General features: G+C 43.5%; 1 protein-coding gene across 2 annotated transcripts; it reads left to right on the forward strand.

Annotated features, from left to right (window-relative positions):
• The first annotated feature begins 154,652 nt into the window (after positions 1–154,652).
• On the forward strand, positions 154,653–797,800 carry PTH1R (parathyroid hormone 1 receptor). Of its 2 annotated transcripts, XM_078662472.1 has the most exons (14): positions 154,653–156,331; positions 327,182–327,259; positions 494,905–495,010; positions 621,862–621,972; positions 625,657–625,775; positions 677,065–677,159; positions 693,454–693,640; positions 696,510–696,663; positions 713,793–713,853; positions 714,819–714,885; positions 759,137–759,231; positions 785,181–785,322; positions 788,465–788,506; positions 794,142–797,800. In XM_078662472.1, exons 1-14 carry the CDS (start codon positions 156,257–156,259, stop codon positions 794,502–794,504), a joined length of 1,695 nt encoding a protein of 564 aa, XP_078518598.1. In that variant the 5' UTR covers positions 154,653–156,256; the 3' UTR covers positions 794,505–797,800. The 2 variants fall into 2 exon arrangements, with proteins under 2 accessions (XP_078518598.1, XP_078518599.1); XM_078662473.1 differs by lacking the exon at positions 327,182–327,259.
• The last annotated feature ends 355,633 nt before the right edge of the window (positions 797,801–1,153,433 follow it).

Below are 1,153,433 nucleotides of genomic sequence, written 5' to 3' on the forward strand. Positions count from 1 at the left end.
CAGCTCTCTCTTCATGTGAACCGCATCAAGTGTTGTGTATGTGTGTTCGGCAAAGCAATATAAAACCCGCCTCATGCCCAGAATTGGCAGAAGCTGCACTTATGTTATGAGTATGAAGTCGTGGAGATCAGACCTCATAACAATTCTGTATCGTGTTGTTCTTGAAACTTCAGCACTCGCTGTACAGATATAGTTTAACAAGTAAAGCAGATAGTAGAGCAATAACATATTATTGTCATGTAAATCACGATGAACTATTAGGTTGAAAGCTAAAGCAACAACTAAGTGTCGTGTGCAGAAGTTGCAAAAAAGGAAAAAATGGCGTTTAAACCGGTAATGAGTCCATGCTAACTTAACACGGTGTAAAGATATCCAGGACCTAGATGACACCTCCCCATGATCCGGAAACGAACTGAATAAGATAATAGAAGTGCCATCTCATGAGAGCAGATTGCAAGTTTATATGAGGACGGTCCGCAAGGTAAAACATTAAAAACTAGGAAAATTTAATGCTAAAGAAAAATAAAACAGCCAAGTACTTTATCGAGTCTTAAGCCAATAGGCAAGCTAAATAATAAAAACTTGACAAATAAGTCAATGAATTGTCAATGAAATGCTAGTACTCAGCATATCAAACATGAAAAAGGTCTATGACATAACTGTGTATGCAAAATAAGCTGCAACAGCCTCCAATAGGAAGTCACCGTCTTCATCCGAAAAGAGTTCAGCCATCCAATTTAAAAGCGGAAAAGAACATACGTGCTCTCCCAGCACCGGATCCTCTATCAACATCAGAGGACAGCTCGGTGGGTTTTCAAGAAAGCTCTGTTCCAAGAAAGACTGTGTTGCTGCCAGTAAATTCCAGGGACCAATTAGTCCATGCATCAATGCCACAGCCATAATCCTTTCGCCAGGACAAACCAACTCGTGAGTAATGATAGGAGTCATCAGCTGATTAAAGTCGACGTCAGGAGAAACCGGTCCGCAGAGACACAAATCAATGGCCCAATCGAAATCACAGGTCAGGCACTGAAATACAGGCTGGACACAGGTGAAGTAGGAGAATCGAAAAGATAATCCATATGCCGTGCTTAATATCGCCAACGGCATTGTGCCATAATATTCTAGCATGCGATTGCGGAACAGTGTCAGCAGCTGCAGGGCGGGAGCTTGCACAGGAGGGACATCCATATTTAAAAATGTAAAAAAGCACAAGAGCGTCCGCTGGTAATGCAAGTAAAAATGGGAATCCACGAAGCAGAGTGGAAAAAATAGAATGAAAGAAAGCAGGGATGACTCCAAAGATTTTCTCAAATGAAGTCACGAGACCACTGGTAACAACTTTAAAAAAGTGCGCCAGGCCCTTAGTGGAGGACGCGTTAGAGATAGTCCGAACCATCTTGCTGAAATGGAAAGGCGAATCTGTATTTAAAAGGGTCTGCACCTCTGTACGGGTGTTCGCTATGTGAAGCACGAAAGTTTCACGGGCCGAAGTCAAGGCCACCTCTCTCTGAGACAAAAGAGCTCTTATTCTTGTCATGCCGTTGAAATGTGCTCCCAAGGTTGGTATTTGTGGCCAGATTGAAAACTCCCTATGTTCATGTGTGGGAGGAAATAGAACATTTCTGCAGCAAATAACCCGTTCATTTACTGTTACGATAAAAGGAATACTTTTAATTAACCCAGAACAATCTTCATTATTGAGCATCAAATAACTACCATTTTCCAAGAACTTGAACGTGGGGATGATAGCAGGAACTGGTGTGCCTTGCAACACGCAAGCCATATTTGGTCGGTGTTTGTTGCATGAACCGTGTAACTGTATGTGCCTACACATTAGTGAATGATCTGGCGTCTCAGTGCATTCCTCTCCATTCAGATAAACTTCTTGATCATCTTTGAAAATCTGTATGTGTATGGAAGCGACCAGACCTCATGAAGAAAACCACTACCTAAAGGTTAATAACGACCTATTGGTATATATTTCATACAATTTGAAAACTTATATAAAGCAAAAGGCAGCGTTATTAAACCGTGGATAAGGCACGTTGCCAAAGCAGTCAACCTTTTGGATTTATACTGGAAATGTTAAAGGAAGAATTACGGAGTAGGGCCTGTAAATCTTTAATGGACAACGAGTAAAATTACTCCAACTATCATATTCCTCTAACTCCGGGATAGTAGGGGTGTTTAATTTTTTAGAAGTAGCCAATCCAAAGCATTTGGTCTGGGAAATTGTTTCATTCACAAACAACATATGATTTGGGATGAGATATGCACGGTGGAAAGCCTCAGTGCCTTGTACCTGCCAGGTTCGTGAACCCCAAACTGATGTAGATCCTGGATATTTTTACTCTGTGTTAAGTTAGCATGGGCTCATTACTGGTTTAAACGCCATTTTTCCTTTTTTGTAACTTCTGCACACGACACTTAGTTGTTGCTTTAGCTTTCAGCCTACCTGCGTCAAGATCTATGCCTGCTTCAAGCAGGCGCAGGGTTTTGATGTAGCTTTGTCCTATCTGATTGTAAATGCGGCACACCGTGGGTGGCAGAGCAGCGGTGCACGTTAACTGGTGCATCCCTGGGGATGTGCTAGTTAATATAAATCTGCCCCTTTACATTTAATTATGTGCAGGGGACACAGAGTAGGTGAGGTTTATCCAAGGTTAAGAAGAGATGAGTCCTGTTCAGTGAAAAATTGGAGATAGGCTTCAGTATATTATATACTTAAGTAGTGTGTTAAGTTTTTGATGACTGTTATTAATTTACTATTGGGTAATAGTGGTTAATAACATTTTTTATTATATTTTACCACAGATTCAACTGCAGATTATTTCAAGATTTTAGGATGCCAAGCAAAGAAAGAGTGAGAAAGGCTGCAAAACGTCAAAGACAGCAGGGAAATAATAGTGAATGGAAGGATTTTACAACATACTTGATGGTAGAAAATTGTTTTGATTTGGGATTGGATCAACGTGTGTGTACTTATTGTTGTAACAAATTAAATCAAAACCAGATGCCTGCTAGAGCAGTTCATAATAATCTGGAATTGGTTGAGATTCCTTCTGAATTGAAGGATTTAAATACTTAAGGATTTAAATACTTATGAATCTATTTTGATTCAAAGTATCCATCCCTTTCAGGCTATTGTAAGAATGGAGCCAAAGACAGGGAAATTGCCTCCATCAGATTTACAGAGAGGATTAAAGGGAAGAGTTGTTTATTTGCCTCTAGATTTGAAGAAAAACATTAACACAATTGGAGTAGAAAAAGTGGAAGAGGAACCTCTTGTTATCTTAGTTAATGGGGTTCCGACAAAGAATAAGAAAATATGGCAAGATTTAGTAGATGTTAGGAAAGTCAAAAGGGCAACATTGTATTTGAAAAAATATAATAAATACTATAAAAATGTATATGTTGCAGAAGAGGAAGTAAGTGAGGAAGAGGATAGCGATTTGTGTGCTGGTCAAATTGAGAAAGTAGAACCCTGTACTAGTGAAGAAATATATGAACATTATAGTGTTCATCCTTTGCATTCCAAGGAAGTCATGGGGAATGCTATTGAGTTGTTTCAAATGAAACAAGCGAAAGGGAGTCCCATTAGTGTTTGGGAGGAAAGTTTGGAAGCTCGGTGTTTCCCACAGCTTTTTCCAACAGGTCAGGGAGGAAGATATGATGAGCGACCTCATCAAATTCCTGCTTCTGAATACCGGACTTTGCGATTGTATGCAGGAGATCCTAGGTTTCGACAATGCATTCCTTATTTGTTTCATCTCCTGTTTGAAAGCGATCTGTCTGGACTGTCATATGCAGTGAACCACATCTTGAAAAGTGGTATACACATGCAAAACATCTCGGCAAGTGACTTTATGGATAAAGTCAATGTCCAAGACAGTATTTTGGATTCTCACCTGATTAATCTCATGGCGTGTCAGCGTGGTACTAATGAGTACTGGTACCGTCGTCATGGTGATTTAAAATGTATGCTGAGGAACTTAGGAACTCCCACATGGTTCCTCACTTTGAGCTGTGCTGAGTATGGCTGGGAAGACTTACTTGAATTTCTACGAGAGGCAAATGCTAACGTAGAAAACATCGAATTCAAGACACCCGGAGAACTGTGCTCTTTGGATCCAGTCAATGTATGTAGGTACTTCAATCATAGATTTGAAGGTATGATGTCTTTCATCATGAATAAGAAGAATCCACCTCTTGGAGAGGTGTTGGATTTCTTCTGGAGGAAGGAGTACCAAGCAAGAGGTGCTCCTCATATACATATGTTGCTGTGGATCAAGGATGCACCTAAATTTGGAACGGATGCAGAAGACTCAGTGATGAGTTTCATAGAACAGTATTCTACGTGTGCTGTTCCAAACGCAAAGGAGAAAAAAAGCCTAAGAGAAAAAGTTCTACGTTTCCAAAGCCATCGATGTGGAAAGTACTGTCGTCGTAAATTCCGGAACAAAGACAAGTTCTACACCAAATGTCGTTTCGGCTTTCCACGACCGGTGATTTCTAAAGGAAGAGTGAACAGTTTGATGTCTTCGCTGCGACATAATGTGATGAAGAAATCACCTAAAAACACATACAATTTGAAGAGGAACGAAGAGTCTAAGTACATCAACGACTACAACCCGGTGATTTTGTCCATGTGGAATGCTAACATGGATATACAGTTTGTGGCTGATAACTGTATGGCTGTGGCTCGGTATGTGACATCTTACATCACCAAAAAAGAGAAGACAGAATTGAAGGATATGTGGGAGGACATTTCCCATGAAAAGAGCCTCAGCAAGAAGTTGTACAGTTTCAGTCTGAAGATGTTGTCGCATCGAGAAATCGGAGCTAACGAATGTTCTGACCGGTTGTCTTCAGGAAGTCTCTATGCCAAGTCCAGGAGTATCGTTTGGGCGAGTGTTGGTCTTGCTGCAACGCGTAATCGAGTTCTGAAACCTGTGCGGGAAATTTAGTATTTGGCGGAAAAGGAGCCAAACAGTACCGACCTTTTGAAGAGCAACATGTTGGATACATATTATCCAAATTGAAGCAGTCACCTCGAGAATGTTTGTCTGTATGAGGTTCTGCAAAATTACATATTCAAGAGGAACATCAAAGAAGATACTGAGAAAGGAGTGTATGCTGTAATAGGAAGTGAGGGATGTCTGGTCAAGCAAAGAAAATGCCACTTGATAAACCATCGAAAATTGAGTGGCGAATCTCCTGAAAAAAAGGAGTTTTTCCATTTAGCACTTTTGCAACTTTTTAAGCCTTGGCGTGCAGAAGAGGAACTGCTTGGAGATTTCCTTTGTTACGAAGACTCATTCAATGCTGCCAAGGAGACCATAGAATGTCCTGCTTTTCCCAAATATGTAGAAATGTTGAATTTGGAAATTGAGCAGGAAGCAACGATTGCAGCCGAGATTGCCAGAGACAGTTCTCAGGACAGTCAGAGTTCTGCTTCATTGAGTCAGGATCCACTAGGAGGACCTCTTATCGAAAATGAAGCTGCCACTGCTATGAATGAAGTGGAAAGAGCCATGGCACATGCTCAGGAGGATGCGGTTAACTTAGAAGAGTTGGAAAGACAACTCAACGTTGAGCAGAGGAAAATATATGACGAACTTACCATGCAAATTGATCATGGATTAGGTCATGACAAGAAAGAGTGCTCATGTACGTCGTTGAAGCCTGTCCGACTGTACGTGAGTGGAGAAGCGGGAACTGGAAAAAGTTTCCTTATTAAAGCAATTTCATGTTATTTGCAGGAAAGGACAGAGTCATCGCTGTCTTGTGTTGTCACCGCTCCAACTGGACTGGCAGCACATAACATTAAAGGGATTACTTTGCATCGTTTACTGATGCTGCCAGTGGAGCATGACAACAAATTAGAATATCACAAGCTATCTGGAGATGCTTGTTTTGAAGTTTCAAGAGTCTTGAGGAAAATGAAACTTCTTATCATTGACGAAGTAAGCATGGTTTCCAATGTCATGCTTGCCTTTGTGCATTTGAGAATGCAAGAAGTTCTCAAAACAGAGTATGATGTGTTATTTGGTGGCAAACACATCATTGTTTTCGGAGATCTTCTGCAGCTGACACCAGTGAAAGGGCAACCTGTGTTCAAAATGCTCACGCATGAAGATACCAGGAAGTGCTTAGGGAGCATTGGCAACGTCAATATATGGTTAAACTTCAATTATGCTGAACTGCATGAAAATATGCGTCAGGCAAAGGATGAAGTTTACAAGACTATTCTACAAGATGTTAGAATTGGAAAAGTGACCGAGCATGGGAAAGAAGCTTTACATGCACGATTACTGACAAATTTATATCCAGACGAAGATGTTGTGCCTGAGAATATTTTTCAGAAAGTTACTGAGAAAAAATCTGGAATATGTTTGATGCCAACTCTTGCAGAATGTGCCAAATTCAACAACAAAATGTTGCATTTAGAAAAGCAAGAGATTGTGAAACTGGAAGCTATTGACAGAGTAGAGCATATGGGATCAACAATTATTTTGTCTGAGAATCTAAAAACAAAATTGGATTCATTAGAGAAGAGTATATCTAAAACTGCGGGTTTTGAAAAGACTCTGAATGTGTGCTTCAACTGCCGTATAATTTTAAGAAGGAATTTACATGTTGAAAGAGGTCTGGTAAATGGATCAATGGGTAATGTTGTTGATTTTGTGAAATACAGAAATAGAGATGGAATTGAATTTTTAAAAATTAAATTTGATGGCATTGAGGAAGTACAGCTAATTGCTCGTTGTTCTGCTAGATTTTTGCTTGTAAAAGACTTATATGTTCGTCGTAAGCAGTTTCCTGTTTGCTTGGCATATGCGGTGACAATCCATAAATCGCAAGGTTTAAGTGTAGACTGTGCATTGGTGAATATTTGCAGTTCTGTGTTCAAGGAGGGTATGGCATATGTGGCATTGTCACGAGTTAGGACTTTATCGGGATTGTACTTGATTGAGTGTGATGTCACAAACATTTGTGCGGATCTAGATTGTGTTAAGGAATACAATAGGTTGAGAAGAGAGTATGCGCCACATTTGCCTCAGTATCCTTTGTTTGAGAAACGTGTGGTAGGCCGGAAACGAAGAAATGTGACCAATACTGGGGAGGTTGTAGCAAAAAGACGAAAAGTCGATGAACCTGAAATTATAAGCAGAAACAAAAAGGATTCTGTTGAAGATGTTGTTGGTTTTCAATTTGAAAACAGTTCTGGTGTCAACTGCTATGCTAATGTAGTGGTTAATGTTTTGTTTTCTCTAGAAAATGTAAAAGAAGAGATTGTGGTCAATTCTGATCAAAGATTTTGCAGTTTGTTAAATTCTGTGTAAGAGAAATGTAGCACTGATAGAACAAACATAGAAAGTGTGTCTGAAATTCGAAATCTGTTAGACAGATGTTCAGGCCAAACACAATTCTCTCAAAATAGTCAGCAAGATTGTCAGGAGTTTTTAATGTATATGCTTGATGTATTGCATGATGAAGGTGTAGATGTAGATCACCTGTTTGGGCTTTCTTATCAATGGCAGCATGACTGCGAGAACTGTAGGGTATCAAGTACTACTAGTGTAGACTCAGAAAGATTTATATATTTAACTTTGCCAGACAGTAAATCAGTCTCTTTTAATAAGCTAGTAAAAGCAGCTGATCACAACATGGAGTGTAGCCAATGTAAATCTGAAATGATGTCCACATTATTTATACGAACATATGGCCAGTATGTCATTTTAATGTTCCAACTATGTAGGCCTGATGGAACAAAATTGACAACTTTAATTAAAAATTGTGTGGCTTCACAGTTGTCAATATCAGGAAGGACTTTTGTAACTGTAGCAATTATATATCATGATGGTCCTTCAATAACATCAGGACATTATACAGCTTATTTAAAGTGTAGAAATGGCTGGTCATTCTGCAATGATTCTGTTTTAATTTTCCCAAAAAAATTGCCATATGACCTTAAAAACTCTTACCTGGTGTTTTTAAAACCAAAATTTTAGGGAAAGAATCTCGGGATGTGCTCTGAGGAATTTCAAGAAGTTCTCATGGCTCCTACACTATTTGGCCTTGAGGATAAGTGTAGTACAGAGACATAACTTCTTACCATAACACTGGACGTCATGGAGAAATACGTGCACTTTGAATGAGTTCAGAAAAACTATTTCTTTTTATAAGCTAATTGAAGCAGCCAATCAAAACATGGAGTAGAGGGAATGTAAGTCTGCAATGCTGTCTACTGTTTTACATTGCTTTGTGATTAAAAGTGATGTAGAGAATTAAATAATTGTACTAGTCATAAAGGTAGTGTAAGTCTGCTTCATAGTAAGCAGTATCAGTGTGATAGGAAATGTAGAACATGATTGAGCAAGAAGGGGAAGATATTACTAGTCCAGGATTGTGTAAATGATCTTCAACATTTTAATTCTGAAAGTTGCGGAAATGCGAAAAGACGGGATTGGCTTACAAGAAATCCAAGAGTTATAAATGGGTCTGACAAGATTTGGCCTTGTGGAAACTTGTGGTAGAGAGCAAGAAGTCATTTATTGTATGTAACATGTTTTTGAAAACGATGGAGGTTTTCTTTCAGAAAGTGGCGGGTTGAAAGTAATAACAGCACAACAGAGTGTAAGCTGTTCATAGGACATCCTTGGCCGTCATGGAAAGTAAGTTAACTTTAAGGAGTTCTGAATTCTGATTTGTTATGTTGTATGGGTTTTTTAAACACAATCATTTTGATTGTGTTTTTTTTTCCCCGCTGTTATATGATGAATACCTTCAAGTCACTGTTTTTAGTGAAATTTGATACATTCTGAGAACAGCAAAAATAAACCATTTAACATGTATAATTAATTCTGTTCTGTTTGCATTTATGATGTACATGTAGAACTGTGTAGGAGGCATGGAGAAGGTGAGGCTTCTGTAAGTGTCAAAGTTGTTGCATACAGTGAACACATTCACACATCGGTCCACTCTTCCTTGGATGTGGTGGAGGTGGTGGGGAAGCACCAGCTGAAGCTACTAAAGAAGCCATTGCTCACTGGTAACAAAGGGTCTTTCTCTCACAATGATGAAAGTCAGAGTGAGGAAAGAAAGAGGGATTTTCATCATTTGGGAAGAACAATAGTTCTCAACCAATGAAAAGTGTTCATTTTAGATTATATGACGTAGTCTTACATCATTAGGAAACCAAAAGTGAAATGAACCAATGAAAAGTGTTATTACCAAGTCACATGACCTGCTGTGTTTACGTTACACGCTTTGCAGGGCCTCCCGGTTTGCTTCCAGAAACCTGTGCTTTGCGACTCGGTAAGCGTACCAGTTCGCTAACGTAGTACGTCATATGACGTATCACGCGACAACGCGAAACGTCATGTGGACGGGAGGCGTCACGATGTTGTTTTCTAACGCGGCAGTTGCGGTAAAGAAACGTTTACCGGCTCGCGGTCTATTTCGCGGCATCAAGGTCAGCTAACGGGAAGCTTCCCGATTCGCGAAGCAGGAACGAAGAAAAAAAAATAAAAAAATAAAAAAGTTATTAATAAACATATAAAATATATTTTGGGATTTAAAGAAGAATACATTTTACAGCTACAGATATTTGCTATTAAAAAACCATTGAAATTCACTGAAAAAACCATAGGTTATAGATTATATATAGTTAGGAATTAGCATTTACAAAACCTTGAAAATTCACTGAAAAAACCATAGGTTATAGACCATATATAGTTAGGAATTAGCATTTAAAAAACCTTATTTTACTCACACAAAACCATTGAAATTCCATATATAGTTAGTTGCACTAACTAAATCCTTCGTCTAGACACTTATATATCCACTCATTCTTCAATATGTAAGACATATTTAAACTTTACAGAAACAAAAAATCACTGGATGTTGTTATCAGTGATGTCATTTGAGATGTCATCAGTGATGTCATCAGTGATGTCACTGACCATGTCATGAATGATGTAATATGTGACATCATCAGCAGTGGATTGCGGGTGCGCGATATATAGTTAGTGCAACTAACTATATATGGAATTTCAATGGTTTTGTATGAGTAAAATAAGGTTTTTTAAATGCTAATTCCTAACTATATATGGTCTATAACCTATGGTTTTTTCAGTGAATATATATATATATTCACTGAAAAAACCATAGGTTTCACACCAGTTATAGTTAGCTGAAAGTTTTACTCGCATAAAACCATTGAAATTCCCACGTTATAGTTAGTTGGACTCACTATAACTTGCGCGTGCAATGCACTGCTGATGACGTCACATATTACATCACTCATGACATGGTCAGTGACATCACTAATGACATCACTGATGACACCATCCAGTGAATGTCTGTCTTTCTGAAAAATAAATATGTGTTATATATGTATATGTAAAAGTTGATGGAAGAATAAATGTTAAAATAAGTGTTTACATGGATTTTTTTTAAATTGATTGGTTAACTGGCTTATTAAGTGTATCTTAGTGAATACATATATTAGTGAGTAATGTTTAAATATTTAAATATATGTATTAGTGTTTCACTTTGTATATAAGTGGCTGCATGGGTTGGTGAGTAGCTACATGTGTATGTATATGGGTTATTAGATGTTTTTCTTAGTATCAGTATGAGTGTTTGTATGGTTTAGTGGGGGTATTACTTAGCACATAGATGCATGAATGACTGACTCTCTCTTTGTATGTGTTTTGAAGACAGCATATGTGCAGGACTGTATGGGTGGATGAGTGTGTATATGTGTGTGTTAGTGAGTGAATGACTGTCTCACTAGTTTCTTTATCAGTAACTACATATGTTTTTATCTAGTATATGTGAATATTGATGTATATAAGTGAGTATATGTGAGAGTGAGGGATTGTAAGAGTTCCTGTTTAAATTAGTATGTGTTTCTATAAGTGATTATTTAAGAGAATAAGTATGTGTAAGTATCCTTAGAAGTAAAGTGGTAGTGTGTGTATAGCTGTATATGCAAATAAATGGGTGTTTAATAGTTTATTTGCATGTGTGAGTATATGTGAGAGTATCTTTTGGGTGACTGTTGGTGTCTAACAAGATGTATAGGTGTATCACTACATATGATGAGTGAGTATATGTATGAGTAACTATATAGAACTGTTGATGAATGAGTGGATGTGTATATAGATGGTGGAATTATTGAATTGGTTGTTGTAACTGGTATGGGTATCTCCATTTTTTTGAAAATTTTAGTTTCTATTTTTGAATATGTGTTTCAAGGGTTACATTACAGTGAAAGGAGGTCTGTCACTCTGTCACAAGGATGGTGTCATCAGTGATGTCATGAGTGATGTCACTGACCATGTCATGAGTGATGTAATAAGTGACGTCATCAGCAGTGCATTGCACGCGCACGTTATAGTGAGTCCAACTAACTATAACGTGGGAATTTCAATGGTTTTATGCGAGTAAAACTTCCAGCTAACTATAACTGGTGTGAAACCTATGTTTTTTTCAGTGAATTTAATAGGTTTTTTTTAAATGCTAATTCCTAACTATAACTGGTGTGAAACCTATGGTTTTTTCAGTGAATTTCATATGTTATTTAATAGCAAATCTCTATAGGTATGAAAAGTAATATTTTTTATAACAAATTTTATATTGTATAATTATGTCATAGTTTTTTGGGTTTTTTTGCCCCGGAGCGCTCCCGGGGCGCGTACCGGTGAACGCACGGGTAAGCTCAATGTTACGGCGCGCCCCGGGGCGCGTACCGGTGAGCGTCCCGTTAGCGCTATTCCCGCGAACGAAAACAACATCGTGACGTTTTGCGTAACTGCGTGATGCGTCATATGACGCACTGCGTAAGCGCACCCGGAAGCACGTGAGCGCATACGATTGCGCAACGTCCTGACGCGCTTACGCTACGCGCCCCCGGGCGCGAGCCCCGGGGCGCATAGCGTAAGCGCGTCGGGTCATGTGATCTGAAAATAACACTTTTCATTGGTGCAGAACAGTTTTGGTTTCCAAATGATGAAAGCCCTGGTCATGTGACTTGAAAATAACACTTTTCATTGGTTCAGAAGACTTTTGTTTTCCAAATGATGAAAGCCCCCACCTTTTTTCTCATTTTCACTTTGTTATTTGAGTGAGGAAGACCTGATTTTTCCTTACAGAGATGGCTACAGTCATATCAGCAGCTGGAGCATCTGCCCCACCACCACCACCATCAAAAAGACCACCAGAAGATTACATTGGTGGTCAAGAAGAAGAGGAGGAGGATGATGAAGTGGAGGAACAGAGAAGGCAGTTCCTGCCTGAAGATAATCCCCCCTACAAACCAAAAGAGCACTTTATATGTGAGTTCTACAAAATCCCAAGGGGTTTCAAAAAAGTCAACGCTGCGAAGGTGACTTGTCTGATTTGTGGTGCTGTGCTGTCCAGGGGGAACCCTAACAAAAAGTATTCCTTTGGGAATCACACTATGATTCGCCACATGATGCGTTTGCACCCAAACAACTATTCTGCTGCAGAGGTAAGGGACCTCTGCAGTAACCTACCCCCATCAACATCCAGACCCTCAACATCCAAACAACCCACTCCATCGGGTCCAGAGGCAAGAGAGACGATGCCTACCATTCAACCCAAGTTTGCCGATTTTAAAATCGTGTGCAAATATTGTGGAAAGACACTTTGCTATGGTGAGCAAAGTATAGAACTTATCATCTGTGCTGGTGATAACCATAAGTGCCCGAAAAAACCCTAATTTTTCCAGTTTTTTTTTTGCTCCAGTTGAGCCATTTACCCTAATTTTTCCCTGTTTTTTTTTATCCCCATAAAAAATACAAAAAAAATATAAAACTGTTCTGAAAAGCCAAAAAAAGTAAAAAATGTTAAAAAAAGCAATAAAAAAATATAAAACAATAAAAAAACAGTTCTTTTTAGAACTAACTTTAAATTATAAAAATAAACCTATATTTTTAAAGAATCTCTGTCAATCTTTTTTCTGCAGAGTACGCGTACCGGTACGTGCACCGGGGCACGCACCGAGGCGCGCTCCAAAAAAATAAAAAAATAAATGAAGGAGTGAGCATGAGGGAAGAACACAGAGAGAGTAATGTTAAGAGAAAGAGAGCTAGAGGGAGCAACACAGAGGGATTGTTTATTACATAGTAAAAAACAGAGAAGGTGTAATAGGGTAAAAGTGAGAAAAGTAAAAAGAATAAGGGAGCGAAAGAAGGGAAGAGAGAGGAAGAAGACTAAAGTAGAGGTACTGGGAGAATGTGAGTGGGTGTTGAAAGTAAAAGGAAGGACAGTAAATAATGGGGAATGAGGGGTAGTGACGGACCCGGAATAAATGAACAACGGTGAGGGAGGGTGAGAAAAGAGCAGTGAGTGTAAGTAAAGAGGGGTGAAAGAGGGTGGATAAAACTGAATTAGGGTAAGATATGGGGAGTGACAGAGAGAAAGGACAGAGAGAGTAAAGGAAACAGTGACTGAAAGAGTCTGAGTGAAACAGCAAAAAAAGGTAAGTAAGGCAGTGTGGGTGACTTATAGGGAGTCAGTGGGTGTAGGTGGGGGTGTGGGGGTGTAAGGTGTGTGTGTGGGTGTGGGTGTGTGGGGTGTTTGGGTTTGGGTGGAGGTGTGGGTGTGGGTGTGTGAGATATGTGTGGGGGTGTGTTGGTGTGGGGGTATGTGTGTGGAGTGTGTGTGTGTGTGGGGGGGATGTGTGTGTGTGTGTGTGTGTGTGTGAGGAGTGTGTGTGTGGGTGTGTGTGTGTGTGTGAGGTGTGTGTGTTGTGTGTGTGTGGGGTGTATGTCAGAGGTGTCTGTGTGTGTTGGGGGGGAGGTGTGTGTGTAGGAGTGAAGTAAATGATTAAGGGAAAGAGAATGAGTGAGGGAGCAAAGGAAAGGAACATAGGGTAAGGGAAGTAAAGAATGGGGACTGAAAGAAGTTGAATGTGGAAGGGGAAATAGGGAAAGGGGAGTAAACATGGAGAATAAGAATAAGTGAGGGAAGCAGAGTAAAGAAACAGGAGTGACGTAGGTTGAGAAAATAGCAGTGAGGTTAAAGCAAAGGGTGATGACAAACTACATTTTTTTAGTCACACTTACCATATAATAAATGTAACTTTAATTACATTTTTTACTACACTTTGTATCTGTGAAAGAGAGAAGAAAAAATAACTTATAATTAGTAAAATATGTATTTTAAAATAAAAGATACAAATGTAGAGGTTAAAAATCATAACAGTGTATTTAGAAATAAAGTAAGAGTGAAGGACATAGAAAGGGAAATAAAGTAAGGTAGAAGGACAAAAAGAGGGAAAAAGAAATAGAAGGAGAGCAAATTACTAAGAGTAAGAGATATAGATTCACTGACAGAGAGGAAGAGAAGAAGAGAAAAATTAACTGAAGGTAAGAAAGATACTAAAGGAATGTGAGTTAGCAAAACTAAATCAGGAAACAGGAGTAAGTAAAAAGATAATGACTGAGAGGGAAACGAGTCTAATTAAGGATGCATTTAGAAGAATGAGGAATGGAAGATAACTGAGAGTAAGTAAAGGAGAGTTATAGAGTGAAGGGATGAAGGAAGAGAGGATAATATAGAAGGATTAAGGGAGAAGGAGTGAGGAAGTTAGTAGACAGAGGGACTAAGGGAAAGACTGAGTGAAGTGGAGTACAATGAGTGAGGAAAGGAAAATGACTAAGGGAGCAAAAGAAGGAAAGAGAGGAGAAGAGGACTAAAGTAGTGGTACTGAGAGAAAGTGATTTGGTGATGAAAGTAAAGAGAAGTACACTGAAAGATAGGAAATTAGGGGTAGTAATGGAACCGGACTAAAAGAAATGGGATGAAGAACGATAAGAGAGGAGCAGTGAAGTTGTTGTAAGGGAACTGATAGAAGCTACATAAACACAAGTGAACATAACACAAGGAAAGTGAGGGACTGAGGACATAGAGGTAGTGAACAGAAAATAGAGAGAAGAGGTCAAAAGAAAGGAGCAAACAAAGATAAGCGAGGGAGAGTGGGTGATTTATAGTGATAGAGTGTGACAATACTGCTGAGTGAGTAAAGAGGAATTACTAAAAGAGCAAAGGAGGAAAAGACGGAAAAGGGAAGTAAAGCAGAGAGACTGAAAGCTGAATAGTTATGTAAGGGAGAGAGGGGATGCAGACAGTTGAAATGAGAATGAGGGGTTGTGAAAGAAGTGGAGTAAAGGAACGGGGGTGAAAGAGAGTGAGAGAACATTATAAGTGAGTAAAAAGAGCTGAAAGAGGGGTGGAAAAAGGAAAGTGAGTGTGAGACAATGGGAATACAATTTAAATTACACAATACAAACTATAGAATAACTTGTACAACATGTTACATAGTTTATTTTTGCTGTTCTCAGAATATATTGGATTTCACTTAAAACAGTGAGTTCAAATTGCTCATCATATGACAGCGGGAAAAAAAAACACAATCTAAAAGATTGCGTTTTAAAAAAACCCTTATACACTTAAAAATCACAAATGTACACTAATCTTTCATTCACTTACTTTTCCTTTAGGCCAAATAGTATATCATAAAGGTCCTTTTCGTTGAAAAGTATTCTGCTGTTCACTAAAAAATCCATTTCATCGACTTTCTAGAAGAAAAGCTCCAAGAACATCTGAAATATTTTCATTATTTTCATATACTCCTTTTTTTCAGTCATAACTCTTTGCTCATTCCTTCAGTTTTCCTTAAGGCCAAATAGTGTCAGATGTATGAGTATATTTTCAAATTACTTAAAAGAAACTCTGAAATTACCGTTTTCCCGATGTTCTGAAAGAAAGGCTCATACAACATTTTCACAATATTTAAATATTTATAATTCTATCTCTGACTCACTCATGTTCATCATTTTGCATGATACTGATATCACTTACTATGAGATCCACTTACAGTACCTATATGACAACTCAATTTTTTATATTATCTTGATCACTTTTACTCAGAATATAATTTTAAACAGTAAACTAACTTTTATTAACTGCTCCCGTCTTCATAGGCCAATTACCTTTACTTAAATTTTGGTTCTAAAAACACTAGGTAAGAATTTTTTAAGTCAAAAGGCAAACTTTGTTTGAAAGTCAAATGAGTATCATTACAGTTAGTCCAACCTTTTCGACATTTTAAATAAATTGTATAATGCCCTGATGTTGTTGAAGGACCGTCATGATAAATAATAGCTACAGTTGCAAAAGTTCTTCCTGAAATTGATAACTGAGAAGCCACAAAATTTTTAATAGAAGTTGTCAATTTAGTTCCATCAGGTCTACATCGTTGGAACATTAAAATGACATACTGACCATAATTTTGTATAAATAATGTGGACAGCATTGCAGACTTACATTGGGTACATATCATATTGTGATCAGCTGCTTTAACTAGATTATTAAAAGACACTGATTTGCAGTCTGGTAAAGTCAAATATATAAATCTTTCAGTGTCTATTCTAGTACTACTTGATAAACTACAGTTGTCGCAGTCATGCTGCCATTGATAAGAAAGGCTAAAAAGATTTTTTATATCTACTCCTTCATCTTCCAATACATCAAACATATACATTAAAAATTCCTGACAATCCTGCTGAATATTCTGTGAAAATTGATTTTGCCCAGAACATATGTCTAAAAGATTTCGAATTTCTGAAACACTTTCTATTTTTGCTCTATCACTGTTACATTTCTCAAACACAGAATTCAATAAACAGCAGAATGTTTGATCTCGATTTTCAACAATCTGTTCTTGTAGATTTTGAAGAAAAAAAACAACATTAACCACTACATTAGCATAGCAGTTGACACCAGAACTGTTTTCAAATTGAAATCCAACAACATCTTCAACAGAATCCTTTTTCTTTCTGCTTACAATTACAGTTTCATCTATTTTTTGTCTTTTTGCTACTACCTCACTGCAATTATTCTCATTTCTTCTTTTTCGGCCTACCACACGTTTTTCAAACAGAGGATATTGAGGCAAATGTGGAGCATACTCTCTTCTTAACCTATTGTATTCTTTAACACAATCTAGATCTGCACAAATCTTTGTCTAATCACACTCAACCAAGTACAATCCTGATAAAGTTCTGACTCGTGATAATGCCACATATGCCATACCTTCTTTAAACACAGAAGTTCCAGTGTTCACCAGAGCACTATCTACACTTAAACCTTGAGATTTATGAATTGTCACCGCATATGCCAGACAAATAGGAAACTGTTTTCGGCGAACATATAAGTCTTTCACAAGCAAAAATCTAGCTGAACAACGACAAATTTGTTGTATTTCGTCAATGCCATCAAATTTAATTTTTAAAATTTCAATTCCATCTCAATTTCTGTAATTCACAAAATCAACAACATGACCCATTGCTCCATTTACCAGACCTCTTTCAACATTTAAATTCCTTCTCAAAATGATACGACAATTTAAACACACATTCAGAGTCTTTTCAAAACCAGCAGTTTTAGATATACTCTTCTCTAATGAATCCAATTTTGATTTCAAATTTTCAGACAAAATAATTGTTGCTCCCATATGCTCTATTTTATCTATAGCTTCCAGTTTCACAATCTCTTCATTTTCTAACTTTAACATTTTGTTGTTGAAGATGGAACATTCTTTCACAGTTGGCATCAAACATATCCCAGATTTGTTCTCAGTAATTTTCTTAAAAATATTCTCTGGAAGAATATTTTCATCTGGATATAAGTTTGAAATTAATCGTGCATGTAAAGCTTCCTTCCCATGCTCACTTAGTTTTCCGATTCTTACATCTTGTAGAATATTTTTATAATCTTCATCCTTTGCCTGTCGCATATTTTGAAGCAGTTCTGCATATTTGAAGTTTAACCATATATTAACGTTTCCAATGCTTCCTAGGCACTTCCTGGTATCTTCATGCGTGAGCATTTTAAACACAGGTTGTCCTTTCACTGGAGTCAACTGCAGTAGATCTCCAAAAATAATAATGTGTTTTCCTCCGGATAAGACATCATATTCTGTTCTAAGAATTTCTTGCATTCTCAAATGCACAAAAGCAAGCATTAGATTTGAGACCATGCTTACTTCATCAATGATAAGAAGTTTCATTTTCTTCAGGATTCTCGAAACTTCAGAACAAGCATCTCCAGATAGCTTGTGGTATTGCAATTTATTATCATGCTCAACTGGTAGCATCAGTAAACGATGTAAAGTAATCCCTTTAATGTTATGTGCTGCCAGCCCAGTTGGAGCGGTAACAACACAAGACAGCGGTGATTCAGGCTTTTCTGCAGATAAGTTGCAATTGCTTTAATCAGAAAACTTTTTCCAGTTCCCGCTTCTCCACTCATGTACAGTCGGACAGGCTTAAATGATGTACATGAGCACTCTTTTTTCTCATGACTGAATCTATGTTGAACCTGTTCTGTGACTTCGTCATATATCTGTTTCTGCTCAATGTTTAGTTGTTTCACCAAATCTTCTAAGTTAATTACATCCTCTTCAGCTTGTTCCATAGCTCTTTCCACCTCATCCATGGCAGTGGCAGCCTCATTTTGAATAATTGGTCCTCCTAGTGGATCCTGACTCAATGAAATAGAACTCTGACAGTCTTGAGAACTGTCTCTCGCAATCTCTGCAGCAATTGTTGCTTCTTGCTCTATTTCTTCGTTCAACATTTGCAGATAATTTGGAAAAACAGGACATTCTATGGTATCCTTCGTTGCATTAAAAGAGTCTTCGTAACAGAGAAAATCTCCAAGTAGTTCCTCTTCTGTACGCCATGGTTTAAAGAGTTGCAAAAGAGCCAAATAGTAAAATTCCCTTTTGTCTGAATTTTCGCAACTCAATTTTCGATGATTAATCAAATGACCTTTTCTCTGTTTCACTAGACATCCTTCATATCCAATGACAGCATATATTCCATTATTGATATCTTCTCCGATGTTCCTCTTATAAATATATCTTTGCAGAACTTCATAGAGACAAGCGTTCTCAAGGTAAGGACTTCTATTTGGATAGTATGTATCCAACATGTTTGTCTTCAAAATATCTGTACTTTCTGGTTCTTTCTCCGCCAAATACTCTATTTCTTGTATAGATTTCAAAACTCGGTTTCGTGTTGCAGCAAGACCTAGACTCACCCAAATGATGGTTCTAGATTTGGCATATAGACTTGCTGATGACAATCGATCAGAACATTCATATGCTCCAATTTCTCGATGTGACAACATCTTTAGACTGTAACTGTATAATTTCTTGCTTAGACTCTTTTCATGTGAAATGTCCTCCCACATTTCCTTCAGTTCTGTCTTTTCTTTTTTTGTGATGTAAGACGTCACATATCGAGCCACAGCAATAGAGTTGTCAGCAACGAATTGAATATCCATGTTAGCATTGCACATGGACAAAATCACTGGGTTGTAGTCGTTGATGTACTTGGACTCTTAGTTTCTTTTTAAATTGTATGTATTTTTGGGTGATTTCCTCGTCACAGTATGTCGCAGAGAAGACATCAAATTATTTACTCTTCCTTTAGAAATCACTGCTCGTGGAAACCCGAAACTACATTTTGTGTAGAACTTGTCCTTGTTTCTGAATTTTCGACGACAGTACTTTCCACAACGATGGGATTGAAAGCGTAAAACTTGTTGCCTTAAACTGTTTTCTTCAGTAGTTTTCGGAACAGCACATGTTGAATACTCTTCAATGAAGCTCATCACTGTCTCATCCGAATCTGTTTCAAATTTGGGTGCATCTTTAATCCACAACAACATATGTATGTGAGGAGCACCTCTCGCTTGGTACTCCTTTCTCCAAAAGAAATCCAAAACCTCTCCAAGGGGAGGATTTTTTTTGTTGGTAATGAAAGACATCATAGCTTCAAATCTATGATTAAAATATCTGCATACATTCACTGGATCCAAAGACCACAGTTCTCCAGGTGTTTTGAATTCTATATTTTATATATTTGCATTTGCCTCGCGTATAAATTGAAGTAAGTCGTCCCATGCATACTCGGCACAGCTAAGAGTGAGGAACCATGTAGGAGTTCCTAAGTTTCTTAGCATACATTTCAATTCCCCATGACGACGGTACCAATACTCGTTTGTACCACGCTGACATGCCAGGAGATTGATTAGATGAGATTCCAAAATATTATCTTGCAGATTAACTTTCTCCATAAAATCCCTCGCCGAAACATTTTGTAGATGTGCTCCACTTTTCAGTATATGATTTACTGCATAAGAAAGCCCAGACAAGTCACTTTCATACAGTAGATGAAACAAATATGGGATGCATTGACGAAACCTTGGATCTTCAGCATATAATCTTAAAGTCCGGTATTCAGATGCTGGAATTTGAAGTGGTCGATCGTCATATCGTCCACCTCGACCTGTTGGAAATAGCTGTGGAAAACAACGAGCTTCCAAACTTTCTTCCCATACACTAATGGGACTTCCTTTTGCTGATTTCATTTGAAACAAGTCAATTGCATTTACCATTACTTCTTTGGAATGCAAAGGATGAACAGTATAATGTTCATATATTTCTTCACTTGTAGACACATCAACTTTTTCAATTTGGCCAGCTGAACAATCACTGTCTTCATCTGCAGCTGTTTCCTCTGCTCCAACACATACATGTTTGTAGTACTCATTGTTTTTGACCAAATACAACGTTGCCTTTTTGACTTTCCTAACATCCACTAAATCTTGCCAGATTTTCTTATTCTTTGTCGGAACCCCATTAACTAGAATAACCAGAGGTTCCTCTTCCACTTTCTCTATGCCAATTGTATCAATATTTTTCTTGAAATCTAGAGGCAAATAAACAACTCTTCCCTTTAATCCTCTCTGTAAATCTGAAGGAGGCAATTTCCCTATCTTAGGCTCCATGCGAACAATTGCCTGAAAAGGATGGACACATTGAATCAAAATAGACTCATATGTATTTAAATCCATCAATTCAGGAGGAATGTCTACCAACTCAAGATTATTATGAACAGCTCAAGCAGGCATTCTGTTTTGATTTAATTTATTATAACAATATTTACAAATACGCTGATCAGAACTCAAATCAAAAGAATTCTCCACCCACAAATAAGTTGCAAAATCCTTCCACTCATAATTATTTATCTTTTCACTTTTTACATATAAATCAACTAATCTAGTTTGATGCTTATAATGAGTTCGTCGACAACACACACAAGTAAAATTAGGCCTTTCACTTGATTTTACCTTAAACCTGGTAATTTCCTGGTCAAACTTTTCTGTACTTGAAATCTGTACATTGTCTTCCACATTACCTTGTATTACTGTGTCAATTTCTACACTGTCCTCTTTTTCACAAAAATAACAAATCTCAATTTCTTCACAAATCTTCTTCACATCTAATTCAGTTCCATGCAAAAGAGCACTACTTAACTGTTTAAGCTTAAGTGCTGGACTTTTTGCATAATACAACCTTCTCACTAATTTCCTCATTTTGTTATGATGCACTGCTAACATCCTAAAATGATGAAAAACACTCTGACAGACTTTTCTAGAAAGACAAGCCAGTGAATGCCCTTGCAAACCTGTGTTTTCTCTCACTCTGCAAGGATCTAACTCTTGCAGCATCTTCATTTTCTGTTTTAGACTTTTCTTACTATATGTACGTAAGAAATTACGAAGCACATCGTTTGAATCCTGTCGCACACTACAAATACTACTACACTTCCAAGTGTACACTGGACCCTCAGTACGTCTCCTAAAACTTCATCAGCTAACACCTCTTCTGCTTCTCTAGGCACAAGTTTCTCTTTTTCAATCGGACAACCGTCTTTCACCTCATATGCTCGACCACTGGTGTCAACTGCATACACCAAATCATTCTCCTGGAAGTAACTCTCCTCATGAAAAAATGGCTCACAACTTGAACTATGCATCCATTCTCCAGAAAAAACTTTACAAAAATTAGTCCGATTAATTACTCTTTTGCATCTACTCTTTGATTTGAAAACATCAATTGTCTTGTTAAGTGTCCTAATTCTATTGATTACTAAAATAAATAATTTTTTCTTAACTTCAAAAGCCTGATCAACAATCTTCTCCACACTTTTCTTTTTCTTATAAAAAGCAGCTCTCTGTTTACCTTTTTTTATAATGTTTTAACAAATTTAAAACCACCCTATTGCGAAACATACGTTTACGAATGTCCCTAAATTGATTTTGCCTTCTATTCCTATACATATTATTGTCTCCTGCTGCATTAGTAACATTTTTTGGGGATCTCTCCTTCCTCTTCAAAATTGCTCTTTCCTTCTGTACATTCACATGTATATTCTCATTTTTTTTGGATCTACATATGTTCCGAAAAAAGACTTAGTTGTCTTACCAGGAGCTTTTCTCGCGTTTTTTGAAGTATTTGTTGCAGGAGACTGCTTTAATTCCGTTGCTGTTTTTGATTTTTTCCGCTTAGCATCTTTCCGTCTCCACTGCCTTGAGGGCATATTTCCTTACTATTGAAATCTTGATTTCAATCTGTGGTAAGCAAATAAAAAAAAGACTCATTATAGACCACTATTACCAAACAACAAAGCAATGATAATAAGCAAACAATATAAACACTATAATGCTTATACATATGACCTTATCTCTGTTTTTTAAATGTTCCATTAAAAAAATATTTTGGACACATGAATTGGTTTTACATTATTGACAAGGATTAGATAGTATCTGCATAATTAAAAAAATATATTTGCACATTTCACAATCATATCACCAGTGTTTCCTCAAATTAGTAAACAGATTGTACACATGAGGTAAGGCCTGTCCTGGGGAGCATAGGTGGTGAGACCGGTGTCTAAGAGTGCACTGGATTGGACTTCATGAAGCCTATCCCCCACTGCACTCTTAGACACAGCCCTCACCTCCTTTCCACCCATGGACAGACCTCTCTTCCACTACACTCTTCAACAGAGGCATCACCTCCTATGCACCCCTGGACAATCCTCACCTCATCTGCAACCCTGAATAGACCTCAACTCATCTGCACCATTAGACAGGCCTCAGTTCATCTACACCCCTGGACACGCCTCATCTCATCTTCACCCTGTTTCCATCAATTATACTCAATGTATTGAGGCCAGTCCAAGGGGCACAGATTAGATAATGCTTGTCTAAAGGTCAGAGGAGGTAAGTCCTCTCCATTGCACTCATGGACACAGGCCTCAACTCCTTTGCGCCCCTGGACATGCCTCACCTTATCTGCACAATCCACTTTCTAATTTGAGGAAACACAGGTAACATACATTTCCTCTCTCTTGCAAACATTCCTACCAAGCATTACCAAAAAAATGACACAAACCAACAGCAAAGAAGCTCAGTGTCCTTCCTAATCTAAGGTAACACAGGTGACATGATTGTAAAAGGTTCAAATATTTGTATGTAATCATGCACACACTATTTATTCCTTCTCAAAACTGTAAAAGCCATTAATTTGCCCCAAAATCGTTTTTTGAATAACATTTTAGAAACAGAGCACAGGTCCTATGTACAAGCATTCCATTTCAGTACTGAAAAACTCACTATTTTACAAAATACATTTCCTCTCTCTTGCAAACATTCCTACCAAGCATTACCAAAAAAATGACACAAACCAACAGCAAAAAAGCTCAGTCTGCTTCCTAATCTGAGGTAACACAGGTGACATGATTGTGAAAGGTTCAAATATTTTTATGTAATCATGCACACACTATTTATTCCTTCTCAAAAATGTAAAAGCCATTGATTTGCCCCAAAATCGTTTTTTGAATAACATTTTAGACACAGAGCACAGGTCCTATGTACAAGCATTTAATTTCAGTTCTGAAAACTCACTATTTTACAAAATACATTTCCTCTCTATTGCAAACATTCCTACCAAGCATTATCCAAAAACATGACACAAACCAACAGCAGGTCCTATGTACAAGCATTCAATTTCACTACTGAAACCCATTGATTTGCCCTAAAATCGTTTTTTAAATAACATTTTATAAACAGAGCGCAGGTCCTATGTACAAGCATTCAATTTCACTAATGAGTCTGTGGCCCATTTTTTCTTTGCTTGTCCTGCCTACAAGGCCGCTAGTAAAATTTGGATAAAACCAATCTGTAAGGAGCTGGGCCTCAGGTGCCATAAGATGGCTTTACGTGTCTTGACTACCGACACGTTTTCCCTGATGGTAGTATGCGGGTTAGCAAAGTTTTTGGGCAGCGCTTGGCAGACTCGTTTATGGCTGTTAAAAGCGACCCCCCCTTAAAAAAAATTGGCAGTTGACTGATATAGGTTTTATACTTATATAAGATTTTCTATGAGATTTTCTACGTGTTTTATTGTACATATATATATTTTTTATCTGTATCTTAAATGGTCTATCTACGCTTGTACGTACAATGGATTGATGGAATTTTAATCACGATTGTACAGGGATGTACAGACTTTTATGATAAAATGTTTTTATCGAATAAAGTACATTCATCATCATCATCAATTTCACTACTAAAACCTCACTATTTTACAAAATACAAATCCTCTATCTTGCAAATATTGATACTATGCATTTTCAAAAAGCATCACACAAACCAACAGCAAAGATGCTCAATGTGCTTCCTAATCTGAACTCTCTATCTATATTGAATGAATTTTAACTCACCTTTACAAATGCTTTGGGAGATTGAGAACAGTGTCAGATACACACACCAATATTTCTTTAGCAGAGCAAAAGGTATGTACTCCAGGCACTGCAACCATGAATGGCACAGAAAACTTCTAATTCTACACACATATCCCTCATGTTAACCAATTAAAACTCTTCCCTCTCTATTTTCAAACGAACACCCTTCCCCCCCTCAGCCCTTTCTACCTGTTACCATAGCAACTCCCTCCACACTGAGCTCTCAGGGTTAAAAGTTTATTCTACAATGTTGCAAATGAACTCAGCAAGGATGTTTGACCTCTCAATACACCAGCTTATCAGGTGCAATCTTTCTTTAAATGACTTTTTCTTAACCATTCAAATTACTTCTTTCACAGAACAGAACCATGCACCCTAACTTTCAGTTTTCAACTATCTGAATCCACCAATCATTGCTTGTGATTCAAGAGCACTGAAACTCCACATTTTTTTTGGGCAAACTCCTACTGTTCCAACTGCCATTTCATTCCTACACTTCATCTGACTGCACCAGAACCTCCTCTCACCATGTACTCTGTTTGGATTATTGGACATAGCTACATTCGCTGGGCTCAAAGGTATGCAGCTATCAGAAATGTTCACAACCTTGATTTACCAAATGTGCACATAAAGTGGATTGGCCAAAGAGGATTGAGATGTCATCAATTGATACCATTGGTGAAAACCTTTTACCATCTGCCACACCCTGACCTCATAATTTTGCACTGTGGTGGAAATGACCTAGGCACTTTGACTGGGGTAGGTCTGGAGATGCTTTTAAAGGACACCTTTGGGCAATTGATGACACTTTTTCCACAAACTACCTTGGTATATTCCAATATATGCCAAAGACAGAAATGGAAGTGGTCCAACCAATTTTGTCCACAATTTGAGAAAGCACGGAAAGATGTGAATAAATCTGTTTCTGCTTACATGAGAGACTATGGAATGGGTTCAATATACAACAATAACTTGCGTTACAACATGCAAGATATCTACAGAGGAGATGGTGTGCACTTCTCAGATGAGGGGAATAGAATATTCCTCCTGAATTTAAGACTGTGCATTGGAACCTACTTGTAGGTACCTAAATCAGCCACAGAACCCAAAAGCTCTTTTCAAGGCTACCTACCTCTGATCACTCAAAATGATTATTTTACTCTAACTTTTTTCACTAATTTTCACCAAAGTACGCTCCCCGGTACGCTCCCCGGTGCGCATAAATATATATTTTTTTGGCCTATATGGGCCTCCTTAGCCCCCCTCAGAAAACCTAGGGGGTCAGGGGGTGCCTACCGTGCCCCATTATACCCATTCCCAACGTTGTTTGTCCTCCATCTTGTGTCTCAAATCTACCGAAACACAAGATGGAGGACTCCCGTTGCGCTGCCGGTACGCGTACGGGGGCGCGCACCGGGAAGCGCTCCCCAAAAATTTTTAACGTTAATTTACATAAAAACCACTGGAGACACTTTCACCAAATATAGAATAGGCCCTACTACATACCAGTCCCTAGCATTTTCCCAAATGTGGTGGAATTCCATTGAGCCATTTGAGCTGTAGCACTGTCTAAATATCCTGATGTAAATTACATGACAAAAACACATTTGAAGTGTTAGAATTTACAACCAATTAAAATGTTTCTTTCATTTTCTACTTTTTTTTCCTGACATTTGATTGGTTATGTACATGAATATAAATGAAAAATGAGAGGGAAACACGGCCATTTTGACTACAACTACCTGAGGTAGATCTTTAAAGAATTTTCTCCATTTATCTTCATCACCTTTTAATAAGGTAAGTTGTTAATTTGTAAGGGGCACTTTAAGTTAATTTGTAAAAACTTTTTCTGATAGTTATTTTCTATCCCTCTGTTATAGTTATAGATTGCGATAGGCTTCTCTGTTATAGTTATAGATTGAGTTATGCTTCTCTGGTATAATTAAATGAAATTACTTAGGCTTCTTCACATACACTTTATTGATATTTCTACTTCCTGCCTGATACCATACACTGCCCAAAGATAACTTCACTGTTAAAAACTCAGAAGTACCTGTCTAAACTTAAACCCAACACTACCCTAACTCTACTAATATATTTATTTTTAATGCAATTTACAGCAAGAAAATGGAAGGAGAAGCAAATAAAAATAATATTTCTTTCGAAATTCTTCTGGAGAACAATCCTGAGGAACACTTTGACTTTATGGATCAGTCTCTGGACAAAGAGTTAGTTAATTGTGTGGAAGAAATGGAATCATGGACTGAAAATGAGGACATTCCTGACAATATAATGTTGGAAGTTCTTTTAAATTTTGAAAAATCACAGCAATACATTTTTATTTAATAATTAAAAATTGTTCGAGACATTATTCATTTTTATATGTAATTCATGAAATAGTACCAAAATGATTATAATATAAAGTGAGACTTATAGTATACTGTGCAACTTTTTGGTGTTACATAGTAATTTTGCTCATAGTTACTTCCTTTCTCCCACTATATTATCTCCAATGTGTATTTGACATCTCTTTTTCATCTCCTGCCTCCATGTTGATTCTGCTTTCCTGACAGACTAAGGTAGGGATTCCATATACCACAATAACTTCTGTAACTACATGCAAATTATCTACAGAGAAGAAGGTGTACATTGAATTTAAGACTCTGTATTGGTACCTACATGCTGGTACTTAAATCACCCACACAACACAACAACTCTATACAAAGCTACCCTACCTCTAAGCACTTTAAATTATTATTTTACTGTTTCGCTGGGTTTTCCACATGGTACGCTCCCCAGGACGCTCCCCGGTGCGCGTACCGGCCGCTCCCCCCGCGAAAATGGTTTTTTTTTTTATTTGGCCCGTGGGGCCCTTTTATGGCCCTCACATCAAACCTAGGGGGTCAGGGAGTCTACCCTGCCCCCTTATGATCATTTCCCCCTTTGTTTTTGCCACCTCTTGTGTCTCGATCCTACCGAGACACAAGATGGCGGCCGCTCCTGACTCTTTGGAATGTTGACAGACACCCAAGCGCCAATCAGCTTTCCGCGCGCGAACTCGCGTTACTCGCATTACGCGCAGGGTGCGCTCCCCGGTGCGCCTACCGGGCGCGCCTATAGATATATATATTTTTTTTAACCTAAATTACTCAAAATCCTCTGGAGCACATATCTTGAGACATAGCAAAGGCACATCGGGCTACCAGTCCCTACAATTTTGCCAAGTTTGGTGGGAATCCATTCAGCCGTTCGGGCTAAAAGTGAGTCCAACCGCCCTATGGAAATTAACATGGGGAAAACACGTTTTGGGACCCCCTTTTACCTCGGCCCCCGCTTCACGAATCCCCCCCAAACTTTCAGGGAAGGAGCGGAACTGGCCACCTACTTTGAGAAATTCGCGAAGATTAGTCCACCGGCGCCAACGGTATTCCCAATAGAATGTTGCGGATTTACTATGGAAACTAGGTCCTAACTATAACTACCTACTGGCGACCGCCAGTAGGTAATATATAGATATATATATATATATATATATATATATATATATATATATATATATATATATATATATATATATATATATATATATAATATATATATATATATATATATATTCACTGAAAAAAACATAGGTTTCACACCAGTTATAGTTAGCTGGAAATTGTACTCGCATAAAACCATTGAAATTCCCACGTTATAGTTAGTTGGACTGACTATAACTTGCACGTCTGCAATGCACTGCTGATGACGTCACATATTACATCACTCATGACAGTGTTTTTTTAAAAAAAATGATTGGTTAACTGGCTTATTAAGTGTATCTTAGTGAATACATATATTAGCGAGTAATGTTTAAATATTTAAATATATGCATGAGTGATGTAATATGTGACGTCATCAGCAGTGCATTGCAGACGTGCAAGTTATAGTGAGTCCAACTAACTATAACGTGGGAATTTCAATGGTTTTATGCGACTAAAATTTCCAGCTAACTATAACTGGTGTGAAACCTATGGTTTTTTCAGTGAATTTCAAAGGTTTTTTAAATGCTAATTCCTAACTATAACTGGTGTGTAACCTATGTTTTTTTCAGTGAATATATATATATATATAAAATTTCTATGGCAAAATGAAACCCCTCATTTTGTTCCTTTGCAAATTAAATGTATTAAATGTTACCACTTTATTCCAATCAGGATGACTTCAGGTGTGCCATACTTTTGTCATAAGTAAGACTGTTAGCGTTCTAGTTGTTCTTTAGAACACTCTGGGACATTCTGTCATTGGGCTATAGTTGGGCTACATCTGGCTGATATTTGGGGTACATTTGGGCTATTTTGTCTTTGGTGGCCATCTTGGGAGACTGCATATCAGAATTTTTTTAATGAAATATAAGAGGATTTGAGAAGTAGCTCAAAATGTGCCCTAATTTTTCTTTCTTTAGCACTAATCATATTTTCTATGGCAAAATGAACCCCCTCATTTTGTTCCTTTGCAAATTAAATGTTTTAAGTGTTAACACTTTATTCCAATCAAGATGACTTCAGGTGTGCCATACTTTTGTCATAAGTAAGACTGTTAGCGCTCTAGTTGTTCTTTAGAACACTCTGGGACATTCTGTCATTGGGCTATAGTTGGGCTACATCTGGCTGATATTTGGGCTACATTTGTTTTTTTGTCTCTGGTGGCCATCTTTGGGCTACATTGGGCTACATTGTGCTACATTGGGCTACATTGGGCTACATTTGGGATCTAACATATATATATAGCCCAATGTAGCCCAAAATATATTTTTTCAAAGTAAATTTTCGTAAAAACCACTGGAGCATATATATATTGAGACATAGCAAAGGCACATCGGGGTACCAGTCCATACAATTTTGCCAAGTTTGGTGGAAATCCATTCAGCCGTTCGGGCTAAAAGTGAGTCCAACCGCCCTATGGAAATTAACATGGGGAAAACACGTTTTGGGACCCCCCTTTTATCTCGGCCCCTGCTTGACGGATCCCCCCGAAACTTTCAGGGAAGGAGCGGAGCGCAGAGAGGCAAAGTTAAGGAAAACTACAGACAGATCCCTCATTCGGCGCCAAAGTTATTCCCAATAGAATGTTGCGGATTTCCTATGGAAAACGATCCTAACTATAACTACCTACTGGCGACCGCCAGTAGGTAATATATATATATATATATATACATATTATATAATTATATATATATATATATATATATATATATATATATATATATATATATATATATTCACTGAAAAAACCATAGGTTATAGACCATATATAGTTAGGAATTAGCATTTACAAAACCTTGAAAATTCACTGAAAAAACCATAGGTTATAGACCATATATCGTTAGGAATTAGCATTTAAAAAACCTTATTTTACCCACACAAAACCATTGAAATTCCATATATAGTTAGTTGCACTAACTATATATCGCGCACCCGCAATCCACTGCTGATGATGTCACATATTACATCATTCATGACATGGTCAGTGACATCACTGATGACATCACTGATGACATCTCAAATGACATCACTGATGACATGACTGATAACAACATCCAGTGATTTTTTGTTTCTGTACAGTTTAAATATGTCTTACATATTGAAGAATGAGTGGATGTGTAAGTGTCTGGACGAAGGATTTAGTAGGTGCATGACTGACTGTATGAGTGAGTGATTAAATGTGTCTCACTGAGTGCATGGGTTAGTGACTAAACTGTCTTAATTTGTGCATCATTATGTCTGTTGTTCTGTAAACTGCTGCATGTGTTGATCAGTAGCTATATGAGTAACTATATGGGTTATTGATTGATTGCCCAAGTATTTGTATGGGAGACTGAGTGTGTGTGTGGCTGGCTGGGAGGTGTGTGACTCTGTGCAGATCAATGTGTACTTGTATCAATGATTGTATAAGAAGGTAAGTATGTGTTAGTATATGGTTGAAAATGTAAGGTGCTCTATGTTTAACTGTATAGACAAGAAAATGGAAGTGTCATTGATTCTTTACAGGACTGACTAGGTGTGTGAGTAACTCCATGGATGAGTGGCAGAATGTGAGTGTCTGTATAGGTGTATGAGTGCATATGATAGTGTTGTAAAGATGAGTGATTGTATGTATGAATGATTGTATGGGTGAATGAGTGAAGGTGTGTGTAGACGTAGGAATCAGTGAGTGCGTATGTAGTAACTAGTATTGGTGTGTCAATGGTTTCAAAAATTATACTCTGTATTTAACACTGAGTGAAACAGAGGTTATATTAAAATGTGAGGAGATGCATTGTATTGTCACATGAATGATATCATCAGTGATGTGGTCATTGATGTCAAATGAGATGTCATCAGTGATGTCATCAGTGATGTCATTTGAGATGTCATCAGTGATGTCATCAGTGATGTCACTGACCATGTCATGAATGATGTAATATGTGACATCATCAGCAGTGGATTGCGGGTGCGCGATATATAGTTAGTGCAACTAACTATATATGGAATTTCAATGGTTTTGTGTGGGTAAAATAAGGTTTTTTAAATGCTAATTCCTAACGATATATGGTCTATAACCTATGGTTTTTTCAGTGAATTTTCAAGGTTTTGTAAATGCTAATTCCTAACTATATATGGTCTATAACCTATGGTTTTTTCAGTGAATTTCAATGGTTTTTTAATAGCAAATATCATAAGCTGTCGAATGTCAAGTACGTGGTAAGTAAAAACATTTTCGTGTTTATGCACACTGATCTGCTTTGAATGCTGCCCCCCCCCTCATTTCTATTAGGAGTACTCTCTCTTTGCAGATAGTGAAAGGTAGTTAACGCAGGCCTTTGCCCCGTTGTAATACGTCGTGCCTGCTTCTCTCTCCATTTGATTGATTGTTATCCAAGCATTTACTGTTTTAGAATTGGTTCTCTTTGGTTCATTCTCTATTTACAAACAAACACAGAGTCGCAATACTCTGTTTAGTCTTTGCAGATAACGAAAAATCGTGTAAAAAAACAAAAGGAATCGAGCAAAATCAGTAGGCCACTAATGGGATCTCTTTTTGACCTCGCTAAAATAGAAACATTAAGAACAACCCCTCATGACAAATACGAAACTAGTGAGATGAACTGAACTCCACACCATGATGGCTGCAATACAGCTCGGCTCCGCCACCCACCCCGCCCAAAATAACGATAAAGAGCAGCTGCCATGATTGCTCGCGGAATGGCCACGACGGAGCTACGAAATGGTGGTGCTCTCATGCTAACGCCAGCTTCAGTCTGAAACATCCAGAAACACTGTAGACTACCAATTCGATCAGTTCCGGTAGCGCCCCAATGTAACCCGGTAGAGAAGAACTAGCCCTCCCTTCTTTGACTGATGGTTCTTGTTGCCTGTCCCTTCTGTTGTCATTTAACAGAAATATTTAGCCTGCTGAAAGGGGTTGTGTTCCGACCGCTGGTTGGTGGAGACATTTTGACTATATTCTGGACCTGCGTTGTCGCGTAATGCGTCATATGACGCGCCGCGTTAGTGCATCCGGAAGTCATCCGGGGCGCGACGCGCAGCGCGTAACGTAAGCATAACAGGTCATGTGACTTGTTAATAAAACTTTTCATTGGTTCATTTTACTTTTCTTATTCTAATGATGAAAGGCTTGGTCATATGACCTAAAAATTACGCTTTTTATTACTTCCGAACATTATTTTTTCTTAAATATATGTTATAATGTTCCAGGCTAATGTACTTTCCCGGAAAATTTACAACTGTCCTGCAAGTAAAATATATTCTTTTTTCGAGAAAAAGGGCGTTTCTTCGTCCCATGACGGAGCCGTTGAGCAAAAGAGGGTCGACCTGCTGTCTTAGTCGCCGATACGCCTGAATATGAGATTCTTATCGATCACTTTATGTTGCAGGAGTAGAAAACACAACAGCCCTTGACCATTTATCTTTACTGCGTTCCTGCGTATTATACCTTTTACCCTTCATGTGATTGGTCTGCTTTATTTCACTTGCCTTTTAATGATTCTAAAACAGTGACTATTATTAAAAACTTTACCAATGTATATACTACTACCATGTTTTCTTTTAAAAACCTTTATTGTGAAAATTTCATTATACAAATACGAGCCTATAACCACGTGGGCCGGCCACGGAGCAAACTGTAATCGTATATGATGAGTAGACATTTACACTGTAGAGGAACGTAACGGGCGGGCCATTAGGTTGCAAGAACTAAGGTGTCTAACAGTTGCGGAATCGGTGGACGTACATTTTATAATTAAAATACGACAGGGCCAGTTACAATAAAATTATCTAGATATACATTTGCGGGCAAGTACCATGCGTGACGTTAATTCGAACTTTGAATAGTACAGTAATCAATAACACATCAGAACTTAATATCAATAGGGATGTCGAAATACTCAATCAATTCTCGTCCCCGCCCGCCATGTGCTTCAAAACTGCATACGTATCTCGTGATTTCAAGGTTCTGCAACCAGTACACAACAAGGAGTTACGAGTCCCATTTATTCCGGCGCCATTTTGGGCGAGGACGGGCAGGTCCAGGATATAGTCAAAATGTCTCTACCAACCATCGACTATGATGATGTTCATATGCTGTATTTATAGAGTAACACTCATCTGTCCACATGAAATTAATTTGCCACAATCTAAACATGTCATTTTAATCTTTGCAAAGTTCTTCTAAATATTTGGGACCGTTTCCCTTGCCTCTGATGCTGTCAGTGCCACTTCTTTGATGAATGTACTGGCAGGTCGGGGGTTCTCCTCCAAATCTCTCTTTTATGCAGCACTATAATTAATTGGTGCCACCTCTCCATATGACGATGCATGGTATAGTTACCATAACTATATTTTTTTTCGGTTCCTCTGGAGAGTACATCGTGGCAGATGAAGCGTATAACGTACCGGGCATTTACCTTTTTTTGCATGTAGAGGAAAGGAAAAAAAAATCGAGCGTCCGAGTTCTAAGGTGTCCCAGGGCCATTTTAGTGGACCAGGCCCAAATCCAAAGAACAGGCCGCCATTTTGAGAGTCCTGTTGCAGCCGCCTGTCGCTGTAGCATCAAGAGAGGCCAAAACTCAGCTGAATGGCAACTGAAACGGTAAAGGGGCGCCCCACTACAGCAGACGAGCCTCCACCTAGGAAGGCCCGTTCACGCCGCCTCCCCCCCCCCCCTTCGGGCACCCCACGCCGTTATTCGGAGCAGTATTGTAGGATGGCCACACCAGTGCAGCAACTTGCTAGACACCACCTCGGTGGTAACCGAATCTCAGCGCCTTGTGGTGTCTTCTATTCAGAAAACATTGTTGTGCTGCCTTCGACCTATTCGCCGCAAGTGCGCACGCAACTCAGCTGCATAGCTTGCTAGACACCACCTCGGTGCTAACCGAATCTCAGCGCCTTGTGGTGTCTTCTATTCCAAAAATATTGTTGCGCTGCCTTTGGCCCCATTCGCACATCGGTCCGCTACTGCCGCCATCTCACAGGCCAACGGGCGCCCCACGCCGACTTTCAGCATTGTAGGATGGCCACACCAGTGCACCTTACTAGACACCACCTCGGTGCCATCCGGATCTTGGCATCTCAGCGCCTTGTGGTGTCTTCTATTCAGAAAATATTGTTGCGCTGCCTTTGGCCCCATTCGCACATCGGTCCGCTACTGACGCCATCTCACAGGCTAATGGGGCGCCCCACGCCGAGTTTCAGCATTGTAGGATGGCCACACCAGTACAGCAACTTGCTAGACATCACCTCGGTGCCATCCGGATCTTGGCATCTCAGCGCCTTGTGGTGTCTTCTAGTCAGAAAATATTGTTGCGCTGCCTTTGGCCCCATTCGCACATCGGTCCGCTACTGACACCATCTCACAGGCCAACAGGGCGCCCCACGCCGACTTTTACCATTGTAGGATGGCCACACCAGTGCCACAACTTGCTAGACACGACCTCGGTGCCATCCGGATGTTGGCATCTCAGCGCCTTGTGGTGTCTTCTATTCCGAAAATATTGTTGCACTGCCTTTGGCCCCATTCGCACATCGGTCCGCTACTGACGCCATCTCACAGGCCAACGGGGCGTCCCACGCCGACTTTCAACATTGTAGGATGGCCACACCAATGCGGCAACTTACTAGACACCACCTCGGTGCCATCCGGATCTTGGCGCGTTGTGCTGCCTTCGGCCTATTCGCACATCGGTCCGCTACTGACGCGAACTCACAGGCCAACGGGGCGCCCCACGCCGACTTTCAGCATTGTAGGATGGCCACACCAGTGCTGCAACTTGCTGGACACCACCTCGGTGCCATCCGGATCTTGGCGCGTTGTGTTGCCTTCGGCCTATTCGCATATCGGTCCGCTACTGACGCCGCCTCACGTGCCAACGTATTTTCTCCGCATTTTATACCCTATGCCGCATAACAGGTCATGTGACTTGTTTATAAAACTTTTCATTGGTTCATTTTACTTTTGGTTTCCTAATGATGGAGACTTGATCATATGACCTAAAAATAACACTTTTCATTGGATGAAAACTTTTTTTTTTCCCAAACGATGAAAGCCCCACCTTGTTTCTGGATGTTTCAGACTGAAGCTGGCGTCAGCATGAAAGCACCACCATCTCGTGGCTCCGTCGTGGTCATTCCGCGAGCAATCATGGCAGCCGCTCCCCACCAGAAGCCTGCAGGAGTCGGGGGCCCCCAAAACTTTTGTTGAATCCTCAAGGCGGAGGGGACGCTTTCGAGAATGGGGTCCAAGACCTAGCAGACAGTCGTCCGATTTCCAAGGTGTCCCAGGGCCATTTCAGTGGACCAGGCCCAAAAAGAAAAGAGCCTGCCGCCATTTTGAGAGTCCTGTGGCAGCCGCCTATCGCTGCACCGCAAGAGTGGGCGCAACTCAGCTGAATTGCGGCTTTTGACACAGTGGACCAAAAGCGGACGGAATGGCAACTGAAACGGTAAAGGGGCGCCCCACTACAACAGACGACACTCCACCTGGAGAGGCCCGTTCACGCCGCCTCCCCCCCCCCGGGGCGCCCCACGCCGTTATTCGGAGCAGCATTGTAGGATACCAAAACCAGTGCGGCAACTTACTGGACATCACCTTGGTGCCATCGTTCTGCTGCCTTGGAACTATTCGCACAACAGTTTGCTACTGATGACCCACCCCCCGCGACGCCCCACGCCGGATGCCGAAATCAGTGCGCCACCCAGGCAACATCACCTGGGTGCCGTCCAGAAATCTGGACGTTGTGCTGCGTTGGGACTATTCGCACAGCCGACCGCTACTTCGTTGTTTTTCCCTAAAAATGTTTATATGTTTTTACTGTTTTTGTTTTGTTGTATATATTTATAAGTTATTAAAGTTTTATAATCTTACTACTTTGTTGGAGTGCTATATATTTTTAATGTGACACATAATTGTAAAAACTTTGATGTACAAAGAGTCATCCCTGGAATCTTCCGCTTCAGGCTCGGTCCCCTCCCCAATCACAATACAGGATGGTTTTCAGATAGTAGGAACGCGTGTGCTGTGACGGATCTCATCGAGTGTGGGCCTTGATCTACTATAACTCCTTTGAAGAGGGGTGATTCTTTACAGCTGGGGCCATAAACTACATCTGCAGGGCTAGCTGATAGCCTGGACAATCGGACACAGAGGAAGAGGAGTGTCAGAGGGTGCGGTAGTGAATAGGGCGAAAGGGAGGTGTCGGGCGGGCACAGGGTGTGATTCTCAGGGAAGAGCAGCGCAGATGGGGGGAGGTTTATTACCCATGCATAAGACAGAGAGCGGGGGTGACCAGTGCCTGGGGGAGATGCTTGCGAGGGTGGGGAGCCATGCTAAGGATCGACAGCGTGCAGAGAGTGGGTCTGGTCAAGTCATCTAAAATGGCTGCCGTGCACGACAAAAGTGTGGCATTTGAAAAAAGGCAAGATGGCGCAGACAATGTTTTTCAACACTTCCTGATTTCCTTCGAATCGAACGTTAACAGACGTTGGGGCATATTACCAAAGTTAAGCGATATTTATCCCTAACGATGCTTAGCAACGAATTTTTTACCGCTAAGCATCGTCAGAAATTATCGCAGATAAACCTTGCTATTATCAAGGTTTATCGCAAATGCCATAAAAAACGACCGCAATGCATTAATATCGCTGAAAACTCAGCGATATTCATGCATTACCAAGCTAATGCTCTTAGCCATGTTATCCACCTCCCATTGGATAACATGGCTAAGAACTGCTCAGGGCAGGTGGTAGCTTTTGGAGATATTCGCGCTTAGCGCGAATATCTCCAAAAGTTGGTAATAGGAGATAGCGATGTTAGCGACTGTTTCAAGTCGCTAACATCTTGGCATGCCCACTTTGCATGTCATTAGTGATAAATATCACTGACATGCAAAGTGGGGCCCAAGATGGTCGCTATCTCCTACTAGCGGTCGCTAACTGGTGTTAGCAACAGCTAGGTAATACAGAGATAATTTTATCTCCGCGAAGCGGAGCGCTGTTACAGATATATATCTTTTTTTGAACGTTAATTTCTCAAAATCCACTGAAGCACATATATTGAGACCTAGCAAAGGCACATCGAGCTACCAGTCCCTACAATTTTGCCAAGTTTCGTGCAAATCCATTCAGCCGTTCGATTATTATTATTATTTTTTTTGTTTGCCCCGCGGGGCCCTTTTAAAACCTCCACATCAAACCTAGGGGGTCAGGGAGGATCTACTATGCCCCCTTATGGTCATTTGCCCCTTCGCTTTGGCCTCCTCTTGTCTCTCGATCCTACCGAGAGACAAGATGGCGGCCGCTACAGACTGTTTGGAATGTTTACAGACGCCGGAGAACCAATCAGCTTCGCAAAGCTCCGTTACGCGAAAAGTACGCGAAGCGGAGCGCTGTTACAGATATATATCTTTTTTTGAACGTTAATTTCTCAAAATCCACTGGAGCACATATATTGAGACCTAGCAAAGGCACATCGGGCTACCAGTCCCTACAATTTTGCCAAGTTTCGTGCAAATCCATTCAGCCGTTCGATTATTATTATTTTATTTTTTTTGCCCCGCGGGGCCCTTTTAAAACCTCCACATCAAACCTAGAGGGTCAGGGAGGATCTACTATGCCCCCTTATGGTCATTTGCCCCTTCGCTTTGGCCTCCTCTTGTCTCTCGATCCTACCGAGAGACAAGATGGCGGCCGCTACGGACTGTTTGGAATGTTTACAGACGCCGGAGAACCAATCAGCTTCGCTTCACAAAGCTCCGTAACGCGTAAAGTCCGCGAACCGGAGCGCTGCCTGGTCCGCTGTTACAGATATATATCTTTTTTTGAACGTTAATTTCTCAAAATCCACTGGAGCACATATATTGAGACCGAGCAAAGGCACATCGGGCTACCAGTCCCTACAATTTTGCCAAGTTTCGTGCAAATCCATTCAGCCGTTCGGGCTAAAAGTGAGGCCAACCGCCCTATGGAAAACTCAATGTTAAAAACACGTTTTGGGACCCCCCTTTTTTCTCGGCCCCCCCTTGACGAACCCCCCCCAAATTTTCAGGGGCTGCTCAGAAACAAAATGTTCCATTTTCCTGAAAATTTCAGCCAATTCTGTCCACAAACGCCAAAGTTATTAGACATAGCATTTTCAAAAATCCCATAGAGAAAAAATCCTAACTATATATACCTACTAGTAGGTAATATATATATATATATATATATATATATATATATATATATATTAAAACAATCCATCCCGTGTTCTCCCACCAGATTGGTGCAGACAGAGGGTATTGCTCTCTTCTTGACGTTTATTTCGTTATTTCTTTCGCCAAATGTTTCACATGACATGTTTAGGGCATCACTTGCAGCCTTGATCAATCAATAGATGCACAGAAATGCTTCTGCTTTTATTTTTATCACATCATCATGGAAAGTAACAAAATACTACTAACCAATATCAGAAATAGACTATTCCGCATTTGTGTAGCTTTGTGAAATCATATTAAGCCGTAGCAATATTACATTCATTGACATAACCAATTATAATGCTTTATACATGATCAATGTTTACATTATCTGATTAAAACTGTGCCCAAGTTGGCAAATTAATTTCGATGTTGTACAATTCTCAATATTGATGCTGTATACTATATATGTCCTATGACATGGATACCACAATACAATGGTGCTCAAGTGGGACTATAAACAGAAACAGGATGAAGACAGGAATAGCAGTTCCCTACCTCAATATAATATTTAAAACTAGTGAGAGACCTATATTGAGAACACAGCAACCCAACCAATTCAATTAATTGATTTTACAAACATGTGTATAACTCTTCATCAGTGTGGAAGCCATTTGGTGACCTTGAATAAAGGTTCAAAATATATTTTTGTATCAAGCTGCCTCGATGCTTTTCCACTGTGTCCTCCTCTATTTTTACAAGGTATTACAACAATGACAAAATATCCAATTGCATCACTTCATGATTGTGGTATTCAACACAATGGCTGGCCACTCTATAAGTTTGATCGATGTTACCAATTGCCCGCATATGTTGTAATATGTGCTTAGGAACTTGCAGCATAGTGCTGCCTACATATCGCAGATTACAACGGTGTGTTAGGACATATATCGCAAACTATTGATGGAGCAAGGATTCGCACATAAAGCGCCTTGCTTGTATTCATGAACTTCAAATAACAGTAATTAATTAACCAATATGTTTGTCTTATTAATTTGTCCCTTTCTCCGACATATTGGGTGTCCGAGTGAAGCTTGCCTATGGGTTTACTAATCCTTAAACGCTTGCAACCTAAGATGGCTGCTGCTACGCTGGAATTTCTACTGCGCATGCGTTGGTCATACCCATGTGACGTGACGTACTCGCAGTTCTGGAGGGAACCTGTTCGCATCTGCACATTAGAGCTAAAATGGCTGCTTTGTGTTCTCACATGCGAAAAGCTTGCAGTGCTGTTTTTGCTATGCTGTTCGTTCCGCATTAACCCTAATGCTATAGCTTATTATACAGTAATGGGTATAGAGTAGAGGTTCATGGTATACAGTGTATTCATTTTTTTCTGTATTCTAAAACTTTTTCTTTTCCATTTCATGGTACATTACGAAACATGGCCTGCTGTCCTTTGCTGTACTCCATTTTGCTTGAAACTGAGTATGCGCGAGAACCGCGAGACTCCACAGCAATGACCTTTGGAACTTTGCCAGATGGCAGCCCCAGCCAAGATGCGCCTGGGAAGAAAGTCCTCACCTAGTCGAAGAAGCAGAACTGTACCAAACAAAATAAATTGTATACAATATTTAATTCACCATTGTTATGTATAAGGCTTATGTCATTTGAACCCAAAATTTGATGGGTGGGTATGAAAATTCTAATGAGGGGCTTGAGAAAGCGCAAATCCTAGGTGGTGTGATGACCTGTCCATTCCTTGTGTCCAATCGAAATTGGGGATCCTTACACTTGCAACATTTGGGGGGTGGTACACTGACCTGAAAACAGTATAACTAGCCTAGGTTTAGCTAGACAATTTTCCCGACTTGTCTGAATAGCTGACCTGTCACTGACCCAACGCACTCAATAGCTGATCGAGAACAGAGGTGCTGCGGAGCACTCTGTCAGACAGACTTACAGACCCAATCGGGGTTTTGAGAACCTTAAGTGCTGGCGAAGCACTTTGCTGGGGAATTCGATAACCCAATCGGGGTTTTGACTGATAGCTGCAGAGAGGGTGTAGCGCAGGCATTGCAACTGAACTGCGGGTGCTGGTCTCAACTTTGGTGGTCCGGTTCTGATCCAAATCTGGTTTTCCTGTCCTGTTTCCATTCTGCACCTGCTGGCCTACTGGCAACTGCTTTCCTTGGGGTTTTTCCTTCCGTCCTTAACTGACCCGTGGCCAGGGTTGATCTCCACACCGTTCTAGGTAAATATAAATCTGTGAGGGAAACCCACTTGCGTCCTTTCCTTTCCTTTCTTGAAATAGTTAAAGTCTTAATTGCACATTGTTCCTTTCTCTTACCCTCCCTGTTCTGACAAATAATAAAGTCAAGTCAAGTCAAAGAGGCTTTATTCGAGTAATTCTCATAAAAGCACATACATACATAAATTTAAAACAGCATTAAATAGGTACCTCATTCAAATAGCAATCAATTACAAGGCTTTATGAAAAACAAGATTACAATTTTTTTCAAATAGTTAAAATGTACACAATTACTCAAATGGATGCAATAAAACAATCCCTATATAGGTGGCCTCACAGCTATAGCTCGCTGCCTAATAGACCATGCCCATCCCAGATATTTAGCTGTTGCTATAGCTAATGGCAAACAAGTGCTAGTGCAGATAATTCTCAGAGCTACTGAGCTACTAGAGGTGCCTAAATTTTTACAGACCGGTGTTAACCAGATTCGCCTTGGAACGACATAGGCCCTACAAGAAAATAGGAAATGCCCAATGGTTTCCTTTGGAGTACCACAAACGGGGCAGTTAGTGTTAAATGCACCTCTCCACCTGCCTGTTAGGGACCTAATAGGGAGAGCTCCTGCCCTGAATGAAAAAAAAGCTTCCTGTCCCCTGGCTTGGTTATGGAGTCCCAATAAAGTTCTAGACTAGGGGAGATTTTAGCTTCCAAAAAACGACCAGTCATGGACTCGCCATCAGTTTTTCTCCAGTCCCGCTTGGCCACATAATCCCAATATAGCTCCTTTATTGTTTTTTTACTAGGGAACAGGACACCTGACGGGTTTTCCCAAAGGGATTGGAGACCAAGCACACATAACATGGTTCTAAGATCTTTTAGCCATTTTATCCTGTGGAACACATCAGCTTCAATCGTTGCTAGAAACCCCTCGGCATAATGTTTAAGCTCCGGAGTATTCCAGAGCCGCCTCCAATATAAAATCGGGCGAAGCCTCGCCAAGTCGCCTACAGCCTTCCTACCCAAATCATATCTAAGGGGAAGCAATGGGGTTCTTTTGGGAAGACCAGTGATTGCCCAGAAAAACTTATTTTCGGACTTCTGCATTGAATGGAGCTTCCCAAAACCCCACAGCTCAGCTCCATATAATGCTGAGCCAAGGGCTTTTGCTTCGTATACCTGAAGTGCTGGCTTGATTGGTTTAGACTTTGATTTTCTGTGCTCTACCCCAAGGGCTCCAGCTATTTGTCTGTGCCTTAATACCGCAAGATCAATATGCTGCAACCACCTTAAATGATTAGTAACATAGATACCAAGATAAGTAAAAGCTTTAACTACCTCTAAAGGCCGATGATTCATGAACACCTTAGAACGAAAACTACGATGGGGGTTAAAAATCATTAACTTGGTTTTAGCCACATTGACTTCCAAACCATGCTCCCCACAAAATTCATCAAAAATACAGAGAGCACGTTGCAGGCCACTCGGGGTCTTTGATGAAATCAGGGTGTCATCTGCAAACATTAAAATCGGAACCTTAATGCCCGCCAACGAGGGTGCATGTACATTAACGGACAACATTCTTGCTACTACGCCGAGAATGAATAATGAAAAAAGCAAGGGGGCCATCGCAAACCCTTGCCGAACACCCCACTCCACCGGGAAATCGGCGGTGACCTCACCCTGCCTACCCCACTGGATCAACCTCATAACCATAGTCAATAATTCCTCCGGAAGTCCCAGGCTCCACAGTACCGACCACAGCTTAGTCCTGGGGACCAGGTCGAAGGCAGCCCGCAGATCAACAAAAGCTGCATACAGGCTGCCCTCACCTAGCACCACAGTTCGCCACCGTAGTAAAGTAAAGCGGAACACCTGATCCACCGTACTAGTGGACTTCCGAAACCCGGCTTGATAGGGGGATAGAGCATTATGCTCATCAACCCAGTCCATAAGCTTGTTCACCACCATCCTCCCCACCACCTTTTGAATGGTAGCAATCAAGCTTATGGGTCTGTAGTTACCTGGCAAACCCCGATCTCCTTTCTTGTATACGGGAATAATAATTGCACCCTTCCAAGATGACGGTACCAGTTCTCCCTGGGCAACAGCATTAACAAAAAGAAAAATATATTTAGCCCAGCGCTCCCTATCATGGATAAAAAGGTCCGCCGGGACCCCATCCAAGCCAGGTGCTCTGCCCCTAGACACTGCACTTAGAGCCAACAATACCTCTTTGTAACTAAAATAGTTATCTTTGGGATACACAGCCGTAAACCCATCCATCTCACTGCCAGGCAAAGTTTCGGCATACTGTGTCTTAAAATAATTAATTGACCCAATCCTCCTCCGGGACATTATTATCGGGGCAGTCAGGTACACCACCTCTACCCCATTTAACAATGCTCCAGAAAAGCCTGGAATCTTTGTTCTTACATGCTTCCCTTAGCTCACACCAATGCAGCCCATCCCACATTTTCTTTGCTGTGGCTATACTATCTTTGTAGTTCTTTCTGGCACTACGGATGGCCACCTGTTCCGTGCTCTTATTGGCAGTACCCAGAGCTAGCCTGGCGTTCCTACACTGCACATTTTACCACTTCATAGGCTTTGTATATACCCTGTTGGTTTTCCTAACTGGTTTCCGAAAGTGGGACTTAATAACAGAAAAAGATTATCATGAATAGCTGTTACTTCATTTGACCCTGGCATAACTGTATTAGCCTGCTCCAGGGCATTTATGGCCCTGTCCACCTCTATATTTATACTAGCCATAGACTGTTGGTTAGCTAAAACACATGGCCATTTTAGCCAACGCATGTCGTGAGTAGGGACAGGCAAGGGGACACCATCCCACTCTACAGTTGGGTTCCCTTTTGAGGGTGTCCACCATTTATGCACTACGCACAGAGGATCGTGGTCACGTTCGGGCCTCCGCTTGACTTCCATGTCACAGACTAGCTTCCATAGTTTCAGGCTACAAAGAACATAATCTATCCTGCTCCTATTACGTCCATTGTCAAAGGTACAAGCCCCCCCCTGTCACTCTTTGTTCTCCCATTTAGAGCCCTGAGGCCCCTTTCAAGACAAATGGCATTAAGGCAAATAATGTCCACAGACCAACGTTTGACAGGGTCTAAATCAATTTTTGGAACTCCCCACTGCCTATCCTCTTCCGCCCCAGCAAGATCATCACAAATATCCAGGGGCTCGACCGTACGATTTAACTTCCCGGCAATTAGGATATTATTATCCCGGGCATGGGTGTCAAGTAGGGTAATCAAAGCCGCTAAAACTTCTGACTTCCCTCCCTTATTACCCCTAGCATATACATTATATATATCGAGACGTCCTAATAAATAATAAAGTCTTATTATTAGCATGTTCCATTTCTTCCCATCCTTTAAGTCAATTGCGAATACTGTTCATGAAATATAGATGTTCCCTTTCTTTACCCCCCCTTTAGCCGAATTAAAGTAGTTGCTCTGAATTATTTAGCGTGTTCCATTTCCTACCTTTCCTATGGCTACATGGTTATTTCAAAATTTCGTCATTACAAATCAAGTTCTTTTTCCTTATCCACCTTTCTAGCGGTACTCAAACTGTGATTTTTTTTAGCATGATCCCTATTTTTCCAGTCCTTTAGAAACACCACATAAAGTCTAAATTCTGAAAGTTTCTTATTAGCATGTCCCTGTTTTACCTTCCCTTTAGATTTCTAAATGGTTGGCATCATATATTTCTTACATGGTTATACACTTTTCATGATTTTGGTTATCGATAGTTTGCTTGCTGTAAACCTTATGCTTTCTAACCTTGAAGAAGACTAGACAAAGGTTTTCAAAACTTCCCGAGTCTGTGGTTATTATAAAGAGTGCAAATGTTATAAATGTTATTTTAGACTGCTTATCTTTTCAGCTAGCTCCCTGATCCATCGTGGTCATCGGTGCAAAAGGACAGGAATTGGTAAGTCCAAGGTATAGGAATTAGGTAGGATTTAATTGCTGGTAGTAGAGTGTAGGTTACCCGATTAAATGAGTATGGTGAATTGAATTTATGGGCCCAAGTGTGCATATGGTAAATTTATAGTTGTGTGACCTGCGCGCTCTATCAGTAATTTTCTGGTAGCAGAGGATGTTTAACAATTAAGGGCCCCATTTATTTTAAATGGCTTTCATGAAAGGGGGTAGCATATTCTGTGCTGTTTACTCCTATTTTGCGTGCCCGACATTTAGAATAGTTTCGGAATTCTTTCTTGGTGGAGAAACAGTTTTTGGATTCACTGTTTATGGATGACTCTTTACGAGGGCATCTCTCATAGAGTAAGCCCTGCAATACTTAATTAAGGAACTTCTCAGCGCTTTTGAACCAATGACTGGGTCTGATTTGATAATGTGCCAGTACTTAGAATTAGTGCCCTTAGTTCTTTGACCTGATCACTGTATGGAGTAATCAGTCTGATTTCACCATTGCCCAAAATTCTTTGCTTTCCTAGGAAAAATAAATACAACCCTCTTTTATTATTGACCACAGCACGTGTTTGCTCCAATATTTTCATGTTCTACCCTCTTTGACTTAATCTCTCTATCATGTCAGTCTGACATGCTACAATATCAGTGTTGATACTACAATTTCGCTTCGCCTGGAGCATTTTAACACACAAAATGCTGGCTTTCAAATGTTGGGGATGGAAACTTGATTGGTACAGTATTGTATTCCATATAGTCTCCTACCTTTACAATTTTGTCTCTATCTTACTGTTTCTGATGAACAGTACCAAGTATCAGAAAATTTGCACTCAACCTGCTAAACTCACTTGTGAACTGCAAGTTCCATTTTTTCCCACAAATCTCACAGCACTCTCTTTTGAACCCCTCAGCAGCACAAACAGATCATTGATAAAATGTAATTGTGGAGCACCTGTTCTTCCCTTCAGCCCATGTGAATAGCTGTCTATTACCGGGCCACACAACGGACAAAACATTTATAGTTGAACATGAAGTTATTTTCTCACATATTGCATCACTCATGACATGATCATGACATGATCAGTGACATCACTTATGACATCACTGATGATATCTCAAATGACAGCACTGATGACACCTCAAATGACAATGACATCTCAAATGACATCACTGATGACACCTCAAATGACATCACTGATGACATCATTGACATTATTCAGCGAGTGTGAGTATTTTCTAAATCTTTCTGAGTTGTACACATATACACTAAGGCAAGTGGCTGTGGGAGTTTCTATATGGGTGAGTAGACGGTACATACAAGAGTGAGTGGGTATCAGAGAGACTGGGTATGTCAGTGGGTGTATGAGTGAGGGTATGGTATGACAGTGGCTGTAAATAGTAAATGAGAGAGTGCATAAGTGGCTGAATGGTTGACTGAGCAGGTACATAAATATCTGTATGGGTGAGTGATAAGGTACATAAGTGACTATATGGTGCTTGAATGGGTGTGTAAGTGGGTGTATACTTGAGTGATTGGGTATGTGAGAAGTTGTATGGGTAAGTGAATGGGTGTGTGAGTGGCTGTATTTGTGAGCAAGTGAGTGTGAGAGCGGTTGTATGGGAAAGTATGTACTTGTCTCTGTGACTGCATAGAAGAGTGAGTAGATGTGTTAGTATATCTATGAGCAATTGAGTGGAAGTATGAGTAACTGTATTAGTGAATAAGTGGATGTGGGAGTGACAGTATGAGTGAGTGCGTAGGTATTGGAGCATATGTATAGGTGACTGAATATGAGAATAGTTGTTTGGATGTATGAATGGGTGTGTAAGTCTCCAGTCCCAGGATGCCTGTTTTGATCCAGGGAGGACCTGGCTTGGCAGTTTGGACTGGTCTGTTCCCATGAGGCATGAGGTCAAAACTGATTGGCATATGTCTAGGTTAAAACTGGGGTGGCATGGTGAGCAAAACAACAATAGATTTAACGCAGATCTATTAACTGGGGTGAATGTTTGATTTGCTCTGCATTCCGTCAATCATCTTTATGCCTTTTGTTTTCTCAACCTAAGTGTGCCAGATATATCCAGACTTGGGTCCCGGGCTCACTATGCCACTGGATTCAAACTAGCCTGGCTGATGAGGGCTGATGCCCTGAAACCTGTCCCAGGATGCATGTTTCTGGGCCAAGGAGGACCTAGCTTGGAAACTTGGCCTGGACTGTTCCCATGAGGCACAGGGTCAAGAGTGATTTGTACATGGCTGGGTCTACACTGGGGTGGCATGGTGATAAAAATAACAATGGATTTAACCCATATCTATGGACTGGGGTAAATGTTTGATTTGCTCTGCGTTCTGTGTGTTTTTTGTTTTCTCCCCCGGTGTCAAAGCAAGTGTGCTCATCTTTGAGCAAGCAAGAGCAAAAAGCTCTTGCTTGCTCAAAGAGGAGCACAGTTTGCTATGGCTTGGTGGGTGCAGTTAAGCTCCCGCCAAGCCATAGGAAATGCCTAAGTTCTGGGGTGGATACCCCAGAACATACAGGAGCCGGCTCTCGGGTGGCTTTCCCCAGAGCCATGTATGATTCCTGGAGGGGGGCCGCACTGCCGCCAGCGTGGTTTCATTTAGCCTCGGCAGATGGGAGGGCCAGTGTTCCACAACTACCCCCCCCATTAAGTTATTTGAGCCCCAGGCAAGTGGAGGTCCCTGGGCCTGCGGGGGTGCCGTGCAGGCACCCCATATTACTACATTAATTGCCTCGGGGAGGTGGCAGCCCCCAGGGCTGGGGAGTCTGCACTGCCCCCAATAATAAAAGTTAAAACCCAGGGGAGCTGGGGGTCCCCGGGGATTTAGGTGGCTGTGCAGCCCCTTCTTTTATTTTGGATAGAACCAAGGGGGGGTTGCGGTCCCCGGAGCTGTGGGGGTGCACGCAGTTCCCTGCATTATTTAAGTTTGAAGCCTATGGGAAGTTGCAGCCCCCAGGGCTGCTGGGGAGTCCGCACAGCCCCCACTTTCATTTTGCTTAAAGCTCTGGGGAGGTGGCAGTCCCCGGACCCCCTGCATTATTTAAGTTTGTATCCCTAGGGAGGTAGTGGCCCCTAGGGCTGCAGGGGGATATGCACAGCCCTCCTGCTTTCATTACCCATAAAGCCCCAGCGAGGTGTGATCTGCAGGGCGGGGTTCCCAACTAACTTCCTCTATTATATAATTTATGCCTCTGGGAGGTGGCATTTCCGGGTATGTGGGGGATGCTTGGCCCCTACATTACTATTTTAATTGCCCCAGGGAGCTGGCATTCCACAGGGCTGGGGTTAGTCTGTGTGGCGCTCCTATTAATGAAAGTTAAATCCCTGGGGAGGTGGTGGACCCTGGGGCTGCTGGGGCCACATGGCCCCCACTTTTATTTTATTTTGGATAAAGCCCTTGGAGAGGGGGCTGCAGGGGAGGTCGTATAGGATACCTTGAGCTGGCCAAGGGACTGCCACCTCCCTGGGGGCTCAGGAAATATAATACAGGGGGTCTGATGCAGACCCCGGCCCTCAGAACCAATCTCTGGGGCTAAAGTGAAGATTGGAGGGGGCCCCACTCCTGTAACCAAAGATGGCCCTTGGGACCGTCACCTCTCAGGGCCGGCTCATACTATGTTACGGTGTAATCACTCCTGGGGCTAGGAAGAAGCTTTACTGTCCCTGCCAAGCCATAATAAACTGTGCTCCGCTTTGAGCTAGTGAGAGCATTTTGCTCTTTCTTGCTCAAAAGCGGAGTACGATTGCTTCGACACAGAGGGAGCTGCATGTTAGCAGCTCCTTCTGTGTTAAAGGAGTGCCGGGTCTCACAGGAAGTGTAGAGCCAGCAGGGAATGTGGGGGCCTGGAGGCTCCTTCTGTGTTACTCAACATTTGCAATGGGTGCCCTGGGTTTGGACCAATACAAGCCATGGGGGATGGGGTTGCTTGGGCTAAAATCAGCCCAGGAGGGGTGCCGCGTGGCCTCCTTTTTTTAAAGATGGGTCCTGGGAGATGGCTTCCACAGGGCTGAACAGGGATTTGGGGCATCACTCCTCAGCAGACTCCTAGCTGGAATCCATGGCACAGGGAGCCCGGGACCCATGTCTGGGCATACCTGGCACACTTAGGGCTAGTAAACGAAAGACACATATATGATGGACGGAGTGCAAAGCAAATCCAACATTCACCCCTAGTCAATAGATGTGGGTTAAATCCATCTTTTGTTGCTCACCATGCCATCCCAGTTTAGACCCAGCCATAAGCAAGCTTTCTTGACCCTGTGTCTCATGGTAAAAGTCCAGTCCGAACTGCCAAGCCAGGTCCTCCCTGGACCGGAAACAAGCATCCTGTGTCCGGTTTTAAGGCATCAGCCCTCATCAACCAGGCTAGTTTAAATCCAGTAGCACAGTGAGTCTGGGACCCAAGTCTGGGCATACCCAACGTACTTAGGGCAAGAAACCAAAAGATACACAGATGATGGACGGAATGCCGAGAAAATAAAACATTCTCCCCCCGTCAATAGAGCTGTGTTAAACCCTTCGTTCTTTTGCTCACCATGCCACCCCAGTTTAGCCCTAGACATATGCCAATCAGTCTTGACCCCGTGCCTCATGGGAACAGTCCAGTCCAAACTGCCAAGCCAGGTCCTCCCTGGACCGTAACCAAGCATCCTGGTACTGGATTTGGGGCAATTTAAGTATGAGGAACAAGGAGCTTTCTTGGCAGGTCCAGCACACACACACTGTATCAGAGTAACTTAGAATTATAGAAAAGTGCAGTTCCTTTGACACAAATAGCATTTTACTGGTTAGTAAAGACAGTGAAATATGCTCCAATAGGAGCAAGTGCCCTCACACATCCCGAAAGGTGTCATGCTTCATCATCTGGGCATGCTCCTCATCAGGCCAGCGAAAATATTACAGGGGCAACCCGCTTAACCCATAGGCCTCCGGGTATAGAGAACAATCAAAAACACAAAAAATGTAGCCTACAGAATAGTTATCTGTCCATCTAATTTTCTAAGAATGGATACCATAAATTATCCATTCCATGAAGAGTCGTTTTTTACCGGATTTAATCTAAAAAGTTATAAATAAGGAGAATCTCCAATTTAATCAGCCATTTCAACAAACTAAATCTACATCTATATGGTTTAAATATTTCTTTTTATTAAACCATATTTTATCTTAAAGTACTGTTATCTCACATTTAACATTACTATATACACTTTATTCATATATATACATACAAATACATTTACATTTATATACACGTTATTTCGAACCCTATTTTTCCGGTTCTTTTGCCCTATTTATTTTTAACCAAGGATGTTTATCTGCAGTAAATTCCAAAGTATTCCTTATTTACAGATAACCAAAACAAACCCAAAATCCAAAAGATTGTCACCAGGTTAGAAACTTTTAACCTATCTCTCTCTAGCACTCTTAATTAAGCCTTATTTCATCGACTAAGTCAAACGAATTTTTGTTTGAGTTAGTGTCTTCAAACAACAGTGTTGAGGCGTTTCAGCCTCTTATCAATCCAGGCCTCATCAGGACTTAATGGGAAAACCAAATTCATACGTAAAAAAACAGACATCTAAATTACATTCTATATACAAACAACATTTTAAGGGGTAATATTCTGCAGTTCTGTGTACATATATGGTTACAAGCCTAGTGTACCCTAATTCCTGTGGTATTTCTCAAGGTACATGGCATCAAAAGTATTTTTTAATAGTGAACACCCAACGTGTCTACAAACACATCTAATTATAAACCCACAGATATACGTGCCCGCCCTTCTCTATACACACCTACATGCAATTACCACCCCCTCAACGTGACCAGTTAGACAAGGGGAGGAATACTTACATCCAAATTCATGTATGACATGCGAGTCGAGCGCCAATCTCTTCCGGCAGTTTCTTTAATTTGGACTACAGTAAAAACCAGTCCATACATTAAACCATCACTGAGCCGAAATTCACTAGCAAGAGGGGCTCAAAATTATATACATAAGGCACAGTCTGGCTTACCTTACAGTGAAAGCCGCCACATTAAGCATCCTAACTGTCCAAACCATCCATTTCATGTACTCCTAGGGCCGAAAAACAGGCTCCATCATAATCGAGGCAACCATTTACAGCTTTTACATTACACACCTAGCACCAAAAGTGTCCCAAAGTTAAAAGGCCAATTACCTTAGGGAAAAATCTTTCAACGGATAAGGGGAAAACCTATCCGTTTGTAGCCACCGAAACCCGCCGGTCGGAAACTCTGCAACTAAGTACACAGCCGCCGCGTTGCTTCCGCCTGAAACAAAAACAACGGACTCTCTCCACTAAAAGGCACACAGTTCTCGCGTAGTTACATGCGCTTGCGAGCATGGAAATAGAAAAAAGGGGCACTTCATACCCAGATATCAACGTCAGCCGACGTAGCCACCCTGCAAAGTCCAAAAGCGCAATCTATTCCTCTTTGAAAGGCCATTCATCGTTTCGTAGGTGTATACCGCATTCTAAGTATTTCAAAGCCCAACACTAACAAAATAATCCAATAACTCATCACTAAAGTGCAAACTTAAAACAAAACCAAAATTAAACCATAACTAATGTGTAAACTAAAAGAAAAACAATAATTAAATAGATAGAAAAAACACCTTAAACCCCCGTGTGATGCCACACCTTTCACATTCTATTGGTTAATTCAGCGCCTATTGCAAGATGAGCCCACGAAGAGGACTTTAAATACCTATATATAACAAATAGATAAGGGCTGACACTTATATATATATATATATATCACGTTCTCTCTAGTGTCATCACATGCTGTAGATCCAAGACTATTGTAATTTTATTCTCATTCCAACAAGGCCCACATTTCATCCCTATCGTTCAGACCTGTTCTTGCTGTGTGATATTTCTCTATTAGTCTTGCCTCCAAATGGTTAAGTCTGGTTTCTGCCTCTATTCTATTGGTGTTCGTTACAGTACATAATACAGACCATTCCATATCAGTTTCTGTGTGGTTGCATCTTTGATAATGCAGTACCAACGGAGCCCCGGTACGGTAATATTGCATCTCACTCTAGATTTATGTTGCAATATTCGTTTTTTGACAGCTTTCAATGTCTGCCCTATATACAACTTATTGCATGGGCATTTTATACAATATATGATGGACTTAGTATTACAATTGGAAAATGTTCTCTGTTGGTGATTTTTCCCATTGATCTCAATTTCTTTTTAATCTTTTGTAGAGGCACATGCCAGACAATTCTGACATCAATAATGTCCGATTACAGGTGGCAATTTTAGCAGGTCTCTAGTGTCTCGTTTCGGGGGCAATTGTGTCGTTGTTGCTTTTACCAATAGGTTTCGAATACTTTTACCTTTTTTAAAGACAAATAACGGTTTAGGTATATCCAAGTTGGCAATCTATTTCCAATTGTTAAGGACAAGCTTGAAATCAATTTCTCTTTTAATTTCTCTGCATGATGGAAGTAGTCATACTAACAACTAAATGACCCTCAAGCGACAAACAAAAAATCAACTTTGGACGTTTATGTCCAACATGATGAGGGTCATTTAGTTGTTAGTCTATACACCAAATCCACTGACAAAAACACACTGCTACACTTTACCAGCTGCCATCCGCGGTCACTTAAAGAAAACCTTCCTAATGTTCAGTTCCTCCGTGTGAGGATGAACTGTAGCTCTAAGAATGACTACTTCCATCTTGCAGAGAAATTAAAAGATAAATTGATTTCAAGAGGGTACCCTAAAAGAATAGTGAAGGTAGCCTTAAAAAGGGCGTGGTACATGCCACGAGAGACACTGCTAACACCTAAAACACACGAAAAAACTACACCACTTTCGTGTGTTTTAACATACGACCCAAGAGCAAATAAGGTAAAAAAGCTTATCCTTAACAATTGGAAATTGATTGTCAACTTGGATATACCTAAACCGTTATTTGCCTTTAAAAAAGGTAAAAGTATTCAAACCCTATTGGTAAAAGCAACAACGACAAAATTGCCCCCGAAACGAGACACTAGAGACCTGCTAAAATTGCCACCTGTAATAGGACATTATAGATGTCAGAATTGTCTGGCATGCGCCTCTACAAAAGATTCAAAAGAAATTGAGATCAATGGGAAAATTCACCAACAGAGAACATTTTCCAAATGTAATACTAAGTCCACCATATATTGTATAAAAGCCAAGACGCCCACGGGTAAATGTAGCGCTCTATAAATACTAAAAATAAATAAATAAATAAATAAATAAAATGCCCATGCAATAAGTTGTGTATAGGGCAGACAGTGCAAGCTGTCATTAAACGCATATTGCAACATAAATCTAGAGTGAGATGCAATATTACCGGGGCTCCGTTGGTACTGCATTATCAAAGATGCAACCACACAGAAACTGATATGGAATGGTCTGTATTATGTACTGTAACGAACACCAATAGAGTAGAGGCAGAAACCAGACTTAACCGTTTGGAGGCAAGACTAATAGAGAAATATCACACAGCAAGAACAGGTCTGAACGATAGGGATGAAATGTGGGCCTTGTTGGAATGAGAATAAAATTACAATACTCTTGGATCTACAGCATGTGATGACACTAGAGAGAAAGTGATATATATAAGTGTTAGCCCTTATGTATTTGTTTTATATAGGTATTTAAAGTCCTCTTCGTGGGCTCATCTTGCAATAGGCGCTGAATTAACCAATAGAATGTGAAAGGTGTGGCATGACACGGGGTTTTAAGGTGTTTTTTCTATCTATTTAATTATTGTTTTTCTTTTAGTTTACACATTAGTTATGGTTTAATTTTTGTTTTGATTTAAGTTTGCACTTTAGTGATGATTTATTGGATTATTTTGTTAGTGTTCGGCTTTGAAATAATTAGAATGCGGTATACACCTACGAAACGATGAATGGCCTTTCAAAGAGGAATAGATTGCGCTTTTGGACTTTGCAGGGTGGCTACGTCGGCTGACGTTGATATCTGGGTATGAAGTGCCCCTTTTTTCTATTTCCATGCTGGAAAGCGCATGTAACTACGCGAGAACTGTCTGCCTTTTAGTGTAGAGAGTCCGTTGTTTTTGTTTAACGCGGAAGCAACGCGGCGGCTGTGTACTTAGTTGCAGAGTTTCCGACCGGCGGGTTTCGGTGGCTACAAACGGATAGGTTTTCCCCTTTTCCGTTGAAAGATTTCTCCATAAGGTAATTGGCCTTTTAACTTTGGGACACTGTTGGTGCTAGGTGTGTATTGTAAAAGCTGTAAATGGTTGCCTCGATTATGATGGAGCCTGTTTTTCGGCCCTAGGAGTATATGAAATGGACGGTTTGGACCACTAGGATGCTTAATGTGGTGGCTTTCACTGTAAGGTAAGTCAGACTGTGCCTTATGTATATAATTTTGAGCCCCTCTTGCTAGTGAAGTTCGGCTCAGTGATGGTTTAATGTATGGACTGGTTTTTATTGTAGTCCAAATTAAAGAACCTGCCGGAAGAGATTGGCGCTCGACTCGCATGTCATACATAAATTTAGATGTATGTATTCCTCCCCTTGCCTAACTGGTCACATTGAGGGGGTGGTAATTGCATGTAGGTGTGTATAGAGAAGGGCAGGCACATATATCTGTGGGTTTATAATTAGATGTGTTTGTAGACACGTTGGGTGTTCACTATTAAAAATACTTTTGATGCCACGTACCTTGAGAAATACCACAGGGATTAGGGTACAGTAGGCTTGTAACCATATATGTACACAGAACTGCAGAATATTACCCCTTAAAATGTTGTTTGTATATAGAATGTAATTTAGATGTCTGTTTTTTTAGGTATGAATTTGATTTGCCCATTAAGTCCTGATGAGGCCTGGATTGATAAGAGGCTGAAACGCGTCGACACTGTTGTTTGAAGACACCAACTCAAACAAAAATTTGTTTGACTTAGTCGATGAAATAAGGCTTAATTAAGAGTGCTAGAGAGAGATAGGTTAAAAGTTTCTAACCTGGTGACACTCTTTTGGATTTTGGGTTTGTTTTGGTTATCTGTAAATAAGGAATATTTTTTAATGTACTGCAGATAAACATCCTTGGTTAAAAATAAATAGGGCAAAAGAACCGGAAAAATAGGTTTCGAAATAACGTGTATATAAATGTAAATGTATTTGTATGTATATATATGTATAAAGTGTGTATAGTAATGTTAAATGGGAGATAACAGTACTTTAAGATAAAATATGGTTTAATAAAAAGAAATATTTAAACCATATAGATGTAGATTTAGTTTGTTGAAATGGCTGATTAAATTGGAGATTCTCCTTATTTATAACTTTTTGGATTAAATCCGGTAAAAAACGACTCATCATGGAATGGATCATTTATGGTATCCATTCTTAGGAAATTAGATGGACAGACAACTATTCCGTAGGCCTCATCGGGCCAGCAGCTGCAATACCCAAGGGGCACCCACGAAGGGGCTCTTTGCTGGAAATCTTTTGAATGAGCCGTTTGATGAAATGTGAGGTGTGAGTTGTGTGTAGTGTTGTGAAAGTGACTTAAAATATTAATAGTGATGCTTGGTTTGATTACATTTTTACTAGTGAAGCTCACTAACCTAATTAAAAAACTATTGATGCTCATCTGGGATACAATGGTCCTAGGAGCAGTCATGATTATATTTTTATAAATGTAAGGTCAACATGTTTCTTGCCTCTCATAGACCAGATGGGTCTGTCTGCAATTCATCAGGACCAGAGAAAGCTAACCTACACTACTGCGTTACTAGTTCAAGGTGTATTGTGGTAACCCAAGTAATCAGTCACAACATTATAATACACAAAGCATGATGCTACCTTAGCAAGAGAACAATGGAATTAGCCCAGATCTATTGACTGCGGGTGAATTTTTGATTTGCTCTACATTCCATCCATCATTTCGGTGTCTTTGTTTTCTCACCCTAAATGCGTCGGGTATGCCCAGTCATGGGTCCCGGGCTCGCTGTGCCACTGGATTCAAGCTAGCCTGGTTAATGAGGGGTGATGCCCTGAAACCGGTCCTAGGGTGATTGTTTCAGGTACAGGGAAGGCCTGGCTTGGCAGTTGGGGCTGGACTGTTCCTATGAGGCACAGGGTCAAGACTGATTTGTATATGGCTGGGTCTGAACTGAGGTGGCGAAGTGAGCTAATGAACAATGATGGTTTCAACCCAGATCTGTGACCGGGGTTGAGTGCCTGAAAAGTTTCAGCACTCGTCTATCATTTCTTTGTGTTTGCTTTGTTTGCACTAAGTTGGCAGGGTATGCCCAGACATGGGTCCCTTGCTCACTTTGCCACTGGATTCCATCTCACCTGGCTAGTGAGGTGTGTTACACCGGGTGTGCCCAGACATGGGTCCCGGACCCACTGTGACACTGGATTCAAGCTAGCCAGATTAATGAGGGGAGATGCCCCGAAACCACTCTCAGGATGCTTGTTTCCAGCTCATGGAAGACTTGGCTTGGCTGGACGGTCAGGACTGTTACCATGAGGCACAGGGTCAAGACGATTTGCATAATGCTGTGTCTGAACTGGGGTGGCGAATGAGCTAAAGTACGTTGAGGATTGCAACCCAGATCTATATATAAACACCACAACCTGCACATAAAATTGACATTAAACTATTCATAACACAAATACCATAATTCATTATCAAATAAATAAAGAATATTATTTAAAAATAATCAATAATGTCTTATATATAAATTACTTTCCACCCTTTACACTGATATACCCACAACCAGCTACAGCACTGAAAATCACAAAATTAATTAATTAAAATGTATTAACAACTACAAATTTAACAAATATATTAAAGAACAAACAATAATCTTACATAAAATGTACATCATATGCATTTAAACATAGTAATAATGAAAAATCAACATTATAAACAACTATATTTTTGTAAACTATATAATTAACGCTGAAACCGGGCTGTCTGTTGCCAGCAAAGTAATACTGCTGCCTGATCCTCCTGCTGGGGTGGGACTCGGTCCCCTAGCTTGCACCTGCCACAGGGAGAGGCCACAAAGCCATAAAGCCAGCTTGAGACTCCCTCGGCGCGAGACGCCGAACATGGGCTGTGTGCAGCCCGCAACCTAACATTCCTGCCTGATCCTCCTGCTGGGGTGGGACTCTGTCCCCCAGTTTGCACCTATGACACGGAGAGGCTGCAAAGCTGTAAAGCTGACGTGAGACTCCAGAGTTCAGCTATATCAAGAAAAGGGTAAAAAAACTTGAATTAAGAAATAAACCCCATGTATCACCAAAGCCAAGTGGAAACACTGCCACTACATCTTTAGCTTGTCCCTCAAATAGTAAGGGACACACTGTAGGGGATAAAACCTGTGGGTGAACCGAGTCAAATGCCACTATAGTACCAGTTTTAGAAGCCCACAGTGATACTGTTTCTAAACCAGTATTGCTTTATAGAAATATATCCAGTTTTTTACCGCTACCTATTGGTTACCAACGTCAGAAGGGAATAGAGATAGAACAAACATACTACCTACACTTAATTCTCATAACTTAATGTGCTCCCGAGATGTATGAATAATCAAAGGAAACTAGCCCGAAAAAAGGAAGCATCAAAATGTGTGTTTCTCAAATGAAAGAAATTCTTTTTTTTATGATATCCCTCACCCATCAACCTAGTTGGGGCATGCTTCATCATCAGGCCCCACCCAGTGGCACCGAGCATGCTCCGGGTGTGCTACAATGCCTGTTTACATTGGAGCGGGTATTGGTAAGTGAGTGTGCAGTGATAGTGTGTGAGTATAAGTAAAGAACTGTCGTAGGGACCTACTATTTATTGATGGGCACTTGATAGTATTAAAAGCAAGGTGGCGGATATGCGTGGAGTTAACTATGGTATCCCACAACCATTGTGGTCAACATGTTTCAGCCAGGCCTTGATGGTGATCTGGCATTTTTCAGGACTTTATGTGTGAAAAGTGATTAAAGTGTGGTCAATAAAATATATGTGACCCGGTATGTGATGCACTTGCTAAGGTGCGATATGGGTAAGAGGGGAATTCCCTCTATGGCTTTATACTCTAGTAATTGTCAGAGAAAAACCTCATGAGTTTCCGTCAGGGGCTTCCGGTTTATAGTCACACTTTCGTTAAAGCTCGGGACCCGCATCTAGACCTACTTGGCTGCATCAGATCTCCATTGGTGTAATACATCTTCAGCCTGAATCATGTCCATACGTGATAATCCTGAAAGATGTTCCAAAACTTGTGTCTCAGGGAAAAGAGTATTGGCAAGATCTTAAAAGTAAGGTAGTTCATTGGATGTCAGAGAGTATCTGTGCACCTACACAGCAAAATAATAACAGTCAGGATGGTAAGCTGGGTGGGCTAATCTTTCAAACTCTGTAACAGCGATTGTGTTGTTGTAAATTTAAAAAACCCATCAATTTTTAAAATGCTTTCAAATTATCTCACCTTAAGACACAGACACCAAAATTGAAAAGACGAAAAGATCAAGGTGGTACCCTTGGGATATTTTTACAAACAAGATAAAATACTGGAAATGCCCTCAACCACTCCTCAATCCACACTCAAGAACCCCAAGCTAATTTTTTGCTCATACTGACAGGTTTGCCCCCTTATACAATCTTGATGAAGAGGAATGAGAGTGAAGGGGAGATGAAATATCTCCCAGATCAGCTGGGGATGGGGAATACAAGTCTATTTTCACAAACCCTTGAGAGAGGCCCAAATGCACCTTTTTTGGGAGTGAAACTCACCTTTAATTAGAGTATATACATATAGGGACTTCGACGGTGTAAAATCTTTAGTGACTAAAACCTGGAATGTGACCAGGACCTCAAATAAGTTAAACAATGAGGAATGGACAGAACTAATAGGTAAGGACCAAATACTGTTTCTACAAGAGACCTGGCAGACACAGCCTTTTACTGTAGATGGGTTTTACACTTTAGCAACCCTGGCCCTTCCATCTGCACCTGGCTGAGACAAGGGAGGTTTTGCTTAAATAATTTCAACCTCAGTTATTGAAAAAATTGTAAAATTCAACTTGCCCTCCCTCTTTTTTCAACTAGTATCTCTACAGAAAATAACATACCAAATATTAGTGCTAGTAAACTTCCACAACAATGCGTTTAATGAACAAAAGCACAAACCTGTAGTAGATTTGGAGACAGAATAGAATGCTTTCTTTCAGGACTCCGAAAAGGATCATACAATAATTTGGGGAGGGGATTTTAATATACAACAATGTCATCCATTCCAGGCCAAGGCCTGTGGTATTACTGATGTTAAAGGAAATCTATTGTACCACTCCCCACATAGTAACCATGGAAATTGTTTGACTGAATTATTATATAAATACAATTTGGAGTTGCTGGTACAAGATTGGTCGGGAGAAAGGATTCCATTTCCCATTTTTCTAAGGAATACTTGTAGTTCTTATGTTGACCATATGATAGTTTCTGCATATGTAATAGTCTTAATTAATCCCCTTTCTATAGATACAGCCCTTCTTAGTTATCATTTGCCATTATCATTTGAATTGAAAGTCTAATATAAAATATCGTAACTCCACCACCTACTCTAATTATTAGGTGGCAACCAGAAATTGTATTAGCCTCAATTGGGCTAGCGTTGTTACAACTGTTGTTCTGTGTGACGTCATGATTAAAAATATGGGCAACTTGATGACGTGTACTAACACAGAGGCACCTCCAGGGGCTACTGCGGAGGCCTTTACTAGCATAATGTCAAGTATTGCAATGAACCTGAAAAGGACAGGCACTGGAGCTCACAAGAAAATCTAGGAGTGGGTTGATATTTTATGTTCAACTGCAACTCGTAAATTAAGAGAGGCCCTACAGTCAGTTCCTAGAGATTACAAGGAAATAAGAGAATTAAGAATTCAATATAAATTAGCAATAAAGAAGAGGAAGGCACACTTGCAGGAGGAAGATTGGGCTAAATTAGATCAAGGCAGATACTAAAGACACAATCCTTACGGGGAAATTAATAAATTCAACTATTTTGAAGGATTGCCAGGACCCAAAGGTTGACATGGTTTATACATTTTGGGTATATTTTTAACCAAGTAGTTCTCAATAGAACGGATCGCAGCCACGAATATTTTAAGGTACCTTTAAAACCAGTCAATCTGGAGGAGGTCAAATTGACTGTAGATAAAACGGCAGATGCCAAGGCTCTAGGGTTGGATGTCATACCAGTGGTTGTCTTTAAATCCAATACATTTTTATAGTCTCCTAAACATACTGTAGTTTTTAATGTTTTAGCACAGGGAGAAATTCTCCACACTTTGCCCAAGAGTATTATCATTCCAATCTTCAAAAAAGGTGACAGAAACAAACCAAAATGTTATCTCTTTTAGAGTCATCTGAAAAAATCATGTCTGTAATTATCTTAGATAGACCAGAAGACTGAGCAACAGAGAATAACATACTCACAGACACTCAAAATGGTTTTAGAAAGGATAAAGGAACACCCAAACAATGTGTTAATTCCTTTTGATCAATAAATATACTGAGGCAAAATATGGGTACATTTACCTATGTGTTGCTGATGTAAGCATTGCTTTTGACCTTGTCCACCACGCTATATTATGGAAGTCCCTTATGGAGTTCGGGGCCCCAGTAGTCACCTATCTCAAATGTATGGAAGGCTGACTTCACAAGTGAGATGTGGATTGAGAAAGGAATGTATGATCACCTTTAAGGTTACTAGAAGCATAAGACAGGGGTGTATCCTAGCGCATGTTCTCTTCTCAATATATATCAATGGTGCAGTAATGCACTACAACAGCTAGAAGCAGATGTCCCCAGAGTAGGCCTGCACAAGACCCATGTGCTCCTGTATGCAGATTATGTGGTCCTGATATCAAGATCTGCAATGGTTTGCAGCTCTTGATCGAGGGATTTGCATCGCACATGGAGAAAAGGGATCTAAGGCTTAATTTATTTCAAACATAAATTCTGGTCTTTGGGAGGGGTAATACCCTAAAAAAAAAAGGTTGCACTATATGAGGGGTGTTACATTGGTTGAAGTACAGAGTTTCTGTTACCTTGGGATTACATTTTCTAATACTAGCACATGGTACCTACACATTAGAAATTAGTAAAGCAGTTAGAATTATTAAGGCACTGAATAGATTCTCTAAAAAAGAACAGGAAATAAGCTGATAAGAGAACTAATTAAACTATATCGGAGCAAATGTATTCCTACTGCTTTATATGGGGAAGGCGTATGGGGTATGGCAGAGAGTACTGTCCTCCAAACTCAGGAAAATCAGTTCTTATGTAAGATGTTGGCTGTCCCATCATGCATAGTTCATAAAGAGTTGGATATGCCATTCATGAAAGATTTGATTGATTGGAGCTCCATTACTTGCTGGTACAATAAATGGAGTAAGATAAGCTCAAAATTTGAAAAGAACGTAATACTTGATTGTTTAAATCTCGATCAGTACCATAAGATCCTTTGGCTAAGCCATATGAATTGATTGCTCACCGAATCATTTGAAGAAGTAACTATTACTAACCCAGCAAGCATCCTGCATTTTAGTAAGAGGAAGTTAAAATTGTTTTTTTTTAATAATCATAGGAGGATCATGAGGGAGAATAGTGTGAATAGTACATTTTCTGTGACAAGATATATGTCTGTTCAATCTCAGCCGGGTCTACCCAAGTATTTATCTTCATTGAAAAATACCCACCAGAGATTCTATCTGACGTCTATGTGATTGGGCATATTCCCATTTCATATGAGATGTCATCAGTGACATCACTGACCATGTCATGAGTGATGTGATAAGTGAGGTCATAAGCAGTAAATTGAGGGGGTGTAAGTTATAGTTTTTCAAGTCACGATAACTGCTGAATTTTGCTGGTTTTGTATAAGTGAAATCTGAGCCTAAGTGTAACATCCCTGTAGGCTTTGTTTTTTTCAATGAACTTCTAAGGTTTTTTAATTCTATTTTATAACTATAACAACCATGTAACCTTTGCATTTTAAGTGAATTTCTAAGGTTTTCCAAATTCTATTTCCTAACTATAACGTCCCAGTAATCTTTTGTTTTTTTAAATGAATGTGTATGGTTTTTTGACTCGTAGTTGTGTTTGCAAAGTGATGAAGAACGGGGGCGTGCCTCAGAACAGCTCTCAGAATCCTGCTATATTAGACTTACAGACTTACTGGAAGTAACAGTAGGACATCTGGGCCCCCAAGAACCCTCAGCATCCAAGAGGACTTTATCCCCTAACCAATAGTGCTCAAGGAGGCACACCTACGGAGTGGCCTCTGAATACCTCTGATCAATTCCACTATGTTTTACTTACTACAGGTAACAGGAGGGCTTGTTGGCACAAGGACACCCTAGAGAAAAGGGTACTTCATCCTCCAACCAGCAGTACACCTGGAGGTGCATTTGCAGAGTGGTGGAGAAAAGGGGCGTGGCCTCTGAATTCTTCTGTGTAATCATCCTGTGTGGGACTTGCTGGAGGTAACAAGATGGCTTGTTGGCCCCCAAGGACCCTCAGCATCCAAGGGGACTTCATTCCCCAACTAGCAGTGAGGCAGTAGGCGTGCTTGCAGAGGTAACAGGTAGGCTAGTTGCCCCATAGGACCCTCTGCAGCCAAGGGGACTTCATCCCCTAACAAGTTGTGCGCCAGGAGTCATGTTTACAGAGTAATATTGAAAGGGGGAGCCTCCGGCAACTTGCTGGTTGTTTTTTTTAAACTTTGTTTGTATTAGGGAAGGGGGCCTTGTGACCCCCCTTCCTAGGCCATTTCTAGCCCTGTGGAACCCATCCCCCGAGGTCAGGCCTTTTTTTGCATGGGGGAGGGGCTCACATGGCCCCTATTCCCAGGCTATTGGCTGAAGGGACCCGATCCCCGTGCCCTACATTTAAAAAATTGTTTTTTACCTGAAAGGGATGGGGCTGAGCAACACCCACCTTTGTCCCAGGGGCCTGCACTCTTATTTTTATTTTTTATTATTTAAACATTTTAAAGGGAAAGGGGCTGTCTGGCCCCCCTCCTGGGCTGATTTTGGCCCCAGGGATCCCATTCCATGGGCCAGGTCTCTAATGTGGTTGCACTGGTCACACCCCGGGCACCCACTCACCACAGATGACTCAATGTGTGAGTGACTGTGTGGGCATATGAGTTGATAGTCAGTGGCTGTATTAGTGAGCGAGTGGATATATGAGTGGCTGTATGGGTGAGTGAGTGGATATGGATCTATGAATTAGTGAGTGGTTGTGTAAGTCCTGTATGTATGTGTGAATTACTTTGAGAATGGTAGTGTGGTAGTTGGAGTGGGTGTAGGAAAGGTTATATGGGGGTGTGAGTGGGTGTGTCAGAGAGTCTGTTGATGAGGTCATCAGTGATGTCATCAGAGATGTCATCAGTGATATCAATGACCATGTCATAAGTGATTTAATATGTGATGTCATAAGCAGTGTATTGCGGAGGCCAAAGTTATTGTTATCGCACGGCTGAATTTTACTGGTTTTGTACGAGTGATACCTGAGCCTAACTATAACATTTCTGCAACCTTTGCTTTTTTTGTGAAAAGAAATATAAAACAATATATATAAATATAATTTGAAGAAGCAAACAGACATTTGAGTAACAACACCTGGTGAAATTATCCAACCTTAAGGAAGTAGCCTCTGCCTCTGCCGGCAAGGAACTCAAAAAGCAATTGAACCATGTTAGAAATGGGGGTCTCTAGTTGGCAGAGGTAGGTACCACTGTCCAAATAGGGACCCTTGCTTCCAGTCAGGGTAAGGAGGAAACCCTCTGAGATAACGCCTGCTCACCCTCTAGGTAGCTTGGCACGAGCAGTCTAGGCTAACCAGAGGCAATGTTTAAAGTATTTGTACCAACACGCACAGTAACACAGTGAAAACACCACAAACTGACTCCACAACAGTTTAGAAAAATAAAAGTATTTAATCTAAACTACACAAGAGCAAAATGACAAAAATCCATCATACACAGTTCAAGAATATGGTTTCAAAAGAGTTCTTAAGGTTGCGATAAAATAATCCACAGTTGCGTGAAAAGTTCACAGTTGCGTCACGTTTAGCTCACAGTACCTTTAGTTGCGACAAAGTTCCAAAATCAGAAGCTGGTGCGGTGGAAAACAAGTGATGCGTTGCTCCTGTGACCCTGGGGAGGCGTTTGCGACAGCCCCGCTGCAGCAGCGGGCGTGTTGCGACGAATCAGGTCTGTATGGGGAGGAAGGCCACTTGTCTGGATTCCGGTGCGTAGGTTCCGTAGGAAGTTTGTTCTCGCAAAGGTACGATGCGACGATCTTTGGAGTTGTGACGATCTCCGGGGCAACGATGCGCGTACCAGCGGTGATCTTCTCTCTCGCAACTCCTCGATGCGATGGCTTCGGCGATGACTCTCGCAGCAACGTTATGCGATCCGCAAGCAGGCGGGGCGGTGATCTCACCCAGCGACGACAGGCTCTGCGACGACACTCGCAGCGATGTTAGACTTCCCGCACCGATCGGGTGCATTATGCAAATGAAGGATGTGATGGCTCTGACAGTGGCAACAGGCGCTGCGACGAGCTCGACCTTCGTAGCGGCGGGAATTTCCTCGCACTGTCAGCGATGCGCTCCGCAGCGAGTGATGCGATAACTTTTCTGTAGCAAAGTCTCTCAAGCTTAGTTTCCAGCTTCCCAACACAGGTACAACTTCCAGAGGCACCACACATGGGCCAAGCACTCCAGGAAGGACAGAACTCTCTCATTAGAGCTCAGGGGAAGCTGGGGGTGAAGTCCTTTTGCTCCTGGGACTTCAGAACAGGGAGCCAGTTCTTCTCAGACCCTTGGAGATTCCTTCAAGCAAGGGGACACAGCACAAAGCAAAGTCATTCCCCTCTCCTTGGCAGCAAAGCAACAGCAGGGCAATCCAGCAGAGCAACAGCTGGACAATCTTCCTTCTTCAGTTTCAGCTTTCCCCTTGGCAGAGGTTCCTACTTGATTCCAGGATGATCTAATTTTCTGTAGTCAGGGGTCCTGTACTTATACCCCTAAAAATCTCTGTTCCCTTTGTGCAGAAGGGCTCTGAGCCCGGTCTGAACCAGTTCTGGGTGTTCCTTGAGCACTTTTTTTTCCTGGCCTCTCCCTTCCTTTCAGAGAGAGGGGCAGGGTTGTCAGCCACCCAGCAGGAGGTGGAGCCAGCATTGTGGAGGGAAAGCACAGCCCTGGAGCACTTTGTTGACATGATTCCTTCTCTCCTTTCACAGTGCAGGGCAGAGACATCAGACGTACCACAGGGGGTGGAGCCAGCACTGTGGGGGGCGGGCACAGTCCTATTCAGGCCCAGGTGCTACCACATCCCATCACTAAAGTTGCAAATGTAGTCATTCAGCCTAGGGCTGACTCAGCCAGCCTCCTGGGGAATCCCCAGTCCCTGTCACTCTCAAACCAGACAGTCAATACACAAACAGGCCAAGGCACACAGGAAGGTTAGACAAGAGAACAGCAACTTTCTAAAAGTGCTGTTCTCAAACACAGGATTTAAAAACAATCTTTCCTAAAAGATGTGTTATTAAATTCTGAGTTCAGGGATACTAGACTCATATGTCCTATCTTGCTTCTATGGGAAGATATGCTGGTAGCCACTTTAGCCAGCATCCCCCATGATAGCCTATGAAGCAAGATAGCCTTACAGCAGTGAAAAACGAAAATGGCTGTAATTCACTACCAGAGAATGTCACCTGCACAAGTACATGCTCTACCTTTCACATACACTGCACCCTGCCCAGGGGGGTATCCTGGGCCTTCCATAGGGGTGACCAATGTGCACAAAAAGGTAAGGGTTAGGTCCGGTCAGTGGGGACACTGACCTGGCGGACATGGCAGTTCACAGACTGCACACAGGCACTGCGGTGGCAGGCCTGAGACACCTTTTTAGGGCTACTCATGTGGGTGGCACAATCAGTGCTGTAGGCCCACTAGTATCATTTGTCATCACCAGCCCTGGCACACCCAGTGCACTTTACTAGGGACTTCATGGTAATACAAATATGTCAATCATGTATATCCAATCATAATAACAATTTACATAGAGAGCATATGCACTTTAGCACTGATCAGCAGTGGTAAAGTGCCCAGAGTCCTATTGCCAACAGGCACGGGTCAGGAAAAATAAGGGAGGAAGAAGCAAAAAGCTTGAGGATGACCCTGCAAGAAGGGCCAGTTCCAACAAACCTGTTCAGGTCTGAGGGCATACTTATTGTTCTCTGAAATGACCCCCCAGTACTCCTGGTGCTATACTTCCTTCCCAAGGTACATAAAGGCATTTCACGTGTCCCTGGACGCCCCATCATCTCAGCCCGCAAAAGCCTCTGTGAGAACATGTCCAAATATGTAGACTTTTTTCTCCAGGAATTTGTCACTCAACTACCCTCATACCTTAAAGACACCAGTGATTTCTAGCTCAAGATCAAGGACATCCCATGGTCACATGATTACATTCTTCTTTCAATGGACGTTACCTCTCTATTCACGAGTATCTGTCACACTGATGGCCTGTTTGCATGTAAACACTTTCTCAGCAAGTGACCCATTCAATGCTACAGACACAATGACTTGATACTCTTTATGGTAGAGTGGTGTCTACACAATAACTTCTTCATGTTTGACAAATCTGTTTTACAGCAGCTCAGAGGTGTGGCCATGGGAGACTGTTTCTCCCCCAGCTATGCATGTCTTCATTTGTGCTGGTGGGAGGAGCAGGTTCTCAGGGTTACAAATGCTGATGCCTGGAACAAATACATTGTAGCGTGGCTATGTTACATTGACTACGTGTTCCTTATTTGGAATGGTACCATTGATAGTGCTTTGTCTTTCATTTCTGCTCTTAATTCTAATGATCTCAATCTTGATCAATGCCAACATCAATGCCACCTCTGTTGAATTTCTTGATGTTAATGTTTATATCACCAATGGCACACTACACTCCAAACTCCACAGGAAACCCACTGTAGGCAACTGAATGAATGAATGAATACAATCTTGTATAGTGCATGGCTACCCGGAGGCATCCCAGCGCTTTTAGACCTAACATCAGGGACAGTACCATTCAGTGAAACAGGACTGTCTTCAGCCGTTTCCTGAAGGCAAGATGGTTAGCTTCAAGCCTGATGTTCTCGGGGAGTTGGTTCCAGAATTTAGCTGCATGGAGGGAGAGCTGGCGACCACCCATGCGTGACCTCTTCACCCTCGACACTACCAGCAATTTAATATGGTTAGATCTCAGAGTTCTGGAAGATTGATGGCGGCGAAACAGAAGACGAAGGATGGCCGGGCCATTATTTGTTATAGATTTATGGGCCATACACATGGTTTTGAACAAAATCCTTTCTTGTATCGGGAGCCAATGAAGAGACTTCAAAGCAGCCTTCGCAGAGCTGCGTCTAGGTACGTCCAAGAGTAGACGAGCTGCACAATTCTGGACAGATTGCAGTATTTTAATGGAGCCTGCAGGGGCACCTAGATAGACCGCATTTGCGTAGTCCAGTCGGGATAGAATAAGGGACTGGACTAGCAAGCGTCTGGCCTCGAATGGAAGAAGGACCAGAACCTTCCCGAGGAGCCTGAGCAGACCATAACAGGTCACGGCAACTTTTCTGGCCTGAACTAGAAATCCCAACGTGGAGTCAAGCCAGACCCCCAAACTCTTAATTTGGTTCTTGGGGGTAGGGGGGGGGGGGGGAACCAAGACATTTCGGCCACCAAGGATCAAGGTTGATGGGGGCCTTGTAACCCAGTAGCATGATGTCGGTTTTTGAACCGTTAAGCTTAAGAAAAGATGCGTCCATCCAGTCCAAAACCTTGGTAACACAGGGAGTCAGATTATTAATCCCAGAGTCCGAAGCGTCAGCCCTGGCCAGGGAGACGACCAACTGCGTATCGTCGGCGTAAGGTGACTCCACCTTACATGCCACCAGTTTCCATCCTAGACATGTTATTGCTAGCATCCCCTATGGAGAAATGTCCCAGCTATGGAGAATCTGCAGCTCTTCCAGTGACAACGCAATATGTCGGAGCGAGGCGCAACAAAGAATCAGGGCACGTGGGTGCTCAGAACACACCATAGTCACAGCCACAAACAGAGCCAACTCAATACCTAGGCAGGAACTCCTGACTGGCAGATTAGATACAAATCCTAACAATATTGATGCCCGGGTAGTACCCAACAATGAGGGGGTAGTCAGCAGTCTGTGAAGTTGTCATTAAATACCAGGACAACTACTTAGAAGACCATAGGAACTTTATTAGGTTCGAGATAACCTAACGACCTCAGCCACCGCAAACCTCAACGGAGGCAGCTTCGCTCTAACCCCCGGCGCTCGCCTTGGAACGTTGGTCGCGGTGACATTCTAAGTGATGTCACCGCGAGCAGCACCATTACATGCGGAGACGCCGGGGGGCATAAAGGTGGGAGATACCACACATCCCCCTCCCCTGCGGAATAGAACATGAGAATTTAACAGAGGAACAATAATGTAGCACAGAATCACATCATCACATATTGTTCAAAATATCTGGGGGGTCTGGTCACTCTCCGGCTGGGCCTACCACCTGGGTGGGTGACCGGCAACAACTTCTTGGTGTTTGAACCTTTGCTCCCCACCGCGTTGCCTACGACCTCCTCTCCACTACAGGAATCCTGCCCAGGTGTGTGAAACCTCACTACTCTCCCCAGGTTCCAGATCTTCCCCTCCTGAGTCTTCACAGCATTCCTGAACAATTTAGTGATCTTTGTGGGACTACTATATTCAGACCAACATGCTTTACCAGTGGGGGTCCTGATCTTAATGTCATCCCCTACCTTAAACCCGGCCTCCCTAGTAGAGTTGAGCCTGTCGTATCTTTCTTTTCTTCCCACCATAGCTCCAACTTGTTTCATCAAACTTTTCGTTTCCTTGGAGTGATCTGACCATCCCTTGTTCCACCCCATCCACCCTGGGGATAGCTTGGTGTTCGGTATCCTTGCTCGGAGCAACTCGAATGGGGTGACACCTGTTGTTTGGTGCGGGGTAAACCTGTACGCTTCTACCCGCCTCCATACTTCTTCCTTCCAGCTTATGCCACTGGCCTTGGCTAATTGGATACTCTCCTTGAGGGTTTTGTTGAAACGCTCGACCATGCCATTGGTCTCGGGGTGATACAGAGCACAACGTTTGTGTGTGATGCCTCTCTCCCCAAGGAAGTCTTCCATCTCTTTTGAACATAATTGCACCCCATTGTCCGTGAGTAGGCTGCTGGGTAATCCTTCCCTGACAAACAACTCCTGCAGGAAACCAATGACGACCTTAGTCGTGACTTCGCGCACTAACTTCACTTCCGGCCATCTAGAGTACATATCCATGAGCACCAGAATGTACGGTGTGCGCACTTCTCCAGTTAACGGGCCCACAATGTCCAGCACCAACTCCTCCCAGGGTCCTGATGGTGGCGGCCTGCACACCATTGGAGGCGTCAATTGCTTCAAGACTTTGTCGCTGTTGCTGCACGGGATGCAGTCTCTTATTTTCCTCTCAATTGCAAGGTCCATGCTTGGCCACCAATAGTTCTCTCTGAGCCTTTGTTTTGTCTTGGTGATGCCCATGTGTCCTTCGTGAGCCATCTCAACAAGGCTCTCTCTCACAGACGCGGGTGGTATAAGTCTCGTCCTTCTGAACAGGCATTCGTCGACTATGGACAGCTCGTCTTTGACAACCCAGTATGGCCGCAGAGCTTCCTCCCGTTTGTCTTCGTGCTTCCACCTGTCTTTTATTCTTATGCACACCTTCTCCAAGATTTCATCTTCCTTCAGTGCATTCTTCCATGTTTCTTCTCCTAAAGCTCTCTGGATAGCGCAGACATTTTCCATCTGATGTTCATCCACTTGGTCATCCGCCTCGTCATGCGTTTCCCTTACCTCTTTTCCATTCACGAGTCTTGACAAGCAGTCTGCTGCAAAGTTACGCGTTCCTGGGACGTACTCGATATTGAAGGTGTATTCTTGGAGACCGACCACCCATCGCCTGATCCTGCTGGAGATGGCATCCAGGCCCTTCTTGCTGAAAACTTCTACCAACGGCTTGTGGTCAGTACGAAGAGTGAACTGTGTGCCCCACAGGAAGTCTCTGAATTTTCCCAGTGCCCAGGATACAGCCAGAGCTTCCTTTTCGATCACCGAGTAGTTGTTTTCGGACTTCTGGAGTGATCTTTAGGCAAAAGCTATTGTTTCTTCTCCGTCTTTGCCTACTTGAGAGAGAACTGCTCCCAGCCCTTTTGCGCTTGCGTCGGTGGTGACTACTGTCGCACGGTTGGGTATGTAGGACTTTAGGCTGGGGGCTTCAGCAAGTGCCCTCCTTACATCTTCAAACTCTCTCTGACACTCCTGACTCCAGTTGAACTCTGTCTCCTTTTTTAGTAGCATTCTGATGGCGTATGTCCTTCCAGCAAGGTTCCGTATGAATTTCCCATAGAATTCCAGCATTCCCATGAATGACTTGATTTCGTCCTTGCTTGTGGGAGGTGCCAAGTTTACAATGGTGTTCTGGAGCTCGGTTTTGGGACAGATTCCTTCAGCTGTCACCTTGTGTCCCAAAAAGTCTAGTTCTGCACAGCCAAAAACACACTTCTCTCTTTTCACTGTTAGTCCTTGCGACCGGAACCTTCCCAGCACGCGTCTCAGCCTCTCATCATGCTCTTTATGGTTTTTTGCAAATACAAGCACATCGTCCTGGTAACACATGACGCCAAGGATGTTTTTCAGGATATTTCCCATGAGCCTCTGAAACACGGCAGCCGCAGATACCAACCCGAAAGGCATCCTTTTGAATTTGTACGCGCCCATGGGTGTCACAAACGCCGTGAGCTCTTGTGACTCTTCGTGTAGTTTGATCTGAAAGTAAGCTGAGGTGAGGTCGAGTGTAGAGAACACCTTTGCTCCCTCCAGCATGCTCATCATCTGGGTGATGTTCTGTAGAGGAAATCGGTTGACCACGACCTCTTTATTCAACGCTCTCAGATCGATGCAGAGCCGAACCGACCCATCCTTTTTCTTTGCGGCCACGATGGGTACTAACCATTCCGTCGCTTCCACCGGTTCGATGACTCCTGCTTTGCACAGTTTCTCTAGTTCTGACTTTACCTCTTCCTGGATGGCAATGGGGAGTTTTCTGACCTTGGCCACAACTGGCTTTGCATTCTCCTTCAATTTTATCTTGTGACAGTAGTTCTTCAAACATCCTAGCTCTTCACTGACTACTTCTTTGAACTCCGTTATCATTTCTTCATTTTGTTCCTGTATCTCCTGTATCAAAATCTGCAGATTACTATTGGGATTGAGATAGACCCCCAACTCCTTCTGTGCCTGCCAACCCAAAATGTTATCCCCGACCTTGGACACATACACCTTGGACACTGTCGTCCTGTTCCTGTATTCGATTTTGTCCCAAAAGTAACCTTTCATTGAGATAGGACGACCCGCATACCCACCAGGCCTCACATCCATTTTCTTCAGGATTATCCTCCCCCTGGACACACGGGAGAATTCCCTTGCACTAATGATGGTTATCCTAGAACAGGAATCAAATAAAGCTTCTAACTCAGTATTCCCCACTTTTATGGTGTCTTTGGGGCTGCAGACCTGACCTTCATCAACCTGCACTACAATTTCTTCACACGTGGTGTCATTGAGGCCTCGGACCTGACTTCCGTTCACTTGCACTACAATTTCATCACATACCACGTTCGTCCTGTCTCTACCCTGTCTACCAACCCCTTGGCCACTCTTACAAAACTGCCTGAAATGACCTTTCTTTCCGCACTTGTTGCACGTAAACCTGAGGGCAGGGCACCCTTTGTCATTGGCTAAATGCCCCTGCTTACCACATCTATAGCAGGTGCCTTTGAATGGTCCTCCCACTTTGCTCTCCTGCTGCTCCCTTGCCACTGCCTTCTGGCCTTTGATCACAGACACGGTATCACACTCGGACACAACTTCACTCACATTGGGATTTTCTTCGCTTCTTTTCTCCCCAGTGTCTTGTTTTATTTCTTTGATGCACTGTAACATGTGCTCAACCTGTTTTGCTATAATTAACACCTCCCTCAAGGGTGGGTCATCCTTGAGCCACAACTCCTCACGTACACGCTCCATTCTGCAAGCTAATACAAATTGGTCCCTGATCCTTTCTTCACTTGCACCACCAAACTTGCATGTCGCAGCTAGTTTCCTTAATTCAGAGACAAAATCTTCAATGGTTTCCCCCTCCTTCTGTGCCCTTTTCCCAAAATGATACCTCTCCATTATGGTGCTCAACTTAGGGAGATAGTGTAAATCCAATTTCTTCAGACTTACCTCTAGCTCATTAAGACCCCTTGCTTCCTGCGTCCCTAGATCTGGGAGGTGATCTAGGACTTCTACCCCTTCTGCTCCTAGGTAATACGCTAATAATGCTACCTTCCTTTCTAGTCCAAGGTTTGGCCCACACACAGTAGCATAATTTAGAAATACTTTCTTCCACTTCTTCCATTGAATAGAAGGGTCCCCGGGGTTGGTCAGGAAAAAGGGTGGAGGCGTCACACTCTGCATGGTACAGCGCCACTGGGAATTGGGCCACAAGAAACCAGAATTAAATTAAGATTGCTTGTGTAAAGTTTCCCAATGGGACACAGTGTTATTCTCAAACCCCTAGTATATCACAGTATAAAATCAACTAACCCTCTACTTCTATATTTGCATTAGGGAGCATTTAACACATTCGTAATCCCAGTGGCGAGCACGCCAGTTCCAGAAATATCAAACTGTACACTAGAAGATAGCTTTTCCTATTATAATGCACAGTGTGAACCCAAAACATCAGTGAAGGGCCCGCAGTGCGATGTATAGTCTCGCCAAGGGTGTCCAACACAGACAACCTCTCTCTGGCAGAATGTCACAGGCTAGTGAGGAGAGCCCAAACAACTTCCAATGGTTGCACAACGACAGGGATTCACGAAGCCCAAATGTCAATACACATTTCCAAAATGGGGAAAATGTAAGAGTTTTCCTTCCTTCTGTACAATACTGCAGAGGGAGAGTGCTGCTTACACTTCCAGTCACTTCTACTAGTACGTCAATATGAGGTGAAGACCAAATGAAATTCGTCCTGGCACGCAGTCAGCTTCTTGACGTAGACAATGCAACCGCTGCTTTAGAAAACGAGGATAGTCAGGCAACGTTGCGCCGTACAGTCACTCATCCAAGTGAAATCAGCTTTCCGACGTTGGCGCTACACTGCGCATGAGTTGGACATAATTGTATCCTATTTTGTGTCTGCTCGCTCCGCTCCCGTGACTGACTGTCACGAGCTCTCCTCGGAATCCTCTCGTGTGAATTGGCACAACACGCCTGACTCATACGTGTAAGCCGGTGACAAATGCCGGTATGGGAGCGATCACAGCTTGCGCTCCACTTCAAAGTCCGTCAGTCACTCGATTCAGCAACCGCTTCACACGCCTTTGAAACCCCAGCCACAAGTTCACCACATCTAATGCGTTCCTCGTGGGTCTGAAACACAGCACACAGGTACAGCAGGCGGGCGTTACCTTATTACTTGCTTGACCATGGACGGATACTTTCCAATCCTCCAACCCGCTCTTGCTTCACCTTATGAACCAATCCGGCACAGCAGTCTGCCAAAAGTCCGCAGACTTCAATTCTCGACTCAGCTGTCACTCCTCATAGCGATACTTCCACCGCAGCGTGCTCCGCCTCAGGAGCGTACGAATACTTCTTACTCAGACAGCTGCCCCTTCCGTCTTCACGTGCGTGTTGAGGTCGTAGGTTCAAACATACCCTCGTCGCCAGTGTGAAGTTGTCATTAAATACCAGGACGACTACTTAGAAGACCATAGGAACTTTATTAGGTTCGAGATAACCTAACGACCTCAGCCACCGCAAACCTCAACAGAGGCAGCTTCGCTCTAACCCCCGGCGCTCGCCTTGGAACGTTGGTCGCGGTGACATTCTAAGTGATGTCACCGCGAGCAGCACCATTACATGCGGAGACGCCGGGGGGCATAAAGGTGGGAGATACCACACAGTCTCCTCATCATAACCTACAACAAGGAGGAGCGAGTCATTAGATCGATCATCAATAAACACTGGAAGATCATTTTACCTGACCCGACCCTAGGGGTAATGGTAGTGCAACACCCTACCATTACATATAGACATGCCTTTTCCATGCATGATACTCTGCTCAGGAGAAGCCCCGAAGTCATCTCCAGAACCATTTGGCTAACTGACATTAAAGGGTTTTTCAAATGCAGTAAATTTGGGATTAATACCACCCAGGTCAATGCCACCTTTCAGAAGGAACCCTTCACCATCAAAAGCCATCTAATATGTAGAACAGACTTAGCAGTGTACGTACTACCGTGCGACTGCGGTCTGAGGTATGTGGGTAGCACCAAACTCCAGGTCGACCTACGCATCCTACACCATTTGCGAGCCATTTTGTCATTGACTGTGTATCCCCACTTAGACGAGGTGGCAACCGCAAAAAACAGCTTAAGCGACTGTAAACACGCTACATTTTGGAGCTCAACACTAAATCACCTGCCAGTCTGAACATCAGTAAGCACTTAATAACTACCTATAGAGCCACTGCTCGTTAGTTGTGTCCGCCTTTTGATGTTATTTGTATACCTATTCTGATTACTATTATACACTGTATATCTCTGTAACTCATTTATTTTATTTGCTTTCTTCCATATTTAACTTGCTAGTCGGCCATTCGAATATTGTGTTCTTTCCCGGGCAGTAGGAACTAATACCCTGTATTTTGCATGTATATCTATATTTTACATGTATATCTAGTTGACCTTCTTCCCATGTCCGGACTTTTGGCTGACATCTACTTTGAGCCCATTGTTTCCTCTTCCTAAGCTCATGTTCTACAGATATATACTCATATCACACCCACTTTCACCATTTTTGTATTTTAGTGACATTTGTGAAGCACAAATGGATTTAACTAGTTCTGGCTGGAATCAGTTTGTTATTTAGCATTGTATTTCTGTGACGATCTTCTCTTGGACTCACTTCTGTGTCCATGTATTTCTATTCATTTTAACTCCTTTATCACAAGCGCCACTTGGTGTCATTTGTTGCACACGGCAAACACGTTACTCGCCAATTTGTCACTTCAGTTTTGGTTTGCCACTTTAATTCTATGTCAGGACCGAAGGCTCCGATTATGCTTTTCTTCCTTCGCTTTATTCTCTATGCTCAAACCACAGCAGCCAGAAAAGCAACAAAGATGTATTTTCTTTTACAAATCAAGAAAAAAACATCATTTAGTCATAACAAAACAAACACAGTATAGTCCCAAGAACATCAACTCCCATCAATCCATGGGGAAACATCATAATATAGTCCTTCTACATTGTCCATGCACTCCTCTGAAAGGTCCTCCATCTTGTGAAGCCTTCCTCTTTCTTCGCTGCTGCGCAGCCAGTTAAGTGCTGTTTTTTCTTGCTGTGATAAAATGTGCTTGTATGCCCTATTAATGATGTTCGTTTTATGCGGGCCGTTTTCGTAAAGGAATCGCTTTTATTTGTGGATTGATTGCCAGGTTGTTTTTCTTGCAGATTCCCTTTGTTTGTTTGTTTAACCGCGGGAGCGCTTTCGCTCCTTTCGCGGCTGGCCCACATTTGCGGCGGAGTGTATTTCCCGCCAGGGGGCGCCAGCGCGTCTCGTTGTTTCTCCCAGCGCGAGAGTCTCCTCAGAGGAGACCGCGCTGAGGGAGCCGAGTACGCCGGAGCCTGTCCCCCTGCCGCCACACTGTGAACGCCCTGAGGGGTCTGTATTCCCCGCACATTAGTGCTTGACGCCCCGCTGGGGCCGTAATTGCACGGAGACTGCAGCTCCGGAATCACCTGCGGGCAGGGAAAGCTAGGTCCCGAGGAGTACCCTTAGCGCGCCAGGTGGCGGCTGGCCTTGTCCAACGTGAGGGCCTGCGCGCTTGGGGGTATAATCTGATTACCCACAGCGGTCCATCCGCAATTTAACCCTTGCAGCTCGTGTGACCTGCCCAAAAGTTAACAGGCCTGTTGGTCTGCAGCCAGCCAGCATTGCAACACTCTCTGGTGGTCAGGGGTATAAACAAGCACTGCTACCTGCAGTTAGTTTGAGGGGAGCTTGGCTCTGCTGAGGTTGTCTCCTGGTGTGTATTGGTAGTGATGGAGCAAGGGGAGTATTATGAGGAGGAATCCACCCAGTATTTACCCCTAGACGATGACTTCTTTGAAGCTGTGGATAGCTCTATTTACCGGTGTGTAAATGAAGTGGTAGGCCCTATGGAGGAGCGTCTGGCTAATCGCATCGTGGCAGAGTGCGCAAAAATTGCGCAGGCCGGATCAAGTGCGATTCCCCCCGCTCCGACGCCCCAGTCAGAAGAGGGGGCGCCCCCTCCTAAGAAACGGTGTGCGGAGGGTGGCGCTGAGGGGGCGCAGGGGGTGGATAAGGACGCCTTTGAGCGCTTGAAAAGTGCCTTCTTGGCGAAGTCCGGGCCACTTCCTGCTGACCCCCCGGCGCTACCGGACCCGACGCTGTCCACGGCTCCCCCCTCCCCATCTCATGATGGGGGTTCCCAGACGGACAGCGACGGTGAGGGGTCTTCACGTTCTTGGCGTCCTTCAAGTTCCGCGGGCACGTTGCCTCAGGATGAGTCAGGCATGCTGGACCCGGATGAAATTATGCATCCGCGCTCCGCTGCCTGGGCACCTGGGGACAAGGTGGCCAAGTTCGTGGCGGGTCGCCTACGGAAGCCCCTTGAACAGGAAGCACGTAGTTGTCTCCGAGCGGAGTGTCCCCGTCCCACACTAGCAGGGAAGGTAGCCCTTACGCCCGAGTTAGATTCAAAGATGGCGACCTTCCTGGCCAAATATGTAAAGGACCCGAGGAAAGGCATTGATAGGTCCTGGCGTTCATGCCAGGACAAGCTCCTGGACGCCATTGGTCCGATGACAAAAATCTTGGACATGGCAGAGGAGGTGAAGGTCACGGGCGATCCCATTTCCCCCGAGGTACTGTCCAATTGGGCGCAGAGGGCTATCATATTTATGGGAAACGCCAACTGCGCACTCTCAACCGAACGTCGGCGGTCTCTGCTTATAAAGCTGGACCCTAAATTAGGCGACTTGGCATCCTCGGAAGCAGGCGCCGTGGCTCAGGGAGGCCTGTTCGGTGAACCCTTTGTTAAGGAGTTGGGGAAGTTTGTGGCCACCTTCACGTCATTGGACAAAGCCCAGTCTACTATAAAAAGGGTGTTTCAAACGCGTTTCTCCCAAGGGGCCGGTCGCGGTAGGGGCCGCGCGCCCGGCCGTGGAGGCCAACAATCTGGCAACAGGGGACAAGGCTCCAGTCGAGGACAATATAATTCCTCGACGAACTTCAACACCTTCTACCCTACCCGAGGGCAGCGGTTCCACGGACGCGGCGGCTTCAAGAACAACGCAGTCCGGGGACAAACAGGCGGTAAGTGTCATGCCTGCGGAGCAGGTTTCTATAGGGGGTCGTTTAGCGGCCTTTCAGGACGTTTGGGCTCAGCTTACGTCAGATGCTTGGGTCTTGCAGACGGTGAGGGGGTTTCACATAGAATTCTACGACCAGCCTTTTCAGGCAGAACCCCCTCGACCCATCTCCTTTTCAGTTCCCGACGCCCAGCTGATCGACGAGGAGGTGTCCGCTCTTCTAGAGAAAGGAGCCATCTGTCGATCAGCTCGGCATCCCAACGGTTTCCTCAGCAACGTCTTTTTAGTGGAAAAGACAGACGGAGGTCGGCGTCCGGTAATCAACCTGAGAGAGTTCAATGGTTGGTTGGTTTACCGACACTTCAAAATGGAGGGCATACACCTCCTTCGGGATGTCCTCCTGCCGCACGATTGGATGGTCCGGTTGGACCTCAAAGATGCGTACTTGGTGGTTCCGGTCCATCCTCCCCATCGACGTTTTCTCCAGTTTCTTTGGCGGGGTCAGGTGTACGAATTTGTCGCCCTTCCTTTCGGTCTCTCTTCAGCACCTTGGTGCTTCACAAAGGTGCTTCACCCGGTGGTCGAGTTTTTGAGAGGTCAGGGGATAAGAATGATTGTGTACCTGGACGACATCCTTCTCATGGCACAGTGCCCGCAGAGGCTGACGGCTCAGTTGCAACAGACGGTGTCCCTCTTGGAGAGTCTGGGATTTGTCATCAACGGGTCAAAGTCGATCCTATGCCCGACTCAGAGTCTGATTTTTCTCGGTTTCGTCGTCGACTCCGTTCAGGCTTCCTTGAGTCTTCCGGCTCCCAAGATAGCCAAAATCCGTCACATCCTGAGACAGACCATCTCCAGGCCCCGGACCTCCCTTCGGCAGATTGCCCGAGTGGTGGGTCTCCTATCGTCCTCCATTCAGGCGATCTTCCCAGGCCCGTTGCATTATCGGGCCTTGCAGAGGTTGAAGGCTCACCATCTCAGGAAAGGGTTGACTTACGATCAGGTGGTGCCTCTGTCAGAGGAGGCGAAGGAGGAGATGGCTTGGTGGTTGTCACACATGGAGGCCTGGAACGGACGGGCGATTTTCGGTTCTACTCCGGATTTGGTCATAGAATCGGATGCCAGCCGGTCAGGATGGGGAGCCCGTTGCGGGGAATTCTCCACAGGCGGCGTTTGGTCATTAGAAGAGCAGGGGCTGCATATCAATTGCCTAGAGCTTTTGGCGGGTTCATTCGCCGTGCGCTGCTGGACCAGGCAGCAAGCGAGTTCATGCGTTCTGCTGAAAATGGACAACGTATCAGCGGTGCGCTATGTCAATCGCCTGGGGGGCCCGAGGTCTCGGGCTTTGGCGGACCTCGCCAAGGACTTCTGGGAATATTGTCTGGCGCACCAGGTCTCGGTGACGGCAGAATATCTCCCAGGCCAAGCCAATCAAGTGGCAGATTGGCACTCGAGGCATCTAAGGGATTCCAGTCTGTGGAAGCTGGACGTTCTGGTATTCAGGTGGCTGGACAGTCACTGGGGTCCATTTTCGGTGGACCTCTTTGCGTCCCGTCTCGATCATCAGCTCCCTCGCTTCTTCAGCTGGAGACCCGACCCCCTGGCGGAAGCTACGGATGCTTTCCTTCAGGACTGGAGTCAGGAGAAGGGTTATGCCTTTCCTCCGTTCTCGATGGTGGTGAGATTGGCAGCCCGGGTACGGCTTCTAGGGGCAGAGGTGGTGGTGGTGACGCCGTTTTGGAGGTCGCAAGTGTGGTTTCCGGTTCTTCTGGAACTTTCTTGGGATTTTCCAATCCTACTCCCCCCGCTTCCTCATCTCCTGCTGAATCCGGACGGGGAGCAGCATCACCTCATTCGCCAAGGCTCTCTCCGCCTCATGGCATGGAGGCTTTCGGGAGACGCTGGGCGCTCCCAGGCCTTTCGGGATCGGCTCAGTGCTTCTTATCAAAGGCCTGGGCAGACAGTACGTCGAAGCGGTATCGGTCCGCTTCGACCAAGTGGTTTCGTTGGTGTCTTCAACGGGACTTGGATCCCGTGGTCGCGGGTGTTGTTCCCTTACTAAATTTCCTGGCGGATCTGGCTGCAGAGGGTCGGGCCTACCGCTCCATTAATGCGATCCGTTCAGCAATATCAGCCGCTCATTGTCCGGTTGACGGAGCCCCGATCGGGGAGCATCCATTTGTCTGCCGTCTTTTGCGGGGTATCCGCCTGTCGCTGCCCCCAGAACCTCGATATTCTGTCCTTTGGGACGTTAATTTGGTCTTAAATCTGTTTTTATCTTGGCAACCGAATAGGTATCTTTCTTTGAAGGAGCTTTCGGCTAAGCTAGCCATGCTGTTGTGTCTCGTCTCCTGCCGCAGGGTCTCTGACGTCCGGGCTTTGGACGTTACGGCACGGGTTTTTTCCCCCGAAGGGGTTATTTTCACGGTAGGTCGCCGTACTAAGTCAGATTCTCGGACAATTTCATACCCGGCCTTTGCAGATGTGCCCAAGCTGTGTGTGGTGGACTGCCTGAAGTCCTACGAGGATATGACCATGGAATTCCTCCGCCCGCCGGGCGAACGACAACTTCTTATTGCTTTACGGAAACCACACAAAGCTGTCTCTTCGCCCACTATAGCCCGATGGGTGAGGTGGGTCATGCAAGAGGCTGGTATTGACACAAAACAGTTTGGGGCGCATTCGGCTAGAGGCGCGATGGCTTCGAAGGCTTTCTCTCTGGGAGCTCGATTGGAAGACCTTATGCGCGCAGCGGATTGGTCTTCTGATTCCACCTTTAAGAGGTTTTATTTTAAACCGGTGGTGGATGTGGCACGGTTGGTGGTAAGTAAGCTTTGAACTAGCATAATCGGAGCTTCCGGTCCTGACATAGAATCGAAATTTGCCTAGCATAGTAACGGTAAGTTTCAATTCTATTAAGGACGCGGAGGTGAGGATTATCCCTCCCGTGCACGGTTAGTGCGAACCCACCCGTATGGCTGTAAGTAACCTGTTTTCTTCAATGTTGCTTGGTGTTTGGAGTGCACTGACGTGGCTAGTAAGTGTCAAGATGACTCGACCTTGGACGGATTAACTCCTTGTGTTTTCATTATGTTTCAGGACATGATGGTGCAAAACAGGACCAATAGGATTCAGGCGTGACTTGCGCGAAGAAAGAGGAAGGCTTCACAAGATGGAGGACCTTTCAGAGGAGTGCATGGACAATGTAGAAGGACTATATTATGATGTTTCCCCATGGATTGATGGGAGTTGATGTTCTTGGGACTATACTGTGTTTGTTTTGTTATGACTAAATGATGTTTTTTTCTTGATTTGTAAAAGAAAATACATCTTTGTTGCTTTTCTGGCTGCTGTGGTTTGAGCATAGAGAATAAAGCGAAGGAAGAAAAGCATAATCCTCGCCTCCGCGTCCTTAGTAGAATTGAAACTTACCGTTACTATGCTAGGCAAATTTCGATTCACCTAATTCTTTTTTTATTCTTTCACTTGTTCTCACCACTTTCTTTGCACACTCAATCTGACCGGTACCCTGAACCGACAGTCATGACATGCATTTGTATGTTCGAGATTTTAGTCCACTTTGTTTTATGTTTCAAGGCTTCATTTAATTATTGTGTTCCTTCATTGCACCACGGGGAGTTCATAACATTCTCCCAGATGTTCTGTCTTCATCTTAGGGCTATGCTGGCATTAACATTCTCGGGTAATCATTGTGTATCATCCAAACTAATGATTTATTTGTAACCCTTATGTGATTTCATTATTTTTACATTTATGTACTAAGATTATTGGAGCCGCATTCTTGCTTCGGATGACATCCGTATATTTACCCCTGTTGAAGCAACTTGTACTGGTGACCTATGATTACACCTCTTGTTTGAAGTCTGTTCATTATGTCTTTGAATACTCACTCTGTCTACCATGTGTAACTTGCATGTGACCGTCAGGGATCCAGTTAGAACTCACAGTGGGGGTTCAGAAAAAAATGAAAAAATGAAAAAAATGCAGAGAATGTTAACATAGTAGAAAGACATCAATAATTTAGATCAGGGGCTAGGCAAGTTAAAGGTGGATTCCCCAAGAGTAGGTACCCGACCCGTCCCAGTGCTGCTGTACGCAGACGACGCGGTACTTCTAGCCCGCACCCCCAAGGGACTTCAGCGTCTGATAGACGGGTTTGTTAGTTTTATGGATACCCTAGATCTATCGGCCAACCTGACCAAGTCCTATGTCATGTTGGCTGGAACTAAATCCTGCAAGAAGTTCTCCTATAAAATAGGCACACATAAAATAGGGCAGGTACAAACCTTTTCTTATCTTGGCGTGCTATTTGATAGGCTCTTAAATTTTAAAACATTAATTGAAGAGCGATGTACTACGCTAGTGGCCTCGATCGGCGCTATAATGAACTACGGGCGCAGGGTGGGTCGGTGGTCTCCAGAGCAAATAATGAATTTGTACAGCTCAATATGTTGCTCAAAAGTGATTTACGGATCCGAGGTTTGGGGTTTTGTAAATGCCCGTCAATTACAGTTGGAGGAAAATATATATTTGAGAAAGGTGCTCAAAACTCCACAAAGCACACCGCTCCTTATTGTTCACGAGGAACTGGGTAGGGCATACATTGAGGATTTGGCAATGGTCAGACCCCTTATGGCTTGGCTAAAGATTTGGACCAACACGGAGGCAGACTTGAGCAGACAAGTCATTAGAGATTGCCAGGATAGGGATAAAGGAATGAGTATCCCATGGTTAAAGTATGTGAAGACTTCCCTTGAAGGAATTGGTCATAAGGATCGCTTCATAAAACCAATGGAAATTATTCCTCAAGATAAACTCAGAGTTAAGAGAAACTTTTTGGATCAGGTAGCCTCACGTAGAGCAGTAATGGAAGGATACAAACTCACAGTCTGCACCCACAGTATGGTCAAGACAGGTGAGGCTATGGAACCTTAACTCGCTCTTATGTTTAATGCGCAGGACAGATTTTTAATTACCCTTTTTAGGCTCAACCTTTTACATCACCTCCTGGCAGATACGCCAGGTTTTACTTTAACTGTTGAGCAGAAGGGTGCCTGCGGCTGCGACAATCGGTCTCCGCAGGACACCCTTCATTTTGTATAACTATGTCCATTTTATGTATTACCCAGGCGCAGTTTTTTAGTAGGTATTTTAGAACAGGCCATGTTTAGACATGCTAAGGTCACCCTTTTAATTTTGCAAAGGGCCAATGATCCACTTACATTTTCTTGTATTATGAATTTTATTAAGGTTGCTTTAAGGTTAAGGAATACAAGAGGGTTGTGCTGAATGAATGTCCCATCAATTATCCCTATTTAACCTTGTAGCGGGCAGGCGATATTCATGAATTGTACTTTAATTGTTTTTTAAATGTATAAATATGTACTTTTATGGTGTTTTTTTAAATACCGAATAAAGGATTATTGATTGATTGATTGATTGATTGAAAAACTTTGAGACTTACATAAGCTGAAACGTACCTGCAGTGCGCTATATGATCAAGGCTGTAGTCCGGCGGCCGAAACGCCTCATTTGGACTTTGTGATATTATATTGAAAGTCTCTGCCCGTATGTTCCTCCAGCATGACTGAACCTTGGGATTTCGATTCTTGACATATATATACATATTACCTACTGGCGGTCGCCAGTAGGTAGTTATAATTAGGATCAATTTTTCCATAGGAAATGCATTTTTGTTTTTTGCCAATAACTTTGACGCCATATGATGAATCTTCACAAAAGTTTCAAAAAAACTCCCCTTTTTGGTTCAGCTGCTATGTTGACAGTTTAGTGGACATCCGTCAAAAGGGGGTCGAGAAATAAGGACGGTACCAAAATGAATTTGCCCCATGTTAAGTCTAAGGGTATTTTATTTTAACATGACTACAGCCAGGACCACTGAACGGAATTGCACCAAATTTGACAGAAACCTAGATGAAGGGTCAAAAATTGCACTTTTTGTGATTTGGTATAAATCTGTTAATTAGTGTCAGAGATAATCAAATGAAAATATATATATATTTGGTAGCCCAAAAACCTACTGCAATGCTACTGCAATTTGATTGGTTACCAACACTTCAACAGGAATTGCTGTCAGCCATCTTGGGACCAAAGTACTTGATTGCACCCGTTGAAATGCATTGTCATGAATGGCAGGCTTTGAGGGTCACAAATAGGAGAACTTATAAACGGTGTTAACAGATTTTAGCTACAAAATATATCATTTGTTGATGGCATCATACTAATTTTAAGAATAGTGATGTGTTCTAAGGTGATTTTGCATTTTGAAAAATACTTCTGCAGTGATTTCATGAATCATGAATCCTGTTTGAGGGAAAACTGTCTCCTCATGATTTTCCAATGGAGGTATGAAAGGTGCTCTGGAATCTAAAATGCAGAGTCCATTTTCAGTAAAGTCACATTATCTTTCTCAGCCATGTGAAAATGAAGAATGACATTCTCAGTAAATCATTTTCTTGCAACAGGAGCAGCCTGTCAGTTGATTCCCTTGTGTTTTACTGCAGCCTGACAAAGTGTTCTAAAGAACAAATAGAGCGCTAACAGTGTTACTTATGACAAAACAATGGCACATTTGAAGCCATGTTGATTGAATCGAACTGATAGAACTTAGGACATTTAATTTAGTAAGGAAAAAAATTAGGGGTTCCGTGTGTCGTAGAAATGATGGTTAATGCTGTAGAAAGACAAATTAAGACACAGTTGAAGTGAGTTCTCAAATATCTTCCTCTTCTATTTCATTAAAATATTCTGACATGCAGACTGAAAAATGCACTTTCAACACCAGCAGCAGATTGCCAGTTACCTCCCTAGTTATCAGCAGCTTTACTATAGTGTCCTAATGAGCAACTTGACTGCTAACATTCTGGATTTATGGAAAGTGTGGCACATCAGAACGCAATCTTGATAGAATGGAAGTAGAAAGCTGAAAGTATTTCTACTGAGGATACTGCAGTAAATGAGGAATTAGGGAGCTACATAACTGATAAGTCTCTGAAGATGGCCACTAGAGGAAAATAGCACAAATATAGCACAAATATCACCCAAATGTAGCCCAAGTATTGCCCAATGTCAGAAGTGTGCAAAACACATAACATTTGGAGGTTTATTTTGCAGTATTATATAGTGCAGACTTGACCTGGAAGTATTGTAGTGTATTACATGAGCAAGGACACATTAATTGTGTTTTTAGGCATGGGGTAATTGAGTGATTTTTTCAGAATCAGAGGATGTTGATCTGACACCGAAACTCAAACCTGGCTCCCCTGTTGCAAAATCTACAGCTCTGGCCATAACAACACATCCTCTCCTTTAACTGTAAAAAATAATCAAGTGATCAACTATAAAAAAAAACATAAAGATAGCAATTTTTTTTTAAAGTGCTATGGGTATTTGGGAACTCAGAAAATATGTTCTAATGTTAGTTGTTTAGAGCACTAACTATAATTTCTGTGGGAATAAGACCCTCTCATGGAGGATGGTGCAGAGGCAATACGTTGACAACGCTGGGCAGGTGGGCGGAGCAGTGGCAGCACAAGGGACCATGGAGGGCAGAGGAAAGGGGGGCAAGGGCAGCAAATCAACCATGCAGTATAGGTAAAAGAGGCTGTGGCAACAGGAAAGACCAATGAGGGCAGAAGGAAGAGGCAGTGGCAGTACAACCATACATGCTAACATACCCAATTCAGATAGGAGACTTCCAATGTTTTTAAGCCCAAAAGGGCTTTATTTTATCTGTCACCTGCCTAAAAGCTCCTCTTTTTATTGTGAGTCAATGCGGAAAATTAATTCCAAAGGTTTTATTTTTCAAAATCTCCCTCTTACCAAGTTCTGAATGTTGGCAAATAAAGTACATTGGATCAAAGAGGGTAGGAGGACTGGGGTAGGCATTTGCACTTGGATAAAAGACGACAGGAGGAAGATGTACAGGTGCACCAAACTGACCTTGGAGAGCAGGCATCATGGGTTTTAGCAGTACAATACACCACTCAGGGAAAGTGGGATGGCAGTGAAGCACAACGGACCACGGAAAGTAATAAGGAGGGGGCAGGGCCATGCACATTGACAAGAGAGAGCAGAGGGGACAAAGCAAGGTCAGCAAGCTGACCATTCCGAACAGACAGGAGGGACAGTTGCAGCATAACGAACCATGAAGGGCATTAGGGAGTGGTCAGGAGCACAACAAAGGACCAGACAAGAAAAGAGTGAGAGGATAGGGATCTGCACATGGAAAACAGAGGCCTAGGACAGGAGCAGCACACCATAGAAGGTAAGAATGAGACTATAATGGCATATACACAGACATTGGAAGAAAGGTGGGAGGGCTCAGGGGAGCAAACTGACTACACATGGCAGGTGGGCCTGGATGTGGCAGCACAGAAGGCCATGCACGGCAAGCAGGAAGGTTAGTGGTAGCACAACGTCCATGGTGAGCAAGAGCGAGGGGACAGGGCATGCACAAAGGACTGTGGAGGAAGAAGGGAGGGCAAGGTGGTGAGCACCAATAAAAGAGGGCAGTAAAAGGGTCTTCACAACAGAACGCGCAGGGCAGGCAGGAGAAGCAGTTACAGCAAATCAGAGCATGGAGGGTAGAAGGGAGTGGCAGCAAAATGGACCACAAAGGACAGGAGAGAGGGGATGGGGCATGAAATTTGGACAGGTAGGGTGGAGGTGGCTTGGACAGGCGGCAGCTATCTGACCATGTTAGGCAGGGGCAAGGGGCAGCGTCAGCTCAACAGAACACTCAGAGTAGATAGGAGTGTGGCAAGTTCATGCAATATGGTGGGCAGAAAGGATGAAGCAGGAGCATGCACACAGACATCGGAGGGAAAGTGGATGGAGAGTAGGGGTAGCAAGCTAAGCACAGAGGCTAAGCAGAAGGGCAATAATGAGGCATAGAACTGGGCAACAGAAGACAGGAGAAGTGGGCAGGGACAGCAAGCTTAATGGAGGGCAGTAGCAGCACATCGGATCATGCTTGTGCATAGACTCCGACAACAGTGGCTAGAGAGGAGGCAGATGGGGCAGCAATCTAACTGGTTAGGGCAGTGGCAGAACAATAGCCACAAATTGCTGTAATGAGGGAGCAGGGTCATGGACTTGGACAATGGATGGCAAGGAGAAGGGGGTGCAGTGCAGCATGCTTGGGTGGGGGAAGCACAATGCCAGGCCAGTCCCTGTGTTTTACCCTCCACTATGCATTGAGATGGACATCTTACTTAACATTAAATAAAAAACTTAGAAACTCACTTAAAAAAATAAAGGTTACAGGGTTGTTATACATAGGAAATAGAATTTAAAAAACTTAGAAATTCACTGAAATAAAACAAAGGTTACAGGAACTTTATAGTTAGGCTCAGACATCACTCATACAAAACCAGTGAACTTCAGCAGTTATAGTTACCTGAGCTAACTATAATTTATGCCTCCGCAATGCAATGCTTATTAACTCACATGTTAGGTCACTCATGATATGATCAGTGACATTACTCATGACATCACTGATTACATCTCAATTTACATCACTGGTGGCATCATCCAGTGATTGTTAGTGTTTTCTAAACGTTTATGATTTTTAAACATATATACTAAGGTACTACAGAAGTACCACATATTCCCAGATAAACAAATTTGGTTTCCTATACCATCTCAAAAACTACTGAGTGAATTTACACGAAGAAAGAAAAAGCGTGATCTCTGGAACAGAATCTAACTTTTCCCCAAATGGTATTTCATTTTGTCCAGTGGTTCGGGCTGCAGCAGTGTCTAAAGACAATAATTAATTAACATGGGAAAAACACTTTTTTGAACTCTGCCTTATTCTATGTCCCTGAAACTTTCCATGCACAGCTAGAACCACCTGCACACAATTTTGGGGGAAATGTTGTGAAGATTCGTCAACCGGCACAAAAGATACAGGCACGTCAAACAACACTAACAATTCCCTTGCCATCAAATAGACCATACCCCCCTACCCCTACATTTTCCCTTTCCAAGCAAAAACACATGGCCACCCTAAATCCTAAAAATTCTGTTGCCACCTAAAACCCCAAAAAATCCCTAGCCACCTAAAGACTCATAGCCACCCTAAACTCTCAAAATGCCCTTGCCACCCAAAAAAACCATACAATGCTAAATCCTAAAAATATATTTGCCACCCTAACCCAAAGCAAGTCGCTTACCACCCAAAAACCCATTCCTATCCTAACCTTAAAGTAAAAACTCCCTTGCCACCTGAAAACCCAAACCCAACCTAAACCCTAAAAATTCACTTGCCACCCAAAAACCCATATCCACCCTAAACCCCCCAAAAATACCTTACCACCCAAAAACTCATAACCACCAAAAACCATAAAATTTCCCTTGCCCCCCAAAAAACCATATCCACGCTGAACCTTAAAAATGTCCATGCTACGGAAAAAAACATACACACCCAAAGCCGAAAAATCCCATGCCACCAAAAAACCCAAACCCACCATAAATGCTGAAAATTCACTTGCCAACCAAAAACCATACCCACCCTAAGCCTTAAAAAATCCTGTAACACCCCAAAACATATACCCACCCTATTCCCTAAAAATTCCCTTGCCTCCTAAAAGCCCATACCCACCCTAAACCCTAAAAATTACTTTGTCACCCAAAACCCATACCCACCCTAAACCCTTAAAAATACCTTACCACCCAAATACCCACACCCACCCTAAATATTCCCTTGCTACGCAAAAACCCATTCCCATCCTAAATGCAAAGAAATTCCTTACCACCTAAAACCCCATACCCACCCTAATCACTAAAAAATCCCTTGTCACAGAATAACAAACACCCACACTAAATGCTGAAAATTCCCTTGCCTCAAAAACCCATACAATCTATAAACCCTAAAAATGTATTACCACCCAAAAACCCATACCCACCCGAAACCCTCAAAGTTCCCTTCACACCCAAAACCCATACCCACCCAAAAATCTTGTAAATACCCTACTATCCAAAAACCCATGCCTACCCTAAACCCTAAAAACTCCCTTACCACCCAAAAATCCATACCCACCCTAAACATTAAAAAAGTCATTAACACTCAATAACCCATGCATGCCCACCCTAAATCCTAAAAAAAATGCATTGCCCCCCAAAAACCCATCCCCATCCTAAACCCTAATCTAAATATCTATATAGCCAGCAGGCACCACTTGACGAATCTTCATGAAATCTTCAAAAAATGTGATCATTTTGGTTTAGCAGCTGTGTTGAAAGTCATGGGGTGATCAGATAAGTGGTTGCTGAGAACAAAGGGGGTTCCAAACACATTTTCACCATGTTAAGCTCATGGGGATTAATCAGTTATTGAAGATGAGTACAGATCAAATCAATGACGTAATGACACCAAATTTGGCAGAAAGCTAAATGTTGGTCGAGAAAGCATGCTTTTGTGATTTGGGGTAATCTGTTCAGTAGTTGCAGGGATATTTAGGTTTCAAAACTATAGATATCTGGTAATCCTAAAATCTACTGTAAGGCTACTGAAATTTGGTTGGCTGTCAGCACTTCAATCAGGAAGTGCTGGCAGTCATCTTGGGAATCGGATGAATCAAGACCCAGATAAAATAAAATGAAAAGGAAAGGGGTGGGGTAGAAACATCCTGAATGCCTAGGCATTTTGGAGTGGTCCCACTGAGACCCAGCAGGGCCAAAAATACATATATATTTTTTAAAACTTTTCAATGGGATTTCCGGATCTGGGCAAATGTTTTTTTAAAAAATAAGAAGCACGGGCTCCCGTATTTTGTTTATTATTGGGGGCATTTATTTATAATGAGGGGGGCACCCAGGTTCTCCCCTCCTGGGGAGTGGGGTGCCTGTGTGCCCCCGCCAATCCCCCCCTCCATTTCCCCACCATCTCCCCGGGTGTATAGTTTTAGATGTGTGGGGCTCCACGACCCCTATGTTCTGGGTATTTCCACTACCCTGGGGCTTCATCTATAAACAAAATGTGTCGGGGCAGTATGGAACTCCCAGCCCCGGAGTCCACCATTTCCCCAGGACTTTGAATTTACATAATGTGAGGGACCACCATCTCCCTGGGGATTCATCTATAAACAAAGTGGGGGGCCACACGGACCCCCCACAGCCCTGGGGGTTGCCACCTCCCCAGGAGCTTTCATGTTACATAATGCAGGGGGTGGCAAGGACCCCCCTGCAGCCCCAGGGACCGCCACCTCCCCAATGCTTTAACCAAAAACAATGTGGGGCAACGTGGCCCCTTCGTAGCTTGGGTACCATCAAATCCTGGAGCTAATTCACACAATGGAGGAGGCGTGGCCTCCAAAAACCTCTAAGCAATCTTGTTGGCTGGAATTTACTGGAGGTAACAGGAGGAGTTGTATGCCCCCAAAGACATCCTTGTGGGCCAACTACTCCTCCTGTTACCTTCAGTAAGTCCCACACTGCGGGATTGCTGAGAGATCTTTGTGTCCCGCCTCCTTTCTCTACCACTCTGCAAACACCCCTCCTGGTGCACTACTTCTGGGGGATGAAGTCCCCTTGGCTGCTGAGGGTCCTTTGGGGCCAATAAGCCCTTCTAGTACTTTCTGTAAGTCCTGCACAGTGGAATTCCTGAGAGCTGGTCAGAGGCCTCGGCTACCATTCTCCAGCACTCTGCAAACACCATTACTACTTAGAAAAAAAATAGATACTAACTAAAAAAATAAAGGTTACAGGGACATTATAGTTAGGAGTTAGCATTTAAAACATCCTTAGAAATTCACTGAAAAATAAAGATTAAAGGGATGTTATAGTTCGGCTCATGTTCCACTCAAACAAAACTAGTGAAATTCAGCAGTCGCACCCCTGCAATTTACTCCTTATGACCTCACATATTATATCACTCATGACATGGTCAGTGACATCACTGACGACATCACTGATGACATCATCCACAAAATCACTAATGCATCCATTCACACCCCCATAAAACCTTTTATATATTCACTCCCACACAACCATTCACAAGCCCATTCACAGATCCATACCAGTACTTACTCACTGATACATAGAGCTACACACACACACATCCACTCACTCACCCATATAGCCACTCATACACCCACTCATTCACTAATACACCCACTAACATAGTCACACATAAACCCATACAGCCACCCACACGCTACATCAGTCACCCATAGAGCTATTCACACATATACTCCCTGACCCATACAGTCAATCACACAGTCACTTACTCACCCATACAGCTACACACATGCCCACTTACTCACTCATACAGATAATAGCACGTACTCACTCACCTATACAGTCACTGACACAGCACACACTCACCCATACAGCCACTCTCAAATTCCCTCACTCACCCATAGTCACTAATAAACTCCATCACTCACCTATACCGCTTTTCACATACCCAGAAACTCACCCATAAACTACTGATGCATCCACTCACCTACACAGTGAAGGAGCAGCGTCAGCAGGAGTTGGTCCCGGATTTGGTGCAGGAATTGTTGGGCCTTCGAAGTCACAAGCACTGCAGATTGAACTTCTTGAAGTTGAAGTCAGGAGTGCTGGCAGGCGTTTTGGTTGCATTGTGAAGCAGAGGAGTGCAATGTGCAGTGCCCTCAGCTCGCGGTGCATGCAGCAGCTCAGTGACCGTCATGCAGCAGAGTTGGTGAGACCAGGGCTGCAGTGCTAAGTGGGGCGGTGCTCGTTGTTGTGCTGACAGGCCATGGTGCAGGCAGCAGCATCGTCATTGCTGAAGAGTCAAGGATGCGACGCAAGATGGGGCAATGTGATGTGTGGGCCCACACATCGCGGTGCAGGCAGCAACGTCAGTTGACGAAATGGAGTCGATGGTGCTGGCATCAGTGGGCCAAGGCTGTGGTGTGGGACAGGATGGCACGTCATGTAATTTACAAGCAGTGCCCTCACACCATGGTGCAGGCAGCGGCGTCAGTGTCAGCTTGGAACGGCATCGTCTTTAAGACCAGTGCTGCAGAGCCAAGCATGACAGTGCTCTGTGTTCTCCACGAGCGGTGTCCAAAGTTCACAGTGCAGGCAACAGCATCGATGACAACATCATGTAGTCATTGTCAGGGATACCAGGGTGGCGGTGTGAAGTAAGGCAGTTTATAGTGCAATGCCCACAGGTCATGGTGGAAGCAGCCGCTCGGTGGTGGCATTGGACGGCATTGTTAGTGAGACCAGGGCTGAGATGCAAAGTGCGGTGGTGCCTTCCGTCATGTCTTCAGGTCATGGACCTAGCAGCAGCGTTATTGAACGTGTTGAGTTGCCTTTTTTTCTCTGTAGCAGCTGAAACATCCAGTTCCAGAAGTCAGTACCTAGGAGATGTTGAAGTCTTTGATTACCCTGAGACTTCTCACAGGAACCAAGCTCAACATCAAGCCCTTGGAGATACTTAGAATTAACCCAGGGCAAAGCACTACGCTACGCTCGCATAGTTTGCGAAGTTTCCGCTATGTCGCACTATGTGAATTGCACGTAGCACAGTGCAAACATGCGTAGCGTAGTACCGCGATCATTTTTTGCTTGCTCGCGAACCTCAATGTCAAGTTGGCGACCACGAGCAAGCAAAATGAAATCACGGCGAGACTTTTTCCTCGTTCGCGATCGGCAAGATCAAGTTGCCGATCGCGAAGGTGGAAAATAAACCTCCCGGTGAGATTCTCAACGCGAAGAGATCAGGTTTCTCATTGCGAGTGGTCGCGTATGCTCGCGACCGCTCGCAATAAGAAACTACCAGTCTGCGTTGAGAAAGTTGCAGCTCTAGTAAAAATCTACTCAAGCGGCAGAAAACTACAGCTCGCACTGTGCAAGATGCCGTTTTCAATGATTGCACAGTGCCGGATGCTGTGCAATCATTGAAAACGGCATCTTGTACAGTGCGAACAGGCTACTACACAGTTCGCGTTGTGCTACGCGTAGCTCGCGTAGTGCGAAGTACACTTTGCGTAGCTTCGTGTAGAGCTACTTCGCGAGCTATGCCCAGCCCTACTTAGAATGCAGAATGAACAGTCCAGTCCTTTCCCTGCCCAAGACAGAAGCAGCAAATGCAGGCCAACCCAACAAACCACAACAGAAAAGGGGCAGTACTCATCCTGGCAGCTCTTCCAGCTCTTCTTCCTGGCAGGTTGCTTAGTCCAGCGGTAATCTAAAGTTTTGGGGTCAGGGTCCTAATATTTATGCCACATTTCCCTTTGAAGTTAGCACAAATAAACTTACACAAGCATACATGATCCAGTTTTGCCTGTCTCAGACCAGGCTCACACCAGGTGGTGGAAACAGCATTGTGGAAGACAGGCACAGTCCAATCAGGTGCAAGCAACCTGCCACTACTCTAAATGCAGAGTGGTCACACCTCAACCCCCCTGGTATTTGTCTTGTGTGAATGTACAAACCAGCCCCTGTGAGTCTAAAACCCAGACAGCGAGTACACAAATAGCAGAGGCATACAGAATGGTTAAGCAAGAAAATGCCCACCTTCTAAAAGTGGCCTATCCAAACACACAACATAAAAATCATCTTTACTAAAAGATGTATCTTTAAAGTCTGAGTTTAGGAAGCCTAAACTCCACTTCTCCATCTTGTCCAAATGGAAAGTTATGCTTCTACATTGTTACTAAGCAACTCCCATGTTAGCCTATGGGTCATATAGCCTTGCAATAGTGAAAAACGAAAGACACAGTCTTCCACTACTAGGACATGTAAAACACACCAGTACATGTTCTACTTTCACATGCACTGCACCCTGCCCATTGGGGGTACCTCTGTCCTACCTGAGGGGTGCCTTACATGTAAGAAAAGGAAATATTTGGACCTGTCAAGTAGATGCACTTGCCATGTTGACATGGCAGTCTGAGGCACATTTGAAAGGGTGCCTGTGTAGGTGGCACAATCAGTGATGCAGGCCCACTAACAGCATTTGATTTACAGGCTCTGGGCGCACCCTGTACTAGGGGCTTAGTAGTAAATCAAAAAAGCCAATCATGTAAATACCAATCCATTACCACAATTTACATGGAGAGCATATGCACTTTAGCACTGAATAGCACTAGTGAAGTACCCAGAGTGCTAAAACCAACAGAAACAGAGTAAAAAAACAGGAGGCCATAAAGCTAAATGTCTGGGGTAAACCTGCTGAGAAAGTGAAGTCTAGCAGTCTTTTCAGCAAAATATGTACACAAAGATATTTGTGAGACTGCCTTAGCCCTACTCCATGTTCTTCTAAATGACAACCTTACAGTCCTTAAGGCAGACTCCTGCCTCGCTATTCTGCTTAGTAGTATTGTGTTTTTATCCAGGAGCCTAAACCAATATTCCTATTTTATGCCCTTGTCCGGTTATAATCAATAATATCCATACAAGGGCATAATAATCCTATCCATATTCAGTCGTAGCACATGCTGTCACATTAAGCAAGGCTACTTCCCCGGCCCCCTAGAAAGCAAAACGAGTTCTCTAAACAAACCAAACCTCCAGCAACCTGGGAAAGCCCCTTGCTTTTGTTTTGATTTCATCCTAGAACTCCTGTAAAGCACTGTAAGAACGGCCAGTTCTTAGTGACATCTTTATTGACGTCTTATGTCCAACCTTACGTCAAACCCGGCACCTTTCAGGTATAAATATACCAACGTTGCCTTAAGCAAATACACGGTGGTGGTTTTGGAGCAGAGCAGCTATCTACTTGCCCGAGAGCCCAGCTGATGCGAGAGCCCACGGACGCTGCCCCTCCTCTTTGACGCACTGAGAGAGACACTGTCTTTTCTCCTGCCGAGAAATCCAGCTCTGGTGTTTCCAGATACCTTCGCGGGTTACTGGGATATCGAGTCCTGAGAGAGAGATGCAAGACCTCCTGCTTTCTAATACCCAGGTACGGAGCTGACTAAAACCTTACAGAGAATTCTTGACTCAGATTCTTGGCAAAACCAACTTAACTTAAACTGCTACTTACTTACTCCTACCCACGTATTAGGCTTAGGTCAGGTACACAGGGGTAGGCGTATTTAGCAGCACCAGTTGAGTACGTTAGTCAATGTATGTAAGTATGTATATATTTTATCTATTTTAAAGTATCATATGGCTAAGAAACCATATCAATGCTTTTACAGTATTATTTCTTAATCCTCCTTTTACTGTACGCACTTTACTTTACTATGAGTATTGCAATTGTGGCAATTCATTTCTCTTCTATGAGGAAGAAGACTGCTCAATAAATAACACCTTTTATTGAAAACGCCCGTCTCTCTTTTCTCTGCACTCTGGTGAAACTAAGTATGCACACTTGACGGAGTGAAATAGCTGTCTATTGTTTTCACACGACTCTAGAGATACACTCTTATTCTGAGGGAGCTAAGTTGTCTGTTATATGGTTGTCAGAAGCTAATCCCTTCTTGTCTATCCAGGGAGGTTAAACTCCTCCTCGTTTATTCGAGAAAGTTTCTAGTGACCTCTGAGCTAGCTGCCAAAAACTTAAGTCTAATATAGTCAGTAGAGACCTAGTCTAACTCAGTCCTACGTCTACACTGCTGAATATATTATTCCAATGCGCAGAGCCTATTGGGAATATAGGAACTACACTACATGGCGCCCAGCGTTTGGTAAGGCGATAAATCTAACGCAAGAAGTTAGAGTAACTCAGTCGTGCTTTTTCACACAGACCCTTTTCCCGTAAATACTCCAAAAGACGTCTGGAGTGGGTAAAAGATTAAAATCCGCCGGAACTTAGTAGGAAGAGATTCCTATGTATAGTTTTTGGTATAGTCACCGTTGAAGGAGACAGTGGTCCAAACTATTGTGCACCTAATCTTTGTTTCCTTGAAACTTGATCTGCAACAAAAACCTTTCTGTCAGTAAGATGTCAGAAAGTGAAGACGAAAGGGAGGCATCTAGCGGATGACACAAGTCTCCAAGAAAATGACCCGAGTGTTATACTCATTCCGGTCAACATAAGGAAAACTATAACTCTTAAACTTATAGAAAAGGGACTAACACCAAGAGGTGGAATAGTCGTATTCGTAATTGAGGCCCATGAATATCGCCAGACAGGGGTATTCTATTCATGGATAAACTTTCCAGCAGCAAACGCTGTCACACACGACTACCACTATTACAAAATAGAGGAACCTCCGGATGAATACACTCCTTTCGAGGAGGTTGAAATCCCATTAAAATACCAAGAGCACCTGCTCTGGTTTAAAGGCGCCCTAAAACATAATAATCACATCACCAGGCTCGGTCCACTAGGTAGACCAGGAGCAACGTGGCCGCTTCTAGCCAGCTACACACCACATCCAGACATCTAAAAAATGTCAAGCGAAGAACTCCTAGTTAAAATAAAAGAATTAACAAAGGCATATAGAGAGTTAGTTCAATTGGCAACGGAGGATATAACTTACCTCCAGAAATTGAAAGAAACAGATATAGCAGACCAACCAATTGAACTTGCCAGAATCATAGAAAAATCCTATGAAGAACTAGGAAGAGATAGTTTGGGTGGGAAACCAGTAAAACCCCAACTAACTGAAAATCCTGAAAAGATATTTATTAAAAATAATCTAAACACTCCAAAAAAGAGCTGGGATGGAAATAAGCAATCCACTCCCAAAGAAAAAAGATTCCAGTCCAGAGGAAGGTCTCCTCGGTGGAGAGAAAGATCTCCGGACCAAGGACACAAGTCTCCCCAGAGGGAGCCCTCTGAGAAAAAATACAACCTTAGAGATAGGGATAAATTAAGAAAGCCTGATAGATATCAAGATATTGATACACGTCCCTCTCGATCTTTTCAGACTTCCTCGCAGAAATCGGAAAGAAGAGGACGGTCAGAACACAGGGAAGAGCACGTCAAGTCCAAAGACAAGGAACCTGCTCATCAAAGTAAAAAATTACAATTTCCAAAAAAGAAGGTAGCCAGTATTAAAGTAATCAAACATGCCGAGGATACTGAGGACACAACTGAAAAACGGAGACTGGGCCCAGAAAATGCTAGACAGCGCAGCAGAAGTGACAATAGCTCGCAAGATCCTGATGAATCATCTGGAGACAGTGGACACAAATGAATACATTCAGATGGAAACTGCAGATACCAGAGTTAGCAAACCTCATAAAATATATGAAATAACATTACGTATAGAGGGAGATAAGACTAGGAGAGTAAGGGGTCTATTTTGGGATAACCTTTCCAAAGGCTATGACATCCTTTTAGCTGAGAAAGACTGGCCCCCAGAGTTTGTCAGGGAGTGCCCACATGGCGAAGAAATGATTATGCCTGCCTTCTCAAATCATATTCCAATACATAAAAAATATACATATGCAAGAAAATGGGCGGTAGCCCAAGCTCCTGCATTATATAAAAATCATGTAGGATGGGATGAGGACTCTCCTCCTCACAAAATCCAGTTAAAATGTCAACCAACTGCACAAAGACAGTACCCAATTAAACAAGAAGGTAAAAAGCAAGTCAGGGAGATCTTAGATCAACTTGAATACCAAGGGGTGATTGAAACATGCTCCTCTCAAATGAACAATCCTTTGTTTCCTGTCTCCAAGCCAGACGATTCATATTGTCTAGTTTTGGACTACAGACACCTTAATTCATGTTGCAAGACATTTGCAGTGCAAAACTCACACAGTCCAGCACTAATGAATAACATCGTGCGTAAAAATACAAGACGACATTAGATATCTCTAATGGATTCTTTTGTCAAAACATAGCACCTGAAAGCAGGTATTTGACCGCTTTCTCAATAATGGGGTCACAAAAAAAAAATTCTGTCGACTCCCACAGGGATTCAAGAATAGCCCAGGATTATTCTCAGCAAGGGTAACAGAGTTACTACAAATATATGATGATGAGGCATTATCTTTGTCGATGACATCTATCTCACAGATGATGACTTGGAGACTCACCTGAAAAGAGTAAACACCATAATACTTGGGTTTGCTGCAGAGGGTTACAAATTCAACTTTAAAAAGTCACGAATTGCCCATCTAACAGTCCTATTTTTAGGATATGAATTATCAAGTGAAGGCAAAAGCCTAGCGGACAATTTCTTAGAAAAATGCGCTGTACTCCAAGCACCAAAAACGCTGAAGAACTTACAATCAATATTAGGGTTTCCTGAATTTCGGAAGAACTTACATTCTAAATTATGCAGAGAGGGTTAAACCTCTCTATGAACTAATAAAACCTGATTTTAAACCAATCAATTGGACTCAAAAACACACAGAAATTTTGAGATCATTGCAAACAGACATGTTAGCTAAAACAAAATTGCAAACTTGCGATAACACACGCAACCTTGTAATCCGAGTCATCCCAGGAAGATGCGGATTCACGTACCTGACCTCTAATGAGGGAGAAACGGTACCAATAGCTTACAAATCACATTTGTACACACAAGCTGAAAAATCATTCAGTCTTGTTGAAAATATTGTAAATGCGGTTCAAACAGCTGTAGCAAAAGAAAAAGCCCAAGCCGAAGGCAAAAGGATAACTGTTTTAACAGCAGAATCAGCCTTTGAGTCATTAACAAGCCCACGCAATTTAACTACTGTGGCATTAGATCCAAAATGGATACAATGGGAAAATTCTCTTGCTACAGAAAAAGTGAAATACTATTTTGACCCGAAAATGAAAAAACTGAAAGATCTAGCCTATGAAAAAGAATATCCTCTGCCAATCGAAATTCTGACCCTACAACAGTACGCCTGTGTAACATATACAGACGGATATGCACAACCCTCAGTTTGGGGAAAGCAAGCTTACAATGCTACATGCGAGGTTGTTAAATGCCGGTGGCACGGAGGTAAATTGAGACCACTGGTAGCAATGTCTCAATCTGTAAAAGACAATTCAGGTCAACAAACTGAATTAATAGCTTTAAAAATGGCGCTCGATATTGCCGATCGCGAATTCCCGACACTAATAGTGTGCGATTCGCATTCCTGCGTCAAGTCTTACAATAATGACTTGCAGAACTGGGTTCAAAACGGTTACAAAGATGACACAGGTGCCACAATCAAGCAAAAAACGCTTTGGGAACAAGCAGTTCTTTTACAGAAAGAACTACAAAAGACTCACGTGAATTTGAATTTCCCGCCGCTGCCTCCCTGCGGCCCCGCCCCCCTGTGATTCCATTCGCCGCCCCGCTCCCACCACCCAGCTGCTCCTCCCTCCCGGCTCCTTACTTATGACACCCCCAGAGCGACCGCGCAGCGGGAGCGCCGATTGAGCGCCGAAGGTGCTCCAAAGGTAAGCCCGTCTGCGCCCGTCCGCGCCTGGCCCGCGCCCAGCGCCAGGACCCCTGGCCCTCCCCGCCAAGGCAAGACGACCCGACTGACCTACGACGCCGCCACTCTCAACGCACTCAATGCCGGCCGGACCCACGCCTGCTGCCGAGCTACCCCGAAACGCACCCACGGACCCTTCACCTGCTGCACCTGCAAGTTCACCTGCCTCCGAACCAGCCCCGCACCCGCCAAGACAAACACCAGCAGCAACCACCTCAAGTGCATCCTGATCAACACCCGCTCCGTCCACAGACACGCCGTGGAACTCTGGAACCTCCTCGACGCTACATCACCGGACGTCGCCTTCCTCACGGAAACCTGGATGAACGCCTCCTCTGCACCCGACATCGCCATCGCCATCCCGGACGGGTACAAGATCATCAGGAGGGACCGCATCAACCAGACCGGAGGTGGCATCGCCATCGTCCACAGGAACACCATCCGCATCACGACCGACGCCAACGACTCCTTCGCCGCCGCCAAACATCTCCACTTCCAGATTCACACCGACCCTAAGACGACCCTCAGAGGCACCCTCGTCTACAGACCCCCGGGACCACGCACACAATTCAGCGAAGACATCACAGACTTCATCAGCCCGCACGCCCTCCCCTCCACTGACTACATCCTCCTCGGGGACCTCAAATTCCACCTGGAGAACAACAAGGACCGCAACACCACCGCCCTGCTGGAAAACCTCGCCAACCTCGGACTCAAGCAACTGGTCAACACCCCCACCCACTACGCCGGCCACACGCTTGATCCCGTCTTCTCTTCCAGCAAGTACATCACCTTCAGCCACGCCACCGGACTCCACTGGACCGACCACAGCTGCGTCCACTTCAGCTTCAAAAGATCCACGACCCACCACCACCCGCAACAGGTACCTCACAGGAATTGGAGCAAGATCACCGCAGACCAGCTCACCACCTCCCTCAGCCAGAGCCCACCCGCCAACACAACGGACCCCAACGAAGCAGCCCGCAACTTCACACAGTGGCTGACCGCCTGCGCCGACGACCTCGCGCCACTAAAGAACCCTCCGAGCAGACCCAGAAGAAGAAGGCATCCTGGTTCACCGACGACCTCAAGGACTCCAAGAAGACCTGCCGCACCCTCGAGAAAGCCTGGCTCCTCGACCGGACCACCGACAACATGACCGCCCTCAAACATGCTACCCGCAAGCACCACCAGCTCATCCGCACCACCAAGAAGAAATCCCTGAAGGAACGACTGGACAACAACGCCCACGACAGCAAACAGCTCTTCACTATCGTCAAGGAGTTCTCCAACCCCAGCACCGGCACCAACGACATCACTCCGTCACAAGACCTCTGCGACTCCCTCGCCTCGTTCTTCCACCGCAAGATCGCCGACATCCACAACAGCTTCGGCGCCCCACCCACGCACCCAACCATCGAACCAACGCCCCCCACCGCCACCCTTCGCACCTGGACCACGGTGACCACCGAAGACACAGCCCGCACGATGAACACCATCCACTCCGGATCACCGACCAACCCCTGCCCACACCACGTCTTCAACAAGGCCGACTCCACCATCGCACCCCAACTCCGGAACATCATCAACGCCTCCTTCAACACCGCCACCTTCCCGGAGAGCTGGAAGCACGCCGAGATCAGCGCCCTCCTGAAGAAACCTACAGCGGACCCCACCGATCTCAAAAACTTCCGCCCCATCTCGCTCCTCCCTTTTCCTGCTAAAGTCATCGAGAAGATCGTCAACAGACAGCTGACCGCCTTCCTCGAGACGAACGGATCCCTCGACCCCTCGCAGTCCGGCTTCAGAGCCAACCACAGCACCGAGACCGCCCTCATCGCAGCCACCGACGACATCCGGACCCTGCTCGACAAGGGGGAAACAGTGGCCCTCATCCTCCTGGACCTCTCCGCTGCGTTCGACACGGTCTGCCACCGCACCCTAGTCCAGCGCCTCAGCAACATCGGTATCCAAGAGAAGGCACTGGAGTGGATCATCTCGTTCCTCGCCGGAAGAACACAAAGAGTCCGCCTCCCCCTGTTTCGCTCCGAGGCCACCGAAGTCATCTGCGGCGTCCCGCAAGGATTTTCACTCAGCCCCACCCTCTTCAACATCTACATGAAACCTCTCGCAGCCATCGCACACCAGCACAACCTCAACATCATCTCTTACGCCGACGACACCCAGCTGATCCTCTCCCTCACCAGAGACCCCGACACCGCCAGAACCTGCCTACACGAAGGGATGAAAGACGTCGCCGAGTGGATGAAGGACAGCCGCCTGAAACTGAACTCGGACAAGACGGAAGTCCTCATCCTGGGATCTTCGCCCTCCGCCTGGTACGACTCCTGGTGGCCCCCAGCCCTGGGCACCGCACCCAAGCCAACCGACCACGCACGCAACCTGGGCTTCATCCTGGACCCCTCCCTCTCGATGACCAGACAAGTCAACGCCGTCTCCTCATCGTGCTTCAACACCCTGCGTATGCTTCGCAAGATCTTCCGCTGGATCCCGACCGAGACCAGGAAGACTGTCACCCAGGCACTCGTCACCAGCCGACTGGACTGCGGAAACGCCCTCTACGCCGGAACCACAGCCAAGCTACAGAAAAGACTCCAGCGCATCCAGAACGCCTCCGCCCGACTCATCCTGGATGTCCCCCGACGCAGCCACATCTCCAGCCACCTGAGGAACCTGCACTGGCTCCCCGTCGACAAGAGGATCACGTTCCGGCTCCTCACCCACGCACACAAGTCTCTCCACGACCTGGGCCCCAAGTACCTCAACGACCGCCTGACCTTCTACATGCCCACCGGCCAGCTACGGTCCACCAGCCTCGCCCTCGCAGCCGTACCACGCATCCGAAGAGCCACCGCCGGAGGAAGATCCTTCTCTTACCTGGCTGCCAAGACTTGGAACTCCCTCCCCATCCACCTTCGGCTGACCCAGGACCATCTCGCCTTCAGGAAACAACTCAAGACCTGGCTGTTCGAGCAGTAGCATACCCCTCCCCCCAAGCGCCTTGAGACCCTCCCGGGTGAGTAGTGCGCTATACAAATGGCATGATTGATTGATTGATTGAGTGATACGTACACTGAGTCATCAGCGTGATGGCGTTCACGTTGCAGGGAATTCATTGGCTGACACAGCCACAGCAGAAGCAGCTCAACCGGCTTCCGTAGCCACAAAAAAGCGTTCAGATAAATACATAGACGGGGAAACGATGCTGGCAGTAAAAACGTCATCAAAAGGCGACTGTGCAGCACTACCCGTGAACTATCCACTCAATTATACATACATAATAGATGCAAACTCCGTTCTTTTTGCTCGAATCCCTGGAGTGGGGGATAGAGTAATTCCAAACACGAACAGGAGAATCTTCTTGATTCAAGAAGCACACATGGGTGAGGGTCTAAGACACCAGACGATCAAGGAATCTCTGAAAGAATTACAATCAGAATACTGGTGGCCAGGGATGAGCTTGCAACAACACAAATTTGCAATGAGCTGTCCAAACTGCAACAGAGATCGCAGTGGCGAACCGGCCGGAGTAGTGCCAAGACCCCAATTAGAGCGCATAAGGCGATCTATACGCATGATCAAACAGGAAAAATGTGTCCCCATGTATATTATTTAAGACTAGAGTCACTAAAAATGTAGACCCCAGCGCTCGGCTGACGCCAGAACTGTTATAAAAGATTTGCGAGTCTATATGGGCACATACGCAATTGGCATGCTACATTCTGACCAGGGTCCTGCTTTTAGCTCTCGAGCTTATAAGGAGGCCATGACCAGCATGGGCATTGCATTGCGGTACTCTTGTCCCTTCCATCCTGAGGGAAATGGGTTTGTGGAAAGAAAAAAACCGAGACATAAAGCAATCTATAATGGCGAGGGTATTAGGTTCGGGTGATGGGTGGGTCCAACATTTCACAAGTGTCCAATGTAGTCTTAACAATCTGCCAAGAAATTCTCTGAAAGGTTTCAGTCCGTACGAACTATTGTTCGGGGCTAGAATGCATATTCAGGACTTAGATAGTCAGACTTCAGTGGTAGAAGAAAAATGCTTTGATATCAAAGATCGTTTGGCTATTTTACAGGACTTAAATGAAACAAGAAAAGACCTGAGCAACGTAAAGCTAAAACAGCAGCCAACAGCCACTGAAGATAAACCACCTGTTCCAGCAAGGCCTGTCTGGATTCCAAAAATTGGGGATCTGGTCAGAGAGAAGATCGCGGTGAAGAAGGAATTTGGGCCTTCTTACAGAAAAGCAGTACCTGTCTTAGCTGTCAGCGGAACAAGATCAGTTGTATTACCGCCCCTTGCTGGTAAAAAGGAGAACCGAGTTGTATCCATCGACCTGGTAAAACCACAAGCATGTGGCCAATAATAAGTAGTAGGCCCAGTGGACTCCCAAGATGTAGCAGAACACCAAAACTTGCTACAATACAGGAGGTTCAAACTGAGAGACTAATCACATTTGATAAACCTACAGTGAATAAAAAAGGACTATGCAACATTGCCATGGAACTTGTACCTCTTGAAACCCAAATTGCAACAGTTCGTCAAGAAACACCTGTCTACAACGATGTAGCCTCAGACTATGCTAATGAAACAAAGAAAATTCCAAAAGCAGATAAAAATTCGGAAGCGATACCAACAATTGACAGAACTGCATCTGGCTACTTCATCAATTTTGATGACTTTTCTGAGGATCCAAGCGAACCTGAAGAAACGCCAACAACAAAAAACTTTTAAAGACAAAGTAACAGAACTCTTTCATCAACTCAAAGAAACCTATCTGATTTCTCCATGGATTGAATTTTGGGTTGTGTTAGGTGTACTTTTCCTCCTGCTTTGGCTCATCATGGTTATTTGTTTGGGAAAATTCATTGAGGGAAAATACAGTACAATGGACACAGCAAGTCAGAACATCAACTTGGTCCTAAAGCCACACAAGTCATCTCACATCGAGAAAAGAGAACTATCATCAGTGAATGTCACAGCCAATCCAATACCCGGTGGGGTAGCATGGGACAAAACGGATTACGAAATCTATGGCCCGGTCAAGCTCTTGAAATATCCACATCAGTTAAAAATTTCATTAAGTGACTTCATAAAACCTAGTACATTCTCGGATGATTAGGACTTTGAAAGTATTAATGATATGATGTCAGATTTGGTTATGTCAGCAAGATTTATAGAACATGATTACTTACAGGGTTCATCGAATTATGAAGAAATGTACTGCTACAATCACTTTGCACATCATTACTTGCATAAATCTGCTCAGCCTAGAAATGTTTTTAATTATAATCAATGGGAACATTGTGCAACTCCACCAAAAGGCAGTTCGAAAACATTTTTCGGGAAAATCCCGTACTTCTCAGGATTTAACATTAGTGATGCAGAAACGTTTTATTTCAAACTGTTAAATAAGACAGGGGTAAAAACAATGCTGACTAATACTAAATTCATCTATTCAGAAACATTTTATGAAAAAATGATTACATTTGATTTTGATTTCTGGAAAAACAACATTGAAACAAAAACCATCTGGGGTACAAAAGATTGGCAGGTCCAAGGTTTAGAAGCATTATTTAGAGCCTGCATGATCCCAGAACAAAATATATTCTTGAATGACACAATTCAACAGACAACCTGTCTTGGCCTAGCCAAAATTAAAGACTTAAACAAACCGTCTATTCCAAAGCCAAAACCTGACAGTAATAGCACTACAGATGTTGAGATAGACGTATCACATATTTTTAACCAAAACAGAACACATCCTGATTGGAAAAAATGGTTGATCTGGCCCACAGACACAAATCACTGTCAAGATAGATTCCTGAACAAAATACAGGGGTTCAAATTGACCATGCCAGACCCTAGATACTCCCAGAGACAACATCCAGGGATAGTTACAACATACAGTGTAGGAAAACTCTGTATCGAATGGTTACAGAAATCCACACTGGCAGAAATTAAGCAACACTTGACTTTACTTAAAGACGGTGCTGACTTGCGTGATTTCATAATGGGACCACGCAAACAGCGTAAAAAACGTTTCATAGCTGCCGGTATATACGCAGCTTACAATGAAGCTTGGAAAGAAACGCAAATTGAAACAGCAGAAAAAATACGGGAAATTGACCGTATTAATTTGGAAAAATCACTTTCTGTTGTGGACAATGGGTTAATGACTCTGTCCTCCAGAATATATTCACTGGACAGTATTGTATATCTGCTATTGATATAATAGAGCAGGACTTACTAATGTTACAACACGGTCAGTTCCAATTACGTTCTATTGTACAGCTTGGCTGGACGTTGCAAAATCTGCGTTCAGGCTACGTGCCCTGGCGTTTAATCAACACAACGTCATTATTCTCTATCTTTAACCTTACTGATACACAAATCAGTTTGGCACAAAAAGGGGCAGACTATACGATTCTGAGCATTGAAAAACTTGAGAGATTACCATTGACAATGTCAGAAAGACCTGTCATTGAATGGATAATACATGGAATAATAACAATTCCGATAACAACTTTCCAATTTAAATAATGTCAAGAGTATATACCAGCGGGCCAGTATGAAAGGTTGGGTAAAGGTTACATTAAGTCATCATGGAAATTGCCTTACACACACACATGTTATAGTGAAAAGAAACAGAATGTATTTCTTAGTGGAAAAAATTGTAAACAATCACTAAGCGGAATACTTCTGTGTCAAAGTATTGACCTGCATGGGGCCTGTGAGGGGACTTCAAATAACCTTTCATGTCACCAGCACGGCCCACCTGCAACACAAATAGAGCCATTCTTTAGACGACTTTCTAACGGGAGTTATATTCTAATATTGGACCACAGCTGTTGTGGCATGGTGCCAGGAAAAGCTTATCTTGTGAGCGTTAGTTCCATGGTCACTTGCTGTATGCAAGTATTATATCCAAACAGCACTCCAGACACGGAGGCAAAAATTTGGCCTTTTTTGAATATCTCTTCTATTCGAATTGATACTTTAAGCAGAATGAAGTCTGTTCTTTTACAGACAACTGTGCCCTTGACGTCATCAAAAGAAACGTATGATCTGCAAGTTGCAAGGACAACGGCGGAGATACATACCCTTTTATCATCAAATTGCCCAGTGCATTTCGCAGAAATGCTAAGCCAAATTCTAAATATGTCTGATACCAGTGGTATCCCACATGTATTTAAGACAATTTTTTCGGGACTGTTAACACCCTTCGAAACAGTTCTGGGCATTTTTCCTAATTTTGTCCATTCTGTCTTCGGCGGCCTACCACTTCTGTTGGGACTTGCAGCAGGCATTTTATTTTTGATCCTTTTGCTTCGATATGGCAAGCCAAGTCACAGACAAGACTCCAGCAACGATGGAAGAAACGATCCTAGCTATACGCTATCGGGACCGCATAACTAAAGTCCTTGGATTAGCCCGGCTAAGAGATCTGAATATGACCTGGTTTCTTTCATTCAGACCCATCTGGCAGAATTGCATCTTACCTGTGCTTCATTGTATGCTATGCGGAGAAGAATGCGTGTTGGACGTCTGTCCTACACTACCATCAGCAGTACCATTGGATACAGATACTTTGCTAAGTCCTGTAACGGCTCATGCATCGTGTTGTCCCCAGCGGTTACCCATCCTGATGACGGCATTCATTGAGACTTCGCCACTACGATAAGTTGGTAGTGAAGTACGAGAGGAAAGCAACATCACCCAGGTACGACCTTCTGTGAGCATTGCTGATCCTGACATCGACGATAGCAATCATGCTCGAGACTGCTCAGTTGCGGCATTTTCGAACTTAATCGAACTTTCACCTGAAGCCGTAGACACCTTTTTTGCGAGTCTGTCTGGAATGATGTTCTCCCCTGAACAAAAAGAATAACTTTTAAGCAAACGAGCACACATCGTTCCCTGAACTCTGAATTCGGCCTTCAGCTTTGATAAACAAAAGCTACTGAAAATATTTGGAACTATTTTTTCCCACTGAAAGCAAACTTATTTTTTCTTCAATTCCAAAATATTTACCCTTTTTCCGGCACATGTACTCTGCTTAAAGTAAAAACTATTCTTAGAGAACAGAGCTTCTATTTTTAGGAACTCTAGAGACAATATATTACCTAAGCCTCTAGCACATTTACAGCGACTGTATTTATATGTGATGGAATGGTCTCGACCTTCTTCTCTGTATTAAGAGCCATTTCATGTGTAAATTTCGCAAATTGTTCAGCTAATCATATATATGCATCGTTTTAACTGAATGATTACACTGCTTGAAAAGCGTACAGTACCAATATCATTTTCATGTATTTCGCATACACCATTTCAAATGCAAAAAGAAAAAAATTATTTTAGGATGGGTTGGAATACACATGCACCTTTAAATGTTTACTATTGCTTAGTTTTAGTAATGATGGACATTAGATCGTGGAGTGGGTATTGTGTTTTTATCCAGGAGCCTAAACCAATATTCCTATTTTATGCCCTTGTCCGGTTATAATTAATAATATCCATACAACGGCATAATAATCATATCCATATTCAGTCGTAGCACATGCTGTCACATTAAGCAAGGCTACTTCCCCTGCCCCCTAGAAAGCACAAGTTCTCTAAACAAACCAAACCTCCAGCAACCTGGGAAATCCCCCTTGCTTTTGTTTTGATTTCATCCTAGAACTCCTGTAAAGCACTGTAAGAACGGCCAGTTCTTAGTGACATCTTTATTGACGTCTTATGTCCAACCTACGTCAAACCCGGCACCTTTCAGGTATAAATATACCAACCTTGCCTTAAGCAAATACACGGTGGTGATTTTGGAGCAGAGCAGCTATCTACTTGCCCGAGAGCCCAGCTGATGCGAGAGCCCACGGACGCTGCCCCTCCTCTTTGACGCACTGAGAGAGACGCTGTCTTTTCTCCTGCCGAGAAATCCAGCTCCGGTGTTTCCAGATACCTTCGCGGGTTACTGGCATATCGAGTCCTGAGAGAGAGATGCAAGACCTCCTGCTTTCTAATACCCAGGTACGGAGCTGGCTAAAACCTTAGAGAGAATTCTTGACTCAGATTCTTGGCAAAACAAACTTAACTTAAACTGATACTTACTTACTCCTTCCCACGTATTAGGCTTAGGTCAGGTATACCGGGGTAGGCGTATTTAGAAGCACCAGTTGAGTATGTTAGTCAATGTATATAAGTATGTATATATTTTATCTATTTTAAAGTATCATATGGCTAAGAAACCATATCAATGCTTTTACAGTATTATTTCTTAATCCTCCTTTTACTGTACGCACTTTACTTTACTATGAGTATTGCAATTGTGGCAATTCATTTCTCTTGTATGAGGAAGAAGACTGCTCAATAAATAACACCTTTTATTGAAAACGCCCGTCTGTCTTTTCTCTGCACTCTGGTGAAACTAAGTATGCACACTTGACTGAGTGAAATAGCTGTCTATTGTTTTCACACGACTCTAGAGATACACTCTTATTCTGAGGGAGCAAAGTTGTCATGTTATATGGTTGTCAGAAGCTAATCCCTTCTTGTCTATCCAGGGAGGTTAAACTCCTCCTCGTTTATTCGAGAAAGTTTCTAGGGACCTCTGAGCTAGCTGGCAAAAACTTACGTCTAATATAGTCAGTAGAGACCTAGTCGAACTCAGTCCTACGTCTACACTGCTGAATATATTATTCCAATGCGCAGAGCCTATTGGGAATATAGGAACTACACTACAGTAGTTTGGGCAAAATGTATTAAATCCTTCCTAATAAATGTGCAGTTCAAATTCACTATTGATCGCATCTAGGATAAATGTAGTCAGTCTGTTTAGTGGCAATGTGATTTCAAAGCTCAGTCCATCACAACTTTCAGTTCAAGGAGTCCCAATTGAATGCAAATGGTTATAGCAAAATATCAAAAATTCTCTCTAACTGTCATTGGCAGCAAGATGTGTACATTCAGGTGATGATTACCTTTGACAGGGGACTCTTGCTCTCTTTGAGGTCTTCACAGCTGGCCCTTCCTCATCATTGTCACTTTGGCCAGATGCTTCGGTATCTTCTGGGATAGTGTATAGCACATGCACTTCAAGCAAACTGTGTCTCCCTCTCACATGCCCTCTAGGCTACTAGTCTCCAGGCACTACTTGCATAACTGCTGCACTAGGCTCTTCACCAAGTTCTGAATCTGGCACAGTCAACACCACAGGATGAGATCATTTGGTAACAACTTCAATGGTTGACTCCCTTAGAACCCCCCCAGGATGAACAAGTAGAATCCCAGCATCTTGCTGGTCCCCAACAGCTTGACTGACCTGTTCCCTGTGTCTCACTGTAACGACAACCACTCAAGGGGCAGGTGCTGTCATATCATCAATGGGACAAGGGACTCTAGGAGTATTTGCGGTATGCACCCACTTGGGGAGACCTCACACATCACAGCTGTTGTAGTGACCAAGATAACTTGGTAGGGGCCTCACCACCGAAGTTCCCAGCATGGCTTGCACATGTGTTTCTTCACCATAACCCAGTCTCCAGGACTGAGGTCATAGTACTGCTCTTGTTGTGGTGGGGCTAGAGCCTCTCTGACCTGATGAAAGATAGATTGCACAACATCAGCTAGGCCTTTGCAGTAATCAAGAACCATGTCATCTGTAAGGTACATAAGCAGATTTGCAGGCACACCTGGTAGTCTCACTGCTCCTCCCATGATTATCTCATGGGGACACAATCCTGTCCTCCTATCCGGAGTACTGAGTAGGCTCATCAACACAAGAGGCAAAGCATCAGGCCACTTCAACAATGTCGAGACACACACTTTAGCCAACCTGTACTGCAAATTCCCATTGACCTGCTCCACAATACCAGAAGCCTCTGGTTGATAACTGCAATGTACCCTCTGTTCAACTTTTAATGCGGCACACAACATCTTAAGGACGTCATTATTAAAATGAGTCCCTCGGCCTGTCTCCAGAGAACTCGGGAACCCGAATCATAGTATTAACTTCCTCAACAACAACTTAGTCACTGTGAGAGTGTCTCTTCTCCTAGTCAGGTAAACTTCGACCCAACACAAGAAGATGCACACAATCACCATGACATATCTCAGCCCATTACGCACAGGCATCTCGATAAAGTCCAATTGCAGCTTGTTGAAGGGACCACCTGATCTCCCTATTTGACTTAATGTTATTGCTGTTCTCCTGCCTACTTTCTGCTTCGGACAGATAACACATCTGTAACACAACCCTTCAGCCATCAGCCTGAACCTGGGGTTAAACAAGGTTTGCCTGAATGATCACACCAGGGTATCTCCACCGACATGTGCAGGTCCATGATAATGTCTAGGCCTTGGAGGCAACAAACTATCTGGCTACACAGGTCTTCTGTCTTCTGAAACTCAGATGTCATCCACATCTCTTTTGACACAACCAGCTCTAACCCAGCTTTACAGTTCTGCTTTGGACACCTTCTCCTATAGCATCTTAACTTCCTCCCACGTATCAACTGTGGTTAACAACAGACTGTAATTTGTCTCATCTGTTCTTTCACTTTGGTACTCCTCATTGAAGGAAGAAGCATTTAGAACATAATATCTGGCTGTTTCATCCACATACCTGTTTCCCACAATTATATAATTGGTTCCATTGTGGTGTGCTGGCACTTTACGATTGCAATCTGAGCAGGTAGCTGTAATGCTTTCATCAAGTTATGTACACTCACCCCATTGGGGATTGGGGACCTCGAAGAGGTCATAAATCTGCGTTGTGACCACAACTGTCTAAATTCATGAACAACACCAAAGCCATTCTGACTATCAGTGAAAATGGTCACATTCAGCTGGTCTGAAACACAGCATGCTCTAGGAAGAGCAATCAATTCAGCCACTGTGCAGAAAATACTCCTTGAAGCCACGAGTATTCCACACTTGAGACTGTGCAAACTACATAGGCAGCTCTCAGGCTTCTTTCATGGTCTCGTAAGCAGGAACCATTAACAAGCATTACATAATCTGATTCCTGTAGTGGCACACCTGGTATGTCAAGTCTTGGCTTGGTGCACAGTTCAGTAACATGGAGATAGTCATGTTCAACCTCCCTTTCCACTACATCAATCCCAGGCCATTACCAGGTACAGACAAAAGAGTAGCAGGATTGTGGGTAGTGCATCACTTCAAAGTGATATTCTATGCAGCAAATATGGCTTGCTCATATGGGTTAACTGTACTTCTACAGAAAGGGGAACAACAACAGTCAGGATGACCCATAACAATGATCTCACACTGCTTGATGCTCACACATGTGGAAGCCCTAGCTTTAAGACAACCAGACAAAGCAGCAGCACCGGGTCAAGTGTAGCTGAAATATATGCAATGGGTCTACAAGCGTTCTCGTTCATATGGGTTATCACTGAGAGAGTGCAGCCCTCTCTCTCACTGCAAAACAAAGCAAAACATTTATTGTAATTAGGCATTTCCAGTGCTGGGACAAGACAGAGAATTTCTTTCAGCTCTGAGAAGGCATGCATGTAAATGTCATCCCTTGATACCGGATCTGACACATCCCTGTGTGTCAGTCTCTATAAAGGCTTGACCTCTAGGACAAATTTGGGGATCCACTGTTAATAGTAGTCCACAATTCCCAAGAACATCCTGACTTCTTTCTGAGCACTAATAAATTACATGAATTCTGCCACCATTTAAACAGAAATAAGAGCAACATTAAGTCCAAGTATCAACACAATACACAATGACTGGGTTTTTTGGATGTCGAACTTTACATAGAGAAGGACAAGATACACAGCAAAGTGTACCGCAAGCCAAGCTCCTGCAATGCATTACTTCATTCTAGCAGCTGCCATTCCAAACACTTGATCAATGCCATTCCATATTGAGAGTTGGTACGTGCACAACGTAATTGCAGTCATGGGCTGGAGTTTCAGAACTGCGTAACTGATATGAACTCCAGATTCATTAATAGAGGTTATATTAAGAACACACTAATGAAAGCTAACCAAAGAATATCCAAGAAACAGAGAACAGACACATTGAAGGACAAAGGGAGAAAACAAGACAACACAAACAAGATACGCATGGTGACTGTTGCAATAGCTCAAAAACACTGACACAAATCATGGGTAAACATTGGCACATCCTCCAGGTTGATACAAGTTGTGAAGGATTCATCTGAAATAAACCTGATTTCACCATTCGTAAGTGAATTTCTCTAAGAAATGTATTGATTTCCAGCTACCGGACTCACACCCCACAACCACATTGGTTGCAGGAACACACACAAGGCTTTTTTTAAATGTGGCCATTGTGTTACTTGCAAATGGGCTGCAGACAAAAAGAAGGAGTTTGACGGGACCAATAAACAGAGATTTGAGATTACATCAAACATCAACCACAACACTAAATATGTGATATACGCAATTTTATTTAAGTGTAATTTAAGATATGAAGGCATTAAAATAAGGGCTCTCCGGAATGGAATAAACAAACATATGAGAGCTGTCATACAGAATGACAATAGATGCCCCATAGCCGCACACATTGTAAATTGTGACAAACAAGGGGCACACAGATCTTTCACCTTCAACAGTATGGAGCACATACCTTTAAACCCTTGTGGAGGAAACAGGTAACTCACCCCAAGAAGAAAGGAAGCTATGTGGATATTACGGTTGAGATGTGTTGAAATGGGTCTTAACACAGATCATGAGCTTCAGTATTTTCTGGGTGAATAGTAGTGTCTAACAAATAAATAAAACGTATGTCTGTGCTAAAAGATTGTTGTTGGACTTGGCCCTTTTGGCCGGTTCACCCCTAAACTTTTTGCCTTTTCTGTGACCTGATACTGGTAGTTTTTGGCCTCTGCGCACTTTAGCACTGTGGCCCAGTGTAAAGTGCGTGCGCGCCCTGAGTGCGTGTGGTGAGATTGGCCTGCCCTCCCATAGGAATGCATTGGGGATTCCCTGATGGATGTGTGTCAGTGGTAAATCCTGATATGAGAGGTGTAGCCTGGTCAAGACTGGTATGTGTGAAATGGTATGAATAAATGCTGCGCAATGGTGAATGGTGTGTGCAGATTTATTATGGTTATTTTAGAAATGCCACTTTTAGAAGTTGGCATTTCTCTGTGCTATGTGTCTGCCTGCCTGATGTGAATTGCATGTCTGGCTTGTGAGTGACACGGACTGGTGAGGTGTGGGTGGCTCCGGGAGGGGTGGGATGAGCCAGCACTAGTCTGAATGGGATACCTACATTTTAAGTAGTGGGCGGAGAAGTACCTGGCCCCTGAATAGGAGTGTGCCTGCCCTAGTGAATGCTGGTTCCGCCCCCCTGTGGTGTGTCTGATGACGAGCCCCCACCTAACAAAGAGGAAAGAGGAGCCTGGTAAACAGAGTGCTCCAAAACCAGTGGCATCTGGTTTCCCAAGCCCTGTACTCTACAGACAAAGGAAAAAGTGGTATAAATGAAGGGGATGTGACCCCATGAAAATGTTGTGCTGTTCCTGACTTGAGGGGGGCCTGCTGCAGCTACTGGGCTCCAGGAGGAAATGCCACGGGGGACTGCCTCCCTGCTGGAGGGCCCTGTGAGCTGGACTACCTGGGCCCAGCCCTTTACCCCCCTTCCTCCTAAAGGGCCTAGTCTGGACTTTTTATCCCTGAAGAGGCGCTTTACTTATTTTTGGCAGAGCGCTTGACTTTTGCCCATGTGAGCACTCTATTTCTGCCCAAGACGACTGCTGATGGCCTGTAGCGCGAAGCTGCCTTATGTGGGATTCCCCTTCCTTGGCATGGGGAAATCGGAAGCCCACCCCGCATTATTGCCGCCGTCAGTAGTTCATTTACGAGCAGGTGCCCACCCCGCTAATTCATGCTGGAAACCGAGCAGGAGCCAACACCGCATCTGTACCTTGGAGGCGGGTGCCCACCCCGCATTTGTGCTAATTCTCGGGTGCCAACCCCACATTATCGCCACTTAAATCATGGGAGCCCACCCAGTGTACTTATATTTTATTGTTGTTAGGAGTGTGCCTGCCCTAGTGAATGCTGGTTCCGCCCCCCTGTGGTGTGTCTGATGACGAGCCCCCACCTAACAAAGAGGAAAGAGGAGCCTGGTAAACAGAGTGCTCCAAAACCAGTGGCATCTGGTTTCCCAAGCCCTGTACTCTACAGACAAAGGAAAAAGTGGTATAAATGAAGGGGATGTGACCCCATGAAAATGTTGTGCTGTTCCTGACTTGAGGGGGGCCTGCTGCAGCTACTGGGCTCCAGGAGGAACTACCACTGGGGACTGCCTCCCTGCTGGAGGGCCCTGTGAGCTGGACTACCTGGGCCCAGCCCTTTACCCCCCTTCCTCCTAAAGGGCCTAGTCTGGACTTTTTATCCCTGAAGAGGCGCTTTACTTATTTTTGGCAGAGCGCTTGACTTTTGCCCATGTGAGCACTCTATTTCTGCCCAAGACGACTGCTGATGGCCTGTAGCGCGAAGCTGCCTTATGTGGGATTCCCCTTCCTTGGCATGGGGAAATCGGGAGCCCACCCCGCATTATTGCCGCCGTCAGTAGTTCATTTACGAGCGGGTGCCCACCCCGCTAATTCATGCTGGAAACCGAGCAGGAGCCAACCCCGCATCTGTACCTTGGAGGCGGGTGCCCACCCCGCATTTGTGCTAATTCTCGGGTGCCAAACCCACATTATCGCCACTTAAATCATGGGAGCCCACCCAGTGTACTTATATTTCATTGTTGTTTAACCGGAGTGGGAGCCCACCCCGCTGGTTCATGTCCCTGCCTGAAAGCCGCTGTGCTGCCCCTGGCGACCCGGAAGACAGGCAGGAGCCAGTGCCTGACTCTGGGCAGGGCCTGATGAGCTCGACTTCTGCTTCCCCCTGCCTGGGGGAACCTTGCAGTGCCTCCGGGGTTTCCTGGTAAAGTCCCGGTCCCAAGAAGGGGGACCGGGCGAAGAGAGACCGGCCGTACTGCCCTTGTGGAGGGGCTCCTGTAAGGTGAGGAGAGCCCCGCGAGCGTCTATTGGCCAACCAGAGATCCCATTTCTAAAAATTTTGATTTTTAAAAATTGATGTTAAAAAATATGTGACTGAAGGATGTTCTCTGCCACTGCTGTTTTGATACATGTCACTTCAACTATGTAATGTAATGAATACTTGAGGATTTGTACAGACCGACTGTCTGCACTTATAAAGAGGCTGGGTATCTGCACATGTCTTGGTAAACATACACCATATTTTTAAGTCACCCATGACATAAAAACACATAAATGGAAAAATAATATACTGAAATTAGCTTTGATATTGTCGGGCACACTACATTATAGTGTCAAATAATTTGAAGAATAACTGGGAGGATTAACATCCATTGAAATGCATACTGGGTTTTAATCACAGCACTTACTGGTGGCCATTGAAAGTGTTACAGGTGCATTGTCCCATGTACGTCTCCTTCCCTGTCCACCTTGATTTGAACACATATCAGCAGAAACAGATTTAATGGTAATAAAAACTGGTATCATGTATAAGGCATCCTGGTAATGTATGGATTTTTTCCATTACAACTTATGGAATGCCATCCTGTTCATATATGTGCCTACTGTAAATTATGTTCATGTATTATCTCATGTTCTTTAACTGTGGCTTTATCATGCTGTAAGTAATAGAATAATGTGTAGGTATTCTGTGCAAACTCTGGGCCTGAAAGACAGTTGGGCCACACCCAGGACCACACCCAGCAATCCCTGGGCCTGAAAGACAGTTGGAAGCCACACCCGGTTTGCCACAGAACTATATTTCTTGGACAGAAGAAACACACTTAATTTCGAGTGTTACGGCGAGTTTTACTGTAGTATCCAGAAACTATTGACATTTATAAAACAAAGACTAAAATAGAAGGTTGTGCCTTTTTAAAAGTGTGAAAATAGTTATTGCAAAGTGAAGTTCGCCTTAAGAATCACAACAGCACAGATGTGGTTTTGACTACTATTATTTTGTATGCAGTATTTTGTTCCTTTATCGCAGAAGGTTATTTTTGCAGCATTTAAACTTCTGTGGACTCAGGGCATTTGATCCTAAGCTGGGCATAAAACGATTCAGGTACCTATGCTGATGAACATAACTAAATGCTATCATGATTGTTAAACTTATTTGAAAGTATGGTAATGATTGTATTGTTTACTGCAGATAGCATATCGGCATGTAGATTGCTAGATCAACCCAAAATTCTGTTGAAACCTACGTAGTCTGTAGGAAAGAATTATTTGAGACTTTTGGTTACAAGTTTATGATAACTGTAAGAAGATACTGCCTCACAGATATACACATTGTTTATTTTCTGGTATTTTGTACTTAGGAGTCTAGTAGAAAACTCAAACCACTATCCAGTTACATTCCAGTTTATTGTATCCTGTGAATACTCAAGCTCACAGAAGCCCTGGTCCCCCTAAAAGAAGACCGCTGGAATCTTCTTGTTTCTCTTCTCTTGTCATCCCAACCCCTTTTCCCCCATGAGACTACCGGATTGATCCTAAGTTGTTTCTTGGTAACATGCTGCTAGTTTCTAGAGGGATTGGGGACCTGTCGTCTCATCGCTCACATTGTCATCAAGGTCAAACAATCTGGAGCACAGGTGAGTGCCTCGTAACAGGAGGCCATGCTAACCAATTGCTTCATCTTGATAACAATTCAGTATGAAAGTCCAGATCAACAGCGCAGTTAGCAGACGTCATTAGAAAATTACAAGAAGAAATGCAGCAAACAGGAAAATCATACAATGAGAGAGGGCTCATTAAAGAGCAGAGCAAGCTTCACACAATGGAGAGAACCCGAAGAGACTGACCCTCGCTCATTCATAGCGCCAACTAGATTTGGTCAAAGTCCTGTAGCAGCAACAGGTTTTAGTCCTCAACGTCCCGATCAAAATGTCCAGGTAACAGTGGTTACACCATGTCCAGTTCCCCTGGCTAACCCTGAGCATTTTTTAGGTGATACTTCCCAGTTTGCTTCATTCATGAGTCAGTGTCAGTTGCATTTCTAATGTAAGCTGCAGGTTTTCTGAAAAAATAGTGTTTATTATTTCTTACCTAGGTGGTGTAGCAGCAAATTAATAGAAAATGATTACCCCTTTTTACACAACTACACTCGTTTTAAAAATGTCATGTACCACCTCTTTGCACGTCATACGTTCATTCAAGCTAGTGACAACAAACTTTTACATCTGAGACAGGATTCTAAGGACCTCATTACTTCCATGACCACATTTAATCACCTCTTATCTGAAACACATTGGCACACAGAGAAACATATTTCTCTTTCTTATAGAGGTCTAAGAGATGATCAAAAAAGACTCTTTAGTCCATATTGTAAACTCACCTGATGATTACTCTGAATTCTTGGATTTGGTGGTAAAGCTAGATCACAGACTTGGAGAAAGAAAACACGACAAACCCCGATCTGACACTAGACTCATTTCAATCAAGCCTGAGAAAAAACATGTTGACGACAAATCAGAACCCATGCAAATAGGAGGTGTTGAAGGCCCATTGACTGCAGAAGAGTAAGATAGATGAAGAAAAGGAAATCTGTGCCTTTATTGTGGCAAGGCAGGGCACTTTGCTTGAGAGTGCCCAATGAAGCCCAAAAAGAAAAAAAACGATAGCTAGTTTACTTCCAAATTCCCTTGAGTCGGAAAACTAAATGTCTCAAAGGAAGTAGAGATCGCTCCTTTGGGAAGTGATGACTTCAAGATCTCTTAATATGCTACAATCACCATTAATCATGTCCCTCACCATATGACTATACCACTTACTGTTATTATTTCTGACCCAAAAAGGTATATTTTGTCTATTTTAATTGATTCTGGTGCGACAGGGAACTTTTTTTACATAGCCCTGGCCAAACAAATTGCCATCCAGTCCATTCCAAAAGCAGAACCAGAGCCTGTAAGGGTAGTTAATGGCACTGCCTTGTCCTCAGGTTTGATTTGTTTCCATACCTGCCTTTGATACTTGTAGGAGAAAATAGTCATACTGAGCAAATCACGTTTGACCTTATTGACACCCCTGCATTTGGAGACATTCTGGGAATTCCTTGGTTAGAATTGCACAATCCAAAGATTGATTGGGTCCAAAGGACTGTAACTTTGGATTCTGCTTTCTGTAGAACACACTGTTATAAAGAGACATAAGACCCCATCCATCCAATATATTTTGCTTCCACGCAGGAACAAATTACTACTCTACCAGAACAGTATAGAGACTTCTCTGCAGTATTCGACCCAGTTCAGGCCACGCAATTGCCACCCCACAGGGTGTATGATTGCAGAATAGATGTAGTGCCAGGGGCAGTTATGCCTTGTAGTCGGATATACGCCCTGACAGACCCTGAGACACAATATCTTTAAAAATATTTAGATGAATTGTTGAAACTAGTTATTATTAGACACTCCACATCACCTGTCTCATCACCATTCTTTTTTTTTCATTGCAAAAAAATCTGGGGATCTCCGTTCATGTATTGATTACCGCACAGTACATAAGGTTACGATAAAAAATCGTTATCCTTTGTCCCTGATCCCTGTATTGTTAAACCAAGTTAAGGGGTCCACATTTATACTAAATTGGACTTGCGGAGGGCCTATCACCTCATCCACGTCAAACAAGGCGACGAGTGGAAAACCGCCTTCCACACAAAGGAGCCGATTATGATGGCGGACGGACCTGAGTCCGTCCGCCACCATAGAGGAGGAGGGACCGTCCGCAGGGGCAGCGGCGGTCCCTCCGTGCAAATTAGGATGTGACCGCCACCCTGGTGGTCACATCCTGTATTTTTATCATTGCGGCGGGTGCTGCTTGAAGCAGCACCCGCCGCAATGATAAAAATTTAAGTTGTGCATTTGCATGCACAAAGTGGCAGGCACCTCGCGGTGCCTGCCGCTTTGTGCAGGAAAATGCACCCCCCACCCCCCTTCACCCCTGGGGGCCCGCAACGGGCCCCCAAACAAACATCCGTATGCCTTTACACGGCGGAAATGCCGCCGTGTAAAGGCATCTTTCTACAGACATCCTAATATGGCTGGCGGTGTCTGATAGACACCGCCAGCCATGTTAAAGCTTTTCCGCCGCGGTCGGAAGGCGACCGCGGCGGAAAAGCTGCGGACTGAAAAGCGATCCCCCAGCCATCCTAATCTGGCGGGGGGTCTTTTTCAGTCCGCAGCGGTTTTCCCGCCATCGTAATCAGGCCCAAAATCTGGACTTTTCGAGTACACTGTAATGCCGTTCGGATTGTGTAATGCTTAGGCGGCATTCCAATAATTTATTAACGAAATGCTACATGATTTTCTGGATGTCTGCGCCATCGTCTATATAGATGATATTTTAATTTACTCTAAAAATTAAGAAGATCACATCCAACATGAGTGTGCCATCCTACAAAGACTGCACGAACATTCTCTATATGCTAAATTAGAAAAATGCATATTTCACACCAACACAGTAGAATTTTTAGGTTATTTATTGTCCCCTGAAGGGATCACTATGGATCCAAGAAAGGTAGACTCTATTCTTAATTGGCCATCCCCTAAATCAATAAAAGTTATTCAACGAGTATTGGGTTTTGCAAACTTTTACAGACGGTTTGTTGCCAAATTTTCTGAAATTGTCTCACCTATAACCCATTTATTGAAAAAAGGAAAAACCTTTTGCTGGATGGAAAATGCTGAAACTGCTTTTAAAAAATTAAAATAAGCATTCACCTCAGCCCCTATTCTGTGTCATCGAGATCCTGATCATCCATTCTTTGTTGAAGCGGATGCTTCTCAGACTGCTTTGGGAGGAGTTCTGTTACCAAAGAATCCTAACACAGGACACCTCCATCCAAAGGCCTACTACTCCAGAAAATTATTACAGGCAGAGCAAAACTATAAGATAGCAGAGTGCGAACTGTTAGCTATTAGGGCTGTTTTCACTGAATGGAGACATCATCTTCTAGGGGCCATACATACGATAACCATCTTCACAGATCATACGAATCTCCAATTATTTATTTGTATTTATTTATTTATTTTTGCAATTAGTTCAGCGCGCAAATACCCGGAGGTGTCTCGGCGCTTTAAAGATCAGAAACTGCACAAACCAGGCATCTATTGTGCAAACAGCCACGTCTTAAGTTGTTTCCTAAAACTGAGTAGCGTGGGGCAGATCTTAATACACAGGGGGAGTGAGTTCAACAGTCTTGCTGTGGCCACTATAAAGCGTCTGTCACCACAATTGGCCTTTTTTGTGGGAGGGACGTTCAAGAGGTGGGCTGAAGATGAACGGAGAGTACTTCGTGCCTCTAAAGGTCTAAATGCTGATTTGAGGAACTGAGGTCCAGTATTGTTAATGGCTTTATATGCTATGCATAAAGCCTTAAACTTTGTACGACTTCTCACTGGAAGCCAGTGCAGTTTACGGATGAAAGGGGAGATGGAGTTATGTTTTGGAATGTTGAGCACAACCCTGGCCGCAGCGTTCTGCACCAACTGGAGCTTATTGAGCACCTTTGCCTGAGCATTAAGAAGAAGGGTGTTACAATAATCTGTTCGTGAAAACACAAGGGAAGTGATAAGGGTCTTTGCCGCCGAGGTGGGTATATAAGGTAGAATTTTTTGATTTTCCTCAAGGTGAAAAAAGATGAGGAGACAACATTATTTACATGATGGTTGAAGAGAAGCCGATCATCGAAGATGACTCCAAGGTTTCTTACCTTTTTGACGGGTATGGGCAGGGGGCCTAGTTCACTTGGCCACCACTGAGGGGACCAACAGGGCTCTAGTTTGCCAAAAAGCATAATCTCGGTCTTGTTGGAATTCAATTTGAGACAGTTGGCCGTTATCCAGGAGCTGATGGCCAACATTCCCTCCCGGAAATTGGCGGCCACCCTGTCTCCCTCCCGGTGTATTGAGAGGACTAACTGAGTATCATCAGCGTAGGTTGTGAGGCTGATGTCATATTCCTTTATCACCCTCGCTAAGTCCGATACATAGATGTTAAAAAGAGTAGGACTTAGCGAGGAGCCCTGTGGAACACCACAGAAAAGGGAAAGGGGAAGTGAATAAAAAGAACCCAGTTTAACAGTTTGAGACCGGTTATGTAAGAAGGATGCAATCAGGGCCTTGGCTTTGTGTTTCACCCCCATGGCTGCGACACGGTCGGTCAAGATGTTGTGATCGACCGTGTCGAAAGCAGCTGACAAGTCCTCTGTAAAAGCCCTAACTCCCAGCAGATGAGATGGCTACTATTCTTTAGTGAGTTTGATTTTATTATGACCTATCGTCCTGGTAAACAACAATTGCTATCTGACACACTGTCCAGAATTAGTGAAAAAGAAAATAAAGAAGATTCCACCATGGCAGCTATCATCATACCCAAAAATAAGATAGTTGCCCTGACTCAGGTTGATTTGTTCTTTCAAGACATTAGGACAGCATCTCAAACAATTGATACACAAAAATGGTTACAAAACACCAGGAATTCCAAAACAAATGGCTATCTATTTCATAAGAATAAGTTGTTTATTCCATTAAAAGAATTGAGACAACAAATCATTGCCTGGCAGCATGTTTCAGGTTTAGCAGGACATCCAGGTTCCCACAAGATGTTGGAGTTATGCGCAAGAAACTTTTGGTGGGAAAACATTCAAGATGATGTCCGCAAATTTGTCAAATCATGTCCAACCTCTGCACGAATTAAAACCCAACATATTGCACCTACGGGTTTGCTACATCCCTTATTCATTCCTCCGGTACCCTGGCACACTATTTGAGTGGATTTTGTCATTGACCTACCCAAAGTAAACAAATGTACAACCATCCTGGTAATTGTAGACTTACTATCCAAAATAAATAATTTCATTCCACTTACTAAATTGCCCACAGTCGTGGAATTTAGTACCATTTTCTTAAATCACGTGGTAAGGTTGTATGGTCTGTCCAGTAAAATTATATACGATCGAGGCCCCCAGTTTAACTCCAAATTCTGGAAAACCCTGTGTACTAGGTATTGATGTGCCATTAAGTTTCGCTTTCCATCCACAAACCGATGGACAGATTGAAAAAGTTAATAAGTACTTGGAGAAAAGTTTACATTGTTTAACATCTACTCTGACTTCAAGTTGGGAAGAAGCCCTCCCGTTAGCAGTGTTTGCATACAATATTAGTATTCATTTTGCACTAGGGTGTACACCATTTTATTTTTTAACCGGTCAGCATCCACGGTCCCTTCTTACCCTATCCTTGCCATGCACAATTACTCTACCATCGGTCTCAGAGAGTCTCGCTCAACTACATACCATGCAGGAGAAAGCTAAATTATGTCTTGCTAAGCATAAAATACAGGCCAAAGTACAAGCAGATAAACAGAGGTCAACCGAGTCTGTGTAAAAAGTAGGAGACCTAGTCTGGTTGTCAACGTGAAGTATACAGTTAGAAGTCCTAGAAAATTGCAGCCCAGATTTATTGGACCATTTGCAGAGAAACAGGTTATAAACCCAGACACCATAAAATTACAGTTACCAGATGATCTCACAATTCATCCCACTTTTTATGTGTCCCTAGTGAAACAATACCATCCCTTAACAAGGAAAGATACCCCTCCACCTTCAATTATCATAAATAATCATCCAGAATTTGAGATTCGGTGTATCCTTGATTCAAAAAGAATACAGGGAAAGTTACATTATCTTCTTGATTGGAATGGTTATGATGCCTCTGAATGATCATGGGAACCCGCTTCTCACCATTAATCAGACGGTTTCATGCCCTCTATCCTGATAAAACCACATCCAGTTATGTGGCCTTTGCGGGGGGGAACTGTTACAGCACATGTCCCATGCACGTCTTCTTCTCTCTCCACCTAGATTTTAACACATAACAGCAGAAACAGATTTAATGGTAATATAACACTGGTATCTTGTATAAGGCATCCTGGTAATGTATGGAGTTCTTCCATTACAACTCATGGAATGCCATCCTGTTCATATATGTGTTTACTGTAAAATATTTTCATGTATTATGTCATGTTCTTTATCTGTGGCACCATCATGCCGTAAGTAATAGAATTATGTGTATTTATTATGTGCAAACCCTGTGCCTGAAAGACAGTTGGGCCACACTCAGGACCACACCCAGCAATCCCTGTGCCTGAAAAGACAGTGGAAAGCCACACCCGGTTTGCCACAAACCCTGGGCCTGAAAGACAGTTGGGCCACCCCCAGGACCACGGCCAGCACCTGCTTAGGAGCCTCTTTAAACCGCTTCCCTTCACTATGCAGGGCTTGGCCTCATTGCTACAACACACTTACCTGGCTCCAGCTTTTCCGATCGGCGTCTTCTGCTTGACAGCCTTGCATCAGCAATTTCCTGGCTTCCTGGTTCCAGGCTGAGTCTCCGGTCCGACTTCTTCTTCCATGTCGTGTTCCCTAAAAAAGAAGCGCACAGAGAAAACATGCTTTAAGGTATTTTTTGGAAGATAACTATCCCACGGTGAGTCTTCTTACATTAGAACTTGGAACTTTTGCTTTAGAACTTGGAACATTGCCCTTTAAACTGCACATATTATTAGAACTATATTTCTTGGACAGAAGGACCACACTTCATTTCGAGGGTTACGGAAGGTTTTACTGTAGTATCCAGAAACTATTGACATTTATAAAACAAAGACTAAAATAGAAGGTTGTGCCTTTTTAAGAGTGTGAAAATAGTTAGTGCAAAGTGAAGTTAGCCTTAAGAATCACAACAGCACAGATGTGGTTTTGACTACTATTATTTTGTATGCAGTATTTTGTGCCTTTATGGCAGAAGGTTGTTTTTGCAGCATTTGAACTTCCGTGGACTCAAGGCATCTGATCTTAAGCTGGGCAGATAAGGATTCAGGTACCTATGCTGATGAACATAACTAAATGCTATCATGATTGTTAAACACATTTGAAAGTATGTTAATGATTGTATTGTTTATTGCAGATAGCATAAATCGACAAGTAGATTATTAGATCAATCCAAAATTCTGTTGAATCCTATATAATCTGTAGGTATGAATAATTTGAGACTTTTGGTTACAAGTTTATGATAACTGTAAGAAGATACTGCCTCATCGATATACACAATGTTTATCTTCTGTGTTTTGTACTTAGGAGTCTAGTAGAAAACTCAAGCCACTATCCAGTTACATTCCTGTTTATTGTATCCTGTGAATATTCAAGCCCACATAAGCCCTGGTCCCCCTAAAAGAAGACCGCTGGAATCTTCTTGTTTCTCTACTCTTGTCATCCCAACCCTTTTTTCCCCTTGAGACTACTGGATTTATCCTACGTTATATCTTGATGTCACTCTGCTAGTTTCTAGAAGGATTGGGGACCTGTTGTGTCATCGTTCACATCGTCATCAAGGTGAAACAATCTGGAGCACACATGAGTGCCGCGTAACACAAAGATGGTGACTATAGTTGTGGAAAAGCAAATAGACATGGTCAGCATTATGAAGACAATACAAATGGCCTCTTTTTCCGTTAGCAGCTGTGGCCTGAAAATTATGGATTATATCAGAGGATAGACATGTATAGTCAACATTACCAAACATGGTTTTCGGGTGATAAGGAATAGAGAAACTAATCGCAACACTGTTTCAAAATGGCAACCATGGATATAGAGACGTTACATGGTTGGTTTACTTTCTTTTTATTGCCATGCTCCTTCCCATAAAAAAGGCTGAGTCACTGGGGGGAACTGTCATAGCAAGCATATTTGCTGGGATGACAGAAGACTGCACGAGCAAACCCTCAGGTAAGATTTCTGAACTTCCCTTGCAGATTGGGGAGGTTAAAAGGTTAGATAGGCATACATATAGGACTTAGCCCTGACAAATTCAATCTAATTAAAATTTTCAGAAGGCGGTAAAAAGGATGACAACAAATAATAAGGGATAATACTGATATGATTGGGAGACAAAAACTAACAAAGACAAGTAACTATTTAGGGAAACTGGGACAGAATTAGAACCGGTTAAAAAGTAGGCGCATGGCCCGCACAGACAGAACAATACAGTATGCTAGTAGGATTTACATAACAAATTATTGCCCGTTGACTGACAAAAACTTAGCCTGTATTTTTTATATATTTCAGATAACACTAACCATACCAATAAAACATGTCTACTAAATGATTTTAGGGGGTCACATGTCAACAAATATTAGGTTGCACGAAAGGTTGATTGATATTACTCAGACAAATCACATAGGCAAGCAATTGATCTCATCAAAGGAGCATGTTTCCAAGACAAATGTAAAACACAAAAAATAAAAAGATAAATGAAAACTAATGTATGAAGCGAATAGAAATCAATTCAAATGTCTAAACTAAGCCGGCTGTTCGATAAATATGACATAGATAAAAACAATTGAAGATAAGATCAACCAAATAACAAGAATGTTGCAATAATTAGGATTATAACTTTCTTTAATCCCAGCAATAGTTTCAGGCACCAGATTATACTGTGAATTCTCTGATACTCAGCATTAGGTTTCACTGTATGCAGACAGGTTCAACACCTTTAATGAGACCTATGTCTTTCCCTGACAGTTCCAGACTCCGGGTCGCACAGTGTCTCTCAACTCTGGGTGCAGATCATCCTTTGTCAACATGGGGTACAATCTAACATCTGAACTCTGGTATGCAAGATGAAAACAATGTCTTCATCATGAGTCTGAAACTTGATCTAATTCGGGGTACAGTAAATAGAGTAATTCAGTTTGCACAAAGATCGACCCAAGTAATCTTACAGACCTTGAATTAAACACCACAAATCTATGATTCTCCCCAAAGGACCACATTTTAACAGGTACTGCTTCAGTGACAGGGCCGACCAAATGTTTATTTACAACATCTACAACTTGGATTCCTCTTCCCAGAGGGGTAGGTTGTGAACCTTAGCTGTTCTTACAGTACAGCTGGCAGCACCAGCATTGATCAAGAATGATACAGGGTGACCATTCACTGCACCATCCACAAACGTATCACTTTGCGCCAAGCATGCAATCCTCCTCCCCTCTGAAGCACCGTAATTGCAACGGGTCTGAGCTGTAATCCTCTTGTGCTTGTATCATATGGTACTATTGAGATGTACCCTGATTGGCGAAAGGATTGGTGTTTACATTGATAATCTTATTTGCGGGAAATCTCGAAGCATGTTCATTCAAATGTGTCAAAGGGGCTTGTGGAGCTTACATCACCTGAGCTTTGGACATGTTGAAATGTTTTACTCTTTGCCTGTTAACTTGTGGCATCTGAAACTTATTATTACATTGAGATTGCACAGATTCCCCAATCTGAAACTAATTCCTATTCTCCATGTTACCAGCCTTGAGATGACATTCCCACTTCCAGTGCCACAATTTGCAACAAATGTGGCAAGGATATGGCTCCTTCAAAGTCTCCACATTGATCCCTGTACTTGTATCTTATCAGAAAACCCCGACCCTTACCTTGTTGTTTAATTTCATTTCCTCCTTGCAGCACAGGAACTCCCTGTTAATACACTCCCCATATGGGAGCAGCATTCTCTATAAACTGCTGATTCGGACCTCTTTGTGCAGCTTTCATCTGTACTACAATTAACTTCTCTTCATTTTCTTGCGTTTCAGCACCAATTCATCACTGCAATATTTAGCATACCTCAAGTTCTCATCAAATTGCTTATTCTGTCAACAAATCAGATGCTTTTGAATCATAATGCTAATCTCAGATTTAAATTCCTGCACAAACCTGAACATAAAGTGTCCGAACTCTTTGGCTCCAATAGTCTTTGTACCACTATACTATTTAAACACTTGCAGCAGTCTCTCATAATAAGAATGTATTGTTTATTTGGACTCTTGTGTTGTCTTGTAAATCTTGAGCCAACCAGTATCCTTAGGAGATACCTTTGATTTTAAAAATGTAATCACCTGATGATACTTTTTCATCACCACTTTGATATGGGATGTCTTATCGGCTCCCTGTTGGGCCACTCTACAGCTATTTTGCATTTAACCCACAAGTCACCTGAAAATAACGATTTCAAACAGGGTATTCAAATCTATTCACAAAACCTTTGAGATCTTCACAAACTGGTCAATCTGTTGGTAGCATTCCACTCGGTTTTCTCTCAATTTCGGAAAATAATTTGTGAATGATGCAAAGTCAGTTCTGCTCCAATGTACATGGACATAACCCACAACAGGCACTTCTCTCATTGGAAGCATGTGCACATCTTCATCCTCCTCCTCTGTTGCAGACAGAGGCAGCTCTAATCTGACTTTCTTTGGTACTTTGTTCTTTGACCACCTGTTTTCCCACCTATCCAGCTCACTCCATTTTCAGACATAGCCAATTAATTCCATAATCTGTGATTTCTTTCCTGGTGGTCTCATATTAGTGACATCCCAGTCATTAAAGCTCAAACTATAACTCTTCTGGAAGGCATTGTATTTCTGTAAGTCAATTTCATATCTGTGAGTCACATTCAGATAACCTTTCATGAGGTTATCTAGCATGTCTAGTAATATACTTACACGTAAACAAAAGCTCATCATCCCAATAGGCATTTAATTGGGACAAGTCAAGATTTCCAAGTATCATTTCGTCTAATTCTAGTTTTAGTTTCTCCACATCTATTGTCTTTTCCCTCTCTGGGACTTGAATATTCCTTTCTCTCAGTCCAGAATTCCCATTACCAGCTGAGGTGTCTATACCTTTGAACCGATCATCAATTTCTTGAGCAGAAAGACCAGGTTGTTCTACTGTGGTATTAAGGATTATCTCCCTGCTAAAAGAACCACAAGGTGCATTAGGTAGTAAGTTAAACAAGCATTTGCAATGCAATAGGTCTCGCATTTGTAAGAGTTAGAGCTATTGGCATTCTAAATGACGATGTATTTTGCCCTGGTGTTTTGGTTTTGAGTGGAGTGAATGTATGTGGTGTGGAGTTCAATTGTGTAGGTTGGATTAGAATTCTTAGTATTGGAATTGTGTGGTGTGGAGATTCATGGTGTGCAGTGGAATTGTGTGGTTATAATTATGTGGTATTGAGTATACTGGAATTTAATTTTGTGGACTTTGAATGTGTATCAGGGAGTGTAATTATGTGGAATGGTATTTTGAGCTGTAGAGTGGTATGTAGTGGAGTTTTATTATGTGGTGTGCTATTGAATTTTGTGGCATGTTGTTGAGTTTTGTGGGGTGGATTGGATATATTTAGCGTGTTGTGTAAGTGTGCTTTTGAGTTGAATTGTGTTTTTTGTTGTCGAGTTATGTGGTGTGAATGCAAATGTGGAGGATGGAAGTGTGTGGTGTTGAGTGAACTTATGCAGATTGGAATTATTTGGCATGGTGTGGAGTGTATTTTTGTGGATTGTGTTGACAAATTTAAAAATGATGAAACATAATTACAAAGAATGGTGGCCATTAAATGCGTGCAAATTCAAACATGTTGTTTCCAGCAGAAAATTTCGGAACCGCACAAACGTCTCTTCAATTTCACACTCAAGCAGTGATGAGCTACAAACAAAACATACACATTCAACATGAGCAGGGAAAAAAGAAAATAGTTGCAAGACCAAACACTTCAACACACCAATGGAAATGTATCAACATTGTGCAATGTAGTGGCTCTAAAGGTATGAAATGAGCAAATTTTTTAAACCTGGTACGAGTAAGTCAGCAAGAAGAACCAACAGAGGAGGTCTGCTTTGTGAAAGAAAGAAGATATATCAAAAATAACATCAAGCTAATAAAATGAGGTAGAGATGGCGTGGGAAGGATACAGAGGATGAATCAAAATGTAGAAAACAAGGGGAAAGGTAATCTTATTTTAGAGGTGTAAAACTGGAAGGAGTGGGCATGCATTGTGTGCTGTATTGCTGACAGATGAAGACGAGCTTCAAAGGGAAGCCAAATGAAGACAAACAAGCTGAAAGTGACCAGCACAGAGTTTACAAGAAAGAGCAAGCAAAGGAAGCTTGTCAGCTCTCCGGTTTTTACTCACCCTTGATCTGCTAGTTACTGCCATTAGGCGGTCTACTGTTATGAAGGTCATGACACTTTTTGGCATTGAAAAGCTTTTGTGAACGCAGATGATATCCTGTTCACTTTCACTTTGTCAAATCTATCTTCCTCGATGCCATGTCTAATGCCAATTATAGCTGAATATGGTACAAAATAAGCAGCAGTAACATCGAGATTGGAACTGTTCCTGCTTCTTAAATTGGTAAGTAGGTAGAGACCTGAGCTCAGGAGAGAGCAGCTCTTGATCCCTGGTACTCAGAAATCCTTAGAAAGGAAAAGTCCTTGTGCAGGGTTCTAGAGAGGAGATGGCGGAAAACAAAGGAGGATTCAGAGAAATTATTGTATCGGAAATCACACAGAGCCTACCTAAATAACTGTAACACAGCAGGAAGGACATATCTGGGTACACGTATAGCAGAGGCCAAGAACTCCTCTAGAGAACTCTATAGGATCCTGAAGGAATTCACAAATCCTAAGATGGGCAATGAGGCACCCCCTCCCACTCAAGACCTATGGGAAGATCTAGCCAAGTACTTTACTAATAAAATCGATCTGATTTATCAGTCTTTTGACGTGACGTTACATGATCAAGTAGAAGAATCGCCACCAGGAGATCGGCCGCAGGAAGTGGTTCTGTCTTGTGGGTTGGATTCCTTCACTAATGTAACAAGAGAGCAAGTAGATTCCCTACTAAGCCGTGTTAAAGCAGGCTCGCCTTTAGACCCGGCACCCCCGGCGATGGCAACTCTTAGCACGGTCCTAGCGGACGCCCTTCTCAAGATGAAGAACAGCACAGGGATGGCAGTAAGGGATTACGTGTTGCACAACCTACATATACACCTAGGTACAACTAAATTCCTGTATAGAAGTTGCCCACCTCCTGAGTCCACTACCACAGGACTAGAACTAAATAAATACAGAACAAGCAAATGGAAAATCAACCTAAAAAAATAATGAATGGAATATATCAAAGCAACAAATTGCAACACATGTCCTTCAACAATGTGAAAAAAAAGTCCAGTTTTAATGAGTCTTCTTGATATGATGACAAAGTAAACATCCAGTGTTGACAATATAAGATGACCAGCGAAAAAGCCAAGAAACAGCCAACGCGTTTCGCCCATTACGGGTTTCCTCAGGGCAGAATTGATTGGTGTAGATTGCGGTCTTGCTATTTTAGACCTGTGCTGATATGATAAGCCAGCAACTAAGCTTGTTATTAGATGTATCCTATGTGAATAACAATAAGATGAACAGAGAATGGAGAACGAAATTAGGACAGGATCAGGATCCAATGACTGGAGTTAAAAAAACACTATACTATCTGTTTAGATCTTTAATTTCCTTTCGAAACGTGTGTAATCATGCAAAAAAGGTGTATGTAAAGGTATACCACACCCCAATAAGTCCTCTGTTATAAGGTAGTCCCCATTTCATCCGATGAGTCTTAACTCTCGCTTGTAGTCAATCGTAATTTGCCCTTGTCAAGATATATAACATCTCATTGGAGACGGCCATTTTCCCGAATAAATGGAAAAGTGGTCGGGTAAAGCCACTCATAAAGAAGGCGGCAGCAGACCCGAATGCTTTACAGAACTATAGGCCAATCTCGCTCCTCCCCTGTTGCTCGAAGGTCCTGGAAACTTTGGTGACCCAGCAGTTTTCCAACTACCTGGAACAACACAGGCTTCTAGACCCCTCGCAGTCTGGATTCCGTGCATCACATAGCACGGAGGCTGCGCTGCTTGAGGTGGCAGACACCATAAGGATGACTCTGGATAGAGGGACCCCAGTAATCCAGGTTCTCCTTGGTCTGTCAGCTGCGTTTGATACCATCTCGCATAGGATGCTGCTAGACAGACTGAGGGGGATTGGGGTGAAGGGGAGGGCTCTTAAGTGGATCCAAAGATTTCTTAACGGTCATACCCAGAGCATCCAGCGGGACATATTTGTATCAGAGAACACAGGGGTAGATAGGGGTGTGCCGCAGGGATCTATGCTCAGTCCGACCCTGTTCAACGTGTATGTGACACCATTGGCTGATATCATCAGGGGCCATGGCTATCAGATCATCTCTTATGCGGACGACACACAGCTAATTGTCCCCATTGGGAAGGACATTACTTCCACTCAACTGATGTTCAGAAGCTGCATATCTTGCATTGCCACCTGGATGAGGAGGAATTTTTTACAGCTTAACTCATCAAAAAACGAAATCCTGCTGTTTGGGAAGGCTGAAGCCATCTGGTCTCCGGAGTGGTGGTCCACTCAGATGGGCGAGGCCCCTTTACCTAGGAGGTGCACGAAGAACTTGGGATTTAAGATAGACGACAAACTATCCATGGAGGAACAGGTTAAAACGGTATCAGGCACATGTTTTGGCACCATGAGGATGCTTAGGAAGGTCTTTCCCTGGATCCCTCTGCCTGCGAGGTAGATCCTTATCCAGTCGCTCCTGGTGAGTCGGCTGGACTATGGAAACTCGCTACTGGTGGGAGCAAGGGAAGACCTCCTATCACGACTCCAGGTAGTACAGAACACGGCTGCCCGCCTTGCCCTTAACAAGCCGGCAAGGACACCATCAGCCCCTATGTTATACCAGTTACACTGGCTCCCGGTGAGGAAAAGAACTATCTTTAAGATGCTTTATGTGGTCTTCAGATCATTACAGGGGAAAGTCCCGGCCTACCTTCGAGACAAACTTAGGTGGTATCAGCCGGCCCGACAATTGAGATCCAGTAATACCAACCTTCTGTGCACCTAGAAAATTCGGAGGGCACATAATGGCGGCAGAGCCTTCTCCTACCTGGCGGCGAACCACTGGAATAGGCTGCCACAGAACATCAGATCCTGCAGTAAGCTAACCAACTTTAAGAGACTTTTAAAGACATGGCTCTTTTAAACATGCTTCTCCATTTATCTCCCTCTTGTATAGCGCCGAGAAATCCTCTCTGGGATGATTCGTTTTGCGCTCTATAAATCCACAAAGTAAAGTAATGTATAGCTTGGCCGAGGGCAAAGAAAGGCTTATCTGTGTTGTGTTTTTAAAAAAGATGTTAAAAACTTAACAGATGGCCTGAAGGCTGCAGACGGACAGTAGACATCATACCTGCAGATGATGCAGTGCCATGTTGTTTAAGTGTTTATACTAACGTTACACACAACAAAGGCCTTTCTATATGTTAGTTTGTGTATCAAGTGAGTGATGCAAACAAAAGTCCAAGGAAACAGTGCTTTCTGAACTCTACCAAGACAATTTATCTTATGTGAAGCAATATGGGCTTGATCATTTTAAGGTTCCTTCCAACCAGCCTTGGAAGTAATTGTAAAATTCCCTGAAACTTTTCAATAAATATTGTGGCTGAAATGTGGTTGCGGCAGCTGTAATGTAAAAGAAGAGGGAGAGCAGCATATAGAGTAGATGTAGATTGGTGAGGAACAACTGAGGATAGGGAGGGGTACACGGACACAGAAACACAAACCCACATCCACTGTCACAACGTGACAGCAGTGATGGGTGGGAAAACTAGTATTCAACTTTGCTGGATGGTGGCGAACATATTTGGAGTGGCAGAGGGAACAGGATGCCTCCTGTCTCTAAAAGGTCCCCACTTAATATGCACAAGAATCCACCCTACAACCAATGTGACCAGTCTCCGTTATTCAACAAACCTAACAGTGACTGGTACCAACCTACGGTAGCAAATGCACTCTACACCAAAAGCAGACAGTCCACTGCAGTAACATCCGCCTCAATACAAAATACCAGCAGATGGCAGCGGACCTACTACAGAAATGACACATGAAACAAACCATGCCTACAGCCAGGAAAGCCAGCTTACTGCATTTAAGAATGTGTAAAGAGATTGGTAGAGTAGACGGCATACTGCACTGAAAGGTCCCTACATTCCTAGGTTTCCACTACATAAATACGAAGAATTACATAGATACAGAAAAGTTGGTTAACTAAAGTTAGTGAATATCCAGATAGCGAGCCATCATTCCTCAAAACGTGCTCAAGTTTTTTGGTAATCAGGCTGGTTTGCATAGCAAAGATTTACTTTTAAAGTAAGAAAGCACATTCACAAAACAAGCTATGGTCGAGGTGCACACCTTTCTTCCTTAAGAAACTTTCACGTAATGCGTTGTGCTGGACAAAACACTGCTTCAACAAGCGGCAGTGAAAGCGATCACATAAGTGAAAGCGATCGCTATTGCAAAACAAACAAGCCCGCGAGTGGTGCACGTGCGCCACTGCGAGACATGTGGTTTCAATTATCGCGCCCGTGTCTGGGCACGGTAATTGAAACCACATGGCAGCAGTGCGGTTAACCGACACCAATAGGCCATGGGAGGAGAAATGCATCCGCCTTTAGCCAATTGCGTGCTGTCTTTGATAAAAAGTCGCATGCAAAGGCCAATAGCCTGGGCCAAAAGGAAAAGCACACGCATGAGCGTGTGCGATTCCTAGGTCCGTTTTGAAACCCTCTACAAGAGGTCTCTCGCTGCACAAGCAGTGATGCGCACTTCAACGCTAGGTGCGAGACCTAAAATTAACATGTCCGAACTTGGTGAACCCATAGAATTTCTATCTCGGGAGTCATTTTATTAACACTTAGGAGCATACTTGTTTTTGGACATAAAAAGAGTGGCAATATTTTGGAAAACCTTCCAGTTGGGTCAACCCCTGTCCGATTTAATTTAGAGTCTGTACTTGCAGCATATGGGGTATTCCCTTGTGTTGGAACCAGAGGAATTTGAGGGAACGATCTTCTTTTCGAGCCCACAGGATTGCTACCTGAGGCACTCATCCCAGTAGAAACAATCAAAGCATGTGTAGTATTTTCTGCCAATCCATGTTTATGCAAGCGAACTACAGGATCAATTGTAAAGGGAGCAGTCAGTGCATCTGGGGCATTTAGGACAGGTAAATTAGAGGGACTGACATCCTTGAACACGTTCCCAATGTATTAGAACTTGCATCTACTGCCGCAGTAGGCACATCAAAATTCCCACCAGTATGGGTATTACTCACACCTTCAGCTTGGGTCACATTGTATGGATGAAGGTGGACGGTTTAATAATAATAATTTATCAATTCTTCACCTGAATCAGTATCACTATCATCAGCTGCATTCTCCATAACCTCTGTCTCTTTCTTCCTTTTCTTATCCTTTCATTTACCTTTTCCTTCTTCCTCACTCAGTCAGTCAGTCATATATCTTTTATTCGGTTTCCATAATTTTTTAGGAACCATAAAAAGTACAATACATTAAACAATATATACAATTCGGACGGCAGAAAGAATTGTACCAAGAACAGAATCTGTGTAAAAAGGATACATTTTAAAAATTATTTAAAAGCAAGGAAAAATTGTCAGGCGGAGTATTGATAAAGTGCAAGTGCATTAAAAGACAAATTAATCATAGTTACACCTATATTTTATGCATGTTTTGAGGAAAACAGCTACACATTTAGCAATAAATTTAGAGTCTAAATATTGCAAAGCAAGAAAAGTGGGACGACAAGATCTCAAACCCATAGATGACAATAAGGGGATAATCCAGCGCTTTCGAGGCAATTTATAAAAACTGCAAAAAAGCGTAACACGAATTGTGGATTGTTCCGAGGTATCATCACATGGGCACTTAATAATAGATTTTGACCAATCTTGCTTTTTCGGAAAGGAAACAATACGAAAGAATATATTAAAACGAAACCGAGTCAGGAGATATTTTTCATATGCATTCAGATGGTATTTCAGGTAAGGTTGGATACCCAAGGCAGATTGTGCACTTAGAATCTGGATATTGGAGGTCTTTGTGATTTCTTGAGATATACGAAGTTCCCTCAAATGTGATGAGCATAGGATTTTTAAATGTTTCCTTGACGTGCTTAGTAAGGTTGAGGGCTCAAAGAAATACATGGTCTTGTTTATATCCTTAAAAAAGTTACTCACATAGGCTAGCCAAGGAATTTTTTCCAATTGGCCAGGCCCAGGCAATCCAGAATAAGTGAGCAAGTCAAATTACACTGCTCTGTGGTCCAAACTCGGTGCCATAGGAGAATGGGCTGGACTTTGATAGTAATATAGTCCATGCCCAACTCATTATGGCTACCGTAGGTTGGAGCACTTTTTGGAATTGCCAGCATGTACCTAATAAAACCATTCTCTACCACCTGTAAAGTTTCTACAGCAGCATAGCCCCAAACCCCTGCGCCGTAAACTGCCACACTGTGGCATTTGGCATAATATATTGTTAGAAGTTCTTCGGAGGGAGGCTTTCCACGTTTTCGTGCGAAGGTTATCAGGGCAGTTGTCGCAGATAGAAACATTAGTTTCCTACTGCACATGGCCTGCTTCCAGGACATTTTGCTGTCAAATAAAATACCTAGGTAAGGGTACGTAGTGGTGCATTCCATCTTGTCTTTTATGATAAGGATCGGTTTAGGTTTCTTTACCCGCTTGCCAATGTGCATTACAAAGGTCTTTTTAATGTTGACTGTTAGGTCCAGGGATGACATAAACTTGCCGTAATTATTGAGAAGGTGCTGCAGCTGATTTGGGGTTCTTGCCATGATCACAGAATCATCCGCGTACAATAATACGGGAATAGGGCGGTGGGCAATTGTTGGTAGGTCCTGGCTCCCTGCCAACATGGTCAACTCAAGGCCGTTGGTGTAAAGGTTAAAGAGGAAGGGAGCCAGGACGCAGCCCTGTCTAACTCCCCTAGTGACGGCGAAAGATGGAGTAAGTTCACCGTTTACCCCGTATCTCACTCTTGCCGTAGCGTCAGAGTAGAGTTCACGTAGAAATGTGACCAAGGGCGGGTCAACACCCAATTCGGCAAGAATCGACCACAGTTTGGAATGGGACACGCAGTCGAACACTGCAGACAAGTCTACATACACTAGATGCAGATTATCATTCTTAGTCCCAACGTATTTACCAATAAAAAGGGAGAGATTCAACGCCTGCTCTACAGTTCCCAATCCCTCCCGAAACCCGTATTGCAAGTCGGTCAAGATGTTGTTATCAGCGGCCCAATCCTGCAGGCGCTCAAGGACCAGCTGACCGGCCACTTTGCAAAGGGATTCTAGGAGGGATATGGGTCTGTAGCATACAGGATTATTACGGTCTCCCTATTGAAAAATGGGGAGCAAGGTTGAAGTAGACCAAGAGTCAATTAACCCCATAGATGTAACGGCTTCGAAAACACGGGTCAGAATTGGTGACCATAGTTCCTGGTTATGAATAAAAACATCTAACGGTACCCCGTCAGGTTTGGAGGCTGACAGGGCAGTAATGATTTCGTTATGCCCAAATGATAACTGGATGGTGTAAGTGCTAGTGGAATGGGGGACAACTTCTCTGGGATTCCCGCTGTCAGATTGTGATGGAATATCTGCACAGAAGATTTTCGAGAAATGGTTAACCCAGCTCTCTGCAGTTACTGCCACTTCTAATCTAGGTGCTGAGCTTTAGTCAGAGAGAAAGGGGGATTTGACTACTCGCCAGAAAGCTGAGGAGTCCTTGGTTCGACAGCTCTCATGGAGCTGTTCCCAAAAGTCCTTTTTAATTTCCCGTCTGCAATTCTTAATGGCCAAATTATATTCTTTCCTTAGTTTTCGGACTACAAGAGGATCTCTTATAGGATTGCGTAGGGCCTCCTTTAAGAGAGATAGGGCCCTACGACATTGTGGGTTAAACCAGCCATTGGCCTGTGACTTATTAGAGTTAGACTTGCGGAAAAGTTCATCTCCAATTATTTTAGTGATCTCAGCAAAACTGGTTAGACTCAATTCCTTTGGGGACTCTAAATCTAAACATCTTTCCAATAAGGGAAGAGTTCTTTTTATTATATTAGTGGATAGTACAATTGGGTCTCCTTTCGACCATTTAACTGAGTAACCGTTCAATTTAGCCAAGGTCAAGGCTTGTTGATTAAGCAAGCTAGGAATACTAGGTTGTTGGAAGGTACTCTGAACTGTGACAGTAAGACTGTTGGGATAGTGATCACTGGTGATATCCGTTCCCGTAGCAAAGTTTGACAGGTGTGCTCGCATGTTATCTGTACATAATATAAAGTCTATGACACTCGATAGACGCCTCCCATGGAATGTAGGGGAGAAAGCCATAGGAGGGACTACCAGTTCATTTGCAAAACCCAAATCTAAGGTGAAAAGATGTTCATTTAAACAATTCCCGGGGTTAGAATGCAAATAATGAGCTAGGGGGCACCCGCATTCATCAGTAATACCACACTTAGCATTATCGTAATTATGACACAAAGCAATATTAAAATCACCGCCCCATATCACGTTAAGAGAAGATACAGAGTATCTAGACCGTTGCACTAATAAAATTACTGATATTTCATTTAAAACATTTACAGAATCAGGAGGAGACAAATTATTATAGAAGTTAACCAGGAGATACAAAGACCCTTTCTTCGCCGTTATTCTAAGAATTTGATAATTCTCAGCTGTCTTTACTACAAATATTTCTTGTAAAGGGAGGTCATTGGATAGATAGATAATTAGACCTCCTTTAGGTCTACCAGAGGGACAAGAATGAGCGCTTGAATAAAATGTCTTGTAACCCTGCAAATGGATAGGAGAGAGCAACCAAGTCTCCTGGAGACATACTATATTATGTTTACGAATAGTTTTGAGCTAGGAATGTTGGTCGAATTTGGTGCGTAACCCTGCTACATTCCAATAGATCATGTTCAGGGTTATAAAACGAGTTGGTTCACTGGGGGGGGGGGGGGAATGAGGGACTTGAGAGACTTTGGTTACAGGAGAAAGGAGCGGGAAGAAAGGGTTGTGTGAAGATTTAGGGGAACCATCTGCCACTGGGCATCGGTCCAGATTCTGGGAATTAGAGAAGCTATGGAAAGGGTTGTAGGAAAGAGCTTCCAAAATAAGGACGTCTACATTCTCAATGCCCATGGTAATTGGAGTTACAAGATCCATATGAATCTTGTTGGGGTTATCTGCAAGTCAGTCTACCCCCTCTAAGGTCGAGAGAGCCACAAAACGATTCGAGGATACAGTCTAGCTCCCTCGATCATGTCAGTTCTCTGTGTTTTCTATTCTGTAGCCCATCTAGCATCCACACAAAGGCGTATGGCTTTCTTGAACCTTCCTGAATTCTCTCTCTCTCTCTCTCTCTAAGGTGGACTGTATGTTCCCAATCATTAAATATTTCATATTCCATATGTCTAGAAGGCAGTTTCATATCATACAGCGTCCTCAAATATTCACTGACTCTCAAATTAAATGTGCCATAATGTGGAATCATCATAAAACCATCTTTCTCAGTGATTTTATGCCATCGTTCAAGCCAAATACACATATGAAGACCCACATGTATTGCCATATGATGACCTGGTGTACCTTCAGATGGTGCCTCTTCCCCCTTTCTAACAGGTACAGTTACGTCTCCCCTCATTAGACTTTTTACTGCTTTCGAGAATTTCATTTTCAATCAAAATATGAACAATTCACAAATTATTTTGCATTTAAAGCAGGAAATGATATTTCACTCACGATTCTCTGATCAGCATCCCAACCAATACCTGTGCAGCTCTCTCTGATGTATCCAACCAATAACAGCATGGCTTTACACCAACCAACCAAAATCAGAGCAGCACTCTGTGATATCGATCTTATTCCTTGTAGCAGCTCACCCTCCTTTACAATTTCCAGAAATGCGTTCTGTCAGCAATTTATACATAAGACAAATGCAAGCAATTACAACAGCTAACTTTGTCTGCTACTCTAAAGAAATTAAAGTACTCAACCATCATCCAAGAAATGGTCCTGAGCAACACTCTCCGAATTACTCTGACATTTACTTCAAAAGAAACCTCGACCAGCGGAGTCGATACAGTTCTTCTGTGCACTGAGATTTTCTATAACAGCCATACCTCACAATCACACAAAGAAAAAGTCCCTATCTCAGTAGTGCTGTTGATGACGTCTCAGGACTAGCACCACAAAACAGCAGACAACTTCACCAAGCATCTTCTACACTGATAGCTTATATGTTTATCCTGGGATCCTAGGCCACATCAGACATGATAACTAGGGATGGGCGGCAAATTCCGTTCTACTCATGGAAGTTGCGAAATTACGGCATTTCCGCGAGGAACGTGAACCGTGAACATTTCAAAACTTCCGTGATCTGCGGCGGAACGGTATTTGGGGGCATGATGAGGTATTAATTAAACCTCAACAGAAAGCACTTACAGATTATAAATAAAACAGGAGCCCGAGTAGAAGCTTAAATTCAGTAACGCATTTATCAGTCCCAAAAAATCGTGAGCTCGGTCAAGGCTGGGCAGGTTTGCTTTCTCCACATATCTACAGTCAGTAATTAGCTGCAATCCTTGATGGAGGTCTTCATGAGTTAGTCGAGCCCAATCCCCATGTAGTTCCTGTGACTATGAGGCTGCTTTTTCCTCATCTGCTGCTCTGATCGGCCTCTGACCGTTTATAAACAAGAGGCATGTGAATTTGCATTGAAGCCCCACCCATTTGGAAACGCACCACACACACTATAGGTATGCAATGTCTTCTCGCCATTTCCTCACTATGATAGACAGCTCACTCAAGGGACGTCGGCGCCATTCGGTGCAGTGACAAAGTTATAGTCACACATGGTCACTGGAGACAACTCTTCTGTCCCTTTACGCAGATGTAGTGTAGGAAAAGCACTATACATTTACCCAACAAGGTAGCACTTACTGATTAGCCAGTAGAAAGTACTCCAGCTGAGTAGAGAAATTGCACAAAACGGTGGCATCTTCTTGGATAAATATGCAGAGCAGGATTCTTTCTGGCACAATGCTCATATGCCCCTGAAAGTGACCCTGCATAGGTTACAACGGGCCCAGCAAAATCTCAGCGAGCAGGCGAAATTCCGGATGCTAGCAGAGATTTCTTGCTGTTTCGCAGAATTTTGCATAGGGCAACTCCGCAAATTCTGCCCACTCCTAATGATAACCACGTCAACCTATCTACATTAAATGCTACGTTCATACAACAACCTATAACATCTCCGCAGAACACCACACAATCACTGCAAAACACTGGAAGCTAAGCATAAGCAATTGCAATGAGCAACCCATTTTAAATACTCACTCCTCTGCTGCTGCTACTTGTTTCAGGATCGCTGGTACTCCATCAATCCTTCAGGCGAACCATGTACCTGAACCTCAGCATACTAATACATATTAACACAATGGCAAAAAATGCCCATTTTTATTTAAGCTACCTCAGAACACTAAAACCTTTCAGAAATAACTCAGACCTTTAAACAGCAGTCCAGGCATTAGTAATCTTGAGGATCGAGTACGGTTGTTCAACCCTAGCCGATCTTCCCAAGATTTCAACAGCACCACTAAAAACCTTTCTTAATGCAGCCACAAGACTCATAACGGGCTCATCTGAAAGCAATCAACTGGCTGCTTTACAAAGCAAGAACACAAATAAAATGGCATGCATCACTCATAAAGCGATACTCTACAAAACACCAATGTACCTAGCCCAGAAAATCACACTATCAGGTGGATGCCGCGTTTCCCGGAGTCACAGAGACCTACTACTGAATCCAGGCCTCTTCCGAAAGAAAAGAACTCATGACCAAACTTTCTCTGGGGCAGCACCAAGAATTTAGACTGCTCTCCCCCTAACATTAGAAAGATGTTCTCCATTTCTGCCTTCAAAAATGAAGTGAAAGTCTTTTTTATGCACAAATTCCTTCCATAATTACATCAGCCTTGACTTTATCAGAAGACCTTCTTGTTCAGACACTTGCAACTACACATTGCCCATTAACCTCATGTGTATTCTTAATTATATGAATGTTATAGCTCAAATGTTTCCTCTCAAACTATTTTACAATTAGTTTGGACCTAGTACCATAACTGTATCTAGCAACTGGATGTACACTGATTATTTTTACAAAATTTGCATGGCATTTGTTTTGTGCTAAGTTTAAAGATATGTAAATATAAAGCTCTCTGATACCCTACGTAGGGTTATGTTCGCGCTATATAAAACACCAAATAAATAAATAATTAATTCATAAATGTACCTTAGGGGTTTGGACTGGGCTTGGGTAATTTCTGAATGGGACACCCTAACTCCCTCAACTCAGCAACAAACTATCCCACTATGCTACCAGTTGACGCAGTACTGGGACAGCCCCCTTACCATTATTATTATGAGGACCTTTCTCACCAACTGAAAAGTAGAGGGAGTTAGCATTAAATTAAACAATCTCATTAACAGTGCAATCCATTTGGCTACACAATAAGGACCAGGAAAAAGTGACTATAGTTAAGAAGGCTTATTGCAAGTTAGCAGTGAAGTTAAGATATATAAATCTCAATATCATGTGTGGACTATGGTGTTTTATTTAGGTGCAGATAAGACGTCCATACATTGTTTGCAAATTGTTCAGAACACTGTGGCTAGGCCCCTGTACCACTTACCTAAATATGTTTCAGTCTTACATTTGCTTAAGGAACTTCATGGGCTTAAGGTTGCCAAACGTAATGATTGTAAAGCACTATGCTATATGTTTAAGGTCAAATTTGGCCCGGGACCACGTTACATCCAGAAACTGTTATCTCCTTATCAGCCCACTTGGCTGTTAAGATCTTCAACTGAAGCTCTGTTCAGCGTTCCTAGGTTTTGCTTAACCCATAAGAAAGGTGATTCATTTGCCTATCTGGGTCATAAGCTCTGGAGATCTTTGCCGGACACTCTAAGGAACTGTGAGTCATTTGTTACTTTTTGCGAGATGTTGAAGACTTGGCTATTTTGGGTCAGCACTGTGGTATAGTAGATCTGTGACTGCTCTGCACTGGGAAACCCTTCAAGTAGCTGTGTGCGTTAAAGGTTGCTAATAATAATAATAAAGATGCAGAACAACATCTGGGTAACTCAACCTCCTAAAAGATGTTCAGGCATACCAGAATGAGGTAGACAGAAAGTTCAGTTACAGCGATACAAAAAATCAATAAAAGAATTGATGCTCAGAGAAGAGTTTCTGGTTCTCATTTACATGGGTGATGTCTAGAACCATCTGGATTAAGTACGATCTAAAGGAGATGGTGAGGTCTGGAATCATCTGGATTAAGTACAAACTAAAGGAGAAGGTTTGAAGCCTGATATAGTCTAGGTAAATGCCGAAAAATTGGAAAATGTGGTTGTGTGTGAAAGGGTCCTGGAAAAGGGTCCGCATTTCTGAAGCTTGATTGTATCTTCTTGGGACAGGGAAATGACTGCTAGCCTCAGCCACACTCAGCAAGAGTCAAAGGGGAAGCAGAGAGGTCTACACCTCTCAAAGTTCAAAAGAAAGTGTCTTAACCTTGGACAATGTAGACTCCAGTTATTTTCACCAGAACCTCCTTAGTAACACACGCTGGCCTTTCCATTCTCAGGTTGTGGGCTGAAACATTAACGATTTCTCCCAGGCCATACATGAGGATGGTATCGTCCTTGGTCACCTGTGAGTCTTTGCAACAGTGCTGAAAAGAAACTTTCTGTTTAACGCTTTGACTCTCTCTGTTTCTTACACAAAGGAAACAATTTTTAAAACCTATGTTTTGTGTGTTTGTCCAAATTAGATGAAATTTGAGAGTGAAATGCAGCTGCTATGTTTATTTTTTACACCATAAGTGAAAGAAATGAGTAGCCGCATTTAGAACCAAGACATATTATGATTTGGTAACATTTTTGGGGCTGGGATTCATTGCTTGCGTTTTAACTGATTTAAACTGAGGTTTTTTTATCTTTGAATTTTATGCTGGATGTCCTTATATTTAAAAAGAAGAATTTTTGGATAGTATGTTGAACAATGTCAAAAATTCACCCCAGTACAGGGATCTGGGCCTAAATACATTGTTTTGTTTTGGCTCCCCATGCCTTTCCAGTTTTAACCCAGCCATATGCAAATCAGTCTTGTCCCTGCTCCCTATGGTAACAGGTCATCATCCAGGCTAGCTTGAATCCAGTGCACCCGAAATCATTCTCCTCCATCTTGTGTGTTGCAGCCTACCTGTGTCCCAGATTGCAGTGAGCAGAGTCCAGGAAGTGGTAAGGAGACAAACTAGTGCTGTCACTTCCCAAAACAAAAGTTGTTTAAAAAACGATTTTCCCCTTCAGTGATTACTGTCTTTGCCTGTGGTTGCTACAGTTTAAAATTGTAGTTTAACCTGCCTGAGATTGGATATTTTATCACCTGTTTTGTGTTTTAAACTTGTGGTTTTCCCTGCCCATGATTGCTTCCATTTAATGTGTTGAATTGTGGGATTTGCACTTCAACCTCTGTAGTTTATCCCTCTCATTCCTAGTAACAATTCAGTTTTCCCTCCAAATTTCTCCTTTGCTCTGTGCTAAGACCTGTATGTTAAAACAGTGCACCCCGGCCACCATTTTGTGTTCACAAGCCAGTGAAACCAGCCCCCTGCCTCCCACCCCCCCAGCAACAGGGATATTCTACATCAGAGGGTGCTTCTGTGAGCTGTTTAAACTGTGCTTACTAGGGCCTGTGCACTTCGTTTTTTGGCCAGCAGAGGGAGTAAAGTTTTATTCAAACAGTATTGTTAGATTTCAAATTAGTGAGGCATTTACCTGCAGAAGTCTAAAGTGTGGATTGAGCCTGCCTGTCTCCAAGGAAATTCTGAACAGGAGAAGCAGCTTCCAACTCCCCGGCCAGCAAACCTTGTCTGAGGTCGCTGGGACCTTATATGGTCTGCTAGTGATTGGGTCATGTGTACACTGATTGGTGATTGTATCTTGTGCTTCTATTGTATTAGGGTTAGTGTCCTGATTGGTTAGGTATTTGAGGGTTCTGATTGGTTTCTGAGTCTGTGATTCAATCAATGTAGGGTTGGGACTAGGGATAGGGTTAGGATTTCTATTGGAAGTAGGGACTAGGGCTTCCGATGTTATTGGTTGTTGGGAATAGAGTGGTACCATGGCTAGGGTTAGACCTTTAATTGGAAGTAGCAATTAGGTCTTCTGGTGTGATTGGTTGCTTGAGTAGTTGTGGGACTAAGAGTAGGGTTATGCTTTCTATTGGAAGTAGGGACTATGACTTCCTGTGCCATTGGCTGCTTGGACTTGGGTTGTCTGTTTGAGCCTGTTCGAGACTGGTCGGGTCCAGGGCCAGAAATGCTGCCCATTTTCCCATTTAGCAATACCCAGCCCACATCATCCACATACACAAACAGAGCAACACACTCACACCAAATGAACACCATGCACAATACTATGCAAAGATTAATGTACCAGCATGCACTACAAACCCAACCAAACCACATCTACACACCCTACTATCCCAACTACCACACATATCCACCATCACCTACAAACAGTGCTCAACTCTATCCTATACCACTAACCAATACATTCGTCACTAACACAACGTCAATCAACACCATACATAACTACATACCATTCAGACACACTCTCCCTGCTGTAATTACACCCAACAGACCACCTTTTATCATTAACAAACATATAATCATCCTTCCATCAGTTGTCCAACAAACACCCTCCTCTCCCTTCTATCATAATGACATTAACGAACAACACACACACTGCACACCATCACACTTTGTAACTCTTGCAACAAACCAGTCTAAGATAAACACTCTCACCTCTACTTCATTCCCTCCTACACACAACATACAGTCTACTCATAAACACAACACCACCCCCTCTACGTCACAACCTCCTCTCACAAACAATACTATACAACCAAATCCATTGCATGAAACATATAACATCAGCACCCCTTTTCACTACTCCTCAAAAGCAAAACATATCACACACACCAGCACAAGATCTTCAAAGCGCAACACCTCATAATACTTACCATCATGAAATACAAACAAATACCCACCTTTCAAACCACTCAAAGGAATAAACTCCAATGCCAAGCTTTCCCTCTTCCACCACACCTAACAAAGATACAGCAATACTGCAACTCTCTTCTAAACACCTCTCATCCATTGGACAATTTAGAACATTACTACATGACCCACATGCTGCACCAACTCCCCTGACTCATACACCTTCCGCCTTAAACACACTCAAAAAATATAAGCAACATTCCACACCTCACAACTTTGCTTCCCCATGTCTACTTCACAACAATGTTACACCACAAAAGTAACACAGCACTCCAACTCACTCTCAAACACCATCTCCAACACATACACACACACAGACCCATCAAAATGCCTTCTTAGCATGCTGGATGAGGAACACGATACAGAACAGCTACACAATTGCTATCCTAATACAACTAATACCAGCACTAAAAAAACACACCTGCTACAAACCCGCACATTACTGATCACTCTTCTACAAAAAAAGTCCCACTATCACCAAAGGCCACTCACTAAACTGTCTACTAATAAATGCTCGATCCCTCTCTCAAAACAAGCATCACATCTACGACCTTCTCACCGATGCAAAACCAGACATACTATTCATAACTGAATCGTGGTTGGGAGAGGATATGGCTCCAGTCCTGCATGAAGCCAATCCTCTAGGCTATCAAACAATCACCAAAAAGTGTATTGCCAAAAAAGGAGGTGGCCTAGCTGTTGTATCCAGGCAAACAATACATATCACTAAAATTGACAACATCTCCATAAAGAATTGTGAGGCTCTTCTAACAAGATGCAATCCTATACCATCTTCTTCCTGTAAAGGAGCAGGGAGCTCCTTTACAGACCTCCACCTAGCAAGGCAACATTCCCAGACACACTTCTAGACACAGTTTCAAACCTGATAACAGTACACTCCAACCTATGCGTTCCGGGTGACCTTAACATTTAGTTTGATAAACCCAATATGACCCATCCAAAAACAATATTCACTGGCCTAGACTCATTGAACCTGCATCAGATTGTCCACAATCCGACACACACTGCTGGACATATCCTAGGTGTAATTTTTGCTAATACTGAACTAGTTACCTTTCAGACTATAACTCCAGTCACATGGTCAGACCACCACTTGCTTGCTTTCCAACATAAAACAACACTAAGCGACTCACCTAAAACTACCGCACATCCATCAACCTATCGGCCATGGAACAAACTCAATTTGGAACACTCAGAAACACAACTAACATCCTGTACAAATCTGGAAAGCATATATTCTGTTCAAAATCTATATGAGTGACTACAGGAAGCTTTTGACACCCTGATACCACTCAAAAACACACAACAGAACAAAAGAAAAGAAGTGCCTTGGAGAAACATAGAAATAAAAGATATAAAACAACAAATTAGAAAGCTGCAACGTACCTGGCTCAAAACAAACGCCAAACAAGACAAACTTCACCTACAGAAAATTAACAGATTATACAAGTCGGCTATCAAAAAAGCTAAGAATAGGGACTATTCAGACAGAATACAAAATGCTAAATGTGCAAATAAAGAATTCTATAAACTACTCAATGAATTTCGGAAACCAAATTGCCTAGAAGGAACTCATCCTGTTGCTCAAGATTTCACAGACAAACTGGCAAATCATTACACGGACAAAGCAGACATGTTGGACTCGTACTTAAAACAGAAACAAAGCACCAGCATTAACCCTTGTACAAAACAACAATCCAAGAATGCTCTAATTAAGCCTCTCCGTTCCTTCCAACACATCTCACACGATGAATTTATCGACCTGGTCAAAGCAAGCAGGCCTGCCGGCAGCCCTTATGACCCCTGTCCCCACAAACTTTCAAGACAATTCTTTTAACAACCTCTGCTGCCATTCCAGTAAGAAGAATCATCAATGATTCCTTACCTACTGGAATATTTCCAGAAGAACTTCAAAAGTCATACATACTCCCTTTACTGAAGAAAACAAACTTGGACCCGCCGAAACCTGACAACTACAGACCCATTACAAATGGACCTTTCCTGGGCAAACTGACAGAAAGAGCAGCGTTCACCCAGATGTCACAATTCATTGAAGAGAATGACTTACTTTTAGACTTCCAAACAGAATTCTGTCCGGGTAGAGGCACTGAATCTGCCCTCCTTGCCATCTGGGATGACCTGAAGAATACAGTTGACCGCAACGGTGTTGCTGCGCTACTCCTCTTGGACCTCTCAGCTGCCTTTGACACGGTTGACCATGACACTCTGAAACAAAGACTCTATGAAGCCAGCATAGAGGGAACTGCTCTAGACTGGATCGCGTCCTACCTTCCAAACAGAACTAATGTCATCTATACCCCACCTTTCTCATCCAAACCGTACTCCACAAAAGCAGGGGTCCCTCAAGGTTCTATCATCTCGCCCATGCTTTTCAACATCTACATGAAGTCATTACCTGTACTGATCAATAAATTTCACCTCAAGGGCTATGACTATGCAGATGACACACAAATACTCCTTCAACTGGAATGCACCAAAGACATTGGAAAATCACCAACTTTCAGCTGTCTAAAAGCCTTGGATCAGTGGATGACTTGGAGCCATCTCAAATTGAATGCTTCAAAAAGTAAAATACTCATGTGTGGTGATTGAAAATATTACAACCCTCTTTCCGCATGGCCTAATGAACTGGGATGACTGCCTAAAGTATTGAAGGAAGTAAGAAACATCGGAATGACCATGGATTCCAAGCTGTCGATGAATGCCCAAGTGGATAAACTAGCAAGATCAAGCTTTGTCACTATAAAAACACTGCAACTAATTTGCCCTCATTTGGGTTTTCCACACAAGGTCCAAGCTACCATCTCCCTTGTTCAGTCCAAACTCAATTACGCCAATAGCCTCTACCACAGATCACTTCTAACGACCATGAAAAGACTACAACGGATTCAGAACTCGGCTGCCAGACTACTCTTGCATATCAAACCGCGAGACCATATCTCCCCTGCTTTGAAAGCCCTGCATTGGTTACCGGTTGCCAGAAGATTCACGTTCAAGCTGCTTTGTATCACCCACAAAGCAATACATGGAATGGGACCACTCTTCATCAGGAATAAAATCACCGAACACATTCAACAAAGGAACCTCCGCTCTAAAGGAGCATCTCGCCTCAAAATCCCACCATACAAGAAAAAAAACATGGGTGGCACACCCTTCTCTGTTCAAGCAGCCAAACTATGGAACTCTTTACCCCCCCCCCCCAACGTAAGGTCCACCAACAACCACCTTATCTTCAGAAAACTACTCAAGATTTGGCTCTTCCCCACATAAGCACCATACGCAAACAGAAATTTACAGCATATCCCTCCGTATATAAGCATTTGTTTTCACTATAGATATGTACCTATCTTTGTGTATTACTTTGTATAAACATGTAAACTAATTATGTTGAGAGAAAATAATAATAATAATAATAATAATAATAAATAAATAAAAATCATCTTTGGTCTACATGTATATACTTCCATTGTGCATCTATGTACCTTCCATGTACTTGGATCTGTGTGTCTGTTACTTTTCTCCTGAAAAAGCATATCCAATGCACTACCCTTTTTCTCATCCTGTGTCTCTTATCAATATATTTAATCTACATATACTTACCTCCTTTATGTATCTATATACTTTCAATGTACTTATGGATCTATATTTTTATTACTTTCTTCTAATTTAGCATGTTATGTTAGGTTGTTTTCTATAGCGCATGGCTACCCCAGCAACGAGGCGTCCCAGCGCTCACGGACATGCATGACTGAGTGGCTGCGAGGCTGCATGTGGAGAGGGAATGTAGTGCCTGCCTCCACAGCATGGCAGGTTAGATTGATGAAAATAGCCAGGTTTTAATTAGCTTGCGGAAACACTGATGGTGCGTAGTGGATTGTGCTTGTTTAGGGATAGAATTCCAAAGTAGAGGAGCCTTGTGCTTAAATGATCGTCCTCTACTCCTTCGTACCCTCGTAGTACAGGCCAGGTAGCGATCTGCAGAGCGAAGATCGCGCGTCGGGGTATAAAAGGTGCAAAGTCCCTTCAGGATACGAGGGCCCTGTCCGTGTAAAATTTTGTGAACTACACATAGGGTCTTAAATAGGATTCTCTGTTTTACAGGGAGCCAGTGCAACCAAACAAGAGCCTGTGATGCGGAGCAGTGTTTTGGCAGGGTGAGCAGAGTGTGTGCTGCAGCATTCTGAGCCCTCTGAAGTCTTTTGATGACAGTCAGATTGAAGCCCAGAAAGAGAACGTTACAGTAGTCCAGATGGGAGAGGACCATAGACTGGACTATTGTCTGCCGGGTAGGAGGTTCAAAAAATCCCAGGATGGGTCTGAGGGCGCGAAGGCGCCCATAGCAGGTACCTGCCACTTTTTTTTTGCGTGGGAGTTCAAGGCCAAGTCAGTGTCCAGCATGACTCCTAGATTTTTTACTTCCTGCTTCGGGGTCGGAGAGTGGCCTAGTGTGGAGGGCCACCAGTGCTCGGCCCACTTCTGTGGGTTCCGACCGACTATGAGCACCTCTGATTTAGAAGCATTCATTTGTAGGCAATTATCAGATAGCCAGTTGGCGATGGCCATAAGATCTTCACCAAATTTAACTTGTTCAGACTCAGCGTTGTTGGAGAAAGTAAAAATAAGCTGAGTGTCGTCAGCATAAGAAGTTAATTTGATGTCCCGTTCTCTTGCTAGTATGGCCAGGGTCTGACGTACACATTGAACAGCGTGGGGCTGAGCGCTGAACCTTGAGGGACCCCACAGCTGAGAGGATGTCTGCTGGATGAGTACGGAGTGGCATGCACCTGGAAGGATCGGTCAGATAGAAATGACACGAACCAGTCCAGGGCGCCGCCCCCTACTCCGATCTCCCCAAGACGTTTAAGCAAAATCCTGTGGGAGACCGTGTCGAAGGCCGCACTCAAATCCAGCAGAATAAGGGCGGAGGTGTTGCCCAGATCTTGTGCCATCCTCAGCTGTTCGGTAACTGCCAGGAGGGCCGACTCTGTACTATGATTGGCTCTAAAGCCATTTTGAGACTCGGCCAGAATGTCATTTGTTTCCAAGTACCTGGTCAAGGCAGTATTCACGTAAGATTCCGTGACCTTGGCCAGATACGGCAGCAGGGAGATAGGCCTGTAGCTATCCGGCTTTAAGGGGTCCAAAGTAGATTTTTTTAACAAAGGGACCACTTTAGCATGCTTCCAGGAGCTGGGCACAGTGGCTGATTGGAGAGATTGATTAATCAGCTCGCGACCCTCCAACAGAATGGGGTCGCGATGAAGACGGAACATCTCGGGTTTGACCGGGTCATCCGGGGAGCCAGACTTCACTTTAGTGGCAAGAAGCTCCAGCTCAGCCAGGGATAGGGGGGGGAAGGTAAGAAGGGAGTAAGATAAGGCGGTTAAGACTGTGTCTTCAGGGAAGGGCGTAGTCGGGGCATTGGAGTTTAAGGTGTTGTAGATACCATTAACCTTTCCTACGAAAAAGCAAGCTAGCTCTTCACATTGAGAATTGGATCCTATTACGCTTTCAGTGGCCTCAGGGGCTTTAGACAAATCCTTTACCAAGGAAAAGATGGTTTTTGAACGATTGGTACTCGAGTTAATCAAATTGGTGTAGTAGATGGCTTTAGCTTTTTTTTATCTGCTTGTAATACAATTTGGTAGCAGATCTATAGCTAGCTTTTGCTATAGGATCATATGAGCGTCTCCATTTGCGCTCAAGAATTTTACATTGTTTTTTCCCACTGGCCAATTCTTCCGAATACCACGGTTGAGCCTGGTCACGATAGGGCCTTGACAGTTTATTGGGAATAAAATGATCCAAGGCATCAGTGATCCATTTCCTATAGTCTTTATCAGCCTCCCCCAGATTGCTAGCCCAATTAGGCCGTGAAAGTTTAAGTCTGGATTCGAATAGAGTACCATCAAGTTTGTGCCAGGGACGTCTTAAGAGGGGGGGGAGAGGCTTAGACCTGGAGCCAGCTGGAATCGCTCTGGAAATATGAATAAGGTGATGGTCGGACCAGATGGGTGGGAGGGGAGGGTGTGCAATGATGTCTTGAATGTTAGAAAATACGGGATCCAACAAATGTTCTGCAGAGTGCGAGGGTCCCCAAACCAGCTGAATTAGTTGGCACGCCTCCAGGTCGCCTAAAAAATTCAATATGGCAGGGGAGTCAAGACACTCAAGATGAAGATTTAAATCGCCCAGGACACTAAAGTTGGCTGATTGCAGTGTTAGAGTGGAGATAGTCGCGGCCAGAGAGTCTTGAAAAGTGGCAGCTGGACCAGGGGGGTGATATATTAGGAGACCTGTAAGGGTAAAGTTGTCCGAAACCCTAACCTTAAATAGGACACTTTCACAATCCGCTATATTAGCCGGGAACAGGGTGCAGGCCAGACTCGATTTAAAAGTAATAGCCAGTCCTCCACCCCTCCCCTTCATCCTGTTCTGGGCCCGAACAGAGTAACCTGGGGGTAGGGCTAAGGCTAAAGTGGAGCCAGACTCGTCAGTCAACCACGTCTCAGTAAGATATAATATGTCAGGATTATGACCCAGGAGGAGTTCAGAGATATCTTCATGGTGTTTAACCATAGACCTGCAGTTTAAACTAAAAATCTTAAGATTTTCCGTTTTTTGAAATGTGCAGCTAGGAGTCAGAGAAGTCGTAGAGGCCTCAGTGGCTTTATGACCGCAGTGCTTGCACCATAGGCTGAGAGTGCCCGGATGCCATAGATGGGGCATGCAGGTACTATTCCTGCGGAGGGCCAATAGCTCCCCCCGCGTGTATGTGGCCATTATTGCGCTATCAAGCAGAGCTCCTAGCGCCTAGCGACAAACCAGCGCGGACGGGCGCAGACGGGCTCGCCTTTGGTGACCCGCCGGCTACCCACCGCGCGGGAAAAACGCCGAGATCCCTAAATAGGCACCGACCCCGCCTCTGGCGATGTGGACACCCTCAGGGGGCGGGCCCAGGTCGTGAACGCCCTCCACTGCAAATGGCACTTGCCGCGGTGGAACGAGGCGCCGACCGGAAGGACAACAGGTAAGGGCACAGAAGTTTAAATGCACGATTCACAATAGTTTTAAAAGCACGATTTTAAAAACATAAGTATTGCCAGACAACACACTTCACTGGCAGCACCTCAGCGCCTAGTAATCAAGCGCGTCCGCTGCGCGGGAAAATGCCGAGATCCCTAAATAGGCACCAACCCCGCCTCTGGCGATGTGGACACCCTCAGAGGGCGGGCCCAGGTCATGAACGCCCTCCACTGCAAGCGGCACTTGCCGCGGTAGAACGAGGCGCCGACCGGAAGGACAACAGGTAAGGGCACAGAAGTTTAAATGCACGATTCACAATAGTTTTAAAAGCACTATTTCTAAAAACATAAGTTTTGCCAGACAACACACTTCACCGGCAGCACCTCAGCGCCTAGTAATCAAGCGCGTCCGCTGCGCGGGAAAATGCTGAGATCCCTAAATAGGCACCGACCCTGCCTCTGGCGATGTGGACACCCTCAGGGGGCGGGCCCAGGTCGTGAACGCCCTCCACTGCAAAGGGCACTTGCCGCGGTGGAACGAGCGCCGACCGGAAGGGTCTATTTTTATTACTTTCTTCTAATTTAGCATATCCAATGCATTAACCTATTTCTCAGCCTATACTTCACTCAATATATCTTCTAGCCCAACCTTCTGACTCATCTCAAATTTCTTTCTACTACTCTTTCCAATGCACTACCCTATCTCTCATCCTATACATCTATCAATATATCCTCTACATCCACTGTCTCATTTATCCAAAACCCCAGACCACTACTAGGATCACCAAAATAACCCTTTCTAGACTCTCTCCTACTCTACCCCTCCTTGCATCATCTGACACCTCTTTTTACTATACCGATCCCCTAAAACAAACCTTTCTAAACTTTTCCCTCTGACTCCCCCCCTCCAAAACTCATTTTTACTCATCCAAAAGCCTCCTTCTACTGCTAAGACGTTAAAAAAATCCTTCACTCTTTTATCTCTCCACTATCCTTTAAAATCAAGATTAACAGACTAACATGTTCACTTCTCAAATCCCATATTCAACTATACTAATTCACCACTAATCCTTTATTCGGTTCCAGAGTAGCATGCTACTCGTCAATAAAGAGTCTCAACTCCCCATCAGGGTTACAAGTGCTATATAAATGCAAATCTTTTTCCTTTTCTACCCCTTCCCAACCCTTCTCAATCCAAATAATTGAATAACATATCCACCACTAAAATTACTCTCATGTTTCACCATACTAATTCAACACTAATCCTGATGGGTTCTAGAGTAGCGTGCTACTTGCACTTCAAAACCACATCAGGGGTAGCTAGCGCTATATAAATACAAACCTCTTTCCCTCTTCTATCCTGCCACCTACCCTTCTCTACCCAAATAACTAAATAACATATCCACTGCTCAAATTACTTCATATTTTACTATACTAATTTTCAACACTAATCCTTTATGGCTTCCAGAGTGGTGTGCTACTCGCCAGAAAAGCGCTTCAACACCCATCAGGGATAACAAGTGCTCTATGAATGCAAACCTTTCTTCCCCTTTTACCCCTCCGCTATCCTTCTCACTCCAAATAACTGACTAAATATCCACCGCTGAAATTACTTCATATTTCACCATATTAATTCACCACTTATCCTTTATGGGCTTCCTGAATAGCATGCGTCAACAAGTGCTATATAAATACAAATCGTTATCCTCCTCTATCGTTCTGCTATCATTCCAAATCCAATTAACTGACTAACCTATCCTCCACTTAAAATGTACTTGCATGTTTCACTACACTAATTCAACACTAATCCTCTATGGGTCCCGGAGTAGCGTGATACTAGCCGAAAAAGCGCTTTGACGCCTCGTATGGGGTAGTAAGCGCTATATAAATGCAATTACAATACAATACAATACAGTGAGCCTGGGACCCACGTCTGGGCATATCCGGCGCATTTAGGACGGTAAAGCAAAAGACCCCTAAGTGCACCAGTTATGCCCATATGTCAGTTCCGGGTTCACTGTGCCACTCGATTCAAGCTAGCCTGACTGATGAGGGTTGATGCCCCGAAACCGGTACCAGGATGCTTGTTTCCGTTCCACGGAGGACCGGCCTGGCAGTTTGGTCTGGACTGACTGTTCTCATGAGGCACAGAGTCAAGACGGATTTGCATACGGCTGGGTCTAAATTGGGGTGGCTACGTGAGCTAAAGAACGATGGATTTATTCCAGATCTCTTCACAGGGGGTGAATGTTTGATTTCCTCTGCATTCCGTCCACCATCTGTGTGTCTTTCGGATGTTCTTATATGGTTTAGTATGCACATAAACGGGAAAAATGTAATGATGATGATGAACTTTAATATTGTCTTCTGTGTTGGAATTTTGGAATCTGACAGGCAGTCTCAGAGCAGAAAGTGTGCACTCGCGCCTGCAATGTTCATGGCCATACAGCATCTATATTGAAAGGCCTCGCATTATCAAGCGGCTCTTATATGTAGTGTCATTCACTAAATATTGGCGGGACTCTACTTGGCACCGCGGTGGTTACTTTCAGCGAAGCCGTTTTAGCAGTTGCCAGCCCATGCGGTATTCTCTCCTGGTGTGTGTGGTTTGCTATAAACGTACTCCACCCAAACCAAATAAAAACACCCACTGCTGAATTGTACAAAAGGGGACATACTTTGTATGAGCTGGAAAAAACAGCCCAGTCATTTGCAGATGCCAGAGACGGCAACACTGCAATTTTCCAGCCGAGACTCAATGTATCATTAGGAGAGTTGAGGTCTGAGCAAGCAGCAGCGGGAGGGGCAGCGGTGGTGGTGGGTAAACATGGATTTCAGTGACTGGAGGTCACGTGCCCCGCAGCGACCGACCAATAGGATCCTGACCAGGCTGCCTTATACCTGCCTCTCTCCTCCGAGCCACACACATCCACTCAGACCTAGAGAGAGAGAGAGAAAGTGAGCGAGAGAGGGGGAGCCCAGAGCATCAGCAGCGAGAGTTTCTGACAGGAAACCCTCCTCTGCCTACGCTCCACAGAGGGTGCCTTTTCATAAAGCAGCTGAAGGCACCCATTCAGGACTGCGCTGTGCGCACCAAAACACGAGGAAACCTGCTCAGACCGAGCAAGCTGCAGCAGTCGTTGCCCTCTCTGCCCTGCTGCCGTCCTATTTATTTTGTCATCTTTTTTCTCTTGTATTTTATGTGAGCTGCAGCCTGCACATTTCTGTCGCGAAAAAGTGCATTTATTTTGTACATTCCTAGGTTACGTCCCAGCAAAGTTTGCCAACACTGTCCAAGGAAGCAAACTAACTTCCAGGAGGAAAAGAAGCAAAAAAACGGGCGCAGTGGAGTATTTCGTCATCGTTGCAACTTCAAAACCAATCGTTGTTTCCAAAGGAACGCACGCGTGGACTTTGCTTTTTTTTTAAAAAAACAAACACGCCAGGCCTTGCAGCGGGGATGATGCCCTTATGACTCTGTGAAGGAATATAACAGGCAACCTAGCTGGGACGCAGACTGCGTGAATCAGTAGAGCTGGTGAACTCAATAAAGCTGAGCTGCAGAACTGGTCCTTCTGCTGGGATTGGCTGGTTCCAGGGTGTCCTGTATCTTTACACATCACTTCTCCCATCCCGGAAAGACTTAACATTCCAGCATATGTACAGAAGCAACAACTTTCCAGATCTAGCGTCATAAGTCGACATGTTTCGGTCTAAACCAAACTTGCATGATGCAGATGCTCTTACGCTGGCTGTGGCATGCTGTTGTTGAGGTGCATCTCAGAAACCCAAGAAAAGCCAGTCCTGATGCGAATGCTCTCTGAACTTCCTTCAGCATTTACCCAGGCTTGCACCCTCATCAACTGACTCTCAAACTTCGACGGCTCCGGTGTGTCTTTGTTTCCTCCACCATCCTGGCTCATTGTGGATCTGCGCCCCAAAACCTTCATCTGAGACAACTTGCGCGCTAGACTCTCGCAAGACACATCCTGCGCTGATGTTTGGGAAAGGAGGTCTGCGTGTGGAACTGGTGGCTGACTACTGCTAAAAACCCCAGTTCCACATCATGCTTCATTCATCTTAAAATTCGCGCAACTATCTCCAAGTCCGAGCAACTAAACGTTATGTGAACAACCCTCCATCTCTTCTCTGCGGCATTTTGTGAAGTTTTGTACACCCGACAGCCTTGTTAAAAAAAAAACAGGAAACTTAGTAAGAGTTTTCGACATATGGATGTGATTTTGCTTCTCAGACGGGCGGCTAAACTTGAACAAGGGGGGCATGCAGCCGAGCACAGTCCAGTTTGCCGCTAATTAATTGTATCCGAGACCTCCTTGTTGTCGTTCGGGTTTTGCCGTTGGTGAAAAGGCAAACTGGGTCCCAGAAATGAGAAAAAGAGGCAAGGGCTCGAGCTCCTTGTCCCACAGCCTGCCCGGCTCGCGGGCGCCTTAGAAGCGCGAGCGCAGACGACGTTGCGTGACTGTTCGGCCGAAGACGCCCCGTTCCTCGCGCGCGCCTGGATGCCGGTGTAGTCCCCTGGATATGGGCGCTTCTCTGGTCTCTCACAGCCTGCGGTTGATGCTCTTGTGTTCCGTCTTCAGCCCTCTCCATGCTATGGTGAGTCAACTCTCATTTCCTTTCCTCGTAGTTGCCCCGCGTTGCCCTGGGTCGGCTAGGCTGCATGCGTGTTTATTTTGGTCGTTTGTGCCTTGCTGTGTAGCGTGAGAGGCGCACGCGACTCGTGCGCAGTTGAGTATTCATTAACTCTGTGAATTAATTAGTTAATTTTGCACCGCTCCGCTTTTTTGTAAATGAAGCGCCTTGAAGACGTGTCTTTTCTGGAGTGAATGCAAAGAGCCTTAAATACATACATTGAGTTTGCTTTAATGAATGTGGTGTGCCTGCTTTGCAGTATATCCACATACAATGCCGTCCACGCTCAGGGTCCTAGTGCCACGAAGCGCCTGCTTACTTTGAGCTAGCTACATCATGGTATGTGGATGTAGGTTTTGATTTGATGCGTGGAGGCAGCATCCGTGGTGGCGTCATTGATCTGGTTGCCTGCGTTCTTTGTGGGTTAGCCGTGGTGGGCAATACCTAACATAACCTGGCCAGTGTTTGAAATGGAAATATAGAAATGCAGAGGTTCACTATCTCAGAGTACCTGTTTACTCCTGAGAAGTTCAAGTACTTTCCCGTTAAATGTATGGCACAAGTGGTGAGAAGTGCAGGTACTATTCCTTCCAAATTTAAAATAAAAAGTGCGGACACTCACAGCCCCTGAAAATGTACAGCACTAAACCTAGCACCAGAAAGTAATTTAACTTTCCTTTGTGCTTTTTGCAACTACGTTCCGTCTGCATGCTGTTGTCCAGGTAGTAGCGAAGCTGGGGCAAGGATTTGGTGCCATTGATAAAATGACATGTTGAGACCCCATCTCCAACATAGTTGATGCTTCTGTTAGCAGTAAGTCGCCCCTCAACTGTGAGACTGTAGGTTGCTACCTAGCATAGCCTCTATGTAGAATCTTCCCTGACAGAGCACCAGATATGAGAATGTTAGACTATTGCATTAGTTTTAAAAAGACATTGTTCATCAGATTTTTGACTGGTTTTCCAAGGGTCGCGGCAAACAGAACCAAGGACATAACATGCTCTGACATCTCTTTCTAAAAGGATTTTCTCGTTGGCTTTCTACTCTTCCAAGTTTACACAGAAGCATGCCTTCAGCACATGGCGGGCAAGAATTTTACACACTGGAGAATAGGGAAATATTTAACCCTGTCATTTCCACCGTATGCCATGTGAGGCAATGCATGCTGAATTTGAGTATGAAAGAATAAATACACCTGACAATTCTGGCTCCCATCACCCTTCCAAGGTAACTCTGTGCTTTAAATGAGCAGGTGCTGTTGATTGTAAGTGCCTGCTCTTATGTGGAATCGAGAGTATATGATATGAATATGTATAAAGCGCACACAAGCCCTTTGCATACGGGGCAAAACTTTCAAGGGAGGATACTCGTACTTTTCATCAGCAGCACAATTATTTGAATATGATGGTGTAAGCACTTTGTACTTGGAGAGCAATGCTTGTAATAGGAAGGTACAAACCTTCTTAGCAGGGGTGTGTAACTTCAATGGGGACATTTTAGTCACTTCTCTGTAAAGGTGCATTGAGATCAGTGTGAGATTACTGGGACTTTTTAGTAGAGGTACAGTGATTACCGCTCATGTACTTGCACGTTTTAGTAGAGTGGCTGTAGCTTTCAGTGGGAAGGTCTCTGCACTTCTCATTAGCTGTGCAATACTTTCAATAGCAGTGTTTTGACACTTCTCAGTAGGAATACCACCTTTCAGGGGGCTTGTATTGCTTTTAATTGAAAAGTGTAAGCACTTCACTAGAGAACTTTCATTCATGAGGTATCTGCACTACTCAGTAGGTGTGCAATGCTTATTGGAATGCCTCACTAAGAGTGTTAAGCTTTCAATGGGAGGACATTAATTAAAATGGGGGTGTCTCTCTACTTCGCAGTAGGTTTGGGATGATTTTAAACGGAAGGTATCAGCACTTTGATATTTTCAATGGGATGATATCTGCACTTCCTAGTACGTGTGCAACACTTTTAAAATAAGTGTACTGGTGCTTATTAGTAGATCTGCTATTACTTCCAATTGGAAGATTTCTTCAACTCTCAGTCGGTGTGCAATGATTTTAATTGAGGTGTATATTGGCACTTTTCAGTGAGAGCAGAACACTTTCAATGGAGTGTATCAACACTTGTCTGTAGGACTGCAATAATTTAAATAGGGGGCGTATCTCCCTTTCTCATTCGCTTTGTGATAATATTTCATTTGGAAGGTATCAGAGCTTTGCAGTATCGGTGTGGTATTCTCAATGAAGAGTGCCTGCACTTCTCAGTACCTGTGCAATGCTTTCAAAGTGAGTGTACTGGCATTTCTAAGCAGAGCTGCTGTGCTGTTACACTCAATGGATGATTGTGCAATTCTCAGTAAGTGTGCAATGCTTGTAATGGGCGTGTGTTAGCACTTCTCAGTAAGAGTGTGACACTTTCAGTGGGAGCATATCTGCAGTATGCAGGAGAGGTGTGATATTTTCACTGAGAGAGAGTATCTGCACTTCTCAGTAGGTGTACAATGCTTTTAATAGACATGTGTTGGCACTTCTCAGTAAGAGTGTGACACTTTTAGTGGGAGCTTATCTGCGGTATGCAGAAGAAATATGATATTTTCACCGAGCGAGTATCTGCACTTCTCAGTAGGTGTACAATGCTTTTAATAGACATGTGTTGGCACTTCTCAGTAAGAGTGTGACACTTTTAATGGGAGCGTATCTGTGGTATGCAGAAGAGGTGTGATATTTGCACTGAGACAGTATCTGCACTTCTCAGTAGGTGTATGATGCTTTTACTAGACCTGTGTTTGCACTTCTCAGTAAGAGTGTGACACTTTCAGTGAGAGTGTGTCTGCAGTATGCAGAAGAGGTTTGATATTTTTCACTGAGAGAGTAGCTGCACTTCTCAGTAGGTGTACGATGCTTTTAATAGGCATGCATTGGCACTTCTCAGTAAGAGTGTGACACTTTCAGTGGGAGAGTGTCTGCAGTATTCAGAAGAGGTTTGATATTTTCACTGAGAGAGTAGCTGCACTTCTCAGTAGGTGTGCAATGCTTTTAATGGGCATGTGTTGGCACTTCTCAGTAAGAGTGTGACACTTTTAATGGAAGCGTATCTGCATTTGTCAGTTGGAGTGCAATAACTGTAATGGGAGTGCATCTGCATTGCTCAATAGGCGTGTGATGCTTTAATGAGAGCGTATCTGCGGTTTGCAGAAGTGGTGTGATATTTTCACTGAGAGTATCTGCACTTCTCAGTAGGCACACAATGCTTTTAATAGGCGTGTGTTGGCACTTCTCAGTAAGAATGTGACACTCTCAATGGGAGAGTACTGCTTCAGTATGCAGAAGAGGTGCGATATTTTCACTGAGAGAGTATCTGCACTTCTCAGTAGGTGTGCAATGCTTTTAATAGGCAGGGGTTGGCACTTTTCTTCAGAGATTGCCAATTTTAGTAGGAGTGGAATACCTTTGATGGGAAGGCGCCTCCACTCTTTACAAGGTGAACAGCATCTTCAAAGTGAGTGTATTTGCACTTCTCTCTAGAGGTGCTGTTACTTTTAAAGCGAGGGTGCCCGCACTTCTCAGGAGTTGTACTCTACTTTCAAAAGGGGGGGTCGCACTTTAAAGCAGAAAGCAGCTAGTTAACCTATTGGGAACGTGCGTTTGTATCTTTATTCCAGCAGAGAGTGTATGGTTAGTCATAGCCTAAAGAGAAGCATTGCTCTGCACATGGTAATGTGATAATTAGAGAATTGCCTCTAGAGAAAGGCTGCATGAAAGTTTACAGTTACAGCGCGTAGTCTTGCTTTGTAGCTTTACACAAATCAACAGATTAATCGCTGGAAAAGTATCCTTGAGCACACACAATAGAATCTGCTTGCATACATAACAATAATGTCTCGAGATCCTCTTCGAGCGGCAGGCGCGTTATATAAAGCACTTACAGCACATCAAAGTATAATAGATGTAAAATGACGCATGCCTCACAGAGGACACGTCGGCCTTGCACAGTGGCCAACGGCCTTGAAACACGCCAGTGCACCTAACCGATCCCAGCTGGCTCCGTATGTCACCCCACTCGCCCAGCCAAAGCTTTTACTAGTCCTGGGCCAGAGAGAGCGTGGCTCTCCCTGAGTCTAGGTAGCCAAAATAGAATGTGTTGATATTTTGAGCACTCGTCTGCAGGACCCACGGTCCGCTCCTGTCACATTCCACAAGGGAGGTCTTTCAGTGGGTTAAACCTCCACCCAGCCTGCGCCCTGCATGCTCCTGCGTCGTTTCCCAAAGCCCAGACCTTAGTTCACATTTTCACCGAGGAGGGGCCTGGAACTGGCTGCTTCTAAAACTGTACTTCTGTAAAACTATGCATGGGTGTGTTTGCTTACTCATCAATTTACGTCTCAGATTGGGAAGTTTGAAACTGTCACGGATAGCTACCTGAAAGTCTCAGTATATGATGATGAAGGCTGGAAACACGTGGCGCGTTGCTACCGTAGAATTATGTATGTGTGTTTGCATGCATGTATGTGTGTTTGTGTAATATGTGTATGTGTGTAGAGTGCTGTCTGAGATATGGATCGATGTATCAGTTCTACATGGCACTTCTTAAACCTGCTCTGTAAAGTAGCCAACTGCTGATAGTGTTATGTTGTGGCTGTGTGGGTTCAGATGCACACATCTGTGGGATATGGAATACCACACGCACTATGGATACATTGTTCTTGTATCTGCTGGTGAGAGCTATACTGGGACAGTAGGCAGGGAGAGTAGGGAATTTGAGATGCTAGGGCAGACCTGACAGATTGGGGGCTTTCGGACAGACCATGTAAGGGTTTGGTGGTGGATGGGCAGATGGTGCGAAGGGCTCTGAGGTAAAAGACAGGCGGTGTGATGGGTACATCCAGCCACGTAACAACCCAGTAATGGGTGATTTAGAGCCCACTGAGAGGCAACATGAAGAGTTGTGAGCAAATGGACACGCCATACGAAGGGCTCTATCACAAAAGTAGTGTGAGGAGGCAGGGGTGCATGTACATACAGGCATGCGATGATCAAAGAGTACTTGGAGACACTGCGCGAGGTGTTGGAGAGATGCACGGACAATTTGAGTAGTGCATATGGTCAGACGTGCAGAGCTGTGTTTCATTGACCCAGAATGTGCGGGGCATGAGGCTCCAAGGGCACAACATGACGAGGTTGTGGCTCATAAATGCGGTTTAAATTGCTTGTGGATGGTGGGCGGTGAGTGTGAGAAACGTGGCACGAGCATACACCCGTATGAGCCGAGTTGCATTTACCAAGAATGTGCATAACTGTGTACGTGCACAGACAATATGAGGAGCTTGAAGCACATGCACTGTGAGGAGCTTGAGACACATTCAGAGCTTGCATGCGGAGCTAGGTGTGCATGAACCGTGTGAAGAGCTTGCAACACACACACTGTCAGCACGAGGAGCTGGGTACACATGAATTATGCAAAGAGCTTGCAACACATGCACTGCCAGCGTGAGGAGCTAGGTGCACATGAATCATGTGAAGAGTTTGCAACACATGCACTGCTAGCGTGAGGAGCTAGGTGCGCATGAACTGTAAGAGGAGCGTGCAACGTGTGCACATCCAGCATGAAGAGTTAGGTACACATGAACCATGTGAACAGCTTGAGACACATGCACAGCCAGCATGAAGAGTTAGGTGTGCATGAACCTTGTGAAAAGCTTGAGACATGCGCGCTGCCAATGTGAGAAACTGGGAGCTCATGAACTGTAAGAGGAGCGTGCGACATGTGCACAGCCAGCATGAAGAGTTAGGTGCACATGAATCATGTGAAGAGCTTGCAACACATGCACTGCTAGCGTGAGGAGCTAGGTGCGCATGAACTGTAAGAGGAGCGTGCGACATGTGCACCGGCAGCATGAAGAGTTAGGTGCACATGAATCATGTGAAGAGCTTGAAACACATGCACTGCTAGCGTGAGGAGCTAGGTGCGCATGAACTGTAAGCGGAGAGTACGACATGTGCACAGCCAGCATGAAGAGTTAGGTACACATGAACCTTGTGAAAAGCTTGAGACATGCGCGCTGCCAATGTGAGGAACTGGGTGCTCATGAAGTGTAAGAGGAGCGTGCGACATGTGCAAAGCCAGCATGAAGAATTAGGTGCACATGAACCATCTGCAGAGCTTGAGAAACATGCACAGTCAGTGTGAGGAGCTAGGTGCACATGAACCATGTGCAGAGCTTGAGAAACATGCACAGTCAGTCTGAAGAGCTAGGTACACATGAACCATGTGAAGAGCTTGAGACACATGCATAGCTAGCATGATGAGCTAGGTGCCCATGAATCGTGTGAAGAGCTTGAGCCACACGTTTGTAGCCTTATGGCTGGATCAGTCAACCTCGACTCTGGGGAGCCGGGTTCGAGTCTCGGCAGGGATGGTCAACATCCTTTGATTCTGGGCAAATCACGTAATCTCCCCGTGCCTAACAAAACAAATAAAATGCATGTGTTCATCTGTAATGCAACTGATGCTCATGTAAAGCTCTCACATACATTTGGGTTAAGTTCACGCTATATAAAGCTCCGGGTAAAAAAGAAGAGAGGAGCTAGGTGCACATGAACCAGGTGATGGGCTTGCACACATGTGCAGCCAGGGTGAGGAGATAGATGCACATGAACCATGCGAAGAGCTTGATACGCAGGCACAGTAAGCGTGAGGGGCTAGGTGCACGTGAACCGTGTGAAGAAAGCGAGAGACATGCACAGTCAGCATGAGTAGCTAGGTGCACATCAACCATGTGAATAGCTTGATACACAGGCACAGCCAGCATGAGGAGCTAGATGCATATGAACCATGTGAAGGGCTTGAGACACATGCAAAGTCAGTGTGAGGAACTAGAAGCACTTGAACCGTGTGAAGAGCTTCAACACTTGCACGGTCAGCGTGAGGAGCTAGATGCACATGAACCATGTGAAGATCTTTATATGCATTTACAGCCAGCATGAGAAGCTAGATGCACGTGAACCGTGTGTAGAGCTTGAGTCACATGCACACCAGCATGAGGAGCTAGGGGCACGTGAACCGTGTAAAGAGCGTGAGAGACATGCACAGTCAGCATGAGGAGCTAGGTGCACATGAACCATGTGAAAATCTTGAGACACTTGTACATCCAGCATGAGTAGCTAGGGGCACATGAATCATGTGAAGAGCTTAAGTCGCCTTCACAGCCAGCATGAGGAGAAAGGTGCACATGAACCATGTGAAGAGCTCGCAACACATGCACTGCCATTGTGAGAAGCTATGAGCACATGAAGCATGGGATGAGTTTGAAACATGTGCACAGCCAACGTGAGCAGCTAGGTGCACATGAGCCGTGTGAAGAGCTTAAGATGCATGCACCGTCGCAGTGAGGAGGTAGATGCACATGAACCATGTGAAGAGCTCGCAACCCATGCGCTGTCAGTGTGAGGAGCTACGTGGCACATGTAGCATGGGAAGAGTTTGAAACATGTGCACAGACAACGTGAGCAGCTAGGTGCACATGATCCGCGTGAAGAGCTTAAGACGCGTGCACCGTCAGAGTGAGGAGCTAGGTGCACATGAACCATTGGCAGAGCTTGAGACACATGCACAGCCAGCGTGAGGAGGTGGGTGCACATGAACCATTTGAAGAACTTGAGACACGTGCTCAAACTGTGAAAAAATTGGGGTATATGGACAGGAAGTTAAAGCAATGTGAAGCACTAGCAACAACTAGAATATGGTGGGTAGAAGGAGTGAAAAGCTTGTGGCAGGTGGACAAAGTGAAATTCTTGAGGTATTTTGACAGACTGTGTGAAGTTTGAAAGCAGGGTACACGGACAGGGAGACTGAGGAGCTTTGATTTCACGGAGACAATGTCAACTACTTGAGGTACGTGGACTTTGTATGACGTTTGAGGCACCTAGACAGTGAGGTGATCAAAGCTCATTTAGACATCGTGGCTAAGGGCCGATGAACAGACAGTGTGAGAAGCATGTGGGTCTTGGAGAAACTGAATTTCTTGAGGCACATTGACAGGCAGGGTGTGGGGATTTAGGCACATTCACAGTTTAGGGGGCTTTGGTGCCAGGGACAGAGCGCAAACATTTCTGGCACAGGTGCTATGTCTGGCATTTGAGGCACTCTCACCAAACGCCCTGTGGAGCTGGGGGGAAATGAACAGAGTATGGCATGTGCTTATGGCACATGGGCTTACTAGGAAGGGCTTTGGGACACTGCTGGACTGCACAGTGAGCCCGGTTTTCACTGTAGATCACTATTCCATAAAGATATTCTGCTTTCCTCATCCTTGGGTGCTCAAGGTAAAGCACCTGCAAGATCTGCATTCAAGATGTGTTCTTGGAGAAAACGATCTTGTTTATGTGACATTTTTACCTTCTATGTGACACAATGAGTTGACACAAACTACTGTTAATAGCACAGTATGAAACAAGCATTAGCAAAGCCAATAGGTCTGGCATCAGCTGCTTTGTTTTCTCATTGTTTTTGCAAACATTTAGCAGGGGGGTTGGGGGGGCACCAGGCCACTGCTAACATAAAATAACCCAGCTAAAATCTAAAATATTTCTTGGTCTCAAAAAGCAGGCGTTTAGGGAACTGTTCCGTGTAAAAGAGCAAAATGCTTTGTCCCACAATGAAGGTAGACACTGGATGAAGTGGATTGATCCATTTCCCCATACTGATTGATGTAGTGGGAGGAAGCACATTTGATTGACACAACAACAGGCCCATGGATGAAGAGGATTGGCTGAAACCTCGTTTAAGTAAATACATTATTCACATCATTTTAGTAAAATCAAAAGGTCTTGGCTAGCATCATGCATAAAACTATTACATGTAAGATTAATGAAAAATTGGATAATTTCGCAATGTGAAATCCTTGACTTATTCTGACCCAGCATTCTCAACCAAGAACACAGTTATACACTTGGGTAATTTTGGAACTAAACTGGACACTCGTGATTAAACGTTTATTTCCATCTGGTTTTTAATTGGGACATTCAGAATTATTTGGATGTCCGAAACAGATGTGAAAAGGAAGAGCTGGGTTATATATATATATATATATATATATATATATATATATATATATATATATATATATATATATATATATATATATAATACGTCGTCACCACCAACTGCTTTCCCGCACAAAAAATGACGATGAGCAGACCCAAAGTTTCTGGTGCAAACTTTAAAGTGCTTTTATTTTGCCCAGCATGTCCGCCATTATATATATATATGTTATGCTTGCTCTAGTTGTAAAAGATAATAGAGCCAGTGCCCAAATGCCGTGGTGGTGAAGAAAGTTGTAATCGAGGGAACAGGTCCAATGAAGTATGTCTAGTGTGTAAGCTACATGCATTTTTTCTTCAGGACAAGGGTATTGCTATCTTGAGCTCTGGTGTCAAACTTTGCTGAAACCTTGAGATATTTTGCTTTTCAGTTCTTTTTTTGATAAACTGGACTTTCATCTCTGCAAATGTAATACCACTGCCTTAGTTTATAATTTATAGGTGGCTTATAAATGCAAAATGACTCTGACATCAAACAGATTAAGTGCATCTAGTATGCCTGTTAGGTATAGGGAGAGCCACTAGAATTATGTGGCAATGGAGTACAAAATCATGTGATAGGGTAAACTGAATAATGGTATACTCTGCGGGAAAAATAATAAAGTTGCTATTATTACAAAAATACATTTAAATGGAAAATACAAATTTAAATTAATTTAAAATAATAATAATTCTATAACAAAAAAAATGTTAAAGCAGAGTAGCTAATCAAGTGAATTTTTAATAAATAATTAATAAATGAATACAAAATATATAAAATACATTTATAATTATCTTTAAAATTCCTTTTAAACAGCCCCAAGCTCACAATAATTTTATACATAACTAATATTTAGTCATTTGTTTTTAAATATAATTGGCTTTAATAATTTTAATTACTTTTAGTATTTTTATTAATGTTTACAAGTTTTATTTATTTCAAACTAAGATAAAAGAGTAAACCATTAATTAAATAATTCATTTCAATTGTCAGCACTGGCACAAATGACAGTCCACCACATCATGGCGCTATTTGTCAAATTTTTAGATAAGCACAAAAACAGTATTTAATATATATGAATATTGATTAAAAATGAATAGCATCTGCCCTTCACACCAATATTATAGTTTTGGGTGGTCTGGAATAGTTGAATTGTCGCACTTCTAGCAGTGCGATGGTTAGTATTTGTATTTGTTCTGTCATTGGCAGCACTGGCAGGGGCAATGAGTGGTGCAGGCTGCAGTGGTCTAATAAGAAGGGCCCTGGCACTTATTATACTTTTTTTTATTAAGCACTGATGAATAGTATTTTGTAGTACTTGAGTAGTAGTATGTAATACTATTAAATGTGCAGCTAAATCCAGTTTGTAAATAACCCATCTACATTAATATAAATATGGGTCAGCATAAGAGATAAAAGTGTTTGTCTAAGATCACACCAGACATCAAAAGGGAGAAGCCAATCTTTGCAGCTCTGAAGACTGTGCCTAATCTAGTCGAGGAATGCCTCAACCACATATTGTCAGCCTGGAACATTGTCAATGCAAACCAAGTAATCAAAGGGAGCAGAAACATTCCACAGATGCATAAACAGAGACCAAAGCGCTCTGGTTCTTTTTTTGTATGAAATACATCAGATCATTGTGCGGTTTTTTCCCCCTTCATTTTCCGAGCTCCCTTGCAAATGTCAGCAAATGATTGAGTTACAGTTGCAATTCAACAAAAATGATTTAAGTTTCTGTATGTTGGGTATCTTGGTCTTGGGCAGTAGCACCAATATACCAACACTGAGGTAGAACAATTTTCGTACGCACTCGTTCAGCAATTGCCATGTGTTCTAGGGATGATAGTCTGTCTTGTCTCGATTTTTAAAATTACACAGAGTGTGCTTATGAGAACAGAAAAAAACTAGATTTGTAGGGAAAAAAAGGGGATTCCATTTGCTACTTGAGCCTGACCTGAGAAAACCTCAAATCTCTGATCATGTTGTGCCATATAAATGTACTCTGGGCCATATTTATGGCCAAGTCTAGCAGCGCAGCAAGCCACCTTGTTGCTCTCCACTGTGTGACAGGGAAGGGCAGGAATGCGCAGTATTGGAGTCATTTTGTGTATTCCTGCCTTTTCCCCTGCGCTGCCGTCATTTTGGCACCCTAGTACCAGGGCTGAAAGTGGGCAGGATCTCGATGGTGCGGTGCTGAGCACCTACAGTTTTTTAAAGGGGGGCTCGAAACAGGTCTCTATCGGGCTCTGTTTTGTGCCCTGGCACAGGCAGCCCGTTTTTTTCCGGACTGCTGTGACAGCAGGTACATCGATGTGCGCGTGCTCACACTACTCACTTCTCACTAGTGGAGAAGTTACAGCATGGCGTCATGCCAGGTGAGTGTTGTAGGGGAGGGGAAATCCTTTAAAGAGAGTCATTTTCTCTCTGGATTTCCCTTCTCTTTTTGAAACGCAGGAGTGGCAAGTGCGTGTTGGAGTCACCAGGGCTTTAAGTGGAAGCTTTTTCAACATTGTATACAAGCCATAGTTGCTGCTTATTTATTTTATGCAACTAACAACCATTGACAAAGCCAATAGTACTGACTTGTTGTTGGTATGATGCATTTGTTTTATCATATATCTGGATGCAATGACAGAAAAAGCAAAATACAAGTCGGTCGGTACACTATGCTAAGCACAGATTTTTAGCTTACGTGTTTTTAAGCCACGCCCTTAATTCCATTGGCCGTGCCCCTTTGAGAGACCCCCGCCCAGTTTTTTATCCCACTTAAAGCCCGGCCTAGCACCATGGTGCACGGATGCCGGCATTGTAAGGAGGATTTTTTGTGTGCAGGAAATGGCATCTTCCTGCACAAAAACAAATCCATTGGGCTTTTTTCTCTTTCTATGTGTGCTGCAGAATGCAGCAGACATAGAAAGATGAAAAAACGGGGAAAAAGAAACACATTTCTCCTTGTAATGCTTCACCTGGTGAGGCGTAGTTTTTTGGCGCATTCCCAGGTCTACCACTTGTGGTAAATCTGTGAATGCATCAAAATCCATGGATGCTGCGTGGGAACACCCACGCAATGCACATGGAAATGCCTCCCTGGCACTTTGATTTGTGCTGCGTTGCATTACTCGAGATTTATGAAGCCACTTAGGTCATGCAAGAGGGATGCAGAGGGCCTGGTAAATATTTTCCTCAGTATTTTTTATAGTGATTCTATTTATTGCATTTCAGTAACTAAATTTTAGCAGTTGAAAAAAATGCTCAGGTGAAGGCCATTCTTCCTTTTCTCGCATACCTAGCACACCCATTGTTGCTTGGAAGGTTTGTAAACATTGGTACCCACGTGTAGAAGGTTTGATGGAACCGTATTCCTATTAGTGACAATCAATTCAAAAGCGGGATAAGATAGCTACTAGCGAAGATGGTATATTTATTCTACTTAGGGAAAAACCTAGATGGAAAGCGCTCTAGGTAGGTACTGTAGACATTCCTGCGCCTGAGACAGTGACGTCATCTGCTGTGTGCCTGATGTGGAAAACCACTTTAAAGTGTAACATTGAAACGAGACACGCACACCAACACTTAAACCTCTAGCAGGGGGAATTCTGCCAATGACGTCATGTAAGCGGAACCTGAACCTGACTCAAAGCGTGTCTGAGAGGGACAGCTAATGGCTTCCTTTCTGCACAGCGTTACCTTCCCCTAACACAATCCCGAGTTGCAATGTAATTGTTGGTAGCTCAGTGGGCTGGTAACAGGTTATAGTTGCTGTTTTTACTGTGCAGGTCGGAGATCGGACCTCCAGCACGACCGACAAACCTTATCTTTTGTGTGACCCTGATAAAAGGAGTACCATTGAGGTGGATAAAATAGACGAGTTGTTAATCGTGAGTCACAGTTCTGCCTGAATTGTCTGTTACACACATTGTCACTGTTGTGAAAAAGGAAGGTGATATCTGCGCAGTTAGGGACACGACCTTACGGATTCCGAGAGCTCCAGCAGTATTAGCAGCACAATCTGGGCACGCCTGTCAAAGAAAAGAAGGCTCCGTTGGTTAATGTGCCTGCCGCAAAGTACTGACTGCAGAGCTCAGATCTGAATCCCCGAAAAACTCAGCATTCTAGAGCATTCTGTGTTGACAGAGCGGACCGTATTAAGCTGGGCAAACGAAACGCTGGATTTATTTTAAAGAATGTGGTGCTTGCAAAACGTCCGGAGCAAGCGCTAGACAAAACAAATACATAAATAAATAAATAGACCACAGATTTCTCCGACGTGAACCCAGTGGGTGTTTAGCTCCCTTAAATTGGCTCAAACCATCTGGCCTTTCTACTTGAAGTAGACACACTGTTGAGCCAGATGTTAATGTTCTCCAAACCGGGTTGCTAGCGATAGAACAACTACATTCTGAAATAAATGAGCCCTCACAATGTCCTAATTCTATATATAGTGCTTAGAATAACACTCATTGCTCCATATTTCCTGCTGGCGGTCAAACTGAGGTACAGATAGATGGATATGATGAAAGGGGGAGCCAAGATTGGAACAAACGTTTTCTGGGCGGACATATGACAGCTTCGATACAATTAAATATTTAATTGAGTCGGTTTCCTTGTAAGCCTGGCCCTCCTAGTTGTCGCTCTCCTAAACCTTGGCTCTGTCTGCAGTTTCTATCAATAAAGTGCTGCAGCTTTGCAACTAAAACACATAACCCGCATCCGTAGCAAACAATGTAAAATGTGCTAAATTGGGCCCAGTGCGCTTTTTTTTTACAGGACATAAGTGACCAAGAAATCAATTATTTTACATTGGTTGTTGGTCAGGCTGATGTTCTCAGTGAAGAGGAGGGGGAGTGTTTTTCTTCTGCATGAGACCTGACATTATCAGTCGTGTGATGTTCCCATATCTCTGCCTGCTAAACATCTTCATGAAAATGGCTCCTTAGGGAGGCTCTGCTTCCAGCTTGACCATCCTAGCATTCTTCCCATGATGCTTTTGGATTAAGGTCTATGCAGAACTATAAATAAAACTAAAATGATTAATGGAAGATGTCTGTTCAATTCCTTGCCTAAGAAACCACATGAATGTTTGGATGTGTTTCTTTTTATGATTACACCGAGCCAAGGTTCTGTAATGCTTCATTAGAGATAAGTCAATATATGGCAAGGTCGTAAAACCGAGATCCCTTCCAGGATCAGCCATGTTTTTTTCTAGTGTTAAGAATTTAAGCCAAATCGCAAGCTTACAAAGACCTTTTCTGACTGAGGGCTTCTTGAAATATAGGTTCCTTCACTGCACTGCGCGGCTTCTGGCACCCGTTTTACGCTTCTGGTTCTCCATGTTGAACTGCATGAGTGAGTACAAATGCAACAAGAAACAACGTTTGCTTTTCATGTAGCACTCACTGTGCATCAAAGTAGGTATTTCCAATTTCAGAGGAGGCGTAGCCAATGTTGTCATCCAATGAAGGGGCTTGTCGTGTTCCTCAGGGGCTGCTTGTGCAACACTTGAACAGCTTCCTCATTCAGGAAGGCAAGCCTGCCATCTCACACGGTGCCACAGGGTTACCCGTGGTGCCATGCCTTATCACACGGCCACATGGTAAATAGGCGCAGTCGCACATTGAGCTCGAAAACCTTAAATAGAAGGGGTTTCCAGCTCAGGTGTAATTGCTCTGTGCATCTGTACTCCAATTAAAACTTCTTAGAACTTGGAAAGTGGCACCAGATGTGATCCTTAGTGCTGTGGGGGAGGGGAGGTAGCTGCAGCTGTTTAGGCAGAGTAGGGGATCCAAAGTCCCATTCTCCATGGCCCCACCCACTACTGAAGCCACTGCCCCTTCTCTCTGTGCAGTGAGTTTGGCTGGTTTGGTCATTCACGTACATTTGTTACTCTATAAGTATTTTCTGCATGAAGTCCAGAAGGCAAACTTTTCTTAGCTGTTTTAAATCCCTGGCTCTTTAATCAACGCAATGTAAAAACGCGTCGTTTAGTGGTGTGTAAATTATTTCCAATTGTCCCTTTTCCATTTGGGAGTTGGACATGCTAGGCTGATATTATGCTCAGAATTTCCCTTGCTTGCCATTCTATTATGTCATTTTATATAGTTAAACTGCTGCTTGGCTGTAGTGACCTTGTTTATGAAATGAGTCCTCCTTCTAGGGTATCCTCCTTATCTTCCACATCCCCAAGTTTTCCCAGTGACTGCCTTCTAATGCGAGTGTCCGTATATCCAAGTGCCCATTTCTTACAGACCCAATGTCTGTATTATTCGGTCAGTGTTTCCTATCTTATTGTCAGTGCCTTTTTATTAGGTCTGGGTAAAATTTCTTTTATGTGGGTGTTGTTTCATATAATTTTAGTAATTTTGCATTATGCTTGTTACACGAAAGCCCGAAAAGTATGCTATCACGGCATGTTGCACAATTATGTACCTTTCAGGGCAAAAATTATCACAAGTGCGGGAAGAAGGCGAACAACCAGATGCGAGTGGCTGCTGTTAGTGGCACTTGTAGTTTGTGGGCTGTTTTTTGTTGTTGCGCAAAATGTATCTTTGCATCAGTTTTTGTGCTAAAACATAGTGGCAGTTAATGGTATTGCATTTCAAGACATGACACATAATTTTTTTTTCAGATATGTTGTGTAATTAAGAAAAACAAAATTGTAAAAATGTCACTCACTCCTTATGTATCAGAGTGTCACGTTGCTCCAGTCAACTGAAGTCGTAATTCAGTGTCACTGTTTCCGGTGTCACTGTTAGTATCTCCTTGTACCAGTCTCATGTGCCTCTCAGTGTCTTCGTTTTTTCTGACTTGAGTGTCTTTGCTGTCCCAGTGTACATGTGTCCCTGTCTCGACAGTCAATTTTTCTGTGCAACCAAAAGTGTGTCTATGTGTTATTGCGTTCCTGGTCCCAGCAGAACTCTCCTAGTTCAGTGCCTTTCCTGTCCCAGTGCCACAGTCTTCCTGTCGATTGCTTGAATGTTTTGTATCTCTCTGTACATATGTGCATGTCTCTTTGTCCCACTGTTTTCCTGGCCAAGTGTCCATACTTCTCTGTAGACGAGGCAGTGTCTTATATGTCAAAGGGCCCAGGTCTCATTGTTCCAGTGTACTTTTCCCCAGAGTGTATGCATCACATAAGGGGATGTGGAGTTTCACCGCACTCCACATCCCCTTGTAAGCACTAATCTTGCAATGCCTCAGAATGTGCTCTGACCAGGAAGACTGGTGCTGTTCTTTGCCAGCAGGAGAAAGGTTCTTGCATTCTCACTTCGGCGAGGATCAGGGACTTCATCTCTTAGGAATGAACAAAACACTCTGTACTTTAACATGTGAATACCAGGGAATTACTGTTTGGGTGCATGCCGCGAAATACCACTGACGCCTCACTTATTTCACTAGTTTACTCATGCAGTTCGATTGCATGTATGTATGCATGTATGTATGTATGTATGTATGTATGTATGTATGCATGTGGTATTTCTATAGGACAAAACCTAGCCGAAAGGCAGCAGAGCCCTGTATATGGTCAAAAACCTGAATGAAGTCAATGAGTTAGGCGAGTGGAAGCCTGGTTGTGGATGGTTAATGAATTGTGATGAAGTGTTCTTTGAAGAGGTGAGTCTTCTACTCTTTCTTAAATTGGAGCAGTGTTGAGATCATACTGATAATTACAAGGATGCTGTCACTGATCCTCCGGGCAAAGATGGAAAAAGCCTGCCGCCTTTGTCTTACACTTCTTGGTCTGTAGTCAGATTGTGTCCTGGCTGTGTGTGTGCCAAGGTTCCCAGGCGATCATGAGCTTGTCTGCAAGACAAGCGGGGTGCTGCTCATGATAGCTTTGTTAATGAACCTGCTGGTTATGAATCTGGGGTGAGCCTGCAAGGGTAGCCAATGGAGTTCCATTACAATGGGGGTAGTGTGTAATATTGCTTCAGGTTCTGGATGAGACTTGGTGCAGCATTTTGGATGACCCTAAGGTGTGCTGGTTTGGATTCTGAGAGGTCGTAAAGTAGGACATCCAGATACAAGAGCTGGTACAGCAGTTCTGAAGTCACTGTCTGGCTTGCCTTTCATTAGAAGAGAGCAGGTACCAATCTTTCTTTGATTTTTTTTTGCAATTTGGTCCTTGAAAGTGAGGCTGGTGTGCAAGGTGAATTTAAGTCAATTGACAGTAGGTGAAAGCCCTTATGCAGAGGCGTTTCCTGCAGGAATCTAGAAATCAGAATTTTAACTGTTTGTACAATGTTTAATGCCTGAATCCAAGAGGAGGTTATCTCTTGGGCCTGGTCACACAATGATCACCCCATTCCTATGTCTGGGCTCCAGTAGAAGATCTACCAATGTTTAATTTTCTAAGTTGTCATAAATAAACAATTTAAACAAACATCAATGGACCTGTTTAATTAATGTCACTATAACGTACTCCTCTGTCCAAATTGAACATAAAAAACGTACATATGTTAACCAGGCAAATCATCACACAATTATTTTTAGTTCATCAAAATCTCCCTGGATATTTCACCATTCGTGGGCTTGGGTACTGACAAGCGAACTATCTTCAAATTAAATGGAGAAAAGGACACAACAAAGGTGACAAGAAACTTAATCTATGTGGTTATGTGACTCCAGAATCAGTCTCCTGTGAGAGGGGCAAAGTCTGTATATATTTTCACGTGGCGTTTCCTCTGAATTAATGAACCTACTGAGAGACTTCAGTCAGCTTCAAGATATCATTTGCCAGTGTCTCTTGATGTTATCCTGGGTCTTACCTCTCAATCCAGTTCTTCACTAGGAGTATGGGTGGTTCTTCCAGGTTGGGACTGAGATTCTTCCCATGCTAGTCTTAGAAAGGGCACTGTGAAGTCATTTAAATAAATAGTAATCTGTGTTCTTCAATATAGGATGGCTTCAGATGGCCGGCAGAGGCACAGGTAAGAGTGGTGGGGCGGGGCACGTCAGGTTTAGAAGCCGACAGACGATGGAATGGATATTATTTATTTATTTATTTAATTATGCCTATTCCGTTGTCTGTCGACTTCCCCGCCCCACTGCCCCACTGTATTTACCTGTGCCGGCCGCTGCTGTTCGGAAGTAAATTGGCAGGACAACAGCTCTACGAACCCTGCTCCTTGCCTTCCCAGTCTTCAAGTGCCACACTCACTCAAACCTGTCACAAAGGCCCCAGCCTCCAACTGTGACATTAAAGGCACTGGTGTGCACGGCTGAGGTCACGCGGCCATTACACCTGCAGCACTGGAAGGTTAGCTTCTGAAAACAGAGCCCACATTTACTGTCACATCGAAGATGACTGCCCTCATATTTAATGAAGCCGAAGTAATTTAATCAAGATCTGAAATTGACCCGGATGACACATTTAAGGAATGCACAGACAGCTGTGTTAGTCTTTTTCAGATGTATTCCCCTGTTCTCATAAGTGTAGAGTCATAATATGAACATATTCACGCAGGCTACATACCTTGTTTCCTGTCACAATGTACGTGTTTCTCTGTTGCAGTGTCAATGCCTCCCTGGCTAGTACCTATGCCTTCCTGCCACACTGTTTTATTCTCTCCCATTATGCATCCCAGTGATAGATCATATCCTCGTTCCAGTCCATATCTCTTGGTCCTTTTGTCTGTGTCTCATTTTCATAGATTGCCCTGTCCCAGTGTCCATGTGTTTCATATACCAGTGTCCCTTTCTACCAGGATCATAGATTATTTCTCCACCAATGGCAATGTCTCCTTGTGTCAGCATTGCTCCTCTCCCGCTGTACATGTGCCCTGTGACATGTCAGTGTTTCCATACCCATTGTGTTAAGATCTACCTGTCCTAGTGCCAGGGTGAGATCATGATTTGGGAACTTTCAAAGGAAAGTGCCTACAAATTATGGCAGCTTGGTGAAAGAATTGAGTGAAAGCAGATGGCAGCATGACTGCGATGTTCTTGTGTAGTGAGATAGGTAAGGTGATGGTATTACAGCTGTGTTAGGAGGAAACCTAGTGAGGGAGGAGTAAGTAGAGTATCTGCCCTAGCACCTACTAGAGCCTACACATGTCAATCATGGCTTGTCAAGTACTGTCTACACCAGTGTTTTAATCCCTTTGACCAAACACACAGATGAAGATGTCCTTAAAGTCGTGGTTAAGTTGAGAGGCCCTGTCACATGGACTAAGTCATGTACCCTTTGAGGGAAAAACTGAAACAAGTGGGGACTTGTGTGAGAGGCGGGGGGATGTGCCAAAAAATCCCATGCCACACTCCTCTAGGTGCAATCGGGGTTTGGAAACTACATTTGGGCCATGAGTTTTTGAAAAAAAGGAGCAGGCACATTAATGAACAGTCATGTCTGGGAGCAGGAAGGCAGCGTGCTAGTGGTTTCCTCCCCTGCAAGGCAGAGGAAGATATTGACATTTTTGGGCTGTGAGCAGCAGAGCAAAGCACTGCTGTTGTTCCAGCATGTCTGTTCAGTCGTTTGTAAGGCTCAATAATTTAAGTGAACAGTAGGCTCAGTTTGCCATTTTTAAAAAGCTGGTACGTCACAGCACAATTGTCCGAAACATCTGGGACCAGGGAACGTAAAAAGAAACTGTCATCAAACCTTTTGTGGGAGACTTTACTGGCGCCATTCAGAAATTAAAAAGTCAGCAAATGCAATTTCCGAAAGCTTAGCGACTTGGAAATACTTAATGCTCTGTTCAATAATTTAAACAACTAGGGAGTATTGAATGCATATTATAAATAGATTAGCCAACTTGTCCAAAGGTGGACAGATCTATCAGGGAATCAGGCTGTGGCATAGTAAAAAAAACCTCAAAACAATTCTAACCTACTTAATTGTGTTGTTTAGGTCAAAACGTACTGTTTTGATCCGATGGACCTCATTTTAATAAACCAAGCATCATCAACGCCAATATGTCTAGTGGTGGCTGCCAAACGTTTGGATTTGCTAATGGTTTCTTTTGTAATTTGTTTTGTGCAACTCTGTTTTAAAAAACATTTTAATTCATCAATCAGTCTTGTTTATATTTCTTACATCAAAAACACACATTGGGCCACTTGTCCCTGGCCCTACATTATTCTACGTAGGTGAGCAAGAGTAGGTCATCGCTTACTGTGAGGTTAACCAATGGCCTTAGAGGACTGGCCCATTGCCTTATAGTGTATTCTGTAGAACAATGAGTCCCATCATCCATTGCTCTGTTCTACAGAATACACAATGGGCCAATGAGCCAGTTCTCTAAGGCCATTGGTTAACTTCACAGTGAGTGATGTCATCCTGCTCTTGCACACTTGTCTAACACCACTCCTGTGTATAGTGGTTAATTTGTGAAGGAATTGTTATCTGGCTTTCTCTTGCTCCTTCTTTTACCTCTGTGTTCTTTCATTCTTTTGCTCTTGGAAAAAGTATAATGAGGAAAAATAAGTGCCGAAAATGAGTGCTGATGGCCCCCACTGGCAACCACCAGATTAGATTAAACAATACCAATGTAAATGAGATCTTTCTTCTATGGTTATATCTGTGTACGTGTAAACCATAGATATATCCTGCTCTGGTAGGCATTTATTTCCCTTGACTCTGAATTCAGTGGTATAATGCATAACACTAGATTGTTTAATACACCCAAATCTGGTTAATATTTTAAAATGCCATTGCAGTTTCTTCTTGAAAGCATCGATGTAGTGTCCCTGAGTACTGGGGGTCAAATTTATCTTTATTTCAAGCAATGCAGCAAAACACTTTGCTGCGCTGCACTGCTTGAAAGGGAAAGGGCAGAAATGTGCCACATCTATCAAGATATGGCACATTCCTGCTCTCCATCTATGCAGGCACAAAAACTGCTGCCTAGCACCAATGCAGGCACCCTTGCACCATGATGCAATGGTGCCTCAGTTGCAGACAGGAAGGGACATATTCCTGCTCAAAAGCAATCCTATGACACTATTTCCTCTTCCTACATGTGCTGCTGAATGCCGTTCATGTGGAAACAGTAGTGGTCAGTGGCAGTAGTGCTGCCGGGCTGGTGACGTGGGGCGGCGGGAGGGGGAGTTTGGGGAGTAGTAATGCGATGCAGTGCGCGCAACGAAATTTGTTTTCTTTACTTTCATGTTTACTTACCTGTATTTGGCTGTATTCTGTATACCCACCACCCTGCCCCTCCACCTCCCAACATCACCGCCCGGCAGCACTCCTACCACCGACCGCTACTGTGTGGAAAGATGAAACTGCAAGAAGAAATAAAGATATTTCTTCTTGTTATTCGCCCACCCGGGAAGGCAAAGCATTTTAACGCATTCCCAGGTCTACCAGTCTAGTAAATCTGGGAACGCTTCGGAATACATGGGTGGATGCATTGGACGCCTCCCTGGGGTTGAGTAACGCAAAGCAGTGATTGCACTGCCTTGTGTTACTCCAGATTTACCAAGCCACGCACAGCCATGCAAGGTGGCCTTAAATGGCTTGGGAAATCTCATTATAGGTTTTGCTTCGCCCTGCACCCCCTTGCGTGGTGCAAGGGTGATGCAAAACCTTGATAAATATACCCCTGGTTTTTAGATGACAAACATTAAAATACAAGGAGATGTATCAGATGGGAAGAACTACAAAATACCTTGGAGGATAGTGAAATCCCTTGATGTCTGTAAACTCAGCAGGAAATTGAAAATAAAAGCTGGATGGGAGGAAAACACCAGTGGTAGGAAACAGTGCCGGGTGAAGCCAGGAAAACAAAGAGCAGTAAAAGAATATAAATAAATGGGGCAAAACAATACCAAGTGAATACTGAATATGTGGAAAACCCATAGGGGTATAATTTTAGAAAAAAAACACTGGTAAGGGAATCCTAAATACTGTATGGTAGGGGAGCGAAACAGATAGGGACAGGTGAACACTTCTAGAAGCAGCCATCTTGAGACAGGAATGGTCAGAAGCAAACTTGATGGGTCTACAGAGCTACTGGAACAGAATCAATTGAAAACATTTGTGGCTACTAAGAAACCGGATTAGAGTAGTACAGAGTGCTAGAAAGTAGATGAAAGGGGTCAGCTAAGCACTGTACAGGGGAGAGAGAAACGCACAGCAATGACAAAACGCAGCATGAAGACTTATTTGTACATTATTCACAATGTTATGAATTTTATGAAGAGGAAAGGGAATGAAGAATTGGCCACGTTAGTCCGAAGGGGGTGAGAGTAGAGAGGGGACAAGAAGGGGGGCTGACATGCTATTGAAAAATATGTAGGGATAAAGAGTACATATTAAGGGACAGCTAAACACCAGATGGAGCGAGTAGAGAAAGACAAAAAGACTAAGAATACAAATGAAGACGGGCTACTTTAATAATCAATGTCAAACAGAGTATAAAGCACCGCAGTCGTTAAAAAGCGGACTGGGGGTTGTCTGCTAAACTACAGATGGGACACGGAAACACAGATGGGAAAAGGACTAGACACTGTTCATTGAAGATGACAAAAAATACATAAATGCTGCTGTGTTTGCACGATGATAGGATTATTAAACACATGGGACGAGAGAGGGCGAAACTCCCCCCATGCGGGCAGGTTTACACTTCTCCAAAGAGCAGGAACAGTTTTTATTAGATATTGGTGTCAGGTCCTAAATAGAAAGAAAAAGACCACTGAGATTGACCATACTGTAAATCAGCACATTCCATATTAATAATGAATCTATATGAGTTATTGTGATATTTGAGTCCTTAACCCCTGAGCTCGCACCTTATTGACTTATTACCACTTGCGATATGTCTTTACTGCAGAACTCACAATATTACCATTTTGATGGTTTTGAATCTGAGACATAGAAAGGTTCGGGGTCTTCCCCCAGAGGGCCTCGCTGCTTCTTGCTGTGTGTCGTCCGTCCCTCTTACCCTTTTATAGATCGCTCTTGATGTGTTTGCCCTTCACAAAGCCTTTCACCTTTTATCCCCCACGGGGCCATCCGTCCCAGCTCCTCTGCTGATAATTTCTGACTAAGCGAGGCCTCGCTGTGCCCTCCCAGGGGGCCGACAATTGCCTTCCTCAGCGGTGTATTTATTGTGCTTCTGTTTTATGTACTTGTAATCCATTAACGTCGGAAATGAGATTTCCACATAAGTGCAGTTTCCTCCCTTCCTAGCCTTCAGATATGCCATCCCATTTGTTTTTATAAACTGGGATGATGATCTGTCTTTGCAGGTCTAATCAGTGGAAAATTAGAAAGGCAATTATTAATCTTGTTTAATACTATGCTATTATTACGAGGCCTTGCCATTTTTCTAGGCCTTTTGTCAACCAAAGAAGCTAGGAACAAAAGTAGTGCAAGCCTAAAGGGTTTTATTTAAAATATTTATAGTACTATTTCAAATAATTCAAACTTTTAACCACCGATCAGAGAGCATATTTAAATTTCCAACTGTGCTTGCCCGGGGCGTGGCTGCATTCATTCAGTGGAACTGCTCTCATACAGCGGGACTGCTCTTGTTCAGCGGGACTGCTCCCGTACAGCGTGACTGCTCTCATTCAGCTGTACTGCTCTCGTTCAGCGGGACTGCTTTTGAACAGCGTGGCTGCTCTAGTTCATCGGGACTGCTTTCGTACATCGTGGCTGCTTTCGTACATCGTGGCTGCTCTCGTTCAGCGGGACTGCTCTCGTTCAGCGGGACTGCTCTTGTACAGCGTGACTACCCTCGTTCAACTGGATTGCTCTCGTTCAGCGGGACTGCTCTTGTACAGCATGGCTGCTCTCGTTCAGCGGGACGGCTCTCGTTCATCCGGACTGCTCTTGTACAGCATGACTGCTCTTGTTCATGGGGACTGCTCTCGGACAGCGTGACTGCTCTTGTTCATTGGGACTGCTCTCATACAGCGTGACTGCTCTCGTTCAGTGGACTACTCTAGTTCTGCGGGACTTCTCTCATGCAGCAGGACTGTGCTAGGTGGGTGGGCATGTTCCTCTGCAGCACTTAACAATCAGGTGCACAAGGCTCCCTCCAGGAATACAGAGCAGCCACCAGGATTCACAGGGTTAGATGATCATGTTTTACACAGTGAAAGACTTTCACAATGATCCTCCTTGTTAGGACCTTCTGTCATTGCTGTGATAGAACCTTATGAGTCCAGTCTCCACCAGAAATCAATTTAAATGGAAACCCGGTGAGACATTATGTGAGAAACTCAACTTTTTGTCCTTATAAGGTTGATGAAATGTGTGCTACTGAGTTGGTAATAATAACTTATCTACAGTGCTGCTAAACTGCAAAAGTTTGGCAACAGCCACTATGTGGAAAAAAACGCAAGTACAAATGCTTGCATTATTGGAAGGGTTATTACACCTTTGCTTAAATCAGTCCTACGGGCAGGTATCTTTCCTAAAAACTGGAAGAAGGCCTCGGTGCTTCCTCTCTTAAAGAAGCAATCCCTTGACCCTAAGGACGTCAATAGCTACCGTCCCATTTCCAGGCTCCCCTTACCGGCCAAAATTCTGGAGAAAGAGATGAACGTTCAAATAACATTCATCTCTGTCAATAACTCCTTGGACCCATCACAATATGGGTTTAGAGCCTTTCTAAGCACGGAACTGGTGTTAATGAAATCAACCGAGGAAATCAGAGAAGCCGTGGATAGGGGAGGAAATGCCATCTTAATCCTCCTTGACCTATTCGCGGCCTTTGATACAGTTCACCACAAGGTTCTGTTGAATAGGCTCTTGGATATTTGGGTGAGGGGTGTTGCCTGGAAACTGTTACATTCCTTATTATCTGATAGAGTTCAGATGGTGGATTTAGATGGGAACATCTCAGAACCTTTTTCACTCCCCTGCGGAGTGCCACAAGGCTCGGTTTTGAGCCCTACGCTTTTTAACATCTATGTGGCACCCCCGGCAAGTGTCACCCAGTCCTTTGGTTTCCAGCTCACCTCCCACGCTGATGACACACAAATTGTGTTGTTGCTGACGGAGGGAGTGGAAAGGGAGGCAGGGGCGAGGTTCCACTACTTTATGAGCACGATTTCTACCTGGATGTCGTCCAATTGCTTAAAACTCAACTCAGCCAAAACTGAGGTGCTGCAATTTGGAAATAATCCCCGAATCTGGACTCCTTACTGGTGGCCGGAGGACCTGGGATCTTGCCCAATACTATCACGGAAAGCTAAGAATTTGGGAGTTCTGGTGGACAACAAACTTTCCATGGGGGACCAACTCACTCAGGTAACCTCAGCATGCTTCATGGTCCTTAGAATTATTTAAAAAATCAAATTCCTTCTCTCAGCAGATAACCTAAGGATGGTCATCACTGCTCTCATTATGTCCCGTCCGGACTATTGCAACGGTCTCTATCTCAATGTTCAGAAACAACATATGAACAAGTTGCAATTGGTCCAGAATGCGGCAGCAAGAATGCTGATGGGAACCCCTAGGTTTGTTTCGATTAAAGAAGAACTCAAGAAACTGCATTGGCTCCCAGTCCCACTTAGATCGCGCTTTAAGGCACCATGTGTTGTCTTTAAGGCTGTTAATGGGGTTGGCCGGAGTTTCTTCAATCTAGGCTCACATGGTATGTTCCTAGTAGAATTCTGCGTTCCTCTGGATCTAAACTAGTCCAAACCTCCACCTTCAAGAAAATGAATTGGGGAGGTAGAAGTTTTCTCTACTGCGCCTCCAAAGCCTGAAATGAACTTCCCTTCCATCTTGGAAATGCGCCAAACCTTGCCTCCTTTCGCAAGGATCTGAATACATATTTTTTCTCTCTTTAACTGGCTATCGCTCACCAGGTAATCAGTACTTAGCGCCAGGACACCCCAGGGTAACAGTGCGCTTTATAAGTACAATTAACATAACATAACATATAAGTAGATTTTTCATTAAAAATAGGTGTAGGCAAATGGCATCAGGTTTTCCTTTTTCATAAAGAATCTCCTTACATTTCAGATGTTGCTTAAAGTGTAGGTGGCAACTGCACACACAACCCAGCCAAGGCTCTCATTCCCCCACCTCTAACAAAGGTTAGCCTTGGTTCTTGTGGAAGAACTGGCGATTGGACGAGTATACCACATATTGGAATGACTGGAAATGAGTAATTTGCCTTTGGAGTCATTAAGCCACCCTTCTTTCACCTAATCATCTTCTTATTCATTCATCACCATTGAGAATGAATGAAGCGAAGAGGGATTGAGCATAGAAGCGTGGAAACTGTGTAATTTGTGATTAAAGATGACTATTAAATTCTGACTGGCACACTATATCAAAGTGATCCTGGTTTGGATGGCCCAAGGCCAGACTAGCATTTCGCCATCTTGGTAATACATTGATTTAATTTGTGCCAGTGGTTGCAGGTGGTGGTCACCAGCACTCATTTTGGGGGGCTGAGGCTTATTTTACCATCAGACTTTGACCATGAACAAGATGGAGAGAGTCAGAAAGGAGAGAAAGAAAGAGTAAGCGAAAAATATGAAAACAATGACAGGAGGAGAAAGCAGGGATCAAAACAATATGCAAGAGTCACATAAATAAAGGGCAGAGTAGTGGACAAATGAAGCAGAAGGTGGAATCAAGAATAGTCTGGTGTGAAATAAGGAATCCTGTTTTGGAAGTGCCAGCGGTAGGTGTCTCAGAAAACTATTGAAGCCCACAAATAATGCAATGAACTGAAAGGAAAATTTGTAGGGTCACAGTTGGAAAATGACTTTTTCCAACTGGCATTTCATACTCATTTTGTTTTGAATGTATATTTTCTTGATCTAACCATCCAAACTGTCTATTGAGTCCGAAGCATTTTAATTGGGGTGTACCTCATTAAAACTTTATAACGTCGAGGGTGATAGGTCAGGAAGTGAAGAGATTTTGGTGGGGATGGGAACTGGTAATATGAATGTTTAGCCTAATGAGGTTCTGGTGGGGTGACAGGCAGGGGGTCTTACAGTTGTGGTTTCCAAGCCACGTTGAGAAACGTTCCCTTGCAAACAGCTAAGAGCTCTGAATGTACCATGCCCAATTTAATATTGATGAATAGTTTTTTTTAATGGAAATAAGGATATAATATTGCTTTCTCATTTTAGATTTTGGAACATTCTGTTTAGTTAGGCTTAATACCCATCAACATATGGTTAATCTACTTTCCCTCGCTCATACATTGCATGCTTTCCTCGGTGGTTTATTATTATCGGTGAAACATAACAGGCCTGTTTACAACATGCATTTCGCATTATGTTTAACAGTACTACAATAGTACTACCAATGCGATAAAAAATGCTATTCATATACCCAGGTGCAGAGGTCTCCGCCTCTCCTATTTTTTATGTGCAGAGAGCTCATTTTAGTAGTAGGTGTGGGCGAGAAGGGAAATAGCTGGTAAATTGGGAATACTTACTACTAAAAGGTTTTAGGAGAAGGAAGGAGGGTTAAGTAAGACCTAGTCAGAGGTTTGGGGGACATGTTCCCATCCACAATAAAGCTACCCTTTTTCTAATCACAAACTGCACTTCTATAGTTACTAAAGCCAAAACAGACCCAAAATCATTGCAAATGAACACCAACTCAGAGCTCGAGTAAGTATAGCACCACCAATGCACCTCCCATGGCCACTCACAGCTACTGCAACACCATCCTATAGAAAATAATGGAGGTAGAGAAAAAAAATAAAACTCCATCGGAAATAATGTTAAAATACATTATTTTAACTTCCAAAAAATTATATACATTTATTTTAAATCTAAAAAGTACCATTTAGATCATAAACACATAATATTACATTCAATTATATTTAAATAACATTATTTCAATTTAAAAATAAACATTTATTTTGAAAAAAACTAGTTAAATAATTTAACTTAATTCTAAAATTGAATGTTACTTACTTTTAAAACATAATAAATAAATATAAATATTTTACTCTGTGTGTGTTATTTTTTGATAAAATTTTAAAAAAGATTTTTTATTTAATTTAACGATTAATTGCATTTGTAACTAATAGTGTAGTATTTGTTTAAATTAGTCTACATTTAAAATATATTCGCCATATTAATTTGCATTCAATTTCAACGTACACATTTTTTCAATATTTTTTCTTTAACTTTATGTAAAATGTTCAAAATCTCCCTATTCTTGCCCATAGAAAGATCTCCGCCCCAGCCAAGTGTGTGGAGCATCAAACATGGCCATAATGTCACTATTAGTAGTAAGTGTAAGGTCCTATTTATTATTTTTAATGACTTCCACCACTGTGTCAGGAGGTTGGGACATGCAAGTTTACACTTTTGAGTAAAACACTCGTAAATGGGGAAAAGTTGTACAGTTATTTAAAAATGTAAGAGTAAACTTACATGTATAGATTTGTTCACATGTACATTTACCTTTGTGAACACACTTTACATTTTGGTGCTTTGAAGGTAAGACATGACAACATTTTATTTTTTAATCTCAGGAAAATGTTCATTACATGCTTGTTCCATAAATATGACAGGCAGTTTCACTTCCTGGTTCATTGCTGACAAAGCAGTTCTAATATGCTTTTGACATCTCAACAGAAAGTAGCTTGTAGAACATGTTGATGTTCATAAAACTAAACCTAGTTAACTTTCTCCTTGTATATTTTTCAATGGGCAGAAGTCTGCCTCCTCTCCTGACCTTCTAGTTTGTGAAGTTAGATGAAGGAGGAGCCTTTCTGTGAACAAGTACTGGGAGGTATTAATTAAAACCTTTATTTTGCTTAGTCACCTGCCATATGTAATCAACACATTCATACATAGAAATCACATACATATACACCCATAAAGGGGTTTTTAGTTGATTTTAACTATTGGTCTATTCAACATCTATTCAAATGTTGCTTCTGCCCACTGTGGCATACAAAATTGGGCAATGTGTCAGACTACTTCAGCAACTGGCTTTGTTACACTGTGAGTGATGACATTTTTCCTGATCAAATTTATAAATCTACCTAAAAGCAGTCCACTTTAATGCCAGGGTTTGTGATCCTCTATTTTACTTTTCCAATGCTTTTGACTGTTATTTTTATGTACTTTTATTTTAGTCCTAGACTATTGATTTAAGTTGCAGTTTTCAGTATGCCAATGAGAATCTTATTTCTCCTGATGTGCATTAAAATGTAAAAAGGAGTTTCAATCATTTTATAATTACATCTTCTGTACATAAAGCACTCATATTTTTCTATTTAAATGATATGCAATGATTAATTTGTTTTTATATTTTATTATTTGAAGCATAATGCTACATCAATGAGATAGTGGCATGATTTCTTTTGTCTTCCTTTTTTATTTCTGTGACATATGCTTGCATTAATAAGTAAATAAATAAATACATAAATAAATAACCACCATGTTGACTTGTCACAGTCAGATCTATCAGGTTTTGCCAATGCTTGTTTTGTTTAGTCAGCAGTTTCCTTTAACCAGAAGCTAAATAATGGCGAAGGAGCAGTTTTACATTGTCTTATAATCATAATTTAAAAACACCTGTAGCTACTCCCCCTAAATGTTAGATTATTTTGGAATGAGTAAAAAAATGTTCGCACCAACCAAGAATATTAAACAGAAGTGATTGTACAGCTTTATTTTTCCAACACCTACATTTTCTTGGCGATTTGCTTACCTAAAGGTCATAATATAAAAAGGGGTGGTGCCAATAAACACTAGTATCAATATATATCGTTTTTCGGTTACATTTAAAACCATGAAAGCATACATCTGGATCATGGAAACAATACATAAAAACAATGCTTCCATAAAAGAGTACATATTTAAGCAGCATCATTATTCTTCGTGTGGGCTCCTGCTAGTAATTTTAACACTTAACCTCATGGCTGCTATTGATATTCCTCTCCTGTGCTGGACAATAATAGGAATGGGTGTGGTCATGACGAGCTATGACGAGCTCAGCTCGTCATGAGCACACGAGCACCGTGCATCATGACGAGCTGAGCTCGTCATGAGCACGGAAGGGGTTAAGAATCCTACAAAATTTAAAAGAATGAATTCATCAGGTAACATCTGCAAAACAGGAGTGCTGGGTAAACTTGTGAAAAGCCTCTAACTTTGAATAATGGAATAATAAATGTTCTCCTGGATACAGTATAAAATTTACAAAAACATGATGAAATGCATTGTGTCCTTCAGAGACCTATTGTCACTGCCCCAGGGACCCAGGGAATTAATGTCATGGCATCCTCTAGGGTGGGCTAAAGACAGATGCAATAGATTGCATTTAAATTTTGTATGCAAAAATTTTACCCTATTGTGTTTCAACAGTGCTAAATAGGGCTCTACGTCCAGGGTGCTGGTTAACATTACACACTTTCTAACAGAGGGTTACAACAATTCAGACTTCTCTCTTAACAATAAGATCCATTTAAGGAAGTGATCCTTCACCCATTTGTAGTCCGCTTTGTGTATACCCTCTGGTTTACAAAATAACTCCACCCTTTCCATTCTCTGGAATGAAATTCATAATATACCTACTCAGGTGAGTTCCTCCTTGGTCCATACCCTAATTCTGCCCAATAAGGGCTATCTAATCACTAAGATGCTTGACTCTCAGCGGGAAACAACCTTTACAACGCAACTTTTACAACGCATTACCATTACAACGAAACTTTTACAACGCAAAAACCATTACAACGCATGTATTTACAACGCATGTTTTTACAACGCAAGTACCTTTACAACGCATACCATTACAACGTAAGTATTGGTAAGTATATAATGATATTTAAAATGTTATATGTTTGGGTTTTTTTAAGGGGTATTTTTAGGGTTCAGGGTCAGTTTTCAGTTTTTGGGTAAAGGGGTATTTTTAGGGTTCAGGGTCAGTTTTAAGTTTTTGGGTAAAGGGGTATTTTTAGGGTTCAGGGTCAGTTTTCAGGTTTTGGGTAAAGGGGTATTTTTAGGGTTCAGGGTCAGTTTTCAGTTTTTGGGTAAAGGTTTTTTTTTAGGGTTCAGGGTCAGTTTTCAGTTTTTGGGTAAAGGGGTATTTTTAGGGTTCAGCGTCAGTTTTGGGTTTTTGGGTAAAGGGGTATTTTTAGGGTTCAGGGTCAGTTTTGGGTTTTTGGGTAAAAGGGTATTTTTAGGGTTCAGGGTCAGTTTGGGGTTTTTGGGTAAAGGGGTATTTTTAGGGCTCAGGGTCAGTTTTGGGTTTTTGGGTAAAAGGGTATTTTTAGGGTTCAGGGTCAGTTTTGGGTTTTTGGGTAAAGGGGTATTTTTAGGGTTCAGGGTCAGTTTTGGGTTTTTGGGTAAAAGGGTATTTTTAGGGTTCAGGGTCAGTTTTAGGTTTTTGGGTAAAGGGGTATTTTTAGGGTTCAGGGTCAGTTTGGGGTTTTTGGGTAAAGGGGTATTTTTAGGGTTCAGGGTCAGTTTTGGGTTTTTGGGTAAAAGGGTATTTTTAGGGTTCAGGGTCAGTTTTGGGTTTTTGGGTAAAGGGGTATTTTTAGGGTTCAGGGTCAGTTTTGGGTTTTTGGGTAAAAGGGTATTTTTAGGGTTCAGGGTCAGTTTGGGGTTTTTGGGTAAAGAGGTATTTTTAGGGTTCAGGGTCAGTTTTGGGTTTTTGGGGTACAGGGGTATTTTTAGGGTTCAGGGTCAGTTTTGGGTTTTTGGGGTACAGGGGTACAGGGTAAAAATAAAATTAAATTAAATTTAAATTAAATTATTTACATTAAATTTAAATTAAATTAAATTAAATTATATTATATTAATTTCAAATAATAAAAAAAAAATAATATATACTTACCAATACTTACGTTGTAATGGTATGCGTTGTAAAGGTACCTGCGTTGTAAAAACATGCGTTGTAAATACATGCGTTGTAATAGTTTTTGCGTTGTAAAAATTTCGTTGTAATGGTATGCGTTGTAAAAGTATGAGTTGTAACGTCATACATCCCTCTCAGCTCCTCATGCAGGCAAAAGTTTGATATACTTTGAGGGACACAAAACACACTCTATGATTTTTTTCTATGTTATGGAGTTCATTTATGGTCACATACCCCATATATCACCACCTTAGGATTCTTTTAAGATGCACTTGGCCTTATAAATCTTGGCTAGCGCCTTGAGTGGTCTACTCCCCAGTCTTGTTGCAAACCTAAGTGCGGCTTCATTGGTCCTAATGAGTTCCTCTTTCTATGCCTAAATTTGGGATTTCTAGCAATAAACAACAGTAAAGAAGTTGCACCTGTGGCACTCATATATCTGCTGGTTATATATCTATGGTCCATTATAAGTCTAACGGTCTACGGACTCCATGACAACCAGGGCAGTCTGGGCAGTCTGGCCACTCTGGTACCACAACAACTGCCGTAGATCAGAGATCCCTGATGGTGGCACAATGGTCTTGAGGCCACAATATGCCTGGCGGGACCGCCGCAGGTGAGCAAGCCATAAAAACCGTGGTAGAGAGGAAACAAAGGGGGCCCTACAGGTCCCTTGTTGCCTCAGGGTTATGGGGTGCATGCATGGGGGCCACATGTTGTGCCCCCCGGTGTGCATGCCCCCAGTACCTACACGACATGGACTGCAGCAGTCCGTGCCGGGCAGGCACTAATTTTGACATTCCCATTGCAGTGCCTATTTCAAAGGCACTGCCATAGGAACACCAAAGAACTGCCCACCAGACAGGAGAAAACTCCTAATCTGGCGATGCAGCATTAGCTCAGACCACTTACAGAGATATTTCAAACAGTATACAATTTACCATTATTTCATACTGATCGTCAGTCTTTGAAGGCTCCTGAACATCACCTGTTCATCAGTCATTGTTTGCTCAATCCATGAAGCAACTGTTAATTTTCCTCTCCTCCGTGACTGCTGGTTTGACACAAAAAATCAGCTTGTTCAAGCTTTTGGATCAATTGAGAATAACTAGCTTGCTGTACATCCGGAACAATATCATCTTTTAATCAGCCTATACAGCCATTCCTCACTAGCTCAACTGTTCTCTCTGCCCCACTGCACTTTTAATCTATCACCTAGGGCGTTATTGATCTTCATAAAGACTGAAAAATAAAAAAAATAAAAGTAAAATATATGTCAGAAAGATGTTTATACCGCAATATAATATTTAATCTGTGGAACAAACAAAAAGTTATATGCATAAAAGCAAATGGAAACGTTCTCTGTGGATAATTAGCATTTATAAATGTTTCCCTGTAGGAGTTCTCCTGAAAATCTAATACTGTTGCTTACTTACAGTAATCCTCTTTAGGTACTCCATGAATTTCCAAAAAATCAGAAGATTTACAGGAGATTTTCAGTATTACTTTGAGATTAGCCTATTCTGAGTGTTCAAATACGAAAAGACAATTTAATTTTCACAATTTATCATTTTCTTTTTCGAGGTCCTGGATTACAGAGTTATATACATTTTATAGACTCTTCAAAAGGTGTTCAAGAAAGAAGGAACCATTACGAATAGCGAAAGCCAAACTGTTGATTTGTTTTCAGGTAATTTTCATCTGGTCTTAGACAAAATACTCATATCAGAATTATGAGTCCCAATGCAGACACTGTACGCCCGCTACTTTCCCCAGTAAACTTGGACAAGTTAAACCTGCCGATTTTTACTGGGGCAGGGAGGCTGTTGGGGGATTATAACTAAATAGAAAGACACACAGATTTTAAGTGTGGAAAACACCCATATTGTTATGTTGTACCTCAATTCTTGGCTAAATTCATTAGAGGTGATTCATGTCTCACTTGGTAAATTCTGAACACCTCGGTGTTGTATTTTATCATATAGGGGATCGGTGCGCTAGTTATCCAGCGCTTAGTCTAAGGGAGGCAAGGTACTGCAAAGCTTTTAATGCATCAAAATATATAATAATTTATATCTAAAGCATCCAGTTCAGAGATGGTAATGTTCACTGCTTGTTGTGTGATCCTTTGAAGGGATGTCTGGCAATAGATAAGTGGCAATGCTTATTTAGAATTACTGCTCCCCAGAGCCATATAGACTTTCAGAAACAGTTATTGATTGAAAGCTTGAAATAATTATTTTCCCAGGGCTGTTGGACATTATAGTGTGATATTGAATCAAATAATCTTATTGATGTCTTTGAGATGTATTTTCAATTTTTAAGAACACGAAATAGAACCGAGAACTGTGGTGAGTTACTAAATGTCTAGCGACTGAAGAATGGCTGCGAAATCATTTTTACTAGTAAATAAACCGTGAAGAAAGATAAATACAACTTTTGTTTCAAGTGTGTGATATAAAGATAGAATCGATACGAAATGTATGAATGTACAAACTATCAAAGGCCCTGGACTTCTCAAAGGCCTGCCTTATTGACAGGAATGTGACAGTATTTGTGAGTTTCGAATAAGGGGGCATATTAACAAGCGGCAGCGATAATTATCGCTGACCGCTTTTAGCGCGAGAAAATCTATCGCCCGATATTGCTGGCGATAATCTCCATGTTAGCGTTGTACTAACAACGCTTAACGCCATGGAGATAAAAATCTCAGCAATAGCGGGGATTATCGCCGTTTTCAATGGAATATCGCTGGTTTTCAAGCGATATTCCATTGAAAATGGCGACAACCTTGTTAATAGGGCAGGGTAATCTTAGCCATGTAATCCACCTCCCATTGGATTACATGGCTAAGTCAGGTCACAAGCAGGCTTTAGGAAAGTAGCGTTAACTGTGGTTAGCGCTACTTTTCCTAACGCTCTGCTTGTTAGCGTGCAGCTTGATAATAGGAGAAATGTCGATAATTTCATCGCTAATATGCACCATGGTATGTTGTTCAGCGGCTTCCAAGGCCAGCATTTACTCCTCACACATGTAATCTGAGGGCCTGATTAGGAGTGGGCTGGTTAATTCAGAGGCCCTTGCTCACCTTCTGAATCTCTGCCTGCCGATCAGAGACTAATTTTGTGGCTAGAACATCTCATGCTAATGGGTCTTCTTTTTTGAATGAAGCTAATTTCTCTACGCCGTAGGTATTTTTGAAAGATTTGGGTAGTCCTTTAAGACGCCAATTTTCAGACAGACCATCTGACTGCAACAGAAGAGACAGTCTTGGCTCAGTTGACATATTGTGGGAATTATTATCAATCTGCTAGCCGGCAACCCTACTATCTGATTTCATATGCTCCCCTCGCTAACTTTTTTCGGAAAGTGCTCTGATGCAATTTCCGGCCTGTGCTATTGCAATAAAAAAACAAGTAATGAAAAACATTTAATCGCAGAAGGATCAACGTATGAGTTGGCCCTGCCCAGTTTGAACATATGACCTTCAGATACCCATACATATGTAAAAAAGCAGTGGGTGGCAAATACTCTAAGGTAGTCAGTTCTCTTGTCTATTTTGTTGCTGGAGATCTAGCTGAGGAGTTCATTCTCACAAATCTGATGTAACTAACAATTTCACTGAGCAGCATTGAGATGTTAAACATCTGTCACATAATGGCCTATGTACACAGAGACATTATAGTTATTGTTGGCTTTATAAATTAAATAAAATCCAATAATACTATGCACAACAAAAACAACTGAACATCTCAGCGAGTTCCTAGTGGTGACTTTGTCACAATAAATGACTGCCTTCAACAATTAAGAAGCAGTCTCACCTTAGGGGTGGCACAGAATGCATATTTTTATTCTCATGAAATTTCTGGGCTTTAAAAGTAGGGGCTTATTTATGTGCGCTGTGTGTCACTTAATTTTTGCATGATGTAAAGTGGTACATGCGTGATGACGGGCTCTCATAAAGTTTTATAATGCTCCACAAAGCTACTCTGCATGGCTTTGAGTGATCTCATAAATCATGAAGAAGGCAACACAGCGCAAATCGCTACGTCGCCTTACTTTGCACCTGGGAGATGTTCCATGGGTATTGGGGTAGGTTTTCCAATGCAACACCCATGGAATTTGACACTGTCCCAGATTTTCAAAGTCATGTAAACCTTGATCATCGTCAAATCCATACACCTCCCAAGGTGAGGCGTAACAAGCAGAAATATGTTCGCTTCTCCTTGTTTTTCTTTCATTCTATGCATAGAAAGAGGAAAACTCCCCGTAGAATTGTTTTGTGTCATCTGTATAGCACAATAATCTGTGTTTATGCAAGGTAATGTGCACGTAAAAAACACTTATGCATTAACCTATTTAGTGTAGAGTCCTACACATTTGAAAATGGTTAGTGCTTGTTTTGAAGCAGACACCAAAAATGACCCTTCTAGTGAACGCCAGGGCAGTTGCAGACATATAGAGCATGACGTAGTCTGTGCTTAATTTGAGCCAGTGTTTACCGTTGGGACAATCATTTTTGGGTACCAGGACTAATTTTTCATCTGCAGATTTTGATCCAGAGATAGAGAGAAGGCAGAAAGAATGAATGAAAAATTGAGCCTGAAAAGCATTGACAAAGGGAGAAAGCAGGGATGAAAAAGATCCTGGAAGAGTGTGACAGGGGGACAGAAGTGTACAGTGGTGGATTAAAAAAGCATGAGGTGGAATCAAGACTAGACAGCCTTGGTATTATTTGGCAACCCCAAAATGTGGGTGCGCGAGAGGTGGCTTTTCAGAAAATGTTGGGCTCCCAAAAAGGCACTGGTGGTAGCGCCCAGCCTTACTGTGGTGCACAATTGTCTTTGTTAGCCGGGTGTTTGCTGCAGTGAAGGTAGGAAACTATAGCAAAGGAGTATGTGAACTTCCAAAATGTTTTGCACCACCCATATGACTAAAACTTTGCCATGTGGTGGCGGGTTTCCACAAACTCAGTATCTTTCCAGTTGTGACCCCATATCTCTCTGATGTGTTATAGCACAAGGCCTCTTGGCAGGAAAAAAGAAATTCTTAATGGACAGTATGAAGGCTGCTATGAATCTCCATCCTTTCTTGTGAAAGCAATAGGAGTGTCTTCAACCACCTGCGATTAAATTGGGCAATTTAATATCAAAGTGTGTTGATTGTCTTTTATTTATTGAAACAATAAAGACATTTCCTTTTGCATTTGCAGATGGATCTCTTGAAAATTATTGCAAACACGAGAACCATAAAAAAGAATGTGTACTAACTGTACCGGAGCTTTTATGTAAGGCTTAAACGCCATAAAAACATAATTTCAAGACTGTTAATTTACAGCTAATTTAAAGTCTGTTATTAGAAATGTAGCAATGTCTGAGACATGTAGATTCCAAAATCTGCACGGGTGTCAGGCATTTGGAGAGCCCCGTCTTTTTGAGCCTTTCATTAGTAATAAATTCTTCGGCAAATACTTGTGATAACACAAGTGCTGCTGATAAGACGTGTTCTTATCTACTCCTTTCATCCTCTACAGTTAAAAGCCACACAAATCCCTGGCATGAGCACAACAATGCAAGTTGAGAGTGATTATGGCTCTGAGGATGGCCGAAGAACATTCTCGTTGGTGGATTGTGATAATATGCTTGCATTTCTAGACAAAAGTCACATTAGGAAAACGTTGAATTTCTTCAGAATTGATGCTGGAAATATGTTTAGTATAGACAAGCTACGCAGCGATTTTAAAAAACAATCCTTATCATTTACAATTGTCTACTTTGCACACTGTTCTTCTTGGCTCCCGCCTCGGTCCCCGCAGCTGATTGCTGTTTGAGAGGAGGGCGTGGAGACCAAACACTAGCACGCGCAGGGCACTTCCGGCTATAGAGGGGGCGGAGCTATCCCTCCGCCTCACACGTTATTTAAACCGATGTGCCAGCGTGCGGGCAGCGAACGTGCGCAGCGGGTGCCACTGGCACGCTGAAGGTGCGCCTAAGGCAAGCCCGTCTGTGCCCATCCGCGCCCGGCCGGGACCAGGGGCCAGGACCCCCGCCTCCTTCAGCGCGGACTTCAGAAACCCGCCAACCTACTCCAGAAACGCACTCATTGAGTTCAACAGACACACCTCAAACAACCAGGCAACATGTATCAAAGCCTCACCTGGATACATCAAACAACCATTCACCTGTTTAAATTGTTAATGGTGTAGCTTAGAACACATAGGACTTACGTCCAAAACAGGGGAAAATTATCTTTGAACCAAATGCCTATACTTTAACGCCAGATCCCTACCTAAGCACTCTGTTGAGATCTGGGACATTATTAACGAAAGTAACCCGGACCTAGTTTTTATAACTGAAACTTTGCTAGACGAGAACAATAGTCCTGACATAGCCAATGCACTTTCCCTAAACTATAAAATAGTCAGACAAGATAGGCAAGGGAAAAGCAGAGGGGGACTAGCCATAATATTTAAGCACAACTTGAACTGCCTCCTCATTACAACAGCCCAGCTTGGTGAGCATGAACTACTAGCATTCCAAGTATCGAAAGGCAATCACATCCTACTAGGGGGAGCAGTTATCTACAATCCCCCTGGCCACCATGCCGATTTCAGTGCGAAACTACTCACACAACTATTCCCCGCCTCCCTCAAATATAAAAACTTCCTGGTGATTGGTGATTTTAATATCCACTTTGAGAAACCAGATAACTCAGCGGCCACATACCTAAATAATGACATGCAAATTCTTCAACTCAAACAGTGGATCCAAGACCCTACACACACGCAGGCCACACATTAGATCTTCTGTTTTCCAACATTGAAACTATTTTGATTGAGGAGATTCAACCGGTGACATGGATGGACCACTTTCTATTCTTTTTTTAATTTGCCCAGCCCGCACTACCCACTAGACCCTCCCTACCCACACCCGAATTTTACAGACCCTGGAAGCTTGTCACCCCAGAAACATTCCAACTACACTGGCCAACAAATAGCAACCCAGAATATCTAAGACTCTCCATACCAGTGGCGCTCTGAATCTCGAAACAGAGATCGCCCATTCCATAAATCTATGTGCCCCAAAAATCAAATCCAAAACTACAAAACGAACTATCTCTGAAAAATGGTACACCACAGAAACAAAACATTAAAAAATAAATGTAAAACTAGGGAACATACCTGGAGAATGTCTCATATAGATGGTGACAAGCTAGTCTATAAAACCGCCCTTAAAACCTACAACTATGCCATAAAAATGCAAAAAAAACAGACTTTGCACAAAGAATAAATGAAAAGGGCAACTCAACTAAAGAGGTATACAAAATCATAAAAAAACTATGCAAACCTAGCTGCATATCTCAAACGTTGCTCTCTTCAATAGAAAACTGTTAAATGATTAGTAACTTCTTCACAGACAAAGTAGAGAAAACCTACCTAACATTTAACCAAAACATCCCAGTGGCTCCCACTAGCACAGGAGATTCAGATACTTCCCCTAACAATCACGACAAACTAAATAGCTTCACCCCAATTTCAGAAGCAGAAGTTGCAAGCGCCATGAATGAAGTCAAGTCTGGATCCCCCCTTGACCCCTGCCCACATTTTATCTTCAGACAGATCATACCCACCCTCACTTCAGCTATTACGCAACTTATTAATAACTCCTTAGAAGCAGCAATCTTCCCTGAGACATGAAAGCAAGCCATAGTAACCCCACTATTAAAAAAAGCAGGCACAGATGTGACGAACCCGGTCAAGTATAGACCTATTTCTCAACTACCTTATCTCTCCAAAGTATTGGAGAAGCTGATCAACAGACAGTTGTCCAAATATCTAGAGGATAACAATCTATTAGACCCCTCCCAAACAGGATTCAGGGCCATCAACAGCACAGAAGCTACATTGCTGGCTGTCACAGACAATATCAGAAACTCCCTGGACCAAGGCAAAGCTGTGGCCCTGATCCTGTTGGACCTGTCAGCGTTTGACACAGTCTCCCACCACCTCCTCCTAGAAAATTTACATGAGAAAGGGATAAACGGAAAAGCCCTAGAACGGCTTAGTACCTTCCTGTGCAATAGAACCCAAACTATACAGCTAGGAGCCTTCTCATCTAAACCCAAACATCTGAAATGCTGTGTCCCATAGAGAGCATCCCTCAGCCCCACACTGTTTAATGCCTACATCTCACCTTTGGCACAAATCAGGAAAAAATGGGGCTTCGGTGTATGCCCCTATGCGGATGACACGCAACTAACAATCACCATTGGGAAGGAGCATGAAAACACCAAAATGAAACTTAACAACTGTCTTACTGAAATGGCTAACTGGATGGCAGACCACTGCCTAAAACTATACACAGAGAAAACTGAGAGCCTGCTCTTCGGGGAAGCCAAACATATCTGGGACATTTCCTGGAGGCCGTCCTCCTTTGGAGACGCCCCTGCATCCAACCACTATGCCAAAAATCTGAGCGTTACCATTGATGACAAACTATCTATTCAGGCACACATACAAACTCTATGTGGGAAAAGTTTTGCTACACTGAAACTCCTAAAAAGGCTGTTCCCATGGATCCCGCTGGAAAGCAGGAAAACAGTCACACAAGCCCTGCTAGTCAGCAGGTTGGACTACAGCAATGCCCTCTTTGTGGGCATGCCAGATTATCTATTCAAACGACTGCAGGTGGTGCAGAATGCCGCAGCAAAACTAGTGTGCAATAAAGACAAACATAGCTCAGCAAAAAACTGCTTAAAGCAACTGCACTGGTTGCCCATGCGTCAAAGAGCCTGCTTCAAGCTCCTTGGACATGCCCACAGGACACTCCACGACACAGGCCCCATAATACTCCAGAACAAAATCTGCTTCTACACTCCCACCAGATCACTAAGATCACAACACCTCGCTCTGGGGGAAACCAAAAAGATAAACAAATCTAGAACGGGAGGCCGTATCTTCTCATACCTGGCAGCACGGCACTGGAACAAGCTTCCAATCGAACTCAGGCTGACCAAAGACTACACTGTCTTCAGGAGAAAACTTAAAACACATCTTTTCCCCAAAGACTGATTTCTGATCCATCAACCTCGCTGACTATACTCATTACCGCAATCCTTAGCGCCGTGATATCCCCTGGGATGAATGTTGCGCTCTATAAATAAATGAATAAATATAGATGGTGAATTTAGGGATGGAAAACCTACTCAGCCTGAACTGTAGCTTCACTAAAGTGTCATGTTGGTTTGTGCCATATTCTCACACTCACAAAAGTTAGCTCTACGTTGAATCACTTGGTGAATTTATTGCAGATTCTCACTGAGCAATTCGGCCATGGAGGTTTTTTGCTTAATTGCTGGCTCGTTGACCCATTTCTCTGAAACGTTTTCCGACATGCACAGTATTTTTCCACTTTCAACTAATACTGTTCAATTACATAATGTGTATTTATAAAGCACACATTCACCCTTTGGTCTCTGTGCGCAGTCATAACAGAGGTGTATTGTGAGTTGTAACTCAACTCAATCTCAGGAGGATGAATGGCTGAGTGGAACTGCCAGGATTCAAACGTGTGACAATGAGATCAAATGCAGTTATGGGGATGATGCCTTAGGCCACTGAGCCACCAGACCAGAGCATCACATTGTGTAAAATAAAATGTAAAATACATTATGTATAATTTCAGGAATAATTTTCAAGCACAGCTAACTACTAGCAAACCCTTTTGATATCTAAGAATATTCTAGGTGCCCAGTACATAAAGATTTTTTGCTGTGAGTAGGTGTGACTTATTCTTGGACTGCTTCTGACTTACTCCTAAGTTCCAAGAGTAAGAACGGTACAGTTCTGACCTAGTTTTGGAATGCACGAGTAAGCCAGGAGCACTCCAAAAGAAGGTTGCAACATATTCTTCATGACTCCTGAATAAGGGGCAGATCTGTGCCACATTTTCAGAGTAACTGCTGATTTTGCAAGTTATCCCAATTTTGATGGATATTTGTATTGAGTGAATATCCTCAAAAATTGACATGGACCCATGCCAACTAACTAACTATCTATCTATCTATCTATCTATCTATCTATCTATCTATCTATCTATCTATCTATCTATCTATCTATCTATCTATCTATCTATCTATCTATCTATCTATCTATCTATCTATCTATTTATCTATCTATCTATCCATCCATCCACCCATCCATCCATCCATTTATCCATCCAATCGATCGATTGATGCTTGCCTGCCTGCCTGTCTTTCTATCATCTGGATGAGTGGCAAAGCAAGTCTTTAACACTTTCGCCACGGGGCTAATTCCCCCGCTGCACTGGTGGGAGGGGTGGCGCTGTGCTCATGACGAGCTGAGCTCGTCATGACCATGCCCGTTTCTCAGAACGCTCAGCACAGCGGGGGAATTAGCCCCACGTGTGAGCGCCGCGTATCATGACGAGCTCAGCTCGTCATGAGCACAGCGCCACCGCGCCTCATGACGAGCTGAGGTCGTCATGAGCACGGAAGGAGCTAAGAACAGTTTACCATCCCTTCTGAAGTCAGCCGCGGTCGGTAGGGGAGTACCTGCCGGGGCGGTGACGTGGGGAGGGGGAGGGGCAGGGTGGGGGTTAGTTCTTGGTCAGGGCAAGGTTAAACCTTTCACACATGATTCAATCTTTGCATAGAATAAACATTTGTATACTTTACAAAGACGGAACACTTTGGATCAGAGATACATCTGCTCTGAGTATCTTATCTATTGCGTTGTAAGTACTGAGTGCGTTTTGTCAAGGGTTCTGCAGAACTGGCTTTCTGTTGCCCTATAGAACATATGATCAGCAGCGACTCTGCACTCACAGTGTTTCTGCAAAAATAAGGATTTGTCACATCGACCACAAATCCGACATGTGTTGCATAATTTTCAGATTCCAATAAAAATATTTCCTGCTTAATGGGATTGAAAGTTGGTAAAAAAAAACTACATGTTGCACTGCACAGCGGTAGAACACATTTAAAGGTTAATTTAACAGCTTTTAGTTCCTGATTGCTACACTCATGTGTTAAACAGCTACAGTGCTGTGAAATAATTGCTCGGGCTGTATTAATGTGAATTAAATTGAATAAATAGCGAAATCATACTGCAGCATGAGGTGCCACATTAAACTGCATAATTTGCCTTTTTTACAGCGTCTTTTCGTCAACCCGGTGGCATTACCTGGCCCTCTGCTGGCGAATAATTCCAGGGGTTCGGCTATTTTACTTCCTGGTAATAGCATGTGAAACGGGGAACTCGACATATAATAGCAAACTGAAATGTGATGTGAGTGACACGTGAGGGGGGTATCTTTACATGTAAACATATAGCTTCGGACTTATTCAGCATAGGCAGTTGTAGCTTGCATCCTTCTCAAGCCTACTACCGGTGGTGCCTTTCGCGTCAGTGGCAATTTGGGGATAGGGGTTCTGTAAATTGCACGCTCTGTCAAGAACTGAATATAAAGATCATCTGTCAGCTCTGTGGCCACCAGCTGACCTTTCACCTTTGACCCTGAAAAACGGCAGGAGTATCTGATGGTCTTGGGGCAGCTCATTAACTTAAACTAATTGGTTAAAACAAAATATCTTTACACTTTCCGATAAGACAGCAGGGGCGTTAAATGGACAATTTAACCAACCAAATGGCTGCCTCTTCAAGGGCACGTAGTTAAATTACCGAGACATTAAATTATAGGCAATTCAGCTTACAAATTTATTTTTCTTGGGACTTCAAGTTTTCTTACTTGGTTATGAAAAGAACCAAGCATATATTTTAGTGTGAATGCCAATTTATGTCTACTAGTTAGAACAGGAAGTATATTGTCACTGCTTTTGCTATACATCCGTGACACTTTTTGTTCGCGCTTCATCTTTTTTAATTCCTACATTTAGCCAATGTGTCACATAATCTGAAGTAGTTAGTGTTTCTCGATTTCATAGAGTAGATGAACAACGTCACCAAGAAGACAAGAAGAATGATGGTGTCTGGGTTCATGGGAAAAAGGTTATTTGCAAGACTGCCACCATTTTGTTTTGATTCATGTATTTAGTGATTTCCATTTGTACAGTAAGGTATACAAATGGTTAGTGTTAGTACTTGAGTTATTTTTTGGCTCTCACGGCCATAACATTGTGTGCCTAAAAAAGTGTGCCTAAAAATTGGAATTCATTATATTTTTGGGGAAATCATATTGCTTTCATGCTTTTATTTTTCCAGTCAATAACTTTACTGCCTCAGAAAAGAACGAAAAGTTTTCAAAGAGGCACAAAAGGGGATCGTCCTATTACATTATCTGTTTCCCAGGTTGGAAGACATTGCGTACAGATTGGCAGATGGGGGACGTTTGGCAAAAAAGGGGATGTATCCCATTCGCTATTGGAAGGGCGAGATTTTGATCGATACCTTATCACTATTGATCCAAACCTCGATCTGGTCGACTGAACCTTTGTTGCCTGTCTTTGAGGAAGAAAGTGCATCTCTTACCAAGCTAGCGCACCCCATAAAGGACTCCGCTCCCAAAGATCACAAACAACTTCTAGCTTTCAAAAGTTTATTGTAAGCTTAGGATAAGCTGCAAATACAGGCATCTCAGAATGAGATTCACGAGATACACAGGTCCAACTACATACATGTGCTCTCTGAAAGCCCTCAGACGAGCAACGGAAATTACTAACACAAGTTCTAAGAATAATAAAGCTATCAGCATTGACGCATATTGAGATCTCTCCTTCATTTAAGTTGGAGGAAAAACGCACAGGTTAGGCTGTCCCTACCCTGCTCTAGATGGTATCCCTACTTAACCAAATCCCAACCTAACAAAAGGTGTCAGCAGTGAATGACCCCCAAGGGAAGTCACTCACTCTTAGTCTCTTGGTGAAAACCTATAGTTCTCCAGTCATGACCCCTCTCTGCCTACCCATCCGCTCTCTAAAGGGTCCTCAGGTATCTGCTCTAACTCCACCCAGGGGTGCTGTCCCTAATACAAAACAGTCAACAACATTTGAGACGCCCCTCGTGAGACGCCCCTCACGTGGTGTAGCTTCTGGCTTTTTCCATGCTGCTTTGTATTGGGCCTCATACGTTGGAGTTGACCTTGCTTCTCAGACTCTTCTCCGGCCCGCTGATACCCCTTAAACATTCCGGAACCCTCCTCCATGTCTGGGCCGTCTACTGAACAGACCTCTATTCATATTATTTATAATTGGATTCCCCCTTTTCTCTTGCAGACAGACATCTGCAGCCAAGATCCCAACTCTCATAGACTTCCAAAAAGGTTCGCAACATTTCTTGGCCCAGACATGTACGTGTAAACCAACGTTAAAACATTTCAGGCCTACAATATTTCTCATAATGATTATAGCATTCAACTTCTTCATTAATTAAAGCATGTTAATACTCTTATTCTATTATTCAGTAAACACATCTATAAATCATGGCCCATTAATGCAATGACCAAAACATTAGTACAATCTATGTCGTGAAAAGAAACACCTTCCCCTTCCCTTCTAGCTCTGGCCCTGAGGCCTACCACATTCTGCGTTTAACCACATGCCATCTTACATTTTAACAGCTACACGACATGGATTCAGGAATAATCACATCTAATAAAATCATATAGTGTCACACATTTCTGTATTAGTTCCACTTCTACTTAAATCTCTACATTAGCTATACATTCAGAATATAATTGCAGATACTATTAGCACTCATGGCATTTCTCCTCATGATTTGTGCTTACTACAGGTAAGTGTGATGCACTCATACATTTAGGTCAGTTTGCGCTCTCTCAGTTCCCCCCTTTGATGACCTCTCGGGGTCATCACTAACATTTAAACTGCAGTTATTGCTAGCATAACTTGTCTCTGCGCTTCCAGAGCCCTCAGACTCCTGTACTGATTATCTTGTATGGCAGCCAATCTCTGCAGCTGCTCTCTTTGGGCCCTTTCTGACCTTTTTGCTCTGTACCATTTGAATACCCTCACCAACCCCCACAATACGATCCCACAGATCAATATTATGATGATAGGTTTTAGTATATACCACACAAAGCTTTTGCCTAAGGTGGAAATCCACCCTCCAACTTCACTCATTCCGTGGCCCACCTTTTCCCAGACATTTTCTCTACTCAAGTCTTCGATCTCCTTGTGAATATCAGTTATGTTCCTAATAACCTTCTCAAGGGGCTTTGAATTGTCTGGAATGTAAGTACAACATTCCTGGACCTTCAAAGCCTTACAGACTCCGCCCTCTTTTGCTAGTAGGACGTCTAACGCAAGACGGTTCTGAAGAACCATAGCCCTTATCGATTGCATCTCTCCTTCTACCAGCATTAAGGACTGAGCAGTGCTGGCAGACAACCTGTCGACGACTGTTGCCAGTCGTCTAATTTTAACATCATTAAGGATTAGTCCCAAAAGAGGGAACATAGCTCCAAAGACATCTCCAACCATTTCTGCATCTCCTACATCTCTCCTTCCCCTCGATGATGTCTTGCCCTCAATGATCTCTAAGTCTTGTGCATGATATATTTTGGGGAAGACAATTGCTAGGTAACATGATCCATACCAGTTGTCAGGTAGTCTCACGTAGGCATTTCTTCCACATACAAAATACACATTTGGAATCACTTGCATTCCCTTCAGGAAATCTTTAGTATAGTACTCTATATTGAAAGCATGTTCACAGTCAACTTCTCCCACGTATACATTTTCATAATACGTTTTGGCTCGGTGAAGACATAGCTTTCCTCTCTGCGTCTTATCTAAAGCTATTGGACCACTACTACCCTTTCTCTTGTGTGCCTTCTCTTCCTCGGTCCAATCTGTTTTCCATTGTCCTGATTTTTTCAAAATCTTTTGTCTCCTGTAACGATCATCCACCTGCCCTATGAACTTCTTCTCGACTTCTGACACTTTGCATGTCAGGTTATTTCTACGGGCATGTGAAGTATCTAAGGTAATCCAAGGAATGAAGAACTTGGCCAATCTGTCTTCACTCTTCCAGTAGTCCCATTTGTTCATCTGCTTATAATTTGGGACTTCTGGCAACACTGAATCATAGTTGGAGAAATAGTATTCAAAACTATCTCTCTCATAAAATATACTAAGCAATAAGCTACATGTAATGCCATATGTCAGCGGGAGGTGATGATATCTAATGCCTTCATCTACAGACGCCGGCAACTGCATGCAGACGTAACAGTCCTTAACCTCCATGGCATCCACGTATTCATATAAGAGTTTAGCATAAGCATTTGACCTAAAGTCTCCTTGGGACTCATCTACGTGTAACCTGCGGGCTTCTGCAGCTAATAACGCTTTCTCTTGAGTGTTTTCCCTTTTCTCACCAGCAACAGTGGGTGTAAGCGTTTCTACAGATTTCACATCAGTTACCTTCGCTTCTTCCTCATGTCCCTTTACATAAGAAATTGTTACCACTAAAGCTATCAATATTATCACTCCTACTATTAGTGTACCTATTATACATTTAGCTCTGCGGTTCTGGGTGCCGGCTTCCATTTCGTCAGACAATATGGCTCTCTCTTATCTTAGCAAAAAGTTCTTTTCTTCTCGTTCCTTTACAGTCTCTTTTTAATCCTTTTGTCTTTAGAATCCACACAACTGGAAGCTGACAACCTTCTTCGCAAAAGTCCTTTAACAGTTCAATAAAGACAACCCTAGCCCTTCTCCATCCACTCAAGGGAAGTTCCCTAATATTCTCTGCTTCCTGGGCGCTAGGTAATCTTCTTTTTCTGCTCGCTTTATTTACAAAGTCCTTTAAGCATCTACTATCAGGTTTGTGCCTGCAGCTTCGATAGCAAAGTTCAGTATTTCCAAACGAAGATTGTGCTCTTCATGGGCTGTTATCGTTGTACCAAAGTCGGGGAATTGCAATTCTGAGAGAAACATATGTTTAACTTGCTGAGGCGGGGAGGTCTGGGGAGCATGAATGTTAGTGACCCTTCTTGTTCGACTCCGGGTACCAACAGTCGTATTTCCACGGTGACGATGGGCTCAGAACTGGACACCACCACCGCTCGGATCCTCCCTGTCTCCTGTTTCACAGACATTTGTCGCCAGATATGACCACTCAGGGGTGGAGTATCTTCTGCTAGGCACACGCACTCTTCTTGACCTTCTTCGGTCCGGTGCTTCAGCGCCCTGAACACCTTCTTCCGGGTCTGAGTCTTCTGATATCGGAGGAAGGGTTATCTCTGGAGTTGACCTCAAGCTAGAGCTCCTTCTTTGCGGCCAATTAGCTTCTCCACGTGCCCTTCTACTCCTTCTCCTTCTTGTCTGTTCTCGCTCTCTGTCAGACCTGTCAGTGTCTGACTCGTACTCCCAGCTACTTTCTCCTTCTGTAGCGTCGTCTGTTTCGCTGTTGTACTGACCGTCCTCAGCTTGGTCAGACTCGTTCCCTGCTTCCGCTGGCACCTCTACAGCTTGGCTAGCCCCCTCTATGGCTTCTCGGTCCTCTGTTGGACGTCTATCCGAGAGAGGAGCTGTTTCTTCCAGAGGTGCTGGAACCCTTCGCGTATGTGACGCGTGGATCCAATTGGGCAGGCCTCCCACCTTCACAGCCGTGTTCGTGATCAGGATGATCTGGAAGGGCCCACGCCAACGAACATCCAGGCAGCTTCTTCTCACATGTTTTTTCACCAGGACCCAGTCCCCAGGGTACAGGTCATGGCACGGGCCCTGGCACGATGGAACCTCGGCAGCCTGCACCTGAAGGGACACAGAACGAATGGCGTCAGACAGCCCCTTACAATAGTCCAGGATCATATCATCTGTGATATTTAACAGTGCAGTAGTTGGGACAGATGGCAGCCTCATTGCTCTCCCCATTAACACCTCATGTGGTGACAACCCCGTTCTTCTGTCTGGAGTACTACGAAGGCTCATGAGGACCAATGGCAGGGCGTCAGGCCAACTCAGGGTCGTTGAGGAACACACTTTTGCAATTCTGGCTTTGATCGTGCCATTGATCTGCTCCACAATTCCTGAGGCTTCTGGTCGGTAACTGCAATGCAATTTCTGATCTATGTTCAGAGCCGCACAAATCATCTTCACAAGCTCGCTGTTGAAATGCGTTCCCCTATCTGATTCCAAAAAGGCCGGCACCCCGAAGCGCGGAATGAGTTCCCTAAGCAGTAACTTGGCCACTGTGAGGGTGTCGCACCTACGTGTAGGGTATGCCTCAACCCATCTGGAGAATACACAAACAACCACCAGGACATAGCGGAGGCGGTTGCACCTCGGCATTTCAATGAAATCTATCTGCATTCGATTGAATGGACCTCCAGACCTTCCTATGTGACTCAGTGCAACTGGTGTTCTTTTTCCTACGTTCAGCTGCTGACAGGTCACACAACGCTGGCACACTGCTTCTGCTGCTATTCTAAACTTAGGATTGTACCAGGTCTGTCTAAACACTCTCAGCATAGCATCTCTCCCTAAGTGTACGGGACCATGTATGAGTCTGGCCATTGGACTCACCATCTCATTGGGCAACACTGCTCTGCCGTCTGCTGAGACCCAAAAATGGGACTCACCCATTACACATCCTGCCTTTTCCCATGTTTCTTTTTCAAAATCAGGAGCATTTTCTTGCATGTTTGACAGTTCATCCCAAGTATCAACAGTTTCCAATATCATGGCTAATTCAGTCCTTACATTTATTCCACCCACTTCCACCTCTGTGAAAGAGTACCCTTGCTCCGCGCAATACCGCGCAACTTCATCAGCATATCTATTGCCTTTCGAAACGAAGTCCTCATTTCTGGTATGTGCGGTGCACTTTACAACTGCGATACCTGCTGGGCATTGCAACGCCTCTAACAACAGGCGCACAAACTCTCCATTGCGAATGGGAGAGCCTGAAGAGGTCATGAACCCTCTTTGAGACCATAACTGCCCGTAATCATGAACCACCCCATAACCATATTGGCTGTCGGTGTATATGGTGACTCGAATTTGATTGCTTGCCAAGCAAGCACGTGTCAAGGCAATAATCTCGGCTACCTGAGCGGAGTGTACTCCTTCCAGGCACCCAGCTTCCACAACTCCAGTAATTGTACAAACAGCATAAGCTGCTCTCAACTGCCCAACTTCGTCTCTTACACATGAGCCATCGACAAAGAAAATTTCGTCTGGGTCGGTCAGTGGCTCATCTACGATGTCGGGTCTGGGTTTGGTGCATAGTTCAGTCACATCGAGGCAGTCATGGTCTGTACATTCATCATCATCCTCGATATCATTTGGGAGTGGCATCAAGGTGGCAGGGTTCAAAACAGAGCATCTCCTGAGGGTCACATTCTCTGCAGCAAGAATAACTTGCTCATAGCGCGTGAGCCTGCTGTTGGTCAGATGCTGTGTTTTGGTCCTGGTCATCAACAGTTCAACAGAATGGGGCACGCACACCTCTAACGGGTGCCCCATGACGATATTTTCACATCTTTCAATGCTGACACCCGTTGCAGCAACGGATTTGAGACATCCGGGCAACGCTGCGGCTACTGGGTCTAAAGTAGCCGAGAAATAAGCAACTGGTCTGCGGGCATTCCCATGGATTTGGACTAACACAGACAACGCGCAACCTTCTCTCTCACAACAGTAAAGCAAAAATGGTTTATTGTAATCAGGCATTCCCAATGCCGGAGCACGACACAGGTCCTCTCGCAGCTGTAGGAATGCCATCAAACAGTCTTTGTCCCATGGTACCGGATCGCTCACCTCCTTGTGCGTCAGTTTTTGCAAGGGCTTTGCTTTCAGTGAAAAGTTCGCGATCCACTGTCGGCAATAACCCACCATCCCTAGGAACATCCTGACCTCTCTCTGTGTCTTAGGCGCATTCATTTTCATGATCGCCTCTATCCTGTCTGGTGACACCTTTCGTTTGCCTTTCTCTATTCTGTGTCCCAAGTACTGCACTTCTGTCAGGCAGTACTGCAATTTTCCCGGGGACACCTTGTGCCCATTGGCAGCTAGGTGATTTAACAAAGCAATGGAGTCCTCCCTGCAAGCTTCTTCTGTTTCTGACGCCACGAGGAGGTCGTCTATGTACTGGACCAGAACTGACTTCTGGGGCAGCACTAGACTTTCAAGATTTTTCTTCAAAAGCTGGTTAAAGATCGATGGGCTCTCTGTATACCCCTGAGGAATGCGACACCATGTTAGGACGCGACCTTCCAGCTTAAATGCGAAAAGAAAATGGCTTTCTTCGTCCAGAGGGATCGAAAAGAAAGCCTGACAAAGATCGATCACAGTGAACCACTCAGCTTGGAATGGAATCTGAAACAGTATCACTGATGGATTCGGCACCACTGGACAACACGAAACGACTATGTTATTAATCTTTCGGAGGTCCTGCACTATCCGAAATTTCCCATTTGGTTTCTGCAGACCCATAATCGGGGAGTTGCATGGACTACCCACGATTTCTTTCAGTATTCCCTGTTTAATCATGGACTCGATCACGGGTTTTATGCCTGCAATCGTTTCTGGAGTCAATTTATATTGGGGTGTTCTTGGGAACTCAGCATGCGGTTTCACTACAATTTTCACTGGGTCCACCCCTTTGACCAATCCTATCTCTTCCCCAGTGAAATCCCATACTTCTGGTGCCACTGTCTCTCTCAAGTCCCAGGGGAGCTCATCTACTGTCAAAGTAGGGTACAGCTCCACGCATATTCTTGAGTTTGCAACTTTGAAGTCTGCGTCATCATCATTGGTCAATACCTCCACTCCCTGAGGTGTACAGTATATAGTACAATTCAATTTACACAACAGGTCTCTCCCTAGCAGACACACAGGACTTGAATCGCAAACCACAAACTGGTGCTCATCGCTGTACTTCCCTATTTTCACCTGTACCGGTTCTGTCAATTGGCTGGTTATTCTCCTGTTTGCGACCCCCACCACTTGTATGGTCTCTCCAGACATGGGCAGGTCTGGAACTGCAGCTGATCTGATCGTGGACCTAGTGGCTCCTGTGTCCACCAGAAATGTCGTGGGGCACCCTGCTACTTCTGCTTCGACATAGGGTCCCCTCTGGTCCACCTCCAAGGCTGCCCCGAGGGTGCAGTCTTCTCTTTCCACTCTCTGTCCGGTTAATGGGTCCACATAATAGCACTCTTCTCCTTCTACAAACAGGGGCATCTGTCTATAGGTCTTACCCATAGTCCCTACTCGAGGAGGTTGCGGGAACTGGGCTCGGGGAGGAGCCCCCCCCCCTTTGAGCACCTTTCCCTGGTATGGCGTCACCCCTCTTGTAGGCGCGCTCTGGACCTCTTCCTCCTCTATCTCTTGTTCTCCTATCTCTACATTGTAGGGACACTCGCGTTTCCAATGCCCCACCTCGTTACACTGGTGGCACCTAGTCGTTTTCTTCAAGGCAGCTATGTCTAATCTGGGTCTAAAGGTGGAACTCTCCTCATTGCCCTTGTTCTGACTGTACTGCTTCTTTCCTCCTGTACCTATTCCTTGCTGCTGTTGCTGCTGTCCCCCCTTTCCTGCTGCCTGCATCTGTACCACCATCAACTTTTCTTTTAGTTTCTTAGCCTTGGAGTCTATCTCATCACAGCAGTACCTGGCATACCTCAGTATTTCGTCTAGGGGTTTATTTTGCCAACAAATCGAGTGTTGCTGAATCATTAAACTAATATCCGGTCTCAGTCCCAGGACGAACTTGGACACGAATTGCCCTATGTCTTTTGGATCCATTACATCCAAGCCGCTATACTGTTTAAACGCCTTCAGCAATCTCTCATAATATTCGTGAACTGTCTCTTTGGGTTCCTGTCTGGTTCGGTCTATTCTGACCCAATCTATGTCTTGCATTGGCACTTTCTCTTTCAGCCAAGTCATCACTCTCTCGAATTTTGCCATCACAATCTCGGACGGCCCATTAGTCTTAGCATCTCTCTCCGGCTCCGTTGTGGGCCACTCAGCGCTAACCTTGCATGCTGTCCACAGATCTCCTGGTACTACAATGTCGAACAGCGTGTTCAGATCTATCTATAGGACCTTTGAGATTTTTACAAATCTCTCGACTTGCTTGTACCACTCCACTGGGTTTTCCCGCAATTTGGGGAAGGAGGTGGTAAAAGCAGCTAAATCTCCCCTACTCCAAGGGACATGTACATAATTCCCATTTGCGACTTCACGCAAAGGGTATGCTTCTATTCCCTGCAGCCTTCCTGGTGTTGTACCAAGCGTGCTTCTCCTGACGGTCCCTTTCTTGGACCACCTCTCTTCCCACTTATCTAGTGCCCTCCATGTCCTTATTCCAGTGATCAGTTCCCTTATGTGCGTTTTCAGCCCGATCGTTCTCCTCTCATCTAGGTCTCGATCTGTGTAATGTAGCCTGTGGTTACCCTGTAATGCTTTGGTTCATGACAAGTCCACCATATATTTGCCTGCTAGTTCGACTAACTTCTCATGGATTGCTCTCGCTTTTCGAGTGATGTCCTTTGCCATATACAGTATTTCATCCTGCTCATACATTTCTATTCTTTCTAAAGGCAGGGTACCATCTATCATGTCATCCAGGTCTGACCTTAAGCTGGCGACATCGAGTCTCTTAGCTTTTATCTCAGCTCGCAATATGTCTTTCGAAGGGGGCTCACTGGTCTCCCTACCATCCCAACTCCGAGCTCTACGTTTGGGCTCGGGAGAGTTAATGAGTGCTCTCCCTTGCTCCCATCTCTCCAGGTCCCATGCTCGGCCATCCGATCTTGGAAGGTGATGGAACACGGGCCTGTTACCCCCACTCTTGCTCTGCCCACTCTCTTCTTCTTCTCTCCTTTCACCGTACGCCTCTCTGTTATTTTCCCTCTGGTCGCTACTCTCCCTTTGCCTAGTATCGCTCAGTATCCGATACCATCCTTCCTGGTTCCCCATATTCCCTGGGCTGCGCTCATTTCCGTCATCACAGGGACTATGATGCGACCTCTCACAACTCCCATTCAGTTCTCTGGTGCCGGGCACACAGTGTGGACACTTAAAGCTGTTTCTGTACTCTTGCGCTCTCCTCTCCCCTTCACTGAGTATTGGGCGCGCCACCCCTCCACTCCCGGGGCCCCCGTTTTCCAGGTCTGTTCTATCCCCACTCCGGGCCCAATGGGTGACTCCCCTACTATCTCTCTCTCTCCCGTCCCACTCCGGGTTGCTCTCCCCAGCCCCGCAGTGAGTCCGAGCTCTGCTGTCCTGACTTTCCCTTTCAGCTTCTGCAGCTATGATGCTCTTGTGAGCCTCCACTGCCTCATCCCACTTCTTCATGTACTCATTTAGCTCTTGAAAGGATTTTCGTCCAGATCCCCTCAGATCCACTGGCCATCTAGGGCCCCCAGGATCCCCTCCTGGGTCCCCTGCTGTGTGCATCGGGGTGCTCCACTCTCTTGGTATCGGCATCTGACTTGGGGAATTAATCGTATCGTTCCTCCTTGCCGTCCCTGCTCTTTCTCTGTCCTTCCGTACCCGTTCTTCCCCTCTTGCTCTTTCTTGGTCATATATCGATATTATAGGACCTATGGTAACAGGTACCTGTAGGGCATCTGGTAATGCGTAGGATGTGGCGCTCTCCGTTTCCGGCGCTCTTTGTACCACAAACCTCCCGACTACCTGTTGCACCTGACTAGGCTGGGACAGCTCTTTCTTTGCCTCAGGATCCCACTCTGAACTGGGAAGCGGTCCATGCTCCCCTGCATTGCCCCCCTTTTCTCTTTCACTATGCTCGACCTCCCCCCCTGCTCTATTATACGGGGGTGGCCTGTCTGTCAATAATCTGTTTATCAGGCTGTCCTCTGTTTCGCTCTCATCATCTTCTTCTAGGGGGCTTTTATTTCCGGGCACCTCTAACACCGGGTACAGTTTATTTACTTCCATGTTATGCACTCTCCATCTTTTAGCATCCGCATCCCACCTGGCATCCTGCACTGCCCTTACCGATCGTTTCACCCTTTCTTGTCGTCTGTTCATATTCTTTTCATGCGCTGCCCTAATCCATGCATCAAGAGCTTCAAACTGGGTCGGTCTAGGCAAGGGTCTCATTGAGGTCATGACTGATTTTAATCGATGTAACACCTCTAATCTGAACGTCCCGTACTTCGGGAACGTCAGTTCCTCATTTCCTTCCGTAATCTTACTCCACTCTGATATCCAAAGGATCGTATGCAACCCAACATTCACTGCCATGTAACGAGCCGGCGTACCCTCCGGCGGGGCTTCTTCCCCTTCTTCCGATCCCCGCTTCCCTTTTTTAAACACCGCTCTCAGCCATTTAAAACACTTCATAATTATACGCACAATATCCAGCCTCGCTACTCTGTTTACTTCCTGATGACAATCCACCAATCCTAACGCGGCTTTGCTAACTTGGCCTATCGCAGCGCGGTCTTTCTCCGGTCGGCCAATCACGTCGCGACACTTTCTGACGTCTTTGCTAGCTGGCCTATCACAGCGCGGTCTTTCTCCTGTCGGCCAATCACGTCGCGACACTTCCTGACGTCACTTTTCTCCGCTTCGCAGCAGCGCCCCTCCTTTCTCAACTCGTCTCCCGGTCATGCATGCGTCCCATTCATACACCGAAAAATGACTACTTCCGACCAAGCGGTCACTTCCCTCGACTGTACGTCCACAGTCTATATGTAATTGTCAACACAACTGACGAAATGTCTATCGTCTCTCTGATAGGTTGCTTACACACACAGTAACCTCCGACCAGCGTCCGTTACTCACGCACTCACTCTTACGTTCCCCCTATCTCGGTCTTTCGGGTGATCAATGGTACCTCATGACCCCCTTCACTCCAGTTGACAATTACTCTGGGTGTCCGATACACCCGAACCACTTAAGCTCTCCTTGAACTTAAGATTTCCACCGGTTGCGCGCGCTCACAACCTGTTCCACAGTCACTCTACAGACATTCAACTCCGCCAGACATTACAACATAGATACAATACAAAACACCGCAATCTAACACGCATAACCCTTTATACTCACTCTCGACCGATACTGCTGCTTTTTCTGTCTCACGTCATCCGGATCTTCTTCAGCGGGCGGTTCTTCCGATCATCGATTTCTAGGGGCCTTGGGGTAAGCTAACCTGGCCTAGGTCACTGTCCTCAAGAAGGCAACCATCCTCTATAGCTACCAACTGGAAGGGCGAGATTTTGATCGATACCTTATCACTATTGATCCAAACCTCGATCTGGTCGACTGAACCTTTGTTGCCTGTCTTTGAGGAAGAAAGTGCATCTCTTACCAAGCTAGCGCACCCCATAAAGGACTCCGCTCCCAAAGATCACAAACAACTTCTAGCTTTCAAAAGTTTATTGTAAGCTTAGGATAAGCTGCAAATACAGGCATCTCAGAATGAGATTCACGAGATACACAGGTCCAACTACATACATGTGCTCTCTGAAAGCCCTCAGACGAGCAACGGAAATTACTAACACAAGTTCTAAGAATAATAAAGCTATCAGCATTGACGCATATTGAGATCTCTCCTTCATTTAAGTTGGAGGAAAAACGCACAGGTTAGGCTGTCCCTACCCTGCTCTAGATGGTATCCCTACTTAACCAAATCCCAACCTAACAAAAGGTGTCAGCAGTGAATGACCCCCAAGGGAAGTCACTCACTCTTAGTCTCTTGGTGAAAACCTATAGTTCTCCAGTCATGACCCCTCTCTGCCTACCCATCCGCTCTCTAAAGGGTCCTCAGGTATCTGCTCTAACTCCACCCAGGGGTGCTGTCCCTAATACAAAACAGTCAACAACATTTGAGACGCCCCTCGTGAGACGCCCCTCACGTGGTGTAGCTTCTGGCTTTTTCCATGCTGCTTTGTATTGGGCCTCATACGTTGGAGTTGACCTTGCTTCTCAGACTCTTCTCCGGCCCGCTGATACCCCTTAAACATTCCGGAACCCTCCTCCATGTCTGGGCCGTCTACTGAACAGACCTCTATTCATATTATTTATAATTGGATTCCCCCTTTTCTCTTGCAGACAGACATCTGCAGCCAAGATCCCAACTCTCATAGACTTCCAAAAAGGTTCGCAACATTTCTTGGCCCAGACATGTACGTGTAAACCAACGTTAAAACATTTCAGGCCTACAATATTTCTCATAATGATTATAGCATTCAACTTCTTCATTAATTAAAGCATGTTAATACTCTTATTCTATTATTCAGTAAACACATCTATAAATCATGGCCCATTAATGCAATGACCAAAACATTAGTACAATCTATGTCGTGAAAAGAAACACCTTCCCCTTCCCTTCTAGCTCTGGCCCTGAGGCCTACCACATTCTGCGTTTAACCACATGCCATCTTACATTTTAACAGCTACACGACATGGATTCAGGAATAATCACATCTAATAAAATCATATAGTGTCACACATTTCTGTATTAGTTCCACTTCTACTTAAATCTCTACATTAGCTATACATTCAGAATATAATTGCAGATACTATTAGCACTCATGGCATTTCTCCTCATGATTTGTGCTTACTACAGGTAAGTGTGATGCACTCATACATTTAGGTCAGTTTGCGCTCTCTCACTATCCTCAGAGTTCCCTCTTTCCATTTAGAGATGGAGGGGTTTCTAACAGCAGAGGATCAGCTGGCTCTGCAAACGGTAACCCTTGACCTGACAACCCAGTCACAGGTAGGCCCACCAGGTCACAGTATTGGTTGACTCGCCTCTTTTTGGGTGGGTTGATCGTAGCTCATTTTACCTGCCTTGTTCCAAAAAATGAGCAGAGAAAGTTGGCGAAAGGAACACTGGAGATCTTCAAAAGAATACACAGGCTGTCAGAGAGTTTAGGAATACTTCCTAGAATATACATCTGAAAGTCATATTTTGATCACAGGGCTAGCTATGGACTCATAGTTTAGCATTTTGTTTGGTTTATGGCAGGGACACCCACAGGATGATCTACTCTAGTCTGTCTAATACAGTAACCTGAGAAATCATGTTAAACTACCTCAACCGTCTTATTTTAGAAATTTGAAGGTCAAATGAACTTCCAAGAAAGAAGCAAAAAAACAAAAAAATACTGAGAAAGAGCTTCCATGGAGCCTGTTCAGAAAATGTGTAGAATAGAAGAATAGAGTTCACTGCATCACAGAACAATTGTTTTGCAGTTTTATATAGCATAACATTAGCCCAAAGGCATTAGAGCACCTTACATGAGCACCGGGTTACATTACAAAGGGTTAGATTTTATTTATTTTAGAGATCGTGTGATTTGTCCAGAATTACTGGGTGTTGACCAGATGCTGGGACTCAAACCTGGTTTCCCAGTTCCTGGTTTCCCAGTTGCACAGATAGCCGTTCGGCCACATCCCCTCTCAAATGATGGGGTGTGTCTGCGGAAAGAAGGTCAGTGAGGCAACCATGGAATTCTTACTCACTCACATTTTCACACAAACAGCACCTAATGTCACCCACTGACCTGTTGCTGCCAGCAGCCATTCAGTGGTTTTCATTGCTTGAAGGTGTCATTCCATAAAGTGGGCTATGTATGTGTGCCTTCAACTCAGCTTAATTATACAGATGACCCCATATATCAATACAAGAAAATACAATACTACACTGGCATCAACAGTAGAAACTTCCCTCACACAAAAGGTATAGCCTGGGCAGGAAGATTCTGTATCATTCACAAGAGTTATTTTGTGGGTGGCAGGAGTGTTGTGGTAGGCAGCAGCACAAGGGGTTACTTGCTCCGGTTATGTTGCTTGTCCCGGTTGTCTGATACAGCGGAGAGATGCCAAAGCAGGAAATTGGTGTGAGTCTTGTGCAGAGCACTCCCATTGCAATGTCAGTACATCATGAAGCTTGGATGCTTTTGAAGAAATGTGATGATCAGGAGCTGAGAAGACTGCAGGAAAAGTCATTCGTCACACTCTTACAGCCAGGGTGGGGCTCAACATTAACTCATATCACAGACGCTGTTTCAGTTGGGCCACCCCGTTCTTTAGACCTTGACCAGCAGCACTGGCTCATACCTGAGTTTGCACGAGAGGGGCGTCAAGGAGGATCTACAGAGATTTGCCTGGGGCTTCCACACAAGGAACATGCAGTGGTAGCAGCACAGAGAAACGTTGGTCCTGTCAGGGAACTGTGTTGCTCAGGAGGGGACAGGGGTTGGAGGAGGCAGTGCTCGGGATGCCGACAAGCCCTATGCATCTTATAACAGTAAATTGCCCACACATTGAGTTGTGAGGTGGGGTCCAGTCAGACTGGAGTCAAAGGTCTTTGTTGAGAAGAGTCTACTGACCATTTTGTTAATATAGGTCCCTGTATTCCTGGGTGTCCCTGTCCGTCAGACCCATGATATCACTGGTGCATGCCCACCTTTCTCCCATAAAGAGTACGTTAACAAAAGAGACAAAGCCTGTCCAGATCAACCACGTAGCCCACAATACCTCAATAAACACTGCTCCCCTAGATGTTGTGTAAGCTCTCTTTTTGATACTCAAAGCTCACAGTCATTGCTGCCATTCGTCCAATTACCGAAGTGTGCTGGTCTGAATGTCCGTTCCAGCCAAAGTCCTTGAAAAACAACAGGCCAGTTAGGAAGAACAGAGTGCCGTTGTTCTAGTCAGGATGCAGTGCTTCTAAGTCAACAATAGCAAAGCAGGCATTACATGAAGGACATGACTGTGCTTCACTGCTCTTCACTGTGCATGCATTGCAAAGGAAGCACTCTTTAGGCAAAGGAGAGATATGTGTTGGATCCAGCTACTGACAGAGTCGTCCGCTGCTTGACAGATGTATTATGGTCATTTTCTACTGCTGGTGCTCAGCCGCGGCCCTTGCAGGTAAGAGAGGTGGGCTCTGGGGCCAGGTTGGGGGGGGGGGGATTCAAAGATGACCAGGAGGGAAAAATAAATAAATAATGAATTCCCCCCCCCGATGTCATCTGTCGGAATCCCCCTACCCACCTGACCCCTCGGCTCTTACCTGCACAGGCCGCGGCTGTTGGTGCTAAAGAGTAACTACAACGTCACATAACCAGTGAAACATCCTGGATGACACTGTGCTAAAATACTGAACTACATGCTGGTAATAGAATTGCCCTTTTCAGCCGCAGAAGCATTTCTCTGTGAGAGATCCCTGAATGTTCCATTGGGTTGATTAATTTATCATATCTAATACACAATAGGAGCTCAGAGGGAAAAGGAAAGGGTCGCCCTCCACTCAGAAACTGTCATACAACAAAAGACCCAGTCCTCAGGCGTCAAAACATGCCAGTGACTCCAAGATGGGGCAGTTAATAAATACTGCTATCCATCATTCTCTTATACATTTTATAAGGAGATATTGCACTGCACTCCCGCCCACGTTAAAAAAAAAAAAAGTCCCGCCTGTTCACCTTGACAGCACCACCGAACAACAACAATAGTGACCTAAATATGTTAGTCACACGTGTCCACACAGTCGTGTTGGACTAAATTCTCCTGAGAAAAAATGTGTGAGAGACAAGTGACACCTCACGGAAACACCACCAACGGGGTAACTGGTATGAAATTTCCAGACAGGCCCCTGTCTCATCATCGGTCGTCACTTGCCTCTCAAAGAAAAAGAAGAAAGGAAAGGAGTGTCCACAATAAACAACAAAAATTATGACAAACAGTGGATAGCAGTAATATCTGCTGGTGACAAACACATAACATTGCAAAATGCGATGCAGTGCGCGCTACGAAATTCGTTTTATTATTTAAATTGTTTACTTACCTGTAATTATCCATGTGCCGGTTTTTAGCCCTCTCCACCCTGCCCCTCCCCCTCCCCGCCTCCCTGCCCCACCGTTACTCCATCCACGGCCCGCGGCTGCGTGTGACTAACATATTTAGGTCACTATTGTTGTTGTTCGGTGGTGCTGTCAAGGTGAACAGGCGGGACTTTTTTTTTTTAACGTGGGCGGGAGTGCAGTGCAATATCTCCTTATAAAATGTATAAGAGAATGATGGATAGCAGTATATATTAACTGCCCCATCTTGGAGTCACTGGCATGTTTTGACGCCTGAGGACTGGGTCTTTTGTTGTATGAGTGATTAATTTATCATGCCTGCCATCCAATGTCTTGAAATATGTGCCACAAATATTCACAATAATTATCTATAAACAAAATTACCCTATGCATGAAATAGCGCAGTTCATTTGATGTTCTATGCACGATAGATTTTACCTCAGAAATTGCTGTACACATTGTAAATGAAATCCTATATGCATGGAAAAAATATATATATTTGACGTCAATCTGCAAATGAACTGTAAATAAAAATACCCCTTGCAAGAAATGTTCATATGTAATAAATGTTTTTGCACATATGCTGGCCGCATAAATGAAATCTACTGTGCATCTTTCAACTGCAAATGAAATGCAGCAGGGTATTAAGTAATCTATTTATTATCATAAAATCACCCTAAAAAGACAATGTCCGTGAATTGACCCAATGATGAACTCACCCCATACTCCTGTGCATAATGTGCATAAATGAAACTGTACATTAAACAATTTAGCCATAAAAAGTGTTCCCACCCACAACGATACTCCTGATCATCTGCTGATGTAGGTTAATAGCATGTGCCATTGCAAGTGCCCATTGCCCTCCCTGGGAAAACGTTATCTCAAACATACTCATGAATTTTCATAGCAACATGTGGGTGGGTATTCATGGCATAATACCCCACAGACAGTAAAATGCTTGCACTGTCACAATGATTGTAATTCTTGAAAGCTTTTGGGGACTCAGAGCATGTATGAATCCCTGATAAAATGCAGGCCTTGGCATAATAGTTTACCTATTTTCAACGTGTAGGCATCGTGCAAACTCTGGCATGATGGTGGCAATTCCTGCTATATTTGGGACACCCATCGTATAATGGTGCCTATCTTTGGATTGATGCTTGTATTGACAGAATGGAGGTCTTTCTTGACATATTGTGCCCCCCCACCATAGTACAGTGTTTTCATACCCTTGGCATAATCGTGGGCCTGGTACAATTGTGGTAATTCTTGCCATATTGTGGGTATTCTTACCACACTGATGGCTCTGGCAGTATGGTGGTACCTTTTGCCATACTATGGCCATCTACTGGACAATGTTGATAATTCTTGACATATTGTTATGGAGGTAATTCAAGACATATTACGAACATGCATGGCCTCGTGGTGTCCACCCTAGCATAATTCTGTCATTTCATTATGGTGGTAATTCCTCCAGTTTGCGAATAGCCACTATGGTACTGATGCACATATATAAATAATTTAGAATTAATTAAAGTTTATGAAGGCTTAGAAAAGAGGGAACAAATATAAATGCCAAGCCAACAGTGTGTCCAAAGCCCGAGAGAGAATGACTTTGCCATGGCCCGTGTTTTGGAGAGTGTTGGGCAGGTAAGTTCAGTGAGGTAGGGCGTGGGGGGGGGGGGGGTCGAGAGATGATGGAATAGGGAACATTAAATAAATAAATAAATTCTATTCCGTCAGTTGCCGACATTCCCCCTGCCCCGCCCCACTGTTTTTACCTGCACAGACAGCTGCTGGGGTTGAGTTAGACAAAATCTACTTCACTTGTAAATTCTTGTGTATATACTTCTACTAGTTATAAAACCCAATAGTAAACAAAAAGGTATTTCTTACTCGATAGCAACGCTATTGTTTTGGTTACTAGGAGTTGGAAAAATTACTAAACCTTGAGATATTTCCCATGATTTTATCTTTCACTTTTTTTTTCGTTCCCCGAGCAGTTTTTTTTCTAGGGTCGGATCTGCCTATCTCCCTGTGCTATTTTGTTCAATCTTTTTCATTCTTTCTGGGAGTTGACTGACTCTTCTCTTGGTCATGAAACTCTTAAAGGTTACTGGTCCTGTCACGAATGAATGTGAGATCCCTGTAGACCAGGCCAGGAGCATAATGCAGGCCCCTGCAGCACAGGGGCCCCCAAATCCTTTAAGGGGCTCCCAGCCCTGCAAGTGCACCCATTCAACTCAATGTCAATGAATATCTATGAGATATGGGAGCCTCTGGGGCCTCTCATCACATTCTGAGGTGGAAGCCCATCTTTGTGTGCTCTGCTTTTTGCCAGAGCAAGTGGTATTGGGTCCATCCATGCCATCCGAAGCATCAACATGTGCCTGTAGTCTGAAGGCTAGAGGTCTTGTGGAGCACGTAGTTTAAAGTATTTAGGGGTTCCTAGCTGGACTGGATGTTCTCCCATTGTGTCTGCTTGTAACTGCTTTGGATCACTTTATAACCCTGTCATTTAATCAATCTGATTATTGATAATATGTCCTTGACTTTTACCTGTTTTTGTAATCAGCCTCCACTTTTGAATAAAAGTCCTGAAAGTAATAGAAGCATAGTATCCCATCACCCAATGTCACTCTCTAGGCCTTGGAATCCCCTGCTATGGACAGCCGCAGTCCCTACCATATGGAAGAAATAATACCTCTTCACTAGGTGCCCATTGCGGCCCTCTGCAGTGGTACTGCCCGGACGAAGATGAAGCACTCTAGTGTGAGGAAATCATAACACTGACCTCGCAAGTATATTGCAAGTTTAAGGATCCATCACAGTGGCCGTCTGTTGTAGCAGCAGCTTACGCATTGCCTTTTTCGTGAGTTGGGCCCCTAAGTTTCCCAGCAGGGTTGGCCTCGTTCCCAAGGCATGCTTGTGAACAGTTTCTATTTTTCCAATGAGTACATCTCCTCCCGGAGCCAAACGAGCCCTGTCTCGCCACATCTAAGTGTCCCGACCAAACAGCACTGACCATAGCAGCCATATGTATAAAATATAGACTCGAACCACAACATCAGTCAGTGCTGCGGCATCTGAAACGCTGTCAGTTACCCCCGGTTTGGTAGCTCAGTCAGTTAAACAGGAGCAGAACTAAAATGCCACCCATGGCAAACCCCAAGCGCGTATGATTGCTCATTGGGTTAAGTGTCTACGCAGAAATTCATGAGTAAGGTGCTACCTTTCCACCTCTCTTGTTAATGCAGTGTTTCTTTTTGAATACAGGGATACAAAAAAAATATTTTTAGTCTTGGGACGAATGTCAACCATTTGGGCAGTTTATCTGTGCCAGAAAAATGTTTGTAATAGATCAAGTTCAGAGTCTGAAGAGTGTACTTTACAAATCATAAAACAATCACCCTCATATATATGTCTTCAAGTGTTTCTGATATTGTTATTATTTTCCGTAGCAGACGTTGTATATTGAAACCATTAAAACTGAAAATGACACATGGTGGGATAGTGTACATACCTAAATTATATGTAACAGTGATATTGCAAGTTACGGAGCAGTTCCAGGATCATAAGGAGGCAAGAGGCTGAATGCTGATGTATTTTAATAACCACATGGATTGTCAAAAATAAAGATTGATACAACGAAGACACCGAGCGAGCTTCTTTATTGACGAAATACCTTCCTGGGAGTGCACCACTCCATTTTCCTCACGGCTCTGCTTCGTGAGGTTGCATGGCTGCTGTGCTTCGATCCTCTAAAGAGACACACTCTGCTGTGTCCACTGGCTATGTCCTCCCATGGATGCGGTCTAGAAAGTGAGAAATGACATCTGCAGGGCGGGGCACACATTCAGAGGCGCTGTGAGGCATGGGCAAAGTGGGAATTGCCCATGCCTCTACCATTAAAGGGATCCCACCCCTCCCCCACCCCTTAGAATGTGATATTTTACCTTTCTCTATCTCACCTCTATTTTTCGATCTCAGCCTTTCCCTCTCCACTGTCATCTTGAGGATTTCTGGAACCCTGGTAAGACATATATCAGCTGTATTTGGACGAATTTATTTCTCAAATATACAATTTGATATTTGTGGCCATTGTGTGGTCTTCAAATAGGTAATTTAGGGCCCGATGTAGGTCGCCAATTACCGGTCGGTAACGGCCGATTTCGGCCGTTACCAACCGGTATTTGGGAATTCACATGTAGGTAGGCTAAATTTACAGAATCAGTATATTTACCGATTCGGTAAATTTACCGATTCTGTAAAATACCGAATCGGTAAATTTACCGAATTGGTAACTACAGATGTAGGTGGCACTGAAAACCGTGCCACAGGCCATTACCGATTCGTTATTTACCATGTAATACTATTACATGGCAAAGAACGAATTCCAGTGTACATGCACATCTGTGCATGTACACCTGTGCCATGTGGCAAACAGACATGCCCTATGGGCATGTCTGTGTGTCACATGGCACACAAGCCAGTAACAGGGGTGCAACAGGGTGTCAAAGTGACACCCTGTCCCCCTTGTAAAATCGGTCATTTTACCGATTCGGTAATTACCGAATCGGTATTTGCTATTGAATCCTATGGGCTTCAAGGCCCATAGGAATCAATGGCAAATACCGATTCGGTAATTACCGAATCAGTAATTACCAAATCTTACAGATTCGGTATTTTTACCGAATTTTTTACCTACATAGCAATTACCGAATAGTAAATACCGAATCGGTAAAATTCGGTATTTACCATTCGTTAATTTGCTATTACCTACATCTAGGCCAAAGTTCTCAAAGTTGTAACGAACAGATGGCAGCAACAAATGTCGGGTCCTGGGCCCCAAAAATCCTTAACTCAACCCTATACCCATTAGCCAGCACTTCTCTACTCACTTGTAATAAGTTGTTACATTCTAGTGTCAATAGAACTTTCTTACTATATGTACGTTCTCTAATAAGAAAATGTGCACATCATTAAACAGAGAGATTACCATCTCCAACAACTTGTAATAAATTATCAGGAACAAAGGTAGATTTCTAATTATAAATGAGAACTTTTGAACTGCATGCCTTTTTATTAAGAATCAGCTTGTGATAAATGCACACTTTAAATAATCCAGTTCTGTTTTTTTAAATGAAGCTTTCTGGAGCAAATCTGTGTTTTGGGTAAATTTTACAGAACATCAATTCCAAACTAATTTTTCGTGCAGCTACCAACAACCGAGATAAATTATACAAATGACTATCGTAGAAACATTAAAGATCTTTTCACATATTTTTTTTTTTTGCTATTTGAATGATTAGGTGGAATTCTTAATCAATTGCTCTTTGCATTAGACGTTTGTGCGAAAAACTTTCATTTTTATGCTATTTCACAGATATGAAAAGCTTGCCCAAGTACCATTTTTTTCCAAATCTGGAACTGTGCTTGACACAAGTGTTCATCACACCCTGTTACCTCTCTACTCATAGCAAGCTTTAGAGGACAAGTTGAGCTTTCACAGATAGAGTAAACACAGAGTGGAAAGAATAAATTTGCTTCAGATCAATCTGGGAGACATGTCAGACAGGACCCATGACTCACAGGTATGTGTGAAGGAGCCACACAAGGAATGCATAGGGTTTGCTGCAGCGATGGGCTGGTCAGTCATGACCTGCTGTTTTTTGGATGCCGTCCAAGCTGAGTTTATCCCGCTTCCATGTCTGAATGTCTGGGTCGCAGTCAAGCCAACTAACAGCCAGAACGGCGAGAAGCTGTGATCAAATGAGGCCTATCTATCAATCTGCTCCTCGTGTTTGGTCTTTTCATACCCTTGAGGGATGAGTGCGAAGCACACACCCTTCACACAAAACGGCTCTGGAAAATGCTGTTGTGCTGGTCCTGCTGTTCCTTTAAGGAAGACCTGTACAGTTTTAAGGTCTGTTTAGGGGCATATTTAGATTCTGTGCTTTCCTCACGTAATAAACCAAATTCATAAATACTAATTTTATATATATATATATATATACACACACACAGACACACATAAACACGAGGACATTGGGTCCGCTTCTTCATCAATTTGCCTGCTCAGCTGTCACTCACATGTTAATTGTGCCCGCAACAACATACAGCTTGAGACAAAGGCTCAGCCCACTTCAGCGATTGGCTCCCTTGCCCCGTGAGTGACTATTTTCCCATCACATCTGAACTTCTAAAAGAAATTTCCCTTCAGTGTCACAGCTGTTAAGCCAATACCTTGCTTTGCCAATGTTTTTTTTCTTTCCATTTGTCATCTTATTCTTGTAGTCAATCTTGTAAAATTAAACTATGTCTTCAGGTTACACTATTCTAAAGCCAATAGCACTTTTCTTTGCATCAATTAGAATATAATTTTCCTGTGATGTGCACTAAACCAAAAAGAGTTTCTTTGCCTGTCCAAGAACCAAACAAGCTAATACGATTATATGCATAGAGGTCCATTTTTTTAATGTAACATTTCATTGCCAACATATGGCCAGAAAGTTCAGGCATGATGGGGTTTTTTTTCTTTTTCCTTTTCTGCTTTATTATATCTGCTTGAAATACAAAAAAAGTTCCAGTATCACCAGCTGTCAAAGGACAGAACTATTGGCTTTGTCAGTCCTAACTTTAAAAACCAGTGGAAAATCTATGGAAAATCCTAATACCAAATCAGTGTCGTTTCGGTATTAGGAAAGTGCTTGTAAATCCCTGTCTAGAATAGCAATATGCCCATACACGTTCTGTGTGTGCCAATCTGACTTACGGCATGCATGTCTGGCAGGCTAGCTCACTGTGTCTGCTCATGTCATAAAATTAGGGGTAAACTGTGGTGGAGTGGACGTGTGCAACTAAATGTGGCCTGCCAGCATAATTTCGGTTGTGATGCGCAGTAACTTAGCATCACCACCAACCCCCATTTACTGCAGCCAGCATGGTTGCTTATATGGAATGGCGATCTGTGTGGTTGTCTGTGCGCCTACCATCCTGTCTTTCTGCCTTTCGATCGAGTGCATTTGTGTGTTTAATTGGATTCCCATTACATGTTGGCATTGTGATTGATTTGGGGTTGTGCATAATTTAACATAACAGTAGAGCTCAAATTGTTATTGATGGTTGTGGCTCAGAGACAATTTCTGGCTACTTTAAACAGAAAATAAGTTGACCGCATGTCTACCATGCGTCTGCTCCATTAAGATTGTCTCTCATTTAATAGGCCAGACTCCTAGAGTATCTGATTCTTACAATGTAATAAACCAATCAGGGAAGCGCAGCCGCATACGTTTTGAAATAGCATTAGGTCTTCAGCAGAGGGCTTACTTTACCGTGTGTCCAGGCCAGAACACAGCGAGTAAAGTTGTTTAACCTGCAAGTGAATCAAAGGGGAGCAGCTAAGGTAAGGGGTGGCTCGAGGACATGCGGCACAGGATGTATCCGAACCGAGAACTTCCCGGCTCATAATTTTTCACAAGTTTTATTTAAAAATAATTTGTAATATTTCCTGGGGCATTTCCAAATATTTATATTAGGGTGAAGTTGGAGGTATGAGGCTGAATGTACTACAGAGCAAAAGTAACGCGACGGGGAATGTTCATGAAAATATGTATTTATATCACATGTGTTAAATAGAACCAACATGTTTCTCTGGGTGATGTGGCTGGCCGGCTCACATCACATTTCTTTCATTATTACATACGTTTGCATAGTACAAAAATACTGCCTTCTGGCTGCTTCGGAATTATTTGAGACACTGTAAACTAAAAACAACTATAGAAAATTTTGAAAAACTCAGATGGTTACAGAGAGACAGTGCGCCCCAACCTTGAAGTGTAAAGCAAAGCAACAGGGATTATAGGATTGTGGGACAACCGCACTTTCCGATTATTGATTGATGTACTACACTTGCTACTTAATCTACAGTCTGCTCCATAATTTGAAGATTTCCAGAAGCAAATCATTTATAGGTCAACGGACGAAAGTCTTTCTGCATAATTTTGTCAATGCTGCCGCATAATTTGGCCCTCCGTTTCTGTTAAATTCCAGTGGCCTTGTATACAAACAAGGAGATGAGACAATGGCTACCATAATGGTGTATTTGAATACATATCTGCTATGCCCATCTTTAAAGAAATCAGCCGAAGAAAATATCATCAAATCGATACAAACTGGCCATTTTCTACCATTTTAGTGAGTTTAAAGGTTCTATTTCGCCTTCATTCCTGCTAAAGCCTGGAATAAATATGTGTGTAGATTCCGGGGCTGGAATCGCCTTTTTGACCAGTATTTCTACACATATTCATTATATTATGAATAAATCCCCATTGAAAGGGGAATAACGGTGGACACCCAGATTTGCTGGGCAGTATTCTCTTGTCTGCGGAACACACACACTTAGACCACCTGCTCAGAGCAGGTGACAAGTATTTGTGAAGGTCTGGAATAGTGGGTGGGCAGAGAATTTGGAGAGTGAAGGAAAGAAGGTTTGCTCACCCTATGTCTTACCCGAATATCTAGCGAAAGCCACCATGTGGATCCTGGCTAAAATGGAGCTTTTCCCCCAACTTTATAGTCACTGTGAATGTGGATGGCTCCCATCCACAGCGCAATATAGGTAGTTAATATGATTGCAGTTGTAACAAACTACCAGGCACTTCATCGGATATGTTAGCAGTGGCGGTCACCGCCTATCTAGGATCGTAGGGTGAAGGGGAGGGGTGGAGTTGGGTAATAAAATAAAACATTTTAAAAATATTTACCTGCTGCTTCGCTCCCTCTGACTCTCCCGGCAGCCTCTCAAGGCACAGGCTCCCCACCCAATCCAGATGCATCTCTCTTAGCATGAGAGCAACCGAAGGATTGGTCTGAGTGGCCTCGTTTGCTGCTCAACCAGTGCCTTGGAGCCTGCAGCTTTTCTCCAACCTGACTGTGTAACACAGATAGGTTGAAGAAACATAAGTGTGCATGCCTGTTTGGCTAACCTAAGATGGCTGGCCAAAGGGTCATGCACACTTATAATTACACACTACTCCTCCTGTCATGCCTGGCCCACCCTATACTTATTGAGCAGCTCAGACATTATTACATAAAATGATAATAGCATTATTTTATTCTCATTTTGTTTATCATCCTCTGGCTCTGGGTGGTTGGGTGACACTTTTACGCCATTAAAGAGACACTGCTCCTGTATGTTGGTAGTTGATGAGAGTAGGAATGATTATTACACCTACCTGGTGTAGATGGAGAGACAGGAAGTCAACCTCTTTACCGCTGTGTCATCAATGTCCAATCAAGCATTGATGCGGTAGAAGAGGATGGGAACTCCGCATAGACGATCACCACGTCTTAACATGGTCACACTCAGTAACTACCACAGAGAGTTTTTCACTCCACTCTTTGAACCTCTCCAGGGACTGAAAAAAGCACCTACGGGAGTTGATATTCGATAGCCTATTTAAATCTTCTTTAAAAATATATTGTCTGATGCTCCCCTTTGATGACAAAAACTACATAGGTATCAAAAAAGAATCTTGGTGAAATGGAAATCCACACCAAAAAATTAAAATGTTGCCATCATGGCACTTATTAAATTAAAAACCTGCCAACATTGATCAGTAGTAAGAAAATGTTTGAATTGGAAAACAAACTGGAAGACTCATGCATCCTGGCTACTCCAACAATGGAATCAGGGTCTGCTCCACAGACTTATTGTTCAGTTGAGCCCTTGTTAAAAGTAAAGTTATAGCTGTCATCAAGGATACTGGGGTAGCAACATATAAGAAGCACATAGACAGAGAATTATCAGTTCTAAAATGCCATAACTACTCATGTTAGATGGGGCTGACAGCTATCTGAGTCTGTGCTGACTCTCTAAGAGCTGAATAGATATTAACCAGATGCCTGGACGAGCTTTTTATTGATTGACTTTCGTCTATGTCTATAGTCGAAGGTTTTCTATTGTTTTTGTTTTGGTCTCTGATTTAAGAACTGTTCTTGAGACTTCAATGACAACTGGTGCAGCCAATTTGAAATATGTTCTAGCACCGCCTCAAGACACAGAGTGAACAAACGCATACCTTTCTGAATGCCTTCTGGCATACTCTATGATATCGCGGCTGCCTTGTCTATTATGTAATTCCTTAAATTCATAAAATGTTAATTCAATAACAGCTTCATTGTTTTGCTCAAGGCAGAATCCCCAAGGTAGTCAGAGAGGCGGACTGTTTACAACCCAAGCTTCTCTTGATTGTAGGGATGGAGTCGAGCCTGGAGGGCGCAGCCGCAGTGCCAGCGGTACACTGTGGCAGGGATTTTGCCTATTAGAGTGATTGAGAGATCGCTGTCAGACAACAACGATCTGGTGAACCTCCAGTGTGGGGGCTCAGAGTGTGCCAAGGCACAAACACGGAAGGCGATCTTCACTTCACACCTAGCAGGTGAACTGGGTAAATAAAATATAAGCGTAGTTTTTTTCACAAATCCTCCGCTGATGATGAGGAATTTTTTGGGAACTGAATACCAAGACTGTCCAGTTTTGATTCCAACCCATTATTAGGTCGCACCTGGGCAGCGCATGCGCTGGTCTGCGAGCCATGTTGTTTTGGAGTATGGTCTTAAAGTCCCGCCCACACACCGCCCATATTTTTCATTGGCTTTTGTCCTTATCCACTGTAAACTGTGGCTGTTCATTGGTGAAAAGCCTTAATAGTCCCACCTTAGTACTGCCTTGTCGCATTTTGTAACATCTCATGGCGACACCCCCTTTTTAAGTGTTGTTGCTCAGGAGGCTTTAAGTACAGCCTCAGAGCACTATTTTGTTTAATTGTTTTAACATGCTTGCTAAAGCAGGTCTTTACGGCTTCCCTGGCATCAGCAGCGATGATGTTTCTAAAAGCACCCCAAAGCTGTGGGAAAAAGCCCTATTACAAAAGAGCCACGCGATAAATTAATGCGCAAAAGCCTAGTGCGACATAAACAGCCCTACAGCAGCCCAAGCGTGTGAGCGTTCTCTGAGGACACTTATAATTTAATGCTGGAAGTGCACCTTATCTTAAATGAGCCTAGTCTAAGGAAAGGGGTGCTGCCACAATTAAAGTAAAAGTGCAGCATGGGGAGCTTTTACAAAAAAAAAAGCACCCAATACCGTGCTTTCACTTTAATGGCAGCTGCTCCCCTTTCTTTAGACACAGGTGGTCTAAGGAAAAGGGGCGTGGCCGACATTAAATTTAAAGCGTTGCATGGGCATTTTTACAAAAAATACATTTGCAATACAATAGGTGTTTCATTTACGAAACTCGTAAAGGCGAGACCTATTGCATTGCAAATACTTGTATTTCTTCCACCACCCTTCACTTTTGAGGACTGCTTTTCATTGCTGCATTCTCTTTTGTCACTATTTAGCTATCTTTCTCCCCCCTTTGTGTCTCTGTATTCTGCCTTTCTCTTGTGCTCTGGGTCAAAATATGATGATGAAAAATACGTTAAAGTCCCAAAAATGAGTGCCAGAGCCCAGCACCTCCAGCCACAGGCACAAATTAAACACTGGTTCTATTTTAATTTTTAAGAGTCTAGTTTGAAATGTATGGAAATCAATGGTACAACTAGATTTCTCTCAAGAGATAATACTTGTGACTTTTGGTGTAAGTAGTCCCAGTGTGTGATGCCTTGTGGGAATAAAGTTCCTGAACTCTTGGTATATGTGCCACAGTCATTTGCATACTGAACATTGTTATACTTTGGAACACTAGGAGCAGAAGATTCGAAAATGACGGCAACTCTAAGAGCAATATTGTGTTAAGCTAACTACCATGCAGTTGCCAACACACCCCCTGTGAACACCCTGCATCTCAGTTTTATTAACCTTACATAGTACAATTGACTCCGACTACAGGTGCCATAGGGTACAGGACTAATCATGGATTACTGACTTTTAAAGACAATCAGATTTTGTAATGAGCTCTAAAACATCCATATGGACTAAACACATATCTGCTTTTGTTCTTTTTGAATATGCTGAAGTGAAAGTTAATAGACAAAAAAAGGATAAAGGACAAAGGTGATATTTGCAATTGTCAAATGCCCCATAAAACAGTAAAGTGTATTTAAATCTTGATTGTTGTCCAGCTGGCTGCATTATAACATTTTGAACTAATTATTTGGCCCCTAAAAGCATTTGGTGACCACAGGTTGTTGCAGGGTTTGTATCTGCATAGGGTCTTACTAAACTCCAGAAAATTCAAGTGGTGGGAAATAAAAGAAGCCGCGGTTGCCCCGCATTGGCTCCAGTTTATATTGATATATCGCTTACCAAAACCTATACTTTCCCCATTCACAAGGATCCCTTCCTGACTGTTGCTTTCTCTGCATATCCAATGTCACCTATTCTTAGCCATTGTCATCTATTCTCATTCAGTGCTGTCTTTTCCTATCTACAGCTCCCTCTCGTAATCCAATATCATATCTCCCAAAGCCATCTCATCTCTCACAATGTAATGTCTTCTAGCCAGATATTCCACTATCTCTCTCAACCCACTCCCATCACTTTTGGTTCACTGCTGTATTTAGCCAAATAATGTTGCCACTCAACATGCACTGAATTGTCTCTCCCTCCCCTTTTGTGTTCTTCTGTCATATTTTCCCTACCAGGGCTGTATGTGTATTTCCATGAACACCATCCAAGGCTCTGCTTTATCTACTTATTTAGTGATCTGTGGCTACATGCGTTTCCATCTCTCCATATGCACTGCCATCTCTCCCTGCAATCTACCATTTCTCCTCATGTACTGCTGCTTAATTCCATTCACATGCTTCTCTATCCACCCCCTACCTTCTATTTGTTCCAGAGAATCTGTCTTTATCCACTTCAGGTTCATGCCCTTTGTGTCTTTCCAATGCTATCTTTTCCATTTCTTGATATTCCTCACTATCGCCTGCTTTGTCTCTACAATGGCTTCCAAGTCTCCCATTCCCAGATGTGTAAAGTTATCCAGTAGTGGCTGCTACCGGGGAGTAGTGGTGAGGCGGGCGGGGGACTGGGGGAATGTTAAAAAAAGAAAAGAGGAAAAAATAAAGAAAAAAACACTTACCTTCCTGGCGGCTGGCTCTCCTGCGTCCTCTTCTCTCACGTCCATGACACGACTCAAGTAGGAACAGGAAGCACCCAGGCCAAACACAATGCTGCAATGCGGCGTTGTCAGTGGTCTGAGTGCCATGGTGCTTGTATGGGGAAAGGGAGGCTGAGCATGTTCCTCACCAGGCTGTGTAACGCAGCCTGGTGAGGAACATGCAAAGCGCACATGGCTGTTTGGCCGGCGCAAAAGCCGGCCAAGCAGTCATGCACACCTTAGAGTGTGCTCTTCACTCCACCCCCTGCTCTGCGGCCAGCACCTTCAAAGCACACAACAATAGTGAAAAATAAAATGATAATACCATTTTATTTTTCTTGTGAGGTGACCCTCCTCTGGAGGAGCCGCCGCTGAAGCTATCCTTGAAGTGACTCCAGTCTTCTGCTAGACAACCATCCATCTTCATAGCACCACATCCATTTCAGTTTTTCTGTCTCCTACCATTTAGCTCATATCGCTTTGTATCATATCCTGTGTCTCAAAATTCTCTGCTATTCCACCTTGTCCACAGCAGGGACATGCAATCCAAAGACATCTCTCCATCCACTCCCTTCTCTACCAATGAGTTCCCATATGTTTTTTTGAACACCATCTATACTAATATTCTGAACCCTCACTGTCATATTGCCCCACTAATGCAGTTCTTCCCATACACTGCTGCCTCCCCCATTGACTGCTGAGTCTGTCCACCTTTTGTGGATTCCCCACATTCCACACAACTCCTGCTGTTTTTCTCACCAATTCCTGTTGACACTGCCCGCCTCTGCTTTCTCCCACCCTAGATATATAATCACATACAAACTAGGCATGGGCGGAGTTGACAAATCTCCCCTACGTGGAACTCTACGGAGTGACCCGAAAACCACTACATGGAGTCCCGCAAGCAGAACAGTGCGCTACATCGCACTGTTTGTGCTGATTTTTAGCACCAGGTGTTTGTACCCTGCTGTAAAATCAGTGTGAATGGCACCCTGTGCAGCACAAGAGGACTCTGTTTCTCTCTGTCACTCGAGTAGATGTTCTACTCAAATAGCAGTTTACTCAATGCAAACGGAAGGTTTCTTAACACGAGCGGTCGCAACCATCAGCGACCACACACTTAGAGAAATCTCACTGGGCAGTGGTCTGGAGTAAGATTTTCCTTGCTTGTGCTCACCAACTTAACATTTGCGAGCACAAGCGAGGGAAAAACTCTGCTCTGCTCCACAAAGCAGAGTTTTTTGGAACTCTGCATGCACCCCGAGGTTGGAGTGCGGAGTGGGATGACAGTGGAAACAGAAAAGAGAGAAGTCAGAGGGCAGCAGGTGGCGAGGGAGGAGAGATGAAGGCAAGTTAGAAAGAACAGTGAGGGTAGGTGTGTGCAAGAGGAGAAGGAAGGGAGTGAGGGCGTAGACAGCGAGAGAAGTTAGAGTGAGAAAATAGTCAGAGAAAAAGAGTTGTTGTATGAGTTGAGATAGCCGTTGAGGTTTGTGGGTGATTCATTCAAATTCAAGAGCATTAGAACAGTAAATGTTCAGCCAGTTGTTACATTACAGTCATTGCATTATCTTAATGTAGGGTGATACATTATAGTGGAGAACACTGATGCATTAAAATTTGACCTGTTAGTGCGTTATCGAATTAATTTTCTCTCCCAGGAGCTGTAACCCACTCAGTGACCTTAGCAGGATACTCTGTGATGCATGCTTTGTTCTATTAGTGATGAACATGGATCCTGAACAATCTGCTTGTTATAAAAGGCAACGCACGTGAAAAAATGCTTAACCCTTCGACGCTGATGACGAGCTGGGCTCGTCATGAGGTAGCCTCCTCGCACGCTCATGACGAGCCCAGCTCGTCATGAAACATGGGAATCAACAAATCTCAGCACAGGAGGGGAATACCATCAGCATTGATGTGGTTAAAGATAACTGAATAAAGCTGGTGAGTGGAACAACTAAGCTTCATTAGATTCTACCGCAACGGAAGCATATTTCTACCCTGAATCCATCATCCTTTTCTATTTCAGCATACTATAGCTGAAAGGAGTTTTATTTTTTTATTTTAACAACACAAACAGTATACAGAAAAAAACAGTGTCCTACCTTTTGAACTATCTCGCTAGCTCTCTGAATCTTCAAAATGCACTTCAGCAGATATTAGTCAAATGTGCTCACACTTGAGCTTCTTCAGAACGTCCCAGGGCTCTCTAAAATGATAAATTACAAGTTGCCAGTTGAACCCTAATGCCTTGGTAGCCCATGGTACCAGCCCCTTTGGAAATACAAGATCCGTGGTAAATTCTCAGACCTGGTGGATTTCACCTGGAGACTGCAGCTGCTGCAAGTAGTCCAAATCTCTGGCTCAAATACCTGGGGTAAATGAGGAATTACATGGGATCTGGCCCGGAATGCCTTATTCTTCAGGTAATCCTTCATTTCTAAGAGGACCTCGAAGAGAGCACTTGTAATCCCCAGGGAATTTCCCTACACCGGAGTTATAGATACCTTCATTATGGTGAGGTGGACTTGTTCAGTAGGTGCCCAGTGCCCTTGAAATGAGGTCCTAGTTGTTCTGTAACTAAAATCTATGCAAATGAGCTTTGTGGCGGCTAATGTAACTCCAACTGCAGTAGGTAATCCTAAGGATCAGGTCATATTTTAGTAATCTACGTTTTTAATTTATCTGGAAAAAAATATCTGTTGAATGTGAAGGATAAAAGGTGCAATAGTCCAGAAACAAATGAAAGAGTTGGAAAAAAACAGATGACCCACCGAGATATCAAATGGAGTTTAATATCCATGAGCATGAACAGCGCGATGCTGAATTATCCAGGTATCACCGCTGTTGAAATTCAAGACATCTGGTATAGGATAGCACTGTCTAGGATCATCTTTGGTTTTGGTCCACTCTCCGAGGCTCCATTATTTGTCAGTGCAACCTGACATGCCTCCTTCCCAGTGACATTTCAGCTCCTGGGGCTGTGAAAAGGATTGTCATCACCATACTAATTATGCAATTCCAAAAGCTCTGGCCACCACACGACACACGGCCCTGATGACTGGAGAAATCTAAAACACACTGGAGATATCGAAATTCCATTTAGTGCTGTCCAGGGCAAATAATTTCTCCAAGGGAACCTATGTTGACATTGCAGATGGTAGCCTGGCAGGCCTGTTCATTAATTAAGATAATAAAGTGTTTGCTTTTCCTGTGTAAACTCTGACAGCACCAATTAAGCCTCTGGCAACATTGATGTGTCCAAATCACTAATGTTAGCGCCTCTGCTGCACGCTTAACTTAAATAAATAATTTGAGAATATCCGTCTCTGTTGACACACTTTAGAATAAACCATTGTTTATAAATAGTCTCCTTTCTTTGGTTAGTTTAATTAATGGGATACATTCGCAAGGACTCAACGTTCAATTACTTTATTTTTAAGACTTACTTTCCCTTAATCAGTTTAATTAGAAACGTAACTATTGATGAACCAGTTCAAAATATAGTGGTACATTTCCTATTTATACAATTCTATTGCGTAATTGAGAATAAAACAGTGCATCTGGTACCGGAGTTAGCAGCACAGCAGTATTTTTTTTGTTTACAGGGACTAGACGCTACCTAGGTACTGCATCGAGCAGATCTAAGTTCTAATCCTATCTTTTCCTCCTAAGCAAGTTGGGTATATCCAGAAAATCACATTATCTCCCTTCGTTTCTTGTGTCTTAGTTAATGGTATCAGGAACGACTATAAAAATACCAACCCTCAATAGTAAACTTCCATAAAAGAAACAACACATTTACAAATCACTCAGGAGGTTTAGGTAAAGTCAAGGCTTTAATGAATATTAAAAGATTAACCAAACTTTACATCTATGCCTGTGTGTTGGCACTCATCTGGACAACTGCTCCTGGCAGACTTGTCTTCACGCCATCGAGTGACAAAATATTGTCCTGCCGTTATATTGTGTCCTGAATACTGACTAACACAATATTGTACATATAAATAAGGATAGATAGATAGATAGATAGATAGATAGATAGATAGATAGATAGATAGATAGATAGATAGATAGATAGATTGATAGATAGATAGATATACTAAACCTATCTATACTAACCTCTGCGACATTGTGATACTCAATATTCTAGGCTCTGTATTATGGCAGCGCGATATTTAAAATAAGCTATTGTGGTAGTTGTTCCCCTGTTTAGGTCAAAGGTAAAAGGAACCCAACTGCTGTTTGCTCTTCTACTCTAATGCTAGGGTCCTGTGGAATATTCTATTACGTACATGATACCAGCTCCTATCTTCTGTTTATGACGCAAATATACACTCTCATATTAAAGTCCCCAAGTGCCATTTCTGGGATAGCATAGGGTTGCATAAGAATCTTGAAGGTGATAATGTTTAAGGCAGTTCCCTTCTCACCTCAATGAAGCAGATTAGGAGAGAGCAGCTTACCAATGCAGAAGCATTTGTGGCTCTCTAAGTGCAAGCATGTACGAGGGTTAAGGCCTACGCGCACTTTGATATGGAATTGGGTCTAGGGCACTAATAAGGCAATCTTGGCTCTAAAAAAAAGAATTGGCAGAATACATTTGAGATTAACTGGCTTGGTGAACACATTAAGGACTATAATGCCAATGAGAAAGTTTAAATTAATTGCCATGAACATATATTTTTGCGATATAAAATGTAATCCTATTTATAAAGATACCACTAATTGACAGTACTACTAAATAAAAATAAAATATTGGAATGTTCCAACGCATTGAAGGAACACTGTATTACAATAACATGCTGAGTGTCACAGAGCTAGAATACCGTTGTTTATGGTTTTTCCTAATTTTTATGATGATGTTACTCTGGCACATTTTACCATTTTGACACATTCACAGGTTTGCTATTCTTAGTAAAACTGGGAATGCACCAAACTCCATTGGTGGATGCGTGAGAGCACCCACACTCCACCGATGGAACGCCTTCCCAATGCAGACTAGCCTAGGCAGACATCTGCGCTGCCTCTGGTTACCTAAGCCACACAGAGACATGCAAGGTGGAGTCGGTTTGCTTACTAAATCTCACTTAATAGCTTGAATTGCCTTACTTTGTGTGATGCGAGGGCAACACAAGTTATTAGTAAATCTGGGCCCCCGTTTTCTGCTAGTGAATTTGAATGATCATGATGATGGCCTCACTCTGAAAACTTTGAATAAGGATGACTTTTGAGGGGAAGGATTGATTCTTTTTTTTGTTTATATTTTATTATATATTATATATACATATATATATGTAGTGCTCTCTGTGTAGTAAAGTTAGATCTTAGAACTATTGATCAAGTTATGTTTTGTCACTGCAGTTTCAATGAAACACCTTGTGCCCCCTTGTGCCTCCAATGCCGTGTCTGCCCATAGTGAACATCACACAATATACCTGCGGAAAAGAACATGTACCATGCAGATCACTGAACTGTATGCTATATGGATAGATCCTTTGTGACTTGCAGTTCATAAGTTACAATCCTAATAGAGCACAGTGACCTGTGAACTGTCATCAAAGTGCTGCATGCAAACAGCATGGTACAGATAAAAACATTATGTTTTTTTCCTAATCTTTCATTAACCTAATATTGCTAAACGGTTTGTTTGGGTAGGAATGCATTCTTATTAGTTAAGTGTATTCCAATTAGTACAACCAACGCCAACCACTATGGTGTGATTTAAATCCTGGGTTTGTGATTCTCCATACCAAAACCTCCTAAAATAAACTGCCTGTTAGCATGGATGCCACGTGATTCCTATACCTGGTAAACCTCATTGTCTTATGTAACATTTCTTATACACTGATTCACACATGCATGATTCATTCTTTCTGTATATTGTGTATGTGATGTAAAGTGCTCTGATACCCTACACTGGTATGAGTAGCACTATAAAACAAATGAAATGCTTGTGAGAGAGGGGCTCTGGAGAGATAAGGGCACTGTTGGAGGGTGGTAGTGAGGAAATCCGTGGAAATGGAGGTCATGGGAGGGAGGTGCCAAATAAGATTGTCCCACTGAGCACAACCAGAGCAAGGTCTGGCCTTGCTTATTAGGTACAGATGACAGCTCCAAAAATTAAGGAGCTGACTCCTTCATTAATGTTGCTCCAATTGGAAATGAGTGCACCTGCAGCGAATACGTTTGACTGTGGCTTCTTGACAAAAGTATTTCTATTTAGCATTTCTAATTTTCTTAAACCAGTAAATTTGACAAGTGGATTTAGTGGCAGCTGCAGAGGCTATGTGTAATCTGTGGGTAAGATCATTGATTTAATAGCAATAGTTCTTATTGGTCCTCCAGTTTCAAAGAAGTAAAAACAAAGAGCAAAACGGAGTTGAGCAAGGAAAGTACTTCTTAGGAGGTCTTAGAAAAAGCTCCAAGACAAATTCAGTTTGTGGTGTATGCCATGTTTATTTTATTAACTTTTCTTGCCGCTCACATACTACAATCATAATTGTCTCATGGAGCAGGCTGCTTGCTTGCGGCAATATACATGCAAAATACATAGCAGTGTTCAGAAAATGGGTGCATAGAAAATACAGTTTTGAAAGAAGGAGGAGGCTAGGCAATGAACTTGATTGGTAATCAGAAAAAAAGACAGAGCAAAAATCCTTTTATACCCGATACAGAACCAGGCTACAGAAAAGAACAGAAGAAATGGTTCCATGGGTTTTAGTTCACACAGCAGTAAAGGACTAATCCAGTCAATGAACACTTGTTGTTGATGTACCTAATGAGCACATAAAACAAGCAAAGCCTTTATTAATGAATAACCCTTTGGTTATTGTTATGGTTTACAATTGTGCACATAGCACAGTGCTCATAGGTGCAGCTGCGCTGTTGTGATCCTAATACATACTGAGGTAGTCAGGAAACACTGCAAAACCACTGACTCATCACAAAAATAGACTAATCTTGGTTTGAGGTGTGACATAAACATCCAGAAATTCTTATTGGCCGGATTATGAAATCAAGCCAAGTTTTTTTAGCGTTTCCTATGAGAATAGGCAGTGGACTGCTGCCTTCTTCCCCTGAAACTTTCTGAACTATTCACAAAGAGAAACTGGTCCCTAGGGGACCTTTCCCTTTTGCAAATATCTTACCATTCCAACTTGGGAGTCTATAAATTATCAAAGGTTTGTGATCAGAATTCAGATACTTAGGTTGCCAGTTGCAATTTGTAAGGGATGCCAACAATGCACCACTTTCAAATTGAAATTCGGCAGCCATTCGGAGTATAATTCTAATAGACATTAAAAGAAGTATAATTTTAATAGACATTAAAAGTTTACTGCCTACTAAAATGGGATTCGTACATAGGAAAAAACTATTTAGTGGTTGGAAACACGTCAATTTTGTGAAGCGAAGCATTATGACTACAAAATAGGTTGGTTCATGTAGCTCACCGTACTTCATTCAACTAATATTTAGTGGTCATTCGCTTTATCATAGCTTCATGTATTTTCATCACATAACACTCCATATTTTCAATGCCCATAATAATCAGAAAGTTTATTTTTGATGGTGTATTGTATTTTCATGGTAATTTGATTGTCATCATTCTTTCACACTATTTAGTTTTCCCAAAAAGATTTCTAATTCTATAATGTAATTATATGGCTGTATCATGAGGTTAATGTGTAAGAAAAGACCACAAAATAATGAAGAGGAATTGAATCACTACAATTGTAAGTTTACCATAAGCAGAAGCCTCTTCTAAAAAAAAAAAAAGATGAAGAGGTGAATATATGAAGCCTTGACAATGTGGTTGACAGCGAAAAACTTTGCAGGTTCAAGCCTGAAATGGAAAATTTGTTGGCAAAAACAACCGAAACATTCAGGATATTGAACAACTGAAAGAAATGATGAATATATGGATACCACCTCTATTCAATAATCGCATGAAAAAGGTTTTTATATAGAAATCTATAGAGAAATGTATGACTTTAAGAAAGTCATTATTTGTTTGTCAGTAATATTTGTTTGTGGATGCCTCCTCAACTATATTGTGTAGGTAGATACTGTAATACTAATGGACAACTGGTAAAAGAGAATGCACTTATGTTAAATAGCGCCTTGCCATTCTCTTCAATCCTGCAAATGAGATAACTAGAGGTATGAGACATCTCCACTTCCAAACTGAGCATTCGCCTCACATTCGCTACATGTTCATGCCAGTGTGGATGATGTCATGTGAATTGTGCATGTGTCATACTATGTGCAATGTTGGTACTAGGAGAGAACATATGGAAGGCAGTGTAGGAAAGCCATCCTGCTCTTAGTGTGGTGTCCTGTTCCTTCCTGGTAACTAAATTCTGAATTGAGAAGACTAACTTCTTTTAAACATGCATGTGTGCTGCACGCATCATTCATGAGCCCTAGGACTACAAGGTCTACATGCTGAGATTCTGTAATCATGGCATTTTATTTGTCAGTTAGCACCGTTGTTGGCCAAGATTTTTCTTAGGAACATGTATGCTCATAACAAAGTGTTACATGTTGGAATAGGGACTGTTTATGGATACTTGCGAAATTGCTTGTCCAAGGCGAAACATTGATATGAACATGCTCAGGTTATGTCAAGAGAAGAGGATGTATTTACATCTGTGTATGTCAACCCTATAATCTCACCGTACATTATATGAATAGTTCCAGAAGCTGCTGTTGTTTAATGACAATGGACCACCAAATTTGTTGTCAATTGGCATGATTTAAGACATACGAAACACAACACATGCCTTGCACCCTATTCCATAGTCCTCTCCATTTCCAGCAAGGTGAGAGGAAGATTGCTGTTGCCAGCATCTTGTGACGATCGCTTTTTTCCTTGGACTCCGGTGACCCAAAGGAATTACAGGAAAGGGATGCACTACAACACCTTTACTCAACCTTACAGTCCTCGAAGAGAGAGGTACTAGGCAAGCCTTTGCATTCCCCACACAGAGCTCCACAGGACAGGCAGAAAAGATAGAGACAGGTGTAGTGGTACCATGTCCAGTCATCATGTCCGGCCGCCTCGCTGAACAGGGAGTTGCAAGGGAAGCAGAGGGATTGTGGCCATGATCAGCTTGTTTTCTGGTAACTCTCTGGCAGCAGAAACACACAGAGATGGAGGTGGGAGTGTGCAGATTGAGGTGTGGGTGTTTGGCAGGAGAGCAAATATAGCTATGTGTGGCAGGGAGGGAGAACCTCTGTGAAGTGGGAGGAGATGGCAGTAAGAAAGGTATACATCAAGGGTAACAGAGATCACAGAAACCAATAGGCAAAATATGCATTGAACAACATGCATGGATAAAGGTGGAGACCATATAGGGTGGGTGGGTGTGTGTGATGGGCTGGTCATATTTCTTGACTGTCATTTTCTATGAATACCTTGAATACTATAGTAGAGGACGCTGTTACCCTACTGTTGCGTCTGGTGCTGCAATGAAGTTCCCGACGAGAGGACTGAATAAAAACTGGGGATTTTTCTTTTTTTTTTAATGAAAAGCAGTATGATTTTTGAAAAGTCCCAAGACAGATGGAAGAGAGTTCCAGGAGTAAACAGTCATAAATGAAAACAACTGCCTCTATTTCCAACTTTTTAATCTTAACGATCTGAAGGATATTAGCCATGTAAAATGCACAGACCAGGAAGGTAGGTAATGACTAAAACAAGGAGGAGAACCTTAGGTCCTTGCTTGTAAACTTTTGGCAAAACATGCATTAAGTCTTAAAGGTAGAGGGCCCTGTTCAGCAAAGGAAATGCAAAAGTACAGACAGACATTTACATCTCTGCAGGAAAATACCTTTACCGTTTATTGCGATTTGCAAGCTTTCCTAGTAGCACAAAAGGCATGGGGCTCCAGGGCTACTACTGGGTAAGCCATATGATTAATACCAATGCTCTTTTTAGGGCTCGGGCCTACGTCACACTGCGTAGCAGTGTGGGCGGAGCCCAAGAGTCCTTTTGTTAGAGTCTCCGAAAAGCTACCTAACAAATTCCTGGCTGCTCGTGATTTTTCGTCCTTTTTTTTGCCAGCTGCATTCCGATTGGCCTTCTCGTGCGTGTGTTTTCGGAAGAGAGCACGCAATAGGCCATAGGTGGTACAGTAGCTCCGCCTATTGCATATTCCGTGCGGTCACGCGCACCAGAAGGCCATGTGTTTTGAATTATCGCGGCTTGACAGCCGAGATAATTTAAAACATATGTTAGCAGTGGCGCGCGCGCTCGCACCACTGCTCGTCAGAAGCAGCCCCCTGTCTCGGTTATGAGTGGAACATTCTTGGACAGCCCCGTCCCACCCTGCAGTCGGTGTGGGAGTCAGCGCAAGCCGTGGGCAGCAGTGCAGGGGGGCGGCAGTCGGAGAGGAGCAGCTCGCGCCAGTGTCAGTGTCACCTGCCTCCATCGCAAAGCAACCCTGGCTGAAGGAGGCGCATTCTCTGGTAAGTACCTGCTTTTTTACGAAGAATGCTCATGTATTTTTTCTCTGAAAATAAGCGTTAATCCAGCGAATTTCTTTTTTCCAACTTTTCCTGCGTGAGTGTGGGGCTGGGAATGTGTCATGATATGCGTTGGATTCATTTAGGACTGGTGCACCGATCATATTCCTCTGCCACGCCCTGATCAGTGCCACATGCAGATGCCAGCTCCATACTCCACACTGCCTGCTTCCGCGAGTCAGCCGCTTCCAAAGTTCCTTTTGCTGTTCACTGAAACAGCCAACTCCACATTTGCATTTCAAGTACCCATACCACATCCCACCACCCTGTCCAAAGCAACAATAACGTACATTCTACTGCGAAATTGACATTGCGCTACATCACTGAGTTGAACTCCTCTAGGCGCTAGGGTGCCAACAGTTGACCCACAGCCGGGGGTCTACGGAAAGAGGCGCCATACTGTTTGGGGCTCAGACACAGCCAATTCCCTTACCTGTAACCCCTGGTTTGCAGCGTGTTATCTGTGGTTCTCGTTCCAGGTACTGCACTTACCGGATAAGCGCCTCGGCGGAGAGCGCGAGGCAGAGCAGGGTGATGAGGACGCAGGGGTTCATGGTCGGTGTGATCGGCTCCCAGTGTCTCTGAGCCCAACAGGGAAGTGCACAGAGGCCTCGTTACACTCTGAAGAGCCCTGTCACATGGCCTTCAGGGCGGGGGCGTCTCAGAAAGACACCGGGGCTGCGGGTTGGATCAAAGTAGCGGTTCCAGACGGGTGGGGAAGGCTTTTCCCCTTCAAGTTTCAATGGCTGAAGCGTGCGGGGGTGCCTGGGTAAGATAGCTCGTCGGGTCAGTGTACCCGCTGCAAAGATCTGTGTGTAACATGCTAACATTACAGTTGTAGGCTTGCTTCGCGGAGTCGCTCAGCCTTTCATCCTTTCACTGTTAACAAAAGGAGTACTGTGTGGAATAAAACCCACTATTAAAGAAACAATTCGTCTGGCAACGTGCTGTAGAAATGGGTCATTATTATTATTGCCGAATGCTCAGCTCCTGAGTTATGCACTGTATTAATCACTTCAATTCAGCTCTTTCCCATGCAGTGACCATTCAGAAACGCTGCACGAGGCATCTACAAGCAGTGATAGGGATGGGCTACGGGAGAGGTGCAGCCACGACACCCCTTGTGCTGGACCATTTGTCAAAAGATGCTTTGCAAACATGGTTTACCACTTTCTACGATGTGGGCCCTTTGTCTATTGAGGAATCTATCTATCATCTATCTATCTATCTATCTATCTATCTATCTATCTATCTATCTATCTATCTATCTATCTATCTATCTATCAGAGTGAGCGCAGAGTGAGTGTGAGTGCAGAGTGAGTGCATGTGCAGAGTGAGTGCAGAGTGAGTGCAGAGTGCAGAGTGAGTGCATAGTGCAGAGTTAGTGCGAGTGCAGAGTGAGTGTGAGTGCAGAGTGAGTGTGAGTGCAGAGCGAGTGCAGAGTGAGTGCAGAGTGAGTGTGAGTGCAGAGTGAGTGCAGAGTGAGTTTGAGTGCAGAGTGAGTGTGAGTGCAGAGTGAGTGCATGTGCAGAGTGAGTACAGAGTGAGTGCAGAGTGCAGAGTGCAGAGTGAGTGTGAGTGCAGAGTGAGTGCAGAGTGAGTGTGAGTGCAGAGTGAGTTCAAGTGCAGAGTGAGAATGACTGCAGAGTGAGTGCAGAGTGAGTGCGAGTGCAGAGTGAGAGTGACTGCAGAGTGAGTGCAGAGTGAGTGCGAGTGCAGAGTGAAAGTTACTGCAGAGTGAGTGCAGATTGAGTGTGAGTGCAGAGTGAGTGTGAGTGCAGAGTGAGTGTGAGTGCAGAGTGAGTGTGAGTGCAGAGTGAGTGTGGAGTGAGTGCAGAGTGCAGTGAGTGCATAGTGCAGAGTGAGTGCAGAGTGCAAAGTGAGTGCATAGTGCAGAGTGAGTGCAGAGTGAGTGCAGAGTGAGTGTGAGTGCAGAGTGAGTGTGAGTGCAGAGTGAGTGCATAGTGCAGAGTGAGTGCATAGTGAGTGTGAGTGCAGAGTGAGTGTGAGTGCAGTGAGTGTGAGTGCAGAGTGAGTGTGACTGAAGAGTGACTGCAGAGTGACTGCAGAGTGACTACAGAGTGAGTGTGAGTGCAGAGTGAGTGTGAGTGCAGAGTGAGTGTGAGTGCAGAGCGAGTGCAGAGTGAGTGCAGAGCGAGTGCGAGTGCAGAGTGAGTGCGAGTGCAGAGTGAGAATGACTGCAGAGTGAGTACAGAGTGAGTGCAAGTGCAGAGTGAGAGTGACTGCAGAGTGCGTGCAGAGTGAGTGTGAGTACAGAGTGAGAGTGACTGCAGAGTGAGTGCAGAGTGAGTGTGAGTGCAGAGTGAGTGTGAGTGTAGAGTCAGTGTGAGTGCAGAGTGAGTGTGAGTGCAGAGTGAGTGCAGAGTGAGTGTGAGTGCAGAGTGAGTGCATCGTGCAGAGTGAGTGCATAGTGCAGAGTGAGTGCATAGTGCAGAGTGAGTGCATAGTGAGTGCAGAGTGAGTGAGTGCATAGTGCAGAGTGAGTGCATATTGCAGAGTAAGTGCATAGTGCAGAGTGAGTGCAGAGTGCAGAGTGAGTGAGTGCAGAGTGAGTGTAGAGTGCAGAGTGAGTGTGAGTGCAGAGTGAGTGTGAGTGAGTGTGAGTGCAGAGTGCAAAGTGAGTGCAGAGTGCAAAGTGAGTGCAGAGTGAGTGTGAGTGCAGAGTGAGTGTGACTGCAGAATGAGTGTGAGTGCAGAGTGAGTGTGAGTGCAGAGTGCAAAGTGAGTGCAGAGTGCAAAGTGAGTGCAGAGTGCAGAGTGAGTGCGATTGCAGAGTGAGTGTGAGTGCAGAGTGAGTGTGAGTGCAGAGTGAGTGTGAGTGCAGAGTGCAAAGTGAGTGCAGAGTGCAGAGTGAGTGCAGAGTGAGTGCAGAGTGAGTGTAGAGTGCAGAGTGAGTGTAGAGTGCAGAGTGAGTGTATTGTGAGTGCAGAGTGAGTGTGAGTGCAGAGTGAGTGTGAGTGCAGAGTGAGTGTGAGTGCAGAGTGAGTGCAGAGTGAGTGCGAGTGCAGAGTGAGAGTGACTGCAGCTTGAGTGCAGAGTGAGTGCGAGTGCAGAGTGAGAGTGACTGCAGAGTAACTGCAGAGTGAGTGCGAGTGCAGAGTGAGAGTAACTGCAGAGTGACTGCAGAGTGAGAGAGACTGCAGAGTGAGAGTGACTGCAGAGTGACTGCAGAGTGAGAGGGACTGCAGTGTGCGAGTGTGCAGGGTGAACAGTGTGTGATTGTGCAGGGTGAACAGTGTGTGAGTGTGCAGGGTGAACAGTGTGTGAGTGTGAAGGGGGAACAGTGTGTGAGTGTGCAGGATGAACAGTGTGTGAGTGTGCAGGGGGAACAGTGCGTGAGTGTGCAGGGTGAACAGTGTGTGAGTGTGTAGGGGCAGTGTGTGAGTGTGCAGGGTACGAACACTCGAACTAAGTCCACCACACACACATACATAAGACCACACACATAAGACCACACACATAAGATCACACGCACACCACACACACACACACCACACACACACACCACACACACACCACACACACACCACATACACACACCACATACACACACCACACACACACATCACTCTCTCACCACCACACACTCACCACCACACACTCATCACCACACACTCACTACCACACACTCACCACCACACACTCACTACCACACACTCACCACCACACACTCACCACCACACCACAACCACACACACACACCAGCAGCCATCAGTGCACGCTTTCACCAGGCACAAACACTACCAGCCATCAGTGCACGCTTTCACCGGGCACAAACACCACCAGCCGTCAGTGCAGGCTTCCACCAGGCACACAACACCTAACGACAGTGCACGCTTTTACCAAACACACACACACCACCAGCCATCAGTGCACACTTTCACCAGGCACACACAATACCAGCCATCAGTGCATGCTTTCACCAGGCGCACTCACCACCAGCCGTCAGCGCACGCTTTCACCAGGCACACACACCACCAGCCGTCAGTGCACGCTTTCACCAGGCACACACACCACCAGCAGTCTGTGCATGCTTCCACCAGGCACACAACACTTAACGACAGTGCATGCTTTTACCAAACACACACACACCACCAGCCATCAGTGCACACTTTCACCAGGCACACACAACACCAGCCGTCAGTGCATGCTTTCACCAGGCGCACTCACCACCAGCCGTCAGTGCACGCTTTCACCAGGCACACACACCACCAGCTGTCTGTGCATGCTTTTACCAGGCACACACACCACCAGCCGTCAGTGCACGCTTCCACCAGGCACACACACCTCCAGCCGGTAGTGCACGCTTCCACCAAGCACACACCACCAGCCATCAGTGAACAATTTCTACAGGCACACACACCTCCAGCCATCAGTGCAGACATCAATTGGTAACGCATCCGCAATTAACTATTGTAGCAATCGCAGTATGGTGCACTTTACTTTTAAACATATTTATCTAAAGCGCAGCATGCCACCATTGCCACAATTCCAATCCAACCCACATAATTCCACTACACACCACATGCATACACTCCATAACACATGGCTAAAAGACATTGCCATTTACAATGCCCTTAGCTCTAACTCAAATAAATCCGGGACCTATTGCATTTCCAATGCTTGTTTCCACTGTGTGGAGTTGGTTCCACACAGGGGGAATGGTGTCTCCTGTACAAACTCACATATTTCCTTTGTGAGCAAATAGCAATACATTTTTCCCTCCGGAGAAAGCTTTTGTTCGCCCGCCGCTCCCAAACAAATCTGGGGGTGGTTTGTTCCCCCTCTCATTCAGGATTAGAAATACACCAATGTTTGGCTGGGGCACATTTCGTACAATTTCCAGGGTGAAATGAGGTCACAAAGAAGTTTTGGAATGCCCACAGGTGCACATTTTTTGGAAGCATTCGCCGACTTCCAAGGCAAACTTAACCTTGGCAAAGGCAAACTTTGGAATACCCACTTCCCACAACTTGAGAGGAATTTACTACTGCTCGGTGGAGAAATCGATGTAGTAAATGGATTGATGCAACCACAAATCCCTTTATGAATTCTTGGCAGGCATGACATTGGTATTTTCAGGCAAACCACTGAATTTGCCTTTGTGACTAGGCTCCAAATTGGTTTGCAACTGTAAAACTAGTGTAAAGCTGCTAGTCAGACTTACACAATATTAGAATAAGCGTTATGAATTATTTGAAATCGCTTTTTAAGATTTGCAGGAAGGCCTTACTAAAGTGAGTTGCACCAACCAATGCAGGATTTAACAACGTATGATTGCTATGTTCTTCATGTACTCCCTTTCACTGGATTGACGTGGTTACAAATAGCATGTATGCCAAACTGATACCACATATCTGCAAACGGCACCGAGAAATTCCATCCGCTATTAACACCACTGTCCGAAGTTGAAGAATGTGTGGTATGTTCTGAATCATAACTTGAGCTCCTGTCTAACAATTCATTTCCTGCACGTAGGTGGCGCCAAACAACTGGCCATTTTTTGCTACATGAAATTGACAGAATGTGTGTGTGTGTGTTTTTAGGCCTTCCTTTGACACTTCACGAAGTTTAAGGTTTGCGGGTCTTGATATAATGCATTCAGTAGTACACTGAAGAACAGTCATTGTTGCTACTGCAGACTTTGTCATGCATTCGCAGAAGAAAGCTACAAATGATGTTTTGTGGGCTGGAAGTGGACACTTTCAAATGAGCAAAGGGACTGGATCTTGGTCTAAAGTGGTAAGAAATCTATATCTACATCACAGAAATCCCTTATTAGCACATTTAATGGTGGTGGGAGAGTGTCTCTCAATCAATTCACACTTCATACAGCACTCAAATGATCAAGGGCTTTTAGCACCCCCTCCCCCTAAACCCATATGTACTCGTTCAAAAAGTGACCTATATTGTGGGGTTACAGAAAGCAGTGCTGCTCTCTTGAATATACTCATTCACTCAGTGCCCTACGTTGTCAAGGCAGAAATCCATCTGTCCTTTTAATAGGTTAGATCTGTAAGCGATTGATGAAGTATGAAGACCCAAAAAGTGACCTATATTGTGGGGTTACAAAAGCAGTGATGCTCCCTTAAACATACTCATTCATTCAGGGCCAGATGTAGGTAATTCATATTTACCGACTCTTAAATACCAAATTTTACCGATTCGGTATTTAAGAGTCGGTAAATATGAAGGGGGGAGATGTAGGTATTACAGACTCTGTAAATACCGAATCGTTAAGATTCGGTATTTACCGAATCTGTAAATACCGAATCGGTATTGCCCATTGATTCCTATGGGCCTTAAAGCCCATAGGAATCAATGGGCAATACCGATTCTGTAATTACAGAATCGGTAAATACCGAATTTTGCAAGGGTGCAGGGGGTGTCACTTTGAACCCCTCTGGCACCCCAAACATAGGCATGTGCGCCATGTGGCACACAGACATGCCCTAAGGGCATGTCTGTCTGTCACATGGCTAGGTGTGCATGCACACATGTGCATGCACACCTGAATTTGGTATTTTAACACCCAATTGGATTGGGTGGTAAAATACCGAATTTGTAGGGCCTTTGGGACTCAGAAGAGTCCCACCTACATCTGGGAATTACCAAATCGGTAAAAATACCGATTCGGTATTTTACAGATTCTGTACATTTACCGATTCGGTAAATTTACAGAATCTGTAAAATCTGGCCCCCTACATCTCAAGATGCCAAATACCGGTCGGAAACGGCCGAATTCGGCCGTTTCCGACCGGTATTTGCCACCTACATCGGGCCCTCAGTGCCTTACCTTGTCAAGGCAGAAACCCATCTGTCCTTTTAGTAGGGTAGATCTGTAAGCGATAGATGAAGTATGAAGTCCCAGCGTCTTTATTTGCAAAGAATTCTGTAATTCTGGTCAAGGCACTTTTTCTTCCTGCACCTCTCTTCTTAAAAGTAACTGTTGGGTGTGTTCAGCTTATTGTCTCAGCGTTCATATACTTACATAGAGTTTAAAAAAATGTAGGTCAAAGTCAGAAACAGCCTACTTTAACAAAATAATGCCTTTGCTTCACTTATCTACCAAACGTGGGCGAATTTAGAAAGATGCTAGGACAGCATCGCAAAACTACAGTTATATAATAGATTATTTTATTATATTTTTAGATGGTACTGTAATGTAAATGACATCGTTTCACAGTCAGCGGCTTGGACAAGCCAATTGGGGGGGAAGTTCCATGCTCAAATAAAGTTAAATTTTTACGGACTTGTGGGGCAAGAAAAGATTAAAAAAGGGGACAGTAGCCTTTGACTTTTAAAATTCTGACCTTGCCATCCTCAAACATGTAAGAGCAACATCTAGAGACTGGCTTGTTTGTTGAGAGTTCACTAGCCCTGCCACAAGTAAAAGTAGAATAGTGTCATGCTACTGAATGCGCTGCGATGCAAATGGCTGACTATGCGCTACTTAACTGTAAATAACAACAGCAATAACAATAACATAACATGATATTACCACAGTTTTTACTTTTGGAGAAATTGACGACACAACATTCAAAATGGATTATTCATAATCAATTTAGTACGTTGACATGTCTGGCTTTCTTTTAAGCCTTCTGCTCCTCTGAACACTGTTTTTTATTATACCTTGTTTATCAAGAGGTTATCTAGTAAAAACGCTACTGATATCACTTTCTTCAGTTATTAGAGTTGATCACCTAAGGCATAGGCCTCAAAAGCAAATACATCATAAGCAAATATATTAAAAGTGCTCACAACAACAACAGTGTTGGAACAACAAGCCAACACTTTATGAAGGATTCATAGGGTAATAGTTGCTACCAAATTATTATATCTACCAGCAGTAATATGGTTTCCTACATCCATGAAGTCAGGTGAGGCAGGGAACTTTGCATTTCAAAATAAAATGCAAAGTTCCCAAACTTCGAACGAGTTGGCATAGCTTGCCTACACACGACATTTCTCGCGTCCTTATGTAAGGCCCAACCTGGGTCTGTCATTTGCTTTCATGGAATTGCGTTTCCAGCTGGTATCCACTGAATTACAATAGCCTGTGATTGGCTTTGCTTTATCTGCTACCAGTTCTGTTCTGGAACTTCTGTCCATTGGGAAAAAAGATGAAGGGCAGACAGTCAAATAGTTAAGCATCCATTGGCCAAAAGGAATAGATCTCACCTTTGTGAGAGCTACTGTTTTTTTCTGTGTCCTTTAGTCATGTTGTACGCAGTGTGGTTGCTGTGCAACATGGCTAAAAGTTTGAAAAAAAGCACTATGTGTCTTTTTTAGGTCTCGTGACCTATCAATGCGCGCAAGCGCATTGAGGGAGCGAGAATTCAAGTGCTGAAAACAATCGTGAAACCAAGGGTTTCGTTCGTGCGGTTTTCTTTAAGTTCACGTGAATCACGTGAGCAAACAAGCACGCGCATTCACGGCCGCACAGCACATCAAAGGGCTTCGCCCAGTGTGCGCTCTGCGGCTTCTCCTCCCCTAACAAGCTGGCATTCACGGCCACACAGCACATCGAAGGGCTTCGCCCAGCGTGCGCTCTGTGGCTTCTCCTTCCCTAACACGCTATCTCAGCTCTCCTGCCCCCATCCGGCTTCCCTCCGGCCACTCTCTAATTACCAACAGCCACCCAATCGCCCTACTACAGCAAGAAGGATGCACTGCATTCTACGAGACCTACTGGCAACACCAGTGCTTGTTTGTATTGGCAGGTGTATGTGGGCAATATGGACAATAGGAGGAGCGATGGAAGGGAACAGGTGATGGGATAGTAAAAACAAACAGTATGACGCAGTCTGCACTGGACGTGACATAACACTTTTTAGGTCTTGCCTACGCAGCGCGCATGCTCTGCATAGGCAAAAATACCTTTTCTGATTGCTTTGGCTTTTCAGCCAAAAACGTGCACGTGTCCATTGCCATCAATGGCATCGCATGCACGTGAGGCGATCTACTTGTGGGAGCGCGGGCTGCCATAGGCAGCATTTATCGCTCCCGCAAGTGCAGGCTCCCCTCCTCCCCCCTGCTGCCACGCCTCCCCCTGCCGCCGCGCGAGATTGTTGAGCGTTCTTATCATCAAGAGCACACAAGTGCCCGGATGAAGGAAGTGAGTATGTGTAATTGGTGGCACAGCAGGGCGCTGCTTACTGTTTCGGAGAAGTATCTTCATTCCGTGTGATCTTTGGCAGACCTTTCTCGCTGTGCCGCTACAGTGGATGTTGCTTCCATGGTACTTGTTTCCAAATTGTATCAGATAAGAGCTTCCTCTAGTGCATCATAACCATTTGCCTCATGTGTATACAGTGTTTTATATTGGCATACAATTATTGTATAAGTAAATACATCATTTGTTGGATTTGCTGCAAAACAAAAAATACTAATCATGGAAATTATGGCTGACTCTAAAACGTTTCAATATTGTAATACATGCCTGTGGCCCTTTAAAGTGTGCTTGTAAACTCTTTTCCTGTTTTTTTAAAATCATAATAAGCACCTTTTACCCCAAACTGCCTCAATATTACCCTTCCCCACCCTCCAGGTTTCTTGGGAGATAATCTCACCTCAAATCTCCTGCAGAGGAGTATGTGCAGTCAGTTCACACACTTGCTGTGATTTCTGGCAAGCATTACATGTTTTCTGAGATGCTTTAGGTTCCCATTCAAAAGCAGTTTCGGATTTCGGATAGTAGAAGGAAACCATTCGGATGTTGCATAATCGAACTTAGGATCAGGAAACCATCGAAGGTGCACGAGAACACAGAAGCAAGCATACTACTGGCCCCCCCCCCCCCATGACAGAGATGGACAGTGGACCTCTGGAGCCAGCTAAAATCCCAAGTCAGTAAAATCTACTAGTAAAAAAAAAATCACACTAATTCTCATGATGTCGCAACTGTAATCGGAAATAAACTTGGAAAAGAGGGTGGCTTTGGAAAACAAACAGTCACTATGGATTCCTGTCACAGAATATTTTGAATTTACAGGAAGAAGCAGTGTGAACAGGTCCTCTTCCCCCTTAAGTTACTGTAGGATAGCACTGCATGTCTTTAATAATAATAATAATAATACAAATAGTAAAAAGAGCACAGCACTTTCTAAATTATACACATGCCGCAAACACGTCTTTATATCACTCAGTTCTGTATTTCAACTGAATAGCTTCAGTGTCACAGAATTTCTATAAAACCGGCCAATACTCCGACTCAAAACGTATATCAACCAGGCCACGTTTTTAAAATACAAAAGAGTATCCCCTAGAAAGGATAGCTACTTTTTCCACATAGGTGGGGAAAACGAAAATATTTTAAAGAAAGCAGTAGCACTGAGCACAGGCAAAATGAGGAACAAACACCAGAAGGCACCATGTTTGCCAGCAATGCATTTAGTAAATTGCAACAGTAGCATGTGAACATGTACTGCTTCCTCCAACCCACATAAGGGAACACTGTGAACTCATGTCTAGCTTTTAGTCCTTGCCAGTTTCTTGATAGGACACAAATCCGCAGCATTTCCCTTTTTCCAAGGACACATAATAAGCATTGGAATAGCCAATAGGTCTCGCCTTTGGGACCTTATAAGTGTTTAGCCATGCAACAGTTATTGTTGCACTAAGGATATTGTGCTGCATAACTAAATACTTATAAGGTCCCAAAAGCGAGACCTATTGGCTTTGCCAATGCTTGTTTTCTAGTGGTGGGTAGCAGGGCAAACACTGACAACAGGAGGGTGGGAGGTTTATAAGAAACATGGACAAGAGAGGGTGTGAGGGTTATTTGGAACACAGACAATGGAGGGTGGGTGAGTTATAAGCAACATGGACAATAGGGGGCTGGGAGTGCTGTTTGCAACACAGACAATGAAGGGTGGGTGGCAACATGGTAAGCAACATGGACAATAGAGGGCTGGGAGGGTTGTTTGCAACACAGACAATGAAGCAGTAGGGGTCAGTGGTGAGAGTGCTGCCGGGCGATGATGTGGGGCAGGGGAGGGGCCGGGTGGGGGGGTAGTAAACTACGGAATACGGCCAAATGCAGGTATGTAAACATATAAATTAATAAAATGAATTTCGTTGCGGGTGCTGCATCTAATTTGGCGATAAAGTGCGCACTACAAAATTAGTTTTATTTATGTATATGTTTACTTACCTGTATTTGGCCATATTGCGTAGTTTACTACCCCCCACCCTGCCCCGCCCCACGTCACTACCCAGCAGCACTCTAACCACTCACCGCTACTGCAATGAAGGGTGGGTGGGTTATAGACAAAATGGGCAATACACGGCTAGGAGAGTTATAAACAACATAGACAATGGGAGCAGGAGGAATAGAAGCAACAAGGACTACAGGGAGGTGGGTGGGAAGAAGCAACACAACGGATGGGTAGGGGGAGTTAAAAGGAACATGGACAACAGGGAGGTTGTAGGGAAGAAGTAACATAGACAATGGTGCGTGGGAGGGAAGACACAACAAAACGGGAAGAAAAAGAAAAATAGTACCTCAATCACAGCAAAGCAGCAGCAGGACACTAATCAAAATGAACTAATCAGCACTTGGTCAATGTTGCAAGCAAGAGAAGAGGAAGTTAAACTGACACATGCTGGCCAATTAAGAGGTAGCAAATAAAGAGTGACAGTGAAGGCAATGAATGGTATGCAATGGATGGGCTCCAAGTCCCTTAAAGTAAACATTATCTTTTGCAAGTCTTAGGTGAGACCTAAAAATGAAGTCGTTGTTGAGTGGTGGAATCTCTGCTCTGCGAATCATCACAAATACTTTTTTTGATCTTATTTCCTGTAATACTTCAACAGCTACATGGTTCACAAACTGGCATAGTAAAACTAAAACAAAGTTAAGAAGGCCAGGCATTTATTAGTTTGTCCACCCCTAATTACAGTGCTACAAAAACATAATACTGTGGTCCCAATAATAAAAGTAGGCCATTACTATAAATTGGGAGACATCTTTATGAAATTATTGTCAATCTGATATTCTGGAAATGGAGTTTATTTTATAGAGCTGGAGATCAACTGGGAGTTGGGTTGTACTGCAATATAAATAGATAGACTGATTGTAGCTAAAGTTATGTGAATTTCCAAAGGGACTCGTATCTTCCGTGCAGAAACTAATTTCAGCTCTGGCAAAAATGTTCAAACCAGACTAACACTTTCATAAAACAGCACAAGAATGGGAAATGGGGGCATTGTTGGGTCATAGCAGTCCTGCTGGCTGTGAAAGCAGTCCCTTCGCCTGTAACCCACCAAAAAAATGCAACAGTGGCACAATGGCCAGTCCTGCTCTCGCATTTTTCATTCTTTGTGCTTGATGGGGAGATATGTGGCCTGGCTAATTTTCAGAATTTTTTTACTCAAATGTCTCACTTTGAGTCCTAACTACACAACTTGATCCATTGCAAGCCATTTCGCAATTTAAAACAAGTTATGTAACTTGAGATACAGAAAACATGTAAACTGTAGGCATGATTGATGGTAATTTGGACACCCGATGGAGTATTACTATTCACCACAGATTGAACGGACCAGTTTTTGTGTATAGACAAATATAGTGTCTGTTTTTGTCTCTCCCTGGTATGTTTTAACGTTGCTTTTATTTTATCTCTTATGATTGTTTTTAATTTATTGTTTTAAATTGCATGAAGTATGATGCGCCATACTTTGAAAACTACAATTGTGAGATGTTTTCTTATTTTAAAATTATTTTAACCTAATGAATGGTATGTCTAATGTAATTAACATTTTGAAATATAATTGCATACATTGTAATATCTTAAAAAAAATATTTAGAATTGACAATGTCCTATTAAAAACCTGTGTCTTTGAAAGATTGTCTTGGTATTGGTTTTGAAATAGAAGTTTACAGACCAATGGTGATTGAGGAGTGAGTGCAAGTTGTGTTTGTGGATTGACTACTTCCCAATTAGAGATTGAACCTTGTTTTGGTACCAGTGACCAGTCCCCGTTTTTTGTAGGGCCCTCTCTAGTTATTTAGGGGTTATTAGGATGGTGGGTGGGCCCCCCTAGCAGTGCTGGGACTGGCCGCAGGATGTGCGGCAGTACCGCACCGCTAATTAGGATGCGACCGCCACCCTGGTGGTTGCATTCCGCATCTTTGACATGGTGACATTGCCATGCACAACGTGGCAGGCACCGTGCGGTGCCTGCCATTTTGTGCATGGCAATACCCCCCAAGTGCAGCCTGCCATGGAAAGGCCTTAGAAGCCACACATCATAATATGGATGGCAATGCCTGCTAGGCACTGCCACCATATTGTGGCCCAGCTCCGCCCGGCCGGCAATCGTAACGATTGCCGACTGACTGAAAAGCGACGGACGCACTTTGCGTCCATCGTGATACCCCGCCCTTATAATATGGCGGGGGGATAAATAAGGTCACGATGGAGGGCAGATCGGCACCGCCAGGCCGACGGTGGCGATCCGCCCGCCATCGTAATCAGCGCCTTAGTGTCTTAAAGAACCAGGAACAGTAGGCCACACAGACACCTGCGCTGTCAGGAGAGAATAAGACATGCATAATTATTGTACCCAATAGACAATTTTTGCCAGATGTTAAATGAGATGAGAAAGAGAGATTGAGAAAGAAGAAAGGCGAGATAAAGGAAGGTCGAGAAAAAGGTGTTAAAGAGGAAAGGCACTGAGAGATTGAGAGTGAGAATAATTAACCAGGAGGGGAGGAAAGAGGGGTGATGAAAGAGGAATGGATTAGTAGATTAAACAATGAGCAAGTGAGGGGAGTTAGGAAACTCTATTGATAGAGATTAATAAAACTGAGGATACAGTGGAAAGGTAACCTGAGAGAGAGAGAGAGAGAGTATCAGAAGGATAATGCTAGCGAAAGAGAGGCTGAAAAGGTGAAAAGGCATAAGTATAAGTTTAAGAATAGATGTAGAAAAGAAGACTGTGAGCAATGAAAGAGTAGAAGGGCTGACGGGAAAAGAGCGAAGGTAAAGTGAGCGAGAAAAATGAGAAAATATCAAATAACTGTGGTCCCTAGCCTCTCACACAGACATGACAAGGAACATATAATTCAAATTGAAGGCATTTGGTCTTCTTTTCTGCCACAGGCAGCCCGCCCTCTTTAACCCCTTGGCTGCGGGGCACATTCCCCCGCTGTGCTGGGGGACAGGGGGTGTGCACAGCGCCCCGGTGCTCATGACGAGGTCAGCTCGTCATGAGCTCCGGCGCTCCGGTGCTCATGACGAGCTGAGCTCGTCATGGTCACGCTCGTTCCCATGGAACGTTCAGCACAGCAGGGGAATCAGCCCAGCATGCGAGCGTTCCACGGAATGGGCGAGGTCATGACGAGCTCAGTTCGTCATGATCACCGGAGCGCCGTAGCTCATGACGAGCTGAGCTCGTCATGAGAACCCAAGGGGTTAACGTTCTTGGTCGCAGGGCTGTTTATCTTCCCCCCACACCTCCTTCTCCTCCCTTTTATCCAAACAGATCCCAGGTTGTTTGGTCATCAACCAATTGCCTACTTGTTTCTTGGGCTTTCGAATGTTTCTGAACTGACGTCACTGCTCGACTTTCGGCCCCCATTGATCCCATTTTGTATCAGATATGTCTTATCTGTATAATTTGCTTATATTTGTGCATACACAGTTTGTAATCTAAACATGGTGGTTTTAAGTAGACCATTCATAAATATTGTTTAAAAAAGAAAATAGGACCTAGAGAACAGAGAAGAGAGGTAAAGAAAGAGGTAGAGTGAAAGAGAAAGTAAGTAATATCAAGGAAAATGTGATAGATAATAATGAAATAACTAAGCTAGAGAAGAAGCAAACACAGAGTCAGCAACTGGTCTCATATGCAACAGAGGGAGTAGATTTGAAACAAGTACATTGGTGTCAACTGCAAAATCTGATTCATTACCACTGCTCAGGCGTGGAGCCATTACGCACAAGGTCCCATTTCTCTCACTCACCTGCAAGCATATGTGTGAAATTACACTTCCCACCAGATCACACATAACAAATGGATGTGAAGACTGCTCCATAAGTGTAGGAGTTATGAATGAAACACTTCATTGATTCTCGCCAAAGCAGATCTCTACCTTGGTAACATTTTTCAGGTCCCGGTATTTGGATTTTAAGTGCCATCAGCCATTATTGAGAAAATAAGGCAATGTATCACAGGACACACATTTTCATCGATTTTTATTGCATACTTGTTTATTGCAATGTATGGAATATTGTTTTCTATTTGAAGTAAAAAGATATCTTTTAACAAAAATTATGCGCTCGAGTCGATTTTGTCATGTCCATATTGACTTGTAAGGGCAGCAATGTGGAATTTGGGAATTGGGGTAAATACGATAAACCAAAAAATGGGGTGTCCCCACGGGTTCCTTACTCTCACCACAGATTTAGTTTTTATAACAAATGTTTTTTTTTTTTTTTGCAAGCATTGGAAAAAATAAGGTTTTTTCTCAATTGTAAACAAAGCATTTCACGTTCATTTCCTTCGTTGTAAACTGGCTACACCCTTATAAGCACACGTTTTTAAAGGAACCCCTTAGACTTAGAAACAGAACCTTTAATCCTATTCAAGTACATAATAATGAAGATGGTACAGTGCTTTGTGCTTAACATAAAGTGTATCTCTATAGAGGCTTCCTAAATGCATGAATTATATACATATTTTTAAATTGAAAAAGACGAAAATGTAAACTTACTTTAACTTTGTGCTTCAGTGCAAGAAGTATTGATGTGTGAGTTAACTGCCATCTTCAGCCCAGTCTGTGTTCTTTACTCATCAGATTTTCCCAAGGAATAATTCCCAGATCCTCTGAATTGTTTTATTTAGGACCGCCCTTGCAAACAAACATTTTTGAATCCTTGCTTTCAGGTACACTGGGTTTCATGTACCATCTGTATTTTACAACGATATTAAAAAGTCTCCGTGAAGTATTATTTCAATTAATAGCTTTTTGCATGAAAGTGAAAATGTGATACTTTGGTGGTAAAACGATTATTATACATACATTAGGAGTTCCATATTTATGTAAACTTTGTTTTTTTTCATTGGGTTTAGATGATTTAGTCACTGATTTTGGCATCTGCACAAATATGTTTCTGTGTCATTTCATCAGTTTCCCACCGTTCCGGCATCAAAGAAAATGTTTACACGGCAGGTCATTGGTAAATAAATAAAAACACTGGTTGGCTGGTGCAGGGTTCAGGATGTCAATGTTGTGCAGCCATTCAAATGTCATTATCTTGTAATGTCAGGTGCTCAGGCAACAATGTCCATTTAGCAAGTCACATATCAACACCAGGTCTCAATGGAGGCACCTGTATGACCTGGGCCCATCCAATAATGTGGGACCATGACACCTTTGCACCTATGCATAGTACCATATACACCTTGCTTAGCATCTGCCACTGCACAGCTGGAGAAGTAGGAAGGCTGGAATTTGACTGTCTAGAAATTGGTAACTTCATCTTATTCATTTTGACTTGGTCAACAGAGCTCCTGCCTATGTGATACACCAAACCCCAATGCGACTCACCAAGGTTCTGCACCTCAATTTCCCAGTCAAGAAATATATAAATTGTCCGTCCAATCTCGTCCGGGGTATGCCGCACGAATACCCCACTGGATACCAGATGAGAGAATTCAAGAATGGAAGGGCGGTGCACCAGAATGGAGTCAAAAGTTCTAAAGGATAGTCCAAAATTAATCTTTATTATGTCTTCAAATTAAAATCTTTTGTGGACATCAGCCAACGCGTTTCGTTCCCGGAGGAACTTCGTCAGGGCAAAAAGCGTCTAAGTCTGGTATCCCGCAAACAATTTTCAACAGACAGTAGTTTCCTCAATAACTGATATTCAACAATAATTTCATGTATTCGATTGTTAGATTTCACAAAAACTTCCACACGTCTCAATTTCCCGCAGTTTCACAATTATGTCTTTTTCTACAAGTGGTAAGATACCAGAACCTTAAAAGTAAAAAGGGTAATCACATCTAGATAGTGAGAATTCCAGGCATCAAAATAAGAGCCCAAAATAAAGTGCTCGTGTATGTAGACGTCACGACCAATCATCCTGCATTCCGACCATCGGTACACCATTGCCATACAGTATGGCAATGGTGTACCAATGGTTCTGGTATCTTACCACTTGTAGAAACAGACATAATTGTGAAACTGCGGGAAATTGAGACGTGTGGAAGTTTTTGTGAAATCTAACAATCAAATACATGAAATTATTGTTGAAATGCTCCTGCCCATGTTTGTTGGTGGTGTAAAGGGGACATGTTGACCGTATTGGTGTTATGGTAAGCACTTACAGATGAGGTATAGAAGAGACAGAGAAATATTCTAAAACATTTAAATTTAAATATGTGTAAGTCAAGGGAAAAATTCTCCAAACTTAGGCCAGCTTTCTCACTTGGCTAGTAAGACTGTCTCAGTTGCACACGCGCTTTTACAAGTGAATTGGCGTTCCAACTTGTGCCCAACCTCACAACTCTGAGTCTCTTAGTGCAGAACAAGGGCAACGTGCAGTATTGCAGTGATATTCACCATTCTAGCCTACGTAACTCATGATGGACAGATACAACTTCACAGGAGAAAAACTGCACCTTGCACTCTCGGTGTCTCCCTGAGCAGTATTGCACACCCAGATACCTGCCAACTCAGAAGGAAGGCATTATAGGTGAAGTCCAGTTGAATGGTTCTTTTCACACAGGTATTACCCCAGTTTCACAAACGGACACAAAACTATGTGAAATGCAAATACTGGAAATTATGCGAGTTTTACCATGTAGTTGAGATTCCATGCGGACTTAATTTTTTGTCACTTCATGTTTTCTGTAATTTTCAGTGTGTGAGGATCTTCACTTGTGGTTAAATTCCATCTAACTTACCTAGATTATTACAGAACGTCAGTTCTATTTGGCAAACGTGACCAAAGAGGCAGCATCTTGAACCATTTGAAGTCACCTAGAAGAGGGATGCAAATCATATCAATTAGCAAGCAAGGAAATAGACAATGGGGATCAAGTACAGTTTGAAAACGTCTTTTACCCGTAGATGTTTGTACCTTCAGCCTTACGAGGGATGTGCTGTACTTTGTGTGAAGACCACCAAAGTAGTGGGCTTATCAAAAGGTAGTCTGTTGTATTTGAGTTAATCCTTAGTAGCTCACACACTAGTACGTTAATGTGATGTGGTTTAAGTGAGGGAGGCAGTTGAGTCGACTTAAGTTGTATATGACTGGTTAGAATTTGTTTTCGTTCTTGATGAGGCTGGTTGCTTCATGCATAACTCTTTGACTGGCACTCAAAAGGTGATTATTGAGGTGGGTATTGCCACCATCACTGTAGCACCAGAGCAGAAAGTGCCTTGATAGTAGAAAGCTGTTTAGGGTTGGAATGGTTTGATTTTGTAGAAGACGCTGAATTGGTGCCATGTTGTCATCGGGGACATGTTTTTAGATGATCTAGAATGAGAAGTTTATGTACATTCAAAAGACAATGCACTTAGTGCATCAGTAAGCAGCGAGAAGAGATGAGGATGTGTATCCATGTTTGAATGATCGAGTGAAGTAGGGTGCCATTAAATAGCACAAACTCCATTTTGGTCTATCTAAGATTTTGACAGTGGTTGGTTTGAATAAAAACTCTGAAGTTCACAGTAATAATGGCTTAAAACATTGAAATATAGTTGCATGGCATTGATTTATGTTTGGTATGAGATAACTTTTTGGGGAAAAATGTCCAGGAGTTCAATTTATCAGTAGCATTGTCAGTGCCACTACTGGGCCCCGTTAGATACCACATACAGAAGGATGAGGTGGGAATCTAGAGGAGCCAATTTGTACAACATTGATTCTGAGAGAAAAGTCCTAAAGCAGACCGGGACATAGTTGTAGATTTGTGTAATGTTTCTCTCTCTGTACTGCAAATAATACTGAAGCAGTTAGTGGTTGCCAGTATGATCTTGGTTTTTGGTGTCTATGTGTCTCAGTGGAATGATCTTTAAAGATCAGTCAGCGCCTTGGACCAATGGTGGATACAAGGCAGTAAGAGTGTGAACAGGAACCTATGTTTGATACTAAATGAAGTACACTTTGTTCACAAGAATCATCCACAGAAATCATTGTTTAACATGTTAAGATCCTTATAGTACTCATACATCTACAGAGGTCTAAGAAGTCAAGTCAACACATGAAATCAATCAATAAATGATGTCTAAGCATTCTCCTCAGTAAACACGTTCACTATTGCCTTGCTTGTCTCAATCATCCTGGACATTCTTAAAACTTACAGTAACAACCAAGGACCCAGTGGCAAGATAGGGCCCTATGGCACCATGGCCCCACTACTGTCCAGTTTGATAGTAAAAGCCAAAGATATTTGGGCCAGTGGGCCCTTACCAGGACTGGACTAAAAACAAAATGCCTGGAAAAAAATTCTTAAATGGTATCTTGGGCTTCAATGAGTAGGCAACCTGGAACGGACTCCAGCAGAAATGTACATTTAGCATAAAGATGTTGCCTACCTCTTTAAATGGAAAGATTTTGTAGCAACTTCGTACTTGCCATGCATTCTCCTCTTACATATATGCCCTCTGCGGTTCAGCCAGACTGACTGTGATGTAATAGGTATGCTGGTGAGTGCATGGTTTGAGAGAGTGTCAGTTGAATGCATGGGCTGAGCAGCAAGGATGCTGATCCCGGTGGGGCTTTGCTTCAGACTTACGTTACCTATAACCTGAGCCTCTTATCCTAAAGAAGAAACCTGATCCTGTTTCACATTACTATTGGCTAACCTGCATTTTTATTTACCACAGATTTCTCTATTCTCCTCTGAGCAGATAAACTAATTTGCATCCCACACCTCAGCTAGAAACCTCATAAGACTTTAAACTCTGGCAGGCATTGCATGCGGGAGGAGATGTGATAGGTGAGGAATTGTACCAAAGGCCTGTTCTATGGCCTAGTTTACTGCTAGTGATGTGGGTGGCCCAGGGATAAAATGCAGTACCTGCCTTGTCTCTCAAGACATGCTTACTTGGAAAGAGCTGGGAGTCCTTCAAGTACGTGGCTGCTAGCTTCCCTGGTAGGGTTCAATATATAGGTTACATTGCTCATTACTTTCAACATATCAGTTATGCTCTCTGAAGAGGAAGATTATATTTAAATGGAGATGTGCCTCAGAATCACGATGAAGCCCTGAAACAGGCAATTTTCTACAGCCTTGCTTTGCCGACCTTGATAAATCTGCTGCTTAGGCAGAATTATGTTAGAAAAATAAAATCTACATTTCCCATGACACCATGTTTAATGGACGACAGCGCTAAACTCTTAATGCGGCCCGCTTGCCCTTACATCACGAAATCAAATTGGTTAAAACCCCGGAAACATTCATGCAGTAGCTCACAGCGTCGGCAAGGCTGAAACACACGCCGTTTGTTTCAGACACAAGCCACTGCCATGTCCACAACTCCGCGGCCCTGCCCAGCCCCAATGTTGATGGAAGGTTTGTGGTGAACGAGGCACCCCCAAGAAAGGTTGCCGCATTCATGCTAAGTTGACCTTTATCGGTAATTGGTCTTGGTAACATTCAGGCCTGACAAATTCTTCAGTGTTTTTCTTTTTCATTCTATCCTAAATTTAAGTTGCAGACTGCCGCAGGGATTTCTGTCGTACAACTAGCCCACCGGCAGAAACCTCTGTCCTGATGAAAAAAAAAATTAAAAAGCCTTACAAACCCATTCAGCACAGTTTAGGGGGAGTCCCAGTGGTCGAGCGCGAGGGAGGGAAATCTGGCCGCGCTCCAAAGAAACAGAAACCTCATTTGACTAAAAACAAATACGGGAGGTTGTTTTTGGCTGAATTCCAGTCAAGTAAGGCAAAATAGCAAAGAGTGCAGGCTCCCCTCGAGCTAACCTTTAAAAGCATTTTCCAATAATAGAGCGCTTCAGCTTTTGAAAAAAATTGCCCAGGCAGAAAATAAAGCTGTTTATAGATGTTTGACTTATAAAACGAGATCGTTATCCATCTCGCTGTTAAATATCAGCTCATTAAGCTGTATAAATAGGGAGGTGTGAATTCCTTGATGCCCTGCCGTTTCGCTCAATCTTTCAAGGCCCAAAGGCTAATGATGGGACTAAAATGTGACAGGATGGTCTTTGTGAAAGTGTTGTCTCCAGTGGGGCTGAGCACTGGCGTAGCAAGGATGCCGAGGGCCCTCGTGGAAGGGAAGAGTGGCGCAAGACAATTATGCTTGGAGTCCACCGGGCCCTGGTGTCACTCTGCCTGCTGCACTCTTGGTAGACACGCCCCTGGTGCTGAGCGTTATGCGATGGGGCAATGGTTGCTATCTGGAAGTTTGGGCTGGACTGTTCCCAAGGGGAGCAGGGTCAAGACTGATTTGCATATGGTTAGGTCCAAATTAGGATGACGTGGTTAGAAAAAAAAACGATGGATTAAACCAGATTTGTGCCTGGGGCTGAATGTTTGATTTGTTCAACATTCCGCCCATCGTCTGGTCTTTTTGCATTTGTCACCCTAAGAGGGAAGGGTATGCCAAGCCATGGGTCCTCTGCTCATTGTCCCACAGGATTCAAACTAACATAGGCTGAGGAGGGGTGCTACCCAAAAATGGTCCCATGATGCTTGTTTCCAGGCCAGGGATGACCTGGCCAGGCAATTTGGGCTGAAGTGTTCCCATGGGGAGCAGGGTCAAGACTGATTTCCATATCGCTAGGCCAAAACTGGGGTGGCATTTTTGTGAGCAAAAAAATGATGGATTAAACCCAATCTGTGACTGAGGGTGAATTTTTGATTTTTTCAGCATTCTGTCGATTATCCGTTCTTTTTGCTCTGGGAGGGGCCAAGCGGCATTCTGAAAGCCTCCTGAGCAGGGGCAGTGCATGCAAGTGACTTCTAAGAAGATGAGCAGTTAGCAGCCCTCTGGCTTCTATTCCTGGATCTTGGCATGACTGAAGGATGATAACAATGACCCTGCACACATATAGCAGTGATGTACTTGAAGGGGAACTCCCCCCCAAAAAGCCCAAGACATCGACTATTTTGCCGACTTTTCTCGTGTAACTTTCTTTTTATGTAAGAGGTCCCTGTGATGAGATACTGTTAATGTGTTATTGAGTGTGACCTTTGGCTAACATGTTGGTCACCAGGGCCGGACTGGCCATAGCAGGCACCGGGCATTTCCCCAGTGGGCCACCAGTGTGGGGGTCAGTTTTGTGCCCCTGTGGGCCATTTTTTTTAATGGGGGCCAGTTTTGCAATATCAGCCCTGTGTAACAAAATCGGACGAAACCAGCTCTGGCAAATACCTCGGCCGCACCCTCCCCCCGCTCCTCTCCCCGGCCGAGCAGTTTGAGAGGGCCAGTTTCAGTTACCAGTCCGGCCCTGTTGGTCACCATGTGATTCACACTTTATCCTGGATGACCTTTTTTAATGCATTGACAGAAAGGAACACCCAGGTGAAGTGGGTTAAGAATCGAATGTCATGAGAGTGAATGCACTGTCATCTAGAAGCCAAACCTTGATTATTTGGGACTAAATTAAGCAGAATCTTCAAGTTAGGGATAATCCCTGTTCTCAGGCCATACCAAAATAGTGCAGTTTTGTGCCTTCTACAGGCCGTAACACTGTTTTGGCCATAGGACAGGTGGTCTCTGCCCAAAGAAAAAATTCTTTAGGTTGTAAAGAGAACAGTACAGACCTAAACAACTTGGGTGAAATTTAGATGAACGCTACACTGTAAAGCAGTAACATTCAGTACCAGCCCTGGTTTAATGCTTGAACTGACATAGGCCATGTCATTTTTATAACATCATTACTGCTGTCAGAGGCCTCAGCTTAAAACACTGGAGTAACTTGTTTGTCTCCATCCAAGAATTCATGCATTCATTCTTTCAGCTGTATATACCATTGTACATTCTCTTAGTCATCCATGTTCTCACTCATTACGTTTCCATGTGCTTAATCTTCACTCATTCGTTCATCCATCCATTCATTTCTTCCTGCAATGATTCACAAATTGTCACAATCATCATTACGCTCAGCTAGCCACAGATGCGCTGATGGAAACTTACCAATCAATAAAGAATCACTTTCACTTATAAAATCACCACAACTTTTGGTTTTTGTAATGTTTGTTTGAGCATCGAGATTGAAATTTAGAATTCTTGAATGTACTGAAAACACCATGCATCTTCTGAGAAAATGACGAGTTGATCACGGTGCATAATAGCAATGTGCAAACAAGGCCCTTCAAGAAAATAGAAAATCCAGGGTTTGACTGCTGTGGTGGCCTCACTCCATGGTTGTGACTTTGGTGAGTGATTTCTTTCCTTTTAGGAATACGGTCAGATTGGTTTAAATCAGTGTCCTCCAAGACATGCAGCATGAGTAAAGTGCTGTGAAACGAATGCATAACTTCAAGGAATTGCTATACCATTAAGCTTGAAAAACAGAGAAGGGTAAGCAGACAAATTAATTGGTAGAGCCGAGCCAAGGGTCCGGTTTAGCTGTAAGAGCCCGTGGACGAGTCAAGCCATGAGAGGGCTTAGTATGTAAATTGTTCAGCAAACTCTTACAAAAATATGTTAGTCCCTTCATTACATCACAACAAAATGTCACTGCTTTGACAACAATGCCATTACTGAGCTTAGAGGAAACCTACTTGCACTCTACAAGTGGTCCAGATTATTATTAAATATGGAGCAATATTATAGTCTATTAAATCAAACACAAAACATGATTTTGTGGCACCCACATCCCAAACTCATGTATTTTAAGATGCTCTCCAGTGCATTGAGGAACAAAAAGGAGGTTCAGTACACAGTCAATTAAATATTTGGCTAGGAGCATACAATACAGTCAAGTCGAAAGCAGGACTAGGTGCCAGGTTATCTGGTTTCACATTGTGCTGTTGAGCCAATGGTAGGGCAGCTCTTCCGCTCTCCAGTTTACATCATAGTTTGGTGTATATTTATAATTATTTGTGCATGGTGGCAGCAGCCTCGTGAAATCTCAAATCTCGACTCGAGGGTCCAAGAAGAACTCAAACAGACCAATACCCATGCCTATGACTCAAGCCGTCTGTGATCCCCCCTCCTCTGCTGGAAAGAATAGCATCTTTTGATGATGCCTCCAGGTTGAATATGTTGCATTCCAATAAAAGTAGTTGAAGGAACCAAAGAAGATAGTCAATCACGTCAGTCTTACTGTGTCCACAGGTTTGCGTGCCTCTTCCTGAGTCTGAACCCTCACCCCTCAAGCAAATAGCAGAATGACTGGGCGCAGAAGTATGTTTTGTAGAACCTGTTTCAAAATAGAACCAGGAAAAAATTCTGACATTTATTCATATAGGTTTATTATGTCTGTATTTTGTGCAAATTCCTTTCTTTTTTTGAATCGTTAAAGAATTCTTGGGAGTACTCCATGGGGCTGTGACTGTTGCTGACATTTTTGCCAAATCAAAAGGTACATGTATATTTCCACATACAGAAATTGAAGAATATGTGCTCTAAGCATTTTTTGTATCACCACTGGAAAACAATATTCCTGTTCATAAACGCCTTTGAATACACTTCCAGCTAAATGTGGGTGTTCCCTCATATTTCCGTGCAAAAATTGATTTGCATCTGCCCTTGATATGAGTAAATATTCAAAGTTTTTATTGTTTCACCTTCTCTCCTCAACTCGAACACTCAGGGGTCCTCCTCATAAATTTACCACCTGTTCATACCGAGTGGTAAATGTATGCTTTACACCCCACAAAATTGTGAACTCTGTGTGGTTTTATGATGGGAAACCTCGGCCCATAGGGTGATTCCCTATTCCTTGGGGTTTAACTTGTAATTAGAGGTAACTGGGGCAGACTGCATGCATTTATCACTCCCCATGCACCATTCAATTAGTAATCAAGGCCTTTGTATTGTTTAAGCATGAGAAAAACTGCTTTAAAAAAATACAAATTATGAACAACAGGGGCTGAATGAGAAAGTAGACAAATGGAAGTTGAGGTGAAGAACCAGTATGTTGCCTGAGCGAACGTGAAACTGGTATTGATCACGAAGAGGAGAGTGGTAAGAGTGCTGTGTCACTAATACAATGTACCAGTCCAGTACATTGAAAAACCTAAAATGATTAAAACAGGCTGAAAAACTGCTGTTACTTCTGACTCTGTCTGATTACAGGATATGGTTTCAGAGAAGCCGTGTTGGTCAGTCAGTTACGCAAATTAAGCACCTGTCACACAGACTGGCCGTGAAACGTTTAGTGGGCTAGCAGGGCCAACTCAGCTTGGCTCAACTCGGTTGGGGACCAATGAAATCGGGAATAGCATCACCTGTTAGTGAACGTATGAAAGCAGGAGAATTCTAGTATGAAAACTATAAGAAATGTAGATGATTTTGACATCTGTTTTCTCAGTATTCAGGATGTGTGAAATTCGCGTAATGTTCTTTTGCGTAGAAATGCTAAATGTCTGCAAATTTGCACGAATTTACAATCAATTACGCAAAATGCAAATCCATCATTTGGAGCTCTTTTTTAATGCAAAATTCGTCCTGCAATCAATTGTTGATGTGAGAATGCATTTTACACTTGTGTTCCGTTGTTCCCATGCATTTGCTGTATATTTTTACCATGAATGGCGAGTAAATATGTGAAGTGGCGTAATGGAGTCATTTTGAGAACTTTGCTTAACAAGTGTTACTCGACTTTAAGCAAATTATGCCAGCGTAATTTAAAGTTTGCCGTCGCCTACTCAGTATATGAGCAATCTGGACAGACAGCATGTTCAAAAGTAAAAATCCTGCCACCAGAATGCCTCTAAAAGGAGAGACGTGTGTGATATCATTATTGTGGTACATTAATTGCCTATTCAAGACTGTTGGCACATAGTGGAGGAGGTAGCCCAGAATGAATGACCACCAGGAAATACGATGCGCTTCTATACCTACTACTTTTCTAATTTAAAGAACATGTTTTCCGCAACGGCTCCTCTGCTATGGCCGAGGAACGCCCCCAGCACCTTCAGAAACGTGAAAAATAAAACCATAATAAAATGTGTTTACCACTCATTTTATTATCAGTTTTGTTTTCTTCTATGTGACTGTGTGCCGAATCTTGGGGGTGAGGCCAGGGGTGTGACAGTACTGTAGGGGGAGTGGTGGGCACTGTTATCAGTGCACAGGACAGGTTGGCCACCCGTCTCGGAACGGCCAAACTGCTATGCGCACTGAAGCTCTTTCCAACCCGAGCTGCGTTGCTGGGTTGGAGAGAACAGGCACAGGCTCCCAGTCTGTCTCGGAGTGCAAATTCACAGTGCTCAGGCCAATCCTGAAACTGCTCTCATACATGACAGCAGCTTCAAAATTGGCCACAGAGCAGTCTGGGAGCCTGTGCCTCCATGCAGTGGCGAGGAGTAGAACAGCACGGTGCTGGAGGGCAGCACATAAGTTCTTTTTTTTTCTCCCTCGTCCCCCCACCCCACCTCTTTTCCCTGACAGGAGCCATTCCTGTGTGTGTGTTGTGTTTCTACTATGTTTGCTGGTAATTTTGCAGAGTATATGACGCAAGAAATTGGAGAATGCGTTGGAACCAAAACGGTGGAGCAGTGGCGTAACGAAACTTAAGGGGGCCCCTATGCAAAGTACCTGGAGGGGGCCCCCACATTCCAGACCCAGTCTGGAGCTCACACTGCAACACTGTGCTGGAGTGGACTCCCTGGAGCTCAGAGGCGCCCGCACTGTGGGGGCTGAAGGGGCTATTGTTACGCCACTGCGTTTCAACATCCACGTGTTGTGGGCAGAGATCCCAGTCCGCTTCCTCTATAAGGAGCCCATTTATTCCAGATTTTTGGGTCACCCCTTGGCCATATAGACTGGCCTTTCCAGATTCATGGAATAATGAACACCCCTCTTCCAATGCTCCAATGAAGGAGGGCCAATATCTGTCCAGTTTTGAGCAAAGTCCATCTTTGCAACCAAGAGACCAATCAGTAATAGTCTGAGTTTGTAACGGTTTCTATCTAGATCAATAGAAATTAGGGAACTTGGGATGCAGCCAGCCCAACACCTCTTCAAACCTTCGGGAACCACCCCACAACCCCAGACCCTATGTATAAAATCCCCATGTGTTGCTATGCGGTAAACTTATCAGACCCATTTCCCACTATTTCTGTTGCGTAAGGTATGTACAATGAAAGTAATTTAGTTGGATGATCCTAAAATGTGAAACGAAGACAGATTCCCAGTGAGGCACATGCCTCCCTCCAATCGCTTTCGAAGAGTGTACCTAAATCTCTCTCCCTCCCCTCATGGAGGTGGGGAAAACTGTCAAGAAAGTTATTCACTAATGTTCTATAGATTTGCAAGAATTTATGCATCTGGCGCTCTTCTGTTGGGAGTTTAGCTTCTAAAGGGCCAAAGTTATGGAGGTCTTCATGTCGCCCCTAATCATGGACGCCAATTCCCCGACATGCCATGGGTAGCGGAAGTGACATCACATGCCCTTTCACCTTCACTTCCACTTCCACATACATGCTTCCACATACAAACACATTCACAAATAAACGCGCTCTGCTTACACAAACACATTCAATAATACACACTCTCTTTCATAAATGCACACAACATGCATTTAAAAGAATGTTTTTTTACTTACTTCAGCTGTCATGTAACTGCTATTTGTAATCCATTTTCTATAACCCTAATAGTTAATTATGCAATATTATTCACCATTAGTAAAATAAAAAAACTGAAAGAAAACAAGGAGAGTTGAGACCCAACCAACGTCCATAAAGATGAGCTGCCCTAGCACTCCTGGGACTGATTTTGCCACCTCTGAGGCCTGGGGTGTACAAAGGCAGTGCCAGGGGTCGCAAGGGTCAAGCCAGTGGTGAGAGCAGCAACCCCTGGTGATCCACAAATGGCGTTGATGCTCCTAATCTAGAGCAACAGCGCATGTCACAAATGTAAGTATTTTAAAAATTAGGAGCAATGTAGTTCAAATTCTTACTGAAGTGTTGCAAAGGACTTTAATAATGTTCTGGCTATGGCAACACCAGTTCGGAGATCCCTATGGTGTCCCATCATCAGAACCCCCAAAGTTCCGTCACTTGTCGGAGACAGTCTCTGGTCCATAAAGGTGCTTCTTTAGTAAGGTAATGTTTTGACCCAGGGCTTTGGTTGTATTGTACTATGTTTGAAGCCCACTTAGTAGCAGGTGAAAGAGAAGGAAAAGAAATCCCTCCATATACGAGATGCCGCAGCAGTGTTTCCTGCCTGGCCCATTTTCTGATGTATAAGGCGGGTTTTCTGGTATCATACCATCACTTAGTTATTATCATGAATTGTGCGACCATGTAGTATGAAGTGATATCAGGTGAATTAATGCCCTGAGGCCGCACTATTCTAAAAGAATCCTTCTACATAGTACAATGATGTCTCCGAAGAGCAATACTCAATGTGTCTGTGGAGGGGGAAGGGCTTGTAGGGTTTTGTAACATCATTCTACTCTGGTTATGATGAAAGACAAACATATTTCACATTTTTTCCCAATCTGATTGTGCTAAGTGATGGCTTTGAAAATCGACTTAAACATCGCCCAGCCTCATGGATGGGGTATTGGACAGATCCCCCAGGATATAGTGGCATGGATTAGCAAATTTAGTGGCACAAATATGGAAATTTAGCAGCATTTTTGCAGCACCTTTTTTTACTCATAATCATTCATTTTCAGCCTTAAATCAATGAAAACTGTTTTAGCAGAGTATTCCACTTAGAAATAGGCAGCCTGAAATATGGAACAGAGGAAGCAGCACACAGGTGAAGGCTGTTATCCCTAGGAAAGGCAATCCTCCATTTGCTTCAGTGTAGGTTATGAGAAGCCCTGTAGGCAACATGGCCAGCTGCATAGTCTTGCTATTCCTAGCTCTCAGTGGCATTAGAACCAATGTGAACTTATAATACCTCTGGCTGGCAACTTCACCTCCTTCCTGGCCTATCTTCCCAGGGCCGCATTTATTGGAAAAGCACAAACTCCTGCTCTCTTCTAACCATTGTAAGGCCCTCTTCCTATCCCTGGGACTGCATCACTGAGTTGAACTTATAGCATGCCCAGTATCTGGCTCTGGTCCAAGGGGTCAGTGATAATTCTCCTACCATTTGCCCAACTCCACCAAGTGCCACCATTCTGCCCTTAAGGGTGTCATCTCCTTCTTCGCCAGAAGGTAAAGTATATGGAATTTTACCCACTAAAAACGATAGTTTCAGCTGCCACTTTTTCTTCACCCCCTGAACATGGCGTGCTCAAAATTCAACATTTCTAAACAGGCAAACCTTCATCAACTCCCTCAACAGCCCTACATGAACCAGGCAGTCCCCAGACTGAAAATGAATAGCTTGCACGACAGACATGTTGTCTGAACAGAAAGTTTACTCTTCTTTTAGCTAATGTCTTGGGCCACAGTTGGAGCAACAAGATCTTAGGAAGCATTTCCAGAACAGTAATCTTTTTGGTAAGTCCATGCTCTCTGCATGAGTTAAGCCATTTTGCTGCTCACCACCTCTATTCAATATGGCACCAAAACCTCTCCCAGATGCATCATTATAGAGCTGAACCTGCTGACCGTTGCACCATGGAGTACAGCACATCAATGTGCCACTGAAACCCTGCAGAAAGGACAGCCACATTTGTAAATCAGCCGGTTACTGAGCCTTTGCTACCTCTTTAGTCACCCTAGCAGAAATCCTTCAAGCTGGTATAATCCTTGCTGCAAAATTCAGTCTGTCTAGCAAGCTCTGAATGGCGGCTAGTGTTACTTTGCTCTTCCTCATGACATGAAACCACCTCGGGAATTGCTCTGCCTCAGTGCCCATTCCAGAAAACACACGAAGGATGCAAACAGGGAATGTGACACTGTCCAGTACTAAAGGGGTGTTATAATCTTTTCCCTGCATTCCTTCCATTTCGCGGGCACTTTTGTAAAAATCGCAGAATTTTTACGAAGTGCAGATTTTGCAGCAAATCGTGAAATCGCAAAATCCTGGAGGGTCTGATTGGAGCTCATATCCAGTAATGCCAAGCCGAGACAAATCAGGCTTCTGAGAAGGCCATGAATGCGTACTTCAAGTTTTTTAAAGAGGGGTAAGACTCTTTTCACAAAAGTAGCACCCTTTAAGGTCACACACTGAACCTGGAGAAAGGACATAAACTGGCAGTGCGTTTCACAGTTGTTACAGGTGATTCAGAATGGGGGTGTGAAGTGGGGATGAGAGAGTGTCTGAGAAGCTCAGATAGGAGTGTTTCTGTCACTAACTGAACCCCTAGCAGACCTTTCCCTTTTTGTTCACCCACAAGTTACCATCATCTTGATGGCAGTGTAATGCACTAGAATGCTTTTCCCCTACAGTTGGGTCTTTATTTCATTGGGAAAATATCTGTATTGAGTCTGATGGCTATTTTTCAGGTTTCTGGCCAATATTTAGGTTTTACATCTCATGCAGGAAAAGGACAGGCCCGGGACTTCAATCGTCTTGTTCCTGTGACATAATTCACAGGACCAATGTCTACACTGATTGGAGAAGCCTAGTGTAGCAAAAGTGCTGCTTAGATTAGATGTATTTTTATTCAAAATACCTACCTGCACTGTACTCCCCGATATCAACCACACTGAGATAACAAAAATATCTATAGGCTTATTTTAAAGCACTAATTTTGACTCACAAGTGAGTTGAACACCTAAACTGAGTAGGAATAGAAATGATTCATTTAAGTGGTATAAATATTTATCTATTTACTGGTAAGCCAGCCACACTCTACTTCTGGACCTGTGATATACCGGATGACACACAACTTCTGATCACGATCGAGACAGACCCTGGTGACACCAAAGTCAGATTTACCAACTGTATGACATCAGTCAATGACTGGATGGCAAACAATCACCTGCTACTGAATGCCAGTAAAACGGAGTTCCTCCTCTTTGGTAACGCGCACAAAGTCTGGGCCAACGACTGGTGTCCATCGGTCCAAAGCCCATGTCCCCCCCTAAAAACTCTGCACGCAATTTAGGATTCATCATTGATGACAAACTCTCTATGGCTGAACACATTAACACCACTGTGCGCACCAGCTTTGGCATCCTGAGAATCCTTAAAAAAAATGTACGTGGATTCCGCTTTCTTCTCGGATGCCCCTTGTTCAAGGCCTTATCATTAGCCATCTAGATTATGGCAATGCACTACTCGCAGGTACCAACAAGGAATACCTGTCTAAACTTCAGGTGTTGCAGAACAAGGCAGCCAGAGTGGTTCTCAATCTTCCTCCATGTTCTCATTCAGCTCCCTCTCTGAGGGCCCTACACTGGCTGCCCATGAAAAAAAGGATAATTTTCAAAACTTGCTGTATAATTCATAAAACTCTTAATGGCAATGGACCCATGTACCTAGCAAACAAACTAAGAAAGTACGTACCAGCCCGACTCCTCCGCTCTTCTAGCAAACTACTCTTGACTGTAGCCAAAGTGCGCAGTTAGAACTGGGGACAAAGCATTCTCCAAACTCGGTCTTGAAACTTGGAACTCTCTTCCTATTCCGCTACGCGATGAACGCAACCACAAATGTTTTGAAAACTTGGCTTTTCCGGCACGACTGAGTCATCTACTGCAGCCCTCCCGCGCTCGCTGGTGCTGTGAGACCTACGGGTGATACACGCGCCTAACAAATACCAAATTAAATGAAATGAAATATCAGGGGAATGCTGGATTGTGTTATGCACATTGAAATTACACTTTTAGACAGCAGTTTTTACACAATCTTAATGCTTAAGTAAAACACAAAAAGCAATTGAAAAGATGCATATCTGAACCTGGTTGAGGTGCTACTGCTACCAATCACCAGGGTCATAGTTCTCTCTAAAATATCGTATACTCATCTTAAGGGAGCCTTGCAAAACAATGAAGAGAAAAATGTAAATATATGGCTTCACTGAATTTCTATTTCACTTAAAAAAAGTTCTTAAATTATGCTACTTGGAGAATAGTAATGCGAAACCCTATGAAATGATGTGTGTTTAGTACAACAGCTAGCCGCTTAAGTGCAAATGTTCTAAAATGAGGCGCTCCCCATTGACAGCCATGATAATGCCTGATGTCTACATGTCTATTAAGGAAAGCGGAATATGGCTGAATTGCTGAGATTCCGGACAAGTCCCTTAAGCCACCATTCTCCCTGCACCTCAGATCCCTTTGTTGAAAAGAAATGCTTTCAAACCGCAAGATGGCAGACTAGTAGCTGTTCACACGCATTTAAAATCACATATTTGGTATTCATATTTTAAAGGCATTATGAGCCAGCTATATAAAAGTTTTTACTGGTTGAAAACCACCCATTTCACAAACCAGAGGGCTTGTGACTGGTAAAAACATTTTTCTAATTTTCTAAACCCACTTAGCGGTTCAGAAATGTTTTTAGGAATGATTACAGATTTGGAATTTTAAAGAGGCGGGTCTCAGGCATCCGTTCCAAACAGCGAATCAGTAACCTAGGTATAGTTTCCAACACTAATTCTGGTCAAACCACTGACAAGTTACTGACTCCTAAGTCACAGTAACTGATTTGAAAAAGAAAATGGGTCATCCTCTGTGGATCCTTGTACCCTTTGCGAATCATGGTGGCAGTAGGCAGAGGTCCAGGCCCACTCTCACTGAATCCTTCCAAAATTGAACAACATACTTTTTTTAAAGCAGCCCCAATTCTTAAAGAAACTTGGGCTGCTTTGAAAAAAGATCAATTTTAAACTTCTTTCACAGGGTTGGAGGTTAAATGTTGTTATGCGGGTGTAGTATCACATAATTTTAGTAATTTTATGTTATTCTTGTTATTCGAAATTCCCAAAATTATGCTATTACTCAATGGTACGTAATTACATGCAGTTTGCGAGAAAATTTGGTGCAGACGCATGGGAACTATGAGAGCCACAAGAATGTGAGTCCCTGCTGTTTGCAGCACTTGCATTTTTCGCACAATTTTTTAGCACCAAATATGTAATTTTGCCCAAAACGGAAATGAAGACAAATTTCATACTAAAATATAGCTCGAAATGCCAGTTTTGCATTTCGAGTAATCTTTCCTAAATTTCTCGTAATTAAACATAAGCAAATGAAGTAAGTTTCGCACACCTCTAACTGTATGCTTTCCCTCGCAGGCCACCATAACTGTGAAGGTAGCCAAACCAAGGGAATCCTAATTTGCATTCTGCCTACTGAATATTAATTAGGCTTGTCAGTTCAGTTCAGTTCATGAAGCTTTATTCGGTCATTAAGAATAGTAACCATAAAAGCAGAACAACATGCAACAAGATAAAAATACAAGCAATAATTAAAAGATCAAACTTTTCCTAAAAGTCATGGATTTACAAATAAAACTGGCAATATAAAAACATATGTCGGGGCGGTCCAAGTTGTACAACAAACACATTGCATCCTCCACATTAAAAACACCATACTTGAGAAATATTGGTTTTAAAAAGGATATCCTAACGTTCTTGAACAGGGTGCAAATGAGCATAAAGTGCACTGTGCTTTGTTTCGAATGCCCATCGCAGGGGCAGGGGCCAACCGGATGCTTTTTTGGATGTGGGAATGCCACCAGTACATGAGCAGTTCCAACTCCTAGTCTAGTCAGTACAAATCTATGTGCAGGCCTAGTTACCATGCTCAGGTAATTCTGGAATCTCTCAGTAACAATATATTTGTTATAAGTATTAACAGTAACGAGAGAATTACTCACAGCTGAGCGTTTATGGGTTCTGTAAGACTTAAAAGAGTTTTTCATGTCTTGTTTGGCAAGACCTCTAGGGGGACAGTGATCTAGCAACCAATTAATACCAAAGATGCTTTTGTAACAATCTATAACATATTTAAGCCATGGTATCTGCAAACAATTGTCTAGTCCAAGGCAGTCCCTAATTACAAGTTGATTGAACTCAGTCTCTTCCTTGAGCCAAATGGCTCGGTAAAGCAACAAAGGCCTAAGTGAAGCAAGTTCACTCAGGTAAGAGACCCCAACCTCTTTGTGAATCAACTCTGTAGGGGCAGATTTAGGGAGGCACAATAATTTCTTAAGGAAGTTATTTTCTTCTGTCTGCAAACGCTCAATATTGCAGTAACCCCAGAGCCCCGCCCCATAAAGGGCAATGGATATACTACGTGCCTTGTAGATTTCCATCATATCCTTGATTCGCCTATCCCCCAGCTTAGACGCGAATTTAAAAATGCCATAAGAACTTTTACTCATTTTAGGTCGAACATTCGTTAGTTCTTGCCCCCAGCTGCCATCACTAGTGAAAGTTACCCCCAGGTTGCAGAAACTATTCACATGCTGAACTTTATCCCCATCTATAAAAAAGGAATGGCTTTTGCCCGCATTTGTTCCACAGGTCATTGTATTGTTTTTTTGTCTTATTGATCAGCAGTCTCCTGCTCCCAATAAATTTGGTGAACTTGTCCATCAGACGCTGCAGACCAACAGGTGTCCGTGACAGGAGCACCGCGTCGTCTGCATACAGCAGAACTGGGACACTGTCCCCGGCAACCTGTGGAACATCAGCCTTAACAGTCATTAGGGCGGCTTCAACCCCATTAACAAAAAGGGTGAACAACAGGGGCGCAAGGACGCACCCTTGCCTAATTCCCCGTTTCACATTAAAATTACTAGTGCACTCCCCGCTAGTACCATACCGGACACATGTTTGTAACTTGCTATATAGTCTGGCAAGGAAAACAATAATTTCTTTCGGGGCACCCATGTCTAGCAAAACTGACCACAGAAGTGAATGATTAACTAAATCGAAAGCACTGCTTAGGTCAGCAAAGCAAAGATAAATATTACCGGGCTTAGCTCTAGTGTACTTGCCAATCAATAATTCTAGATTCAGGCACGGATCTAGGGTCCCTCTTCCCTTCCTGAACCCATATTGAGAATTGGCAAGAATCCCGTTCTCATCTGCCCACACTTCTAATCTGGAAAGCAGTACTCTGCTCATGATTTTTACTGATGAATCGAGCAGGCTAATCGGCCGGTAGTTACAGGCTAGTGCTTTGTCCCCTTTTTTATAAATAGGGACAATAATAGAGTCACCCCAGGTCGGTGGAATCATGGTGGTTACCGCAGCATTGAGTGCCAAGGTAAGTATTGGTCCCCAAAGCTGCGGTTGAGCCCTGTATACATCTATCGGGACTCCATCTGGCCCCTGAGCCTTCCCCCCTTTACTGGTTTTAATACTAATCTCCACCTCCCCCAGAGAGATGTCAAGAGGCACCACGGGCCATAGCATATGCTCATTGGACGACAGAGTGTTATTTTGAAAGATCGCCGAGAAATGGTTCACCCAGTCCTCACTGCCCACATTAGATGAAAGATGGGGGATTTTATCGTCTTGAAGGAAAGGGGAGTTAGGCTTGTCATTCTGTTAGCTCCTCTGATTCCTTATTTTTCAAATAGATATATTAGTGCTTAGGTCGGATCACAAAATAAGCATCACACTTTTAGGAGCAGGTTATTTGAGGAGGGAGAGTTTCCCTGCTGCTGGCCAGTAGTGCTTCAGTATGGCTAACATGAGAGTTGATTTCCACGCCTTAGAAGCACATCGGTCTGGACGTCACCCACACAGCAGTAACAGACTCTACTGACAGGATACCTCAAGTTGACTAGCAAACAGGTGATAAAAGTGATTGGCTTCAGGTAGAATAAAAGAAACTATGCACAGCCAGTGCTGGTTAGTAGTGCTTGACCACAGGCGCGAGTAGAATGGATTAAATCCGTGCAGAGAGGCACATTTCAGCACCTTGGCGAGCTAAAACTGCCCCTGAACTAACCTATTATTTTATCTTTGAAACTGTGGCTGCCCAATGACTTAAGTCTACCCAAGTATGTCACCAAACATTGCACGATAAACATGTTTTTTTACATGCTTGAAAAGTGAAAGGGGTCAAATCATCCACCAGACACTTGTGAGCGAGATCAGTCTACCTGGGTTACTGCTATCTCTGGGGCCCCCAACCCCATCCTTTTTTCCGGGCCTGGTGCTCTGACTAAAGAAAAACATAATAACTTGTTACTTTGTTCCTCTTCAGTCAGCGCGAGGAGCTCAGAGCAAGCTCACACTGCAGGCTGCAGCTGCCTTAGAGCAAACCTTTCACAGCTCTACCAAAGAACTCAGGGGGCCGGGGGCCCCCTTCACCCACTGAAGATCTGGGGGCCCCCTGCACCGCGGGGGCTGCGGGTGTGTTTGTTACACCCCTGCAATGGAGATCATCACTACACAGAACTTGTGACAAAGTTGCGCCACTTTTATTTCTATGTATTTTTGAGGCTCAGCAACAGCACGTATTTAAATCTGGACAACCCCTGCATTTAAAACCGCACAAAATCCTTTTCTCAGAAGTAGAAAAGCACGGCACGGTCGAGTGCAAAAGGAAGCGGAAAGAAAACAGTCAAGTATAAACTTTATTGTATGCCTGTACCGGCCTCCGCGTGAGGCCCACCTAGGCCTCTCAGTGAGCAACGCTCCCATCTGGCTCTCATCAGGAGACCCTCGTCATACACCGCCGTGGGTGCTGGAAGGGTTTATGTGAATTCATTTCCCTATTGTCATTTCCATATGTTCTGCACAAGCTTTGCAGCAATCTACAAACTTCTGCGCTCTGAGGGAAGGCTGAGGAACCCCCTCCCGCACAGATCATTCTCTGTATGTCAACACTATAGGCCTGAGTCACAAAGATTTTGCTGTGGCTTGTTCTTGCGGGAGTACACTTCTCCTGGCTTAATATTGGAACTCAGTAATAAGACAGGAGTGCTACAGGAGTAAGTCACACATACTATCCCCAACCCCCCGCCCATCCCAGCCCGCCACTGACAGGTTTTCTACGAGATCGGTTTAGTCAAAAGACTTAACACATCTTTAAAAGTACCAAGATAGACACTAGTGACAGTTGTGCAACCCATGACTAGCCAAGTTCCTTAGATGATAAATTAGTTTTTTTGTCATAAAGCAAAACAATTGACTCTAAACAGTTATTGGCAATAATGCATTGATGATTAGTCTACCTAGTAATTAGCATAATTTGAAGAGATGCAATACCCTTTGTAATTCTTCTTAGATCGACAAGGTAGCCTTCACAAGTACTGAGTAACCAACCATACATAAGGTTCAAGTTTGTCCCATTGTGCACCATCCTGCACTGGCTAGAGTGCAGCAGTAAACAAGCACTGATGAGCCAGTGGGTCTGGTACTGGCTGCCAGGCTTTCAGCTTGTTTTGTTTGTGATGGCTTTTGCAAAACTTTATTTTTTAAGAAGGTTTAGGGCCCTCAACAATCACAAAAAAAAGGGCTGAAAGCAAAAATATATTTTTTAGCCCAAAAATCACACATTGCCATAGTAGTCCATGACACTTAAGGGAACTATTTTGAGTGTGGTTGCTATGCTTTCTAAAGGGCAGAATGCCATCACTCACAGTGAAGTGTGTTAACGGCAGAAGTGTGCTGACATTGTCAAATGCTTCTGGGAGTGGAAGAAAAATGTGAAAGGCATAATAACAGACCAATGGATGAGGAGGTTTGACTGAAAGTCTATTTAAGTATGTTTATTATACATATATTTTTAATAAAATCAATAGGTCTTGGTTAACACCATATCTGAAAGTGGAGTGCAGGTCCAAACTCCGACTATGCAATTCTCTTCATGAGATCCCCCTGATCCACTGAGAATAGGTACAGAGGGACATTACAATATTGTGTGCAATCAATAATTGGCCATGGCTCCACTGAGGGTCTTATGGGTCTCATTTACCGTCCAGGGTTCCCTTACATAGACACTGACATGTGCGTCCTTTCTTTCAGACACAATTCAACTTGCCTATGGAGGACATCTAGAGATTTCCCCCCAAGGAAGTGGACTGTGTGACTGCTTCCTCTTTGAGTGGTCCATGGGGGTTCCTTGGGGGATCCCTTAGCACTCTCCCAATGGGTACTGTCAAATAGGACACTAGCTTTGCCTTGCCTTTAAGAAGGCACACGACTAGTACTTTCCCCTGTGGCCATTGTGGGTGTGCATCTGTATCTCTGATTTTCTGTAGGCAAAAAGACAAACCTGTTCCCTCATTTTTTTGGTCCACAATCCATGCCAAAGAGGAAACACTCACCCTATATAGTGTAGAATCAAATCAGGCCCTACAAAGTGCGATGGATATGCCAAGATGTAGTTCCTATGCTCAGAGTGCCAATAAAAGCAAGCAGCACACAAATGTCGGTGCCCAAATAGGCCAAAACTGGTCTTGGGTGCTTGTGTTCCAGGTCAAAGAGGACCTGGCTAGGCAATTTGGGTAGGACCGTTCCTATTGCAGCAAGACCAAGGCTGATTTGTACATGACTGGATCACATCTGAGGTGGCATGGTGGGCAAAAAAACAATGCACTGGGCACAAGCCTTAGTAATTACCAGTGTCTGAGATTAATTCAAGCATGCCATATATCCATGTTTGTATTTTTTACTGTGATGCCCTAAGTGTGACTGATATGCCCAGATATGGGTCCTGTGCTCACTTTACCACTGGATCTAGGCTGCACCTGACTGAAGAGGGCCGATTGGGCGGAAACCGGTCTTGGGTTGCTTGTGTTCTAATTTAGAGAGGACCTAGCTTGTCAGTTCAGATTGGGCTGTTCTTATTGGAACAGGACCAAGACTGGCTTGCTTATGCCTGGGTCTCATGTTAGGCGGCATGCTGAGCAAAAAACGATGAACTGTGATGTGACCCAAATAATTACCAGTGGTTGAGATTAATTCAAGCATTCCATCCATCACTTTTTGTATTTTTCATTATGCCCTCCTAAGTTTGACAGTTATGCACAAATGGTTATGTACCCTGTTGCGCTGGAACCAAGTGGCCCCCTAACTAAGAGCCAACTAATGCCGAAATCGGTCTTGGGTTGCTTTTAGTCAGTGTTTTTTTTTTAGTTTTTTTTTTTAAATAATGGTGAGGGCTCAGCAGCTCTTCCAGGTACACAGTTTATAAAGTTGCTTCCATTAAATAACTCTCCATGGAAAGCTGGCATAGAATATATGTCCCCTGAATGCTTTGATATCTCATTGATGTGCAAAAAGAGACATTTTCTGAGTGATATTGAATCTCTCTAATGCTTGGTCTATCATAACTCTATCTTAAACTCAAAAAAGCCTAGTTTAGTCCCATGGTTCGTGAAGGATCTATTACGGAACTGTTTCTGTATTGCGAACATGTAGGACATTTGAGGATCTATTCGTTTTACCTACAATTTGTAGGCGGTAGCAAAAAATGTCACCTTCAAGTGAGAAATTGAGACCTGTTTTGTTCATTATAGTCTTCCAGGTTCCTGGTTTACTGGTTTGCCATCTATCATAGATAAGCAAGCCTTCCAATTCTTGCACTTGTACTGCTGATTAGTCAGCTTCTAAGCACTTCCGGTGCTGTAGAATGATGAAACTGATGCACGGGAGGTCATGTGATTTGCCCCTGGTGCCTACAGTTTGAAAGAGTGAGAAATACAGGATTATAAGCCGGATTTTCTATATCAAAGATTCTTAAATTAACCACTAGATCACAAGAAGGGTTGGATTGGGATTAAAAATCGGCTCTGGCATGCTAAAAAAAAAAGTGGCCCACGGTTGCATATTTCCTTTCTGCAAACCACTGCTTCTGCTAAATTTTATTTAAAAAAAGGAGGGGGGAGGGGTTAAAAAAACACGCGGATTGGTTTACACTGGTGGAACACACCTGAAAACAAGTGAGGCCACTTTTGCTCAGGCCCTCTGGAGCGCTCAATATGCATATATTAATGGGCCCGCCCAACGAGGAAAAGGGAGTGACACCCTTGCTGTTGATAAAAGGGAGGCAATGGACGATCATCTACCTCCAGAAATGCCATTTAGGCACCCACTGTGCCGCTGGCGGCATCGAACAACGCAGAAACCGCCCAAATCGCCCCCCCCCCAGGCTGCTCAAAAAAGCAGGTCACAGCAGGAATTCGGATACCGAACCCTCATTGTCCGAGTGCCCGCATTACCAATCCAACGCTGACACAAGCAGAGGAGAGCAACGTGAACATTATATTTCCATTAACCATGACTTATCAACGTCAGCGCCTCTTCAGGGTAGTACGTGCTATAATACAATGTACTTTGCAGAAAGACAAGCATCTTTGGTTCCATAAATGGGCTGCGTAGAGTGCGTAAGTACGTGGCAATCAAGTGGCCTCTCCTGTTAGGAAGGTCCACGATCCTGAAAGGCTGGTAAGGGTGGAGTGGAGTCAGTCACAATCAGCTTGGCTCTGGATACAATCGTCGTTACCATGGCTACGTAGAGACTTCTGGCCTGCGGACTGGGGCGAGCATGGTCGTATGGTCCTGACCCTTTAATTGTAGGTAGTTGGGAAGCGGCCGAGCTTCCCCGCAGGCACCGCCTGTCCGCTGTTTTAAATAGCAAGGTCATTCCTTCTTCCTATCTTTAAAATAAACCTCCGACCTCTGACCCCTGCGCTGTCAGCACTTCCTCGCTCCAGAAAATAGCAAGATAATAGTTGTGGTGATGGGGTCAGGGCCTTGGCACTTGGGGCATTGGGATACAATGACTGGACAGACACTCTGAGATTGGGTTGCCGGGAAGACCACGAGCGATCTTCCCCGGGGTTTATTATACCCTCGGGTCGTGCCCGCCCTGAGGGGTGAAGTGGATGCATGGATATTGATACATTGTATGGTAGAGCCCGCCTGGCTCTCTACATCCCTCCTTCATTTCAGTCTGCTTCATCACCAGTTCTTGGTCTTCAGGGGGAGGTACACACAAAGTCCCGTAACTTGTGGCTTGGGCCAGGGTTTGGCCGAAGGTTGTATCTTTGGCTTCGGCCCTTTGGTGATTGAGTGTCCCCAGCCGGGGACACCTCTTCTTGCGCTCCGCAGGTCGGGGAAATGTCGGCCAAGGCGCCCGGCAACGGCAATGGATCTTGGTTTCTCCTCTGGTCTTCGACCGACATTGGATCATCAGATCCTCTCACCGATGACGAGGCTGTTGGAGACAGACCGGCTTGTCGTGGCCCGACCTCTTCTTCCTCGCCCTGGTCATCTGTTCCTCCCCTTGCTGGTTTAAAGCATGACACATTTCGCGTGACTCTTTGTTCGCCTTTCTTGACGGTCACCATGGTTCCTTTGATCCTTTCAACGGTCCACAAGTCTGGTTCATAGGGGGTCCTATACTTCCATCCGGGGTGTCGGTCATGGACCACTACGGTGTCACCTTCCTGTAGATTTGATGTCTTCGCACGTCTGGCCGCACTGGCCTTCTGGTTAGTTACATCTCTTCTGGACTGAATGGCATCCCCATCTCGCTCAGGTGGTGTCCACGTGCTTGCGGACGGGATGATGTCCCTGGGGGCCCTTTTGAACAGTAAATGGGCCGGGGCACACTTGGTTGTGCTGTGGGGCGTTTGTCGGTAGGCTCCCAGGAACCGGTCTAGGGCTGATTCCGGATCTTCTCCTTGACTTACGGCAATCCTCAGGGCTCTATTAATGGTCCTCATAAGTCTCTCAACCTCTCCATTGGCCTGCGGCCACAAGGGGGTGATTTTCCGATGCTTGATTTGGAGGGCGTCCAAGTAGGCTTGGAAGTCTCGGCCTTGAAAGGGAGGACCGTTGTCCGTTTTAATTTCCACCGGCAATCCCATGGTCGCGAAGATCTTGTCTAGATTCCGTTTAACATGGGGAAAAGCCGTGGAGGGGATCACCTCCACCACCGGGAACTTGGAGAAAGAGTCCACTAGAACCAGGGTATGGCGACCATCCGGGAAACTCCCGAAGTCCAGGCTTAGGTTGGTCCAGGGCAGCGTCGGGGAGGGCTCCGTTATAACGGGGGCCGGGGCGGGATCTCCTCCGGTGATTAGACACGCGTGGCAGGCTCTCACCATCTCTTCTACTTTGAGGTCCATCGCCGGGAACCAGACTCGGCATCGCAGCCTGGCCTTTGTTTTGGCCATTCCCTGATGCCCAACGTGAGCGAGGGACAGAATCCTGGGATGGAGGTTTTCCGGTATCACAATTAGATGCCCTCGTAGAACCACATCTTCATCCCCGATGCTCAGTTCATTCTTGATCTGCCATATCTGCTGGCGGGCATGACTGACTTCCGGCCTGAGTCCATGTATTCCATCCAGGAAATGTGCCCATTGGTTTCCCCTGAGTGCGTGCTTGACTCGGCATAGTGTTTCGTCTCTTTCCGTTGCTTCCCCAATTTCTTTCAGAGTCATTGTCTCTGGACACGCGTTTTCTGAGATCAAGCGCACAAAAGCGTCTGCATCTTGACTTTCCTCAAGTCTAGTGGCTGGTTTGGTGCAGTCTGGGTGTCTTGACAGATAGTCCGCCGGGTTGTTGACCCCCGGGCGGAAGATGACTTTGAAGTTATAGCCCTGTAGCTGGACGGCCCACCTTTCGATCCTTGGAGGGGCCAGCCTCGCTGATCCTGCAAAGAGGGGCACAAGGGGCTTGTGGTCCGTTATCACCCGGAATTCCTGGCCGCATAGGTACAAGTGAAAATGTTGACACGCCCATTTGATGGCCAGGGCTTCTCTTTCGATCTGTGCATAGCGGGTCTCGGTGTCCGATAGAGCCTTGCTGGCGTACGCCACCGGTTTCCAGACATCAGCTCCGTATTCTTGAAGGAGCACCGCTCCCAGGCCCACCGGGCTCGCGTCGACCACTAGTTCAGTCTTCCTCTTTGGCTGGAAATACGCCATCACAGTGGTGTCCAGGAGGCTGTTCTTGATAGCTTGGAATGCCACGTTCGCCGCCACGGTCCAGTCCCACTTTTGATCATGGCGGGTGAGTAGCCTCAGTGGCTCGGCCAGGTCTGCAAGGTTGGGGATGAACCTCCCGCAATACGTTGCCATCCCGAGGAAACTCCTGACTTCTGTGGGGTTTTGCGGGGTGCTGGCAGCCCGGATGGCTTCGGCCTTCCTGGGGTCAACCTTCAGGCCTTCTCGGGTGAAGATGTAGCCGAAGAAGTCCACCGAGTCCTGGTAGAAAGCACATTTGGATTTGTGGAGTGTCAGGCCTTGTTCTGATAGCCTTTTGAGGGTCGCTCTCAGGTGTACGTGGTGTTCTTCAAGCGATCCAGAGTACACCAGGATGTCGTCACTCAAGTTGATGACCCCACTCAGTCCGGATAGCACCTCTCTGATCGCATTCTGAAATACTTCGGCTGCCGAGGACACTCCGAAGCTTAGTCGTTTATACCTCCTTAGCCCGACGTGTGTGGAGAAGGTTGTAATGTAGCGGCTGTCTGGCTCAAGCTCCAGCTGGTGGTAACCTGCATTTAAATCGAGTTTGGAGAACCATTTGGCACCGTTGAGGTCCGCTATGATGTCATCCATGGTAGGGGTGATATGCCTTTCCCTCCTCACCGCTACATTTGGCAGACGCATGTCCACACACAGCCGTATCGCACCAGGTTGCTTGGGCTTGGGCGCCACGACGAGTGGAGAGACCCACGGTGTGGGCCCGGTCACCTTCTCGATTACACCGAGTTCTTCAAGCTTCCTCAGCTCCTCCTCCACCTGCGGCCGCAGGTTGAACGGGACACGCCGGTGCCTTAGGGCTGTCGGTCGCACAGACTTGTCTATGTGTAGTTTGAACTTCTTGTTCTTGAGTTTCCCTAGTCCTCGGAACAGTTCTGGAAACTCCTCCATCAAGAACTCTGCATGTGATTGGTGCACCTGATTAGCGAAAAAAACTAATCCGAGGTCCTCGGCGGTGTGGCAGCTTAGTAGCGTGCCTTTCTTTCCTTCCGTGACGTGGAACTTAGCTACCGTGGAGTATTCCCCTTGTCTGATTGTTGTCGTGATCACTCCGCGCAGCGGCATGGGCTCCGTTCCTCCATACGTGTATATTCTCGCTTGGGACGGTACCAGTTCGGGCCTCGGCATCATTTGGTTGTACTGCTCCGAGTCCATAACATTTACGGATGCCCCCGTGTCTATGAGTGCTTGTACTGTCGTGCCATCCACCTTGACTGAACACATCGGTGGGGGTCTTCTCCTCGTGGACGCTGCGGATGCTCTGCCCACGTATGAGACGACGTAGACTTCATCGTCCTCATCATCCTCGTACCACTGAGGCCGTTCTTGAGCATGGCTGTCTGGTGGCGGGTTGGCATCTTCTTCAAGTGACATATGATGCACTCTCCTCTGTATGTTTCTCGGCCTTGACCCTGCTGGCCTGTATTTTCCGCCTCGGCATACCTTTGCGAAGTGGTTCATTCTGCCGCATTTGGAGCACGTGCGCCCTTTTGCTGCACACACTGCGGTGGCGGAGTGGGCCTCCCCACAGTACCCGCACAGATTCCTTGTCGTTGGCACCTGATGCGGCCGACTCGCCGCAGGTTTCCGGTGGATTGCTTCCACTCTCTCCGCTTTTATCTGCACTGGTTTGGTTTGTGCGGGGGTAGCTACCGGGGTGTATAGCGCCGCCTCCATCTCTTCAGCCCTCACGTCTGACAGCTCATGCGACCTTGCGAGGATCAGGATCTCATCGAGCGAAATCCCTGGTTGGCGCAGGATTAGTTTCCTGAGCAGCTTAGAACGGCACCCCACAATGATTTGATCCCGAATTTCCTCACGCGGGTCTGTGAACGGGCAGGTGTTCGCCAGCCGGCGTAGCCGTGCGTAGAACATGTCTACCGACTCGGAGCCCGTTTGCCACGCCCGTTTGAATTTAAACTTTTCGAAATCATTGTTTAGCTGGGGGTCAAAGTGTTTGTTTAGCGCGGCCACCGCGGCCTCGTAGTCGCCGTCACCTCCTGTGTTGGGGAGCGTCTCAAAAAGCTCGTCTATCTCTGCTCCACCGTATAGGATCAAAAGGGACCTCTTGACCTCGCCATCTGTCTCCCGGGTGCCCTTGAAATAATGATTCAGCCTGCGGACCCACGCCTTCCATCTCACCGCCGCAGTGGCCGGGTCAGACGCTTCACTGAACGGCGGCAACGGCGCCGCTCCTGCATGGGTATGATGGCCAGTCTGCGGGCCTGGTGTTGCAGCTGGGGCCTGTGCTGGGATGGGTCCTGCTTGGACAGGTGGTGGAGGCTGTGCAGCCTGTGCTAGAGCATCATCCTGCAACACTGGGGCTCCCTCATTCTGGGACATGGTGCGTCCTTTATTTATTTCCAACTATGAATTGAATTATTTATTTATTTATTTTTATTTTAAAACCCAGTATGCTGATAGGAGCTTTATTTCAGTATGCTGATAGGAGCTTATTTGTAAATTGCGACACCCATTGGGGCTCAGTGTGCACCTTGTGAGGGAGTTGACAAGCACGGTCGCGCTCCTCAGACAAAATCACGTGCAGACGAAGGTGCGTGCAGTACCACTGGCAGCCACTGGGGGCCGCCACACGCACGATCTCGTTCTTCGCGCTCTCCGCGCAGGGCCCAGGGCAGCTGACAGGAAGAGAGACTCCAGAGGAGAGCGTTGCCTGAGGGAGAGGCTCAGGAGTCTGTTGAGCGTCTTAATACAGCGGGAAGCACATGAGGCGGGAGAGCGTCGCCTGAGGGAGAGACTCCTGAGGGAGCTTGGCGAGCGTCGTCTGACGCACTCACTGGAGCAAGGTGCGCATGAGGCGGGAGAGCGTCGCCTGACGCACTCACAGGTGCGAGGTGTCCAAAAGGCGGGTCGGAGGCGTGACACGGAGCCTCACCGACCTCAGCAGCCGGATTCTCGGTCCGGCGTATGCCTCGACACAGGCAGCCGTCGCCCGGACAACCAACAAGGTAACCAAGAGGCGCTCGCAGGGGGGGCAATGATCGCGCACTCACCCTGGGCGCTCCGTGGTCCCGGCCCTGCCAGCTGAAAGCGCTTCCGACGGGAAGGCGCGTGGGCAGGCCGCGGACCGGAGCAGAGCGGGAGCGGGCACCGTGATAAGACGCCACTCCTAGACGTATCCAGCACTCGTCGCCAATGTGGTGATGGGGTCAGGGCCTTGGCACTTGGGGCATTGGGATACAATGACTGGACAGACACTCTGAGATTGGGTTGCCGGGAAGACCACGAGCGATCTTCCCCGGGGTTTATTATACCCTCGGGTCGTGCCCGCCCTGAGGGGTGAAGTGGATGCATGGATATTGATACATTGTATGGTAGAGCCCGCCTGGCTCTCTACAATAGTGTCGGTTATGTGCAAGGAGCCACGTGACCTTCCTCAGCCGTTTCACATGTGACAGCAATCATCGACAAATGATGTAAATCACTGACAGAACACGAGTGCGAGACCTCCACTTGGGAGTGAAAGACTTACAAGAATCGTGAACGGATGAATGGCGGAAGAACACCCCTTAACATTACTTGTTTCAGAACTAACTAGTTAAATCTATAAGAAAAATGTACCAAGTATTGGTAAAGCCAAGACATGAAGTCGGCAAATTCCGAGACCAGCACCCTGATTATGAGTTTGCACAAGGGTCGGAATTACCAGTTGGTGTTTAACTCACCCAGTGTTCCCTGCGCGCGTTAAATGTCTCACTTTCGATATATTCCGGCATGTCGGAAATGCTGATTTTGGTGGGGAACGCAACAACACCCACATGTTGTTCACCGGGGCTTAAAGTGGGATGAAAAAAACTGGGGGGGGGGGGGGGACTCTAAAAGGTGCGTGTCTGGTTTTATTAAGGGTGTGTCTTAAAAACAGGTACACTAAAAAATCAGTAATTAGCATAGTGTGCCGCCCCACTGGTGAATGTGTTGCTTCTGTGGTTGCATCCTGATATAATACAACAAGTAGCATTTCACCTAGAACAAGCCAGGACTATTGGCTTTGCCAGTAGTTGCATAAAATAATTAAGCAACAACTTTGGCTTCGTTGTATATATATCATTGAAAATACTTCCGTTCTGAAATTATGAGGCTGTGAAAGAACTATAACGAGTCTGTTTGAAGTTATATCAAAGGCTGTGAAGGATGGCACTGCTGCAGCGTTAAGATGTTTTTGTTTTCACCTTCAGGGTGAGGGGCAAAAAAGGAAAGCCCGATAGGACCTGCTTTTTAGAACCACCGGTGCTGAGCACAGGCAGGACCCGGCTCATTTAAAGCCCTGTTTTTCCTATAGACTCGTGATTGGTGTTATTTATCGCATCTGAGTAACACTGAACCTCGCAGAACCGTATAACCGTTACTTATGAGGTGCGATACATACCCCCTTGATTCCGAGGAATTCGAACCAGGGCCTATATTTAGTTAATAATGAAAGCCAACATGAAAATGTGTAAAACTCGACGGATAAACGTATGGCCTCAATAATGAATGGTTGAGTCAATGAATAAAGTCAGTACTAAATGGACGAGAGAGATACTGACGAGAACAATGCACGTATTGTCATATGAGTGGAAGAATGAAGTGCCGAGTGGCTGAGTTATGTACGAAATAGAATAATGATACTGAATAAAAGCGGGAAATGAAAATAAACAGATGAATGGATGAATGAAATGGACGAGTAAATACCGAGTGAGCTTCGGGATGTCCACAGTGCAGAAAACAGAATAGAACAGCGGAGGTCATGATACATTAATACCTGGGTTATTAATACATGAAATTGCAGACTTTAGCATTGACAGGCTAAATAGATGAATGAATCTCAGTCTAATTTTTCACGAGGGATAATTACTGAATTAATTAATGTAAAGCTGAATGAGTAATTGGCGCACCACACAGCTGAGTGAACCCAAACGAATAGTGGAGTAAGGAGTACATTAATAAACTGTTGATTGACGGTAGACCGGCAAATGCTAATTTAATTGAGCAGATACATTGAATGTTGAATAAAGGCGTGCAATTATGATCAGATCAATTACATTGCAGAAAGTCAGATGCATGAGAGGACCATTGGAAATATGGACGAATGAATGCACGCTATATAAACACATGGATGGAACACTGCAGGAGTTATTGATAGTGTAGCAGTGCCGCTAATTGATCTATTATGTCGTTGTTGGTGCAGGGGTTAAAAGTCAACATGGATAGCGAAGAAGATTTATTTGAGTTTGATGGCAGACATGTTGGAAATTCAGAATCTCTGCATGAATACTTGAATCACATTTACATCTCAGAGTACCAGAAATGTCTTTTGGTGCCCTCAAAACAGACAATCCCAGTAAAGAGGAAGAGGGCTGTGTTCGCCCCTTTAAAGTTAGAGTTGAGGCATGATGTAGGGGGTGAGAGAGGCAAATCACGTAATCACAAATCACTCAATCTCCCCGTGCCTACCAAAAAAAAAAAAAAAGTGTCCTTGTGTAACGTAACTGGTGCTCATGGAAAGCGCTCCAATACCTTCGGGTCGAGTTTGCGCTATATAAATCTGCAACAAAAAAAATGGTTCAAGGAAAGTGTTACATTGGTTGACTCTCTAATGACTTCTATCATCTTCGACTCCAGGCTCGCTTGGAGTCTGGTCTCGCCTCTCCCATCTCCCAGGCCAGACTACGCATGGTTTCTGCAATACCTTACATTCTAATTTTCCAAAGTGCTGCTCATTACGCTTAAGTGCGTGTCCTTCACCAAGTGCTCTGTGAGACTGCACAGGCCCAACTCAAACCCTCGTTAGAAGTGCATCTGGTTTGATTAGACTTTCAACGATTGGCAACGCGGAACGGGTCACGTGCGTCCACTCAGCACTAGAAACAAACACAGAAACGGAAATACAGAAGAAAGTAGAAGTCTCAGACACCCCCCCCCCACCCACCCTCCTATATTCAGTCATGTAAGGGGAAGGAGACCAACAATTTGTGCATGCGATTTCTCGCAAAGAATCACAGTCTGAAAAATAGTATCCGTGCGCTGGGACCACTTTCAATATGTGTTTATTTTTAACTTTCAAGTCCACGCCAAGCGCGGATCAACCCCAGAGCCTGAAAGTATGCCGCGCGCCTCGGACCAGCGGCATTTCCTGATTGTCCAAAGGATAATGCCCTAGAAAGCTCCAATATTTTCTTTAATATGGAAAGGAATTCAGTGGTTCCGAGGTCCTGGCTCTGTAATTAACGTCCCCTTGTCTAATTAAGCAGTGATTTATGTTTTTTGTAAGATGTCAGTCTTATTTCTGAATGCTCGGAACCCTCTGCCGCCATTTGTTTGCAATTCAGAAAAGTACCGGTTTGGGATGTGTAGCCCGGCCAGCCTCCCTCGCCGGCGCACTAAGTGATTCCAGAACGTGAGGGAAGCCTCGAGCTGGGTTCAATATAATCATCACATCCGCAGGACTACGATTGGCTACAGCGCTTACCATCTGTGGCTGATCCTGGAATGTATGTGCCCCACCCCACCTTTCACCACCTCGAAGCACACTCACGCTCTCCAATCACCACACACACATACTGTTCCTTGATACACATGCATACCTCCACACACGCAAAACCACATCCCTCGCCCCACACACAGGCACACACATATGTGGTTGTACGCACAATGGCACTTACGCACTTCTTCTCCACTTACCCACACATATATTAACACACGCCCCCAGCACTCTCCACACCAACACACACACAAGCACACACACTGTGCCTTGTTACACATACACACACAGCCGCCACCCCCATCCATGCAAGACCACATCTCTCACCCCACACACATGCACACACATACCTGGTTGTACGCACAATGGCACTTACGCACCTCTCCCCCACTCACCCACATATATATTAACACATGCCCCCAGCACTCTCAACACCAACACACAAACACACACATGTCATTTGCCTGCCCCTCACCCAACATCACACATATAGATTTGGTCTAATGTTTATCAGTATCACCACCCTCCAATAAGTGTTAGAAAAAGTACACTTCTCATGAAATCATAATTTCTGTATCAACTATCGGATGGAGGTGGCGAGGTGCACAATCCATATTGTAGAGCTCAAGTGTCAGACTAATTGTTTGACCACAAAAAGTTACTTCGAGTGAGAGTATTGAATATGCACTCATTGCTAAATTGTTCTGTGGACCGTATTCGTTGCTGTTATGTGTGTAGTCTTGTTGTACAGAAGGGTATCCATAGCCTCTGCAATCACATCATTGCCTCACTGTCATAGAGACGGGCCGGTGCAAATGAGACGAAGACTTTGCCTTCATGATGCTGTTTGTCATTTAAGTATGAACATGAGCAACAATGCCCTAAAGGACACTGCTGGATGTGTGCCACATGAGAAATGAGGCACATTCAATTGAGTACACTTTTGGAAGGAACACAGTTGGTTCACATGTCGCACATGCTTGAAGGGTGGGATTCTGACCCCTTCCAAAAGCAGTTGCCATGAAGTTAGCATCTTCACATGAGCAGCCAACTACTCTTACCGGGCAATCAGGTCCCCTTTTAATGTTATGTGCTATCTGCATGCAACCAAAGAGAAGTGGGTCGCCTGCTGCACCATGTTCGGTCGTGGCACACTCTTCTGCACATGAACATAATGTGTCACATTTGCTGTCTTTTTAAAATACCTCATCTACTCAAACTGCATTATGCTGCTGACGTATAGGTGCAAGCATGTTGCATTGATCTTTGTGTATGCAAATTTATGGTGCCTCTCTGTGAGGGGCTGATTAATACTATGGGGAGAGGATTTAGCCTAACAGCTAGGGCGGTCAACCTCAAATCTGGGGAGCCTGGTGTGTGTCTCGGCAACGTTGCTCAACAGCCTGTGATCCTTGGCAAATCATTTCATCTCCCCGTGCCTAACAAAAATGAATGTGTCCTCATGTAACGCAACTGGTGCTCATGTAAAGTGCTCTGATACCTGATTTCGGGCCAAGTTTGCGCTATATAAAACTTCAAGAAAAAAAAATACTATGAATTGGAATCCTACTTGAAATGCAGAGGTCCTTATAGACTACAACAGCAGCACTCACTTCACCAAATATGATGTCTTTGCATACCAACTAGGGCACAAAGTTACATAGAAGTCATGCAACTTAAAACACCAATTTTAGTTGCTGCACTGTGTAGCCTAAAAGGAAGAGCAGAGCAGTGCCATATCTACTAAAATGTGGTGATATTCTGTTCTCTTCCTGCACTGCCGCACTTGTGGCTTCTGTGAGCCAATGCAGACACCATTTGTTATAGTTCAAGGGTGTCTGCACCGTGGGAAGCCTAGGTTTTGTGCAGGAAGGGGTCTCTTCCAGTACAAAAACTGTGCTTTAAGGTGTTTCCCACTTTGAATGTGTGTTGCACAATGTAGCAAACATGCAAAGCGAGAAAAACAAGAAGAAATGAAAATATTTCCATCGGTACACCCGTGTTCAGGAGGTACGTGATTTTTGTGCAAATCCCTTTCTGCATTTCTTTGTAGATAGGCGTTTGCATCACAAATCCATGAGTGTTTGCACGGGAGCTCCCATGCGTACCCATGGAATGCCTCTTTGACTCAAAGTAACTCCTGGTAGCCCGTTGCACACCTAGACATTACTTTGGAATGCAATTCCACGCAAAGCGGGATTTGCTTTGGGTTGTAAATTCCACCCTCAAAGGTTTGCGTCACATTTGTGGTAAAAACAAACCCAACGAAAATTGTTTGTATATCTGGGTCGCATTTTGAATGCAAGGAATATACTTGCTTTTCATTATTAAAATACATAATGATTAGTATTATAAACTACTTATAATTCAGTTTGCCTAAAATGATTTATTTACTATTATTTACCCAATTGAATTATCCGTATTGTCCATGTTCTTTGTGCACTCGTGTGTGCGGCAACTCCTAACGGAAAGAACATTTCTATTGATACAGACACTGTAAACCTATTGCTTGTTGCAGTCTTTTACTTTTTCATGTCAATTTCCGCCTTCGAAAGCCTTTGGCGATGGAGGTATGAGAAAATCAGCAGTTCTTCTCACTAGTCATGTCTTAACAACATATAGTTCAGTTTTAGAGGCAACTGGTGCTGAATAATCAAAATAGAGCTCACATTGACGTGCTCAAAAAGGGTGTTAGAAACGTCCTCTCTTCAAATCAGTGGGAAAAGCTTACACCCCCTGTGTACAAGAATTATGCTGTGATTACTCCCCAGAGTATGACAGTTATACTGTGATTACTCCTGATAGTTCGAGAGGTACACTGTGATTACTCTCCAGAGTACCAGAGTACAAGAGGTATGATTTGATTACTCCCCTGAGTCAGAGAGGTATGCTGTTATTATTTCAAAAAGAACGTGAGAGATATTGTGCTTACTCCCCAGATTACGAGAGGTAAACTGTGATTACTCCTGAGAGTTCGAGTGGTACTCTGTGATTGCTCCCTAGAGTACAAGAGGTATAATTTGATTACTCCCCAGAGTAAGAGAGTAATACTGTAATGACTCCCCAGATTATGAGAGCTATACTGTGATTACTTCCCAGAGTACGAGAGGGATATTGTGATTACTCCCCAGAGTACAAGAGGTATACTGTGATTACCCCCTAGAGTACGAGTGGTATAATGTGATCTTTCCGCAGAGTACAAGAGGTATACTTTGATTACTCCACAGCGTAAGAGAGGTATACTGTAATTACTTCCCAGATTACGAGAGGTATATTGTGATTACTCCCCAGAGTACAATAGGTACACTGTGATTCCTCCTTAGAGTACAAGAGGTATAATTTGATTACACCCCAGAATAAGAGAGGTATACTGTCATTACTCCACAGATTACGAGAGGTATACCTCGATTACTCCCCAGAGTACAAGAGGTATACTGTGATTCCTCCTCAGAGTACAAGAGGTATAATTTGATTACTCTCTAGAGTAAGAGAGGTATACTGTAATTACTCCCCAGATTACGGGAGGAATAATGTGATTACTCCCCAGAGTACAAGGGATGTACTGTGATCACTTCTCAGAGTACAAGAGGTATACTGTGATTCTTCCTCAGAGTACAAGATGTATCATTTGATTACTCCCCAGAGTAAGAGATGTATACTGTAATTACTCCCCAAATTATGGGAGGAATACTGTGATTACTCCCCAGAGTACAAGGGATGTACTGTTATTACTTCCCAGAGTACGAGAGGGATACTGTGATTACTCTTCAGAGTACAAGGGATGTACTGTGATCACTTCCCATTGTACAAGAGGTATAATGTGATTCAGAACTCATGTTCAAAGCTGATAGTTTTCTCTGCTGAGACTACAGCAGTTTTCAAACGAGTTAAAAACTATAATGAAGTAAAAAGCAATTGACAAATATATCGATGGCTAATCATTAATACTGAAAATTGGGGACGATTGTGCGCAACAAAAGGAAGACACAACATTTGATGCATTAACATATATTGCAGTCGCATGAGATTAATGGCTATATTAAGTTTAATAACTCGCCACCATACATACAAATGACATATTCGACAATTTATGTTAGTTTAAAGCACTGCTCGTGCCAAAAAAGAAACACCCCCTGCCCAGGCACCCTCACATCATGATAAAACAGGATTCCTGTTTTCATGGTGGGTGGGACCAGGATGTGCATGGCCACTATACAGAATGCGCATTTCACTATGTGTCTTTTTTTTTTTATTTCAAATCATATTTTATTTATTAACAATAACAGAGATGATAGCGGCAAGAAAGCATCAAAAGAATTACAGTCATGTTACCAAAGTACCGCAACCAGACATGGGTTATTACACAAAACAATACGTATACAGTAAAGGAAAATAAAGTACCATCCTTGCATTCTCATATTTGTACATAGTTCCGTAGAGCCCTCTGTCCAAATCAAGTCATATCACACCATGTATGTTTCATCATTCCTGCTTCACGATTCTAAGGTTGTCAAGCCCGTGAGCCCAAGATATAGCCATTACAGTTCACGCAACATGCAGCACATAATTCACTGAGAACAGACCTCATCGTTTGGAACTTCAAGGTGGGTCAAAGATGAAGGAGGCTCGGTCCAATGAAGACCATAATTTTTTGTTGGTGACCTGCCATGGTGATGAGTGTAACGCGGGGTTGTCAGTGCCCCTAATGCAGGACAGCCATTCCCTCCAGGCATTGAAGGAGACCTCACCCGTCGATTTCCAATTGCACAGGATCACCTTACATGCTAAAGTTAGTAGGAGATCCAGGAGCTGGCGGTCATGGTCACCTTTTAGTGATGGATCTAATGCCCCTAGGAGAATGTAGATGAATTCCCTCGTAGGATGTATGTGGAGCGTGTGTCCAATGTAGTCAAAGATTTTTCAGTCCCTTGGTGAATTATATGGCATGTATGCTCCCCATGACCTTCACGGAGGACTTTTTACATAGAATTGAAAAACTGATCTCGGATTTCCTGTGGAAAGGGAAGAAGCCGAGAATTGCCATGAAAAAATTGCAACTTCCAAAGCTTAAAGGGGGATTAGGATTGCCAAATTTCAGGAATTACCAGACCGCCTTTCTCTGTAAGCAAGGAGCCTCCTGGTTTATCGAGGACCCTGTCTACACGCCCTTATGGATCAATATTGAAAAATCCATTAGAGGCAAAGCCCCGCTGTCTGCAGTCCTAACAATGGACCTCTCACATCTCACAAACTCTAAATACATCATGCTCAATACCAAGAGAGCCCTCCTGCGGTTAGATCGCGTTCATGCCAATGGTCAACGAATCCACAATTCCTCCTCTGCGTCCTTATGGCGTAACCCGTCCATTAAAATTAGTGGATCACCTGTCGTATGGGACCACTGGTCCGATAAAGGTCTTAATGTGGTCTCTGATCTATACGAAAATAATATGCCATTGCCATTCTCGACTCTACAGGCTAGATACTCCCTGTTACCGATCGACTTTTATGCCTTTTTAAAGCTAAAATCAGCCTTATCCACTAAAACATTCAAACTAGTGAAGCCTTGGCTAAAAGCTATGCTACCCCACTTTCAATCCTCTGGACATTTTGTCTCTAAAATATATAAACTACTCGCGCCAACGGCCAGCAAATCAATGAAGCGCAATGAGTTGAAATGGGAATCAGAAACAAACAACACTTTCACTATGTGTCTTTACTGCAGAGCCTAGACAGTAGAAAACAGGGCCTGATTGCAAGTGGCTCGTTATTTTGCAATCAGATGTTTGCGCGGGAATTGCAATTATATTTGGTAGGGATGATTATTGCACTCGGTAATTACTGGGTGCGATAAAGTTCACGCCCTTTATTAAAATTCAGCAGAGAAAATACCAGGATGTAACGGGGAAAATGCCAACTACTGGGATATGGGAATTCTATTCCGATAAACAACAACATCTATCTGTTAGTCCTCAAAAAATCAGATTAGGGGATAATTAGCACCCTTGATATGCACATCTGTCATTTATGGAGTTAAATAACTATTGCAACCGACATGGGGTGCTCGTAATCAGGCCCAGGGCGTGGCTTGCATCACACGTATTTCAGCAGGCAGACTCAGCAGTTCTAATGATAACAGCATGCTTGCCAGAATGAGAATATTATTTGTTATTAATTTACGCCTCTGAATCAACTAGTAGATACAAGTGTTCTGAATCTTTTACTTGACAGTATGGATAATAATATATATATCAGCTGCTCACAAAGTTGTCAATTTCCGAGGGCAATTAAAATAGGGGAATTCACTCCCAAAAATGGGGTGGGAAGGGAAGAAAATGGCAGATGTAGGTTTAACATTTGTTTAGGGTCAATGCAGGTATTACATGGGAATCTGCAGGATCCCGATCCAGTGTCCATAGGTGGTGAACTGATCAATTTCATTGGGACACCTAGTGCCACAGCACTGTGCACATACAGCAGGCTGTGGCGATGCAACAGCAGCCAGGCACACCCACAAGTGAATCATGTAATTACTATGAATATGGTTTCTGATTCAGAATTGAATCTGTGAACCACCATCCTGGGCACAGTGGCCTCCATCTCCACCGGGTGTCAATTCGGCCTGGGTGAAATTTAAATTAAGCTAGTGCAATGTGCATCATTTCAGGAAGTTTGCATTCTGTGAAATTCCTGAAATTATGCCATTATGCAAACACATGTAATTTAGCAGCATGTGCAGTAAAAAAAAATGTACAGTGAAGCACGCTATTTGTGGTCAAAAGTTACCACAAATTCACGAGACCAACTGGACGAGAGTGGCTGTTGTTTTCAGGGCTTTTGTTAAATGGGTCCTTGTGCCAAAATTCGATCCAATAACACATTTCACATTGAATTACAGTGAAAACGGATGGATTTGAATTTTGTTTAATTATGCGTTATTTTGCCAGTGTTTGCATAATTATGTAAAAGAAAACAATGCGGATGTCACACTCCCTACTGTCAATGTCATTACCAGAGATGCTTTCTTGGGTTGATAGTGAAGTCCATGAGCATAGAGTCAGGTGTGTGTGTGTTCCTCTTTCACCTCGAACCACAAGAAAATGAATCATACATGCATTGCTCCTTCAACCTTTGAAGTGTTCGGTTTGACCATTCCTTATGCCATGTTCCAATGGCCAACAGGGCAGTGGAATTCCAAGATTGAATTCAGCCCACGTTAATACAATATTAATGGTTCATTAACTAGCTAATAAAGATCAACATGTCGTTTTTTTTCCAAACCTCTGCTTCCCACCCTTTATAGGGTCAAGCCTGTGAATACATGCACTAGAACATATGTCTCGCTTGCAAGATACTATTAAATACAAAAAGAGCTTGGAGCCCGCCCGTTGCTTACCGTTTGTTGATTTCACCTCACTCTTCTGTCTAGCCTCCACCTCGGAAGAAACATTGCTTCTGATGCTTCCTGTGGAGCAGGGACCAAGTACAGATTCATTAAAGTTAATCCATGACCTTTCACTGCTCCCAAAGTGATTGAGGTACTATTTCTTCCACCTCCCACTCCCTCTGACTACTACTCACTTTAAGGGGCTTGCACTTTTTTTTCTTGATTTCTCTTATTGTCCAGCTTGGAATTTGCCTCTTATGCAGTCGGGAATGCAGATATAGGACAATGGGGTACATTCCAACCAAGATTACAAAATGGAATATAAAAGTACATCACATAGCTTTCCATAGGCTTTCGGATATCATTCAAAAGACTAGAATTCATTATGGCTCTCTGGCCCGAGTGAACAATGAAAAACAATCATAACAAATCAGTCAGAACAAACATTTTAAGAAGGAAAAACACACTTAAAAAGCCACTATCACTGCTTGGACAGAAAACAACCAAAAATGACAGGTTGCTGATAAGTAATATTCACCTGTAAGAAATTCTCATCCATCTCAACTTCAAGGTAAGCATATAACTATTGTTCATTTCTCCACATTTGCAGACCTAGACTTACCCTGCGATTACATGGTTTAAGCCTTTGTAGTGAATGTGAAATTACTGACATGCAATATAAGGCATGCAATTTATTGGTGTTATCCCATATAGCGCATTGTTTCCATTTGCATGGCCTCACGGAGCTCTCAGCAGCTCAGCAGTACCTTACCACAAGTGCTAGGCATTAGCACTGATCAGCATCACGGTAGCTGAGTATATTTTTGATGGGTCTGCTTAACGATAAGTATATTGAGGGAGAGCTCAGTCGTGATTCCCTATAGATTAATGGCGGATGCCAATGGGCATTGTTGTATTTGAGTTTACGTTGAGTCTTCTTTGTGGTGTGTAATTTGTGTCTCATTTTTTATGTTGTGCTTTGCTTTTAACAAATATTCTGTTACCACCAATCTGGCTGGAACATTCTTTAGTGTGTGGCATCGTAGGGTGATTGCTAGTGCTTTTTATATCTGAGTGTGCTGCAGCGGCGGCCGGCACAGGTAAGTGTGGTGAGGCGGGGCGGGGCGGGGCGGGGCGGGGCAGGGCAGGGTGCGGCTGGGGGGAAGTTGACAGACAACGGAATATGTATTGTTTATTTATTTAATTATACCTATTCCGTCGTCTGTCGGCATCTACCCCCTCCCACCCCAACCCCGCCCCTGCGCTTACATGTGCCAGCCGCTCCTGGTGTGCTGGCATGTGTGAGGAGTGTGTTGTACTGTTGGGCAGCTTCACTTCAGCAACCGGATTACTTCATTGTTGTAATGTGTAGGTGAGAATATGAGCAGATCTATATAGTGTTCTCTTGTCTTTGTAAAGGAGGATTATGGAGGAGCTGGGTTGCACCATTGGGGTGTATCCATCTGCCATATGTCTTTGGTGCATTTTTAACATGTGCAGATCAGCATCCTTCCAACGTGTTCGATAATCACAGAGTGGTATGCCTTCAGAATTTGTTCGGGGCACATGGAGGTGGATGCTGTTGAACCATGTACATTTTACTCCAAGATTTCTGGGACAGCTGCAAGATGGATTGGTAAATCAAGTGGCAATTGCATCATTTCATGTGTGTGCCCATATGTGGTGACTTAAGAGTGCACATATGTATCACACAGTCACACGCCTATGAAATGACATGGCAAGTCATAGGACCTTTTTGTAACAAAGTGCATGCTGGACTGCATCATTACACACCCTTGGCAAAGCCAATAGGTCGAAAGGTGAGACCTATTGGCTTTGCCAAGGATTGTTACTCTGAGACGATATTTTTCACTTGTTTGTGCTTTTGATAGGCTGCTTGGATGTTCACAACACCAAATGTCACAAATCATTACTTTGATGAGAAAGAGCCAAGGAGGAACCATTCTAATGGTCCGCTGTGTATTGTTGTGTGCACTTATAACCTTTATTTATAGGGAAAGTCATTTAAGTTATGAGCAAAAATACCTGACATGCCAGAAAGTCTTTTTTATGTTTGATATAGAAAATAAAGAAAATCGAATATGTGATTAGAGCTTGCCATATACACGCTCACATGTCCCAGCTGTTCCTCTTTTGTCAGTCCTCACCCTCCAGTCTATATATTAACAACAGTAAAAGTATTTTATTCGTTTTGTCTTATTGAAAATACATTTGGCCTAATGTTGGAAAACACCTGTTTCTATGACTGGAGAGTGGAGCAGGGGAGCAAGCAAAATCAATCCGACCTCTAAACTCAAGAAAGAGCTTTCATTATTACCACAGTCAAAGGTATTTATTTTGACATTGAAGCCTACAGAAACGAACTCTAATCCCAGCCTTGACAGGTGGCCAAAAACCATGTGAAACATAAAGATGAGGATTATACGAGTAATTTTGGTTTTTTTCTGTAAAACATGTAAAACATAAAACATAATACGTGTTCTGCAATAAACAAGACTGCAGTTGTTATACTCACATGCCGACATTTGTATCAGAAGAAGTTACAAAATTCAAGAGTTTGTGAAGAGTCTGGTAGGCGACTGATCAAGTAGACAGAACAGATTTAATTTAAAAATTCTTTTGTCAGTTTCTTTTAGAGTAAGATTTTTTAAATTAACTTATTTGTGCAGGAAGGCCTCTGGTAGATTGTCACTGACTTAGCCACGTCTTGGCACTGCCCAGGAGCATTACTGTTAATAATGTAGCTGGTGCAGTGGAACCGGGGCCTAGGGGATAGAGGGCAGATGCACACCAGCTATAGTTTTTCACTTCCTAATCTGGGGATGAGGGAACCATTTTCTTTGCGTGCGCTGGAGCCCAAGGCAGCCCTGCTGCTCCCCTGGCTCTGCACACTGAAGCTGCTGCTTTAACACCCAAGTTTTTAGTTCACCAAGTTTAATTTGTTTAGTTTGTTCAGCATTCGGTCATCCGAATTTTGCCTACAAAATCGAAAATTGAGAATAAGCATCAAAAGTAAGTGACTTTATAACTCACTAGATGTGTCACATTGTAAATATGTCACATAGTGGTGCATTGTTTGCGCCGCCGCTGCGTCACAAAAGTGACGCAACTGTGGCGTAAAAGTGTCACAAGGGGCTTGTAAATCTTCCCCTGTGGATCTGCACATACATGTGTGTGTAAAATGGAAGGAGTAGCCAACTTCCTCCTTATTTGAACTTTCTGATTGTTTTTCAAAGGCAAATAGATTCTTCTCTTGAAGAGAAGCTCTTTCTCCTGTGATTGTCTTCATTTAGTGACCTATATGGTCAGTAAGCCGGGGGATATTTTGTTACGGCAGTGAAATCTCGAGTAATTTCTGGCATTACGCATTATGGTTGTTATTCGAAGTGCTTGATATTATGTCATTATGCCTCGTCACGTAATTGAGACTTAGTTTGGGTAAAAATTAAACCTTGCCCAGACCTACCATTGGTCAGCAATCCCTTTTTTTAAACCCCTTGCACTTCATTATTCCTTCTCTCTGTATGAAAACGTCCCTCTTGGTCGGTTACCTGAGTGAATTTGTTTCCATTTCTGGCACCGCTTAGAATAGAGACGCAGTCTGGTGCACTATCATCTGGAGACATAACAGACCTGGGGGAGATTCTCAAGCAGTTTGCTCTTGGTTAGCGTTACAAAAGTGACGCTACCAGCACAAAATGTTTTGCCCTGATTCATTTTCCAGTGCAAAACTTGTTTTACTCTGGAAAGCACCCACACGTAACACAATGCAGAGCGAAACACTTCTGTGCATTACTTTGTGTCAAGGGAGTGTTACATCAGTGGTACATGGGCATTCCCATTCAGCCACCCATGCTTTTTGATGCTAAACCCTATCCACTAACATTGGTAGATAGGGTTTAGGGCAAAAATTGAATGCTGCTGAACAGCAGGCGTTAAAAGGAGAAATGTTTGAATTTCTCCTTTCTTTGCATGTGTGTTGCACTGTGCAGCACACATACAAAGTAGGAAAAGGATGTTCACTTGTCTAGCCATAGTATTTTGGTTACCCTTCCTGTACAAATCCTTTGGTAGACATAGGCACACACCCTAGCACTATGGTGGTAAGGTGTATGCCTGACGCATGGCAGCTGAAATCAGCACCGGCGCTGGGGAGAGGGGAGGAGAGTGCCATATCTCTGTGAATATGGTGCTGTCCTGCTCTCTCACTCTCATGCAGCACAACGCAGCACAGTATATTTGCTGCTGCACTGCATTCCGTGACACCTTTAAGAATCTGAACTCTGGTTTCTGATTTGCCTTCTCCACATGAACAAACTGTTTGATTCTGGGCACTTTATTTCCCATTGAATCAGTTGTATTATATTCCCAAACTAGGAGCACTCAGATGGAATAAAAAGATACAAATGAAAACTGAACATTCTGTGCATTCTGTTTCCTTCTGTGACTTTGTAGATTTGGCGTTTGTTATCTGTACTAACATTTGCTTTGCCTCTCCCCCACTGCTCCTACCTGGCGGTTTGCGAAATAATGGCTCCCATCTCTTTGATAGGCTCTGAATCATTTCTCAGCTGGCACTCAGTTTCCAGCGAGAAAGGGACGAGCTAGAAGGAATAAAGGCAATGTGTTATCTGATGGTGATTGGTAGATGTAGCACGGTTTACTGTTTTTTTTGCCGTTCATTGATTTGTGGCAATGAGTGACCCCAGGAACATTGGTACAACAGAGGAGAACCAACACATACTTTTTACACCCAACCAGTAGAGATGAAAAATACATTAGGTAACCCGCTCAAGCACCCCGAGCCAATTTTAAGGCATGCACAAGCAGATATTTGTTACTTTATGCCATGAAATTCAATTTAGTATGTTCTATCCCCCCTGTTGTACTGAAATATAATCCGGGTTAGGATTTAAAAAAAGAAGCAATTAGAAGATAAGCAAATAAATTGTATGTATCCTAGATTTAAAACTTTTACATTGACTTGAAAACTTTGGGAAACAAAAATATATTAGCAGAAGCCTGCCAAAGTCCAATCTAAAAACCGAGATCCTTAGAGTTGAAGTTTGTAGATTAATAATAAAAGCAGCAGACAATACACTGCAAAATACTTGGAGCCTGATTTAGAGTGTGGTGGGCAGAGTATTCCATCACAAAGATGACAGAGTATTCTGTCTGTCAAACCCTAGGCCTGCCGCCTTATTTGGAGATAGGCGGTCCTTAACTTTTTGTCTTAGGAGCACACATTGGCAACGTCGATAGAAACATTCCTCCTTCAGACCGATAGAGTAGAGGTTGTCGGAGGAAGGACATTACACTGCCTGACCTATTTAGGTGGACAATGTAATGTGTTTTTTCTGTACGTCACCACTATGAAAAGCCTGGACGCGACAGAAAAAAACATTAGTTAACCCTACACCCTAGGAGAAAACTCACAGGTTGTAAGGGTAATTCGTGTTTTTGTTTATTTAGAAACAAACACCCACTTCAGGAGTTTCTGAAAAACAAAAACTTTGAAAAGCTTTAGTAAACGGCTGTGTTAACTGATGGCGGCAGTCCACCAAACTTATTTGTACATTGAAAGGGACCACCCAGATAGAGGATCTTTGACATGTACAAGCATGACATGCTGATCTGGCCGTCACCTCTAAATTTGACGGTTGGTAGTCTATCACGATGGCGGGAGACATGGCGAAGGTACTATATTCTGTCACACCGAAAGAGTACCACCTGTCACATCATAGACCATGCCCTTAATTCCTTGTTTAGAGTTTGGCAGACAAGATACTCCATGTTGGATGTCCCGTTCTCCATATTACAAATGCATTATAGCCTGTGACACTTGTAATATAGCAGGCAGGATATCCGTCATCTGTTGACTGAGTATCTCATCCGCCAAACTCTAAATAAAGCCCTAAAGCGTTATGTCAAATAATTACATTTTGAAAGGTATTTTGCAGAAAGCAAAAGTATTTTTGGGAGACTCAGAATTTCCCACATCAAATACTTCTTTAAGGATTTTTTAATATCTGAGAGAACTAGAGCATATTTTGATTTGTTACAAGCCCTTTAGCTGCCAAAGATGCTGGTCCTGTGTCTATAATGTGGTGTATTGGTTCTTCTGTTGACCATGCATGCATATGGCCTGAATTCTATTCCCAATTTTTCTGCTTTACTGAGCTATGTAATACTGGGCAATTCACTTTGCGTTTTAGTCGGTTAGTCTGTAAGTTCAATTGACTCCAAAAAACAAATTCTAGTTGTTATATTGTTGACTCTGTTGGCATTATGCTCGAATTCTTTCCCCTTTTTTCCTACTTAAGTAAACTGGATGCCATCGACTGCAATGCCAGCATACAGTGATAAGTACAGAACAGGAGGCATATTTCAACAGTACTTATCAATTACTGTTCTTGAGTGTTACTAATAATAATATGAACATTTATTTATATCTCTGTAATCCAAAGCACTTTGGGTAGAGCATTTCTATGTACAATTATTATTACCCAATTGAATCAGGCAGGATTGTCCATATGCTTTTACAACAGAAATATGTATTTGTTGAGAAGTATGTCAGATGGTAAAACAATATTGGATTAACAAGATCAAGAAGCAGCTCTATTGATCAGGGATAATTGTATTAACTACTGTCCTACCAGAAGCAATTCTGGTATTATTGTTCATATCTTTGTTCATATCTAACTACAAAGGGCCTCATTTATGAGGTTTTGACGTAGGGCAGCGCTGCAAGGAATCTTGCTGTGCTGCCCTACATCAAAACAAAAGGGCAGGAATGTGCTGTATCTCTGTGATATGGTGCATTCCAGTCCTTTTCCTCAGTGCCGACACACAATGGGCTGCCATGCGGCAACACAAGCAACCTTGCGCCATGGTGCTAGGGTGCTTGCATTGCGGTCTGATTGATTTTGTGCAGGAAGAGATAGCTTTCTGCACAAAATCAATCAATTCAGGTGATTTTCTCTTTCTATGTGTGTTGCAAAATGCAGCACACATAGAAAAAGGAAAAAAAGAGGAGAAATTAAAACTTTTCTCCTTGTTGAGCCTCCCTAATGCCACCCCGGGGGTAGCTTTAGATTCTGACGCATTTACAGGTTTACAATTTCTCGTAATCTGGAAATGCCTCAGATTCCATGGGTGTTGCGTGGGAACACCCCCAGCAACACCCATGGAACGCCCCTTTCATGCAGTGCTCTGCATAAAAGGGGCACATATTTACAAGGCCACTAAAAGACACATAAAGTGGCTTTACGTGGCCTTGTAAATATGCTGGGGCACATTGCGCCACCAGAACTTCCGGGGCAGCAAGGGGCATCATAAATGAGTCTCTAAAATCCCATCTCCTCACAGATGAGAACAGCACTCCAGGGAAAACAATTGCCTGATTTATTAAAAGCCGAAAAACTAAATGCGTTTTGGCTGCTACGTACGGCCTTGTTCACGATACAGATGCCATATTCATTACTGCATTTAAATAAAATGGTTCATAGTCATAAATGAAGGACTCATTTTCACATAAACAAGTGGGTTACATCTACTAATGTCTACAATAACACCAAAAAAGGAAACCATTCCAGTTTAGTGGAGTGGTGTGGCTCACTGGTTAGAGGCGGCAGACCCGTAAGCATAGAACGGCCCGGGACCAGGGTTCAATTCCTGACGCGGCAGGGTCGTGGACCAGGGTCAAAACGGACTCGATAATTCTCGCCTTGGTGCCTACTCTAACCAGGGAACACACTCGGCAACTCTGGGCATTAAGCTTGCCTCATCTCTACAACGGCCCCCCACAGACGCCGGGGATGCCTGGTTTCACCTTGGAGACACCCAGAAAGGGACCATCTCACAGGGAAAACCAGGACGGGTTCCCCAGCGGTCTTCAGCGCCTAGATACTCCTTGGAGTCGTAGTGCGCTTTACAAGTACACCCACATTTACATTTACATTCCATAACAATCCATACAGATAATATTAGAGAAAAGCACTGTATCCTATTCATGCATTCTCAATATACACTTAATATTTAATTTTACATTTTAATCAGCCTGGCATGATAGACCACAACATGATTAAACTACCATATTGAGGAGTGTCATTTTGTAATATACATGTTTGTTTCTAAGTTATTTCATAGTCTATCAGTGTATTATTGATCGCAATGCATATTTGATTGAAACACATATAAATGATGCACAGATTATTTATTAACAGACAATTAATTGTTTCAAGGTCAAGGATTGTAATTTCATTATTAATTCTCCAAAATCATATATTAGGACTGTCCACTTCAGTGTTTAATTTGTCGATATCCCTTATTGGTTGATGTAATGCCCTATCAAATCACCACATTTAGCCCCTGTGGGCAACATAATCGTTGTCTAAACATATTTAAACATCGCAGTCACATTCTGCTACCCCTTTTACATATACTCCAGTTAGAATATAAAGGACAAAAGATGTTAGTGATGGCCCATTACAAAGTGGCTTACTGCCGCTCATGTTTTTATCACTTAAAACAAAACAGGAGCTCTCTGCCCCTCCTTGAGATCACTTAAGGCCTCCCTCCCAGTGGGGCCCGTCCCCCAGTTTGAAGACCTCTGCTTTAAAGGCATCAGTTGTTCAGCTTACATGCTAGCAGCCTTAAACATAGTACGGATATATTATTCATCAATATTAAGACCATATAGTTCCAGACTTTCCATATCCAGAATAAGTTTGGTTTCTGGTTGTCTCAAATCCGGTTCCCTATCTCCTCCTCCTACATTCTTGGGTACTTGTGCTAAAACACTATACCTGTGCTGTGACTCATCTCCATGATGTAATTTACTAAAATACCTGGCTACTGGGTAGCTAAAATCTTCATTTTTAATTGCTCTCAAATGTTGTAAAATTCTGTTGTGTACAGACAATGTTGTACTGCTGATGTATGTCTTTGGGCAGGGGCATACTAATTTATATACCACAATTGTGCTTCTGCAAGTCAAATTACCTTTAATCTTAATATTTATTTTAATGATGTTCTGACCATGGTGATGTTCACTCCATTGTGACATGCTTTACATTTATTGCATTTATTAAACCCCTACCTCAGGGAAATCCAGGTCAACTTTTTCTCACCACTTCATTTGTCACTTTTCCCTAAGTGATCTCACATTGACTGAGCACGTCTATACCAGACAGGGGCTCTCCTAGGAATATCATTGCCAATTACATGTGTCACTCCTAATGAGATGCCAATTCTTGTTAGGGGCAGCCCTTACTCTAAATTGTTCACAATTATATATTCTGTGATAAATCTGAGTATCTTTCTTTCTTTCTTTTAGCGGTAAAGAATACTGCTTCTCTTGAGTACTGTGTTACTCTTTTGGGGGCTGCAGTAAACATGTTTTCACTGTGCTCTCTTGCCCTGAACCTAGTTGTAATTTGCCTTTCTATTTCACTATATTCCTCATCTAAACTACAGGCTCTTGTTGCACTGTAGAGTTTCCCATAAGTTATACTCCGAATGATTGGTGCCGGTTGGAAGCTATGAGCATGGGCAAATTCACAGAGCTGGGACCAATTGAGGCGCCCTTTGATGTTCCCCTCTCCTGCTGGTAAATTTCTCCATTAAATACAAAGATATTTCTTGTCAAACACCATTCTATTATTTTCAAGAGCATTTTATTGTGCTCACATAGCTTAACAGATGTAGCTCTCAGAAAATATTGCATTGCTCTCAAGCCATCCATATGTCTGAATCTTGTGTACAGTGATGTAGCATCAAGTGCCATTAGCAGCATATCATTTTCCCAAACTATAGTAAACAAATTCTCCAAAAAAGTCTGCAATATCCGTTATATAAGACAGTAGAGTGGCTGCTAATGGATTCAAGAAAATAATCTACATATCTCAAAACATTCTGAAATAATCTTCTTTGGGCAATGAGTATAGGGTGACTAGGTGAGTTAATGGCACTCTTATGCAGTTTTGGGATTAAGTACAGAATGGATAATTTTGGATGGCCGTGCTCGAGAAATCTCTTTTCATCCCAACTCAATAGACCCTGGTCTTTCCAATCATTCAATTCTTTACCAAAATCTTACTCTACCTCGCTGTATTCCTTCATAGTAATCTTTCTATAACATTGAGGATCACACAACTGCTCTTATGCCTCTTTCAAGTAAATACCCTTAGGCCACAGCATTTCCACCTTTATTTAAACCTCCAATCACAATGTTTGAGATTTCACCTTACGCGTAGTTTCTGTATATTCTGCACATTGTTTACTATACTTCTGCTTCTTCCTCATAGACATACTCTGGATGGTTCTGAACTCTTTACTCATATTCTCTGAAAAGGTATCAGTAGTGTCACTTGGGGTCTGTAGAACATACCTACATTTAGATCTACACTTAGTGCCTCCTTCATCACATGTATTCAGTGCTGATAATTCAGTCTGCAAAACCTCATATATAATTTGTATATCCTTATCAAATTCCATTTCCAATTCAAATAGATTTAAAAAAAAATCAACATCTGAAACAAGTACATTTGTTCCATTACCAGTATGTGTAGGTCCTGTTGGACCTGTGTCTACATACTCTCTCGCTTTATGCACTTTCCTAAGTTTCAGTTTTCTGATAAACTTATAAAGATCCACCCTACTTTGGGTATAGTCAAAATTGGATTCCCGACAATAGGACAGGCCCAGAGAGAGAATTTGTGCTCCTGCCTCTCTAAGGGTTTCTTTAGTTAAGTTCAATACAGTTCTTACATCAGTAATTACTTCTTGCTGTTTCACGTTATACTCCCACTCAGTTATCTTCGGTTTCCTTTTTCCTTGTCCTCCCCTTCTCGGTTTGCTCCTTCTTTTACCTTGGCATAGCTTCTCCTTGGTCTGTTGTTAGTTCCTTGGCCCAACCTTAAACAATGAAATGAATCTTCCATTGTGGTATGCAATGTTATTCCAGATGCCCTACCTCCTTGATCATCTGGCTCTATTTCTGATCTTGAGTTCAAACTCATGTCACTGACTGATAGATCTTGATTTGCTTTAATAAAATTTCACTTCTCTGTCATCTGATGGAGTCAAATCTCTTGGCAAATGTACAAATCGGTCCTTTATCATAATCCAATCAATCTCTTTGGAATTAAACAGCTTTTTTAAATTTGTTATCCTCTTCATATTTGCCAAGTTTCTCCTTAATGTCATTCATTTAATGATTCTGTCTTTATTTACATCTTTGTCAATTACTTGATTCAGTTCTTTTTTTTTTTTTTACGAAGCAGATCCACCCTCTAAATATCTGTATAAATATCTGTATATTTGATTATTATTTCACCATACGGAGACAGCTTGTCTCCTTCTGGCCATTCCTTGAGCAGATCAGGGAGGGGATGTTCATAACTTCGTAAAATCATTATGATCAAGACTCTTCCTATCGTACCCGCTTCCACAAACTTTTTATGCGGGGCACTTTCCCATTTTAAGAAATCTTGCTTAGGTAGTCTTTCCAACTTCTGAAGATTCTTCCTCAGCATCCCACCTTTATTTAAAACACCCACAACTCCATTTTCATTTCTTGGGGCACCAATTTCTCTTGTATCACTAAAATGTTTCATTGCTGCTTGATCTCTGGGTGCACAATTCTCTTCAGCCATGATTTACAGTTATTGTTCATATTTGCCCCCACTGTGTGTTAGGACTCCCACATGGGTCCATGATCACAGTCCAACTCCCACTCCTCATATTTATTTAAAAACTTACACAGGGGAGTTGCCATGAAGTTGCAAGTCGTCCGACTCGTAGCCTGCAGTCCTTAACCTTCAGTAATCCTCGTTTAAATATTAATGCAGATTTGTCTGCATAAGTCCACCTTTAGCGTGCCTTCCAAAGTGTTGCAAGATTCTGACCTCTGTTGATATGCTTGATTTCAATGTGCAGTGGTAATGTAGCGAACAGATTTCAATGTAAGGTGCCAAAGTCATGTTAAGTAAATGTGGATTGGTTGGTGGTTTTTGAACCACGAGGGAGCATGAAGTAGAACTCATGCCATCACAGAGGAAACAAGGCTGGCTTACAGTCTGCTACACTGAGTGGAATGCCTACAATGACCGGACAACATTTTAAGCCCAACATCCTGAGTGAGGCAGAAGCAAGGTTGTGAGAGAGTTCTAGCAGGCTGTGTGGTGTGGCAGCTGCTTCAGAAAATATGAAGTAACGTTACAAACTTAGGGCCCAGCAACTACAACAGTGGTTCATTACCTTTTGTAAGCAAATCACTTGTAAAACTAGAGCTAACCCAAACACCCATCTGTAAGAAATTACTACCCCAACTTGAAAAGTCTTCACAGTAGTCCATTACACATTTAAATCGGACTCAGAAAGTTTCTCTTAATCCTTAAGTGGGGGCGACCCCTTCCCTTACCCAGGTAAATTCCTCATTATTTAGATCTCTCCAGCCTGCAGGGTCTTCCCATTCATGAACAACATACTCTAGACATGGAGGCTGGAATGAAAGGCAGATTCGCCAGTGTGGTCCCAACTGAAGTGTGTGGCAGTGGCAGCTGCCACTCTGTAGGATTAAAAAGGCTTGTCACTTTCATGAAACATCTAGAACAGTATCATTACTCTGGGAGGGACCAAAAAGTACGTAGAGAAAAATTAGTGGCAACCCATTTCTTTGCAAAGATCTTCTAAGATAATTGGCAGAGCCCTATTAAAAGGCTTTTGGATGCTTTCCATAAAAAATGGTGAATAATAGGTACAGCTAGCAAATTCCTGTGGTAGAATTATTCAATATATCACTTAGTTCTCTTAGAGAGCACCCACTCACTCCCTGTGTTATCAGGGTGATTTCCCATATTGGGTAGGAGGGGATCAATGGTGGGTAGGATAAATACTCTCTTTGCAACAATGACAATAAAACCTGTCAAGCACCACCATCAACTGAGGCCTATCCTTTCCTCAAGAACTAAAGTAGCAGAGCATCCATCCTACGAGTGAACCATGTTTGGCTATGGAGTTGCTTCAGGGACATCAAGAGCATGCTCTTTCCCTCTTCAGGATTGACTATTTTTTTTATTGGGGGAGAGGGGGTGAATAAATCAATGACACTGTAGTAGTACCCTATTGGACTGATAAGAAAACAATGGGGGAAAATCATTGGGCTTTTGGCCTGGCTCTAACTCCATTAGGAAATATTCCTGTGGGTGGTGTGCAGACCCATCGGTATAACAGTGTGACATCCAACATTCCTCTTTGTTATGTCAGTCCTCCTGAGGCTACTCAGCCATATTCACTATTGTAATTCTTCATGGCGAGGCTGTTGTAGCAAACGTAGCATACAGCAGAGGCCATTATTCTCTCAGTCACAGAACGCTGTCACAACAGATGTGGCACCAACACGGTCCCTACCATGTATGGAAAGTAATTAAAATGAGTATGAACTGCTGTCAGTTACTAATGTAGACAGCTGCCTGTTGTACTAGTGACATTCCATTTTCTCTCTTGGCAGCTTCCTTGCACTTTCCTCTTACTGAACCTGGTGTTGCTTTAGATTATTCATTCACTGTGTTACCTTGGTTTGTAAATATACATTCAGGGCCCTATTTTTCAAGGATGTCATTTATCGAACACAATGTTGCGCAAATCGCTGCGTTGTGTTACTCTGCCATGGGAAGACATTCCATGGGAGTTCTCACATAACTCCCATTGAATTTGATGCATTCCTGTATTTGTCATCACTGGCAGACCTGGCAATGCACCAAAAGATACGCCTTCCCTGGGGAGGCATAACAAGGAGATATCTTCATTTCTCCTTGTTACGTCCTCTTTCTATGTGTGGTACTTTCTGCAGCACACTTAGAAAGAAGAAAATGTCTCAGGGGATTGTTTTTATGCAGGAATGTGCTCCTTCCTGCACAAAAACATTCCTGCATGCAACACAGGCACCCTTGCATCATGTTGCAAGGGTGCCTGGTTGGCGCTAAGCAGCACATTGTGTGCCAGCGCTGGGAAAAGGCAGAAAAGTGCTGTATTGTGATAAATATGACACATTCCTGACCTTTCCCTGTAACACAGCCCAGCTCATCAAGGTCACCTGCTGTGCTGAGCGATATTACTTATTGTTATTTATCTTCCTCTGTTGGGGAAGGCTCTGTGAAAATTATGACTCTTGTGTGGAATACTGAGATAATGGTAAACTACATTCCCTTGCCACTGGTCAACATTTATAATTTCTCATGTCTGTTTGTTCTGATTTCACAAAACATCTATCTAAGCTTCCTGTCACTTCTGTTTTCTGAGCACACATATGCGTCCTTTAACAGATATTTGCCTGATGGTTGAAGAAGAGGGTTAGAAATTGGGTCTCTAATTGGGAGAGGTTCGCACCCTGTCCTAAGATGGACCACAATCCTAGTCAGGGTGAGTCAGATACACAACTTAAGTTAACTTGTGTTCCCACTCTGGTAGCTTGGCCCTGAGAACCTAAGAGGCAATGTACAAAGTATTTCTGCAGCACTTAAATAACAGTAACACAGTGAAAACACAACAAAAAGACTTTTCATTTAGCATTCTGTTCATCATTTGCTGTTGCACTTTTTGCCATAATGGGATGGGTATGCCCAGAAGTGGGTCTCTTTCTCACTGTGCCACTGGATTCAAGCTAGCCTGGCTGATGAGGAGTGTTACCCCAAAGCAGGTCCAAGGGAGCTTGTTTCCTGTCCAGGGAGGACCCGGCTTGGCAGTTCGAGTTGGACTGTTCCCATGACGAAGAGGGTTAAAGCTGATTTGCATATGGCTGAGTCCAAACTTGGGTGGCGTAGTGAGCAAAAGAACAATGGATTTAACCCAGATCTCTTGACTGGGGATGAATGTTTGATTCATTCAGCATTCTATCCATCATTTGTTGCCACAGCAACATTCTAAAAGTGGAATTTTGGGACTTACATTTTAAAATCCGAATTCACCATGAGTTGTGATTTTAAATTGTGAGTCCAGAGACCCCAGACTCCAAATCTCTATTTTGTACCAGTTGGAAATTACACTTTCAAGGTGTTTAAAGGCAATCCCAATGTTAACCTATTGGAAAGCTTGGCATTGCAGTAGTAAAAAATATGGATTCAGAAGTTTTTCACTACCAGGACATATGAAGCTCAAAAGTACACATCCTATTGTGTAAATGCACTGCACCCTGCACATAGGGCTGCTTAGGGTCTAACTTAGGGATGACTGCAATGAAATAAAAGGGAAAGTTTAGACCTGGCAAGTAGTTTAACTTGCCAGCTCAAAGAAGCAGTTTAAAACTGCACACGCAGGTTCTGCGGTGGTAATCTGAGACATGTTTAAAGGCCTCCTGAAGTGGGTGGCATAATCAATACTGCAGACCTACTAGTAGCATTTTAATTTACAGGCCTTGGGAAAATATAGTGTACTTTACTAGGGACTTATAAGTACATTAAATATGCCAATTGTGGTTAAGCCAATGTTACCATGACTTGAGTACAGCACATATGCAGTTTAGCACTAGTTAGAAGTGGGAAAGGTGCCTAGAGTCCTAAAGACAGCAAAAAATGAAGTCAGCAAAACAGGAGGTCAGAAGGCAAAAAGTCAGGGGAAACCACGCCAAGAATACAGGTCTAACAAGTATTCCCCCAGTTGAAGTTGGGGAGATCTGCCCAACCCCTTGGAATTTCTCTTCATTAAGGCAGAAGAACCTGGAGAGATCATCAACACTGGCGTGGTCTGTGCCAGGACAGTGTTCCACCATTATGTCCATTCCATGTGGAGAAATGAACTACCTCAATAGTTTGATATTATAACCCCACAACTGCATTAACCAACTGAGGGGCCTGTGGTCTGTCTGAACCCGGAAGTGAGTGCTAAACAGGTATGCCATAGGTTCTTCAGCACCCAGACCACAGCAAAGGCTTCCCTTTCAATTGCACCCCACCTCTCTTCCCTGGGAAGTAGCCTCCAACTGATGAAGGCTACAGGCTAATCCAGGCCCTCTTCATTTCACTGTGAGGGCACGGCCCCTACGCCATGCTCGGAGGCGTCCGTCTGCACAAAAAACCCTTGGAAGAAATTGGGGGCCTTGATCATGTGTGCCATGCACATGGCTTGCTTCAGGGCGTCAAAAGCTTTCTGGCACTCCTGTGTCCAGATCACCCAACATGGCGGCTTCTTGGAAGTCAACTCTGCCATTGGGGGCTACAATGGTTCCATATCCCTTGATGAGTCGCCTATCCAGTAGGACCTAAACAGCCTCTCACTTCTGTCTGGGTCTTGGGGGTTCCCAAGCCGGAATTGTGTCAATTGTGAGCTGAAAGGATTGCACCTGGCCACCCCTACTTAGTGTCCCAAGTAGACAACAGGACCCTGCTCTAACTGGCAATTACAGGACTTGATAGACAGGGCCACGCTTTGCAGAGCCTGAAGCACTTCCTGGAGGTGGTTCAAATGGTCCTCTCAACTAGCACTAAAGACTGCAATGTCATCTAGGTAGGTGGCACTGAAGTTCTTAAATCCAGTCAGGACCGGATTGACCCTTAACTGGAAGGTAGCAGGGGCATTCATTAAAGCAAAAGGCATGACTCGGAAGTGCCCTTCAGGTGTTGAGAACGTTGACCTCTCTTTAGCCCCCTCAATCAAGGCAATCTGCTAGTACTCAGATGTTAAGTCAAATATGCTGAGGAATTTGGCAGCTCCAAGCAGAATGATGAGCTCATCAGCTCTGGGGATAGAGTGTGCGTTAGTCCCAGTGACTACATTGAGCCCACAACAGGCCACACAGAACCTAAGTTCAGGTGTGACACCTGGAGGGGCAGCCTTAGGAACCAACACAACTGGGTCGGACTAAGGGGTTTGAGGACTTACTAACCACTAACACCAGCATCTTGGAGACCTCCTCCTTAATTCTGGCTCACCTTATCAGGCAACCTGTAAATGTTGGTCTTCACAGCTGTGCTGTCTCCAGTACTAATATCATGGGTACACCTTGCAGTGAGTCCTAGGGTAAGGGAGAACAAAGAGGCAAACTGCCCCAGCAATTTGCGGCAGTCTCTTTGTTGATCTAGGGTCAGTGTAGAGGAGAGGCTGACACCCTTCACTGACCCATCCTGTTCCTTGGAAGATAGAGGTCAGGTAGAGGTTCACTCTCCTCTATCACCTCATCATCAGTAACCAGGAACAAGCTAATCTCAGACCTCTCAAGGTGGGGCTTGACGCAGTGCCCATGCAGGAACTTCAAAGAGTTCCCAGGAGTCTTGAGGTCCATCAAGTAGGTGACATCATTCTTGCATTCCCTCACCTCATAAGGCCCAGTCCAATGGTCTTGTAGGGCCTGAGGCTCCACTGGCTCTATTAACCACACTTTTTTACCAGGCTGAAACTCAACCAGAGGGGCATTCCGGTTGTACCATTTTTCATGTCCTCTTGGCTAGCTTGCAGTTCTTCGTATGTGAGCTTCCAGAAGCGGGATCTTTAGTTGCAGAATACCAGCATGTAGCTAATTACATCCTGGGGTGGCTTTTTGGGAGCTTGATCTCAGCCTTCCTTAACCAACCTGAGAGGTTCTCTCACAGGGTGTCGATGTAGAAGTTAGAAGGGCTGGAGCCAACCCCCTTCTGTGGCACCTCCCTGAAGGTGAACAAAAGACATAGCAGAAGGACGTCCCACTTACACCTCATGGGTTCGGGAAGACCCATATTAATGCCTTTAAGGGTACTGATGAACCTTTCAACCAACCCATTGGTTTGGGAGTGGTAAGGAGTGTTGAACTTATAGGTCACCCTAACTCCTTCCATATGACTTTCATGTAGTTGGACATGAAGTTAGTACCCTGGTCAGACACCACCTCCTTGAGGAAACCCACACGGGGAAATATCCCCATCAGTGCTCTGGTCACAACTGCCCTGCCTCTGTCCTCAGAGGGATAGTGTCCAGGTAGTGGGTAGCGTGGCCCACCAAGACCAGAACAAATCTGTTGCACATGGCTGTCTTGGGATCCAGCTGCCCCACAATGCTGATGCCAACCCATTCAAGAGTGGTGCTAATGACAGAGAGAGGGTCCAGGGGGCCTTGCACTTCCCCTCTGGCTTGCCTGGCAGGTAGGACAGGACCTACAGCACGCGTCTTAGGCCTTCCTTATTTGAAGCTAATCTAGTTGAAGTGGGTGACAAGCCTGTCAAAGGCATAGAATGGGGTGGCGTAGAGTGGAGTGAAGTGGCATTGAGTGGAGTAGACTAGAGTGGTGTGGAGTGGAGAGGCATAGAGTGACATAGAGTGGAGTGACGGAGAGTCATAGAGTGGCGGTGCGTAGAATGGCATAGAGGGGATTAGAGTGGCTTGTAGTGGAGTATGCATGGATTGGGAGTGCCCTGTCATTACAGACAACACATTTTCACTTTAAATGCCTGTTACATTTGCAAAGACATGCATTTTTACTGATAAAGCTTTTTAGCACTCAAACAATGCATGGAAATGTAATCACCTAGGGCCAGATGTAGGTAAATACTATTTACAGATTCTTAAATACCGAATTTTACTGATTCGGTATTTAAGAATAGGTAAATAGTATGTAGGTAATTTTTCGCTAAATTTTACCGAATCGGTAAAATTCGGTATTTACCGATTCGGTATTTACCGAATCGGTAATTCCCATTCGCCCATAGGAATTAATGGGAATTACCGAATCGGTAAATACCGATTCGGTAAAATGGGGAACACATTCAAGGGTGGCATGGTGTCGCATTGACACCCTGTTGCACCCCTGAATAGTGCATTGGTGCACATGTGGCAAACAGACATGCCCTAAGGGCATGTATGTCTGGCACATCGCAGTGTTGGAAAAGCAAAATATTGCTGTTTCAAAGGTTTTCGTTATTTACCACCAACTTGTAGTTGGAGGTAAATAAGGAATCCTTAACTGAGGAATGCACTCACTTGAGTGCCCTCTACATTACGGATTTGGTAATTTAACGAATCTGTATGTTGAGAATTCGGTAATTTACCGATTCCTTAAGTTACCGATTCGGTAAAATACCGAATCCTACAAAAAGGCCACCTACATTCCAAATTCCAAATACCGGTCGGTAACGGCCGAAATTCGCTAATTTCGGCCGTTACCGACCGGTATTGGGCGACCTACATCTGGCCACTAGTGTTTTAATTTGTATTGATTGAATTACACATTTTTTTCCAACACAATTCACAATTACAAAATAAAGTGCTTCAATTGTGCTTTCACAATTCTGATATCATCTGAAATATTTGCACAGTTTATTTACAGACATTTAATTTTTGTTGTGTGCTAGAAGTCCCAGGTTGTCAGATAAATCCTCTCACTTTGAAGTCAGAGAAAGAAAAGTCAACACCATTCTCCCTCATAAGACAGAACCTGACATTTTACCTCTGTCTTTGAATGTGCAGCAAATGAAAAAAATGTAAAGGCCTGTTTACAGAAAGTGAGCCCTCATGGAAGAATACTGTTAGTAGGCTATGCTCAACGGGAGGGACAAAAACAAACTGAACAGCCTAAAACAACTTAAGGCAGCAAATAGAAATCAAGCAAATGTAGGTTAAAAACCAAAAAGCCAATGGTAAGTGATAAGCACAATGCATTTTTAGATCAGCTTTCAGAATGTCCCTGAGAAGCCTTCAGCAATCAGACAGCTGTGCAGTCTGGTAGATTTAGACCTCAAAGGAAAAGAGTGACAAAATGAGAAGGGAAGTATGAAAAATATCCTGGAAGCGTTAGATAAAGAAGTGTAGACTGGTGGAAGAAAGAGGTAAAGCTGTGGAATCGGGGAACATCCTTTACAACGCAACTTTTACAACGAAGTACCTTTACGACGCAACCATTACAACGTAACTTTTACAACGACTTGCGCTGGGGGGCGCTCTAGGATAGGGGAATAGTTTCCAACACCTTCCCTACTATCCACGGGGACTGGAGTTGGAATAGTAAATTAAACTATTCACTATCCAGCGCCCCCCAACGCAAGTCGTTGTAACGACTTGCGTTGTAAAACTTGCGTCGTAAAGGCATGCGTTGTAATAGCATGCGTTGTAACGTCATACATCCGTGGAATCAATAGGCATTCTTTGTATCTGCCTATCCCGACATTTGGCATAAATGGCTGTTGACTCTCAAGGAAAATGTGAGGTAATTGCATCAACTTTTTTGCATGTATTTATTAATTCATTAATTTAATTTGCAACTGAAGTACTGTATCTCATTTACTATCAACCTCAGCTCCTGTCGGAGCCAGCTGAGAATCAAGAACAAAACTTTAAGGGCACCTGTTCTTCCTTCCAGGCTACCACCTCTGCAGTCGTGAAGAGCAGAGGGTCACGTTATCACCCTTCATAACTCTCCACACTGCCTTAATGTCAACTCTAATTAATTTCATCAGTAATTATTGCTCACACTCTTCGGAGTTGAAACCTTGCGACCATGGGGATGTTTCCAATGGCGATTGCGCTGTATCACTTCCACTAGTACTCAGATTCTCGTCAAAATGATCTCTCATCCAAACATGATCCCCTCCGGTTAGAAACAATAGGAAATCCGCAGGATGAAATAGCTGTTTCTGCCGCAGCCGCCTGCATGCAGGGGCATCCTCACAGGAGTTTGGTTTCAGCTTTCAAAACTGTCTTTCACGCTGCAGGCCACTGCGCGCGCTGCTAAGTTGTATTTCTATTTTCGCAGCCATGCCTGGGCGGACCAGAGGGATGCTGCACGAGCCGTGTCAGGTTGATTTTCCGGCTGTTTGCCCGCCACTTTGTTCACTGGCATCTTTCCCAGGCACAGACATTCTACAGTTTTTATGGAACAATTCGCAATATAAAACCAATCTGTACAACATAGATGGGTGTTTCTGAATTTTTGATCAGAAGTGTCTGAAAGACTGACACGTACCGAGATGTTTTTAAAAATTATTTGGTACACTGCTTAAAATTAGTATTGGCAACTTATGAAGATCTTACAATTTATATCTCTACTTATGCAGTGCTTAGAATTAATATCTGCACCTTTGCAGTGCTTAAAATGCATATATGCCGTTATTCATGAAATTCTATGCCTTCTTAATAATGATGAATGTGCTTAACTATCAAATCGGTGTTCATACAACCCCTGAAAGGAAACATTTTCTTCTGCATCTTACATATTGATGTGAGGGAGCAAGGGATATGTTAGGATACGGCAGAACAGCATTAAAAGTTAATGCACAAACTATGACCCAAAAGTGAAAATATAATATGCATCATCGCTCTGAAACTCTGCAACATATGCCTCTTGTGTGTCTTCCTAAGATAAATATTCCAGTCTGTAAATTTCCTGCTCCTGAAGTTTCAGTTGAGTCTTTTTCATAGGTTTTAACTCAAGCTCAGCGGATCATGTAATCTTTCTGAGATGTCTGTTTTGGTATTTCTATAGTGCAGGCCTATCCAAAAGGTATTGGAGTGCTGTAAAACATCAACAATATCAAAAAGTCAACAAGTGATAGGAGCGGTAGCTGGCGTGTAGATCGTTAATGCATTGTGATTCAGTGTTCTTTAACCCCTCCCCTGCTGGTGACGGAACCACTCCGTCACCAGCTGCGGTCGCGCTGTGCTGATGACGGAGCGGTTCCGTCACGGCCCGCTCGGCATGCCTGCGCAGCGCGGATTCCGCGCCTGCGCTGAGCGTTCCATTGAGCGGGTGGGCCGCGACGGAACCGCTCTGTCATGAGCACAGCGCAACCAGGGCTGGTGACAGAGCGGTTCCGTCACCAGCATGCGCCCGCCGCGGGCTGCCCCGCCCCATTAGCAATGCGGCGGAATAGCCGCCGTAGTGAAGGGGTTAAAGAGGTGACTTTTCAATCCAGGTCTGGTGATGTACAGTCAGTGTCAGAGGAGTCTGAAGTCTGAAACAGAGTTGACTTTCAAGTAGAGTTGAGTAGCATTGGTGTATTGACAAATCTTAATGCTGTTATCTGCGAGTAGAGTACCAAGTAGCTCCATGTAGAGCTTGAAGATGACAGGGTGAGTTATGGAATTCTGTGACACTCTGCAGGCCATAGGATCATTAGGGAATTGACGTGCCCATGTGAACCAAATTGTATTGGCTGGAAAGGTAAGAGGAGAATTAGTAAAGGACATTGCCTTTGAATCCCTTTCAAGACTCCAGAGTTCGTATGAAGGTGGGATGGTCAACTGTGACAAATGCAGCTGAGAGGTCCAGCAATATCAGGATGCTGGGGTCATCACTATCTGTGGTTAGGACAGCATCTGAAGCCAGACTGACAGTCGTGAAGGAAATGTTTAGCATTATTGTGATTTTGGGTTTGAAGTAAGGGCCAGATGTATGAACAGTTTTTGCATGCGCAAACAGGTTTACAACCCGTTTGCGCATGCAAAAACCTACATGGTCAATGTACAAACACTATTTTGCGACTCGCAAAAAATTGCGACTTGCGAAATAGTGTTTTGCGACTCGCTATTAGGAAGGGGCGTTCCCTTCCTAATAGCGAGTCCTAAGCCATGTATGAATGTTTTTTGAGTGCAATTGCGGTCGCAAAACACTTGCAAATAACCAGCCTCTTCAAGCGGGTGGTAATGGAGTCGTTAATGGGAAGGGGTCCCCAGAGGACCCCTTCCCCTTTGTGACTGGCTCTAAAAATATTTTTACGGGCAGATGGCGGTCCCAGGGACCACTACATGCCCTTAAAAAATGAAACCAGAAAGTTTCATAAAAAAAAAAAATGCCGTCTGTTTTCTTTTATGGGAAACGGGCTGCATTTTAAAAAAAAACACTGCTTTATTTAAAAGGAGTCCCAGACATGGTGGTCTGCTGAGCCCAGCAGGCCATCATCCCTGGGAGGGCCAATCATTCCCAATGGGCTCGCAAATTGCGAGTGGCTCATTACTAATCATGAACCTCGCAATGTGCGGCCCCATTGGGAATCACAAACAGTGTCGGAGACACTGTTGTACATTGGATTTAGTGCCTCATAATTTGCGATTCACAATTTGTCGCAAATTGAAAAGCGCTAAATCCAGTGGTCGTACATCTGGCCCATAGACTGCTTTTCCAACGATCTTGGTGATGATTAGTAAGTGAGTGATGTGTCGGTAGTTGACCAGGTCATTAGAGTCTACTGTAAGTTGATTTAGGAGTGGGAGGATCTGGCCTGTCTTGATAGCTTCTGGGAAGATTCCTTTAGTGCAGAGACATCAACAATTGTGAGTAGGGGTGAGTGACATTCACAGAGAGAGTGTTTGATGCTGGGTGAGAGTAATTCTTCATCTTTATAAAAAGTGGCTCTGAGGGAGTTGAGTATGTCAGCGAAATCTGCGAGAGCTATGGCTTGGAAGAATGATCATTGTGGAATTCTATGACAAGGGGCGGGTATAAGAGATGAAGCAGGCTTCATGTTGTTGATGTGATGTTGGATCTTCATGTTTTTTCACTGAAAAGGAGATTCATGGAGTTTCACTTTATGAAGAGTGAGGAATATGTGTGTCTAGCAGGGATTAATGCAGTTCCTAATTGGCTTAAGTCTGCTGCTTCTGTTGGCGGCTTCATTGATGATGTTGATGTTGCTTTGGGTAATTTGATAAGCTGTCTGAATATTGCATGGATAGATGATAAACAGAGTCTTCTGGGAATATTGCCACCTATTATTTACACTGCTTTAAAGAATGTAAACCAGTGTCAGTAAGAACTATATAAACACCATCTAATTTTGTAATCCTTCAACTTTATAGGAGAATTCATCTCTTCGCGACTCCCTTCAAATCTAAAGGCAACATTAAATCCATTACTCACATATAGCCACATCACTCAACAAACTAAAGGACCACACACTCAATCTACCCATTACTTGACTGTTCAGTGAATAACATCATCAGCAAATAAATTGTAGTTTCTAATTTCATAACAGAACAACAACCCATTTGTAAACATATATACTTGTGGCAGCAAAGAGGACATACTATGCTACCTATGACTGTGTGCAGTTAATTAATTATATTATTAATTTACTTACTTTGCATTACTGTCATTTTACAGTGTCCCAAAGGGAGAATCTACATAAAAGATGATAATAAATTCTAAATTGGATGTATAAATAAATGCATATGATTTTGAAACACCGCTGCACTGTGTGTATCTCCCAAATCCAACAGCTAAGCATGCACCAGTGTAATCTTGGACCTACAACCTGTGCATATTACACACTGGCTGGACTCTGGGAAGCTTGGTGATACTTAGTTAATATTAAATCTCACAAACTTGTAACATCTAAATACAGAAAGTCTATAAGCAAATATTTAAACATCTTCAATTGCTACTGGGATACCTAATACATTTATAATATAGTGATACAGTGATATAGATATGTCCTTAGCCATAATGGTTAGGGAGATATGACATTAAGGGTCTTATTACAATGCCAGTCGGACGAACGTCCGACCACCATCGCAGTTTGAGTGGGACCGCCGGACAAGTAACAGATGTCCAACCGACCAGATTAGGATGTGACCACTGTGTAGGCAGTCGGAAACATCCCATTTTCTGTTGTGGCTTGTGCTGCAGCCTGGAAAAGAGCAGTTGCACAAGCTGCAAAAGGAAAAGGGATGTTTTAAACAACCATGGACCATGTGCCAGGCACCATGTGGTGCCTGGCACACGGTCCATGTATGTTTGGGGGCACCACATGTACCCCCAGGCCACATCGTGGAGACCTCCAGGGCCCTGCTAGGCACCCCCAAAGTCCATTTCTGACTGCCTTTTCATGGCAGTGAGACCACCATGAAAAGGCTGTATGAAGCTGCCATCCTAATCCCTATGGCGGTGCCTCCACATGCATTGCCTCCACTGTAGGGATTAGGCTCCAACTGCAGCCCTGATGGGTTCCTTGAGCCTGTTGGAGGGAGTGGTCTTTCCCCCCACTTGCTGCGCTGTTGCTGCCGGTATCATAATCTGGTGGTCAGACCATCATGAGTCATGACCCCTGTACATGCTCAACAATGGTAATAAACAGCATATTGCACTCTGGTTATCTACATGTATACTTCCTCACTTTCTCTCTCTCTCTCTCTCTCTCTCTCTCTCTCTCTCTCTCTCTCTCTCTATATATATATATATATATATATATATATATATATATATATGTATATATATATTTTCTCTCCCGCTCTCTATTTATATATGTATATTTTCACACAAAAAAAAGGTTACGGAGACGTTATAGTCCGGCTCAGGTTTCCCTTGTACAAAACCAGAGAAATTCAGCAATTATAGTTAGCTGAGTTAACTATAACTTGCGCCCCCGCAATGCACTACTTATGATTTCACATATTACATCACTCATGATATGGTCAGTGACAGCACTGATGACATCTCAAATGACATCACTGATGACATAATCCACAGAATTTCTGACACACCCACTCACACTCAAATATAACCTTTCATACACCCACTCCAACTTCAACACTACCTTTCTCAAAACCATTGACACACCCATACCAGTACTTACACATCCACTCACTGATTCTTAGGTCTACAAACACATCCACTCAGTCACCCATACAGCTACTGTTAACTTAGAGGCAAAGTGTAAAGGATGTATGCAGCACTTCAAAATGTAATCATGTGAAAACACACCAAAGGAAAACCCCCACACCTATTTAGAGCAATGGTGTAAAATGTAATACATTATTAAACACCAAAACAACAAAATTCAATTAGTAGAACTGGAGATATGCAATTTGAAAGATTTAAGTAGAAATATTGCATAAACGCACAATGCCCCAACCGTGGTTATCTGTTTGCACTTGTCAGGGACAAAGTCACAAGTTCAGGCCGACCATGATATAGCGTGGGCCCGCTACAGGGATCCAGTTAGGCCCACTGAACAAAGTAATTTATATAATGGTGCACTGTCTGTGTGGCATTGCTTTGCAAGGTTTCGAGTAGTTCAGCGTTGGTTCTGAGGAAGCTGTGTGGCGAGGCTTTGCAGAGCTTTCCATCGCTCTGTGTCAGGTCCGGTGAGCTGTGTGACATTACTTTGCAGGGCTTTGCATCACTTTGTGTCAGTTTAGCCTGTAGCTATGCAGCAAGGCTTTGTGGGTTTTGAGTCTCTCAACTTTGACTCCTTTGAGGCTGGCAGCTCTGCGGCAAAACTTTGCAGGCCTTCACGTCGCTTTGCATTGGTTCCATTGGGGACCACAGCTGGGCTGGTAAAACACCTTTAGGCCTACTTCCAAGGTTCCAGGCCTGGGGTGGCACTACTTGGGAGAACAGAACTCACAGCTGGCAGAGTCCAGGTGATGGGTTCAAGGCTGTTGGTGCCTTTTCTGTTCCTGAGGATCTGATCAGGTTGCCAGCCAACTCGCCCTTGGAGTCACTCTGGTGATCCTGGGTTCAATATACTAGTCCAGTCTCTTCTCTCAGGTATCAAGGCAGCAGGCAGCAGGGCAACAGGATAACAGAGTAGCAGTTTTTCCTGCAGAGCAGCAAAGCAGTATTTCTGAGTCTTCCACAGGACTTGAGGTGTAATGAAGGTTTGGGTTTGAGGGTCCAATATATACACCTGGTGCCCACTATGATGTAGGAATAGATTCTGAAGGTTACTACCCTCAGAGGTGCTTGGAATTTCCTTCCTCCCTGCCCTGGCCCCAGCTTGTCTGGGGTCATAAAAGACTAGTGTCAAACCCTTTGTGAGTGTGCTCAGGCGGAGCCTTTGTGATGTGCAATTGAGGTAGGTGACAGCTCCTCCCCCTCATCAACTCGGAGTGGGCCATCCTGCCAACACATAGCTTCCCTTTGTCTCACTGTCTAGGAGAATACATAAAAACCACATGCCAGTTGCACTTTGTCATGGGGTCCAGTAAACAGGCTGCAGGCACCAAATAGTTGGGACCGGAAAATGCCAAATTTCTAAAAGAGGTATTTTGAGAATGTATCTTAAAATCCATATTTTCCATTAAAAAGGGCATTAAATGACAAGTCTTTAGACACCAAACTCGACATTCCTATCTTCTCTCAAGTTACCACTTATGAAATATAAAAAGTTAACCCTATGCTATCCTATGGGAAAGGTAGGCCTTTCAATAGTGAAAAATTAATTTAACTGTTTTTCTCTGCCAGTACACGTAAAAGTTAAAAGTACATATCCAACCTTTTAAATACACTGCACCTTGCCCTATGAGCTGTTTAGGGCCTACCCAGGAGTGACATATGTATGAAAAAGGAAGGTTTAGGACTGGCAAAACATTTATTTTGCCAGGTCAAAATGGCAGTTTAAACCTGCACACACAGATTGTAATGGCAGATGTAGAACATGTTTTAAAGGGCTACTTAGGTGTGTGGCACAATCAGTGCTTCAGGTCTACTTGTAACATTTCATTTACCGGTCCTGGTTATAAGTTGCACCAGTTTACTAGGGACCTGCAAGTAAATTAAATGTACCAATTGGTTGTAAGTTAATTTCAACATGTTTAAAGGAGAGAGCACAAGTACTTTAGCACTGGTTAGCAGTGGTAAAGAGCGAAGAAGTCCCAAATCCCCGAATGGAGTTGAACAGGATACAGATTGAAGTGTGTATTTGTAGAGCAATATTCTTGGGAAAAACAGAGATGATCTAGAGATTATTAACATATATAAAAAGTTGAAGAAAATTTAAGAGTAGGCAGAGTAGAGAGAAGTAATCATTTATGTGGGGATAGGAAACACGTCCAGAGAAATGCAGGCATTTAATGATGCACGCAGAGTAGTTATTGATCTATAGGCTGTGTTAAGCTTGACACAGTCCATGAAAATACCTAAAATGTGGGCAATAACCTTAGGTATGCCCCGGCAATAAAAACATCACAGGGAGAGAGTCTTGATAAGCAAGAGTTTGCAGGGACTTGTGGAAATAAGATAGGCTTGAACATGTAACAAGTGGATGAGAGACAATCAGATGATGACAGGAGATATGGAGAGAGAATCAAGTAAGACTATTGTCTGACATATCAAGCAGGAGGTTTAATTGAGGTAGAGTGAGACATAGAGATGGAGTAGTAGAAGAAAGCAACTGATGTTGACGGAGAAGTGACAGGGAAAGAGATGGGGGTGTGCAGGTTGCAATAGAACTGGTGAAATAAGCACATGAGAGAAGAATTAAGGTGGCAATGCAAAGCGGTGTGAAACAAAAAAACAAGCATGGAAGAGATGGGAGTGAGGAGCAGGAAGGTAGAGTGAGAAAGATCAACAATACAGTATGGTGAGAAATCTAGAGTGGGCAAAGTACAGAAATTGTCAGAGGTAGACAGAATATGGCATGACGACTGCGTTGGGAGAGAGAGTCAGTCACAGTGGAAGACCAATGAAAAAAAGTTATTAATTGGGTAAAAGACAAAATATATGCCAGAAAAACAGATGTGATTTTAGAATAGAAGAGAAAACACTCTTGATATATCCAACCTGAAGTTTTTTTATTTTTTGTAGAAGACGACAGGTACATATTGGTAGGAGAAAGAGGGCAGATGGAAGGTGAAGTGCATATTTGAAAATACCAATTTTCATTCAAATGAAATGGTTATATCTGATACATTTTCTACATAAAATACTTACTATATACACTAAAGAAAATAGTAACCAAAGGTCCAAATGCAATTGTGGTTTGCAAGTGTTTCTGTCTCAGAGAATCCACTCCAAGGATTTTCACTAGAACCTAGTTCAGACTCTTATAAATGGATAAGAACTTTGCTGATATATCTACAATTGCTACAGCTTTGTCCTCGAAGAGAGACTAACAAAAATCCTTGGTCTTCGCAAATGCCTGTGCTGTGATTCCACATCAAACTTCTCATGAAGGGAACTGTCAGTGGTTCCAGACAAAATCAATTGTCATTTGAACTGCACATGCATTAATCTCAGCTCTAAGCATTAGTTATTTTAATACAGAGTGCAAGATCGGTTACAATGCAACATCACTAACTAATTCTACAGGAGGATCCAGCAAGGCAGTAATGGACAGGGCGGATTCCAAGTTAGAAGATGTTACACCCACATGACGAGGTGGTGAATCCAGCCAACTTCCACACGAGAGCTTGTGCGCTGGGAGGTCCCCAGCACTTGCCTCATTCTTCGCAGTGGCCCTTCCTGTCCACCCTGGCAAGGCTCTCCTTTCCACCACTTTCTTCTGCCAGCTCCTGTCCTTTGGCTCCCTACCCATTTTCAAATAATAAGTGCACTCTTTTTGGTTTACTAAAGTAGCATCCCCACTGTTAGAACTCCAGGACATATCACCACTTTACAGTATTTCACAATAGCCAGCTTGCTGTTATTTATGTGATGGTTCAGAGTGCCATCACACATGCTGTACAATTCCTACCTATGTCTGCATCACCAAAAATACAGATTAACTAGTAATAATAACAACAATCACGCAAAAACTAACAACAGCAGCAACAACAACAACAATAATAATAATGTCAAAGTTGTACAAGCATAAACAATAATAGTTATAACAGTAGCAATTGTACTAACAGCATTATGAACATTAATTAAAAAATGTTCTCCACTCTTTGTTCTGATGGCATGAGTGCCTTATGAAGGGATAACCAACCTATATTCAAACTCTTTCCCTGAGCCACTTACCTTGTCAAAAAATCAGAACGTGACATATTTTTTGAAGTGGTGATGGCTAACAGAGAGGTGTTTTTTCCATTTTTTGCAGAAAAAGTTTGCTGTGCTTGAAGCACAGCCAGTGGGACATCGAAATACTTCCAAGCACAGCCATCCCATTGAAGTATATGTGAGTAATGGATGTACAAGGAAATTCTATATGTTCTTGAAAGAAAAGCACCTATAAATTTGCCTATATCACTGTAATCTGCATAATATTTTATGAACTATCAAAACTTTTCAATAACTATCTAAATAAAGTACATGTTTCCGAGCAAGGTTATTTTGATGTGGCCAAAATGCGTTGTGAGCCTTTCTTGACATTAAACAACTCTGCACTGCTGGATACACATCATGAGCACTGCTTATTCTTTAATATCAGGGAGGTAGGGGTGTAACATTAGCCCCAGCGGTGTGTTCAGGGGGCAGAGCTCCAGGGGGCCCCCTCTGTACAGTACACTGAGTCTTGGACCAAAGTGGTAGGTGGTGGCCCGGGGTGGGGAGCCACCATGTACTTTGCAGGGGGGCATGTATATATATTCTCGCTCCAAATCCACCAAAAAATGCTGAGCTTTTGTTGCTCTAGTAACCCGGAAACAAAGACAGGTTATTCTCCTCCCTCGTGAGTGCTGTCTCTTCTTTGGAAGTTTGGAGCTACACATATATATGTGTATATATATATACACACACAACACATCAATATATATATATTCACTGAAGAAAACAAAGGTTAAAGCAACATTATAGTCTGGTGAATTTGTAAGTGTGAACATTAACATTTTGAACTACAAAAAACACAGAAATTCTCCAGTTATTGTTAGCAGCGCTATCTATAACTTGTGTCCCCGCCATGCACTGCTTAGGACCTCATATATGACATCACTCATGACATGTTCTATGACTTTATTTATGACATCACTCATGACATCTCAAACAACATAACTGATGACATCACTGATGACATCACTGACAACTATCATTATTAGTTGAATGAACAATTATTTATCCCAAAGAGGTGGTGGAATGCCATTGTTGTTGTGTGATGGGTTTATTATTTCCATGCTGACTGATGAATAATTTTGCGTATACGGCTGAGTGTGCGACACAGGTTTGGATTAGTAGAATTTGATAGTATCGTTGTTTAAACCCCCATAGGTAGCATGTTTTTATCTGTACTTTATAACCAACATGTGGTGTCTTTAATATTTGGTTTTTGGATTATTTTACCATGCACTAATTACAACTTAAGGTTCTCCCGATGAACAGAAGTATGCGGTATGAAATAGTAACCATTTTGGCATGAATTGATTGTTTTGGTAACTCACTTGTGCAGGAAATATGCAACTAATAATGCATTTCCATATATTTAATTGAGACACAACAATGAGACTCGGAAGGTATGGCATCCCTATCACTGACCCATTCTGAGATAATATAGGAAGAGCATTGTAATGCAGTAGTTTCTTCATGTTTATGCATTGTCGCTCATTTAAAAGACATCATTTCCTCCATTAATTGTATAAAAGGTGTATTGCACATTTCAACAATTTGTCACCGATTCACATTTTGGAGAAACAAATTAGCATAATGTCACTTATAGGATGGTTTTATATTCACTATACAACATGTAGATTTTAGTTGGATATCAGTAACATTTTGATCTGCTGTGAGGTATTACCTTCATGACACTTACTGGTAGTATTTCCTTCATGCGTATGAACTCCCACACATTTGAGCTGTCAATTAACAATGTGATAAGCATTTTATATTTATATTATGCATTATAATTTGCAATTACTATACAACACTGGGTGAATGTTGAAATAAATTTTTGTGCTTATGGTATAGATCTGACACCATTATGCTGTAAGTATGTCATCTATGTCTATGAACTAATGTGTTTATTTTTATGTCTGTGTGGCGCACAACTTTAACTTGACAAGAGCTACAGGATAGCACAAACATGTTGTGTTCTGACAAACAAATAAACAGTTGTGTGCAAAATTGGTGGGCTGCATCTCTCTTCCATATGGAAATTGGAGATTTACTTCTATCTATCTATCTATCTATCTATCTATCTATCTATCTATCTATCTATCTATCTATCTATCTATCTATCTATCTATCTATCTATCTATCTATCTATCTATCTATCTATCTATCTATCTATCTATCTATCTATCTATCTATCTATCTATCTATCTATCTATCTCTCTATATATATATACATATATGGCATATATGTACACGTGTATAAATATGTATATGTGTATCTATCTATCTATCTATCTCTCTCTCTCTCTCGCTCTATATATGTATATATAGACATATATATATATATATATGCTACCTATTGGCAGTCGCCAGTAGGTAGTTATAGATAGGAACTAGTTTCCATAGGAAAAGCTTCTTTTGTTTTGCTAATAAAACTGGTGTTGTTTGATAAATCTTCATGGAATTTTCTAAACCAGATTGCCAGTTATGTCAGCTGCTGTCTGGAAAGTTTTGGGGTGATCCGTCAAGCAGGGACTTAGAAAAGTGGGGTCCCAAATGCACTTTCCCATGGTATTTCCCATAGCGATTTAAGACACAATTACAGCCTGAACCGCTGAATAGAATTACACCAAATTTGGCAGAAAGCTAGATCTTGTTCCAGAAGGAGTACCTTTTGTAATTTGGTGTAAATCTGTAGTTTTGGAGTTAATTAAAGCAAAAATATTTATGCAGATCTGGAGATGCTGATCTGCAGCGTATCCTCTGCAGACCGGGGCGAATTCATGGATCCACGCACCAACAGCAATGCGATGATTGGCTGGCTGCAACCTGAGAGTAAAGTTGTGGCTGCCATTTTCTGCATCAAGACATGATCCCCGGGGGAGGGATAAAATGCAAAACTGATAGAAGGGGTCAGGGTAAAGGCACCATGACCCCAGCACTGATGGAGAAGCCTGTGACATACCCCTAATAGGTAAGAAAATGTCCAAAAATGTTTTGTTAGCATGCAAGGCTCTGTGGATCAATTGGATCTACCCGGATCCTTGCAGATTCGGGTGAATTCAGGTGGATTTGCGGACCTTTGCCTAAAAAAAAAAAACACATGCACTGATTCACAGACCCAATACTGGGTGTGGTAAATGCCTCCCATACCTATGGTTGCCCATGAAAATGAGGAAAACATGCTGAAATGGTGCCTTTGGCACCAAATTCAGTGGGATGGTATTTACTCCGATTCCTAGAATCCCAATCTTTGAGCAGGAGTTTGCGCAATGACTGGAGTTTACCCCCGCCCCGATTGCCCTTTCACCCTGCCCCCAATTCACATGTAGTCAGGACTATTGTGTCTTGGTTAACCTTTAACACATTGTAACCAGGGGTTTGCCATTAATCTGCGATTTCCCAAGTGGAATTTCTGTATGCATATATGGTAAATTGTGTAAAGAAATGCAGACATTTGTAGCGCATATACACCTGGTGGAATGCTTAGTGCTGCAGAATGGGAACTCCTTCAGCACCATTCTAAAAGTCACATGAATCTCAACAAGGCAGGCAAACTCAGATAGGTAGTTACATTAAAAAAAAGTAGGCCACAAAGGCTGTCTCACTACTAGCCTCTTTGACTGAAAAATTAGAAAAGTAAAGAATTTCGGATTTCCTAATCACAACTTGTGAGATTGATTCATAAGGTAGGAAAACTCAAATTCAGTAAATCATTTAAAATAGTAAAAGTGACTCAGTTGTGTAGGCATTGTGCTTTACTTTGGGTTATTAAATTCAACTTATTGTGATGCAATTCTGTCCCTCCTGGCTCTGAGATGTACAAATAAACGCCACATTTTCCCTTTTGTCAAAGACCAAAAAAATGTCAATCTGTAGGCATTAAAAGAGTAAGTGATTTATTTACATATTCATAACATTCAAAGCCAATTGCTAAACAGAGAACATTTTAAAGGCGATGAAATCACATAATAATAACAGACTAAATTACCAAGTTTTTGGTGAACTGAACCTTGATTATTCATATAAGGGTGTACCCCTACCCAATGCAACACAAATCCCATGGCTGAGATACATAAAGCATACATGTGTGACCCTAGGAAGACCAGAACTATGGCTAGATCCAGGAAACGCATGCAGTAGGATCCCACGTAAACTTCTTTCGAGGGATTTCTACGAGCTAAAGCTACTGGCCTCAATGGGGAATATACGGGAGGGGTCCCCTACAACCTTGTTTATTGAATCTAAAGATTAATACTATTTAGAGCATGTTCTAGATGGTATAACTCCCGTTTTGACCAGAAAACGAATTTATGCAGTGGTGTTATGGCACACTCCCCATCAGGGCATTTACCAAACGCTGGGCCCAGTCCCCGACTAGAGAACAGTGCCCATCATGCTCATACCACCAGGAAAACGACTTGCATATTATATTTTTCTGTAACGCCTATCAAAGATCAAGGAAATATTGGCTTGTTCCCCTCCTTAAAAACCTCGGATTCAGTCACTACCTCTCAGCCTATAGAATTTTAAAGACAGACCTATCACCCCCGATTGTGTTTGCGGTGGCAAAATTTCTAACAGCAATGTGGCACACTCGCACCCGCTACATGAAGTCTGAGACAGAATCGGGATAAATGAAATGTATTGATGATTTTAAATGTAACATACTGCAATTGATTTTAACTGGTTTATTGCAATGTTTCTCAATCCTTGTCCTATTTGGTATTATTTTAAATCGATTGTATACTCTCTTTATTTCTTTTATGATCCAAATAGATCAAAATAAAGATTGAAATGAATGATTATTCATGTAAGGGTGTTTAATGATTCCCTCTACTGGGGCTAAACGCTCAATCCTGCAGACAGGTCCCAGACTTGTGTGAATTTAAAGTGTGTTGTCTTCCTTCCAGCATATTCCTCAAGGATTGACTCAATTTGTTAATATTATTTACTAATTAATATAGCATTTTTTTGGTTAGTGCGTAAAGAATTCTTGTAATGGTTTTAGCTAGAAAGATAGGGACCCCTTTCTCTTGGGATACCTTTGAAAAGTCATTATATTGGCAAATAGTTGTTAAGGGAAATAACCCAGTCCCTGCCATCCATATATCACAGAGTTAAAAAGGCACTCTGTCCCATGTAATCCCTGTGCTATTTGGTTTGCTACTGCAGGAATAAAGTTTAACTAGTAATTGAAAATCGATCAACATCTTTCTTAGACACAGCAGGATTAGGATGGAAATAACGGATCAAGCAGCCGAGATTAACTAGTGATTTGCTAGAGTTTAGGACATTCTATGAAAGCCTATAATGGCAGGGGAAACTGAAGACTGAAGTTCCTTATATTAAACTAAAATTTTAACTTATACATTGCGAGAGCCACAAAGAAAAAGAAAAGCATTTCAGAATGTTAATGAATATTTTCATTTGTGTACATACTAGTGCGATTATGTGTATAGTTTCAGTGCTAGATCACTGTGGGAACTTGCAAATATATGATGAAGCAGAGGTTCACAAATAAGTGGGTGCCTAATATTCCCAATTACAAAGGAAGGCGAAAATACACATACATAATGGATTTTATGTCCCTATTTCTGCATTCACAAAAAGTGAGTTAGTGCTCTTTGTTTCCATGATTTGCACAAGGTGTAATTCACAAAAGAAAAAACAAACAATTCACCAAGCATAATCCTGTAATGGGTCCAAAACTTAAACTGCACCCACAAAGGTGTTCAAACTGTGATGGGGGAAAGGTGTATATCAAATCTTAGGAATCCAAAGCTTTCGACATTTTGGAAAGAGTTCAAAGTATGAGGTTGGAATTATTTTGCTTATTTGCCATGCCATCAGAAAAAAAAGGAAATCACGCACCATCGTGCTGATTATTCAGGTCTTTCAGAGCAATGCATTCGCTGTCAACTTTACTCTGTTGAACCATCTTGTTGTGCCTAAGAGACTTGATATTCGGTCGAGAGCCCTTTCCAACCATGGGTCAGGCTCACTGCAAGACCATGTGAACATTAAGATCTCTATCTATATATGTATCTTATTTGACTTTTGTTATTGTATTTTATGTTATGTACAGTTTTATAGCACAAAATCTCCCATGAGCGTGGTCTCATCACAATGTCGAATATCAGTAGTGCCCTTCACACAAATCACAGGTTTGTTTTTGAGATTTCTGTCTGAATTATGCTGTGATGAGGTGCTTTGGGTTATGTTCTGGTGGATTATATCCACCTGTATAACTTTTTGCTTAGAAGTTGTGTATTTTTTCATATGCATACTTATCCTCTGTGGTCAATATTTGATGGTTGGGTGGCAAATCCCTGTTAATGGAGGTCTTAGTAAATGTTATTGGTGCCAGACAAGAGAGATTGTTGTCTCATCATGTACATCAGTAATATGTTTGTTGTCTAATGGATAGAGATAGTAGGGGGGAGCCATTGAGTGCATGGTCTGTGCTTGTTGTGTGTGAGACAGCATATACTAGTTGTTATATCAAATGTGCTTGTTTTTGTTAATCTGGTATCTCTGTAGACGCTGGTGCTGTCAATGTGTCCATGTTGTGTAATTAAGTGAGTTGGCTGTGGTTGGGGGCAGTGATTTTATTTGATAGCCAAGAACAGCTGCTGTGATGCATAGGGTGGGGTGGGTGGATTTAGGGAGAGGAACGTTTAATTGGTGTGGGAGAGTCTGATTGTTTCTGAGGTTGATGCTCAAGGGAGGACATCAAGTAAATGTAATATGCAGTTTTGGCCAAGTGGAGTGCTGTACTCAATGCGTTGAAGGGGTTTTCATGGGTAAAAGATTTAGCCAATCTTTGCAGATGGGTTCTTATTTATATCATGAGTTTCTAGAAAGCTGGTGATATCCACAGTTGAGGAAGGGGTTACAGAAATTGTATGTGTAAATGATATAGTAAGAGATAAATGTTGAGAGCGGTAGACCACTGAAATGGTGGAACAAGGTGTCGTTCATATGCAGAGAAAGAGTAAAATGTAAATGGTTTGGGTAGCCGTTATAGTCCTTCATTTGTATTTTCTGCTGGAAATGGGATTGCATGCAGTGGGTGTGCTAAATAGTGGTATGTATATTACCATTCAATTTAGTGAATGAGTATAGGAATCTAGGAGACTAAAGTTGGAGTAATGTGTTTGATGGTGGGAGATGAGGCCTATCCCTAATAATGTTTAATGTCCTTTTTGTGAAGTGAGGTTGGGCGTTGAGTTTGATTGCTTGCCACAAATTTTATGATTGAGTGGCAATTATGTTGTGTTTTCGTGTCACTGTAGGGGTTTATTTATGTATGTGGTCAGAGAGATTTACCATTTCCAGGATGATCACTGTGGTTTTTTGAATGCAGAATGCCAAGTGGTTGAAGTAATTCTGTCTGATTTTGCAACATTGAGTAGCCTAGGAGCTGAGGAAGATTTAGGTACACTTCAGTCTAATGTATTACGTTGTGCTCGTGATGTGCAAACCTCCTGGTGGTTAGAAGGAGTTGAGATTTAGAACTACAGGCCTGTTGTGCTGTTTTCTGTCTAATTTGTACTTATCAGTATTTTTTGTGAGGTAGTGAAAATGTCTGCTGATTATGCCAAGGTGGTAATATTGTCAGGAATGTGAAATCTCGTAAAATTTGCATATTTTGTGTCCCCCTGTTTCACGTAAGTTTTCAACCACAGGTGACTACTTCAGCAGAAAATGTCTTGGGGTAAGGGGTGGGGGGGGAGAAACAATACATTCATGAGAAATGTTCTTTGCTAATCAGTCTCTGGTCGGTATGTCGAAAGCCATGCCTTTACATTCAATTTTCAGAAAAGAAAAAGGACAACTATTTATCAAAATATTTTTCTGATATTTTTTTTCCAATTTCGCTCACTACTGGAGGCGATATTTTACTTGATTGCAGGGAATTTTTTGTTAGCCTTGTTCAGACTTTATTATTAATATTTGTCTACATTGTACTCATGCCGTTTCGTACTGCAAAGCGTTTTGCAGCTAGCATGTGCATTTCAGCTGAGGTGCTGGCAGTATTCTAGTAATCACTAGCGCCTTTTAATGATGTTGTAGGATAGGTGTAGGGTTGTGTGTGGCCTGATGACAACGGTAGCAGAAAAATTGCAAAGCCCTTGTATGTAAATGCTTAAAAACAATGCTTTGTATGTGTTGGTTGCAAATTTTGGAAAGGTGATTTAAAGTGCTTTTACCTTTATGTATAACAGGTATGTCTTTGGGATTCAGGTGGCTATGGTGGGCTGTAGAGTACAAATCTCAAAATCTATTAGCATTCATGTTTATTTTAAATTGAACTTTGATTAATGTACATGTATATGTACATATAATACGAATCAAGTGTGGTATTTTGCCAAAGAAATGTAATAGTATATGAATCACGCAATGCAGGCTTAGTCAAAAATACTACAAAACATTAGAATACGCAGTAAAATTATTTGCCACATGATATCTGTAAGAAATAGTGCTACTTTTGAGGGAGGTGAAACCCTAATCAAGCAGCAACCACAATGCTTGTCAGGGTAAGACTCAAGCAAACCACAAATTAACCTCATCTCAAACCGTTGATAGCTTGGCACAGAACAGTCAGACGTAACTTAGAGGCACTGTGAAAAGTATTTATGCAGCACTTCAAACATTACTAAAGTGAAAATACATAACAAATCCCACAACAATTCTGAAAAATAGAGACATTTTAAATAAATAAAATAATACCAAAATGACATAAATGTAATCAGTAGACCCAGGCATATGTAATTTAAAAAGTGTCAGTAAAAATAGTTGTGAGGTCCTGCACCGAGGATGGGTCAGACAGCCGGGGCAATGCATTGGTCCCAAGTAGCGGGGAAGCTTCGATGCAAGGTTCTTCATCGTCATCGATGATCCTGTTGATGAGGGATTGCGATACAAAGTCCTGCATCGAGGATGTGGTGCTCAGTCGTGGTGATGCATCGGTTCCGAAGAGCTGTGAGGCTGCGAGGCGAGAACCTGCGTCATTGTCGAGGCTGCAGTTGACAAGGGATTTACAATTTTAGAGCTTGCATTGGGAAAGCTTTGTACAGGCGGAGTTTAAGAAGTGGGTTGCTGGGTCAATGCAGAGTCCTTGTAATGATTCACACAGCAAAGGCGATGCACCAGTTCTGCTGGAGATGTTCTATGGGGAAGATGCATTGGTTTTTCAGGATCCACAGAGGTGCTGGCAGAGGACCTTCAGGACCACTTCCAAGGGTCCAAAATTGGGGTAGGAGCATATGGCAGGGTTAGGACTCACAGATTGCAGAGTCCAGGTGCTGGGTTCAAGGTTGTTGGTGTCTTCTGTCCCTGACATTCTAGTCAGGATGCCAGTCAGCTAGCCCTTGGAGGCACTCTTGGGTCTTGGGTTCAACAGATGCAGGTCCTCCTCAACTCGGCAAGTAGACATTCAGTCAGCACAGCCAGGGCAGCAGTCTCTTCAAAGCAGCAATTCAGCAGAGTGGCAGCCCTTTCAGCACCACAGCAATTCTCCTTCCTGGCAGCGTATCCACAAGTATCCACAAGTCCAGAAGTGCACTGAAGAGGTGGTGTCCGGGGTCTAAGGTGTATACCTGAGCTTTCTTTTGAAGCAGGAGAAGCTTTTAGAGGTTTCCCTTTGCAGTCCACAGGCATCCTACCTTCCCTGCCCTGGCTCCAGACTCCAGGGTTATGCATCCCTTTGTGTGTGAGTAGGACACAGCCTGTTCAAGTGAGGGTAGGGCTGTGCCAGCTCCAGCCTACCATTCTTACAGTGATCGCCTATACAGGCACACCTAAGCTCTCTATTGTGTGTGGCTGTCTAAGAGGAATACCCAAAGCTCAACTGTCAGCTAAGCCCAGCTATGTGACCCAGGGACAGGCTGCAGGTACTAAAGGGATAAGGCAGGAAATTGCCAACATTCTAAAATTGCCATTTTCAAAATTGTAATGTAAAATCTGCCTTCGCCATGAGAGAGTATTTTTCATTACAATTCCAAACACAGCAAACATGAATTGCTCACCTGCTCCCATTTGGAAATTATCACTTAAATATAATAAGGGAAGCCAAATGTTATGCTATGGGAGAGGTAGACCATACTAAAGTGAAAAACAAATGTACGAGTTTTGCACTATCAGGGCATGTAAAACATAAAAGTATATGTCCAACTTCTTAAATACACTACATCCTGTCCTCTGGGCTGTCCAGGGCCTACCCTAGGGCTGACATATATATGTATTAAAAATAAGTTTTGGGCCTGGCAAAGGATTTATTGTGCCAGGTCAGCTTGGCAGTTAAAAACTGCAAACACTTGCTGCAATGGTGCTACTTAAGTGGGTGGCACAGTCAGTGCTTCAGGCCCACTAATAGAATTTAATTTATAGACGCTGGACACAGGTTGTATCACCTTACTAAGGACTCACAAGTTAAATTAAATTAAATGTGCCAATTGGGTATAAGTCTATTCTACCATGTTTTACAGAGAGAGCGCAAGCACTCTCTAGTTAACAGTGGTAAAGTGTGCAGAGTCCTAAAGCCAGCGAAAATGAAGTCAGCAAAGAAGGAAGGTCGAAGGCAAAGAGTCAGTGCAAAAACTTCTTCAAGGATGACAGCGCTAGAGATATAATTCTTTTTTACCACTAGCTGAAAGGCGACCATTCTTGAGAACAACAGATACTTCCTGTATTTGTCACAGATAATTAAGAATCTCGGAGTTGAACATGCAGTCACATCTGCACGCAGTATTTAACCATTTGAATAGTGATTATAACCATACGGTCCCTGGCACCAGGGGTATGCATTTGATATTTTGATACTATTGGATTTTATATGGACACATTGTGTCACCATATGGTCTATTGTCTGAATGGCCATGACCCACTAAGCTTTCAACAGCTTAAATATTCTAACTAAACAATCTCTTAACTTATGATCATAGGGCCATTCTAAAGTAAAAGAAACAGCTTATTTTTATTTCCCAATTTGCGTGTAAGATACACATGCATTTTTAGGGGCAAAATTGACACATGCAATTATGCAAAACTGGAAATCGTCATTTAGTGCTGCATACGTGGGTAAAGGGTTCTTATGCCCATTTTGGATGGTTGTATGATGGAACAACGAGTTCCTAAACACCACCTACCTAAACAATGCTGTCTTTACAACCACCACGTCTTAACCACAAATTGCTTTACCACGCATTTCTTTACCACGATTTTTCATGGTAAAAGCATGCTTGGTAAAAGCCTATCCGTGGCTAAGTTCACCAACCCCTCCCCCCTTCTCCTCAGTCCAAATTACACCCCCAACCTCCTAGATGCTATGCCAACCCCCTCCCACCCCTAAAAACTAACCTGAACCCCTCTCACCCCCTAAAAACTAACACATACCTCCACCCCTTAAAAACTTACAGAATCCCCCCCTTAAAACTAACACTAACCCACCCCCCACGCCCTGAACCCCTCTTATCGGTCCTGTTCCTGTCTGACACTCCTCTCAACTCCTCCCATTCCAAAAATTAGACCAACTTAGCCTTAACCACGCACATGCGTGGTTAAGGCTAAGTCATTGTTCGGGCAAGTCATTGTTTGGCATGTGTGACTCCGGAACTCGTTGTTCCTGAGTTGTTGTTCAAGATGTTTCCCATTTTGGACTCAAGGATGCATTTGCACTAAAACTAGCACAAAAAAAACAAGTTATGCGTTCAACAGTCATGTGAATTCTGGCCATTTGTTTTTGTTCCCGTGCTCCTCTGCAAACTCTTTGCCACAAATGCAGAATATTTATGGCACATTGCATAGTCGAGTAATTTTGGGAATTTTGCAAAACCAGTGTACTTCGAAATTCGCAAAATTAGGTGAGGTTACTCCGACATAACAGGAATTTTGCCTGCACCTTTTTTCATTAAGCTAGCCCTAGTTGTTATCTACGTGACCCATACTGTGGTAAGTACATTTATTACAACAGATCCAGCATTATTAAAATATTTGGGGGGTTAGGGTGCATATAAAACCCACTTTTAGTCTTTTACCCCAGGCATGTTAGTTTGACTATGCAGTATTTCCTGAGCCATTCCATAGCATGGATTTCAGGAGGTTTCGATCAATTCCACAGATTCGTTTCATGCACGACATTGTAGCATGACAGAATTATACCAAACACCATCAAATGTAAATTAATAGTATCATTTACAGTCCCAAATGTCTCAACACTTCTTTATAGTGGGTCACTATCTAGCTGCAGTTTGTATTCCTTTTTGTCAGAATAACACTCGTGCCCTAGTACATACGAAACTTTAAAAACTGATTAAACATTAATCAGCCTTTCTGCCAGCTATGTGCTTACATTAGAGATGGATGTAACTCGTGTAATATGTTATAGCTTTATTACACTTAATTACTACAAATTGTAAAATATTCTGCATAATTATGCAAGAAGAGCAATTCAGCATTTTGTTCTAATTTCTTAGCACAAAAATGCCCCCTGGAGTCCAAAATCGATCCGAGGAAAATAGTACTAAATGCAAAACAACACGAACAGCAGGGATAGCTGTAAATTAGTTGTTTCTATGTATATTTTCCAACCAAATTGCTCATAATTACATGAACATGTGTATTTGCCTAATTATTGGTAATTCTGAGCAAAGAGTAATGTGGAATTACCAAAATTATTCCGATTAGTCTGGTGTAATTCAAATTAGTCCTTGGCATAGCTTAAAAGCCTATGAAAGAGGAATGTTGCGATATCCCTCTTTTATGTTTAGGGTTATAGTTTTCAGACCCACTCCATTCTGCTGGGATTGCAGGAACTCTCACATGGATATCATAGCACAGTGAAATTGCACCTGTTTCTGTAAAGAACAAAGGACACATTTATGATAGTAGCAAACACAACAGTGATGGACAGAATGTGGATCAATGTCACACATTCACCCCAGTCCAAAGATCTGGGCCCAAATCCATCGTTTTTCCACTCCACACCACCCTGGGTTAGACAATGGCGATATGCAAATCAGCGCTGACCCTGTGCCCCATGGGAACAGTCCAGTCCGAACTACAAAAGCCATGTCCTTCCCAGAACGGAAACAAGCATCCGAGGACCGGCCCGGTTTCGAGGTAACACCTCTCATCAGCCCGGCTAGCTTGATTCCAGTGGTGTGGAGTGCCTGGGACTCACGTCTGAGCATCCCCAGTACACTTAGAGCGGTAATTGCAAACACAACAGTGATGGACAGAATGTGGATGAATGTCACACATTCACCCCAGTCCAAGGATCTGGGCCCAAATCCATCGTTTTTCCACTCCACACCACCCTGGGTTAGACAATGGCGATATGCAAATCAGCGCTGACCCTGTGCCCCATGGGAACAGTCCAGTCCGAACTACAAAAGCCATGTCCTTCCCAGAACGGAAACAAGCATCCGAGGACCGGCCCGGTTTCGAGGTAACACCTCTCATCAGCCCGGCTAGCTTGATTCCAGTGGTGTGGAGTGCCTGGGACTCACGTCTGAGCATCCCCAGTACACTTAGAGCGGTAATTGCAAACACAACAGTGATGGACAGAATGTGGATCAATGCTTGTTTCCGTTCTGGGAAGGGCATGGCTTTCGTAGTTCGGACTGGACTGTTCCCATGGGGCACAGGGTCAGCGCTGATTTGCATTCTCTAACCCAGGGTGGTGTGGAGTGGAAAAACGATGGATTTGGGCCCGATCTTTGGACTGGGGTGAATGTGTGACATTGATCCACATTCTGTCCATCATTGTTGTGTTTACATTTATGATAGTAAGCACAATTTACAATGTCACCCCCAATGCAGAAGAAGGTGGAGGAGCGTCGGGCCACTGCTATTTAAGAAGAGCACAAAATAAAAAAGAAAATGATGATAACAGGACTTTATTTTAATAAAAATAAATTCTATGCAGCACTCTGAGCCATGTGGGGGCTGGGCTCCATGACGCCAAGTAGAACGAAGAGTGGTTTGCACTCTTCTAGTGCTCATGACAGTTTGGCTGACCCTCTGGGACTGGCCAAACCGCCATGCGCACTTGGCAGGCTCTTCATAGGGCTGTGTTGCACAGCCTCGTGGACAACATCCCCAGCCTCTCCAGGCACTGCCTGAGCATCCAGACAGAATGCTCCGACCAATAAGGATGCTACTTCTACAGCGTCGTGATTGGTTGGGAGAGCGCATAAGCCTGAGTGCTTCCGGTGCTGTAACAGACCTAAAGAAGACGGAGGGGGGTGGGGGGGGCGTCGGCACAGAGGAGAAGGAAAAGGTAAGGTTATTTTTTTATTATTATTTTTTTATCAATTTCCACACAAACCCCCCCCCCCCCCCCAACACCACCCCTGTTCCAAGGCAGCCGCCCTGGACTCAAAACATCAAAGTTGATTGTTTGTAATCTAATCAGTACTGCAGTATATATGTTACATTTCTACCAGACTTTAAAAATTACGATGATTTTTCTGTATGTGATTCCTTAACCCCTCCCATGCTCATGACGAGCTCACGGTTTCCGTGTGCTCATGACGAGCTGAGCTTGTCAAAGACGTTAGAACGCTCCACGCGGGGATAATTCCCCTGCTGTGCTGAAAGTTCGATGAAAACGGGTGTGGCCGTGACGAGCTCAGCTCATCATGACGAGCGGGCGCTGTGCGTGCCCACCCTCCCCCAGCACAGCAGGGGAATATGCCCCGCAGTGATGGGGTTAAGCCTGTTGATGTTTTTTTCCAAATTACTTATTATTAGAACGGTTCAGACCACATACATTATTTATTTTCTCAACCATTAGTTCATTTTCCAGATTAATCTTTCTCTTGAATATGTGAGATAAAACCTCATCGAAAACTTCTTCATGTGTGTTTCTAGGATTTGTTATGATCGCAATAAATACTTTAGAATAAAAATGCAACCAAGTAAAGGTTTCTATACAGCACTTCTCTTCTACTCGTGGCTTTAAACGTGCCTCGAGTAAGGCTGATTGAAGCCACAAGAATTTTTTAAGTCTCATCTACAGACAGTTTTTGCTGTGTTATGATAAGTTCCAAGATATACAGAGTGTTTTTGGGGTCAACCCACACTCATGATCGGATGGATTTGCTGTCTGTCTGGCTTCTCTGCTCCTCATTCAATGGCTTTCCACGTATGCTTGTGTCGGTCCTGTCCAGAAGCATTTTGGTCTTTCGTTGTAGTGACTGGATGAGTTGTGTCCTTCTTCTACTGCTCCCTTTTGGGTACATATTTTATTTTGTTTTAGCACTCAATGGGAATGTATGTTTCCTCGCTCTCTCCCACAGGAGCATTTTTTGATTGGGCAGCGATGCACCTTGTAGGGGGTGTGTGCACATATGTGGTTGAGATTGTGGCGTGTTTGCAGATAGCCTGCATTAAGTGGAAAGCCTATTCTAGTACAGTTTGCCTCTGAATACACTGTTCAAAGCAGGCGGCATGCTTTTCACAGAATTATGGCATTGGCTCCACAGCTGACAATGATTGTGTTTTACTGCATTCATAAACAGAAACTCGATCAATTACTCCTCGCAATATCATTTCCTTTGTTGATCGATTTCCCCTGCTTCTGAGCCTTGTGTTGCATAAGGTTTTTCAAAACTGTACATTCATTGATATTCTTGTTAATTAATTGTAAAGACTGTCGATCAATACTATCTAATGACTACCAGCCATCTTGATTTACAGTCTGTAGCAACTGATTTAAAGTGCACGTAATGCGTGGCAGTATAAAGAGGTAAATGGAAAAATAAATGGATTGTTGTTAATTTTGAACAGGTGGAAGACTGAGATAGACTAACCGTACGGGTCTGCATGAGACTACACATTGTTCCTCATTATAAGTGCCATATTAATTCTTCTGATAGCACTGGCCATCTGGAGTTACCGATACCAGGGGGCAGAGTTTTAGGGGGATCAGAAGTTATGAGCCTGAGGGCCCCTATTGAAATAAGGAATTACTGGAGTAATCAGTAAGTCTAGCTTGATTCCTTTCACAGGGAACCTTAATATCCAAGTATGAAATTTTACAACATATAAAATTCGCACAGAGATAGGATGCCACGGATATGGTACATAAAATTCACTGGCGCAGCATGCCAAGCATACCCTGGAGAATATTTGTGTATAGAAAAATTCAGAAAAAATACACTTAAGGGGAGCTAAAATCCTCAGTCAGTCTATTCTTCTAATGGCTTTTTTCGTAAATAGGGCCCCTCTTGTGCAGGGAAATCTGCTACAAAGTATATTCAGATGTAACTTCAACCCTGTCCAATGTACATGTGTATACTAAATGGATAAAAAAATCAAATTAGGGATTTTGAGAAATTGCATTGTTGGTTGAGTGGGCTGTTAACCCTGCTCAAGCAACAGTCACAATCCTTGTCAGGATAAGCCACAAAAGTCACTAAATTAACCAGTGCTTAACCATATGGTAGGTTGGCATAAAAGCTGTCAGGCTTAACTTAGAGGTCCTGTGTAATGTATTTATGCAGCACACAAACAGTAATATAGTGAAAACACGGCACAACAAAAAGCCCACACCAATTTAGATAGAGTACATTTTAATAAATGATTTGAGACCAAAATGACAAACATCCTATAAGTAGAACCGGAGTTATGAATTTTTTTAAGTTTAAGTAAAAAAAATAGCTGCTAAAAGATTAAAGCTTCAAGCACAGACATGTACTCATTTGAGACCCGGTCAAAATCGAAAAATTTGGCTGACAGCAATGGAGCGCGAGTCAGATACAAAACTGATTAAGCCCAGTTGGCCTTTACCTTTGGACATAGAAGAAATTTAAAGAAAAAGTCTCTGAGAAAGTAGAGTTTCAAAAAGGCAGGCTGCAGGTAGTGTCTTCATCATCGGGGAGGCGTTGGACAGTCACGGTGAAGATTTCAATGTTGAGATTAAGGGCCCGATTACGATGGGGGCAGGAAGAGCTCCGATCATTGGTCAGAGCCATTTGCCTGCATCGTAATCACCAATTTGGATTCCCTTCCGACAGAGCCATTTCGATGGGCTCAGTCGGAAGGGAATCTGAATTAGTCTTCCGAATGGCTTATGATGGGCTCGGAGAACCCGTCCTCCATTTGGAAGGCCCACAGAAATCCCCTGCCGGCTCTTTCCGGCCGAGGGATTATGATGGCAATTTGCCACTGCCTTTTTGTGCCAGCTTTTTAGGCACAAAGAGGAATGGGGAAACTGACTTGAGGGCCCCAGCAGGTCCACCAGGGGTGCAAGGCCGCCGAATGGTGGCGCCTGCTGATCCCTGCACCAGGTGGCAGCCATCTTGAGGTGCATGCCATGGGTTGCAGGGATGAAATGCAACCCTGCTCTTTGCTATGAGAGCATGCATTCCATTCGGAAAGCATGCTTTCTTAGCAAAGTTTAGGATGCGATTGAACAGGTTTCGGTCGCATTCTAATTCCTGGGCTGGAACTGACAACTGGAGGTCAACAGATGAAACAGGGCTCAAGCAGCAGGGCAGGCCTTTGAGGGTTCAAGGCAGCTGTCAGGAAGCAAAACAGTCCTTCCAGGTGATACACTGCAGGCCATAGCATCAAGCGGTCCTCTGAGATTCCTTTCTCAGGTACAAAAAGTGAACTGAAGAGTGGGTCTGAGGGACCTATATTTATACCTTGTACCTTTTTTAAAGTAGGATACATGTCTAGAGAATTACCTTTGAAGTTTCTAAAGTTTCCTGCTCCCCCTTGCCCTGGCTCCAAATGGACTGCAGGAACAATGCAGTGGTGACAAGTCCTTTGTGTGGATGCAGGTCACAGCCTACTCAGTTGTAAATGAGGCTATGCCCAGCTCACCCCCATCCTGTCAGTGATGGCCATCCAGGCACAACTAAACCCTCTGTTGTGTCTGGAAGGAATAAATACAGTCCAACTGCTAACTACGCTAGTCCTGTGACCAACCAAATAGGGCAGGAAAATGAGAACTTTCTAAAAGTGACAATTTCAAAATTGTAACTTAAAATCAAACTTTACCATTAAAGAGGATTTTAGATTTCAATTTCTCAGACACAGAAAATGAAATGTTTACCAATTTCCAATCAAAAGGTATCACTTATTAAATGTAATAAGCCAAACCAATGTTATCCTATGGGAGAGGTAGGCCTTACGGTGGATAAAAATGAATTAATGAGTTTTTCACAACCAGGACATGTCAAACTTAAAAGCATATGTCCAACATGCCCAATGGGCTACCTTCAGTGTAACTTAGGAGTGACATATATAAAAAGTGGGAGGTTGAGGCTTCGCAAGGGAGGTATTATGCCAATTTGATTGATAGTTTAACACTGCATTCAGGATGCAACGACAGACCTGGAACATGTTTTAAGGGAATATTTAAGTGGACGGAACAATAAGTGCTGCAATCCCATCAGTAAAAGAAACTATTAATGTATGGAATGCTGAACAATGCAAACATTCACCCCAGTCACAAAGATCTGGATGTAATCCATCATTCTTTTGATCACCACTCCAGCCCAGTTTGGACCCAGTCATATGCATATCAGTCTTGACTCTGTTCCTGATGGAAACAGTCCAGCCCATACTGCTAAGCCAGGTCCTCCCTGGACCGGAAACAAGCATCCTGGCATCAGTTTCAGCGCATCACATTTCATCCACCAGGCTAGCTTGAATCCAGTGGCGCAGTGAGCATGGGACCCCCATCTGGGCATACTCTTCCCACTTAGGGCGACAAAAGCAAAGGGACAAATTATGGACAGAATGCTCAACAATGCAAACATTCACAAAGATCTGGGTTTAAGCCATTGTTCTTTTGCTCACGTGCCACCCTAGTTTGTAGCCAGTCATATGCAAATCAGTCTTGACCCTGTCCCTCATGGGCACAGTCAAGCCGGAGCTACCAAGCCAGTTCCTCCCTGGAGCGGAAACAAGCCTCCTGGGACATCTGGGTATCATTAGAATCCACAGGATGTTTGAAAAAAGGACGGACATTTGGCATGGATACCAGTTACTAACCTGTGGTTAGCAAAGCTAACTATAACTTGCTCCCCCACCATGTACTGCTTAGAACCTCACATATTATATCACTCATGACATGTTCTATACATGAGGTAAGACATCCCTGATCATATCTCAAATTATATCTTTGATGACATCACTGATTATATCACTGATTACATTATATAATGAGTGTGTTTGTTTGTTGAATCGTTTACATTGGAATGGGTAACTAACATATTACTGCTCTACCTAATTTTGTACAGCCTGTGTCCAGCTAATGGGTGTATGTTTAATAAACACGTCATATATCATAGGTCTGTAGAGGTTTTGAACATGTTAGAAATCTTTGTATTGAAATGTAACTCTGCATGCAGATGACAGTTGATGACTTGTGTCCTGTATACTTCACACACCTTTTTTGGTTCTGCACAAAATGTTTCCAACAGAGCACAGATTCTACTTAGTAGATACTAAGTATTGTAAGCAGCCTAGAGTTATTAAACAGAATGTTTGTACTGTGTCAATTTCAACATAATAGAAGACTGTGTGAACCAGGTACTAACCCATGTTTCTGTATTTGTTTTAGCTTCAAAAGATAGGCTATCAGTAAAGTTTTCACCACAGTATGAAGGCTACACAAAGTATGACCTTTAGCATCTTCACACCATGTATATTTTTAACGAATGGTGTCCCTTTGGACAAGTTTAACATATATTGAAAATTGTTCCTAATGGACACTTTCGAACTGGCACCAATATGAATTGCCTTGCTGGCTTTTGTCTGGTTTAATAGTATATTAGACAACAGAGAATGACATAATTTCAGTATTTTTATGCGGTAGTCACAGCACGGTCAAACCATACCTAACCTGAATGGAAAGAGAGGTTGTGCTGACACAGCAAGAAATAACACTTGTAGAGCATCATTAAACACATTGATATGCCAAAGAAGACAGAGTAATACTGATATCAGTCAATCATTTCTGAAGCCTGATATGGGCAAGAGTCAGAGAGGCCTACTGTTAAAAAGCAATTTCTAATGTGATTGAATTTTCTAGTGATGGGTTGTTATGTCATCAGAGCGTGCAACTCTAATTCTGAAGCACACTACATTATAATATTGCAAAATCAAATCACAAAGCTTTATTCGAGTTGCATACTCATAAAAGCATAACATACATATTAAAACAATACAATTAATAATTTACTTACATTTTGGCAAAATACATTTCATAAATCAGTTATGCACGCTTTGTAAAAAACAGTAGAGATAACACACTATAAAACAATTATTAGATCAAATTAATGGAAAGTGCTTTCCGCCTAATGGACCAGGCCCACCCTAGATATTTAGCTATGCCCATGACGATAGGATCCTCTGTGGTGGTGCAGATGATTCTAAGTGCCTCAACAGCACTATTTGTGCCAAGGTTTTTGCAAACTGGGACTAACCAAACCCTTCTTGGTGTGACGTAGGCATTACAAGCAAATAGGAAGTGACCCACACTTTCGTTGGCTGCACCGCATGCTGGGCAGCACAGGGTGTTCATACTCTTCCACCTGCCTGTTAGATATCTCAGGGGGAGGGAGCCAGATCTTAACTGGAAAAACAATTTCCTGTCCATTGGGACAGTAATACTATCCCAATACTCTTCTAACACTGGACACATTTTGATCTCCAGAAAGCGACCACCCATTGAGTCAGATTTAACCCCCCTCCATAGCCTACCATCTATCCAGTCCCAATATAAGGTTTTAAGTATACTTTTGCTTGGGAAAACTTCCCCCGCTGGGTTGTTCCATAAGTTGGAAAGACCCAGTTCGGCTAGCACGACCCTTAAGCTTTTCAACCATGGTATTTTATGGAAGGTGTCTAATTTAATAACTGCTAGAAAACCATCCACATAGTGCCTAATCTCAGGAGTGGGCCAAAGTCGTCTCCAATATAGGATGGGACGCAATCGGGCTCGATCACTAACAGTTCTTCTCCCAAGATCGATACTAAGGGGGATTAGTGGGGTACTCTGGGGAAGTCCCGTGATTCCCCTGAGAAACCTGTTCTCTGCTATCTGTAAGGAGGCTAGCTTCTCATGGCCCCACAGCTCTGCCCCATATAGAGCCGAGCCTAATGCTTTAGCATCATATACAGCAAGGGCAGGTTTTATGGGCTTCGTTTTAGATTTCTTATGCTCCGCCCGTAGAGCCCCCGAAATTTGAAGGTGTTTCAGAACTGCTTTTTCTATGTGACGGGACCAACCCTGTTTGGTAGCTATTTGTACTCCTAAATAGGTGAACTCACTAACTACCTCAAGCACGATGTTATTCATGTGTATCCTAGGGCGAGGTTTACATCCTCGGGAAAAAACCATCAACTTGGTCTTGCCTACATTTACTTCAAGACCATGTTCCAAGCAGAACTCGTCAAAAATATCCAAGGCACGGTGTAGCCCAGCGGGAGTCTTAGACATAATTAACGTATCGTCAGCGAACATCAGGATCGGAACCCTGAGGCCCGCTAACGAAGGAGCATCCACACTGGCATCCTAGATCCTGCCAACTATCCCATTAATATATAATGTAAAAAGCAAGGGTGCCATTGCACAACCCTGGCGAACCCCTCGTTCTACCGGGAAATCAATAGAAGATTGGCCATCCAACCCCCACTGGACTTTGGCAAAATTGCTCTCGTGCAACCTCATTATTATTGTGAGCAATTCTGCTGGAATGCCTATCTTATTTAAAACCGACCAAAGCTTGCATCTGGGGACTAAGTCAAATGCAGCCCGTAAGTCGACGAAGGCGACATACAGGCTGCCCCTACCAAGAAATACCGTGCCCCACCGCAACATAGTAAATCGGAACACCTGGTCAACAGTGCTGGTGGCCCTCCGAAAGCCTGCCTGGAAAGGGGAAAGAGAGTTAGTTTCGTCCACCCATTCCATAAGTCTGTTTGCCACCATCTTACCAATCACTTTTTGGATAGTGGCAATCAAGCTTATTGGCCTATAATTAGCAGGAAGGGATCGATCTCCTTTTTTATATATCGGTATAATTATGGCTCCCTTCCATTGGTCTGGGACTATCGCGCCTTTTGCAATGGCGTTCCCCAACAGGAACACGTACCTAACCCACCTTTTTTTATCGTGTTTAAAAACATCCAAAGGTATCCCATCTATACCCGGGGCCCTACCCCCTTGTGCAGAATCTATTGCAAGTTCAACATCTTTAGCGGAAAAGAGATTATCTCTAGAAAATACAACCGGAATTACTTCCCCCACCACCTTCTCATTTGTCTCTGCATATTGGGGCCTAAAATAGTTCACCCAAGCAGACTCTGGGACGTTATTGTCTGGTTTGCTTGGGATGCCCCCTCTACCCCACTTCACTATCTTCCAAAAAAGCCTCGAGTCCTTGGCTCCAGAGGCCTCCTTTAAATCAGCCCAAAACTTTTCGTCATATATTTTTTTTGCCGTAGTAATACTTAGGTTATATTGCTTCCTTGCTGCCCTAATTGCTGCCCTGTCCTTATTTCTAATGGCGTTACCCAAGGTTAATCTAGCTGCTCTACACTGTTGGTTAAACCACCTAGCTGGTTGAGGTGGAGCTGAGACATTTCCCCTTGATGCTCTCATAAAATGTGGTCTCAAAAGAGCAAAGAGATTATTGTGTATATCAGTGATTGCCCTAGATCCAGGGACTGTAGAACTTACTAGTTCCATGGCGGCAAGAGCATTATCTACCTCAGAACTAATGTAGTCCATAGAGGCTTCGTTTATCAAAACACGTGGCCACTTTAATCTACGCATATCGTTTGAGATATCAGGGGGCATACCATCACTTGCCCTCGGATCAGAATGGTCAGACTTCCACCATGTGTGAGACACACAGAGGGGGTTGTGATCACTTTCTATTCTGTCCTTAATTTCCATGTCACAAACCCACTGCCAGAGATTAAGACTACAAATAACATAGTCTATCCTGCTTCTGTTGTGTCCATTATCGAATGTGCACACTCCCTCCCTATCTCCCTTTGTTCTCCCATTAAGAGCCCTCATGCCATGTTCCAAACACAAGGTATTTAGGAGGAGTATATCCTTTGTCCAGCATTTAACAGGGGCTAAATTCAAAGGAGGCACTCCCCAAAGATTATCTTCCTCCTGCCCCAAGGGATCTTCAGTACTCTCTAGGGGTTCAAAGGTTCTATTTAAATCCCCAGCTATTATTACTTGGTTTCCGAGGGACTTGGTTTGCAAAAAGGAAGACAGGGCCTCTAAAGTAGTGGAGCTCCCGGTACTGGATCCTCTAGCATAGACGTTATACAAATCTATCGCCCCCCACTTTTCAGAGGTGATTCGCAACATTAAAATGTCTTTACAACCCAAATCACACATTTTCATTGTGATATCCAAACTCTGCCTAATCCAAACTGTGAGGCCTCCCATGGGTCTGCCCCTGGGACCTCTACTTGCTGGGATTGAGAAGTTTAAGTAACCTGGAAAATAGATAGGGTCACAAGCCCATGTCTCCTGAAAGAAACACAGATTATACCCATTGATAAAATCAATCCAAGGTTGTAATGTCGACTTGCTCCCCAGTCCTGCAACGTTCCAGGATAAGAAACTCCCCACCAAAGGTCCATCCTTGGATAACGTTCTCACAGAGGTGGATATAGGAATGATCACAGGGCCATCATCGCACTCTCCCCTGTTATAGTCATTGTCCCGAATATTTTGCTCAACATCTAGAGAGTCATTAATACTTAATGCAGGTGGTTCCATTGTCCCCAGTTCTTGCCCTAGCTCCCCAATCGTTGCTACATTCGTTACAATCTCTGGACCAACATTTGCTTCATTTGGGACAACACTAATGTTTTGTGCAGGTACATCCAAGTTCTGACCTAAATTCCAGCAAAATGTACCCCCCCAACTACCCCAAAAATCAAGCATTGGTCAGCAACCCCAACCTAAACATTGCATGCCTTCCAAAGGATTAAAAGGTGGGCCATAGGTTTGCCATTGCAGTGGGGTAATAGATGGAGCAACCCCAACCACAGAAAAACTGTTGGAGCAACTTGGGTTCCTAGGCACACCTACTTGGGCACAAATTTGCCTTGGATAGAAAAACGTGAGATCCACGATGACAATTCCACCACTGCTTGTTCCCCATCCCTGCCTCGTTATCCAACCAGCCACCCTGGGATCTTGGAAGTTAATAACAATACAATCACCCCCCAAATGTTTGGGAGTATATCCAATCCAGTCAGTCCTTCTTACCCCTATTATTAACCCATCCACTTCCCCTGGTAGTGGTCTATTTACCCTTAACCAGTGCATTACCTTGTTTTTAAGCATCTGGAAGGTTTCTCTCTGGCCAACTAAAAGGGGTGGTACATTCGTAAGTACCGCAACGTAGGGATAGGAATCCGGGGTAAGATTCATAGGAGGTGTCTTATAAGATGGCTTCGCTGGGAGGGGGAGAGGTTGTATAGTAACTGGGGCATTTAAACGAGATATAGGGTTGTTTGATGTTGACTGGGTATTAATGCGAGGAACATTACTTGACCTAGGATCTTTATTAACCACAGCTCCAACATTATGGTGGGGTTTAAGAATGTTTGAAGGAGGCTGTAGATTAGTAGGAACAGACGTACCACCTTGCAAACATTCCAAGATTTTACCCTTGGGCTCCTGATCTGAGTCATTATTAGTTTTTCCCCCTGAACTGATTACCGGGCAGGATAACACTGTGAGATTAGTCGATTGGCTTGGTCCCTTTTTCTTGGACCCATTTACAGTGCTAGCTATAGGAGATTTTATTTCTACAATAGACACGTTTTTCTCCTTTCCAACCCTTTCCTGGCATCTATTACTCTCATTTGACCTAAGTTGGGATTTTATTAAGGACTTTGTAGAGAAAAAATTGTCAAGGGTGGCCTGTTCTAAATGGTCCAAACGACTAATTACCTTGCTAACTTTATCCTCTATGGGTGCCAGAAGGGACCTTAATAATTTTTTCAGCTCGGGTATCAGTGGGTGTACCAGGGGGGCATCCAGACCCTTCCCCTGGGGGTCATTGGTTATGACACTTGCACTCACTACAGGAACAATTCCCTCCGTATTTGAAAGGACACTAGTTTCGCTAATCTCACTATTTTCCTTTCGTAGGGACAAGGTATATTTTGCGACTTTCCTGACTTTAGTTGGGGGTTTAGAGGAATAACATTTCCTTGGAGCGGTATTCCTTTTTCTTTTCGCGCCTGATTTTAGGGTAAGCGCGCTGGCGGGCACACTGATTTCAACTATACACTTTGAAGAGTCAATAAGATTTACAGGGTAGGTTATGGGCGAAGTAGAAATCTCCGTTCCCAAGGTTATAGGAGATACATTAAGTACTTCGGACACAACAGGCAGAATTGTAGACGACAAGGGGGTAACCAGTGCCGGGAAAGCTGGTGGTAAACGTTTATCCACAGAATTCTTAAGAATCTCAATTGACAGCCTGCGCTCTGCACGTTTCTCTGCTAGAATTATTTATTTATCAATATCCTGAGTAACACGATTAAAGAACTTGTCTAAAGGGCCAAGGATGGTTACTCCACCGTCAGCCTGGGCAGGAACCAGACTTGCACTATTTTGTGTTACGGACATTATTAGCAACCCTCTACAGCAATATCACAATACAATGAAGAAACACAAATATAAAATAAATCGGTACTGTCACAACTGTTTACGGGGATAATTTACTTGACCCAACACATCAGTGGGGTGGCCCAGCCCGGCCTCCTCCGGCCCCGGACGGCGACAGATGGTCCCGCCCTTGTCCCGTGCTTCTCCCGGCGCTTTCCCGCGCGCTTCCGCGCAGCGGGACACGTCTGCTACTGATATACAATCCAATTAAAAAAGAGGAGGAGCTGCAGGGAGAGCGTCCCAGGTGGTGGCGGTTGGGGGTTGCTGGCGCTCCTGGGACTTGTAGTCCTGCGCCGCAACACGCTCGCAGCCCTGCAGAGTCGACCTCCCACAAGGTGCCCCACACAAAGCGGGACCCGCGCAGCGGGTTCCGCGAGCAGCAGGGGTGAAGGAAAAGATAAAACCAGCAGTCCAGGGTCCCAGCTCGAGGCAAAAGCAGTTATCAGAGTAATCCGACTTGCAGCCAACAGAGACTGCTTTTAACTTTGATGTTTGCTGGGAGGAGCTGCAGGGAGAGCGTCCCAGGTGGTGGCGGTTGGGGGTTGCTGGTGCTCCTGGGACTTGTAGTCCTGCGCCGCAACACGCTCGCAGCCCTGCAGAGTCGACCTCCCACAAGGTGCCCCACACGAAGCGGGACCCGCGCAGGCAGTAGGTGTGAAGGAAAAGATAAAACCAGCAGTCCAGGGTCCCAGCTCGAGGCAAAAGAGTAATGCATTTTACGGGGCTTCAAACCTGCGCTGCTCAGCTATGATATCATGGAACAGGGGACACAGGGAAGATTGTGGATAATCAGACTTTAAGACCCAGCATAAATCACATTGCAGTTCCAAGTAAAAAAATGGAACATTCAAGTGCTATTGTTTTAAAGATTGTGTTTTACTTTGTATGTGTGTATGTGGCATTTGTATCAGCGTAGCTAGGTTTTGAGAGTGGAAGTGGACCATTACCATGCTGCTATGCCGTTCAGGTGTGTCTTCAGCTTTTTCCTAACATAGAATAGGGTTAGAGAAGTCTGGTTTGAGTTCGAAACTGAGATATTGTGCCAAGATTCATACTAATTTAAAATAGTTTCCGGCAGTGCCTAACTTGTAAATGAATAAGTGCTGGTGCCCAGGACTCTGACTAGAAGCCCACATTTGGTGCAATTGTCGCAATGCCGAATATCTAGGCTGCATCTTCCTAAATCCACCTCATGCCTCTCTAATCCACTTCCAGACACTCCGTACCCTTTTATCTCACTCTTGCAGTTTCCTGCTTTCTCCCTTTCTGATGGTTTTTCTGCCTTTCTCTTCCTCCATCTTTCCGATTGATGTTTTTTCCCTTTATTGTTCTTGTAAATGTCTGATAAAGAAATATAAGTTCTAGTCACCAAAACTGAGTGCTGGTGGCCCCCATCAGCACACACTGGCTCATTAAGTGTTGTTTCAGGCAAAGCACTAGAGTATGCTAGACACATTTCTGGTCATTCAATGCCAGATATGGACAGTAGAGATGTGTTGGGGTGGCTGCCATGTTGCTTACACATGAACATATATTATTAAAGACTGCCACAAGACATGATGTTGCAGTGAGTGATACCGTGCATTGGTCCTGTCAATTAATCTCTGTGGATTTACCTCTTTTATTCATACACGTGGAGTGGAGGGAAGGAGGAAGATTACAGTGCTTAATCAGTGTCTGAGGTTAGAGGGGATGGATGCAATCACTTTTTAATAATACATTAGAATTTAACCCATAACATGAGAGAAAGGTAGAAAGGTATGAAATGGTGGAAGGAGAAGGAAAAGAAATACAGGAAACCTGTGACAAAGAGAGAAAGCAGGGTTCTAAAAGGACATGTAGGGTGAGATAAAGATACAGGAAGGGAAGGGTGGGGTGGGTAGGATAGAGTAGAGGGAGAAAGAGGGGTGAAGTGGAATCAAGAATAGGTAGCCATGGTACTCACCCAACTCCAAATCACCCCACTCCAGTCCACCCCACCCCACTCCAATCCAATCCACCCCTCTCCAATCCACCCCACACCACTCCACTCCATTACACCCCACTCCAGTCTCCCCACCCCAATCCAATCCACCTCACACCAATCTAACCCACCCCACTCCAATCCACCCCACCCCACTCCAATCCAATCTACTCCACTCCAATCCACTGCATGACAATCCCACTCCACCATACTCCATTTCACCCCACTCCATTCCACCCTACTCCACTCCAATCCACCCCACCCCACCCCACTGCAGTCCACCCCATCAAGTCCACCCCACTCCAATCCACCCAGCTCCAATGCAGTCCATTCCACCTCACTCTACTCCAACCCACCCCACTCTACCGCACCGCAGTTCAGTCCACTCCACTGAATCCAATCCGTCCAGCCCACCACACTCCAATCCAGCCCACTCCAATCCAATCCACCCCCTCTAGTCCAGACCAATTCACCACCTCCACTCCACTCTAATTCGCCCTACTCCAAACCAGCCTACTCTAATCCAATCCACCCCACCCCAATACAATCCAGCCCAGCCTAAACCAATCTATTCCGGACCACTCCAATCTAATCCATCCCAACCAGACCACCCAGTCCAATCCACCCCATTACACTAAATCCAACCCAATCTACCCCAATCCAATCCACTCCTATCCAATCCAATCCAATCCAGTCCACTACCTCTATTCACTCCAGCCCACTCTATCCTATTCCACCCCATGCCACTCTATGCCACTCCCCTCTACTCCACTCCACTTTATGACACTGCACTGTACGACTCTCTCTGCCACTGACCACTGAACTCTACTCCCATCTACTCTACTCTACCGCACTCTACTTCCCCTACTTCACTCTACGACACTCTACTCCAACACATCCAGTCTATGACACTCTACTACCCCTACTCCACTCTATGACACTCCACATCACTAAGTTTTAACCATGCTGAACATCAGCCACACTGTTGTACAACATGGCAAACCACATTGCCGAAGGAAATAGCTCTTGTATAAGTGATACCGATTGGCTGTGCTAGTAATTGTTAATGTTAGGTTCAGTTAACAGTAAGCAAGAGCAAAACGACTTTGGATATGAAATGAGTGAAGATCTCAAATCTTATGGACCTCTGCTTGACTTAATTATGACACAATATTTCTAGAATTTCAGCGCTTCTGGAAAATAAGTAAGGAACTGGGTGAAGATATCCATGTTATAGAAAAGCCTTGCACCTCAAGGCTCTCTCAGATCAGACACATTACATTCATTCTGTGTGTTTGATTTTACCATCCAACCAAAGGTGACAACCAGATGAAAGATAATTATTTCAAATCATAGATTTCATTTGTTGTCATTGCGTTTTATTTATTCATTGTTCAGTTATGTACTTATAGAAATAGGAGTGGTTTTAAAAATTGTACAATTTATTGTTAATTTATTAAGCCGTCTTTACCTGTCCTCTTTGAAATGTACGACTGTTTACAAATCACGAGTATGACATCCATGTACTTATAATGGTAATTATAGACCAGTAAGGACCTTAGCATTCGAGAGCCAAAGCAACACACATTTGAATATCTATTGGTTATATTTGTGCAGTCATAGATGTACTCCGCACTGATCAGAAAAATACAAAAGCACAATATGTTCTACAATACAAAGCGCTGCACCATGGTAGACATGTTTATACATTAGTTTATTCACAAGTAACTTATTTTGAAACCAGTGAGTTTTTGTGAAGGGTGGTGCAAATAAAGGTACTGAAAAAGAAAATGGGAGATGCAAAGTATAAAACTAAATGTGCAAATATCATCCTCTTTGTCCTTTCATTATAAACGGTGTGTATTTCTGCAAATAGTGTTCCACACCTCTAAAAGATTTACTCCAAAATATTGTACAAAAGGACGGTTAACGCATTATCTGTAGTCCACTATGATTCTTTTTCTACATTTTATAATTGAGGAAATATTAAGTGTATGGAGAAAACAGAAACAGAAATGTGATGTGTTTCGAATGATCCTTCTTCCTGTAAGTCTCCAGCAGGCCTTACTGCAGTTGCAGGAGCACTTAGTTTTCCTTGAAAGTTTTTGCCACTTTATAAAAGAATGCTGATCGTTAAATTGATGACCGGGTTGGAGAAGAAACAGGAATTCTTACCCCAGTCTATAAACAATTGCTAGAACCAACAACTTTAAATAATATTGCTTTATTACGGGTGCTCCTTCTGCCAGGGGCGGCTCGTCTGCTAAGGCGGAGGAACATCGCCCCACCGCTCCTTGAGCAGTGCAAAAAATAAAAATAAAATGATATTAACAAGACGTTATTATCATTTTATTTTTCTCTGTGACTCAAAGCCAGGTTAGGGAAGGGCATGGCTGGGCTTGCCTCCGTCAGAGGGATGAGGAGGGGTGTGCACTCTCTAAGTGCGAATGACGGTTTGCCCGGACCTCTTGGGCAGGTCAACCCGTCATGTGCTCTTAGCATGTTCTCCACCTGGCTGTGTTGCACAGCCCAGTGGAAAAAATGCCCAGGCTCCCAGGAATTAACTGAGCGGCCAAACAGGCCACTAAGACCAATCACAACACTGCTCATGCAGCATAGTCATTGGCTGAGACAGTCTAGGAGCCTGGGTGCTTCCGGAGCTGCCAGTGCCATGACCGAGGCCGAAGGAGAGGCGGCGGCATTGAAAAGTACGTTTATTTATTTATTTTCATCCCCCTGCCTCACCACTCCCGGTCCGAGGAAGCTGCCACTACCTTATGCCCACAAGTGAAGATGCCGCAATTTAAAAAATAAATTTGGACGCTATCCTATGAAGGGCTACAGTATGATATAATATGGCATGGCACAGGGCCTTGTTTTAAATGTTGGAAGTATATGCATAATTTTCCACTAAATCATTGACTAAACCAGCACTTTGTATAGCCTCTGGCAGTGCAGCATCATACCTACATCAAAGTGTTAATAGATCAGTTCATAAGAACTCATAAAACCACAATGTTCTTTTTCAGTTTTTGAAATGTGCGTAAACAACTTCCACAGCACCACCTGTCTCTGCGTTTGTAACACAGAAATCTACTTTTCCGACAGAATAGAGAAAATTCACTTGCAGAATAAGGCCTTACCTTATTAAAGCTGTGACCCGTGCTCACCGCTGACTTTATTCACTCACTCGAAAATAAGTATTTCTTGGAAAACAATCATTGGCAGTATCAAAAAAGGATCAGCTGGTATTACCAGTAAAGACTTTGCAGGTCAGTGTCTGCATGTGATGCCGCGTCGTTGCCCTATCTATGAATGTAATAATATCCTCACAAAAGTGTGAAATATCAAAATCACGCAGGCTATGCACGGAGGGCAGGCTGGTTGAAACATCAGAAAAAAATGAGAAAGAAAATTGTGGCAGAAAACTATATATGCTAATAACTGATAGAATCAAATTGAGCTGAGTGATTACGCTTGTATAATATTACATTAAGGTTATTAATATCAGTCTATACTTTTATTGAATCCAGGACATCATCTACTAGTATATTGTCACCTCCACTTCTAATTAATCCTATTAACTACTGATTTCGTATTTACACATACCTGTACATACCTTTCAATGGTTGGTTAGATCATTGTTGTACGCGTTGTGATGTAAACAGGACAATCTGGAATTATGTAATCCTGTGGCATTTTCCACATAATTATTGATTAGCCGCATTTGCAATGTAATCCAACATCTGCTGCATAATCCGAAGATTTCTAAACGGATTGAAAATTACTGAAAATGCAACAATGCATGCTATCGCACAATGTAAAGCCCTTTACAAACATTGACTGGTCACTTTTAAATTGTTTTTTGCTGTGTTTGGATGTTAATCTGGAACTAATAAGGTGAAACCTTTGCACAGACAGTGTTAACGTGTGAACGGATTACAAAATATTGAAGTAATACTATAAAAAATGTGCATCATTTTCCAGCATAATTGTGTTTTGTTGCCATATAATTTAGTCAACCCTGCTACATAATTTGATTCTCTATTGCCGCATAATACCACTGGCGCTGTATATAAGTGCCTTGCGATATAATACACACTCTGTAGTGGGGCAATGGAGAATTATCAGCAGAATAAATATTGTTCATTTACTCCTGCTGATATCACCCTCTTTCTTGGCACTTTTTGCCTGGATATATTCCAACTGGATTTCACTGGAGGAATGTGTATGAATTAACTTGACGGTGCGTTACTACCACATATCTCGTACTCCAAGACTGATTTGCATGTGGCTGGCTTATGCTTGAGGTGGTATGGTGAGCAAACAAAATGATGGGTTGGGCCTCAGATTAATTCAAGCATTCTATCTATCACTTTTTTTGTGTTCCTCAAATGATCACATATTGTTCAACAATAGGGTCTAATTAGCGCTTTTCATACGGGGTAATTTATCATAAATGTGTCATCCTGCCTATTACAAGTGCTATAGGCTATAATGCACTTTTTATAGGTAGACATGGCCACATTTTTAATTCAGCAGGTATCATTTGCATACAATTGGGAGATTCATGTTACAATTGTTATGTGAAATTCCAGAAATTATGCTATATTGCCAGTCGCACAATCGCAGCCCAATTCATGGTAAAAATGTAGTACAGAAGAACAGAAACAATGTGATGAGGTAACACAGAGAGACACTAACTGCTCTACATTTAGCTTTTCATTTAAAGACATCACTAAGCACTTCTTTTTCTCACTGTGATGTGTTTCTGCGTCTTGTTTGGTACAGTGGCTACGTATTAAACACCTATTGGGGGCTTGGTCCTTCACTTTCTTCAGCTTTAGGGCGACACCTGGTGTTGCACCCAATTACGGATAAAAGGTCAGGAAAAGGTTTGTTTAGCAGGATATGGGAGTACTCAAGTTGTCAAAATTTATTTTGCATGGATCACAGTAAATCTTAACATCACTCCTGAAAAAATAGGACCCCCTGCTTAGTTGTTGTCCTAAAGAAGTAACCACACACATTTATAGCTAAAGATTTAGCTAGCTAGACAGTTAGATAACACAGGTGTCCCGATGCACTAGTAGGGAGTAATGTTTAAATTGATGTTCACAACCACTTGCTTCAGACCCGTGTTAATCTGATTATCGGTCTTGTGAGCAAAAGTGTTAAAAGAGTATTTCGCTTGCATTAACTTATAACTTCATATGTGTTGATATCAGTGGCACCAGAGTTGACATAAGGCACAGCTGATTCACCAACCCATCCTGGTTAAACACTTCCTTCTTCTAATATTTTGTAGTCCTTGTTGTTGTAAAATGATGTCTTTTCTCCAGTAGTTCTTTAGACATGGAAGGGGTTTACCTCTATGGTGGTAATGCTTCTGCCTACATCTCACGCATTGAGACTGTATCCTTATTTTCCGCGTGGCACTGTATGGTTGCTACGGCAATGTGCACATGTTCTCCAGGCTGGCTAAGGTATATAAGTGCTATGCACCTGTTCTCACTTTCCAAAAAGATCCTGACAGAGGTAACCCCTATCAGAATACCCATCCTGTCCAGATTTTGCAACAGATTCATCAGCAGCCAACCCCAGTGGGCCTATTCCAGAGAATTCACCAAATTTCCTAAGAACTCTTACTAACTGATGATGGAACTAATAGTATCCTCCCTAGGAAGCATCCAGTAGTGCTAGCTTGATGATTTTTACCCTGGCATTGTAATGGGGACCACATATCTGTAGTTCACAAAGGCAGTGATGGGAGCAGATAATAAACACAGCTTTAATATTTCTTTGTGGTTTCTCCAGTGTCCTCTCCTTGCCCTTCCAATAGGCTCAGATCAGCAAAAAGAAAGTTGGCGAGGTACAAATGTTACGTACTTGTTTAAAGGTGTGATGTCAATTGGGGGTCAACGAATACATTAATTCACTCCCACACCGCTCTAGACAATTTGGTGAATTAACGTCCATGTTGTCAGAACTTCACCTAGTAGCTACCTGTTTCCAGAGATGCCATGAAACCCAATTATCATTCACACTTTGGGTTTAGGAGTCTCCACGATCCCCTGGCTGACCCTACCCCATCCAGGACCCCTTAGGGATCTTCCTAGGGTGCATTGCATATTGGGAAATCTATCCTTAATTTGCAGTTATCATTTTACACATTTGCACTTACTCTATTGGATGCCTCTACGTTGTATGGAATTTTGAGACACATTACTCATATCCTACATGTGATATGGCAAGGTGTGTGTTCTATGATTTGTTGTGGACTTTGCAGCCCCAGTCAGCTCAGTTTTTGTAAAAAAGCTACATTCTGAAGTTTTAAAAACACTAATTTCCAGTTCCTAGCTGCTGAAGGAGCATTAAGCAGTCAATTCGTTCATTGTATTGTATTACTTCAGTAGTCAATTGTGAGTGACAAGCTGCAATGAATATTCATAGTCTGCAGGTGTTTCTTCACAGCAAACAGCATGGTAAAAATTGATTCTAATGAATCTGATAATGTGCAATTTATCAAAATTTGTTTTGAACCAGCTAGAGGGAGGCTCTTCCTCCCTGTCGGCTGTGTGGGCAGCATGCTGTCAAACTGTCATGCATAATTTCCTTCTTGGGGCAAACAACCTGATGTGAAAGAAAGAAGTACAGTTCAACTCATTATTCCAAAGAACTAATTAATACTGAGAGACTTGCTTAAAAAGTGCATTCAGAGCACCCTGAATACTGTTATGAACCCTTGGTGTTATTTTATTGGTAAGGTGTATGTTACTTTCCTTCTCCATGCTAAAGGAGCAACATCCTCACTGTTTTTCTCTCTCAGCCCAGGTGCAGTTTAGCTTGCTATGCACCAACTTCCATATCCTTAGATCATAATGCAAAGGTGAGTGTGTTCTGACAGGCATAGGTTTTGTACTGAACTAGTTTCCTTCCAGTAAAAGTAAAATATGTATTAACGTAGTATAATATTTTTCCAACTCTGTATGCATGCTGTACAGCACACACGTTGGGAAAGTGTTGGGACTTTTAAATCATGCTCCAGTAGTATGACTACCTTGACGAGGTTTATAGTTCCTACAGATCCGAGTTTACTATGTTAGTAGATAGGAATATGTGCAAAGTAGACACATTCTTTTCTTGGAAAGTACATCCCAACACAAATCTTTTCTGGCAAAAAACCTGCTGCAAAAGTTTAGCACATTTTTCTCAATGTTTTCATATGTCTGTCAGTTTTTGTGTAAGTAAGCTGGGCTTCATTTACACCTGGTACATGCTCAACCTCAGCCCTTCTCAAGAGGGTTTGAGTTTGTGTTGGGTAGCACAACCGGTGCTTTCTTTGTGAAGCTGGCAGCTGTTGGTGGGTGCCAGCACTCATTTTTGAGGACCAGGACTTATTTTTCTTCCTCAAATTTAGACTAGGAGCAGGAGAAAAAGGAAGAAAAGAGAGAAAGAAACAGAAACAGTAACAAAGGGAGAAAGTAGTGATGAAAAGAACCTGCATAGCTGGGAAAAGAGCAAGTGTAGGGTGGTAGAAGGAAGAGGCAAGCTGTGGAACCAGCACTGTGCAACCTCGGTATTGGGCAGCCTCTGCATTTGACATTGTGGGGCATATGTACAAGCCCCTTTCGCCACCACACATCACTTTTTCAAAGTCTGTGCTGGCGATAGCGGCTTAGCCTTATTTACAAGGCAGCGTTAAGCCACTTAATATGGCTTAACATTGCCTTGTAAATAAGGCCCCTGTTCACGTTACGGTTAGCGTGAAAGGGGTGGGCAGTGGGCGTAGCGGTGTGCGTTCCACCGCAACACACATTGATTTTGACGCTGCACCCTATGTACAAGGGCAGCGTAAATAGGAGGCAACACCAAAATTAAGACCAGGGAAAACCTGGGACACCTTCCTACACATAAACAATCCTCCCCTGCATGCAGACACCCTTGCACTATGTTGGCTTCCTATGTTAGCGCTACACTGCTAAGTGTTGCGTCACCGCAGGGGGAAACGCATGGCTGCACCATATCCTTGTAAATATAGTGCAGGCTTGCTTTTCTGAAGTGGCAGAGTGAGGAGTTAAGCCATGATGGCTAACGCCTCACTTCACCACTTCCTCTTTTATATGCCTCTGTGTGTCATCAGTGGGCTCCTATGAAAATCGTTTTTTACAAACTAAGCACTGGCTTCCATTTGTGTGCTGCTCACCCTCAGCCTTTCTTAAGAGTATCACAGTGTATGCTCCAAAATGTTTCTAAAAATGCCTTCTTTTAAGAGGTACTCTATGTATGAGCTTCATTTCAATATAGTGTTTCAAGTTATACCATGCAAGCTGTTTGTTGGCTTGCCATGAGGTGTTTTCAGGCTTGTCATAAACCAGAAGGCTTACATTCCCTTCAGGAAATGCAATCCTCATGTAACTCTCATCTTATAGATACCAATCACTTTTCCCAGCATGATGCCATCATTATCTTCAGTTTGAGAGCTGGCAGTTCTAGATTGCTCTGTGTAAGTCTGCAGGAAGCCCTTATGAGTTATCTTAAAATGATCAGTTGTATAATTTAATCTAAAAAATGGTATTGATTTTCCAGGAAAACATGGAACAGTGAGACATACAGAACCAAAGGTATGAAAGGAGGGCACTTTTCTGGTGAGAAAATGTAAAGCAACGAAATTAATATTTCAGGAAAAAGTATGCACATTTTTGTGAAACTATTTTGGTGATCTCTTGTGTGAAAGCTAAACACAAGGGCATATCTTGTGTTCGAAAGTTACAGGAGATACAGGCAAGGGGAACGGATTGAGGAGAAAATATGTCCTGCAAGCAATGTTCTGCTTAAACCAATCTGCAGTGGGAAAACATGTTCAAAAATATCTCTCAAAATTCCGTGAAATTCACTTAGCCCTAAACTTGCAAACTATGTGGTCGAAATACACATTTCACATGACCATGGTATACTGTGCATGAACCATATCAGGATCATGGTAAGTGATCTTGTGTGCTATAACTGTCAAAAGCTGAAAAAGAGTAATTTGCGCACAGACAATCCACATATGTATATGACAATTATTTGAATACCTAAAAGCCATATTTACAGTCAGAAATTGTGATATGTTTATTTTTTAATTTATTTGCACTTGAGCAGAGAAAGATAAGAAAGAGAAAGTTAAAAATATTTCATTTTTACCTTAAAAATCATGAGTCTTCCACATACATAAGGTGAGATGAGATGTGTATTGCTGTTCTTCCCAAATGGCCCTGAAATTTTCTCTACATGGCCGATTTTGAAGGCTTTTCCACAGGTTAACAGACTTCAACTGGAATAGGGATTGTCAGGCGGTATTAAAGCTTCCCTATAGTATGATTATGGCATGTACCAGTAACTCAGATGAAACTGCATCTTAAGCCACAATGTTTGAGTGTGAGCCTTCTTGATCTGGATTTGTTAAAGGCACCTCATCACAAGACAGGTTTGCGGTGAACCAAGCTAAGACAAAGATACTCATGATATCTGTACTAAAACATTCTCAATTCCATAGCTGTGTCCTCCTATGGAACTTCCTATGTAACTTGATGGGCTCTCCTTGCCAATTTGTACCATATTGAAACCAAGCTGCACCATTTATGAAGTCATCACAACCATCACCCCCTCTCATCTTTAACACAAGATCAATGTTTCTGGCGGTTCTCAGCATACTGCAGCCAGGACACCATCAGATGTCTGACTAAGGGCTTGATTTATAATTTGACGAATTAGTTACTCCATCCCAAAAGTGATGGATAGTCCATTCACTTTATTACAAGTGCATTATATCCTAAAGTAGTTGTAATATGGGAGATGGGATATCGGCCATATTTGTGATGGAATACTTATCTGCCAAACTCTAATACAGGCCCTTAGTACCCATCTGCCAAACTCTAAAACAGGCCCTAAGAAAAGTAAGACAAAAAACAAGGCAGCAGACCTTTTTCATCTCTGAGCCCAGGATCTGGAACAACAATCCCTCTTTTAAAGAACATTATATCGCAATGCCATAACCCTCCTCAACACAGCTACCTATCCTATCACTTGCTGACTTGCTGTTTATCTTTGACCATGCACAGCACTCTGCTGCCTTTTGGCTAGGTTTGCTCTATAGAAAGACCATGTACATACATACATGAAAATGTTTAAGCCAACAAAGGTGTCTAACACTAGCGTTGCCCTGCCCAATAAATAATGGTTTGGGAAAAAATAACATTTGCATATGCACTTGGTGATCCAAATACAAATTTACAATAGCAGTGTCATCATGATAGACTTACAAATAAAGATTTTAATTCAATGCAGCATTAAAACTCTTTGTGTTGTCGCAGAACTATTAGTTTGGAGTTGACAACATATGTGAAAAACCAAATTGAAGATCGTTTTCTTTATTGTATGAGCTCTTGTTCACAAATCAGGTTTTCGTATGCAGAGAAGGAGCCGATCACTAAAAAATATTGGGTTCCGTAACGACTTTTTATGGGTATGTAACTCACACTATACATTAACTTGGGAATACTGGGGAATCTGCCACTTTTCTGGTAAGGTATATTGACATGGACACAGAATCTTTTACTTTCCTATTATATCCAGTGATCTAGGAGAACAGACCTTTTTTTCTTGTCTGGGTCTCTCTGCCAATTTAATGCCAATAGGCTTTTGCAGTGAGATCTAATTAACAGTATGTCCGTCTCACTACCAGAACACTTCAAAGTGTGAATCTCCAAGTTGATCTTTCTATGCATATGGCACAACTTAAGGAGTCCGCCAAAATGTGGAGGGGGCACTCTTCTTTCTGATATTAACATAATTTTTTTATCATCACAGCTATGATGTTTGAGAACTTGTAAGGGGTGCTCTTAAGGGGGAGCATACCATGTCTTCTGACCAGTGCTCCTAGAGTTGCAGGTTTTTTCACATAATCAGGTGCTTGGATCGCTAGTTGAGCATTGTCACTTGCGTAATGAGATTTTGGCGCAGTACAGAAGAGAATCCATGCTGTTGAGGGCCTCTACAAGCCATCTAAGACAATCAACTAAACAAAATCTGTCACCTCAGTCTTTATCAGAGATCTCTGACAAAAGTCTTAGCTCAACTCTGTGTAAATTCGATGCCTAGCCAGTATTCTCGCATTCACATTTGAATTTTGCTGTCCCGGCCTGCTCTGGGAAACTGCCAGTGGTGGTTCCTTGTGATGGGTGGAGGGGCTGCGCCCCAGCCGTTTTGCAGGCCTTATGAATAATAATTGCAAAAACCAATTCATCCATATTTTCAATATATTGAAGTGACTTTGCCTTTCTAGAGTGACGCTCCCGAAACAAACGTAAGACAGTTAGGTTGGTTTTTTTTTTCTGGGGCACATGCGCAGTGCATGTGCCAGCTATGCCTTTGAGTTTTCAGTGGTCCTCAGGCTGACATGGTGCCCGCCCCGGCCTACAATACTTCGGCTCCCAGAGGACCGCCGAGTATTGACGTGATGCAGCATCGTGTTTTTGAGCAGCCCAGGGCATCTGCAGTATCAACCCTGTACTTTCCAAGCTGCTTGTCAACTATTTCAAGCTGCCTATCACCACACCTCCCTTACTCAAGTCGTCAAAGGGTGACGAGTTTGGTAAGGGGGGAGTTACAGCCAGGGGGCCTTACATCAGAGAGTCAACCCATGACACTGTGAGGGCGGGTCACGTGGTGCATGCTCTAAACAGAATAGAGAAGATCGATCCCATCGGACTGCCATATTCGCCATAGCGCTCCGGCCATCACAAATTGAGCAATCACGCTCCTTTCCTGGCAAATCCATACAAACCTGATGGAAGCCCTGGACTTGATGTGAAAGAAAACACATCTATCAGCGTTTACTCATCAGTATTCCTGAACCTACGATGAAACCAACATTAATGCGATAATAGGCATTGTGTTAATAACTGTTGTACAAAACAATAATGTTGATAATTCTTGTCCTGATGATGATGTCACAAATGTAAAAAGGCATCGAAACGTCGTCGACTAAAAAACCCCATATGCAATATGATAATGCTATATTATTTGATGCAATTGTATGGTTATGTTTAAGAGATTGAGTCTGTAGCACTGACCACAAGTATACAGACAGATTTTCGCTTTGCCCTTTTGGCCATTTCTTTGTTGATTTGTCTTGATTGTTGTGGGTCACGGCTGTGCCCACTTGTTATCTTTTTTGGTTCTTAAAATTCACTTTATCAACCAGAACATTTAAAATAAATTTTCTTGTCCGGCTGGACAAAAGACATACTACTTATCAGGTGTATGATTAATGATTTTTGTATGTTATCTTGTCCACATGTAGGGACCACTGTTTTTTGTAAACTAAACAGAATACACTGAGCATGCTTTCTGCTCCTCGTGTATTCTGCTTACAGCAATTCAGTTAGAGAATATGTGAGCAACTGCTAACATGAGGAAAAGCAGAGACTTCAGGTGTGCTTGACCTCCGCTTTGGAAACCAGCCAGGCAAAGTTGTTTGGGTAAGTCATCTTTGCCTTGCTATAGAATAGTCAACTGCATATATGCCCTACACTAGACATTCTTGTGGCCCGCAGTTTGTGGCAACATTTGAAGAAACACTGCAATTCCCAATTTAAAGGCAAATGAGTGGTAACACCGGGTTACCGATTTATGGAATTTATAGAGAAGCTGTCCATGAGGTCAAAGAGTGTGTCACTTAATACCACAGGATGTCTATGAGTGTGTTCATACAAAAAGGCAACGAGCTAAATACTTTACGGTCTTAATAACAATCACACCCTCACCATGTGTGTGCTAGCCTGCTTGTAATGTGTTTGGTATGTCTCAGAGTGTGCAAAGCCCTATGTGAACGCAACTGCAATACAAAGTAAAACACAGGCACGAGAGAAGCAGTGTCTTCTGGCCACTACCTGTCTGTGTGCACATCCTATTCATGTGAAATAAGAAGAAATGTAAAACTTCCCGCCCAGAAATGCTAAACACCAGCAACTCATTTTCGTGGGCTTTTCTGAGGTCTCTGGGTGCCTTCCCTCCTCGACTCCCTCATTAAATCCAGGGAGAGCCCCTTCCCTAATTAAAAGAGAGATCCCAGTAGTGACTTCACTGAATGGTCACCACTATTCTCAGTTACCCACCCATCTAGAATAAAATAAAAGTTATAAATATGAATTGCTAACTGAAAGATTAAAGTAACCATCTGGAAACAGAAAGTCTTTGGAGCAGGAACAATTTCCGACTTCAAAGTGGGCTCTTTGTGCAGTGCATTTGTCCCATGTATTCCCACTCCCCCACCACCATTGACCCCAGGCTAGTGTACTCTTGTCCTTCTCACCCCTCTATCTGAAGAATCTACCCCTTAGTTGTAATTTCAGTTCTTCCTCTCCTCCTCTCCCTCACTTCAGCTGTTGAGGGTGAAGGCAGTGCAAGTTTCTCATGTGTCTGTCAGTGGGTCAGGAAGGTGTCTAAAATGCTTGGCCTCGCTGCAGGGTGCACTGAACAATGGTCGCGAATTCCAGTTGCAGTTGTGATTCTGTGCAAATATATGTGAAGGAGGTACACAGTTGTCAAAATTTTGTAAAGGCAAAAGTAAAAGATGTTGTGCTTACAGCTGAGTGGGTCCATGGAGTGTTTAGGGGATGGGAAGTGAAGGAGATGCAAGGAAGGGCATTCACGAGATGTAGGAAGAAATAGGGCACCAACATTGCACCAAAATACCCCATTTTAAAAAATGTTTTTTGGCGGAAGAACCCCCGTACTCCATAAGCGTTAGGCTTGTTTGATTCGCTCATGCCCAAAAATAGATGCATTGCCCTTACGCCTCACCATTTTCAAATTCCACCAGCCACCACTTGAAACTGCACCTTTTCACAGTGTTTTCCTCTTACATAGTCCTCTGTTCCAGTTGCATCTGTAAACAGCAAACTCCTCTGGTTACTTTACATTTCGAATTGAAGTGAAGTCCACATTCTGACTTAATGACAGCATGGATGCCACTTCTCAAATCTAAGATGGAGGCTGTCAAGGAACCCTTAGGCTTCATCATTTTTCATTGCTTGTTACCCTTACACACCTAATAGTGAAAATGTGAGGAAGGTGCTGTTGGACTGAAATACTTTGATGCATTAATGTAATTTACATTTTTGATAAGCATGTGGACAATTTAATAAGGTAACATAACACAATAATCAGCATTTCATTCATTTCTTGACCGATCTTTCTCATGAGACCTAATTTAGTTTTAATGCACACCTTTCATTTCCGAATGAATTAAATTAATTTGTATTCACCCTAAAGTCGTTCCAATCAGAGAGCCTCAGGTATCAAGTTCGAAAGGCACAGCAAAGGCCTAAATCAGATACAAGAGTAGAAGGTGTGAAGAGGGCTGAGATGAGCAGTTGGTAAAGACTGAGTTCTGGGGCAGAGCTACAAAAGGTAAACTCCACTGATTTGACCAGGAGAGTGACGTGCATAATTTCATTGAAACTGTAAATGGTTTCCCTGTGCCAGAAGTGTCACTCTTAATGTGTTTTGACTAGGGTAGAAATCGAACTTTCACGATCAATGTGTCTTTCCTTTTTGTTACCGGTTATACTACTAAGGAAGCAGCAAACCTAGATCGACTGTGACCCATAAGAGTGTGCAAAGCACAATTACAGCTCGTGGTAATTGATTCCAAAGCTACTTATAAAAATAAACGAGCCTACATCGATAATATAATTAGCACTTAACCTCCTCCGGTCCATGCCAGCTTTTATTCCTGAGAAGAAAATGTACACAGAGCTGTTCTCCGTGAGGCACTGGTCATAACTATTGCAGAATATTCAATCTATTCCTCCTGAACAGATGACAGATGATTTACAGAAAGCTAAAAATTGAGCTGTTAAATGAATCTCTTTGTAAAAATTGGACCCTCCACGTGGCGGGTCACTTTATTGTGTAATTTTCTGTAACACATTGTCCTCCCTACAAAACCTTTTCCACCTGATGAACTTGTAGGTTTGGCTAACTATGGCATATACTGCGAAGCAGGCGAAATGGATCAAAACAACAGGGGCAGCTCCTCGGCAATGGCGGAGGAGCACCGCCCCACTGGCTCAGAGCCAGCAAGTGAAAAATAAAACAATATCTTAGTATCATTGAATTTTTCGTTTGCTGGCTTTGAACCAGATTGTGCGGGAGTGGAGGGGCCAGGGCATGGGGGGGGGGAGGAGTAGTGCTACTCTGCATTGCCCATAACACTATGTGGTGAACGGGCCCGGCTATCAACAGATCCCTCATCATCACCTATCGCCCTAAGAAGGACCTGCGATCGGCTAGTCTCAATCTTGCAGTCATTCTCAAAATCAAGAGGACAAGAAGCGGAGGAAGATCTTTTTACTATAATGTGGCAAAACTTTGGAACACATTACCCCCACACCTTCGTGTTGAACCCCATCGCTTTCCATTTTGTAAACTTATAAAAACCTTATTTCAACAATCAGCCTTTTAACTCTACCCATTTTCTCTGTTCAGTCGCTAGCGCTGGTATGCCCGAGGGCAGCTATGCGCTCTACAAATGCTGAATAATAATAATAATAATAACGTGCACTTTTAAGTGCGCATGTGTGCTTGGCCGGCCACCTCAGGCTGACCAAAACACACATGCGTACTTACGTTTGAAGAAACCTCACAGACTCCCTGACCTGAGCAGAGCATCTTCTCAGCCTGCTCAGGCCAATCCCCGCGCTGCTTTCATATGAGAGCAGAGCAGGGATAGGATGGGAGTCTGGCGCTTTCTCAGGAACTCCAGGAACTGCAGCAGAGGAGCGCAAGGCGAACTGCAGCACCAGGTAAGTATTTATTTTGATCACCCCCCGCCACGTGCTTCCCGCTGGCCCCCTCTCCATGCTTCCCGCTGACCCCTCTCCCCCCTCCTGCATCCACAGACATACCCAGACACACCGCTCCCCGATATTTTATTGTGTTGGCCGCCACTGCAAAACAAAGGCACTCCAATATTAATACTATAATTATTCATTGTTGAGAGGGATCCCACTATCAAATTTGCAGGAATGCTCCCTGTCTTGTTCTCTATTTTATTACATTTAAAAATGTAAAGATCATTTCTTGCACTGCAGGAGGCTGGTTAGATTCACCTGATAGTGACACATATTGACTTTTCTGTTTTGGACCTGATCCCATATTTTGAAGGAAGAGGCGAAACCCGCAGTAATCCAATCATTTTCCGCTTTGCTTTGTTTTGAAGTTGAGAAGTGCTGGAGATGCTTTGCAGACTGTAATTCCAATCCCTCCCGAGGGGATCCCCATGCTTGCGGGGAGGCGCGGCTGTTTGTTTTTACTTCCCGTGCCAAGTTCACAGAGCTCGGATTACAGGCCCTAATCACTTCCAGGTCTGCACTGATACACACAGGAGACAACTTGCCATTCCAGATTGAGTCATGAGCTCTATCATCCTGCAGAATGCTGTTACCGATCATTAGCGGGATAATGCAGGGAGGATGAACATTAAGAGACAATAATAGGATTCTGAGCTATAGATTTCAAAGCCACAGGCCTTTTTATGACCACAGCATTTTCCATTATCATTATCATTATACATTCAGTGTCCATTTCTTTTTAATAAATAGGCTTGTTGTCATCTTAGAGCTCTGTAATGATGTGCCTTCGATTGGTTCAACATGTGACCTACCCATCCTCTTCCTCACGATTGAGACACTTGCATGTTGATGGCAGAAAAGGACCGTAGGCAAGGCGGATCTCCCCATTAGCTGCCCACTGTACCCCCACAGTCAGTCATTGCTTTGAATTATGAATTCCTTCCTGTGTACACCCTGGGACACATTCATGCATATTACCCAATATTACCCAACAAATGAGTAATACTGCGATTACACACACAGAGGAGTCAACACATAATTTACCCATCACCAGCCAGTGCTTAATTTGTGCCTTTTGTTGCAGGTAATGTGCGCCAGCATTTATTTTTGGGATCTGGATACTTCATTATCATCTAATAGCTTTATTTAGAGTTTGGCAGGCAAGACACTCTGTCAAAATGAGGTGGCTATCCTGTCTACTGTATGTAGAGTATGATTGACTGTAATGCAATTGTAATGAGGTGGTAGGGACATCTGCTATGTTTTTGACAGAGTATAATGTCGACCAAACTCCAAAAATAAGGAGTAGGGCCAACCAAAGAACCGGGCAACAGGTCGACCCCCGGAGCGCATGGCAGTAATTGAATCAATGTAAAGTAATTACATTTTACTTCATGTTAAAAAAACATAGAAATTCACTGAAAGAAACAAAGGTTACAGGGACTTTATAGTCAGGAAATGGAATAGAAAAACATAGAGATTCACTTTAAAAACCAAAGGTTACAGAAACGTTATAATTTGCTTCAAGTTTTACACACAAAACCATAGAAATTCAGCTGTTATAGTTAGAGTTATTTCAAATAACTAGGGGCCAATTTTATGAATCTGGCGGTCTATGACCCCCAGACTTGTGGTGGTGCACCAGCGGCAGTCCTGCGGCTGCCGTATTTCAATGCTGACATTTGGACTGCCATGAAAAGACTGGCGGTGGGGAAACAAAGGGGACCATTACAGGGCCCCCATGTCCCTGCCGCCATGGGAAAGCATTCAGGGGGCTCAACATGTACCCCCCTGTTTGCATGCACCCCAAGTTCCAGCACAGCATGGAGTTCACAGTTCATGCCCGTGCTGGAACTGCTTTTGCGTTCACATTGTGGTGTCTGTTTTCAGGGCACCACCGTGGGAACGGAAAAGAAAAGCCAGCCAGACACAAGATGAACTCGTAATCAACCGGACGGAACATGCACATCACACAACCATATACATATATGCATTGATATCTATATATCTATATTTATATATCTAGTATATTTTTATCTCTCTCTCTATATTATCTATTGGTGATAGCCAGTAGGTAGTTATAGATAGGACTAATTTTTTCCATAGATGAAGCGTTTTTTGTCTTGCTAATAACGTTGATGCTGTTTGACGAATCTTCATGTTTTCGAAATGAGTGTCTCAGTTACTCTAGCTGCTGTTTGTAAAGTTTCGAGGTGAGAAGTGAAGTGGGGGACCAAGAAAAGGGGTGTCCCAAAAAATGTTGTTTCCCCATGCAAAGTCCATAGGGTTTTTCCATTTTTTTAACACAAATACAGCCAAACCGCTGAACTTATACCTAATGTGGCAGAAAGGGAGATCTAGTCCAGAAAGCAACCTTTTCGTAATTTGGTGTAAATCAGTTCAGTAGTTTGGGAATTATTAAAGAAAGAAATGTATAGATATCTAGGAACGCGTAACCTTCACGTATCCACCCACGCGGGTTCTCGGGTACCCACAGCTCCGGGGGTAAGGCAAAGCCCTAATTGGATGGCCGCAACCTGAAAGGAAATTTGTGGCATCCATTTTGTTTGTCACTTGGCCTGGGGAGAGAAATATAACGTGTCAAAACAGATAAGGGGTCAGGACACAGGCATCCTGACCCAAAAGGACACTTAGAGGGGTCCTTGAGGGACCCCTAATGGGCAAGAAATTGCCCCAAAAATAGTTTGGGGTATGAATCGAGGATCTGCGGTTACCCGTGGGGAAGGGTACTCCTGGATACGTAGCACATTGGGAAAAAAAACCTCACCCATTTACACACAATACCCCCACTGCGCATGACAAAAGGCTGTGGCAGCATGGGGTTGAATGCATGTGGGGTGGTTGACCAAAGGGCCTGACCAAAGACGAAGACCTGCAGCCAACCCCCGCCATGCATGGCCAAAGGCTGTGAGCGCGAGGGTTGTATTAACGTACTGTAGTTATGTATTACTTTATGCTAAAAAAAAATCAACACTTATAGTTACACTTATCTGAAGAAACAATAACTTGTGCTGTTAGGTAACTTTAAGCCGTGAGTTATAGTTTCTCAACATAAGTATAACTATGAGTATAACTATAACTGCTGACTTTCTATAGTTTTGTGTGGGTAAAATTACAACCTAACTGTAATGTAATGTCCCTGTTACCTTTGTTTTTTTAAGTGAATATAAATATATATATATCTTTGTGGAGAAGTGTGGCTCACTGGTTAGAGGAGGCAGACCTGAAAGCAGAGGTCAGCCCGGGACCAGGGTTCAATTCCCGGCTCCGCGGGGGCTTGAGTCCTAAAATGTCCATGGACTCGACAATTCTCGCTCCGGTGCCTACTCGATTCACGGGTTCACACTCTGCGACTCTGGGCAATAGCTTGCTTAATCTCCACAACGGCCCCTCGTGGCGGGATGCCTGGCTTTCACCTTGCGGATACCCTGCCGGGGTTATCTCACAGGGGAATACCAGGACGGGTTCCCTAAGCAAGCGCTTAGAAACCGCTCGGTGATTTGCGCTATATAAATTCCTGTACATTTACATTTACTTTAGTAAAATCAAAAGTTCTCGGCTCATGCCAGACCTAAGCCCTTTCTCCCCTCTCACCATCACAGCAAGATGAAGATGTATTTTTGTAGATTAGGTGCCCTATGGTGTATAGCACCTTAAGTAATTAAGTAATTGTCTACATTGCACAGAATGTTGGTCGGCCTTATCTTGAACTCTCTTCCCAAATGTCAGGGGATGATTACCTTTCCCTTTATAATATTAGTGTAGGAGAAAATGAAATACACTGCAAGAAAAACGTGTGTTCAAGCAAATCTCTCGGGATTATTTGCAGAACAGTGATGTCTTACTTTGCTAGAATATCAAGCTGACACTCTGCTTTTGCTTCAAGCACAAATAACTGCAGACTAGATTCTTAAAAATATCTTCCAAAACATTTTTGTCTTCCTATGTGAGCAAAGCAGGACATACTTGTGCCTCCCGCTCAAAAGGCTGTTTGTTCTGTGTGCTTTATTTTAAGAACTGACAGCAAACTTTAAAGTCATAAATGACTGCGATCTGTGTGGGCTTTCATTTTTTCACGAAAAATAGCCCCAATATTTACTTTTCTGTGGTACTCTGTGATTTGATGGAAAACCAAACTCCACTGTATCTTAAAAAGCGTCCATCTTAAGTTAGAAAACAGCCTCCCTACTGAGTCTTCTTAGAAATCCACACTCCGATTTCATGAGGCGGTGTATTTTTGGAAAAGAAAATATGTTGTGTTTGGTATGTTTGGCTCCTCCCTGTAATTTTTAGCATAGAAACAGCATTTTTCGTTATTCAGAAATTCGTGCAGTAAACAAATAAGTTAATTCACGAAGAAAATTTGTTTTAGAAATTCCTGAAGCCCCTGTTGTCATTTGTTCCTTATACCAACCAGAAAAGAAGGAAGATTATATTCTATTTTTTTGCGGGCTCAGAAAAGACTGTGAGCGTTCGAGACCACAAAGACCCGAAAGTAATTTAAAAAAATCTCCCAAAATGGGTCATCTGTGGTCTCCAACGTCTTTGACATGTTCATATTTGAACTTGGGGGCCGATTAAGATGGCGGGCGGACTTTCGTGGTGCAAGCGGGACCGACCGCCATAGGTGCGGCGGTCCCGCACGACAAATTAGGATGCGTCCGCCACACTGGCGGGTACATCCTGTATGTTTACATTGTGGCGGGTGGCAGCACCCGCCACAATGTAAAAACACATGTTGTCCATTTGAATGTACAACGTGGCAGGAACCGTGCGGTGTCTGCCACCTTGTACATGCAAATGTAGGGGGGTACCATAGGTACCCCCACGTGCAGCACCTCACCGCCCACCCCCCTGGGGGCCCGCAACGGGCCCCCAAAGGCATTTTCCACCTGTCTTTTTGCGGCGGAAACTCTGCCGCAAAAGACAGGCATTCTAATACCCACAGCGGTGCCTGCACGGCACCGCCTCCATTAACCCCCTGTACCTAGTCCCGCAAGGTGGCCGGAACAGGTCCGCCTTGCGGGACCACGGCGGACAGTCTTTCCGTCTGCCTCAGTACCTTTTCCCTTCCCATCGCCATCCTGATATGGCGGTGGGAATTTTAAGGTCGATGGCGGTGAATCCGCGACCGCCGGGCCGGCGGGCCTCACCGCCAGCCCGGCGGTCACGGATTCACCGCCATCGTAAATGGCCCCTTGGTTTGCTGTCCCCAAATGTAGAAATGCGAACCTAAAATTCACACAACACTTTTTTGACTCAATACAGAACTTTACAACATTTCTGGTAATCAGTTTCTTGTCTAACCTGAGGCAAGTTATCCATTTTGACGGGTTCAGTTGTATTTTTTTCCAAGTTGTCTGTGGTGGGATATAGTGCCATATAAACGTTTTTAGTTATTTCCCTCATGTGGATTCCCCATTCTGGGATCAATTGTGCTCAAATGTATCATCCGCTCTGAACACAAGCTAAATGGAAATGGGGTCGTACCGGGTGTGGGAGAGGTCTCAGGGAGAAAGGCTGCCTGTGGGTACTAATGGGAGCGGGGTTACCTTGTTCTCCCCATGTGTTAGGAGAAGTTGGGCAATGCTTGCCGTGCTATACTTGTTCCCACAGTTCCTAGCTGATGCTCACCAAATTTTACTGGCTGGTTTTTCGAGCAGATAAAAGCAGGCCTGGTGTTCCCGTGCGCTGTAAATTCATATGCAGGAACACAAGGGTACCTTTGATCAGGCAAGGTGGCATTTCATGTGTAGAGAGTACTCTGCCTGTCTCATAAGTGGACCCTATGCTTCACATGTTTTAGTTTTAGTTTTAGTTGGGTAAGTAGCAATAACGTATGAGGATGATTTATGACCCCGGCCCCAAGAAGGTGTCCAGGGGAGTAGCACATGTATGACATAGGTCATGAGTAATAAAACTGCGGCCAACAATGACCACCAAATACAATGACTGTTGGCTGTATTTAGTAATGCAAATGCATAAGTATGGTACCTTTCCTGGAATGGGCACGTGCAGGCGTTATTTCTGTTGACCTGCAACACTATCCCGAAATTGATGCATTCATAGGAGCTACAACAATGCCCTTCTACCCGGAGTTGCAGAACGTGCTAGCATCCCAGTGCTGACACATCTGCTAACCACACATAAAGACCTCTCTACTAAATTACACTGCTTGAATCTATATATTGAGACACTGTATGTAATCTTGAAAATTAATTTGACCCAACGTGATTTATTAAGATGTCTAGGCAAAATCCCTTCGATTAAGATACTTCACCCCATTGTGTCTAATGCTGTTATCAGCATAACCTGCAGGTTCTCAGGTTTAAATTCCAGTGGGAGCAAATGCACATTTTATATACTTTTGATGTAAATAAAATATGATAGGTACCATTGTGTTTATTAATAACGCTAGGTGCTAACTGCCTTAAAATTAATCATTTTGTATATGTTATGCATCAGTGCTGTGTATTGTATTAGCACTTGTATAGCACATTTCTGCCACTTGTGTGTGTTGCATCGATGTGGTCTATTTTGCCTACCCAACCAAGGTGATTTCCTAATTCTTACTAGAATAATGTCATGAGGCTATAATAATTGTTACAAGACCTCACAATTTGTTATCCTGTGGCTCGGGCTTATAACTCAGGTTTGGGGCCTTTAACAGCAGTTGGTGCCCTCCGAAGCAGACAATAGTGCTTGAATATAGAAAGAGATATGTGAAGTCCTTCGAACCTATGCACCCATGCTTGTTGTATGAACAAAGCAGGCAATGAATTGGTGAGCTGAGCACATGCTACAGAAACAGTGGCGTGTCAGGTGGTACCCGGTGCGTAACATTTCTTGTCTCCCCCGGCTTGACAAAATGGCAAAAATATGTGTTTATAACACATATTTTTGCCATTTTGTCGCTCCCCTCAGTGATGACACCCAGGGTAGCCCACACCCACTGCACCCCCTTCCTACGCCACTGTACAGAAACTGAATAACCTGCAAGTTACAGGGTCTTGTGCTTGTGCAAGTACAGTATATAAGGCTGTTGAGGGACTGCTGCAATGAACTGCAAGTTTCAACCTCCAATGCCGGCAAGACTGCTTAGTGTGTTAACAAACCCTGTACATGAGAGAGAGTAGTGAGTGTGTGTGTGTATGTGTGTGTGCGTGCATGCATGTGTGCATGTGTGTGTAACATATTTTTTCTACCTTATGCTACGCCTTTGATATACAGACAACCTTTCAATAGGAGTATCTCAAATGTGAACTGATGTAGGAAACACAGTATGATGTGCCTGCAGTCAGGTTTGAAACCACATTTTATGAATCTCAATTGTACGAGAGGGGTTGTATCTTGCCATTAGGAGCAGGGCTACACATCGTAGGGTGGTGTGAGTTTTCACACTAAACATTTCCGTTACGATACACATATTTATAGGTTAATGAACTGGGACATATAGCAATCCCCGAACCACATCAAATTAGTTACATGCCATAGTTTGGATTGAAGCCAAAGTCTGTAGGTGCCCTTGTACATCCCAAATGACTTCATCCTCGTATGCTAATTATAAACATTTAGAATTAAACTTAAGGTACGGCACGTGAGCTTGTGATTAATTAACAAGCCATTTGTTCCCCAACTCCACTTTTGTGATTGTGCAAAATGGCTCGAAGTAATGCATACTAAATACTATCTAAAGCAGATAGTGTTTCATGTTGGAAAGGTTCACTTTTCTCTTTCGAAAGAACTCTTTGTTCTGCTTTACACCACATTGCTCAAATGGGGCGTTATTGGCGATGGGTGAAAACAACTATGGGGCATATTACCAAGCAATAGCGATAATTATCGCTATTGCTTGGTTAGAGACAAAGGGGCATATTACCAACCAATAGAGATAATTTTTGTCTCTAACTTGTTTAGAGACAAAACTTATCGCCGCACATCGGCGATTTTTATCGCAGATAAACCTTGGTATTACCAAGGTTTATCGCAAATGCGATAAAAAACGGCCGCAATGCATGAATATCGCTGAAAAGTCTGCGATATTCAAGCATTACCGAGCTAATGCTCTTAGCCATGTTATCCACCTCCCATTGTATAACATAGCTAAGAACTGCTCAGGGCAGGTGTTAGCTTTTGGAGATATTCGCGCTAAGCGCGAATATCTCCAAAAGTTGGTAATAGGAGATAGCGATGTTAGCGACTGTTTCCAGTCGCTAACATCTTGGCACGCCCACTTTGCATGTCATTAGTGATAAATATTACTGACATGCAAAGTGGGGCCCAAGATGGTCGCTATCTCCTACTAGCTGTCGCTAACTGGTGTTAGCGACAGCTAGATAATAGGGAGATAATTTTATCTTCGCTTTCTTGGCTTTTAAAGCCAAAAAAGCGGAGATAAACCCCCTTGATAATATGCCCCTATAGGTTTTGTTTCAAAGCCTGGCTTATTAAGGTAGTAACAAGATTGGGCTTTACGTCATAAACTAACACCTACATGAAGCAGGAAAAATAGGGTGAAATGTGTTCATTTTTCCAAAAACTGATACATTGCATGGGTGCTGTAGTGAACAGCACATACCAAAGGGTGGAATTCTTCAGAATTTGTCTAGGCATAGGGATTTGTAGCTAAATGGTATGCTTTCAAAATCTGTGCTAAACAGCACACACTCACCTCTGCACCATTGTGTGCACCTTGTGTAGATGCCGGTGCAGGGGATAACACCAGCAGCAGGTCAATCTTAGGAGATGTAGCTCTGAGCTGAGTTTTCCCCATTGCATAACACAGTACAGCAAATATGGATGCTGTGCTCTGTTGCATGAACAATGATTAAATCTGGACCTTAGCGTGCACAGCAGGCAGGGGTACTATTGCCAACTGCAGTTGTTTAGATGCCCATCTCAAAATGCTCTTTATTTTTAAAGTAGATATCTTTGGACTAATTTTCCAATGAAGAAACCTAGCTCACATGCATGATTGAGGCTTTGGGTCACTATGGTTCTATATTGTTGAATCATATGTTTTGTATATCTTTTACATGGCGATAGCATGTACATTTTTTACATGCTCCGGAGAGTTCCAGACACTAGCAGGCAAATAATGGCACAGAAACTCCATACTTTGAAATGGTGCTGAAGAGAGCCATCCTCATTTATTCGTTTGTCACATTTTGTTAGTTTGTAAAGTGCTTATGCCAATATGTGAGCATTGCAAGCGCATACCTGTCTAGGAAAATCAGACTTTTCCACAGCGTAAAGCTCTCTCAGCTTAATGCACTACAACACTCTGCCTCCTAAGTCGCCCCCATCTGCAAAGTTGTAATAGCTAGTTTGAACCTAGCGATTCACAACAAGAGCAGTTCTGAAATTCTCAACACTAAGAAATGGAGCATGAAGTTTGTTTTTTCACACCTCGCATTAATTTTTCTTCACAGCTCCCTGCGTGAACCCATTACAGCAGAGTTCAGTGGCTGGGACCTCTCCATGACAGAAAAAAACAGCCACAAGCGTGATATCTCAGATCTTTTCACATATCCAGAGGAAAAATACTTCTGATTGACACATATTAAAACACAAACTTACACACACAAGCAAACCTATACAAATGACTATACACTTGTTGCTAATATAACAGAAAAAAAACATATAAAAATGGGGCGCAAGTTTTGTTAGGTTACTGAACTACCTTCTTAATTTTAGAGGATTTTCAGTTTTCAAACGTTAGTTCTTATCTCATTTTAACACCTAATTATAACCTATTGTTAGCGTATTTTATTAACATATTACCACACCCAGCTCAAACAGTACATTAACTTTTTTTTCAGTAATTTTTTTTTAATATTAAAATCTGAGCATATGGCCAACCCCTTTGAGCAACCTATGGTCAACTCCCTTAACCTGTGGCCAATGCCCCTGGTCTTCAGTCGTGAGCAGTGGGGGAGTTGGCACCAGAGCGTTGCCTATATAAAGGATTGTGCTTAATCCCTCTGACCTCCCAATCCCTAGCTGCCTATGGCCTCTGGTCATACCCTGTGCCCAACCCACCCGGGAGCTCATGAAGTAAATGGCCTTCAACTGTGCACAGCAGGGTTTGGCCTCCGGACAGGAACTGCACCCAATTACCCTAATCAGTATATCCTGCCAAACCACACTGGGAACTGTGGAGTGCCTGCACAATGACGGTTGGCCACAGGGTCTGGACTATGACTAGACCATTGTATTTTTTTATATGGTTTTTCGGTATCACAGAGGTGGTCTAACTAACTGGCCGATTAGGATTGCGGTGAATCCGCATCCTCTGGGCCGGCGGAAGCCACCGCCGGCCCGGAGGATGCGGATTCACCGCTGCGGTGCCTTCAAAGACCCCCGCCAGATTAGGATGGCTGGGGGGTCATCGGCGGACGGGAAGATCGTCCGCCGCTTTTCCGCCGTGGTCGCCTTCCGACCATGGTGGATAAGCTCTAATATGGTGGCGGTGTCTATCAGACACCGCCAGCCATATTAGGATGGGGCAGAAAAATGCTTTTCCGCGGCAGCTTTTCCGCTGTGGAAAAGCATGTGGTCTTTGGGGGCCCGTTGCGAGCCCCCAGGGTGTTGGGTGTGGGGGGTGCACATGGGGGGTACCTATGGTACCCCCCTGCTTTGGCATGCACAGGGTGGCAGGCACCACGCGGTGCCTGCCAAGTTGTGCTTGCCAAGGCTACACATGCATATTTTACATTGCGGCGGGTGCTGCTTAAAGCAGCACCCGCCGCAATGTATAATATATGGGATGTGACCGCCATGGTAGCGGTCACATCCTAATTCGCACGGAGGGACCACCGCTGCCCCTGCGGGCGGTCCCTCCACCTCGGTGGTAGCGGACGGATCCTAATAGCCGCCTAAGTACTGTGGTATTGGGTGCTGGTACCACATCACCAGTGATCTGAAATAATGTTTTTTTTATTTTATTGAGTAAACGGAGGGTCCCTTGTGCCCCCCACATAGCCCTGGGGGGGTGGGTTTGCCCAGCCTGCCACCCTTATGTGTCACTCTTGAAAATTGTTTTGACCTGAGTGCTGAGTTCCTGAGTTCTTTAATGACAGCAGCAACATTTTCTTTGGTGTTGCGGCCAGCCAATTAGAAAATTTTGAAATGGCAGTACCTGTGTTGGTACCACCACAGTAAGAAAATGACTGACAAGAGTAAAAGCTTCTTAGGCCAATCAGAGGGGCCTATTTTAAAATGTTTTGGTGCAATGTAAGAATACTGGAACTTCCATGGTAGCAAACATCCAGATATCAAAAACTTTTTCTGAAAGTTGACCCGTTCACTTTCAACCTGCACCCCTCATTAAATTGTAATTTCTTGAAAATGGCTGAATGGATTTACACCAAATCTGGTGTGAATCTGTTCAATTTCTTCTATATTGGATAGCAAAGTTCTAAGAGAGGTAAAATAGGAAATCACTTCATTACATTAATGTATATTCAAATCCTTCCAAAGAGGCAGAAGTGGGAAGAATGAATAGACATATGTAAGGCTCTAACCACAGTCCCTAATTTCACTTACAAAGACTTAAAAAAGGAAGAGCAGCATGATATAGTTCTAAGGGAGTTAAAATGGAAAATTGTACTTTTGGAACTCCTCCCCCTCCTCCAAAAGCTCCTGCTTGAGGGAGCAGCACAAAAACTTTCCATGGAGGAGAATAAAAGGATGAACTTTTTGGTAGAATTTTGTGGTGATAGATTAAACGGTGCCAAAGTTATTATTGGAAGACAAAAATTTCTTTTCTATGAAATCATTGACCTTATTATACTTTTACACAGCCACTGTTTAATAGATATGGATACATTGTAATATACTACTTATTGCCATTGTTGAGTGTGAGGAGAGGCTCCAAGTCCGGAGATTTTAGTCCTCAAATGAGTCATGATTACCTTCCACACACTCAACAAGGGTAATGAACAGCATTTTACACATTCAACTTTGTATGTATGGTTTATGTCGTGGCATTCTTTTATGTGTGTTTTGAAAAATGTATTTAATCAAAAACAAGTGCCAATGTGGTAAATTCATGTTTTCTAATCCATTCTCCTCCCTTTTAATGGTTTTATTTCTTTCCGAGACTATAAGGGGAAGATTTACATGCCCCTTTTGCCTTCTTGTGCTGCCATTGCATCTTTTTGTTTGTCACAACAGCAGCGCAAACAATGCGGCCTACTTACAACGTGACGCATCTTGGGATATGCATCATGTTGTAAAGCCCTGGGTCACATTATACCTGCGTCAGGTATAATGTACGCAGGGTAGACGTTCTCACGCAGGAAGGCATGGTAAAAGTGATGCAGTGAAATCTACAAGATTTCACTGCGCCTCTTTTAGGACGCCACTGCGTCAAAACCTTACACCTGCTTGAAGCAGGCGTAAGGAGTGACACAGTACGTATAGGCCTCAAAATACATTGCTGGAGTTGCGTAAAACTTGTGACACAATTCCAGAAATGCGTGACTTTTTGGCCAACAGATGCGTCAGAATTTCGGATGCATCTATTAATGCGTGCGCAATGGCGTACAGTATTGTACATATATCGCATCCATGGTAGCGGAAGGCCATTTTACGCTGGTGCAAGGAAACCGATGTATCTATGCAGATGCATCAGTTCCTTGTAAATCTGCCCCAAAGTTTTTATTTGTTCTAACTAAATTTATGGCCACTATTTCTTGAAAGAAAAATTGATCAACTAATAAGTACAAATAAACAAAGCGTTCTCTGTGAGGGGATAGAACTTCCGTTGTGTGATTTTGAGCCACGCTTTACGATAATTACAAAACACAGAACGTTTTGTTCCATAATCATTTGCGTGACTGAATCCATGCACTACGCATGGGTTATATATTTAGTTGCAGTTACAATAAAAAATACACCACTCGTTTATCCCTTTAAAGCAATAATAGAATCAATCTTGCTCAAATCCAGACTGGTTGCCAAACCTCAGCAATGCTTGTAGTTGTATTTTAAGAAACATTATCCATTCCAGAATCTGTATTGAAGCCAAGACTCCCATTTTCTGGCACCTATTCTTGGAGGAAAGCAAAACCTGCTTTTTCCCATTCTTTTCTCTAACAAAGATTCACTGGTCCAGATTAAGCTAAATATTCCCACCCTGTAGAAAACACTGCTTGTCGTCCAATGGGCATTTGTTCAAAGGCTCTAGGCATTCATAATGCGTGCACTTTGTCAAGGCTGAGAAATACATTCAGAGTGTTTCATGATGAGGGATGGCTGTTGTCAGAAACTTGTTCTAAGTTTAGAAAGTGGATACAACGTATATCTTCGTCAAAACTCTCGTGTTAAAATCCTATTGTGGCATGCCACACTTTGTAGTACTATGCTCTCTGTATTCATTTCTCTTGATTATAAAAGAAAAATGTTTTTTAAGAAATTATCATTAAATATATTTTTTTGTTTGATGTCATACAATCAGAAGTGCCTTCAAAATCCCAAATTCACTGGGCTATTTTTATACCTGTTAATAATTTTTCTCAGTTTATTGGTCTGACATAATTCCAGTGAATTTTTGATTACAGGCGTTGGGAAGTTTAGAGTAAAATGCGCTTATATGTGATATAAAAATACATAGAACATAATGTATATTAAAGTTAATTTGTGTCTCTTGGGCCATGTTTTGAATGCGGCTGCAATATTGTAAAACTGGTGGGGCACATCAAACATTAAATCAAACCGTTGAAAAATAAACTTGCCTTTTCTGCAGCACACGTTCAGCTCAGCTGCAAATACTCACGAAGTTCATCCTGCCTCGCGCTGCTTCCTTGCTTGATAATAGCATCTATTCAAGCAATACTCTCCTGCTGCTTAAAATGCCAAACAGGATAAGAGCAGTGCTAGGATTGGCCGCAGCAGGCAAACGCAGCGTTCCATCGGAGACCTATGAGGCTGTGCCAGGCATGCCAGATACGCCACAGTGATAACACCGGCCAACCTGACATGCGCAGTTCAGATGACACAGCTTCAGGTCGTCCGAATGAACTGCTGTGATGCAGTGGGGAGGTCAAGGGGTCAGCGCCTCAACATCCGAACCGCCCCTGGCCTACTTTTGACAAGGAAAATATCATAGGCCAGTGATGGACGGATCACACAGCTTTGCTTATTGACTACAAATGCATGAGCTGGATTGGGACTTAGTGACGTCAGAGCTTAGCACATGGTTATACTTATTTATTTCACCTCTATATCGCGGCTTTCTTGGCTTTTTTGCATGCAGAAGTTTGGATGTCTTCTTTAAACTCTGCTCTTGAAACCTGGCTTTTCTCATATTTGTTAAGCTGCCGCCCTGGTCAGTTTAAAAAAATTGACCAATGCAGGGTTTGTGAAACTGTATACCTTCCACTTCCTGAGCCAGAGGGTCGTATTCCGCTACCATCAGTCATTGCCTGAGATGAAACATACAGTTTCAGTTAAAGCTACCACTGATGTCATCTTCAAACCACATTGTAATGCCTTTATAACACGGAAACAAACTTTTCTGCCTGTTTTCTGTTTTGGATTTTCGAGAATTCCTAGGGGCCATGTGATCTGAGAGGATATATTCTGGTCAAATGTAATATTTACCTTTAGGTCGTTCTATTTTTGTTTGCCCCTAAATGTGCATCAAACGGCACTCGTCCAGTGCTTCAAACGAGTCGTTTCCTAAGTTAATCACCTCCCAGCAGCGGCCTGATATAGACAAAAACATAACAATAACATGTTTATTATCTAACACCCCTAAAGGAATGTGAGAGAGATGTATGGGGTCATGACGACTATATTCCATGTTTGTCTCCCTTCAACATTGAAATTGTTCGGCATGAGAGAAAAACGTCTTTATTTTACATCTGCCACAGATGCTGCAGTAGCGACATTCATGTTAAACTGTCTGTGGATAAGATATCTGGAAACACAACAGTCACAAATCTATATGAATATTTCCCACATACATTTATTAGGGGAAAGAATGTGGGTCAATTTCTCATTCTGCCCTTAGTCATTCTTTTATCATGTTGTCTTTTATATTTCTGCATAAAGCAAAAATAGTAATAGTAAAATGAAATGTTCGTATGTTGGTGAAACCTACAGGTGTCCAAGCGCTACAATGGATCTTATTCTCAGCATGCTGAATAGTAGTTTAGCTGTAGACTTTGAAATGATGATAGGTTGAATCCACCCTTTGAGAGTTACACCTGTAAACAGCGGTTGTATGTTCTTACAACACATTCCGTTGCAACGCATGCCTTTACCACGCATGCGTTACAACGGAATGGTATTTCAACGCATAAGCTTTTCCTCGAATTCGTCCGTGGTGACGTCGTACATCGTTAAGAGGAAGCAGAAGTTTCTTTCCGTTTCCTCTTAAATGACGCCGATTGCCTGCACATCCTGACGCGACTTCAGGTGAGTTTTTTGGGGGGGAGAGACCCCCCCACCCCCTTTTTAAATTTGAACCTTTACCACATATGCCTTTACTACATACCTCATAGTAAAGGTATGCGTGGTAAAGGCTTTCGTGGTAACCACGCATGTGTTGTAATGCATGCGTGGTTAATGTATTCGTGGAAACGGTCGCTTTGTAGTGGCCGTTTCCTGTAAACAGCGCTGTCTTAGCAGCATTATAGGCCCCCGGGCAAAGCAGTGCACTGGGCCCTGCCTACACAACCACTCACAGGAATAGAAATGTTTAACGGAAAATTAGTGTTACATTCTGATCTGCATGGGGCCACTATACTTGTGGGGTCCCCGAGCAACTGGCCAGCTTGCCTATCCATTAAGATGGCACTGCCTGTAACAAGCATGGTACACAGAGATCTCAATTTATTAACCCACTCAGCTATCTTAAGACATGCAAAATTAAAGCATCTCACTTTAGGATTACTCCTGTTTTAAGTCAAAGCATTTTTTACACAAAAGAAAGACGCTCGTGCAAGCAAATGGTTTTCACAAGCAATTCAGGTTATTCAAGGTGAGATTTTAATACTTCGACACATTAGCCCTCAACGAAAACATTCACGCTGCTGGGCTCTCTAGCAGGGTGTTCTCAAAATCTAGGTACAGAAATTGTACATTTATACCCTCAAGCGTGTCACGCCTCGCGCCACTTTATGGTTTAATATATCACCTGCCCATAGCCTCTAACTAATAAAATAGGTTTTCTCAGGCAGGTTCAGGCAAACAGGTGGAAATGGTTTGGTCGGCTGACACGAGCAGGAACACTTTCTTCGCGCGCAGGAAACAGGTGATGTATTCAGGGCCGACGCTAGAATTTCCCAGCCCTTGGTAAAGTGTTATTTTCCAGCTGGTTCTCAAGGACACAGCAGCTTTTCCCAGGGATTCAAGTGGGATGAAAGACCTAGGGGGTCTCTCAAAGGGGTGTGGCCGTTATCATTAAGGGCGTGGCTTAAACAACTTAAAATTAAAGTCAGTGCTTAGCATAGTGTGCCACCCGACTGGTATTTTGCTGCTTCTGTCATTGCATCCACATATATACTTCAACAAGTAACATTACAAACACATCAAGGCAGTACTATTGGCTATTGGCCTTGTCAATGGCTGTTATTTATGTAAGATTAAAAAAGCAACAACTTTGACTTTGTTGTATATAATATTGAAAATGCTTTAGTTCTAAACTGATGAGACTGTGAAAGAACAATACTGAGTCTCTTTGAAGTAACATAAAAAGGCAGAGAAGGGTGGTATTGCTGCAGAGTTACAATTTTTGTTTTTCACCGAGGGTGAGTGCAAAAATGGAGAGCCCAATAGGGACCCGTTCCTGCACCTGCTTTTTTTTATCTGCTGGTGCTGAGCACTGGCAAGTCCAGGCCCACTTAAAGCCCTGCCTTTCCCTTTTGCATCAGCATAGTTATGCCCTTTTTTGATTTATTCATTTAAAGTAAAATTAGAAATAACTACTCATTTTGTATAGTGGAATCATGAATAAAATTTAAAGTTTGGTACAAAATATCACTGTGAAGTTTGGAAAATATTTACCTTTTACTACCCCCAACATTGAGCACATGCTCCAGAGAGGAAGTTACAGAACTGAGTGGGCGACAATTGCAGGCACAAAGAATACTTTTTGGTAGAATACTTCATAACAATTGGCTTTATTGGCATGGGGTTGTCCAGTGATGAAGCATGACACCTGGTAGTCTTGTGAGGACATCCCCTCAACTCAGCGGCGGGTGACACATGTAAGCAGGGCGGGTTGCAGAAGTCGGTCGATGATGGAATAGGATATATAAATAAATAAATAAATAATATCTATTCCGTCGTCTTTCGACTTCACCCCCGCCGCACCCGCCACATCACCCCCGCATTTACCAGTGCCGGCTGCCGCTACCTCAACTTCTTTTGTATGTCAACGAGTGATTACACAAACGGGAAGAAGCTGATAGAGTATTCTGGGGTGGGGGGTGCTTTCACAGTTGACTCCAGTGGCTTTCTTGTACCACATTTGCCATATAATCTGCAAGCTAATTTCCAAAATTTGCGTATTTCACTGAAAAGTGTTGTTTCTAGCAGAAATGGATGTAAGTAATAGTGCTAGAGAAATGCCCCACATTTTACATTTTTGCCACATAATTAAGATAACCTTGCTGAATAATTTGATCCTGGTTATATGCACACGAGTGGACTCACAGTTTAATGTGCGGCAGTCCTGCAGATTTTGTGATGCATTTTAGGAAAAGCATTGATTGCATCAGCTGTGTAACATAATGTCCTCTATAATCCGCTCGATGTTTAATGTGAAACTGAAAGAAGGCTAACTCTAATGAAGCTTATTTCTACTCTGTGATAGAGGATCTTCTCTACTCTGACTAGTCTGCATTGAAGCACATTCCTTGCTCACATTTTGAAGCAACCTGATCTCCATTTTTTCAAAGTCTATTAAAACCTGATTATATCCATATTCACAAATTATACTAACTCCTGCTTGTTCTTAGCTATGTTATCAATAATGCCAAAAAAAACACTGTGCATATTTTGCACTTGACAAAATAAGGTCTAGACAAAATAGAAATAATATTGAATTGCACACAGTTTGTATGTACGGAAACATGTATACAACCCTTGCCCAGATTTACTCCTTTTGATAACCTTAATAAACCATTTAAAGCTACCACAATGACCCCAAATACGAAATTAGCTCAACTTCTACAGACATCATCATATAAAATGTTTACATTATTGATAAAACCCTCAAGTAAAAATAAAAATTGGCAGCTATCAGGTAAATGAAACCCGACCTTCACTGATTTTGGTTTAGCCTATAAAGAGGGAGAGATAGATTATGATTTTGGTATTAAATACCTATCAAGGCAGGCAAATATCAGCATGGGGAGATTTTGTACAACATATTGTGAGAAATGGATACCTAGAGGAAAAGGCAGAGTCAGTCCTCAAAGATCTCTCCATAACATGCCAGACCTTGCTCTAAACTTATATGTCTAACATATTTTGGCTCTATTGGGTATCTGCCCTTTGACTGATATGGCAAATTTATAATCATGACTAAGAAGATGCTATTAGGTGTGTAAATTCTCCCTGTGTTGCCACAAGAAGATGTTTGAAATCTTGTAGGTTGGAGCCTGCATGACTGGTATTTGCAGATGTACATATGTCTCAATTCACTCTCATTTTGCCAGTGCCACTTTCTTTGGACTTAGCTTCACCCTGCGGAGCATCAAAATTCCTGTCATAGACTCCAATTGGCTCACCAGCCTTGAAAACATTGCTCACCATCCCAAAAATATTTATCCTGCATTGATTTCAATTGGAACACCACCCGAAACTAGGCAATGTCACCGTCCTCAGAGACTAAAAAGGCTGAACCTGGATTCTGTCAGGGGAGGCCACTTTAGTGGTCAGTGGCAACAAACTATTTTGTTGTTACTGCAAGTGGGTATCTTCATGACAGAGGGATACCCAATCATTTATTTGACCCGACCCAACATCGTCGTTCCAGTTGGTTACACTTTTGTGCGCCACAATATCTGTCAAGCTTTCCTCTTGCTCTTGACAACATTGCCGTTAGCTTAGCTGAGATTATAAATTCTGATGCCCTCCCTGCTTGCAGCAATGCCGCAAGGGCAATCATTTTAACATTTTACAGGTAGAAGGGGCAGAGCTATTTTAGACACAGATAATATTTCAATCCACATTGTACCTCTACACAGAAATGGGGTGACCTAGGAATTGAACTATTGTCCTTATATACCACTTTAGCATATTCTTTTATATTTTTAAGCTAGAAAATACAGGTATTACTGTTGCAAAACTCAACATTACTCATGTTATCATTCAGCGGGAAACCCTCACAAATCAAGCATGCTTATATTCCAGTCTGTGTCCTTGTTCTAAATTTTTGCAGTTAATGTATTATCTATCTGACCTCACTACCCAGCTAAAAAATAGCCTGTCATAGAGCAGCTAATTAATTGGACTAAAAATAACCAAGATTCTGTCGTGTGAAGTGTTTATGGTGCACAGATGAAGAAGCTGTTATGATCTTCCTCCACTTGGATTGTAATGCATAAAAAGATCAGTCGAAAGCCACAAGGCCACCAACTGTTTGCTACACCTGGCACTTCAACTCAAGTGCACTTTACAACTGATGGATCTCATCAGTTTTTGTACTTAGTAAATAGAGCCATCAAGGAACTTCCAGACTCTTTCAACATTGTGAGCCATTAACTTGATTTATATCACTGGAGAAAGCAGAAATGTGAAAATAAAGATCTCCTATCCGTGTTTTGCATGCCTGCAAATTGTCTTGAAGAATTTTAGAAATGCTGAAAGTTTTACTGCAGGCTGTGCAAATTATTCAATTCCTAACTTTCTTAGTCAACAAACGCTTTGGTCGATTGTACTACTTAATATCGACATGAAGAATATTGACTTGTGAGGATATTGAGGACGAAATATCGAAGGGCAAAATATCAAAATATAAGTGCATATAGGGAAGTGTAAATTTACTGTTCTTAATATCACACCTGTGTACCTAGAAGAAAGATGCACCGCGTAGGTAGATACATGTGAAGATAGGTATAGATAATCTAGACTTATATTCTTGTCATTATTTTTTCGCGAACTTTTGTCCTATATATTTTGTAACTTTGATACTTGGCTTTTGAAATTTATTATGCACACCCTTTGATCCACAGGAAATTTTCATTCAGCAATTTGAGTGAAAGTATCAATTACAATAGTGTTAATAAAAAGTATTATCAAATATACTTCAATTTTGTAGCAATCCTCTCACTGAGCAACTGGCCAGCACCATTTTGCTCTCTGATGATCTCCTTGCATTTATCTGGGAGTTTTCATAGTGTGTCTGACTAGGGCTTAATTTGTGCCTGTGGTGGGCACCACCAATCATTCTTAGGGGCTGGGACTTATTTTCTATAATCAGACTTAGTGCCAGAGCAATAGAGAAAAAGATGGAAAGGGTGAAATAAGGAAAAAAGAAGAAAAAGTTAGGGAAATAGTAATAAAGGTAGAAAGCAGGAATGAAAGGGAACCTACAAGAATGACATCAAGTGACCACAAGTGTAGGTTGTTGGAAAAATAGGTGTGTGATAGAATCAAGACTAGGCACATATGCTATTTTGCAACCTTGACATCAGGTAATACTGACAGTGGGCTCATGAGAAATGCTTTGAACCCCTTCACTTGTCTTACAATGTACTCGAAGAGTGTTCATATTTTCTACCACAGTTACTCAATTTTGGGTATTAGAGTTAGAAGAAGCAGCAAGTGATTTCTTTGAGATACAAACAATGTTTATCAATCAAACCCTGGCAGCTACATCACCGGTAAAGCTCAAACTTGAGGAAGAGTTTCTGCTATAACTAAGAATTAAAGAGTAGCCACTTCCTTGTTCCATCTCACAGTTCCCTGTGTATCTTCAAGGAGATTCATCTCTCCCTTGCATTCTACCTTCTGCATGCTTGCCGGATGCATTCACCTCTTGTTCATATCCGCTAGATGCCTCAGTAACAAGGACTTTCTCTGCCTCCCACACAAAGGGTTTTCACTTTCTCTGCCTCAAGGAGAAGGGGTTGCCACCGCAATACACTTTCACTCACGAATATTCATGGCAAGATCCAGCAGTCACGACTATCACCATCACAAATGAGGTTCACAGCTGATTTGGCCTAAACACGTTTTTCTGCCAGATGTTTTTCATGAATTACCTTTTTTGTACCCCCACGAACCTTAAAAGCAACTTAAAGGGGCATAGAGCAGTTAAAAATAGTTCAATAAATGACCGAAGGGAGCAGAATGCCATCAACATTCAAGCACACCTGTTCTTTTCTTCTCTATGGCAAGTGTCTTCAGCCTCTGAAGTAAAATGGACTCTGGAAAGACAGAGCGTCAAAACAGCAAAACAGCACAACATAACATATGCAAGTTACGTGCAGATCACAGGGACAACGTTTCCAAGTTATGCACTTTTCTGCCATTTCCAGGCGCATAGAATTCTTTTCCTTATGCATAAACATTTTACTACGAATCAAACCAACGGAATCTCGTTACACAGTCAGCAGAAGTATGCTGATCTTTATGCACTACTTTCGTTTAAATGCATTGATTTCAAGAGTTTTAAAGCATACGTGTACTTTATTTTCCAGAAAAGTTGGAGAGCTTGATTACATATTGAAGGTTTCTACATGTCCAAATATTAGTGCATAATAGTCAGTGCTTAACGTAATCATGCACCTGGTGTTAGGACTTTCTAACTGATATGTTGTGGTGCTGAAAGGCTAGGCAATTATGCAGGCATAATATGATTGTGTTGATCAAAGTAAGCTAGTGTTGTATCCCAGTATTCTGCTGCTACTGCCACTGATTGACTGGGTTGCTGATTACCAGAGTTTCTTAGCGTTGATTCCACTTCATGCTTCTTTCTCCCACCACCCAACACTTCCTATCTTCTTTGTCACTACTGCAGGTTCCAACTTCAAACTTTCTTTCCCTCTTTCAGCACCGACTGTGGCACTGGTGGCGCTCGGCACAACAATTTTAGTTGGAGCCGTCCTCCCAGAGGGCACCACGCTAGAGGAGGTGGGGTGTCGTTTTTTCATGCACTTTGAAATCACAGGCCATTGGGACTACCAAAAACATATGCTTTTAAAGTGCATGTACAAATGGCACTCCATGGGCTCAGCACTCGATGTGGTGGCTGCGCCCCAAAGCCGCTCTGCCCCCCTCATCACAGTTTATCTACATTTTTTCCATCGTCTGCCTCTTACATTCTTACTTTGCGATTGCAAATCTGATGATTAAAAATAAATATCAGATCTCAAAATTGAGTCCTGTTGCTCATCACCTGAACAAACTGGTAGGAACTATGCACAAGCTATTCCACAACAGGGCCATTTCTGGGGGATATTTCTGGTTTGCATCTGCTTACTACTGACTTCTCTGTGATGCAAGAGAGTGTTGCTGGTCAACAGTCTGAGCAATCTGGTTTAATTTGTAGGCTGTGCAAGAAGTCCTGGCTTTTCTTTGTTTGCATGTGCTGTATTGGGCTGAGCTGAGCCACTTAGGGGGAGGAGCTCAGGTCTGTGAGCCTATCTATGTCACAAGATAGTACAGATCAAACATTCAGGACTAACATTTCAAGAATACTGTAAAACAAGAACAAAGAATGACGATAATACCCTGCTTTTTTCAAAGCATGTTTTGGAGAAATATTAGTCTCCAGACTGTCTAAGGGAGCTCAAAATCAATAATCTTACCAAGCATACAGACGTCTTTGGAAAATGACATTCATTGTTGTTTTCTGGTCTCCAGCTGGTTTCAAACTACCACCAGTAGCAGCAGAAATGACAACAAAGGCATGGGGATATGCCATGGAGATGATCACAAAAGAGACCTCTCCTTTGCCCATATTTAATGATTTAGCAATTACAGTAGAGCACATATTTTGGCATGTTGTGGGTAAGAATTAGGAAATAAATTAGCTATGCTCCCATTCTGCCACACTTGTGGTTCTCGCCTTTATGTAGAGTTGGAAGAAGTGGAGAGATTCTGATGGTGGATCCTCTGATGGCTCTGCTGTAGAAAACCCCAGGTTAGTCAGCAAGTCTGCACCAGAGTCAAAAAGTCATGTTGAGAGTCATTCTACTATATTTTAGGCAGGGTGATGATCAGTACTTTGCCTGCCAGGGGCTGCCAGTTGAGGCTTTCCAAGTTAATTTCTGAAACCCACAAAAGGCCAGATTTATCAATCATTTACGCAACACAGTAAGACATATTGCTGTGCTGCATGAGAAGTATATTTACCAATATATAGTGCATTCCTGCTCACTGCTTGCCCCGCCGCACACTCTGCTGCCTAGAGCCAAAGGAGGCACCAATGCTCCATGGTGCATGGGTGCAGCATTTTAGGCAGGGTTGTTTTTGTGTAGGAAGGCAATCCTCTGAGGCTTTTGCCTCTTTCTAAGTATGTTTCAGAATTCAGTAAACTTACAAAGAGAACAAAACTAGGAGAAATAAAGATATTTCTCCTTCTTGCACCTCCCCTGGGAAGGAGTAGCATTTTGACTTATTCCCAGGTTTACCAGTCTAGGTAAATCTGGGAACATGACAAAATACATGGATGGATGCATGGGAACACTCACATTTCACCCATAGAATGACTTCTGAGGGCAGAGCAACTCAAAGAAGTGACTTGCGCTGCCTTGCATTACTCCAGATCTACCGAGCAATGTAGGGCCACACACGGTGGCCTTGCGTTGATAGGTAAATCTGAATTTAGTATTGTGTTGCCCTAATAACAACATGTGTGAGGACAGGCAACATAAATTCGGCCAAAAATCTTTGCTGAGCATGTGCATTGAACATGGCTCCTGTTTGGCAGAGCTACATTGCCTTCACTGGACCTGCTGCCTGGGTGACTTCACTAAAGACAGAGAGATCCCTGCCTGGAAAGCAGCGGTGATGGCTATGTCCTACCAAATGGCCTAGAGGATCATACACCCTCATGTCGCCTAAAATATGTTGTTGTTCTGCTTGATTCTTTAAAAAATATTGCCACATGAAATGTTAACATGCTTAGTTAAGATCCACCAGTGTTGTTGTTATTTTCACATTTTGTGACAACATAACCTCAATGGAGTTATAATTAGCATTAGACAAACTCAAATGTATTGATCTATTGTCACCTTGTAGAGAGCACTCTGGATCCCACTAAGGTTGGACTACATATGGCAGGGGCCCAGTCTTGAGATTTGCCTGCATTGGAACAATACTGTTACATGGTGGTATCCACATTTCTAGTGTCACAATCATCACAACACACTCATAGTTCTTTCTGCAATTGTCAAATTATAAACCCTGTGCAACCAACTTATTAAACCAGAGTAGGTAAAAAGAAATTCCAAACTTCCACCATGCACACCATGTGTTTAATTTACCCTCTGAATGTATCTTTTTGCACATGAAACTCAAGGACCCAGGCAGAATGTTGAAGGCCTTCAGATGCCTATTTGTTGCAGGTTTTAGGCACTCTACCGTGGGCACGTTAGTGGCAGCGTAAAAAGCCTCCTCCTGGTTGAGTGCTAGGACCAGCATGCTGCATAAATGCTAGGGTTAATCAAGGTAGCTATTGAATGGCCGAAAAAGGCCAATTTTATTCCGGCAGCTGGAGACAGGCCAATGATGTGCGTATTTCATCTTTCCTCTAGACATCCAATGTGGGAGATGAAAGATCACTCGGTCATGGCCTGGCACTGTAATCTCTCTGTGTTAGAAATAGGGGTGTCTAATTGTCAGAGGAATGCACCTTTGTCCAAGTAGGGACCCATGATTCTAGTCAGAGTAAAGGGGATTCACACTATAGATAACCCTTGCTCACACCCTTGGTAGCTTGGCACAAACAAACTGGCTTATCCCAAAGACAATGTGTAAAGTATTTGAACTGTAAACACACAGTAACACTGTGAAAACACCACAAATAGACACCACACCAGTTTTTTAAAATAAGGCATCTTTATCTATATCAAACAAGACCAAAACAACAAAAATCCAACATACATATATCAAAATAGCACTTAAAAACAGTTACTTGCAGAAATAGCACTTGTGGAAACAAATACCTCCACCTGGGGCTATTACAACATCTGCACATGCATAAATCCAAAGTATGGCGCCAACCGTGAGGTGCACAGCATCTGGCATGGAGTCACGTGGTCCTCAAACAACAGTGCCATGGAAAACTAAAGTCTATGGACGATGCACAGTGTCGTGCAGGTGAGGCATTGACGCCAAGGTCGAGGCTGGTTCCCTGGTTGCCACGGGGCGGCGAGGTATCATGTCCGCGAGGAGGCAACTTGTTGATTCAGGACAGGGAAAGCTGGCAGAGTTGGCAGTGAGGCGTTGGTTCCGGTAAGGTGGTGAGAAGTCGAAGAGTTTGTAAAGTCACCCTCGTCGGTTATCGGCTCCACGATAACAGGATACTGGAGCTGGCAGTGATGGCGTCGGAAAAAGCACTGGTATCGGGGAGGCCGATAAAAGCAGGCATCATCAGGCATCGAAGAGCGTCAGAGCTGTGGTGCAGGCAAGGCGGTGCATTGTGCACTTCACGAGCGGTGCCCCTGGCATCGGTACAGGTTGTGGTGTCACTTACGGCATCGCTGATGGCATCTGAGTTGTTTTTCTTGCTTTCTTTCAGTTTCTTACAGCTCCCAACTGTAGAAATAACCTCCAGAGCCCCAAAACTGGAATAGGCAACTCTTGGCAGGTCATAACTCACTTTGCCAATTAGGTATTTGCTATTACATCACAAGTAGTGTGCTAAAGAAAACACTTAAAAGCTGCACATGCCATACATCATAAAAGCAACATCACTGCACATAATCAGCAATTCCTGAAAGTAATACTTTGTGCTCTCGCCAGGATAAGGCCTATTTCCTAACATTAGGGCCTGAGGCTGCCGTTAGGTGATGCATGGGGAATCACCAGATAAACATGGGGCACCAAATCACTACTTGGTAGTTTACTGTGCAAACCTGACAGGGCAAACAGCAGCCCAACCTGTGCCACTGGGATAAGGCATGAAAATGCACCAGTGACATTCATGGGTTAGCACATGTCACCGTAAGCGCAGGTATCACAAAATACCCCCAGAAGAATATATATAGTGCAGCGCATCTGCACATCAACTAGGGATTGTACGGTAATGCAATAAGGATCCCGAGTGCAGCAGCACCTGTGCACCTAACCAGGAATACAGCAAATTCTCACTGGCAATCAGTGGCCTCCGTCGAGGTTCCACCCCGCCACCAAAATCCAGCAACAATGCCCCAGGTATGTCTAAGGATGGGGGCATACACATATCTCCAAATCCAGCAGGGAGACCCCATTCTCCAGCAAATCCATGGGTTAGCAGGGGCTGAGGCTACCCCCCACAGTCACAAAAAATGCCCCTTTATTAAATCAATCTGGGGACCGGATAGTATAATAGGATGAGCTGGCCTGCGGGAATCAAGGAAAATGCGGGCTGTTCTGATACATAGAGGTGTTCCTGCCAGTCACCAGGACCGATGGCGTTGCAGCATGTCCAGTGCCCTTTGTGGCTGCGCGGACTGCTGGATCAATGCCGAAGTGGTCAACCTCGCCTTCAGCCTCAGCGTTGGGCTAACCATGGGCCTGAACACTACCAGCCCCTCCAGGCGCCAGAGGGAACCTCCCCCAGATGGCTTGATGCAGAGCTAGGTCTCCTCTCTCCGGCCTTCCTCAGACAAGGGGGTTCCCACTGATAGTCTCCTGAAACAACCTCTTTTGAGGTGGGAGGCAGCAGTTTGGAACCCACAAGGCTCTGGTTTCCTCCGGTGGTTGGGCAAAGTAGAGAAACTCCCGGCTGTGGGGTCCTCACTGCTGCTGAGCCTTGCTTGGCAGCCCGGGGCCACATAGTAGAGCTCCGGCTGCAGATAACCACAGAAAAGATGTGGAAACATGGTAGGGAGAGGGAGTGTACTTCTTCCACTTCAGCTCTCCCTCCCTTTGCTCAGTTTTACAGCTGGCATGTGCCGCCGGGCAACAAAAAGCACTCCTCACGTGCCTTCACTTAAAAAGTTGAAGAATAGTCCTTCCCCAGCCCTCAGCCAGGAACTGCAGGCCGTCCCATCCCCACACTAATCAGGGGCAGTGGTCCTCACACAGCTCGTCATCTCTCCCACAAAGCAGGTTACTTTTAGACCCCACAAGTGTCTTTCCTGAAGTCTTTGGTATCCCTGATACTTCCAACAGGAGACCAGCACACACAAGTCCTTGGAGATTCTCCACAAGCAGGATATCACAGCAGGGCAAAAACACTCTGTCCTTTTCCTCCACCACAGACAGCAGCAGCAACTGCAAGCTAACCCACCACTCACTCAGAAAAGGCAGTGCTCCTCACACAGTCCTTCCACTCTTCTTCTTAGCAAGGTCCTCTTGTTCCTTGAAATAATCTAAAGTCCTGGGGTTTAAAGTGCAATACTTATATCCCAAAATATAATTGTTTTCTTTGTGGCAAGTGTCTCTGAACCCAGTCCAGACCAGTCCTGCCCTCCCTGCTTCCCTGATGCACCCTTACCACAAGGAGTGGAGACAGCGCATTGTGAGAAAGGAGACACAGCCTATTCAGATGCAAGCTAAACTCCTCCCACTACTGTAACTGCAGACCAAGTCTATTCAGCCCAGTGATGAGTCAACCAGGCATGGCAGGGCACACCTCAAACCCCAGTGACTGTCTAGAGTGAATGCACATATCCAGCTCCTGTCACTCAAACACCAGACGCTGAATACACAAACAGCCAGGGGCGCACAGAATGGTAAAGTAAGAAAATGCCCTTTTTTGAAAAGTGGCATTTTCAATCACAGAATTTAAAAAACACCTTTACAGAGGGGTGTGTTAATAAATTCTGTGTTCAGAGAGCCTGAACTCAATTTTCTGTCTTCTCCCCATGGAAAGCTACACATGTAAAATGTTCCAGCACATCCCCAATGATAAGCCTATGGGACAGACAGCCTTTCGATAGTGAAAAACAAAATACACAATATTTCACTATCAGGACATGTAACACACCAGTACACATCCTACCTTTCACATACACTGCACTCCGCCCATTGGAGTACTGTGGGCCTACCTTAGGGGTGCCTTACATGTAAGGAAAGGAAAGGTTTGGTGCCTGGCAAGTGGGTGCCCTTGCCAGGGCGACATTTTAGGTTAAAACTGCATGCAGATACTGCAGTGGCAGGTCTGAGATACCGTTTTAGGGCTACTCATATGGTTGGCACAATCAGTGCTGCAAGCCACTAGTAGCATTTGATTTACAGGACCTTAATAGTAAATTAAATATGCCAATCATAGTAACAATTTACACAGAGAGATTATGCACTTAAGCACTAATTAGCTGTGGCAAAGTACCCTGAGTGCTAAATCCAACGAAAACAGGTACGGAAAAATAGGAAAAAGAAGCAAAGGTTTTGGGGCTAACCTTACAACAAGGGTCATTTCCAACACTCCGTTATACATGAATCACAAGAAGCTCCATTTTCCATTAGACTTCGGAGTTGCATTTGCTCTTCCCATCTTTGATGACAGCAGTTGCTATATTAAAGTCACTATTTAATTCAAATTCTATTGCGCTTAGAAAATATCCACATTTATACTTTACTGTCCTGCTCTTTGAGACTGTTAACTTTAGGTGTCAATACACAACATTTTTATATATTGAAGAATGGGAAAAAAATTGATTCATTTTCTGTTTTTCATTAGAAAAAAATAAAACTTCGGATTGTACTAAAACTGTGAAATACAGAGTTTGTCAAATAAATATATTTATATATCGCTGTCAATCTTTGTACTTAAAGTGACAGCATTTGGAAACATAGTTGGCACGGAAAGCCTGCTAAAACATTGATATCTGTGTTATTTGATTGCATTTGTATGCAGCATTTTTACCACGTGGACAGTGGTGTAGCTAGGCGGTGGGGGGATGTCCACCCTGGGCGGCATGAGTTTTGAGAGCAGCCGGTCTTAATTGCGGCTGTGTGGGGCAGCCGTTGCAGACTCGCCAGCACCCCAAAATTTCATGCGGCGTCAGGCGTCAAACGCAGTGACCACCACAGGCAGCACAAGTTCTAGCTACGCCAATGCACCAGGATGGTCTGTGCTCTCCTCCAAAAGAAAAAAAAAACTAAACTTTGCTTTTCATTGATTGGATGCTGCACCTTCCGTTTAATCAAGTCTCAGATTAAATCTGCATGTTGCAGCTGTGCAATTTAGTTGTTGATTTATGCACTCCATAAACACATCTTTGGGAATTCTGAAGAGACTGATTGAGGAAATCTTAAGTACATGAAGTGAGAAGAGACCAGGGGTCTCCTTCTAAAGCATGCCAATGCAAACCCGATGGGGCTGGTAATACAAGTTACCTGCCCCAGAATTACTACAAGACCCTCTGGGACACTGCGGGACTGGTGTTTTTCACATAGATCTCACCTGCTGAAAGTGAGAAAAATTATTGGTATCCGGTATTTGTAATCTCTGCTACACGTGCACTTAGCAGACCCTCACATCTGCACTTACATTTCATTGAGTTATGTTCTTACAAAGCTGCATGAAGCATTGAGATTTTTGGAAATGACGTGCATGAATATTTCATTATCTGGACAATACATTTATAAGAATTTGTATGTAGGTGGCAGTACAAATACTTTGTCCCATTAGCATTCAGAATATTAGATACATGTGTTTGATATGAAAATTATATTAGTTTTCCACAAGATCTTTTTAAATGTAGCATTTTTTCCAGCCACCCTGATGGCCGAAAGCATCATACTGGCGTACTAGTGGCATAGGGCCACATGTATGAAAATATCATTTTGCGATTTTTAAGAAATTACTATTTGGTGATCGCAAAATGGGATGTAACAAAACAGACAGGAAAAAGCGATTCCCTAATGGGGCTCATGGCCTATTGGTGAGAATGGTCTTGCATTACCTAAATTGTGTTTACCTAATTGGTAATCACAAATTAGGTAATGCAAAGGCAAAGGTCACCCCTAACTAAAAAAAGCTGCTCATGTAAGGCACACACATCCCCTAGGGGCATGTGTCCGCTACATGGCACTTTGAAAAATGATGTTCCGTGCATTTTGCAACGTTTGCACATGGTTACGGTAACAGAATTTCCTAAATACACAGTTCCCATTTAGGAAAGGCTTCTTACATGTGCATTAGGGATTTGCTATTTGTGATTCCCTGCCTAAATTGTGAATGCCAAAACCTTTAATACAGAAGGAAAGGTCCTTTTGTAGTCGCGAACAGCCACATTTTGGGATGCGCACCTTTGCAAGCTGAAAATAGTTTCATACCTCTGGCACATAATGTGCGCTATGCAATGGCAACAACAGAGCATAGCAGGAATTGAACCCTCATGAAAATCTGAAGGTCACAGCCATAGACTACAAACAAAGCAATTCTGCTTAGGTATTGGGACTTAATTTTAGTTTGTTTATGGCCATCCACTTGTTAATAGCTGTGAGACAGGTGACTAGTGGCTTGGACCTCGTTTAGAGTTTGGTGTATGGGTATCTGTCATAAATGGGATGGATATCACATCCGCCTTATTTCAAGTACATTACTGACTATGGAACTTGTAATAAGGTAGACGGAATATCCGACACTTTCGTGACAAAGTAGCCCGCCCATCAAAGTCTAGTAGTGTACCTTTTAGACAAATATCTCAATTATGCCTGTATAGGTTCAAAGACATAAAATAAAAGTAAGAAAAGTCTAGAAGCTTGAGGCACCGTACAGATCACTTCAGAGAAAGGGGACATGCTGGATGTATGTAAAGAGCTGATATGTGAAATGTCAAAAAATTACTTTTGCAGTCTAGAGCTGTCCTCCGTGTTCCGACTTAGGCAACAGGGTCGAATATACATTTCCTTTAACATGCAGCTGATATTTTGTTTCCAATATTTTGGTTGGATGTTATGAAAAAGACAATATTTTTTCCGTATAATATCCCTGCAGACAGCTTCACTGACAAGCCAGTATGAAAAGAAAACTACCAATGTGGACAACTACATCTGGGGGTATTAATTATCATTCTGAGTGATATTCCCATCGTGCACAATGCTATTTTTCCACTGCACATTATGATATTTTATCACAATCTTTGTTTTGCTTGCCATGAAGCTAAAGTTAGTTTGTGTGGTATCTCCATGTCTATGCCATTCATTCTCACCTTTGTTTTATGCTCCCTGCTGCTCAGCCAGTGTGGAGAAATAGAATGCTGAGGTCTGCCTATGTGAGTGAATGTGAGTGGGAGTGCATGGACTGAGCAGCAAGGATGCTCCTCCCAATGGGGCTTCCTTCTGCCATCTACTACCATGTAACACGAGAATCTTATCCATCCTGAATATACTGCTGGCTACCCTGCAACTTCATTTACCGCAGTTTGCATTCTCTTTTGTGAGGAAAAATGTGTTTCCCAAGAAAGACTTCTCTGTTGACTCACTGCTCATAAAAATGCTGAAGGCAACCTCCAAAGGCTTATCCACGAGCTTATCTGGAACTCCCATCAGTTGAGTCGGAGTGCAACATTCTGACCAGGCAGAGCAGATGTTGCCTGCGCATGCTGTGATTGCTTGATTAGCTATTACTGTTCATGCAACAAAGGGCATTTGCCGCCTGATGCTATCAACTGTACACTAAACAGCACGAGGTGACCTCTGCAATGCCCTTTCAAATAATCCTGTATGTAAGCACAGATAAGAGAGACTGGTATCCCTCCCATGTGTATGGAGTTCCCTGCGCTATAAGCAGCAGCTTTGCTCGAAGCTTGAGGTTCATTTTTACTGTTATTCTCGGATTCGAGAATTGTATTAAGATATTTCAGATAATGGTATATTTTACAGGCTTCCATGCATAGCATGTTGGCAGTGAATGGTGCATAACTTTGCAAGGTGCTGCAATTTGGGGAATTTTGTATCAGAAGCATAACACAAAATTACAGACATTATGCAAGATTAGCCCAGCATAACTGAAAATCTTCATATCATGGCATAACAAACAAGCAATCAAATGATATAGACAAGAAAGTCTACCAATAGAAAGTAATGGTTGGCCTAAATCACCCTGTAAGTACCGGAATAGTCCACAATAGGTATTTAAAAACTGGCAGCTTAAACCTATTTGCTGGTGAGACTTAAAAAAGCAGCTGCCTCAGAATATAGGTAGAGCAAAACAAGAATAGGAAAAAGCTATTTCTAATTTAGGGGGCTAATATAGAGCCCAGAATTAGGCATGAATTACATTTGTATTAAACTTGCGAAACTTGTGAAATCTTTGTACATTGTGATAAGAAAAATTCACAAACTTGTGCTTCATACAGTTCTACATCAGTTTTGTGCATGAGAGACTGGTTCAAGCAGAACATGCCTCACCAAAAAACATTAGCTTCTCAAACCAATATCCTGTCAGTATCTCATTGACTTGTTTTTGCATTGTATGGTTTTCAATTACAATGTCATACAAGATACCTTCAAACTATGTTTTGTTTCATTTGAGTCATTGCATATTATTTTTATGACATTTTGTGAAATTTAACAGAACAAGTATGCAATTTTGCACACCACCTGCTCAGAATTATGGAATGACAAAAGCAGGTTTAGCTATAGACTGGAAAAGAAAAGACCAATCCTTGAGTAGATCTTTAGTAAAGGTTTTGTTGTATATATCACAGACTAATCCAAAATAAGACAGAAATAGATGAAGATGTGAATTTACAACTCTGCACGTGTAGCAAAACCACAGGAACACAACCAATGGCAATGCTGATTGTTCTTGCTTAATTTTACATAAAAGCAAGACCAAATGGCATTGCCAAAAAGCTCTTGAGGCGGACCAAACAGTGAAAGGGGGAAAAGCTAAAAATAAGAGGAAGGCAACTGAAATTGTCACGAAAGCCATTCGATCTTGAGCAAGGATTTACTCTGTTGAATAATATATAGAATGTTGTGTCTCAAGCGGTACAAAAGGGGGTGGTGATGGACGGAGCATCTGAACCAATCAAACACTCACACCCAGTCAAAAGATCTGGGTTTAATCCATCACCGTTCTTTAGCCCACTCTGCCACCCCAGTTCAGACATGGCTATATGCAAATCAGTCTGACCCTGTGCCTCATGGGAACAGTCCAGCCCGAACTGCCAAGCCATGCCTTCCCTGGACCGGAAACAAGCTTCCGAGGACCGGTTTCTGGCATATTTGTGTCTCAAGAGACAGGTGAAGCTGAAGCTTGCTGTAGCCATTGCAAAACTGCCATATTTTCATCTCCATAAGAAATTTAGCAATACTGATTGGTTAGTGTTGGACTTTTCCCTTTCTGTCGGGTCATTCCTAAACATTTCTCCTTCACCATACTGTTTTCTCAACCAGTTTTGTTGGCTTTTAGGACTCTGCATTGTTTACTACTGCTAATCATTACTAAAGTGCTTGTGCTCTCTCCTTAGAACATGGCTTATACCCAATTGGCATATTTAATTTACTTGTAAGTCCCCAGTAAGGTGGCACTACCTGTGCCCAGGAGGTTTAAATTAAACGCTTCTAGTAGGCCTCCCGCACTGTTTTTGCTGCCAACTTAAGTAGCACTTTAAACATGTTACAGCCGTGTGATTGTAGCCAGTGCTTGCAGTTTTCATGTCAATCTGAGAACAAAACTTTTACCAGGCCCAAAACCCCTAGAGTAGATCCTGGGCAGCCCAGAAGGCACTGTGGAGTATATTAAAAAATAAGCCATGTACTTTTAAGTTTTACATGTCCTGGTAGCATGAAACTTATTTCTCACTACTGTGAGGCCTACCTCTCCCACAGAATAACCTTTTAGTTACCTTATTACATTTAATAAGCTTCCATTTATGAATGGGAGAAGCTCACTAGTTTATGTTTGGTGTCTTTGGAATTGTAAGGAAAAATCCTATCTTATGATGAAATTACAATTTTGAAAGTGACACTTATTAGAAAGCTGGTGTTTTCCTGCCTTAGCCATTTGGTGCCCACAGGCTTTCTCTGAGTCACATGCCTATGTGTAGTTGACAGTTGGGCTTTGTGTATTCCTCCCAGACAGCCATACAATAAGGGGCATTACTGGCTGGATGGGAGAGAGTAATATGGCTCAGCCCCACATACACTTGAATAGACTGTGTCCTGCATACACACAAAGGGCTGTATATCCTTCTAGTTAGTGTGGTACCAGGGCCAGGAAGTCAGGGTGCAGGTGCACATCAAAGGCCTGCCTTTAGAAACGTCTTCCCACTTCAAATGCACAACTGGGTATAAATACTGGACAATATCATAGGGAGGGGTGTCATCTTGCCCTAAACCAATTGCACAACTCAGTGGGCGCCTTGCTGGCATTCATCATTGCTTAACATTCATCAATATCTTCCGTCTATTCTATCTCATTTGCTCTTTTTCACATCCTTTTGATCTTTAATGGCCCACAAGTGGACTAAAGTGCATTTTTCCAAGTTTCTAATGTTCAAAATGCGTCCATCCGGACCTCTATACATGAACACAACTGAAGGGAATGATTTGTCAGAGGCAGTGTTTATTCATAAAAACCCCAATGCATTTCGGGCTAAAATCGCCCTTCGTCAGTGTTCACTGTAAGCAATAGAACGATAATCTCCTTTAGTATCATGGTTTTACATTTTGCATTTTGCGTTATTCATCATCATATCAAAGTAACAACTAATCACATTCCCACTTCACATTATGTTCTGCTCTTTTTTCTTCCTCTCGCTATGTTTCCATACAAAATCATGTATTATGCTCAAGGATCTCTTAGCTGTACATTGTTACACACATTTATTGTAGATAGCAGAAGAGCTATGTAGGATTGAAACTGCTCTGCTCTTAAAGCATTGGCAGAGGCATTTGTGAATGTTTCCGCCAAAATGTCCCCATTTTCTTTCCCTGACAAATAAGGGTTTCCCAAAGATCACTCATCAACCAAAGAGAGTTTATGCAGAGGTTGTTCATAGACAAGCTCACTAGCTTCATTGTCAACAGAGATAAATAAGTTGCAAGCTAGGAATCAAGTGCATTCAGTAAAGTATCATAGGCTGAAATTCAGTAGGCGAGTCCACGAAGAGCAGATACTTCCAGAGACACTACTTGAGAATGGAAAATGCACTGCGGAGTCAGATGAAGTACAGTCTGAGGATTCAGTGATTTTCTTCTAGAGGACTGTGATATGTTGGTGAACTGAAATGTTAATCTTGAAACTAAAGGTATCAATATACATGAAGGGTTCTCTACATAATGGCAGGTGGCTTAAGTCAGTTTTTTTCCTTTGCTGACAGACAGCTGTAAATATAAAGGATGAGGGGGTCTCACTAAGCATTAGACTGTGGCACTGTTTACGACTGGAATTTTCATTTGATTTGAAGGCACTTGATTTGTCTTTCCAAAGTGTAACAAGTATGTGGTATCCCAACTATGGAGTAATGGGCACTTTGGTCAATAAGGAGATAACGACTTCACCTTGGGCCAGATCATTATAGTGCAGTGCCTCGATTATGTTTGCCCCGCCACTTTCAGAATAACTAGAGTATTAATAGAAGGGTTTTAGTATTGCGTTCTGCTGACCCATCAGAATGAGAGGCAGGTGAAATGGTGGGTTACACATGAGTGGCCCGTGCAGGTAAGAGCGGTTGGGCAGGGTGGTGGGGGGTGACAGATGGCAATGACGTAAAGTTAAATTTGAAAATAGAAAACCACTTACCTTGCAATCACCGCATTGTCGAGTCGGTGATCCGGAGAGAACAATGTAAGTGGTTTTATTTTTTGTCTAAATGTACCTTAACCTCGTTGTTGTCTGTCGATGACCCCCCACCCTGTCCCACTGCTCCTACCTGCATGGGCCACCCCTGGGTTTTCATTAACTCTATATGTCAAACAAGATGTGAGGAACAAGAAACTGGAAGAAGGAGAAGGGCCAGGTCACAGGCAGTTGTTTTCAGCTGAAGAAGAAGTGGTTGGTGACAGGCAGTTGTTTGTAGATGAAGAAGGGGCAGGTCACAGGCAGTTGTTTACAGCTGAAGAGGAAGGGGTTGGTGACAGGCAGTTGTTTGTAGATGAGGAAGGGGCATGTCACATGCACTTGTTTGCAGCTGAAGAAGAAGGGGCAGGTGACAGGCAGTTGTTTGTAGCTGAAGAGGAAGGGGTTGGTCACAGGCTGTGACTTGTAGCTGTAGGAGATGGGGTAGTTCTATGAAAACTGAAGAGCTATCGAGGAAAAACCGGGTCACAGGCAAGCAATAATGAGAAGGGAAAAGAAGGGTGCTGCTCACAGGCAATTGACAGAGTGGTTGGGAGGACAGCACACAAAGTAAGCTGTACAGGTCATGACGTGAACGTGGGCAGAAGAAATGGGAGGGAGGCTACTAATCCCTCTGTCTGTCCAGTTCACATCATACCTATGCACTGCACCTTGAATGTTGCATTGTAGATGCATTGATGTTACCGGCATCAGAATTGATTTCTCCAAGTGACCATGAAACAAGTATAACATTGTGGAAGTTTGATTGGGTGAGACGCGAAACAGTAGTCCGTTAAGCTCCAAAGCGCCAACCCTCTTGCCCAAGTAGCCCTGTTTGTTTAGAAAGGGATTGAGATGAGATTGCTTCCACACATTTTCCTCCCCTCTTACTCATAAATATTTTCTTTGCAGGTTTCACTTATTCCTGAATTCCACTTAATAAGTCAAACCAACTCATGAGTAGCAGCTTGTGAACAGAGCCCGTGTCATTTGCGGAATGGATAACCCATAAAGGGGTTATTCTTTTGACTGCTCTAAATGTGGCTACAATATAACATTTTCCAGAAAATGCTTAATCTGTATGGACCATATTTAATGAGCTTCTATGTTAAAGGATGCATTTCGAATTTGAAAATCAGATATAACAATAAAAGTTGGAAAAACAAACGAGGTTTTACCACCTCTAACATTCACAAAGATGTGAAAGACGCCCAATCGCCCACAGAAATGTTTTAGAATAAAACGTAGATACAATGACTAAAAGCATCTCTACTTCTACTGTATTTCAAAATGCATGCAGCTAGAACAGTAAATATGGTTCAGGAGGGGAATATTGCAAATACCTAGTGGTATTTTATGTCACCATTACTTGTAATTCTGAGATCATGAGTTAGCAGGTGGAAGGCCGACATTACCTCATTCATCCCACGCACTCGCTTTCTTTGAGTAGTTAGCTTAAAAAAAGGTATGAATGTCATATGATAAAAGTTTGGCAAATATAAGGAGTAGTGCCAGGCATCAAGTAACATGCCCTGCTTCTAAAGATAGGATCAAAAATGTAATGAACAATGATGTTTTTTAGCATTGTTTTCAATCTGGAAGCTCCATATTTTTATGTCATTTTCAGCTATTGCTGCTTTTCAAGAAGTGGAATCTGAAACAAGCCGCGTGTGTTGCATAAAACACATTATTAAATGTGTTCATGACAGGTTAAAAAAATATGAACAACTGGGCACTAATAGAGCACATGTGTTTTACTCTTTATTTCCCACTGGCAGGTTCTATTTCTGCTTCAGGAACTGAAGAGGTCACGTTGCCCGAATGAGTCTGAAAGCTTCCAGACGTTGCTCTGCCAGTGTACAGTACACCTCTCTCACAGTGTGAGTCCTGGCTCTCCTCCTCTCCCGGCTGCTCCTCGAAAGTGTGAACTAAGGATGGGCTGGGGCTGCACTTCAGGACTTCCAAGCTGTGAGAACACGGCCGGACTGGGAACCTAAAGCAGCCCTGGCAATTTGGCGCACCAGCCACAGAGGGATGTATGTCGTTACAACGCATGCTTTTTCCACGCATGCCTTTACAACGCAGGTTTTACATCGCAAGTCGTTACAACGACTTGCATTGGGGGGCGCTGGATAGTGAATAGTTTAATTTACTATTCCAACTCCAGACCCCGTGGATAGTAGGGAAGGTTTTGGATAGTAAATTAAACTATTCCCTATCCTACAGCGCCCTCCAGCGCAAGTCGTTGTAACGACTTGCGTTGTAATACCTGCGCTGTAAAGGTACTGCGTGGAAAAAGTTTCGTTGTAAAGGATGTTTCCCGCCACAGAGGGCGGGAGGGGGGGTGGGAGGAGAGATGCGTAGCTATGCAAAGCTGCTTTTGGTACTGGGGGCCGACATTGCAGTGCCACTGCAAAACCAGCCCTCAGTGACAAAACCAGCCCCAGCTGCTAAAAAACCAGCCCTCACCCTTCCCACCTACCGTGGAAAAACGCCGGATGCCCGCTACGGCCAGTCCGGCCCTGTATGAGAAGGTGTATGATTCAACTGATTACTGATAGGTTTGCAAATGCGTGTGCCTAGGGCTCTTTTCTAATTGGTATGATCTTGATCAATTTTTAGTATGCAAGCGTTACTGTGCGTAGAGTCCACTTATTGTCAGCCGCGGCCCGTGGAGGGAGTTTGGTGGGGCAGGGAGGCGGTGCAGGGGAGGGGCCGGGTGGAGGGTGGTAAACAACTCCTCCCTGTCCCACCGAACTCCCTCCAAGGGCCGCGGCTGCTTATTTTGCTTCTTGTAGCTCAAGTAAAAAGGGGGAAACTTACAGAGAGGCACAATTGGACAAAAGATTACATTTTGATGCTACAACATTGCTAGGCTTTTGATTTACAGCAATATATGCCATTAGAATAAATGTTTTGCTCAGCCCTAAACACTGTGTACTGGACAGGCAACACACTGCGGCTCATTCGCTAAAAAGCCAGAGATTACAATGCAGCAACCAAAGTTGCTGTGCTTTGTTGCGTGAGAGGGAAGGAGCCAGACAGCGACATCTACAAAGTTATGGCCCTGCTGCTCTCTTCTCAAGTGCCGGCATCTAATTAGGCTATCTTGCAGCATACACACACTTTGCACCTAAGGGAAAATGTTTGAGTGTGATGTCTAGCATAGGTTTGTACTGCCCGGTTTCCCACTTTTTATCTGTGCTCTATAGTGAAGCACACATGCGTACAGAATTGACTACTGTAACTCTCTCCTGGCTAGACTGCCCCAAGATCCATCTCACCCTTCTGAAATCAATCTTATGCTTGGCAGCATATTTGATTTATTGGACCAGATGGAGTGCCCACATGTCACCTCTGCTGACCACTCTCCAATGGATGCCCATTGAAGCCAGGGCCAACAAGCCCCCTGTATCACCCATAAACGTATATACTTCCACTTCCCGATACCTGACCGATAAACTTAACCTATCTAGAGGTACTAGAACACAGCAAAATGCCAAAGCATTGCTGCTAGAACATCTAAACTTCAAAAAGAAATAACTCATAGCTCAATCTTTTTCAGGTAATACTATCAGAATGTAGAACTCTTTACCTCTGAACCTATGCCCCATCAGCTCCCTGGAGATCTTCGAAATGGAGCTGAAAGCCCTTCTCCTTCAAAGACATTTCAATGAATAACTTATTTGATAACTTTTCCCTCATGAACCTGCTTTCTCACCTCTATTGTTTAGCCTCTGACTATTGCCCTGACCATTTAAGTGCTCTGCATTTATTTCATTAGACGATCTCGGTTGGCAACCTGAACTTTACCACTCTTACACAATTTATCTTACTTTCTCCCTGGATCATCTGTAATCTGTGACCTGGGTATGAACTACTGATTTTTAAAACTACCTCCAAAATTAACAAACATTGGTCATCGTGGACCTTCTATAAAGACGTTATAACAGCGCACCCAGAAAGGCTGGGGGTCTGGACCAGAACCCACTTTGCAGATGCCTTACGACATCTCTGATGGTATGCTACAAAATAGTACTACTTTGCATTACTTTTAGGCAACTTTTTAGTCTATAAACTGTTTTGCGCTAGAAAGTAAGTCGTTTATCAAGACTTTGCACTTTTTGTGAATCCTTAATAAATCTACCCCAATGTTTGCAATTTTGAATCCAAAATTAAATGACACACAATAGATAATAGCAAGAGTGTAGACCAGAGATCCTCAGTGCCAAACAAATCTTTGTAATTTCACTGCAATCAAATACACTTACACCAGCACTTTCATTAACATAATAAGTTCCAGACACCTACAACTCGTATATTTGTGTGACAAAAGACAGGAATGGAAAATGTTAAGTTGTGCGGATATAGTAAGGGGTGACGTCCCCCCAACATTTAGAGCTTTGTGAATGTGCGCTACTTTTAGGGCAGACCATAATCCTATATCACCCTGAGTCAGGAAAGAGGGTTATTCCTTAAATTATTAGGTTCATTAATCCAAGAATCAGCTTTTCCTAAACAGATCCTACATTTTCAAATATATGTCATAATAATAACTGTTAAATATGTATTTTGTCAGACATTGGTACCCATTTATTGTAAACTGAAAAGTAAAAACATTGTAGGTGTATGACGTTTTCCAGCTTTTTGTAACTTTTTCAAGTTTTGTGAAGTTTAGAACCAACAAAGCTTTTGAAAATGGACCACTATGCCTTTCCTTGGTAGTAGTGGGAAATTTCACACAGCCACTCAGGTCAACGTGTGGATTGGCAACGCCTGGCAACAACCCCATGTTTCTCTGAGCCTCCATACCCTTGGCAAAAAGCTGAGCCCTCTTCCTTCCAACTCCTGCATTCATGATTTAGCTTCCTGGTAATTGCCCTGCACTGTCCCTTCCCGGAGCTGGTGCCTCGCTCACCAACAATACACTGCACTGTCCCCTAGCACCTTTTACCTGGTGATTAAGTAGAGAGTTGCAGCTATTGCATTCAGCAGCAGGATGCCCATTGCCCACCCATTAAACATCCAGCAAAATATATAATCACTGCAGATGGCTGGGCACATAAGTCTTCCTAACTTCAGAGTGATGTTGATAACTTTGTCCAACCTTAACAAAAAAAACTGTATTTTTCCATTGTATTTCAATTTTCAGTAGAAGGGTAAATAATAAAAAAAATTAGAAGTGAAACTCGAATTATAGGACACATTAAAAATATTACTAAATGGCAAACATGGACCTCATGTGAAATGCATGTAAAGAGTGACTGACAAAGAGATTTGACCTCCTGTGTCTTTGGAAAGGTAGCACGGTGTAAAATTATGTAATGCTTTCCTTAACTGAAAGCTGAGCATGGTAGAGACAGAAATCTGTGGCAGGATATCCAAACACTAGATCTTTAAAGGGAATATTTTTAATCATAAGTTTTTTTTTATATATATTGTCCTTCTCTTAGGCAACTGAGGTTGCCACTACAGCGGTGTTAGCCAGGAACGAGAAAACATCCTTAGCTAAGAAAATGGTCTAAATAACTCACAATAAGCTCCAGAACTGGAACCGTGTTTCAGATATATATTTTGTACTAAATAAATCAGAGAAAACGAGATTCACTAGCATCCCTCGAATATTTTATTACACAATTCTCCAGAAATAATAATTGTTCTACATTTTTAACAATAATATCTCAAAAGGGTATATCAGAAATGAATTTTTAAAAAGTCTAGTAGAAAAAAATATTTTTACATTAAGGCATACAATACAAATATCTACCAATACCACTCTTTCACTTGCTATACATCAAAAGCTCCTTAAAGAGAGATTCCTCTCGGTTGAGTAATCTCTTATTCGATTACCTATTCCACTGCTGTGTGCTTCAGTCTCCAGCCTCCTCTCCAAAATAGCCCATTATCACAGCCTTCCTCAGAATGTCAATAGTTAGTTTGGTTGTCTGTGTTTTTGTCTCACATTTTGATTCAATAGATGCACCTGTGAACATCTAATTATATCGATCAATTAGAAGTGATTTCTTGTCAATCAATCAATCAATTAGTCAAATCATTCGGCATAATGTACAAAAAAATTACATTTTACCTAAATAGTCTCTTATTTATGGTCTGAGTATGAACATTACTTGATTCCGATTCCTTTAACAATAGAGTTGCTTTATTCCCAACCTGTTATAAATACATAGCTGGAAAAATGTTAAAGTTCTGATTATGATTCTTTCTTAATATCATTCTGAAAATGTGCACTATCTATAATCAAATAAACTGGACATACTACGTACAGTGAAACAAAGTATATTATCATACTGCTTTACATATTTATCAAGATTTAAATCCAAAACAAGAGCCTCATCACAATTTGCCCTTGTTCTCCATCAGACAAGGACAAATTGTTGTTCCCTAGATCTGGAGCACTTCTTGAATATTTGAGCCTAAATAAGCTTGTGTTTAAAGTCAATCCCATTTTAGATAAGGCCAAATAAAACTAGTAAAAAGAAATAAAGCACATCTCATTAGATGTGTGAATGCTTCTTGAATCAAGGTTGCTCAGAAAAGAGTTAAAGCGCACAATAACCATGTAACAACAGGACACTGGAGATATGAGACTGGCATTGCCTGTCTCTGTTTTCAATCACTGGCTCGAGATAGAAAGGCTGTTAATATTGAAATCCCTATAATGAATACAATGCTAAGAGGCAAACCCTTATTGTTTCCCGTTAGCTTGTATCTGAAGTGCTTTCATTAAGATGAATATTTTCATGGAGGATCCTGAATTGGCCACCTGCACTATGTTAAGTTCCGTAGTTATGCACTGACTCAGTTTCCTTCAAGTAAATGCCTTTTTTTCTCTTACAACAACAGGCAAAGGAATAAGGTCCATGTCATACGTTAAGCTCCTTCAGCAATGCCGGTCCTCTTCATTCTCCGCGTTCTTTCTTTAGATTGCTTTCCATTACATGGACATCATTCCTTTGCCATAGAAAAGAGAAAGGGAAAGACAATAGGACACAACACATCTCACCCTTAAAATGACAAGAATAATATGAAAATCAAAACAAAAGATTAATAAACTTCACTTTAACAATAAGAAAAAGAAATGAGATATAAATCATGCAATTTTATCATATCTAACTAACGCAAAAGTAGCAAAAAAGTAACCAAAATATGTACGTAGTAGGCAGAAAAGGAAGCTCTATGCATAGGTTACACAAGTATTATCCCACAACATAATCTTTGAAATAAGTTAGACTCTTCCTAGTGTGAACCCGCACACAACGCCCATCAGTTGAACTTGGAGTGTACACATCAGGTCCGGGCTTATCCATTTGCTCCGCCACCTTCACTTTGACTGGTGGCGAGCTTTTGACCAGGTATGAGATGTTCCACATCTCACCATTTTCCAACACATCCACATGGTTTTTGACACCAATCACCTGGAAAGGTCCCAAGAACTTAAATTGACCTTTTGAAATCCACCGTGGTCGTTTCTCATATACTCTGTCATGCACACGCCAATTCCTGTGCATAGCCCCATGCTTGACATCAGAAAGGTTTTTGTATTTTCTTTGATAATCAGCCACCTTCTCCTTCCTACAATCCAACCACATTGGATTGAGTTTAGATCCAGCCATGCACCCTTTCGAACACTGGATTTGCTCAATTATGCACAGACCCAGTTTCCTTTAAGATAATGCCTTTATTTCTCCAACAACATCAGGCAAAGGAAGGAGGTCCATGTCATCCATTAAGCTACTCCAGCAACGCCTGTCCTCTTCATTCTCCGCGTTCTTTCCTTAGTTTCCATTCCATGACATGGACAGCATGCCTTGCCATAGAGAAAAATAGGAAAAGAAACTAAGCCACAACACACTCCTGTTACTTGAGTTGAGCCAAAGGGATATTTTAAGAAAAAGCAAGTAGCAAAAGGAGTCAAAAACTTTCTAAGTATTTGGTGTTTTGAATGTCTTTCAAAAACCCTCAGTTGTTTGCTTCTTAGCGTGTCTTCGGTTTGGCTTCGGGACTAAAACTTAAAGCAACGGTTGCACTAAGCACCTCATCTAACAAATGACTTCCCTTTTTTGTAATGCAAATAATAATATTTCATTAATACAGTTATACATCATTGAGTATTTACTGCAAAACTATGAATGATTTTCACACTTTTAACTATGAAGTTGCATGAAATACCCATTCAAAAAGATAGCTGATGCATGGGGGACTCAAGTAAGAACTAGGATCTACCAAGCTCAGTTTCTGCATAAAGCCAATTATCTTCAAAGCATTGGACTGGTTTAATTGAAACTCATTAGGCTTTAAACTTTGTAAGCAGTATGGAAAGTGCTACATAAATACATATAACATAAAATACAATTTCAGTAACTTAGAAACATTTTCAGCATTTAAAGTGACTAAACATCTGTATCTGCACTCTATTCCGTCTAATTCCCCATGTACTTTTGGGTGTGCCACATGATGCAGCTTCTTTTTATAGGTTTCTTTGTAGGATTTGCTGATGACTAGCAGTGGGATTTATTGTTGATCCATTAGATGTCATCACATTTTGACTGCTTGTGTTTTCCTATGTTCGTTTAATGATGAAGTGGACTAATTTCAGTTACTGCAAGTGATATCAATTATTTAAGTATGAGAATGCACCAGTGCTTACTTTGTGAAAAACATATGTGCCATGGCCCTTGTCAGAAGGCCATCGCAATTTGCACCATACATGGCCACTGTACTTACACAACTAGTAGCCATCACACTGCTACAAGTGTGCTAACTCAGATTGTTCAAGGCCACCAAAGCTTTAACCTCATCGATGCTGGTGACGGAACCACTCCGTCACCAGCCACGGACGCGCTGTGCTAGTGATGGAGAGGTTTCGTCACGGCCCGGCCGCCGCGCCTGCGCGGTGCTGATTTCATGCCTGCGTGGCGCGTTCTATTGAGCGGGCGGGGCCGTGACGGAACCACTCCGTCACGAGCATGGCGGCGCCGCGCGACCCCTCCTCCCCCTAGCGCTGCGGCAGAATTACCGCCCGCAGCCCAGGGCTTAAGAATGGTTTGGGTGGCAGGTATTAGTTCTTTTTAATGTATATTGAAGTAACAAACTGTTTTTCTGCTAATCTTTAAATTACACAAACAGCACCATCATGTGGCAACATTTATAAGTGCAGATTCCAGCAATTAAGTCTCGCTGCTGACAATTAAGTGCTGGTGCTGAGCACTGGAAAACGCTGGCTCAAATTAAGCACTGGAATGCTCACAGATGAGATGCACTGCACTGTGCAGTGAATGTCCTTCCTGGTCTCACAGTCGTCATGATCACATGCTCACGTTCAGATGAAGGATGAGGGTATGTTTCTCCTTAAAACATTAATCTACACGTTCAGCCCCTGAATTGGCGCCCAACAAGCTCAATGCTGAAATGTTACCATGTTTGCTTTTCACTGCGTCTTGAATGCCTGCCATAAAAGTTTCACAAAAGGGACAGTGTTGTTTCTAAAAATGAATCCTATAAACAAGGCGGCATATGGACTGCCCTTGGAGACTTGGGGCTTACTTTAGTGGTTGGGAGATCAGCCAATGAAATTGAAAGACCAGAAAACCAGAAAACATTATCATAATTATCCCAGGCTCTCCTCTGGGGATGGAAAGTCCAATGAATGCCATTTTACAGGCTCTGGATATAATCTGCAGCTAGGCCCCCTGAGCTTGGCTGCTCTTCTAATATTCTGCTCTTGGATCGAAATATTACAAGATCCATACAAAAAAACAGTTGGCACGAGCTGTCAGATGACGACTGCCTGAAAACCCTCTAAAACAACAGCAGATGTCATGCTGTGAGGGAGAGTGAACTGCTCGCGGAATGTTAATGCGCATGGCACATATGTGAGTGGCATAGCTTACAAGCAATATAGTCTTCACCCAATGAGCTACCAGGGCCCTGCTTACCTCTCTTGTATGGCAGATACTTTAAATCTGTGGAAACACAAATGATGTAGTTCTCTGATTCGCTGCCATCTTGAAGCATGACATTTAATTTGAAATGCAGAGAAGGCATTCTACATTGATAGGGCAAACAGCAAATTACATTTTAAAGTCCTTGGTGGTAGCAGGCATTAGAACACAGTGCTGCAAGTAAATACAGATGTAGGTAATTAAGTAAAGGTATATCTGTTTCAGTACAATGCTACACTGTTGATGTACAGTGTTAGTGAGTACAGTGTTGTTACTAGAATAGAATATAATGCACCTTAGTGGTATATCGTCAGTGCCATTGAAATGATGTGGCATTCAAGGACTATGTTATGCAGCACATTTGACTATATTATTGCAGCAAGAAAAGACAAATTGTGTTGCATAAAATGGAACATAAGCCATCCCTAGTATTTCACAATTTGGTCAATCACACACATGCGAATATTGTCTGAGAAATAGCTCACTGTCATTAATACCAGATTAACATCTAAGTACAACAATCAGTAAATAAAAAGTGAAGCTGCTGAAGGTAGGTTTCTAGTTCGGTCAAAGTGTGCTGCCAGTTTCTGCAAGTACTTTGGGCCTTTGCCAGAGTATGCTTTACACATCATGTTATAGATTTGCAAATTGATCCCTGGATCTGCCAGGAGTCAGTGGGGTGATTAAATGGCAGGGATGGTGGCACTTACAAAGCTTCAGATGCAATTCTGCTGCTCGGCTCCTAATATTTGCAACCTAGCAAAGAGTTTGCTTGTAAGATCATTGTAGATGATGTTGCAGTGGTAAAGATGTCCTATTACGTATGGTAATCTTCATTACTCCGGGTCCCGTAGTCCTCGACACCTTCATACTAAACAAGTGGAGATGACCATCTCCCGACAGAAAAAAACAACAAGAGGCATGCTGGGACACTAATACTGCCCCTCCCCCCGGGAGTACATAAGCAGTACTTACCCAGCAGACCTCCTGTACTAACAAGCCCAGACAGGAAGGCCGGCCGCCCGGGAGGGAGGGAGGGGCGTATGAAGGTGTCGAGGACTACGGGACCCGGAGTAATGAAGATTACCATACGTAATAGGACATTACCCCCAGGTCCCTACGTCCTCGACACCTTCATACTAAACAAGTGGAGAATACCAAAGCAGAAACCCGGCCTTCCGCACGCACAAGCACACCCAGGAAACCACAGCAAAAGCAGCCACCCAAGGGAGCACCGAGAAGGAGGAAAGGAAGACCGCAGGAAGCATCCAGCCCGCAACCCAGAACAGGACAGCAGGGACAAGGGCCAGAGAGAAAGAAAACCCAGGGCACCAAAAGAAAGGAGGCCGCCAACCCGAGCAACCGGCAACCGGGACCCGGACCAGAACACCAAGACCAGCCAAAACAACCCACCGGAGAAGACCGCCCAGGCCAAAACCAGCAGGAAGGTGCACAGGGCCAGGCAGACCCACCAGGAAGACGAGACAACCTGGAAGAAAGCCAAAGAAGAAAGGCCTACAGAGAGTAGGCACAAGCACCCAGCCCAAAAAAAGGAAGGAGAAGCACAGGCCAGAAACACGGCCAAACCCGAGCACAAGAGACCCGAGGAGGAAACCCCTCCGAGGAGGCCCAGGAAGCAACAAGCACCCAGGAGCCGAACAGGACCGAGAACCCGACCCAAAAGACAGGGACAGGGAGAACCCCAGAACCCAGCCGAAAGCCCACCAAACAAGGAGAGGCCAACAAGACCGGAAACCAGCAACAAAGAAAACCCAACCAGGACGGGAACAGAGAAACCGGCCACAAGCCCAGAAAACCCCAACCCCAAAGTGAGGGAACACAAGGCAGGAGGGGAGCACAGAGCAAACGGGAAACCCCAGCATCCGCTCACCGAGGCACAGAGGGCAGCACAAAGAAGGAGCCCAAAGGACACAGGACCGCCCGGGAACCCAGGCCAGGCAAGCAGAAAGGGCAGGAGCAGCGGGAAAAAGAAAGCCAAGGGAGCACAGCACCCAGACCAAAACCACAAGGCCCCAACCCAGCAATGCGGTAGAGGTGCCAAGTAAACCGCAAAAAAGAGGCCAACAACCCCAACAGAAACGGGAAGCCAGGACCAGAACCAAGCAACCCGACCACGCAGGAGGAACAGCAGGCCCAAGCAAACCCAGAAGGGGAGCAGAGGACCAGGCAGCAGGAAACCACAGGCACGAGCACCCCAGAACAGCACCCCAACCAGAGAGGGAGGGGCACCCAAACAGACCCACACAGGGAACAAAGCCCGGGAAGCAAGGGAGGAAGGAGGGAGCCAGGAAGAACCCGGAAAAGGCCGGCAACAAACCCCCAGCGCAGGCCAAAGAGGGACAGCACAGCCTGAAAACCCAGGAGGCACAGCCCGAGGCCACACACAACCAGCAAGAAGCCGGCAGAACCGGAGCCACAGAACCCCACACAGGCCCACAACACCGGGAAAACAAGCCCGGAAGAGAACCAACAGCAGGAGAAGGCCCAGAAGGAACCACCAGGAAGCGGCCCCAACGCAGAACACCCCGCCAGGACCCAAAGGGAAACCAGCAAGGAAGCAGAGCCCAAAAAGGAGCCCAGCAAGCAGGAGCGTCACGCCCCAGCCAAAACCTCAGCCAGGCACCCACCAAGGGAACCAGACGAGACCAGAACAACCCAGGGAGCAAACACCCCCACGAGCAGAAGGACCAAGAAGCCAACTGCACCCAGCAGCCCCAGGAGGCCAGGCAGGCACCAACCCGGCCCGACCAGGCAAACCCACCGAGAAGACAGTGGAGCACGGGGACATCACACCACACCTGGGAACAGGTGGCATAACAGGGCACGGCAGCAGCCAGGAACAATCCAGGCAGGCACCAAAGACAGAAACAGGAGAGGCGGCCAGGAAACCCCAGAAGCAAACCAAAGGAAAGCACGAGGAGAGCCAGAGCAGAAGCAACCACGCCAGGCACACAGGAGGCCCCGGGACAAACACCAGAAGTCCCAGGCCGGAGCAAATGGAAGCCCACATCACCAGGAAGACCCAGACGGGCGCCCAAGCAGCCACCAAACAGGCCAGACCCAGCAAAACAGCAGGGAACAGATGAGAACAGGCGCAGGCAGGGCGGAACAGAACAGAACAGCCAAACCCAAGGCAGCAAAAGCCACCCAAGCGCAGGCAGAGGGGACAAAGCACCCCAAAGAGCCCTCCGGCAGGACCGGCAAGCATCCAAGGACACGAACCAGGTGCAGGCCAAACGCCGACCAACCCAACAGAAGCCAGGAAGCGGAGGCGAAGAACCAGAGCACACCACCGAAGCAAGGCCACCACAGCCAGCCCGCCGGGGAGACAAGGCCCCCAACAGAGAAGGCAGGCGCCGAAGAAGCCACCCAAACAGACGAGCAGCAGAGGGCAAGACCAACCAGGACCCAACAGACACCCACGCACTGCGCGGGGGGGGCAACAGAGCACACAGAAGCACCCGCCACCGTGCACCCACAGGAAGCAGGCAGCGCGGGCACCGGAGGCAGCCAGCAACACCAACCAAAAAGATGGGGGAACGAAGCATAGCGCCGAACGCATGCACCCCAAGGAGGAGGACCCGCACAAACCACGGCACTCCCAGGCGACCAAGACGCCGGAACAAGTCACAGCCAGAAGGACAGCCAGCCCCCACAACCAGGGCCAGCCCAGGAGACACCCAGAAGAAGAAAAAGGGGGCGAAACAGCCAGAGCGGGGACCAACAGCACAGCAAGGCCCGGACCGGCACATGGAAAAAAAACATCACCGACCCAGAAAGGGGCGCAGGTGCACGAGCAGCCAAAGACAACCCCGAACATCTACAGACAGGCGACGGACAGGGAAAGGAACACGGCACTCCAGCACCCGAGACCAACAGCCCCGAAACCCCCCGGGAGCCCGCCAAAGGAACAGCATCCCAGGGACGCCAGCCCCAAGAAACCCAACCAGCCGAGTGCGAAAAGGCCAGGGCCGAGAAGGGACAGCGAGGGCTCCAGCCATGAGCGAGGGTGAGAGCGACCAGCAGAACCAACCAGCAACAGCACACCATGCCCAGGAGGGAGCCGGGGGCCCGCCCGGAAGGCGAAAAGCGGCCAAAGGAAACGAAGAGCACGGGGCAGGGCAACACAGAAAAGCCGCCCAGGATGCAAAGAAACGAACACCACGAATGGGAAAGTGGAGCTGAACAACAGAAGGAAACTGAAACCCAACATAATGGCAACCACCAACGAACCAAAATGCAAGACGTCACACCTCGAGCACATGAAATAAGCACAAGGAGGGTCGGACACGCACCTCGAGGAAGAAGCAAAGACTTCCAAGCAAGGGCTGACCGTACACAGAGAGGAACCCCCACAGGAAGCGAAAAGGTACAAGAAAACCAACCAGCCGACCCAGGTGAGGCATGAACACATAACTTCTGCATGGCCCGGGGCAAGCACCGCAGCAGAAGCACCGCACACCAAGCCGAAAGCGCCACCGGAGCCCACTGCCAACACAAAACAGAGGACCCCAGAAAACTCCAACCACAGAACCGGAGCCCAAAGCCCGAGCCCCAAACAGCAGCCCAACAGCAGCGAGCCATCAACAGAAGGGGCAAACCAGAGCCTCAGGACAGGACAGACGACATCCAGCCAAGGCAGGGGAGCTGCCGGAACCCCCAGCAGCAGCCGCAGAAGGACAGCTCCGGCCCCGGCACCGAGACAACCTGGGATCCGAGCAGGGAGGGGCCGCAGAGGCAGGGAGCAGCCGGAACTCGCAGCAGCAGCTGCAGAAAGCACAGCGCCGGCCCCGGCACCGAGACTACCAGGGAACAGTAGCAGGGAGGGGCTGCAGAGGCAGGGGAGCAGCCGGAACTCGCAGCAGCAGCAGCAGAAAGCACAGCGCCGGCCTCGGCACCTGAGACAGCCAGGGAACTGCAGCAGGGAGGGGCCGCAGAGGCAGGGGAGCTTTGCCAGAACACACAGCAGCAGCCACAGCGCCGGCCCCGGCACCAAGGCAGCCCGGGAAGTACAGCACTGAAACGGAGGAAGCACTCGCCCAGCCCATTCCAAACAGCACAGAGCAAGGCAACAGATCACCGGCACACCAGTCACAGGGGAAAATGCCAAAAACAGTGCCCACACCCAGGCTGGATACCAGATGCACAGAAAACGAAGAAGCATGGCAAAATTTTAGCAAAGGCCAAGGAACCCGAAAACGGGACTTACCCGGGGCGGGGGCCAACCCCTGGAACAAGGCCCCCACACCACCGACCGCCCAGCATCCAGCAGGAGCCCATCCAGCGAGGCACGGCTCCCCGGCCAGGCTCGGGAAGCCGAGCCCGCGACCCGGAAGCAACATCGGGAACTCCAGCACCAGCCACAAAGGGCCGGAAAGTGCATCATCCAGCACACAGCAAAGCCGGGAACTTCGTCATCCTTCCAAAACCGGCACCAAGCAGAGACCGACTCCCAGCAAGCCAGGCAGGCCAGGAGGCAGTCCAGAGAACCCCGCGCCCAAACAGCCAGGCAGCTGGGCGTGGGGAGAAGAGAAGCATCGCCACTCGAGCCCAGCAGGAGCAGCATCAGCACACCATCAACTCTGTCGACAGACAGAAAAAAAGAACAGGAGGTCTGCTGGGTAAGTACTGCTTATGTACTCCCGGGGGGAGGGGCAGTATTAGTGTCCCAGCAGGCCTCTTGTTGTTTTTTTCTGTCGGGAGATGGTCATCTCCACTTGTTTAGTATGAAGGTGTCGAGGACGTAGGGACCTGGGGGTAATGAACTCTGATGTCCACTGTTGCTAGTAGTGGAAGGGTTTTTAGAGTAAGGGAATAGGTTGGCATTGGTCAACTGTGTTGACAGAGGATGAGGAAGAGCGTTGACTTATAAAGTGCTCCTTGTTTCTTACTTTTGATGAGGTAGACAAAGCTGGGTTCTAAAGTCTGAGCGCCTGTTGAAGGGTAAGGAGTCGGGTTCTTTGCAATAGCAAAATATTGGTTTGGGCGTCTTCCGTGCAGATTAAACTCACTTTCATACAATAAAACAGATGGTCCAGGTGTGAAGTGAAGTTGGCTTTGTTGCTTGGTAGTTTCTCAGGCCGGGAGAGGAATTGTGTGTCCTAAGTATGTTTGGGCATCCACCTGGTACAGCTGAAGAAATGGTGCCATGGGCCACAAGCATAATTTACAGTAAGTAGGTGAGGGATTATCAGTGTGGTATCCTGCCTGATGTTGAGTTGGTGAACGGTTCAACCAGTACCAGCACCAGATTTAAAAAGCTATCCTGAAACCCCCCCCAGACTACTAAATTGCTGTCACGCAGTTTTTTGCTCCCCAGTGTAATGTGCGTTTTAGATGCAACTTGTCATTGAAAGAAAAGACAGACTAGCCTCTGTGCAACTGCCCGTGGCTCTAAATGCCATTGGTTCTGAAAGGATGGCGAGGAACAGTTAGTATGAGGCCTACCTGGCATGAGAATTAATCTCCCAAACAACTGAGAGAATTCCAGATGCATCACCCTCTTTTTCTCGGATTGGAAGAGTTCCCAGTAGGTCATTCAATCAGTGCACATGCTGCGCCTTAAGATTTATACATGATTATTTCTGAACTATTTAGTACTCTGTGGGTTATTTAGCTAATGTCAGGCACAGCAAAACCAGATCAAGGTTCACCCATGAAAATCCTTACTTCGATGTGGGTGACAGCAATATCTATTTAATATCTATTTTTCAAAAGCCAGGCGAAAAACATGTGTGTTGTAACTCCTCAATAGTTTTCAGTGTTAGAATTTTACACCATAGCCGTCAAATAAATTATACTTTCCTAAAAGTCATGCAATCTGCAGTTTATTAAGATGGGGGGTAAGTGATCTGGACACAGGAAAAACAGTGCCTTTCAGAGAAACAAACGTCTAGTGACCTGTCAAAGCCGTAATGAGGGGGAAACCCCCCCTGAGATGACCGAGCGCGCCCAGGGCACGTCTGCCTGCGAGGCCCCCGGCCAAGGGTCAGCTGGGCGCGCGGAGAGAATAATGATATCTCTCACGTCAGCATCAGATGTACCCTTAGCACTCTGCCAGAGGTTTTTGGCTGACATTTTACCCTGTTTGATTACCCGATTTCGTTAATGTTTAAACTACTTTGTACTTTACAGCGGGTTCATTCAACGAGCTCAGAGAATAGATTTCGTCATCTACCTCGTCATGGATTTCTCTATTTTATTTAAAAATAAAAGTGAATTTAGAAATCATGGCTCGTGTCAGTCAGTGCCCCAGTTAGGCTAGAAGGCCACCTTGACGTTCCTGTGGAATATGCGCCCCCTTGTGGTATGACACGATATATTAGATGTTCCTTTTTAAATGAATAATAGTGTCTCGCTCATAAATGTGGGACATATTTGCCTTGTAGTTAAAACACTTGACAGTAATGGCAGTGGCAATCGCCTCATGCAATATTTGTTTAGGCCTATTAGAAAATGCATGTTGAATACCTTTGTGCCTTAAAAGGGAAATAGAAAACCAACAGAATCGTGCGGGCGGACTTCAACATTGTGTTGAGTATAAGAAGAAGCTACTACTTGAAAGATAATGAATGGCCTTACTACAAACAAGATGACAAGGTGTTTTTACAAATAGTAACCAATGGTATTGCCCAAGGAGGCATAGCTGAAATCCCTATTTCACGTTGCCTCAGCTATGTTACTAAATTATGTGCAGGGAAACACAACTGTTGTCCTATGAGTCTGTCAGGAGAGATTTAATTTCCATGTTTATTGCAACATTTTATCTAGAATAATAGAAACGCGTAAACTATCATATTCATCTGAGGTAGAGGGCTGGTCCAATTTATCACTGAGGATTGAGCCTAGATTAGAACATGAGCATCATTTCTCTCTCAAAAACAAGAGTATTCTTGTGGCACATAACAGTCAGAGCGGCCTTTGGCAGCACACTGAGTGCTAAGAGTGAACCTCACTTCCAGGAACAGTTTGCTCGGAACCCTTAGTGGATGTAACCACCCACCAGAGAAGGGCCTAATGAAGGATGTTAATAGATGCAAAGCGCCTTTATCTTTATCTTTGTTTACAAGAGCCTGTGCGCAGCCTCTTTGGCTCTGTTGGGTCTGAGTCGGCCATTTTGGCTGTATGGATGACATTATATCTGGTGCAAAATAGGCAAAGAAGGAGAGTTTTAGCTTTCAAGTGTTTAGGTCGGCTCCAATATAAAACACCTGTTTAAAGCTTCAGCTTGGCTCAAATTCACCAGTCAGAGAGAAATGTCTTCTAAGTTTGTTTTCCCCTCACTTTTCTCGTGCTACACTAGTCATACTTTTTAGCGTTGACCAAATTAGAGGGTTAAGTTGGATCTTGTTTCCTCACCATACCAACCACCTTCCCTAGAAAAGAGTTATTGGCAGTGATCAAACAGTAACTGGTGAGTCAGCACAAATTCATTGTATGAATCTATTGCATATTGAGAGGGACCACTAGACAATACTAGACTGCCATGCTATTAAAGTATATAAAAAAGTGATGGATGGAATGCTTGAGTTAATGTTAGCTTCTGGAAATTAATTGGCCGTATCCCAGTCCATTGTTGTTTTGCACACCATGCCACCTCAGTTTGGGTACCGCAATGCACAAATTAGCCTTCACACCTGCTCCAATAGGAACAGTCCGACCTGAACTGCCATGCCAGGACCTTCCGGAACCAGAGCACTAGCGACCCTAGACTGTTTTTTTTTCTTATTAGGGCTCATCAGTTAGGTATATCTTGGTTCCATAAGCAGTGTGTGCACGGTACCCACATCTGGGCATACCCATCCCACTTAGGGCGTCGCACTCAAGAAGACCAAAAAAGTGATGGATTGAATACTTGAACTAATCTCAGCTCTTAGCGGCACCATGAAGTTGCCTTGATCAGCTTAAAGAAAGCTCGACATAATTATGGAATATTTGTGATCTAAAAATGTCACTTTGTCTTCCTAACAAAGAATGAACTGGCATCAGACCTCGCCTTTATTCTCAGTTCTTACCGGCGTCTCCTCATTAAAGAGGAGAGTAGCCTATTGAGGCAAGTAGAGCTGAAAGACTGTCTCATGAGAGCCAACACATTTTCGACAGCCCTAGCTGTATTCCAAATCACTACTTCCAATTTAGAGTTACTGAGCCTAAATTAGGGCATCGCCACAAAAACAGCCCCGCAGCTGGTAATGGCATACCATCTACCAGCCTGTGACACTGTGCCTGATCACTCATTCACATCTTATAGATTTTATGCTGGAAAGCATTAAAGGTGAACATTTCACTCTTATTATTGGTAATGAGATTAGCCTTTTACAGGGTAGCACCTTCGCTAGATGTAAACTTTCCTCTTTGTGATTTTTGGTTGTCGATTTTCTGTTGATTCACATCTATTGCTGGAGAAACATAAGATATTAGTAGTTCTGAAAAGAACACAGGGGCATATTAACAAGGGCCTTATCGCCGCTTTAGCGGGAATTTTTCCAGCTAAAGCGGCGATAATTTTATCGCCCTATTACCTTACCTAGCTGTCGCTAACACCAGTTAGCGACAGCTAGTAGGAGATAGCGATCATCTCGGGGCCCACTTTGCATGTCAGCGATATATATCGCTAATGACATGCAAAGTGGGCGTGCCAAGATGTTAGCGATAGTCGCTAATATCGCTATCTCCTATTACCTACTTTTGGAAATAATCGCGCTAAGCTAACGCCTGCCCAGAGCAGTTCTTAGCCATGTTATCCATTGGTAGGTGGATAACATGGCTAAGAGCATTAGCTCGGTAATGCATGAATATCGCTGACTTTACAGCGACATTCATGCATTTCGGCCGATTTTTATCGCTTAGGAGATAAACCTTGATAATTGCAAGGTTTCTAAGCGATTAAAATAGGCGAAGCACGGCGATAAAATTATTGCCTCTAACCAAGCTGAGCGATAATTATCGCTTATTCTTCGTAATATGCCCCGCATTTTTATACTTTCTACCACCGGGGATAAAAAAAGCTCCTCCCTGAGAAAATGTATTGCACAGTAATACAAGTTCTGGTCCTTGTCAGAAATAGACTTGGAAAATGCTCTGTGGGGTGCGCGGTTCATTACTTGACCGGTGCATTTAATCACATATCCCCGGTTCTTTGGAAATTATATGGACTTCCACTGAAGCGGGAATAACGCGTGTCTGACATTCAAGGACGCTGAGTTATCTTGCTGAGACACTGGTCGTTACAGGCGAGTGAAGCCTGCGGATTGTACAACACCAGGTCACAGCGACAGACCTTTGGCGTAGCAGCTTTAAATGCTGCAATAACCTTTGTATACCTCGGGCCAGAAAATCTCAGCTCTTAATACGAGACAATGTAACATTTTACCAAACTTCTCTTTGCGGGTTTCCTCATAATTTAGATGACTTTTTGTTTCCTGTGTTAATTATTGATACTGTGTTGTAAAGCAGTCTGGCGCCTGTCTAGTAATGTTTCTGTAATATTTATGAATTAATCAGTCAAACGCAGGGACCTATAATTCTATTTTTGCAATTTGTGTTCTTGATGACATCAGTATAGGGGGAATTAAAGGTGCTTCCTGGATAACTGTGGCTGCTAGACAGGCCTGCTGAATAGACAAAAAGGTTGAACTTTGATTATCTGTAATCCCATGTGGACAAATCCGTTTGGTTTCTAAAACCTAAAGGGAATCCTGCAAACCCTTTTCATGAGATCTCTAAAATGTAAATTGACGAGAGAGAAATGCGTCTTAAGCAAACATCACACCGCCCCAAACGCCTCAGGCCATTCTGTCAGAGATTGGAGTCAGCGTTCTTCCAGTGGACACAATCGACTAAACCGGAAGTTGTGGATAGGGGGCGTCACTGGTGCTGCAGTTCTGGGACCAACAGGTGGGAGGTGGACCCAACCTTTCCCCTACCACCTGAGCTAGATTACAAGTCACCCTTGCTGAATGATTTAAACAAAGACCTTGCCTGGGGTTGGGCCTCTGTTTGCTCTTGGAGGGGTGAGGTGCTGTGGGGGAATTAGGAAGGAGAGGATAGAAAGCAAGCGGGAAATGCAGAGGATAGGGGAAAGGAAAGAAAGACATGGGAAGGATGAAAGGAGGCAAAAGTGTGAAAGGACAGGAGTAGGCGATAAAGATGGACTAAAGGGGAAAAGACAAGAAATGTACATGTGTGGAGATGTCAGAGATGGAACAGGAGGAAGGAGACTGAATATAAAGAGAGCAGATGTATCTGCCAAGATAAACATTTGAAAAAAAAGAGGAATGAGCTAGACACGATAAGAAAATGAAGGGGGAAATTGGAGGTCACAAGGGTAGAATATAGATGGAAAAGAGAGGATACAGGGGAATTGGTGGAGAGGAAAGAAGAAGATAAAGAGACGAGAGGGTTTAAGTGGAGGGAGGAGAGACAAAGGGAGAGATAGCGAGAAAGAAAAGAAGGATGAGTGAGGGAACAGGAGAGAAAGATAAACAGGAGGGAGTAGAGCGGAAATGGGGTCAAGTAAGGATGTAGAAGAGAGGAGGATAAGGCCAGGGTGTAGAGAAGGAAAGGTACTCTGAGTCTTGTATATCCCACTAGTGCAACAGAGGCTGTGACCAGGGGGACCAAGGGTGTTGGGGCCAACTTCACCCCCAACTAGAGCTGCTTTTATTACTGAACCAGGGTGCAGGCAGACTCTTTTCCTTTCTCATACCCAAGGAAACCCTTGCTAAGCCACTCGTGTGGGATTTGAAATTGATAAATAAGGTTCCACAGTCAATAGTCTGGGGGAATGGTCATGTGAATACTCATTCCTAAGAGTGACAGGGCTGAATCACACAGAGTGAGCACTATAATTGTTAATTTAAAAAATAGTTTATAACACAATTTTAGGGTGACTGGTGTCTTAAATAGTTTAGGAGCGGGTGTATGTTATCTTCTTAGACAGTGGTAAATACTTGTTTGTCCCTGGAACTCTGTAGAAATGTTCTGCTGTTTACTGGAAATATAGCACAATTGTTTACAATAACAATTGTTACTGCTGAAGAAAATACAAAGCACATTACATTACAATACCATAACACAAAGCAAATCAACAATGAAAAAAGCATAACCAGTCACAATATTACCACACTACAACACAAAAGTCGACACAAATTAACTCAACAAAACGACAACTTTGTGATGTTGTGTTTAGGTGAAGTTAATTATTATGTTGTGAATGTTGCATTGCTTTGTGGTATTGTTGTGTTGCTGTGCTGTTGGGTTGTGTTTTTGTGCTGTCCTTATGTTTTGATTATGCTTAGTTTTGTGGAATTTTTGGTGCATTTTATTGTGCTACCAGTTGTTGTGTTATTATTGCTTTGTTGGTTTGTAAAGTTCTTCTCTTTAACCAGTATGGTGGTGGTGTGCTACTGTAATATGGTGTTGTGGTATAGTTGTTCTTCAACCTCAGTGTGTCTGCTTAAATATGCACAAACACACTGTCACGAATGACCACCTGCAGAAACGTGCTTTCATGTTATGCTGGTAACGTTTACCACCACAAAGAACATGCAATACTGCCAGGCAAAAGTTTTTTAACTCTGACCTCTTTCTGGTAAAAAAGAAGACCTGGGGGCATATTACCAAGCAATAGCGATAATTATCGCTATGCATGGTTAGCGGCTATAATTATATCGCCGCGCTCCAACGATTTTTACCACTGAGATACCTTGATATTATCAAGGTTTATCTCAAAAGCGGTAAAAATCCTGCGAAATGCATGAATATCGCTGAAAAATCTGCGATATTCATGCATTATCGTAACAATGCTCTTAGCCATGTTATCCACCTACTATTGGATAACATGGCTAAGAACTGCTCTGGGCAGGCGTTAGCTTTTGGAGATAATCGCGCTTAGCGCGATTATTTCCAAAAGTAGGTAACAGTCGCTAACATCTTGGCACGCTCACTTTGCATGTCATTAGCGATAATTATCGCTGACATGCAAAGTGGGCCCCAAGATGATCGCTATCTCCTAATAGCTGTCGCTAACTGGTGTTAGCGACAGCTAGCTAATAGGGCGATAAAATTATCGCCCTTTAGCGGGAAAAATTCCCGCTAAAGCGGCGATAAGGCCCTTGGTAATATGCCCCCTGGTTTGTTGTCATTTACTACACTTGACTGCCCTGTGTGTAAGGGCCGCACTACCAGATTTCTTGCTAAAAACTGTAAACAGCTGTAAGTGACAGCAGAACACTCTGGACAGGGATGCTGAGGTAGGAACAAATAGAAACTGTCTCCATTACTCACTTTTCATGTTTTTCTTGCACTGACTTTAGGGGTGGGGGCGCACTAACATCAGGGCCGGAGAGGCCTTTTATCCCATCCAGCATTTCCCCTGTGGGTGGCGCCATTAGAGTTCAGTTTTGAATGTCCAGGGCCACTCCTGTTTGCTCTGTTGCTTTCCCCAGCTTCCTGCAGTTAATTGCAACAGACACAGAGAGATTTCAAGCGAAATAGAAAGAGAGTGGAGAATGAAGAGGTAGAGATAACTATCAGAGATTCAGAATCGAGTTGCGTTTTCAGGAGCATTGTTTTTGTGCTGAGAGGGGTACCGTGGTGCGCAAATACAATCCCCGAGGCTCTTTCCTCTTTGTATGTGTGCTGCAGTTATAGAAAGAGGAAAAACGAGGAAAAAATAAATATATTTCTCCTCGTTATGTCTCACCTGTGGAGGTGGAGGTTTTTGACACATTCCCAGGGTCACCACTTCTGATAAATCTGGAAATGCGTCAAAACCCATGGCAAAATCTAAGGGTTATGCATGGGAACACCCACACAACACCCATGGAAACGTCTCCTTGGCACAGAGAAAAGAAACACAGTGATTTTTGATGCATAGCATTGCTCGAGATCTATGAAGAAACTCAGGGCAACGCAAGGTAACCTAGAGTGGCTTCATAAATCTAATTTTGAAGCTTGCGTCGCTCTTGCACCACGTTAAATGGTGCAGGAGTTGCGCAATCGGGGTCATAAATATGCCCCCAGTGTCTGAAAGTTCAAGCAAGACCCTGATTAAGAGTAAATTATTGGGGCCGACTCATGGAAGGGGAATGATAGGTGACCAGTCACAATTATACTGTGCCTGCTTTATATATGTAGTACTTGTTTGAATTTTCTGAAAATTAGAAGTAACAGGGTGGGGGGTTGGGGGGGGACTGGGGAGGGTGTGAAGTAAACTTTTTACTTTCATCAGTCTCCCAAAATGTTATTGTGACTGATGCTCTGCATTAAAAATCTGGTCGAGCACTCTACAATTAGAGCACAGAGAGGAGGAAACCATTGGCATAGGGATCAACAGTGCAGCAGGTGCAGTGCACAGGGCCTATAGGTGTCAGGAGCCCTCTGCATCCCAATTATGCCTAACTTTCAGTCTCGCACTTTGTACAGGTGTCTTTTCGCACAACAGGGTCCTTGGCACACTTGTACACTAACGAGAGAAACATTTCGTTTAGTATAAACGTGCTGCAAAAGCCTGAAAAGATGGTTACTGTGACATGCGTTTCAAGTCTAAAATAGATAGGCCCCTGAGTCAAAGCTTGCCTCTTCTGATTGGCTCTGGTCCATGAAGGGAGACACGGCGGAGAACTCGGACACATATGTGCGTAATTCCAGCTAAACAAATAAAACAAAACATGGCCCAATGGATGACCACAGCTCATTGAAGGCATTTGTTCTCCTAATCCGTAGCCACTTATGGTTTAAAAAAAAAAAGAACAGCAAATGCATATCACATGCTGGGTCAAACCACAAATTAAAAATCTATCGTGGTAATCAATTGTCTGCTCTAATTCTCCTTAATCGAGAGGTGCTTGTTTCATTTCCGGATCTGTGACACAGATACGTGTTTTCCCTGCGGCGTTTGTACGAAAAAAAAAAGTCACTGTCCGTGCCTCTGTGGTGCAGAGAGAGTAATCTCGCTGCAAAATAGGGTCACTGTAAAGAAGAATGTCTTGCAAAGCCAGAGGGCCAAAATTAGGCTGCGTGGCAGTTCAAAATTTAAAAATAAAAAAGATAGTGAAGAGAACATTTTACAAATAAAATAGTCATATAAACAGCTAATGGGATTTGGTCCAACGTAATTTTATGCTCTTGTAATTTGTAATTGACTTCACATTGTTAAGCAAACTCAGCAAGCTGTAATATAACAAATATTGTTTTCAAAGAACAAATTAGCAATTGCAACCGTCGGCAGATCAGATTTAAGGCACATACCTATACTATGTATGTGGAGGTGTTCCGGAGTTCAGATAAATGAATAAAGCATGTCATTGCACCTAACCATTGATGTATTTGGCAAATATGGACTGCAGAACAATTGTACAGAGCTAAAGCTGTATCAACAGAACTATATGCAGAAACAATAAATCAGAAATAGCTTAGTTACGTGTTCAATAATTTATGACTGCAAGTCTCAGAACACTTCGCAAGAGGGTTTGGATATGTAAGGAGGAATTAATAAATTATTCTATTTATAAAGCACATCGCATTGCCAAAGACTCTATGACTCTAAGTTTAAAGAGCAAATGTAAAACAAATGCTACCTAGTTAAATAAATGTGTTTTCAGAACTTCGCAGAAAGTTTGAACTCCGCGGACTCAAGACCTGGCTGTTCCAATAGACTCACATCACACTAGCACCTGGATACCCTTCGGGGCGATTAGCGCACTATACAAAACTCTAATTGACTGATTGAAAATCCTTCGAAGGTCATTATGAGGCTTCAATCTCTAGCTGATGAAAATGCCACTAATCATATTGCAAAATATCTGAAAAGGGTGGTCAGAACAAGGTAATCGATGCAAGGTCCAATCCTTGTTGAAACTAACTAATTTGTATGATGATTTTGTTACGACCGAGCATGCGGCTAATACTTTGTAATCTTTCTGTTATTTCATACCTATGGTAACTGTAATGGATTTTAATCAGTTTTTAGCTTGATACATTTTTAAATCAGGAATGCTTATTTTTAAAGGTTGAATGATACTTTTTTGTGCTTTTATGATTTAATACTTAAACCGAATAAAGCAAATATTGATTGATTGCTTTTTAAATAATACACACCACAAGGCTGAATAGGTTGTGTAAACAGCTTGTGTAGCAATAACCAACAGCTCAATCCACAGAGGAAAAGGGATTAGTCGTTTTTCCCATTTGGTAGCTGGGCATGAGCAACAAGGCAAACCTCGGAGAAAGATTTTCTAGAACTAAGTCTAACACCCTAAGCATTCCAAAAGTAGTATAAGATCTGAAGAACTGACAATGGCCTCACCAGTTTTAAGAAAAAGATTATAATTTAGTAAGAAACATATATAGGGCAAATATGAAGAAAAACTTTCAAAGCCACAAAAGGTTATGAGACTATGATACCAAGGCATTCATTTAGTTGTTCACTTCATCACTGCCATCTCCTAGGCAAACAATGAAAAAAACATTAAGTGAGGAGGAAAGTTGAGGGCCATAGTACACCAAGAAAGAAACAAACAAACACAGAGAGAAAGAAAGAAAGAAAGAAAGAAAGAAAGAAAGAAAGAAAGAAAGAAAGAAAGAAAGAAAGAAAGAAAGAAAGAAAGAAAAACAGACACATGGCGGTTGAAGCAGAAGTGTGAGGAACACCTCCATTAAAACATGAATAAAATATGACAGGAGATATAATAGGGTCACAACAAGGAGGTGGATGTGGAACTAATCCTAGCTTAATTTCCAAATGCTGCCAGCTCCGTTCTGTTGTCTATGACTACTGCTATTCCAAAAACTTAATGAAGAGGGCTAGGGAATGAAGACAGGCAGGCAGAGAAAGAGAATACACTAAGGATGAGAGAAGTAACAAAATGGTGGCCTACCACTGTGAACCCCTAAATAAAAAAAAACAAAAAAAACAGGCATGCAGAAAAATAAACAATGAGCATCTCCAGAGTGGAAGAGGAAACTATGCATTTTGTATGTCATATTGACCTTGAGACAATCAATGCAAAGTACTAACTTGGGATTTCCCTCCTTCTTCACCCAGGGAATGCATGAAACCTCCAGTATCAAAACATTTTTTTATCAAATATGGAACTTGGAAGACACCACTCCACCATAAATAGGAACAAGGAACAAGGAACAAGGAAACTTCAGCCAATGGGTGTTTAGAGGTTGGGTCGAAATTAGTTACCTTTGTGTGTACTGTTTCCCTTTGCTGTAACATAAATCCTTTAACCAGATGTTAAGGGACACTGTACACTCGGTAGAAAGGTTGCATATATCTCCCAAAAGGAATAGTACAAATATACTGAGTTTTAAAAATGTTGTACAGATATTCTGACAAACCTAATGGTTTAAATAGAAAAATACCTGGGAATATTCACGACGGCAGGACATTTTTTCTCGCTCAATATTGCTTATTTCATCAATCACAAGAGGAGGAAAGCATGAATCAACAAAGTAATGGTTGTGAATGAGACATCAACAGATCACACATAGATTTAAGTAATAGGCACTCAAACATTGAGCTTTCTTACCTGCCCTATGACAGAAACATAACATATGGCCTGATATGGCATTGGACAGCTATTTACTCCATCACAACTATGACAGCTATCCCATTCACCTTATTACAGGTGCATTAGATCCAATGGCATTTCAATAAGCGGATGGGATATCCATCAGGTTTGTGACAGTATGACCTGTACGCAAAACCCTAAAAGGAAATTATGATGAGTCAGGGAATAAGTAGCTGAATATAGCCTTTAGTAAAAACAATATTTGAGTTCTTCTTTTCTCCTTTGTCTAGATCACTTGAGGGTAAAATCAAGTGAGCAAAGCCCTTCCAGTTTCTTCCTTTTTAGTCATAGTGATCAAGAGTAAAATAAAGGCTTTCAGATTCATCCAGTCAAGAAGGGATGTCAGCTATTTTACCCGCCATGATTGCTAGCATGCATAATCATTACAAGCTGCCACATTCACAGGAGCTCCTCATGTGTTTTTGAAATCCCCCCTTAGCTGTATCTATTTAACCTCCTAGAAGTGCACAGGTGAAGCACCTTTGGTGATTTTATCTGTCTACAGAGGTATCAGGCCTGTACGAGTTAAGTGGGATAATGTATGCGTTTTTACGCTCTTACTCGACTAAAAAGAGAAGGTGCGCAAAGGTTTTAAAAACTTTTTACGATTTATAAATTATCAAAGGTTACTGAGTGTCTAAAAAAAAGAATAGAATAAAATGGTTGTATGTTAGAATATCATAAGCAAAAATATTGTATGACAGAAACATATTTTTCGGACTATCGTTTTCTAGAAATAGCATCCTATTGGGTAATGAGTGTCAATGTTTTTCTGTGAATAAAAACTGGTACAAGCTTATTTAGGTCAGATAACGTTTCGATACAACATTCTGGAACCGAATTCAATAATATCCTGAAAATATCTGGTTGGCAGAGACAAATGGCTCAAAAAACAACTTTTGAGGGTTAATTCATCCAAATGCACATATAATATCAGGGACAAAGGCAATTTGAAACTATTTTACTACAAAGTGAGATTAGGGTGAATAGGGCTTATTTCTCTGTTTGCACAAGCAAATATCATCAGGTCCTCCCCTTTGGTACACGCCCATGCATATCAAGATGTTAGAAGTAATTATGAACACAAATGACTGCAAATAAAATATGTGCATGTCATTCACCATTATTGTGCTCCCATGTTTGAATGAAGCACTGGTAATATGGGTGTAAATAATTTGCAGCTGCATTTTGCACAGAGGTTTATATCGCCCAATTGCTGGGAGAAAGTGGCAGTCTCTGCAACCTCAATACACAAAGGGGCATATTGCCAAGGGCCTTATTGCCGATTTTCCCGCTAAAGCGGCGATAATTTTATTGCCCTATTACCTAGCTGTCGCTAACACCAGGTAGCGACAGCTAATAGGCGATAGCGGGCATTTAGGGGCCCACTTTGCATGTCAGCGATAATTATCGCTAATGACATGCAAAGTAGGCGTGCCAAGATGTTAGCGACTGGAAACAGTCGCTAACATCGCTATCCCCTATTACCAACTTTTGGAAATAATCGCGCTAAGCGCGATTATCTCCAAAAGCTAATGCCTGCCCAGAGAAGTTCTTAGCCATGTTATCCAATGGTAGGTGGATAACATGGCTAAGAGCATTTTGCTCGGTAATGCATGAATATCGCTGACTTTTCAGCGATATTCATGCATTTCTGCCGATTTTTATCGCTTAGGAGATAAACCTTGATAATATCAAGGCTCCTAAGCGATAAAAATAGGCGAAGCTCGGCGATATTATTTTGGCCGCTAACCAAGCTTAGCGATAATTATCGCTATAGCTTGGTAATATGCCCCAAAGTTTGTACATTTGGCATAATTCTGCATGCGGAAAGCAAATTTCACGCACCCTGCCAACAGGAAACACAAACACTACAATGTAATGATTTATTTTTTGACACTAGCAATAAAATAATTCTTTTTATCTAGCACTTTTGCTCAAAAGCACTTTACATAATTCATTGCTGCATGCATTTCTTGTCACCGAATCTAACTTCATACTCAATATATTGATCTTAGATAGAAACACAGAGTTTACCAAGTTGGTATCTTAACGTGTGAGCTGCAGGACACATTTAGATCTCCGCAATGAGTACTTAACACAGATGTTCAATGAAGATTGTGTGGCCAGAGAGCATTTACCGTCGTCTTTTATGTGTCATGGAGGCTAAAAAGGACTTAATGTAGGCTTCCCTGCTAGCTGATCTTTATTTGACCCAGAAACAAAAAAGGACTGCACTGAAGGCAAGGTTGCTTTCTATATGCATAGACTTTCGTTTCTAAAGTGGTTGTGGCTTAAATCTGCTTGCACTGCATCCTTTAGCAAATTAAACCCAAAAGATTGGACTTGCCTTCGTTTCTTAGGAATTGTTTCTCACCCTTGTCCACACTATGGCACCCCTCCACCTGCTTTCTTTAATTCCCTTCTAAGAATATATTTTAGAGGAATGTAGTGATTAGACAAGACCCTTCTCGGAAGTTCGAGGATCATGTTAACTTTTAAGAACATTCCATTCAGTGTGGGAAACGAGATAATGATGTGCACCATGGACGCAGCTGTTTCCCAGATTGGAAGTATCCCTGTTTCTGGATCCTCTTCATGGAATGGCAGGGGCGAAAAATATCTCTGAGTGAACTTTGGCAGCTCTATGCTTTCCAGGAGACAAAGCATTGCTGGAAGGATGAATGCTACTCCCCCTCTAAAGCCTTCTTTCAAAAACTCTAGTAGGGCATGCTACTAGTGGCGGCCGGCACAGGTAAACGCGGTGAGGCAGGGCGGGGGCGTGGTGGAGTAGGAGGGTTTAAGTCGACAGACGATGAAATAGGTATAATGAAATAAACAAATAATACCTATTCGTCGTCTTTCGACTCCCCCCCCCCCGCCCTCCGCGCCCTACCCCACTGTGCTTACCTGTGTCGGCATCAGCTGCATGCTACATTCATAAATAGTGCGACGAGTGCACCAGTGGATACAGTGAGTGGTGCTGAATGTGGACTTATCAGCTGTATTCAATTTTGCTTGTGCTCCCATTTTATAAATGAATCCATTTGTTTTAAAAATAATGTACACTAATACGAAATTTCAGATTCTTTTTAGCTTGGAGGGAATCCAACAATTCCTGGCTTCTAAATAGTGAAGCCAAGTCGCCTGCAGACCAGAAATCTAACTCCATACATAAATTACACCAATTTTACACATTTTTACACCGGTGCAAGTTTTCACTATCATTTGCACCAGGAGTAGTATTACAGATAATGTTCCTGGCTACAACATGTGTTTGAACCTGTTTCTTGTGCCCCTGTGGCTCTGTGATTTTATAAAATGTGCCACAGTACTTTGTGTGACTCTTCCTATAAAAAGGGATTGCACCAGCACACATTTTGCACCAGCACAATCAGAAAGAGACATTCCTTTTTGTGCATGGTGATTTGGCCCGGTGCAAATGAGGTAACTCTTTTCCATTGTGCCTGGACCGTACTACAGAGCAAGGCACAATGGTAAAGAAGATGTCAAAAGGTGTACTGTGTGCTACATATGAGGGGAGAATCACAGTCAGTGTGTCTCCCAAGGTTGCCCTTAACAAGGGTGGAAAGGTAATTCAATGAACCCCCGGGCATCTTTCTCTTTAAACAAAGGCCAGTTGGCCTCTAGTTAAACACAAAACTGTTTTTTTTCAACCACAACCCTGTGTTTCACTATTGCACTCTCCTTAGCTCAGCTACAAGGATATGGCGCAGCGGCAAATTTTGCATGCCAACCTGCATCATTTAAAAAGCACAAGCTTTTGCCATATTTACAACAACATGGCACACTGCTGTGTTTTCCCTTGCGCTGGTGCTAAGAATATCTGCCTAGCGCCAACACAGACACCCTTGCGCAATAATGCAAGGGCACCTGCGTTGCAAGGATGAATGTTTATGTGGACAAAGGTGTCCCTTCCTGCATATAAACAATGAATAATGACGATTTGCTTTTTTATTGTGCACTGCATTCTACAGCACATATCGAAGTAGCAAATCGAAATTATTTAACAATTCTTTTTGTGCAGGAAAGGACACCTTCCTGCACGTAAACAATCATATATGGCGTTTTGTTCTTCCGATGTGGCTACATATTACAGCACACATAGAAAAAGTAAAAATGAGGAGAAACTTAAGTGTTTCTCCTTGTTGCGCCAATCTAATTGCTGTTTCTTGTTGGTGTTCGTTTTTGGTGCTGCCACAGATTTACACATCCTTGTAAATCTGGGGCAGTGTCAAAAAGCAATGGGTATTGTGGTGGCACGCCCACAGCAACACCCGTGGTAACATATTTACAAAGTGACCTTAAGTCATGCAAAGTGGCTGAATGCCGCTTTGTAATACAAAAAGGATTGGATACTAACAGGCTAACGGGCGCTCTACAGCATGTTAATAGGGTAATAACAAAAACAGAATATCTCGTTGGTGCTTCAAGAAGATGGATGTGTATCCAACATCCAGAAAAGTCCCGCAGATGCGGAAGCAAAAAGAACCAATTGTCCTCTGAGCACACTATTATTAATAAATTCTTAAGTTGTAACACCAATCGTAAGGTAAATGTCTCCTGTAAGGTTATTCCGGATAAGTAATCAAAATCTTTTCCAAAATATGGATGAACTTTGATATCTTGATTGGAAGAGATTTTGATTACTTATCCGGAATAACCTTACAAGAGACATTTACCTTACGATTGGTGTTACAACTTAAGAATTTATTAATAATAGTGTGCTCAGAGGACAATTGGTTCCGCTTTGTAATATGGTGCAGGGCATTATGCCCCTGGAACATTGAAAAAAGTGACGTTAAGGTTTGTGCGATCTCGTGTATACGCTCCTAACTGTCATAGTTGGCACATGCACTGCAGACTGCACATATTTTAGTATAGCTAGGTGCACTGTCCCTGGCACAAATAATTAACGGTGCATCGTATATCACTATGGGACAGTGTGTTAAATTTTTAATTAGGGCCCAGGTGACCCTTTAAAATTACACTTACACTGACATAACATTGCAAAAATTATGTTTTTGAATTGCTCAGTGAATGTAAATGCTACTTTCTCACAAATTTGTGGTTACTCCACAGATCTGCAGTATTTCATTCAGAGACTATCATTGCCTTGGCAATTCCTCCTTTCTAAGGGGAGCCTCATGGCCCCTCTTTTAATTCCAGACCCCCCCCCCCCTTCAGAGTTACTCATGCTCCTGGTCTCAGTAACTTAGGGGGCAGAGTTACCATGGATAATATGGGGTTCTAATAATGAGTTCTTTATTTTTAAAAAAAGTAAATAGCCCCAAAGGCGCAGGTGTACCCCTACTAACTGGAGAGAGGTCCTAAGCTTTAAATAGTTTAGAAAACAAAAATCATATGCCAGGAATACTGTTAATTATTGTTCCTTTGATTCGTTTGCATCTGTTTGCACTATAATTGTGTGTGGATTTTCCACAAAGCAGAAAACCCATTGGGTAGAGTCTGTACACAATTCATTTTGTTCTTTTTTACTTATCACATTTTCATTGGATTTGTTTTCATTCTACAACACTGACTGCAAAAATTAAGTATTTCATTCACTTTCCCATATTTACTTCAACTTTTATGCGAAGACCATTGGGGGGGTCATTTCGCACTGCAAGCAAGTGAGGGGAAAGGCAATGCAAAAGTTTATGGGTCGCATGTAAGATGGGAGTTGGGTATTCACGCCATACACCTTGCTCACTTCCTTGAAACTCTGCTGGGACAACCTCCCTGGGATCAACCCTGAGCAGAAGTTTTGCTCAATCAAATTCTTCTGCACTGATATCTTGGCCTGATTCTTTACCTCTGCCATGTATTTACTCTGCCATATTTTGTGTCTTTGTTTTTTCCCTTTTTACCATATCTACTGATAGAAATCAATAATTGTGCTCAGCTGAGACCCCGACAGTCACAAAGTGCAGGATAAATAAAACAATTTATTCTGGCTTTTCCCTCAGTTTGACTGTTACCTCCCCATTCAGGTAACTAGGAGAACATTCAGCCTCATTACCCAGCAGGCATAGAGAAAGAACATAGTGCATCTAAGCTCCAGAAGAGGGCACTGCTGAGCTACACCTTCAGCCTACCTGGAGACCGAGGGTAACAGTGCATAGCTACATATCTGCAAATGCTTACATAGTAAATCTGTAAAGATGGAATGTGCAGAGCTGCGAACAATAAAAATTAGGTCAAAATCATTGAGCTACGCGGTTGCCTTAGGGGTTACGTTCATTAAAATTGTGTGCTGTTTTTTTCTTCATTTGATAGTCATGAAATTGAGTCTTCTAGCAATGTAATGTCCATCCAATTTAACATTGCCCGGGGCGTCCATCTTACTATGTGCCGCCTCTGACCTGTTCTGCTTCAGACAATCTGATTTTAGAGCGACACTATATCAGTGCCCGTAGCAGCCGTTGCCACCATCTTTATCGCCAAACGCAACTGACAAGTTCAGCAGTATGTAGATCTTGACAAACTCAGGAGTCATTGGCAGTTAAGGCTTTTTTCGAATCCCAGTCTTGTGTCTTCAGATGTTTGCTCATGCTTTTGGTACGTCAATATCATAATTCCACAGAAGCCTAATATGTTGTAAACTTTTTACACTATTGTATGGCAAATGCATGTTCTCAGATTGATTTCTAACTCTTAGGACAAACATTGCAATGCAAGCTAAGTGATTTTTGCTTCTTCAAACTCTAACATTTCTTATTTTCCTGGAATGGGTTCCAATCTAGGTTTGGGAAAATCGGCCTTATTCCATTGTGTCAAAATGTATATATTTCCCTGATTAATATTGCCCTGAAGGTAATAGGATTGGAGACAAATAAGATGGCGCCTAGGGTGATATTCCTCTTGATAAATACTTTTTGATGAGACTCAAGTATCAAGTAGGTACCAAACACAGCCTGAATCCATATTTCTGTAGAAGGCAGTTTGCCCTCTCTCCTACTCACTCCCCTTCTCTATACTTCCTATAAACATGATATCAGGGCATATAACCACCTCTTTAACATAGATTTCATATGGGTAGAATCTGGCTTACTTGAACCAAGACCTATTTTTAGTTCTGGCTTGATAGATCAGTGTTTTTTCACAGCTTTTCTTAAAATAAATATACAGTGTTCTTCAAAGGAGCACGCCTCTCTCATCTTGTGCTATTGGCTGATTGGTGTATCACTCCAACTCCTTGGAAGTGCTTCCATTGCACATGTGTTATCACTACTCTTCTAACAAGCATTTGTAAAACCAATACTTCTAGCTTAAACCTGCTAACACAAATAAAAACCGGCATGTGTAAAAGTGTTAGTACATAAAAGCCAGACCTATTGGTTTTCACAATTCCTGCCTTTTCCTGCAGACAAAATCAATTGCTTGGAAACGGGACATCCTTTGATGTTTACCGGAGCAATATGTTGCCACTGAGAGTTGGCTATTCTTGATTAAATTAAAAAAAAAAATACCCTTGTAATGGCACCTTAGTGAACAGTAAATAGGCATTCAAGGTATTTCGCTGCCAAGCCTTTATGAAATAGTGGGGCTGTAAGAGACGGATGGCTGCAAGTTGCTGTTTTTAAAATATACAGAGCTTTACCACGGAATTGTGAAAATATAATTAAAGTCTCAAACTAAACAGGCCGGCACTCAAATTCAGTCGCAGACGAATGTTTTAAATATTTTTCTTTCTTTCATTTTATTCTTGTCATAACAGTTGCTGACATTTTACCCGTCGATATGTACCTATATTTTAAGTATATTATCATCACATGCATTTACGGCATCAGAGGTCGTTTTCTGACCAATGGTGCACGAATAATAATAAGGGGAATAGAAATGCGGATTTGTTAATTTAGACCCCAAAATTCTAGTGAATAGACAAAGTTTTCTTTTCAACACTGTGATGTTATATTTTGGGATTATGCTTTTGAATTTACAATGTGATATTTGAATTGCCGAATAGCTGTGTTTTGTAATTCACTGCACATTGTGTCTTCTCATCCTCCTACCCCAGAGGCACATACTCATCAAAATAACTTTGTCCATGTGACATCCAAGTCATATAAAATCGCCAGATGTTTATTCTCCCGAATTCTTTCCCAGTGGAGTAGGCTAAGTTATTCCGCAGATGCAATAATAAAAGGCCTCAGTAGAACTCAGACTGGCCGTATCTGTACTATTCACCACCCCATCTTATATTTGCTGAAAATAAAGGAAAATTGCTGCACACTTGTAATGTCTTTCTGATGCCAATAGTCAGATTTAAGTATAAATCCACAAGGCCGAACTGAAATTTCCTAGAAGCACTTGTTTAAGTTTTTTTGAGTAATTAAAATAAGGATTATGTGTTTTTGTGGGGAATAAATACTTTCCGGCCATTGAATATAACATTCGCTTCAATTACTTTTCCACTTCAAAAGAAATTGAGCTCTCCATTAAATCACAGGTCATTGTCTTAGCGACATTTTTAAATGTGCATACATTGGCCCCATTCCATACCTCCCCTTTTATCCTCCTATAGCCTCTGACTTCTTTCACTGTCAGCTATATGCCTGCTCGCCTCCCTCCTCTATACATTTTCTGAATTTATGCAACTACCTATGTTTTTACCTTTACCCCACACTTGCCTTTTGCAGCTTGTTTGTTTCCTTATTTTGCCTTTTTTCCTTCACCCCACCCCATAAATGTGACGGCAACTCTTGGAAGCTTACACAAAAACTGCTTGAGTTGCCCCACTGTGAAATGGGAAATAAATGTTGTGTTTCCAGATCCATATCCCAACCGCGGCCACTGCAGACAATAGCGGAGGGGCCAGGTGGCGGTGGTGATCTCAAGAGACGGCCACAAGGGAAAATTAAATAAATATTTATTTTTCCCTCATGATCGTCTTTTGAAATCCCCCCCCATCCCTGCCCCACCTCCTCACCGCTCTTACATCCAGCGGCTGTCATATCCGCGTGTGGCTGGGATCAGGAGCTGAGTTACTACCTGAAATCCTGTTGTCCTCTACTTGACATGGCTCTATGTTTAGTTGGAGGTGACTCCCTGCTTTACTGGTACTGTTTGCTTAGGTACAATGTGGGTGCAAGTTAAATGCTGGTGCACTTTCTACATGCAGGTTTATGTTCTGAGAGCATCAGCCTTTTCAGTATTCATGCAGATTTATTGTCTAGCTACCTAGATCTCCCTATATATATAACTATACATTCTATCTCTGTACGTGCAGATTTGTCAATTTCCAGCTCTGAAATTGAACAGGTTTACTTTTACAGGAAAAATGTAAAGCTTTAGTTATTTTTGAGGAAGGAAAACTCATGATAAAAAATTGGGGAGCAGATTTACAAGCCCCTTGCAACACTTTTGCGCTGCCCTTGCATCACGTTTGTGGCGCAGTGGCGGCGTAAAAAATGTGGCCTATTTACAATGTGACGCATCGAGGGAGATGCGTCACGTTGTATAGCCATGCAACACATTTTACCTGTATCAGGTATAATGTATGCCGGGTGGGCTTTCCCACGCAGGAAAGCTTCGCAAAAGTGACGCACTGAAATCTACAAGATTTCAGTGTGTCACTTCTAGGACGCCACTGCGTCAAAAGCTTACGCTTGCTTGAAGAAGGCATAAGGAGTGATGCAGTGTAGTGGGAATAGGCCTCAAAATGCATTGCCGTAGTTGCATCGTGCTTGCAACACGACTCCAGCAATGTGTGACTTTTGCCCCAACAGATGTGTCAGAATTTCTGACGCATCTGTCAATCCTTGTTCCATGGTGTGCCGTATTGTAAATACAGCACATCCATGGTGGCGCAAGGGTTTCTCAGGGTGGCGCAGGGAAAGTGACGCATTTCTACAGATGCAGCACTATCTTGTAAATCTGCCCCCAGGTGCATAAATATTTTCATACTGAAGTTATATTCAGACCGTTTTTCATCAACAAAAATGTTCTTTTAAATCTGCATAAAAAAAAGAAAACTTTACATAGTAACTGTAAATCAAAGCACTGTGATTAAAACCGGACAAACACTAAGGGCTAGATGTAGGTGATAGACATTTAGCGATTCGAAAATACCGAATTTTACAGATTCGGTATTTTCGAATCGGTAAATGCTATGCAGATAATTTTTCGGTAAAAAATACCGAATCGGCCCATAGGAATGAATGTCAATTACCGAATCGCTAATCACCGATTCGGTAAAATTGGGAAAAAGTCAAGGGTGGCAGGGTGTCACTTTGACACCCTGTTGCACCCATGATTAGTGCTTGTGTGCACATGTGGCACACATACATCCCCTAAGGGCATGTATGTCTGTCACATGGCACAGGTGTAAATGCACAGATTTTCATTTACATAGGAATTCGTTATTTACCACCAACTAATAGTTGGTGGTAAATAACGAATCCGTAAAGCCCAGAAGCACTCTTTGAAGGGCTTCCTACATTTCATTTACCGATTCGGTGAATACCGAATCGATAAATGATGATTCAGTAAATACCGAATCGGTAAATACCGATTCGTTATTTACCGAATTGGTAAATGTGCCTCCTACATAGGAAAAGTCTATTACAGGTCGGTAACGGCCGATTTCGGCCGTTACCGACCAGTAATAGCCTTCCTACATCTGGCGCTAAGAGGGGAGGCAGTCAGGGTTCAGACAAAGAGCACAAACTGAATAGAAGCCTGGTATGGTACCTGTGTACCTTCTTACACCCACCTTGGAATTAATTTTTTTTATTTAAATGCCCCTTATTGTTTCGTAAAGCATGCTTTTTTTCATTTCTTCTTTCTTCATAGCATTCTTTCCTTTCTTCTTTCCTAATCCTCACTTCCTTCTTTCTAATTTACTTGCAGTTTTTAATTCCTTCCGTGTTCCCTTCTTCTTTTTCCTCCTATTATATATATTAATTTTCTTTTTTCGTTCCTTTTGTGTCTTTTGTTACTTTCACACTGTTAATTTAGCAAACCTCATATAACTTGTATTAATAATGTTTGCTCTTATCCACCCGTTGCATTCTTAACTTTCTGCTTCATGTTAGTACGAACAAGAGGAGAATAACTCATCATGGAAGATGTCTGTATTTTCTTGAAATATTTCTGTGTATCTTAAAATAATCCACATATCCTGTTCCTTTTTGAAGGTTGTTGGGCCCTAGAAGCAAAAAAGAAAGATGACATTCACCATTCCAGGGATTGTCAAACTGTGAAAAGATAGTTATAGCAGAATCGAAATTGACAGTTACTGTCATAAAAGACTTGCTGTGCTGCTTCAAAGTCACTTTAACTGACACACATATAAAAAAGCCATTTACCAAGGCCCAGGAAACTTTTCTTGAAATTGTGCAATATTTACCAAGCACCTTTTCAGTGATGTTTCACATTGACATCCTGATAAACAAACATTGGGTAAGCATACATTTTCTGTGTCTCTTCTGATGTGTGGCATATCCAACTAGTAAAAATCTTAAACTACATGTATCATAAGTGCCACGCTGTTCTCCTGCTGTTGCCCCATTCCTGATAAATATCACTTGCCACTTTCCTAAAAGAAGATAATGTCACAGCAGTCAATCATTTTAAAGGTAAGCCCAAGTACTTTTTCCACTGCTTAGTAGACACCATGCGAATCATAAATATTGCTGTTTGTGACTTAGCAACAGATAGTATGAGCTTGCCTATGGATTGTTCTTGTATAGTGGATAGGATATGGATTCGCTACACCAGCAAAGAGGTACAAACGTGGACAGTGAGAGATCCTAATACTAAATGAATCGAGATTTTTTTTGTAGTTCTTCTGTGATCATCATCTTCAGGGTAGTGGTACTATCCCATTATTTATCTAAGTGCATTCACTGACCACTTCCAGAAGATCAACACAGTCTCCTATTCCCGCTTCCTCACACTGTGCATGCTTTGAAAAATCTTCAAATACCTCCCAGTCCCTAACAGACACAGTGACTCAAGCCCTCATCACCAGCCACTCGGACTATGGCAATGCTCTCTATGCAGGATGTTAGAAATGAGTTCTCTAGTTGGCAGAGGTAGGTACCTTTGTCCAAATAGGGACCCTTGTTTCTAGTCAGGGTAAGGGGGTGCACACTTTAGATAACCCCTGCTTACCCTCTTGGTAGCTTGGCACAAGCAGACAGACTTATCCCAAAGGCAATGTGTGAAGTATTTGTACTCAGAACACACAGTAATACAGTGATAATACTACAAATGAACACTACACCAGTTTAGAATAATATAGTATCTTTATCCAAACTCAACAAGATCAAAAGTACAAAAATACAACATACATGTAATAAGAATGACTTTTCAAAGGTTTCAACAACTGGGTCGATAGAAAATTATGGATGTGTGATTTCTCACAAAGCACCTGTAGATGCGTCAAAATTTACAACGCCAAACAGTTGCAGAGAAGGGAAGCATCAAGAAACAAAGAGATGCGTAAGTTCTTTAGACCTTGCGGTAGGTAGAGTTCTACTGCATGCAGGAGAAGTGATGCGTACAATCCTGTCTGTAGGGGGAAGTGATGCATCGACTCTAAGACGGTGCATGGGGAAAACTTGTTGCACAGGTGCGATGTGTGGAAATCCGGGATGTGTCGGTGATCGCTGCGGCGGCCTCGTGCAGCGATGCGTTGGTTACTTCAGCCGCGATCCCTCAATGCGTGTGTTCTTGCAGCCATGATAGGTACTGCATCGGCTCTGCATTGGCGAGGTGATGCGTGGAGATTCTTCTTGCATGGTGGTGCTGTATCAGAAAAACAGCTGCAAGAAGAGTGATGTGTCGATTTCTTCAGTTCTTTAGGTTTCTTCCAGCTCACAACAGCAGGAACAACCTCCAGAGACCCACAACTGGAATAGGCACTTCCTGGCAGGTCAGAACTCTCAGCAACATAATTCAAGGGAGCTAGGAGTGAAGTATTTGTGTCCCTGAAATTTCAAAACATGAGGCCAGATCACACAGGCCCTTGGAGATTCTTCTACAAGCAGGTTCACAGCAACGTTCCAGTCTTTGTCCTTTCCTTGGCAGAAATATCAACTGCAGGCCAATCCCACACAGCCAAGGGGCAGAATGCCTCCTCTCAGCACTTCAGCTCTTCTCATTGGTAAAGGGTACTCTTGAGTCCAGAAGTGATTTAATATATTTGGGGTTTCAGGTCTACGACTTATATCCCAATGTGTCTTTATTCTCTTTGTGCAAGGGTCTCTGAGTCCAGTCCAAACTAGCTCTGTCCTCACTGGTGCAGTATGACCACTGGGCTGCAGACAGCATTGAGCAAGGGAGACATGCCCTATTCATGCACAAGGAAACCCCCCTTCCACTACTCTAAATTCATCCAAGGTCTATTCAGCTCAACTCTGAGTCCTCCAGGAAGGGCCAGGCACACCTCAACCCCACCAGTGGTTGTCTACAGTGAATGCACATCCCGACCCTCTGTCACTCCAAAACCATACAGTCAAAACACAAACAGGCAGAGGCACACAGAATGGTTAGAGAAGAAAAAACCTACTTTCTAAAAGTGGCATTTCCGAACACACAATTTAAAAACCCTCTTTACTAAAAGATGTGTTATTAAATTCTGAGTTCAGAGAGCCTAAACTTTATTTCTATGTCTTGGCCCAATGGGAAGTTATATTTGTAAGATGCTACACAGTATTTCCCATTCTATCTTATGGAACAGATAGCCTTTCAATAGTGAGTAACGAAATGTGCAATATTTCACTATCAGAACATGTCACACACACCAGCAAATGTCCTACCTTTCACATACTCTGTACTCCCCCCAGGGGGGTAACTTGGGCCTACCATAGGGGTGCCTTACATGTAAGAAAAGGGAAGGTGAGGGCCTGGCTAGTGGGTGCACTTGCCAGGGTGACATGGAAGTTAACAAACAGAGCACAGACAATGTACATGTCATACCTTTTAAATGCACTGCACTATGCCCATGGGGCTGCCTTACATGTAGTAAAAGGGAGGGGTTGGGCCTGGCAAGAGGGTGCACTTGGCAGTTTAAAATGGCCCACACAGACACTGCAGTGGAAAGTCTGAGATACCTTTTCAGGGCTACTCATGTGGGTGACACCATCAGTGCTGCAGGCCTACTAATAGCATTTGATTTGCCGGCCCTGGCACACTCAGTTCACTTTACTAGGGGCTTACCAGTAAATCAAATATACCAAACATGGATAACCAATCATGATAACAATTCACACAGAGAGCATATGCACTTCAGCACTGATTAGCAGTGGAAAAGTGTCCAGTCCATTAGCCAACAACAAGAAGTCAGGGAAACATAGGAGGAAGAAGCAAAAAGTTTGGGGATAACCGTGCAAAAAGGGCCAAGACAAACACCCCCCATCTGCCGAAGAAACAGTAGAGGATGCTCCTTATCCTACCTCACTGCAAAGCCCATCTCTGGACTTCACCCTCTCTTCAGGAGTTCAGAAGAGGACTCAAGACCTGGCTATTCAATTGAGGTCACCCGCAGGCGATTAACCACACTTTACAAAATCCTGTTTGATTGATTGATTGAAAGTCCTTAAATCATTAGGCAAAATTATTTAATCATCTACTGCAACTTCTCCTAAGCCATTGCAGATTCTTTTTTCTGAGCCACAACTTTTATAAATAATGTCTCAAATCATGGACAACTTGCCACAAGTGTCTGTTTAGAACGATTACAAACACAGCTGGATCTCTGAGGCAATGGGTAATTCTCCTATATACATTTGGCTGTGTATTGCCCTGGTTTGTCTAATAACACCCTGACATTATCCACCTACCTTCTAACAGGGACTCTATTAATTTTTGACCATGCCAACAACCATTGATTAATAGCTAGGACCCCAACCACTCCTCTCTTTTTGACTCTTTTTTCAATTGCCCCGCCTCATGCCTCTGCTTATTTTCACACCATGAAGTCACTTAGCCTTTTCTCCATCACCATTGGTGTGCAACAGTGCCATGGGCCCTAATGCCAGTGGAAAAATGGACCTCATTCTTTATCTTTGGATGGAAAAAGACAGCTATACTTTGGAGACTATGCATCCCTTACACATTTGGGCTCTAGTGCAATTGCACATTCTGCACCAGTGATGGCTACACTTCTTGCCCCCCATGCTCTATCTACTTTTTTAGGTTTCCATCAATGTGTTAAAGTTTCCAAAAATGAAGAACTTGGTGGTTATTACATATGCCTCTCTTTTGCAGCACTTAAGGGTTGTTATTAAATGCATTGCTTGATACACCGCATCTGCTGCTACCTTACCTTATGGAGCACATTCAGATTTTAGGAGTGATGTGTTGCTGTTAGGGAAAACTACCTGTTACTTGCATCCTTCAAAACAGCAAAGTTGGTGTAGTGTTTAGTGGGGGAAGAAGGAGGCCACCTATCCACAAAAACAACCCAATTTCAGGTTGTCACTGTGTAGTAGACGTGTGTGCTTGACTTTTCTGTACAAACCACCACTGCAATTAGTGCGCACTTCCATGGGTTTTTTTCCTGGCCCCACTTGCAGTGCTCTCCAGGGCCTGTATCACCAAAGCTATGTCTATAAGTATCTACACATATTTAATATAAAGGGCATGTGAGATGACATTCTTTAAGTCTTGCGTTTGGCTGGTCCTCAATGTAAGCCACTGTTATTCATGATTAAGTTATCAGTGTGAAGACATGCAAGTAGATACTTACAAGTCCCAACAAGGGATGTGTCAATCTCAGAAACTGGTCCTGGTGAAGGCTTGGACCCTTTTTGGTGATAAAGGCTGAAACATGTTGACCATATGCAAGTGTTGACCTTAAGCAAGTGATGCTAAGGACAATTTACACATCCTAACAACATCACCACGGGCCAGATGTAGGAGAGCAAATACCGGTCGGTAACGGCCGAATTCGGCCGTTACCAACCGGTATTTGGTGTTTGACATGTAGGGGCCATCATTTTACTGAATCGGTAAATTTACTGAATCGGTAAATTTACCGATTCTGTAAAATACCGAATTGGTAATTTTACCGATTCGGTAAATCCATATGTAGGTGACACTCCTAAGAGTGCCACAGGCCCTTAAGAGTCGGTATTTTACCACCCAATCCAATTGGGTGGTAAAATACCGAATTCAGGTGTGCATGCAAATCTGTGCATGCACACCTGTGCCATGTGACACACAGACATGCCCTTAGGGCATGCATGTGTGCCACATGTTACACATGCCTGTATTCGGGGTGCTAGAGGGTGTCAAAGTGACACCCCCTGCACCCTTGCAGGATTCGGTAAATACCGAATCGGTATTGCCCATTGATTCCTATGGGCTTCAAGGCCCATAGGAATCAATGGGCAATACCGATTCGGTATTTACCGAATACCGAATGTTACCGATTCGGTAAATGAAAATTAAAATTTACCTTCATCTCCCACCTTCTAATTTACCGATTCATAAATACAGAATCGGTAAAATTTGGTATTTATGAATCGGTAAATTAGAATTACCTACATCTGGCCCCACATCTCTTTTTAGTTTTACCCATATAAACCGCACTTATATTAAATGTCAATTTTTAGATATAAAAAGTAATTTTAACTTTTTCACTATACGTATTCCACCAGTACTTTCCCCCGAGAGGAGGGGGTAGTCACCTAGGGATCAAAAATCTAGTTGCGAAATTCAATGATGATGCCATCTGATAATACACCATAGTGGTGACCACTTAACACCACCAGTGGGCAATATTAGTTGAGGGTTTTGGGTAGATAACTGGTACATGAACACACTAATATATCATAAAGTTCACACTCTTTTGATTAGGGTATGCTCCTCACTTACCCCATCTTTCTCACATTTACTTGCAATCTCTGCTAATGTCTCCTGTTTTTTTTACTTCATTACTGGCACTGTAGGAATGATGGATATCACCTGATCAGCCAGCAGTGCTATTATAACAGATGCCTTCCTTCTTGCTCAGTACTATTCTCATGTGCAGTCTCTACTTATGTACCCTTAGTACACCCTTCTCATATAGTCAATTGCTAACTCCCGGTGAGGTAGAGATTAGTAGTGAAGAGTCTGTGGTTTTGCAGAAATAAGGAATATAGCTAATCAAGATTAGGATGCTCCTCATATTGTCATGTGCTGTCTTCTGGTAAGATGCAGATTAGCTGTGGTGTCTATGGTTTTTCAGAAATCAGGAAATTAGCCAATCAAGTCCTGGAACTCCCTGGATGCTACGAATACTACTGTGTTGAGTCCAGTTTCATGTGTAGTTATGTTGGTAGATCCCTGACATTGTGTGACTCTGTGGTTTAAAGACATTCCTCTTATGTATAACTGCACAGAAGCTCAGAATGTTGATGATGGCTGCTGGAAGTTAAAAGGATTGAAGGGCTTCCCTAACACCCTAAAGTGGTCAAACCTTTCACCTCCAGGCCACGTCAGACTGGTAGCCTTGCTTTAAGACAAGCCATGAATGCACACCCTGCTGCCAATTAATGCAGAAATATGGGACATGCCAGTGCCAACAGTGATGGGGCTGTCACAATAATTGCTTCAGTGGTGTTCTAAGCTTCATAAAGACAGTATGATCTAAATAATTTGGAGATCTCACCTACCAGGCTCTATTGGTATCGCGGCCCAGACGTTTATATGATTCATTATCATTTCTCCTTAGATATCCAACTAGCTTTTGAGCTCTTCTTGGTTATATGATTCTAGATATCCTGAAAATGTTGCTTTTTGCAAAACAATAAATATTCATGAAATAAAGTTTGTTAAATATTTAGTTATTTGCATATGCATCTTCCCTGGTGTGCGCTTAGCCTAAACCTTGGTTCTGCTAATTGTGGAAGAAAAGGAAATCGCGGGCAGCGGCAGGTAAAGCTGTTCTTATAGGATCATACACTTCGGCCAAGTAGGGAAGCCAGGAATGGAACTCAGTTATTTTTGCAAAGCAGTGAACAACTTAGAGCCCGGTTAAGTAAGTCACATCACCGACTGAGAAGGACTTACCCCCCACTTGGTAGTGACTTAGTGGCTGCTGAATCGTCAGGAGTCCGGCATGGGAACCTCATTTTCCCATTGCAAATAGCATGAGCTGTGTGTATTCTTGCCTACCTATACATTATATCCAATGGGACATCAGTGAGCTACAGCTATGCTTCACAGTTGTTGTGTCTGTAAATGCAAGTGTACAGCCAGCCAAGCAGTGAAGAAGTGCATCGCTTAATCTGGGCACTGAATGAGCAAAAGCATGACAAAACAAATTCATCCTGAAGCCTTTCCCAGAAACATTTATGGCTTCACAGAGGAGAGTGCCATTTTGGTTTTAAAGGGACATAAAAATGTGTAGTTGGCATATATTGTAAATAAAGTCTCATGTTTTCTTTTTCTCTGTGAATCTTCTCTTATTGGGCGTTTAACTTCTGCAAAGGACTTGGTTAACTCCCCTTTCGGAGTAGGGAAAAGAATGGTTAACACCAAACCTTGGTGAGGTCGCAGAGTAATGGATTTCTCCATAGGGTACATCTGTTTTCTCTATGAAGAAAGAGAAATATGCACACCAGGCTGCCTTTCAACAGTGTGCAATTGTACACTATATGCAAAAATGCCTTGGGGAATGGTGCATCAGAAAAATTTGACATCCCATTCCCAGAAGCTCTCCTGGAAGCCAGAGCCTTGCGCAACTTTTCAGACATGTTAGCGGAAAAGTTTCTGAATTGCAAAACAAGTGTATAACCCTATTCAAGTGTGGATGTAAATCTTTGCACATACTGTTCCAGATTTTAATCAATTGGGCCCTTAGGAAGGAGTTTGTGAATGATTGCAAAGTCATAGGTTGCGTTGACTTGTGGATGGGACATCCAGTGGCATAACACAAAATGATGGAGCCCCCTGCAGAATGTGATGAAGTGCCCCTGTGTCTTCCCTAACTCACAGATATGCATTTGACTTTTATTTGAATAAAGGGTTACTAAAGTGGTGTGGACCCTTAAGGTTTGGGGACGCACCTGCGCCGAAGGGGCCTGTATTATTCCCTTGTGTGCATCCTGTTCAACAAAATGTGTGGATTATGGCAAATAGTCAGATAGCTGGCACTGGCAACACATTTACTTGAATAGCGTTCTGTAATGTGTTGACTTTGGACATAGGAATATGTGAGTGGAGGGCAGGGGAAAAATTGGTGCATTATTTCTAGGCACACATAAATCAAACATTTTTTCTAAGCAAGTCAGAGTAGAAACCTGGTGAAGATTCTCCCAGGTAGGAGCATCTCATGTTATGTTATTAAATGATTTCTTATTGTTATGTTAAAAGGATTTATATCAGACATCAATCAATCAATCAATCAAGGATGCAAATCACTAGCGAGGGTCTTAAGGCGCTGGAGTTGCTGCTTGTTTTGTGGTGATCTGTTCAATCAAACATCCGGGTAATTCCTGGCTTTGACCACCTGGTGAGAGAAGGAGCGTCCTCCGCTGTTACTTTGGCAGACCTGGGGAGTGTCTGCGAGGAAGAGGAAGGCCGATCATAGGAATCTGGTAGACTGGTGGAAGGTCAAGCGTTTGTTGATGTAGGCTGGTCCTTCATTGTGCACAGCTTTGTATGCCCCAAATGGGGCTTCCCAGGGAGAAAGTCTTAAGGTGTTTGTGGTAAGTCAATAAGTTAGTACTGGAGTGAAGGTGAAGAGGGAGATTATTCCAAAATTGGGCCGTAGAAAATGGAAGTAACAGTCACTGTCTTGCCAGTTTGAAGCTTGTTGTAATAACGAAATTACAAACAGATCTGTAGGTCTTGTAGAGCAATAAGTCTACAGGAAATATTTGAGGAGGGGAGGTCCAGTGTTGTTCAAGGCTCGATGAGTGACACTAAGGGGCATACTTACCATTATTTCACAAAGCACAGCTACCACCTTACTGTGCTGCATTGTGTGAAAGGGAAGGAAGGTGCAACATTTAGCATGATTCTGTGCATTCCTGTCCTTTTCTTGCATTCGGACAGAATGTGCTGCCCTGCGCCGTGTTGTATGACAGAGGCAAGAATTGCTAAACCACGTGTGCCTATACAACGCTGCCCGAACTATGCATGCATCTTAACAATGCATTTCGTTACCATGCATGCCTTTACCATTTTGTGGAAAAGGCATGACTGGTACAGGGATATGTGTGGTAATGCTCACACACCAGCCCCCCCTGCCTTGAACCCTAAAAACAACCCCAATGCAGAGTCCTAAAAATAACACTGACCCCACCTGAGCTCCAAAAACTACATCAACCCCCCTCAGCCCTCAAAACAATCCCAACCCCATCACTGAGCCCTAAAAACTACCCCAACCCCCCTGAGCCCTAACAACAACTTGACCACCAGCTCTAAAAACAACCACAACCCCCCTGAGTTGTAAAAATAACTCTGACCCCGAGATCTTAAAACATCCCCCCTGAGCCCTCAAAACAACGGAGACCCTCTGAGCCTTGAAAGCAACCTGACCCCTCCGAGCCCTAAGAACTACCCCCACCCCCCTGAAACCCAGCCACAGCCCCACTTGCCAGACCACGTCCCAGAGTTCCAGCTCCCCAGCCTTCATTTTCCTATACCCACTCATCGGTGCATCTAGATCAAGCACTGCCGTAACCTCGCATATGCGTGGTTCTGCTTGTGGGGAAATGGTACACGTGGCTCAGCCCGCATTGTAAAGGTAATTTCCCCTTGCACTAAACACCCTTGCACAATGGTGCAAGGGTGCCTGCATTGCAGACAGGATTGTGTTTGAGTGGAAGGGGCACGTTCCTGCACAAAAACAATCGTCTGAGCATTTTCTTCTTTCTATTTGTGCTGCAGATAGCAGCACACATAAAAAAGGGAGCAACAAAGAGAAAGATATTTCTCCTATTTGCACCTCCCCTTGAGAGGTGTAGCATTTTGACACTCTCTCAGGTCTACCTGTAATGGTAAATCTGGGAATGCGCCAAAATCCATGGGTGGATGAGTGGGAACGTTGATGCTCTACCCATTGAAAGCCTTCTTGGGGCAGAGTGACAGAGATTTAGCTGCGTTGAGTTACTCTAAATTTATCACGACATCTAGGGCCATGTAAGGTGACCTTGGGTGGCTTGATAAATCTTACTTAAGAAGTTGGGCCACCTTTGCACCCCCTTGCAGGGCATAAGGGCAACACAACTCATTGATAAATATGCTCAAAGCATCTTAAACTGAATACATTACTCTATAGGAAGCCAAAGAAAACTCTTCAGCTGAATGGATATCGAATGAGATTTAGGAAGATGTCCAAGTAATCTAGGTGCAGCATTTTGGATATTTCGAAGTCTCCCCCAGGAGACCTTGATAATGCCAAGGTACATTATTTTGCCACACACCCAGCGAAAAATAATAAGAGCCTGAATAATCGTCCACTGGATGCGAAATTCCAAACAATATTCTTGAGTTTTACAAACATTCCAAAACAGAAGGCCCTCAGTGTCTTAATTTGTGGGTCAAATGATAAAATACTGCCTATCCAGAAACCTGAACTCCTCACCACCTGCTTCAGGGTAGGAGGCTTTCCAAGCACAGGCCACCAATGAAGGCCACACAACTGGCGTTGTTTATGCAATATTTAAAACTCAGTTTACTCGCGTTTAGCTTAAGGCAGTTAAGGCTGATTAATTCTGCCACTAGGTCATACAGTTCCTGAACTGGCATGGACCCCTGTCATTTGAGGATGTTAATGATAAATTCAATTGAATATTGGTACTATATGAGATCAAAGTCAGCTCATAGGATTCACCAGTGTCTGCAAATGGATCAACATGAATGTTGACTATTTTTGGGGCTCAAGGAAGATCCTTGAGGTGTCCCAAAGCCTACCTGACATTTTGTGGAGGAAAATGGGGCTGATATCACTTGAAAGTAAATCCCTTCCTATAAATGAATTAACCAGGGTAGCACTTTGTCTCAGATCCCAAGGCTCCCAGTTTTTTTATTGAATGCTGCACTGAGATGAAATTGTGTTAGGACGGCATAGCCTCCTTTAGCAAAATTTTTCCTGAAGCTGCATAGTTACTTGAAGCAACATTGACTCAGTTCGGTGAGAGGGCTGAAAACCTGTTTGAGAGGAATGGAGTAATTGATGTCACTGCAAATATTCAGACAGCTGTCTATCAATGGATTTTTCAAGCACTGTTACCAGTGTTGGCTGGAGTGAAATGTGATGATGATTTTCAAGCATTCTGTGGTAAGAGATATTGTTTCAGTGGAGGTAAATCTGCTGTATGTTTCTGACCGGAAGGGACTACCGGGGTGGGGTTGGAGGGATTGAGAAGATCATAAAAAATGAGACATATTACTGGCAGTACTTGCTGTTTTAAGTATTCTGGGTAATGCCAGGTCTGTCTTGGAGCCTGATTTTATAGTAGTGGCTGGTGAAATTTTAAACTGGTGAGGCAGAAACTACTGACACGTTTGAAAAATATAATGAATTAAGGGATGAAAATGGATAACATTAAGGAGCAAAGCTGTAACCAAGCACCTCTTCTGTAATAATGGTCAGTAGAGGTAAAGGTGCCTCAAAAGACCTCGTTACACCAGCAGTGCTGTTCCCTTCACGTTGTAATCAATATTAAAACACCAAAGCTGATTAGGCCTGCCCTCCTCAACCCCACCCCTTCCGTGCCATCAGAAGCAAATCGGCATGGCCAGTTCAGAGCATCCCTCTTGATTCCCCAGTGCCAGGAATGGCCAGCGTTCCTCTGACACTGCAGGGACTGCCGGCAGCGGGGCTTGGAGAGGCCAGGCCACAGCGAGAAGAGGCCGTCCGCCTAAGGAGGCACAAGACAGTGCGGCGGCCATCATTTATCCGCTCCTGCCTCTACTTCATGGCTTTCTTAACCCCTCCCATTCTGGTGACGGAACCGCTCCGTCACCAGCCACGGACCCGCTGTGCTGATGACAGAGCTGTTCCATCACGGCCCGCTAGGCGCGCCTGCGTGGCGCGGATTCCACGCCTGCGTTGGACGTTCTGTTCAGCGGGTGGGGCTGTAACGGAACCGCTCCATCATCAGCACAGCGCACCCGAGGCTCGTGACGGAGCGGTTCCGTCACGAGCATGGGAGCGCTGTGCGGCCCCCCACCCCACTAGCGCTGCGGCGGAATTGCTGCCGCAGCGAAGGGGTTAATTCATCTCCTGCTACTATTAATGTAGTTAATGTTGATATTATACTGAAAAAAGTGCTGTAAATATTATAGCGGCCTAGTCTTGGATAAAGGAGAGACCGGCACCTGGTCAAGCAGCAGCAGACTTCAATTATTTCCTTAAGAATGGTGAGATTCTGTAATTAGCCCAGACCAGGTGGATTAAGGTAATCGAAGCACTATCCACACAACATGTAAAAGTTTTTTTTACTGACACTGCACAACACCTTGATCTTTGAGTTTTTGCTTTTGTTCACGTTCCTTCCTACATCCTCAGTAGAAAAGCATGACTTCCTCAGCTCCCTCTGCCTTATTGGAATGAGCGTTGTCATCATGGAAACAACTCGACAAATTAATATAAACTAATAGACTGGTTCACTTTGTTCGCACTTAACCTCTTCATCTGTTATGTGAATAAAAGCACTCTCTCAACTAATAAAAATAGTAATGTAGAGCACAAACGCAATCGGGAAACATCTTTGGGTACTACCAGTTTAAATGGTGGGAGAAGGGGATAATTTCAGCTGAGGTTTTTCTCACAGTCGTAAGAGGGTGCTTTTAACACATTTTGAGTTCTGATTAGTCAAAAACGATTCTGCACTAGTGGCTAAATAAAACGTACTCAGCCCCCAAAGGTGTGCTGTCACTGGGAATCAGCAACATGCCTCGTCCTGAGCTGCAATCCCCGTTGTTATGACTCTTACCACTCTTACCTTCTTCCAAAACATGCGAGTCCTCCTAGTATACTGTGTCTACCCGCACTCTTCCCCGTAAGACAGTCTCCTTACGGCTCCTCTTCCCTCACAGCTCACCGTGATAGCCTAGCAGCATCTGTCAACCAATCCAGACGCTGCTCCCTTGCTCTTACACAGCATGAGAGCAGCACCAGAATTTGCTTGTGCAGACAAACTTGCTGTTCATTAGGAGAATGGGGGTTTGTGGCTTTGAGCAACCACACTCACTAATGTACAGTAGAGAGAAGCCTTGAGTGCTCATGTTGCCCTGGTGGGAGAAAGGCAGCCGTCCAACCCGACATGCACAGTTTGAGGGCCTTGATGCCATATGCCACCATTGTCTATCAAATTGTTTAAGCCCCACCTCCTCTCGGAGCCGCTAACCGGAACTGGCCCGGCCCGTGGCTGAAGGCTGACTGCCGCAGGAGTGATTTTAAACTTGGAAAAGTTTCATGTTATTTATATTTCACCTATTCACATGTAATAGGGGGCCAAGATATTAGTGAGTCAACGCCGCAACATCCTGAGGCAGGGACCGCATCATGTAAGCACAAGACTTCGAAAGGATTCTAAATTCAGTCAATTAGAATATGGCAGGTTTCACTGAGTGCACATTCACTAGCACGGTGGCATACACTAAACAACGGCTGTACTAAGCTCTTTCTGAGAGAAACTGGCATAAAAAGTAGCCACTGTCTTTAATATGAGAGTCAACTGGCATGTTATGTGTGTATTCTGATACGTCAGGAGAATTATTTCATGCTTTTAATGTTTGAAAAAAGGCATATATAAGGCTCATGATGACTTATAATGTCCATTCTGCCAGGAGTTAAGCTGAAGACAAAGGGCCACATGTATGTAGCTTTTTCATGTAGCAAAGGGCCCAATTCACAGAATAGGCCCACTTGCGATGAGAAAAAAGCATTTTTTTAACAGCAAAAGCCCATTTTGCGATTCAGTAACGTATTACAGAGTCACAAAATGGGTTTGTGATTCAGTTGTAGGAAGGAGCATATTAAGGGTGTCCCTTCCTAATAGTGAGTTCCTGCACAAAAACAATCTTGCTTACAAGACAGGCTCTCTTGCACTATGATGCAAGGGTGTTTGTGTTGGTGCTAGGCAGCACAGTGTGCACCACCGCTGGGAAATGACAGGAATGTGCATCTCATTGTTAGGTACTGCACATTCCCTATCATTGTTAGGTACTGCACTTTCACTATCATGCAACACAACACAACACAGCAAGGGGACTTGCTGAGCTGCTCTGTGTGATTATCTGTTAAATATGCCCCTATGTATATACACTATCCATCCGTGAACTCTAAACTCCTTATTATCCCTATACACTATCTTTTCCTGAACCTAACAAAAATTCATTACTGACCCTATGCTCTAACCTTCCCTGAACCCTAAAAACTCCTTACTTCCCCTATACAGCACCTACTCCAGAGCCCCACACATTCCTCTCTACCCCAATACATCATCCTTCCCTCACCACTGATACTCCTTGCTACCCCTATAAACTACCCTTCTCACAACTATTAAAAGTACTTACTATTCCTGTTCACCACCCTCCATTAATCCTAAAAAATCCTTACTATCCCTATACAGCACCCATGCGTAAGGCCAAAAAACTCTTTACTACGGCTACATGCTACCCAAACCTGAGCTCTAAAAACACCTTATTACTCCTGAATGCAATCTATAGCTGTGCCCTAAAACCATTAATACCCTATATAGCACCACACTTGCCAGCCCTTAAACCATTAACTGTGTTGGAAATGTAATGCAACATAACTCACGTCATTGTAACTTACCTAATTGTAGCGGTGTAAGAAATTAGGTTATCGGATGAGAGGGTTGGATGCCCCACTTAGGCAACAAACACAAACCTTGTCAGGGTGAACCACAAAAGTAATTACTAAATTAACCTCTGTTTAACCATCTGGTAGCTTGACATGAAAGCAATGTGTGAAAAATGTATGCAGCACTCACACAGTAATAAGTTGCAACCACAAACCTTCAAAACTAATTTAGAAAAGTAGAGTAATCTTAATAAATAAAACAATACCATACCAGCATGACAAAAATCCAATCAGTTGAACCAGAGATCTTGATTTTTTTTTGTTGTTCAAATGGAGTCAAGAAGTGCCAAATGTGTGTATCTGATCACACTGGACCAGGACGAAGTCACATGTTTAGGTCAACTGCTATGGAGCATAGGCCATTCACAGGACCAAATATAATACGCTGGGATTTGTAACTTATGTACTTGATGTGACGTCTGTGCGGCGTTGCTTTATAAGGGTTCGAGTTACTCATCGTTGGTTCCAATGAAGCTTTCAGCTGTGTGGCTTTGCTTTGCGCTGCTTTGCTTTGCTCAGCGTTGGAGCTATTGAAAGTTGCAGCTAGGTGGTAAGGGTTTGCAGGGCTTCACTCGACTCAGCACTGGTTCCAATGAGGCTTTCAGCTGGGTGGCGATGATTTGTGGGGCTTCGTGATAATCAGCGTTGTTTCTGATGAAGCTGTCAGATAGAGTTTGCGTGGCTTTCTGCCACTCAGCATTGGTTCCAATGAAGCTTTAAGCTGGGTTATGAGGCTTTGCGGGGCTGTGAGACGCTTCATGCCGGATATGATAGAACCTTCAATTAGATAAGTAAGAGTGCTTTCTGATGCCTTCCTACAGTCGAGGACTAGGGGGACACCTATTGGGGATCAGAACTCAGTTCAGCAGAGGTCAGCAACAGGGCTCTGTCAGTTCCAGGCAGATCCAGTTGCAGCAGTTCAGCTGGGTAACTGTAGAGAGGCCTCTGCAAGCTTGTTGTGTCCCTGTAGCTCTCACAAGAGGTCAGCCAATTGACCGTTGGAGACACTCTGGGTAGCCTGTGAACAAGGCAAGCAGGTCTAATCCTTTTTCAAACAGCAAGGTATCCTGCAAGCAGTTGTGCATTTCTTCTGGCAGAAGCACAATCATTCTTCTGAATCTTCCACATTTCCAGGAGTATACTAGTGAATGACTCTGGAGGTCCAATATTTATACCTGGTGCTAGCTTTCATATGGGGGGCATCTGGGTTAGAAAAGGTCTTCCTCTTCTCCTGGTCAAGGCTCCAAACTGGTTGGGTGACACAAGACAGGACAGGCCTGATGTCAGGATCCTTTGTGTCTCCCCCTGGTCAAGGCCCCAAACTGGCTGGGTGACAAACAACTGGACAGGCCTGGTGTCAGGTTCCTTTGTGAGTGGTGTAGGGAAAGGCCTTTGAATTGTAAGTGAGGCTGGATACTCCTCCTCCCCTGCTGTCCTGTTAGGATTGTCCTTCCTGTAAGGATGACCCGTCCCATTGACACCTAAGCCCCCTCTGCTTCACAGTCTAGAAGTGATAAACAAACCCATCAACTGAATAATTCACAGTCATGTGACCCATTATAATGGCAGAAAAAGACAGTTGGTTGGGGCAAGAAAATGCCAAATATCTAAAAGTGGCAGTTTCAGAATGGTAACTTAAAATCTGACTATACCATTAATGAGGATTTCAAATTACAATTAATTTGAGTGTAAACAGAATATTTCCATCTCTTCCCTATCTAAAGTTAGCACCTGTTAAAAGTAATAAGGTAACCCAGTGGAGCCAATAGGAGAGATAGGCCTTACAACATTGAACATTACTTTAGGGGTTTTTCACCGCTAGACACATAAAACTCAAGTACACGTATCAGATTTTTTAACTGCAATGCACCCTGTCCTATGAGCCTTTCGGGCCTGCTTATGGGTGATATATACATAATAAAATGGAAGGTTTAGGCCTGGCAAAAGGTTTATTGTGACACACCAAAATGGCAGTTTAAACTGCACACACGGCCTGAGTCATATTTTACAGTGCTGCTTTTAATGGGTGGCACTTAAGCACTGCTACCCACTAGTGGCATTTTATTTAAAGACTCTGGGTACTGGTAGTACCTTTTATTAGAGACTTACATATAAATTAAACCAGCAAATTAGGTGTAATCACATTTTACCATGTTTTAAAGAGAAAACGTTGGCACTGCTTGCTCTGGTAAAGTGCAGAGACCTAAAGCCAACAAAAAGGAGTTCAGCAATGAAAGGCAGAAGAAGGCAAAGATATATGGTGACCCTGCAGAAAAGGTCAGGACCAACAAGCGCTAAATGCATTGTTGCAAATGTGTTCTAAAGGTTCCCTGCTGTAGCTGTTGCCTATCCCCTGATTATGAGGGTGAGATATTCTCCATGCCAGTTAATTGTTACTGTTGGGTACAGTATTTACAGCATGCAGTAAAGACGGTATATTTTCAGTTTCTATCTGGAATATAAGGAGGGATAATTAGGATCATTGTTTATAAACTCAACACTGCATGCATTAGAATTTACTGCAATTTTTCCAACAGCAAATTTTAGCAGATCCCAACTATCTGATGTTGTTAGGCAAACAATTTTGGCGGGAGCTCAGGTGATAAAAGATGCATTACTCTGGAGTTTAATCTTTGTGCGAACTCATGTTTGTGATATTTACATTTGTGCGTGTGTGTATACACTCGGTACGTAGTCATACACTTAAACTTTAAGATCTAATTCAAGTCTGTTGCTTACAATTAGTAAAACTTCCTGGATTTCTATACAACACATAATCAATGTTAATGATGCTTTGGTTAACTATAAATGGGCGAGTTACCCAACAAAAGCTTGAATTGTCCACCTGCAAATAAACATTGTTAAATATCCACACACCGACTATGCAGGCAAAGCTACAGAAGAACCAATATTGTACTCCATCTCTTGCAGGGTTTACTGGAGAGATATCTGTGATTTGTTAATATTATATTTTCTAAGGTATATGTTTCAAATTGAGATTGTACTGGTTTCATAATTCTAAGGGCAGTCACACACCTTGAGAAGTGATATTTTACTTATCAAACCAATTGACGTTTACGTGTTTCCTATTCATCCACTCACGAATTGGAGGATGTAACAGACTGCTAACCTATAATATTTCCCAGTCTGAAAATGAATTGACAACTTCTCTTCTTAGAAGCAAACATCTACTGCAGCAATGTACAGTCAAAGGTTCTATATTTTGTACACAGGTCACTCTCACCATTAACATCCATGGTCTGTGCCTAATCCTAAACATATGCTGTAGCATTTAATGTGCTCTGTTTTCACCTCTCTTTTATCAACATTGGTCCTCCTCTGTGCTGAAAGGGGTTAGATTCTCTAGGAGTGAACAGTTGCTCAATGAGGACAAGGAATAGAATAACTATATCGACAAACTCGAAATTAAATTCATATAGATTAATCTCAAACAAATGCAATAAGTATAAAATATGAACACCACAAACTAAAATATCCTAAATAAACGTATGAGGGCAAGGATTAGGCAAACCAAGAATTCAGTTACAGCTAAAAGTAACAATAGCATTTGAATTGGAAGCATCCCTCTCGAATTTGTCTCTAGACATGGCCGTAACCCAGAAATAATGCTCACTCACAAGTAATGATGAATCAGATCAGCAGAGTCAGATCAAGTAAGTACATTTTAGTTTATCAGATTTTGGTTTATCAAAAAAAAATGGAAAGACATTCACATTTAAATAAATTTAGCATTTAGATGAGAATTCAATTGGCAAAGATTTAATAAAATATGCCAAAGCTATTGGATTTTTTGAATATATTGTGAGTAAGTGGGGCAATATCCCTCAGCCGAGGTAGATGCCCACTGACATACAGTGTGTGTGTTGGTATGGATAGGTGAGCCTGCCGCAGAGACTCTTAGGAGAGTTCAGTAAAGTTCCAAGTAGTCTGTTCAGTCGGTCAATACAGTAATCTGTCTTAGTCTGCTGCCTTAATGACAGGGACCCCTCATTCAGCAAGGATCAATCCGCCTCCGGTCAGCAATCCCAAAAAATCTCTTAAAATAGGCAATTATACTCTGTCAGTTCCGGGGTGACACCACCAAACATCATTTCAATTTGTCAGACCACTCAATCCATTGATCAGTTCGTATAGGATGAGCGTGATGCAGCAGAAATCACACTTCCAAAACACAAATCTGGAAAAATAGATTGAGCATTTATGCACTTCCTTAAGTTATTCAATAATGCAACGTATTGTACAATGGCACATTGTGGGATAAAAAGGCGTATGAGTTCGAAAGGGCACTTTTCCAGGCATCTGTTCTAGAAAGTAGCGAAAATTGTTTCAATTGCACCGCTCAGCACATGAGATGTCAAAGGGAACAATTAATATTTCAATACTACTGGCAATACAGTAGAACATTCCCATACGTTTTTCTAACACCAGTCCGTGACTTCACTGATTGAAATGAGGCCTACCTGAATTTAAGCTAATATGAGACAAATCCGAGTTAATTGTGAATCACATATTCAAAGGATATTAAGCATATAAGTTTAAATATATATCTAATACATTAATAATCATTTCAGTATGGCTGACATTAATACATGTAAGTAAAGGGTACTTCTAATTTTTGTAAGTACCAACGTGTACATATAACTAAAAAACGTGCTAAACTTTATTGTGCTAATCTACTAATATATATGAAAGTTTCATGAAGGCACAGTAAAGTATGCTTTTGTAAGACCTACTTTTCTTTTGTCATTATTTGTGCTCACATTATTACATGAAATGCCATTTTTTTCCACACGAAAATCAAACAAATACATATTGTTTCCATGTTATTCTATTTAATTTCACACTCATATATGAATATCAACTTGATGATCAATAAAAATCAATAATGTGAGATTTTCCCTTTACATTTTCCACCACACACATGTAAATGAATAAAATGCAATTTAATTATTAAAAATCGCATCTGTATTAGTTTAATGAATAATGTATGTTTCAAATATATCTTTCTTCTGCATGCTTTTACAATGCAGTAACTATTCTTTGTATATAAGTGTGTCATTTTCATAATGTGTAACTTGCACATGTTAGCTGTGGTTTTCACAGAAGTTGTCATAAATTATTGTCTTTGTCATAAAATTCTTTTGATGATATAACTAGTGATGATCTGACATACTGGCCGACTGCCAAAGGACATATCTGCATATCGTATTTTTAGTGGGCAGAAATGAATAATTTACTGAGGCAGAACTTTCGAGAATTTTTCTAAATCTGACGAAAATGTGATATACTTGTGCAAGGAGCCTGAGGCACAAGAAAACTAAGGATGGAAAACAAAAGATTGTGCTTTTAAAACAGTAAATAACGAAGGATGTTTGACTGTTTCAAAGTCCATATTAAAATTATATTATTTCATTAAATGATTGCGAAAGACCCTGCAAGCTAGTCATTGGAAAGATTTTATTCATTATCACAAGCATTCCTTTTGAAGAGTGTGAAATTGTTCCGAATGATGAATTCGCTGTTCTCTCCAATAATCCAGTAAATATTATGCATAATCTGTCACTGCCAGGGCACATTTTGTGCTTTCAATACTCCCACCTAACTGAAACAAAGGCTGTCATTAGTTTTTAGAGCACGGTGCCCAAGGTTTTTACTACAATAATACAGACTCTGTTTTGTGTAATCTTTTGCTACCAACACATTTTTGGCACTCTCAATTACCCCCGCTAATTAAAACAAATGTTGTCATTAACACATTAGGTTATGTGGTACATTAGATTGAATTCAAACCTCTGGAAAACAATTGGAGAAAATTGACACCACACTATGGATATTGGGCGTTTGTGTTTACACGGCACTGACAAATTGAATCAAATTTCTTGCGAGTCATTGGAGAGTCAAATATTTCACCGGACCACATCAATTTCCCTCTAGCCCCCTGTGGCATCTCAAGGATCTTCGGGGGCACTTGGAAAGACATACTTTAGGGGCCCTGCCAGGAACAGATTTTCATTTTATAGCCCACTGTCTTACCTATAACAATGGCACCTGATCTAGACCAGAAAGCCCATCTCTATTGATGTTGAGCAGGAACTGCAACAGAAATCCTAGAAGGAAACGTGTAAGGTGTTCCTTGTAAACATTTTGAGTAGAATAAAGCCCGTGAAGCATGACTCTTGATGGGCATCTCAAAAATTGTAGTGGTAAAATGTTCTAAAGTCTTCATCCTTTATTTTTTAAATACGGGAACATCTTATCCCTATTCACCCTCTTGTTACACTGCAGAAACTCCCATATCCTTTGTGATTTCTCCTCCATTCTCATGAGTTTATCTCTGGGATCTACATGCGCGCTTCCCATCCTTCACATGGCAACATCTTGCTTGTCGCCCCCAACTGAGTGATGCTGTTGTGTTTGCTGTGATTTTATTCTGCACATTACCCACACATTTCGTGCTTCTCCTCAACACTGGTATTCATCACCCCATAACCAACCCCAGAACATGGTTGCTGAAGCCTGGACAGGCACCAAGCAGCATGTCCCTGCCCTGCACTCTCACCGCATTTAGCAGAGGGAGGTTCTCCATTGCCTTCTCCTGTTCACAGCAATAATGTCCTCTGGGCACCTGCTCTCTGCTTGCCTCCATTATTTCATTCTCCTCTGCCTCGTTTTGGTAGTGTATCACTGTCCCAACAAATGCCAGAAAGCGCCCTCTAATCTAGCCACTAAATCATTTAATGGCACTGTGCTGAGTTTTAGCAGCTGTCGCTGCACTGAAAACTTCGAAACTTTGGTGATTTTGATATGTTCACAATATCTTGTGCAGTTTTTTAGTTTGAGACATTTTTGAGACACCTTCTTTTGTTTAATATTTTTATTTCCATATTTTTTTCTTTAAAACATTCCAAAACTCAGCATGGCTGCAGTACGAAAGAGATCAAGATGTGAGAAGATATAATGAAGAAATTGCAGTTCACCTCATTATGCATCTTATGACATTCACACTTCGAGCCCAGTCTGCTGTATCAACAATCTATTCGGATACATAAAACAAAGGCAACGTCTTAGTGGGCAGATATGTAAATTTCCAGATATTGCTTTCCAAAATGGCATCTAAGAAGATAGAGGTCTAATGTTGTTGTTCTGTTTTCCCGTGTTTATTTCAGACAATGCCACCCTCACGAGGTGGGATTTTCAAATAGCATCATAGGCCTTCTGCTTTTGTCTTTTTATGAGTTTTTAAAGTTCTCTCCCTCGTTATAGGGCCAAACTGTGTATAGAGGGCTTTTGGGAACCATTTTGACCCACAGCAGCAGGACAGTTCTACTTAAAAATACGTCAGAGTACAGAAGAGAAGGTAATTGTACTTCTGAAGAGTTATAGCTACTGATGTAGAAGTTAGTAAATAAGACATGCCTCTGAAGCGCCGCTATGACATGCTTTTCAGGTAGACCCGCAACCATGTAACTATCATATATATATATATATATATATATATATATATATATATATTACCTACTGGCGGTCGCCAGTAGGTATATATAGTTAGGATTTTTTCTCTATGGGATTTTTGAAAATTCTATGTCTAATAACTTTGGCGTTTGTGGACGGAATTGGCTGAAATTTTCAGGAAAATGGAACATTTTGTTTCTGAGCAGCCCCTGAAAATTTGGGGGGGTTTCGTCAAGGACGGGCCGAGAAAAAAGGGGGGTCCCAAAACGCGTTTTTCCCATGTTAATTTCCATAGGGCGGTTGGCCTCACTTTTAGCTCGAACGGCTGAATGGATTTGCACGAAACTTGGCAAAATTGTAGGGACTGGTAGCCCGATGTGCCTTTGCTAGGTCTCAATATATGTGCTCCAGTGGATTTTGATAAATTAACGTTCAAAAAAATATATATATCTGTAACAGCGCTCCGGGTAGCGCTCCGGTTCGCGTACTTGACGCGTAACGGAACTTCGCGAAGCGAAGCTGATTGGCTCTCCGGTGTCTGTCAACATTCTAAACAGTCCGGAGCGGCCGCCATCTTGTCTCTCGGTAGGATCGAGAGACAAGAGGAGGCCAAAACAAAGGGGGAAATGACCATAAGGGGGCATAGTAGATCCTCCCTGACCCCCTAGGTTTGATGTGGAGGCTTTAAAAGGGCCCCGCGGGGCAAAATAAATAAATAAATAAATAAATCGTTTTTTTTGCGTGGGGAGCGCCCGGTACGCTTTTGTGCAATGGGCGGTGGTAATCTAAATGATGAGGGGGGGGGCAGCGTTCAAAGCACATCAGCGTGCATAAACACGAAATTTTTTTTATCTACCACGTACTTGACTTATCTCTCTGAGATGCATTCCCTTGTGTTTCGGCAATGGTAGTCTGTTCATTACATAGATCGCCCGAGGGCGGTAGTACAGACCGCGCGTAGGAAAGGGTCAAAAGCCAGGGGTATAGGAGTATGTAACAAGCGAGCCATTTAATTGAAAAAACTAAACGTGACAAACGGTTGCAGGATCAGTGAAGGTTGATTTTATAATTGAAAGTATAACAGGATCAGTTACAATAAAATCGTCCATACGCACACCATGGGCGAGTATCATGGGTAACATTATTTCAAAGCTTTATTAATACAATAATCAATAATGAAAAATCGACATCAATAGGGTTGTCCGTATTCCTAGTCAGTACCCTTCCCCGCCCGCCATGTGCACAAAGACCGCATACATCCCCCATAACGTCAAGGCTAAGTAACTAGAACGTCATAAGGAGTTGCAAGTCGCTCCCATACTGGCGCCATTTTGGTCGAGGCCAGGCAGGTCCAGAGTATAGTACAATGTCTCCAATAAGTAGCGGCAGGACCAGAATCCCTTTTTCGGCAGTTCTGGCTTCGTCATTACGAGCACTAGAAAACAAGACATTCTGGGCAATACCACCCTTGACGCAGCCCTTTATTCTACAAGATGGTGTCTTTCAAAAGCCAGGGGTATAGGAGTATGTAACAAGCGAGCCATTTAATTGAAAAAACTAAACGTGACAAACGGTTGCAGAATCAGTGAAGGTTGAATTTTTTAATTGAAAGTATAACAGGATCAGTTACAATAAAATCGTCCATACGCACACCATGGGCGAGTATCATGGGTAACATTACTTCGAAGCTTTAGTAATACAATAATCAATAATGAAAAATCGACATCAATAGGGTTGTCCGTATTCCCAGTCAGTACCCTTCCCCGCCCGCCATGTGCACAAAGACCGCATACATCTCCCATAACGTCAAGGCTAAGTAACTAGAACGTCATAGGGAGTTGCAATACGCTCCCATACTGGCGCCATTTTGGTCGAGGCCAGGCAGGTCCAGAGTATAGTTCAATGTCTCCAATAAGTAGCAGCAGGACCAGAATCCCTTTCGGCAGTTCTGGCTTCGTCATTACGAGCACTAGAAAACAAGACATTCTGGGCAATACCACCCTTGACGCAGCCCTTTATTCTACAAGATGGTGTCTTTCAAAAGCCAGGGGTATAGGAGTATGTAACAAGCGAGCCATTTAATTGAAAAAACTAAACGTGGCATACGGTTGCAGGATCAGTGAAGGTTGATTTTATAATTGAAAGTATAACAGGATCAGTTACAATAAAATCGTCCATACGCACACCATGGGCGAGTATCATGGGTAACATTACTTCGAAGCTTTATTAATACAATAATCAATAATCAATAATGAAAAATCGACATCAATAGGGTTGTCCGTATTCCCAGTCAGTACCCTTCCCCGCCCGCCATGTGCACAAAGACCGCATACATCCCCCATAACGTCAAGGCTAAGTAACTAGAACGTCATAAGGAGTTACAAGTCGCTCCCATACTGGCGCCATTTTGGTCGAGGCCAGGCAGGTCCAGAGTATAGTTCAATGTCTCCAATAATTAGCGGCAGGACCAGAATCCCTTTCGGCAGTTCTGGCTTCGACATTATGAGCACTAGAAAACAAGACATTCTGGGCAATACCACCCTTGACGCAGCCCTTTATGCTACAAGATGGTGTCTTCCATTCAGAAAATATTGTTGGCAGCATTTTGAAAGGAAAGATAAACGGCCGTTCTCCTAGTGAGTCTCACATTGTTACATTTATGAAGAATGTTGAAGAGTAGTATGTTGAAAATCTGAAGCCATCGTTCTACAAACTCTCAACCAGCCTTGGATGGAAAATCCTGAAGAATGTACAAACTGAAAACCAGTTTTTGTCTGCATAGCATCAGCAGCAACACTTGAGTCAGCTTTGTGTGAAGCCGCCATCTTGATCCAATCAATACCGTCCCCCTGCACACATTCAGGGACCAGGCCGCATTGCGAGGGCACCGCAGGACGTGTCTTCAGGTCAAACGGATTGTGGGACAAGGTCCAGAATGAAGAGTCACCAAAAAGCAAAAAGTTCCGCCGGACCCCGGGAGCCGGCCGCCTATGTCGGGGGCGATCTCAGGCCACACCAGGGCAACAGGACTTGGGGAGGGGGCAGGAGCCAAGCGCCCCCTCCCAGTCCACGCCACCACACCGCCCCTCGGGGGCCTCCGTCAAGCGGTTCAGGGAGGCACCGCAGGCAGCGGTTCTTCAGATCAGTGGCTCTCACCGGCAAGGCTCCCCTCCGTCAGCAGCGATCGTTGGCGCTGTGGTTGCGGCCGGAGGCCCCGCCTAGTCAACGCCCCGGCCTCTCCATGTCGTAGGCCGCAAGAGTGGCCGCAACTCAGCTGGCCGAGCGAGACTTGGGGAGGGGGCAGGAGCCAAGCGCCCCCTCCCAGTCCGCGCCACCACACCGCCCCTCGGGGGCCTCCATCAAGCGGTTCAGGGAGGCACCGCAGGCAGCGGTTCTTCAGATTAGTGGCTCTCACCGGCAAGGCTCCCCTCCGTCAGCAGCGATCGTTGGCGCTGTGGTTGCGGCCGGAGGCCCCGCCTAGTCAACGCCCCGGCCTCTCCATGTCGTAGGCCGCAAGAGTGGGCGCAACTCAGCTGGCCGAGCGAGACTTGGGGAGGGGCAGGAGCCAAGCGCCCCCTCCCAGTCCGCGCCACCACACCGCCCCTCGGGGGCCTCCGTCAAGCGGTTCTGGGAGGCACCGCAGGCAGCGGTTCTTCAGATCACAACAGAGTCTCATGCTCGATTGATTGAGCTGGCCGAATCAGGCAACAAGAAGGTGGCGGGGGGCACCTCTTGCTCAACCACCACCTGAGGAGGTGGTACTCTCTTCCTAGGAGGTGGTGGTGGTGGGGGGATGCACCAGCTGAAGCTACAACACTTGCCATTGCTAAGTGATGAAAAAAGGTCTTCCTCTCACAAAGATGAAAGTCAGAGTGAGGAAACAAGGAGGGGTTTTCATCATTTGGGACAAAAAATAGTTCTAAACCAATGAAAAGTGTTATTTTTAGGGCACATGACCTAGCCTTACATCATTAGGAACCCAAAAGTGAAATGAACCAATGAAAAGTTTTTTAACAAGTCACATGACCTGTTATGCTTACGTTACGCGCTCCGCGCCGCGCCCCGCCCCGGATTGCTTCCGGGAAGCTGCGCTTCGCGCCTCGCGCACCGGAGCACTTCCGGGTGCGCTGAACGGGCTCGTCATATGACGCATTACGCGACAACGCGATATGTCGCGGTTACGCGACGCGTCACGATGTTGTTTTCTAACGCGGCAGTTGCGCAAACAGAACGTTTATCGGCCGGGCATATGGAATACATACACATTCATACCATACAATCAGGGCATGTACGCTCAGTCACACCATACAATTTTTCACGTTCACAGTGATGGTCTGCACTCCATGCAATATCTCACAGCGCTTGTCTATGTCTTTCCCTACATGGAGCACGGTGCGGTCCATGTCCACTCCATTCTTCAGTCGGAACTCCGATGTAACCTACAGAGGAGAAAAGAAAGGGGGGGGATACAGCATTCAGAGGATGTCAGCGCGCGCAAACACGAAAAAGCTTCTACTTACCATGTATCAGACTAGCTGCAGGAACGTGTGATACAACAGATCTTGGCTATCCCTTTCGCATTATTTTTCTGTGTAACATATCCTCCCCTTCTTATGATGCCAAAAAATGTTTCATTTTGTTTGTCTCTAAATTCGAGTTCCCTCTTCGTGTATTTGTTTCTCAATTAGTCTTATTTTATGGGACAAAATACCACACCTTACATTCGGCAGATACCTTAAGCTACGGTCGACCATTTTCTAACAATTCTGGAAAAAGGGCAGGTGTGACGGATACAAATTTCAATCAATCCAAAATTCAGGCAAAGGGTCTGCATTATCTGTCTTCTATTGTTTGGGAATAACAGCCATTATTCTAAAATCCTACCAACCTAGACGATTGTTATGATGCTGATTCCATACTTCCTTCGAAAACTTTTTTTTTTGCAAAAATGTCAGTATGCAAATACGGGCCTACAACCACGTTGGCCGGCCACGGAGCAAACTGGAATCGTATATGATGAGGGGACCTTTACACTGTAGAAAAACATAACGGGCGGGCCATTAGGTTGCAGGAATTAAGGTGTCTAACAGTTGCGGAATCGGTGGACGTTAATTTTATAATGAAAGTACGACAGGACCAGTTACAATGAAATTATCTAGATATACATTTGCGGGCAAGTACCATGAGTAACGTTAATTCGAACTTTCAATAGTACAGTAATGAATAATACATCAGAACTTAATATCAATAGGGATGTGCAAATGTTCAATCAGTACCCGTCCCCGCCCGCCATGTGCTCCAAAACTGCATACATATCTCGTGATATCAAGGCTGAGCAACCAGTACACATCAAGGAGTTGCGAGTCTCATTTATACCGACGCCATTTTGGGCGAGGCCGGGCAGGTCCAGAATATAGTCAAAATGTCTCCACCAACCAGCGGTCGGAACAGAACCCCTTTCAGCAGTCCAAAAAGTTCCGTTAAATGACAACAGAAGGGACAGGCAACAAGAACCATCAGTCAAAGAGGGGAGGGCAAGTTCTTCTCTACCGGGTCACGTTGGGGCTCCACCGGAACTGATCGAATTGGTAGTCTACAGTGTTTCTGGATGTTTCAGACTGAAGCTGGCGTCAGCATGAGAGCACCCCGTGGCTACTTCGTGGCCATTCCGCGAGCAATCATGGCAGTCGCTCCCCACCGGAAGTCTGCGGGAGTCGGGGGCCCCGGTGACTCTTGTAGAATCTTCAAGGCTGAGGGGACGCTTTTGGGAATGGGGCCCATGCCCTAGCAGTCAAGCGTCCGAGTTCCAGGGTTGCCCAGAGCCATCCTTGCAGGCCAGGCCCAAGTCTGTGGAGCCGACCGCCATTTCATGAGCTCCGTGGCAGCCGCCTGTCGCTGTACCACAAGAGTGGGTGCAATTCAGCCGGATGGCGGGTGAGACGCTGTAATAGCAAGAGCAGGCGCAACTCAGGTGGCCGAGCGAGGCACTGTGCCGCAAGAGCGGGCGCAATTCAGCTGGCCGAGTTAAGCGCTGGGGTGCAGCTGAGAAACCTCCACCTGGGGAGGTGGGGGAGGCTCGTTCGCGCCGCCTCTCCCTTCCAGTGCACCCCACGCCGTCTCCTGGCGCAGGTATATGTGATGGTCGGACCAGGGCACCGCAGGACGTGTCTTCAGGTCAAACGGATTGTGGGACAAGGTCCAGAATGGAAGAGTCACCAAAAGGCAAAAAGTTCCGCCGGACCCCGGGAGCCGGCCGCCTATGTCGGGGGCGATCTCAGGCCACACCAGGGCAACAAGACTTGGGGAGGGGGCAGGAGCCAAGCGCCCCCTCCGAGTCCGCGCCACCACACCGCCCCTCGGGGGCCTCCGTCAAGCGGCTCAGGGAGGCACCGCAGGCAGCGGTTCTTCAGATCAGTGGTCTCACCGGCAAGGCTCCCCTCCGTCAGCAGCGATCGTAGGCGCTGTGGTTGCGGCCAGAGGCCGCGCCTAGTCAACGCCCCGGCCTCTCCATCTCGTAGGCCGCAGAGTAGTCGGGGAGAAATCCCGGGAACGGCGGCATGCATTTGGATCGATGTTGCAGCAGGCTGCCATGTAAATAGTTATTTAATAAAACGTTTTACCCTGTTACTTTGCTGGTGTGTTGTATATATTTATAATATTTGCATAGGGTTTGTCGTTATTTTGTGCGGGGTGGGCGGCGGAGCCGAGCTGTCTTGCAGCCATCATGGCGTCGAGCTCGGTTCCTCTCACTAGTTTCATATTTCTCATGAGGGGTTGTTCCTAATGTTTCTATTTTAGCGAGGTCAAAAAGAGATCCCATTAGTGGCCTACTGATTTAGCTTGATTCCTTTTGTTTTTTCTAACGATTTTTCACTATCTGCAAAGACTAAACAGAGTATTGCGACTCTGTGCTTGTTTGTAAATAGAGAATGAACCAAAGAGAAGCAATTCCAAAACAGTAAATGCTTGGATAACAATCAATCAAATGGAGAGGGAAGCAGGCACGACGGATTACAACGGGGGCAAAGGCCTGCGTTACCTACCCTTCACTATCTGCAAAGAGAGAATACTCCTAAAAGAAAAGAGGGGGGGGCAGCGTTCAAAGCACATCAGCGTGCATAAACACGAAAATGTTTTTACCTACCACGTACTTGACATTTTAAAGCTTTTGATATTTGCTAATAAAAAACCATTGAAATTCACTGAAAAAAACATAGGTTATAGACCATATATAGTTAGGAATTAGCATTTACAAAACCTTGAAAATTCACTGAAAAAACCATGGGTTATAGACCATATATAGTTAGGAATTAGCATTTACAAAACCTTATTTTACTCACACAAAACCATTGAAATTCCATATATAGTTAGTTGCACTAACTATATATCGCGCACCCGCAATCCACTGCTGATGATGTCACATATTACATCATTCATGACATGGTCAGTGACATCACTGATGACATCACTGATGACATCTCAAATGACATCACTGATGACATCACTGATGACATCTCAAATGACATCACTGATGACATCACTGATGACATCTCAAATGACATCACTGATAACATCTCAAATGACATCACTGATGACATCACTGATGACATCTCAAATGACATCACTGATGACATCACTGATGACATCTCATTTGACATCAATGGTCACATCACTGATGATATCATTCATGTGACAATACAATGCATCTCCTCACACTTTAATATAACCTCTGTTACACCCAGTGTTAAATACAGAATATAATTTTTTAAACCATTGACACACCAATACTAGTTACTACATACGCACTCATTGATTCCTACGTCTACACACACATTCACTCATTCACCCATACAATCATTCATACATACAATCACTCATCTTTACAACACTATCATATGCACTCATACACCTATACAGACACTCACACTCTGCCACTCATCCATGGAGTTACTCACACACCTAGTCAGTCCTGTAAAGAATCAATCACACTTCCATTTTCTAATCTATACAGTTAAACATAGAGTACCTTACATTTTCAAACATATACTAACACATTCTTACTCTCTTATACAATCATTGATACAAGAACGCATTGATCTGCACAGAGTCACACATCTCCCAGCCAGCCACACACACACTCAGTCTCCCATACAAATACTTGGACAATCAATCAATAACCCATATAGTTACTCATATAGCTACTGATCAACACATGCAGCAGTTTACAGAACAACAGACATAATGATGCACAAATTAAGACAGTTTAGTCACTAACCCATGCACTCAGTGAGACACATTTAATCACTCACTCATACAGTCAGTCACGCACCTACTAAATCCTTCATCCAGACACTTCTACATCTACTCATTCTTCAATATGTAAAACATATTTAAACTTTACAGAAACACACAGTCACTGGATGATGTCATCAGTGATGTCATCAGTGATGTCATTTGAGATGTCATCAGTGATGTCACTGACCATGTCATGAATGATGTAATATGTGACATCATCAGCAGTGGATTGCGGGTGCGCGATATATAGTTAGTGCAACTAACTATATATGGAATTTCAATGGTTTGTGTGAGTAAAATAAGGTTTTGTAAATGCTAATTCCTAACTATATATGGTCTATAACCCATGGTTTTTTCAGTGAATATATATATAGATATATATATCTATATATATCTATATATATCTATATATATATATATATATATAGATATATATAGATATATATAGATATATATATCTATATATATATATATATATATATATATATAGATATATATGGTGAGGACATCCATTGCACCTGTTAAAAAGGGTTTTAAGAAACACAGACGTATTCACCTCTTACTATTAATAGACAAGAGAGCCCAGGGACAGTCTAGTCCTTTTCTTTATCACAGATTCGTTTGGACAACCTTGCTGGAAGTTCACTTTGCAGGTAGAGGGGACAATTGCCTCCTAGAGGAAGGTTAAAAAGAATGCAGAGAAAACTAGCCTTTGCATAAACTGCAGCAAGTCTAATTTAAAGGTGACAGCAATTTCTTGTTTTCGTTGCAAGGAAGAAAGACACTTATTGTTACATAGCTAAATAATAATCATTTTATTGACATCAGAATGCAGAAAGGCTTAGATTACGCAAAAGAAATTGAAGTTAAGACAATGCACAGTTTTCAGCTACAACAAATCAACATTTTAGGATATTTCACCTGTCCACCATAAAAAAACTATTACGCAAGAATCAGTCAGGGAAAAGTACAAGCCAGAGGTCGAAGTGGGCTGCATCCGATGTCAATGATGTTCCAAAGCTTTTTTACATTTTACTAAAACTGTTTTTTTCTCATAGTTTTAAATAGCACAAACTTGCCCCGAAGGTATCAGAGCGCTTTACATAAGTACCAGTAGCGTTACACAAGGAAACATTCATTTTTTTAGGCACAGGGAGATTGTGATTTGCCCAGAATCACAGAATGGTAAGCGTCATTGCTTAGACTCGAACCCAGTTCCCAAGATTTAAGATTGACCACCCTAGCCGTTAGGCCACATCCTCTCCCCAATGTTTAAAACATTTTGATTAACAAACAACCGTTTCTGCGTGATTTTTGCCACCTTGAATGGCCTTAGGCTGAAAGGGAATAAGTGGGTTTCTCAGACTGTAGAGGGAAACATGGGACACACAGAAAAAGATGAAACATACATTTTCGTGTCGCCTTCTACACAAAAGAAACGTAAATGTGGTTGGTTGGTTAATTAGCAAATATATAGGCTATTTTGGACCAGGACGGGCTTTCAGCAATAAAATCAATCAAAACTGTCATTCTGGCAAAGTATTATTCTTTTCAATAGGTACTATAAGAGTGTTGACAGGTCTGGAATGTGCCTTTCAAATGCAAAATATAAAAATTACTTTGCACAAGGTACAGTGTAAGTTCTTATTAGTAAAATGATAACGTTGAAAAGCCCAGAAGAAACTTAAATAGTGAATATTTTGCACATTTTGCAGCCGATCATCTTATTCTGTGTGTAATAAATGTGTAAACTGCGGCAGCCTTTTTCATAATGTGTATTATAATTATTTGTAACTTTTAACATATAGTGATAGTACTTTTTTATCACAGTCTTGGACTGCATAACACCAAAAATACACATCACAATTTCCCAGTGCACCAACCAGATTTCAAATCAGTGACCCTCCGGTTACACACAGAGAAGTCTGAAAGGATCACATTAACCAACTGAGATTTACTACCAGAACAAAGTACATTTCCACAGATTAGTTTAACTTGCACTTTTTCTCATTTAAGATGCGCCTTTGGTTCTATATTCAGTTGCTTGCAGGTGAAAAGCCAGCTCAATAGTTAAAGTCTATTTTTGTTTTGGTTTTTAGCTGTTTTTCCAGCTCTGTCCCACACACACTCTATTTTGAACAATTTGACTACTGGTATCAGCTCATGAGTGCTTAATTTGAGCTGGTGGTCTCCAGTGCATGGCACCAGCACTTAATTGTCAGCAGGGTCTCTAATGACAGTCCACCACATGGTGGCGGTGTCTATCTAATCTTGAGATCAGCAATAGGCCAATATACATTGAAAAAGAATAATACTGCTGCTCACACCTTTATTATAGCTATGGGTGGCCCATCTTCAAAGAGAAGATGCCAGAACAACCCATTCTTTCAAGGAAACATTGCTCTGACATACACTTTCAGCCTAGTTGCTTCTCAACCTAAAGGTGCAACGTAGCATTCCTTATCGACCAAGATATATGCATGCTAAAATGTCCAAGACAAGATTTTTTCCAATTATTAATTATCAAAGCATGCTGTTTCTTTTTTGTAATCTCATCATGACAGGGACGTTACTACTTTAGCTGTTAAACTAGAAAGCATATGATAGTATCGTTCACTCCATAAGCATATACACCGTCGCATTTCTACAAAGTACGATTTTGTGTTTAAATTATGCTCGAGATCAGTAGCAGCCAGTGGTGGGAGTGCTGCTGGGCACTGACGTGGGGCTGGGTAGGGGCAGGATGGAGGGGTAGTAAATTACAGATTACGGCCGATTAGAGGTAAGTAAACATATAAATAAATGAAACATATTTCGTTGCACGCGCTGCATCGCATTTGGCGATGCAGCACGCGCAACACAATTCGACCAATTTCCTAGTCACTCCCAGAAGTGCTACAAAGTAGTACACTTGTATGTGCAGAGATCTCTGCCACCCTGAAAATAATGATGACAGCACAAGTGTATTCAAAGAATCATTTAGTATTTTTGCAACACCAATAATGCGTGGAAGTAAGATGGAAAAAAATCAAATGGAGGCAGGGAGAATTATGAAACAGAATGGTTTTGTGGCCTGAGGTAAGCTATTTAGGAGAAACATTTTATATGAGGGAAATTTGTAAACTGATGTAATTATTATGTGATCTCATAGTAATCAAGAAATACTTCATCAATACCTCTTTTTAAAAGTGTTTTCTTTTTAGAAAGGATCACTTGCCAGAGTAGCTTGAAAAATATATTCAGTCTGGTTCTCCTGATGGGCAGTGATGATGTATGATAGCAACCACTAGAGTCGGCTCATGGGCGTTGACAGCTTAGCTGGTCGGCATACCATTAATATATGATGTGTAGTGTTCTTTCCTTTCAAGAGGTTGACAACGGACAATGATAGTATGAGAAACCACCTATTGGGCAGGAAGCAGTGGCATATTACTCCACATCTTGCTTCCTAACTACTGTCTAGCAAAGATAAATGGAAGGAGTTTCAGCCACAGCATTGAAATCACGTTTTTTCATATCATATGGACACATGGATATTTCCATTGTCATTTCTTCCAGTGAAGGAGCAACATGGGATTGCATAAGGATCGGTCTATTTATTCAATGTTCTTAATGAGTTTTTCCAATAATTCAATCAGTCATTTGGACGTCAGTAGCTCAAGTCCATTTCACTAAATACATGGAGACCAATTTACAAAGGCTTGTATGAGTACATAAAAGAGTACTCCTGTGGTTCTCTATTGTGTACTCTATCATGCCTATGTGAATCAGCCCCACAACACCTAAAATGTTTATAAAATGGCAATAGGTTTATCATATGCATGTAAAAATAGTATGAATAAATATGACTTTGGCCACATTGTACTTTTACTAATAAGACATTAGACATTACAGAGCTAATTCACAAAGGCATGTGAGAGTATCTGAAATAGTACACCTGTAGTACTAAGTCCCATACTCATAAATGCTTTTTTTAATCGTACCCATTGTTATGTGTTATGTTACGTCAATGAGTTTTATACAGCGCACAGCTAATCAAAGAGTGTCCCGGCGCTAACAGACATAACGACAACCTCATAGTAAAGCCTCTGCTAATTGTTGTGTCATTAGTAGAGGTATTCTAGTAAACATATAAACTGAAAAAATAAACCAAGTAACAGCAAGAAATCCTCATTAACCATAATACAGGCTCAAAGAAAATAAGAATGAATGTGAGTATTTAAGTATGTAGAATGCCTAATTGAGTCATGATGTAATATTCCTGTGAACTTTGTACTGCAGTGTTGCCTTTATTTATGCAGTAAGAGCTCACGTGGGGCCGTGAGCTACATTCAGAAACTGATTTAAATCTGTTTATGTGATCAATGTAGAACCAACTGATTGTATCATATAATGTTCTTGTTTACTGTCCTGAAAAAGACACGAATATTTAAAGAGGTCAGATCACTGCTACTGTTTGGTTACGGATTTGGACTACTACATAAGTTAATGCATGGATGCGTGAACTGCCTGTGCTAGGCTCCATAATTTGTTTGTGTTACTAGCATATTTGTCTTCTTTAAAGATGTTTAGGTATTTGGCCTGAAGATTGATGTTCCTACATTTATGTATCCTGGTACTAAATAAGATGTACATTTCTTTTGCATCACTATTGTGGCTAAACTGCCCTTTACAGCAGACATAACCACTCTGGAAGCAATTTTATTAAAAAAAATTTAAGTAAACATATTACACAATCACTTCTCTACTAAATCAAAGGACTATGAGTCAGTGCTCACTAAATTTTAAATTATATCCAATAAGTCCAAGATGGCTGCCCATGCAGCTGAAATGCTTGAGCACACACTGTCAACCTATATGGAAATGCAGGATATTCACATGCATGGTGACCATCTTGGAATGATTTCTTTGGTTATAATTTAGTTTGTATTTATCATTTCAATATGGCAGTGGGGCAATTTGGAAAGGATAATTAAGAAATATTATTATGCAGCGACGAAGTACACATACAAAGAAGCAAGTGGCTGGGTAACAGCGTGCAGCTGCTGGTCCTTCGTAAATATAATTTTAAAAAAAGAGAGCTGGCAGGACAAAGCAAGTGTTCCAGTAATATTATTTAGCTGCTCGTCACTCACAAAAATAATTAACAAAAAATTGAAAAACAAAAATGAAGCATGGCAGAAAGATGAGAGGAGTGGGAAAACCCGACGAGCTGTGGTGTTGGGAAGGAGGGAGAGGACAGATGAAGAGTGAGGAAAGCCATGTGGTCCCATTGAGTGTTAAAACACAAATATTAATATTTTGGATATACAACTCATCCAATCAAAACAGCGGTAAAGAAACTAGGCTCAAGTGTGCGACAAAAAAAAGAATTGGGAGAAAGCGATTGAATTGTTGTCTTCAAAATGAGATGAAAAAATTCATCCAATCAAGAGAAAAGGGACTAGCTCAAAGCCCACTCCATATATTGTATTGTAAACTTATATTTGTAAATCTGATTAAGCATCAACTTCCATGGGTGTTGCATGGGAAAACCCACTGCCGGACTGGCCATAGCGGGCACCGGGCAATCCCCTGGTGCGCCGCATGGGTGGGGGGCGGATTTGCGCCCCTGGGGGCCGTTTTTATTACAGGGCCGTTTTTGCAGCTTAGCTGCAAAATCGGCCCTGTACCAAAATCGGCCGAAAACCTGCCCTGACAAAGAGCTCGGCGGCACCTCCAACCCCCTCGAGTGGGGAAAGGGGAGCCGGCCGAGCACTTTGCCAGGGCCGGTTGTGGTTCCCAGTCCGGCCCTGGCAACAACCATGGAATGCCTCCCGGATTCACACTGTGTCGCCTTACTTATGATTTATGAAGCCAGTCAAAGCCACACAGGGTGGCTTTGGGTGGCTTAATAAATCTTCATACATGTAAATCTTTACATGGTGCTAAAAATAAGCCCCTAACTGTCTGGACAACAGACAGATAAAACTGCCTGTAGGCAACAATTAAACATTTATTTTTCACCCAGGAGAACAATTTTAGAAACAAGACACATGTATGTATTACCTCATTTCTGTCTTGACAAATGAAGGAAGTTCATGCACAAGTCAGTCTGGTGGGTCTCACAATGTCTGACCTAGTCTCGAAATTAAATATAAAAACAAACTAATTTTCCAAGCAGCATTTTAATCTGCTTGGACAGTGAGAAGGCTGTTGCTATCCTCAGGGAACCTGAAGACAACTTATTGAAATGTGCTTTTACAACAATTTGTAAGCTCTCCCCAGGTTGTCAATCAGAGAATTCACCCAGGCTGTTAAATTAAGTGTTTTTAACAGCTGTACAGGCATAGACCTCTCGAATCCCTTTATCAGACGCCCTATTCGCTAATCAGTTTAATGATATAAGTGTTGTTAATCTTGTAACTGTAAATTGCCTCATATTAAATGTCAGTCCCTCGAGATTCGGTTAACAAACAGGCACAATGAAATTGATGAAAGGTGACTTCGTGAAAATTAAAATGGAAAATTAGATTTTTGCCTTTGATAACGTTATCTGGCTTGCAAAACTGGTCCTTTTCGAAGGTACCAAACAGTGGCAGCCGGTTAGGTACGAGGGTGGTGAAGAAGGGGAAAGGAGGGGTTTGAATGAAAAAAGAAAAAAAAACACTTACCGGGTCTCCCCGCGTCTCTCCTCTGTCCCTCCCACGTAGAGTGAGTCTCTTCCAGGAAGCAACCAGGCTCCCCGCAGCCAATCACAATGCTGCAATGTAGCATTGTGATTGGTCTAAAAACTGTGGTTTGATGCTAACCTAGGGAATGGGGGCTTGGGCATGTATCCATGCAGGTTGTAATGCAGCCTGCAAGGAGAACATGCAAAGTGCGCATGATTTCTTGGCTACCCCGAGAGGGCCGGTTAAACATTCATGCACACATTAATGAGTACATAAACAATCCTCCTCCCCTACATCAGGGAAGCCAAGCCCTTACTGCCCTAGCCTGATGATACAAAAAATAAAATGATAACAACTTCAGTTATTATCATGTTATTTTTTCGCTTACGCTGCTCCATGAGCAGTGGGGCGACACTCATCCACCTTAATCGGAGGAGCCACCACTTGTGACAAAGGCATTATTAGATATTGAAATTATGGTATCAAGAGTGTGGACAGTCATTCTTACAGACCATGGGCCAGGTGCATATTAGATGTCTTGTTTAGGGACTGCCTGCCATTTATTTAGAAGGAGTTAAGTTGAAAGGAAAAACTTCTCATGGAGAGACGAAGTCACTCTTGCACAAACTTTCCAGCAGAAATTCCCTGTGGAGTAAGGAACTGAACTGTTATATGGCCAAGACCACAATTTCGATTGCTTATTTTGCTGAAATTGTAAGTGATAATTGTTGTATAGCGCTGGGATGCCTATTTGGTAACCAGGCGCTATACAAAACTCAGAATAATTCTTCATGTAATATGGCTGACAATAGTCATTAGCCCTTCCTTACTGTTCTTACCTCCTCAGCCTCCCAGAATACCTGTGTGTGTTCTAACCTGTGCCAGAGGGTTCTACTTGTTCAGTTGATGGCCTGGTCAGCTGGCGAGGTTTGTACTCAGGTGTGTCCTACAATAAATCTACATGTATTCAACTAGAAGTATCCTGTCATCTATTTACAACAATAATGTTACTCAATAAAATGGTTATTGTTGACTGTTAGGTACGATAGGCTGTAAAAGTTGGGATGGTTTTTAAACGTTTGACCTGGAGCCTTATGCACAGACTACTGCAGGACCCTGTATCTCTGATTTGGCTAACTGACTGCGAGTTAGATTTAGAGTTTGGCAAATTGGTACTCTGTCACTGATGATGATATCCAGTCTACCGAATTTTAAATGAATTATATCTGAATGCCATTGTTAAAAGGGGATATCAGTCCTGTTTGTGACAGAGTAACCCATCTGCCAAACAATTAATCATAACGTATGTGACAAAATAGTAAGAATTCTGGCTTATTCAACAAGTCAGATTTCAGGGTTTGCCATTATGACCAGAAGAAGAAGGCCTGCATTGTGGGCGGTGCTCTGTTCACTGATTGTTGCTGTTTTGCATATTTGTGTAGACTAAAGAGTCAGATAGCTATAGTTATGTCATGTTCTGGTTCTTTAATTGAACATGTTGTCAGTCCTTCACATTATCATGAAAATTTGACATCTGCACTTTCCTTACTTTATTCTTAGAAAGACCACTTAAAATGTATTCTAGTACACTCTGAGGTGGACCATAGGTGTGGTCATTAAAAGTATACAAACTAAGCTGTCCTCTGTTTTGTAATCCAACATATTGTCTAATATTTTCATAATACTTGTACTGATTTCTGCTCACATAGACTTGAACATACTCCAACCTCCCAGCTGAAGAAGCTTGTGCAAAGGGCATAGAAATACTTGTGGAACACAAACTGTATGAATATCTTAATATTCCAAACTCAGTGTTGCTCATTTTATCTACTTTAGAAGGTTCAATGGCCAAGTCAGTCTTATTGAGAAGTCACAAACATGGAACTTTAAATTCAACACAGGATTATGAGGCAGGAGATTATCCAAACATAATTTTGTTAATGGCTCTAATGTCATCTACAAATTCTCGGGTTAACTAGAGGTTAACTATATTAATTTATGACATTATTTATTTATTTAATTATATCTTTTTGTGTAGTTCTAGTGTGTTGCATCATGTGTGATACTATGCGCTTTATTACACAAATAAGTGATATTTCAGAATCTGTCTATTGAGGGCAAAGCTGATGGAGTCAAGGCTGGAAGTAGTGTAGGTATCATGCAAGTAGTGTGGGTACAATGGGTTTTCTTCTTTTTAATGCAATGCAGTAAATGAGTTAACCCTCAATGTGGATTGTATTTATTATATAGGAATGAGGGTTAATTTCCTGTTATCCCTTAAATGTTTTCTTAGAAATAATCTCTAAATACATATACAGTGAGTGGTTGTATTTTATAAACAATTAAATATGGGATGTTCCTTATTCAAAGGATGCTGGGTTTAGCTCTCAAGGAAAGTTATAAGGTGCACCAAAGTTTTGTTCCTTCGTCTATGAGGCATGCAGTCTGTGTTTCTTAAGCAGGAACCTGGGTTAGGTGATCTTTTGTGAAATTAGTGATCTCAGAGCTGTAGATGATAGATAGTTTGGCACTTGTTTCTAAAGATGTCTTTGGTCTTTCTTCCATGAGACTTCGTGCATTATATATAGGATTTATAACTTTACACTTCCTTCAAAAAGTAGCCAGTGAGAGACGTTCACTATTGGTGTCCCGTAGATCTGTTTTGTAAGGTAATGGCAACATTTTGAAGCATGGATATGGACTTGATAAAGATTAGAAAAGAGTTTTTAGAGACCCTTTTAAACATTAGAATAGTCCAGTTGGAACAACATCAGTTATCTCAGCATGTCCATTTGGCCGGTAGTCTGGCGGAATAGTAGGATCTTTCTTAACATGAAGATTTGAAAGTCAATGTTTTCACCACTTTATTGATTTGGACTTCAGTGGTTAGGCTTGAATCTTGAATGCTTACCAGGGTTTTCGCTTTATTGGTGGGCATCAGAATCATTCTCAATGTTGAAAGGCATTTAAATAAGTTATTCTCCTTGTTAGTGCTCAATATTAATAGATCTCTGCTTTCAACCTATTGATATGATACATAGTAGATTGTTTCTCATCCAGAAAAACACATGGTCCAAGTGATTTGCAATTCTGTTTTAGTAACCTGATCTATTGTGTATGTATATTTGTATTTGAGTAAAAAACAAAAGTTACAGAATATGCTGTTTCTGTTTACACTCCATCTAAACATCACTAGTGCACCCAGGTGAAGTAAAGGTCAGTGAAAGTATTTACATTTTGCAGCAAGAGCCTTCAGCCTCCAAACAAGGTGGCATGCTTCTTTATGGGACAGCACCTCATTGGGCGGGTGCTGCAATGCCCAACAGGCCCCTCAAGGGGTTCTTTTCCAGATTTCTCCCCAGCAGTGGTGGGCCAGCCCCACTCCTTGTGTCTAGGGGGAGCAGGTGGCCACCACCATCACCAGCATTCTGTCTGCTGGAGCGGGCAGAAGAAATAATAGCTGCAGGCTCCCGTAGCCACCTGCAAGAGGCAGCTGCATGAGAGCCCACAGGGCAGCCAAGGGATGGGCACAAGGCTGTGCGGCAAGAACCACAAATAAAAAGAAGGTAGTGGCTCTCCCTGAAGCTGCGGGAGAACTGCTCACTAAATATTCACTGCTCCTGAGGAGCACCCCTTAATGCCCTGCGGGGCTTGACATTGAGGAATTATTTCTGCTGCTTGAGAGGGACCTGGGCAGTGGGGCCACCAACAACAAGGGAACAAAAACACAGGGGAACAGCATAAGCTTCCTCTAAAGAGTCCCAAATTATTTAAAAACTACTAACCCTAATTCTGCATGAGCCAAAAAGCGAGGAGCAACCAAAGATTTTCTTGCCTTTTTAAAACTCCCCAGGTTTGTGCTTTACAGCTGGGAGTGCTGCAATCTCAGTGGGCCAAGTTTATGACTGGAGTTACTACGGCCTAAAGGTGTCTAAATAGAATGTACATGTTGTGCAACATTCTTTGGGGTGAGCTTTATGGTTTCTAGTTTTGTTTACCAAATGTGAAGCCCTCGAGGGGCTGTTTTTATAAGTGCCTTTTTAATGGTTGAAAGTATGTGATAATAAAGCACACAGGCCCATCTGATGATCATTTTTAAATGTTTCATTGAAAGAATTATGGTGACGGTGATTACTGATCAAAAGGTATATGCTTTATTAACCTTAATAAGTGCTTATAACCTGGGTATTTTTGATGATGGTGTCTTGTCCTAAACTTCTGATGTATTGACCTGTGGTTTTTTGACCTTGAACCTTTGATCAAGTCAATGCACTTATCTGATGGGTTTGAGGTTCTTTATCCTTTTACGAGGCCAAATCAATCAATCAATCTTGGACCTGCAGCATCCAATATATAGGTCCTGGGAGGAGGTAAGGGCACTGGGAGGCAGAAGATGAGACTAGTCGAGTGGCGCGAAATAACGGGCAGCTTGCGGGAGCAACAATGGGGGAAAAACAAGGAGAAATGAGTGCGAATGAGGCAATAGCAAGGAGAAGGCACACAAAAACAGGTGACAACGCAAGGAGAAAGCAGTGAAAATGAGGGAAAAGCAAGGAGGAGGCACAGAAGTAATGGGGGGAAAGGAAGGAGAAACCAGTGAAAAAAACGACGGAAGAGCAAGGAGAAGGCACACAAAAACAAGCGGAAAAGCAGTGAGACTGAGGGAAAAGCAAGAAGGAGGCACACAAAAAATGGCGGAAAAAAGCAATAGAAAGCAGTGAAAACAAGGGAAAAGCAAGGAGGAGGCACAAAAAAATGGGAGTAAAGCAAGAAGAAAACAGTAAAAATGGGGGAAAGCAAAGAGAAGGCACATAAAAAACAGGGGACGAAGCAAAAAGAAAGCAGTGAAAATGAGGGAAAAGCAAGAAGAAGGCATTCAAAAAAATGGGGGATAAAGCAAGGAGAAGACAGGAGCATGAGCAATGCATCAGCAGAGGGAGAGCGAGCCTCATGTGTATCTATAAAGTACTGCATAGATTTGAACAGCGTGTGTGTGAATGTGTGTGTGTGTGTGTGTGCGTGTAATAAATTTACTTTTACTTTTCCAAAAGAAAAAGCACAGACTGGACAATTATTTATTAAGTATTAGTGTTGCATGCCAGCAAATGGTTAGTACTAGCCTACAATACCTCCGCTACCCTGGGAGAGTCAAGGTCTACAATGAGGTTTTTGTTTCCAGTGGAGAGCAAATGTAGACCCATTGATTAGTGCAGGCCATATAACTAATAGGAAGTTTTGTTACAGGCTCTAAATGCGGCACGGGCAGTGTATATCCCTACCACTTGGTCAGAATCTATGTGTACCAATACTCAAGAAAGGCAATAAGAGTGGCCCCAAATGTTATCAACCAATGTCCCTCCTGGACTCATCAGCAAAAAGTATGAGATTTATCATGGAGAAGGGGGAATGGTGGGCAGAAGACAACTCTAAACTTACATACTCACAAAACGGGTTCAGGAAGGATATCTGCACAGCCGCCCAGTGCTTAAACTTGAATCTTTTGTAAGGTAAGTATAATAGGGCTAAAATGGGACATCTACATCTAGGTTTTATGGATTTAACTAGTGCCTCTGAACTTGTTAATTATTGTAATTTATGGCAAACCATTATATTTTTGAGTGCCCTGGAAGACATAGTGTTGCTTCTGGCCCAAATGTATGGCAATGTAACCACCCAGGTGTGCTATGGACCTAATGGCGAATGCACCTGCCCTTTAACAGTAGCAAGAGGGGTTAGGTATGGTTGCATTCTGGCACCATTTATTTTTCCCTCTACAATAATGGAGTGGATAGAGAGCTACAGGGCCTATGTATAGACCCTCCTAGAATAGGCACTCAGTCTGTCCCAGTTTTATTGTATGCAGATGATACAGTTCTGCTGTCTAGGGCCATCAATGGGTTACCCCCACTCACTGATTGTTTTCTACATACTTGGGGGATAGTATTTTGAAGGTAAATTTAAAAAAGACTTTCAAGATGATTTGTGTTAGAGGAATGCCTGAGACTCATATTCATCATATTAAAGGTGTGCCTATAGTGAGATTTCACCCACTTCTTACGTGGGGTTACAGTTTACATTATGTGATACCTGGGATAGATTAGATATAGAAAAATATGTCATTCAAACCTGAAACACTCTATTGAAGGTGTGTGTAGGTTTGCAACAAACATAGATTGCAAAACAATTATGGAATTGTTGGCCATTTACAGAAGCACATGTTTATCTGCAGCAGATATGGGTGAGACCTCCTGGGCTTTGGTAATTCTGCCATTTTACAGTCACAGGAAATTCACGTTATCCGCCGTTACTTGCAGTTCCAAAATCAAACCCTGCATTTATTGTGTGTAAAATGTTGGATTTGCCTTATGTGGAGGATACTTTACATATAAAACTCGTCCTCCTATGGCATGCAATTTGGAGCAAGGCAGAGGCATAATTCACTAAGGCTATTATCAAGGATTGATTGTCATTTGGTCATTTTTTCAAAAATGTCATGGCTTTCTCACATCAGTGATTTTTAAGCATAATAGACAACATCCTCATTGTAACAGAATGGCCAAAGAGATCCATCGAGGCACTGATTGGGGTAATTGACACATACTCAAAACACTCAGGATATAAACTGAATAAAGACAAATCAGAATGCAAACCCCTGAACCTGCACACACATAAGGAAACCATAGGTGAATCAGGGCTACCCTGGCAAAAGGGGTCCATCAAGTATCTGGGGATCCACTTTGACAATGACCTGAAATCAACACTAGACAACAACGAGGCCCGCCTGTTAACAAAGGTAAAGTCCCTGTTGGAATCCTGGTCTCCCAAGTTCACCACCTGGTGGGGGAGAGTGAAAACAATAAAGATGATGATCACACCGCTGGTCAACTATTTAATGAGCACGCTTCCGCTTACACTTAGAGATGACTTCCACCGCAAGCTAGACAAGCTGATCAACAAATTCATATGGAGAGATAGAAGGGCAAGGATTAGCCTAAAAAAACAAAGATTAGATAAACAGCTGGGGGGGACTAAATTTGGCGGACTACAGATCCTTTCAAACAGCACACATAGCGAAACAGGGAGCTTATTGGCTGACACCCCCTCAAGAGTACACGCCGGTATGGCTACAAATAGAGCGAGCAATCCTGGATAAACTCGAGCCAATGGCATTACTCACAACCAATAAACACAAGCACGACACCAACCCTATATTCAAGAACACAAAGGTGGCTTTGTTCAAGGTAGACAAAAAGATGGAGCACAGTATAAAAGGCTCTAAGTGGGAATCCCTATGGGCCAATAACAAGATTAAATACAAGGGGAAAGCCCTAGACATAGAGGTATGGAAAAAGAGCGGGATCTCATTCCCAGCACAACTAGAAGAGGGGGAAACCACTGCCACATTCAGCACGCTAAAAGAGAAGCTTAACCTTGCAGACATTGAGCTATACAGCTTCCTTAAAATAAGAACAGCTCTAACAAAGGCTAACCTAGGCAAGCACACCCCCTCAATCATACAATATATGTCCAGGCTAAACAGAGTAGGCCACCAAGTTTTGCACCTCTATAAACTACTACGCCCTACTTCTACCAAAATCAATGACAAGCTAGCGGACTACTAGACAGTGCAGCACAGCTCCACACTGAACGAACACGAACTGGAGACCCTCTGGTCCTCCCCCTCAAAGAACAAGATAACATCAGCGCTGGCCAAGACAAATTTCTGGCTACTGCACAAGACATACTGGGCACTCGCTCGGCTAGCATCAATGGGACTTAGAGAGACCAACCTATGCTGGAACTCCGAGAGCGAAAAAGGGGATCTAGCTCACCTAATCTTCCATTGCTCTAAAGTTAAAAACTTCTGGGCGGAGATATTTATGTTTATTAAAAAACTTCTGGCGTGCACACTAAGACCAGACTTCTCAATCCTCACTACAGCATTTATAACCACTAACCTGAAATCACAGCAAGACAGGGACCTCCTACACCTCCTGTTGACGTCGGCAGTTAAGATGGTCGTCTCCAAGTGGAAGGACACAGGGAAGGCATCATTCAAGGAATGGCTCAACTGGACAATACACCTGAGAGGCGTGGACAGCTTCACACTCCGCAACTCACCATGGAAGCCGGCAACCAGGGGTATGTGGGGAACACTAGATGAGTTCCTAAGTCACTACGAACCGCCGTGAACACCGGAAATGCAGCCCAACCCTCCAAAGCAGGTCTATCCACACATGAAGGTGTAAGCACGAGAAGACTAACCACGCGCACGCACCTCTTTTGTCTTCTTCTTTTCCCTTCCTACACACACTCTTTCTCTTTTCCATCTTTTCGCTTACCTTCACTCCTATAGTAGGACAGAAGTTAGAAAGGGGGGCATCCGATCACGTATATTGTAACTTGTACCGCAAGCAGGTACGGCCAGCTGGGGATGCTACCCCGTGAAGAGCGATGCTTAAAATGTTTGTGTAAAATTCTTAATAAAATACTTTGAAATAAAAAAAAAATATTCTCCTGCTCTTCAGTCTGATGGTGTGCAAATGTATCTTTTTACAATTGCTAATGTACAACGCCAATATATCTTGACTCACTTTTGTTTGAGTGATGTTCACAGTATGGCTGCATTGCCAAAACTAGGTCAGTGGTGTAAGTATGTGCCAAACTTCACATTAGAAAGAAATCCAGGCAAACTACTTTGGACTTTGTCCTTTGTTTTTACATTTTATATGAATTTGAGGAAGTACTTTTTAAAACCATATTTGGTAAATATGAATCTTAATGATTTTATAGCGTCTTTTTTAAGTTTGCGTAAATTAGAGGATGTAAAGGTCTGTTCTTTATCATTGTATTTTGTCATGCGGCCACTGCATGAGAGAAAACATGTTACATATCTAGAGAATTTGAATTATGAATTTATGTCACTCACTTGTGCATTATATTGTTATTTTTAAATGATGTAATATATGGATGTTATTTTATGGTCTATTACTATTAAAAACCGAATAAAGGTATTAATTGAATTGAGTATAAGGCATTTTCAGCATTTCCATAACTTGTAGTAGCACATCTTTTTGACTCTGCATATTTTTTTATCTTCTTCTCTATTTAACTGTTGTGTTGTCTTTCTTGACAACTGAACTGAGGTTAGCAAGGTCTGAATTAAAATACGTTTTTTTCCTCAGTTTGTTTCGAATTTCAATTTGGCTATCTTTGTGGAACAACTCAATTTCCTGCATTTAGGGGCACATTATGATGGAGGATTTTCCGCATCCTCCGGGCCGGCAGAAGCCACCGCCGGCCCGGCGGATGCGGAAAATGCTCTGCGGACCCACCAAAGACCCACCGCCACATTAGGATGGCTGGTGAGTCCTGGTTTCAGTCCGCCGCTTTTCCGCCGCGGTTGGCTTACAACCGCGGCGGAAAAGCTCTAACATGGCGGGCGGTGTCTATCAGACACCGCCAGCCATATTAGGTTGGTGTAAAATGTATGCTTTTCCGCTGCGGCTTTTCCGCCGTGGAAAAGCATACGGACCTTCACTTCGGGGGCCCGTTGCGGGCCCCCTGGGTGAAGGGGGGGTGGGGGGTGCACATGGGGAGTACCTATGGTACCCCCCTGCATTTGCGTGCACAAAGCAGCAGGCACCGCGCGGTACCTGCCGCTTTGTGCACGCAAATGCGGTGCATGCATTTTTAACATTGCGGCGGGTGCAGCTTGAAGCTGCACCCGCCGCAATGTTAAAGATAGAGGATGTGACCGCCACCCTGGCGGTCACATCCTAATTGCACTGGAGGGACCACCGCGGCCCCTGCGGACGGTCCCTCCTCCTCTAGGGTGGCGGACGGACGCAAGTCCGTCCGCCATCCTAATGAGCCCCTTAGTGTCTAAGATAAATTATTTAAAATCTGTTCTCGGGTAATTTTTTGGTACCTTGGCTTGTTTCTGTAAACACCTGCTTGGAAGACTACTTTCTCTATCTTCCTAAAATGTCTCTTTAGCCTGAACTCAGGAGATGTTGTTGTTGAAGTCCTAGGTGTTTCAGGTAGAATAGATCGAGTACAGACAATTGATAATCTTATGAAACAAATTCCTTCATTCTGTGTCTGACGATCACTCTTTCTTACACTTTGTACAAGGTGTTCTGGGAGGGAGTTTTTTGTTAATAGGTAATTCCTTGAGGTTGCTGGGGAATCATAAAGGAAGTAATTAATAATTTATCAACAATTACAATAAGCTGTCACATGAATATAATGTGAAAGGGAAGAGCGACCACCTATTCATTATTACTTTAATGGTAGCCGCTCTAGCGATATGCAAGACTATTTTTTTACACTAAGTGCTTAAGTTATATAGTCTGAAACATTGTGGTCAGTGGTCATGCTATTGTCAGAGTTCAAAGCAACAAGTAACACACAGATTACATCTGTTATCAAGATTTGTATACATTGTTAAAATGAGCCATGCTGGTAAAACTGTAGGATTAGGAACACATGGAGCCCATTGAAGGGTTTATAAAAAGGTTGAATTTAGCACCTGTAGGGCTATCCTGTGTTTTAATTAATAAACAATCTCAAAGAGTATTTCTGGAAATATATGACTGTCATCAGGACTATTTAAATGCAGACCTATTGAAGTGCACATAAATATGAACAGAGGGCATTTCAGCATGTGGAAATGTGAAACCAAAATGGATTTGCAACTATAAATATTTTTCTTCGTTTGCTATAAGGAACAATTGTTTGCCCAGTGTAGAAATATGTTCCTATAAATCACTATCCATTTAAGGTGTGCTCCTCCATATGAACACTGAAAATATATATTACTAAAATATATCTGTTACTGCCCTTTACAGGTGTAAGTGTGCAAAAATGTTCAGGCAGATAGGGACTAGAATCCGCCATGTTTCATTTAGAACACATTTTAAGTGTATTTTTTAGCTAGGAAAACAATTTAATTTATTGAGTGCAGAAATGTTGAGAGTCGCCAATGCCAATCGTCTTAAAAAAAGAGAAGCTATACAAAATACTGTCTCTGCCGATGTAGAGAAGGAGATCATGTATTGAGTCTGCAGAGTTTTCTTTTAAACCATTGCAGCAATGCAGACCATTTGAACCCAAAATAAAATATCTATGCATCATATATCCAAACCTGAGATGTAATGAATGCTGGGGCATCCACAACAATGCTCAGAATGTTAAAGTCAAGCAACTGTCATGGAAAATGTTAGCCATGTCTACATTTTTAGGACTCCCCTACAGGCAGCTGAAACAATGCTTTTTTATGTTGCTTCTCACAGGAAGAGTTGGATTCTTCAACTATTGACTTGAGAAACTCTTTTTTTTTCAGCACTCCAACGGAGTTCATGTTTTTTACTTGCCTTCTTTCCATCTTTATGTGCCGACTTATTTCCTCATCCAGCAACCTCTCTTTCCACTTTCACTTCTCCACTTTTCTCTATTCCTCCGCCACGCACTTTTACATTTGTTTACAATAGATATTTCTCCTCAATCATCACGATCTAGCTGCTACCTCCCCCTGCTCTTGTCATTTCACCCCAGTGCTCCTCTGTCTCGCTCTCAGTCTCACCGCCTGTTTTTTCTGTTTATTGGAGGACCTGACAGTTGCAAAGAGCCACTGGGATGCGTGCTTCTGTGTTTTCATTCACTTTATTTTTTATTTTTAGAATACCATTTTAAAATGGCAGTCGTCTATATTGGAATGGTGAATTAAGAATGTTAAAAGTGTTCAAAGGTTAATCAAATTGCATTGTGGGCAATGTTGGAATGATTATTCTTCACTTCAAAAATCAAGACAATATTAACACTTATTTTATTTTACAGAGATGTATATAGCGCGAACTTGACCCAAATCGGGTATCAGAGCACTTTACATTGGCCATTTGCATTACATGAGGACACATTCATTTTTGTTAGGCACAGGGAGATTAAGTGATTTGCCCAGAATCACAGGATGTTCAGCATCATTGCCAAGACTTGAACCCAGTTCCCCAGATTCCAGGTCGACCCCCCTAGCCGTTAGGCCAACATCTCTCCCATCATCAACATATCATATATGTGCAGGCATCATTATGCACCAGTAACCATTTTGAAATTATTAATATTATTTTACTAATTCCAATTGAAACAAGCACTGGCAAAGTCAACAGCTCTACAGTTTAAAGACATGGCTTTGCTATTGCTTGCCTCCATAAAGTTGAATACATTCAGTACATAAAAGAACAAATATGTTACCCTGTTGTATTATCAATTTGGATTTTACAAGAAACATTAACATAGACAGGGTCATTTGTGGTTGGAACATCCCATCAGCAAGAATGGGAGAGCACAATCTTTAACTGAATTTACAAATACACGAGATATACATGATGAGGTAATTATTAGTGTCTGTGCTGATTTATAGACTAAATTGAAACTACTGTGTTTGCTGGAAATAGTCATACTACATGGGTTGGTGTTCCTTATGTGACATTAATATGTATGTTTCTACAACCCTCTGTACATTGCTTGTGGTCAGTAACTCAATGTTTCATTTTCTTCCCTTAGGTTGATAATGATGATGTAATTACAAAAGAGGAGCAAATTTATATTCTGTTGAAAGCCAAAGCAAAGTGCGAAAGACACCTGAAATCCCAAGTGCCTAAGATTCATGGTGAGTTCTCAAAGCCATTACAACCTTGTAACATCTAAGCATGTATCTGTCAAGAAAAAGTTTTTCGACATAATTAGAAATTACTGGAGTTATAGTAATAAAATGTAGATTGAATGTAACATAGCATATACTGGTTTGTATAATTGCAGACGTTTTGTTTTTGGGGGTAATTATGAGTTGGAATCTAATGACTTATGAATTATATTGGCTTTTAGAGGACCATATTTTTCTGAAATTTGTAGTTCTGTTTTTCTTAATGTCAGTGGTTGCTTCTTTCATTTTTAACTTGTTAAAATTTATAAGCTCCCATTCAATAATTGTTTAATATTGGCTTATTCGTCTTGTTTTAGTTATAAATCTATGAAGTTATAGAAGTCTTTTATTCTAGATTCCTTTTTGCTTTTTATTTCAATGTTTGGTTCTTTCTAGATTTTTATTCCTTATTGCGGTAAAAACGTATAATTACCTTCTCAATGGTAAAAGTAAACCGATACAAAGTCGTCTGTATCTTAGTACTAGTCTAGTGACACAACAAGGTACTGTAAATGTGCCTGAATTACAGTTCGGCAGATGAGATACGCCATCACAAACTTGATAGATGTCCTATCTGCTGTATCACAAGTGCCACAGGATCGAATGCACTTTAATTACTGCAGACAAAATATCTCAAATATTTGTGATAGAGTATCCCAACAACCAAACTATAAGTCACACTCCTAGATTGGGATAGAGGCTTACTTACACACGTGCTCTCTCTAAATGTTAGCTTGTAAGTTTATGCAGGTCTTAGTGTTATGGTTAAATGTAGTTAATTCAACTCTATGTATTTGATATTTAAAAAGTATAAAAGTGTGTTTCATGGTATGCCCAAAGTCTGTGTGTGTGTATGTGCATTTGTATCTGTATTGAAATATGAGTGTGTATATGTCGGTGGTTTGTAAGTTGCAATGTTGATCCGTCCCTCTGTGGCTATCAGTCTAATTTAAAGTGTATGATATATTTAGTGATTAGCCCAATTTCGTTTTATGACTGTCAGTTTATTAATATGATTTTTAGAGTGCTTGTCATATTTATTTCCTTGCAGTGTGTTTGTCTCAATGTTAATTCTAGGTAGTAGCAGTGTACTAATGTGAGTCAACATTCACACTGTGTATCCACACCAACATTACTCTCTGGCTGCATCCCAGGTGTTGTGCCAACAGTGTACCTGGATATGCGTCTGACTTTGTCGCTATACTTTTGAGTTTTAGTGGCTATGTGACTGATGTTCACATACCTTTTCCTATGTCTGGCTCTGAGTATTTCTCTGTGCCTATGTGATTAAGTGGTTGTCTTATGTTGTGCAAATGGTGTCTGTAAGTGTGGATCTCAATTTGATAACCAAAATCTGTCTTAGTCTAATTGTTTCTTAAGTAAGTGCTATAGTGTGAATATGTGTTCCAGTGTGTATCCCTCAATGTGTCTCAAAGCTCATATGAATCTTTGTCTAAGAGAAAGGAACTTTTAAATCCTGTATTGATTTAACTTTTAGAGCTGATTGTTTTTTTCCTGATTTATGCTTGTATTTACTTTATTTAGACATGTCATCAATAATGTCATCAATTATGTCAAGAGAGCTTTTAGGCAGCACAAGGGGGTGGCACAAATATGGTTCAAGCAGTGATGTCAATAGTGATCTCACGAGTGATGTAATCATGGTTTTTAGTTATGATGTCATCATTAATGTTGTGTGTGATGCCATTTGTAAAACAAAAGAGAGGTAGAAGTTTTGACTTATGCCGCGAACTTCAGTTGTTTGACAAATTTGAGCCAGAACCATAACTCACTTTTTAACAGTTATTTTTTCACTGAATTTCAGTGTTTTTGTTAAGAGATTTTGCTTTGCAATACAGATGTACATGGCATTCTTTGACTTCTGATAATATATATTTAGAAATCAAAAATTTCTTAGCTGAATGATAATAGAGTGAGATCTTCTTTCCTTGAGTATGGAACAAATTTGGACACCCTCTGCATGATTTTACCATTTTAATTGAATTAGACTCAACTACCTAAGTGGCCATTCCCCTCAATGGTGTGTTCATAATTCTGAGGGCACCATTATAGCTGTGTTCAAATCCATGTGGCTTTCTCCTTAGGTGAATGTCTGATTGTATACTGATGTCCCTCAGCTTGCACATGAGGAAGATACCTACCTCCCTACTGTGTGATTAGACCTGAATTGAACACCCACTGTGTAAGTGTTCCATTATTTTCATGAGTGTGTATATCCCTTTGGGTACACCTGCCCGTGTGTCTGAAAGAGTGGCGATATCTGTGAGCTTGAATCAGAGTTGGACATCCTCTATGTTACTGGGTCTTTTCCTTATTGGATAAGGGCAGATCCCTGAGGGTACCCCTGAGTGTGTGTCAGAATGAGTGTTGAGGTAAGTGACCTTCAACCGGAGATTGAAACCCACTAAATGAGTGTGCACTTGATCCTCAGTTTGGCATGCACTACCTAAGGCTGCCATTCCCACAATGGATATGTGTATGGCCCTCAGGGTAGCCATGAGTATGTGTCTGAGTGAGTGCAGCTGTCTATGAGATTAGAGCAGAGTTGGACACCCACTGCATGAGTGTGTGCTTGGACCAGATTTTCACACCCACTACCTAAGTATGCCATTTCTTTCATCGGTGTGTACATATCCCTCCGGGTAGTGCTGAGTCTGAGTTAGTGCTACTTGCGATGAGTTTGGATTTAATATTGACACTGCTACATGAATACGTTGTTGGGTCTGAATTAGACACCAACTACCTAAGTGTGGCATTCCATGGGTGTTTTCATATTACTGTGATCTACACCTTGGAAGAAGGTCTGAGTCTGTACTGACGTCCCTCTTTCAACCACTAACCAAATTGGCGAGCGAGCAACAGTGTGCATGAAGCTGGATCTGCATTGGACACCACCCCCCCCACTGTACTTTTGCTGCCATAGTAGTACTCAAATCCCTGAGTGTGGTCCCAGGTGCTTATGTGACTGAGTGGGATGTTCCCTGCATCACGGTGCCTTTGCTTCTACTGGAGCGGTCAAATCCATGATTATTGTCCTAATAATGGTGTTACATTTTAAATTGTGGATTTGTGCTTTTCCAGTCCAGGGACTCTTAAACTATACTGCCTAACAGTATGGATGAAATGTGACTCTGACTCCTTGTAGGCCTCTGTCTTATGCAACATTTCCTATATGCTGATTTACACACCATGATTGATTGTTCTGTGCAATGCGGGTGTGATCTAAAGTGTTCTGACATCTTAAACTGGTTTAAGTGGCGCTATTAAACTAAATGAATCTAAGAGACAGTGGTTATGGAGACTTGAGGGGCACAGTCAAATGGTGGTAGTGAGGGAACCCGTGGCGGAGGTGGTCATTGGGGGGGCGCCAACAAACATTATTGCACAGAGTGCCACCAGTGCTAAAGCCGGCCCTGACACTAGCAGTGCCTACGGGCTCTCAAAACTGGCCTCCCAAGGGTCCAGCGCATCAAGAAAATGCTAATGTAATAAAATGCCACTCTGGTGCTGTTCAAGAGCAAAGTCCAAGGTGCAGCTCCAGAGAGAAAGAGATCCTCAGTTCTGAGAGATGTCCAAGGGTTTTGAGCATCTTGATACGTCAAACTTATCTCATTAACAGGTCCAAAAGGTGTACCTCACAATCCAAGGTGGTAAAACCTTTGAGAGGATTTGACCCATCAATAGGGTTGTAACTGACTTCGCTCTTACTGTACATTTTCTATCCGTTCCTTAATATGTGCGCTTGTTGCATGTGGGGGGGGGGGGGACACCAGCGCTCATTTTTGGGAACCATGGCTTAGTTTTACTCATAAGCTAGGCAAACAGTGACAAAGTTAGAATGCAGGTATTCAGCAATCCTGGTATTCGGCAATCCTGCTATTTGCCAGCTGGAGCGGTGGTCTCCCTAAGAAAAATGAAGATCTTTGCACATACTACATTCTCTTCTTTTTTTTCAAATTAAGCCATAATTGAGCTTGTATTTTCTAGTTTAATTAATTGCCTCGAGAGACAACAGACATCTCTATTGCATGATAACATCACAATTTTTGATTCCAATCAGATGCTTGTTAAGATATCCAGAATGTGTTTGCTTTTGCTTGGCACGGTGTTATTTTGGAGTGCAATCACACCATGAGCTGGCAGCTGACGAGGAACCGCTAAGAATGAAGCGGTTAATTACATGACATCCAGGAAACTGTAACAACGGTACACACATTCCTTTTCGGTTTGTTTCCTAACTGCGCAAGTCGTGGCACACGTTAGTAAGCTGTGAGTAATGCTCTAAAAAAGAGACAACTTTTTTCTTAAAATGTAAACATAAATATTTCATTGCTATGGCGAGTTTCTTGCTCGTTCCACTTAAGGAAATCACAGAGCAGTTTATAAAAGCATTGCAAGTCTCCGGTGGCAAGATTTCTTCTGACAAATACATTCTGCCTGCCTTTTTTTTATAGGAACACATATTTTTGGAGTTGGAGTTACTAGCTGCAAATGGATAACGAGAGTCCTTTATTAAAGTGTGCTCGGCGTCTACCGATGAAAGGCTTTTGTTGCCGTCAGTATATGTAGACATGTTATGGCGCCCGCGGCCCCTCTGCCTGGGTTAGAATGAAAGCTCCAGGGAGCTCTCTCGCCACTGCCCTTCAGTCCTTCACACCCACCCCCTCTCAGGTATGCGATCTTGGGCCATATGTATCAAGAAAGTATTTTGCATTTCCTAAATAGCGATTTTTATGGAATCGCTATTTAGGAATTCCTTAAGCTTCCTTATTTGTGATTTCGCATTTTGCGAATTCGCAATTAAGGAATAATTTCCAATGCATTCCTATGGGCCAGGAGGCCCATAGGAATGAATGCAAAATAATTCTCAAATTGCGAATTCGCAATTTGCTAATCGCAATTTGAGAATTATTGCAAGGGTGCAGGGGTGTCTCAAAGACACCCTGCTGCACCCCTGAAATGTACATGTGTGTGCATATGGCGCACATACATGCCCTATGGGCATGTGTGTGCATCACATGCCACCTTTAAAATTGCCAATTTGTGCATTTTTGGAAGAATTCGCAAGTTACCACCAACTACAAGTTGGTGGTAATTTGCGAATTCTTAACCACAATTCGCAAGCCAAAAATGCTACATACATAGCATTTAAGGAATCTCAAAATTGCGATTCCCTAAATGTTATGGAAAAATAAGGAATCGCACAAGTTTGAAATTCCTTATTTTCGGAATGTTTCATACATCCCGAAACATGCAAAAAGGCCGTTTGCGATTCGCAAAGGCCGAAATTCTGCGAATTTCGGCCTTTGCGACTCACAAAAGGCTTGATACATATGGCCCCTTATGCCTTCATAGATTTGGATAAAGAGGGCTAACTAGTTAGCACAGATCAATCCCCATACATAGGTGCTAGTTGGAAGCCAACATCCAAGGCTGGGAAACACATGAGTTTACCCCGACCAACCATAGCATGATTGGCCAGGTGGGCTGGAGACTCAATGAGGGTCTGTAGACCAGAGGAATGATGTGGAAGTGTGGTTGTCTCATCATCGACCAGGGTGGCCTACTAAAAGGTTCAAGGTACTAAATTGACATTTCATGGTGTCTACAAGACAAAAACATTCCTCTTGGCAGGTCCATTTCCCTTTGACACCTCACCTTCTAAATGACTGTCACTTTCTAACCCGGTGATCTGATGGGTGGAATGTGAGCACGGTGGGAGTCTACTGCTACCAGGCGCCATAAATGTGGGCCTTTGTTTCTGTTCAATAGATGTGTTTGCTGATCAGGACTATGTGTGGCCCAAAGATGTCTATAGATTAGGAGCCGCCGTTGATCCATTTTGCACTGGTGGAAAGTCCAGTGTCTTCCTGTCCACAGGGCCATGGTGTCATTTTTGAGGATTTGAAGCCAATTCAATTTTTTTAAACATTGCTCCTGGTCACGAGGCTTCATTAGAGTATTTATATCCCATGGACATTTTTCAGAGGAAGAATAATTTCACATTTCCTCCCAAAGGAAGAGACTTGTGGTGTCTTGTCTCAAAGATAAACGTATATTTCCTTTTTGTCCATAACAAGTAGGAGACTCAGCGCTCTATAGATTCAATCAATCAACCAATCAATCAGGACACTTGTAAAGCGCACTACATACCCATGAGGGTCTCAAGGCACTGGGCGGGGGGCGCAGCTACTGATCAAGAGGCAGGTCTAGAGTAGTCTTCTGAAGGCCAGTAGGTCTTGGGTCTGCTGTAGGTTGGTGGGTAGGGTGTTCCAGGTGGGAGAAGGATCTGCCTCCGGCTGTTGTTCTTCGGATGCGGGGGACAGCGGCGAGGGCGAGGTCGGCAGAGCGGAGCTTGCTCGTGGGGGTGTAGAAGCTGAGTCGTCTGTTGAGGTACGCTGGGCCGGTGTCGTGGAGGGCTTTGTGTGCGTGGATGAGGAGCTTGAAGGTTATTCTCTTGTTGACGGGGAGCCAGTGTAGGTCTCTCAGGTGGAGGGTGATATGGCTGCGGCGGGGGATGTCGAGGATCAGACATGCCGAGGCGTTTTGGATGTGCTGCAGCCTTCTTAGAAGTTTGGCCGATGCTCCTGCGTAGAGGGCATTACCGTAGTCCAGCCTGCTGGTGACGAGGGCCTGGGTGACTGTTCTTCTTGTTTCAGTGGGGATCCATTTGAAGATCCTGCGTAGCATTCAGAGGGTGTTGAAGCAGGAAGAGGAGAGGGCGTTGACCTGCTTAGTCATGGTGAGGGTGGAGTCAAGGACGACCCCCAGGTTGCGTGCGTGGTCTGTGGGAGTCGGCGCGGTTCCCAGTGCGGTCGGCCACCAGGAGTCGTCCCAGGCCGAGGGGGTGGACCCAAGGATGAGAAACTCCATCTTGTCCGAGTTCAGCTTCGGTCGACTGATCCTCATCCAATCGGCGACGGCCTTCATTCCTTTGTGGAGGTTGGTTTTTGCCGTGTGAGGGTCTTTGGTGAGGGAGATGGTCAGCAGGGTGTCGTCAGCGTAGGAGATGATGTTGAGGCCGTGTCGACGGGCGACATGGGCGAGGGGTGCCATGTAGATGTTGAACAGCGTTGGGCTGAGGGACGAGCCCTGGGGAACGCCGCAGATGATCTCGGTGGCATTGGAGTGGAAGGGGGGTCGGACGCTCTGGGTTCTGCCGGTGAGGAAGGATGTGGTCCAGTCCAGGGCCTTCCCTTGGATTCCGGCATTGTGTAGGCCTGTGCGTAGGGTGCGGTGGCAGACTGTGTCAAAGGCGGATGATAGGTCCAGGAGGATGAGGGCTGCTGTTTCTCCATTGTCTAGTAGGGTCCTGATGTCATCCGTGGTGGCGATGAGAGCGGTTTCAGTGCTGTGGTTGCTGCGGAAACCGGACTGGGATGGGTCCAGGATGCTGTTGTATTCGAGGTAGCGGGTCAGCTGTTTGTTGACTATTTTCTTGGTGACCTTGGCCGAAAATGGGAGCAGGGAGATGGGCCGGAAGTTCTTGAGGTCCTTGGGGTCCGCCTTTGGTTTCTTGAGTAAGGCGTTGATCTCGGCGTGTTCCATTCAGATGTAATGTGCAGGAAGTGTAGAAGCACAGCCAAACATACGTGTGTGGGATGCGCTATTAGTAATTCATCATCAACCTATTTCTGGAAAAGTAGATTTAATTGAGAGTCTTATTTTTAAGGATTTTAATGAGACTTTGCATTTGGTTTGCAACACAATTTCTCTGACCAGGTTATAGATTACTAGATCCCTCTCCCTTCCCTTGGTTACACCCTACAACCAGTTAGAAGAGCAGAATGTATTCATGGTATAAAACCAAAAATCCAGAGGATCACATCAAGTTCAAGGGGAAACTAAGGAAATATAACAAGGCCTTATTCAAAAGACGAAAGAAATCCATTAATAACAAATTCGAAAGTGCTAGCAAAAAACCCAAATAACTTGCACAAACATTCCAGTCTCTTCATTCTTATATGCCTATCATCCTGCACTGCTGAATTTTTAGCAAATACAGAACTGTTGGACCTGGCCTTTTTTTGCAGGGTTATCCCCAAAGGTTTTGCCATCCTGCTATTTTTCTGACCCTATTTTTGTTGGTGTTAGGACTCCAAGCACATTACCACTTCTAATCAGTGCTAAAGTGCACATGCTCTTCCCTCTAAAACATAGTAATTCTTGGTTAACCCCTATTTGGCATATTTTTACTGGTAAGTCCCTTGTACAGTGGTATCCCATTTACCAGGGCCCGTAAATTAAATGCTACTAGTGGGCCTGTAGCCAGGATTGTGACACCCACAGACGTAGCCTTTCAAACCTGCCTCACGCCTGCCACTGCAGAGCCTGCATACGCAGTTTACGGCCACATTGACTTGGCATTTAAAACTACTTGAAAAACACTAAACTGTGGGTCACCCCTAAGGTAGGCCCTAGGTAGCCCTATGGACAATGTGCTGTGTAAGTAAATAGTAATCTAGTTACTTGTAATATAGTAACTTGTGAAAATGACCATATCACTGGTAGTAGGTGTGCAGGTTGCTGTATCACTGTATTCAAGCTAGCCTAGTTGATGAAGAGTGTTACCCCGAAACCGGTCCCTTGATGCTTGGTTTGGTCCCAGGGAGGACCTGGCCTACCAATTCAGGCTGGACTGTTCCCATGAGGAGCAGGATCAAGACTGAGATGCATATGGCTGGGTCCAAACTGGGGTGGCATAGTGAGCAAAAAAATGATAAATTAAATCCAGATCTCTTGACTGGGGTGAATGGTTAAAAAGTTTCAGCATTCCATCCATCATCTTGTTGTGTTTGTTATGTTTGTCCTAAGTGGCTAAGGGTATGCCTAGATGTCCATCACCTTGTTGTGTTTGCTACATTGTATCCCAAGCTCACAAAAAGTACTGTAACCCCGCCTATAGGAGTGAATGGGGTTCCTGTGCTATGTGGGCCTATGATTACTGACATACTTATGGGGACAGTTTGCAATTTATGCATCATGACTCTAACCTAACTGCTGCATTTCATACCCTGATGTTCTAATGCATGTGTTATTTATTCTTGCACTGTCAGGATAACAAGTACTACTTCACCATTTGCATAAAGCGTGCAGTATCTATGATCCATGTGTCTTTTTTTATCATCTGTTATATTTCATGCCCTTGTGTTAAAATAAATGTCATTTTGATTCCTGCATTGCCAGGATAATGAGTACTGACTCAGATTTGCATAATATGCACCGTATTTTATAATCTATGTAATTTTATCTGTATTTTATGTACAATACACACTATATATATATATTTATATAATCCAGTGTGGAATGTCTTTTGTGGTGTAGTCATTGTTTTACTAGTGTGAGTGTGTTGCTCAAAAGCTTTACACATTGCCTCTGATAATAAGCCTGACTGCTCTGTGCCAAGCTAGTCGAGGGTGACCACAGGTTATCATTTGTGTGTAACTTACTTGCCCTGACTAGAGTGGTGGGTTCTGCCTGGCTTAGGTGCATATCCCATCCAACCAGAAACCCAATTTCTAACAAAAATCTTTACACAAAATGTTTTTAGAAACATGCTGACATCTGGCAAGACAGAGCAGAGATCTATAGCTAGCCGGCAAGATTTAACAGGGGAACAATGTTTGAAAACCAGCCATTGGTGTCTAAGGAATTCACACCTTTTCCAGTTTCATTTCCAGAAGGTGGAGGAGTGCATTAGTGAAGCTCCTGAAGAAAGTCAAACCTACATGTTATGACTACGATGCCTTACCCAGGCTTGTCATCTGCAAAAATGTTACAAAAAAGGTGAGACAATCATTATCACTAGGCTTCACCCCTAAAAACCTAAATTAATCTCTTCTGACCCATCCAATAAATCTCCTCCTTACATTCAAAGGCAATTACAATTGCAGAGTGTTCATTATAAAAAAATAAGTAAGCTGAAATGCTTAACAACTGCACTAATTAAACATTTGTATGCTATCTGCTCTGGTAGGTGAGTAATGCAGGGTCTCCAAGAAATAAGTGACAATAGGCCTCACTCTGGTATTTGCAAAATTAAAGGCTGTGTGAATGTAAAAACCTTACTTATGATGGACTGAAGGTTTATTATGATTTGTCCATGTCTTTTGGACCCGCATTGTGCACATTTCAACTTCTTTCTAATACAACCTGAAGAAAAAGAGATGTGGAATGGGCATCCCACAACTTCCACCAAAAACACTGAAAGTTATAATTTCTGCATTTTGTGAATGCAGATGCAGGAACAGAGATCGCGCAGATCTCCGTGAAACGGAGAAACGGTGAAACGTCTCTATTCTCACAGGTAACTCTGAATCATACTTACAAGGTGCAATATTATAGCCCCAACCAAATGCCACTTTTTGACGGGGATGAATTAATATACCTATCACAGTGTGAGAAACATCGAGCATCGCAAACCAGTCAGTGTACAAAACCTGTGATAGTACATCAGGGTCAAAGACTTTCATATTACCATGAGCATATGGTAAACTATATCATTTTCATCCGACTGCAGAATGTAATTTTGACACTTGGGGAAGCAAGTATTGGCTTTGCAGAGTTTGGAGTTCATCAGCACTGGGGTTGTGTTAAATTTGTGTGATTTGCATTCACTGAATCATGTTTGTAAGGATTTGGGTGTATTATATGGCATGGCTGTGTAGCCTTACTGTGACATACACTCACAAAAACTGTCTTGGGTCGAGTCAGGCTCATTTGAACAACCTTGTGCTCAACCCTGTGTAGCTATGGCTTTCGAGCTGCAAGTCTTGAACAAATGAACTTAGTGTAAAGCATTTAACAGTACCACACAATGAAATAAGAAAACCACACAACATGAAAGAAACACAACACCAATTTATAAACATAGATTATATTTCTATGAATGTCCTTGATGAGCAAAGGGCCAATGGAGGTTTCAGAAATATAGATTTTAAAAGGTTTCATCACTTTTGAATTCAAACACAAACAAACATTGGCCATCAAAAAGTTTGTAAACTTTTCAAAAGGTTGTAAAGGTTAGTTTGGCTACTCTCGTCCAGCTTGGGCTACTAAATCCAACAGGAAGAAGGGTCTGTGGGACCAATAGGGTAGATTTTGACAGTTACCTGGCCATCAGAGCATTTTCTTGTCCAGTTCCAGGCATCACAACAGGGCCGACATACACTTTAATGGAGTGGTGATGATGCTGGGGATACAGGATGTAAAGATGCTCAAAGATGCTCCGGTTGCTGTGCAGTCAAAGGGAGTGCCTTTGTGGTAATCCCTTGGTCCGCAGGTGATGTGGGGCAACTTTGGCCACAGAGGTCGGGTTCCCACGACATCCTCGTTGAGGCAGCAGAAAGTCAGCTGCAGCTGGGTTACCGGTCTCTAAGCACAGTGGTTGGGCCAAAATCCTTTATTGGGAGTTAGTGTCCCTCTGGGGTGAATTATGTGGACTTTGACATCACTTCCATGTCCAGTGGACTCAAATGCAACTTTTGACCATCACGGATTGGTCTCTAAGGGCACCCACTGGCAGCTAGCAGTGAATCTTCTCTGGTTGCTGATAACTTGCTAAGTTGGGCTTCTTCATTTATTTTGTACCTGGAGCTGATTCGAGGGGATCAACCAAATGAACCTTGGAGTCACTGCTTTTGTCTGGGGCTGGAGCATGACTTTTTCCCTCGGCAGGAACCACAGGCACAGTTCCAACTGCTATCCCAAATGTGCAGCAGGTGCAGTCTAGCAGATGGTGCAGCCTCTCTTTGTGCAGTCCAAGGGCAGCAGGGCAAACCTATGTCTGTCTTTGTTCTGAATCCATTGTGATCTGAGGTTCAGGGTGCCAGGGGTGCCATATTTATCCAAAGAAAGTCACCCAAGGGGACAACACAGAAACTAGCCAAGGGGTTACCAGGTCCTCTCTCTTCTGGTGATGACTTTCCGGCAATGTGTGGCACCTAGAAATCCTAGGGTACACTATTCTGCCCACTCCCAAGATGTTGGCGCCCTTTGTCAGCTGTTTGGAGCTTGGTAGCCCAGCCCAGAGGCATGGCTACCAGGGGGCTACACACTCAAGTGAAAACCAGTTTGGGCACTGGTTTTCCCTCTCTGACACTTTCTCCAGCCTGTCTACCTGAACAAAGGACAGCCACTCTGGAGAGTTATCACCATTGGCCCACAAAAGGCGGCTTTACCTTTGAAGATCACCTTTTGGGCTAACACCAAGAGTAACTTCCTACAGCGGGCTTTCATTGTTTTCAAGCCTGGGTATCATTCACACTACTCCCTAGTCAGGCAGGCAGAATACTATCTGTGGGCCAGCGGCCTTGTGAGGCTACTGGACCAGCTGGGTCTCATGTGTCAACTTTCTAAAACTTGCTTTACTTTAATAGTCACATTAATTTTGACCTGGGCATTTGGTCGGGTTTTATGCCACAATTATTTTGATACCTTACAGGACACAGTTAGGTAGTCCCATTCAGACGTTTTCCGGGCTGAGGTGCCAGCTATAACCCTGTGTTAGCCAATGGGGCTACTAATGTTTCCACAGCAAAATGACAGTTTGTGGGGTTTTGCTGCAAGGACATATATAAACATACATGTCCCACTTAATAATATACAGCTTCCTGCCTTAGGGCTCTCTTGGCTTTCCTGAGGGGAGACGTACACATATTGTTAAGGAAAGTGGTGGCTTTGCCATTGGTTTGAACGGCAAAGTTGAACTAGCAGTGTGATGCTGGTCTTCCAGTCTGCAGTGGCAGGCTGAGAGCCATTTTGTACTTTGTCACACATAGGGTGGCAAAATCAGTGCTGCAGCCTTGGGTGGACACTCTCGCCTACATACTCTTGATACCTCGGGTGCCAAAAACTAGGGACTTATAAGTAACTCAGTACTTGCCCATTGAGGATAGCCAACTCGACATACACTTTGTAAAGGGTTAGAACACTGGCACTCCGGTCTGGTTAGAAAACCTCAGTGCACTCAGAGTCACTCAGTGCACTCAGAGTCAAAACACCAGCAGCATCAGTCAAAAAATGTGGGGGTGAACATGCAAAAAGAGGCATTTGAAATGTGAAATTTTAGGAAAACTGCAAAAATAAATATAGTTGCAAAATTGAAATCAGTCATTTCATCACAAAATACACCCTCGCATCAGTTTTCAGTACAAGGATGCATTTTGGGGTAAAATTTGTATAAAACACAATTGCCATGGCCGCACAAGCTTCACTCTCTTGCATTCTAGTGGTTAGTGTTGTTCCAGTACAAATAAGACTGGGACGAACAGCAGCGTAATGATGATACATGGCATAATTTTGAAAATTTGACGTAACAAGCATATTGCAAAATTCACACATTTAAGCACATAACCCCAGAGAAAATTAAAATTTTGTGCTGGTATACTCAGCACTTTATACATAGGTTTGTAAATAAAGCAACACTGATAGAGAATCAGGGAGGAATATACATAATAACTTTCCAAATATGGTAATTGACAGAGTTTTGCCCATTTCCTCTGTATTAACTATGTTGCACACACCACTAGCTGTGTAACCCAGTTAAAAAATCAGTTGACAGGGACGTAAAACCATTGATGCTTCTAAATTAGTAGTGAAAGGAGATGTTTGCTTGGACAGGAAATACATTGATTTCCATAAACCAACTTTCTATCTGTTTGTTTTATTTTTACAAGTTTCCTCCTAAATTGCTAAAAAACAAACCACTCCCCCGGTGTGTACTTTCTCCGTGTTCCCGTCAGTTGCACCGCAGTTGCCGACATCTGTGTGTAAACTGCATAATTATGCTTATTCTTGAGCTGCTGATGGTTGGGTTTTCTTGAATCCCACAGAAATATTATTTGGCCCCGTGTTTGTGAGAAAAAGGTTTTCACTTTTAATTATATTTGCATTTGCAAATTACAGATTCCAGAACTTTACTTAGACAGAGGTGCAATGTTCTGAGGACTGAAATTGACTCCCCCCTTGCCCACAGCATAATATGCTGTCAATCACTATCATCATCAGGGCTCCTGTGGAATCTTTACCACTGAGCTCCAAGTACCCAGTGCTTGCCATACACAGACGAGTGCTTAATGTTTTAAACATAAATGGTGGGCCCTAAATGTTCTTAGGTGCCTTCTGCCAAATGCCTAGATTGTCAAATACAAAGGTTGCCTAGTCTTGCTTCTACCTCATGTCTCTTTATCTCATCACCCTGCACTTCCTGTCTCTTTATCTCACTCGTTTCATCCCTTCTTTCTCCCTGTCTTACAGTTTTTCTTTCTTTCTCTTCCTCCTGCTTTTTCCCTTTTCTGCCCTTTTATCTGCTACTTTCGACCAATGTCTGATGATGGTAAAAAGAAGTCTAGAATATTTCCGAATCTGTTTCTGATCAAGTAAAAGTTCACAAATCCGATTTATTACTGAACTCTGGGAACATCGAAGTAGACACTTCCAGAGATGAGTGGCATAGCTTCCACTGGTGCAGCAGGTGCAGTGGCACTGGGGCACAGAGGCCTGAGGCGGCCACTGAACCCTGATTAATGCATGTATTTTACATCTCAAACAGCAGCTGGGGGGCCAGTTCCCTTCCTTGCACTAGAGCACATGACACACGCTCTACCCCACTGTGCACTTTAAGAGGCAGCCTATTGGACGCTGACAGAATTAGAGAGATTGGAATCTGTGTTCTAATGTGACATCTCTGCCTGAATATTTCTATTCACAAATGAGATCGCAGAAAACAAGCTGAACACAGTGCTTAATTTGTGACAGAGTTTACAGGTGGTGGCATCCTGGACTCATCTTTGGAGTCCAAAGATTATTTATCAGTATCAGACTTTCACACAGAAGAAGAGAGAGACACACAGAAATTAGGGAAAGAGGGAGAAAAGAAAAGTTAAGACAACTGCGACGAAGAAATAATGCAACAATGTACGAGAACCTACAGGATTGAGAAAAAAACAAGAAGTTTAGGTTTGTGAAAGGAATGGGCATAAAGAGGTTTTTAAAAAAAAGCTTCCTTGTTATTCGTCAGCACTGGCATTGGGCAGCTCTTTTGGTGGACACTTAGGGAAAAGTTGAACTTCTTCACATATTGTACTTATCTATTTTGCAAATCAAGCCCTGCCAAATATAACAAGCACTACAACCTAAGCCAGAGTGACCTGTACCCAATTCTAAGTTTAATTAAACATACCCCTTCCATTTCCATGTATGCAATTTACAAATTTGTCCAAATGATAAAGTTACAATGCATCAAAAAGCCGGAGACCTCTGAATAAGCATGGGATCATGAGCAAGGCAACGCTCCATAAGACAACAATGTTGACCGAGGAAGACAAAAGGTAGAAAACTCTATTGGGCATGTCTGTTTTTTAATACTTCTGCCTCTGTTTACTTGCTGACTATCATAGAGCTACCACTCATATATACCCTCATTACGAGTGTGCAAGGCGATCCTGATCTAAGTGGTAACTGGAGCTACCAGCCCCATCATTGCATTGTATTGTATTGTAATTGCATTTATATAGCGCTTACTAGCCCTGACAAGGGGATGAAGCGCTTTTTTGGTGAGTAGCCCGTGGTCCGGAACCCGTAAAGGATTAGTGGTGAATTAGTAAAGTGAAACACAAAAGCAATTTGAGCGATGGATATGTTAGCCTGTTATTTGGATTGAGAAGGATAGTGGAGAGATAGAAGAGGGAAAAGGTTTTCATTTATATAGCGCTTGCTACCCCTGATGAGGTGTTGAATCGCTTTTCGGCGAGTAGCACACTACTCTGGAACCCAAACAACATTAGTGGGGAATTGGTATAGGGAAATATAAAAATAATTTGAGGGGTAAACTTGTTTGTCTGGTATTTTGAATGAAAAGGAGTAGTGGAGGGATAGAAGAGGGAAGGGTCTTCTTTTCTTTTGTTTGGAGTTCATAGCAGTAGGAGGGGGGTTGGGATGAGTAAAGGGAGGGAGAGGGGAAAGACTCAGAGGGACGGGTTTAGAAGAACATGTTACTTACCTTCTGTAACAATATATCTGGAAAAGACATATGTTAGTTGTAGTGTTCCCACCCCCAGAATCTCCCCCAGGCGTCAGTCCAGACCTGCAGATCTCCTCCCCAGTAGCATCCCTGCACGTCACCAGGCCTCGGCGGTCGGCTCTGTACTGGGATGACACCGTGGGACTCATACACATGATAAAAATATCCACTTAAAGTCCATAACTTGCTTTCACCAAGTCTTTAGGTGAAATATCGTGCATAAATTGGCAAGAATTGTTGCAGGAGGCCTGATTCACACACGTTATTTCCCTAACAACTGTCCATATGATGCCAAGTTTCTATAATTCCGAGGGGGAGATGATTGGCAGAAAGCAGTTTGACTTGTAATGGGCCCATTTGTCTATGTCAGAAGCAATGTCAGTCTGTCACAGTTGCACATTTGCCAATTAGTGAGACACACAAGTCAAACTTTCGACATCCATGTTTGCTATGCAGTAACTACCTGAGTGAGTGAGGAAATGATCCAGTCTCAACAAGGCTCTTACTTATAGGTCAGTGCAGAAGTAACAGGAGCTCAGACATTTTTGCAGCCGCTTGTAGTCCTGTCCAGTGAGGCTATAAGTGCAAATAGCGCTGGTTTGTAATTAGCATGCACTTTTGCCACCAATTTATATCTCGTGGTGCTAATGAGTGCAAAACAGAGAAAAAGTGGTAGTAACTGTTTTATATTGTACAAGAGTAAGTTGAGTTAAAAACTGAAACATCTCATTTGGAAATTATTTTGTGCTTGGTAACTTTTGCACTCCAATTTACTGGTCACTTCATCTGATGCTACTAACCTGCTAGGGTAAAACTCACTTTTGAATCTGAAACTAGAGATGTGCGAAATTATGTGCTTTTTTGTGTCATTTTCCAAATTCTATTAACATTTTATGGAATTTTGTTTTCCGACCAAAATGTTGTTTGCCGGCAGGTTGTGTGACTAATTTTATGCAAACACACACAGGGGCATATTCTCAATGACTTATTGCTGAGTTAACAGCACTTTATCGCATCCAAAGTGGCGATACATTTATTGCTCCATTCACAAGCTGGTGTTAACTGCCCATATCACCAGTTTATCTGCGATTGCACCTGCAAAAAACATCGCCACAGATAAGACCCGCAACTATCGCTAATGAGATGCAGAGTAGGCGTTCCCGTGCCAAAAGCCATGACACCACCACTCTACAACATTCTCAACGACCAGCCAGATAGGCGATAAGAACCCAAAAAATGCAACAATAAGGCACATTAGTAGCAGAAAATTAACACCTGCTCTGACCTGGTGTAAAGTCGGACGACTGCCTGCACCACAATAGGGACCCCAACCCAGAGCCACACCTGAAGGGCAACAGGTGCCATGGAGCCAACGATCATGCAGCTCGGAGCCCCAAGAGGGCAACAACAACCACCACCACCACCCTCAGGATCCCCTCCCGGACCAACACTGAGGCGGCGCAGACAAAGACAGTGATCCTCAAAAAATGCACCAACCTCACAGACCCAACACCAGAGAATGTCATTTCCCACTACATGCTCAAAGGGACAACCATCCTCCGCATCCTGACCACCATTGTCCACAGGCTGACGGTACCAACTCAGCGGACAACCAACATCCCACCTCAGACAAAGCTGCTGGTCGTGCTGCACGTGTTGGCCTCTGGTACCCTCCAACCAACAACCCCCTGAGTCGGAGGAGTTACAAAGCCAGCCCAATCCAAGTCCCTCACAAGGGTCATGGATGACACCATCAGCTTGGTACCCCACTATCTAATCTTCCCCCATACTGCGCAGGCACAGCCGGAGACCTAGCAAGGCATCTACGCCACAGCTGGCTCCCCGCACGTGTCAGGGGGCAATTGACTGCACACATGTCCTACTTGTTCCCCCTGGCAACACTGCACACAATAACCGCAACAGAAAGCGCACGTATTACACCAATGTCCAGGCAATATTGGACCACCGGGTAATCTCCACCAACGTCATCGCCAACCACCCAGGCAGTGTGCATGATTCCTACATCTTCCGACAGTCCATCATCAACCAGCACTACCAGGATGGCTCCCAAGGAAATGCACTGCTCGTTGGCAAATACCAAATGAACTCACCACACCCCTCAACTCCACAATCATGCAACACACAACACTGGGAATGCACACGTCACAGGCTCACATACAACATGCCAAACAACATGCACACCCACCAGACACCACAGCACAACTTACTGTGGGAACCTGGGTCAGCCATGCACATAAGCCATCAACGGCATAGTACCTCTGCCACACATTAGCAGAATGTGGGATGAGGTGGGGACCAGGCATGTGCGAAGAAGGCAAGTGACCGATGAATGAGAATGTACACAATGCCAAGTGTGGTGTGGATGTGCTGCACAGACTGCAGTATGCAGACTACACACATATCCATGTCGACACACACTGCTGGTGTTTGGAGTGTAGTGGACAGTGGACACAACCATGTCACCCTAGCCAGTGGTGAAGATCGCGGAAATGTAGCTTGTTACGTCCCCCCGTAAGTGTGAGCAGAGTGGGCTGGCCCGGCGTATGCCAGGCCAGCGGGGAGGGGGTGAATAAAAGGCACTAAACTCTGGGCATGGTCCTCTTCCGGAATGCCCAACATGTCTGCCAGGGTGGCACCCCACCTCACCACGAGGCCGACACCATCGCCGTGAGCGGGGTTGTTAGCGATCCTGTGCGCCTGCTGCACCCTGGGACGCTGGTCCCCGAACCAGTCTTGCCCACCCCTGCGCCCCCAGGCCTTAATACCCACATGTCGACACCAGCGTGTGTCGAAGAGGGCCCACCACGTGCCGGTGCAAGCTCCAAGCCCGAGGCCCGCGACCTTGGCAGCCTCCACAGATCATCACGGCCTCCGCAACACAGGCCTGCAGTACTCCTTTCTCGTTGATGTACTCCACCGGCAGACACAGCCGACAAGTAGTTCACACATTTGGAACTGAGTCTTGATTACACCATGGCAGAGCACATTAATTATGGCTAAGTTTATGTCACTATTCTCCCTTCGATGTAGTGACATCAAGTCTGTGCATGGCATCACAACCACACATGTCTATGGGCCCACGCGGACTACGGCCCTCGGCCTATGCTGCGCTCGAGTAGGTCACACAATTGGAACTGAGCATCAATTTTTAAAAGGTAGAGGACATATCATTGCACTCAAGGAGAGGTGTAAGAGGATGGCACGTTGCAGTTGGGAGGAAAAAAGGATCATCGGTACGGAGGTGAACGAACACTACTGACAACTGCCCTGGTGTCACTAACTCTGTGCATTGGGAGCCAACGACATGTGGCTGTGGGCCACTGCTGACCGCTGCCTCAGGCCTACACTGTGGTTGAGTAGGTCACAGAGTCTTGATTTAGTAATGGTGGAGTTCATATCATTGTACCGGCATCATTGCAGACTGCATCCCCTCTCAGCCCTGGTGCCACTAAGTCTGTTCCCCAACATTTCATGGACACTCTCTGGTTGAACTTTGGTGGCGTCTGAGTCTATGGACTAGGGGGTAGTTTTTATCCTCATGTAGCTGATACTAAATTGGTGGTGGAAACGAGGCTGTAGCATTCCTCTCCTCCATTTGCTGCTTTCAAGCAGCTACTGCCCTCTGCATCATGCCCTGGAGCACACATTCCACTGTCCCCCGTGACCCTCCGCTACTGTCCCCATGGACATCGTCGAGGACCCACTCAGTCTGCGTGGCCCTACCTCAGTGGACCGCAAGTCACCGTCCCGTGGCGGTGTGCCTGTGCCGGCTGCTGTGCATCCGGGGCCACTAACTCTGTGCAGCTCAAGTCAGGGACCCTGTCTGATTGAATATTGGATGGCCTCTAAGACGATGGGCTTGGGGTCGTCAACGCCCTGTGTCTGTGGCCCTGCGCTATCTGCTGCATCTGGCCTCAACTGCGGTCCACCAGGGCCCACACATCCAATTGAGTCCAGACTGGCCAGACGTCGCATCACCGCAGGGGGCACACACCACCATCGCCAGGACCGCCTCCAACCACCATCTTCCAGAGTCAAAACAGTGGTACTGGCAGAATAACGGAGTTGCTCACACCGGTCGTGGATGCCACCATCTGCTTGATACCCTGCTCAGCACTCCAGGTGCCATTGATTCAGTGTATCGCAACCCATGGGCTCTTACTGATTGAGTTTTCTGCTGTGGAGAGGTTGTGCAGCAATATCACTTCAGGCAGTGTGGGAGACCTGAGACGTTGATGAGGAAGATGATGCAGGTGTAACACACCCCTCTGCATCAGGAATATCCAAAAGGGACACAATCCTAGACATTTTCTACACATGAGCGTGCTCGGCTCTAGTGTCCCAACCTCAGTGCACTGCAACTCACGGACACTTCTGTTTGCATGTTGGGTGACCTCTGTACGTGCTCCGGATCCCTCTATGTTGCTCAGCAGTTGACTCTGTTATGCTGGTGTTTTCAGTTTCCGTTTCAATGGTGTTCACTGTTCAAGTTGTTGCCAGCACCAACCACTCCGTGCGGGCTGGCTTACACTCACCCCACACACATTCAACACAGGTGTCACTGTACATATGTCTCTGCAAATAAAGGGGCCAGGCGCACGTGCCCATAGCCAGTCCCACATACTATCTACGTGTGTCCCTGTGGTCATGTTGTATGCATGAGGGCCCTGGGCCCTACGACATTACATTGCGCTGTGTACAGTGGATGCAGACATGTCACCGCAAGCAGCGGGTTAGAGCTTGGACATTTTGTCATCACCCACTCAATATGTAAGAGGAGTGGACTGGGCCGTAGTACACAGGGCCAATGTGGGTATGTGACTGATAATTGCGTGCCCCTGGGCGTGGTTCTGTACTTAAAATTTGCATCTGCATGTGTCTCTGTGGTGGTGTGGGTCTCCTTAGTGGGGTGTAGGTGGTCCTTGAAGGGAATAAGACACCCACGTATGTGATCTAGTTCATCTTTCATAGGTTCGGACCCCACCCGCACTTGTTCGGCCACCTCCTTTTGGCATTCTGACACCTGGCATTGGGATGCCATGTGTGGGTTGGTGAAGTGTTGGGAGCCAGCCGTGCTTGCGGGTGCTTCCTGCTGTGTGGTCTGTTGCAGGGGCTGTGTTCTCCTCTATGTATCTTGGCTGACCTGGTTCTGGTGGTGTGTTGCGTGGTATGTCCATGGCCAGTTGTAGGGTGTCGCTGTCGAAGGTGTGGTGGTCCTCTGCGGCATCACTGATGAGTGGTCTGCTCTCCTCTTCTGGAGGTGTTTTGTGTCCCTCCGCAATGTGAAGGGGAGATTCATGTTGACATTGTGTTCAATCAATCAATCAATCAATCAATCAGGTCATTTGTAGAGCGCACTACTCACCCGTAGGGTCTCAAGGCGCTGGGAGGGGGGGGGTGCCGCTACTGCTCGAACAGCCAGGTCTTGAGCTTCTTCCTGAAGGAGAGGTGGTCTTGGGTCAGGCGCAGATTGGTCGGAAGTGAGTTCCAGGTCTTGGCGGCCAGGTAGGAGAAGGATCTTCCTCCTGTTGTCGCTCTTCGGATGCGGGGGACGGCGGCGAGGGCGTGGTTGGTTGATCTGAGGAGGCGCTTGGGAGTGTAGAAGTTGATCCGGTTGTTGAGGTAGCTCGGGCCTTGGTCGTGTAGGGCTTTGTGCGCGTGGGTGAGGAGCCGGAAGGTGATTCTCTTGCTCACCGGGAGCCAGTGCAGGTCTCTCAGGTGTCCGGAGATGTGGCTGCGTCGGGGGATGTCGAGGATGAGTCTCGCCGAGGCGTTCTGGATCCGCTGGAGTCTCTTCTGGAGTTTGGCAGTGGTTCCGGCGTAGAGGGCGTTGCCGTAGTCCAGTCGGCTGGTGACGAGGGCTTGGGTGACCGTCTTCCTCGTCTCGGTGGGGATCCACCGGAAGATCTTACGTAGCATGCGCAGGATGTTGAAGCATGACGAGGAGACGGCGTTGACTTGTCTGGTCATGGAGAGGGAGGAGTCCAGGATGAAGCCCAGGTTGCGTGCGTGGTCCGTCGGTTTGGGTGCGGTGCCCAGGGCGGGGGGCCACCAGGAGTCGTCCCAGGCGGAGGGTGTGGAGCCCAGGATGAGGACCTCCGTCTTGTCTGAGTTCAGTTTCAGGCGGCTGGTCGTCATCCATTCGGCTACGTCTCTCATCCCTTCGTGCAGGTTGGCTCTGGCGGTGGCGGGGTCGTTGGTCAGGTTGGTCGGTTGACATGTATGTTGGCGCATTGTTGGATTTGGATTCGGGACAGTGGACATTTGTACTACATGACGGATGTGAGGATGTACGCGTACATTTCCATCTCACAGTTTCCAGCTCTGTCAGATGGAGTTGGCCTGTTTCTGTGCGTTTGCGGAGCCAGTTGTGTCCTCTGTTCTGCAGTGTCGGGGTTGCACATTGTACCACATTGTCGTCAATGTGGATGTGCTGTTATTGCTATGTGTGTGTGCTGCAGTGTGCCACAGGGATCAGGGACATGATCCAGGGTCATTGTGGGTGTGCAATGTGCTGCACATCATTGTGCATGTGTGCCATTGTGCCAATCTTCCCCTGTCCCCCAGTCCCTGGTCATTACTCACCCTGTTGATGTTGTGTCAGATCCTCCCGTGCTGTGTCCGGACTCCTGACTCCTCCACACTGATGACTGTGGCCTCTGTTTCCACCTGCTCCTCCTGTGGCTCAGAACTCCCATCTCCTGTCGCCTTTGCTGCCTTCCTGTTGGCAGCGCCTTTGTTCCTGGTTTAAATTTTCATATCATGCCAGCGCCTCTTGGCCTCCTCCATTGGCCTTCTCGCCACTCCGACTGCATTCAGGGTAGTCTAATTATTGGTCAGTTGGTGGTAGTGTTCTGTCTCCTCCATGACGCTGATCTGGTTTTGCTGCGGACTGCACCCCGTCTCCCTCTCCCTCTTCTCCTTGACCTTACCCGACCCCGTTGTTCCTTGCTGGTGGTCTGTGGGGCTTGTGGGGTTCGTGTTGGACTCTGCACTCAGTCAGAGTGCATCCATGTTGCCAGGCACTTTGGATTGTTTTTGGTGTGTTGTTTTTGTTGCTTTTAGTGTGCATTTTCCCACCAGATGCATGGGATTTGCACGCCTGCCGCTGGTTTTTGCTACTTTTTTATCGCAAGTTTTCTTGCGTTCGTGTTACGCATTTTTACAGCGTCGCGTTGATTTTAACGCGGTCATTTGACGCGTTATCTGGAGACTATCGCACGGTACCGCTGTGTTGTGAAAATGTAGTTAACACAGCATAATTTTCCCGCGATAGGCTGCGATGTTGAAAGTTGCATTAAGTTACTTTTGCAATGGTTATCACACATTCTTGAGAATATGCCCCACAGTGTTTAAAAAAGTCTTGCAAGAACCAGTAAAAGATTGGTTTTCCCAGAAAATGGCCTTTTGATTGGAGATTTCCTACTTGAATCAGACTCCTGCAGGCAAAAAACAATGGGGCATTGCATCATATGAAATTGTAAGAATTATCTCACATAACACAAAATTTCAACAGCACAATAACATTTTCAGCCAGGCCTACCTAAGATATCACATCCTTGGCCAATGTTTAGAATTCTGAGGTCTAGTGAAAAAGGTCTGCAGTATAGCAGTACAATTTTCATTCTCCTAGAGTACTTCCACTGATCAGTGTGAATTACTTTGTGAATCTCTACCATAGGAGTAAACATGGATTAGTTATAAAACATTTTTCATGTCAGTTCTCTAGACCAGTGTAGTGTCTTGCTGGACAAGTAATGATACTGCCCCTCCATAGAGGCTGTGCTAACACCCACCTCTCACCCATCCAATAGATGTGTCACCAGTAAGGTGAACCTGCTAATAAAAGGGGCCAGGCGCACATGCCCTGGGCCAGTTATGTATCTCTCACACTATTGTCTGGGTCACTACTTTATTAATCCTGTGGGCCTAGGGCCCACTACATTACATTGGCGATGAGGCAGACTGGAATCTGCGTGCGCGGCAACTCTTTTACCTCGCTCTGCCATTGTTGATGGGTTCCATTCTGGCCTGTATGGATGGGATTGCTGATACACTTGTTGCAGCCATGATGGTGAGGAAAGTGCATCAAGAGAGGCTGGCCCGAAGCTCATAAGACTGAACAATGTCACAAGGTGCCAAACAGTGAATAGCGCTGGCCCAGTGCTGGTAAGGTGGTACTGCAGCCTTCAGAGTTGTGTCAAATGGGATTCGGATGTGCTGCCTGGGGACAAATCCCATGTAGTGCTTCGACTGTGTCCTATGAAGTTATACCATGGGCAGAGTTGTGAAGCCAAGTAGAGGGCCAGAGATGAACGTAGGCCCTGCCGCTCCTGCGAAAGGCTAAACAAATAACTGTCTGGCGTGGTTCTTGCCTCCTCGTGGTCACAGATGCTGATGCTAGTGGCCGTCCCCGCTGGGAGGTGAGGAGTTTTGTTCACTTCTAGTGCCAATCCAGCAACACAGCAAAAATCTGTTGTACCCTAAAGTGAAGGCTTAGCACAGCCAAAAATAAAGACTGCCAAGTCTGGCCAGCTCACCATACCCAGAAATGACCCCAAGCTGACTGCCGTGACCGGGACAAGTGCAGGGCAATGACAGAGGCTACCCACTAGAGGGTGCACATAACCTCAAATGAGGTAAAGGAAATGTAAAGAGCCAGAAGCAGCAAGGTCAAGAGGTGAGCACTGCATGAGACCATCAAAAAGCTGAAGTGGGCATTGAGAGGGCAATTCGCTCACTGGTGGCTGTCTGTCACCACCATGATGAGGAAAGGAGACTGTTCGCCTCCGAAGGTGACATTGCGGCAGTGACTATTGCTTTCACTAAATAGACGGAAGGCGCAGGTCAAGTGCTGGGAGCACCATACTGAGCACACAGCCAAACAAGGAACCATGCGTACCCCACAGAACTCACCTGATTCACAGAAGTAGTTAGAGAAGCTCCCCACCTGAGTCGCAGACAGGACAGGAGGAGAGAGCAACACACGCCCTCTGGCGGCTGTATGCCACCACCATGGGGCGAGGAGAAGAACGTTTGTCCTCACGCAAGCAACCTTGCTGCACCACCATTGTTCCCCATCATGAGTTGGAGGGCCTTGTGCCACCACACACTAGGAGAGGAGAGCACCAGCAGATTCCTACTAAATGAGACCGACTGAGATGGGTTATCCAACAGAAGTGCCCCAGCAGATAGCTAATACTCACCTGAGAAAAGTATGCAGCAAACCACCAGCTGCAGGATGCCTCCTGGTGAATAGCTTCCTTCCAAGGCTGTAATACCACTTAATGCCACCAGGGCACCAGAGCTGTATTGTTTCACAGTGTTTCCCCAGCCCAGCAATTCAAACTTGTCAATCAGAGGGAGTGCAGGGAAGTGTGGTAGCTCGGAAGAAAAGTAACTTACCTATTCCCAGGAGCCCAAAGATAAACCAGCACTGATCCCCTAACACTAAATAAGAGTGCTGTATGGAGGAAAGAATACCAGGGCCTAAAGAAACCTACCATTGCTACAGAAGGTATGAGTGTAGACAAGTTAAATAAGCTGCACAAGAAGAAAACAAAGTCAGCATAGACACTGGCTTTGTGATCCTAGCAAGAAGGGCTTTCTGAATACAATCCTTAACCACTCATGTATATGCCCGGCATCCAGTGGCAAAGCCTGCAATGCCACATGGCTAAAAACAGACCACAGTGGTCAGCCCCAGAAACCTGTAGGCACAGTCCAACATCCCCGAAGGAGAAGCCCTGTGCAGCACTGCAGCCAGAGCACTTCAGAGTGGGCAGAGACATTGTTTGGCTGCATGCCATGCACGCAATGCCAGCTGGCCTCACCTCACACCTGTCTAAGGCATATTTCCCTGAGTTGAGGAGGAGCTCAGAAGAGCCAAGCAGTAAAAAGGAGGAGAACGCTCTGACTCTATTTCTGCACAATAGACAAATAGAAGCACCCCAGGAAGGCACCTGGATCACAAGGTGCAACACACCAAATGCCACCCACTAATGTGAATGAGCACCCCAGAGAAACCACACTGGTTGCCCAAGCCGGCCAGATGGACACAACCCAGGCAGGAGAATGTCCAAGGATAGCAAGGCAAGGCCAGAAGGTGGACAGAAGTCCACAACACTGTAAATGGGGTCCAGACACTAGGACCACTTTGTTCCCCACCCTCAAGGCACGCCATGCCACACCCACCAGGCAGCAAAAGCCTCAAGGCACAAGTCCTGCACCACACATTGAAAGGATACAGAATCTGAGCTCCCTGTTGCCCACGGAAGAAGGTCTCAAAAGAGGGAACATCATGGAGTAGGAGCTCCAAGAAGGTTCCTGATGAGGGAATGCTAGCACATAGCATGATGCCACACTGACTCAGAGAAGAAGAGGGCCAGGCTGGGTGAAGACCCTTGTGGCAGACTGTCAGTCACATATCTCTACCAATGGAGTGGGACTTCCAAGAGGTCTCTGAAGAGGGAACACAATGTACGTTGCCGGACACCACACCACACTCAAGAGGAAAAGGAGAAACAGATCAGCAACTGCCCTGATCATCAATAAGCTGGACCTAACACCTGAGGCCCGTGTCCAGACTTCAGAGACAGTCAATCTCCTAACGGCCCTGTTGGCCAACCCTGGGGAAAGTGTATGCAGCTGCACCCAGAAGAAGAGACTCAAGCACCTGGAAGTCTCACCTGCATGGTCCAGATACAGTTGACCATTGAGAGGCCCTGTTGGCCTGTTCTGAAGATGGTGCATGCCAGTGCACCCAGTATAAAAGACTCATAACGAGAAATCTCAGTTGCATCAGTAGAAAGAAGATGGAGGCTTAAGCACCAAAAACAAACAAGAGAATTAAATGTCATCTGTTGGTCCACATTAAGAAACCTGACAAGCAACCAAGCCCAGGAGGGAAGATCAAGAGAGGCAGGCCTGAAAGGCACGCTCAAAAAGACTTGAGCTGCTGACAGAGGGCATCCAGACACACAAACAGCAAGCCACCAAGGTGAAATGGGGATGACCTCGCAACAGAACCAATAGTAAGCTGCTAGCAGGCTCGAACCAAGTCTCTGCCTCACTCTTTCCAGCGTATCCATCCAGACACAGTCACTAAGGACTCAGCAGCCAAAGGTTTCCAGGCACAAACATGCAGATGCCCTCTACAAAAAAGGAATGGAAACACATAGCTACCATCACTTCCAGTTGTCGAAGACCCAAGAAAGAAGGCCTGCAACCATCAAGGCAAGTCACACCACCAGCAGTCCAGGTTCACCACAAGGCCAGCAACCCTATCATGCCAGCCCCTGTCTAGTGCATCATCAGTACCAATCATGGAGCATAAAACAACCTAACTCAGTGAATTAAGCAACAATATCATTAAACTTCACAATGGACTCTGGCAAAGCTCCTAATGCACCTAGTGTTTGAACTATTGATGCCAACTACAAATCATCCTCAGCATCAGCAGAGTGGACCAACTCCAGACTATGGACATCTGACGTCTCCGAGCCAGCGTTTGAGTCCTCAAACACTCAGGTTAAATTATGGAGACCCGTGGAGAAATCCTGGGGCAGCCAACATCATCAGTCCATATACTCACTGCTATCCTGTTGATTGACTTTAGAGACTAATGGACTACGTGGTAATCGTTTGTTTCGTTTTGATCTTCACAGTTTGGACTTGTCGCTTTTTTGTTTGGATTGTGGGAGGGATATAGTGTCCTGCTGGACACATAATGCTGCACTCCCTCCCTAGGGGGCTTTCTAACACCCAGCCCTGACCCATACAACACAGGCATCACCAGTTAAGCGACCTTGCTAATAAAAGGGGCCGGACACATGTGCCCTGGATCAGTTATGAATTCCCCACCTTTCTGTCCATGTCACTACTTTATTTATCATGTGGGCCTAGGGCCCACTACGTTCAACCAGGACCTAGAAGTGTTTAATTCCAGTTTTGTTTCATCTCACTCTTGTGGATTGTTTACAGCAGTAAAGGCCTTGAATTATCTCCAAACCAGAACTCTATTCAATTTACTAGTGTCTGGGATTTTTTGGAATTGAATAGGGCATGCATGCTTCTTTTTAATTCAATTCATGACTTTATTGGAATATTCTAAACACAGATGTGAAGACAAAAAGAAATATGTTGAAAGATGGAAAAAGGGGTGTGTGACAGTATCTTACAGCACATTCCAGAGCAGATGCTCTTCAGATGTGCTTCTTAAAGACTAAATTAAAAAAGCCTAAAACACCAACCCAAGCTACTGGTCATTCTTGGCAAGAATAAACTCAAAAAGACAAACATCTGTCTATAAAATAGAAGCAGAATGGCATGCCAACATGACAATGTGTGTAAGATTTGTGCATGTGCCATCCCTGGGGAAGGTGCTCCTGTTTTCAGCTCTAATGAGGCATGCAAAGTATTTCAAATTAGACTGAGATTGTTGTTCTACAATCAGTATATAAATGCTAAAAGCGTATTCCTTGTTTATATGTTTAGTTTTGGTAGTGATGTATTTCATGATGGAATTAAGTTACAGTCAATTAAACTAAGGGCCTGATGTAAACCCAAAAGGACGGAGTACCATGCAGAAGAATGGCAGAGGGCTTGACGCCAGCCACTGCGACAGAGAAGGAACACCATCCTATTTAAAGATGGCTGTATGGTGAAAGGAACCTCTTCCAAGGCAGTTACCTACATGGATAAAAGGTTTAGTGGAAATCCTCTGTCGGTTTTGATTGCTGTCTACCAAACTATTAGAATTATGTATTTTTCAAAAACATACTCTAAATGTGGGAGTTTGCACTGAAAAACAAAACACAAATTACTCCCACACACTGGAAGTTTACTTTCAGGTGTGGGAGGGAGGTCCTTTTTTTATTCTGTCCCTCAACACCAAGTTTTCCTGGTGGATGATGGCAGAAAAATATTCAGACTGTCCATCTTAATCAATCAATATGACAGCTTTACTCCGATGACATCTATCACCTATTCCATCGTAGCTAGTTTCCCATCAATGTCACTAATGGGAGCTCCATTGACAGAAAGCTGTTAGTCCTCCAATCTCTAATTGAAGTGACTCAAAAATTATTTTGACAGACAGGGAAGTCCATCACTTATGGGATGGAGTATCATGTCTGCCAAACTCAAAATGAGGCCCTAAATATGCAGAAGACATTGTAAGAAATTGAGTTGTTGGTTGAGAGGAGTGTGAGCTCTTCGCAACCTTCTGTCACAATCCTTGTCAGGCTGAACAACAAAGACCATTACATTATCCTGTGCTTAACCCTCTGGTAGCTTGGCACAAAAGCAGTCAAGCTTAACTTAGTAAAGTATTTATGCAGCACTCAAACAGTAACAAAGTGGAAATTCAACACAAGAGAAATCCCATACAAATTTAGGAAAATAGAGTAAACTTTAATAAATAATTTTATTGGGAGGATTCTCAATCCAACAGTGTTCTAAAAATGTGGGGTTATAGGTCCAAAATGTATACCCCTTTTGTCCTTTGAAGTAGGCTTAATTCAAAGGAATTCTTTGTTTTCCACAAGATCCTGCCTTGCCCTGCCTTGGCTCCAGACACACTACATGGGGATAAAGACAGCATTGTGAGTGGACAGGCAAATTCCTTTTCAGGTGTCGGTGACAACTCATCCCACCAATCTAGCTCAGGAAGGCTCATCAGCCTGGTGATGGGTCATCAATATATAGAGGGCATAACTCAGCTCCCTTTGTGTGACTGTCTACAGTGAATTCACAAACAGCCTAACTGTCAGTCTAAACCAGACATTGATTCCATAGGCAGGCAGAGACACGGAATGGTAAGGCAAGAAAATGTCCACTTTCTAAAAGTGACATATTCAAATACGCAATTTAAAAACCACATTCACTAAAAGTTTTTTTTTTTTTATTCTGAGCTCAGGAAGCCCAAAATCAAAATCTCTATCTCATACCAAATGAAAGTTACACGTGTAAGATGTTACAAGGAAACTCCAATGGTAACCTATGGGAGAGATAGTCATTGCAACAGTGAAACATGGAATTGGCAGGGTTTTACTATCAGGACATGTACAACACACCAGTACATGTCCTACCTTTCAATTACACTGCACCCTTCCCATGGGGCAAACTTGGGATCACCTTAGGGGTGCCTTACATGTAAGAAAAGGGGCAGTTTGGGACTGGCACATGGGTCTACATGCTAGGACAACATGGCAGTTTAAAACTGGAATGGCAGGTCTCAGACATGTCTACAGGGATATTTATGTGGGTGGCACAACCAGTGCTGAAAGCCCACTTTTAGCATTTGATTTACATGCCCTGGGCATACACAGTGCACTTTACTAGGGACTTATCAGTAAATCAAATATGCCAATCATGGATAACTAGTTCAAATCACAATGTACACAGGGAGCACTTGCACTTTAGCACTGATCAGCACTGGTAAAGTGTCCAGAGTACACAAACCAGCAAAAACTAAATCCAGCATGCAGTCAAAAATACGGGAGATAGAGGCAAAAGGCAGGGGAAGCCATTCCAAAGATGCCAGGTCTAACACATATGTAAATTTAATGAAGCACATAACATACAGAACTTTTTACTTTCCAATGAAATGAGTGTAGAAAACCCCTTGGGCGAGTTTCCACTATACAAAGATTGCAAAGAAAATGCTTTTCAGTGTATTATTCACTGTTAATAAAGAGGATTGTTATCCTTTAAAAAGGGGCATGGCCACATTCATTGGTGTAGCCATCCAATAGGTCCCATATCAGCACCCGGTTGATAGCTTACTCCAAGGATGTGCCTGATTGAAAAAAAGCATCTAGGGCTCCTCAGACACAGGCAGATGCACCCAACAATAATTGACTCCATGTGTTGTCTAGCTGATGATTCCCTGGCTTGGAGCCCTGTGAGAATTGACCCTAGGTGGTATTAAATATCGGCGGCATCAATGAACTCCAACTACTATTCCATGAAAAAAAAGGAATGTGGCCTTGTGTAATGTAACTGGTGCTTGTGTAAAGTGCTTGAATACCTTCGGGGGATGTTGGTGTTATCTAAAGCTGCAAAAAAAAACAAGCCTACAAAAACGCTCACGGGACTCAAGTAGAACTTTGTAAGACTAGATGGACTCCTATCACTAGTTGATGGACTGCGATACCTGCTACCCGGCCAGTCCTGAAAGTTTGAAAGTAGGCTTGATGAAGTAGCACAAAATGATCTTATAGATACATACTTGATGTTCTTCTGCAGTGAAATGATGGGAGAATAAGGGCACTGTCAACATTCTTCCCGATTGGCATACAAATAGCTCCTTCTCATAGGTGCATGATGATTTGATATTCACTCTCTTTATAGATCCTTCTATAATCTGCTAATATAGGATACTCCCCTTAGCTACAATTTTGAAAAGTGAGCATGTATTTAAGATCAGTAATATGAGGCTGTGGTAGCTCTCTATTGTGTAGATCTTCTCTGCTGCTCTTTTCAACACACTGACTGTATATTTATGATACGCTTTGCAACATTTCTCAATTCGACATTTTTTGGGCACCATTGGCCAGATCAAATTCGGATCCAGATTTGACAGACGAGGTTGCTGTATCCTTCTCCCCATGTTGTAATTTTATGGCTATTTGTAGCAGTCAAGACACTTTTCAAATGATGATTAATTAGCAAATTCATGAATCATCTGGATGTAGGTTGCATTTCTGTTTTAAGCAAAGACATTTTTTATTAGAGACATCAGCCCCATTCCAGGCATATCGAGCTCATGATTCCATATTATTCCCTGCTTCCTAATCAGATAAAATTTGATTGAATCTGCTTAATATGTGTTGTAAACACAGAATCCAGCTGGAGCAAGAGAAACATTCTGTCCCAGTACAGTAGTTCATGGTCATGCCAGAATGATAGGTTGTTGTACAGTGCCGCCCCCTTCTAATTAAACATGATAAAGAAATTAAAATAAATCTGAGGGCTAGTGCTGACAAACTTTTTAGTTCGTTTCATCCGCATTACTCATACAAACAGACTAAGAAAAGTGATCCTTTGAAAAAGTTGCCCAGCCTCCTTGCTTTTTTTGTCTAACAAGCGGAAGACATTTGAGATGCTGAGCGTAGGTAAAGCAGAGACGCCAAAGGGTTGGACGGCAATTGCAGTAGCCCTACAGTCGCTACATAATCTTTAAAAGCTATGCAGTAGCCTTATGAGGGCCACAAACTCGGCATGAACTGCCCACTCCTAACTTGTAGTTTCCACCTGACCTCTCGCTACAGAAGTTAGGTTTGCTGGCATGCGGCCTTTCCACAAGAGAGTAAGTAGGTGGTTCACCTGACTGGTGTACGCCCCCACCACCTTCTTTGATCACTTTCTGGAGAGATACACAAATGAGAGATTTTTGTTGTGCATTCTTGAGACTCTCCCTTTCAGCTAGTTAGGGGTTGGAGAGGAAGAGCCTCCCTCCCTCACCACTAATCATCTTGCAAATGAAAGCAAGGCTATGAGCTAATGGTGCAAGCCAGTAAAGGGGTATAAGCTCCCCCAACATGGAGATGACCCTTCGCTAGGTTTTATTTAAGGAAAACAATTAGAAGAAACTGCTGTAAATGAAACTTTGGGAATAGAGAGAAAAAGGAAAATTCAAGAGTAATGAACTGGAAGAAAGCCTGTGTACGTTATGGTTCTTCAGCAGGGTACTAAGCTGCTAGCTGTCAGAAGTCAATGTTAATATTTTTGGAAAGCATGTGCTCTCTCTGCATTTGATAAGCCTACAAAATTCTTGAATATTTATGGTCACATCAAGAGAAAATTCCAGGAAAGCCATGGTTTGACACATGTGACGTTAAAAGTTATCATATGCTAGTGAATTACAGGATTAGTCTCCTGGAAATTCAGAATTATTAACAACACCCATGTGGTGTAAATTACAGTTCATCCTGAGATGAGACAAATGTGTTCTGGTGAAATAAATCATCTTTGAAATAGAATTTGCTTTTAGATCAGATTTGCAGTCATGTATAAATTGGTTATGCACTTCAGTGGTTAACAGATTAAAATAAATCTCTCTTTGTTTTGAGGCAAGAAGAAAAAATATTCAATAGCTGCTCTAGCAGACCCTTCACTGTATATGGAGTGGGCAGTCAATGATATGAAATGAGTAGACCTATGTTGTCCACAATGCAAGGCTTAAAGGAGATAGATACAGCCTGGAATGATACATATTGTTTCTCTACGATTGTCAGGTTGTCGCTGAAACCGTACTGGAAAGACAATATTCTGAAACCTATCAGATCCAACAACATAGGGTTCTGCGACATCTTTCATTTTTAACAATACTTTTTCAATTGACATTTATTTTTTACGATGAGGAGTGTGAAGGATCAGGGCACAAAACAGTTGTTGTTTATACACAGAACTGCAAATCAACCGATTCTCTTTTTTTTGGGATGTGTCATATATACCTATGAGGCACAGCACAAAACTTGCATTTGCAAGGATGTGCACAATTCCTGCTTCATGTATATTAATGTGGCAGATTTCCTGCTGTTAAGTCTTGCAAATGGCTGCCAACTCAAAGATGAAGGCCTCTGGGGGATAGCAGACCTCCAGCACTGTGTTCTCAATATTCCGTTACCTCATATAATTGTTTGTTTATATTTTACTACCTATGTAGTGGGATGGCTTGAGTTCCTCTTAGCACATGGCTGCACGGGGTAAAAGCAATCCATATATACCACAGAAGTGTTGAAAAACGTTTGGACTGTTTTTCACTAATTCTGTGGGGGATAGACTGAGTTTACTCCTATGTCCAACAAGGAATGGGGCTACCTTATTGAAGGAGAGTTGTTTGTCTTTAAACAGCATTGCAGCCATAGATACCAGAACTCCATCACTCAAAAATCTCTTTCTATTAAGAATGCCTATTTGATCTGCTCCTGTAAGCCAACATATTAGAGGGAAGCCACAAGTCAATGTTAGAGGACTCAACTAGCACGCCCGATGGATAGGGAGCTGGGAACAATATCATGCTTTCTGAGTGGGCTTATACTATAGCCTTATAGCCCGCCGTAGAGGGCTATACCGGCTATTAATGTCCCTCTCCCTTGTTAAAGGCAGGGCCTTTAGCAAGGGAGAGGGACTTTAATAGCCGGTATAGCCCGGCTACGAAGGGCTATAAGGCTATTAGAACATTCTGCCACTAGAGGGCAGAATGTTCAAACAAAAAAGAACAAAGCCTTATGGGAGCGTGAGGGGGTTGGAATCCCCTCAGGCTCCTAGAAGCCTTTGTTCACAACCAGAGCTGTGAACAAAGAAACATTGGAATGTTGGAGCTCCAGGGTTATACCAGCCATTATAAGCCCGGAGCACTCCATTGTTTTCAATGGAGCTCCCAACATTCCAACGTTCTAATAGTTGTTATAGCCAGTAGAAGGAGACTTCTGATTGGCTGTCCAACTTCACATGTTCCATTCTAGGTTATAAGCTAACTTTCCTCCACCCAAGATACCTCTGTAATTAAATGCATGTTTACCTCCAGAGAGTAAAAAAGAGCTAATTTCACGAAGGTGACAGATAAATCATAGTTGGATTTTTAAACAATCCCAAAACGTCCTAACTGAACTCCATTTATATTTGACCTACTTAGGCAAAAGTGTTACTTCTTCAAAAGTTCCATGCTCGCGAGAACCACTCTCCTTTTAATAAAAGATATTTCAATAAATGAAGCTCATTGTTTTCGGTCCTTGGGCGCTGAACCAGGAAGGCAGTTCTAAAATCCAGAGCCTCTCTGAATCCGAATCTGTCCGTTTTGCAGCAGATTACACCTGATTGCTGCAAAATGAGACAGTCATACTTCAATACAATGATCGGAAAGAAGAAACCATTTGAGTTGAGAAAATTGGAAATGCACCCCCCCCCCCGCTACGAGGCAGTCTTGTAAATGTAGCCTCCAGATCCACGAGCTAAAATTGCGCCACCGTAACATCTTACGACCTTGTTCAGAGGCGTGTGTGCTGCCTGCCTTCATTGTGATGGGATGAAACTGATTTCAAAGCAGGCATTCACGCATTCGTTGCATGCTCACGCAGATGCCATTTATGTTAAGTCAAATGTTCCCTGTATGTGGCACAGGGAGGAGCCTTGTGCGTTCTGAGAGGCATACAACAGCGAAAACGTGCTAAAATGTACGTTGGGTGCATCTGGTGTGTGCTTCGGCATCTACGGTCATTCTTAAGGTAATTGAGGTGGATTATACAGAATCAGAACTTTGTCTAAACATTCCTGTAAATTTGAGGGTGCTCTTCCCAGCTCCACCTTCCTGCATTTGGGAAAATCTGGGTTATTTTTCAAGTTTGACATTATTTTTGCCAAATTGGGATTTTTTTTGTGATGTGTTCTAAATTGGTGTTTGCTCTGTACCGTGCCATTTGATCAAATTTAGGAGACTGTGCCACTTGATCAAATTGAAGAGCTTTTGGGATTAATAGGAACACTACAGAACCTCTTGTTGCCTGTCCTCGTCTTCTGATTGTGAAGCGTGTCTTTCCATCTAAAAGCGGCTTTTGAAAATAGCCATGGCCGAGCCCCGTATGTGCCTTTTGATTGGTTCTGTGAATGAGATTACCCTTCTTTTATCTCTACTTCTTTCTTCTTCCTAGGCCGTCAATCCTGCGCATCACAGTGAAGGACATTCACTCAGTTTTGACGCCAGTGGCTTTTTTGTCGTACCTGGGTGCTCTGTGAATTGATGAATTGGAGAAGTGTGGCTCAATGGTTAGAGCGGTACAAAAGGGGGTGGTGATGGACGGAGCATCTGAATCAATCAAACACTCACACCCCGTCAAAAGATCTGGGTTTAATCCATCACCGTTCTTTAGCCCACTCTGCCACCCCAGTTCAGACATGGCTATATGCAAATCAGTCTGACCCTGTGCCTCATGGGAACAGTCCAGCCCGAACTGCAAGCCATGTCTTCCCTGGACCGGAAACAAGCTTCCGAGGACCGGTTTCTGGCATTTCAGCCGTCTTCAGCCCGGCTTGCTTGAATCCAGTGGCAAAGTGAGCAAGGGACTGACGTCTGAGCATACCCTGCCACACTTATGGCGGCCAAAAGTGGTACAAAAGGGGGTGGTGATGGACGGATCATCTGAATCAAACAAACACTCACACCCAGTCAAAAGATCTGGGTTTAATCCATCACCGTTCTTTAGCCCACTCTGCCACCCCAGTTCAGACATGGCTATATGCAAATCAGTCTGACCCTGTGCCTCATGGGAACAGTCCAGCCCGAACTGCCAAGCCATGTCTTCCCTGGACCGGAAACAAGCTTCCGAGGACCGGTTTCTGGCATTCCAGCCGTCTTCAGCCCGGCTTGCTTGAATCCAGTAGCAAAGTGAGCAAGGGACTCACGTCTCAGCAAACCCTGCCACACTTATGGCGGCCAAAAGCGGTACAAAAGGGGGTGGTGATGGACGGAGCATCTGAATCAATCAAACACTCACACCCAGTCAAAAGATCTGGGTTTATCCCATCACCGTTCTTTAGCCCCCTCTGCCACCCCAGTTCAGACATGGCTATATGCAAATCAGTCTGACCCTGTGCCTCATGGGAACAGTCCAACCCGAACTGCCAAGCCATGTCTTCCCTGGACCGGAAACAAGCTTCCGAAGACTGGTTTCTGGCATTCCAGCTGTCTTCAGCCCGGCTTGCTTGAATCCAGTGGCAAAGTGAGCAAGGGACTCACGTCTGAGCATACCCTGCCACACTTATGGCGGCCAAAAGCGGTACAGAAGGGGGTGGTGATGGACGGAGCATCTGAATCAATCAAACACTCACACCCAGTCAAAAGATCTGCCATTTGCTCAACATCAGACTACTTTCACTGTCTGAAACATGTCAAACAATTATTTACTTACGCATTTATCTTTTACCGAATCATGGGCCCGACGTAGGTAACCAAATACCGGTCGGTAATGGCCGAAAATACCGAATTTCGGCCGTTACCAACCGGTATTTGGTGCTTAGGATGTAGGGGGCCTTAAATCTACAGATTCTGTAAATTTACCGATTCTGTAATTTTACCGATTTGGTAAAATACTGAATCGGTAAATTTACTGAATCGGTAAATCTACATGTAGGTGGCACTGAAAACAGTGCCACAGACCCTAAAAAATTCGTTATTTACCATGAAATACTATTTCATGGTAAATAACGAATTCCTGTATACATGCACATCTGTGCATGTACACCTGTGCCATGTGGCACACATACATGCCCTAAGGGCATGTATGTGTGTCACATGGCACACAAGCCACAATCAGGGGTGCAACAGGGTGTCAAAGTGACACCCTGTCCCCCTTGACAATTCGGTAATTTTACCGAATCGGTATTTACCGATTCGGTAATTGACATTGATTCCTATGGGCCTCAAGCCCATAGGAATCAATGGCAATTACCTAATCGGTAAATACCGATTCGGTAATTACCGATTCTTAACGATTCTGTAAAAAATACCGAATAATTACCTACATAGGTTTTACCGATTCTAAAATACCGAATCGGTAAAATTCGGTATTTTAGAATCGGTAAAACCTTTTTACCTACATCTAGCCCTTAATGTTTTCTGTTGCCTTTAGTGACAAGCCCTCGGCAAAGCAAATGTCACCTCTGGTTAACCACGGGGTAGGTACCAGAATACCTCTCCCCTCCTCTGGGCTGTACTCCTTTCTCACATGGTCAGAGAACATCGCCTGCTCTCACAAATACCTCCAGTCCCTTTTCCACAGTTGGACACTTAACATTACCTAACATGCATTTCTCAAGTGCATGTTGACCCATAGGCCTCTGGGCACTGAAGTAACAGATGTTTTTTGTTACTCAACACAAAGATACTCATTTGTATCACCTCAGAAGGAAGAACGGCAGAGTGGACCCACCAATGTTTGAACCTGTGACCATGAGGTCAATCGCAGATTCCTGGTAAGGATGCATTACTTCATGATTTGATTCTTAAATTTGTATAGCGCACGTATGCCCTGGGAGTCTTGCTGCTGGTCATGAGCCACCAGATCCGGCTAGACTCAAATACCAATTACAGAGCCACAACCAATGCTCATCTGGCCCTCACATGTTTCATGCTTATAGACCTAGCCCATCTCTCAAATGCATAGTTACACTCTACCAGCTCCTACATTGTTTCACCGCTATGCAACAATTGCCTACCTAGCGCCTATCTAGATTATTTCACCACATCCATCTTCCTTCTGCAATACGAGCTTACTGCCTCTTATGAATTCACCCAAACAACATGTATTATGCTACCTACTGGCAGCACAAACTATCACTCTTATCATCCACAAATGCGTGCACCAGCCTACCTCAGAGAGGTAAGCATGTTTCCAAGCCATAATAGTGGCAGTAACGTGCCATGTGAATCACAATCGCTTATTTCTTATGCCCCAAACAGAATTATTGCAATCCTACTACCTTGGTGTCAAGGTGCAAGGTTCACAAAATCATTCATTCTTCACATCTGCTTCCTGTAGGGCGAGGGGCAGATACATCCTTAGGAGGTGTATTGTTCTGTAATACAATGCAGTAAACCAGAACCTAAAGGAGACAACATAGCTGACCTCTTTGGCAAGCTGGAAGAAGGGAGTATCTGCTCATTCCTACTATCATGCTTTGAGGTGATGGGGCTGCTGTTTCAGACCACACACCAGGTCAGCATCAAAAGCATTGTCATGGTCCTTGGCAGTGCCACACGTGTAATGAGTGATAAATTACTTCTGGTTCTCTCACAGTTTTTCCATGGGAATGTAAATGTAAATGTACAGGAATTTATATAGCGCAAATCACCGAGCGGTTTCTAAGCGCTTGCTTAGGGAACCCGTCCTGGTATTCCCCTGTGAGATAACCCCGGCAGGGTATCCGCAAGGTGAAAGCCAGGCATCCCGCCACGAGGGGCCGTTGTGGAGATTAAGCAAGCTATTGCCCAGAGTCGCAGAGTGTGAACCCATGAATCGAGTAGGCACCGGAGCGAGAATTGTCGAGTCCATGGACATTTTAGGACTAAAGACCCCGCCGAGCCGGGAATTGAACCCTGGTCCTGGGCTGACCTCTGCTTCCAGGTCTGCCTCCGCTAACCAGTGAGCCACACTTCTCCACAATGAATGCCATAACAAAAAGATTACCCAAACTATTGACAGGCCAAATTATACTTATCTTCTGGCTTGCAAACACTATGGTCCAAAACATCCAAGTCTCATAGTGTGTTGACAACGTCAATAGAGGTTTTATTGGAGAAGGATTTACCATCTATCATCCTAAGAAATACGTTAACAAGATGAAACAATGCTCCATACTACTGCATGTCTGAACTCATAAATAGTACATGCATTGCCAAAGATGTAAAACCGTGCTTATCTAGCATACTAGACTTAAAACTAAGGAGCATTCACTTCTGTTTCCAAAATGGTTTCATGAAATATTGTGAGGTGGCAAACAGGACATTAGTTTTCGTCAAAATTTGCCAGAATACATACACTCAACTCTATTTACATATTGCATAGTATTTGCATTTCAAACTTTAAAAGTGTCTGCATGAATTTTAATGTATAGTAGACAAGAAATGTATTTAGCAACTATTTACACAGCAAGTTGATTTGAGGTAGTTGCCTACAGTATTTACAATTTGGGTTGATTACACATTTCTTTGGGTTCCTTTCTCACGTCTTCTGCATCCTGTTGCTTTTCTCCATTCATTTACTCTTTACTCTAGTTACCCCAGTTGAGGACACGCTACACCTTTCCTTTGCTGGCATTGAGCCCTAGCATCAAGGAATGTACAACTGAATACTGACCTGAAGAATATCTTGGAACGAGATTATCGAGGACAGATTATTAAGGGTCAAAATATCAAAACCTTGTAGATATATCTATCACATGGGTATATATATATATATATATATATATATATATATATATATATATATATATATATATATATATATATATATATATATATATATATATATATGAAGTTAGGTATAGAAAATCTAGAAGTTCCTTCTGTAATAAATTGGGTTACTTATTGAGGATGGTGAAACCCTACTGAAGCAGGAACAACAATCCTTGTCAGGATGAAGTCACAAGCAAACCCTAAATTAACCTGTGCTCAACCCTCAGGTAGCTTGGCACAGAGCAGTCAGGCTTAACTCAGAGATAATATGTAAAGTATTTGTGTATTTGTGTAACACTTCAAACAGTAACACAGTGAAAATACACCACAAACGGATCCCACGCCAGTTTTGAAAAAGAGAGTAATTGTTAATAACTAAAACCAGATAAAAACAACAAAAATCCGATCAGTACAACCGGGAAAATGCAGGTTTTCAGATTTTAATGAAAATAGCACCAAAAACAGCAGTGGATCCTCCTCTAAGGCAGAGGAGCGTCGCCCCACTGCTTTAAGAGCATTGCAGAGGAAAAATAAAATGATAATAACAGAACGTTATTATCATTTTTTTCCATTCCTGAGTGTGGAGAGGGGCGTGGCTGACCAGATGAGGCGCCAGGGGGAGGAGTGGTGAGGGCACGCAAAGTGCCCATGCCTGATTGGCCTGCTGTCTTGGGCCGATCAAACACTCATGTGCACTTTGCTTGTTCCCCACCAGGCTGCATTACGCAGCCTGGTGGAAAAGAGGCAAAGGCTTCCTGTCCCTGTCTGAGTGCCGAACCACGGAGTTGAGACCAATCACAGCACTGCATTGCAGTGTTGTGATTGGCTTAGGGGAACCAATCATAATGCTGCATTGCAGTTTTATCATTGGCTTAGGGTTCTGCTTGGGGTTGCGCCGTACAGCAGAAGAGAGGCATCGATTTTGCTAGGTCCACATATGGGCTAGAAGTGCACCTTCAGGTCACTTTCAAGGGTCCAGAACTGGGGTGGCACAACTTTGTAGGGTAGGGCTCACAGATGGCAGAGTGTTGGGTTTAATGTTTTGGAGCCTTCTGGCCCTGAGGATCTAGTCAGTAGGCCAACCAACTAGCCCTTTGAATCACTTTAGGGTTTTTTGTTCAACAGATGCAGATCCAGTCCATCTCATCCAGGCAAGAGGGCAGCAGGTGGCAGATCAGCAGAGCAGGGCAGCAGTTCATCAGAACAGCAGTCGTCCCACAGAGTGACAGTCCTTTCAGCAGCAGAGCAGTACTTTTCTGGCAGAATATCCACAGGTCCAGAAGAGTACTGAAGAGTTGGTGTCTGAGGTCCAATATTTATACCTGATGCCCTTCTTTTGGAAGGTGTGAGAAGCTTCTACAGGTTTCTCATTGATGTCTCCAGGCACCCTGCCTTCCCTGTCCTGCTCTAGACTAACTACAGGGGGTATGCAGCCCATCTGTGTGGGGCTAGAACACAACCTATTCTTGTGTAATTAGGGCTGTGCCCAGCTCTGCTCCCCCATCCCGCCAGTGAAGGCCTATCCAGGCACACCTAAGCTCTCTGTTGTGTGTGGTTGTCTGTAATACACAAAGCACAACTGACAGCTACACCTAGTCATGGAACCCAGGGACAGGCTACAGGCGCTAAATGGCTAAGGCAAGATATGCCAACTTTTTCTTTTTTTTAACGTTCTAAAAGTGGTATTTTCAAAATTGTAATTTAAAATCCGACTATACCATAAAAAAGGATTTTTTATTACAATTCCAGAGACACCAAACACAAACTCATCCCGTGTTCCCATTTGGAAATGACAGTTTATTCAAACTAATAAGGCCAAATCAATTGGCATTCACAGATATTAGGATTACATGGTGGGTTAATGTACTTTTTTCTGAGAAGTGCTGAAAATTTTCAGATATTGGATTAAAAAACAATCACATCACACAGCCTTCCAAGGTTCCAAAATATATGCTGTGTCAGCATTCCTAAAAATTGCATCATTGTTTCTCTTGCGTTTTCCTTGGCAATACTAGCCCTTTCTCTCTTTCTCATCTGATTTGGCATGGAATGCTTTTTAGTTGGATATTTGCCAATTTGCCTACTACAGTACAATTGTAGGTTTCAGCAGCTTAAATAATCATGTCCTTATGCATTAGGGTTGCTCAATCTATTCTCGTAGTAATTGACGTAACCATCTCCTTGTGTAGTGCTGCAATGCAGCACCTTATACACATTTTGCTTTTTTTGGAGCACATCAGATTCATGCAGTTTTTCTGGATTGAAAGTAATTAATAAGTCTAACTGTATAAAGCCTCGGTAGCTATACAAATATTAGTCTGTGCTGGAAACCAACATCTCCCATGGTGAATCACCACAAGCCCCTGGAAACTAAAACTTGAAACGAAAAATGTGTGCGGTTGCAATCCAACAAAAAAGCATGAGTCTATTTCAGATCTGTACAATGGCTTTAAAATACTTTTACTATTTCTAGTCTTGTTGCATTGTTGACCTTGTGTTGTATAGTCTAATTTCTCTTGTTACTTTAAAATTGTAGGCTTCAATAACCCGAATGCTGATGGTCCAATGTGTTAATGCCATTTTAGTAGTCCATGTGGCAATAACATTCTTCAATTGCTTCTCGTTGCAGCTCCTAGTACTTTATTCCCTTTTTCAAACATATCCGAAGTGTAAACCGGTTTCTAGCAACTAAGGGCCTTATTTATGAGAATTGTTGCATCGCTGCGACCAATCAGCGATGCAACACTTCTCAGTACACCCTCATTTCGACATGATGGAAGCACGATATTTAATGTATATAGCATCATATTGCAAGGAGTTACAGATACGTCAGTATTACTGACGTATCTGTAGGTGCAAAAATGATGCTTTGCTTGGATGTGTCTGAAAACAGACGCAACTCCAGCAATTTGTCCTTTCACACCATCACTTGTATGCAGTTTTGGGAATTGTGGATACAAATCCTAATTGGCATTTTAGTTCTCTCCAGTTTCTGATTTGCTCAGTATTGTCCATTACGTGAATGAACAAATAACTACTGGAGGTTGGGGGGCTCCATCCAAATATCCACCTTTTGACACCTGTATTGGATAAAACAGTCATTTAGGAGAGACAGCAAATTAATAATTATGTGAAACAGAATGGTTTGAGGAGGACATTTGTCTTTAAAGCAGTGAGATGTTATCTTTCTCCATATACATTTCTTTATTAGAATATTATCTAATGCTATAGAACATTATGTCTTTGACCCCTTTTTTATTGACTTAGTAGTATAATGTTAAATTGTCTTCACTCACCTCCCTTCCATCTCTACCTATATTTCTGTTCCTGTTCACTAATCCGCTGATAAGTGATGTAAATTAAGGACATTGGCAATAAGGGGTAATGTTGAAATCATGTCACATAAGAAAAACGTCATCAACACCAACCAAGAATTTGGACTTCTACTAATTCAAATTTATAGGTAAAAACGTCCTTTTTTGATTACTAAAGTTTAAAAAAAAGAAAATGTCGAAAGAAAAGAAAATCTATGTTCATTGGAGGTGGGCGCAGTGGATTGTTCCAGCAATGGTTCGCCTTTTCAGTGATTCAGAAAACCAGACTGGCTAAGAAGATGAACCTGTCTCATTCACGGAACTGTCCACAAACAAGGAAGACCTGAACATATGACACATGTGCAGACTGCCATGCATTTGCTGTGTGTCTTGGGAGGAATTCCAGTGGAAACCCAGAGAGGGCAGAATATGATCCATTGTAAATGTAATGTAAATTGATACTTGTATAGCGCACTACTCACCCACAAGGGTCTCAAGGCGCTTGTACGAATACCACTGTGGAACCCATCCTGGCTTTCCCTGTAAGGTGTCCACTCCTGGGCACCCCCAAGGTGGAGGCCAGGCATCCTTAGCATTGTGGGGGACATTGTGGAGATTAAGCAAGCTATTGCCCAGAGTTGCAGAGTGGGACTCCATGATTGGAATAGGCACCGAGGCGAGAATTATCAGGTCAGTGGAATTTTTGAGCTCAAGACGCGCGAGCCAAGGAATTGAACCCTGCTCCTGGGCTAGACCTCTGCATCAGAGTCTGCTGCTCTAACCATTGAGCCACACTTCTCCACTCTCCCATTCAGTTGTTCCACTCTGCAAAGTGAAATGGTGATGTCCCATCCACCCGGATTCTTCTCGATGGTAGATACCGATCAATAGTTGAGGTGGAGTGTAAAACTGGTCATAATCACAGCTGCGAAAAGCAAGGAAAGTGGTAAATAGTTCGATGTTCAACAAAAGAGCTTCAGATTTTATAAGCAGTGCGATTTTTAGCTGTTTTATGTTTCCCATTTCCCTAGGTCGCCTCACTGTTTCAAATGACTTCATTCAAACTTATGAAATGTACTTTCTACCTGCTTCTTTTCATACAGATGTACACGACTCCATACCAACGAGTCATAAAGGTTTCATTGAGCGCAGTATAACCTTCATTGACTGCTATTTTTAGACTGTTCTCTGCATGCAGCCTATTTACACACCTCGCCATGGTCTCTGCTAGTTTGTGACTCATGTTTGAGCTAATTACCGACACACCTGCTACATTTGTATGTAATTGTAGTAATGGTTGAGCTTAATAGAAAAAGCGCATTTTTTATAGTCTGATAAATAGTTCATTATTTATTACTTTTAAATTGGAAGTGTATGCAAATGAACATGTGCAGTTATTTCCTATTTATTTTTTTATAAAGTACATAGTGTAAAATATTTATCCATGAATCTTTCTCACATGATTTTCTTAGGCGTGAGCCAGGTTTACAAATGGCTAAAGAAAGATAGCTTTCGGCCAAACAATGCATCGAGGAGCTAATACATTAGTATATGTCTAAGCAAGAAATATTCAATCGAATTTGCTTCTTAGGAAAATATGGAGACCGCCTAAAAGATCTGCACTTCAGGAGTGCCGCTTTCAGTCAACAGGGGGTCCTAGACAAGCAATAGAAGCATAATTTTCTTTCTTCTTTACGAAACCAGAGATTACATTTTAAGGCCTTCTTGTGGCATACAGTCTGTTTCTGTGGATTTAGATACTTTGCATCGTCTGTTTTTAAAGCACCATACGTTTGTTTCCTGTTTTGAACTTACACAATTTTTATGTTCACGGTGTTATCTGTGGGTCAATCATTCTTTGCTTCTGTGGTCTTTCGTCTTGAGTTTTATTTATGGAACAGTATTTTGGAAAGTCACACAACCTCGAATGGCATGATAGATAAGAGGTGAGTGGGAACTCCTTTCTGTAATACATTATATTCACAAATATGAATGTATGCAATGTTAGGTATTGTCATGCAGAAAATCTAAATCTCTCATCTACTTATAAGTTCTCTTGGCACTAGAAAGGAAGGGAATCTGTCAGATCACCAAGGTTTACCAATAAAAAGTATTAAAGTATCGAATCTTCCTTGGGAGAGAATGTGAATTTCACAGAGAAGGCGACCATGGAGAGAAAGATCTTCAGGCTGATTTTGGCCATTCTAAAACAAGGATTCTTAACATGAAAGTGGAGTGCAGAGATTTAGTAGCCACTAAGGGGCACTACTGAAGAGGGACTCGTGCACTAAGTACTATATATTGCTTACCACATTAAAATCCACATGTTCCAATTTTTATCAGGCATATTTGCAGTAGCAAATTTCTGCAGAGGTTGTAGGACTTATCACACATTCCCTCAGCACCCTGGTTCAGCAAATCCCTATATGAAGAAAGGAAGCACCTAAGAAGCCTGGAGAAACAATGGAGGCAAGCACGCTCCACCGATAACTTGGCCACGCTTCGTTCAGCAAGATCCGAGTACCACAAGCACATCTTCCTTGGGAAAGCATCACACTTCAGAACCCTCCTTGACTCAGCCAAAAATAGACCCAAAAAACTATTTGATCTCATCAAGACCTCTAACTACTCTCCCCCAACCTCCAAATTGGAGGATTCTACAAAGAAAGCTGCTGATTTCACTGTATTCTTTGACGAAAAAGTGAAATCACTTGTGGTTCAGGTCGCTCATCCTACCCCTCCAGAGGAGCGCAAATCACTAGCCATCTGGCAGAACTTCGACCCCATCTCTGAAGATGTCCTCCTCAAGTGCATCCTCGAAACAAAGCCCTCCAACCACTCGCTCGACCCCATCCCCAGTGCCATTGCCATTGACTTCTATACCCTTTCTCTTCCCTATTGGACCACTCTGGTCAACCTCTCCCTCTGTCAAAGCTCCCTCCCTGTTCCCTTCAAATCTGGGCAGGTCACCCCTCTGCTTAAAAAACCCACTGCGGATGCGAATGACCTCAACAACTTCCGCCCCATCACTAACCTACCCTTTCTTGCGAAGATCACAGAAAGATGTGTTGCGAAACAACTCTCACGTCATATCAAGGACAATGATCTTCTTGACAATTTTCAGTCCGGCTTCATCCAAAACTGCAGCACTGAAACTGCCCTGCTGCAAGTGATCGATGACGCGCTGAGAATACTAGACTCGGGGGGGTCTTGTCTTCTAATTCTCCTTGACCTTTCGGCAGCCTTTGACACTGTCAATCACAACACCCTCCTCAACACCCTTCAACAGAGAATGGGCATGTAGGGCACCGTGCTTAAATGGTTTGCTTCTTTCCTTTCTGATAGATCCCAAATGATCAAAATAGCGGACAGTCTTTCACCTCCTTTGGCGGTGGGTCAAGGTGTTCCCCAAGGCTCTATTCTTGCACCCAATTGTTCAATCTCTATTTGGAACCTCTGGGAAATCTCCTAAGTAAATCTGGGGTCAACTATCACCTCTACGCTGACGACACTCAAATCTACCTCAAGGTTGCCTCCACTCACGATCTCTCTGTCCTAAGCTCTACCCTCGACTCCATTCATAACTGGATGTCAACACATCAACTGATTCTGAACCCCTCCAAAACTCAGTTCCTCCTCCTCTCCTCCTCACTTTCTCCTCCCCCGGTGCATCATGAATGGACCAGATGAATCTGCTGAACACTAATCCCATTATTGTCGACAGCGCAAAATCCCTTGGTGTCATACTCGACACAAAACTCAATCTACTCTCCCACATTAATTCAATTGTAAAGTCTGCCCGATACCAACTGCGCCTTTTTTGGGGGATTCGTCGCTTCTTCCCGGTGCATTACCTCAAAACCCTGGTCCAATCGCTGGTCCTCTCCAGACTGGACTACTGCAATTCTCTTCTGACTGGCCTCCCCATATCCCACCTATCCCCCCTTAAGTCTGTTTTACATTCAGCAGCTCGTTTCATTTATGGGGCCAAAAGAAGCGACCACATCACTCCCATGTTATCCTCCCTCCGCTGGCTCCCCATCGAGGCTAGAGCTATCTACAAGACTGCCTGCATCACCCATAAATCCTTGCACTCCTCCTCTCCGCGCTACCTGGCAAATAAACTGAAACTCTCTGGAGGCTCTAGACCATCACGAAATGCGGAAAATCTACTGCTTGAACCTCCCACTTTCAAGAAGGAGAGATCGATGGCCCAATCCTTTTCAGGCAGCGCAGTGAGAATCTGGAACTCACTTTCGCCTCAGCTCCGGACCACCTCCTCCCAAGCCTTCAAATCTGACCTCAAAGTTCTCCTTCTTCAAAGACATTTCCAAATGTAATTCATGCCCTCTCTGCTATCTGAAGGAAGCCCTTCAACTACTGAAAAATCTACTTTACATGACTATGGAAGTGTCTTCCCAGTGTGTTCTTGTGGTTTGAGAGTCTGCCTCTTATTGCAGTATTGTCCTTCTTCCTGTGTCTGGGACTCGTGGGTAACTTGCACCCGTCACTTTCTCCTGTAACACACTGTTTTCTACCTCCTACATTTGTTTGTTTCGACACCTGCACAAGTGCCACCAGTGCCTACGTAACGTTTGTTCTTGTGCTGGAGTGTCCTCCATATATTGCAGTATTATACCTCTATGTTTATTTTGTACGCTTTTTGTAACCTGCACACGTCACTTTTTCCTCCTGCAATGCATCGTTTGCTACCTCTTGTATTTTGTTGACTCACGATTGTCACTTTTGTAATGCACTGTTTGCTACCTCTTATATTTTGTTGGCGCACAATTGTCATTTTTGCTTCATTTAATGTAACGCTTGCTTTTGTATTTTGCTCACTTGTAATGTTCTCATGTATCAGTTCTGTACCTATTGTGAAGCGCTCTGACGCCTTCGGGTAAAGTCTGCGCTATATAAAAATGCATAAATAAATAAATAAAACATAACATGTAATTGCAATATGTGTGGTAACAAGGGTTACCACCCATATTGCAATTAACCAAACCCATCGTCATTGGAGCCTAAGGGCCTGATTATGGGTCTGGCGGTCCATGGACCAACAGACTCGCGGTGGCTGTGTTCTGTCTGCTGGATTACGACTCTGAGTCGTTTGGGTGGTGGACCACCGGCTGTGCCAGGGAAACACCATTACTTGGCAGTGGTGCGGCAGAGGGGCAAAGCTATAGGCTGAGTGGGTCTGGCGCAGTCCTGCCGAGCATATTACAAGTTCCTCTCACTGCCAGACTTTTCATGGCGGTGAGCCTGCCACAAAAAGGTTGAAGGACACAGTCCCCCCATGCCTCCACGCCATGGGGATGTCTTCTGAGGCCACAACGTGTGCCCCTCTGTCTCCTAGCACCCCCACTTCCAGCATTGCATGGACTTCACAGTCCATGCAATGCTGGGACATTTTTGCTGTTCCCATTGTGGTGCCATTTTTCAGGGTACCACCATGGGCAAGGCAAAAGGACCATCTACCTGCACGAGTTGACTTTTTGCGGGTGTTTATACATTGCTTGTCGCCTTGTCGCCTGTTGCACAGGATGCAGTGGGAGACGGCCTCTGCAGAGAAAGAAAAGACTGCCGGCTCCCGTGGCAACACGCGGTCATGCTGGCCATGTGGGGATCCGAGGAAGGCAGCCGGGGGTGGCCTTCCTGTGCTGCTCTCTAACGACCACAAGCTCTGGGGTGCCCGGGTGGGATGAGGCAACCCCATCAGAAAAAGTGAAAAGACAGCGTGAGGCCGCATTTTAAAGAGGAACAAATAAGAATGAAAACATCAACTCAGCTTTCCCCTCACAGCAAGAGAGCCGCTGATATCATGCCTGCCCCATAATGCTTTGCTGGGCATTCTATTTCAAACACATTTTCGCCCATAGCTCAACCTGTGGAAGTCCTAGGAATATGGGACCACCACCGAATTGATCAACTTGATGTGCTCTTGCTCCTCCCGGTGTCTTATGGGTCCTCAAACTAAGATGGGGGACCCCAAAATCATCACCTTCTCCTTTTTTCAAGCATTTTCAAGTTTTTCCATGGCTGGAGATTTTGATCTACAGCTGAGAGTTGTTGGCTCTCTAGGGGCCTGGTGTATAATGATTCCCAAGAAGGCTGAAAAGGTACAATTGTCACGTTTATGTATTTACGCCTTCTAGGGCTACCTGTGTAGTTGCACTGCACTGGTTTTTCACTGTGATGGTTTTAGAGACTGTTTTTACCATTATAGTCTAAAATATGAAACAAATACACAAACTCAAGGTTTGTTTCTTGCAAATGTTTTATTAAGTTATCATAATAATTGCACACGTTTTATTGGTTCAGCCTTATTGCCATAAGGGCAATGACTCAGGCCAATGCAATGTAATTATTAGGCAATGACAGTTGAAACTCACTTGATATGTTTGGGTGACCCCACTAGTAGGTAACCAGTGATTACACGTCATCTATGATATGTTCCATCTGTCAATGTATATTTATAAAATACTGCGTAGTATTTAGTAGTGTGTGCAAATAAATGTGCATCTCCTTTTCCTAAAGGAAGAATACTGAGAGGGCAATCATTTATTGAGTGTTATTTTTCCATGCCAGTGATTGGTGAATACTAGCTCACACCAACTCCCTTGAGTAGACCTTGGACCAATCAACTTTGCTTCCCTGTAAAAGTCAAGTGCTGCAGTGGGGTGCTTGGTTCCCACTGAATACATTTGTAGATCTGTTACTTGTGCTGGCCAGACAACAAATAACTAAATTTCCAACGCCAACTATTTAATAATTTAGGATTTAACACACTCAGATTTCAGCATTTTATCATTACTCTGCTGAGCTGGATTTTCGTTTTTAAAGGTATGTTGAGCTCCTGGAATGGTTTGATGCCATTATGATCCCCTGGCCCTGTCTCAAGGGGCTCTCTTAGTTCATGTCTAGGAGTTCCAACTTTTCTGTTTTTTTCATTCATTAGTATACTGTATATATCAATCTATTTTATTTCATTATTCTATATCCAGCACTCCACTTTAGTCAAAGAGCCATGAGCATCCCAAAGACTGTCTCGGGCTGTTTTGAATGAGAATTCTCTTTCAACATCATAAGTGTATTGATAGAATAGCCAGTTGTTTTCCTGAAGAAAAACATACGTTTATTTCTGCATTTCTTTTTTATATAGCAGGCTATTATTGTTGCTGCTTGACAATGGCTCATTTTGCACCATTCCTTGCTTTAAAGCAGTAGTCCCCCAAGGCTTAATCATCACACATATGTTGTCAACATCAATATGAACTGGGTCAACAATAGGAGAGAAGAGGGGGGGACCGGGAGCTTGATAAGGTTCAGTGTCCGTGCTCCGGAATGAGTCGTTATATCAAAAAAGGACACAGTTCCATGACCAGAGGGTGCGTGAATGTCACCCACTGTATAGATACAGGAAGAGAGAGGGTAAAGGGTAGAGAAAAGTCAGAGGGAAAGGGGGTGAAAAGAGGTAGATACTATTCCCCGGTCTCAAGGATACACTCCTGAAGGGGAAGATCAAATCTTGCCTCTCTTTCGCCCTCACACACCCCGAAGGATGTCATGCTTCATCATCGGGCTTTTTTGTGCTCCTCGTCAGACCGGCGCTGCAATGTCTCTTTGGGTCTCAAAGGGTCTCTTTGGCGGAGATCTTTTAAAGAGAAAACGCCATATGGTGCATGCAGGTGTGAGGGCAGGAATTGGAAATGGGAGGGCTTCTTTTAAGTGAAAAGGTGCGTGCTAGTGAGTTAAATATACCTAAGGGCATCCAGTCTGCGATACTTTTATTTATATGGTGTCCTTGGTATAGTAAAAAACCAACAGGTTAGTGTGTCACGTGAGGTTTCTATGTGCCTATGTGACAGGTCAAAAGGTCGACATGTTTCACGCCTGGGTGTCAGAAAGATCGGTGGCGTTTCTTCAGGACCTAAAGTGAAGTGCACGTCTAATTAAAATTGAGGGGGGCACACATACAAAAGGATATCCATTAGTCGCCTAGTCACTAATGGTTAGGTGTCCTAGAGTTAATCTTAGGGTGCATGCCAGGATCTCCGTAGGTAGATACATGGTCCAGAATTGTCACCGAGCTCTTCTTTTCGCATCATAAACTATAAAGCCAAAGGCCAGGAGGCCGGTAGAGGTAACTGCAGCATGTGATATTCAAATACACACATAGCCATTCCCTACATCTCAAATTAAATGTATATTAATTAATTCATGGACATATTTAGGTTATCACTTCCCCGCTCACGGACTTATGCAATTCCATCTTCCAGACAGGCATTTATCCTGAAATCTGGAAAAAGGCAGTCATCAAGCCCCTGTTAAAATAAACGTCCCTGGACCCCGCTGACTCAGCTAATTACAGACCTATCGCCTGCCTCCCATTCCCGGCCAAAATATTTGAAGCTACCATGAACAAACAGCTCTCGGAGTACATCGATGCTCACCAACTCCTAGATGATACCCAGTTCGGGTTTAGGAAGGGCCATAGCACAGAAACCGCTTTGATAAAGGCCTCTGACGAGATCAGGACTGTAATGGACCAGGGGGGGGCAGCGGTCCTTGTACTCCTAGATCTGTCCGCTGCCTTTGACACGGTTGATCACTCCATCTTGATCGACCGTGTCACATCCTTGGGGGTTTCCCATCTTGCCAGGGACCTCATTGCTTCGTTTCTGGCCAACCGCACGCAGGCAGTGAAACTGGGCACTTTCTATTCGCCCACCTTCACCCTTCAGTGCGAGGTACCCCAAGGCTCCTCGCTAAGCCCCACATTATTTAATATATACGTGGCGGATTTGGCGAGGGTCATAAAAGCACACGAGCTGCGCTTAACCACCTATGCGGATGACACCCATTGGTGTTGGCGGTACATAAGGATGGTCCAGCCGTTGCTGCAAGATTTCAGGAGGGGATGTCGGCCATTAGCTCATGGATGTCGAACAACTGCTTGAAATTAAATTCGGACAAGACCAAGGTGATGACCTTTGGCAACCTTTCACCAGGATGGTCCTCCATCTGGTGGCCCAGTGAAATGGGTTCACCTCCCACCCCGGTTGCCAAGGTCAGAAACCTTGGTGTCATGTTCGATGACAAGCTGTTGTTCAAGCACCATGTGAATGCAGTGGTCGCATCCTCCTTCTACTTGCTGAGGAAGATTAAGAAGCTTCTGCCATACCTCCCTTCAGTGGCAGGAAAAACTTTGATCACCACACTTGTTTTTTCTAAGATGGATTATGGCAACGCTCTCTTCCTCAGCGCGCAAGAACAGATTTTAACCAAACTGCAATCAGTGCAGAATGCTGCAGCCAGAATCCTGCTTGGCATCCCCGGTCGCTGCCCCACCACTTCGGCCATACGTCATCTGCATTGGCTAAGAGTTAAGAGTCGGATAAAATTCAAAGCACTCTGTATCGCCTACAAGGCCATTCATGATACAGGACCTAGGTTCCTTAAGGATACTTTTCGGATTTACGCTCCCAAAAGATCACTTCGCTCATCCTGCACCTACCTCCTCTCTGTCCCTTGTACCAGAACCACGAGCTGGGGAGACAGACGTTTCTTAGTAGCAACCCGCAGACTGTGGAACTCTCTCCCTTTGTCCATCAAAACCAGTCCCACTCTCATCATCTTCCGTAAACTTCTGAAAACCTGGCTATTTAATCAATGATCCACTTGACCGTTTTCTGTCCCAGGAAGTCCGATATGCGCCGAGACACCCTTGGGTATTTGCGCGCAATAAAAATTCCAAAAACATAAACATGAACATAAACATACTGATGTGTGTGCCTAAAAAGGGGGGGAGACAAAAAAGAAAACGAGAGAACGGTGAAAGACTCGTATTGTGAAGTTCCTGGAGTCAGGGACCGAGTCAGAATTCCACTGGTAATATACACAGACATATTAACAGTATTGACAGTTACAGAAAATGACCTCAAGTATAGTAAAAAACCAACAGGTTAGTGTGTCACGTGAGGTTTCTATGTGCCTATGTGACAGGTCAAAAGGTCGACATGTTTCACGCCTGGGTGTCAGAAAGATCGGTGGCGTTTCTTCAGGACCAAAAGTGAAGTGCACGTCTAATTAAAATTGAGGGGGGCACACATACAAAAGGATATCCATTAGTCGCCTAGTCACTAATGGTTAGGTGTCCTAGAGTTAATCTTAGAGTGCATGCCAGGATCTCCGTAGGTAGATACTGATGTGTGTGCCTGAAAAGGAGACACCCTTGGGTATTTGCGCGCAATAAAAATTCCAAAAACATAAACATGAACATAAACATACTGATGTGTGTGCCTAAAAAGGGGGGGAGACAAAAAAGAAAACGAGAGAACGGTGAAAGACTCGTATTGTGAAGTCCCTGGAGTCAGGGACCGAGTCAGAATTCCACCGGTAATATACACAGACATATTAACAGTATTGACAGTTACAGAAAATGACCTCAAGAATCGTCAATGGGAGCCAAAGTCGTGTGTTGAGGATAGACACGCGCGCCGGTCAAGGTGGGACAAAAGGGATCGCATCTCAGAGAGAGGCATGTCCTCTTTCATCCACCCACGACGACGCCCGTGCCGTCCAGCATGTCCACGACCCTGGTTCTTAGTAATGCCACGGCACACAGTCATGTCTTAAAAGTCGTGTGTCCGGCGCAATAAGCCTGTCCCGGCTCAGTAATCACTAAGGTTCAAGGATTACCGGTTAGGGGCGGCGCCGGTACACTCGTACTGCTTAGCAAGACATGTGCAACTAGCGTATAAAATCGGCTACTTGAGTGCCCTGAGAAAATAGTAATGGTAATAACCCACTCGCTGACTCTCACATGCTCACCCTCTGTTAAAAGCCAGGTGCCTGAGGCTATGCTGCGCTGGTCGTGCAAGCATCCGGGAATACTGGGAAGAGAGGGAAGCGGAGTAGAATCAAAATTAGTCAGAGCCCCATGTGGGGCTGGAGATAGAGTTATCGTGCGCTCGTGTTCCCCTAGAGGGAAAAGTACTCACGGTTGTCTCGGAATGCTCTTGCTTCCGCACCTACCCCTTCCAGCGGCTGCCTTGAAATGACGAGGGATCGTCCCTCTATAAGTATGTTGCCGATCTGTAGGCGTCTGGCGTGGTGCACTCCATTTCCGGGTATGCGCTGAGAGATCTGCGCATGCGCTAGCAAGCAGTGTTCGGTGACAGCCTGCCCAGGGAGAGTGAGTGCAAGATCGAGCATGCGTGGTTGCTGCCATGCTCGGGGTATGGGGACTGACTGCCGCTGTGCCGGGGGAGCCAATAGAGGTATGGGGAACAGTGAAACAGATGTCGGTTGGGCCAACATGCTCAGGAGGGCCACGGGTTGTGGTATGATTGTGTCAGTTATAGTGGTGAACTATATAATTTGGCAAGGGGGATGGAAAGTGCACACTCCCTACTGATACCGTGATAATACCAAACCATGCAATAGGTGGGTGTATGGAGGTTCACTCAATTGGGGCTGTGTCGCAGAATGACATGGGTGGGCACCTCTCATAGTTCCGCCCATGGTATGTCATCATTCAGGCCTCGTTCATGAGTTCTGAGGCGGAACACCCATCGTTGTTCCTGGCGTAGTAATGCCCGTGGGTCCCAACTTGCTTTGGATTCTAGGACCGTCCACATCAAGTCATCGCAATCGTGTTTGTGTTCCAGGAAGTGATTAGTTAGTTTGGTCGCTGTCCTTCCTCGTCTGATCGTGCTCTTATGCTCGCTGATGCGAGTCTTAATCTGCCGTGATGTCATTCCGACATATTTCAGGTCGCAAGGGCAAGTAATGAGGTAGACGCAGTTTTTTGAGTTGCAATTGGTATGGGTGCGTTGTTCCCATGTAAAATTGCCCAGGTGTAATATTTTGGTAGGTTTTGTTGTAGAGCATGCGTGACAGTTCCCACAGGGGTAGTGCCCCATAACTCGTGGTAAATTCCAGAGCGTAGTATCTACATTGGTTCTAGACCTTTCACGGGGGCGGGTTTGGACTAGGGTATCGAGGAAGTTGGTGGTCCTCTTGAAAGCAATACGTGGTGGCGCTAGATCGAGTGTGTCGCTGTTCAGAATTTTCCAGTTCCGCCTGATTACGTTCTTCACTTTATTCGATAGAGGTGTGAAAGTGGTTACACAGGTGAGGGTCTGCTTTTCTTCTCTTACTTTTTCCTCCAGTAGGGCTTGTCTGTTGTTGTGTTCCGCCCGTTTCCGCGCTTTTGCTACCGATAGTGTCTGTCCCTCAAATTCTTTTCAAGGTGCTCCGCCTCTGTTTCGTAGTCCTGAATGTTGGTGCAGTTCCTTCTGATACGTAGGAACTGCCCATATGGTAGGTTTTCCCTTAAAGCTTTGGGATGGTGGCTCCGGTAGTCGAGCAGGCTGTTGCGGTCTGTACTTTTTTTGTGTATTGTGGTTCTCAGTACTCCTGCTTCCAAGATAATTCTGAGGTCTAGAAAAGGGAGGTCTGAGTTGCTCATGGTACATGTGAAGTGCAAATGTTCATCCAGACCGTTGATCCATCTCAGTAATTCAGTACAAGTGTCCTTGGAGCCCTTCCATAGGATCAGTACGTCGTCTATATATCTCTTCCATGTTATTAGGTTCTCCTGATATGGATTATTGGTTGAGAAGATGTTTATTGATTCAAAGGATGACATATAGAGTCCCGCTTGTCTCGGCGCAAAAGTACTCCCCATACTGGTCCCCTGCACTTGGTGGTATATAGAGGTGTTGTACTTGAAGAAATTGTTTTTAAGTGCTACGGTGATTAGGTCCAGTATGAAGGTTGCGGGCGTATCTGACTGGAGATCAGTTTCTCTCAGGAGTTGTCCCACTACTTCTATCGTTGCGTCCTGTGGAATGTTTGTATAAAGTGCCTCCACGTCCAGTGTGACGAGGAGGTCAATAGGTTCGGTGTTATCCTCATTGATAGTATTTATGAGGTTCAGGACTTCTCGTGTGTCTTTCAGGTATGCCGGGGTTGACTGTACGAGTGGGCGTAAAAAGTGGTCACTGAATTGGCTGAGAGGTTCCAGTAGAGAGTTGATGCGTGAGACAATTGGGCGCCCCGGGGGAGGCAGGACACCTTTGTGGATCTTGGGGAGGACGTAGAAATATGGCATGGTGGGATTTTCATTGACCAAGTAATTTGCCTCTTGTGAAGAGATCCACCCTTCTGTGTTTGCTTCATTTACCATGATGCGGATCTTAGTAGTCAGTAGGTCTGTGGGGACAGTTTTCATCTTTTCGTAATATCTTGTATTACTCAATTGTTTGATACATTCGTTGTCATTATCCTCTTTGTCAAGGAGGACTGTGGCACCCCCCCTTGTCCGCCGGTTTTATAATGATAGTTTTGTCATCTTGCAGTGATGCCACACCTCGTTGTATTACTTTGGGGGTGTTGTTGAAAGTACTGCCCTGTGACAGGTTGTTGATTTCCTTGAGGACCGCTTTCTCGAATGTCACTACCTCGCTGGGGACCATAGAGGTGGATGACGTGAATTTGGAAGGATGACGAAGGCCGGAGTCAGTTCGTTCTGGGGTCGGTTTTCCTTGGAAGAAAGCCTGTAATCGGATTTTCCTGAAAAGTGACTGGAGTTCCTGGTTCTTCCTGAACTTGTCTTCCTTTGGAGTCGGGACAAAGCCTAGTCCTAGTTCCAGGGCCGCAGTTTCTTCTTCAGTAATGATTCTCTTAGATAAATGCACCACTAGGGTTTTTGGTGTTTCATGCTCCGGGTTTGTCTCTGTGGTTGGCCTCCGTCCTGCCAATGCACCTGTTTCTGCCCTCTTCTTCTTCCTCTGCCTCGCCCCCTGCCTCTGTACTGAAAAGGAGGTGGTGGGTTATGGAAGGAGGGGGGATGGAAAAAGCCTTGCTGAGGGAAACCCTGCTGGGCATAGCCCTGTTGGTAACCTTGGGGTGGACCTTGTACACCTGGGTACCACATTGCTCCTTGGGGGTGGTAGGGTGTAGGAGGGTATCCATACATGGGAGGTGGTATGGTCGGCGGGGTAGGAAGGATGCCTGCCCCATCCTGATTTCTCCCCCAGCTTCTGTCACTCGAGTTGCTGTAGGTCGTCCTCCCCGAAGTGTTAGAGGAGACCGAGCCATCATCAGAGCCGGTATCTGGATCCGTGGTTTTGTACTCTTCTTTGCTGTATGGATAAATTCTCTCTCGATCGATTTTTTTAACATCCTTCTGTAATTTCGATATCTTCTGTTGGAGTAGGTAGTCCCGGTGGTCGTTGATTTCAGTGTTTATTTCTGCAAGGCGTGTCTTGAATGCTGCTATACTGGTTCCGGTTTTCAGACCATCCTCGGATATTTTGATCTTGATAATAAGTGCTTTGGCTCCCATTGACGATTCTTGAGGTCATTTTCTGTAACTGTCAATACTGTTAATATGTCTGTGTATATTACCGGTGGAATTCTGACTCGGTCTCTGACCCCAGGGACTTCACAATACAAGTCTTTCACCGTTCTCTCGTTTTCTTTTTTGTCTCCCCCCCTTTTTAGGCACACACATCAGTATCTACCTACGGAGATCCTGGGATGCACCCTAAGATTAACTCTAGGACACCTAACCATTAGTGACTAGGCGACTAATGGATATCCTTTTGTATGTGTGCCCCCTCAATTTTAATTAGACGTGCACTTCACTTTAGGTCCTGAAGAAACGCCACCGATCTTTCTGACACCCAGGCGTGAAACATGTCGACCTTTTGACCTGTCACATAGGCACATAGAAACCTCACGTGACACACTAACCTGTTGGTTTTTTACTATACCAAGGACACCATATAAATAAAAGTATCTCAGACTGGATGCCCCTAGGTATTTTTAACTCACTAGCGCGCACCTTTTCACTTAAAAGAAACCCTCCCATTTCCAATGCCTGCCCTCACACCTGCATGCATCATATGGCGTTTTCTCTTTAAAGGATCTCCGCCAAAGAGACCCTTCGGGGGCCCGTCAGACATTGCAGCGCCGGTCTGACGAGGAGCACAAAAAAGCCCGATGATAAAGCATGACATCCTTCGGGGTGTGTGAGGGCGAAAGAGAGGCAAGATTTGATCTTCCCCTTCAGGAGTGTATCCTTGAGACCGGGGAATAGTATCTACCTCTTTTCACCCCCTTTCCCTCTGACTTTCCTCTACCCTTTACCCTCTCTCTTCCTGTATCTATACAGTGTGTGACATTCACGCACCCTCTGGTCATGGAACTGTGTCCTTTTTTGATATAACATCTATATGAATTCATTAATGGTTTTGATCAATGGCTTTGTCTTCACCCGCTATAACTATGCAGATGACATGCAGTTACTTCTGAAACTGGAAAGTCCAAAGGAAACTAGAACATCATAAATCTTCAGTTTCCTCTGGCCTGTCAACTGAATTCCTCCAAAATGAAAATACCCACCTGTGGTGACTGTAAAAAATATGACCCACGCTGCGCCTGACCTAATGATCTAGGACCACCACCAAATATATCTAAGAATATAAAAAACCTTGGAATTACCATGGATGCCAAGCTGTAAATGAAACGAGAAGTGGATAAGGAAGCCAAATCAAGCTTTCTCACAATGAAAACACTGTGCCAAATCTTACTGCACCTATGATTCCTCCACAAGATTCAAGCTTCCAACTCTCTTCTACTATCAAAGCTGGATTATGTTAATGGTCTGTGTTATAGCTCACTTTTGTCAACTATAAGAAGAAACCATAGATTTCAGAATACTGCCTTAGACCCCTACTACATGTAAAGATGTAAGGCCACAAACACACATCTTCCATTGCTTGGAAGCCCTACACTGGCTATCAGTTGCCAGAATGCTCACTTTCAAGTTGCTTTTTATCACAAACAAAGCAGTACATGGAAAAGAAGCACTCTTCGTGAGGAAGAAAATCAACGACTACATACAACATGGAACCTACGCTCGAGAATGGCTTCCTACCTCATAATTCCGCGATACAAGAAAAAAACAGGGAAGGACCATCTTTCACTGTTCAAGCAGCCAAACTATGGAATTCACTACCCACAAATGTAAGATCCACTGATAATGATCTCAGCTTCACAAGTTTAGTCAAAAGCTGGTTCTTCCCCACATGATGACTGTTGGAACTGACACCTTCTGGTTGGCCGAGGCGAAGCCCTAGCAAGGCAAAACCTACCACTCTCATTAGGGGTGGACGATTACACTCACTTTATAACTTGCGCTCACCCTTGGGTAGCTTGGCACTGAGCAGTCAGGCTTATCACAGATGCAATGTGCAAAGCATTGGCACAGCACTCTCACACAATAAAAACACTGAGCATCAGAAAAGAAACTTCACACGTGGTGTATGCCAATACATTTTGTATTCAACACACACATCAATTAACACAACATGAACAGCAGGTATTTTTAGGCATAAATCACATTTGAAAATAGCGCTAGTAGTAGTGGGCCGAATTGCATTAGAATGACATCGGTAATAAGCATACATGGGAAAGATCCTGTTTTACCTCCTAGCACCCTTATGCAGTGCGCAACATTATCAGAACAAGGCCACCCCTGATAATTACTATACTTCAATTCCACACAATGATATCAGAAATGTGTACACACTGATAATTACACTTTTAAACAGCATCGTGGGCTAAGGCTGCATGGGTAAAAACCAAAGACAAACATAGTATTTTTGGGCAGGGAATCAACATGCAAAGCAACACTGCCATTAAGTGTATAAATAAGAGGCATTCAGTCCCACACTCTCACTCAGCACTGATACGTGGTGCCATGGATATCAGGCAGGTCCATATGGAGCACACGCGCAAACAGCACCTTAATACGGTGCAACTGATATCCAGCAGGTCAGTTGATAATGCCCATGCAGGCCTCATAGCCTAAGCCCTCTTCCATCATTCAGCTAACCCTGACTACCCTACACCCACAAGCTGAAGATAAAGGAGCCCCTCTCATTTGGTTGAGACAAAGATAAAGAAAACCTTCCCTCTGATATTAGTCCAATCACGGCCAGAGTTACACTAATTCTGGGTCCCAGGAAAGACGGTGGGGGTAGGATGCAGGGCTAATTAGGTGGCAGTAGACAAATAGGGTTTTGGCCACTAGTCAGGAAGTTCACCCACAGTATGCGGAAAAGAAGTGGGCTGAGGGCGATAGCCATTCTCTCGAGGGATTCCACACTGTGCCTTTGGGCACTTGCCATGATCTGTGTAGCACAGGGGGAGACATGCAGTCTCTTGACCCGCTTCTGATCACTCGTGGAAGCAATTCTTAGCCCAATCAATTACTCTCATGACCCAGGCCTGATCCGGGCAATACTATCTGGCTACAAAAATGTAATCAAGGCCTAGTGAGGCAAGGGCAGTTGGCTCGTGGCACTGAGGGCACAAAAGGAACAATCAATGAATCAGTGATGAAGCAGGGGAGCCTCTCAGAAAAAGGCAGCCCGTCAGACACACGTCGATCAAAGTAGTACATAGGAAATCCGGGCATCATGGAACATGAATCAGCTCCTCCTCACCTCCCTGGATATGAGGCACATTATCTGGTGTGCAATGATGCAAGTCACAACAGATAGTTCTGGTCACACACAATGAAGAGTCCCTAATTTTGTACCTCTCTGGAAATGAGGCACAATGTCTGGTGCACATTGATACAGGTTACAGCAGACAATTCCGATCATACACAACAAAGAGTTGCAAATTCCGTACGTCAGTGGAAGTGAAGCAAAACATTTAGTGCGCATGTTGATGCGGGTCGCACCAGACAATTCTGGTCACACACACACAGGCTCAAATTCAGCAGTGCCGCACAAGGTAGAATGAGGCACTACTACAGGTAGGCCCTCACTGCCTAGGGTTGCAACCCATGAATCAGATACCGGACGCAATGTGCATGCAGTCGGCGTGTCACATTAGCAAGATGTGGCATGATCGACGAAGCGGATAATGCAGGGTCCCGCAACCTGTGAATCAACTTATCACTAACAAAATCTTATGCGTGTTGAGGCCTGCGAGGCAGCTGCCAAACTCCTTAGATGTGGCCAGTAATCTTGGGGCTCGGTACAAGGCAATCCAGTGTCCAGGCACAATACTTAGTTCCACGCTCATGCTGCGCTACCAGTTGGGGTCCAACAGACGATGTGGGAACTTAAGAGGGCACTGCTCTCCAGGTGTCACAAGCAGACAATGTGGGTCCCTTGAGTGAGGTCTTTGATGTCCCTGAGAACTCTACAAGAGAACAGGGGGCAAGCCAACAAACCCTTGGAGAGCACACTTTAGGGTGCTGCATAGCAGCACATAGTCAGCCGAGGCCAGGAAGTGTGCACGGTCCCTTCCAATGGCAGTAATCCTCCAACACCAACAGTGTCCTGCAACAGTATACTCAGACATGTAAAACTAAGCTTCTCACAGTGTGGAGATGAGGTTGTTAGAGGTTGTTGTTAAACATGTGTCATTGTATATTGAACTGTGTGGCATATTAGCAAGACCCTCGTTAAAATTATCGCCGTTTTAGCGGCAGGAAACTGCCGCTAAAAAGGCGATAATGGGCTCGCTAATATGCAATATAGAATTCCAATAGAAGCCCAGGTTAGATATCCTGCACATCTAACCTGGGCTTCTATTGGAATTCTATAACGCATATTAACAAACCCATTATCGTCGTTTTAGTGGCAGTTTCCTGCTGCTAAAACGGCGATAATTATAACGAGTTTCTTGCTAATATGCCCCTATGTTTCCTGTTATGAGCAGACATATTTATGTAAGGGAACAATATATATTACACCACAAGATACATGGGTATATCAGACCATGTCAAAATAGCTGCTTCTGTATATATATAGGTGCATATATAGAGGGTTTATGTCTATAAGAAGTGACCATTTGTATATATGTATGCATAAGTTAATTACAGTGATTTGAAATGAAAGAAATTGCATACTTCACCATAAGATAAATGTGCATATCATTCAATATTGCTGCTTCTATGTACATGTGGGTATTCATATAGAGGGGGCTACTTCAACCACTAAAACGTTGCCAAGTGTAATATATATGTATAGGTTAATTTCAGTTTGGTTATAAATAAACCACAATTCACCCTTTGTCGCATTCCTCCTCTCTCTGACTCATCACAAACCTTTCTGATTACTATGAACTCCCAAACATCCTTCTTAAACTCCCTCTTTCTCTTTTAGCCATGTCACACAACTAATAGGCACACATGACCAATGCTTACAAAAATAACTTACTATTCTCCCTTTCAAATCTATCTCAATCATTCGATCCCTACTCTAAACTCTGCTAAACACACAAGAAATCAAGAGCATAAACCGAACACAACTAACGCACAATGAGAAACGCATGTATTATTAATCTACTAACTACTAAACCCTACACTCTAATTTTGGGTACCGAGTAGTGTGCTACTTGCCGATAAATGCTTTACTCTTCGTTAGGGGTATTAAGCACTCTATAAATATAATTTAAAATTACATGTGAGTAATTTTAAAAGGTAGTATTATTTGCAAATAATTATTTCTGTAATATTCAATAGGGGAAAGCACTACAATCTGGCTTTAAATATAGGAAAACAGATGAATAGCAGCATACTTTTCACATTGTACAAAGCCAAATCTCTGTCTGAATGCAAAAGCTAATTTCTAATGATGATGGCAGAGGAAATTGCATTGTGTTGCGAATTGACATCATTAAGAGGACATTAACCTATCATTAAAACGTAGAGATCTTTTTTTATTGTATTAAAACGGATATGTCATTATTGAAGAACTTTGAGTTAATTCAATAAAAATGCATTGCTCAGAGAAAATAAAAGGTTTTGCTAACTGTCAAAACAAACCATGAATTCCTTCTGACTCATTGTCCTTGCAGGCATTCTTATTAAATTCATCTCTAGCAAAGGATACTTTTTACAGTGGGCAGTGATAAATTGTCTACTCTGACATACTGTGACTATGCTCTTAGGGTTTGTATATGAAAGGAAACTAGAGTAATGAGATACAATGCTTCAGAGAAGATATCACAGGTTGAAACACAAGGGCCATGCGAGAAATTTGGTTATTGGTTGAAGAGGGTGAAACCCTACTCAAGCAGCAACATTAATCCTTGTCAGTGTGAACCACAAAAAGACACGTAATTAACCTATGCTTAACCCACTGGTATCTTGGCACAAAAGCAGTCAGGCTTAACTTAAAGGCAATGTGTAAAATATTTATGCAGCACACAAACAGTAATAAAGTGGAAGACAAAACAAGAAAAATCCCGCACAGACTTAGAAAAATAGACTAAAATTAAATATTTTTTTGACACCTAAACAATAAAAATCCAATCAATTAAACAGCAGTTGTGCAATTTTAAATATTTATATAGAGCACAGAGGTGCAAAGCACAAAGCGCCACTCATGGTCATCAGATCATGCTAGACCAGGGGAAAGTCACAAATTCGGGCCAACCACAATGGAGTGTGGGACGGATACAGGATCCAGGTTAGTCCTGCTGAAAATGTTACCTTCTCAAAGTCCGGCAAAAAGAGTCCAGTTTCTCATTGAAGGAGGCGTTGAGGAGCTTGGAAAGCATTGTAGATGGTCGGCGCTGTAGCGGTAACAGTGTTGTAGTGCAAAGATCCGGTCAGGCGTCGTGGATGGTCGTTGCTTGGAGCTTTGTGCTGACCATCACCGTGGGCTGTGAACACTGCAGCGCGTAGTGCAGATCTCACGTTGTCAGTACTCGCTGGTAGTCACTGTATTTCTAAGAGTCGGTTTCACCGGAGCGTTGAAACTTAGTAGTCGGAAATGAGCGGCAAGATCTTGGCACAAACTGGCCCATTTGCAGCCATGATGAGTCCAAAACATCAGGATTTTCTCCTTTTCTTCAGAGGAGTACACTCTGATGCCAACTAAGGGCTCAAGACTTGGGGATTACTCTTGAAAAGGCCCGCAGGGCTAAGGCTGATCCAGTATAGGTCCTGGCAGGTCCAGTTGCAGCAGGTCAGCTGGGCAGTTGCACAGAGTCCTCTAAAGCTTGCCATGTTCCTGTAGCTCTGAACAGGAGGTTGATCTACTGACCCTTACTGTCCCTTCAGGTAGTTGGATAAAGAAAGCATGTCCAGTCTTCCTTCTCATTTAGCCGGGCAGCTCTCTGGCAGCAGGGCAGACCTTCTTCTGTAGGATAAACAGGTACAGGAGCGTATTGAAGAGTTGTGCTGAGAGTCCAATATTTATACTTGGTGCCAGTTTTGCAATGTAAGAAACTTCTAGACTTCCTCCAACATTTGGTTAAATAATTCCTTTCCTTCCCCTGCCCTGGTCCCAGGATGTCTGGAATATGGGTCAGAGGAACTCGTGGAGTTTCACTCTGTGGAATCCTGCACAGTTGCATGAAAGCTCTGCGAGATTCCATGGAGTTCTGCGAACTGGTAGAAAAATGCCACGTCACGCTGCTTGTGCAGATTTTTAGCATTGGGAGCTTGTTCGGTGATGCAAAATCATTGTGAATGGCACAACACGGAGTGACAGAGGGCCCTGCTTTTTTGCTGCTGATTGAGTAGAGGTTTTCTCACTGTTAGTGTCCAAAACCCATGCTAGGGGACACCAATTCTTGCTTGCGCTCGCCAACTTACTGTTGGCGATCCATGCGTGAAAATAAAAGCTCAGACAACCCTGCCGGTGGAGAGGAATTTATCACCCACCCCTAATCTGGACATACAAAAGGCTAGTGTGAAGTTCTTTGCGTGTACTGAGATAGGTCCTTTGAGTACAAATGTCATAGGTGACAGCTCTGCCCATCCCATCAGGTCACTATGGCCCATCCTGCCAACACTACCCAGCACCCAGTCCCCCTTTGTGATACTGTCTGGGAGGAATACACAAAGGCCAAATGCCAACTACAGCTAGTCATGTGACCGAGGATACAGGCTGCACATTTGGACATAAAATGCCAACTTCCTAAAAGAAGTCCATCACCTGTTGTTTTTGCTTTTTTAACTTCCTAAAAGTGGCATATTTCAGAATTGTGACTTGAAATACGACTTTACCATTAGAGGACGTTTTAAATTGGAATTCCTTTGAGTGTAAACATGATATCTCTCCCCAATCAAACGTTATCACTTATTAAATGTAATAAGGTGACCAATGTTATCCTATGGGAGAGGTATGCCTTGCAGTAGTGAAAAATAAAGGTAGAAGTCTTTCACTACAAAGATATGTAAAACTTAAAAGTACATGTCCAACTTTTCAAATACACCACACCCTGCCCTTTAGGCTGTTTAGAGCCTACCTTGGGGTGACATATTTATGTATTAAAAATATGTTTTAAATCTGGCAAAAGGTTTTGCCAGGATGAAATGGCCTTTTAAAACTGCACACAGGCTGCAAAGTGCAGGCCTGAGACCAGTTTGAAAGGGCTACTTAAGTGGGTGGAAAAATGAGTGTTGCTGGCCCACTAGTAGCAGTTAATTTACAGTCTTAGGGTACATGCAGTAACTCTTTACTTGGGAGGTAAATTAATTGTGCTACTTGGGTGTATGCCAGTTTTACCATGTTTCGAGGATTGAGCACAAGCACTTTAGCACTGGTTAGCAGTGGTAAAGTGTGCAGAGTCCTAAGGCCAGAAAACAACCGGATTCAGCAAAACAGGAGGATTGATTTCAAAAAGTTTGTGGGAAGACCATTCCAAGGATGTCAGGTCCAACAGGCTCAGTAAGTTATACCTCAAAGGTGAATATAATAAAAATGTATATTGTTATAGCGGCAACTAAATGTTACATGTTGGTATGGTAATTATTATTATTATTATTGATAATGATAACAATAATATTAATAATAATAACGTTCATATTGTTATTATTTTAATTATTAAGTGGCTATCCTTCAGTATTTCTCTAGGCATATGCCAATCTAAGCTGAGAGGCTAGGTCTACACTAGATACCTGTGACTGGAAAGAGTTTTTGCAATGTACTTCATTTGCATAGTCAAGCTTAAGGGACACAATAGCACGACTGAAGGATACACTGTCTTTATGAAACAAAAAGGGCAAAAACCACAATTCGATAGTGGCCTCTATCTACCTTTTGATCATTCTGTATGCTGTCATTTTTGTAAAGGAAAGTCTTATGTTTGTTGGTAGACCAAGGCTTAACATTTACTAATGCTTAATTATTCTTCTCAGCGTTCAGGTTCAACCAGTGTATATTGGGCAGTATATTAAGTGGATGTTAGACCCGTCAGCCTTACAGCGGTCTTCCCCCAAACATTTGCCATTGTCCTCCATTTTAGCTGATCTTGATTTGCTGGCTTTGGGACTCTGTGAACTTTACCAAAGCTAACCAGTGCTAACGTGCATGCGCTCAGTCTTTAAAACATGGTAACATAGGCTTATACCCAATTGGCATATTTAATTTACTTGTAAGTCCATAGTAAAGTGGCACTACATGTGCCAGGGCCTGTAAATTAAATGCTACTAATGGGCCTGCAGCACTGAGTGTATCAACAGCTTAAGTAGCCCTTTACATATGGACATCATTTGGAGGCAGTCAGGTTTTGCAGCTGTAACTTATAGCTTGCCCCCTGCTACTCCTAGCACTTCCTTTGGCACCCCTGCCTCATTGGAGGCAAAGGTTTTGCCCCATCTGATGCAGGGGTCACAAAGGAAGTATCAGGAGTAGTAGGGAGGAAGCTAGTGCTCACAGCTGCAACCCTTGACTGGTCCTAAATGTTGTTCATGCCTTTAAACACGTCTCAGGCCTGCCATTGCAGCCTGTGTTTGTAGGTTTAAAACTGTCATTTGAACCTGGCAAAATAAACATTTTTGCCAGGCCCAAACCTTCCTTTTAATATGTGTCAGTCACCTCCAGGGTAGGCCGAAGGGCAGAGTGCAGTATATTTAAAAAAGTTGCGGGGGGGGAGGAGGAGCCAAGATGGCGTCCGGGACGGGCGCCTAGTCCCTCGGCTCCGAAGACCGTCTCCTCCTGTGCGCATATCCTGCCGGCGATCCTGCACTGAAACGGCATATTGAGGAAAATGCCAACTTCCGACGACCCGCGGAGAAATCCTGAGGCTCGAGCCCACTCGGAAACGGGAGAAACACTCAGCTAGAGTTTGCGGCCCGTAGCAGCCCTGTGACCGGGGCTTCGAGTAGATATCGAGGCTGGCCACCAAGTGAACAACAACGGGCGTCTGCGACTGAGAGGCGCCGGTCGGATCATTTCTGGCGAGAAACGACCGACTATCGAAACACATATCCTGCTGGACTGCAGGCACGACTCCTAGGCGTGCCTGATGATTTGTTTGGGGTGAATCGCACGATCGCAGGTACTTTGATCATTTGCTGCCGAGAAAACTGCTGATGCATTGTCCCGCTGTCGGCGGGAGGCTCCCGAATTTCTGCTTACTTAACATCGAGCGGGGCTGCCCCCCCCTTTTATAGATAGTGGCTTATCGCACCATATTGGTTTTGTCGGTCACTATTGCGCTACGCAGATATCTGGTGCCCCTTTGTGTGTTGCCTGACCCGAATCAGTGGGTCTCTGCCAATGAACGCAACGTGCACTATGGAGTGCAGCCTCGAGGAGACTGAGTCACGAGGGGGACGTGGACGTATGGAGCAGAGAAACATGATGGAGAGGGGGCACGGAAGAGACGGGTACTATGGCGGTCTTATGGCAGCTATTGTCGCCCTTCGCCACGACCTGATGCATTATGTCCGAACCCTGACCAGCAAGGTGGATGATATCGTGTGTGCACTGGGGCGATCGAGAATGGCTGCTCAACGGGTACATAGCGACATGCCTCCCTCTATGCCCGTCTACAACAAGATGGCGGCACTATGCGGCACTGACAGATTTGAGACCCCTAGCCCCGAAACGTCCCTTGCTGAAAATATTGCTTGCCCGGGACGACATGTGGTCTTCGGATTGGAATCGCGACGTGAGTGCTCGCCCCAAGTCGTGCTCCCGGTCACCCGGGGGCCACTCCAGCTTTTGTTTGACACTGAGACTTTCCTCCCTGGCCCAGCTCCGCTGCATATCATGTGGAAGGTGTACTTTTGGCCCTGGCCGGGATCACTGGATCAGCGTGAGTAGGGTATGGCCGTGGTGTGGTTGAATCAAATTGACGCTTTTGGGATGCTGTTCACGCTCGCTTGGGACACTTTGGTACGCAGTGGCAGAAAAGATAAGACGGGACAGGGATGAACACTGCCCACTACAATCCTACAGTTTCTTCGTTGCTGACCGTGATAGATGTACGACGTGCTGATTTCCCTGATTGCGCCATATGCCGAATTTGTGCTATGAAACTTGTTTGCTAGTGATGGTTCTTGTTACCGGACTTTACACTCTGTGCTGTTATTGACTTACGGGAGGGAGATGCCGAGGGACTGGTGGAAGGCTCCTCCCCGCTTCCCACTACTCTTATTGTAGTTATAGGTTAGGACCTTTTTCTTACTTTCTATACTTCGGGACTCCTTTTTTGGAGCGACAGGCACACTGCTAGGGGGGGTAGGCCGTAGCCAACTGCAGGGGTGCGGGGTGGGGGGTGGGACGGAAGGTTTTTCGTTTATTTCTTTTTGTTCTATGGCCTTCTATTCTTTTTTCTTTCTTCTTATGAGCTACATAGTGGACTGACTTCCCGATTATTGAAGTTCAATTGGTGTGTACTACTGATCATTCATATGCTTCCTCCTATGAGGATAGTTGCAGTATTTGTATAACAAACGAAACGTGTACTTATTTCTCCTGATCTTAGCGGCTGAAATCAATGTTCTGATTTAAATTGTCCTGATACTACTTCTCCTTCCGAACTGAAATTTGAAATTTGACCTCTGTAAATCTGTAACTAATCCTCTATACACTGACGTATTGCTGTGTACTGTATTACTAAGCCTTCGGGCTTTATGTTGGGCTTTGTGTACCACCGTTATAATTAAAGATCTTCAAAAAAAAAAAAAAAAAAGTTGGGCATATAATTTTAACTTTTACATGTCCTGGGAGTGGAAAACCCTTCAATTCATTTTTCACTACTGCAACGCCTACCTCTTCCATAGACTAACACTGAAGTTACCTTGTTATATTTAATAAAGCTGAAATTTCCAAATGGGAGAGGTAACCAGTTCATGTTTTGTGTTATTAGTATTGTAATGAAAAATCTTAACTTTAGGTGAAGTCAGATATCTATTTGCAATCTTGAAAATGCCTCATTTAGAAGTTAGAATTTTCCTGTCTTAGCCATTTAGTGCCTGTAGCCAGTTCCTGAATCACATAGCTGGGTGTGGCAATCAGTTGAGCTTTGTGTATTCCTCCTAGACAGCCACACACAATAGGAAGGACTGCCACTCAGCTAGACTGCTGTCCTGCTAGATGCTGTCTTGCTGTGCTGCTGTCTCGCTGTGCTGACCTGCTGCCTGCTGCCTTTTTACCTAGGTGAGAAGGACTGGACCTGCATCTCTTGAACTTAGAATGCCCGGGTGACTCAAAGGGCTAGTTGGGTGGCCTCCTGACTTTAGCCTCAGGAACAGAAGGCTCTGACAACCTTGACCCAGCACCTGGACTCTTTTATCTGTGAGACTACCCTGCCCAGTGTGGCCACCCCAGTCCTGGACACTTGGAAGTGGGACTAAGGTGCTCTGCCAGCCTCTGTGGATCCAGCAGAACTAAAGCATTTCTTCTGCTGGAACATGACCGGTGGTTGGATGTTCTGGAGGCGAGGGTCTCAGATATTGAGGACGGAGCGTCGAAATCGCAGAAACGACTTGAGAGGGTGGAAAGAATTCTGAAGGAAATGGCGATAAAGAATGAGGATTTGGAGGCCCGCAGTCAACGAAACATCGTCCGCATTATTGGCGTGCCGGAAACTGCCACCACTGGTTGCATGGACGTCTTTGTGGAGCAGCTACTAACGTATTTGTTTGATAGGGAGGCCTTCACGCAGGGGTTTGTGGTGGAGCATGCACATAGGTCATTGGGCCCCGCCCTAAACCAGATCAGCCTCTGAGACCCATTGTTGCCAGACGCATGAACTTCAGAGACAGAGATGCGGCCCTCCGCTCTGCTCATGAACGGGGGGAGGTCCAGTAGCAGGGGAGTAAACTATCATTTTCCCTGACTTCACTATCATGGTACAAGATGCAAGACGCAAATTCAATGGAGTGAAGGCCACCTTGAAGAATCTGGGTCTTCGATATGGTATGCTCTACCCGGCCAGGCTGAAGGTAGATGTGGACAGGAGATTCTGCATCTTTGAGACCCCTACTGAGGCACAAGAGTTCTGTCAAGACTATAAAAAGAACAACAACAGTGCGGCCGCCACTCCACTTGCTACTTCCCCTCCTCAAAGTGGGTCGGAGGCCAGCATTGAGCTCTTCTCTAATCCCGGGACTGGTTGATTCATTATTGCGCTTATCATTTACGTTCTGCTGTGTTAGTATCATATCTGTAATTTTTTCTGATTGTCACTACAATATTCAGTAATGCCTGGCCGGCGTGGCGTTGCTGCACCTCCTGGTGAAAACCAAGGTTTCTTTGCTAAAAATGCCAAGTGTATGGTGTGTAAATATGCTTTCTGCATTGACATGTTTGTTCATATTGCACCTCCATTTGGTTGATGGGGTTAGGTTCTGCCTCGCAGGGGTTGGAGTATGGCTGGGTGGTGGGCGGGGGGGACATTTGCTGGTTTTTCATGGATCTTTAGCTAACATTACACAGGTTACTGGTGCATGGTGCTGGTTTGATTTGAGTTGCTGTATGATTGTTGTAATAGCTTTTCAATGGAACAGTTAGACTGGCAGCCGGTCCTTCCGGGCTTTCTCTGATGTCCTGGAATGTCAGGGGGCTAAACAATACCCGAAAGCAATGACAGGTTCTTAATTACATTGCAAGGCATAACATTAACATAGTCTACATGCAGGAGACCCACTTGTCCATATCCGATGCGCCTCCTATGGCGGCGAGCTGGGGTTCCCATAAATATTTTTCCAATTATGGTAGCTATGCGAGATGGGTGGCCATATTTATACATAAAAGAGTTCCTTTCTCTCTGCACAAGGTGGTGATGGACAGGGAGGGCCGTGCGTTGATTGTGGCTGGCTCATTGATGGGACATAATGTTGCGCTGGTGTGTGTTTATGGTCCTAACATAGACTCGCCTGACTTTTATCATGAGTTAAAAGTGCGCTTACTGGCTTTGGACTCTTGCTTATTGATAACGGGGGGAGATTTTAATTTATTGCTAGATCCTGCTAGGGATAGCACCTCCTTCTCACCTGACTCTAAACTCCGCTCACGCCACGTGCTTCTGGACATCTGTAGGCATTTCTCCTTGATAGATATCGAACACAAACATCACCCGCACCTCGCAGCCTGCCGCATTATTCTGGATTTCACAACACCTGGACTAGAATAGACTATTAGTTGGTTTCCCCTAGGGATGCTGGATGGTTTGGCGGGTTGTATACATTACCACGCACATTTTCAGGCCACTCTCCGGTCGTGCTTAGGCTCAACATTCCCAGGCCTGGGGGCTATGAGAGGCAGTGGCGGTTTCCTGGGAGGGCTCTTCAAGATCAGGTGTTTCTTGAAGAAGTAAGGGAGGCTATTGAGGAGTACTTTGAGATTAACACCGGGTCAGTGGACACCTGGGCTGTGCTTCAGGAGGGATTTAAGGCCTATATCAGAGGTGTTTGTATAGCCAAAGATGCAGGGTTCCTGAAAGCTCTACGTTCCACTTCGAGTCCCCTTTGATACAGAAATCGCTGCTCTAGATCGGGAACTGTTGGAGAATGAGTCAGGGACTGGGAAGGCTTGTCGCTTAGCTTTGATGCTGGAGTTTAGGGAGGCCGCTGAGCGAGAATTGTTATATCTTAACAAACAGCATGTTGCAAGGCCATACGGAGAGGGTAACGGCCCGGTAAGATTCTGGCACACCAACTCTGCCCCCCACATTACAAAGCCTACGTCACTGAACTCATAGGCCCGGATGACAGGATGTTACACTCCACCCCGGACATATGCGACACGTTCCTTTCCTATTTTAAAACTTTATACACCTCCAGAGTCACCGGGGACCTTCGTGAACAAGGGGAGTACCTTGCGGAAATCACGCTGTTATTCCTGGAGTGGCATATGCAAGATTTCCTAGCCATCCCCATATCCCAGGATAGCGTTATTGAGGCAATAGATGCATTACGGGGCTCCTCAGCGCCCGGTCTCGACGGGTTCTCCGCAGATTTTTACAAAGCGTATAAAGATATTTTGATTCCAAGATTGATAGAGGTGTATGCTGAAGCGCTAGAAGTGGGTATCCTTCCTCCAACGCTCAGAGAAGCGGTCATCTTCCTTCTCCCAAAACCGGGTAAAGACCCCAAGATCTGTGGCTCATACCGACCGTTGTCCCTGCTAAATCTCAATTATAAGATACTGGCGAAGGTGATCGCAATCCGGTTGTCTTTATTAATGGAATCCATCATTTCTCCGGCCCAGTCTGGTTTCGTCCCTTGCAGGTCCACCTCACTCAAATTGCGGACCTTGTTTACGGTGTTGCATAGAATTGATCCTAACACACCGGCCACTGCGGTGCTCCTTGACGCCGAGAAGGCATTCAATTCCCTTGAGTAGCCCTTATTTCTGTCTGTAATGCATCGTATGGGTATGCCCGAGTGTTTTGTCTCTATGGTTGCTCTATTGTACACCGAACCCACAGCTCGATTACGCCTCAATGGTACTATCTCTGAGCCTTTTTGTCTATCCTGCGACATGCGGCAGGGCTGCCCCCTGTCCCCATTACTGTTCATTTTGGCAATGGACCCACTAGTCCGGCATTTTCAAGAGAAACACTTACATCGAGGCTTACAGTTTTGTAGGGGCCCTCTTTTGGTGTCCCTGTCTGCCGATCATACAATCTTATACTTCAGGATACCCCAGCTTAACCTCAAACCCCTTATCCGGGAAATTATTTGTTTGGGCAGGTTCTCCGGTCTCAGTGTTAATTGGCCCAAATCTGTTATTTTCCCGTTGACTGCCAGCATGACTACATGGGAATGCAAATTCCCGCTTGAGTGGTGCCAAGATGCAATCAAGTATCTCAGAGTTTATATACATCTAGACACTGCCACTATTATCAGGCTAAACTATGGCCGGGCAATTAGTTCACTGGAATCGCAGGTTGAGAGATGGTTGCGGCTGCCTTTGTCGATGGCTGGTAGAGTGCCCATTATTAAAATGGTAATCCTTCCTCGGTTTCTGTACTTCTTTAACAATATTCCCATTCCTCTTACCCAGGCCTTTTTTCTACAGCTGTGACAACTTCTCTTAATCCCTTCAGTGCTCATGACGAGCTCAGCTCGTCATGAGGCACAGTGCTCGTGTGCTCATGATCAGCTGAGCTCGTCATGACCACACCCATTTCTATTATGGTCGAGCACAGCAGAGGAACATCTCAAGCAGCCAAGGTGTTAAGAGAATTAAAAAAAAGAAAAGAAAAAAAACTCTTTTGTGGGCTACTTTTGGGGTGTGTTTTCACTGTGTTACTGTTTGGAGTGTTGATGAAATACATTACAGATTGCCTCTGAGTGCAGCCTGACTGCTCTGTGTCAAGCTACCCGGAGGTTGAGCACAGGTTAATTTAGGGTTTGCTTGTGACTTCACACTGTGCCCAATTTCTGACAGTGGATATTCCCATTTACTACTGCAGTCTGTGACCACAAGTATTACTGCACTCTACTTGGATATGGGATGGCCATGACTCACAAGGGGCCAAGACTTGAAAGAGTCATGCATTCCTTCTCTCCCTCAACAATAAAAATACATAGAATATTTATCTCTGTGTATCAGCAAATGTGGTGTAGGAAATGAGGTCCACCATTTCAATACCCTTGAGTTTTTTTACTTTTATGTGAGTGGGTCTCACCACCTGAGTCTCACTGATGGTAAATTCTGTGGAAATGAACTGAGAGTGCTAAGCAGCTGTGTCTGCATTTAGGATAAGGTCTTCTGCTGAGCAGCTAGTTAGGATTCTCTGTGTTGGTTACACATAAATATGTGAACACACACATGTGCATGTGTGTCTGTGGAGTATGTGAGACTACCGTCTAACTGAGCCTGGCATCTGCACACAGATAGTGTCACAGAAGAGACCATTTCAGAGATTGGTGCAAACCTGATGTCGGCCTTATAATGTGATTTAACATTCATTGTGTGAATCTGCAGTGATTACTGAAAAGTCTGTCTGCGCACTGCATTATACCATGAAACCTAAGCCACTGCACAGTTTCATCTTACCTAGATCTAGAGATACCAGTAAGGGATCAAGGCTAAGGTAAACAGGTACCTTGAGTGCAGATCCACTTTCACTTTTTTTGTTAACTGTACCTCTTTTGGCACTTCATAAATTGTCATATTTACCTGACTCAGCCATAATTTGATTTCAGGTCATTTTTCCCTCTACTGTGCCAAGTTAATTACTCTGTTCACCATCAGGAGTAGCAAATGCCTACCCACACAATAGAGCCACATCACAGTACTTGCCCCACTTCCTGGGAGAGAAAGAAGAGGGAAGGAAACCTGCTGTGTTAATTACCTATTCACACTACATCTTGCCTTTGCTAGCCCAAAGAAACAAAGTAGGTTGGCTTCAAACGTTTAGTGGGAAGGAAACAGGCAACTATGTCTGTTGGGAGGTGTGACTGAGATTCCCAGGGAAGGTCTTTCTATAAATGACGTCAAGCCGCCATATTTAAATGTCCTGAAAAGATGTGCAGGAGGAAAGGGACCAGGGGTGGGATGATAATGTAGAATGGTTCGACGCAGGCATCCTTGCAGCATAGTGCAAGGTTGCTTACACTGGAGCATGGCGGCAGTTTGTGCACCAGCACAGGGAAAAGCACAGAGGTGTGACAAATAGTTGTAAATATTTTGCATACCTGTGCTTCTAAACAGACGCAACCCCTGAAATTGATCTGTGCACATATGTTGTACACATACATGCCCTAAGAGCATGTGTGTGTGTCTTTTTCAAAGTTTTTGCAAATTACCATGAAGTTCAACTTCATGGTAATTTGCTACTCCTATTAGCAAAATCGCTAATTTTTTGACTTTGATGCATTGCATTTAAGGAATCTCAATTTGAGATTCCTTAAATGCAATCGCAATTTAAGGAATCTCAATTTAGAGATTCCTTAAATTGCGATTTTTGCATTTGGGATGATGCATCCCAAATGCAAAAAATACCGGTCGCAAAGGGGCAGATTCTGAGAATCTGCCCATTCGCGACCGCTTTTTAGCTTGATGCATGTGGCTGCAAATTGTTGCACAGGGCCATTGCATGAGCAGTGAGAATCCAAGAAAAGAAAGATTCTGAAGTCCCAGAATGTGATGCTCTACTGTGGTCATAATGTAGGATTTGACATTTGCACTATATGAACAAATGTCTGAATCTCACTGTATAACTACATGTGCTCTAAAATAGAGTGTTTAATTGGGCCGTCTTTACTTTCACTCTTATGGCTTAAATATATTCATGATATGGTAGAGAAAAGATAAATATAGCCCAAAAACATTGGATTTGCAGACTATACAAATAAATACACATTCACACATTTATTACTACAGTGCAAACTAAGGTCAAGTTCCAAGTGATTGCCACTGTACAGAAAAAAATGCAACACGGAAAACAATGCTTACTGGCTCACAGATGGCATGTTGATGTCTCATCTATAGGATTTTACCTTACTGCACACATGTAACTCCTAATTAACTAGTTTTGGTTAAATCATTTTTAAATGGGCCTCTCGAGGCTATGCTTCTGGTCAGTCAAGGCCCCTCCCAACACTTAACAGTGCTACTAATTAGCATATTACACTCTGAACATCTGCATATATGCTATTTATGTGATAGAGCGAAATAGAGACAGAGAAGTTATCTGGTCAGGTGTTTAACTGAATTTCAGGTCAGCAGTCCCAGTGCAACGCTAAGTAAGCATTTGCACTTCTGGCACTAACATGTCTGTCCATCTCGCATAGGGGACATGCAGACACCAAGCAGTGTGCAGGAGCCTGCCTTACTGGGTGGAATAAGTGACATCACTGGGGAAAGTGCCTTCTTTTAACTGCCACATAAACAAGAAGCCTGCTCGTACAAATGAGTGTCTTGATTATGATCCAACCTTAGAACTAACCATTGGCTAAACCCAGGAAAGAGCAAGCTCTATGCGGTCTACTCCATTAACCGCATCCTTGTTATTTTTTCCTCATCCAGCCGACCAAGCTAGCACACAAAATTACACCATGACCAAGCCTGCATGACTATACGTCTCTACCGCACAGCAGGTACTCTTTTGCAAAGACAGACAGCCAAAGACGGAAAGAAATTCAATTGCACCACGAGTGTTTCTTATTTTTTCCATTTTCAACAAATTTCATCCGACCACTGTTTATTGAAAAATAAATGCACAAGTCTAGACCCTGAAAAGGGCTGAGGTCAGAATGACTGACACCTGCCAGGCTGTCATGTTGGTCATAGGGGATCACCTAACAGGCAACAGAAGTCACACACTCTGGGGCATGTTTACAAGGGAAGTGGCGGAGTGAGGTGTTAGCCCTCCTGGCTTAACATCTCACTCTGCCACTTCAGAAACGCAGGGCTGCACCAAATTTAACAAGAATATGGTGCAGCCCTGAATTTCCCCCTGTGCTGGTGCTACATTTAGCAGCCTAGCGCCAACGCAGGCAGCACACAGAGAAGTTACAAAATGGCATTTAAAAAAAATTATTGTTTATGTGCAGGAAGGGGGACCTTCCTGTACATAATCAATCATTGGCCTTTTGCTATGTTCATGTGTGCTGCACAATGTAGCACACATGAAAACGGCAAAACAAGGAGAAATTAAACAGTTCTTCTAGTTGCAACAGGGTAAGACCAGGTTTACCCTGGTCTTAATTCAGGCACTGCCTCTTATTTACGCCTCCCGGAATGCCCACAGCAACCCCCAATGCCCTTCACTTTCACGCTAAGCATAGCTTGAAAGGGGGCCTTATTTACAAGGCTTAATGCTGCCTTGTAAATAAGCTGAAACCCCTATCACCACAGGAATGTCGCAAAAAGTGACATTCCTGTGGTGATAGTGGCTTGTAAATATGCCCCTCTGTGTGCTAATTTCAGTTCTCAGAGAACAAAATCTTTTAGAAGCCATTTGTATTTAATTTGCCTACTCTGCTAGCTTTCAAAACTATTCCTCGACACTTGCTGCGTGCCTTTTAGAATCCACGCATCTCTCGCTCATGACAGTAATGATGTCAATGTGTCCCTAAGGTATGTTTCAAAATGGGACATTTTTCGACACACTAATGGCAATGTTCAAAGTGGCATTGTTTTATACTGCATTTTAATCAAATGTGCTATATTAAGGCACTGTAGGCCATTGGCTTGCAACACCAGCACAAAAAGAGCCCAATTACCCAAAAATGCATGGGAAATCACCAAGTATTTTTAGGCACACGCTACCCTTTTGGGGAGAACAGGGTTAATCTGGCGCTAGTAGATGTGACCTTCTGCCATGATCGAGGGCTGGAAATAAATACATCTAAAACAAAATTCATGATTTTCAATCCCCCGAAAACATCACGCCCAAACCCTGCTATAGGTGGTGTTCGGTTGGAAAGAGTGCAGGCGTTTGAGTATCTGGGTCTGACTCTTAATGAAAATATGACCTGGGCTCAACATCAGATCAAATCTCAATTAAAGCTCTCTCAAAAGGCGGGGGGATTCTAAAACTACTGAATAAATCCATGCTAAAACCTATTGGCCCACCTCTTGAAATCTACAAAATGCAGGCACGTGGGGTGGTAATCTATGGAGGTGAACTGTGGGGCCACAATTGTGCCCCTGCAATTACCGTCACAGAAAATAAGTTTCTCAGGCAGTTGGTATCCCTGCCTCCTAGTACACCCCTGCTGCCCCTTAGGCTCGATCTGGGGCTGAGATCACTAAAAGAGGAATTGGGCCTTAAGCCCTTAACTTTCTGGAGGCGACTGTGGGTAACCCCGGAACTCTCCAGTTACAGGTAAGAACTTTCGGAACTGTTAAATCTCCCAAATGCATGGAAACTTCCCTGGCTAAAATATACAAGGCAGGAATTTGAGAGGCTAGGTTGCCCTTTATTGTGGATTAACCCGGAACAAGCTTGTAGAAGCATATCCCGTAAAGACCTGGTCAACATGTATTATGATCACAATCTGTCTGCTTGTTTATCGAATGCCCAAATGGGGACACTGTCGAGCACATTCGTAGCAATGAAAGACTACTACAAAATGGAAACTGTGCTTGATAATATTAGTCCTACCGGTCTTAGGAAGTTGTATCTCCAATGGAGACACGACTCTCTACCGACTAGAGCCCTTAGTAGCCGTTGGTGCCCACCTACTCCCAAAAATTGTCCAGCCTGCACCGCGGAGCTAGAAAATGATCTCCATGTAATGTCTTCTGTCCTTCCTATCAGACACCCAGGAAGAAGTGGATTGTTCCAATTTGCAAAAACATGGGGATTAGGCAGTGTTTTCACTCCTATCGAATATTAAAAACTGATTTATCTCCAGTAACTGTTTTTGCTGTAACTAAATTCTTAGCTGCTATGTGGAACACGAGAAGAAATTATGTGGCAAAATGAGACTTAGTGCATCTTTGTATAGCTCAGGGTGCCTGAAGGTAATCAGTGAGGAGCGGGACCTTCAGTTGACTTTCTTTTTAATTGTAGATAATGTTTTTATGATGAATTAAGTTTTATGATAAGATGTACTCTTGGTTGTTTATCCTAAAATTGTAATGATATGTGCTGAAATTTTATTGTGACTTCTTTTATGACATTTCATGTCGAAATAAAGATGATAAAGAAAGAAAGATGTGACAAATGTATGACATTATAACGTATACCTTTAGAACGCATGCCTTTACAACGCAGTTTTTACATCGCAACATCCTTTACAACGCACTCCATTACATCGCATGACACTACATCGCATTTTTAGAAACTACCTTTACAATGCATTCCATTACATCGCATTATACCTTTACAACGCATACCATTACAATGCATACCATTACATTGCATTCAAGGTAAGTATTGGATAGTATAGGGGTAAACATTACTATTCAAACTCCAGGGGGTGCAACAGTAGGGTAAGTGTTGGATAGTGTAGGGGTAAAAATTAGTATTCTAACTCCAGGGGGTGCAACAGTAGGGTACGTTTTGGAATTGTGTAGGGGTAAAAATTACTTTTCTAACTCCAGGGAGTGCAACAGTAGGGTAAGTTTTGGATAGAGTAGGGGTACTATGTGTTGTAATGGTATGCGTTGTAATGCCTGCGTTGTAGTGACATGCGATGTAGTGTTATGTGATGTAGAGTCATGCGATGTAATGACTGTGTTGTAAGTGTAGTGCGATGTAATAGTTGTGTTGTAAAGAATGTTTCCCAGATGGGACAGACCCTGGCTGCGGTCTAGGTGAAGAGCATATCAAGTAGAGAACTAGTGGCCCTGATGTGAAGGGGAGATCGTTCAAGTGAGGTAGGAAAAAGTTCTCCAGCTCGTTCTGGCTCTACGGATGTGGAGGTGTGATTTAATAGGAGGCTAGTGGAGTGTTCTGGTTGGTGTGTGGAAGCTGACACAGTTGTTCAGCTACGAGTTGCCATATAAGTGTGACACACACTTATAAGTGTGAGTTTAAAAAGCATATGGTAGTGAACAGGGAGCTAGTGAAGCTTTTGGGGGTGTTTGGTGATGTGAGTGTGGTGGTGAATTAGTGTGTGAATCTGGCAATTGTGCTTTGAGTGACCTACAGAAGTTTGGTAAGGTGAGTAGAGATCCCCACATAGAGAACATTGCCATAGTCGAGTTTACTTTCAAAAGTATCATATACACAATCGGAAACATGTGGATTTGAAGCAGTTTGTTTCCAATAATACAATTTAGCATACTTTGTAATTTTTTTATTTTTTTTAGGAACAGCAATGGTGATAATTGATTTCTTAGGCCATGAATCTGTGAAAGCGTGATGGTTTTTGTAATGCAGTTGCACATTGCTGATAGCGACAAGGCATTTGCCGCCAATTGCAAAAATAATGCAAACTTATAAAAAAAGAAAGTCGGCAGAACACATGCGTTTATTTGCTACTCTATCATGGTATGTTTAGTGCAACTTCCCCACCCACAGGCGCAATCTCTTTTTGTTCATTTTTTACATCCCATTAGCAGTTCATCTACATGATGCATGATTCCTAATGGGGTTATATCATAAGTTAAAAAAAATCCCTTATTTGCTTACATAACGCCCCTTTGAAAATAAAGATGCATTCATTCAATTGAAGAAGGTACTTTAAAACATTTGGTGTTGCATAAACTGCCTGACAATCACTTCGGTATTTAAATTATACAAATCACAAAGTGCTATAGTATTAAGTGCAGTTTACTATCGCACCACCTTGTTTTAAATAATATTTCCCTTGAGATTCCTTCGCGAAAAAAAGTCTTTTTTGATATACAGTTGAGCTGAACATTGAATCAAAGTGCCTATTTCTGGAGATCTTTAAATATTTCACCTTAAATTATTTTGTTCTTCAAAAATTCTTTATTGTAAGTGCCTTCTAATTTTTTTCCCCTAAGGCACTGATTTATACCTTACTCTATTGCATTTCAACAGAAATTGATGCAGCTAAAAAAAGTAAAGTTAAAAGTGGGACCTAGTCACCAAAAACAAAGCAACGCTTATCGTTCATGTAAACTCCCGGTCTTATAGTGCACTGAAAAACACATCAACAAGCGTGTGATTCATGATAACAAAGTTATCTAAAGGAATATACACTCCCAGGTACTTAGTGATTGGGAACGGGGAGGGACGCCATTAGCTATGACCTGTGATACGTACAAATGAGCAAGGCTCTCACTGTGACAAATCAGGTATGACTTAAGTGCTTTCTTGAAGACCCTAAGGTTGGTAATTTATTACAGATAAAGAGGAAGCATGTTCTTAAAAGAAGGTGCAATAAAAGAAAATGAAGGTGCAATAAAAGAAAATGAAGGGCCATCAGCCTGGGCCCACTAGAAACATAGATCAGTGGACTAGGGCCATATGTATGACCATTTCATTTTGCAAGTCTCAAATTGCTATTTTTTGCGACTCGCAATTAGAGACTCACAAAATGAAATGCACTCATCTGTTTGGGATTGACCTGCCATCTCACCTACTGCTCGCGGAACCCGCTCCGCGGGTCCCGCGGCGTCTGGAGTTGTTGTTTGCAGCCTGCTGAAGGGAAAGACGAGGGAAGTGTTTCACGGGGCTGCGAGCGAGTGCGAGCGCTCACCAGGGACTGCATTTCCCAGGAGCGCCCGCCAGCCCTGAGCAGCAACACCTGGGCCGCTCTCCCCGACCCCTCCTACCCTTCCACCGAGCCTTCATAATCAGCACCCTTTGAGGCAGCAAGTGGGACGCATTGCTGTTTTTTTTATTTCATCTGTTTGGGATTGACCTGCCATCTCACCTACTGCTCGCGGAACCCGCTCCGCGGGTCCCGCAGCGTCTGGAGTTGTTGTTTGCAGCCTGCTGAAGGGAAAGACGAGGGAAGTGTTTCACGGGGCTGCGAGCGAGTGCGAGCGCTCACCAGGGACTGCATTTCCCAGGAGCGCCCGCCAGCCCTGAGCAGCAACACCTGGGCCGCTCTCCCCGACCCCTCCTACCCTTCCACCGAGCCTTCATAATCAGCACCCTTTGAGGCAGCGAGTGGGACGCATTGCTGTTTTTTTTATTTCATCTGTTTGGGATTGACCTGCCATCTCACCTACTGCTCGCGGAACCCGCTCCGCGGGTCCCGCAGCGTCTGGAGTTGTTGTTTGCAGCCTGCTGAAGGGAAAGACGAGGGAAGTGTTTCACGGGGCTGCGAGCGAGTGCGAGCGCTCACCAGGGACTGCATTTCCCAGGAGCGCCCGCCAGCCCTGAGCAGCAACACCTGGGCTGCTCTCCCCGACCCCTCCTACCCTTCCACCGAGCCTTCATAATCAGCACCCTTTGAGGCAGCGAGTGGGACGCATTGCTTTTTTTTTATTTCATCTGTTTGGGATTGACCTGCCATCTCACCTACTGCTCGCGGAACCCGCTCCGCGGGTCCCGCAGCGTCTGGAGTTGTTGTTTGCAGCCTGCTGAAGGGAAAGACGAGGGAAGTGTTTCACGGGGCTGCGAGCGAGTGCGAGCGCTCACCAGGGACTGCATTTCCCAGGAGCGCCCGCCTGCCCTGAGCAGCAACACCTGGGCCGCTCTCCCCGACCCCTCCTACCCTTCCACCGAGCCTTCATAATCAGCACCCTTTGAGGCAGCGAGTGGGACGCATTGCTGGTTTTTTTATTTCATCTGTTTGGGATTGACCTGCCATCTCACCTACTGCTCGCGGAACCCGCTCCGCGGGTCCCGCAGCGTCTGGAGTTGTTGTTTGCAGCCTGCTGAAGGGAAAGACGAGGGAAGTGTTTCACGGGGCTGCGAGCGAGTGCGAGCGCTCACCAGGGACTGCATTTCCCAGGAGCGCCCGCCAGCCCTGAGCAGCAACACCTGGGCCGCTCTCCCCGACCCCTCCTACCCTTCCACCGAGCCTTCATAAGCAGCACCCTTTGAGGCAGCGAGTGGGACGCATTGCTGTTTTTTTTATTTCATCTGTTTGGGATTGACCTGCCATCTCACCTACTGCTCGCGGAACCCGCTCCGCGGGTCCCGCAGCGTCTGGAGTTGTTGTTTGCAGCCTGCTGAAGGGAAAGACGAGGGAAGTGTTTCACGGGGCTGCGAGCGAGTGCGAGCGCTCACCAGGGACTGCATTTCCCAGGAGCGCCCGCCAGCCCTGAGCAGCAACACCTGGGCCGCTCTCCCCGACCCCTCCTACCCCTTCCACCTATTGTGTGCACACTCCATATTAGCCTCCAGTACTCCCGCAGCGCGGGAGAGCGCGCGGGAGAAGCCCGGGACAAGGGCGGGACCGTCTGTGGCCGTCCGGGGCCGAACGAGGCTGGGCTGGGACACCCCACCAACATCTATTGCCCTGGATTTTGCTGTAAACCCATTACTAAGATTTGTACCCGGATTTGTTAGTTTTGTGCTAAGTAGTAGTGGGAATTGATATATGGCTTGCTCCACAAACAATTCCACCTTGCTGTCTTCTATGGGCGAGGTGGAGACGGCCGTCATGGGCCCTCTAGATACATATTTCAAACGCCTGCCCCAGGATATTGATAGGGAGATTGCGTTGGCAGAAAGACGGGCTGGGCGCAGGCTGTCGATTGAGCTCATGAAAACCCCCCTTGAGAAACACCAAGGCCTACGTTTTCCTTCACTGGTTACCCCGTTATCATCTATTGTACTACCAGCTACACATGATACATTGCATGATTTATCTGTATCTAATGACCTACTGGGTACCAGTCCGATAGACATTGTAGTCACTACTTTGCCCACAGAGCACTTAAATGCTTCTATCCAACCATCGAGTGGGCAAAATGTAGCACTAAAAGCCTGTGTCCAAGCACATGCTATCAAATCTAAACCCTGCCCAAAAAGGAAAAGGGTTACAACTACCAAAAAATGTCAAGCTCCAAACCCTGTAAGGAAGCTTAGGAAGTTGACCACCAAAACACCGCTAACTCATGTCCCTGTAGTGAATTCCAGTGGTGTAACAATGGGGGAAGGAGTAGTTGTTCTAGTAGGTGCAGACACCACAATGATGCCCCCCACGACACCTGTATCATCAGGAATAGACCCTACCACTATAGCATCCCCTGGGCAACTAACATCCAACCCAGAATATCTTTTGGGGATGGAAAAACTAATACGTTCCCTCTTAAATCCATTTGAGGCTAGACTTAAAAAGCTAGCTGAACAACTGGATCATCTAGAGCAGGCTAGCCTGGATAATTTTTTCTCCATAAAATCTTTAATTAAATCTTGTAATAAAATGGGAGAGAATGGGACAAACCACCAGATAGTTGAGCGTGATCCAGGTGCCACGGTGGTTGACTTGTTACCTCTAATTGCGAGTGGTGCATCTACCCAGCGGAATAATGGGCAGAGCAGTAAGAATATTGTTGTATCCTCGACTACTGTAAATAACACCAATTGCGGGAAGACCAAGATCAATAGTAATAGCACTGCACTTAAAGGTAGTAAAGATATCTTAAAAAACTCTGCCACCACTGTTAACAAAAATAGTCTACCCTTACCATCTACCTCAGAATTAAGACATGGCTTAACGTCAGGCATAGACAAAACACAATGTAGAAATGGGGTTGGAGCAAATGTGCCGCTTGCCTCCCAGATAGCAAGCAGGGGTGGTCTTGTAAGGGATGGAAATACCATAGCTGATGGAAATAATGTTATTATAGCATTGGAAAATGTTGCTCCATCAAGCCTTGTTGTCCCAGAATGTTGCCAACCGATACTACATGTGACCAAACCCCAGACTAGGATTCCCCCGATACAACTCACCCCAGATTCCTACCCCTATGTGGCTATTCTCACCAATGTCCCACCCTTACTGGAAGGTCAAAGAGAAAGCTATGAAATGTTAAAAAATAAAGCCATGCATTGGCTACGGGTCAATAGACCCCTGCCAGGGGGAGTGGACGGTCTGATCATCGGGGTTAGAAGGGTCAACTGGATTGGGAACACTCTGAAAAAGCAGGGGGGTGAGTGCATCATAATTAACTTCCAAGATCCAAGGGTAGTGGGGCTAATCACGAGACCGGGTTGGAATATTAGTATTGGTGGGATTGGTGTTGTGGATTTGACCTTTTTCTACCCTAGACCGGTGCCCACTTACCCTGGGGGGAGCAATGATTCATTGAGAATTAGTCTGCCTCCCTGGGTAGAGGTCAGCTCCCTCCCTGCCCCTATCCCACGATCAAATGAGGGTTATAACCAGGTATATAACTCCTATAGTGGGCCAGGGCATATGAAGTGGGGATGTTGACGGAAACCAATTGAACGCATTGATTTTGGTGGGAAAATGGACAGGGGAAGTACCCTGGAGGCAACACTGCCACCCAATGGGGGTGTAACGTGTAATTTAGATGAAGTGGCCCCTGACAGGGAATTTGGAAACATGAGGGGGGGCACTATGGCACGTCCGGATGACTGGGGGGGGCGAATCCAGACTCCCATCAAGTACTGATATAAATGATGACAAAGATGCTAATTGTGCAGATATTGTTTTAGGTGAGGGCGGTGATTGTGAGATCTTGACTAAATTACCGGCCAGGGTTGCTATTGAATGGGGGACCAGTAAAGGCGATACCACGGGGAGGTTTCTCTCATGGAATATAGCAGGCTTGGCCTCTAGATTATTGTCACAACAATGGATAGATTTTATCAATGGGTTTGAAATGTGCCTATTTCAAGAGACGTGGGCTTGTGATCCAATTTACCTGCCAGGTTATCTAAATTTTTGTATACCAGCGAGTAGAGGCCCCAGGGGTAGACCCATGGGAGGTCTAACAGCTTGGATCAAACAGAATTCAAAAGTTAAAATAAAAGTGATTGACCTAGGCTGTAAGGATATACAATTACTAAGGTTATCATCAGGGCAGGGGGGTGTGATAGATATTTATAACATTTATGCTAGGGGTATAAGTGTTGGGAACTCTCCCACCCTAGAAGCTCTATCTACCTTCCTCGAATCACAGTCACTTGGAAATAGAGTGGTCGTGGCTGGCGACCTCAATAGGACCTTTGAGCCCTTAGAAAATACGGATCACCCGATAGGACAAGAGGAAGATGCCCAATGGGGTGTCCCTAATCTAAACCTTACACCTGTGAAGCGGTGGACTAAAGATGTATTGTTGTTGAATGCGTTATGCTTGGAATATGGTTTGAGGGCCCTTAATGGCAGGACAAAAAGTGACCAAGGAGGAAATTGCACATTCGACAATGGCCATAATAAAAGTAGGATTGACTATGTCATCTGTAGTCTCGAGTTATGGTCTGGCGTGGGCGACATGGAAATCAAGGGGAGATTAGAAAGCGATCATAATCCCCTTAGTGTCACCCATTCATGGTGGAGGGCCGCGCCTGTAAATACTGAGCCATGTTGCGAGATCGTACCGGTTATGGCTAATGACTCTAGAAGGGTGAAGTGGCCAAACGTGCTGGCCAATTTGGCCATCTTGGATCACATTAACTTGGAGGTGGATAACGCTATCGCCGCCATGGAAACAGTAAATCCTGTAACACCGGGTTCCTCTCTAATAACAGATATACATGACACATTCTTTTCTTTGATAAAACCGCATTTTACCAAACTAGTCAAGGCAAATAGAAAAACACCCATCAAATTGGCGAGGTGGTTTAACAAGCAGTGCAGGTTAACTAGACTAGAGTTGGGCCGGGCAATCAAAAGCAGAGATAAGGCCTTGATTAGCACTGCTAGGCAACAATACAATGATAATATCCGCAAGGCTAAGAGGCAGTGGGACGAGGAGCATTGGGAGGAGTTACTTGAGGCTTCTGGGCTAAAAGATTCCAGACTTTTTTGGGGAATCGTGAAATGGGGCAGAGGTGGTACCCCTGACAACCCAGACAACAATGTCAACGAGGCATCGTGGGTCGAGTACTTCAAACCCCAGTATGCGGAGAATAGGGACACAATGGCCATAGAACCTATCCCAGTGGTATTTTGCAAGGGAGATTTATTCTCAAACAAAGAAGCTGAACTTGTAATTTCATCACTGCAGGGGGGGAAAGCCCCGGGGTTAGATGGAATTCCCTCAGATATATTCAAACACGAAAAGGTTCGGTGGGCAAGATATGTGACTGTGCTGGGAAATGCCCTTGCCAAAGGGGCAAAAATTCCTGATGTATGGAAGGGGGCAATAATAATACCGATCTTTAAGAAAGGCGATCGGTCGCTCCCGGCAAATTATAGACCGATAAGTTTGCTGGCCACTATCCAAAAAGTGGTGGGGAAGATGGTGGTCGACAAACTTATGGCCTGGGTAGATGTGAATAATGCCTTATCCCCCTACCAGGCAGGATTTAGGCGGGCAACGAGCACGGTAGACCAAATATTTCGCTTCACCATGCTACGGTGGAGGACTGTACTCCTTGGCGAAGGCAGCCTTTATGTAGCATTTGTAGATCTGAGGGCTGCCTTCGATCTGGTGCCCAGGAGCAATTTGTGGGTTGTTCTAAGTAAGATAGGGGTCCCACTCGAGCTGCTTACATTAATAATGCGTCTCCACGAAAGCAATTTTGCAAAAGTCCAGTGGGGGAGGAACGGGGAATCTACCACCAACTTCCCAGTTGACCGGGGGGTACGGCAGGGATGTGCCATGGCACCCCTGCTGTTCTCCTTGTTCATTAATGGTATAGTGGATAGGATGCTGGATGCGAGGGTAGACGCACCTTCACTAGCGGGCATCAGGGTCCCGATCCTGATGTTCGCTGATGATACCCTGATCGTGTCCAAAACCCCGGCAGGACTCCAGCGAGCCTTGAACATATTTCATATGTTTTGTAAAGAACGAGGTCTCGAAGTTAATGTAAATAAAACAAAGCTGATGGTCTTCGGGCAAAGGCGCCAATCCCAACCCAGGGTATCTCTGAACAACATCAAACTAGAGGTAGTAAATGTCTTTACATACCTAGGGGTGGAGATATCAAGCAAATTTGGTTGGTCGAGACATATTGAGAAGGCGGTACTGAAACACCAGCAGATTTCAGGAGCTCTCCGGGTAGAACAATCAAAATCCAAAACTAGGCCTATTAAACCGGTTCTCATGGTCTACGATGCAAAAGCCCTGGGTGCAGCCCTTTACGGGGCTGAAGTTTGGGGCTTTGAGAGGCTTACTACCCTCCAAAGATCTGAGAACAGGTTCTTGAGAGGGATAACTAGTCTCCCCCAAAGCACCCCACTAATACCGCTTGGCCTGGATCTAGGAAGGAGATTGCTCAGTGATCGTGCCCGACTAAGGCCTATCCTCTACTGGAGACGGCTATGGACGACCCCAGAAATTAGACACTATGCTGAGGGGTTCTCAGCCCTTGTTAAATCAGATGTCTTCCACAAAATTGCGTGGTTAAAGATGCTCAGGGACATCCTTGCTGAGCTTGGTCTCTCCAAGCTCTGGGAAAACCCCCTCGGGGAAGTATTCCCCAGTAAAACCATCATAAAAGCTATATATTGGGATTACATTGAACAGAAGCTTTGGAGGAGCGCAATTTCAGAATCTATGGGGGGTAGATTTATGGAAATCAAAACGAGACCTGCCCTAGAACAGTATTGGGACATTATAACTACTCCGTTAGACAGGAAATTATTTTTCCAGTTAAGGGCCGGCTCCCTCCCCCTGAGGTCATTGACGGCCAGTTGGAGAACTAGTAGTAGCTCGTGTTGCCCGGCATGTGGCGCCCCCAATGAAAGTATCGCACACTTCCTATTTTTGTGTGAGGCCTATGTAAACCCGAGAAAATCCTGGCTGGCACCTGTTTGTAGAAATCTTGGTGTGCTAAGAGGTGTCGAGGGGTTGAGAATTATTTGCACCTCCACCGAAATGTCCATTGTAGTAGGAACTGCAAAATACCTGGGGTGGGCATGGTCCATAAGGCGGAGGGCTTTATCTCCCAATATGCTCTGAAATTTTATCTCGAGAGAATTATGAATTTTAACTATGCAGCTAACATGTATGTTAAGAGTTTTAATTGAATTAATTTGGGCATGGCCTGTAATGCGGAGAATCTTGCACCTTAACATGCATTTAGTTCCAGTACTTTTTGAGAAAGCTTATATTATCTATTATTGTTAAATATTTTATCTGTGTGAATTATGAATTTTAATTGTAATTTGTTGTTAATGTATGTCGAGAGTTTTAAATGTATAAATTTACATGTGTGTGCTTTTATGAGTGGACAACTCGAATAAAGCTTTAAAAAAAAAAAAAAAAAAAGATAACAAAGTTATCTAAAGGAATATACACTCCCAGGTACTTAGTGATTGGGAACGGGGAGGGACGCCATTAGCTATGACCTGTGATACGTACAAATGAGCAAGGCTCTCACTGTGACAAATCAGGTATGACTTAAGTGCTTTCTTGAAGACCCTAAGGTTGGTAATTTATTACAGATAAAGAGGAAGCATGTTCTTAAAAGAAGGTGCAATAAAAGAAAATGAAGGTGCAATAAAAGAAAATGAAGGGCCATCAGCCTGGGCCCACTAGAAACATAGATCAGTGGACTAGGGCCATATGTATGACCATTTCATTTTGCAAGTCTTAAATTGCTATTTTTTGCGACTCGCAATTAGAGACTCACAAAATGAAATGCACTAATGTGTTTCAGACAATTCACCTGCCTCATCATTTGCGACCCATCGGGAATGGGCAATAACACAGGGACAGCAGACCACCATTTCTGTGTTTGATTTTAAATAAAGCAACTTAAAAAAAATGCAGCATGTTTTCCTTAAAAGGAAAATGGGATAAGTTTTAAAAAGAAAAATGAAAAGTTTCTGTTTTACTTTTGAAGGGTAGGCAGTGGTCTGTGGGACCACTGCCTGCTCTTTTAAAACGCTTTTGCTGCCATTCAGAAAGGAGAAGGGGTCCCCCGGGGACCCCTCCCTGTTTGTGAATGGGTTACCATCTATTTGAAGTATGTGGCAGACTGTGATTGTTTTGTGACCACATTCCTGTCGCACAACAGTTGTACATCCAGCAGTAGCTTGTCATTAGGAAGGGACGTCCTTGGCACACCACTTCCTAATAGCAACTCATAAATCCTATTTTGCGAGCCTTAATATTTTACTGACTCACAAAATAGGGTTAGTACATGTGAAAAGGCTATTTAGCGGTTGCAAACAGCCCGAATTTACCTTTGTGATCGCTAAAAAATGTTGTATATCTGGCCTATAAACCTTAAGAATTCTTCTCATGGTTTTTAATAGTCACATTATTTTGAAATTCATTGAATTTTCTATCAGGATAAAGTTTGGCAATATGAAGCAAATGTTAATATATGCATAATGCAAAATGAACATTTTAAGAGGCCCTCGTAATCCACTTAGCAAATCTCCCGGGTGATATTGTAAACACTGAAAATTCAGCAGCACTGACAGTTTGAATTTTTGCTTTTTTTTGGCTTGGGGATTAAAAAGACGGATTTTACCTTGGGGAACACAGCAGGGCAGACTTTCAGAAAACTCTAGTTTTCTAAACAAAGCATGCATTTTTAGCAAATATCATGACTATTTATCAGGATTTGAGTTGACTAAATTCCATGGCATCCGCAAGGATTTAAATTACTAGCATTGATTTCTCATTTCTTACTTTGCAGGCTAAAATGCTACATTTGATGCATGGCATAGCATTAAAAAGTTCAACTCATGTGATCACTTCTCTTCTTTATTACCTTGAGGAGTTATTAGTATTTTTTTACAACGAGAGGTCGAATTAGTTTAAACTAGTCACTAGAAATATAGTAAGTTCCTTGGTTTCTAATATGGGTGTATTGAGAAATTAACAACAATCATTGGCATAGCCAATAGGTCTCGCCTTTGGGAACTTATAAGTGTTTAGTCATGCAACATTTGATGTTGTTGCACCAAGGATATTGTACTGGATAACTAAACACTTATAAGGTCCCAAAGGGGAGACCTATTGGCTATGCCAATGCTTATTTTTTTTAAAGGACAAGCAGTGCTATAAGGCTCCGGCTGCCACTTAGTCCACAGCATCCCACGTAGACGCTGCAGCCATCTTTGAATGGTTGTAAAGCCAATCCAAAAGTGGTCGCCAGTGTATGTGAATCCATATCTCAACTGTGAGACTGTTCTCCTGCTTCCCAATTCTGTTAAATACAAATTATGTAAAAAGAACACCCCTTTCTGAGCTGCACGGCTCATCCTACCCATGTTTCACGCGCAGATTTGAAATACTGATGGTTTGGGGTTCCCAGAATTCAACTGGTTGAGAGGTAGAGAGGTGTAGAGAGGTAGAGAGAGCGAGGTAGAGAGAGCGAGGTAGAGAGAGAGATAGGAATAGAGAGAGGTATAGAGAGAGGTAGAAAGAGAGGCAGAGAGAGAGGGAGAGGGAGAGAGGTAATAAGGTAAGGAGAGAGGTGGAGACAGAGTGGTAGAGAGGGAGAGAGGTACAGAGAGAGAGTGGTAGAGAGGTAGAGAGGTAGAGAGGGAGAGAGGGAGAGAGGTAGAGAGAGAGTTAGAGGCAGAGAGGTAGATGGAGAGAGGTAGATGGAGAGGTAGAGAGAGAGAGGTAGAGAGGAAGAGAGGTAGAGAGGTAGAGGGAGAGAGGTACAGAGAGCATGAGAGGGAGAGAGGGAGAGAGGTAGAGGGAGAGAGGTAGAGGGAGAGATTTAGAGGGAGAGTTGTAGAGGGAGAAAGGTAGAGGGGGAGAGGGAGCGAGAGGTAGAGGGAGAGAGGTAGTGGGGGAGAGGGAGAGAGAGGAAGAGAGGTAATGTGGTAGGGAGAGAGGTAGAGAGAGAGAGGTAATGAGGTAGGGAGAGAGGTAGAGAGAGAGAGGTAGAGAGAGAGGTAGAGAGAGAGGTAGAAAAAGCTAGAGAGGTAGAGGTAGAGAGATAGAGAGAGACGTAGATAGAGAGGTAGAGATAGGTAGAGAGGGAGAGAGGTAGAGAGGGAGAGGGGTAGAGGGAGAGAGGTAGAGAGAGAGATAGAGAGAGAGGTAGAGAGAGGTAGAGAGAGAGGTAGAGGTAGAGAGAGAGAGGTAGAGAGGTAGAGAGGTAGAGGTAGAGATAGGTAGAGAGGTAGAGGTGGAGAGAGATAGAGAGGGGGTAGAGAGGTAGAGAGAGAGAAAGGTAGAGTGAGAGGGAGAGAGGTAGAGGTAGAGAGAGAGGTAGAGGGAGAGAGCGAGGTAGAGAGCGAGGTAGAGAGAGAGGTAGAGAGAGAGATAGAGATAGAGCGAGAGGTAGAGAGAGAGGTGGAGGTAGAAAAAGAGGTAGAGAGAGGTAGCGAGGTAGAGAGAGAGGGGTAGAGAGGTAGAGAGAGAGAGGGAGAGGTAGAGAGGAAAGTAGAAAGAGAGAGGTAGAGAGGAAGAGGTCGAGGGAGGTAGAGAGAAGAGGTAACAAACCATGCAATTGACCAAATCACAGAGTTTGCAAACAGTAAAAGTGTTCTGTGCCAAAGCCATCAAGTATTCAGAAAAACAACAAATTAGCTACATGCGAACAGACACACCTTTGCAGGAAGCAGTGAAGGCAGGTCTAGTTACAAAGAATGCGTGTGCATACAGTGTACTGCCAAATGGGATTCAAGCAATATGATGCAGGAAAAAATGCACACTACTTCCACACTGCATCTCCTCTCATGTCTGAGCTGTACACCTTTACACACACACCTCATTTTAGATGATCCCAGGCTCAGCAAGACAAGGAGCTTTGTGCAACACTAGCCGAAACAGCTACCCACCCCCAGTTTCATCTCTGAATTTGATGTGGGGTGATGTATCATGGCCACACAGTAAGACACGGACCGCGCGGTGTGTCATTGAACAGTTAACCTTGCTCCTGGTCCCTAGCACAGCAAGCCAAAGACGTCCACTGCCACAGAGCTGCAATCTGCACCAGGGACGGCATGGTAAAAAAGAATCGATGTGCTGCTGCTTGAAGTACACAACAATATTCTGGCGGTGCTCAAGTCAAGAGTGACGTCATCTCCTGGCCACCACCAGATCTCACAAGGAGTTGGGACCCTATGGACAGAGAATTACACACCGCTGTGGCAGAAGAAAACCTGCATGATGCTGGTAGAGAGCACACTGGTCATTTGTACACATGACATGCTAGAGAGAATAAAAATAAAACACTGCACACCATCTGTTGTTACAGCGCAGCGCACCCATCTCCGGTGCAAGTTTGCGCTGCCGGAGATCATAGGTCTCCGATATACTGTCTGCGATGTAACCGGCGTCCAATGATCGCACACATCAAAGGTCATGCTGCCAGAATCAAATAACAAATTTCTATACTACCCACCATCAGGCGGCTGATGAAAATACACATCTCTAAGGCACAGCAATGCAGGCAGGCAGGACATGCATTGACAATGCAGAGCCCACGACATCCCATATAATGTGCATCACTGACTCGCACAGCAAGAAGCCATAAAGGACAAACATTACTGATGCACAAACAACCCAGGCTAATAGAAAGAACATGCAGCCTCCTTGCAGTCACTGTCAGAAAATGTACACACACAAGAAGGCTGAGAGAGACGGGAAGCAGGGGAACAAAAGAGACAAGGCGAAAAAGAGACAGAGAAAAGGAGGCAACGAAAGAGGGGAAAGTGGAAGAAGCAGTAGAAGAAGATGGAAAATCAGTATCACGGGAGCAGGGCTTAAAAAGGAGGGTGAAAATGATATAGTGGCGTTTTAAGAGAAAAACGAGGAAACAAAAAATATGCGCGGAGGCAAAGGGAAAGATTAACGGTAGGTGAGAGGGTGAAAACAAAGCCAGTAGGAAATCGGTCGCCAAGAGAAGGGTCTCACAAAACAGCTCAGTAAACCATGTGTCTGTTTATCTGGAATACACAAAAAGTCTGCTGGGTACGAGCACAGCGTGCGACGTACTTTGAGCCAACTCGACAACGGCAATATATCAGCCCTCATCCTCCTGGACCTGTCAGTCGCCTTCGACACGGTCTGCCACCACACACTAAAGACACGACTCCAAGAAGCCGGAATCCAAGAAAAGGCCCTGGACTAGACCACGTCCTTCCTCTCCGGCAGAACCCAATGAGTCCGCCTCCCACCCTTCCAAACTGAAGCCACCGACATCACCGACATCATCTGGGGCGTATCCCAGGGCTCATCCCTCAACCCGACCCTGTTCAACATCTACATGGCCCCCTCACACAAGTGGCACGACCTCAACATCATCTCCTACGCCGACGACACTCAGCTCATCCTCTCCCTCACCAATGACCCGCGCACCGCCAAAACCAACCTCCACGAGGGAATGAAGGTTGTTGTCGAGTGGATGAGGAGCAGCCGTCTGAAACGGAACTCGGACAAGACAGAGGTCCTCATCCTCGGCCCCATCCCCTCTGCCTGGGACTACTCCTGGTGGCCGACCACACTTGGAACAGCACCGACACCCACGGACCATGCACGCAACCTAGGATTCATCCTCGACTCCTCCCTCTCCATGTCGAAGTAGGTCAACGCCATCTCCTCTGCCTGCTACAACACCCTCCGCATGCTCCACAGGATCTACAAATGGATCCCGACCGAAACAAGAAGAACGGTGACCCAAGCCCTCGTCAGCAGCAGACTGGACTACGGCAACGCACTCTACGCAGGAATCCCTGCCAAACACCTACAACTACTACAACACATCCAAAACGCCTGCCCCCAACTGATCCTCAACATCCCTCATCGCAGCCACATCACCCCCACCTCAGAAGCTTGCACTGGCTCCCTATCAACAAGAGAATCACCTTCAAGCTCCTCAACCACGCACACAATGCACTCCACAACACAGGGCCAGCCTACCTGAACAGCAGACTCAGCTTCTACACCCCAACGCGCCAGCTCCGCTCCACCAGTCTCACCCTCGCAACCGTCCCCCCATCCAACAAACAACCTCCGTTGGCAGATCCTTCTCCTTCCTCGCCGCCAAGACCTGGAACACCCTCCCTACCCTCCTGTGACAGACCCAAGACCTGCTCACCTTCAGAAGACTCCTCAAGACCTGGCTCTTCGAGCAGTAGCAGCACCCCCCTCCCCTCAGCGCCTTGAGACCCTCAGGGATAAGTAGTGCGCTTTACAAGTGACTGATTGATTGATTGTGTGGGAAGCTCTTAAGAATACCACTACATTAAATATGTAGGACACAACACACAATAAAAATCCACAAACAATTTATAAAAGAAGGAAATATTTTCTTTAAATAAAATATTACCATAACAAAAACAACACAATGTAGAGAACCGGAGATATGAATTCTTAAAGAATAAACACTTTCAAAGCTTAAAAACATATAGCGCCAACTTGCGATATCTGGTCAGTCTTGACTGGGACAAAGTCAAAGTTTGAGGCCAACCGCGATGGAGCCCTGCTTGGATACACTAAGCGGGAGGCCCAGGTCAGAATATTACCTTCGCACGTAGAAACGTATGTTATGTTATGTCATGTTATGTTAGGTTGTCTTGTAAAGCGCATGGCTACCCCAGCAATGGGGCGTCCCAGCGCTGTAGACCACTGGGGAACCCCTCCTGGCTTTCCCTGTGAGATGATCCCTGCTGGGTATCTCCAAGGTGAAACCAGGTATCCCTGGTGTATGTGGGGGGCCGTTGTGGAGATGAGGCAAGCTAATCCCCAGAGTAGCCGAGTGTGATCCCTGGTTAGAGTAGGCACCGAAGCGAGAATTATCGAGTCCGCTGACCCTGGTCCATGACCCTGCTGCATCGGGAATTGAACCCTGGTCCCGGGCCGTCCTCTGCTTCCGGGTCTGCCGCCTCTAACCAGTGAGCCACACCGTATCTGGAGGATTTTCTCTCCTCCTTGAGCAAGTCTCCTCTTCAGGCCGGGATTCAGCGTGAGGCCTCAGTGAAATTCTGGAAGTCTTGTGCTCTGAAGCTTTCTGCAGGATGAACCTGAAATCCAGGCCGGGTTGCGGTTCGACGTTGGTGGCTTGCGGCTTGTCTCTTTTCGACGGGTCTGTCACTTTATGGAGCTTTTTCCAAAAGTTGCTCCAAACTACTCCAAACTGTTCTTGAGGGTTCAATGTTTCCAAATCACACATCTAAGGGTTTAAAAGCTCTGCAAGCAGGGCTGACTTTTAAAATGATAGCAGGCAACACAGCAGTGTACATTTCATGGCCTCAAAGCTGCTGGGCCTCTAAACCTACATGCCCTACCACATACTGGGGACTTACAGGTAGGTTGTCAATGATAATTGTAATTACACCTAACTGCCATATACCTTTTTAATCAGAGCACTGGCCATAAGCCTGGTTAGTAGAGCCCAGGGCACACTCAGAGTTTGCTACCACCAGCATCAGTCAATAAACACGGGGGTGACCAGAGCAAAAAGGATGACTTTCTCACAAGGAGGAGGTTCCATGATGAAGAGCATTAAACACAAAGGGACACACCCACAAACATTTTTTAAAATGTATCAGCTGTCAAACAGCCCCACTGTTAATAATATACACAGAGTGAGCTCCCAACGCAAGCACTGAATTTGGTTGAACAGCCTCTTTCAGCAAATGGCTTGAGACTTTGTCACTCATGCCTAGGCTCAGTCCAGGGGAACCGTCATTCCTCACACAGTGCTTTGTTTGGGTGTATTTTTCTGCCTCCCCTTGAGCACTTTCACTGCATTAAGGATTACATTAAAATAATAGCCCTCTCTGTCATCTTCTGTTGGCCCACTCAAGTGTGTTTTACTGTAGTGTGTATTTCTACATGCATTTGCACATTAAATCCATTTATCTTTGCTAATGCTTGTAATGAATGGTCAAGGACACAACTGTGAAGAGCTTAATGTCCAAGCTAAAGTCCCTTCGGAAAGCACTCTCTTATTGAACTGTAGCATTCAGAGCCTCTTCTGTACAAGAGTAATTGACATCTACGGAATCCACATAGATGCTTTTATAAGCTATCTCGTGTGTAAAGGGCCCTCTATGACTTTCATATCTTTTCTGGCAGGCCTAATATTATGACATTTATTGATTTCCCTTTAGAGCTATGGGTTTGAAATATAATCCAAATGTTAATTTATGTAGAATACAAAATAAGCACTTTGAGTGGCCTGATAATTCTGTGGCAGTGCCTCCTAATGAGCGGAGGAGTGTTGCCCCAAATGCAGCAAGCACTGCAGGTAAACACACAGAATAATCAAATTGTCATTGCTATTTGATTGTTCTGTGTGCTGCAATGCCAGCCTGCACTGATGTGTATGAGGGTGATATCGGCCATGGTGACAGCTGCTAGTGCGCATGTCGGTTTGGCTGACTGTCTACATCTGACCTATATGACATGCGCATGGTAGATCCAGCAATCCCAGGGTTGTGTAACAGCCGGGCGATTGCTGGCTCAGGCCCCCAGCCTCAAAATGAGTGTTGAGGTAGCCTGCTCGAACCAATCCTGGAGCTGCACTCATGCTGAAAATAGCATAAGAGCATCTCAGGATTGGTTGTTGGCACGAAACCACCTTTCTGTTTGGACTTGGAGGAGAAGAGACACTCAGCATGGGTAAGTCTTTTCAGCATCATGCCCCAACCCCTCTACCATTTTTAAATAACAGTAGCCTCCACTGTGCTAGTTGCACTTAGCAGATGTCTCATTAGGGGATCTGAAGGGAGCTTAAGACACAATAGGAATGGTTAGAATAGCAAGAAGATAAAATATATGGTCCCCTGATGACAAAAACTAAAACACAGACACGACTCACATAGTCAACCCCTTCAGAGCAATACAATTTTTGCATCCACAGCAAAGACTATTAACACAAAGTCAAAAGTCAAAGTCACCATTAATACAGAAACAAGGACTCCTTAGAAGAGTTAAGCTCTGTGGTTCAGAAAAGCACAGAGGTACAAGATCCTCTAACAGCTTGGAAAATGCCTGAGTAAAAGCTAGGGCATTCCTTCTAACACATTCTAACTCAGTCACAGTTGGTGTAGCTTCCTCCTCTGCCCTGGAGCATGCAAATATAATAAGCCACACATGGAGCTCTGCAATATACATCTTTATTCTTCAACATACAACCACACGCTGTACGCATTCCATCATAACCTTTATAACCACACCATAACACCTCCCTGCAGATTACGTAATTCCTGTTTAGCTTCTGTCCAAAACTGCAAGGGTCCTACCACACATAATCTCAAGAAACTACATCTCACCCTTTGTTAAATAAAAAGTACAGACAACATTAGCATTATAGTTCCACAATGAATAGTCGAGGTGCTTGCACTGGTTGGCCAAATTGGGTGGTTTGAAGTAGTTAAGGGGCACATTGATAAGGCACCGATGGCATTTGTTCAGATGCTTGATTTGGACAGGTACGTGGGGTCACCTTACTCATGATATCAGGAGCTTATGAACATCGAGGTAAGTGTTTAAGATGTGACAAGTCCTGTGTGATGGACGCTACACTGTCACTATGGATGCTTTGCCCTTAGCAACCCTCAAAGGGTCGACATCAAATGGATTATCCATTTTTCACTTCCTTTTCTCTTTGACCAGTACCCAGTTCCTTTTTCCGAAGACTGTTTCCTTGGCACGTCGGCACTGAACAGCATATGTTTTCATCTTACTCTCACGAAAAGCATCTGTGCCAAACCCTCATCGGCATTCATCGATTCATCCAATGTACATTGTGATAGTGTGGTTCTGATGGCTCTCCCAAATAGCAAAGCAGCAGAACTCTCACTAGTTGTGGAGTGAGGAGTTGATCGATAGCCGCGAAAGGCTTGACACATGGCTTGGTTGAGAGGATTTCCTCTATTGATGCTCGCTGAATTACGTTCTTGAGGATGCCCATGAATCACTTAACAGGACCATTGGCTTGGGGACGTAGAGGTTTACTCCTTTGATACCTGACATTGAGTTGAAGAAGACGCTTCTCAAATTCTTTCCTATTGAAAGGTGAGTCATTGTCAGATTTGAGAATAGCGGGGATGCTCCAAGGTTCAAAGATGTTATCCCACTGCTCTGTGATCTTATCATGGGTTGTTGTTGACAAGCCTTCCACCAAAGGAGATCATGAATATTCATCAGTGACTACCATGAGATGATGTCTATTTCCTAGAGGCTGAAAGAAATCAACTGCAACTCTCTCCGAGGCATGTGCAGGAAGGTCAGATATGGTCAATGAATGCTGCACCACCTTGGGGGATACACAGTTACAAAGTTGACATTCTTTCAGCTCTTTATCAACTCGTTCATCTAGGCGAAGGAACCACACTTGCATTCTTAGGGCTGCAGTGCCACATATTCCTTCCTGGCCAAGTTCAATGATTTGCTGTCTCAGGCTCACAGGCATGATGATTCTTGAGCCGCTCAGTATTATACCTTCCCGGGAGACAAATAGCTCATCTTGTACATTTCTGAATTTTTGAAATTCAACACCATCGGGCTCGCAACTACTGTGATCTCAGTATGTAACTTGGGGTCAAAGTAGGCCATTTCAGTTGCATTCTCAATTGCTTGTTTTATGTCTTTATAACTTTGATCACATTCAGGAGACCTCTGGAATGAGAAATGTTGCTTTGTTAAGTTTCTCAATGGGGCACTCACTGTAGCAAAGTCACAAATGTATCTTGAGCAATAACTGGCCATGCCTAATAAGGATTGCAGCATGGTTGCATCTGGTGGGGAGCACGTAGATGACAATTATTGCTCTTTGTCCAGGTCAGGAGTCATTCCCCAATCAGACAATATGTGCCCAAAAAAATTGAGTTCGGTTTTGTAAAACCCACACTTTGCCTCATTTAAAGTGAGGCTTATATCAGCAAGTAATTGCCAAACTTGTGTAAGGGCTTAGTTATGCTCCTTTGTTATTGTCCCAAATACCAGTAGGTCATCACTGTAATTGAAAGCATGTGTGACAGGTTGAATTACTCTGTGGATGACATCCTGAAATTTAAACCTGTAGTCTTCTTCCTACTTGAGTTGATGGTATCCATTGTTCAGGTCAGGACGGGAGGAGGCTTTGGCTCCTTTCAGCTGCATAATCATGTCCGCGATGTGGTGACCAAGATGTCTTTCTCTCTCGATTGCTTTGTTAGCCTGGCACAAATCAATGCAAATTTCACTGCACCCCAATGTCCTTTTTTGGTACCACAACTATGGGCAACACCCATGACTTAGGACTGGTGAAACATTCAATGATGTTACGTTTCAAGAATGTTTCTAGTTCTTTTTCAAAAGCTAAGTGGAAAGTGACTCTGCTGTGCTGTTGGGTAAAAAAAAGTGAATTACCTCATTCATATGAATGGGCTGGATACATCCCGGGCAGGGCATTACGATCCTCTGAAGCCACTCTTCTGGTCAACCCACGTTTCCGCCTGTCCACAGTTGGTGGACGTGCTTTTTCCACTGTGCTTCCTACAGCATGGAATAAGCTTCCAATTAACCTTCGGAAGGAGCCCAATATTTTGCTCTTCCGCCGAATGTTAAAAACAATACTTTTCCGGGAAGCATGGGGTGTGTTGTAAGTCTTGATATCTGTCGTTAGTGGGACTGGTTTCTTTTTGTACAAGCGCTTAGAGACCCTGGGGTGATAATGCCGATATAAATTGAAATAAATAAATATGAAGTTGCACTTTCATTGTCTTGAGACTTCATAGGCAATGAAATGATGGAAACTGACTCACAATTTTAGAATGAGCACAGATGTTGTAGTTGAGAGATATCAGTCCCATGTCAGCAGCAGTGGCAAAGCTAAGTAGACATGGGTTTGATGAAGTTCTTTGTAGAGCGTAAATCGGCACTTGCACCGAGTCATTTTAAGTTTCATGATTGTTGTAGATGACTCTTGACTCTATAAGAGTTTTGACACAGCCCAATTGCATACATTCGTGTTTGGTGGGGTAAGGTGTGGCACATGAGATAAGCTTTTGAATTTCTCCACTGACAGGATATTAATTGATGCACCACTGTCTATAATGGAGGTTATGGGGCAACCGTTTGCCTTTAACGTAATTTAAGGACAGTGTCCAAATTAAACTTTTCACCTCATTTGGTGCTTCTCTTTTGACATTTGATCTTTTTTGCAAGCAGCTATTCCTACATGTGCACGTCGTTCTTTGGTAGATATCATCAACACACATCCATCTTCTTTGCCGGCGCTGGATAGTGATGTTGAAGAACCTTTCTATGATGAATTTTACGACTATCACTTTTGCTTTGTTTCTACTTGTCCTTAGTGATGTTGCCTTTTAGCCTTGTGGGCGTGGCAAGAATGCTTCTAGAACCTTCTGGTCCCCATTTTCTCTTCTTGTTGTGACGGATTTGGTTTCTCTTTCACATTGTAGACCATTACAAAGTGGTTTTATTTACTGCAGCCCTTGCATGTCTCTCCCATGGCTGGACATTTAACTTCATGGGGAAATGAAAACCCACATCAGGAGCATAACTTTTCTTTCTTTTTAGACGTCAACTTGTGTGCATCTGTATTGTGTTTGTGCTTACTCTTCATGATCAACGTTGATTCATTGCACCCTGTTCCTGCTTCCATATCAACAGTTTGTCAATCTGCTTCTTCTTGTGGAGAAGTGTGGCTCACTGGTTAGAGGAGGCAGACCTGGAAGCAGAGGTCAGCCCGGGACAAGGGTTCAATTCCCGGCTCGGCAGGGTCTTGAGTCCTAAAATGTCCATGGACTCGACAATTCTCGCTCCGGTGCCTAATCGATTCATGGGTTCACACTCTGCGACTCTGGGCAATAGATTGCTTAATCTCCACAACGGCCCCTCGCCGCGGGATGCCTGGCTTTCACCTTGCGGATACCCTGCCGGGGTATCTCACAGGGGAATACCAGGACGGGTTCCCTAAGCAAGCGCTTAGAAACCAGTGGTGATTTGCGCTATACAAATCCATTTACATTTACATTCTGCCCTCAGAGCCATTTGTATTTTCTCTAAACTCAGTGTCTCTCCCAAAGTGTGTCTTCCTAAAGAGTCTGAGAGACAACCATCGATGACTCTGAGGCGCATGACTTCTTTATTATTGAAATAACAAACCTTACAGTGTTTGATAAGTGCGTTAAGTCTCTCAACAAACTCATCCATCATTTCACCAGCCTATTGTTGTGCTTGGTTGAAGATGTATCTTTCATAATTTATATTCAGAGTCGGAGTGAACTTGGCATCCGACGCTTCCTTTATCTTTTGGAATGACAGTACATCAGTTTGTGAGACTTTGTTTAGCACTTCTTTTACTCCATCAACGGCAAGGCTTTATTTTTAGATATTTAATTATTTTCTTATTTTCTTTTAGCGCATTATGGAGTCACTGAACGTTTCGATCCATGTAGCCCATTTGGCACCAATATTCAGTTTCTTTGCTGTATCAAACAAAGGTGGTGGCATCAGTAATGTGGCCACATCATACCTTACACTCCCTTCTGTCGCCATGAAGAGCACATGCTGTTCAGGCAGCATTCTTTGGATTGGCAACCTCTCCGGAATTTAACAACCAGCTTGCAATGAGGGCACTTATCTCGACTCTGTGTTTATTTTCCATTCTTCATCTATCATACATCCATGAACACCTTGTCCTATATAAATCAATTGTTTCTCAGCTCCTTTTCCCTATTTTATGTGAGACAATAACCAGGAGCCCATATACATTTCATTTACAGAAACAGGAAATATTTATGAAGCTAGGATCAGCCTCTTCACTATCTAAATAACAATCATATATTTTTAGTGTTCATTTTTTGTATTAATGTTTTATATTGCTCATTTAGCAAATGCTGTCATATTCCCATCTCTCTTTTATTATATTGAAATGTATTTTGTGCCTTTGTGTTTTTATCCTTCTTTCTCTTCAAGGAGGTGCCACAGCTAGAGTTCTCAGAAGGAAAGCAGGAGGAACTTTGTTAAGTTTTAGAGTGGCAGAGAGGAGTTGGGTTGAGCCCCTGTTTGCTTGTGGCAGCTCCTATAAATAACTGATTAGCTGAAGGCCTGCAGGTGACTGTCAGATCACGATAGGACTGCAATGATCAAGATGAAGCTAGTATGAATCACTAGCCACCATGGATTTCACTCCATCTATAAAGCCTAGAGACTATCTTGAAGCCTTCTAAGGGGTATTGGGTGTGTGTTGAAGTGTCACCACTGTTACAATTGTAAGATAATCAATCGTGAAAATAACTGATGTGAGTGGTTCAGGGTGGTGGCAGTTGCCAAGAGTTGTGTGTATTTGCATACCCTGGTTCGTGGGCTTTGATGACACAGAACTATAGGAATGATAGTAAACATTTTAGGAAAGCCAGCTCTTCCACTGTAATTTTCCAGCTCTCCGTGCTGCATCCTTTTGACTGTCATCACAGGGGATTGAAAAATGCCCTTTACATTTACTGGGCGGAATTCATTGCAAGTGCTTGAGGCTGGAATGTAAGCAAGAACTCAGAATAACTTGTTTTGTGCAGCTTCTGAAAAGAAGCTGACATGGAAATGAAATGGAAGGATTTCCCAGTAAAGCAGATAAGCCTTCACCATTACGATTTTTGTTTTGTTGTCCAAAGAGACATTTGAACTCTTGCAATCAGTAGATGCTGAACGAGGGCAACAACAAAAGCTATTAAGCTTTCTAACCAAGGAGATGGGAGAATAGTTATTCTCCCTAATCCTGGCGTCCCTCAGAGAAATACAGCAATGCTAAACTATCCTATCAAAAGAAAAAAGATTTTTGTCGGAATTCTGTGTCAGTCAAAATCATATTTGCCCCTTAATTTTGTCTATCATTAATCTATCATTGTCATTAAATTCTAGATAATTAAGATGTTTTAAGATTTTTCATTTAGGAAGGTGGGCTTCAGCATTGCTGATAGTTGTGGTTTGATACCTTAGATAATTTGAGAGGTATCTTTGAACCACAGAACATATTGTTACTGCCCAGTCCTTCAGCTACATATGTATTTACCAGGAAAATGCAGTATGTACTTAGATATCTTTCAACGTTCCATATATTGTTAATTTGCACCTATAACTGTCAAGACTGATGGCTATTATCATATGGCCATGTCTGAACTGGGGTGGATTGGTGAGCAAAATAACGATGGATTAAACCCAGATCTGTGACTGGGGGTGAATGTTTTGCCATTGTGCAACATTCCGTCCATCATCATGTGTGTTTTGCTTATTATCATATCAGGTCAATACTTTTACAGCAGTGGCTGCACTTTGTGTGAAGGGAGCTGTCATTTACACACACCTTACTGTGGCTGATGCCTGTTTAGAAGGCCTCAGACCACACCAAAGGCACAAAACCTAGAGGTAAGAAATTAAAAGAAATCAATAACCTGGCAAGAGGGAATTTTCCACAATAGATCTTATTTCTCAAAATGCTCTTATCTATAGAACCCTGGGTCACCCTGGTCCATTTCTGAGATAATTGAGCGGCACTTTGGCCTCTTGCTCCCTAGACATGCAACAATTCTAGCCTTAGGTGATTTCAATCTTCACACGAACAAATGAAGGTAAATTCACTTTTAAATACCATGTCCTCCCTTGGTCTTCATCAACAGGTGTTTAAGCCAACTCATCAAGCTGGTCATATATTAGACCGCAATTTTTCAAATGTGAAGTTGATAGTTTCTGATCCTTTACCTCTTGTGTGGTTTGATCACCATCTAATCCAGATTAAATGGCAAAAATCTAAAATGGTCACCTTTTTTAAGACTCTATAGTCTATGCATGCCAGCAAATTACCTTCCCTCTTCAAAATGAAGATGAGCGCCTATAAACGCAGCAGAAGAGGAATATCATATAAACTCCATGGCTAGCATGTCATCTAGGTATTTCTTTAAGTGTTCCATCTCAGACTCTGAGAGTCGTGGAATACTATTGAAAGCTGATTCAAGGGGATGTATGACGTTACAACGCATTCTTTTACAACGCCTACCTTTACATCGCAGTTTTTACAACGCATGCTGTTACAACGCATATCGCTAAGGGGTGCTGGATAGTGAATAGTTTAATTTACTTTTCCAACTCCAGTCCCCGTGGATAGTAGGGAAGGTGTTGGATAGTAAATTAAATCTATTCCCTATCCTAGAGCGCCCCTCAGCGCAATGTGTTGTAATGACATGCGTTGTAAAAGTTGCGTCGTAATGGTAGTGCGTTGTAAAAGTTGTGTTGTAAAGGATGTTCCCCGATTCAAGGACCCCGGTTTTAAGGTTGCACAAAGACACTGGCGGTGGTGCTTCCTGTGTGTTACTATAGCAATGAGTTTTACAGTACTGGGACCCCAAGGTGACAAGATGGCAGGACCAATCAATGATAGGGTCATGCAACTGAAGCCCAGGGATCCCTAAAATAGCGCCATAAGTAGGTGTATCTATGAGATAAAAGCTTAAAAACTCTGTATGCCCATTCTCACATGCTATGGACAATGGGATATTTTGATATACGATCAGCGCAGAAGAGAACTCTGAGCCATCCATGTTGCTAAAATGGTCTGGTACTTTTTTCCTAACCTGTGGGATGTGTAACAAACTAACCAAGACTAAGACATTTCTGGTAGCTCCAGAATCTATGAGCTTGGTCAGGACTTGGTTCTGTTGCGGTGAGATGAAAAGGGTGACTGAAATCGTTAAGTGTTGTGGAACTTTATGTGAAGTATTAGCCACACAATGGGTGTGAATTCTAGGACAGCACACAACTAACTGACCCCTGTTTCAGTTGGGCTCTCTAGTCTTCCTTCACCGGGTCTGATGTCAAGGCGCTAGCCTTCCGAATTACCTTTGGTCTGACAGAGCATTCTCATATAAACACAGGTTAAATTTCTTTCTGTGTTCTTTTTCCTCTGTATTCAGAGGACCTCGCAAGAACCTGATCTGCATGGGTTTTTATCTGTCCTGACTCTTAGACTCTGCCTCTTTCAACTTTGACCGCACAACCAGCAGTCTGGGATCCCCTGAGAGCGGACTCGTTTTCATTCATTTAATCTATGGTCAAGCTTGACAACTAAATCAATGAACTCCAAACAATCTGAGAATAAATCTGCAATGTGCCCCAGGGTATCCTTTAAGTCATCCCACAACCTTTTATAAAAGAGGGAAGTTCTTTTTTCGTCAGGCTATTGCGTCTACTTAACTAAATTATTAAAGGCAGGAATATAAGTTATGAGATCCTTATTATCCTGAAGTAGCTTTAACAATTCAATATCTCTTGCCTGTATAAAGATATGCTTAGAAAAAAGAGAGAGTATCAGCTCTCTAAACCCTCCAAAATCATGTAAAACCGTGTCGTTCATTTCAAACAGTGGAATAGCCCGGTTGGCAGCTGTCCCCTAAGATAAATGCAAAAACAACAGTTGATGGATAGAATGCAGAACAATGTCATACATTCACCCCAGTACAGAGATCTGGGCCTAAATCCATTGTTTTATTGCTCACCATGCCATTCCAGTTTGAACCCAGCCATATGCAAATCAGTCTTGTCCCTGTGCCCCATGGGAACAGTCCAAGCCAGGTTCTCCCTGGACTGGAAACAATCATCGTAGGGCTGGTTTCGGTCCCCCTAAGATAAGATGTAATAAAAGCAATTCTGGCTGTAGAGGAAGGAAACGCTCTTGGTTTACAAAAGAAATGTAACTGACGCTGACTCCAAAAGGCAACAAACTTATTACTATCCTCCAAAAACTATTCAGATGGGGCCAAAGGTACTGGAACTGAAGTGGAAACTGTGACATGAACCGGATTGAGACTTCATTAGTGGAAGCGTTTGCTTGATTTCCTGAATCGCCAAAGTGTGAGGACTGTAAGACAGGACATGCACTCGTAGGAACAATCAAGGTGAACTGGAGAGAAGTTACTGAGAGGAAACTTTAGGACAAGTTTATTGTCTGATGACACTGATACTCCAGTCTGCTTACTATTATAAAGGGATAATGTGCACTAAACTGATATCAAGTACTTAGCCTAGTCCTTCAACTTATCCTAAGTTTGAATGAGGTCTCCAGTAGGGCTGTACGTAGTTCACTGACAAAAAAACTCAGTGGAGTTCAGCAAATGGTAGAGTGCAGTGCGAACTGCCGTTTGCGCTGGTCTTCCTGCCGCTTGCGTAGAAATTCTACCCGAGCGGCAGCTCACATTGCATAAAACTACACAAACAGAGCAGAATTCACTGCCCAGGCCTAGTCTCGAGGCCTTGACTCAGGTAATCGCTGGGTACCTTGAGTAGCTGAGCAAGAGGCAGAGACAAAGGATGTGTTGGAGGAGCTGGAACCAAGAAAATCACTGAAGGAGCTCTAAAGTGCAGCAGAGAAGAGCGCTGCCCAGGTCCTATAGACTCTTAAGGTATGTGGGAAGGAAGGAACTTTGCTCCACAGGGAGCGAAGGCCAAGCAAGGGGCTCAGGTTTGGGCGTGGTTTAAATAAAATGTTCAGGGCCCAATCGAAACAGCAGGATTACTTGTGGCACATGGCGCACGTGACAGTCTGAAAGGTTATCCAAGACTCCTGAAGGAAACACGTGTTAGTACATTGGCTTTGACCTTACAAGAAGAGCAAGTGCAAACTAAAGGATAGAAGCAATTACCAGGAAACAAATGTTTAGTTTTGTCTAAACGTGCCCAAGGGAAAACACTCCAAGACCGTAGTAACAGTGGGAACAAGGCAAGCTATTGGTACACATGCTCAGGAAATGCTTGCAAGCTCAAGCATAATGAATCAGGGGAATTGGGTAAACTTGGGCATGGAATCATAGCACACCATAAGGCACCACACACAGAGAGGGAGTCTGGACAGGTCCGGAGCTGGGGTGGAACCACTTGGCAGGGTAGACTCACAGATGGTAGAGTCCAGATGCAGTTGTGTGGTCATTGGAAGCCTGTTATGCCCCTGAGTTTTTAGATCAGGAGTCCAGTCAACTAGCACTTGGAGTCACTCTGGATTCTGGGTTCAAATGATGCAGGTCCAGTCCTCAACCCAGTCAAGAGGATAGCAAGTAGCAGGTCAGCACAGCAAAGCAAAAGACCAGTATACTAGCAGTCCAGCACCAAAACAGCAGTCCTTCTTCCACCTGTTCAGAAGTGTGCTGAAGTGGTGCTGTCTGAGGTCCTCTTTTTATATACACTTTTGCCTTTAAAGTGGGTAGAAACATCTGGAGACATGTATTTGAAGTGCACAGATGCTCTGCCCTGCAATCCCTGGTTGCAGACTATCTACAGGGGGTATGCAGGCCTTTGCGTGGGGACAGGACACATTCAGGTGTGAGTGAGGCTGGGTCCAGCTCCTCCCTCCCATGCTGTCAGGGATAGTCCATTCAGTCACACCTAAACTCCAGGTTTGTGTAGCTATCTAGATAGAATACACAAAATGTAACTGCCAACTCAACTCAGTCATGTGACCAGAGACATGCTGCAGGCACCAAATGGCTAAGGCAAGAAAATGCCAAATTTCTTAAAGTGGTCATTTCAGAATTGTAATTTAAAATCCGACTTCACCAGAGTTTAGGATTTTAAATTAGGATTCCAGAGACACCAGACATGAATCAGCTATGTATTCCCATTTGGAAATCACACTTATAAAATGTAATACTCTAATCCCAATATTATCCTAATAGAGATCTAGGCCTTGCAGTAGTGAAAAACACAATTAAGAGTTCTTAACTACAAGGACAGGTAAAACCTAAAAGTACCTTTCCTGCTTTTTAAATGCATTGCGCCCTGCCCTCTGGGCTGTCTATGGCGTACCCTAGGGATTAATTATATTTATTAAAAAAGAAGGTTTGGTCCTGGGAAGACGTTTAACTTGCCAGGTCAAAATGGCAGTTTAAAACTGCACACATAGGCTCTGCAATAAGAGGCCTGAGACATGTTTAAAGGGTTACTTAAGTGGGTGACACGATCGGTGCTGCAGGTTCACTAGTAGTATTTAATTTACATGCCTTGGGTACCTGTAGTGCACTTTCCTATGGATATGTAAGTAAATTAAATATGCCAATTAGGTATAATCCAATTCTACAATGTTTTAGGGAGAGAGCACAAAAACTTTAGCACTGGATAGCAGTGGTAAAGTGCACAGCCTACAAAAACGAATTCAGAAAAAAGGGAAAGAGGAAGGCAAAAGGTTTTCGGATGACCCTGCAGGCATGACCACTTCAAACAATATTCTAGTGCTCCATCAAGGTAAATGCCTTTTTCATTACCTATATACAAAGTGATGATATAGTCCTATTGAGCAGCTCAAGGAAGGGCAATGATTACAAAGAATGGTGCCATAAAAAGACTGCCATGATGGCTATGGTGCAATCAGACATGCCACAGGCTTCTATACAGACAGACATCTGATTAGCATTCCTATATCATGTTCAGACATTTTACATTGCTCTTAATGGTATGGTGTTTGAGCGAAATTGAGATTGCAGCTCAGAGCGTTCGCATGCAAAAGAGACACTTGCTGAGCTATTTGTCCATTTGTATTAAAAAATGCAATATCTTTAATAAGGTGGCAGTTTGCAAGGCAATTGCAAAACGCAGGATTTCAAGAAAGAGCCGTAAAGGTGAAGGAGCAATGCAGTAAATCATATCTGATGGTGTAAAAGGTTCCTATGCAAGAAACTGCAGTTCAAATTTATGTTATGTTTACTATAGGGCATGCCTGAAAATAGGTAATCTTAAAGCTAGGGTTTCAGTGCAGTTAGTTTAGCGAATGGGCTATTTGTACATGCTGATGCTCTAATTTATTTAATACAGATGTTCTCACTTGAGGGTAGAAATATTTTGTAATCATCTCAGTTGACCTTATTTCCTCCTTGTGCTTTGGGCAGGCACATTTTAGCACATCCTTTCTAGGGTGACATGAAGGCCATGCACGCTACACATTTTTGTTTTATATATATATGTATCAAGGGAGGGATCTCCCGAAATGCGTTATGGCGGCAATGACTAAATAAGAAAAGAACGATAATTACCGGGTCCACGCTCGTTTGTTCTGCAGGAGTGGAAGTGAAAGCGAGGAATCAAGAATATTACCTACTGGCGGTCGCCAGTAGGTAGTTATAGTTAGGATCCTTTTCCATAGGAAATCCGCAACATTCTATTGGGAATAACTTTGGCGTTGATGGACGGAATTGGCTGAATTTCTCAAAGAAGATGGCACGCTCCGCTCCGCTCCTTCCCTGAAAGTTTGGGGGGATTTGTCAAGCGGGAGGCCGAGATAAAAGGGGGTCCCAAAACGTGTTTTCCCCATGTTAATTTTCATAGGGCGATTGGACTCACGTTTAGCCCGAACGGCTGAATGGATTTCCACCAAACTTGGCAAAATTGTAGGGACTGGTAGCCCGATGTGCCTTTGCTATGTCTCAAGATATGTGCTCCAGTGGATTTTGAGTAATTTAGGCTAAAAAAATATATATATCTATAAGCGCGCCCCGGTACGCGCACCGGGGCGCATACCAGCGCGCTACGCGAGTACGCGAGCGGAAAGCTGATTGGCTCTCGGGTGTCTGTCAACATTCCAAACAGTCCGGAGCGGCCACCATCTTGTGTCTCGGTAGGATCGAGACACAAGAGGTGGCAAAAACAAAGGGGGAAATGACCAAAAGGGGGCAGGGTAGACCCCCCCCGACCCCCTAGGTTTCATGTGGGGGCCATAAAAGGGCCCCGCGGGGCAAACATTTTTTTCATTTTCTTTTCGATTTTCGCGGGGGGAGCGCCCAGTACACGCACCGGGGAGCGTACCCTGGAGAAAAAAGAATGACAGAGTTTTTAAAAAATGTAGCATTTTTTTATAAATTGGAGGTAGTTCTAAAAAGAACTGTTTTTTTTATTCTTTTTGTTGTTTTATATTTTTTTATTGTGTTTTTGAACATTTTTTACTTTTTTTTGGCTTTTATGAACAATTTTATATTTTTTTTGTAATTTTTATGGGGACAAACAAAAAACTGGGAATTGTAAACGGCCCAACTGGAGCAAAAAAAATCAGGAAAAAATTAAGGTTTCTTTCGGCAGATGTGGTTGTCTCCAGCACGGTTGATGAGTTTGATGCTTTGCTCCCCATAGGAAATTGTACTCCCGCAAAGCATACAAACTATTTTAAAATCTGCAAACTGGCGTTGGATGTTTGGGACCATCTCCCTTGTCTCTGGACCCGATGGAGTGGGTTGTTTGCTTTTGGAGGTGCTGGGAGAAGATTGGGGAGGGTTTCTGGTCAGTTCTCTGACCTCTGCTGCAGAATAGTTGTTTGGATGCCGGCGTTGCATGTGGCGCATCATTGTATGATTCCCAAATGAATATTTTTTTGCAGGGTTCCCCCTGGAAAGTACAGTGCCACAGATCAGACATGTCACTTTCGCCGCATTCACTTTCTTTTCTCCCCTTGGGATTTAAAAAAAATCCCACACAAAGTGCTCCTTCGGTTTATAGGGGATATCATCTTCTGGCAGGAACCGCCTCTCCTCCTCCTCCTCCTCTTCCTCCTCTTCTTCTTCATCACCACCACTGTGGTGTTGTGGTGGTCCTTGTGGTGGTGGTGGTGGTGGTGGTGGTTGAGGTGCTCCTGCTGCTGCTGCTTTGGTAGCCATTACTACAAACAGGTCTTCCTCAGTCAAAGTACAAAGTAAGAATGAGGAAAAAAGGTGGGGGCTTTCCTCATTTGGAAAAAAAAAACTGTTCTGAACCAATGAAAAGTGTTATTTTCAGGTCACATGACCCGACGTGCTTACGCTACGCGCCCCGGGGCGAGCCCGGGGGCACGTAGCGTAAGCGCATCGGGGCGCGCCCGGGGGCGCTTACGTAGCGCGATTGTATGCGCTCGGGCGCTTCCGGGTGCGCTTACGCCGTGCGTCATAAGACGCATCTCGTGGCTACGCGATACGTCACGACGATGTTTTCGTTCGCGGCAATAGCGCTAACGGGACGCTCACCGGTACGCGAACCGGGGCGCGGCAAGACTGCGCTTACCGGTGAGAGCATCGGTACGCGCACCAGGAGCGCTCCAGGGGAAAATAAAAAAAATAAAAAATATAAAAAAACAATATACATAAAAAAAATAGTATTACATAAATATACAATATAGGATTCATTATAAAAAATATTATATTTCATAGCTATAGAAATTTGCTATAAAAAAACCTTTGAAATTCACTGAAAAAAACATAGGTTTGAGACCCTATATATAGTTGGGAATTACCATTCACAAAACCTATGAAATTCACTGAAAAAAACATAGGTTTGACACCAGTTATAGTTAGCTGGAAATTTTACTGACATAAAACCATTGAAATTCCCACGTTATAGTTAGTTGGACTCACTATAACTTGCGCGTGCAATGCACTGCTGATGACGTCACATATTACATCACTCATGACATGGTGTTTACCTTATGTTGAAAGGCAGTTGAGCATTCTCTGCCATTTTTTGTTATTTATTCTGTCTTCCGATCATGAGACGCGTCATGTGATCAAGCTCGCGTGATGCGAGCGAAACGCGACATGGGAGGCACTCTGCCTGTTCGTCTGGTGGCGATTTCTCTTCAATAAATCTTCACTGCTTCTTGCATCAATCAATGCAGTTGTGATTGTTTGCTGAGCGTGTTGAGGTTTGTGCCTGGGTGGTCTTGGAAACGATCGCCAAGCCAGGATTTGGAGTTTTGATATATATATATATATATATACAAAATTGACCCAAAGGCATTAGAGCACTGTACAAGGGTACCAGATTGCTTACACTCTTTTTAGGGATAGAGAGATTGAGTGATTTGCCCAGAATCACACGATATTGAATCCAGACCGAGATCCAAACCTGGTTCCCCAATTTCAAACTTGGCTGCTAGGTTACACATCCCCGCCAATAATATTAATTCTATGTCTATTTTGATATTTTGATGTCTGCTTTGAAATTCAACACTAGCCACCTATTATGATCTCTGGTTAAGCACAAACAATATCATAATAAGAATTTGCAGCCACACTCCTGTAGCCATCATGTCTTTCAATAGTGTCATTACCTATCTCAGGCGTCTAACATTCATAAGGTCACGCTAAGATTCCCCTCACTTGGTTGAGTCGAGCAGATGCAAGAGCTCAGAGTTCTGCCTCCTGCCCTTACATATTCCTTAGAGTACTCACTGTGGAACATATGGTGCCCGCTTCCACCAAAATGTGGCAGTGCCCACAGTTTTCCAGGTGTAAAGTGGAGAAGTATGAAGTTGCCCTTTCACATTCTTTCATTCACCGTAACTATCTCTATACTACAAATAATACTACAACATGCCTATTATCCTACCTAACACTGCTACACATTCCATACACCAATTCTGTCATACCGCACAGTACCTCAACACCATACCAATGCAACCACAAAGTAACACCCTTGGCTGTGTATGGAGGAAATGCACTTCTTACAATGAAGGATAGAACTACTATGAAAGGGAATCAATCACCACCACAGATCCAGCAAATCTCACTACTTGCTCCTTCGGCCTGACCAGCCTTCGTACAGGGCTCCTAGCCCATTATCCAGCACCACAGAGAACCTCTTGTGCACTATGACATATGGCCAGCTAGACATCTGAGGTACAGAGAGCACACAAAAGCAAGGACACAAGACCCTCCAAGAAACTGGAACAAGAAATGCAATTAAACCAAAAACAGAAAAGATTCATGCTCTCAAGACAAGACCAGAACTGCCTAATTAGGTTTATGAGCACACAGGCATATGGTGGAAGATGATGATCACTTGACATAATCCCTACGTAAACCACAGCTCTGCCAACTTTGAGATGCATCTCACCATGTGACAGAAGAGGACTTAAAGGGAGAGGGCCTGGAGATAGGCAGGGCCTTGAAACAACTACTATCCCGGGGCATGAGGGACTCGGCCATGGAGGGGCAGCATGGATTTGTGCCAAACACTGACACAACCCAAAAAATAAAATAGAAGCTTTTGAGACCACAACTGATGTCCGGGAGAGGTTGTGAACTCCTTCATGGACATAAGCTGTTCCACACTTACTAACACAAGCTGCAACCCAATCTGCCCAGGGGATCCCAGCTCATGTTCTGCCCCTTCATGTGATATTGGCTCCTCATTGGGAGACTGTGTGATCAGAGTTTATAATGTGTGTAACATGTTGATACCGTGTGTGTTGATAAACGGGAAACCACTATCCATTTAGGATCAGTCTATCACTAGGATGCTGTCATCCAATCGACATGGTGGATATTGCAATGTAAAAAAAAAAACCTGTACCCTAAAAACCGAGATGTGTAAGGATTACGTTGTCCTGGTCTACTATCTATTTCACTGTTTAAAGTTAATGCAAGTTGAAGAAAAGCCCCTGGATACTGCCTGTCCTGCACCATCAATTGCACGTTATGAATAACAATTGCTTATTTTAGCAGTATAATAGGCAACATTCCTAAAACCCCGTTAGAAGAAACACATGCTGTTCTGGCCTTACATCCATCCACCCAGTTCTGCCTAAGTCGGATACCAAGAAAGCTATTAAAAATCAGTCAATATGTGCATGCAGTCTTCGCCGAGCTGGGATAAGGGATCCCTGAATACCAGTGTTGTTTATTTCGCATTTTTAATGTGTGCTTGAAACTCCTTCGCACTTCCTGTGGAGAACACAGAGCAGATTCCTGCTGTTCACACGTCCGCAGGAACGTAAAACAACAATATTTTTTTTGCAGCCAGGAAAGTTTTTGCTGACGTTGTTAACAGGGTACGCCAGCCACGGTCGGTAGTGGGATGACCTGCAGGGCGGTGACGTGGGGAGGGGGAGGGGCAAGGTGGGGGGGGGGTGGTAATGTATGGATTACGGAGTTTTACAGGTAAGTAAACATATAAATAAATAAAACGAATTGCGGTGACGTGGGGAGGGGGAGGGGCAAGGTGAGGGGTGGTAATGTATGGATTACGGAGTTTTACAGGTAAGTAAACATATAAATAAAACAAATTTCTTTGCGTGCACTGCATCACCAAATGCGATGCAGTGCGCGCAACGAAATTCGTTTTATTTATTTATATGTTTACTTACCTTTAAAACTCCGTAATCCATACCTTACCACCCCACATCTTGCCCCTCCCCCTCCCCACGTCACTGCCCTGCAGGTCATCCCACTACCGACCCGCGGCTGGGGTACGCATTTTACTCACATGATTGCATATAAAGATATACAAAAGAGAATTTGCACAGTAGGCCCTTTTGAGACCCAACGAAATGTCCTTAATGCGAGCCTTGATTCTATGCGACATGTTGCAATTTTTATGTATTTTATTTATAGTTTAATGGTGTGCTCATTGCAAAGCGCTTTCAAATTTACATTTAAGATAAGACAATATTTCAAAGCAAAACTTGAGGCATAAAAGTATTAATTTGACATCAGCTAACATGCAATCTCACTAGCACAGGAGTCTCACAGTAAAACGAAAAGGAGGCCTGCAATTAAAAATCGTACCATTGCTTTAGAGCACAAATAGCAATGGTGATTATTCCAAATTTCTATAGCAAATAACTGCTTTAACTCTCAATTTTGTTTGCAAATAACATTTCAGGAAGTGACAGCACAGGAATGATGGCAGGAAGTGGCATTATATGATATGTTGCATTGTGAGGAGCCCAATGAGCATTTGGATCCGAGAGTGTGGCCTTAGAATGCATGTAGGAGGCATTTGAGGGCTTTGATACCGGTGGGAGAAAAATAGTGTAATGAGGATCTATATCTTTCGATTATTATTCCTCTTTTTCTCTGCCTCCTTCTTTCCTGTACTCCGACGTCTCTCCTTTACCCTTTGTCTTCGCTCTGTGATTAATCCCTTTCCCAAAATCTTAGTTATTCCCTTTACCCTTATTTTCCACCTTTCAGTTGTCCAATTCCCATCTACAATCCCAATCTCTCACTCTCTCTTCCATTCCTTCCATATACCTCTGCTTCCTTATGCTTCCAGCGGAGATTTGAATCGGTTTCATGTCAGCTCTGTGAAATCTATCAATTCGAGGTTTCCTTTGCACTCTGGTACTTGTAGTCTATAATGTTGTTGAAGATGCCAATAAAACGAGTAGATAGGTAGTCGAGTAGCAAAGTGGGTTTATTACAACCTCAGCCAAGCACAGCCACAAGTAACTGCCACAAGAAGAATCTTACAGGTAGAGTGCGTTCTCAGAACTTGGAATGAAGGGGAGGATGACATAGTTTAAAGGGGAAGGAGGAAACCACAGGAGAGAACATCACACATCTCCCTTCCTTTACAAAAATTAAAAAGTAAACATCACACATCTCCCTTCTATAATAAAACAAATAAAGAGAAATAAACAAAAGAAAAACAACTTAAACGTAATCCTTCAAGTAGTAGGGTGCACTACGAATCCTTTGACTTCTTAAAGAAGAAGAAGACGACAACCTGTCAAATGAAGAGTTGGAAAAAAAATTTGAATTATTGCACAAGCCCATACCATTTTGAGTTGTGTCAACAGACAAATTAGGATTAACAACTACAACACGACTCTTGTTCCAGATTCTCCCATCATCAGTCTTAACAGCATTTTTGAACACTTTAATAACAGATCTAACATTGGTATATTTAGACCATGGTTTGCGTCCTACAGGAGTCTTTATTTTTACTAGATCACCAATTTTGACATCTTGAAAATTTACACTCTTCCTTTTATCAAAGTAAGATTTGCGAGCGTCCTGCTTGGATAACTCCCTTTCTCTCCAATCACCTAAGTCATTGTTCACCAGGCCTTTGTTTAAACACATCCACCCTGGACACAACAAAGTATTGGGAATCCTCCCTTTGAACAGTTCAAATGGAGACCTCCCTGTAGTGGAATGGGGAACAAAGCGATATGTATTTATCCTGTCCTGGAGAGTGGTTTTCCAATTTAGACCTGAAGCACGAGCAAGTTGGATTGACTCTTTTAGTGTTTTATTGACCCTCTCTACAGCACCATTAGTCTCTGGATGATAGAGTGAACATCTCTTATGGGTAACACCACATCTTTTTAGAAAATCAACAAAAATAGAGGAACAGAACTGGGGACCATTGTCAGACAGAATACTATTCGGGAAACCTTCCTTATAAAACAGAGGTTCCAAGAACTTAATGATGGTATTAGAAGTGATATCCCTGACAGCAGAAACCTCGATCCATCTAGAGTAGAGATCAATAAGTACGATGAGGTAAGGAGTATCAGAAACACCAGATAAAGGACCCAGGATGTCAATGGCAACCTCATCCCAAGGATGGCCAGGCAAGGCTCTTTTTACCATGGGCATTTGTTTGGTTTTAAGAATCTTATCGCTAGAACAACACTCAGAACATTCTCTAACCATTCTCTCAATATCAAGATCCATACCTGGCCACCAAAATTGCATACGCAGAAACTCTTTGGTTTTCACAATCCCCATGTGACCACAATGAGCAAGAGACAACAACTTTCCTCTAAGAGAAGATGGAGGAACAAGTTTAGTGCCTCGAGTCAACAAACCATCATTTACGGAGAGCTCATCTGAAACCAAACACCATGGTTTGGATAGACGAGATTTACTCATCAAAGCAAGAATTACTTGCGAAATTTCATCATCTTTTCCCAACTCCAACCTCCATTCAGTTTCATCAATTGCACCATCAGTAATTTCACAGACATTAGTACACTCATCCGGTTCGCAAAGGTCATCCTGGTCATCATTCTCACAGTCAACCAATCTAGACAAACAATCAGCCGATCTGTTGGCAATACCAGGAATATAATCAACTTCAAACTCAAATTCCTGTAGAGAAACAATCCATTTCCTGATTCTGGAGGAAATGGCATCTAGACCTTTCTTTGAAAAAACTTCTTTCAAAGGCTTGTGATCAGATAGTACACACACTTTTGTTCCCCAAATAAGATTTTTGAACTTTCTCAAGGCCCAGAATATAGCAAGAGATTCCTTCTCTATTACGGAGTAATTAGACTCCGACCCTCTAAGGCAACGGGAAGAACAACAAATGAGGTAATCTTTACCATCCCTCTTCTGGACCAAAATGGCACCTAGCCCTTTATCACTAGCATCAGTGAACATCACAGTGGGTAGTCCCGGAACAAACGCATGAAGAGAAGGGGCCTTGCTCAACTCTTTCTTAATACACTCAAATTCATCCTTACATTCCAGAGACCAGTCATATATAACACTCTTAGCAGTTAACTTCCTCAAATTGTGTGTTTTGTTTGCAAAATTGGGAATGAACTTCCCATAAAATTCTACCATGCCTAAGAATGAGAGAAGTTCTTCCTTACAAGTTGGTTCTTTAACTTTACTTATAGACTCAACAAGTTCTTTCTTTGGGAAGACACCAACTCCAGTGATACAATGGCCTAGATAGTTAACCTCTTGAACCCTAAATTTGCATTTGGTTCTTTTCAAAGTCATACCAGCACTATCCAACCGTTTCAAAACATCAGACACACGACCATCATGTTCAAGAACACTACTTCCATAGATTAACAAATCATCTTGATAGCACTTAACCCCTGACAACCCTCTTAAGATCTTGGCCATGATTCGTTGGAACACTGAGGCAGCTGAGACGAGGCCAAAGGGCATTCTCTTAAATCTAAACGTGCCCATTGGTGTAATAAAGGCGGTAAGGTCTTGTGAAGAGGTGTCTAGCTCAACCTGATGGTAAGCGGAAGCTAAATCGAGAGTGGTGAAATACTTTGCACCTTCTAACGTGCTGACCATCTCATCTATGTTAGGAAGGGGAAACCTATCAACAACTACCTCCCTATTTAGAGCCCTTAAATCAATGCAAAGACGAATTTCGCCAGTAGGTTTCTTTGCGATAACTACAGGAGCAAGCCACTCAGTTGCCTCCACGGGTTCAATAATATCATTTTTCACAAGTTTGTCAAGTTCCTCTTGTACCTTTGCTTGTTCTACTAGGGGAATCCTCCTTACTTTAGCCACTACCGGAAGAGCATTGGTTTTTAATTTAATATGGTGTTTATAACCACGCAGACAGCCTAATTCCTCTTTAAAAACACCTGGAAATTGTTTAGCCAAAGACAAAGATAACTCTTCATCACTCTTGTTGTCTCGTATAGGGTTAGATATTTCTTGAATTCTGACTTGGGGAGTGGCATTTGGATCAAGTGTCACACCTAAATAGCGTTGATGCAACCAACCTAAAAGTGCATCACCTTTCTTTGACACGTAGACTTTACCAACAGTGATTCTTGAACCAAGTTCTATCTCTGCCATGAAATAACCCACCATCCCAATGGGTTTTTCGCTATACCCCAATGGTAAAATGTCACATTTAAACAGTTTAACTTTGCCTTTAAATAGCTCATTATACAACTTTTCATCAATTATAGTTATTTTTGAGCAAGAATCAAATTTTAAATTTATCATTGAGCCTTCCACACTAACTAAATGAGAGGGATGATCAGATTTGTCATCCTTAACTTCAAAACAAATTGACCTCACTTGAGGTTGAGGCCACCTCCTTCTTGAGTTGTCACCATTATACGTTTTGCTCCTGCACAGTTTTGCAAAATGACCCTTCTTATTACATACATTACATGTTACTTTCAATGCAGGACACATAGGTGAATTAGCCAAATGATTAATTTGACCACATCTAAAACAAGAAAATCTGTTTCCGGAGAAAGAGGAAGAAGGATTAGTTGTCCTAATGTGTTTTTCATCATTAATTACATTTTCTACTTTCTTTAATTGATAAACAGTCTCATCAACTTTTACTTCATCCTTAGATTCAAGAGTGGATGGTTTTTCTTTCTCTTTCTTTAGTTCACCAACACATCTCGTCATGTGTTCTACTTGTTTTGCAATAGTTAGGACTTCATCTAAGGGAGGTTCATCTTTTAGCCAGAGTTCCTTTCTTATATCATCATGCGCACATCTTAAAACAAACTGATCACGTATACGTTCATCCAGTGTCTGTCCAAAGTTGCATGACGAAGCTAGTTTTCTCAATGAAGATACGTATTCCTCTACTGTTTCATCCCTTTTTTGTTCACGCAAACCAAAATGGTATCTTTCCATGATGGTGCTAAGTCTTGGTAAATAATGTCTATCAAGTTGAACTATGGCTATTTCGTATTCATTAAGATTCCTTTGTTCAGCAGCCGACAGATCAGGTAAGTGCTCGAGAACATCTTGTCCTTCACCACCGAGACAATGTAGTAGAAGTGAGTGCTTTCTTTCAGCACTTAAGTTGGTTCCACAAACTCTGGCATAATTTGCGAATATTTTTTTCCATTTTTTCCATTTAACATTAGGCTCGCCTGGACTCGTCAGAAAAAATGCAGGTTGAGTTACATTTTGCATTTTGTATTAAAGCAAGTAAGATGAATACAAATATATATATATATATTTTTTTTTTTAATAAAAGTGAGTTTTTTTTTTTTTTTTTTAAAGTGAGTCCTTCTCTCCCCTTTTTTTTTTTTTATTTATGTATCCTTAAGTTTTAATCCTTTCATCTGTGGACTGATTATTTATGTTCATTAGTTATATTCTGCAGTGTTGGAGTAGAACAGATGCATCAGAAAAAAAAACAATGGGAAGACTCTATTACTTATTCTTCCTTTTCTTTTACAGGACAATTGAACACAGGCAATTCTATTTGCTTATTGTGCAGGTTAGATAACGTTCTGTTTATACAGAATGCTGAAATCTTAAGGTGCAGGGTTGATGAAATAATGCCTTGGGCGTTCTGTTGACACGCAGCGCAGAACTCCTGAAACGCAGCGTTGATGAGACAATACGTCACCGCTCTTTTGAGTTAGCGCGTTCTTTCCGTTGTGTGGAACGCACACGTGAAACGCAGATTGACGTCACAGAAATTGAGAGCGGAATGTAAACGTAAGCAGAGCGCGAGCTTAAAACGGCTTTCGTTTCTCTACGCAAAGTTTCTATAAATCCCTTAAATCCCTTGTTAAACACCTCCCGCTCTCCTCACCAACATGAAATCGGCCGCTGGGAAGTCTTCGCTTCACTTCACAGAAATTCGGACAGCCGCTGGAGGAGAAGGTAGGACGGGAAAACTTCTGTGTTGTCCTGTTGAGGTTGTTTTATTTCTTTTCCAATCGTCGCCAGTATAATGTTGTTGAAGATGCCAATAAAACGAGTAGATAGGTAGTCGAGTAGCAAAGTGGGTTTATTACAACCTCAGCCAAGCACAGCCACAAGTAACTGCCACAAGAAGAATCTTACAGGTAGAGTGCGTTCTCAGAACTTGGAATGAAGGGGAGGATGACATAGTTTAAAGGGGAAGGAGGAAACCACAGGAGAGAACATCACACAGTCCTGCATCTATAACGTGACGGGGAAAACTAAATACACCAGAAGGCAAAGACAAATCTGTAATAGATAACCTTTATGCCTGACTTGCCACTTTTTTCCAATTGTTTCTATTACGTTCATATTCCTGCTGCCTTCTTCCTCTCCACTCTCTGTCCTTTCCTCTGCTTCCATTCTAGTCCATTGTTCCCTTGACCTCCTCTCTTCCCGGTGCACCTTTTCTACCTGTCTCTTCACACTTCTCTTTCTCTCATTTTTTGTAGTCGTTGTCTGATAAGTCCCCCCAACCCCGCTCCTCCACCCATCTGCACAGGCCGCTCCAGGTATTTTCCTACCTTCTTCTTTCCGTCTTACCTTCTGTCAATCATTCTCTGCCCCTTCCTTTCACTTCTTCAATTCTCCTCTCCTATTCTGTACCCATCTATCCCATTCCTCCCTCCTGCTCCCCCACACCTTCCTACTGACCTCTTCCTTCAGTGGTGTGAAATGGTGCTATGGAAGGTGGACGTTGCACTGATTTTTGATGGGTTTTGTTTCTTGTAATTGAAATACAAAAATCAGAATGCAAAGGAAAACTACTCACCTATGAGTTTAAAAGTTGACAGTCTCTTCTCCATTCTCCCTCTGGTTCTCCCTTCATCAGCTTTCTTTCTTCGGTTTTCTACATCTTATTTGTATTTTGGAATTTACCTTCTTCTCTTCTCCCCTTCCTGATACTTCAACTCCTCTCTCACTTGCCCGCATCTCTTTCCTCCTTTCCCATTTGTCTTCTAATATGCTTCTCTCACTCCCCGTCTATGCCCATTCATCCATAAACCCTCCATCATCGTACCTCTGTTTTTATATCCAATATCTCATTTACATCCCCTTACTCCTCTTAATATCCCCCCTCACCATCCTTAGCAGACGTTAGCCTTCAGAGAATGAGACTGATGCTGACAATGTGTAAATAAACATAACCGTTTTTGGTTTCTATATACCTAATTCAGCTCAATGGCCCTGATTCACAAAGGGCTCCACACTTCTGGCAGGGGGGCCACACATGTGGTGGACCTCTGCATTGCAGTTTCTCATTGTGGAGTTTCCGTCACAAGTGCGGGCCGCCACCACGGCTGCAGGATCTATGCCAAGAATGTAGAGACCCGTTGTCAATCTGGTCCATTGTATTCCAATGCCAAAGAACAACCCCACTATGAATATTTTTAGGGTTCTGAGGAATGTAAAAATCAGTAAGCCCCACAGTCTAAAATAGAAAACAACTGAAAGCCCGTTTTTGACAAGCAAATGGCTTAAAAGTTACTGATTTACTTTGTTGCCTCTAGATTCACAGCCAAACCACAATATAGAAGTAGCTTGAGGGTCTACTTAATGACAGTCAACTCTTCTTCAACGTGCATCTAGTTTAGCATTGTTATTGCCATGATGTGCTTATTTTTGCAGGTAAGCCAGTTTGCCAGTAATATTAGTTAGGGCTCCTGGCCAAGCTGATGTACATACATAGGGTACTCCATACAACCCCAGGAAGGATGGGAGAAATATAGAGTACCATAATTAGGGCTCCCTGTTTTCCATTTTTACCGATTTGTACAGATAAATACAGACAGAAAATCATTTACTTTTTGTCTGTATTTATTTTGAAATGTGGATAAAAACGGAAATTGGGTTGTTTTTGAGTGATTCTAAATGCTGTCAATCATGGCTGAAAAGCCAATAGCTGTGCAGATTGAAGGGCAAGTAGATTAGAAAAAGATAGAGATTTTAGTAAAGAGCCTTAAACAGCAGTAGATTTGCACAACCTTGATACTAAAATATACATATTTTCTTACAAGTGCATATTTTGCCATCTGAGAGTGTACAGATCATTTAAACCTATCAGGCGTTCAGGCATGAGTGCACATTAACTGGTTAAATAAATGCAGAAATATACACTTACTTTTTTCACAAAACCTAAATAAATAAAGATAAACACAGGTAAAATTAACAAAAAATAAATATGGATAAATACAGATAGATAGGACAAAAATATAAATACCATAAAACCGGGAGCCCTAACCACAATACATTTTGCCAGCAGATGTCAACCCATGACAGCTAACACAATCACTAAATAGAAGACAGCAAGCCTTCTAAAATAAATATTATCATCACTTTACAATGACAAGAGTCAGCTATGCATCAATTTAACTGAGGAGCTATGATATGAATTTGTAGCACATAATATAGCAGATCATAATAGATTTTAGTTACATTTTGAACCATTGTGATGCTACCTTATTTCCTGAATGAGTAGACTAATTGTCATGCACAAAAGGTCCTTGTGCACCTGTCCTCAGGAGGCCCAGTAAAACAGTATGGAGGTTGAAATAATTCATAACATGTAAGAGGCAATCATTAAAAGGAAGAACTGGATAAACCATTCATATAATAGACGAGTAGGAGTAAACCATTTAATTGACCTACTTGAATAATTTTCCTATGAACTGCAACAAAGCAGATGGTATGCACAGTGCTTACAAATAAAATACCATGGCGTACTCTTTTTTCTCTTATACCTTTAAATTCTCCAGAAGTTCATGTTTAAACATTGAAAATATATGTGCATAAAATGAATAAATACAGTTGGTTCTAAATTGTTCCATAAATACTGATCTTGAAATAGGTGTTTTTTTTCAAAGTTTGTTGCTTACTTCTGGAGTGCCTATTCTTAGTTTAGTTTTGGGCAAAGACCAAAGGTATAAAAAAACATGATTAACTTCTGCTGAGAGCCACATCGTTAAGTGCAACTAACGGATATAAAAGAGTAGATGCTCCAACAGTGTCACAAAGCATCTTTTTGCTTAACCCCTTCGATGCTCATGACGGAACGGTTCCGTCATGAGCATCGGTTGAGCTGTGCTCATGACGGAACCGTTCCGTCATGAGCCCATAGGCTCAATAGAACGTTCAGCACAGCGCAGGAATCTGCGCCGCGCTGAAGCGGTTAAATTATCCAAAAGGATTTTTTTTAAAACTTAACCCTCTTGCCTGCTACGCGATTTCCTGATGTGGATGCCAAAAGGAGGGCTTCACACAAGTTGAAAATAGATTTAATGCAGACTGAGACATATTTTTGGACAGATATGACAGATATAAAATATAGGTGTTGGTACTCAGCTGCATAAAAACTCATGTACATTTATTGAACAGCATTGCCATGTTAGTGTCTATCAGGCTAAGAATAGGCACAGATATCTCTGAATGATAAGCAGTTTTAAAAGGGAGTTTAGGCACAGAGCCACAACTTCCTTAACCAGCTAATGTGAAAATTTTATGTCCAGGAATCATGGACTGTGACCTACAAATGATACCCCTGGATCTTCTGCTGATCAAAAATAGAGGAAAAAGTATACTTTGTTTTAGAACTGTCAGCCTTAGGGTGGTCTTCCCCCAAACATTTTGCTTTCGTCACCCATGTTAACTGACCTTGTTTTTGCTGCCTTTAGGACTCTCTGCACTTTACCACTGCTAACCAGTGATAAAGTGCTTGTGCATTCACCTATAAACATGGTCAAACCGAATTCACATATTTAAGATACTTGTAAGTCTAAAGTAAAATGGTGCTACCTATGGCCAAGGCCTGTAAATTAAATTCTACAATTGGGCCTACAGCACTGATTGTGGCATCCATTTCATTAGCACTTTAAACTTGTCTCCAGCCTGCCATTGCAGCCTGTGTTCGTGCAGTTTTAATCTGCCATTTCTACCTAGCAAAATATAAATGTTGCCAGGTTCAAACCTTCCTCTTTTAATACATAAGTCACCCCAAGGGTAGGCCATGGAGGACATGTTCTGGTAGTGGAAAACCTACATTTGTTTTGCACTACTGTAAGACCTTCCTCTCCAATTTAATAACATTGGAATTACCTTACTACTTTTCATAAGTGTAATTTTCAAATGGAATATGTAACCTCTCATGTTTGGTGTCTTTGGAATCACAATTTAAAATGCTAACTTATGGTGAAGTCTGATTTTAAACTGCAATTCTGAATATGTCACTTTTTTTGCCTTTGATGCCAGCAGCCTGTCTCCTGGTCAAATGATTGTAGCTGACAGATGGCCCTTGTATATTCCTTCTCAACAACCACACACAATGGGGAGCTTAGATGTGACTGGATGGGTCATCACTGGCAGAATGGGAGGGAGGAGCTAGGCCCAATCCCACTTACAATTGAATAGGCTGTGCCCTGTCTCCACACAAAGGGCTGCATACCGCCTCTAGATAGTCTGGCGCCAGGGCCAGGGCCAAGAAAGCATGAGATCTTTGTACTTCAAAGACATGCCACCAGAAGCTTGTCCCCTATTTCAAAGGCACAACTGGGTATATATATTGGACCTCAGAAACCAACTCTTCAGTACACTTCTGGACCTGTGGATACTCTGCCAGAAGGAAGTACTGTTTTGTTGCTACAAGTACTGCCACTCTGCTTGACTGCTTTGCTGAAGAAACTGCTGCCCTGGTGTGCTGACCCGCTGCCCTCTTGCCTGGAGAAAGAGAACTGGACCTGCACCTTCAAGTTGAACCCAGGGCACAGAGTGACTCCAAGGGCTAGTTTGCTGGCCTCCTGATCTGAACCTCAGGGACATAAATGACTCCCCATTATCCTGAACCAGCCCCTGGACCCAGCTGCAGTGAGTTCTTGACCCCCAAGTGGTGCCCCTCAGGTCTTGTACCCCTGGTGTGGCTCAGCGAGCTAAAATCAAGCATTTAGGCTCTTTATAACTGTGAACAGGCCCGTTTGCACTGAGACTATGCCCTTTGCCCGAGAATCGTTACAAAGCACAGCAAGTCCCAACTATTCACACTACAGCATCAACCGCTGGCAGGGGGCCGCCAACCTGAAGCACCAGCCTGCCCCCTCCACGATGCCTGGCCTGCTCTTCAGGCTACGCCTACAGCCTCCCCTCCTTCCTCTGCGTGCCCCTCTCTACCGTGAACTGACTATAGGCACAAACTTGAGAAGGTAAACTTCAGTGGAACTAGTCTAGGGACTGTAGATGACCTGCGCTCCATCGCGGTTGGCCTGAACTTGTGACTTTGACCCGGTCCAGCGCAACCAGATGTCCTTGGTGGGCGCTTTGTGCTTTTTGGCTCTATTTTTCACTAAAGTCTTTAAAAATTCATAAACCAGGTTCTAGTCATGGTATGTTTGTCACTTTGGTATTGTTTTATCTATTAAATTCAGTCTCAACAGGTGTAAAATATTACATTATTATTCCCCTGGTTTTCTTAATTTCGTGATTACATTTGTGTTTGTTTTTTTCCCATAATATTAACTTAACATTACTTAGAAAACGTTACTTGCTGCTAATGATATTATATTTAAGTCAAAAACATATGCATGTTTATTCGAATGTGGTCTATTGGGCCACCAAACACAGAATCCTCACAGAGAAATGCGATTTTGACTCGGAATTTAACTGGCAAATTTACATCAAATTGCTTTTTTTGTTTTACAGATGGTTTCTGTCTACCTGAATGGGATGGCATGGTATGTTGGCCAGAGGGGATCGCAGGCAAGGTGGTATCCATGCCTTGCCCAGAATACATCTATGACTTCAACCACAAAGGTAAAGCCTACTGTGCAAATTAGTTGCAATGATTTTGAGCACAATAGGCTCATCAATTATTATGATCCAGGGCCATTTCACGAAGACCATCCATGTAGAGGTTTTCTAAATACATAAAGGCTCAAACTAATGATTCTAGTATTCGTTCAAGAGAAGTCGTCATAGATTTCCAAAACGTTTATGCTCCGTAGCACTCTTCCACATCACATTTGGGTCACTAAATTTAAAAATATCCTGCATTGTTGGAGTCATATTTCCCCTGACATGGTTCCCATATACATTCAGGTTGTCAGTTTGAGGAACCAATGATCTTCTACAATAGGTTTGTCAAGCTAGGATCATGATGACATGGCGGACCGGTCAACATTTATTTTATTCCTGAAGTTACGCCCCAAACTGTAGATCTAGTTCCAGGACTGCCATAACTAATGTTTTCCACAAGTGGGGAGATTTCCATCTGAAGGCTTACTAGGAAGTCCCAGGCAGATGATGCTCCTGTACTAATGGAATTGGATGAGCCACTCTTAATTGAATGGCCCTTATGCCACTACAGCTGTCAGAAGGCAAAGGGAGTGTCCCTGGAGACGCGCTTGGGGGGTGGGGGGGGGGGGGGGGAGTTTACTACCTGGAACATCTCCTTTCCCTTCACTCTAAATGAGATAGAATAATACAGAGCATACTTAGTAGTAAAGACGTGCCAAGTGTTGGCAGGTAGCCCATTAGAACCTACCTGTAAATTAAGCCCCCTTGACTCTAAACCAACCAAAACAATATCCAATAAGTGAATGTCATTTTCTTTCACCTTGTGCAGAATGGTGATTTAATTTTGGGGTAGTGTCTGATACCTTCTTTGAAATCAACAGCAGAGTCTTAATTGTAGCATCTATGCAAACTTAACTAGAATAAATTCCTGAATGTTGATGTTCTAAGTAAGATTCCCAGCACAGCTTAAGGGAAAAATTGTTCTTTCCTATTTCTTGCCTCACTATTTAGGGGTTCTTTTTATGTAGTGCAACAGACACGTCCTTCTACGTGTGCTTAAGAGCTAAAACATATGTTTTAAGGAACACTGATGAAAAGTATTACTTCAATTACAAAATAACGTTGCAGGAGTATTCTATACACAGTCCTTTTACAATTTTTTCTTAATATCGTTTCTTCCCTTTTTCCTTACTTCCTCATACGCTTTTCTTTTCCATGTTTGTTTAATTTTGTTTCATTCATTCCCTTCTTTCTTTCTACCCTATTTTACTTCTCTTCCTTTTTCACGTCCTAATTTTATTACTTCCGGTGAGCTTCTCTTTTGCTTTTTTCTCTTTTGATCCCTCTTTCCCCTCATCTTAGTTCGTCATTTTCCTCTCTTCTGCCTCACCTTCTCATCTTTCTGTCTTTCCCTATTATTTGTTTTTTTCGTTCTTTCCCTTCCCTTCCTTTTTTGTCATTGTCACTCTGTCCCTCCGTCCCCTATCCATCACTTCTACCTCACAGCACGGTATCAACATGCTTTTCTGCCTAACCTTCCATCTTGTTCCTTACAAGACGCCACACACTATCCTTTTGCTCTCTCTCTCTCTCTCTCTCTCGCTCTCTCCCTCTCTCTATCTCTCTATATCTCCCCCTCTCCTTCTAGCTATCTTCCCTCCTTACTTCCTATCTTCGTTCTTCCTTTCTCCTTACTGTACTTCCTATTTTCCATCGTTCTTTCCTTTGGTTTTTCTTTACATCTTTTTTCATATTTACATTTTGTTCTTTCACTATTCTTCTTGTTTCATACTGTTCTTTCCTATCTTCACTTTTATTGCTATTTCTCACTTTTTCTCGATTTCTCTGTTTATGACTTTTTAATGTTTTGCCCCCTTGCCTTTAATCTTACAATGCTTTCTGTGGGTTAGACGTTGGAACCCGCTCTCATTTTCAGTTCTTAATCACTTAATTGTAAAAAAAACAACATCTTACCCAATTTTCTGGCTTATTGGAAATTCAGTAAAAGCTTCTTGAACAAATAAATAATTTCCTCTCGAGTTTATTACGTGGGAGGGTCGTACCATTTTGATCACTTTGTTATCAGTGAAGATTAGGTTCTTCCAAAGGTCCCCATGCGCCAATACCTCATAAAGTGCAGCCTTATAATATAACTGTTATGGTGACATACTTCATAGAGAGGATTGTAAAATGCACATTCCGAACGAGCTTCTGAAACACTACCTCAACAAGCTCACTAGGCAGTAAAGTCTATTTTCAATTATTCGCAGGTTAATATTTTAGCAACTAAAAACACAGAAGAAGGATGTTTGTTTTCAGATCTGGGGGCCTAATGTACAATGGTATTTCGCCAGTTGCAAAGTCTGTAAATTGAAAAATACAGGGTTTGAAACAGCAAAATAATGGTTTGAAATGTAAATAGCTCCTTTTGCGAGTTGAAAAGACTAGTGAAAGGGGTTTGAAATGGGCATCTCTTTCCTATTTACAAGATACAATGGGGTGCATCATTAGTTTAGGACCTTAGTTGTAGTGACAAACCACTGATCAGTTGCTCACCCTCAAAACGGATTGCTAGATGACTGACAAAGGCGAAGCTGCCTGCAGGGGAAAGCCACCTCTTTGGGAATTATTTAGGGTATCCTAGGGTGGGTTAGCAAGCTCCTGTTCAGGGGCCGCTAGGTGCTCAACTGATGTCTCCATATCATGTATACAGACTTTTGTAAATAAGCCCCTGTCTCTTTAACACCTTGCCTGCGTCGAACATTCAGCTCCAGTGCTAAATGTTCGAAAAACGGGTGGGGCACCGTCGGCCAACGGACGTTCGCAGTGCATGTGACGACCGTTGGCCAACAGCAGGAGCCAAGGGGTTAAAAGACTTGTGTTTTAACCGCTTCGATGCTTGTGATGGAACCGTTCCGTCATCAGTCACGGCTGAGCTGTGCTGATGACGGAACGGTTCCGTCACGACCGCACCCTGTTCTGAAATGTCCAGCACAGGGGCGGAATCGGCGCCGCACGGAAGCGGTTAAAAAATATATATTGACAGACTGAGAATGCCAACTGAGGGACAGAGATCAGCTGCAACTCTCAGGACTCAATCCTCAGGTGTAGAGGGTTACAAAATGCAACCTGCCTCATTAATATTTATGAGGCAGCAATATTTCCATCCCAAAACAAACATACATTGTGGAGTATTATTGATGAATACACCAGTCACACCACACTACCAGCTGGTGTTCAATTTCCAGATCACAGTTTGAAGACTGCCATTAATTAGATCCAGTAGTGGCTACTCGAGGGAGTGCTGCGGGGTGGTGGGGCGGGGCAGGGGCAGGGTGGGGGTAGTAAACTCCGGCATACGGCCGAACGGAATTAAATAACAAAATAAATGAATAAAACAAATCACATTGCGTGCGCTGCAACGCCGATGGCGTTACAGAGCGTGCAATGTAATTCATTTTATTTATTTAGTTACTTAATTCTGTTCAGCCGTATGCCGGAGTTTACTACTCCCCACCCTGCCCCTCCCCGCCGCCCCGCAGCACTCCCTCGAGGAGCCGCTACTGATTCGATCACGCCCAGAGTACCATCCTCAGGACCTGCACCAAAGAGACCTGTTAGATATTTCCTTCCATTATTCGGTCTATTTTATAAACAGATGAGCCCTCTTTTGATATCCCTGTTGTCTGGTTTCTTTGTTAGGCCACGCCTATCGGAGGTGTGACATGAATGGGAGCTGGGACGTGGCGACGGGTCACAACCGCACCTGGGCAAATTACAATGAATGTACGAAGTTCCTCACCAATGAGACCAGAGAGCGGGTAAGTATGTGTGTTAACAGTGCTACAGGTTTACTGGCTGTTCATATTTTCTAAATCTCATGTTGCACAGAAGTAGCCTCTCCTCTACTGCCACATGGTCTTGCACTTATGCCAGGTGGAAGGAAATATGAGACAAAAGAGACATTTCAGTAAACTGTGCACTGGTATATCCAGCACTTCTTAAAGACCAGCAGGGCCGGCCTAAGGCATGTGCAAGCTGTGCACCTGCACAGGGCCGCCAAACCCCAGGGGCCGCCACGCCAATATATATCCTTTGATACATATTTGCGTGGCGGCCCCTGGCAGGGATTTGGCGGCCTCGGGCCCCCTACCTACACTCCCTGTTCAGGGCCTCCGTGAGCCTAGAGCCGGCCCTGAAACCAGTTAGAATCAAAACATTCAGTTAGGCTCTAGACCGTTACACAATGGCTTGGGAATAAATAAAGTGATTACTGAACAATTATAATGTGTTGTAAACCAATATTAAAATGTAACTACTGCAACCTCCTTAATATAGGTTCTAAAGACCGTGAAACAACAGCTTGAACACAGTAATGTCCACAAATGCAATTACTGCACAACCATTCATGATTGTCTGCAGTTGCACCATAAGTACTGCATGTGGCAGGTAACCAGGCAACCAAACACAAGATCAAAAGTCCAGCATTCGATTTGAAAATCAACTTTGTTCAGCTGTGGGTAACATGAGTAAACCCCCTGAATTGTATCAGCCTGCCTGCGTCAAACAACTGACGGCCAAATTACCAAATGGAGGGTGATCACTTGGTTATAAATAGCGGGTACATTCATTTAAAATGCATATGACCCTTCTTTTTTCGCACTTTTGGATATAATAAATTCTCCATGATAAAAAGAGGATGTTTTGTGTATTATCATGTCCCTAACTATGTGATGATAGCTTACTATGAAATGTAATTGCCCTTATTGAAATGGTATTTCACAAGTCTGGCTAATAATGATGATGATAATGATGATGATGATAATGATGATGATGATAATGATGATATGTAGAAGAAGAACAACAGCAAGAATAACAAGAATAAGGATACATTTTAAACAAGAATAAGGCTAAGGATAAGGATAAGGATAGTGATATGAATAAGTTTAAGTAAGGATAGGAACAGAATACCAATGGTTATTATGACCCAAATAAACAGCACTGATTCTTTTTAGCCTCATGATTTCACTGCCTTGAAATGGTCTGATAACACTATGTGTGTGTTGATCTGTTGGACCTGGTCCTTTCTGCAAGGTCACCCCAGAATGTTTGCCTACCTCTTCCTTCTTTTGCTGAATTCATCCTCAATGACTTGTAGGACTCTGCACACTTCTTCCCTGCTAACCAATGGTTAAAAGCTTGTGCTTTCTCTTGAAAACCTTGTTACATTTGCCTACACCTGATTGCTACATTTAATATACTTGTTTGTAGTACTACATGGTCCCAGGCCCTGTAAATTAAATGCTACCAGTGGGCTGCAGCACACATTGTGCCACAATCTAAGGCAGCACTTTAAAGCATGTCCCAGGCCTCCCACTGCAGCCTGTAGTGGAGTTGTAAACAGCAGTTTCGGTCTGACAACATAAACTTTTAGCCTGGCCTAGGACTTCCTTTTAACTACTTATAAGTCACCTGTAAGGTAGGCCCTAACCACTACTAGGGCAGGGAGCAATGCACTTGAAAAGTAGGACATCTGGGTTTAAGGTTTACATGTTCTAGCAGTTAAAAACACCTAAAGTCATTTTCCACTGTTGTAAAGCTATCTCTTCCTTAGACTTACTCTGGTTCAGTGGTGTAACATTAGCCCCCTCTGGCATTGTGCAAGGGCATCGGGGACGGGCTCCTGGCCTGACAGATCCTGGCTGCGTCCATGTAATTTGCAGGGGAGGTCCCTCAAGTTTTATTATGTCACTGCTCTGGGTTACCCTATTACACCTAATAAGTGCTTACTTCAGATTGGGAACAGATAGAGGCCTGTTGTGTACCATCAAATTGTAAATTAAAATCCTCTTTGAAGGTAAAGTCAGATTTTAAGTTACATTCTTGATAATGACACTTTTAGAAATTTGGCATTTTTTTGCTCAGACCAACTGTACCTTTGTGCCAGTGTCCTCGGTCACATGACTGTGAGTGGATCTTCTGTTGTGGGTTGTGTAATACTTTCAGAAATGAGAACAAATAGGCCTAGGTGTGAGGGGAGAGGGTCTTCCTGACAGGATGATTGGGGGAGGAGTTGTGCCCTGCCCTGATTACATTTTAAAAGGCCCTCCCTGCAGCACACAATAAGGGAGCTGACACCAGGCTTGTCCTTTCCTTTGTCACCAAGACAGTTTGTAGCCAGGGCCAGAGGAAGTGTAACAACTGACCAGAACCAGTTTTGGGGGTTTAGTCAGGAGCTTCATTCACACAAAGGCTGACACCAGATTTAAACGTGGGACCTTCAGAACGTCCCTTTTGAACACACCTGGGGCTGAGGAATGTTAAAAATAAGGACTGCTATGCTATCTTAGGTAGAAGGTCTTCGCTGGAAACTGAAGAAGGCTTGGACCTGCTTGCCTTGAACCCAGGCTACCCAGAGTGACTTAAAAGATCAGTTGGCTGACGTACTGTGTGAACTATAGGGACAAAATAATCTTCCAGAAACATCCTTGTTATGACCCAGCTGACAAGCACTAATTGGACCTGCTTGGACCTGTCTGAGCCCTGCAGCTGGCCTCTGCTGGTGTGTGTCCTGATCCACAAAAGGTGCCCATCCAAGTCCGGGAAACTCAGCTGGCAACAGTGTGAACTACTCCTCAGAATAAATTCTGAAATTTGGGCTTTTTAATATCGCAGAGACCTCATCGTGCCAAGGACTAGTGCCTGAGATGGATGCTAATGTGGAGCTTTAGCAGGAACTACTCTTCGGGCAGACAGTAACCATCTGTGATGATCAACCAATGTGAAGCATTAATGATGGCCGGCTCTTTGTGCTACAGCAATGGCTGTCTGCAAAATTCAAACAGCTTCTCGCGCCAACAGCCTCCTCCTAGTGGTCCATGCCAACATGAGCAGCACTGCTCGTGCCAGACTTGAGAAGGTAACTCTCCAGCATGATTAACATTGTCTCTGTATCCGAACCCCACTCCGTCGTGGTGGGCCTCAACTTGTGACTTTTCTCAGGAGTAGCACGACCAGATACCCAAAAGTGACGCTTTGTACATCCTGGTTCTATTGTCACCAAAAACTTCAAAAAAACATATCTCCGGGTCTACTGATTGGATTTTTGTTCTTCGGGTATCATGTTATTTATTTAAATGTACTCTATATTTCTGAATTGCTTTAGAGATTTTTCTTTCATTGTGTTTTCACTTTATTACTGTTTGTGTGCTGCATAAATATTTTACTATTTATAGATTGCCTCTAAGTTAAGCCTTACTGCCAAGCTACCAGAGGGCTAAACACAGGTTCATTTAGAGACTTTGTGGTTCACCCTGGCAATGATTTTGTTTATTATTTGAGTGGTACTTCCAGCCATCTCAACTAATAACCTAGTTTTTTACAATCTCACGTTCTAAGTTTGTCAATTAAGTTTCTACACATTCTGAGCAACACCATTTCGTTTAATGTGGCATACAATACACTGAATCAAATATATTTCTTGCACCATTTTTAAATGATTTGTGGTGTGATTAATTTCTCTACCATACATATTCTTTCTAATGAAGGAGCAATACACCATGAATTGAATCTTTTATGGGAAGGATGATGGTGTGATAATATACTATAAGCAATAAAATACCTTCTGCTCCTGGTAAAAGGATATGGCAATCCACCTAAGATTTGCCACATACCTATAAATAATACAAATGATCACAGAACTCAGCAGTAAATTGAAATATCCTTATAACGTATGGCAGGGTGTGCTTTATCCCATATAGCTAATGCACAACTTTAGGCTCATAAGCACTACGAGAATTCCACTTTTGCATATAAGTGGGGCTCAACAAATTTCAAGAAAAAAATCTTTGCAACTTCTTCATTATTTTAATGATACTTTAGTGGCTGGTTGGATTGGCAGCAAACAGAGCCCGCTCGGATTTAGACTTAGGGTGTGGTGAAAGAGTTAGGCTGTGGGATGTAAACTGGAGAAGAAGTATACCCTAACTGGAGTACTCAGAATACAAGGCACCAATTGTGTGTTCTTGTTGGGTATAGTGAGACAAAACATGGTTTAAATTGCTAGGTGATTGACAGGTTTCCATAGAGGAACAATATGAAAGCAACAGGGGGAGAAGCATATGAACTATGCAGCACATGCCCAGGGCCGTGTGACCGGTGCCACTGCACCAGGTGCTGACTTTGCAAGGGGGCTCCTGTTTGCTAGTTTATATTGTGCTTAAAAGCAGCAGCTGCTGCCATGTTCCTAGCATTCAGCAATTTTCAGGCAACAATTAATATGTCAAGAGAACTCCTGTGATTAATGTTCTTCCAGGTGAGATCAGAGTTTTGCCTAGTGGAAGTTTTGACTCCTGGAAGTTTTGATTCATGGTAAGGTAGCGCGGATGGTTAATATGCCTGCTGCGAAGAACATGTATCATGCAGATCACAACGTGTATGTAATGTAAACAGGTCCGTGGGTTACTGCTTTTGTCAGAGACTTGCTTTTGTTAGTTGCAGTTTACAGTGAACTGTCATTAAAAAACTGCTTGTAGACTTCAACACATAGATTAGAGCTATGGATTTTTCCCCAGACTTTCATTATTCTAATGTTGCAAAAAGGGTTCATTTGGGTACAAATCAGTTCTTGTTATTAAAAAGAGTCTCAATCCATTGCGTCAAATTTTAAATTCAGAGTTTGTGCTTCTCCAGACCAAGTACTCTTCAACTATATTGCCTACCTGTCTGGATAATATGTGAATCCACTCCTTGTTGTCCTCTGTCTTATGAAACATTTCTTATACACTGATTTACACACCTATGATTGATAGTCTCTGTGTAATGTCTGTGTTATGTAAAGTGCTCTGACACCTTTCACTTTTATGAGTGATGCTATAAAATGTATTAAATGCATCCAAGAGAGAGTGGTTATGGAGACTGTTAAACGGTGGTAGGGAGGGAATCCGTGGCGGAGTTTGTCATTGGGGGAAAGTTTCATATGGGTGCAGGTCTCCCATGACCCAACTAAAAATGAGAGCTGTAAAAGATGTACTATATAGGAATTTTGTAAGGTTATAAAATTAGATCAATAACTGACCGAACTTGACATTTAATTCAGTCCACTTCAGTTGGAAATATCGATTTCACTTTAGTCATTAAATTAGCCAACGAGAAAAGAGAAATTGAAGATGCATACAAATAAGGTTCCTACTGCAGAAAGTGGCTAAATGAATATTCCTTTTTCCTCCCTGAACCCAAGTGCTTTAAAACTCAGGCAGTTTCAGCCCTCAGCCACCGCGGTCGGCAAGTTTCCAGCGAGTACATTTTCGAGCGCTGCTCGAGGCTGCGTTATCGGCTTGGTTCAATTACAGGGTCACACAGTTTCATGTTCCGGATTAACTTCGAAAATTCAAACCTCATGGTTTTATGTTTTGATTTTGGTTCTATTTTTGCTTCTTCTATAGGGCGTGCTTCCAAGTTTGAGCCTCGCCTTGGATTAAACTGATGATTGTCCAAAGTCAAAACATGTCTGAGGTCGTAGATCAGACTAGCTAGCTTTGTGATCCAAATTTAGCACAGATGATCATAAGGTCAATAATGTCACTTTACAGTTGAATGCTTATTTATTGCCTTCACCAATCATTATGCACAGTTAGCCCAGACGACCTATCTGTGCTGAAGAGAAATCATGTGAAGTCTGATTGGTTGCACTCAGGACCAATGGAATTATGAGGAAACAAGGATACAAATTATGTGGCAGCGTTGACTAAATTATGAAGCAAGAAACGTGTAGTAAATTAAGCGCAGGATTATGTGGCAGTACTATCTCGTTGTCTTTTTCAGACTTACACAATAGTACTGTTTGAGCAAACAAGGCATCTCATAATTAACAGTTTAACACCCCAACACAATCACCATTTGAAAGGTAACTAGATTACATTGAAAAGGGTCTGGCACTTCGTGGCACTACAGATGACACTTCCTTTTTAGTAATCTTGGACCCATTTGAGCTAGAAACATGTTTTTTTGTTGAAATCTATGTTATGCAGCAGTTGGCGGGTCTTGTGGCAAGTTTGGGGATTCTATAATTATGCATAAATTCTGCGTCCTCTGAATTGCAAAATTTACAGTGGTCATGGTTATAATCTGTTATATTGTAGTTGCATTTATAAAGCACTTGACAACCCTGACGTTGCACCAAAGCTAATTTGTAGACAGGAACTTTTGACCGTTTCGAGCTAGAAACTATTTTTCTTTTAAATCTGCAAATTATGCAGCAGGTGGTGATCATGTGGCAAGTTTGGGAAATCCATAATTATGCGCAAATCCCTGTAACCTTTGAATTGCAAAATTCCAGTTGTCATGGTTGTAATCTGTTATATTGTCGTTGCACTTATTTAGCACTTAATGCCCTTGACAAGGCAACAAAGCTCATTTGGGGACAGGTAACATGCAAGTAGTTAGTGTGCTTGGATAGAACAGGGTAGGTTCCTGGAGTAAGCCATGTGAAGAGTGCTCTGAGGTTGCACATGATGACGAGAGGTGTGCATAACAGTGTTTGCATTGCTTCACCTCAGAAGTTTGAGAAGCAAAAGGAGTGAGAGAAGAGGAGCCAGATCAAAGTGCTGCGTTGCCCTTGTGTCACACAAAGTGACGAAAGGGCAGTGTAAACCCTTAAGTGAGATTCACTATGCCATGCAGAGCGACCATCCATGCTTCTGCATTGCATAGTAAATCTGGAGTAACATAAGGCAAGGAAGTCTCTGGCTTGAGTTGTACTCTGCTAGGAAGACATTACAAGGGGGAGAGCGGGTGTTCCCATGTATCCACCCATGTGCTTTGGCACATTCCCAGATTTAATATCAATATTAAAACTGGGAATACATCACAAAGGTATGCCTTCCCAGGGGAGGTGTAACAAGGGGAAAAATATCTCTATTTCTCCTTGTTTTTCCTCTTTGTACTTTTTCTGCAGCACACTTAAAAAGAGGAAAAAGCCCCAGAGGATTGTTTTTGTGCAGGAAGGTGTCCCTTCTTACACAAAAACAATTGTTGGTGTAATGTAGGCACCCTAGCACGAGGGTGTCTGCATTGGCGCTAGGCTGCTTTCTGCACCAGTGTAGAGTGAGAGCAGGATTGAGTCATATCTTAGTAGACATGGCAAATTCCTGCCCTCTCCCTGCCAAGTTGTCTTGCTGTGTTGCGCTGCATGATGTTTTAACCCCTTCTACGCTCATGACGAGCTCAGCTCGTCATAAGTTACGCCTGTCGTTCGCTCATGAGCTCGTCATGTAACGCGGGTTTCTGCAAAAGTCAGCGCACAGCGGGAAAACCGCTAGCGCGCAGGGTGTTAATCCATCTAGCCCAGAATGCTTAAAGAAATCTGGAGCTAACATATTTGTGGAATAAATGTCAGACCACAGGTCCTATTTGAAAAGTACTTCAGTGTTGAGAGTTTACGGCTGACTCGTTGGGTGTTCCTGTGAATGTGTACCTGCACCTCTGAGTGTCATAGAGTGAAGGTGAATGAGAGACAGCTGTGCATATGGTACTCCTTACCATTAGTTCATCCAGTCAGGTTTTTCTTCTGCATTGTGGTATTTGTAGTTTTTTAAATTTTCCATTGTGAATGAAGGACTACAAGTATAATAATGCAAACCAACTACGAAGGATGAGCTATTTAACTCCCAACTCCAGATCTTTGATTAATAACGTCTTATATCTGCACTGCAGTTTCCCGCCTCATGCACCAAGTAAAATGTCTGCTCTGACGAAGAGCAGGCGCGAGGACAAATATTCCCATTCCCTTGGATATAAAATTGTGCTATCAAAGGCTCTGCAATGGGAACTGACCAGGCAAGTAGCTAAGATATTAAATTATATTAACAGCTTTTATACTATGTATTGGAACAAGGTCTTGAAAGTTGTCACAAGAAGCACCATTCCACACAGCATGATGAATCGCAGACACAAGAGTTGGTTGAAGGAGGCAGCTTTATAGTTATATTTCAAAGTTTACAAGCATGTTTTCATCCATGGTTTATCGTCTCACAAGTGTAGTGTAATCAATGTTTAACACATTAATTTCCCTCCTCTGGTTCTCATCTGTTGATGAGATATAACCCACCCTCTTGAGGGTTAAATACAACAGGTCAGAATGGTTTTATTCTTGGCTCCTCATCTCAGAAATGTAGCCTTATTAACGCTTAACACATTCATTTACTTTCTCTGGTCCTACTTTTTTGGCTTGTTAACCCCCACCATTTTGTGCCTAACATCTCTCTACCTCTTACTCCTTTTTTTATTTAATCATTTCCTTCAGCCTGAAATTCGACACTCTCCTCACACACAGTTATTTGTGGCTCCTACTCATTTATATGCTATTTCCAAGTAGCCTTTCCCAGTGGGATACACCGTCCATGATGTCCAAGGCTAGCTGTTCCTCACACACGGTAGATTTTCCCATTTACAAACACAATTACTAACGATTTTAAACAATCAATGATGGCTCAGCCCTGGGAGAGGGGGGGATTTGTCCCTGCTCAAAAGTCACTGTTATCCAATCAATGCAGCACTTCACCCAGCCCTAATATGTTCACATTTGTATTTATGTGTTTATTTAATTATTAATTTACTGATGAGTTTATTGATGTATCTATTTCATTTCGTAAGTACTGCTTTTATTAAGCATAATTTGGAGTTAGAAATACAGAAGACATAGCTTATTGGAACAAGGCATGATTCTAAAAGAAACTGACCTTGACTATAATGATGTCTTGAAATTATTCATGTAAATGTTAGCAGATGTTCAAATGGAGGAGCTGAAATATGATCCAAAGAAGACTTATTAAAGGTATCACAAATGTGCCACCTTTTCCTTGACTTTGCTTTGATGCCTTGATTACGGAGTCCTACACTTCTCCTTTAGCATGATTGGGCCAGAGAAAGCCATAACACAGATATTCCTGTTTTTTTTTTTAAGTTGTAACGTAGTTTCTATGTCGTCCTCCAAACAAAACCAGCTTGCAGAATTTCCACAAAGTTGCACCTCTCTTGTCATAAAGCTCAGAGGGCTCCTTAACAACGAGCGCTGGGTTCTTCCAACTATGTGAGGAAATAGGAGAGTCCTTTCTCCAAAGGAGTGCTCCCTGGAAGCTATCCTAAGTCTATGTTTTTTAACTGCTTTGAAACTGCTTCCAGGAACATGTGAAATTTACAAATGTCTCAGCTAAGGTTACAGCTTCTGAAAGTTCCCCACATCAAAGCGCAAGTTATAAAATGGGAAAAGCAGCCGACTTGACACACAGAAGAGAGAAAGCTGGATGGATATTTCTTTCCTTGTTCAAGTTCAGGGGCTGCCCGGTTGCCATTCCTCAGTAATGTGTCAGAGCACATTTTGTGTGTGTTTATAGTGAGTGATTGGAGTTTGGGCCTGAGAACAGGGAAGGCGCCTCTTTTCCCCATCCTGTTCCGCTGGGGGGGGGGGGGGTTCTATATTCCCACATACATGTATAACATTGCAAATGCATTTACTACTTTTAAACCTCTGGTGAAACCACTGATTGTTCTTCAAGGAAATAAGTTATAATCGTGTCAAAAATAATGAGAATGCAGTTATTTACTCTACATACAGTCCAAATGAATGCCCAAAAACTAATCTTGAAGACACAACAAAGGAAGGCAGGCCAACGTCAGTGAGAAAGGGCTCTTCAAAAACCTCTTTTCAAGGTTTTCCTCTGCAAGTCATGGCTCAAGCTATGGAACTACACATTAATCGCCATTGATTGCCTCGTTGAATGACTGCATAGAATAAAATAATGAGACATGATTTACAATAATTCAAAGGGGGGCTGCAGATAATCAGTTGTGAAGAGGAAGCTGTGCACTGGCCTCTGCAGAGGCTATCATTACCAGTTAGCATGAGAAGTTTTCCCATTGGACATTCTAGCCTGGTTGATTTTGAGAAGGTAAGAGTTCTTCACCTAAAATTACCAGATGCAAGAATACCTTGGACATTTTATCAGGAGCACATAGACACCCAGTAAAACTACCACGGATCTGTGCAGCATGGTCCTAAACTTACCCTGTCATACAGCATCGTAAAAATATGCTGCGCTCCTCCATAGCAGCCCACAGCCTGACTTGCTCCTAGCAACCTCCCCACCCCACATAGAAACATTCTGTTCCCCCTCACCCACACTTGCCGTCTGCTTGTAAATATAGTAAATGTAAGTGCTAAAGTCCTCGAAATCTGGTCCCATCTCTGTTTTTTCGACTTTGTAGTCTCAGGACCACATATGTATTCCACATCTCTTGGATTTTTAACTCATGATGCCTGCAATTAATGGTGAAGATGCCAGTTGAAATCAGTGTTTCCTGCACCATTATCTCCCCCCACTGTGGCGTCCTCCCCAGTCTGGGCACCCACAAAGGACTACACCACACACAGAGTTTAGCCATAGAAGTTTTTATTCTTCTGCATGTAATCGCAAACTTGACATTCTAAACCAGCTTTCAGTGCATACCGTTGTAACACGTCACAGTTATAAGGAGGTCATCTGGATCCAAAAAGATTCTGTCATTTCTAATTTGCAAACACTACATATCCTCCTCTGTTAAATAAAAATATATATTTTTACAAAGTAGTTATATAGATAAACGTATACATTCAAATCTCTTCACTGAATCTTCTTTGCGCTTGTATTGTTCAAGCTATTCTTGTTTTGGGAAACAGGGAGGTGTCATCACCGATGCCCAGGATCTGTGTCAATGGTGTAGAAGCAACAACAGTTGGTGATGCTTCAAACCCAATCTGTCTTTTGACTATTAGATCTGATGAACAATTGGTCAAATGCCTTACATGAGAAGAGTCTTGGGTCATAGACTTCCCAGGGTGCTGGGCAGTCACCATGTGTCCCTAGTAGACACCACTTGGAAAGGGTCTGAATTAAAAGGTGTATGATTTTTTTCCAGCGTTTGCCGTAGGTGCACTGGATCTCCTCTCATAAAAGCAATGTTCTTTGCATCTCATCTTTTATCAGCCTACACTTTCATCTTTTGTTTGCTAACCAAGTCCTTCTTGTGAATTGTGGTCTCATCTTTCTGTGATTGATCCATTGAGGTAACTTATTATTCCCTGCTCTTCCGAACATAAAAGTCACAGGACTTTCACCTGTAGTCTAGTGGGTTGTTCAACTATAAGTTCTCAAGGTAGAATTCAATATAGCTTTCAAATTGAACTTCTCAAGAGTGGCACACTGCACTGTTTTCTTTAGCATACTCAAAAAATGCTCGACAAGTCCTTTGGCTTGTGGTCACAGGGGTGTGCTTTTTGATGCTTTATTTTCAAATGTGCCAAGAAATCTCTGAACTCTCGACTATTGAAAGGTAGGCCAATGCCAGACTTCACTATGCCTGGAATATCCCAACTCGCAAAGATGCCATCTAGTCTTTCAATTCCTCATTCTTGAGTTGTAGATGAAAGATCTTCAATTAGTTTGAATCGTGAATGTTTATCCTTAATCACCAATAGATGATGTACATTGTCAATTGGAGTGAAAAAGTAAATGTCTCTACTCTCTCATACATGCTTTGTGAGTTCTAACATGTTCATGGTGTAATGATCAGTTTTTGTGAAAAGACAGATGCATAAATGACAGGTCTTTAATTCCTTTTCAACCTTGTATTCAAAGTAAGGAAGCCAGATTTGGTCTCAGAGAGCTAATTTTGTGGCAACGATTCCACAATGTCCATCATGGGCTACCTCAATTATTTTCTATCTCAGATTCTCCTGAATCAGGATTCTTGACCTTCAAGATAAATAACTCCTAACTTATTTAATATTCGTAATGTTTTTTTATTCATGAATTTTCTTTTATGAAATTGTTTTTGTATGTTATTATTGTGTGCTTTTATGATTGCTTCTTAACAATCGAATACAGCTGAGTTATGGACAGTTCACCTTTAACATATTTGTTCTTTTGGGTATTCACCATCCCTTTTGAGCGTTTGGGTGTGTTGGTTCCATGACTGATGCCTAATCATATCCTTTAGCTTTAACATGTCACTATCATGGCTCATGGCAGTGATAATCTGGGCCAACGAAATAGCAGCTGTTGTGTTTGATTTTACAATTTAGTTGATATAGGCCTCAGCTGTCATCGATGCAGTACTGTGACCTTGTATAGGCACTCTGGAAAAATAGTCAGCAGGGTTCTGATCCTTCCCTGGATAATGGACAATGACATAATCATGCTCTTGTAACCATTCTCCCCATCGTTCAAGGCACAGATATAAGGTCAGTAAAGCTTGATGATCAGTTACCATCATAAAAAAGTTTACCATACAGGAATACATGGAAATGTTCACAAGCCCATACTACAGCTAAGGGGTTCCTTCTCAGGTTGTGACAAACTTCTACTTGTGTAGGCCCCAATGTGCTTTTGAGCATTTCAGGTGTCCATTGTACTGTGCGAAGATAGCACCTAACCAAACTGGGCTAGCGTCAACAACAACCTCCGTATGAAGCTTTGGATTTAATTATGCCAGTTCAGTAACATTCTCAAGGGCTGTTTAATTTCCTTGAAGCTTTTCTCACATTTATGTGTCCAATGAAATGTAAGATTCATTGTCGTCAAGTTTCTCAATGGTGCACTTATAGTGCAAAGTCTTGTAGGGATCTGGAACAGTAACTGGACATACCAAGAAATGAATGCATCATGAAAACCTTATGTGGGGGTTCAGCATTAGACAGCGCTTGTACTTTAGCAGGATCTGCTGTCATACCCCTATCAGAAAAGATATTGCCAAAGGAATTTAGCATTGTCTTATGGAACTCTCACTTGTCTGAATTCAAAGTCAAACCTGCTTAGACAAGTAGAGTACCTACTTGTGTAGGAGCTTTATCATGTTCTGTTAGCTCTGAAAATCAATGCCATCAATGTAAATGAATGCATTCATGGGAGCTGTATGCTACATCGGATGACTTCTTGAAACAGTTCCACAGTGGATGACACACCAGAATGTATTCGTTCGTATTGAAACAAACCAACATGTGTAGAAAAGATTGTAATGTACTTGCAATTTTCTTCAAGTTCTAACTGATAAGAACTTTTTTTTAAATCAAGATGAGAGAATTCATTGGCACCTTTTAATTGTGTCATCATGTCAGCAATGACCTGGATGTCATTCTCATTTAATTGTTGTGTTAGCGTGACGCTTGTCCACGCATATACATACAGCTCCTTCACTGTCCTTTTTGGGTACTACTACTATGGGAGAAACCCAAGGCATTGGAGCAGTGGAATGCTCAATATGATCATGCTTAAGTAACAATTCAAGTTCTTTCTCAACAGCTTCTTGCAAATGAAAAGCAAGCTGTTTGTGTTATCCGCAACAGGATGGATGTCCTTATTAATATGCAACTTCATTTTCATAGTCTTAAGTTTTCCAAAACCATTAAATGAGGAAGGTGAGCATTCATTTTGTAATTTACAGAATTAAGTCCCATCTCAGTGGTTTTGCTGAAACTGAGTCACAGGCACTGGATGCTGTGCCTTGAAGCACACGGATGGGCGCCTTGACGTTTTAAGAGCATCTATGCAGCCCATGTATACACTTTGGTTTTTGATGACGTATGTTTCTGTAATGGAGATAATTAATTGTATTTCTCTTCAGGCATAATTTTTATCAATGCACCCCTGTTGATTCTGAGAGGTATCGAACAACCATTTGCTCTCAGCGTAATTTTAGGATAATGTTCGAATCACTTTAGTGCTTTGGAATGTCAATCTTCCTTTGACTGACATTTTTCTCACAAGCGTCCAGCCTAACATGCGCACTCTTTTCTGAGGTAAACATCGACATGGCACAATCATTTCCTTCACTCTCACTTGACGCAGAGAAACTGTTTGACAATGATTTAGAAAACAATGAATGTCATTCAGTTTCGATTTGTCTTAACTGATGTCACTGCTTGGATTTGTGTGTGTGCGTCAAACGTTGCTTCTGGAACATTTCAGTGGCCATTTTGATTTCAAGCCATGATGCACTTGCATTTCTCTTGCGCAAACTGTCACAAAATGGTTCTACTTCCCACAGGCTTTACAAATCTGTCAGAAAGTGGGACACTTACCTTGGTGTGGAAACAAAAATTCATATTTAAAACACAACTTCTTTTTGTGGATAGACATCACCTTGTGCAATTCAGTCTTTGGCTTCAGCTTACTTTTCACACTCTTGACTGATTCATTCTGGGCACCTCCGGCCTCTACGTTGGCAGCTTCTTTATCAACATGCTCAAGAGCTCTGGCAGCCATTAGCACTCACTCCAGACTAAGAGATTTTCTCAGCACTCGTCATCTGAATGAATCTGACAAGCATCCATCAATAACTCTCAGACACATAGCTTCTTCATCAATAAATTAAATTAACTTACAATGTCTGATGAGTGTGTTGAGTCTTTCCACAAATTCATTATAGGTTTTACCAGATTTCTGGGATTCCTAATTGAAGGTGTATCTTTTGTAATAAACATTTGGCATTGAATACATTTTGAGATTCAACACTTCTTTAATATGACGATATGTGACTTCTTTATCAGTTAGTGGCATTCTCATTATGACTTTTGCAAACATCACTGCCAAGATTTTTGAGATAATTGATCATCTTTTTGTTATCAGTTTCTTCAAGTGCATCGATGAAATCATCAAATGTCTCTATCCAAGCAGTCCATCTAGCAGCAATACTTTGCTTTTTCGCTGTATCGGATGGTTGTGGTGGTTTAAGGAAAACAGCAGCATTGGAGCCATTTCTGGGTGTGGGCGACATTGAGGGTGGAGCACTCCCGGACTCCCTCAGGTGCTCATCTTGATCCTGGTAATGTGAGTCATCTATAACGCCTTGAGGTGGGCTGACTCTGGATCATCTTTGATTACTTTTGGAAAGAAAGCCTCAGTTTCTGCCTCAAATCTCTTAGCATTCCACAGTTCTGAAAGCTATCCATGGGTTGCTTCCGATTGTCACCAGCTTTGTAAGCACAACACCTGTACTTTGCGTGGGCTGCGTTGCCCGGCGCTGAGGTTGTACTTACTCAGTGTACTCAGGTTCTGGAGAGTAAATAACTGTTTTATTTGTAGGTGTCTCTTTGCACGCTCTTTGTCTTCACCACTTACTAATTGTAACATTATCTTGCACTTTGTGATTATCAATTACTGCTCTTTGAAAACCTGGTTGTATCTGCCTTTAGCATAAGTGCTCTGGATGAAATACAACAGTATATTGTGCAGCAGTGCAGTACCTATACATATAATCTGACCAGCAGGTTCTCAGTCATCAATACTAAGATTTCTTAATTTTTAACTTCTTTACCATGGCTGGGGTTTCACTTTGACTCCACATGTGTTAAGTGTAGGTTCCTTACTTTGACTGCAACACACGTGGCATGCACAAGCAGTTTGTTTGGACCATTGCAAACTCTCTGGGATAGCACAGTTGATCTCTGGTTTGCTTATCCCCTAACTTGTCATCAATTGTTGCAGCCTCCCCAGCCTGGGTATCCGCAAATGACTGCTTCACACATTGAGCTTAGTAATACACGTCTTTATTCTTCTGTATGTAACCACAAACGTAACATTCTAAACCAGCCTTCAGTGCATTCCGCTCCAACACTTACATCAGAGTTCTACGGAGTCCATCTGGAGCCATAAGGGTTCCATCATTTCTAATTCGCAAGAAACTACACCCACTTAACTCTGTGATCTTATAAATTGAGCCTATTGTGATCTCTTGTTTGCTAAATTGTTCAAATAAGGCACACAAATGATGAATAACAGTCTAAATAATGTAAATAGTTAAAGGAAGGGAATGATATATGCCTCTACAAGGAAAACTCAACAGCAGCATTATGCCCACTTATTATAGAGACCATACCCGAAGCATTGTCCACTTAATAGTATGATCAGAGATATTGCACACCCATATTAGTCACAATTTAGTGGAATGTTATGGAAACTCATTAATGAGATCTCATCCACAGTAGTGCATTCACTTATGAGATACCACGGCAAGAATGTGTTTATTTTTTAATCCTTGCTGACTTTAAATAATTAGTGGTGCCACAGTATTTTGCCACATAATATAGAGATCACACCAGGATTACTACACTCTGATGACTTTTGAAACTTTGTCTGTAATATGGTATCCACTTATGCCTCCACTATTGGCACTAGAAGTGCAAATAAGAGCCCTACTTGCAATTTCAAACCAACAAAGTATTGCCTTTCCCAACGCTTAGGCAGCATCTGATTGTTTTGATGACCAAAATGAATAACTTGTTTCTTCTCTAGTACTGCATTGCTCTTTCTGAAGTTTCTAAGCTCTATACACAGCATATTATCCAATTTAATGATACTCTATTTAGCCACCTTGAAAGGATGGAACTCTGAGTCAGCCTTGTAAGGATCTGAACTCAATGAACTGTAGATCCAAGCATATTTCAGTGGTAAGTGTTCAGCTCACTTAGCCACAATGTAACGATTTCCAAATTCTTTCTGAAAGATATCTGTAGATATTTGAAGTATGTTATTATGAAAAGCCTTTAGCCTGCGTTATGACAGCACAGGACTAATGACTGGTTCATGAGTGGGTAATTTACAACATGATGAGGGGAGCATCAGCAGTACAGAATCATTTTTATTCTTTTTTGATTTCTATTGGAAAAATAAATTGGAGACGATATTGGCTAATTTTAGCAATTAGATATGCACTTTGATTATGCAATTTGTATCTCTTTTTTATCCTAGTTTTTAAAGTGCGTGTTACGTTATGCATTTTCTGTTAAGTAAGACTTTTTTCATGTAAAAGTTCAGCATGATCATGCATGTTGTGTAACATGCAAAGGCCCTGACATGAGTACCCAGATGGGGATATGATATTTATGACACCTGATAAAATCGATTGATGTATGTATGGGGTATTCGTTGACTGCATACCCAGATGAAAAGCTGTGGACTGTGAAATTTCAGAAGCAAATATACGGTCAATAAATGTGCTGCCCACTCTGTTCTGAAAGTGGAAGTTAAGTATTAATTTATAATCATGTAGTGCTCATTTTTCAAAATTGGAACCAAGTTGGGGTGGTCCTTATGGATACAGATGTGTCATCTGTCGGAGCTTAAATGTAAAAGTCCTGTGACAGTCTTTTTTTTCGTTTCGCACCTCTTCATTTCCAGTCTGATGGTGTCTTGGGTACAGGTGTACTGAGAACCAACATAGTTGGTTAGATTTTTAGCTCAGTAGGCTAGGTGCTGACTGTACAGACTTTGTATGTGATTCTGATGGTTATGAAGATAGTGCATGCAGTAAAGGGACTCCATGAGTTTTTCAGTTGAGGATGCTCTGGTGATATTTCTTCAGGCCCTTGATAGGCATGTAGAAGAAGATGCTCGGAAAATGGGGTGGTACTAGCTGTGGAGTAGGCTTTTCCACCAACCAGATATACAAGAGCGAGTGTCTTAGAAATGGTATTTCTGGTTGGCAGAGGTATGCACTCTGTCCAAGCAGGAACCACAACTCTAGTCTGGGTAAGCTAGATACACATTAAAAGATAACCTGTGCTCACCTTTTGGTAGCTTGGCACAGAGCAATCAGGCTTATTTAAAGAGGCAAAGTGTAAAGTATTTGTACAAAACACACACACACATACACACAAAGTAACACAATGAAAACACCATGACAATATTCCACACAGGGATAGAAAAATAGATTATACATTTTATGAGTAAAGCAAGACCAAAACAACAAAAATTCAATAAAAAGAACCAGAGGTATGGATTTTTAAAGATTAAATCAACATGTAGTGCTTAAAAGCAAATATCGCTTAGAGGTTACTTTAGGTCTGGCTGGACTGGGGTAAACCCAAAGTTCAGGCCAACTGCGATGTTCCTGCTGAAAAAGTACCTTGGATGGAGGAAGCGTTGATGTCAAAGACTTAATGCATTGGTTGCGATCCATGCAGGCAATGAAGGCTTAGTTGATGAACCCCTTTATGATGCAGGTGATGTAATGTTGTCGAGCCATGTAGTCCATCAAAGTGATGTCATCGATCTGCTCCTGTTTCAACACGAGGGGCAATGCATCGGTTATGATTGGCACAACTGGTCACTGCATTGATTTTGATGGTTCTGTACAGCAGACGTCACCTTTCAAGGACCCAGGACTGGATTTGCACCACTTAGCAGGGCAGGAATCACAGATGCCAGAGTCCAGGTGCTGTTGCAGGGTTGAAGGAAGTCTCAGAACAGGCACAAATTGGCAGCCCATTGGACTCACTCTCAGTTCAAGTGAGATGGGTCCAGTCCTTGTATTCAGCAGGGCAGAGATCAGCAGGCACCAGGGCAGCAAAGCAAAGCAGAAAAACAAAAACAGTTCTTCTTCCAGAGCAGCAGTCAAGCAGAGAAGTAATCCTTGTAGTCACAATATATAGAAGACCTGATTGCACTTAAAACACACACCAAGGTCTGAAGTTCCCGAGAGCAGTATAATAGTATCCCAGCTCAGATGCTGGCTTCCCATGAATGCCAATCACATCCGGATCCGGGTGTACAAGTCTCATTGTTTGTCAAACTACCAAAATATGAGCAGTCTTGTTAAAGTAATCAAGAAAAAAATGTGAGAAAGGTCAGAAAGTACCTCACTGAAGCATCACCCAGGGACCTGCTGGTTGGTACTCACCAGTTTGCTCACGTTTTCATCATTTGTAACTTCCATGACAGTGAAAAAAGAAAGTAAATAGGTGTCAATATCATTCTCAAGATGTGACCCCGTAGTAAAAAAAAGCACAATGTGCTTCTCCAAGCTAAAATGAGTTGTAACTCACTTGCACATATATGTACTTTATTGGGTGCCGGGAGCACAATCAGATTAAAATGAATGGTATGCCCCAGACTAAGCATGGGCGGATTTTGCGGATCCACGATTCACGAATTTGCGGATTCACGGATCGTGGATCCGCAAAATCCGCGGATTTTGCGGATCGGCGGATTTGGGGGCGGGGCTTCCTCGAGTGTGTGGGCGGGGCCAAACGGACGGGGCTTCCATGCGAGCGCACATGCCTCTTGTGTATACAAAAGGTCAGAGACCGATCAGAGCAGCAGATTAAGAGACAGAAGCCCCTGGTCACAGGAACAGCACGGGGATTGCGCTCGTGAAAGTCAAAGATGCAAATGCCTCTGGCCAGCATCATAGCGGATTTTCGATGGTATATTTGGGAAGAAGGCACATCTGCCCAGCCTCCCCAACGCTCACGATTTTTTTTGGGCTGATGAATGAGTCACTGCATTTGCGCTTCAACTAGTTCCAGCGACCAAGTGTGTGTTACTATGCAATCGCGCCGAAGTGCGCAGGGGTCCCTTGAGTGAAATGTCCATCATAGTGGGTAAATGGCGGGAAGACGGTGCACACCTCGAGTGTGTGGGCGGGGCCAAACGGACGGGGCTTCCATGCGAGCGCACATGCCTCTTGTGTGTATAAAAGGTCAGAGACCAGCATCACAGCGGATTTTCGATGGTATATTTGGGAACAAGGCACACCTGCCCAGCCTCCACAAGGCTCACGATTATTTTTTGGCTGATGAATGAGTCACTGAATTTAAGCTGCAACTAGGGCACATGCGTTATTGATATCTGCAAGTGTTTCCTGTTGAGGTTTATTTTTTGTGCCAGGACCGTCGTGCCAGAATGAACCCTGCCCTTCAGACACCATGTAAATAATTTACGATGGCGCCGGCAAGCTGCCAGCGCCATCCTGCAAAAGTTACTTAATTAGCTTCAACAGGAAGCTCCAACTGATAAAATAAAGCAGGCGCTCGAGCCCCTGCTTTATCTTATCTGTTAGAGCTTCCTGTCGAAGCTAATTAAGTAACCATTTGAGGATGGCGCTGGCAGCTTGCCGGCGCCATCGTAAATTATGCAGGCTTGAACTTTTGACCGCAAAATCCGCTCCGATCGCGGATTGCGGATTCTCGGTAAATCCGCGAGAGTTCGCGGATCGCGGATTTACCGAAAATCCGCAAAATCCGCGATCGGAGCGGATTTTGCGCTCATGCTTACCCCAGACCCTTTTATATAGGAAAGGCCAACATGTTTCATTGCCAGTACCTTGCAGCAATTTCATCAGGGCTTCTGGGACCAGTCTTTATCGCACTGCTACTTCAAGCTCAACCAGGTGGTTGGGTTGCTATCTGGATGCATACCGGCAACGCACCTCCTGGGGAGTTTTCCCACTTTTTAGCCACCCATCCCCTGTAAATAGTCACAATGCCGCTCGTCAACCGCTATCTCAGGGCGCATCCGGCTTGCAATTGTAGCACAGCAGTCTTTACTCCTGGCAGAATTCTTCACTGGTCCAATGGTGTACTGGCTTGATAGGGTCAGAGGCCCTGTACATAAACCCAGTTGTGCCTTTGAAGTGGGCATGATTTCAAAGAAGGGTAGGTGAAGTGCACACAAGCCCTTTCTTCCCAGCCCCAGCTCTAGACTATCAGTAGGGGGTAATCACCCATTTGTGTGAGAAACAGGACACTGCCTATTCGGGTATAAGTGTCAGCGCCCCCCTTCCTGCCCCGGAAGAGCTTTCAGAATGCACATGAATGCATTTGAGTTCGCTGCCACCCCTACTCTTAGACCTGGCATCTTTTGGCGTGTTTCCCCTGTCTTTTTGCTTTCTGACCTCCTGATTTTTACTCTATTTTTGCTGGTGTAGTGTCTGTGCACACCTTTGTACTGCTGATCAATGTTAAAATGCAAGTGCTCCTATGGTACATTTTATTTATGGATTGGTGTTTCCATGTTTGGCTTATTTGATTTTCTTGTTAAATCCCTAATATAGTGCACTGTGTGTGCCCAGGGCCTGTAAATCAAATACTGCTAGTGGGCCTGCGGCACTGGTCTTGCCACCCCCACAAGCATCCCTTCAAATGGTTCTCGGACCTGCCACTCACCTGCCAGGCCTCAAACCTTCCCTTTTCTTACATATATGGCACACCAAAGGAAGGCCCCAGGTACCCCCATGAGCAGGGTGCAATGTAGGTGAAAGGTAGGACATGTACTGGTGTGTGTGACATATCCTGATAGTGGAATAAAGTGTATTTTGTTTTTTACTATTGCAAGGATATTTGTCTGATAGAATGGGAGATACTTTGTAACATTTTGCAAGTATAAATTCCCATTGGGACAAGATAGAGAATGGAGTTTAGTATCAGAATCTAATCACACATCTTTTAGTAAAGATGGTTTTTAAAGTATGTTTTTGAAAATGCCAATTTTAGAAAAGGCCTTTTCTTGCTTAACCATCACGTGTGCCTCTTCTGGGTTATGGATTGACTGTCTTGCTTTGGAGTGACAGGGGCTGTGGATGAGCATTCAATGTAGAGAGCCACTGGGGGAGTTGAGTTGTGTCCTACCTTCCTGGATGGCTCAGGGCTGGGCTGAATAGAGATGGGCTGCATTTAGAGTAGTATGAGGAGATTTCCTTGCACCTGAATAGGCCTGGTCTGACTTACACAATGTCGTCTCCACCTCCTGCCAGAAAGCTTGGCCAGATAGGACAGAACTGGTTTGGACTACGCTCCGAGACTCTCTGCTACAAGAGAACAAAGGGAAATTTTGCATAAATATTGGGGCCTAGACCCAAGGACTTTAAAACTCTTTTGGATCAAGGAACCTTCAAAAAGAAGTCGAACTAAAGAAGCTGTGAGGAGGAACTGTCACTTTGGTGTGTGGTTTTCTGTGTTGGCCCGCAGTGGCTGCTTCTGTCTTTGGCAGGGAAAGGACTGGACTGAACCTTATGCAACTTTGTCTGATTTTCTTCAAGGGCTTGAGGTAGACCTTGCCCCCTCTTCAAGAAGTCTCAGGAACAGCAAAGACTTCACCTTCCTCTGCTTACTGCTTCTGGGATCGCATGTCTTAGTTTCCAGATAGGTAAACCACAACCAGATAGTGTCACAAAGGCTGCTGGCAGTTCTGTGACCTGAAGTCACTGCAGAGGGCACCACCATACGGCGCACCACAACCCTGGTCTCACCAATGAGGAGCACCTTTGAGCCGCTGCTTGCACCACAACCCATGGGCACCGCACACTGTACCGCACACTGTACCGCCTTGCTTGACTCCACTGCCCTGATCTCACTGATGATGGTATTGCCAGCTGGCATTGTCAACATGGTCTTCACCGTGGTCTGTCTCACTGCTCATAAGCTACACGAAGCCCCGCCCAGTCTCACCCCGCAGATGGGGCCCAGCCACGCCAGACCTATCAACCAGTGATATTCGACGGCTGCCGCCACTTGCACCATGACCATCAGCACCACAACGAGCATTGCCCCACTTCACACTACAGCCCTGGTTTCACTGTCACCGCTGGACAACCGCCACCGAGCCGCTGCCTGCACGTGACCTTAAGGCACCGCACGCTGCACTGCTCAACTTCACACTGCAGCATCGATGACCGCTGCTGCCAGTCCATAGCAGCGCAATCAGCCAGAACAAAATATTCTGTTTGCAAGTCTTCTGACCCCGATTCAGGTGCACACCAGCGCGGTTGACTGAAACTGTTGGACTTGGGTGTCCTCAGCACTGCGGTAGCACCGGACAGAGCTACCGAGGTCAAGGAATTGCATTTTTAAGGTTATCCTTGCAAAGTGCATATTTTGATTATTGTATGTTGGAACTTTATTGTTTTGGCCTTGTTTTACACAGATAAATATTGGATATTTTTCTAAACTGGTGTGATGTCCTTTTGTCGTGTTCTCACTGTATTACTCTATGTTATGTGCAAATGTTTTACACACTGCCTCTTAGTTATTTTAGAAGGGTAACTCCCTTATCATGAGTAGGAAGAAGGGTACCTACTTGGACATGATAAGAACCTACCAACTAGAGTCCCCAAATTTCTAACACACACACTTCCTGGGTTTGTGGATGTCTAGAGGAAATGCATGAAGTATAGCTGTCACGTACTCCAGATGTGTATTGGATACAGATTGCATGCACACAGAGCAGTAGGAGGAGTTACATTTCCACTTTCTAAATGTGGCATTTCTAAAATAGTAATGGTAAATCCAACTTTACCAGTAAATAGCATTCATTTATTTCATTCAAGAGATATGAAACATGATTCAGCTACTCCTTTCTAATAAAGAATTACAGCTTAAAAGTATATGAAGGATTTCCCAATGTTAACTTAGGAGAGGAGTAGGCCTCAAAGTAGTGACAATGAATTTGGGTGTTTGTCACTGCCAGGACATGCAAATCTTAAAGGTACATGTCCTACCTTTTAATTACACAGCACCCTGCATTACGGTCTACCTAGGGCCTACCCTAGGGGTGACATATGTGTAATAAAATGGGAATTTAAGGCTTGGAAAAGGGTCTTTAATGTCAACTCGAAGTGGCAGTAAACTGCAGACACAGGCCTTGCAATGGCAGACCTGGAACAGGTTTGAAAGGCTACTTGTGTGGGTGGTACAATAAGTGCAGCAGGCCCATTAGCGGCATTCAATTTACAGGTCCTGGGCATATGGTATACCACTTTACAAGGACTTACAAGTAGACTAAATATGACAAATAGATGTGAATGATATATATCATGTTTAGAGAAGAGAGCACATGCACACTTTAGGACTGGTCAACAGTGGTAAATGTGCTCGAAATCCTAAAGTCAACAAAAAGTAGGTCAGAAGAGAAGGAGGAAGGCAACATTTTGCAGCGACCCTTTAGAAAGGGCCATTTTCAACAGAGGGTTTGAATTACATTTCTAGAGTTCCTTCTACAAAGAATGATCTCATTTTCTTTAATAGAGAGAGAGCTAGAACCAGACCATTTTGGTTTTCCTGGCAATTTGTTCATTGACGTTGAAATTGGTATCCAAGCAATATGGCATTGTGTGAAAGTTGTGATTCAAGTTCATATGGGTTTATATTGTTAAGGTAATACTGTAAGAAGTTGGGTTATTGGTTGAGGGGGGTGGAAGTCCCACTCATGCAACAACCAAAATCCTTGTCTGGGTGTAATCCAAAAGTTATTCAATTAACATGTGTTGAACCCTTTGGTAGCTTGGGACACAAGCAGTCAAGCTTAACTTAGAGGCAATGTGTAATTTATTTATACAGTACACAAACAGTAATAAAGTGAAAACACAAGAAAAATCCCAAACCAATTTAGAAAAATAGAGTACATTTTCATAAATAGAATGATACTGGTAGGACAAAAGTCAAGTCAGCAGAACTGGATATATTCACTTTTACATTTTTTAGTAAAATAGAGCTAAAAGCCCAAAGCAACAGCTATGGTTATTTGGGCATGCCAGACCATGACAAAGGCATAAGATCAGGTCAACTACGATGTTGCACAGGCCAAATACAGGGGGCAGGGTCGTACTACTGGGAGTTGCACCTTATGTCTTTGGTGTGAGACTTTGTGTCTCTCAGTGTTGGTTCTAATTAGGAGCTGCTCGGTGCTGCGATGGAAATTGCTGCATTGAGTTGTGTTGTAGTGCTTCAGTTGTGATTAGGAGCTGCAAGGGTTGTGATGCAAGGCCCTATGTTGAATTGTGTCACGCTGGGTCGGTTCCACTGAGGCCGCGAAATCAAGGGCTGCAAGGGGCTGCGATGTGAGGTCCTGGGTCGAGCAGTGCCATGCTCCGTCAGATCTGATCAGGGGCTGCGATGGCTGTGATGCAAGGTCCTGTGTTGTGACCTGAGGTCCTGTGCTGTGTTGTTCCATGAGTCGGATTTGATAGAACTCACAGTTAAATAGGGAGAGTACACTCTCCTGCCAACCATGCTACTCTGCTGCTTTTCTGCCTGCTTCCCTGCTTGCTGAGAAGGAGGATTAGACCTGGACCCTCATTCCCAGGTTTAGGGGACTCATTAAACCTTGTGTGACTGGCAAGAGCGCATAGCAGCACTAGATCTGTGCTACAACATCAGCAGCTTACTGGGACTGCCAACAGGAACCTCCAGAAAGGACCGTCCGTGATGCGGACAGAATCTTAACACCAGTCGCGGCCGGCATGGCTCGTGGGTGGCGGAGCAGGCCCGCGGTCATGCGGGGTGGAGGGGATGGGCAAGTGGTCATGGGGTAATGGGGGTCAAGCGGGACGGGGGGGTTTAATTAATAAAAAAAACAATGTAACTTACCTTTCCGGGTCCCGGGTCTTCACTGCTCGGTCTGCTCCTACTTTCCTGCCTCTGGCAGGAACAGGAAGTAAGCAGCCTCCCTCCCCTCCCCTCCCCTGAGCCAATCACAATACTTCAACTGCAGCGTTGTGATTGGTTGGTTCAGTGCCCAGCCAGGCGCTTATGGGGAAGCCATTTTGTCCATGTAGGCTGCATGCAGCGAATACATGACTTTACAGCGCAAACAATTACAATGCATGCTTTTGCAACATGGGTTTTACATCACAACTACCATTACATCGCATGATTTTACAACGCATGCCATTACCACGCATTTTTTAAAACTATTATTACAACGCATTCCATTACAATGCATACCTTTACAATGGATAATAATTTTAGGGCAACAGTAGGGTAACTGTTGGATAGTGTAGGGGTAAAAAGTACTATTCCCTTTCCTGTAAGTGCAACAGTAGGGTAAGTGTTAGATAGCGTAGGGGTAAAAATGACTATTCCCACTCCAGTGAGTGCAAAAGCAGGGAGAGTGTTGGATAGCGTAGGAGTAAAAATTACTATTCCCATCTACCCAAAAACCCATACCCACCCTAAAACTAAAAAATCTCCATTACTTACCTTATAATGCCTTTTATTGTCATGTGTTGAAATGGTATGCATTGTTATGGCTTGCGTTGTAGTGACATACGCTGTAATGGCATGCATTGTAATGGCATGTGATGTAAAAGCAGTTGTCTTGTAACAGTTGCGTTGTAAAAGCAGTGCGATGTAATGACTGCTTTGTAATGGATGTTTCCCCATGCAGCCTACATGGAGAAAAGGCAGAGTCTGCATGACTGGTTCGGTCAGTCCCAGAGGGCCGACCAAACAGTCAGCGCCCTCAGTAGTGGGCAAGCCACTCCTCCCCTGCCCTAGAGCAGACCCGCCCATCTACCCACCCCCACCAAACCCATCTGCTTTCTCGCAGTGCGAGAAGCAGAAACATAAAATGTTAGTTTTACCATTTTTTGTTTCTGCTTCTTGCGCTGCGGGAAAAAACTGGGGAGATGCTCTTCCGCCCTAGTGGAGGAACTGCCCCTGCTTTACACTACAGCAAGGTTTGTCCCCGATTCCCAGCTTGCTCTTCGCTCTATACCTACGAACATATGCAAAGCTTTCTCTTCTTTTCACATCCCCTTCTGCCGTGAATGGAACTCTTTGTGCTGGACTTTGAAGACAGCTCTCTCAGTGGGACTAAACTGATCCCTGTGTCCTGCCTGCACTCCATCATGGTTTGCCTGAACTTGTGGTTTTCACCCGGTGATGCACAATCAGATAGCTTTGAGTGGTACTTTGTGCTTGCATATCTACTTATTAGATGTGTGTCATTTTGATGTCAAATTATCTATTACATTATACTTTTTTTTCTACAATGGTGTCCATGTGCTTTGTTTTCACTGTATTACTTTTTGATGGGCTGCAGAAATACTTTACACTTAGCCTCGAAGTTAAACTTGACTGCTCTGTGCCAAACTACCAGAGTGTTGAGCACAGGATAATTTGGGTTTGCTTGTGACTTCACTCCGACATGGATTGTGGTCCTGCAAGGGTAGGGTTTCACCGCCCTCAACCAGTAACCCAATTTCCTAAACAAATGTTCTGCATTTTAAATCCAATGCACCCTGCCATGTAAGCTTGTAGTGCCCACCATACGGGTGACTTATATTGTGTAAAAAAGAAGGTTTTGGTGTGGCAAAAGGTTTATTTTGCCAAGTTCCAATGGCAGTTTAAAACTGCACTACAGGCTGTAATGGAAGGCCTGAGATGTGTTTCAAAAGGCTTCTTTAGTGAGTGGCACAATGAGTGCTGCAGACCCACTAGCAGCATTTAATTTACAGGCCCTGGGTCCATGTAGTTCTATTTACCAGGGACCTACAAGTACATTAAATGTGGCAATTAGTATAAGTATATTTTATCATGTTTGAAATGTAAGAGAGCAAGCACTTTAGCACTGGTTAGTAATGGTAAATTGGAGAGAGTCCTAAAGTAAAGAAAAAACGAATTCCACAAACGGAATGAGTGAAGGCAAAAAAAAAGGTTTTGGGACTAACACGTCAATTCTGTCAGGTTCAACAGATACCAATTAGCGTAAAAGGTTCTGAATTTATTGAGTCTGATAAACTGCAGTTCTATCAAAATTAAGGGAAATCATAAAAATTAAGCACTTCTCTCATCAAAAAATGCATCACTGGGCATTTCAGGGATGCTTTCTGCTATTTAGCTTTGATAGTTCTAAAATGCCAACATTTAAAGGGGAAAAACTAGACTGGTGTACCCAATATTTACTTGGTGTGGTACCCTTTGCACCATACTGGTGATTGGTGTATACGTGACTGGCTGATTCGATTTATCTGTAAGTCTTGTGTCCTGGGGTAAAACCCAGGGCATGTATCTCGAAAGCTCCTCCAAGGGCATGCAGCACTGGCTGTGCATCCACGGAGGTAGCTCTTCGATTGGGCCACAGGTTTGACCTGTGTGCACCGGTTACGGTTACTTGGTTTGGCATTCAAAAAGCTCCATGCCAAAGTTCTGCATGTATCTCGCTCTGTCAGAGTTCTCCCTGGTGACAGGGTACGGTGTTGGGAAGAGGCAGGGCATGTGCATGTGTGCATTGCATGCAAGGTTCATGAATGGCATTGGGTGATGTGTTCGGGACGAGAGGGCCTGCTTCTTGAATTGGATTAGCAGGTTAGAGGATGCAAGGAAAGACTTTTGAGCAGTGTTCCCTGCAGGCACAATAGTAGCAGTATAGTGTTTGGTATCAATGGGTTAGTAATGGCAATTGCTCTCATGTAGCATGAGTGGATTCAACATTATGGTAGTGGAAATGTCACTTTAGGAAAGTTGGTATTTCGATGCTTTCGAATCTGTGTGCCTGTCAGCCTGCCTCCAATTCACATCTATATATAAATAGGGGCTCAAGGGAAACATTGGACCTCTGACTCTGAGAAGACTCTCTGGGATGGTTACATGGGGGTGGAATTAGCACTTGCCTTACAACAGGCAAAGCCTTGGCCCCACTAAAGACTGTGATCAAACCTCCCAGGGTAGGATGGCAGGCAGGACAACATTTAGAGAGGGCCTGTTCATTTTCAAAGGTGGCCTTAAGAACTCATCAGATCTTCAAAGGCCAATGTGGGTATAATTACTGGGTCTCTGGCCTCCACAAGTAGAGACGTATTTAGATTTGGAACCACAGTATGCTGGTTTGACCCTGGGCATTGGCACGAGTAATCATTAGGGCAGGAGGGACTACAACTGGATTATCTGCAGACTTGTGAGGGCCTGGAGCTTGTCATGCTCCAAGAAGGGGATAATCACTTAGTAGATTGTGTCCGGACATTGATAGCCTGCACCTAAGTGCCTACTGTCATGGCCCGGGTCCCTAAGTACTCTCCAAGGGCCGGCTGGCTAGCATCCTGTCAGTGAGCACCCAGGATCACAAAGGATCTCACAGTTTCCACAAGATCGTAAGGATTGCACAGAGTGGGGTAGAAACAGTTGGAAGCGATAGTTGGTTGGGACAAGGACCTGATGTACATCATCATCACACTGTGCAGAGGAGTGTGCTCGTAAATTTCAGCAGCCACCTGAGGTGCCAGGATGTGAGGAGTTTGAAAAGTATGTGGGGAAGCTTTCAGAGTCTGAGGGATCAATGCTTTTTACCAAGGGGACCTGTGCTAGCTTGCACTCCAGAGGGTGTGGTGTCTATGAGGTTTTAGGGGAGCCTGACCTGGGATTTGAAACTGTCTTCAGCCTCCAGATCTGGTGATAAACAGTGCCTGACATTGCAACCTCTGTCCAAGGTCACTGGCTCCCTCTCTTTGGACCCACATTACAAGATACTTTATTGTGGAAAGCATCTTGACGAGGTCCAAGGGGTTTCATGTAGCTTGTTAGCACCTACATTTGAATGTCGGGGCTACAGCAGTTCACACCTCTGTTTGAGGGGAAATTATTTATCCAGAATTGAAAGTGTGCCAGCTTCCTGGGTCACAACATTTTTTCTATGGGGCATTAGTGATCCCGCACTCATGCAGGTCACGCGCGGCACCTGGAGGTCTAATCTGGATGGATGAGACTCATTAACAGTTTCTTTCCATGTTAGGTGGTTTCAACTGTCTAGTCAACGGGGCGGCAGCAGAGGCAATGTGTATAATTGGCTGGTGTAGTTGAGTGACTGAGGGGCTGGATCACGAGGCGTAGTAAAAGTAGTCAAAGGCCTGTGAATGCCTGACCTTTCTGCTAATGGGAAAGTTTGACAATTGCATATAACTGTAAAGTGTATATACAATGTGTGTCTCATTTAGATTTTAATGGAGAAGTCCAACTATTGCATATAACTGTAAAGTGCATGCACGAGGTGTATTTAATTTTGTTTCTGTGTGTGCGTAATACAAAGACAAGTGTTTTATACATACAGCGTGGTCTTTTTTTATGGTTTACACAGTGTGTTGCAAGGGTAATGGTGAGGCAATACTTTACACTTGGACCCTGAGGAGAAGCCTGACTGCTTGATGCCAAGCTACCCAAGCATGAGCACAGGTTATTGCATATGTGTACCGTACTCATCCTATCTGGAACAGTGGATTCAGATTGGCCTCTATGCATCCCAGCCAGCAAGAAACCGCTGGGTCTCATACTTATAAAGTAGTTACCTAATGAATGCAGTCTAAGTAGGTGAGGATTAATAATGACATGGGTGACAATTTTATATTGCACCATTCAAAGTAGACTCATCACTAAGTACACTGTTGTAGCAATTTTTTTTTTTGCCATACAAAACCCAGATTTTCCCCTATTTTGTGCATCCTATTTTCATGCACAATGACATTGCCAATGAGTGAATGTGTTCTGCCTCCAAAAATGGTACTGTAAAATTGGTTTCACCCAACTTGGGCATTTAAGTTCTCAGGAAGACCATTGTAAGTTGGTCTAGAAGTGACAGCAGTGGTGTGGAAGTGAATTGCGATATATTGGCTTTGTTGTGTATTTATACCACCCACATGTGTGATAAAAAAAAAATACAGCTACCAGAAACTCTATTGTGATCTGATGGGCTGAAGTTTAACAGCACTGATGGGCTATCTGACAGGTAACAATGCTGTTCCATGTAGGAAAACATGTTTGTATATCAGATAAGTCATCCTAAAATGTGTTTTGTTTGCTCAAAGGGTTGGGTGTGTGATATATGAAAACATGACATACTACATACTGGGAATAGAAGGTCCCCACAGTGAATATTTGTCCAAAAGCTGTTACACTGTGTAGCTAAAGCTATTATTTATAGTTACATGTCTAGATGTAATTAAATAGCTAAATTCCTTATCACCAGCAGGGAAAATGCTAGACAAATGATTCAAATAAAAAATTATTTATGATAACATTAGATGAAAATTAATTTTAAGAACATTTTTTTTTTGCCTGAGATAAACCTGTATGTGAATCAGTTTACCTCTCAGCCCACAACTGAATGCTCATTATACATTCTTCACTTGATGTTAATGACCCTGATCTCAGATCATAATGTGAAGGGTATTGGCAACAACCAGCCTCTTAACAGGAATTAACCATCTTTGAGGAGGTCTGGAATGATAGGTAATAAAAAGGCAGCCTCGCCAGTTTTTCTTTGGACTTGCTGATGCCAAAGTGAGCAGGCTGGAGCAACGTTCATTAATTGCCACTGTCACTGTATACTTTCTGAAATCAACCCTAGCTGGAAGGAAACCCGTTTGAACCCAGACAGAGGCTACTCATCTTAATACAGTAGTGATAAATGAAGGAATATAGCCACACAAAATGGAGGAAGGGGACAGCTATCTCGGAATTAGGGCTTGTGACAACTTTTGCAGTAATCGAAAGAGGAAGTTCTGAAAAATCAGGAGGGGATAGTGTGGGACCGTAATCATGATTGGTTATAGGGAATTCACTGGACACTAGTTAGAACAAAGGATAGGTTGGGACCTCTTGCCACCTTCTCAGAACATGGTTTGAACAGGAAAGACAATATCTTGGGAAAGAAGACACAGCTGAAAAAAAAGAACCCAAGGTCCCATGACTCCAGCTGACACCCATAGCCTGGAACTGCCCCCAAGAGTCAAGTTGTTGGCCTCGTATTTGTCTGGTACAGGGACACAAAAAGCAGAAATAAGCCTGACTCCAACATAGCCCAGCACATCTTTGTGGACTCTACAATCTAGAAGCCCTGACTGGAGAGAGACATGGCGCCTAGAGAACCTTTCTAACGGTCTAAAGGCTGCAGACGTGACCAGGAGGAACTTTTCCAACAATTGGAGGAATATAGGTGTATTTATGTAATGTAATGTAATGTAAAGGACACTTTTATAGCACTACTATCACTCCAAGGAGTATCTTGGCGCTTTATCTTCCTTCAGAGGTCAGCGACAAAGTGCTAAGGATTCTAAGAAAGGGCACTCTGCCCGCCCGCAAAAAACCTGTTTTGCTCTCTCTGAGATTTATTTCACACTAAAAATAAGTTCATTTGGAACTTGCTGTAAAGAAATCTGACTTCTTGGAGTCTTACTCAGCTACAGCTTCTACCCTTGCCCCACTGGTGAATTTTGAAAAACAAAAAAGTGTCTAAGTCTAAATGTGAAACATCAGACTAGGGTAAGCCACCAAGCCTATCCCAGTGGCGTTGCAAACTTGGCAGCATAGAAATCCAGCTTTGTCCAGTTTAAAACTTTTGTCTCCACCACCAGTATCTTCAACTAGAGTTTAGAAATAATGTATCCCACTTTAATCCACCACCAGTGGCTTCAACTAGAGTTTAGAAATAATTTATCCCACTTTAAGCGACCATTGGAGACTGCAGCTTCGCACATAGCCTTGATGGAAGACTCTGAGCTCCAAAACGTAAACCATGTCCCACTTGGTGTATGTGGCCTCTGCTCCAATGTAGTCACTCTGAAATTTCATCTAAGTACTGGCCAACTGCGAACTATATTTTCATTGGCACTTGTTTATAGGTGCTTTTTCCTTACACTTTAAAAATGATATATCCTCTTCCCTACTTTATTTGTTTTGGTGTCTTTATCTCTTCAAATCGATTTCTATTTTTCCAAATTGTTTTTCGTTTTTTTATTATGTTGCTTTCTTAACTTTAAAATTGTTGTTACATCTTGTACATAATACACATTTCTTTGGATGATATCTTTCAGACCATACTTTCTCTTGAACTATGTTTCAACGTAACCAGGGTGCAGTGATTAAGTTGGTAAAGGTGTCCGCGCCCAAATTAACCATACACTGTCTGACTACAATGCAGCAATTCTCATGGAAAATATTTCTGCAATAAAATCAGTAAATCAAACTTTGTAGAGTAATGCCCGAAGCTGTAATAGATTGATTGGTTTTTGGGGAGTCACATAATCCAAATACATTGCTCTAGTGATGCACTAAAAGTGTAGTACTTCAGTCATTCTCTTGATACTATTTGTTAAATTATCCTTTAAATATCTGCACGCAGATTGTTACACCCAGTAAGACTTATTTCTTAAAATACCATTCATTTAGCTAGACAGTAATAGAAGGGGTAGTGCCTGTGAAGGTGTGGTGTCACCCACACAAAGAAGTTGCTATGGTGGACCTCTCCCTGTGGGTGGGGGGGGGGGGGGGGGGTCACAAGCGACCAATTACACAATAGTGGTTCTTCTGGAGAATTACAGGGCCTTGCTACACCAACAGCCAAGAACTGAACACGCTTCTCTAATTCAGGTCAGGGAGCCTCCTTCCTAAGCTAGCATTGTAACTATCGGGTTCCATTTGAAGCTAGCAGTGGAAGGTTCTACTGTCCCATCAGTGGGTTGGCCAGAAAAATTGTTCACTATCAGGATTCCACTGGGGTCTTCTTCTACTCACATAGAAAGTATCAACATGGTCATCGCGGTTTGCAGATGTGATAGCAAATCAGTGAATATTATATACAGCGAGACGTCTGGTATACATGTGATCTCTTCTGTCATAGGTGCAGTCTTTGGGCAACTGATTATTCAAGCAGAAAGGTCCCTCCTTCACCATTTGCACCAAAGGCAATTACCTTAGGGGGCTGGGAAGTGGGTTAATGTGTTGCACGCAAAATGGACAAGCAAAAACTGACCCAATTATGGCATAGTAGTTTGTGCAATTTACTTCTACTCTCACTGCACTGATGCCCTAATAGAGTTCATCTCAGATCTTGTTCCCCTGAATTACCTACTCCCACAAAAAAAAGCCCCCAGATGCCACATGAGATCTTGTGGAGAAATGATAATAGACTAAAATCTGTTCAGTTCCACAGCAATGTCTAGAATGGCCAATAGTAATATTTTAGTAGTGTGGTGATTTACTTTGATAAATGTATGCAAATTCAGATAACTGTAACCATTGCATTTAGCAATCAGCTGTTACCCACTAGTAAACTTCTTATAGCCACACACATCGAAAGTCTATGAATAAAAAAGAAAGCTAATTTACTGAAGTCCAAGAAGCACAGTTCAGGCATTTTTCAGATTCCCAGGGCCTAAAACATTATTTTAGTAATCTTGAAATGGGAAGATGATGGAAGACAGTTATAGCCCCCACGTAGCCTCTGGAGATCAGCTTGAATTTGTATATGCTGTCTTTGCCAGTGTTAGCCTGCCCTGCTTGAGATAATTTCCTCTCTTAAACATCTCTTCATGACATATATCAGATATTAAACCAAGCCTGGAATCCTTGTGACCCTATGTGTTACACCATCAAATATTTGGCAATCAAAGAACATCCTGTCCAGCTTTCAGCTGAGTGATTAGTCATCCTTGCAGTTAAATCGACTGTGACTGAATTCCCAGATTTTTCACTTTGCTAGAACACTAACAGAACAAGTGGAAAATAGATCATTGTATAAATTGCATACAAATATTCAGAAGGAACATTAAAAATATATATATTTCGTGAAATATATGTTAGTTTATTATATAATAATTAGAATGATCTACTGTGGAATTCGTTATTTTGTAGGCTTTAACATATAGGTTGGCCACGTCATGCAAGCATAAAACGTGAATGCTTGGATAACATTAGGTGCTTTTACAAAATTGAACAGTTGACGAGACATTAACAAATACAATTATTATTTCATGATGCTTAAAAAATAAGTAACTAATTATAGAATAGCTCAAACCTCTTCTCAGCGAATTAAACACAATCTTCAGCTATGTCTGAGACAAGCAAGGTACATATTAAACTTTGAATACATGTATTATCAAATCTGCTTTTTCTCCTACTGAGGTTGATATATTTAGCTCCAATAAAATAGTCAGCCCAGTCAAGTGGTGGAGGATAAGCGTTCCCAGGCATAGTTTGCCTTGAAAGTTTGAGAACCCCACAATCGTACATTCGTAATCATTTCTAAACTTTGATTCAAACTGTTCACATCTTGGAAATGGTTGGAGATTCACTGCAGCCTTTAGGGCCTGAGAACCTCCGATTCCAGTAAGGGATTGAGAAAGGATTATCCACAGATTTGTTAGGGGTATAGGGAAAGAGTTCTCCCTGTTGGGAAAGTCTTTCCCTGTGGAGAACAAAATGTGCATTTGCAATGGGGTCTCTATTCCCCCTGCGCGGAACTCTACAGAGGGCCTGATTCTGATGCGGTTAGGAAAGCATTCCCACCTAGGGCCTGATTCTGATGCGGTTAGGAAGGCCTCCTAATGGCATTTGCTCCTTCCAAATCAGATCGGGAAAGTGTCTTCCCGACCCAAGGCCCAATTATGATGCGGTTAGGAACAAATGCTCCCATTGAAGTCAATGGGAGTCCAACCAAATCATATCTGGAAGCATCCGAATGCATTGAACTCCGTCCGTCGGACTCTCCTGATCCGAGTGGATCAAAAACCATTTCCAAACCGATTCGGTCGGGAAGCTTTCCAACCCACATCAGAATCAGGCCCTCAGTGTGCAATTCCAGACATGAGGAATAGGATTCCTCGTGACAAATCACATGAAACCGGCACCTTGCTCAGCTTTGCAGGCCTACTACTGGGAATATTTGAATAGGGGAAAGACATGTAAAACTACTTTGAGGTGGTGATGTAAATCTCCTTCTGTACTTTGACGTTGTTCTGCCTGAATAGGTCCATTATTGTAGCTGTAGTGAGATAAAAACGGGTCTGTGTGAACAGCTTCAAATTAAGGCTGGGCACTCTGTTATATGACAATATAGAAGCTAAAGGAAGGAACTGCTGTATGTTATCTAATTTTACAGGTTTAGAATTGCCTTATGCTGAGCCAATGTTTTCAAACGGTTTTTGTCCACACACAGAGCTTTCTGTTGCAAACCTTGCACTGCCGAGTGCCAGTTTCTCCTCCTGCAATCATCCTTCTGATTAATGCATGCCTTACTAGTAGAAACCACAAGGAACCTTTCCCAGATTGCGGGAGCCTTATGTAATGGTTTGAGGTCGGGCTGCATAGTTGCGGATCTTAATGAGAGCTGTCATTCTGATCCCAAAGTACATTCTGGCCAATCAGATTGACACAAGAATGTGCCCTTGGATGTAAGTGGCATGAAGGAACTTTTCAAGGAAATCTGTGAATAACATTTGTCACTACTAACTAATACAGAAGAAACTGTGTAAGAACATGAAACCCAAACAAGGCTTAGGTAAAGGAAAAAGTGACACAAATATAGAAAACAGGATGCAATTTGATAAAAGCCTCAAAATATTGGACTAAAATGTTCTTGAGATACTCCGTTTTATTATATTCATTTTACTTACGTTAGTGTTGTGTTCTGATGTTTTTTAAGTCTTTTTTGGCAGTGCAGTTTCCTGATAGACATTATGTTAATGGCTTAAATATAGTGTAGGCTTTGACTCGGGCCAGAGGACTATGTTATCTTATCTCGTGATGTTGGCTGTTAGGTGTATTCTTCCACTTCCTATCAGGTGCTTTCATTACAATGCATAAGGAATTATTTTACAGCTCAAAAATACCCGGATTCATCACACATTAAATTCTTCATCCCGTAGATTCATTATATACAGAAACCCAGGCGCGGCTGACACAGGTAAGAGTGGTGGGGTGGGGGCAGGGTGGGCTTGGGGTAAGTCACGAGATGATGGCATAGATAAAATTAAATACAGAATTAAATAAAACCACAACCTTGCACTCACTGCAACGCCAGGCATAAAGTAAGTGGTTTTATTTCTATTTTAATTTTATTTTGCCTATCCCGTCATTTGTCAACCCCCCCACCTCGTCCTGCCCTGCTGCGCCCCACTGCCCCACCTCTTACCTGTGCAGGCTGCAGAAACCAATCATTTGTTCACTGCAGAAGACCTTTTAATGATTTAGGGCCTTATTCAAAATTTGGCAGTCTGGTGACGGTTATCCAGTTTGCCACTTTACAAATTCCGTAGGATATAACGGAATTATCATACAGTAGACAGAATATCCGTCATGCTTGTAATGGAGTAACCCCATCCACAAACCTCTAAATAAGGCCCTTAGTCAGGCCAATATACCTGCCCTATGCAAAATTATATGTGTGATTTTAACAGGCATGAAACTACGCTTTCTTTTACAGACGCCTGTGGAACCTTGACAAAATAGTGCTTGTTGTTAGGGGTAAGCGAAGTTATGCACAACTTTGTGATGCACAATTTTGTGAATTTTCTTTTCAAACTTTGCAGTCTCCCCCAACCGATATCCCCCCTCCGACATCATCTTCTACTGACTTCCCAGCACCTAGACTACTGATGTACACCTTCCCCAGCATCTCCTGCCTCTGTAAACAGGACGGTTGTGGGTTCAAGGTTGCCTTCAGCAGGATATCCTGCTCAGTGAAGACAGAAAATCATAACTCCTACCTGGCTGGTCACACTTACTGTGCAATAGCCTAAAAGACAAATCGTGGACTTCTTCACTTAGGGATACATTTCGGACTTTGCCCTAGTTTGCTCATGTAGTCAGAGTCAAAGTATTGTTGCATGGAGATCAAGTGAAACGCAGTACAGGGAAAAGGTATGGGGCTTAACATCAAAACAGAGAGTATTTTTATGAACTTCACATCAACCCTCACTTTTCATCACTTACCACGTTTAGTCTTTTATACGGTATTCTGACAAATTAATCCAGCAAAAGAAAATACTATTTTCTACACTCTCTTAGAATATTCCCCACCCCCCCAAAAAATGTATGTTCACTAATTCCTGTTCCGAAGCACTGAAATCCTGAAGAAGTAGCTTCTTATTTAGACTTCTATGGTATGGGGTTGTAATGTGAATGCCAATCCATTGAACCCATAAATTGATCATCACCGTTTTCATAGAGCAAGGTGACATTTTTATGAGATGAATACTCCTATGACTCGATGTTGTTGTGATGTTTAGCTGTGTATGGTACAGTAATCTTGTGTTTGCTAAACACCAGGGGGCTCATTTATGAGAAATGACACATTGCTGCGTGAAAACAGTGATGCGTCACTTCTCAGTGCGCACTCCTTGCGACATGATTGATGCGTCATATTTATAATATGACGCATCATGTCTCAAGGAGTTACAGATACGTCAGTATTTCTGACGTATCTGTAAGCGCAAAAGTGACGCATTGCCGGAGTGTGTCACAAAAGTGGCGCAACTCCTGTAATGCACCCTTTCACATGGGGCAAGCTCCATGTGAAAGGGCCTGCTTCAGTCTTACGCCTGCCATGAGGCAGCCGCAAGATTTTGACGCAACTGCGTTCTAGAAGTGACGCAGTGAAATCTCATAGATTTCACTGCGTCACTCCTACAAGGCTTTTTGCGGGTGAACCCCCCCCCTGCATACATTATACCTGGCGCAGGTATAATGTAGCGCAGGGGTTTACAAAGTGACGCATCTGCTTAGATGCGTCACTTTGTAAATAGTGCGCAACAGGAGGCATGTTTTATGCCACCGATGCGGCAGTGCAAAACTGACGCAAGGCCTCATAAATGAGGCCCCAGGTTCCAGCCTTTATCGCATCGGAGTGACTTTATTTATACGGTATTTGCATGGTTACCAATTTGCTTATTAAATATATTTTCGTTTCCAGAGACAGCCCTAGAATGCTAAAACTATTAACAGAAGTCAATATGAGTCTTTTTTTGCTTTCACGCATAAACACAAACATGCATTACCATTTTCAAATAAATCTCAAGACAACAAATCATATTTTCCTGTCTGAGGAAGTGGGAAGCAATAATAACAGTTTACATTTACCCAGGCTGCTGCTTCTGGTTTGGCTTCTGTTCATGAAAATTACAAAATAGAAAGCATTATATGTACCTTGGACCACACTTTGAACGAGAGGTACATATATGTATGGCTGGATGCTTTCCTAAATATATGTATATACGCACTCTGCACCTCTATGTGATTCTTAGTTTCCACAGGAAAAAAGTTTTTTGTTTTGCTAAGAATTTTGGTGCCATTGGACAAATCTTCATGACACTTTGAAATTAAGTGATCATCCATCTCAGCTTCTTCCAGAAAAGTTTGAGGGGGAGCTGTCAAAGGAGAGTGGGGACGAGAAAGAGGGGGAGTCCAAAATAAAGTTGGCCCTATGCATTTTCCATAGGACTAATTAGACTACTTTAAAAAGAAAAAAAACGGCTGAACAGAATTACACCACAGCTGACTGAAAGCTAGATCTTTGCCTAGAAAGTGTTCTTCACGTTTCTTCTGCTTCTTCATTTGTTGAGTGATGTAAAACGTTTTGATCTTAATTTTCACCCACTTTCCTGTGATTTTGTGCAGAGGGGTCACCCTAAGTGCAGAGATTCTTGTTGCTGGACTATTCTGATCATTTCTGGCAACACTGGCAGCTGTGTACCCGGGAACCTCATTAAGGCTTATCCAGAGGCTATGATATCATTTTCTAACTAGGAGAAACAATCCTGGGCTGTGCCAGGCACAGAACTGTACACAGACCGTTCATTTGTCTTTGAATCTACCAAGACCTCAACAGAAGTTATTTCCTAAGTATTAGCCCTATAATTGGTAGGAAGCTAACTTGCACCTTTCTTGAGGGTGTGAGTATGTGGGGGAACTCAGGAAATACACCTTGCTGTAATTGCTTCCACAAAAGTTCCATAATGCATGAAGACGTAAGGCTCTTTTCCAAGCCAAAATTGTGTGACACTAACACCAGAAATTACACTGAGTGCTATTTGTTCAAGCACTGGGTCTTAATATAATAAGGTTCTAGATATTTGTCATTTATGGAGTTGGAAAACAATACCTCTTTTGATAATCTGATGAAAGGACAGAACAGTCTGGCATCATAGCACCAGAAGGAGGTAGTACAAAAAGCAAATGAAGTGTTTGTCACAAAGTAATGCTGGTTTACCACAAGAAAGCCATCACATTACAAAACATATATCGATTAAAGACTCAAACTCAAGCCCAAAGCAGCTGTATTTGAACATTGAAAAATGATTATTATGTAGGTATATTACAAAATCACACATTACATTATTTGCAAGATAAGAATATTGATAAAAAAAGTGTGATAAAAATATTTAAAAACCAGAAAACCACCTCTTATATAAATCAAAAAGCCATACACTTTCTCACATGAAAGGCATATTTAAGAAAATCGTTAACACTAAATCAAATCGCTGGTATATTCAACACCTGCAGAAACAACAAAGTTAATCTACATTTAGTCAGACACAAGCCTCTTAAAACTGGAATAAAAAAATGCCTTGCAGAACTTGAATAAAATCTACAAAAAAAGACCGAATGGAGCAGGCTCTGCAGGGATTTTCCATCACATGGGCAGTGAAGGATAGAAGAAGAAGCATACTGCGTGAGTCAAAACCATGTCTGCCATCTAGTAAGCCTGAGCCTGAATCTGATTAAAAGGGTCCTATCCTATATGCTAATCACAAAGTCCAGATATGGCTCCAAACCTGGTGTGGTTTGGATTAGAATATAATCCATGTTCTGGGTCTTTCTTAGCTCTGTCGCCTCTCTTTCCCACTGCCTCTGGTCCAGAAACTATATTTTTATCCAAGACCTATCCTCTTTTGGCAACCCAACATGCATGTAGAAAATATTGGTCCATGCAATGATATACACATACTCTTCATGTAGTCCACCCAGGGTATTTGATTACCAAAATTACTAGACAGGTTGGCCTCAATACCCTCCCTATTAAATGAGACATGGGGATTACTCTTAAAGGAAGACCACAGCAACAGAGGGGCCAGATGTCATCTTCATCATAATCCAGTCCATGTTCCTGGTGCAATACAAAGGTATGACAACATGGTGGGCAGCCAATAGTAATTTCCGTTCTGTTGCCTGTAAGGCAATCACCATTGCCTTAAATCCAAGAAAGAAAGGAATTCCCCATCTGTGGTTCCATCTATCATCAATTTTAGATCATGGATTGAAGAGAAATATGTGTTTGATCTCTGGAGGCTCTATTACATATACTGCTCAATTTCCCTGTTTGTGACACTTGCACAAACAGGGAAAGTGAGTAAACTCTTGCTGCCCTGGGGGCAGCGTATTCAAGTAAAATATGAAGCGGCTGCTTCAGAGCTGCTGTGTGTTTCACTGTGCAGATGACAACCTGCATGCACTTTAAAGAAGGAAGAGAGATCCCATTTCAGGCTGGTGCAGTGATTGACTGCACCGGCCTGCATGAGGATGTCTGGATGGTACATGGGACCTCCTTTCTCATGTCCATATTATGCCTCCTAAAGACAAGTTTCCATCTACGCCTGCATCCAATAATATGGCAAGACACAGAGGCAAAGTGGTTCTATCATTTGCATGTGGCCTGGCCCCCATACAAATGAGGGAATGCCCTCTAATGATCGTGCTGGCACAACAGTCTGTGACCCTTTCTGTAATACCATAACCCAGGGCACAGAAAGTGGGAGCACATGTCTATGGTGCCCCCGGGGCACTCCGTAATAGGGCCCCAGATAACATTGTTGGTTAAAAGTACCAACATTTATTTTGTGTTACTGAGAAGGATCCTGCAGCAGATCCAGTTAACAAAATACATTGAATTAACAAGAATTTAGTGTTATCAAGGCTCAGATATTACAACACTGTCTGTGGCATAGTTCTGAAGAGATCTTAATAACAGAGTCTCCAAAAACGAGAAACCAATGTTTTTCTCAGCTTTAAGAAATCAGATCAAATCCTTCTGGCCCATAGAGGCCTTCACTGGCCTTCAGAGGCCCACAAAATAAAATGCAGCCATTTTGTATGGTTCCTTCACAGCTCAGGAGGGTATTGGCTACAAATATTGCAAAGCTTTTTCACTCTATAGCCTCAAATGTGATCTGGGATCAAGCAAGGGAAAACTATTTGCACTGCCTAGGGTATATCCTACGATGATGCAGGGACATTGAACTAAGTGTTGGATGCTCAGTTATGTAATTCTCCATTCTTGATCCTCGGAAATTGTCCTTACCTGATGTCATTGAAGGGAAAACTGAAAATAAGCAATTTAAAGGTACTATCCCATCTTTTTTCTGAAGCTCCTGATATTACGCACACTACCGTCATAAGGAATGTGGCTAGAAAGAGTGAAAAATGACCATAGCAGAAGAATGTAATCAAGCAACCTGTAGGCAATTTCAACCCACTGCAGACAGGGTCTATGAGGGATTGTGTTAGGCTTTCCAAAACAAGCGAACACTTTGCAAAACATTCAAATAATTACATGTATTTTCTAGCTTCTTTGTAAGTTTGATTGACCTTTTGTAAATCAAAGGTTTTTATGCACTTACATAACAGGTACTCATTAATGTAAGAATGTTTGGAGATGCTGCATAATCAAGGTTATCTAGCACAGGGCTAAGGGTTGGTGATAAAATCCACTCTACCAGCATATTTCACAGAGTTTTTGATACTCCGGACAAAACTCTGCCTACACCACTTAGCGGAGTTGACCGGCCCCCTCCACACCTCAACTCTCACCAAATCAGTAGCTGGCGTTCTCTAGTACCAACTACTCCCTCGCAAAGACACACAGAAGAGGGTCGTCTAAGTCAACCGCATGAAGGGCAAGGCTGCATGCTAGCAGCAGCGACGGTGGCGTTCACCAGCTCCCGCGCGTGGCTGCGGCCCTGATTGAGGGGCTATGAGCTGTGTGGCACCCAATCGACAGCTGCCTTGCTGGGAGCTCTGGTGGGGGCTCTGGAATGGTGTGACCTGCTACGATGGTGTGACAGAGTACGGCCGGTGACCTAAACTGTGCACTGGGAACTGCCTGTTGCCTACCTGACACAAGCTGATGGTGGGTGGAGGAGCACACGGGGGAGAGTCACAGGGGCTGGAGGCAGCCTGAAAGGACTCTGACTGGCCTGGGGACAACACGGTGCTGGAGATTCCAGACACAAGGAGTTCAATACAATGCAATTGCTCCATGGGCCTTATTTATGAAGGACTTGCGCCGCTGGTGCGTCACTTTTAACATGGGAAAAAGTGACGCACCGGTGGCGCAAGTCCTTCATAAATAAGGCCCCATGTGACTATAGGGGCATGAACGTAAGTGAGCAATGCTATCCTGCCATTCCCTGCAAGGCACTAGGTCAGTCGTCCTCGGTTCTCCTTCATGTCTTTTAATGTTAAGAAGAAAGCAGCTGTTACGCGGGTGTAGGCAGGCAGTGAACAACCGAAAGTAAACAGTTTGCGATTTCTTTCAATTTCACTTTTATGAGGTTCTGTCCTGGCAAGCATGGGATCACAAAGCAAAAATAGACTGTTGAATAAGAATAGGGGAAAAACATGAAATAACAGCATCCTTTTGAAAAAGCCAATTCAGAGGCAGAACCACTGCTCTGTGAAGTTGGGCATGATTGCCCTCAGTTCTCCCAGCGCTATGGTTAAATGCATCTACATTCAAAGAGCTGAATTAAAAGAAAATGTAAAACATCTTTAAGTTATTTATTTCACACCTGAACGAACAGAAGCGCATATATATGAAAGAAGATTTGCTCCTTGGAAAATGATCTTTTACAATTGTTTTCACACTGTAGAGCTAACTGTCTGATTCACCTTCAAAGTCTGTTATCTGGCCCCAGTAATGTTTGCAAAATGCACACTTCTAATGAATTTAATGTGATTAAAAGGCTGTGTTCTCCCTATTATATGTTTGTTTCTATACTGTATTGTTTGCATCATGAAATTCATACCTTAAAACCATTTATCAAATTAATAGGGGGGGCGGGTGGAGCAACTCCGCTCGCTCACAGAACACTGCAACTCCACAAAATTCTGCATAGTGCACCTCCACGAGCTCCGCCCACCCCTACACAGGACTAGAAAAACGAGTGAATTGCCAGCCCTTCAGGATAGCGTTTATGTAAACAATTCTCATGTAGATTCACTATACATTATTGTATCCCACGTAGACAACAGGCATAGCCCAGCTCACCCAGACCTAAAATGCATCTGAGTTTTCTAAAGGATCTTTCTTAATCTAGTCACAAAGCTGTAAACTGTGCCAAGCAGAACATTATGCGGTGCTGAAAATTATTTAGGGAACTTCAAGGTTAAGATTGGTTGAGAGTGGGGGCGTGGACAGGCACCGACAATGATGGCCGCACAGTAACGCCTCTCCTTTGAGCCAGCGGCCCTCGACACATCATTCGCCTCATCATCCAGAACCAAGATAACCCGGAGGTTTTCTTGGTACTGCAAAGAAGTACTGCAGCGGTCTGGAGCGATCCGATCCTGGTTCCCCTTGTCGTACTACAGATGCCCAGCAGGGGTCAATGTGGTGAGAGCGGGCCTACGGCAGCACAGCGGCCTACATCAGGTAAAATGCGACAGAGGTGGAGAACTACATCGAACAGAGGTAGCGGTGAGCCTGAGACAAGCAGCACTCCAGAACACCGGTGGTGCTGGACAGGTGGGTGTGCCCGCCATACTGTCAGCAAACTCCAATGCTGGCAGATGGGCGGTGTCCCGGTCTGGGGTGCAGAGAGAGGCTCAGGCCTATGTGGCCCATGGGGGGCCAGAACACTTTTCTCTCTGGCTGAAGGAGGGCAGGCAGCCATCGGGAGAGAAAATGGCAGACCACAGGAAAGGGGCTTGGTCAGCAGTGGCGCAACACGTTGGCAAATGCACGCCGAGGCCCAACTCGGGTTCGTTAGGCAGCACGCCACAGCTAGATGGGGCTGCCCAGTCAAGAAGAGGGAGATGTCTGGTTCAGTCAACCAGACATTGACAGTGGGACCGCCATGGTTTGCAGAGGACCCCACGTGGATGGGGCAAGGTTGGAAGATGGAGGGCCATCTGCAGCAGAGCCGCAAAGAGGTGCTAACACACTGGGTACAGTGGTTGCCCTGTGAACTCCCCCCGACCCGGCCACCATCAGCCCTGCGTGCAGGGGTCACGAAGGTGTGGTGGATAGTGATGACCTACAAAACTACAGATCCTGAGAGACTGGGACTGTTAATCAGCAACACGGCCACACACAGTTAGATGTATTCATCCCTATGACCAACGTCTAAGAAGACTGAAGCCCCTAATGAGACAGCAGCCAACAGATTCTCCTGGGACCCACTGGGGAGCAACAACAAGGTGATGCCCAAAGTTGCCCTGACACCAACGGAGAGACCCAAAGGCACAATATTGAGACATTAGGCCACAGTCACATCCTGATATTAGTTGAAGGAGACACAGGGGGTGGCAACAACTAGCAAAAGTAGTCCTGGATGCACTTCAAGCAGAAGCCGGCAACTGGATGACATGGTGAAACCTAAGGGGTACCTACCACTGCAAACCAACAAGATGGACAAGTATGCAGTCCCCAGACATCACCAAGAAGAGGTGAGCCTGCCCGTGGACCCAGCGACCACTGGGGAACCCTCCCTGGGGGTGATCATGGCAGCGATACCATGTCTTCAATCCACCCTTGATCCCAAAAAAGACTCGGTAACCATCAAAGTGGGGCTCCTAAGGGCGGACTTCCAGAAAATATCAGAGAAGGTGAAAATGGCGGAGACCAACACTGAGACGTACAGACCTCCACTAGGTCCCTAGAGGAACAAATGCATAAACTAACTAAACAACAAGATGCGCTAGAAACAAGAGTTCAGGACCAGGAAGGGAGGTCCAGTCGCAACAACATACGCATAGTGAGGGTGCCTAGAGGGGCGGAAGCCCAAAGCATCAACCTATTCATGGAAGACCTGATCACAAATCATATGCAGCTCAAATGGCTTTCAAAGTTCTTCTAGGTTAAAAGGGCGCACAGGGCACCAGTCACACAGCCAAGGCCCAGGGCCCCTCCGCGTACCATCATAGCCTGGATGTTCAACCACGGAGACTGCAATGCAATCCTCCAAGCAGTGCGCATACAAGGGTACTTAAATTACAGAAATTGCACAATCTGCTTCTTCCCTGACTTCACCTACTAGGTCCAGAAACAGAGGAGGTGCTTTGAGGAAGTCAAGAGAGCCATCAGGGAAAAAGACTTGACATATATGATGTTATTCCCCACCAAACTGAAAGCCCTTGCAGAAGGGAACTCCTGGTTCTTTCACTCCCCAGCCAAGGCCTGGGAGTGGCTGGATAGGTGGCGCATGGAGGAACACCGAAACCCAAAGGGATTGCAAAGAACGTATCCTCGGAGCAGGCGGGATGGGAACTCCCCTGGTAAAGACATTGACCAACGACACTTAGAGCAGACCCTGGCTAAATCGTAACCCCAGAAAGGAGCAGAAGTCCCCAGCAGAGACTTGAGACCTAAAGGCGGAACAATCTGCCTGGCGTTAAGCAACCTATGAAGAGCTAACCAGTATGGAGCACCAAGGGGAGGGCAGTGGAGGGGAACATTGGAACATACCCTTGGATACGTGACACTGCACGACTGACACTAACTCTCTTCAAATCGTTGGCCCTCTACAACTGTACAAAAGAAGGGAGAAGGTTGATACGCAAGTTGTGGGTGAATAAGATCATGGCCCTCGGGGCAAAGGGAGGTGTCCGCGGGTCGAGTGGGCTCACAGAGAAGATGAGTTGGATCGGCCAACCCCTAATATGGTTACCTTACAGTTGAGGGCGACAGGCGCTCTGCAAATTGCAGAGGTGGGTAGTTCTAGTCCCTCAGTGCAGGCTTGCAGGGAGGGGGGAGTTGAGGGGTATTTTCACGTGTTAGAAGTCACCACAGCAGTTGCATGAGACACAGTGCTTCAGAAGAGGGTGCATGTCGGGGTGGGGGGGTGCGCCACACACTGCCTCTGACCAAGCCAAGCCATAACAGGTATAATGTACAACACACTTAGTGATTGGAACACACAAACAAAACACACTTCAAATTATATCCCAGAATGTCAATGGCTTGGGGTCCAAGATAATGCGCACATTAGAACTACAGTAAATTAAAAGACAAAAGCCTGACTTAGTCCTCCTCCAGGAAACTCATATGCCGGGACACACCTACAAGGCCCTAGATAAGTGGGGATACACCTTAGTGGCACACACAGGTTATACTTCAGGGTCACAGGGAGTAGGGATCCTCCTTCGGTCTGCAATGGCATACACCCCGGGCAAAAGCTGGAGGATCCACTAGGCTGATTTATACTTCAGATAGGGAAGTTGGAGGGCAAATTCTAAATCTAGGATCAATTTATACCCCACCTGGAATGCAACCTCTTCTCCCTCGGCACGTCGCTTTTCGAACTGCTGATGGGGTCCTTGATTCTAGGAGGAGACATGAATGATGCCATCTCCCTGTCGGAAGACAGATGGCCGGAAAAAGGAGAGAAGAGGAGAGGTACTCTCCTCAGGAAATTTGTGGAGGAGCTGGGATGTGTGGACATATGGAGAGCTCAGAACACAGAGGGACACCAATACACACACACCTATGAGTGCACCACGGCAGCCTTTCCATGCCGATTTATTCACTCTTAGGGAAGAAGTGGGGCACTTCTGCAATACTCAGCACTTGGCGAGAGGCCTATCCGACTACTCACAGGCGGCCATGTGGTTCCTGGGACAGGCAATGGACAATGTCCTGATGCCCCACCTGGCTGCATGGCATTTGAAGGCATAAAAGTCACTAAATGACCAATAGAAGGTACTAAGAGATACTTCCACCAGAACGAGGGGTCGGTGGACTCCTGCTGCACCCTTTGGGAAGTATACAAGGTGGTGATACGCAGGCAATATCAAGCCCTAATCGGGGTGAAGAGGAAAGTTGACAGACAGCGCCATCCCAGATGTCATGTTCCATATAGGTACCCCAATATTGACTCAGGCAGTGAATGCACCTTTCACCTACATTCCCCTGATTTTACACTACAAAATGATTTTTAGTACTGACCTTTTACCTAGTTATGGCATGTGATTTTCTTCGAAAAGCTTAAGCCTCATTCATTATGCAAGAGGATTCTTGGAATCACAGAAGGACAATACGACTACCATCTCCTGCATAATAACTATGTATAGGGGTCATTCCTTCCATCATCCTAGTCTGACATCACATAGCAAGGTATATCCCACTGTGAACCTTTTATCATTTTTTGTGATCAGACAATTTGTCTGGGTTTGAAAGAAGTGTCAGTTATGTTGCAAAATCTGATGCTAGTAAGTATAGCTGATGTATTTCTAGTAAACATCAAACCAATCAATCACATTGGCAAATCACAGCTAATCACCTTAAGGGTATCCAGGCACTGAGAGTGCAGCTGAGCAGATCAGTCCAATATCCAGGTCTTGAGTACTTTCCTGAAATCCAGAAGGAGGAGTTTGACAGGTGGAGGGGGGAGATCCACATGTAAAGGGGGAGGTTGTTCCAGGGGTTTGCTGCGAGGTAGGAAAACGATCGTCCTCGGCTGTTGCTCCGGCCGATGTGGGTGGCGTGGACGAAGGAAAGAAAGGCAGAACGCAGTTGATTGGAGGGTTTGAGGAAGTTCAAAAGGCCAAAAGACTGATTTCAGAAAGGAAACATGCTGCTGAGGTTCTCACAGTGATAAGTTGGAAGATTCATCTTATTTAAAGGCTAATGTTGTATTGCGTCATTTACTATATTTCCCTTTGTGTGTGAATGTTTGCACGTAGATATGTGTGTGTTATATGTCTTCATTTGTTTATAAAATCTACAAGGCCACCCAGATTATACTAGGTACAGACCTAGGCGGTCTCTAAATGTATCAATAATTCCTATATTATCTCCCTCCAGCCTCCACCAGAAGTAAGTTTCTTTCCATTTCTGCTGTGATAATGTTGCAGGCATTCACGACTCGTATGTGATCCATTTAACTGCTCATTAGAGTCGCCTTTTAGAGTTTCAAAAGTTACTACTAGGAGTGATTTGTTTACTGTTAAAAAAAACATTGAACCCTGTTCTATGTTTATTACTTGGTCCCAACTTCTATTATATGCTTCATAACCCTCATACCCATCAATGTACACTTTTGGAACCTAGCCTCCAAATCGTGGCACTAGGCTTTAGATGAGGTCTCATCAATGGAATATACAAAAATATTATAATACCATGACTCCATGATAGTGTCACTTTATGTGCATTAAGATAAGAAGTGCAAAACACAACATCCCTCCTGTGTAATACTGAATATGTTGTAAATCCAGACTGTGCAAAGAGAGTCTTTGATCGTTTTCTCTATTTCACAGCTTTTTTCACATTCAAAAATGGTGTCTTCATTTACGCATGGGACCAATGAATTCAAAATTACATTTTTGTGTATTTTACTGCAATTGAGTTGACTCCAAGCAAGCTGATGCTTTCAGGAGCAGGGCCTCTCATATTTCAGGTTGTTCTGACACAAGATTTGCTCCCCGTGAGACTCACAGCCTTTTTGAGCCAAGAACATTTTACAGAATCTCAGGAATTCCCTACATACTTGTTTGCCCTTGTGCCTCCACCAAAACGTAGCCAGATCAACTACTTGAGACCTTAAATGATGTGTGCCTCAGGATCTTGCAATAAGCGCATTGCCAAGTCTGATCGGTTAAAGACAACCTTCACTTCATTTTGTATAAGCACTCTCTTTCAATCGCATTTGAGAAGCCACTGCTTGCAAGCTAAATGTACTTATTGAAGCATAGTAAAGTACCTCTTTCTTTTACAAGTAATGTCTTCAATCCAGTTCACAGATAGGCGTGCATATGCTGTTTGCTGCACAGCAGGTTTTCAACTCCCATGTATACAGATGTATGACGGTACGACGCGTACCGTCACAACGCGTGCTTTTACAACGCGTCCCTTACAACGCAAGTCGTTACCACGACTTGCGTTGGGGGCGCGGATTGAGAATAGTATAATTTACTATTCTAACACCAGTCCCCGTGGACACTAGGGAAGGTGTTGGAATAGTAAATATACTATTCTTAATCCTCTAGCGCCCTCCAGCGCAAGTCGTGGTTACGACTTGCGTTGTAATGGACGCGTTGTAAAAGCCTTACGGAGTAAAATCCGCGTGGTAAAGGATGTTTCCCCATGTATACCTAATACTCTGCTCTTAAACCTTTTCCAGAGAGAAATTTAGCTGGAAAGTGGGGGGCATATCTATCAATGTGTTGTGTTGCCCTTGCACTACGCAAGGGGGATGCAAAGGCAACGCAACACCAAAGTTAGAATGATCAAGTCACGTAAGGCCACCTTGCGTGGCCCTAATTGGCTTGATAAATCTGGAGTAAGGCAAAGCAAATCACTGCATTTCATTACTCTGCCCCGGGAGGAATTCCATGGGTGGAGGGGGGTGTCCCCACGTATTCACCCATGTATTTTGCTGCATTCAAAGATTTACCAAGACTGGTAAACCTGGGAATGTATCGAAATGCTACACCTCCCCAGGGGAGGTTTAATGAGGAGAAATATCTTTGTTTCTCCTCGTTGTTCCCTTTTTCTAAGTGTGCTGCATTTTGCATTTTGAAGCATGCTTAATAACTGCAAAATGCCTCTGAGAAATATTTTTGTGCAGGAAGGTGCTCCTTCCTGCACAAAAACAATTCTAGTCAATTCTGCACAGGGTTTTAGGGTAGCAGGAGAGTGGCGCTCGTGCAGGTAACCTTGTCGGGTGTGGACAAAAGGAGAACAAAAGCATATGGTGCTGCCAGGTCAGAAGTAGACCCAAAACCCCTGAATAAGAGAAGAGCTAATAGCCCTTCACTGAACAAACATTAACACAATCCTGGGCACACGTATAGAATCAAAAGTTAATACAATTGTGTAAAGTGAGGTAGTCGACACCGGTGGTTTTCTTAAGGGATGTTTTATGCTAAGATGTTCATGGGAAAAAACAACGCCAGCCGACACGTGTTTCGTCAACAGGTCACTGCCTGTCCGACAGACTCCTTCGGTGAGAGACGAGCAACGACGTGGACCCTGAACCACCAGGCTTCACTCCACTACGGATGAACCCGCCCGTTTACTTACTTCCTTATTACCAGTCGGCCACACTCGGCCTTTGATAACCCGCTAACCGGGTTGGAATTATCACCGGTCTTTGAATACTCGCACCGCGCGCTCTAAAGCCCTGAAGAGTCACAGGCATTGACCTGTTGACGGAACACGTGTCGTCTGGCGTTGTTTTTTCTCATGAACATCTTCGCATAAAACATCCCTTAAGAAAACCACCGGTGTCGACTACATCACTTTACAAAAACAATTCTGCCTACAATCCTTGCACCATAGCACAACGGTGCCTAAGTTGGCTTTAAGCAGCCAAAAGGGCGCCAGCTCAAGGAAAGAACAGGAATAAGCCTTATGATGTTAAATATAGTGCATAACTGCCCTTTCCCGCAGAGCAGCAAGGTGGTTCGCTGTGCTGCACTGTGTGAAAGCTTGATAAATGTGCCCCTGATTTCATAACTTTGTCAGAGAGAATATTAGCATGAAAGTTAATACATAATTGGTCAGAAATGATCTAACCAGTAATTCTGATTTTGTATTCCTACAGGAGGTCTTTGATCGCCTTTATCTTATATACACCGTGGGATATTCCATCTCCCTGGGATCATTGACAGTCGCCGTCCTCATTCTAGGATATTTCAGGTACGTGGGTCACCAAGTTCAAGTGAACATCCAGAAATAAAATACTTCCAGCTTTGAACCATATTCCAAATAGCTCTGAGCAAGGAGTTGAGGCAGGTAAACCCAGCAGATGTTTGGGACATTACTCCCCTTAAGGCAATTCTGAATTTCTTAAACTTTCTCCAGCCTTTATTCAGTATTTGGTCATTTCTTCTCTCCATCATCCTTTGTCTTTTTCCTTCCTCCCCTGTTCATCCACCATGCATCCATCCTTCTTGCCCTAATCTATCTCTCCCACTATTAATACATCTTATCTTCCTTATTTTCTGCCATCCATCATCTAGCTTTTCTCTCTAGACATTTATCTTTCTCTCATCCATCCACCCATCCATCCATCCATCCATCCATCCATCCATCCATCCATCCATCATCCACCCATCCTCTGTCCATTCATCCTTGCATCCATCCATGCTCTCTCCTCCTATCCATCCTTCCTCTCATTCTTCTACCACAAAAGGTCATATTGTTGAGTTTTTTGGAGACCAGGGTCACCAATGAAAGTCAAAGGAGCCATAAACAACAATTTAAATGTTCGATGTTGCACAGAACTTCCCAGTGACACCCAACCCCGTTCAAGTTGCTAAAACGTTTGTCTGGGGTGGCCATTTTATTAGCTATAGGGGAGGCAAAATAGATGCACAAATATAATTAGAGTCTAATTTCCTCAAATGCGTTCAAATTATCCCAATGTCTGTGTCTTTACACTAGTGATAGGGTGGCAATGCCATCATTCAACTTTCACAGAATATTTAGCACTTTTTTTGCACCCAGATCCTCCATTGTAATGCTGCCTGGAAGGATTATACAAAGGCCAGCTGCCAACTACACCTAGTCATGTGACCCCGGAACAGGCTGCAGTCACCAAATGTGCAAACTTTCTAAGAGTGGCCTTTATGGAATTGTAACTTTAAATCCAGCATAACATTAAAGAGGTTTTTAAATTACAATTCCCCAGGCACCAAATATGACATTTCTAACTGCTCCCTCCCTGAAGGTTATATTTCTCAGATTTAATAAGAAAAAACAATGTTATTGTATATGAGAGGTAGGCCTTGCAATAGTGAAAAAACGAATTTAGGGGCTTTTCACTACCAGGACATGTAAAACTCAAATGTTCATGTACACTTTTTTTAAATACAATGCACCATGCTCTATGGCCTGTTTAGGGCCTACACTGGGAGTGACTTATATGTATTAAAAAAAGGAAGGTTTAGCCCTAGCAAATGGCTTATTTTGCCTGGTCGAAATGACAGTTTAATACTGCGCACACAGGCTCCAATGGCAGGCCTGGGATATGTTTTAAAAGGTAAGTAAGTTTCTAGTAACATTTAATTTACAGGCCTTTTACCTGTAGTACCACTTAACTAGGGACTTACATGTAAATTAAGTGTGCCAATTGTGTGTCACCATGTTTAAAGTAGAAATTACAAGCACGCACTCATCCTATTTTTTTTTTAGATTGCTGTGAGCCAATCGTGATTGATTTTGTTGTTGTGTCAACCGAAAGGGTGTGGCAGGAAACATGAGTGACGTGAGCTGTGAGCTTCAAGCTCAATCAGGAGCGGGACAAAAGGGAGCAGGAGTGGGAAAGGAGGGGGAGCTGATACCCCGCTTGCACAATTGGGCACCCTGCTTACCAGCAGCTAAAGTCTGCTCTGCCCATCCGACCACCCATTCGCCATTCCGGCCATCCAGCCTATGCCACTTCAATCTAAATGAATCTACTGCCAAGCTCTTTGTGTATCCAAAGAAGTGTGAAGTGAGGGAGGAATGGAGCAAGGTAAGGCCACGGGGTCATGGCATGGTGCTGGCTGATGCAGTGGTGGCTGGCACTAGGCTGGTGCAACTTGTGCCTGATAGCATAAGGCTGCATACCTGTATCTCCATTTATCCTACTCCATTAAAAATCCCATTAAGCCAAAAAAGCCACAGAAGAAACATGAGCCCTATTCTATTGCACTGCAGTATGCAAAGTGGCATTCAACCGCCGTACAGAAGAGGGACCAGGCTTTGCGGAAGAGGCCCAGCCAGGTCTGGGTGCAGCCTGGTGAGTCACCCGTTGAGCACCCACCTGGACTTCACCCCTGAGTATTTCAGAAGGACTTCCAGAATTCCTGCTGTCGTCTGCCAGCCATCGGCTGTGACTGCAGCTGAAAGTGTATATTAAGCTCTCCCAGAATCTCTGGAGTCTATCCTTGACACATCAGGAAATAGTTGCCTGGCGTGTCTTGGTACATTCCGTGTATTTGTTTTCAATTAGAAGCCAATTCGCTATTCACTCAGTTGGCAACCTTTGCTGCAGTAGGCTCTAACTTTCCTGCTTGTGACCTGTCTAAAATGACATTAAGGAAATTATGATCTTGTAATTTAACTGCCACAGACAATCCTCTGAACTTGAAAAGAAATCAATTTGTCAGAAAGGACCACAGCTGCTCCACCTCAAGAACTATCCCCCCATTTCAACCTTTTTTTCAGGAAATATAGAGTGGAGCAAAGACATTCTCTCAGTTATAAATATGGATCCAGGTCTACGGCTTGTAAACATCCTTTGTCCCTCCCTTCAGTCTCAGCACGGCAGGGGACTCAAGTTCATCAAAATCTCCAAACCTTGAGAGAGTCAGAGTCAAACACGATAAGTAGGTCACCAGGCTAAATAGAGGAGGGAGATGTCGCTAGGGAAGCTGCCTCCCAGCCAGGTGCCCCAAGCTGGGAAGGAAATGCTTCTGAGCTGGCTTTTTAGGTCGAGCAGACGTACTCTCAATGCGTGAGCATTGAGAGTGTCTGTCTCGACAACTATTGTTGCCGCTTTTTGGGAATGTGGACACCTATCTGGCACGAGCATTTCCCTTGCAGTTTTCACCGCGGGAGCGCGCGCGTCTGCCCCGCGCATGCGCAGAGTAACTCACAGCCATTTTTTTTTCTTTTTTTTTTTCAGCCCTGAACCGAATCAGGTATCAGAGCGCTTTACATATAGGCAGCCCCCACCCCTCTGCATGCACGCACACACAGGCGAGCGCATGCACACACATACAGGCACACGGCACACAGACACTCGCTCACACACACACCCCCCTCCCCCACAGTCACACACACGCACTCCAAGACACATACACACACGCACGCACGCACGCACACACACACAGCCCGCCACTCGCGCGCGCGCACACATGCTCCCCCCTCGCCCCGCTCAGCAACCCACTCACCGGCTTCCTTCGTGCGGCGGCTCTCCTCAGCTGCAGGGCCCGGCAGCAGGACTCTTCTTCCCTCCTTCGGCACCGGGGCGCAGGGTAGGCTCCTGCCTGCTCCGGTGCTCCCCTCCAAACACGGCTCCAATCGCGGCTCTTCCGGTTGTCGCGCCGGCCTGCCTGACTTCCTGCGGTACTTATTTATTTAGTTATTTATGCATTTTTATTAGCGCAGACTTTACCCGAAGGCGGTATTAATTTTTTATGTATTTATGCATTTTTTTTGTACTAATCAGTATGTATGGATCGTGACTTTAATTTTGTAAGATTCACCAGATAACAATGATGTGTCAGAGCGTTTGACTTTGACAATGCTTGTTGGAAAGATGGGGAGAATTTAAAAACAATGTATAAGCTGCTAGTAAACACGCAGTTAAAAAAATAGACTTAAGAGGAAAAGTTCCCAATCCGGAGATGAGACGTGCACAATCGCACAGTATATTCATCAAAATGTACTATGGTGGTAAATGTATAACCTTTGCGACAAGTAGGATTATGAGGTAGTCTCTGGTCTACTATTTATAACAACTGAGTGATCCTGGAGAAATCATATTCTCACGGTGCCTCTGTCTGCTTATCTCACATTATGTCAGCACTTTGAAACAGGTTTAATCATTACTCTTTGATGGAAGAAATAAGAGTGTGGGACTGAAGCTGCATTGTTCTGTTTTCCAGCTTGTCCAGCCTAGCCACAGATTTGTACCTCTTGTACAGCCCAGAAAGGGCTAAAAGAGTCGGAGTTACTTTCCCTGTGAAACAGTTAAAATTATCAGGCAACTAATATGCTGAATGGGCAGTTCCTATGTCTCGACTTCACAACCCGGCTCATCCCCAGTTGTAGTGTTGTGGGCAAATTAGAAACTGGAACCAGAATAAGTGTTTTTAGGTCTGACTTCTTCGTGCAACCAAATTGATTGGTCTTGGACAATCACTTTTTCACAAATATTGCACTGCTCTCATGTTTTTTCAAATAGTTAATTTTTTTGGAGTGATTCTAAACGATACCACTGTGGGCTAAGAATACTGAACTGAAACCCAGTGCACATTTATTTTTACTCCTGGGGAGATAGCGTCTGTTCTCACAGTCTGTCCCCTGTTACGTGGTATCGTTGGAGAGTAACAGCACTTGAAAATGAGTATTGTGTGTTTTGCAATTTGGTCTTCGTACGTGACTTCCATGTTCTCCCTATGCCCATGCCATCTATCTGCCTTTATGTGAGAACTTAAAAACAAGCTTAATCCAGGAAATAAGCACCACTGATATATTCCTATTAGGAGCCTCCACTACATTTTTAATTCATACGTTGGTATGATTGACACATATTTTTGGGACTTAGTGTGGGATAGTTGACAGGTAGTTAGTTGCCTTCAGGTTTAGGATAACGTCCCTACTGGTTCTGGACTCTTTTACTACAGGTGCTTGCATTCCACTGTACGAGCACATCTGAAGGTAAATGTATTGTTAAAGTTTCTTGGGCAGGACATCTTCAGTGCTGCAGCTTCTACCAACCAGTTACCACGTAAACACATCCCGGCAACCGCTGGGTTTCTCTGAATAGCTGTTGTTCATAACCAGGGTTAGGACATTGAATTGCAAAGATTTTTTGACCTCATTGTGAATCACAACTTGGAGGATGAAAGAAGGATGCGTCCTCCCTTATTTGCAATTTGTGGGACGTATCATTAGTTTGAGATTGCAGTTACTGTCACAAATAATTTACCAACACCTCAACGGAAGTGGTAAGTGATTCACAGAGGGGAAGCTGTCCCCTCTAAACAGCTTCCCTTTTAGAAAATCATACCATTGGGAGGAGTAGACAGTGGTTCAGCGGAGCAAATAGGAAATGTATATACATATCAAAGCAGCATCACTTTTTTTAGACAACACAGGCCACTTTAAGAAAAATGTATCCCTTTTCGGAGTGCTAACACTCTGGTGGTGGTCTGCTATTCAACCATCCATGCACAGGTAACCCTCACCGGAGGCGGCAAATAGCAATCTGCCTAATTAATGTAAATTAGGCCGGTCATTCTGCTACTAACCTCTTCTTACTGGACATTTTGTGATGAACTTATTAGTACACAGATGGCTCCTCAGAATGAAAGGCGGACCATAAAAATTTGGTGCGCAATTTTCTCCCTCTGTTTGTGTCTTGCCTTAAAACAGGCCCTACATTCCTGATTAGTACTGGAAAATAACACCTTTTAAATGAAGGACCTCAGTGTTTGTTGGAATTCATAACCAGAATGTTGCTTCTGTAACATGTACTTTTTATCTACTAACAATGTGTCGACAAAGAACAGTGGTCAAAGCTGCTGCTAAAGTAAGTTGAGCAGGGCATTGCGATCTTTACTTGTAATGTTCAAAAAAAGGGAGGTTGTACGCAGGCCAGGGGATGACATAAACAATGACCTTGAGAAAGATCCTTCATAATCTGATGTTTTGTCTTTGGTAAGCCATATTCCCAGGTGGCAGAACCAAGTGGAGTATAGACATAAACAGACTCATCTCTCTGTATGGTACGGAGAGGCTGATCTCTAAAGACAAGTGTCTTAGTGGTAAGCTTACACTCTGAGAATTTGAAGACAAAGGACATTCCGCAAGTAGTCATATCTTTGTTTTTTTTTTCTATTTTTACTGAGCAGACCAACCTGTGGCCTTCTTTTGTTGTAATACTTTGGATATGCGTTCCATATTTTTTTTATATTTCTTCCAATTTTTGCTGAGCTGATGTAGATGTTTGGAACTTGTAGTTGACTTGAAAAGATACATGGCGCTAACAAGCTCGTAGAATAAATTGTGCCCTACTCATGGACTGTTTCTGGGGGCTAGTTTGAAAGTAGCTGTGAGCTTGGTTCATAAGCTCTTAAGGATGTTCCGCATCTGGCATAGTGAGTGTCGAGAGGGCCTTCTTGTATGAGAGTAAGGAGTTTGGAAGATGAAATGGCATCTGCTTTTCTAGAAACGTGGAGTTTTGAAGCCAATACCCCATCGTGTTTCTAGAAATAGATTTTTTAAGGCTTAGAACCAGCATTTCTTTCAAAGCATACGTTACAATATTTTTAACCATTTGTTTACTTAAAGGCTTTCTGAAAGCCATACATGTAGGTGTATTTTCACCTTTAAGTCTCTCAGTCAGCTTGCCTTAGTCTGTCATTGAGGAAATGACTCATGTATGTTGAGGGGCAGTTGCAAGGTCAAGCCTGAACAGATATGATTGGTAAAATATTTTTTTCACATTTGCACAAATCTAGCTTTCTTGTCCTTTTCTGAATCAGGCAGTTTTCACACATGTCATAATGTACAGTGAGCAACAGGGCTCAATAGACTCTTGCCCCATGTATTTAAAACCCTACATTTGCTCCCAATAACATCAATATTTTGCATTATCTGCAGCATTTATTTACATGTATAATGTCTAACATTTTAACTAATTTCTAAGCTTCTTTTCTTTTTTTCTACATTAATAGACCGATGTGGTTCATTACATTTGCTTTGAACGAATGAACCAAGGGAGTAAATATTGCAGTTTTTATTTTTACTTTATTTAGTTTTGTTTTCCATTTCATCTGCATGTATGAACTATCTTTAAGCCAAAGGACCCAGCAACGATATTGAATGAAACAGTTCAAAACATTTATAAAAAGTTAATTGGAAAAGTAAAATTATAACATCATTTATAAAAAAAATACAGAATATTTTATAGTCCATTGAAATACATTAGAGCATGTGAAGGAACCCCCAGCTGTACATGTGGACAGTACATTGTATCAAAATTTGGATGTACAGACAGAAACATAATATGTATATGACTGGTCTGATCTTTCTTTCCTTTCTGGGTCTTGGACACTTAGATTTTTAGGTCTCGCCTATTAATCCCGCAAGGGATAATAGGACGAGAGTATAGGGGCCAAACCAAGGTCTGAAACCATCGCAGATTTCCTACAGTTCGTGTGGTGCACGCGTGCGGAAAGCGTGTCCACATCAAAGCCATCAGCCTTCCTCCCACAGGCATCTGAAGCTTCCCCCAGCGTGCGCTCGGCCTCAGGCTGTTTCACTTTCACAGCCGCGAGGCCGTGCTTCAAAGGGATCCGCTCCCCCGCCCCCTGCTTCACACTTTAAAGGAATGCTCTCCCCCGCCCCCCACAGCAATGCCAAGAGCTTGTTTGTGGCAGCGTTTAGCTGTGGTGAGAGCTGCTTGCAGAATATCTTCCTTCCCACCCTCGCCATCTCCGGAGTTACCCGCGGCTGCATTGCAAGCCTGTGCATCTGTGGTTTCATTTTACCTTCGTGCAATGTCACTGAATTGCTCCACATTGTATTTACCATCTTTGCTTCTGATCAGCATAGCTGACCTTGAGCCACGTTTAGCTGAGGTGAGAGTTGCTTGCAGAATATCTTCCTTCCCACCCTCGCCATCTCCGGAGTTACCCGCGGCTGCATTGCAAGCCTGTGCCTCTGCTGGTTTAATTTTACCTTTGTGCAATGTCACTGAATTTCTCCATATCGTAATTACCCTCTTTGCTTCTGATCAGCATAGCTGGCCTCGAGCCACGTTTAGCTGAGGTGAGAGCTGCTTGCAGAATATCTTCCTTCCCACCCTCGCCATCTCCGGAGTTACCCGCGGCTGCATTGCAAGCCTGTGCCTCTGCTGGTTTAATTTTACCTTCGTGCAATGTCACTGAATTTCTCCACATTGTAATTACCCTCTTTGCTTCTGATCAGCATAGCTGGCCTAGAGCCACGTTTAGCTGAGGTGAGAGCTGCTTGCAGAATATCTTCCTTCCCACCCTCGCCATCTCCGGAGTTACTCGCAGCTACATTGCAAGCCTGTGCCTCTGCTGGTTTAATTTTACCTTCATGCAATGTCACTGAATTTCTCCACATCGTAATTACCCTCTTTGCTTCTGATCAGCATAGCTGGCCTCGAGCCACGTGTCATAGCGTAATTGCGTAGTCACCAGTTTCAATGTTTGCACCGCCATTCTACCACTCTGTTCATATCTTTGTGGAACTTGTTCTTACTTTGCTGTTTATCCAACTTCCCTCTCTCCAGACTCCACTGATGTCTTCTTTTTATCCCTCAGTTTTCCACTTGGCAATCAATTGTCATAAGCCAATGACCGGGGTTTACCTTATGCCATTCGGCTGAGTGTTCCTTCTCACAGAACAGTGGGTTGCCCTGTAAGTAGACCTGAAGTAGTGTGTACGGCCCTCATTTCAGCTCCTGGGCCAATAACATCTTTTCGTGTAGAAGATGTCCCGTTATCGGCCACCATTTAGCTATCCCTACAACAGTAGGCTCTTTAAAGATCCCCAATATATCACCGATATTTCCCCAAGGACCCGGTGGACCTTCTGTTGGATTCATTGGTGGTACACATGCCTTGACACTCACAATTTCATCCATAGTTTAGTTAAGTTTATTACAGAAGTCAATTGAAACCCCAACTCCTGCCAAAGCTCTTTACTTTACTGAGTTGCGGAACCAGCTTTCCACCCACCCTTTCCAAGATCCCAGTGCTGTAACATTTTGTCATGCCATCGAGACAGACCCCCCCCCCCCCGGACACCGCTCCGTTGTTTGAGTTGTAAGTTCTGGCGAGTGAAAATGCATGTGAAAATGCATGTACATCTAGCTAGTGGCCGAGGTGCTCCCTTGTAACACAAGGTGGGACATCTCGTGCAGGCCTTTCTGTTCGAGATTTACCAAACCTCCCAAGAGAAGTAAAGATGCAGTCTTCCATTACCTACTCTGGCCCCAGTGCTCGCCATGCACTTCAGGCTTTCTCTCTCCCCACTCAGTAATAAAGATATGCACGTTTCCACTGTCCGTATTTTTCTATCTGTTCACTTCCGGGTAGTTCGTGGGTGAAGGGCTCAGTGACTGCCACAGATGGCCCTGGTGTCCAGCAAGCCATAGACTGACAAACGGGCTCACATTTGGCCTCCGCTGAAGAGTGTCCAGTTGCTCGCATCATGCCACCCTGCATATGGCTCACTGATCTTTTATGCAAATGAATGTTGAACTGGGATTGAATGAATTGGGAAAGGACTAAGATGGGCCGCAAGGATGACCTGTCCTTTATAATACCAGGGCTTTTCGTTAAATGCTTCCATGTATTTGTTTAGCTGTCACAGTGCTTCATGCAGAGTGACATCCCCTCCTCTGTATCTGCATTTCCCAACGGCCCCAGCTCACCCTCCAGAGACACATCTTGGCAACACGCATGCGTGGGCCCGCTGTGCACTGTTTGCTGAGAGAGTACTGTGTGTCTATTTTTTGTGCCTTTCTGCCCTCTGTTAGACTAATTTTTTTGTGCCTTTCTGCCCTGTTAGACTCGTTTTTCCCTTGTTTTTCTGCCCTTATGCCCCCTGTTAGACTCGTTTTTTGTGCATTTCTGACCTCTGCATCACCACTTCATCACTCAGCGCTACCCCAGCATCACTCAGCACCACCACATTATCACTCAGCACCACCACATTATCACTCAGCACCACCACATTATCACTCAGCACCACCACAGCACCACTCAGCACCACCACAGCATCACTCAGCACCACCACAGCACCACTCAGCACCACCACAGCGTCACTCAGCACCACCACAGCGTCACTCAGCGCCACCACAGCGTCACTCAGCACCACCACAGCGTCACTCAGCACCACCACAGCATCACTCAGCACCACCACAGCATCACTCAGCACCACCACAGCACCACTCAGCACCACCACATTATCACTCACACCACCACAGCACCACTCAGCACCACCACAGCGCCACTCAGCACCACCACAGAGCCACTCAGCACCACCACATTATCACTCAGCACCACCACATTATCACTCAACAGCACCACCACAGCATCACTCAGCACCGCCACATTATCACTCAGCACCACCACAGCACCACTCAGCACCACCACATTATCACTCAGCAGCACCACATTATCACTCAGCACCACCACAGCACCACTCAGCACCACCACAGCACCACTCAGCACCACCACATTATCAGCACCACCACATTATCACTCAGCACCACCACATTATCACTCAGCACCACCACAGCACCACTCAGCACCACCACAGCATCATTCAGCACCACCACAGCACCACTCAGCACCACCACAGCACCACTCAGCACCACCACATTATCACTCAGCACCACCACAGCACCACTCTGCACCACCACAGCATAACCACAGCACCACCACAGCACCACTCAGCACCACCACAGCGTCACTCAGCACCACCACATTATCACTCAGCACCACCACATTACCACTCAACAGAACCACTCAGCACCGCCACATTATCACTCAGCACCTCCACAGCACCACTCAGCACCACCACAGCACCACCACATCACTCAGCACCACCACATTATCACTCAGCACCACCACAGCACCACTCAGCACCACCACAGCATCATTCAGCACCACCACAGCACCACTCAGCACCACCACAGCACCACTACAGCACCACTCAGAACCACCAGATTATCACTCAGCACCACTACATTATCACTCAGCACCACCACAGCACCACTCGGCACCACCACAGCACCACAACAGCACCACCACAGCACCACTCAGCACCACCACATCACCACTCAACACCACTCAGCACCACCACAGCACCACTCAGCACCACCACAGCACCACTCAGCACAACCACAGCACCACTCAGCATCACCACAGCATCACTCACGGCCTCCACAGCATCACTCACGGCCTCCACAGCATCACTCACGGCCTCCACAGCATCACTCAGGGCCACCACAGCATCACTCAGGGGCACCACAACATCACTATGCGCTACCACAGCATCACTGAACCCCACAGCATCACTCGTCACCACCACAATAACATCACTCCGCGCCATCACAGCATCAATCTGTGCAACAATTCAACAACAACTGGGTCAAATATGTTCTCTCAATGTTTCAAGCTTTATTACAAATGTCACAAAAAGATGTTAATATTTCACTTCTGTTCTTGGATTTTCATCACAATAAAATACACTAAACATAATCTTCACAAAAGTTATTTACAAAAGTTTAAGCTATTGCCATTATAAATTACAATCACGTTTATTTAAGTATTAATTATTTAAAAAAATTAAAAGCCATTGTTATTTGTAATATCAATACATCTAAGTCACGTAAATACAAAACATGTTGCATTACAAATGCTATAGGTGTCACATTTGCGAAAGTTATAACTATTGGCTTTGTAAATGACAAAGCTATTAATTTAGCTATTTTCAAAACCAACACATAAATAAAAATATTGTCATTTACAAGACCAATAGCTCAGACTTTTATAATGCGAGAACTATTGCATTGCAAATGCTTGTTTGGAGTTAGGTGTTGCCTCATATGGCCCAGTACAGAAGGGGAGATTGGGGTAGAGGATTTTACCCTGCTGGATATAGATCTGCATGGCATGAATCACTGTTAGAGGCATGTTTGAACTCACCCATTGTCCAGAGGAGAGACAAGTTGAGTCAGCTGCTGCAATGTCCGCCCTGTCATCCATTTCTCCCTCCCTTGTATAGAAGGACCCCTTCTTAGAGGGGCTCTCCTGACTCTATGAACTCTATGAACTATGACCCTTTTATGTCTTTTAGGGCTCAATAGAACTTGCAGAGGTTCAATTGTGGAGGGGAAGGTGGGGGGGGGGGGGGTTCACGAATGAATGAGCGGTTCTTAAATAGCACTCGGCTACTCCATGAGTGTCCTAGTGCTTTGGCAATCAGACACGGAAATAGTGACATGGTTTGTTTGGAGTCCCACAATCCCTATAGTGCTAATAAATATGTTTTCAGCACTTTCTTGAATCTAGTTTCCTCTGTAATAGATCGTAGATGACCAGGCATATGGTTCCACGTGCTAGCTGCCCTGACTGTGAAAGAGGGACCCCCTCTTCATTGCTTTTTAAATCGTGGGACTGTGAGTAAGCCAGAGTTAATGGAGTGCATTGACCTTCCTGGTCTATATTCTTTGATCCTCTCATTCAGATAAGTGGGGCCATTTTTATGGAGTACTCGATGTGTCTTATACATAAGGCACTTACGGACTGGTAACCTACATAAAGGCTTTGGGACAATGTCTTTGAGTAGCAAGCTTGGGCACAGTGGATATTCCTGTGCACAATTCTATTTCATGGTATGAAAGCCATACACATTCTTTTCGCTCCCACAGGAGTAAGGGCAAAGGAATAAAACCACCCAAATAGATCATCTAGGCTTTAAAAGCCATACATCAGAAAATAAACAGCCTTCTCAAAATATATGTCTTTCACAATCTTGGGCCAAGTGGAAATGTATTGCCTTAAGCACAAGAGAGCTAGATTGAAAGTGAGAGCACGTGGAAACAAAGAGAATAGGACAAGAAATAATCTGAGGGAAGCTTCTACTTCTAACAACTTAACAAATTACTGATCTTTTACTGCCCAAGATTGTGATTCTAGAGTCAGTGCTCAAGCTACCCCCGATCTCGGATGAAGTCTGAACCCAATACATTTCTGAGTTATACATATGTAATTCATGCAACAGTGACTCCCTTTTCCTAAGAATCGATTCTTTAGCCTCCTATGTCCCTCCCTCATGCATAATAATTGTGGGATTCATTAAAGGTGCAAGAGCTTCAGGCACCATGGGTCCTGATGAAATCTCATTTGCAATTATTAAGCAGGAGGTCTTTTTATGGACTACAATTTTATGTCTGTTATTCGATCTGTGACCTGTTCTCAGGACACCCCCGCGCCTCATGGCCACCAGCTGTGTGTGTGTCCCTCGCCTCGCTGCTGCTCGCAGCCTCGTTGTGCCTGCCTCTCCGCCCTAGCCTTCAGGAGACAACTCAAGACCTGGCTGTTCGAGCAGTAGCGGACCCCCTCCCCAAGCGCCTTGAGACCCTTCCGGGTGAGTAGCGCGCTCTACAAGTGCCATGATTGATTGATTGATTGATCAATGCTACCTTTCTGGTGATATCCCACCTTCCTGGAAGGAAGATGGGATATCACATGTCTGACTGAATTTTTCTCCACCCAGTTATAGGCATATTGCTCTTCTGGATGCGACAGGCAAGTAATTTACAAAAAGCATTCTACTCCATTCCAGCAGTGGGCGTTTAGAAATAACATAATTCCTGCAGAGCATGCTGGTTTTTGAAATAATTGTGGTACACTTGATAACATTGCGGCATCACAAAAATTTACAGGAAAATCCCCAGATGAGGGGTATGCCCCTTTAGTATGCATTTATTGCTTTCTCCACAGTGTTCCAAAGAGTAGACTTAGGGACTCCTTGGAGAAAATTCCATTTGATAGGAGTCCCTGCTCATCTTCTAAGCCTAATTGCAGTTCTTCACTTTTCCACGTGGACACAAGTGTTGATGGGTGGTAATTAAGAACTATCATAAAGAGTAATGACACATAATCGATTGAAGCAGGGGTGCCTGTTGTCGCTGCTGCTATTTTCGCTTCACATCTGTAATTTACCCCACAGAGTAGCAATGGCAAAGGGTGTCGCCCCCAGAATTGGCTCAATGGATGCATATTGTCGTTTATACGCCAATTATATAGTCCTGCTGGATCTAACATCAATAGGACTCCAAAAGGGTCTTAGTACCTTGGAAGATTATGCAGCCGGGCACTATCTAAAAAGAAACAATTCAAAAAAGTAAACTTTTGACTTTTTGAAAGAAGGGAGCTAGAATCAGGCAGAACGCTGATTGGTTTTTGGAGAGTGCAACGATGGAAAAAGTAAAATTTTACTTTTAATTAGGAAAGATTTTCTCTAGTAATTGTTGCGATTGTGATCACATAAAGCATTGCACAAGTAAGACACTTTCCCACGTTTCAGCTAATAACGGACTGTTTTACAGTTGTGGAAAAGGCACTTTGCACATGTCCTGTTGGTTTCTAAGGCAAAAATTCTGTCTATATAAAGACATGCCGGTGAAATGATGGACATCAGGTTCGGGACCTTTTTCGATACAGTGGAGGGGAGCATATGGCATCAAGGGGCATATGTATCATACAAATTCGCATTCGCAAAGGCCGAAATTCGCAGAATTTCGGCCTTGGCGAATGCGAATTTGCTAAATGGGATGTATGAATGAAAATCCGGTGCAAAATAAGGAATCGCAAAATTTGCGATTCCTTAAATGCAATGTATAAAGCTAAAAAAAATTGCTAATTGTCCCTAAGGAATCTCAAATTACCACCAACTTCAAGTTGGTGGTAATCTGCAAATTTCTTGAAAAATTCCCATTTTCGCATTTTTCAAAGTGCCATGTGATGCACATACATGCCCTTAGGGCATGCTTATTTCAGGGGTGCAACAGGGTTTCCTTTGGACACCCCTGCACCCTTGAAATTATTCTCACTTTGCGATTAGCAAATTGTGAATCGCAAATTGAGAATAAATTCCCATTCCTTCCTATGGGCCTCCTGGCCCATAGAAATGAATGGGGAAGTATTCCTTAATTGTGAATTCGCAATTTGCGAATTCGCAATTAAGGAATATCAAGAAATCGCTAAAAAATTGCAATTTTCTTGATACATACCAATTAACGATTCTGAAATAGCAATTTCTTAAAAATCGCTATTAAAGAATCACTAATTGGTACCTTGATACATATGGCCCAAATGGGCAATTTGAATTCTCTGGCCTTTCCTCATTTTCTTCAGTTGGCGTTTGAGTTACCTTCCACTGTCATGCTCACTCTGGCAGCATTTGTGAGCTGGGGAACTGCCTGCTTCGAAGTAAAATGAGGTCAATTTGTGCCGCATAAAGGCACACATTCGTTAATATCCTCAAGGAGTAAACTGTATTTTACCTCACGTTTATAAAAGCAATAAAAAAATAAAAAAGCCCAAATTAGACATTTCTCATTGCCATGCTCCCATCTACAAAGCTTAATAAAGAACTCTGGGGAATATTCACAAGGAAGTGACAGAGAGAGGCATTAGCGTTCTTGGCTTGACGCCTCTCTCCGCCACTTCGGAAGCGCAAGGCTGCAGCATATTCACCAGGATATGGTGCAGCCTAGCGTTTCCCCCTGTGATGGCGCTAAGTTTCACAACTCAGAGCCAGCGCAGGCACCCTTGCACCAGAGTGCAAGGTTGTCTGCAAGAGGGAGGTTTGTTTATGTACAGGAAGGTGTCTCTTCACACTTTCGCACTGGTTAACAGTGGTAAAGTGTGCTGAGTCAAAAGGGACCAGCAAAAATTGGTTAAATAAACAGTAGGGTTAAGGCGAAAGGTTTGGGGACGACCTTTAAAAAGGGTCAAGTCCAACATGTTTCATCCTACTTTTCTCAATGCAATAGCATCACAAGGCGGCATAATGGGCACATTTTCCAAGCAAAGTACATTAATTGGCAGTATCCAACCGAGCCATATCCACTCTGGGCCTTAATCATAGATTACATCACTTCTTGAAAATTTCCAGTGATTTTTTTACCCCATGTGTACTCCTTTCATCTGCTTCTTATGAATATATTATGATTTATTTGATATTAGATGTATTAAAGTTTTGAACTTCAAACTTTTCTCTAATGTACACAGCTAGAAAATAAATGTATCTAGAACAAAAGAAGGCATACAGTTAAGTGGCCATTCAGCATAGTAATATTAGCATTCTCCACAAGAAGCTATTTCATGTTGGCCAAATATGATTACAAAAGTACTTCAAGGCAACATTATGGAAGTATTTATGTGGAGGAGGTATTATCCCGAAAAGAAACTCAATCTTGTGTCATTTAATTTATTGATATGGATTGATAGTCCCTTTTACAATGTGTGTTTTTTAGTTAATGGGGCAGACAGTGTGGTGCTTGTAACTTGGATAAGAATGTTTCATTTTAATGCTAAGGGTGCCAATTTGGCCATATAAAAATGTCTACCCTGATGTGTTGTGTCGTCTATAATGTTCCTATTAATAAACCTTTGTTAAAATATCCCTGTGCCCACCATTGTTTTACCCTGTTTCCCTACAGGCGGCTGCACTGCACTAGAAATTATATCCACATGCACCTGTTTGTCTCCTTCATGTTGCGAGCTGTCAGTATTTTTGTGAAGGATGCAGTCCTGTATTCCGGATCTGCTCTGGAGGAGATGGACCGAATCTCTGAAGAAGACCTGAAGACTCTCACCCAACCATTTCTTCCAGACAAGTCACAGTTTGTGAGTGATTGGAATTTACTATTGATTGGTTCACTTACCATTTGTGGGGCTCACTGACCAATGAATGAGGCTGCACTGGAGAGAACATGTCTTCTCTCTGGTGCGTAAACTAAGTCTGAGTTTTCACATGTGCTGGAGAGAGTGCAGCAGTAAAAGATGCACACCGCTAGCCTTTAGCTTGGGGATGTGTGGGGCAGGCACGCCGCCCCTATAGGAAGGATCAGTCTGTGACAGCAGCTCTCTACAGCGGTCTCCCTGTAGTGTCCCTGGCACCGCACCATCAGGCTAAATTTCGATGGGAGATGATGGGGGACAAAGTAACCATGCATCCCTTTCTATGTAGCATTTGTTTGTACATCTCCGATGACCAAGACCAATGAGTGACGTTGTACTCTATCTCAAAGGGCTTTATATCACAGAGTACAGAGCTTCAAAGTACTTAAATGTACCTGTCACTACAGCACTAACAAATAAGGAACTGATAAATCAGTAGTGTTGGATAGATCCTTTTAGTAACATCTGTAGAAAGTGAACTTTTAAATAACAACAAGTAGGAGGAAATTATATGAGAATAAATCAGCACAGGGTGGGTTTCTAAAGCCTTTCACTGATCTTTTTCCAAATGCTAAAGATTTTACTCTTGGATCAGCATTGTTTAAGAAGGTCATAGACAGCCCAGTTTCCTGTGCTCAACAGGGCTTCTCGGTCGGCCCCCTTACATGATTTTAGATGCACAGTGCCCTGGAAAGTCTAGTAGCAAATAAGGCCTTCCCTTTAAAACTGAGCATACTACTTCATGGGCCCAAGAGTGTATCCATATCCTACCATGTATGAGATGAGATGGTGTGGTGAACTTGTCTTCTGATGTTTTGAACAACTATCTTACCTTTTGCATTTTATGCTATTGTGGCAATAGTTTTTTTTTTCTTTTTATGAGAAAGGTGTAGCCAGATTACCTGGAGGTATGGTGATACCACTGACTTTTGTGGGTTTTTTCTTTTGCTAATTATGGTGAGCATCTGTCAATGGAGCGAGCTTGGTGTAGTACAATATGGCAAAGTAGATAATGTTTTACATTCGTTTGTGCAGTGGGCCAGCTGGGCCTCCACGAAAAGATGATGATCTGATGGGATTCTTGTGAACCCGTGCACAGCTCTAAAAATACCAGCTTGAGGTACTTTGGAACTTGGGTCGTGACCTCATTTTATTATAGATACTCAACAGGGTTCTTACTACCTTCAGGTGTTGAACTTTGAATCACCCGTAACCTCGCTATGTCTCGTTGCTTGTTGATCGTGCCACTAATTGCGGGAGTCAGTAGCGAACAGCTATTATTGTATCATGCTGTTGCCAATCAAACCTAAATATTCAATGTTGAGTAGATAGGAGTGTGTAGAGATCATCTCATATTTACATGTGCTAACTTACACCTACTAGATGATATTTTAGTTGGAGAAAAGCTGGAGATGACTGAAGCCTTATGTAGCAGGCCGGTGTGCAAATGAAATTCATAATAATAAGGGGCCAGTTATATGACCATTTCATTTTGCAAGTCGCAAATTGCGATGTTTTGCGACTCTCAATTTGTGACTCGCAAAATGGAATGTACTACAATGCCTCAGACACTGTTTGCGATTTCTAATGGGGGTCGCAAATGACCTCCCTCATCAATATTCATCAGGCAGTTCATAATTTGCAACCCATTGGGAATGGCTAGCACTCGCAGTGATGGTGGGCTGCTGGGGTCAGCAGACCACAATGTCTGTGACTGCTTTTTAAATATAGCAGGTTTTTTTAAAATGCAGCCCATTTTCATTAAGGGAAAATTATATGCATTTAAAAGAGAAAAATGAAACGTTTCTATTTCATTTTGTCAGAGTAGACCATGGTCCATGGGACCACTGCCTGCTCTATAAAAATATTTTCACTGCCCAACACAAAAGGGAAGGGGTCCCCTGGGGGCCACTTCCCATTTGCAACAACTAAAAAGGGTCGTACACCTTGCCTAATATCCAGTAAATCTTCAAGATAATCAAGTCAGGTTTCCTTCAATAAGTCTTTTGTGAATAAGTTATGGGATACTTGCTCTAAATATGAGATTCTTTGTACCATCCTAATCTTTTTACGAGAAAATCTCTGTGACTCAGCCACCTTGGGCATAGGACACTTGTAATCCCACAACAATAAATGTAGGATTTGCAACAAAGAACAAATATTTGTGATCTAAGAGCATGTTTTTAGTTATTTGCTAGGATCCAGCATAATAACCTATGCTGGGTCAGTTATGTATTGCTTTCTAAGAAGCATCCAGTTATTTAAGACAAGTACATACTACTAAACACAGTTGTAAGGCAGTCACTTTTTTTTGGGACTATGCATTTGTGTAACAGTTATGAAAAGGATAAAAAAATAATCACAAATTGAAAACTAAGACAGTTTGAGTTAAAAAAGCAATAATTCTAAAAAAACATATTTACATTTTCAATTTTAAAGAGCATTCTCTACAAAAATGAATTCGTCCACAGAAAACAAGCAATATTAATCTGAAGATTTAAATAAGCTCTGTAAATCCCTGCATTTGCATTCCAATGCATTGGAGGATTTGGGGGGATTTTGTTCTGTTGATTCACCATTAATTCATGATTGGGAACAACAAATGCAAAAGTAGATCATCCCTAATTATTGCATGAATGCTGAACAGCGTGTATGTTTGAGCTACTGTCTCCTTACTTTCTTGAGGATAGACTCAACTCAGTTCTCCCATTTCAATTTTGCAAGATGATTTCTTCTATTTCTCTTCAAGTAACCATCATCTATTGTTCATCAGCATCATCTGATTTCAATAATATATTTTATTTTGTATTTTCAGGTTGGCTGCAAGATAGCTGTCACATTCTTTCTCTATTTCCTGACTACCAACTACTACTGGATTCTTGTGGAAGGCCTCTACCTCCACAGCCTTATCTTCATGGCCTTTTTCTCAGACAAAAAATATCTTTGGGGATTCACATTATTTGGCTGGGGTAAGATATTCCTGTTTTCAATTTATTCAACACTATTACTATTAACAATGGTTTATGTTGCAAAACAAAAGAAGGTAATTACCGGACATCATCCACTCACCAAAGCAGGTGATAGGTATACCAAATGAGTAGTAATTCTGGGTTAGGGAGAAATTATGCCTACAAATTTCCCTTCACCTTGGCAGATAGAAAAACAGTCTGAGTGAGCAGTTATTCCACCTACTTGGCTATTTACTGACTGCAGTCCACCGGGCGAGTCGGGCAGAAACATCACTCTCCAAATGGATGGGACACCATGGTGGCTCCTTTCTCCTGAGGAGTGTAAGTTTCCAAACTTCCCGCAATGATACAAGATGTCCGTGGGAGACCCACCTGTCAAGCCCTGTACCAATGCTCAGCACACAACCAGCAACATGCATGGTCTACTCTGGGCAGTGTTTTCCTGTTCATGCCACCACTTCAATAGCAAGGGGTATCTGCCATCAATGGTGGAAAGATGGAGACCTCATTTAGATGGTATTCCCATGGAGACCTCATTTAGATGGTATTCCCATTCAAATTAGATCATTCAGTGAGGATTGAACCCTCAGAGGCTGGTGTGTCAAATTACCTTCATTCTTAGAAGAGCATTATGTCAGGGACAGCTGGCTTTTCTTTAAAGGGTGGGGCAACTAACCGATCCTAATCAGGACTACTACCCAACCCTATGCTACCTCCCTGACCATGATGAGGACTGCTACTGGTAAATGTAGTGTTTATACTTTAATATTACTACAACGAGTTTAGTTGCTGCAAATCCCTATGTGACGTGAATTTTCTCATTTGTGATTACATTTGTTTCATTGGAAGTCTGCTTATATACTTACAGAACATTGGGGAAGAGGGATTAATTTGTAGCACAATGTAGCATAGTAACGAAATATGCTGCACTGCATGGCACTATGAAGAAACGGCAGGGTATTGTTATACCGACAAACGTATGGTGGTGCTGCTCTCTTTCCTGACTCTTTTTCAGGCTGCCTAGCCTCAAACACACACACACACACACACACACACAACTTTACATTAAGGGGCAAAAGGTGTGTGCCTGATAAGTAGCATAGGTTTTGTACTACAAAATACTATGCTTAGTCATACTAGAAAATGTTTCCACCATTATAGTAATGCTGTACACTGCAGCACATGCTCAAAGTGTGAAATGTTAGATGAAATTGAGACATTTCTTCTTATTAGTGTCTGCCTCAAAGAGAGGTTATTTGTTGGCTCATAGTATTGTCTACCATTGTTAGTGGATAGTGCTTCTGGTCAAAACATTTGGGTGTACATGTGGAAACCCTCATGTACCATCCATGAAATGGCCCTTTAATGCAAAGCCATGCAGTGTTGCTCAAAGTGTTATTTGTGTTACTTTCAGGGCTTCTTTTCTGGGCAAGAAATTCATTGTGTTTTGAAAGTAAATACTTTCCCATCATTTTATGCTGGTTTCCATCACTTTTTGTGACTTTTAACACTACTTTGTGGAGGAGCAGTATGCCTCTTTCTTTACAACTACAAGTCGGTGTACTGAAAAGCACTGTTTCGCATTTAAAGAGAAGTTTTTGTATAGCAATACTATTATGTGTAAAGCAATGCTTTTGTCTGCAACATTATTATATCAAACAAAAAGGCTCAGGGGAAGAAGGAAAATAAGAAATAATAAAAAATGGAAAAATATCCAATATGTGATATAGAGAAGCCCTTCACATCCTGATGCTTGATGCACGTTGAAACGAGTAGGCGGTCTTGATTTCTACAAGACGACAATGAATTGGTGAACTAACTCCAACTTCACCACTGGGATCATTTGGTTTCCATACGAATGTGTTGATGATGTCCACATTTTGCTATTGAGTAGCCAGAACTTAGCGTGCAATTAACTATCTATTTGCGTGTCAGAACATTGATTTTCGAGCACCTGGATTTTTTAACTGATCAATTCCCTTGAATTTAAAGGCTGAAGATCTCTTGCACAAGAACAATCTCCAGTCCTGAAGATGACCGTTAAATAATGTATCGGTCGAAACGCCGTCGATGCTTCTCTGTGGCTAGAATTATTATAAGGACACAGCATTTATGTATAGGGTGTTCCTTTTTCCTCTGTGATGTGTATTGTTGTCGCCACGTGTCTGGTTTATATGTATTGTTTTTTGCATACCGGCTTCCTCTTTTTTTGCTTGAGATTATTTATATGTTGCCATAAAACTTTCTGAATTGTTGAAGTAAATAAATGTATATTTTTTGATACCATGAGGCTGTTGTGAAGGGCTTCTCTATATCACATATTGGATATTTTTCCATTTTTTATATTTCTTATTTTCCTTCTTCCCCTGAGCCTTTTTGTTTGATATAATAATCATTTGTCCCGGGTTCGGGGTTTGTGGACAGCCCCTGTGGTTGTTAATCATTTTGTCTGCAACATGACACGGTTGTCTGTACATACAAAACTACTAATACATTAGAGAGTGCAGGAAAATATGTCATTTGTAAGAAATGCGTTTAATGGCAAGCAAGTTTATATGCAAAATATATGAGTTTTTGCAGAGTCAAGATTGTAAATAGAGTAATAAACGTGCTAATCACATCTAGAGAATAAACCACAATTAGGGCAGAGGAAGACAGTGACAACTATGCAGTTCGAAAAGGTTGCATTGACAAAACATCAATTTGCACTTGGCACAGATGACTTTGTAACAAATGCTGCATGGCTTCGCTACACACCAATTTGTAAAACCAGGACTTTCATGTCTGCAGATTCCACAACATTTCCCAAAATCTTGCAAATATAACAAACAACCCTTAAATTCCATGAAACAAGGTGACCTGACAAAGTGACTAAATAAAACCACTTGCACATAATAAGGAAAAGAAAATGTACATGTTTTAATATTACTAAAAATTGTAGGGTTTTGCAGAGATTAAGACATTAAAAAGGGCTTTCTTGTTTGGGGAGTAATGGATTGTATTATGGAATTCAATCATGCCAATCAGCTAAAACGTCAACATCTCCAAGTAAACTCTCTGGTAGCAGACATACAGTGTGAAACAATATACAACATAGTAGAGCAAGATACAGACTTTTCTTATGTCACTTACGAATAAGTTGCACAGAAGGGATGTCTTGCAGGAGGGCGGAGGCAGCTAAAGAAGCAGACTCTAGGTAGCATAACTCAAGTACTGAACATTGCTTGTGAATCTGTAGGTATTAACCCAGAAAACCACTACGCACCATACTCGGAGGAAAATAAACTTGCTTTAGATGCATAAAACATTTACACATATGAAGGACACTCAACCAAGAATACCATTAAGACATGATAAAAATATCAAAAAAGGATCTTGTAAAAAATGTGTTCTATTACTATACAATTTAATCTCCAATTTATTAGTGCACATTAGGCAATGTAGCATATATGGTAGGTAAATTCCTATTTCTTTTTAAATCCGTCCTGAAAGTTAGGGCCTGGGGTCAGGTCACCATCCATTCAGTGATTCTGCTCCCTATTTGGTTTGCAAACTGACCACATCTTACAATTAATCATTCACATGAAAATGTCCATTCCCAGGAAGAATAAAAAACCTGCCTAATAAATTTGCGACTTTTGCAATTGACTGCAGATGAATGAATTGATGCTTGAAAAAGATAGCAAACATCCATCCCTACATTCATATTCATTGAAGGCAGACTTTTTAAAAATAAAGAATCCGGATCCTTTGAACGGCAGGACGATCTTCCAAAATGTATGTTGGCATTTAGTGAATGGCATTACAGGAGCATGCCTCAGTCCTCAAGATCACTGCCTGAACACCCAATCCACACTCAATGCCCAATGCTTCTATTTACAAAGTGGAAGTTGTTCATCGTGGACAGCTTCCCCTTTGTGATTACATTACCACTCTCTTTTAAGTCTCAGAACAAGTCAATGATTTGTAATTGTGATTGAAAACCATTGGTAATTCACACTTGGACTTGCAGAGGAGTAAGGCGATGCACATTACACACTCCTTTCAATTGTGAGCCGGAATGTGCTGCAAAGGGTGTTTTGTGAGTCAGAAAATACATTTAGTGCATTACAACGCACAGTTTTAGGGTCACAAAGCCTGTGATTTTCAAATGACATAACTATGCTAAAGCAAATAGGCGAATTTCACAAACCCCTAAATGCAACATGTAGGAAAACATCTTCCACAGTGGTTAATAACCAAAATATGACTTGACAGAGTAGAAATGAATAGCGCACCTCTGGAGCAAACTGACACCTTTACGTACCTGGGCGTAACGATGGGTACGAGGATGAACTGGAACCCTCAGATAGATTTTCTAGCCCACAGGCATAATCAACTAGCGGTGGCCCTCTTAATAGAGTAGCTGCGGTCTTATACCAAACCGATAGGCCAAGCATTAGCTATATATAACAGGAAAATCAGGGCTTCCATAATGTATGGTGCAGAACTATGGGACTTCGAAAATCTAGCACCCTTAGTTCTAGATCAGAATACGTTTTTGAGAACTTTGACTGGCCTTCCCCAATCATCGCCCCTTAAGCCTCTATTCTTAGATTTGGATAGCATTTACATTGAGGAGGCTGCAGGATTTAGACCATTGGCGTACTGGAGATGACTATGGACAACCCCAGAGTTATTACTCTATGCCAAAGCAGTCAAACATATCAGAGAAGCTGATATGTCCTGGAAAATCAGCTGGCTGAAAGAAATCAAGGTCAAGCTATTTGACATGGGACTCAGGCACATGTGGGAGGACCCAGAAGGGAATCAGTTCCCATCCAAAAATGATTTCAAAGCTCTATATAGGGACATGGTCTGTCTTAAGTCCATGTCACTGGTGGACGGCGCCTCCCTAACAGGCCTCTTTTTAGATCACAAGTATAAATACAGGTTGGAGTCTTATTGGGATGTTAATATGAGTCCTGGCAACAGGAAACTATATCACCAATTCAGAGTGGGCACTCTCCCCTTAAAAACTTTTACGGCTAGATGGGGAGATGGAGATACAAAATGTCCCACTTGCACATCTCAGGAAGAGTCTATACTCCATGACTTATTTGTGTGCCCTGCATATAAGGGTCTCCGTAAAAAATGGCTAAAACCAACCTGTCTAAATATTGGTAGAAGATCATGCCAAATAGCATTGCGAATTTTAAAGACAGACACAAGAGAACCTGTGGTTATAGGTATGGCTAAATTCTTGAGCTGGACATGAGCCCTCAGAAGGAGTAGTTTGGTAGGCAACGTTGGCCCTATTTTGCTCTCATGAAATGAAGATTATCATGCTTGTTGTTTCCCTTGGTGGGTATTGTGGGTATATTGTCCGATGTTGTTCCCTTTTTGATATAACTAATGAATGTATATTTTTATTATTTTTAACTTATCAAATTTTATCAACTCTTAATATTAATTGTATGTTATAAAGTCTGGCACACCTCTTTTATATAAATGTATTTTTATGTGTCTTTTATTGTTGAAAAATATCGATAAAAGACTAATTGAATTGACTTGGAATTCTGTCTCCCTACCCACCATAGCCAACAACCACCAGAAAATAGACTGATCCACTAGAGTAAGAGTTCAACTAGTATTCTTCATGATGCTTTGTCTGCAACCTACTGCTTTTGTATCGTTTAGATATTTAATCCAGTTGTGATTCTGAATGTTTTACATTTATCCTAGTGGTGGGTCTGATTTCTTTACAAATGTATGTCTTTGAAGATCAAAATTCAGTTTTGTCTGTGAGTGGATTCAAAGTGCTGCAAGGAACATGCATGTCCATATCAGAAGAAACTTTGGCCTTATGGAACCTGCATTGTACACACTGTGTGTAATATTTGCACATGCACAGCGCATACAATGTGGATGCCTTAGGCGTCAATCGCAACTTTAACAACGGAGGACCTCTGCCTGCTGAAAGAACAAAAATACCAGAGGAATGACCACGATGGAATGTAACTCACAAATAAAAATATTTTGCCCATTGTTAATAGTAATGAAAGTCCGACATATTAGATGCTGAGTTTTATTATTGAGAAATTTGTATATTAACAAGAATACACACAGAGACGTAGGAACAGAGCAATATTTGTCTCGTTAACTAGATAAAATTGAGGAAGAAACCACATAAGTTTGCAGATGTTTCACTTACATACGTATGCAAAAAGCTATCCGCTTCCCTGCTAAATGTGAGGCTTTTTCTTCACAATGTGGAACGAAAACATAGATATATACTCTGACTTATAAGTATTCATTACAACTCCTTATTTTGTGTTAATACATTTTAGTTAAGTTGACTAGTTTACAACCTCTGAGCACCTATGACATTCTCAAAAAAGCGCTTAGCATATTGTGACCTACTTATATAACTTGTATACATTATGAAAAAGGACGATTTGCTAAAAACTCCAGTCCGAGCAAATAATTTATTCTATCAATACAAAAATCATTCTTATTTAATCTTGCAAGTTATATTGAACCAAATCTTGAATTAGGACAAAGCACCAATGAAGTGATGAGCAGCCTCTTTGAAAAATTACATAACTTTCAGGAACTATCTGGTTTTCACTTAAGTGGAATTACGCCTGAATACAAAATATGTTTATCTCTGGTTGGAATCTATGTATTCTGTCTAAGAATACAATAGAAACGTGCCTGAAAGTTATTGTTCTCTTCCAATACAATGATGCAAGTAGATGCTTGATATTTGTTGTAGAGAAGTGAAAATTAAAAAGTGTCCTTCTTGCTCTGTGAAAGCCAACTGTAACTAAACCAGTTCTGATGGCTGCCTTTCTTCCAGTGAGTGAATGTAGCATCCTGTTTAGATCTGAAGTGGTGCCCTACAAGAGAAGACTATAGCCTCTTCTGAAGCCTGTTAGACCATTGAAGTGCAAATAAAGATCACTCAGCTGTAGTAGGCTTTGTGGAAAGAGCACACTGTATCACAGGTCTCTTCAACAGCAGCTTCCTTTTTCACATGAAAACCACAAATGACGACACAAGTGAGCAAAACTCTTTTAACCAGAGAGCACTCTCAGATATTAGTAAATGTAAACCTGTATTTGTAAAGCGCAAACTACTCACCCTTACAGGTCTCAAGGCAATGGGGGACGTCATGGAAATTAAGTGAGTTATTGCCCAGAGTCACATGGTGCTGAGCTGAGCTGCCACCAGAGCCAGGGATCGAACCATGAACCCTGTGCTCTGAAATCAGCTGCCCTGGCCGCTGCACCACACCTCTCCACTGCAGAAGGAGCAGTTGTCCCCCCAATAGAGGCAGTATTCACTGACTTCCATAGCGGCGGACCGGGAGCCGAGTAGAGCTTCTTAGAAAGGGGCATGACTATTTTCATCTTAATTAATGGACCCTGGGAGGGTTTAAGGTAAAATAAAAGAAGAAGTGCTGCAAAAGCAATTTGTGTTTTAGTGGCAGTTCTGTCAGGTTTGGGGATAAGGAATTGTCCGGTCACTCTCTAATGCATAGGGGAAAATCGATCCTCACTTGCAACTCCTCTGAATATTCCTGTGCCTGGGAGAGCAGCGGATTGAATAAAGAAGAATTCTTCCTGACTGCACAGAAAAGAAGCCTGAAGGACTTCTGCCCCTTTGAAACTCTGGGTCTATATTACAAAAGGTCATTTGGATAGCTTTCTCTTGGCTGCTCAAGAGACACCAAAAGAAAAGAAGGCCTTGATGAAGAAGATTCAACCAGCCGGCTGTGTCCGGATTGCAATGGCCCATGTAAGAGCCCTGGGAATAGAGAGACCTGGAGCCGACACTCCTGTCCTGGTAATCTGGGTTCTGTAGGAGTGACCCAGAGTGGCTTTCAACGCATTGAGGAATATTCGGAATTCTGGCTGCACCAGAAATCAAGGGCAAAGAGTCCGTGGCACACCCTTGAAACTGTGACGGGCTCACCAGGCAAACAAGAAGACTGGAATTATTGTAGTGTGCAAGCATGAAGTGAGTCAAAACAGAATGTCAGTACATTTTCCGTACTTTCATTTCTGGTGCTATGGCCTCTAGAAGCCATTTTTGGCTAGATTTTTTTTTTTCCTAAAGTGTTTCGGGAATTGTATTGTTCTTCATTTTTAGCTTCAATGTTGTTAGATACTGCTTGAACTTAACACATTTCTCTCTGGAATTGCTTGCAGCTTGTTCCACAGACTCCTGGGATTATCCTGGGATTCGAATTGAAGCATGTTGTGATCTAACTAGATTGTGTTTATTATGTTGGTAGAAGTCCTCTTTTTCAAAATTCATAACTCAGTTTCTGCCACCAATTTTCACAGCAAATGCGTCAGACTCCTGTGAAAAAGCTTTGGCCCCATCACTTATTTTTCTTCAAATTAAGAGATGTATAGCCCTCTCACTTATGTGCACACTTCCTTACCGTCTTATTGATTACGCTATCATTATGGTGGTTTTGTACAGCCACGGTCCATGCAGGTAACAGTGGTGAGGCAGTGGGGCCGGGTTAAGAGGCATTTCGAGGGACGATGAATAGGGAAAATGTATTATTTATTTAATTTTCCCTCCGCATCGTCCCTCAAAATCCCCTCTTACTGGGCCCCGCCGCCCCACCGCTGTTATCTGCACAGACCACAGCTGGTTTTATAAAAATATGAGCGCCAAAATAATCCCTCCCAGACTCCAGGTACATTAAGATGTCCTTCAACAAAACATTACTAATGAAGAATGCCCGGTCAGCTGCAACACATGGTGGAGGACAGCACACTTACCGTGCAGGAAACAGCAGACATTATGAATTCAAGCGAGCATTTCATGAGAGGGCCCCGCCCCTCAGAGTGCACGTGATTTGCAAGCATGTTATTGGGAATGGAAATGAGAGCATATGAAGGTGGTTTCATAAACCTCTGCTCGACAAGTTTAGGTTATTCTTCACAGCCCCTTGCTGCTATAATCTCCAGGCCCGGACTGGCCGTAGCGGGCACCGGGCAATCCCCCGGTGCGCCGCACGGATGGGGGCCGATTTTGTTACCAGGCCGTTTTTGCAGCTTAGCTGCAAAATCGGCCCTGTAACAAAATTGGCTGAAAACCGGCCCTGACAAAGAGCTCGGCAGCACCCCCAACCCCCGGAGAGGGGGCGGGGCGGGGGCCGAGCACTTTGCAAGGGCCGGTTTTAGTTCCCAGTCCGGCCCTGATAATCTCCCCTGCTGTCCCATGAGAGCACCGTTGTTATTACTGAGGAGTGAGACCAAGTACATTTTACCCACAACGCCTGCCATATTGGATTTTGTGTTGGCAGGTTCTTGGATAAATAAACGTTCTGAAAAGATATCTCATTTCGCTTATGTCTATTGGTAGCTGAGCAGACATGTCAACAAGTTTTATTGAACATTTTGCAGCTCAGTGTGGTACTTTAACACAACACAACAGGTGGGAATTGAGTTTGGCTGGATGCAGGACATCTAACCGTTCCAAATTATTTTTATGTAGATATGTTTGTAGTTTTTCTTTGAAGTTTTTATTTTTGTAATCTGCACTTTATTGTTGAGGTCTCTATTTAGACTCAGGGCAGCTGTTGGCGCCGAGCCTGCAGCAGTATTTCCTCTGTTGGTGGTATATTTCAGAAAATGTTCACGAGTGGAGATATATAGGTGTTCGGGGCAAACAGCTGAGCGATCATAGTAGACTTCCCCCATTTTGTTGTAAAGATAATAAAAGCAAAGTTCAAATGTTTACAAAATATTCATGGAGCATTTCATTTAATAAATTATTACCTTTTATTTTGTTTGACTTAATTTCTAAGAAAACCTATAATCTGCACTAAATTGGCTTAAAACGACAAGGGTTGTCATCTCAAGAAAGGCAGTATTAGCAGCAGAAAGCCTTTGCCAGGATAAGGGAAAAGATTCTCGCTCAAGGCCAAGAAGTGAGCCACTTAGCAACTGTACCTGTAATTAAGTGGTTTGCCTCATCAGGGAAAGAGTGTTCAGGGGATTGTGTATGGGTTACTGTGTTGTAGTGCATTAGTCTTCTCTTCTACAGATCAAGGTTATAAGCTGCCTTAGCAGCTAGCACATGTTTTACCAAATACATTCCTAGAGAGTCTTATGGTAAATTAATCAAAAATCCGTTTCTTGCGATTTGCTGTGCCTACTAAACCAAGAACATAGGGGCATATTATCAAGAAAGGCAATAAAATTATCGCCAATTTAGCGGCAGAAAACTGCTGCTAAAACGGCGATAATGAGCTTGATAATATGCTCTATGGAATTCCAATTGAAGCCCATGTTAAATGTCCTTCACATTAAACATGGGCTTCAATTGGAATTCCATAGAGCATATTATCAAGGACAATATCGCCGTTTTAGCAGTAGTTTCTTCCGCTAAAGCGGTGAATATTTCATCGCTTGTCTTGATAATATGCCCCCTGGTTTGGAAATGGGGCATGTTATCTGAGTCCATATCAGTGCTATGATAAGGGGAGTGCGAAGGTTTATAGCCTCACGGCCCTCAGCTCAGTTTTCTTTCCAAAACTGTGGAAAAAACTCATACTGTGCACCCCCTGTATTTTTTAAACAAAGGTTTGAGGGGCCGCTCAGGGCAGTGGACGTCATTATAACTGGTGCACATCTCTCCACCATGTGCTCAGCTTCAATACTCTCCACCATCCCCAGCCATACTGAAAAGAAAATTCCAGTCACCCGCTCAAAGTATTTCTTTGCCACACCATGATGCCATTATGTTCAATATAAGCAGCCCTCAACCTATCATCCCCTCCAACAAGGTATGTTTAGTGGCACCCCTTTTCTGTTCTGATGGCACACCCCCTGACGTGGCACACGCTTACTTTGTGGTTGCTCTTTCCAGCACTAACCAGTGTGGCTTTTGTCCAACATCTGCTTCATTATAATGATGTCCCTCCAGGACCACCAAGCAGAAAATGATGGAGGGGCAGACCAAACAGTTCAGTTCAGTTCATTGTGTCTTTATTTCGATTAAAATAATAATAAAAGACAATACAAACAATATTAAGTTAAAATACACTGGATAAAAAACACAAAACAGCACTAAACAATCATTAAGATATAACTAGACACAATAACTAGTACAAATAATTTATACCGTAGGACAGGAACTCAGAAGCATTAAAAACACAGTAAAAACCATAAATGTCCAATGGTAAATATATTAGATAATTCACACCATAGTAATTTCATTGGCGGAGCTACACTAAAAGGACGTAACGTCTATATGCTTATGACTAAGCTTGAGATTCTCCTAGTTTTTTGGATCGAATAACCCATACCCAGCTCAGGAATTTTGCCATGGCAATAACTGTTGACTCATTGGTAGATGTTTGCAAAATCCTTAACACCTCCATGGCAGATCTAGTACCCAGGTTCATACAGGTGGGTTTCAACCATTTCGCCCTGGGTAACCTATAGGCCGGGCATACAAAAAGGACATGGGGTATGGATTCCGTCTGGGCTAAGCATACAGGGCATTGATCTGACCAATCAATAACCTCACCAGTGTAATGCTGAAACTATAAATAACATGACAAGAAGCCCTACAGATAGAACAACAAATCCACCTACTTTATTCTCAGCACATCGAGGAAACTGCTCGTGATCCAAAGTACAGCAAAACATGGTACTGAATATGATCAACCACTTATCATACATACATGCCTGTGTGTGACATATTTGTTGTATCTATGTATACCCATCTGATCTAAGACTGCATGGTCCAATACCAAAGGTTTTTGAGCCATTTGAGCATAAAAAAGAGCTCCTTTGAGAGTAAATTCTACACCTTAATTAAGAAAAATCAGAACTGATACAGATTTGTGTTTGCAATGTATATATTTGAATGTATAGATAGCTCCAGTGACGTAGAATTGTTGGCTAGTCAGGTTGAGGCTGATGTGCAAGTCAGGCATTTCAAGGCCGGTCACTTCCAAAAGCAGGTGACCACTCATATAGTTGTATGTTTGTGGGTATTCACGTGCCTCTTGAAAGTGGATAGCCACCCTGGAAATGCATATAAATTTGTTTGTGACGTGGTCAACTTAAATGTGTTTACAAGTTTACAATGTGGACGAACACCCCAGTATTTAATGAAGCTGTAATGGATGAGTTTCACCCGAGAGAAACACATTTTCTCCACTTAAAAAATTAGTTACCTGCACTAAAACAAATTAGCATTACATTTACACGTGTAGAGTTTTGCACCATTGGGCCGCATTAAATAAAGTGCCCCAGGACACAGATGCTTGTGTGGCCCCTTCTGTAATACTGATAGGTCTGCATTCACTCACTGTGCCCGCCTGCAAAGGGATCTCTAATCCATCTGCAAAGTGCAGCCAGGTTGCTGCCTGCACACTTAAACACAGAGCGGCTTTGAACCAGCCGCTCCATATTTCACTTGAATGGGATGCCCAGGACAGCGCAAGTTTGTGGCTGCCCTCAGGGCAACATATTCTCGGCAATAGGGCCCACTTTCCCTGTTTGCGCACAGCACACTTATGTCAAGGCAAACAAAAAAGTGCACCCTATTTGTAAAAAGGGCCCTAGTCTAATTTCTGTAGTTGCATATTTTACACATGAGAGTACTGCAGCAAATCTACAAATGTAAATGAATTAGAAATCCTTAAAACTTCAATTAGCTCCAAACCTACGAGCAATCATTTGAGAGCAGATTTAAAACTATTACATTTTGTTTTTTGTGAATATGTATGAGTATCACAAAGTGAGGCTGACTTTACGAACTCCAATTGAAGAGCAAGTCTCAACACAAATTTAAGAGAGGCTCTCATTGAAGTAACTGAATAAATAAATGCATGAATTAATAAGCCCCATTCTTACTGGGACACATAGCGTGGTCACTGGATGAAAAGAACTCAGCAGTGAAGCAGCCAAAAACGTATAAAGGATACAAAGAAACTCATATGGTCACTAAATAATAAAGAAACAAGCATGATGGCAAAAAGGCGATCATGAGGACTGGGGGTGACCTATTAGTTTGATTGCTCAGCCTGCATAAAAGTTTATTCTGACAATAAGAAATTAATCAAAATTGACTGGTAACACGTAGACTCAAATTTTACTATGGTTGATATTTCCCTATGTGCTTAAAATACGAGCAAACATCTAATTCAAAACCAGGAAAACAATACACTAACACCTGCACTGACACCCTCTAAAAAGAAAAAGGCCAAGTCCTACCTCAAAAACCTCAATTCTGCTACCCTGTACAAAGGAGATGGGGTTCTTTATTACAGTTGATGATGTCTGTTTGGAATATGAAACCTTTTGTGACATCATTAATCAGATAATCCCTTTCATACGGGTTGCTTTGGATGATGAAAATTTGCAGTGGCAAGACTCAAGGCACTTGTTTTTGTTGCCTAACTAGCCTATCAGATCCAACATTATCTCAATCCACTGCACCGCCAACAAAAACAAAAAAAGCACCATTACCTACTGAAATTGGAACTAAGGTCATAGACACAATTTTCCACGACCTGCTACAAATCTCATTCAATTACTGAATGAAGCAACCATTTTTGATACTCAACACACAATTACTACAATTGAAAAGGCCATGGTATATCACCCTCTTATAAAAGGAGACCAAAATATCCATAGCACTTATTGAAAAGGTGGTTGCTCTCATATTGAAATGTTGGCCAATAGAATTGGCAGGCTCCGGGTGTTCATTTCCTGAGCAGGTCATTTCAGACAAAATTAATAGGTTTTCTTTAAGAGTGTACCATAGCCCAGAAACCATCCATTACAGATAGGCATTTTCAGCATATTATTGAGTAGGTGGGGCCCTCTGTCTAGTCAAGCTATTAAAGTGACGTTCTAGAGCTTGCTTTGTAAATGCATTATTTAGCAGCACTTAGCAAGCAAGCAAGCAATATTGTGCAAGATTGCTCTTGTTTTTTAGAAACAAGGGACTGGTTCAATGTATGAATATCAAATAAGCTTCCTCATATAAATAGAGCTTATAATCATAGCATGTGCAATTATATCTGACTGTTCTTGGGTTAATTTAAAAAGAGAAGCAGTATTTTCCTTCACGTTTCTTATTTACTTTTTTTATCAGATTGATTCATAAAAGAACAATAAAAGTTAAATTTATCTAGGGGTTTATGTACATTTATACGTATCCATCACTATAGTAAATGAACCGACAATCCAGTAACCCACTCACTGAAAGAGGTGGTAGTGGATCACAAAAGAAGTAGATACATTGTATGGCAGATCCCATAATGATATCTCAGCATATCTCTTCCCACTTTCATTTTCATCTTAACAGATCATGCTACCTATTCCTTCTCTTAAGAACCATACTTGTGAATATTGACTGAGCATAGATAGCATCTTCATCAAATTAGGTACTTAGAAAACATATTTTTTCTCTTTTACTTCTAATGTTTTAAAGAGATTGAGAGGTGTTCCTGGACTTTTCTCTACGGAAAAGGGATAATTGCATACAATGTGTAGTGACTTCTCACACTGTTTTTATGTATCAAGGACCCCCTGAGAAATAGATACACCAATTCCTAGGTCAGGGATAAAGCAACACATGAAATTCAACAACCTATGCAATTAATTCTAAGTGGTCATAGGGTAAGAAACATTAGAGAGGGAAAATATACAACTAAAAGAATTTTGTTTCAATAACAAGAGAAATTTATTAATCAAGTCATGAATAAAATTAATTATCTAATACAATTAAAAAACATATCAAGAATAATTAAAACAACATTGTGGAGTACAATAAAGCAAAAAACACATTCAAATTTAATTTTGAGAACCCATTTATGCCACTTTTTAAATTTTATGTTTTTAATTGCATTAGATAATTAATTTTATTCATGACTTGATTAATAAATCAAGGCCCCCACTAAGGATTATTGCACTTCTAGTTAACTTTGAGTCCTCCACAGGCCAATAGATACTTATGGGGCTCGCAGGATATCACCAAAAAGCATCGCCCAGCATCCAAATCTCCATCATGTCAAGCAGTTACTACCCAAGGGATTTAGGCTAGTCAATGCTTGGAGGCCAAATCAAGAAACTGGCTTTGCCAATTCTGCAAACAAGTAATGATACAGAAAAACAAGCAAATGTGGTATAGCCCTGCCAGTCTATCTTTGCAGGTGGAAAGGGAGAGAGGTGGCAATAGTCAGAGTCATCTTCTTTTCTGGTCTAATGTTAAAACTTGAGCTCATAAACACATTCCATGCATATTTATAAAAATGCTTTTTGTGATGCCATCTGTATAGGTATTTCTGCCTGTCCAGCACTAGTTGCCACACCTAGTCTTCACTTACAGTATAATGGGAACAGTGGTATTGTATTATTTCCATATTGGAAGTAATTAGGTTTAGGAGGTCAGCCTTATGATGCAGACAACAGTATCAGGTGTTACCTTTACCAAAGCTATCTTTCTCAATTAATCAAGCTAAGAAGAATGAAACACTGATTCTTCCCTGCCAAAATCTGGTTGTGTAGCCTTTAGGTTAAACAAGAAGGTGAAGAGCAAACACTTAACTTCAACTGTCATGCTGCATGGTCGGTTGGCAACCACATTACATTAGTCCACAGAGTGGAGCACTACCCGAAGAACAGACATTCAAACTTGCCTATCAGTTTTGCTAGCAGCCTTATATGCAACTAATCCCTGTCTGGTCCACGCAGTGACCCCTTCTGAAGTACAATGTATCCCACTTTTTAACACAGTCATAAACCTTCCAGTGGAATTTCTAAAATGAAAAAAACACACACAATGTGAAAAGAGACATTGTTTAGCATAATACAGTGTGACCCATTTGCCCATTTTAAAACCTAAATTTAAAAGGCAACACAATGTAAAAATATGTTTTTATCCACCTTTATTTCCGATTGGGCATGTAAAAATAATTTGACAAAGAGAGACCTTTAGAGTCTTTTGCAGAGGCTAGCTAACAGGTGTAGATTTTGAGTGACACAGATATCAGGGGCGCGTTACCCCACCCTTTGAATTTCCATCCAATACATATACATATACATATATTGTGCTGCCGACTCTGGACAATAGAAATTTAGCTTCCACGCTTAACATGGAATCTTATGCCTATTCAGATGTCATGCATGACTTTTATATGAAGCAGTAGTAATCCTACATGGCCCGAGCTCTATAGTGATCCACCATCTGGAGAGTGCTGGTAGGTTCTGTTGGGCATGCCAGATGGCAGTGTGTTATTACTGACTCATTGGTCACACAAAATTAGTGACATCCTTATGCTTCTATGCTTTTGCGGGTGGATGTGGGGAAAACATATGTTATAAATGGGCAAATACATAATCAATATACAATTTAATTGGCAGGTCCTGTACATAAATCTGAGTAGGAAGGAGGATGATTTGTGAACCACCATTCAAAACAGCCAACTGCTTTTAAAGTTGAACTCCTATGCTTTCCACTATGTTTTCTTCTGTTATTTACTTTATTCTCATGCAATAATCACAATAAGGAATTCCATTAACAGAAGAGTACCATCAACCATAACAAAGAAAATGCTTGTAATATGGCAAGAGCATTGATGTTATATTCCTCAAAGTCATTTTGTAACATTGAAGACTTTTCTAGCTCAATATAGATTTGTGTTACATGTTTATTTTAAATTTTTTATATTTGTGTATAGTTTTATTACTACACTAGAATTCACTGTATGGCAATTTAACAAACATTGGATAACTGTTAACAGGTCAAAACTAGTTAATACAACGGGCAGTAGCCTAAGAATGAATAGCAGAAGTGAAAGAGTAAAATAATGGAGACCAAGCTTGACTAAATTTCTTTCAGCTCAAACAACACATTGATTATATTGTCAACGTTTTAGGAACTGTAAACATTTACTGTATTTTAGGGTATCATATTGATTTTAAGAGACTTCTGGCACCTATCATGATACTGGTTAATAGGACAAGTCGGCATGTCAAATGTCCAACAAAGGAAGCACAGCTGGGTGCGTGGAGTGTCACTGCTAAAGGCCTTCAATTTCACATCTTTGCCAATAGCTCCATAAATCAATTATCTATTTATTTTTTGTTTGTTTTTAGGACTCCCGGCTGTGTTTGTTACAATATGGGCCACTGTGAGAGCTACTCAAGCAGACACTAGGTAAGTTGCCTTTTTGATTTTCTTTTCAGCAATGTAACTCCTTTTGCTTAAATGTGATAGATATATTGAAGTTGCCTACACCTACCTCTTAGCTTGGGGCTAATAGACATAGTTTGGTGGGGGTGTAAGTAGGAGGTTGTACCAAACGAGTGCAAAAGGGTACATATCATCTACTGTAGTCTAACTCTCAGAGAGCACCAATAAACTTGTGTTCCAATGTACAGTTGAGTTAATAATTAGTGACATGGGAACATATACAAATCTCCGACAGAACAGTAGTATTGTAACTAGTTATGTTTAGAATTGTAGCTCTGTACAAATTAATTATGGTTTAATGGAATCCAACCAGTTTCATGGTATATTGTTGAAAATCAACACCAAGTTCACTGACAGATGAAAAGGAAAATGATCAGTTGCAAAGTATTTGTCAAGTTAACATTACTTGGAGAAAATAAAAAATGAGATCAATACCTTTTGTAGAAAAATCTCAAAACAAGCGACAGTCTAATCTGGATGCAGAATTCTGCTTCTCATGATTTAGCCTTTTCCACTCTTAACGGCTATAGAGAAAGGATCAGCAGCACTAAATTATCGCAAGCACATTATTTGTGTATATCATTCTAAACTGTGTTTGCTTTGATTTTTTTTTAATATGTAAATGGATGAGATCTAGAAAATTGCTGTAACTGTTGCTAATTTGGTGTTTTAAAAGATTACTGTATGTGTTTAATGGCTTAAAGTTAGAATAACGATGTTATACTGAACATATCACAAACATCACTGCACTGTGCAGCATCAAAAGCATGTGCTGCTAATCTAAAATGACCATTCCGAGAATGACCACAATAACATCTTGAAACATTTTTGTGTGCTTGAAAAGCTCATCAGTGAAACAAAGCCAACCCATACTCAGAAAATAAAGCCTTTTCAGATTATTACTAAAATACTCCTTTGTCATTCCCCAGGTGTTGGGACTTGAGTGCTGGAAATCTTAAGTGGATCATCCAGGTACCAATCCTGGCTGCTATAGTGGTGAGTACTTATTGTGGAATTTTTGTTACGCTTGCCAAATGGAATCAGTTTCATGCAATCTTTTGAGATTTCACAAACTCAAATAGTGTACTTTTCAGCTTTACTTTTGAGGAGGGAATGTCTTGCAACCAAAGTATGGCGGCAAGTTATATTCTCCCTTCACCAACATATACAAACCGAAGTCTGGAAAATCGCACACCCTTACAGTATTTAGGACCAGATTCATCAAGCAAAAATCCGCTCGCAAAGGGCCAGATTCTGAGAATCTGTCCCTTTGCGAGCGGTCATCCCAAATGCAAAAATCGCAATTTTAGAAATTGCTAAATTGCGATTATTTGCATTTAAGGAATCTCAATTTGAGATTCCTTAAATGCAATGCATGAAAGTTTTTAAAATAGCGAATTCGCTAATAGGGCACGCAAATTACCATGAAGTACAACTTCATGGTAATTTGCAAAAACTTTGAAAAATGCACTAAAGTGCATTTTTCAAATTTTCATGTTGCGCACACACATGCCCTAAGGAGATTGTCTTCCCATTCATTCCTATGGGCCTCTAGGCCCATAGGAATGAATGGGGAGGTATTCCTTAATTGCGTCTCGCAATTTGCGAGTCGCAATTAAGGAATTCTAAGAAATCGCTATTTTTTAAATGATTTCTTGATGTATTCCATTTTGCAATTCCTTATTAGCGAATCGGTATTTTTCGCTATTAAGGATTCGCAAATTGGGTTGTTGATGCATCTGGGAGTTAGTCCTAAAGAACATGTTGGTGCAAATTAGCGACACTTTCCCAGTTCCTGTAAACCAGCCCAAGAGTTCCATGTTCACCCCTGTTATGAGCCTCCCCTCCTCTGTTTATCATTCAATGCCAACACTAGCAAGCTCAATTTGCAGTATTTTTTCCAGGAGTGCAGCCTTGTGCTGAAACTTTCGTTTTTTTTCTTTTCATAGCCTGAAACCAACTGCTTGCTCGTCAGTATTTCATAATGGAGCAGTCTGTTCGTTTTAATTCATGAACAACTCATTATCAGCTCCCAGCTTCCGTAACATTTAATGTTGGGTGACGGCCAGTTTCCTGTGATCGCTGGACCTCGCTTAATAATTTATGAAGCTGAACTGCCTCACTGCTCTGTGGAATATAGATGCACTGTCTCAGCAATTTGGTTCAAGGGTCTCACATAGGGGGCCAATGTCACAGTGTTGTTTGGAAAGGTTTAAGTTTATGCTGTTTTTTCCCAATTCTCATGACATTTTTTGAAATAGCATTGTGGAGATTTTATAGCACTTTCCTATCTCTTGCCCAAGATTCGAAGCACTTTGCATTTAGTCGAGTAAATAGCTACTCTGCTTGTTGGGCTTAGCTGTAAAAGGGCGCTGTATAAGGCATTGGCTATGAGTGGTGGGATTTGATGTTGTGCATGTAGCCCAGAGATGAGCCTGTGGCTTGCTTCAATCACGTTCATGAAACACACTTGTGACCTATTCTTAATACTCAGTTGTAATGAGTTTGCAAAATGTGGCAGTACTGCTGAAAGTTGCAAACATAATGAGCTGGGAGGGATTTGCAGGAACAACGCATCAAGCTGAATTGTCTCTGGGTGTATTCAGGCCGATGTGCAGTGGTGGCTCCTCCACTAAGGCGGAGGAGTGTCGCCCCACTGAGCAGGTCGAAAAAGGAAAAAATAAAATAATAACTCATTGTTATTATCATTTTATTTTTTCCCCTTGCTCAGGTGGGTTAGGGCTTCTCTGCTCATAGACCACGGCAGGGGAGGAGTGGTTTGCACACTCTCGGTGCGCAGGATGCTTTGATCCGCCGTTCCGGGCCGGTCCAACCGTCATGCGCACTTTACATGTTCACCATGCGGGCTGCATTACAGCCTGCATAGAAAACAAGCCCAGCCTTCTATTCTCTGGTTGAGTTCCGATCCACGGCGTTTAGGCCATTCACAATGCTGCATAGTAGCGTTGTGATTGGCTATCAGGAGGCTGGGAGCCGGATGCTTCCTGCTGCTTCCTGCCCTAGAAGTGGACAGAAGAGGATCCAGAGGAGGCGGTGGTGACAGCGGGCGGCAGCGGCAGACAGCTGAGTATTTACATTTTTCATTCATCCCGCCACCCGCGACTCACCCCCCACCGCCTTCAAATACCAGTCGCCACTGCTGATGTGAATGGCCCCATCTTCTACACATAGTTTGATACCAGGGTTGTGCATAATTTTCAATTCTGCACAACTTACTTGAAATTATGTAAAATGAAAATGCAACATTGATTGTTGTATTTTACAGCGAATATGGCATAGTTTAGCCACATAGCATAAAAACATATTTTCTGTAATTCTGCATAAAAAAATGTAATGCAAAATTACAGGAGATTACGCTGGTGTAACGAAAATTGTGCCCAGGCCTATTAAATCCTACTCCAAAGTACATTTGTTTTTTCACAAACAAGGAAAATTAGAAATTAAATTTTTAAAGTTAGTTGATCAGAATAACTCAATTTTAGGCCAATCAGCAAATCAGGAGAACACATCCACAATTATGGCTGGTGCAAAAAGCCAATGGCTTTAGGCACTAACTAGACCATGTACTCTTCCACTCTGGACTTAGAACAGCATGCTCACGCTCCATCTCCACTGTGGTCAAACCCCTCCGACAACCCAATGGATTAAGGGCTGTTGGGGGTTTAGCTGTATGTCCACCCATCTAATTTAGATATAATGCCATACTGCTGATTTTCAATGCCTGTCACAGTAAAAAAAAAGCCTGGCAGTAGGTGGCATTAAAAAGTGCTCAATGCTTCCCTCGCCATGGGAGAAAACACCCATGGCGAGGGGGGCATTGCTGTTTTGATTTTCAGAAAGAACATCCTGCTTTAGGATTTTCTTTTGGAAAACAAGAAAAAACATTGCAAGTTTGTCTTATGGCTCCATCAGGTTGACGGAGGCTTCCGTCAGATTTACAATGCATTGACAGGAACCGCTGTGATGATGGTTCCTGCCAATGATAGAAATGTCCTCTGGGCATGCAGAGATTTCTAAATTTAGCAGCCGGCACCCCCGTCTGGGTGACTGAGTAGTTTACTCCATTGTCCTGGTGAAGAAACAGCACATCCACCAAGATTTTAATCCAGCAAGTGATTTGCATTGAGGATGGACTCAAACCTGATACCCTCATTCCAAAGTAGGCAGCTCTGGCCGTTTGACCTCATTTGATCTGTTACAAGTAACACATGAAAAGAAAAGTGCTGTATGTTATATTCAATCTTGCTCCACCTGTGAAAAATACAGTCCGCCTGGGGGCTGTGCTAACACAGGGGAGCAGGAGACACGTAGCAGACCATCCTTGCTCCAAAGTGCAAGGATGTGCTCCAAAAACAGGAGGAAAAGAAAAGCACATTTCAGTAAGAACCTGGGAAAAAAATCGGGCCCAGGAGTCGTTGGCTCCATGATTGACTTCACCGAGCACAGTTGCGGTTTGTGATCCTAAAAATAAATAATTATTCGAATGAAAGCTGGCCCTTGTCCTGCTTCCTCCCTTCTTCGCTCCTTCGGTGTCCGGTGTCTTGAAAAATACATAGTGATTTTAAATGTTTATTATAATATAAACACTGGCTGGTGCCCAAGCACACTTTGCTCGGTGAGAGCTTGTTTTTTTGCCAAAAGGAGAAGTCCCTGCACAGAGGTGTTTTCTCTTCAGTTGTTTTGAGAACTTTTTTGTTTCTACGATGAGTTTACTATTCACAGAGGTTTTCTTGATGGTCTGTATTTCCTTGACCAAGTGATGGCGCAACCATTGCAATGTAGTCAAGTCTTCTGCTACTGAGGCAGATCTTGAGAATTTCGTTTGTGTTGATTATTTGCGCAACATCAGACAAGGACACGTGGGGCCTCATTAATGAAAAGTGACGCATCGCTGCATGAAAACAGCGATGCGTCACTTTTCACTGCGCCCTCCTTGCGAGACCAATGATGCGTCATATTTACACTATGACGCATCATGGCGCAAGGAGTTACAGATACGTCAGTATTTCAGACGTATCTGTAAGCGCAAAAGTCACGCATTGCTGGAATGTGTCTCAAAAGTGACGCAACTCCAGCAATGCATCCTTTCACATGGGGCCAGCACCATGTCAAAGGGCCTGCGTCAGTCTTACGCCTGCTGTGAGGCAGGCGCAAGATTTTGACGCAACAGTGTCCTAAAAGTGACGCAGTGAAATCTCATAGATTTCACTGCGTCACTATTACGAGGCTTTTTGAGGGGGAACACCCCCTCTGCATACATTATACCTGACGCAGGTATAATGTAGCGCAGGGGTTTACAAAGTGACGCATCTGCTCAGACGCGTCACTTTGTAAATAGTGTGCAACAGGAGGCATGTTTTACGCAGCCGATGCGTCACAAAAAGTGACGCATCGGAAGCGCAAAACTGACGCAAGGCCTCATAAATGAGGCCCGTGGAAAAGAATATTGTTGTGATTAAGACAACTGATCTAAGTAGAATGTATGCAGAATACAAATCATCCAAACATTTGTGTAATGTAAATGTCTTGGGTTTTTTCATACCACAGCGTAATGAGGGTTGGCTGTTTTAAGATATAGCCTACGGACCACATTAGCTGTGTCATCTGCCTTTTGTAAGCACAAAAATCAGTACATCACATCCCTTGTAATACTATATACTGAAAAGGGCTTTTGGTCAGCCTCCATTGGCCATTGTTCTATTGAAGTGTCATTCATTCTTTATTTAAGCCTCCAGGACAGCAAATAGAGAGCAAGGAACTGGGTCACCCACAATTGGCTTGTCAGTGATGTCAACTGAATTTTGTATCAGCCAACAGGATAGCCATTAGGCTTCTTTGGCTTGTCAGTCAGGGTGAGTGGCAGCATTTTGCCTGCTTGCTTACAGCAACATTTGTCAGCATTTCACTGTGCCCCACCCCAGATCCAGCCTGGGCTTTAAGTGGAAAGAAAAAAGTGTGTGTATGGGGGGGTGCATATATAACCCACACCCTGTGTGTGTTTGTGTGCACATGTGCATGTGTGCATGTGTGTGTGTGTGCTTGATTGTGCAACTCTAAAAGAGGGCTGGTCTATGTAAATATGGGTGTGGCTTAAACTTGTAAACTGGGTTTTTCTAAGTTTTTGTGATTCTCATAACGTGTCACCTGACCTCTATTTTGGTTCCTCTGTAAGCATGTTGGTACTAAAAACTGACATAAACCTAAAACCATTCAGGTTTATGGGCTTTATCAATGATAGCTGTTTAAGATAAATAAGTAACAATAATAATTTTGTTGTAAATAATTAAAAATGAAAATGTTTTATTACTGAATTAGTGAGACTGTGTATAAACATTATTGAAGTCAGTGGAAGATTTAGTGATCTGCAGAGTGTCACAATCACTCCTGTTAAGTTGCTTCTATGTTATAAAAATACACTTCTTTTCTCACTACATCCCCTCCATCTACATATCTCACACTTCATCTCTTTCCTCTTCAGCACCCTCATTTCACTCTCCCCTGACTGCACTTCCTTGCATCTCTTTCCCTTCACCAACCCAAACACACATGGAACTAACCACATTAAAAAACAGCATTAACTTCTACATTTGCCTTATCGATATTTTGACTGCTGTGTACATCCTTCACACACATCTGCACACAACCACATTTGCAACTGGATTACAGGATCATTGCTCTGTGAGCTCTGCAGACAGTCCAAGGATTGGATGATTATGTATTTTGAACACCATTTTCACCCAGTGGCATAGCCAGTATGTCAATGGCCCTAGTGCGAGGATTTAAATGGGCCCCAGGTTGCTGTTTCAACTGGAAAATACAGCAATAATCAGAGGTCAGTGGGCCTCTCATGTTCTCAGCGCCCCACTACCACTGCACCTAATGCACCAATAAAAGTGTACTCACCTGTTTTGACCCACTGACAAGAACTGTGAAAGTCAGCAGCTATTGCTTAACAATAGCATGCAATAGATGGATGGGCTAAATTAAAAGCATTTGCAATTATTTGAAGGATTGTCCATCTGTGCTTTATTACTCCACCCACGTGGGTTTCTAAGTGATTTGTGCAAGGATCACACTTCCAAAATTAGCAAAGCAAGAGTTATGCAATGCTATATACTTTGACATATTTATTCAGTATCATAAGTACATGGAGCATCATTTTGGGTTGTGAGCCTCAGTGGATATCAGTGTACCCACTCTCCCAAGTCAGTCTTTGAAAATTAACTCATATTACAAATCTAAGTCAAAGAAAGTTATCAAGTATAAATAAAGAATTGTATTCAATGAAGAAATAAATTATCAACACCACTAAGCGTTTTGTCGTGTATTTCTATAGGTTCTGAATCGATCCCCCTATTCCTGACCCTATTCTGGTTAAACTACCTAGCTAGTTAACTAACAGTCAGCCCATGAGGCAAGAAAACCCCCATGATGCAGATACCGTTATCTGACGCAGTCACACTACGGCACAGGAACGTGTTATCTGATTAGGTCATAACGCTTGAGATCTAATTAGACAAGCGACATTCCTCCAGCCCCTGATAAGGCATACGACGTTCTCATAACAAATCAAACCTATGACAACCTGGATAATCCGTGCGGCCATTGTTTTGATTTCACAGAGAACTTTAGTAAAGAATGTGCTAACGAGCAAGTCGTATGACATCTTTATTGACGTACCTATGTCCATCCTTACGTCAATCCCGGCACCTTTAAGGTATAAATATTGCCGACCTTGCCCTATGCAAACACACGCGTGGTGACAAGACGGAGCAGCCATACTTGCCGAAGCCGAGAGCAGAAGCAGACCCCGCAGGCAACCGCCCCGCCTTCCTGACGCGCTGAGAGACGCGCTGCTATCTCAAGCCGAGAGACCCAGCACCGGCGCTTCCGGGTAGCCCTCGCAGGCAGCCTGGAATATCGAGAGCAGAGAAAGAGATACCATTCCTCATTCATCCTAAATTCCAGGTACAGAACTGAATAACCCCTCACAGAGAATTCTTTAGTTATTCACTTGGCAAAAACAAACTTAACTTAAACTGTAACTTTCTATTCCCGCCCACGCATTAGACTTAGGTCAGGTACACGGGGTAGGCGTATTTAGAAACACCAGTTGAGTACGTTTAGTCAAATGTATATGTGTATGTAAATATATTTTAATCATTTTAAACATCATATGGCTCAGAAACCATATCAATGTTTTTACAGTATTATTTTATACTATTGCTTTTAATGTATGCACTTTACTTAACAATAAGTATTGCAATAATATCGATCCATTTCTCTTGTACGAGAAAAGAGACTGATCAATAAATAACATCTTTTATTGAACACGCCCGTCTCTTCCTTTTCTCTACATTCTGATGAGACTAAGAATGCACGTACTGACTGAGTAAAATAATTGCCTTGTGCTCACACGACTCTTGAGATTGACTCTTGATTAGGGGAGAGCAAAGTTGTCATGTTCTATGGTTGTCAGAAACTAAATCCCTTCTTGTCTAATCAGGGGAGTTAATCCTTCCTTGAACATTCGAGAAAGTTTCTAGCGAACTCTGAGCTTAGCTGGCAAACCCAAAAATTAAGTCTAGTATCGACAGTAGTAGACCTAGTTAACGTCTGGCCTAGGCCTTTACTGCTGTAGGTACTATTCCAATGCGCAGAGCCTATTGGGAAAATAGGAACTACACTACATGGCGCCCAACGCGTTTGGAAAGGGCGATAAAACTAACGTAAGACATTTAGAGTAACTCAGTCGTGCTTTCTCACTCAGACCCCTTTTCCCAAATACTCCAAAGACGTCTGGAGTGGGTGAAAGGTTATTATATCCTCCAAAACCTCGCAGGAGGGAACTCCTATGTATGGTTTTTGGTCTAGTCAACGTTGAAGGATAAAACAGTTCCAGAATATTGTGCATCTAATCTCTGTTTCCATAAGAAACCTGATCTGCAAATAAAAATAATACCATCCTGTCAGTAAAATGGGAGACAGTGATGGAGAAAGAGAGGCAATTAGATTAGCTACTGAAATAGCAGATGCTGATGCTACCATGCAAGCAGCAGACGCGGATATAATACTCATTCCGGTCATTAAAAGGAGATCTATAACCTTAAAACTTATAGAAAATGGACTGACACCTAGAGGTGGCACAGTCATATTCGTAATTGAGGCACACGAATATCGGCAGACAGAGGTATACTATACATGGATACATTTTCCAGCAGCAAATGCTGTAACAAAGTACTTCCACTATTACAAAGTAGAGGAACCTCCTGAAAGGTACACTCCTTTCGAGGAGGTGGAAGTACCACTCAAATTCCAAGAGCATTTGCTCTTATTTGATGGCGCCCTAAAACATAACAATCACATTACAAGGCTCGGTCCTTTAGGAAGACCAGGAGCAACGTGGCCGGTCCTAGTCGGATACACACCACATCCAGACATCGAAAGAATGCCTGCAGCAGAGCTGTTAATACAGCTAAAACAACTACTAAAAATTCACAGACAATTAGTTCAGTATGTAATGCGGACTTCAACAATTCAGCCAGCGATTAAACTTCCACAGCTGACCCCTCACCAGGGGAACACAAATAAAATTACACCACAGAACATCCAATCCTGCCTAGGTAAAGTTCCAGCTAAACGGGAACAGATACCATTCTGGTTGGCACAGAAAATTACCCAAATAGAGGCGGTGTTTCCTGACACCACCCCGCTGGAAAAACACAGGATTCTGACTATATGTCTCCCAATGGGAATCGCACCACACATTGAGGACTGTGACACTTGGGGTACAGTCTTTGCTTCCATCTATACAAAAACGCACGGTGTTCCATCCATTTCGGTAATACCAGATGTGCTAAAACAAATTCAAGATGAATACGGTCCAGAACCTGCTTTAACTCTTGGTATGAAATTACTGAAAGACTTCAAGCAGGTCTCGGCTATATTATTAGCCAACATAAAAGGTGAAGCAGCAAACGTGGCGATCCGCCAGAGGTTAAAAGAGACAGATATAGCAGACCAACCAGCTGAAATTGCCAGAATCATAGAAAAATCCTATGAAGAACTAGGCAGAGATAGTCTAGGTGGAATACCAGTAAAACCGCAACTGAATACAAGTCCAGAAAAAATGTTTTTTAATAATAATAATAATTCACCAAAAAAGAACTGGGATGGAAATAAACAATCCAATCCTAAAGAAAAGAAATTCCAGTCCAGAGGAAGGTCTCCTAGGCGAAGAGAGAAATCTCCAAACCCGAGACAAAGGTCACCCCAGAGTGACCCCTCTGGGAATAGATATAACCTTAGAAATAGGGATAATATTAAAAAACCTGATAGATATCAAGACATTGATACACGTCCCTCTCAATCTTTTCAGAATTCCTCGCAGAAATCGGAAAGAAGAGGACGATCAGAAGAGCACGCCAAGTCCAAAGACAAGGAACCTGCTCAACTGAAAAAGAAATCACAATTTCCAAAAAAGAAGGTAGCCAGTATCAAGGTAGTTAACAATGCCGAGAATACTGAGGACACAACTGAAAAACGGAGAGTGGGCTCAGACAATGCTAGACAGCGCAGCAGAGGTGAGCATAGCTCGCAAAGTCCTTATGAATCATCTGGAGACAGTGGACACGAATGAATACCTTCAAGTGGAAACTGCAGATACCAGAGTTAGCAAGCCCCACAAAATATACGAGATAACATTACGTATAGAGGGAGATAAGACTAGGAAAATTAGGGGACTATTTTGGGATAACCTCTCCAAAGGCTATGACATCCTTCTAGCTGAAAAAGACTGGCCACCAGAATTTGTCAGGGAGTGCCCTCATGGCGAAGAAGTAATTATGCCTGCCTTCTCGAATCAAATACCGATTCATAAAAAATATACACTTGCTAGAAAGTGGGCAGTGGCCTTAGCACCTGCTTTATATAAAAATCATGTAGGATGGGATGAGGATTCTCCTCCTCACAAAGTCCAGTTAAAATCACAACCAACTGCACAAAGGCAGTACCCAATTAAGCAAGAAGCTAAAAAAGTAAATGAAATACTAGATCAGCTAGAATACCAGGGGGTGATTGAAACTTGCACCTCACAAATGAACAACCCTTTGTTTCCGGTCTCCAAACCAGACAATTCATATCGTCTAGTTTTGGATTACCGACACCTTAACACATGTTGCAAAACCTTTGCAGTGCAAAACTCACACAGTGCTGCACTAATGAATAACATAGTGCGCAAAAAATACAAAACAACCTTGGACATCTCCAATGGATTCTTTTGTCAAAACATAGCACCAGAGAGCAGATATTTAACAGCTTTCTCAGTAAATGGCACTCAAAAACAATTCTGTCGGTTAGCCCAGGGGTACAAGAACAGCCCGGGGGTATTCTCAGCGAGAGTAACAGAATTACTACAACTATATGATGATGAAGCATTATCTTATGTCGATGACATTTACTTAACAGATGATGACTTGGAGACTCACTTGAAAAGAGTGAACACCATAATACTTGGTTTCGCTGCAGAGGGTTACAAATTCAACTTCAAAAAATCCAGAATTGCCCATCTGACGGTCCTATTCTTAGGATATGAGTTATCAAGTGAAGGTAAAAGCCTGGCAGACAATTTCCTAGAGAAATGTGCCGTAATCCAAGCTCCTAAAACACTAAAAAACCTACAGTCAATTTTAGGCTTCCTAAATTTCGGAAGAACATACATTGCAAATTACGCAGAAAGGGTCAAACCCCTTTATGATCTAATTAAACCAGACTTTAAAAGATCCAGTTGGACTCAAGCACACACAGAAATTTTGAGATCCTTACAAACAGACATGCTAATTAAAACAAAATTAGAAACCCGTGATAACACACGCAACCTTGTGATCCGAGTCATCCCAGGGAGATGCGGATTCACATACCTAACCTCTAATGAGGGAGATAAGGTACCAATTGCATTCAAATCACACTTGTACACTAAGGCTGAAATGAAATTTAGCCCAACGGAAAAAATTCTTACAGCAACACAGACAGCTATAGCAAAAGAACGAGCCCTGGCACAAGGTAAACGAATAGTAATCGTGACACCAATACCAGCCTTAGAGGCGGTAACAAAGGCAAGCATTCCAAATGCTAAAGCACTCCATCCGAGATGGATACAATGGGCTAACTCTCTTGCTGCAACAGACGTGGTGTACGAATTTGATCCTTACTTAAAAACACAAGAATTTCTCCAATATGAATTTGAATGTCCTCCGCCAACCGAAATTCTGCCTCTAGAACACTACGGCTGTATAATATATACAGACGGATCAGCACAACCCGCAGTAGGGGGTAAACAAGCTTACAGTGCTGCGTGCGCGATTGTTAAAGGTCGTTGGCACGAAGGGAAATTTAAAACAACCCTCACTAAAACACAATCTCTAGGAGATTGCACAGCTCAGCGAGCTGAACTACTAGCATTCAAGATGGCGCTTGAAAATACCGATCGAGAATTCCCCACACTTATAGTGTGCGATTCGTATTATTGCGTTCAGTCTTATAATGAATACTTGCAGATCTGGCTTCAGAACGGTTTCAAGGATGCGAAAGGTGGCACAATCAAGCATAAAATGCTCTGGGAACAAGTAGCTCTTTTACAAAAAGAACTACCAAAGACTCACGTGATACATACACTGAGTCATCAACGTGATGGCGTTCACGTTGCAGGGAATTCATTGGCTGATGAGGCCGCGAAAGCAGCTGTGCAAACGGCTTCCGTAGCAGCCGTCACCCGGTCAAAAACAAAAATAGACAGCGAAATATTACAAGCTGTCAGTGCTTCAGAAAAGGATTCGATAGAACCACTCCCTAAAGGCTTTCCAGTAAAATACTCATACATAACTGATGAAAACAATGTTCCTTTTGCTCGAATCCCTGGAGTGGGGGATAGGGCAATTCCAAACATGGAACACAGATTAGGACTAATAATAGCGGCACACGAAGGGCTTGCTTCTACCCATGCTGGCGTCTCAGCCACAGTATCATTATTAAAACAGAGATACTGGTGGCCACAAATGAGAAGACAAACAAGGAACTATGTTCTAGCATGTGAAATATGTCAAAAAATGAAAGTATCAACTGTGAGACGTCCAGCACAGACGCCCCTTCTAATCTCGGATAAACCATTAGCATGTGTTTATCTAGACCACTGCGGTCCCTTACAAAGGGATGGTAACTATAAATATATCTTGGTTGCAGTGGACTCATGCACGAGATTCATATGGATGTGGCCCCAGCGAACGGCTGACGCCAGAACTGTTATAAAAGATTTGCGGGTCTTTATCGGCACATACGCAATTGGCATTCTGCATTCGGACAATGGTCCTGCTTTTAGCTCTCGGGCTTATAAGGAGGCCATGGTCAGCATGGGCGTGCAATTGCGGTACTCTTGTCCATTTCACCCTGAGGGGAACGGAATTGTTGAAAGAAAAAACCGTGACATAAAGCAATCTATAACGGCAAAGGTATTAGGTTCGGGAGCTGGGTGGGTCAAACATCTAATAAGTGTCCAACGTAGTCTAAATAACTTGCCAAGAAATTCTCTGAAGGGATTCAGTCCGTACGAATTATTATTCGGAACTAGGATGTTGATCTCTGACCTTGATAGTCAGACTTCAGTGGTAATAGAAAAAACCTTTGATGTCAAAGACCGTTTGGCTATTTTGCAGGACTTAAACAAAACAAGAAAAGACCTGAGCAACATACAGTTGAAACAACAGCCAACGACCACTGAAGATTCACCACCTGTCCCAGCAAGACCTGTCTGGATTCCAAAAGTCGGGGATCTAGTCAGGGAGAAGATCGCGGTAAAGAAGGAATTTGGGCCTTCTTACAGAAAAGCAGTTCCTGTCTTGTCTGTCAACGGGACAAGATCAGTTGTACTACCGCCACTTGCTGGAAAAAAGGAAAACCGAGTTGTATCCATTGACCTGGTAAAACCACAACATGTGGCCGATAACAAACAGTAGGCCAAGTGGACTCCCAATAAGTAGCAGAACACCAAGGTTTGCTACCAGTACAGAGGTCCTATCAAAGAGGCTCATCACATTCGAAACGCCTACAGAAGAACAACAAGGACTATGCAACAATGCAATAGAACTAAGACCTCTGAAAACCCAAATAAAGACATTTAGCAGAGAGACACCAATCTATACTGAAGTACCAAGTGAAAATGCAAAAAACAAAAATCCTGAACCAATTGGAACAATTGACAGAACTGCATCTGGTTACTTCATCAACTTCGATGATTCCTCTGACGGCTTCAGTGAACAAAAGACACAGCCATCATCAAAATCCTTTAAAGACAAAGCTAAGGAACTTTTGAAACAACTGAAAGAAACATATCTGGTTTCTCCATGGATTGAATTTTGGGTGGGTTTTGGTGCATTTATCCTCATACTTTGGCTCATCATGGTATTTACTTTGGGACGCTTCATTGAGGGAAAATATGCTAAAATGGACACAGCAAGTCAGAACATCAACTTGGTCCTCAAACCACACACATCTTCACACGTCAAGAAACGAGAACTTTCTTCAGAACTTTCTTCAGCCAACTTCACAGCAATTCCAATACCTGGTGGGGTAGCCTGGGACAACACTGACTATGAAATTTATGGTCCGGTCGAGATCCTGAAATATCCACACCAAATCAAGATCTCCTTGAGTGATTTTGCAAAACCAAACTCATTTGCTGATGATTGGGACTTTGAAAGTATAAATAATATTATGTCTGACTTAGTAATGTCTGCTAAATTTACAAAACATGATTATTTGCAGGGTTCTACAAATTATGATAGTATGTATTGCTATAACCATTATGGTAACAATTTCTTGCATAAATCGGCACAACCTAGAAATGTTTTAAATTATAATCAATGGGAACATTGTGCTACACCTCCAAAAGGGAGCTCTAGAACCGTTTATGACAAATATTCATATTTTTCAGGTTTTAACATAACTAATGCTGAAACATTTTATTACAAATTGTCAAACAAGACAGGGATGAAAACAATGATAACAAACACAAAATTGATTTATTCTGATTCGTTCTTTGAAAAAATGAATACTTTTGGATTTGATTATTGGGACAAAAATGTTGATTTGAAAAGTGTTTGGGGTACAAAAGAATGGCAAGTACAGGGTTTAGAAGCTTTGTTTAGAGCCTGCATGATCCCAGAACAAATGATATTTTTAAATGACACTGTTCAACAAACCACCTGTCTTGGCTTAGCCAAAATCAAAGATTTAAATAACCTGTCTATTCCAAAGCCAACAATGTTTAGCAATAGCTCTGAAACAGATGAAGAAATAGACATAAACCATATACTTAACCAAAACAGAACACATCCTGATTGGAAACAATGGTTGATCTGGCCCACAGATACAAATAACTGTCAAGATAGATTCCTGAATAAAACACAGGGTTTCAAAATGACCAGGCCAGACCCTAGATATCCCCAAAGACATCACCCAGGGATAATAACAACCTACAGTGTGGGCAAATTATGCCTTCAATGGCTACAAACTTCCACACTGCCTGAAATTAAGCAACACCTAACTTTACTTACTGATGGTGCTGACTTGCGTGATTTCATACTGGGACCACGCAAACAGCGTCATAAGCGTTTCATAGCAGCCTCTGTATATGCAGCATACAATGAGGCCTGGAAGGTTACTCAAATTGAGACAGCAGAGAGAATACGTGAAATTGATCGTATTAATTTGGAAAAATCACTTTCTGTAGTGGACAATGGGTTAATGACTCTGTCCTCCAGAATTTTTTCATTGGACAGCATTGTGTCTTCAGCAATCGATATATTATCGCAAGACTTACTGTTATTACAACATGGACAGTCACAATTGCGTTCTATTGTACAGCTTGGCTGGACGTTACAAAATCTGCGTTCAGGCTATGTGCCTTGGCGTTTAATCAACACAACGTCACTATTCCAAATCTTTAACCTTACTGATAGACAAATCGGTATGGCGCAGAAGGGTGCTGATTATACAATCTTGAGCATTGAAAAACTAGAAAGATTACCAATGACAATGTCAGAACGACCTGTCAGTGAATGGATAATCCACGGAATCATAAATATTCCAATCTCAACCTTCAGGTTTCAATACTGCCAAAAATATATACAGGCTGGCATGTACGAGAAATTGGGAAAGGGGTACCTTAAAACAACTTGGAACCTGCCCTATTCACATGCATGTGTCAGTAACAAAGGACAGAAAGTGTTTCTTAGAGCAACAATTGTGCTATGTCACTAAGCGGCACGCTTCTGTGTAACGGTATTAGTTTGCACGGAGCCTGTGAAGGGAATTCATACAACCTTTCATGTCACCAGCAAGGCGCACCTGCAACTGAAATAGAACCATTCTTTCAAAGACTCTATAATGGGAGTTACATTCTTATTGTAGACCGCAGATGTTGTAGTCTTATGCCCGGGACTCCTTATCTCGTCACTACGACGGCGAAGGTCAAGTGCTGTGGACGTTCTTTATTCCCCAGCTCCTTTCCAGACAGGGAGGCAAGGGCATGGCCCGGTTTGAAAATTACTTCTATTCGAATAGATACTTTAAGCAGAATGAAAACAGTGCTTCTTCAGACGCCTACAAGGCTCACGTCATCTAAAGAAACGTATGATCTACAAGTCGCAAGGACGACTGCAGAGATACATACATTATTATCAACTAATTCCCCCGTACATTTCGCGGAAATCCTGAGCGAAATCTTAAATATTTCTGATACCACTGGGGTCTCAAAGGTATTTAAGACAGTATTTTCGATGGCATTAACACCATTCAAAGCCATACTGGGTATTTTTCCAGATTTCGTCCATTCGATTTTTGGCGGACTTCCCCTGATCCTGGGACTAATTGCAGGAATCCTATTCCTAGTCCTTATTTTTCATTATGGCAACCCATGTCACAGATCAAACTCTCGCGACAATGGAAGATACGATCCTAGCCATTGGATACCGGGACCGGATATCAAAAATCCTGGGACTCTCCCGGCTTAGAGACCTAAACATGACTTGGTTTCTATCATTTCGACCAATGTGGCAAAGGTGTGTTTTACCTGTACTAAGGTGTCTGCTATGCGGAGAAGAATGCGTGTTAGACACCTGTCTGACGCTACAATCGGATGCGCCGGTGGATGCAGATACACTGTTGGTTCCTACCAAGGTTCACGCACTGTGCTGCCCTCAAAGGCTGCCAATTCTGATGACGGCATTCCTGGAATCTTCACCACTACGATTGAAGAGTAGTGAAGTTCAAGATGAAAGCAGCATCGAACAGGTACGACCTTCTGTCAGCAATGCAAATCAGAATGTCAATGGAGACAATCATGCGCACGAATGCATGGTTACCCCTATTTCCAACTTAGAGGAACTTTCCCATGAAGCTGTTGACAGTTTTTTCGAAAGCCTGAATGATATGATGTTCTCTCCGGAACAGAAATAGAGACTTTTGAGTAAACTCGCACACGGCGTTCCCTGAATTCGGCCTTCAACTTTAAAAATAAAGTCACATGAACAATTTCAATCCAGTTCACGGACAGCAACCTTTTTCAGCAAGCCCTTAAAATATTTTTCTATATATTTTTTCCCGGGACACTGATCTTCTGCTTAAAGTAAGAAACTATTCCTAGAGAACTAAGATTTCTATTTTTAGATACTTTATATAGACTTTAGCTGCCCGCTGGTATGTTCACAAAATATATTATGTGATGAAATGGTTTCGACTTTTCTTTCTGTATAGCCATATTAAGAGCCATTTCATGTGTATTTCTCATATACCAACAAGCAATAATGCATAAAATGCGTGCTTACTTTTGCATTTAATTCATAGCTTAAGTGCATACAATATATGACTGCAATTTTTCAGTATATTTGAAAATTTCAAAATGCATTTATGTATTTTGGGGTGGTAAGGTATACACTATACTCTATAGTATGTTGTACTATGTTATACTATGCATAGATTAGTAGATATGACCATAGTTAGCGTGGAGTGGGTGTCGTGTATTTCTATAGGTTCTGAATCGATCCCCCTATTCCTGACCCTATTCTGGTTAAACTACCTAGCTAGTTAACTAACAGTCAGCCCATGAGGCAAGAAAACCCCCATGATGCAGATACCGTTATCTGACGCAGTCACACTACGGCACAGGAACGTGTTATCTGATTAGGTCATAACGCTTGAGATCTAATTAGACAAGCGACATTCCTCCAGCCCCTGATAAGGCATACGACGTTCTCATAACAAATCAAACCTATGACAACCTGGATAATCCGTGCGGCCATTGTTTTGATTTCACAGAGAACTTTAGTAAAGAATGTGCTAACGAGCAAGTCGTATGACATCTTTATTGACGTACCTATGTCCATCCTTACGTCAATCCCGGCACCTTTAAGGTATAAATATTGCCGACCTTGCCCTATACAAACACACGCGTGGTGACAAGACGGAGCAGCCATACTTGCCGAAGCCGAGAGCAGAAGCAGACCCCGCAGGCAACCGCCCCGCCTTCCTGACGCGCTGAGAGACGCGCTGCTATCTCAAGCCGAGAGACCCAGCACCGGCGCTTCCGGGTAGCCCTCGCAGGCAGCCTGGAATATCGAGAGCAGAGAAAGAGATACCATTCCTCATTCATCCTAAATTCCAGGTACAGAACTGAATAACCCCTCACAGAGAATTCTTTAGTTATTCACTTGGCAAAAACAAACTTAACTTAAACTGTAACTTTCTATTCCCGCCCACGCATTAGACTTAGGTCAGGTACACGGGGTAGGCGTATTTAGAAACACCAGTTGAGTACGTTTAGTCAAATGTATATGTGTATGTAAATATATTTTAATCATTTTAAACATCATATGGCTCAGAAACCATATCAATGTTTTTACAGTATTATTTTATACTATTGCTTTTAATGTATGCACTTTACTTAACAATAAGTATTGCAATAATATCGATCCATTTCTCTTGTACGAGAAAAGAGACTGATCAATAAATAACATCTTTTATTGAACACGCCCGTCTCTTCCTTTTCTCTACATTCTGATGAGACTAAGAATGCACGTACTGACTGAGTAAAATAATTGCCTTGTGCTCACACGACTCTTGAGATTGACTCTTGATTAGGGGAGAGCAAAGTTGTCATGTTCTATGGTTGTCAGAAACTAAATCCCTTCTTGTCTAATCAGGGGAGTTAATCCTTCCTTGAACATTCGAGAAAGTTTCTAGCGAACTCTGAGCTTAGCTGGCAAACCCAAAAATTAAGTCTAGTATCGACAGTAGTAGACCTAGTTAACGTCTGGCCTAGGCCTTTACTGCTGTAGGTACTATCCCAATGCGCAGAGCCTATTGGGAAAATAGGAACTACACTACAGTTTAGCTTAGTATTCATACCACATCTATGAGTGATTACATCTGGAGATAAGATAGGAAACTTTTGTACTTCAAATGATGGTGCCCATGCCAATGCCAGGATGATGTATGTAAGAAACTGTCAGAGAATATGAATGTGTGCAGTAATAAACTGCACTGTATACGTTATGAGTATGGAAGACATATTTGGCCACATTGTGTTCTGTCCCGTCACAAACTGAAGAGTAAGGAAAGAGGTAGTTTATAAGTAGATAGAAAAGCAGCTGTCATGGAGGATTGTGACACACAGCTGTATGGAGTACGGGAGATGTTATGTTATGCAGATTTGCAGAGTGCCCTATCACTCTGAAGTGTATCCTGGGGCTGAGCAGATGTGAGTACGGCCACACATAGCACCTAGTGGGACTACTCAAAGAGCCAGGTCTTCAGCTTCTTCAGGAATTCAGAAAGTAAGGAGGATGCTCTTACATGTAGCAGCAGGTCGAAGATGAGATAATAGGAGGTCATAACCCTTATGTTTACTTTAACAATAGCAATACAAATAGCACTTACATATGTAAGGCAGAGCAACAATGTTACAAATTGCATAATCCTAGCACCCTATGCACAAATAAGGTTGTAGTACGGAATACTGATTTTGGAATATAATGCTATGTTAACATTGTAGCAAAAATATTGACTGGCAAAACACTGTGGAAGTTACAGATTTAATATTTTTGTCTTCAATATTTTGTCTTTGATATTAAGGTTACACAATATTCCATACTCTATGTTCCAGGCCATCACTCGTTAAGAGTGTTCTAAAAATCTTGCTGCTGATGATCCACAACACATACATGAGGCTGTTAGTGGGGACTTCTTTTACCTTGAGATATTTTGCTTCATTTGACCGCAGGATGGAGTTCAAGTGATTTACACATGCTACAGAGCATCGTTTGTTTCCGCATTCTAGTTTACAGTGGTGTACTCCTGCAAAGACCTAGAGATCTTCCAACCAAGTCAGCTAATTATTTCCTCTGTACGACATTCATGGATGGGATGTGCTTTGTAGGAGGTCAGTGGGAACTATTAGAATCAAATTATAAACTGATTGACTCAGAAGTGGAATAACATCTCAGATAAGGATTCTTGTGAAATAAACACATTTCCATTAATTAGCTACTAAAGGGTTGTTTGAACAATTCAACTTTCCCGAGTTTTCTAAAGAGCAGCTTCCTTTTCTGTGGTTCTGGATGACGACCCCACTACTTTCAAAGGATATCTCCTCCAAAGGGCCAGCTTATGCGTTGAGTTCACTTGAACTATGATTGTAGATGGGGTGATGAGATCTAAGCTTTTTTGAGGGACATACCTATCTCTGATAGCCCAGGTGATTTCCCCAGAAAGCCATGAGTATAGAGCTTAGTATTTAGAATTTTATTTACCTTATTTAGCTAGCACACAAAGAACATCTAGTCTGCTTCCTCGTTTTGAATAGGAATATAAATGGTGCTTCACTGTAGACACAACCACAGCCTTCACCTACACTGCAGAGCTAAAAAAAAAGATATGAAAAGGAATAACGACTAATAGTGTTGCAGAGATTCTGCACATACGCAGAACTATGCGCAGGAAAGCAGGACCTCAGTGAATAGGGGCGTACCAACCTACCACATCAGTAGCGAAAATCCCACACCAACTGGCTATAGTGTCTCATTTGTTCTCCTACAAAGGTCACAGAGCTACAAATGATTAGACATCCCAGAACACAACACTCCCAACTCTCTCAGGAATCGCGGGAGTAAGACATACTCTTTAGCTCACTCACTCGTACTTGTCCATAATGAGAATAGGCAGACTCACTGAAATAGTTCAAATTTTTTATTTTAACTATTGTGCTCTACAATACAGTCTACGTGCCACTACTAGCAGCAAAATGCTTAAACTCAGCACAGTTAGCATTGTTACAATTCCATAGATTACAAAGGGAGAAGTCATTTTATAAAGACTGTGGAAATAAGGGCTTTTAGGCCTAACCACCCTCCCCTTGACTAGAAGAAGTTTATTTTATAAAAAGGACGACCTCTGGGCTTTGACAGCAGACCCCATACCTTAAAGCCTGTATCCAATCTTTACATCATAGGAACAGGGGAGCTCTACTCCATGGAACGGCTTTCTCCAAGTGTGTCAAAACAACATGCAACAACGTAATATCAAAGCACAAGTCTTCAAAACTGCAGCTATGTGTAGGATATTATGTCTAGGTGCTAGGGACTGACCAGAACAAAATAACAAGGGGCATTGTTGATCAACCCTGCACATCGTGTTCAAACTAAACTCCAGGGCATCAGAAAACGTGAAATCAGCCCATTCTCATGTGAAAGGCACAAACAGAGTGTTGCAAAAACAAAGTCATGTAGTAACGTGCGCAAAAGCAGCATCATGGCAGCAAAGCTCATGCTAACTTAGCAATGTCGACAATGTCCCTAAGGGCCCATAAAACAATAGTTAATAAAATAAGGGCAATCACATGGAAATAAATAACTAGTTCCACTGAATAATGAAAAGGTAGTCATGGTGTTTTTCAAATATTTTGAAAGTTCAATAGCGAAACTTTTTGGGATTAAGGTGTGATGCATAGGAGCCTAGTATAATCCTAAATTATTGGTAAGGCAATATATTTAGCATAGCAATGAGGAAGTGACAAGTATAAAAATGAAGGAGGCAGGATGGGTGCAAATGTTTTGGGAATTCGAAATTCTTACTGTAGAATGTTATTGGAAAATTCTTTGATTTGCAGAAGAAGAGCTAAATCCAGGTGGAATTAATGTACAAAAGAAATTATTACATTTCCCTATTCTTTCGCCTCCTGATTTTATCCAGTTCAAGAAATTTGTGCCGGTGCTTTCCTGTGCTTAGCAGCGGCCCTTATTTCTCAGGGCCGGGTCCTCATGCGATATTGCATTAGTTAAGTTCACGCGGGTTTCCCCGGTGAGCAGCTGATAATCACATGTATCATGGCGCTAAAATGTTTTAAATTGGACACTGTTTAAATGTCCCAGTTCTTTATTCTTTGCAAAACGTGGAACTTGAAAAGCCCAGCCCAGGCCTTGAAATGTTGCGAACAGCGTATAGTCTGTTTTTAAATCATTCCTCCTGGGCCTGGCCAAGCGATTGCCCAGGTCTGCTGAGAAGTGTTTTTCTGGAACATTCTTTCCCCACAAATGTTGCTCAGGACAGTTGCTGGGCGGGCATTGAGTGCTCAGGAAGCACTCGGTGGGAGCTGCAGAAACATGCCCAGACCTGGCTCCGCCAAAGCTGTACCGAGAGAAGACGTGCCCTAGGACAGGGCACTGCCGCTCTGTGGGGAACACATGAATCAGGTGAAGACCTGTCCCCACTTTCTTTTCTCCTGTGGCCCCTCCCACTCCAGCATGCTGCACAGCCGCAGTCTGATCTGCCACAGAAGATGCAAGCAGCACTTTGCGCAGCAGGTCGGCCACAGACTTATTCAAACGAAAGGGCAGTAAGTAAGTAAAAATTGTGTAACTTGCTAGAAACAGGGTGTGAAGTTACTGCGAAGCAAGTAATGGAAGGTCAAATGTACGCTACTAAGAGCCTTTGGTTCTTCTGGTAACGTGACTATCAAAAGTTCAGTATGCAAATATAGTGCAGCCTGGTCCATGCTGCTGAACGTGTGATTCTCTTCTAGTGATCAACTGTGTGCATCTTTGCTGAATATGTGTTAGTGTTAGAGGACAAAACGTATGTTAAGGTGGCAAAGTCTTAAAAAGATATGATTATCTGTGCCTGCAGAAATACTTTGTGACGGTCTTGCAGGGACAGACAAGTCTACTCTATGCGGCGTGTGCAGGTGTTGAATAAACAATGGGGCATCCTTACAGTCCGCTCTTGCCATGGGAAAAAACAGGCAAAATTTAGAATATACACGTCACTGGTAAGTGAACGTGCCACATGTTCTCTCTGAAGCATCACTAGGCTAGAGCCCCTAAACTGTTTGTCAGTTTCGGTTAAAAAAACATAAATGCAAAGGGCAAACATTACAACGACTTGCATCACAGTACCATGAAAGAGGAACGTGCAGTCTTCGTTCTTAAAAAAACTCCTATATTCTGCAAGATTTGAGAACACTTGCACGTAAAACAATCCCTTCTTGCCACACCTTGAACTTTTAACTTGAGGTGTTACTTAGAGCTGCTCTTCTCCCCATATATGTACCTTGACTGTATTTGTATTGCCATACCAAGAAAGAATCTGGGATGTGGCACAAAGTTAGGCTGGTGTGATTTTTGCTGCCTCCTTGCACTTTGAGTTCTGCACAAACGCTGCGCTTGGTTTCAAAGCTGGAAGCCGCCATTCTTTGATATGCATCGCTTAAATGTACGTAGTGCTTTATGGGGGAGGTGGGTGCAGGACTCAGCTTCTCTTCTGCGAGCTTTAAACATTGTGGCTTTCGTCATGGAGAGGTAGAATGAACAACCTGTGAACTAGATTGCATGGTTGGGGTAATTTTCTTTAGAACATGTGAGTTGCTAGCTACGTTTCCAAGAGTAAAATACCAACTGTTTGTTGTTTTAAGAGTCATTTGTAACTTGGCTCGTCTTTTATTACTTAATTATTAGTCAAGGATACTTAACTGAGGGCTAAGAATACCAGCTTTAGGAGATTCTGCTTATTTTTGTACCGACCAATATATTAAATACCATTGATGCCATTATTAAAACTGTCTGGTGGCAATCCTAGAAAGTGCAGAAAATGTGGCACTACATTTTTGGTGGAAGTTTGGAGAGTGGGGATATCTGCTCACATCTCAACAGCGGGCAGACTCACTTGAATTGTGTGCTTTATTAGTTCAAAAGGCAGAGTGGAAGCCTCTCTCAATGGAGTTTAATGTCTTACTTAATTTTGAAATAGGTGGCAGTGGCATTTTGTGTCTCACAGCCTGATCATATAATAAAACTATTTCTTTAAAGCATGAGAGCCGATTTTCCATCAAAACCTAATCGTGATGGTATAACTGGCACTGTATTCTCTTTTATAAGGAATACCTATTGTGATGGCACACCACATCTTTTGATGGTATAAAACCTTAACACAGTTCAAGAATCGCTATTGTCTGTCTTGAACAGCACAGCTATGCATTGATCAGGCAGGCCATGCACGCTATAGCCCTGTCACCCATTAACTTTACATAATAATTTACTGTAAATTTAATAAAGCAGAGTAGTACTCTTTTCTTGCTCTCCATCAGTATCGGCTTTTCTTTCTTCCCTTCACACCTCACTCCTTCCCTTGTCTCCATTCTTCCTTCATTTTCTGCCCTACGTCCGCGGTTTGTCACTTTCTGCCCTACGTCCGCATTTTGCCGCCTCCCTCATTAACTGCTTCTCACCTACCCATCTTTCCCTTCCACTCTCCTTTTATGCGCCCCACTTTGTGTACTCTTCTCCCCGTTCCTTTCTCCTCTTTCCACTTTTCACTCACATTATGTTGCTTTCCAATCCTGCACTCCCAATCTTTGCTCTTCCCATTTGTCTTCACATTCTATGTCTACCTTTGTATCTTTGTATCTATTGTTGCCTTTAGACCTCTCCTCCTTCCTAACTCTCCCTTTAATGTTTTTCTCTCTTACACATATCACTTCATATTGACTCCAGGAATCTGTGTTTGATTTTAGGGTCACTCATTTAAATCTTGGTGTGGCCACTCAATCTTCCATCTTTGTGAGGTTGTTAAAATTAGTGCCATTAAGTTGAACAAACTTTTCAATTTGGTGTCAAGGCCCCCTCTGGTGAATATGTGCTGTACAACCATACATGGTGCGTTAAGGACATAGAAATACATTTTAATCTTTTGTTTCCAAATTTCCTTGCAATATTACACTGTAATTTTCCCCTTGTGTTCCTTCCTTGACCCAGTACCTTTCATGCTCGTATCCATTCCCCTGACCTCCTTTTTTTCCTTCATCCCATCTTTATCCTTTCTGTTTTCTCTTCATCAGCCTCTCCAGCTACTCCTCCTTTCTTCTTTCAATTCTTGTTTCCTTTCCTTCATTCCACAGCCTTCCTCCCTTGGTACAATTCTTCCTTCTTCCTCCATTTGTTCCTCACTTTGTTTTTTCTGCTCATTCCTTCAACCCTTCTTTAATTTCTTCCTGTCTTATCCTCAACTCTTCCTTCTGCTTTTCTTCCTTTTTTCCTTTCTTCTTTCTATTCATCTATCACACATTGTTCACTTAATTTCTCCCTCTATGCCTTCATTTATTCCTTTCCTATTCTTTTCTTATTTAGTCCTTCTTTGATCCATTTCTTATCTATTTTCTCACTCCAGTACACCCCTTCCTGCTTACATTTGTTGCTGCCTTCTTTTTTGTAGTCTTTCCTTCATACATTCCCTTTTTAAACAGCACACCACAATCACATTCTCTTTAGTTTGCAAAGCTGCCTCAAGTTCACAACTGACCTTTCTTAAAGCTGCATTTTGAGATGTACACACATTCTCTTATTTGAGTTCCCTTGTGAGTTGTTTTCATAGACTTTCAATAGGTTATATGATCTTATATTGATTTGTAGAGCACACTAATCACCCAAAAGAGTATCCAGGAGCTTGGGCTGGTGTGTAGGTATGAGGTCCCTGAGGTGCTTGAATGGGGAACCATGTCTTCAGCTTCTTGTGGAACTCAAGAAGTGAAGAGGTGGCTCTGATGGGTTTAGGTTCGTGGCTGTAGGGTGGAGCCAATAAAGGACTTTGGTGGAGCCAGTAGAAGAAGTGGACGGACCTGGGGAAGTGGGTGTGGCCTCCCTAAAAATGTGAGCACCTGCACTTAATATTTTACAAATTAAGCACTGGTTAACAAAGAAAATTAAGTGGAGACGAGGAGCAGAGCGAATGGAGTAAAGGTGTTTATGCAATGTGTTAGTGAGGGCACGGGGTGATCGACTCAAGGCTTGAGTGATTTTCGACTTGAACAAGAATGTAAAGTCATCAGCTGTAATAGGTCGATTTTGGCCATGTTGAACCATATGGGGATGTGAGCGACTTACCGGCATCCTTTAGAATTTGGGGATGATCAGTGACAAAAAGATTACTTGATTTTGCGACCAAGGTGTTAATTTCCAATTCCGGGGCAGCGAAAGAAAGACACAAGCTCTTCAGTGTTTTTGTTTCTCAATTTCACAAGATTGCTTTGCTTTTTATCTCTAGGGTTTTCATCGAGTTCAGCTTCACTGCATCATCCCCTTCCCCATTTCATATTTGTTCTTAGAAAACGTGGATTTGCTTGAGGAATTCTAATGCCACCATTTGACAATGATCTCAATGTAGCCTTTTTTTGCACGCCCTACATATATTTCAACAATTAAATGTGTATTTTTTGTCTATAAAATTCACAGACAAAATGAAGGATGAAGACAGACACGAATAGAGGCCTACGCTTTAATGCACAAGTTATATTTCATGCAGATGAACTAGCATTGTAACGTTTAGTTATACTGAGCTAGTCCCGTATCTGCACTTGAAAAATGTACATGGTGTAGAGGGAGCAAATAACTCCCATCCTCCTGAAAGTTTAGCACCCCCTTCTGTTTTCTCAGAAGATGCATTTTGTCCCCTTGTCAAGAATATTGAGCCAGTGTCTTCCCTGGGTTCTCTGTTATTTTTCACGTCTGCTAAGCAGCTCTTTTTTTGTCTGTGTCTTTTCATAACATTTTTGTAGAATGGCAAAATATTTTACCTGGCAGTTGCGTCCCTCGAGCAATTTCCTCCAGCCTTTAACACTCTGGGGACTTTAACACTTATTTGTAACTTACTGCGCTGCTTTTTTTAAAAAAAATTTCACTTGGATGCTTTTAAAGACCTGCTTGGAAAGACTGCTAAAATATACAACACAAAATTCACTGTCAGTTAGGGAATTCTGCTCTTCAGGTCCAGGATAGATTATGAGAAAGGTTTCAACCTGTGCTTGCGGTTGTGTTAAAGTTCCACTCAGACACCTGTTATTCAAAGACCAAGGGAAATCATTTTTTCTTTATAATGCAGCTTTTTGAATATATGATAATGCGAACGTCACAGTAATTATAATTTGCTGTCCGTTCTCCCTCCCCGTTTTGAGCTCAAAATAAAATACGTCTGGTATGGCACAATTCCTCCTGCCGTGCTATAATGTTAATGTCTACACCCATAAGTCTTTCAGTGCAGGAGTTTATGTATGTCTCGTGTAAAATGAGTTCAAATTGATGATAATGGCCACCAAAAGAGAAACTCCGCCACTTGATGGTTCAGCGCCAACATTTAATAAAAATATTTTCCAGTGAAATTCAAATGAAGCTTCAGTAGATGTTTTGTGTTAATGCAGAAACCTTGCATCCCTAGTACTCGACTGTAGCTGCCTTTCAATCCTTTAATGCTTTTTTCTAACAATACAATTTTATATGGAACTTCAAGAATTGCGAAAACATATACATTTAAAATGTGTTATTAAGTTTCAAAGAGGGATGTAAACAAAAACCCGCCCAATTGGGTTACCCCATTCCAGCCGCGGCCCGTGCAGTTAAGAGCGATGGGGCGGTGAGGACGGTTGAGGTGGGATTGCAACATATGACCATGAGGGAAAATTAAATAAATAATTAATTTTCCCTCGTTATCGTATGTCAAAATCCCCCCACCCCTCCTACCTGCACGGGCCGCGGCTGCCCCATGTACTGGGCTGCTATTACAGACTTCATTTTAACAACTGGAAGCCAGTTAAAAACAATAAGCAATCTTTGTTGCCCGCTGGATTGAACAGCTACTTTTGCAACATATTGTAGACCAAGATTCACTATGATTTTGTTTGCCTCCTCTCGGACTTGCAGGGCTGTGCTCTATCCCCAATAAATAGCTGATGGATGAGTTTGACTAATGCTCTCTCATAAATTAACTACAGCAGAGTAATTCATGTAGCTCTCACAACTGGTTGGCAGGTGTACACATATCTGGGCTTTTGAGAATTGACAAATGTTCCCGATATATTATTTCTCATAAATGCTTACAAGCGCATAGATCACAATTGTGGTCATGACATTAATGAACCTTTTCACCTTGAATTTAATATGGCTGGACTTATTTTATTGTATTCGTCGGTTTTATATAGTAGTATAACCCTACGGATCAGCAGTTTACTTTGCACTGTGCAAGTGTTTGGTACCAGCACATGGGGCTTACAGAAGCTACGGAAAAGACTTAATAGGGAAGGCTTGGGCATTAATCTTCATATCAGGGCTTGTGGAAGTGTTTCACTTCTGTCTTGAAGGACCACTGAGTGACGTGTGTAGGACAATACTAATGGGGGTTACCTGAACTCGCTTTTAGAAAATACTTGGTTAATTATGTTTGTTTAAATGCAAGAAGCAGTCTGTCAATGAAGAATCCCAGAAGATGCTAACTCTTCAATGAAAATAGCCGAATTTCTACCATCTCTAAAAAAGACAATTCAATGACTTAATGCCCTTCTTCTTCATCAAAAACATGACTGGGCATTCCAGCATCCCTTACTCCAAACTACCACATGATGAGACATTGTTCTGTATTTCAAACAGTGCTTCGGTTTCCATATTCATCCCTGTTTAGTCATTATAGGTCAAACTTCTGTCTACCCTCAAATAAACCTCACTACCTAAAGACACCTTCAATGCCAAGGTATCCTACCTGTCCCCTCTATTACTGGACAATTCCTTATCCATGCTAATCAGTACATCATTACCTGCTGAAATAATGTATTGGAAACTCTCACATTTCATCATTGACCATGATTAATAAAACGTGCCTGGAAAAAGTCACATGTAAATCTCACTTTGTTAGTGAGAGGAATTCAGACCATCCTAATTATGATCAGGAATAAGCCATTATCATCAATGGATCCGTGTTACTATTGAGCATTTAATAATCTTGGCTACTGCGGCACTTGACATAATTGATCACATGTGGGTTTATAACTGCCAAGCGGACCATTCCTGACACTGGTGAACTGTGCTCAGTTGGTTCTGTCAGTCATATAGAAAACTGAACTCTTTCAATCAATATATTAGGATTTGTAAAGCACAGCTAAATACATGTGAGGGTATCCAGGCTCTGCAAGCTATGCTTTTTCCGGTGGGAGGGGTGTTCAGTTGAATATCCAGTTCTTGAGTCCTTACTGGAATTCCTGAAGAGAAGGATGAGTTGCTGAGATGGATGGGGAGGATTTCCAGGACATTTTGAAAAGGTGGGAGAAGGAGCGTCCTCTGCTGTTGCTTTGGTTGATACAGGGGGTATGCTGGAGAGAGAAGGAGGAGGACCGCAGGAGTACAGAGAGCTGGTGGAGGTTCATGCAGTGGTTGATGTAAGCTGGTCCTTGATTGCTCAAAGTCTGACATTCTCATTCTAAGCCAACTGTCCAAAGCATCTCTTCAATTAGCTACATTTCTTGAGGCCCCCACAACAGTTAGCTGTAAAAGTGGAAAAATCAAACTAGTAAAACCAATATATTTGCTATCATACTTCCTGATTGCTTCTCATTCTTTATTTTCTGCAGTTTGGCTGTTGCCTTGTCAACTTTGTACACTGTCTTGAGCTATCCATGCTAGATAATTCTGAAAAGGGATTAAGGGACTATTTGCACTCGTGCTCCAGCATTTTTAAAATCAGAAACTAGCAGTTGTGTTTGTTTATAGTTTGGAACTAAAAATATCCAATATGTAGAGCAGGGGGATGTTCTGAATTATGTTGTCTTATTTGCATTGACCAAGATTTTCTTTTTGAAGCAATAATCCAATTGGGTTTATGAAAGGGAACATGACAGGCTCTAGTAATGGTTACGTTTTTATTTGAACTGATCTTACTAAGATTTGTAGTGAATATCTGAAACAATTACTTACAGATACATCATACCTAGATAGTCCTCAGCAAAACCTAAAATGTCACTTTCAAGGAGTGTCCCTTCATTAGTTTCTTGTTTGGAAGTCTCTTGACTTGACTCACTAGATGTAGCATCAGGTATCATTTGTGATTGAGTTGATTTTTTTTCAATTGCCACCTTGACAGTGAGACCAACACATTGTCTACATTTTTGCTTATTCACATTGTCCTTTTGCTGGCCAGCCAGAGAGGAAAACTTATTAAAGGAAATAATATCTGCTGAAAATTGCCCTTCCAAGAGAGGACCCTACTGCTCCCAGCTAATATATCACTAGACTTTTGTACTTCGTTAATTATGCTGCCATGGATTCAAGAGTCTAATACTGACAAGCTTCTTAGAAGGAGAAGTTGGAGATACCACACACATGAACAAATTCTCTCTGAGAGTCCATAGATTTAAGGATGCCACCCTCCTCAGTCTTCATCATTTAAATTGTTCGACTGGAGACATAATTGAAATACGCACACTTCTTTAAGCTAGTACGTCTTCCATACAGCTTATGTAAGGAATTGCATTAGTGCAACTATCACCTAAGTTGTACCATCCAAAATGTAAGGATTTGGGTGTTATATATAGTATGGATGTGTGGCCTTACGGTATAATAAACTCGCAAAAACTGTCTTGGGTCCAGTCAGGCTCATTTGTAAAACCATAACATCAACCCTGGGTAGCTGTGACTACAAGCAGTAACCCCATCTCTTGTGCTCTTGATTGAGGGTCTAAGCACTGTAAGCCATATACTCTCTCATTGCACCCAGGTCTAAACCATGTTCAATAGTCACATGTCTCTGCTTGGGTGGAAGTCAGTCCCATTTACCATGATTGTCTAGAGGTACAAGGTGGCCAGAAGATATAGTGAAGATCTCCGTGGCACCCAACCTTCTAGCTGCAAGAACCATTCAGAAGGATGTACTGTGAATATGAAGAATACATCTCACCTAAGAGGTGAGCAAGATTTGCTGAAATTCGAAAATAAGATTGAAAACTCACCTGGTTACTGAATGCTTTCAGCTCCTACTCCCTCTGACACGTTTTGTAGGTAAATCTGATTCAACTTTCCTCAGTCTATCCCTTCCACTGCTTTAAAATATATTTTGGCAGTTCAATTAGGTACTTTCAATCTCGTTGATAAAATAACCTCAAAAATAAATAAATAGATTGGAGACATATTGAAAAACAGGGTGAACCAGTTTGGTCTTGCCTGTGGACACTACTAAATCTTTGCATTGGGGAACAGTTGAAAGAGGTCCACCAGGTGAAGTTAGTCTTTCAGAAAGGAACCAACCCATTCTAGATTCATTGCTTCAAAGTCAATTTCGAACAGTCTATTAAGAAGCGTACCATAACTGACCGATAATATTCACTCATTTGCAGCTAGTCATGCTTGGCGCTATCATACGTTTGATCTTACCAAGGACTTCATAGTGGTCTGATAGGTCATAGACGAAGTTTACCTGAATCACTTCCTTCCACTTCTTTTCCGAGTACCTTTCCATCATAGATGATAATTAGATTCTCTGAGATCCTCACAACAGGCCCAAAGAAAGTCTTTGCAAAATATCTAATATGCTGTGAAATGCATTAATTTCACATTTATGAATGTTCTGAACAGCTGCAAATGATGTAAAGGTGAAATTTCTCATAGTTTTGCTCTGCGGGAAACTTGCTCGAGCAGTTTCTGCTTTCTGGAGCAGAAAGTGTCTTGAGTGGGACATGTTTCCCAGAAGCAGTCCTCTTGCTGAACGTTCTCATGCCCTTTGAACTCTAGGTATGCCCTTACATTAAAGTGTGATGATATCTGATACTACAAAATGTCGTTCAGTAAAACAAATGTGAAACAAATGTCACAATTTTACTCACATCCAAACTTATTTTACTGCAAGATTCAGACTTTTTGGGAGTGCCTAGGTTTCCTATCATAATACTTTCATAAAAACCAAAGAGTGGAATGTTTTCACCCCTTCACATAAATTTAAAATACAATCCAGTCTATTGACTTTGTCAAAGTCAAAGTGACATCATTTCTCAAAGAGTATCTCGTAAAAAAATACCGACCTTGACTGAGTGGATCATATTGAATGGGGAGGAGGAGTAATTTGTTAGGCACGTCATGGTGCCATAGAAGACAGAATAATAAATTCAAAAACGTTTATGGAATCACTCCAACTGAGAAGGAATTCAGCAGAAATTGCACAGGCATTTTTTCTCTCATTTCTGAAACCATATGATTTTTTTAATCATCATCATTGAGGAGCAAGCTCTTCACATAAACTGCCTTTAATATTTATTTGGAACAAGCTATGTTTAGTAATCAATCTTCTGCGCAGCCTCTTTTATCTTCAGTCTTTTTCTGGAAGCATTGGACTGACAGTGTTTATTTAACAATAAGTTCTTTTTATAGTCTAGTGCTCTAGCCAAACCATTTCTCAACATTTGCAACCCAGCTCCAACTGCAGTAACCCGAGGTGCAAGTAGATGCTTGGATATGCTCAGAATGACACAGAGAGCGGCTACATTGATGGGGTCAAATTAACAAGCCCTTGAGCTCTTTACAGATGTCAAGCACCAGACCACACCCCTTTCCAGGAAATAGTTTCTGCTATTTTTTGGGGGGTGTTTTAAAAACGATTTTAATGATAAGCTGCATGTTCTCCTAGATAAACAAAGCAGAATGAGATCTCCAAAAGTGAACATGTGGAAACAATCTGCCTAAATGTATGTGGTCCGCATTATATCTCCTTTCAAAAATAAAATTCAGTGTTTCCTTCCAGGATTAGAAAGTGCAATTCCATTCAGGGGATACACAGTTACTTTTTCACTATGTTTATTGTTTTTGTATTTTTTTCTTGCCTAGGAAATTATAAAGCATTTACTCAAAGAAAGCCTTTATCACAAGTATTATTTTAGTCTCACACTTATCAGATTACTAGTAAACCATGGAGGATATTTACAAGAACATGCCGGAGCGCAGTGTTACGCCAAATTTTGCAACACCACGCTCTGACGTTTTCAAAACGCAGAGATATGCCGTATTTACAAAAATTTGTCACACCTCTGTGCTTTTTGCTCTTGCACTAAAAAAGCTGCTTAGTGCCAGCGTAGACACCCTTGCGCCATGTTGCACGAGTGCCTGCGCTGCAGGAGTGATTGTTTATGTGCAGGAAGGGACACCTTCCTGCACATAAACAATCATTAATGGGGATCTGCTCTTTCTATGTGTGCCTCAGAAGTTATTAATTTCTCCTTGTATCGCCATTTGAAGACCAGGTATTACCTGGCGTTTGTTTTTGGTGCTCACCAGCCTTGTAAATCTAGAGCAGCGTCAAAAAGCAACGGTGATGCCGTGGAAAACCCACTGCAACGCCCATTGTCTGCCCCTTTGCCGCAGTAGACTGTGGCGGTAAGGGGCATATTTACACAATAGCATTGAGCTACATTAAGTGGCTCAGCGCCACCTTGTAAATATGGGAAATGGTGCAATGCCACTGGAGCTTCAAAAAAAGTGATGCTCCAGTGGTGGGCTTGTAAATAGACCACATGTGTTTTACTTCATTAGTCATAGTCCTTTGTTATAATCTTGTGTTTCTTTGTTTCATTACTATGTGTCTGGACGTGTATAAGAAAAGGAGCTACATAATATGAATTGTATGTTTACCCTTTATCAGTGCATTATTAGAAACTCCTTAATACCTGACAGAAAAATTGATCCTCTCATTCAGAGCAAGAAGCCAGAGAATCAAAGCATGTTAAGAGAGCTATATCTGCAAATTTAACAAGCAAAAAACTGAGAACTATTCAGAATTCTAGGACAGAAGTCATTTACAACAAGCTACCAGTTGGAATTGCAGCTTGTAGGGGCAATGAAAGTGTTTGAAAGTGTTTGTTAACAAGATATTTTAACAATGTGCGATATGTTGATTAATCAAAAACTGCTATTTCGTTATGCTAGACAGCATAATTTGCTGAAGGAGAGGCTGCCTTTCTTAGCAAGGCAAATAGTTTTCAGTTTCAATCTGAATTCAGAAGCACCTACACCAAAGTGGAGACTAAAGGTCTGAAACATGTAAAGTGCGAGAATATTTTGTACATGAAAAGCATATTACAGCATAAAATATAAATTCATAACTCGTTTTCTTATCAAAGGAAGGAGACATTACATGTTTGAGCATTTGCTGTGTGACACTCTAAGTTAAAAGTTATTTGTGCCTGTAAATAAAATTTGATGACTCCCTTTGTTACCTTGAGACAAAAACAGGGTCGGGCTGGGACAGAAAATAGTTGTGTGCACCAAAATAAAAGTGCCTCCCATTAGCAAATCAGATAGCTAAAACCCTAGCCCACATTCTGCGAATCACCACAGTTATGCTATTTTAAAGACACGTTGTATGGGTGTTTGCAAAGTATGGGCGACTGAAAAAAATGTCAACACACTGACCTGTCAAACCAGTACTTCTGACACTGCCCGATTACTTGGTAGGCCAGTCTGATTCTGAACACCAATGAATACTGAAGATGACAACATGGAATGGTAGATGCTATGACACGGTCTTCAACTCTTGGGGCCTCATTTATAAGGCCTTGCGTCAGTTTTGCGCTTCCTATGCGTCACTTTTTGTGACGCATCGGCGGCATAAAACATGCCTCCTGTTGCGCACTATTTACAAAGTGACGCATCTAAGCTGATGCGTCACTTTGTAAACCCCTGCGCTACATTATACCTGCTTCAGGTATAATGTATGCAGGGGGGGCGTTCCCCCGCAAAATGCCTTGTAGAAGTGACGCAATGAAATCCGTTCCGTTAAAATCTTGCGCCAGCCTCACAGCAGGTGTAAGACTGACGCAGGCCCTTTCACATGGGGCTTGTCCCATGTGAAAGGACGCATTGCTGGAGTTGCGTCACTGTTGTGACACACTTCGGCAATGCGTCACTTTTGTGCTTACAGATACGTCAGAAATCTGTATCTCCTTGCGACATGATGCATCATACATTAAATATGACGCATCAGGTAGGTCTCAAGGAGTGCGCACTAAGAAGTGATGCATCACTGCTTTCAAAAAGCGATGCGTCATTTTTCATAAATGAAGCCCTTGCTGTTCAAGGCTACAGACTGAGCCAGCAGAGGGAAAAGAGGGCATAGGTACATTGCATGCCTCAAGGCTTCATCCCAATTACCACTTCATGTTTAGTGGGGCATTTTATTGCTGCTATGAAACATCATTTATCTCCAGCAAATAGCCTTAGCATTTGTATAATGCATCTGTATGTCTTCTTCTGTTTTTTGCAGTTTTGTATAGTGTAAACTCAAACCAAAGGTATTAGAGTGATTTACATGAGTACCAGCTTTATTGCACGAAGACACATTCAATGTTTTTTTCTTAAGTCACTGGGAGATGAAGTGATTTACCTAGAATCAAAGGATGTTGAACTGACTCCAATATTCAAACATAGGATCACATCTACAAAGCCTTTTTGAGGTCTCAAACAGGCTGATTGAGAAAGCAAAAGGCCTTTTGACATGCACCAAACCCAAATAGAGATTCGCTAACCGGTTACCGAATCCCAATTCGGGTTTGTGATTCAGTATTAGGAAGGGGCGTGTTGAGAGCATCCCTTAATAATACCTAATTGCAGTGGTAGGTATGAATATTTTGAAACCATAATGCGTTTGCAAACCATTCACATTTTACCACCAAATTCAATTTGGTGGTAGTCCATTCGCAAATGGGAAGGGGCCCACAATGGACCCCTTCCCTTTTGTGAAGGTTTGTAAATGTATATGTTTCATTTTTGTTCTTGAAATGCATCCAGTTTTCCTTTATGGAAAACAGAATGTATTTAAAAAAAAGTAAGATTGCTTTACTGAAAAACAGTCACAGACATGGTGGTCTGCTGAACCTAGCCGGCCACCATCTTTGTGATTTTAGCGATTTCCAGTGGGTCACAAACCTATACCTACCTCATTAATATTCAACAGGTAGGCCTATTCGCGACCTACTGAGAATCCCTAATGAGACTCAAAAGTGTTGCATACATTTGAAATAGCGATTTCCTAATTGCAATTCACTGGAAATCACTATTAATAACTTGCTATTTAAAACGTTCGTATATGTGGCCCCTAGTTTCTGAATTCTAAAGTCAGCAGCTCTGCCCGTTACAACACACCCTCTCCCCTTCTTACTATTCTATGCTAGCTGAATGCACCTAAGGGTGCTAGAATTGCTTCACCAACAGCATTCACTATTTGAGAGCTGCTCTGCACCAGCAGCATTTACCCACTAAACTGCTGACTGCAGGTTTGGCTCCATAAGTTCCTCTATGATTACTGACAATTACTTTTAATGTGCCATTTAACACTTGCAGAACACAAATCACATGACCCCGGGTCTTTCTTCAATTAGCCTGCTAAAAATAAAATAAAGAAATGGAATAGGCAAAGTAAAAATGAATGTTTATGGAAAAAATAAATGACACATTGGCCAACCATAACTGGCACTTTAAGGTGGAAAATGTGTGCTTTGTGAATAAGGGAAATATTGTCAATCACGAAGACAGCTGATGGAGGAATGATAATTCTTCAATGATTGAAGAGAGAATCTGGATTTCATTAATGATAAGGAGGCTGGCTAGCATTATGCATTACACTTTTAATGCTACTCGGGCAGCATTTTAAAGAACTACATAACATCATAACAACCCAGCAGTCTAGAACTAGAATCTTCTCATCACATAAATCCTCGAAAGCAATTCCCTTCTGGACCCATCTCAGACCGGGTTCAGAGCCAACAATAGCACTGAAGCAACGTTGCTGGCAGTGTCGGACAGTGTCAGATCCTCCACCGATCAAGGGGGAGCGGTGGCACTGATACTGCTCGACCTGTCAGCGGCGTTTGATACGGTCTCCCACGACTGCCTGTTAAACATACTGCGGAGTAAGGGAGTCCAACTCACAGCACTAAATTGGCTACACTCCTTCTTAACCAACCGTACCCAGGCAGTACACATGGGACAGTTCCACTCTAGACCTGACTCCATCCGCTGCGGGGTGCCACAGGGCGCCTCCCTGAGCCCCACCCTTTTCAATGTCTATATTTCATCCCTGGCTGACATTGGAAGGAAGTGGGGCATTGGCGTCTGCTCTTATGCAGACGACACGCAGCTGGTGGTGGCTATGGACGAGGGACCCGAGGTAACCAAAACCAAACTACACAATTGTCTGTCAGAAATGGCACAATGGATGCACAAGCATTTCTTGAAACTGAATGCAGGCAAATCGGAGATCCTCCTGTTTGGGGGAGCAAAACATGTGTGGGACGCCACATGGTGGCCACCCTCACTTGGAACGGCCCCTATCCCTAAACAACATGCCAGGAATTTGTGAATCATCATGGATGACGCACTTTCCATGAAGGACCACGTTCGATATCTCTGTGGCAAGGGTTTTGCTATACTAAAACTTCTCGCCAAAATATTCCCCTGGATACCCCTGGACTGCAGACGGTCTGTCACTCAGGCCCTTTTGGTTAGTCGCCTGGACTATGGCAACGCACTATTCAATGGGATGAATGAGCAGTTATTCTCCCGTTTACAGATTGTGCAAAACCAGGCGGCCAAACTCATTCTCAATAAAGGCAAGCGAGACTCGGCATCAGAGTGCTTAAAAAAACTTCACTGGCTCCCGATGCGCCCGAGGGCTGCCTTCAAACTACTTAGCCATGCTCATAGGACCTTACATGGAACTGGCCCCTCAATACTCCATGGGAAGATCGAATTCTATGTACCCAACAGGAACCTACGATCATGCCAATCAGCCCTGGCGAAACCTAAACGCATCTACAAGGTCAGAACAGGCGGACGCTCCTTTTCCTACCTTGCAGCAATAAGGTGGAATGAGCTCCCCTCGGACCTGAGACATACCACGAACTATCTCCAGTTCCGAGGGAAACTCAAAACGCATCTCTTCCCTAAACCGTAAATCTCTCAGCACACACCCCAACAGCTTCCCTGGTTTTCAGCGCCGTGATATCCCACGGGATGAGTGTCGCGCTTTATAAAAACCGCAACATAAATAAATAAATAAATACACCCCTCTTTGGAATGTGTGTTCTCTTTTAAGTGCAATATTCTTGAACCAACTTTCATCGCCTTCTTATTCTTCCAGCCCAGAAGTAAATCCTGACTCCAATATCTGTAACAACACTGATGACGCTCTAGAACAAATAATAAACACAATAGCCATTGTTCCTACAAGAAAACAATAGCAGTATTCTATAACAAGAAACACAACCCTAAAAACTCTATCACGATCTCAAATCACTATTAATTACTTTATTTTCTCCTATTTTTTTAGATAAATAAATTGCTTTTAAATTCAATCTCCAAATGGGGAGGCAGGTGGGATAAAGCTAACCTCTGTCTATTAATGAAATCCAGATTATCTCTTAATTTCAGTTAGAGAAATGTCATTTCATTATAAGACTGGAGGCTATCTTTATGCATGTTGGTAGTCTCCCAACACCACATTTGCCATATGCTCAATCAGTCTACAATAATTAGTATTGAAGCAATCTAATTAGACCAGTCAGCAGCCTTCATAATTTCCTCCAATCTCCCACCAAACCAAAAATTGCTCCCCTCATAGAATGAGTCTTAAACCATTCTAAATCAATTCCTACTTGCTCCATAGTCCAGCTATTCAGTCTTGCAGTAGTTGCAGATGTCAGTGACTTAAACGTCTTCACAAAAGAAATCAATACCTGACTCACACCATTCATTCTATATTCGGCATATCTGTTCTCATACTCTTTTATACAGTTCACCACACAAAGTTTCTTACTCTGGTCAAATTTTGGATAAAGAACAGAATCTGACATTGTCTTAGTTCACATCCTTATCTCAAATCTCACATCGTCCGGACCATAAAACCTACTCTTGCCTCCAATGCTTTCACATCTGAAACTCTGCAACATGAAATCAAATGCAGCAGAGAAGCCAGGTTCATTGTAAGTCTTTTTAAATCCAAAAAGTTATTACTTGGGCAGGAACTCAACAACGATAACACTCAAATTACATCCCACAACACATCATACTTTGCTCTAGGCGGTCTTCTCAAACTAATACTTTTCATAATTCTGCATAGTGAGACATGCTTTCCCACACATTTTCCATCCACCTGACACTGACCCGCTGATATTGCAGACATATAACAATTCATAGTGCTGAAACTAAGTTCTCTTTCAAACTGTTTCACCAAACAATTTACTTCCTCTACTACAGGAGCAAGCAACAACCCAAACTCTACAAATTCCACTATATTTACTTCTTGTACCTGGCACCCACACATCCTCGAGCAACTCAGCAGCTTTCCTTGACATACCTGAGAATGCATTAAGATCTCCTGACATGTTATGAACAAAAAGGTTCAATACTCTTGACAGCGCCAACGGATGTTCTTCTCCATTCCCTTTGCTTAATAGTCCTTCTCTCACTGGAAACAAGAAAGACACATCCCAAGCCCTTTCCATGCCCAAAGGAAACCATGCTTGAGACACCCAAAATGGTGTCACGAACATCGCCTGACACTTTGATCTCCTTACTTTCTGCAAAACCCTCTGAATTATTGCAAATGGAAGAAATGCAATTCCAAATCTGTTGAGAAACATCCACCTTACTGGCATCCGACTGTAATAACTCTCTATTTGATATATCAGTCTGCTCACAAAGCAATCCACATCCAGAGGACCCCTTTCCCAATCTCTTCTCCTGAAACAGTCCTGAACAACTTCCAGTCACTGAAGTCTCTCAAGAATCTTGACTTCCAATCTGCAGTAACATTTTCCTTCCGAAGCAAATACTCCACTCTCAGGCTTATTTTGTGTACCAAACAAAATGAACAAAAGCCCTCTGTTAGACCAGACATCCTTAGGGTGGTTTCTCCTGGCATTTTGCCTTCAAACCTACTGTTTTTACTGTCTTTGTTGATCTTGTTTTGCTGGCTTTATGAATCTGGGTACTTTACCTCTGCTAACCGGTGCTGAAGGTAATATGCTCTATACCTGAAAACATGGCAAAATTGGCTTAGCCCCAGTTGGCACATTTCATTTACTTATAAGTCCCTAGTAAAGTGCACTACATGCACCCTGCACCTGTAAATTCAATGGTTTTAATTGGCCTGCAGCACTGATTGTGCACCCACTTAAGTAGCCCTGTAAACATGACTCTGTCCAGCCACTGCAGGGCTTGTGTGTGCATTCTTAAACCGTCATGTCGACCTGGCAAGTTAACCAACTTGCCAGGGCCAAAACCCCAAATTAGGCCCTAGACAACCCAGTGGCAGGGTTCAGTGTATTTAAAAAGTAAAAAATGCACTTTTTAAGTTAAACTTTTTAAGTTTTACATGTCCTGGTAGTAAAATATTCTTTAATTTGTTTACACTACTGCAGGTTTATAAGTGTAATTTCCAATTAAAAAGAGATAGTACCCACACATTTGGTGTCTGTAGAATCACAATTTAAAAACAAAACTTATGGTGAAGTTGAGTTTTAAATTGCAATTCTGAAAGCTACACTTTCTAGAGATGTGGCATTTTCTTACTGTAATAATTTGATGCCTTCTATCTGTCTCTGAATACACATCTGGGGAGTGCAGCTGGTTTTGTGTGTTCCTTCTAGACAGCAACACATAAAGGGAGCTTAGGTGTGACTTATCTGCCATCCTTGTCAAGATGGAAGGGAGGTGCTAACTTACATCTGAAAGGGCTGTTTTGTGTCCCCACACAAAAGGATGCATACCCTCCTTGTAGTGAGTCTGGAGCAAGGGCAGGAAAGGCAGGTGCCTGTGCACTTCAAATGCATACTTTTAAAGTCACCCCCACTTTGAAGGCCCAAATGGGTATAAGTACTGGACCTCTGGCACCCCCAACTGAGAACACTACTGGAACTGGGGTTATTCTACCTGGAAGAAGGACTGCTATGCTGCTGGAGCGACTACCACTCTGCTAGACGATTTAATTGTGTTGGCCTGCTTTCTGCTGCCCTGTTGCCTGGAAGAGAGAAGGACGATGCCTGAATCTCTACATCCGAGAACCTAAGTATCTTCAGAGGCTTTTGGCTTTCTTTCTGTTCTAAAGTCTCAGGGATACCAAACAATTCTCTTTAACCTACAAACAGCACCTAAACTTTGAGTCTAAAGTGCTGCAACTGCCGGAACCCACCCATCAAAACTGCTGTGCCAATCAGAACTGATGCCTCATCGCCTTTGAGGGAAACAGATCAGTGCATGACATTTGGAACCACTGCTTCACCTCCTGAAACGCCACTTCTGAACTGACTCACTGATGTCACTGCGTGGAGAAGATCCACGTATCACCTCTACAGTGTTGAGAAACCAGGCATATCACAATCTAAACCATCGCACCTTGGTACTGGTGCATCGCTCACAGGACCCATGCATCCCCACCATTGTGTAGAAAAATCCAGCTCATCACCCCAACTGATTTGGGATCAATGACGTATCGCTCGGCTGCAGCCTGCATCTCATTGTTGTGACCAGGATCACGGTAATTTTGCTCAGCGGGCCCTGCGTGGGTCCTCTATCCGGTGTGTTGTTTGTGACCTACCCTGACGAGGGTTCCTGCTTGGACAGAGTGCATACTGCTGCCAAGCAGACAGCCAATTTCTAAAACCCTCCACCAATTCTGACAAAGAACAGGACCTGCTTCCTAACCAATCTATATAAGCCACTGCAGAAGAATTGTCTATTTTTAACAACACTGTACTGGTATTCAAAATGTCTTTGAAACTCATGAACGCGTATAGACCTGCCGTCAACTTAAACAATGCATGTGCTGATTGTTCTCCATGTCTGAACATAATCCACCAGTCTCCTGAACATCCAAACATGCACCCCATTCAGACAATTGTGCATCTGTCTCTAATACAGAATTTGGTACATATCCAAAAATGTCTCATCCATTACACGCCTCCAGATTCTCCAACCACCAAAATAACTCTTACTTTGTTTCTGGATTCAAATGTATCTTGTCTCCATAACACAAGCCCTGTCACAAGGCTTCTGCTTTTACTCTCTGAAGATCCCGGTAATGTATAGAAAACAGCCTTATTAAAGTGGATAACAATACTATCAACTTCACTATATTTCTTACAGTGAACAATTTCTCCCCAGTACATACATAATCTACTTCTTAATTCTCTTTATCTTTTTTCCGAGCATTAACAACATTACATTGACCGTAAATATGCTGAATGATAAAAATTCCAATATCTGAGCTGGCTTTATAACTGACGTGTCCTCGTTTACAATAAAACCCAGACTTTCCAATACATTCTCTTCATTTACTCCATACACTATGACATCACCAAAATGTAGGCCAGGTAAATAATCATCCGACTATCTCTCTCTCTTTTAAGACGCTATTACCCTCATTACTTTGGGGAACACCATTGAGCAGATGATAAGCCAAAGGGTTGACACTTAAACTGGTGTAGTTGGTTCTGCCATCTGAACTGAAGAAATGATTGCTTGATCCTCTCCATTGGACTCGTAAAACATGTATCTTTTAGATCAACGTTTACCAGCCAATTGTCCTTCCACAACATATCTCTTAGAAGAAGTATACCTTCCATCTTGAAAGGTCTGTAAGCAATGATTTTAATAAACTCTGTCAGAGTTATCACAGGCCTCCAACCGTTGTCATTATTCTCAACCAGATACAGGTTACTGACAAGTCCCTTGCTCTACTCCTTTACTGAAAGAATTGCTGATCTCTCCATCTAAAGCAGACTGTTGAAATCTGCTCAAAATCAATGTTCCTGGTTTTCGTACTTGTTTAGGCACTTCCACAAATTCTATCTTGAATCCTTGAATCATCTCCAGAACCCGTGAGTCTCGAGAAATACTCTCCCATATGTGAATAAAATGTCTCAAACAACCACCACCTACTTTCCTTGCAAAAATCTGAGTCTAAGCCAGTGATTCAGAATTAACTTTATTACGCAGATAAAATATCATCACACAAAGTATTCTATCAGCACATATATATCACTAGATAAAAGCTGTCAATTAAAATTTAAATTAACATATATTAAGACATAATTTGTGAGGAGATAAAAATATTTGGTTTATAAAGATTCATAAGATAAAGATATTAATTCATATGTATACACGCAAATGTTGCACAGCCTAGCATCTTGAATTACATTTTAAATGTCAAAGTAACAGTTTGATATCCTTTTGCTCAAGGCGGATAAAAAGAACGAGGCCAAAGAAAAACATGTAAAGGGATCAGACAGTAATTGAAAACGATATAAGGCTACACGACATTGTTTAAAATTCAATGACCGGATAAGAGAGACAATACATCTTTTTCTTTCATCACTATAAAATTTACAAAAGAATACAAAGTGAAGGTCGTTCTAGGCAGATCGTTTGTTACAAGGACAAAATAGGAATGCAGTAATTGCATAAGTTTTGGGCAAATGGCCTAACATTGGGGAGATATAATTTAAACAAAATCTCATTCAAATATATCTATATTGGAGATTCACAACAATTGATAAATAGGAGGAGTTCATGTTAATTATACTTGGGGCAGCGTGATATAGTCTAACTGTGGGAAGTTTAAAATTAGTGTTGTGCCTCCTCGCCTGTAGATGGGCCAATAAGTGAGTCTTCAGCTCCTTCTTAGATATTGACATACACATCTTCGGATCCGCATAAAGGTAATGTAGGACAACCGCCTGGAGATTAGATTTTAAATATCTTAACCATCTTATTTTACTTACACCATCTAATTTCAGGGTGTCATTTATAATATCTCTAGTCAGTGAAAGAGGTTCTTTACGCCAAACTGAATGCCACACCATAATTGGTGCAATATGAATCTTATCAATAATATAAGGAACTCTCAACTCCATGTGACTGTTATAATTAGAACACAACAGGGGAAGAGACACCAGGTTTATCAAAAAACGATCCTCTATGTGCTGCAGTTTAGAGGCATCAGAGATTCCCCAAACAGCTGCACCATAAGAGGTTCGTAAACCTTTTTTATCACTTCAATTTGCTTGGTCCCAAGTTTTTTCACAAACTTAAAAATGGCCCCCATATTTTTTTCCATCAATAACGCCCTGTTAGAGACCATATTTCTCCAATTATTGTCTCTATCGAACACAATCCCTAGATAATTAAAAGAATCTACAACATCTAGCTTAACCCCTTCAATGTACATTTGAGGCTGTTTCTGCTGCTTTGGACCTGCCACAAGAACAAAGGCCTTGGTGTAGTTAATTTTCAGATCCAAATTACTCAAATATTTTGCATACTCCTCTACGAGTCGATGCAGCTCATTGCCTGTGCACGCAAGGATCACCGCGTCCTCATACTCCGTAATCAGAAACATGTCGCCTTTACTAATGTTACCTTTTGTTGCATTAAATTAGTTATGTGTTAATTGAATTACTAGAGTCCATGTATTCAAATAACTGAAACATGATTTTACATTTATACAACAATATTAGTGAAATAAATCATGGGCAATGGTTGAGTACGGTAATAAGGCAAACATTTGAATGAATAAATGCAATTCTACAAGGGAATTTGAAGATGCGTGTTAAGGCGAAACAGTGACAAGGAATGATGAACTGAAGCCACAAGGGCATTTAAAGTTTAGGTCAGTGGGTGGAAGTTTGTAATGCCAACTGAGTAGATTCTGATATGGACATGTCATAATGTTTCATCTAAATGATCGTAAAGAGCAATGGTTAGATTAATAGAGTATGTTCTCACATTTGTGACAGCTGTTTCTTACTTTGTTCTTCATGTCTTAATTTTTATGTTTGTAGGTAAATTTTATTCTATTTATCAATATTGTCAGAGTTCTTGCTACCAAACTAAGAGAGACAAATGCAGGGAGGTGTGACACAAGGCAACAATACAGGTAAAGTGCTTTATCAACATTTGTTTTTATGAAATTTCACATTTCTGCCAAGTAACAGAAAAGCAAAATCCAATCTTATTTGATATATTTGTTGCTAAATGTTTTATATGAAAGGATAATGAATGGGAAAATGTAAGAGTCTCAAAGAGAAATGGCATGATTTGCATACCAAGCCTTTTAAAAAAGTTAAAGTTTAACAGACTTCAAAGATTGATAGCGGTACAAAAATAAAGCTACATTCTTTTTTACATGGTTTTAAGAGTTGTCAATTTTTTTCCAACCAGTCTGATAAATATATATATTTTTCAAATATTTTTGCTAGTTATAATGCTTGATTTCAACATCTCAGGAATTCTTAGGGAACAGGAGACAAACATCTTAATGGTCCAGAATCAGAATTTATTAGCATATCAACTGATCACTAGTGACATTCTGCCTTGTTATCCAGCAGCATAAATCACTGCAAATAAAGTGGACCAGTTTAAGTATATAGTTTCCTCGACATTTATGTTCTAAACTACAACATGGCGGGGTAAACTAAAAAAGTATTGCAAATGCCATCACGCCAACAATCCATTCAGAAATGCTAAAATCAACATGTAAGCTACACATTTTTTTTGCTAGCATATATCCAGTAGATTCCATTGCATTGCAGAGGGACAAAATTAGAGAATAATACTTAATGGTGTCACTGTTATTAATTCATAATTCTGACAAAAGCTGCCATTATATCCCATGACAGTAAAATCAGTGAAGTGCGAGAACACACACAAAAATTAAATCAGTTCTTATAACTTAATTTTTGAATGACAGAAAGATGTCCTCATAGATTGCCTATTATATGCAATTTTATGAAGAATATCTTTAAAATCGACCTCCAAAATGGACATATTAGATTTTTTTTTAATTGCTCGCCTGTAAAGAAATGGTAACCTATTTAAATATCCATGTTGGTATGATTACTTAGGCCACTATTCAATAGTAGACCTGGACAGAATTTCAGCTACTGTGGACGAATCAGAGTAATTTAGGTAAGTATGTGCTACTCTTTGATGCGGAATGACTGATAATTACACGATTACTCATCTTCGTGTAATATGAGGGGAAAAATCCTACTGCATGAACACATTTAGTGAGCACGAGCAGCTGCTTGTGCTCGCTATTTGTATTCTGTTGCATTTAACTCTGTCTATTTTAAACGCAGGGGCGATTTCTGCGCTAATAAACAGTGCTAAACACAGAATTACTTTACTTGCATATTTCCACTTAATCTCTTGGAATTGCTCAGTAACTCTGCATGATTACACTACATAGAATTACACGAGTTACGCCCACCCCTACTCAATGATCAGAGACAAATATTTAGAAATAGGAAGAATAAATATGCACATGTCATAAAAATGTATAGATTCTAGTTGCTGTCAATACAAACCCAACCAGGTTGTGGAGACGTCAGGCAATTTTTTGCAGTTATATTCCGTTCATATTAAAAAAAAGTTGATATGAGAATTATTTATGTGTTAAGTACAAAGGTGAGATGGAATGATACTAACATTAATAAAAACATAGGAATATTACATACTATTAAATGCATTTTCACAAGCACCCAGTGCAACATACAGAGTAAAATGTAGTATTTGCTAAGGGGCTACACTGTTAAGGGAATTGTTTTATATTACTCTCAAGCTCCCAGCACCCCAAATTCCTAATCCAGGCTCAACTTCATCACAGGAATTATATGACTCGTTCTATAATTTCTTCTTGTCCAAATTGAGATACTTAGGCAACAAATACACCTTGAAAGGGAGCAAGATGAAAGCATTATTTGGCCCTTCTATCTCCCTATAGCACAAATCGTCACATTTTGGTGAGATATTTGACACAGAAATAATGAACATCATGACTTTATCCAGGCACTCCGGCTCCACAAGACATCTGCCCTACCAAAATCATGAAGCATTATATATATGTGTTTCAGACAAGCTTACCCCTTGATTCAACCTTTCATTAAATAAAAAAGGAAAGTTAGCGGACAAATTATAAGCTACAATGACAAAACCACATTTTAAAGAAATCAAAGTTAGCTTCACATGATCCACAAAATCTCTAGCCCATCTCTCTGCTACCTAGGAACAGAGAGTTTTAAGCAGTTCTCCTTTTTGTTGAGTCAAATAACATTATTGATCCTGTAAAAGCCAGCTTGCCAACTAGAAATAACGCTAAGTCATTGGAACTATCCATCTTGAATGACCTTTGCAGACTGGCGGTGGCATCACAGCCCTTATTGGAATATATTTATGTGCTACTTGCAACACCATTGAACATTCACTTCTATTAATCAGGTTCCAAGAAACTGTTTCAGAAAATTGAATCCTAAAAAGGACATCTTCAGGCATTTTCTGATGCACCAAGGCCATTTAGCTTCGCCCATTTGCACAATTTTCCAAATAATCTGATGACACACAGCTGATTTTCTAATTGGTGGAACCTATGAACTCCAGGCCCTGCCATAACCCTAAAATGTTGTATTCCATTTGTTTTCGCATCACCCAAAAATAGATGGTCTCTAAGTTTTAAAACTAAATCTCAATAAAATCATGCTTCTGGAAACTAAGAAACTCTAGAAGAATAGATTCCCATCCAACAGCCAAACTCCGCAGTTTCACATTCTACACCTGTGCCATTTGTACAAGATCTGAGTATCTGTAAACAAGCTCAACTTTCACCCGAGAATCCTCACTTTAAGTAGCAAGAGCCTGTTTTTAGCAGATGAAACAGCTCAGGAATTGTCTTCCCTACATTAACCCAGGGCAACAAAGAAAGGTTACATTAGCCGTTCAAAAGTGTAGATTATGAAAAACAAATATTGGAACTTGTCTAACAAACTTCTTCAACATCTTCAATATGTTTAGAGCATGGGAACCAGACTCAATGCAATTTGTGACACAAACATATTACTTCAATACCTAAAACTCTCCCCGGATTTCCCATAAAGAAAAGAATCCTTTTCAAAGCCATTACAATTCTACATATTATTTTTCACTTCAATGCCCCTTCATTCATGAAAGAGAAATTTCAGCTGCATAACCTATCTTGTATTCTTTACTAAACAGACTCCATTTTGTTACAAATCGCAAGAACTGGTTTAGTCAATTTTTGGTGATAGGGCTTTCTCAGTGGGTTACCCGCAAATTGAGTAATAATCTGGCTTTTAAGCTCCTGAGTCTCTCTCTGTACTGTTGTTTATACCTGTTATGTTTTCAGAAGTTCCAAGAACCTCCGGTATACATGGACTTACAAATAAAAAATTAACATTACTGGATATTAATACTTTTAGTGGAGGTTGCCTTTAAACAGGGATACAGTTGAGTCACAACCAGATTTTGTCTTTTGGGGAATTGCTGGGACAAGCTGTTTCTGCAATTAATTCACATTTCCTTGTGCTCTCTGTTTCACCACAGTCTCCTAGCTGTTGGTAAAACAGAGTAGAGAAAACAAGTGTATGCAGTGTTCTTTCAGCTTGTAGAGGGGTCATCAGTAAAAACAGACACAAGCACAGTGTTTCTCTAAGGTCTACATGCTACCCATGCTTTAAATGAAGAGAAGACTTTAAATAATTGAGTCCATACATGAAGATAGCAGGTTAAAATGTTTGAATTTTCTTTAACTTTATACAGCAACATCTCTGGATTTCTATTTATTATTTTTATTTTTATTATTATTATTATTGTTGTTTTGTTGTTGATAAAATTATTAATATTATTTTGTTGTCGCTGCTATTGTTATTGTTGTTCTGTTATTTTTATTGTCATACAATTAATTGTTGAAGGATGCAAACGATTACCATTTAGTGCTTTGGTAAAGTGTTTTGAACAATAGATCTCTTTTATCAAAAGCATAAATCCAGAAAATGTCTTCACTACTGTTAGAAAATAAAAGTTGGATGCCACAGCGACTGTGTTAATTTTCTACGAGTCATCATCATTACTTGCTCACTTTCGGTACTTTCTTCCATGAACTTTTCTGATGTTTCATTCAAAGAAAGGTCTGTATGTTCCTGCAGAGCAGGTGTGACACATTAAAGGCTATGCAAATCTAGACCCCATTCTCAAATGCCTGGTGAAGGAGTCTTTTAACACAGCTGGCCCGGTGCCAAAACCTATTCAAACCTTCAGTTTAGTTAAGACACATAAACTGCAGTTATTAATGGAATAGGGCTGGCTATCTCCTACATCCCTCAGAAAATTACATTTTCTCACATCCTTTATGAAAAGTGCTGCATCCACAATACTAGACCATCTGGTCTTTTGGCCCTTTCCCATGGTCTTATCAAAGATCATTTGGCTGGAAGAGAGTTTCCAGTTCTGCATGATAATTATTTTGACAATCCATAGACCTGACTGCGGAGTACATTTGACAAATCTTTGACCTGCGCTCAAATTAATCCCCAAGCACCAACAGCTTTGGGATTAATGGAATTTGCACATTCATTTTGAAAGACAGAGCATCTAACATGAACAAGAAGCTCTTGTGACTTTCAAAAGATTGGTAGCTTCAAAGAACATATCTTCTAGCTCTGTTGAAAAGAGTGAGAGAAATACATAATAGTTGTCGGAGCACACACATATTTATGTTGTTAAAAAAGTATGAAGTCATTAGACAAGACATGGCACGCCTTCCACTTAAGAATTCAAAGGTGTTGTGGGGGCCATTTACAAAATTCGTCGGCCTAGTAAAAGCCAAGGTTGCATGACAAAGCATGGGCAACATAAGCAAAACAAATAGGAGGATTAACAATGTACTCTTTGATCATTAGAGTGCTGACATTTTTGACATCTGGAGTAATCTTGTAATGACTTTCGGCCAATGTGAAATATGCAAATGTGTTGCTATTTCATTTTGTATAATGTGAAATTTCACATGATTTTCGTCAACAAGAAACTGATTTATGTAGAAAAGGTTTTGTTAAGAAACAATTTTTTCAAACACAACATTTTGCTTTAGAACTAGTCTTTTGTCGGTATCACTTGTTACTGTTTTGTTTGAGGTATACTTTTTAAGACAAGTGAATTAAGTTACAGGTGAAAAGTATTTGTTTTACTACATTACAAATTCACAAAAATTATGCCCAGTTTGCAAATAAAATAGCATATTTCTCACTGCCCTAGTCATGATCCTATGAGTTGAGAACGTTGAGAGAAGCAATTGTTGAGTCCGTGGATAACTCAAATTAAACAGCATTGATTTTTTTTTTCATGCAGGTGTGAAGATCAGTGCAGTGTATAAAGTGATCTTGTTGCTGAAGTTCTGTTTGGGCATGCTTGGACAATAATTTAAGATGGAACGTTTCAAACAGTTATCCAGTGCTGCATTTGCCTTGTCAAAGTGGAACTAGGTGGGCTGAAACTGCACTCTGCCTTTGTTAGGAAAAGAATTAAAAAGGTGTTAGAAATTGAGTTACTGGTATACTGGGCTGTGAGCTTTGGTCAAGCAACAACCTCAGACCTCATCAGGGTTAGGTACAAGCAAACCCCAAATGATCATGTGCACAACCCCTTGGTAACTTGGCACAGAGCAGTCTGTTGTAACTTAGAGGCACTTTGTAAAGTATTTGTGTAATATCTCAAACAGTAAAAAAGTGAAAATAGAACACAAATGGTTTCCACACCAGGTTAGAAAAATAGAGCAATACTTATAAACAGACAAGACCAAAATGACGAAAATCCAACCTGCAGAACTTGAGTTATGAATTAAAAATAAAACAACTGTGAGATAGCACCAAAAAGCATAAAGTGCCAACCGCAGCTATCTGGTCGTGCTGGACCAAGTAATAGTCAAAAGGTCTGGCCAAACACAATGGAGCTGCGAGTTGGAAACAGTCCCAGATTAGTCTCGCTGATATTTTACCTTCTTAAGCCTTGCGCCGATTTTCATTGGCATTAGCGAAGGTCACAGGGAGAAAGGAGAGAATCGCTGGCATTGGTCGGCGTGGCGTAAAGAGCAGGTCAGGCATCACAGACGGGTGGGCTGGAGCTGCACATTAGCGGTCCTCTATAGACTATCAATGCTTGCTGTGTAAAAAAATGGGCTGACGGCTTTTTGCCCTTATTTTGAGTGCCAGCGGGTGCACTACAAACGGGCCTGTTCAAGATTGCGAAGCGCACACAAGCTTGATTTCAAGAACTCTTGAGCCACACCAAGGTACAGAACCTGAGAGGCACCACTTATGGGTCAGGAACTTGCTGCAATAGGTCCAGGAGCTGTTGGAAAGTCTTTTATATCCATGAGGCTCAGATCAGGAGGCAAATAAACCTTTGGCCTTTGATTCACTCGGGTGTTTTGGGTACAAAATGAAGTTGCATGTCTAGTTCTTCTTCCCCTGGCAAAAGGGCAGAAGACAGCATGTAAGCACAGCAGGACATTAGTTCCTTTAGAGGAGCAGAGTGCCAGTCCGTGAAGCAGCTTAGCAGTCCTTCTTCCTGGCAGAATAGCCACAGGTCCAGAGGTGTACTGAAGTGGTGGTGTCTGAGGTCCTTCTTTTATACACAGTTCAGACTTTGAAGGGTCCTTCCTTCCCTGCCCTGGCTCCAGACTTACTAGAGGGATTATGCAGCCCTTTTTTTGGGGCTCCTCCCTCCCATCCTGCTAGTGTTGGTCCATCCAGTCATACCTATGCTCCCATTGTATGTGGCTGTCTAGAAAGAATATACAAAGCCCAACAGCCAACGACATCCAGTTATGTGACCAGAGGCAGGCACCAAATGGGTAATGCAAGAAAATGTCAACTTTCTAAAAGTGGCATATTCATAACTTTATTTTATTTATCTGACATCACCATAAACTAGGGTTTCCAGGGATGCCTAAACATGATCTGGTTATCTCTTCACCTTTGGAAATTATACTTATAAAATGTAATATGTCAATCATTATGTCATCTGATGTAAGAGCTAGGCCTTGCAGTAGTGAAAAACAAATTTAAGAGTTGTTCACTACGAGGACATGTACAAATTAAACGTACTTGTCCAATATTTTTTAATACACTGTGCCCTGCCTTGGGACTGTCCAGGACCTACATTGGGGTGACTTATATGAATTAACAAGGAAGGTATGGGGCTGGCAAAAGATTTACTTTGCCAGGTAAAAATGACAGTTTAAACATCACACACAGGCTCTGCAATGGCAGGCCTGAGACATGTTTAAAGGACTTCTGAAGTGGGTCGCACAACCATTGCTGCAGAGATCCATTAGCAGCATTTAATTTACAGGCCCTCGTCACATGTAGTGCCACTTTACTAAGGACTTATATGTAAATTAAATATGCCAATTGGGTATAAGCAAATCCAACATGTTATAAGCAAGAGTACTAGCACTAGTTAGCAGTGGCAAAGAGCACAGAGTCCTAAAGCCTACAAAAATAAAAAAATTCTGCAAAAAGTGGGAGGAGGAAGGCAAAATGTTTGGGGGTGACCTTGCATAAGGGACAGGTCCAACAAAAGGATTGCTCGTTCCACCACCCAAATGATAGTGGAAAATGACAGGAAATAAATGACTCTAAAAAAAATGGACAGTTACAGGGAAATTTTGTGAGATCATTTGTTCTCACAAACAGATGGTGAGATTAGGGATCTTGTGATTAAAATTATTTCAAAAGTACTGATCTTCTCAAGGTCTTAAAAGACATATGACTCACAAAGACTGGCATTAAAGCTCTGCTATATGCCATTGATGTACATACCTTGCATGATGTTTTCTATAATTCCTCTCCAGAATCTGGTAACATTTACCAAATGTAGGGGTCTATTATGATGTCAGGTGGATCGCCACCCCCTGCATGGTGTTTACGATCCACCCAACATCATCCCCTGCCCGCCTCCCATTTCCCCCACTATATTATGATGGCAGGGGGTACCACGGCGGAGGGGAAGACCGTCCGCTGCTTTTCCGCACATTCGACGAGTCGACCGGGCGGAAAAGGGTTGAATATGGAGACGGTGTCTGCTAAACACAACCATCCTTATTACAATGCCGCCACGGAAAGGCATGCAGATTCCTCAGTTGGGGGCTTGTTACGGGCCTCCAGGATGTTGGCGTGGTGGGGGGGCACATGGAAGGTACCTATGTTACCCCCCTGCATTTTCATGGACGATGGGGCAGGCACTGCATGGTGCCTGTCACATTGTGCATGCAAAAGCACAAATGCCTATTTTGTATTGCGGCGGGTGCTGCTGACAACACCGCCCGCCGCAATGCAAAAAATGCAGAATGTTCCCGCCAGTGTGGCGGGCGCATCCCAATGGCACATGCAGACCGTCACACAAATAGCGGGCGGTCCCATTTCCCAGGGCGATGGCAGGCGGACAAAGTCAGCCCGCCATCGTAATAGACCCCATAGTCCTTTCACTTTCCTACCAATTAGAAGGTCTAGAAGGTAGGAGAATGTTTAAAGGAATGTGTAAGAAAGAGTGCTGGCCAGGTTGCATCTAACTGTTTATTGGATATCAGTTTGGTACAGTCTTGTAAATATATGCCCTTTACTTTTCTACAACTTTGAGCTCTCTTGACTCCTATAGTACACTTGAGCACTCTTTCTTACACGTTCCCTAGAACATTTTCCTACCTTCTTGACCTTCTGATTGTTCCTTTAAATGACTAATTAAATCTATTGTAATAATGCTTAGTGGTTTGTCTGCACATTTAATTTCACGATTTACAGACGTTTGGGAGCTGATTAATGCAAGCTCAAATAAGTTAATAATGCTATTAATCTAACTCTTCCTTGAATAATTGGTCCAGGACCCTTGTTTCTTTATAACAATAACCGATACCCAGGTCCAGGGACCATTTGGGAATGCCCGTTATTTCTAATGGCTATAGTGGTAATCCAGCACATTAGGTTTGTTACGAAAGATCTTGGCTTGGTTAGTCTGCAGCCAAATTGTAAGAGCCTCCTGAATTCCCTTAAAATGTAACTGCTCAAGTGCTGCATGTTAATAACCATTTATTTTAAAGACTGGTAAACACTCATTTCTACTATCTGAATAGTTAATAAGACAAAGTTCTTCATTATTCTGAAAACAAGTACAGGGTTGTAACACAAAATGTATATTAAGGTAATTCCATGGCAAAAACAGTAAAAAGCATGATAAAACCATTCATACATTCTGCAAATGGTACAATTGTATTAAGGTGAAAGTACAAGTTGAGGACTAACTGCTGTTTGCTAGTTCACAACATACAAAAAAAAATGAGTACAGCCTACAAGAATTCCCTCGAAATGATGCTGTGATATTTATATGGACTTGCTCTGTTTAGAGAAATATGGAAATATTTTCTGATAGAGTTTTTATTGAAGCAGCGGTTTAGTTTACAATTGTGGCCTTAGAGTGGTGTGACCTGCTCTGCTCATTCACAGATGACACACAAATAACTCAGGGCCTCATTTATGAAAAGTGTTGCATCGCTTCGTTAAAACAGCAATGCAACACTTTTCAGTGTGCCCTCTTGCGGCACCATGGGTGCCCAGTATTTACTGTACGGTCCTCAATGACGCAAGGATTTACAGATATGTCAGTATTTCTGATGTATCTTTAGGTGCAAAAGTGGGGCATTGCCTTGTGTATCTGAAAACAGACACAACTCCAGCAATGTGTCCTTTCACATGGGGCAACCCCCCATGTGAAAGGGCCTGAGTCATTCTTACACCCGCTGTTAGGTAGGGATAAGAATTTGAAGCAGTGGTGTCCTAGAAGTGTCGCAGTGAAATCTCATAGATTTTACTGCAACACATTTATGAGCCTTTTTTTGCAGGGGAACTCCCACCCTGCATATATTATGCCTGACCCAGGTAACTTAGGAGTAGCTTAGGGGTTTACAAAGTAATGCATCTGCTTAGATGCATTACTTTGTAAATTTGTCACATTATGGTGCAAATTTGACGTCACTGGTGCGTCACAAAAAGTGAAGCACCAGCTGCACAAGGAGCTCATAAATAATATCAGAATACTAATGTATCTGTAAATCCTTGCGCCATGAAGCACCATATAGTAAATATAGTGCATTGATGGTGTAGCAAGGTGGGCGCACTGAAAAGTGTTGCAACCCTGTTTTTACGCAGCGATGCAATACTTCTTCTAAATGAGGCCGTCAGTTATCCTAACGTTTCCTCTCACCACAGTAGATTGTAGATTCCTTTGCACCCTGCCGCAAGACGCTAAACAAACAGGGTGACAAAGAGTATACATGTGCCACCTGGCTCTGGTAATTTTCTATTGATGTAGCTTTGCAGTGACATTAGGTTGGTGGGGCAGATTGTGGCTGTTACTCATCAAGAGAGGAAGTATATGGTGCATCAATTTTATGTCTCACAAGGCACATTTTATGTCTACACAAGGCACATTTTTCTATGTATACAGGCACAGTTAGGTTGTTTCTCTCGAGAGAACAAATATGCATCAGTCAGAATTAAATAAAAACTATGCTCCTGATTTAGATTTTGGGGGAGCGGCTTACTGTCAGTTAACCCCTTCGACGCTCATGACGAGCTGGGCTCGTCATGCAGTAGCCTCCCAGCACACTCATGACGAGCCCAGCTCGTCATGTATAATGGGTTTTTGCATATTCCAGCACAGGGGCGGAACTCATCGAGCACCGATGTGGTTAAGGAGGCGAAGTCATTATGTTAGCCACCATGGCCAGATTGTTGTCCACCATATTTGGAGCTGTCTCCCAAGCCCTGCCGATTCAGAGGCGCCGTCACCATGAAGGGTGCTCTAAAAGAACTGAAAGTGTATTGGGCAACCGCCATGTTTTATGCAGTTGCTCAGAAAACCTTTATGATTTCCAAAATCAAACTCCCAAAATATTAATGACCCTGACATCTAGAGGCTTTCTACCAGGGTGTGTGGGTCATTTTATTTTTTTATATTCAGCACCACCAGGCCTTTCCTTGTGGTGCTGAACAAAAAAAATACCAGTTTTGTTCTGTAAACAATCTTTCATAACTTTGTTTACAATAGCAAATTATTAATATTTTATTCAACAGTACTATAATTGCAATTTTAGACAATATTTCTCCACTATTGTTAGGGAAACAGCATGCTGTCTGGTTAATTGCAATTCTTGTTTTTCTATTATCTACCTTTGCAAGCTGACTCGTGTTTCTCTCTTTTGACTGCAAGAAAGATTTATCACAGCTGCAAAATAAACATTAGAGAAACATTATTTTAGTTTGGAAACATTTGTAGTCTAGGTTTGCGAGTGGTATGAAATGGGCATTGATGGCTGCAGTGTGAATGGTGTTGTTGTCTGGTGGGCTGCCTCTTTGAAAGTCCTGAACAGTTTATTTATATCTTCACCTGCTAGAAGGAGTAGCAACAACCTCTTAAGATCATCCATACTGCCTGTGGCAATGAATTTCTAAGATCTGCACCCACAATTTCATCTTGGTGCCTGGAAGGAGGCTGAGCCAACCACTCCATAAGGCTCTTTGGATGGAATAGACAATATGATGATAATCCACATGGTCAGCACTGCAGCTCACATCTAGACAGAGAAGCAAACTCCTGCCTGAGAACTATATGTTGCATTTGGTATGTCACTGAAATATGAGGGTGGTACTTGGCCTACCTTTCGACCTTTGTTCAGATCCCACCTAGGAGTAGAAGGTAGATGCATACAGAAGTAGAACCAGAGGTGTGACACAAACAGCTGGGCTCAACAAAGTGGCAGTAATACAGTTTACTCCTTCCTTTACAGGTGGGGAGCAATGCTTGGTAGAGGCAGGGACATGTTTAGTATCCCACAGGACTGCATCTTAGGTGGTGAAAAGCCATGTTCGAAGCAAGGAACAGGAAAAATGAGCCTCAACTACTGCTGGTAGAGGAAAGTTGCGGGCCTCAACATGCATGTGCAGAGCCGACTGCTGTTGTCCCAAGAAGAGTGGATACAAGATAGTGTAGCATGAGTTGCCTGCTCGGCAAAGTGCCGGCGGTGTATGATTGCACCCAACAGGCAGGTCATGTCACTTGATTAAGGCAGTGAGTTGAGCGAGGAGGGGTCAGAACTCTCTTTCATGATCACTAAAGCCACATTTCAAGAAAGTAGTGCGTCCCACAAAGCAGACACGTTCAGGTTCCTAATGCTCCACCTTCTAAGATGCCAAGGCTTGTCTGACGCACTTATCCATACACTGAACCAATGTCAACGACCAAACCAGAACTGTCTGCATACTAGTAGGAGAACTATGATAACAACTAGGAGATCATGCAAATGCACAGATGCTACATGATACAAATATCTCCTTAGAGGAGTGTACTTAGCAGCTTTGCACATCAAAGTGGAGGAAAGAATTGAGACTCGCAGATCCTGAGCAGATGTAATCATCAGGCAGATAAGATAAAAACAAAACAACCTCTTTTTTGGGGAGGTTTGGTAGATATGTGGGGTGGATGTATGTTCATGATTCTGTGTGCATATGTGAGTGAGTGAGTGAATGTGAGTATTCCTGAAGTGGTATGGAGTGATGTCTCTTCAATCTGTCACCTGGTAATACTCTGATTCAAAATATCTCTCTTCAAATCCTATAGAGAGCCATTCCTGGCATGAGTTGGCCATGATTGGTGTATTGTGAACTTTATTTGCTTGACAGCGCCGACATTTGGTAGCAAGTTTGCTTTAAATACCATGTGAAAAGCATTTGTGTCTGCTATCCTAAATCCAACCACCTCTAAGCTGCAAATGTCTACGCCACCTAAAGTCGGCTGAAGAGAAACAGGTGATTGTTATTATAAGCTGCAAAAAGCCTTCAAATTATAGATTTTGTCATTTAGAAGTGTCCTGTCTTCATTCGTTGTTATTTAAAAAAATTGCACTGACTTGATTTGAAATGAGAAAACAATCAAAAAGTGCGTAATAGAAATAATAAAAAGTAAACAATCAATAAGATTTATATACAAAAAAAATTGGCAATCACTAAAACGTTACTAACTTTACTTTTTATCTGCCGCTGACTGGCTGTAAATAAATGCATTGAGTAAAAATGCCTTATTTAAATCGTTTGAATGACACTGCCACCAAATTAAATAAGCAGTATTTTTGTTTTGGCGAGATGTCGCAGAGATGATTAATCGCACTGTCGTTTTTTGGGGTGGGTTCCAGTTGTGGTTTGGGCACATTCTGCGGTGTTTTCCCAGACTTGGTTTGATCCTCAGCAGGTTTACCATCTGAAGGGATGTTCAGTGACCAGACGGAAATATCCTGGCAAATGAGCAACCATGATTTAAGTCTGGTTCTTTCATTGGTTAGTTGTCTGCAGTGCCATATGACATTAAACTGTAGCCAACTAGAGGAAAAATAATCTTTCCACTTTTACAGTACACACAGTATGTGTGTAACAGATAGTTATGAGATTAATTTATAGTAGTAATGTTAGGCCAGGAGCACAAAGTCATTTCGGCCATTAAAGAATATTTGTGATCAACAACAGGTGGAACTGTGGGTGCTAAATATTTACTATGTGACCAGGAAGCCATAGATCAAATTACTTATGTAAACTATGCAGCAGTAAATCCCATGCACAAGCAAGTTTGTCTGTGGCATGCGCAAACTCATCAGTCAATTTGTGGAGGAATTATCTGTGGTGTGAAGTCAAATAAAGTACTCCCAAACTGTGTATGGGTGTAAGGGAATACAATTCTTCTTGGGGAACATATTGGTATAGTAGAAATGTTAACTCATAAAAAAGATACGTGACTTTCTGAGGCGGAAACCTGGTAACCTGCGACTGGTGCAGCTTGCGGGTCGCACCCCAGCAAGAGTTTTTATGTTGCAAAAAAAGATAAAAGTACATCTCTTGCTAAACAATCTGGAATAATTATCCCTAAGGCTATTTTCCTTTACACGAAAATGTAAATATATTTTTTTTACTTTTATATGAGCATCTGTATTTATCATTTTATTTCTAAATCCATACATGCCATATTGTATTTTTTTTTCTATTTTTAAATTGCTTCCTATCTTTGAGACCAAGGTATTGCTCAAAGGTGAGTCTGTAGTCAAAGGTCTTTGAAAGAAAAGGAAAAAATAAACCAATAGATCTCACAAGCTGCAAGTAGGAGTGTGGCTTTGAGACAGCACGATGGAATATTTTAAAAAAAATTCATCTCAGAACCTAAACATATCCTACCCCTCCTCATTCTCCTATACAGTAGCATACCCTGAATGTAATAGGCCAGTTTCAAAATAAAGTATTGTCATTCGTTTGCTGCTTTGTTTTTTCTCATTTTAGACTTCATGAAAGTACATTTCTGTCTATTCTGTTTAGAAAAAGCTGCATCTTCTCTTTATGTGTCGCAACAACTCACTTTGATATAAAATAAAGAGTCACAAGGAAAGAGAAGGTTTGATCTCAAAGGACAGGATCACATAAGGTGGTACTTAACGGGTTCTTGTTACGCCTAGGCTCTAGACGACACACATACGCTGTCTTGAACCAAGACATACTGTATATTCATCATGGGCTTACATCATGCGGATCGGTATTCCATTCGTTCCTTCATGAGTCTTTCTAAATTCCTTTCTTTTCACTGGTGGAACATTGCTAATTGGTCTGCCTTCAACCGCCTTTGTGTGGTTTTTACTTGCATGGCTACTGCCCCTGTTACATGTCCCTCTACTCTTTTATGTATTTAGAGTTTGGTTGGCGCACTCTTTTTTCTTTGAATTGGTCCCATGCCATTTGTTCACCCATTCCTTTATGCTTTCAATAAGGGAGTTCACTCATTGCGTACTATCGATTGGCATTTGAAATTTTGTTTTGATTTAATATTTTGTTTGGATTCAGCATTGTTTAATTGTATTTCTTACAGTATGCATGTTTTTTATAGCACAGCGAGAGGCGATGCTGATAATCAAACCTGGTTCCCCATTCCCAAAGTCGGCATCCCTGTATGTTACGCCACATCCTCACAGCCCGTTAACTTGAAAATCAAACGGGTTTTGATGACTGTATACTTTTTGGATGCCTTTCTCCTTTAACTTTCATTAGAGGTCTGTTCTGCTTGGAGCGCATGAGGCATTTCAGCCCCTCCCACTTTCCGTTTTGCTCCCGTCTCCATCCCTCACCCCTCCCAAAACGTTAATTGCTATTCCAACCAGCATATTTCTAAGCTGTCAGGGGCTCTCCAGTAGGTGGTGCTGACACCTAGGCAGCGATTACGTACACAACAGTAGTCACAGCCATGAAGGTTATCTCTCAGCCCATTTTGTTTATTTAGCCAGTGTGTTTTAGTTTATCCTTCTTTTAATTGGTGCTTTTTTTGTATTCCCACTGAGTGCCTCATTTGTGGAAAAAATGTAGCCCATACATACACGTGTTTGCAATCTCTGTTTTCAATTGTATGTGCAGTGAAACCTGCTTGGCGCCAGCAAGAGTTTTATTTCCAAGTGATTTAGGAGTCAAGACCGGTCACCTGACACGAGAATCCTAGAAATCCGTGCCACCCATGATTACATCACATGTTTGGCATCCACTCCTCGCACACCTCAGTGGAAATCCGTATTTGCCCATAGAAGTGTTTTGTGGCAACAATGGGTCTGTTTATTAAAAATATACATCCACAGAGCACACTCTCTGACCAGGCCTCTTATTACAAGGCCATACGCAAACAGTGACCCGGGAACCTTTGACTCCAGCAATTGTGATGGTAATGAGACATGGGCATCTTAGATGTGAACTGGGGTGCCGAGCTGTGACGTGACTGATCCAAGGAGTAGAACGTTCATAATTCAAACTGAAGCAGCATTCTCAGCTTCCCATTGGCACTGATGGTGACCGTGGCCTCTAATAATATGTCTATATCTTTGTGCAAATTGCTAATTTGTTCACTGCAAATTAAGTTGCCAAAGAACCTCGTTCCTTGATGACATTAAGCATCATGCAACTTAATTACCACTGAACTTGATAAGGCAGCTCAGAAGGTTAATGTGCCTGGTGCAAGGCTCACAGGATAACATGCACGTCACTGGTTCCAATCCCTGTCATACATCTAATGAACACAGTCCAGACGGAGTAAACATAATAATAGTGGATAACAGTCCGAGAGAACTAGATGACTGTTCCATAGCTACGTGGATTTCGATCCTCCTTTTGAGATTTGACCGGCTGGTTATCCATCAGAACCATGAAAGGCAATTCATTTTGTAAGGTGTGCTACACATAAATGCCCTATATACTACTCATGTTACACATGCAGGGTTCTGTAAACCCAAAATATCTTTGCTTAGTTTTGCTGTTAGGTCTAAAAGCCAAACCACAAGCTGCATGCACAGCAGGGCTGCCTTCGGAGGTTCCTTGAGTGCGATGCGAAAGTCCCTTCTGGGCTGCAAAGGGTTAACGTTTCATTTTTAGGTCTCGTCTCGAACCAAAACATGCTGTACTTCTATCTCTGTTTTTTGGCACTGGGAGATTAGCAATGGTTAACAGAATGCAGATTTGAGGCCAGAATTCGTACCCGGCTCCAGGTGATACATGGTTGGCAGCTGTACACACCAGGCCACATCGCCTGCTGTACACGTTCTACCTGTTTTGGGCTTGAGTTTTCCAGAGGACCTTCAGCTGAGCCAGAGTCAGGCATTTACCTTAAGTCATGGCTCGAGCATTTATACTGCGGTCGTGAGGGGCTTCCTCCTCTGCCTTTATAGCTCAACACACTAGCTGCCATCAGGGCACTGATTCATTTTCACATATTGCTAGATAAAGGACTGCAAATATTACTATGCAAACATGCACATATAACACACAGGCACCCCCTCCAAAGTAGTAATACACACGTTTGAACACAGGCACACATGACACACCCACGACCTCATGAACATATGGCTAAAAACATTCACATTGACAAAGCCAAAATCTCAGAACTTGGCTGTTGCCGAGACCTATTGGGTTTGCCAATGCTTGTTTTCCATGGGCTCTCCATTCATACATTTCACAGATGCATTTGCAAACCCTAAGAAAATTGAAAAAAATTGCATTTTTCAAAGTGCCATGTTGCGTTTACACATACCCTTAGGGCATGTGTGTGTGCCACATGTGCACACTTACCTTTTTTGGGGGTGCATCAGGGGGCATTAGGCCCCCTAGCACTCTTGCAATTGCATTCGCAATTTGCGATTAACTATTTGGCAATCTCAAATTGCCAATGCTTTCCAATTCATTCTTATGGGTCTCTAGGCCCGTAGGAATTAATGGTAATACTTTGCCTAATAGCGAATCGCAAAGGGAATGTGTAGGAATCACTACTTATTTTGCGATTCCTACATGTGTAAGGAATTGGGACTCCTAAATAGCGCTTCCTTAAAAATCGTTATTAAGGAACCGCAATTCCTTATCTTGATGCATGTGGTCCTTTGTCCCTTTCTCTTAACCATTAGAAGACATGCAAATATTCTTCCTTTCAGGTGTCCTGTTATGAGAAAATTGCATGTTTTTTCTTTGCATCTCTCAGCTTTGCCATATCTAGCATGTACATTGAAATGACAAAAACGTTGTTATAGTTACTATGTACTTAGAACTTCTGCTGTAGTTGAAACATTCCTTAATGAACTGTTTCCAAACCCTATGTATTTACCCTTTCATTTAAGGGTTGTTTCCATACCTCTGTTCCATTATGTTTTCAGGCAAATATATCTGTAGGTCTATTTGCTTGGACGGTCCGCATGGCTCGCTGGAGGCGGGACAGGTGCAAGGGGGCCATGGGTGGGGTAGGAGGTAGGAGTCATGGGGGGAAGGAGGAGGTGGAATAAAAAAAACGTAACCTTATATGAGGCTGGGTCCCGCGTCTTCTTTGCTCCTGCTCTCCTGTCTCCAACAGGAACAGGAACAGGAAGCGGGCAGCAGGCAGTCTGGCTCCCTCCCCTAAGCATTGTGATTGGTCTGAGAGCCATGACACAGCACTCAGCCAGGGGCTAGGGGTGTGGGCATGTTCTCTATGAAGCATTTATTGCAGCCTGCATGGAGAACAGGAAAGTGTGCATGGCTGTTTTGGGCAGTCCGAGAGAGTCAACCAAACAGTCATTGCACACTTAGGAGAGGGCAAACCACTCCTCCCCTGCTCCCAGAGCAGAGCAGCACCGCCCGCCTGCCCGCCCACAACGCAGATAACTAAGTTATTAACATTTTATGTTTTAAAGTTGGCACTGCTGTGAAGCAGTGGAGCGATGCTCCTCCACCATAGTGGAGTGGTCAACACTGTCTATTTGTGCACCCATACCAACGTTGGGCACATTCAGGGCTACATATTTGAAAACCCTATGTTATATCAATTTCAGCCCATGTGACTGCCTCAGAGTTCACACTGAACATGACATTTGCCAGATTTTCCTATTTTTCCCCAAAACATGTTAGCATCCTTTAGTATTCCTTACATAGGAACACATATCACCCAAGGCTTAATCCAAATCGTATGTTACCCTGGGTCCTTAGAGTGCTGAGTTTTCAGACATGGGTGGAGTTTCTTAGGATTTAGGTGGCGATTCACAAACCAGGGAATACTTTTTAATGGAGAGGATCCTTGGGATGTTTGCAGTATTTGGGCAGGGGACTTGCTATAAAATCCAATCAGGCTCCTTTAATGATCCAGGCTCCTTACTGGAGCGCAGACCTGTACATGTGTGCCCCATCAAGTAGCCAGGCATTGTATAGATTGTTTTATGAGGCTAACAAAAAATTCAAACAGCGCCTGGCTCCTTATTGGGGTGGACTGGTGAATCTGTGCCAGAAAGGAACCAAGTGTTTTTTTGAATTTTTGGAGAGTCAAGAAAAAAACTTCAAACAGCACATGAGCTCTTTGCTGGGGCACATATATGTGAGTCTGTGCCCCATGAAGGAGGCAGGAACTGCTTGCATTTATTCTGAGGCTAAAAAGAAATCCAAACACCTTCTGGTCCTGGGGTAAAGACACACTGTTCCATCATCTCCCAATGCTTCTAGAGAGTATTGGGTCATATCCCAATAATTCTCTGTCGAAGAGTAGAGTCTTCGACAGAGAATTATTGGGATATGACGAAGCTGTCAGAATCTGAATCAGGGAGTAGGGATTGGAAGGGACTAGGAACAATCCTATTCCATTACCTTCCAATCCCTATCTCATGCTTTGTTTCCTCTGTTTATGAGCAGGGAAGTTGTTGGTAGGGAGGATTGAAGGAGCAGGGCTGCTTCTTCTGCTCTCTCACCTCACTCTCTAACAACAACAGAAAACTGTAGCTCAAGTTGATAGGCATTTCTAGGGAGGAGCTGAGGGAAGTATTAGCTATCCTTAGGAGCTTCCCTATTCATGTCTACCAGTTTGATCTTTTCATAGATATGAGAGGGACTAGGTAATATCTTTCATGCCCATCTGATATGTGTGTGTGACCTCACTAGTGACATCAAATGCATATTAGTGAGAGGGTATAAAGTGAGCATCGGGCTACCTCATTCTGAAATTTGCTGGTGTCCAGAAAGGATCTGAAACTGGCAATCTCTTTCACCCCCATACCAAGGAGGAATTGTCCCTCCTTTGTGGAGATAAAAAAAATAGAATATGGTTGTCAGGTGTGGAGTGAGGTTTTTCCTCTGTTGACATATATATATGTACATTAGACCAACTGAAGCTGATATGTATTTGTCACTGATCAGGAGTTCAGTGATGAGGATTTCTGGAAGTTCCAATTCTGAAGCTTTTCCAAAACTAAACTAAGACAATACTGCTACCACTATCAAAGCAATACCGCTGATAAAAATGTTCACAGAGTTTGGAGAACCATTGGAATATTGCTACAATGCATTGGGCCCATATTGGAACCCAACCTATGATCTCACTCTCTTGTCCCACTCAGAACAAAATTAAGTCTGCAAAGACTTTCTAATGTAAGCTACTCCAATTTAAATTCCTTCTGAAATCATCACATTGGTTCCATTTGCCAGACGTGCAAGTTCCTTTGCAATGGAGCACCATACCCACTCCAAATTACTGCTACTAAGCCTTCTTTACTCTACACTATAGGTGCATTATTCAACTTCTCTCTGTTACTACTGGTGTTTCCACTAATCTTTTAGGCACCAAACTATTGTTACCTTTGATTCTTAAAAGTGATTCTTTGCACAGCCTTAGATTTTAAAAACCGTCCCATTATTCTCTCTATTTGTAAACTGTTAAATAGACAAAACTTAGACAAAACTAAAACTGTCATCTTCGGCTATAGCTGCAAAATAGAGAGTAAATGCTACCTGGGAAGCAGTACAGTAGAAAGGTGCCCAAGCTATAATTACCTTGGGTTTGGCTAGATGAGCACCACTCTCCCAGGTTCCATCTAAACTCTCTAAAACCTTGACCTGCTTCACTGATTGCCGCCTTTCAAAAACTATACTGCAAATTTCCGACGACAATTAGAAACCAACTTTGGAAACAATCAATGCAAAATTGATCCCAATGCTGTTTTATGGATCAGTAGCCTTCCTGGGAAAACTAAATCAATTTTTGAATAATGCCAAGAGAAAAGTATGCTGCCTGCTTTTCCATCTCCAACAATACACTACACCTGCACAAATTTGGTTAGAAATTGGGTAGTATGGCCAAGGGCTAGCACAGCAAAGTGCCCATCTTAAATACTTGTCATCTATAAGAATGGGCCTTCCAAACACTCTAAAAGCATTAATAGTAGAGGAGATTCAGGATAACAGTCAAACAAACTGCTGGGCCAAGGTGAGAAGAAATGCTTTAGAAGCGCTGGCCTCGCAACATCTGTGAGAATCACACTTACCACATCGTACTTTGAAACTCATGGGGCCTCATTTATGAGAAGTGGCGCATAGCTGCATGAAAGCAGCGATGCATCACTTCTCAGTGCCCCCTCCTTGCGACATGATTGATGCGTCATATTTACTGTATGACGCATCATGTCGCAAGGAGTTCTAGATACGTCAGTATTTCTGACGTATCTGTATGGCGCAAAAGTGACGCATTGCTGGAGTGTGTCACAAAAGTGATGCAACTCCGGCAATGTGTCCTTTCACATGTGGCAAGCCCCATGTTGTTAGTGCCTGCGTCAGTCTTACGACTGCCATGAGGCAGGCGTAAGATTTTGACGCATTAGCATCCAAGAAATGGAGCAGTGAAATCTTATAGATTTTACTGCGTCACTTCTATGACTCTTTCTTGCATCAAAACGCCCCCCTTGCATACATTATACCTGGTGCAGGTATAATGTAGCGCAGGGGTTTACAAAGTGACGCATCTACATAGATGCGTCACTTTGTAAATATGGCGCAACACGGCGCATTTTTTTACACTGCTGGTGCGTTACAAAAAGTGACACACCAGTGGTTCAACAGTGACGCAAGGGCTCATATATAAACCCCACCGTGAACAACCAAATGAGGCAATTATCCTGAGTGCAAGATAAGGAATAATTCCACCAGCACAGACACTTGTGGCTATGCATCAAGACATACAAATTGCCAGCGTCACAGAGCTACCTCTTCGAAACCATCAAAGGCTTTTAGAAATCTAGATTTTTAACGTTAAGACTCGGCCTGTTACCAGCAAAGGATGCAATGTCACAGTGGGCCCCAGAACTGACTTTACTGTCATGTAGGATGTGTCAGGGGTTGATCGAATCTTTTTTACACATATTATGCATATGTCTCATTTTGCAACCGGCGCACAAAAAGCTGTTACAAATCTCTTTAATGCTAAAGGAGTAAGAACATGCCACCAAGCCTTGTTGTTCTGCTTGCAAGGTTGGAGGCCCCAAACAAGTGCATCATTGTTGAAACTAATTACTGATGTGGGGACACAACTTAAAGTGGTCGCTCAATCAAATGGAGGAACTATGGCCCAGATGCATGAAAGGAAACTCTGGTCGCAAAGGGGCAGATTCTCCGAATCTGCCCCTTTGCGACCGGTATTTTTGCTTTTGGGATGCATCATCCCAAATGCAAAAATCACATTTTAAGGAATCTCTAAATTGAGATTCCTTAAATTGTGATTACATTTAAGGAATCCCAAATTGAGATTCCTTAAATGCAATGCAACAAAGTCAAAAAATTTGTGATTTCGCTAATAGGGGGAGCAAATTACCATGAAGTTGAACTTCATGGTAATTTGCAAAAACTTTGAAAAATGCACTTTTGTGCATTTTTCAAAGTTTCATGTGTGTGCGCAACATATGTGCACAGATTGATTTCAGGGTTGCAACAGGGTGTCCTTTGGATACCCCTGCACCCTTGAAATTGCATTCTCAATTTGTGATTCGCTAATTGCTAATCGCAAATTGAGAATGTCTTCCCATTCATTCCTATGGGCCTCTAGGCCCATAGGAATGAATGGGGAGGTATTCCTTAATTGCGACTCGCAATTTGGGAGTCGCAATTAAGGAATATTAAGAATTCGCAATTTTTTTAGCGATTTCTTCATGCATAGCATTTTGCTATTCCTTATTAGCGAATCCTTATTTTTCGCTAATAAGGAATCGCAAAATGGATGCTTGATGCATCTGGGGGCTAGACTTAAAGGCTTCCCTTTTTTCATCCGCACTTTCTACGTGCTGGCACTTTATCGCGTATTCGTTTGTGTCAAGTAAGGAGCCTTAATGAAGATTCCCTTTGGGAATACCAAGCACATTGAACTATTTAATTGTTTTATTCCGGTAATATGCAACACTTTCTTCAGTCTTATCTGCTGTGCATTAGTTTTTAAGGTTGTAACAAAGTCAATTATCAAAGAGCTCATATACTTGTATTTTAGCCTGTGTATACTTGAATTAATCAGGACACTCACTAAAGTGACTTTATGTTGGTAAAATGAAACCCTTTCTTTAGTTTTATCTGCTGTGCATTAGCTTATGAGTAGTATTAAGGCTAATTATCGAAGAGCCCACATACTACTATTACCCTGTGTACACTGAACTAATCAGGACATTTGCTTAAGTGGCCTTATGCTTTAGCATGTCCTTTTTCTTTTAACTGATTATGTACCGGTTTATACTGTGTGCTTATATCATGTAATGGTTTTAACTAACTAAAATCATGATTAATAAACTTAAACTACTTGAGTTTGTAACCTTTAACAAACTACCTCGCTGCTCGAATTCCAATTGTCTCCTTGATATCAGTCGGAGGTTTGTTATGCTCAATTCATGGAAACCTCTTGTACCTCAATTATCATTTAACTAGCATCCACTGGATACAACAAACTACCTTTTCTACACCTTCCTAATCAACCTTTGATGCTTTTGAACACTCTATTCTGGCTTTTTCTCTTTCTGCTTGTGAATTGCACTGTACTACACTCTCTTGTGCGTCTTCTCTTCTTGTTCATCACTTTTAGATTCCGACTTGGGTAGGTGAAAAGCCTCACCCTCTCTTATTGCAGTGTTGTCAAAGTCTGTCAAATGACCTCTACTTTTCTTGATTTGCTCCAATTCCCCCCTCCCTTATTTCTGCCTTCATACTACCTTTCCTTCTACACTGATGAGTCATATTTCTTTATTTGTTTCTCTTACAATTCTTCACTCAATGACACTGTATCCAGTTACCTATTCTTACTCCATTCTTGGAAACCAACACACTCTGTCCAACCTAACCTGTATAGATGCTAAGGGGCATATTTACAAGTGCTTTATCTCTGCTTTTATGGCTTACAAAGCCAAAAAAGTGGAGATAAAACCAGCACCCTATTTACAAGAGGGTGCTAACATGCATAATCGCATGTTAGCACTCTTTTCCCCAATGCCTCCCTTTGCATCTCCAATGAGATGCAAAGTGGGCGTTAGTGTGCATACCCCAGATGGACTACCTTGTAAATATTGCTGATGTTTACATCGCGATATTTACAAGGCAGCCCACATGATTTTAGCACACATTAGATTTTGGCGAATACTGCAGTTTTCGCCAAAATCTAACGTCTGCTAAAATCCTAACTTAGCCATTCGTTACATAGGGTGTGGATTATGCTGATACGACTCTGTGGGTCGTATCAGCAAGGTTATCGCCCTTTTGCAGGGCACATCGCTGGAAAAGCAGCGGAGTTCCCTGCAAAAGGGCGATGACCTCCCTATCTCTGGAATTTTTATCGCCCTGGAGTAACCCGTTGATAATTACGCGCTACCAGATAAAACCCAGAGATGGACGGCGATAATAAAACTATCGCTCAGCACAGCCAGCGATGATTATCGCTGGCCGTTGTTAATATGCCTCTAAATACTTTTCTTCCCTGCTTCTTTTTAACAACACACCCTCAAGTATTCACATCCCTCCTGCTGCTTTTCAGCTATCACCCTTGGGTCACAATTTATGGGTGATTTTTGACTCTTGACTCTCCCTTTTAATCATATCTTCTACATCATTAACATCTGACATTTTCGAATCTGCGCTCGATCTAACATACACCCTTTCTTCTCATCTTCTCAGCTGTTATGTCTTTGCTTGTTGGACTTATTGCCCACACACTCTTCAATTCTTCTTCTCCTCCACCTACTGTCACCCACTCCTACCCCTTTCCCAGTTATTTCCTCCTGCAGGATTACATTTAATTCACGTTTTTCCATTCTCTTTGTATCACTTTTAAATGCCACCAGGTTCTTGATTACAAAGGCTCATGTAAACGTTCATCACAGTCTAATTACATTACATTCTCTTATAAAAAATGTGACTTTCCTTCCCACATTATCAAACTTTAAAGATTTCTGCCAACAATTCCCCAATACCAACATACAGTGGTGGCATGCACCGGTAAGAGCGGTGAGGAGGTGAGGCAGTGCAGGGTGGGGGGTAGTGAAATTCGACACTTGACAGGATAAGTAATATGAAATAAATAAAACCACTTACTTTGTGATCACTGCATCAACAAAGTAAGTGGTTTTATTTATGTATTTATTTGTTATTCTATTCCATCGTAGATAGAATTCCGAAATCCCCCACCACCAGCCCCTGCCTACCGCGCTTACCTATGAGAGTCTATGGCCTATCTTCAGGTATCCCTCCTTGCCCTGCTGTGGCATTCCTCCATGACATGCACCATCTCTGCAAGAGTCTGACACAGTAGTACTTTCCTCATTCCCTTTCCTGCTACAGGAATCAACACCCACAAACATCCAGGGGAAGAATTGTATATGTGTTTGCCTCTCTTGAGTAAGCATAAGCCATGGGAAAATGTTGGGTACCATGCTTACTTGGACTTTGTCCCATTTGTGTGTACTATGCTTGCATAATACAAATTATGTGCGTCTCTATTGAAAAACAACCATATTTGCCTGTATTATGTGGAATTCATAGTCAGAGAAAATCATAAATCCTGACTGTGTGAATCAAGACATAAAACTTGATACAGCAAGTTACATTTTTGTGCATCTATATGTCACTTAGATGTGCATAAAGGTTTTTGAATCAGGCCATATATCAAGAGTTAATAGTTCTCAGTGAGCTGAGTCAAAATTTACTTTTTTGGTTCCTGAGGAAAATGGGGCAGCATATAGACTGTGGAATGTGGTGTACTCTATTCAAAGCCATATGAGGGCAGTCTGTTCTTTGTGGGATTGGGCCCTGTCCCGGAGAGACGGAACACTTACACCAACAGAAGAAGGGGACCATGTTAGGCTTCATTCCCATATGATGTACAAATCATGTAAATGACAGAACAACATTCCGAGCCAACTGTAATGGTCAGCTCCATGGTATGTGATTGGCATACCAACCCTGTCCTGACGTGATTTACCCCTGTTGAGAAATCAGCATTGCTCATACTGAAAAATGAAGTCTCTAATTAGAATTCCTATCTGGGAACTGCAATGAATGAAAGGTGCATTTAAAAAAAGTAAATACTGAAATAAAAAAATAAGCATGTTTGTCAACCAAAGTTAACCTTATAAATGACTCATTCTCTCTCTTTCCGATCCCCTCTCTCCCTGACATACAGGAAGTTGCTGAAATCAACACTTGTCCTAATGCCTCTGTTTGGAGTTCATTATATTGTTTTTATGGCTATGCCATACACCGATGTGTCAGGGATTCTTTGGCAAGTTCAAATGCACTATGAAATGATCTTCAATTCTTTCCAGGTAAGATATTTCTTAGAAGTAAAATGTAAACTGGCATCCCTTTAACAAGTGCTCAATGTGCTATCTTGACAAAGATTGTGAAAATACAGATTTTCAAAAGACTAAATGACTTTCTATCAATACTGTTATTGAGTTCAAAATAAGCACAGGATACATTTGACGTTTTGAAGGATTTAGGGGCTGATTACGATGATGGTTGGAAAGCCTCAGACTGCTAGTCGGAAGCTTTCTGACAGCGGTCAGAGGCTTTCCGACCAACACAGTCGGTTTGCGGTCCAACCGCCCAATTACATTGTCGGCAGTTGGAACGTAAAGCAGCCGATCATTCCAACTCGGTTCCGACCAGCTCTTGGAGTTTTCTTGTCAGTCCAAAAACGCACCATAATCCCCTATGCACAGCGTTTCTGCCATCAGGATTACAATGTCAGTTTCCCAGAGCCTTTCCGTGCCGGCCTGTGCGACACGGAAAGGATGACAGAAGGCGACTTTGAGGCCCCTAGGAGGGCCACCTTGCCTCCGTGTCCTACTGTTGGTAGTTGAGGGGGTACCAAGGGTACCCCCCTGTAAAACACTGCATTGTGTGGCAGGCACCATGGGGTGCCTGCCAAAGTGTGCAGGGTTTAACACACACAACCTATTCTCTATAAGAGCCTGTATTAGGGCCCATTTACGGCCTTGACACAAGCTCTCATAGAGAAAAGTGAGTATCTGACTGAACAATGTTTGGTTGCATCGTAATCAGGCAGTCTTAGCCGTCCACCAGAGGTCGGTCGGCCCCGAGACCGAGACGGTGTCAGCCAGAGGCAACTCTGACCAACATTATAAAAAGCCCCGTAGTATAAGAATGTAATGGAATTCGGTTAAAAGTGCACCGAGTTTGCTCTAAGTACTAAAGCAGCCACGAAAGTGACAAAAATAAATTAAGAGAGCTGGACAAGTGGAATAATCTACAAAGATTTGTGGCCTCAAACTCGGTGGTGAGGTAGTCCTAAATTTCTGCTCAACACATCAGCTCAGTTTTAGACCACTTTGGGAATGTTGAACTTTCTGCACAGTATTCCACAACTAGAGTTAAATAGTAAATACTTACTCTGGGCTAAATTGTGGAATGTTACTCTTTCCCCAAAGATTTTAGAACTCGATTTGAACATGATCAGTTCTAACACTCAGAACATCTCTTCGCCTTAGAGGGAATCCCATGCATTTCCAGTATTAATACACATGCAGCTCTGATAGTGCACCTCCACCCTCACCTGCAGCCGCCCTGCCGTTTGAACACTTAGAATTCAGAGCTGGAGAAATGGCCTCTAGAATTTTCCTTGAACAATTCATTTAGAAGGCCTACATCCGCATTCACCATGTTAGTGAATTCAGTGACATGTAGTGTTTGTTGATGTACACTGAACCAATTGTTCTACCACATTTGAAAACAATGATGTGTAAAATTAAAATGTAAGATAAGATAAATTGTTCTTTCATTACTAGAGGTTGAATTGTAGCTCTATGGACCTAATATCCAGCATGCAGTTCCCCAGCTACTCTACCACTGGCAAGTAAATAGAGGTCTATTAGAGTACCTCAGTGATGACTTGATGCTCCACCGATATGTGTAGGCTCCGTGTGGCCTACGCATATCAGTGCACGTCAATTTGGAATATATTTCTGCTAATTCAATATTCCAGAATATAATGAAAAATGTGTGCATTTGGACTAGTAATTACACTTTGCCATATGACTGTTTTATCCATATTTCGTGGATATACTCCCTTAATCCTGTTCCACTGCTTCATACATTTGCCACTATGTCTCAGGGTTTACACTCTCCTCACACGCTGCTGCTTCAGGAGTGTGTGCAATAAGGCAAGGTTATTTTCGTTATTTGAAGAGAGGAGTAAGTGTTACAATGAAAATGCAACAATGTAACTCAGATGGTTCTTAAACTGACTAGACTGCCACCACCGAAATTCCGCCCCTCCTTCTCTGGATATGCCTAATATCTGAAAAACAGAACACGGCAAATACTGGTATCTTTTTTGTTTTTTACAAGAGCCACTAATCTTTTACCGGTCAGCTGCTGTGCCATGGTGCGGCTGCAAAGTGGAGCGGTTCCTTATATTAACCCACACCCCTCTTTTGTGGCAGCACCATACCCACTAGTAGGCCACATTGTCAACCAATTCTAGGGTGGGCAAGAGTATTTCCTCTGCATATTATTGAGTTACTGGACATGTTTTCAAAGTAGTGTACCTTCACTCATTATGTAGGAGATGTATCCATAGAAAGAATGTCCTGGTGTATAATGTATGCCAAAACCTAGAATAGTATCAAAGGGCCCCTTTTTTAACCTGTACTGTCTGTAATGGGCATAGCAACATGGTGCGTTGTTAAACAACATGCTTAGGTCTTAGTTACAATACGTATAGGTGCTTGGCATCGGTTATTCAGTAATTATACTACATACTCAGTAATTCGAGGAGGCTGTATTGCTGAGCAATTGAAATTTTAACTCCAGGAACTGCCATTTTTCCCACCCCAGGCTCTTTCCAAAGACATTTTATGCCAGTTTTCAATTATTGAAATGGTCCACAGGAAACTAGAATGCATGTACCATACATCTCAAAATCCTGATGATTCAGGCAGAAGCTCCTGTTTTTCATCATGTTTGTGTTGTGGGGTGGCTGGGCGCCTTTTAGCGTCTACATTGGCTTTTTAGCTTTTGTTGTGGGAAGTCCAGGGATAGAAACGTACATGAGTCCAGAATTATGTACAAGTTTCACTCTCATCACTGACCCCTCAAAGTGGGGTTTGGAAAGGATATTGCATTTTTAGGGTCTGATTCAGGAAAGACACAGGGGCATATTATCAAGCACGGGCGATAAAATTATCGCCGCTTTAGCGGCAGAAAACGACCGCTAAAGCGGCGATAAGCCCATTATCGCCACTTTAGCGGCAGTTTTCTGCCACTAAAACGGCGATCATTCTATCGCCCGTGCTTGATAATATGCCCCAAAGTTATTTTTCTGATGGGCCTTCTCATCGCCATCCGTTTTTCCTGAGTGCTTTGGCGTAATTAATTATTATCAATGTTTTCAGGCTGATGTCCTAGATCTACATTTTAATACTTTTTTGTTTTTCTTCACAGGGTTTTCTTGTTGCTATCATATATTGTTTCTGTAATGGAGAGGTGAGTATCTCATGGTCGAACCGAACAGTCTTGTTTCTTATTTTTATGGCATACATTTTTCAAATGCATGCAAAATGTTACAGCGACTATTCTATTCGTGAACTTGCTCTTAATAAATTGCACTTAATTTAGTTTGATGACCTCGTCTTACACTTACTGGATTTTTCCATGAAGAGACAGCTCAAATAGAAAACACTTTGCAATGCTGAATACACTATTTCGAGATTCAATGTGGATCATAGATTCGAGTCCTGTGAGACACAAAACAAGATACATCTTAGGCATTAATAACAATTGCATGACACTTGGGGCATATTTATCAATGTTTTGCGTCACCCATGCGCAAGAGGACGCAAAACGTAAAAAGCATTTATTAGGCCAAGCACGGTCACCTTGCATGGCCTTGAGTGGCTCGATAAATGTAGAGTAACGCAAGACAGAATTGTACGCCTCCCCAACAGAGGCGCAACAAGGAGAAATATCTTTATTTCTCCTTTTTGTTTCCTCTTTCTACGTGTGCTGCAGATTGCAGCACACGTAGAAAGAGGAAAATGCCTATGGGGATGGCTTTTGTGAAACGCTCCCTTGCAACATGACGCAAGGGTACCTGGGTTGGCACTAGGCAGCCAAAAGCGTGCCAGAGCTGGGAAAGGACAGGAATGCACCGTATGATGGTAAATACAGTGCATTCCAGCCCTTACCCTTTTACTCAACACATTGCAGCAAGGTGGCTTGCTTCATTGTATGAAATTTTATAAATATGGACCTTAATTACTCTAAATACTATGTGCATGATTGGATCTATCCCCCAGATGCATCAAGAACCCATTTTGCTATTCCTTAATAGCGAAAAATAACGATTCACTATTAAGGAATAGCAAAATGCAATGCATGAAGAAATCACACAAAAAATAGCGATTTCTTAAAATTCCGTAATTGCGACTCGCAAATTGCGAGTCACAATTAAGGAATACCTCCCCATTCATTCCTTTGGGCCTAGAGGCCCATAGGAATGAATGGGAAGACATTCTCAATTTGCGAATCGCAATTTGCGAATCGCAAATTGAGAATGCGATTTCAAGGGTGCAGGGGTGTCCAAAGGACACCCTGTTGCACCCCTGAAATTGATCTGTGCACATATGTTGCGCACGCACATGCCCTTAGGGCATGTGTGTGCGCAACATGAAACTTTGAAAAATGCACTTTAGTGCACTTTTCAAAGTTTTTGCAAATTACCATGAAGTTCAACTTTATGGTAATTTGCAAGCCCTATTAGCAAAATTGCTATTTTTTAAACTTTAATGCATTGCATTTAAGGAATCTCAATTTGAGATTCCTTAAATGCAAGTAATCGCAATTTTGAGATTTCTTAATTTGCGATTTTTGCATTTGGGATGATGCATCCCAAATGTAAAAATACCGGTCACAAAGGGGCAGATTCTGAGAATCTGCCCCTTTGCTAGCGGATTTGACCTTGATGCATCTATGCCATAGTCTTTTTTAATGTAAATACCGGCATTAATACTCTAAAGCAATGTATTATTAGTGTTTTAAACCTAGAGAATGTTTTAGATTTTTACTTTTATATGCTCTTCTTCATTGTTGAGGGAATAAACAGTACTTTTTTCTCCTCAAAAAAGGTCTCGACCAGTCACAATGGAGTCCATTTACTAGAGTATTTTCGGTCAGGAACAGATGTTTACGGCTGAAAATATCTTCCTTTATGACTGTTGGGAAGACACAAAATAATTCCTGGCAGGTGTGAATGAATTTATTACTGCAGCAAAATCTGCTCAAGTTTGGGAACAAACTATGCTTTCGGGCTTTCTCAAATTCTTGTCCGACTTTTCCCATCCTTGAAATTGTGGTAAAGTACACTGCCAGGATGGAAAATGGCCACAAGTCATTCCCAGAAGTACATCTGGAAACCTGTGGCTCACAAACCTTTCAATCAGTACTTCTGGGAATGCCTGTGAATAAAAATAAAAACGCAGAAGTATACTAAGATGTCTATATAAACCTCCACCTTTACTTTTCCACTTTTTTGTGAATAGGGCCCAAAATCTACAATTTCATATTTTGTTTTTCATGGAGATGTTTGAGTTGTACCTAAGAAAATGATCCATGACACTATACGAGGATCTATACAACAAGGGTATGCAGTTCCTTCTAGAAAAAAGGAGAAAAAGAATGTGAAGTCAATCAGAAACTAGGGGAGCAGACGGGGGTACACCCCCCTAGGAACAGGAGCCCTCACACACCCAGATGGGTGTCATGCTTCATCATAGGGCCTGCTCCTCATCAGGCCAGCGCTGCAATGCCCAATGGGCACCCACAGGAGGCTCTTTATCAGAGATCTTTGTGCCAATGCCATATTTAAAGTGTGGGTGCAGGGCCTCTTGTGTAGATTGGTGTGTGGGAGTGATTATCTGTATGAAAAAGTGTGCATTGAAATAGACTAAGTAGTCCTCTTAATATATTTAAAAAGGTCAGTCGTCTTGTCTGGTTAAAAACATAATGGCTATCACCAGACACAAGATCTATGCTAACTTTAAAAAGTAAACATGCTCTTGCCATTGGTGAGTCAATAATGATCAGAGTATGCTGATTCAGCATGCTAGATTAGAAAAGGAGGTAAGCTGCAAACTCATAAAAGAGGTCTAGTTCCAGTGCAGTAGCGTGTAGACAAACCTCAAGTTAGTACTTAGAAAGTCATAGTGAAGACTCGACCGGATGACCTACCCTAACTCTGCTACCTCAGGAGTGGAGGAGCAGCAATGTGGGTCGTCCTAAATCCTGATTGTGAATGGTAATCAGGTGAATCACATTATCTTGCACGGAAAACCTAGACCATGTCATGCTATATAAAATATCACCGCCATCTTGAGGAAAAAACTGGTCCCTAAATTATCTAAGCGGGGCTTCTGATTCTATTAGATCGTAAGGTAGGTGCTAAATGGTGGAGGAATAATGCCCCTACCCCCCTGCCCCCAAATGGAGAAGGCAGCGATTTACAAGGAAGCAGAAACTCAGGCATCTGGAATTCGCAGGTCACACAAGCTTGTCAGTGATCTCACAATCGCTCCATCTTGGAGCGGGTAGGACTTACTGGTGTGTTTTGGCAAGAGAGACTGCAAAGTGAAACCGTCATACGGTGGAGGTACCTAAAGAATGGTTGTCGCTAAGCGCCTTCCTTAAAAAACGTGCCTAATGGGCTTAATGTGTGGTGTAAACCTGAAAGGCAGTGTAATACTTTCTAGATATATGGCCTCGAGACGTGGCCACATTAAAAGACAACAGGGAATGGGATCAGGGGAAAACCTAAATTAATGTCATAACCCGGGATCAGAATGATACATTCTTATAAAAAATATAATCAGTAGTGTGGACATTACCATAAGTGTATCACGCACTTTAGTACAATGGTTTCATGGTGCATGCAGAAATTGATACCTTTGAAAGTGTACAAGTTCCATTTAGAGGGGCTGCTTGGTACCAGCATCCGCTGCTGATAGTTCAGATGGACTAACCTAACGGTGTAATATTGGATCTTAAGGATGGTGGAGCGGTATGCTCTGTAGTTACCACTGTGTCGAACACATGTATACAATGTATTACATCAGAATGGCCGATGAAAGGGGCCCAGTGATGGAAATATGTTGAAGGCGGTGGTCAAGTGACATTCTTGGAGGGGATCATACATCACTCACATGGGTCGACAGACGAAAGATTCAGTTTTGCTCCCTTCTAAATAGGGTGTCTTGGTTTATGTGTGTGCCTCCAGGACCTTCCACCTTATGTTGTCAGGGGAATGTCATTTAGTCACAAAATGTATGTGCATAGTTGTGCTTATTTTCTTACAACTGATTTTGCTCTAGTGTTCTTTGATTCTTATTTTGACTAGTATTATGGTCATCCCAATTTCTCTCTTGTTACAGGGACATGTCACTGTGTATATGTAGCTTCTCATGTTTCAGTTTGTTGCATTTTCTGTTGCTACCGCAGTGGAACCAGACATCTTTTATGAGATTGCAGCTTACCACCTTCACTAAGTATGCTGCATAAGTGTACCTCTGCTCCCACTTGAGGAGTCAGAATTGCTACCCTAATTGCGAGAATTTAGATCCTTTTATGCACAGTATGTGAAATCTTATTGTCTGTAAATATTCTAGAGTGTGCCACTTGGTTGTTTTGTTGTGAGGTTTGTTTCTCACTGAGTTTGGCACCAAACACTAATAGCAGCATGCTGAAAAATACTGCACATGCCGCACCAACATGAGAATATGCCAACGATCCCCTGTGCTACACAGGTGAATTGTTTTATGATTTTATTTCTATTACCGGTCTGCTTCTTCTTTCAAAAGGAAACAATAACAAAATATCAATACATACCACATCTAGGTCATTTTTGATTGGATATTCTTTGGTTTAACCCCAGATTCCAATTACAGTGTGCAGATTAGGGTTAAATTGATCCTGTACGGACAAATTGCCAACTGATCATTATTGACTCACCAATGGAAAGAAACATGCAGACCTTTTAAAGCTATCATAGATCATTGCGTCTGGTGAGACCACATTATTTAACTAGACAAGTAGACTCACTTATTAAAATCTTATTTAGAAGACTACTTAGTCTATTTTATTACGCAACATTTTTATACACATATTCACTCACACACACCAATCTACACAAGAGGCCCTACACCGACAATCACATACCGCATTAGGGAAAAGATCTCCAGATAGGACCTCCCCCTTGTGGGTCCCGGTCATGCATTGCAGCCCAGACTCAATGAGGAGCAGGCCCTATGGCAAAGCATGACACCCATCTGGGTGTGTGAGGGCTCCTGTTCCCATGGGAGCAGACCATCGTCCATTCTCCTAGTTTCTGGCCAACCTCATATTCTCTCTCTCCTTTTTTCTGGAAGGAACTGCATACCCTGGCTGTAAAGACTTGACCCAGAGGAGCACTTATGCGGGACCTATAAGCGCTCCCGATCCCCCTTGTTTTGTGAGATACTATTCAAGGTTCACCATCTTTAAAGGAATAACTTTCTGTGTGATGGCAGATGTGGATTTTATATTGTGTACTACATTGCATGGCATGACAAGGCAGACTCCTTTTTAGCTTTAGAACTACATTAAAATGGAAAATTTTAGATTGTTCAAAAAAGCTACGTCCCCGGTGCGGAACAGAGCACTGTAAAAAGTCATTTTCACTTTATTCATGAAAAACAACACAAAGAAGCTGAAAAGTCATCATTGGGTATCAGTGTTAATTGTGATATTAATCTGCATCTCTGTTTATTGTTAATAAATATTATTTTATTGCAATCATATTCATATCAGGACCAAACTCTTGCTATATTTATGTTAGTGAATCAATCTACTTTCGAAGATATTACGCAAACCTTCACCTTTATTTCTAAATGAAAATATGAAGAGGTGTAAAACAAGAATGACATGATCTAATGTCTTAGTTTAATCTTAACAATATACAGTTCAATGAAAACTATTTTTTAATGATTTGAGTTAGCATTACATCTGAAAGTGCTTTTCTTTAAATGCTGGCTTCACTACTTCTCTCGAAATAACAGCTAAACATGTATCTCCTGTTTCTTAATATCAACAGGTTCAAGCAGAAATAAAGAAGTCATGGAGCAGGTGGACTTTGGCCCTTGACTTCAAAAGAAAAGCACGGAGTGGGAGTACAACCTACAGCTATGGACCTATGGTCTCTCACACAAGCATTACAAATGTAACCACACGGGGGACACTTGCTCTACACTTAAACACCAGACTTGTATCCACTACATTAAATGGACACCGGAATTTGCCAGGGTATGTCAAAAATGGCTCAATATCTGAAAACTCAATCCCATCTTCTGGGCCAGAACAGTACAACAAGGACGAAGAATACCTAAATGGCTCTGTAGTGTATGATGCAGAGAGACCAGCAGCATTGGTGGAGGAAGAACGTGAAACAGTGATGTGAACGGCCTTCTGTAAGCCAAGAATAAGCAGGGAAAATATTAAACCATGGAGTAGTTGGCAACTTTCACAATCCACCTGTCCTGAGACAGACAAGGGAGTGTAAAGCCAGACACACAGGATGCAGACATTGGAATATATTCAACAGTCTCCCTTCCAGGCATGGTTCAAGGTCATACCTTTCCAGATCAACCAACTTGAAATATTGGAATCTTCAGTTTTATAAGGCCCAACAATTTGCTTTCTTTGTTAACTTTCACTCAGAGAACCACAGCACAAACCACAGTGATGTAGTAAAAAGACAGTATTAGTGTGTTGTGTGTTCATTTTCACAATGGTGCAAGAGCAATTGTTCACTCTGGCCTTCAGAATTTTCTTTTATTAAGAAGAGGATATTTCAAATGAGTTGGTTGCTAATTTTGTGATTGCCAGCTTCTGAGGATTAAGAGGCAGCATGCATGGTCAAATACAACATCAGTTTGCCTACAATTTGCAAGTACCAAGAGTTGACATTGTCCAGATGTATAGCTTGTTTTCAGGAAAAGGACTTATTTTGTATTTTGTTCACAAAGCAGCACATTTTGTGGTAAAATAATTAGTTCACAGCTATGTACTTGATACAAATAAATACCAGGGACTCTCCTAACATTGTTTAGTGGGAAGAAGGAGCAATCATCAAATTCAAAATAGAGAACAACAAAAATGTCTCCATTGGTCTTCAATAATAAAAAAACTAATATTTAATAGGACCAGATGGATATATTACAATAAAGTGTCACAAATAATCAGTGGCATAAGTGCAATATGATCCAAAGATTATAGATTCATAGTAATAGAAAGGAATTCATCCTACGGTTTGGTCATGAATGAGAATTATTTTCAATCATAAGTAACCATACATTGTTTATGGTCCATGGAACAAACAGAACAGAGGTGACACAGCATTGTTTTCATGATTCATTATATGGAATATTTATTGCAATCTTTATATTGATCATGTTTAGATGAGAAACTAGTGAATGATATCAGATATATGACCATTGCTAATTATTTATTATTGATTATGAATTTATAAATCAGAATCAGGAATACAGTGAGGATCACTAGTTCATGTCTAGATGCATCATTAGTTGCTTTATAGCAGATATTCATTTTAAACACCTGTTTACAAATGTTCCATTTACCATTTTAACGTTACCTTTTCTCTGAACAGACTGTTGACTCCATTTTTTATAAGAAATTGGTGGGTATTCCTTGGATCAAAACAGTCTTTGCACAGATGCATGCTCCTGAAGGGATCTTTGTTACTGACCAAATTACATTTGCATGGTTTACCCACAGTACTTTTTTATCTCTATGATTATGTATCTGTCATTCTGTCACCATCTGAAACTCCCTTTCAGACTGTCCCAAATACAGTCCATGCCAAATTAGCTTAATTGACTTTAAGGAGAACTAACAAATAAAACCATACACTGTAAAGTTGTGTATAGTTACTTTAAGATAGATGGGGACTTCTTTAAAAAACATAATGGGAACAAACTAATAATTTTTTGTCAATAAAAGTTTTGATATCTGCCCTAACTTATTTAATTATAAACTAAAACAGGAATAGTAAAGTCCTGACACTGCATAATAAATGGACTGTAAATTAATCCTGCTTCAGCAAATATGTACTAAGAATTCTAAAACGCTGGAAGCCTACATCTAATAGACAGGGGAAATTATTTTAGCATATATACATTCTTCCACCTTTTGTGTGAGAATGGATTAGGATGCAATTGACAGAGGTACATGCCAACTCAAGGATGCACGTAATTGCCCAATATAGTTGTCATCTCACTGTCCATTGTTCACCAAATTACTTTCCATTTTTAGGTAATAACAGACTTTGATTATTAAGGAGGGAATATTCACCACCACAGAGACCTGCTTTTTTTTCTCTCACCCGTAGTCTCTTTTGCTTGGTAATACCATGTGCTATAATCCATTTCTTTAAAGAAGTCAATGTTTCTTTATAGGCATTTTACTGAAAATATTCATCTTGGAAATATGTGCCTAGAAACCAGGAAGAGATTTAAATTAGCATGTATCTTTCATTTTTGATATACAGGTGGTGGCAAGGACACTGATATACCTAAATTATTAGGCAGCCTTGATTAGATTTTGTGTGTTTTGCTCTTTCAAATCTCACACCCTCACAATCTGAAATTTAAGTCTTTTTATTTGCTTCTGATTCCTATTTATTTAAGCTGTTCCCTTTGCACCTAAATTCAAAAAACATTTCAGTAATACTAGGTCACTACTGTACAATGAGTTACCTCAACACAGTTCATTTAACAACAAACGAAAGACACAAACTTTGAAAAAAAGACAATGGGACCAAATGTGTTTTTTGTTTAGAAATTATTATTATGAAGGACTGGCTTTCATGAAACAAAATACTTCAGTATATTGTGAAGTTCAAATACAAAATCCAACTTTTTCTTCCAAAGAAAAGGATGGAATTTAACATCATGGACTGTATATCAGTATTATGTGTTGCCATATTAATTTATGGAGGATTTCATCTGTGAAAAATTGTACATTTCAAAAGTTGTATGATGGTGCAAAAGGAAATTGCCACATAATTCCCTCCTCACGATAACAACTTTTTAAAATGATGGGACATCCAATAGACAGAAATGTGATAGACTGCAACTTTAACATACAGGTAACACAATTTCTTTCAGGGGACACAGGAGGAAGTACTTTAGGAACATATTTTGATATGCAGCCTTTCCTGTAAAATATAATGGAAACAATAATATAAAATAACAGACAGTGAAATGGAAAGTATTAAATGTAATGGAGTTTTATGATATGTGTTCTGATAAAAATGGATTTGTTCACTTTGCCATACATGTAAAGCTCTAATGATAATTACTGGTTTTGTGTACATTTGTGAAATGTTTTAAGTTCAAATTGGAATTATTTTTTTTTAAATGCTACCACCATATGTCATGTTATATAATATAATATATTATCTGTTTTAAGAACAAGATTCTTTTCTATTCATTGCTACATTGCTTCTCATGCTAAATACCTCCTACAATTGGTAGGAAAAACAATTAACACACAATTCTGACCTCCCAACCTTTAGGGAACTTTGAAAAGTGCATACAGGGCTGCTATGGGTTATCAACTTATATAAATGTTCTACTGTAGTTGCCATTGTTAGAAATATTTAAAGAGTTCAAGAGAATTAGTACTTTTTCAACAATGTGACGAGTTTTGACTAAACAAAATATTAAAACAGGATACTCACGGCTATGTTCTGCTTCTGTCAAACAACTGAATCTTTCCTGATTTCCTTGTTCAAAAACACATGAAATTGAGAAGGACAGATTTTAGAAAAATGCAAAGGCATTTAATGAGTCTTGGCAGTTGCTATTATGCTTCAGGAATGTGACTTGAAGGTGGGGACTAAGAGAAGAGCCTTATAAAAAACCATAATCGTACAGTTTGCATCACTATCATGCTCTAATATGTCTAGGAAGTCATATAATTTCAATACTGATTTCCTTAGCTACACAAGTTAATTAATTGCCTTTATTATTGTCATTTTAATTATTCTTATTGTTATTAGAAGTCACAGTAGCAGTATTAAAGTATTATTAGTATAATATTTTGGTCCAGTCTTGAGGGCTACAACAGTGTTGAATCCCTTTTCTCCAAGATATTAGTTCACACTGCAGGGGAGGGTCTACAATGAGAGAAAAAGCATTCAGCAACAGGTATAGCCAAAGAGTGAAGGTCCACAATGCTACTAGACCATTTCACCAACTGAGGATGAAACAGAAGACAAGCATTGGAGCTTTGAAGCCAAAAGCTTGTGCCTGCCATGATTGGCCCTCTGCCACTCCATTGTCTTTAGTAGAGCTCCATACTTCCAGCGTTCTAGTATAGCCTTAGAGCCAGTCGTAGCTGGCTCTACTGGCCATTAAATGACTCGCTCGAGCGTTAAAGACCCGAGTCGAAGATGAGGGCCTTTAACAAGGGAGGGGGCCCATAACGGCCAGAAGAGCCCTCTACAGAGGGCTCTAAGGCTAGTAGAACATTCTGCCCCTAGAGGGCAGAATGTTCTAAATAGTAAAACAAAGGCCTCACAGAGCCTGAGGGGATTGAAATCCTCTAGGGCTCCATGAGGCCTTTTGTTCACAGCAAGAGCTGTGAACAAACATTGGAATGTTGGAACTCCGGGCTTCTACCAGCCATTAGAAGCCTGGAGCCCTCCTTTGTTTAAAATTGATCTCCCAATGTTCTAATATTATTTCTGTTGCTTAACACAGGCTAAATTTAGTTTTGCTCCGTGCTACACTGCTTCAAAGATAGGTTTGCAATGTATAAATACCCCTAGGCACAAACAAAAAGGGATGTAGAGGAAGTCACAAGTTAGTTCCCTAGTCCTCTCATGTGGGTTGAACATACACTTTCCAGCAGCAAATATTTGTAGAGGAATCTCAGCATTTTCACTGCCACTTTAACAACCTCTAATCAACATTAACTCTAATGTTTACCAATCATTTAATTGAGAGACAGAGCACATTTTAAAGTTATTCCACTCTTCTGGCTTCTTGTCCATGCTTCAATGAAATGCAATCAAATCCCATACTGTAGAGTAGCTTGGTTGCTGTACTAGGCAAATAAGCAGAAGAGTAGAGGTGTGTGCCACCCTTGGATACATGAGTTTCAGACTGATGGTAGTTGGCTATAATACGGCTTTCCTCTTTTCAGTGTTTATTTTTTGTGGATTTCATAGTTCTTTTCTTCAGTGTTTCTCACACAATATGAAAGCAATAGTTATTGGTGTTAATTCAGCTGCCTCACCCCCAAATTAGAGACAAACTGTTTTCACCTTGTTTATAAAACATGTTGCTTTTCAGAGTGATAGATTTAACTTAAATATTTTATTTAAAGAAGTATTGCTGGGTATGTAGTGTTTTCTCACTGGTAGTTTGTCAAATAGATTTACAGCAGATTGTGCTAAGAATACGAGTATGTGCATTGCACTCACACTCAGAATCTCACATGCTTTCTCTTCCATCCCTCCCATCTCATTAACTTTTACACTCATACTCTCTGGGATCTTTCTGGATTGCAGGACTATTAGTGGGAAAAGAAAGTGTTATATTCAAATGTTTTGATAAACAAATTCCTGGACACAAGGGGGAGGGGTGTTCTTTACCTACTCCCTTAATAAATTATGATGGTGAACATGTTCCTTCCAACAGCATAGTACCTTGGAGAACTTTTACAATTTTGAATTTCCCCAAATTAAGTGGAAGTCTGCATTTTAGAACACCTGAAGCGTCTTGCTTTCAGCCTTTTTCACACATTTTCCCACTGTTCTTCTACACTCATTGACCTCCTACATGAAAATAGTGTTGCTGTTGTTGTGTTGAGAGTCATAGCTGCCAAGCGTACCCAAGTCTAGTGTCACACTTTGTCTGTACTGATGTTTTAACCAACATCACATTGCGTTCTGGGAATTTCAGATTTGTAATTTTTATAGTAAATATGGACTCAAAAAACCTCATTAGTAAAGTGCAGTTAGCTCTAAAGCCAGGATTACCAAAACATGTCACACATGACAATGGGACACTTTGCAGATAAGAATGCTTATAGTTATGCTGCTTTGGTATACTGAAAGTCGTGTAATACTTTCCCGACTGTCCCATGCACATGGTGACAACACACTTTTCACAGGTGCCTGTGATGCCTTGTATTGAATGAATAAATCCTTGGATGCTTGACAGATAGCTGCCATCAATACTGACGTGTGAGCAAAGAGGCCTGATGAATCAAAGGGTTTCATCCATTCTGTGTCTGTGGGAAAATGTGAAAGTATATGTTTGCCAAGATTCACATGAGTCAGCTATTTCGCTATTCGGTGACAGAGTTAACCACTGCCAAAAGATCAAATACCCTCACATTCTCTACAGTGTATACAATTTTTAGATCAGACCTCAAAACATGCTTCTAACCAACAAAATGGAAGCTGCTGCCTTGCATAAAATTTTCACATTTGCTCTCCATTTTATTCTCTTGAAATGGTATTGTAGATGGTAACCATACAGATGTATATCAGTGTTTATATGTTTAGGCTGATTATTTGCCTATTTCACGTTTGGTGTGGGTTAGTCATTTGCAGGTTTAAACCTAAAACCGAAAAGCCTAGCTATACTGTACAGTGAGGTTGAGCGGGAAACATCCTTTACAACGCAACTTTTACCACGCAGTGCCTTTACGGCGCAACTATTACAACGAAACCATTATAACGCATTGAGCTGGGGGGCACTCTAAGATAGGGAATAGATTTAATTTACTATCCAACACATTCCCTACTATCCACAGGGACTGGAGTTGGAATAGTAAATTAAACTATTCACTATCCAGCACCCCTCAACACTATGCATTGTAATGGTTTGCGTTGTAAAAGTTGCGTCGTAAAGGCATGCGTGGTAAAAGCATGCGTTGTAACGACGTACATCCGGTTGAGCAGCACACAAGACTGGGGCTACCTAGCTGCACAGTGATAGTTGATTAATCAAATTCCAGTACTGCTCCACTTTTTCTTTAGTTCAGTTATAGATTCCATCCTCAGTGTAGAAAGTTTCACCTCATTAAGCATAGGACAGACAAATATCTAATCAGGTTATCAAAACAGTGAGTAGACTTACAGCATAATGGTTTTATATGTGAGAAATGCCACAGATAAAAATGAATGCAACTTATTTCAAAATTCTGGTCGTCAGTGATTCCCTAGTATAATAACTTCAAAGGAGCAACGGTTGTCATAAGATGCTTCTGTGTGTCTAACCTCTTGATGACATCTCAAGCATGAAGTGTTAAGTCTGGATGGAATTTTACCACCTGCAATTACCAGGGTTTATGGGCCTGGAATTATTAAGTGTGCAAACTCAGGACCTAATAGTTCCAGGCCTGTTGACACCAGACCTTAGTTAATGCCAGAGGGTCAGGGGATCTGGGCAGAAGCACACACTGGCCCCTGTATGAAGCCTGCAGCAGCAAGGTTGAGGGGGTATCCCTCCCCTCCCAGAGAAGCTGAACCCAGCTCTGCCCCCCAACCAATAACCTGGCTCCCCACTTGAGACTTTCCATCAGATAGCAGGTACAAAATATCACTGGGGAAAACCACACAGAAAAGGACTGGCATCTCTGGGGCAATGTGGTTGGTCTCCATTCTGGGGAGAAAAGTCATAATCAAAGGTTTTGGGTGCATGAAGACTGGCAAGAATCAGAAATTGCAGCTTTTCTGTGTCCCTGCACCAAAAATCGATATATACACACAAGGAGGGACTCAGCGCCCTACATAATTTAAGTGTCTTAACTTGTACAAGAAAAGGCCAAAATAATTCTGAAAATTAAAAGTAGTCACATTGATGTTTTCAAACACAATTAGCCATTCATGCCAACTTCATGAAATAACTAGCAGAGAAGCAATAATACCACAGTGAGTAGACTCTTCAAAATATTCTGACATAATAATATACAGATTAAAAGTTTACATGCACCTGCAAAGATACAGTGGATGATATTTAGTTATAAACTAGTATTTGAAATAGAAATATAACTAAAATGACCTAATCCATCAATCATGACCAAGCAGAAGGCAGGAAAGACATTGCTGGGACCTATATCTTTGTGGTATTTTTATTGTGTAACCCTAGATGAAAGTCAATGCAGCACTGCACAGGGTTAAAGAGAGCAATAGAATCCGGGAGTGAATTTAGGCAGAGAGTTTTAAGTTCTGAAAGTGGAGGTGAACTATTTAAAATATTTCAATGTGTAATGATGGACACACATAGGGGCACTAGGGCCGGCCCGAGGAAGGCCGGTGGAGGGCGGAAAGGGAGGAGCCAGGGACCAAGAACGGCAGTTAGCCGATGTACCAGGACGAGGTAGGGCATATAATAAAGAAGCTCCCGAACAGCATTGTGTGTCCCTGTCTCCTTATATCAAGCAAGACACTACATCTGGCGACGAAGGTGTTAAGGACTCCTGCGTGTGTGGGAAGAACGGCTAACTCGGTGCACGTCCCCTGGAAGTGGGGAGGCACCTAGAACTGTGGGCCGGTGACTGCGTGGAGATCGAGTCACAGCGCGAGCGTCCTCGCGCGCTGGGAGCCCACCCCAGATATCCGGGAGAGCGTGTGACCCGACCGGAGCTCGTCCCGCCGCACCGTGTGTGCATGCGGCACGTCCTGGGGGTTGGAGCTTGCTGGTGCCTGCCTCGCCGGGAGCCCACCCCGGCGATAAAATAAGGAACAGAAGCCAAAGAAAAGAAAAGAGCCGTCTCACCTGATGTTCAGGCTGAAGAGAGAGTGCCAGCCGAAATCGACAATCGGTGAGTGAAGGAGCGAGTGAGAAATCAATGCATCGGTGTCTCCGGTAAACAACAAGCCAAATCTCGCTATATGCGAGATTCTCGCGGCGGCCATTTTGAAGTCAGGCAATTCTATCCAATCCCCTGTCAGCGATTCTCGGCGGCCATTTTGGAGTCAGGCGGAGGGCCTGAAAGAGTAAACAAGCACTGGCGAGTGCAAAGGGAACAGTAAACAAGCACTGGCGTGAGCAAATGGAACAGTAAACAAGCACTGGCGAGAGCAAACAAAAGTAAACAAGCACTGGCGAGTGCAACTAGAACAGTAAACAAGCACTGGCGAGTGCAAGTGGAACAGTAAACAAGCACTGGAGAGTGCAAAGAAAAGCAAACAAGCACTGGCGAGTGCAAATGGAACAGTGAACAAGCACTGGCGAGTTCAAAGAAAAGTAAACAAGCACTGGTAAGTGCAAGAAAAGGATTTTGGTGGCACGTTTGACACGTTTGAAATAACGGGAAGTTGCGATGGCTGACCCCGCTCCCATGAGCGTGTTGGGAGTCTCATTCCTATGCCCCCCAGAGCCCCTCACTCTTGAATCTGGTATGGTTATAGGCTTGCGGTGGCAAGAATGGCTAGAAGATTTCACAGACTTCATGACAGGATCCCATGTAACTGACACTGGACAGCAACTGATCGCTCTCAAGAATCTTGTGGGCAAAGAAGTGGGCCATATCATAAAAGAGTTGCCTACTGAGTCAACCGGTTCATATGTCAAGGTCTGTGAAGCACTCAACCGCAAGTTCTTACACAAAAAGAATGTCGACTATGAGCGATGCACATTCAACCTGGCATCGCAAGGGAAAGGTGAGCAAATGAGTGCATTTGTCACACGCTTGAGACGTCTAGCAAGATATTGTGATATTGACAAGTTCTCCACCGAGGATGCCCTCTGACTGAGAATCATAGAAGGCTGTCTGTCAGAGCCTTTGAGACACAAACTGCTCAAGAAAAGCTACCCGCTAGAGGAGATCGAGGAGATGACAAGAGTTGACGATCAAGCAGACGAGCACGCGAAGAAGATGGAAGCCGGGAGGAGTTAGAAACGTGAACAGGCATTCAGGATGCAGTCTCGACAAGTGCACGGACAGTCCCCACCTCAAGGGCGCTCTTCCAGATCGAAGAAGCAATACCACCCTTCAAGTCGTCGACGCAGAAGCGCAAGTCACACCAAGAAAAGGTCAGAAAGACAATTAAAGTATTACAGATGCGGCTATGACTTTCCACATGCAGACGCATGCCCGGCCCTAAGCCAACGATGTCGGAAGTGTGGTAGAGACATCCATTTCGAAAGCATGTGTGGGACATCACACAAGGACGACCAACGAGATTACAACAGGCAATATCGCCCCTCGAGCAGTCGTCACCATGTCCGAGCAGTACAGGATAGGCGAGACTCATCCACTGGGTCGTCACAATCCAGCTGTCACTCCTGCCGAACACATCAATCTCGACGATCGTCATCAAGAGAGTCAAGATCACTATCACCTATCTCACTAGACCGGGATGAATATGTATATTTTGTAGCAGATCCTGATCGACTAAAAGAGTATCCGCGGCTAGACATCAGAATCGGCTCTCATCACACCAAGTTTGTGCTGGACAGTGGGGCGTCACTAGACTACCTACCTGTGGCGGAATTTCAAAGAATGAAGCCACCTCCCAAACTGGTCAACGCTCATGTGCGAGTGTACAAGTGGATGTCAAAGAAACCACTCCACTGTCTTGGGAAATTCGCAACTGATCTATCGTACCAAGATCACACGATACAAGCCTACATTCACGTCATCGAAGGGCCTGAGGCAGACTGCCTACTAAGTCTGGCCACCGCTGAATGACTGAAATTGGTAGACATTCTGTACAAAGTGGATGACAAACCAGACAAAACAGAGATCATTAAGAAGTTCCCCAAACTCTTCCAAGGACTTGGGAAGATGAAAAACTGCCAAATCAGACTGCACATCAACGAGCAAAACACACCAGTGGCACAACACCATCGGAAAATCCTGTTTCATCTACAGGAAGCCATGGAGAAAGAGCTCCAAGACTTACTCGAGGCTGATATCATAGAAAGGACTGAGGGGCCAACCCCATGGGTCTCCCCGGTTGTAGTGGTCCCAAAGAAAGGAGAGACAAACAGAGTCCGTCTATGTGTGGACATGAGAGCACCTAACACGGCGAAAGAGAGGGAGAGGCACCCAGGCCCTCACATCAGTGACATGATCATGTCACTCAACGGAGCCACGATATTCTCAAAACTAGACCTCAACAAAGGATATCACCAATTAGAGTTACATGAGAGGTCCAGATACATCACGACATTCTCAACAAATCTAGGGCTGTTCAGATACAAAAGACTAAGCTTTGGGGTGTCCTCAGCAGCAGAAATTTTTCAAGAAGCGATCAGGAGAACAATCCACCATGTTCCTCATTTACTGAACTAAGGAGATGACATCCTGGTCTATGGAGCAACTACTCAAGAACATGACAAGTCGCTAGATCGGGTCTGTCATGCACTGACAGAAGCCAACCTCACACTCAATCAGGACAAGTGTGAATTTCATAAGCCAACACTGAAATTTTTTGCCCACGTCTTCTCTGGAAATGGCATGAAACCAGACTCTGAAAAAGTAGCAGCGCTCAATGACACACCGCGCCCAGATGACGTTGGTGATGTACGCTCATTCCTGGGCATGGCTAGCTACTGCTCCAGATACATACCAGACTACACCACATTAAGTCACCCCATGAGAATGCTCACCAAACAAGGGCAGCCATTTCAGTGGTCCACCCAATGTGAACGGGCGTTCAGAGAGATCAAGGCAGCTGTGGAGTCGGCTAAAACATGGCTTACTTCAATCCAAAAAAGAAGACGGAAATAACAGTGGATGCCAGCCCCGTAGGGCTAGGGACCATCCAAGCGCAATATGACAGAGACGAGGAACAAAGGCACATTGTAGGATATGCCAGTAGGAGTCTAACACACACAGAAAGAGCATACTCCCAGCCAGCAAAGGAAAGTTTAGCTGTTGTATGGGCTTGTGAACATTTCCACATATTCATCTTCGGAAAACACTTCACTCTGGTCACTGATCACCAAGCTCTGATCACAATTTTGGAAACCCTCGAGCAAAAATGCCACCACGAATAGAGAGATGGGGTCTCAGGCTACAAGAGTATACCTACACCTTCATACACAAGCCAGGGAAAGCTGCAAACCCTGCCGACTACATGTCCAGACACCCCACCAGGACCAGCGAATCGTAACAATCGATTGCGGACGAATACATCCACTTCGTGGTAGATCAGGCTAGACCTCCTGCAGTTCCGCTGGAAGCCATCTGTGAGGCGACCCAGTCCGACGTCACCCTACAAGAAGTGAAACGCCGGATACAAACAAATAGTTGGCGACATTCACAAACAAATGGACAAAACGACCAAGAGATGGCAGCGTTCCAGCATGTCCACGAAGAACTGTCAATAGTGAGAAATGGGTTCATCCTAAGAGACACTAGAATTGTGATCCCACGACAACTAAGACAAGGGGTAATAAATCTAGCACATGAAGGACACCGGGGCATAGTAGCCACGAAAATAGCACTCCGCGAGAGAGTCTGGTTTCCAACACTGGATATAATGGTGGAAACAACACTGAAGGATTGCCAACAATGTCAGCTAGTGAGCCGTCCAGATCCACCTGCACCGTTACAAATGTCTCCACTGCCGGAGGGTGTCTGGCAGCACGTTGCCATTGACTTCTTTGGGCCATTCAAGTCGGGCCAATATGTCTTGGTCATCATGGACGAATATTCCAGATTCCCCATTGCACAGCTGTGCACATCCACAACAGCCTCCAGCACCATACCAATTCTAGAGGAAGTATTTGCTGCGTGGCGCATTCCTCACGTGCTGAAATCTGACAATGGGCCCCCATTCAACAGCCACGACTTTGCCGAATTTGCTCAACACCTAAACTTCAAACACCGGAAGATGACACCACTATGGCCTCAAGCGAACGGAATGATTGAACGCTTCATGGCAACGGTCAAGAAAGCCATTCAGCAGGCGGAGCTCTCCCGAAAGAATATTCAGACAGCACTAAACGAGGTGCTACGAGCCTACCGAAACACGCCCCACTCCACCACGGGCAAATGTCCTGCCACCCTCATGCTAGGCCGCTCAGTGCACACTAGATTACCAATGATGAGCATCCCAGCGTGTGAACAGTATCCCGACTCTGACCATGAGGAGAGCACGGCCATAGACAAGCTGAAGAAAGAAAAGATGAAGGACTATGCGGATGAACGTCGGCATGCCTCGCACACGGAAATTCGAGAAGGAGACTGGGTGCTGGCACGGCAAGAGCAGCACCGAAAGACTGACTGCAAATATCTCGAGACTCCGCTAAAAGTGGTGCAACAAAAGGGGACCCTGATTACCACAGAAACCGATGGAAGACGAGCCACCAGGAATGTGATGCACTTCAAGAAGTGCAGCCCTAATGTCAAAGAACTACTGACTGAATAGCAAGCTGAGAAAAGAGAACCAGAGACACTACCAAACCGCAGTCAAGTACTGATGGAGATTGCTAATGAACATGAGCAAGACATCCCTGATCCCCAGTCCCGCTCCAAACGGATCACGAGAAAACCGTTGCGCCTCATTGAAGAAATCTGAGCAGCCATCGTCAGTGACGCGAAAGTAAAGGATGTAGATAGAATGCTGTGTTTTTCTATTTTTCTATTTTTGTTTACAGAGGGGGGAGATGTAATGATGGACACACATAGGGGCACTAGGACCGGCCCGAGGAATTCCGGTGGCGGGCGGAAAGGGAGGAGCCAGGGACCAAGAACGGCAGTTAGCCGATGTACCAGGACGAGTTAGGGCACATAATAAAGAAGCTCCTGAACAGCATCGTGTGTCCGTGTCTCCTTATATCAAGCAAGACACTACACAATGTAGTGTTTTTTAAAGCGTTGTTCTCAGCTCTTTAGTAAAATGAAGAAGGTTAGGCCCTGATGTGTAGGAGATGTTTTGCAGAGAGAGCGAGAAGGCCTTCTTTCAAGGTCTAGCCTGCACATATTTGCCTCTCGTCAATGTCAGAAAAGTGTTTCAGATTGGCTGTGATAGATGCACAAGAGCATTTTAATAACTAAAATACCTTGATGTTGGTGACAAAATGTGTGTGATAATCAAGGAAGAGTTGAATTTCTATTGTGCCACAGCCATGGAAAAATGTTTTATCGTTCCAGAACGTATGCGTAATCAATGTGGAATATGGTTGCACAAAGAAAATAGTTATATAAATATACTAAATATATGTCACAATGTACATTTTGTTTTTGGATTTGGACTTTTAAAACAGTCTGGAATGATAAAAATCATTTCATGTTTTCCTCTTCCGGGTTAATGATAAACCACATCAGATTATTCATTTAAAAAAAACTTTTTTAGTCCTCATTTGCCCTCATCCTTGAACACCCTTTTGCGACTTGAGAGTTTTATCCTGAATGGACATTTGTATCAAGGTACTTCAGCGAATGCAGACACAATCATGATGCCTGTATTGTTAGACTATTTGCTCACCACAGTATATACCAAGATAATACGTTTTAACTCGAGCATCAGCTCACTCGCACTGCTGCAAGACCTGCTGTATTCAATATAACCAGTTCATTCCTGCCCGCTGCTTACCATTCATTGACCGCCTTGTCACTCTTCTTTGCTGGCTCCTAACTTGTTCCGATAGCCAACACGTCACTTCTGGTGAAGGTTAAGGAGCACTGGTAAACTACAGGTTTCTTACACTGCGGTTCTTCAGGTATTGTGAGGGAGAACTCTTTTTGTAATTGCCGCCTGTACTGTTTGTTTTTAACATTCGTGTGCTTCTTCTGACCCTGTCTTCCTCGGCGGGTTACTGCTGCCTCCCCCACCGTTGCTCCCGCTCTGTTGCTTGTAAGCATTTGCGGCTTGCAAGGTGGTTATGACCGCTCACCCTCCCATTCCTACACTCCACCCCCTCCTTCTCACCCCACTCCCCCACGGATTGCGCATGTACGGCTGGCAAGACTGCTGAGAAAACATCATGTGTGCACTTTAACTTTTACTATGGTGGCTGTGCCCAGACACCTGCAAACTGCTCTGACGAGATCTCCAGCATTTGCAGCTTGCACAATCGTTATGACAGCTCACCTCCCCATCCCCACACTCCAATCCCCTGTCACCCCCCTCCCCCACGGATTGCACATGTACAGCTGGCAAGACCGCTGAGAAAACATCATGTGTGCACTTTAACTTTTACTATGGTGGCTGCACGCAGGGGCGGCCTTAGGCATGTGCAAGCTGTGCACCTGCACAGCGCCACCAAACCCCAGGGCCCATCATGCCAATATAAATCCTTGATGACACCCAGCTCTTGTTTACTCAGAACAAGAACGAGGTGTTTGATGGGACCCGTATCAGAGGCTGCTTAGAAGCAGTCTTTGATTAGTTCAAAAGACACGGCCTGAAATGCAACTCCGATAAATCGGAGCTGCTTTTTTTTGGGTGTGTCTCTGAGCCAAACTGGAAAAGTTGGTGGCCACAGGATTTGTTCCCTCCTGCTAATGCTAGTACCAAGGCTAAAAACCTTGGTATTATTGTTGACAATGAGTTGACTTTTGGACCTCAAATAGCCTGTCTTGCGGGGAAATGTTTTGGAATCCTGCGGATGCTCAGGAAATTTCTCCCCTTGATTTCTGTGAACCATCGAAGGGTTATTGTCCAAGCACTTGTTGGATCGCGCCTGGACTATGCCAACGCCCTCTATTTAGGTCTCCCTAAATATCTTGTAAGGAGACTCCAGGTTGTCCAAAATTCAGCTGCTAGGGCTATCTATGGACTCCCTAGACGAGCTAGTGCCTCTAACTTGCTGAAGGAATTGCACTGGCTCCCCATAGCCAAGAGGGTTCTTTTTAAAAGTCTGACGCTAACCTACAAGGCCCTTCATGACTCGGGTCCTAGGTATATTAGAAAGCGTCTTGCTCTCTATAAACCGAGCAGAGCTTTGCGATCTGCCTCCTTGTCTAAAATGGTCGTTCCATCCATCAAACGAACCAGACAAGGGGGGCGCTCTTTCCAGTACCTGGCCCCGCGCGCTTGGAATGAACTTCCTATTGTTCTTAGACAGGCCCCCAGTCTGATGTCTTTCAGAAAGGCATTAAAAACTTGGCTTTTTACTAGTGAATTGTGATGTTCTTTTTTTGCAGTTATGTTTCCTTTCCATTAAAGGTCCTCTTCGCCAAAGCGCCGGGACACTCCTATGGGAGTAGCCGTTGCGCTATAGAAGAACCCAATTAACATAACATAACATAACATAACATATAATAATCCTCTGAGGATGGATACATATTTGCGTGGCGGCCCCTGGCAGGGATTTGGCAGCCTCCGGCTCTGTTCCACTTCTAAACACCCTGACCCCCCCCCCCCCCACTCTTCACTGGCCTTCCCGCCTGCGTTCCTCCTGGCTCATGATTGGCTTCTTTTTTCCCTACCCACTGCTGGCCCGCTGGTACCTTCCTGAGCTCCAGTTGGCTCCACGCACCCGGACCCCCTCTACAGGGGCCCCCTACCTACGCTCCCTGCCCAGGGCCGCCAAGAGCCTAAAGCCGTCCCTGCTGCACGACAGACATCTGGAAACTGTTCTGACGTGATCTCCTCTGCCAGCGTGCCGCTCATTAGGCTGATTTTCACAAAGAAGTTTTTTGTAACAGCCATCTCTAAGGGCAATTAGGAATGGGTGGATCCGTGTGCCAAATAATTGTTTTTTAAAGCAGGGCGACGCAATTCACGTTTAACAATGGCAGCAGCGTAGGTTCCTTCATATATGTGAAGGTGAGCAGGGCTTCCCTCCCACATTCGGCATCTGTGTAACTGTGCTTTCTGGGACCCGATCCTGAGGTTTGATGTTTGTTTCTGTCTTGCAGTCTCCACTGTGCAGCAAACGTAATGTCTTCCTCGTATTTCAGTCCCTTCTAAATGGCTCTGTACAAAAAGAGCGTGTATAGCTTTAAATCTGGTGTTGTTTCCTGAGCGTGTGAGTCTTTTCAGCATTCCAGGTATTTAAAGATGTAGACTTGACCTCTGTTCCCATTTCCCACATTCCATTCTAACTTAATGTGATTTACACAATGTTCACACCATACTTGTTTCACATATTGTTCCAAAAAAATCTTAAAGTGCGTCTGGGCCCTCTTCTGTTTTTTTCTAACATTTCCTCCTGTCTTTAGTTCTCCCCCAGTCGCAGGGATTAGGACTACTTGTTACATCCTTGGTGCTATGTTTTCACTTACACAATATTCCCACCCCTTTCTCTCATCAGAGTTCATTTTTAAAAATGGAGACACCATTTCCGTCTTTTGATTTATATTGTAGCGCTTAGTGAAGCGCTAGGTATTGCCTTATGTAAGCCCTCACAGAAGAAGTCACAAGTCTCTAGCCCATGTCAAAAAATGTAGCCCTTCAAAGCCAAAAAGATCCATGCCTCTCACAGCTCCTGTGCTGTAGCACTTAGTAACTCCTCAGCTGATCTTTGGAGCTCTCTGATGTCCACAGCGAGCTGTGTATAAATATATAATAATAGGTGAATTGGGGTTCAAAGGAGTTTGTTTGTGTGCTGATCCTTTTATATAGAAAAAACTACTCAAGTGTGAGTGTTAACACTTGCAGGCTGCGTCCCAAAATCATAGTTGCTATAGAAGTTTCCAGCCAGGAGCAAGCTTACTGTAGACAAGATCCTTAAAATTGACCGCCTTTCCGCTGACACATGGCTTTGTATTTGCTCTCAACCATCTGCTGTATAACAAGCAGCTTTTCAAGTAAACAAGGGTTTTTGCTCTCATGAACCCACATGTTGAAACACTGCAAACAGAGTATAAGCCTAGTGCTCACGCTGAAAAAGGTAACTGTCGCTTTCCTGCTTTTAAAAGCAATATGTAGCAAGACAAGTGGGAGCCCGCCACAAACTCTTTCCAATATGGGGTGTATGAAACATGGTATAACTCCGAATATCGTTTGAAAGGTGCCAACCAAACCAGAGCCAATACATTTAAAGAAGTGCACTATTTCTTTTGTATCAGACATGTTAAAAATATAATGGACCAGTGCCCCAAAATGCAGCAGGAAGTTAGTCTGAATCTCAGACAAGAACCTTGCAACCTGGAAAGCAAACGTTTCTTTGGCTGAAGTTAAAGCTACATCCTTCTGTAAAAACATGGCTTTCAGTCTGCTTAGGCAGTCAAATTGTATTTTGGAAACATTTAGTGAAGGCCATAGCGCTTCCTCACTCACTGTGCGGGCAGGTGGAAACAGTACTTGTGAAAAACAAGTGACTATGGGATTAACCGTCACTAGATAAGCAATGCCTGGTTCCATTCCGCAGCAAACTTGATCATTCAGCATCAAATAGCGCTCATTCGAGAGCAGCCTGAATATAAAATGAATCACAGCAGCTGGGGAAACTTTCAGATAACAAGGCAAGTTTGCCATTGAAGCAATATATGCCCTGTGGAGAGAAATGTCCTTGCATACCAAGAAGTTGCTTAAGGCGTCTTCACAGCCGGAACAACTAAGAAAAACTTCTGTATCCCCATTCTTGCATCTAAATCTGAATGTTAGTTCCTAATACTCTTGCACACATCCTTCCCCTACTGCTTCGTATCTGCCTACCTGTTTGTATTGGAGACAGTATTGAAATTGAAAGGTCGTGACAGGTAGGGTGATGTAACCATGGATGATCCTGTCCGTGGATGGTGTTTCAGCCACGATGACAGGTAATTGGTCTACTTTTTCAATGTGTAATATGTTATATTTCGCATCTCTAAGTGCCATTGCCATCTGTCATTCCTGTTAGATCATATGCTGAAAACAGATTTGTACTGTTGATGTAACACCATGGCACTTGGCCAGAATGTAACATTTGTAACGTCCAGTTCAGCATTACAATTGACCATAATTTTGACTGTCCATGTCGTAGTATTGACATGTCTTGCTGTATTATGTCAAATTCAGAAGACACTATGTTGCCCAATAAATACAATCTGGATGATAAAGTGGTCATACCATTGGCAACCACAGCTAAAGCCCTTTCTAGATTAACCCTATCAATCTCGCGCAATCTCTCACCAGCTACCTATTGACAAATCTTCCATAGCTCGTTGTATATTCCATAAAAAAAGCGCTTTTGATGTGAGTTCCGTGTACCTATTAAAAAAAACCTGAGATCCATATCATCAGAAAGAAGGGACAAGAGTTATTCCATCTGGGAGAGTATTGAGGTTTTTAGACAATCTAGGCATAACTTACCAACACTCTATGACGTCCCAACCCCAAAGTGTTCTGATTGTACATATCGTTGATCAGGACTATTGATCATAAACCTTTGAGTGTTACCAATGAATCTAGACTGACACCCGTTTGTGTCCACAGGCCAAACCCACCAACCCTTCCAATTGAGGTCTGATGAATTGAAAGAACCATTACGTATCATGGTATCTAGTGTATCTTCACCAACGTTTGTATAGTGCTGCCAATTTGCAAAACATGTAGGTGCAAGCCTTTATTAATACAAGGCTGGGTCTGATGTTTCAATACCTGAAAAATTTGAAACCTTCTGTGCAAAACTCTTTGAACTACCTTTAGGCGGTATTGGGAAGTGTTCCCATTGTGTATATTATAAAGAGTGCGTGGGATACCAGCTTCATTTAAAAAATGGTGACCATAATGTTGGTAACAGAACATGTCTTCAAAATTACTAGTACCATCATACAATTCATCATTAGAAAATGCAGCTGATTGCTCTAAATCTGAATGCAAATTCTGCACAGTTGCAATGTCCCAATCATCAGAAATAGTACTAGAGGTGATGATGTCATTTAAAGAAATTCTGAATAAATGAGGAATTTTCAAATCTTCAGTAGGACCATATACATCATACTATACCCTGTCCCATACAATTCCTTCAAAAACTGGAACCGCTGTAATGTTCACCAGGGACAAGTCTCTTAGTTCACGGTCTGATGATGCTTGTGGTTTAAAGAACCAAGTTTACAAGTTACACTGCAGAGCATTCTGGGAGACAGTGCCCATTCAGAAGTAGAAAAAAGACAGTTACTATACCAATCCAAAGTATAAGGAAAAGTAACCCAATTATAATCAATAGGTGTATCCAGGGAACATTGATTTTTTTTCAGCCAAAGACAGAAAGCATAAACTTGATGCTTGAAAGGGAGAGGCTGTGTCAGCAGCTCAGGTTCACTTGAATCTGATGCGAAATCGTCATAATGCACAAAGTAGCCTGGCGCCGTCCGGTCTATTCTTGGCAGCTTAGCTGGTAGATGACTGAATCTGTGGCATATTTACATAGACGTCGTCAATTTTTCAAATCAAAATTTCTGTACTTGTTGAATGTACAGTTATAGCTGTTTCAATAGGGAGAAGAATCATTTCATTGTCATTCACAACTTCTCTTTGGAAAGTGGAATCTTCCGTCGTTATTAGAGCTTTCATCTGAACTTCCTGTACCTAGTGAGAGGAGTGCAGCGGCTGCTCAGGAGCCCGCGTGGCTTACTTTTGGGAATCACCCACATAGTGTGGTTTGATCAGATCAATTGAGACAAACCTTTTGTCTCGAAGGCTGAAAACGATGGGCTGGAGCCTACATCAATTCTCAAAGGCACGATGAATACAATCTCAGAAGGGAGAGGTAAATCAGAACGACCAATAACTCCAATAAAAACCAGCATCTCATACAGTGACATTCAGAGTGCAGATGCACCAGCAAGAGCAGGCCTATATGAAGGAGGTATGGCAACAGTGCCCCTAACCATAGATATGACAGTAGAGGAAGCTTAACTCCAACTTGTGCTCAACAACACAAACGTACTTAATTCTCATGGAATGTTGCAGGGTTAAGTAACATCTTTAGGGACAAGGCCACGCAAGACTACCTCACAAAGGGGGATATATTGTGTTTCCAGGAGACCTGGGCCAAGTCAACAACCCCAATTGGCGGCTTTTATGAACATCACATACCCGTGACCAAAAAGACCATCTTTGGACGCCCGTAAGGAGGATTATCCATTTACCTAAGCCACAAGTGCAAACTTAAAACCACATCCATAAAAGTGGAAACACCTGACCTCCAAGTCATTACAATTGAGGGGTAGGGTATGGGGCAATGGCCCCATTGCCTGCTGCTAACAAACTATTATATCTATCCAGCAAAATGTCAAACGCTACTCGCCATGGAAACCTTTATCAGCATTAGCAAATGTTAAGTTAGAGTCCACCAATGGAATAAAAAAAAATCAGATGCCCCTCATGGTCTCCCAAGTGCACCTTTAGGAACATATCCACCATAGACTACATATTAATCAATGAAGAGCAGGCACATAAGCTAAGTGATTTTGCATTGGATGACAGAGAGGAAAGTGATCTTAGGCCACATCGTGCCACCTTTAATCTGGCCCTGGAACTGGCGAAATCCCTGGAAACAATTGACACAACCACGGGCAATGAATAATACATAGCCCTCAAAAGACTAAAATGGACTGCCAACCTTAGTAACAGACTGCTGTAGTATGTAGCTGCAAGGGAGGAGGTACCTCATACACGGATGACAACGGACATCACAAGTCAGTAGGAAACGTTGATAGCGTATCTACAGAAGAATCTGGGAAATGTCCACCAAACAAGAAGGAGCAGCAATGCAAAACATCCTTCTCAGGAGCAAAGAGCCGCAAAGTGGTCTGAAACAATGTAAATGTGCTCTCAATAAGGCAATTAAGGCAAAAAAGGTCAGCAGCCAACCCATTACAGGGACCCTTCCTCTTGGCCTTGCCAAGCTCATACAGAAAGTATGGGAGTTGAAAAGACAGTGCACGGAAAAGAACTGGCTCAAGGTGTTTTCTTTAATTAAAGAAAAGGACAACTCCAAGTTATGGAGATACATTAATTGGCTGAGCTCCAGATGCCCCACAAAAGACAACAGTGTTGCGGGCAATGTGTGGAAACAGTATGGGAAGGGCCTGTACACGAGCGAATCACATGGGGTGAGCCGTCCCACCACAAAGTGGTCTCGGGCTGAAGATGAAATCACTAAATCTCAACTCAAGAGCTTGCAGGAAGAAGACACTGTATCCAGTCAAACTGACTGATACACAGAGAAGGCGATTACCATGTACATCAGGGCAATAAGAACCGATGGGGTCCCAGGGCCTAATGGCATTTCTGCCCAGGCATTTAAGTACGCCCAAGCATTTTTCGCACCTATTCTCAATCCACTATACAGTAACTCATATGCCACATCAATATTACCGCAATCCTTGAAAGGTTCGATCCTGTTTCCAATCAAAAGAAAGGAGACCACTTGAACTTTGCAAACTACAGGCTAATAGCCCTGCTTGACATCTTAGCAAAGGACTTCGCCTGTCTATTATTAAAGGACCTAGAGGACTGGGTGGACAACAATGGTATCCTCCCGCCATATCAGACAGGCTTCAGTGCAAACAGCTTTACAACAGATAACATCTTGGCACTGTCCTATCTCTCCTAGCAAGCGGTAAAGCGAAACAACCTGCCCCTATTTTGTTGCTTCATAGACTACTCCATGGCCTTCGATGGAGTCAATCGAGGAAGACTTGAATCTTGAGGAATCCCAGCGACCCTTTTAAAAGCCATAAAAGCCTCTATGAGGGGACATGGGTCAGGGTCAAACTAAGCCCTACTACTGCAACCTCGAAAGTTACAACTAACACCAGGATAAAGCAGGACTGTGTTCTGGCTCCATTATTATTTAATCTGCATATGGCAGACCTGGGACAAGCTCTGAAATACGCCAGCCTAGTGCCTCCAAGATTGGGCAAGATGACCCTCGCTGCCCTTCAGTATGCGTACAACACAGTGGTCATAGATCACACCATGGTGGGCCTCCGAAGAGCTTTAATGATACTAGCAGCATGTAACAAGGAAAACAGCCTGGAAGTAAATGAGAACAAGACAAAAATAATAATCTTTGGCAAATATCCTAAAAAAAACAAGTATCCTGGACTTTGTATGACTACCGAATTAGGAGAGCCACATCCTACAATATTATCCTGGGGTATGGATAACAGAGAGGTCCAATGCAGCTAAACATATAAAGGAGTTATTCCCGAAAATCAACAGAATAATTGTTTCACTGAGATGCCTAAGCCTTCAACTAGCAAGCCCATCAGTAGAGCCCATGTTGACAGCACTCAGGACAAGAATAATCCCAGCAATCAATTATGGCCACCTAGCTTTCCCAGGTGCATTAGAGGAAACTGTCACTGCAGCCCAGACAAAAGCCTATAAGATCACGCTGCAGGCGCCCAGAAAAGCTAGGAATACCAGGCTAAGGCTAGAATTAGGACTAAACAGACAGGATCTGGCACTACCGGGGGACCTAATAAAGTATTATATCAGAGTGCTTAAAGCCCCCAACACTACCCTCAAACCTTTCCTGAAAATGATTTTCATGACAGTGGGATCTCCATGGCATTCTAAGCTGGACCAGGCTATAGTTACACTGAAAATAAAGGAATAAAGCATGTCTCTACATAAAATCTCACAAACCGCATGGGCAAATGTAGTGTGGCATCAGGCCCAGTCCATCTTGTTTGAACTGGATCGAGCTTCACTACGATACAACTCCCATACACTAGCACTTGACAGTTTAGACATTTCTGAGAAAGCACAACGTTGATTGCGAGACCCACTCTCAGTCCAAGCCAGAAGGAAAATCCTGTTTCTACGTCTCATTGCTCTTAAGATCCTGGACTTCAACCCAACTCGGGTGCAAAAAGACAACACTGTTTCCTGCCGGCTATGTAACTACCATAGAGAATCCTGGTTACGTCTTTTATGCTGCTGCCCCACTCAGGCCAATGCTCGCCATTGTTTGCTATGCCCCATACTGAAGGACAAAGGCTATAGAACCTGCAGGGATGCTTCAGAGTGGTGCTTCTCAGAAACTGCTAACTGCTTACTTGCCAGAGCAGGCAAGTTCATGCTTAAAATTAGAATCACACTGACATGCAGCAAAAGGTAGTAGAAACTAGGGCCGACATAATTCAGCAACTGAACCAGCCGGTGCCAAGTTCAAGTTCAAAAAGTTCAAAATTTGTATAGCGCACTATTCACCCAGAGGGTCTCAAGGCGCTTGAGGGAGGGGGGGGGGGTACTTTACTTATCGAATATCCAAGTTTTTAGTTGCTTTCTGAAGGAGAGGTGGTTTTGTGTGAGGCGGAAGTGGGTGGGGAGAGAGTTCCACGTTTTCGCCGCTAAGTAGGAGAAGGATCTTCCCCCCATGGTGGATCTTTGGATGCGCGGAATTGCGGCGAGGGCTTGGTTGGACGATCGTAGTTGGCGGGTGGGGGTGTAAAAGGACAGGCGCGTGTTGAGGCATTCGGGTCCTAGGTCGTAGAGGGCTTTGTGTGCGTGGGTGAGGAGACGGAACGTTATTCTCTTGTTGACGGGGAGCCAGTGGAGGTCTTTCAGGTGACCGGAAATGTGGGCTTGGCGGGGGATGTCTAGTATAAGCCTGGCTGAGGCGTTTTGGATGCGTTGGAGTTTTTTCTGTAGTTTGGCTGTGGTTCCGGCGTAATGGGTGTTTCCGTAATCCAGTCTGCTTGTGACCAGTGCGTGGGTGACCGTTTTTCTTGTTTCGGTGGGGATCCAACGGAAGATTTTTTTGAGCATGCGTAGGATGTTGAAGCATGATGATGAGACGGCGTTGACTTGTCTGGTCATCGAGAGGGAGGAGTCCAGGATGAAGCCTAGGTTACGTGCGTGGTCCGTTGGTATGGGTGCGGTTCCCAAGGCCGGTGGCCACCATGAGTCGTCCCAAGCAGAGGGGGATGAGCCTAAGATGAGGACTTCCGTTTTATCCGAGTTCAGTTTTAGGCGGCTGTTCTTCATCCACTCGGCTACATCTTTCATTCCTTCGTGTAAGTTGGTTTTGGCGGTGTTTGGGTCTTTGGTGAGGGAGAGGATCATCTGGGTGTCGTCTGCGTAGGAGATGATGTTGAGGTTGTGTTGGCGCGCGATGGATGCGAGGGGACTCATGTATATGTTGAAGAGGGTGGGACTGAGTGATGATCCTTGTGGTACGCCGCAGATGACTTCGGTGGCCTCTGATCTAAAAGGGGGAGGCGGACTCTCTGGGTTCTTCCAGCGAGGAATGAGTTGATCCAGTCCAATGCTTTTCCTTGTATTCCGACGTTGCTGAGGCATTGTATGAGGGTGCTATGACAGACTGTGTCGAAGACTGCGGAGAGGTCAAGTAGTATGAGGGCAACTGTTTCTCTGTTGTCCAGTAATGTTCGAATGTCGTCTGTTGCTGCGATGAGGCGGTTTCGGTGCTGTGTTTGGCTCGGAAGCCGGACTGTGAGGGGTCGAGGGATTTGTTGGATTCGAGGAAGGCGGCGAGCTGACTGTTGACGGCTTTCTCAATGACTTTGGCAGGGAATGGGAGGAGCGAGATGGGGCGGTAGTTCTTAAGTTCAGTGGGGTCTGCTGTGGGTTTCTTCAGAAGGGCACTGAGTTCGGCATGTTTCCAGCTTTCCGGGAAGGTAGCGGAGTTGAGGGAGCAGTTGATGACGTCTCGGAGATGGGGTGCGATAATGGAGTCTGCTTTGTTGAAAATGTGGTGGGGACATGGGTCGGTTGGCGATCCTGAGTGGATGAAGTTCATCAGGCGGATGGTGTCTTCAGTGGTGATTGGGTTCCAGGCGCAAAGGTTGTTAGAGGGGGGTTTTGGTTCGGAGGTGGGTGGAGTGGATTGGTCTCCGGACTGGTTTTCAAAGCTGTTATGTATGTCGGCGATTTTGTTGTGGAAGAATGAGGCTAGGGAGGGAGTGATGTCGTTGGTGCCGGCGGTGGGGTTGGTAAATTCTTTGCCGATGTTGAATAGTTCTTTGCTGTTGTGGGCGTTGTTGTCAAGTCGATCCTTGAATGCTGATTTCTTGGTGGATCGGATCAGTTGGTGGTGTTTGCGGGTGGCGTTCTTGAAGGTGGTCAGGTTGTCAGTGGTAGGGTTTTTTCTCCAGGCTTTCTCGAGGGTGCGACAGAACTTCTTGGATTTCTTAAGGTCATCGTTGAACCAGGAGGCTTTTTTGCTACCTTGCTTGATTTGATGGTTTTTCAAGGGTGCTAGTTCGTCGGCGCTGTGGGTGATCCATTGTGTGAGGTTTGTGGCTGCTTGGTTTGGGTCCGATGATTTGGAAGGAGGGTTTTGGTGAAGTGATGTGAAGAGCTGGTCGGTGGTAATTTTGTTCCAGTTTCTTCGGGGAATTGGTTGTGGGAGGTTGTGGGTTGTGGTCTTTTTGTAGTTGAAGTGAACGCAGCTGTGGTCCGTCCAATGGAGAGCTGTGGTGTGGTTGTATTTGCTGGAGGTGAAGATTGGGTCGAGCGTGTGTCCGGCATACTGGGTGGGGGTATCAACAAGTTGTTCGAGTCCGAGGTTGTCCAGGTTGTCCAGAAGGGTGGTGGTGTTGCTGTCGTTTTTCTTTTCCAGGTGGAAGTTGAGGTCTCCCAGTAGAATGTAGTCCTCAGAGGGGAGGGCGTGTGGGCTGATGAAGTCAGTGATGTCTTCGCTGAATTGTGTGCGGGGTCCTGGTGGCCTGTAGATGAGGGTGCCTCTGAGTGTGGTCTTGGGGTTGGTGAGGATCTGGAAGTGAAGGTGTTCGGCAGTAGCGAGGTTATCGTCAGAACTGGTCGTGATGCGGATGGTGTTCTTATGGACGATGGCGATGCCTCCTCCTGTTTGGTTGATGCGGTCCTTTCGGATGATTTTGTAGCCGTCCGGGATGGCTATGGCGATGTCGGGCGCTGATGAGGCGTTCATCCAGGTTTCTGTAAGAAAGGCGACGTCCGGTGATGTGGTGTCGAGTAGGTTCCAAAGTTCAATGGCGTGTCTGTGGACCGAGCGGGTGTTGAGTAGGATGCACTTCAGGTGGTTAATGTCGGAGTTCTGTTTGGATTCTGTGGATTTGGTGTGGGTCCTGATGCAGTCGAACTTGCAGGAGTGGCAGGTGAATGTTCCATGGGTGTGTCCTGGGGCGGCTTGGTAGCAGTGTGGGAGACGGCCGGAATTGAGTGCTGAGAGGGTAGCGTAGTCGTACGTTATGCGGGTAGAGAGGAGTTTGCGGGGGGCAGGGGGTCTGGCGCTGGGTGCGGTCCAGGCGCGGACGGGCGTAGACGGGCTTACCTTTGGCGCACCTTCGGCGCGCATGGGGCGCATCCGCTGCGCGTGACCGCTGCGCGTGACAGCTGCGCGTGAGTGAATCAGACATAAGAGGATAGTGGAGGGGGCGGAGCGAGGGAGGAGCAGCTGGGAGGCGGGAGCGGGGTGGAGAGCCGGGCTGGGAGGCACAACAAACAAACAACAAAATGGCAGCAAGCCAAAAGTGAAACAGGACGAGATTGGGGCACAACCTGGAAATCGCGATTTAAACGGGCAGTGGCACCGGCACAATCAGGCACACAAAATTAAATTGGACAAAGCGAGCAGCGCACAGATGATTAACAAAAGACCAACAGTCCAGCAGTTAAGCGCTATGAAACGATACAATCAGGCACAATTAATACAGTCAGGCACAATTAAATGCAGCAAGCAGTGCGCACTTGGACTCTAATGCAATGATCAGTCTGGCAGTCTAGCATTAAGCGCTACGATACCAGGGCAGGGAGCAGCGTGAGGAGCGACCGCTTGCCCTAACTCCGGTGGACGTTACTCAATCCAGGGGCTCCTTACATGCACAATTGGTACAGAAAGGCAGACGCGGGATGGAGAATGGTGCATATCAAGATCTCTCATCAAAGCCAAACAACCGTACTAAGGCAAAAACCTCACAGGATCTCATAATACCATTGAACTTTTAACAGGACTAGGAGAAACTTGAGCGAACTATCATTTCAAATGACCTCTTATTTTAATAAATTTTTAATAACCAGTTTGTGGCCATAGAAGCACACAAAGTAGTAATCAGGGCCATGTAGGCATGGCGCATTTTTACCTCGAGCACAGGGAAGCTTCATGGGGAGGGCGGATGAGTGGAGGGGTGCTGCTCAAGTGTTTTTATACTGTAAAGATTGTAAGTAATCGTACGGTTAATACATTTACCACTGCCGCGAAGAATCACTTGTAAGCCCTGTCAGAGTGTAAGGGGCATAGTGATCCAAACAGATGAACGCAAAAGGTTTGACTGAGATCAATAAAGATGTTTGCCATTGACGTGCTACAGTGGAGTCCTTCATCTGCTGGCAGATGTCTCATTTGATGACAAAGTCCTTGGTCTGTTTAGAAAGACCTGGCTCACCAATAGCGCTGCTTTAGTAGTGAAACTGTAGCAGGAACCCAGACCCTTGTGTGCCACTAGTATCAATCCATATCCATGATCAGTGGCCTTCTTTCAGATTTGCTACTTGTTCCCAAAGCAACTTGTGCTTTACTGTGCAACCTTTGGAATCCTTAATCCATTCTGGCTAAAGTAATGTAAATATTTGTTATAGGACTGGATCAGTAAAATGAATCACACACTATGAGTGGGGAATTCACGATCCACATTTTGCAATGCAGGTATCATGGTTTTTAGTTCTGCTGGCTGTGCCATACAGTCTCCTAGAGACAGAGTGTGTGTTATTCCAGATAAGAACTTTCCATCCTGCATGAACCCTGTTACAATTGAGCTTGCCGCAGAATATTTCTGTTTCATTCCTATGGCAGGCAGATCCATCGGTGTAAATGATACATTCATATTGATCTAGGGGCATAATTTAATTCGGCCGAGGATATTATTGTTTGCGCTGTAAGAATACTTGTGTTTGTAATGTAGATAAAATCTGTAATCTACATCTGTTGCCGTGAGAGACTCAGCCCTTTGAATCCATTGTAGATGTAATGCTTTAGCATTTGGAATGCTTGGCTTTTCAAAGTCCTCTAGGGTCGGTACCGTAGTCATGCCAAATATACGTTTCCCCTGTGCAAGTGCTAACACTCTCACTGCAAAAGACACACAATTGATGGACGGAATGCAGACCAAATCAAAATGTTCACCCCCAGTCAAGAGATCTGGGTTACATCCATCATTGTTTTGCTCAACATGCCACCCCAGGTAAGACCAAGCCAAATGCAAACCAGTCTTGACCCTGTGCCTCATAGGAACAGTACAGCCCGAACTGCCAAGCCAGGTCGTGCCTGGACCGGAAAAAAGCATCCTAGGACTGGTTTCGGGGTTTCACCCCTCTTCAGCCAGGATGGTTTGATTCCAGTGGCACAGTGAGCCCGGGACACATGTCTGGGCACACCGGGCGCACTGTGGGCAAGAAAACAAAAGACACAAAATTGATGGACGGAATGCAGACCAAATCAAAATGTTCACCCCCAGTCAAGAGATCTGGGTTAAATCCATCATTATTTTGCTCAACATGCCACCCTAGGTAAGACCTCGCCATGTGCAAATCGGTCTTGACCCTGTGCCTCATGGGAACAGTCCAGCCCTACCTGCCAAGCCAGGTCCTGCCTAGACCGGAAAAAAGCATTCTAGGACCGGTTTCGGCGTTCCACCGCTCTTCAACCAGGATAGCTTGATTCCAGTGGCACAATGAGCGTGGGACACAAGTCTGCGCATACCCAGCGCACTTCCGGCGAGAAAGCAAAAGACACACAATTGACGTACAGAATGCAGACCAAATCAAAATATTCACCCCAGTCAAGAGATCTGGGTTAAATCCATCATTGTTTTGCTCCCCATGCCACCCCAGTTAAGACCTGGCCATATGCAAGTCAGTCTTGACCCTGTGCCTCATGGGAACTGTCCAGCCTGAAATGCCAAGCCAGGTCCTCCCTGGACTAGACACAAGCATCCTAGGACCGGTTTTGGGGTTTCACCCCTCTTCAGCCAGGATAGCTTGATTCCAGTGGCACAATGAGCCCGGGACCCACATCTGAGCATTTCCGGCGCGCTTCTGGCGAGAAAGCAAAAGACACACAATTAATGGAAGTAATGCAGACCAAATGAAAACATTCACTCCCAGTCTAGAGATCTGGGTTAAATCCATCATTGTTTTGCTCACCATGCCACCACAGTTAAGCCCAGGCCATATGCAAAAATTTCTTGACCCTCTGCCTCATGGGAAGAGTACATCCAGAAGTTGCAAGTCAGGTCCTCCCTGGACCGTAAACAAGCATCCCAGGACCGGTTTTGGGTTTTCACCCCTCTTCCACCAGGATAGCTTGATTCCAGTGGCAGAGTGATCCCGGGACCCTCGTCTGGGCATACCCGGCGCACTTAGGGCGAGAGAGCAAAAGACACACAATTGATGGACGGAATGCAGACCAAATCAAAACGTTCACCCCCAGTCAAGAGATCTGGGTTAAATCCATCATTGTTTTGCTCAACATGCCACCCTAGGTAAGACCTGGCCATATGCAAATCAGTCTTGCACCTGTGCCTCATGGGAACAGTCCAGCCCTACCTGCCAAGCCAGGTCCTGCCTGGACCGGAAAAAGCATTCTAGGACCGGTTTCAGCGTTTCACCCCTCTTCAACCAGGATAGCTTGATTCCAGTGGCACAGTGAGCCCGGGACACATGTCTGGGCATACTGGCCGCACTTTGGGCAAGAAAGCAAAAGACACAAAATTGATGGACGGAATGCAGACCAAATCAAAATATTCACCCCAGTCAAGAGATCTGGGTTAAATCCATCATTGTTTTGCTCCCCATGCCACCCCAGTTAAGACCTGGCCATATGCAAGTCAGTCTTGACCCTGTGCCTCATGGGAACTGTCCAGCCCGAAATACCAAGCCAGGTCCTCCCTGGACTAGAAACAAGCATCCTAGGACCGGTTTTGGGGTATCACCCCTCTTCAGCCAGGATAGCTTGCTTCCAGTGGCACAATGAGCCCGGGACCCACACCTGAGCATTTCCGGCGCGCTTCTGGCTAGAAAGCAAAAGACACACAATTAATGGAAGTAATGCAGACCAAATCAAAACATTCACTCCCAGTCAAGAGATCTGGGTTAAATCCATCATTGTTTTGCTCACCATGCCACCACAGTTAAGCCTTGGCCATATGCAAATCTTTCTTGACCCTCTGCCACATGGGAACAGTACAGCCAGAAGTGGCAAGTCAGGTCCTCCCTGGACCGAAAACAAGCCTCCTAGGACCACTTTTGGGTTTTCACCCCTCTTCCACCAGGATAGCTTGATTCCAGTGGCACAGTGAGCCCGGGACCCCCGTCTTGGCATACCCGGCACACTTAGGGCGAGAAAGCAAAAGACACACAATTGATGGACGGAATGCAGACCAAATCAAATGATTCACCCCCAGTTAAGAGATCTGGGTTAAATCTATCATTGTTTTGCTCACCATGACACACCAGGTAAGAACTAGCCATATGCAAATCAGTCTTGACCCTCTGCCTCATGGGAACATTCCAGCGGAATCTGCCAAGTCAGGTCCTCCCTGGACCGAAAACAAGCATCCTAGGACCGATTTCGGGTTTTCACCCCTCTTCACCCAGGATAGCTTGATTCCAGTGGCACAGTGAGAGCAGGACCCATGTCTGGGCATACCTGTCACACTTAGGGAGAGTAACCAAAAGACACACAATTGATGGATGGAATGCAGACCAAATCAAAACATTCACCCCCAGTCAAGAGATCTGGGTTAAATCCATTATTGTTTTCCTAACCATGCCAATGCAGTTCAAATCAAAATATCTTTATTCGGTTTTCCATTGTTTTGAAATACCATAAAAGTTCATAAAATACATCAGTTTCATATTCATATAAAAAGAAAACCATGTTTAAAAACATTTTTAAGTTTCAAATATTAAAAACTATTTTTTTGCCAGTATTCATTTTAGTCATAAAAACCACTTGAACCAGTCATCATAAATTGGTACGATGTCTGATACAAAATTTAAGAAAGTGCACTATGGACTTTGTCATAAGTTCGGTTTCCAGAAACTGTAAAGCCAAATAGGCTGGGCGACATTGACGCAGCTTCAAGATCTGCAAAAGTGGTACTATCCACCGCCTGTGTGGTGAAACATAAAATTTACAGAAAAAAAGTACATGTATAGTTGATTGTGAAGAAATAAGATCACAGGGACAGGGGGGGAGGTTTGTGGACCAATCATTTTGGGAAGGAAAAGAAATCATACGATGAAACACATTAAACCTAAAACGGGTCAACAAAAATTTACCATATTGATTTAAATTATACTGCAGGTATGGTTGGATAGTAGGGACAAGTTGTATTGGCACACCTTGCTGTACAGAAGGTTTTCCTATTTCAGTTAGCAGACGCAATTGGGACAGATGCGACAAACATACTGTTTTTAGTTCTTTTTTTGAGAGGTCCAGTACTGATGGAGGGTCATCGAAGAATCTTGCTAATACAATGTCAGTAAGGAATGATTTAACATAGACCAGCCACCTGATCTTCCTCATATTATCAAGTTTCATGCAGTTTTGGAGAATTGTTCTCGTGAGGTGACATTGTTCCGTTGCCCAGATCCTTCGCCACAGCATGACTGGTTGGATTTTAATGATGTCCGAAATGTAGTCCAAACCAAGTTCAAGATGACAGCCATATGTTGTGGTACTTTTTGGGACTGCCAACAAAAACCTTAAAAAAGAGTTTTCAATTTTTTGGATCTGGTCTACGTTCGCCCCGCCCCAGACCCCGGCTCCATAAATCGCAATACTAAGACATTTTGCATTATATATTTTGAGCATTTCAGTTGGGGGTCTCTTGCCCAACCGGTTTGAAAAAGCCTTCAGTGCACCAACAGCCCTTAAAAAAGCCAATTTACGGAAATTAGCGGCTTCCCTCCATTTGAAAGCCTCATCGATTAAAATCCCTAGGTAGGGATAGGTTTCCGTTCTTTCTAGGGGGGATTTGACCACATAAATTGTCTTGGGTTTTTTGCGCTTTATGCCAGCGTGCATCACATACGTCTTTTTTATATTTACTCTAAGATTCAAGCTGGCCATAAACGAGCAATATTTGTTCAAACCCCGTTGGAGCTGGATTGGGGTTCTGGCGAGGATCACCGCGTCGTCGGCGTATAGTAAGGCTGGTATCTGCCGACGACCGGCTGTTGGAAGATCTTCTGCACCCTCTAGCATAGTAGCCTCTAGGCCATTAGTGTAAAGGGTGAATAAGAAAGGGGCCAGCACACACCCTTGTCTGACCCCCTTCTCAATCTGAAATGTATCAGTTAGTTGGCCTCCTGTCCCGAATCTCACTCTTCCTGTTGCTCCTGAATATAGTTCTCGAAGGAAATTTACTATTGAAAGGTCAATTCCCATTTGCAGCATAATTGTCCAGAGCCTTGAGTGGACAACGCAGTCAAAGGCCGCTGTTAAATCCACATATACCACATGTAGAGAAGGGCCTTTTGCCTCTACGTACTTTCCGGCCAATAGTGTCAAATTTAAGGCCTGGTCCACCGTACTCAATCCTGCCCTGAACCCGTATTGCAAGTCAGATATTGTCCCATGATCATTCGTCCACTCCTGGAGACGGTCAAGAAGAATGCGCCCAGCCATCTTCCCGAGCGAATCCAGGAGTGAAATGGGACGGTAACAGGCAGGACTGTCTCTGTCTCCCTTTTTAAAGATGGGGACCAGTATAGAGGACGACCAAGAATCGATCAGGCCAACCTCTTTGGCCGCGTTCAATACGTTAGTGAGTAACGGGGACCACAGGTCTGGATTATGTTTGAAAAGGTCCACAGGGACCGAATCCGGTCCTGGTGCCTTCCCGGATTTAGCAGTTTTTATTGCCTTCTCTATCTCATTTAGTGTAAAGTGAAGGGCTAGTGGATATTTTACTGGGATCAGAGATTCTAGATGTTCTGTTTCAGGGAGTTCTTGCCCTCTAAACACCTCAGAGAAGTGTTGCACCCATTTTCCTGAATCGATAGCGACATCTAGGATTGGCTCATCTACGTTGTCTGTTAGGAAAGGAGATTTAACTATCTGCCAGAAGGCTGCGCTATCCTTTAGGGTACTGCTTTTCTGTAGTTGGGCCCATAAGTTTGCTCGTAGTTCCTTTTTCCTGTTTCGCAGTGCGAGCGCATAGACCTTCCTTAATTCTATGATCTCCACTTTATCTCTCTTTGTTTTGGCTAAAGCCTTCTTTAAATTGGTGTGAGCTTTCGTACATTCTGTACTAAACCATCCCTTTCTAGTGCTCTTATTTTGCTTACAGTCTCTAGTTAGTTCTTTTCCAATGTTTTCAACAATGTCACTGTAACTGGTCAGAATCTCAATTGAGGTTGTAGAGGGATCTAGGCATCTTTCCATAGCGCTTCTACTTGATTTTACTATTTTGGTGGTTATGGCTTCCTGGTCTAGTTTGGCCCATTTTAATGTGAAACCACTTAGTCTGTCCAATGTCAATGTCTGTTGATATAGCAAGCTTAAATGGGCCTTATCTCCTCTATTCTGTGTTTTCGATTCCTGAAGTGTCATACTAATGGGGGAATGGTCGCTAAGTGCATTGTTAAGGACTTCAAAGGTCTTGATATTTGCAGCTTTGTTAGTAGAGACTAGAACATAGTCTATCAGGGTTTTAAGGCCCCTGCCATGGAAGGTTGGAGTAAATTCAGTTACAGGTGTTTTTAGTTTGTTGGCGAACCCCATATCCAGATCGACCATCATCATCTGCAAGTTGTTACCCTCGGGTGTATGTGTAAAATGGGTTAGACAATTTCCATCTTCATCAATGATCCCACAGTTAGGGGTATCGCTCTTGTCACATAAGTGCAAGTTAAAATCTCCTCCCCAGACTACTGTGTGGGATTCTTTTGCATATTTTGTTGCAAGATCATGTACCAGGTGGGAAATCTCACTTAGGACCATGGTTAAGTCAGATGAAGTCAAGTTGTTATAAAAATTGATGATCGTATAGACCACTTGGTTACTTTTACGGAGAATAATAAGCTGGTAGCTCTGATCTAGCTTTAAGGGGATTTTTTCGCAACAGGGACAGAGATTTGAAACATATGTTACTAGCCCTCCCTTACTCCTACCTGCATTGGATCTTATGGCTGCGGAAAAGTATGTTTTGTAACCCAGGAGGTGAATAGGGTCGTTAAGCCAGGTTTCCTGGAGGCAAATTAGATTACTAGAATTTGCCAAATAAAGGAAACTATTTTCCGAGTGTTTAGAGGCCAAGCCTCCAAAATAGTAACCTTAATTGTGGGTTGGAACTTATGGCAATTGATGCCGTACTCTGGATACTGTTATCTCCAGGGCGACTTAGTTGTACTTCGCGTTTCAGTTTTGGAGTATTTCCCAGCACCTGTGGATTGCTTTCTGTAGGAAGAACAGTACCAGTAACATCCTCCGTAGAGGCAGAGAGCTCATGTGTTAAATCCGCCATAATTGGATGTGCAGTTGAGTTGTTTGATCCAACTGATCTTTTAGCTGGTGTAGAACATCCCTCATGCAAACAGTTATTTATAGGGCTTTCTGATGTGTTAAATATTGTGTCTCCAGAGTTTACTAGGCTAGGCATTTTATGCTCCCTTTGTGATGATGGTCAATCGACCATCTCTAAACAGCTATAGCTGTTAAAGGTTGATATTCCACCCCAAGGTACCCTTTGTGGTTGAGCTCTCCTGCCATTACTTTTCCAATCAGCCCAATCCCTGCTTTCATGCCCCCATCCTCCCTGATTCCAGCCCCTTTGTCCGTTATCTGGCTGAATCCAGGACCAATAAGGGGACCAATTTGAGGCTTCAAGATAGTGGGGTGTCGGAGGGTAAAAAAAGGATAGACGCTTGGTATTTATACCTCCGTTTTGTCCAGTGTATCCCAGGAGCAAATGTGGTCCACTACCTGAGGATTTTCAAAATTAACTATGACACAATCACCTGGGATTGTTTTTTGTTGGTGTCCTATCCATGGAGCCCTTCGTGCTGTGATGATTCTGGTGACATAATTTTGCGGGTTTGGTCTGTTGACATTCAACCAATGCCAAACTTTGTTTAACAGAGACCAGGTTGGTTCCTCTGTGTCGTGACTCAGCTCAGGGACCCCTGTTAAAATAACTACAAACGGAGTTGCTTCAGGAGGGAGGTTTACGGGCTTGGTCCATCCCTTCTTTATCCGATCTCTTTGAGTGTTATGTCTCTGTGAACGTTCGTGGTGTGGGGTATTCGTTGGGAGTGATTTTAAGGGAATGTGTGTTGTGGGTGGGTTTTTCTCCGAATCTGTAACTTTCGTGGAGAGCTTTTGGGGGGACTTAATTATTGGAGTTGCAGGGCCCTTAGTCGAGTTATTGGCCATACCTCCTGTCTTGGTAGTAGGAGCGTTAGTTGTATTAGGGACATTTTTGGAGGATTGTCCTGGTATGATGTTCACAGTCTTATTTTTTGGACCTCCAGGATTTGTCAGCCCTAGATTCTTTACATTTGTTGGATTTTTTAGAGTGGTGGCTAGTACTGCTATTTGCTTCTCTATGACTGCCAGGCTTCTTTGGATGGGCTGTAACTGGTGTTTTATTAGTTCCGCTATCCGAGCCATCAGATGGTGGTCTGACTCGCATGTTTGACAGCCTTCGTCCAGATCAGAGCATAAATCTTCCTTATGAGCGCTGTCATCTTTACTATCATTCACACTCAGAGCCATAACAGTGAGGTGGGGATTAAGTAGACTGTTGTCTGCTTTGGACTCGTTAGAGGTATAGTTTTCCTGCCTTTGCCCTTTTGTTTTCTTTCCCGCTCTATGGTTCTTAGGCCGTGGCATATTTTGTAGGGGACTTATTTTTGGAGCTTGAATATCTTTTTGATTATTGTTAGTTGTGCTTTTCTGTTTCGATATTGCTCCCTCCCTTTGTCCCCTTTGTGCGTTCTGGTCGGGGTCAGGATCCTGTAACCGAGGACTCGAAAAAATATCAGGCATTTTTTCAAGCGCCTGGGTCAGTTGCGAGTCCAACAATGACAGAGAAGCAGACATGTCAACCAGATTTGGGATGCCATGGATGTCCGCGCATGTTTCCGGAGCCGCTACCTTCTCCGGTTGGGTTAGAGGTGTTTGCGCTAACATCAGGGGTCCCAACGACGATCGTCTTGCTTGTGCCAGGTAGTATGATACTCGGCGATCTAGTAGTATTATGCCCTGATCGATAGTTTGATTGGCTTTGGAGATAAATTGGTCTATTGGACCCACGGTTTTAGCCATATTTTGGAGAGTTTTACTTCTAGTTCCTCTCTGCGACATTTGTATTGGGGCAAGGTGTTCCAACAGTAATTTAAGAGGGAGTAGATGGCCAACTTTGGTCTCGTATATTTTAGTTTGTAATAGTTACCTGTCTCAGAAAGATGGGTCTATGTCAATAACCCAGGCAGCATAGGAGAATTACCTTGAATAAGCTGTTGGAGGGGGGGCCCAGTCCAGTCTCTTCCGGTCTGTGACGGGATAGGACGGGCCCGCCCTTGGCCTGGGCTTCGCCCGGCGTCCCGCGAGACGGGGCTGATGATGTTTTTAAGCGCCTCCTGGCGCTTACAGGTGACACGGATCCCCGCAAGGGCTGCTGGGTAATGTAGTCCGCCCCTCGCCGGTCTCCTCTCGGCGGCCCCGCTCTAGATGGCAGAAGAGCGGCTGGGCAGCGGGAGACAGGCGGGCGGGTCCGTGGTGCGTTGCAGGAGTCAGCAAAATGTTCGTGGCGAACAGATTCCTCTGGCAGTAACAAGCGCTAGATAGGTTGCAAATCTTTCTGTCCCCTGTCCCTCATGGGAACAGTTCAGCCAAAACTGGCAAGTCAGTTCCTCCCTGTACAGGAAAAAAGCATCCTAGGACCGCTTTTGGGGATTCACCCATCTTCTGCCAGGATAGCTTGATTGCAGTGGCACAGTGAGCCTGGGACCAACGTCTGGGCATTCACGGAGCACTGCCGGCGTGAAAGCAAAAGACACACAATTGATATACGGAATGCAAACCAAATCAAAACATTCACCCTAGTCAAGAGATCTGGGGTAAATCCATCATTGTTATGCTCACCATGCCACACCAGTTTAAACCTGGCCATATACAAATCAGTCTTAACCCTGTGCCTCATGTGTACAGTCCAGCCAGAACTAGAAAGCCAGGTCCTCCCTGGACCGGAAACAAGCATCCTAGAACCGGTCTCAGCGTTTCACCCCTCTTCAACCAGGATAGCTTGATACCAGTGGAACAGTGAGCCCGGGACCAACATTTGGGCATACCTGGCACACTTAGGGCGAGAAAGCAAAAGACACACAATTGATGGACGGAATGCAGACCAAATCAAAACAGTCACCCCAGTCAAGAGATCTGGGTTAAATCCATCACAATTTTGCTCAACATTTCACCCCGTTAATACTTGGAGATATACTAATCAGTCTTGACCCTGTGCCTCATGGGCACAGTCCAGTGCGAAGTGCCAAGCCAGGTCCTCCCAGGACTGGAAACAAGCATCCTAGGACCGGTTTCGGGCTTTCACCCTTGTTCAGCCAAGATAGCTTAATTCAAGTGGCACAGTGAGCACGGGACACACGTCTGGGCTTACCCGCCGCACTTAGGGCGAGAAACCAAAAGACGCACAATTGATGGACGGAATGCAGACCAAATCCAAAAATTCACCCCCAGTCTAGAGATCTGGGTTAAATCCATCATTGTTTGGCTCACGATGCCACTCCAGCTAAGACTTAGCCATATGCAAATTAGTCTTGACCCTGTGCCTCATGGGAACAGTCCAACCCAAACTGTCACCCCCAGTCAAGAGTTCTGGGTTAAATCCATCATTGTTTTGCTCACCATGGCACCCCACTTAAGACCTGGCCATATGCAAATCAGTCTTGACCCTGTGTCTCATGGGAACAGTCCCGCCTGAAATGCCAAGCCAGGTCCTCGATGGACCGGAAACAAGCATTGGAGGGCCCCTCTTCAGACAGGATAGGTTGATTTCAGTGGCAAAGTGAGCGTGGGACCCATGTCTGGGCATTCACGGCGCACTTCCGTCGAGAAAGCAAAAGACACACAATTGATGGACCGAATGCAGACCAAATCAAAACATTCACCCCCAGTCAAGAGATCTGGGTTAAATCCATCACTGTTTTGCTCACCATGCCACCCCAGTTAAGACCTGGCCATGTGCTAATCAGTCTTGACACTGTGCCTCATGGGAACAGTCCAGTGCGAAGTGCCAAGCCAGGTCCTCCCAGGACCGTAAACAAGCATCCTAGGCCGGTTTCGGGTTTCACCCTCATTCAGCCAAGATAGCTTGATTCCAGTAGCACAGTGAGCCTGGGACCCACGTCTGGGCATTCACGGCGCACTTCCGGTAAGAAAGCTAAAGACACACAATTGATGTACGGAATGCAGTCCAAATCAAAACATTCCCCCCAAATCAAGAGATCTGGGTTACATCCATCATTGTTTTGCTCACCATGCCACCCCAGTTAAAACCTGGCCATATGCAAATCAGTCTTAACCCTGTGCCTCATGGAAACAGTCCAGGCAGAACTGGCAAGCCAGGTCCTCCCTGGACAGGAAACAAGCATCCTAGGACCAGTTTGGGGGTTACACCCCTCTTCAGCCAGATTAGCTTGATTCCAGTGGCACAGTGAGCCCGGGACCCACGTCTGGGCATACCCGGCGCACTTAGGTTGAGAAAGCAAAAGACACACAATTGATGGACGGAATGCAGACCAAATCAAACCATTCACTCCCAGTCAAGAGATCTGGGTTAAATCCATCACTGTTTTGCTCACCATGCCACACCAGTTAAGACCTGGCCATGTGCTAATCAGTCTTGACCCTGTGCCTCATGGTAACAGTCCAGTGCGAAGTGCCAAGCCAGGTCCTCCCAGGACCGGAAACAAGCATCCTAGGACCGGTTTCGGGGTTTTACCCTCATTGAGCCAAGATAGCTTGATTCCAGTGGCACAATGAGAGTGGGACACAAGTCTGCGCATACCCGGCGTACTTCCGGCGAGAAAGAAAAAGACACACAATTGACGTACAGAATGCAGACCAAATAAAAACATTCACCCCCAGTCAAGAGATCTGGGTTAAATCCATCATTGTTTTGCTCACCATGGCACCCCACTTAACACCTGGCTATATGCAAATCTTTCTTGACCCTCTGCCTCATGGGAACAGTACAGCCAGAAGTGGCAAGTCAGGTCCTCCCTGGACCGACAACAAGCCTCCTAGGACCGGTTTTGGGTTTTCACCCGTCTTCCACCAGGATAGCTTGATTCCAGTGGCACAGTGAGCCCAGGACCACCGTCTTGGCATACCTGTCACACTTAGGGGGAGTAACCAAAAGACACACAATTGATGGATGGAATGCAGACCAAATCAAAACATTCACCCCCAGTCAAGAGTTCTGGGTTAAATCCATTATTGTTTTCCTAACCATTCCAATGCAGTTAAGACCTGGCCATGTGCAAATCCTTCTGTCCCCTGTGCCTTATGGGAACAGTTCAGCCAAAACTGGCAAGTCCGTTCCTCCCTGTACAGGAAAAAAGCATCCTAGGAACGCTTTTGGGGATTCACCCCTCTTCTGCCAGGATAGCTTGATTGCAGTGGCACAGTGAGCCTGGAACCAACGTCTGGGCATTCACGGAGCACTTCCGGCGTGAAAGCAAAAGACACACAATTGATATACGGAATGCAGACCAAATCAAAACATTCACCCTAGTGAAGAGATCTGGGGTAAATCCATCATTGTTCTGCTCACCATGCCACACCAGTGTAAACCTGGCCATATGCAAATCAGTCTTAACCCTGTGCCTCATGTGAACAGTCCAGCCAGAACTGGAAAGCCAGGTCCTCCCTGGACTGGAAACAAGCATCCTAGAACCGGTTTCAGCGGTTCACCCCTCTTCAACCAGGATAGCTTGATACCAGTGGCACAGTGAGCCCGGGACCAACATTTGGGCATACCCGGCACACTTAGGGCGAGAAAGCAAAAGACACACAATTGATGGACGGAATGCAGACCAAATCAAAACAGTCACCCCAGTCAAGAGATCTGGGTTAAGTGCATCACAATTTTGCTCAACATTTCACCCCAGTTAATTCGTGGAGATATACTAATCAGTCTTGACCCTGTGCCTCATGGGCACAGTCCAGTGCGAAGTGCCAAGCCAGGTCCTCCCAGTACTGGATACAAGCATCCTAGGACCGGTTTCGGGCTTTCACCCTTGTTCAGCCAAGATAGCTTGATTCAAGTGGCACAGTGAGCGCTGGACACACGTCTGGGCTTACCCGCCGCACTTAGGGCGAGAAACCAAAAGACACACAATTGATGGACGGAATGCAGACCAAATCCAAACATTCACCCCCAGTCTAGAGATCTGGGTTAAGTCCATCATTGTTTTGCTCACGATGCCACTCCAGTTAAGACCCAGCCATATGCAAATTAGTCTTGACCCTGTGCCTCATGGGTACAGTCCAACCCAAACTGTCACCCCCAGTCAAGAGTTCTGGGTTAAATCCATCATTGTTTTGCTCACCATGGCACCCCACTTAAGACCTGGCCATATGCAAATCAGTCTTGACCCTGTGTCTCATGGGAACAGTCCCGCCTGAAATGCCAAGCCAGGTCCTTGATGGACCGGAAACAAGCATTGGAGGGCCGATTTTGGGGTTTCAGACAGGATAGGTTGATTTCAGTGGCAAAGTGAGCGTGGGACCCATGTCTGGGCATTCACGGCGCACTTCCGTCGAGAAAGCAATAGACACACACTTGATGAACCGAATGCAGACCAAATCAAAACATTCACCCCCAGGCAAGAGATCTGAGTTAAATCCATCACTGTTTTGCTCACCATGCCACCCCAGTTAAGACCTGGCCATGTGCTAATCAGTCTTGACCCTGTGCCTCATGGGAACAGTCCAGTGCGAAGTACCAAGCCAGGTCCTCCCAGGACCGTAAACAAGCATCCTAGGACCGGTTTCGGGTTTCACCCTCATTCAGCCAAGATAGCTTGATTCCAGTGGCACAGTGAGCCTGGGACCCACGTCTGGGCATTCACGGCGCACTTCCGGTGAGAAAGCTAAAGACACACAATTGATGTACGGAATGCAGTCCAAATCAAAACATTCCCCCCAAATCAAGAGATCTGGGTTAAATCCATCATTGTTTTGCTCACCATGCCACCCCAGTTGAAACCTGCCCATATGCAAATCAGTCTTAACCCTGTGCCTCATGGAAACAGTCCAGGCAGAACTGGCAAGCCAGGTCCTCCCTGGACAGGAAACAAGCATCCTAGGAACGGTTTGGGGGTTTCACCCCTCCTCAGCCAGGAAAGCTTGATTCCAGTGGCACAGTGAGCCTGGGACCCACATCTGGGCATACCCGGGCACTTAGGTTGAGAAAGCAAAAGACACACAATTGATGAACCGAATGCAGACCAAATCAAAACATTCACCCCCAGTCAAGAGATCTGGGTTAAATCCATCACTGTTTTGCTCACCATGCCACCCCAGTTAAGACCTGGCCATGTGCTAATCAGTCTTGACCCTGTGCCTCATGGGAACAGTCCAGTGCGAAGTGCCAAGCCAGGTCCTCCCAGGACCGTAAACAAGCGTCCTAGGACCGGTTTCGGGTTTCACCCTCATTCAGCCAAGATAGCTTGATTCCAGTGGCACAGTGAGCCTGGGACCCACGTCTGGGCATTCACGGCGCACTTCCGGTGAGAAAGCTAAAGACACACAATTGATGTACGGAATGCAGTCCAAATCAAAACATTCCCCCCAAATCAAGAGATCTGGATTAAATCCATCATTGTTTTGCTCACCATGCCACCCCAGTTAAAACCTGGCCATATGCAAATCAGTCTTAACCCTGTGCCTCATGGAAACAGTCCAGGCAGAACTGGCAAGCCAGGTCCTCCCTGGACAGGAAACAAGCATCCTAGGACCGGTTTGGGGGTTTCACCCCACTTCAGCCAGGAAAGCTTGATACCAGTGGCACAGTGAGTCCGGGACCCACATCTGGGCATACCCTGCACACTTAGGGCGAGAAAGCAAAAGACACACAATTGATGGACGGAATGCAGACCAAATCAAAACAGTCACCCCCAGTCAAGAGATCTGGGTTAAATCCATCACAGTTTTGCTCACCATGCCACCCCAGTTAATACGTGGCCATATGCTAATCAGTGTTAACCCTGTGCCTCATGGGAACAGTCCAGTGCGAAGTGCCAAGTCAGGTACTCCCAGGACTGGAAACAAGCATCCTAGGACCGGTTTCGGGGTTTCACCCTTGTTCAGCCAAGATAGCTTGATTCCAGTGGCACAGTGAGCGCGGGACCCACGTCTAGGCATACCCGGCGCACTTAGGGCGAGAAACCAAAAGACATGCAATTGATGAATAGAGATCAGACCAAATCCAAACATTCACACCCTGTCAAGAGATCTGGGTTAAATCCATCATTGTTTTGCTCACCATGCCACTCCAGTTAAGACCTGGCCATATGCAATTCAGTTTTGACCCTGTGCCTCATGGGAAGAGTCCAACCCGACCTGCCAATCCAGGTCCTCCCTGGACCAGAAACAAGCATCCCATGACTGGTTTCTGTGTTTCATCCATCTTCAGCATACCTGGCCACTTAGGTCGAGAAAGACAAAGACTCACAATTGATTGACGGAATGCAGACCAAACCAAAAAATTCACCCCAGTCAAGAGACCTGGGTTAAATCGATCATTGTTTTTCTAACCATGCAACCCCAGTTAAGACCTGGCCATATGCAAATCAGTCTTGACCCTGTGCCTCATGGGAACAGCCCAGCCCAAAATGCCAAGCCAGGTTCTCCCTGGACCGGAAACAAGCATCCTAGAACCGGTTTCGAGGTTTCACCCCTCTTCAGCCAGAATAGCTTGATTCCAGTGGCACAGTGAGCCCGGGACCCACGTCTGGGCATTCCCGGCGCACTTCCGTCGAGAAAGCAAAAGACACACAATTGATGGACGGAATGTAGACTAAATCAGAACATTCCCCCCAGTCAAGAGATCTGGGTTAAATCCACCATTGTATTGCACACCATGCCACCCAAGTTAAGACCTTGCCATGTGCAAATCATTCGGTCCCCCGTGCCTCATGGGAACAGTTCAGCCAAAACTGGCAAACCAGGTCCTCCCTGGACCGGAACCAAGCATCCTAGGACCTGTTTTGGGGTTTCACTCCTCTTCAGCCAGGATAGTTTGATTCCAGTGGCATAGTGAGCCGGGACCCACGTTTGGGCATACCCGGTGCACTTAGAGCGAGAAAGTAAAAAACACAATTGATGGACGGAATGCAGACCAAATCAAAACGTTCACCCCCAGTCAAGAGATCTGGGTTAAATTCATTAATGTTTTCCTCACCATGCCAACCCAGTTAAGACCTGGCCATATGCAAATCTTTCTTTCCCATGTGCCTCATGGAAACAGTTCAGCCGAAACTGGCAAGTCAGTTTGACCCTGGACCGGAAAAAGGCATCCTAGGACCGGTTTTGGGGATTCACCCCTCTTCTGCCAGGAGAGCTTGATTGCAGTGGTACAGTGAGCCTGGAACCCACGTCTGGACATTTACGGAGAAGTTCCGGCGAGAAAGCTAAAGACACACAATTGATGTACGGAATGGAGACCAAATCAAAACATTCACCCCAGTCAAGAGATCTGGGTTAAATCCATCATTGTTTTGCTCTCCATGCCACACCAGTTTAAACCTGGCCATATGCAAATCAGTCTTAACCCTGTGCCTCATGTGAACAGGCCAGCCAGAACTGGAAAGCCAGGTACTCCCTGGACCTTAAACAAGCATCCAAGGACCCGGTTTGAGGTTTCACCCCTCTTCCGCCAGGATAGCTTGATTCAAATGTCACAGTGAGCCCGGGACCCATGTCTGGGCATACCCGGCTCACTTAGGGCGAGAAAGCAAAAGACACACAATTGATGGACGGAATGCAGACCAAATCAAAACAGTCACCCCCAAGCAAGAGATCTGGGTTAAATACATCACTGTTTTGCTCACCATGCCACGCCAGTTAAGACCTTTCCATATGCAAATCAGTCTTGACCCAGTGCCTCATGGGAACAGTCCAACCCGAACTGTCAAGCTAGGTCCTCCCTGGACCGGAAACCAGCATCCCATGACTGGTTTCAGGGTTTCATCCATCTTCAGCCAGGGTAGCTTGATTCCAATTGCACAGTGAGCCCGGGACCCATGTCTGGGCATACCCAGCGCACTTAAGTCGAGAAAGACAGAGACTCACAATTGATTGATGGAATGCAGACCAAATCAAAACATTCACTTCAGTCAAGAGATCTGGGTTAAATCAATAATTGTTTTGCTAACTGCCACCCCAGTTAAGACCTGGCCATATGCAAATCAGTCTCGACCCTGTGCCTCATGGGAACAGCCCAGCCCGAACTGCCAAGCCAGGCCCTCCCTGGACCGGAAACAAGCATGCTAGGAACGGTTTCCGGGTTTCACCCCTCTTCAGCCAGGGTAGCTTGATTGCAGTGGCAAATGAACCCGGTATCAACGTCTGGGCATACCCGGCGCACTCAGGGTGAGTAAGCAAAAGACACAAAATTGTTGTACGGAATGCAAACCAAATCAAAACGTTCACCCCCAGTCAAGAGATCTGGGTTAAATCCATCATTGTTTTGCTAAACATGCCACCCCAGGTAAGACCTGGCCATCTGCAAATCAGTCTTGACCCTGTGCCTCATGGGAACAGCCCAGCCTGAACTGCCAAACCAGGTACTGCATGGACCGGAAACAAGCATCCTAGGACCAGTTTCGGGGTTTCACCCCTCTTCAGCCAGGATAGCTTGATTCCAGTGGCACAGTGAGCCCGGGACGCACGTCTGGGCATACTGGGCGCACTTTAGGCAAGAAAACAAAGGACACACAATTGATGGACGGAATGCAGACCAAATCAAAACATTAACCCCCAGTCAAGAGATCTTGGTTAAATACAGCATTGTTTTGCTCACCATGCCACCCCAGTTAAGACCTGGCCATATGCAAATCAATCTTGACCTTGTACCTCATTGGAAGAGTCCAGCCCGAACTGCCAAGCTAGGTCCTCCTTAGACCGGAAACAAGCATTCTAGGACAAGTTTCGGGGTTTCACCCCACTTCAGCCAGAATAGCTTGATTCCAGTGGCACAGTGACCTGGAACCCACGTCTGGGCATTCCCGGTGCACTTCCGGCGAGAATGCAAAAGACACACAATTGATGTACAGAATGCAGACCAAATCAAAACATTCACCCCGAGTCAAGAGATCTGGGTTAAATCCATCATTGTTTTGCTAACCATGGCACCCCACTTAAGACCTGGCCATATGCAAATCAGTCTTGACCCTGTGTCTCATGGGAACAGTCCAGCCCGATATGCCAAACCAGGTCCTCCCTGGACGTGAAGCAAGCATTGCAGGACCGATTTCTTCAGCTAGGATAAGTTGATTTCAGTGGCACAGTGAGCGTGGGACCCATGTCTGGGCATTCACGGCACACTTCCGTCGAGAAAGCAAAAGACACACAATTGATGTACGGAATGCAGACCAAATCAAAACATTCACCCCCAGTCAAGAGATCTGGGTTAAATCCATCATTGTTTTGATCACCATGCCACCCCAGGTAAGACCTGGCCATATCCAAATCAGTCTTGACCCTATTCCTCATGGGAACAGCCCAGCCCGAACTGCCAAACCAGGTCCTGCCTGGACCGGAAACAAGCATCCTAGGATCAGTTTCGGGGTTTCAACCCTCTTCAGCCAGGATAGCTTTATTCCAATGGTACAGTGAGCCCGGGACCAACGTCTGGGCATACTGGGCACACTTTAGGCAAGAAAGCAAAAGACACACAATTAACGGACGTAATGCAGACCAAATCAAAACATTCACCCCCAGTCAAGAGACATGGGTTAAATCCATCATTGTTTTGCTCACCATGCCACCCCAGTTAAAACCTGGCAATATGCAAATCAGTCTTGACCCTGTGCCTCATGGGGACAGTCCAGCCACAACTGGCAAACCAGGTCCTCCCTGGACTGGAAACAAGCATCCTAGGACCGGTTTTGCAGTTCGGGCTGGACTCTTCCAATGAGGCACAGGGTCAAGAATCATTTGCATATGGCTGTGTTCAAACTGGAATGGCATGGTGAGCAAATAAACGATGGATTTAGGCCTAGATCTCTGTACTGGGGTGAATGTATTACATTGTTCTGCATTATGTCCATCAATTGTACTTTTTGCATTTGCCACCCCGAGTGGGATGGGTATGCCCAGACGTGGGCCCCCGTGCTTTCCTTGCCACTGGAGTCAAGGTATCCTGGCTGATGAGGGCTGAAAGCTTCAAACCGGTCCTAGGATGCTTGTTTCCAATCCAGGGAGGACCTGTCCTGCCAGTTTGGGCTGGACTGTTCCCATTGGTTGCAGGGTCAAGACTGATTTGCATATGGCTGGGTCCAAACTTGAATGGCATGGTGACCCAAAAAATGTATGGATTCAGGCCCAGATCTCTGTACTGCAGTTAATGTATTACATTGTTCTGCATTCTGTCCATCAACTGTTGTTTTTGCATTTGTCATCCCGAGTGGGAAGGGTATGCCCAGACGTGGGTCCCTTGCTCTCCATGCCACTGTAATCAAGCTATCCTGGCTGAAGAGGGGTGAAACCCCGAAAGCGGTCCTAGGATACTTGTTTCCAGTCTAGGGAGGACCTGGCTTGGCAGTTCGGGCTGGACTGTTCCCATGAGACACAGGGTCAAAATTGATTTGCATTTGGCTGGGTACAAACTGGAATGGCATGGTGAGCAAAAACATTATGGATTTAGGCCCAGATCTCTGTAATGGGGTGAATGTATGACATTGTTCTGCATTCTGTCCATCAACTGTTGTTTTTTCTCACTCTCACTACAGCAGTCTGTAGCAGTCTGTACTGCTGTAAGTATTTTTTCTGTTGGTGCAGAAAACATGTCAGCGTTTGTGTCCAAATGTGATTTGTATGCAATAAGTATTGCATTACTTTCTTTTGTATTTACTTTCTTTTGAAGATGATGTAGGTGTACGCAGTAGGTCCAGCAACCATGTGGATCACCAAGTTAGTTGTAGTGACATGTGTCTAAATGTTGGGAAGCTATCATGTCTGCTTTTACGGAATGTAGGATATCAGTATGTTCCTGTGACCAATGGTTCACTGAAAAATCAGGTCTAATTAATTCATAGGAAGGTTTCTCCCTGACATGCTGCGTCCCCGGCTGCCCTCCTCCTCTCCCTTGAGTCTGTGGGTGATCCTTGCCAAAACTGCACATGCACGCCCTCGTGCGCATGATTATTTCTCGCAAGAAATATGCGGGCTCGAGCACATGTGCAGTTTTCGCAAGGATTACCCAGACGGCGAGGAAGAGGAGGAGGGCAGCCCCTGGACGCCTCAGTACAGGTAAGTGTCTTTTATTTTACTCTTTGGATTAATGTAGGATTAATTGTTAATAGCGGGGGTGGAGGTGGGTGGCGGAGCGGAGCTGAGTTCCACAGAGTTTGTTCCCAACTCCATGGACCTCCGCGTAGTCCCCCGAAGCCCACTTCAACCAGGGTTACTAATGACTGCCTTTACAAAATTAAAAGGCAGGCATATTTTTTTAAAATACATTTTAGATGTGTTCTGGGTTAGGGCCTTAAATATAGGTAAGTAGTAGGTTTTACTGTTCTGTACCTACTACCACTTTAATAAAGGGTAAATACGTAGGGAAATTGACTTATATATTTCCATATATGTATTTTTTTAAGTTTACAAAGTACTGTGCTAGTACCTAGGAAGTACAATGTTTTTGAAGATATGTACCTTTAAAAAAATGTATTGGTTACATGATAATTTCTGAGTATTTCCATGGCACTCAGTATAGTTTTTATAAAGAATTGCATTTGTAAAAAATTACAACCAACCTGTTGCACAATATACTTGTGAAATATAGGGTATAACATTGATTTTTACATATTTTATTTTTAACATTTTTCAAGTACTGTGGTACTCTGTGAATTAAAAAAAAATATATAGAAACTATATAGAATCGTTACCTACCTATTACCACTTTAATTAAGTGGAAATAGGCAGGAGAAAATCACAAAACCTAATACTTACCAATATCTAATCCCCTAACCCAGAACACAGGGAAAGTGGCCTTAAAACAACATAGCTGCCTTTAGCTTTTGGAAAGACAGTTATTAAGCAATTTCATAATAGCTTGCCATTGCCTTTTGCATTGGTAGTTTCACTAAATTTTGTGAAATTTTGTTAAACTACAGCGTTCACAGATATCACAAAATGTAAATGTCTTATAGCTTTTAAAATACTTACCCTACATAATTCTACTACCCCAAAGGGTCATCTGCACAACATAATGTATAATCCTGTCAAATTTCATGGAAATATATTCAAGCATTTGCCCTCAAAGTTAGTACAAAATCTATGGAAAATGCATTGGTGCCAAATTGCATTTTGGGTCCCCCCTTCTTTGTTTGCACCCCTTTGACGAATCTTTGCAAAACCTTGCATCGTCCACCAATGTTGTGAAAGATATAGGTCTAGAGCGATTTGTGGGGATTCCTCAAACTGGAGCAAAGCTATTAGCAAGTACAAATCTGGGAAATTCCCATCCATTGAAATCTTCACTCTAACTATGGAGTGGCAGCTACACAATCCGAATCAGACAAAATACACCTCCATGGTATCCATTGCTTCCGTCATGCAAGTTTGAAGGAACTCAAGTTGTAAAATGCCTCCTTTTTCACTAACACCACGGTCAAGCTGCTGTGGTATAACACACAATTGTCTTCTTTCTTCTATTTTCTTTAATTTCTACATACTACCCTTGTTTAAACATATTTTGCCTGCCTCCTTTAGAGAGAGAGGTTTGCGATGTGTCTCTTGGCAAGAGTTGGCTGGATGAACACCAATACTACAGAATCAAGTTGTAATTTGACATCTCTCATAAAAAATACTGATCATTAGGGTTAAAGATGTGGGGTTAATATTGAGGCATCGGGTGCCCATGTCCCGTGGATTTCAAGTATAGTAAAATTTGCCATTTTTCATCTTCAGCTCAATAAACATATTTTTGAGTTTGTGGTACCTTGGAGGATTCGGTCTATTATTCGGTCTCTATTGCACTGCCAATTTTCAAAGTGCTTATCTCTGTACCCCGCATTGCCTTTTCAAAATCTTAAAAAACTGGAAAATATGAAAACTTAAATTGTTTATTGATTATTCTCCCATAATCATAAGTCCACAACCATCCATACCTTGAATGCGTTGTGGCTCAAACGAAGACTAAAGTTTACCTTGCTGTGCTTCAGGCTGTCAATAACTTTGTTAAAGTTTGTCTAATCTTACAAGAGCCTGCCTTATTCCACATTCCATCCCTAAATTTAAATCCGGCATAAGGTTACCGGTCCTTCGTAGGCATGACAGTACAGGTGTGAAAATGACCCTTCATAATTCAAAAACATGTTAATGAATATTATTTCCATGGATGTACATTTAAAATAAACTTACAGTCCATCAAATTGTTGTCTTGTTATGCGGAAACATATATCTATAAGAGGAAAATGGCCTCTTTGGTGGAGAAATGTGCAATCAAGAAAAAACATAGCATTACCCCTTAGCATTAACGGGCGTATGCCTGCCAGCTAGCATTAACCTCAAGGGGCCAACCTCCTGAACTAGCCACATGTTCACAGTTTGGGCTTCAAAACTGACATGCATTTAGTCACCCTTATTAATTCAGTAGTGTCCTCGTTTTATTTATTTTTTCAACTGTAGTTGATCAAGAAAATACTTTATTTTTTATGATTGACAGTGTCACTTGTTTTCAATTGGATTTGTTTGGATCACCATGACATTCTACATTTAGAACTCCAAAAGAAATGGTAGATAAGTTACAGCTTGATCAAAACCCTATGCGTGTTAACCATCGTCCAAATAAAATGTGTCATATCCATAGAATCTGGAAGTCAATGACTGATCTAGTAAGACATCGAACTTGTCTTTTATATTCTCTAAAAGTTTCCCTGACTGAGTGGTCCTATACTGTGACCACTGTCTCAAACTCTGTGGTGTAGTGGAGTGTTACTTGATTTCAGGCAAAAGGCAACAACCACTAGAGACTTTAGCACAGAGAAAACGTGTTAGTATGAAGCGTAAATATTTCACTGGGTCCTACTGACAGTGTCACAGGACTTCTTCACTTGTGGCCAAGCCATCTCCTTCCCTCGGACCCACTGAAAAGAAACACAGCTACACTTTTTTTCAAGTTTCCATAGACTTACAATGGACCCCAATGTAACGGTTGGCCCCATTGATTTTAAATGATCATTGTTATGTAAATTGTGACCTAGTTTCTATTTCCTTTTCAATTTTTTAGAGGCTGCTCGTGAACACATTTTTATTATTTTTACGTAAGGTTGGTTTGTGCCTTAATTTGTTCATTGGTTAACTGCATTTCTTTTAAAATTGATGATGTCTGCTTCCACCAGTACTTCCTAAGACTACATATTGAACTTGGTCTACGCCATGAAAATGTGAGCCAAGGAGACCTAAAGGAGGCCTGTAACCTTCATCAGTGTTTCTATACCAGTGATATTGTTTTGGGAGGTCAGCTAAAATATATATACTATATATAGCTATAATGGATATTCTGCATTTGGGAGTGAGTGTTTTACAGTGCGTAAATAATTAAATGAATGTCACTGGTAGAACATCATTAGCAAAACTTAACTTTCTATTTATTAGAAAAACGGTACCAAAGATAGGGGTTAAGAACATTTTGGCTGGCTACACAACTGGAAAATGCACCATGAAGAGCACATTTGGGGGTTTCAAAACCCATGGCAATTCACAAGAGTTTTCTGTTTTGTAGTGAGTCTTCATTTTGCAAGGGCTCAGGATCAAAATAGCACCAAGTAGCAACATTTTATAAAAGTCTAATTTTTCAACTATAGAAAAAAATTTGAAAACAGCGGTGTCTTATTTCATGATCGAGTTTTTCAGACTTCAGGGTTTATTTATGAGCCCCTTGCAACACGTTTGCAACTCGGTTATGTCAGTTTTCATGACGTAACAGTGGCATAAATGATGCACCACGTTCTGGCATAATTACAAAGTGACGCATCTAGGCAGATGCGTCACTCTGTAATGCCCTGCGCCACATTGTACCTGCGTCAGGTATAATGTATGCAGGGTGGGCGTTCTTACTCAACTAGGCCTTGTAAAAGTGGAGCAGTGAAATCTGTGAGATTTCAATGGGCCACTTCTAGGACGCCACTGTATCAAATCCTTTCCCCTGCCTCATGGCAGGAATAAGGGTGACGCAGTGCTATAATCATGGCCCTCATCCGGCATTGCTGGAGTTGGTTCACACTTCCGACACAACTCCAGCAAGTCGTCAGTTTTGCGCCGACAGATTCGTCAGTAATACTGACGTATCTGTCATTCCTTGCGACATGACAAGTCGTACAATAAATATGACACATCCATCATGTCGCTAAGGAGGGCACAGAGAAAACTGCCACATCTCTGTTTTCACGCAGCGATGAAAACGTTTTCATAAATAAGGCCCTTCATGTTTTAGTGAATTGTTTCTCCTAGCTGTATTCAAATACACCAGAAATTAGCATTTATGCTCTTCCTCAAAATTCTTCAGTTAGCTCTGTTCATCTATACCAGAAACTAGCATTTACTTGGCAAATCAAATGCTTCAGTGCAATAGTATTTCTAGTGAGGTTCACAATACCTTTTACAATACCAATAGCGTGATTCACAAAGGTCCTCCGCTATGGTGGCGGCGGCCGCACTGTCGTGGGCAAGTCTCCCCAAAGAGACTTCCCCACGACGGCAGGGCCCACGCTAAAAGAGCTGAGGCCATTTGTGAATCAGGCCCCTCATTTGTAAAATAATAAGGGTCAGATTTACAAACCATTGGGCCACTTTTGTGCCGCTGTTGTGTCACTTTTCTTGTGCAGCGGTGGCGTAAACAATGCGGCCAATTTACAATGTGAAGCATCTAGGGAGATGCATCACGCTGTAAAGCCCTGCAACACGTTATACCTGCGTCAGGTATAATGTATGAAGGGGGAACTCCCACGCAGGAAAGCCTTGGAAAAGTGATGCAGTGAAATCTACAAGATTTCACTGTTCCACTTCTAGGACACCACCGCGTCAAAACCTTATGACTGCTCGAAACAGGCATAAGGAGTGACGCAGTACAATAAGTATAGGCCTCAACACGCATTGCTGGAGTTGCGTCGTGCTTGCGACACAGCTTCAGCAATGACTGACTTTTGGGCCAACAGATGCATCAGAATTTCTGATGCATCTGTCAATCCTTGTGCCATGGTGCGACGTATTGTAAATACGGCACATCCATGATGGTGCAAGGGTATTGCAAGCTGGCGCAGGGAAACATACGCATTTCTACAGATGCATTAGTTTCTTGTAAATCTGCCCCTAAGTGCCTTTGCCGAAGGTTTTGCTCAGAGTTGCCAATGTTGTTGCTGCCAAATGTCAATGATGCATAGTCTTACTTCAACACCATGCCTCTTTCTCACTCCTGCAGGTTCTTTTTTATCCTTGCTTTCGTGGTGTGTTCATTGTTTTTACACCTATCTCTTCCTCCTTCTTTTCCTCTTTCTGCCTTTTCTTTGTTTTGTTCTGGATCAGATAATGACAAATTTGTGGCAGTTCCCAGAAAAGAGGGCCTGCATGCCCCACCACCAGACACTGTCTCACAGTAAGCCCTGTCTTTTAACAGAATGCCAAAAGGCACTAATATTTTAGATCTCTGTCATCTAATCCAGGAATATAAAAAGATGATGTTTCCTGTCATGTGCGCCTCAGGAATTCTAGCAGTATTTATTACTGTCATGGAGTCATGCATCATTACTGTCCCCGATCTGAAGTGCCAAATTCTCACCCACTGACTGAAAGATGTACCACAGTAATGCTCACTCAATGTTTGTATGTGACAAGCCGACCACAAGCAACTCAAAGATATAACAAACACAGAAGAGTTCCGAGACTGTGAAACGCAGGCACACAGCACAGAAAATGCCCTCATAAAAGGTAACATAGTTGCTTATTTACAAGCCCCTTGCACCACTTTTGCGTCATTTTTAACATGGGAAAAGTGATGTGCGGGTGGTGTAACTCGCTTGTAAATAAGCCCCATAGTTTATAATGGTGATTTATTTGCATGCATCTGTAAACATGCTGCTAATGCCCCTTTACAAATGGTTAATTAGGTCTCTGCTCTGGAACTGATTCTGGAGTTTCGGTAATTCTATGAGTATGGAAAACACAGAATTACAGGTTGTAGGGAATAAATCAATTTATAATTCTGACTGGCCTAATAACTGCCATTTCCGGTTCCATCAGAATTAAGTGGGCCACTTTTAGTGAGCTACTTGGAGTACGAGACTCTGAAGTAAAATAAGTGTGGCTGGTGTAGGAAGAGATTCAAGGGCTCTACTGCAAGCAGAAGAAATAACCTCTCAGCAGTGCATAGCGAAGATCCCTGCAACCCCTTCAGGGCCCCCCAACCTTTAAGGCATCCCCATTGTGCCCAAGACCAATGCATATATGTGAGATATGGGAGACTCCAGGGCCCCTCGTCATATTCTGCAGGCCGGGGGCATCATTTCGCCTTACACCGCTGCCTCTCAGCTCTCGACCCCTACCCATTGGGCAGTAAAGTTGAGCCATCATTGGGGTCAGGATGCCCCTCACACCATTGGCTCCCGGTGTAACTTCACCTGCTACGCCAATGATAGATAGGTCCTGGGAACTGACGAGTTTCTAAAAATTAATTGAAGCTCAAACATGGACTCACATGACGTTTTGAGAAGATTACCATTAATGGACATCTCTATAGTTGTAATTTCTATCATTTTAACTGCCACGCGAAAAGAGATGTAATCTCTCTTAATTAAACGCCTATACTGATATTTCATGCGTGTTTAATGTAAGAATTTCAAGCACAGTATTATTTAGACCTGCTACGGCGTCACAATACAAGTTCATGTACGAAGGTACTTTACTCCAAGGAACATGATATGAACATGTGCCAAGATGTCCGCAAGAATACCTGCCTAGTTTTTTTTATTTCTCACTTTTTTCCAGTTACCATACAATGCAAGATTAAAATCAGTGACTAGTATAAAAAAAAGTCATTTCATTTAGTAATACAATTAAATATGTGGGGTCATATTCATCAAAGAATTACAACACCTTTGCAACACTCAAGGGGGTGCAAGGGTGACACAACTACTAAGTTACATTTTTCAAGCCACGCAAGGCCATCTCGCGTGGCACTGGGTGGCTTGATAATTCTAGAGTAACGCAATGCAGCACAAATCACTGCCTTGCGTTACTCTGCCCCAGAGAGGCATCCCATGCATTCACCATGGATTTTGATGCATTCCCGTATTTACCACTGCTGATAGACATGGAAATGCATCAAAATGCTACGCCTCCCAGGTGAGGCATAACGAGTAGACATATCTTTACTTTTCCTCATTATTTTCTCGTTCTGTGTGGGCTGCATTCTGCAGCGCCCATCGAAAGAGCAAAATGCCTCAGAGGATTGATTTTGTGCTGGAAGGGGTCCCTTCCAACACAAAAACAATCCTGCTTCTAACGCAGGCACCCTTGCACCACCTGAGTTGATGCTAGGCTGCACACTGTAGAGGGGATGCACATAAGCCAAGCAGATCCCACCACTCTAGTAAGGGGAAGGGAGTTACGCACCTAAGATAACCCCTTCTCACCCCCTTGGTAGCTTGGCAAAGCAGTCGCGCTTATCCCAGATGCAATGTGTAAAGCATTTGCGCAAACACCCACACACACCAGTGACACACTAGGTGCACCACAAAAAGAGATTCCACACAGTGGTATATAAAAATATCACGTTGTATTATAGGTAAAATATATTAGACCGCAATCACATAATTCACTCCGCCACTAGGTAATTGTCATGATGTCACATAGATCAGTTACATGAACCACAAATCACCTTGCCAACTAGGTAATAGTCATACACATGATAGGTAGAGAAATAAGGTAACCACTTATAAGCTTACACATGTCATAACATTACATTTGGTGCAATAAAGCACATGCTTACCAGTTGCACAGAATAAGAAACATAAGTTGGGCCTATTACTCTACACCCTCTCTGTACATCTTATGCCATTACATAAGGGATACCTATTATCCTGTCCGCATTATGTATGATCACAACATACACCCAAAGTCAGAGCATGGAATGCAGTACCCCATGAAAGGGAAACACATAAATCACCAAGGATCATCATTAGGACCATAAACATAAACTATCATTTTAGGAAACATAGGCCAACTACTTTTAGATCACCATACTCTTATCATTGATTACACACTGGGCTTTGCATTATTCCAGCCCTCAAGGGCAGGGGCCTCGGTCGAGGTCTTCCCTGTGATGACCAGGAAAAGCAAGGCAATGCACCCAACGATACCTGTACTTCAAACAGATCAAATAAAGAAGTGGGAAACCTCCCCACCCACCCCTTGCTGCCTCAGGATCCCGGCAGCTGCCCACCACCACGCAATGCAGCTGCCAACCACTCCTGGCTCCCAAGATACGAGGTGGACCATAGACATGCCCACCCTCCATCGACAGGGAGACCTCAGGGGGTCCCCTGCAAAAAGAACTTGACCTAAATGGGGCTGCCCGCAAACACATGATGCAGCTTACGTTATCTGGTGCCCATCAGCCCTCAGCTCCTGAGGGCAGCAGTGGTGGAGGCCTCCCCTGGTCTCAAACTCCCTCTCCTGCAGCTTGCAAGACTGCTGCATGCAGACCTGGTGCAGCTCTCTGATTTGGGCTCTTCTTTCCTCAGGATGCTTCCTGCCAGATCAAGCCTTTTTGGAGGAGCTGGGGCTGCAATGTGCAGTGGTCCTCCTTCCGCCCACTTCCTCAAACCTTTCGTTTGGTTTTGTTGAACAGCGGGGCAGATCTCCTCGCTACTACAGGCAATGCAGAAAGGCTGCATGGTTTTCTCTGGGCAACAACTCCCACCAGGCACTTCAGGGCATCAGAAGTAAAGCACTCACCACATGCTTGATTAGAGTGCTGCTCACCACTCGCTTTTACTGTGGAGGGCCCTCTGAGTTTGCTCGGGTGCACAGGTGGGAGGTGGGAGAACTTCCTCAACAAGCTCTCCCCTCCTGCTTCTCCACACACAAGGTGCCCTTCAATCAGCACTCTCCACGTACTGGGCTTGAAAACAAAGCACTCATTAGCACATTTTTATTAAATAAAGGGGGGGAAAACAGACCAGCTCTTATCCTACAGGTTTCCTTTGAGATCCAGCAAGGATCTTTTTACATGAAATCTTTTGTATCCCTTAGACTTTTCACGGGAGGCCAGCACACACAAGGAGATTATTCACAAGCATGATACCACAGAAGCGCAAAAAGAGTCAGTCCTTTTCCTCCACCACAAACAAATGCAGAGACTGCAGGCCAACCCAAACCTCACTCAGAAAAGAGTCCTTGAGCTCTTCTTCATGGCATGGTCCTCTTGTTCCTTGAAGCAATCTAAAGTCCTGGGGTATTAGGTGTGACACTTATACCCCAAAATGTATTTGTTCTCTTTGTGGCAGGGTTCCCTGAACCCAGTCCAAACTAGTCCTGTCCTCCCCGGTGCAGCCTGACCACAGCGGGCAAAGACAGCATTATGCAAAACGAGACACAGCCTATTCCGGTGTAAGCAAAACTCCTCCCACCACACTAAATGCAGACCAGGTCTATTCAGCCCTACAATGAGTCCCCAGGCAAGGGAGGGCACACCTCAACCCCCTAGTGACTGTCTAGAGTGAATGCACATCACAGCTCCCGTCACTCACAGACCAGACGTTGAATACACAAACAGCCAGAGGCAATCAGAAAGGTAAAGTAAGAAAATGCACACTTTCCAAAAGTGGCATTTTCAAACATAGAATTTAAAAAAACACCTTTACCAAAGGGTGTGTTAATAAATTCTGAGTTCAGAGAGTCTAAACTTCATTTTTCTATCACGTCCCTATTGCAAGTTCCATATGTAAAAATGTAACAGTGCAACCCCAATAAAAAGCCTATGGGAGAGATAGCCTTTTAACAGTGAAAAATGAAATACACAGTATTTCACTATCAGGACATGTCACACACCCTAGTACATGTCTTACTTTTCACATACACTGCCGCCTGCCCATGGGAGTAACTTGGGACTACCTTAGGGGTGACTTACATGTAAGGAAAGGGAAGGTTTGGGCCTGGAAAGTGGTAGGTATGAGACACATTTACAGGGCTACTCAAGTGAGTGGCAAAACCAGTGCTGCAATCTCACTGGTAGCATTTGATTTACAGGTCCTGGCACACATCATGCACTTTACTAGGAACTTCTCATCAAATCAAAAATGCCAATCACGAATAACTAATCAGTATCACATTCATACAGAGAGCATAGGCACTTTAGTACTGATCAGCAGTGGTATAATGCCCAGAATACTATAGCCAACAAAAATAGGGTCAGAAAAATAGGAGGCAAAAGGCAAAACATTTGGCGATAAGCCTGTCAAAAGGGCTAGGTCTAACAGCTACCCTGTCACGGGCAGATCTGTCTAACACCTGGGCCTGCTCCCTTCTTTGTCCCTCTAGTTAGCCAGGCACCAATAGCAGTAAGAGTGAAGCTGCCCCAGAGCTCCTTTTGAGAGCTCACAGTAGAGGAGTTGCTCATTTCTCTAGCCACACCTCAAGTGTGGGCACAGGAGCCCTGCAAAACGAAAGAAAGATTCTGCCTCCTTCGTTTTAGGGAGGAAGGGCCACTGCAGGATTAATTGCAGTAGGACACACAGGAAATGCTCCAAAAGTGGGTACAGTTATTTGTGGAAACCTTTCATCATATTGGTTAGGGAAGGGCTAGGACGTTCCCCCACCCACAAGCTGGTACCAGGCACAAAGATGACACTCACAGTACCCTCCTCAGAACCCTATCTGGATCTGTTGAAGAACTGAAGACGACTGTACCCACTACCTGTATCCTGAGAAGAGCCTTGAAGACTGGGTGTGCTCTCCTTTCCGCCTTATACCTAGCACAAATAAGTGGACTCAAAGGGACATATGGCAGACATCCTGTCCAAGCTACAAGGACACAACAAACTACAAGAGGACTTTTCTGCGACTGCACCGATGACCAGTTCCAGCTGGACCAACCCTGAACCTTGCTTCTGGCCTCTGCTATTCTGAATCTTGACCCCGAAGTGCTGTTCCCAGGCCCTGGATTCTTTACTGGTATACTTCTGCTAACTATTCCTGAAGCCTGGGACTTAAAAGCTTCTTTGCTTCAAAGCCGCCAGAGGACAGGGACAAACCTGCCAAGATCATCTGGGAGAAAACAGAAATGATGGGATTGATACGGATCACAGCTTGTCCTCCGCCTTACAACTCAGAGGAGGGAAGGTGCGAACTGGAGAATGTAGGGAATACAGAAAGAGTTTCAACATCACAGAGAGGCCCTGGTGCAGGGATAGTGGAAAGGATTTCAATGGGAGTAGAAGGAACGGGGATACCTGCTTTAGGATGTGCAGAGTCAAGTGGAGTCAAAGCTGCTTTACAGTTACTAGAAGCCCTTACAGTACTGGTCACATCTGACCTGTTGTCTTTGTGTATGACCTGCGCTTAGAGGGAAACCTTAGTCAGCAACAGTCAGGGTTGGAGAAGAGAATCGGCTTAGGAGGGAATGAGACCATGAATGGAAACAGTCCGTCTCTGGTGCCTGTAGAATCTAGTACCCCTTTCCCGGTATCTGCAGATCCTTCAAGAATATGCTTTGGATCTGGTATTTTACAATTTGTACCCTTAGTGAACTCAAATTAAGATGTGAGGAAGTGGAGAGCTTCAATCAGAGGACCAATGGGAATAACACCAGAAGCAACTGCAGGTCAGGGAACCTCTGGAAACCAGCATGTCCTAGAGACCACATATTTAGAGAATTGACTGAGAAATCGAAATAGTAGTATAGAATGACAGAATAGCACATCGAGCCAGGACACGATTGGCGGGACGAGCACATGAGAAATTGACAGAATTTTCTCAACAATATGATGTAGATCTGTATAAGACAAAAATGGTACAGGGAAACCAAAGGATGAACTACAGTGATCAAGAACTGGAAGAGAAAAGAGTAACAGGCTTGAAAACACACATTTGGGAGCTAATTATAGGGATATAGGGTTGGAGTATGCATAACAAATGGGAGGAAAGGTGGTCAAAGAAAAAGAGCATTAGGAAGGTGACGGAGGAAATGCCGCCTCCAGGAGGAGGAACAGCAGGAGTTGAGGCTTACCCACTGTGAGAGGTGCCTAGTGGAGGGTATGTGCATGTTCCTTAGAGAAGCGGTTAACTATCTGCATTCACAAATGATTTTCCTTGATTGAGGGAGAAGCCTGCAGAATGGTACAAGCAATTTGATCGCTTTGTAAAGATTTCGAAGGTGTTGTGGATAGACCTGAGCACATTGTTTGACATTGTGGTTCCCAGTGATGTATGGTCCAGTTGTAGTATACCTATTGATTGGCATTCTGCTGAACCAGAGATGGATCTTATAAATCACCGTCCTTCACCTTTGGTTATGAAAAAGTTCGAACAGGTGATTACATGGTTGTAGTCCAAAATAGCCCTGAAAGATATCGATTGGGTTAAAATAGATCAAACAACCCAGGAGCCTAAAGAATCAGTTCATGCTTACTGCAAACAGCTTCTGTAAGCTTTCAAGCAATACAGTGGGTTCGATACTCTTGACCACAAAGAGATGTGATTGTTAGTTTCCAAATTTGTGATGTGTTTAATACCAGAGATTAGCATTATGATCCAGCAACATTTGGTCTGCTGGCAAAATAAGTCAGGGGATGAAATGTTATGCTATGCCAGGTTTTGTAGTGATGAGGTGGAGTTCAAACACAGGAGGATAAAGGACAAATTGATGTTGGTCCATGTGAAAACTGACCAAAGAGTAGATTAGGCACAGACAAATGGAGGAACAAAGGGTCGTAATCAGGGGAATAATCAAGGAGGGGTTCAGAACATACCGAATAACTCTGGACAGGGAAAAGGGAGAGGTGTTCCCATAGACCCCAAAATATGGATAGACATTGCTACACTAAAGAAAATGACCGCTTGCTATTTTTCTCACTAAATCAGGCATTGTAAGCACAACTATCGATTAAGTCCAGCAAATCAGATGCAAGATGGAGAGTTAGTTCAAGTGCCACATGTGGTAAATACCCTGACAAGGCCAAGATCCTACAATGGGGGAATTCAAAACCAATTAGTACAAGGGCCACTACCTCCAAGAGCTCCGCAGAGTAATTATAAAAGCATTCATTGACTTGATCAGGACCTGTCACAATGATGGTGACTGAGGGGGAGGAAGACTGAACCCTTGGAGCAGTCTTAGAGGTAGACCAGAGAAGACTGCATGTGGAGGCAGATGTAGGCGGTCATCCTATTACATTCTTGATTGATACTGATGCTACCTGTTCTACTGTGACAAATGCAGTAGGCCCACACTTACCTCTCTCTGGAAAATCAATCCCACTTGTAGGAGTTGCCGATAAGAGACTGACAAACCTTTTGACAGAAGAGATGCCAGTGAAAATAGGAACCTTTCAGGATCAACATCAATTAGTGGTGTCCGACTCAAGTCCAGTCTGTTTGTTAGGTTACAATCTCTTATTTAAATTGAATTGTACCATTTATTGCACACCAAAGGGAATTGAACTGCAGAGCAATGATGATGACATTGCATTCAAGTTGGTAAATCAGAATCACTGCATAGAGATGTTTCCCTTACTAACTGTGGAAGACATGCTGATGGATCTGAGATACATTGTCTCTCCAGTGGTGTGGGACTTCATAGGAGAAGAGATAGGGCTGATTCGAGAAGTTGAGCCAATCCCTATACAAATCAAGCCAAATGCAGAGTTTCCTAGATCGCCCAGTACAACCTGACCCCGGAGACAGTGGCAGGAATTACACCTGTGATTGAGTCCATGATTGTGCAGGGTATATTGAAGGAGATAACAGGAAGCCTATGCAATTCAATTATCATGGGAACACAGAAGCCAAGTGGAAAATATTGCGTAGCTCAGTATTTTAGAAAGATTAGTACAATTTGTATTCCTTGGTGCCCCGTAGGTCAAAATCCATCTGTGATCCTGTTTCAGATCACTTGCGAAGCTGTTTGGCTTACTGTGATTGATCTGTGCCAACCCTTTTTCTCAATCCCATTGCATGAGTGAAGCCAATTTATATTTGCTTTCCGGTTGATGAATCGTGGTTTAACATGGTGTCATATCCCACAAGGGGTATACTGAAAGTTCATCTCTCTTTAACCTAATTCTGAAAAAGAACCAGAGCTTTCAGTGCTCGTGCAGTACATAGATGATCTCCTAAGTGCATCTGAGACAGAAGAGACTTGCAGGGATTGAGACCATTACCTTACTGAACCAATTAGCTGAAAAAGGACACCAAACAAGTTTTAGTACTGCTTAACAGTAGTTCAGTACTTGGGTCATTGCATTGAGAAAGGCAAGTGAGACTTGTCACTAGACTACATTGAGGCGATCATGAAAATAATGCTTTTGGGAATGGTTGGCAACTGCCGACAATGGATCCTGAATTTCTCCTTGAAGGTGAAGCCATTACAGAGGCTGACACACAAGGATGTAAGCAATCCGGTACCTTGGGATAATGATTGCTTCGTTGCCTGAGTGCATTTGTCGTGCTCCAGCTTTGGGAATGCCTGACTACACCAAAAGGTTTTCACTATTCTGCTCTGAGAGCGAGGGTTGTGCTCTATCTGTGCTCACCCAGACACATGGTGGTGTCCGTACACCAGTGGCCTACTTCTCAGCTACATTAGATCCTGTAGCTTCAGCATTGCCCGAATGTCTCAGATCGATTGCAGCAACAGTTGTCAGCATTGAAAGATGTGAAAGCATCCTGATGGGTCATCTACTTACTGTATGTTTTCTTCACTCAGTTGAGCTTCTGATGGTGGGAAACCAAAACACAGCATTTTACGAATAATAGGCTAATAAGTAATGAGCAAATCTTATTGCCGGGTGAAAATGACACCCTATAGCGATGTTCTGTGTTAACTACTGCTATTGCTGTTGCCTATTCCAAATGCTGATGGGGAAGATTGTGTGGAACATGACTGTCTGGATGTAACTGAACTTTGCACCAAACTGCGACCAGACATTGTCGATGAACTACTGCCTGACTCTGATCAAATCCTTTTTGTTGATGGTTCAGGTTTAAGCGACAATGAGGGTTACATGAGAGCCGCTTTTGCTGTCTGTACCATTTCTGCAGTCGTGGAGGCTGCTTGTTTACTGGGAGTATACTCCACAAAAGTGGCTGAAATCTTCTCCTTGAGCCATGCATGCCTTGTATCTGAGCAAAGCCGAGTAACCATCTATATCGATAGCCAGTACAGTTTCAGGGTAATTCATGACTTTGGACAGCTATGGTCACAGAGGGGGATCTCAACATCATCAGGATCTCCAGTGAGAAACAGGGAGTATGTAAGACTACTGTTTTACCAAATTATCAAATTTACCAAATTATCATACTTTGCAAAAGGTATCATTCCATGCTGTCCAAAATCACGGAATGATAAAGCTGACGATGAGCATATGTTCAAAAGCTGCCCTAGCTTACAGAAATTTTAGGGTCTGGTAATGAAAGGTATGGAAGATATATTTAGGTTTGACATTCAGGTGAGCACTTCTTTAATATTTTTCCAAATTATCATTTGTTATCAGTAGACATCAATAAGTTGTGTTTTTATCTTATTCTATTAGCGCGTAGAGACATTTGCAAATGTTGGATTAAATGTACCCCTTCGATCAATCTAGATTGAGTTAACTCTTTAAAATATGTAATGAAACTAGATATAGCCACTCGTAAAGAAAACAATGAGAAGAGGGCTTTTTGGACACCATGCATAGAATGGATGGATAATTTTTGAATTAGGGGTATCTTTGTCCAATGATTATGCCTCTGCATGGAATTACTTCACCCCTCGGGTCAGTTCTGGGGTCCTCAGATAGAAGAGGAGAACAGACAAATCATGAGAGGTTCTGTGTAAAGTGCAAACCATTAAAGGAGAGTTCTCGTGCTGGTCCCAGCAGAGAGGGGGGACAGCAGATGTAATTAAGTTGGCTCTGTTAAGATTTAATGGCGTATGAGGACAAAAAAGAAAAAAAAGGCTACTGTTGGAAGCTTTGCAGTGACTAAAGGAATTGGCTGTCCTAAATGTGCTGCATATGGGAGAGGGGAAGACTTTGTGACTGTGGGCAACTGATATGCGTACGTAGTCACCCGCTTTTGTGCTACCCATGCATGTATTTTTAATGTGGAATATTCTGGTGAGAGCACAGAGAGAACTGAGCTCAGAATGATGCTAACCATTGCAGATAACTGGGATGAGGTCAGGCGTCTGCACGGAGAAGCATCAGATCAGGAACACGCCAGATGGATTAAAGCAGGTTGTGAAAAGAGAGAAGATGACATCTGGGGAGAGGATGTGGGCTCACGTCTAGACTCCCACCTCTGGAGCTGGGAAACAAAGGTTAGAGCCTCGGGGTCAACTCCACATCCTGTGATTCTGGGCAAATCACTTAAACTCCCTGTGCCTACCAAAAAAATTAATGTGTTCTTGTGTAACGTAACTGGTAATCATGTAAAGTGCTCTAATACCTTTGGGTCGAGTTCACGCTATACAAATCTGCAAACAAAAAAACTGATGGTAGAGCAGTGTTGGCAGATTTTTTGCTGAGTTTGATGGTGAGACAGATTCATGTAGCAGTTTATACAAGGAGAGATGCAATGATGAGATTGTTCAGGCAAACAAGGTTCGACCTGAGAGTCCCTGTGATTGCTGATGCAGTGTGTTATCAATGTGCCACGTGTCAACAGATGAATGCTGCAAAGAAAACTGTTGTTTCTATGAAACACATTGGAATGTCACGAGGTCCTTTCAACCAAATACAGTTGGACTTTGTTGAGATCCCTGTGTGTAATGGTTTGAGATATATTCTGGTTGTTGTGTGCATCTTTTCATGGTGTGTGGAAGCTTATCTGACTAGGAGGCGTGATAGTCTCACAGTAGCAAAGTTATTGTTGAGGGAGCTAATCCCACGCTTCGGGTTTCCAAGCCAGAAGGTATCAGGAAAGGTGGAACAGATTAATGGGACTTTAAATATGAGAATAGCAAAGGTGTGTGTCTCAACAGCTCTGAAATGGCATGATGCGTTGCCTTTGGTCTAGACGAGTTTGTGCAGCATTCCAGACAGGAGGACTGGGCTAACCCCTCACAAGGTCATCATGGGGAGAGTGATGCGCTTACCTGCATTGCCATCCACACTGTTAATTAACATCACCAAAGATTTGGTTCTTGACTATTGCAAAGGATTGACTGATGTGGTTTGTTCTGTGTCTCGCCAGGTTCAATCTGTGACTGCACCGACCTCAGAGGGCCTCTGCTGTGACTTGGGCCCAGGAGATTGGGTCCTGGTCCAAAAGCATGTAGGAAGAACAGCCTAGATTCACGGTGGTGTGGTCCATACCAGGTGATCTTAGTGACAAACACTGCTGTGAAGTGTGGAGGTCTGCCAAACTCGGGACATGCTTCACACATCCGCAGTGTCTCAGGGGCCTCGGAAGAAACAGCTTCTCTCCCAGAAGTGACTCCATCCATGGTTGCAAGACCACCAGAGAGGACAAGCCAAGCTGTCGGGGTTCCTGAGTGAGCTGGATACCCACCAAGTTGAGCTGATGGTGGTCAAGCTACACAAGGCCCAGGTATAGACTCTGGTAGAGATGCTAACATTGCAAGTGGTATACTCTAACTCAGCTGAAGAGACCGGTGTGGAAAGTGGTCATGTGCTGCCATGGAAGACAGGGCTTGTAAGAGAATCATGGCCGGTGAGACAGAGAAGGCAAAACATGAGACTTGCATCTGAGAGAGATCTTAAACCCATAACTGAATCATCTGAATCTGAACAAAGTGAGTCATAACAAGCTCAGAGGAACATGAGGAGGGCAAGAGTGCCATGCCAGAGATACGCCGGAATGGATTTACCTTTCTACAAATGCCGGGGAGAGTGAGGTCTGGGACATCGATATTGTTAATTGAGATCAAGTTGAGAGTTCCTCCAGTAGAGGCTAATGGTGTTCTGACATTGACTGTCCATAACCATCAAGACAGAGCGGCTTAAGGATTTTGATTTTGGAAAATCTCAAATTTCTAACCTTTGGAAATCAACCATTGCCTCAGGAGTGCAGCATTCCAAATGGAACTTTTACATCATAAAAGATGTCAATTGAACTTTGAACTGTAAATAAAAATCCTTTTTGCTTAAGAAGATAACCTAGGTCAGAGTGGAAGAAGAATAAAAATTGGGACTTTTCAGTAGAAGAAAGAGGGCTAGGGAAGTCTTTCAAGCAGTGTAAATATTGTGCCAAAGACCAATAACTGTTTCCATGACTTTAAGGAACTGTTTACGAATGTTATTGTGCAACAGTTAGAGATGGAGAGGGAGACATTGCATTAATCCTCTTACAGCTACAATCTGAACCAGTTTGAAAATGAAGTCTCCAAATCCGAACCGTAGGCACAAGGGTATAATAGGTACACTTATTGGAGGAGTAATTATAGTGATGGCTGTACTCATCATGTCCACTATAACTTCACATGAAGCTGAGGTCAAGGGAGTGAGAGGGGGATGGGACATCCACACCTACCACCTCTAGCAAAAAAGAGGGTACATTAGGATGCTTTAATAGAGCAAACTAGTCACTTATTGCATGTAGATTTGTCTGAAGGTGATCATACACTAAATGCTTATGTGAAATAATTGTATTAATATATGTGGATACCATGGAGGTGAGAGATTGTTATGTGTGCATGCAATTGCCCCAGCTGAGGAGGGTAATAGGTACCATCACCTGCCCTTGACGTATGGCATTAGTTACAGTTTGCTTCTTAGTATTTTCTATGGAAGGGTCATTACAAGTATTATTTCTTGAATTATGATTTGGTGCTTTCAGAAGTCCCAGTTTGCAAACATCTGAACAAATATGATTATTATAAACAGGAATTTTAGAATTAAAAAGCGTTTTGTACCTACTATTATTAGGCTAGACACAGCTTATGCACATAGACACACTGTAACCTGCACACTAACCGAGATAGAAAAAAGTTGGTAGATCAAATGGAAGATAGGCAAAAGGGATTGGCAGTTAAACTCAGTAGTAGGGAGTAAGTTTTCAAATGGACCACAGAAGAGTTAGCTCACAAGGCAAAGAGAAGTAATGGTCCAATCGCTCTAGAGTAGGAACAACAAGGCAAGTTTTGCATTCAACAGATACAGATGTGTTATGGCACCATTTTGTGAGACAAAGTGCTTGTGAGCATACATCTCTGATTAATGCTTCTTTGAAGAAGTTCTTGTGAGAAGTGGTGCAAGTGGTACCAAATGTGTACCTTGTGTATGGGAGAAATGTATATGTCCGAATGCCGAACAAATTGTATGGTACTTGTGATGTGGCTGCTGCATTTCCCAAGATATACCACGTGTAAGATTTCTTGGGTTTGGGAAGGTAGCCATCACATAGAGAGAAACGTGGAATAAGTGCAGAGGAAATTGTAGGAGACATGTTCAGAGCAATGAAACCTAGTTAGGGAGTGGTCTTAAATGAAGTCAAGATTAGAAGGTTGTCAACTATAGTTGATAAATTGTCATTCCTAGAGAGATGGTTTTGATAAGAGCAATGGTGACGCAAAACTGTCTTGCTTTAGATGTGTTATTAGCAAAAGAGGGTGGAGTCTGTAAAATTTTGACGGTCCAAGAGTGCTGTCATTGTATCCCAGACCATTGTTAGGATCTGATGAAGTAAATAAGTGACATCACTGAGATACATCATGAGATACATGACTTGGCAACTGAGGGAATTTGGATAAAGTTGGGAAAGGTTTTGGAAAGGTTGGAAGTTGGTTTGCGAATCTTGGGAAAGGAATCCTTGGTTATATCTTGAAACCAATGGCGATAATCATGGTCTGTGTGATGTTGTTGTTGGGAATAGTGAGGAGCTGCAAGTGGCATCGGTCTAGCCATGCAGAGAATTCCGTTAGGGAAAAAGAAAGGAGAATGGAAAGGCTGCAGGCAGTCACTATGAGAATCTTCAGCACTTAGAGAAGTTTTGACAGGGGAGGCTGGCAATGACATCTGTTTTGAGTGGTCCTCTCTACAGGGAATTGTTTTGGGTGTGCTGACACATATCATCAGAGGGAGGAACTGATGTAGCACAAAATTCAATTTTCATTTGCAGGGGGGGTTCATAATCCCGAGTAGTCCATACCCGCATATATTCCTTTGTTGTATTAACCTGAGACAGTAGAACGTGAACTGTAATCATATGAATTGAGGTGTATTAGGGAAATCTCAATGTAAACGTGAGGAGAGTATGTATGTAATTTCATAATGCCTTTGTGTCATTTTCTTATGTTGGCTGATTTCTGTATACCTGAAATGCATTTTCCCTGGAAGCTCTCACACTAGATTAACAGTTGAATTTCATGTGCATATTGGAATTGCTCTTTCTCTCGTTTCTGTTGCAGGTCGAAGAATCATTCTTGTTATTAGAATAATGTCTTTGTTTTAGGAGTTAGGCTTAGGGAGAAGAGGATACATTGAGTGTTGATACTGATAGTGTAGAACTGTTGTACTTTCTCAGTGAAGTGAGCTTGGGAATCAAGGTCAACTCCCCAAGCTTGGGAGCATCACTGCCTACTGGAAAGTTACCTATGATGTGGTGGCCTGACTGGATAGCATGATCCGCAAAGGACCATGGGATACAACCTGTGGTATTGATGTATCATAACTAGGGAAAGTGTCTGGGGGCCTTCTGCCTTACCTTGAGAGAGAGAGAGCATCTTAGAACGAGCTTTGCCTTAGTAGCTTTATGCTGCTTGGCCCAACCAATGTGGGGAGACTGCTTAGGAAGGCTTCACATGTTGACATTTTAAGTGATCTTGCCTTGGGAAAGGCTGTGCAGGGATGTCACAATGGCGTAGGGACAGATACATTCTTTATACTCATTAACTTCTGATGAAGGGAAACCTGGACATCTGCTCCATAATCCTTTATATCCAAATTTTCAAACGAATTATTTTGTGCATGTTACACCGCCTTTACTTCATGTGTAGATTTGGCTTTGTATTAGTTCCAATGTATTTCTACACACTCACTTTAAGGTGCCAGGTACGTCCAGTTATTCTTGGCTTTGTAATAAATTGACTAATGGGGCCTTAATCCAGCCCTGAGGGAAACGGCACAACATCCACAGCCTTACCGCCGTGAGGGGAACGGCCATTCACTATCCGCCGTGAGAGCAATGGCCGTAGTTCAGTCCTAACGAACTACACTACCCAGCTCCCCCGGGGACCGACGCACATTGCCTGACGCTGCAGACGCGTCCGGAGGCCCTGTAAGAGCGCGGAGCGGCGAGCGCTCCTGGGGGCATAAATCCAGCCGTGAGGGAAACGGCACAACATCCACAGCCTTACCGCCGTGAGGGGAACGGCCATTCACTATCCGCCGTGAGGGCAACAGCCATAGTTCAGTCCTAACAAACTACACTACCCAGCTCCCCCGGGGACTGGCGCACATTCCCTGACGCTGCAGACGCGCCCGGAGGCCCTGTAAGAGTGCAGAACGCCTCTCGCCCCGCGAATCGCGCGCGGGAGCATCTGGGAGAAGCCCGGGCAAAGGGCAGGCCGTCTGTGGCCGTCCGGGTCAGGAGGAGATAGGGCTGGGCCAACCCTCTGACATCGACTGAATCATAGGTAAGCGCAAGAAACCAACTAATGTAGAGGAGGGGGGGGGAAGAAGGCTAAGGTGCCTAGACACTCAGAGTCCATTATATCTTACCTCTCTTCAGCTGTTGGGGTCCTTACTAAGGAAATCGAGACTGCCGAGCAAGAGTTGGGATTGGTACCCCCACCTTTTTAACCACCTCCAACTTCCAAGATACCCAGGATATTGTCCCTGCGGCTCATATAACACTAGAGCCAGTGGTGACTATTATAAAACCTACACCTGTGGCGCAATCTACTAATGATCCTCCTCCGGGAACTATTCAAGTGTCACCCCCGCTAACGAAGTCCCAGTTGACTGATCATGCTCCAAAAAAGAACGGGAAAAATCGGGAAAATGCTAAGGACATTGCAACTGTAACTTCGAGGGCTAACGATTTGCTGGGCGAACAGCTTGAGGCCCTATTTATTGCGAGAATTGAGCCCTTGCTATTGGGAATCGCAAAAGACATTGTGGAGACCATGAACACTTGCTTTGCGGGCCTACTAAAGAAATGCGCCCTTATTGACAGACTTGTTAAGGAACGCATTGTTTCCCCAGAAAATCAAGGAGTAGGTACAGCTTTGTCAGGGAACTGCATTCAAAAGGACAATAGGTCATCTGTTACTGTGTTACGAAGCAGCGGGGTGGAGGTTGCAAATGTCAGGCTGGGGGCCCCACACACAGCCCCTATTAGTTCGGAGGCAAACCACCCTAATTTTGGTAGGTCCGGTAGGCCGGTTGAATCCTCTGGCTTAGTCTTTAACAAAGGGGCGGGGGGTTGTCAAGTAAAAATAGATTTACCTCCAGAAGCTGCCCCTTTAGTTGAAATTTTCACCGGCATTCCCCCACTTAAAGAGGGAGAGTGCGAATCCACCTCAGATTTAATAGTAAAGGCTAGATCCTGGTGTGCTGACGCTAGTAGTGGTGGGGCAAACATCTCCAACAGGATCATCATGGCTAGGCGGGTGGGCTGGATTGGGAAGCACGTGAAGATCATTCAGGGGGACTGTGTGGTAACATATTTTGATAGTCGTGACCTGGCCGAGAGATTGTTTTGGGATGGCTCGGAAATACTCGAAACAGCCCAAATGAGACAGGTTCCTTTGGGCTTTTACTACCCACCCCCATTTAAGAATCATGGTGACCACTACGTACCTATGATAAGGCGAGGGATGAGCCCAGCTCCAAGTGGGGAAAGACCAGGCGGGCACACATGCTCAGATTGTTTAAGGAGGGAGTCAGTAGTTCAGGTTACACCCTATTCTCAACTAGTGCATAGACCTGAGGAGGGAGGCGGGCCGGTCCTGAGCAACCGTTTTGCCCCTCTGTCAGATATTGAGGAAATTGATTGACTACAAGTCCCGATGTCACCCCCCTTAGCTAGGGCGCCCACCACAAACGGGGTAGCTGTTTGTAAAATTATCAGCTGGAACGTAGCTGGAACTAGAGCTAAAAGGACAGATGGTGCATGGGTTAATTTTGTTAGCAGTCATGACATTATAGCATTCCAGGAATCCTGGGATATCTCTCCCAGTTTCTGGATGGACGGCTACACTAGCTTTTGCATCCCGGCTATCCCCAGTTCCGCCGGCAGAGCAAAGGGAGGCCTTATTTTTCTTTTTTCTTTAAAACTTAAGGGGGTCTTTAAATTGGTCAAAGTTGCTTCCCCGCACCTTTTAGTTGTGGAATGGGCGGTATCTCCTACCCGCAAAACGATTTTTATTAATTTCTATAATTCCTGGACAAGGGACAAGGGTCAAGACCACATTGCCACCCTGGAAAACTTTTTATCCACTGTCAGTCAAAATAATTCCACTAACCTTGAGCTTATCTTATTGGGTGATTTTAATATTCATTCCTGCAGCGATTTGTGCCGCACTGAAGAGTATGAGGCCCCACCTGGCTCGGAGGCCCCCCATTTCAAGCACACTAAGTCCGGAGGGGCCCTGGAATCGTTGTTGGCAAATGTTAACTTATTTGAATCGACTAAGTCTGAGGGGGGGGGGTCAGAACAATTACCTATAAGGGCTCTGATCCAGGTTCAATAATAGATTATGTTTTCTTGTCCCCAGGTATTTTGCATAGGGTTGCTTCTTATAGAGCAATCATTTCCCCATACAGTGACCACAATCCTGTGCTGCTTGATGTGTCATGGGGCGATTTTATGGTTCATAAGTCCTGCCCTGCCCAACCAAGGCCAGCATTACGCCCTGTGGATCAAGGGAGAAGGTTGAAATGGTCAAATGTAGTCCCAGAAAATTTTATGGAGGCTTTTGAATCTGTATGTGCACAAATCTCTAAAGACCTAACGACCAAACCAGGGAATGGAGGTAAAAATCAGCATAGATGGTTTGACTCAAACTGCTCGAAAGTCCACAGAGCGCTTATACAAGCCCTAAAACAGTCCCCAAGAGATAAGGCTGTCATTGCCTCCCTTAGGAAGGAGTAAAAGTTAACTATTAAGGGTCGGAAAAATGACATCAAGAAGGCTGCCTGGGATAACCTACTTTCTACTGACGTTTTACGTGACTAGTCAATTCTGGGCCATAATTAACCAGCCTTCCTTCTCAGAGGTAGATAACACGGTCATGGACTGTGTCATACCTGATGAAAAATGGCTGTGTCACTTTAGAGAGGTGGATGGAGATTCGGATTCGGGACACCAAGGCTCTCCTTTGGTAGTAACCGAGTCCGCCCCCTACCTTTTGATCAAACGGAAGTAGAGAGAGCTATTCTGGAGACATCAAAGAACAAGGCTCCTGGGCCGGACGGTGTCCCGGCCGATCTCTATAGACACCTACCAAAGTTTTGGGCTAGGATATTAACAAATGTTTTCTCTGCTGCTAACGGCAAGTACTTCCCCTCTTCTTGGGCTGCTTTAATTATCGTACCCTTTTTTAAAAAAGGCCAGCGAGAAGACCCAGGGTGTTATGGACCCATCTCCCTCCTAGACTCAGGGGTTAAGATACTAGGCAGAGTCTTGTTGGTGAAGTTAAGGGACAGTAGTGAGAGAAGTGGGGGTCTATCAAATATCCAATATGGGTTCAGAGCAAGGAGAGGCACTTTGGAGCAATGTTCTAATTTGCACTTGCTGATCGCGAAATACATGGTAGCCAAGGAGGGGTCGTTATTCCTGGCCTTTATGGACCTCTCCTCGGCCTTCGTCCTGGTGAACAGGGCCAAACTATGGGCCATGTTATTGGAGATTGGGATTGATGTGGCGTTGGTAAACTTTATGGCATCCCTCCACCAGGAGCTATTTGCCACAGTTAGAGTCACCAAAGAGGGAAGGTGCACGAGCCGCTTCAAATCAGAGCGAGGAGTGCGCCAGGGTTGCATTTTGACCCCTCTCCTATTTACAATTTATATAATTGGTCTTGGAAGTCATTTGGAGGCAGTGGATGGGGACGTTCCGCGTGTAGGAGAAGCAAGGATACCGGCTCTCCTATACGCGGACGATGCAGTCCTAATAGCTCGTACTGGCATGGCCCTCCAGCGATTGCTGGACACTTTTGGGATATTTATGGATAGGCTGGACTTGAAAATAAATGCAAAAAAGTCACACACGATGGTGGTTGGTCACCATAAAAACAAGAGTAAATCTAAAATCTTTTTGTGCAAAGGTGAGGTGGTCTCCAGGGTAGCTACCTTCCCCTACCTGGGGGTCCTCTTTGATGAGAATGGTTCGTGGGGCCCCCAAATTAAGGCAAAAAGTTTGTCTGTGGCTAGATCAACCTCTGCCCTTTTGGGGTTCGCAAAAAGGCTGGGGGCTAAGCCTATGGAGGCTCTCTTAAAAATGTATAACTCTAAATGCATCTCAATTGCTATGTATGGTTCTTCCTTATGGGGTTACGCACATCATGACTTGATCCAGAGGGCGGAAAACAGGTTTTTGCGATCACTTTTGTCTGTCCCCAATCCACTCCGACCTTCTCAATTCATGTGGAGGTAGGTTTGGACTATGTTACCGACAGGCTTAGTTTGGCCCCGCTAACATTTTGGTTAAAGACATGGCTCAACGAGGAACTAACGTTGAATCATGCAATCCTGTCTGATGTCTTGTCATTAGATCATGCTAAAAAAGTGCCCTGGCTGAAATTCCTGAGAAAGTCCTTTGGCCAGATGGGACGGCCGGAGCTCTTTTCGTCACCATCCAGTATCAGGAGGGAGGATGTTAATTTGACCAAAATGCACTTTATGGACAGGGCCAGACTGGCCCGGGAGGAACGGGAATTGTTGAAACCCACAGTTAGATCGCATTACATGTTATTGTATTCCCCTTCACTTGAGCCAGATTTTTTCCAGGCATTTTACAGATTTTTGCTGACCAAGTTCAGATTTAACCTGATCCACTTTTATTTGGGTAATTATCAATCATGGGCCAAACCAGAGGGGGGCCCACCCTGTAACTGTGATAATTACTCACCTCAAGACACCATGCACTTTATCATTTTTTGCGGGCACTTCGCGGACATAAGGAAAACATATATGTTGCCTATTTTAAGGGATGCTGGCTTCATTCATGTGAGGTCAGCTCTAGTTTATCTTTAGTCCTTGAGTAGTACCCACATTATATTTGGTGTGGCTAATTTTCTGGTGGCGGCACCCAAAATTAAGCCACATAGTGCGACTGTGAATTGTGTACTATAAAGCACTTTTATCTGTGTGTATTTTTGCACGGATTGTTTTTTGATGAATTATACTGTATATGTTCTTTGAGGTATTTGTAAATTGTAACGAACCCAGAAAATGAATTTTAAACTTTTTGTATGTAAATGTTTTATTCCTTTTATGATTTTTAACAAATCGAATAAAGTGTATTTGACTGACTGACTAATTTTAATTGGTAGTCTGTGATTCCTAAAAGTCATAGTAAATTGGAACTGAAATGATTGATCTGCTAATGATTTCCCCTATGCTTTCATGCTGAGAAAAAGTACCATCAACTGAAGGTTCTAGAGCGTATCTAGAACATGAAACCTGTCTCCTTCACCTATAAGGGAAATCATTTATGGCAATGTAAATGATCTTGTCTCTCCTCTCGGTAAGATGAGTGATGGATTGCGTTCACAAATTGTGTTTGATGAGTTATCTGATTTTCTAAAGTTAAAATTTAAAAAATCAGAGCCACATTTAGGGGGCTATTTGTGACCCAATTTGTGTTGCACATGCACCAATCAATGTGACGCAAGAGCAATGCAAACCTTAAGTAAGATTTTTGAAGCTAAGCAAAGCCACTGTTCCCATGTGACTCCCACAGATTGTGGTGCATTTCCAAATTTACAACTTTTAAACCTGGGAATGCCCCAAAATCTCACACCTTTCCATGGGAGGCATAACAAGGAGAAATATCTCTATTTCTCCTTGTTTCTTCCTCTTTCTCTGTGTGCAGCACACATAAAAAGAGGAACATACCTCTGGGAATGTTTTTGTGCAGAGAGGTGTCCCTACCTGCACAAGAATAATCCTGCATGCAACGCAAGCATCCTTGCGCCATGTCTTAAGTTTTGCATTGCTTTTGCACTGCATTGCATGGTTAAAGAGCGACTCAAGTAGCATCATAAATTAATGTTATGAATTTTCAAAGCAATCAATCAATGATTTGACGAGTAGGGATATTTTACTGCATTGTATGAAGCTAAGGGGACCCGTGCAACACCGGAACCGGCATCACCAGCAACTCGCCTGACTATGGGGGGAGGACTATAGCCCCCAGGCTGCTCCCTGTGCAACCGCTGTCATCATCACGCACCAGGAGGCACATAAAGCGCCTCGCGGCTCCCGCTTCGCAGGACCCGCGCAACACCGGAACCAGCACCACCAGCAACTCGCCTGATGTACTGGGGAGGACAAAAGCCCCCAGACTGCTCCCTGTGCAGCCGATGTCATCACCGCGTGCTAGGAGGTGCATAAAGCTCCTCGCAGCTCCCGTTTTGCGGGACGCAGACGGGCGTGCCCGGGCAAAGCCCGGGCCAAGGGCAGGCCTGTCCTTGCCCGTCCTTGCCAGGAAGAGGCAGGGCAGGGCCCCCCACCCTTTTGCTTGCTGTCCAGTGCAGTGTAGGCCAATTTGGGAGTCTGGAAATCTGGAAAGGTACTGTTGTGTGATACTTGCCAATATTTTGCCAACATTGTGATCACACTTGACAATTGTCTACTGCCTATTAGAGTGTATCTGTTCAGTTTTTACCAAGACCTATTACTGCCTAGCAAGTGATGGGGAAAAGAAAGATCATGGAGGGGGAAGCAGGGGGAGCGAGGAATAGGGTGGTAAAATTCATAAAGGGAAAAAGGCTAGGAAGGCACCCAAACACCCAGCATGTAAATGTGTCTTAGATCAAATAGACACACTCGTAGAGGAATGTGAGGATTAACTAGTGAGGGAACCAAATTTGCATAAAATGGATAAATCCACGACTAGCATAGTGCACTCCACCAGGAATAGCCCAAACAACTGCCCTGTGATCCCCAACATGTTTCTCAAGCCCAAAAAGTTTTCTAAGGAGAGCATGGAAAAGAGCCAAATAAGCTTGGGCAGGGAGTCAACGCCCATTGCAATTGCCCCTGACCCCCAAGAACCTGGTAGTATCCAATCTTTATTGATTGATCCTTTAGTTACCTGTACCAAAAGATATGCCATACTGTCCAATCTCCAGGGGGAGGGAAGTGCACAGGGTATCGCACAGGGTATTGAAGCGTCAACAGACAAAGGTGCAGAGCAGGATGCTGGTTCGGTAAGGAATAACACTCCAGATACACAAGAGGTCATCCGGGTAGTTCATTCGCTTCAAACAGAATTAGGGTCTTTGAAGGGCATGATAGAGAATCTAACAACTATGCTTAATCAGTTGAAACAAGGAAAGTCTTTTAGCCCTCAATGTTCAACTTGTAGAGCCAGCATTACATGCAACCCACCACTAGTTCAGGGAAAACCACCAACTCCTCGAGCAAAGGAGATTGTAAGAAAAGTGACCCCATTATGTAGTGAAGTGGCCAAGCAGAACATTTTCTCTACGGAGATCCTCACGGGAAGTAATGCTCCGCCCAATATCAGACCCATTATTGGCTCTCTGTTTAATAACACAGCAAGGAAGCAGCCCCAGCTGGGTAGGATCATACATACTGGTCCACCCTTATCTAGGCAGCGTGCTAATTACAGTGAGAGGGGAGACGGCGAAAAAACCAATCTTCTTAAAACTCAGAGAACTTTCATGGTGAATGTGCTGAAACTGGGACAAAATACTAGAGAGAGTGCAGATTCATTGACCAATAAGGTCATACACTGGATTCGGCACATCAGGGGATGTTGTTCCATAATTATGGATGACATCATGAAAGCAGGTAGGCTCACCTCTCCCACATACCCTTTGCATTGCATTGAATTAACCCTCCAGAGTGAAGTTTTAGTTGAAAACTTACTGGCACTCGAATACAGAACCTGTTCCCCTGACCACTCATCTATCCAGTTCAGGCAGTCTCCGCCAGCTAGCAAAACTAACAACTATTGCGAGCGACTGGCATCCAGAATAGGTAGTACCACTCTCAAATGTAATGATTGACTGCCGTGCCAACACCCTGTATTGGTAGTGGTAAAGAACTGTCATCATCCAGGGAAAACGTTCCAATGATGGTCCGGTCCTGTAGAGCTCATAACAGGCCGACAAAACCTGTTCAAAATCTAACTTTACAGCAACCCAAACCTGTGGGTCTAATAGGGTCCTGCACTCCCCTTACTGAAAATCACATAGATCCAACATCTGGTATGCAACATTTTAAAAGAGACACCCTGCTATCGTGGAACATTGCAGGAATTGGCTCCAAATTTGTATCTTCAGACTGGTTCGCTTTTATTGACCTCTTTGATATTTGTTGTTTCCAAGAAACGTGGCTTTTAACTGCACAACATCGGGTAGATTTTTTAAACTACCATGTGCCGGCAGCAAAAGGGGTAAAAGGCCACCCTTCTGGTGGTTTGACCGTATGGGTCAGAAAATCATTAGATATTTGTATTAAGGAACTTCCTTCTAATAGCAATGATATTCAAGCACTAAGATTAAACTTGGGAATGCTAGGTAAAGTTGATGTTTTCAACATCTATGTGAGGTGAACAACAGGGGGTAGGTCTCGAGTTTTAGCGGCTTTAGATGATCTCGAGTCCCACTCCCAAGGAAATACCGTAGTTATAGCAGGGGATTTTAATACAACTTTTGAGCCACTCTCCAGTGAGAAATGGCCCCTCACTGAAGAGGAAGACACTCAGGGGGGAATCCCGAAGCTGGAGCTTGTTCCCATAAAGAAATGGACAGAGCCGGTAATACAGACAAACTTTGTATGCCTAGAGAAGGGGCTCAGGGCACTAAAAGGCAGGACTTCCCAAGACATGCTAGGGTCCTACACATTCAATAACCAATCCAAGAGCAGGATAGATTATATACTTGTGAGTTTGAAACTCTGGCATACCATCGAGGATATGGATGTGAGGGATCATCTTGAAACTGACCACGATCCTGTGTGTGAAGCTTTAAATTGTTGGAAGCCTGAATAAGCACCCTGCAGAGAAGTTGAATTATACTCCCACAATGTTATCCCCACGAATAATATGAGACGACTCAAGTGGGCAATTATAGTTGAAAACTGTGGGTCTTTGGAAAAAATTGCAAAGGAAGTTGACCATGCCCTAACAACGTTGAACTTGCTAAACAGAAGAATGACCAGATAGATCATTTTACCAATCTTACACAACACCTAGCAAACAAATCCTAAGTGAGCACAATTTTCATTTCCACATTTTTAATTTTTGCATATATTCGTTTCATTGCATTTCATCATATCCAAAAAATGACACAACTGTAACACTTTTTTCACCTTCAATACATAGACATTAAAAAATAAAAAAAATAATACAAACAGTAAATGCTAAACATCTGTACCAAACATAGACACCATATAAACCAAGTGGAATGCCTCCAACTATTTACTTTAGAGGGCACCAGTCCTTATGTGATATATACATAAACAAGCGGACAATGAATAGTTCAAACAGGGCCTGCTTGTTTTCTGTGCTGAAGACTATTTATATCAAGGGTCGAATTTCCAGGGGGAATACATCCTATTAGTCATTCCCTGTAGCGGCCGTTAATATTCTTGCTTCAGCACTGGGTCAAAGCGTTTCGTACCCCAAGATTAATTATGGGTTCTCATCAGGACCTGGACTGTAAGTGGCCTTCAGTGTAATTTTTGTTCATTCCAACAATTGTGTGTTCTATTCATGGGAAAGCATGGCAATTCTCACACTGTAAATGGCACAATTTAGTGTTCCCAAATCTCTCAACAACGGTCAATGCGGTAGAATAAGTTAATTTCAAATGAAGCTCTCTGGATTAGTCTGTTTACGTCAGGACGTGGGCTGACTCATACAGCGGGACTCCCTTCCGCGGCCTAATTCATGCTTCACTCTCGACCGATACGTTTTCGGTTAACTCCATGTGTTCGGCTCCTCAGTTCGTCTGCCGTCGCGATTCGCAATGGCAGACGAACTGAGGAGCCGAACATATGGAGTGGGTCAAACATTTTGAACTGCAATACGCATGCAGCCCATTAGAGTTAACTGAGGTTGGGGCAAGCCATGTATTTTATGTAGATGAGGCCTTTCGTATCAAAGATGTTGAGAAAGCACTCGGTGCCGTTGTTGGAGGGCGAGCACCTGGCCCAGACGGCATCCCTGCTGATGTGTTCCTCCACGACAAAACCAGATGGGGAAAGTATATTATGCTATTGACTAACGCACTTCCGCGAGGAGCCCCAATATCGGACTCCTGGAAAGGAGCCGAAATAATCCCTCTGTATAAAAAAGGTGATAAATCATTGCCGGGGGAACTACCGACCTATTAGCCTGATAGACTCTTTACAAAAAATATTGGGGAGATTAATCCTTAATAAAATCCAAGACTGGGCTGATGAGTATAGCATATTGTCACCTTTGCAAGCCGGCTTCCGTGCATACAAAAGCACCATCGATCAGATGTTCTGTTTTGTTCTATTATACTGGAAGGTGGGGGTTCTGGGCAAAGGCAGCATGTACGCTGCCTTCGTGGACCTAAAATCGGCTTTTGATCTTGTCCCCTGCTCTAAGCTATGGTTGACCCTACAAGAAGCAGGGCTGCCCATTAAACTAAAGTGCATGAGGGTAATTAGGCAAAAATACGTTGGGGCTCCCAGGGCCAAGTGACTGATTATTTTCCCGTGGAGCGAGGGGTACGCCAGGGATGTGTCATGGCCCCGACTTTGTTTTCTCTGTTTATTAATGGGATAGTTGACTGCATGACACATGTGAACACAGATGCTCCGATTTTAGCAGGGATTAAAATACTGATCTTAATGCTCGCGGACAACACATTGATAATTTCGAAGACTCCGAGTGGCCTACAATGAGAACTGACAGTATTTGAGGAATTTTGCTCTGCTCGTGGTCTCAAAGTCAATGTGGCCAAAATGAAACTTATGACTTTTAATCAACATAGAGTTTTCAAAGGTGGCATTTTAGTGAATAACCGTCCCCTGGAGCAAGTTAGGGAATTCACATACCTAAGGGTGAACATACAGAGTGACCTAAAGTGGAACCAACAGATTGACTTGGCCACACTGAAACACCAGCAATTGTCGGGGGCCCCCCGTCTTGAGCACAACAGGTCGCTTACAAAACCTATCAGACCAGTGCTTCAAGTATATGACGCAAAGGTGGTCAGCTATGCACTATATGGTGTAGAACAATGGGGGTTAGACAACTTGTCTAGGCTTAGTGTGTCTGAAAATAAGTTTCTCCGGGGGATTACCAATCTCCCACAAAGTACACCATTGTGCCCGTTGTTCTTTGACCTTGGGAGGAAACCACTTCTTGACACTGCTAAGTTACGAACAGTGTTTTATTGGCGCAGATTGTGGACAACACTAGAACTGGCACCATATGCTGACGGTTTCATGGATATCATAAAAGCTGACATTTTCCACAAAATTAGTTGGCTGCGTGGCGTAAAAGATATCCTACTTTTTTTTAACACTTTATTGTGTGCTTCTTTGTTTACACTGCCATGTGCCTACAACCCTGTGGCTGGCGGCATGTTATTCTGGAGGAGAGTACACAGCTTTTGTTTGGTCACCATCCCGGTGGGCAGGCAGCGAATTCCAACCAGAATACATCAAACTAGAAGAAGTCAAATGCAGCACATTCTAGTATATCTAAACATAAGAACCAACTTAAACCCTATCCCCCTCCCACCAACTGCCAATCTGTCAACTCAAGAGGCAAGCCCCTTCAAATATAGGACCTTCAGTCTGCCATGTCACTTACACTCCCCTAGTCTGCACTCAGTCAACTGTTTGCCACCCATTCAGTCTGTACCAAAGTGCACGTCCATGCCCCAACTCTACTCATGTTATCATTGGTGTCCGGCTAGACAGGTCTTTCCTGCCGCCACACTTATCCTACTCCTTTTGGAGGTCTACTCCGTCCGATCTCAACCAGGTAGCGAAGGGTTCCCATTTGTCTGATAGCCAAGATCTACTTGGAATCAGGACCTAGAAAATGGATAATTGGTCCTTGAAATACGTGACAGCCCCAAACCAATCAGCTATCGTAGGAGGATTCTGCTTCTTCCAATAGATGGCCACCTGTCTTTTTGCTAATACCAGCATCATGGCCGTGAGTTTCAGGTGTTCTGTTCGAATTTCCTGCATGCACCCTAACAGTGCCATCATCGGCGCTGCTGGTAATGAGGTATTTATTATACGCCCTATATGCCTAAAAAGTCTGTCCAATATTGCGCTACGGGTCTGCAGTCCCAAGCTAGGTGAATAAATCTGGCGTTCTGAACGCCGCATCTCTAACACCTCGCATCTGGGTGTAGGCCCATGCAATGCAGCTGTGACGGTGTGCAATATATTCTATGCAGAAAGTTGAAGTGGATAAGCCTCAATCGATAATTTGGTGAAAGGCGTTCCAGCTGGGAGCAGCAGAACTGCCACTGTTTGTCAGTAATAGTTAACGCAGCTTCTCTCTCCCATTCCGCTTTGGAAGTAGTATAAGTAATTGGAGATTCACCCTGGATGATGCTGTAGATGCATGTGATGAGTTTGCGGGGTGAAGGATTCGATAAGACATTTTCCAGTGCAGGCAGGGTAAGCGGTTCGCCCGGTAACTCCTTATACCTGCATCTGCATGCTGCCCTGATCTGGTAATATAAGGGCATGTCTGACGCAGTGGGTGGCTGTGGGTCGTACAACTGGGCTAGTGTTAGAAATTCGCCCTCCGGAAATAGGTCACTCCCTCTCTCTAGTTTGTGTGATTTCGCCCTCATTTTAATTGCTTTGTCTAGTAGGGGGCTCAGTAGTGGATTATCCCCTATGGGCATAGATGGTGCATAAAGCTCCTCTTGTCGTGCCCTCTTTGCAATGCCCCTCCATGCCCATCTCACTGCTTCCACTGTGTCTATTTCCTGTTGTGGACATTTATATGGTTTATCTATGGCCGTGTTAAGTGGGAGTGGTGCTATTTTGTCTATTTCTATTGCCACGTGCAGTTGGATTGCTGTAGTGTGGTGCCAAAAGGTCAGCAATTGCGCTTGCACACTATATGCATACAGCTCGAAGTCCTGGGCGCCCAACCCCCCCTGTATGAAACGCAGCAGCAGTATTTTCCAAGAGATACAAGGTTGCTTACCCGCCCATATCAGTTCCAATATGTTTGAACGTAGCCGTTTAAAAAAGTGAACGTTCAACGGCATTGGAATGTTCACAAATAGATATAAATATTTAGCCAGGATTACCATTTTTGTAATAGCTATACGCCCTGTCAGGGACAGTGGGAGGCCATTCCATCTTGGTATCTTGCCCTCCAGCCAGTCCAATGCCCTGCCGTAGTTAGCCAACCATATTTCCTGCATAGATCTGCTTATTCGAATACCGAAATACCTCGTCTCCCCATAGGCCCATGGTATCGGGAATTCGGAGTCAAACGGGGCTGTGGTACCAGTGAGTGGCGGCATCACTGATTTCTTCCAGTTAATCTGGATTCCAGTCAGTCCACCGTATCGTATCAGTTCCCTCATTACTGCGTCAAAATTGTCTCTAGGATTAGTCAGGTATATAGTCATGTCATCTGCATACAACGATATTAAGAGTCTCCTGGACGTAAACCCAATGCTCTTCTGTGTATGGTATTGTCGGAGCTTGGCCGCGAGCGGCTCTGTAGCTATAGCAAACAATAGTGGCGACAGTGGGCAGCCCTGTCATGTGATGTTAAAAGGTTCAGATATCTGCCCATTGATCTTGACCCTCGCTGTGGGGTTTGTGTATAGTATTTGGATCTGTTTAATAAATACGGGGCTGAGGCCTAGACGTGTCAACAAGGCAAAGAGAAACTTCCACTCTAGGGAGTCAAACGCTTTTGTGGCATCCAAGAGTGCCGCCGTTGCCTGCACATGGGGGGCCAGGTAATGGAGTACACCAAAAATTGTCCTCAGGTTGTGGGCAGTGGAACGGCCTGGTATGAATCCCGACTGCTCTGGCAGTGCTATCTGCGGTAGCATTGGCTGTAATCTATTGGCTATCAGTTTAGCGTATATTTTGGCGTCTAGGTTTATCAAGGATAACGGGCGGTAGAATTCCGGCTGGTTTGGATCTTTATCCGGCTTCAATATGGTTATTATGGTGGCCTCATGAAGTGTCAGAGGGAGAATACCAGTTTCCATTGCTTCCAGGTATACCTGTAGTAGTTTGGGGGCTAGCATTTCAGCATATTCTTTATAAAATGCTGCCGTTAAGCCGTCCGCCCCAGGGGCTTCATCTGATGGCATGCTATTTATGACTTGCTTAACATCTTCTGTCGTTATTGGCAGCTCCATGTACTACCGGGCACCATTGTTGAACCAGGCAAAAACAACAGTTGATGGACAGAATGCAGAACAATGTCATACATTCACCCCAGTACAGAGATCTGGGCCTAAATTCAGAAATGGCCATATGCAAATCAGCCTTGACCCTGTGCCTCATGGGAACAGTCCAGTCGGAACTGCCAAGCCATGTCTTCCCTGGACCGGAATCAGGCATCCTAGGACCAGTTTCTGGCTATCAGCCATCTTCAGCCAGGATAGTTTGACTCCAGTGGTGTGGAGAGCACAGGACTCACGTCTGAGCATACCCGTCCCACTCGGGGTGACAAATGCAAAAACAACAGTTGATGGACAGAATGCAGAACAATGTCATACATTCACCCCAGTACAGAGATCTGGGCCTAAATTCAGAAATGGCCATATGCAAATCAGCCTTGACCCTGTGCCTCATGGGAACAGTCCAGTCGGAACTGCCAAGCCATGTCTTCCCTGGACCGGAATCAAACATCCTAGGACCGGCCATTGTTGAACCAGGCTAGCGTTATATCATCCAGATAGTCAACTATGTCTGCTTGCAACGGATCTGATTGGGAGGTATATAGTTGTTTATAAAACCAGGACATTTCCTTCAGTATGCCAGGTGGTGTTCTAGCTATTCCCTGACTGCCCATATGTAATTCAGTTATGTAATTTGACCCTCTAGGCCTGCTGAGTAGTCCTTCTAGCGTCTTCCCTGGTCTCTCACTCTCCCCGTATTGCCTAGCCTGTGCATGCTTATTTAAATATGCCGTTTCCCTCTCCGCTTCGTTCTGGAACTCTGTCAGTTTAGATCTTATCTGTGCTGTAATCTCAGGTGATGGGCCAATCATTTGCAAGTGTTCCACCTCTCTGATTTCTCGCTAAAGTCTGCTAGATGGATTACGGATATCTTTAAGGACAACCCTATTTAAGCGCTATGCAGTCACCTCTTGTGACTGCCTTGAAGGCTTCCCAAAGTGTGCCCGACGAATCTACCGTGCCTTCGTTTAGCGTGAAATATTCAGTAATCTTATTGCGCAACTCTTCGCGAAAAACAAGGTTTAACAGAGCACTAGAGGGGAATCTCCATATAAATGGCTGGGCGTATGCGGGAGGCACCCACAGTCGTATCTGGGAAGGCGTGTGATCTGAGAAAGTGCGAGAAAGGTGTGTGGCATCCGTCAGCCAGGTGTGAAGGCCCTTAGAGACCAACCAGTCGTCCAGGCGTGACCACGCATTCCGATGGTGTGTAACACAGGTGCCTGCTCTGACTGATGGATGTGGGGCTCTCCAGGAGTCTACTAACTGGAGATCCTCTATAATGTCGGGCAGTATTGCTGCTGCCTTTAGGTGATGGGTGCGAGATGATCCCTGTCTGTCTACCTGCGTTGACAGGACCACGTTGAAATCTCCTCCCCACAGAATCGCAGTCTTCCCCAAAGCTTGTATCTTCTGCCATATATGTTGAAAAAATTCCGGACTGTCTGTATTCAGGCAATAAGTGGTAACCAGTGCTAAAGGGGTATGACATAGCTCACCCTGCAATATTATGTATCTACCCTCTCTGTCTACTACTGTATTTTGTGTACGCCAGTGTAGTTCCCTGCGCATGAGTATCGCTACTCCCCTCGAGTAATTGGAATATCTGGCCTCCACTGCAACCTCCTATCTTTGGTTCCTAAGCATCCCAGCTGACGTTAAATGTGTTTCCTGTAGGAAACATATATCCACCATATGCCGTGTGAGATGAGAGTGGAGCAGTCTCATATTTCTGCGATCATTTAACCCTCGGATGTTCCACGTAAGGCACGTCAGTGAGTTTGTGTTAGTGTGTTGTGGCATGTCTACTCGCAGAAGTCTAGGTTTGCCGCATTCCTGCTGCCAGAATGCCTTTGGGTGTAGTTTGTCAGCTCATGCGGATATAACCAAGCGCCATCCCTCCGTAAACAAAAGCATATCACAGTACAAGGCAGACATCCATCATGTGTGCAAATTCGTGCATTTCGTGGCAGTTCAGAAATACGAAAAAAGGCAACTGTCCCCCCCACCCACACCAACCCCCCAAACAGGTTGTGTAGTCCCCCCACCCTGTACCCATAACAATAAACAGTCTATAGTAGGTAACCAATGAAAGGGAATCATCCCACAGGGCACTTGAGGTCATATGTAAATTTAAATGTAAATGTCATGGTACTTATAGAGCGCACTGTCACCTGCCTATTCGGCTTCCTGGCGCTGATATTCATACCGCTGTGGAACCCCTCCTGGCTTTCCCTGTGAAGTGTCCACTCCTGGGCACCCCGCATGTGAAGCCAGGCATCCTTAGCGCTGTTGGGGCCGGTGTGGAGGCTAAGCAAGCTATTGCCCAGAGTTGCAGCGTGGGGCCCGTGATTAGAATAGGCACCGAGGCGAGAATTAACAGGTCCGAGGAATTTGAGCCCGAGACCCCGCCGAGGCGGGAATCGAACCCTGGTCCCTGGCCAGAACTCTGCATCAGGGTCTGCCGCTCTAACCATTGAGCCACACTCCTCCACTCCAGGTCGCCGGCATTCTCCCCTGCACTTGTGGCAGGGTGGCCGAGCTATAGGCTACACGCTCAATCACCCAGGGACCACCCATCATGAACGGATTGTATACATCGCCAGGGAGAATATTAAATGATATAAAGCAGTATGTCACCTCTACATTAGAGCCGTGCACCCATCTTACCAGGCATCTTCAGCACTCAGAGCTTTGAACCTTAGCTGAACCACCCAATTTGACAACACTTATTGTGGTCCATGTACTGTCAATCATTGTCGCTGTGCCTGTCCTCTGACTGTCCGTCACCTGAGGCTTTCTGCTGCTTGTGGTACTTCGCCATTTGTTTCATGTATGCCAATGCTGCTTTAGCGTCCGTGAAGAAGGTTGGTTTGCCATGACCCTGGATACGCAGCTTGGCCGGGTAGATCAGTGCATATTTTGTCCTGAGTCGTTGAAATATTTTCTTTGCCGGAATGTATTCTCTACGGGCTGTCTGTACTTGTAGCGTGAAGTTAGGGTACAGTGCAATGTCATTCCCCTTGAGATTGGTTGGCACCCTTTTCCCTAGCTAGGCGGAGTATTATATCCCGATCCCTGTAGTTGAGTACTCTCGCCAATATTGGCCTCGCCGGTGCTCCCGGCCGTGGTCTCGGGCACATGGATCTGTGCGCCCTTTCTATAAGAAACATTTGGGATAAGTCACACCCGAATAGTTCTCTCATCATGGTTTCTATATACTGCTCCATGTTCTGGATGTTGGTTGTTTCAGCAATTCCCGTTAAACGTATGTTATTCCTTCTCGATCTCACCTCCAAATCCTCATTCATTTAGTGGATTACAGCCAGCACTTTGTCCATGCCTCTTATTTTCTTCTCCATGTCGGTCTGTCCCTCCTCCGTCTCCGTCACTCTCGTCTCCAATACGCTCACACGCCCCTCTTGTTGTCCATCGACTGAGTAATTCTATCCATCCGTTCCGCCAGCGTATCCATTTTGGAATTGATGCCTTGGAGGCTGGTTTTCAGTTCTCGGAACATCGATCGGATGTCATCTTCTGGCAGCTGGCTGGCAGCCGCATCCTCCACAGAGTCCCGACAGCTGGTTTCAGGCTCAGCCAATTTACTGGACTTTTTGTCAAAATTGATCCGAGTTTGTCTCGTGTCCGGTTTTCCCATTGTCGCGGAGTGTCCGTTGCTGCTATACAGGTTGTGCACTGTCTGATTGTATCCTATGGCAGCAGTCCCCATGAGCGTGCGGCCAAACAGGTTTCTGCAGTCCGCTGAGTATGCCCAAACTGGTGTATCTCCGTCTCCAAATCACCGAGACGGCCCAGGCCCTAGATCTTCTACACACAGCACCAGCAAGCAGGGCCACCCCGCGAGCTGTTCTCCTCTCACCCACCAGCTCCGATATCTTGTAGGGCAGCTCCGGCCACAATGCTGTGCTTCTCTGCCTACCGCAGCCGCCCGCCTCCAGGGACGCGTCCGCTGTCTCTGCGGCCCCGCGCCACGTGCTCTCTCTCACAGTGGCAGGTTGAATGTGTCCTTCCCTCCTTCATGTCTTTCTGGGTCCACAGATCCGGCTGCAACCCCAATCAGTACCGCAGGATTGTAGCCTAGGGCCGGCCTTAGAGTGGTTAATTGCCAGGGCTTGACCAGCAGGACAGTACCAGGGAGGCCAACCCCAGGCACCACAATGTCTCCTGCCTTGACTGGTGAGTGCACTATCACCCGTCTTCAAGTTGCGCTGGGCGTTCCTTATAGCTCTGCAGGTGTATCTCAGCTGAGTCTCCCACGAGGTGCTTGTGCCTGCAAGTGGCCGCCAATAACCATCTCACACCACGTGCACCTCCACTTATGACTGCGCCTCCCAGCCGCCTGCACCATCACTTACTGTAAGGCAAAATGTCTAGGATGTCCTTTTCGGCTGGCCCAGACCCCTCTGCCGCACTTCCCCCAGCACGGGGTGTCCAGCCAGAGCCGCGTGCAAGTTGCCTCCACAGGCAGCACTGCTGCTCCACCAAATGGTGTTACACCCAGCGGGTCCAGGGCCACAGCGGTCCTCCGCTACATCATATTGTCTCTCAGGTGCAAGGATGTTAATTATGCGCACTCACCACTGGCACCGGGTCTTCTCGACTGCAGCTGTAGGCTGGTACCGCAGTCCGATCTCTCAACGCCGCTTCCAGCGGGATCAGGGACCAGCCACTCATGCGTGCAGTTAGGTGCGGCCCAATCCTCGGCCGCTTCCAGGGCCCCTGCAGCGGCAGCGGTACTCCACGCCTCTCCCTCCGGGTCTTCCCTAATTAGCTTGGAGGGCAATCAGCCAACACCGCCAAGGCTGCTCTCCGGTCCCGGACCTCATCTGCCTGTGCTGCGGGGCTAGCTCTCACGCAAGGCCCGGCTGCATTAGCTGCGCAGGCCCCTCGTCAGCCCAGGATCTCCCTCAACAAGTGCTTCGGTCTCTGAGGGAATTCAGCCCACCGACCTGCCCCGATGAGCCTTAAGTCGGTCTCCGCTCCCTCCGCAGTGAGTAGCCCCTGGCATTCAGCATTTTAATCGGATTTTTGCTCGATTTGTCGGGCTCGTCCAGCAGAGCCGCACTAAAGTGGGGCCATTTCGCTGCACAGTGAAGCCACGCCCCCAAAGATATCCTAGTTAAAATTTAAAAGTCAATGCTCTGGGATGAACCCACTACAGCTTGCTGTAACTGTCCAGTTACAGGCAGTTTTTAAGACAAGAAAATAGCTGGTCTTAAAAATGGTGCAAACACTTGGGGCCTCATTTCAGAAGCTTTTGGTGTTGGACAGCACTGCAAGGAATGTTGCTGCGCTGCCCTGCCACAAAACTACAGGGCAGGAATGCGCACCATCAATAAGATAGGGCACATTCCTGAGCCTCAAATACGAAAAGAGTTGCATCGTTGTGACAAAACGGCAACATTTTTCACTATGCCGTTCTTGCGACACCCTGGATGCGCTATTTTCATTGTACAACGCTCCATGTCGCAAATTATTTACTGGAATCCTGACGTATCTGTCAGCACAAAAGTCACACATTGCTGCAGTTGTGTCACAAGCATGACTGAACTCCAGCGAAGCATGGGGCCAGACTATCCCTGTGGCGCTGCATCACTCTTACGCCTGCCATGAGGCAGGCGTAAGGTACTGACGCAGTGGCGTCCTACAATTGTTCTAGTGAAATCTAATGGAATTTACTACGCCACCCCAATGAGGCTTTGTTGCGTAGGAACACCCACCCTACATACATCAATGTGACACAGGGCTTCACAAGGTCACCCATATGCCTAGACGCGTCACTTTGCAAATACAGCGCAACGTGGTGCAAGAATCACGCTGCATGTATGTCAAGAAAATGATGCAATGAAGGAGCGCATGAATAAGCCCCCCTGTCTTTTTCCCCTAAGTTGGCGGACAATGGCTGCCATACGCCACAGCAGGTACCCTTGTGCCATAGTGCAAGGGTGACTGTGTTGTGGAGTTGATGTTGTGGCTCCATCTCTTCTCGAGACGTATGCAAGTGGGGCTGGACTAGCGGAGGGAGGGAGTGAACCAGTTGGCCTACTTGGAGTCTTTTCTTGAGGGGTGCCAGGATGTAGGCATAGTTATAGATCCAGCACACTGCGGTGCTGGCGCTATAAGCTGTGGCAGAGTGTTGGTGGTGAGAGAGTTGACAGGAAGTTCTTCAGTGGCCTTGATCCAGCTGTGATGGGGGGGCAATGATGGTGGTGGGGTATAGTGGGCGTGGTAAAGGCGTGATGTAAACAATGATCGTCGGTACAGGAGAGCCCAGTGGTGTAGCTGTAGTTGAAGTTCCCGCTGGTGGAAAAGACAGGCTCGCGTGTGTGTCAAGCTATGTGGGTTGATGCGGTGACTAGCTCCTTGAGTCCGATGTTGTGAAGGTTCACCAGGATGGGATGGTGTCCTGGTCACTGGGGTTGTCTGGAGGAACTTGAGGTCTCCAAGTAGGATGTAGTTGGTGTTTGGGAGAGCCTGGGGTGCAATGAGGTCTACAATAGCATCGGTGAATGGGGATTCGTGGCTCATTGGGACTGTATATGAGGGTGCCACGGAGGGTGGTTTTGGGGTCGGTACGAATCTGGAAGTGGAGGTGTTCTATGGTCAATGTCGGGTCATTAGAGTGCGTGGTCAGTCGGAGTCTGCTTTTTCAGACAATGGCAATGCCTCCTCCTGGCTGCTCGCGGTAGTACGTGCGGCTGAATTTGTAGCCGTCATGGATGGTGATGGCGATGTCCAGTCCAGAGAGGTTTCCGTGAAGACGGTGATGTCTGAAGAGGTGGTGTTGAGGAGGTCCCAGATTTTTGTTGCGTGTTTGTGGAGGGACCGTATATTGAGGAGGATGCAGGTGAGACGGTCGACTGCGCCATTGATCGACTAGGCGGCAGTAGGTGCCAGTGTGCTGGCGACATAGCGGCAGAGTGTCAGAGAGGAAGGGCCCTTAGTGCTGGGCACGGTCCAGAGGCAGACGGACGCAGACGGGCTTGCCTTTGGCGCACCAGTGGGAGCCCTCTGCGCAAGGCCACACAGCGACTGCCATTTTGTAGTGCTACGTGGGGGACTGGAAACTGGAAGACGGGAAATGCGGGAGAGTACCCTGGACAGGGCGGGCATGCGGGGGGAGCGGGATTTGTAAATATATGTTTCTTTAGTTCGTACCTCGTGGCCTCGTCCCGCATCTTCTGTGCCCCTGCTCTCCCAAATCTGCTTCCAGGAACAGGAAGCAGGCAGCCAGGCTCCCTCCCCTAAGCCGGTCAAAATGCTGCAATACAGCATTGTGATTGTTCTTGTGCACTGTGCCAAGGCATTAAGCCAGGGGCTGGAGTATTGGCATGTTCTCCATGCAGGCTGTACTGCAGCCTCCATTGCGAACAGGGATGTGCGCATAACTGCATTGGGTGGCCTGAGAGGGCCGACCAGTCATTGCACACTTCAGTGGGCATACCACTCTACCCCTGTCCTGCTCCCTGGGTATTGCAGCCCCACCCACCCTCCTGCCCGCAAAGGAAACATAGCATGAGTACATCAGTAAGTTATCGTCATGTTATGTTTCCTTTTCTTGCACTGCTTGAAAACAGTGGAGCAACGCTGTTCTGTCACAGCGGATGATCTGCCACTGGGGGTGCATCACCCACAGGTGCTAGGCCTCGGCCCGACTTGACCCCTGGGCCTCCTCTGCTACGCGTCCCACCTTCTCCTCACCTGGGCATTGACACCATGGCCCAATCTGCTGCACTCTCTGTAGATCTATGACTCAGCCAGCAGGAGCTTTAGCCAAATGGGATTTCACAAGCCAGGGTACAGCAGTTGACGCCAAGTCCGCCGGGGAACCTCCCAATGCAGGTAATGCAACAGTGCCCCCTTAGGCGTGAAGTTGCAGCGCTCCAGCCACACAAGTTTGACGCAGATCAGGAGCCTCACCCTACACAACGTCCGGCCAGCGCAACATTCTCTGGCCTGTGATGCAGAGAGGCATGGCCCAACATTGGTAATCTCCTCTGTCAAGTCAAGTCAAGTCAAGTCAATAAATTTATATAGCGCGCTACATACCCAGAGGGTCTCAAGGCGCTTGAAGAGGGGTGGAGAATTACTTCTCGAATATCCAGGTTTTAAGTTGCTTTCTGAATGCTAGGTGGTATTGAGTGAGACGAAGGTGCATGGGAAGTGAGTCCAGGTTTTGGCCGCTAGGTAGGAGAATGATCTTCCTCCCATGGTGGTTTTGTTGACGCGGGGAACAGCAGCGAGGGCTTGGTTGGAAGAGCGCAGCTGGCGGGGGGGGGTGTAGAAGGAAAGACGTGTATTGAGGCATTCGGGTCCAAGTTCGTAAAGAGCTTTGTGTGCGTGGGTGAGGAGGCGGAAAGTTATCCTCTTATTGACGGGGAGCCAGTGGAGGTTTTTCAGGTGACCAGAAATGTGTTCTTTACGCGGGATGTCTAATATGAGTCTGGCTGATGCGTTCCGGATGCGTTGGAGTTTTTTCTGAAGTTTTGCGGTGGTCCCGGCGTAAAGGGTGTTTCCGTAGTCCAGGCGGCTTGTAACTAGTGCGTGAGTGACCGTTTTTCTAGTTTCGGTGGGGATCCAGTGAAATGTTTTTTTGAGCATGCGAAGAATGTTGAAGCAAGATGAAGAGATGGCGTTGACTTGTCTGGTCATCGAGAACGAGGAATCCAGGATGACGCCTAGGTTCCGTGCGTGATCCGTCGGGAAGGGTGCTTTTCCAAGGGCCTCTGGCCACCAAGAGTCGTCCCAGGCGGAGGGGGAGGTACCTAAGATAAGGACTTCTGTTTTGTCTGAATTCAGTTTCAGACGGCTATGCTTCATCCATTCGGCTACCTCTTTCATTCCTTCATGTAGGTTGGTTTTGGCGATGTTTGGGTCTTTGGTGAGTGAGAGGATCAGTTGAGTGTCATCAGCGTAGGAGATGATGTTGAGGTTGTGTTGGCGTGCGATGGTCGCGAGGGGGCTCATGTATACGTTGAAGAGGGTGGGGCTGAGTGAAGATCCTTGTGGCACGCCGCAGATGACTTCAGTGGCCTCTGACTTGAATGGTGGGAGGCGTACTCTCTGAGTTCTTCCGGCAAGGAATGAGGTGATCCATTCCAGTGCTTTTCCTTGGATTCCGATATTTTTGAGTCGTTGTAGCAGGGTGTTATGACAGACTGTGTCGAAGGCTGCGGAGAGGTCGAGGAGGATGAGGGCGACTGTGTCTCCATTGTCCAGTAGAGTTCGGATGTCGTCTGTTGCTGCGATGAGTGCGGTCTCAGTACTGTGTTTGGCTCGGAAGCCGGACTGTGAGGAGTCGAGGGATTTGTTGGCTTCGAGGAAGGCGGCGAGCTGGTTGTTGACAGCTTTCTCGATGACTTTGGCCGGGAATGGAAGGAGCGAGATGGGGCGGTAGTTTTTGAGTTCGGTGGGGTCAGCTGTGGGTTTTTTCAGAAGGGCGCTGAGTTCGGCGTGTTTCCAGCTTTCTGGGAAGGTGCCGGAGTTGAGGGAGCAGTTGACGTCTTGGAGGTGTGGTGCTATGATGGAGTCTGCTTTGTTGAGGATGTGGTGAGGGCATGGGTCTGTGGGGGATCCTGAGTGGATGGAGTTCATCATGCGGATGGTGTCCTCAGTGGAGATTGGGTTCCAGTCATTAAGGATGTTCAAGGGGGGTGAGGGTACGGCAGAGGGTTGGGTGGGTTGGTCTTCGGGTTGGTTGTCGAAGCTGTTGTGGATGTCTGCGATTTTGTCGTGGAAGAACGAAGCTAGGGAGTCGCAAAGCGTTTGAGAGGGGGTGATGTCGTTGGAGTTGGCAGTGGGGTTGGTAAACTCTTTGACGATGTTGAATAATTCCTTGCTGTTGTGGGCGTTTTTGTCTAGTCGGTCTTTGAATGCGGTTTTCTTGGCAGTCCGGATCAATTGGTGGTGTATGCGGGTGGCGTTTTTGAAGGCGTCCCTGGTGTTGGTGTTTGGGTCTTTTTTCCAGGCCTTCTCAAGGGAGCGACAGAGTTTCTTGGATTTCTGAAGATCCTCGTTGAACCAGGGGGCGTTTTTGCTGCCTAGTTTGTGCACCCCGGTGTAGTGGTAGAGCGTGGTATGCAATGCAGACCTCCCTACTTTGGTGTGCAGGAGCACCTCTACCATTCACAGCTCCAAGCGGCACCAGACAGTTTTCTCACACAGGTTAGCAACGTGTCTCCATGCGACCTGGCAGACTTCACCACCAGGTAAAGGGATTGCAAATGCCTCAATGTCTACCACCACGTGCCAGCAACTCCAAAGCACTCCCGCATCCCACTCTCGGGCCCAGACACAGGCCCAGTTAGGTCTTTGGACCCCGGGGACTGTCTGCGCTTTCACAGTTTTGTATGCCATGATGTTGCAAGGAGTGCGCAATGATAAGCGATGCATCACGGGTTTTGCCCTGCGATGGGCCTCTTTTCATGATTGGCAGCCCTGGATTTCCTCTTCTCCTGGGACTCTGGCTGGTCATCCTGGCTGCTGGGGGTATTGGGGGGGGGCGGTTGTTGATCTGTGCTTCACTTGGCCCTAGCTCCTCCAATCTGCATTCCATTTCGTTTTGTTTCCGATTTTTCATTTGGGGTGGACTTATTTTTGGCTATAAGGGCAAAAAAGATCATATTGGGCTGACTAAGGTGAGTTTTTTGCCCAGAAATTGGTCTTTCGTCATTTTTCTCCCGTTATCGCCAGATTTTGTATTGCCTTCACCCTAATGTTATCAGCAGTTTTCACCTCAGCTACCTGGAACTGTAGCCATGTAGCGAAGAGCTGTAAATACATCGCTAACAGGGTGATAGTTTTTGGTGATAGGCCGTGTTAAGAAAACTGCTGCTATCTAGTGTTAGCGTTAGTTAGCAGCAGTTCTTGTACATATCCCCCATAGTTTGGAGGGCAATCATAGACACAGTGGTCTGCTGACCCCAGCATGTCCCTGTCCATGTGATGGGCTCCAAATGGAGAGAATTTCAATTTGCAACCCATCTCATGAATCTTCAGGAGGTAGGCTGAATTGCAATTCACTTTAAATCTGAATTTTCAGCACCAACCTATATGTGCGTAGGTCAATTTGAAATTTATTTATTGCCCATAAATTGTAACCAATATTTAGCGTCCTGTAAATGGTTTCTGCAATGTTTTTGATTTAAGTTGGTGTATAAGGTAAAACATATAGATAAGATACACGCTGCCTGACAAGTTATTTGGGTATAGCAGAACAAATTGTTTTTTTCGTGAACTGGCTCTTGATTGTCAGAGAATACCTCTTCCACCTACCTCCCAAGTCTCTAAATATGTTTTAAAAATATTGCTGGACAAGAACCTGATCTCCCCAAAGGACTTTCAGTGTTGCCAAATCATCCTGGGAGATTCATGAGGGAAATCTGGAGCCCAAAGAGGTCAAGAGATATTTAGAATATCTACCATTTCAAATAAGGAGGAACTCACAGGCAAATTTTGGAAGACTGCATAGTTTTAAAAGTAGCATGACTTTAAATAGCCCGTTTGAAGTCATCCAGATTTATCTTGAAATAATACACAACGGAGGGTTTTGAACCTTGGCTGGAACATCCAATTAGAAGCAAATGCAATCTGTGATAGGAACAAGATGGCAGGATTCCACATTTTATATAAAAAGCTTTATTTATTTGCAAACATGTTTAAATGTATTCTGGAAGTCAAATTACAATGTTTATTTGACCCCCCTTGAACAGAGCTCACCAGGTGCATGTTGTTATAAGAAACAAATATGTTAATAAGAATATGCAAAAAATAAAAACTATAGAAATGTTACCCCTGAAAACAATGTGCAAACTTTAAAGTCTGAAGAGAACGCTAGCCTTAAAAAAGGATACACGAGTCTTGAATATATTATACAAGCTTTAGCAAGGTTAATAGGTTTGGTGTTGGCTGCCATACTTTTGACAATTCATGTTTCGTTTTGTCATGGTTTTTACAAAGCTTTATTACATTAAATGTTGTTTTAGTCTAAAGAAAAATGCCCATTGCCATGCACTAAAAGAACTTCTTTGCGTGTGAATGTGCTCTTTATGAAAGCGCAGCAAGCCGTAAATCATAGTGAAGTCAGCCAATTGGTTATATAGGGGTGGCTTATTGCCCCTTGATTCATGGTAGAGTAGGGGGACGAAAAATGTGAATGACACACCCACATACTAATAGATGGAGTCTTGGTTAAAATCCCTATAATAATTGTTGTCATACACATAATTTCAGTAAAATCAATAGGGCATATTATCAAGGGGGTTTATCTCCGCTTTTTTGGCTTTAAAAGCCAAGAAAGCGGAGATAAAAGTATCTCCCTATTACCTAGCTGTCACTAACACCAGTTAGCGACAGCTAGTAGGGGATAGCGACCATCTTGAGCCCCACTTTGCATGTCAGTGATATTTATCACTAATGACATGCACAGTGGGCGTGTCAAGATGTTAGCGACTGGAAACAGTCGCTAACATCGCTATCTCCTATTACCAACTTTTGGAGACATTCGATAATTATCGCTATTGCTTGGTAATATGCCCCAATATGTTTTGGCTAACAGACTTAAAAAAGCCAATCGGTCTGGCGTTGCCAGCCTCTTGCTTTGGAAAAGAAAGAAAGAAAGAAAGAAAGAAAGAAAGAAAGAAAGAAAGAAAAAGAAAGAAAGAAAGAAAGAAAGAAAGAAAGAAAGATGAGAGAAGAAAAAAGCAGAAAATAAAAAAAGAAGGAAAGACAGACTGACAGTTGAGATTACAAAATTAGAGCTCCCTTGTGAGCTGATATTCAGAGTTCATGCGAACTGCTGGGATGGTGAAAAAAAAAACCCGTGGTGGGAATAGGGGCAGACGGAGAGGTTAACCCCAAGTACAATGGGCAGACGAACAAAATCCTCCAAACACTCGCAACAAGCAAGGTCAATAACAATCACTCCAGGAAGTAATGAAGACCTGGTAGTCAATTTAAGTTCACGCACCCTGACCCCCGTTGAACATCAGGTGCTAAATAAAGGTCTCTGCTTTGTACCAACCAACAGTGGAGATGCTTTCCAACTTCGGAGTAAGGTCGAAAAATTCTTTCGAAAGGTGCGGCTTCACTTTTTCTTTGCCGACAGTAGAAAGGAACAGGACCAACGTGATATGGAAATGAACACAGGCCTTAAGACAAAGTCAACCTTTGTCCCCCTCCTCTAACAGGTACCATCTAAGGTAGGAGCCTTTGAAAAATCGGTGGTTCATGAGATTGACTCTCTGAATCTGCCTAAAACCAGCAGCTTTCAAAATCTTTCTAAAGCGGAGAGACTCGCACTAGACACCTTATCTAAAGACTCAAACATTGACATCAAACCAGCAGATAAGGGTGGGGCGATAGTTATTCAGGACACCACCATGTATCGAGCTGAATGTCTCAGACAATTGGGTGACACCAACTCTTACACCCGGTTGACTATTGACCCCACTACTAGGTTACTGCTTGAAATCAAGAACCTTGTGGAAGAGGCAAGCGCGGAGGGCTGGATAACATCACAAGAAGCAAAATTTCTGGTCACGACACATCCAGTCACTGCATATTTTTACGCACTGCCCAAAATCCACAAAACAGTGAGACCTCCCCCAGGAAGACCTATTATATCCGGCATAGGGTCACTTCTTGAACCCTTATCAACCTTCGTTGATGTCTTCCTAAGACCACTGGTGAAGACCATGCCCACCTACCTCCAAGATACAAAAGACATCCTCCGCCTTTTACCTGAGGTTGAGTTCAACACCAAAACTGACATTCTTGTCAGTTTCGATGTAGAGTCTTTATATACCTGTATACCGCAGGAAGAAACTCTACAGGCCGTGAGAGGACTCTTAGAGGATACCACTCATGATAGTATTACACCGATCCATTTTATCATGGAATTGGAAAGGCTCGCGATGACAGAAAACTTTTTTCAATTCGAGGATTCTCTGTATCTCCAGATATCGGGGACCTCGATGGGCAGTACATTTGCTCCAAGCCTAGCAAATTTATATGTCCATCTTTTTGAATCCCAGTATGTACTGAACCACAACAATCCATATTACCAACAAATAGTGTTGTGGAAGAGGTACATCGATGATGTCCTGGTAGTGTGGCGTGGAGATACCCTTTCTGTACTTGCTTTTCAAAGTTGGCTAAACACTCAGAATCAATATCTTCGAATCACAGTGGAATACAGTGATACACAACTTCCATTTCTGGATCTATTGATCATTCCTAAAGATGGCCATCTAGCCAGCAGTTTATATCGTAAACCGATGTCTAGAAATTCCCTGCTTCGGTTCGACAGCCACCACCCATGCTCCCTCAGAGAGAACTTGCCTTTCGGACAATTTTTGAGGGTCCGAAGAAATTGTTCCGAGAAATCTGATTTTCAAGAACAAGGCCTGACTTTATCAACTAAGTTGAAACAACGACTGTATCCAAGTACGTTGATCAAAAAATCATGCAAAAGAGCATCCAATAATCATCATGAGGCTCTATTAACCACTCCTGTGGAAAAACCACCTCTTGAAAGATTGACTTTTGTTACTACTTTTAGTACAGTGTCATCTTTAGTGCAGAAAATCATCCGACAAAACTGGCGAATACTGAACACCGCAGGTGATAACATCCCACCACCACTCTTCTCCTTCAAGAGAAGCTCAAACTTAAAAGACGAACTGGTGCACACTATACCGCGGTCAACCTCAAATGAATCCACAGTGACATTATGGAATCTTCCCCCAGTTCATGGCCACCATCCATGTGGCAACTGTTCAGTTTGCCCTCAAACTAGAAAAGTGTTAACAGTGGATATTGGTACATCACGCCCATGGATATTGAAACGACACACGAACTGCAATAGCGAGAAGGTTATCTATCAAATCACATGCCCTTGTGCCCTTCGCTATATAGGCATGACGACCAGGAAGGTGAAATTAAGAATACAGGAACACAAAAGTACCATCAGGCGTAAAAAGCAGGCCACTCGCATGACTAATCACTTTCTCACAATGAAACACTCTGCCGATGACATGGAATGGATAGTGCTTGAACAACCGCTAATTCCCCTACATGTCAGAGACATTTCTCATTATCTGTTCGTAAAAGAACAGAAATGGATTTTTAAGTTGAAATGCGACACGGTGGGACTGAATGACGATATACCATGGATTCAGCTCTGACACCACATGTTTACATCAATCAGTCGCCTGCTAAATACCTAGATGTAGAATTATGAACATGAATAGATACCTTATAGGGGGTACCAAATTTGATATCTACCTAGGCACCCTTCATTTATACAGATGCAAGGCAATTTCATATTAACTGAATATGTATATTCAAACATGTTTGTGGTTTCTAGATAGAACCTCCCTCCCTTTTTTTAGAGAGACGGATATTTTTTCAGAGAAACCGATGCTTTAATAATACTGATGTTGGGCTACAAAATCACTGGTGTAATATATCTCTCCACGCTAGCCAAACCCTTTGCCCAGTCAGAATATATATGATTGAAAGGATAGTTTACTACATCTCTTTTCTAACTAGTAAAGATTGGATGTTCCACTTCATGACTTCCGGTTTCAAGAAGGAAGCAATTGCCTTACAGCGGTAATAGTTGTGTGTCATCGTTTTTCGTATGGCTCCATATTCACACTTCTGAGGGGCCAATTTCAACAAAGAGCAGTCACTGCCGAAAGTCGCTCTGATCACAATAACATACCTTTGAAAAAATACGGTCATTAAATTACAAAAACTATATGGCGAACGGACCAGTAGTTGCACTTTTCCTTCCGTTTCCGGTTCTCATTTGAACCAATCAAAATCGAGCCAAGCTTTGTAATACGGTCCCAGTCTGGTCCGCAAGTGCTTTTTTCGAATGAGGCCGATCATTCTAATTATTTCCGGTCTCCATGCCCTCAGAACGAACCAATCACCGCCGAGTATATCCAGCTAAGACTTCGCAATGTTGTTCCCTTCAGGTCCGCAAGTGGCCTATTTTTACCGACTGAGTCGACACAACCGCCACCTTCCCCTCGGCTCAGAGGACAGACCGAGGTAACGACGGACAGGTGGGTGGCAGCATTTCAGCAGTTCCCTTTCGCATTTTTCCATCGCCATGGATTCTTTTCTTGGCATTTGCCTTCGTGGAACTTTTACATCTTCCAGACTCGTACCAACAACTGGGGAATCCCTTTACTGCTGTGTTGGGATATCACTGCTGAATTGTACAAGGCATACATTGATTGTACGTGCTTAAGATCAATGAATAGCTACTTCTCTCCTTTCCATTATTGTGGCTAGACTTGGAGACACATTTCAGGAGAAATCTGCTTTTTATTTATTAGTGCGCCAATCATCACCAGTATATACAAACCAGAGGCGCTTGTCTAGCACAAAACCAGTGTTTTTTCTGTCAAAAACTGTCATTCTCAATTGCCTATAGATCCAAATCTGGATTCGTATATTCATAAACGAATAGGACCAAAGGAACTTTGCTATATATATATGCAATTAGATCTTCCAATACAACCTACATTTGTTTCCTTATGTTTAGAGCGTGGCCTCTTTGACCTGAGCGAGCGCCAGGCGAGGTGAGGCCTTCCCCATACCAATGATGGGTGAGTTTGCTGTTACAAAAGTGTGATATGTCGATTTACACATATACTGATGTTTTCATAATGGTTTACATCTGTTATGTTGTGTGTGTTTTTTTCCCTTCTTTTCCCTTTTTTTCTTAGGAGAGTTCCTGTCAGAATGATATGAGACTACCATTTAGTAATAACTGACTGGTAGGTCCATTTTTTCTTTGATTCACTGTTTCAGTAGTGTATATTATAGGTCCTGACGAAAGCCTTGTGAGGCTGAAACATGTTGACCAATCACCATCTATAATTGATAGTAATTTTTTCATACTATCTTCACTCTGCTTTTAATCATGCCGTTAGGTTGATCATTCCCAATAAAGCTGTTTCTTGGCATCCTAACAGGCATTTTTAACAATATCACATTTTTCACATTTACACCTTTTTTCTTGAAAACTGCAACTTTTCCCTTCATCCTACTAATTTCACCTGCTGACTATCTATCTCACTGGTGGATCCAACACTGGCACTCCTCGAAAGAAACCTGAAGAGGTGCCTAGTGGATACCAGTTTCCAACTTTAACCCAGATGACGATTTTCTGCCAGCGGGTGGGCAGATGGGTATTCTTACCTAAGTGTATACTCTCTCTTTCTGCTTTCTCTCCTTAGAACCACTACTTCCCTACACTACAATTGAGTGTTGAGTGATTTGTAGTAAGTTAGGCGTAGTTCTTTTCATAGACCCTTAGCATTCTCTGTGTTATGTTATGTGAAAAAAAAAACAGTCAGATAAACAATGACCACTTCAAACGGAGTTTAGAACTGATAAAGATGCTATATGCCCTGTGCTCACATCTGGAATAAAGCGTTCTCTAGAACACCTGATTTCATCTGAAGTCTACAGTACTATCTGTAAGAAAAAAAGACACTCTTTATTCGGTTCCGGATAATTTCTATGTTTAAATAAAAAACTTTACAAGCATACATTAAAAAACATCTCTGAAACATTCATAGTGGGTGTCAGATCCCTTGAAGAGATCGCACATTGCCACCATGGTCATAATATGGGTCCTGAGCACCTGGGCTAAGCACCATCCTTTCAGCACTTGAGTCTCAGTTGTAGCGCAGGTTGAACAGTCCATGGCTCTTCGTGGGAGGGTAAGTGTAAGCCATACTCAAAATACACTCCGTAAGCGGAGGAGTGCTGTGGCTGGGAGAGAGCTGAGAGAGAGCAGCTGCAGTAGCTGCGAGTGAAGAGCTGCCCCATGAGCATTTCTCTCCCCTTTTGGTGAGCAGCGGAGGCGAGAGCCGCGAGGAGCACTTCTCTCCCCTTTGGTGCGCGGTGTGCGGTGGCGGGAGCCGCGAGCACCACCATTCCCGCCAGTCCTACCATTCCTGTAGAGAACGAGTTGTTGGAGCCGCGAGCTTCGGCCCGCAAGCCGTGAGCGGATGAGTGCTGCAGCCGGGAGAGAGCAGCTGCGGGAGCCGCGTGTGAAGAGCGGCCCCGTAAGCAGTGATCTCCCCTTTCAGTGCGCCGCAGCGGCGAGAGCCGCAAGGAGGACTTTGTCAGGTGCTAATAACCTGTAGAGCGCGCGTGCAATTGGCGCGCTGTGCAGAGACACACACGGACACCTGGCTTGGTCTTACGCGTGGTCCCGACTGACTCGGGGACACGCCCTCTTTATTTTTATCTCGTACGCGGCGTCGTGCGCCGCCCGTATGCGCACGCCTACGTGCGCCTGACAACTAGACCGCAACGCACGGTCTCAACATTACATTCCATTCCACCTTTAGTAGAAAACAAAACATTGGCAGCAGTAAGGTGGCAATAGTAGTGAGATCAAACAAATAACAAAACTCACGGCCATCCGGCCTGTTACCAGTCTCTAGTCTCTCTGTGTTCCATCAGCCCACTGCATAGTCCGCCATCTGTGAGGAGGGTGCTGGATTTCTTCTCAGTCCATAGCCTGCCGCTTCACCACGGAATAGCACTCTCCTGGGTGGTTCATTGCTGGAGGTTTCGATGGCCAGGGGGCTCCGGGGGTTTCTAGGAGTAGCTGTATTGGGTGTCTCAGAGGCACGTGGTTCTTCAGCTGGGCTGCTGTTCCATTCCTGGCCTGCACTTTCAGGAGGGCTTTGATCGCCTTCCGATCGAATGGGCGACTCCCCATTCCTCTCAGAGTCAGGCTGGTCATTCCTTGGGCTGACGGCTTTTTTGAAGAATGAGACATTCCTGGTAACCGTTTCCTCTCCTCGTTGGGCAGTGACCATTGTCCCGTTACGGCCAGTGACGGTCCACGGCCGTGGTTCATACGGGAGTCTGAATTTGCTCCCTGGATACCTGTCTCGGACATAGACCCAGTCATTTTCAGCAATGGACGATTCTTTGAATTTACGCCGGAAGCTGGCATAGTCATTCGATTTCTTCCTGTTGGACACAGTCCTCCATGATTCTGTACTGGTGGGGTTCCAGGTGTGGTGATTGGGGAGTGTGTCTCGGATTATGCGTCCCATCGTGGATGGACCGGGGGCTGCCTCAGTGGTGCGGTGTGGTGTAAGCCTCTACTCCCGGAGGAACGAGTATATTCCCTTTTCCAGAGATGTTCCTTCAGCATGGGCAATTCGGATGGTTTTGTTTAGCGTGCGCATAAACCTTTCCACCTCTCCGTTCGCTTGCGGCCACCGGGGTGTTATCTTTCTGTGTTGTATCCCCCATTCTGCGAGATACTCGGCGAACTCTTGGCCTTGGAAGGGGGGGCCGTTGTCGGTTTTGACTCTCTCGAAAATGCCATGGGTTGCGATAATCTTTTCAAACTTGGCGATTACTTCCTTTGCAGTGAGGGACGTTACAATTTCCACTTCGGGGTATTTGGTGTAGTCATCCATGATGACCAGCATGTGTCTCCCGTCTGGCAGGTGACCAAAGTCAGCGCTTACATGTTCCCACGGTTTCCGCGGGCCGACTTCTGTGATGACCGGGGGCGGGCTCTCAGGGGGTCCCGCTGCCTGGCACCATTGGCACTCCTTGACGGCTCGTTCCACTTGTGAGTCCATGTCAGGAAACCATAATTTTGCACGAAGTCTGCTCTTTGTTTTCACCACTCCCTGGTGCCCTCGATGAGCGAGTGCGACGGCTTGATGGGTGAGGGTTGAGGGCATCACGATTCTGGGCCCCCTTAATACGCATCCTTGACTGTCCACCGATAGTTCCTCCTTGACTCTCAAGAACGCTTCCAGGACCTTTTTGGCTTGCGGTGTTCTCTTGCCCAACGATGTTTGGAGTGTCTTCCAATCATTGGTGCGTATGGTGGTCGAAACGAGCTGGGAGATCTCATCATTTCTTGTGGCCTCGATGATCATGTCCAGACTCATGGGGAGTGGTCTAGATCTCTCAACCACTGCGTTCACATAGGACTCTGTATCTTCGGCGTCTTCTTCTTCTCCAGGGGTGGCCGCCCTTGGGTGTCGCGAGAGGTAGTCTGCTGGGTTGGTGGCTCCCGGTCGGAATTCTAGCTGATAGTCATATTCTTGCAGCTGCAGTATCCATTTTTCTATCCTGGGGGGTGGTTTGGATACCGATCCCCTGAATAGGATCGGGGTTTGTGGTCCGTCGAGACAGTGAACGGGTGCCCATACACATACATATGGAAATGTCTGCACGCCCAGTGGATCGCTATGGCTTCTCTCTCTATTTGGGAGTATCTTTGTTCTGTCTCTGTCAGAGACCTGCTTGCGTATGCGATCGGTGCCCAGTCATCTTCTCCTTGACGTTGTGTAAGGACAGCACCCAGGCCGAACGGGCTGGCGTCGACGGCGATGTTGGTCTGTTTGGAGGGGTCAAAGTAGGAGAGTGTTTTCTCCGCCGATAGGGCTGCTTTGGTGTTGTGGAACGCTTCATTTTGTTCATCGCCCCACTGCCAGGGTGTGGTTGACTTTGTGAGCTCTCGGAGAGGTCGGGTGAGGTTAGAGAGATCTGGGATGAAGCGACCACAGAAGTTAACCATCCCTAGAAAACTTCGCACCTCAGAGATGTTCGTTGGGGCAGGGGCTGTCTGTACATCCCTGACTTTCTCGGGATCGGGAGCAATGCCTTTGTCCGAAAATGTGTATCCGAAGAAACTGATGGTATTTCGGAGGAATTGGCACTTCTCGCGGTGCAAGGTGAGGCCAGAGTCTCTAATTCTTTTCAGTACACCTCTCAACCTCTGGTGGTGCTCTTCCACGGTTTGGGCGTATATAAGCAAGTTGTCGCTGACGTTGAGTACGCCCGGGAGCCCGCTGAGGACCTCTCGGATTGTATTTTGGAAAACTTCAGCAGCACTGGATATGCCAAAGTTGAGGCGGCGATATCGCCGTAGGCCCACATGGGTGGAGAAAGTGGTGATGTACCTGGACTCCGGGTGTAGGGGCAGCTGGTGGTAACCGGAGCGGAGATCCATCTTGGAAAACCATTTGGCGCCATTGAGTTCGCCCAAAATGTCGTCGACAGTGGGCGTCAGGTGACGCTCCCGCTTGACTGCTGCGTTGGGCAGGCGCATGTCTACGCATATGCGGACCTGCCCTGGCTGTTTAGGTTTCCTCGCTACCACGATCGGTGACACCCAGGGAGTGGGCCCGTCGACTTTCTCGATTATTCCTTGTCTCTCTAGACTTTCGAGTTCATCTTCCACCTTCTTTCGGAGGTGGAATGCAATCCTCCGGTGTCTGAGGGCCACTGGTTGGATGGACGGGTCTATGTGCAGCGACACCTCTTTCCCCTTGAGGCATCCGATGCCTCGAAACGTGTCTTCGAATTCTTCGAGAATGGCCTCTAATTCATCCTCGAGGACTGCCATGGCATAGAAGATGAGTTTAAGTTCTTCGGCAGCCCGCCCACTGAGTAGCATGCCACTCCCTTCCTTCGTCATGTAGATGGTGGAGGGGATTTTCTTGTCTTGATGATAGATATCCGTCTGGAAGCACCCGATGAGTGGTATCGGGGTTTTCTGTCCGTAGGCAAACACTCGGATTTTCGCCTTTTTCAAGGTTGGCTTGTCCCGTAGCTGATTGTACACATCCGCTGCCATCAGTTCTATTGAGGCCCCCGTGTCTATGGTGGCTCTCACCTCTTGCTGGTTCACTCTTATTCGACACTTCGGGAGGTGCTTCTTCTTCCTGGCAGGATGGTCGATGGCAAGGACATAGTGTATGGGGTAGTCATGGAAGTCGTCATCCATGTCCTCACTCTCTGGGCTGTCCCTAATGGCGTGTGCTGCTTCCGGCTTCTGTTTTGAAGATCTACATACTGAGGCGAAATGGTTCATCCGCCCGCACGCGCCACATTTCTTGCCATTTGCTGGGCAATCTTTCGCTCGGTGTGGTGTGCCTCCGCAGTATCCACAGTCTTTCTGCCGTTCTTGTGGCTTCTTCCCTCCGAACGGTCGTTGTTTGGGTCGGACGACATTCACCTGTTCCGCTACGTTGACTTGTTCAACCTTCACCGGCCTGTGCAAGGCCGCCTCCATGTGCGATGCTCTCGCTCGTGACAGTTCCTTGGATCGGCCTAGTTTCAGGATCTCGGCTAAGGGCTTCCCATCTTCTTGTAGGATTTTGACCCGCAGGTCGGACGAATAGCAGTTTTGAATTATTTGACCGCGTATCTCTTCCTGTTCGTCTCTGAATCCACAAGTGCTGGCGAGTTCCCTCAACCTCCCATGGAAGGCATCAAGTGATTCATCAGCCTCCTGCCGGGCCTGACGAAAGATAAATCTCTCGTAGTCCTTGCTGGCCATGGGCTCGAAATAGGCGTTGAGCGCATTCAGAAGGGTGACATAGGTGTGTGGCGTAGCCTCCGTCAATGTCTTGTAAATTCGGTGAATGTCCTTACCCCCTAGGTGAAGGAGGAGTGCTCGGCGCCGTTCCCTCGCCGACCCTGCCCCCTCAAAATAGAATTGTAGGCGCTCTGTCCAGTCTTTCCACATGGGCGCTAGGGACGCAGGCGCTCCGTCGACCACAAATGGCTCGATAGGAGGGATGGCCGTCATTGTGGCGCAGATGATTCAGCCCTATTGTGGGGGCAACCAGGAGCATTGGCTGGGACCGGTCCGGAATCCTATGCTGGAGTCCCCGGGGGAAGAGTGCCCCCTGCAGCAACTGCCACCGTCTCGGCGTAGGGTGTGGTACTTCCGGCAGGCTCGGCGCCGATGGGCACGTGTCGCGGCCTAGTGAATCCGCCTGCCCACCGTGCAACGCTGGCACAGCCTTCCTACCTCGCACGGCGGGCGTCAGAAGAAGCTGGGCACACGAGTGGCAGTGCTTGGCAATCACACTGCGCCACCGCTGCAGTGCTGGGGCCAGGGCCTCATCTAGGCCTACAGTGATCGAAGGCAGGAGCCTGGCTGGCCCCGGAGGCTCCAGAAAGCAGGCCGGAGCATAGGGATAGGCACAGCATGGGGTCAGTTAATCCTCGTCGCCATTGTCAGGTGCTAATAACCTGTAGAGCGCGCGTGCAATTGGCGCGCTGTGCAGAGACACACACGGACACCTGGCTTGGTCTTACGCGTGGTCCCGACTGACTCGGGGACACGCCCTCTTTATTTTTATCTCGTACGCGGCGTCGTGCGCCGCCGCGTATGCGCATGCCTACGTGCGCCTGACAACTAGACCGCAACGCACGGTCTCAACATTACAGACTTCTCTCCCCTCCGGTGCACGGTGCGCGGCGGCAGGAGCCTAGAGCATCACCATTTCATGCCATACCTACAGAGATCGCGGGAGCGATTTAGTGCTGCCTGATACCACGGCAGGACTTGCGAGCACCGCATTAGCCCCGAAAAAGCAACGCCGCATATCGCTATATTAATAACCGTCTTGTGTGCGGCAGGAGCTGCGAGCACCGTAAACACTGCAGAAGTGTTCTATTGCTGTTTTAGTTGGGATTTACCTGTGGGTAGTGTGGCAGATTATGCGGGCCCCATTTTAAAACACGACAGCCTGCAGCAGCTAAGCCTAATTATTGCCTTTCTTGTTGTTGCGTGGTAGGAGCCAGGAGCTCCATAAAGCAGCACAAATATTTTTCTCACTGGATTGTCAGGCTCACTGTTCAGCTTGGTGTGCGGCGGGAGCTGGGAGCACCTTAAAGTCTTGCATATCTCAGGAGCGGTTCTTTGTTTGCAATTTGTTGCTCTTAGCCCTGCCTCATCTCTTCAGACTAAGAAGACATCTGAAATTCTTGCTTGACTCCAGCACATTGCCCACTAGAGGTCAGTGGCGAGCGAGCTGAGGCCCGAGAGAGCCGAGAGAGCAGAGCGGGCTAACGGTCGGCGGACGCACCGAGGGGAGCCCTCACACACCCGAGACAAGAAAGACCAAGCGGAGCCAAGCAGAGCCAAGCGGACCGAGAGGACCTGGGCTCTTAGGCACCAAGTGGCCTCATTAAGAAGGTTAGGGAAGGCGGAGAGCGAGGTATGGAGCAGGAACGGACCGCGCCCACCTGCTCACCCACCCACTCGCTACCCTTGCCGCCTGCTGCCTTCGGTTATCGGTCCAGGCGTGGGTTCTGTTCCCTGGCTCCCCGATCCCTTGCCCCGTTCCACAGCCCGGGGGGGGGGGGGCACAGCGGTTCGGTCTGACCGGCGGCACCCCACCCAGTGCCCGGCTTGGTCAGTAGCACCCTGACTTACGGGGGGCAATGCGGAAGGCGTTGGACCCCAACTGACAAACTAACGGGTACTTGAACTAACCAGCGGAGAATCAACTTAACCGCGCTCACAGGAAATAACAACACCACCAACACCAACAACACCATTAACATTAACACTAACCACGACTCCCTGTCACTCAACTCACTCACCTCATTGCTGGCAAACTAACATCAAAACAGAGGGAGAACACGTCTGTGAGCTAGTGGCAGCAGGTAGTGTGAGCGCTGGGTACCTAAGGGATAGCGCTGTGACAACAACACTCCTGAATACGCCACCTAATGTTGTTCTGTCAGTGGCAGCAGGTAGTGTGAGCGCTGGGAGCAAAGGGATAGCGCTGTGATAACAACACTCCTGTACATGCCCTAAACCGCCGTTTCTGTCATTATAACTCCACCTTACAACGGCACGAAAGACAATAGAAATAAGTTCTAAATTGCCGCAAAACAGAAGAGACAAAGCGTGTAGCAGCAAGGAGGAGGTTCGCATTCAACCTGAATTGCACCCCGCCTGGGACTAGGCTAGTAGGATAGGTAGGAACCCCCCAAGGGTTGCAGTGCCGATTAAGGCGCAAGGTGCAAGGCTGCCGCAGAACTTTTTAATCACCCCTGCTAGCACTCCTGCCAGTACCTGATCTAGCAGCAACAAATAAAAAAAAAACACAACAAGTAACCCACAAAAACACAACCAATCTTTTGGACCAACTGAGGGGAAGGATGAGATCCGGGAGGCTGAGAGAAAATCCACCAAGAACCGTCAAGAAGAAGGCCAAGGCCAAGACTTAAACCGCCTGCCCACTCCTTGCAAGCTGACCAACCCCCCAGCTTAATATCCCCCACTTACTCAATATTTGGAACAGTGAAACCCTCTAGGAAGTTCACATTCATGAAAGATCCAATGTCAGTAATTTATTCAATGCCGACTACCCTAAACGGGCTACAGAAGCCAATGACTCCGAAAATATTCAGTACTAAGACTGAGGAGAAGGACACATCAGTGATCCAATCAGTCCAGTCATCTACAGCCACAACGTCGAACGGTATTGAGCCGGATCATAACTGTGCGGAACAAGTTCACGACCCAACGAAACACACAATGCAATGTTTAACCCAAGTCCACAGGGACAATAACACGCACGCACCAGCAGCAGGCACCGACGCAGAGAAAAAAACAGCAATAACGCGAGACTCAAATTCAGTATTGGGTACCCCGTCTGAAGGTTATACAAGCAACGTAACACCAAATAACAGCGAATTGAACTTTGACACGTCTACCAATCAGCGACCAGTCAGTAAAAGGGCAATTCTTCTTAAAAATAATCTGAGTGGCCCAATAGACAAGGTCCACCCAAATAATCATTCAACGCCTAGACCGGTCTTATGCTCAAACAAATATCTAAAACTGAGGTTAGTGAAAATAAAAGACCTACATCTGGCTTTGAAACCCGAAACATTAATCACAACTAATAAAGACAAGACCACAAGGCACAGGGATTGCCCGTCCACCAATACAACTGGAAGTGATTCGGAGCAACCGAATACAAGCGATAAATTACTGCTTGCCGCGCTGGACGATCTAGCAATAACGATTCACGACTCACAGTCAGAAATCTTACCCATTTCACCAATCATAGGCCCAATGAGCAAAAATCAGGCTAAGAGCCCTAGTGGAACTAAACCGGTACTAGTAAATTAACTACCTATACATGCAAGTAACCGTGGCAAGGACAACCTAAAGAAAGTATCTATATTAGAAATCTCAAGTTCCCTGAGACTAGACACCGCACCCACCGTAAGTAACTCCAACATTAAACAAAATCCAACCCAAGAACTGAAATATACAAAACTGCCAAGCAGTCAGACTGACCCGGACCCGGCCACCACTTATAACAAAGACCATAGCACACAATCAGAAGCTGAATTGGATGTAAAAAGCAATTTACAGTCCATATTCACCCTACACAAGGCACTGGGATGCATATTGGAAACATCGATAAAAACCCTAAATATGCAGTCGGACAAACTTGACGTACAATTATACCTAATGGACTCAATAGCCGAACATATAGCTGGCATAAACAACAAACTTGACGTAATGGCTGGTACATTTAACATCATAACAGAACAAGTCTGCTCAAGTAAGGCAACTCACTCCTGCACTTGTCACCCAATACTTGAAAAACTCCAGGACCTGCCATATATATTGAAGGACATCTTTCAGTAATGTAAGCTGACTAACCTAACCACCACCAGTACTCATCTGAGTGATGACTTGATCTCTTTTGACCACATAGTGTCTCAAGCAAAAAATGCAAATAAGCCTAAGAATCTAGAGGTAGTCAATATAGTGGCCCCGCACCAACAGTCGGCGGAAGGAAATGATAAACATGACAATCCGAGTACTACCACTACCAACAGACCAGAAAAGCGCAACTTAAAACTTGACACAGCCTCGACAAACTTGCAGAGTAGCATTAAACCCTTCACCACTGACCGTCCCTCTGAAGCTGTCTGCGGGATAAGACTCACCAAACATCAGAAAAAAAGGGCTAGAAAAAATAGAAGTCAACGCCCTAGGAGTGAACCTGAATGTAAGCAGCCGCCATTAAACTTTCCCATTTTTGAACAAGCTAAACCAAAAAGCAAGAGTGTCGCAACCAACGACTCACCACAGGCGACGATAGCCAACGACATAAAAATCAAGGGTCAGAGGATGCCCGTAATAACTGAGGCACATGTCATGAGTACAGAACCCCCCAACATGCGACAACAGGAAAACTCGTCAAACAGATCATCTTATATAGCAGGAGCTATTCCTCCAAAAGCTTTGGGTACAGTGAACTCTCCGGGCATAGAGCTCTGTGACACATTGGGATCATACGTCACCACCGATCAAGAAGATACTATCGTCGGTCAGTCAAACAAGCCACTGTCAGTTAACCAGCTCGCATCAGGAACACCCATACCACCCCCCCAAACAGACTTCACCTTCGCAGAACACCAACAAGCAGCTCACACTAACTGAGAAAGAACTAAACAACGATAAGTCTGCTAAAGATAGGCCCAACAGTCAGGTTGTTGTAAAGACAGCTACCAACAACATAGTATCCCCATTTTTAATAACTATTTCAACTACGGCCTCAGAACCCGGCAGACAACCAGCAACAAATGTGAGCAGGGATAAACTTGATCTCATTAAAGTCACCTTCCCAACCGACAGAAAGGACGTTAATCCTGAAAAATTTAGAGAAATAAGGGGAAGACGTCGCTGGGAGAAATTAGCTGACGCAAATGAGTGCCTAGTAGCAACGAGGCACGTGACAACCGTAGAACATGAAGAGAAGCCATTAAGCATCCCATATAAGCGATTTCTGAACGGGGTTCATCTCCCCCTCGGAAGCAGTCACACTGTCAGCGTGAAAGATTCTGGGAGCCGCAACCACACGAACCAGTGCTTAATTTGTGCCGGTGCTTTCTGGTGCTAAGGGCCGGCACCTATTTCTCAGGGCCGGGTCTATAGTATTGAGAGCCTGAGGAGTGTTGCAGGTGCTGAATTTATCGTGAAGTTTCCAGTCGGTCAGCTGCAGAGCAAGGAGTGAGGGGGCTGTGGTTGGAGGCACCTTCAACGTTCTGCAATCTGCAGGGATAGGCAGGCCTCAGCGCGAAGGGAACAGGCAGGCTTCAGCGCGACTCGATTAATTTCCGGGTCACTCCTCGCAGGGCTGTTATACTGACTAGGCTAAGATGCAGTGGCTGGCAGCGCACTGGACCGTGATGTGCTCGCAGCTCATGACACTGGGCTTCTTGGGGGATGGCTTAGCTAGAAGCTGCTAGTGCTAAAACATTTATCAATAGAGATGTAACTGATTATCCGCATTGCCAATTGACTGACGTCATAGGCGCCAGGCGGCCGGCGCGACGTTACCTCCTACTGCAAGCTCCCGGGCTGCATTTAAGTCTGTGGGAAGCTTCCCCAAGGTGTAGGCTATGGACTGCTGCTCATGTGAAGCGAGCCCACTGTGCAGCAGTAGCGCCTGCTGCTAAGCCGGACACCGTGCAAGTTTGCCGAGGGGAGTGACCAGTGTTGTAAATGTCAAGTCAGGCTGCTGTGATGAGCTCGCTGCGGTAAATTCACCGGCCGGCCCCGTCCGGAAATGCAGCTCTTGCCGTGGCCGTCGCTCCATATTCATCTTCAAGCAAGTAAGCAGAGGCATAAAAATATTCAGTGAAGGTCGCGGGTTTTTCAAATGTACTTCAGATTGCCTTGCTTTCCTCGTTTGTAAATTCCACGCATGTATGACACTGGCTGCATTCGCTGCCACATACTTCACTTCAGGCACCACAATACCTCTGTTTTAGGCTGGCTGAAAATTGAGCAGTAGACAGGCGCCCCCCTCCCCTCCCTTGTGTGGATCAGCCTGGGCTGAGACAGCTTCCCGGGCACACACAGAGCCGCAACCGAGTACTTCACAGACCTTTCCCTTGTTAATGAGGCTTTGATGTTTTACACCCCTTCTTAGAGCCCCTGCAGCTCGACTCTGGCTTTTGCTTGAAGAATCGTGCTCACCCCCCGAAATTTTTTCTTAACAAACGCCCCCCATCCCCGCCGAATTTGGCTGTAGTTGCGCCTCTGGTGGTAGATGTACACTTAACTGCACTGCAGCTGGCCTAAAACTGCACTCACTGATACTACGTCTGCTACTGCCACATATTTTCCACACAATATATTGCCCAACAAGCATCATACCCATTTAAAAATTAAAATTGCTTTTAGTTCTCGGTCCGGACACCCAAGTGCTCGCTGTCTCACTCTACTGCAAGTGCTTCACAACAGACGAGACCTTCACCCTGCTCCATTCCCCCTCTCCCCCTCCCCCACACTCACGTCCAGGTTAGGCTGAGTTATGGACGCATTTGGGTGGCACATGATTTGTGGGATGAGAGTAGACAAAACCTCCGTTTCCTAGTCCTTACTGCTGCAGTAGACAGAAGCACAGTCGACCTTTCCGCATATCTATTATAGCACTGCGCATAAATGAGCACTCACCGAGTGCAGCTTATTACAAAAGATAACGCGCAATTAGATTATAACCGGCTTGTCATTCGTGCCTGCCTTTTATCTACATGTTTTGGGTGTGAATCTTTTCTCGGTTTACCTCGTAGCTTGCTGGGACATTAAGTCCTAGTTTTCCTAGATTCCTTTGAAAAATGAAACTGTAAGAACTACAAGCCCCAGAAAGGCCCTCCCTGGGAATCCTAACACTTTTCTGTGTACAGGAATACACTATCAGAGCCTCGAAGTAAGGCCAGTGCGATCAGCTGTTCCTAAGTGAGTGGAGCTGAGGGACACGAGAGGAGGAGTAGGATGGGCGCAGAGGAGCAAGGCTTCAAGCTTGACCCTGCTAGTAAGGAGAATTCCTGGGAGGGAGAGGAGCGCAGGTAGGGAAGGCCAAACTGCAGATGGCAGCCCAGAGGGTAAACAATAGACAGACCAGGTGTGGTGATTGGGGAGTGTGTCTCGGATTATGCGTCCCATCGTGGATGGACCGGGGGCTGCCTCAGTGGTGCGGTGTGGTGTAAGCCTCTACTCCCGGAGGAACGAGTATATTCCCTTTTCCAGAGATGTTCCTTCAGCATGGGCAATTCGGATGGTTTTGTTTAGCGTGCGCATAAACCTTTCCACCTCTCCGTTCGCTTGCGGCCACCGGGGTGTTATCTTTCTGTGTTGTATCCCCCATTCTGCGAGATACTCGGCGAACTCTTGGCCTTGGAAGGGGGGGCCGTTGTCGGTTTTGACTCTCTCGAAAATGCCATGGGTTGCCATAATCTTTTCAAACTTGGCGATTACTTCCTTTGCAGTGAGGGACGTTACAATTTCCACTTCGGGGTATTTGGTGTAGTCATCCATGATGACCAGCATGTGTCTCCCGTCTGGCAGGTGACCAAAGTCAGCGCTTACATGTTCCCACGGTTTCCGCGGGCCGACTTCTGTGATGACCGGGGGCGGGCTCTCAGGGGGTCCCGCTGCCTGGCACCATTGGCACTCCTTGACGGCTCGTTCCACTTGTGAGTCCATGTCAGGAAACCATAATTTTGCACGAAGTCTGCTCTTTGTTTTCACCACTCCCTGGTGCCCTCGATGAGCGAGTGCGACGGCTTGATGGGTGAGGGTTGAGGGCATCACGATTCTGCGCCCCCTTAATACGCATCCTTGACTGTCCACCGATAGTTCCTCCTTGACTCTCAAGAACGCTTCCAGGACCTTTTTGGCTTGCGGTGTTCTCTTGCCCAACGATGTTTAGAGTGTCTTCCAATCATTGGTGCGTATGGTGGTCGAAACGAGCTGGGAGATCTCATCATTTCTTGTGGCCTCGATGATCATGTCCAGACTCATGGGGAGTGGTCTAGATCTCTCAACCACTGCGTTCACATAGGACTCTGTATCTTCGGCGTCTTCTTCTTCTCCAGGGGTGGCCGCCCTTGGGTGTCGCGAGAGGTAGTCTGCTGGGTTGGTGGCTCCCGGTCGGAATTCTAGCTGATAGTCATATTCTTGCAGCTGCAGTATCCATTTTTCTATCCTGGGGGGTGGTTTGGATACCGATCCCCTGAATAGGATCGGGGTTTGTGGTCCGTCGAGACAGTGAACGGGTGCCCATACACATACATATGGAAATGTCTGCACGCCCAGTGGATCGCTATGGCTTCTCTCTCTATTTGGGAGTATCTTTGTTCTGTCTCTGTCAGAGACCTGCTTGCGTATGCGATCGGTGCCCAGTCATCTTCTCCTTGACGTTGTGTAAGGACAGCACCCAGGCCGAACGGGCTGGCGTCGACGGCGATGTTGGTCTGTTTGGAGGGGTCAAAGTAGGAGAGTGTTTTCTCCGCCGATAGGGCTGCTTTGGTGTTGTGGAACGCTTCATTTTGTTCATCGCCCCACTGCCAGGGTGTGGTTGACTTTGTGAGCTCTCGGAGAGGTCGGGTGAGGTTAGAGAGATCTGGGATGAAGCGACCACAGAAGTTAACCATCCCTAGAAAACTTCGCACCTCAGAGATGTTCGTTGGGGCAGGGGCTGTCTGTACATCCCTGACTTTCTCGGGATCGGGAGCAATGCCTTTGTCCGAAAATGTGTATCCGAAGAAACTGATGGTATTTCGGAGGAATTGGCACTTCTCGCGGTGCAAGGTGAGGCCAGAGTCTCTAATTCTTTTCAGTACACCTCTCAACCTCTGGTGGTGCTCTTCCACGGTTTGGGCGTATATAAGCAAGTTGTCGCTGACGTTGAGTACGCCCGGGAGCCCGCTGAGTACCTCTCGGATTGTATTTTGGAAAACTTCAGCAGCACTGGATATGCCAAAGTTGAGGCGGCGATATCGCCGTAGGCCCACATGGGTGGAGAAAGTGGTGATGTACCTGGACTCCGGGTGTAGGGGCAGCTGGTGGTAACCGGAGCGGAGATCCATCTTGGAAAACCATTTGGCGCCATTGAGTTGGCCCAAAATGTCGTCGACAGTGGGCGTCAGGTGACGCTCCCGCTTGACTGCTGCGTTGGGCAGGCGCATGTCTACGCATATGCGGACCTGCCCTGGCTGTTTAGGTTTCCTCGCTACCACGATCGGTGACACCCAGGGAGTGGGCCCGTCGACTTTCTCGATTATTCCTTGTCTCTCTAGACTTTCGAGTTCATCTTCCACCTTCTTTCGGAGGTGGAATGCAATCCTCCGGTGTCTGAGGGCCACTGGTTGGATGGACGGGTCTATGTGCAGCGACACCTCTTTCCCCTTGAGGCATCCGATGCCTCGAAACGTGTCTTCGAATTCTTCGAGAATGGCCTCTAATTCATCCTCGAGGACTGCCATGGCATAGAAGATGAGTTTAAGTTCTTCGGCAGCCCGCCCACTGAGTAGCATGCCACTCCCTTCCTTCGTCATGTAGATGGTGGAGGGGATTTTCTTGTCTTGATGATAGATATCCGTCTGGAAGCACCCGATGAGTGGTATCGGGGTTTTCTGTCCGTAGGCAAACACTCGGATTTTCGCCTTTTTCAAGGTTGGCTTGTCCCGTAGCTGATTGTACACATCCGCTGCCATCAGTTCTATTGAGGCCCCCGTGTCTATGGTGGCTCTCACCTCTTGCTGGTTCACTCTTATTCGACACTTCGGGAGGTGCTTCTTCTTCCTGGCAGGATGGTCGATGGCAAGGACATAGTGTATGGGGTAGTCATGGAAGTCGTCATCCATGTCCTCACTCTCTGGGCTGTCCCTAATGGCGTGTGCTGCTTCCGGCTTCTGTTTTGAAGATCTACATACTGAGGCGAAATGGTTCATCCGCCCGCACGCGCCACATTTCTTGCCATTTGCTGGGCAATCTTTCGCTCGGTGTGGTGTGCCTCCGCAGTATCCACAGTCTTTCTGCCGTTCTTGTGGCTTCTTCCCTCCGAACGGTCGTTGTTTGGGTCGGACGACATTCACCTGTTCCGCTACGTTGACTTGTTCAACCTTCACCGGCCTGTGCAAGGCCGCCTCCATGTGCGATGCTCTCGCTCGTGACAGTTCCTTGGATCGGCCTAGTTTCAGGATCTCGGCTAAGGGCTTCCCATCTTCTTGTAGGATTTTGACCCGCAGGTCGGACGAATAGCAGTTTTGAATTATTTGACCGCGTATCTCTTCCTGTTCGTCTCTGAATCCACAAGTGCTGGCGAGTTCCCTCAACCTCCCATGGAAGGCATCAAGTGATTCATCAGCCTCCTGCCGGGCCTGACGAAAGATAAATCTCTCGTAGTCCTTGCTGGCCATGGGCTCGAAATAGGCGTTGAGCGCATTCAGAAGGGTGACATAGGTGTGTGGCGTAGCCTCCGTCAATGTCTTGTAAATTCGGTGAATGTCCTTACCCCCTAGGTGAAGGAGGAGTGCTCGGCGCCGTTCCCTCGCCGACCCTGCCCCCTCAAAATAGAATTGTAGGCGCTCTGTCCAGTCTTTCCACATGGGCGCTAGGGACGCAGGCGCTCCGTCGACCACAAATGGCTCGATAGGAGGGATGGCCGTCATTGTGGCGCAGATGATTCAGCCCTATTGTGGGGGCAACCAGGAGCATTGGCTGGGACCGGTCCGGAATCCTATGCTGGAGTCCCCGGGGGAAGAGTGCCCCCTGCAGCAACTGCCACCGTCTCGGCGTAGGGTGTGGTACTTCCGGCAGGCTCGGCGCCGATGGGCACGTGTCGCGGCCTAGTGAATCCGCCTGCCCACCGTGCAACGCTGGCACAGCCTTCCTACCTCGCACGGTGGGCGTCAGAAGAAGCTGGGCACACGAGTGGCAGTGCTTGGCAATCACACTGCGCCACCGCTGCAGTGCTGGGGCCAGGGCCTCATCTAGGCCTACAGTGATCGAAGGCAGGAGCCTGGCTGGCCCCGGAGGCTCCAGAAAGCAGGCCGGAGCATAGGGATAGGCACAGCATGGGGTCAGTTAATCCTCGTCGCCATTGTCAGGTGCTAATAACCTGTAGAGCGCGCGTGCAATTGGCGCGCTGTGCAGAGACACACACGGACACCTGGCTTGGTCTTACGCGTGGTCCCGACTGACTCGGGGACACGCCCTCTTTATTTTTATCTCGTACGCGGCGTCGTGCGCCGCCGCGTATGCGCATGCCTACGTGCGCCTGACAACTAGACCGCAACGCACGGTCTCAACATTACAGACTTCTCTCCCCTCCGGTGCACGGTGCGCGGCGGCAGGAGCCTAGAGCATCACCATTTCATGCCATACCTACAGAGATCGCGGGAGCGATTTAGTGCTGCCTGATACCACGGCAGGACTTGCGAGCACCGCATTAGCCCCGAAAAAGCAACGCCGCATATCGCTATATTAATAACCGTCTTGTGTGCGGCAGGAGCTGCGAGCACCGTAAACACTGCAGAAGTGTTCTATTGCTGTTTTAGTTGGGATTTACCTGTGGGTAGTGTGGCAGATTATGCGGGCCCCATTTTAAAACACGACAGCCTGCAGCAGCTAAGCCTAATTATTGCCTTTCTTGTTGTTGCGTGGTAGGAGCCAGGAGCTCCATAAAGCAGCACAAATATTTTTCTCACTGGATTGTCAGGCTCACTGTTCAGCTTGGTGTGCGGCGGGAGCTGGGAGCACCTTAAAGTCTTGCATATCTCAGGAGCGGTTCTTTGTTTGCAATTTGTTGCTCTTAGCCCTGCCTCATCTCTTCAGACTAAGAAGACATCTGAAATTTTTGCTTGACTCCAGCACATTGCCCACTAGAGGTCAGTGGCGAGCGAGCTGAGGCCCGAGAGAGCCGAGAGAGCAGAGCGGGCTAACGGTCGGCGGACGCACCGAGGGGAGCCCTCACACACCCGAGACAAGAAAGACCAAGCGGAGCCAAGCAGAGCCAAGCGGACCGAGAGGACCTGGGCTCTTAGGCACCAAGTGGCCTCATTAAGAAGGTTAGGGAAGGCGGAGAGCGAGGTATGGAGCAGGAACGGACCGCGCCCACCTGCTCACCCACCCACTCGCTACCCTTGCCGCCTGCTGCCTTCGGTTATCGGTCCAGGCGTGGGTTCTGTTCCCTGGCTCCCCGATCCCTTGCCCCGTTCCACAGCCCGGGGGGGGGGGGGCACAGCGGTTCGGTCTGACCGGCGGCACCCCACCCAGTGCCCGGCTTGGTCAGTAGCACCCTGACTTACGGGGGGCAATGCGGAAGGCGTTGGACCCCAACTGACAAACTAACGGGTACTTGAACTAACCAGCGGAGAATCAACTTAACCGCGCTCACAGGAAATAACAACACCACCAACACCAACAACACCATTAACATTAACACTAACCACGACTCCCTGTCACTCAACTCACTCACCTCATTGCTGGCAAACTAACATCAAAACAGAGGGAGAACACGTCTGTGAGCTAGTGGCAGCAGGTAGTGTGAGCGCTGGGTACCTAAGGGATAGCGCTGTGACAACAACACTCCTGAATACGCCACCTAATGTTGTTCTGTCAGTGGCAGCAGGTAGTGTGAGCGCTGGGAGCAAAGGGATAGCGCTGTGATAACAACACTCCTGTACATGCCCTAAACCGCCGTTTCTGTCATTATAACTCCACCTTACAACGGCACGAAAGACAATAGAAATAAGTTCTAAATTGCCGCAAAACAGAAGAGACAAAGCGTGTAGCAGCAAGGAGGAGGTTCGCATTCAACCTGAATTGCACCCCGCCTGGGACTAGGCTAGTAGGATAGGTAGGAACCCCCCAAGGGTTGCAGTGCCGATTAAGGCGCAAGGTGCAAGGCTGCCGCAGAACTTTTCAATCACCCCTGCTAGCACTCCTGCCAGTACCTGATCTAGCAGCAACAAATAAAAAAAAAACACAACAAGTAACCCACAAAAACACAACCAATCTTTTGGACCAACTGAGGGGAAGGATGAGATCCGGGAGGCTGAGAGAAAATCCACCAAGAACCGTCAAGAAGAAGGCCAAGGCCAAGACTTAAACCGCCTGCCCACTCCTTGCAAGCTGACCAACCCCCCAGCTTAATATCCCCCACTTACTCAATATTTGGAACAGTGAAACCCTCTAGGAAGTTCACATTCATGAAAGATCCAATGTCAGTAATTTATTCAATGCCGACTACCCTAAACGGGCTACAGAAGCCAATGACTCCGAAAATATGCAGTACTAAGACTGAGGAGAAGGACACATCAGCGATCCAATCAGTCCAGTCATCTACAGCCACAACGTCGAACGGTATTGAGCCGGATCATAACTGTGCGGAACAAGTTCACGACCCAACGAAACACACAATGCAATGTTTAACCCAAGTCCACAGGGACAATAACACGCACGCACCAGCAGCAGGCACCGACGCAGAGAAAAAAACAGCAATAACGCGAGACTCAAATTCAGTATTGGGTACCCCGTCTGAAGGTTATACAAGCAACGTAACACCAAATAACAGCGAATTGAACTTTGACACGTCTACCAATCAGCGACCAGTCAGTAAAAGGGCAATTCTTCTTAAAAATAATCTGAGTGGCCCAATAGACAAGGTCCACCCAAATAATCATTCAACGCCTAGACCGGTCTTATGCTCAAACAAATATCTAAAACTGAGGTTAGTGAAAATAAAAGACCTACATCTGGCTTTGAAACCCGAAACATTAATCACAACTAATAAAGACAAGACCACAAGGCACAGGGATTGCCCGTCCACCAATACAACTGGAAGTGATTCGGAGCAACCGAATACAAGCGATAAATTACTGCTTGCCGCGCTGGACGATCTAGCAATAACGATTCACGACTCACAGTCAGAAATCTTACCCATTTCACCAATCATAGGCCCAATGAGCAAAAATCAGGCTAAGAGCCCTAGTGGAACTAAACCGGTACTAGTAAATTAACTACCTATACATGCAAGTAACCGTGGCAAGGACAACCTAAAGAAAGTATCTATATTAGAAATCTCAAGTTCCCTGAGACTAGACACCGCACCCACCGTAAGTAACTCCAACATTAAACAAAATCCAACCCAAGAACTGAAATATACAAAACTGCCAAGCAGTCAGACTGACCCGGACCCGGCCACCACTTATAACAAAGACCATAGCACACAATCAGAAGCTGAATTGGATGTAAAAAGCAATTTACAGTCCATATTCACCCTACACAAGGCACTGGGATGCATATTGGAAACATCGATAAAAACCCTAAATATGCAGTCGGACAAACTTGACGTACAATTATACCTAATGGACTCAATAGCCGAACATATAGCTGGCATAAACAACAAACTTGACGTAATGGCTGGTACATTTAACATCATAACAGAACAAGTCTGCTCAAGTAAGGCAACTCACTCCTGCACTTGTCACCCAATACTTGAAAAACTCCAGGACCTGCCATATATATTGAAGGACATCTTTCAGTAATGTAAGCTGACTAACCTAACCACCACCAGTACTCATCTGAGTGATGACTTGATCTCTTTTGACCACATAGTGTCTCAAGCAAAAAATGCAAATAAGCCTAAGAATCTAGAGGTAGTCAATATAGTGGCCCCGCACCAACAGTCGGCGGAAGGAAATGATAAACATGACAATCCGAGTACTACCACTACCAACAGACCAGAAAAGCGCAACTTAAAACTTGACACAGCCTCGACAAACTTGCAGAGTAGCATTAAACCCTTCACCACTGACCGTCCCTCTGAAGCTGTCTGCGGGATAAGACTCACCAAACATCAGAAAAAAAGGGCTAGAAAAAATAGAAGTCAACGCCCTAGGAGTGAACCTGAATGTAAGCAGCCGCCATTAAACTTTCCCATTTTTGAACAAGCTAAACCAAAAAGCAAGAGTGTCGCAACCAACGACTCACCACAGGCGACGATAGCCAACGACATAAAAATCAAGGGTCAGAGGATGCCCGTAATAACTGAGGCACATGTCATGAGTACAGAACCCCCCAACATGCGACAACAGGAAAACTCGTCAAACAGATCATCTTATATAGCAGGAGCTATTCCTCCAAAAGCTTTGGGTACAGTGAACTCTCCGGGCATAGAGCTCTGTGACACATTGGGATCATACGTCACCACCGATCAAGAAGATACTATCGTCGGTCAGTCAAACAAGCCACTGTCAGTTAACCAGCTCGCATCAGGAACACCCATACCACCCCCCCAAACAGACTTCACCTTCGCAGAACACCAACAAGCAGCTCACACTAACTGAGAAAGAACTAAACAACGATAAGTCTGCTAAAGATAGGCCCAACAGTCAGGTTGTTGTAAAGACAGCTACCAACAACATAGTATCCCCATTTTTAATAACTATTTCAACTACGGCCTCAGAACCCGGCAGACAACCAGCAACAAATGTGAGCAGGGATAAACTTGATCTCATTAAAGTCACCTTCCCAACCGACAGAAAGGACGTTAATCCTGAAAAATTTAGAGAAATAAGGGGAAGACGTCGCTGGGAGAAATTAGCTGACGCAAATGAGTGCCTAGTAGCAACAAGGCACGTGACAACCGTAGAACATGAAGAGAAGCCATTAAGCATCCCATATAAGCGATTTCTGAACGGGGTTCATCTCCCCCTCGGAAGCAGTCACACTGTCAGCGTGAAAGATTCTGGGAGCCGCAACCACACGAACCAGTGCTTAATTTGTGCCGGTGCTTTCTGGTGCTAAGGGCCGGCACCTATTTCTCAGGGCCGGGTCTATAGTATTGAGAGCCTGAGGAGTGTTGCAGGTGCTGAATTTATCGTGAAGTTTCCAGTCGGTCAGCTGCAGAGCAAGGAGTGAGGGGGCTGTGGTTGGAGGCACCTTCAACGTTCTGCAATCTGCAGGGATAGGCAGGCCTCAGCGCGAAGGGAACAGGCAGGCTTCAGCGCGACTCGATTAATTTCCGGGTCACTCCTCGCAGGGCTGTTATACTGACTAGGCTAAGATGCAGTGGCTGGCAGCGCACTGGACCGTGATGTGCTCGCAGCTCATGACACTGGGCTTCTTGGGGGATGGCTTAGCTAGAAGCTGCTAGTGCTAAAACATTTATCAATAGAGATGTAACTGATTATCCGCATTGCCAATTGACTGACGTCATAGGCGCCAGGCGGCCGGCGCGACGTTACCTCCTACAGCAAGCTCCCGGGCTGCATTTAAGTCTGTGGGAAGCTTCCCCAAGGTGTAGGCTATGGACTGCTGCTCATGTGAAGCGAGCCCACTGTGCAGCAGTAGCGCCTGCTGCTAAGCCGGACACCGTGCAAGTTTGCCGAGGGGAGTGACCAGTGTTGTAAATGTCAAGTCAGGCTGCTGTGATGAGCTCGCTGCGGTAAATTCACCGGCCGGCCCCGTCCGGAAATGCAGCTCTTGCCGTGGCCGTCGCTCCATATTCATCTTCAAGCAAGTAAGCAGAGGCATAAAAATATTCAGTGAAGGTCGCGGGTTTTTCAAATGTACTTCAGATTGCCTTGCTTTCCTCGTTTGTAAATTCCACGCATGTATGACACTGGCTGCATTCGCTGCCACATACTTCACTTCAGGCACCACAATACCTCTGTTTTAGGCTGGCTGAAAATTGAGCAGTAGACAGGCGCCCCCCTCCCCTCCCTTGTGTGGATCAGCCTGGGCTGAGACAGCTTCCCGGGCACACACAGAGCCGCAACCGAGTACTTCACAGACCTTTCCCTTGTTAATGAGGCTTTGATGTTTTACACCCCTTCTTAGAGCCCCTGCAGCTCGACTCTGGCTTTTGCTTGAAGAATCGTGCTCACCCCCCGAAATTTTTTCTTAACAAACGCCCCCCATCCCCGCCGAATTTGGCTGTAGTTGCGCCTCTGGTGGTAGATGTACACTTAACTGCACTGCAGCTGGCCTAAAACTGCACTCACTGATACTACGTCTGCTACTGCCACATATTTTCCACACAATATATTGCCCAACAAGCATCATACCCATTTAAAAATTAAAATTGCTTTTAGTTCTCGGTCCGGACACCCAAGTGCTCGCTGTCTCACTCTACTGCAAGTGCTTCACAACAGACGAGACCTTCACCCTGCTCCATTCCCCCTCTCCCCCTCCCCCACACTCACGTCCAGGTTAGGCTGAGTTATGGACGCATTTGGGTGGCACATGATTTGTGGGATGAGAGTAGACAAAACCTCCGTTTCCTAGTCCTTACTGCTGCAGTAGACAGAAGCACAGTCGACCTTTCCGCATATCTATTATAGCACTGCGCATAAATGAGCACTCACCGAGTGCAGCTTATTACAAAAGATAACGCGCAATTAGATTATAACCGGCTTGTCATTCGTGCCTGCCTTTTATCTACATGTTTTGGGTGTGAATCTTTTCTCGGTTTACCTCGTAGCTTGCTGGGACATTAAGTCCTAGTTTTCCTAGATTCCTTTGAAAAATGAAACTGTAAGAACTACAAGCCCCAGAAAGGCCCTCCCTGGGAATCCTAACACTTTTCTGTGTACAGGAATACACTATCAGAGCCTCGAAGTAAGGCCAGTGCGATCAGCTGTTCCTAAGTGAGTGGAGCTGAGGGACACGAGAGGAGGAGTAGGATGGGCGCAGAGGAGCAAGGCTTCAAGCTTGACCCTGCTAGTAAGGAGAATTCCTGGGAGGGAGAGGAGCGCAGGTAGGGAAGGCCAAACTGCAGATGGCAGCCCAGAGGGTAAACAATAGACAGACCCCTGTCTGTGACCTTACAGTGTCACTCTGTAACCCCTATACATTCTGTATGCAGTTGCACTGGCTGTAGAGTCCGTGGACCTCTTTTGTACACCAAGCAGGCCCAGATCTCCCCTGTCATTTCCACAGAACCCACAGGAAGGCCATGAGCCCCATGTAAACACATTAACCTTCAATACTTAGTCTATTGACATCCTATATAACCTTTTTAAATGTAACCTCCTTTCCTTCTCTGTGCACACTGCTCTCCTTTATGAACCCCAAGCCATCGCTATTCTCCGGGCCTCCTTTGTACACTATGACTTGCAAACCCCGAGCCTCCTGTACTGTACACAGTTACACTGTGACTGGCCTCCTCAGTAAGTAAGCACTAGCTGGATCTCCAGGGTTCCACGATATACCCTTCAATTGCTGGTGATTACAACAGTTTTAAGATTTTCTTAGAGTTTCTTTTTTGGCTTAAAAGGGTGCCACTCATAATTTCACTGAAATTATGAAATTGTCCTATATGAGGGTTAGAGGCTGAGAGCTAGTTGGTTGTCCATATATTGAGGTGCTTGCATAGGTGTGTAGGTGTGAGGCCTTTAATGTGAAGAGCCAGGGCTTCAGCTTCTTGCCGAACTCAAGAAGTGAGGAAGCGACTCTGATGAGTTGAGGCTTATGGGTGTCGATGGAGCTAATAAATGAAGTGGGTGGAGCCCCTGGAGGAAGTGGGCGGAGCCGGGGAAGTGGGTGTGGCCTCCTAAAAAAATTAGAGCACCTGCACTTAATATTTTACAAATTAAGCACTGACACGAACCAACGCCAAACTATCAAAATTTGTGATAACCCACCAATGACAAAAGAGGAAGTCCCCAATACGGGGAAGCTTCTTTTATCCCTGAATACGAGCAGCAAGGCTCGCAGGACTACTTAAACCGTGGGAACATACTTCGTCTAACTTCAGCTATCCCTAGTCTTGGCTACCTTACTTCAGCAGACCTCCTGTCAGTCGAGTTCACAACAACGAATGACGAGCCAAAAAAAGAGTGTACAGTCACGATATGGAGGGAGGCAGGAATAGTGACCCACATTCTCTCTGAAATGGCCAAATTTAAGGAATGGGGAATTCGTTTGAAGGAAATGGTCAAGGCAGCGTATCCGTCCCCACTCCTAAGAAGGCACTCCATGAGTATAAACCAAGCACAGAAGAATCGACCAACGCGCTCGGTCCTCCAAGGAGCCAGGGGAGCCGAAGCAGCAGGCTGTGACCACCCACAACCGCAATTGTCACTTCTTAATTGAACGCTCGGTAGGTCAACTAGCACTGTAAGCCACGTTATAAAAATTCTCTCCTGGAACATTGCGGGTGCTAAAGACATTGTGAACAAAAACGGCAAAGGTGCCACTTGGGTCCCGTATGTGATAATAGCCTTACAGGAAACGTGGCTAACCGACCCAATTGACATACCTGGCCGCTTGTGTTACCATGTAAGTGCGACTCGCCTACAGCGCTTTGGGCGAGCCCGTGGGGGCCTTTCCGTCTACATTTCAACAGCCCTAAAGATCAGAACAACACAACTGCCCGAATCGATGGCGGACATGCAAATCTTAAAATTGGAGAGTACACTAATGGCCACAACCAGAACCTTAATCTTAATAAAACATATACGCAAACCCAAAAAAACTCTCAAAAAAACACTTTTCCAACGCATTATTTCAGTGGTCTCAAACATGCGTTTGGAACATTCTGACTGGGAGATAATTCTCACGGGCGACTTCAACTCAAACCTCCTACACCAACCGGAGGACGAAGCTAACATCAACGCGGCAAATGAAACTTGGAATGTCTTGCCGCAGGTGGTCCCTCAGGCAAGGAAGAACGACAAGGAGGGTAAACAACTCATGTGGGATCTTGAACATCTCGGTCTAAGAGCGTTAAACGGAAGATCCAATCAAGACATCCCTCCCTCCTTGACCTACATAGGCCACAATTCTTGCTACATACTGGACTACACATTTGTCACACTACCACTGCTTAGTCAAGTACAAGACTTCCACATCATCTGTTCTCTGGATAGCGACCATGCTAAACAGCATATTGAGATCACGATGGACATACCTAAATGCTCACCAGCTCTGACGCTACCAGGAAATGTCACGACCATCAACCTGAAACGGCTCAAGTGGACAAGTGAATCCCTTCCACGAATAGCCATCGACACCAAAAATCTACTAGAAGAGTTCCTGACAACTACCTGAAGCAACTCCCAAGGTCTAATTTAAGCAACAATTCAAGAACCTCTTACAAATCTAACATCAAATTTAATAGATCTGTACTACTATTAAAGAGGCAGTTGAAAAAACTATTACATCGAGCACGTGGGCAAACCCAAAGCGCCAGCATCTGGGCAGCAGTACGCAAGGCCAGGACTCAATATAAGAAACTAATATGGACCGAAAAACAATTTCTCCAAAACGAGTTCTGGTCCAAACTACTGCACAACATAAAGAAAGCCGACTCGCGTGCCTTTTGGTTACAAGTCAACTCCGTAAATCGGACAGCCCAACCAATTAGCATGGCCTGTATAACTGAGTCGGAATGGTCCCAACACTAAACGGACATATTCTCAATCAACAACTTGAGCACAGCCACAACCTTGGCCACCGAAGCAAAAGTTAACCCTGAGCGGGAAGACCCCGTCCCAGTGTCCAAAGGGAATCGCGCTAAACTTTATGGAACCACGGCACTGTGCCGCAGGCAAGATGTTGAACAAAGCATCCTAAAAATAACTGGAAAAAGTAGGCAAGGCAGCGCCCCAGGTCCAAACGGCATTCCGCAAGCCATCTACAAGGAGGACCCACAGTACTGGGCTAGTAAACTTAACCTACTGTTTCGAACGGTAAACAAAACAGGTGGCGTTCCCGAGAGTTGGAGGGGGCGATCATAACTCCATTCTATAAATTTGTAAAATACATTATCTGAAAGGAAAACAAGGAGTCTCTATGTAATTCTGACAGGTGCTAAAAGCATCATTTTATGTATAAAAGGTTTTTGGAAAAAGGAAACAAAATTATAATTAACAGTTATAGCAGCACTGCAATGTATAAATCACAATGATTGAAGAAACAACCCAAATTGTACAAGGTGCTCTAGGTGTGACAAAGGGACAGAACACGAGCGCCAATTATAAAAACGAGCGCCAATTACAAAAAAGCCTAGTGAACATGCGCAGGTTGGGGGTGAGCAGGGATCACAGGTAGGGGCAAGATTCTGGATGCTATGCCTGTGACCCAGAGCGGTTGCGTCCGCATCAAAAAAAGGCACATGACTAGTGCAGATGCATAAGGAAAAGCGAGGGAACGCAATTGACCTCAGGTAGGTATGATGACAAGCCAGATAAACAGAGGAAAGCAAGGGAACGCAATTGGCCTCAGGCAGAAATGGTGATAAAGTAGTCTGGCAACAGTAGGTGAAAGGGCGGTGGCGTATACCTGGTGGTCACCGCCCTTTCACCTACTGTTGCCAGACTACAGAATCTTGTCCCTACCTGTGATCCCGGCTCACCCCCAACCTGCGCATGTTCACTAGGCTTTTTTGTAATTGGCGCTCGTTTTTATAATTGGCGCTCGTGTTCTGTCCCTTTGTCACACCTAGAGCACCTCGTACAATTTGGGTTGTTTCTTCAATCATTGTGATTTATACATTGCAGTGCTGCTATAACTGTTAATTATAATTTTGTTTCCTTTTTCCAAAAACCTTTTATACATAAAATGATGCTTTTAGCACCTGTCAGAATTACATAGAGACTCCTTGTTTTCCTTTCAGATAATGTATTTTACATATCTTTAATAATTGTCTTTAACTAATACCAGTTGGGACATTGTTGTTTTCATACTATTACGCCCCAATCCCAACACGGTTGACGGGTACTTTACTCCTGTTTTATTTCCAATCTATAAAGGCGGAGACCGCAAGGATCCGAACAACTACCGTCTCATCGCCCTCCTCGACGCCGAAGCAAAATACTACGCGTCACTGATACTAGCCGATCTGGCTGAATGGTCTGAAATGAACAGTAAAATACCACTGAACCAGACCGGATTTCTCCGCGGTATGGGAACCATGACGAACGCAATGGCCCTATGTTTGATCGCTGAGAAAAGCCTACAGAATTCCCAGGACCTTTATACCTGTTTTGTGGACTTCAAGGCGGCATTTGACCGCGTCAACAGGCAAATGTTGTGGGCAAAACTAAAACACTTCGGCCTACCGGACTCAATCCTCCTGCCTATTATTAATCTTTACACTGAAACCTGGATGCAGGTAAAAATTGATAACGGGCCTGAAAATTCACACCACTGATGGATTAAAGCAAGGCTGCGTTTTGGCTCCACACCTATTTTACTTGTTTATGAGCGATTTGGCAGAAAGCCTAGACAAGGTCAACGCACATCCTCCCAGGCTAGGCACCCTTCATCTAACGCACTTATCGTACGCGGACGATGTGGTACTGTTGAGCCAGACAAGAATTGGCCTTCAACGCCTGCTAGACGACCTGTCCAGCTATACTAAAAGGAACCTGCTAACAATAAACATCAGGAAAACAAAGACAATGCTCATAACGCGTCGACGCAAAAATCCGCCAACCTTCCGAATAAATAATGACCAGCTGGAAGCCGTTAACAGCTATAAATACCTGGGGATACACTTAGACAAGCGCTTAAACTTCCTAGTGCACTTCAAAGACATAGAAAGAAAGGGGGCCACCTTATTGCATGCCTTCGCCAGTTTGGCAGTCGAGCTAAAGGGTCCTCTTGTCTCCCCTTTGCTAATCGCAATGAAATCAAAACTACTGCCCACAATAGCATACGGGAGTGTTTTGCACCATGGGAAATGCGCCACCCTCCTGGACAAAATTCAAACCAAATTCTATAAACGGGTTTTCTTGCTATCGAACAGTTCCTCTCCAGCGCAAGTCAGACTTGAATTTGGATTACAATCTCAAGTTTTACGGAAAAAATACGAGGCCATTAAATTCTGGCACAACGTCTGGAGGAAACAGGAGAATAAAATGAATGGCGCACTCTGGGAAGCGATCCAGACAAGCCCGAACTCCGAGTACTCAAAGTACCTAAAGCTCTCACTAGCGGCAACCGAGTTGGGACCATTGTGGGAAACAAAACTGCCAGTTCCTTCGTTTAACCAGGTGGTTAACAGGACTGCTAAGAAACACTCGTTCCTTAACGACAAAATAAGCTTTAGTACCCGAACCCACGCCTGGATGACTATCAAATCATATACAAGGCCCGCCCCAGCACCCTACTTAGATATTCCATTCTCGTTGATACTTAAACGAAAATTCCTCCATCTAAGGCTGGGCACTCTGCCCTCAAGACTAGACCAACCGAAATGGAGACCGCAAGAAACAACGGAATGCGACCTTTGTGGTGCAGGCAAACAAGACATAATACATATAGTCTGCATCTGTCCAGCCATGTATCAGGGTCGGCGGCACTGGCTTAAGGACAAACTTAACGAGCAAGGAGTCCGCACCTGCCGATCTGCAATAGTTGCGATCCTATGCTCGGGGGACCCCCAACTGATCTGTAGATCAGTAAAATTTCTGGACAGTTTTGTGAAAAAACGAGGCCCGCTGTCATAGGCTCGGCCCTTATTGAGACTTAAGAACTATGCTGTAAGATTTACTTGTGCTCGGGAATAGTTTAATGAACTTGGTGATAGACCCTTTGCTACATAGTTTTTATGCTTTTTACATTTCCTTCCCTTTCCTTCTTCTATTTAATATTCCTTTACCACAGCCCTAAAAGTTTTGTACTATACGTCGCTGAATGTTTTATATTGTAATGGTTTTAATTAACTGAACAATAAAGAATTTACTTACTTACTCACTCCGTAACTGCAATAACTGATTTCCAGTAAAATACTGGCTTTTGTGAAAAAATGTGCATATAATATAAACATACAATGTATAAAACCCACACACCAAATAATATCCACAGTCTCTTGAGGTCGACATGCTAGCTTCACTCTGGGGAGTATCTCTGAGTCCCTATTTCACTTCTATTTGGGGTGGTTATCCCTCATTTGATAATAGAAGTGACTCTCAGATGTGCCCACACTAGTCAGCAAGTGGCAAAGTCTCAGTTTGGCCCTAAGACTCAACTTCAGCAGTGTTATGCACCTAGTTTGTTCAAATCCTCAGGATTTAGGCAGCCTAGAACAATGTTATCCTACCACATGGCAGCGAGCGAGTTTAGGAGGACCAAGATGCGTCTTTGTGGGCTCTGGCTACTTAAAGCTGGAGGATTGCAACCTGTTGCGGTCTTTTCCTAATGACATGTTGGGGCTGCTACTGTTTCGAGATGGGCAACGTTCGTGTTGGATGTTTCCTCTATGGCTCTCTCAGCTGTCAGTAAGTGTTACCATGTTAGTGGTTTCCTGGAGCAGGCGACTCATGGCTGATCCCTGGCTGGGAACGTCTTGACATGATGCTCCAGGGCAATGGCAGTGACTTTGCTTTGGCCCCAACCTGGAATATGGGGGTTGTACACTTCACACAGCCAGGGTGATGGCTCTAAGTTCACAACAGCCACCACCTGGCATTCAAGGGTCGATGAGTTTACACAGCAAATGTGACGGCCCTAAATTTATGGTGGCCCCATTCGAGGTCACCGACTTCCATGAGACAGGGCAGACACCCATACTCTCACAATGGTCCCAAATGGACTGAATGACTCACACTTCCCTCACTGGGATCCACTCAACAGGTTGCCTTTCTCCTCCTTGCTGGGCCTTGCTGCCTCCAGGGTCAGCTCGTCTTGGCAGGTTCTACAGATAGATGGTGATTTTTCTTATATCAATTGTTCTTGACTTCCCAGGAATGGCTACTCACCCAGCAGGGAGACTATCAAACTATGGAGGCCGCAGGTTCTCTGTCGCGGTTCCACGTGCTTGGAACACACTTCCCTTGGAAATTAGGCAGTCCTCTGTCTACACCAAATTCAGGCAACTCCTGAAGACTTGGTTGTTTATACAGGCTTACCAGTATTAAGGACTTATGACATCTCAGTACCTAACACCAGGAGACCTCCCCAGTGATTGTGCGCTCTATAAATAGCCAAAAACATAAAATAACATAACATATGGTCCACAGTCCTGTTTGCAGTAGCAAGAAGTTTGTGAAGATCTTCTTTCCATGCTGGTGCAGAGAGCTGTTGAACAACTTGTGAGACTCGTGCTCCGACGTTTGTTGTCCATATCCAGACACATGAGATTTAGTGATTAGTGCTTTTAAACTCTTCCTTTGGATGTCAACTCCCCTGAACCACTCTATCTCCTGTTCTTAGTCAAAAGGGAAGTCTGTCACAGCATGGGCATCCGCAGTTCTGACTGACTCACCACACAGGCCAAGGGAATATCCTAGGGTCACGCCTAGCTGTCAGTCTCAATTGAAATATGCCTCACAAAGGGTCAAAGGCCTTCACCCTACCTTCCATTATAATTCCCTGGTTCTATAGTGCCAACCTTATCAGAATCACCATCCCTGACAATGAGACCAGGCCACACTGAGTAATACATGTTCCATAATTCAAAAAGACCTTTAATGTGCACAGAGGATCATATGCTCCTCTTCCTCCATTGTGTATGGTTTCAATCCAGCAGTTAGAAATGTTAGCAATCCACATCGCTTCTCAGGGGGTGCAGTCCTTTCCTCAAACTAACCTCTCCAAGCCCTAGGGTTCCAAAATGGAACTCGCAAGCTTCCATCTCATGTGCCATCCACGGGGACACATACATCACCAAACAAACACATAAGCATTACATCCTGCATGTCACTACATACAGACATTAGAAAGCCAATGGTGAGTTAAATGCACACCTGTGAACCTTTACATGTGTGGGCTGGTAGGCACTACTCCTGTGACACAGGTAACAAGGCCTGTTCACACTACTGATTACGATAAAACACAGGGGAGCAGTTAGATGTAGGGTGAACACAGGCTCACAACTTAATATACATCCAGCAATCCCCAATAAATGATTGTCCATTCAAATGTTAGCTTTTATATAAAAGCCAATATTTATATGAGGACACAAAGTAGATTGCAGCACAGCACAAATAATACACACAGGGGCATATGTAGAAGGGAATTGCGCCTCCGTAAAGTCACTTTTATCGACGTTCAAGTGGCACAAGGCCCTGCTCCGTATTTAAAAATGGTGTTAAGCCACTTTTTACGGCTTAACGCCTCATTGTAAATATGATACCCTTTCACACAGATATCTGCATGAAACGGGTAAGCAATGCATTTTGCTATGTGCATTCCACCGCAACACTCACTGCTTTTTTACACTTTCCAGTTTTACAAGGATCTGTAAATTTGAGGCAGCGCCAAAAACTAATGCCAAGTGAAACGAGGCATTAGATTGTGGCAACAAAGAGAAATACTTTTAGTTCTCCTCGTTTTTGCTTTTTCTATGTGTGCTGCATTCTGCAGCACACATACAAAGAGCAAAATGCCTTTAATGATTGTTTATGTGCAGGAATGTGTCCCTTCCCGCACATAAACAATCATTAAATAATGCGATTTGCTACTTCTATGTGTGCTGCAAAATGCAGCACACATAGAAGTAGCAAATCACAATTATTAATTTTGTATGTGCAGAAAGGGACACCTTCCTGCACATAAACAATCATCCCTGCACCACAGGCACTCTTGCACTATGGTGCAAGGGTGTCCGTGTTGGCACTAGGCAACTATTTTTAGTACCGGCGCTGGTGAAAACACAGGGGTGTGCCAAATTCTTGTGAATACGATGCATCCCTGCATTTTGAAAATGGTGGAGTGTGGTGCTGCAAAATGTGCAGCAGTGCTGTGCCATTTCCTAGTTCATATGTGTCACAATTTTTTCAAGGCTGAATACTAGCTTCTGAAGTCCAACCTCCCCATCTAATGTCTGTTGTTATTCACCAGTTATGTGTGGCGCTGTAGTGAGTTCAAGTATTAAATGTTCCACAATGAGTTGATGAAAGTCAAAGTGTCCCTGTGCCATAGCACGTAAGTCAGAGCAAGTTAACCCAGAGGCCCACTCTCTGTGGAGTATCTGGTCGAGGTGGCAGGTTTCCATGGCAATTCTCCAAAACGAGAGTGAGTGTTCCTGAATCTGCCAGCAGGTGGTGGTGCTCCTTGATTCAGGTAGTTGAATCGTTGCACGTATTCCATTGGTCATGGCTGGTTCTTCCTCACCTCTGCTGCCAGCAGGTGGTGGTGCTCCTTGATTCAGGTAATTGAATCGTTGCACATATTCCATTGGCCATGGCCGGTTCTTCCTCAACGCTGCATGGTGTCCCAGGGCAACTGCCCTTTTATTTCGCCATGATCCACTTCCTGTTATACTGAGGGTTGTGAACATTGTTCGACAAGGCAAATGCTCTTTCAGGTCAAGCACAGCACAAAGCAACAACCCTTCTCTTGTTACAACTATGCACCAGGGCAAAAGCCCTTAATCTTTCCTTACACACACACCTTCCATATGGAGGCCTCGAGCAGTACCAATAAGGCAACAACCCCCTAAGTTCACTGTGCTGCTTAGAACAACAGCCTTTGTATCGTCACAGTACAGCTACAAGGGAGATTACACTTATTCTTCACTGTGACCCCACCTGGCAAATTGGGTCGCAAGAGGAAACATGGGCGGACAGTCCAATTGGTGAAGTGATCCTAATGGGCCTGAATCTCACACTCTGCTCTCTGAATCGACTCTGCATGATCGACACTGGACCTTGCTCCCTCCAGTTGATCTCCTTCTCCTCACACTGATGTGCAGCTTCATTTTGACAATTTTAGAGCCTCAAGGTCCCCTTTTTATAATCCATTTCCAGACACAAATGTGATTTAGAGTCTCTGGGGCATATTACCAAGCAATAGCGATAATTATCGCTATTACTTGGTTAGAGACAAAAATGTATCGCCGACCTGCTGCGATTTTTATCGCAGATAAACCTTGGTATTACCAAGGTTTATCGCAAATACGATAAAAATAATCTGCAATGCATGAATATCGCTGAAAAGTCAGGCATTACCGAGCTAATGCTCTTAGCCATGTTATCCACCTCCCATTGGATAAAATGGCTAAGAACTGCTCAGGGCAGGTGTTAGCTTTTGGAGATATATCTCCAAAAGTTGGTAATAGGAGATAGCGATGTTAGCGACTGTTTCCAGTCGCTAACATCTTGGCACGCCCACTTTGCATGTCATTAGTGATAAATTTCTCTGACACGCAAAGTGGGGCCCAACATGGTCGCTATCTCCTACTAGCTATCGCTAACTGGTGTTAGCGACAGCTAGGTAATAGGGAGATAATTTTATCTCCGCTTTCTTGGCTTTTAAAGCCAAAAAGCGGAGATAAACCCCCTTGATAATATGCCCCTCTGTTTTAAAGTTCCTGTTCTGGGGCTGACCATTTTGATGTGCCCACTACTCAGTTGTGCTCTTCTTTAAGAGAGCACCCTATCACAACATGACACCCTCTAATCTTGATAGCCCCAAACCCAGGTCACAGGAGTGACTAGAGGTTCACACCTGGGTGTTAGCCTCAGTGATATATGCCTCAAATTGTTACCAAAAGGCTCTTACCCTACTCTTTATGATTAACTTATAAGTTCCATCTCCTTCTTGAGATGTGCCCATGCCCCCTTTTACCAGCGACCTCTTTCAGAATAAAAAAGCCCCTTTTGAGGTATACTTACAGGCCTGGCTCTTCCTTCTTCCAATGTGTGGCCCACCCAGCTCTCAGGAAAGCTATCCACAAATCTTTCTAGGGGGAATCCTCTCCCTCCACATGTTCTTCCAGCCATACATAGGGTTCCCAATCTGGACCACAGGCCACATGCACTGTACCACTCCGGGCACTTACACATCCTTAGTGTTGCTGACCGACCTCCATGTAGCTTTTCCTGTACTGTTGCCACAGCCAAACATACCACCGTGCAATGGCATGCACAGTCCTCCACAAACTCATATATTACAGCATGCCATGTAACTCATGCACATTTCTAGCCATCCATCCATCCTCAGGGAGGCCAATGGCTAGCTAAGCACAGAGCACTGGCCTGGCCATGCTACTCATTACAAAAGAACAATGTGCTGCCACCACCATGCTCAGGCTACTTTGGTTTTGGTAAGAACAATTGCCCTTAACCACTATGAGGGTAGTGCAGTGTGCCTGGTCTAATCAGACCACAATTTGTGAGAAAGGCCTATGTCATTGGGCGCACGTATAATCTGTATTCGCCCATGACCACAATTTGTTACCAAGGATTCAGATATCACCACAGCTGGGGCACTTGTGCCGGGGGTTCATACCTATTACCACGCAAAGGACTTTTCCATTTGAACACTAGAGTCCAGCTATTCATTCAGTTGGAGAACTTAGGGCAGGGGTGCACATCCATCACCAAGCAGGATACTTTTTTGCCCAACTGCAGGTAGTAGGAGGATAGGATCCATGCCACATAGATAACCTGAATATTTTGCATTGACTTGACCCTTCAGGTCAAGAAAGGTGTCATATTGCTTTACCTACAAGATACAACTCCCAAGTCAATGTTATGTCACAGAAACACAGTTTCAACCATCTATGAAGTGCAAAGGCAGTAGCTGAAATATCTTCCTACCACTGGTTGTTATTGTCCTTGTTCACTTTGGAAGGAGACTATCGCATTCATAGCCATCAAATTGTTTGACGTTTTGGCATTATATATTTTGGAATTGGCCCTTTCTGCAGGGCCATCCCCAAACCTTTTGCCTTCACCCTCCTACTTTTGAAGCCTTTTGTGTTCACTTTCAGACTTCTGAGCACTTTACCACTGCAAACTAGTGCTAAAGTGCCTGTGCTCTTCCCTCTAGATATGGTAAAATTGGCTTACACCCACATGACATATTTCATTTGCTTGTAAATCCCTAGTAAAATGAAACTACATGTGCACAAGGCCTGTAAATTAAATGCTACTAATGGGTCTGCAGGACCGATTGTTCCAGCCACATAAGTAACCCTTTAAACATGTCTCAGGCATGCCATTGCAACCTGTGAGTACATTTTTAAACTCCCAGGGGTATATTATCAACAACTAGCGATAATTTTTGTCTCTAACTTGTTTAGAGACAAAAATTATCGCCGCACATCGGCGATTTTTATCGCAGATAAACCTTGCTATTAGCAAGGTTTATCGCAAATGCGATAAAAAACGGCCGCAATGCATGAATATCGCTGAAAAGTCCGCGATATTCATGCATTATCGAGCAAATGCTCTTAGCCATGTTATCCACCTCCCATTGGATAACATGGCTAAGAACTGCTCAGGGCAGGTGTTAGCTTTTGGAGATATTCGCCCTTAGCGCAAATATCTCCAAAAGTTGGTAATAGGAGATAGCGATGTTAGCGACTGTTTCCAGTCGCTAACATCTTGGCACGCCCACTTTGCATATCATTAGTGATAAATATCACTGACATGCAAAGTGGGGCCCATGATGGTCGCTATCTCCTATTAGCTGTCGCTAACTGGTGTTAGCGACAGCTTGGTAATAGGGAGATAATTTTATCTCCGCTTTCTTGGCTTTTAAAGCCAAAAAAGCGGAGATAAAACCCCTTGATAATATACCCCCCAGTTCGACCTGGCAAAGCAAGCCTCCTGCTAGACCTTTTTAATGCATATATGTCACCTGTAGGGTAGGCCACACAGAGACCAGAGGACAGGGTGCTGTGTATTTAAAAAGATGTACTTTTACTCTTAAGTTTTACATGTCCTGGTTGTGAAAAACTCCCAAATTCGTTTTTTCACTACTATAAGGCCAACCTCTCCCATAGAATAACATTTGGTTACCTTATTACATTACATAATTAATACCTTTCGAATAGGAGCAGGTAGATAGATCGGGTTTGATGTCTAAAGAATTATAATTCAATGCCCTCTTCTATAGTCAGGACAGATTTTTTGTCACAACTCTGAAAAGGCCACTTTTAGTAAGTTGATATTTTCTTGTCCAACCCATTTGATGCTTGCAGCCTGTTCCTGGGTCACATAATTAGGTGTACCAGGCAGTTGGTCTTTGTGTATTGTTCCCAAAAAGTGAGACAAAGGGAAGGTAGGTGTTGGCAGGATGGGATATACCAAGTTAACAAGGAGGAGGAGCTGTTTCCTATCACACTTGAACATCACAAAGGCTCTGCCTGAGCAATCTCACAAAAGGTTTGACACTGTTTTTTTGTGACCCAATACAAGCTGAGGCCCGGACAAGGAAAAAGGGCCTAGCTTTTACTTCAGGGTGGTAGAAACCTCTAGAAGTGTCCTCTACTTTAACGTTTGCAGCTGACATAAACATTTGGCCCTTAGACCCAACTCATCAGTGCACTTCTTGGCCTGTGGACTGTGCCATGTAGAAGGGTTTCTATGCTGCTGTAAGGACTGCCACTCTACTGGACTGCTCCTCAGGAGAACTACTACCCTAATGTTGTGACCTGCTTCCTGTTTGTCTGGGTGAGAAGGACTGGACCTGCAACTCTAAGCCAAGGACCATAGAGTGGTTCCAAGGCCTAATTAGCCAGAAGTCTAAGGAACAGAACAGGCTTCAAATAACCTCCAGTCCAGCACCTGCACTATGCCATCTGTGAATTCTGCCCTCCCAAGTGGTGCCACCCCAGTCCTGGACTCTTGAAAGCGGCCAGATGAAGCTCTGCTAGACCATCTTGGACTCAGCAGAACTAAAGCATTGCAGCTCTGCTCCAGCAGAACTGATGCATTGCAGTCGCTGCTCGATGCATGGCTTAGGAACCGAGGCATCACTTCTGCTGCGTGGACTTCCCTGAAGCAAGGGCTACACATCGCCCATCACAGCTCATTGGAGCCACTCTTGCATGATGTCAATCCAAGCAAAGACATTGCATTGGATAAAAGAGCCCATCGGAACCACAGTGAGTCAACACATCTCAATGCAAGAACATTACATTGCATCGCATTCCACAACGTGCCAGGAGAGCCACTGCACAACGCATATCTTTTCCTGGACCTCACATTGCCTTCTCTGTGTGACACTGCCTCAATGCGGGACTCCGCATCTCTTTGCAATCAAGATTAAGGTACTGTGTTCAGCAGAAGAAAGCCAGTCCCTGTAGCCAGCGATGGTCCATTGTCGTTTGCCTGAGCTTGCGACTTAGTCTGAGTCCCGCACAAACAGATAACCACAGGTGGCGCTTTGTGTTCTTTTGGCTCTGTTTTCACTGAACTTTTGTCATTACACATCTCTCGTTCTATTGATCATTTTTTTGTCATTTCAGTCTTGATGTATTTATTAAAATTGACTTAATTTTTCCAAATTGGCTTCCTCTACTTCAAAGTTTTCAGCGGTACAAATATTGGACCATGTACTTCTCAGTACATTTCTGGGCTTGTGGACTCTACCAGGAAGAAGGGCTGATGTGCTGCTGAAAAGACTGCCACTCTGCTGTACTGCTGCCCTGAAGAACAACTGCCATACTGTTGACCTGTAGGCTCTAGCTCTTTTGTCTGAGTGAGAAGGACTGTACCTGCAACTTTAAACCAAGGACCATAAGGTGACTCCAAAGACTAGTTAGCTGGCATCCTGATCAGAAGTCTCAGGGACACAACAGGCTTCCAACAAGCTCAAGCCCAACACCTGGGATATGCCATCTGTTATTTCTACCCTCACAAGTGGTGCCACTCCAGTCCTGGAAACTTGGAAGTGGGCCTGATGGTGCCCTTCCTGCCCATCTGTGGACTCAACAGAACAGATGCATCTCCTCCAGAGCACCACTCTGCTACTGCAGAATGGTGCATCACCTTTGCTCCTTGAAGCATTGGCTACGAAACCAATGCATTGATTCTTCTTCACAGACTTCCCTGATGCACGGACTTTCCATTGCCCATCGCAGCCTATCGTAACCACTGCTGCATGTCACATTGCCATGCAAAGACTTCGCATTGGCTAATGGAGTCCACTATAACTGCCACAGTGTGACACATCTCCATGAAAGGACAATGCCTTATGCCTCCTAACAACCCGGAAATTTCACTGCTTGACACATATCCTGGCCCGGACCTCTCATCACCTCTGTCAATTTCTAAGTTTTTATTACATTTCCTAGCTGTAACCTGTAAACTTTGAGAGTGGGTGTATGAGTGGCTGTAGGGGTCTGTGAGTGGGAGTGTGAGTGGCTGTATGGATGTATGAGTGGATCTGTGAGTGGCTGTCTGGGTTTGGGAGTTGGTGTGCAAGTGGCTGTCTAGGTCTGTGAGTGAGTATGTGAATGTCTGTGTGTGTCTGTGAGTGGGTGTGTAAGTGGTATTTTTGGGTCAGTGAGTGGGTGTAGGAGTGCCTGTGTGAGTCTTTGATTGGGTGTAGGAGTACCTGTGTGGGTCTGAGACTAGGTCTGTGAGTGGTACAATTGGTCTGTGAGTGGATGTGTGGGTCTGTGAGTGTGTGTTTGAGTGCCTGTATGTGTCTTTGAGTTGGTGTGTGAGTGGTGCTATGGATCTGGAAGTGGTTGTGTGAGTGCCTGTGTGGGTTTGTGAGTGGGTGTGTTGATGTCTGTATGGGTCTGTGAGTGGGTGTGTGAGTGGTGCTATGGATTTTGGGCATTCGCATTCTTAGGGTATTTAAAAGGGAGAACCATGGACTCTGCTCTTAAGTATTTCATGTTATTTTTCAGGGTGGAATATGAGAGGAAACACATTTGATTTGCCTTCGCCAAGCCCAAGAATTTATGAACGTTTATGCTTTACTGAAGAGGAGCTTCACCTGGGGCACCTGTTATGTTTGTAATTGTAAGTGCTTCCTGTTGAGGTTTAATTTCTGTGAAATACACTCCAGGGCCATAACGGGACTTAATTTTCCCCAGATGAGTCACCAGTGTTGCTGAAAACTTCTACCCAACTGGAGTACTTGTGTCTGGTTAATTAGTATATGATACCTCATTGGGTAAATGTCTCATGCATATTCTGCACTACAGCTGCATTAAGGACCACAAGTTAATATTTTCAGTGACCTTGCGTGCATGTAATTTCGACAATATAATTATTTCACAAGCATCTTCATCAACAAATCTGTTATAACGTGAATTCTCGTCCTGAGAAGACGAGTAACGAACAAGTGAATCCATCAAACAGGGGTACTTCCTCTTAACTAAATAAAGTAACTCTGCCTCCAGCTGGAGCCAGCGTTTCTCCAGCACACAGGAAGCTAGTAAACATGAAGCTCCCTCTGCATGTGAGCAATCCTTTCATCTGTTTCCCTACCCGCATGACAGCAGACAAGAAAACAGATGAAAACTCCTCTCCCAGCAAGTAGGAGTGGTTTGACAGCTCCCGCTTGCTGGGAGTGGAGTTAGTGTTTGCTCTGACTTGGTGGGAGTTGTCACAGCTCCCACCAAGTCACTGCAAAGAGCAATGTTGCCGTGATAGTCACCCTGGGATATAGCAGGAGCAGGCCCTGGGGGTGGCAGAACCCAGGGCCATTAATGGCTCCAGGGGGGCTGCAAGGCCTCTCTTTTCACTTTCACAAGCTTGAGCCGGGGAGGCGGTGGTCGCTTGGGCCTTGCAGCCCCCTCCCAGTTTCCATAATTGTATTTGTCCCAGGGAGATGGTGGTCCCTCGGGCCTGAGGGTCCATGGGCCCATCAGCATATTATTCAATGCTACCCCGGGGAGTTGGTGGTCCCTGGGGTATATCAAAGCCTCAGGACCACCAACTCTTACATTTCATCCATCAGTTTGGTCTGTAGTCATGTTCAAAACCCCTGTAGGAATTAACATTGGAAACAAAGTTTTTTTTAACCCTCCCCCTTTTTCTTGCCCACCACTTCATGGATAACCCAAAACGTTCCATGCACCGAATCTCCAGAACACCTTGTTTTTGAAAATTTAGTGAAGATTAGTCAAATGACACAACAGTTATAAGCGAGACAAAAACATATTTTCCTATGGAAACATGTTCCTACCTATAACTACCTACTGGCGACCGCCAGTAGCTAATATATATAAAAGACTTTGTCCCTGTCCGTCTTGGCATGGATGGCACTGAGCTAATCCTACTCTTAAAGACTTTGATAGAAAAGCAGACATTTGAGGTGAGCAAATTTAGAGTGTCACTGGTGTTGAGGGTGATCTATACAGGAGCTGATATCCACCTAAACTTGAGAAGTACCCAGAGTTCCCTGCTTCTTTTTTGCATTTATATATATATATATATATCAACAAGTCCAATACGAAACTCCTTGGTTAAAGTAGAAAATGTCTCTGGAGCGGTGGCCACAATTATGAAGTGCGTTTATTGACAACACTAGGTCCGACGCGTTTCGGAGTTTCCTTACTCCTCTGTAACTTGTCCGTGACGAAGGAGTGAGGATACTCCGAAACGCACCGGACCTAGTGTTGTCAATAAACGCACTTCATAATTGTGACCACGGCTCCAGTATTGTTTTCTACTTTAACCGATGAGTTTCGCTTTGGAGTTGTTGTGGATTTATGGGGGTGGCTACCCCTGCTGTGTGCCCGCCGTAGAAGAGGTTTGGGTTCAGCGAAACTAAACTATATATCCATTTAACTACTCCGACATAGCTGCTCACTGAGTAGTGGGTGCCGCAACTCGCGAGTATGATTCTTGCGCATATATCGCTAGTTTCCAAAGGAATGTCACACACTCTCAGGCTCAATTCAAAGTGTTTTATATTGTCGCTTGCAACAAAATTGACAAACACGTTTCATCCTCCTGGCCTTTATCAATATTTATATACATTTATTTACCGAAATAAACAAAGGTTAGAGTGCATGTATGGTTAGGTGTGATAAAACGATCTGTTTTTGTTTAAAAACGACTTGGAAATTCACAAAAAAATAACAAAGGTGAATATGTCAGTGACAACACTAATGTTTGGACCAAAGAAAGACACATACATTCACTAGTTATAGTTAGCAGAGCTAACCATTACTTGCATCCTGCTATGCACTGCTCATGACCTCACATATTACATTGCTCATGACATGTTCTATGAGATCATTTATGATATCTCTGATGACATCTTTGATGACATTTTGCACATTCCTAGCACAACTCTGCCATCATTTTTATAGCAATAATTTCAATTCAAGAAATGGATTCCTCATATTGCGAATGGATGAAACATCTATGGTCTCATTTTATGCTTGGTGGATAAGCTCTGAATCAACTCCTTCCCAATTCAGATGCAACTGGCCCTCCATATTTTATGTTTCTTGCTCAATCTGCTTTTTGCCCACTGAAGCCACTTCAAACTTCACATTAAGAGCGCTTTCTTTGAAAACAAGTGCTTGCTGATCCAGTATGCCTTCCTGGATGGACCATCAGCAATATCAGCAACTATTTCCAGGGCAAATTATTATTTGAAAAATGAAACTAATGTTTTTGTTGTGCTGTGAGTTTTCTACCAGTGCTTTGGAACATTTATCTTTTTTCTGTCAAGGACCGCAGGATTTACATGGGCGTTTGGGAAAGAAAAATGGTTGTGGAAGAAAGGTCTCTATTGGCAAATGGTTGTGGTGAGAATATTTCCAATGGTGAAGGTTGCAACAGTTCCATGATTAGGAAAACTAGTATCAGCTGCACGTCTGATGAGGTGGAGATATGAAAGGAGTCAGGACAGCAATCAATTTTTGATAGCCATTCTGTTGCTACCTACCTCTAAACTGAGCCCTTAGATTATTTCCAGGGCACACCTTTTCACTTTCCCTGCAATGCACCAGCCTGCAAGGGGATCTCTAATCCCATTTAAAAGTGCAGGCGGGTTGCCGCCTGCACTGTGAAAACACGGAGCAGCTGAGCAGCCGCTCCGTGTTTTCACGTGAATTCGCTGCCCCCAGGGCAATAGGGTGCATTGTCATTGTTTGTGCCCGGTGCAAACAATGACAATGCGAAATGCGGCCCCAGGTAGGCAAGACCATTTAACAAAATGTTACTACTTTGGATATTTTTTAGGCCAAAATGTTTAAGTTTAGGTTTTGTAGGATTTTTTAAGGTATTCTTCTTATCCCTTCTGCATGGCTTTTACAAGACCTCACCTAATTAAAAATTTCACAAATTTGTGAAATCGCAACAGGAAGGTCCGTAACGAGAGGCTGTCGGGAGTGGAACGACTCGACCTAGGCGAATGCCGAGAGTGTGACGCCCAACAAGCCCCCAAGATTATCCACTCCTTGAATCAAATTTTGCCAGCGCAATACGTGACGAGCACTGGTTTGACAACGAGATCTTCATGTAACTATAAGAAGAAATAGAGTCCGCCAGTATAAACCCAAGAGAGAAACTGTACCTAGACAAGGCAATAATCGGATATAACAAAGGGCGAAGAGAAAGGGAGGACCCAATGAGAAGTTGTATCTGTTCAAAGGAATGTATTACTTTGGAGGTTCTATCTTCTGAAAATTGAACTCTTGAGCGATCTCCTGATGACAAAAAAATCCCTAATGTAACCAGGAACAATCCTGTCAGTGGCAACCAACCAGTGCCCAGAAATTAGGAGAGACTGATCATCTAGTCTAGATAAAGATGGCAGTATATCTGGAATAGCCATCGAAACGCGTCGACGCCACCTCTGCGCAATCAAGAGAACAAATCTATCCTGTAGACAAAATAAAAACAAGACCAGGGTTAGATTTTGTGACTGTCAGGTTCTCAGATGTGCAATATTGAATGACTAATCAGTACGTCTTTGTATGTCTCTCCCCATTTGTGAATTGTATTCCTTTTTTCAGATATTTGTGCTGATGAATAATGTATTGTAAGATAATGTGTTTTTAACCATTTATGCGTATACAATTGTGTTTATGAAATTGTGAACTTTTTAATTTGGGCACGATCCGTGCTGCTGTTTTTAAGGTTAATATCTATGTAAAAGACCTTTCTTTTTTAAACAAAGAATAAATTATTGAACTATATAATTTGTGTGTGGGTATACTATAGTGTGTAGGACACAGTGTCCATATGTGAATTCTCCTACGAGTATAGGGTGTATGAAATTATAGCGTGTCCACCAAGGGAAAGCTCCTTTTTTCTACTGAGTTTAGATATAACCATCAGAACATGAACGGACAGGAAATAGGTTGTGTGTGTTCAATTTTTGTGTTTTCTAATGAGAGACACCTCAAACATCGATGCAAAACTATATACACATGTGTATAGAAGATCATTCACAGGCAGGCATACATGTTGGTGCAAATACACTATAACACACGCATACAGAAAAACAATGGTTGACAACCCAGCTGAAACATCCAACTACTGACACTGACACATACAGCTATAGCAATGATACATTGTTTACCTTGTTTACTTTAATAAAAGCTCTGGTGGGTGCACAGCCGGACTGGAAACAGCAACCAACCCTGGCAGATTGCTGCTTGACCAGCCCCGGGGGGGGGGGGGGGGGGGGGGGGGGGGGGGGGTTGTGTTAGCAAGAGTCACCGCTCCCACTTTTGTTACAGGGGGCAGTATTGCAGCACTGCAGCAAACCCGGCCCCCAGTAACAAAACTAGCTCCCACGGATACAAAACTGGCCCCCAGCCACCCGGGGAATTGCCCGGTGCCCGCTACGGCCAGTCCGTCCCTAGGTAGGTGGGTATTTTGTTTAGCACAACCCGCGAGGAGGGCAACAGGTCACTACTGATACTGGCACTGTCTGTCTATTGGGTGCCTACAGTAATATGCTATGCTCACCTAAGAATACATCACAAGGGGTGGTATGCAGACACATTGTTTAAAGACCAAGTAGAAGCATGAGTAAAAAATTGTACTCATTCAATTATTCATGCTTTAAATATCGTAGATACCGATAATAAGTGTCAAGAGGAGTGTGATTGCGACATTGGGCTAGCGCCCTTCTTCAGGCAGGAAGTAAAATCTTTCAATTTTGGGGCCTATTCACGATGGTAAAATCAGTCTTTAAAGTAAATTTGTAACCAAATATACCTTTTTACACCAAGCAGGAATTCAGACAGGGACCCCTACCAGGCATAAGTGCATTTAGGAGTGGGGAAATCTTCACCACCAGTGCGGTGTCCTCTGTATCTGTAACCCCCACTGAAGGATTGGGAGAAAATGGGTGTTCCAAGGTATCGTTAGCCCTGGGAGTCCATCAGTACCCAGAAACGTAAATTTGTGGACATTCACAAGCTCCTCTCCTTCCCCTTTCCTCCATGGAAAAGGTAGGATTTTTGTTCTCCAGGCAAGGGGTGCCATTCATCTCTTTCCAGAGCGGGAAGGGGAATATATCACTCCCAGATGTGCTGGGAGTGAAGGGGAAGGCACTTCTCAACACAGAAAAATATTTAACTACAGGGGAAAAACATATATGCACTTGAACAGGAGATCGTATGCCTTCGTGTAATCCAAAAGGGAGAAAGGGATGTCACTGGAAACATCACACGATCTTCCGAATAATATGCTTTCAACCCTGCGCCTCCTGCAGCTTTTCAGCTTTCTCCTAGGAATATCTGTCAATAACATAAAGGGGCAGACGTGCTAACTTTTTATGTAACACAGTGGAGCCACCAGATAAGCTTAGCCATGTTTACCACTGAGCCTGTGTGCTGTACAGCCCAGCACACATGCAAAGCTGGAAAGGGTTTGAGAAAAGTACTTTTCTCAGACTTTAAGCCTACTCCTAGGAGGCTCAGGTTTTCTGCGCAGAATCCTGACTACCTTTTTAGTAGCAAAAGCTTTGCGTCAAAATCCATGGTGGCGTTCATGAAAAAGAACCATGGGCCTCATTTATGAGAAATGACGCATCGCTGCGTGAAAACAGCGATGCGTCACTTCTCAGTGCGCACTCCTTGCGACATTCCTGATGCGTCCTATTTAATGTATGACGCATCATGTCGCAAGGAGTTACAGATACGTCAGTATTTCTGACGTATCTGTAAGCGCAAAAGTGACGCATTGCTGGAGTGTGTCACAGAAGTGACGCAACTCCAGCAATGCGTCCTTTCACATGGGGCAAGCCCTATGTGAAAGGGCCTGCGTCAGTCTTACGCCTGCTGTGAGGCAGGCGCAAGATTTTGACGCAACGGCGTCCTAAAAGTGACGCAGTGAAATCACATAGATTTCACTGTGTCACTTCTACGACCCTTCCTTGCGTCAATAGGCCCCCCTTGCATACATTATACCGGGCGCAGGTATAATGTGGCGCAGGGGTTTACAAAGTGATGCATTTACCTGGATGCGTCACTTTGTAAATATGGCGCAACAAGGCGCATTTTTTACGCCACTGGTGCGTCACAAAAAGTGACGCACCGGCGGCGTAAAAGTGACGCAAGGCCTCATAAATGAGGCCCCATGTACCACCCATCAAACACCCCATTGACGCAAAGTACGGCAACGTAGCACAGAGCACCACTTTACGTTACTTCAGGGCTACCTCCATTTTAAACTAGGATTTGTGCTGGAAATTAAATCCCAAAACAACACTCCGCAGCCGTTTGCATAGCTTGTGTGCCGCAAATCCAGTGACAAGAGTTAGTAAATCTGTCTCAAAGTCAGAAAAGTACATGCAGGCAGAGGGGGAAAACTGAACCATTTCCTTTCCAACCTTGGTAGTAAATAGCCGAAGCATTCATAACATTCTGCACTAAAATAAAGTAATGATTCTTTACACTGGACTCCTTCTCGGAACACATTTATCTGATTAAAAAAAAAAAAAAAATAGACAGAACTAGGCTGTGGTTGATTCCCTGCTTCCCCTATCGCCTGCAAAGCTTATTTTAAGAAACGCACCATTTGTTCAGTGACCTCTCAATTCCTGCACAGCTGAAAGAGAAAGACTGCACCACAAAGCAGGGACCTAGCATTACCGGCGATGCTTTAAAAAATAGTTATACCTTACAGGCCTCTCCCCTCAAACTTACCTAATCAGAATGCTAGTAGTGAACGCATCTCTTTTCGTTGCATTTTAGTGGCCAAACCGCGCTCAGTCTCACGAACCAATCTGGAAATAACAGGGAAGTAGCATTGGCATTACAGTGGCCTGTGTCTAAAGGTGCTAGGAAGTTGGATTTAGAGGTTTGCTCTATTACTTACCGATAATATTCATTACTCCTGGCCAGTGGCGGCTCCTCCATGGGGGCGTTGGGTCGCCGCCCCACTGCTATCTCGCCGTGCGAGAAGGCAGAAACAAATGGTAGGGGCATATTACCAAGCTTAAGCGAAAAATTTTGCTAAGCTTGGTTAGCGGCTATATTTATATTGCCGTGCTTCGCCTATTTGTATCGCTTAGGAGCCTTGCTATTATCAAGGTTTATCTCCTAAGCGATAAAAATCGGCCAAAATGCATGAATATCGCTGAAAAGTCAGCGATATTCATGCAATACTGAGCAAATGCTCTTAGCCATGTTATCCACCTATCATTGGATGACATGGCTAAGAACTGCTCTGGGCAGGCGTTAGCTTTTGGAGATAATCGCGCTTAGGGCGATTATTTCCAAAAGTTGGTAATAGGAGTTAGCGATGTTAGCAACTGTTTCCAGTCGCTAACATCTTGGCATGCCCACTTTGCATGTCATTAGCGATATATGTCGCTGACATGCAAAGTTGGCCCCCAGAAGCTCGCTATCTCCTACTAGCTGTCGCTAACTGGTGTTAGCGACAGCTAGGTAATAGGGCGATTAAATTATCACTGCTTTAGCGGGAAAAAATTCCCGCTAAAGCGGCGATAAGGCCCTTGGTAATATGCCCCGTAGTTATTACCGTAATAACTACCATTTGTTTCTGCCTTCTCACACGGCGAGAAAGCAGAAGTTCCTGGTTGAGAGTGGGCGGTGGTACTCGAGGGTAGGGGGGACTGGCTTGCCCACTGTTGTTAATACTGTCTGTTTGGGCGGCCTGAGGCTGCCCAAACAGACAGTATTAACAACAGTGGGCAAGCCGCTCCCACCTGCCCTCGAGTAACACCGCCTACTCTTCCTGTTCTCTCTGTATGCTGCAGCATACAGAGAGAAATGACGCGGGTGGGGCAGCGGCCAGACCAATCAAAGACGCCGCGGTGGAGGGGAGGGAGGCTTCCTGTTGACGAGCAGCACCCTGGGAGTTCGAAAGTAATGCAGGACGGCGGGAGTCGGGATTCTGGAGTCTCTGAACTTAAAGGCGGGAAGGTAAGTTTTACTTATTATTTATCCCGCCTCCCTCCCCCCATCCCCTCCGCAGCACGACAACACCATGGCATTTCCACCCCCCATCCCCCACCCCACCCGCCCGTAATGCCGGCCGCGACTGCAGCGGAAAATAATCATTGAAATGTGATGGGTTTGTGCTCTTTCTGGCTGCTGATGCAGCAAGGCTGCTGCATAGGGGGGATCAGAGGGGGTGGTGCACGGGGGTAAGGAGAAAGCGAAGGAACAACTATGACTGCATCAGTGTGTGTACACAGTTGGGACCTGTGTTTGTCTGTGGAAAGTGTGCATGACCTTGTGTGTGAGGCTGCACCAGGATGTGTGAGGGTAATTGCAACAGTGTGCGTGCATGAATGTGTGCAGCGTGTGTGTTTGTTTGTTGCACTAAATCAGGGAATGTGTTTGTGTGGAACTACATAAAGGCATTTTTGTGTTTGTTTCGAAAGCTGCACTAGTGTGTGTGCGCGCGCGACCTTAGCAAGGATAGCGCCTTGGGTGAAATCAAATTGGCGACATTCCTGATCTCCCCTTTCCCTGCTTCCCTCTCTCTCCCCAGTGTTTTATACCAAGTGATGTAGTGGTGGATACAAGAGGGGTTACTACTGCGAGTGTTAACAGTGCTTCTGCTGTGCTACACCGTTACCGCCTGAATGAGAGAAGCCTGGTCTGCCCACAGACACCCCACGTTCTCACGTCCACCTAATAGGCCTGCTCTCTATGCAGATCGCCGTCGCTGTGGAATAGTTTCACTCTAAAATGGCGCTTGCTGTGAGACTTGATCACGCGGGCCGAGCTATACATTTTTCCTCCAGTTCTTTTGATATGCAATTATAAGTGTACTGATCTTGGGTGTGAGCATTTTAGCAGTAAATAGAGAGCAATTAGCATTACAATTACTGCTGCAGGTGGACAACAAAAAGCCCCAGCGACAATTTAAAAGCTGCTAAGTGTGTATTAACTGGGGGAAACAGCATTTACAACGCAACTTTTATCACGCAACTTTTACCACGCACTACCTTTACCGCGCAACTTTTACAATGCAAATCGTTACAACGACTTGCACTGGGGGGCGCTCTAGGATAGGTAATAGTTTAATTTACTATCCAAAACCTTCCCTACTATCCACGGGGACTGGAGTTGGGATAGCAAATTAAACTATTCACTATCCAGCGCCCCGCAACGCAAGTCGTTGTAATGACTTGCGTTGTAAAAGTTGCGTGGTAAAGGCATGCGTTGAAAAAGTATGCGTGGTAACGACATACATCCATTAACTGGCTTCTGGTAACTGAGAGTCAGAAAACTTGAGCATCACTTTACCTCAAATATTCTATTAGGGCGGACAATAACCTTAAATAGGGCTAGCTTTAATCGAGGGAAGTATTAAAAGCTACTTGTGAAAATAAAAGTATATGTGCAGATATTTCCACAGTATACTATGTTTAAACTGTCCAATCAAAAACTCTGCTTATGTGAGGTGTGACGCAGCCTTTAAGTGTTTAGTGTATATCGTGAAGATTAGTTTACATCTAATACCTCAAATTGTTTGGCAAGTAATTCTGTAAAGGTTTTGCTGGTTGGAGGGAGTGGGTTAATTCTGTGAAAAGAAAATTGTGATCACTAACACTACACTTCAATGCCTGCGTTCTCGTGAAAATTGGCAGTAAGTGAAGTTGTGCTGTGGAGGACGTGGCAGCATATCAAAGAGTGCCATTAGCGAGTGAGTGTCTTTGGCATCCATGAAGTGTGGAGATGAATTTTGCAGCATTGTCTGGCTACTTTCAGAGATGTGTTCACCAAGCCACCTCTTTCTCAAATTTGCTTAAAAATGCACCATTTGCCCACTTTTTTTCAAAATTTTCTTGGAGGAGTATGTGGTTCGGGGGCGCTCGCTACGCTTGCGCTCCACAGTGCGGTATTTCTGCCTCACCACTTTCAAATGTCACCAGCCGCCACTGCTCCTGTCCCTGTTGTCCTCTTTCCATTCCGTACAAAGTGGATATGACCGTCTCCATGACAGAAAAAAAAAGAACAGGAGAATGCTGAGGCACCTAACCCCAACTCCTCTGACTACCAACCCAGCATTCAGCCTGAAATACCATGCCACCAACCGGAAGGCCGGCCGTCCTGGAGGGAGGGGCGTAAGGAACGGGACGAGGACTAGTGGACCAGGAGTATTGAAGACTAGTGATAAGTAATAAGGCATTACCTCACAGTCCCTCCAGTCCTCGTCCCATTACTTAGAAAGTAGAGACTACCAAAGCAGAAAAACCTGGCCTTCCGAACTTCCACAAACTCCAGGTACACTACACCAAAAGCAGCACCCCAAAGGAAGCAAACGGGAAAACCACAAGAAAAAAACAGAGGCATGAGCACACAACCCTCAATGCTCCAACAAAACTACAGAGCCGAAACCCAGAAAACAAGTAGGAGATGACCCAAAGGAGCAAAACAAGGAGCCAAACCTAGAAGCCACCACCCAAAGGGCAGACAACCAACACCAGGAACTCCGAACCAACCACAGTGGAGGAGAACCCAACCAGAAAGGACCAGAGACAGGCCCCACCAGAAGAACAGCGAGGAGGCCACACATAGAAAAGACCCTGGGCAACCCGATCCCGCAAGAAGCCAGGACCATACAAAGAAGGACAGAAGACCCGCAGACAATGCCAGAAGGAGGCCAAGCAACAGGAGCCAAGCCCCAACTGAACCCCCAGAGGAGCCGAAGCAACCAGCCCCCCTCCCAGAACAAACAGCAGAAGAGGACCCAGAAGAAGTGGAAGGACACTCAACCAGCGAGTCCAGAACCCAGCAGCATGAAGACAGAGAACAAGGGAAGAATGTCCCAAAATGTCCAAAGAACCCACAACGAGTCTAACAGAGAGCTAAGGGGAAAAAGGAGAGTCCAAGAGGCACCACGCAAAGCAAGGGACCAAGGAAGGATACAACCAACCACAGGACCGACCCCAACACACAAGGGGAGGCCACCAGCAGAGCAGCACAGACAAAAAATCAGAAGGACAGGGCCCACCAAAATAGCCAAGGCACTGACCCAGAGGAAGAACTGAGGGCAGGCCCAAATCGAACAAACCCCGAAAAGAGGGGGCCGCGACCAACAGCAAGTTCCCCCAACCTGACAGCACCGCCAACAGAGTGCCCAGACCAAACAACAGAAGCCCCCAGAGGTGGACCAGCCCACAGTCTATCAACTCCCACAACTGGAGAAGACCCGTGGCAGAGAGACTGGCCAACAAGCCAAGACCGAGGCAAACACCCTGAAAGCAGGAGACACCGGGACACAAACCCATCCCCCTGCCTAACAAAGGCCTGGGAAAGGCCAGAAGCGCAACCACCCCAGCCAAATGAAGGCTACAACAGAATCCCTGCACAAAGCAAACCAAGGGACGGACCCCAGTAGACCCCGCACAAGACCAGGGCAAAACACCAAGAGTGGGGAGAGGCAAAACCCCCAAGTCACGAGACCAGGGGAACCCAAAGCCCAAACGGGGCCAAAAGGGGAGAAGCAGCCTCAAACAACACCCACCAAGGATGGCACCCCCAGTCAGGAAACCGGAGACAACTACTGAAGCAAAACACGGGGCCGGGGAAGACCAAGCCCAGGAACCGGAAAGGAGGGAAGCCCCCAATCAAACCATGAGCCAACCAACTGGCTAGGACGACAAAGGAGGACACCAAGGAACCACCCCCGGCGAGACCCAAGAGTAGCAGCAGAAGGGCAAAACCAGGAGAGAAAGACAGGGAGGCCTACAGCCCAACCCCGCAGATGCCTCACAAACACTCAAGAAGTCAGCAGACCGAACAACAGACAAACCCGGGAGCGCTAAAGGAGGCCGACAACCTGGAGCGAAACGGAAAGCCACAAAGCAGCACACACACACCACAGTAGGCAGGCACCTGACCATACCGGCTGCCCCACCAACACACCCACCAGCCATGCACATCACCAGGTACAGTGAGGATGACACTCAGACAGTTACCAACCAGACAAGACCCCACACAACCACAGAGATCAGCGGAGACCAGCTACTGATATGGCGGAACGGCCACAGGCCAGGTATAAATAACAAGGGAGAAAACAATGAGCCTCAGAGGCAGAAGCTAAGAAACACCTACAACACCCAGCCCCCAGCGGAGGCAAAGGGACTGGCAGCAGAGCGGCAGAGGACCCCCAAAAGTGGCCCAAGCCCTCAAAAATCAACCTAAGAAGGAAGAAGGAAACCATAACAGGAAACCCAACCCCACCAAGCCAGCCACGCACAACCACAACCCAGCGCCAGGCAACAGGCAACAGGCAAACAACAATAAAGCTAGCAACAAGGCACACCAGGAGCATCACCAACACAGCCCCGGAGCCAACAGCCAACCATAGACAGCCGCGGGAACCCAAAGAAAGGTGCACTTGTGAACTTCAGCAGCAAGAGCCATGCCAGGACAGAGAGAGAGCACAGCACAAACCCCGCCAGATGAAAACGGAACTCAAGAAGCAAGGTGGACGGGAAACCCAAGGTCCCAATGCAGGACGCAAGAAGCGACCTACCCACAGAGGAGCAAGGAAACCTAACGAAAAAAACGCTGGGGGAGGCAGAGGCCCCACTTTTTTTTTTTTCTGGGTTTTTTTTTTATTCGGTTCTTGACAATCCATTCATAACATACATGAAAAAACAAGAAAGTCCATAAAACAAAGATAAAAGCTGCAGACCAATTAATATCATACAAAGAAATTCATTACAAAAAGATTTACTCGAAATACGTCCCCCAAATTTTATCAAATTTACGCAGTCCCCCAATCCTTTGTGCATATTTCATTTCATTTTTCCTCACTCTTTTCTTTTTCTCATACCATTCATCTATAGACGGAATTACATCTGACTTCCAATACTTAAGAATCAGAGATCTGGCCACCGCGACTGCAATGTACACCAGTTTCGCCTGTGGCTCGGCTAACTTAAGGTCTAATTCAACCCCAAGTATAATCAAACTTTCATACTTATTAATCGTACAATGCATATGAAGTGTAAGCAAAGAAAAAATGCCCTTCCAAAAGGCCCCTATTCGGGGACAATAGGCTATTATGTGGGACCAGTTGGCCTTATCTACTTGAGAGCATCTGAAACAGGAGGGTGACGAATTGCTAACCAATCTAGAAATGACCGCCGGTGTATAATATAAAAGCCATTTACTAAAAAATAGCATTCGCCTCCAATTGGCACCTCTCAGTACTGTGAAATTAAACGTATTTAGTGTTCTCCACGTATTAGGTGTAAGATTAAAGCTTTCATGCTTCTGCCATTTTATAATTGCTTTTCTACATAGGTCCTCCTCTCTGCTCTGCGCCAGACTTCTTCTCCATTTTCCTGGTTTCATTAATAATGAGGACCAAAAAAGATCCTTGGAAAGATCTGAGGCCGCGTATATCAATGCAATGTCTGTTTGAACAAAAACTTTATAAAGTAAATTATATGACCCCATAAGCAGAAAATGTCCCCCTATTCGGGAAAACATCTCGTTAAGCGTTAACCAGGCATCATTTTCTACAAAATTCTCGAGAGAGACAAACCCCAATCTAACCCAATTCTGAATAATTTCTGGCCCCATGATTATACCAAGACCTAAAATTGCATCACTCAATTGAGTCTTTACGCTAATGAGAGAAAGAGAGTATCTCTTCAGCATGGGGTCTCGTTTTTTTAAAAAACACTTCAAAACCTTATACCTAACTAATTTAGGTGATTTAGGTATGGACAATGGAGAGGAGATTTTAGCTTCCTTACATATTATATCAAAGAAAAAATTTAAGAATAAGGGCTGACTCGATGTTAAATATTTAAATCTCGACAGATACTGCGCAAAATAGGCAAAATAATAGTCTCGAAGATTTGGAAGACCAAGACCACCTTGTTCCTTTTCTTCATACAAAGTCTTAATCGCAATGCGAGGAGTCTTTTTAGCCCAAACGAAAAAGAGGCCCCACAACACTGCCAACCCCCACTAGCCAGTCCAAACACAGACCACAGATCAGTGGAGAAGTGTGGCTCAATGGTTAGAGCGGCAGACCCTGATGCAGAGGTCTAGCCCGGGACCAGGGTTCAATTCCCTGCCTCGGCGGGTCTTGAGCTCAAAAATTCCACGGACCAGATAATTCTCGCCTCGGTGCCTATTCCAATCATGGAGTCCCACTCTGCAACTCTGGGCAATAGCTTGCTTAATCTCCACAACGGCCCCCACAACGCTAAGGATGCCTGGCCTCCACCTTGGGGGTGCCCAGGAGTGGACAACTCACAGGGAAAGCCAGGATGGGTTCCACAGCGGTATTCGTACAAGCGCCTTGAGACCCTTGCGGGTGAGTAGTGCGCTATACAAGTATCAATTTACATTTACAATTTTACCACCAACACAGTGCCGGGCAATAGGTTTAAACACACACCCCAGCATCCGGGAGGCTGGGGACCCCAAAGGACAAGGCCAGAGACCCAGAACAGGAGAGAAACCACAATGCGGCACACACCCTGTCAGGGTGGAATGGCCGGAGGCTCATAAGTATATTTATGCGGGATGCACGCTTTGCATCCCTGCCCGCTCCGGGGGCAGGCAGGGACAGAGGAAAGGCCCATAGGGAAGGCCTACACAGGCAGGTGCAGACCCGGGTCCACGGGGGACAAGGCAGGTAAGCCCAGGCCCAGACTTCCCCTGGCTCGGGATCGCAGGACCACGAGGAGGCCCGAGGCACCCTCTCCCTCCTCAAAAACAACAATCCTTGTAACACCAAGAATTGAACACATAACCTTCGGAGTAAGAATCTGAGACCATAACCACTAGGCCACAGTGACACATTGCATGCCACCAAGTGGACTTCCCACCAGGAACCAAGCAGGTCCAACTCCCCTAATGCCTGAGAACAGACGAGAGCAAGGGGAAACAGGGAAGCATGGGTGAAGGATAGCTGCACCCCCCCAGGAAGGCAACCACCAGGCCCAACCAGAAATCCAGGAAAAGAAACCTCTATGCGGTACTCACTACCAGGCCAGTCAGACACCACACACACTGATTGCCCCAATCATTCAGCCCAGATGCCCTCCACCAGACTAGCACCGGGCCAGGTGAAAAAGCCTGCAGCATGCGACACTAACAGGCGGCCACACAGCTCCAGGGAGAAAAAGGCGGAAATGCAGTACTTCAAAAGCCATCCAGGAACTCCAGGGGTACCACCAAGACTGGCCCGAGTCCATCCTCTGCAGTAGCATGTGTCCCAGATCAGCCTAGCCACAAGAAGACGTGCGCTCCAACCCGTAACAGACCGGGCGGACCAGTTACAAAGAGCGTCCGTAAACCAACGCGGCTCCTGGCAAGGAGACCGCGTAACAGGACGTCGAGGACAGCCCAGCAGCCCGACGCAGACATTCAAAGTGCAACAGGTAAGTGCACCCAGCAAATCCTTGTCCCATTCTGTCAGAAGACATAAAAGAAAAAACAGGCTGAATGCGGGGTTCATACTGCTTATGTACTCCCCGTGGGAGGGTTTGGGGTTATGTGTCCCAGCATTCTCCTGTTCTTTTTTTCTGTCATGGAGATGGTCATCTCCACTTTGTAAGGAATGGGACGAGGACTGGAGGTACCCAGAGGTAATTTCTCTTTGATCGCAGCATCCAATCCCATGCATTAGCAAATCCCTGTGGAGGATGCGGCATAACAGGCAGAACTACTGACTTTAGAACTGCTAAACAGGGTTCAAGTCTCGGAAGAGGCTAAAAAATCTGTGATTCTAGGCAAGTCACCTAATCTCCCCGTGCCTACAAAACATGAACTTGTTATTGTGCAATGTAAAACGTTTATGACGTAAAGCACTCCAATACCTTTGGGTCGAGTATGCGTTGTAAAAAAATACCAATATATAAAAATCTGCAAAAGCCATAATTGAAGGACCAATGAAAAACCTAAAGCACTAAAGACGTTGAAAACTATTTGTAGGTACATTAGCTCCCTGTATGATAAATCTGAAGCTTCTTCAAGCCAGGTCCATACAAATTTTTAAATCATTTGACAGCATTTTTGGCTAAAATTATGTTCGAAAGAGAGCCCAAAAGTCAAAGAAACGTCTTCCCATTCAACTGGTAGGTCACAATGTGTAAAGGGGTATGTCACGGGAAGAAAATAAATATATATATTGTTTTTTATAATAGGGCAGTCAACGCGAAGAGAGGTCTCCCACCATGGGAGGAGATGATAAAAAAACAAATAGCTAGGGTAAGGCTGGAAACATGCAACGCATACTTGTCACTTGGAAAGTTAATTTGCCCTGTGTTCCCCTTATCTGAAATCAAATGTGATGTTTTTATTACAACAGTATTGTTTCTTCAGTGCACCTCTGTTTTGTTTTATGGCCTAATAGGAAACATTCTGCTCATACTTGCCTACTTCCAGAAAGCTGAGTTTCTGGTAGGATGATAGCCATGTGCCGCCATATGTTTTCTGTTTTCCTGCTTGAACGTTTGAGCTCTTATGTTTCATTTCGAAACCCTTGGGTTTGAATGGTATGAGCTCCCAATCAGAAATTTCTAAATGTTGTTTTTCACTGCATTTCTGTTCCTTGTCTTTGGCAGGACCTTAGTCTGTGTTCTCATCGGAAGAGACAGCCTTGAAACTAAATGTACCCGAATATTAATACATTCACCTCCAATCCGGTCCAGCCAGAGCGTTATTGAGGCCTCTCATGGGACAGTGGTATCCAGCGCGCCTTGACAATGTACAAATATTTCTATTTTTAATATAATTTAGATATATTTAGCCAATTACCCAAAACACAAAATATTTGTAAATAACAGAAGAACAGAACAGATGTGACCAACAAAAGGGGCATTGGACGGTCTACAGTAATTACTACCCTGGGCTACGAAGCGTTCAACTCGATCTACCCGGATTCACATTTCAATTCTCAAAGGACAGCCCGTTGCACGCTCTCGTACACTTATGTCTCCATAGAAGGAAGCATCTCACACACAGACACACTAAAATATGATCTCTTTGCTCCATGAGTGTGTGCAGGAGACCTCGAGATCGATTCTTGGGGGTGGGGACGCAGGAGGCACCAACATGGGGGACGTCCTGCACACATTGCATCCACGCTCGTTGTGGCCTTCGAAGCCACCTTGATGGGATACTGGGTGCACGTGTCCCGATCCTTTTAGGGACGCCCCTGCTGGGCTGACAGTATGTGCACGTGTGTGCTGCGGTTCCTCTCTGGATGTGGACCAGGAACCTCCTTGATGTGTGTCCTTTGCCTGCAAGCTCTCCCTGTGGAAGTCTCCATGGTCGCTCTCTCTTGATGCATGCTTGGAGACAGAGGGAACATTTCACGTGTATATGCCAATGCTAAACATCTATGTTATAGGCCTAGATGTATCAAGCCTTTTGCGATTCGCAAAGGCTATTTTGCATGTTTGGGAATGTATTAAATAATCGCTAAACAAGGAATCGCAATAATTTGCGATTCCTTATTTTTCTTAAGCATTTAAGGAATCGCAAATTTTGCGATTCCTTAAATGTGATGTATGAGGGGTTCTGAAATTGCGAATTTTGGTTAAGATATCGCAAATTACCACCAAGTTGTACTTGGTGGTAATTTGCGATTTCATAAAAAAATTCACTATTTGGCATTTGTGAAGGTGGCATGTGACGCAGATACAGGCACATAGGGCATGTATGTGCGCCATATGCACACACATGTAAATTTCAGGGGTGCAGCAGGGTGTCTTTGAGACACCCCTGCACCCTTGAAATTATTCTCAATGTGCCAATTCGCAAAATGCGATTCGCAAATTGAGAAATATTTTGCAATCATTCCTATGGGCCTCCCGGCCCATAGCAATGCATGGGAAATTATTCCTTATTTGCGAATTCGCAAAGTGTGAATTCGCAAATAAGGAAGACTAATAAATCACAAAAAAATTGCGATTTTTTACATACATTCCATTTTGCGAATTCTAAATAGCGATTCCTTAAAAATCGCTATTAAGAAATCGCAAAATGGAATTTTGATACATCTACCCCATAATCTCTAGTACCTTGGTACATTCCGATGCCCCTCCCTTTCACCCCGCTTGGCGTATGCCATGCTTTTGTTGTCAACATTCCACAGCTGGCTCCAGCTGACTGAAGCCTGTGGTGGTGGAAGGTTGAATAAAGAAGACTTCAGCACTTACCTGTGTAGCATCGTCTTTTCAACAATCTACATAATATAATATGTGTATTTGTAAAGCAGGTGTTCACCCAGAAGGGTGCTAAGGTAACAGATCTGCATTGTTTCCCAAGGGTGCCTACATTTGTGTGGATAGGATAAATACCCACATAAGATAATGTGTATTTGTACAATACACACATACTTTGAGGGGAGTCTTGGCACTGAAATAACATTTTTATTGTTACCCATTTCAGTAACTCTCATTTCATCTACCCAGAAGGATGACATTCTGAGTGGACCCACCAGAATTCAAACCTGTGGCCATGAGGTCAAACACTGATCCATGCATTGTATGCACTATTCCACAGAATCATCAGCCCCAGCAACCGCTCTCTTGGCAAACAGGCCACACTTTAGCCCATGGCCTCCTTTCATATCTGCAGGCTATTCCAATATTTTCATGCTCAAGAAGTCACATTTGAATTTGCATCCATAACTAGAATAGCCATGCGCTTAGGAGCATATTGAGGGGTATTGGCGTAGGGCAGCGCAGCAAGTCACCTGCGCCAAAGTGAAAGGACAGGAATGCTCCATATTTATCCAATATGTTGCATTCCTGTCCTTTCCCCCCGGGAGGCGTAAGATTATGACACGTTCCAGGTTTAAAGGTTCTTGTAAATCTGGTAATACGTCAAAACCCATGGGTGTCGCATGGGAACACCAACCGCAGTGTCCATTAAACACCTTCCTTGTGCAAAGTAGGCAAAGCAGTGATTTGCGCAGCCTTGCCCTACTCCGAATGTATGACGGCACAATGCATGCCATTTCAACGCAGATGTAAGAATCCAAATGCTGTTACAACACATTAACACTAGAACGCAGCATTTCACAATGCATATGCTTTTACAGTATATGCCTTTACAATTAATTTCATTGTAAGAGCATGATTGGTAAAGGCATATGCGTGATCAAGGTTACGTTTGAAAATGTAAGTATTTTACAGGTAAGTATTAACATTATATATATATATATATTCACTGAAAAAACCATAGGTTATAGACCATATTTAGTTAGGAATTAGCATTTAAGAAACCTTTTTTTTACTCACACAAAACCATTGAAATTCCATATATAGTTAGTTGTACTAACTATATATCGCACACCCGCAATCCACTGCTGATCATGTCACATATTACATCATTCATGACATGGTCAGTGACATCACTGATGACATCACTGATGACATCTCAAATGACATCACTGATGACATCACTGGTGACATCTCAAATGACATCACTGATGACATCACTGATGACATCTCAAATGACATCATTGATGATATCACTGATGACATCACTGATGACATCACTGATCACATCTCAAAAGACATCACTGATGACATCACTGATGACATTATTCATGTGATAATACGATGAATCTCTTCAGACTCTAATAAAAACTTAGATACACTCAGTGTAAACAGACACTCACAGACTGTCACTCATCCATGGAGTTACTCACACACCTAGTCAGTCATGTAAAGAATCAATCACACCTCCATTTCCTCAACTATACAGTTATACACACCTTACTTATTCAAACATATACTAACACATATTTCCTCTCTTTTACAATCCCTGATACAAGTTCACAATGATCCATACAGCCACTCACACATTCACTGGCTCTTATGCATAGTTATTTATATATGTCAACTCTCACATGTACTGTGTTTTACATATGTACTTACTTTGACATGTAGCACTGAGATATCCATTCACTCACCAATACACTTATGCACACAGTCAACCGCCCATACAGCTGTTTCCACATGCACTTTTGAACCCATACATCTAGTGAATCAACTGCTCACACATCTATGCACAGAGTCATACACCTCCCAGCCACCCACACACACACTCAGTCTCCCATACAAATACTTGGGCAACCAATCAATAACCCATATAGTTACTCATATAGCTACTGATCAACACATGCAGCAGTTTACAGAACAACAGACATAATGATGCACAAATTAAGACAGTTTAGTCACTAACCCATGCACTCAGTGAGACACATTTAATCACTCACTCATACAGTCAGTCATGCACCTACTAAATCCTTCATCCAGACACTTATACATCCACTCATTCTTCAATATGTAAGACATATTTTAACTTTACAGAAACATACAGTCACTGGATGTTGTCATCAGTGATGTCATCAGTGATGTCATTTGAGATGTCATCAGTGATGTCATCAGTGATGTCATTTGAGATGTCATCAGTGATATCATCAGTGATGTCACTGACCATGTCATGAATGATGTAATATGTGACATGATCAGCAGTGGATTGCGGGTGCGCGATATATAGTTAGTACAACTAACTATATATGGAATTTCAATGGTTTTGTGTGAGTAAAAAAAAGGTTTCTTAAATGCTAATTCCTAACTATATATGGTCTATAACCTATGGTTTTTTCAGTGAATTTTCAAGGTTTTGTAAATGCTAATTCCTAACTATATATGGTCTATAACCTATGGTTTTTTCTGTGAATTTCAATGGTTTTTTAATAGCAAATATCAAAAGCTTTAAAATGTATTCTTCTTTAAATCAAAAAATATATTTTATATGTTTATTAATAAAAAAAGTATGTATTTTTTTTATTATTTTTTTTTGTTTCGCTCCCGGTCCGCGAACCGGGTCGCTTCCCGTTAGCTCAAAATGGTGCCGCGACCCGGTCCGCGAACCGGTAAACGTTCCGTTTGCGCAACTGCCGCGTTGGAAAACAACATCGTGACGCGTCGCGTCAGCGTGACGTATCGCGTTGTCGCGTGAAACGTCATATGACGCGCCGCGTTAGCGTACCCGGAAGTGAACCGGTACGCGAACGAGCCGCGAAGCGCCGCTTCCCGGAAGCGATCCGGGACGGGGCCCAAAGCGCGTAACGTAAACACAACAGGTCATGTGACTTGTTAATAACACTTTTCATTGGTTCATTTCACTTTTAGTTTCATAATGATGTAAGACTAGGTCATGTGACCTAAAAGTAACACTTTTCATTGGTTTAGAACTATTGTTTTTCCAAAATGATGAAAACCCCTCCTTCTTTCCTCACTCTGACTTTCATCTTTGTGAGAGGAAGACCTTTTGTGATCACTGAGCAATGGCTTCATTAGTAGCTTCAGCTGGTGCTTCCCCACCACCTCCACCACCTCCAAAGAAGAGAGGACCACCTGCTGAAGTTATCATTCAGCAAGAGGAGGAAGAAGAGGAAGAAGAGGAAGAGCAGGAAGAGAGGCAGTTTTTGCGTGAGGTGCCCAGGAGGTCTCACGTCAAAGAAAATTATATTTAGCAATTTTTTTAATTTCCCCAGGGCCAAAAAAAAGTCAATGCCCGGTACGTAACTTGCCTTATATGTAAAGAACGTCTGTACAGAGGGACAGATAAAAAATATAGTTACGGGAATTATACAATGCATCGCCATATGCAGAGGTGGCACCCTATCAACTACAGTGCTGCGCAGTTACGTGACCAGCAAGATAATCCCCCTTCTATGGCCAGAAGATCAGTTGTACAGGAAGTGACGGGACCAGAGGCGAGGGAGATGGTCCCAAATATACAAATGAGGTTCGGGGAAGTGAAACAAGTGTGTGTGCGTTGTAACCAATTCATTTGCTACAGAGAAAGTAGCATCACTCTGATCAACAGAGCTATCGACAATCATGATTGTCCGAAACGCCCCAGAGAATAAATTCTTTTTTTTTTGTTGCTCCTGTTGAGCCCTTTATAATGAATCGTTTTCGTTTCCCCCACCCAAAAAACCCCCAAAAAAATATAAAACCGTTCAAAAAATACAAAAAAAGTAAAAAAATGTTCAGAAAAATAATAAAAAAATATAAAACAACAAAAACAATAAAAAAAAAGTTCTTATCAGAACTACCTCCCCTTTATAAAAAAATTGGTAGAATATTTAGCACTCTGCCAACCTCTATTTCTTTTGGTTCGCTTCCCGGTTCGCTCGCCGGTACGCGAACCGGGAGTGAACCAAAAAATTTTTTTTTACAAAAAGAAGAGTAAGTATAAGGGAAGGAAACAGAGAGTAATGTTAAAAGAAAGACAGCTATAGGGACTAAACCAAAGATACTGTTTAATAGATCTATTTACCGAAGAAAAGATGGAAGAGGGTATAATTAAGAAAAACAAAATAGATAAGGAAGTGAAAGAAAAAAAGGAGAGTAGAGAATGTGACTGAATGATTAAATTAAGATTAAAACATTGGAATAACAGAGAGAAAAAACACAATGCAGAAAAGAAGAAGTAACAGAAAAGGAATGATTGAAACAGCAAAGAAATGTAAATAACATAGGGGCATATTATCAACATAGGCGATAAAAGTTTTGCTGCTTTTATCGGCAGAAATCTGACGCTAAAGACGCTTTTGCAGCAGTTTTCTGCCGATAATGACTGCTTTTATCGGCAGAAAACTGGTGCTAAAGCCGCTTTTGCGGAAGAAAACTGCCGCTAAAGCTACTTTTGCGGCAGTTTTGTGCTGATAAAAGCAGCGATAATTTTATTGCCTGTGTTGATAATATGCCCCTTAGTGTGCTTGAACAACAGAGAGAAAGCATAATGAACAAGTAGTGAAAGAGTGATCAGTCAGAGACAGTGAGAGTAATAGAGATGGAGTGAGTGAACAAGAGTGAGGAAGTATGAGAAGAGAGGGACTGACAAAAATAGTGGAAGGAGTAGAGTAAGTAAGTAATAGAGAAAGGAATGAGGAAAGTAGCAAAGGCAGGAAAGTGAGGGTTAAAGAAATGAAGTAGTGAAACTAATAGAAGTTAAATGTGATAGAAATGTAACGAAAAGAGTACAAAACATTTACCTTATAATTGTCGTTAACTTAGTCACTTGTTATTTTTATACTTTCAATCTGTGAAAGAGAGAACAAACATTTGAAAAATATTAAAACATGTATTTAAAAATTAGAAAAGACAAGGGAAAAGATTGAAGGACAAACAGTTTTTCAACAACTTTGACACTTACAGAAGCCTCTGCTTCTCCATGCCCCTACACAGTCCTAAAAATATAAATTTTAAACTAACAGTATCTTGATGCAGATGAAGTGAGGCCTATCTTGCAACATGGTGCATCTTTTGCACTGCTGCTGTCTCACAAAAGTGATGCAACGGCAGCGCAAAAGAGGTGCACAGCCATCATAAAACTGTCCCTAACATTTTAAATGATTGTTTCAGGATGCCAATAAGGTGTGTCCTATCCAGAGGTTTGTTTGAGGTGAGGCCTACTCAGGGTTGCAGATGAAATTTACGCTTGTTGAAGAGTACAGAGGAGATAATACATATCCATGTCTACCAATGAAGTGAGTCATGTCCACTTCACTCTTGAACAAAGGCCAGACCTCCTCTGTTTCCTTGGACAGGCCTAAACTTGATTTGCACAATGTGATGTGTAATGTTAGGAAACACAGGTGATGTAATTGAAAAACGTGCAATTTCTTTTGCTCATTTCACAATCACATCAATTGTGTTTCCTTTGCTTAGGTATCTCATTGTGCAGATGTAGTCCAGCATATGAAAGAGTACCCAGAAGTGCAGCACTGCATGCAACAACTTTGACACTTACTGAAGCCTCAGCTTCTGCATGCCCCCTACACAGTCCTAATTATATACATTTTAAACTGACGGTATCTTGCTGGAGATGAACTGAGGCCTATCTTGCAACATGGTGCATCTTTTACACTGCTGCTGCGTCACAAAAGTGACGGAACAGCGACGCAAAAGAGGCGTATAGCCATCATAAATCTGCACTTAACATTTTAAATGATTGTTTCTAGATGCTGATAAGGTGTGGCCTATCCAGAGATTTGTTTCAGGTAAGTCCTACTCAGGGTTGCAGATGAAATTTAGGCTTGTTGAAGAGTATAGAAGAGATAATACATGTGCAGGCCTACCAACGGAGTGAGTCATGTCCACTGCACTCTTGAACAAATGTGAGACCTCCTCTGTCTCCTGGAACAGGCCTAAACCTCATCTACACAATGTGATGTGTAATGTTAGGAAACACAGGTAATTTAATTGAAAAACTTGCAATTTTTTTTGCTCATTCCACAGTCACATCACCTGTGTTTCCTTTGCTTAGGTATCTCATTGTTTGGATGTAGTCTATCATATGAAAGACTACGTAGAATGTGAGCACTGTATGCAACAACTTTGACACTTATAGAAGCCTCAGCTTTTCAATGCCTACTACACAGTTCTAAATGTATATCATAAATACAAAAAGTACAGAATTAATTATACATGTTAAATGGTTTATTTTTGCTGTTCTCAGAATTTATCAAATTTCACTAAAAATAGTGACTTGAAGGTATTCATCATATAACAGCGGGGAAAAAAAACCACAATCAAAATGATTGTGTTTAAAAAACCCATATAACATAACCAAACAGAAATCAGAACTCCTGAAAAGTAACTTACTTTCCATGACGTCGAAGGATATCCTATGAAAAGCTTACACTCTGTTGTGCTGCTATTATTTTCAGCCCGCCACTTTCTGAAAGAAAAGCTCCGTCGTTTTGAAAAAAATGTTACATACAATAAATGACTTCTCGCTCTCTACCGCACGTTTCCACAAGGCCAAATCGTGTAAGAGCCATTTATAACTCTTGGAATTCTTCTAAGCAAATCCCGTCATTTTGTATTTCCGCAACTTTCAGAAAGAAAACGTTCAAGATCACTTTCACAATCCTGGACTAGTAATATCTTACCCTTCTTGCTCACTCATGTTCTACATTTCCTATGACACTGATACTGCTTACTATGAAGCAGACTTACACTACCTCTATGAGTACTACAATTATTTAATTCTCTACATCACTTTTAATCACAAAGCAATATAAAACAGTAGATAAAATTATATCAATCCCTAGAATCATTATACGCCAGTTACCTACCCTAAATTCTCTTTTCTGAAAACAGAAAGTAAGACTATTTTTAAATAAAAAGGCAACATTGTATCGTAGTCAAATGGGAATAATTTCCGAAACAGCAAATTTTTTTACATTTTCAATAAGCTGTATAATAAGCGGATCTGTCAAATGACCATCATGCCATATAATAGCTGCAGTTACAAATGTTCTTCCTAAAATCAACGACTGTGTAGCCACAACATTTGTAATTAAAGTTGAAGACTTACTTTCATCAGGTTTATATAGTTGGATTTTCAAAATGACATTATAATCAAAAGTTTGGACCAATAATCTAGCCAGCATTGCAGACTTACATTCCCTCTACTCCATGTTTTGATTGGCTGCTTGAATTAGCTTATAAAAAGAAACAGTTTTTCTGAACTCATACAAAGTGCAGTTATTTTTCCATGACGTCAAGTGTTATGGTAAGAACACCGTTTGCTTTGGGAAATACTCTGTTGTTCTTCAACTAATCTCTGCCCACCACTTTCTGTAAGAAAATCTTCTTTTTTTCCAGGAACTATTTAAAACTCAAAAATAACTTTTGACTCTGTACTACACTTATCCTCAAGACCAAATCGTGTAGGAGCCATTAGAACCTCTTGAAATTCCTCAGAGCAAATCCTGAGATTCCTTCCCTAAAATTTTGGTTTTAAAAACACCAGGTAAGAATTTTTAAGGTCAAAAGGCAATTTTTTTTAAAAAGTTAAAACAGAATCAGTGCAGAATGACCAGCCATTTCTAGACTTTAAATAAGCTGTGTAATGTCCTGATGTTATTGAAGGACCGTCATGATATATAATTGCTGCAGTTACAAAAGTCCTTCCTGATATTGACAACTGTGAAGCCACAACATTTTTAATTAATGTTGTCAATTTTGTTCCATCAGGCCTACATCGTTGGAACATTAAAATGACATACTGGCCATATGTTCGTATAAATAATGTTGACAACATTTCAGACTTACATTGGCTACACTCCATGTTGTGATCAGCTGCTTTTACTAGCTTATTAAAGGACACTGATTTACTGTCTGGCAAAGTTAAATATATAAATGTTTCTGAGTCTACACTAGTAGTACTTGATACCCTACAGTTCTCGCAGTCATGCTGCCATTGATAAGAAAGCCCAAACAGGTGATCTACATCTACACCTTCAGCATGCAATACATCAAGCATATACATTAAAAACTCCTGACAATCTTGCTGAATATTTTGAGAGAATTGTGTTTGACCTGAACATCTGTCTAACAGATTTCGAATTTCAGACACACTTTCTATTTTTGTTCTATCAGTGCTACATTTCTCTAACACAGAATTTAACAAACTGCAAAATCTTTGATCAGAATTGACCACAATCTCTTCTTTTACATTTTCTAGAGAAAACAAAACATTAACCACTACATTAGCATAGCAGTTGACACCAGAACTGTTTTCAAATTGAAAACCAACAACATCTTCAACAGAATCCTTTTTCTTTCTGCTTATAATTTCAGGTTCATCGACTTTTCGTCTTTTTGCTACAACCTCCCTACTATTGGTCACATTTCTTCGCTTCCGGCCTACCACACGTTTCTCAAACAAAGGATATTGAGGCAAATGTGGCGCATACTCTCTTCTTAACCTATTGTATTTCTTAACACAATCTAGATCCGCACAAATGTTTGTGACATCACACTCAATCAAGTACAATCCCGATAAAGTTCTAACTCGTGACAATGCCACATATGCCATACCCTCCTTGAACACAGAACTGCCAATATTCACCAATGCACTGTCTACACTTAAACCTTGCGATTTATGGATTGTCACCGCATATGCCAAGCAAACAGGAAACTGCTTACGGCGAACATATAAGTCTTTTACAAGCAAAAATCTAGCAGAACAACGACCAATTAGCTGTACTTCCTCAATGCCATCAAATTTAATTTTTAAAAATTCAATTCCATCTCTATTTCTGTTTTTCTCAAAATCAACAACATTACCCATTGATCCATTTACCAGACCTCTTTCAACATGTAAATTCCTTCTTAAAATTATACGGCAGTTTAAGCACACATTCAGAGTCTTTTCAAAACCTGCAGTTTTAGATATAGTCTTCTCTAATGAATCCAATTTTGTTTTCAAATTCTCAGACAACATAATTGTTGATCCCATATGCTCTACTCTGTCAATAGCTTCCAGTTTCACAATCTCTTGGTTTTCTAAATGCAACATTTTGTTGTTGAAGATGGCACATTCTGCAAGAGTTGGCATCAAACATATTCCAGATTTCTTCTCAGTAATTTTCTGAAAAATATTCTCAGGCACAACGTCTTGTTCTGGATATAAATTTGACAGTAATCGTGCATGTAAAGCTTCTTTCCCATGCTCGGTCACTTTTCCAATTCTAACATCTTGTAGAATATTCTTGTAATCTTCATCCTTCGCCTGACGCATATTTTCATGCAGTTCAGCATAATTGAAGTTTAACCATATATTGACGTTGCCAATGCTCCCTAGGCACTTCCTGGTATCTTCATGCGTGAGCATTTTGAACACAGGTTGTCCTTTCACTGGTGTCAGCTGCAGAAGATCTCCGAAAACAATGATGTGTTTGCCACCAAATAACACATCATACTCTGTTTTAAGAACTTCTTGCATTCTCAAATGCACAAAGGCAAGCATGACATTAGAAACCATGCTTACTTCATCAATGATAAGAAGTTTCATTTTCCTCAAGACTCTTGAAACTTCACAACAAGCATCTCCAGATAACTTGTGGTATTGTAATTTGTTATCATGCTCCACTGGCAGCATCAGTAGACGATGCAAAGTAATACCTTTAATGTTATGTGCTGCCAGTCCAGTTGGAGCGGTGACAACACAAGACAGCGATGACTCAGTCCTTTCCTGCAAATAACATGAAATTGCTTTAATGAGGAAACTTTTTCCAGTTCCCGCTTCTCCACTCACGTACAGTCGGACAGGCTTCAACGACATACATGAGCACTCTTTCTTCTCATGACTTAATCCATGATCAATTTGCTTGGTAACTTCGTCATATATTTTCCTCTGCTCAACGTTGAGTTGTCTTTCCAAGTCTTCTAAGTTAACCACATCCTCCTGAGCATGTGCCATGGCTCTTTCCACTTCATTCATGGCAGTGGCAGCTTCATTTTCGATAACAGGTCCTCCTAGTGGATCCTGACTCAAGGAAACAGAACTCTGACTGTCCTGAGAACTGTCTCTGGCAATCTCGGCTGCAATCGTTGCTTCCTGCTCGATTTCCGCATTCAACATTTCTAGATATTTGGGAAAAGCAGGACATTCTATGGTCTCCTTGGCGGCAGTGAAAGAGTCTTCGTAACAGAGGAAATCTCCAAGCAGTTCCTCTTCTGCACGCCAAGGCTTGAAAAGTTGCAAAAGTGCTAAAATAAAAAAACTCATTTTTTTCAGGAGATTCGCCACTCAATTTTCGATGGTTTACCAAGTGGCATTTTCTTTGCTTGACCAGACATCACTCACTTCCAATCACAGCATACACTCCTTTATCAATATCTTCTTTGATGTTCCTCTTGAATATGTAATTTTGTAGAACCTCATACAGACAAACATTCTCGAGGTGACTGCTTCGATTTGGATAATATGTATCCAACATGTTGGTCTTCAAAATATCGGTACTGTTTGGCTCCTTTTCCGCCAAATACTCAATTTCCCGCACAGGTTTCAGAACTCGATTACGCGTTGCAGCAAGACCAAGACTCGCCCAAACGATACTCCTAGATTTGGCATAGAGACTTGCTGAAGACAATCGGTCAGAACATTCGTAAGCTCCGATTTCTCGATGCGACAACATCTTCAGACTGAAACTGTACAACTTCTTACTGAGGCTCTTTTCATGGGAAATGTCCTCCCACATATCCTTCAATTCTGTCTTTTCTTTTTTGGTGATGTAAGATGTCACATACCAAGCCACAGCCATACAGTTATCAGCCACAAACTGTATATCCATGTTAGCATTCCACATGGACAAAATCACTGGGTTGTAGCCGTTGATGTACTTGGACTCTTCGTTCCTTTTCAAATTGTATGTGTTTTTAGGTGATTTCTTCATCACATTATGTCGCAGCGAAGACATCAAACTGTTCACTCTTCCTTTAGAAATCACCGGTCGTGGAAAGGCGAAACGACATTTGGTGTAGAACTTGTCCTTGTTTCTGAATTTACGACGACAGTACTTTCCGCAACGATGGCTTTGGAAGCGTAGAACTTGTTCTCTTAGGCTTTTGTCCTCCTTTGCATTTGGAACAGCACATGTAGAATACTGTTCTATGAAACTCATCACTAAGTCTTCTGGATCCGTTCCAAATTTAGGTGCATCCTTGATCCACAGCAGCATATGTATATGAGGAGCACCTCTTGCTTGGTACTCCTTTCTCCAGAAGAAATCCAACACCTCTCCAAGAGGTGGATTTCTCTTGTTCATGATGAAAGACATCATAGCTTCAAATCTATGATTGAAGTACCTGCATACATTCACTGGATCCAAAGAGCACAGTTCTCCGGGTGTCTTGAATTCGATATTTTCAATGTTTCCATTTGCCTCTCGTAGAAATTCAAGTAAGTCTTCCCAGCCATACTCGGCACAGCTCAGAGTGAGGAACCATGTGGGAGTTCCTAAGTTCCTCAGCATACATTTTAAATCACCATGACGACGGTACCAGTACTCATTAGTACCACGCTGACACGCCATGAGATTAATCAGGTGACAATCCAAAATACTGTCTTGGACATTGACTTTATCCATAAAGTCACTTGCCGAGATGTTTTGCATCTGTATACCACTTTTCAAGATGTGGTTCACTGCATATGACAGTCCAGACAGATCGCTTTCAAACAGTAGATGAAACAAATAGGGAATGCATTGTCGAAACCTAGCATCTTCTGCATACAATCGTAAAGTCCGGTATTCAGAAGCAGGAATTTGATGAGGTCGCTCATCATATCTTCCTCCTTGACCTGTTGGAAATAGCTGTGGGAAACACCGAGCTTCCAAACTTTCCTCCCAAACACTAATGGGACTCCCTTTGGCTTGTTTCATTTGAAACAACTCAATAGCATTCCCCATGACTTCCTTGGAATGCAAAGGATGAACACTATAATGTTCATATATTTCTTCACTTTTAGAGGGTTCTACTTTCTCAATTTGACCAGCACACAATCGCTATCCTCTTCCTCACTTACTTCCTCTTCTGCAACATATACATTCTTATAGTACTTATTATTTTTTTTGAAATACAATGTTGCCTTTTTGACTTTCCTAACATCCACTAAATCTTGCCATATTTTCTTATTCTTTGTCGGAACCCCATTAACTAAAATAACCAGAGGTTCCTCTTCCACTTTTTCTACTCCAATTGTGTTAATGTTTTTCTTCAAATCTAGAGGCAAATAAACAACTCTTCCCTTTAATCCTCTCTGTAAATCTGATGGAGGCAATTTCCCTGTCTTTGGCTCCATTCTTACAATAGCCTGAAAGGGATGGATACTTTGAATCAAAATAGATTCATAAGTATTTAAATCCTTCAATTCAGAAGGAATCTCAACCAATTCCAGATTATTATGAACCGCTCTAGCAGGCATCTGGTTTTGATTTAATTTGTTACAACAATAAGTACACACATGTTGATCCGATCCCAAATCAAAATAATTTTCTACCATCAAGTATGTTGCGAAATCCTTCCATTCACTATTATTTTCCCTTTCACTTTTTGCATATAAATCCACTAACTTAGTCTGATTCTTATAATAAGTGCGTCGACAACACACACAAGTGAAATTAGGCCTCTCACTTGATTTCACCTGAAACGTGGCAATTTCCTTCTGAAAATTATCTGTACTGGAAACCTGTACACTATCTTCCACATTACCCTCTTCTTCTGGGTCAATTTCAACATTCTCCTCTTTACTTCCAAAGCAACAAAACTCAATTTCTTCACAAATATTTTTCACATCTATTTCAGAACCGTGCAAAAGAGCAGCGCATAATTGTTTAAGCATAATTGCTGGACTCTTAGCATAATACAACATTCTAACTAATTTCCTCACTTTATTATGATGCACTGCTAGCATCCTGAAATGATGAAAAACACTCTGGCATACTCTCCTGGAAAGACAAGCCAGTGAATGACCATGCAAACCTGTCACTTCTCTCACTCTGCAAGGATCTAATTCTTGCAACAACATCATTTTCTGCTTCAAACTTTTCCTATTAAATGTCCGTACAAAATCACAAAGCAAATTGATGGAATTCTGTCGTACACTGCAAATACTACTACACTTCCAGGTGTACACAGGACCCTTAGGACGTCTTCCTAAAACCTCATTACCTAACACCTCTTCTGTCTCTGTTGTCACAAGATTTTCTTTTTCAACTGGACAACCATCTTTCACCTCATAAGCTCGACCATTGGTGTCAACTGCATGCACCAAATCATTATCCTGGAAATAACTCTCCTCATTAAAAAATGCCTCACAACTTGAACTATGCATTCATTCTCCGGAAAAAACTTCACAAAAATTACTACGATTAACTATTCTCTTCCATCTACTATTTCTTTTGAAATCATAAATTGCCTTGTTTAGCTTCCTAATTCTATTGATTATCAAAATAAATAACTTTTGTTTAATTTCAAATGCCTGATCAATAACTTTCTCAACTTTTTTTTTCTCTTATAAAAAACCACTTTCTGTTGACCTTTCTTAATATTTTTTAACAAATTGCCAATTATCCTGTTGCGGAACATTCGTTTACGAATGTCCCTAAACTGTTGTTTCCTTCTACTATCATGCACAGAGTTATCTCTTGCTCTAGCAGTAACATTTTTGATTGGCCTTTCCTTTCCGTTTAAATTGCTTCTCTTTTTCTGGACTAAAACATTTTCTGTAGTACTACTTTTTTTTTTACAAATGTTTCTTATGAATGATTTCGTGGTCTTACCCGGTGCTTTCTTGGTGACTTGATGATTTTTTATTGTAGAGGACTGCTGCATTAATTGATGAACCTGCTGTCTTTGACGTTTTGTAGCCTTTCTGATTCTATCCTTAGACGGCATTCTCAAAATTTGAAATGATCTGCAGTTGAATCTGTGGTAAAATATAATAAAAAATGTTATTAACCACTATTACCAAACAGTAAATCAATAACAGTCTTCAAAAACTTAACACACTACTTGACATTTTTACATAGAATATTTTTTAGTGCTTTGGCAAATTTAGAATACACAAATAGCAGAAAAGAAATGGAATGCTTCTACATTTTACCTGTGCTGTTTTATATGTGAATCTGATCTAATTTTATGAGCATATTTTAATATTTTATTGAAGACACTACACATAACCTGTTTTTGAAGGTGTGTTTAATTTTAAATGAAACAGTTTACATTTTTACTTTTCATTTATTGTAAATTTTAAAAATAAATGTTTATAGTTCCATAGGCTCAAGCAGGTCAGCTTCCCACCCTATGTCATACAATTCTGACAAATCGGCATCCTCATCATGTTCTTCATCATCCTCAGGATTTAAATCATCCAAGGGATCTACTTCCACTGATGTTTCAATCACAATTTCAATGATAATGTCGAGATCAACAGATTGATCATTATCACTCATGCTTGATGTTGTCGTTATCTTTAAAGAAAGAGAACAACAATGAGATGTTGCAGAGTAAGAGACAAATCTCAGAGACTATAAAAGTAAAATTGTTTAACAAGAGTAACATTTTGCAGCTATTATTTAGCCATGTCCAGTGATGCTGAGGAGGTGAGGCCTATGTCCAAGTTTTCAGTGAACAGGACTCATCTCTTCTTAACCTTGGATAACCCTCACCGACTCTGTGTCCCCTGCTCATACTTAAATGTAAAGGGGCAGATTTATGTTAACTGGCGCATCCCCACGGATGCACCAGTTAATGTGCACCGCTGCTCTGCCACCCATAGTGTGCCGCATTTACAATGTGGAGCACCATTGAGCAAAAACAGCACAGATGCGTCACGCATCTGTGCCGCAAAAGCAGCACATTGCAGGAATCACGTCATAAGCGCGACATGTCTACTGCAATGCACAGGAGGAAGCCTCACATTGCATGGTGCATCACTTCTTATGCCTGTTTAAAACAGGCGTAAGGATTTGATTCAGCAATGCTATAAAGCTGACTCAGTGAAATCTTCTAAATTTCACTGTGTTAGTTTTACAGGGCTTTCATGCAAATTAATGCATACCTTGCAACAAAACACCTATATGAAAACTGACGCAGGTTTCATGTGGCACAGGACTTTACAGCATGACACATCTGCCTAGATACATCAAGTTGTAAATATGTCGCCACATAGCAAATCTTTTGCACCGCCGCTGCGTCACAAAAGTGACGCACAGTGATGCAAAAGAGACATACACCTATCATAAATCTGTCCCTAACATTTTAAATGATTGATTCAAGATGACGATAAAGTGTGGCCTATCCAGAGGTTTGTTTGAGGTGAGGCCTACTCAGGGTTGCAGATGAAATTTACGCTTGTTGAAGAGTACAGAGGAGATAATACATGTGAAGGCCTACCAATGAAGTAAGTCATATCCACTTCACTCTTGAACAAAGGCCAGACCTTTTCTGTGTCCGTGGACAGACCTAAACCTCATCTGCACAATGTCATTCGTAAACTTAGGAAACACAGGTGATGTAATTGAAAAATGTGGAGTTTCTTTTCCTCATTTCACAATCACATCACCTGTGTTTCCTTTGCTTAGGTATCTCATAGTACAGATGGACTCTAGCATATCAAAGAGTACACATAAGTTGAGCAGTGTATACAACAATTTTGACATTTACAGAAGATTCAGCTTCTTATCTTGTTGGAGATGAAATGAGGCCTGTCTTGCAACATGGTGCATCTTTTGCATCACTGCTGCATCGGTTTTATGTGGCACGGGACTTTACAGCATGACACATCTGCCTAGATGCATCAAGTTGTAAATATGTCGCCACATAGCAAATCTTTTGCACTGCCGCTGCGTCACAAAAGTGACGCACAGTGACGCAAAAGAGGCATACACCTATCATAAATCTGTCCCTAACATTTTAAATGATTGATTCAGGATGACGATAAGGTGTGGCCTATCCAGAGGTTTGTTTAAGGTGAGGCCTACTCAGGGTTGCAGATGAAATTTACGCTTGTTGAAGAGTACAGAGGAGATAATACATGTGAAAGCCTACCAATGAAGTAAGTCATGTCCACTTCACTCTTGAACAAAGGCCAGACCTCTTCTGTGTCCGTGGACAGACCTAAACCTCATCTGCACAATGTCATTCGTAAACTTAGGAAACACAGGTGATGTAATTGAAAAATGTGGAGTTTCTTTTCCTCATTTCACAATCACATCACCTATGTTTCCTTTGCTTAGGTATCTCACAGTGCAGATGGACTCTAGCATATCAAAGAGTACACAGAAGTTGAGCAGTGTATACAACAATTTTGACATTTACAGAAGATTCAGCTTCTTATCTTGTTGGAGATGAAATGAGGCCTGTCTTGCAACATGGTGCATGCTTTGCATCACTGCTGCGTCGGTTTCATGTGGCACGGGACTTTATAGCATGACACATCTGCCTAGATGCATCAAGTTGTAAATATGTCGCCACATAGCAAATCTTTTGCACCGCCGCTGCGTCACAAAAGTGACGCACAGTGACGCAAAAGAGGCATACACCTATCATAAATCTGTCCCTAACATTTTAAATGATTGATTCAGGATGACGATAAGGTGTGGCCTATCCAGAGGTTTGTTTAAGGTGAGGCCTACTCAGGGTTGCAGATGAAATTTACGGTTGTTGAAGAGTACAGAGGAGATAATACATGTGAAGGCCTACCAATGAAGTAAGTCATGTCCACTTCACTCTTGAACAAAGGCCAGACCTCTTCTGTGTCCGTGGACAGGCCTAAACCTCATCTGCACAATGTCATTCGTAAACTTAGGAAACACAGGTGATGTAATTGAAAAATGTGGAGTTTCTTTTCCTCATTTCACAATCACATCACCTGTGTTTCCTTTGCTTAGGTATCTCATAGTGCAGATGGACTCTAGCATATCAAAGAGTACACATAAGTTGAGCAGTGTATTCAACAATTTTGACATTTACAGAAGATTCAGCTTCTTATCTTGTTGGAGATGAAATGAGGCCTGTCTTGCAACATGGTGCATCTTTTGCATCACTGCTGCATCGGTTTCATGTGGCATGGGACTTTACAGCATGACACATCTGCCTAGATGCATCAAGTTGTAAATATGTCGCCACATAGCAAATCTTTTGCACCGCCGCTGCGTCACAAAAGTGACGCACAGTGACGCAAAAGAGTCATACATCTATCATAAATCTGTCCCTAACATTTTAAATGATTGATTCAGGATGACGATAAGGTGTGGCCTATCCAGAGGTTTGTTTAAGGTGAGGCCTACTCAGGGTTGCAGATGAAATTTACGCTTGTTGAAGAGTACAGAGGAGATAATACATGTGAAAGCCTACCAATGAAGTAAGTCATGTCCACTTCACTCTTGAACAAAGGCCAGACCTCTTCTGTGTCCGTGGACAGACCTAAACCTCATCTGCACAATGTCATTCGTAAACTTAGAAAACACAGGTGATGTAATTGAAAAATGTGGAGTTTCTTTTCCTCATTTCACAATCACATCACCTGTGTTTCCTTTGCTTAGGTATCTCATAGTGCAGATGGAGTCTAGCATATCAAAGACTACGCAGAAGGTGAGAACTGTATGGAACATGGCTATGTAAGTCAAATAATCAAAATCTAAATTTGCCAAGCACACATGGGGGCGTATTTACAAGGACCTTGCACCACAGGGAAAGGTCTTAAATTAAAATGGGAAAAATAACATCAGAGAGACTCAAAGGCCTTATAAATATGCCCCAAGCAACCTATGAAGCTCTAGCATTACATATCAAGAAACCTAATTGATTTCAAAAATCGTTTTTAAACACATCATCTAAATCAATTATATACCTACATTCATCGGGAAGTGACTTAAAATGCCCTAAGACACATGAAAGCGTTTTTTTAAGCCCTTGCTCCATTTTTAGATCACTTTTAACATGGCTATGTAAGTCAAATAATCAAGATCTAAATTTGCCAAACACAGATGGGGGCGTATTTACAAGGACCTTGCACCACAGGGAAAGGTCTTAAATTAAAATGGGAAAAATAACATCAGAGAGACACAAAGGCCTTATAAATATGCCCCAAGCAACCTATGAAGCTCTAGCATTACATATCAAGAAACCTAATTGATTTCAAAAATCGTTTTTAAACACATCATCTAAATCAATTATATACCTACATTCATCGGGAAGTGACTTAAAATGCCCTAAGACACATGAAAGCGTTTTTTTTAAGCCCTTGCTCCATTTTTAGATCACTTTTAACATGGCTATGTAAGTCAAATATTCAAGATCTAAATTTGCCAAGCACAGATGGGGGCGTATTTACAAGGACCTTGCACCACAGGGAAAGGTCTTAAATTAAAATGGGAAAAATAACATCAGAGAGACACAAAGGCCTTATAAATATGCCCCAAGCAACCTATGAAGCTCTAGCAGTACATATCAAGAAACCTAATTGTTTTCATAAATCATTTTTAAACACATCATCTAAATCAATTATATACCTACATTCAAGGGGAAATGACTTAAAATGGCCTAAGACACATGAAAGCGTTTTTTTAAGGCCCTTGCAACATTTTTGGGTCACTTTTAACATGGCTATGTTAGTCAAAGAATTAAAATCAAAATTTGCCAAGCACAGATGGGGGCATATTTACAAGGACCTTGCACCACAGAGAAAGGTCTTAAATTAAAATGTGAAAAATAACACCAGAGAGACTCAAAGGCCTTATAAATATGCCCCAAGCAACCTATGAATCTCTAGCAGTACATATCCAGAAACCTAATTGTTTTCTTAAATCGTTTTTAAACACAACATCTAAATCAATTATATACCTACATTCATGAGGAAGTGAGTTAAAATACCCTAAGACACATGAAAGCATTTTTGTAAGACCCTTGCACTATTTTAGCGTCACTTTTAACATGGCTATGTAACACAAAGAAACAAAATCTATTTGTAAAACACTTGACACAAATCAAAATTTTAAATACACAACTTTCTTCATAATGTTCTCCCTAAACCATACTATTCTCTATCTAAATTAAATGAATCTTTTCTCACCTCAGCAAATACTTTATGAGTTTCAAAACAGTCTCAGAAACACACCAAATTGTCTTTAGCAGAGCAAAAGGTATGCACTCCAGAGTCTGCAGCTATAAAAAGCACAGAAAAGCTGTAATTCATCACACATATCTCTCATGTCACCCAGTCAAAACTCTTCCCTCACTTTTTTCAAATCAACACCCTTCCCCCCTATACCCTTTCTGCCTTTTTTGCATAGCAACCACCTCCTGAAAGACCTCTCATGTTTGCAAGTTCACACGACAATGTTTCAATTGAACTCTGAACTCTCAGTACACCTGCATATCCAGTGCAATCTTTCATAAAATGATTTTTTTTGACCATTCAAATTACATCTTTCAAAGAACTCATCCATGCACCCTAACTTTCTGTTTTCAGCAATCAAAATCCACCAATCACTGCTACTGCTTCATTAACACAGAAACTCCACAGTTTTTTTCATTTTAAACTCTTATTTTTTCAACTCCCATTTCATTGCCACACTTCATCTGACTGCAGCAGAACCTCCTCTCACCATGTTTTCTGTCTGGATTGTTGGACATAGTTACATCTACTGGGCTCAGAGGTATGCTGATAACAGAAATTTACCTAACCTCAATTTACAAGATGTGGAAATTAAGTGGTTTGGCCACAGAGGATTAAAATGTCACCAATTGATACCATTGGTGAAAACCTTTATGCATTTGCCTAAACCTGACCTGTTAATTGTGCACTGTGGAGGAAATGACTTGGGCACTTTGACTGGGGTAGGTCTGGAAATGCTTTTAAAGGACACCTTTGAGCAATTGATGGCACTTTTTCCTCAAACTGCCTTGGTATATTCAAATATATGCCAAAGACAGAAATGGAGGTGGTCGAACCAATTTTGTCCACCAATTGAGAAATCGAGGAAGCATGTAAACAAATCTGTTTCAGCTTACATGAGAGACCATGGAATGGGCTCCATCTACAACAATAACTTACGTTACTACATGCAAGATATCTACAGAGGAGATGGAGTTCACTTCTCAGATGAAGAGAACAGAATTTTCATTCTGAATTTAAAACTGTGCATTGGTACCTACTTATAAGTACCTAAATGTACCATAAACCCAAAAGCTCTTCTCAGAGCTACCCTACATCTGATCACTCCCAATTATTATTTTACTCTAACTTTTTTCACTAATTTTCAACAAAGTACGCTCCCGGAGCGCTACCCGGTACGCGAACCGGAAGCTAACCGCGCGAATTTTTTAAAAAAAAAAATTTTTTTCACACATATGGGCCTCCTCAGCCACCCTCAGAAAACCTAGGGGGTCAAAATACGTCTACCGTGCCCCCTTCTACCCATTCTGAACATTATTTGCCCTCCATCTTGTATCTTAATTCGACCGAAACACAAAATGGTGGACTCCCGTAACGCTGCCGGTTCGCGTACCGGGGCGCTCACCGGGAAGCGCTCCATTAAAAAAGGTGGGAAAGTAATTTACAGAAGAAACCCTGGAGACACTTTCACCAAATATAGATTAGCTCATACTACATACCAATTCCTACCATTTTCACACATTTGGTTGGAATTCCATTTAGCCATTTAGCCTGTAGACCTCTCTAAATACCCTGAGGTAAATTACTTCACAAAACACATCTGAAGTGTTAGAATTGACAACCAATTAAAATGTTACTTTCATTTTCTACTTTTTTTACCTGACATTTGATTGGTTATGTACCTGAATATATATAAAAAAGAGAGAGAAACACAGCCATTTTGACTACTACTTCCTGAACTACATTGCAAGATCATTTTCACTCACAACTTAAACTTGTTTTTAAAAGGTAAGATATTATTTTATAAATTTGAAAACATTTTCAGATAGTTATATACTATCCCTCTGTAAGAGTTAGACATTGAGAAAGGCTTGTTTATTATAATTATGGATTGATTTAGGTTTCTGTGGTATTATTATGAATTTACATAGGCTTTCTCACAGGCACTTTTTAATGGTACTACTTCATGCCTCAAAAGTACCTGTCTGAACTTAAACCCAACAGTGCCCTATCTCTACTGATATATTTATTTTTTATTCAAATTTCAGCACAAAAATGCAAGGAGAACAGAACGTTTCCTTTGAAATTGTCCTAGACATGAACAATGAGGAAATAATTGAACCCATTGACTTGGAATTCATGGATGAATCACGAGACCATGAACTTCTACAATGTGTAGAATCTGTGGATCATTTACTTCATTATGATGACGGTCAAATGTGGGAAGTTATGTTCACTCAACAAGAGGACATATCGGACAGTCAAATGTTAGACGTTCTATTAAATTTTGAAAAAGAATCAGAAAAATAAAATTATATTTAATATTAAAAAATAGTTTGAGTCTTTAATCATTTTTATATGTAATTCATAAACAAGTACCAAATTGATTATAATGTAAAGTCAGACTTATAGTATACTGTGCACAATTCCAAAAATAAATTTATATTTAATAATCATAAATACTGCTACTTAAATAACAACAAAAAAAACAAAAAAACAACAAAAAGAACAATCAATAAACATACAATATTTCAAAATATCATAGTCTATCATTCTTTTTTCCTTATAGTACGCTCCCCGGACCACTTCCCGGTGCGCGTACCGGGCGCTACCCACGCAAAAAAAAAAAAACATTTTATTTTTTTTGCCCCGCGGGGCCCTTTTAAAGCCTCCACATCAAACCTAGGGGGTCAGGAAGGATCTACTATGCCCCCTTATGGTCATTTCCCCCTTTGTTTTGGCCTCCTCTTGTCTCTCGATCCTACCGAGAGACAAGATGGCGGCCGCTCCGGACTGTTTAGAATGTTGACAGACACCGGAGAGCCAATCAGCTTCGCTTCGCGAAGTTCCGTTACGCGTCAGGTACGCGAACCGGGGCGCTGCCCGGAGCGCGCTTACAGATATATATATTTTTTTGAACGTTAATTTCTCAAAATCCACTGGAGCACATATATTGAGACCTAGCAAAGGCACATCGGGCTACCAGTCACTACAATTTTGCCAAGTTTCGTGCAAATCCATTCAGCCATTCGGGCTAAAAGTGAGGCCAACCGCCCTATGGAAATTAACATGGGAAAAACGTGTTTTGGGACCCCCCTTTTTTCTCGGCCCCCCCTTGACGAACCCCCCCCCAAATTTTCAGGGGCTGCTCAGAAACAAAATGTTCCATTTTCCTGAAAATTTCAGCCAATTCCGTCCACAAACGCCAAGGTTATTAGACATAGAATTTTCAAAAATCCCATAGAGAAAAAATCCTAACTATATATACCTACTGCCGACCGCCAGTAGGTAATATATATATATATATATTCCACAACTCTCGTCTCTGAATCCACAAGAAACGATTTTCAGAAGAGTGCACTCTTGAGCCATATACAATTTTCGAAGCGAAAAGTAGAATTTATTCAGCCATATTACAGCAAAAATTGACAGACGCGTTTCAGCGTTGCCGCCTTCGACACTGACGAAGGCAGCAACGCTGAAACGCGTCTGTCAATTTAGATCACTATTCTTACTTAAATGGTAAAGTTGCATTTATCCTGGATTCTTAATCTCTGAGGTTTTGCTTATATTGTGTCGGCTGTCCTATGTATGATGTCTGGTTCTGTATTTAAGGAGTAGCTATTGATATCAATGACTCATAACGTTATCATAAGTTTCAGAATCTATGGTGGATCTCACCATTGTGTCATTGTCTGAAATCTGCCTGTAGTACTCATAAGAGGGCTATGTCTAAGACATGGCCTATACAGTTTACCCTATTTTAATAGTTGGAGTCTTAACAATTTCTCTGAATCAATATTTTACTTATACATTTGGTATATTGATATGCCAGAACACAACTGTCAGCCTTACTTTTTAATCCTCATTAAGATATCTTATAGGAAATGGAATAAATCCTCACAGATGTTGAGTCCTTTAGGGCTCTTGCTATCCAACTCGATTATGTATCTGGTTTCGAGTTGGCGAAGTAGTTTTTCCCTATCACCTCCTCTTTTGTTACCAGGTACATGATCAATTACATAGTAGGAAAGCACATTTAAGTTGTTCTCATGCTCTGCCTTGATATGGCGGGCCACCGGATACGAGGGGCCCGAGTTCACGGTCGCCCTCAGATGTTGGAGGATTCTAGTTTGCACCGGTTTTATCGTGCTTCCCACGTATCTCAGTCCACACTCGCAATTCAAGATGTAAACTGCGTATTCTGTCCTGCAGTTAAAATTGCCTTTTATCTTTATGGACTGGTCAGAGTATGCATTGGTGTACGTAGATGTATTAACTCCAAATTTGCACGCTCTGCATGTGGAACATTTAAAAAATCCATTTCTAGAGGGGAGCCAGTTTTTGTTCCAAGTCTCAGGGCTAGTTTTTACTAATTCGGATTTCATAGAATATGCTTTCCGAAATGTGAATTTTGTTTTTTTGGCTGTAGATCTCTCTCAAGATACCATCCGTCAATACTATGGGCCACTCTTTACTCATTATTCTCCTGATGAAATTGGATTGTCTACTGTATGCGACCTTATTTCTGCCTATTTTCCCTTTTTTCTTTATCCCTTCTTTCCTCCCTTTACCTTTCCCCGCCGCTGCTGCCCCCGCGGCCCCTCCCCCCCCCCAGCACGACCGGCCCAATCCAGCTCCCCTCCCCGCTCCCGCCTCCCAGCTGTCCAGCCCTCCCCGACCCCTACTTAATGGCGGCCACTGCGGGGACAGGCGAGCAAGACCACTGACTCATTGTCAGTGAAATTGATCTCCCACCCTCGCAGCTCCACCATTAAGTGAGGTGCCCCTGCCCCTGCACTCTTGAGTGTTGGTGTTCTAGGCCCTCCTCCACCCGCAGGTTTCCCTGCGCCTCATCCCTGGTGGTCCAGTGGACCTCTGTCTCCTTTCTTTCTTTCTGCTCCTTCACTCGTTTTTCTCCCCTTGCTATCTTTCACCTTTCTGCACCTCTGTTCTTGTGCGCCTTATTTCTGCCCATTTCCCTTTCTCTCCCTCTGCTCCTTCTCTCGTTTTCACTCGTTTTTTTACCCTTTCTATCTTTCACCTTTCTGCTCTTTTCTGCATCTCTGCTCTTTTGTGCCTTATTTCTGCCTATTTTCCCTTTTTTCTTTATCCCTTCTTTCCTCCCTTTACCTTTCCCCGCCGCTGCTGCCTCCGCGGCCCCTCCCCCCCCAGCACGACCGGCCCAATCCAGCTCCCCTCCCCGCTCCCGCCTCCCAGCTGTCCAGCCCTCCCCGACCCCTACTTAATGGCGGCCACTGCGGGGACAGGCGAGCAAGACCACTGACTCATTGTCAGTGAAATTGATCTCCCACCCTCGCAGCTCCACCATTAAGTGAGGTGCCCCTGCCCCTGCACTCTTGAGTGTTGGTGTTCGAGGCCCTCCTCCACCCGCAGGTTTCCCTGCGCCTCATCCCTGGTGGTCCACTGGACCTCTGTCTCCTTTCTTTCTTTCTGCTCCTTCACTCGTTTTTCTTCCCTTGCTATCTTTCACCTTTCTGCACCTCTGTTCTTCTGCGCCTTATTTCTGCCCATTTCCCTTTCTCTCCCTCTGCTCCTTCACTCGTTTTCACTCGTTTTTTTACCCTTTCTATCTTTCACCTTTCTGCTCTTTTCTGCATCTCTGCTCTTTTGTGCCTTATTTCTGCCTATTTTCCCTTTTTTCTTTATCCCTTCTTTCCTCCCTTTACCTTTCCCCGCCGCTGCTGCCCCCGCGGCCCCTCCCCCCCCCCAGCACGACCGGCCCAATCCAGCTCCCCGCTCCCGCCTCCCAGCTGTCCAGCCCTCCCTGACCCCTACTTAATGGCGGCCACTGCGGGGACAGGCGAGCAAGAACACTGACTCATTGTCAGTGAAATTGCTCTCCCACCCTCGCAGCTCCACCATTAAGTGAGGTGCCCCTGCCCCTGCACTCTTGAGTGTTGGTGTTCGAGGCCCTCCTCCACCCGCAGGTTTCCCTGCGCCTCATCCCTGGTGGTCCAGTGGACCTCTGTCTCCTTTCTTTCTTTCTGCTCCTTCACTCGTTTTTCTCCCCTTGCTATCTTTCACCTTTCTGCACCTCTGTTCTTCTGCGCCTTATTTCTGCCCATTTCCCTTTCTCTCCCTCTGCTCCTTCACTCGTTTTCACTCGTTTTTTTCCCCTTTCTATCTTTCATCTTTCTGCACCTCTGCTCTTTTGTGCCTTATTTTTGCCCATTTTCCCTTTCTCTCCCGCTGCTCCTTCTCTCGTTTTCACTCGTTTTTTTACCCTTTCTATCTTTCACCTTTCTGCTCTTTTCTGCATCTCTGCTCTTTTGTGCCTTATTTCTGCCTATTTTCCCTTTTTTCTTTATCCCTTCTTTCCTCCCTTTACCTTTCCCCGCCGCTGCTGCCCCCGCGGCCCCTCCCCCCCCTAGCACGGCCGGCCCAATCCAGCTCCCCTCCCCGCTCCCGCCTCCCAGCTGTCCAGCCCTCCCCGACCCCTACTTAATGGCGGCCTCTGCGGGGACAGGCGAGCAAGACCACTGACTCATTGTCAGTGAAATTGCTCTCCCACCCTCGCAGCTCCACCATTAAGTGAGGTGCCCCTGCCCCTGCACTCTTGAGTGTTGGTGTTCGAGGCCCTCCTCCACCCGCAGGTTTCCCTGCGCCTCATCCCTGGTGGTCCAGTGGACCCCTGTCTCCTTTCTTTCTTTCTGCTCCTTCACTCGTTTTTCTCCCCTTGCTATCTTTCACCTTTCTGCACCTCTGTTCTTCTGCGCCTTATTTCTGCCCATTTCCCTTTCTCTCCCTCTGCTCCTTCACTCGTTTTCACTCGTTTTTTTTCCCCTTTCTATCTTTCACCTTTCTGCACCTCTGCTCTTTTGTGCCTTATTTTTGCCCATTTTCCCTTTCTCTCCCTCTGCTCCTTCTCTCGTTTTCACTCGTTTTTTTACCCTTTCTATCTTTCACCTTTCTGCTCTTTTCTGCATCTCTGCTCTTTTGTGCCTTATTTCTGCCTATTTTCCCTTTTTTCTTTATCCCTTCTTTCCTCCCTTTACCTTTCCCCGCCGCTGCTGCCCCCGCGGCCCCTCCCCCCCCAGCACGACCGGCCCAATCCAGCTCCCCTCCCCGCTCCCGCCTCCCAGCTGTCCAGCCCTCCCCGACCCCTACTTAATGGCGGCCACTGCGGGGACAGGCGAGCAAGACCACTGACTCATTGTCAGTGAAATTGCTCTCCCACCCTCGCAGCTCCACCATTAAGTGAGGTGCCCCTGCCCCTGCACTCTTGAGTGTTGGTGTTCGAGGCCCTCCTCCACCCGCAGGTTTCCCTGCGCCTCATCCCTGGTGGTCCAGTGGACCTCTGTCTCCTTTCTTTCTTTCTGCTCCTTCACTCGTTTTTCTCCCCTTGCTATCTTTCACCTTTCTGCACCTCTGTTCTTCTGCGCCTTATTTCTGCCCATTTCCCTTTCTCTCCCTCTGCTCCTTCACTCGTTTTCACTCGTTTTTTTCCCCTTTCTATCTTTCACCTTTCTGCACCTCTGCTCTTTTGTGCCTTATTTTTGCCCATTTTCCCTTTCTCTCCCGCTGCTCCTTCTCTCGTTTTTTTACCCTTTCTATCTTTCACCTTTCTGCTCTTTTCTGCATCTCTGCTCTTTTGTGCCTTATTTCTGCCTATTTTCCCTTTTTTCTTTATCCCTTCTTTCCTCCCTTTACCTTTCCCCGCCGCTGCTGCCCCCGCGGCCCCTCCCCCCCCTAGCACGGCCGGCCCAATCCAGCTCCCCTCCCCGCTCCCGCCTCCCAGCTGTCCAGCCCTCCCCGACCCCTACTTAATGGCGGCCTCTGCGGGGACAGGCGAGCAAGACCACTGACTCATTGTCAGTGAAATTGCTCTCCCACCCTCGCAGCTCCACCATTAAGTGAGGTGCCCCTGCCCCTGCACTCTTGAGTGTTGGTGTTCGAGGCCCTCCTCCACCCGCAGGTTTCCCTGCGCCTCATCCCTGGTGGTCCAGTGGACCCCTGTCTCCTTTCTTTCTTTCTGCTCCTTCACTCGTTTTTCTCCCCTTGCTATCTTTCACCTTTCTGCACCTCTGTTCTTCTGCGCCTTATTTCTGCCCATTTCCCTTTCTCTCCCTCTGCTCCTTCACTCGTTTTCACTCGTTTTTTTTCCCCTTTCTATCTTTCACCTTTCTGCACCTCTGCTCTTTTGTGCCTTATTTTTGCCCATTTTCCCTTTCTCTCCCTCTGCTCCTTCTCTCGTTTTCACTCGTTTTTTTACCCTTTCTATCTTTCACCTTTCTGCTCTTTTCTGCATCTCTGCTCTTTTGTGCCTTATTTCTGCCTATTTTCCCTTTTTTCTTTATCCCTTCTTTCCTCCCTTTACCTTTCCCCGCCGCTGCTGCCCCCGCGGCCCCTCCCCCCCCAGCACGACCGGCCCAATCCAGCTCCCCTCCCCGCTCCCGCCTCCCAGCTGTCCAGCCCTCCCCGACCCCTACTTAATGGCGGCCACTGCGGGGACAGGCGAGCAAGACCACTGACTCATTGTCAGTGAAATTGATCTCCCACCCTCGCAGCTCCACCATTAAGTGAGGTGCCCCTGCCCCTGCACTCTTGAGTGTTGGTGTTCGAGGCCCTCCTCCACCCGCAGGTTTCCCTGCGCCTCATCCCTGGTGGTCCACTGGACCTCTGTCTCCTTTCTTTCTTTCTGCTCCTTCACTCGTTTTTCTCCCCTTGCTATCTTTCACCTTTCTGCACCTCTGTTCTTCTGCGCCTTATTTCTGCCCATTTCCCTTTCTCTCCCTCTGCTCCTTCACTCGTTTTCACTCGTTTTTTTCCCCTTTCTATCTTTCACCTTTCTGCACCTCTGCTCTTTTGTGCCTTATTTTTGCCCATTTTCCCTTTCTCTCCCTCTGCTCCTTCTCTCGTTTTCACTCGTTTTTTTACCCTTTCTATCTTTCACCTTTCTGCTCTTTTCTGCATCTCTGCTCTTTTGTGCCTTATTTCTGCCTATTTTCCCTTTTTTCTTTATCCCTTCTTTCCTCCCTTTACCTTTCCCCGCCGCTGCTGCCCCCGCGGCCCCTCCCCCCCCCCAGCACGACCGGCCCAATCCCAGCTCCCCTCCCCGCTCCCGCCTCCCAGCTGTCCAGCCCTCCCCGACCCCTACTTAATGGCGGCCACTGCGGGGACAGGCGAGCAAGACCACTGACTCATTGTCAGTGAAATTGCTCTCCCACCCTCGCAGCTCCACCATTAAGTGAGGTGCCCCTGCCCCTGCACTCTTGAGTGTTGGTGTTCGAGGCCCTCCTCCACCCGCAGGTTTCCCTGTGCCTCATCCCTGGTGGTCCAGTGGACCTCTGTCTCCTTTCTTTCTTTCTGCTCCTTCACTCGTTTTTCTTCCCTTGCTATCTTTCACCTTTCTGCACCTCTGTTCTTCTGCGCCTTATTTCTGCCCATTTCCCTTTCTCTCCCTCTGCTCCTTCACTCGTTTTCACTCGTTTTTTTCCCCTTTCTATCTTTCACCTTTCTGCACCTCTGCTCTTTTGTGCCTTATTTTTGCCCATTTTCCCTTTCTCTCCCTCTGCTCTTTCTCTCGTTTTCACTCGTTTTTTTACCCTTTCTATCTTTCACCTTTCTGCTCTTTTCTGCATCTCTGCTCTTTTGTGCCTTATTTCTGCCTATTTTCCCTTTTTTCTTTATCCCTTCTTTCCTCCCTTTACCTTTCCCCGCCGCTGCTGCCCCCGCGGCCCCTCCCCCCCCCAGCACGACCGGCCCAATCCAGCTCCCCGCTCCCGCCTCCCAGCTGTCCAGCCCTCCCTGACCCCTACTTAATGGCGGCCACTGCGGGGACAGGCGAGCAAGAACACTGACTCATTGTCAGTGAAATTGCTCTCCCACCCTCGCAGCTCCACCATTAAGTGAGGTGCCCCTGCCCCTGCACTCTTGAGTGTTGGTGTTCGAGGCCCTCCTCCACCCGCAGGTTTCCCTGCGCCTCATCCCTGGTGGTCCAGTGGACCTCTGTCTCCTTTCTTTCTTTCTGCTCCTTTACTCGTTTTTCTCCCCTTGCTATCTTTCACCTTTCTGCACCTCTGTTCTTCTGCGCCTTATTTCTGCCCATTTCCCTTTCTCTCCCTCTGCTCCTTCACTCGTTTTCACTCGTTTTTTTCCCCTTTCTATCTTTCACCTTTCTGCACCTCTGCTCTTTTGTGCCTTATTTTTGCCCATTTTCCCTTTCTCTCCCGCTGCTCCTTCTCTCGTTTTCACTCGTTTTTTTACCCTTTCTATCTTTCACCTTTCTGCTCTTTTCTGCATCTCTGCTCTTTTGTGCCTTATTTCTGCCTATTTTCCCTTTTTTCTTTATCCCTTCTTTCCTCCCTTTACCTTTCCCCGCCGCTGCTGCCCCCGCGGCCCCTCCCCCCCCCCCAGCACGGCCGGCACAATCCAGCTCCCCTCCCCGCTCCCGCCTCCCAGCTGTCCAGCCCTCCCCGACCCCTACTTAATGGCGGCCACTGCGGGGACAGGCGAGCAAGACCACTGACTCATTGTCAGTGAAATTGCTCTCCCACCCTCGCAGCTCCACCATTAAGTGAGGTGCCCCTGCCCCTGCACTCTTGAGTGTTGGTGTTCGAGGCCCTCCTCCACCCGCAGGTTTCCCTGCGCCTCATCCCTGGTGGTCCAGTGGACCCCTGTCTCCTTTCTTTCTTTCTGCTCCTTCACTCGTTTTTCTCCCCTTGCTATCTTTCACCTTTCTGCACCTCTGTTCTTCTGCGCCTTATTTCTGCCCATTTTCCCTTTCTCTCCCGCTGCTCCTTCTCTCGTTTTCACTTGTTTTTTTACCCTTTCTATCTTTCACCTTTCTGCTCTTTTCTGCATCTCTGCTCTTTTGTGCCTTATTTCTGCCTATTTTCCCTTTTTTCTTTATCCCTTCTTTCCTCCCTTTACCTTTCCCCGCCGCTGCTGCCCCCGCGGCCCCTCCCCCCCCAGCACGACCGGCCCAATCCAGCTCCCCTCCCCGCTCCCGCCTCCCAGCTGTCCAGCCCTCCCCGACCCCTACTTAATGGCGGCCACTGCGGGGACAGGCGAGCAAGAACACTGACTCATTGTCAGTGAAATTGCTCTCCCACCCTCGCAGCTCCACCATTAAGTGAGGTGCCCCTGCCCCTGCACTCTTGAGTGTTGGTGTTCGAGGCCCTCCTCCACCCGCAGGTTTCCCTGCGCCTCATCCCTGGTGGTCCAGTGGACCTCTGTCTCCTTTCTTTCTTTCTGCTCCTTCACTCGTTTTTCTCCCCTTGCTATCTTTCACCTTTCTGCACCTCTGTTCTTCTGCGCCTTATTTCTGCCCATTTCCCTTTCTCTCCCTCTGCTCCTTCACTCGTTTTCACTCGTTTTTTCCCCCTTTCTATCTTTCACCTTTCTGCACCTCTGCTCTTTTGTGCCTTATTTTTGACCATTTTCCCTTTCTCTCCCGCTGCTCCTTCTCTCGTTTTCACTCGTTTTTTTACCCTTTCTATCTTTCACCTTTCTGCTCTTTTCTGTATCTCTGCTCTTTTGTGCCTTATTTCTGCCTATTTTCCCTTTTTTCTTTATCCCTTCTTTCCTCCCTTTACCTTTCCCCGCCGCTGCTGCCCCCGCGGCCCCTCCCCCCCCAGCACGACCGGCCCAATCCAGCTCCCCTCCCCGCTCCCGCCTCCCAGCTGTCCAGCCCTCCCCGACCCCTACTTAATGGCGGCCACTGCGGGGACAGGCGAGCAAGACCACTGACTCATTGTCAGTGAAATTGCTCTCCCACCCTCGCAGCTCCACCATTAAGTGAGGTGCCCCTGCCCCTGCACTCTTGAGTGTTGGTGTTCGAGGCCCTCCTCCACCCGCAGGTTTCCCTGCGCCTCATCCCTGGTGGTCCAGTGGACCTCTGTCTCCTTTCTTTCTTTCTGCTCCTTCACTCGTTTTTCTCCCCTTGCTATCTTTCACCTTTCTGCACCTCTGTTCTTCTGCGCCTTATTTCTGCCCATTTCCCTTTCTCTCCCTCTGCTCCTTCACTCGTTTTCACTCGTTTTTTTCCCCTTTCTATCTTTCACCTTTCTGCACCTCTGCTCTTTTGTGCCTTATTTTTGCCCATTTTCCCTTTCTCTCCCGCTGCTCCTTCTCTCGTTTTCACTTGTTTTTTTACCCTTTCTATCTTTCACCTTTCTGCTCTTTTCTGCATCTCTGCTCTTTTGTGCCTCATTTCTGCCTATTTTCCCTTTTTTCTTTATCCCTTCTTTCCTCCCTTTACCTTTCCCCGCCGCTGCTGCCCCCGCGGCCCCTCCCCCCCAGCACGACCGGCCCAATCCAGCTCCCCTCCCCGCTCCCGCCTCCCAGCTGTCCAGCCCTCCCCGACCCCTACTTAATGGCGGCCACTGCGGGGACAGGCGAGCAAGACCACTGACTCATTGTCAGTGAAATTGCTCTCCCACCCTCGCAGCTCCACCATTAAGTGAGGTGCCCCTGCCCCTGCACTCTTGAGTGTTGGTGTTCGAGGCCCTCCTCCACCCGCAGGTTTCCCTGCGCCTCATCCCTGGTGGTCCAGTGGACCTCTGTCTCCTTTCTTTCTTTCTGCTCCTTCACTCGTTTTTCTCCCCTTGCTATCTTTCACCTTTCTGCACCTCTGTTCTTCTGCGCCTTATTTCTGCCCATTTCCCTTTCTCTCCCTCTGCTCCTTCACTCGTTTTCACTCGTTTTTTTTCCCCTTTCCATCTTTCACCTTTCTGCACCTCTGCTCTTTTGTGCCTTATTTTTGCCCATTTTCCCTTTCTCTCCCGCTGCTCCTTCTCTCGTTTTCACTTGTTTTTTTACCCTTTCTATCTTTCACCTTTCTGCTCTTTTCTGCATCTCTGCTCTTTTGTGCCTTATTTCTGCCTATTTTCCCTTTTTTCTTTATCCCTTCTTTCCTCCCTTTACCTTTCCCCGCCGCTGCTGCCCCCGCGGCCCCTCCCCCCCCAGCACGACCGGCCCAATCCAGCTCCCCTCCCCGCTCCCGCCTCCCAGCTGTCCAGCCCTCCCCGACCCCTACTTAATGGCGGCCACTGCGGGGACAGGCGAGCAAGACCACTGACTCATTGTCAGTGAAATTGCTCTCCCACCCTCGCAGCTCCACCATTAAGTGAGGTGCCCCTGCCCCTGCACTCTTGAGTGTTGGTGTTCGAGGCCCTCCTCCACCCGCAGGTTTCCCTGCGCCTCATCCCTGGTGGTCCAGTGGACCTCTGTCTCCTTTCTTTCTTTCTGCTCCTTCACTCGTTTTTCTCCCCTTGCTATCTTTCACCTTTCTGCACCTCTGTACTTGTGCGCCTTATTTCTGCCCATTTCCCTTTCTCTCCCTCTGCTCCTTCACTCGTTTTCACTCGTTTTTTCCCCCTTTCTATCTTTCACCTTTCTGCACCTCTGCTCTTTTGTGCCTTATTTTTGCCCATTTTCCCGTTCTCTCCCTCTGCTCCTTCTCTCGTTTTCACTCGTTTTTTTACCCTTTCTATCTTTCACCTTTCTGCTCTTTTCTGCATCTCTGCTCTTTTGTGCCTTATTTCTGCCTATTTTCCCTTTTTTCTTTATCCCTTCTTTCCTCCCTTTACCTTTCCCCGCCGCTGCTGCCTCCGCGGCCCCTCCCCCCCCAGCACGACCGGCCCAATCCAGCTCCAGTCCCCGCTCCCGCCTCCCAGCTGTCCAGCCCTCCCCGACCCCTACTTAATGGCGGCCACTGCGGGGACAGGCGAGCAAGACCACTGACTCATTGTCAGTGAAATTGCTCTCCCACCCTCGCAGCTCCACCATTAAGTGAGGTGCCCCTGCCCCTGCACTCTTGAGTGTTGGTGTTCGAGGCCCTCCTCCACCCGCAGGTTTCCCTGCGCCTCATCCCTGGTGGTCCAGTGGACCTCTGTCTCCTTTCTTTCTTTCTGCTCCTTCACTCGTTTTTCTCCCCTTGCTATCTTTCACCTTTCTGCACCTCTGTTCTTCTGCGCCTTATTTCTGCCCATTTCCCTTTCTCTCCCTCTGCTCCTTCACTCGTTTTCACTCGTTTTTTTCCCCTTTCTATCTTTCACCTTTCTGCACCTCTGCTCTTTTGTGCCTTATTTTTGCCCATTTTCCCTTTCTCTCCCTCTGCTCCTTCTCTCGTTTTCACTCGTTTTTTTACCCTTTCTATCTTTCACCTTTCTGCTCTTTTCTGCATCTCTGCTCTTTTGTGCCTTATTTCTGCCTATTTTCCCTTTTTTCTTTATCCCTTCTTTCCTCCCTTTACCTTTCCCCGCCGCTGCTGCCCCCGCGGCCCCTCCCCCCCCCCCAGCACGACCGGCCCAATCCAGCTCCCCTCCCCGCTCCCGCCTCCCAGCTGTCCAGCCCTCCCCGACCCCTACTTAATGGCGGCCACTGCGGGGACAGGCGAGCAAGACCACTGACTCATTGTCAGTGAAATTGATCTCCCACCCTCGCAGCTCCACCATTAAGTGAGGTGCCCCTGCCCCTGCACTCTTGAGTGTTGGTGTTCTAGGCCCTCCTCCACCCGCAGGTTTCCCTGCGCCTCATCCCTGGTGGTCCAGTGGACCTCTGTCTCCTTTCTTTCTTTCTGCTCCTTCACTCGTTTTTCTCCCCTTGCTATCTTTCACCTTTCTGCACCTCTGTACTTGTGCGCCTTATTTCTGCCCATTTCCCTTTCTCTCCCTCTGCTCCTTCACTCGTTTTCACTCGTTTTTTCCCCCTTTCTATCTTTCACCTTTCTGCACCTCTGCTCTTTTGTGCCTTATTTTTGCCCATTTTCCCTTTCTCTCCCTCTGCTCCTTCTCTCGTTTTCACTCGTTTTTTTACCCTTTCTATCTTTCACCTTTCTGCTCTTTTCTGCATCTCTGCTCTTTTGTGCCTTATTTCTTCCTATTTTCCCTTTTTTCTTTATCCCTTCTTTCCTCCCTTTACCTTTCCCCGCCGCTGCTGCCCCTGCGGCCCCTCCCCCCCCCCCAGCACGACCGGCCCAATCCAGCTCCCCTCCCCGCTCCCGCCTCCCAGCTGTCCAGCCCTCCCCGACCCCTACTTAATGGCGGCCACTGCGGGGACAGGCGAGCAAGACCACTGACTCATTGTCAGTGAAATTGCTCTCCCACCCTCGCAGCTCCACCATTAAGCGAGGTGCCCCTGCCCCTGCACTCTTGAGTGTTGGTGTTCGAGGCCCTCCTCCACCCGCAGGTTTCCCTGTGCCTCATCCCTGGTGGTCCAGTGGACCTCTGTCTCCTTTCTTTCTTTCTGCTCCTTCACTCGTTTTTCTTCCCTTGCTATCTTTCACCTTTCAGCACCTCTGTTCTTCTGCGCCTTATTTCTGCCCATTTCCCTTTCTCTCCCTCTGCTCCTTCACTCGTTTTCACTCGTTTTTTTCCCCTTTCTATCTTTCACCTTTCTGCACCTCTGCTCTTTTGTGCCTTATTTTTGCCCATTTTCCCTTTCTCTCCCTCTGCTCTTTCTCTCGTTTTCACTCGTTTTTTTACCCTTTCTATCTTTCACCTTTCTGCTCTTTTCTGCATCTCTGCTCTTTTGTGCCTTATTTCTGCCTATTTTCCCTTTTTTCTTTATCCCTTCTTTCCTCCCTTTACCTTTCCCCGCCGCTGCTGCCCCCGCGGCCCCTCCCCCCCCAGCACGACCGGCCCAATCCAGCTCCCCGCTCCCGCCTCCCAGCTGTCCAGCCCTCCCTGACCCCTACTTAATGGCGGCCACTGCGGGGACAGGCGAGCAAGAACACTGACTCATTGTCATTGAAATTGCTCTCCCACCCTCGCAGCTCCACCATTAAGTGAGGTGCCCCTGCCCCTGCACTCTTGAGTGTTGGTGTTCGAGGCCCTCCTCCACCCGCAGGTTTCCCTGCGCCTCATCCCTGGTGGTCCAGTGGACCTCTGTCTCCTTTCTTTCTTTCTGCTCCTTCACTCGTTTTTCTCCCCTTGCTATCTTTCACCTTTCTGCACCTCTGTTCTTCTGCGCCTTATTTCTGCCCATTTCCCTTTCTCTCCCTCTGCTCCTTCACTCGTTTTCACTCGTTTTTTTCCCCTTTCTATCTTTCACCTTTCTGCACCTCTGCTGTTTTGTGCCTTATTTTTGCCCATTTTCCCTTTCTCTCCCGCTGCTCCTTCTCTCGTTTTCACTCGTTTTTTTACCCTTTCTATCTTTCACCTTTCTGCTCTTTTCTGCATCTCTGCTCTTTTGTGCCTTATTTCTGCCTATTTTCCCTTTTTTCTTTATCCCTTCTTTCCTCCCTTTACCGTTCCCCGCCGCTGCTGCCCCCGCGGCCCCTCCCCCCCCCAGCACGGCCGGCCCAATCCAGCTCCCCTCCCCGCTCCCGCCTCACAGCTGTCCAGCCCTCCCCGACCCCTACTTAATGGCGGCCACTGCGGGGACAGGCGAGCAAGACCACTGACTCATTGTCAGTGAAATTGCTCTCCCACCCTCGCAGCTCCACCATTAAGTGAGGTGCCCCTGCCCCTGCACTCTTGAGTGTTGGTGTTCGAGGCCCTCCTCCACCCGCAGGTTTCCCTGCGCCTCATCCCTGGTGGTCCAGTGGACCCCTGTCTCCTTTTTTTCTTTCTGCTCCACTCGTTTTTCTTCCCTTGCTATCTTTCACCTTTCTGCACCTCTGTTCTTCTGCGCCTTATATCTGCCCATTTCCCTTTCTCTCCCTCTGCTCCTTCACTCGTTTTCACTCGTTTTTTTCCCCTTTCTATCTTTCACCTTTCTGCACCTCTGCTCTTTTGTGCCTTATTTTTGCCCATTTTCCCTTTCTCTCCCGCTGCTCCTTCTCTCGTTTTCACTTGTTTTTTTACCCTTTCTATCTTTCACCTTTCTGCTCTTTTCTGCATCTCTGCTCTTTTGTGCCTTATTTCTGCCTATTTTCCCTTTTTTCTTTATCCCTTCTTTCCTCCCTTTACCTTTCCCCGCCGCTGCTGCCCCTGCGGCCCCTCCCCCCCCCCAGCACGACCGGCCCAATCCAGCTCCCCTCCCCGCTCCCGCCTCCCAGCTGTCCAGCCCTCCCCGACCCCTACTTAATGGCGGCCACTGCGGGGACAGGCGAGCAAGACCACTGACTCATTGTCAGTGAAATTGCTCTCCCACCCTCGCAGCTCCACCATTAAGTGAGGTGCCCCTGCCCCTGCACTCTTGAGTGTTGGTGTTCGAGGCCCTCCTCCACCCGCAGGTTTCCCTGCGCCTCATCCCTGGTGGTCCAGTGGACCTCTGTCTCCTTTCTTTCTTTCTGCTCCTTCACTCGTTTTTCTCCCCTTGCTATCTTTCACCTTTCTGCACCTCTGTTCTTCTGCGCCTTATTTCTGCCCATTTCCCTTTCTCTCCCTCTGCTCCTTCACTCGTTTTCACTCGTTTTTTTCCCCTTTCTATCTTTCACCTTTCTGCACCTCTGCTCTTTTGTGCCTTATTTTTGCCCATTTTCCCTTTCTCTCCCTCTGCTCCTTCTCTCGTTTTCACTCGTTTTTTTACCCTTTCTATCTTTCACCTTTCTGCTCTTTTCTGCATCTCTGCTCTTTTGTGCCTTATTTCTGCCTATTTTCCCTTTTTTCTTTATCCCTTCTTTCCTCCCTTTACCTTTCCCCGCCGCTGCTGCCCCCGCGGCCCCTCCCCCCCCCAGCACGACCGGCCCAATCCAGCTCCCCTCCCCGCTCCCGCCTCCCAGCTGTCCAGCCCTCCCCGACCCCTACTTAATGGCGGCCACTGCGGGGACAGGCGAGCAAGACCACTGACTCATTGTCAGTGAAATTGATCTCCCACCCTCGCAGCTCCACCATTAAGTGAGGTGCCCCTGCCCCTGCACTCTTGAGTGTTGGTGTTCTAGGCCCTCCTCCACCCGCAGGTTTCCCTGCGCCTCATCCCTGGTGGTCCAGTGGACCTCTGTCTCCTTTCTTTCTTTCTGCTCCTTCACTCGTTTTTCTCCCCTTGCTATCTTTCACCTTTCTGCACCTCTGTACTTGTGCGCCTTATTTCTGCCCATTTCCCTTTCTCTCCCTCTGCTCCTTCACTCGTTTTCACTCGTTTTTCCCCCTTTCTATCTTTCACCTTTCTGCACCTCTGCTCTTTTGTGCCTTATTTTTGCCCATTTTCCCTTTCTCTCCCTCTGCTCCTTCTCTCGTTTTCACTCGTTTTTTTACCCTTTCTATCTTTCACCTTTCTGCTCTTTTCTGCATCTCTGCTCTTTTGTGCCTTATTTCTGCCTATTTTCCCTTTTTTCTTTATCCCTTCTTTCCTCCCTTTACCTTTCCCCGCCGCTGCTGCCTCCGCGGCCCCTCCCCCCCCAGCACGACCGGCCCAATCCAGCTCCCGTCCCCGCTCCCGCCTCCCAGCTGTCCAGCCCTCCCAGACCCCTATTAATGGCGGCCACTGCGGGGACAGGCGAGCAAGACCACTGACTCATTGTCAGTGAAATTGCTCTCCCACCCTCGCAGCTCCACCATTAAGTGAGGTGCCCCTGCCCCTGCACTCTTGAGTGTTGGTGTTCGAGGCCCTCCTCCACCCGCAGGTTTCCCTGCGCCTCATCCCTGGTGGTCCAGTGGACCTCTGTCTCCTTTCTTTCTTTCTGCTCCTTCACTCGTTTTTCTCCCCTTGCTATCTTTCACCTTTCTGCACCTCTGTTCTTCTGCGCCTTATTTCTGCCCATTTCCCTTTCTCTCCCTCTGCTCCTTCACTCGTTTTCACTCGTTTTTTTCCCCTTTCTATCTTTCACCTTTCTGCACCTCTGCTCTTTTGTGCCTTATTTTTGCCCATTTTCCCTTTCTCTCCCTCTGCTCCTTCTCTCGTTTTCACTCGTTTTTTTACCCTTTCTATCTTTCACCTTTCTGCTCTTTTCTGCATCTCTGCTCTTTTGTGCCTTATTTCTGCCTATTTTCCCTTTTTTCTTTATCCCTTCTTTCCTCCCTTTACCTTTCCCCGCCGCTGCTGCCCCTGCGGCCCCTCCCCCCCCCCAGCACGACCGGCCCAATCCAGCTCCCCTCCCCGCTCCCGCCTCCCAGCTGTCCAGCCCTCCCCGACCCCTACTTAATGGCGGCCACTGCGGGGACAGGCGAGCAAGACCACTGACTCATTGTCAGTGAAATTGCTCTCCCACCCTCGCAGCTCCACCATTAAGTGAGGTGCCCCTGCCCCTGCACTCTTGAGTGTTGGTGTTCGAGGCCCTCCTCCACCCGCAGGTTTCCCTGTGCCTCATCCCTGGTGGTCCAGTGGACCTCTGTCTCCTTTCTTTCTTTCTGCTCCTTCACTCGTTTTTCTTCCCTTGCTATCTTTCACCTTTCAGCACCTCTGTTCTTCTGCGCCTTATTTCTGCCCATTTCCCTTTCTCTCCCTCTGCTCCTTCACTCGTTTTCACTCGTTTTTTTCCCCTTTCTATCTTTCACCTTTCTGCACCTCTGCTCTTTTGTGCCTTATTTTTGCCCATTTTCCCTTTCTCTCCCTCTGCTCTTTCTCTCGTTTTCACTCGTTTTTTTACCCTTTCTATCTTTCACCTTTCTGCTCTTTTCTGCATCTCTGCTCTTTTGTGCCTTATTTCTGCCTATTTTCCCTTTTTTCTTTATCCCTTCTTTCCTCCCTTTACCTTTCCCCGCCGCTGCTGCCCCCGCGGCCCCTCCCCCCCCAGCACGACCGGCCCAATCCAGCTCCCCGCTCCCGCCTCCCAGCTGTCCAGCCCTCCCTGACCCCTACTTAATGGCGGCCACTGCGGGGACAGGCGAGCAAGAACACTGACTCATTGTCAGTGAAATTGCTCTCCCACCCTCGCAGCTCCACCATTAAGTGAGGTGCCCCTGCCCCTGCACTCTTGAGTGTTGGTGTTCGAGGCCCTCCTCCACCCGCAGGTTTCCCTGCGCCTCATCCCTGGTGGTCCAGTGGACCTCTGTCTCCTTTCTTTCTTTCTGCTCCTTCACTCGTTTTTCTCCCCTTGCTATCTTTCACCTTTCTGCACCTCTGTTCTTCTGCGCCTTATTTCTGCCCATTTCCCTTTCTCTCCCTCTGCTCCTTCACTCGTTTTCACTCGTTTTTTTCCCCTTTCTATCTTTCACCTTTCTGCACCTCTGCTGTTTTGTGCCTTATTTTTGCCCATTTTCCCTTTCTCTCCCGCTGCTCCTTCTCTCGTTTTCACTCGTTTTTTTACCCTTTCTATCTTTCACCTTTCTGCTCTTTTCTGCATCTCTGCTCTTTTGTGCCTTATTTCTGCCTATTTTCCCTTTTTTCTTTATCCCTTCTTTCCTCCCTTTACCGTTCCCCGCCGCTGCTGCCCCCGCGGCCCCTCCCCCCCCAGCACGGCCGGCCCAATCCAGCTCCCCTCCCCGCTCCCGCCTCACAGCTGTCCAGCCCTCCCCGACCCCTACTTAATGGCGGCCACTGCGGGGACAGGCGAGCAAGACCACTGACTCATTGTCAGTGAAATTGCTCTCCCACCCTCGCAGCTCCACCATTAAGTGAGGTGCCCCTGCCCCTGCACTCTTGAGTGTTGGTGTTCGAGGCCCTCCTCCACCCGCAGGTTTCCCTGCGCCTCATCCCTGGTGGTCCAGTGGACCCCTGTCTCCTTTTTTTCTTTCTGCTCCTTCACTCGTTTTTCTTCCCTTGCTATCTTTCACCTTTCTGCACCTCTGTTCTTCTGCGCCTTATATCTGCCCATTTCCCTTTCTCTCCCTCTGCTCCTTCACTCGTTTTCACTCGTTTTTTTCCCCTTTCTATCTTTCACCTTTCTGCACCTCTGCTCTTTTGTGCCTTATTTTTGCCCATTTTCCCTTTCTCTCCCGCTGCTCCTTCTCTCGTTTTCACTTGTTTTTTTACCCTTTCTATCTTTCACCTTTCTGCTCTTTTCTGCATCTCTGCTCTTTTGTGCCTTATTTCTGCCTATTTTCCCTTTTTTCTTTATCCCTTCTTTCCTCCCTTTACCTTTCCCCGCCGCTGCTGCCCCCGCGGCCCCTCCCCCCCCAGCACGACCGGCCCAATCCAGCTCCCCTCCCCGCTCCCGCCTCCCAGCTGTCCAGCCCTCCCCGACCCCTACTTAATGGCGGCCACTGCGGGGACAGGCGAGCAAGAACACTGACTCATTGTCAGTGAAATTGCTCTCCCACCCTCGCAGCTCCACCATTAAGTGAGGTGCCCCTGCCCCTGCACTCTTGAGTGTTGGTGTTCGAGGCCCTCCTCCACCCGCAGGTTTCCCTGCGCCTCATCCCTGGTGGTCCAGTGGACCTCTGTCTCCTTTCTTTCTTTCTGCTCCTTCACTCGTTTTTCTCCCCTTGCTATCTTTCACCTTTCTGCACCTCTGTTCTTCTGCGCCTTATTTCTGCCCATTTCCCTTTCTCTCCCTCTGCTCCTTCACTCGTTTTCACTCGTTTTTTCCCCCTTTCTATCTTTCACCTTTCTGCACCTCTGCTCTTTTGTGCCTTATTTTTGCCCATTTTCCCTTTCTCTCCCGCTGCTCCTTCTCTCGTTTTCACTCTTTTTTTACCCTTTCTATCTTTCACCTTTCTGCTCTTTTCTGCATCTCTGCTCTTTTGTGCCTTATTTCTGCCTATTTTCCCTTTTTTCTTTATCCCTTCTTTCCTCCCTTTACCTTTCCCCGCCGCTGCTGCCCCCGCGGCCCCTCCCCCCCCCAGCACGACCGGCCCAATCCAGCTCCCCTCCCCGCTCCCGCCTCCCAGCTGTCCAGCCCTCCCCGACCCCTACTTAATGGCGGCCACTGCGGGGACAGGCGAGCAAGACCACTGACTCATTGTCAGTGAAATTGCTCTCCCACCCTCGCAGCTCCACCATTAAGTGAGGTGCCCCTGCCCCTGCACTCTTGAGTGTTGGTGTTCGAGGCCCTCCTCCACCCGCAGGTTTCCCTGCGCCTCATCCCTGGTGGTCCAGTGGACCTCTGTCTCCTTTCTTTCTTTCTGCTCCTTCACTCGTTTTTCTCCCCTTGCTATCTTTCACCTTTCTGCACCTCTGTTCTTCTGCGCCTTATTTCTGCCCATTTCCCTTTCTCTCCCTCTGCTCCTTCACTCGTTTTCACTCGTTTTTTTCCCCTTTCTATCTTTCACCTTTCTGCACCTCTGCTCTTTTGTGCCTTATTTTTGCCCATTTTCCCTTTCTCTCCCGCTGCTCCTTCTCTCGTTTTCACTTGTTTTTTTACCCTTTCTATCTTTCACCTTTCTGCTCTTTTCTGCATCTCTGCTCTTTTGTGCCTTATTTCTGCCTATTTTCCCTTTTTTCTTTATCCCTTCTTTCCTCCCTTTACCTTTCCCCGCCGCTGCTGCCCCCGCGACCCCTCCCCCCCCAGCACGACCGGCCCAATCCAGCTCCCCTCCCCGCTCCCGCCTCCCAGCTGTCCAGCCCTCCCCGACCCCTACTTAATGGCGGCCACTGCGGGGACAGGCGAGCAAGACCACTGACTCATTGTCAGTGAAATTGCTCTCCCACCCTCGCAGCTCCACCATTAAGTGAGGTGCCCCTGCCCCTGCACTCTTGAGTGTTGGTGTTCAAGGCCCTCCTCCACCCGCAGGTTTCCCTGCGCCTCATCCCTGGTGGTCCAGTGGACCTCTGTCTCCTTTCTTTCTTTCTGCTCCTTCACTCGTTTTTCTCCCCTTGCTATCTTTCACCTTTCTGCACCTCTGTTCTTCTGCGCCTTATTTCTGCCCATTTCCCTTTCTCTCCCTCTGCTCCTTCACTCGTTTTCACTCCTTTTTTTCCCTTTCTATCTTTCACCTTTCTGCACCTCTGCTCTTTTGTGCCTTATTTTTGCCCATTTTCCCTTTCTCTCCCGCTGCTCCTTCTCTCGTTTTCACTTGTTTTTTTACCCTTTCTATCTTTCACCTTTCAGCTCTTTTCTGCATCTCTGCTCTTTTGTGCCTTATTTCTGCCTATTTTCCCTTTTTTCTTTATCCCTTCTTTCCTCCCTTTACCTTTCCCCGCCGCTGCTGCCCCAGCGGCCCCTCCCCCCCAGCACGACCGGCCCAATCCAGCTCCCCTCCCCGCTCCCGCCTCCCAGCTGTCCAGCCCTCCCCGACCCCTACTTAATGGCGGCCACTGCGGGGACAGGCGAGCAAGACCACTGACTCATTGTCAGTGAAATTGCTCTCCCACCCTCGCAGCTCCACCATTAAGTGAGGTGCCCCTGCCCCTGCACTCTTGAGTGTTGGTGTTCGAGGCCCTCCTCCACCCGCAGGTTTCCCTGCGCCTCATCCCTGGTGGTCCAGTGGACCCCTGTCTCCTTTCTTTCTTTCTGCTCCTTCACTCGTTTTTCTCCCCTTGCTATCTTTCACCTTTCTGCACCTCTGTTCTTCTGCGCCCTATTTCTGCCCATTTCCCTTTCTCTCCCTCTGCTCCTTCACTCGTTTTCACTCGTTTTTTTCCCCCTTTCTATCTTTCACCTTTCTGCACCTCTGCTCTTTTGTGCCTTATTTTTGCCCATTTTCCCTTTCTCTCCCGCTGCTCCTTCTCTCGTTTTCACTTGTTTTTTTACCCTTTCTATCTTTTACCTTTCTGCTCTTTTCTGCATCTCTGCTCTTTTGTGCCTTATTTCTGCCTATTTTCCCTTTTTTCTTTATCCCTTCTTTCCTCCCTTTACCTTTCCCCGCCGCTGCTGCCCCCGCGGCCCCTCCCCCCCCCCAGCACGGCCGGCCCAATCCAGCTCCCCTCCCCGCTCCCGCCTCCCAGCTGTCCAGCCCTCCCCGACCCCTACTTAATGGCGGCCACTGCGGGGACAGGCGAGCAAGACCACTGACTCATTGTCAGTGAAATTGCTCTCCCACCCTCGCAGCTCCACCATTAAGTGAGGTGCCCCTGCCCCTGCACTCTTGAGTGTTGGTGTTCGAGGCCCTCCTCCACCCGCAGGTTTCCCTGCGCCTCATCCCTGGTGGTCCAGTGGACCCCTGTCTCCTTTCTTTCTTTCTGCTCCTTCACTCGTTTTTCTCCCCTTGCTATCTTTCACCTTTCTGCACCTCTGTTCTTCTGCGCCTTATTTCTGCCCATTTCCCTTTCTCTCCCTCTGCTCCTTCACTCGTTTTCACTCGCTTTTTTCCCCTTTCTATCTTTCACCTTTCTGCACCTCTGCTCTTTTGTGCCTTATTTTTGCCCATTTTCCCTTTCTCTCCCGCTGCTCCTTCTCTCGTTTTCACTTGTTTTTTTACCCTTTCTATCTTTCACCTTTCTGCTCTTTTCTGCATCTCTGCTCTTTTGTGCCTTATTTCTGCCTATTTTCCCTTTTTTCTTTATCCCTTCTTTCCTCCCTTTACCTTTCCACGCCGCTGCTGCCACCGCGGCCCCTCCCCCCCCAGCACGACCGGCCCAATCCAGCTCCCCTCCCTGCTCCCGCCTCCCAGCTGTCCAGCCCTCCCCGACCCCTACTTAATGGCGGCCACTGCGGGGACAGGCGAGCAAGAACACTGACTCATTGTCAGTGAAATTGCTCTCCCACCCTCGCAGCTCCACCATTAAGTTAGGTGCCCCTGCCCCTGCACTCTTGAGTGTTGGTGTTCGAGGCCCTCCTCCACCCGCAGGTTTCCCTGCGCCTCATCCCTGGTGGTCCAGTGGACCTCTGTCTCCTTTCTTTCTTTCTGCTCCTTCACTCGTTTTTCTCCCCTTGCTATCTTTCACCTTTCTGCACCTCTGTTCTTCTGCGCCTTATTTCTGCCCATTTCCCTTTCTCTCCCTCTGCTCCTTCACTCGTTTTCACTCGTTTTTTCCCCCTTTCTATCTTTCACCTTTCTGCACCTCTGCTCTTTTGTGCCTTATTTTTGCCCATTTTCCCTTTCTCTCCCGCTGCTCCTTCTCTCGTTTTCACTCGTTTTTTTACCCTTTCTATCTTTCACCTTTCTGTTTTTTTCTGCATCTCTGCTCTTTTGTGCCTTATTTCTGCCTATTTTCCCTTTTTTCTTTATCCCTTCTTTCCTCCCTTTACGTTTCCCCGCCGCTGCTGCCCCCGCGGCCCCTCCCCCCCCCCCAGCACGACCGGCCCAATCCAGCTCCCCTCCCCGCTCCCGCCTCCCAGCTGTCCAGCCCTCCCCGACCCCTACTTAATGGCGGCCACTGCGGGGACAGGCGAGCAAGACCACTGACTCATTGTCAGTGAAATTGCTCTCCCACCCTCGCAGCTCCACCATTAAGTGAGGTGCCCCTGCCCCTGCACTCTTGAGTGTTGGTGTTCGAGGCCCTCCTCCACCCGCAGGTTTCCCTGCACCTCATCCCTGGTGGTCCAGTGGACCTCTGTCTCCTTTCTTTCTTTCTGCTCCTTCACTCGTTTTTCTCCCCTTGCTATCTTTCACCTTTCTGCACCTCTGTTCTTCTGCGCCTTATTTCTGCCCATTTCCCTTTCTCTCCCTCTGCTCCTTCACTCGTTTTCACTCGTTTTTTTCCCCTTTCTATCTTTCACCTTTCTGCACCTCTGCTCTTTTGTGCCTTATTTTTGCCCATTTTCCCTTTCTCTCCCGCTGCTCCTTCTCTCGTTTTCACTTGTTTTTTTACCCTTTCTATCTTTCACCTTTCTGCTCTTTTCTGCATCTCTGCTCTTTTGTGCCTTATTTCTGCCTATTTTCCCTTTTTTCTTTATCCCTTCTTTCCTCCCTTTACCTTTCCCCGCCGCTGCTGCCCCCGCGGCCCCTCCCCCCCAGCACGACCGGCCCAATCCAGCTCCCCTCCCCGCTCCCGCCTCCCAGCTGTCCAGCCCTCCCCGACCCCTACTTAATGGCGGCCACTGCGGGGACAGGCGAGCAAGACCACTGACTCATTGTCAGTGAAATTGCTCTCCCACCCTCGCAGCTCCACCATTAGGTGAGGTGCCCCTGCCCCTGCACTCTTGAGTGTTGGTGTTCGAGGCCCTCCTCCACCCGCAGGTTTCCCTGCGCCTCATCCCTGGTGGTCCAGTGGACCTCTGTCTCCTTTCTTTCTTTCTGCTCCTTCACTCGTTTTTCTCCCCTTGCTATCTTTCACCTTTCTGCACCTCTGTTCTTCTGCGCCTTATTTCTGCCCATTTCCCTTTCTCTCCCTCTGCTCCTTCACTCGTTTTCACTCGTTTTTTTTCCCCTTTCTATCTTTCACCTTTCTGCACCTCTGCTCTTTTGTGCCTTATTTTTGCCCATTTTCCCTTTCTCTCCCGCTGCTCCTTCTCTCGTTTTCACTTGTTTTTTTACCCTTTCTATCTTTCACCTTTCTGTTTTTTTCTGCATCTCTGCTCTTTTGTGCCTTATTTCTGCCTATTTTCCCTTTTTTCTTTATCCCTTCTTTCCTCCCTTTACCTTTCCCCGCCGCTGCTGCCCCCGCGGCCCCTCCCCCCCCCAGCACGACCGGCCCAATCCAGCTCCCCTCCCCGCTCCCGCCTCCCAGCTGTCCAGCCCTCCCCGACCCCTACTTAATGGCGGCCACTGCGGGGACAGGCGAGCAAGACCACTGACTCATTGTCAGTGAAATTGCTCTCCCACCCTCGCAGCTCCACCATTAAGTGAGGTGCCCCTGCCCCTGCACTCTTGAGTGTTGGTGTTCGAGGCCCTCCTCCACCCGCAGGTTTCCCTGCGCCTCATCCCTGGTGGTCCAGTGGACCTCTGTCTCCTTTCTTTCTTTCTGCTCCTTCACTCGTTTTTCTCCCCTTGCTATCTTTCACCTTTCTGCACCTCTGTTCTTCTGCGCCTTATTTCTGCCCATTTCCCTTTCTCTCCCTCTGCTCCTTCACTCGTTTTCACTCGTTTTTTTCCCCTTTCTATCTTTCACCTTTCTGCACCTCTGCTCTTTTGTGCCTTATTTTTGCCCATTTTCCCTTTCTCTCCCGCTGCTCCTTCTCTCGTTTTCACTTGTTTTTTTACCCTTTCTATCTTTCACCTTTCAGCTCTTTTCTGCATCTCTGCTCTTTTGTGCCTTATTTCTGCCTATTTTCCCTTTTTTCTTTATCCCTTCTTTCCTCCCTTTACCTTTCCCCGCCGCTGCTGCCCCCGCGGCCCCTCCCCCCCAGCACGACCGGCCCAATCCAGCTCCCCTCCCTGCTCCCGCCTCCCAGCTGTCCAGCCCTCCCCGACCCCTACTTAATGGCGGCCACTGCGGGGACAGGCGAGCAAGAGCACTGACTCATTGTCAGTGAAATTGCTCTCCTACCCTCGCAGCTCCACCATTAAGTTAGGTGCCCCTGCCCCTGCACTCTTGAGTGTTGGTGTTCGAGGCCCTCCTCCACCCGCAGGTTTCCCTGCGCCTCATCCCTGGTGGTCCAGTGGACCTCTGTCTCCTTTCTTTCTTTCTGCTCCTTCACTCGTTTTTCTCCCCTTGCTATCTTTCACCTTTCTGCACCTCTGTTCTTCTGCGCCTTATTTCTGCCCATTTCCCTTTCTCTCCCTCTGCTCCTTCACTCGTTTTCACTCGTTTTTTCCCCCTTTCTATCTTTCACCTTTCTGCACCTCTGCTCTTTTGTGCCTTATTTTTGCCCATTTTCCCTTTCTCTCCCGCTGCTCCTTCTCTCGTTTTCACTTGTTTTTTTACCCTTTCTATCTTTCACCTTTCTGTTTTTTTCTGCATCTCTGCTCTTTTGTGCCTTATTTCTGCCTATTTTCCCTTTTTTCTTTATCCCTTCTTTCCTCCCTTTACCTTTCCCCGCCGCTGCTGCCCCCGCGGCCCCTCCCCCCCCCCAGCACGACCGGCCCAATCCAGCTCCCCTCCCCGCTCCCGCCTCCCAGCTGTCCAGCCCTCCCCGACCCCTACTTAATGGCGGCCACTGCGGGGACAGGCGAGCAAGACCACTGACTCATTGTCAGTGAAATTGCTCTCCCACCCTCGCAGCTCCACCATTAAGTGAGGTGCCCCTGCCCCTGCACTCTTGAGTGTTGGTGTTCGAGGCCCTCCTCCACCCGCAGGTTTCCCTGCGCCTCATCCCTGGTGGTCCAGTGGACCTCTGTCTCCTTTCTTTCTTTCTGCTCCTTCACTCGTTTTTCTCCCCTTGCTATCTTTCACCTGTTTTTTTCTGCATCTCTGCTCTTTTGTGCCTTATTTCTGCCTATTTTCCCTTTTTTCTTTATCCCTTCTTTCCTCCCTTTACCTTTCCCCGCCGCTGCTGCCCCCGCGGCCCCTCCCCCCCAGCACGACCGGCCCAATCCAGCTCCCCTCCCCGCTCCCGCCTCCCAGCTGTCCAGCCCTCCCCGACCCCTACTTAATGGCTGTGCGGCCGCGGGCTGCGGGCGCGCCGCTGGTGCACCGAAGGCGCATCAAAGGCAAGCACGTCTGCGCACGTCTGCGACCCGTCCGCGACCAGCACCAGGAACCCTGGACCTCCGCCCCGCCAACGCTACAACCCAGCAGCACTCCACGCACTCAAACCAGGCTGCAACAACAACTGCAAGCTAGCATCACCAGCCGACACCCATGGACCCTTCAGCTGTCACCGCTGCCGGCACACCTGCAGCACCGCCAAGAACACGGATCCAGCACAACCCGCCCACAGGAACACAACCGAACTGAAGACCCTGCAATGCATCCTCCTCAACGTCCGATCCCTCCACAAACACGCCACAGAAATCTGGGACCTCCTCGACAGCACAACCCCAGACGTAGCATTCTTCACCGAAACCTGGACCAACACCACCTCGGGACCGGACATCGCCATCGCCATCCCCCAAGGATACAAGATCTCCAGGAAGGACCGCCCCATCCACCCAGGAGGAGGAATCGCCATCGTCCACAAATCCAGCCTCCGCCTGAGCACACTCCCTGACGAGTCCACAGAACTGATGGAACACCTTCACTTCAAGATACTGGCCAGCCCCACCGCCGCCCTTCGAGGAACCCTCATCTACCGACCCCCTGGACCCCGCGGACCCTTCGCCAACTCCATCACGGACATTATCTCCCCGCAGGCCATCGCATCCACCAACTACACCCTGCTGGGAGACCTCAACTTCCACCTCGACAATCAACTGGACCCCAACACCACATCCCTCCTGGACAACCTCCACAACATTGGACTCCGCCAGATCGTGACCGAGCCCACGCACTCAGCAGGACACACCCTCGACCCCCTCTTCACTACAGGAAACTCCATCACCTTCAGCCACACCACCGAACTCCCATGTACCGACCATCGTTGCGTCCACTTCACCTTCAGAACACCCACCATCCACAGACACCAGCACCTGCTTCCACAAAGAAACTGGACCAAAATCACCGATGACCAGCTCACCTCCTCACTCAACAACTCCACCCCAACCATCGCGGAAAACGACGACCCCAACACCGCAGCCCGAACCCTGCATAGATGGATCTCGGACAGCACCAACACCATAGCCCCCCTCAAGAAAAACAACAATACCCGTGCCAAGAAAGCCAGATGGTTTACCACCGAACTTCGAGAGTCCAGGCGCACATGCCGCCGCCTCGAAAAGGCCTGGAGAAACACCAAATCCACAGAAGCCCACAACAACTTCAGAGCCGCCACCAACGCCCACCATCAAATCATCAGAGAAACGAGGAAAAAAGCGATTGAAGACAGAATCTCCACCCACGCACACAACAGCAAGGAACTCTTCAGCATCATCAAGGAGTTCGCCCAACCCACCAGCGAGTCTACCGACATCCCTCCCTCACAAGACCTCTGCGACAAATCAGCATCTTTTTCCACCACAAAATCAAGAGCATCTACGACAACTTCGACGAAGACAACCAACACACTGAACCCTCACCAACCACCCCCGACACCCGGAAACCAGCGATTGATGACTGGACAGCCCTCACCACCGAAGACACACTGAAGACAATGAAGTCAATCCACTCAGGGGCTCCCACGGACCCCTGCCCCCACCACATCTTCAACAGAGCCGCCAACACCATCGCACCCATGCTCCGCCAAACCATCAACCGCTCCCTGGCGACCGCCTCATTCCCCGACGACTGGAAACACGCCGAGGTCAACCCCCTCCTAAAGAAACCCTCAGCGGACCCCACCGACCTCAAAAACTACAGACCCATTTCCCTGCTCCCGTTCCCAGCGAAAGTCATCGAGAAAGCCATCAACAGCCAACTTGCCACATTCATTGAAGAACACAACATCCTCGACTCCTCCCAATCCGGCTTCAGAAAAAACCACGGTACGGAAACCGCCCTCCTCGCCGCAACAGACGACATCCGCACCTTACTGGACAAAGGAGAAACAGTAGCCCTCATCCTCCTCGACCTATCAGCGGCGTTCGACACAGTCTCCCACCGCACCCTAATACGCAGACTCTACGATGCAGGAATCCAGGACAAGGCCCTCGACTGGATCTGCTCCTTCCTCTCCAGCAGGATGCAGCGGGTCAGACTCCCCCCTTTCCTCTCGGACCCCACACCTATCACCTGCGGAGTCCCCCAGGGCTCCTCCCTCAGCCCGACGCTCTTCAACGTCTACATGGCTCCACTTGCCCCCATCGTCAGAACCTACGGACTCAACATCGTGTCATATGCAGACGACACCCAGCTCATCCTCTCCCTATCCAACGAGCCCAACACCGCCAGACGCAACTTTCGAGAAGGCATGGAAGCCGTCGCCAAATGGATGAAAAACAGCTGCCTACAACTAAACACCAACAAAACAGAAGTACTCATCATGGGCCCAAACCCCGGCGCCTGGAGTGACACCTGGTGGCCCACCGCCCTCGGAAACCCGCCAACCCCCACAGACCACGCACGCAACCTGGGAATCATCCTGGACTCCGAGCTCAAAATGGACCGCCAGATCAACTCTGTCTCATCTTCCTGCTTCCACACCCTCCGCCTCCTTCGTAAGACCTTCAAATGGATCCCCCTCGAACACCGAAAGACAGTCACTCACGCCCTGGTCACCAGCAGACTCGACTACGGCAACGCACTCTACGCCGGAATAAACAAAAACCTCATCCGCAAGCTACAGAACATCCAGAACGCCGCCGCAAGACTGGTCCTCAACCTGCCAAAACACTGCCACATCTCCCAGCACCTGCGCACACTCCACTGGCTCCCCGTCGAGGCGAGAATCACCTTTAAGATGCTCACCCACGCACACAAGGCCCTCCACGGCACCGGACCAGCATACCTGAACAGCCGACTCAAATTCCACGCACCCCAAAGGACCCTACGATCAGCCCAGCTTTCCTACGCTGTGGTCCCCTGCACCAGAAAGACCAGATCGGGAGGCCGCTCTTTCTCCTTCCTCGCGGCCAAAGCATGGAACGCCCTTCCGCTTCACCTCAGACAGACAACATCGCTCCCCATCTTCGCAAGAAACCTCAAAACCTGGCTCTTCGACAGACCCCCCCTTGATGGAATGGAACCTGCACCCCCCCAACCCCCCCCACCCCTAGCGCCTTGAGACCCTTACGGGTGAGTAGTCGCACTTTAACAAACTCCTGATTGATTGATTGATATGTTGTAATGAATCTGCATGTTTTGTTTAGATTTTCAGTATTGGGAGCCTCTATTTGTGACACTTGGTTCGCATGCTTCTGCAATAGGCTTTCCCTGGGGATCAACGAGACCTTGTGGAGTGCATTACACAATAGTTTCTCTTTATAACCTCTTTCTAACAGTTTGGATTTCATTTGGGAAAGTGCATTGTTACATAGATCATCTGTACTGCATGATCTTTTCACTCTTAGAAATTCACCATAAGGTAAGCTTGTAATTGTGTGCTTAGGGTGAAAACTATTGGCATGAAGCAGGGTGTTTCCTGCAGATGGTTTCTGAAAAATGCATGTTTCTACCTTCCCATTTTGAATGATAATTCCTATATCTAAAAAAACTGATTTTAGAGGTATTGATGTGATGTGTGAACTGTAGATTTCACTGATTTACATTGATCTTATCCACAAAGAGAAGTGCTTCCTCCTCTGTGCCGTTCCATACTATAAATATGTCGTCAATGAATCTCCACATGCGCACCATATGTTGGTCAAAGGTAGTTTTGTGTTCCCTTTTGAGGACATGCTCCTCCCACCAGCCCACGTGTAAACACGCGTAGCTGGGGGAGAAGCATGCCCCCATTGCTACACCTTGTTTTTGTCTAAAGATTTTACCATCATACAGAAATCGATTATTAAATAGACACCAATTAATCATTGTGAGTAACATTTTGTTATGTCCATAGAGCTCTATATTTCTTTGACTTAGATAGTATTCAACTGCTGTCAATCCTTCATTGTGCCGTATGCAGGTATAAAGTGATTTAATGTCCAGAGTTATCAACAGGTAATTCTCAGACCATTCAAGTTCATTCAATTTCACCAGGAAGTCTCTAGAATCCTGTATAAAAGAGGGTAGATTTTTTACAAAGTCTTGTAGGAAATAATCCACATATTTTGAGGTATTTTCCAACAAACTATTTTGTGCTGAAATTATCGGTCTGCCTTGTAGTGGGTCCAGTCCTTTGTGGACCTTTGGAATCAAGTAGAATGTAGGCAGCTTTGGATGTTTGTTGAGAAGAAATTTGCTCTCTTCTTTAGAAATTAGGCCCTCTCTTGTCCATTTGTTCACATCTTTTTTGAATAATTCATTTGCTTTGAGGACCTCTGTGCCATTTGACAATTCGTAACAACTTTCATCCCCTAGATGTCTGCTCGCTTCAGCTCTGTATAGGGTTTTGTCCCACAGGACGATGTTGCCCCTTTGTCCGCTCTGTTGATTATTACTGTGTCATTTCTTTTTAATTTTGTCATTAGCTGGAAGTATTGTCTGTTGAAATCCGATTTATTGGAATTACGCAAGTTTGTTTTTTTGTAGAGGCTTTTCAGTTCATCTATTACTCTGTCATGAAATACATCTACCGCATCCCTCGGCATGATAGGAACAAATGTTGATGGAGCCTTAAATGGGCTTAGATTTCCTTTGTTGCCCATGATATTTTCCTCTTGTAGCACTTCCTGTGTGTCCAATGCTGTTTCAGAATCTTCTGATGTTCGTAGGGTGTGCAATGTTTTCAAAAGGGGGATTTCCCGCACTGTTAGACCTGATTTCCCTTGAGTTGCATTTCCTGGTCTCCCTTGGATGTCTTTTGTAGGATTTTTTATCGCAAAGTATTTGGTTAATTTCAACTTTCTGATGAATTTGTAAACATCTATTCTGGTTTACGCAAAGTCGAAATTACTCTCTGGACAGAAACTGAGGCCTAGAGATAGTAATTGCTGTTCTGCCTCATTCAATTCAATTTTGGTTAGGTTCACGATTGTTCTGGTATCATTACCGTTGGTTTTTAGTTGTTCCAATTCCGTTTTCTCTTTTGCCAGTTGCCGCGTCCTCTTGTTCCTCTTCCTGCGTTGGCGACGTTTCCAGTTTCTTTTGGTGTTTGAGCACTGTTTTTCTGTTGGTAACGCGGCCTGAGGGATTGGATTCGTTGCTCCCGAATATATTCCAATTCCTTGGCGTAAGTTAAAGGGCCCATTGCTTCTGTTGGTTGTCCTGTGCTGCCCCTATCAGAGTCTTCATCACTGGTTAGTAGGCTCCCATTATATATATATTTTCTCTGAAAAAAACAAAGGTTTGAGGCCTGATTTAGGGGCCGATTAGGATCGCGGTGAATCTGCATCCCCCGGGCCGGCGGAAGCCACCGCGGGCCCGGAGGATGCGAATTCACCGCTGCGGAGACTCCAAAGACCCACCACCAGATTAGGATGGCTGGTGGGTCAGGAAGACTGTCCGCCGCTTTTCTGCCGTGGTCGCCTTCCGACTGCGGCGGAAAAGCTCTTATATGGTGGCGGTGTCTATCAGACACCGCCAGCCATATTAGGATGGGGCAGAAGACATGCTTTTCCACCGTGGAAAAGCATGTGGTCTTACGTTTTTGGGGGCTCGTTGCGAGCCCCAAGGTTTTGGGGGGTGGGGGGTGCACATGGGGGGTACCTATGGTACCCTCCTGCATATGCATGCACTTTTAACCTTGCCGCAATGTTAAACATAGGGTATGTGACCGCCAGGCTGGCGGTCAAATAATAATCTGCATGGAGGGAACGCCGCAGCCCCTGCGGACGTTCCCTCCTCCTCGGGGGTGGCGGACGGCCGCAGGTCCGTCCGCCATCCTAATAGGCCCCATAGTTAGGAATTAGCATTTAAAAAAACCTTTGAATTTCACTGAAAAAACCCTAGGTTTTAGGGGTGTTATAGTTAGCTGGACATTTCACTTGTACAAAACCATTGTTAGTTGTACTAACTATAACTCGCGCGCCCGCAATCCACTGCTGATGATGTCACATATTACATCATTAATGACATGGCCTGTGACATCACTGATGATATCACTGAGAACATATCAAATGACATCATTTATGACATCACTGATGACATCATCCAGTGAATGTCGTTTGGTTTGATATTTAAATAAGTATTATATATATAGCAATATGCATTAAAGACTGAGTGGATGTATAAGTGTCTGGATGGAGGATTTAGTAGCACTGTAATTTACTGTCTAAGTGACTAACATAAAGTGTTTCTCTAAATATATGGAATAGTGATTAAACAGTGTGGATATCTATATCACTCTATCTCTTGTTGTGTAAATTACTACATAAGTTGGTTACCAGCTATTTCAAAGTCTATATAACTTATTAATTATTTAAGTGAGTATTTGTATGGGATAGTGAATGTGTGTGTAGTTGGGTGGGAGGTGTGTGACTGTCCAAAGATGTGTAAATAGTTGATTTAGTAGGTATAAGAGGTTAAGACTGTATGTGGAAACAGTTGTTTGGATGAGTGAATGTCTTTATGGGTGTGGTGATGAGTAAATATATTTCTCAATGATACATGTCCAACAAACTAGAAATATAAAAGGCAGTGTATGTGACAGTTGTTGTATATAAATAAGCATACATAAGACTCAGTGATTGTATGAGTGACTGCATCGAAAACTTTATACATGCAATAGTGACTTTATAACACACTAAGTATGAGTTATAATCTGAGTTACTATATGAATAATTAAAGTGGTGTTTGTATAAGTGTGTAGCTGAGTAAATGTAAGTATGATCAATTATTTGCATAAGTGAGTAGGATGACTGCATAAGACAATATGATGTGTGCTGGTGTGTAATGTCGATGTAGGTGTATAAGTATATTTATTAGTGTTCTATTGATCTTTGTTAGCATGTATGAGTGAATCTGTAGGTAAGTGTTTAGATGTGTGTGTAGATGTAGTAATCACTGAGTGGGTTTTTAGAAACTTGTATTGGTGTGACAATGATTTCAAATATGGTACTCCATATTTTATAATGAGTTTTGAAAGGTTATACTAGTGTATGATGAGATGTATTAGATTGTCACTTGAATGATGTCATCAGAGATGTCATTAGTGATGTCACTGACCATGTCATGAATGATGTAATATGTGACATCATCAGCAGTGGATTGCAGGCGCAGGAGTTATAGTTAGTACAACTAACTATATCGGAGGAATTTCAATGGTTTTGTACGAGTGAAATGTCCAGCTAACCATAACACTCCTAAAACCTATGTTTTTTCCTGTGAATTTCAAATGTTTTTTAAATGCTAATTCCTAACTATATCAGGCCTCAAAACTATGGTTTTTTCAGTGAATTTCAAAGGTTTTTTAAATGCTAATTCCTAACTATAACATGTCTGAAACCTATTTTCTTTTCAGTGAATTTCAAAGGATTTGTTAATGACTAATTTTAAATGTATTACGTGTTATATTTATTTTTTTGATACTGATTTACTACATTTTTTACACTATTTATTTTTAGATATTTTATTTTTTAAATTACATTATACATTACTGTAGTGTAGTTCCTATTATCCCAATAGGCTCTGCGCATTGGAATAATATCTTCAATAGTATAGACCTAGGGCAGAGGTTAACTAGGTCTTCTACCGACGATATTAGACTTAAAGTTTTGTGTTTGCCAGCTAGCTCAGAGTTCACTAGAAACTTTCTCGAATAGGCAAGGAGGATTTTAACCTCCCTGGATAGACAAGAAGGGATTTAGTTTCTGACAACCATAGAACATGACAACTTTGCTCTCCCCTAATCAAGAGTGTATCTCTAGAGTCGTGTGAAAACAAAAGACAACTTATTTTACTCAGTCAGTTCAGTGCATTCTTAGTTTCACCAGATTGTAGAGAAAAGGAAGAGACGGGCGTGTTCAATAAAAGATGTTATTTATTGATCAGTCTCCTTTCTCATACAAGAGAAATGAATCGCTATTATTGTAATACTTATAGTTAAGTAAAGTGCATACAGTAAAGACAGAATTATAAAATAATACTGTAAAAGCATTGATATGGTTTCTGAGCCATATGATACTTTAAAATAGATAAAATAGATACATACATATATACATTTGACTAATCATACTCAACTGGTGCTTCTAACCACGCCTACCTCAGTGTACCTGACCTAAGCCTAATACATGGGCGGGAGTAGATAAGTAGCAGTTTAAGTTAAGTTTGTTTGCCAAGGGACTGATTCGAGAATTCTCTGCAAGGGGTTATTCAGTTCTGTACCTGAGATCTAGAATGATGGAGGGCTGGTATCTCTTATCCCAGGTCTTGATATTCCAGCTGCCTGCGAGGGCTGCTTGGAAGCGCCGGAGCTGGATTTCTCAGCAGGAGAAAGGCAGCGTCTCGTTCTCAGCGCGTCAGGAAGGCGGGGCAGCGCCTGTGGGCTTCGCTCTCTGCTGGGCTCCTCGGCACGTCTCGCTGCTCCGATCTCGTCACCACCGCATGTGTTTGCTTAAGGCAATGTCGGTAATATTTATACCTGAAACGTGCCGAGATTGACGTAAGGATGGACATATATACGTCAATAAGGATGTCATATGAACGGGCTCGTTCGCACATTCTTTTGCTGAAGTTCTCGGTGAAATCAAAACAATGGTTATGGGAATTTCCCAGGTCGCTGTAGGTTTGATTTGTTTTGAGAACTCCGTATGCCTTATCAGGGGCTGGAGGAATATCGCTTGTCTAATTAGATGGCATGCGTTATGACCTAATCAGATAACGCGCTTCTGTGCCGTGGTGTGGCTTAATCAGATAACGGTTTTTGCACCGTTAGATGGCTGCTAGTTAATTATTAACCAAACCAGGGTCAGGAATAGGGGAATCGATACAGTACCTATAGGAATACATCACATTATATTATACATTACATTACAAAATATACCTTCTCAGAATGAATTACTTTAGTTTAAATACTTTGGAAATAGGCAACAGACTTTTGTAAGTACAATACTTACAGTTGTTGCAATGCGAAACACAATTTCAAATACAATGCAACAACAGGCAACAATGCATTTCTGGCCGGCGCTTCATTACAGCGTGTGATGCTTTTAAACTCTGTGTTTGTATTTGAGCATTTCTTTATTTTAAACTTGCTTACTTTTGGTCTGCTGCTCCCCGCTCCTGTTCAGCCAGACTCCGCTCCACCGCAGCGTGTGCTGTTTGTGTGGAGGGACGTGGCTCCGCCCTCCTCCTGTTATTTCCGCTACCGGTAGATATTTATCCAGCATGCTTGTCCGGCCACGCAGCGGGCGCACCGCCGGCCCGCCGAAGGCGCGCCAAAGGCAAGCTCATCTGCGCCAGTCCGTGCCAGGCCAGCACCAGACGCCAGACATGCTGCCAATTTTGGGAATTTTCGTTGTACCTATTCCAAAAAGGAACTTCTAGCAGCTAGAGCACTGGCCAGTAGTTGTTCAGTCCATGGGCTACAGGATTTAGAGGGTCCCTTTAGTTGTAAACAGTGTGGGTTCACATCTATGGTTTCAGAAGGTGTGCAGGATTGTCCTTTTCCCCCAGACAAGAGTTTGAACATTTTTCATCTTAACTGCCGCTCTTTGGTCAAGCACTGGGTGGATGTTTATGCCCTTTTGGAAACTGAAATGCCGGATACCCTGTTCTTAACGGAGACTTGGCTCTCGGAAGATTCAGTGGCGATTCCAGGGCTGGCACTTCCGGTGGGCTATGTCATTCACACTCTTAATAGGGACACAAGAAGTGGTGGCATAGCAGCTATTGTGAAAACCGGTTATGCCTGCTCATTTACTAAACGGCCCTATTGTAGGCTGCGAATGTGCCTGCTTTAAAATCTACTTTAATTCCAATTACACCATGACTGGGCTTTTAATTTATCGTCATCCGGGCCCATCCAAAGCCTTTAGGGAAGCGTTCATTGATACGGTCTGGACCTTGGTGGTCAATTCTCCCAATTTCACGATCTTGGGAGGTTTGAATCTTCATTTTGATAACCACGCTGATGTGGATGGGATGAACTTAGTGGTGGACTTAGCGGCCTACCAGTTAGACCAGCGGGTTCCTGGTCCCACTCACCTAGCCGGTCACCTGTTGGATCCAGTTTTTACCAATATTCCCTTGTTGATGACTCAATCGCCAGTACCCATGACTTGGTCGGACCATTTCTTGATCCCTTTGTGCATTCAGGGCATAGTTCCTAAACGTAAATTAGACAACTCCTATTCCTTAAAACGCCCTTGGCATACGCTTAATTAGGATCAATTTGAAACCCTACTTTCGAGCTCCGCCCCAGAGCTGACGACAGATCCCGACAAAGCGTATTTAGCCTTTTTTGATTGGATCAGTCAGCCATTAGATAAGCTGATTCCAGCTAAGTGGTCCTCTAATCACATGTCCAAGTCTAATCCTTGGTACAATGAAAAGCTAGTTTTACTGCGAAGAATTTGCAAAAAATGTGAAAGATCCTGGAGAAAGGACTTTGATCCTTTATCTAAAGCACACTATCAGGACGCAGTAAAGATCTATCACAGGGCAATTCATACTGAATGTGCTGCTTTTTATGCCTCAAAAATTTGCAATAGTACTAACCCTGCAAAGAGTATCGTCTCCATTGTGTCAGATCTAAAAAATCTGAATGAGACGGGCTGGCCCATTAATTTCCTCGAGTCAGCAATGTGAGGAACTTGCCTTATTCTTTTCTAAAAAGATAGAAGATATCTATAAAGGCTTTCCCATGACTGTTCCGGATTGCCCTGAAATACTCAGTAATGGGATGTTGAACACCTTAGAGGTTTTTCCTCAGATTGAGCAGGACCGGTTACTTGCTCTTTGTGCAAAAATCAAATCAGGCTCACCGGCCGATCCTCTGAAACCTAACCAATGTAGGAGAATTTTACCCACCATCTCTCCCTCTCTTGTTCAAGTGATTAACAAATCACTTAGTCTAGCGATTGTACCTACAGCATGGAAACAAGCCAGAGTACTGGCATTGCTCAAAAAATCTTCCCTGGATGCCAAAAATATGGAGAATTTCAGGCCAATCTGTCTGCTCCCCTGGACTGCAAAAATTGTGGAAGCATTCATCAATTCCATTCTTTCTGACCACCTGACCAGTAATAATATACTCGACCCCTCGCAAAATGGGTTTCGTGCTGGCCATGGTACGGAGTCAGCGCTTTTGGGGGTACAGGAACATCTATGGGCAGCATTGGCCACAGGACAGACGTCGGTACTGATCCTTTTGGACCTCAGTGCCGCGTTTGATACTGTGTCCCATGCCATCTTGCTGCGCCGACTGAAAGAGGTACAAAAGGGGGTGGTGATGGACGGAGCATCTGAACCAATCAAACACTCACACCCAGTCAACAGATCTTGGTTTAATCCATCACCGTTCTTTAGCCCACTCTGCCACCCCAGTTCAGACATGGCCATATGCAAATCAGTCTGACCCTGTGCCTCATGGGAACAGTCCAGTCCGAACTGCCAAGCCATGCCTTCCCTGGACGGGAAACAAGCTTCCTAGGACCGGTTTCTGGCATTTCAGCCGTCTTCAGCCAGGCTTGCTTGAATCCAGTCCTAGGATGCTTGTTTCCAGTCCAAGGAGGACCTGGCCTGGCAGTTCGGGTTGGACTATTCCCATTGGGCGCAGGGTCAATACTGATTTGTACATGGCTGGGTCCAAACTGGAAAGGTATGGTGAGCAAAAAAACGATGGATTTAGGCCCAGATCACTGTACTGGGTTGAATGTATGACATTGTTCTGCATTCTGTTCATCAATAGTTCTTTTTGCATTTGTCACCCCGAGTGGGACGGGTATGCTCAGACGTGAGTCCCGTGCTCTCCATGCCACTGGAATCAAGCTATCCTGGCTGAAGAGGGGTGAAACCCCGAAACCGGTCCTAGGATGCTTGTTTCCAGTCCAGGGAGGACCTGGCCCGGCAGTTCGGGCTGGACTGTTCCCATTGGGCGCAGGGTCAAGACTGATTTGCATATGGTTGGGACCAAACTGGAAAGGCATAGTGAGCAAAAAAAACAATGGATTTAGGCCCAGATCTCTGTGCTGGGGTGAATGTATGACATTGTTCTGCATTCTGTCCATCAATAGTTTTTTTACGCAGACTGAAAGAGGCAGGCATCAGTGGCCTTGCTTTGAAATGGCTAGCGTCATTTCTTTCAGACAGGTCTTATCAGGTGACTGCTCCCTGTTTTTTTCAGCTACCTTTCCCATCAAGCACAGAGTACCACAGGGTTCATCTTTGAGCCCTCTGCTCTTTAACCTGTACGTACAACCTTTCCCTGTTTTTGCCAAGAGCAGAGGTCTGATGGTGGGTTCCTACACCGATGACACGCAGCTGGTGGTGGCACTTTCCAGTAATTCCAGGGACAACGCCACTAAGTTCAAGGCGATCTGGCGGCAGTTGCCGGCTGAATGATGGCCAATTGCCTCCAGCTGAACGCTAGTAAGACGGAGGTGTTGCTGGTGGGAAGGGATCATGGGTTATCCAATTATTGATCTACATGAGAAGTGTTTCATGGAACTAAAAAATCTGCTCACAAAACCATCGAGGCCCAAGAAAGATAATGTTCGTAAAAGGTGGTACAACAAGAGTTGCAGGGAAGCACATAGTAATTTAATAGCTGCAGTGAAATCGAGGATCACTTATTTTGTTAAATAATTTTTATTGCAGTCATGCCTGTACAGGCCCATACATGCGCAAGTAGTTTCATAAAAATGATCGAGGATCACTTATGACATTAAGAATGCCAGGCAAATTTACAAACAGGTCTTATGGTCAGCTAAGAGGGAATGGGACGACCTCTATTGGTCCGAACTACTCCTGGCGTGTAATTCATCTAATCAAATGAAGTTTTGGGAGACAGTTAAGTGGGGGAGGGACCAGGACTCCCAAACACCTGTTAACTATGTCTCTGCATCTGATTGGGTGGGTTTTTTCACCGCTCAATTTGAAGACTTTAGTGCAGTATCTGATATACGAAATAGGCCTGCACTGGACACAGTTCCCAACAACGTTGGGACTGTATCCACCTTCTCCTTCCTTGATACAGAGCATGCCCTTGGTTCTGTTCAGCCAGGGAAAGCTCCAGGACTGGATGCTATCCCTGCAGACCTCTTCAAATCTAATCTCGAAGTATGGGTCCCATATATAACCATGTTGGCAAATGCAGTTGCAGCAGGGGCCAGGATCCCCGAATCATGGAAAGGGGCAGAGATTCTGCCTATCTTTAAAAAAGGTGACCGTTCATCGACAATTAATTATCGCCCCATAAGTCTGATAGACTCACTCCAAAAAATAATTTCCAGAATGGTTCTTATAAGAATACAGGGATGGATAGACCAGGAAAACATACTATCCCCCATGCAAGCTGGGTTTAGACTGGGCACAAGCACTATAGACCAGGCGTTTAGACTCACTATGCTCTATTGGAAGGTGTTTTTTTTAGGTGGAGGGGTTATTTATGCCGCCTTTGTCGATCTCAAGTCGGCTTTTGATTTGGTCCCCAGAGCAAAACTATGGGATTCCCTGCGACTTATGGGCTTACCCGTCGACCTCTTGGAATTAGTCATGAGATTACATGAGGACAACTTTGCTCGAGTGAGGTGGGGTAAGCAGGGCCAGGTGACCGGCAGCTTCCCGGTAAAACGTGGGGTGCACCAGGGATGCATGCTGGCCCCCACCCTGTTCCTCCTCTTCATCAACCAGGTTGTCAAATTCTTCACTAATTCCCAGACCGATGCACCATCTTTGGGTGGGTCTAAGTACCCGATGTTAATCTTTGCTGACGATACCCTGCTTCTCTCCAAAACCCGTAGCGGGCTGCAATCTGCCCTGAATAGGTTTGCAGAGTTTTGTAGGGCAAATGATCTACAGATTAATGTAGACAAAACCAAATTTATGGTTTTCAGCAAAAAAAACCCGATCTCAAGTTCCGTTAGCTTGAATGGTGCTCTTATCGAACAGGTGAAGGCAATGCCTTATCTGGGTGTTACCCTGGATTACCAACTAAGTTGGAAACCCCAGATTGAGGCATTAAACCTTAAATTTGCTCGTCTTGCGGGTTGTCTATTGCGGAACAGAAGAAATCCCTGACCAAACGTATTGCCCCAGTTTTAAAGATATACGAGGCTAAGATCAATACAGCTACCTTGTATGGTGCAGACATTTGGGGTTACAAAGATCTGTCAACCTTAGTTATAGCCCAGAATAAGTTTTTGCGAAATCTGGTAGGGCACCCCCAGTCTACACCCACCAAACCATTGCTGCTAGACATAGGTTGTAAACCTTTAAATGAGATGGCCCGGTTTCGCCTTGTGGCATTATGGAGACGGCTCTGGACGACACCTGAGCTTAGCCTTTTTGCCAAAGAATTGGAGGAGGTAAAATCGTTGTGGGGCGCTAATAAAATCCCCTGGTTTAGTGAAGTTAAACACATCTTGTCTATTATGGGTCTCCCCGAGTTGTGGTCTAATCCGGGGGGCTCCATTTTCCCATCTAAACAAGACTTTAAAGACCAATACTGGGCTTCTGTTAAACCTAATCTAGTTACCCAATCATTAGATGTCAATAGAACAGGGCTTTTTTTAACCCACAAACTGACACCTTTTTTAGAGCCCTACTGGGATTTGATCTGTAAAACCCTCGACCGGAAATTGTATCACCAATTCCGAGTCGGGACTCTTCCCATTAATTCCTTTACTGTAAAGTGGGCGGGGAATGTAAATAACAAATGTCCCTGTTGCCCGGATCACGTGGAAAGTATTGGTCATGTGTTTTTCGGATGTCCAGCCTATCGAGCACCGCGTCTAAAATGGCTGAAACCCTTATGCAGTAGATTGGATTGTAGGGGGAGCCACCTTGAAGCCCTACGGAAGTTTTGAAATATTAGATCTGAGTCCGTTGTGGTTTGTGTGGCCAAGTTTTTGGGAGGAGCTTGGTTGATACGTATTAGGAACTTGAATACTTTTAAAAATGAAAATGTATGAATGTCTTCTTTTTGTCAAAGCCTTGATGCAATGTCATTTCGAATGTTTAATAACTTTTTAACAATATTTTATATACAAAAGGGGGGGTTATGAATTATGAATTTTGTTTACTTAGTATTTGATGTATTGTATGCTGTCTTTTATGAATTTTACTTCGAAATAAAGACATAATGACCTGACCTGACCTGGAATAAGCACTGGTGGCCCAGGAATCTAGGCACCCCTCCCCCTCCTAAACAGGTGGTAAAGAACTTGGGCGTTTGGATGGACTCTTTGTTTAGATTCCAGACACAAACTGTTTTGGTCTTCTTTGTGGGCTGTGACCCATTCTGGGCTTCTTTGATGCACCGACCAGGCAGCTCATTATTCAAGCACTAATTATTTCTAGGCTTGACTATGTAAACTCTCTGTACTTAGGGGTAAACAAGGCAGAAGTACTAAGGTTACAGAGGGTTCAGAATTCCGCAGTAAGAGCTCTTTTGGGCTTGCATAGAGTCTGCTCAGTGTCTGGCAGTATTCGCCGCCTCCACTGGCGGCCCGTGGCTCAAAGGATCGAGTTTAAAGCCCTCTGTATAGCTTTTAAAATCCTGAGGCTCGGATCCCCTAGTGCACTGACAGATCTGCTTTCCTTCTATGTTCCTCCCCGCCAGCTTCGCTCCATGGGCCAACATCTACTGCAGGTTCCCCGAGTTAGAAAAACTTGAGCTGGAGGTCGTTCTTTCCGTTATAGAGCGGCAATTATTTGGAATTCTTTGCCCCCCATATTCGTAGCCTTAACAACCTTACTGATTTTAGGAAAGCTATTAAAACTTTTCTTTTTCCCACTGTGTAGAGCGTTGTCTGTATTATTGCCTCTGCTTTGTTGCTAGCGACGGGACGCCCCTTGGCTGGGGCAGCTGTCGCTCTCTGTAAAATGATTAAATAGAAATAGAAAATAGAAATTGGGCTCCATGTGAATTTCAAGTTAAATGCAATTAGTTACTTTATGGATTACTTTTCTAACCGAAGGACTGGATCCTAGATTCAGTCCTTGGACATCTCCTGTAAACAGTTGAGTAAAAGTCTTTTGGTTACAGTAGTGATTTTTAAGGAATATTATTGTATTTTAAAAGTTGACCGAAACTTTCTCACATAGAATTACCAATGTTATCCTACGGGAGGAAATTCACTTAGCAGGTAAGTAGTGTTTTCGTTACTTTATCTTACTCAGTAGTGGATCCTGGATCCAGCACTGATGCATCTCCTGTAAACAGTTGAAAGAATGCATTTAAGCCATACAGGCAATTTTTAAGGAATATTTGTAGTTTGTGAAAACAACACTTTGAAACTTTTCTGGTGAAAACCAGACAATGGATTCCTATGGAAGGAAATACAAGTTACTCGTAAGTACGGTTAAAATTACTTTTCAGGATCAGTGCTGGGCTAACAGATGCAGCACTGGCTTCTCTCCTGATAATAGGTGTGTAAATCGGAATTCGTTGTTCGGATGATTTTGGTGAATATTTTAAAGTTCGAAAACTCCACACTTAGAAGAATTTCCAAGTGAAACCAGTCAATGTTAGCCTATGGAAGGAAATTCAAGTTACTGGTAAGTATGGTTAGAATTACTTTTCAGGATCAGTACTGGGCTAAAAGATGCAGCACTGGCTTCTCTCCTGACAACAGGTGAGTAAATCGGAATGCGTTGTTCGGATGATTTTGGTGAATATTTTAAAGTTCGAAAACTCCACACTTAGAAGAATTTCCAAGTGAAACCAGTCAATGTTAGCCTATGGAAGGAAATTCAAGTTACTGGTAAGTATGGTTAGAATTACTTTTCAGGATCAGTACTGGGCTAAAAGATGCAGCACTGGCTTCTCTCCTGACAACAGGTGAGTAAATCGGAATGCGTTGTTCGGATGATTTTGGTGAATATTTTAAAGTTCGAAAACTCCACACTTAGAAGAATTTCCAAGTGAAACCAGTCAATGTTAGCCTATGGAAGGAAATTCAAGTTACTAGTAAGTATGGTTAGAATTACTTTTTAGGATCAGTACTGGGCTCAAAGATGCAGCACTGAGGTCTCTCCTGATAACAGGTAAGTAAATCGGAATTCGTAGAACATCCAGTAAGAACCACAGAGCTGCGTAGCAGAGAGATGTAAAAAGGGGCATGGCCTGCACCACCTCTCTGCAATGCAGCGCAGTGGCGCTTCCTGGAAGCACCTGGTGGGATACTTGGCCCCCACGGTCCCTCAGGTTTGTAGTGGAATTTTTTCCCCAACTTAAAATGCGCCACAGGGTGTGTTTGCGCACAGCACATCAGGCCCCGTCCCCTCCCTTCACCATTGTGTAAACAAACCCTGTCACCGTTCTAAATTGAGAGGTTAGGTCCCCTTCAATCCTAAGGGTCCCTAGGGTCAAACTAGCCCACTACGTACCTCCAGTAAGCGCCACAGACCTGCTTTGCAGAGAGGTTTAAAAAGGGGCATGGCCTCTGAACACCTATCTGCAACACAGCTCCCTGGCGCATACTGGAGACACCTGTTGGGCTATTTGGCCCTCAGGGACCCTCAGTATTGAAAGAGAATTAATTCCCCAACTTAAAAAGTGGCACAGGATGCGTTTGCACAGCGGTGAAGGAAGGGGGCGTGGCCTGTGGTGATATGTCTGCAAACACGCCCTGTGGCGCGTTTTAAGTTAGAGAATTAATTCCCACCAGGTACCTCCAGTATGCGCCAGGAGGCTACATTGCAAAGAGGTGTTCAGAGGCCATGCCCCTTTTTACAACACTCTGCAACGCAGCTCCGTGGCACTTACTGGAGATACCTGGTGGGCTAGTTGGCCCCAAGGCACCCTCAGGATTGACAACGAAATAATTCCCCAACTTAATTCGCGCCACAGGGTGTGTTTGCACACATGTAAACTCATGCCCGCCTCCCTCCCTTCACCACTGTGCAAACTCGCCCGTGGCACGTTTTAAGTTGGGGGATTAACGCCCCTTGAATACTGAGGGTCCCTGGGGTGCAACTAGCCCACCAGCTACCTCCAGTAAGCACCACAGAGCTGCACTGCAGAGAGGTGTAAAAAGCGGCATGGCCTCAGAACACCTCTCTGCAACGCAGCTCCCTGGCACATACTGGAGGTACCTCGTGGGCTAGTGTGCCCCCAGGTACTCTCAAGATTAAAGAGGAATTCATTCCTCAACATACAACGCACCATAGGGCAGTGGTGTTTGGGTAGTGTAGGCAGTCGTGCCGGGGTTAGTGTTTTAGGGTTTGGGTTAGCGCAGTGGTGTTTGGGTAGTGTAGGGGGTCGTGCCGGGGGTAGTGTTTTAGGGCTTAGGTTAGCGCAGTGGTGTTTGGGTAGTGTAGGGGATTGTGCCGGGGGTAGTGTTTTAGGGTTTAGGTAAGCGCAGTGGTGTTTGGGTAGTGTAGGGGGGTGTGCCGGGGGTAGTTTCTTAGGGTTTAGGGTAGCCAAGTGGTGTTTAGGTAGTGTAGAGGGTCATGCCGGGGGATGCGTTTTAGGATTTAAGGTAGCGCAGTGGTTAATGAGTAGTGTAGGTGGTTGTTCTGGGGGTAGATTTAGGGTTTAGGGTAGTGCAGTGGTGTTTGTTTAGTGTATAAGAGTCGTGCTGGGGGTAGTGTTTTAGGGTTTAGGGTAGTGCAGTGGTGTTTGGGTAGTGTAGGGGGTCGTGCTGGGGGTAGTGTTTCAGGGTTTTGGGAAGTGCAGTGGTGTTTGTATAATATAGGGGCCGTGCTGGGGGTTGTGTTTTAGGGTTTAGGGCAGTGCAATGGTGTCAGTGTAGTGTAGTGTAGGGGGTCGTGCTGGGGTAGATTTACTGTTTAGGGTAGTACAGTGGTGTTTGTGTAGTGTAGGGGGTCGTGCTGAGGTAGTCTTTCAGGGTAGTTCAGTGGTGTTTGGGTAGTGTAAGGGGTTGTGCTGGGGTAGATTTATGGTTTAGGTAGTGCAGTGGTGTTTGTGTAGTGTAGGGGTCGTGCTGGGAGTAGTGTTTTAGGGTAGGTCAGTGTTGTTTGTGTAGTGTAGGGGGTTGTGCTGGGGTAGTGTTTTAGGGTTTAGGGTAGTGCAGTGGTGAATGGGTGGTGTAGGGGGTCGTGCTGGGGGTAGATTTATGGTTTAGGGTAGTGAAGTGGTGTTTGTGTAGTGTAGGGGGTCGTGCTGGGGGTAGTGTTTTAGGGTAGGTCAGTGTTGTTTGTGTAGTGTAGGGGGTTGTGCTGGGGTAGTGTTTTAGGGTTTAGGGTAGTGCAGTGGTGCTTTGGTAGTGTAGGGGGTCGTGCAGGAGGTAGTGTTTTAGGGTTTAGGGAAGTGCAGTGGTGGTTGTGTAATGTAGGGTTCGTGCTGGGGTTGTGTTTTAGGGTTTAGGGTAGTGCAATGGTGTTTGTGTAGTGTAGGGGGTCGTGCTGGTGATAGATTTAGAGTTTAGGGTAGTGCAGTGGTGTTTGTGTAGTGTAGGGGGCCGTGGAGGGGTAGTGTTTTAGGGTAGTGCAGTGGTGTTTGGGTAGTGTAGGGGATCAAGCGGGGGTAGTGTTATAGGGTTTAGGGTAGTGCAGTGGTGTTTTGATAGTGTAGGGGGTCGTGCAGGAGGTAATGTTTTAGGGTTTAGGGAAGTGCAGTGGTGTTTGTGTAATATAGGGTTCGTGCTGGGCGTTGTGTTTTAGGGTTTAGGGTAGTGCAATGGTGCTTTTTAATGAGGTGCTATCATGTATATTGGTCCCAAGATATCTGCCAACACTTCTAGGATGAAGTGCTGACAGCCAATCAGATCTCACAATGAGATGTGTCGTTAGGCTCCGCCCAGATTAATATATACATTTTCATTTAATATCTAAAAACTACTGAACAGATGGACACCATTTAAGCAAAAGGCATGAGTCTGAACTGAGGACTACCTTATTGCCAAATTTGGTGTAATTCCGTTCAGCAGTTCGGGCTGTAGCTTCGGCTAAAGGTCCCTATGGAAAATTGCATGGGGAAAACACGTTTTGGGACCCCCCTTTTTTTCTTGGCCGCTGCTTCACGAATCACCCGAGACTTTCAGGATAGGAGCGCAGCGGACCTGGCCATTAGTTTTGAAAATTTCACGAAGATTCGTCAACTGGCGGCAAAGGTTTCCCAAAAAGAATGTTGCGGATTTCCTATGGGAAATAGGTCCTAACTATATTTACCTACTGGCGACTGCCAGTAGGTAATATATACATATATATATATATATATATCATGTGATCAAGGCCCCACGAGGGCTGAAACGCATAATGGGGGCGGTGCTGGACACAGAATACAGAAAAGAGCACTGAAATTTGGGTTTGCTTCGTCTTTTCTGCCACAAGAAGTTTGAGACGAGTTCCAAGACATATGTATATATATCTCAATCAAAAAACAGAGTTCACCTACCGCCCCACCGCAGGACCTTGCAGAGGGTGCCGTGCCGAAATGCATCTGTCAGTGCTGTGTGGGGATCGTCCATTTAAAGCACTTTGCTTTATAAAATCCCGTGAATGCGCTCATTTTTGGTGGTCTTTTCAATTACTGGTGTGTGTATATATAATATGAAAAAACACAGGTTTCAGGGACAGTATAGTTAGAAATTTCATTTAAAAAACCTTTGAAATTCACTGAAAAAACCACAGGTTTCACGGACGTTATTGATAGAAATTTTCATTCAAAAAACCTTAAAAATTCAATGAAAAAAACATAGGATTCAGGGACACTATAGTTAGAAATTAGCAATTAAAAAACCTTTGAAATTCACTGAAAAAAACACAGGTTTCATAGACGTTATTAATATCCAGACATTTCACTCTTACCGAACCAGAGAAATTCGGGTATTATAGTTTGTTGAGCTAACTATAACACACGCCCCACAATGCACTGCTGATGACGTTACATAATACATCACATGGTCAATCGCTTCACTGATGACATCTCAAATTACATAATTGATAACATCACTGATGATATCATCCACATGATCATCTGATGCACCTCCTCACACGCTAATAAATCCTTTCATACACCCACTCTAAAATATAGACTACCAATAACCTATGTTTTTTTCAGTGAATTTCTAAGGTTTTTTAAATGAAAATTTCTAACTATAAGGTCTGTGAAACCTATTGTTTTTTCAGTGAATTTCTAAGGTTTTTTAAATGCTAATCCCTAACTATAACTTCCTTGAAACCTCTGTTTTTTTCAGTGGATTTCTAAGGTTTTTTAAATGCTGATTTCTAACTATGCCTACATAGGTAGGACATGTGCAGAAAGAGGAAAGAGAGGTGCAGAAATAGGAAGAAAGGTGCAGAAAGAAGCTAGAGAAATGCAGAAAGAGGCAGCAGAAGCCCACAAAGAAGAAAAAAGGTTCAGAAAGAAGCAACAGATATGCAGAAAAAGGCCTACTTTGACTGTACCCTACAACAGACTCATACAAAGTAGCCCAATCACTAATCCATCTCCCAAGATGTCTTAAACCTCACTTTTCTTTTGAAGGTTCCCTATTCATGGACTGATCAGAATGTTAGGCCTACGAAATATAAAACAGCAATCCTAAACATATCACTGTTGTAAGTCTGTCCACGTTTGTGAAGGTATGCATGCATTTGTCCCTGCTTTTACCTAATGACATTTTACACAAAAATAAACATACAAATACTTGAATACCTGTGTTCAAACTGCATGCTTTGTAAATTTGTGTACAAAAAGGTAGAAGCAAGAAAAGTGCAGAAAGAAGCAACAGATGTGTAGAAAGAGGCAAGAGGGGCGCAGAAAGAGGCAAGAAGGGTGCAGAAACAAGGAAGAGAAGTACAGAAAGAGGCAAGAGAACTTCCCAAAGAAGCAACAGAGGTGTAGAAAGAAACAAGAGAAGTGCATAAAGAGGCAAGTAAAGTACAGAAAGAGGCAAGGGAAGTGAAGAAAACGGTAAGAGAACTGCAGAAAGAGGTAAGAGGGATGCAGAAAATAAATAAGGGTGCAGAAAGAAGCAAAAGAGGTGCAGAAATAAGCAAGAGTAGTACAGAAAGAAGAAAGAGAGGTACAGAAAGAGGGAAGACAAATGCAGAAAGAGACAACAGGGTTGCATAAAGTAGCAAGAGAGATGCAGAAAGAGACAAAGGAAGTTCAGAAACATGTTATGTTATGTTATTAGGATTTGTATATCGCTTAGCTGCCCCAGCAAAGGGGCGTCCCGGCGCTACCAACATCATAAATCAGCAACCATACATCAGAGCAGAAAAGAGCACTAGAAAAAAAGAAGAAGGAGAGCAGGCCTAATAAGATAGAAAAAGGAAGGTTTTGATAGCTCTCCTGAATTCAAGCAGGCTATCCATACTGCGAATCTGGAACGGTAATAAATTCCAAAGTCTAGCTGCCAGATAGCGGAAAGACCGGCCACCTGCACGAAGAAGTTTCACCTGGGGTACAGTGACCAAGTACTGCGCCAGGGAGCGTAACTGGCGGGAGGGAACATAAGGGGTACGAAGATTTGTCAGTATGCTAGGCGTGGACAGCTTCAAGATCTTAAAAGAAAGGCACAATGTTTTAAATTGAATGCGCGCTGGCATGGGGAGCCAATGGAGATTCCTAATAGCAGCAGCTGTAGAGCAGGTTCATGGTATACCCAACAAAGCCCTAGCTGCGGCATTTTGAACGCGTTGCATCCAGGTTATTTCGGCCTGATTAGCCCCTAGAAGAATGGAGCTGGCATAGTCCAGTCGGAATAGAATAGCTGACTGGATAATCAGCTGGCGCGTCGAGGAATCAAAGAATTTCAGAATGGGTTTGAGGCCGCGCAGAAGGCCAAAACAAGTGCCGACGACTCTTTTTGTATGGTCTTGGAAACTGAGGGAAGAATCCATCCAGACCTCTAGGTTCTTCACCACAGCTTTAGGTTTAGGGGCAGGGCCCGGAGCGCTAGGCCACCAGTGTTCATTCCAGGAACTCGAATTCTTCCCTACCAACAGGACCTCTGTTTTGCTGGCATTCAGCTGCAAGCAGTGGGTGGTCATCCCTTCTGCAATGGCCCCCAGCCCATCCCTGAATTTAGATACATTCAGAGGAGAATCCTCCGTCAGGACCACCACCAGCTGCGTGTCGTCAGCATATGAGACCATAGTAAGGTCCCACGGCCTGGTGACTGCAGTCAGCAGCTGAACATAAAGGTTGAATTATGACGGGCTCAGCGCCGAGCCCTGGGGCACTCCCTGGTTGATGGAATAGACCTGGGAGAGAAAAGGAGGGGCCGAAACACGAAAAGATCTATCAGTCAAGAATGATCTAAACCATAGGCAACAAAGGTGCAGAAAGAGGCAAGAGGGGTGCAGAAAGAGGAGAGAGAAGAGGAGAAAGAAGCAAAAGAGGTGCAGAAAGAGGCACAAGGGGTACGCATAAAGAGGCAAGAGCAGTGCAGAAAGAACCAAGAGATGTGCTAAAAGAGGCAAGAGAGGTGCAGAAAGAGTCAAGAGTGTAGTATGGCCTAGGGCCTGCTTTGCACGCATGTTATGTTAGCATGACTTATTAGAAGTTTAAATTCCATTTTACCCTTTGCTGCTTTTGCACACAGCACTGCATAGCTGCTTTTTGTAAGTTAGCCTCCACGAAGGTCTGCACATGAGAAAAAGTTTGTTTTCAACATCTGTAGACTTATATCGTGCCACTAGTCTGCACAGTGAGTGCTTAAGCCGTCAAGGTTATCAAAACATGTTAGTTGTTTTTCTACACGTTCGGGTAACGTTTTCTAGGCACAGCATTTTGGTAGCTGTGAGCCAAGTAAGATTCTGGTGTCCTTATTATCATACACTTGCCATGATTCTACACACTTGGAATATTTCAGTTTCCAGGGATGCAGAGAGCCTATGCTGTTCAGATGTAATTTACTCTTACTGAGAGGAAAGGTAATGGGGTCCCCCACACAAGCCTGAGAGACCTTCTATAGTTTATAATACATAGTTCCTATATAGGGAGGGTGTTAAAACTAGGTGCTATAGGACCTGGTTTCACCATCATTGTAATATGATTTCTCCTTTTGTATTCTATGGAATTGTAACCATGCTGAACATATTATTTTTAATCATATGTCTGCTTATGTTGGCTAAGATACTGCACATGAGATCACGTTGTTAAAATACATATTTGAATCTTACTGTGTCTCCTATGTACTCCTGTTGTGGACTGGTATGAGAGTATAACAAAAGAGGGTTCTCACTTCCCACCATTCCTGAGATGGTCCTAAGTCGCATGTTCTAGGTTGTCTAATCATTGGTTACTTTGCAATAGGATGAAGAGCTAATGTGACACTGATGCTAACTGGTTGGGGTTTTTCTAGGTACGGAGATGAGTTTCTGGTAACCCACAATTCACTGATGTCCCCGGTCTCTTTGCACAGTCCTGTGTATGAGCAGGATCCTTGCAACAAGAGATGCGCAGAAAAGAGAAGAAGGATAGAGAAAGAAGCAATAGAAGTGCAGAAAGAGTCAAGTGAGGTGCAGAAGGAGTCAAGAGAACTGCAGAAAAGGGCAAGAGAGTTGCAGAAACAGGAAAAAGGGGTACAGAACGAGGGAACACGTGTACAGACAGAGGCAACAGAGGTGCAGAAAGAGGGAAGAGGGGTACAGATAGAGGCAAGAGGGATGCAGATATTTTCAACAGAGGTGCAGAAAGAAACAAGAGCAGTGCAGAAAGAACCAACAGAGGTGCAGAAAGAGGCACGAGGGGTACAGAAAGAGGCAAGAAAGGTGTAGAAACAAGAAAAAGGTGCAGAAAGAGGCAAGTGAACTGCAGAAAAAGGCAAGAGGTACACAAGGTGGCAGGAGAGGTACACAAAGAGGCAAAGGGATACAGAAAGAGGCAAGAGGAGTGCAGACAGAAGCAAGAGAAGTACAAAAAGAAGCAGCAGAGGTGCTGAAGGAGGCAAGAGGGGTATAGAAACAGGCAAGAAAGGTATAGAAAGAGGAAACAGGTGTGGACAAAGAGGTAAGAGGGATAAAGACATTTGCAAGGGTGCACAGACATAATATCGACTCCACAATATCGAATGGACAAAATATCGAGTTAAAAATATCGAATATGATAAAATATCGATAACAAAAATATCGTTGATTAAAATATCGATTACAATAATGATAATAAAATATCGAGTACAAAAATATCGACTCAAAAATATCGACATGACAAAATATCGATTAATAGTGAAAGGAAAAAATATCGATATTATGTTGAAAAAAGGTAAAAAATATAAATAATTTTTAATAGTAATATAAATTGTAGTTAATGTTTAGGAGCGGGATGTTGGGTTAATAGGGGATAAGGGTGGGGAGTAATTTAAAATAAATAATTAATTTATATATGTTTGTAAATATTTTTATTATTTAATTAATTGGGAAATAATTAATAATAATTACTTAATTAATTTATATAAATTTCTATAAAATTTTAATTAGTAATTAATTGGTAATTAAATAATATTAATTAGTTAATTGGAAAATAAATAATATTAATTAGTTAATTAATTAATATAATTGGAAATAAAATTTTAAGTAGTAATTAATTGGTAATTAATTATTATTAATTAGTTAATTGGAAATAGAATATTATTAATTAGTTAATTAATTAATATAATTGGTAATAACATTTTAAGTAGTCATTAATTGGTAATTAATTATTATTAATTAGTTAATTGGAAATTGAATAATATTAATTAGTTATTTAATTAATATAATTGCTAATAAAATTTCTAAGTAGTAATTAATTGGTAAATAATTATTATTAATTAGTTAATTGGAAAATAAATATTCTTTATTAGTTAATTAATTATTATAATTTTGTTTTAATTTTGTATTACTAATTAATTGGTAAATAATTAATATTAATTAGTTAATTACATTATTTAGAGTAATTGTTATATATATAAAAGTTGTTATAGTTTGTTACATAATTGGGGAACAATTCATTAATAATTAAATGAAATTAATTACAGTTAATGTGCTAAAATATTTTCATCGTTGTTATTGGTATAAATTGTACTTTATGTTTAGGAGCGGGATGTTGGGTTAATAGGGGATAAGGGTGGGGAGTAATTTAAAATAAATAATTAATTATGATATGTTTCTTATAAATTTATATTATCAATTAATTGGTAACGATAAAATATTATTTTTTTAAATAAATCATATAATTTTGTACATATTTATCATTAGTAAATAATTAGTAATTAATTAATATTAATAAGTTAATTCAATTATTATTTATACAAATTTTTTATTTAATAATTTGTTATTATTAAATATTTGTTTGGGAATAAATATTATAAATAATTACATTCTATTAATTACAGCTACTTTGCTAATATATTAACTTATTATTTATAGTTAATAATTCATTAATAGTTAATTAAATAATATCAATTACATTTGGGTACAGGAAGAAATTTTTGTGTTCAGGGTCAGTTTTCTCTCTTTAGGTAAAGGGGTATTTTTTTGTTTCAGGCTCAGTTTTCAGTTTTAGGGTAAAGGGGTATTTTAAGAGTTCAGGGTCAGTTTTCAGTTTGTGGGTAAAGGGGTATATGTAAGGTTCAGGGTCAGTTTTCAGTTTTTGGGGAAAGGGGTATAATTAATGTTCAGGGTCAGTTTTCAGTTTTTGGGTAAAGGGGTATTTTTAGTGTTCAGGGTAAGTTTTCAGTTTGTGGGTAAAGGGGTATATTTAAGGTTCTGGGTCAGTTTGCAGTTTTTGGGTAAAGGGGTATTTTTAGGGTTCAGGGTCAGTTTTCAGTTTGTGGGTAAAGGGGTATATGTAAGGTTCAGGGTCAGTTTTCAGTTTTTGGGGAAAGGGGTATAATTAATGTTCAGGGTCAGTTTTCAGTTTTTGGCTAAATGGGTATTTTTAGTGTTCAGGGTAAGTTTTCAGTTTGTGGTTAAAGGGGTATATTTAAGGTTCTGGGTCAGTTTGCAGTTTTTGGGTAAAGGGGTATTTTTAGGGTTCAGGGTCAGTTTTCAGTTTGTGGGTAAAGGGGTATATTTAAGGTTCAGGGTTAGTTTTCAGTTTTTGGGTAAAGGGGTTTATTTACGCTTCAGGGTCAGTTTTAAGTTTGTGGGTAAAGGGGTATATTTTTTGGTTCAGGGTCAGTTTTCAGTTTTTGGGTAAAGGGGTATTTTAAGAGTTCAGGGTCAGTTTTCAGTTTGTGGGTAAAGGGGTATATTTAAGGTTCAGGGTCAGTTTTCAGTTTTTGGGTAAAAGTGTATTTTTAGGGTTCAGGGTCAGTTTTCAGTTTTTGGGTAAAGGGGTATATTTTTGGGTTCAGGGTCAGTTTTCAGTTCTTGGGTAAAGGGGTATTTTTTGGGTTCAGGGTCAGTTTTTAGTTCTTGGGTAAAGGGGTCTTTTTTGGGTTCAGGGTCAGTTTTTAGTTTTTGGCTAAAGGGGAATTTTTAGGGTTCAGGGTCAGTTTTGGGTTTTTGGATAAAGGGGTATTTTTTAGGGTTCTGGGTCAGTTTTCAGTTTTTGGGTAAAGGAGAATTTTTTGGGTTCAGGGTCAGTTTTCAGTTTTTGGGTAAAGGTATATTTTTTAGGGTTCAGGGTCAGTTTTCAGTTTTTGGCTAAAGGAGTATTTTTTGGGTTCAGGGTCAGTTTTTAGTTTTTGGGTAAAGGGGTATTTTTAGGGTTCAGGGTCAGTTTCCAGTTCTTGGGTATAGGAGTATATTTTTGAGTTCATGGACACTTAGTTTTAGGGTAAAGGGGTATTTTTAGGGTTCAGGGTCTGTTTGGGTATATGAAGTGTGAGAACATTTTTTCTAAATATTACAAATATTTGAAATTTTTGAGTGACAAATAGTTGCTATTTTTTATGCTAATAATAACTTTTTTGAACTACTCAGCAAAAAATATACTAAAAAATTATGTTTATAATATTTATACAATATATATAAATATTTGACAATTTTTACACAATAGCATTATACTAAAGTAGCTATTCTAATTCATACATGGTCAGTCTTCAGCACCTTTCCAAATATTATTTTTACTTGAGTAGGAATATGAAATAATAATTGGTCAGTGTCCAGCAACTTCTCTGATAATACTTTGACTGGAGTAGGAATAGCAATTATTAATTGGTCAGTGTCCAGCACATTTGCATATAAATTTATTTAGTGTGTTATTATATTACAAGACAATGCAAAATGGATGTTTTCACAAAACTTTATTACAATTTTTTTTTCATGTGTAATACAATACAATCACTATCAAATATAACATTAACATTTTTGGAAATGTTGTATTTGTAGAATAAAACATTATCATTTATGTACATGTTTTAATTTGTGACACAAAACTTTTTCACAACATTTTTTATGTCAAAACAAAATCTTATTATCAATCACTTTCTGTTACAAGTATTTATATTGAAATAAATAAAATACCAGTTATTTTTCTGTTTCTTCCATTTATATTTAATAATGTTAATATTATATATTAATATTATTAAATATTTAATTTTAATATTTACATTTGTATAAAGTAACATGACAATTATTATATTTGCTCAAGATATGGAAATACTAATTAAGACATTTTTTTACACATATTTCTGACAATGTTGTTTTTAAATTATACATATAAATATATTATGTTGTCAACTTTATAACTGTAAAGGGGAATAATATGTATAATAATAATATCTGGTATTGGTAAAAGATTATTTATGCAATTATATACTTTTATAATACTTTGACATTATTATTACAATTTTATAATTAATTAATAAAAATAATAACAAATATATTTATTATTATTATTATTAATTAGTTCACTTAAACATTTATCTTTTCTTTTCAGAAATACATACATTCAGAGAAATAAAAATACTTTATTTAAGGCAATTATTTATATAGTAAATGGTTATAAATTTTATATTAATAATAATAAATAAGTTATATTATTTATTATTAATAATTATTAACAAAACAATTAATCATGTTTAGTTATAAAGAAACACAAATTTGTTCCTATAAATGTACACAAAAATATTTTTTTTACATATATTATTTCAAGTGTTACATACTTATTTAATATTATTAATATACATTAATTACTATATATTAATTATTATTAAATAAAAAAAAATGTTAAACTGTTTAAATTATAATGAGTCTACTGTGTTAATTTGTTTCAATAACAATGTGTATGTATTATTTTTTTGACTATAACATTGTATTTTCTATGATACCTTCTCAACATTGGTTTAAGGGGACTACTTTTTTACCGCGTAAGGTTATTGAGCTTCATTCAGGACTGGAGAAGCTCGCGGTTGGGTGTTGCTTCGTGTGGAGAGAGGTAAGGTAAATTTTATATACTATTTATGACTGAGTGGTAATGTTTGAGGGTATATTCAAACTGTGTTGTGTTTTTGAGTGTATGTATGAATTGTTTATGTAGCGTTAAGGTGTAATGTCGTCGTTATAGATGCGTCGTGTATGTTTTAGTTCTAGTGTTATTTGAATTGTTAGGAAATGTCTTCTTACATGGTTAATGTTAATTGTGAGTGTATTTACAAATTTTATGTGCTATTTGTGGGTGGGTTTCGTTATGTATGTTTTTTTACAGGTTCCGGTTCCTCGCATGAAAACTACATGGAAGGAAGCGTGTTTTTTTTCTGAGATACTAATGTATGACTTATTATGGTTATATTTTTACGTGTATCTCCTATTTTTCGTGTTTGCCAGGAGCGGTTTTTAATCATTTTTACCTTTTTTCGGGTTTTTTTCGGGTTTCGTATTGGATTGCTACATTGGTATGCGTCAACGTTTTTTTAAAAGTTGTGTGTATCTCACTTTAAATCATTAAGTGTCCACACTACTGTTTTCGGGATTTCCTGGAGCGTTTATTTTATTTTAACATTATTTTCGGGTTTTTGATGGTTTCCCATATTGGATTTCTCTTACTTTGTAATGCATTGTATGGATTGTATTTTGCTTCATTACGTCTCTGTCATCTACAACAATTGTAAGTAATTTTATATTTCTATTTATTGGGTGGGAAATGTCGATCTTTATGTAATGTGTATGTGTGATGTAATTATAAATATTGCATATTTGTTCTGAAATAATGTTTCATAATAATGAAGATATTAGTATATTTTGTAGACATTTTTATAGTAGGGTTTTAGCTATTATTGACAGATATTCTAATCCTCTAGTTGTAGGGTATAGTGTGACTTGACTTTGCAGTAGTCGGAACATTTGTTTAGTTTGTTTACTTAGTTTTGGACCAATTTGGGTCAATGATTGTTCCATTCTTAGTTCTTGATAGCTTTGTTCTTTTATCAAAGCTTGTAGTAGGTTATGGAATGTGGGTCTGGTTCTGCTTGTGGTAGCTTGGAAAGCATTATGCCACCCTTCTACACTGTTGTTGGTTTTTGCCTCTTGGTTTAAAGTACTAAGATAGACATTCCACCAAGGGATTTGGAATTTGGGTTGGCGTCGATGTCCAGATCTGTGCAACCTTCCCACCCAAGTATCTTCGAAATAATCCAGTAATGGGGTTAGTTTCTCTTCATTTCTCTTGTAATATGTGCTGTCAATTAATAAATTATAGTGTTCCGCTACATCGATAACAGGAACGTAGGCCAGTGCTATCAATTTTTTAATTTGATAGGCAAAGGTGCTATCTGTTGAGTACAAAATACTTAAAGTAGATTTTTGGAGATGTGTCCATATGCTCTGATTGAAATGATAGTAACAACCCTGTATTGCTGTGTGGGGAAATATTTTCAAAATGCTATTAATCATAGCTAATTCGAAATCAATAATTATTTTTTCTGGAAAATTATTATTGATTTCATTTTTGAGAACATTTAATATTTCTGTGTAAGTGTTTTGCTGTTTGTTTGGTAGCAAACAGTAAATGAAAGGGATGTTATAGTTATGGTATAACCCGTGGATGGAATATAGTTGATAAAAAGGTTTTGGGCATGGTTTAAATGTGCCATCCATCATCCATTGGAGACACTGTTGGATTTTTCTTAAATTACTTGCAGTTGCAAACATTATGATTCTGTTTGTACTGCTTTCATTGTCAAAAAGGATAAATTTGTCTTTATTGTGTGTGATGGACATTTATGGTGAAATAATAATTTCCTCAAAAGTAGTAGGGTTGGGTGGGGTTGTGGAAGTGCGTCTTTTAGTGTATGCAATTGTGCGTTTTAGTGAGTCAATAGAGGGTAGTTGACCTGAAGCATGGGCTGGAACTTTTAACAGTTCCTCTTTAAGGATTTGTGTTGTTGGTCTATCACTTTGTGTGCTAGCAGTCTTTATACTTTCTAAAGCATCTCTTATTTCAATTTCTGTGACATTGGGGGGATGATTGTGTTCCCTGGTAAATAGCACATTAGTTTCCTCTGTAGTAACCCTTCCATAACATTTGTTTGAGTAATATTTTGTACATTTCCAGAAAACTTTTCTACCACTTTGTCTTTCCTGACTATAAACATAACCCATATAACATAACAGTAATTTATTTTTCTGTGACATTACAAATTCTGCACCTTCTGTCATTTTGTTTTACTTGTTCTAGGAAAGAGTAGAAAGAAACAAAATCAAATAACATATATTTCACTTAGTGGTGCAAACATAATTAATGTTGAATTTATACTTACGTTTAGTAAAAGTAGTAATCACAAATGCAGAACTGTATTTTGAAGGACTTTCTTGTATGTATTTCTTTATTTACTGTTGGTATGAAAATATAGAAATGCTAAGTTAATGTTTATACATAACACACGTTTTTCCTAGGAGAAAGCAGTTTTTTAATTTGGTTAGTACTACATTTGATGTGAACATTACATATACTTACTTGTTTAAATAGTTGAGTTGTAGTATTTGGTGGAGTACATCAAGGTAGTCAAGTTTAGATCTGTAGAGAAGATAGAATAAATACATGTCACATATTATAAAATGTATGTTTAACCGTTGGGAAATTGGAAATATTTAAAAGTATACTAACTTCTAAATATGTACTTTTCTTTGCTGTAGGTAGAATAGATGTATGATGTATTCACAATATCTGTAGAGGAAATATAAAATACATAACATGGTGTTAAGAACATAGTTCTTGTTTTTTTTTAAGTTTTAGACTAATTGATGTATACTTACATTTTTAACAAGGGTAGTCTTGTCTTTTGGTATAGTTGATGTTGGATGTTTATATTGGATCTGTAGGCAAGATGTAATATGCAACATATGTTGTTTAGAAACTAGCATTTTAAATTTTGGTTGTTTAATAACAAAAACATATATACTTACATGTTTAATTAGTGTAGTTCTATAAATTTGTAGTGTTGAAATCGGAAAATCGCTGAATATCTGTGAATAAAATATTTTAAGTAAAGTATGAATCTAGTGAAATAGTGTTTAAAAACAGCTGTTGTTGTAGAACAGAGCATTAATATATACTTACTATCTTATTTTGCAGGGGAAGAAATAGGAGCAGGTATTAGGATTTTGTTTGTAGTAGTTTCTATCAGAAAAGTAGGAGGAGATAAAAATTACATAAGTGGAAGAGTTAGGAGATATAAGTAAAAAAGTAGACTACTAATTTAGATTTTTAAATAATGCAATGTAACTTACTTGAATGATTAGCTAGTGAGCTGGATCTTTAAAGATGTTTGTTCAGGAACAAAATCTTCATACTGTTGGCATCTTCTTTCCATAGAGTTAGCAGCAGCAAATGGTAGAATGGATTTATCCCTTTTATAGTATGTGTATTTTGTGTGCTTTGATTTGATTGGTTGTAGGATGAAAGGAAGAATTGTATAGGCTAGTTTGAATTTTTTTTAAGTTAATTGGTGTGTTTGTTGATGTGAGAATGGTGGTATGTGGTGGTTTCCGCATTAAAGCAGGTTAGTTGTTAAATAAAATAGATGTGTAAGTATAAAAATATTATGAAAATTTTAGTTACATGTAAAGATTCTTTTTCTAATGATATAACGATTTTAATATAATGTATAGGAAATGATGATAAATAGTAATGTTATAAAAGTAACAGGTATTATATGTAAAATGTTTTTTGTATAGAGCAATGACTTTTATAGACGAGTAATATGTTATTTTAGAAATAAAAGGGTACAAAAAATAACTTGATATTTGTTTAGAAACGATATTTTTGTACTCTATATTTTAGTAGTCGATATTTTGGTAGTGTTAGGTGTAATTTCATGAACAACGATATATTAGTAGTCGATATTTAATAAGACGATATTTATGTACTCGATATTCAAAGTACTCGATATTTTGTAGTCAATATTTTTGTATTTTGTGTAATAAGTATACAAAGTCGATATTTTAGTAGTCGATAATTATTCAACGATATTATTGCCAGTCGATAATGTGACCGTCGATAATATTTCAGTGATCCATTTGCAAGAAAGGTACAAAAAGTAGCAAGAGCAGTGCAGAAAGAAGCAAGAGAAATGCAGAAAGAAGCAAGAGGGGTGTAAAAAGAAGAAAGGGAAGTACAGAAAGAGGCAACAGAGATGCAGAAAGACGCAAGAGAGGTGCAGAAACAAGCAAGAGAGGTGCAGAAAGAGGCAGGAAAAGTGCTAGAAAGAAGCAAGAGAGGTAGATAAATAGGGAAGAGGGGTACAGAGAGGCAAGAGGGATGCAGGATTTTGTAAAAAAAAAAAGGTGCAGAAAGAAGCAATAGCAGTGCAGAAAGAACCAACAGAGGTGCAGAAAGAGGCATGACGGCTACAGAAAGAGGCAAGAAAATTGTAGCAAGAAGAAAAAGGTACAGAAAGAGGCAAGTGAACTGCAGAAAAAGGCAAGAGAGGTACACAAGGTGGCAGGAGAGGCACACAAAGAGGCAAAAAGGATACAGAAAGAGGCAAGAGGAGTGCAGACAGAAGCAAGAGAAGTACAGAAAGAAGCAGCAGAGGTGCTGAAGGAGGCAAGAGGGGTATAGAAACAGGTAAGAAATATACAGAAAGAGGAAACAGGTATGGAGAAAGAGGTAAGAGGGACAAAGAAATTTGCAAGAGAGGTACAAAAAGAAGCAAGAGCAGTGCAGAAAGACGCAAGAAAAATGCAGAAAGAAGCAAGAGGTGTGTAGAAAGAAGAAAGTGAAGTGCAGAAAGAGGCAACAGAGGTGCAGAAAGACGCAAGAGAGGTGCAGAAACAAGCAAGAGAGGTACTGAATGAGGCAGGAGAAGTGCTAGAAAGAAGCAAGAGAGGTGGAGAGAGGTACATAGAGGCAAGAGGGATGCAGGCATTTGCAAAAAAATAAGTGCAGAAAGAAGCAATAGCAGTGCAGAAAGAACCAACAGAGGTGCAAAAAGAGGCAAGAAAGGTGCAGAAAGAGGAAAGAGATGTCCAGGAAAGAAGCAACAGAGGTACAGAAAGAGGCAAGAGAGGTACAGAAAAAGGCAAGAAAGATGCAGAAAGAGGGAATAGGGGTGCAGAAAGAGGCAAGAGAGGTACAGAAAGAGGAAAGAGGGATGCTGAAAGAGGCAAGAGGGTGCAGAAAGAAGCAAGTGAGTTGCAAAAAGAGGCAATAGAGGTACAGAAACAGGCAAGAAAAGTGCAGAAAGAGGCAAGTGATTTGCTGAAAGAGGCAACAAAGGTGTATAAACAAGCAACAGAAGTGCAGAAAGAGGCAAGTGAGGTGCAGGAAGAGGCAAGCTAAGTGCACAAAATGGCAGGAGAACTACAGAAAGAGGCAAGAGGAATGCAAAAAAGGGAAGAAGGGTACAGAACGAAGCAAGAGAGGTGCAGAAAGAAACAAGAGCAGTGCAGAAAGAACCAATAGAGGTGCAGAAAGAGGCAAAAGGGATAGCAACAGAAGTGCAGAGGAAGCAAAAGAGGTGCAGAAAGAGGTAGGAGAGGTATTCAAAGAGGCAAAAGGGGTACTGAAAGAGATAAGAGGGGTGCAGAAAGAGGTAAGCAAAGTGCAGAAAGAAGCAACAGAGGTGTCAAATAGGCAAGAGAAATGCAGAAATAGGCAAGAAAGGTGCAGCAAGAGAGAACAGGGGTGAAGAAAGTGGTAAGAGGTATACAGAAGTTTGCAAGAGAGGTGCAGAAAGAAGCAAGAGAACTACAGAAAGAAGCAAGATAGGTGGAGAAACAGGGAAGAGGGATGCAGAAAGAGGGATGCAGAAATGTGCAAAAGATGTGCAAAAAGAAGCAAGTGAGGTGCAGAAGGAGTCAAGAGAACTGCAGACAAAGGCAAGAGAGTTGCAGAAACAGGCAAAAGGGGTGCAGAACGAGGGAACAGGTGTACAGACAGAGGCAACAGAGGTACAGAAAAAGGGAAGAGGGGAACAGATAGAGGCAAGAGGTATGTAGAAATTTGCAACAGAGGTACAGAAAGAAGCAAAAGCAGTGCAGAAAGAACTAACAGAGGTGCAGAAAGAGGCAAGAAAAGTGCAGAAAGAAGCAAAAGAGGTGCAGAAACAGGCAAGAGAACTGCAGAAAAGGCGAGAGGTGCACAAAGAGGCAAAAGGGATACAGAAAGAGGCAAGGGAGTGCAGACAGAAGCAAGAGAAGTGCAGAAAGAAGCAGCAGAGGTGCTGAAAGAAGCAAGAGGGGTACAGAAACAGGCAAGAAAGGTACAACAAGAGGGAACAGGGGTGGAGAAATAGGTAAGAGGGATAAAGAAAAGTATAAGAGGTACAGAAAGAGGCAACAGAGGTGCCAAAAGATGCAAGAGAGGTACAGAAAAAAGCAAGAGAAGTGCAGAAAGAGGCAAGAGAAGTGTAGAAATACACAAGAGAGGTGGAGAAATAAGAAAGAGGGTGCAGAGAGGCAAGAGGAATGCAGGCATTTGCAAAAAAAGAGGTGCAGAAAGAAGCAATAGCAGTGCAGAAAGAACTAACAGAGGTGCAAAAAGAGGCAAGAGGGGTGCAGAAAGAGGCAGTAGAGGTGCACAAAGAGGCAGGAGGGGTGCAGAAAGAAGGAAGAGAAGTGCAGAAAGAAGCAAAAGAGATGCAGAGAGAAGCAAGAAAGGTGCAGAAAGAGGAAAGAGAAGTGCAGAAAGAAGCAACAGAGGTATAGAAAGAGGCAAGAAAGGTACAGAAACAAGCAGGAAAGGTATAGAAAGAGGGAACAGGGGTGCAGGAAGAGGCAAGAGAGGTGCAGAAAGAGGGAAGAAGGGTGTAGAAAGAGGGAAGAAGGGTGCAAGATAAGTACAGAAAAAGGCAAGAAAAGTGCAGAAAGAGGCAAGCAAATTGCTGAAAGAGTCAACAGAGGTGTAGAAAGAAGCAAGAGAAACACAAAAAGAGGCAAGTGAGGTACAGAAATAGGCAAGAGAGGTACGAAAAATAGCAAGAGAATTGCAGAAAGAGGCAAGAGGAATGCAGAAAAAGGAAGAAGGGTACATAACAAAGCAAGAGAGGTATAGAAAGAAACAAGAGTAGTGCAGAAAAACGAACAGAGGTACAGAAAGAGGCAAAAAAGGTACACAAAAAAGCTACAAAAGTGCAGAAAAAAGCAAAAGAGGTGCAGAAAGAGGTAAGAGAACTGCAGAAAAAGGCAAGAGAGGTGCAAAAAGAGGCAGGAGAGGTATACAGAGAGGCAAAAGGGATACAGAAAGAGGCAAGAGGGGTGCAGAAAGAATCATGGGAAGTGCAGAAAGAGGCGAGACAAATGCAGAAAAGGGAAGAAGGGTACAGAACAAAGCAAGACAGGTACAGGAAGAAACAAGAGCAGTGCAGAAAAAAACAACAGAGGTGCAAAAGAGGCAAAAAAGTACACAAAAAAGCAACAAAAGAGCAGAAAAAGCAAAAGAGTTGCAGAAATGTGCAAAAGATGTGCAGAAAGAAGCAAGATCAGTGCAGAAAGAACCAACAGAGGTGCAAAAAGAGGTAAGAGGGGTGCAGAAAGAGGTAGTAGAGGTGCACACAGAGGCACAAGGAGTACAGAAAGAGGCAGGAAGGGTGCAGAAAGAAGAAAGAGAAGTCCAGAAAGAAGCAAAAGAGAAGCAAAAAGAGGCAAGAAAGGTGCAGAAAGAGGAAATAGAAGTGCAGAAAGAAGCAACAGAGGTACAGAAAGAGGCAAGAGAGGTACAGACAGAGGCAGGCAAGGTGCAGAAAGAGGCAAGAGAGGTGTAGAAAGAGGGAGGAGAGGTACTGAAACTGGCAATAGAAGTGCAGAAAGAGGCAAGTGAATTGCTGAAAGAAGCAACAGAGGCCTAGGCAGAAGCAGGAGAAGTGCAGAAAGAGGCAAGTGAGGTGCAGAAAGAGGCAAGGGAGGTGCAGAAAATGGCAAGAGAACTGTAGAAAGAGGCAAGAGGAATGCAAAAAAGAGAAGAAGGGACCAGAACGAAGCAAGAGAGGTGCAGGAAGAAACAAGAGCAGTGCAGAAAGAACCAACAGAGGTGCAGAAAGAGGCAAGAGGGGTACAGAAAGTAGCCAGAAAAGTGCAGAAAGAAACAAATGGGGTGTAGAAAGAGGCAAGAGAACTGCAGAAATAGGCAAGAGAGGTTCTTAAAGGGGCAGGAGAGGTGCACCAAGAGGCAAAAACGGGTCCAGATAGAAGCAAGAGGAATGCAGAAAGAAGCTAGGGAAGTGCAGAAAGAAGCAACAGAGGTGCTGAAACAGTCATGGGGTGCAGAAAGAAGCAAGAGAAGTGCAGAAAGAAGCAACAGAGGTGTCAAAAGAGGCAAGAGAGGTGCAGAATCAGACAAGAAATGTGTAGAAAGAGGGAACAGGGGTGCAGAAAGAGGTAAGAGGGATACAGAAGACTGCAAGAGGTGCAGAAAAAACAAGAGCAGTGCATAAAGAAGCAAGAGAAGTGCAGAAAGAAGCAAGAGAGGTGATGAAATAGGGAAGAAGGGTGCAGAAAGATACAAGAGGGATGGATGCAGACATTTGCAAAAGCTGGCCAGAAAGTAGCAAGAGCAGTGCAGAAAGAACCAGCAGAGGTGCAAAAAGAAGCAAGTGAGGTGCAGAAAGAGGCAAGAAAGGTGCAGAAAATGTCAAGAGGACTGCTGAAAGAGGCAAGAGGGATGCTAAAAAGGGAAGAAGGGTGCAGAGAGAAGCAAGAGAGGTACCGAAAGAAGCAAGAGAGGTACAGAAAGAGGGGAGACGGATGCAGAAAGAGATAACAGTGGTGCATAAAGAGGCAACAGAACTGCAGAAAGAGGCAAACTAGTTGCAGAAACAGGCAAAAGAGGTGCAGAAAGAGGGAAGATGGGTAGAGAAAGAGGCAAGAGGGGTGCAGAAAGAAGCAAGTGAGTTGCAAAAAGAGGCAAGAGAGGTACAGAAACAGGCAAGAAAAGTGCAGAAAGAGGCAAGTGATTTGCTGAAAGAGGCAACAAAGGTGTATAAACAAGCAACAGAAGTGCAGAAAGAGGCAAGTGAGGTGCAGGAAGAGGCAAGCTAAGTGCACAAAATGGCAGGAGAACTACAGAAAGAGGCAAGAGGAATGCAAAAAAGGGAAGAAGGGTACAGAACGAAGCAAGAGAGGTGCAGAAAGAAACAAGAGCAGTGCAGAAAGAACCAATAGAGGTGCAGAAAGAGGCAAAGGGATAGCAACAGAAGTGCAGAGGAAGCAAAAGAGGTGCAGAAAGAGGTAGGAGAGGTATTCAAAGAGGCAAAAGGGGTACTGAAAGAGGTAAGAGGGGTGCAGAAAGAGGTAAGCAAAGTGCAGAAAGAAGCAACAGAGGTGTCAAATAGGCAAGAGAAATGCAGAAATAGGCAAGAAAGGTGCAGCAAGAGAGAACAGGGGTGAAGAAAGTGGTAAGAGGTATACAGAAGTTTGCAAGAGAGGTGCAGAAAGAAGCAAGAGAACTACAGAAAGAAGCAAGATAGGTGGAGAAACAGGGAAGAGGGATGCAGAAAGAGGGATGCAGAAATGTGCAAAAGATGTGCAAAAAGAAGCAAGTGAGGTGCAGAAGGAGTCAAGAGAACTGCAGACAAAGGCAAGAGAGTTGCAGAAACAGGCAAAAGGGGTGCAGAACGAGGGAACAGGTGTACAGACAGAGGCAACAGAGGTACAGAAAAAGGGAAGAGGGGAACAGATAGAGGCAAGAGGTATGTAGAAATTTGCAACAGAGGTACAGAAAGAAGCAAAAGCAGTGCAGAAAGAACTAACAGAGGTGCAGAAAGAGGCAAGAAAAGTGCAGAAAGAAGCAAAAGAGGTGCAGAAACAGGCAAGAGAACTGCAGAAAAGGCGAGAAGTGCACAAAGAGGCAAAAGGGATACAGAAAGAGGCAAGGGAGTGCAGACAGAAGCAAGAGAAGTGTAGAAAGAAGCAGCAGAGGTGCTGAAAGAGGCAAGAGGGGTACAGAAACAGGCAAGAAAGGTACAACAAGAGGGAACAGGGGTGGAGAAATAGGTAAGAGGGATAAAGAAAAGTATAAGAGGTACAGAAAGAGGCAACAGAGGTGCCAAAAGATGCAAGAGAGGTACAGAAAAAATCAAGAGAAGTGCAGAAAGAGGCAAGAGAAGTGTAGAAATACACAAGAGAGGTGGAGAAATAAGGAAGAGGGTGCAGAGAGGCAAGAGGAATGCAGGCATTTGCAAAAAAGAGGTGCAGAAAGAAGCAATAGCAGTGCAGAAAGAACTAACAGAGGTGCAAAAAGAGGCAAGAGGGGTGCAGAAAGAGGCAGTAGAGGTGCACAAAGAGGCAGGAGGGGTGCAGAAAGAAGGAAGAGAAGTGCAGAAAGAAGCAAAAGAGATGCAGAGAGAAGCAAGAAAGGTGCAGAAAGAGGAAAGAGAAGTGCAGAAAGAAGCAACAGAGGTATAGAAAGAGGCAAGAAAGGTACAGAAACAAGCAGGAAAGGTATAGAAAGAGGGAACAGGGGTGCAGGAAGAGGCAAGAGAGGTGCAGAAAGAGGGAAGAAGGGTGTAGAAAGAGGGAAGAAGGGTGCAAGAGAAGTACAGAAAAAGGCAAGAAAAGTGCAGAAAGAGGCAAGCAAATTGCTGAAAGAGTCAACAGAGGTGTAGAAAGAAGCAAGAGAAACACAAAAACAGGCAAGTGAGGTACAGAAATAGGCAAGAGAGGTACGAAAAATAGCAAGAGAATTGCAGAAAGAGGCAAGAGGAATGCAGAAAAAGGAAGAAGGGTACATAACAAAGCAAGAGAGGTGTAGAAAGAAACAAGAGTAGTGCAGAAAACCGAACAGAGGTACAGAAAGAGGCAAAAAAGGTACACAAAAAAGCTACAAAAGTGCAGAAAAAAGCAAAAGAGGTGCAGAAAGAGGTAAGAGAACTGCAGAAAAAGGCAAGAGAGGTGCAAAAAGAGGCAGGAGAGGTATACAGAGAGGCAAAAGGGATACAGAAAGAGGCAAGAGGGGTGCAGAAAGAATCATGAGAAGTGCAGAAAGAGGCGAGACAAATGCAGAAAAGGGAAGAAGGGTACAGAACAAAGCAAGACAGGTACAGGAAGAAACAAGAGCAGTGCAGAAAAAAACAACAGAGGTGCAAAAGAGGCAAAAAAGTACACAAAAAAGCAACAAAAGAGCAGAAAAAGCAAAAGAGTTGCAGAAATGTGCAAAAGATGTGCAGAAAGAAGCAAGATCAGTGCAGAAAGAACCAACAGAGGTGCAAAAAGAGGTAAGAGGGGTGCAGAAAGAGGTAGTAGAGGTGCACACAGAGGCACAAGGATTACAGAAAGAGGCAGGAAGGGTGCAGAAAGAAGAAAGAGAAGTCCAGAAAGAAGCAAAAGAGAAGCAAAAAGAGGCAAGAAAGGTGCAGAAAGAGGAAATAGAAGTGCAGAAAGAAGCAACAGAGGTACAGAAAGAGGCAAGAGAGGTACAGACAGAGGCAGGCAAGGTGCAGAAAGAGGCAAGAGAGGTGTAGAAAGAGGGAGGAGAGGTACAGAAACTGGCAATAGAAGTGCAGAAAGAGGCAAGTGAATTGCTGAAAGAAGCAACAGAGGCCTAGGCAGAAGCAAGAGAAGTGCAGAAAGAGGCAAGTGAGGTGCAGAAAGAGGCAAGGGAGGTGCAGAAAATGGCAAGAGAACTGTAGAAAGAGGCAAGAGGAATGCAAAAAAGAGAAGAAGGGACCAGAACGAAGCAAGAGAGATGCAGGAAGAAACAAGAGCAGTGCAGAAAGAACCAACAGAGGTGCAGAAAGAGGCAAGAGGGGTACAGAAAGTAGCCAGAAAAGTGCAGAAAGAAACAAATGGGGTGTAGAAAGAGGCAAGAGAACTGCAGAAATAGGCAAGAGAGGTTCTTAAAGGGGCAGGAGAGGTGCACAAAGAGGCAAAAACTGGTCCAGATAGAAGCAAGAGGAATGCAGAAAGAAGCTAGGGAAGTGCAGAAAGAAGCAACAGAGGTGCTGAAACAGTCAAGGGGGTGCAGAAAGAAGCAAGAGAAGTGCAGAAAGAAGCAACAGAGGTGTCAAAAGAGGCAAGAGAGGTGCAGAATCAGACAAGAAATGTGTAGAAAGAGGGAACAGGGGGGCAGAAAGAGGTAAGAGGGATACAGAAGACTGCAAGAGGTGCAGAAAAAACAAGAGTAGTGCATAAAGAAGCAAGAGAAGTGCAGAAAGAAGCAAGAGAGGTGATGAAATAGGGAAGAGGGGTGCAGAAAGATACAAGAGGGATGGATGCAGACATTTGCAAAAGCAGGCCAGAAAGTAGCAAGAGCAGTGCAGAAAGAACCAGCAGAGGTGCAAAAAGAAGCAAGTGAGGTTCAGAAAGAGGCAAGAAAGGTGCAGAAAATGTCAAGAGGACTGCTGAAAGAGGCAAGAGGGATGCTAAAAAGGGAAGAAGGGTGCAGAGAGAAGCAAGAGAGGTACAGAAAGAAGCAAGAGAGGTACAGAAAGAGGGAAGACGGGTGCAGAAAGAGATAACAGTGGTGCATAAAGAGGCAACAGAACTGCAGAAAGAGGCAAACTAGTTGCAGAAACAGGCAAAAGAGGTGCAGAAAGAGGGAAGATGGGTAGAGAAAGAGGCAAGAGGGGTGCAGAAATTCACAAGAGAGCTGCAGAAAGAAGCAAGAGCAGTGCAAAAGAACCAACAGAAGTGCAAAAAGAGGCAAGAGGGGTGCGGAAAGAGTCAGAAGAAGTGCAGACAGAAGATACAGAGGTACACAAAGAGGCAAAAGGGGTGCAGAGAGGGAGGAGAGGTGTAGAAAGAGGCACAAGAGTTGCACAAAGAGGAAAGAAGGGTTCTGAAAAAGGGGTGCAGAAAGAAGCAAGAGAGGTGCAGAAAGAAGGAAGAGAATTGCAGAAAGAGGCAAGAGAGGTGCAGAAACAGACAGGAGAGGTTCAGAAAAAGGGAACAGGGGCACAGAAAGAGGCAAAAGATGTGATGAAAGAGGTAAGACGTGTGAGTAAAGAGGCAATACGTGTACAGAAAGAAGCAAGTGAGGTGCAGAAAGAAGCAAGAGAGGTGCAGAAAGAGGCAAGAGAAGTGTAAAAGTGGAAGAGATGAGCAGAAAGAGGCAAAAGAAATGCTGAAAAAAAAGAAAGGAACAGAAAGAAGCAACAGAAATGCGGAAAGAGGCAAGAGTGGCACAAAAAGTAGCAAGAGTGGTTTGCACACCATCATTATCAATTTAATACCCACATTTAGCAATAAGTAACACGTGACCATTCTAGGTTTGTAAAGGGCCTTCCACCACTCTGTAACACTTGTCGGTGTATCTTTGGTAATATTTGAGCCGTCTGAGCTAGAAACAAGGTGTTTTTGTTTAAATCTGCAGATTATGCAGCAGAAGAGTGATTATGTGACAAATGTGGAAAATGTATAATTGTGCAAAAGTTGCTGCAGCCAAACAGTCGCATAATTCCAGTGACCCTGCTCATACCTCTGACTAGGTCCAGAAGTGCTCCTGAGTGGTCCCTTCTTTTTTTGTCTCATAGAATTTATAGTTTAGCTTCTATGGAAACGAGGAAGACTAAACCTGAGGTTACCACTCCACAACACAGACTATCATATCACACAATAACTCTGCGTAACACATAATACCATTCTACATAATTCCTATACACTAAATATCACACACTTTCTATCCACATAATTTCACTGCACAGCATACCACATAATTCCATTACACACAGCCTACATCCACTCCATTCCAAGACCCATTATTAAAACACTTTTACATTTACTACGCCAATAGCTCTAACTCTGGCAAATGCAAAACCCACAACATTGCAAATGCTTCTTTAACTAGTAGTCGAGTTTGCATAGAGGTGGAGAAAGGGGGCTGGGCCTCCGACCACCACTAAGGAATTCTGCTGTGTAGGAATTACAGGAGGTACCAGGAGGGCTTCTTGGCCCTGAAAGTCCCACAGGAGAAAAGTGGACTTCAATCCTCAACCCGTAGTGTGCCAGGAGGCACGTTTGCAGAGTGGTGGAGAAACGGGAGCATGGCATCCGAAGACCTCTTAGCAATCCCACTGTGTGGGAATTAATGGAGGTACCAGGAAGGGTAATTGGCCCCCAAGGACAATCTTGGGGGCCAACTACCCCTCCTCTTACCTCCAGTAAGTCCCACGCAGCAGCATTGGTAATCTCTCATAGCAAGCCACATCCCCTTTGCCCACCAGTCTGCAAACACGCTCCCTGGCATGCTCTTTGATGGGGATTAAAGTCCCCTTCACTACTGGGGGTGGTTAGGGGCCAACTAGACTACCTGTTACTTTCTGTAAGCCCCACACAGTGGGATTGCTGAGAGGAGGACCCAGGCTACGCCCCCTTTGTCCACCACTCTACAAACACACCTACTGGCATGCTCTTGGTTGGGGGATGAAGTCCCCTCACCTCCTGAGTGTCCCTGGGGGTCAACTAGCCCTCCTGTTACCTCCAGTAAGCCCCACACAGCTGGATTGCTGAGAATGGTCAGAGGCCATGCCCCCTTTCTACACCACTCTGCAAAAGCGCCGCCTGGTGCACTGCTGTATGGGGTATGAAGTCCACTTCAGTCCTGAGGTCCTTTGGACACAAGAGGACCTCATAGTCCCACCAGCAGTGCGCCATGAGGTGCGTTTCCAGAGTGGTATAAAAAGGGGGGTGGCCGTGGATCACCTCTCAGCAATCCCACTGTGTGGGGCTTACTGGAGGTACCTGGTGGGCTATTTAGCCCCTAAGGACCCTTAGGATTCAAGGGGACTTAATCCCCCAATCCATAACGCGCCAGGAGGCACATTTGCATAGTTGTGCAGGGTGGGGATGCGGCCTCCGGTGAGATGCCGGCTTCTGCTTTTTTGTTTTATATTGGAAGGGGGCTGTGTGGCCCCCTTTCCTTAATATTTTGTGGGCCCTGGGGACCCCATCCCCCAGGGCCGGACACATTTTTAAAAATAAAAAAATAAAAACCGGATGAGGGTCCATACGGCCCCCCTCCTGAGGCCTTTTTTGGCCCAGGGTACCTCACCCCCCTGTGCTGGGCCTCATTTTTTAATTTTTTACAATGTTATTATGGGAGGGGGTGGGCACCTGGCCCCACCTTCCCTGGGCCACTTTTGGCCCCAGGGACCCCATCCCCAGGGCCTGGCCTCGTTTATTAATTTTGTTAATCTGTTTTTGATGGGAGGGGGGCCGCATGGCCCCATCCCTTGGCCTCTTTTGGCATCGGGGACCCCATCCCCTGAGGCCTGTCCTGCTTTTTAAAAAAAATAGTATTGGGGAGCTACGGGCCCCCCTCCTGTGGCCAAATTATGGCCCGGGACCTTATCTCCCGGGGCCCTACCTTATTTTTTTTTTTTAAACTTGGAGGGGGCCAAGTTGCCCCCCTCCAGTGCCACTTCTGACCTGAGGGGCCTCATCCCCTGGGGCCTGGCTAGCCGTTTTTTTGTTATTTGGAGGGGGCCACGTGCCCCCCCTCTTGAGGCCAATTATGGCCCTAAGGACCCCATCCCCCGGGGTCTGGCCTAATGGTGGGGACTGCGGGGGGAGCCCCAATGCCCCTGAAGTCCCAGCCGGCTCCCCACCTCCTATGGGTGCCAGCATTGCTTTTGGACAAGAGAAGCTGCAAACATGCAGCTACCCTTGTCCAAAAGCAACACTGCTTTGCTTCATGGAAACGAGAGCAGGTTTCCTGCTTTCGCTTCCACAAAGCAAAGCAGACCTTTGGAATGACCCAGCGGGAGCAGTGCTCCGGCCCTGCCATTGCAAACTGCAATGTCCAGGGGTGGACACCCCAAGACATTGCTGAAGTTGGCCCTGGGGGGTGGCGGTGCCCAGGTCCATAGAGGGCTCCAGGAGGGGGGCAACACGCCCACCCCTCCCATCAGCATTAAAGCCCTGTGGAGGTGGTGGTTCCCGAGGCCAGGGGTCCGCATCGGAGCCCTGTGTTTCAATAATTAGTGTCCCAGAGAGGTGGTGGTCCCCGAGGCAGTGTGGGGGGCTCGAGCCCCGCCACATTTACTATTTGGGGCTAAGGGGGGCCCGCGAGGCCCCCCCACACATAATTAAGCAAAGTCCCAGGCAGGTGTCGGTCTCGGGGCTTGGATGGCCTGCGAAGCCCCCCACACATAATTAAGTAATGCCCCAGAGAGGTGGTGGTCCCTGGGGCCCAAATTTAGGGTGTCATTAGGATGACAGGCGGACTTTGTCCGCTCGCCATCCTATCAGATAACCGGATCGCCCGCCATAAGGGTGGGGGTCCCGTGGGGGTAATTAGGATGCGCCTGCCACAGTGGCGGGCGCCTCCTGCATTTTTAACATTGTGGCGGGCGGTGCTCTCAGCATGCACAACGTGGCAGGCACCACGCGGTGCCTGCCATGTTGTGCATGCACATGTAGGGGCCCATGTACCTCCCTCACCCCCCATCATCCTGGGGGCCAGCAACGGGCCCCCAAACTAGAAGGCCGCATGCCTTTCCGTGGCGGCAACGCCACCAAGGAAAGGCACCCTCCCGCCTGCATCCTAATATGGATGGCAGTGTCTAGCAGACACCACCACCATATAAACCCTTTTCGGCCCCGGTTGCAAGGCGACCGGGACGGAAAAGCGGCAGCCGGTCTTTCCGCCAGCCGCGGTCCCCCCGCCATAGTAATATGGCGTGGGGGAAATGGGTGGCGGGCGGGGAAGGATGTCGGGCGGATCGCCACCGCCCACATGGCCTATCCTAATGGGGCCCTTAGTATTTCTGAAGATTTGGCCTTCAAGTATTGCCCTGACAGATTGCATTTTGGGCCTGTTTGCAGTAAGCCAAACAGGACTACTAAAATGGAGGTAGACCTTTGCCTAGTAACTTTTACCCCATTGGTTAGGGAGTCCCCAGGAGTCATCCTCACAGTTAGTGCCAACCATCTATGGGGCTCTCAAAGTCACCTGCTCAAAACACTTTCTGGACCTGCAAAAGATGAAGAAGAGGACTGATCAGGCTTGCTATGACCCAAGAAGAGTCCCAGAGGACTGGACCTGTTCCCTCTTTTACCCAGGACAATGGACAAAAAGTGAATTCCAAGGGTCAGTCAGCTGGCCTCCTCCATGGTGGTAGAGGCACAACAAGATGCTAGAGGCCCATTCCCTGAAATGCTCATCTGACTAGTGGCAACTGGCCCTGGACTGGACTTTGATGTTGGCCTCTTGCTGACACCCCAAGTGCCTATTGGTGCTTCCCCTGAGTTCCTGGGGCCCTTTGACGCGTACTACTCTGCTTGTTCAGGTGTCAGAAGAGAGTTTTGAAATGTTTGAAAACTTTACCCTCAGAGCTTCAGCGTGACCGGCTGGGAAAAGTATCCAATCAGCAGTTCTACAGAGCCAGATTGAATTTCATCTTCATCCTGCATTGAGAACTGTGTTCCTCTGCACCTCTAAAAAAAAACAAAAGTCCATCTCTGTGTTGGGATTTTCATTGCAAAATCTTCAAAGCTTCAGAGCCCAAGTGTGACCAACCTGCTTCAGGTATGCAACCTTTGGTTACATGGTGGTGGCTATAATTTCAGATGCATCCTGGACCAGGAGGCTTTTTCTTCTTAAAAAGTGCCAAAGTCTCATTCTACATTGGGACTTTGAAACTTTTATGAACTTTTTGATTTTTACAAGTACCTATCAACTTGGTGCATCTGATCAGGCTCTATCCCCTATCATATAAAAGTCCACTTTGGTCCTACTCTACCGCTTTCATAGAGTATCATTCACACAGATCACTTTTTGGTGCTATGTTTACTATAAAAATGTAAAAACTTTTTGCCCTTTATACAAATCCTCTCATTTTAAAATTGCTAAAGGCTGAGGCAATTAGACCTGTTACATTGGGCCCCTTCCATACAAAAATATTAGCATATGCCGATGATGTGGCTGTAATAACATCACATCCCACTGAGGCTATAACAGAAATAGAACAGATTACTCAAGGCTTCGGGCAGCTATCGGGATACTCCCTAAATAGGGATAAAACGATGGTCATCTGTACCAATAATGTCTACTTTATTGATCCTAGAAGGGTAGAATCCGCTGTATATCTGGGAGTTCGAATATCTGCCAAAATAGACGAGATTGTTAAAATTAATTATGAACCGTTGCTTCAAAAAGTAAAGAAAGATCTTAAAAAGATTGACGGATTACATCTCTCAATCATCGGAAGAGGCAACTTCCTCAAAATGAATATTCTACCCCGGGTCCTATACCTGTTTCGTGCGATTCCTCTACTAGTGGACGATAAAATCTTAAAGAGCTTAGAATCCCATATGAGTAAATTTGTATGGGGATACGGGAAGATAAGGAGATCTAGCCGGAAGCTCTCTCTACCCATTACCAGAGGCGGACTGGCAATTCCTGATTTGGGATTTTACTTATGGGCTGCTCTTCTCCAACAGATGATGTCACTATTTCATGTTAAACCACTGGAAAACGAGGTAGGGGCTAATTACATACCTTCAATATTTGAGTTGTCCATTGGAGACAGGGCTAATGGTTTGTTATTAAAGCAGGTCGAACCTTCATACTTTAAGAAAGTAAAGTTTAAGATTATAACAAGTGCCTGGGTAACGTGGAGGAAAATTACGAGGTATATGAAAATTCCTAAATACAATAGATATACTTCCCTATGGCATTCGTCAATATTGCCACCACATATATATGACGTTATTTCTAGATGTTGGGAAACATTAGGAGTATTAACAATAGGAGATTTTTTACTTCCCAACTACAGCCATAGATTCCAACAACTTCAATCCAAATTTGCCATCCCAAATAATAGTGTATTTAAATTTATACAAATTAATACAATTTTAAATCTAAAAGTTGCTGATATCTCTTTGGATAATATCCCTATAATTGATTGTATGTCTAGACCCACAACTAGGATTGGTACTATTTACGACATTTTAATTGAAAACCAACAAGATGATTTAGAACCTACTGAAGTGGGTTGGTCGAGGAAATTAAATAACCCTAATGTGGATATTGACATGTCTTTGATCCTATCGATACAGTTGTTTATGTCTTCTAATTTGAAAGCTCAACTCTACAAAACTATCTATGATTTATATTTTACTCCTGCCAAACTTTACTCTTGGGGGAAAAGGTCTACTTCAGAGTGTCCAAGGTGTGGTAAAATTACGGCAAATTTATTACACATGCTCTATGAATGTGACAAACTACTAGTACTGAGAACAATGATTGCTGGGTTCTGGCAGGAAGTGTTCGGGCATCCAGTAGCCGAATCTCCCACCCTTTATATTCTCGGTTACGATAACACTCTGAGTCATACCAAAGCGGAAGAAATATCTCTCTTCCTGGGTACAGCAGTGTATAGAATAATATTAACAGCCCGTTGGAAGGATGCCGATCCCCCTAATTTTCAGATTTGGCTCTCCCGGCTGTTAGGTATGTACAACCAAGAGAAGGCGATTTTTGCCTCTAAAGGAACAAAGTCAAGAGCACGTGGTATTGAGATCTGGAAACCAATTGATAATTGGAAAAATGACATTAGAGATTGTGTATAAATGAGTGCAATCAGGTTTTTTTTTTTTTGGTTTTTTTTTTTGTTTTGTTTTTTGTTTTTGCACCTGTCGATTTTCCTCATTCTGCCATGTCCTCAGTATTCCTGCTTTATTTAAGCTAATCTATCTGCTTATTTTTGACTGTTTGTTATATTTACTGAATTCTTTTTTGTCATTGTTTTATCTTTGTCTGTATCTGCAATTGTGAATTACCAAATAAAAAAATATTTAAAAAACAAAAAATTTTTTAAAACTCATATACTCATATTTCCAGTTGCCCTTATTGGATGTTTGTTGTTTTGGTGTCATTTTAAAAAAGTATATTTCACTATATTTTTCTAAGTTGCTTTGGAATTTTATTTGCTTGTTATTTTGACTTTATTACTTTTTTAGTACTGCATAAATACTTTACACACTACCCTAAGTTAAACCTCTCTTTACTGTGCCATAGATACCAGGGGCTTGATATCTGATTAATTTAGGGACCTTGACAGTTAACTTAAACAAGAAGAGTTATTCACCCACCTCAAATACAATTTCTGGCAACCAACAATCCAAATTAGACTCTGCAACCAGCCATTGCGAAAGAGTTGGAGAGAAGAACTCTTTAAATAGGAACTCCTCCTTTTAACACTTTATTAGTGAGTGGGTTGGTGGAAATTAAGGAAAATACTTGAAACCCACACATCCCAAATGGCTTTTGCTCTTAACTCTATTTGATGACTGCCCTCCTTGTCTCCTTGCAGTCCATTATTTATGCCAAAACACTTTTAAACACATTTTCAAACTCTTTCCAGTATAAGAAACAAATATATATATATATACAGACGTTCTGACAAGTAATCAGAACATATGCAAAAATGAAGGAAGGTACATATCCTTTAATAAAATCAATTACCCATGCCTGCACTAAATACTGGTATTTTTAAAGGATTAACTGGTGATTTTTGCAAATAAGAATAGGATCTAGGGAAGAAGAGACATCCCTGGGAGGCTCATAGTCAGATTGTAATTGGGGTTTGGGGCAGTAAACAATTATAGCGCCAGATTCAGAACATACCGAAAAGAAAAAATCCAGGCAATGGGGTGAACCTGAAGACTGTATTTAGCAATGTGCCTCCAAATTCAGACAACACAAATTGAAGTCAAGGTAAACTATATAGAGTTAATCCAAAAGCACCCAGCTGAGATGAAGGGCATTTTGATGACCACAGCTCGATGTGAGAATAGTAAGAATTCAGAATATTTTATCAACTTAACGGGTGTTGCTGATCAACTGTATTGAGTGAGGACTATAGGGGATTAACACAAAACAGCATTTCCCTGTCTGAGAGCGTTATAAGTTTCTTCATTAGTTGCTGCATTGTTCACCTCCATCTCCAATGGAAGTAAGAGGAACGTTTACGTTTTTCCTCTAGCTGTCGTACCCTCACCTCATGGTATTCTATTTAGTAAGTTTTCTCTCTAAAACATCTTCCATACAACAGCTATGGCTTCACCAGCAGTACTCATATGACAGCAGATGTAAAATACTGAAGTAACAAAAGGTTCAAGGTGGTAGATTGTATTTCAAAAACTAAGGGGCCAATTAGGATGTTGGGCGGATCGCCACCGCCATGCGGGCGGTGGCGATCCGCCCGACATCCTTGCCCGCCCACCACCCATTACCCCCCCACCATATTACTATGGCGGGGGTGACCGCGGCGGACGGGAAGATTTAATATAGTGGCGGTGTCTATCAGACACCGCCATCCATATTAGTATGGGCTTTGTGAGATACCTTTCCGTGCTGCCACGGAAAGGCAGGCGGGCTTCACTTTGGGGGCCCCCTGCGGGCCCCCATGGTAAAGGCGAGGTTAGGTGCACATGGGAGGTTCCTGTGGTACCCTCCTGCATTTGCATACACAATGCGGCAGGCACCGCGGGGTGCCTGCTGCTTTGTGTATGCAATTGCATTACATGCATTTTTAGCATTGTGGCGGGCAATAAGGGGGTAATTAGGATCACGAAAAAGACCACCACCGCAGGGCCGGCGGTGGCAACCGCCGGCCCTGCGATGGCGGTTCTTCTGCCATCAAACATACTTTTCCCACCGCCAGATTACGATTGTGGTAGGTATTGTGGTGGACGGAAAATCCCTCGTCGCTTTTCTGCCAGCAGGCAATCGTCACGATTGCCTGCCCTGTGGAGCAGGGGCTCCAATATGGTGGCGTGCCTAGCAGGCACAGCCAGCCATATTAAGATGGTTAAATAATTATTTTTAAAAATGTATTTATTATTTAATTTGATATAATATTTGTAGGTATTTGTTGTATGTAATTAATAATATATTAAGTTTTATTTTTATATATTGAATATTTTCTTTAAATTTTTAAAACATTATTTGTTTATTTTTATAATATTACTTGATTTTTAAAATATGCATTTTTTTTTTAACTGTTGGAGTGTGAATAGTGAGTTTTGCCTCTCTGCTATCCAACACTTTCGCTACTGTTTAACTCATTGGATTAGGAATAGTAATTCTTACCCCTCCGCTATCCAACACTTTCTCTACTGTTGCACTCACTGAAGTTGGAAAAGTAATTTTTATCCCTCCGCTATCCAACATTTTCGCTACTGTTGCACTCACTGAAGTGGGAATACTACATTTTTCCCGTCCGCTATCCAACACTTTCTCTACTGTTGCACTGACTGTATTGTGACGTGTAAGTTAAATATTTGTTAATAGTTGAATGTTTTAATTTATTAGAATTTTTAAAAAAAGTATTTTAAATCATTGATGTATATTTTTATTTTTTATATCATTTTTAACTTTTAGCATAAATTAAAAGTAATAGTTTATTAATTGTTTTAAAGTAAATATATATGTATAAATAATTGTTTTTATCTTTTTTATTAAGTTGATTTGTTATATGTTATTAAATATATATTAAATGTATTTTATTTTGTTCAAATTAAATGTAATGTTTAGTATATTTAATATATATTATTTTATTTTATATTGATATAAAAGTGGACATCTTATACATCTATTTTGTTTACATCAATATTGTGTAGTCAATATTTTTGTACCTACCTGTTTAAGTATAGTAGTTGATATTTTTGTGGTTTATATTTTTTACCTAATATATTTTACATCGATATTTAGTACATCGATGTTGTGTCAGTGAACAATGTAAGATATTGGAAAAGGAAATGGTAGATGTTTGGTTTCATTCCTACTTTAAATTATGCATAGATCTCATGTTCTCTCTCCTATCTAAGCAAAATGAAAAAATAGATTTAAAGAACCTATGTCAACTTAATGATAGAAGACAATTATAATTTTTTGGTTTATTGACGCTGGAGATTATGAATGGGATGGAACTTTGTTTAATGGAATGGGTTGTTTGTGTGTGATAAAGTTTGAAACAAAGGCCCTTCGACAGAATTAGTGAGAAGAGATCTCACCCATCAATTTAACAAATCACATATTGAATATCTAGTGTAGTCTTACATGTGAATGGTACAAAAATAACATCGAAACTGAACATAAAATCTACAGCGTGCAACTCCGTATTACATGCCACAAGAGCACATTGCAATTCACAGATCAAAGCTACACCATTTGTAGAAATGACTTTGACTCATACACAATATTAGCAATGATTAACAGTTCCACAAGAAATGAAGGTCTCTGTAGCAAAGGTTTCTAGCCATGAGATACTGAGAAAAATTATGAATGTGAATCTGGTTATTCTACTTCTAGACAAAAGAAATGTAAACCAACTAAGGAAAATAGATACTCACATGTTACACCATGCAGCCATATGAGTCATTCTGTGTATAAGATCTGATACAAAAATCGACATTTATTAAGGGTAGCTACTATTTTACCCAATACTATATCCCAAAACCATTGTTAACACACACTAGGGGCAAAACATTACAGAAATTAGTATGTCACAGCTTCCCAGAATCACAGCCTAGCCTGATCAGGTACACATAGTCACCAACACGCCCAAAGGGATTTTCCAAATGTGGCTGTTGTAGTCAGTCAAAACATATGTTTATTTAGACCTTGGTCTTTTAAACAAACTTTCTTAAAAAGTATAGTAAAGAGATAAAAACCAACAAAGCATTTGATAAAACTCAGGGTACAATGCATTAATACACTATCCATCCCATCAATGAAATTATATGATCTAAAAGCATTTTAGGAAATATAAAACTCCATACGATTGAATTAAGTGCCTAGGTTTAACTGTAAAAGTGTATCCACAGACAATAGAAATTGCCCTATGGCACAGATCACATCACAAAGTCTCATTTCAATCAATAAATTGATTCCTTAACCCCATCCTTAATATGAATTTATATTAAAAATGGGTTTTATAAAAGACTTTAGTTGAGCTGAAAACCATAAACAGTCCATGACAATATGAATCAGATCCCCTTTTGAATTGAGGCCACAATTACAAATCTTCCCTTCATTTAACAATGCACCATATCTTTCAGGCAACAGAAGTTGATTTATCCCAAATAATCTCAGAAGACTTTTATGCATCTTAATGGTGGAAAGTCTTTCCAGATAGGGAAAGTAATGAATGAATGAATGAATTGTTTATTTATTTGCGTAATTACTTAAAATCATTGCAAAGTTGCGGTACATTATCAAAATTATGCTAAAATACGTGTCTCACGTCATTCTAATAAAGATATCTAATTGTGTATAAAAGTTAAAAGTGTCAATTAAGCCACAGTAAGAAACCATTTCTAAAATGTGAGATGCATTCTAAAATTCATTGGTTTCAAAATTGTATATTAGAAAAAGACTTTGTTCCTATCTGTACTTGAGACAGTCACTTGGTACGTTGGGGATCTTGTGAGGACCGAGTGGTCTTTTCCTGTTAGGGACTCTTCGCCGCTCGTCTCCTTCTGTTACTCCAGGTGACACGCCAATTGCAACCAGACGATCTTCCTCTCTGATATTTTCATTAGGGCCTTTTGTGTGATATTGATGAATTTGCCAAATTTGGCCAAGTCCGATGGCTCCATGCTGGACTGGAGCAGGGCCACTGCGCCCGCACAGTTTCTGATGCCATGCCTTAAGAACATTGGTTGTAACAATCTACATCCGTGTTAAAATAGTGTGGGGCAGCAACATAGTAGGTGTACCAATGTTTCTGATCTGAAATTGCTCAGCCTGCATCTTACTATGTTGCTCAGCGATTTCCAGCCCGGATTCAGTTATTTTATCGGCAGGGGGACTAGGCGTGCCCATTGGATTTCTTTCAAACACTTCTTTCCTAGGGCGCTGTTCATGTATGGTTGAGATTTGTGCGACTCATATGCTTTAGTTAGGCCGGTCAACCCTCTAATGGCCTTCGGTTTTTCTATATCATCACTCCTTTATATCTGAGTGATGTGATTGTTTAGCGCCCTCTTCATTGCAGGGTAATTCAGTTATTCTTGGGCCTAGGCCGCTGTGGATAGGCCCAGCGTTGTCACAGTTTCCAGGCAGTACTTCTGCCAAGGTTTGGTTCCCTCTCAAATATAGATCTCAATTCCCTCTTAAGTGAACCTTTCTGGGCTTTAACTGTCTTCAACCAGAATTTTACCAATGTGCTCCTGCATTCATATTTTGTTGTGCCAGGCCAAACTCAAGCCGGATCAGGGCCTTTCGTGTGTACTTGGAGAGCCTGAAAAGCCTTTTATAACACTGGCACAGGGCTTTTCCATCATCTTTTCCATCTTTCCTGGGAATGCTTGTGAAGCATACCCAACTACGGCAAGGAGTTTAGACTTTGTTACACTCATGATGGGTTTCATGGTAGGGCTGTGTAGTTTACCCTGAGGTTTCCACAGAGCATAGATGATAGCTTGCATTTTGGCTTGCGTCTTGGCCGGGTGCAAAGTTGCCTTGCCTTTCTCATTCAGCCATACTCCAAGGTAGTTGTATGTTCTTTCTGTGGCTATGTTGTTACTGCCAAGTCTCCACTTTAGGCATGTTTTCTTCAGATGTTTACCAAACACCACAACTTTTATTTTACTGGAGTTGGCCACTAGCTCATTCTCCTGATTATAGCCGTTCAGAGCATTCAACCCTCTTTGGAAGCCAACTCTGGTGTGGTCGAGAATCACCAGGTCATCGGCATACTGGAGTATGTTTAGCCGTTGCTGTCTGATTTTCAGGATTGCCAGGCTTGCTCCTTGCATAGTTTTCCCCAAGTCTGCCGTATAGAGGTTGAAACATGTGAGTGCTAAAACACAGCCCTGCTTTAGACCTCCGTCAATTGACAACTTATGTGTGACCGTGTTCCCCGCCAGTTTGATTGGGAAAGGTCTTAGCTCCCAACCATGAATTTATCAAGTTGGAAACTGATTTTTTCTTCCTCCAATGAGAGCTGCTTTATTATTATTCTCAACCCCTCCATACTCACGGCTATCGAGTTAATCCAATCTGGTGATTCTATTTTTAGTTCCCTACAATAAGTTAGTATTCTCTCTCTAACTGCACGGGCCCAGGCAAGCTTGCTTTGCAATATCTCGTTTTTATGTAACAAGAAGATTTTTTAGATTCACTATCTCTTTGTAACCAAAATGTTATAATCTCTGCATGTGCTATATGCATTTATGCTGTCAGGCCTGTTTCAATCCTGATTGCCTGTACCATAGATGACAATGGGAGAGACGGATCACTGAAATAATATCGATAACATAAAAATCGATGTAGCAAAATATCGAGTAAAAAATATAGAATACAAAAATATTGAACTCCTATCTCCAAACAGGTAAGTACAAAAATATTGAATCAAAAATATTGTTGTAAAAAATATAGTCAAAATATAGAATTTTTTAAATGTCTTAAAAGTAATTGAAAAGTAATGAAATATTAAATATAATTAACTTAAACATACTTAAAATACTTAAATAACCTTAAAATTAATAAATAATCAATTTAAGTTAAAAATAAATAAACCTACAGTTTAATTTTTAAATACATACATATATATAAACATAATATTAATAAGAACTAGACAATATTTTTACTGTACGTTAGCAGGACAGTAAAATTTACTGTTAGCACTCCACCGAGTGCAACAGTAGAGAAAGCATTGGATAGCGTAGGGGTAAAAATTACTATTCCCACTCCAGTGAGTGCAACAGTAGGGAAAGCGTTGGATAGCGGGAGGTTAAACATTACTATTCTCACTCCAGAGAGTGCAACAGTAGGGAAAGCGTTGGATATCGTAGGGGTAAAAATTACTATTCCCACTCCAGAGAGGGCAACAGTAAGGAAAGTGTTGGATAGCGGGAAGGTAAAAATTACTATTCCCACTCCAGGGAGTGCAACAGTAGGGAAAGCGTTGGATAGCTTAGGGGTAAAAATTACTATTCCCACTCCAGTGAGTGCAACAGTAGGGAAAGCATTGGATAGCGTAGGGATAACAATTACTATTCCCACTCCAGGGAGGGCAACAGTAGGGAAAGCGTTGGATAGCGGGAGTGTAAAAATTACTATTCCCATTCCAAAGAGTGCAAAGGTAGGGAAAGAGTTGGATAGCATAGGGGTAAAAATTACTATTCCCACTCCAGTGAGTGTGACAGTAGGTAAAGCGTTGGATAGCGAGAAGGTAAAAATTACTATTCCCACTCCAGAGAGTGCAACAGTACAGAAAGGATTGGATAGCGTAGAGGTAAAAATTACTAATCCCACTCCAGAGAATGCAACAGTAGGGAAAGCATTGGATAGGGGTAGGGTAAAAATTACTATTCCCACTCCAGAGAGTGCAACAGTAAGGAAAGTGTTGGATAGCGTAGGGGTAAAAATGACTATTCCCACTCTAGAGAGTGCAACAGTAGGGAAAGCGTTGGATAGCGTAGAGGCAAAAATTACTATTCCCACTCCAGTGAGTGCAACGGTAGGGAAAGCGTCGGATAGCGTAGGGGTACGAATTACTATTCCCACTCCAGGGAGGGCAACAGTAGAGAAAGCATTGGATAGCGGTAGGGTAAAAATTAATATTACCACTCCAAAGAGTGCAACAGTAGGGAAAGCTTTGGATAGCGTAGGGGTAAAAATTACTATTCCCACTCAAGTGAATGCAAGAGTAGGGAAAGCGTTGGATAGAGGGAAGGTAAAAATTACTATTCCCACTACAGAGAGTGCAACAGTAGGGAAAACGTTGGGTAGCATAGGGGTAAAAATTACTATTTCCACTCCAAGGAGGGCAACAGTAGGGAAAGTAAATACTTCATATATGATTAAAAATAAATTAAATATTAATACCAATTACAAATTACTTAAGATTAATCACCAATTTAATATATTATAATAATTAATCAATTAAAAATATTTCAAAATAATAATTACTAAAAATATTAAATATTAATACAAATTATTCACCAATTAACAATTAATTAATTAACAATTGAAAAAGAATTAACAATTAATTCAACATAAATACCAATTAGAACATTTTAACAATTAATTAATTACAATTAAATTACTTTCCCCCAATTCCTCTATAAACCCACAACCCGCTACAGAAAATAAATTAATAAAATTAACATAACTATCAATTAATCAATAAAAAAATTAATTACAAATTATAATTAAATTAATTAACAATTTAAAAATATTTAACAATTAATTCAAAATAAATACCAATAAATAAATTAAAATATTTAATTAATTATAATTAAATTACTTCCCACCCTATTCCCCTATAAGCCCACAACCCGCTACAGAAAATAAAATAATAACATTAACATGATTATCAATTAACCAATTAATAAAAATTACTTCCCACCCTATTCCCCTATAAACCCACAACCCGCTACAGAATTATACTACGCAAAAATTAAATACCATAAAATTAATTACATAAAATAAATTATAAAATAAAAATACACTTTTAACACATATACTAACATAAAAAACACTTAGATATTATTAAAAAAGAAATATTAACTTACTTATCTAAAATTCTATATTTTGAATTCGATATTACTGCTATTTAATTTGATATTATTATGATCTATATTCTGTCCATTCAATATTTTGCCCATTCTATATTTTTAACTCAATATTTGCCCATTCTATATTTTTTACTCGATATTTCGACTGGAGAGACAGTAGTCTTTTCAGGCACTTTCCTTCTTTAAGGTCCCACCTTGTTTTGCCCCATAAGCTGATTACCTCAGCACCACACTGAAACTGAAGCCTTATCATTTCCTGGTATGCAATCAGCATTTGCAACAAGTAGGGACCCCATGAGGATTATCGAATTTCTCCAGTCCCCCTACAGATAAAAGTGCTTTGGCTTGTGTCAAAGCAAGATGATCCTTCCATCCTAATTCATGAGAACCATACACCTAAATGTTTGTATTATTTTAACCATCTCAATCTTGGCTTTAGTTATTGCCCAACAAAAGCTGTGCCTTTAATCCCTATCGGAGCACTTCGGTCTTTTCCATATTTATTTTTAATTTCTTCTTCTTGCAATAATCTGCAAATATATCAAATTTTTTCTGGAGCCCTATTCAAATAAAAAAATCTCAAAATCGTCTGCATATAACAAACAGCTAATATGCTGACCATCTATTTTAGGGCTAACAGTATTTGATTGACCGAGAATTTTGGGAAGATCAGGCAGAATCAGAGAAAGTAGTAGTGGTGCCAATATGCACCCCTGTTTCCAGCCATTTTTAATGTTTGTTCTTTTGGTCAGGGATCCATCATTGTACAGTTCCACTTGGGCCCAAGTGGAACTGAAGTTCCTGTAAAATTACATGCAAATGTTTTGGAATCCCATATGTCAATAACGCTTCCCATAGCAGGGTTTGATCAACAGAATCGAATCCAGACCTGATATCTACAAAGCAACAATACAGGACTCCACACTGCTCCATAGCCCATTGACTAAAGCAGAGGTCAATTGTTGATTGGTTCCTGTTAAAACCACCCTGTTCCTATGTAATATTAGAATTTTCTTCAGCCCACTCCTTTAACATTCACAACTGAATTTTTTAAAAGACCTTTCCACTTACGGTCAACAGCTTTATTTGCCGGCAGTTTCCAGGGAGGGCATACTCACCCTTTTTATATATAGGTTTGATCACTGCTCCCTCCAACTATCCAGAAATATTCTTGTCACAAGTATTTCCTAGAAATACTGAACCACCATGCAGTATTTGACTTTATTACTACTGCAAGTAGATTGTCGGGCCAGCAGTAAGGTTTAGTGTTTCAATTATTTTCTTAATTTCTGGCTCTGTGAATCCATCTTTTGTCTCCTTCTTGATAAGAAACCATTGGGCTGCTGGATGGTTGGGGCATCAATATTATATGCCTCCTCTAAGAAAGTTTCCCATGCGTCTTCACTCATGGAGCCGGTTGTTTGCCCCAGAGACATTCCCATCCTTTCGTATCAACCTTCAAAAATACTCTTCTGTTTTTAGTTTCTATAGTCTCCATCATTGCTTCCCAACATTTTGCATTTTCTTCACTCTTCTTCTTAGTGACCAGCTGTTTAAATTCTTTCTGTAAACTAAGCATACAGAGCCCCCAACTTTATTTCTAGAGTATCTAGTGTGTCCTTCAAGCTTTCAAATATAACTTTTTAAGGCTCTACATTATTTATTGAACCAACTGATTCTGGCCTGCTTCATGGATCTAAATTTCTTTTGTGCACTAATAATGGTTGCCACTTCAATCTTTAAACAAGTAACAACCTTTTTCAATACTTCATAAAAAAATCAGATGGGACCATCCTGTGTATTATTCCTTCATACGTGTGTTGAAGGGTCTTCAGTAATCTTAGATGCTTCTCTGAGAGTTTGTTCTCAGATGATTTGAGCAGCTAACATTTAAAGGGAGGTCTCTCGTCTGCCTAGGTACCATATCTAATCTAAGAATTGTACTTAGTGGGTAGTGATCACTCCCCTCCATCAGGAGAACCTCAAACTTTAAAATTAGTTTAAAAGCACATACTAGTGCAAAGACATAATCAATTGGGCAATTCTGATAACCGTACTGGCTATTGTAATATATGCCAATTGATGAGGAATAAAACAACCTACTCTCAGTACAATACAATCAGAAAGTATATTTGGAACAATTCATAACTTGCAATGCAAAAAATTTAGTTTTTTGCATTATCTGTTAATGCCACAAGATCTATTTTGGCAGCACTTATTAGAGCTGTAAAAAATAGAAACATGAATTATCCACTAGCGGTCCATTACAACACTGAGCATGCTCGGACTGAAACAGTGAATTTGAAGTTTCATACTATTGCAACTTGACACACCAATTAAGGGGTGGTAATAAAACCCAGGCTTTAAGAAGACTTGATGCAAAATGAATTACTATACTCAGAGCAGTTGATAAGGGACAGAATATAGATAGGTAATTACATGTTTTCCTTGTGAAATAAATTTAGTTTTCACTTTTGTATAATTATGTAACAACTAAGATACAAATATGTCCAGATACCTATGCTATGTATTGATCTATGTATGATTCAGGCAAGGGGAACGCGTTTGATCCAAATATTGGATTCCCTAATTATTGGGTTATATTCCACTTCTATTATTCACAATCTGTCTTACTAACAAGATGATTCTGTACTACCTGGTGCTATCATGTGTAAGGTCCTAGAACTAGGGTGGCTGCTATATATACATCACTGATCTTCTAGGATCAATAACATAGACATGTCTTGCTTCACCATCACTAATACCTCGAAGTTGAGATGTCACATATCACATAAGAGGCTGGACTATAGAACACATGGCTGTTTCTCATATTACTTACTACATTTCTATACCTTTCCAAACTAGAGAAGAGACATTGAACGAGCTTCACATAACATGTCCTCTATTATTTTTTTGTCAAACACGTTATTTCAGTATCCCGAATTGCTTTGCTTGGTTATATTTTCAAACTCACGGATGCTACCTCCAAATTAAGTCAGTTCTCCTCCCCTTTGTACGGCGAGTTGATTTGATTTAATTTTTTTATAGAACTTAAAATTAATAATTATACAAGAATTTTATTATCCTGCTGATATCTACGTTTACTATGCAGCTGGGGACTTATAATGCCCATCCATTTATTTACTTGAACATTCAATGTTTTGAATGATATTTATACTACATCTGGTGTTGCATTACTACAATATTCTGAAACAATTTTTTACTACATGGAAGGAATATATATTTAAATCTGCTCAGGAGTGAGTTTGTTTATTGTCCTACCTCACTTCGAATATTATTGGTCTTCATTTACTGTTAGATAATACTCACACACGTTCATCTTTATAATAGGTTTTTGAATTCCTCTTGGTCGCATATTGCTTTCACAGAGTTTATAGAAGTCTTGGGTTTTATACAATATGGTGGTTTACAAACACAGTTTTAGTTCAATGCATTTAACTTTGACATTATTAGATGGTAGCTTCTGGAATGGCACCTTCTCTTTATAGCACATGGTCAAATCGGTAGCACAATCCTATGGGTCTTGCTGACATACCTTGATTGTTGCATGGATTAACTATAGACACAGTGGTTATATGCATGTTTATTCTTTCACAATTGGTTTCCATTCATGTATATATTAGGGTGAGATGCTTGCAATCAACCATTTATATAGAACATGCATTTTTACACTTTAGTTAGAAATTGCATTCGTCGTGATTTGGGGTTTTCATCTCTCTTGACCGACAAATTTAATTTCAACGACTTTAGTCATTGTTACTAATTTTATGTATAGTTTGTGTTAACTTGTCTTCGTATACTGTGCAACCTTGCAAAAGTCATTGTTTGATGAAAATTGTGTTGGCTGCCTTTGGCATGCTAATTAGTTCAGAATCAAGTTATATGGAAACTGATGGACTGAAATGGAATTAAAGATACTTTGATAATCTGGCACCCTATAGCCTATTGGACTCTTGTATTGGACTTCAAAAGTATGTGTGCTTCGTTATTGTTGTTTAATTTAGTGAGTAGAAATCTATTCATTTAATCCTTAATAGAAAGTACATTGTCACATTTTTATAGGAACCTTGATCCATATCTCGAGCTTGTGTAATTACTTCTGTATGTAACAAGGGCATATTCTTTAAATAATACTCAAAACAAAAATGAACACGAAAATAAGTTACTCAAAGGGAGAGTAGCAAAAACAACACTATTTGACTTGTGCTATCTCCACAGTATAGACATTCATGTTAGAACAACCTTTCTATTGGTTGCAATATTGGATTCTCTACATGTAGCTTTTATTTTGGAACTTTTCAATGTTTATTTCCCACCTTGTACACCTTCACTCTTAGATAACTTGACCAGTACCCTGTCAGACTATGAGTCTAGGCGCACACACATGAGGTTGGCCCGAAGGAACAACTTGTGATGTATAACGTCATTTGTCTTTTTACAGAAATTTGTAGCACATCAGGCTGTAGCAGAGAAGATCAAAGTATAGTAGCTCTATTCTAAAAGCTAAAGTTATAACAGTTGAAATTGTTTAGCAAGTACCTAAAAAAACAAAAAAAAACAGAGTTATCGAAATCCAAAAAGTTATAAGGCTATAAACAATTAGTTACCATTCCTGAATGCAGAGTTTAAAGTCAAAACTGGTTACCATATAAAAGAGTACACATTGTGTACATTAGTCAGCAAAGAACATACTTGCTTACAGGCAAACTCAGGGATATTTGGGTGCAAAATGTGTTTGGTAGGAAGTAGGAAGACTGTAATAAAATATTGGTTACAATTGTAATAACTAAAGGGCCAATTAAGATGGCGGGTGGACAAAGTCCGCCCACCATGGCATAGTCAAAAGGGACCACCCGCCATAGGTGCGCCGGTCCCGCAATGCAAATTACGATGCACCCGCCACACTGTAGGCGCATCCCGTATTTTTACATTGTGGCGGGCGGCAGCACCGGCCACAATGTAAAAAGACATGTTCAACATATGTATTTACAACGTGATGGGCACCGTGCGGTGCCTGCCACCTTGTACATCAATATGTAGGGGGGTACCATAGGTACCCCCCACATGCAGCACCCCACCCCCCAACCCCGGGGGCCCACAACGGGCCTCCATACGCATTCACTGCCTGTCTTTTTGCTGCGGGATAGCCGCCAAAAAAGACAGGCATCGTAATGCCCACGGCGGTGCCTGCATGGCACCGCCGCCATAGCCCCATTGTACCTTGTTCCTCAAGGCGGGCAGAAAAGGCAAGCCTTGCAGGACCACGGCGGACGGTCTTTCCGTCCGCCGTGGTACCTTTCCTATTCCCACCGCCATCCTAATTTGACGCTGGGAATATTCAGGGTGATGGCGGTAAGTCCGCCACTGCTGGGCTGGGGGTCCTCACTGCCGGCCAAGTGGTGGCGGACTACCTACCTTCGTAATCGGCTCCAAAGTTATAAAAGTGGGCTCTTTGTGGAGGTAGCATATTCACAATTCAGCAATTATTTGAAGGGTAGTATGCAGGACCAGACTGGCTACCGGGCTTTCCTTAATAAAAATTGCAAAACAAATGTTTTTAAAAGGTACGCTTTAAAGATATTTGTTTTGTATTGTTTATTTAGAAGTGCTGGCAAATTCCCACCAACAAAATCAGCCCCCAGCAGTAAACCTGGACCACACCCTGACACACCAGCAAAAACGCCCAAGACCCAGTCGGGCCCTGGTAGTATGCATTAATTATTAGAGAGGGGTTGCACTGATTGAACACTAGGATTGGCGGATAAAATATTGTCCTAATCATTATACTTGTGTACATGGAGCAGAGTTGTTCCTCTTTTTCCCCCATTTGGAATGGAATTGTATATGGTTACGTTTGTGTAATTTAATGTGAATCACTAAGAGTAACTGTCTATAGTCAGGAAACTGTAGAAAAGCTGATCTATGTGTCCTTTCTGGCAATACCAGATATCTAGCTATTTGAACGCCTTCTGAGCATCGGGGAAATGTTTAATTTGTTAACTTCAACTAAAACATCAATCAAAACCTCTCTGGAACGAGCATGGAGTAATCCAGCCACTTCTTGTGACTGCAGTTTAAAGTTGAACTTTAAGCATTAAAGGGAATTGAAAGGAACTAGATCGTAAAGCCTTTGACTTGGATCAAACCGGCATTGATCCCAAATCAATAAAAATAACTAAAATATTACACAAAATTATGTCTAATAACATCCAAAAGTATGTCTAATAACATCCTAGTCAGTCAAGTTTATGTCAGCTATATGTGCATAAAAGTTACAAGAGCTACTCCTGGGGACCAGTATTCAAGGGAATGGCCATTAATATTCCAGCTATAATCCCAAATAATCACTAAGAGGCCGATTACGAATCTGGCTGTCCATGGACTGCCAGAATCGTGGGGGCATGGCAGCGGCAGTATCCCGACTGCCCTGATATGATTAGGGCAGTCGGACCACCATTGTCCCACCACAGCCGCTAGGGAACATTCCCTGGCAGTGTTGCTGCGGTCAGGAGGCAGCAATATGCTTGGCAGGGCCACTGTGGTCCTGTAAGCATATTACGAGTTTCCTCTCCACGGGTGGTGTCATGGAGGTTTCTACTCCTTGAACACTGTGGTGGAGAGGGAACAAAGAGGGTCCTGCGGGGCCCCCTGGGCCACCTTCACATGGTGATGCATGCAGGCTGGCACACCATCTGCCCCCCGTGTGCATGCACCCCAGTTCCTATACGGCATGGACTTTTCAGTCCATGCCGTGCAGGAACTGTTTTTGGAATTGCCATTGCAGTGCCCAATTTTTGAGGCACTGCCTTAAGAATGCCAAAAACCAGCCCACCAGACAGGAGGAAACTCCTAATCTGGCAGGCGGTCTTGACACAGCTTTGGTGGTGCGGGTAGACCCAGCGCCGCACCGCCTATGTCGTGATCAGGCCCTAAAAGACACGCATTTCTTAGCATTGCGACCTTTCTGAAATTTTACATTTGAAAAGAAATCAAAGTGTGGGAATTCTCTTATTCATTGAGACACAATGGGTGCAGTGCAAGCGAATATGATGTGCCTACCAAATACTTCCTTTTCCATAATTCACACACCACCCGACCTTCCAGTCAAGTCACGATCTGAAATTAAAGTGGTTAATGATGGAGCTTCAGAAATGAAGAGATGTTGTTATCTTTTTTTGAAAAGAAAGACTCAACGTGCCCTGAAGATTAAGGGCTTCATTGGGTGGTGGATAGTACTTCGACACTCACCGGAAGCTGGTTGATGCTTGTCTGCCCACCTCTTGTTTTTCCCACCTCATATAAAAGGTTCAGCTACACATTGGTCCTAAAACCAAAGCCGCAGTCGGCTCTGCCATTTGCAAAACATTTTCAAGGATGATGCAAATGAAGTCAGAAATGGCTGCCCTATTTATGGCAACATTCCAATCTAATGTCTGCTTGCTTCTTTGCTCACAGGTAACGTCCATAATGTTCTCCACACATCGGTAGAAACTTCCCAGTGTATAAGACACACTTGTTACCTAGCTGCCCATGTGCCATGATGGCATGGCATCACAGAGCTCCTGTTCCGCTTGTTTTTATCCCAGAGTCGAACTCATCAGTGTGTAAAATGTTTAGAGGGAAAAAGGCGACCAGCTTGCTCATAAAATCTAGGGGCCCGATTCACAGAACTAACTTAAGACAAAATCCTAAACTTACTACTTTTGGTATTCACAGAAGTTGGGATTTTGTCTTAAGACAGACTTAAGACAGAATCCTAGCTTAAGTCTGTCTTAAGTCTGTCTTAAGTCTGTCTTAAGACATAATCCTAACTTCTGTGAATACCAAAAGTAGTAAGTTTAGGATTTTGTCTTAAGTTAGTTCTGTGAATCGAGCCCTAGGTGCCCCTAACGGTTTAAATGCTTGTCCTCTTTCTTCTTTGGTGAACAATTGAATGTTCAAGAAAGATTGGAATACAAACAAAAGAGACCAGATTAAGAATTCAGGGCAAGACCTGAAAGTGCGTGGTTCATTTCATTGCAGGAGTTTGAGAAGGTTTGGTTGTCTGTGTAACATAATACATGAACATGGGAAAATACTTGGCAGGAAAAGGAGGAGCAGAGTACATTGAAATGTCATGAACAGATGAACTAATTGCTTACAAAAACTCACAATTTCAGGTATACGGTTCCCCGAGACTATCCCCCCCACCACTGTTGCCTGTCGGCAAGGAAACTGGAGACCTGTATCTATTTTGAGTTAAATATTATTTTATGCAAATGTTGTTAGATAATTGAGCGTAGGAAGCCAATTAGAACTCCACTTCTGATGTAGAAAGTGGAAACTATCATATACAACAATACGAGCTGTAAACACTAGCTTGTCACCAAGGTTTTATAAGAAATATAATCAACCATCTTACTCTTTTTTTTATGAGGAGAGTATTGGAAAAAATACCAAATACCATTAGCCATCGGTACAAAAAAATATAAAGGAGAAGACAGTCCACGGGATAAAAGTACCATGTTTCTTATACATACAAAGTAAAGAAAACAGAAAAAAGAACAAGGTAATGACAATTTTCAACAGAGAAAACTATACTGCGTCTGTGCAGCTAGGATTGAAGGCAGCACCCGATTTGTTAAAAGGGGCCCAGATTTCCACAGTCTTATGTGGCTTGGATTACAGCTAAGAATCTATCTTTCAAGGCCATACCAGGAAATAAACCCCTATCGCCATGCGTTGAAATCTGGTGCTTCCCTTTGTAGTCAATGCATGCTACACCTATATGGACGGACCACAATGATTTTGAAGAAGTATATCCCTAAAGCAAAGGGCGGGATGGCCAAGGAGTAGCCCCGACCTCCTGGTCTGCTTGCCACTCACCCTGCCGAAGCGTCTCACCTGAGAGGCACCTTCCGGTCCTCCTGACTCTGCTCCGAGTTTCACCGGTTTGAGCCCAGCCTCTGCCCTCCCCCAGTGCAGCATCATTCCTGCTTGTTCCTTCTTATTTATTTTATGAATCCTTGTAATTTCTGTAATTGGGCTTCTTGCTTCCTTGTGTTTTTTGGGGAGATTTTGCTTCCTTGGGTTAAGTTAGATATTTGCCTGTATTTCTCTTTCTTGCATCCCTGCCCCTGGCCCCGTGAGTTGTGCCTTCTCTTACTGGTTCTTGCCGGTTTCTCCCTCATTGTCCTTCAGCCCAGTCCCAGCCTTCCCACGTCCTGGACTGCCCCACCCTCCTCCCAAGGGTACTTAATGGGGATCGCTGCGTGGATCCATCAAGTTGCCCTGACCTTCTGGTCTGGTCACCACTCCCCCTGCTGCAGCCTCGCAGCAGAGAGGCACTGTCCAGTCCTCTTGCCTGTTCGCGGAGTTTCACCGGTTTGAGCCCAGCCTCAGACCCCCAGTACAGCTCAATTTCTGCTTGTTCCTTCTTATGTATTTTAATATTCCTTGTCATTTGTGTAATTGAGATAGTTGCTTTCCTGTGTGTATTTTTGGGGATTTTGCTTCTTTGGGTTAATTTAGTAATTTGCCTGTGTTTCTCATTCTTGCATCCTTTCCCACAGCCACGTATTCTGTGCCCTCTCTGACTGGTTCTTGCTGGTTTCTCCCGCATCGTCCTCCCACCCAACTGCTGCCCTTCCGCCTCCTGGACTGCCCTACCCTTCTACCAAGGGTACTTAATGGGGGTCTCTGCGTGGATCCATCAAGTTGCCCCGACCTTCTGGTCTGGTCACCACTCCCCCTGCGGCAGCCTCGCAGCAGAGAGGCACTGTCCAGTCCTCTTGCCTCTTCTTGGAGTTTCACCGGTTTGAGCCCGGCCTCAGACCCTCAGTGCAGCGTATTTTTGCTTGTTCCTTCTTCTGTATTTTATTATTCCTTGTAATTTGTGTAATTGGGATAGTTGCTTTCCTGTGTGTATTTTTGGGCATTTTGCTTCATTGGGTTAACTTAGTCATTTGACTGTGTTTCTAATTTTTGCATCCATACCCCCAGCCCTGTGACCTGTGCCCTCTCTTACCGTATCTTGCTGGTTTCTCCCGCATCGTCCTCCCACCCAACTGCTGCCCTCCCGCCTCCTGGACTGCCCTACCCTCCTCCCAGGGCTACTTAATAGAGACCACTGTGTAGCTGTGTAGCAGGCTTGCCATCAGCATGCCATAGGCAAGACTGTCTGCGCCTATCCGCGCCCAGACTGTGCCCAGCGATAGGACCCCTGGATCTACAGCACAATGCCAATACCCCACCGAAGACATCTGACACCTCAAACCCAAACCACGAGATAACAACTGCAGAAACGCCTCTCCTTGCTCAACTTAAGGACCATTCACCTGCCACCAATGCCGCTTCTCCTGCAATGCAAGATCCACCGCGACCACCAACCTGTGGCAGGCACCGCCTCAGAGACTACAACTCCACTGCACCTTACTCAACATTAGATCTGTCTGCAAGCATCCTACATAAATCTGGGATACCATAACCACCCTCGCCCAAGTGATGTTCATCACTGAAACCTGGCTCATCCCCTCGTCAGCACCCGACATTGCCAGTGCAACACCACCCTGGTACAAGATGATCCACTGCGACCACCCCAACAGATCTGGTGGAGGCATCGCCGTCATGCACAAGAACACCCTCAACTGCATTACCTTGAACAACCACACAACACCAATCATGGAGCATCTCAAATTCCAGATCAAACCGGACACCAAAACCTTCATTAGAGGAACCCTCCCCTACAGACCCCCTGCCCCAGCTTCTGCATCTCCATCCCAGACTTCATTGCACCCCTGGCAATCAACTCCAACCACTACATCTTCATGGGGGATCTGAACATCCACCTGGAAGACCTGACTGACACAAACTCAACCACACTGCTGGAGAACATGAACATTATTTGCCTATCACAACTCATCACCTCCCCACGCACAAAGCTGGCCACACTCTGGACCCCATCTTCTCCACCGACGACAGAGACAAGTTCTCCCACATCTCCGGCCTGACCTGGATGGACCACAGCATCTTTCACCTCACCATCAATGGCTCACAAAAACCCGACAAAATCAGACGGAACCTTCCTCCCAGCCTCACGGCAACTGGGGCAAGGTCACTGAACCCCTCTGGACCACTGCCCTCAAAGAAGCAAGACCCACCTTCAACCACTCAACCTCCCTCGAATTCAACATCTTAAACTTCTCCAACTTGATCTCCTAAGCTGCCAACACCTCTGTCCCCTGAGGAGCACCACCAACAGCAGACCTGCCAAATGAGCCAGATGTTTCTCCCCAGAACTGCAGAGCCTCAAGCAAAACTCCAAGAAACTAGCGAGATCCTTACAATTGAACAAAACACCCCTCAAACCTCAACACCTAGAAAGCCATCCTCAAGAACTATTACCACATCATCGAGACTAGTGCCAAACGCACCAAGGAACTTTACCGCATCGACAGAGAATTCTACTGCCCCACTGCCACTGAAAATATGATCCACCCCTGCCAAGCTCTCTGTGACTCCCTGGCTGACTACTTCCACCACAAGTTCTCTGACATATACTGCAACTTCGATCCCCAAGCTACATACCACAACCAACTCAGCATCCAAGACAATGCCCCTACTGCATTGAATCACCAACTGGAAGCAGTTCTCTATTGAAGAAACCACCATCATCATGAACTCCATTCACTCTGGATCCCCTATGGATCCCTGCCCGCACCACATGTACAACCTGGGAGAAGAAGCAATTGCCAATCCACTCACAAAACTCCTCAACACCTCCATCACAACAGCCAATGTACCAGATGCCTGGATACACGCCGAGGTCAAACCCTTCCTGAAGAAGCCCTCAGCCAACCACAACAAACTCAAAAACTACCGCACGATCCCACTGCTCCCCTCCTTGGTTAAAGTCCAGGAGAAAGCCATAAACTGCCAACTCACGAACTTCATCGAAGTAAACATCCTGCTTGACGTATCCCAATGTGGCTTCCGACCCACCCACAGTACGGAGACCACTCTCATTGTACCAACAAATAACATCAAATGCCTCCTTCACCAAAATGGAACAGCCACCCTCATCCTTCTCGACCTATCAGAAGCTTTCCACATGTCTCCCATCACACCCTCGTGACCAGGCTCTACCACACTGGCATTCAAGGCAACACACTCAACTGGATCTCCTCCTTCCAATCCGGCCAAACACAGAGGATCCACCTCCCACCCTTCTCCTCCGCACCCAAAGACACCATATGTAGGGTCCCCCAGGGCTCCTCCCTTAGCCCTCCCCCTTTAACATTTACATGACTCCACTGGCAGACATCACCCGCACCCAAGGACTCAACATGTTCTCATATGCTGACGACATCCAGCTAGTCCTTTCCCTCTCAGAAAATGCTAACACCACAAGAGCCAGTTTCCAAAGCACCATGACCAACATCGGACAAGACAGAAGTCATCATCTACGGGAACAAGCCCTCCCCATAGAACAACACTTGGTGGACCGGTGCACTCGGCCCTGCACCCACCCCCTCCAACAATGCATGCAGCCTCAGAATCAATCTTGGACACCCAGGTAACCACGAGGCAACAAATTAAAACAGTCTCTTCCGCTTGTTTTCACATGCTCCACAAGATCTTTCTATAGATCCCCACCTAAACCAGGAAGACGGTCACCCAGGCTCTCATCACCAACTTGACTAAAGCAAAGTACTCTATGCCGAAACCACCAAACAGGTTCTGAACCACCTTCAGACCATTCAGAGCTCAGTGGCAAGACTCGTCCTCAACTTCCCAGAAGAACCAGCATCACCCCCTTCCTCAGAGCCCTCCACTGACTGCTCACGCAGAAAAGATGCCTTTTCGAACTCCTCACACATGCCTACAGAGCCCTCCACAAATCCAGACCCGCCTACATCAACAACTGCCTGACATTCCACAAACCTACCAGAGAGCTCAACCCTCCTCCCTCGCTTTGGCCACATTCATTGGAGCGATGCTGCGGTGGCCGCTCCTTCTCCCACCTCACTACAAATTCCTGGAAGACCTCCACCTGCGCACCTCCCCAACTTTGAAGCGGCTCAAGACCTATATCTTCAACTGCCACCACCCTCCAACCGAGGCACACAGAACCCCAGCACCTGGAGACCGCCCAGGGCAACAAGCCACGCTCTACAAGACCCTTTGATTGATTCATTGATTGACAGAAGCGTAAATCAACAAGATGACCTGAAGTTAGGGCCTTATCCTGAGTTTGAATACCTGATTAAGTTGTCAAATACCTTTGCCCAATAAGATGCCAAACTGGATAGGAGATAAAGTTATGTTTTGTATCAGCTCCAGGAGATTGACCGCAAAAAAAAAATGAAGTCGCCCTAAGTCCCCATCTGTGAAGCCTATAAAGAGGATAATGCAAATCATAAAGTATTGAAAAAAATGAGCCTGAAGCTGAGAAAATTAAGCACATCATCTTGTGACAGTAATTGAGCGTAGGTAGCTGATAAGAACTGCACTTCTGATGTAGAAAATGGAAATTCTATCATGCACAACAATAACAGCTGTAAACAATGGCTTGTCACCAAGGTTTTGTAAGAAATATAAATCACCATCTTATTCTTTATTGCTTATATTTTTGTCCTTGTTCACTGCAAAGCCATGGACTTTTATTTATTATTATTTATGATATTATTTCATGTTAAAATTAAATAAAAGTTCTTTACTGCTGAGAAATGGCAGTAATATGAAGACAAACAGATAAGTCTGTCCAACTTGGCTTCAATGGAAATGATTTTAAAACAAATGGACAGCTTCGTAAATCTTTACTGGGCACATCAGAGGTTATACTGTTTGGCATTTACTCCATCCTTTAAGTGTTCAGAAATGCTATATTCCTGCAAGTAGAAAAACTGAACAACTTTTTCATCTTCTTTTGCCACAAAATACATTAAAATCGTAACTATTCCAGCAAAACAGGGTAAAAATACATTTACGAAGCCAAAAGTTAGAGGCTGCATGAGGAAGTGGCGACTGAAAAGAACAGATTGTTTCGCAGCATGTTGGCCTGTCCCCCAAGAAGGCCAACATATGAGAGACAGCTGTAGCAAAGTAAACAGAGCGGTGCCTGGCTCATGAGACATTGGGGACGGCAGCAAAAGATGGAATAATAGAAAGTGGCGAGTCTGGTGCGGCAGATGAATTTCAAAAGTGGTGGGGAAATAAATGCCTTTGTTAAATTGAGCTGATGAAGCCATCACGCTCTTCCTGGAAAAATCTGATAAAAGGAGGACTACAAGTTTTATTTTACAGCACAATTTTTACATACATTGACTATATGCTAACTTTTTTTAACTGGAAACTGGGAGAATTTGAAAACCAAATCGAAGAATGCATGCTTCCCGTTGTCTTACAATGAAACAGGGGCAATTTCAGGTGCAAGACAGCTAAAAAAAACTATTTAGGGCTGAAAAATCGAGAAATATTGCAATACGCATGTGTTTTTCAAGAAATCCCTCCCTTCCTAGGGGTGGTACACCTCTCCCTCCTTTACCAAGCATTTAAAAGTGATGATCGAATAGTGTTGGTTTGAACATAAAGTCCATAAAAGTTGTCTAACAACATATACATATTACTTGCGCTTATAAATATCTGATCAGAGCAGGTCACATTGCCTTCGTTTTTTAAAACATTTTTTGTATGTTTATTCACCTCATTTATCAAAAAGACCGTTTCCAATTACATTCTCAGCCATATCTCATGATTAAGACTGCATTGAAGGGACACTGTGATCAAATCAAACGTTACACATATCTCACAATCACAGCCTAAAGATATAAGGTATGGAACAGTAGTGCAGGTTTAAAGAGAGGTGCTGTTGCTTAGTTGCACAAAGATAACAGCATCAAACGGCAGATAAGCTTCATCAATCTTTTTAATCTTTCATGCACATGGCTCAGGTAGCAGACGTGACAGATTCACAAAGCTTTATTGATGCAGAAGAAAAGATCAACTGCCTCCATGCAAATTATGAAGTAACAATCACTGCAATAAGTAACTCTGGTGCCAAGGAACCAAAACCTGCATTAAGGACTTCAAGCTAGATTTATTTGCAGTATTTTTTATTAACCTAGAAAAGTCATCTCACATTGACTTTGGAGTGCTTGGTAAATAGCAATAGGATATTCAGAAGCATTGGGGTTCTGGGGCCGTATTATACATGCAGCGCACTTTTCTTCTTTGCGCTGGGTGTACCTTTTAAAAGGGAAAATGCGCAGTATTATGATGAATGCACTGCCACCAGGGCAGCAGCAAACTCGCACTGCCATAGTGTATTCATGTGAAAAACAGGGCAGACGCTTTTTTTTTGCAGAGTTTTATATAGCGCGAACTAGACCCGAACCGAATCGGGTATCTGAGCGCTTTACATAGCACCAGTTACGCTACATGTTACGTTACATGAGGACACACATATATTTTTAGGCACGGGGAGATTAAGTGATTTGCCCAGAATCACAGGAGGTTTTGGCATCGTTACCGAGGCTCGAACCCAGTTCTCCAGGTCCGAGGTCGAGCGCCCTAGCCGTTAAGCCACCTCCTCTCCCCTGCTTTGAAGCCACCCCGTGTTTTCACAGTGCAGTGACTGCACCCGCCTACAAGGGGATGTCTGGGAGGGTCCATGGGACCCCCTTTCCCCCTCCAGAGGACTTCTCTCAGGGGGTGCAGTGCGCCTCCTGAGACCACCTTTGCCTCTGCAACCACGTCTGGAATACGGCACAGGTGCAGAGACAAAGGGATTACTTCATTTGCATGGAGCATTCTCTTATGCAAATGAGGGTACAACCCCAGAAGATAGCACTGGCACTTTATGTGTGTCAACACTATCGATATTACAGAAGGGGCTACACAAGCATCTGCTGACCCTACTGAAAAACCAAAATGCCCCAGGGACATGCATAGCGGGTGCAAATGACTGTTGCACAGCTGAGACACTTTGTGTAATATGACCCTTGTTATTTTTAAAATAGCACAGACATAGGTTGTCAATCCTAAAGTTAGCTGATTATCCTGAAAGCTCGAAGAGGACCTGAAATCATGCATTCTGTAGTTAGTGTGGCCCAGTCTCTGGGACTTGGTGGCAGGGATCTAAATTATCAACTTAGGTATCAGTTTCAAAAATACTTTACAAATGCATTCATTTTGACCCAGATCTTTTGACTGGGTGTGAGTGTTTGATTGATTCAGATGCTCCGTCCATCACCACCCCCTTTTGTACCACTTCATTTTGACTGAAACATCAGTTTTCCTGCTTAAAAAGACTCATTTGTTTTGCATTTTGGGGCCTCAACAGGACCCTTGCATGAAACAGTGTGTGCTCCTTTGACTTTATATTTCTACGCTTCTGTGGCCTCTAGTCAACATGCATCTAATATTTAAAACCCCTTCTGGCATTGCACTCTGACCATCATATTTAACATTTCTTATCATTTACCTATTCAGCCTTATGTGATTGTCAGTCTCTTCATTCTAAACTTTCTTGCTGTTTTCGATTGATTGCAATCTGAAATACTTAGTGCAAGAATAGCGTAGCACACTAATATTGTTGATAGAATATTGAAAGGCAAAATATCAAAAGTCAAGTGCAAACACAGAACTATAGATTTACTTTTCTTAACTCTACATAAAACAAATTTCAGATATTTATATATTGTTGAGGCACATATATGTGGAGGTAGGTATAGAAAATATACGCATACTTTTTTCTATTTGTTAGCCTTGATATTCTGCCTATGACATTAGAGTCCCACGATATTCTGTAGTCGATATTCAGTATACACACTCTTTTGGTTTATCGATCTACTCTTGTTTGCTCCTCTGGCCCATTGTGTCTAACATTGTGGGATCCTTTGGCTATATTCGTCTACCTCTTCTTGCCATTGGAGCCATCATATTCTACATTTCATGTCCCTAATTCAATTTATAATACCCTTAAATGCACCGTACCCTTGGGCCTACCATAGGGTTGACTAATATGCAGAAAAGTGAAGGTTTAGGGACAGGTAAGTGGGTGCACTTGCCCAGTCAACATGGCAGTACCAGACTGCACACAGGCTCAGACACATTTTTACAGGCTGGTTCTGTGGGTGGCACAACCAGTGCTGCAAGTCCACCAGCAGCATTTGATTTACAAGCCCTGGGCACACTCAGTGCACTGTACTAGGGTCTGACAACTAAACCAAACCAGCCAATCATGGAATCACTAATCCATACATCAATTTACCATAAGGAGCACTTCCACTATGGCAGGGAATAACAGTGGCACAGTGCCCAAAGCATTCATAACTAGCAAAAACATATGAGGAAACAGCAAAAAATGGAAGGGAGACCCACGCCAACAGTGCCAGATCTAACAAACATCCTACAGACTCCACCCTCTTTTGCCAATAATATATCAAGGGCAAGTCGATTTTGTAAAACCATTAACCTAATTGCAACTATTTCAGTATCAACCATCAAGAACCCACCAGCATTGTCAGTTGATAAACGATCAACCACTGTGGCCAATTTTCTAATTTCAAATTCAGAATAACTCCGACTGAAGGTATCAGTGCTCCAAAAAGATCCCCTATTATCTCTGAATATCTCGCTCCTCTCTTATTATGTGTTGGTCCTTGTTTCATTTCATTACTCTTATTATTCTTTTCTATGTGATAAACCTTAGGAAAGACTATGCCTAAATAACAACATCCATACCAACTTGTAGGTAAGCAATAAGCATTCTTTCCACACACATAATAAATTCCCAGGAAAACAGGATCAGTTCCTCCTTTCAATCCCCAACTTCCTTTTATTAAGAAAGTAGACTCACATTCACTAGAACTATTAAGTGTAGTCTTTTCTCTAAACACACAAAGCTTTCCTCTATGTTGAAAATTTAGAGTCATAGCAGCTAAGTCTCACTCTTTTTATAATCACCCTCTCTGAAAGCCCATGGAGGTACATGAAACTTTTGCTCAGCAGCTTTCTTTTTAAAATATCGTCTTCTATCTTCTAACAGATTCATGAATTCAATCTCATCATGCCGAAATTTACAAGTTAAGTTATTTCTATGTGCCTCTATTGTATCTATTGGTTTGTTCCTAAAGACAAAATCTGCCATGTATGCAGCATAAATAGGTCCATAAACAACCTTCACATCTCTCCTAATCGGAATTTCAAAAAATATTAAATCAAAATTAGAATAGTAATATTCTAAACCTTCTGTCTCAAAAAATAAACTGGATAAAACACTACAAGACACATCGTAGGTTAAAGGTAGGTGATGATATGTCATTCCCTCTGAGACAGACAATAGTAATTGCATACACACATAACAATCTCTTGCGTTCATTATATTAACATACTCATACAGCAATTTAGTAAAAACATTTGACAAGAAATCCTTAATGGATTTATCATGATGATAAATACTATCATCATCTATCTTTTCCATATTAGTGTTTAAATTTTCTCTAGTAACAGAAACCACTTTCTCACTTACAACATTATCAGTATTATTTTTGTGATTAGTCACCAATAAAACAGGCACAATAACAATCAATGTTAACAACACCAAAGTTAGTAGTAAAACACTACATAAGCAAGCATTAATGCATTTAAATTTAAAACTATGATTTTGATATTCAGTCTCTGTGGCTTTTGACATTTTGGACACTATAAAATAAATTAAAAATCAAAGAAAATCCTAAATATTGTAAAAACTTGAACTGAAAAATGTATCCAAAAACCATCTAAAGGAGTGTATCCTTACATTTTGGGCCTCTCCTCTTTCCCCCTCCTTTTTATTGTTATATCTTCTTCTTCTTCTATCTTTTGTAACTTTTCAAAATATTCTTCATTGACTTTGTCACACCTTAATTTTCACAGTTATTTTTAAGGAGGTCTTAATTTGCGTGGGTCACTTTGATCAGTACCATCTTCTTCTTCATTCTGACTTATGCTTTCAATTTCATATGTCCATTCTGGAGCTGTGTATTTCTCATTTGGAATTCTTATTCTCTGTTTTTCATACCAGTTTTTCTTCTGAATCACTTTGTTCAGTTTGACTAGATATTTCATCTGTTGAATCTGGCTTTTTTTTCCAAGAGTGTATTTCGTCTTTTCACCCCTTTTGGCTACACATTACCTTTTCTTGCTTTCTTAACTTGAACTGATTCTTCACCTATGTTGTCAAGTTTGCAAGTTATTTTATTCAGTTATTTTCTTTGTTGTACTTGCACTTGATTCTCTTCTTTCACTTTCACATTTTCTTTCTCCGGTAGTTACATAATTTGCTCCCATGTTTCCAAAGAAGAAAACATCAAGTGGCAATTTGTATCTTTCTTCTTTTCCAACCCTCTGTTAATTGAAATTGAATTTTGTGCACAGAAACAAGCCACTTGGTATGTGTATCTGTTACCCTTTGTCACATAGTCATCTCCTGACTGATGTGCTGAACATTTAACTATAGCAATCTTTTGGGAAATTGTAATGCATTCAATAGATCCTTCACATTTTTGCTGTTCCAGATTGGGGATCCTGAAGAAGTCAGATATCCTCGCTGCACCCACAACTGACCAAAATCCTGCACCACCCCAAAACCATATTGACTATCAGAGAATAATGGTTACTCTCAGATTTTTACCAATTATGCATGTTCTTGTCAATGTAATTAACTCAGAAATGTGAGCAGAATGTATCCCCTTCAGACAGGATGCTTCAAGAACCATAGCCCCTGTACATACTGCATAAGCAGCACTCAACACACCTTTTTCATCTCTCAGACAAGATCCATCCACAAACATCAAACTATCTGATTCTTCTACAGGTGTCTCTTTTATGTCAGGTCCGGGTTTCATGCACAATTCTGTCAATTTAAACTAGGCAACAAAGTTGCAGGATTCAACGTTGTACATCTCATCACTGTCACATTTTCAGCTCCCAAAATCAATCTTTCATATCTAGTCAGACGACTGTACGTCATATGCTGAATGTGAGTCCATGTCAATAGAATCTCAACAGAATGTGGCACATATACTTTCACTGAATGTTCCTTCACAATTAGCTTCACTCTGCTCAATACTCACACAAGTAGCAGCTACTGCTTTCAAACAACCTGGTAATGCTGCAGCCACTGAATCCAAAGTAGCAGAAAAATATGCCACTTGACGTCATGCCATTCCATGTTTTTGGGTCAAGACTGATAATCCACACCCATCTCTCTCACAACAGAACAATGCAAATTCATTTGTGTAATCAGGCATTCCCAATGCAGGTGCTCGGCAAAGACTGTCTCACAATTCAATAAAAGCTTTCATACTTTCTTCATCCAACTCAATCGGATCAACCACATCTTTGTGAGTCTATGAGTCAACCTCTGTAAAGGATTGCCAATCAGTAAAAATCCACTGTCTGCACTATCCAACCATTCCCCGAAACATTCAAACTTCTTTTTGTGTCTTAGGAGGACCCATTTGTAAAATCACAGTGATCCTGTCTTGAGTTACTTTTCTAACTCCTTTCTCAATTTTGTGTCCCAAATGTTGAACCTCTCAAAAATGTAATTTTGCTGGTGAAACTTTATGACCACCTTTTGCCAGATGATTCAGTAGGGCAATTGTATATGTCACAAAAGCCTCTCGAGTTTTTGATGCCACAAGTAGGTCATCAATGCACTGCACTAACACTGAGTTCTCTGGCATGATCAATGACTCCAAACACTTTTTCAAAATCTGATTAAAAATCAAAGGATTCTCTGTATACCCTTGAGGAACTAGGTACCAGGCCAAAACACAGTCTCTGAACCAGAAAGCAAATAAATACTGTCTATCTGGATGTAAATGTATCGAAAAAAATGCTTGGCATAGATCAATTACTGTGTACCATTCTGCATCACAAGGAATCTGATAAAGAATTGCGATTCACCTTTTAACATGACCAGAAAATCTGATTTCATTAAAGACACGGAGGCTAACATTATGCATTAATCCTTTAATGCAACTCACAAACAGCTGCTTACATCACAAAGGAAAGAATAAGAATGTGATGACAACATAGCAACAATAGAAGGCATGTGCAAGAGTAAAGCTGCCTCTTTTAAATGCAATGAAGCAAGAAGAAAGTCAGCAAAATCGAGGTGCAACTTGGAACAAAAGGTGATGAAGAAGGAGAACCCAAGGAAGGAAGTGAAGGGAAATCCATGAAGATCCACTAGGACGAATTATCTGAAAATAAAAGTGAAAAAATTAAAAGGTTGAAAGAACCTTGCAAAGAGAAGGCAAATTGTAAACTTGAACATGAACAAAGAAACAACATCATAAGAAATACAAATAGTAAACAACATCATATGAGATGCAAGGCAAAGAATAGATTCTCCATCCAAGGGAGGGACGGGAGGGATAATGTTAGCCTCCTTGTCTTTAATGAAATCCAGATTCTCTGGTCATGTTAATAGGAGAATCGCAATTTCATTACAAGACAAGGAGGCTACATTATGCATGTTGGTAGTCTTGAAGAACAACATCGGACATATGTTCAATAGGTTTACAATAATGATGAGCAAAGGTAGAGGCATTGGACCAATCAGCAGCTGTAAGGATAACATCCAACTTACCCCCAGACCAGAAGGACTTGTTGGCCATAGCACCTCTGATAGAATGAGCTTGAAATTTGGAAAGATCAATACCAGCAAAGCTCATAGCTAATTTAACCCACCTGGCAATAGAGCAGGAAGAGATAGGTTTAAAAGGTTTGACAAAAGAAATGAGAAGTTGATTGGCATCTGAAGGGCGAAGGTCTTTCATTCTGGAATTGTATTCTTTCATACAATCAACAACACAAAGTTTTTTGCAGTAGTCAAAACGAGGGTGAAAAATAGAGTCAGACATGGTTTTAGTTCTCCTAAGGATTTCAAACTTAACACCTAACATATCGTAGCATCTATTAGAAATATCTAGAGCTTTCACATCGGAAACTCTATGGCAAGAAATTAAACATAAAAGAGAAGCAAGTTTAATGGAAAGACATTTCCTGTTAAGAAGAGAATTATCAGGCCCAGAGCAAAAAAGGTCAAGCATAAGTTTAACATCCCACACAGATTGGTATTTAGGCCTAGAAGGTCTTTTTAGCCTAATACTCTTTAGAACTCTACAAATAATAACGTTCTTACCTACCGCTTTACCGTTGACAAGAGAATGTCCGGCAGATATTGCAGATCTATAACAATTAATCGATCTATAGGAGAGGCCATTGTCGAAAAGTTCAACAAGAAAATTAACTATATCGACGAGAGGAGCCTCCACCATTTTCTCCAGATGCTATTATATCTGTAGTGAGTCCCTGTTGCCCAGGATTCTCCGAGGAGAGTGAGAGCTGATGACGAAAGTCCAGACAAGTCGTTAGATTGCCTGACACTTTCCAAGTAAGAAGGTTCAAACTCCCTGAAAGGACCAGGTGGTGATCCTCTCCGTTTGCGTTTAGAACCAGACCTCTCGTTGCAGGAATCAGGAAGGAAATTTCGCATGAAAGTGCCAGAGCTGTGGGGAACCACGCCTGATAGGGCCAGAAAGGAGTTATCGAGACTAGAGAGCACTGATCCTGTCTTACTTTTTGAAGAACCCTCTGAATCATGGCGAAAGGAGGAATGGCGTAAGGTCGAAGAGGGGACCATGGCTGGAGAAATGCGTTCACTGCAAGAGCGCCCGGGTCTGGCATCCAGCTGAAGTATTGGGGAAGTTGGAAAGTCAACCTGCTGGCAAAAAGGTCCACATCAAAAGGGCCCCAAAAAAGAGAAAGAGAATTGAAAACATTCACATCGAGTTTCCAATCGCTGAAATCTTGAAGGAATCTCAAGTTTCATTCTGCTGAAAAATTTGATTTCCCGGCGAGAAATTCTGCCCTCAGAGAAATCTTGTGTTCCAAACAGAACATCCAGAGTTTCCTGGCCAAATCGGAGAGGTCTGCTGACCTTGTCCCACCAAGGCGGTTGATATAGGAGACTGCAGAGTTGTTGTCCATCTTCAAAACAACGGATCTGCCCTTAAGAGAGTGTTTGAAACTCATTAGGGCATAAAGACCGGCAGTCAACTCTAAAAAGTTTATATGGGGGAGGACTCTGCCCGAGACCAGTAGCCGCCGGTGTCATTGTCGAGGAGACCAGCACCCCAGCCATGAAGGCTGGCATCTGACTCCAAGACAAAGTCCGGAGTCGAACCGAAGATAGCTCTTCCGTTCCATGCATCCAAATTGTCCAGCCACCAAGAGAGTTCCAACCTCGCCTGTTGATCCAAGCAAACAGGGTCCTCGTACCAGAGACCGGATCTGAGGGCATAGACTTTCACTCTCTGGAGGGCACGATAGTTGAGGGGTCTGGGAAAGATGGTCTGAATTGAAGAAGAAAGTAAACCCAGGAGTCTGGCCAGTTCCCGAAGAGTGAGGGATTGCTGCCTTAGAGCAAACCTGATCTCCTTCCGAATCTTGGCGATCTTCTTGTTGGGAAGTAGGAGGAGACACTTTGAGGTGTCCACAGTGAAACCTAGGAATTCTAGAGATTTTGAAGGGGTAAGAATGGACTTTTCCCGGTTTATAATAAAGCCAAGATCTTCTATGAGATTCATGGCGATCCTCAGATCTTACAAGAGCTGAGAGTGAGTTTGAGGCATGATGAGAATATTGTCTAGATAAATAATGAGGCGGATACCTTTCACTCTCAGGAGAGAGACAATTGTCCCCATAATCTTGGTGAAACACCAAGGAGCGGAAGAAAGCCCGAATGGGAGGGCTTGAAATTGAAAGAGGTGACCGTCCCATATAAATTGAAGAAAAGGCTGATGTTCCTCTGCCATATGGATGGTAAAGTACGTGTCCTTTAGATCCAATTTGACCAGCCAATCTCCCTGATTGTTTACCTCCCGAAGGTTTATAACTGGTCTCCAGCCTTAGTCTTTCTTCTGGACTAAGAAAAGCGTGCTCACAAATCTTCTTTGAGACCAAGGGACCTCGATAATAGCACCCTTTTGGAGCATAGAGGAAATTTCTTCTTTGACAATTTCTAGATGTTCTAAGGGAAGGACCAAAGGGTTGGGAGCAATAGTTTGACATGTAAAATCCACAAAATCTATTCTGAACCCCTGAATTGTCTCAAGAACCCATGGGTCTTGAGTCAAGGACCTCCAAACATGGTAGAAGTGTTTGAGCCTTCCCCTGACCCTGGGAGGAGGAGAGCAAAGAGAAGGACTTACTTGGAGCATTGCTGTTGGAAGATCCACGGGAGGAGAAACATCTGCCAAGCGAACCTCTTCCTCTTTGGGGGTAGAATTGCCGGTTGGAGGGTTAGAAGCCTCTGCCAGTGGTACTTCATCCTCTATTGGAAGAAAAAGGGCTGGTAGTTTCCGCGGCCAGAACGGCCCCTTATTCCGGCCTGTCCAAAAAGGTTGGTGGAGAAGACACGTTTCATATTATTTTGGGCCTTGTCTAGGGCGGTGAAGGCGGCAACATATTTCCCAATGGTCTTTATCATATCCTCGCCTAAGAGGAGGCCCTTGGGCTTATTGGGAGGTTCTTTTTCGGCAAGGTCACCTAGCTTAGGGTTAATTTTATTGAGGATGATCTTCCTCCTCTCAATATTAAGGCCCAAGTTAGAGTTACCAAGAAGTACGATCGCCCTTTGGCTCCAGCCCCTAATCAGGCTAGTGTTGAGGGGTGAATCAGAGATATAGGATTCCTCAGCGAGATCGAGGATTTTAGTAAAGGGTCCGAGAACGTCAAGGAGACGATCTTGGCAACTCTTAAGGGCCCTCTCGAGGCCTTTTCTGGGGTCTTTACCCAGTTTGAATAAAAATTTAATGAGGTCAGGATCGAGGTTAGGGGTTTGGCAGACCTTGTCCTCGATGCAGGGCCTTGGACATTCGGACCTCAGGGTATTGCGAGTTTCTCTCTCTAGAGAATTCCTCAGCCATCTAGTAATGAATTTGGCAACCTGATCATGTGGTAACCATTTAGAACTATTGGGGTGGGAGATATTATTAGGGGAAAACATTTCGCCACCCAGAGGGTCAAATATGGCGTCCTTAGAAGAGGGGGAAGAGTCGGCCTCGGAGTGTACATTAAAATCTAAGTCGTCCAGATCCTGGTCATCCAGGTCAAGAACAAACTCGTTGTAAGGGTCATTGAAGACCTCGTCTTCATCTGAATCAGATCCTGCGTCAACACGTGCACCATCAACAATTGTGCCGCTGAGGACACCCGCCAAATTCGTGCCGCCAGCGACACCCATCCTAGTTGTGCCGCGAGGGGCACCAGTACCTTTTGAGGCGCAAGGGCCTCCAATAGATCGCGAGGTGCTAGGACCTCCCAGGTCAAGTGAGGTACCACGACCTCCAACAGTGCCATCACAGTGTTTGATTTTTTTAGAAGATTTTGAGTACACAGGTTCGGGATCACGAGGAGCATCATCATCATGTAGAAAGGATCTCTTATGCGACATGACCTCCTTGAGCGTGTCCATCATGCAGGACTTCATCTTCTTTTGTAAGAATATTTTAAAGGAGTCATTAATATGATTAGGGGAACTGGCGACAGCGTCGTCAGATTCCATGTCAGACATGGCAGGTAAGTATAGTTAGGGTATTTAAGAATTATTAAACCAGAGAAATTATAAAATGCTTCCCCCTTTTTTATTTCAATTTTTTATTTTATATTATTTATTTATAAATATATAAATATTTATATATCTAACACTATTCTTTCTAATATATTTTAATATATCCTATACTAATGAGTAATCTGTAGGGATTATTTAAGAAAGGGAGGTTTGCTGTCAGAACCAATTTGCGGTGTATAACAAAAGTAACAGGCTAAAAGGGATGGATTTGGGGGACAAAAGGGTTAAAAAAAAGCGGATATATGGGTCAAATGTGCGTAACAGCAACAGCTGCACGAGTCTCCGGCAGAGCCTGGCAGGAGCGATGTAACTGACGCGCTCGAGCCAACCGCCGCCGAGGAATTAGAGGAATGACCCTCAGAAGGCGCCCCACGCTGCGCGATTGCTGCCGAGGTCCATTCCTGGCCGAAGGAAGCGCTCGCGGGGACGGCTGAAGCGAGCGCGTCTCGAGGGGACAAACCAGATAAAGCGTCCCAAAATGCAGTAAATAGAGAGTGCAGGCAATAATAAACCATTCCGCTATGCTCCAGACGAATAAAAGGAACGGCGTTTTAAGACACCGAGCACCGAGCACCGGGAAGACACCGAGCACCGGGAAGGGTAACGGAACAGAGCTGCCCACACTGGATTACCTCGGTGACGAGGGCAAGGGGGAGGGGGCGTGGTTACGTTATGTCCTGCTAGTGCCACCTTTGTTCCCCAGCAAGCTGCTGAGAGGACACCACAGGTCTACTTCAGTGTATTTGTGTACGATATGTACTGAAGTGTGTTGGAGTGCATGGAATGAATATGAATGTAGGAATGTATGATGAAAGACCAGTAGAATGTCTGTAATGACGAATGGAAGATGAATGGGAAACTTGGGCGCTTTATTTAAAATCCTTGTGATTGAATTATTGTTATTTATGTACATGTTTGATATTAGGCATGGTTACGTTATGTCCTGCTAGTGCCACCTTTGTTCCCCAGCAAGCTGCTGAGAGGACACCACAGGACTACTTCAGTGTATTTGTGTACGATGTGTACTGAAGTGTGTTGGAGTGCATGGAATGAATATGAATGTAGGAATGTATGATGAGAGACCAGTAGAATGTCTGTAATAACGAATGGAAGATGAATGGGAAACTTGGGCACTTTATATAAAATCCATGTGATTGAATTATTGTTATTTATGTACATGTTTGATATTACACTTTTTACATACCTTGTGAAAAATATCTACTAAAAATAAAATGATATATTTTTTCACTTTGTTGTCTGAGTCACAGTAAGCTGTATTGATTGACAGTGAGCTCAAAGTTGTGCTGACCTAACAAATGTTTTTGGACTCCTTTTGAGCCTTTAAATGAAATATATAGGGAAGACCTAATTTTCCTGATTTAGGGTGGGCAACGACAACCATAAATTGGAAGTCGGGGGAGAGAGAAGGGTTTGGGTTTTTTACGAAAAATCCAGGTCAAAAGTGAAAGAGGCAATTTTCTAGGTGTTATGCTAGAGCAAATTATTAATCAATAAAGACCATATCAAAGACAATAGTAATAGATCTAAATAAACAATGAACCAGACAGTGGAATGCATAGTAGAAAAAGACAACTTATCTGTTTGCGAGCCACATTTAAAAGAGGCAGCTTTACTCTTGCACATGCCCTATATTATTGCTATGTTGTCATCACATTCTTATTCTTTCCTTTGTGATGTAAGCGGCTGTTTGTGAGTTACATTAAAGGATTAATGCATAATGTAGCCTCCTTATCTTGTAATGAAATCACTGCTGGGTTTGGCACTATTGTACAGCAAGGTACTACAATCTTATTAATTTTCCTCAAATCTTGCACTATTCTATATTTTCTGCTTGGTATTTTAATCCCCATAATAGGTGAATTACAAGGACTACTCAGTATTTCTTTTAGAATGCCTTGCTCAATCATTTGAACAATTACAGGAATCACTCCTGCAGCAATTCCAGGACTCATTTTATACTGAGGTGTGTTTGGATAAATTGCACCTAGCTTAACTGTAACTTGAATAGGATCCACACCTTTCATTAAACCATTGTCCTTTCCTTTGAAATCCCACACATCAGATCTTACTGTACTTCTCAATTCTGCAGGTAAGTCTTTTTCTGTAAGTAATAATATAAATCATTCACTTCTGTCCCTTGCTTTGCTAACATCATTTTAAAAGCAAAATCCACTTCAGGCGCATGAAAAGCAATACCATCTGGAGTACAATAGATGGTGCAGTTCATTTTACATAACAAGTCCCGACCTAAAAGGTTCACCGGACTTGTATCACACACCTCAAACCGATGCATGTTAATGAATTTTCCAATATGAACTTCTATTGGTCTTATGATCAGAGTTTTAATATATTTATTTGAAACTTCCACAACTTGGATAGTATCTCCCGATAGGGGTAGGTTTGGAATTTCTGATGCTCTTGCAGTAGAATGGGTAGCACCAGTGCCCACAAGGAAATATAACATCATTACCTTCCCCTTTTCCATCAACAAAAGGACCTGATTGATCTACCTCTAGAGATGCTCCAAGCACGCATTTTTGCTCCCTCCTCAGGCACTGTCATTGAGATGAGTCTGAGTCACTCTCTGAACATTGCAACAAATATTGTGAAACAATCTACACATTTTGATTCTCACCAACTTGTTCACCTGCGTGAAAACCAGCATTCACACTGTATCTCTGTACTTGAGCATTCACAGTATTTGGCATAGGAGCTTGAGGCACCTGTACTTGATATATCTGTGGTGTAACTACCTGCTGCTGCTGTTGTTGTTGATTCACAACCACTTCATTCTGCAACTGTGAATTGAAATTTTGATTTGTTCTATTATTCTTCATTAAAGATCTACACTCATTCCTCCAATGTCCAAACTTTCCGCATGCATGACAAGGATATTTCTTTTTCAATTCTTCTCGATTGATTTTACCTGTACCTCTTCCTCCATTTGATACCTGACCATTTTGATTTTGTCCTTTCATCTGAAAATATGTTTGAGAACCATTATTCCCATCCTTCTGTTCTGACACTTTTACCTGTGCCCACATCATTTTCTCTTTCAACGTTGTATGTCTTGACTCAATATCATCACTACAATATTTAGTATATCTTAGAATCTCATTGTTAGATTTGGGGGTCTCTAGTTGGCAGAGGTAGATACCTTTGTCCAAATAGTGACCCTTGCGTCTAGTCAGGATAAAGGGGTACATTCCTAAAATAACCCCTGCTCGCCCCCTTGATAGCTTGGCACAAGCAGACAGGCTTATCTCATAGGCAGTGTGTAAAGCATTTGTGAACACATACAGTAGCCCAGTGACAACACTACAGATGGACACCACACAAGTTGTAGTATAAAAATAAGTATTTTTACATAGACTTAACACAAGACCACAAACAACAAAATCCATAATACTGTGATTTAAAAATTAAGAATTAGCTTAGTTCTCTTAAGATGTAAAATGCGACACTTTGAGTCAATGTACCTTAGGATGAGTAACGCTATACAATGAAAGTGTTGTAGGGAAGGTGATGCGTCGGTTCCTTACACGCAAGAATGGTAATGCGTTGGGTCCCTACTGATTCATAGGGGATGTGTTGGTTCTTCTCTGCGAGGAGAGGTGATCCGTCGGTTTCTTACTGCGCTTCCGTGGTGATGCGGCCCGCAACGCTGTGATGCGATAAAGTACCGGTGCAATGAAACAAAGATGGCGTCTTCTCTTGGATGCAACACGATGGGTGCACACCCGACGACCGTGCGGCGTCTCAACGATTCTCCTGAGCCGTGACAGGCCCTGCCACACGCTTCCCTGTGATGTGGCGGCATCTGATGCAACATCAATCCTCTTTTCCAGTGATGCGAGGCGCTTCGGCAATGATGCGACAGCTTGCAGCAGCGACACGATTTCCCAGCGATGTGACGACAGTGGCTGCGACACGGTTCTCTGATGATGCGGCGGCATCTGGTGTGATGCTGATCCTTTTCTCTGGCGATGCGAGGTGCTTTCTCGTTGTGAAGCAACTGTGGCAGTTCGGCGACACGCTTCTCCTTTTTGAGTCGCGCTTCCAGCTCCTTGCGACACGCGGTCCCTCAGAAAGCCCAACACAACTGCAGGCACTTCCAAGGAACTCTTGGGGAGCTGGTGGGTGAAGTCTGTTGTCCATGAGACTTCAGCAGGACGCAAGCTCTTTCTCAAGCCCTTGGAGATCCTTCACAAGTTTATGAAAGTACACACAAACTTCCTCTCTACTTTCTTTGGCAGTCAGGCAACTACTGCAGGCCAATCACCCAAGCAGCACTTCAGCTTAGGGATAGTCTCTCCTCAGTCTCTCTGGTTCCTCTCCTCAGCAAAGGTTTCTTCTTGTTTCCCAAAAGTGATCTAAAGTTCTGGGGTCGGGTCCCCTCTTGTATACACAGTTTCTCTTTTTTCTATGAAGGCAGAGAGGCCTTTGCCTAGTCCAAACCAGTACTGGTTAGTCCTGGAGCACTCTGTTTACATAACTCCTTCTTTCCTTTCACAGTGCAGGGCAGGGACATCAGACGCACCACAGGAGGTAGAGCCAGCATTGTGGAGGAAAAGCACAGTCTTATTCAGGTCCCAGATGCCACTCCTCCCTCCCATCTGCATGCAAATCTCTCTATTCAGCCCTGTGCTGACTCACCCTGTCTCCTGGAATCCCCCAGCCCCTGTCACTCAAACTGCAGACTAGGAATACACAACCTAGCAGAGGCAGGCTTGGATGGTTAGACAAGAAAATACCTACTTGTTAAGAGTGGTATTTCCAAACACAGAATGTTAAAACCAGCCTCACTAAGAGATGCATTTTATCATTTTAATTTCAGGCATACTAAACTCGAATTTCTACCTAGTTCAATGAGTCAGTTAGGATTATAAAATGTAATAATCAAACTTCCCATTCTGGCCTATGCAGAACGGGTAGCCTTGCAATAGTGAAAAAAGAAAATGGCTGTAATTCACTATTAGGACATGCCACACACATCAGGGCTTGTCCTACCTTTTACCTACAATGCACAGTGTCCTTAGGCCTACCATAGGGGTGACTAATATGCAGAAAAGGGGAGGTTTCGGGACTAGCAAATGGGTGCACTTGCCCAGTCAACATGGCAGTACCAGACTGCACACAGGCTCTGCAATGGTAGACCTTGGACACACTTTTACAGGCTGCTTCTGTGGGTGGCACAACCAGTGCTGCAAGCCCACCAGCAGCATTTGGTTTACAAGCCCTGGGCACACTCAGTGCACTGTACTAGGGTCTGACAAGTAAACCAAACCAACCAATCATGGAATCACTAATCCACACATCAAATTATCATAGGGACCACTTGCACTGTGGCACTGGACAGCAGTGACACAGTGCCCAAAGCATATGTAACCAGCAAAAAGACATGAGTCAACAGAAAAAATGGAAGGGAGACCCACACCAAGGTGCCACGTCTAACACTCATCAACTGTCTTACTCTGCCAACAGATTAAATGTTGTTGAATCATATTATTAATCTGTAGTAAGTCAGTTGTGAGGCAAAGCTTCTTAAAGATTAACTTTATTCATGAATCAAGTGCTGAGCAGCAGCCAGCCAGGCAAAAATCAACAGAAACAGCAGAGTACATAGTCAAAACCAAGTTCTATATTCTGCAGTGGAATACTCACGGCCAGAACACCATGACGTAAGCATTCCACAGGCTATGAATGGGAGAAGACCACATTTTCCTCCTCCCCATAAACAAATGGAAAAGGAGAAAAAAGAAGTGCCAAGAAGAGAAAAAATTAAAAAGAGGGAAAGAGAGAACAAGAAGAATCAAGAGAGGAAAAGAACAGAAATAAAATAAAAAACTAACGGTATTCGGCAGGAACAAAACATTGTCTGCAACTCCTGTGTAAGCAAACAGACGGAGAGGGTTTGAAATGCAAAACCTCAGCCCGAGCACAGTGCAAATCTCCACTACACTAAATCCAGGTGCTTTTACAACTCTTGTGATTCACTTTAACAGCATTACCACAAACTTTATCCACAACCAAGATATCTGAGAACTTAGAGCTTCCCTTTTTGCTGTGTACCGGGATCTTCACGCACACAACATCACCAACAACAAATGTGTGGGGAACAGATCTTTTCCTGGCATCAAAGGAAGATTTCTGACAGAATTGTGCTTGAGAAACATTATCTCTCCGAAACATGTCCACATCACCCACGGAGTCCATCTTCACCCATTTAGACATCCATCCAGGACATACTTTGGAACACAGTTTTCTGCCTCGCAGAAGTTCATAGGGAGCCACTTTTGTAGACGAGTGAGGCATGGTGCGATAGAACCATAACATGAACCTAACAGCATTCTGGACATTGCACTTTCCCACCAACGCCCACTGCACACAGTTGTTAAGGACCCTATTCATGCGCTCCACCAGACCGTTAGTTTGTGGGTGATAGAGTGAGCTCCTCGAATGTGATATTCCACCTTTCCACAGAAAACATTCAAATTCCCGACTAACAAATTGCACTTGTTTGTGGCTTACTACAGTGGAAGGAAAACCCTCAAGCAGGAAAAGATCTTTAAGAAAGTCAATCACGGAGGAGGAGCTTGGCGGGCATCCGAGATGGCCGCGTGAGCACAGCGCTCTCCGGACCCCCGCCACTCCCGGCATGATATCCTGAACATATCCTGACTTTTCACAAGGATTTGTGTAGAGGACGCTGGGCTGATCTTCCTGGAACTTTCGGTATTTGATTCTGACCCGGGGTGCCGGAGTTACGGTGATTCGAACTTTTGGGATCCGCCCTTGAGGTACGCCCGGGACTGGGTGAGGCTCTGTGGCCGTCTTGGAGTTGAACAACAGCGGCAGGGGGATTGGACTTGTGGGTCCCCCTCTTAAGTTTCGGTTTCGATTTTGCCTCAGACTGAGACATCTGGCAGGGGAGTCTGGCCTGGGCTGGGTCCGGGGCACGAGACGGCTGTCGGACCTTTGGCTGGCTTATTCTCCTATCTGATTGGCTCTATCCTGGTGGTACCCTTTTGGCGGCTCTTTGATCCCGAAGCCTTATTTTCCTGTGCCCATTCCATCGAGCCTGGTGAATCTCTTTGTGATGCAGTTTCCAACATGGCGGGCAGAGGGGACCGAGAGACACGGAAGACCAAGACACCCCTGCGCGGGGGCCCGGTCCAGTCTAACGTTATGGACCGTTACACCCACTCGAAGGGGTCCCCCGGAGCCGCCCTGCCCGGTCCAAGCGCTGCTGACCACATCGTGGACGTGTCAACCGAGCCGTCCTTGCAGGACATCATGGGCGCCATTTCTGGCATGAGGGAGACGATAGGCCAACAATATGAGGCCTTGGCCCACAAAATCGACACCGTGGCCATTGATGTGAACTTGATTCGAGCCGACCAATCGAAAACCAATGAGAAGGTGAAATCATTGGATCTCAAGTCATCCAGCCTCACGGCGGACGTCTCGGAGATACAGACGGAGATTGGTAATCTCCGTAGGGTGAACGACTTCATGACCCGGCGCTTGGAGGACTTTGAGAACAGGGCACGTCGCTGTAATGTGCGCGTGGTTGGCGTTCCGGAGAATCCAGAACCTCACTCTGTTGATCTCCTGGTTGAGGACCTGATCCAAAACTATCTCTCTTCATCTGGACTGAGTAAATCTTTCGCAGTAGAGCGTGCCCATCGAGTTCCGGGGGGCCAGGGTAAGCCAGGTGCCCCGCCGAGGCCTATTGTTGCGAAACTCTTCCACTATAGGGATCGGGACGCTATCCTGCAAGCATCACGTGTGAAGGGCCCGGTGGCCTTTGAGAACGCCGCAGTGAACTTTTATCCGGACTTTTCTCAACAGGTCCAGAAACAGCGTATGGGCTTCCGTGGTGTCAAGAAGCGTCTTCGGGACATGGAGTTACGCTACGCTATGCTGTTTCCGACCAGGCTGCGAGTGGAGTACAATGACCGAACCTTTTTCTTTGATCGGCCAGATTCTGTGAACGACTGGCTGGACTCTCTGCCTGGCCGACCTCCTGCGACTGAGTCCGACGCCCACCCGGGTGGTGCTGAGGGTGGTGTGGAGAGCTGAACAATTCGTCTACGCCTGGGCCCTCGTATAGAGTAAACTCTTCCGGGATTCTATGCCTAAGTGCCTCTACTGTTTGTGTGTTTTCCTCGTTATCTGTCTTGATCGGGGTGGCGGGTGGGCCAGAGCCTTTCCTCCTCCGGGGTCTTTTTGTAGAATGGGGGTTCTTGGGCGACAGGCACACTGCATGTTGGGGTGGCTTTTTAGCATTTTGCAGGGGTGCAGGGTGGGGGGTGTTTTCTTGATTGTTGGGGGGTGGGTGGTTGGGAAGTTCGATGTTTGTGTGTTATGTTCTCAAGGCGACTTTATCTTGCTACTGATGGTTTTTATGTCATGCTCATGGAGGAGGGGTTTCGGCGTTGCTGTGTGGGATGGGGGTAGCGGGTTGAGGTTTGTTTCGTGGAATGTTAATGGTCTGGGGGATCGTATTAAGCGGAGTGTGGTGTTGAAATGTTTACGGCGTTTATCTCCAGATATTGTTTTTCTGCAGGAGACTCATTTGGTGGGCAATACTTGTCGTGCGATGAATAGGTGGGGCTATCGCCTTGCCGCACATTCGGGGTTTACCACGGGTTCCAGGGGGGTGGGTATCCTTGTTCGGGCTTCCCTCCCCCTAGCTATTGATGATGTGATCCTTGATGATCGGGGGCGATATGCTGTCCTCGTGGGTCGTTATGAGGGTCGTACCCTCTCCTTATTTGCTGTTTATGTGCCCCCCGGCCTGCAGACTTCTACCTTTTCCGATTTGGGCCGTGTTTTGTTGGACCTCCCTAATAGTACTCTCTTCATTGCAGGTGACTTTAATTCTGTGTACTCCGGTCTACACGATTGCCACCCCCCTAGGGATACTCCTTCGGCCCAACAGTGGCTGGGTGGGTTTCTGGACACGTTTGGCTTGGTGGATTGCTGGAGGCTTATGCATCCTACTCAGCTTCAATACACTTTCCACTCTGGGGCCCATGGGAGTTTGTCTAGACTGGACTATTTCCTGATGCCTGCGGCCCAGTCGCCGGCGGTGCGTGAGATTAGACATCTCCCCCGGGGCATTTCCGATCATTCTCCGCTCTGGCTTTGTTTTGAGATGGGGGTGGAGGCGGCGGGCCGGGTTGCTCCTATCAACCCATGGTACCTTACCTCCCCCGAGACCCGCAACCTTTTGACTAAGTCTTTGGACGCCTATTTTTTAGACAACGAGGGATCCGTTTCCTCTGCGGTATCCCTGTGGGAGGCCTTTAAGACAGTGATTCGTGGACAGGCCCTTTCCCTTATTGTTGCATCCAAGAAGGCGAGGGATCGGGAGGTGGTGGACCTCGAGAGGGAGATTGCTGAAAGGGAGGCTGCCTTAGAGTCGGAAGTCACATCTGATAAACTCCATGCCCTGGGTCTGAAACAATTTGCTTATAAGTCTTTGGTCACGGATGCGGCCAAACAGATGTTCCGGGAGCAACAGGGTCGTCTGTATGATGTGGGGGACAAAGCGGGCAAATTATTGGCGTGGTTTCATAAGAAGGAGAGGGCGAATCGTGTGGTGCCCGTGATTCAATCATCGAATGGTGTGGAAGTGACGGACCCGATTGGTATAGTTGCATGTTTTGCTGAGTATTTTCGTGTGGTTTATACCCCTGTGTCTGGACGGGATGTTGCTGACTACCGCCTTCTGTTGCGCGATATAGCTTTGCCCAGTGTCTCCGATTTAGACTGTAAATCGTTGGAGTCCCCTTTTACTACTGACGAGATAGCTACTGCCATTCGCTCACTCCGTTCGGGCAAAGCCTTGGGCCCGAACGGGTTGCCAATTGAACTGTACAAGCTACGTCCTGATAAGGTGGCGCCCTATCTTCGCGACATGTTTTTGGAGTCCCGGGAACGGGGTGTTCTCCCGTATGATCAGCGTCTGGCTACGATAGTCGTAATTCCCAAGGACGGTAAACCGCGGGACCTTTGTTCGTCTTATAGGCCCATTTCCTTGTTAAACGTTGAGCCCAAGGTCCTGGCTAAGCTCCTGGCGACCCGCCTCTTGACGGTCATTAGTGACTTGGTTCATCCGGATCAATCCGGATTTATCCCACATCGCAACACGGCTCTTAACCTACGTCGTCTCCACGGTGCTGTTGCGAGGGCGGGGCTTCTGACGGAACCGGCCATTTTGGCCTCGTTGGATGCCTCGATGGCTTTTGACACTGTGGAGTGGCCCTATCTTTGGGCTGCTCTTGAAAAATTTGGTTTTGGTCCTGAGTTTATTGGTTGGGTGAAGTTGTTATACGCTGAACCCTTAGCGCAGGTAGTGCTGAACGGTAGAGTTTCTGTCCCCTTCTGCCTTGGTAGGGGGACCCGTCAGGGTTGCCCCTTGTCTCCGTTGCTTTTTGCGCTCGCCCTGGAACCGTTAGCTGCGTGGCTTTGATGGGAGCCTTCACTCAAAGGGATCCGTTGGTCACCGGACTTTGAAGACCGCGTCTCACTTTACGCGGATGACATTCTTTTATATCTTAATTCCCCGCGTAAATCTCTAAATGTTTTATTTGATGTTCTTACCTCGTTTGGTGCTAACTCGGGCCTAGTTATTAATTGGGCTAAGTCCTGCGTGTATGTTCTTTCGGGTGTTTTGCCCCCATTGCCGGACAGATTTCCTATCCAGGTGGTCCAGTCTGGCTTCCAGTATTTGGGGATCTTTATTACGCTGGACTCCTCACTCCGATTCGAGCGCAATCTCCTCCCCCCGCTTCTTGGACTGCGACTAGATGTGGCCCGTTGGCGTAAGCTGCCCCTGTCTCCTCTGGGCAGGGCAGCCCTTTTTAAAATGATGTCCTTGCCGCGGTTCCTCTACGCACTTCAGAATTCTTATGACGACGTTCCCGCTACCTATTTCCGAGAGATCGAGAGTCTTCAAAGACAACTGATCTGGGACGGGCGTCCACGTATTGCCCTTGCGAAACTCACCATCCCTTGGTAAGACGGGGGCATGGCGCTCCCCGACATCAAGAGATATTACTGGGCTGCCCAGCTGTCTGCCATCAACCACGCGATGTATTCACCGGGTCGGGATCCGGCCTTTGAGATGGATAGACTCCAGCTGCCGGGAGGGGACTTTAATAGAGCGCTTTATTCTAGATCGGCCGGGCGCCATCTTGTGGGCCCGTCCAGGATCGCAGTCACTGTGTGGCGCGCCGCGCATGTGAGTTTGGGCTGGGAGAATCGGTTGACACTGGCGACGCCGCTTTATGCCTCTGAACGTTTGGGGTGTCTCTGGTCTACTAAGGGATTCGACCGCTGGGATATGATTGGGATATGTAAGGTGGGTGATGTCTGTGCGAAAGGTAGCGTGAAGTCATTCCAGACCCTTAAGGCAGAATACGACTTGAGTGATAGAGAGTTTTTTCGGTATCTGCAGGTCCGGCATGCCCTGGCCTCAGTTCTAACTCCTGATGTGACCCTGCCCGAGTCTTCCCCCCTTGAAGATCGTATACTAGATGGACACCTGCCTGATAGTACTATCTCCCTTATTTATAAAAAACTTATTCTGTGGCCCAGACCAGATGGGCAACCTTGGGGTACATGGTCGCGAAGCGGGACATTGCGCAACTTTGGGGCGCATCCAGACCTCCGGACGTTTCGGTGTGGGAGGATAACATGGACTGGTCCATGTTTCGAGAGAAGACCGTCTATGTGGCTAGGGGCAGACCCAGGGCGTGGACTAAAATTTGGGGTCAGTGGAATGCATATCGTGGAGACATTTGTACCCCTCCCTTGGTTGACACATCTGATGTTACCCTGTCTCCCTAGGCTGACGTTCCCGAAATTTTTCATTCTCTTTTTAGGATTTTCCTGTCCTCCCTGCTGCACCCCCCCCCCCCGGCCTTGCCAAGTCTCATTGATTTACCTTTATCTTCCTGATTAGTGGACTTCCCCTCTGTCTTCTGGGCTGACGTGATTGCTACATTCGCCTTGTTTTGGTTTGTTATTTTAATGTTTGTGCAATATTTAATCTGTGATTTGGGCCTGGCCACGGAGATTAACGTTTACTACATGGTACGTGCTTTGCGAATTAGCGGCCAGCCCGTGTGGTTGTAGGCCCATCTCTGTACTTTTTATCTGATTGCTCAATAAAAGTTTTTAACCCAAAAAAAAAAAAAAAAAAAGAAAGTCAATCACATTCTTAGAGTTAGGTTCATTAATGAAACCAACTTCTGGCCATTTCGAATAGTAATCAATGGCCACAATCACAAACCTAAAAGAAGATGGAAGCACATTGAAAGGACCAACCAGGTCAATGCCAATCTTCTCCCAAGGCCTGGCAGACAAATCAATGGGTTGAAGAGGGGGAGTTCTCAGATGAAAACTTTTCTCAGCATTGGAACACACTACACATTCACCTACAAATACATCAACATCCTTGTCCATCTGAGGTCACCAAAAATATTCACGCAACCTTCTCTTAGTGAGCGTTTTGCCCAAGTGTCCTTCATGAGCACCTTTGACCAACCTTGCTCTCAACACGTCTGGGGGAACGTACCTGTCAAATAACTCTGCTAGTAAATGTTCACCAGTGTACTAGATGCACTGCGTAAATATTTTGGAATCTTAACTTGACAATTGTTAATGACTGAAAATAAACCAGATCATTCCATTGCTTTACACAAAGATTCTGTATTGACCATAGGATTAGAACAGATCTCAACGTGTAATTGCTTACAACAAAAATGAAAAATGTATACAATGATATACATATAAACTCAAAGCATGAAAAACTCAAAACATGAAAAAGTCTCTGATTGACATAAACGAATACATATTACAGCTCAATTACCTAGCCCAGCCCAATGCATTTCGGGATTATATTCATCCCTTCTTCAGGGGACACTATGAAAAAAACAGACATATCAACAATATTACATATTGAAATACTTGCTCAGAGAAATTGTGGTTCAAGAAGAACTATGGTTCAAGCAATGCGATTAGCGCCCAGTTTAGGAATAAACACCTGCACCTGAATTTGCACTCTGCAATGCAAAGATGAAATGAAATAGAATTGTGCTGTGCAACCGACTGGAGCGTCAGATGATGCTATTTATTGCGAAAGGTAACTGTGATGATGTGAATGGCAACCGATGCACCGGAACTAGAACAACCTGTGAATCCTGATGAGTATTGTGAGAGAACAACCCCAAGCGTGATACAAATGAAAAACTCTCAGTGGCATCTAACTGTGAAATGCACAAGTAGAACACCTGTGTCAACACCAGTCTCTGTGGCTACAGGCATCTGAAATAGGGCTTTTCTTGTTTTTCAGTTCACCAAATCCGTTTTTATTGCTCCTGAATTTCATAAACAGTGGGTTTCATGTTATCACAGTTAGTAGTCTCTATTTTAATCTACCTTCCTTTAATCTACTATCTTTCACCATTCGCTAGTTAACAATGAGGGTGTCCACATTTTGGAGTTAACTAAGAATCTGGGTCATGTGTTCTACTTTTGAATTTCACAGTTAGATGACACTGAGAGTTTTTCATTCGTAACACACTTGAGATTATTCTCTCTCAACACTCATCACGATTCACAGGGTGTTCTGGTTCTGGTGCATTGGTTGCCATTCACATCATCAGTTACCTTTCGCAATAAATGGCATCATCTGATGATCCAGTCTGTCGCACAGCGGAATTCTATTTCATTTCCTCTTTGCATTGCCGAGTTCAAATTCAGGTGCAGGTATTTATTCCTAAACTGGGGGCTAATCGCGTTGCTTGAACCATAATCTTTCTTGAACCACAATTTCTCTGAGCACGTATTTCAATATGTGATATTGTTGATTTGTCTGTTTTTTTCACAGTGTCCCCTGAAGAAGGGATTAATATCATCTCGAAATGCATTGGGCTGGGGGGGGGGGGGGTAACTGAGCTGTAATATGTATTGGTTTAAGTCAATCAGAGATTTTTTCATGTTTTGAGTTTTTCATGCTTTGAGTTTTTATGCATATCATTGTATACATTTTTCATTCATGTTGTAAGCAATTACACATTGAGATCTGTTCTAATCCTACGGTCAATACAGAATCTTTGTATAAAGCAATGGAATGATCTGGTTTATTTTCAGTCATTAACAATTGTCATGTTAAGATTCCTAAATATTTACGCAGTGCATCCAGTACACTGGAGAACATTTACCAGCAGAGTTATTTGCATTACCAGGCTGGCTGCCTCACACTGGGTAGCAGTCAACCTTGTTAGTAATTGGAAAGCACAGGTTAGCTTTTTTCCAAATAGGAGTGCACTGACCACATATACAGGAACCAACCTGTTACCACGCACCAATAAACCATCCTCTACAGAAAGTTCCATTGAAACTTTCACAAAAGTCTGCAAAGAGTAAGGTGCATTTTTCTCTCTTGGCCAACCATTCTTAACACAGTTGACGACATGGCAGAGTAAGGCATCCTTGGAGAATTCATCTCTCCATTCTCTTTCATTCACTGCACACATGTCATTCAAAACCAAACTAGCAAAAAAACAATTGTCTTCATCAACATCATCGACATCAACATCCACCTCCACAGAATATCTGGAAAATTAGTCGGCCCTTCCATTTCTGTTTCCAGGAATATGTGTAACTTCAAAATCATACTGCAGCAACTTGGTAGACAAGCAAGCGATTCTAGGGGCGTGTTCTTTGAGCTTATCCCCTGAGAGAATAGATACCAGGGGATAATGATCTGTGCGTAATTGGAAATGTTTGCCACAAATGTAGGGATTAAATTTCCTAACAGCCCACCAGCACGCTAAGAGTTCTCTTTCGATGGCAGCAAAATTCAACTCCGTCCCTCGCAATACCCTGGAAGCATATCCCAGAGTGTGCTTGGTTCCATTGATACACTGGGTGAGAATAGCACTTAGCCCTAGGCCACTAGCGTCTCCAGTAATGGTGCACATAGCGTTGCGGTCTAAAGGTTTGAGGACTTTGGGACTAACCATTTGATCCATTCAAACACCTCCTGACAACGGCCATCCCAGACGAAAGAAACAGTCTTCTTAAGCATGTTGGTCAAATGAGGTTCCGTAGTTTTCGACTCCGCTTCGTATCTAGCCGCCATTTTGTGTTTAGCCGCCACTTTGAGTTGCCTCACTCAGGCAGCACGGCGAACGCGGTGTTTTTGCCTTTTTCAGCTGCTACGTGTCTCTCCTGTTAAAAAGTAACCCTTGTCCTTGATTACCAAACCGATGTCAGGGCCTGGCCGAGTTTGTTAACCTGTGTCTAGACTGATTAATCCTTGTCTAACTCCACTGTTTGGGTCCCACCATTCTTCTTGACTTCATTCTATTTAACTGACCTTCGCTATTCTCTTCGTGTATTCTCTTGTTACATAAACTATCCTTTGAAGCATTCAAACATGTTCTACCACCTGCAAATTGAATTGAGTTGATGTTTGCGGACGACACCCTGTTGATATCTAAGACTCAACAGGGCCTACAGAGGGCTATTGGAGTTTTTGAATCGTTCTGTGCAGACCATGGTCTTGTTATCAATACTAGTAAAACTAAATTCATGGTCTTGCACAACCGGAAACATATTAGAGGGAAGGCTGTAATGGATGGAGTTCAACTTGAACAAACCCAGGTTTTTAAGTACCTTGGTATTACCTTGTCGTATAACTTAGATTGGAAACAACACACCAATGAGCTAGCCTCTAGGCATGCTCAACTGACAGGAGTCCTTACTAAGGAATTATTTTCCTCACACTCCAAACCCATAAGTCCGGTTTTAAAAATGTACAACGCAAAGGTAGGAGCGGCGGTTTTATACGGGGCAGAACTCTGGGGGCCTAGTAACCTTACAAAGTTGACGGTAGCACAAAATTAATTCCTTCGCAACATTACTGGCCTACCAATGTCAACCCCTTTGCTACCCCTAAATTATGATCTGGGATTCCATAGTTTTGAGGATATGGCCAAGTACAGATCAGCTGCCTACTGGAGGAGGTTGTGGGTAACCCCAGAACTCTCTCAGTATGCTCAAGGTTTCCTTGAGGTTAGAACTCAGGACACTAGACACAAAATAGCATGGATGAGAGAGGTAAAAAACATTTATAGGGCTATGGGATTATCTCAATTGTGGGATGACCCTGTAAATAATGTTTTCCCACCCAAAAAAATATTTCGAGATTTGTATTGGAGCATGATTGAGTCTAAGAGCTTTGGAAAATGTATTGATCGATCCTTTGCCGGAGAATTCTTAGAACTCAAGCACGCACCGGCCCTTGAACCTTATTGGGATTGGATTACCATCCCAGGTGATAGGAGGAGATATCATCAACTGAGGGTGGGGACACTACCGCTAAATGCCCTAACTGAAAAGTGGTATAAGAACCAATCTCCACGGTGCCCCTTCTGTCCTGATCACAAGGAAAACATTGGACATGTGTTGTTTGCTTGTCCCGAATATAATGCTCCTAGGCGATCATGGCTAAAACCGATCTGTGCCCAGTTGGGCTTAAAATCTGCAAACGAGGCTGCTAGGATTCTAAGAACTGATACGTCCCAGCCTGTTGTTATAGCCATGTCGAAATTTCTCCACTGGATGTGGATAATTCGGGCACGCAAAATGAGCTTGGAGTAATCCCAAGGATAGTTATCAAACCCTGCCACTTAGATTTGCAGATTGCATTTAGCAAGTGACATGTTTTGAATACTGCATAAGTAACTGACATACTTTGTATTGATGACATTAGCTTTTATAAATTTTTATAACTGTTTTAATACTATATATTTAAAAGTATGTAAATATGTAAATAGGATGAGTTAGGATTTGTGTTTTATATTTGACTCATTGTGGACATTGCTTCTTGTGGGGTCTGGGGGGTAACAAAAACAACTTTTAATTGTAAAATGTCTTTTTATGATTGAAAAATTATCGAATAAAGACTAATTTGAATTGAATTGAATTGAATTGAGGGGGGAGAGCACACGGGGTCTGAAAGGAGGGTGTGTTTTGACATTCAATAGCGTGTTTTCGAACTATTCCTATTTGTCAATTTTGCATGTTTTGGGAGTGGGCATTGTAAACATACGACCTATAAGAGATTGTGAGCCACGGAGTTAAGTGGCAGTCTCCTAAGAATATACAACTGTACTTCTTGGACAACTGTGCTTGGCTGCAGCTAATAAATCTGATTTTCTACGCCTAACAGATTGTCTCGTGTCTCTGTCTGACAAGGCAGGTGAACCCGGAGATATTAGGCGTGCCCTGCGCGCTGGGTCCATAAGGCCCGGTTCTCCACAAAGGTTAAACCCTTGTTGCTTAGTCTGGCACAAACCGTGAGTAGAATTCACAAAGTCCAACAAATGATTTAATCTCAGGTTTTAGTCCGAAAACAGACCTTTATACAAAGTATCCCATATCTTTGTCACCTATACTTTCAAAACCACTATACTGCTTAAACACCTGTAACAGCCTTTCATAATAGGCTTGTACTGATTATTTGGGCTCTTGTGTTGTCCTATTAATTTTAACCCAATCTGTTTCTTTTGGAGAAATCTTACTTTTTAAGAAAGTATTCACTTGATTATGTTTTCTCATCACTTTTTCTGATGGTGCTCCTGTTTTTACATCTCTGCGATATTCTTATTTAGGCCAATCAACAGTAATGTTACACTCAGTCCATAAATCAGCTGGAACTACAATCTCAAACAAATCATCTAAATCTTTTAGTAAAACTTTTGAAACCTTCACAAACCTTTCTACCTGTTTGTACCACTTGACAGGTTTCTCCCTCAACCTGGGAAAATCATTGTAAAGGATAATATTTATCCTGTCTTGTCCAAGGAAAGTAAACATATCCACCACCTGGAACTTCTCTCATAGAACATACCATTTCGGCCTGTGCTGTTTCTCCTAATGGAAACAAAGATATATTTTTATTTGCAAACATTTCTTCCTTCTTTTCCACCCTTCTGCTTTTCCACCATTCTAAATCACCCCATTTCTTCAAGGTTTTCATTAATTCTTTATTTTGTAATTGTTTGCCAGACGTATTCAAACTCTCTTACTCTTTATCAGTAAAATCCAATCTGCACATTTTCTGCAAAACCTTAGACTTCTCTATATCTATTTCATATTCCTGTGCAGCTTCTGCCAACCTTTCATGCAAATTCTTTGCTTTCCATGTAATATTCTTACACATAATCAACAATTCTTCATCAATGTACTTACTCAACCTCTCTGGACTAATTGTACCAATAATAAGTACCAATAATAATTTTTCCCGGATCAACTTTCAATCTAACTACCTCTATATTCATTTGAGACTTTTTCCATTCCTCTAATCCAATTGTCTAACTCCTCTGGCGAAAGACCCACTGAACTCACAAATGCTGGAGTTGTTCCTCTATTATTCTGCACTATTTTTCTAGGATCCAGTTGTAAACATTTTCACTAACTGGAATATCAACCAATGAAGTATTCATCTCATCCTGTTCTGAACCATTAATATCCCTAGCATTATTTACAGGAATTGTCAATGCATCTACCCTCGATATGTTTTGACTCTTACTATACAACGGAATTCGGGGACCAATTGTTACTGGTATTGATAACGTTTTTGCATTCAGACTCATTTGACTAATTCTCTGAATTAATTCCTCTCTTGCTTTCTTTAACAAATCAATCTCACTTTCTTGCAACATTCAAGTACCTGATGAAATCTGTGAAGCTACTGGAGCTTGTGTAACTTGACGAGCTTGTGAAGTTTGAGGACTTTGCAGAACCTGAGAAACTTGCATCTCAATTAGTAGTGCACTTGGGTTGTTACTCCTGATCTCGCCTGATATGGTGGAGGTCTTTTCATTAATAATTCATCCATGAGCTCATCATCGATTTCATTTGAGTCTGGTTCTAATTTTTTATTTCTTTTTCTCTTTACAGTTGCCTCCAGTCTGATCCTCAGCAACCATTACTGGATATAATCCACCTGCATTTACATCAGTCATCCATCTTTTCATTTGTTCATCCCATCTAGCCTCGGAATATCTTGATATTATATTCCTGTATTTTAGTTTCTTTCCTGTCTCTCTCTCGTATATATGCCTCATGTTCCCATTTCTCAAGCACTTCATACTGCATGGGTCTGTGATTTGGATGTAAATGAATTCATTCTACCTCTTAAGTTCTCCAAAAATATTACAATAAATGTACCATGTTCTGGGAAGGCTAAAACTCCATCATCTTCTGTATAACTCACCCAATTCTCTAACCATGTTTACGTATGATACCCACGCTCTAATATCATAAAAGAAGCAGGCATTCTCGGAGGAGGTATAGGAAGTCCCTTTCAAGTAATTATCGACTTGTCCTGTTTAAAGAAATCCTTTATTCTTTTTACCATCTTAATTTTTGTACTCCTTTACGCTAAAATATTCTCAGCAAACTAACAAATCCTTCCGTAATTCACGTATTCTATTTGCTAGAACTTGTCCAATACCAGCAGAACTCACACCAACCAACTAATCAGAGCTCTCTACGTATCCACTATCTCAACCAATGCCAGCGCGGCTCACATCAACCGACCAATCAGAGCTCACTACATGTCCGCTGACCGACCAATGCCTGCGCAGCTTTTTTGTGACGTCAGTATTACTCCTTGCTACTGACCCTCCCTTTACAATATAATACGGCAACATATTTATACACTTTTCTTAACTAAATTCTAGTTAGAAACAACACAAAACAATGCTATTTTGGCTGTTCCACTAGAAAAAGAGATAGTTTCACTTATTCAATAAGAAATTCTTTCATTTCTAGTAAAATAACGACCAGAGCTACTCTACTTTCAATCAAGCTAAAGGAAGACTTGGTACTCCTCAGGAGATTCTAGCTAAACTTTGAGAAGAGGACTTCCTTTTGAGTAAAAGGTCTTGGTACTCCTTTGTGAATGTAAGGCCAAAGTTTCGGAAGTGGACCTTTCACTATTTCATGCAATATTCTGTCAAACGAATAGTCCCTAAAATACCACCAACAGCCTTTCACTGTTTGAAATTATAACAACAGACAAAGTACTTCTGCAGTGTGATACCTTTTCCACACTATTCCTCTGCCTCGTAGGCTAAAATAACATCAGCATCCTGGGATCTTAGGTTACTCCGTACCCGTACTTCCAGACGACATAAAACAAAGACACTTACTTTTCATGTTGATAATCAATAAATCAATAGTCAATCATTATTGCTAAACTAATCAATAAAAACAATCCTCTGTGACTAAAACTGATCCAGTGATCAGGGATTGATAATTTTTTCATTAACATAGGCCTATTTACACTACCCAACTGATCCCTTAACGCTGGGTGTCTGTGTGATGAAAATTTAAAATCAACTAACCAAAACACACCCAAAAACGTGCTTTTCTCTTTACACTCGTGTAATTATCTGTGTTAACTAACCTATTAGGAAATCAGTTGAAGACAATAACTATATACTCATCTATACTATTCTATTAAATAATAACAGACTTAGTGTAAATGTTATAATATTTATCGTAAATAATGTGAAGTAAAATAATGCTTATCAAGTACTTGTTATACAGTGCAAACCATTGATCATCACAGTGAAAATACATTAGCAATGTACAGAAATAAATTCTTAGAGAACAACAGTGCATTGACGGAGTGGATAGGCGAAGAGAGAAAAGTTTCAGAGACAAAATACATTTGCAAATGATTATGCAAATTCGAAATATCATCTATACTAACCCAAATAAGACAAATCAGGGGAATCTACCCTCTTGGCCAGAGAAGAGTTGTGGGACCCCTCGAGTAGAATTGAGTGGCAAAGATTAAGTCAGGAATCAGGATCAGGAAACAGGTAGGCCTCTATCTGGAAACAGCAAAACCAACGACAGTGACAATCTCCTGCTAGCTAACACCAGCCGACCGATCTGCAAACCACACCTACTAGAGCACCCCAGTTATACCCTAAAATCTAAATGTCCAACCCACATTTGTTTCAGTTTTCATGAAATCTCTGACGCTCATTGGCTAAGAATGGGGGTATTCTGTCACACCACTCTCTGCGTGATCTCTAAATTAAATGTCCATTGTCTTGAACATTCAGCATGACGTCTGATTCTACCCAGGAAACAATTTTGAACACAAACACAGCACATATTTCCTGAAGAGTTTTGTAGGTATCAAATGTATCAAGTCTTTTCGTGTTCTCTTTGTTTGCTTCTACCATCTCATGAGGAAGTTGCATCGCTTCCACTCAAAAAAACATCTTCCGAGACTTGGCAGTCAGTCAGTGCACCATGAAGGTAGGATTCATATTTTTGCGTTTCTTCTCTCCTTTCAAAACCTATCATTTCATTTTATTTCTTTTTAGCAAACATTTAACCCTGAACTGGCATGCAGGGAAGTAGGCCCATACTCGTACTTTCTGCAAGAATCAAACACAAACATTTATTATTTTCATGAAATGTAATTTCAAAGGGCACCATCCCAGCATTGCATTAACCATGCACAACCCATGTTATTCCTCGAAATGTATTATTAATGTGAACAAAAGCAGGATTAGTCATTATTTTTCTTAAAGCCAAACAGATTGTGGCCTAGTTTTCATGCATTAATACACAAATTGGTTTACGCATGCGCAAAAGCATTTCCCCTTATTTTAACAATAATTAATACAATTTTCACTGCACACCATTAATAAATGTTACTGAGGGTTCAATCCAAACAGGTTTTATTTTCGCAAAACTCTGCTCCAACAATTCCATTTGATACTCCAGGATCATATGACTGTGGGATGGTCAGGTTAAAGACAGATGAAAGGTCCAGCAATATCAGGAGACAGGGGTCATGAATTATGGGCCGGTAGTTGACAAGATCATCAGGATATGGTATAGGTTTCTTGAAAAGTGGGAGGATCTAACCTGATTTGAGAGCTTCTGGAAAGATGTCATGAGTGAGAGGGGCATTGACAGTGGTGAGTAAGGCTGCCCCTTGTGGTTTATATGGTGCCTATTTGTCACTTTTTGTGTTCCCTTATGTACCCCTCTGCCCTTATCACTGTGCACATTTGGTTCCATTTATTTTCCATTGTGTGCCCCTTATCTTTATCATTGTCCTCATTTTGCTCTCTTTATGTTCCCTTGTGTCCCCCTTTGTCTCTTGTGTTTAACATTGTGCCCATTTGGCTCTGTATGTGTGCCGTTGCATGCACCTCTGCCCCTCTTTAACCTTGTGCGCATTTAGCTCTAGTCATTTTACCCTGCGTACCCCTCTGTCCCCAGTATTTAACATTGTGCCCATTTGGCCCTATTTATGACCCTTGCCTGCCCTTGTGCTCGTATGGATTTCTTTATCTTGCCTTCAGTGCCCCTCTTCCACTTCTATTTAATATTGTGCTAATTGAACTCTATTTATTTTCCTTTGCTTGCCTCTCTAGCCCCTTACACCCTATGCTCAGAGTTTGTTTGGCTGTCTACCCACGCATGGCCCCCAGCCCCACCAGTCTAACTTTCTGCGCCCTCGTCTGTTCACCATCTGTTCGTGGTCTAATTTTGCCTTCAATAGGATGAACAGGAATAGGGTTTTCACAATGGCAGCCCACCCAAATGTGCAGCCATTTCACCAGATACACAGCTCATTTGACCGCTGCAGATGCAAAGGAAGTTACGAATTAGTTTTCCCTGAATCTTTTCAGAATTAGTCAGGCATCATTTTACAAGGAAAATTGTTAGTACAGCTAACTTGTTATTAGAAGGAAATGTCATACCGGTTGGCTCTGGATGCAGCCTCTACGTATCTGAACCCATCAATAACTTTCCTGTGTTGTCGTGCAGTGTTCCAACCACAGGTAAACCCACATGTAAGCTGGAAACCTAGCAAAAAGACACATTTTCCATGTGGAACACTTCACCACATACCATAAGCTGTCCAGTATGTTTGTTTCCCTCACAAATGCTGAGATTGATAGTGGAAAAAGTAATTTTAGTAGGCGGTCTTGGAAAATGCTGCTCATATAAAACTCCATGTATATCAAATATCTAGTAATCTGTTAACAATCACGGATTTGTACTTAGCACATGTTGATGAAGCAGGGGGGGGGGGTTCGCCTGCCCAAAAATGGCGTACGTCCTGTTTCGAATGCTCCCCAGTGGGCTCGGAGGAAACGACATGTATGTTACGCAGCCGTCAAAATACATGTATTTTATTTCTTACTGTTACCGTACGAAATAATAAAAACGAAGGATGATACATCCAACCTTTTGTAATATATTTAAAGATTGGCAAAAGAAAAAAAATCTGCTGTTGCTGTTGATTCCGGCTAGGGCCACATACGCAATCAGAGAAGCTGTTCTTCAGGAATATTATGGAAATGTAATTTAAAAGCCAGAATTCTCGTCATTATGTTCTTTATTATTCGTAATTATTGCCCCAAGAATGAGGCATCCATCAGCGCACCTTGAGAAGAGATAAAACAAAAACACTCAATCAGAAACTAAATTGGCGCCCTATTTCCTGGTAAAAGTACAATAGCAGGCCAAGTTCTCACACTTTTGTCTAATTGGGTAAAGGAAATGATTTACATTGCAATTCATTGTTTTTTCTACTGGGGGTCCCGGTGCTCACTTGGCTCATCCTGGAAGGCAGAAGCAGTAGATTCCGGAGTGCTGTGCAGCGGTCTGACGCGGGCGAGCGAGAGGACGCGCTGGGAGGCTCTTGACCAGCTTCAACCGCCTCGCTTCTCCCCCTCTGCAGCTCGGGAGAGGCGTCCTCTTGGTTGGTGTCTTTCCCCCGTCTCCTGCTCTCCTGCTCCCTGCTACCCGTGGAGTAGGATAGGGGAGGGCAGGGAAGGAAAGGAAGGGCATTGAGGTCCTCACAGCAGCGGCACCAGGTCTGAGCGTCACGGTCCACAGCCGCTCCAAAACAAAAGGCATTCTAGCCGCGAACAAAATTCGGGAGAGGCCCGGTCGCGGCGGGAGCCGCAGTGAGTCACCCTGTAGCGACAGGAGCCGCGGGATCTCTTTTTTTGGTGACATTTTGACTGCGGGTGAGCGCTGTAACACATATTGAGGCTTGGGATCTGCTGACTTTGTATGCTCCCAATTCCCCCTGCTGGACTGATACGCTTTCGTGACACACGATTCTTGGTGCACAGACCTGAGCACCAGACAGCAGAGTTCACGAGCTGACCAGAGTTCACGAGCAGAGTAGCCAAGCCGCTGACCTGACCTGACCTGGTAAGCCCCCGCAAGGTGCAAGGAGCACGGAGCCCACAGTACATCAGTAACCTGCAGCCCACTTGCCGCCAGCCGAAGGTTGCGGCTGTCACGTCTCCACGGCGGTATCGAGGGGCACACCGAGGGTACAGCGAGGGCGTAGCTCCGAAACAAATCGTTTTTTGAACGAAGGACCGGGCTCGGCTCGGAGCAGCGGAGCAGCAAGGCCGTGCAGGGCAGGGAGCACGGGAGGTGTGGAGTGGTCTGCCGGCCTATCAAGACTGACGGATGCGGCTGGAAGATTGGAAGGCTGCACCTTGTGGCATCGCTGTCTAGGAGCCAGGCGGGGGGCAGCGTGCAGAGTTGAGCAGGGGGAAGCCAGGGGAAACCGCTGCTCCTCTGCCCCTTTGTTCCCCTGCCGTCGTTGTCGCCAGCAATAGCCCAGCCAGTAATAGCCCAGCCAGACAGCCAGCCACACGGCTTCCCTTCATTCTTTCTCCTAGGAAAAATCCTGCCAAAGCAGATGAGAGTAGCCACACATCAACCTTCAACTCCATAACCCCACAGGTGCGGGGAGAAGTCAGCTGGGCTACAGGAGTGTAGCACAATAGGAAGAAACCAGGAGGTCACAGCAGTAAGCAGAAGGCAGAAGGTGAGAGGCGCAAGGTGCAAGGCGCTGTGGGAAAGCTGCCCCTAAGGGTGGCCTGTGGAAAGATATATCAGAATATCATTTGAATAAAAAACTAAAATTTACGTAACCAACCCAAGGCCTTTTTACCTTCGGGGGAGCAAGCAGTCTTTCACACAAAGGCAAAAAGGCAGACAGAGGTCCTTCAACTTGCAACCCAGTCCAATTAAGTCACCACAACCTCATCAGCCACGACTCAAAAAATCCAAAAGACCTACAAGAACAACGCCAAAGTACCAAAGCACCAAAGCACCAAAGCGCGTCATGAGGTCAGGAAAAGTCAGATAGGCAACTGTCAATGCCCCGGCCAAACGGCGCAGGGCAGAAAAGCGCAAACACATAAACAACTCAGACAATTCGCTGATTGAACAAGAAGAACCTCTATTATTAGATACATCGCTAGAAAGGCCAGAAGGGACCGATATAGACACAGACATAGACATCAGTAAAATAGATAGAAACGGCATTCAACCAAAAATCTATTCTATTTTCTCATTTTTTAAAGAACCAGGCTCATTCCTAAGTACCTCTAACAGCAACCTCAAGGGACTCTCTTCGCCAATGGAGCCTGAAGGGGGTTGTCAAAACCCACACATAGAAACGGCAAAAAACAAAAAGTGTGGAAACAAGTGGAACCAGCACACCCCCGAGAAACAGAGTGCACAAATGGAAAGCCTCAATAATGGCAAGAGCGAGGTTGACAAGGAATTAAACATACACCTAAGAAGCAAAAAGGGTTATCCCCTCGAGCCAAAAATTGTAATACAGACAAACGTGCAGTCACCAGCCACAGCAACAGGGGCAGAAAATAGTAGCAAGGAACCCAACACTGACATTAAAACAGCCCCACCGGGAACTGGCGAGTCAAACGCCCCAAACCAGGCAGATATGGAGCCTACAGAGGAGACTGAACAAATAAACAAAATAAATCAAAACTCAGGAAGCATCATCTCCACCGCGAAGGCGGAGCATATCACTAATCGGGAACAGGACACAGCCCCGGGGAGTCAGCTCGCCCAAAATCTAGGCCATTTGGGCCGGGGTAGAGAGTCAGAGAAACTGCCGGAAAGAGTGGAAATGGAAACAATAGAAAAAGCCGTAAAACTGGACATAACTCAAGCACACGACCAACCAGTTGCGGCTGACATAGAAGATAATTCCCAGCTAACAACAAAAGAGTGGGAGAGGCTGGTAGCGTCATACTTACCAGCTAATAGTCAGGTCGATCACAATGCAGAAGAGAGAACACCAGGCCCGGACAAGACTCCACCAACCAATGATCACCCAAAAAGCGCGGAAGTCCTATGGTCATCATTGTTAAATACTCTCCAACTATCGATAAAAGCCATGCAGTACCACTCGGAAAAAATGGACATCCAGCTATCCCTTTTAAATTTCTTGGCCATACACGTAGCCAAAATTGATAACAAGTTGGCAGACATGAACGACATGATAAAGAGGGTGCAAGCGGAAACTAAAATAGAGCAGCCAAGTTGCGCCTGCTACACAATAGTGGACACACTTACCTCAATTCCCCAACTTCTGGGCGACATTGTGGCAGATTTAAAACAGACATCCGGAAAAACAACGGCAATGGACTCAGATCCTAGTGAGGAGGGCCCAAAACAATTCCACAGACAGCACAGAGAACAGTCAGACATTGTAAACCAACAGAACTCATCTACTGTGTCCAACAGTCAAAGAGGAGATCACGCGCCAAACACCCCTATCGGCCCTGAAACCAGTACATTTATTTACAAAACCTATGCAGGTGTCGCAGGGACATCCCTAAGGCAGCTCCCTGACAATCAAAGGAGCGAAACCAAGGTGCAAACAAACACATACCCAGGAAACATGCAAGGGCAAAAGTTAGAAACCTGCAAAAGCCCCCATAACAAAATCACTGGGAAAGCAACCAAGGAAGAACTGAGGGTAGAAAATAAAAAACCCCGAAAACAAGAAAGGAAAGGAAGAAATAAGACGGCCAACATAAAAACCTTCTTTAACAGGACAACTAAGACTCCAGAAAAAGAAAAAGAAGTGGTAGTTGTAACAGAAAGTCCGCCCATGACCTCAAAAAGATCTCCGCTCAAGGAGATATCAAAGACGACAAAAAGGGAGAACCCCACCCAACTAATCTCAAAGGGGGGACCGACGGCAGACGGAAGCAAGGGACCCATCCTGAAACATGAATTTACAGCAGCCCTCAACACGAACAACGGGGCAGTGCAGGGGGGGACTATATAGTAGCCAAGATACACGATAGCCCAGGGATAGAAACGGGCACAGAAGACATCAAAAAAACGGAGGTTGGGCAGGCGGAAGCAAACAGAGGTATAATACTGTTCATTCCCGAATACAAGTCAAGAGGCAGAGGGGACACTCTCAACCGAGGTAACATCTTATACCTACTATCAACGTTCAGCAGCCTGTCGGACATTAGTACAAAAGATCTAGTGGCACTGGAATTCACCCACTACAACCAACTGTCAGATCTGGAGAGTACTAAAACAACATGGGCAAGGAACGAAACCGCGACGAGAATAATGGAACTAGAATTACACTTTCTATCCTGGGGAATTCGCCTAAAAAGACTGGAAAAAACTGGGTACCCTGAACCACTATGCCAGGCATATAATGAGCAACAAAGCCAAAATCCGACAAACAAACAATCACAAGCAAAAACTAAAAGTGTCTTAAAGGGGGCCAGAAGCCTTTCAGTTCCCAGGATGTCCCCCGAGACCAACAGGCAAACAAACCGGCCACTTGGCCATGATGATTGGAACTGGATAGCAAGGACCATCAACACAAGGGCCCCTAGGCCCTGACAAAACACTCAACAAAAACACGCAACACAACAACAGCTAAGAATATGTTCCTGGAACATAAATGGCCTAAGGAACAAAAGAGAAGACCTCGAGCTCTTTGATTACCTCCAAAAATTTGATATTATAGCATTTCAGGAGACCTGGCTAGACCAACCATACCAAATTCAGGGCTTCACCTCACATTACCTCCCAGCAACAAGAAATGCTAAATATGGCCACTTAAAAGGCGGACTGGCAATATACACTGCCGTTAAGAGCTTCAACGACCCCATCCACATAAATGTGATACAGACAGGGAATAGTTGCACACTCAACATAAAACTAGAAGTGAGGGGAAAAGACCAAATCCAAAAGTTAAGATTTATGAATGTATATCTACACCCCCGGGAGAAAAAAGCTGCAATGAACCTCTTGATGGAAGAAATCTCAAAAACACTGGCAGAAGCGGAAACCCCCAACCTCATAGTAACAGGGGACTTTAATATGTTCCTGGGAGGGTCTCAAACTAGGGATACATGTCTGGAGGACCAATTCCGAGCATGGAACATACCACAACAAGCAATAAGCAAATGGGATAAACAAAATCGGCTGTCAAGGACCAGTGTAAAGGACCTAGAACATCACAACCTGGCAGCGCTAAATGGTCGCTTCACAAACGACATCCCCCCGACAGCCACCTTTCATAACTCATCCGTCAGCTCTATTCTAGACTACACATTTTCATCTCTTCAGCTCTTTGGGAATATCACGGACTTCCGAATAGGCACAATGTCTGTCAGTGATCATCAGCCGCAAGAATTTAGCCTTAACTTCCAGGTGGGCGGCGACAACCTCACCAGCAATAAATTTAGGTTGCTCGCTGACGATGGCACAGAAAAGAATAAAATGCAACACGACAAACCTGGAATGTTTCACAACGGACGCAAGAAGCCGATGGGAAAAGATCATCAAAAACCAGCCCGATCAGTTAAGCGCCTAGGAGCAATTTACGAGCAGCCTCGGACAGGCACACACCAGGAAACCAAAGAGCCACATAAACCAGCAACATAGAAACAGCAACATACAGACAAAGCTGTCGGAATCAACCGGAAACTGCTACAAGGCTACAAAGCAAAACGCCAAGATTAAGCACCTGAAAAGAAACATCAACAAACTACTGCGGAAACTACATCGAGATGGACCTAACACCACAATACAAAAGGAACTGCAAAAATTAAAACAGAGTAAAAAAAAGAATAATATGGCACGAAAAAAGGGAAGCCGAGGATGAGTTATGGGCCAGACTTCTCCATGATGCAAAAGGAATCAACACGAGCGGAAGATTCTGGAAGACAGTCAACAAATTCCAGTATTCTAGAAGCACTAGCATTGACTCCTACTTAACTGAGGATGCCTGGTCCAACTACCTTCAGGTCCATTTCAACACAGCAAAAGAGACGGCAACAATCAGTCGACCAGAGAAGGGCAGCAAAACTCGAGCTGGGCCTCCAAAACAGGTCATTACTTCATTAAACCCTACAGAAAAACAAATTATAAGCAGAATCGTTAAAGGAAAAGCGGAGGGAGCGGCAGGCCCCAACGGGATACCGCCAATTCTCTACAAACAAAACCCGGAATACTGGGGTACGGCCTTACTAGCACTTTACAAAAAATTAATAGACACCACAACAATCCCAGCGTCGTGGAGAGGCTCGATATTAGCACCAATTCATAAAAAAGGCGACGTAAAGGACCCCAAAAATTACAGACTAATAGCCTTAATTGATAACGAGGCCAAATACTATGCCGGTCTTCTACTAGAAGAGCTCACGGAATGGTCGGAAGCAAATGCAGTAATTCCCATTACCCAGACAGGATTCCGAAAAGAACTGGGCACATCAACAAACATTCTGGCCCTCTCACTCCTCATCGACGCCTCGAAGACAGCCAATCTGCCCTTGTACTTATGTTTTATTGACTTCGCCGCAGCGTTTGACAACATCAACAGGAATTTACTATGGTCAAAGCTGGAAGACAGGAACATTCCATCGGGGCTACTAACACAGCTGATCTTATTACACACGGGCACTTGGGTCCAAGTCAAGTTAGGAACAGGAGACCTCCTATCAAGGAAAATACAAACCACAAAAGGCCTAAAACAAGGGTGCGTGCTGGCGCCAACATTATTTAACATCTTTATGTCTGACCTTGCACAGCAGCTGGATGAAAGCAACTCTCATGCTCCAAGCATAGGTGGCTTCACTCTCTCAAATTCAATGTACGCTGACGACATTGTCCTAATTAGTAGAACACCGATAGGGCTACAACATCTAATCAGCACAACCTTTAATTACGCAACAGAGAACAGCCTAAGTATCAACCTCACAAAGACCAAAACAATGAGGATAAATGCCAAAAGATCTTCTGCAGGGCACTGCTGGCACATGGGAGGGCACACACTTGAAAAAGCGGAGGAATACAAGTACCTCGGCGTAATTGTGGACAGCAAGGGCTCATTGCAACAGCAAAAGGAAGCAATCAAACGGAGGGGTATCAGCATAGCGATAGCACTAAGGGGCCTAAAAACGAAAGCAGCTGGCCGAAGCTTCACTCCCCTACTTCAAGTACTTCAGGCAAAATTGACACCCGCCATAACGTATGGAAGTGAATGCCTACGAGGGAGAGACGCTCAGCAATTGAATAGCACAATAGTGAAGGCGATCAGAATGATATTCATTCTGCCCACTTACACCTCGCCGGCACAAATAAGGCTGGAATTTGGCCTAAGAAATCAAACCCTGGAGCGAATGGGTGCCTATGCTAAAAGATGGCACAAAATTCAGTGAGGAGAAGCTGCTAGTCTCAACCTCTACCTATGGAAAGAGATAGAAAGAAAGAGCAACAGCGCGGCCGCAAAATATTTAAACCAATCAATAAACACCTTGTGCCTACAAGAAGCCTGGAAGTGCAGCGGGTCCCATAACATCTTTAAACAGCTAGTTAACAAATCTGGCAGAGCTATCTCATTTACAGAGGACAAAGCAAGCCTAGCCAATCGCGCGCACGGCTGGATGGTCATTAAAAGCTATACAAGCAGCCTCAACCAAAGCTACCTAGGAGCTGGGTTCACTAGGAGCATCAAGGAGAAGTTCTTACATCTACGGCTGGGCCTACTCCCATCACAAAAACACCTCCCTCCATGGAAAAGCCCAAAGCAACAATCAACTGCAGAATATGCGGGAACGCAAAAGAAGACATTCAACATCTAATTTGCACCTGCAAAGGCCTGGTCACAGAGCGCAGGTTACACTTAAAAGTGCCCTTTAATAAACTGGGCATAAGAACATGCCGGCAAGCGGTCATGGCTTGCTTCGATGGAAAACACATCCAATTAGCATGCCATTTTGTAAAATTTCTAGAGAAAGTAGAAAAGAAACAGGAAAGCCAGACAGAAGACACCAGCTGCAGTAAAAATCAAGAAGCAAATTAAAGGGGCACTGAACAGTGAGCCAAGTCGCACGTTACAACGATGCTTAAAACCCAGGGGCAATGCCTTTTACACTGTCATCGCCTTTTACACTGTCATCGCAGGAATACAAGGGACCAATGCAACCGTAAGTGTTACACGGTGTGAAAGCAGTATACATTTTAGTAGCACGGACTTTCTACCGCACGAAACTATTGTCATCGTGTACTCGCTTCCTCCAAGGGACTCACGGATTTTAACTCACGTTTTGTGGAAAATTTGTATGAATTTCTGTAGCAATGACTATTAACATCATGAACCTATAGTCATTTTATACTTTTTATAATTTTATTTTTCCCATGTATTAATATTTGCAATGGTTTTAATTAACTGAGCAATAAAGATGACTTTACATTGCAATTCATTGTAATTACATTTAGCTGATGCTGTTGCAGAGTCTGGTTCATATGGATTTTCTTTGGTACCAATTAAAAAGGTGCCTTGATAATCTCAACTTTACAAGATAACACCAGACCAATGTATTATTCTTTTTGCAAGCGGACAACTATAAGAAGTAGCAAGTAGCCGTCTGAAAGAGCTGCAAGTGGCCGTCTGAAAGAAGCTCCAATGAACTCCAGGTTTGAATAGTGTAAAAATTAAGAAACTTAAATAGCACAGTTGTTTATATCCGATATACCACAGATGACTACTAATTTGCTTAAGAGAAAATAGTTGTTATCCAGGCTCTTGGACAATGTAGGAGATAAGACAATAGACATCCCCTAACCAAATGGCAAGGGTTGGACTGGCCTAAAGGGCAATCAGACAGTGCCCGATGGGCTAGTCTCACAGATCAGCAGGTGGCCTTTTTTTATAGAAGTTTGTGGGCCTGTTTTATGGCCAGTTGGCCAGTTTTTTTCCTGTTGATTCACAGAAATTGTATAGAACTACATGATTTCAAAAGTCAGGCATCTGACAAACTAAACTCTTGAAACGGAATTACCCCAAGAGAATAATTGACAAGGCTAGGAAGAGGGCAAGAAACAATAACAGGGAGTCTCTTTTGGAGGACAGGGTCATAGTGGAAAAGAGGAACAACCCATTTGTGTCACCACCAACGGCACCCTTTCGAATCAGATCTCCAAGATTGTTAACAAACATTGGAGACTCCTCAACAGTTGCCAATTGAACTTCCCTAAACCTATGTTCGCCCACAAAAGAGGGAAACATTTGAGGGACATGCTTGTCCACACGAGACTAATGAACCCCCCACCGACATGGGCTTACTACTACTACCAGTGCGCTCGACCTCGGACATGGGGATCTGGGTTCGAGTTTCGGTAACGATGCCAAACATCCTGTGATTCTGGGCAAATCACTTAATCTCCCCGTGCCTAACAAAAATGAATGTGTGTCCTCATGTAACACAACTGGTGCAATGTAAAGCGCTCTGATACCCTATTCGGTTCGGGTCAAGTTCGCGCTATATAAAACTCTGCAACAAAAAAAAAGGGCATCATCCATGCGGCAACTGCAGCACATGCCACCTGACCTGCAGGAGTAGGCACTTGAAATTCAGTAATGGTAGTGAGTGGGAGCAAAGAGTTTTCACTAATTGCAACAGCAAGAACGTTATATATATGATCACCTGCCCATGCAGCCTGGAATACGTAGGAATGACCACCAGACCCGTCAAAGTGCATTGGGGAGCTTAGGAGCAACATACGTTGTGGGAGAAGTACTACTAAGATGTCGACCCACTACCTGACAAACAATCATGGAATGGTGGACTTGAGGTGGACCGCGATTGAACAATTGAATTGCGAAAACCGCTTATTTGAGAAAGAACAGCGGTGGGTGTTCCGTCTCGGGACACACACAGATGGGCTCAATGATGAAATACCGTGGAAAAAGTTTACATGAGTAGTGTCCCCTAGTGTGACTTTTGCATCCTCCTCTCTTTAAACAGGACCAGTATAATTAATCTGCCCTACAGGCCCCTGACAGGTATTTTAACCACTCTTGAGAACCCTATTGGGTCCCTAACACCTGTAGATGCACGTACGTATGAATCTCCCATAATAGTGTCCCTGGGCACCAACTTCCATTCTAAAAACTCTTACTATCATATAGAACTATTATACGCTGAGCCTACACAATGAACTCTGAGTCTACACTTCTGGAGTCTACACAGTAAACGTGCAGAGCAAGGCTTTCTAGGATCGTGGATCGAGCACATCACCATGAAAGACGAGGGTTCCTATCATAGCTTCAAGGCAAACCCCTGTAGTGTCTCTCTTGACACTTGCAGTAGTTTTTATGCCATCAACTTATATGCGGGTACCAAGGTGCCAGTATTTTACTTTCATTTGGCCGTTGTACCGTCCGCTCGTTTAATTAAATAGCATCTGGGATTCCGTTTATAACGAATTAGGAATTCTGGCAGTCTAGTGCTTTTGATTTCGTGAAATGTATTCACTTCCGGTTCTCCACAATCACATCCGGCAACAAATGAACAGACACCACCATATGTGGCAGTACAGTGCTCTCCTGACATCACCGGACCTTCGTCCGGTGCTCACCATAGGTTAGCTCTCTAGCATTAAAGGTCATCCGGCCCTACACGGGTGCGCTAACTTACGCTCCTAACTTGGAGAGAGAACTACAATTAAGAGCCCTATATAATAACCGCCCACAATCTATTCCATTGTCCAGCGGAGCCACGGGGAGGCCAGACACGGTGGGGCAGTGTTCCAGGAGCAGTGAGTACTGCAAAGCCGGAGACATCTAATGCCATTGAGTGTTTGTCTGAACTGACAATCACTGAAATGATTTACCTATTTTTTCTTTAGGTTGCAACAATAGGCAGCCCTCCCACCCGTAACAGGCTCATGGGGCATATTTCCTTTTAAAATCAAGTAGGATACTTATTCATTACAGAGTTGAACCTGCTCCCGGATACACCTTTGTATATATATACTTTAACAGATAAATGTGACAAAACCTCATGGACTGAATTGACAGAGTCCTTTTTGCATAGTGTGTGTGTTTTATGTTTCATGTGTGTTAGTCCTTGTCAATGACTATTTTTCTCCCATAAACAGCGGGACACATCACCATCAATCTGCACTGTGATTCAAGATAAGGAGTATATATTCACTCATGTTGCACTTCTTTTTCAGGTCACTAAATTATCACGATGGATGATGTCTGTATCTCGCATTTTATATGTATTATGCCATGTTTTCTTCCAGATACACGATGACAGATACCTATTTAGGTATTGTGTATGTGCTTTGACAATTCTCATGCACTGTATAAGTAATCACACAAACACATTTTCAGTAATGTAATTGAGTTTAATGAGCACACCACATAATTAGTGAGTGTAGAAGGGGTCTGCGGGTCCTGAAGAAGAAGCCAGGGGGCCTGCGAAACATGTTGACTGACATAGGGGGTATAGCTCATTGAGGCAAACAAACCTCCCGCCCCACATTTTTTTAGCAATACCAGCTCAAAGGTATATTAAAAATTTCTAAACAAATGAGCCAGGTATCTTTTAAACCTCATCCTTCCATTCACTCCTGACCCTTCCACTCACACTCCTACATGACACATAGTTGTCTCATAACAACAGTGCTCCCGTGTATTACATAGGTTGTAGCACGCCGAGTCCCGTTGAGGGGCGGGAAGACCCCAATGATGAAGCATGACACCAAGGGCCCTTTTGGTGTGTGAGGGGTATTTAAACAAACTGTGTGTTTTTTCCACCACTGTAGGAAGCATACTCAATCTGGGAGGACATGGTGTTTGACTATCTGAGGGTGGATCTTTTTGGTTAAGTATCACTTCACTGATGTTGCCTCAAGCATTGCCTGTAGAAAACACAAAAGCATGCAGTGCCTCTCACCTTGCAACATACCCATACAGGATTCCTTTACAAGTTAACAAATGGCCTTATTTGCAAATATGGGCCACTTATTCAGCTATCCTATTTTCAAATTGGGAGCACATTTATTTTGGTGCTCGGGCCTATTTTTGGTTCCATTCTAACTCTGCAAAGGGCAGGTCAATCCCAGTACTTTGGACTATATGGAGCTCAGATCCTTGAAAGTAGATGACAACAGCCTAAAGAGAGTACACAGTACCCAATTGCCTGAATATGTTGGACACTAGAATGTGTTTTCCCACAAACAGCAGATTATTCACTATGCTCCCGGAAAAAATTGCTGCACTCAGACATATCAGCCACAGAATTTCTTTTGAGGTTTTAGACTACATGGTTAATTTTGAAGCAGGTATATAGCAAATGGCCAAATTATCCAGTGAAATTGACAAACAGCCATGGCCAATGTCACAGAAAGCCTTTCTGCTACTGTATGCGGGAAGACGAACTATAGGTCCAATGAGGAAGAGCTATATCAGTATCTAAATTCCCCAGTTACTAGGGAATAGTCTAATATTGTGGTGGAATTGTGGCCTGCAGAATGACAGACTCATCACCACTTTACATTCAACTTTAACAAGTGACATTCTCACAGGTTTTCACAGCTCTGAATTGGTGGATTATAAATTACTTCCCACCTCTAAATCCAGCCCCAAAAGGGAGCTTAGCACCGAACGCATGACTAGAACTCAGTGATTCTGAGGATGGACGAGAGCAATCATCCTTGCATCATGCAATAGAAAAATACATTTCCCAGCACTAAAATGAAGCGTTTTTGCAATGAATTGTGTATGTGCCCACAATGACATCCAAGTTTTATACCAGGTCCATTGATTTTGTTTTTGAGGTGTGAAAATAATTAGGAAGAAATAGTTAGCTGGTTTGGTCCTAATATTCATGATTATTGGCAAACTGCAAGATTTCACCTTGGAAAATCCATTAATCTCAAATTTCCCTGTTGTAAGTATTTTTGGGAACATTATTTTTTCCATTTACCTTTCCAAACAATAAACCCTACTACTCCTCCAAGTTACAAACTCTTCCTTTACCCATTTTTATCTAAACTGATGTTCAATGAGTTTCAATCAGAGTTTCATCATAGAAGTCTATGATATGACAGAAATTGCAGCTTATATCATGAGACACAAAGGCCCAGATTTACTAAATTTCATGCAACACAGCGCAACATCCAAAAAAGCTGTGCTGCATTGCATGAGAAGAAGAGAGCTGGCACTCTCCTCCCCTCTTCGTAGTACTGGCACTCTATCAGACAGCCGTAAGCCATGCACATATCTTTGCACCATAATATAAGGGTGTCTATATGAGTCTATCATAGGGGATACCCTTTCAGTACAAAATACAATGCTTAGACTAACTGTAAAACATTTAACACTGTGTATGTCTACAATACAGTGCAGCATATATGCAAAGTTGGAAAAGAAAGGAGAAATGCTTTCATTTCTCCTTGATAGCACTTATTTGAAATGATCATTAATGTTTTACACAAAACCCTGTCAACTTTTTTTCTAGGGTTTTGCATCAAAAATCATGGGAGGTTTCATGGGAACACCTATGCACCATTGATGGAACACCCCCATGGCGCTAAGTAATGCAAAGGAGCGCTACGCACTGCTTTGTGTTCATTTGAAGTGAATTTCCCGGCCAAAATAAGTTTTGCACTGGAAAGTCAATTAGGAAAAAAATATTTTGCAATTTCTGTCACTTTTGTGATGCAAACACAGTGCAAAATGTTAGTATATGTACCCCGAAGTTTGTATCTATATGTGGTGTAATTAAAAAGGAGTTTGTGATAGAAAACACAAAATTGCAATCCACCCTCTCTCCCCTGCCATTTAGTGAGCTGCCCATGATCAATATGTTAAAGAGTCAGAATATCCAGTAGTAAATGCACTGTTTCTTTGCTGCTGACCAGACGCTGGGCTCGCTGTGCTGCGTGTTTGCTGAACTATCCTTGCCTCCCTTTCTCAACTGCTCGCGGTACCCGCTGCGCGGGTCCCGCTTCGTCGGAGGTCACCCTTCTACAGCGCCACTGCCCAAATTGATCCTCTGGGTGCTGGGTCCTGCAGGGTTGCGAGCGTGTTGTGGTCGCAGGACTCCAAGTCCCAGGAGCGCCCACAACTCCCAATTGCCAACAGCTGGGACGCTCCCCCTGTAGGCCCCTCCCCTGGCTTGTCAACGCGGTGAAAACTTGCCTCCTGACCTGAATCAGCGGATTGCACTGTTTCTTTGCTTCTGACCAGACGCTGGGCTCGCTGTGCTGCGTGTTTGCTGAACTATCCTTGCCTCCCTTTCTCAACTGCTCGCGGTACCCGCTGCGCGGGTCCCGCTTCGTCGGAGTAGCGCCACTGCCCAAATTGATCCTCTGGGTGCTGGGTCCTGCAGGGCTGCGAGCGTGTTGTGGGCGCAGGACTCCAAGTCCCAGGAGCGCCCACAACTCCCAATTGCCAACAGCTGGGACGCTCTCCCTGCAGGCCCCTCCCCTTCCTCTCCAGCCAGTATATCCTCAACCTGAAGTGACCCGCTGCGCGGGAGCGCGCGGGAGGGCGCCGGGAGAAGCCCGGGACAAGGGCGGGACCGTCTGTGGCCGTCCGGGGCCGCAGGAGGCCGGGCTGGGCCCACTCTTTGACATCTTCATTACGGACCTGTTAAGGTACTGTGATATTTGAGGAAATTCTCGTGGTCTATTGACATTTCCTGTTACCGAACTGTGTTGCTCGGTCCACTGGCCATTTGTACCCTCCATTCTTCTGGGAACCAGACGGGGGTCAGCTTGAAGAGGGTTTTGTTGAGCTCTCACTGAATCGTCCAGGAATACGGACTAGTAGGAGGGGCTATTGTTAATGTTATAGAACAGGACTAGATCTCGCCTACATGATCTTTATTAGGACTTTGCTGAATGATTTCACCTCGTAGGCGACTTATCTGAGATTAACACGGACTGTTCTTAGGATACCCTGAGATTATCCCATATTTGAACCTCAGCCTTTATCTGCAATTGTTTTAGGACTTTGAATTTATTGAAGCAAGAAATTGTTTATGCTGTCTTGCTAGACTTGAGGCCTGTCTTTAAACACTCTATCTTATTTACTTGTGTAGTTTTTGACCTTTGATATCATCTTTACTCTTTTGTAAATATGCCTAAAAAATTGGCCCCAGTCACCTCAGTACCACTTAAAACCTTAGATTCCTACTTAGTCCAAGTGGTCAAAAAAATAAATAATGAAAGAAGGGAATCCTTAGGTTTGAGCCAATCACCAATTTTGCTCCCATTGAGTCCCGAGCCTAGTACACAAACGCCTGGTACATCATTACTTGATCCCATAATCCACATACCCGATACTAATTCATTAGATATTGGCATAGATGATGGAAATCCCGACCTGTCAGCTGATCAGTCAACAAATGTAGTGTTTGACTCTGAGCAACAGCAAAATACCGTTGCGGAAATTCCTTCACCTTCATCACCTATTATGCGACCTGTGAGAAATTGTAGAAAAGCTCAAGTTAAATGGGGGGGGGGAACAGCTAGGAAGGAAAAAGACCACCCCATCCCCTAGACATAAAGGGAAAAATGTGGAGCGCGAAGATGCTGATGAGCTCAGACAAATCATCGACGATGACCTATTTAATAGGATTTCGGACATGATAGATATTAAAATTAAGACCATTATCAAGCCACTTATTGGGAAGGTAGATAAATTAACAGCAGAAGTAAAAAAGATGGGTGGGTTGCAAAGCAAGTTGGGTAATGACTTGGAGAATTTAGCCATGCACGTTATTAAACCGGTAGTTATTTTGGAGGAGAATCCGGGTGCCGATATAGGTCCTATGGAAGTCCAACAACAGCTTACCCCTGAAGGCCAATTACCACCACCTGTGCCTACCCAGGACGTAATAAGAGAGCCCCCCACTTTACAACCTGTGGTCCCAGCACCATTGTATTTAGGGTATGACTCTTCACAATTTATCATGGAAGCCTCACCATTAGTCCTGGTACTGGCGAATGTCCCTGTCCTATCTCAGGAACAAAAAGAATCCGCCCAAGGTTTAAAAGACAAAGCTTTATATTGGCTCACCAATAACATGCGTATGGCAGACCAGGGAGTTGACCAGCTAGCGGGGGAAATTGTCATGACAAGGAGGGTATCATGGATTGGGAATAAGACAAAGAAGTTTAAAGGGGACTGCGTAGTACTAAATTTTGCTAGCGCAGAAGTACTCCCAAACATTCTCGCTAATATCCTCCCGCCCCAACGTAGAACTGGGTCCATAATCCCCCTCACCCTGAAATTCTTTTACAATGAGATTCAGATGGCGACCTCTTCTAACATCCCCAGGCCTAGAAGGAACGCTAGAGTTGCTCACTGGGGCGGGGAAACTAGACCCAGATTTAATAATGATTGTTTTCACCCCATGACTAGTCGCGGGATAGGGCAACACAACTTCCCGAACGGGCCAATGGCCAGAACACCAGGGCCAATTTGGCCCAATATAAATAGGTGGGGTTCTAATACTCCGGGATATGATAATAGAGGCCAGGGAAATGGGCTCATGCCTAGGCAGGGGAACGAACACTTTTTGATGCGACCTAATACTCCTCAGCCTATGTGGAACTTAGCAGCAAACGGATGGGGTCAGGTGTCTACACCTTTTGATTGGGGATTGGGAATGGGGAATAGATACGGAGTTTTGTCCGGCCTAAACAACTGCGACTGACATATTGAGGTTATAAACCAGGGGACAGAGGCTATAGTCCAACAATTGGATCAGATCAGCCCACGCACTAATGGCCCAGATTCTAATGAGTCCACCTCTCAGTCAGGGCACGAAGATCGAATTACACTTGGGCATGACTGTCCCATACCCACGCCATATTTGCCTGACCATAGCCCGATTCAGGGCCAGGGTTGTGCTAATCCACATAGTTTACTGAACGTGGCTTTGAATGAAGTAACCCAAATATCGCGAGAGCCTGAAGTGGCATTGGCGCGGCACCCAGAAACTAAGGCATCTATAGACTCCTGCAGACTAATAAGCTGGAACATAGCAGGGTTAAATGGCAAGCGTCAGGATAAAGCTTGGTCAAGCTTTGTTTTAGGCCACCATATTATTGCCCTTCAGGAAACTTGGGACACTTCTGCCAATCTGTGGTGGGATGGGTTTATTAGTTTTACCAAAGCAGCCGTCCATAGTCGCACGGGGAGGGCCAAGGGAGGCCTTCTATTACTGTTCTCTTTAGATTTAAAGGGCAGTTGTAGGCAGATTAGCACCGATTCCCCTAACATCCTGATGGTCGAAAGAGTGACTAAAAACACCAGTAGGACCATTTATATAAATTTCTATAACTCAGGGAATAGTGATTATAGAGGCCGTAATATCATCGAGTTAGATAACATTTTAAATTCGGTCAGTCAGAATAATATGTTTGACACAGATTATATTTTATTAGGTGATTTTAATATTCATCCGTGCAATTTAAATTGCAGGAGAAGTAGCATTGAAGGGGATGATGGACTCGAGGGACCTCATTTTGAACATTCCACGGAGGGAGAGGAGCTGGAAGATTTCCTCGCTAACTTTGATCTGTATGAACCAGATGGTGGCACTAGATTGCCAACCTTCACTGGCATCCCTCATGGTACAATTATAGATTACATATATGTATCCCTAGGCATTTTAAACCGGGTTATCGTCTACCACACCACACAATCACATTTTAGTGACCATAATCCGGTAGAACTAGAAGTGGCGTGGGGAGGCAACATGGGACCATCCCCACTGAAAGTAATTGCCCACCCCCTGAGGACTACTGACCAAGGTAGACGTATGAAATGGGCAAAGGTGGTACCGGAAAAATTTTATGCTGAAAATTTTTTAAAGATTAAGGGGCAGGTCGAGGTCTGTAATAATCCTTGTGCACAGGGTCAAGAAATTGTAGAGGCATTTGAGGTAATATGTGGGCAGGTGTCACAGGACCTTCTAGCAAAGACAAAAAAAGGAATCCCAGGCAATAAGCGCTGGTTTGATTCAGCATGTTCAAAAGCACATAGATCACTATTGGCAGCCCTAAGAAATACCCCCAGGGTAAAAGATGAGATTACCAGACTCAGGAAAATTTATAAGTTAGTAATAAAAAAACGAAAGGACACCATCAAACAAGAAGCATGGGAGGGCCTCCTTTCGGCGGCAGTCCTGAAGGATAGCAAAAAATTTTGGGAGATCATTAAACAGCCCTTGTTCTCAGACGATAATAACGATTCTATGGACTGCGTTATTCCTGATGAAAAGTGGTTATCTCACTTTAAAAAAGTCTATGGGGATACTGATGATGCAACTAAAGATGTCCTGCTGTCAAGCCCAGTTACCCGCCCCATCCTTTTTAATCGAGATGAGGTGGAAAAAGCCATTAGATCCACTACAAAGCATAAGGCACCTGGCCCTGACGGCGTGCCTGCCGACTTTTTTATGTACTCCCCAAAATTGTGGGCTGAAGTTCTGGTAAACGTGTTCAATGCAGTTAATGGTAATCCTGTACCTGCATCATGGAACACCTCCACCATAGTCCCCATCTTTAAAAAAGGTCAGCGGGATGATCCAGGCTGTTATAGGCCTATATCCCTTCTGGATTCTTCAGTTAAAATTTTAGGTAGAGTTCTTTTATCCAGGCTGAGGGAGAATGTTGAGGGCTGTGATGGATTGTCCGAAATCCAATATGGATTTAGGGAAAGAAAGGGGACTATTGAACAGTGCGTCAATTTACATTTGCTTATTTCCAAATATACCGTAGCCAAGGAGGGGTCCGTATATCTTGCATTTATGGACCTCTCCTCGGCATTTGACCTGGTCAATAGGACAAAGTTGTGGTCTATTTTGCTGGAGATGGGGATTGATGAAGCATTGGTCACCTTTATGGCCTCCCTGCACCAAGAACTCTTCTCAAGTGTACGTGTGACGAACGAGGGTAGGCGCACCCCTCTCTTTAGATCATTAAGGGGGGTGCGGCAGGGCTGCATTTTAGCCCCCCTGCTCTTTACCATCTATATCAATGGCCTGGGCGCACACCTAGGAGGGCAGGAAGCCGACGTCCCGCGTGTAGGAGCCATAAAGATCCCGGCGCTCCTATATGCGGATGACGCCGTGCTGATTGCCCGCACGGGAGTTGGTCTCCAGCGCCTACTGAATGCCTTTGGTTCGTTTATGGAGCAACTAGATCTTAAAATAAACATAGCCAAGTCACATACGATGGTGGTGGGTCTAGAGTGTCGCAGGAAGAGAAACAAAACATTCACATGCAGGGGGGACATGGTCTCTAGGGTATCCACATTCCCATATTTAGGTGTACTGTTCGATCAGAAAGGGTCCTGGGGCCCGCAGGTTAGAGCTAAGAGGTTGTCTGTTATCAGATCATCATCAGCACTTCTGAGCTTTGCTGGTAGGCTAGGGGCCAGGCCTATGGAAGCTATACTAAAAATCTATAATAGCAAATCTTTGGCTATTGCATTATATGGTTCCGCATTGTGGGGATATGCAAATGTGGAACCAATCCAGAGAGCGGAGAATGGATTCATCAGAACCCTACTCTCTGTACCCCAGTCGACCCCAACGTATTCTATTCACAAAGAAGTTGGTTTACAGTTTCTTTCTGATAAGTTGAGTATGGCCCCCTTGATTCTTTGGTTAAAAATGTGGATGAATGAAGAACTCCCATTAAATCACAAGATTATGTCCGATGTCCTGTCCCTTGATAAATCCAACAAGATACCTTGGCTGGCCTATTTGGCCAGGGCTTTTTTGGACCTAGGCCGCCCGGAGCTTTTTACCTCCCCAGAGAATATTAGGATTCAAGATCTTGCTTTTGTAAAAAAGTCTTTCATGGGAAGGAGGGAAGCCTGCCGCGAAGAACGTGAATTAGTAAAGCCGGCAGTGAGGGATCATTGTTTGTTGGTCAGCTCGCCATCACTCGCACCTTATCTTGGTTTCGTTACAATCCCCTTCCACAGGTTTCTTTTAACCAAATTTAGATTTAATTTGCTGCATTTTTACTTAGGTTCTTTTAACAATTGGCAGAAGCCAGAACTAGCCCCGCCCTGTAGCTGTGACCAGTTTTCAGTGCAAGATACAATGCATTTTGTCATGTTTTGTGGGTTGTACTTAGAGCCAAGGAAAACATTTTTGTTGCCTATCCTTAAAGAAGCCGGCTTTACCCAGGTAAGACCGGCTTTGCTCTTCTTACAATTACTGCCTAATCCCCACATTACTTTCTGCATTGCTAAATTTCTGGTAGCCGCCTCAAGGGCGAAAGCTGTCTGTCAAGATTAGTTATCTATGTCAAACAATTCTTTTTAACTGTCTGTCACAATTTCAAAACTTGTTGTTAATATTTAATATTATGTGTATTATGGAAAATTTTTGTATGAAATGTATTTTATCCTTTTTCTCTTTGTATGGTTTTTAAATAAGCCGAATAAAGATATTTTGACTGACTGACTTGACTGAGTGCAAAATATCGGGATACATAAATATCGACTGCAAGAATATCGTGGTCAAGAATATCGAGTTTCAGGTAAGAAATATCGTTTTTTAAAATATCGAAGTCATTAATACTGTTTGCAAAAATATAGTTGTAAAAATATTGTTTTTTTTAGTTAGTGTTATGTATTTTAGTATGTATTTTAAATGTATGTGCTCTATTTTTTTGTTTAAGTATTGCATTTGTTTTTTAATATGTGTTACATTTTTATAAGTTATTAATTTTATTTTAATTCAATTCTGCGTTTTACTTCCATAGCGGGTTGTGGGTTTGTAGGGGAATAGGAGAACTCTCATGTAACTAGGCCTAATGGAGGCAGTTGCACACAGCCTTACATACCCTAATTCTCTTTAATACACCCAGTAACCAATCCATGCAGCTCTCTCCATGCAAATTTACAGACCCATAAAGACAGTAAGAGAGGCTCGCAGATAATAGCATACTTCCTTAAATATGGAAACACACCTAAGTAGAGACTGATGGGCTCATTCAGATATATACTAAGGAACTGGCACTAACAAGTCAGTCATGTACACTACTCGCTCTTTCAACATGTCTTGGGCTTGGTACTGGGGTGTGTGTGTGTGTGTGCACTGTTACTACTAGGCAGACTTGATATTTAATACATGCTTCCAAGTCTATAAAGTTGTGTTGTACATAATTTAAAAGTCACCTATAAGGTGGACTGTAACTGGGGCATAGACAGTGAGGTATGTCCTTGAGGCATAAAACATATAGTTTCAAGTTTTTTGGAATTGGAATTGGAAGGTTCTTATATAGCGCATGGCTACTCGGGAGCATCCCAGCGCTTAAAAAAGATGGAAGTTGATGCAAAGACTAGGAAAAAGAGAAGGGTGGTTTATGGCCTGGGAAACAATGAAGTTTTTAGTTGTTTTCGGAACATCAGAAGGCTGGGTTCTAGACGGAGTGATAATGGTAGGGCGTTCCATAGTTTTGCTGCATTTCGGGAGAAAAGGCGGTCCCCAGATCGGGCTTTATTGGTCCTGGGCGTTATGAGGAGGTTTTGATGGTTGGACCGAAGGTGCCTGGTTGGAATGTATGGTTTGATCATATCCTTCAAAATGGGGGGGCCGTTCCCCTGAAGAGTTTTGTGGACCAGACAGAGGGTCTTGAAATGGATTCGCTCCTTTATGGGGAGCCAATGTAAGGCCCTTAATGCAGGGGCTGCGGTGATACGACGGCTGGTTCCGGTGAGTAGCCTTGCTGCAGAGTTTTGAGCTATCTGCAGTTGGCGGATCACTGAGGCGGGGGCTCCTAGGTAGAGAGCATTCCCATAGTCCAGCCTAGAAAGAATGAGGGACTGGACTATGGTTTTCTTCGCAGTTTCCGGCAACTGGGGGAGAATTTTCCGGATTGTTTTTATTAGACCGAAGCACGTAGCCACTGTCTTTTTCGCCTGAGTTTTAAAGGAGAGCTCTGTGTCAAGCCAGATCCCTAGGCTTTTTATCTCCGCTTTGGGGGTGGGTCCGGGTCCCATACAGGGAGGCCACATGGAGGGGGTGTCAAAGGAGGCCTTTCTTCCGAGCAACATCAGCTCGGTCTTTCCTCCATTCAGTTTTAATTGGGAGGCATCCATCCATCCTGCGACTTCAACCAGGCAGCTACAGAGATTGTTTTGAGGGGGGTCTGCCTGGGTGAGTGAGACTACCAGCTGGGTATCGTCAGCGTAGCTCACCAATTGGATTCCGAAAGGGGCTACTACCTCTGCCAAGGGTGCCATGTACACATTAAACAGTGTGGGGCTGAGGGAAGAACCCTGTGGCACCCCACACTGCAATGGTATTGGGAGGGAGCAGTTGGTGTCTGAGAAGACTTTAAAGAATCTGTTACTGAGAAAAGATTCAAGCCATACGAGAGCTTTGCCTGTAACTCCAATTCTCTCTAGGCGGGCGAGTAGGACACGGTGATTAACCGTGTCGAAGGCGGCGCTGAGGTCCAGGAGGATAATGGCCGCACTGCCACCTGCGTCCAGAATCCTCCTGGATACCTCAACCACCCTCAGCAAGGCTGTCTCCGTTCCCTGTCCCTTTCGGAAGCCTGTTTGTGTAGGATGGAGCAGGTTTTGAGACTCCAAGTATGATGCCAGTTGTTTGTTGACCCACTTTTCGGCCAGCTTGCTAATGCCGGGGAGAAGGGAAATGGGGCGGTAATTAGAGAAATCTTCAGGGTTGAGGTTTGGTTTTTTTAACAAGGCCTTTACCAAGTTTCAGTGACTCACATCTGCACTTACAGACCCATATGTCTAGTTATACATCCAGCCTGAGGCCTGTATTGCAACTCACATAGCTATGTAGAAAGGATATAGCCTCTTAAGCACCTAGTCAGACATGGATAGAGACTGTTCAGTATCCACTTCCGTACATACACTGGTCCTCTGTGTTGAAGCATAATGGAGGCAGTTGCACACACCGATACATGCCCATTGCTCTCTAACACATGCAGTAACCAATTCGTGCAGCTTGTTCTGTAGAGATTTACAGATCCATAGAGTGAGTAAGAGAGGCACTCATATACCAACATACTGCCTTAAATATGGACAGACAAATACTGACAGTCTCATTCAGAGATGTGCTGAGGAACTGACACTAATAAGTCAGCCATGCAGACCACATGTTTTGAAGAGTAAAAGGCCCTCTTGCACTACATGTAAGTCACCCTTAAGGGTGGGTCTAAGCAGTCCATAGGCAATGAGAGATGTGCTAAAAACATAAGACATACACTTTCAAGTTTCTAGCATTACATGTAGTCTCACACCTATTTTGCAGCTCACACTCCTATCTGGAAAAGAAACCCTTACAGAACAAAACAGCCATTCACAGAGGCTTTACAACATTCACTTCCAAACTGACAGAGCTGGTATGTAGCTAGGCCTAATGGAGGCAGTTGCACACATCCTTACATACACCAATGCTCTCTACTACAAACATAGTAACCAATCCATGCAGCTTTCTTCATACACATTTATGGACCTATAGAGTCAGTCAGAGAGGCACTTAGATGCTGCATGCTGCCTTAAATATGCAACGACACACCCAGGTTGGGATTGACACATTTATACAGATCCATACTGAGGAACTGACAGTAAGACGCCAACCATGCAGACCACTTCCTGTTTTAACATGTCTCAGGCTTGCTACTACAGAACCTGTGTGTGCAGTGTTACTGCTAGATAGACCTGACATTTACACATGTACTACTATCTACTCTGCATCCTCATATACCACAATGGAGAGGAGTAGAAAATGGACCTTACGTGGAGAAAAGGATTCTGCTTGTACAGGAGTGGGAGGAGATTGAAACTGAAGCATAACTGAACCTTTACAAGAGAATAACAAAATCTTATACTATATCTATTTCATCCAAAAGAAGAGTAATACCCTGCAGGCCCCACTGGTGTTACCTTACATCTGACAGCCTGCAATCTGGAGAATTCCACTTTCTTTTCATCAAGTTTATCCAGCACATGCCCACTATCAAATAATGCAGCCGACAAACAGCCCTTCTGACAGTCTACAGTTTACTTAATTAAGCTGGGTCTGCAACATCTTATAGTTGAGCTATACATGTAGTATGAACACTGTCAGTCATGCTGATAAAAGGAATGCAGGGAATGCGGCAAGCAAAGTGAGCTTCTGGCAGCACCTTACTGAACTGGCAGCATTTAATTATATTGACTTTGGTGTGGACTTGCAGCGTGTTTTGATGTCAATAGCGGCCTGCGAAGTGATGGAGGAAGGTAACCCTTTGGGTGACTTTATTTACTACATGAAGTGTGGCGGACAGAGGCAGCAGTTGTGAGAAGTTGGCCTGATATATGATGCTCACTAGTTCTAGTGATCACCTTGTATCAGTCCAAACAACCCTTATGGTGATTGGTTGTAAGTCAACCTTATAGACCAGCTATCCTAATGGTAGCATGGACAAAGCAGTCTTAGGCTAAACTCTTTTGGCATGTGAAGCCAGCTGTTTTACCGCAATATAACCCCTTGAATACCAGATGAAAGGACACCACACAGGTTGTTATGAAAATAAACAGTCTATTTATTAATAACAACACCTCTGAACTCTTTATGAGGTCAGAGGGCTAAGCACATGACAATCTCTTCAGAAAAATACGACAAGTTGCACAAAATTACAATGGTGCCCTAGGGGCACGACAAACCATATACTAATTAAGTGGAATGTGAAAGTCGATAAAAGGAATGGAGTTGTCCAGAGGCTGTAGGATCGTTGGGACCACGCTACCCTAACTCTAGGTAAGTAATAGGAGGCCCACGGAACGCGTGTGCAGAGTGTGAACTCACACACGAGATGCGTAACAATGTCTATGGACAGTACAGTTCAAGTTAAAGGTGAGTACGGACAATCCTGACTAGTTAGGACTAAAACGACTGTGGAACTGGACACTAGGACAGTTAAACTACCCTTGAGCACCGAAATGCTCTCGTTACCTCACCCACGGGCTGCGGGTGCATAGGTGTCAAAGTGTGTCGGGTTCTCGCGTTGAAGTCTTTGGAGCCTGGAAGAAAAGATGCTGCAGGCGACCAGGAGGAAGATGTCCGGTGCGATCCAAGGGTGGATCGGTGAAGAAGAGGACCTGAAAGCAGAGGGGACAGTGTTCAAAGTCACTAGCCAGTGACCGGTGTGGAACCAGGAAGGAACCAGGTGCTGTTGTCGCGATCAGGTGAAGAGTGGACGCTTGACTCTGCAGCCACGTGGACCAGGAGGTGTCTTCGACAACCAGGATGGAGATACAAGCTGTCCCTTGCAGGCTCTTGCTGTCGGCAGTGTTGGATCCGGAATTGGAGTCAACAGGCCTTGGCAAAGGCAACCCACGCGGTGAGTGGAAAAGACGTCTGGTGCGGACTAGGAGAGTCCGGGGTGCCCCTCTTTTGGAAGGGAGCAAGGGTAAGTCTGGAGCAACCAGACCAGCAGTGAAGATTCAAAGGTTCATCGTCTAGGAGGCCACTAGCCAGCCGGCAAGTGACCAGACAACGTGTTGAGCAGCAAACAAGCAGAAGGGCCCCACGCAGATCTCGTGGAAGCTGGAGGGCTGATCTTCGGTGCAGGGGCTGCTCGGGGCTGGGGCTTCTCAATCCCCAAAGCACTTGGTCGAGTTTACCTCGGGAGTTGTACTGGAAGCGAAGTGCAGGTTCGTTCAAGATGGCCGGTCCCACGTGTCTCGTCGCACCCACGGGTCTCAGCTTTGCTGTAGAGGTGAGTTGAGGTCGGAGAGGTCTGGGAATCCGGGTCTCGTTGGGCTCTGAAGTCTGGATCCTTGAGGGAAGATGACAAAGTGAAGCTGCTGGACGCTTGATGGTGCCTGCAGTTGCAGGGTGGACACTCCTTGTCCACAAGGGAGATTCTTCAGTCTTCTGTGGAGCAGAACGTCAAAGTCCAGAGTTTCTTCGTGTAGAATTGTTCAGGATAATCTAATTTGCAATGGGACCAGCTCCTACCTTTATTCTCCTAAAGGGGGCTGCACTACTGACTAGGTCCCTTCCCTGGGTGAGACCAGGAAGGGGGGTGGCTACACCCCCTATCCTTTGTCCGGTTTCGCGCCAGAGCTGGGGCAGGGATGCCCCAGCAACTGGTTTGAACCGGTGTATGCACAGGACACCTTGTGTGCCCCAGGCAAGTCTCATTCCTTTCAGGCCTGTCCTACCCAATACACAAAATCCTGTCTGGGGTGGTGCTAGCACCTCCCAAGGCAGGAAACCCTTTGTCCAAGCCTCCCTCGCTGGAAGGACTCCCATCAGCAGAAGGTCAGACTTGTGTCTGTGGTGGCAGCATCCATTTTGTGATGCTGAGGCTTCGTTTAACTTTAACCGGGGTTCACAGTTACATACATGTCGTGTCCCTCTAGAAGGGTGGAATGCTACCCCTGTCGCCAGAATTGGCGAGGGGGTAGTATTCCAATTCGTATGACACCTTACTCGACATGTTTTGATAATGTTATACCAGAGTTAGCATTTAACCGCGAGGATTATAATGCACTTAAGAGTATATGATATAGCGTTATCATGGAACAGCTTTTAGGACTTGGTTCCGCAAGCTGCAGACGGGCTCAGCTCATGCTAGATCACCATCTCACATAATTCCAAGCACTCTGCCTTCAGGATTGATAAGGCCTTCCATAGGAGTGACTGATAGGAATATATGTGTCCATTTTAGGGTTAGATATAGGTATACTATATCTACAGCAAAGTGTGATTACACCACCTTGCCCCAGCTGTCGTGCAGCCAGTTGTGTCAGTTTTAGATGGCCAGCCAGGGGTGGCATAATACATGCTTCAGCCCCTGGTAGGCCCTGGGTATACCTATGCCCTGGATACCTAAGGTACACTGTTCAGGGACTGATAAGGTGGCCCAGTACCAATTGGTAAATGCACCTAAAGTACATGGTTGTCAATTTAGAGAGAGAACAGCTAGGCTGTGGGTCTGATTAGCAGGCCCACAGCCAGGGAAAGTCGTAAACCAGTGAAGCAAAAAGCAAAAATCTGGGGTGACCATAGGATTGCAGACCCCACTCTCCTACAGCAGTGAGTTACCCTGAATTTCAAAAGGTCTGCTGAGCCGCAACATTAATTTAGTTATGGGGACTGTGCAACCCGCTGTCATATTTAAGCATTAACATGGGTATGTGTTCCCTTACCATTAAGATGCGTGGGTCCAATACAGCATTTGAATGGGCTGCAAGGATTTTGCGCACTGTTTTAAAGGCTTTTGAGCGTGTTGCTAGCCCTTCCATCTGAGGCATTCCAGTCTTGTATGTGTTGTGGGTGCGCCGACTCTACAGCTTGAAGGCTGGAACATGCACTGCTCCCTTTAAAGGTCAACAGGAAGCAGAATTATGCACATGTTGGTATCAATGTGAGCCTTATACGGAATTAAGCCTTTGTTGCGCTCTGCGACTGACGTCAGACTCAAACTAGGTTTGTTTGCAACAACCTCAACTTCCTGAAGAAAAGGACATAATATAATGCTATGGCGTCCATCTCAGTTAATTGCGATGCACTATGTGATCATCTACAGTGAATGTGACGTTATGCTTACTTTCAAAACAGTTTTTCCTCATTCACAGCTTTTCCTCATTTGCGATCTTGCAATTAAGCATATACAATCTGTTGTTCGCCATGACATAATCTGGAAATGGCTGAATGTGGGTACATTCATTTTTATGTTGCGCCTTGATTGTTTGGAATGAGCATGTACCTGTCCTTCTGCTTTAACTCTATCATTGACAGGTACACTCCGTAGAATACTAGTAGCTTTTACTCTGCTTTAGAATATGATGTGAATTGCCTTCAGGTATCTTACACTTCTAAACAATTTCGTCTAGCTGTTGTATTCAGGCAAACAATACATATCACTAAAGTTGACAACATCTCCATAAGGAATTATGAGGCTCTTCTAACTAGATGCAATCCTACACCGTCTTCCACCTGTAACTTCCTGCTCCTTTACCGACCTCCACCTAGCAAGGCAACATTCCCAGATGCACTTCTAGACACAGTTTCAAACCTGATAACAATACACTCCAACCTGTGCATTCTGGGTGAACTTAACATTTGGTTTGATAAAAACCAATATGACCCATCCAAAAACAATAATCACTGGCCTAGACGCATTGAACCTGCATCAGATTGTCCCGAATCCGACACACATCGCTAGACATATCCTAGATGTCATTCTTGCTAATACTGAACTAGTTACCTTTCAAACTATAACTCCAGTCACATGGTCAGACCACCACTTGCTTGCTTTCCAACATAAAACAACACTAAGCGACTCACCTAAAACTACCTTACATCCATCCACCTATCGGCCGTGGAACAAACTCAATTTGGAACACTTGGAAAACACAACTAACATCCAGTATAAATCTGGAAACCATAAATTCTGTTCAGAATCTATATGAGTGGCTACAGGAAGCTTTTGACATCCTGATACCACACAAAACCACACAACAGAACAAAAGGAAAAAAGGGCCTTGGAGAAACATAGAAATAAAAGACATAAAACAACAAATTAGAAAGCTGCAACGTACCTGGCTCAAAACAAACGCCAAACAAGACGAACTTCACCTACAAAAAATTAACAGATGATATAAGTCAGCTATCAAAAAAGCTAAGAAGAGGTATTTTTCAGACAGAATTCAAAATGTTAAATGTGCAAATAAAGAATTCTATAAAATACTCAATGAATTTCGAAAAACAAATTGCCTAGAAGGAACTCATCCTGTTACTCAAGATTTCACAGACAAACTGGCAAATCATTACACGGACAAAGCAGACACGTTGGACTCGTACTTACATCAGAAACAAAGCACCAGCACTAACCCTTGTACAAAACAACTATCGAAGAATGCTCAAATCAAGCCTCTCTGTTCCTTCCAACACATCTCACACGATAAATTTATGGACCTGGTCAAAGCAAGCAGGCCTGCCAGCAGCCCTTCTGACCCCTGTCCGCCACAAACTTTCAAGACAATTCTTTTAACAACCTCTGCTGCCATTCCAGTAAGAAGAATCATCAATGAATCCTTAACTACTGGAATATTTCCAGAAGAACTCAAAAACGCATACATACGCCCTTTTCTGAAGAAAACAAACTTGGACCCGCTGAACCCCGACAACTACAGACCCATTACAAGTGGACCTGTCCTGGGCAAACTGATAGAAATAGCAGCGTTCACCCAGATATCACAATTCATTGAAGAGAATGACATACTTTCAGATTTCCAAACAGAATTCCGTCCGGGAAGAGGCACTGAATCTGCCCTTCTTGCCATCTGGGATGACCTAAAGAATACAGTTGACGGCAACGGGGTTGCTACGCTACTCCTCTTGGACCTCTCAGCTGCCTTTGACACAGTTGACCATGACACTCTGAAACAAAGACTTTATGAAGCCGGCATTGAGGGAACTGCTCTAGACTGGATCGCCTCCTACCTTCGAAACAGTACAAATGTCATCCACACCCCACCTTTCTTGTCCAAACCGTACTCCTCAAAAGCAGGGGTCCCTCAAGGTTCTATCATCTCGCCCATGCTTTTTAAAATCTACATGAAGTCTTTACCAGTACTGATCAATAAATTTCACCTCACGTGATACAACTATGCAGATGACACGCAAATACTCCTTCAACTTGAATGCCCCAAAGACTTTGGAAAATCACCAATTTTCAGATGTCTCAGAGCCGTGGATCAGTGGATGACTTGGAGCCATCTCAAATTGAATGCTTCAAAAACTGAAATACTCACGTGTGGCAATTGGAAAAATTGCAACCCGCTTGCTGCATGGCCTGATGAACTGGGATCACTGCCTAAAGTATCGAAGGAAGTAAGAAACCTCAGAATGACCATGGACTCCAAGTTGTCGATGAATGTCCAAGTGAATAAATTAGCAAGATCAAGCTTTGCTACTATAAAAACGCAGCGACAAATTTTCCCTCATTTGGGATTTCCACACGAGGTCCAAGCTACCATCTCCCTTGTTCTATCCAAACTCGATTACGCCAATCGCCTCTACCCCGGATCATCTTTAACGACCATGAAAAGACTACAACGGATTCAGAACTCGGCTGCCAGACTACTCTTGCATATCAAACCAAGAGACCACATCTCCCCTGCCTTGAAAGCCCTGCATTGGTTACTGGTTGCCAGAAGATCCACGTTCAAGCTGCTTTGTATTACCCACAAAGCAATACATGGAATAGGACCACTCTTCATCAGGAATAAAAGCATCAAACACATTCAACAAAGGAACCTACGCTCTAAAGGAGCATCTCGCCTCAAAATCCCACCATACAAGAAAAAAACAATGGGTGGCACATCCTTCTCTGTTCAAGCAGCCAAACTATGGAACTCTTTACCACCCAACATAAGATCCACCGACAACCACCTTATCTTCAGAAAACTACTCAAGATCTGGCTCTTCCCCACATAAGCACCATACAGAAATAGAAATTTACAGCATATCCCTCTGTATATAAGCAATTGTTTTCACTATAGATATGTACCTATCTTTGCGTATTACTTTATAAAACATGTAAAACAATTATGTTGGTAAGAGAAGAAAAAAAAAAATAATATTAATAATATTCATCAATAAATAAAACATCATTTTTTGTCTACATGTGCATACTTCCATTGTACATCTATGTACCTTCCATGTACTTGGATCTGTGTGTCTGTTACTTTGCTCCTGAAAAAGCATATCCAATGCACTACCCTATTTCTCATCCTGTGCCTTTATCAATATATTTAATCTAAATATACTTACTTCTTTTATGTATCTATATACTTTCAATGTACTTATGGATCTATATATTTACCACGTTCTTCTAATTTAGCATTTCCAATGCACTAGCCTATTTCTCAGCCTATACTTTGCTCAATATATCTTCTAGCCCAACCTTCTGACTCATCTCAAACTTCTTTCTACTACTCCTTCTAATGCACTACCCTATCTCTCATCCTATAGATCTATCAATATATCCTCTACATCCACTCTCTCATTTATCCCAAACCCCATACCACTACTATGATCGCCAAAATAACCTTTTCTAGACTCTCTCCTGCTCTATCCCTCCTTGCATCATCTGACACCTCTTTTTACTACACCGATCCCCTAAAACAAACATTTCTAAACTCACCCCTCTGACTCCTTCCCTCCAAAACTCATTTTTACTCATCCTTTACACATTACAACATGCCCATGTAACTGAATAACATATCTGCTACTCAAATTACTTCATATTTATACTATACTAATTTTCAACACTAATCCTTTATGGGTTCCGGAGTGGCGTGCTACTCGCCAGAAAAGCGCTTCAACACCCATCGGGGTAACAAGTGCTATATGAATGCAAATCTTTCTTCCCCTTTTATCCATCCGCTATCCTTCTCACTCCAAGTAACAGACTAATATCCACCACTAAAATTACCACATATTTCACCATATTAATTCACCACTAATCCTTTATAGGCTCCCTGAATAGCATGCGTCAACAAGCGAGCGATAAATAAATACAAACCTTTGTCCTACTCTATCCTTCTGCTATCATTCCAAATCCAAATAACTGACTAACCTATCCACCACTTAAAATGTACTTGCATGTTTCACTATACTAATTCAACACTAATCCTCTGTGGGTCCCGGAGTAGCGTGCTACCCGCCGAAAAAGCGCTTCAACGCCTCGTCAGGGGTAATAAGCGCTATATAAATGCAATTACAATACAATACAATACATTTTGCAACTGTTAGTGATTCCTAATGGGGTCGCATATTGCCTGCCTCATTAATTTTCATGAGGCAGGTGCTTTTTGCATTCCCACTTAGAAATGGCTAGCTCTCCCAGGGAATGTGGCCTGCTGGGGTCAGCAGAACACCATGTCTGTGACTACTTTTTAAAATATGAATGAGGGTGGGATGCACACCTTTTACTTATTTTTTACGTCAACATTTATTTATCTTCTGTTTGTCCAAAGTTCATCATTTACGGCGTGCAATACTGGTTTTTGTGCCTCCCCCGGTGACACCTTTGAATCAATGAAGAAGGGTGGGGTAACACATGTCACCCCAAAACCAGTCGCAGCTGCCATCATTGCGCCTTTTGGCAACATTCCAACCACGTTTTTCCATTTGCTAATATTCCATAGTTTTAACCATATTAATCCACGTTTTGCCACATTTTCTGTGTACTTTTTAAAATAAGCATTTTTTTTTAATGCAGCCCGTTTTCCCTAAAGTTAATTGAGATGCATTTAAAAAAGAAAAATGAAAACTTTCTGTTTAATTTCTCAAAAGTAGTCAGTCATCCCTGGACCACTGTCTGCTCTTAAAAAATATTTTTGTACACACTTAGAAAGGGGAAGTGGTCCCCTGGGGTTCCCTTCCCGTCTGCCAGTGGCTTACCACCTACTTGAAGTAGGTGGTAAACTGCTAGCGTTTTGCGACCGCAAATACAATCGCAAAACAATCGTACATTGAAGTGTGAGTCACTATTAGGAACAGACTCCCTTGGCACGCCCCTTCCTAATAGTGAGTTGTAAACGCTATTTTGCCAGTCACCGACTCGCAAAATAGCATTTGTACATGTCAGAACCCTTTTTTTGCAGTCACAAATGGGCCGATTTCCCGTTTGCAACCTCAAAAAAAGGTTGTACATCTGGCCCATAGTTCTGTACCATCTCATTGGTGTTATTCTTGATTTTCTGCCTAGATATTTATACCATGCTTAATTCTGCATTTAATGTGTATTGTATTTACCCAGAATGTCTCTGATAATTTGATTTGCTTATGAATTCTATTCTTAACTTACTGAATTTTTCTGTCTTTACCATGCTTACTTGTCAACTCTGTATGCTAAGCAGTAAGCCCCTATGTGCGCTTGCGTGTTAGGCAGTAAACGGTGTTAGTGTTTTACCTTATGCAAATGTTAATTTCAGTTATGTATGCTAGGGCATGTTGGTTGCATTCCAAAACATTCTTACAGTTTCTGGAGATGGAACAGGGATCCTGCAACCCAAACCCTACTTGCTATTCCTACTTTTTGTGATGATGGAGCATGTGTTTGCACCCAACCACACATACCTGTACCTGTACCCACCCAACTGTTACTTGCTAGTACTACTTTTTCTGGGGATTGGACTTGTGCGTTGCACCCAAACCATGCTTATGTGTTATGGGGCATATTAATTTCAAACAGGCCTTGCATTTTGATGAGCGAGTTAGTTTCATTACTACATTTCTATTACTTACTATTGCTGGTGAGTGGGCTCAAACCCTATCATTTGGGCATATGTGTTTCACCCGCAAGGGCATATATTATTGCACTTTATCATATCTACCTATATGATTGGTTGATGGCGCAGCTATATGGCACCTGTTGGGACACATGTATTACATCCCTGTGCTATTACATAGAGTCGGTGACTCTAGTTTGGGGTGACACTAATGTTGGACGCAAATATTTTTATGACTTCTGAGGGTCCAGAGTGTGGGGGGTTCGCCAGTGTATTTATGTTAGACACAGTTTTGGCAGAGTCAGTATGAATCCTAGCACATAGTCTTTACAATGCATCTGAGACAGCATTACCATGTCCTCTATTGCTCTTGCCAACCTCAACTGGGCCCCAACAGATGCAGTCTTGCCTTTGCCATGTAGTATTTTTCTAGCTATATCTGCGATTATTTTACAATATGGTTCCATAAATACCTCTAAACTAACTCTTGTAACATCTACATTAAGTGGCAGTATGAATGAATGAATGAATGAATATTTATTGTTGGTTACTACAAACCATTACATAAAACCAGAAATACAAAAGTCATCACGTTACAAGTGGCAGTAGTTTTTAACATAGTAAGTACCCTCAAAAGTGTACAAATAAAGCTAATCTAATTCAGTATTTCGATTGTTTCTTGTATATTGAATGATGAATAGGTTAGGTCAGACCGAGCTACTACATACTGTACAACTGGCAACGTAGAAAAGGCTGTTCCTCTGTCTGTTGGTAAAGAAGTATGTCCAAATGTCACTTGCACTAAGGTGGCATAAAATCTTCCATTTGCCCTACTGATGAAGACTTTTCTAACATCCCTCTATTTCTTAAAAGTTTACTCTAAGATTCTTTTGCTTTCTGAGAATCTCGTTATACTAAAAAAGAACCTTGTTCAACCTATTTGACAGTCAGATACATTTCTCCATGCAGCTTTGCTACTAATATTTCACAGTCAGTGAATTATAAAGTGAGCTTTTCTGTAGAGTTCACCAACTTCCTGTTTGCATTCTGCAATATCATATTGTTCTAAATACTTTTCTGCATGCATATTCACTGGCATAAAAGAAAGCATGTTTTTCAGTAAAAGACCGTGCGCAGATTCAATAATTACTTTTAATTGGACAATATGAAATATTTAATTTAAAAAAACATAAAAATTGTATTAATACATATATGAGGAAATGTGTTTGTAAGAAGCTAGCTCTCTATATAGTGTATGAAAATGAAGTACACTTTGTAGAGAGTCCAGTGAGTCCCTTATTGGTTTACAAAGGTAAACGTAGATAATACTAACGCTCTATTTGTGGTTTTGTGGGCAGCAGTTAGGCTTATCAGAGAGTAGTTCTAAGAGTTTATTGTACGCACAATAAAGGAGACACACACTTAAGAATAAATACGAGGCCCATTTATAAAATTAATATCAATTTTTATGTATTTTTTAAAATCAAGAACTTTGATCTACAGTAGGTACTTTAGGAGTTACAATTTTTAAGAATTCAGAAAATGTACCACTTTTGTGCACAATTATGCATCATTGAAGCCAATGGGGAAAGCAAGAAATGCATAGAAAATCAGGTAAGGCTTTCACAAAGTTCACCTCCACATTTCAGCTCGACAGAAGGACCAGGTCCAAATTTCCAGCAGCAGAAGACTGGAAGCGTCCCAGAATTGGCAGGGAGCAGGGTGCTGTATGTGTTGTTAGCTGGTGTGCTACTACGAAGAGGGCCACCTGGAAAGACACTGCACAGGAGGACCTAAAGGTAAGTCTGGTGGATCCCACTGGAGGGTGGATGTTAGCAAGGGCTGCAGGACCATTGGAGCACAGCTGGTTTGTTCTTACCAGGGCCGGTGGGCCATGTGCAAAGTAGATGGGTCAACCAGTGGTAATGCGTCAAGAAGTCCTCACTGTCTGAAGCAGGTAACTTGGAGAGGTAATTTCAGGACAGCTAGGCCACTCAGGATGTGGATCTTAGGGGTCTTGAGGGTTGCTTGCTTGTGGAGTCATTGGAGCCCAGAATGGATTCTACGTCTTGCAGTTTGCTGCAGGGGGTACGGTACCCTGGTATTAGTACAGTGCTTCTCCAGTAGGTCATGGTGTCTCCAAACTTGGTGGCGAGACAGATCTGACCTTCCAGAGCTGGTGTACCTCTTTTGGTGCAGATGCTGCAACAAAGTCTTTAGGGAGAAGCATGTTGACAAACCAGACTCAGTGGTGTGCAGGGGAGTGATACCTTCACTCCAAGGGAGTTTCTTGGTAATTTTTTAAAGGCTTGAGGAACTCCTGGGTTTTTGGAGTCTTCACAGGATTCAGGACGACACAGTACACCATGGTTGTCGAGTCCTAGAGGCAGCAGGCAGAGCTTGCAGCCAATTTCTTCTGCAGTAGGGAATCAATTGTTGGGCAGCAGGTTTTTTTTTCCTTTTTATTCTTCTTGTCCATTGAATCTAAGTTTATCGGTCTAGGGATGTCACCTAAATACTACATTTAGGGGCATTAAAAGGAATGTCAGGCAATAGCCAATGGGCTACCTACCTTTAGGGTGTCTACACCCTCTAAGTGACCACATCATGTGGGAAGGGGCACTACCTAGCCATGACAGGTAGTTTTCCCACCATTTCAAGATGGTGGATTTTCAGGAGAGGGGGGTCACATGACGTGCCACATCTAAGGGGTGGTGTTGGCTGAATGTGTACACTCATCCGCATTTTCCCACCTGTCCTCCTGCAAAATGTGAAGCTGCACAGGGGGGTTGGCATCCCCCAATATCTGGGGAAGCCTGAGCTAAACTTCAAAGACGGCAACACTTCTCACTCTGGAAGGTCATTCCAGCCTGGAGGAGGTATGAAGCACCTCTTCCGAGAGCCGGCTTTGTCTTTGGCCTCTGAGAGCACAGGCTCTCATCCAATGAGATCAGAAACGTGTCTGGTAGTGGCAGGCTGGTTAAGACTAGCCAGAGACCAAACCTGTTCTTGGTAGGTTTTAGGGGACCCTCTAAAGTGACAACTGTGTGCATTTATTATTAAATCCCACACTGGCATCAGTGAGGATTTATTAAGACAAGATTTTGATGCCAAACATCTTAGGGTATAGTTAAGCCATCGTAGAGCTATGAAACACATAATCACAAGTATCCAGCCCACGTACACTTTATGGCTTCCCTGTGCACTTACAATATCCAAGAATGGCTCAGATATTGCATGGTGAAATCAGCACATGCAGATATGTCCACACATGGGATATAGTGCACCCTGTCTTAGGGTCTGCATAAGGCTTCAGTAGGGGTGACTTACCTATATCTTATGCAATATATATGGGCATGGCACACAGGGGTGTGTCTCATGTTGACTCTTCGGGATTCTTAGCACCAAGACATGCAGCCTGCAATGGCAGTTTGCATGGTCTTGATGAGTGGTCTTTGGAGTGGCACAATTCATGCTGCAGCCCCAGTGGACCCTCTTCAGTACCCATGCCCTAGTTATTAGGGGTACCATTTAGGGTACTTAAAGGGTGGCTGAAGTTGTGCCAATCATGGTACAGTTTTGGGAAAGAGATCAGTCACTGAGAACCTGGTTAGCAGGGACCCAGAGCACGTCCAGTTCAAAAACTCACATCAGGCATCAAGCAAAAATGTGGGGGCTAACCATGTCAAAAGAGGCACTTTCCTACAATGTTGCAAGTATAGAGCAGATTGCAGTAAGAGTCGGACTTCACTGGGCTTTTTAAGAGTGTACGTTCATCATTTTACAAAAGATCAACAGGCATGACCTATTGTCTTCTATACAGTGCATTTTGGTGTGAAAATGTGTAACAACATACATACTTCATTCTAAGAGCACAAAGTTATACAAAAGTGCCAAGAGCAGAATACAACAAAAATGTGTTACAGTTAATTTAAATGTTATGCTGCTATACCAAAAATAAACATTAACTAAATTAACCACTTCCGTATTAATAGCCTAGAAATGTAACATATAAATATGCTTTAGGAACAAGTTAGGATTAGGAATGAGTTGAGTGTCACAATGGGGAGATTCACCGTTCTAGTTGAGGTTTAGTTAAAGTGTAGATTTAGAAGAATGTCTGTTTTTATGGATTTTCCAATAGTTAGAATTGAGGTAGGGTATAAACTGTCACTTAAGTTTCGGGTTAGCAGTAAAGGTTTGGAAAATTAGATAGATAAAATGTATTTTAGCTGTAAAACAATTACACATTGGCTACTAGTTTGCAATTTCTGTGTATCTAAAGTTAGCAAATTTCCTTGTTGAGGGCTTCTCTATGTATTCTTTAAATGGTATTTCACCAACAACCCACAAAGATTTAATACTATTCAAGCAATTTTCATATGATTTCTTGCTGAAAAATACTCACTATTCCCCGACAGACAGACATGGCAATCCAATAGATTTGTTTTGGTTATCTAAAGCACATTCTCGTCACATACTGTATTGAAACCAACCCCTCCGACCACGCCATCATACGTGTCAGCCATCATCCCCCACTTCAGCTCTTCCACCCTCAACCACTATCACCAAACTAAAACCACCATCCAAAGGCCCTGGCATTATTCATAAATCAAATTCACAACTACCAAATTCCCACCTTAAACTTCCCATCGTAAAGTAACTGGTGGTAAGTGGGCAGTGGCAGTGTCCCTCACCGCTTTTAACTGCGCTACCGGCGTATGAGTGATTACAACTTATATGCTGCTTATGCTGTTACATCTCTAGCGCTAATTTTAAAAAAGCTTTTAAACTCACTGGGCACTGGTGTGAAAGAGAGTGGGTCGCTGCACTCGCGCTGCTCATTTCATTTTGCAGTGTTTACTGGAGGACTGGCCGCGTTTAGCATTCTGCTTTGCTGAGGCACTAGGGAAGCAAGCAGGCTGCTACATCAACCAATCACAGAGTGCTGGACTCGTCCCTCCCTCCCGCCTCGTTCTGACGCCGGTGGCTAGCGCCGTTTGAGCAGAGGGCGTGGAGGGTCCGAGCCAGCTACTTCCTGCATTCCATCTGCAGCGCTCTAGCTGTTGGACGCAGGGGGGGATAAAAGGCGGATGTGTCCTAGGCAGCGCAGCGGAGGAGCGCAGCGGGCGCGACGATGGCGCGCCGAAGTCGCGCCTAAGTTAAGCCCGTCTGCGCCCGTCCGCGGCCGGGCGCGGGCCAGGGCCATCCCCCCTGGCCTTTTTCCGAGGCATTTAACCTGGAGCCGTGAGGATCTGCTGGCCCTCCGGGGCCTCCAATCCGAGCCATGCCTGCATAAAATGAAAGGAGAAACAAATGAGGCTTGGGTCTTTGCAATATCTGGCCTAGACCACTCAAACTGAAACAACAAAGAAACAATTGACCAGATAGGTTATTTATACAGAAAAGTCTGGTACCACTTACCAAAATAATCTAAGTGGACACACTTGTAGTTTAGTATTTTTACTTATTTTTCAGTTTTTAGCACTTCATTTCGTAAATGGCTGAAGAAGGGTACATTAAGTGACAACAAAAATGCACATAAAATGTATGCTCATTAAACATAAACTGTACAATCACCATAAGTGAGACATATTTACAAATATACATTAATACAAACCAAACAGTATAAAACGAGAAATGCCTATCCTCATTAAATGTTCAAGGCACCAGTCCTAGTATCAAACCTACGAGCCAGCAGGAAGCTTTTTCAATGTAGTTATTAGCCTGCTAGCTTGCCTATACTGGAATGCACAACTTTCTAGGGTCACAAAATCAGGTTAAATAAATCTTGGATCACACTCCTGATATGCCCTTTGTGTAAATTCTTCCAGTATCGTGCCAACGCGTTTCGGACCCACACGATAATCTGGGGTACTCCTCAGGACCTGGACTGGAAACTTGTCCTGTACTGTAAAGTATAAAAAATGTCGTGTAAGACGCTGACCTCCTCTCAGTTAACCCCCTCAAAAAGAATCTCAAAATATGTACCTGTACTGTGGCGTGTTTAGCACTGTGTTCCTTCTTGTCAGGGAAACTGCGATTCTGTAGGTGTATAAAGAATCGTTTCAGCGCCACCCTAATTGGCCACAATAATTTCAAGTGAGCAACACGAGCAAAACAACATGGGGAATTCAAAAGAATCCTACCTGTAGGCGGGATTTTCAGTATTCGCCCTTTAGTGATGTCTGTAACAAGAATTGAAGCCACTTTCAGTATTTTAATGTATTCGGCATGCTCACTGCCTAATACATCCAGCATTCCATGTGTTCACATGCACATACCTCCTTGCTGAGGTCGCTCGCGTTTCACTCGGCGTCGTCCCTCCAGCGTCTGCCGTTCAGATCTTCAATCCTCACCTCTGTCCCACGATCAGCCTGCAACTTGGCGTCTGACGTCAGTTAGTGTGGGCGGGCAAGCCGCTGTGCTTCTTACTTGCGTTGCTACTGCCGGGGCATCTGGTCCTTGTAGTTCACTCTTATCAGCAAGATGTTTACATATATTGCACCAAGCAGGGGTATAGATTGTGGCAGCGCTGTTCTTGTAAGGAGATAGAGTGAAAGCACATTTTCCATGTAAACGTCAGATTATAGTTAGTATATCTAGAAGATGAGCGCATCCGCGCTACCTTTCGCTCAAGTTATTCAACTCTGACATTTCATTCAGGCCAGTGCTCGTTGTGTTGAATTTCAGGATAAGAAGTGCCTCTCTGCGTGATAGTTGCAAATCCGGATCCCCTCCAGTGCCTTGGGCGATCTTGATCGATGATAGAACAGTCCATTTGAAGTCGTTCGGGCCGTGATTTTGTTCCATATAATGGGGCACCAGGGGGGCCGACATGACTTTATTCTTGATCCTGGAGCGATGCTGTATGATTCTCTGTCTTACCTCCTGAGTGGTCTTCCCGATATATATCAGTTGGCATGGACACTTAATGGCATACACCACGTATTTCGATTTACAGTTTGTAAACACATTGTGTCTCCAGTGGATTTTTCCATCGCTGAACAGTGTGCCCTCTTCAGTTGTCTCACAAACTGAACATGTCCCACATTTGTGATGTCCCATTACCGGACCTGCCCCCAAGATTGTACTTTGGACTGTTTTTTTCACCAACGGTCTTGTTGACACTATTTGTTGACCAATGCTCCGGTTTTTCTTGAGCGCGAAGAGTGGTTTGCCCACCTCTGGAAGGACATCTTCCACCAAGTGCCAATGGTTGCGAATGATTTTCTGGACGGAAGAAGTGTGGGGTCCAAACGTGGACACACAAACCAGTCGTTCCATCGGTGGTTTAACTTTCTTTTGTAGCAGATGTTCCCTGGGTGTCCATCGAGCCCTCTTCATTGAGTGTCTGACCAATTTCCGTGGGTAGCCTCTTTCTTGAAGTTTTTGACACAAAGCTTCCCCATGTACTTCAAAGTCTTCCACCCTCGAGCAGTTCCGTCTCACCCTCAGGAACTGTCCGTAGGGGAGATTGTTTCTTAGATTTCTCGGGTGGTAGCTGCGGTAATGCAAGGCATTGTTCTTGTCTGTTTTTTTCAAATACAAAGAGGACATCAATCCTTCAGGAGTGTGCTTTATTTCAACATCCAGGAACGGGAGGGATTTGCAGTCATATATGAGGCTGAACTTGATGTCGGGACTGCGATTATTTAACCATTGGTGAAAACTTTCCAATGACGTGGGTGTACCTTCCCATATACACCACACGTCATCGATATATCTCAGCCATTGCTTGATCTGGTGCCGATATGGATTGTTATTATACACGAACATATCCTCGTATTGCGCCATGTATAAAATCGCCATTTCCGGCGCAAATGGACATCCCATCGCCGTGCCTTTGATTTGTAAAAACAAATCGTCCTCAAATCGAAAAAAATTCCTTTTTAGTGCCAGCGCCGCCAGATTAAGAATTAGGTCGGTAGGTACACGGTGTGGGCGAGGTCTCCTCTCTAGAAAAATTTCCATGGCATCCAGTCCGTCCTGTTGAGGTATCTGGGTATAGAGTGAAGATACATCCATTGTAGCCAAAATCTGTGTTGTTGGATCAAACGGAAAACCCTCCACCCGATTTAGGAATTCCATTGTGTCACATCTACAGGACGGACTGGATGCCATGGAAATTTTTCTAGAGAGGAGACCTCGCCCACACCGTGTACCTACCGACCTAATTCTTAATCTGGCGGCGCTGGCACTAAAAAGGAATTTTTTTCGATTTGAGGACGATTTGTTTTTACAAATCAAAGGCACGGCGATGGGATGTCCATTTGCGCCGGAAATGGCGATTTTATACATGGCGCAATACGAGGATATGTTCGTGTATAATAACAATCCATATCGGCACCAGATCAAGCAATGGCTGAGATATATCGATGACGTGTGGTGTATATGGGAAGGTACACCCACGTCATTGGAAAGTTTTCACCAATGGTTAAATAATCGCAGTCCCGACATCAAGTTCAGCCTCATATATGACTGCAAATCCCTCCCGTTCCTGGATGTTGAAATAAAGCACACTCCTGAAGGATTGATGTCCTCTTTGTATTTGAAAAAAACAGACAAGAACAATGCCTTGCATTACCGCAGCTACCACCCGAGAAATCTAAGAAACAATCTCCCCTACGGACAGTTCCTGAGGGTGAGACGGAACTGCTCGAGGGTGGAAGACTTTGAAGTACATGGGGAAGCTTTGTGTCAAAAACTTCAAGAAAGAGGCTACCCACGGAAATTGGTCAGACACTCAATGAAGAGGGCTCGATGGACACCCAGGGAACATCTGCTACAAAAGAAAGTTAAACCACCGATGGAACGACTGGTTTGTGTGTCCACGTTTGGACCCCACACTTCTTCCGTCCAGAAAATCATTCGCAACCATTGGCACTTGGTGGAAGATGTCCTTCCAGAGGTGGGCAAACCACTCTTCGCGCTCAAGAAAAACCGGAGCATTGGTCAACAAATAGTGTCAACAAGACCGTTGGTGAAAAAAACAGTCCAAAGTACAATCTTGGGGGCAGGTCCGGTAATGGGACATCACAAATGTGGGACATGTTCAGTTTGTGAGACAACTGAAGAGGGCACACTGTTCAGCGATGGAAAAATCCACTGGAGACACAATGTGTTTACAAACTGTAAATCGAAATACGTGGTGTATGCCATTAAGTGTCCATGCCAACTGATATATATCGGGAAGACCACTCAGGAGGTAAGACAGAGAATCATACAGCATCGCTCCAGGATCAAGAATAAAGTCATGTCGGCCCCCCTGGTGCCCCATTATATGGAACAAAATCACGGCCCGAACGACTTCAAATGGACTGTTCTATCATCGATCAAGATCGCCCAAGGCACTGGAGGGGATCCGGATTTGCAACTATCACGCAGAGAGGCACTTCTTATCCTGAAATTCAACACAACGAGCACTGGCCTGAATGAAATGTCAGAGTTGAATAACTTGAGCGAAAGGTAGCGCGGATGCGCTCATCTTCTAGATATACTAACTATAATCTGACGTTTACATGGAAAATGTGCTTTCACTCTATCTCCTTACAAGAACAGCGCTGCCACAATCTATACCCCTGCTTGGTGCAATATATGTAAACATCTTGCTGATAAGAGTGAACTACAAGGACCAGATGCCCCGGCAGTAGCAACGCAAGTAAGAAGCACAGCGGCTTGCCCGCCCACACTAACTGACGTCAGACGCCAAGTTGCAGGCTGATCGTGGGACAGAGGTGAGGATTGAAGATCTGAACGGCAGACGCTGGAGGGACGACGCCGAGTGAAACGCGAGCGACCTCAGCAAGGAGGTATGTGCATGTGAACACATGGAATGCTGGATGTATTAGGCAGTGAGCATGCCGAATACATTAAAATACTGAAAGTGGCTTCAATTCTTGTTACAGACATCACTAAAGGGCGAATACTGAAAATCCCGCCTACAGGTAGGATTCTTTTGAATTCCCCATGTTGTTTTGCTCGTGTTGCTCACTTGAAATTATTGTGGCCAATTAGGGTGGCGCTGAAACGATTCTTTATACACCTACAGAATCGCAGTTTCCCTGACAAGAAGGAACACAGTGCTAAACACGCCACAGTACAGGTACATATTTTGAGATTCTTTTTGAGGGGGTTAACTGAGAGGAGGTCAGCGTCTTACACGACATTTTTTATACTTTACAGTACAGGACAAGTTTCCAGTCCAGGTCCTGAGGAGTACCCCAGATTATCGTGTGGGTCCGAAACGCGTTGGCACGATACTGGAAGAATTTACACAAAGGGCATATCAGGAGTGTGATCCAAGATTTATTTAACCTGATTTTGTGACCCTAGAAAGTTGTGCATTCCAGTATAGGCAAGCTAGCAGGCTAATAACTACATTGAAAAAGCTTCCTGCTGGCTCGTAGGTTTGATACTAGGACTGGTGCCTTGAACATTTAATGAGGATAGGCATTTCTCGTTTTATACTGTTTGGTTTGTATTAATGTATATTTGTAAATATGTCTCACTTATGGTGATTGTACAGTTTATGTTTAATGAGCATACATTTTATGTGCATTTTTGTTGTCACTTAATGTACCCTTCTTCAGCCATTTACGAAATGAAGTGCTAAAAACTGAAAAATAAGTAAAAATACTAAACTACAAGTGTGTCCACTTAGATTATTTTGGTAAGTGGTACCAGACTTTTCTGTATAAATAACCTATCTGGTCAATTGTTTCTTTGTTGTTTCTGCATAAAATGAAGGCGGGAAACACTCTAGGCTGTGACCACTGTAATTTCACCTTTAATCAGGGCATTATGACATCTAGGGGCCATCATGCCTTGGTGTGTGGTCTTCTAAATGTCCGATCCTTGCGAAAACATTGCTTGGATCTGCACGATCTTCTTACCAATAAACAATGGGACTTGGTTTTTATCACGGAAACGTGGCTAGACCAATATTCCATGCCCGAGGTCCTTGACGCTATCGCAGAGGGCTACTCCCTGGCGAGGTTAGACCGGGAAACTGGGAGAGGCGGTGGGATAGCTATTGTGGCCAGACAGGGCCTTCATTGTAATTTAGAACAGGCGAAGATCGTGGATGGTGAGGTTGGGGCATTTTCCATCTCTGTCAACGGCAGCTGCACTCTGAAGGGCCTTTTGATCTACAGGCCACCTGGCACTGCTGCACGATTTAGTGAAAGCTTACTCGAGGGTATTACTGAGGCAGCACTGCGAGTTGAGAAATATCTGGTACTGGGTGATCTCAATCTCCACCTTGATGATCCCACTGACAGAGTAGCTAGGGAATTCCATCAAAGCATGGAAGCTCTACATTTTGAGCAGAAAGTTCTTCAGCCTACCCATCAACTAGGCCATATCCTGGATCCGATTTTTGCCAATTGGGAACAGGTAGATGTCTCCGACCCTATTCCCATTCCCTGGACAGATCATCACTTGGTTCCCTTTCAGATCCATATTCAGGGAGCTCGGCCGGTGATACCATCGGCCTCTAGGCACCATAGTCGACGTTGGTCGAACTTCTCCCAAATTAAATTTAATCAGGCCCTCAGGGATAAAGGTCATTTAGGGGGAGTGGGAGTGGAAGCTTTAAATACCAACTTGGACCTGCTCATTACGGAAGCCTTGGACCTGGTGGCCCCACTGGGCATATCAAGAGGGGGTGGTCGGTTGCAGGGTACGGCACCATGGTATGATGAGGAGGTACGGGCAGCCAAAGTGGTGTGTAAACGCGCAGAGCGACAATGGAGAAAAATCCTTACGGTGCTTGCTAAAACAGAATACAACGTTAAACGGCGAACCTACCACAGACTGATTAGGAAAGCCAAGACGTCATACTTTGGCACCAGGATCTTGGAAGCTGAAAATTCCACTAAAGAACTGTTCTTAATCTACAAAACGTTATCGGTAGGGAAACCTGTAGCAGTGCCGGAAGAACTTTGCACAGTGGAGGGTTGCGACCGAATAGCAGAATATTTTGCCAACAAGGTAGCAACAATCTACGCCTCCTTTCCACACCAGATTGATCAAATCCCCAGGCTTGGGGTAACTACCAAGGGATTAGGAAAACAACGGCTGTCCAGTTTCACTACCCCCCCGACTGAGGAGCTCATCCGCATTTGCGGATCGATACGATCTGGCTCACCTAGGGACCCCACTACTCCCAGACGGCTGATGGGAAGTTTGGATGTTCTCGAACCACACATCCGCCATCTGCTTAACACCTCTTATGAGACTCAGACTGTCCCTGCTGCATGGAAACAAGCGATTGTCCTCCCGCTGCAAAAAAAAGCCAATATCAGCTTTGACAAATTTGAGAATCTACGTCCCATCTCTCTCCTGCCTTACATGTCAAAGGTTGCGGAAAAGATTGCCAATCACCAGCTGATGAAGTACGTGGATGATGCCTGTTTGCTCCACGACTCTCAGTTTGGTTTCCGCCCTCGTCATTCGACGGAATCAGCTCTTCTAATGGCGGTGGAGGCCTTGCGTCAGGGTGCGGATGAAGGCCAAACTATGGCTTTAATCCTGCTAGACCTCAGCGCTGCATTTGACACTGTAGCACACTCCATTCTGTTACAGTGTCTGGAGGAAGGTGGAATCTCAGGTGCAGCGCTGGGGTGGATAGGATCTTTTCTATCTGACAGACGCTTTCAGGTCCATCTGGGCGATTGTTATTCTAGAGAGATCGGGTTGGGCCAGGGAGTGCCTCAGGGCTCGTCCCTGAGCCCCACCTTGTTTAATCTCTATGTTGCCCCTTTGGCGGGAATAGTGGAGAAATATGGTCTACGTGTTGTGTCCTATGCCGACGACACGCAGCTGGCCATTTCCCTCTCACGTACCCCGGATCTTGCGGCGGACAATTTCAGGAACTGCATGAAAGATCTAGCAGCCTGGATGTCCGCCAACTGTTTAAAGCTAAACGGTAGCAAGACCGAGGTACTGATTGTGGGTGGGACTCTGGATGCTTGGTCGTCGGCATGGTGGCCTTCTTGCTTGGGCGAGGCGCCAGTTCCTTGCCGGGAGGCAAGGAATTTAGGGGTCTGGCTGGACACTGGCCTGACCTTTGACACACATGTGGGCCGTGTGGCTGGGGTATGCTTCGGCGTTCTGAGGACCTTAAAAAAGGTGTTAGATCTTCTTCCTCTTGCGGCCCGCAGAGCG

The sequence above is a fragment of the Lissotriton helveticus genome, chromosome 10 (assembly GCF_964261635.1).
Source record: "Lissotriton helveticus chromosome 10, aLisHel1.1, whole genome shotgun sequence".
In the NCBI taxonomy this organism is placed as follows: Eukaryota; Metazoa; Chordata; class Amphibia; order Caudata; family Salamandridae; genus Lissotriton; species Lissotriton helveticus.

Coding starts and splice junctions, on each gene's coding strand:
- PTH1R (XM_078662472.1), top strand. CDS start 156,257: ATGGGCGCTTCTCTGGTCTCTCACAGCCTGCGGTTGATGCTCTTGTGT. Junction 625,776..677,064: donor CCAATGAGACCAGAGAGCGG/GTAAGTATGTGT, acceptor GTATTCCTACAG/GAGGTCTTTGATCGCCTTTA. Junction 759,232..785,180: donor GACACAAGGCAACAATACAG/GTAAAGTGCTTT, acceptor CCTGACATACAG/GAAGTTGCTGAAATCAACAC.